This window comes from Pimephales promelas, chromosome 19 (assembly GCF_988280905.1).
Source record: "Pimephales promelas chromosome 19, fPimPro1.hap1.1, whole genome shotgun sequence".
Classification (NCBI taxonomy): domain Eukaryota; kingdom Metazoa; phylum Chordata; class Actinopteri; order Cypriniformes; family Leuciscidae; genus Pimephales; species Pimephales promelas.
In genome coordinates this window covers 11,324,698-12,177,197 of record NC_142787.1, presented here as the reverse complement: position 1 = coordinate 12,177,197, position 852,500 = coordinate 11,324,698, and the positions used below count along the sequence as shown (strand labels likewise).

The following is an 852,500-nucleotide window of genomic DNA, read 5'->3' as shown; positions in this document are numbered from 1 at the left end:
GATGATAGCTCAGTTCACAACAACAAAACACGTAGATCATTTGGTCTTGTCATTTGGTCTTGAATCATTTGGCAACTTTTTAAAAGTAAACTTTCCATTCAGAATCTTATTGGCATCCATTTCGGCGTCTCACGCTCGTCATCCACTCAAAACGTTAACCAACTATTTGGCCGGCTCGCAAGCCCAAACGAGTGTGTGCGGCGTGCCTGTTGTTTTGTTTCTGGTCTAGCTAGATCCGCTTGTGCTTTGGTCGACGAAGCAACAAAACGTCCTTGTGCGGCGCAAGCCATTGAAATGAATGGGTTTCATAGCGCAGCGCACGCATGCCACGTCCTGTTGCAAAAGCATGTGAAAGAAAGCTAAAAAGTTTGCTAGGCCAAAAAGACCATTAATCGTGCGATAAAAAAATGGGTTTGCGTTAATGCCGTTAGTAACGTGTTTAACTGACAGCCCTAATATCTATATATATATATATATATATATATATATATATATATATATATATATATATATATATATATATAAATAATGTAATAATTTTTTATCATTGTATTAAACATATAAATGTATATTTTTATAATTTAATTATAATTTATATTGAACATTTTTCATTATATATAGATAGTATATACACACTCACACACAATATTTAAAATAAAAGTATAGTTTGTATTATTTATAAATTATATTTTAATATGTTCTAAATACTCTATATGTATTTATATTTACTAAATATACATATAATTTATATATTTTTATAAAATTATATATATATATATATATATATATACAAACACACACACACACACACACACACATAATGTAATATTTTTATTATTGCATTAAAAATATAAATGTATATTTTTATAATTTAATTATAATTTATGTTTTATTTTTTTATTAATAAAAATATATTAAAATAAAATAAGAATATTTAATAAATATAAATACATATACAGAATATTAGAACACATTAAAATTAAAATATAAAAACTTGAAATAATAATTGAAACTATAATTGTGTGTATTTTAATATAAAATAGTATACATTGAAGTAATTTAATATACTTTTATTTTTTTATACTTTTATTTATTTTATAAAAATATTTTTTATATATGTTTGAGATAAATGACATAAACACCAAAAGATGATTGTTTGAATCACCTGTCAGACCTGAAGTGTATATTCGGGCGCTCTGGTACCTGTGTTATAGAAGAAGCCGTCTATGATGGTGCAGTTTCTGAAGACGGACCCGATGGAGCTGACGTCCTCAAAGTAACAGCTCTGAAAGCTGGAGTCGATGAAAGTCACCGCCTTAAACTTCATCCCAATAAACCTGGAATAAAGCACACGAGAGCTCAATACTCAGCTTCATCACTCCTTCACTTATAATGAGAACAAGTATTACACATCAAGAATCAGTCATGTGATCTTTCACATCTCAGCTGCTTCCTCTAGAGAGCACAGGGTTAAATGATGGACTCACACGTGTCTCCATTCAGTTTCTATCATCTGTTGAGTTCTCTCATTATAAATCATATTCGTGTTTGTATGTGAGTGTGTGCGTGTGAGTATGTGCGTGTGTCACAGGAGCTGGACTCTCCAACAATACGATAAAAGCTTCTTCTGCTTCAGGAAAGAGAAGGAGTGGACGGTCATAATAAACACAAAGAAAGAGAGAGGACAGAAAGAGAAAAGGAGAGGAGAGAGATAAGGGTGTTTTAATTTCCTGGCCCTGTGTCTGGATGAGACATTGCACACACACACTGGGACGTTATTTATGAGGGAGCGACCAGACCGCAGAGAACAATCACACACACACACACACACAGAAAGCAAACATTGACCTCAGCTGAAGACTCACGATCTGCTCTATTTCTGCAAACACATGTAGTTTAGCTCTAGATTTGATCTGAAGAACGAAGGCGACGCCACAGAACGAGCTCTCAGAGTGAACTCTCGTTTTTATCAAAGGGATTCTTCTTGCTCTTTTGAAATAAGAGTTTGATTTCTAACCATGAGCTCATTAACATATGAGCGTATACATTTACATATCAACATCTACAGCAAACGCCATTCCGAAATGAGCAGGACTATCCTCCTAAAGACAGTGCTCCAGCATAATCCAAAGGAAAACACCTGGCAAACAATCTTACAGTTCCCACAATTCCCTGCAGACTGAGCATTTGCATATACTTCCTCTCATTGGATTTTCCGAACAAGTTTACATGCTACTAATTTCTCATTAAAACAGGCAAATCACAATATTGCAGCTGGATTGCAGTGTTTCATGACTCAATACTGCCAAAAAATGTACCGAAAATTGCCAAATTCTAATTCATATCGGAAACATGATGTGCATGTAATCCAGGGCGATAATAGTTAACTAAAACTAAAACCTATAAAATCATTTTTGTTACATGAAACAAAATAAAAATGAAAAATACATTTTATTTGAGCTATTTATCACATTTTTAAGTTCAACTTAAATCGCTCAACTAAAATGACTCAAATTAATGAATTGAATGAAAGAATTATAGACATACTTTAAATTAAATCTAATTAAAGCTACACTGTGTGATTTTTACCCCCATCTAGTGGTGAAAAGGTATATGACCATCCAGTGAATATTAGTTTCTGTTCCTCTCGATTCCGATTTCGTTTTAACTCCTACGGTGGCCAATGTAGTCCAAGATTAACATGGCTTCCAGTTCGACCTCGTCCATGAGTGTTAACTCAAACGTAAACGCGAAAGACGAAGCTTGAATTAACGGGTATGTCCCTCTTTGGCTAATGTACTTTCAAGATGGAGGGGCAACATGGCGACCGACATTAGAACCCCTTACCCGTATGCATTTTCAATGGCATATTATACACTCACGAGAATACTTTATTACTTGAACGAAGTAAATATACATTAATGAGCACATATATTTTTGAAAGAACTGTGTTTTTAGCTAAGAATGAACTAAAAGAGTTACACAGTGTAGCTTTAAAAATGACAAAAACATTTAAATTTAAAACTATAGCTGTTAACTTAACACTGTCATGGTTTGACATTAAGCAACAAAAATTTCCCACATTTATTAAAAGGCTCGTACTATCATAAAACAGCAAAATGACTTCCACGTAGAGGCTGAAACATGCCATCAGAAACTAAATGGTGTCTATTTTTGAATGGAAGAAACTCTGAAGGTGATATTCAGTACATACATTAAATGTAACACAAGTGCATATATGAGAATAATATGATTATTATGTGAATGAGAGCGCAGACTCAGACTCACCTGTCGTTGATAAACACTCCGTTTTTATGGATCTGGTTCTCCAGCGTGAAATTAAAGGTGAAATCTTCGGTTCTCTCGTTGTTGTGGATCTTCACGCGGGAAGCGTATTCATCCGCCTGAAGGTGCTTGATGACGTCAGGGAACCAGACAGACAGACCGTAGAAACTGTGGACAGGAAGTGATGTCATCAGCGGCACATGAGGTCAGAGCGGTGGCGTTTGAGGGCTCGGTGAGGTGCTGTTTACTCTGTGTGTGTGTGTGTGTGTGACACAGGTGGTGACACCGGTGCTTAGTTAATTAATTTCTGCTCCTCAGCGGTGGGCTTCAGTCTGACAGCGAGCAGCGATAGAGGCATCTGTTCACTCTTTAATTAGTGTGTGTGTGTGTGTGTGTGAATCTGCTTTTATTTTGTATTGTAGTCTGAGAGCTTGAGTTTGTGCCAGAGTGAAGACATGACTTTATTAAGGTGGTTACACTTCATTTTAAGGTGACGTAGTTACATTTACTTACTCAAATAAGTACTGAGTAATATTAATTAACTACATGCACTTACTATAGAGTTGCGGTTAGAGTTTTAGAGCTGTCCAGTAAACAAATTTAGGTTCTGGGAACATTCTGGGAACGTTAGTTTTTGGTTCCCAGAACATTCCTAGAACTTTCCCTTAAGGTTAAGGGAACATTCCCGGAACATTCTCCTTACGTTATAAAAATGGAACCTAAAAATAACCTACATGGAACGTTCCTATAACGTTCTTAAAATAACCTCATGGGACCATTCAGGAATGTTAGGGGAACGTTCTGTGTTTGCTGGGTGGCGCTATTGGTTTTAGAATAGAATTATTGGTTTTAGAATAGAATAGAATAGAATGTCCAAGAATAGCCAGGCCAAAGGAGTTTTTAGTGTGATTTCATGAGTAAATTGGATTGTTACATGCATAAGAGTGTGGATATAAGCCCTCCTACAGAGCTCTGTCTCTGAGCCCATCCATCCAGGCTTAAGCTTCAATAAATACAATAATTAAACTGAGACTAGTCCCCCTCATGCAGCTCCACCCCAGGGCCTAGTCACTGCAAGGCAGCTACTTAAAACATGGTGATTATAGAGACTACACTTCATTACAGTGCCAGAGAGGAGCAGAACAAGACTGAGACACACAAATAGAACAGAATAGAATAGAATAGAATAGAATAGAATAGAATAGAATAGAATAGAATAGAACAGAATAGAATAGAATAGAATAGAATAGAATCTGATGATATTGTACTCTAAATGCTATGCAAACACTGTGTTATCACTGATCACTATAATCAGGGCTCCGCTGGGTGATAATGTGTGTAACTACAGGGGTCGTAAATCAGGGGACGAGCCGGCCAATCAGACAGTGGATATTAGAGCCAAACGGTCTCACCCAAACGACAGCGAGAACCACACGATGGCCAACTTCACAGTGTTGTCCCTGATGGGGTAATCCCAGCACTTCATGAACGTGAGCCAGATCTGCACACACACACACACACAGACACACAGTCAAGTAATGCCTAAAGTGCACAACATATGTGATTTATGTATAAAATGATTTAATTTCATCACACAGTTAAGAAATGCAAAGGCAAAGATGATTAATGTTTGCTGTTGTTGTGTTGTCTGCTAAGCACTGTATTTGGAATCTGCAACTATTATAATACATTGCATGTACGTGTGGGACACCTTATACCCGTGACAAATTCCTTCCTTGTATGTTTTGCATACTTGGCCAATAAAGTTGATCCAGATTAAGTTGATTTCAGCCTATACAGTATATATAAAAATATCCTAAGCACAAAATCAGCATATTAGAGTGATTTCTGTATGATCATGTGACACTGAAGACTGGAGTAATGACACAGGAATTACATTTTAAACTGAATTTCAATATTTTACTGTATTTCTCAAATAAACGCAGCCTCGGTGAGCAGAAGAGACTTCTTTCAGAGGCATTTAAAAATCTTTCTGACCCCAAACGTTTAAGAGCTGGTGTAAACTGCCTTAGAAACACAGTCTGCATTAATGAATCCCATGGCACATGGTGTGTGTGTGTGTGTGTGTACAGGAGATCTAAGGGTTCGTTCACTCACTCCGTGCAGTTCACACTTGATCCGGAATAAGACTTTGAGCACAGGGTTTGCCGACTCCGACTGCATCTCCACCAGCTCATCCAGGTGTTTCGGGATCTTGATCCGGTTCACCTGCAGGTGGAGACAGAGAGACGTGACGTTCCCAGTGCAACGGTTTGAGTGTGTGGGGTCAAGGGTCAAGTTGCTTAGCTGTGGTCGGTCTCGTTAACCCACTGCTGGTGGAGTGTGTGTTGATGTATGAGAGAGGACGGGAGTGTGTGTGACTCACAGTGAAGACTTTCTCCGGCTCTCCACGCGCACGCATGTTAGTGTCATGAATCTGTTTGAGCACCATCCACGCCTCGTCATGTTTTCCCATCTGTAGATGAGAGTGTGCACAGATAAAACACAACCTCAAGTCACATTTATTTGTACAGCGCTTTTCACAGGACACATTGTTTCAAATCAGCTTTACAGAAAATCATGATGCTAATATTAATAATATCTTCATGCCTTTAGTCACATTTGGCAGATTAGAGCTGGCCGATAATTAGTTACATTTTGTAACGATATAAACATATAACACTATATACAGTAGTATCGCTTCATATCGTGAATATACTGTAATGTGGATTAAAGGAGTAGATCACTTTAAAAAAAACTTTTGCTGATAATTTACTCACCCCCATGTCATCCAAGATGTCCATGTCTTTCTTTCTTCAGTCGAAAAGAAATTAAGATTTTTGATGAAAACATTCCAGGATTTTTCTCCATATAATGGACTTCATTGGGAACCAAAAGGTTCAAGGTCCAAAAGACAGTTTCAGTGCAGCTTCAAATGGCTTTAAACGACACCAGACAATGAATAAGGGTCTTATCAAAGACCCTTCGAGTCATGACTCGAACGAGTTTGAACAGGAGAGTCACGAACGCTCATCACAGAACAGAGCACGGCGAGTATTTGTGCTCATAAAACTTACAACGTTTTTTATTTACTTTCGCTTGAGCGTTTCGCTTGATAAGACCCTTATTCATCGTCTGGTGTCGTTTAAAGCCCTTTGAACAGTTTGCAGTTTGCACTGAAACTCTAATTTGGACCTTGACCCGTTTGGTTACCAGTAAAGTCCATTATATGGAGAAAATCCTGGAATGTTTTCATCAAAAACCTTCATTTCTTTTCGGCTGAAGAAAGAAAGACATGGACATCTTGGGGGTGAGTAAATTATCAGCAAAAGTTTTTTTTTTAAAAGTGAACTACTCCTTTAAGTTAGACATACATCAAACTTTATATATAGAACCGTGCGATGATACAGTTTATAAATTGCAGGCAAACACTATTGTACTACATTAGCCCTGACTGTTTTCCTCAGATTTAAATAATAATTCAGAGATGAAAACTACAATTTTCACATGTTGTTTCTCATTTGGACTTTTATGTTTAGTTTGATTTAGTTTCCTGTTTCTATTTTGTAGTTCTTTTGCCCTTTAAATTGGTCAGCTGTGTTCCTTCCCTTCATGTTCTTTGTTTTCCTGGTATTAAAGGGATAGTTCACCCAAAAATGATTTACTCGCCCTCAAGCCATCCTAAGTGTACTATGACGTTCTTCTTTCAGCCAAGCACAATCAGAGTTATATTAAAAAATATCCTGGCTCTTCCAAACTTTATCACAGGAGTGAATGGTAACATTTTTTTGAAGCCCAAAAAAGCGCATCCATCCATCATAAAAGTTCATTAACCAGGGGGTTATGAAGGCCTTTTGAAGTGAAGTGTAATAAAATATCCATAATTATAACTTTCTAAGCTATAATCACCAGTTTCCAGTAACGGATATCCGAGCGTTCACGAGAGAGTCGAGTTCTGGCGACTGACGTAGGCGTAGCGTTAGCTTAGGTGAGAGGAGAGCTTAGGCACACGTGTGATCATGCAGACTTTCATTACCTGCAGGTAGAAGCGTGGACTCTCCGGCATGAACGTGAGCGCAACGACTGCAGAGACACAGGGCAGCGCGCAGACCACCACAAACACACGCCAACTGTGGAACTGATACGCTGAACCCATACTGAAGCTCCAGCCTGCACACACACACACACACAAGCAGAGAACATTAAACAACCATAAACAGCTAAGATAAAAACTTTTACATTTATTCCTTTCATTTGATTTGCCCAAAACTATGGAAGCTTGTTTCCGCCACAGAATGAAAAATAAAAAATGTAATTGCGACTTTTTTTCTCACAATTGCGAGTTTACACCTCACAATTCTGTCCTTATTTCTTTGAATTGCTAGATATAATGTCAGAATTGCGTGATATAAAGTCAGAATTACGTGATATAAAGTCAGAATTGCGTGATCTAAAGTTGCAATTGCGTGATATAAAGTCAGAATTACGTGATATAAAGTCAGAATTGCGTGATATAAAGTCAGAATTACGTGATATAAAGTCAGAATTGCGTGATCTAAAGTTGCAATTGCGTGATATAAAGTCAGAATTGCGAGATATAAAGTCAGAATTGCGTGATCTAAAGTTGCAATTGCGTGATATAAAGTCAGAATTGCGTGATCTAAAGTTGCAATTGCGTGATCTAAAGTCAGAATTGCGAGATATAAAGTCAGAATTGCGTGATCTAAAGTTGCAATTGCGTGATATAAAGTCAGAATTGCGAGATATAAAGTCAGAATTGTGTGATCTAAAGTTGCAATTGCGTGATATAAAGTCAGAATTGCGAGATATAGTCAGAATTGATTGATAGTCACAACTGCGTGTTATAAAGTCACAAATGGATGATATAAGTCAGAATTCCAAAATATAAAGTCAGAATTGCATGAAATATATTCGCAATTGCGTGTTATAAAATTAGAATTGCGAGATATGAAGTCAAAATTTATTGATATAAAGTCGAAATTGTGTCGTAAAGTCAGAATTGTGAGATATAAACTATTCTGAGGGGAAAAAGTTAGTCTTTTTTTCTTAGAATTTGCCTGATAAGTCGTAATTGCAAGTTTATATCTCACAATTTTGAGAAAAAATGTCAGAATTTCGAGATATAAAATTACAATTATGTGATATAAAGTCAGAATGTGAGAAAAAAAGTCCGAATTTTGAGCTAAAAAGTCTCAATTCTGTCTTTATTTCTCAGAATTGCCAGATATAAAGTCAGAATTGCATGATATAAAGTCAGAATTACGTGATATAAAGTCAGAATTGCGTGAAATTTGGACGCAATTGCATGTTATAAAGTCAGAAATTGATGATATTAGTCAGAATTGCAAAATATAAAGTCAGAATTGCGTGAAATATATTCGCAATTGCGTGTTATAAAATCAGAATTGCAAGATATGAAGTCGGAATTGAATGATATAAAGTCGAAATTGTGTGTTGTAAAGTCAGAATTGTGAGATATAAACTATTCTGAGGGGAAAAAGTTAGTCTTTTTTTCTTAGAATTTGCCTGATAAGTCGTAATTGCAAGTTTATATCTCACAATTTTGAGAAAAAATGTCAGAATTTCGAGATATAAAATTACAATTATGTGATATAAAGTCAGAATGTGAGAAAAAAAGTCCGAATTTTGAGCTAAAAAGTCTCAATTCTGTCTTTATTTCTCAGAATTGCCAGATATAAAGTCAGAATTGCATGATATAAAGTCAGAATTACGTGATATAAAGTCAGAATTGCGTGAAATTTGGACGCAATTGCATGTTATAAAGTCAGAAATTGATGATATTAGTCAGAATTGCAAAATATAAAGTCAGAATTGCGTGAAATATATTCGCAATTGCGTGTTATAAAATCAGAATTGCAAGATATGAAGTCGGAATTGAATGATATAAAGTCGAAATTGTGTGTTGTAAAGTCAGAATTGTGAGATATAAACTATTCTGAGGGGAAAAAAGTTAGTCTTTTTTTTTTCTTAGAATTGGCCCGATAACTCGCAATTGCAAGTTTATATCTCACAATTCTGAGAAAAAATGTCAGAATTTCGAGATATAAACTCGCTATTATGTGATATAAAGTCAGAATGTGAGAAAAAAAGACAGAATTTTGAGCTAAAAAGTCTCAATTCTGTCTTTATTTCTCAGAATTGCGACTTAATATCTCATAATTCTGACTTCATATCTCGCAATTGTGAGATAAAAAGTCGCAATATACTGTATATATATTTTTTTTATTCAGTGGCGGAAACAAGCTACATATGATGAGAGAAAATACAAAAATAGATGAAGTCAAAAATATGTTTGTTCTGTGTTGCACATGAAATTAAAATTCAACCAGTTGTTTGAAATTTGAAATTGAAAATTTGAAGTTATTTATGTACAATTTGAAAGCACAAAACACTTATAATAAAAAAAGTACTGTGGCATTACCATGATAAAATGATGATATAAGATAAAACTACTGTACTCCATAATTACCATTGTTAACCATGGTATTTACATGATCGCCTAAGACACTTCAAAGAATATAATGGTGCAACCGCTACGTAAAATAGTATTAAGATGCACCTCGTCCAAAAAACACGGTATTACTATGGTAACATCCCCAAAACAATGGTATTTAAAAAAGTATGTGTAGATTTACAAGATTATTATTAGATTATTATTATAGATTATTATTATTTACAATAGTAACCCTGCACATTACCATAGCGTTTTTTGGTTTTGATGATGACACAAGCAAATGCTTTTCAGAACAACACAAAATACACAAGTGATTTCCACAAACGCCTCTGCAACTAAATTTCACAGTGAATAAGTTTGTTTGGTGTGTGTTTGTGTGTGTGTGTGTGAAGAGGAGTCGATTAAGAATGCCTGCAGGAGTAATACTGCTGAAAAAAACACTCTCACTGAAAAATAACCATTAAAGTTGGTATCATTTTCCACATGGCTGCTGCTCTCTGACGCTGCGGAGAATGTCTAGAGGCGGAGCGGCACCATATGGTGTGTGTGTGTGTGTTTGAGTGTGTTTTATTCAGAAACTGAGAAACAGTGAGCGATGGAGCTGAGCAAGATGCTTACAGGACAGCTGCGGGGGAACGGAGAGGAACAAACGGAGACGCCTTGGAGGACAGAAAGGCCTTGGACCAGAAAAAGATGCTTAAAGAAAAATTCTGTCATCATTTACTCACTTCAGACACAAATGAAGCTTTGCAGAATGTTCATGCTGCTCTTTTCAATACAATGACGGTGGATGGCGACAGCTGATGAGCTCCAGAAAACAGCGGAAACCCCAGAAAAGGAGTTCATATGATTTGTGCACCATTACTCTGTGTCAAAAGCTGACCGTTTGTTTAGTAAAGTATGCTGAAGACAAAATGAGATACATGATGATAGAATTTTCCCTTGTGGGTGAATTTTCTTTAAACTCCTTTAAAAAAAAATAGTTTTCCCTCTTTCGAGTACAAAGTCTTCAGGAGTTTTACATAATGGGGGACCAAGCCTGCAAAGCAAAGCAAACGAAATGAAACGGACCTAAACTGAACGGAACTGAATGGAACGGACCAGGCCTGAACTGAACGGACCTGAACTGAATGGAACGGAAAGGACCAGGCCTGAATTGAACTAAACTGAACTGACTGGAACTGAACTGAACAGAATGGAACGGAACTGAACTGAACAGACCGCAACTCAACTGAACTCAACTGAACTGAATGGAACGGAAAGGACCAGGCCTGAATTGAACTAAACTGAACTGACTGGAACTGAACTGAACAGAAAGGAACCTGAATGGAACTGAATGAAACAGACTGGGCCGGACCTGAACTGAACGGAACGGACCAGAACTGAATGGAACGGACCGGGCCTGAACTGAACTGAACGGAACAGACTGGAACGGACAGAACTGAATGGAACGGACCGGGCCTGAACTGAACTGAACGGACCTGAACTGAATGGAATGGACAGAACTGAATGGAACGGACCGGGCCTGAACTGAACTGAACGGACCTGAACTGAACGGAACGGACCGGGCCGGAACTCAACGGAACTGAACTCAACTGAACGGACCTGAACTGAACGGAACGGAACGGACCGGGCCGGAACTGAACGGAACTGAACTCAACTGAACGGACCTGAACTGAATGGAACGGAAAGGACCAGGCCTGAATTGAACTAAACTGAACTGACTGGAACTGAACTGAACAGAACGGACCTGAATGGAATAGACTGGGCCGGACCTGAACTGAACGGAACGGACCAGAGCTGAATGGAACGGACCAGAACTGAATGGAACGGAACGGGCCTGAACTGAACGGAACGGACTGGAATGGACCGGGCCTGAATTAAACGGACCGGAACTGAATGGAATGGACCGGAACTGAATGTAACGGACCGGGCCTGAACTGTTCTGAACGGACCTGAACTGAACGGAACGGACCGGAACTGAATGGAACGGACCGGAACTGAATGGAACGGACCGGGCCTGAACTGAATGGACCTGAACGGACCGGAACTGAATGGAATGAAACTGAAAGTTTAAAGTTTCACATAATTCATGTATTGAATAAATATTTTAATTGATATGTAAATAATTATAATTACATACACACATAAAAAACTCCCAAAACTCTAATATATATATATATATATATATATATACAGTATACTGTAAATTAAATTACACACATTTATAACATATTTATATATGGATCATCAAAGGTTAGCAGCAAAGACATTGATTAATAAAGTGAGATTAAATACATACATTATATTTGTGTAATTTAACATTTAATTATTGCAGTTCTGTGTTATTTTGTTATTCTGTATTTCATTGTTTTTATTATTTTCTTTTCTATGTTTTGTCCATAGTGCTGGTCACCCCATATTTACACCCTTTGCAGTTTGCACACACACACACACACACACACACACACACACACACACACACACACACCCCTGTAGTCTCTGAGCACTAATGTCTTCTAGCTTCTAATGAAATTACTCTCTCTCGGCTGTAAGAGGCCGTAGGGGACACACAGAAACATCACCGCAGAGACCAAAGTTATTACATCCTTAAAACCTGCACACTCACAACCTCTCTCTCTCTTACGCTGCATACTATATTCATCCTAAACAATATACAAGATCAGAAATACAGTGTCCACAATGATAGTACACTGGGAGTAAGCCAAATGTGCCGAGACGGTTTCATGTACACTCATATCTCACAGACTGCTCTGTCAGAGCTCAGGACACACAAGTATACTCAATTAAGTCTCATTTAAAACTATAATGTTCATCTCAGATTTTTCTCCTAAAATCCCTAATAACATATAAACATAAACCAAAATGAATTTGTATTTTTTTTTAAGTATTCTTCAAATCCATGACCATATTTACTGACATATCCTTTGAAACTTTATGTGTGGAGTACTTCTTTAATGCACTTTTTTAAAATAAAAAAACAAAACAAAGAAAGCCCAGATGGGAAAAAGTAATACTTATATACTTTCCATAAAAAGTAAATAAGTAATGAAACTAGTTCATTTTTTTAGGGAGTAAAGTGATATATATATATATATATATATATATATATATATATATATATATATGTGTGTGTGTGTGTGTGTGTGTGTGTATAAATACACAGTATATATATACACTGTATATATACATACATACATACACACACACATACACTAAAATAAATAAATAAATAAATAAAACAAATGTAAATAGGTTTCATATATAAACCCTAAAGGTTCATGTGGCGTCTCACACATGTGTTTACTCCAGACGGATCAATATTTACCACACGTGCTTCAGGTAAAAAATAGCAAGTCTGGATTACTTTTTAGCAATAACCCTCATTACAAGGCCGCAGCGCTTCACGTGTGTGTGTATGTGTGTGTGTGTGTGTGTGTGAGAGGAATAACCCACGGGTGCGTGTTTATCAGTCACCATAGAGAATCTCATTATATAGATTATGTGTGTAATGGAGTGTGTTCATGGACCACTGACTCTAGAGAGACACAACACAGTGAATAACACAGCACATCGGTATTCACCGCAGCTCCAGCTCCCATCACAAACTAGCTAAACCAGAGCTTAACAACTGAACATATTTACACACGTATTTATGGCTATACTACTTACTAAAGGAACAATGATCATATTAACCACCACAGATGGCATCCATGTAGATAAAAGATCAGTGCTAAACAACCAGCTAACAAAAGACTAGCATCACCTGTCTAAAAGTAAAAGTTTTTACCTCAGAACAAAAGTTGGAGGACGTGCAGCACACACACACACACACACACACAGTCTGAAGTCCTTCACCTGCCTCTCGCCCGCTCCTGCAGTGATGAAGGCATTGCGGCAGAACCGTTTCAGCACACGCCACTGCCTCCTGACCACAGAAACGGTGCTAAAACAAGAGACGCTAATCAATTGACCTCAATTACCAGCACAGTATCTCGCAGGACACCAGCAGCCCCGTATACACTCCCACGCAAAATTACCCATCATCCTCTCATAATGAGATGATGAAGGACAGAGAGGCAGAAGAGCACGAAAGGCTTCCCAGAGGATCAGTTATGTCATATCAGCACAGACATTTGTCGCATTCTCATCATATTGCATCTTGTTCGGTGCTGATGGGTGATACCGTCTGCTAGCAGGATAGCAGGATTTTATTCAAACTGAAAACAAATCTGAAAGCAGCCTTACAGATCACTGTTTCTACTGTTTCTGGGTGTGAAAGATTGGGTCAAGGGCTGGATATACAGCTTTATGATTGGTCGATTGGTGCTGTCACTCACCATAGTGTGGTATAATGGCCCAGGCCATGGCCGAGGCGTAGATCCCGCCCACCATCCAGAACATGCAGAGCCAGCTCAGGTGTTCCCCGCGCTTCTCACGGGCCAGACACTCCGCAAAGTACGAGAACACGATGGGAACCGCCCCGCCAATCCTGCAAAGGAATTTTTTTATTTCTTATATTTTTATAATTAATCATTTACATTGATTTAAAAAATAACAGTTGAAACAAGTCTCTTCTGCTCACCAAGGCTGCATTTATTTCATCAAAAAATGCAGTAAAATAGTGAAATATTATTACAATTTAAAACAGCTCTTTTCTACTGTATGTGAATATATTGTAAAATGTCATTTATTTCTGAGATCAAAGCTGTATTTTCAGCATCATTACTCCAGTCTTCAGTGTCACATGATCCTTCAGAAATCACTCTAATATGATGATTTGTGCTCAAGAAACATTTTTCATTATTATCAAGTGGAAATATTTTTTTTAGGATCGTTTGATGAATAAATGGTTCAAAAGAACAGCATTTATTTGAAATACATTCTTTGGTAATATTATAAATGTCTTTACTGTCACTTTTGATCAGCTTAATGCATCATTTCTATATATATGTGTGTGTGTGTGTGTTCATTATTATCTAACTTAAATCGATTCATTTAATTAAATAATCCCCAAATAAAACAAGTATCAAAAATGATGGAAGGGGATTCATTCACACGGGATTCCTTTGCGCTATTTTTAACACGGACTAAATTACACAAATAAATACATAAATGTAAATACATTTCATCAAATAAAATCAGCCAAGTTCAAAAATGAATAAATTGTCTTATTATGCTCTTCCTTTGTGACGCATCTAGCTATTTTTGGGCCTGTACTGTGTGTTTCAGTCTGTGACCTCTAACCCCCGGCTTCAGATGTGCACAGCACTGATTCAGTCTGGAGTCACTGCACTTCAGTTAGCAATACAACCCTCTCTCTCTCCTCTTACATTACGGGTCTGTGTCAGGAGGTTAAAACAACTGTGACATTGCAAAAGTGCTTGAAGAGAGACACAGGAACAGCATTCTGACTGACTGTGTGTGTGTGTGTGTTTTATTCTCAGACAGCAGACATGATGGAGTGATCATATAATCAGAAGATGATTCAGCCTTTGTTTAGCAGGTTTATGATTATAAGAAAAGATCATTGCAGTGTTTTACACACTTTATTTGGGTCTATAAACATTTGCAAAACATATTAACTTATCATGCACCATCGACTCACTGATGCATTCATTTGCATAACAACAACTGTTTATTATTAACTACTTGCATGGTCTCATACATCCATATCACATCAAATAAAAGGCTGATTTCAATTCTGGTCCAAATAATCCCAGACGGCAAAATAGTGTCTGGTACATCTGGTACATACACGACGTGGAGACACTATGTTGCTGTCTGGAATCAAGAAATTATAAAGACCAGTGGGAACCTCAGGATTTTCTTTAAATTGAATGTTAAAAGTCACTATAAATCAGTCATGTGTGTGGTTTGACGTTCTGAGGAGTGAAACAATGATTCTGTCATTGATTACTCCGCCTCTTGTCATTCCAAACCACTAAGACTTGTTTTGGGTTATAATTTATTTCGAAAGTCCACTTTAGACACTCTACTAACTATAACTTTCTTTGCACCTATATGTCAACTAACTTTCATTAGAGTATGGGCTCTATGCACGGCGTTATTTCCGGTGAAGCATTAGGGATGCTCGATAACTTCCGCCGATCATAGAGTCCAATGCAATAGCGAGAATTTATATTGAATTTTATACTCCATGGTTATACTAATGAAACGTTAGTCACAAAAACAGATAAAACAGACACCCCTCGTTGTGTTTATGCTTCTTTTTAAAATTATAGTAAATAAACATAACTATATATAAAATTACATCTAAACGTATGTACGTTTTGTTTCAAAGACGGGATGACAGTAAATATTGAAGACTCTGCCATAATCCCGTTTTCTCCGGTTTTCCTCCGCTTTAATCTACACAACCGGAAATGGACGAGCATCCTTGCGTCAAATGCGGAACTTATGCGTGCATATAGCCCATTAGCAGACTGGATCAGATTACACGATTTTAGCCCGATTTTGGCACGATCCGTTTGATATAGGATGTCGTGGGGATTCGTAAACGACAACGGGCGTCGTAAAGATCGTATCATCTCGTATAGTGTGTCATAGTGGGCGACAACCTACGTCACATCTGCGATTCTTCACGACATCACGGCAAAAAGACTAGCATGTTTAATTTTTTTAACGGTCGTCCACGACGGTTCCGTCACATGTATGAGGTTGACCAATAGGAGCACAGAAGCTTTTCCGTACACAACTTTCAAAAATGGCGAAACGAAAGAGAGACGATGGCGCTAACATTCAAACTAAAAGTAAAAATATATAAGAAAACAATATTTTACCTCAAGTTCCCTTAGGAGGATTGACAGCCCATACTGTCCTCTTCGAGCAATCCAGGAACGTGTCCATTGTCGGGTTTTCTTTCTTTTTTTACTTTTTTTTCTGAACACAGGACAGCCAATACAACACTCACCGCTTCAGCCATTGTTTGTTTACGTTCGTTTCCGGAAGTCACTCGATACTAGTTTCGCCTTCTCGATGATATCACGCGCACCGTTAAAGACGGCATGAGATGACTGGTCAGGAAGCAACCTGTAGTCTGACATATGTCTTGTCCATGACACGACAAGATTTTAGGAGTCAAAATCGCATAATCTGACACAGTGACTATCGTAACAGACAAAAAAAATGTGAAATCTGAACCAGGCATTGGTAGAATTAACTGATATGTACTTGCAAAGTTACTTATAGTCAGTAGAACGATATGGTGGGAAAAAAAGAGAAAGTGGACCACTGAAATAAAGTGTTACCCAAAAATCTTCTGGGTTTGCGTGAGTAATCAATAAAATAATTTTATTTTTGTGTGAACTGGGTTGGTTCTCCTAAAAATGAAAATTATGTCATTAATGACTCCCCTCATGTCGTTCCAAGCCCAAATTGTCTTCCGGTTCTGTTGTCAATCCTCGTTCAGTGACGCTGCTGACGTAATGTCTGGTGCGCCCGAGCTTCGTTCACTGTCTGAGGGAGACGCACGCTGTACAAAACAATCTTCAAAAACATGTCTAAGGATTTCCACACAGAGGAAGACTTGCTTTTTTTGGCCTGGCCATATTTATTTGAACCCGAATTCACAGCCGCACCAGATCCACAACAGAACCGGCCAGAAGACAAAACAATGCTGAATAAAGTCTTAGTTTTTGTTCATTTTGGACCAAAATGTATTTTCGATGCTTCAAAACATTGTAACTAACCCACTGATTTCACATGGACTACTTTGATGAAGTCTTTATTTCCTTTCTAGACAAGGACAGTATATCGTTCATACATTTTCAATGAAGGGACAGTTCTCAAACTAAATCTCATTAATGACATCATTTTCATTTTTGGGTGAACAAACCCTTTAAAGGGATACTCCACTTTTTTTGGGAAATAGGCTCATTTTACCACTCCCCCAGAGTTAAAGAGTTGGGTTTTTACCATTTTTGAATGTATTCAGGCGATTTTCTGATATTTAGAAGAATATCAGTAACCAGACAGTTTCTGGTCTCATTGACTTCCATAGTAGGAAAAAAATATACTATGGAAGTCAATGAGACCAGGAACGGTCTGGTTACTGATATTCTTCTAAATATCAGAAAATCGTCTGAATGGATTCGAAAACGGTAAAGCCCAATTGTTTAACTCTGGGGGAGTGGTAAAATAAGCCTATTTCCCCAAAAAAGTGGAGTATTCCTTTAAGAACGCTCTGAGTAACCTTTCCCACAATGCATTAGGTAAGTAAAGGAAAGATCATCAAAGCCGAAGATGGATGGTTTTCTTCCATTCATCCTCATGGAACATGAGAGAAAGACTCACCCGAATCCCGAGAGCATCCTGCAGAAGAGGAAGGTGCCGTATCCCTGAACGAAGGATGAGAGGAAGGCGAAGAAGCCGTTGACTGACATACACACCAGCAGACACTGCCGTCGGCCCACCTTATCTGACAGACCGCCCCAGAAGAACGCTCCCACCATCATTCCCAGATACACCACACTGCCTGCAGAGGGAATAGCAGGAGTTCATCATCATCATGAAAACACATACTACAAACATTCTTTTTGAGGACATTCACTGACATAATACAATCTCTAGCTTTTCACACTGACGTTACCCATCGCATCTAAAGCCACATTCACAAACACAGCTAAATTCAGTAGTCAGTTAATTACGTTCTGCACACACACAGTTCAGACATTTACTGGAGTGACAACTGCATTCTACAACCGAATTAAAGGGTTAGGGTTGATCATGATTTCACTTTTGTAACTCTAGTTAGAGTGTAATGTTGCTGTTTGAGCATAAACAACATCTGCAAATTTACAGTCGATTTTTAAGGACTACAATAAACGGCTGGTAGGGACTACACAAGCTTCCTCCCGAGTTAGTGACATCCCAAACCCTAAAATTTACATAAACCCCGCCCCCGGGAACGCGATTTACAGATTATCGTGACAGAATATTTTAATCAATGACTAGAAGATAGTTAATTCCACATCAGCTACATAAATTCATCAACTAACCATTCAGAAAAGTCCTGTTGCTTCTACATGTTGAAAGTCACTCAAGTGGAAACACTTGACCTGTCACTCAAGTGGCCACGCCCTTAATTATGCAAACATTTAAGGCTTAATATCATTTAAACGGATGAGTTATAAAAATATTTACCGCCCTCTCAGTCATCATGAAGGGCAAGATTGGCTATATAGATCAAAATCACTTTTTCTACCAGATTGTAAACATGTTTTTTTCTGCTGTATAGTTGGGCATTTTAACATGGGAGTCTATGGGATTGACTCGTTTTTGGAGCCTGTCTCTAGAGGCCAGTCGATGAATTGCAGTTTAAGTCACTTCCGTGTTGGTTTCAAGAGAAAAAAATAAAATATATAAAATATCTGAAATAAATCCAAATACTTTATGCTAAAAATAAGACCAAAATTTCACGACCCACACCAGCTCACTTTAATAACTCCATAAACCTAATGGCTTTATGAGCCAAGCTTAAACAACAAGCTCAAAACCCGAATTATAAGTGGATGTGGCAAACTTAACCGTGACAATGTGACATCAAAAGAAATGTATTGCAGTTCCTTTGGTTAAATAAAACAGACACAAGTCAATAGTTGTCATTCATCAAGAAAGAATATAGAGATATAAAATGAATGTGTAGACTATTTGAGACATTTTTGAGATTTCTTCTGAAACTCATCTCTCACAGAAATTCTCCATTTGATTTGCATTTAATCTCACTTCTGCCTAACAACTGAGATATTAAAGAGATCTCATTAGAGAATGTCCCTATGTGTTCAATAACTGTAACATAAATCACTCACACAGCTGTTATTAGTTTCATTGATCCGTTTCCATCACCCCAAGCCACAGTAGACTTTAAAAGGGCAAATTTAAAGAGACAGCTCACCAAAAAATGTGAACACACACACACTAAGATTTATTATCTAAATATGTATGAAGTTTAATATTCTTTTGTGTTTCACCGAATAAAGTCATACAGGTTTTGATCAACATGAGAGTGAGTAAATAATGACTGAATATAAAATTTTAGATGAGGAAAGTTAAGCCAAAATTGAATGTTCATCTCATATTGTTTGAAACCTGCAACTTCTGGTTATAAAATTCTTCTGGCAACAAAAAGTTTGGTTTGTTCACATCTTGTGGGATGCATTCATGTTACCCTAAGACAATATATAGCTAACTAACACACCTGAGCTCAATAAATAAGAACCGAAGGCTTTTATTCACTTGAGATGTGCAATGCCTCAACAGAAAGGACAACAGGTGTATATCAATCATTGTCCCTTTATTCCAGCTGTGAGTTCAGAAGGACGGGTTGATCATCACTCATTCCATCCAGTAAATACACACACACACACACACACACACGCACACTCAAATATATAACAGAATAAATCCAGTCCTGTCCACTCATTCAGGATGAAGTAATAAAAATGCAAATTTATGTTGTAGAATGTAAAGTGAAGGCCGTTTGATGTGCATGAGCTCGACCAATGAAAACACAGAGGCGCATCTCTGTCTATCTTTCAGTGCTATTTGGTGTTCTTCATCCCTGGCGTTCTCTGTAGAGTATGAGGAGGAGTGTGTGTTATCTCGCTGTGCAGACGTTATGGGCCGCCCTGGTCATCCATTACTGTCTGACAGCACTGAATACTGCGGCTCGCTCTCGCTTTCTAGACCGATACGCTATATTCAGCAAAAGAGCTGCCTTCACAGAGACATATCTACAGTATTACAGTCACTGATCTTTCCATAAAGTACTTGTGCTATATTTTTACATACAGTATATATATATATACTGTATATATATATATATATATATATATATGAAGAGTTCAGATGCAAAAGCCTCTAAGTGCCATTTGAAATTTTCTTCTAGAATGATCATTTTTATCAAGCTTGTATATTTAAGTTCAGTTCACTTAAATGGCAATGATAATTACCTATTAATTGTTATTTAAGTAAAATTACTGAACTTAAATATACAAGTTTGATAAAAATCATCATTAAAGAAGAAAATTTCAAATGGCAGGTAGAGGCTTTTGCATCTGAACTCTTCATATATATATATATATATATTAAAGGCTCATAATTGTGTTTTGGAGTCTTCTACAACAACTTAACATGCATCTAAGGTCAACAATTTTTTTTTTATAATATACTTTTTAGCATCACCGCATTTCTCAAAGAGTCTGAAAACAGTTCGATGAAGGGTCTCTCAAAAACCCTCCTTTCCGAGAGTCTACTCTGCTCTGATTGGTCAGATGGCCCAGTCTGTTGATTGGTCTACTCTGCTCTGATTGGTCAGATGGCCCAATCTGTTGTGATTGGCCTGCTCTGATTGGTCAGTTGGCCCAGTCTGTTGATTGGTGTACTCTGCTCTGATTGGTCAGATGGCCCAGTCTGTTGATTGGTCTACTCTGCTCTGATTGGTCAGATGGCTCAGTTTATTGTGATTGGTCTACTCTGCTCTGATTGGTCAGTTGGCCCAGTCTGTTGATTGGTCTACTCTACTCTGATTGGTCAGATGGCCCAATCTGTTGTGATTGGCCTGCTCTGATTGGTCAGTTGGCCCAGTCTGTTGATTGGTGTACTCTGGTCTGATTGGTCAGATGGCCCAGTCTGTTGATTGGTCTACTCTACTCTGATTGGTCAGATGGCCCAATCTGTTGTGATTGGTCTGCTCTGATTGGTCAGTTGGCCCAGTCTGTTGTGATTGGTCTACTCTGCTCTGATTGGTCAGATGGCTCAGTCTGTTGTGATTGGTCTACTCTGCTCTGATTGGTCAGATGGCCCAATCTGTTGTGATTGGTCTACTCTGCTCTGATTGGTCCGATGGCTCAGTTTATTGTGATTGGTCTACTCTGCTCTGATTGGTCAGATGGCTCAGTCTGTTGTGATTGGTCTACTCTGCTCCGATTGGTCAGATGGCCCAGTCTGTTGTGATTGGTCTACTCTGCTCTGATTGGTCTGATGGCCCAGTCTGTTGATTGGTCTACTCTGCTCTGATTGGTCAGATGGCTCAGTTTATTGTGATTGGTCTACTCTGTTCTGATTGGTCAGATGCCCCAGCCTTTTGTGATTGGTCTACTCTGCTCTGATTGGTCCGATGGCTCAGTTTATTGTGATTGGTCTACTCTGCTCTGATTGGTCAGATGGCCCAGTCTGTTGTGATTGGTCAACCACTTACAGCTTGTGTCATAAACCAAATGGCCATTACCATATATGGATTTCAGCTCCGGATCTTCCTCAGTACCTGATAGACAGTGATACAAACAGTAACCACCATGGTGTCTGTTCTCTGTATCAATCTCATCCTTTAGAAGTGCATCAAAGTGGATTTACTTTACAGCAAACAAAACACGTTTTCTTGAAACACTTCCAGCCTCAGCTATAACTACAGTGTTTGAGGGCAGGGTAAAGCAAACTTTGTTTCCTGGCGACCAATGAAGACCTTCGCTGGTATTACGCAAATTAATTACAAACATACATAGGTTCGAGCAGGAAGACTGGCGTTACTGACGACTCGTTTCAGGCGGTTCAAAATCGATTCTTTTTTCTTGGAGACAAAAACTTCATTTATCTACACTTTGATCTTTCAGCTTTATTACACACTAAATGAAAGGTTATACCCCCCAAAAAGCATAATGGGGCACTTTTAACATGTATTTTTTTGTAATACCATACATAAATTGTTTGTAAATAGTGCACTTATAACAACTTTTGCAAAATTTCATGTCATTGGAATTGATTTCCTTCATATTTTCTCTTGATTTTACAGCCTTCTCCACCTTAAGATTTCTCTCATGTGGGATTTATTTCAGTGAACTGCGTCTACATGTCAAAGCTCTAGTTATTAACATCCCAGCACTCAGTAAGTAAAAATGAGCTCCTGAGGAGTGAAATTTCCTTTTCTCTCGTTCTCTCTCACAGACTGATTTGAGAATTAAATTATTCCCATAATTCACCCGATCCTGTCACTGACAATCCCATCGGAAAGAGCAACAACCAGAGCGAAACGCACGACTCTAAACAGAAACAAGGTGCAGGGACTGGAGGAACATTTTACAAACTTCTTTTTAAAAAAGAAATCTTTACTTCTTTTTTGTGAATCTGGCCCCTGGTTTGCTTGACCAATCAGAGTGCAGGACAGGACAAGAGAGGGCGGGTCAGACGTCCTGTATGTTTTAATTACAGAAGTTCTAGACAGATTAAGACTAATTGGTAACACTACAATAAAGTCGATTAGTTCACATTATGTATTTACTAACATGAACTAACAATGAGCTTACAGTATTTATGAATCTTTGTTAATGTTAGGTAATAAAAATACAACTGTTCAGTTTGTTCATGTTAGTTCACAGTGCATTAACTAATGTTAACTAATACAAACTTGGATATTAATAACAATAACATATTAGTAAATGTTGAAATTAACATTAACAAAAGATTAATAAATGTCCATGTTCTTAGTCCATGTTAACTACGGAACCTTATTGTAAATTGTTACCGACTAATCTACAGTAGCTTGATTACACAACAGTGTCAATCCTGATAAACTCAAGCTGAGACTCAAATCACACACAGATATTTGTTTTTCCGATCTGATCTTTAGTGGTTTTCCGAGCGATGACACGTGATCTGTTTGTTCAGACAGTGTTGGCAGTATCTGCTGTATCTACATCCGCCGCTCTTCTTATGACGCAAGTCTCTACACAATACAAGCTGAAAAACTAGTTTGCGTTACGCCTGCTACTGACTGTGAGATTTCAGCAATTCTGTAAGATCATTACAAATCACACTGACTGTACGACATGGATCTTATAAACTGCAGTACGACATGTATGTAGACTACAATGATGACACCTATTGAATCGTAGGACGTAAGTTAGAATAGAAGAATCAAACGTTATTAGCGACCGCTAGTGGTGAACAAAAAGAGCAAGATCAATCGCACTTAAAGGGGTCAGGAACTGGGGTGCGTTTCCCGAAATCATCATTAGCCAACTTTGGTCGCAAGTTCCGTCGTTATCTGCATAGTTTAACGAGTCGGTTTCCCGAAACCATCGTTCCAAGGGACATTCGCAAACAGCATCGCAAAGTTGTGTGGTTCGAACGACAGCTCTCGACCTGTGGTAAAGCATCGTTTCTATATTGCATGACATTTGGAGGTAATAAATCCTTATCGTGAGCAAAATGAGCAAGCTGACATTCAGTACAACCGGTGCCTTTTATTCAGAATACATACAAATGTAATTTACGTCTTTTAGTTTTGATCAAAAGATTTGAAGTAACGTGTTTGAAGAGTGCACATGTGCGAATGTGCATACTATGTAAGAACGAGCCAAATATTGAGTCTGGTAATGAAGCAAAATAACTGAGAACAATTAGAAATAGTCCTCAGATGACATGTCTGTAATTTATATAAAACAAATCTAGCGTTAATTGGATCTCAAACAGTTTCATTAAAAGTAGTTATTACTCCACCATGTGCGAAACCAACGTGGTTGAACGATACTTTGCGACAGTGGGTTACGGGAAACAGTCGTGAGCTAGTTGATTTCTCCAACGATGCATCGTACTATGATAGTGAACTACATCGCTGTACGGGAAACACACCCCAGGTTTTTAAAGATATATACAGTATATTGCTGTCTGAGGTCCACTTATGACGTTCACTTGGTTTTTAAATTCAAAAACATCAAAATGAATAAGTAACAGGCTATTTTCTACGCTAGTTTTGAGCCTAGCTCAAAAACGCTCGGTTTTTAATGGGCGTCTCGCACTGAAGACTTGGAAGTAAACGCCCACTGCTGTAACAGTTTTGCATATTATAATGAGTTTCAACTCACTCGGTGCACGTGGGGGAAATTGTTTTGAAAACATCCAATGTTGTAAAATGGCAACCGGAATGATTCGCCCATACATGTTCGACCCAGAGTCCGTGTGTTTCACAATTCCTGTCAGATCCAATAGACCTTTCTCACAACTTCCGTATTTGTGACCGGAAATACGCAATTGTCGTGGTAATCTTCTTCCGCTCCATTCATAACAGATAGCGCCGAAGGCAACTAGTGAGAGTTGTTGCGTACCGATCTTTTTGGTTATTCCCAAAAGCAGCCATACCTGTCGTTTTCATTCCTTCCCTCGTCAGTTCCCTGTCGATGAAGTTCGAAGGAACTGGATTCAGGCAATCTGGCGGGATGTTATCGATCCTGTGATCTTCTGTACTTCTCATGTCACCATTCACTAATAAGCCGTCATTGTTTGTTTATTTTTTATGTTTTGTGTATTTTTGAAGTAACGTTAGTTCATGTTCAACTTTATTAAGATATTTGTATCTAGCGGAATAAGCACATAAAAATATACACCACAACATAAAACAAGATAAATAAGAACACACAACAGTGGGCTACATATAAATTTAAAATATTAATATATACCATTCTGAGTATTTAACAATCTGAGTGTACAAGGGATAAATTAATATTTGTATAATTTTTCTTCATCTTTGATCGTTCTATAGCAACAGCAGTGCAAAAAATTCAGGATAACTGTTGAATAAAACTGACAGACTTCTTTCTGGTATTCACATCAAAATGCAGTTTATTGTAAATAATACTCCCTAAATATGAATAACTTTCCACACACTCCACCTTCTTACCTTTAATGAACGTATATCGGGAAGAATGAGCTTCAGTTCTGAAATCAATAGTCATATCTTTGGTCTTAGATACATCAGCTGCAGACAAGCATCACCACAGCATTTTACAAAGTCATCAACAACTGGACCATGACAAGTTTACATTTTTTCGAAGTCTTGAAGACTCTCTGATCAATTTTCTCCTCCCAGAGTAGGTTTTTCTAATGTGTCGACAGTTGATGGGAACTCCGTTTCCACAACGATTACGTATTTCCGGTTTTTGTGAAAAAGGTCTAGACGGCACAGCACGTTCTTTACTCTTTATCGGTCTGCATATCCAGTCTCGACCTGTGTCTTGTTTACAAAACAATCCTCAGTGAAATGAAGCGAACAAACAGACAATGTTTTACCCTCATCAGCTGGAACGTCATTAAAAATAAAGTTTATCCATGCTATCCTACTGGAATCCAATGGAAGCTTGTGCAGCGACTGTCTTCTTCCACATCCAGGCACTGTACAATATTTTGTAAATGGCATGTTAATTGCTCGGTAGCTCAATCCGGTTTGTCATCACAAGGTAGGCCTATGTTATTTAGCTATGCGTGTAATGCGCGAATCGGTGGGCGGAGCTAAACCGGACGTGTTGAAGTAGGCGTTGATCTTCTTCTACGGGGGTGGTGTTTTATCCTCTTTGTCGTCATAGTTCCCAACTTTGAAAAACGAGTCGTTTGCTGAGGCTGGTGTCAATAAAAAATGTTATTAGACTAATAAGGACGTTTTCAGTTCTGAAACTTACAGGATATTCTTATAATATGATGACCTCTTAGATGTCAAAAGCTCAAGGACAATTTGATTTCTCAGTTCATCACCCCTTTAAACAATTGTGGTTTTTATGTGCACTGAAAAAAAAAAGGAGGAAGCGAAACAGGAGAATAAAGACGTGGCTAGGGAAAACAAGCCAACTTGGCATTTTCTTTGTAATTTTGTAAATGGACCTTGAGGGAAACAGTAGTTTTAAGTTTTAGCGTCATGTCACATTGATCAATACGATGTCGCATTTTATTGGCTAGTCAGCAGACGTAGGTCGTAGCAGCACACACACACTGTGAGATGATCATGCTAAATGTCTGACATTGTCAGAAAATGATCTCAAGCTATCTATGAATCTCTCTCCCGACCACAGAAATCCCTACGATTGGTCATCTTTCATCTGGGACAGCCCAAAATCATACGATGTGTGCCGGGCATTAATAGAACAAGCGCGTCGTATGGTTATTACACGCTCGCGCACTCAATGGCTGACAGCGCCTGTTAGTGGTGGAACTAGTTTATGCAAGCCCTAATACAGTATTTAGCAATAATAACTGGTCATAACTACATATTAATACACACTACCATTCAAAGGTTTGGGGTCTGTAAGATTTTTTCATGTTTTGATTGGCTTTCAAGTTTCTACCGCTCGCCAAGGCTGCATTTATTTGATCAAAAATATATTAAAAACAGTAAAAATTTGAAATATTATTGCAGTTTAAAAAAACTGTTTGCTATGTGAATATACAGTAAAGTGTAATTTATTCCTGTAATCAAAGCTGTATTTTTTTAACATCCTTACTCCAGTCTTCAGTGTCACATGATCCTTCAGAAATCACTCTAATATGATGATTTGGTGTTTAAGAAATATTTATGATTATTAAAAACACGCACACACACACACACACCAGCTTGAGCTGTACAACATCTGATGTTGCTGATACTGCAGTATGAAAGAATGGAAAGAGAGAGAGTGAGAGAGAGCAGTAAAGCGTGAAATCAGAAAGTGTCGGGCATATTACAGACGCCTCTCAGGGGTCTTTTCAGTAGAACAGCGTCTCACCTCTCATCTCTCCATCACTCCATCCTCTCTATCTCTCTAACACTGGGAATGTGATCACCGGGCTAATGGACACACTAAATTACCCACATCACATTTACTGTACTCTTCTTTACACCCTTTCTTCCTTTTTGTAACGCACAAATTGCTTCACATACTAAAAATCCACATCACATTTTTTGTATCCCAGCATGCATTAAGTTATGTTCAAAACGTTCAGTTTTTTTTTTAAAGGTTTTCAAAACGTTTTTATTTTCTTGATTATACCAACATTCCATTTTATCGTTTTCAAACATTATGGAATCGTTATTTTTTGAATGTTCTCTGAATGTTCTGTTGTAACGTTTAAAAAAAATTAAAAGAACCTTCAACTAAGCATCCCATGAATTGTAACAATAAAGTGATTTGTTATGAGAACATTATCAAAGACCAGATAACTTTGAACAAACACTATTAATGTCACTGGAAGTACAATAGTTCATAACTTTGAGAGAACCTTAAAGGGTACATATCATGCTTTTAAATCATTCATTTTTACATATAAATCATACCGTTGTGGTCTATATAAAACATAACTGCAATGCTTGGGTCTGAATTCCTCATTATTATAGCTCCACAGGCCCCTTTTCTACCCCTTTTCTGATGTGCGTCTTTGAGCGACCCGTTTAATAGCGTCCCCTTTAAATAAAAAGGAGATGCGTCATACCCCGCCCGCTCTCCAGGTCGATGAATTCACAGTCGGTTCAACTCCCCACGTTCGGCCATTATTGTAGTTTGATTAGAGATATACGATTATATACGATAAGAACATTTTTATTCCCACATTAATAAAATGTCAACAACAGAAGACTGTCAAGCCTTACATATTCGAGCCAGAGCGAGCAAGTTGATAAAGACGACGACGAACCTGCAGAACAACCTTCATATGGATGTATTGGTATGTGAGTTAACTGTTTTGTGTTATTAGTGAAAGTCGACTATTTCTCTTGTTAAAACAAGCACACTGACAAGATAAATGACTACGGTCTAATCTTACCACAAACAATCTGTATTGATAATATGATACGTTTAGAAAAGCATCAGAAAACAACGCAGCTAAATGACCATTGATGAAACTCAAGAACAATAATACTGCAGACGTGTAATGTTACTTAAAACAAAAACAAAGAAAGACAAAGGTACTGCTAAACCATGACCACCATGTGTTTTAAGAAAGTAAAGTACTTTATTTTTATTAACGATATTTACAGCTTATCGAAATGCTCTGTCCGTCGTCTCCAAAGATAGAAGGAATTTACCCCCTCATTCAGACGAAGTCAATCGGCAAACCCTTCTTTATACTGGCGGAGGTTGTTGAAGTGGGAATCCTTGAAGTGCTTCAGGTCACTAACGTACATCCAACAACCGAACATTTTGACTTGGCCTCTCGTAACTTCTGCATCATTGAGCTCGGACTACAAAATCGGAGCGAGAAATAATAATGGCGGATTGCTCGAAGTGTTGGACCGGTAGTCAATGTCCTTATTTGGCAGTTCCGCTGCAAATACGGTGACGCATTGCTCAAAAAACGTCATAAAGAACAGAAAAATCTGAACAGGTTGAAAAATATGACCCAAACAGAATTTAAGGATATAAACGAATCACCTGAAGAGAATAATTTCATCTTTTCTGTACTTATAAACACTCCAAATATACAACAAAATGCATTTAAGGGCTAAAAAAGTGTATTTTGCACGATATGTCCCCTTTAATTAACGTTCTGAGAACATTCCCTGTTCTTTCTTTCGTAATAAATGTCGGTGTGATGTCTTCACCGGCTCAGGACAGTGCACACGTGTGTATTCGCGGCACACACACACACTCTCTCATTTGCGTGTGTGACTGACGGCTCTCTTTATCTGGGACTGGGGAATATCTCCATCCGCTCTAATTCATCGATCAGAGTTATCGATCCCGAGCGCATGCGGAGTAAACATGCGCAGGCCAACTGTGTGTGTTTAACAAAAGCAGTGCGTTAAGATCCTGTGCCTGAGTGGGTGTGTTCTACGAGCATCATTACAGGAAAGAGCCGTCCTGGACGAAGAGGGCAGGAGGAGGAAAAGAACGGGTGATTACAGAGAGGGAGGGTAAATAGGCAAGCTTTACTGCAGGGTAAGAAGAAGAGGAGAAGGAGAAGAGATAATAGAAGCTCTGCGGCAGAGTGTCTCTTTTGTTCATTACCTGAACCAAACCTCGTGTACGACACACACCGAATACTGAACCAAGCTGCACACTGCACACACACACTCATTCTAATCAGATTGAACTTTTTTTGGTGTTTAGCAACTCAAATGTTTCTTCAAAAATGATCAATGCTATGCTGATTTAGAATCTGCTATGAAATATATGATTACATAATTTGATTTGAAATGATTGAATTATTCAATATTTACAATGGCAGTACTAAAACATACTATTGTACTATATACTATTAATATGAAATAAATATTAAATAACTCAAATTACATGATAACATAACTATACAAATATTGAAGTATGTTTATAGTCAACATTACTCTTTGTTTCTGAAAGGAGAACTTTTTTTGTACATGTGGAGTGCTGTCAGTACAGACAAAAACGCCAAAAATCGGTGTTGCCTCTTTTTAAAATTCGCACTCTGTTGACTTCAATGGGGCATGTTCTAAACCTGCTTTTAGCCTCTTAAAGGCCATGGTGCAGGTTTTTTTTTTTCTTTTTTGGCAATTTTCTAGTTGGTAATAAACATTTAAACAGTTATCCATTGTATCTGATGTTGTAGGGTACTCAAAAATTAAAATATAACACGGAAAATTGGGTGAAATGTTAGCTTTTAGCTAAAGCTAAGCGAGGATTCTTATTTCTCCCACAATGCATTCCATGACGTCACATGAGGCACTCGCTGACTGTTGGACGACAGACAGCCCCGCGGCCCGCCTACCATTTTGAGGGAGAGTGATACGAGGAGTTTAAGTTAGCTAGCTAGTGAAGCAGTGACACTGACAGTGACAGATTTATAAGTAAATATAGATAGATAGATCTTCCGAAGCTGGGTGCAGTTTGTCAAGATTAGGCGAGCAGATTTTTCAGCTAAGTTAACGTTAGCTCTGTCGCCGCCTACTCGAGAATATGCAGCGCGCATTTCAAAGAGGAGGATAACCACTCAGGGGATGCCAAGATGGTCTTACTTACTTCACTTGGATTAAAGAGTGAGAAGAGTGCTAAATTACTTCCAACCGCACTGCCGTCTGTGAACGCAAACCTCTCTGCTTGCCCTGTCCCGAGGTCGAGAGACACCGTCTGCCGCAAGCGAGAAATTGCCACGGTAAGCATCATGCTAACGTTAATGTTTACAAGCTGCATGTTAGCTAGCTCTGTGTGTATTTTGTATAACTACCGTGTTCCCTTTGACATAATAGCCTCCACTACAAGCACGATCACTATGACATTAGAAGAGCATTTTTCGTGATTCACGAATTTGAGCCAAAACAAAATTGCCCAGAAGTAAATGTCCATATTGTCATGAAGGCTTCGTGGCTAGTGTTTGGATCAGTGGTGATGATCATCAAGCGGCTTTCGCAATCGTGTGTTTGCGTTTTGTTATAACGTTAGACTGCTACTGTTCTCTTTTTCATTGACCGTGTCGTCAGGGCTGTAGTGGAGGCTAAATGCAGTTTACCTGCTGAAATTAGGTCAGAAACAGTTTATCCACTTTTAACTTCAGAGTTTAGCTAAGTTACCTCTCAGTAATTCACTACCTCACAGAGTTTATGTTACTAACTTTACCACGTGTATTAACACTAGTATTGTATAACATTTAATAGTAACATTCAAATCATCAAATATGGTCTGCATTTTTTTATTTTTTAAAACATTTAGTAGTGCATATTAGGGTCCAATGGGTAATCTCCCTGGCAATCTCATAACATTCTGTTTACTGTTTATGTTTGCTATAATTCAATTTCATGTTTTTTTCATTAGTGGCAATGATCTTTATACAGTATTATTATAATGTCTGCAGGTTATGCAACATCATTAATGAAGGCCCTTCGGGAAAGCTACACCAATTCACCTGCGGCTCTTCGAGAGGTTAGCGCCAGTTTGTCCCCATCGCCACCTCAGTCAAACAGGTTCCTGAGGAGGCCGTCAGCCTCTACCTAGCCCGGCAGTCACGCTTCAAGAACCTAATTTCACATTATTTTCTTTCCACAGACAAGTCCAATGGTTTAGTTGTATTTATTTATTTTAGTTGTTAGTTATCTTCTTTCCTTCTGTCCCTGTCATCTCATTTAGTGGTGGTTTCCTGCATTCTGCATGTTTTGTTTTTTTTCATTCATTTATTTAAATGGGTTAGGGTTATGTGTGTAAGCATATATGTGTATATATGCATAGGCCTACATACATACGCAAATATATATTATAATATTATATATATTATAAATAATATATACTTCAGGTTACCATAAGTTAGCTAACTTTAATGAAGAGTTGGTCATGTAAGCTATAGCTTGCTGCAATTAATGCATTATCTTCCAATAAGCATTAACTAAAACTGGCTACATAAAATGTACTGACTAGATTCACGAGAGGTCGGCTAATGTGTGTAAAAGTAAAACAATACAGTAATTTCATTAATTTACCAGCTCCACGACACGCGTTAGTTCCTCATTCCAGAGTTCCTATGGCGGTCTATGGGAGTGTCGTAACTCTCTCTCTCTATGGCTCTCTGGACTACACTATTACAGGCTAAAGATTTTTTGTATAGAGTTGTTTACTTAAAACCTGTGTCTTTGTTCAGTAATCTTTGTCCTTGTTCAGAAAATGTTTAGTAACCATTACAAGCAATGCCAATAAACTGTTTTATTCTTATAAAAATTCATGTGTTCTGTGTACTTTATAACATTTTGAGGGCAATTGGGTGATGACAACAGAATAAGCAATTATATTTTTAAATTAATTTTCATCCAAACGAGGCGATTGAAAGCCCTGATGGGTCTGGTCACGACTTTGGAATTGTTCGAGTACATTGTTCGATGCACTGTACTGGTATTGCCTAGGGATAAGTAGGAAAGATTCTTAAGTTTTAAACTCTGTAAGTAGGTTGGAAACGTCTCTGATTCATGTTTATTGTGTATGCAACACATCTCCTGTCACCTATAGCTGTTGTTCATGAACATACTCATGCGTGCTGGTTTGAAGGGGACCATTATCTTGCATGAAGTGTGAGTATGCTATGTGTAGCACAAATGGATTCAGGCATTATGCCTCATATCCAGAATGCTGGATATGTACACGTTACATCTGTATCAGTATATTTAAAGTAGCCTGCCTCCTCTGTATGGATAGAAAATTGTTATATTACAAGACACAAATTCAGATAGGCTTCTCAGAGCCTGTTTTATTACAGGTTTGAATGAATGAAATGTCTCTTCTGTATTAGAAAAATAAATATATAATTATTTTAGGTTTGAATGAATGAAATGTCTCTTCTGTATTAGAAAAATAAATATATAATTAAGAAATAACTAAAATAAATACCTCCAAATGTAACAAAAATAGCTCTCACAAACTTACAAAAACGAACTAACAAAATGTATCTAGTTTTCTTCCTCCTTATCCTGTTTTTCTTCCTCATGCTTGTTTGCCCATCTGATCTTTCCCAGAAGTTTTTTGAAAACCAGGACATTTTCATAATTAAAAAAATAAAATAAAAACAGCCAGGACAGGACGGGAAAACAGAAAATGTCCTGGTAAAACAGGACTGTTGGTCACCCTAACCAAGTCTAAAGTCAGTGGCGCGTTGCGTGTACTTTCAGATGCTATTTTATCCGCATGCTTGCAGATACAGAGTGAACAACGCGCATACACATAGTAGATGATTCTCTCATTTACACAGATGCATTTTACTTTTCACAAATGATGCATTATTATAAGGAAAACTATTTAAACACGAGGGAAATCATTGTTGTGTTCATGATGACGATAGGAAAAATAGGCATAAAGCATACACATTTGCCCAAATTGATATGCATAACCGAAGCTAATATGGGTGGGTTTGTCCCATCCCCAATGTCACTTCTATTTCTTTTACAGCCCTGACGAGAACATCGATCTCCTCGGCTTTGAACCATCAGACTTTACTGTGAAGTGTGAACCGATTCTGAAGCGCGCCGCTGCCTGCAGCTGCGTCTGCCTCATGTGACGTCATCGCCGAGTCGCGTGAAAAATAACCGTCACTAAACAAAAACTACAAAAACGGGACTTTAACACCATTTTTGAGATATTTCTAACTTCATATACATATCTTAACTGCTTTATGTACCCATTAATCGACAGTAGTGTTTAACCTGCACCATGGCCTTTAACATCCTTGATTTGTCATTACGAGAGCACAGCCATGTGAGTGGTGTTATTAAGAGTGACCACAGTCAATCTGACTGCAGTAGATGTGAAAGACATGAATAAAAATGGTTAATTCAGCCAGCTCACATACAGTACCTGAATTTACTTCCTGTTTTCTTTCGTAGTCCAGAGTAGTCGATTGTCGAGTTCGTGCACGATCATTGGTAACTAAGCAACACTGGAAACTCAGACTGTCAGCTGTCAGCCGATAGAGAGCCTAAGTCCCTCCCCTTCCGGTCGACCACCATGGGACCTTATTTCGGAAAAATATTGTATGGTAGTCAATGGCGAGACAACAAATATTTTGATCTTGTTTGAATTTTGCCCTGAATCACACATATGATGTTTGTCAATTTAAAAGATAAATTTTAAAGTAAAGAAAGTCGCAGTTTGATGTAAAACCGTTAAGGTATAAGACTGTGAAAATACGTAATTACAAAGACTACAAACCCCAAAGGCGCACATTTTCTCTCAATGAATGAAGCTAACTTTACTGAGGCTATTGTCTGTCATTGTTTCTACAGTCTTACGTTATAATCGTAACGTTACGCCGTCATACCTGAGTGTTTTGTACCAGACTGCACACACACGAGCAGCAGATCTCGCTCATTGTTTCGCTTCCCGGGAGATGTAGTTCATAGAGCGATTTTCACATAAAATTAAATGTTACTCTTCTGTTTTATGACAAACTGCAACGTTTTTGACTTTCAGAATTATATTTTAAATTGATAAACATCATATGTGTACTTGAGGGCATAGTTCAGACGGAATAAAAAGATAAGTTGTCTCTTGACATTGACTACCATTCATATTTTTTCCGAAATAAGGTCCCATGAGCCGGAAGCTCATGGGAAACTCGACAGTCGACTACTGTGGACTTCGACCGAAAACAGGAAGTAAACACAGGTATGTGAGCTGGCTGAATTAAAGATGAAGGATGAAGTCAACAGGTGTAGGCAACAACGATTTTTGTAGTTTTTGTCTGTACTGACAGCACTCCAAATGTATAAAAAAATGATCTCAATGTTAAAATTGACCGGAGTTCTCCTTTAAGAGGTCATGAACTGCTTTAAAAAAATTATAATGATCTTTAAGTTCTATTTATTTCACATCAAAAACATCCTAATTTGAAAGTAACAGAATATTTTCTGTCCTGTTTTTGACGCTGGCTCTGAAACACCACACTCAAGACTCAAGAGTTTTGCATATTAAAATAATGTTCAACGTGTGGAGTCGTTTTGAAAAGCCAGAGTCTGATCCTGAATCAGAAGACAAATCTAAACCTCAAAAAACAAAAGATACTCCAGTCTGCGACAGCTCGGTGATAAATTATCTTTATATATACGGTATTCGTGTGGTAATATTGTATTATGTTAGAGCTGAAACACTACAGAAAGGTGAATGTACCATGGCTCGTCACACTGTCATGCTTACATTCATCGCTCATCATTTTCAGTAAAGTGAGTCCATCTCATGATCTGTGACAAACAAAGCAACAGTGACACATAGTAAAAACACTGTTACACACACTTGTGTGTTGAGACATTACTGTCAGATCCAGTATAGTCAACACAGTCTCTCTGAAAAGCCTGCGTCCAACTGTCTTGTTTAAAAAACGAATCTACAGCCAAATGAAGCGAACGAACAAACAAACAAACCCACGCTTAGATTATGATGAATGCTGAGCAAAGACTGTTTTCATCAACTAAAACCTCAGAGAAATCTGTTGTTCAGTAAATCTATGTTTGTGTCTGTCTCATATTTACTATGTACTATGTGACATGCGTGAACCAGTGGGCGGGGCTAAAGAGGCAATGATGTAGAAGTGGGCGTTAATCTTTTTCTTTCGTCACACTATGACGTCATACTGAGAAAAATGTCTGAAATGAGTCTTTTTCAATATGTGAGGAAGTTTTGAGTTATGAAACTTACAGGATATTCTTATAGTTTGGTGACCTCTTATATGTTAAAAAGTCAAAGAAAATGTGATTTATCAATTCATGTCTTCTTTAATTTTTTTTTTCCATGACAAATGTAATGCTGCTTTAGAATTTGGAATGAAATATGATTAAATTATCCACTTTTAAACTTTTACTTATATAATAGTAGCAAAAAACTCATGTTAATATTAAACTATATATTTAATATAGTTTATAAACATTAAATATTAAACAACACTTATTATAATAACTATAAAAATATTGAATGAAATAGACCTACACGTATTATTCACGTATAATATTGAATTATTCAATATTTGTAATGGTAGGAATTCAAATGTACAGGTAATATTAAATAAATATTAAATATAATCATATTTATAAACATTAAATATGGTGTAATACAGGGACGTGCACAGGAATTTTGAGGGGCAGTTGCTCTGACCTGAAAAAAGGGCACCCCCCCCTCCCCCCTCACGGGCTATATGAAGGAATATATTGAGTTGAATTTGTCACCTTCCAAATTGCCTTATCTAGCCGTGTTTATGTCCAAACGCAATGCCTCATCTTATGGTCTTATTATTATTTATAAAGATTGCAAAATGTCAGAGATGAGACAAATGAGCAAAAGAGTTCCTCATATTGTTGTTTATTGTTTTTTTAAATTATTATTATTTATTTATTTATTTGAAAAGAAATAATCTGGATTGAATGGAAAAACTCAAAAAAAGAAAAAACGCTTAGATTTCGGGAAAAAATACAATCTTTTTTTGCCAATCCTGACCTCCCCCTGGGGCCCTAAGCAAAATTCTGCTAAGGGGCCCTCTACCTGATCTGTGATGCCGTGAGCCATATAAACCATTTGCCATTGCCACTCAATACCGCCCAATACAATCCTCTCTCCTTTAAACAAAACAGTCAAAGAACAAGTACAACAATACAGAACAGAATGAGGTTCAAACAAACAATATTTACTGAATAAAGCGTTTTTATAGAATGTTAAGATAACAAGTGAATATTAACGTAAACATAAATAAGAAGAAAATAATAAAGTACAACCCTGAACTTTGGCTTTTGGGATTAACTTTGGTTCTCTCTACAGCCAGGGTATTTTTCGGAATCAGTAGCCTATGATTTTTATTTATTTATGCATGTTGAAGCAAATCTTGATTTATTGTTATATACTGAGGGATTAGCATTCATATTGACCAGAATGTCCAGCTAATCATCATTTTAAATTCAATATAGCCTATAAATCAATAGTCAATCAATGTCAAATTGCCAATACATTGGTTTCTTGCATAATTAGTGCAGTTGTTTAGAGTTTTTAACTACACTGAGACTAGATAATCAGTGTCTTTATAATGTGTACTTTGATTGGGAGTGCCATCATTCACGTATTGTACAGTATTTCTGGTCTCCACATTTCTGCTTGAAAAATGCGAGTTTCATTTCGTGCACGCGCACAGGGTTCTCAAGTTTGAGCAAAAGCTTGAAGTGAGATCACACGCGGTTAGGGGAGGAGCCATAATGAAGCCCCGCCCCACCCATCCCCGCCCCAATTTTACCCATTGTTCATAATTAACCAGAACAAATTAAAATTATAACAATTAGTAAATCTGATAAATGACAGAGCAATTCATCACATCAAATATACTCTTTAATGCAGTATTACAAATATAGCTAACCAAAAATATAACAAATTGCTCCAAACAGTTTCAAACAAATCTTTAAAAATTGCATTTTGATTTTTGAATGCGTCTTCTATCTAGACGAATGATTTATTGTGTGGTGGGACATTGAGAACAAATGGACAGATTAGAGTGCACCACCTCTTCCACTGTCTCCTCCTCTAATCTGGCAACTTTTTTAGGGGGCTTACCCTTTGGTGCCCAAAATGACAAAATATCTTTCTGCTTTTTTCCTGACATCTTTGAAAAATACAAATGCAACATTATGACAATGATTAAATATTACCCAGAGAGCAATCTGCTGTAATACATCCTTAATGTAACTAGAAAGACTAGTAATATTACAGTATAATATAATTTAAAATAAAATCAGTAAATCTTCATTCCTTTCCATACCCACTAACATTTCTCTTAGTTTCAGATAACGTAAGATAGCCAAACTGAGCCTGGTTGCAAAGTAGTTGTAGAGTTTTTGACTGCATCAATAATAATGTACGATGGGCTACATATTAAATGTTCTAGCCCAAAAATGTTAGACGAGCTTCTTCCAACTTACCTTCTTCTACATCACGACACATGTGTTCGCGCGATGTTGTTGGTTACCTAGTAACGAACGTACGGTGGCCGAGGATGTTCCGTCCATTTCCGTGTGTTCGCGCTACTGAATGACATGTCATGTATAGATCAGTGGTGCACGCAACGCGCATATATGTTGCCTAGTAACGAACGCAATCTGGCAGAGATACGCGCTGGCGGCAGGAAATTTCACTTTGTTTGCCTGCGCCTCGTATACAACGTTAGAAAGCTTTCAGCCAGGACAACTTGGTTGGCATTGCCTTTTCAGCGTGAGAAATACACAGTGTGGCGTGTGAGCGTGTGAACCGGTCGAAATGAGTGTGTCTCACGGCCAATGCGTGAGACTTGAGAACCCTGCACGCGCATATGAACGCAACACACGCGACGCGGTTATGTTTTCCGAGCTGTAGTAAACAAACACTGTTGTTGCACTTTGTCGTTTATAAAAAACAAAACGTAATAAATAATGGTATTTTACTCTCACTTTTGTCAGGCAAAAAGTGATGCAAGAGATGCACTGCCTGCCCAGATAGGTTAGCAAGACCAAAAACCATCAAACTTTGCTGACATCAAACTAGAGAGGAGAGAACACAAGTTTACCTGACTGCTGTTCCCGCAATTCACTCTCATGTTTTTCTTCTTCCTCTTTTCGTGACGAGAAGGATAGTTTTGCTTCATTTTGTCATGGACTTCGTACACATTAATTAGCGCGCGACACGAGATGGAGGCGCGGCCTGAGTAATTTGCGGTGCCTTGCCGCACCGGTCGCGTGCAGTCTATGGTCGCGTGAGGCACTGCAGCCACGTAAACAGTTTGACTTTCCCTTTCAGTGCCCGAATGGAAGTAAATGAGGCTTTGCGATTTTTATATTATTTTTTTGTCTAGGCCTACGTGAAATTTTACATCCATTGTACGATTTTTTTTTTTCCTCGGAAGGGCAACCTGAGTCGAGAAGGGCATATGGGCAGTTGCCCGGGCAACCTGAGCAACCCCCCTGTGCACGTCCCTGGTGTAATACATTATAAATACAATAGCTATATAAAACTAAATAGCAAACGTTGATGGCTTGATTTAGATTTTTCTCTCAATTGTTTTCCAGTCATTATAAATGTAATATGCTTTGGAATTTGGTATAAAATATAGGATTAAATAATAATCAACTTAAAATTGAATTTAAATTATTCAGTATTTGTAATAGTTGCCATAGAAAAGTACTATTAATATTAAATAAGCAAATATTAAACATAATATAATAACTACTGTATTAAATAACTGTAAAGACATTGAATAAAACAGATCTACAAGTATATCTATAGTTAACATGAATTAGTTTGTTTATTTTTCCCATGATTCTGCTTCTGTACAGAGAGCACACGTCTTCAGAAGAGGACAGTTAATCAAGACTAAGTGCAGAGTATTGATCAGAGAGAGAGAGAGAGAGAGAGAGAGAGAGAGAGAGAGAGAGAAGGGGGAGAAGAAACTGGATATACTTTTTTGATTAATCTACATGCACCATAACTCTCTACGTGCACAAATGCAACAAACAAAAAGAGCTCTATTCTGAAATATGCCATGATTAGTGTGATGAAATACAGAAATGAGCTCTGCACTGTGCTTGACAACACCAAGAAACATAAAGTTACTGTTACACCTGCAGATCACAGACATGATGCAAGTTTCATTTGTCCTCGCTGCAAGAAATAATGCTGCAAGATGCAACACAATAACACCAATTGGTGCATATTTACATAAGATGCAATCATGCATGTACACTCACCTAAAGGATTATTAGGAACACCATACTAAAACTGTGTTTGACCCCTTTCGCCTTAATTCTACGTGTCATTGATTCAACAAGGTGCTGAAAGCATTCTTTAGAAATGTTGGCCCATATTGATTAGATAGCATCTTGATGTTGATGGAGATTTGTGGGATGCACATTCAGGACACGAAGCTCCAGTCCCAAAGATGCTCGATTGGGTTGAGATCTGGTGACTGTGGGGGCCATTTTAGTACAGTGAACTCATTGTCATGTTCAAGAAACCAATTTGAAATGATTCAAGCTTTGTCACATGGTGCATCATCCTGCTGGAAGTAGCCATCAGAGGATGGGTACATGATGGCCATAAAGGGATGGACATGGTCAGAAGAAACAATGCTCAGGTAGGCCGTGGCATGTAAACGATGCCCAGTTGGCACTAAGGGGCCTAAAGTGTGCCAAGAAAACATCCCCCAAATCATTACACCACCTCCACCAGCCTGCACAGTGGTAACAAGGCATGATGGATCCATGTTCTCATTCTGTTTACGCCAAATTCTGACTCTACCATCTGAATAACTCAAAAGAAATCGAGATTCATCAGACCAGGAAACATTTTCATGTCTTCTACTGTCCAATTTTGGTGAGCTCTTGCAAATTGTAGCCTCTTCTTCATATTTGTAGTGGAGATGAGCGGTACCCGGTGGGGTCTTCTGCTGTTGTAGGCCATCCACCTCAAGATTGTGTTGTGGCTTCACAAATGCTTTGTTGTATTCCTCTGTTGTAACAAATGGTTATTTCAGTCAAAGTTGCTCTTGATTAGATAATTGCATTAATGAGAAATTGAACAAGTGTTCCTAATAATCCTTTAGGTGAGTGTATTTCAGACACAACAGGCAAACACACACACACACAAAAAAAACTTCTTGTGATTAGGACAGACACTTCACATGCATTTCACCATTTCTTTTGATGGAACTATTCCCACAAACTCAAAAAAATGCAATAGTAAACCTCTGTTGTGCAAAACTTTAATTGTGCAGAAACTGTTAATTTTCACTTGATTATTTAAAAAAAAAACAGATTCATTCAATTGTTAATACTTGATTACCACCGTTTTTGTTAAATAAAATTTGTACTGAATCATAAATGCAGATTTTTTTCTTAAAAGACAACAGCAAAACATTTCATAGGGCCTCGTTATTGTAAAAAAAGTTTAATGTTTTATAAAAAAAAGTTTATAAATTTTTATAAAAGATACGCTTTTTGATTTTTAAAATGTAATTACACTATTAAAATACAGAAAATTAATGCAGAAAAAAATGTATTCCAGAAAAAATAAAACGAAAAAAATTTGGGGGACTATCAATGTCACAAAAATATGATAAAAGATGCCAATTTTCAAATAATAATTAATAATAATTGCATTTTCTGCTAAAATTACCACAATAAACAATTCTTCAGCCAAGTAATATAGTGCATTAGTAACGACCCCTTTACGACGTTCATTAAAAACTTAAATAATAAAATAAACAGGGAACATGACACAACATCCAATGAACATTTGGAGAACATCAGCTCTTTAATTCGATTTGTCTCCATTATATTGCATATACATGATCTGCGTATTATTATAGATAAATACTTATATAAGAGGCAGAGTGAAGGCTACACACACACACACACACACACTAGATCCTCTTAAATAAGCTCAAATCTACCCACACATGTGCTGTACCTGCTGCCAAAACAATAAACTCATCCAGACCCATAGAGATCACTGAATAATACAACAACAGTCCCAACCCACACACACACACACATCCAAAAACCATCAAACAAGCACGACACAGTACGGTATCGCTGGCAGACGCCACCCAACCACCCACATTACACACACACACACACACTCATTACAAGGAAAAAACCCTCCCTCACATCAAAAGGGTGTAAAAAAGCATCTTGTCGTCTCTACAGCGTGTGACTACAGACAGAAGCGTGTGGGCACAAAAAGGCAGAGATGAATAATAGAGAATCTCGTGCGCTTTCATGGACTCGGTTTAAAGACAGCAGAGGCGATCTCAACAGAATGACCATCGCAAACGCCCAAATATCTTCAGTGGATTATGTTCTAAGAATATAGCAGAATGCACTGCAACAAGCTTGCTGAAAAAATGTATATCTAAATATACACATATTCAGCATCATTACTCTAGGAATCACTCTAATTATATGATGAATTTGAAACATTTCTGATTATCAGTGTTGAAAACAGTTGTGGAATATTTTTGTGGAAACGGTGATACATTTTTCTCAGCAATTTTTAAAGCTGTAGTCTGTAGTTTTTCATTTTCGTCGCCATCTCTGTTCGAAATCTGCAATTGCAGCCTTTGGCGTAATTATCAACTTTACGTGAGTTGTGTCTCGGCACGGCAGAGCGCAGATTAATCCAATGTTTTGAGGAGAGTGTGCGGCTGTCAGTCGATACTGGCATTCGCAATCACAGATGATACTTTTTGGAACTATAACCAACATGTGAATTTTCACCGAAAAATGTCATCTGGACTAGTAACATCCACTTTTTGTTTTTGTTTTTGTTTAATTTTCTTAGAAATGTTAAAACGCACGTCAACCGATCACTTGTTTAGCGTTCATGTAAACACTACATTCAGATTCACCAATTGGAATGAATTCAGTTATGTGATGATGACGATTTTTGCGGGATTTTTTCCAGACAAAAAAATACATAAATCTCTCGTCTCAGGGGGATATGAGAGTGGAAAGCACGGCAATTCGAAAATACTACAGGTTTTCTACTAATACAAAGCTTAATGCTAAATCCTGAAGTATCCCTTTAAGCATTTGCCTGTTTAAAATCCAAACAGCGACTTTTGTTTTTGTCCGGGCAGTGTGTTTTCAGATCAAATATCCAAACTAACTGGCCAGTTTCAGACTGTAAAACACGTTTGATCACTCACCCAGCCACCCGGCTCCTGAGTTCGGCACACACATGTCGGTCTCGGCGCTGGGCAGCACGAAGCCCACGACGAACACCTCCACGCCGTCAGACATGAGCGCCAGGCCCAGCACGAAGAACAGCTGCCACTGGAAGCGCCCGTGTCCACACTCCTGGATGATGAGCTCGTACTGCTGCGCCAGCTCCTCCTCATCCGCCTCTCTCTCCTTCTCCAGCTCTCGTTTATCCTTCACTCCATCTGCTGTCAGCTGGCCCCGCCCCCCTGAAGCCCCGCCCCCCGCCGGCACACCCTGGTACTCGCCCTCGTAGATCTCGTCCTCGTCGTCGTGGCCTTCGGTGGCGTCGCTGGAGCCCTCGTCCTCGTCTCGCCGAGCTCCACCGTCCTGATAGTTGAAACCGTCTTCGTTCACACCCTCGTCTTCGTCGTTCTCGAAGCGGCTGTAGTTGCGTCCCGAAGCGTACTCGTCCGAGGCTCGGTCCACCACTTTACTGACCTTCTTTACGGCGTGCCGTTTCGCCTCTTTGGCGATGTCGCGAGCGCCTTTGGCCAGAGACGTCCTTTCTCTGTACGGGTCCTCCATCTTCACTGATGTGGATGGTTGCAGGAATCAAACGTGAGTTTTATAGGCCGAGTTTAGGTTCACTGAAGGTTGGTTTAGAGACAAACAGGAGAGTGTGACGTTTCCTTTTGACTGACCGCTTCATTCACTGTGGGACAAACAAACACAGGCAGGTTTTCATTCTGTGCAAAAGAGAACAAAACTATAATTACTAATTTACTCAAATATAAGCAAACATTGAATAAAATAAAATAAAAAGTATATATGTGTAAATAAATAAATAAATAAACACAATTTTATACAGTATATATGTGTATAATAAAAAATTATATAAATAAAATATTTTTATACAAGGGCTAACCAAAAACAAAATTATTTTTAATTATTTATATATAATTTTTTTGTTGTATCTTGCATTTTATTTAATATTTTAAAACCATAAACTACTATTTAATCCTATAATGATTATATATATATATATATAACCTAAATTGAAAGTTAAATTAAAAAAATATATATTTTTATATATTAGTAATAACCATAAACAAAATTAGTTTTAACTACTTATTATAACATATTAAATAGAAAAATTAAGATATTAAAAACATAAAAATAGCCACACACACACACATATGTACTGTATGTGTTTATATATATATATATATATATATATATATAGGAGAGAGATAGAAACAATTACAAAGATTCAAATATAATCACTGTGAATTAAGAACAAATTTCAGTGCATTTCAAATCTAAATAGGTGGTTTGCAGTCACGTGATTGTGTTGACGCGCTTAATGCAAATGGAGGGCAAGGAGTGAAGAGCGCAATGGACGAGATGGAGGAAAATCCGTACTGTACTACTTTAGATGCTATTACAAGAGAAATATATCAACAGAAAATCGAAACATATGTTGGACGTGATCCTGACGTTATGAAGAGGACCGATTTTCAACTGAATTGAGAGATTTGCCTGTAGATATCAGCAACTAACTCGTCTTACAGACATACTTTGACTTTACAAAGTTCGGAAACTGGTACGTTACACGAACAGCCACATAAGTGTTTTATAAACACCGGAATAATGTAATTATAAGCCACATAGATAATGTATTAACTCACATTTGACGAAGTGATCACTGTAAACACACACACAGGCCTTTTTCCATTCGGCTCCTCCCGACCACAGACGTAGGTTTGCAAGGCATTTTCCCCCGTGTTTTTCTGTCAATTTCTTGTATTTTCCCGCCTTATGAACAACTTTTGGCACACGATAAAAACTCCTCGTGGTTTGATCGATTTGAGCAACCATAAACGACGCAAAACATAGGCATTTTGAGTTTGTTATAGTGCTTCCTAAATATTGAAAATCACTTCCTGCCCTCCATCTGCGTTTCGCGCCATGGCAACGCAGTAGCGTGACGTCACGTGAAAACAAGCTATTAGTTGGTTATTTTTGTTTTGAACAGATTATGTGAAAGCGCTGTAATCTCAGGTGCCCCTGCTCAAGTGCTCATGTGGAGAAGCCATAAATCAGGCTGGCACAGCGGGCAGAGAAGAGGACACTGTGCCCAGTTTAACCCATCGTCTCTGCATTTCCCTGCTCTGCTTCACACCCTTACCCTCCACAGGGAGTCGTGTGGACATTACCCGGACAGAGTTATGGAGAAGAGAAACTCCACATGATGCAGACACTACAACAGTGAGTCTTCACACACACGCATGCATTTCTGATACTCAGAAACTCACAGACACTGCAGTGCAGCACCATTCCTCTCTCAGGCCCCGTCCACACTACTGCGTTTTCGTTTAAAAACGGAGAATTATAACGAATACAATCTTGTCCACACCAGCGTTTTATCAGCGTATTAGAATTGATCTCCGTCCACATTAAAACGGCAAAAAAAAAACGCGGATCACGTGACCATTCACCAACACTGGGCATGCGCGTGCCGGTGTAACAGTGGCTGACGAATCAGGGAAGGACACGTCATGACTGATGACACCCAATCATAGAGTCGAGCGTCACTCTACACTCTACACACTCTACTCTCTACACTGCCGCCAATATTGGCATAGTTATGATGGCCCTCGACGGCGTATTTATGTGTGAACGATGTTATTTTTGAAAACGGAGAGGGGGAAAATATTTTTTAATTCGCTAAATACCCGGCTTTGTGTAAACGTGGCCTAAACTTCTCCGTTTTAGTCTGGACGGGATGTGCAAATGTAGCAAAAGCTCTCCGTTTTTAAACGAAAACGCAGTAGTGTTGACGGGGCCTCAGACAGAGACACACACACTCATCTCGCTTTTATCTCCTCAAATCTGAAAAATACACACACACACACACTCATTCTCTCCCCCCATGAAAATTATCAGTCAGTCTCACAGATAATATCTCAGAGAAAGGGCCGGAATGAGAGAGAATATTCCATTTGCGATTAAATATTCTATTCTATTTTATGTATAAAGAGGATAATGAGAATTGAGATTACAGTGAAGGTTCCAAATAGAACCAGAACATTCTAAAATCTTTTGAAGTTCCAAAAAAAAACTAAAAAAAACTTTTAAAATATTCTTTAGTTCTGGTATTTTAAAGCCCCTGAATCCATAACACAAAACATCTAGAAAGATCTAGCAATTATAGAACAATATTCAGCTAAAAAAATGTTTTTTGATAAGAAAAGGTTGAACACACGATCCACCGAAGAACCTTTAATTTGCAGAATGTTTCTTGAATCTCAATTCGAGCTGACATTTGATAACTGCGGCTGAAATTCTGGCCAATATGCTGATCATCATTAGAATATGATTAATATTCATTAACTCTGGCATTTGGAACTCAAATCTTAAGAGCCTTGAGCCACAGAAACATGTCTGAGAATAAGACTTACACAAACCACACCAATATATATAAAAAAAAAACATGTATTAGCACACCATAGAAAAAATATATTTCAGAGTTGAAAAAAAGAGTGTTTAACAAGAAAATACCATTTCTTTCTATATCAACATTTTACGTTTATTTCAACGTGTTGCCATTTCTTTGTAATTATTATTAGTTAAATGTAATAATCTTTTTTTGAGTGCACTAAAAGATTTATCAACAATTCGGTTCTTTTCAATGAACTGGTTCATAGACTCTAAAATGAGTCTGAGTGATCTTGAGCAGTCATTAATTAAAACGTGTTAAATCACAACGGCATGCAGACGGAATGGAAAGATCCTATTGGCTGGCTGATCTGATTGGGCTATTCCAGTGGTGTCGTGTGTGTCGGCCTTTCCTGAAGAATCAGCCAAACCTTCATCTGATTCAGCCGAAACAGAAGCGTGATTCTCTAAGAGTCGTGCGTTTCACGGGCCGCTGATACTGTCAGAGACGCTCATTAATCACAGAGGAGGAGCGCGAAGAAAACGTGACCGATCTGACCGGCACAACAGCAATGTTAACAATCAAATTATGTATCCACAATCCATCTAAAAACTCTTGGAAAACTCAACACAGACCGTCCGGAACGCTGCGGCAATACAGACCTAAAAAACAAAAAAGACCCGCAAATCATGACATCATTTAGTCCGAGACCAAATAAAGGCTGTTCCGGATGTAACTATGACATCATTAGAGGGGTGATGTAATCAATGCGACACCCGTTTTTCTGCATTAACCCCCGACGTGAGCGCGGGAGGGGGGGAGGAACAAACTCACGGGACGCTGCGACACAGTTTGACCCTCCATAAACCACTGATGGAGCTCAGAAGAACAGTGAAGTCACTCACACCTCAGGATCTACACTGCAAACTCTCTGCAAGTCGCTTCTCAAGTAAACGCATCTTGATTTGGAAAGGTTGTGATGTGTGTCCTGGAAAAGACACCGATTTTTGTGGCGGTGTTTCACGAGGTGTTTGGGTGAATGATTATTAAGGTCGCGCTGTATTCTAGTGTCCCTGATTCCACACTTCACCTTGCGGAAAACAGATCCGTGGTTAACCAGATTCAGTGGTTTAGTGGAAAGCTGATGAATAACTCCTTGCAGAACACCACAGACACACACACACACACACACACACACGTATATCCTGCAGTAATGTAATGATGGATAGCTGAAGGCTTCACTGGTCACTGGGACTCACCAGCAGCTGTGGGGGTTTTATAGTGGACGCCTGCACAGATTGGATGAAGGTGTGGAGTGTGTGTGTGTGTGTGTGTTTGGCCGCCTGGGAAACCCTACATTATAGGGACAATGGTGCCACAAAGATAGCAATATACAGTATCAGAAATCCTTGTCCTAGATTTAGGGGTAGAGTTACTGTAATGGGAGGGTAAATACAGTTTGTACAGTATAAAAAATCATTCGAATAAAACATGAAAACCCAGGTGTGTGTGTGTGTGTATGTGATTTAGACAGATTACTACAGTTTGATCTACATCCACTACAGTAAAAGCTTTATACCGAGTACAATCTACTGTATACAAAAGGATTTTACTATTTACTGAAATAAATGGATTTTTTTTTTAAGTGAAAGAATCCCAAAGAGTTGATTTTGGAGAAATTGCACAGTGTAAAGAGTTGGTGCGGTTGTTAAATAATAGAATATATTTAAAAATCATTTTTATAAATAAAGATGAAATCATTTATATAAAGAGGATAATGAGAATTAAAGGGGTGGTTCAGGATTTTGGACATCGGTCCTCATTTTCAAGTGAGCCTTAGTGTTATTTATCAGTGGAGACAGTTTTCAAACATTTTCTTCTAGTCGTTCCAGTTGCATAGTTCGCCGGTGCTAGGCTAGCGCGAGTCAATGGTAACTGCTAGCCTGCCATTAAAAACAGTTTTACCTACTCCACAGTACACCAAAAGCACATAAATTATAACACCAGACTATCGATGTAAGTGTCTGTTAAGAGAATAATGTAAAAAATCAAACTACTCTTGCATCTCAACGATCACAAAACATTTACAGGAAGTAGGAAGTAGTTTCTCAGCAGCGGCGGAATTTTACTTTGCTCCAGTTAGTAGTACTGTGCCAAAAAGTAAACACAGAACCGAAGCGCTACAGTCGGGATTACCTGCACTACCTCTCTCTCTCGGTTGCCTAGGAAACTACATTCGCCGCTGCTCTGTGCTAATACAAACAAAGTATAACTATTGCACTGCGATGAAAGGGTAGTTTGATTTCTAACATTATTCTCTCAACAGACATTTACATCGGTAGTCTGGCGTTATAATTTATGTGCTTTTGGTGTACTGTGGAGAGGGTAAAACTGTTTTTAATGGCAGGCTAGCAGTTAGCAGTCACCGTTGCTACTAGTTACCTAGCACCGGCGAACTATGCAACTGGAACGACTGGAAGAAACATGATTCCGATGTCCAAGATTCTGAACCACCCCTTTAAGATTAACAGTAAAGCCGTGTGTCCACCAAAGCTTTTTTAGGCTGCACTTTTTTTGGGCTGCGTTTTATCCAAAATTGAACATTTTTCAACTCTTGGCTCAACTCTCAGTAAAAACGCTGGGTGCTCGGCGCTTCAGCCTGAAAAAAAAAAAGTTTAGCGCCTCATTACGCTCATGGTGTTTAAAAAACGCGACGCTCCCAATGAAAACAAACGCCGGGTGCGTGGAAAAACGCTTTGGTGGACACACAGCCTTTCTAATCTAAATCATAGAAGAATCTTTCAAAATGAAGTGTGACTATATGTAATATTTGAACATATATAAATTAATTTGACACACAGGACACCATTTCAGTCAAATTTATAAAGCTATTTAAAAATATAACAAAATGGTGAAGTTGTTACATTTCAACCTCAAATCTCGATAATAAATAAAAACAATTTGCATGCTATAAAACATCATTTGCAACAACTCAAATGTCAGTACAGCTAATCCGTGTTCGGTGTAAAGTGGGCGTCTGTGCTTTTACTGAGAGTGGTTTGAAGGAACAGACTACAGGGGTCAAAGGTCACATGTTATGTGCGCTGGGGGACACTTTGTCTGATCCATTTCATTGATTAGCTGACATACACATATAAGTGTGTGTGTGTGTGTGTGTGTGTGTGTGATAAAACTGATGCATCTGAAACCATGTCCCTATCTATCTATCTATCTATCTATCTATCTATCTATCTATCTATCTATCTATCTATCTATCTATCTATCTATCTATCTATCTATCTATCTTTTTTTTATTTCCTAAGGCACATCAGCTTTACCTAAAAATAATTCATATTTAATTTTTTATCTTTTTTAAAATATTTATAAAGTATTTGAATTTGCTTGAAAATGTCTATGTGGTTCACCTGAATAAGAGCAGATAATTCTGAGTCTCCACATCAAAATGGCAAATGTCAAAGGACCAGTTCACTGACAAACACACACGCAAACGCACAGATGTGCCGGTTCAAACTGGTCTGAGATTTCTGCTAAAGCGCTGCAGTGAGAATATCAGATGCTAATACTATGGTATGATTGCTATATGTTTTATTGTTTTACAGTACAAGGTATTTCAAAAGAATATCTTGTTACCACCATAATACATAACGGTATTAAGGTTCATGTCCAAAAAGCCATAGCTACTTATTTGTTAGTGCACTTTTCCGTAGTAAAGAAACATTTTCCCTTGCAGGACAGTCCTATAGTTGTGTATTCACCGCATCAGTCTCGTCTGTGAGGCAGGTTGTTTCACGCACCGCAGCTTTCACCCTTTTACTAGCACTGGGAGAAAAGTCATCGGTCTGCGTGTGAATGGCCAGCACAAGCGGGAAAAGGCATCAATCACGGCCCGGCTCTGACGCAAGCTCGCCCCGTAATGAGATTTCGGCTGTCTTGACATTGTGCATGGGAATCAATCCCCCTCCCTCTCCGTTTTATCTTTCCGTCACACACACATCTGCTCCACAAGCCTCCATGACTCACATTTTCAGGTGGATTTCTTTCTGCTCGTGACAGTCACGCACATTTTGTCAGGAAACAAGTTCCTAAAGTGAATCTCTCTCGCTCTCTCTCTCTCTCTTACTAATCCAGGAGCCCCCGCGGATCTTAACACACACACACACACACACTTGATATCTTCTCCAGTATTCAGAACATAAGTCAATCTACAGTCTTTTTAATAACAATTCTTAAATGAATAGATCACCCAAAAATGCTGTCATTATTTACTCTCACTTAACACAAAAGTAAAGAATCTTCATGCAAAATGGTTCACAAGCTCCAAAAAAAAAAAAAAAAAAAACTCAGAACTTATCATAAAAGTAATCCATGCAACTGTATCCCCTGCCTTCTGAAGTCATTTAATGCTTTGCTTGATAAATATAATAACATCTTAGTCATTATTCATTGACAATTTGATCAAATAAAGAACTGCTAGATGTGTCAGCCGCGTTTGGTCACATGACACACGAGAACCAATGAGGTTGTTGGATGTTGCTGGCATCACTCCTGCCATATTTAATGTGAGGTCCTCCTCACTCAAAGTTATTACATGACTTCAAAAGGCTTAGAAAATAGTGCATGAGTCATATTGATGACTTTTGAACTACTTTTGTAGTGTTGTTTTTGGTCCTTTACAAACATTATTAATACACATTGTTATTATATGGGAAAATCTGCATAGACTAGGCTAAATGACCCTTTTGTGTTCCACAGAACAAAAAAATAACATCAGAATACAGGCTTTGCAATCTTGAATAGTTGGTCTATATATTGCATCTACATCTATATAATGCACACCTGTTAAATTACATATTAAAACATATTCTATATTCCACGACAAAAAATAATAATGACAGTCTTGTTTAATTCGTGAACAACTATCAAACACAAGTGTGTGTGAGAGTGTGTGTGTTAACTGTTACCCATTGAGAGACAAATTCCCGTTGGTGTTCAAAAGCAAAACCAATGACTAAACTAAAATATAAATATTAAAATATAAATATTTGATGAATTTACGCAGGTAAATTCCTTTTAGTAAAAACACAATTTCACGTCACGATCTGCATGGAAAAAAGTGAATCGACAGAAATATAAAATTCTAACGGGAAGCGTTCACACGGGGCGCGTTCTGCTTTAATTGCCCATTAACGTACATAAGAGTCAGATTGGGGCGTTTGCGTCGTGTTTGTAATATGCGGTGTCAAGTTAAAAACAGTTCAACTTCTCCGGTCCGTTTTCACGCAAAACGCAACAACCCGTCCGTGTGAACGTTCCCTGTGCGCAACCAAAGTTTATTTTACGCTTTTGACTCGTGCGTAAACCTACAAAAAAATAATAACAATACTAATCACTTACTGTACGTGAGTCCAGAGTTCACTGGCGCGCGGCCACCCGGGCGCGGGAACGCAGATCTTCCTTTAGCGTTTTTTTCCTCTCTCCTCACAATGCAGCAGCAGCGCGTCTCTCTGCAGCACTTGAAGAAAAGCTAAGAAGTGATGGAGAGAGAGAGAGAGAGAGAGAGAGAGAGAGAGGGGGGGGGGAGAGGGGGCGAGAGAGAGAGAGATAGAGATGAAATCAATAGTTGTATCGCGGCAGCCCCGCTCAATGTGACGCGACGCGGGGCGGGGGAGAAGAATGAGCGAGTATATCATAGTGAGTATATACTATGACTGTATGCGTGGATATGAACACCCCCACCCACCCGTGACGCATTGCTCTTTCTCCTCAAGTCACGATTCTCTGGAGGCTCCAGGGCTTTTTCCTGCATTGTTGGGGTGACTCGTGTTTTAGTGTTTTTAACTTTCTGTGATAGTCGTGCCTCAGAGGAACAATCACCAAAAGAAAAACCCCTATGCGGCACTCGAGTTCTGATTGAGACTCGTCGTGATTGAACTCCTGCCAGGCGGGAGATGAGATGGAATCTTGATGGATTCAAGCGGTTTACGCGGGAAAGGCGGGACGAACATGGAATTCTCCGTGGTGCTGAGGAAACCATGTAGAAGAGATCCACTCAGATTGGATAAACAGAAACAGAACTATACACTGAACCATATCCACTCAAATTAAACAGAATAACCCTGCAGAGCCGCATCAGATTTGAAATAAACAGAATAAATACTTAGAACTGGACCGAGTAGATGCAACAGACTTTACAGAACTAGACAGAACAATCCCTTCAGAACATCTACTTAGAACAACACCGAATCACATAGATCAGACTCATAAAACAGAGTTTACAGAACAGAACAGATTCACTCTGAGTCACACAACAAACCCTACAAAACCACAGACTATATCCATATGATAAACAGAGCTTACAGAACCATTTACTTTAGAACAGATCCACTCAGAAACAAAAAGATGACATTTACACAGACCTGATGTACTCGTAATTGAACCACAGACCAGATGCATAAAAACAGACCCAGAACCGTTGAAAAATACAGAAAAGTTGTGCTGAACTAAAGACGGCACTGTCCGCGGAGGCCTTTCAAAGGCCAGTGAAAGCACATCACTTCCAGTTAGTGTAGTGGTATGTTTGAATATGAGGTTGCGGTTTCACACTCATTCCAAAATTATATTAAATATCCAGGGTTGGATTAGTTTGCAATTTGGATTTTTTTTAAATAATATCCCATGAGTCATAATACTTGCAATTTCAACTTTCTGAAGTGCTTCTTTTAAAAAGAACACCACTTTCTCACATAATACAGTGAAGCAGCCCCTGCATGAGTGAGGAATTGATTCTCAAGCCTCTTACTGATATATCAACTATTTCAGCACCACTGTCACGGACAGCGCCTGGTAACAACGCACATAAGAATGTATAATATATTAAGCAACCTCCTAAGGTATGGTTCATGGAACATGTCAAGAAATGGTATACCTTTAAGTTATACCTTAAGAGACAACGTTATCAGGAAATCCAGCCCAGATCCTTATAAAACACACCTTGTTGAACCATCTAGAACAGAACCACTTAGAACCAAACAGAACTACATAGGTCATATTTGCAAAAAATAGATTTAGAACTACACATAACATAGGTCAGATTTGCAAAGAATAGAACTACACAGAACCACATAGATCAGATGCATAAAAACAGACCCTAGACAGAACTAGACAGGACAGAAACTATAGAACCACATCAGATGTTATTCAGAACAGATGTTCTCAGAACCATATAAAACAGACCCTATAGAACCACATTAGACATTATACAGAACCACATCAGACGTTATACAGAACAGATCCTCTCAGAACCATATAAAACAGACCCTATAGAACCGCATTAGACATTATACAGAACCACATGAGATGTTAAACAGAACCGATCCTCTTAAAACCATGTAAAACAGACCCAACAGAACCACATCAGATATTATACAGAACCACGTCAGACATTATACAGAACTGATCCTCTAGAACCATATAAACAGACCCTACATAACCACGTCAGACATTATACAGAACCACATCAGACGTTATACAGAACTGATCCTCTTAGAACCATATAAACAGACCCTACATAACCACGTCAGACATTATACAGAACCACATCAGACGTTATACAGAACTGATCCTCTCAGAACCATATAAAACAGACCCAACAGAACCACACCAGACGTTATACAGAACGAATCCTCTTAGAACCATATAAAACAGACCCTACAGAACCACATCAGACGTAAAAAAGAACTGATCCTCTTAGAACCATATAAACAGACCCTACAGAACCACATCAGACGTTGTACAGAACTGATCCTCTCAGAACCAAATAAAACAGATCCAACAGAACCACACCAGATGTTATACAGAACTGATCCTCTCAGAACCATATAAAACACACCCTACAGAACTAAATCAGACATTATATAGAACAGATCCTCTTAACCATATAAACAGACCCCACAGAACCACATCAGATGTTATACAGAACAGATCCTCTCAAAATCATATAAAACAGACCCTACTGTACCACATCAGACGTTATACAGAACCACATCAGACGTTATACAGAACTGATCCTCTTAGAACCATATAAAACAGACCCTACAGAACCACATCAGACGTTATACAGAACTGATCCTCTCAGAACCATATAAAACACACCCTACAGAGCTAAATCAGACATTATATAGAACAGATCCTCTTAGAACCATATAAACAGACCCTACAGAACCACATCAGACGTTATACAGAACTGATCCTCTCAGAACCAAATAAAACAGATCCAACAGAACCACACCAGATGTTATACAGAACTGATCCTCTCAGAACCATATAAAACACACCCTACAGAACTAAATCAGACATTATATAGAACAGATCCTCTTAACCATATAAACAGACCCCACAGAACCACATCAGATGTTATACAGAACAGATCCTCTCAAAATCATATAAAACAGACCCTACTGTACCACATCAGACGTTATACAGAACCACATCAGACGTTATACAGAACTGATCCTCTTAGAACCATATAAAACAGACCCTACAGAGCTAAATCAGACATTATGTAGAACAGATCCTCTTAGAACCATATAAAACAGACCCTACAGAACCACATCAGACGTTATACAGAACAGATCGTCTCAGAACCATATTAAACAGACCCTACAGAACCACATCAGACCACAGAACATCCCACAGAGCTATAAATAACAGAACCACACACAGAGAACAGAATGAGATCAAACACAGAATGATTTCACAGAGGACTCCACTCTGACCTCTGACCCGTGACGTCAGCTGGTAACAGGAGCTTCACAGTTTCAGCTGGAGTTCACACTCACAGCATTTTGACTCAGGAGTTCTGATGGGTTTTCAAGTAAGTGTCCATTAACATCACAAAGGCATAAAATGAAGATGATGGGGCATGTGTGAAACGAGGAGTGTTTTGTGTTTTGTTCCAAGCTAAAACGGTTCCCCGGAGAGCTGTTGGGAGAGACATCATTTCACATCCTATCCGGCCTGGAAAGAAACCACCGAACTCTCTGAATGATCCTCTCCTCCTCTTGGAAATCTTGAGATGTTGAAGAAGCAGGAAGGAAGAGTGCAGGGTTCCCTGCTCATTGTAACGACCGCAATAAATATGCTAATGCTCACATTCACTTCCAACACCAGCTGTGCAGAGTTCTTCAGCTCAAACGGGCACTGATAAAGTTTCCCTCTCTCTTAAGATTCAAGAAAGTTTACTGGCACGGCAAAAAAAGCTTTACATTGCCAAAGCGTTAGTACACAGATTAATGGCTGGTTGGCACATTAATGGCACATGAAGATTCATTGTAATTCAATAAGAAACGTTTTAAACTTGCAACATTGTTGACATGCTGTTTTACTGGTGTCCCTATAATAGTTAGCATGCTCTCTTTGATTTGAATAACTCCGCCTCTAATCCACTTAAGACTTTTCCTGTGAGTGTGAGAGGCGGGCATGTTTCCATGGTGATGACATATTGATTATAGCCTGGAGCAAAGGGTTGTGGGACAGAAATCAGTCGGTCCCTTGTGTGAGGAGCTGATGATCAGATAATCTATAAACATCATTTAACCAAAGGTAAAACTAACAAAATCATCACGCTTCAAATTAACACATTGAACGTACAATGAAAACTACAATTCCTGAGGGGGAAAAGTGTGTGTGTGTGTTTGTATATATACTGTTTCTGTACTGCCTAACACCTCTTTCCCACTTCTATCTGTATTATGGTATATTTTAAACTGAAACTTAGTTGTAGATGGAAACACGATGTTCTGAAATCTCTCTCTATCATTATATGAACATGTGATATTGGTTTTAATTGATATGCAATTACGTGCATCAGTGGGCAACTAATTTCATGCAAATAACCTGAAAAACAGGGAGCTGTTTGTGTGTGCGTGTGCGTGTGTGTCACACCTGCAGGGCTGATGCTGAAGACCCCAGTGGGTGGATGGGAAGGGTGTAATTGGTGCCTGTTTAAATTCTCCTGCCTGTCAAAACATTCACTTTCTGCATGCAAACTTTAGGAAATTATGCTGCTCATTACACCACAGTCTCCACACACACAGATCAGCTTTGAGCTTCAGAAAACCTTGCTTACCTTCTTTGATCACGCGGCGCCTCACTTAAAGACGGCTCGTTTTTCTTAAAGGTGAAATGCATAATTTGACTCGTTGAAGAAGCAACAAAATATCTGCAAAAATAAACTTGAAAAAATAAAAAAATATAGCTACTCTTCTGGAAAATCCATTTTGAACAAATTTAAAATACACATCATTCTTTATATATATATATATATATATATATATATATATATATATATATATATATATATATATCTGTCAACTGGTTGATGTTGTCACAAAGCGTAAGTATTATCAGCCAGTTCTAATCCGCTAAATAGGACTAGAAGGCATGAAAATATTAAGCTATTTAAAAAGTCAACATCATGATTTCCTGTAAAGCTGATTTGAAATAGTGTGTGCTGTGAAAAGTGCAATATATATGAATTCTGCAAGTTAGCACAGTGCTTTAGTCAGAGAGCCATAATCATGGTAAAAAAAATCACTGTAATTATGCCGGGCATATTATATATAGACATATAAAAGGAATATTAAAATGCTGACATTGTCTGGACCTGGAGAAAGGACTTCTTCCGTGAGCCTCCACACATGCTGTATTTTTGTCTGTCTTTCTGATGTAATTAACCTTGCGTTTCCTCTGTCTGATCCTGAGAGACGCTGATTTACCTTCTCAGACAGAGCTAACATTTATAGTGTTGTTCTTACTGAGTGTGTGTGTGTGTGTGTGTGTGCAGTGTTATCTATGAAACTCAGATCTCAATTTAAGTTTGTCAAAGCAATAATCAGTGCAACAGGGGTAAGAGGTCAGAAGCATAGACATATACACTAGACGTCACCTTGGATAAGGCAGTTCATTGGAACGAATGCGTCAATAGAGCCGCCATCTTGAAACAGGGGAGCCCCTCCACTTTAATGCATCAGCGTCAATGTAGTAGACAGGTCTAACGCAAATAAAATCACCATAAATCATCATGAATGCGATTTTTCTTGTTTTGGGGTTTGTTCCAACGGTCAGACATGTATTTATCGTTGATTGCAGAAAGAAAGAAAGAAAAAAATATTTTTTTAAAAACATTCTTCCTAGTTCAGATTTCATCTGTGAACATCATACGCTGCACAAAAGTCCGCCACCATCAATGAATTCGAAGTAAAGGCAGAGATAGCAGTGTTACCTAGCTATTTCCTACGACAAGACCCCTGTTCCAAGATGGCGGCAGTTTTGACGCATTCTTAGAACCCCCAGGTGAGGTCTAGTGTATATGTCTATGGGTCAGAAGAGCAAGCAGAGGAGTGAACCAATAGCAGACAGGGGGCGGAGCTAAAGAGCAGGAGGAGGGGCCAGTACAATCTTTACTTTAAATTAAATTAACACTTTTATTCAGCAGAAGTGGCAGTTAAGACATGACAAGACTATCATGGTTTCCACACAGATATTCTGCAGCACAACTGTTTACAACATTGACAATAATGAATCTCGAGAAGCAAATCGTCATAATTAGAATGATTTCTGAAGGATCATGTGACACTGCAGCGCAGTCTTGTGACGTCCTGTGACCACACGTCAACATCCGCCTTTTTAGGGTATACCCTTAAACGTCGGTTTGATGACGTTATTGGATCCTAACCCTACCCCAGACCTAAACCTACCCCGTCACCTAACCGACGTTAAAGGTAAAGCGTCAGTTGTATGACGGCCCGGGATCGTCATGTAAATACGTTTAAAGGTACCCTAAAAAGGCGGATGTTGACGTAAAAGACGTCCCAAGACGTCAGTTATATGACTTCTTGGGATGAGACTGTGTTAGAGACTGACGACTGCAGTAATGATGCTGAAAATTCAGTTTTGATCACAGGAATAAATGATATTTTACAATATATTCAAAGAGAAAGCATATTTTTATATTGTAATAATATTTCACACAAAAGACCCACACTTGAAGGCTAGTGTTTCTGAATGAGTGTGTGCTGGTTGATGTCAACGGTGATGTATTAGTTTGGGAATTCCCTGTGTGTTACAGCTGGCAGGGATATACTCGTTTCATTCAAGGATGAGAAACGCCATATAATGCTCAACTGCCCTGTGTGAATTATTCAATGGACAGATTTGCAGCTCTTTCATCATTTGAGCTTCCGACAGTAAGTGTAGACCGGCTGCAAACCGTGTGTGTGTGTGTGTGTGTGTGTGTATGAAAGGGATTCATGAGACACGCAGACGGTTTCAGAGATGGAAATGCTGTGTGAATGTGAGATGAGTGTGTGTGTGTGTGTGTGTGTGTCAGAAAAGCCTGAAGGCCCTAATGAATGACGTCCATCAGCGGATGTTATTTTCAAATGCCGCCTGGCATGATCTAATTCAGTTCCCTTTGCCTGTTTAACAAAGAATGAGATGAATGAGAATGAGATCTCTGTAATATATCAAATGAGAATAAACGGAGAGTTCTGCTGAAGTTTCCTGATGATTCTCCTGAGAAAAACATTCTCACATGTGTCTACTTAGTTTCTCGACAATGTCTGAAACTGTGCTTATAAGTGCAATCAAAAGTGAGATCTGATTATGAACTCGAATCTTTTTTTCTTATAGAGTGCAGCAGTTGCCTCATCTTTTTCAGAGGTGTTGGTTCCAGAAGTATTTTTCCATAGGGATTTTTAGGAAGGGTTGCAAGCCATGAATCAAACCAACCGGCTGCGAGGACAATCATAACATCACAAACATTAATTTGAAGTGAAAATTTTTTTGAAAATCAGGGAGAAAGACAAAGGAACAGGACATTGTTTTGCTCGACGTCTAGCGAGGAGGAGCTAGACTTAAACTCCTCCCATTTGCTCTGCAGAGAGAAGTTCTTATTAAAAACGATGGAGAAATATAAAACTATGCATTTAAAAATATTGATTTATATATCTTTTTAAGTTATTGCAAAATATGCCTATAAATTGAAAATTTTGTGAGCGTAGGGAGACTCAATTACGTCATGCACAGTGCTTCATGGGAGTTTGTGGAGCAATTGCAAATAAATTACATTTGAAAATCATTTTTACTGTATTTTTTAATCAAATAAATGAAGCCTTGGTGAGAAGAGACTTTTGTGGATAAGAAAATCTTAATGTATATCAGAACAAATCATAACTTAAAAATAACAAAATATTTATAATAAGTAAAAACTAAATTTTTTAAGGTAAATCCAGTGGTCGAAACAAATAGGAATCCTGATGTATATTCAGTACTTCAAAAATCATGAAATTAACTGGATGATAATTAATGTTTCAACTCTTTTAGGTCCGTTTTAGGAGAGACATCTGTCAAAGTTTATATCTAAACACAATACTACTCTGTCCTGAGTTATGACTATGAAACCTGCCTCTTTTCCTTTGTTCTTTAACTCTGGAAAACCTATATTTATCTCCATGTCTGTTGTGTTGCTCATGAATAGCATCTGCTTTGACCTCGGGGTTCGGCCGTCATGGTTACTGCACTTATCTGAGTCTGAATAGACAGCGACCGGCTCTTTTATAGTCCAGCCATACAAACGCTTACGTGAACTGATCTCCACACACACATCCACAAACAACTTGCCTAGTAGCGAGCCTGTGGTCATGACAGGTGTGACAACACAAGTGGACAGGAGTGGGCGAGTGTCGTCCTGATGTGTCAATCATCGCTGCCATGCTTAAACTGGTACTGTGTTACTGTCACTGTCAGATACGTCACACACACGTTTTATGGTCAAGGACAAGTAAGCCTGTCTCGCTAAAATGTTTCCTTCAGTCGTACACCATGACTCAAAAATTTGAAATAATTAATCTCTTCTGCTCACCGAAGCCGCATTTATTTGATCAAAAGTACAGTAAAATAGTGAAATATTATTATAATTTAGACTAGCTGTTTTCTATGTGAGTATATTTTAAAATGTAATTTATTTCTGTGATCAAAGCAATATTTATATCAGAATCATTACTCCAGTCTTCAGAGTCAAGTGATTCTTCACAAATCACTCTAATACACAGATTTTCTGCTCAAGAAACAATACTTAAGAGAATGTAGGTAGAAATTGATTGTTTATAATAAAAAATATTTTAAACATCCTTATCCAGTAATCATGAACCACTAAAAATGTCTTCTAAATTGAGGGTTACATCATGAATTAATTGTGTTAAACTAGCCTACTTAAATATACAGAGAAACCAAGAGGAATTGGGAGATTAAAAAGGTCGAGAACTGCTTTTTTAAAGTCCACTTGTGGTGAAAATCCAGCTTTTAATGTTGTTTATTTGTCTATGTGGTGTTTTTTATATGCTTTAAGACAAAGCATGTGCATGCCTAATTCATAAGTCGACAGCTGAGTATTTTCTCTTTAAAACTGCAGTAAACCAAAGACAGTCGCAAAAACACGGTTTGAAATCGCTGGTGTTTCTCACAAATGACCTTGTAACCAATCTGCGTTTCCCGTACAACGACGTAGTTCACTGTTTCACTATCATAGTACGGATGCCAGTGTTGTAGTACTCGAGACTCGGACTCGTCTCGGACACGGTCTCGAGACCATATTTTAATGGTCTTGTTCTTGTCATGGACTCGTGTCCAGTTGGACTCGGAATTGACTCGTACTCGAACATTTTTTTTTTTAGGACTCGGAATTATTCCCGAGTCCACTCAAGTTCAATTGAAAATATTTTTCATGATTATTAATGTATGTTAATAAAATATTTCTTTAAATTGATTGACACGCCCAGTGATTGGTGATTTTCTAGTACGCAACTGCGCATGACAAATTGTAATAAAATTACTTTTAATACTATGTGGCCTTTTTACCCTAAACTGATCATATTTTTTAAACTCTAAGTAAATTCAGTAAAAAAAAAAAGGATTTCTCTAAGTTAATAAAAGTAAATTAGGTAATCAACCCTCACTGGTCTCGGTCTCGACTCGGACTCGACCGTCTCTGGTCTCGGACTCACTCGACTCTCTATGGACTCGGTCTTGACTCGGACTCGACTCTCTCTGGTCTCGGTGTCGACTCGGACTCGAGTGAGGTGGTCTCGACTACAACACTGACGGATGCATCGTTGGAAAATCAGTCACACAACTGTTTCCCAAAACCCACTGTCGCAAAATATCGTAACCACGTTGGTTTCGCACGTGGTGGAGTAATAACTACTAAACTGTTTGAGATCCAATTAACGCTAGATTTGTTCAGTGGTGGAATGTAACGAAGTACAAATACTTCGTTACTTTACTTAAGTACATTTTTCACGTATCTTTACTTTACTTAAGTACAATAAATAGTGCCTACTTTTTACTTTTACTTCGTTACATTAGCAGCAATTATTATACTTTCTACTCCACTACATTTCTACAACTTCTGTTACATTTTCGTTACATTTTCTGATCAGTTTTTCCCCTGCCGAAACGTAATCTGACCGTCCGTTCGTTGCACGTTTGTCTCACCAGTGACGTTTGGTTGCCATAGATACAGTATATCAACCCGGTCACACTAAATGCGTCTCACACGCAGTGTGTTTATCATGCAACTCATACGCAAAAATTTGTTTTTACGTGCATAGGAAACACACTGTGTGTAATATATGTTTGGTTTGGTTAGGATTATGGCAAGCCAAGAGTTTAAGAATTACACCATAAATGAATCGCGTTTACTGCCAAACATAGTTATTAACATATAGTAAGGATAAGCATGATATTGCCTAATTGCAAGCTTGTTTCAGAAATGGTGACATTTTTTTTCCATCATTATTGAACATCATTATAGGAGTAGGCTATTAGGTTGAATGAGTTAGAATTAAATGTTTTATTAATCAAAAATAGACATTAAGATAATAAATTGTTATGCAAGTACTTTTACTTTTAATACTTAAAGTACATTTTAAAATAAAGTACTTTTTACTTTTTACTAAAGTATGGTTGTCATTGTGTTACTTCTACTTTTACTAAAGTAAATATTTATCTGGGTATTTGTACTTTTACTTAAATACTGAGATTCAGTACTTCCTCCACCACTGGATTTGTTAAAATATCAATTACAGACATGTCATGAGGACTATTTCAAATTGTTCTCAGTTGTTTTGCTTTATTACCAGACTCAATATTTGGCTCGTTCTTACATAGTTCAAACACGGTACTTCAAATCTTTTGACAAACTAAAAGAAGTAAATTACATTTGTATGTATTATGATTATGAATTAAAGGCACCAGTTGTACTGAATGTCAGCTTGCTTATTTTGTTCAAGATAAAAATGTATTACCTCCAAATGTCATGCAATATAGAAACGATGCTTCTAACCATAGGTCGAGAGCTGTCGTTCAAACCACACAACTTTGCGATGCTGTTTACGAATGTCCGTTGGAACGACGGTTTCGGGAAACACTGACTCGTTAAACTATACAGATAACGACGGAGCTTGCGACCATAGTTGGCTAAGGACGCTTTCGGGAAATGCACCCCAGATCAACGTGTGATCTCTGAGCTGAGTGAGTGGAGGCGGAGCTCATTTGCATATTCATAGAACCACGTATACAAAATGAGGCAAGCGTGTCGAGTTACATTCAAGATATTTTTAAGGCATGAAGAATTTTTTTACATTTTAAATATGTCATTTTGGTGATCACAGATGAGTTTTAAGAAATCAAATGATAGGAGGACTTTAAATCACCAATGTATACGTGATAGGTATAATTGAAGATATTTTTATGAAGATTGATTTAGCTCACCCTTTGAAGGCCATCTGGAGCTCTGTCTCGGTCAGGGAAACACCTGGCCCAGGTGCGTGTGTTTGCTCACATCAGGTGCGTGTCCATCTAACGTGAGATCTGAGCGAGAACAATGAGCTGGAAACACACACACACACACACACACGCACACACACTCCTGTTGCAGCACAGATGAGGAGAACTGAGGAGGGAGGTGTCATCTCAGTTCACCCTCACCGATGATAAATGTCTGCTGACGTTGATGTTAATTGGCTTTTTCTCCAGTGAGCAGAAGCCTGTGTGTGAAGAAATCAGGACTCTATAACGCTCTCTCTTCCTCCACAGTATTTGTAAAATCCCTCAAATCATGTGTCACTTTATTGTTAAGTGATCAGACACACCATTTTCACCTATAAAACATGAAAAAAAAAAAAAAATCCCACAATTGCTATGGGGTTGCATTCCCAGCAAACAAATTTAGGTTCTGTTCTGGGAACGTTAGTTTTTGGTTCCCAGAACGTTCCTAGAACTTTCCCTTAAAGGATTAGTTCACTTTTGAAAAAACTTTTGCTGATAATTTACTCAACCCCATGTCATCCAAGATGTCCATGTCTTTCTTTCCTCAGTCGAAAAGAAATTGAGGTTTTTGATGAAAACATTCCAGGATTTTTCTCCATATAATGGACTTCAATGGGAACCGGATGGTTCAAGGTCCAAAAGATAGTGTTAATAACAGTTTCAGATGCAGCTTCAAATGTCTTTAAACGACACCAGACGATGAATAAGAGTCTTATCATGCGAAACGATCGGTTATTTTAAAACTTATTCCAAAAATGTAACTTTTCTAAGGACAAATGCTAGCCTTGCTATATTCTCTGAAGCGCGTTTGTAACGTCACGTAATACGTAATTACGTTCAAAAGGTCACGGCGACGTAGCCGGAAGTACAGAATCAAAATCGTCCGACATCGTTGTTTTTCCTTTTAATTCCTTTTTTTTGTAAACGGTGTTTGAGCTAGTTTGCACGTTCAACCTATGCGTTCAACTTGTAAACACTGACTCTGTACTTTCGGCTACGTCGCCCGTGACCTTTTGAACGTAATTACGTAATACGTGACGTTGCAAACGCGCCTCACAGAATAGAGCAAGGCTAGCATTTGTCCTTAGAAAAGTTACATTTTTGGAATAAGTTTTAAAATAACCGATCGTTTCGCATGATAAGACCCTTATTCATCGTCTGATATCGTTTAAAGACATTTGAAGCTGCATCTGAAACAGTTATTAACTGTCTTTTGGACCTTGAACCATCCGGTTCCCATTGAAGTCCATTATATGGAGAAAAATCCTGGAATGTTTTCATCAAAAACCTAAATTTCTTTTCGACTGAGGAAAGAAAGACATGGACATCTTGGATGACATGGGGGTGAGTAAATTATCAGCAAAAGTTTTTTCAAAAGTGAACTAATCCTTTAAGGTTAATGGAACATTCCAGGAACATTCTCCTTACATTATAAAAATGGAACCTAAAAATAACCTATATGGAACGTTCCTATAACGTTCTTGTTTGGTTCCCGAAAAAATATCTTCATGGGACCATTTGGGAACGTTAGGGGAACGTTTTGTGTTTGCTGGGTTATAGCCCACAGGTTACTGTCGTGTGTATCACTAACCCTAAGTACTGTATGAGCATTGTGTTTTGTTTTGCACAGATGCCATCTTTAAATATTATTTTCTTTTACTCTGAGCTATATTTCCTCATATAGTCATTTGGAGGTTAATGGTGAAATGCAGGCCTGTGTTAAGCTCTAATGAAGAGATGTGATGTGTCATTTATTTGAAGCTTTTACTCCCACACACGGAATCCCCACTCTTCAGCATCTGATTGGCCGCCTGGAGTCACATGACAGATTTCCGGTGTGAGTCATGAGTGGAGGAGGGAAACCCACCCTAAAGGGACAGACACAGCTGTGTGTGTGTGTGTGTGTGTGTGTGTGTGTGAAGCCTCATCTTTACATGATCACAAATTTTACACTTCAAAACACCGCTGATGGGTTTCTCAGTGATGACACACAGTTTCTCTCATCTTTGCAGTGATAGACTTTAGTATTATCGTCAGTCTTTAGTCAGACGCTTTTCTCATGTTCAGAAGCAGAACTATCATCTCTACAGTGACATTTAATGGAGGGACGGAGAGATTTTATTAGTGTAAAAGGAAAAGCTCATCCAAAAAAGAAATGCATTATTAGTATTTACTCGTTCCAAACCAATATGGCTTTCGTAGACCACAAGAGGAGACATTTCGAAGAATGTTCACGCTGCTCTATTGAATGTGGATGGTGACCAATTTACTGTAGTTTTGGGAAGTTTTACACACTTCTCAAATCTTTGAACTCCGATCAGATGTAGGAATGAATTCAGCTCGTTTTTATCTCTAACGTGTTTTTAAAATCAGGGTTCATCGTGAAACAGCAATACACAGGAACAGAGTGTTTTATATTCAGTATATGCAAATGGAGTTCAATGTTTTAAAGCTGCTAACACACATCACGGCCCACACGCACGCTCGCATTAATGGTGTTTTTGAAGAGTGCTAGGCTTTTAAACCATCAAAACACGCTCACTGGATCTCACTAAACACTGAAACTGACACGATACAGACAGAAAAATGAATCAGTGTTTATCAGCTTTGTGTAGAAGAACTTAAAACCCCAGAGGAAGCAAAGAACAAATCAGAAGAACATATCATATTTTTTAAAATAACCCTCAAAGAGTCATGAGTCATAGTCATGTCAAAAGGATTCAAAATTATGTCTAAATGTATTTTGCTCACCTAACAACAAACGACTGATCTGCTTTTATATAGATGGTTTTATACAACAACGTGACTTAAAGGGATACTCCACCGTTTTTTCATAAACTATGTTATTCCCTTAACTAAGACGAGTTGATACATACCTCTCTCATCTCAGTGTGTGCACTCAATCGCTCTGACGCACAAGACACTTTGTTAGCCCAGTTCATTCAAAAGGGGCCAAGCAGAGAAGCGACCAAACACCTCCACGTTTTCCCTATTTAAATACAATTCACCTTTGGCTAAGCCCCGCCCCCCTTAGTTACTGTTGCTACATCCGTCAAACTTCATCTGCGCTCTGCATGGCTTATGCTGTGACAGCTCTTCCTTTTTTTTTTATCAAACTTTTATAAAGTAGCAAATAAAGTGGCCGATAGAAGTAGGCAAAAGGGGCTGCAATATGCGTTCGAAGGCTATATTCAAGACATACAGTTGAAACGCAATCAACAACAAGGCATCCAAAATAGAGGCAAAAGCATAACATTACCGGTCACAGTCCAAAAACAACCACCGCATTTCCTACTAATCGAGACGGAGGCTGAGACTAACAATATTAGGGAGCAACACTGTTCATGCAAAGCTGGGTAGGTCTCTATTTACTTCTATAATAGTGATTACAAAACAAAAGGACTACACACGAGTACTGTATAAGGTTGTAGCTATTTATTAGCAGCGTGTGCTAGCGTATCAACAACCGGTATGAGAACCGAAATCATAATCTAAAACATTATAAAGCGGTCTAACTAGTATAACTTCACTTCACTGATATTACTGCGCAGAGTCCATCGATATATATGCGCCGAGTCGAAGTGCTCCCAAGCACTTGCTATGGTATTCCGCCATACAATATAGTAATCCACTTTACGCGCTTAGAAAAGTGCAACGTTTTATTTTGTGTCACCGTCCTAGGTCGAATTTCACTACTGTTACCCCAGACAGCAAACTGACATTGAATCAACGTGGAAACGACGTCTCTCATGACATTGAAACAACGTTGATTTTGCTCATCGAATTAACGTTGAACCAACGTCAGACGCGGCATTCTTCAAAGCTAAATGAAAATCGAAAATTGGTTTGCTTTCATAACGTTGAAACAACGCGTTGATTTCAAGTTGATTTTCCGCTAGTTTTGAAAGAATGACGCGTCTGACGTTGGTTCAACGTTAATTCGATGAGCAAAACAATGTCAGATCAACGTTGTTTCGATGTCATATTTCCACGTTGATTCAATGTCAGTTTGCTATCTGGGACACTAGGTCGAGTTACAATGCCTTGTTCACACTACATGATTTTAAAATGTCGAGCTGAACTCTGCGGTTCACACGACATGACTTGCTCTCAGTGAAATCAGGAGTGTTCAAGTTGTTGAGCTGTTCACACAACACAACATGATTGATCCACAACAGGAGGTAACGCACAACATGAGCTGACAACAACTTTGTCACCCAACGATTCTATCTTGTCTACAAACCATGTTTTGTCACAAAAAATCACGCGATAAGACGGACCGGAAAACAGCACCCAGCGAAGAAGAAAAGAACACAACACGCGAATATGGACGTCAGACAGAAACTAGTGCTTCAAACTGTTTGCGCGATTTGCTCTGAGAAAAAAATGCAAAAAAAGAAAAAATAAGAGCCTTGATCTGATTGGCTGGAGCTCATGACATCACTGAGGTCGCGCGACAGCTCTGGATATCTAGCATGCTAGATATTTTTCTGGGCTCAGCGAGGCATCTGCGAGGCGTCTGCGAGCGTCTTTGATGCGTTGTTGGCTGTTTCATACTAACAGATTGGCAAGCGTTCATTGTCCGCTAATCCCACGCGATTTGCACACGATAACACCCTGACCTGTCGGCGAGCTCAACAATTTGCAAATCAGGCTTAAATCAGGCTTAAAATCCTGTAGTGTGAACTTGGCTTAAGACGAGTTGATACATACCTCTGTCGTCTGGTGCACGAGACACTTTGATCGCACTTAACCCAGTTCATTCAATAGGGGCCAAGCAGAGAAGCGACCAAACACCTCCACGTTTTCCCTATTTAAATACAGTTAATTAAGGGAACAACATAGTTTAAAGCAGCACTTTGCAGGATTTCCGTTTTTGTCAAACTGTGACCCCTAGAGTTGCTGTGGAGTTCTTGTTGTAAATAGCACTCACGCAGAGATGTCTCTGCACTCACGGCCTGATTCCCTCCCCCTGTATTTCGGTACCTGGTTAGTAGGATGGAAGCTGTAATGAGTGGAAATAAGGTGTGGCCCCTTTAAGAGCTGCGCCCTGTTGAACTGTCGGCAGTCTGTATTGTATGCGCCTCGAACACCACATGTACACGGCGCCGGGTTATTTCTGATGCTAATTTTAGCAGATCTTTCTTGACATAAAGCAATTTGTTACATCGCGAGACCTGATATCACGCGACACTTCCTGCGGCCGGCGGGGTTTTTTCCGCTCACAGGCAACAGGAACAGGGGGGGTGGGGGGGACGAGACGCCCAACATTCAACCCGAAAATAATCATATAACCATTGCAATAACTCAGAAGCTATTCAGTTAAGGTAAATAAACTGCATAGTGCTGCTTTTATGTGAAAAAACGTTGGAGTATCCCTTTAAAAACGGATAAAAATCTTCTGAAGACTAGAAGGCGATGTCTTCAAATTTCTGAAGTATCTTCGGGTCATACTATCAATTGATCCCTACCAAATTTTGTGCTGATAACTCGTGTAAAAGTTATATTATAACTTATATCATTTGTGATGAATTTGATGAATATCAACAGCTTTGGAATGACCCAAGGAATCCGTAGACACCAAGAACCTGGAATTTAGTAAATGTAGAAAGTGACTGTCTTTGATAAAATTCCTCAATAATGCAAAATTCTTTAAAGGTTAACTTTAATAAAACTCGCATAGGCCACATCTTAAATGCTAAACAGATCAGTTGTCTGTTTACCAGGGAATCCAAGACTGTCAGGCCCCAAATTGTCTTGCCACATTAAAAAGTTATAAATGAGTGCACAGTAAACAGTTCTGGTGGACTAAGGGTCTGACTGCCATGTTTTGTGGCCGTCTGCTGTCAAACAGAAGTCTAATTACAGAGCTGAAACACAAACGCTGACAGACCGGACCGGACCGGACCGGACCGGAGTGGGTGGCATCGTCTGCAACTGTTTTTGTTTTTAATCATCATCGGCTGAGTTTGCAGATGCTTTTATGTGCTACCGGAGATCCAGAAAACGCTGATAATAATGCTTTACGCCCTCAAAAATTATGTGTTAGGAGTAAACTTGGCAGTTAAATGGACGTCTAGTTGAGTGGTTGAAATAAAAAGTTTAATAGAGAGGAGAAAAAAAAAAATTACTCACCGTTTACTCTCCCTAACGTCGTTCCAAACCTGAGTGACTTTCTTTCTCCTGTCAAGAACAAAATCAAGTTTTTGAAGAGTATCCTGACAATAAAGAGAATCCGATAGCTTATCAAAATGTAAGTTGTTATTGACTTAATAGTGCACAAGTCATACATTTTAAGTACAATTTGATGCAAACAGGGGGATTTTTATTTTTATTTTGGTGCTTGGTGTGGTGTTTTCAACCTTGTGTTCCCCAATCTTGTTCCATGTTTTCTTCTTCTTTGGTGTTTATTGGCGGTTGGCAACCTATCATATTGGTGCATTACCGCCACCAACTGGAATGGAATATGGATCAAGTTATTTAGTTTTATACAAAATATAACATAAAAACCAAGCAAAACAAATAAACAAACTGAAAAATAAATTAACCAAAAATGCTATATTCTATTATATAAATTACTTTCTTTCGCAAATTTAATAATTTAAACAGACACCTTACTATCTGATAAAGTAAAGTCATGATGTGTTACTTTCTTCAATGATGGAATAAGGTGACATCTCTCATTATTATATGTCCTACAGTGGATTAATACATGCTCAACTGTTTCTTGTCGAATCCTGAGTCCTGCACTTGGATCCTGCTTCCTCCTCTGCTTCAACCATGTAGAAGACATAAAGAATATAATAAAGAAAGGTTTGGATGACATAATGATGATTACATGATTTATTTTAAGGGAGAAATGATTCCTTTAATTAAAAAAAACAGAATAGGAAACGAAAAGGATGAAGTGTCAGCTAAAAGCAATGGCTTTAATTAATATGAAGCGTTTTGCACTCTAAAGATGTTGTTCATTAATTTGGGAACACGGAGGAGGTGTTGGTGACCTACTTGCTTTGAATCTGTGGTGCAATGAGCGAGAATCGCAGATCAATATGGCTACAATAGAACAGATGATATTACATCTATCAAAAACCTTCATTTATGTGAATAATCACACACACTTAATGATGGATAGACACGTCTGGACAAGTGAAAATCATGCCAACATCAGTAGATGGTTTGGTAACACTTTACAATAAGGTTTTATTAGTTAACGACACTGGTTAACACATGGCATTTATTAATCTTAGTTAATGTTCATTTCAGCATTTAGTACAATATTAAAGATAAAGATCAATAAATAATGAAACGAATCACAAATGTATTGCTCATTGTTGGCTAATGTTAGTTATAATACAGTCAGGACTATTGAATGCTTGATTCTGATTGGATGATGAACATTCTAATAACATTCTAATGTGTGCAATTATTTTCCAGTAAAGTAGTTCCAGGCAGGTTTTGACCAAATAACAGTTCCAATATCACTTCGCCAAATGATTTCAGTTATTTCAATGGTCCTTTGTCTACAACAGCTAAATTTCCATAATGCATCAACTAACATTAAAGGGTTAGTTCACCCAAAAATGAAAATTCTGTCAGTATTTACTCACCCTCATGTTGTTCCAACCCCGTAAGACCTTCGTTCATCTTCGGAACACAAATTAAGATATTTAAGATATTAAGATCGCTCCTGCATACAGTCCATAGGCTTCTTGAGGTACTGGCTCTTGCTGTCCTCGAAAAGTCATTAAAGACATCGTTAAAATAGTCCAAGTGACTACAGGGGCTCAATCTTAAGTTTATCAAACGACGAGAACACTTTTGTGCGCAAAAAAACAACAAAAATAACGATTTTATTTCAACTATTCGTCTATTTCTCCCTCTGCGCGAGTCAGGTTACTAGTTTAATAGCGTAAGCTTCTGTTATTGTACGTCACACGCATCACACACACATGACCAGCGTCGTCCAATAGTGAGCCTACGTGTGACGTAGCTCTACGCAATCACACTACGTTAACTGACTTACAGGCTCATGGAGAAGGAAGTGAATAGTTGAAATAAAGTCGTTATTTTTGTTGTTTTTTTGCGCACAAAAGTATTCTCGTCGTTTGATAAACTTAAGATTGAGCCCCTGTAGTCACTTGGACTATTTTAACGATGTCTTTAATGACTTTTCGAGGACAGCAAGAGCCAGTCCCTCAAGAAGCCTATGGACTGTATGCAGGAGCGATCTTAATATCTTAAATATCTTAATTTGTGTTCCGAAGATGAACGAAGGTCTTACGGGGTTGAAACAACATGAGGGTGAGTAAATACTGACAGAATTTTCATTTTTGGGTGAACTAACCCTTTAACTAATGGGCAGTCCTATTTATATATCATTTCCATTTTAATTTTAATATAGTTAAAGTTTTAGTCATTTTTGAGGTAAGTACAGAAAATGTTTTTGTTTTATTTACCTATAATAAACCTGATAATGGGACTATATTGTAAAGTGTTATGAGATTTTTGTTTGTTCATGTGTATTTTTTTGTCTCATATTTGTACATTAGAGTAGACCATGTTTTGTTCACACACTCTACGTCAGTCATACATTCAGAGAGAAATGGAGCGTCTGAGGGAGCAAACAACGAGAACGAATGATAAATAAATAAGTGAGACAGAAAAGAAAGTAGATGTTTCAGTGCTCGGCGGGTTTGAGCGGCGAACTGCCACTGGCCATTGTCTGCAACAATGGACTAAAAATACATTCATCAAAAGAAAATTCCCACAGCTAATATGTGCATTTGAAGTGCTTTATCTTATACATGTGGCCTAGCGAGGAAGAAGAGTGCTGAAGGCCACGAGCGCCAGGAGAAAGTGAACTCTTTTCATCCACACAATGCTTTCAGAAGGCCAGTGGTGAGGATCGCTTTTATTACTGCACAACACAAAAGAGCAAAGCGTGACTCAGACAATCTGTTATTTCTGCTGAGACGAGTCTAATAGGGAACGCCAAAAATAAACACAGTGTTTTCATCATTATTGCTCATATTCAAAAGGTACACTGTGTAGGAATTCAGTTTTTGTCAAACAGCGACCCCTAGAGACGTTACATACAGAGTAGTATATAGCGAGTGGAAATAAGGCGTGGCCCCTTTAACCCTCTGGGGACTAAGCCCTTTTGTTTTCTCTATTTTTACATTTGACCTTATAAACTAATGGAGATGAAACACTATGTGTTTGGTATCTATGGATTCAGAAGACCCTAAGCTAACATAAACATGCATGTAATGTGTTTATAAAGGTAGTATGAGTGAAAAATGTACAATATACTAGAGAATTTCAAAAAGGGAAATTCGATTTCTGTCATTTGTTTCTGAAAATCACACATCACACAACAATAGTTAACAATTTTTTAACAACAAATATATTTGTCAAAGCCTTTGCTTGACAGACATGTGTAATTGTTAAACAAAATGTTTAAAGAACAATGAAAAATCTAACTTTATTTAAAAATAGTCCCAGGCGTTTTTCTTAGGAATGCTTAGAATTTTCTAAGCAATGCTTTCTCCCCGTCACTCTCCAGTAATTGTTCCAGAGCCTGTTCCACCGTAAATCGTTTACTGGTTGCCATCATAAAAGAGCTAAAATAATAAATAATGCTTCAATTGTATGTATATATATATATATACTGTATATATATATATATATTATAATTCTTCTGTCTCTCTGTCATATAAATCTCAGCGCGCTCTCGCTCCGCAAAGCCTTGTTTATACTCGACGCGTCCGTTCACTTTCTGTCGAAGAAAATGTTTAAGAAAAACATTTCTCCATCGGCAATTTTTCCATTGGTTGTTGCTGGTGAATCTGCCAAACAACATCGATTTCAGAGGCCTTTGACGGTGTGTCCAAGCCGGGTATCCGGTTATCACTGTTTTCAGTGGAATCTGAGGAAGACGGCAAAAAAGAACGCACGTCGAATAGTTTTTAAGATAAGTATACATTTGTAAAAGTATGTCATTTTGGGCAGTACAATCCATCCACAGAGGGTTAAGAGCTGCACGCACTGGGTTATTTCTGTTTGATGCTCATTCTTATGCTGCGTTCACACCGAACGCGAATAGTGTGTCAAATTCGCATCTGACGCGTCTAGTTTGACTGCACTGTGAATGCACAAATAGCACTAACTAAATCATTCGCGCATAACGCACTTAACGCGCCAGACGCTCAATTCGCGCCATTCGCGCGAACTTGACGTGCGAATGAGGCGTATTCGCGTCTTCCGCGCCACGCTCTATGCCTCATTCGCGCGTAGGTGTCTAAAAAAAGGAATTTTTTACGCGCGTAAGGTGTCTTTGCATTGACTTAACATTGAAATCATTCGCTCCTGACACGCTATTCGCGTCCGGTGTGAACGCACCATTATCCTATTTTAAGTGAAAGCCTGACCGAGTGAGACTCCGGTTTTCTCACACGGTCAGTTTCTCGTTTTCTTTTCCTTGACTCTTTCGAGCCTGTGGTCACGTGACCGTCGTAAAGCGATACGTTCTCCAGGCATTCTCCAGGTCACATGACCTGGCCAAAGACGGTGCCTCTTCTCCAAACTTACATGGCGGTGTTTCAAGAGGGCAATCATGATGGTGTCAAGCGCTGAGGGATCATTTAAAATAACTCAAAACTCATAACTCACACGGTGTGCCCTTATTTAACTTTCAATGCATCAGAAATCGTTCTTTCAAAATGTGTTTTTGTTTTATCCTGATTCACTATGGTAAACCTATTATAAGTGTTTATTTAGACCTGTCGGGATGTTTTTGGAGCGAAATTGCATACACGCGTCACCCACTCATGCGTGTCTAGTCATATCTATAAATAGAATAAAAACGCTCCGGCTACTATAGAGGTGACACCTCAGGTGCGTCTGGTCTAGGAATGGCAGAGGTTAGTGTCACAACGAGCGAGAAAGATTGACATGGAGCTGTTTTAAACAAATACAGGACAGATGAGAGTCTGCTGGAAAAAAAAAACGTGACAGAGCTCGTAATAAAACAAGAATCAACATCAGCTTGGCTTTTCCGCGATGGAGTGAACTGAGGGGATCTGAAATGTTGTCAAAAGCGAAGGAGATGATGGCGTTTTCATTACTCAACAGATGAGTAAGGTATTATATTGTAGTTCTCTAACAGAGTTCATTGTTAAGCATAATCTATTGTGAAGGCTCATATTCATCCACAGTCACACAGAGCCAAAGCACAACCAAAATAATGTTCTTCTGCAAAATGCATGCAGTTTCGTTTTTTAACCGCTAGAGGGCCATCTAGCAACCAATTTACAGCAACTGCATAAAAAACACACTAAACAACACACTTAAAACTTTAGCTAATCTCTAGCAATGCCCTGACATCAACAACGGAGATCTCTTCAATATCTCAAAGTTCCCCTAGACGGCAAATGGAGGATGTCTCTTGATTTGAAACAGATTCTCACACAACGCTATTACACTGACATCTTTTATTATTATTGGAGATTCATATAGATATTATTGGAGTACTTTTTACAAGAAAATAGCATTATGGTTTCTCTACTTCAAAATTTTACATTTAACTAAATTTGTTGCTTAATTGCCATTTGTGTGTAATTATTTGTGAAATTTACAAGCCATTTCTGAGTGAAAATTGTTTCAAAACATTTATTTCAGTAGTGACTCATTTGGAGGTTTAGGAGAAACATCTGAGAAGTTGATACTTCTTACCATGAAGTCTCTTTGAGCTTGAACATCTAAGCACGAAAATCCTCCTGTTTCTAATCCGTTGCACGTCATTTTATTCCCTCTCTCACTTCATCCATTAGTAAGCGTATATGACTCTCACGAGTATCATTCACATACACACACACGCACACACAGACACACACCTCTTTCGGTTATTATCAGTTTCAAATGCTGTATGAAAACAACTATCATCAGTTTTCACTTCCAATTAATGCTCAAAACAACCTAAGTGAACACAATTAGCAACAAAAATTGTTTACCTTTTTTCACGAGGGCATCAACAAGTAGGTCCGTATGCAGACCAAACAGATCTCCATGGCAACCAGGCACGAGGGAACGTTCCGATTCCAAAGGGACGGACGGAAGATGCTAATTCTGATGATGATTCGGTGTGCATCTCGAATCGTGTCTTCGTGAGCAGAGGTGTGTGTTCTGACGCATTATCTTCACCTGATGAACCAGAAAACAGGTGAATCATCCCACAGATGCACAATGAGGGTGTTGTGTTCTGATTATGAAGAGACATAACGAAGATGCCAATAAACAGATTTATGAGGTATAAATATAGCACAGCCTTGCATCTGGTAAAAAAGATCTGCTGATTTGCAAAAAAGGCCTGTAATATCTCACTTTATGTTGAGTTCAAAAATGTGTGTGTGTGCATGAAATTTTCTATTGCTGTTTGGATTTAGTAAAGTGTATCAGAAAACATTTGCCTGATGTGTGGGTTACACTTTATTTCAGTGGTCTGCTTTAGACACTCTATGTCACCTATCTTTCATTCGGTTAGGGTTCTGGTTAGTAGAATAAACTTGCAATGTTACATAGTCAACAGAAGTATTGCTTGAGGAGCATCAAAAATAAAGTGTAACCCATGTTTGCATTTTCTTCTGTCACTGGCATATAATTCTAACCTTGAAATCATGGATTAGGCATTAAATAATGCCATACATTTCCAAATCAGCTGAGAAAATAGATGTCAAGAGGATTAGGAATCATGTCACTGTGCAGGAATCAGCACCCTGACATTAGAAACAAACAAGCACTGGATTTCATTCAAGAAATTATTTAAAAAAAAGTATCAATCAAGAGAGCTGAAACCCTGTTAAGGGTTTATGTGTGTGTTGTGTGTGTGTCCGATGTCACAGCGGGGTTTATAACGGTGTTTGGAAGCTCAGAGTGTTTGAGGTCAAAAGAGTTTCTGTGATGAAGTGGGGGTGTTTGACAGGGAGCCCTGCAGGGCCACACACACACACACTTATACACACACGTCACGGATGATCACACTAATGCAGCAGTTTCACTCGGATCTCCAGCGGTCTGTGGACTGTCCACATGCATTAGGAAAACTGGATCACTGCGGGAAAACTCTGGAGGAGAGACTGTGAAGCCTGAGAGAGAGATGGTAATACATGTACTGAGTGATTATAAACCAAACACTACTTCAAAGTTTTACCATAGCAAAACCATATTTTTTGTATTTTTCCTTACATTTTTATATTTAAATTTGACAAATAAATGTATATATATAAATGTAACGATCACCAGCTGGAGTGCCCCTGAGAGTCACTAGAGGGCACTCCACATCAGACTGATCATTTCACTCACAAACTACATTTCCCATAACTCACTGCCTGGTAACTCTCATTCACCTGTTTCTCATTATCTTGTTTAGTTCACACCATATATACCTTGTGTCCACATTCACTGTTTGCGAAGTCTTGTTGTACTGTGTGTCTGCATTCCCGAGCGTTTTCTCGTGTTTGTCTTCTGTTTTTGACTTTGGATTGTTTTTGGATTTTGATTATTGCTGCCTGCCCTGACCTCTGCCTGTTTTTTTGGATTCCCACTGTGTGTTCTCCATTGCCCTGTCTGCTTATTCCTGATTCTCGACCCTGCCTGTACGACTATTCTTAATAAAGCTGCATTTGGATCTACATCTCCCAGTCTCGGAGCAGTTCATAATAGCAATATTGAAAATCTCTTAAAATATATTGTTTTTTATATGAAGAGTTCAGATGCAAAAGCCTCTAAATGCCATTTGAAATTTTCTTCTTTAATGATGATTTTTATCAAACTTGTATATTTAAGTTCAGTAATATCACTTAAATAACAAATAATAGGTAATTATCATTGCCATTTAAGTGAAATTACTGAACTTAAATATACAAGTTTGATAAAAATCATCATTAAAGAAGAAAATTTCAAATGGCATTTAGAGGCTTTTGCATCTGAACTCTTCATATATACATCTTATAATTGTTTTTATGTATGTTTCTTTTTTCCCCCTATTTTCAATTTTATTTGTATGTTCAGGTTAAAATAATTTTCAGAAACATTACTCCATATAACCCCCTCTAGACCAAAGGACATACATACCAGCAGAAACACAGAGCCTGGAAAGCAATGTTGAAAACCTCAGTGACCGCACGTCTTTTCTCTTAATTTCATTAGTGTCTGGTCTTTTAGTAAAAGAGGCTCGTGGCTCTATAATATCTGTACCTCCATCAACTCAGTTAGAGGGGCTGTAATGGGCAGCCATCCCAGATAACACAACATCCACACACACACACACACGCACTGTCTCTCTCTCTCTCTCACTGAAGGCAAATGTGGATCTCCTGATCAGGTTTCTGCTGGGTTTGCACTCCAGTGTCGGCGTCCTGCAGAAATGCCATATGGGAGCTGCCGCATATTTCATCTGCTCACGGCACGTGGGTCACCAGAGCTGTCGAGTACAACACCTCATATGTGTTCATTAGCCCGAACAGACCTTACGCGGACACTTGAACTACGGGCTTGTTTATAAAATCCATTACACAGTATACAGTATTCCTCATGCATTCATAAAGATAATAATAAGTTGCTTGCTCTTGTCAATAACTGTCACCCCTGCATTACAGCACCTATCAGGTTTTACCTTTAGCACGATCAGCATCAAAACTTATGTTAGATCATGATGGTTTAAGCATTTTATCATTTTACGGTAGTGAAAGACATCATAATATACCTTGTATATTTTCAAGCATACACACACTCACAAACATGAATATGATAACAAATGACTCTTAGTCTTTTCATGCCCTAAAAACAAAGCACATATTTTACTTCTCTTTATCATTAAGTGTCTGCTAGCGGCGAAACGGCTGACATAAACTTTAACGATTGCTCGTCGCTCAGTATTATGGTTTATGCTAATGCAGAGACTAAATGAACACAGAGAGGAAATCAACATTTAGCTTTGATTCCCTGACATTCAACTTAATGTGTGACCAAGACGACAGTAGTCATGCCCAGCTTATATATATATATATAGCTTTGAGGGGGGGACTTTGTTCTCCATTTCCATATAAAGGTTAATAAATTGTTAATATACACACACTCTCCACTTAACCTGATAGCAGCAGGGGTCGTGCGGCTCCTCCCAGCTCAAGATTGTCACAGGAATGGTTGAGCAGGTTTGCTCATCTCAAGAGGTGCCTGAAATATGACAGACAGCCATCAATCAAAGATCAGAGAGTGTAAAGTCTGCGAGTGTGTCAGCTGGGACAGGAAATCTTCAGAGATGAATGACTGACAGCTGTGGAGAGAGAAAGACATGAGCGCGTTCATCATTACAACACAGCAGAGCGATGTGTACTCCTAAATCCTTGTCATCTCTCTCTCTCTTATGTTTTATGATCATTCAGCGTGTTCAAGAGGAACAGAATGTATGAGACAGTCTGTACTTTTTTCCAGCCCCACAGAGACATAAAGACTGGAGATACAGAGACAGAGAGAAAGAGAGAGATGGTAGAACAGGAGTGCAACCTGCCGGCGGGTCACAGTGAATGTAGATTTACAGTCAAACTTCTGCTAGCAGTGTGTTTATCTGCAGGACTACATCTTTTTATCATAGATTATAGCATTGTGCTATTATATCTGTGCAGTCAGTTTTAAACCAAAAACTAATTTTACGGAACAACCACTGTAAACCTGAACGAGTTGGCAAAACTCAACATTTTTAGGTTAATAAATTCAAAGTTTAAGTAAGCAGAACTTGCATATTTTGATTGAAATATTTGAGTAAGCTAATACATTCAACTTAAAATGATCATGTAATCACGATTTAAAGATTTTTGTAAAGAAAACTAGCTAAATTCATGCTAACTTGCTAACTGGTAACACAATAGTTTCATCCCAAATGATGCACGATACACTATGCATTATCCTCTATTGCTGCATCCCAGTTCAGAGGCTGCATCCTTCAAAGGCAGATTGTGTCACAGCCAAATTGTGTTCAAAATTTGAACCGTTAAATTATGTAAAATGTAAAGTATTGTGTCCATGATAAAACAATGTCACATTTTTATAAGATGTTTTAAAAGCAGTTTTTATAGGATGGATTCTGAGTGTTGAAGCTTTTAAATCATAAAATGAATATTACTAAAATATGTGATGTGGAAAAAAGGCAAAAAAAAAAAAAAAAAAAGGCAGTGTCCCGCTACCGGCACACTGACAGTTACAGTAACAGACTAAAATCATCTTAAACATAGTAAATTATTGTAACTGATGAGTATAACAAAGCAATATATGCCATATCTTGACCGATTGATTGTTGTTGGCAAATTATATACCATTGTTTTGCCCTAAACAATTCAATTTAATCTACAGTATAATGCATTAACACATGAGCTTAAAACAATCTATATTGTCAAAAGAAAAATCGACTTGATTTATTCGACATATCAATTATTTCATCTAATCAGTGTTTTCCAATATACACTCACCTAAAGGATTATTAGGAACACCATACTAATACTGTGTTTGACCCGCTTTCACCTTCAGAACTGCTTTAATTCTACGTGGCATTGATTCAACAAGGTGCTGAAAGCATTCTTTAGAAATGTTGGCCCATATTGATTGGAGAGCATATTGCAGTTGATGGAGATTTGTGGGATGCACATTCAGGACACAAAGCTCCAGTCCCAAAGATACTCGATTGGGTTGAGATCTGGTGAATCTGGGGGCCATTTTAGTACAGTGAACTCATTGTCATGTTCAAGAAACCAATTTGAAATGATTCGAGCTTTATGACATGGTGCATCATCCTGCTGGAAGTAGCCATTAGAGGATGAGTACATGGTGGCCATAAAGGGATGAACATGGTCAGAAACAATGCTCAGGTAGGCTGTGGTATTTAAACGATGCCCAATTGGCGCTAAGGGGCCTAAAGTGTGCCAAGAAAACATCCCCCACAACATTACACCACCTCCACCAGCCTGCACAGTGGTAACAAGGCATGATGGATCTATTTTCTCATTCTGTTTACGCCAAATTCTGACTCTACCATCTGAATGTCTCAACAGAAATCGAGACTCATCAGACCAGGAAACATTTTTTCAGTCTTCAACTGTCCAATTTTGTTGAGCTCTTGCAAAATGTAGCCTCTTTTTCCTATTTGTAGTGGAGATGAGTGGTACCCGGTCGGGTCTTCTGCTGTTGTAGCCCATCCGCCTCAAGGTTATGCGTGTTGTGGCTTCACAAATGCTTTGCTGCATACCTCAGTTGTAACAAGTGGTTATTTCAGTCAAAGTTGCTCTTCTATCAGCTTGAATCAGTCGGCCCATTCTCCTCTGACCTCTACCATCAACAAGGCATTTTAGCCCACAGGACTGCCACATACTGGATGTTTTTCCCTTTTCACACCATTCTTTGTAAACCCTAGAAATGGTTGTGCGTGAAAATCCCAGTAACTGAGCAGATGAATTACTCAGACCGGCCCGTCTGGCACCAACAACCATACCACGCTCAAAGATTGTCTTGATCAGGACCACACCCCTAACTGCATTGAAGCAACTGCCATGTGATTGGTTGATTAGATAAATTGCATTAATGAGAAATTGAACAGGTGCTCCTAATAATCCTTTAGGTGAGTGTTAATCAAGCTGAAAACATCATCCTCCGCTTGAGATGTCTGTTGGCATTGCGATAGATGCATAACAGGTCATTACCGTCTTGCAGTTTCACTTTTGTAACCGGTCCATTAATGCTTAGGAGATGTTTAAAGATAGACAGAGAACTCACACATTCACAACAGCAGATAAACACACACAGCGGGAGACGCTCGTAATGGCCAGCAAAAACACTTCAATAAGATGGCATCTCTACACTGAGATTTTTATGTGCTTATTCGAGGCAAGAGGGTGTGTGTGTGTGTGTGTGTGTGTATTAGTCATGCCCTCTTAAAATGAAAAAAAAAACAACAACTCCATTTTAAACCGACAGTAGTTTTATAGGCCTATAAATGAACTCAAGAACTCTATACAGCCAGCAATGGATCTTGAGAAGTCTGCTCATAATTATAACATCTAATAACATTATTATAGATCATGCTTAGCAACAGCCAATATTTTGGAAACAAACTATAGCAAGTGCATAGCAACACCCTGGCAACCACTCAAAACAATTCAAATCAAATCAAATCCTGTTCAGGAATATAAAAACAAATCTTTTCATTAAATGTGCTTGTCTTGCGATGTGTTTGGTTGTGATTGTGTGTGTGTGTGTGTGTGTCATGCATGGCTGATTTATTCGAGCAGAGTGAACAGATTGCACTCATGCGGATGATGGTTGTAATTCCGTTAGGGTAAAACCGCTGAGCTGGCTTCTCCTGTCGCACAGAAGGTCACAACATTCCCGGGTGGCTGACGAACACGCAGCATTACAGTTATTCAGGATAAGTCATTCGACATGGACAACAGTTTTCCTTTCAATTTTCCCTATTTCTTCTTCATCAGCAGATAACATCTGCAAAAGTCACAGTTCAAAGCAATAATACATATTATATACTTAAAGTGCTTAATTATTTAGGATACTAAACTACACTGAAGCCTGTATTTGTTTGAAATCCCAGTAAGTGATTGACAGGAGCATTGAGTAGCCCCGCCTGTTTATGCAAATATCTCCTGGCTTGGTCAGAATTATTGCCTTCTGCAGAGTATACACTGTATTCTCCTTCGAACACATGAGAAACAGAAAGCCTTATCAGCCATTTGAAGCCGTACTGTGAAGTGCTTAAAGGAGAACTCCGGTGCAAAATGAAGCTTTGTTTCCTAGTCAATCGTTCTCTGAGATTTGTTTTCATGATAATCGAATGTAAAGAGTTTTATCTCTAAAAACGGTTTAGCATATAATGCTAGTACTGGGGGCATTTACTAAGTAAAAAGAAATCGCTAGTTTATACCACTAACAAGGCTCAAAATAGCCCCACACTAACACAGTAACATAATGAGGGTCCCTACATCCAAAACGAAGCATTGAGAACTTTGCTTTGATTTTAATAAGAAAATAATTTATAAAGACAGTTTGCCGCCTGTATACACTTTGTGTATACAGGCGGCGCCATCTTTGGAAAACAGTCACAACAAGTCAAACCATGAACGACATGCTGAGTGATCTGAACTGTATGAAGTTCAGCGAACTTCTGAACTGTATGAACGGCGTTCGGGGATCGACTTATCGAGACTGTTTTCTAAGATGGCTCCTGCCTGTATACACGAAGTGAACTGTCTTTATAAAGTATCTTCTTATTAAACAGTCTGTACACTTACAAAGTTCTCAATGCTTTGTTTTGCATGTATGGACCCTCATTATGTTACTGCGTTAGTGTGGGGCTATTTTGAGCCTTGTTAGTGGTAATAAACTAGCGATTTCTTTTTACTTATTATTAATACAACGTTTTTTTTTTATAAAACATTATAATAGCTATATTGTTTTGTAATATTATAATAATGAATAATGAATGAGATAATAATGACTTTGTCATATCGATATGTAAAGTCAAAATTTTTCTTTTGAGAATTGCAAAATAAAATATAAAAATTGATAAGTTTATAAATGTTAATGTACACATGGATACATTAATAAGCTTACCAATATGATACAAATGAAAAAGTGTATTTAATTAAAAAAAATAGCTATCAAATCGATAAATTGGAATTAATCGCACCCAGCAACAGTTTGTAAGTATATTTTATGTTTGTGCACACACACACACACACACACACACACACACATATATATATATATATATATATATATACACACAAACATAAAAGTGTGTAAATATACATTTATTACACACTTTTACCACACACACACACACACACACACACACGTTCCACAAATCATGCAGCCTGATTGCATTCAGAAAATTCATATTGCACAGTCATACAACAGAAATGCTAGTATGCTATTCTTTATGGCTGCGATGGTACAGGTCACTTCCTGTTGCAGGAAGAATCTCTGCCACTGCCCATTACACACACACACACATAAATGAGACAAAAGCAGTTGAGGGCGCCGTCTGATTCTTCACCATTAGAGGGCGCAACACACTGCAACTCTCCTCAGTCCTCACACACATTTAGACTGCAGAGAAGGCAAAGGGAACCTGCAAATCACTGAAGACAAGTTGAATAAAGCTCTCTCTCTCTCTCTCTCTCTGTCTCTCTCTCTCTCTCTCTCTCTCTCTCTCTCTCTCTCTGCAATGAGCAGGTGTTCCTCTGATAAGAGCCAAACACACATTACGGCACGTACACACACCAACACACACACAGAAAGGCACAAACACAATATAAACAACCTTTGTGTAGGCTATAGCTTTCCAAATGCAGGGTGTAACGAGGGGTGTGTTTCCCTTGTGCTCCTGCAGTGTGTGTTAGAAAAACACAATGATCCATAAAATCTAATTCCATCCCAGAGCAAAAGGCCACAGTTGGGTGTGGGAACACATTATTCGATCAATGAACATCTGTACTGAAGCTATTAGGACCCTTTCTTCACAAACCAACTCATTTGAGTGTGTTTCGTTGGCGAACACGACGAACAAACACATTATTTGGCAAGGAGTCAGGATTCAGGGATTGTGTTATTAATGTGTCAAGATCGGGCTGTACAAACACATGAAAGGGATTTTGTTGATGTGAGGACAGTCTGCAAATACAGTCTGATTGAAAATAGATCTTTATCACTAGTAAATGCATAATAGACAATCACTATATACTAACTATTGGAGTGTCGATTGTTTGTATTCAAGAGGACACAGGTCATATTTTATTCAAATTTATTTTTTGTTTGCATTGTGACGTTATTTTCATGACAACTAAGCACATTCAGACTTCTTATAAAACAACAATGAAAAATAAAATAATTAATAATATACTGTAGCGACTGTCAATGGCTGTGTGGCTGTCAATCAGCTATGTGAAACCCATGGCGCGCTGTTGGTTGACGGCCTGGGGAGAGGGGGACGGGTCCCGGGTGTTAGGGGGTGAGTTAAAGGATTAGTTCACTTTTGAAAAAACTTTTGCTGATAATTTACTCACCCCCATGTCATCCAAGATGTCCATGTCTTTCTTTCCTCAGTCGAAAAGAAATTTAGGTTTTTGATGAAAACATTCCAGGATTTTTCTCCATATAATGGACTTCAATGGGAACCGGGTGGTTCAAGGTCCGAAAGATAGTGTTAATAACAGTTTCAGATGCAGCTTCAAATGTCTTTAAACAACACCAGACGATGAATTATTCCAAAAATGTAACTTTTCTAAGGACAAATGCTAGCCTTTCTCCATTCTGTGAGGCGCGTTTGCAACGTGACGTAATACGTAATTACGTTCAAAAGGTCACGGGCGACGTAGCCAGAACTACAGAGTCAGAGTGTTTACAAGTTGAACGCATAGGTTGAACGTGAAAACTAACGCAAACGCCGTTTACAAAAAAGGAATTAAAAGGTAAAACAACGATGTCGGACGATTTTGATTCTGTACTTCCGGCTACGTCGCCCGTGACCTTTTGAACGTAATTACGTATTACGTGACGTTGCAAACGCGCCTCACAATATATTACAAGGCTAGCATTTGTCCTTAGAAAAGTTACATTTTTGGAATAAGCTTTGAAATAACCAATCGCTTCGCATGATAAGACCCTTATTCATCGTCTGATATCGTTTAAAGACATTTGAAGCTGCACTGAAACAGTTATTAACTGTCTTTTGGACCCTGAACCATCCGGTTCCCATTGAAGTCCATTATATGGAGAAAAATCCTGGAATGTTTTCATCAAAAACCTAAATTTCTTTTCGACTGAGGAAAGAAAGACATGGACATCTTGGATGACATGGGGGTGAGTAAATTATCAGCAAAAGTTTTTTCAAAAGTGAACTAATCCTTTGTTAAGGAAGTTTGTCTGTTTTTGGTTGCACTGTTCTGTAGCTGTGTTTTGAATGCCTGCACGTTGTGCTCTAGTAAATGAACAAGTTAACTGAACTCTTCCCTCTTGTGAGATGCTACACTGGTGTCAGAAGTAAAGAAATACATTTTCGAAAAAGTGATTAAGTTAAATCGAATGTGCACCCTGCACTAATAGTTAGGGACCAGTATAGTTAAGTTAGCATTAGTGAGACTGCGTCGCCAGTGTGCACGCCGCTACTGTGTCACACGCAGAGAACTCCTTGCTGTGGTATCGTCCATTCGACATTTCAAATACTACCTCTGCGGGCTACCGTTCACCGCTAGGACGGACCACTCTGCCCTCAAGTGGCTCATGTCCTTTAAAGAGCCGGAGGGCCAAGTAGCATGCTGGATGGAGGAGCTACAGTCCTTTGACTTTAAAGTGGTGCATAGAGCGGTAGCCCGCCGCTCCAGCACTGACGACCTGTCCCGCAGACCCTGTGCAGAGGGAGGATGCTGCCACTGCAATCGAAAGGAGACACGAGACAGGGAGTTACAGGGTCAGGAGGCAGCCATCATCAGCCGGGCCGCTGCGGCAGTGTGCTGCGAACTCACGGAAATTTCAGCAACGCAATGGAAACAACAGCAGGAGGCCGATATGGACATACAGCCAGTGCTGCAGTGGGTGGACATGCAGACACAGCCACCATGGGAGGAAGTGCCACCACTCTCCACGGCGACAAAAGGGCTGTGGGTGAAGTTCCAGGGCCGTGTGCGTGAGGAGATGAGTGACAGAGAAGGAGCCCGAGCCACGAAATGGACGTTTAGTGACTTACAAAGGGAGCTGTGACGGCTGGAGGACAGTAGAGGCCATTTTAGGGGCACGATGGAAGCGATGGCTTCCGAGGCTGGCTTTGACAGACGAGTGCATGCAGGCTTCGCTACCCGCAAGCCAAAGTCGGAGAGGGGCGCAGACATAGCGCGGGAAGCTCAGAAGTAAACAACAATGGCTGCGCCCAGTCCACAATAACAGCAGTGGCAGCTAGCCCTGTGAAAACCCTGTGAAAAAGTACAATGGGAAGGTGAGCTGGGAATCTTTTCAAGCACAATTCAAACTGCTTGCTAAATCACAGAACTGGTCTCAAGAGACTAAAGCGTTACAACTGGCGATGTGCCTTACAGGGGAGGCTTTAGCATGCTTGCTACTCTTAGACGTAGAGGACAGAGAGAACTATGTCGCACTGGTGGGGGCTGTCCAGCGACGGTTCGGAAATTTTACAGGAGCAAAGCTCCTCTGCAATGAACTGAATAAATGAGACAGCAAACCACTACGGCAACTAACCAATGACATTGAGAGCCTTATCCGCAGAGCATATAGCAGCATGCCCACGATGGTACAAAGTGAGTTACCCCATGACCCGTTCATGCCAGAGCCACCCGAACTGCGTGTGGAGGTACAGCTGACACATCCACGGTCCCTGCAGGAGGCGTTGAAAAGGGCGTCAGAGAGAGAGATGGCCCGCGCCTATGTGACGCGCCCATGTCAGAGCAGCAGCGGTTCAGCAAACACCAGCATGGGCAGTGGAGCTGACAGAGCTGATGCGGGCAGCTTCCCTGGGCACTCCACGGCGCCCTGACCGCACTACTAGACTGTGCTGGGGCTGCGGGGAACCCGGTCACTTGGTACGCTCATACCCGAAAGTCACCAGACGCCAGGGAAACGACTTTGGGTCCGCATGGGGGGGCAACGCGGATCACGAACCACAGCCCCTCACATACACCCTCAGGCATCGCTGGCTCGATGGTGGTGGCGGTAGTGGGCCGGACTTCTAATGGGGGCCTTTGCCACATTCCAGTCATTGTGAAGGGAGTATCGTGTGTAGCACTGGTCGACACTGGCTCTACGGTGACATTAGTGCGGCCCGATGTGATCCCCAAGCAAACCGTGTTGGAGCCAACAGCAGTCCACCTACAGATGGTGACGGGGGAATTGTCACCCATGAAAGGCAAAGGGACATTTGTGATGGGCGGTAAAACAGTGCGCAACCCGGTGTGGGTGGCGTCAGTCCAGGACCCCTGTATTCTTGGAGTGGACTTTTTGAAAAACAGGGGCTCTCGGCCGGACCGGAGGCCACCCTGTGCTTTCCAGAGGAACGTCCGGTCAGTATGGCTCCACACCCCCTGGGCCTTGATTCCACGACACCCTAGGTATCCACTGAGTCAGCAAACACCACTGACACCAACAGCGCTGTAGAGGCCGGGAGGCCCACACCTCGAGTCCCCTGTAGCCCTCCCCCCCCCCATTCACAGCTGGGCAGAGGCACTTCACAGCCCGGAACTAGCCAGCTGCCACCCCTACTACCTGCTGCACCCCCGCAAGAAAATTGTGTACATTTTAAGGTTAAATGCATCAATCTCGTGCTCTCTGAGAGATCAAAATTGAGAGCTTCAACCCATGAACTGCTCGTTGAACAAAGAAAAAACATTGATTTGTACGAGGACAATAAAGAGGGCTCAAACATCTGTTTAGTTGAGAGTATCAGTCTGCATTACATTATCAATGGTGTTTTAGGATGCCAAACAATTTTTATAATAATGTAATAATAACTTAAAATCCATTTAGCCTATAAATGTACTACATAAATGAAAATGTATATTTTAAAAGTATAGTTTAGCCTACATTAATATAGGAAAATTAAAATGCTTTTGTCCTAATTTCTTCACTTGAGAGAAATAAACCCTTGAGCTTGTATTTAGGAGAAAACACGGTTACACTTTATTTCGATAGTCACTTTAGACATTCTACTAACTATAAGTAACTTTTCAACTACATGTCAACTAAGTGTTATTAGAGTATTAGTAGGCTGTAGTAGACTGTCAGTAGACTGTTAGGTTAGGGTTAGGTGTTAGGCTTCAGGTTAGGAGAACAGGTTGACTTGTAGTTGCTAAGTTACTTACAGTCAGTTGAATGTCTGTTGGGGGACCAACAAAATAAAGTGTTAGCAGATATTAAGCTGACAGTCTACTAATACTCTAATGATAGTTAGTTGACATGTAGTGGCAAAGTTACTTATAGTTAGTTGAATGTCTAAAGTGGACTATCAAAATAAAGTGTTACCGAAAACACCAGATGACCATGCTGATCACGTGAGCAAAGTGCACACTTTTCTTTAAATCACCCAGGACAGGTCTTGTGCTGTTTTATTAAGGCACAAAGCCATATCATGGTTTCAATTTTAGTTCGTTGGCAAAATATAACGCTAAAGATCTTAATTAGGTTATACGTTTTACATCTCATATGTGTTGGGAAAAGGGAGAAGAAAGAGTTTGGCAAAAGGTGGATTCGAACTCGCGTCGAGCGCATCAAAAGCTGCTTGCTAGCACCTCGAACCCTACGACCTACGCCACTGTAACTATTCCATGACAGGCATCTTTTTGCTAAAATGACAGGCACTTCTTGCAAATATACATTTCCGTTATCGAAAATGAAAAAAAAAAATTTTCTTCCCCTTGGCTTGAGCCCCAAGTGCGCAAGGCGAACTTGTAATGAATACATTTTTATCAGACCGGTCCTCGCGGCATCGAAACACTACCGGCCCACCGGGAAAACTCCCATAGAGAAGAGCGAGTTCGGCAAAAGGTGGTTTCGAAATCAGGTTGCACGCGTCAAAAGCTGCATTCATGAACCTCACGTCTAACGACTTACGCCACAGAAGCTTTAATAGCGAGTGTCTTTTTCCTCCAAAGACATGCACATAGTGCAAATATACGCTCAGTTATCAAAAATGTAAAAAAAAAAAAAAAAAACCTCTTCCCCTCGCTTGGGCCCCAAGTGTATGCCCATTGGGTAATCCAGGCCTGAGTAGGCTACTTGTCTCTGAGTGTCAACATGACAACATGACTTTTCACTTTCAAGTCAAGTGGTGTGTTATACACATTTTGAGTGAGAACAAGAGCAGCTTTAATTCCAAAATGTGATTAAACTCATGAAACTCAAAGCAAAACATAAACATGAATGTGAAGCTGACCAATAGTGGTCTTCTATTATGACAGCATGCATGATTAAGATCATATCATATCGTATCATATCGTAGACAATATGGTAGATATGACAAATGTGCCAATGAGGTTACACCAGATTACATGTACTGCACACATATAGCCTATGTCAGGGTGTTGTATGTATAGTACAAGTATGTAGTGCACAACTACATAGTAACTTATTTTCAGCTGTCTGATCTCAGGTCAGTCTACACAGGTAAAACTGTGTCTCTTCAGACTGTAAACCTCTGATTCCTGCAGGACAGTGAAACAGACACAGTGGCAGAATCAGGTTTGAGTGTGTGTCGAGGACTGAGAATCAATGTCTCTGCACTGAGAGTGAAGAAAAGAACAGGTCGATATGTGAGTCAGCGATCCTTCACACAAACTCATCGTCAGACAAAAGAGGAACGCGTGATGAAGAACAAGCTCTGAATGGTTGAACACAGTGAAGTATGGCATTTATCATCAAATACTCTTATGATGACAAATCAAATACTTGTATGTTTTTATTAAATGGACAGAGAGAGTGTGTGGTGACATCATCACCTTCATAACCACACTTTCCCTCCACAAACACTTACACTAGTGTCTACAATACATTCATTCAGGATTCTTTGATGAATAGAATGTGCAAAAGAACAGCGCTTATTAAAAATAGAGTCATTTGTAACATTATAAATGTCTTCACTGTCACTTTTGATCAGTTTAACATGTCCTTGATGGATAAAAGTATATATCTCCATGACTACTTCTGCCAAAATACCAAAGATATGGTGTTTTAGTTACTGTTAAAATGTTTTTGAAGAGATTCGTTCAAAACCTCTGGACAAAAGTCATTAATTAACTTCTGTTTTGTTTAAATTGATAGATATTAATAGAGTAATTTTTATATTAGGCATTTAATAATGGACTTTGTTACATTTAATAGTTTTTTATTGATTTTTGAAAAAAATAAATATATAGGCCTATATATCTTCTGCCCACCAAGCCTTCGTTTCTTTGATCCAAGAAAAAACTTATTGTGACCATATTATTATTATTATTTTAACAACTATTTTCTATTTTAATATATTTTAAGATGCAATTTAAAAGTTTTGGGTAAAAAATAAATAATAAAGTGAAATGCTTTATTGTGTGTGATTTGCATGTTTAATTTATTTTAAGACATGTAAGCTGAAGATCTAAAATAAGTTAAAATGGTTGGTTCAACTGATTTAATTGTCTATAAATGAGCTTAAATGTTAAGTTAACAGAACTAAGATTTGTTTTGATCTCACATGGCCTGCACTGTGTTGGATTTACTTAAAAGATATATGCACCATTTTTGCGTCATACTTTTTAAGTAATCCGTAATCATTTAATTAAGTACATTTTTAACTTGGAATAATTTTACATAAAATAAACTTAAATATTTTAGTTCACGTGACATTCTTTACTTAAAAATATATGTAACATGATGCATACATTTTTGAGTAAAGAACGTTGCGTGAACTCAAATAATTAAGTAAATATAACAAAGATTTTCTTGTTAATTTTAAGTAAAATTATTCCAAGTTGGGATTACTTAAAATATGATGCAAAAATGGTGCATATATATTTTAAGTAAATTCAACACATCATTTTTTAGAGTGCAAGTCAAGTACTATTACTAGTTCCATATTAAATGTCTGTGTGTATCTTGTCCTGCATCATTTGTGATTCAGAGAATTTCAAACATCTATATAATAAAACAGTTTATTAATTCATGTTAGCCACCAATCATAACAATAATAAATAGAATAAATATTCTGAAGCTTCTACTTGGAGGAGGTGCATGTTCATTTATTATGATTTGACACTATGGTATTTAGTGGAAATTATAGTTAGCATGTTTTGTTTTGGTTATAAAGGAGACCGATGTTGAAACAACATCAGCAGCTGCGAAGCAAAGAAATCAAACTCTTCTTGAAACCAAGCTTTCAACATTAAGTGTGTGTGTGTGTGTGTGTGTGTGTGTGTGTGTGTGTTTGTATGCCATCATCCTGTCTGAGCCGTTACTGAAATGTTGAGAAATATGATTCCCACAAACCCCTGTGATTCTGCAATCTGTGTTGTAACGTTTGTCAGAAGACTTACACAAATGAATGTTTAAGCCTGTTCCTAACCGTTAAAGAAGCCACAGTAAAGTCACAGCAGAGGAATGATGACTCAGAAACAACTGAAATACCTGTTACTCCTAGAAAATAATGGGAAGTAGTATCTGTTTCAGAAGAAGCTGCTTTCAGAATCCTTTTCTTTTAGTTTTGCTTTTCAGCAAATCCTAAGTTACCAAACTCTTATTGCAATAACTTTAAAGGAGTAGTTCACTTTTGAAAAAAACTTTTGCTGATAATTCACTCACCCCCATGTCATACAAGATATCCATGTCATTCTTTCTTCAGTCGAAAAGAAATTAAGGTTTTTAATGAAAACATTCCAGGATTTTTCTCCACATAATGGACTTCAGTGGGAACCAAACGGTTCAAGGTCCAAAAGACAGTTTCAGTGCAAACTGTTCAAAGGGCTGTTCAGAAGATGAATAAGGGTCTTATCAAGCGAAACGATCGCTCATTTAATAAATAAATGACAAAGTCTCTGTTTTGTGACGCACGTTTGTGACTCTGCTGTTCGAATTCAAAATTATTATTAAAATGATTAAAATTATCAAAATTATTAATGCTCAATAAATGTATTTATTGAGCATTGAATTATTTCTGTATTTATTTTTAAATATGGTAGGGTTGGTCCTCCATACTGTTCAATGAAAGATACTGAAAACAATGACGTTGCTTACAGTAATAATCTTAAACTGCAGGACAAGGAAATGTTTCAAATAATAAAAGATTTATAAAAAAAAAAAAAAGTCAAATTTGAGCCCAAACCACCCTGGAAACTGCTTTGACACACCATGGCAACCACTGAACACCCTAGCGACCATCATAGCAACAGCCCCGAACTATGTATTTTTTTTCATAAAACCCTCTACATACATACCTTTAGTAATCAACACTAAACTCTCTCTCTCTCTCTCTCTCTATATATATATATATATATATATATATATATATATATTATTCTATAATATTTAAAATAATGATGTAATATTTATATATATGATACATACTGCATTAGATAGATAGATAGATAGATAGATAGATAGATAGATAGATAGATAGATAGATAGATAGATAGATAGATAGATAGATAGATAGATCACTTATATCACATAACTTTTATGTTGGATGCGATTTTATGATAGATACTTTTAGTACTGTCAAATCGATTTATTGATTTATCGATTTATCAGATTAATTGCATCTAACATGAAAGTTTGTAAAAATGTATGTATATGTATACACACACGCACACACACACACATATATATTATTAATCGTGATTAATTGATTTGTATTATTTCCTATAAGATATCAGCGGTGTTGAATATGCAGAAATCATAATAAATCATCTGGTGAAATGTAAATGTTGAAAAGATTGAAGGACGTGCGTTGGAACATGCGGACGTTGAACACAGCTGAGATCAGATCCGTGTGTTTCACGCTGGACATGTGCTGGTGTGGTGCGGACTCTATCAGCACAACTCACTAATCAAACACTCAGTGTGTGTGTGTGTGTGTGTGCAGGGCTTCCTCTCTCCTTCTTTCTCTTTGTGCTCAGCCGACTGCTATGCTGGAGGAAATGGAAACCCTGAGGAGAGGAACTCTGTCAACCCGACGCTGTCACATCAACAGATGCCTTTGTTTTCTATCAAACATGTCCAGTCTCTTCACAGCACAGATAACTCATTACAGGGATACACAGACACAGCGCAATGAAGCGTTGTTAATGAGGCACACACAGACACACACACACATACACTCATAAAAAACAGCAGGCACATACACACATAAAGAAAAAAACATAATATCAAAGTATAGCGGCCCTGAAACTAGTGGATGTTTTACATTTATCTTACAAAGTAAAGTGTGTATGCATCTATGATACATTTAGTTTTGATGGTCGTTATCAAACGCACAATCATTTTGAAATGTTTCTAATTACTTTTTGGGGCCACTGTGCATTCAGAGACACACATATTGACATAAAACACTTTCATCACAGTTCAGTTTCTCCCGACACAGAGACACACGCACACACAGTCCTGGGAAAGGCAAATGTGGCCTCTATCTATAATATTTGCTGTGTGTCTGAGTGTACACACACGAAATGCCTCTGAACTCTGGAAAGACAAACACAACAAACACAATGAGATGAAATTACTTTTGCTGAAGTCTGCTGTTTCTCACAGTATGAACTCAAACATCTGTCCTCAAATGGTCTGATTTTATAGCTCCCTCGTACTGATGGCAATCTGGGTCTGTTTCAGGAGAAACATCTGTGATAAAGATACCTAAACGAGACATTGCTGAAAGCCATAAACTCTCTTGAGCTTCCTTCTGCTGGACTCTGGCCATCACAACATCACATGTGCTTTGATTCAGAGCAACTGTGCCTGCAGCATTTACAGAGACCAGCAAGTTCATACACACATCATAGAGAGAGAGAGAGAGGGAGAGAGAGAGAGAGATAAAGCGATAAAGAAACTGTTCTGTCTCTTCTGTTGAAGCATTGACACGTCTGGTCTCTCTGTGAGGTCTGGAGGATAGTATGTTTTTAGCTCAGTGGTTTCTCTAATATGCTGGTTGAATGATTAGCATGACATGTTGTCACGGCACCACACACAGGATGCAGAAGATCCAAAAGCAGTGTCTTCATTTAAGGGTAATCTGTACTCACAGTCCAGGCAAGGGTCATAATCTAAATAAGCAGTCCATACGTGAAAAACAGAACAAAACCAGCAAGGACACAGAAGTGGTGAGACGAATAACAAAACAGGCATGGTATATATACACACAGAACATGACAATCATGATGGGGAACAGCTGAGTGCAATGAACAGTGATGAGCGCAGACAAGGATTGTGGGGAATGTAGTTCCAAAAGTGAATGACACCATGGGGAAGGAGGACCTCTAGTGGACACCAGGGAACATAAACCAGACACTGAGAGATAACCCCCCCTCTACGGAGCGGCTACCAGATGCTCCAAGACCAGACTAAAACCCAACAAAAAAGTTCAAGAGGGAGGTGGAACGTTGGAAGATCAGGGGGAGGGATGGTGGGCCAGGTCCATGCAGGGAACAAAAATGGGAAATGATGAATTTCCCGGTGACCAGAGCGAACCAGACAGTGGCCAGGACTGAGACAACAGTTCAGTTCATACACTGGCTCCGGCTCAGGGACAGCAGATACTGGCTCCGGCTCAGGAACAGCAGACACTGGTTCCGTCTCAGGAACAGCAGACACTGGCTCTGGCTCAGGCTCCGGCTCAGGAACAGCAAACACTGGCTCCGGCTCAGGGACAGCAGACACTGGCTCCGGCTCAGGGACAGCAGATACTGGGTCCGGCTCAGGAACAGCAGACACTGGCTCCGGCTCAGGGACAGCAGACACTGGCTCCGGCTCAGGAACAGCAGACACTGGCTCCGGCTCAGGAACAGCAGACACTGGCTCCGGCTCAGGGACAGCAGACACTGGCTCCGGCTCAGGGACAGCAGACACTGGCTCCGGCTCAGGGACAGCAGATACTGGCTCCGGCTCAGGGACAGCAGACACTGGCTCCGGCTCAGGAACAGCAGACACTGGCTCCGGCTCAGGGACAGCAGACACTGGCTCCGGCTCAGGAACAGCAGACACTGGCTCCGGCTCAGGAACAGCAGACACTGGCTCCGGCTCAGGAACAGCAGACACTGGCTCCGGCTCAGGAACAGCAGACACTGGCTCCGGCTCAGGGACAGCAGACACTGGCTCCGGCTCAGGAACAGCAGACACTGGCTCCGGCTCAGGAACAGCAGACACTGGCTCCGGCTCAGGAACAGCAGACACTGGCTCCGGCTCAGGGACAGCAGATACTGGGTCCGGCTCAGGAACAGCAGACACTGGCTCCGGCTCAGGGACAGCAGACACTGGCTCCGGCTCAGCAACAGCAGACACTGGCTCCGGCTCAGCGACAGCAGACACTGGCTCCGGCTCAGGGACAGCAGACACTGGCTCCGGCTCAGGGACAGCAGACACTGGCTCCGGCTCAGGGACAGCAGACACTGGCTCCGGCTCAGGGACAGCAGACACTGGCTCCGGCTCAGGGACACCAGACACTGGCTCCGGCTCAGCGACAGCAGACACTGGATCCGGCTCAGCGACAGCAGACACTGGCTCCGGCTCAGGGACAGCAAACACTGGCTCCGGCTCAGGGACAGCAGACACTGGCTCCGGCTCAGCAACAGCAGACACTGGATCCGGCTCAGGAACAGCAGACACTGGCTCCGGCTCAGGAACAGCAGACACTGGATCCGGCTCAGCGACAGCAGACACTGGCTCCGGCTCAGGGACACCAGACACTGGCTCCGGCTCAGCAACAGCAGACACTGGATCCGGCTCAGGAACAGCAGACACTGGATCCGGCTCAGCAACAGCAGACACTGGATCCGGCTCAGGAACAGCAGACACTGGATCCGGCTCAGCAACAGCAGACACTGGATCCGGCTCAGCAACAGCAGACACTGGATCCGGCTCAGGAACAGCAGACACTAGATCCGGCTCAGCGACAGCAGACACTGGCTCCGGCTCAGGGACAGCAGACACTGGCTCCGGCTCAGGAACAGCAGACACTGGCTCCGGTTTAGGAACATCAGACACTGGCTCAGGCTCAGGGACAGCAGACACTGGCTCCGGCTCAGCAACAGCAGACACTGGCTCCGGCTCAGCGACAGCAGACACTGGCTCCGGCTCAGGGACAGCAGACACTGGCTCCGGCTCCGGCTCAGGGACAGCAGACACTGGCTCCGGCTCAGGGACAGCAGACACTGGCTCCGGCTCAGGCTCCGGCTCAGGGACAGCAGACACTGGCTCCGGCTCAGGAACAGCAGACACTGGCTCCAGCTCAGGAACAGCAGACACTGGCTCCGGCTCAGGCTCCGGCTCAGGGACAGCAGACACTGGCTCCGGCTCAGGAACAGCAGACACTGGCTCCCGCACAGCAACAGCAGACACTGGCTCTGGCTCAGGAACAGCAGACACTGGCTCCAGCTCTGGAACAGCAGACATGAAAGGTCTGAAGGGCATCTCCAGGATCCCTGCCAGACATTTCAAATAGTCGGTTAGTGCCCATTGCGGCCACGAGAACAACTGGGCAGACGTGGCATGAGCCATCCATGCCCAGGGCAAACTTGACGTGAACCATCTCCGGCCGGCAAGACGCGATGTGAACAGTCTCTGGCTGGGCAGACGTGACATGAACCGTCTCTCTTACAGCCTCCAGAAAAACGACGGTCTGCTGGGGCACGGCCTTCGGACTCTTGGGGAGGCTGGAGGTCTTCCTCCAGCGATGAGCATGGAGCGATGAGCATGCTCTGGGCTGGACAGGAACAGTGGCAGATGGAGCTCTGGGCTGGTGCTATCCGGGTCGAAGAGGGGCCTGAGTGGAGAATGGTGTCGGGATTACTCTAGACCACCTCCTCCACTGCGGCCTCAACGGGCCCCGAGAAATCTGACCAACCGGGTCCCCTCAAAATGTTGTCTTCTATTATTTTTTATTATGTAATAAATATACTTTCATTTAATTCAAATGCATTTTAAATAAATGTGAATTTTTCCTCATTCTTTGAATTAAATTATTTTTTTTTATATTATATTAATACATTTCTATTATAAATTGATAAATTATTTATAATATATATTTTTTAAATATTTTATTATTTACACACACACACACACACACACACATATATATATATATATATATATATATACACAGAAAACTTATAAATTATATTTATTTTGTCATTTATTATTTAATAAATGTGTATTTAAAATATATATTATAATTTTCAGTAATAAAATTTGTATTAATTTTTACTGTAAAAGTTCAAATTATATCTTATATCTTTCATTTCATTATATCTTTCATTTTTAAATTATTTAAATAATACATTTCTATTATAAATCTATATATTCATTATAATTAATAATAACAATTTATTTAAAATTTCTTAAATATGTATTGCAATTTAAAATTAATGTTGTTGTTTTTTTTTTACTTCAACCATTTATCATTAATGTAATCTTTCATTTAAATGAATTATTACACAGTATCTTGGTAATTTCAGTTTAATTGCCAGAATGGAAATGTATTTTGCACCAATCTGCAGCGAAGTTGAACAATGACATAATTTCTTTTGAAACTGCAGTACAGCTGAAATGAGCCCCATTTGCATAATTGAATCATTTTCCTGTTATCACTGTAAAGCTGTTTTGAAACAGACTGTATAAAGCACTATAGAAATAAAGGTGACCTGACTTGATCAGAGACATTAAAAAGCACCAAGGCGACAGTTAGGCATTTAATATGATGTATAAATGTGTGAAAGTGCAGCGAAGGTCTCGTGGTTTCGAGGAGTCAGCAGTGCTGCTCACACACACGTCTCTGATTAAACACACCATCTCAGTCTCTTCTGGGATAAATAACATCTAACATCCTCCAGCAGGGCCTTTTCAGGCATTCAGTTTGAGAACAGTCTGTGTAATGGGTTACAAGAGTGTACACACACACACACACACACACAATTCCCCAGAGCTCCTGCTGAATCCGTCAGTATCTACTGTCAGTTTTAATGTAACTGCTGCGTCTGCTGAACAACACATAGACTTCTATTCCCTTTTTTATACAGCAAATATATAATGCCTCCAGTCTGACCCTAACTCTTCCATTTGCAGTATGCCGTGTGTACACTGTGCACAGTATGCAAATGTTCTGCACGGCATATTCAGATGAGCTCATTTGCCAAAATGTGCCGCGCGTGTGTGTGTGTGTACAACCAGAGGTACTCTAGTGCCAATTCCCTTTCCAGTGTGACAAAAGAACTGAAGGCAAAATCAACTATGATTTTATATCTGTTTCTTGATCAACTGCATACTCAAACTGACAAACATTACTTAAGACACTAACCTGAATTAATAATGAACTGCATGCTTGATTCTAGTCACTAAATAATGTGAAAACAGAGCAGAATACTACAGTTTGAAACATTTTTAGTATACATTTTTAAATAGCAAATCTAGAAAAAAAGGTACAAAAGTTGTCACTGGGGCTGTACCTTTTGAAAAGGTACACTTTTGTCCATTTCATGAGCTAATAAGTACATTTTAGGTGTTAATATGTACATTTCGGGTGCTAATATGTACATTTTAAGTGTTAATATGTACATTTAAGTGTTTATATGTACATTTTAGGTGCTAATATGTACATTTTAGGTGGTAATATGTCCATTTCAGGAGCTAATATGTAAATTTCATGAGCTAATATGTCCATTTTAGGTGTTAATATGTACATTTGAGGTACTAATATGTACATTTTAAGTGTTAATATGTATATTTTATGTGCTAATATGTACATTTTAGGTGCTAATATGTCAATTTCATGAGCTAATATGTCCTTTTTAGTTGTTAATATGTCCATTTTAGGTGCTAATATGTCAATTTCATGAGCTAATATGTCCTTTTTAGGTGGTAATATGTCCATTTTAGGTGCTAATATGTACCACTAAGGTACCAATATGCAGCCTTTGGGTACAAAAGTGTACCTTTTGAAAAGGTACAGCCCCAGTGACAGCTTTTGTACCTTTTTTTCTGGGAGTGTATGCAGTACACAATATGGTACAGCAGAGGTGGGCAACGTCAGTCCTGGAGGGCCAGTGTCCTACAGAGTTGAGCTTCAAGTCTAAAAGAAAAATCACCTGTAAATTTCTATCCTGAAGACCTCAATTAGCTTGTTCAGGTGTGTGATTTGAAGCTAGAGACCCTCAAGGACCAAAGTTGCCCATGCTGTACATTAACTGATAGATATAGCCTCCTCTATTCGCAGCATAATATCACTTGTTTATGTGGAAAACGTTTTATCTGGAAAAAAAATATTCAGTAGTCCTTCAAAAATGTAAGAGAAAAGCATAAATATCCCATGAGTGTGGAGCTCTTCATCTCCAGCAGGAGGCAGACGCGAGTCCGGCCCCTGAAACCCCCGGCATGAGGAATCATTTAGGGTGGGGACGGAATTTCTCCTGCTTAAGAGCTGGTGACTCACTGAGTAGTGGGAAAACACACACACACACACACACACACACACTTGAGAATAGCAAAGTGTAGTAATTTTGAACGACTGAGAGAGAATGTTTCACCAAACAGTCTGTTCAGCCTTAGGGGAGTGAGTGCAAGCACTTTACATGCTGTGGCAGCCCTGTGTGTGTGTGTGTGTGTGTGTGTGTGTGTGTGTGTGTGTGTGTGTGTGTGTGTGTGTGTGTGTGTGTGTGTGTGTGTGCGTGCGTGCGTGTGCGTGCGTGTGTGTGTGTGTGTGTGTGTGTGTGTTTGGTGTCACTGTGATCAGCTGGCTGGTTGTAAAGTTGGTTACAAGTTACAAATGTTTTCATTCCAATCAGTTCAAATAGTATATACGGGGTATTGAGTATTGAAAATAAAGAAAGTGATACGTTTTATACCTTTTTTAATTATGTTTCTTTTTAGTGATTAATTTAAACAATTTTGTATTACGATTAATAGAAAATAAAATATATTTTTATTATGTTTCTTTTTAATGCTTCAATTTAATATTTTCTAATTAAGCAAATTAACAATGGACATGTGGACATCATTAAATACAGAATGTGATTTGTTTTCTTGTTAGTGATTCAATTAAATAATTTCATATAAAGTAAATTATTAATGATAATTATTAATGATATTCAAATCAATGGCAAAGCAGGTGAGCCATGTTGAAAATAAAAATAAATGTGAATTGTTTTACTTTTATTTTTTTTTCTCTTTTTAATGCTCCAATTAAATAATTAACAGCGAATCGTGTGGGACGTGTTAACAGTGAAAAAAAATTAAATGTGATTAGTTTTACTTTATTTCTTTAATGCTGAAACTAATGGTTCCAAAAACTGTGCCATTAAAGAGTCTTTCAGAGAACAGTTTTTAAAAGAATATTTTTGTCTTAGTCTTAATAATCTAAAGAACCACTTTATAACACTCCTTTATATGCCTTTATAACACTCATTTAATGAAACACTCATGGCCTAGTGTGACATTCAGACGTCTCTCTGAACGGCATTACACGGTTCCTCAGTGCAGATGAGTCTCGGTTACATGAAAATCCAGATGACTCGGGTTGGTTGAGTCACCATACATAATTTGCGTCACATAGCATTGGCTAAACATAAACATTCAACTCTGATGAGTCAAAGTAGCTATTTTGCTTCGACAAGCCAGAAATCTTTGCTTTCCTTTGTACAGAACAGAGCCTTTGTTTCAGATCATGCTAATCTTGAGCCCCTTATTGTGCAAAGAGAGAGGAAAAGGTAGCGTAGCTGATTATTTATAGTCTTTTCACAAAGCTGTATCAGTTCTAAAACCATAGTGTGTTTACAGACTGAGAACTTTGTATTGTGGGAATCCACGCAGAGCAGGATTCACACTGCTGGGGTTCGAGTAAAACCCAACCCGATCTCACGGGAAATCGTACATATTTTACGAATTAGCCAATTCGTATGAATTCGTACGAATGACCTACCCCTGACCCCGCCCCTAAACATAACCGTCATGTGGGTTTAGACAAATCGTACAAATTTGTACGAGTGAGGTCGTATGAATTAGCCACTTTTGAATCACTCGTACGAATTCGTACGAATTGGTCGTGAGATAGCGTAGGTAAAACCCCGTCAACACAATCTCTCAGATTAGCAGCACTAGCCGTAATCTGCCAAACGTGAGCCTGTGACTCAGTGTAAATGCACATATTTAACCAATGATTCCACCGACATTCGAGAACTCTGGGTGACCCTTCGATTGGCTGGGCGGGAAGAGTTGGAATATTCGGGAAGTCTGACATTCCAAGACTGCAATTCAAGAACAGATGGCAGGATTATTCTAGAACCACAACCCTCCTCCGTTTAAAACATACTGAGGGTGGAGATACACTTCTGGTCAAACGTGTGCAATATTTTTGGTAATATTTGTATTTACTCCTGTGATCAAAGCTGAATTTTCAGTCTTCATTGTCACATAACTCGTCAGAAATCATTCTAATAGGCTAATTTGGTGTTAAATTATTATTATTGCATCATATTTCTTTACTCAGATTTATTTAGTTGCCTTTTTGAATTATTTAATTATTATTTTATTTTTTGACAATAAACAAGCCAGAATGAGAAAATGAAAACATGAATTCAACATCCCTCCCTGTTAAATTATTATAACTTCTTTTCAATTTATGCGTTCTTGCTAAATAAAAGTATTCATCAACTTTTGAATAGTGAACAGTTCCCACAAAATATTAATTCGATAACTATCAGACATGTTTTTGGAGCACAGCTCAACATATTAGAATGATTTCTGTTATAAATGACATTTTAACAATATATCACACTAGAAAACAGTAATTATTATCATACACTGGTTACCTATTAAGGCTATGTTTACACGGAGACGATTCTGAATAGAAAACGCAAAAGTGGCGTTGCGTCATCACCTTTTATTCTGCGTTTAGACGAGCGTTTTGTGTGGGAAATCCGCGTGCAATTGGTGACGCAAAAGTGTGTGAAATTCAATGTAGTATGCACTTGCAGGCGGCTAGGAGTGCATACTACAACAACACCAAGTCCATGCGCCTGCGTACAACCTTCACTGGCAAGCAGAGTTTTGCGTTTTTACCGTTTACACGGGAACCACTCTGGAGGGTGGTTTCACTTTTTTGCGTTTTTAAGTCTCAAAAACGTCGTCGCCGTGTAAATGAAAGGCACATCCGATAAAATATTTTTACGTTTTCACCCGGAATCGTTCTCGTGTACACAGGGCCTAAGTTGCGTATCAATTACAAAGTACTACTACTGACCTATAAAGCCCTAAATGGGTTAGCTCCTGTGCATCTATCGCCCTACAATCCATCATCGCGTTCTTTAAAGGGCACCTATTATGCCCCTTTTTACAAGATGTAATATTGGTCTCAGGTGTCCCCAGAATGTATTTGTGAAGTTTCAGCTCAAAATACCCCACAGTTAATTTATTATAACCATTTGAAAATGTCATTTTGGGGCCTGCTTAAAAATGAGCTGTTTCAGGGGGTATTCCACCTTAAATGCAAATGAGCTGCATATCCCCGCCCTGCCTTTGGATGAGGGCGTAACTTGATACCTATGGCAGGCAGTCGGTACTGAGAGAGTGAAGAGACGCGCCGTTTTGAATGTCATTCAGCCGTACGTTTGAATCGGAATATATAAATAGCATGAAGAGACTCCGGCAGAATAAACATATGAGAATGGACCAGTACGTCTTGGTATGGTTATTTGCTACTTTTATGTACTTTAGAGTTGTAATAGCGTCCCATTTGAAATGATGGATGTCCAACACACACACACACACACACACAGACACTAGCGCAAGTTTTTGAAACTACATACACATTCTGTGATAAAGTTTGCTACGTACGAGCGAAATTACATTTATGCAGGGACCTGTGGCATCATGTTTAGCTTGTCATACGGGTGCTTCTGTGGCAAATGTGAGAAGATGGCTAACTTACAGAACACCAACATATATGCAGTTTTTAATACAATATCTTTAAAAATATATATATTTATAAACGTGTGGTTACACACTATACAAACAAGGTTTTAAATTATATACACAGACATCCTACGACGGCAATAACTTTAGACGCATTTGTTGTTGAATTGGCTGACATTGACTGAAAAGACTATTTGCTCAAAAATCATAAAATACACTTACTGTTACTGGAGGTGACGGTGGATCGCAAACAGTAGACAAGAATCCACACTTGAGGATTAACTTTTAAGCCACAACAACAGGATTAACCCACGAGTCCACGACAGAACATTAATTTACGTTTCCAAGAGACATTACCGGCTGTCGTCGTTTAAACAATAAAGGATGGTGTGTACAGATCACTGAGGGCGGGGTCTAGGCCACAGCCACGCTGTCAATCAACCCCCTGTCTCCCGTTCTACGTCACAAAGACCTGGATCTCAGAACAGCTCGTTCTGAGGCAGTGCAGATGATTTATTGAGATTGTAAAAAAACTACTGGATGGATTTTTATCATTCTAGGGTGGTTTTGCTCACACACTGCCAACACACATTTATGTTCAAACACCATGTAAAAGTGAATTTTCCATAATAGGTGCCCTTTAAGATCACTTAATTCGAGGCTTCTGGTCATTCCTAGGATATCTAAGTCCACTAAAGGAGGGAGGGCGTTTTCACATTTAGCTCCTAAACTCTGGAATAGCCTTCCTGATATTGTTCGAGGCTCAGACTCGCTGTCCCAGTTTAAAACTAGATTAAAGACGCATCTCTTTAGCCAAGCATTCACATAATGCTTACCTTTTATTCCTCTGTTGAATCAGATCGAATGCATTTAATATTATGAACAGTTGTTACTAAGAACTTTACTTAATGTCCAATAATTTGTTTAACTTACTTAAAATTTCTTAGTAATCTGTACTGTTTGCATGCTATGCATTCGTTACTCAGAAAAACCTTGTAGACATTACTTGATTGAGTACCATTTTGCCCCCTCCCCACACATTGCCATTGGCGGGACAAATGGTTTATGAGGCAGGGCAATTCTTATTAGACTTTTCACTAATTTCTTACACTTCTGCAGTCATCATTCTTCTTATTCATCTTGAAACAGTCAATCTTGAATATTATTGTCAAAACACCTACAAATTTGGGGGGAGCATCAAAATTCTTTAGTTGACTTGTCGATTTCCCTTTTCTCACCATTATTGTGTTTAATGTTCCCTTTGGTTGGGCACTTGGAACTTAATTTATATTTTTGTAAATCTCTTCTATTTGATTGCTGTCACGGATCCATCTGCGTCAGCACCAGACACCTTCACTCCGCCCACTCGTTCCAGCTCCCCAGCATACTAATCACTGTGACCTGCCCGCTTCAATCACCGTCCCAATCATCCTCCCTTTATAAACTCACTCCTCACAGTCACTCACCGTCTGGTCTCGTCGACACATCGACTACAGACTCCCGCTACACTACTGCCTTCTTCTGAGGAATACTTACCCGCTTACTTCAGCCCGTCTGCTTCTCATCCGCTCCTGGTCCCCGGTCATCCTTCTGGTCATCCGTCTGCTGCCTCCGCTTACCATCTTCCAGCCCTGCTTAAGATAGGACTTCCATTATCAGACTGTTTCCCACTCCTGAACCGAACTTTATCCATTCCTCACTTACCAGCTGTCTATCATACCAACTGTCTCAATAAACCTGGTTATACTCATCCATCTGTGTCCTTCTAGTCTGTGACAATTGCAGAGATGCAACATGAAATCACAATTATTTGATTTCAAAGGAAGGGAATCATTAAATATTATATTTATATATATATATATATATATATATACACACGACACATATATGTATAAACATACACACACACACATATATACACTCACCGGCCACTTTATTAGGTACACCTGTCCAACTGCTCGTTAACACTTAATTTCTAAGCAGCCAATCACATGGCGGCAACTCAGTGCATTTAGGCATGTAGACATGGTCAAGACAATCTCCTGCAGTTCAAACCGAGCATCAGTATGGGGAAGAAAGGTGATTTGAGTGACTTTGAACGTGGCATGATTGTTGGTGCCAGAAGGGCTGGTCTGAGTATTTCAGAAACTGCTAATCTACTGGGATTTTCACGCACAACCATCTCTAGGGTTTACAGAGAATGGTCCGAAAAAGAAAAAACATCCAGTGAGCGGCAGTTCTGTGGGCGGAAATGCCTTGTTGATGCCAGAGGTCAGAGGAGAATGGCCAGACTGGTTCGAGCTGATAGAAGGGCAACAGTGACTCAAATAACCACCCGTTACAACCAAGGTGGGCAGAAGAGCATCTCTGAACGCACAGTACGTCGAACTTTGAGGCAGATGGGCTACAGCAGCAGAAGACCACACCGGGTGCCACTCCTTTCAGCTAAGAACAGGAAACTGAGGCTACAATTTGCACAAGCTCATCGAAATTGGACAATAGAAGATTGGAAAAACGTTGCCTGGTCTGATGAGTCTCGATTTCTGCTGCGACATTCGGATGGTAGGGTCAGAATTTGGCGTCTACAACATGAAAGCATGGATCCATCCTGCCTTGTATCAACGGTTTAGGCTGGTGGTGGTGGTGTCATGGTGTGGGGAATATTTTCTTGGCACTCTTTGGGCCCCTTGGTACCAATTGAGCATCGTTGCAACGCCACAGCCTACCTGAGTATTGTTGCTGACCATTTCCATCCCTTTATGACCACAATGTACCCAACTTCTGATGGCTACTTTCAGCAGGATAATGCGCCATGTCATAAAGCTGGAATCATCTCAGACTGGTTTCTTGAACATGACAATGAGTTCGCTGTACTCAAATGGCCTCCACAGTCACCAGATCTCAATCCAATAGAGCATCTTTGGGATGTGGTGGAACGGGAGATTCGCATCATGGATGTGCAGCCGACAAATCTGCGGCAACTGTGTGATGCCATCATGTCAATATGGACCAAACTCCCTGAGGAATGCTTCCAGCACCTTGTTGAATCTATGCCACGAAGAATTGAGGCAGTTCTGAAGGCAAAAGGGGGTCCAACCCGTTACTAGCATGGGGTACCTAATAAAGTGGCCGGTGGGTGTATATATATATATATATATATATACATACACATATGCATACAGATATATATATATATATATATATATATATATATATATATATTTTTTTTTTTTTTGCGGCCTCTTATTAGTATAACCCCAATATAACGATAGCAAATAAAATTGCAATGGTAAAATAAAGCCAAAAATAGAAAAACAAATCAATTAATTTATTCATGCCACAATGCATTCTGGGAGGACACTTCCTCAGATCACAGATAGAATTAAGTTGACAAAACTTAAATGGATTAAGTAACAGTAACTTGATGCAATTAAGTTATGCTTACTTGATGAAATTAAAATTAAGTAAACTGAACTAATTGGTTTTTATTTCCCATTTGCTTTTCTGCTGTCATGGCGTTCGTCAGCTCCAGTTTGTATCCAACCTCTCAATTTGAATTGAATTATTTTTAATCATAATAGAATTTCACAATAGTCCTGTTTTTACTGTTATCATCTTGATAAATTGAGCAGAAGAGAATTATTAAATAATAAAATGAAATGAAAGTAAGAAGGATACAATGAATGAAAGTAAGAAAGAAACCATCTGGAAACACCTAGAACAGCCTTTCAGAACTGATCGTGAAACGTGTGACGTGTTAAATTTCACATTCTGCTCTTTAAAAAGCATTTCTTAAGTCAGCTCTAGTTAAACATCTCCGGCATCTTCATCAAAGTCCGCAGTTCACGTACGGGCTGGCTTTGTGGTTATGTAATATTATTGTCAGTCACATGCTGAAATCCACGCTAAACCAAATTGAACCAATCTAAACCGGATGCCATGCCAAATGACTCACTCAGCTCCGCATAATCAAGAGACGTGTCTAATTCCCAGCCGTGCCTGGCTTTCCGAGGAACGCTGCTAATCTGGAGCGTGTGGGGGGAGGAGGAGGAGTTCTGCTGGACTAATGGAGGTCCTGATGGAGGTCTTGTGGTCTCCTTCATGGGTCTTATGACCGAACCAGGCTCTGAGCCAGAGTCAAAACACATGACACAGCCACAAGGCCCTTACAGCCCTGAACCGAACACCATAAAAACACTTTTTACAGGAAATGGAGGTGAATTTCCCTTGAGTATATATCTCGGAAGAAAGGGTCGTAATCAATTATGTTTTAGATGAGGCCAGGAACTTTTTGAGTAGCAGCAATAAATCTGTGCATCTAAAGCCTTGAAGTCATGTTGGAATGATTTACAGGATATGCGCACATGAACGCCACCACAATGCAATATTTAAGGCTGGAATACACTACTATAGGCACTTTGTACAGAGCTGCAGAGAAAGACTGTGTTAGACGGCTGAGGATCATTCACTACCAGACTTTCCACTCACACAAAGCATGTATCTCATTGCTAGAAGACACATATGAAATCATAGTGTGTTCTATAATCGATCAAACATGTTTAATATCCTCATGGAATTATAGACTGAAGCTAAAAAATGGAGTCTGAGTGCAATTTTATGTGAAAATTTTCAACTCCGACTGCCCAAAATCATGTATCTACAGTAATCAGATTGAAATCACTTGAACTTGCATCAGAGATATTTGTAAGAAAAGGTTTATGTACTCTGGAAGTCTAGCATACATCACCAGAAAATCGAGGTATGGCATAAAAATAAACATCCCCCCCCCCCCTAGTTTAGTCTAAACCCTGTCTGTGAAACCAGGCCATACATGATAAAACGTTCATAATCAAAAATAAAACATGCATTTACAAAATAGATTTTCATTTCATAATCACGTACTTAAATTAATATTCCAACTCAATTTTGTAATTCTGTAATTCACCCGTTCCTAAGTAGGAACTTCCCAAAAAGAGAATAAGTACTTTAGGAAGGATATGTGACAAACAAACAAAGCTAGAGATCCGTATTAGTAATCTAAATGATGACTCTGCTGTAAAACACAGCACTGTTATTGTTATATTAATCATAAAGTCAGAAAGAGAAAGAAGGTTAAGACAATGAGGGTGTGCCTGTGCTGTAAAATCACTTGCTATAAGCATGACTAATAAGATCATGTTCACTTCACTGTCAACTGTGTCTGACTCATGTTCATGAGTCCTTCAACCCCATGAGTAAGACAGATGGGGGAGAGAGACGGTGTGTGTTGCATCTGATGCGTTCACTCTGTGAGAGGTGAAGGAAAACAGAAAAGCAGTACTACCAAATGAATGGCACTTTCACAAACAGTCTAAATGATGACGAGACAAACAGTTCTCACAAAACAGCATCTTATTCTGGTGAAGGACTTCCCACTGATATTTCAATTAGACAAACACACACACACACACACACACACACACACAATGGTGGAAACAAAATTAGTTCTAAACATTTCCAAAACTAAAAGTATGATCATTGGATCAAAACAAAAATTGATGCTTAGATCAGAATTAACGTTACATAGCCGGGCAAAGAATACAACGATGGAAAAGGCCAAACTGTTGGGTTTGGTTATTGATAGTCTTTCGTGGACAGAACACATGAATACTGTTAACAGAATAGGATGCGGCATTGCATTACCTAAAAAATTTTGTCATTTTGTGAATCGGGAAACTTTAAAAATAGTAACAGAGTAAGGCCGAGGTAAAACTTCCGAAATCTCTGTGTAAACAATGAGTGACGAACACACGCAATTTAAGCGATCATTTCCGGCGCATGCCGTCAGATTAGTTGGACGTGGCTGTAATTACACGAGGTAAAAACGATATAAATATACTATTAGTTTTCTTACACAAACCGCTCATTTCATGTCTTAGGCCATCAATGTGTACTTGCATTTACGGGTCATTAAATCATGTTTAATTTTGACTTCTCTGTGCATGCTCTTAGAAGGGGAACCGAGGGTGGGTGGACCCCCTAAACCTGCATTATATGACTGATAGACAACAACGGTTTGAGCGGAAAATATCAAAATTGAAAATACTGTGGAAACAAAGACACCTACATCTTGGATGCCCTTGAGGTAAGCTAAAACATATCAAAAATTAATTTCAAAGTGAACTATCCCTTTAAACATAAAAAATGGTAACAATCCAAAGATTTTGAATTGTCTGCAGTTTGGCCTAGTATGGACTTGCTACTTATGCAGTTTTGCTATAACACTAAAAAACAATGTATCTCGTCCAATGCTGTTGTTACGTCCATATCAAATAAATAAATAAATCTAGGCAGGTGGAGCTGGGGAGGTGGAGGAGTTCAACAGCAAACACTGAACCAGACTATTTAAACGTTGAGCAAGAATCTCATTGGCTGCAGGATCAGCAGAGGCCAATCAGCTTGAGCCATATGCGGTAATGATGCGGTAACACTGAACATGACAGACTGGCATGTTTGAAAAAGCCCAACCGTATACGTCATCTCTACCTTCCCACATCTTTTTCATCTTCACATATTCATTCAAATCATCATACCTCCATAGTGATGCATCCACTGATTCACCTTCATCCATCCGTAACATCCATCAATCCCCTTTTCTTCTTCAGCACAGCAGTGATCCGGATGAAGGCAGTTCACCCATACCTATCAGACAAAATGTGTGTGAACAAATGAAAAGTGTCAGGTACATTTTATGGTGGGGCATAATGCTTTGCTATTGATATGCATGTGTAACCCTTAATGGCAAAACTAATGAGGTGGTATCGTGATGTATTGCATTACATGATAGACAGAGCTCTCTTTCTCCAGTAAGAAGAGCTCAGTAGAGTAAAGTGACCTGAATATCTGAGCTTCGGTCACAGGGGAATGATGCGCAGCTAATGGGCACAACTGCTATGAATGGAGGATACTGAGGACTGATTGAACAGAGACATTCATTAGTCATTTGTAAGCTGCACGCTATAATTTGTGCATCCATTTATAAGGTAAATTGCAATTTTACAAAACTAGCGTGGAAGTTAAATCACTCTTTAAATCAACATCAGCTGCTGCCACAACTATATATAAACACGTCAACAGCTTAAATAAATGCATTTGAATATTTGAATGATTCATAATTTCAAACATTTTCTGAAGAAAATTTGAGTAATTCTTGCATTTGCAGACCACACCGCCATAATGCTAGTTGCATTACTCTAATGTGTTTAAAGTGGTTTTAAGCATGTCTCCATGTTTCAAAAGGCCTAATAATGGCCACATTAACTGTAAAAGTGCATCCTTACTTATAATGTGTAGTATTCACTTTAAATACAGCTTTCATTGCTTTATAGGGTAAACCTCAATACATCAAGGCATATTAACATTAAAAACATAAACACACATTCTGAGGATTGGCATTAATATGTGATTATTGATGTTCAATGCATTTATTCATTGGTTTTCCCCTTGTGCTCAGAAATGGAGCTTGCAGAGGGATGTTGCATGTGGCAAAACTGATAAAACATAAATGTGATACTTTTGATACCTTTCTATCTTTTTGAATAATGTCATCATGACCAAAAACTTGAAGTGAATATTTTTTTCCACATATACTTCATGTGGATGTTTTGAAAATTGCAAGCTCCATTTCTTAAGGTGAGTGGTTTTAAGCAAGTTAAAGTACAAACACTGCTGTGCTTGATTTGAAGCTCATTGTCATGAGTGATGATTCACAAGTAAGTTACACACTCTCCACCAGAGGTCAATAGGAAGAGGAAGCGGGTCACACTTTTATGTTTGTTTAGCATTTATATGAATCTGCAATAAAGGATTCTACCACTTATGCCACACTTCTTCCCTAATCTGTGACAAAATTGTGAATTTTACGAATAACCTGTAAAAAAAAAAAAAAAGATTTCATGGGGACTTTAATTTACCTCAACACAAACCAATAAAGGAAAATGTCAAAGCAAAACTCGATCATTTACCGAATCACACTTATATTTCACTATTTGTAGTGTTTGCTAATAAATGAACCATCGTCACTATCATTATATTTCATATTAGGGTTAGTGATTGATATGCTGTGAATAAACACCCTAGCAACCAAACATAGCATACTCATGACACCTTAGCAACTACATAAAGCTGTTTTAGCTATTTCAATCAATATTCGTTACTTACTTACAACAAAATGGTAAATAATTAATGTTTACATGAATTATTAACGTTATTGTTTAGAAATAGTACATTCACCAAAATGCTGTTGCTGTAAATCCCGAGGTAAGTGCCAAGCAAACTCTCTCAACTGTCAACCTCTTTTCTATGGAAAGGCGGGGCCAAAGTTTCCGAGGCTTAGGTGACGTCATACTCTAGCCAGCGCCCCTTCAGCTGCACACGCGCGCCTTCAGCGACTGAGAATGACGTTGGCATAAGCCACCTTCAAAAATTGATGAAAAAAATAGAAAGGCAATAATATTTTTTTCCATACATTTTTTCGAGCCGTTCGCGTATTTTTGTTTTTGTGAGTGAGTATACTCTCTTTTAGCAGCTAATGTTGATTTAAAGGGCGTTTTTTTAGTGAGAGAGAGAGAGAGAGAGAGAGGGAGAGGGAAGAGAGAGAGCGAGGGGGCGGGTGTCTCTCGCTCTCGCCTCGCGCAGCCTCACGCGCTCACAGATTCGCATGAAATCAACACACGGACGGTTTACTTCCACATTTATCGCTGATTTTCGGTATTTTCTGGATATACAACACCATCATCGATGCGAGGCCTTCTAATGAACACTCATCGCTGATATTAGTCCCGCATTTCTTCTGTTTTTGTCGTTTTTCCCCCTCAGTGGAGCGTTCGTTATGAATTCCAGCCCGCTTCCTAACGGCAGGCTCCTGCCGGACAGCCAGAGCTGGAACTCCTCCGGTTCCGAGGAGGATCTGGAAGCCGAACCGGGTCCCGGACCGCATGGAGGGGTGTTGGAGTTCAGCGGGGTGCTCAGTAAGGTGGGTAAAGATCTCGAATAACGCCTCCCGACACGGGGAAGCGCGTGTTTTTGTGTGTGTTTCCACCTGATCCGATGTAAACAAACGTCAGTCAGTTGGCTTAATGTCACGAATCCTGTCAAAAACATGTTTGAAATCAAAAGGTAAAGTATTAATTATGGATCACTAAGATATTTTGCATGGTAACATTATTTTAATGACACATTTTTACCCATTTTTTTTACACCACCGTAATGTCTTATGCTCTGTCCCCTCAGTGGTGAAATACTAACAGTCAGTTTAAATGATAAATACATATTTGTTCGCATTGCGGTAATAATAATTTGGTTTTATTTTTCATGGTGATTTACAGTGCATACTGACCATATGCTGCTCTTTAGACACTAAGCCTCAAGGTTATGTTAACTAAGACTGTTTTTTGATGAATGCTAGGCTAAATATGTAATGCATAAATGTCTTTCCTTATGCGTGTATAATCAGTATAATTGGGAAGGGATGCAGCAGGTCATGAGCTGATGCTCGGGTTTGTGTGGGTTACTAGAGTTCATCTGCTCGTCTTTTCTTCCTGATGGGATTAAACGAGAAAACCTCTCATGACTCAGACAGCTGTGATGAGAGGAGCGTTTTCCATAAGAGATTACTGAATTACTCTACAACTTGAACCCCTCCCCCATGGAGGATATCTATACATTCAATATAATCATTAGTTGTATTGTGCATCCAGTGTTTGTCACAAGTCAACATTATGACTGTGTGCATGCCAGTGTTATTTTAGTATCATTGATGTACTTTATGTTAATATTTTGAATGAGATTTTATTTGTATATTTTCTGTATTCATTTTAGTAATTGTGTTGTGTTAGCCATTTTCATAAGTTTTTGTTTTTTATACTCGCAGGGTCCAAATAAACAACCTAAAAAAACAGTAGACCAAAAGTACTTGGATGAGATTCTAATGTGTGTATTTGATGGACACTTTACAATCCCATGAAGATTTTGGCAACAGAAGTGTAGGTCACATGACAATGACAACATGGCGGATGTAATATGTTATGGTTTTAGTTGCAGTAGTTAATGATAACAACAACCCACGGTGCACCACACATATTTCACAGAGACATTCACTCTTTGGTTTTCTCATATTAACAATATTTCCTCTTTTGTGTTCCCTCTACAGTGGACTAACTACATTCACGGATGGCAGGACCGCTGGGTCATGCTGAAGAACAACACTTTGAGTTACTACAAATCCCAAGACGAGCGAGAGTATGGCTGTCGTGGTTCCCTGTGCCTCAGCAAGGCTGTCATCACAGTGAGTATCATGGGGAAAGATCCCTCCAGACAGCCGTGGGAATATCACAGCCGAGCCAAATTTAGAATGGTGGTGTGCATTCAAAACGAAAGCTTGAATGGGTTCAAATTGGAGATTATGCTTAAGCCGGATGAAGATTAGCAGGGATGATATTTTAGTTGATCAATATTAGGCAGGCCTCATATTTCTATGTCTCACAGCTTAAGTAGCGCTAATACAAATAATAGGTATAACTATATTTTCTATTGTACATTATAATATTTCAATGCCTGAAAACTTGACTTGAGGCATGTGATTGCACAATAATAACCCTCTGGAAATGCCCATGTCTATGTATAATTCAGTGAAAACATCATTCATTGTTTTGTGCCATCGTTATTGGCTGCTTGCATGGATGAAATATCTGTATTGCAGAATCTCTTGCAATTCGATTTGGTTTTATGGTTGTGCTTTATCTAAAATGTTAAGCGCTGAGGCAGTAGATGTGCTGAGAGCTCTTTTTATGGCAGGGGAGAGGAGAAAAGAGATTGACGGAGAGCAGACAGGATCCTTTGCCACAGGCAGTCGGCCAGGCATAGACAGACTGTGGCCTATTTCCCCCCCCTTTCATGGTAAAATCACGCTTGCGCACCTGCAGAAGCCCAGAGACACCGTGTACTTTGCCTTTTAACGTCACGTTTGACTCCTTACTTGGAGTTCTTAACAGTGGCAGATATTGCTAAATGTATTAAATGCATAATGCATGGTTCAGTTTGAGTGCTTGTGATCTGATTTGGCCCAGCAGATTTCAGACAAACGGAATGAAATGAGAATTCCCTGCATTGCGTTGAAGATTAACTCATGACCACACACAGATTTCGACATGTGCCGCAACAGTCCATGCCTGAAGTGTCTTGAGTCACCACTGAAAATGAGGAAACGGGGCGAAGGTTGTGTTGTTATGGAGACCGCTGGAAAGGTACAAGTCCTTGTGGTGACCCTGTTACCGTCCTTCAATGATTAAACCAAAACTCTTTCCAAAGATACGGGGAAAGGAACACACACGTTTGTGTGAAACATTTCAGCCTTAAAGAAAACTCATTAAGTGAAGTCTGAAATAGTCAGGCATGGTGAATGAAGGGTTTTGGAGGTTTGTGACTGTGCACAGCCTGTGCTCTGGTCGTTCGTGTTTAAAGCTGCCGGTTGATGCTGTGAGTTCGACATTCTAATTTGATGTTTTGCATTTTGGCTTTAAGCGAGAGAAAAATGGCTCCTTTGTTTTAAGACTCAGTGTGACTCTTTTCGGCTGTGTATTTGTCGAGCTCCAACCATTATGGTTCAGCATAAATATTAACTTTGGTATTAAACACAAGCGTGTGGACTGGAACTGTAACATTTAGGGTACAAAATTAACTTTTTGCCTCACCAGCCAAAGGAGAGTGAATTGACTGAATTCATCAGCCATAAATATTTATATTAAATATATTAAATATATATTTCCAGCTATGAAACCAAAATACATTCATTGTTTTTTTTTTTTTGTTTTTCTTTTGTGTTAGTTTCAAACAGTGCACAGTGTTTCCCCTAGGATTTTTTTTTTTGGGAGGGGGGGATAAAAGTACACGACTACACTACCTGCTGCTGTAGCAGAGCGGGCATGTAATATTTTTATTATTAGACATCAAAAAGAATATATAATAATTCAAATAATGTATTATTAATTTTTTTTTTAAATATATAGATATATGAACAAAATTCACACCAATTCTGTGTTTTTGCTGGTAGTAAAATTAAGCCATGAAACACTAAACTTTTTGTCAAATAATGTGCTGCACAATGAGCTTTACTGTTAAAATTAAAACATGGATTATTCCTTAAATTCAGTTTTGTTCAAAAAAATCATGATTTATTCATATTAGTGTTAATGTATTATTACATCCGGACATTTCCTATTTCTACTGTACAACAGTAATATATTTCAAGTTAAACCGAACTTTTATTTTGACGGGTTGCCGTGAAGCCCTTTGGAGTTTCTGTGTGTTTGCCATGATGATAGTTTCACAAATGAAGCGGGTAAATGATCACGAAGTGACTTTCAGAGTGGATCTAGAGCCTTGAGAGGAAGTTCAATCATTTCTGTCTTCATATAGGCAAAAAAACAGCGCAAGCGTCACACGTGTGTCTTCAGTGTATGTGGTAAATAAAACTGCGTGTCGGCTGCACCAAAGCGGCTCTGGGCTGCACTATTCATTCACACGGAACATACGATTCATATGAACAGGATTCGTATTTAAATAGTATTTGTGGTTTAATATTCACACACACTAGTCTATCGCGATTTTTATTTCAAGTGTACTGAACCGCTTTCTATTTATTCCTCGAAAATATACAGTAAAATCCTTTTTTATGACTGGATTTCGTCAGCGTTTTAGGGGGGGCGGGCCGCCCCCCTAAAACAATGGTAGGGGAAGCACTGGTGCAGGTCGTTGTGTGCTCATCAAGCCATTCTGCATCTCTCTACCTGTCAAAATGTTTTCTTCGAGAAACGATGCACAAGCCATGATGAACGTTTGTATGTCTTCATATTGATTTGCTTTTGTCGCTTACGAGGAACAGACGGATCGGTTTCACACATATATTATATTGCAGTACCTCATAAATGTACCTGCCAGCTGGCCACTGTGTTTAAACAGTTTTCTTTACTCATGTTTGGCGCTTGGCTACTGTTCATTTTGGACCCTGGCCACTGGACAAAGTATTTTTTTGTAATCTGAAGAGTGCACACATTTTTAACATTCTTTGTGCATCTCCTATAGACCCTATTCACGGCAGCGCCCTCTTCCATTTTTAACGGGAATGAAATGAAAGCGATGCTCGGGGATAGACAATCACCTCTTCAGTAGGTCGTACTGTTAGTTAATGCGTTTTTGGATCGTTCTGCTGATGAAACACTGCAAAAATATCTTTCCAGTGAATTTCAGTAGACAAAAAAACTCCCGACAATATGAGCTGTTGAAAATGATAGAGCTTTATTCAGCTTTTTACAGCGGATGCCACTGAAAACACGGCAAGTTTCTCCCTCACAGCCGCTCTTTCATACCTGTCACGGCTCTGCTCTGAATAAGGTCTGTTTTCTAAGTAAATCCGTTTCCCTCTGAATGCCGGTCTAGAATACGAAGCAGCTTTATTCAGATTTATTCGGCATGCACATGGCAGCAAATCTGCCCTCATAAATCCTCACAAAAAAACAGGTTATTGTGTCACATCGCTCTTCCTGCCTGCTATTACACTGTCCTCACATGACTCACACAGACTTAAACAGGTCACACATCGCGGGTTTAAGTGTCTAAGACCACAGGACCACCCCAAATTCAGACAAGCTTAACCCTTGCAGACACAACAGGATTATACCGTCCTCATGAATATCTGATTCAAACCCAGAATGCCTCATTGTGCGTCCTTCTAAAACTGGGTCTGGCTGCTTCAGCGCTCCGATCAGCATATTAGCTGGGAACAGTGTTAATTATGCTTTTTGTGAGACACTCAGGCTGTTGAATTGGACTTGATTAGATTAACGAATTTCAGACCTCAAGAGATGGAGACAGATTGTGAAGGATCAATCAGTGTGATGACAAAAACAATTTCACAGACACTCGGTCTGATTTAATCGGTCTGTCAACATCACTTAACCAATCCAACATGCTCGTTTTCACATTATTAGTGATGATGATATGTAGGATAAGTGCTTTTAGCAAACCTCGAAGTTTTAAAGTATTAAATTAGATGTGCAACGTATCCCACAAAGCTTTTTCTGCATTTCAGTTTATTGTTTTGAGCTGGATCTGTTATCAACAGCCGTATTCAGCACAAGAAAATATAAAGCGACCACAGCACACGGCTTTCAGCGCTCACACAGTGCATTGAACTTGAACTATGTGCTTTCCTGCCAAGTTTTAGCCTCACGTGAGCTGGATTCTCTCTCTCTCAGCCTCTTGCTCTGTTAAAGCATGGCTCATAAACATACCATTTTTCTTTGAGCGATGCTGGACCTGGACTATGTCATGATCTGACAGTGAAAGCTCCCACTGTGTATCGGTGTGTCAGGGACAGGTACACACAGGTACAGGTTATTCTGGTCCAGGGCGGGTCATTTCACATGTCACCATGGGATCTAGTGCAGCATTCAGCGCATGTCAGGACTGGCAGATTACTTAATAGAGCTACAATAGAGCTTACTGGAGATAGATGATCAGTGCTTGCGTTTCACTATTCTTGACATTTCTTGATCATCTTCGGGTGCTTTTATTTCTTGAAAGCTTAACATTTTTGGGTCTACATTCATTTTTTTCTGCGATTTTTATTTTTATTTTTTTTTCACCAGATGACTCGAATAGCTATATTTTTTTAAAGAATTATTATTCATTTCTGTGAGGGGATTTTTTTTGGGGAGTGCATCTGCATAGAAACTAAAAAAAAAACAAAAAAAAAAACCTTTTACGTTGATGGGAAAATCCCTTCAGGGCTGGAGTGGATGGTTTAGGAAAAGCTTCACTGTAATAAAATAGTTTTTCGAAGTTGTAATTAAAACAGAGATTATTGGAGTACATTTTAGAAGAGAATATTATTTTATTTCATGTTTAATTCAGTGTGTTACTACTTGCCATTTCTTTGAAACAATTTTCACTCTGAAATTGCTAGTAAATTTATAGGGCTGTCAAATGATTAATCGTGATTAATCGCATCCAAAATAAAAGTTTGTGTTTACATAATATATGTGGATGCACTGTGTATAATTATTTTATATATATATAAATACACACACATGCTTGTATATATTTAAGAAATATTTTCATGTATATACTGTATATAGATTTATATATACATTATATTATATACAAATATATTTTATATATAAATAATATTTTTTTCTTAAATATACATGCATGTGTATGTATTTATATATATATATATATATATATATATATACAAATTAATTAAACAAAGTGCACCCACATATATTATGTAAACACAAACTTTTATTTTGGATGCGATTTAATCGCGATTAATCGTTTGACAGCCCTATAAATTTCACAAAGAATCTCTAAGTCTTACAGCAATTTTTAGCTACTAGCTAGTGTTGAAATTAAAATGTGGTGTTAAAAAATACGTTTTTTTAACAATTCAATAAAATAACAATCATTATTATGATTTTATTGTGGCTATTGTAAAAAAAAATACAATATATTTCTTATTTTGTTTAATAGTAATATGACACTATTGCTATTATTTTACTGTAAAATTGCAATACTAATCTTTACATCAGAAGGAAGGAAGGTTGGAAGGTTGTTGATGAGTAGAGAGAAGAAAAAGAGAAAGAATCATAAATGATGAGACAAAGGGAGAAAAGCAGAAACCTTGAAGGCGATTTGAATGTGGACAGTGTGTATCAAGTTACTCATTTTGACCTGATGTGTTTTGTTTGTTTTAGCTGGTTTTATTAGAGATCAAACTGAGGTCTTCCTGTCATCTATGTGTATGCTTTCTTTGGTGTCCAAACCCTGCAGGTCCTGTGTGTATTCTGCTGTGTGTGTTTTTTTTTTTAGATAATTCATGTGGTTTTGGGCTGAATATTGCTCTGATTACTCTTTCATTTATTCCAGTCCAGAACTGGTTCCATTTATCCAAACCTAAACCACAAGAGAACCTGATCAAAACTGCTACCAGATGAGTTACCGACCCTTCAGCCTTCTGTAAACACGACCACGAACTCGATTCGCATGCAGCCTTGCGCTCGTGCTAAACTGCTCTGGCGCCACAAAATGGGAAAATGATGATCTTCACAACTTTTGCATGCCACCTTTTTATTGTAAATTATTCACACACAAACCGACTCCCCAAATGAACACCGTAGTTTCATTCAATGGTCCAGGTGTAATATTCTTATAAAGGTTGGCCCAAAGTTAGCCATTGTATCATGATAAAACATCAGCTGCATGTTTGTTCAGTAACAGAGGAGTCAGTTATCATCAGTTTACAACTGTTTACTGCAGCACTGAGACGAGCTGCATCTTTTATTAACGCTTATGTTGGCAGGCTCGATAAACTGTGTGTAAAAGCTTTTCAGACATTAATCGAAGCTGTTCTGGTGAAATAAAACGGCAGCATTGGTACTTTTTTGCTGTGGCAGAACATTGCTGTAGGATGACAGGCATACTGACACAGCATTTCTGTTTTAATGTCTTTGTGACTGTTCTTTCAGAGAAATTGAACTTTCTAAAACCATCCATGCATGTATGCATAATTTCTGAGATGTGCTAAAAATATATCCTTATTCTAGTTGTATTTACACACCTAAAGCTTTTTGCAAAGTAGGCTAATTCTTAAAGTTTATAAATATATCATCACTTCGTAGTCATGCCCAACATATGTACTCTCTCTCTCACTCACTCACTCACTCACTCGTATTGACCTTCTAAATATTTGATAAAGGCAACTAGGGGTGTCCATGGTTAACCGTTAACCGATTAACCGTTTAAAATTGGATAACCGAGTGAAACCTTTTTGCTCTGTTAAGTGGCGTCAATACATATTTGCACAAAACTTTTGCGTTTTTTTCTTTTTCTGATTGTCGATAAAAAAAATATTGTGAAATGACAGCGTTTCTATTAACGGTGTTATGCGACTAAAACATTTTTTTTTCCTTTCGCGATAAGCCATTCTAAAAATAATGGCAACGGACGTTGGTAGTCTATCACAGCCACCGCACTAAACATTATTATTATTTATAAAAGGAGACGTGGTGTGTCATCCAAGCATTAATGGCAGGGACAGTCAAAGAGTTTCTGTGTGTTTCTCCCTCATTTCTGCTCCGCGGTCTTGATTGTGGCATTTCTTTGAGGTTTTGTCTAGTAGGCTATTCCTTGTATCCTTTATGAATTTTAAAAAAGAACTCTGCCTCGTATATGTCCAAACGGTCAGTGTAGCCTACTTTTGTGTTCATTCGTTTCCCCTTATTTAATCCGTAGGTCTTATTGCAAAGCGAAAAATGAACGGTTGTTGTATTTTGTAAAACGCAGAGTTGAACACCAAAATGTTCATTTGAACTGTAGGACTACGTCAAATGCTGCGCAAATATATATAGGCTATATATCGACGAATTTTCACTAGGCAACGTTTTTTGTAGTTACAGCTGCCAAAGAGAGAGAGGGAGTCAGTCAAGTGCATTTTTAAAATGTCAATGACTTTGTGTGTGTGTTTGCATTTGCATTTTCGATTAGTGTTCTGTGCTAAACCCAGGGGGGTGCTATCAAGCGGCTTGTTCTCACTCACAGCCATTGTGTGAATGACCTCAACTTCTGTCACATGGTAAACTCTGGGTTCGAGTCACCCTCTGAGGTGATGGCTGTGCTGTGAGCTGTTTTGGGCTCAAAAACCACAAATGAGTGTGACAAAGTGTGCCTGCTTGCATTTCCTCAGACAACACAAGCAGCTCTTCATGTCTGAAACAGATGCCGGGACTGGTTTTCCTCCCCTTGGCTTGACGAGCACCGCTTTCTTTGTCAACTGGGAAACTGGTTTGAAAACAGTCATTATTTTTACGATTCATTTAGTGACGCTACGGTACAAATTTTTCACGTCTTTAAATTATGGTACATTTTTAGCCACTCAATGGTGTTGTATAGCTTCATAAGGGAAGGCAGTCGTGGCCTAATGGTTCAAGAGTCAGACTTGAGAGACCCGAAGGTTTGAATGGTTTGATTCTCAATACTGGCAGGAAAGGACTGAGGTGCCCTTGAGTAAAGCACCTAACCAATCGCTCCCAGGGCATCACGGCAAAAGTGTGTGTGTGTGTTAGCTACTCGCTACTCCTAATGTGTGTGGGTTAAATGCAGAGGAAAAATTCTGAGAAAGGCTTATTTGGCCTTCACACTATTAAGATATAGTGCAGTTTTTCATAACAGTATTGAATATATCATTCATTGAATATTTTCATTTTTATTCGAACTATCTCTGATTATTACATCCCATAAACAGATTAGTTTAGTATGGTTGGTGAAGAACACATTTATTGTGAGTGTGAAGATTGACTGGAGACTTTTTATTGTGTTTTGTCCCTTTAAATCTTGACTGCAGAGCTGCTGCAAAGTTCGATTTTCCCATTTCTGCTGGAGCCATTGAGCGCCTCAGGCTTTCAGAGAGCTCTTGTTCAAATGGGTTTGAGTGAATCTGTGTGAAGGTGTCAAACGGCCTCCATTACGGATCAAACAGTCAGTGACCCCTGAAACGTCCTGTAAAGAAAACCGATGGCAAAATGAGGAGGAGGTGATGACAGCATGGAGATACTGGGATGTAGGAGGGAACGATCTGTGATATTTTTAAAGACTAGTGAAAAAAGGGTTGTGTAGACCTGAATTGAAAGGAAACGAGAAAACGAGAGGTGTGCGATGGTCCTGTTGTCTGAAACGGGAAGTTCGCTCCCTGCTGATGAAATCCTGTTTGATGACCCCGAGGTCAAGTCTGAAAGTCCTTCTGCTCATCACTCCTGTCTTCTACTTCCTTCCTGCCATGTTTGCTCTAACCAGGACTCTGGAGTCACATCTAGGCACACTTTAACCTATCGATAATAGCAGGTTAGTTCGTCATATGACCTGGCTCCCTTCCTTTGCATCCTGTGTCCTAAGCTGTCGCTCAGCATGGCCTGTGTTTCCTTTGTCTTTTCCTCTCGGATTCAAGCTGAAGTCCCACCTTCCTGTGTTTCTGATTTCCCAAAGTCAGATCCAAGACTGAAATGCTCAGTACACAGTGATTTACTCATTATCCATTTCTGTCTCTGTAAGAGAAAGCAGCATGTGAGGGCCACGTGAGCCGTGCTGTCCAGCTTTAACCAGCGGCTTGGTCACATTGACTCGACTGACACCAAGTTTTATATTACTTGCCATCTGAGGAAAGTGTGGACTTCAACACAATATGTTTATTATTTTACACCCTGGACACATTATCATCACGTCTTTTGTGATTTGACACTCTGTTCTTTAAATGTAGACCTTGAACTGTGGCTATCATTAACATGATTTTTTTGCGTTATTAATTGAAGTATAGATTATTGCGAAATAGTAATTTAATTGTCTTTTTGGTTAATACAACTCAGTCTTTCTTTATTTATACCCTGAACATTGGGTTGAGCTGCAGCTGAGTTTGATGCTTTTTTTAATCAGGCAAAATGAACGTGGCTGTTGTTTTTGATCACTGGTGCCATTGTGTTTAGCTTTTAAACTAAAATCTTTTTTTTTTTTTTAAAACTCCCAAGAACCACTGGCAGACCATTATTCAATAAACGCAAAAATAGTCAAGGCACGTTGGGATGCTTTAAAGGGTCACTTCACCCATTTGCATTAAGCTTTGTATCTTTAGAAACTAGGGCTGTGTATTGGCAAGAATCTGGCGATACGATACATATCACGATTCATGGGTCACGATTCAATATATTGCAATATATTCCGATACTGTCCATAAGGCGATATATTGGGATTTTTTTTTAAGTAGGACTATAATTTTAGAAAAAGTAATATTTAAAAAAAAAAAAAACACACGATGTGAATTAAAGTCAAACAAATTTACTGAAACAATTCAGTACTCAGAAAATCAAACTACCAGTTTGGGATTGTGGTTCACGGGTTCATTACAAAACCTTTGGTTAAATGTGTTTTTAGAAGTAGGTCATAAACTTAAGGGGGTCGCACACTGGACAAGCGCAGTGCCGCGCCATAGGAAAACTAGGTATCGCACACCAGACGCGCACTTTCTCATCAGTGTTTGGCCAGCAATATTGCTATGTTTACTGACATGAAATGAAGATAATGTCTGTTCTATGTTATGATTGTACTGTACAATTAAATACAATCGTTGCTGAGTCTGCAGTCTGAAAACTTTACCTCAGAGCATCCGTTAACTGAATGAATTGAGAATCTCACCTGAAAAATCCAATAACATCAGCAATTGTCATTCAAGCAGCATACATTAGAAACGATTTGAGACAAAAATAATGAAAACTTTATATAAAACTATGTAAATGGTGCTCTGTGGCGCAGCAGGATTTTGAACACGGTCCTGAGCCGTTGCTGGGCACCGCGGACAGTCACAGATGCCAAATGGCGCCGCCGGTGTGTGTACACTAATAGAGAATAATGTGTTCGAATTTTAAAGATGTGGCGCTGTGCTTCTCGTCTGGTGTGCGACGCCCTTATAGACTCTCAGCCGAAACCCCCGTTTCACTGTTGCTCACGCGACGGTCCTGCTTGACGCTTATGCGCGGATACTGCTCACGATGAATGAACGCACTCATTGATTAACATGCACGACGAAAAAATACCCCGCTGTTCACGCGCCGAACTTGTAAAGACAGACACCGTTCACAACTGCATGGTTCCTGTCGATATCGTTATTTCGTATTTACTTTGGAAACCAAAATGATTCCACACTTCCAAACGGAATAGAGCGGGAGCCGGTCTTTACACTGGGTTCAGCCATAGCTATGTTGTTTCTAGCAAAACGTTAGGCTAGTGGTGTGTCTATGCATAAAAAAAAAACATAATAAAAAATCGATATTTCGTTCCTGAAAATCGATACAGTATTGCAAAATAAAGTATCGCGTTACTCAAGTGTATCGATTTTTTTTTTTTTTTTTCTTACACCCCTATTACAAACCCAGTCATATTTTTGAATGGTCATGGTTTATTCCCTTATTTTCCCCCGAGATGGGAGAAATAAGGATTTAAGTGTTTTACTTCCTGCTTATCGTGACGTAAAAATCGTCATTTCATTAAAATCTTTAGAACTACATATATTAGCTCATTATTTTTTCAGGGCGTTGGACCCACTCACCCTACAAGCCTATTACAGATCAGTGGGTGGGACTTCACTTGCAGAAACTGAAATCAATATCCGCCATCTTGTTTGGAAGCTAAGCTAACTAGCGCTGTGGAGATAGTTTCTTCCGTCATTTTCATAACTTACTAAACATGATATGGAAGAAGAGGATTTTGAAATTCTGCTGCTCGAATCCGATGTTCGTGGTTATCTTTACGAGTCGCAATATATAGTTTAGAGCAGCTGAGGCTGATGGAGGAGCAGGAGACGCCGAGGCGGCGGCCTGTCACGGTCAAGGACCCCGCACTGACTCTGGCGCTGGGCGGATTGCTGTTGCCTGTACTCTCGCTGCGTGCTACGGCCTACGGACACAGCCCGTCTGCTGCAGAGAATTTCAACGAAGGCAATTTCTCCTGGAGGAAATCTCTGAATCAGACGAGCACACGGACGTTTGTGTTGTGATAGTTTCGCCTGACTAAACATCCAGGTATCATGCAGTAATTCACCAAACAGAAATATATACAAATGAGGAGTAATTCACAATTTTTTTTAAGAGTTTGCCAATGTAACGTCAGGGTTTGTTGTTGTGGGAAGAAGGAGGCAGGAACCGGCGAACATTTAAGCATTTTAATAGTAAAATGAACAAATACAAAACGAAAGTATAAGCCAAAGCCAGCACACACAAAACGTTACACACATCAGAAACAAAACATCATAAAATCAGGCCTGTTTCTCTCTCGATCTGCCATCGTCGCTCCCCGTTTTATGCTTTCGCTTCTCCGTGAGAGACGCAAGACCGGCGCGCGCCTCACAGGTGTCTTTCATTATCAGTCTCTGTTATAACTCACGCCACCGGCCTCGCGCGGAGCGCCATCCTCTTAAGTTACAACTAGAGGTCGACCGATTCATCGCATTTGCCGATTAATCGGCACCGATAGTTGATTGGTGGAACTATCGTTATCGGCAAAAATCCGCACCGATAGTTATTTCCTGGTTTCGTCCGTTGCTGGGGCGGCTGAGAAGTGCGCGCTGTCATTCATTACACAGTACGAGAGAGCTGAGAAGGGTCTGCTGGCATCATGCAGTACAAGAGCGGCCTCTAGAGGTGTCATAAAAAATATCAACTGATGCCTCGTGTTGTTTATTTGGACACGTGACACTGCGCGCTGGACTAAGAGCGCGCGTTGTGTGGAGAGTGGAGATCGCTGACATCTGATGCGCATGCTAAAGCACGGACAGCGAAAAGGTACAGGGAATTTTGTCATATCATTATAAACGGATGAATTTGTTGACTAAATGCTGCATTAATAGAGAAAGAACCGCACAACAGGATGTTTGTTTGCCTTCGAGAGTGGCTGAAAGGACGCACATTAGTACCTCAAGCGGTTAAAACACTGACCCAAAAATACACCTAAGTCCGACCCAAATGTTTAATGTCATAAATTGTTACCATCTATTTGCATTAGTTTATATCCAGCTGGTCACTTTAATGCATTCATTAAGCAGCGACGTTGCATATAAGCTAGAGACGTATGATAGCAAACTGATATGTTCATACAGCCGACAAAAACAAACGAATCAGAGAAGCATTCGATTTCGGTTCTTTTTTCACCATCACTTTAATACATATTTATTTTTATTAAATATTCATTAAGTTCTATAAAATACAGGGCTCCAGACTGCGACCAAATAGTCGCATTTTGCGACCAAAATTTGAGAGTGTGCGACTGAATTTTACATCCAGTCGCACATGTGCGACCGGTAAATTTGCCACACGTTAAACGCATGGTAAAGCGTGGAAGGGACGCGTCAATGAATCCGTGACAAGAATAGCGCGATTAAACGTCTGTGGGAACATGAGAGACGGAGTGAGACGGAGACAAATATCACAACCTGATGCGTGTCTGCGCAATAAGCGATCTATCTACACGTTACCTAGCAGCGAATACAAACAAAATGAAAGTGGAACTAAAATACGCAACTCATATAGGCTATGCTTCACGGACCGTTGGCGTTTTTATTAGGTTGGACCAATAATAGACAGAGGCCCCCCGAACCACCGACAGTAATAAAGCCCCGAACTTGCCAGTCGCTGGTTAACACATTAATTAACATTAACTAAAGTTAATAACTGCTGTTCATTGTTTGTTAATTAACATACTACATTTTTAAATTAAGGTTTTTATTTGTTAACCATAGTTAAAACTCTATGAACTAACATACATGATCAAGGTGAAATTGTATTGCTCATATATTAATGCTGTAAACATTTATATTGCATAATGAACATAGTTCATGTAAACTGGCTAATAAATCATTGTTAACAAGTTGGACTTGCAACATGTTATAGCTAAAGAAACACACATTTGACATATTTTAATGTTTAAATTATTTTCAGATGGCAAATTTTGTTATTATTTGAAACGTCTTTTTTATTCATTAGGTTGGCTTGAAAAAGAAAAGTTAAACAGTTACATTTGGAATGTTTAATTTGTTATTTAGAGTATTATTTTTTGTTTGTTTGAAAGAATGCCTTTTATTGACATGTTTTCATGGTTCATACAGTTCATACAACTTGGAGTGTTATGTTTGTTTTTATCCAGTATCAATTTTAAAAACTATCGGTTGATTAATCGGTTATCGGCAAGTACAGCCCAACCTAGCTATCGTTATCGGTAAAATCCAATATCGGTCGACCTCTAGTTACAACCCTCTCCCTCGATCGTCCTGCTCGCCACAGCCAACTAGACATTTTGTGTGAAATGAATTTCAAACTCCGGTGACAGCTAATGTTAGCCTTGTAGATGGAAGAGTGAATTCTCTGTTTGCGCTGTTCCCATAGACAGGCTGTTCTGGATTAGTGGGTGTGGCTTGCGGAGCATTGTGGGACATGTAGTTTTTTCATATATAGGCGCCCCTTGGTTAGTCTTTTCTCGGTCAAGAGGGCACCAAATTAAAAAAAATTTTACATTTCGAATACATATATAATCTACTTTCAATAAAGATTAATGTTGCAATGGGTGAAATGCTCCTTTAACGTTTGAACTGTGGCACATTGGATAATTGTAAAAGACGTCGTAAAACTGTTGTTGTCGACAGCCCATAAAATGCATTTAATTAGGCAACAAATTTTTAGTCCATTTGCTTAGTTATTTAATGCTACATTTTAATTGTTGCACAGTGTAAATAAACACACCCCAGTATCAGTTATAAAATTCCACCCTAAATGATTGTGATCCACTAGTTGATTATACAAATCCATGTAATGGACTACGAATCAGATATGTCTGGCTTGTATATAACTGTTATTAATTAATTATTATCTTTAGATGTAGGATTTAGTTTGGATCCATCTGTGTATTAGATAAATCAGCCATACAGCTGTATTTGTATATTGTGTTTTACTCTGGAACCATTACATAATGCATCAATCTTATGTTGCCACACAAGACATGTTGATTATTGTCCTATTACTGGGACACTGTATATGAGACATTTCATTTAGTTTTTGACACGGACCTGTAAATTTCACAGGCTCCCTCACTGTCTCTCTCCTGACTTTGCATACATAGGCCTGTGTGTGTCAAGAGTTGAGTAAGTGTGTGTGTGTGTATGCTGTGAAGCTGATCTATGGGAGAGAGAATGAATGTGTCCACTAAGAGTGTTTGAAGTTCAGCTCACGTCACGTGTGCTATGGAAGATTTCTAATAATTCACTTTGTAACAGTCGATAGTATGACTCAGTCTGAACTCAGTATTACTTAAAGGGATAGTTCACCCCAAAATGAAAATGCTGTCATAATTTACTCACTCTCAAGTTGTTCCTAACCTGTATGAGTTTCTTTGTTCTGTTGAAGATATTTTGAAGAATGTCTGTTACTGCCATTGACTTCCATAGTACGTACAGTAGTATGAAAATTTTCATTTTTTGGTGAACTATCTCTTTAATGTGAACGGTTCTGTTAATTCAAGTTTGCTCAGTTCCATTAAATAAAAAAAGTTCAACTGTTTATTGCTAGGTCATGTTAACTAATGTTGGTGTTTGTAAAGTGTTACTAGATTATCAAAGATATTTGTTAACTTCTACCAAAGCTCTGTCTGCCATGTTTACTCCAAAATGCAGCGCTACCTGAGATGGGATCGCATGAATAAACAGATGCCAGTTCTGTTTAACATTAGTGTGTCAAGTGTTGTGTGATATTTGTGTTTGTGTACATTGCAGTGCAGTGCAATTAATGGTGTCTCCCTGGTTAAGTCAGGCCCATAGTGATGACCCTTGTGTTTATTTTAGTGTCTTTTCTCAGTACCCACTGTGACCCTCTTGGGGGTTCCTTGCATTGCCAACCGTGTCTCGATTTTCCATTCCCAGAATCCTCAAAGCTTTTCCCATGCAGGCACTTGAATGTTCTCATGTCAGTCTGTTCCTAAGCACTCTTAAATCTAAAGTGATGTTTTCAACATCATAACAGCCATTTTTCAAACATTGACATTGTAAATGCACAACAGATTCAACGAGCATTCGAGACTGAGCTTCTTGAAGTGCATTCTGGGATTGCCTTGCAAGTGCATCTTATATGGCAGCATTATGTTACTGCGTTATGAATAGTCTCACGCTGTTAACATGCCTATGATACCTTAAAATTAGGGCCCTATAGAAAATATTTTTTTTCCCAAATTCCCTTTTTTACATTTATTATGTCTAAAAACTACTAGGGACAACTTACAAGCCTCTTTATATAGCCTACACCATGGCATTACATGTTTTTCTTTTTCTTTTTTTTTTTTTACTGCTGCCAGATAGTACTAATCTGTCTTTAAAAAATGTCTTTAAATCTCTATTATAAGTAGGGTTGGGTATCGAGAATCGAGTATCGATTGGAACCGGGACTAACTTTTCGTTTTTCCCGGAATCGTTCAAAAGTTAAAATTTCGATTCCTAGTTTCGATATTCACAGTCCGCCGAGCGGAAGAAGAAACCACCAACGAAGAAGCGTCTTCCGGAACTCTTGGCATAACCGCGCGAGTCGAACATGAGTAGCTTACGTCGGCGGTCCAAAGTGTGGCTTCACTTTTCTAAAAATTAACGAAATCTCGGCAAAATGCAAAATTTGTGACAGAAGGAGTATTTCCTTCAGAAAGACCGTTGGTTAGCAAGGTTAGCTAAACTTTTTTGACTTTCCCTGCCTCTTAAAAGAATCGGAATCGAGAATCGTTAGGAACCGGAATCGAAACAAGGAATCGGAATCAGAATCGTTCAAATTCAAACGATACCCAACCCTAATTATAAGATGAAATTCTGCATTGGTTGAATATAGTTTTTTTAATGGGGAAAAAAATTACACAATTATTTTAAAAAATATGAATTCCCTGAAAATACAAATTATTTAAGGGATACTTCAGGTTTTAGCATTAAGCTTTGTAGTAGGAAATCTGTAGTATTTTCAAATTTGAAAGCTGAGTAGTAGAGGTTACCATCCTCTTCTTCCTGGACATGTCCAGCCTTCGAGATAGTACAAAACGTCCTGGATTCAGCTTTTGCTTCTGCAGTGCACACCTTTTATTTCAATCTAACTGAATTCATTCCAATTGGTGAATCTTGAATGTAGCTTGTTTACATGAAGACTTGTTGTGAACGCTAAACAAGTAATCGGTTGATGTGCGTTTTAACATTTGCTAAGAAAATTTTAGTAGTGGAAAGATACTGTGTTTCTAGTCATGTCTCAGTGTTTAGTACTTCCAGGCCTCTTGCTCTGTGTTTGGTGTGTTGTTGTGGTTTTGCTCTGTGGTGTGATACGTGTCCTTGCTCAGATGTGAGTGATTATTCTCTCTCCCCATTAAAACAGCCCCTCTCCGTCCTTGTGCGTCTCCTGTCATGCCTCTTCATATTGTGATCAGTGTCAGCCTTTGAATGAGCTCCTCATGCTTCATCTAGAAGACCAGGTGTCTGTCATATTGTTTGCAGTTATTTAAATACTCTGTCTCTATTGATGTAGCCTGATATATCGCTTTGTTGTGACATTGATTATTACTCACGTCATGTGAGGATTGTGTCAGACAACATTTTCTGTGAGTGACAGCAAAATATAGACAAACATTTTTCTTTTTTTTATAGCTTTGTCATCGATGGTTGCATGCAACAACAAACATACACTGTAATTTCCCTAAAGTGATTATGTCATTCATTCTTTTGGATCACCATTTTTTAATTGGCCTTGGATTTAACTCAGCTTAGGATAATTTGTATTAGGGCTGCACAATATTGAAGACATCAAAATGTGATGTGCGCTGACTCGTTAAATAATGCAATGTTTGATATGTGATACGATTATGCTTTAAGTGTGTAAAATAAATTTGAATTGCATTTAAAAAAATTAAAAGAAAGATATAAACAAAATGCAACCAACTTTTTTGGAGAAGCACCCCTACAACTTCTGAAAGTGAACAGTAGTGTTTTACTGTAGCATTACATAAAAATGAAATGTCATTTTAACATTAGTGTAGACCAGGGACGTGCACAGGAATTTTGAGGGGCAGTTGCTCTGACCTGAAAAAAGGGCACCCCCCCCCCCTCCTCCCCCCTCACGGGCTATATGAAGGAATACACTCACCGGCCACTTTATTAGGTACACCTGTCCAACTGCTTGTTAACACTTAATTTCTAAGCAGCCAATCACATGGCGGCAACTCAGTGCATTTAGGCATGTAGACATGGTCAAGACAATCTCCTGCAGTTCAAACCGAGCATCAGTATGGGGAAGAAAGGTGATTTGAGTGACTTTGAACGTGGCATGATTGTTGGTGCCAGAAGGGCTGGTCTGAGTATTTCAGAAACTGCTAATCTACTGGGATTTTCACACACAACCATCTCTAGGGTTTACAGAGAATGGTCCGAAAAAGAAAAAACATCCAGTGAGCGGCAGTTCTGTGGGCGGAAATGCCTTGTTGATGCCAGAGGTCAGAGGAGAATGGCCAGACTGGTTCGAGCTGATAGAAGGGCAACAGTGACTCAAATAACCACCCGTTACAACCAAGGTGGGCAGAAGAGCATCTCTGAACGCACAGTACGTCGAACTTTGAGGCAGATGGGCTACAGCAGCAGAAGACCACACCGGGTGCCACTCCTTTCAGCTAAGAACAGGAAACTGAGGCTACAATTTGCACAAGCTCATCGAAATTGGACAATAGAAGATTGGAAAAACGTTGCCTGGTCTGATGAGTCTCGATTTCTGCTGCGACATTCGAATGGTAGGGTCAGAATTTGGCGTCTACAACATGAAAGCATGGATCCATCCTGCCTTGTATCAACGGTTCAGGCTGGTGGTGGTGGTGTCATGGTGTGGGGAATATTTTCTTGGCACTCTTTGGGCCCCTTGGTACCAATTGAGCATCGTTGCAACGCCACAGCCTACCTGAGTATTGTTGCTGACCATGTCCATCCCTTTATGACCACAATGTACCCAACTTCTGATGGCTACTTTCAGCAGGATAATGCGCCATGTCATAAAGCTGGAATCATCTCAGACTGGTTTCTTGAACATGACAATGAGTTTGCTGTACTCAAATGGCCTCCACAGTCACCAGATCTCAATCCAATAGAGCATCTTTGGGATGTGGTGGAACGGGAGATTCGCATCATGGATGTGCAGCCGACAAATCTGCGGCAACTGTGTGATGCCATCATGTCAATATGGACCAAACTCCCTGAGGAATGCTTCCAGCACCTTGTTGAATCTATGCCACGAAGAATTGAGGCAGTTCTGAAGGCAAAAGGGGGTCCAACCCGTTACTAGCATGGGGTACCTAATAAAGTGGCCGGTGAGTGTATATTCAGTTGAATTTGTCCCCTTCCAAATTGCCTTATCTGGCCGTGTTTATGTCCAAACGCAATGCCTCACTTATGGTCTTATAATTATTTATAAAGATTGCAAAATGTCAGAGATGAGACAAATGAGCAAAAGAGTTCTTCATATTGTTGTTTATTGTTTTTTAAATTATTATTTATTTATTTATTTGAAAAGAAATAATCTGGATTGATTGAATCTGGATTCGAAAAAACTCGAAAAAATAAAAAACGCTTAGATTTCGGGAAAAAATACAATTCTTTTTTTTGCCAATCCTGACCTCCCCCTGGGGCCCTAAGCAAAATTCTGCTAAGGGGCCCTCTACCTGATCTGTGATGCCGTGAGCCATATAAACCATTTGCCATTGCCACTCAATACCGCCCAATACAATCCTCCCTCCTTTAAACAAAACAGTCAAAGAATAAGTACAACAGTATAGAATAGAATGAGTTTCAAACAAACACTATTTACTGAATAAAGCATTTTTATAGAATGTTAAGATAACAAGTGAATATTAACGTAAACATAAACAAGAAGAAAATAATAAAAGTACAACCCTGAACTTTGGCTTTTGGGATTAACTTTGGTTCTCTCTACAGCCAGGGTATTTTCGGAATCAGTAGCCTATGATTTTTATCTATTTTTTTTTTATGCATGTTAAAGCAAATCTTAATTTATGGTTATTTACTGAGGGATTTGCATTCATATTGACCAGAATCTAATCATCATTTTAAATTCAATATAGCCTATAAATCAATAGTCAATCAATGTCAAATTGCCAATACATTGGTTTATATCTTGCATAATTAGTGCAGTTGTTTAGAGTTTTTAACTACACTGAGACTAGATAATCAGTGTCTTTATAATGTGTACTTTGATTGGGAGTGCCATCATTCACGTATTGTACAGTATTTCTCTGGTCTCCACATTTCTGCTTGAAAAATGCGAGTTTCATTTCGTGCACGCGCATATGAACGCAACACACGCGACGCGGTTATGTTTTCCGAGCTGCAGTAAACAAACACTGTTGTTGCACTTTGTCGTTTATCAAAAACAAAACGTAATAAATAATGGTATTTTACTCTCACTTTTGTCAGGCAAAAAGTGATGCAAGAGATGCACTGCCTGCCCAGACAAACCATCAAACTTTGCTGACACTAGAGAGGACAGAACACAAGTTTACCTGACTGCTGTTCCCGCAATTCACTCTCATGTTTTTCTTCTTCCTCTTTTCGTGACGAGAAGCATAGTTTCGCTTCATTTTGTCATGGACTTCGTACACATTAATTAGCGCGCGACACGAGATGGAGGCGCGGCCTGAGTAATTTGCGGTGCCTTACCATACGCACCGGTCGCGTGCAGTCTATGGTTTCGTGGAAACAGTTTGACTTTCTAATTCTTTTTTTTCTTTTTTTTTGAAAGTGAATGAGGCTTTGCGATTTTTATATTATTTTTTGTCTAGGCCTACGTGAAATTCTACATCCATTGTACGATTTTTTTTTTCCTCAGAAGGGCAACCTGAGTCGAGAAGGGCATATGGGCAGTTGCCCGGGCAACCTGAGCAACCCCCCTGTGCACGTCCCTGGTGTAGACTTAACAGAGAGAGTAATCACCAGGTTTTGACTTTCATTAGGTTTATTTAACAACCGAAATTGAATAATCAAATGTAGAAATAAAACACTCCTCAGTCTTTACGATAGGCCTGTAGCCGTGCGCCGACGTTTCAACGTCAAAATCACGTAGACGTCATATTTTTGTCGACGCAAATTTTGTTTTGTTTTGCACCGTTCCCGGAGGTACAGCTCGCCACACGCACGTCGTGTCACTCGGTGTTGGAATCGCACAGAAATCCGCGTCGATATTCGGTGAGGTAGATAATAGTCGTTAAGTTTCCAGTGCCAAATTAGCACCGGGTCTGTCTATAGCTACCCGCTAGTAAAGCAAAGCCAGTCTGTCACTAGCCTATAGTGCGTTGGTCTCTTTTTTAATATTTCTCTGCATTGAGTGACCGTCTCAAATATAAGACACACAAACAGAACAAAAAAAAGTCCAAGATTCACTCTGGAATTGCAAAAATATTGCTTACTTATTGTGACATGATAGCAACTCTTCTACTGTGATAATGCAACTTAAACTACCAGTCTATCCAGTGGCTGGCGGCAGTGGCTCAGTGGTTCATGTAGGTTGTCTACAAACCAGAAGTGTCGAGGTGTCCATAAGCAAGACACCTAACCTCAGCTGCTGCCGACGAGCTGGATGGCGCCTTGGCTCTAGTGGCAGCGTGCGTCAAACACGTGTCCCACGACTGCCCACAGATGCGCCTGCCTAATAATCGGCTTGATGTACTTTCCCACATGAATATTCACCAAAATGGGCATTTGTTTTGGTGCCCATACTCAATGGCTTTCTGTGTGCATGAGTACTTCACTTATTGCGTTGAATAACATTAAGCATTTTACAGGTATTATGTGTCCAGTCTGCTATCTGCTGTCCGCGATGACCTAAAACTTACTTTTATTTTATTGGAGTATTAAAATCATGCAGTTATCGCAAGCCGTTGATACTTTCTATTTATCGTGCAGCCCTAATTTGTAATTGTTGTTGGATAGAGGGAGGCAAGGAATGTATAATAAAGGGAAGTGAAAAGAAACAGGTCTGGTGGAGTGCAGTATATCAGACTGAGGGAAAGGAGTGTTTGACGCATCATCTGGATTTCATAGAGCAGTGTGAGGTCTGCGGAGATCAACATCTGGCAATAATACCAAACACACACACACACACACTCTCACACAGCAGACATGGATGCTGTTTAGTTTTTTTTTCAGAGGGAAATATCTCACATTTCCCAGCTGGCTCTGTGGGTCAAGGCCCTTTTTTTTCCCTCCTAGCTATGGTGGTTCTGTCTGTTCCTCATCAACAACAGATTGAGTATTTGGATCCATCCATTACCAAAAACCATTTTGTTTACAAAAATCAAAAAATCAATATCGTTAGTAATGGTGTTTGATAATCAGATCTTGCATATCAATCTAATAAGTATTCTCCATCCCTTTCTCTGTAGCCTCACGAGTTTGACGAGTGCCGTTTGGACATCAGTGTCAATGATAGCGTGTGGTATCTCCGGGCTCAGGACCCAGAACATCGCAACCAGTGGATCGATTCCATCGAGCTTCACAGGGTGAGTCCCCCTAACATGCCGGTCTTTACCCAACAGGCTCTCTTCTCATGCAGCCAGACTATTGACTATCAGTATTAAGTTTGGTTTGTCTGAAACCACACATGTAGACAAGAAACAGCAATCTGACCAACATCTGACTGACAACCAACCTCTGCTTTTTTTTTTTTATTTGACATATTTGGTTCAGAGTGGGTTATTTGCCCAATCACAGGCCTCTTGCTGAATACTAGTTCATTGAGAAATCAAGGGAAAAGATTGACCGTGTGTAAGATTATGAATGTGAGTCAGTCTGTTGACATTATCTGAGGGGCAGAGCACATCACTGAAGTGACTAACATATACAAACACACACACATGCACGCACACACACACACGCGCACACACACACGCACACACACACACCAGGAAGTCATTTTAGGTCTCAAATACACAATCCTACAGTAACGCAAATTAAAAAAAAATATATATATAAACTGTGTATGATGATCATACATGATATTTAACACACTCTTTCTCAAAGCATATGAACACAAAAATGCTGCAGATCAGTACTAACATGCATGAGTGAACATGCCACTCGCATAGCTGTAGTAAAATACTCGATAGTGAGAGAGAGGATGTGGGCACTGCAGGTACAGACAGAAAACTGTCACTCAAGAAGTAAGAAAAACAAAAACAATCAAAGCCAGATGAGAGGAACGGTGAGAAAGACGTCATGATCGAATCTGCTGAGCGACGAAACACTTTAGAAATGAGATGAGAGGAAGGGACTTATTGTGACGTGTGTGTGTGTGTGTGTGTATATATATAGAGAGAGAGATAGGGGTGTAACGATTCACTCGTTTTCTCGATGCATCGATTATAAATCCTGGCTATGCATATGCATCGATCCTGAAACATGTATTTTGAATCGTGAATCGTTTATTTACGTGAATAATCGATTTAAAAGGCTAAGAATCGAATTAATCACGATTTTATAGCGATTCAGTGGTTTAAAATATATAAACACAACCTTAAAGTGTTCCTGGTACAAGCTGCCTTACGCATTGGCCGTCATACGACATCCGCATTTGATTGGTTTCAGGCGCTCACACACCCCTGATTTCTCACGCTGAAGCCCGGTCGGTCAAATGCCTGAAAGATGAGTTTATCTTTCTACCTGTTGAGCTACTCATGTCGTGATCAGCTTGTATTACCGCAAATTAGTTAAAATCTCCCGGAATCTAGAGCGAGCGTGCATACGAGACAGAGGTTGTCCCGATTCCGTTGTTCCCGATCCCTCTCCCGATTCATCTCCAGTAGTAGCAGCCTCCGATCGCACCACTAACTCCGCCTCCGTTTCCCTCCTCAGCTGATATTAATATTAAAACATTCTCTATGATAAAAAATGTTTGTAAAAAATATTTTAATAACACGGTTTTGGCGGTTGTAGAGTTATAATGATTGTGTTCAAATACATAACATTAGACTAACGTTAGCCAGCTTATAGTATCTTGATTCAGTATGCTAGTATTTATTTGAGATATTGTTTTTTTATTAATTGAGCAGCAGAAAAAATATTCTTTATATTAGTCGTCCAATTAGTCATTAGATTAGTCGACTAATCGATAAAATAATCGCCCAACTAATCGTTTAGTTAATAATCGTTTACCCCAGCCCTAATTTATTTATTTATTTATTTATTTGTCCCAGTCCAGCCCTGATGTAACGCAAAAGTTGCCTGGACAGTCTGTTGCTTGCATCTGTGCACATAACAGAGACACACTATGGTTGAGCGAGAAATCCAATAGCATTCGAGAAACGGCAAACGATACGAAAGTGGAACATAACTGCGCTATTCGCTTGAGCTGCGCTGCTCAGAACAGGTTTACTCGTGGGCCTATCTCAACCACGCGACACTGTTATTACACAGTGCTGGGAGATTCAGTGAGGAAACGTTAGAATTCACCGCAAAATTAATAACATCGCAGCAAGATGATCAAATTCGGCACAAAATTCTGTTATAAACCATGTCAGATCAAACAGCGCTGAGGTGGAAACCAGAACAACCTTAAAAGCTTCCACCCAACTCGGAAAAGGCAAAGTGAATTACAAACTCTAACTCGAAATCTATTACCAAATCACTTCCTTTTGTTTGATTAATAAAATATACTGGAAGTAAATTCATTATGGATCGTTGCAAATACTTGGCTTTAAAAGTACCAAATAGTCACACAGTGAGAAAATAAAAAATCGGTATAGAAAAACAAAGATGCATCGATAGTGTTATCGCATCGCAGCCCTCTGAATCGTAATCGAATCGTGAGGTGCCTAGAGATTCCCACCCTAGTGTTTTGGTCTGCCTCTTTCAAAGTCTGCTGAGTTTGCACAAGTGTTCGTATCTCGAGGACACACCCTGAGCCACACGTGCTTCTGATTTCTGCTGCCTGGAGGGGGAGGGTCACTTTTGCACACACACACACACACACACATACTTCCCCGTCCATTCATACTTCCCTTGCCTTGAGGATGACCCCTCTCTGATAATGACTCACACACACACACACACACACACACACAGCTCTTCTTGGAAGAGACCTTTCGTTCTGAATCACTGCTGAAATTCCTCCCAAGGACACGTTCCCCCTATCTATCATTTCTCATTACGGGTACAACAGGAATAGCCTGCTTATCAGCTGAGTAATTCGTGTTTTTAGTTCAGAACCTATTAAATCCCTTGACAAGTGGATTTTTATTTCTTATATTGACATATTTGTTTTAGAAACAGGAAGTTTGGGTGGGTTAAATTCTTAAAAGAAAAATAGCCTATAGGAATTAGTTGTCGCAACAGTGATTTGCTATGTGCTTGTTGGTTGCAGTTGGAATGGGCATTCTTTTTCTACAGTGCATTTGATTGGACAAAAATCTTTGTAGTGTAGGATGTCATCAATATTTGTTTTCAATTTCCTGAAGGGTTAAGACTGTTCATTTTAAGTAAATAAGTGCTCAATGTGGATAAAAAAAATCAGATATCTGGCCACAAAACTTTTTTTATCCATATTTATATTGAAGTGTCTTATCTCATTGTTTGATTAGATCTCAACAGGTTAAGGATAAAAAAAGAAAGAAAGGAAAAAGAAATAGAAATATGAAGTGGACCGCATTGCATTGTGGGATATATACCATGTTTCTCACTGCAAAAGCGCTACATCAGTTCTGATTCTGTATATTTGCTATATATTCCACAGGTCTGGAAAATTAATGTACATGTACATTAGAGCTTAGATCGGGCCCGACCTGAGCCCGCACACGTTGTGTCCGAGACCAGCCCGACCTGACATATTAACTCTAATTGTGAGCCCGAGCCCGATTTAAACCCAACCATTTTTTATACGTGTGCCGTTATAACTGGGGGTGACGCCAGAAATGTTTTTAAGGGTGCTAGACCATATACAGGAGGGAGCAAAAAAAAAAAATATATATATATATATATATATAATCTAAATATAGCCTACTGTTGCCTTTGGCTTGCTCAGTTGGGGATATTCAAATTAGATGACCCATCATACCATTGATCAGCTCTACCAATCTTGTTTGTCTTTTTTCATGAATAAACAAACACTGTGATGTCTTGATTGATTGTGTGAAGCAGCTTTGATACAATCTGTATTGTGAAAAGCGCTACATAAATATATTTGACTTGACTTGACTTACTATAAATGTGCAAAAATTGGTCACTTAATATTTACTTATTATTTTAATTATTTTACTATTTAATTATTTTAATTATCACAATGAAAGTTTTAATTTTATTAAATTGAGCAAGCAAATATTCTTAAAAAATTTATTATTATAAATAATGTTATTTTTACATATGTGTGCGTCCAACAAGCAAGATGTGCATTTGTAAATTCGGTGACAAGCATGCCGAGACTTGATTTAATTTATGATGAGATTGCTCCAGTTCACGTGGTGACCGCGGTTCGTCGGTGTCATGTCATAATTATATTGTCTGCGATATTTGCTTCTTATTTATTATATCCAGGCAATTGGTTGATGAAAAATGTATTAAAATTAAGATACAATTTATACAAAACGAAATTCACTTTAAAAAAAAGGCTTTCTACTAATCAAAATGAAGTGGTCAAAATCATGAACCACCATGGAACCATCCATGTCTCCCGAAATTGCGCATCCTCCTATCTAGCTACTCTGTTCACTTTCATAATCAACATGGAAAAAAATAACATTATAATATTTGAATAAAAATGAAAGTAAATGCGCTTATTTAATTTGTACAAATTGCTGCACATTCATTTAATTCTGAATTTTGCACACATAAGTTGAAAGTATTGCATTAATTGTGTGCATGTATTATTATCTTTATGAATAATGTAACAAGGACGAAGCATGTAAACTACGTTGTTTATTTATTCAGAATCGAATGGATCGCAAATGGATCTGAATGAATGATCCTATTTTTGCTGTCATAGGCGAGCAGCACGCCGCATTTGCACGTAATGAAGCCAACACATGTTGTCACTGCCCACGAATACTTATATGTATATTTCCATACCTCCGACTTTCCTTCATATTAATTTTTTTCTTTACTTCTTCAAACTCCATGTTGCACTTAAGATACACAATACAGCGTGCGAGTGGAAGAGACGCTGCGCGTGATCAAGGGGAATCTAAGCTTTAATGTACATGCTCTGCTCTAAATTATTTCATGAGCTAATTGCACATTTGCGAGTGCAATTACTATTAAATTATCTTTCAAAAAATCCCGTTCTGTGAGAACCAAAAATAGCAAGAGCACAACATAGTCTATTTGCACCTTTAATAACAAATCTGTGGCTTGAGTTACACGGAGGGTGTGCCACAGACCCGTATGGGTGGTGCTGTGCAGATCTGCCTGTTGTTGCAGATTGTGAGCGTAATCTGTAAATCTAATCAGAGCTGTATTGTGTTAAGCCTTTCACTCTCATTGTGTCAACACCACACTCTCAAAAAGCTACTGGAAATGAGGATCTACAAAACCTGCTGGATTTAATCGCATCTCAGAGGTTTTGTTTTGTCAATGGCTTCTAAACATCAGCAGAGTTTGATAACACACATACTCAATGACTTAAATAATATAACTACACTATATTAAATATATTATACTAAAATAACACTGCACACATCACAAACACGCACTATATATTTTTTTAATGATATGAAACTGCTTCTGAATTAAACATGACACTGATTACAATTCCTTCTCTTGCTGTCTTTTTCAATCTCTTCATTAGGTTTATTGATTTGGTGTGTGTGTGGTGTGTGATACGGTGGTAATGGTTGTTATCATCCTGAAGTTTATCATCTGCACACCAGCCGCTGAGGCTATTGATTGTGTAACTTAGACACGGACAGTATTTTTCTTCAATCTTGACTTTTGAATGGTCAGCTGAGGGATAATCAATGTCATAGTCACAGTAAGAGTGTGATTGGTTGGCTGGAGTGAACGCAGGACTGGCCCTGAATGGTTATCTCTAGTTCTACCCGATAGTTACCTCAGATTAAACCCACTCGACCGTAGACTGAGCTCACTGTTGCCATCTAGTGGAGGACAATGTTAAAGCCCTCACTAAAACAGTGTGTATATTCAGTGTAGCATACTTTATACTACAAATTGTATCCCATGATGCAGTGTGTTCATCATTCAATCGCCAATTGTGCATCTCTAATTGTTTCATATACTAGTTTTGAAAATGCTCTGTAGCATAGAATATGAAAAAGTGGACTTGTATTCTTAAGCAATATTTATAGTAATAGCTGCAATCCCAAACAGAAAAAAAAAATCTATTTATCAGCTCTCACTGAAGGCTAAAGCTTTTAAGGACATAATGTTTTATGGAATTTAACTCAATTTGTATGTGTACTTATTAATTTTTTTTTTTGTCTAAGTTTGTTTTCATTATATTGTACTTTATATTATGGCGTTAAATATTTAATATGTATCTGCCATGTAGCCGGTAATGCTGATGTGGCAATAAACACAAATGCTACAAGTACTACTTTTACTGAACACTGTTTTTGACTCTTATCTACTCTGACAGTACATTTATTCTAAAAATAGATTGTTGTGACTGTTAAGTTGTGTGTATTTACTGGCATTTCTTATCTACAGGAAAGGGATTTCATCATCCCCTCTTTCAAATCGACTAGATTAGGTACATGGTACGGAGGTCAAAATAGTTCATCTGGAGGAAAGATACAATAACCTGGGCTTGTACCGTCATGTTCTGGGCAAAGCCTCATGGGGAGACAGTCATTGTGTGTTTATGCTACTAAAAAAAGTCTTTTAAGAGGCTGTTACTCATGAGATGAGCCACAGGAGAGATCTGAGTTCATGGAAAGTGACTCTCTGTGCTTTCTGTCTGTGTGTGAGTGACGAACCCTGAAGATGAAGTGGAAATTGTTCAGGTCAACCACTCGCACACATCATACACATACAGTCGTGCTCAGAATTAATGGCACCCCTGGTAAATATGATGAAAACTGGCTGTAAAAAATAATTCTGCATTGTTTATCCTTTTGATCTTCCATTCAAAAAATTGGCAAAATTCTAACCTTTCATTGAAGCAAAAGAATTGAAAGTGGGGGTAAATCACACTATGAAATAAATGTTTTTCTCCAAAACACTCTGGCCATAATTATTGGCACCCTGTAATTAAAAACTTTTTGCAACCTCAGATCTGTAAACTTTTGCCAAGATAACAGATCAAAGTCTTCTCCTATAATGCCTGATGAGTTTGGAGAACACCTGACCAGAGATCAGAGACCATTCCTCCATACAGACTCTCTCCAGATCCTGCAGATTCCCAGATCCATGTTGGTGCTTCATCTCTTCAGTTCACTCCACTCATCAGGTCAGGGTCTGGGACGGTCATGGCAGAAGCTTCATTTTGTGCTCCGTAACTAATTTTTGTGTTGATTTTTGATGTTTTGGATCGTTGTCCTGATGGAAGATCCAACCACAGCCCATTATAAGATTTCTAGCAGAAGGCGTCAGGTTTTTATTTTTTATCTTTTTGTATTTGATAGAATCCATAATACCATGTATCGGAACAAGATGTCCAGGACCTCCAGCAAATAAATAGGCCCACAACATACAAGATCCAGCAGTATATTTAACTTTAGTTGATTATAACTTCTTAATTATTGTCCTGATGGTCAAAATGGGCATTTTCAATTCTTTAGCTATTTTCTTACATCCACTTTCTATTTTGTGAAGCTCAACAATCTTTTGATGCACATCAGAACCATGTTCTTTGGTTTTATTCATTGTGATGGATGATTCAGGGAATTTGACCTTTGTGCTTCCTCATATTTAAACTCCTTGAAACAAGAAGTCATAGCTGGACAATTTTATGTTCCTAGTCACCCTGATTTGCTTAAAAAATTAAATATTAATGGGAATGTACTTCAGAGATATTTTTCTCATAAAAAATTCTAGGGGTGCCAGCAATTATGGCCAGAGTGTTTTGGAGAAAAACATTTATTTCATAGTGTGATTTACCCCCACTTTCAATTCTTTAGCTTCAATGGAAGGTTAGAATTTTGCCAATTTTTTGAATGGAAGATCAAAAGGATAAACAATGCAGAATTATTTTTTACAGCCAGTTTTCATCATATTTACCATGGGTGCCATTAATTCTGAGCACGACTGTATGTTGTTTTTAAAGTGTCATATTTGAGGTTTTCTGTGTAAATATCAGTGTAAATCTCGTATTATAGTTTTTGTTTGATCTAAATATTGATTGAGAGTGATTCCACCCCTCTTCCTCACAGATTATGTATTTATTTAGTTTTAAACCACAGTACGTTTCAAAGCCAGAGTATCATCTTTATCATCAGCTGTTTACAACTAGTAATGCTACGTTCACACCGAACGTGAATAGCGCGTCAAATTCGCGTCTATGTTGTGGGCCTAGCTTGACACTTGACCACTTTGTGTTAATTCGCGCGTCAGTTTCGCTGACGCGGGTAAAATAAAAAGTTTGAAGCGAAATTTACCGAGACCCGTTGACGGCCATCTTTGTTTACGTTGATCGAGCATTCATCGAGAGATTCACCGCACTGTATTTGCTCTGGAGAGCTAGAACAGCGGCGTTTGGATCATCGTCGCCGTATTTGTGTCCACCGGACCCTTCGGAGGCGAACCGTTTGGCTAGTTTCACCATTTGCTCGCTCCATGAGCTGCGCCTGGATGACGGCCGCTGTCAGCGGTACTTCCGCCTGACCCGCGCCACAGTTTGATGACCTGTTGTCCCGCATCGGAGCGAGGATCAGCCTCTCCCTCATCCATCTAATCTAGCTGTCATTTATTTTTGTTTTGATGATAAAAAGAGCCAGCTTCCAAAAGTTATTAACCTGTCCTGTGATTTTTTTTTTTTTTTTTTTCTCTCTCACGTCCAGACACGAACTTATGCACATGTTGATTGTCTTTACATACTATTTCATATAATCTAGATATTGAATGAATAACATTCAATACAAAATGAACATGTCATAAAAATTGGAAAAAAATCCAAGTCCAGGCACTCAGGGTTACAAAAGTGAAAAAGGCCTTTATTTAACAATCGAGGGCTAAACCATTAAAAAACACCAACGCGTATCGGCTCACTGGCCTTCATCAGGGTGTTGGTGACACCAGCAGCGCTCCAGCTTCCTTTTGCTTAGTTTTACAAAATGAACATGTCTCGTATATAGAAATAATGTTTTAAGTGATAAAATATTTGCTTTGTTTTGCATTATAGCCACACCAGGCATTTAGTCATATTACAAAATAATTTATTGAAGCATCCAGACAATTCACCACGTGAGCAAGCAGCTAGGCTCCTGATTGGTTAATGCGGTGCGAATTCACGCCAAAGTTCAGATTTTTCAACTCGGGCGGCAGACGCGAATTTGCGTCAAACGCGTGAATGCACAAATGGCACTAACTAAATCATTTGCGCTTAACGCGCCAGACGCTCAGGAATTCGCGCCCCAGGATTTTTTTTACGCGCGTAACGCGTCTTTGCATTGACTTAACATTGAAATCATTCGCGCCTGACGCGCTATTCGTGTCCGGTGTGAACGTAGCATAAGGCACTGAGGTAATGACTTATTAGGAGAGGGTCACATGATCCTTCAGAAATCAGTATAATATGCTGATTTGCTGCTCAAGAGACATTTCTTATCGATGCCAATAGGGCTGTCAACTTTAGTCGACTAATCAGTCGATGCCGTCTTGGTCGACTGACATTCTTATTGGTCGACCAGTTGCATTTTTTTAAGCTGCAATGCACAAGGCATTCACTGCTCCACTTTTAGGTCGATAGTCCTGCTTGTTGTCATCAAATTCTGCAAGTGGTGCCAGGTTGCAGATGAACCTGGCTTTTACATTTAACTCTGTTGTCAGATGAACTAAAGTGAAAGTGCCTCTGAATATCACATTATCTTTGTGTGTCTGTGTTCAGGCTGAATCTGGTTACGGTTCCGAGTCCAGTTTGAGGAGACATGGATCAATGCTTTCCCTCACGTCTGCCACCAGCGGATACTCGGCCACCTCCACCTCCTCCTTTAAGGTAAGAGAAGAACACAAACCAAATGTCCAATATTGATCGATGCCAATAAAAAAAACATCACTGCTATAGATGATAAATATATCTAATCTGAAGTCAAATAAGTTTGCATATGTGCCCCACAGAAGGGCCACAGTCTGCGGGAGAAGCTGTCCGAGATGGAGACGTTTCGGGACATCTTGTGCAGGCAGGTGGACACGCTCCAGAAGTACTTCGACGGCTGTGCTGATGCTGTTCACAGAGACGAGCTCCAGAGGGACAAGAGTGAGTAGACGGAGCGTTGGAGTGATTCTGCATGTTTAGACAACGCTGAAGTCTTATTCAGACTGCAGCAACATCCAGATTCGTCTGCATTGGTGCGGATCCTCTCGCTCTCTCTGGATGCATCTGTTGTTATAGCACAAGGGCCTGTTGATTCACACAAATGATCAACTGCCTCTTTTGTTTGCCCTAGTCCTTCCCCTGTACAGTATGCGTCTACAGTAGACTCTCAGTGTGTGAATGGGCCGATCTGGGCACCACCAACCACTGGTCAATGAGTTCACTCTGACTCTCTCTGTGTGTGTGTTTGTGTTCTCATCTCAGTCGTGGAGGATGATGAAGATGATTTTCCTACCACTCGCTCGGATGGAGAATTCCTGCATAACAATAATGGCAGCAAGGAGAAACGTGAGTGTGAGCACATTCTGATTTCTGCGTTTGTGAAAATTCAGCAGGTTTCACGCTCAATCAATTCTCTCTGATTCAGCTCGAGGACACGGTACTGGGGCGGCACTGACAATTTTAGCAGTTTGTCCATTTAATTTACTCCAGTGATCTAGTAATTTGAGCCTATTGTTATGATTTGTGTGTAACCTATAACATAAAGTCAGCATTTCTCCATTTGAACTGCGTTTGAGATGTTTTCAGTGAGTTATGCATTTATGCATTGCTTTGTTTTTTAATGGAAAAATGATATGGCTAAATTGTATGTGGCCATCACACCACATCAGCAACGTGTCCCAACCAAGTCTTTATTAAAAAAAAATATTGTGAAGCAATAAAGTCACAGCCTATATATATGTATGTATAAAAATACATCTTAAATAATTTATCTATTTTATATTAATATATTAAACATATATGAATATATGAATTTAAAATACACAACTAATTAAAAATATATATATATGTGTGAGTGTGTGTGAGTGTGTGTATATATATATATATATATATATATAAATAATTAAAATACATACAGTACATATTAATGTAACCTAAAATACTTTGAAATATAACTGGGCAACTACTGATAGTGGTTAGGAATAAAAAGAATAACATGGAAGTGATTTTGTTTTATCGCTTCATAATAATAGTAATAATAAATACCGGTATTATTGTTATTGATAAAGCGCCTTTCAGCACCTCAAGTTCGATTGATGTTTGTTACATCGTGCCTGCTTTGGACACTGTGTAACCCTGTCTAGTAAAATAATGTATTTAAGATTAATCTCCAAAGACAAGAGTGTGACTGAATTGGTTCTCTCTCCCCATCAGTATTCCAGTGTTTGAGTCATAAAGGCATTAATGGGATAGATTTTAAAGGAGAGGCCATCACTTTCAAGGCGACCACGGCGGGGATCTTGGCCACACTTTCTCACTGCATCGACCTGATGGTGAAGAGAGAGGACAGCTGGCAGAAGAGACTGGATAAGGTACGAGACATGTCTGAAGCTCGTCCTTGAGCTACTAAAATCATGAGAGGGATGTTGTATCTGTCAGAGTCACTATCACAACAGCAATATGTCAACCGCCTGAGGGCTGAATCACAGAGCGAAACCTCACAGTGCACATCAGCCCTGGCAATTCACCGGCTGCAGAAGTTATAAGATTGCTAGAAATGTTATGTATTGATGCTATAGGGCTTCCTACTAATCAACTAATCATCTAGAGCAATAGTCAGCTTCAGTTTCAGTGTGACCTTTCACATTCTTGCAGTTTCAAATGGATTTCATATAAAAATAATGCCAGCCGTTGCAGCCTAGTTTGTGCAGACTAGTGTGTCAAATTGAAATTAGAAATGTTTCCTTAAACCAACTATTCCAACTATTCTAACTAGAATGAAGTAATTACTTTAACTGAAATAAAAAAAACTAAAAAATACTAAAACTTAAACTAAATGAAAGTAAAAAATGAAAATAAAAAGATAAAATTAGCAAATGTTAATAAATTCTATATAAATAATTCTAAAATAAAACTGGTGTAATCTAGACTAATCTGATAAAAGATGTCTTCTGTCAGAGTTTGATTCAATCAGAATGTTTTGTGACTAATGTGACTGGACTCTATTGTTTTATTAATATGCAGCAAACATCATCAGATTTTCAGACCTGCATTTCAGCCTCCTGTTTTAACTACTGTAGTTATAGACCATTTCACAAGATGTAAACAACACTGGTCCAGAAGCACTTCCTGTTTCAGTTTTTTAACACTACATAAAAGCTGGGATAAAATACAACCAACAGAACATTTAAAACTGAATCAAAAAGTTAAACAAACATCTTTAAGATGTTTTCTTTACATGTGAAATAAAGAAAACAGTTTCAAACTGAAACAGGAAGTGCTTCTGGACCAGTGTTGTTTACATCTTGTGAAATGGTCTATTAGGGCTGGGTATTGACACAGATTTCACAATTCGATTCGATTTCGATTCACAAGCTTGCAATTCGATTCGATTTCGATTCTGATTCGATTCAATATTGATTATTTTGGATATCAGTTACAATAAATGGCAAATTTTCTCAAGGAAATCAAATCTCTTAACTAATGCTGTAAACTATGGGAGTCTAGTTGTAGCCTACTAGGCTTCATTAGCCTAATATGAAGGTAATAATGAACTGTTTTGTAGCTATACAAACACTTAAATTACACTTTTATTTATTTTTATAGTAAGAAGATTATATGAAATATAAACATTTAAATGGTGGCTGTCATAAAAACTTGCCATTTATTCAAATATGCATTAAATATTGAAGAACATTAAGATTATAATGCATATGTAATATGGTGTATAGTTAAATGCTCCTCTTTAAAGTTATTTTCTCTAGCTGACTAACGAGTTTATGTGGGTTTTCTGAGGTAAATATGAAGATGCATGACATTGATTACAAGCTGTTTAACTGACGTCTTTCCTCGGTTGAAACGCTGATTGAGCGAATCAATGTGACATGATACGGATTTCGATAAGTTGTACTCTATCTTGTAACACACTTTCAGATGCTCATTCATGTTTATTTCGCGCTGTAACTGGTATTATTAACCCGGAAGAGAGATCAGCGTTGCTGCTTCTCTTGAGCTGCGCCAGAGCGATCTCACGCCACAGCGCCAAAACAAAATTTATGTTTTTGAATTTCTAAAGAAAATGGACGTAATTTGAAAATTGAGACTCAATTTCAATATTTTCATTTCAATAGTAACAAAGGACAAAGATTATTGTGATTTTTTTTTTTGGGTGCGTGCAGCCGCGATACAATGTTCCATTCATTCAAATGAAACAGGACGACTAATCGATTCTTGAGATTTAAGAATCGATATCGGTTCGTAAAAATGAGAATCGATTAATATCGAGAAATCGATATTTCTTACCCAGCCCTAGTAGTTATATAGTGAACCAATTTTTACTACCATGTTAAATCACTATACTGCTGCTTCAGCATATTCAGCAAGTGCTGGTTATTTCCACGAAACAAATCATATCTGACAGTTTGAGCATCGTTTTGGTGATGGTGTGCTTATAAACATGGAAAGCTGTTGTTTCTGTGAATGACCGCTGCGGTATCTTTGCCAGAGAAGTTAATCCAGCAGTTTTAGTGGGTTTAGGTGTGAAAGTGGCGAGCGTGTGTTACAGAGATTGAGCTGAATGTGTCGCAGTCAGCAGCATTCAGCACAATACTGACATCTACAATCAGAACAATGGAGCGCTTCACAACAATCCTGCACCTATACAGTCTCTCGCTCTGCCCACATCTACTCAAGCCAAGACATTAAACATTACGGCAGCAGAGTGTTTAGTCAGCTAAAGTCTCATGCTTCTACAGGAGATGGAGAAGAGGAGGAGGGTGGAAGAAGCGTATAAATCCGCTCTGAGTGAGCTGAAGAAGAAGTCTCATTTCGGAGGGCCCGATTACGAGGTGGGTTCGGTTTCTGTACGTGCGCTAATGCCTGCGGAACTTAAAAACAGAAGTGAAGCGTATTAAGATGTTCTTCTGGTTCTGTCCATCAGGAGGGTCCGAACAGCCTGATCAATGAAGACGAGTTCTTTGATGCCGTGGAGGCCGCTCTGGACCGACAAGACAAAATAGAAGAGCAGGTGTGTTATTACAGACAGCTCTGATGCAGAATGTGAATATGTGTGTGTGTGTATATTAGGGGTGTGATGGTTCAAATGACTCACGGTTCAGTTTTTATCACGGTTTTATGGTTCGGTATGTGCTATGTTCAGGGGAAAAAGGACTACTCTCCATTTAAAAAAACAAAAAAAAAACAAATAATTCAACTACAAGCAACAACACAAATAAATGAATACAATAGAGCAAATTTACAAATAAAATAAACAAGTAATTGAAGTAATCAAATGTAAAACAACATTGCATATAATCTTCATTATTAAAGTTACAAAAGCTATTCAGCCAAGAGGAGTGAGTGATTTTCTTGTCTTTTGTTGTTTGATTGACATTAAACACACACAGACAGCAGTAATATCAGGCTGCTGTCCCTTTAAGATGGATCTAGTGTACTGATACACATGCGTTGTCTTCTGTTCAATCGGCCAGCTTTTATTTGAAATGGAAATCTTTTGTAACTATAAATGTCACTTTTAACCAGTAAATTTCCTTGCTAAATAAATAGTATTAATTTCTTAAAAATAAATAAATAAATAAATAAATAAATATTTGTTAGCCTCATGCCTGTTTAGAATCTGAGATGCATGATTTATTCAAAAGTCTTAAATTTGATTTTGAAAACTGCAGAAACACTGCTGATTGCAATTTTAATCTGGGACACATTAACCAAATGACATGTTGCTTTTGGGAGCCCTCAAACCGTATTCACTTTATAGCCCTTAAAGGGGAAATGAAGCGGTGAATCAAGTTTACATGATTTACAAGATGGATTTCCAATATAATCAACAATTATATAAGGAACATTACAAATGTAAATATTTAGAAGAAAAAAAGAAAAAACTTTGTATCTTTCGCCGCCAGGGCGCCGCCATTGTGCAGGTGACGTCACAGGGTTGGTTGGCTCAAGTTTAACAGGCTCTGGGCATTGAAAATCGCGACATCAAACTGTGTTTACGCCAGTGTTTTGACCGCGAACGACTAATGTTAGGTACAGATATTAGACAAAAAGACGACGTCTCAAGTTATATGTTGACAAACTGCACATAGAAACATTGTTCGCGATGTCTGCCGTCAGATATTCCCGTCTCGTCAATAACATGTAAGTTAGCACGTATTTGTTAAAGGAGAAATGAAACGTCCATATTTTCGCACTGGTAGTGCTAGTAACGTTAGCTACAGCCTACATATACTAGGAAAAAGTGTCTCCGCTCTGACATCCTTCAGGGAAAGCATCGCTGCTTCCACACGTCTAACTCCAGGCACAGCATGGTAAACGTGCGCGCTGGTGATGCAGAATTGACAACGCAACACATGCTCAAGATCAACCTCTTGACAACAGATGGACTTTGACACGGAGGGCATCGCAGGACAACAGCCACACTGACACCTGGTAAGTTAGCGTTGCAAACCCGCTCTCCGCCCCAAACCACCACTGACTGTTCTACACAGCAACGTAACTTACATGGTGTTGACGAGACGGGAATATCTGACGGCAGACATCGCGAACAATGTTTCTATGTGCAGTTTGTCAACATATAACTTGAGACGTCGTCTTTTTGTCTAATGACTGTACCTAACATTAGTCGTTCGCGGTCAAAACACTGGCGTAAACACAGTTTGATGTCGCGATTTTCAATGCCCAGAGCCTGTTAAACTTGAGCCAACCAACCCCGTGACGTCACCTGCACAATGGCGGCGCCCTGTCGGCGAAAGATACAAAGTTTTTTTCTTTTTTTCTTCTAAATGTTTACATTTGTAATGTTTCTTTTATAATTGTTGATTATATTGGAAATCCATCTTGTAAATCATGTAAACTTGATTCACTGCTTCATTTCCCCTTTAATCCTGTAATTGTGGACACTGAGGACTCAGGTGTGATCCTAATTTTTATTTATTATAAATGTTATATCACTGTCTTCGATAAAGTTTTGTCTATCCATTTATGGTGGGTTTTTTGTATTTTGGGGGTATTTTTGAATTTATTTACTTCAAAAAGTACCATATTTTCTATGCAAATTATTTTTATGTTTTATAACTACATTAAAATATCATTCCAATAAGTTCTTAGAGCTAAAACTGTGACTTTGCTGTCACCTGGTGTCTTATTTTGGCTTATTTTAGAATGCTCTAAATCAGGGGTTCTCAACTCCAGTCCTCGCGACCCACTGCTCTGCATATTGTGTATGTCTCCCTTACTTAACACACCTGATTCAGATCCTCAGCTCGTTAAGATAGACTCTACGGCTATCCTAACGAGCTGAGGATCTGAATCAGGTGTGTTAAATAAGGGAGACATACACAATATGCAGAGCAGTGGGTCTCGAGGACTGGAGTTGAGAACCCCTGCTCTAAATGATAGTTTTCCCCATTCATTTCTATGGGTGCCCATTTTTGACCCAAATACAAGATTAAGGAGTTTTTTTCACCCACTTAACATTGTAGAATTGAGTCAAAAAAAAATGTGTGTGTTCAGGAGGCAAACTTTGGAAAAGTAGCCAAGTCTTGTACCACTCAGATCAAGGGAAGTATTTTTTTTTTAAATAAATTAAAACTATTTTGCCCACATTTGTCCAGAATACGGTTTTAGGGTTAAAAGCATCTGCCAAATGTAAGTGTAAAATATAGTAGCTTTATAAATGTAAATGGAAAACAGTTTATAGTTGATTTATTATCTCAGTATGTCTCATGATACATCAGTGTGCTCAATTGTAAGGAAAACAAATGATTATTAACATTTCACCATCCAAAGCAATAATGGAAACAATCAAGTTCCGCCCTAATTAATTTTCCATTGATTATTCAGTTTCACTTTGAAGTACGGCACATTATGGAAGTTAATAATGTGTGTAATCATTAACATGTGTTTGTTTTTATAGTCTCAGTGTGAGAAGAGCAGGATACTGAGGAGTAATTCAGTGCCTTCAGGAGACGCCTACTCCACCGTGGGCTCGCACCGATTCACTGAGAAGGTGAGTTTGTTCTTCTTCATGGTCTTCTCATCACGATCATCTTCCTGTGTCCCTGTCGTCTCAGTCCATTTTCTTTATTTCTGCACTCCTGATGAAGCTGCATTTCTCTCTTCTTCCTCACCTGTGTAGCCCCTCTCTCGCCCTTCCTCTCCCTCATCTTCTGCTGTAGTCTTCACTCCTTCACTCTATGAGCACCGATTCAGTGCTGAGGTAACAGCGCCCTCTAGCACACTCATTATAAGCTGGTGACTGGACGTTACATTACTACAGTAGATGCATTTGCAGCTATTTGCGGGCATATACATTTACACCACATTAAAACCACATTGTCTGCCTTGTTACCTCTATTTTCTTCTGTCCTTGTGTGTTTTTGTGCTTTTTGAAATTATAGCTAATGATACTTTTTGAAATCATAATTTCCACATTCAGTAATTTCCTGGAACTATCTTGCTTTTTAAGTCACCATGACATCAAAATGAAGCAAATTTGCTTTCTTATTTCATGTTCCTGGTTTCATTATTAAATCACATGGTCTTATGTGTAAAATAAAATGTTTGCATGTTTGTACTATGTAAATAAATGAAGTAGTTGTAGTAATACTTTAGTTATACAGGTGTATATATATACTTAAGCCAATAATGTCTTAGTAAGATCATATTTAATGTTTGGTTATGATCAAAGCTCTTTTGTTTTAATTATAGGGTTCATATTTGATACTCGCATTTTAAATAGCGGTTTCGTCATTTGTATTTGATCATTTAGTGTTGTATCTGACGCAGCCTTTCTAAACCCAGCAATTTAATGCCTGTAATAAAGTTTACAGTCATAATATAATAAACCCAGCAATTTAATGAAAGTAATTCAGAAAGTGTTGCTGATGCGTTTTCATTAGTTTTACTGCTCAGTTTTAATGTTCTTTATTTAGATCCTTTTAAATGAGGGAATGACCTCTGACCTTCTTGTTGTGCTTTGTTTTGGGCAGGTGGAGGAGATGGTGAAGAATCACATGACCTACTCTCTGCAGGATGTGGGTGGAGACGCTAACTGGCAGCTCGTGGTGGAGGAGGGAGAGATGAAGGTGAGCTCAACAGTACGGCCACATACAGGACACAGCACAGAACAGTGACCGTACGGAAAGAGAGTAGTTCAAATGATTTAAACGTACACTCTTTACCCTAATATTTGTGCTTGTATTTGGTAGCATGTTATATTAGTATTTGTTAATGTTTTAAATTCAGTTTTATTTTTATATTTCAGACTTTCATTTTAATTTATCATTTTTATTAGTTTTTTTTTTAATATTTATTTTTTATTTCAGTTTTGGTTTTCTCTAATGTGTTTTTAGTTTTTTCAGCTTTCATTTTAATTTTTAGTTTAAATTAACACTTGTTTTAGTTTACTAATATTATATATATATATATATAATTTCAGTTTTATTTTAAGTTGATGTTTATAGTTGGGTTTTATTTTTATATTTTTTAGCTTTCTTTTTTGATTTTAGTTTAGATGTTTGTTTTTTGTTTTTATTATTTATATTATTTTTATTATGTATATTTTATTTTAGTTTTAGAATTAATTTATTTCAGTTAGTTCTTTAAAACAACATTTCTTATTTTCAGTTAGTTGAATGTTTTCATCTAATATTTATATTTAATTTTTATTTCAAAATGTTTTTAAAAAATGTAGTTTTTTTTTTTTGTTAACAATATCATTTCCATGTATGTTTGTACCTCATCATGACATTAGCTTAGCATCTTATGATGATCAAACTTTAAAACTGAAACTCAATCTAATGTGTGTGTGTGTGTGTGTGTGTGTTCTCTCTCTTTGTTTCAGGTGTACCGGAGGGAGGTGGAGGAGAACGGGATTGTGCTGGACCCACTGAAGGCCACACACTCTGTCAAAGGGGTCACAGGTCATGAGGTCTGCCACTATTTCTGGGACACGGATGTCCGTAATGATTGGGAGAGTGAGTACACACGCACACACACACACACACACACATACATACACACACACAGAACTACATGCAGCTCATCTGGCATCATTTATATTAGGTCTCGTTTTTGTCTCCAGCTACTGTTGAAAACTTCAGCGTAGTGGAAACGTTGTCGGATAACGCCGTCATCATCTACCAGACTCATAAGGTGAGAAGAGTGTGTGAGTGACACTGGGCTCAGTGGAAGAGCAGTTCCTCATGTTGTGTTTTCCTCGTGCAGAGAGTGTGGCCGGCATCCCAGAGAGACGTCCTGTATCTGTCTGCCATCCGCAAGATCGTGGCCAATAACGAGAACGATCCAGACACGTGGCTCGTCTGCAACTTCTCAGTCGACCACGAGAATGCCCAGGTGAGTCGGTCTCTATGGCAACCGCTGAGTCGGCATGTTTATGATTAACCAAGCAGCAGTTCATTGAGTTTACAGGGTTATGTTGACAGGAAACCTTTCAAATTGATTCAGATTTTGTGCATTTGCTGCAAAGTTACTTGATCCACTAATACCAACACTTTCTTTTCTCTTCTGTTTTTTTGTTATTATAAAAAAAAAGGACCTGTACTGCGTTAGATTAAACTGAGAGGGGTCATGGCACTTGCATATTGTGTCCTACTGTTAGTTTAACTCTTGTTCTCATTTGTAAGTCGCTTTGGATAAAAGCGTCTGCTAAATGAACAAATGTAAATGTTAGTGACTCATTGTTTGATTGTTTTTGTCTTCATGCAGCCAAACAACAGATGTGTGCGTGCTAAAATCAACATTGGGATGATCTGCCAAACGCTGGTCAGTCCACCAGAGGGCAACAAAGAGATCAGCAGAGACAACATCCTGTGCAAAATCACATATGTGGCCAACGGTACTCTCTAACATATAATCTCTATCAAATAGATAATAAAATATAGAAATAACATAAAAATTATATATATATATATATATGAATGCTGACTGGACGTTTGTCTGTTGTTGTGTCAGTGAATCCTGGCGGCTGGGCTCCTGCGTCTGTCCTGAGGGCCGTGGCCAAGAGAGAATATCCCAAATTCCTCAAGCGCTTCACTTCCTACGTCCAGGAGAAAACTGCCGGGAAGCCCATTCTCTTCTGAGCACCAGGTACATCAAACTACAGCACACGAGGACCAGTTTCATGTCAACAGTCAAAAAGATATCAGGCAGAGTTAAAGCTACACACTCTGTCTGCTCTAAAATACAGATTAGTATTGTAGGTTCATCAAAATGTCTTTGGGTAATGTAAATACATGGTTTGGACGAGGGTTTTTTTTTTTTTAACTGTTAATTTTCATTACAATTTTTTAAAAAAATTCTTATTATTTTCAGATATAAAAATAGTAAACATTTGTTTATGCACAAATACCTTAAGAAATGTATTACACATTGTAAATGTTAGTTAATGCACGTTAAATCATGTTAAAGGTGCATTGTGTAATATTTGTAATAATGCAATATAGTATACATAACTATGTGTTCAGTGGAGTATAAAGACCTTACTTAATGATCCGTTGTGTTTTATTACCGCGGGTCCCCTTACATTGAAATGCGCTGACATGTTTCTACAGTAGCCCTGAGCGGACGAACGTGCTTCTTCACTGTGTTCTTTGTGCAAGGAAGCTAACTAAAATCAGCGGATAAAACACAGACACACTGATAAACAAGTAAAAATAATATTCGCAATATTATATCGTTTCACTGAATAATGAAGTAAACCTAATTTCTTAATTTATATTTGTAAAGAAACCTCATTGCTTAAAGGATTAGTTCACTTTTGAAAAAACTTTTGCTGATAAATTACTCACCCCCATGTCATCCAAGATGTCCATGTCTTTCTTTCCTCAGTCGAAAAGAAATTAAGGTTTTTGATGAAAACATTCCAGGATTTTTCTCCTTATAATGGACTTCATTGGGAACCAGGTCCAACCGAGGTCCAAACGACAGTTAATAACAGTTTCAGATGCAGCTTCAAATCTTTAAAGTCTTTAAACGACACCAGACGATGAATAAGGGTCTTATCATGCGAAACGATCGGTTATTTCAATGCTTATTCCAAAAATTTAACTTTTCTAAGGACAAATGCTAGCCTAGCTCTATTCTGTGAGGCGCGTTTGTAACGTCACGTAATACGTAATTACGTTCAAAAGGTCACGGGCGATGTAGCCGGAAGCTGTAATGTAGCTGTAATTTTTTATATTAAAAAAAATAACGAAATCTGATTGTTGGATAAAGCCAGGTTCAAAATTCCTTTTTCATTGTGTTCACATATTAGATGAGAAAAAAATTACAGAGGGATAATGGATAACTACTTTTGTTATCCTGTAAATCAGAATATGAAGAGTTCAGATGCAAAAGCCTCTAAATGCCATTTGAAATTTTCTTCTAGAATGATCATTTTTATCAAGCTTGTATATTTAAGTTCAGTAATTTCACTTAAATGGCAATGATAATTACCTATTAATTGTTATTTAAGTGAAATTACTGAACTTAAATATACAAGTTTGATAAAAAATCATCATTAAAGAAGAAAATTTCAAATGGCATTTAGAGGCTTTTGCATCTGAACTCTTCATATATTTACACAGAATATATATATATATGTTTTTTGGAATAAAATGTTACATAAATCAGGCTAGGAATAATATATTTACAAATCCCTCAGTAAATGTCTTCATAATATAACTAGGTACAAGACTGGAAAGTTTGGTGTATAGAGGTGCTACTGAAGTGGAGATTTCGTACTTGGAGTATGAGATGAAAGTCATTTTGAGAAAACTGGCCTTAAAGATTTAGCATCAGCCAATGAGATCGCACATTTAGAGTTAAATCCCCCCCTTTTACTTTCACGATTGGTTGCTGATAAAAAGGAAATGACCATATTTGGATCCGACAGCGTTGTACAGGAGAAAGAGAGCTTTCTAACGGTGTGTGTGTGATGACAGGGTGCAGATCGCTGAGCAGCAGGATGATTTATAACGACAACTTTTGAAGAATTTATGAGAAATCTACAGACGCAAACATAACAAGTAGTAAGTGTAGTAAAATAAAGACCTAAATGTGTATTTCAGACTTTTTTTCACCACAAGTCTGAAAGAAGATTTTGAAGACAAAATTGACCAGTGAAAAAAAAAACGATGTTTTTGCCCGCCGTGTCTCGCCTTAACTGGCTACTCTCTGCTTCCTGTCGGCCACCGTAACTTCTGTGGGGTGCAATTCACAACCTTACCACTAGATGCTTCTATAAATTACACACTGCACCTTTAACTACTGGGGCTTTATTGTAACGTGTTAATGTTATTATGTATTGAATATGTTGTTATTATAGTGTAATAGATGATTAATGGTTGTTTTTGATCTGTCCTCTGCAGTTCTGCTGTCAGTGTGTCTGAGCGCGTCCAGTTCCCACACACTCCTGCAGTCACACAGAAGACTCGTGGCCCACCGGCAGACGCTTGAAGCCCTTCTGTAGCGCCACACTAGTTCACACAGGCCCGTGTTTCTGCCAGAGGGCTATATTGAGACAAGTATATATATGTATGTATGTAAGTAAGTGAGATGGGAATTATATATATATATATCAGAGAGTTTTGATGCTGAACACACGAGACCGGCTGTTTTAGTCCTGATTATTAGTGTTTTTCTGTTTAGAACAAACATTTCAGCTTTGCTTTCATTGTCCTCGTATAATCGTCATCGTTCAGTATGGAATGGTAGGCATGTTTGTGAATGACCTGTGGACCTGCCTTTCGTCTCGACGTTCGCCGTCTCTTTGATGAAGCGCAGAATCTGACGCTGACGAAGAGCTGGTATGGACGATTCTTTTCCCCCACGGTGTAATCTTTAGTTATATCCGCGTGTCAGCAGCTGACGTACCGTAGCACAATTACAGATCCATCGCGACAGGCAAACGATTTTAATACGTCGGACGGACTTTGCGCGCAGATTATTTGTAAATAATTTCATTATTGCTTAAGATCGTCAGTCGATGCTTTTACCTGACTAATCCAACTCCATATGCCTTAGTGTGTGTGTGTGAGTGTGTGTGTGTGTGTGTGTGTGAGAGAGAAAGAGAGAGAGCGATGAGAAGTGCGTATTGCACTCGAAACATTTCTAGAAAGTGCCTCATTATCGATCTGGTACGTCTTGCTGTTACGTACCGCCCACGTTATTATTATATCAAAACCACAGCCACGACCCAGGCATCCTTTAGTGTTTCTACAGAGATCATTTCATATTGATTTTTTTACCTTGTATTATTTAAACGTGATTTTGCAATCAGCAAATGTCATCAGAGAAGTGTCTTCTCATTGGAGAAGCTCTGATGCCACTTCAAAATTCTATCCAATAGGGAGATATGTGGTTGAAATTTGGTAGTTGTTGATTGGGTAGAATTAGTTTATTTATTTCTTGATCCTGAAGTAAAAACTTAATCTCAAGCATTCATAAACAATCTTACAGGCCACAAACGGGCAAAAAAATTATTCATTTTTGTTTTGTTTTCCTGTACAAATATCAAAACGTTCTTAAATAGAGATGCATTTACTTGAAAAATGACTGAATGAATGTCTTGTTTTCTGAAAAAATCGAAATGCTTCATTCAAAGATTATTTGGCTATTTGCATATTTGCATAAACTCTAATTCATTTTAAAGTCGTTTTGTGTCTCAAGTAACTACATCTTGATTTAAGAATGTGTCGATATTTGTGCTGGAAAACAAGACAAAAATACTGAGTAACTGCAGAATGACGAGAGCTTTTACATTTTTTGCTCAACATTTTCGTTGGTCAAATTGTCACATGATAGACTGTTAAAGACACTTTAGAGGACAAAAAAAAAAAAAAGAGCAGGTGCACAACGACGACATCCGAGTGTTTACGGTAAGCTTTCGATTTTCAAAACGTCACGCTCGTACAACTTAAACATTCCAGACACTCGCTGAACCCGATTGTACGAATCCACCAGAGTGAAACCGTAAAGCTGAATGTGTTCCTGTAAAAAACAGAGGCGTTTGCTTGTGTGTTCCTCTAATACAGTCTAGTGTGTTATTAGTTGCATTTGCACTGAATGTAAAGTCCTCTGGGTTCAGATGTTGTGTGTACATACGCGTCACACACTAAAGGTGTCAGGATCAACATGTACTGTGAATAGAGGCGGCGCCGCTGCCGGTTTAGAGAGGAATAAAATGATTGACATCTTTCTGCACCGCTGACTCTTGTGTTGATCATTTCTTTCATTTTTCCCCACATAAAACTACAATGCTTGAAAAAAATCGAATGCAAATAATACTCTGTTAAAGGGTTAGTTCACCCAAAAATGAAAATTCTGTCAGTATTTACTCACCCTCATGTTGTTCCAACCCCGTAAGACCTTCGTTCATCTTCGGAAAACGAATTAAGATATTTAAGATATTAAAATCGCTCCTGCATACAGTCCATAGGCTTCTTGAGGGACTGGCTCTTGCCGTCCCCGAAAAGTCATAAAAGACATCGTTAAAATAGTCCAAGTGACTACAGGGGCTCAATCTTAAGTTTATCAAACGACGAGAACACTTTTGTGCGCAAAAAAACAACAAAAATAACGACTTTATTTCAACTATTCGTTTATTTCTCCCTCTGCGCGAGTCAGCTAACTAGTTTAATAGCGTAAGCTTCTGTTATTGTACGTCACACGCATCACACACACATGACCAGCGTCGACCAATAGTGAGCCTACGTGTGACGTAGCTCTACGCATTCACACTACGTTAACGGACTATAGGCTTATGGAGAAGGAAGTGAATAGTTGAAATAAAGTCGTTATTTTTGTTGTTTTTTTGCGCACAAAAGTGTTCTCGTCGTTTGATAAACTTAAGATTGAGCCCCTGTAGTCACTTGGACTACTTTAACGATGTCTTCAATTACTTTTCGAGGACAGCAAGAGCCAGTCCCTCAAGAAGCCTATGGACTGTATGCAGGAGCGATTTTAATATCCTAAATATCTTAATTTGTGTTCCGAAGATGAACGAAGGTCTTACGGGGTTGGAACAACATGAGGGTGAGTAAATACTGACAGAATTTTCATTTTTGGGTGAACTAACCCTTTAATGTTTATTTTTCCAGTTTGACGCATTTACAACAGTTATTCAACAAAAATACTGACGATTTTAAAATATGCAGATCTGATCAATAATTTAGCAGGAGAGAAAGCAACTTTATAAGACAAATATGGCTTTATCAGCACTTTCTTTAATCAGAAAGTGAAAGGATTTGCTTTTGAGAAAAGCTGAAGCACTTTAAAGTCATAGTGGCAATTCAGACGCATTTCATTAATAGTACACACACACACACACACACACACAATGCAAATAGTGCAAGCATCCACACTCAGATTCATAAACTCAAATCACTTGTTATATTAAAGTAGCACCTGGTTTATAAGGTCCGTCAGTGGAGTTTGTCACAGTGAGTTTGTCAGGATTGATTTGACACATCAATTAAATACATTCATTCACAATCTGATGCTCTAGAAGGTCCAAACCACACCATCATCCATCAAGCCCTGATCTGAGATCATGATTAGTCAGCCAGGGTGCAAAACAAATCCTGTTTTCACGTCCCATTCTCACAGAGTGATAAAAGTTTCGGCTTTATCAGCTTGTACCAGGTTTTGACAAGTCTTGAGCAAGTGACAGTTCTGGCTTGTAGTGCAAGACTAAACGCACACATTCAGTAACGTGAGCAATGATCCAGTCAATCACTGGGCGTCTCGCTCATTAACTCGTGGTCGCCTTATAAAATTGAGGCACATAGCAAACGTAAAACATTAGTAATTCCCATAATTCCCGCTCTGACTGCAAAATGAGCTGCTTCACAGAAGAAAGCTCCTCCAGACGGCCTGAGAACACACACGAGGAACCAGACGTCAGGCGCTCCAGACTCACTTCCCAGAGTTCTCTGGGTGTGCACTCTTCATGAAGCTTCCTTGGGCTGCGGTTCAGTCTCTCTAATATTGGCTTTTGACCTGTTAGAGAGTAAAATAAATTCAGAATCCCGACAAAACAATATCATGGAAAATTATATTGTAATCTAATGAAGTATATTAGAAGATAAATAATATTTGTAATACCACTAGCAATTTAGCAAAATTTAGAAAAACAATGTAAAATCATGGAATATAAATCTATTTTTAATATTACCAAATATGTTAATAAATATATTTATGCTATAATTTGAATAATACATGTATTACACAATTGGGAAAATTATACACATAATGAAACAATTTTCACTTTGTGAAATATACAAGCAATTTCTAAGAAATGGTGGTAACACATTGAATGAAATGTAAAAATTTAAAAAAGAAAAATAGTTTTTTCTTGTAAAACACTAATAATCTGTTTTATTCACAACTTTAAAAACATCTAGATTATTTATAGTATTTGTATTTTAAAAGCAATACTGATTTGTGAATGACATTGCAAATGAACACATATTTAAATATTCTTTATGTATATGTGGTACCTGTTGTGGGTCATGTGACTCTTGACGAGGTGTCCCGCGGCGAGTGCAGCCATCAGTGAGAGCTCTCCGGCCAGCACTGTCCCACAGACGATCCGTGCCAGCGTTCGGGAGTTCTCACCGGGACACTGAGCACTGGCACCCTGAACACCCAACATCTGACACACACACACACAAACCACGGGTTAATCTCACTGAGTGCCTCAGTGACCCTTGAGGGGAGTGAGTGTGTGTGTGTGTGGGTGTAAGTGAGAGTGAGTGAGTGAGTGTGTGGGTTTGTTTGTAAGCGAGAGTGTGTGAGTGTATTTGTTTGTGTGTAAGTGAGAGTGAGTGCGTGTGTGTGTAAGTGAGAGACAGTCTGTGAGAGAGAGTGAAAGAGAAAGTGTGTGTGTTACCTGTAAACAGGCGTGTTGCGCGGGCAGGCCGGTTCCTCCGCCCACAGTGCCCAGCTCCAGTGAGGGCATCGTGCAGGAGATGTACAGATCTTCCCCATCTGTCCCAACACTCTCCATCAGAGTAATACAGTTACTGCTGCCCACCGACTGTGCAGGATCCTACACACACACATCACATCACATCTTATCTGTAATTACATGCACTCACATTTAATTTTGGGCCAATCCCAATTCTACCTGTTACATTCAATATTGTGTTAATTTACGGTCAGTTTCTTCACAGAAATGTTTGTAAAAAAAAATCGCTAAAAATACTGTAGTTTGCTAACGATAGTCCCGCAACATATTTCCGTCGTCTCCGTTGTTTCCTGTGAACTTCGCAAGAAAATAGCTGTAACCCACGCGACTGAGATAACTGCAGCTGTCGACGGCATCTTGGAAGTTGTGATAAACATCGGCGCATCTCCTGTGACGTAGGCGCTAGCGACGACTTATAATGACGTTTAACGGAGGCGTAGTGGTAGTGGAATATTTTCACCCCTACGCATTGCCACTCTGTTTCAAGGGTCAAGGGGAAGGCGAAGGGGTAGGGCTAGGGGAAAGTGAAGGGGTAAGGGGTAGAATTGGGATTGGCCCTTTATATGAAACAATTATTTATTAGGTGTTCAAGCACGAAGTGCTGAAAACCTATTGTATTTGCTAGAAAGAAAAAAAAAAATCCCCTAAAACGCATCGTGCAGCCCAAACCGTAAGGGCTGGAGCTGTGAAACTTTGTCAGATGGTAGGGCCTCGAATTGTGGAGAAGCTATCAGAGTATGACCCCGATTGGCCCATAGGTGGCGCTACAGCAGCCAAAAGTACTAAATTGCTCATAACTCCTAGACCGTTTTGACTTCAATGTTTTTACACCACTGTAATCCCTGGCTCAAGACGGACAAGATGTATATCTCGGATTTCCATTTGGAGCAAAACAAAAATTGTTATTTCGTTTTTTGTCCGAAACCCACTTTTGCGAACTAGTCCCTGGTTTTTTGCCCAATCGGGGTTATGTCAGTGGATAAATGCATGTTAAATAAAATTGAATGCCTTTCGATGCTTTTGTGCTTAAAGGCCTGAACTGCTTGAACACCGATAAATGCTGCTTGCAGCTTTAATTTTATATGTTTTTCTATGTTGTGAAATCTTTACTCAGGTTTCAAGTTTGTTTAATTTAAAAACGGCAAACAAGGCGAATCAAAGTGCTTAACAACACGGAGATATTGACAAACTGCTGATAATAAAATAATAATGACATTATATTATAAATTAATCATCATACAAATAATAATTATTGATTATAATAAATGTGTGTGTATGTATATATATATATATATATATATATATATTTAATAATATATAATAATAATTAATATATTAATATTATTATAACCATATTTTGAATGGCACACAATATGATTAAAAATATGTGTATTAATAATAGAAAACAAGTTTAGATGTATCTTCTTGTCTCCAGCCTATATGTGTGTGTGTGTGTGTGTACTTTTTAAATACATGTCAGTCCATCGCACTTAATTATAACAGAAATTTATCCACTGGAATTTTTACTGGATTGTGAACAGATAATCAAGTAAGATTGTTCATTTTGTTCTTTACAATCAAATGCACTGATGAATCATGGACTATATGATCTATGACCAGGAATAACTAAATTATATGATCAGGAATATAAGTATTAATATGTCACACACACACACACACACACCTGTCCGCAGGCGATGTAGATGGCCGTTACGATGTTTGCCGCATGAGCGTTGAATCCGCCGATGCTTCCGGCCATCGCTGATCCCACCAGATTCTTACTGATGTTCAGCTCCACCAGAGCGCCTGTGCTGCTCTTCAACACCTACACACACACACACACACACACATTACAAGAGAAATCACTGCATTCCATCAGTCGAGTGGATTTCCATTAGTGTTTCTTGCACTGAACAGATTGAGAAGGTTGTGCAACAGACATTTGCACACTTGAAGTGAAACAGAGCTTTCTGACGCCCCCTAGAGGAGCATAAGTGTCTCGTGCTCTTCTGTCAGGCTGACCTCTTTCACCACTCGAGCCGGGATGATGGCTTCACACACTGTGGACTTTCCTCTGCCTTGGATCCAGTTGATGGCGGCTGGTTTTTTATCGGTGCAGAAGTTCCCGCTGACGGCTAACAGACGCATGTCAGGATAGCGTTCCTGAAGTCTGCTCAGAGCCTCTTCTGTTCCCTACACACACCAACACAGACACCGCAACTTTAAACCTTCACTGCCGGTCAAAAGTTTTGGATCTGAACGATTTTTTATGTTTGTGTTTGTTTTTAAAAGGAGTTTTCTGCTCACAATGCTGCATTTATTTGATTAAACCAAAACAAAAAAACAAACAAATAATGTATCATCATATTGGAGTGATTTCTGAAGGATCATGTGACACTGAAGACTGGAGAAATGATGCTGTAAATACAGCTTTGATCACTGGAACAAATTACATTAGACAATATATTCACATGGAGAACAGCGGTTTTAAATTGCAATAATATTTCACTTTTTTTGTGTATTTTTATCAGCCAGTGAAAGCTGAAGAGACTCATTTTAAAATCTCTTAAATGCTTCCTGATCCCAAAACTTTTGACTTGTAGTGTATTTAAGTCAATACTGGAGTAAAAGGTTTCGGCATGTATTTGAGATGCTCGGTGATTTCTGACCCACAGATCTGCTTCATCACACACACACCTTTGACAGCATGTTCATGCCCATGGCGTCTCCGGTCTGAGACTGGAAGCGGACGTAAAGGTTCCTCCCGGCCAAACTGACCTGCAGCCGGTCCAGACGAGCAAACCTGAAGAACACAGAGCTCAAGTTTTCACTGGAAATTCCCATAGCAGTGCTATATGAGGCTCGTTCTGTGCGTGACCTTTGCCCTCTGACCTGCTGGTGTGATCGAAGGCCTGTTTGACGGCACTGAAGCCCTCAGAACTCTCCAGCCAACCCTTGACCTCGGCCGCTCGGCACGCCGACGGCATCTGAACCACCGGCCCGCGGGTCATCCCGTCCGCTAGAACTCGACTGCTCACGCCACCTGACAGCTACACACACAAACACTCTGTTAGAGGAGACTGACACTTACAGTGAGAGAGAGACAAAACATGAAGAGCTGCACCATTAATCGTTTAAAGATCACAATCTCATTCCTGTGTCTATAAAAGCTTTGAGAAGTACGGTCACAGTGAACATTCAGATCTGCGTTTACGCTGCCGCTGAGCCAGAGAGAGCAGTTGTCATGTATAGGTAGGAAACTGCTTCACAAACAGTCTTTTCCAGCTAAATATTAGAAAGTAATGACGCTTTAAATAAAGACGGGGTCAATTACACTGTTACACCAGTAGGTGGCGACAAGTGACTGTTAAAGAGATTTGTTCAAAGAGTCTTTTTGAGTGAGCCATTGAATCATTCACTCCTTTTTAATAGTTCATTTAAATGAATTAAACATATTTAAATAGACTGCAGCAATTAACATTTTTTCAAAACCTCTAGTAAATTATGTTATTATTCAGAATCATGATCTCTATTTTAAACAAAAAAATGAAAGAAATGCTCTACATGAAACAGAAAGAATGAATGTGCAAAAGAAAAAAGAACAACATCGAAAGAGAGAAACCAGGAAAAACAATAAATGAACGAATGGAAGGAAAGAAACAAGCAACAAAAGAAAGAACAAACAAGTTAGTAAACATTAGAAACTAAAAACAATTAATTATCAAATGAACAAATTAATAAACAACACAAATCAAAGCAAAGAACGAATAAACAAAGAATGGATGAATCATCAAAAAACAAGCTGGAATGAAAAAAGAAGAAATAATGATGAAAATGAGAAAATAAAAAAATGAAAGAAAGAAGGAAGGAATGTAAAAAGAAGAAAAACAATAATGAACGAATAAACAAACAAATTAAAGGAAATAAATAAACAAAACAAATAAATTTAAGAAAGAACAAACAAAGAAATGAATAAACACTGGAAACCAAATTATAAAAACGAAAAAAAAAAAGAGTTAATATGTGCATGACAGATCAAATAAAGAACGAACAAAATGATCTAACAAACTAGGAAAGAAAGAAAGAAAGATAATGTGCAAAATAAAAAATATGAATAGATCAACAAAAGAGATACGAGGAAATACAACAATGCAAGAAAATAAATAACACATGGAAGAACAAATGAATAAACAACATATTAAAGCAAAAGTGAATAAATAAAGAAAAGAAGGAACAAACAAGTGTAGGAATGAAGTAACTTGTAATTACATAAAGTAGAAGAAATAATGAAAAAAAAAAACACAAAACGTAAAAAATAATTAAGAAATAATAAAGAGAAAATAAATGAAACGAAAGACTCACTGTGACGGCTCGGCATCCTCGGTTGGTGCTGGCCACTAAACAGCCTTCCGTCGTTGCCATGGGAACGTGGAATTCTTTCCCGTCCAATAGGAGTGGTCCGGCCACGCCCACTGGCACAGGCACGTAGCCAATCACGTTCTCACAGTTAGTGCCGATCACCTGAGAATGAGGAAGCAGAGTTAAACAGAGTTAAACAGCCCATCACACACACACACACTGCATCTCCGCAGCAGATGGTGAGCAGCACCTTTGAGTAGTCGTAGTGTCTGTAGGGAAGGTTCTCCAGCGCCGACGAGTCTGAGAGTTTAGAAGAGAGCATCTCTCGGCGTACGGCCACGCCTCTCTCGGGACTCTCCAGCACTGCTTCCAAACGGTATCCCAGAATCCCTCTGCACTCCACCAATGACGACACCTCAGCGTTGCTCAGGAACCGAGCTCCTCTCTTAAAGAAGAGAGAGAGAGAGAGACTTGACTTTAAGATCACTTTATGTACAAAAAAATTTAAGTTATAACTTATTTTTTTAAAGCAGCTAGAAGAAGCGCAATGGATTTAAAAAGGAGTCTCAAGACGTGAAAATAGCATCTTAGAATACCTAACACTCGCTTACAAAACAAAAACAAAAGAAAACCCTTCACGCATAAATTTGCATACAGCCATCAGGGTTAACATCGCAAATACAGAGATATGAGTTTTTGAGAGAGAGAGAGAAAGAGCGAGACCAAGAGAGAGAGAGAGAGAGAGAGTGTAAAGCACATGACGTGTTAAGATCAGTGAACACATGATTGATTGATTACTCTGGGGTCTTTAAGTATGGTGAGACATTCGTCCACAGGGCGGCGCTGTTGAGACTGGAGCTCACGACACTCGTCCACTTCTTCCTCCTCGTGCTGTCCATCTCCATCTGACAGAGCGATAAATCAGAATAATAAACAAGATTAAATTTGAAGTTGAAATTAGAGAAGTTGAAATTAGAGAAGATCAGGTTCACCTTTATTGGTCTGGACCGTCTTGAGGGCTTTGGGCGGAGCCGACTCCCTCTGACAGCGGTCCTCTTCTGCTCTCCTATTGGTCAGAGCGCAGCTGGGCGTGGCCACAGGGGATTTGATTGACAGGGAGGATTCAGTTTCAGCCTGCTCGAAAAACACGTACTTGGCCGCCAATAACAGAGCGAGAGAGAGCGTGATGACCTGCTCCAAATCCACACTGAGAACAACAACAAGACTGTTAAAAACGCCTGTGGGAATCTCAGCAACATACGCTCTGTTTGTCAGCTGGTACCTGGACATGGTCCTGTCGGACTCCATGTTGGGTGTGGGCAGATCCACGTCTGAACTGCTCATGTTGTGTGTCCGAGATTCAGTCACGAGGCGAGTGTGAGCGTGAACCAGAGCCAGACCTAGAGACTGAAGCACAGACAAAACAACAGGTAAAACCCACTTCCTCATTTTAATCTAAAGTGAAACAAAACAATACACAAATATCAACACAAGTGACACCAGCTCATTAAAAACATAAAGCAAAAAGCCAAGAGAAATGATTATTGTCAAAATACTTTGAGTGTGACCACTGCATTTTTGAAAGAAGTCTCTTCTTCATTTATTTGAGTAAAAATACAGTAAAAACAGTAATATTGTGAAATATTATTACCATTTAAAATGTATATGCTAATATATTGTAAAATGTAATTTATTCCTGTGATCAAAGCTGAATGTGTAGCATATACTCCAGTCTTCAGTGTCACATGATCCTCCAGAAATCAATCTAATGTGCTGATTATCTTCCCAAGAAACATTTTTTATTATCATCAGTGTTGAAAACAGTTGTGCTGCTTCATATTTTTGTGAAAACCATGATGTATTTTATTTTTTCAGGATACTTTGATGAATGGAACATTTAAAAGAGACAGCATGTATTTGAAAAAGAAATCATTTGTAAAATTATAAATGTGTTTCCTGTCACTTGCATTCAATTTAACGTATCCTTATTGATTTTCTTTCAAAAAAGAGATTTTACTGACCCCAAACTTTTGAAGATCTGTGTATGACATGTTGTTTTAAAACTCACCATGATCATTTTGACCCTCTGAGTGACGGGGTTTGGTTTGTTTCCCTCTTCTTCCTCCAGGACACGAGCAAAATGACTGAGCTGCCAGATGGGCCGCCCCTCACGGCTCTCACGGGACAGCTGTACGAGACAAGGGTGAGTGACTGGGGTCAATTCTCATTCACAAATCACTCACAGATCAATGTTCAGTCGGGACATTTTAAACAAGACACGAATCCTGCAGTGCCACACTGACCTCTAACACCAGAGACACACAAGCGGGGAAGAACGTCAAGAACACAAAGTAATTGGCCAGAACCGACATGCAGCCGAAACAGCACATGATCTCCAGCTGGGGCACACCTGCAATCAGACAGGAAGTTGTTATAGTGACAGATGTACAAACAGGAAGTTTAAAGTCAGAGCAAGACATTTTAAAGGGTTCAAGCGACTTCTACACAATACATTTCCATGACTAAATATATTTTGAAGCTGAGCAAAATGTAAAAAAACAAAAAAACAATTGACCATAAAAAATTTACAAGATTTTATCATTTTCCTTAACATTTTCAAACCATGAAATCACAAATAGGTCACAAAAACACCCTCTCAAGGTTTATGACCATAGTAGCCCAGCTTTTAACTTCTCTGGAGGAAAGCGATAGTAAAGAGAGAGAGAGAAATACTGCTTTGACTCACCAGACATGGTGCCCACACCGATGACCAGACACTCCACAAGCGCGTCCAGGGTGAACGTGGGTCCCAGGATGGCCATGCCTTGAGCAATATTCTCTCGGACCTCCTCCTATGGGTCACGTGACGCGTCATTATTACATTCATATGCACCAACATAAAAAAATGTAGAAACAAATAGCAATATTCATATAGATGCACATTAAATGAAGTCACATTTCTTTGTACAGCACTTTTCACAGCACGCATTATTTTAAACCAGCTTTACAGCAAATCATGACGTTAATGTTTATAATATCTTCATGGCTTAGCAGATTAGAGCTGGACAGTAATATAGTTACATTTTATGGAAAAAAAAAAGAAATCATGTAGCTGTTATTTCGCTATATACTGTATATTATATATCAGCTAACGTGAGTATACTCTATGTATATATATACGTATATATTATATATATGTATATATATATATATATATATATATGTATATACAGTATATAATCTTTATTAGTTTTGTCTTATTCAATATCCAATTTTTTTTTGGAAATAAATCTTGTTAAATGATATATATGATGATATATATATATATGTGTGTGTGAGATATATATATATATATATATATGATATATATATATATATATATATATATGTGAAACATCAAAAAACAAAACATTTTTTGAATGTGTATTTTTGTTCATTATTCATAATGTTCACTTCACTGACGATCCAAACAAACTATTGATTTGCATCATCATTTTTAATCTGCTTATTTAAACGGAGTGTATAAATTGGTTCAAATAAATAATTGAACACAAAATTTTGCCTTTTTTTAAAAACATCTGTCTTAACACTTAGGAAAGATGGTGAAACTACATGGTCTTGAAGAAAAACAAAAGGAATATTCATGATGTTGTTTAATTTTATATTGGCAGAAAAATCATATTTCTGTACCTGTGAGTTTGAGCTGAGAGCGAACTTGGCCAGTGTGCAGGCTTTAGACAGATCGATCAGCAACAGGAAGAACGGCAGCGCCTCACTGGAGGAACACGAGGACACCGTTTACACACAAACTATAGCGAAAGATAACAGTGAATGTGGGAGACGGGCGAGTCATACTTCAGTCCTGTGAGCTCTTTACCCAGGAAATGAACGACCACAGTGCTGAACACAAAGCTGGAGAAGATGGTAAACAGACCAGCGATACCTGGACATGAAACAATAAACGCATTTTTTATTATTAACAGTGAAACAGATGAAAGACAACGTTTCCTGGTCTTAAAGTGAACAATCATAAATTATATACACAACATCCAAATCCGCAGGATAAACTTTTAACTTATAAATTGTCTACTAATCTTTATTGTTTTGTTTTATTCAATATCCAATTTTTTTTGGAAATAAATCTTGTTAAATGATTCGGAAAGACTGTTTGAAGAGAGAGAAACTCACCCAGTATGTATTTGGAGCCGAGTTGACGAAGGTTTTTGAACTGGACGTAGATGTAAATGACGGCCATGCATCGTGTGATGGTTAAAATGATCATGTCACCGCTTTGAATTTTCTACAAAAAAGTGAGCAACACCAACAATCTTCATTGGTTTTATACAATAGCTTGCAAGCTATGCTTCTGTAAAGATCATAATTCCCAATCACACAGTTTACAGCACATGAGCTAGACTTCAATTGCAATAAAACAGTTCAAAGACATTAACCTTGTCTGTAAATATACAGAGACATCTACAAACTTTCATGTCAATGATTTTGTGAATGGACATTGAAACAGATCTGTATAATAACATGTATTCTGGAAGTCCAGTAAAGTCGATCCATGTACCTCCTGTACTTTGGGACACTGATGGTTCCAGCCACATATCTGGTCATTAGTGACGAAAGCGTTCATGGACATCAGACACAACGTCACGGCGACTGTTCCCACGATCACCTCCCACGGGTGAGAGGCGACGAACAGCCCATGAAGCCGGAAGACACGCGACAGCATCATCACGGCCTTCAGCGGATCACCTGTTAATGGAACATATAAAACATCACCTGTTAACAGAACATACAAAATGAGTGGGCAGGAAGCAGTTTTGTATTTAATATTTTTAAGTTCTTGTTACTTAATTACTAATATTATTTGAATATAATATGAATGTTATGGACCTTAAATTCATTTATTGTTTGTAAATATAATTGAAACTGATCTTTTGATGCCTTGGCCAGGACACTTGTGTTAAATAAAGGTCACTTACCTAACTAAAAAAAAAATTAAAATTCTTTTAAATTTGTGAAAGAACTCAAATTAATGTAAGAGATAGACTTTATTTCAACTTACATAAATTGAACAAACATAGGCTACTTAAAATAAAAAATCAGTCCCCTTATCATTAACAAAACTATAGTTTCAATATAGATATGCAATCTATTAATAAATATCAAACAAAACGAATGAAGAGAAATCAAAAATAGTTAACAAGCGGCTGTTATCAAGAAAATCACTGTTAACATGGTGTTTGGCCAAAACGAAAACGTTAAGTCAACATTTACTTTCAGAACATTTTTTTTTTATTCAAACAATAAGTTATTCTGTCAAAAATCAGAGGTGGGACAACATAATGACATTTGACATATTTTCATTTTTGGGGTGAACTGCATTTAAGGTGACACCCATAAACTCTGAGGATGTTCACTACTACTAACACTAATATAATCACATTTAACTGAGCTATATCATTGTTTGGAGTGAGGCAATTAATTCATTTCAAAAGTCAATCATTTTAACTTTAAAACAGAAATTAAATAACAAGGGAGTAGCATGCTAAGCCACTTTAGCATAAGCTAAAGGAGTCACAGCACAGCAGTCATTATCTATCCACCTTAAAAAAACAAAACCGACCAAATAGAATACATAAATCTCATGTCATTGAGTTACACAATTTATTTTTCATTCTTGTTCAGTTTATCTTGTTAATTTTGACACATACCTTCATCAGTTCTCCTCAGATCGGTGTCCGTCTCAAGCCAACTGACGTAATCCACCCTCAACTGGAACGCGCACGAATCACACAGACGCGAGCACGTACCCATATGACGTCGTCAGAGGTCAAAAGTGAAAACGTTATTTATTCAAACTATGATCATGCTCTAATTATGCTTTTAATAAGTAAGTGAATGAAGAAATTCTACAGCAGAGTTGAATGAATTTATTTAGACCTTTTAATTTTACGTGTTAAATTTACTCATTAATTGTTATTACACTTATTTCGTTGAAATTGTTGTTTTCTAACTGCGATGGTAAGACATTAAAATATAATTTAAATGTTTTTCCTTGGTTTCTCATTTGATCTAAATAACCTAAATTATATTGCTACCATAGACAAAGGATTGCATTGTTCGGTTAGACATATGGGTTAGAGAGCGACATACACGCGTTTACTGCCAAACATAGTTATTAACATATAGTAAGGATAAGCATGATGTGCATATTGCCTAATTGCAAGCTTGTTTCAGAAATGGTGACAACAATTTTTTTCCATAATTATTGAACATCATTATAGGAGTATTAGGATGAATGAGTTAGAATTAAATGTTTTAATAATCATTAGAAAATAGACATTAAGAAAATAAATTTACTTTTATACTTTTACTTTTTTTTTTAAATACTTTTACTTTTAATTTTACTTAAATACTTTTACTTTTAATACTTAAAGTACATTTAAAATCAGGTACTTTTTACTTTTTACTTAAGTATGGTTGTCATTGTGTTACTACTTTTACTAAAGTAAATATTTATCTGGATATTTGTACTTTTACTTAAGTCCTGAGATTCAGTACTTCCTCCACCACTGGTTAGTTCACGTTCACATCACCTCCCGATATAAGCTGTTCGTTCATCCTTCTGGATCGAGTATCTACTGTAAAAAAAAAAGGGGGGGTTCGAGTCTTGCCGCTGCGTTAATCACGTGACATCTCGAGTCGCTCACACACACGCAGAATCAGATCTGCTTCAGCCGAGCATCTGACTGCACCGGTAGAGACTGCGCAATTAACACACACATACATTTTGGGGGGAATCCTGGTGAGTCAGAAACAGCATTCCTAATTTCACTTCATTTTAATTTTACAGAAGATAAAATCTCCAAATGTCAATCTCCAAAAAGTGTAGGTTGCATTTAGTCATGTCGTGATTCTCGACGTTACATTTATACTTTCTTCAAATGGGTTTTGTTACAGATTTTGTGTAAAACAGCGCCAAACTTCAGAAAAAATGGGGGCAGCAAATGTAAGTCATTTATTTTTAATTTAAGTTTGACCAACATAATTATGCTGCTTATGAACTTCATAAGTTTTTCACATTATAATGCAGTTGTTGTTTTGATAGCCTTTTAATTCGATTTGGTACTTTAAATATAGCCTATATTTATTAATTTAGCAGATGCATATCTGTGTAAAAAGATCATCAGTGAAAAATAATAATAAAAAAATGACAATGAAAATGCATAAAAGCAAAACGTTCACACAATAATTGGAGTGTTTCAGAACAGTTAATTAAACTAAAGGAGAAATAACAGAGGAATAAACTAAACCACACACAATAAATAAATAAATAAAAATGTGTAGTGTGCTGTTAGCTCAACTGGTACATTAAAATAGCAATAATATCACAGGTTCAGTAATGCTTCATTTTCCGGGAGTTAATTCGGTTGTAGAATGCAGTTAGAACTCCTGTAAATTACCGAACAGAACGGGATTAATCACTAAAAGGTGAACTGACAACCGAATTTAAATAAAGTTAGGATGCCATGTTTAATACTACTTGTTGATTAAGGTTAAAACACAACACAGTTCAGATTTGCTTTCAGTTAACATGATGGACTAAAGCATTAGCCAGTCTTGATAGTTAATAGTGTGTTGGTTTTGTCAACAAGCTTGTACATTTACATTTATTCATTTAGCTTACGTTTTTATTCAAAGCGAATTACAATTGCTATATGTCAGGGGTCGCACGCCTCTGGAGCAACTAGGGGGTTAAGTGTCTTGCTCAGGGACACAGTGTCTCGCAGTGGATTCGAACCCGGGTCTCTCACACCAAAGGCATGTGTCTAATGTGTAGGGCTGACCATCTAGCCAGTCATGTGTTTTGCAAATCTGCTTTCTACGACTGGGTAATATGATAGTTATACAGGCTATATCGTGGTGATGATATAAAGAGCAAAATTTAACCTTTTCTAGGCCTACCCTCAAAGGGATGGTTCACCCAAAAATGAAAATTGAGTAATCAATTGCTCACCCCCATGCTATACCAACCCCGTAAGAGCTTTTTACATCTTCGGAACACAAATGAAGATATTTTTAATTAAATTTTAGAGGTGTAGGGATTGAAACTTGACGGCCCAGAAAGTCATAGAAGAAAATGTTTAAATATTTCATGTGACTACAGTGGCTCAACTATAAGTTTATCAAGCGACGAGAATACTTTTTCTGCGGAAAAACAAAACAAAAATAAAGACTTTATTCGACTATTCCTTTTCTTCCTTGTGGGGCTTAGACGAGAGTTCAAGAGATTTCCACGACGCATGCGCAAGAACTGAGAAGAGGACGTTCTTCTTCTACTACTTCTTGCGAATGCTTTGTGGAAATCTCTCGAGTCCGTCTGTGCAAGATAATTTAACCCTTTAAGCATGCGCGATAGCCCGTTCTCATCCTTTAACGTCATATAGAACGCTATATGCAAATATGTTATACGGCGCTATAACACGCGAACCCAAGACGTTATATAAATCCTTTAGCGTGCCATGTGCCTAGTATAGCGCCGTTTTGTCATATAGCGTTCTATATGACGTTAAAGGATGAGAATGCGTTGATATGTTTCAGGTAGCCTGTAGCCTGCGAGTGCACATGAATGGGATATGGGTCTCAATTTAAAGAACGTGTAAACAGACAGTTAAAAAAAATCGGATATAGGCAGATAAATCAGAATTTGGCATCAAGACTTGGGCATCATCTTTTTGAAAAGGAAACAGCAAATTCTCCAAAACTTATGATTAAATTTCATATTTGAAATCACCAATGAAATCTGACAACAGCTGTCTCATTAGTTTTGTTTCTAAAGGCTTGAATCATGACAGAAAACGACATTTTTTCAAGATCTCAATCTAGAAGCAGAGTTTCTAGATTGCATGACATGTGGACTCAATAAATCCTTATCTTCTTGAGCCAAAATAAGCAAGCTTATAAGCAAGTACAACCAGTGTCTTTAATTTAAAATACCTACAAATTTCATTACTTTTAGTTTGTCAAGAGATTTAAAGCACCATTTTTTAAAGACTGCATGTGCGAACGCGTTCTACTAAGAACGAGCCTATGACTGAATCTGGAAATAGTGAAATAACTGAGAAAAAATTTAAATATTCATCAGATTCCATGTCTGTAATTTATGTCAAAACAGCTACCATTAATTTGATATCAAACAGTTTCATTTAAATAAGTTATTACTCCACCACATGCAGGACGTCATAAACCAACGTGCTTGAACGACCACTTTGTGACAGTATGGTTTTGGGAAACAGTCGTGACTAGCTTGATTTCTTTAACAATGCATCGTACTATAGTAGTGAAGCATCGAGTTACATTGTTACGTTAAACAAACCCCAGAGCTTCTAATTTTACCAATTGGCTCTTATTTAAGGTGGGACTTATTCCGCCAAAATGAGCGTTGCACATTTTCCCATTCAAAACAACTTGTTCGTATTCTAATTCTATAGTCTATGGTTCTAGCCCTCAAATCAATTATTAATATATATTATTATAATCAATTATCTTATCTATTTCTGTTAAAATTCACAGCTAACAAGATATTAATCGCAGTCATTGCCTATTGAGTCAATGTGAAAGTGACATGTGAAGGCCAAGTATGGTAACCCATACTCAGAATGTGTCCTTTGCATTTAACCCATTAGTGAACAACACACGTTATGAGTAAACACACACACCAAGGTTTTTATAGTTAAATGGTTAAATTAGTTTTTATTGTAACACCATTTTTAAATTTCCTATAAATTTCAGTTGAGTTTTATTTTTTATTTTATGAACACATTTCTCTTTAGTTAAACTGTTAAGTTTAAGAGTAATTTCTAGTTTAGCATTACACTTCCAGTTAAAGACATTTAATTCCAGCAAAGTTTAATGTTTGCAGTTAATACAAAGAAAATAATTGTTCGAGATTGAACAAAGAACCAAACAAATTAAACTAAAAATTAAAAATTATTCGTTTCATACTCATTCTTATTAAAATGAAATCTTGTTGAACGTGGTGTATAAGAAAAAAAACATATGCATGTTTATTCTTTTGATTAATCTCTATGATTAATCCTTTCAAACATTATTCTTGTATTAATCCTTTTATGCTTTTTGTCATCGTACTCATATTCATTTGTTTTATTCAAACCAGACATTTAGTTTATTTCTACTTTGACAAATGTACATCTATTTGTGGGCAAGACATGCAAGGCTATTTATTTTTTCCGTTTTCTTCTCAGTGTGGTATCTTGTCTAAAATGTGTGGTATCTTGTTTAGTTTCACATGAGATGGTTATCTCGTACTTGGAATTAATGTTCAGCTGTATTTGCATAAGGTCTATGATGATGAAATACATATTTGGCCATTTCTGCTTCTTAGGGGTGGTTCGTGCAAAAAGCGGTTTTACTTTGAAAAAAAGAAATACACGGGCTAAACACATCAACTTAGAATTAGATAACAGACAAACATACTTATCTCCAGCTTCATCATACACTTACACTTTGTTTGATGTTTTCAGATGCATTATTCACAAGTCCTCTGGTGTAAGCTTGTTCCCTTTCGAGACATCTCTCCTATTGATCAAGCTTACGCTATAAACCAACGCTGCTTTTGTGTCATCGAAGGGTAATGTCCCCTTTTGGGGGAAAACAAACGGATTCCCCTCAGAACAAAACTGATAGCAAAAATGGCACAAACTTAAAGCTACTGGATGCGGGGTTACAGAGGTGTCCCTTTAAATAAAATGGTCGAAAACTAGATTAATGGTCCAAATATGGACTGTTCAGACATCTTCCACTGTCTTCTAACATGTGGATTTGCTGCTCAAGAAACATTTCTGATTATCATCAATGCTTCACCACAGTCTGCCAACATTGAGTTTGTGACTGAGATTGGGACTCACTTCCCTGACTACGTTCACTGTGGTCTGTAGATGCACATGAACAAGCATCACAAGACATCTGGAAATGGATTATTTTAATGCAATGAAGGGATTTAAAAGCCCTTCACACAACAAGTAGGGCTTCACAATGATGGTTAAACATTCTCATTTGAGAAATTTCTTTTATCCAAATTATGGCCCTTTCACGTGAACATAAATCAAAAGAACGTCAACTCATATGCAGGGTTTATTTGCCAGAAATTCTGTAAGTCACAATTCCAAGAAACTCACAATTGTGAAATAAGTCGCAATTACCATTAGATTTTATTCCTTGGCAAAATAATCTGCGAGGAAAAAGTCTGCACCCTGCTATATAAAATATTGCGTTTTATAGAAGCATAGGAACCTCGGTTTGCAACTGGAGCTTGGCAAGTAGTTCAGTGAAATGGCTTTGGCATAAGTTTGTTCAAATCAAGCACTAATCAGAATGAACAAACTTGTTGAAGCAAAAATGGAGCTTGAGTAGTGTGGTCCAATAAATAAAACCAAGAACAGTCATGTAAGACCCGACTTGTTGAGAATCAGTACAAATTTATTAAGATTAAATTGACATGACCAGGTTAACTTCTCCACTAGACACCACAGTTTGCCCACTAGAGATGGTCTTGATGGGAGTGTCCCTTCCTGTAAAAGTGGTAGAAGCATGAGCATTTAAAAAACAAATTCTCACAGTTCCCAAGTCAGTTTACAGCAAGCACTCACTTTTCCTAGTGCAGCTTTGCTCACAGGAGCCAGAAGAGGGATGGCACACTGCTGTACTACAGTGGATGACGATCTAAAAGAGGGGGAAAGAGTTTAGCCATAGAATTCACCATAAAAAAAAAAAATAAATAAAAAAAGTACTAATTTTAAGGGTTGAGGTAAGGCTGCAGAGCGTACGGTTTCCTGCAGAGGAGCCAGTGATGATGGATCAACAAACGTGAACATCTTCACAATAAAGCGCTTGTAGTGTGTTGGGAACTGAAGACCAGATGATCCAGTCACTGGAACCAATGTGGTCAGGTAACGATCATCCTGGTAAGGGCATCTAAAAGGCAAAGAGGGAATCAGAAACACCTTACAGCACACTAGATGGATAAAGACTGGTCTTACTCACCCATCAACCAGAAGGTCCCATTGGGGTAGACTGAGTGGACTAGGGGTTGATGTCGCCCAACAATGTCCAAGCATTAGGACAATGTTGGGGTCACTCCTCTCCAAAATGTGCACCTCAACATACACAGGCTCCCGCAGGACTTTTGTAACAGGATAATCAGCATCACTGTAGTAGGAAGTGTACGCCTCGTCCCCTCAGAGGAAGAATACAGAATACAGTGTTTAACCAGAAACCGCTGCAACCTGGAGCTTTAGAAAGGCTTTAGGCACACACTCAGGTCAAACACTTACCTTCTGCACAGCCTTTGGTGACACACTGACCATTTGCTAGTCTAAGCTCCACCCTGAGGGGTCCAGGAGCAGCTACTGGAGCAGGTGGAGGAACAGTGTTGACCTCCACAACCAGAGCTTCCACAGAAGTACCAGAGTACCTACACTGGAAGAGAAGCCTGGAAAACAAACAGTGAGGTTATAGCATTTGCCAAAGATTAACAAACATGCTAAAGCATACATCACCCACTCAAAATGGCTGTCCCTTGTGATGGAACCAAGTGGTCCGAGACCCACTTCATATGAGGAGGTCATTCTGTTTTCATACACCACATATCCACTGTCCTCCTGCAAATAGCAACACTGTTGGCATCCAGTCCATTCTAAGCCATGCAGAATAAAACCACAAGCAGCTACTCACCATCATGCTCGTGCCGCACGCGGTGACAGGGAACTGGTATATAGCAAAGAAAGGTGTGGATCCCACAGGACTGCAAGCGGGATCACTTCCACCCAGGAGACGGACTGAATCCAGGCTCAAACGAGGCAGCGTGACATCTCTAGCCACCACTACCACAAACTGACCATCTCTTATACACTGCACGGTCACTGGAACAAGGTACAAAAGCTGGTTATGGAGGAGGATCAGTTTAACAAGAAACTTTACATTGACGCAACACTCTTACCAGCCTTGCCATAGTAACACTGCTGTCCGTTAAAGCAGCAGTTAATAGCTGCACACTCAGCACCACTGATACCAGGTGGTCCACATTGGATCTGCTCATAATCAGCTACAGTACATTTCTCAAGGGGCTCTGCATGTGCCACTGGCTGTTTAGGCTGAAATTGCTGAGGAAACTGTTGACTAGCTTGCACCGACTGAAGAAACTGTTGACTAGCTTGCTCTTGAACTGGATTAGAAAACTGTTGACTAGCTTGCTGTTGAACTGACTGAGGAAACTGTTGACTAGCTTGCTCTTGAACTGGATTAGAAAACTGTTGACTAGCTTGCTGTTGAACTGACTGAGGAAACTGTTGACTAGCTTGCTGTTGAAAAGACTGAGGATACTGTTGATTAGCTTGCCATTGAACTGACTGAGGAAACTGCTGACTAGCTTGCTGTTGAAAAGACTGAGGATACTGTTGATTAGCTTGCCATTGAACTGACTGAGGAAACTGTTGACTTGCTTGTTGTTGAACTGGCTGTTGAAACCGCTGGTCAGTTTGCTGGAACATCAGAGTTGGAGGACTTTGGGGCAGATTACTCCACTTTGGAACAGCATGACAGAAAGCACAGCACCAAACACCAAGTACCAGAGACTGAACAACACACCAACTTCCTGCCATTGTTCAATAGCTAGTCACCCTGTTGAGATGCTGCTGTTTTTTTTTTTTGTACTCTACCGATTTTGGCTAATTAACGATAATCCCTCCCTTTTCATTAACAGTCATGATTCTCCAGACTTGCATGAGTGTGGAGTTTATCCAAGAGGGTGTTTCCATTTGTTCTTAAGATTCAATTGTCCTTGTTTTTCCACCCTTTTTTGTTCATACGCACATATTGAGCTTAATTCAGAAGAGTTTACTAGTACTATTATTGCCATTCAGAACTCAGCCTTTGTTTTATGCTTCATCCTGCAAATATAATAATGGATGTTTTGGCTATTCTGGCCTGTGTATTCAGACTGACTCAAGAGTTTGACATGCAGGATTATGTTTCAATGATATGGGCGCCTTTATCAGCAATAGCTTATGTATTCTTAAAATGATCTTGCATTTCTACTATTATGCTCTTATATGTGGATTATCTCGTGGAATGACCAAGTAAGTAGCCTATTTTTTGTCATTAACACACTCACAGTATGACAAACTAGACGATGAGGCCATGTCACTTGGATCATATTTAACTTGATTTAAGCTATTGACATAGTTCTGTTGTCGACTAGCTATTCTAGTTAGAAAGACTAAGCTGCTAGCAGCTATCGTTACATGATTAGCTCTCACTAGGCACGCTAAATTGGCTTTTAACTGATTTTACTGTTGAAATAGTGGCAGGCTAGGGCTAAAGTGGACTTGGCTGGTTTCTGCTTGTGTCTAGAAAGTGCTTTAGGCCTATATGACTATTCGACGACCACTGTTCTGGGCTACAGTACATGTAACCACACGAATGGCAGTAGATCAAGCCTTCAAGGCTAACGTAGATAGGGTAGCATAATGTCACAACATCCAATTTGTTAGCCCCATACATACATAGTCCTACACTGTAAAAAAGAGTACTTACTTGGTGACTCCATGAGATAGTGGTAACGTTAGATGTCTGAATAGTCCATATTTAGCCACGGCGTACGAGCATTAAACAGTGGTCATTGCAGCTCAGATGTACGAGCCAATTGGGTTGCTCCGCGCCCTGGCACATCAGAGCCTGCCAGAATGGGCGTGGGCTTATGCGGTGTTAGCACAGAATCGGCCATAGGCATTCAGATTTGATCTCCTTCAGCAAACTCTCCACTTTGCTGACCTCCCGCGGGACAAGCACCTTCTTCGCAGACTGAGGAAGCAGGCTTCAGTTCGACTCGCTCGACGCCGCCTTCAGCTCGCTGACCTGCTCTGCCATCCAACGTGCCATATCCTTTTTCTAAAATAAATTCTAGTGTGTCCACCGTTGTGTCACACTCTTCTAAAAGAGTATACTTCCTAAGGCGTTGTTTCAAATGCCTCGCTTTTCGTGTTCTGACACGTGTTCGTTCTGGCTCGTACGTCTGAGCCGCCCTGCAATAGGCTTAATGCAGTTGCCGCAGAGCAGCCAATGACCGAGCTAAGTTGCTCATTCCTGTGTCTGCGTTGCAGCTGCAGTGCATTTTAAAAATGTTGCTTCATATTCTCAAGAAAAGGAAAAGGATTTTTACGCAATACTCATTCCCTCTTCTCAGGGAACTGAGGTTCTGTTAGAAACCAATTTGTTTTTGTAAATGTTTTGATGGTTATAGTTTGGATTTATGCACTTATTATTTTTGACAGTCTTTTTATTTCATGTTATGGTCGTACATTAAAAAATAAAGTAGCGCGGTGGAATGGAAAAATGTGATTTTCCGGTACAGGACGATCGCTTATTATTAATTATGAAAACAATTCTTTAGTTTTGCTTGTTATTTTATTTCTGTTCGTTTTTCGGTAACGCATGTTAGCATCGTTAAGTTTTAGGGTTTTATTTTATTTTTATTTATTTTTTTTTTATTACAAAAATTACCAATATTATTTTTAGTTTAAAATTTTAGTTTTTATTTATGAAATTAAAATTTTTTTTGTTTATCAAATTTTAGTCATTGTTTATGAAAATAACCTTGACATACCTTCCAGTACAATGACGTAACTCTCTCTGCTTCATAACCACATTACGATGCATGGTTGAAGAAATAAAATATAGTCACTTCTGTCTATAAACCAAACTGGTTGTTCAATTACGCTGGTTAATGATGTCACGTAGATGGTGGAGTAATACCTTTTTTGAATGAATCTGTTTGAGATCAAATTAATGCTAGATGTTTTGCTATAAATTATGGACATGGCATCTGAGGACTATTTATAATTTTTCAAAAATTTTTGTCTCTATTTCCAGATTTAATCATATGCTTGTTCCTACCTACTAGTTAAGAGTAGCCTAGCTACGTACTCTTCGAAAACGACACTTCAAATCTCTTGACAAACTCAAAGCCGTAAATAACATTTGTATGTATTCTAAATAAAAGACACAGACTGTAGTGAATGTCAGCTTGCTTTGGCTCAAGATAAGGATTTATTGAGTCCACATGTTATGGAAACTAGAAACTATGCTTCTAACCACAGGTTGATAGTGTAAAGTCGGCACGAAATCGATCCAATGACGGAATTCGGTTCGTGGTGAAGGTTTCAAGCGTGTTCCGTCTTTCCCATGGCAAAGTGACTTTTAATTAAATGCAATACATTTAATCTTATTTATTAACTCGTTTCATCTCACTCCATAAACTGAAAAGGGTTATCAATGATATCTGTGCATCATTTAATACACGTGACGTTAATGTTCGACTATTCCTTCAAGTCAAAGTCTGTTAGAATAGCCAAATATAACAATTTATTATGTCAGGTAAATGTATTACTACAAGCCTTTTGTCTTCAGAAGACACTGGTCAGATTGATTACATCAACCAGTTCCAGTTTTCCAGTCTTACAGATCCCTCCTTGACCCCCATGGGTCAGTTTGAGACACTTAAGGGGTCACAGACATAGTAAGACGTTTGTTGTAGTCCTTGGTGTAATTCAACAATTGTCTCTTTGCAATGTTAGCATCTGTGGATGCTCAGAGGGCTTTGTTCACCTGCAGAACACCTGTTCTCATCAGGCGTATGTAGCATGAGTCCAGCAGGTGGATGAGGCGTTCAGGCTTTCTTCTGGTGATGTGAGAAAAGTTCATAGAGTCAATCTGGACCTTTTGACTTTCAGTTGGCGTGTCGTTCCTTCATGAAGACACTCACGTGTTCCTGGCACCTCCCCCATAACGATAATCTGTCCCTTCTTGACCAATCCTGTCACCTCCAGGGGTGCGGTTGTCTGGACAGACCTCAGTGGGTGAACGGGCTCTCTGTGAGACGTCTGAAAAGCATCTTAAATGTCCACTTCACGATTGAAACACATATGAACTTAAACTCATGAAGAAATGCATAGAAACGCATAATGCAACAAAACAAAATCATGTCATGTTCAATGTAAAATATCATGTTCTTTTCAGCAAGTGTGCTCTTATTTTTCTCAGGGTATTGAATGGTAAGGATGTCTCATATTAAATATCCAATTCTTAAAAATATTTTTTGGTCTGACTCTGAATTATAAAAAGCAAATGCAGCAAGAGGTCAGTGTATTCAAAACAACCAAATAGATTCCATGACAAGAAGTCATGTAATAAAGACAATAATGTTCAATAAATGCATATGTATATAATAATCAGTGTTTGTTCAGGAATCTTCCAATGCAAGCCATCCAATGCAAGCCACTTATGCAAATCTAGGAAGTGACTTGGAACATGCTTAAATGTGTTAAAAAAATGGAGAGGTTCATTCCTTGCAACAGGTGTGAGAGTGTGTGTGTGCGTGAGAGTGTGAGTGCGTCTGTGTGTGAGTGTGAGAGAAAGAGAGAGTGTGTGTGTGTTGTTGTTGTTGTTGGCTATGTCACAGTCAATGACGGGGTTGAATTGTGAATTCTGTAATTGATTGAAGCACTCATCAGCCCGTGAGGCTGAGAGTTTTTACTCGCGTAGCCTCGTCAGATAAAATGATTCTTCTTTGTTCTAAAACATTTGATGGTTTGCACTGATTATCTTGTGGAATTGTAATAATACATTTACCTGACATAATAAATTATTATACTTGACTATTTTAACAGACTTTGACTTTATTTTCATTACAGTTAAAAGGAATAGTCAAAGCATTAACGTATTAAATGATGCACAGATATTATTGATAAACCCTTTTCATTTTATGGAGTCAGATGAAACGAGTTGATACATAAGATTGAGGGTGTATTCACACCAGGAAAGTCCGATAGTTCACTTGCTTTGGTCCGGACCAAATAAATTATTATTATTTTTTTTTGGTACGGTTCGCTTTCACACTGCTCTTTTTGCAAGTGAACCAAAATTGGTAAACCAAACCACACGTGTGCTAAGGTCGTCCATTCATTGGACAAGGATTCTCAAGGGAAATCAGGAAGTGCAAAAAAGGCATGGAGATATTTCCATATATTTCATACTGCAATATTTGTTCTTTTACTAATTTTGTGTTAATTCTGTACAAACGCAATATGAAAAAACTAATGAGTATCAATGATACAATGTCATCTATACGAAGTTGTAATTCTGATTTTGAGAAGACGACGAGTGTAACGTTTGAGTGGCTCTATAAACGCGGGGAAATACGACAACTCTCGTCTCTCGTGCATCTTTTCATTCGACCACCTTCTGTTTTTTTTTAATCTCTGGGCAACATCTCAACTTTGCGTTACAAGTGGCACTGCACAGAAGACGGAGAAGGTATAAAGTTTTCATTCATAGAGAGGGGCTATGTTCACTCATTCAAATAATGAGATTCTTATTGTGTGCTAACAAGTGCTGTCAATGTCAACGCTTGCGATTAAGTTTGTCCAGTTTAACGGAAATTAACGCATCATCATCCTTGTATTGTAACTATCCTTACATTAATAATAATAATAATTCATTACATTTATATAGAATTTTTCTCGGCACTCGCTTTAAGGGGGAAACTCGTCAACCACCACCAAAAGGTGGTGAACTGCAAATGCTTTATGAACTGCAAATGATTTATTTTTTTTACATCTTTGCGCGATTAGACATTCACACACGACGCGCAGAAAGACGCGCAATATTCTCTTTTGACGCAGTGCTTTCTTGCAATTGGGTCGGTTCATGTTCACACCGTAAACGAACCGTACCAGAGTTCGTTTGGAACCGTACCGAGACCACCTCTTCAGCTGGGTCTCGGTTCGGTTGTTTGGTCCGCACCCGAGTTCGATTGCTGTATTCACACCTGCCCAAAAGGTCCGCACCAAGGCGGCAAACGAACTAGAGTTCGATTCAATCGAACCAAACAAGGCAGGTGTGAATACACCCTAAATGTATTGCATTTAATTAAAAATCACTTTGCCATGGAAAAGACGGAACACGCTTGAAACCTTCACCACGAATCGAATTCCGCCATTGGACCGATTTCGACAATACTTCACAACTTTATGATGCTGTATGCGATTGTTCATTAGACCTATGGTATTGTGAAACACCAACTCATTGATCGATGCTGATAACCATAGTTGGCTAATGTTGCTTTCATAAAACACATCTCAGAACAGTGTAAAGCCATTTTTGCTGTGGCGTCTTATTGATTGGTTCGCTGCTTTGCTCTCATATGTACTCTTTTTAGGACAATGGTAACCACAAAAACTCAACCAAACTCTCATATAACTGACGTCTTGGGACGTCTTTTAACCATACGTCAACATCCGCCTTTTTAGGGTACCCTTAAACGTCGGTCAGATGACGTTATCAGATCCTAACCCTAACCCTACCCCAGACCTAAACCTACCCCTAAACCTACCCCGTCACCTAACCGACGTTAAAGGTAAAGCGTCAGTTGTATGACGGCCCGGGATCGTCATGTAACCAACGTTTAAGGGTACCCTAAGAAGGCGGATGTTGATGTATGGTCAAAAGACGTCCCAAGACGTCAGTTATATGACTTCTTGGGATGAGAAATAACAGAAACTCTTTTACATGTCAAACATAAACACTAACAGGTCTTTACTTTCACTCAAATCAAAACAAATAAAACAACACTTAAGTTCAACATTTGTTCTGTTTATCCCGTCTTATGCAAAGCATGTTGGGAATAGAAAACCACTGCTTCACTTTTTTATTACATAATTGAAATAATACATAATTACATAATTATTATGCCTATCTCTGAATTTAGAGGATTCACTCCTGTATTTAAATCCAGTTTTCACTTCTGAAACTTAACACACAGTGTTCCTGTGAACAGATAAAATGTATACATTGGATTCACTCTTCATTTACAGTTGATAAAACCATGCTTTTTCCAATGAATGAATGAAAATGTAAAAGAAACCAAGTAAAAAAGATGTAAAAATATAATCTTAATGTTACATCACGCAGTCAAGCGAGAGTGAGAAAAAACTTCTTAAAAGAAGAGCGACGGAATTGGATAAAAGATCGAAAGAAATGGATAAAAGAGCTGAGGAACTGGACAAAAGGGAGAAGGAACTTGAAAAAAAGGAGAAAGAACTGGAAAAAAGGGAGAAGGAACTGGATAAAGGAGTGAAAGAACTGAAGAAGAGGGAGACGGAACTGAAGAAGTCTGGAGGAAAGAGTCTTTTGCGACACAACAGTGGAGAATCAGAGACACCTAACAGTAAGAATTATGGTTTTGATTCACATTTTGATGACAGAGGAGTCAGTCAAAATCTCAGTAAAAGCAAAAACGACAAAAATAATTGTTAAAGAAATTAGCAGAAAATACAGAAGATGTGTCCTTAGATGCATGAAAATCGTAAAAATGGTAAGAAACAGATAAACGAGGTGACGGTAGAGTCTATGTGTCCTGCATTATCATTTCATGGATTAAAAAAGAAAATTCGCATTTCTCCTACTCTAAAGCATCATCTTTATGTCAATTTTATTGCGCAATTCAAAGTGTTTGTTTGATGCTCTTTAATGACAGATTGCGGTTGCTGGTATAATCAAACGGCAGAACAGAGAGAAGAGGAACCTTATTCCTTCTTCTGTCAGAACACAGGTTTGATCTTCCTTCTGCTTTCTTCTCGTTTTGTTTCTGTTTTACATGTGTGTCCGTGCACATCAGGCAACGCATTCTCATCCTTTAACGTCATATAGAACGCTATATGACAAAACGGCACTATACTACGCACATGGCACCCGTTATCGTTAATATAACACGTGCTGTGAGGGCTAAGTTTAGGTGTGGGGTAGGGTGTGCGTGTCATATTCACGCTAAAGGATTTATAACGTCTTGGGTTCGCGTGTTATATTAACGATAAAGGGTGCCATGTGCGTAGTATAGCGCCGTTTTTGCATATAGCGTTCTATATGACGTTAAAGGATGAGAACGGGCTGCATCAGGAGTGTGTTTCCCGTACAACGACGTAACTCGCCGATTCACAACCATAGTACGATGCATAGCCTATCAAGACTGCTTCCCAAAACCATACTGTCGCAAAGTGGCCGTTCAACCACGTTGGTTAACATAGCTGGTGGGACGGCAGAGACGTGTCCCCACCACTTTTTACCAGGGTCGATATTGTCCCCACCACTTTTGAAACATCTCGTGGCACTGATGTTGGCTAACTAATACAAATAAATAAAACATCTCCAGTTAAAGGGATACTCCACCAGTTTTTTATATTAAACTATGTAATTCCCTTAACTAAGATGAGTTGATGACACTAGTTAGCACAGTTCATTCATTAGGATCCAAGAAGAGAAGCGACCAAACACCTCCACGTTTTCCCTATTTAGGCTAAATTAAGTTACACAAGTGGAGTAACTCGACCAACAATGGTGGCAAAATAAAACGGTGCACTTTTCTAAGCGTGTAAAGTGGATAACTATAATGTATGGCGGAATACCACAGCAAGTCCTTGGGAGCACTTTGACTCGGCGGCGCATATATATACTGTATCTATGGACTTGGCGCAGTAATATCCCCAGATAGCAAACTGACATTGAATCAACGTGGAAATATGACATCGAAACAACGTTGATCTGACATTGTTCTGCTCATCGAATTAACGTTGAACCAACGTCAGACGCGTCATTCTTTCAAAACTAACGGAAAATCAACTTGAAATCAACGCGTTGTTTCAACGTTATGAAAGCAAACCAATTTCCGATTTTCATTTAGCTTTGAAGAATGCCGCGTCTGACGTTGGTTCAACGTTAATTCGATGAGCAAAATCAACGTTGTTTCAATGTCATGAGAGACGTCGTTTCCACGTTGATTCAATGTCAGTTTGCTATCTGGGTCATCACATCATCATTCCAGAAAGGGAGAGGATTTTTCAGGAGTGATTAGTGTTGCCAAATTAGCGACAGTGGAGTGAAATCACAAAGTAAAATGCACACAAACGTGTTCATGCTTGATAAACAACCACTGATAAACATAATTTTAATGAGAAAAAACAACAACTATATGAGTGCGGGTTAGAACCCAGAACCTCTGACACGCTTGGAAGAAGTTCTGCCACTGGACCATTAAAATACATATAAAAAATAATCGGATCAGATCTATTTATTTCTTCACGTGAAAATTCTCGGCACCAACACATGTTAGATCTCATTAAACACAAATGTACTATTTGGATCGATTGCTGGACATCAGTATGTTATTTTTGGCCTAGGTAGCCTACATCTGATTTATGATTTAGCAATGTATTAGCAACCTGTTTATTTGCTCTCAACTGTCTCCCATTATTGCTTGATTTCTATGCCATATCTACGCTTCCGTTCTCTTTGTTCTCTGCCAGTGTGTTCTGTGCTTTTTTTCTGTTCACCTGCCATTTTTTTCTTGTCTAGTTTTTTATTTATCTGACATGCTTTTTCAGGTTGTGCTGCGATTCACCGTCCCTCTCCAGGATCCATTCTAACCAAACTGTGCTGTTGCTGTTGACCAGTTGGTCTGTTACTGGTGCTGGAGTTTGGATTTCCCAATACCAATCGCCTCTCTCTCTCTGCATTGCCCGTGAACATCTGCCTGTTTCCAATTGTGAGTTAGGATTTGCTTGTTGGTTCTGTTTGCCCATCGCCTGACCATCCTGACACTGATTCTCGTCTCACGATCCGGATTTGATTTCCCTGGACTCTGCCTGATCATTCTCCTCTCAGCTGTCCTGTACTATAATCCTTCAGTAAATTGTAGTTAAAGGAACACTCCGACTTTTTGGGACTTTAGCCTATTCACCTTACCCCCCAGAGTTAGATAAGTCCATACATACCTTTTTCATCTCCGTGCGTGCTATAAGTCTGTTTGACGCACCCACCGCTAGCCTAGCTTAGCACAAAGACTGGATGTGAATGGTTGCAGCTTTCATACTAATCCAAATGAGTGACAAAATAATGCAAACGTTTTCCTATTTACATGTTGTGGTTTGTATAGTCACAGAGTGTGCAAATATCAAGGCCATATGAGACACAGACATCTTTTGACCGTATAAATACTATATTTTCTGAAGGGGAAGCACTGCTACTTGGGCAGAGTGATAACAATCACCTGAGACGCACCGTGACGAGGAGCAGAGAGTTCGCTTCGCTCAGCGTTGGAATAAAGAGTCAGCAATTACTAACGTTAGATAGAAAAGCATAGTTATCATGGGTGTTTGCTTTATTGTATGAGCTGTGACAATAAACAGGGGAGACCAGGTATGCAGTACCATGTTTCATTGATTTCCAACCAAAAACGCACCCAGATTTGTAAATATCACATGAATAAATAATTATTATTACAGGAATCAATATATTTTAAATGCAATTTATTAGTTGAACCAAATGTATTCAACAGTAGCCTATATAATATACAGTATTGCATTACTATAGGATAGAATAAGGGAAAAGTAATAGCACAAATTGTTTTTGCACAATGAACTCACAGCCTATCGTACCCTTTTGCACGCTCAAGTTCGTTATTTCCATGGTTATTTCAAATTTAGGCTACTAGGCGCGCCGCGCGCAGGGTGCAAGTTCAACGCGGTGAACGCGCTCGTTTTTTTCCCAAGCGCGTCCGCACCGCATCAAGATAAAAACATATTCATACCCTAATCATATAATAGTGTCACTAACGTTACATTAGATCTGGCTAATGGCACTGTTACAGTAGGTCATCTAAAAGCATAACGGAACACTTACCTCAGCCGCAGGTGATCCACTGTCCTGTCTGTGCTATCGATGGGATGGCCGTATCCTTCAGCACATTATGGTCCGTGTGGCAAATTCCATGTTTTCAAAATAGTCATCCTCATTGAAATGTACCGAGCAAACATAATGTCCCTTGATAATCTTAGGTGTGTTTGGATCAATATCCAGAGTAAGTAAGTTAGCCATTTCTTCATCCAGTCAGCATTTTTAGTTGGAATTCTGTGAAACATGGTATTACCTCCCCTGTTTACAGTCGCAGCTATTTACAATAGAGCGAAAACTCTAAACTACGCTTTTACTATTTATAAATTGCTGACTCTATTACCCAAACACCGAGCGAACTCTCCGCTCCTCACCACGGCGTGTCTCCGGTGATGCGGTTATTACGCCGTCAAAGTAGCAGTGCTTCGCCTTCAGAGAATAGTTCCCAGGTTTTATACGGTTAAAAGATGTCTGTGTCTCATTTGACTTTGTTTTTTGTACATTATGTGACTATACAAATCACAACATGTAAATAGGAAAACGTTTGCGTTATTTTGCCGCTCATTTGGATTAGAATGAAAGCTGCAACCAGTCACATCCAGTCTTTGTGCTAAGCTAGGCTAGCGGTGGGTGCGTCAAACAGACTTATAGCACGCACGGAGATGAAAAAGGTATGTATGGACTTATCTAACTCTGGGGGGTAAGGTGAATAGGCTAAAGTCCCAAAAAGTCGGAGTGTTCCTTTAAGTGACCTAGAAGTACTATTTTCATAATTTCCTAGAATAGGAATATGTTTAGAATAATGTAAGGGAAATCACTATAATTTCAGTGTAATTTCATTTGATACATTTTCTGGATATTATTCTAAAGATTGATGTAACTGAAAGGTGAAAGTTCAGTTAGGATGATGTCATTGAGCCAGCACTGTTTGGTATGGAGAGCTCGAGCCAAGTGAAGTGAAATAGGCTATATTGCTGACGTGTGAAGATGTGTTGCTTTGTGTAAAAGAAATAATTCCAACAGAATTGGCAAAATAAAGTTTCGAAAGAGAAGACTGAGTCTGTTTTAAGTGTGCAACATAAGCATTCTTCTGCTTTTGGTCCTTCCTTCCTGAGCAGACGCGGAACAGTGAGTGGGGGCCCCAGGCAAAATTAATCAATCTTCTAAAATAGTTTTTTTGTAAATATATCTTTGTTTCCCGAGATTTAACTAGGCTATACAATATACAAAAAGTAGTCAAACACATCTAACAGAACAAATTGTTTATTTTTTTACAACATTAAAGTACTTATGTTTTATCTTATGTAACTTGTGTAACTTACTAGTAATTAATCTTGCAAAAATTAAGTGAAACTAAACTGAAATTAAAACAACGGATTGTGTGACTTTTTTTGTACATTTCTGAAATCCATTACTCAACAGTCACCTCTGATAACAGATCACTCGAGATAAATAAATCGTTTCGTTGAATCCTTGTTCTGTTCACATCTGTTTTTCACAGTAGTAACATTATCGTTTTCTCTTCTCCACTTAATCTTGCTTTTTTACGCTTTTGGCTGCCAGATGGATATGTCCCCAGACAGCAAACTGACATTGAATCAACGTGGAAACGACGTCTCTCATGACATTGAAACAACGTTGATTTTGCTCATCGAATTAACGTTGAACAAACGTCAGACGCGGCATTCTTCAAAGCTAAATGAAAATCGAAAATTGGTTTGCTTTCATAACGTTGAAACAACGCGTTGATTTCAAGTTGATTTTCCGTTAGTTTTGAAAGAATGACGCGTCTGACGTTGGTTCAGCGTTAATTCGATGAGCAAAATAATGTCAGATCAACGTTGTTTCGATGTCATGTTTCCACGTTGATTCAATGTCAGTTTGCTATCTGGGTCCTCTCCTCTTCATGTTTAATACATGAATTCATGCATTTTCGAATATGATTTTCGGTTACAGAAACGCGAGTAAACGCTGCGGCAGTTTGAAAAAGGCGCCAGAGGGATTTAATTATGAAAGCTAGTGTTGCCAACTATTCAAATGAAAGTAGCTATAACGCCTTCCCTAAAAGTCGCTAAATGTCGCTAGATGACGTCATACGTTAATTAGCATATTCGTGACGTCATCACGTCGTACTTGCGTTCCACTTGTTCCGCTTGCCTAATGTTTTTTTCTCTATAAATTAGTGCTCAGCTCACATATTGTATTTAATATATTATAATATAATATAGACGAATGTAAAATAAAGCTGTTCTCCTTTCCTATATATTTTTGTCACGCAAAACGAGTGATATATAGTGAATGACAAAAAAGTAATACAGGCACAAGACAAGAAAGGAAACTAAATTGTTTAAATAAAAAAAACATTATTATTTAAAAGAAAGCAGATAAGTGATAGGTCCGTGGGAAAACACTGCTCATTCACCTCTGTCAGTGGCGTTCAACAGATGATCTGCTCCTCTCAGCCATTCAAACAGGGTAGACGTAGAGTGAATGAAAGCAAAGGGAGAAAAGCAAAAAGTCAGGGTCTGAAAAGTCGCTAAAAATAGCGACTCATTTGCGCGATTGTTTTGCAGTTTGTACGCGGATGAGAACATCTCCTGCTCTGTCGCTAGTTAGGAGGGGCTGCTGCGCGAGGACTGGGCCAACTGTGAGTGATTTGGGACCGGGTGGGACCCACGGCAGCACTCGCTGCTCGTTGAGATGAGGAAAAACGATATGTGATTTCACATCAGAGAGTCTCCAAAAGTCTCTAATATCATCAGAAAAAGTCGCTAGATTTGTCGCTAGTCGCTTTTTTGAAAATTTGTCGCTAGGGGGGTCTGAATACTCGCTAAATATAGTGACAAAATCGTTAAGTTGGCAACACTGATGAAAGCATAAGCAGCCTCGCGAGTCGCGAGAGAGGGGGCCCCACTAAGGGGGATGCCGAGGTGTTGCGGTGTCACTGCGTGTTATATTAATACGAACATTTTTGATTGTTTAAATGATCGGCCCTCGGGAGCCCCCTCAAAATGCGGGGCCCCAGGCAATTGCCTGCCTTGCCTGCCCTATTGCAGCGCAGGAATCCTGAGATTGTAACACCATCACTTAATTCCAGTGTTGTGCAAGTTACTTCCAAACTGTAATACATTAGGTATTACTTGTTACTCTTATTTAAAAGTAATTCATTACCTTACAATATTACTGTCTCAGAATTGTAATGCGTTAAATTACTCATGTATTACTTTTGAGTTACTTTCACCAAAATAACTATACAGAAGTAGAACTTAACTTTGGGGCTTCTAACGATATGCAATATGAAACCGAAATCGCTATTTGCCACACTCAGATCCACGAACCTACAGAATCGCGAGACACCTCTTCCAACTCCCAGCGTTATTCTCCTTACCGTCCAGATCCAATGCTACCTTATCTTTAAATTAGGCTATTAGTATTATTTGAAGTTAACATTATAAAATACGTAGACCTACACCACAAAACTAGTTGAGGATAAATTATTTAAAATTGGGGAAGTCCAGCATTATGGGCATGACATTTGCAGTCAAAACTTGAAATAAAAATTCTCAGAAAATACATAATGTATTTAAACGTATATAGGCTACTTCCTTAAAGGACTCCAGACATTAGACAAATATCAGTCTATGTTTTATTTTTAATATTAGGGAAAAGACACACATTCATGCGTGACAAAAAAAATAGGAGGCAAAATATATTTTTTGTAATTCTGTAAATTACACTGCGCGAATCGGATACGTCCCGTCTGCCCAGCGAGAGACTGCTCACGTCCCATCTGCCTTCCTGAGCTGGGACTATCTGGAGCGGCTGGCTCGGATATTGGAGAGGCCGGTGTCCGGTGTCCCTGAGCCGGTGCCTGTCCCTGAGCCGGTGCCTGAGCCGGTGCCTGTCCCTGAGCTTGTCCCTGAGCCGGTGCCTGTCCCTGAGCCTGTCCCTGAGCCTGTCCCTGAGCCGGTGCCTGTCCCTGAGCTGATGCCTGTCCCTGAGCCGGTGCCTGTCCCTGAGCCTGTCCCTGAGCCGGTGCCTGTCCCTGAGCCTGTCCCTGAGCCGGTGCCTGTCCCTGAGCCGGTCCCTGAGCCGGTGCCTGTCCCTGAGCTGATGCCTGTCCCTGAGCCGGTGCCTGTCCCTGAGCCGGAGCTCATATTGGTTTAGGACCCAGCGTTTTTGTTTGTGTTTGTGTCTGTTCTTGTGACTGTGTCTGTTTTAGTGTCAGTTCCTGAGCCAGCGCCTGTTCCCGAGCCGGAGGCAGAGCCAGCGCCTGTTCCCGAGCCGGTGTCTGGTCCTGAGGGATCTGCTCTGCCCTGGCCGCCCGAGGGGTCCGCACCGCCCTGGCCACCCGAGGGGTTTTTACCGCCCTGGCCACCTGAAAAATCTGCTCCATCCTGGCCGCCCGAGGGGTCCTCACCGTCCTGGCCACCCGAGGGGTTTTTACCGCCCTGGCCACCTGAAAGATCTGCTCCATCCTGGCCGCCCGAGGGGTCTTCACCGCCCTGGCCACCTGAAAGATCTGCTCCGCCCTGGCTGCCCGAGGGGTCTTCACCGCCCTGGCCACCTGAAAGATCTGTTCCATCCTAGCCGCCCGAGGGGTCTTCACCGCCCTGGCCACCTGAAAGATCTGCTCCGCCCTGGCTTCCCGAGGGGTCTTCACCGCCCTGGCCACCTGAAAGATCTGCTCCGCCCTGGCTGCCCGAGGGGTCTTCACCGCCCTGGCTGCCCGAGGGGTCTTCACCGCCCTGGCCACCTGAAAGATCTGCTCTGCCCTGGCCGCCCAAGGGGTCTTCACCGCCCTGGCCATCCGAGGGATCTTCACCGCCCTGGCCATCCGAGGGATCTTCACCGCCCTGGCCACCCGAGGGGTCTGCACCGCCCTGGCCACCCGAAGGGTCTTCACCGCCCTGGCCACCCGACAGGTCTGCCCCACCCTGGCCACCTGAGGGGTCTTCACCGCCCTGGCCACCCGACAGGTCTGCCCCACCCTGGCCACCCGAAGGGTCTTCACCGCCCTGGCCCCCCGAGGGCTCTGCTCCGCCCTGGCCGCCCGATGAACTTTGTGTTTCGTCCAGGTCTCCCAGGACTAAACAATTTGTCACTCCCATCCCACCCTGGTCTGATATTATTCTAAAGATTGATGTAACTGAAAGGTGAAAGTTCAGTTAGGATGATGTCATTGAGCCAGCACTGTTTGATATGGAGAGCTCGAGCCAAGTGAAGTGAAATAGGCTATATTGCTGACGTGTGAAGATGTGTTGCTTTGTGTAAAAGAAATAATTCCAACAGAATTGGCAAAATAAAGTTTCGAAAGAGAAGACTGAGTCTGTTTTAAGTGTGCAACATAAGCATTCTTCTGCTTTTGGTCCTTCCTTCCTGACTCTGAGATTGTAACACCATCACTTAATTCACTTCATTTCAAGTTACAGTACAAACTGAAATCATGAATTAACACCAGAGGGAGCCAAAAACACTTTACAGTACTAAAATGTATCATCTCGTGTAATCCCACAATTCATTTTTCAACCACCAAATGTTACAATTATGTATTTAATTACAATACTGTAGCGTTGTTAACTGGCTAGAAAAAAAATACTTGAGAGAGTACTACACTCTAAACAATGCTGGGTTGTTTTAACCCTGATTTGGGTTAAATATGGACAAACCCAGATGTTGGGTTAAAAATGTCATTTGTCCATATTTGACTCAAATTTGGGTTAAAACAACCCAGCATTGTTTATAGTGTATATAGCTGAAAGGATTATTTCACTTCAGAATAAAAATCTCCTGATAATTTACCCACCCCCACGTCATCCAAGATACTCTAATCTTTCTTCCTTCAGTCAAAAAGAATTTAAAGCTGTAGAAGAAGGAAAGAAGGATTTTGATCAGCAGGTGAAGGTCACTGCCCGTTACCATCTTTCCGCTTGGCATAGTAATTTGATTAAATGGAATACATTTTCTCACATGTATTAACTCATTATTTCATTTGACTCCATAAATGAACAAGTTTTGAAAATATTTCCACACGGTTAAATGCGTAAATGTTTGACTATTCTTTTTAACTGTTTAGTCGATTGAATCAAACGTTTACAATTTATTATGTCACGTAAACATATCACGCAGTTGCATAATCAGTTCATATATACAAACATTGAATGCTCTAGAATAAAGAAAGAAGAAGCAATACATTGACATTATATAATACATGTGTCTTGAATGGGCTCATCTGGTTAAAAAACACCCCTGCTCTCGTTGCATTCCATTATATATCCTGACCAAGCCTAAAACCTCATTTCAAATATAAATATGAGTTTACAGAGTGATTTCACAGTAATCACCGCCCCACACTTACTGGAGGCAGAAGCTGACTTACATTGAACCATGGGAATTCATATTGAGTTTACACCTGTTTAGAGCTTGAGGCCATTTGCCTGGAAGACACAACCCCCTGTGTGTGAATTATTTCTAAACTCTTAAATACCTTATTACCTTTCTTTGAGAGTGAGACCTTTGTACCAGTCGCACTGAGACATGTCAAATGAAATCAAGCATGTGTGATATATGATAATTATTCACATTAAACTAAATAGATTCTCAGGTGAATTTCAGATGACCTCAGCATTAGGGAGAATGAGTTGGGGAGAGAGTAAGAGATGTACATGATTTACTTAGGTGAGACATGCATCTCCAATGGTGCACAAGACAGAAATTTAAATGTTAATTTGCCTTCTCTTCCAGTTCTTGCTGTGCAGCCTATATTTTCTACAGTACTGTAATATTTTTTACAGTAATAAACTGTTGTTTCAGATTACAGCATTCTACAGGTAAATCTTGCTGCCTGTAGTTTAGTGTAAATTAACGGGGATATTTTTACAGTAATAAACTGTTGTTTTAGATTACAGCAGGTCTACTGTAAAATTACAGCATTCTACAGGTAAATCTAGCTGCCTTTAGTTTACTATAAATTTACGGGGACATTTTACAGTAATAAACTGTTGTTTCAGATGCAGCGGTCTACTGTAAAATTACAGCATTCTACATGTAAATCTAGCTGCCTTTAGTTTACTGTAAATTAACGGGCACGGGTTAACTACATTTTTGAAGTAAGTAAACCCTTTTTACATTGTATACGATCCACTAGACCTAAGTAAAGAAAGAAAGAAAGAAAGAAAGAAAGAAAGAAAGAAAGAAAGAAAGAAAGAAAGAATTTCAACTGAAGTTGACAAGAACAATTTTGACAATTGACAGTAGATAGGCTACATGTATACTGACATTAGCAATAAGGTAATTGTATTACATATACAATGAATACAATATACAAATTACACATATGCTCGTGTCTCACAATTTTGTTAACCTCAGTATAAAACTTAGCACAGCAATTTTTTGTTAAGACCAAATATTAGATCCTGAATAAAACATTTTATTTGAATGTTTTTTTCAAATAAAATGTTATTTCAAAAACTCTGAAGCTGTTCAGATAAGCTAAAAAACTGCATAGTGTCCCTTTAAATATGTTTATATCATTTTTTTTTTTTTTTTTTGCAGCTTCATGCTGCTCACATGGGCAGTGTGAATGTGATCCATGAGATGTGTCTGCCGTTCACATCTTGGCCTTCCAGTTGTATTACATTCGCCAAAATACCTATAACATGTTGGTTCATGTCGTGGTTCATCGCGTAATTTCATTGTACAGCCACGAAAAAATGCATGGCATTTCTTTTGTATGCAGTTAGTTAAAGCACACGCCCTGTGGAATGACTTTACAGAAGAACAGAATGACACTGATAAACAGGGAATTCATTTGCATATCAAGTTTTGCAGGTGTAAGAAGAATGAGTCAGACTTCAAGTGAATTGGCTGATAATCCGGAGGACTTCCGTGGAAACAGGAGGAAAAGTATTCCACATTTTTTCTGTTTTTGTTTCTGATATATCCTTCTCAAATACAGATAAAAATGACAATTATTAGCAAGACTCGAAACAGACTTGCAGCAAATGACAGCATAGCCAGGCAGAATATTTACATTTCACACAACCTTTATTATGAATCACCATTAGCTTTACTCGGCGGGGACAGTAATGATATAGACTACTATATTTGAAGTTTTTTAATGACCACAGTGCATCATCAAAACTTCAGCAACACAAGTAGCACAGATAGTGTGGGTGGTTTATGTTAGACAAAGATCAATATATATGTTAAGAAAACAAAGATTTGAACAAGTACATTTGCATTTCCTGAAGGAAGGATGCGCTTCTAAAAGAATGGTCAAAAATCCTATAAACACACTCCTACATGATTTATAATGGGACGTGATTAAAGGAGCATTTTACCCATTTCAACATTAATCTTTATTGAAAGTGGATCATATATGTAGTCGAAATGTAAAATAATTTTTTAATTTGGTGCCCTCTTGACTGAGAAAAGACAGAAAATAAGGGGGTGCATTTGTATTTAAGACAACAACTCCCACAATGCACCGCATTGCACAGCTCCGCAAGCCACACCCACTAATCCGGAACAGCGCAAACAGAGAAATCACTCTTCCGTCTACAAGGCTAACGTTAGCTGTTAGCGGAGTTGAAATTCATTTCAAATTTAAATTTATAAATTAAAATTTTTTAATATATTTAAAATTGTAAAATCTATTAAAATAAACTAACAACTAAAATTTCTAGTTAGTTTGCTGTGGCGAGCAGGACGATCGAGGGCGAGGGAGGTAAGAGGACGGCGCGAGGCCGGTGGCGTGAGTGATAATGAAAGACACCTGTGAGGAGTGTGCTGGTCTCGGGTCTCTCGGTGAAGCGAAAGCATAAAATGAGGAGCGATGAAGGCAGATCGAGAGAGAAACAGTCCTGATTTTATGATGTGTTTTGTTTCTGTTGTGAGTAACGTTACAGAAGTCGTCAATGAGGGGCTGGCTTATACTTCCGTTTTGTATTCGTTTTGTCATTTAACTATTAAAATGTTTAAATGTTTGCCGGTTCCCGCCTCCTTCTTCCCACAACAACAAACCCTGTTAATGTTACATTGGCAAACTCATTAGTGAATTACTCCTCGTTTGTATTTATTTCTATATGGTGAATTACTGCATGATGCCTGGATGTTCAGTCAGGCAAAACTAGGATGGTTCACATCACAACAAAAACGTCCGTGTGCTCGTCTGATTCACAAATTTCGTTCAGAAGAAATTACCATCGTTGAAATTCTCTAGATGACGCTTTCTAATCCTAACTCTACCCCAGACCTAAACCTACCCCTTTACCTAACTGATGTTAAAGGTAAAGCGTCAGTTGTATGATGGCCCAGGATCGTCATCTAACTGACGGTAAAGGGTATCCTAAAATGGTGGATGTTGACGTATGGCCAAAAGCGTCAGTTGTATGACGTCTTGGGATGAGACTGTGTTATGTTCGTAGTTCACAGCGAGAGCACATGCACCATCAATCCGCCCAGCTCGAAAGATTAGTAAATGTTTTTTAGTTCCATAAATGTTTGAAATGGAATTGGCAGTATTGAATTTAATGTTTGTCAACTGTGCACTTATGCCTGTATGTCAAGTTGGTGCAGATTGTTGTGATATAAAGGCTAATATGTTTTTTTTTTTTTGTGATTAAAACCACAATTTTGTTAACCTCAGTATAAAGTGAACAGAATCGACAAGTCGAACCTTGAACGCCGTTCATACAGTTCAGAAGTTCGCAGAACTTCATACAGTTCAGTCAACCCGATCTCACGACCAAGTCGTACGAATTCGACGAATGATTAAAAAGTGGCTAATTCGTAACAATTCATACGACCTCACTCGTACGAATTAATACGATTTTGCTAAATCGTACATATTTTACGAATTGGCCAATTCGTATGAATTCGTACGAATGACCTACCCCTGACCCCGCCCCTAAACCTAACCATCACGTGGGTTTAGACAAATCGTACGAATTAGTACGAGTGAGGTCGTACGAATTAGTACGAATTAGACACTTTTTAATCATGCGTCGAATTCGTACGAATTGGTCGTGAGATAGTGTTGGTTCAGCTCACTTAGCACGTCGTTTGTGCTTGACTAGTCGAGACTGTTTTCCAAAGATGGCTTCTGTCTATATACACGAAATGGACTGTCTTTTTAAAATATCTTCTTATTAAACGGTCTGTACATTTACAAAGTTCTCAATGCTTCGTTTTGCATGTAGGGACTAGGGACCCTCATTATCTTACTGTGTTAGTGTGGGGCTATTCTGAGCCTTGTTCAGGCCATTTTTCAAAAGTAAAGATCCACAGCATTTTCCCGAACGCTTTACCAAGCTGTGGTAAATGCCAGTCCCTCAATGCAACACTTTTCATGTGTTTTTTTTTAAAGTTGCCACTTACTGGTCTGATGTATTTAATCAAGAATTTTTAAAACTACATTGTCACCATTGTTGATTATCCTTGGCACATTACAGTTTTTTTTTAGAAATTTGACTTCAGCTGAGCAGCGGTTAATTTCCTACTCTCTTATTACTGCAAAAAAGTTATATGCTACTTCAACTCTGTTTTTGTTTTGGTTTATATATACAGTAATACAAAAATATTTGAGCTTGAAAACTGTATAAGATATGCTCAATAAAAATAAAATAAAAAAAAAACATGACTGCTCTCTGTAACCCATAGCAGTTCCTTTTGATGTATAATAATTTACACTTGTACAGTTATCCCTGAAAAACAATATAAATATTGGACAAACGATAAAGATCGTGGAGTCCTGTGTTAAAACTGAAAGCTTTGTTATTATTACAGTATTATTGACTGGTTTTGGATTACACTAAACCTAAGGGGGAGGTTCTTCAGCAGAGCGTCTGTCTTCACAGAGACTTTAAAATTAACACACACATACATTTTTTGGAGAATCCTGGTGAGTCAGAAACAGCATTACTTACTTTCACTTCATTTTTAATTTACAGAATTAAAAATATTCAAATGCAAATCTCCAAAAATTGTGTGAATATGTGTTGAATGTCACATTGTGATTCTCAACGTTGCATTTATGCTTTGTTCAAACGGTGGTTTGTTACAGATTTTGTGTAAAACAACGCCAAACCTCAGAAGAAAATGGGGGCAGCAAATGTAAGTCATATATATTTTTATTTAAAAGTTTGACACAGCTAACATATTTATGCAGCTTATGAACGTCATAAGTATTTCACATTATAATGCAGCTTTTGTTTTGATAGCCTTTTTTGCTTCTTTCAATTTGGTACGTCAAATATACATTTGTTCATTTAGCAGATGCATATCTGTGTAAAAAGATCTCTGAGATCATCACTGAAAAAAATATTTAAAAAATAAACAATGAAAATGCATTAAGGCAAAACACGTTCACACAATAATTGGAGTGTTTCTCAGAACAGATAAAACATGATGGCAAGGGGAATAGACTAATATTTGAAGGAGTTTCACCGCACTCAAACAAGGTGCCAGACAGACACAACTCGACAACTCAAAAAATAAAATAAACTGTCCGCACACTTGAATCCTTTCAGTAAATTTAATAAGCTTTCGGTCACAAAACCATCCTCAGGGCATCCAAGGGGAATAGACTAAACCACACACACACATACAGACACACAAAAACAATTTTTAGTTAATTTGGTTGTAGAATGCAGTTGTTACTCCTGTAAATTACTGAACAGTCAATTACTTAACTGCAGTGTGTAAGTGACCTATGGCTTTCTTTTTCATCTTGCATCGGTTGAGGGAATTTTCTGGAAAAGTTAGTTTGCCATGTTTAATACTAGGCTACTTGATTCATGTTTGATTCTACTTGTTGATTAAAGGGATAGTTCACTTTGAAATTAATTTTTGATATGTTTTAACTTACCTCAAGGGCATCCAAGATGTAGGTGTCTTTGTTTCCACAGCATTTTCAATTTTGACATTTTTTGGTCAAATCGTTGTTGTCTGTCAGTCACATAATGCAGGTCTATGGAGCCCACCTCAAAGAGCATGCACAGATAAGTTAAAATTAAACATGATTTAATGACTTGTAAATGTAAGTACACACTGATGGCCATAGACACGAAACGAGCGTTGTTTGTGAGAAAACGAACAGAATTTATATAGCTTTTACCTCTTGTTAACAGCCGTCGAAGTGATCTGAATCAGATGTCCAACTGAACCGAACTGAACCGTCTCCAACGTGACGCCGGAAGGGATTGCGTGCGTATGTACGACCTTTCACTAAACAAACTTAGCCCGGTCACGTTGGAAGCTGGGCACTATTTTCAGGTGCTGCATCATAACATTGCGCTTGCCGCACTCATGGTATGGCAGTGAAGTTTCCTGATTATTACGCAGGAATGAGAGTATAGTTCCTAGTCATATCAGCCTAGAAAATCGCAACTTTACATTTTCTGTCGGTCTTAATGCACGATGTAACTACAGAAGAGTCAAGTTTTAAATAGAAAAAATATCAAAACACTTTGGTCATTTTTATCTGAGAAATGCTAATGGTCTTGTGCACGTCAATGATGTATGCTGTGGTGTCTTGGATTGATGGGTTCGCTGACATGCTCTCATATCTACTCTTTAGCACAATGTTAACCACAAAAACTTCAACATTACTATTTTACTTGTGAAACAAAATTTGAAGGGTAACTAAACCCTAAACCAACTTTTTTAGTTAATGATCTGTAAAAATGGGGCTTTGTTAATGGTGATCATTGATTCGAGTAACTTTTTTGACATTTGGGTATAAAGTGTTTTATTTCTACAATATAAAAAAGTGTTTTAATTCTACAAAAATGTCTTGTGCTGCCCTCTTCAGGTTGAACGGTGGCTATTGAAGTTGAATTTTCCTATTGGATGTTTGCGGTTCTTTGTGACGTATGCAGGTTTCAGCTATTGACATTGACATCAATTTGACAAAACTCATCAGATGCCGATTGTGATGCAGGAGTTAAGACCGCAGTTTGAGCCAGCGGTTGGAATTGATATAGCTCTGTGTCCACAGACAATTCACTTTCCTCCACTTCAGGTGAAGGTGGGGGAGAAAAGTCCTCGATTTCAAATGACCGCTCTGTTGCAAAGCTATACTTGCATCACTCCAGTCTCTCTCCATTTTAGAGTTTAATAGCAGCTGTCCCTCACTGCGGGTCTCAGGTGCACACCCCCCTGCTCAGCCCCGCCCTCAGTTTGTCCTCTCTACCTCCGCCAGGGTCTGCCCATTTTTTCAGAATTTTTCAAATATTGCCAATGGGTGGAGTCAGGCTTTGACCAGGGGTTTAGTTTCCCTTTAAATACTAACAGGTCTTTACTTTCACTCAAATCAAAACAAATAAAATAATTCTTAATTCAACATTTATTCTTATCCAGTCTATGCAAAGCATGTTGGGAATAGAAAGCCACTGCCTAATTGAATAATCCAGAAATTTGATTTTAAATCACACAATTTTTGCTTAAATGATTTTAAATCTTAAACCCAATTTTATTTTAACGTTGGTGGTGCTAAAAGGTATTGAATCGATAAATGTCTGAAACACACATATTTATTTATAACCATCTCTGAATTTAGGGGATTCACTCCTGTATTTAAAGCCGGTTTTCACTTCTGAAACTTAACACACAGTGTTCCTGTGAACAGATAAAATGTATATGCTGAATTCACTGTTCATTTGCAGTGGATAAAACCATGCTTTTTTTTTTACTATGAATTGATGAAAAACTAAAAAAAAAAATAGTAATAATACAATCTTAATGTTACATCACACAGTCAAGTGAGAATGAGAGAAGAGCGAGGGAATTGGATAAAAGATCGAAGGAACTGGATAAAAGAGCGGAGGGACTGGACAAAAGGGAGAAGGAACTGGAAAAAAGAGAGAAAGAACTGAAGAAGTCTGGAGGAATGAGTCTTTTGCGAAGAAACAGTGGAGAATCAGAGACGCCTAACAGTAAGAATTATGGTCACATTTTAACTGATGCATGTGATGACATTCAAGTCTCAGTAAAAGCAAAAATGACAATCATAATAAAAATTATAATAATAATTCTTTAAAAAAATAAGCAGAAAAGAACGTCTCGGTTACCCTCGTTCCCTGAATATAGGGAACGGAGACATGTCGTCTGGGAGTTCCCTGACGAATTGGGATCACACTAGGGAGCCTTATTACATTCAAGAGAATAAAAACGAGCCAATAAAAATTGGCATGCAATCTTTGCATTCCGCGAGCCGCCTACTAGTGCGAATAGGCGAGTCGCGGCATGCGGTGGGACCGTAGACCACCTTGGCGGTTGATGTACGCAATGGTCGCAGTGCTGTCCGTACGGACCAGTACGTGCTTGTCTTTGAGCAACCCCTTGAGGCAGCACAAAGCCAAGTGTACTGCTTGCAACTAAAGGCAGTTGATATGCCAATGCAGCTGGGGCCCATCCACAGACCCGATACCGCATGCCCTTTGCACGTGGCCCCCAACCCCATGGCAGGCATTTCTTCGGGCCGGAGTGCCCCTAGTCCAAGTTTCCAGGCATGCTGTGGTTTTCACAGATGGGGAGAAGGTTTGGCGACAGTGTGGGGTTACTTTGACCCGGAACGTGCCGCCCCGTGATGAGGGGAGGGAGAGAGATGAGGCGCGAGGCCCTGCCTCCTCGTGAGCTGGTCTCTGCCCCTCCGGGCCCAGCCGCCAACAGGAGCGACGCAACCGAGAAAGTGTCGCTGCTATCCGCAGACTGGGAAGAGGGGAACGAGAGCGATGCTGCTCGGAGACAGCATCCACTGCTGTTCGGACCCTCTTGGGTGGAGGAGAGTGGGTCCCAATCAGTCTCGACTGACGACTCGACTACTGTAGATTTTTTGGGTAAAACGGCAGAATATTTTTCCACCCGGCCCTCCCCCAGGGGAAGGAGGTGTGCAGAGGCACCCTCTGTATAGCAGAATCCTGGACCTCCTTCAGGTCGCCCGTGTCAGGAACGCTTCCCTCCCTTCCGCTTAAGGGAAGGGGCCGGGGCGTCCGAGCGGGCTGGGCAGTCAACCTACAACCAGACTTCCGCCCTCCAGGGTTGGATTGCTGCGCTGGAGGGGAAGGCAGCAATCCAAGGTGCGGGAGAACGGGAGGTGCGGGAGGATGGCCTCGGCAACGGGGAGCAGCCGGAGGTTCAACGGAAACAGCAGACAGGCCCGCAGCAGCCCACCCGCTGTGCAGGACATACCGTATCGCCTCCGACTGTTCCTGGGCGGTGGAGAACTCTTGGGCCAAGTTCTCCACTGCGTCGCCGAAGAGGCTGCCCTGGGATATGGGGGAGTTGAGAAGTTTGTTCCTCTCAGCCTGGACCACCAAGGTGGACATCGCCAGACCCAGCGAACATGCGGAAACTTTCGTCCCCCGGAGGGCGAGGTCCGTCGCCGCCCGCAGCTCCTGCAGCAAAGCTGGGTCGGTACCACCCGCCTGCAAGCCATGGACTGCTCCAGCCTGATGGACTTGCAGCAGCGCCAAGGCATGCAGGGCAAAGGCGGCGTCTCCACATGCCATGTATGTATGCCCGGTCAGACCAGAGGAAAACCTACAGGCATGGGAGGGGAGTAAAGGGGCACCCCGCCAAGTGGAAGCGGTCTCCGGACACAGCTGCATCGTGACTGACTGCTCCACTGGGGGGATTCCCTCGTACCCGAGCACTGCTCCGCCATCAAGGGTGGTGAGGAAGAAGGAGCGAGGTTGCCTACGACTGGCTGCCAGAGGGGCCAGCCAAGACTTCCTCAGCTCCTCATGCACTTCCGGGAAGAACTGTACTGGAGCAGGCCGTGGGGCAACAGCACAGCCAGCCCCAAGACACCAATCATCCAGCCGTGAAGGTTCGGGACCCGGTGGAGGGTTCCACACAAGCCCAACTGCAAGCCCGTGTGCTGCACTCAACCAGATTTTGCCGGGAGAAACGATGATCACTGCCGCGCCATCACACCAGCACCCAAGAGGGCCTTCTTCTCTTCCCAAGACTCGTGAGAAATCTTTTCTCTCTCCAACTTTGGCAACAGCAGTTCATTGTGAGGCTCCGAAGAAAAAAGCATCTATGCAATGTTTACTTCCGCTTTTTACATCCGCGCTAGTTGGTTCGTGGAATGCAAAGATTGCATGCCAATTTTTATTGGCTCGTTTTTAATTCTCTCAAAGGCAATTAGGCTCCCTAGCGTGATCCCAATTCGTCAGGGAACTCCCTGACGACACGTTGGAGTTCCCAGGACGAAAGGGAACAGAAGATGTGTTCTCTGATGCATGAAAAAACTGAAAGAAACTGATAAACGAGGGGATAGTAGAGCCTTTGTGACCTTAGTCACATTTCCCCTACTCTGAGCTTTATGTTATGTTTGATAAAGCATCATCTTAATGTCAATTTTAAGTGTTTGTTTGATGCTCTTTAATGACAGATTGCGGTTGCTGGTATAATCAGAAGGGAGATGAGCCCGATGCAGAACCATATTCCTTCTTCTGTCAGAACACAGGTTTGATCTTAATGATGTCAAGCAGTAGGTGGAGTAATACTTATTTTAATCTGTTTGCGATTGAATTAAGGGTAGATGTTTTGCTATAAATTACAGGCATGGCATCTGAGCACTATTTCCAATTTTTCTCAGTTATTTGCCATTATTTCCAGATTCAGTCATACGCTCGTTTTACGTACTAGAGCACGTTTGCACATGCGCACTCTTCAAAAATGGTGTTTTAAATCTCTTTACAAACTCAAAGTCGTAAATGCCATTTGTATGTGTTTTAAATAAAAGACACAGGTTGTAGTGAATGTCAGCTTGCTTATTTGGCTCAAGATAAGGATTTATTGAGTCCACATGCCATGCAATCTAGAAACTCTGCTTCTAACCACAGGTCGAGAGCCGTTGTTCCAAACACACAACTTTGCGATGCTGTTTGCGAATATTCGTTAGAACAATGGTTTAGGGAAACACCGACTTGTTGAACTTTGCTGATAACAACTAAACTTGCAACCAGTTTGCAAACAACGCTTTTGGAAAACTTTCGGAAAACACACACCAGTTTGTGTTTAAGTGCGTCTGTTTGTTTACGCTCACATGTCTCCAATTATTGCTTGATTTCTATGACATATCTACACTTCCTTCCTCTTTGTTCTCTACAGTGTGTTCTGTGCTTTTAGCTGTTCACCTGTCATTTTTTTCTTCTCTAGTTTTTATTTATCTGACATGCTTTTCAGGTTGTGCTGTGATTCGCAGTCCCTCTCCAGGATCCATTCTCACCAAACTGTTGTGTTGCTGTTGACCAGTTGGTCTGTTACTGGTGCTGGAGTTTGGATTTCCCAGGTTTACCGATCGCCTCTCTCTCTCTGCATTGCAGTGAACATCTGCCTGTTTCCAATTGTGAGTTAGGATTTGCTTGTTCGTTGTGTTTGCCCCTCACCTGACCATCCTGACACTGATTCTCGTCTCACGATCCGGATTTGATTTCCCTGGACTCTGATTATTCAACTCTCAACCTCTCAACTGTCCAAAACTTGATTTGCTGTCGTGAGGCTTGTTCTGTCTTCATTATTATCCTTCAGTATATTGTATCATCAAACAATATGGTAAAAATCTTACAGACACTTTTTCGCTCATTTTATTGTCTGTAATCAGTATCCTTCAGTTCATGCCAACTGATTTTATCTTAACTAATATATGACTTGTACTATGTTTAAGACTGAGCAGCGTGGGACTGTGGCCTCTCGTGAGAAAGAAGGCAAGTAACAGACTTGCTGGACTATACAATTTATTTTTCCATACTCTCGAGTTGTTTGGATTTGGTAAATCAATTATTTCTTCTTTAGCCATGTTTTATAGAGTTATTAACAGCTCAGGGATCATTAACTTTGACACGTCTGAAAGGTTACCACTTAGCAAAAAAATGTATGAATTTGTACGTGTGAGGTCTTATGAATTTGTGGCACTGAGCCAATATGGGCAGAACTCTTTACTGCCCTAGTACTTCAGCAACATGACATCATAACTTTTGGGTAAACATACATGCCACTTTCAAGTCAAGTGGCGTGCATGTTATTTATATGCATTTTGAGCAATCCGTTTTGTATGTCTATGCTATTAATGTCCGAGTGATTCCGCGTGTATTTACACGCCGTTAAATGTTCGAGCGAAAAGAAGCAAAATGTAGATCTACATCTGGGGAGCGATGGTAGGGGTGGATGGTAGGGGAACACTCATAAATGCTATTAACCCCAGTGACGGTTAGGTTTAGGGACGGGGTTGGGGTAGGTCATATATTTACATATACAGTAATAACTTTAAGTCAACTACGTCCATAAACAGGCTGAAAAGCGATTATGCGTGTTGATAGCACGCCAAAAATGGAAATACGAATTGGCATGTCATACACACGCAATTTCATGAGATCAGTCTGACTTCAGAAATCCTTTTAAAGGTATACATGTTAATTAAACATGGCACATTCATCATTACAGTGTATGCTAATGATCTAGTGCAAGGGATTCATCAATATGCTGATTGATTGAGGACTGTTGGGACACTCCAGGCACAGGATGGTTGTGTCGGGAGAGACAGAGTCATTTGCACCTCAATGACATGTCTGCTTTCAACTTAATACTGTTTATTTACTAATGTGTTCTAATATGTAACTATGCCATGGTTGGTCTCATCTGACAGCTTATAAACTGAAATGAATGGTGGTGAACTTAATAGAGATATTAAAGTAACCTAATGTACTATTGCTTAAACATGCATTTAGGAGAACAAGTTGATTTTCTTCTCCCCCTCTTGATCACCATGCATTTGCCTCATCTTTTGGTTTCCTGTCGGTTGGTTTCGGTGTTGGTATTTATTACACTAATGTTTGCTCATGGTATAAGAAGGAAAGGTAACTGTTGATCTGGAAGAAAATCTCCCTCACACCGAGGCATAACCTCATACTACGATTAAGGCTTTTACGGCCTCTTCTGCACAACAGGGCATTATTTGTTACAACTAAGTTTCCTATACAGTATTTTGTTCCATTCTACTGTCTGTATATTTAACTCCGGCGAACAATGAACCTTGGGTCTAATAAAACATCGGTACATAGTCAATCGTTCTCTGAAATTTGTTTTCATGATAATCGAATGTAAAGAGTTTTATCTCTAAAAACTGTTAAGCGTATAATGCTAGTAATGGGGGCATTGAGTAAGTAAAAAGAAATCGCTAGTTTATACCACTAACAAGGCTCAAAATAACCCCACACTAACACAGTAACATAATGAGGCTCCATACATGCAAAACGAAGCATTGAGAACTTTGTAAGTGTACAGACTGTTTAATAAGAAGGTACGTTATAAAGACAGTTCACTTCGTGTATACAGACAGGAGCCATCTTAGAAAATAGTCTCGATAAGTCAAACCACGAACGTCGTGCTGAGTGAGCTGAACTGTATGAATGCCGTTCGGGGATCGACTTATCGAGACTATTTTCTAAGATGGCTCCTGTCTGTATACACGAAGTGAACTGTCTTTATAAAGTATCTTCTTGCACTTCGTTTTGCATGTATGGAGCCTCATTATGTTACTGTGTTAGCGTGGGGCTATTTTGAGCCTTGTTAGTGGTATAAACTAGCGATTCTTTTTCCTTTGTCAATGCCCCCATTACTAGCATTATACGCTAAACAGTTTTTAAAGATAAAACTCTTTACATTCGATTATCATGAAAACATATCTCAGAGAACGATTACTACCGATGTTTTATTTGACCAAAGGTTCATTGTTCGCTGGAGTTCTCCTTTAATAAATAACTTTGCCTGCTTTAAAAGTAATTTACAGTACACTACAGGCTGCTAGATTTACCTGTAGAATGCTGTAATTTTACAGTGGACCTGCTGTAATCTGAAACAATTTTATTACTATAAAAATGTTCCTGTTAATTTACAGTAAACTACAGGTACCTAGATTTAGCTGTAGAATGCTGTAATCTGAAATAAGTTTATTACTGTAAAAAAATATTACAGTCCTTTGCTGTAGAAAATATAGGCTGCGCAGTATAATGTCTGGTGTTTGCCTGCCGACATATTAGTGTTCCTGCTGTAATCTTCATAAATTGTGTATTAAAGTGTATTAATGTACTCTAAAATGTGCAGATGTAAAATTGCTTGCAAACAAATGGCACAAACTAAAGATGACCTTAAAACATGCTTTTAGCTAATAAAAAAATCTTCATTGAATCACAATGCTCTGACTTCACCTAATTAAATAAAGCCCCACTCAAAGTCTATGAGGTTTTTTTTAAGAGGGTGGCACCTACAATGTAATTACAGAGGATTATAATATATTAGGTGAGGTAAGTAAAGATTAATTGTAATTTAGACATACAAAACCTATTGCATTCACAATATAAATATTCTAGGTTGTTATCATTATGGCAGTATTTGGCTTGCATCATGTTTAGTTTGATCTGAGGCATGGAGACCTACAGGGGTTGGACAAAAAAATTGAAACACCTGGTTTTACTACACAATAATTTGTTAGTATGGTGAGGGCCTCATTTTGCGTCCAAATACAGCACCAATTGACAGATAGAAGTCCTTCACAGTGACCAGAGGGATTATGAGTTGTTCCTCTTCCAGAACAGTGTCCAGGTCACTATATGATGCTGGTGGACTCGCTCCTCCAAAACACCTCAATAATATTCAGATCTGGTGACTGTCAGACCATGGGAGATGTTCAACGTCACTTTCATCTTCATCAAACCCTTCTGTCACAAGTCTTGCTGTGTGTTGGTGCATGATCATGCTGATACACGGTTTGAGCATCAGGTGCTCATGATCCTCCAGAAGGGTTTGGTAGTCCTCGGCAGTGTCGTGTCCATCAAATACAATCAGGATTGTCATGATATTGGAGCTCAAACCATCACTGATCCACCCGTGCTTCACTCTGAAGATTGGCCGCCAGCCATATAGATGTGAAACCTCCAACATTGGTCAGTGTTTCAGTTTCATTGTCCAACCCCTGTATATTATATATTATGACCAAGAGCATTTTTAATGTAATCATCAATAAACTAGCTAGAAAACAGGGATTGTATTGGTTATATTTTAGGTATTATATCATGAACAAATAATTAACATTTTACAGCAAGTCTAATACATTTAAAATTGTTCACAAGTTCATAATGTACAGCTTGTTAATGGCCTATGGCAAAATCGGCTTAAAACTTTAAAACACAATAATGAAAAACAGATTTGTATATTACTTTAATATAAGATGATTTGACTGCTTTTATTGATCTCTTCATTTATAAGTCGCTTTGGATAAAAGCGTTTGCTAAATGATTAAATGTAAATGTTTAAATTTAACAGGTTAATGAGAAATGCAAAAAATAACCATACTGTTATTGTTGAATGCATTAGTGCATGTTGGAATTAAAGGAACACTCCGACTTTTTGGGACTTTAGCCTATTCACCTTATCCCCCAGAGTTAGATAAGTCCATACATACCTTTTTCATATCCGTGCGTGCTATAAGTCTGTTTGACGCACCCACCGCTAGCCTAGCTTAGCACAAAGACTGGATGTGAATGGTTGCAGCTTGACGCAGCTTGTCCTGTCTGTGCTATAGATGGGATGGCCGTATCCTTCAGCACATTATGGTCCGTGTGGCAAATTCCATTTTTTTTTCAAAATATACATTCCTCATTGAAATGTACCGAGCAAACATAATATCCCTTGATAATCTATTTAGGTGTGTTTGGATCAATATCCAGAGTAAGTAAGTTAGCCATTTCTTCATCCAGTCAGCGTTTTTAGTTGGAATTCTGTGAAACATGGTATTACCTCCCCTGTTTACTGTCGCAGCTATGTACAATAGAGCGAAAACCCATGACTGTAAACTACGCTTTTACTATTTATAAATTGCTGACTCTGTTACCCAAACACTGAGCGAACTCTCCGCTCCTCCACGGCGTGTCTCTGGTGATGCGGTTATCACTCCGCCAAAGTAGCAGTGCTTCGCCTTCAGAGAATAGTTCCCAGCGATTGAAATGGTCATACATGTGTGTGTGTATATATATAACCTCACTTGCTCTCACCTCACAAAATTTCAATGGTTGCTCTCGTGCAAAGCCTCGCCCGCAGTAAAATAGAGAGCCTAAGTCCCTCCCCTTCCGGTCGACCACCATGGGACCTTATTTCGGAAAAATATTGTATGGTAGTCAATGGCGAGAGACAACATATTTTGATCTCGTTTGAATTGTGCCCTGAACCACACATAGGCATGATGTTTGTCAATTTAAAAGATAGGGCCTACATTTTAAAGTAAAGAAAGTCACAGTTTGATGTAAAACCATTGAGGTATAAGACTGAAAATACGTAATTACAAAGACTACAAACCCCAAAAGCGCACATTTTCTCTCAATGAATGACACTAACTTTACTGAGGCTAATGTCGGTCATTGTTTCTATAGTCTTACGTTATCGTAACGTTACGCCGTCATGAGTGTTTTGTACCAGACTGCACACACACGAGCAGCGGATCTCGCTCGTTGTTTCGCTTCCCGGGAGATGTAGTTCATTGAGCGATTTTCACATAAAATTAAATGTTACTCTTGTGTTTTATGACAAACTGCGATGTTTTTGACTTTCAGAATTATCTTTTAAATTGACAAACATCATATGTGTAATTCAGGGCACAGTTAGACAGAATAAGATAAGTAGGGTCTCGCCATTGACTACCACACATATTTTTTCCGAAATGATGCTGCGTTCCAGGCAGGTTTTTGAGCACGTAAATCACGACTTCAAACCACGACTTACGACTTTGTAGCATTCCAGGTCATTCACGCCAAACTACCTAGATGTAAACAAACCAGCATGGCGGACCTTACGGGGCTCACGCGCATTTGTAATAATTTCTAAAGCCAAAGGTGCTTACTCCTTGTTTATTTGTGGGAAACTGAGGAGGAAAAATAGCGCATGAGGCAAGATAAGCTGTTATACCTTTTATTTTACTTTATTTGTATATTTGGAAATGTATTTGGTATTAATTTATCCTTGCACTCAATGGACTGAAAACGTTATATTGTCCTATAAAGTGTATTCTCACCGAGTACCGCCTGCAGAAACACTGCATCCGTAGGGGCCGTCATTGTAGTTTTGTATATGTTCGCGGGCTATGTGACGTCAGAACTCGTAACTGGGAGTACATCGGTCTAGTATGAGTTCACGGGTGGGAAGTCACGGGTTTGACTGCCGTTCCAGGGCACTTTCACGGGTATAAGGTTGGAAAAAACACGAGTTTACAGGTTGCCTGGAACGCGGCATAAGGTCCCATGAGCCAGAAGCGGTTTGTGTGGCGTCACGTGTCTAATGTGTCTAATGAGAGTGGATCGCATTGGTAGACCCCAGCTGTGAGTTTTTCGGAGGTAAGTACTTGGACAAAATTGTTTTATAAGTTACTTTTACAAAGTAAACCATTACCAATATCAATTAAATATAGCGAAATGTATGAATAAAGTAAATAATAAAATACAATTGGCTCGATCTTAACAGGAGAATCTGAAAGAACTTAGGCCTAGTTTTCCTCAGAAACTGCCGCTCTAAATCTCTGTATTTAAAAAAATCTTAATAATAATATCTAGAATAAGACAAACTGTAATATTTCACTATATAATAACAATAATAGTGACCCAGGAGGAACATCATATTTTTATATTGACCCAGGGACATTCCTTATTACTCATATTAGACAAACAGTAATAAATCACTGCATTTAAATAATAATCATATTAATAATAATTACAACGAAAAATCTTTTGTTGACCCAGGAACATTTTTATGTTGACCCAGGGACATCATTCCTTATTACTCATCTAATATTAGACAAACAGTAATCAAAGTATTAAAATAATCATAATATTAATATAATATCTAGTATTGTCACACTGACTGCTGCGTGAGGAAACTTCTGGAGATGAAAAGGCGGTTAACAGTCTTTAGAAACAAGGCAGATCCGCAACGGCCGATCAGCAGAAATGATCTCTTAATATTCTTGAAGGAACTGAGAGTACTGACTCACTCCTCTTCTGGACTCAGAACAGGTAACCGCTCAGATCTGGTAAGGTGCAGGTAAATCTCACACAACGGCACTAGACTGGCCAAAACATAATCAAGAAGGTTTCAACAGCAATAACTAGCATGAAGGTCAACAATAATCTGACAAACTACACTGAAACACGAGAACTAGAAATAGAGAGTAGCTAATGATAGAAGATAGAGAACAGGTGCGATGAAATGATGAGGAACAGCTGGGGAAGATAAGTAGTTTATGAAGAGAGAGAACAAGAGGGAACAGAGACAGAGAATGACCACAAGAGAGAGACAGGGACCAATAACATACGAGAAGAGAGCCAGGATTATTACATTTCTTAAAACGAGAAAAGTTTTAAAGAAATTTAGATTCTGATGCAACACTGCATAAGATGTAGAAGGCTTATTTTCAGAGAATGTATCTTTAATATAGATCCATTATCTCTTACTGCACACACTGGCAGATTTTTTCACACAACACACACACACACACACACACACACGCACGCACAAAAATCTGCTAAAGCAGTAAGATACAACGTATTCATATTTATCTTTATTGAAGGATATATATAATGGCTATTGTTTCTTCATCCTTGCATGCTATTTTGTTTCATCTAGGTGCTTTATGATGGACAAGGATATGTGCGAGATGAATGCCTTGCGGAAAGTCTTCCCAGAGTCAGATATCTTGCTTTGCTGGTATCATGTTATGCAAGTATGTATACATACAAATTTAGATATTCTTTATATTTGAAAAAGTTACCTTAAGTTATTTATTGTCTCTGTTTTCAGGCTGTTGTCCGCTGGCTTTCAAAAACAGACTCTGGAGTCAGTGGGCCATCAAATACTGATAGAACAGAAATAATTTCTTTCGTCAGAAAGATGAAGCTTTGTGCAACAGTGTGTAAAATTAACAATTCAATTTTGCTTCCTTAATTGTACAATTACTATTTATATAACTATTTTTAAATAAACAGTACATCAGTTACATTTAACATTAAATCACCTATTCTTTTTTTTTTTTTTAATTTTGTTAAAATAGCATCAAGATTTTAAGTCAACTGCTGAACAATTCCTCAAGAGGTTTGAAGATTTCACAGCTCTTTGCTCATATTTAAAGGATCACTGGCTGAAAAATAGGACACACATGGTCTGACTTTGGATGGTGGTACAACCATGCTGACTCTGATACAAACAATCGTGTTGAAAGGTAATATTTGAAATTAAACATATGAAACTTGATTATGAGTTCATTCACGTTAATGTTATAGAGTCACATCAAAATATCAAACTAATCCAATCACATTAAAAACATGCATTGTTTTTCTTTGCTTGTCCAGTTAGATTTTTCCATCGCCTAAAACATCAGTTTTTGGGAGGCATTAGGAACAGTAGACTGGATGATCTTATCAGCATTCTCATCAAGAAGACAGATGGATACATCCAGGTCATTCACGATTTGCAGGCAGTTGGAAGAATGAAAAATGCCTCTTTGAAATCAGGAGAAATACTTAAGTCTGCCTCTAGATTGGTGGAAAAAGGTTGGCAAGATAGCATTATATCGTCTTATATCCAACGACACGTACCTTTATGAAATTCCATCAGAACAAACCCCTGGTCTATCCTACAAAGTTTGTCCATCTGAAACTTTTTGTAGCTGCCCAATTGGAATCAGAGGACATCCCTGTAAACATCTTGTAGTTACTGAGTTGCTGAGTAAACATGACTCTCAAAAATGGCCTGCTTTGGATCATCAAATAAACGCACTAGCGAACTTATGCAAAAGAAGCTTTACTCCATTCTGTGCTCTGACACAAAAGAGGTAGATGTACAGTTCTATGTAAGTAAGTTTGTCATGAGAGAATCTTATCACACTTCTGCGATGACATTTCAATGTACCTGTTGTACATAGGCCTACTCTTACATTGAGAAATGTGCCTGCCTTCTACTGGCAAGTGAATTATTTGATGTCACATCAACAAGAGTAGTACCTACTTTGTGGCAAGAAGAGACGTCAATGCAGTTAAATGTGAACACTGCAGCAAATCACTCTAAAACTGAAATGCAGAAATTAAAGGACATACTGGAGAGTGTGCCGAAACGGCAGACAATTCCTCAACACATTAGCCAGCAAATTAAAAACCTGCATGACAGTGTAACAAATGCCAGTATGAGTAGAACAGCAGCAGCATTTCACTTGACAAGAAAGATAAGACCATTGTTTCCACACAGAGCAAAAAACATGAAGCGAAAGTATGGTCAGAAATTCAAAAGAACACAAACTAAATTATAAAATGTAGATTAATTAATGTAGATATGAAAAAAAAAAAACTAAGGCACCAAGACAATGTAAAATATACATTTAAAATTAACTTGCTACATGTTAGTGTGCATATGAGAAATGAAATAAGAAGGCTGCTGATATTTGGTTTATTTTACTATACACATTTTTAAATGCATTGTTTTACAACATCTGAAATCTGGAAAAAAATAATGCCATCTTTAATGGTAAATAAATATAAATAAACGTTGAACGTTTTACATTACTCAGCTGTCTGAATGTGTTCTGTAACAGTGATATGTTGTATATTTAAACCAATTAAATGTAACATTACTTGCTTAACTAACTGTTTGTTATAATTTAACAATCATTAGTTATTGTGTTCAATGGCTCAGTGAACCTCTACTTAAACTGACTGATTAAAAATGAGATGACAACATCTACCACTTGTGGTCCAAGCGTATGGGTTAACAGACTAAAAGGTGATTCCTCTCCTAGTTTTTCCCTTAGCAAGCACTGGAGGGTGCAGAGTGTTGGACAGATTTTTAAGCAAGATGCAAGTTTAAAAAATCTAGATGTGGAAAGCAACTTACTTTGCAACATCTGCCTCAGCACTGGGAACACTTGCAGTCATGTCTCGGTGTACATGTCGCCCAAGCATGGCTCCCAGCTCCTGGGCCAAATCTGTGGCCTCCCCTTCACTGAGAGCAGAGAAGATGCTTATCTTTGTCTGTGCTTTGATCGGCCGCTGTTCTCTGAGCTCCTCAGGGAGATCCTCTTTACGAACCATTAGGTAAAACCAATGTTATACTGTTTTCTAAATGTTTTGCTCTAAATTAAAAGTATAGCAAATAGCTATAAGGTTTATATAGGGCATATACAAACCCTAATCAGGCTTCTTAACAGATTGTTAGACATGTTTTCTGCCATGATTCTTCTCTTCAGTTCATCTAGGGTTACAGTGTATTTCCTTTTGGTGCCTGCTGACAGCCTACCCAGAACTGTATAGTTTCCTCCCTCAGTTGTTTTGCCTTCTTTTTTCCCCCTCAGGTATCTTTTCCTCCTCAATACCTTCTATTTTTCTTTTCTTGGCTATGTTTTTCTCTTGCCCACTCTCAGCAACCATTTGCTCCTCTTCGCTTTCTCTTTCTTTTGCTTTGTTTTCCTCTGCTTCCCTTTCATGCGCAGCGTAAATCAAACTCAGTCAATCACCAGTACACGATTATTGTAGCTGTCACGGGGTTGGTCAAGGAAGACGAAGAAGAAGGCTGAAGTAACACTTATTCCTTTTAATGTTACAAAAACTCAGGAACAGGTAGACAATGCAGACAGGAGACAGCGTGTAAAACACAACAATACCGGACACTGAAGTGAAGACAGGCAGAACTTAAATACACAGTGAAGGTGATTGCAGAATGACAGGCAGCTGTGAGGGAGGTGATAAGTGTCCATGGAAATGGATTGATGGCGGGAAACTCAGACGACGAACACACGTGGCAAATGAAAACAAACAGACAGTCCAAAGATGGTGACATATCGCCCCGGGGGGACCGGGGGAGGTTCTGGTGGAGGACGAGACGACGATGAAGTGCAGGAGAGAGGCTGGAGTGACAGGGTTGTGAAGGGATGATGATGATTCCCTGCCGGCCTAGATGGTAATGGCCAGGTGGCGCAGACCCAGAGCCGTCCAGTACCGACAGCCCACAGCAGAGAAGAAGGAGGGAAGAGACCAGATGACGAGGAGACTGACGGTAGCTGGGGTTTGACAGACGGAGACTCGGCGGCAGGATCTCTCAGAGCCGATGGACTCTAGCAACGTCGCAGGACTGGAAGACCCCGGCGACGATTGCTGGAGACGGAGCCAGAGTACCCGAGAGAGGAGGCGGAGGTGGAGTGAGGGAGGACAGAGGGGACACCGAAGGGAAGGAGGAACCTGCTGAAGCCAGAAGGGTGGAGGGAAGGAGCATAGCGGACTGACCATAAGTCCGTGGCGCAGGCAGAGTGACGACTGACCAAGGGGGAGCCGGCAGGACGAGGGAACCCGCTGCAGCCGATGTTTCGAGGGTCTCTGGTGGAGGCGCAGGTGGGAGGAGCCAAGACGGAGCCGGCAGGTTGATGGGCCGAGATGGAGTGCCGAGGACCGAGGCTGGAGGCGAAGCACAGGCGCCGTGGATGGTGGGCTGACCTGCACCTCAACGTCGGGGACTCCCCACGGAGACGGTGCAGGGCTGCGCACATCCAGCAGCGGCGCGGCTGGAGGACTGACTGGAAAAGGTGACGGGATGCTATGAATCAGACAGACGGCAGGGCAGAAATAGTCACAGGACAGATCAGAATACGAAGAAGATGCAGATGATGGGTGGGATAGGGCGGGAGCGGTATCCTTGATACTGAGGCTCATCAGCCAGTCCTCCAGTACCAACGATCGAGTCCCCTCGTCCGTAGAAGTGGTGGGCTCACACCCCTGGTCAGACTCCTGTTGGGGCTCCTCCTCCGGGGCGAGGGTCAGCTCTGTCCTCTTCGTCTCGGGCTCTGGCTGACGCGTCGCGGCGGGTGGTAGCTCTCCATCTGCGGGGGGCACGCACGATATCTCCGTGGTCGAAGGTGGTAATCCTGGCTCTGGATCTGGCTGTGTTCTGGCTCGGGCTTCGACGCTCTCCATCCAGTTCAGGTTAGAGGTGTCTGGGAGGTCGATATGAGAACAGGGTCTTCAGGGTTTCATCATCGAGGGGGCTGGTGAGTGCTAAAACGACAAAGTCTTTGGAAAATGAAAAAAAAAAAACGTTGGTGTTTCTGAGCCAGCACAATGAAGTCCGTGTTATCCATATATGGGTCCGGTATTCTGTGACGGGGTTGGTCAAGGAAGACGAAGAAGAAGGCTAAAGTAACACTTTTTCCTTTTAATGTTACAACAAAAACTCAGGAACAGGTAGACAATGCAGACAGGAGACAGCGTGTAAAAAACAACATTACCGGACACTGAAGTGAAGACAGGCAGACCATAAAATACACAGTGAAGGTCATTGCAGAATGACAGGCAGCTGTGAGGGAGGTGATCAGTCTCCATGGAAACGGATTGTAGCGGGGAACTCAGACTATGAACACACGTGGCAAATGAAAACAAACAGACAGTCCAAAGATGGTGACAGTAGCACAGGTTACCTACATATTATCTGAAATATAAAAACAACAGAAAGTTATGCTTGGACACCCTATGCTGTATTTAAAATATCTTCCTAAAATTTAAGAAAATAGTGGCACATGATTTGAGATATTTTAACTGAACAGATTTCATCAGGCTTTATTCATTAGAAAATAGACAAATACACCTTCTAAGCTACTTTGCATTTTGTCCCTGATCTGTGCACGCTTTGAAAATGCATCGGCCAGTGTAAACCAGGATGAACAGTCAAGCTCATCGATTAGTTCTTGGGGAGGATCCTGGAGGAAGGAATTGAAACATAAATGATTTGTTTTATTTTAGTGACATGCACAGTGCCATGATAGAAAGAGAAAAAAAGTGCTAACCAACGTCTATGAAACCATTTTACTTACCTTCAGAAAGTTCTCTGCATAGTAACACAAATATGCCGCATTCAGAGGTGTTTCCTTGCTGTTCGGGTACCCGCACTTTCAGGGCTGGCATAGAATCTGCAGAAAATGTGTGGGACTTTATTCATAGTTCCACATTTCTGTTACTGAAACTGAAATACAAAAACAACCTTATCTTTATCTCTATGGCATTTTATTGAACCTTTTGTTAAAGCATGTCTCGTCCTTGTTTTGCAACATTATGCCTGTTTATATCTTATATTGCCTAGAGATATATTCCCACGAAATTCTAAAATCTATCATTTAATCACCCTCATGTACTTCAAATGACTTTCTTCTGCTGAAGAGACCACAAGAAGATTGTCATCTTCGGGGATTCTCCTTTTCAGTTAGTTTACAGTCAATGACAATTGGCTTTATGCACAGCTTCACTACTTCCTGAATTTCAGCCAGCTCTTTGTTTCCTGTCTGCCATTATTGGCCAAGCTTGATTAATTCAGGTGTGCTTAAAGCCACACCGTGGAACTCTTCAACCTTTATAATATATTACCAAAACCCATTGCCGTCTCCTGAAGGTGTCTGTATCGCTTTTACTTGCACTTTGTAACTTCGGGTTTCAGGTAGGAACCCGAGCACAAAAAGAACTACAAAATTCGACCGCTTTATGGCATACGTCACTTCCCCCACCACCCACAACTTCCTCAGAATCTAACAGTGCTTAACTCACATTTGAGTGCCGTCTGTATGTTTTCGTCATGCCGAACAACACAGCTACAAGGAAGAAGGCAACGGTTTTATCAGAGGAGACTAAAAAAGAAAAGGGGAGAGTGACAAATTAAAAGCCAGGACTAGGATTAACACACTGGTCCAGCTTTCGCTTCGCTCGCTGGCGTGAGCTAACGGAGGAGAAATAGTGCTCGACCGATGCGGACGCTTTCCTGCACAAAAATGGCGTTTCTAAGGTAACCCAGATAAATTCATATAAGCAGTGTAGTATTTTCTGGTATTCCGGCCACAGCCGATGGTGTCATGAGTGTAATAAAATGCCCACAGCCCAGTGTTCATTTCTACAAACACAGCCCAGTGCAGGGCTCGCACTAATAAAATCGGCTCATGTCAAATATAACGTTAACGTTACATTAAATGTAGTGAACGCCCACGACTCAGAAGTACCCACAAACACTAACATTACACACCACATGTCCCACGGTTTCTGTAAAAATAAACCAACATACATAACGTTACAGTCAGCTCTGGCCGACGGTGTTTTCAGTGCAATGAATGTGTCCGCTGTCCCGCGCCCACATTCACTCACAGACATGATAATCCCCACGGGGATCACCCCGCTCGCTCTCTCAGCCGACTGCTATAAGGGAATCAAGCGCGGCAAGGTTGCCCGGCCCGCCTCATACACTGCAAGCACCATAGACAGTAAAAGCACAAGCACACACAATCTAAAGACACGGGAGGCTGACCGGTTGGCGATATTTTTTTTCCCGGGATGGTAGGGGAAGACTCATTAGTATTCATTAGGGAACTCATTCCTGATTGGTCTTAACCCCAGCGACGGTTAGGTTTAGGGGCGGGGTTAGGGGTAGGTTGTCAGGCCTCAGTGACGGTTAGGTTTAGGGGCGGGGTTAGAGGTAGGTCTAAAGACCAATCAGAGATGAGCTCCCTAATGAATATTGATGAGTCTTCCCCTACCATAAAATCAACAATCAAAAGATAGTCCTTTCAAAAAATGTCCTCATGTTTTGTCCAGTTGTTGACACCAGAAAATCCACTAAAATTACATAGATGACATGATAAATCATGTGGTTACAATAATTCTTCAATGATTCAATATATAACTGTATGCCTTCTTCAAAAGCCATGCAAGGCTAGACACTATAGCATGAACATCGAACATCTACTCAATATAAAGAGAAACTGGCTGTGAAACTCAAATTCATTTAATGATCCCTTAGCTATCTTAACATATCGGTAACTTCTACCTGGTTTTTAATTTAGTGTAAAAATACACTGGGTAGATAAAAGATTTCCGCCTTATATGCCATCTTAATTCTTCATGAACAGACCTAGAAAGATTTAGTTGAAAATTATTGCTGAAAATATTGAAATTTTGTATTGAAATAATATTGAAAAATTTATGATTTGCAGTTTTATCTTTTATCAAAAGAATTACCTCAATGCAATGTCCATGACAATGTAATTCAGCCACATTCCATCATCTAGTGTCGCAAGTGACTCTTTCAATAAGGGCACACGAAAGGACCTCAAAGGGAAGAAAAAAAACGAACAAAAAAATTTTATACAAATGTTATAAGTCAAATTTCTGGTTTAGACAGACAATATTTTAATGAATTTACCCTTTATCTTTCTCCGTAGATGATCTGTACAAAGAAGAAAATTAATGTTAACATTAAGAAATTTAAAATGGTTTCATTTTGTGATCATCTTCAAATGAGAGAAAACTTATTGAACGAGCTATGAGGAATGATGCCCCTGGGGCAACAAAATATATTGTATTGTTATGATTATTTAAATACAGTGATTGGTTATTGTCTGTCTAATGTTAGATGAGTAATAAGTAGGGTTGGGTATCGAGAATCGAGTATCGATTGGAACCGAGACTAACTTTTCGTTTTTCCCGGAATCGTTCAAAAGTTAAAATTTCGATTTCTAGTTTCGATATTCACAGTCCGCCGAGCGGAAGAAGAAACCGCTGAACAACACCAACGAAGAAGCGTCTACCGGAAGTGTTGGCATAACCACGCGAGTCGAACATGAGTACCTTACGTCGGCGATCCAAAGTGTGGCTTCGCTTTTCTAAAAATAACGAAATCTCAGCAAAATGCAAAATTTGTGACAAAAGGAGTATTTTTACAGAAGGAGTATTTCCTTCAGAAAGGCCGTTGGTTAGCAAGGTTAGCTAAACTTTTTTGACCCTGCCTCTTAAAAGAATCGGAATCGAGAATCGTTAGGAACCGGAATCGAAACAAGGAATCGGAATCAGAATCGTTCAAATTCAAACGATACCCAACCCTAGTAATAAGGAATGATGTCCCAGGGTCAACATAAAAATATAATATGGGTCAACAAAAGATATTTAATTATTATTATTATTATATAGTGAAATATATATGTGGTATGTGGTAGTGAATCAGCGAACTACGGCGTTGTACGGGGTGCGTTTCCCGTACAACGACGTAGTTCACTGCTTCACTACCATAGTACGATGCATTGTTGGAAAATCAACTAGCTAGTCACGACTGTTTCCCGAAACCCACTGTCGCAAAGTATCGTTCAACCACGTTGGTTTCGCACGTGGTGGAGTAATAACTACTTTTAATGAAACTGTTTGAGATCCAATTAACGCTAGATTTGTTTTATACATTACAGACATGTCATCTGAGGACTATTTCTAATTGTTCTCAGTTGTTGGTAACACTTTATTTTGATAGTCCACTTTAGACATTCAACTAACTATAAGTAACTTTGCCGCTACATGTCAACTAACTATCATTAAAGTATTAGTAGACTGTCTGCTTAATATCTGCTAACACTTTATTTTGTTGGTCCCCCAACAGACATTCAACTGACTGTAAGTAACTTAGCAACTACAAGTCAACCTGTTCTCCTAACCTGAAGCCTAACACCTAACCCTAACCTAACAGTCTACTGACAGTCTACTATAATATACTAATACTCTAATAACACTTAGTTGACATGTAGTTGAAAAGTTACTTATAGTTAGTAGAATGTCTAAAGTGACTATCGAAATAAAGTGTAACCCAGTTGTTTTGCTTTATTACCAGACTCAATATTTGGCTCGTTCTTACATAGTGGAGCACGTTCGCACATGCGCACTTTTCAAACACGTTACTTCAAATCTTTTGAAAAACTAAAAGATGTAAATTACATTTGTAAGTATTCTAAATAAAAGACACCGGTTGTACTGAATGTCAGCTTGCTTATTTTGCTCAAGGTAAGGATTTATTACCTCCAAATGTGTTGCAATATAGAAACGATGCTTCTAACCATAGGTCGAGAGCTGTCGTTCAAACCACACAACTTTGCGATGATGTTTGCGAATGTTCGTTGGAACGATGGTTTCGGGAAACACCGAATCGTTGAACTATGCTGATAACGACGGAACTTGTGACCATAGTTGGATAACGATGCTTTCGGGAAACGCACCCGTACAACGACGTAGTTCACTGCTTCACTACCATAGTACGATGCATCGTTGGAAAAATCAACTAGCTAGTCACGACTGTTTCCCGAAACCCACTGTCGCAAAGTATCGTTCAACCACGTTGGTTTCGCACGTGGTGGAGTAATAACTACTTTTAATGAAACTATTTGAGATACAATTAACGCTAGATTTGTTTTATATAAATTACAGACATGTCATCTGAGGACTATTTCTAATTGTTCTCAGTTGATTTGCTTTATTACCAGACTCAATATTTGGCTCGTTCTTACATAGTGAAGCGCGTTCGCACATGCGCACTCTTCAAACACGTTACTTCAAATCTTTTGACAAACTAAAAGACGTAAATTACATTTGTAAGTATTCTAAATAAAAGACACCGGTTGTACTGAATGTCAGCTTGCTTATTGTGCTCACGATAAGGATTTATTACCTCCAAATGTGTTGCAATATAGAAACGATGCCTCTAACCACAGGTCGAGAGCTGTCGTTCAAACCACACAACTTTGCGATGCTGTTTGCAAATGTTCGTTGGAACGATGGTTTCGGGAAACACTGAATCGTTGAACTATGCTGATAACGACGGAACTTGCGACCATAGTTGGCTAACGATGCTTTCGGGAAACGCAACCCAGGCTATATGCGCCAGAGAGAAATGCACATTTCATACGGATTACATAAACAGAGAATTGTCTGTTTTCTTTCTTTTTGAATTGTTCTGTTTAAAAGTAGACATTTCGAGCTTTCTATAGATATATTTCTCTGGTGTGTGAGGCAAGTAGACCTACCTTATACTGTAAGCTGTGTTTCGGTTAATTTATGACTCGACGAGCTCCCCAGAGGAAAATTTTTCTGCTCAAAGCTTGCTTTTCTATAGCTCAGGAGACAAATTTGAGATTCTCATCTAAGCCTTATTTTAATCTCTATTTTGTCTAAAATGTTTCTCATATGTTTCTCCTAAAATTCACTAGGAGCAATAGGTGAGACAGAGGAAAATTTTACTGCTCAGAGCTTGCTTTTAGGAGACAAATTTGAGATTCTCATCTAAGCCTTATTTTAATCTCTATTTTGTCTAAAATGTTTCTCATATGTTTCTCCTAAAATTCACTAGGTGAGACAGAATAACCAGAGGGAGTCATATCTGAGACTAAAATGAGATGGCTTGCTAAACTCAATTCAGTGTTTTTAATGACTCCTTTATTTCTCCTTTGAAAAAGAAAATGAGTACTACTGGAGCTACTATGGAGCAATATCCGAGTCTCTCTTGCTCACTTTCCCTCTCATGCACACAAACACACACGCACACACATGAATTACTAATTCAATCAAGACCTTTTCCTCCTACCAGACTAGATTCACCGTTCTAAACACCACAGATCATCCACTTCAGAACATCTTGATGGACCAAAGAAACAACTGACGGGAATGGTACTCTCTCTTCACTGCAGGACAGACAGAGGATCTATCTACAGCCATCAGGCTTTACAAATCTATAGCAAATGGTAGATTAGCTGATGTAGTAAAGAAATAAAGAAATTTGAATCTGAATCTTTATTTAAATCAAAATAACATTAACAAATTTAAAGACAGCAAAAACTGTTCAAAAACTGTTAAAGACAGTTAAACATGGTCATTACAAAATTAAAGTGCTTTTTTGTTGTCGTAAAATTCTTTTGTTTTTAATTGTTTTTAAAACGGTAACAATTTTAACAATGTTATAAGCAGTGGCAGGCCAGGTTGACAGTAAACAGGTAAACAGTAAACTTGAGTCTCTGACGCCAACATACATAATATGAAAACAATGACTTTTTGTGAACATTGTCATTTCAACAAATGTCTGATCCAAATGTCCCCATCCGGTATTTATAGTGTTGTGGCCCTGATGCGGCATTTGTTTATGAAGGCTTTTTTGACCTTACTTTTCTCAACCGGTGTCCAACCATCCAGTGTACTACAGCGCATGACGTAAGCTGCAAGAATAAAATAAAATAAAGCACAAATTACAGATTGCATTGAGTAACCGCAGTTACCACAAGAGTATTGACAACTTTTTTCAGATACGACAAAAATTCAATGGATCACATAAGGAAATGCAGCAAAATCATAACATTTAAAGTAGCTATGTGATATATGGGTATATATGGCTTATTGGGTTCCCACTGGGGGTGTAACGATACACAAAACTGACGGTTCGGTTTCCCCACGGTTTTGACATCTCAGTTCGGTTCGGTTTAGTTCGGTTCGGTTTTTTTTTTTTTAACAGTGGTTTAATGAAAAAAAATGGTCTTTGTCTTTGAAATTCATTCAATTACAATTAAACGTTTCACAAGCATTAAAACAATAATCTGCTAATGCTGTAAACTATATAGGGAGCCACACATTACTATAACATTAAAGGTTGTAGCCTAGACTTTTAACCTAAATTCAGATGCTATTCATTTTTTAGATATAATAATCAACGCACAACACATTGTATGAAAACATGTAAACTAAACATAAGGCAGTTTTTGCATTAACTTTTTGAAATATAATAATTTACACAGTTGTCATTTTCATGAAAGATATTTTAAACAAACATTAAATAATAAAGACATCATTAACAGGTTAAGTAAAATATAATATATAGGCTAACATAATGCATTTATTTAGTGCAAGAGTTCATTTATAGGAAACAAAGTTGTGGACACTGAATCACTTGCCTGTTGAGGTAAATATAATGCTAGTGACAAGCTATGCTGTTTTATTGACGTCTTTCCGCTGCTGAAACACTGATTGAGCGATTACACGAGTTATGATGCCTTTCAGTAAGTATACTGTATCTTTCAACATACCTTCAGGTGTCCATTCTGTAACTGAGGAAGAGATGATCGCGTTTACTTAGTGGTTAATAGTGGCTAGGCTACAAAACTGAATTCGTTGTGTACAGTACACATAACATGAGGTCCATTGAGCCGGGCTGGGCGGGGCCGGGGTAGCAGGGGGCGGGTGTGTTCGGTATGCAATGAGAGTATCACGATTCGAATCATGAGTTCTGTATCGCGTTTTTTCGGTTTGGTTGGAATATCGTTACACCTAGGGGTTTTTTATCGTTATACCTAAAACCGCCAACACATTTTTTCCTATGAATTTTCACAACTTTTTCCACAAATTGTTAAAGGGATAGTTCACTTTGAAATTAATTTTTGGTATGTTTTAGCTTACCTCAAGGGCATCCAAGATGTAGGTGTCTTTGTTTCCACAGTATTTTCAATTTTTATATTTTTAGGTTAAACCGTTCTTATCTGTCAGTCATATAATGAAAGTCAATGGTCACCACCTCAAAGAGCATGCACAGAGAAGTCCAAATTAAACATGATTTATTGACTCGTAAATGTAAGTACACATTGATGGCCTAAGACACGAAACGAGCGGTTTGTGTGAGAAAACTAACAGTATTTAAATCGTTTTTACCTCGTGTAACCACAGCCACGTCTTACTGATCTGAATCAGTTGTTCAATGTCCAACTGAACCATGTCCAACGTTCCGCCGGAAGTGATCTCTCGCGCGTCTACGTCACTCATTGTTTACACAGAGATTTCAGAAGTTTTACCTTTCACTAAACATATTTAGATATATCGATATCATCTTCAATTGCTATTTCCTGTGTATCTAAATATGTTTAGATCTTCACAGTGAATGGCAAAACTTCAGAAATCTCTGTGTAAACAATGAGTGACGTACACGCGCAAGGGATCACTTCAGGCGGAACGTTGGACATGGTTCATTTCGGTCAGAGCCCGTCTGGTTCGGTTCAGTTGGACATTGAACAACTGATTCAGATCAGTAAGACGTGGCTGTGGTTGCACAAGATAAAAACGATTTAAATACTGTTCGTTCTCTAACACAAACCGCTCGTTTCGTGTCTTAGGCCATCAATGTGTACTTACATTCACGAGTCATTAAATCATGTTTAATCTGGACTTCTCTGTGCATGCTCTTTGAGGTGGTGACCATAGACCTGCATTATATGAATGACAGACAAGAACGGTTTGACCTAAAAATATCAAAATTGAAAACTTCTATTGTGGAAACAAAGACACCTACATCTTGGATGCCCTTGAGGTAAGATAAAACATACCAAAAATTAATTTCAAAGTGAACTATCCCTTTAACAACCACATGAGCACATACTTACTTAGAATAGCATTGACTTTGAACCTATCCAGGACTCTCTTCCCATCTGGCACCTTTCCATGTTTCCCAAATGCCACCGCATTCTTGCACTCCTCTGCCGTAAAGAATTCATCAAAAAGAAGATGGAACAAGCGAAGGCAGTCCTTCTTTGCGGTTGCATGGATTGCAGCCAGGTTAGTCGAGGACAAGAAGAGGCCACTTCCTGGATATAGCTCCTGCTGCCGAGATCTGCCTTTTGGAGCCCAAACACCAGCCTGAGGTTGGATCTGTTCCACTTTGTCCAGAAAACTTCTGAATGCCTCGAGGTGCTCACCACCTATGACACAAAAGATGTATATTACCTTACAGGGACACAGCAGCATTTATAAAGTTAAAAAAAAAAGTTTTTAAAAAGTCCAAAAGATTTCATGATTGGATAAGAGTTTTACCAAATTGTTTAAAGCTTTTAAGATTTAGCTTAAGCATCAAATAACTCCCAATGTCCAAAGTAGTAAGACAATGTAGTAGAACTTTAAACATACCAATATAAAAACATAATTACAATGTTATGTTGCACATTTTAATACACTAGATTATTACCCACGTTTTTTTACACAAGTCTTCTGAATAGATATTAGGTGTGTTCGAAAAACTGTTTGAGAAAAAAAAGAAGTGTTAAAAGAACAAGTAATTGCAACAGAGAGACAAAACATACTTACTTATACCACACAGCACATCAAGCAGTTTGGCCTTTTCCTCCACTAATTTTTCCACCTCTGTCTTGCATGCTTCGCATGGCTTCCATGATCTGTCTTCTGCTGACTCAGACGAACTGAAACATGGTTCTCCATATTCTGGAATTGGATCACGCTCGATGATTACAGTATCTGCAGATGAGCTTGGAGAAGCCTCATGTACAGATGTGCTTGTCTGGCTCTGGTCCCCAAGAACAGCAGGTTTTTGATGTGTATTAGGACTTTGCAACATTTGGAGGAAGCTTTCTTTGGCTGTAGGAGTTGGTGGCTGTCTTCGCTGATCCAAATCTGCCAAAACAGGCTGCTGTTGTGTTTGGTCTGAAGGTGCGAGTAGTGCTGTGTGAGGCTGGTAATGCTTTGAATACTGCGAAAGGCTGGAATTGTGTGGAATTGGAGACAGAGTAGTTCCATACTGGTTGAGCGACTGGACTGGTGAATGCTGGTAATGTTGTGGCTTATTCGGTGATGACTGGGAAACTGGAAGTTGGTACTGTGGCCAGGCAGTTGCATGCTGGTACTGTGGCTGGACAGGTAGAAATGACTCTGTAGGTGGATGCTGGTACACTGGCCAGGTTGTTGGAGGCTGAATGGCATTTTGGTCCACAGTATTTGGGTGATCCTGTGCAGAGGTGGACTGGCCTGCTTGAGGTAGGAATGGAAGGTTGTAGAATCTTTGTGCAGCTGCATCTCTTTTTTTCATGTCCCTCTTTGTCGCCTTCTTGGTATCCACCGTTTTGTCAGCTGTTCCAATGAAGTCTACAGTAGCATTGTAGAACTTATTGTCAGACCATCTTGCAAGTACTTTTTCTCCTGGTGTCAGATCTCTAAAGCAAGCGATGGGTTTATCATCTTTGTTTAGAATATCACAGAGATTAAAAATCTTTGCTGTGTATCCATCTTCAAAGGTCAAAAATACAAAAAGTCCTGAAAATGAACACAAAGTAAACAAAAAGGAGATTGTGAGTAAATCAGTGTAAATCAATCTTCTCAATCTTAAATTTATATTCATATTCTAATCAATCTTAAACATGCTACTATATCTTTATTGTCTTATTTCTAATACTTTTAGCAAAGCAACAAAATTACCTCTTCACTTTAGCCTTCAACTAGGATTAACTTTATTCTTTTAGCACTTTCAAATTTATTCACTTCTGCAACTCTTTGATTTATGCACTCTCTATTCTATTTTTTTTTATTTAATTATCACATATTCATTATTTAATTGTCACATATTTTATTTGTTTGTTTATTTATTTTACATATTGTCTATGAAGAGAATGGCGTAGAGATATTTTTTGCAAAGAACTTTGAGCTGCAATTCCTATACAAATTATTTTATCCCTTAAATTTTGAGATAATTCGCAAAATTCAGTCACAAAAATATACAAATACTCCTTTTTCATGACAATTCCTGTAATCAATATTGTGCCAGCTACCAATATACAGTATTTATAAAAAAATCCAGGAGACCAAATACTGACGAATATTTTTTAAAGTGTCCAAAATACGTTAAAATAACCATTTTTTAATACTTAACAAAATTAGCTAAGCCCCGTAGCATAGTAAAATAACTCAATTACCATCTTGGTTATCTCTGGGGGAGCTGTCTGGTTCATACAAACTCATCTTTTTCGGAGGGTTTCGCGCTCTTCTGGGCAGTTTTGTATCTGCACTCATTCTGTAAAAGAAACAAAATTACAACACATTCAATTATTGGTGTCTCACTGCACGAGATCAAATTTTTCCAATCATACACAATTTATGTAACTTCGAGAATGTATAGGCCTCGCTGAATGTAGAAATATATTTTTGTATAAAGATGTTTATTGCAGAGAGCTAATTCTATGGCCTTCCTAGCAAGCCAACTACAAAATACGACCAGTTTCTTCAGAGAGTATCAGAACCCGGATACACTCGCCATTTAAAATGTACCTAAATTCTGTTTTAAAAAAAATAAATAAAAATGTTGCTTACCTTCTTTTGAGTCCTGCAACTGTTTTTTCCTCCATTCCGTCTGACTCGGCCTGTCTGCAACTCATACGTTAACTAACGCGCGCCTAAACCTCGTTGATTAAGCAGCGCCCCTCCACTGTGAATTAACCAATGACGATGCAGCATTTGTGACTGATGGCGCTCTTCTGCTGACGTAAGGTTCAAGGTTCACTGGGTTTTTGCGCCAACTGAAGCTCAAAAAAGAAAACAAAGGTGGCGGTGCAGCATCTATAAGTGGTGAGTGGATACAGCGACTTTTTAATAATAGAATAAACTTTGTTTTCTTTGTAGTTTAAGGTTTTTTTGAGCTTTGTAAATGTACAGCACATTATCTTTTAGTTACTTGATTTTTTTTATTTTTACATTAAAAAATCAAGTTTTATTTTTATTTCAGTTAACTTATTGTTCTTGTACGCCAGTCAGTGTCATATAAGTTTGTTTTCATTTACTACAATAACTTTATGAAACCCTAATAATGAAATGGTTAGTAAAATAAGTGAATGTTTGTCACATGCCATTTGCATTCTGTACCAGCTAATAAATGTTACAACTGCACTGCGATCATTTTCATTATGATCATAATTTAGTCAACTTTGTTAATCAATTTCTATTTAATAGGAAAGGTTGCACGTGTGTATAATTATTAATTTAATGTAACCCTTTTCAGTCTGAATAAATGTAATATATTTTGTGCCCTTTTATGAACTATCTGTACCTTTTTTCTGTCAACCACAGGTTATTTTCCCTGCAGCCCCCGACACCAGTCAATATTGCTCTTCCATAGAGGTTACTGATACATTTGATAGTAGGGGGGTAAGTGTAACAACACTGTGTATTAGACTGCACTGTCTATACCACCATCATCAAAGAAGAGCATCTTCTATATTTGTGTGTGTGTGTGTGTGTGTGTGTGTGTGTGTGTGTGTATTATACAGTTGGAGCTAAAAAAAAATGGCGCAGAAGTACAACTCACGCTGGAGGAGAAAGGTGAAGAGCCAGCAAATTACTTGCAAAAGATACAGAAGAAAGGTTGGGAAATTTACATTTTATTGTTTTTATATTGTCATCTGCAGTGATTGAATATAAGCACATTCACCCAAGTTATGTATTTATGTACCATTTGAGGTGTTGGTTAACTTACCACTTGATATTTCCACTCCTCTATTTTAGGGAAAAATAATATTTTCATGTTTACTACAAATTTATCTGATAACTATAGTTTCCATTTGCTTTACAGATTACATGAAGCTTCAGAGTCAAAACAGCACATTTTAGATTAATTTACATGAATGACTTAACTGATTCAGGTCAATAACAAATCTAATTATTGGCCAGGACATAATCAACCAACCCATACATGTAAATATTATGTAATTTACTTACACTTTTGAAACTGAAGTACATTTACTGTGATATCATATACTTTAATACTTCTACTAAAGTCTTTTTCATGTCAGTAACTAGCTTTTACCAAAGTCATATTTTAAAAACTTCCCTTTTACTGAAGTGTGACTTTCAGGTAATTTCTAAAAAATAAAATATATTTTGTAGCTGCTATGACTCAGCAACATTTCATCAGCTCCATGGTTCTAACAATGTTCCTCAATAATTTTATATAACAATAAAATATTTGTTTGAAATGACAGTCTGTTAAGATCACCTTTATATGTGGGATTAGCAAGAACATGTCTGAAAAGTACAGTTTTCAAAATGGCCATCCAAGTAAATCACCTCTTTTAAACAGATCCAATAAAATGTATATTTTAATCCCCATGAGGGGAGAATTATTGCAGGATTTCCTACAGTATATACTGTATTGTTGTAACCTAGGAATGTCTTATAAATTTGCATGCGAGTCTTAAATATGCTTAATGTATTATCATTCTCATTTTTCTGCAGGACACACACGGACAGGAAAATAGAGGTAAAATATGTGCAAAAATGTCCAAATCACAACTCCATTTCCTTCAGTCTCCAAGATGGCATGTAGTTTATTTATTGTGGAAATCGCATGTTGCAAAGCTTTAAAATTTTGATCGACTAGAGCATTAATTCAAATAAAAGTTAATGAGTCCAATAAAACACTGTTACTGAAGTGAGACCTTCAAACCTTGTCAAGGGTTTACTAACAGCTCAGGTGGTTATTATAACACTTTAATCTAGTAATTCATTAGTAATGTGTTTAGCATAAGTATAATGAAAAATAAACATGTTGAGACTAGTAAGCCATAAATTCATCAGTCAAGTAAAAGCAAATTAATCAATTGATTTTTTCTTTTTTTTCTAGAAGCAACAAACTGGAGGTCAGATGATTGCGGCACCGAGGAAGTGACCAGATCTGCTAATTTGGAAGACTCTTCAAACACAAATGTGTGTAACATCCATTACGCCAACTGTCCATCCCAGTGCAATGGACACACAAGTGAGATGCATCACTCTGCTCTTAATGTTGAATCAGAGCCTGAACAGCCTATTTACATGGATACATTTCCTGAGCCTCTACCTGAATATGTTGAGGAAGGGACTTTAGATGACAATGCGTTATTTGATGAAGACTTTTCAATTGATGATGACCTATCATTTGAAGACAGTTTTGAGCTTAACCAAGAGGAGGGAACAGAACTCGAAAGCTCTACAAACACTGTAGATCCACTGTACAGAAATGCACCAATTTCTGTTGCAGAGAGTCTTCTCCTCATAATGACTTTTGCAAACAGACACAAAATAACAGGAAAAGCTCTCAGTGATTTGCTTACATTAATATCTCTGCACTGCCCCTCTGATACACAGACTGAGTGTCTTAAAAATTTACACAAATTTAAACAGTTTTTTGATGATCCCTCCTCTCTGCTTTTGCACAAATATTGTAGCTCATGCTTCATGATTGTTGAGAGTACAGACACCCAGTGTAAAACCTGTAAAGCCAATGTGTTGATGGAGGGATCAACCTCCTATTTCATTGAGGTTCCCATTGAAGCACAACTGAAGAGATTGTTTGCTCAGGAAGGTTTTGAAGAAAAACTGAAGTTTAGGTTTAATAGACATAAAAAGTCTCATGACAGTATTGAAGAAATATATGACGGAAAAACCTATCAGAAATTTAGTACTTGCAATGGGCCTCTCAGTGATTCCAGAAACATTTAGTTTATGTGGAACACAGACGGCATACCCATTTTTAAGTCTTCAAAGTTTTCTGTTTGGCCTTTTTATTGTGTCATAAATGAGTTAAATTTTGTTGAGCGCACGAAACGAGAAAACATGATATTTGCAGGTGTTTGGTTTGGGGATTCAAAGCCGTCAATGTTGACATTCCTTGAACCACTGTGTGGCTCTCTGAACAAAATTGAAAGAGAAGGAGTTTCTCTTCAGTTTGCAGGAGCTCAAGAACCTTTCATATGCAAAGCCTTTACCATTGCAGGAACCTGCGATTTGCCTGCAAAAGCTTTGGTACTTAATACTGTTCAATTCAATGGACATTTTGGGTGTCTAAAGTGTGAACAGCCAGGTCAAACAGTGAAGACTGGAGAGAGAGGCCATGTCCATGCCTTTCCTTTCCAGAAGACAGATCCAAAAGGCCCGCCTCGTACTCACAAGGGGTTTGTAGATTATGCCAGGATGGCCTATGATTCCAACAGCGTTGTTCGTGGGGTGAAGGGACCTACGTTTCTCAGCAGACTAACAAGCTATGATTTGGTCTTGGGCACAGGTATAGACTACATGCATTCTGTACTACTGGGAGTAATGCGTCTATTGATGTTTTTGTGGTTTTCCACAGAGTTCTCTCGATGTGCATTCAGTATGGTCAGATCAATCAAAGAAGTTGACAAACGTCTCAAAGAAATAAGGCCACCATTTATGATTCGATTCCCTCGTTCTGTGTCTTCTCACAGGATGTTCTTTAAAGCATCTGAGTATCGGTACATTTTGCTGTTTTTCGGGCCAGTTGTATTCCGGGGCATCCTTGCAGGGCTGTACTACAACCATTTCCTGCTCCTTAGTGAAGCAATCTTTATTCTTCTGATGGAGTCAATAACCCCTGCTCAAATAGATCATGCTGAGAAACTACTCTTGAATTTCTGTTCTCAAATGAGTGGACTCTATGGTGAGCGATACATGACAGCCAATTTACACTTACTTGTCCATTTAGCTGATAGTGTGAGAGCTCTTGGACCTCTGTGGACACACTCTTGCTTTCACTTTGAAGACAAAAATGGGTACTTGCTGCGTCTTATACATGGAACCCAGAATATACCTGCCCAAATGGTAAATGCTGTAAAGACTATACAATCTCTCCCTAACATCACACAAAACATAAAGCTGAACATAGCAACTACTGAGTTTTTGGCCAGAATGACAAATAGCAGTTATCAACCAAGTAATGTTGTCAATATTGTGGCCATGTTAGGGGCATCATTCAATAGATGTCTTGAAACTGATGATATTTTTCTTCTGGAACAGTTTCTTGGTCACGCTTTACATAGTAATGTCGTCAAAGCATACAACAGAGCTCAAATAGGGAAAATAATTTACACTTCCCAGCAGTATGTCAAAACCAAAAGACGAAACAATTACACAGTGTTATTTTCTGATGGTGCGCAGATCAAATATGGACAGATTAAATTATTGTGTTCCTACAAAGAACCCAATGAAGGTCAGAATGAGATAAAACTTGCATTTTTGAATGAATTTGCAGTTGCAAGCATAGATCTTCTACAAGATACTTTGACAGGTGGAACGTGTTTCCATATTGTTAGCCTCCTGGAAGTTCCTGTGAGAAAGACAGTGGTAGGACTTGAAAGTATTTTGGGCAAGTTGATGTTCATTGATTTGTCCTCAATGCCTGGTATTGTGTTTGCTGCACATTTCCCTAACAAACTTGAAAGGGACTAAAGATATTATAAAGTCAAAGATATGATCTTATTTTGAACAGAAGAGCCCATGATTTTTCCAACTAGTTGAAAATCCTTACTGAAAATGTGAAATATGTTGATGGACAAATAGTTTATACTGTGATGCCATCTCAACTGTTTGGGCAAATCTATTGTCATTCAAAAAGGTCACTTTGGGGCTAAGATGAGATGCATACATCTGAATATACAACATTACATGTATTAATGATATGAGTTTTTGGCAGTTAAACTTTGATAAATCTGAAATGTAGAAATTGTAATTTTGGTAACTTTGCTCTCAAGTTACCAATAAATTACTGCTTTTATTGTACAATGTGTTTTGTGTGGTTAATAAAATTATTTTACTGAATTACATGCAGTGAAATATTTCACTTATAGAAAATCATTTATATATTTTTATTTATTTATAATCATTTATAGAAAATAAAATAAAAGAAGAGGGTCTTTGCAGCCTAAAATAAAAGATTTACAATTAATTTATTCATACAGTAATACATTATATTAAAAAAATCATGTGGATTAATCATATGATATGAAACAACCAAGACAGTGATCCAAGTCTGAGAATTCAATGAGTACTTGTGGAAATCTCTTCCTTTGCTCTATCTGAGTTTAGCATGAGATGCATGAATTGAAGCTGGGATGAGAGTATATTGAGTTCATGGAGAGAACTCTCTGATTTCTCTGTCTGAGATCACAAAGAGACACAGAAGTTGAGAAACTCTGAGCATTATATTAGAGCTTGTTGAGATCTCTTCTGAAACTTAAAAGGAGACTAAATTGAGATTTAGTGCATCTTGTTGCTCCAGAGAAAAGCCTGAGACACAGGAGAAATAAACCTTTGTCTCAGTTTGGTGTCATATGGATCTCAAAGTTGTCTAGGAGAAATAAATGAAACCTTTTGGAGATCTCTTTTCAGATTTTATTTTCCTCTGGGTCCATGCCGGCGCCGTGTCGTGACTATCTATTGTCCGTTAAATACCGTATTTAGGCTACTTCTTTATTAAATCCAGACAATTGGTCGATTAAACATTTATTAAAATTAAGATAAAATTAATACAAAAAACGAAATTCACATTAATGAAAGGCTTTATGCTTTATGTTTGATGTGAAAGTTTTAAAGCAGTCCTTCAGAGGCGCTTTCAGAGTGGTCAAGTCCGTAACGGGGAACTTTCACGTAACATTATTTATCCCTCATGAATACATACACGAAAAATAAGACAAAATTGATATTTTATGTTCTGTGGAGATGAGCCAACTCTTCTTTCCAGTGAGTACTTTTTACACTTTTGCCACCTAAAAGTGAAAGGTTGTTTTGTGTGTCACATATCCATAACGGATGTGTTTTTCCCTTGAATATAAACGCGTGTGGAGTGATATTTTTCAAATGTCTAAAGGAGGCATGGATAAGACGTTTCAATATACTGCTATTAAATGCATTTTCTGAGAATTTACATTTCAAGTTTTTTTATTTTTCCTCAACTAGTTTTGTGATGTAGGTCTACATATTTTATAATGTTAATTTAAAATAATACTATAATTTAAAGATGTGGTAGCATTAGATTTGGTCAGGAAGGAGTTGGAAGGGGTGTGTCTGATTTTGCCTTCTCACACACATTTCTGTTTCATATAGCATGTCAGACAGCCATCATTTCTACTAAAGAAAATGACAAAAATATTAACGCACATTAAATTGGATAAGTAACTTTAATCGGATTACTGGTTTGGAAATAGTAACGCGTTAGATTACTTGTTACTGAAAAAAGTGTTCAGACTAGAGTTACGCATTACTAACTAATTCTTTACCGGCATCACTAATTGTATATAGGCCTATGTATGTAGGCTACATATGTTTGTTTAGTTTAATTGGGTTGGGGTGCCGTGGAAAAAAAATAACTACAAAGGGGTGCCTTGCTTTCAAAAAGTTTGGGAACCACTGCGCTAAACTAATGCAGGGGAAAGTATACATCAACGGGAGAAAAGATCTGATGATACGATCACGGGGAAAACACCATACCGGGTTGGATGACGAAACGATTGCGGTCCGAGGAGATTCTCACCTTATTTGAGCAGTTCAGTTCATGTTAGCTTAGTAATTCTTTCATCGTAAAATTTAAATGAATACATTACACTGAGTATATACAGACACACATCTGAAATTATGTATTTTTATAGAAATTGCTCTTTCCTCTGTGAAATGAAGCAGAGACGGGAATGTCACGCGATGAATCTGATTGGTTGATCAATTTTACATAAGCACCTCCCTTGTTGACCCAGGAACGCGTCTAACTCTGCAGAATCATTCAGGACGTGCATCGTGACCCCTACCGTATAACAGTGAAACCACGGAAAGTTCGAAAATTAGGTCAGTGGCGGGGAAAGAGGTAATAATGGCCATAAATTATAAAATTCTATATGGAGTTGGTCACTAAGATTTATTACAGACTTTATAATTATGATATATAATTTATATTATGAGATGTGATTTACATTTAAATGCTAATTTATCTACAAACTAGACTACAAACAAGCATGCTGGATTCAGTCAGATTTACTGAATAGTGTAACTGCTATTTGACGGCATGTTACTGTTGCCTGAATAACAACTGTATTTTGTCAAACAGTTTGATGTAACTTTAGAAAAACCTGAATTGACAAAAGGGTGCGTAGTTAAATATGTTTAAATGATATGTTTTTTTACAGCTTCATGCTGCTCACATGGGCAGTGTGAATGTGATCCATGAGATAAGTGCGTGCCGTTGATTCAGCATGTGCAAAACAGGTCTTATCATTCATATGAATGAAATAACATTTTTATTAACTGTAAAATTCACATTCTTCACAATTTGACAGGATCCTTATAAAATGTGTGAACCCATGTATTATTGAAAAGTTTTGGCCTATATGTGATCTTATTCTTAAACACCCTGAAAGTGGAATGCAGGCATGCAAGAACGCATCCCGAGCATCACAGTTTTTTATTTCACATCTTCGCCTTCCAGTTGTTATAGCATTTGGCAAAATGCTACATGCTTAACATGTTGGTTCATGTCGTGTGGGTAATTTCATTGACCATAGCCACGAATGCATGGCAGTTCTTTTGTATGGAGTCGATTAAAGCACACACCTTGAAGGATTTGATCTACCTCAGTGGGATTGGAATGACTTTATGATTGGTTAGATGTGAATGACAGGGAATTTATTTGCATATATATCAAGTCTTTGATAACCGAACCCACATTTCCCCTGCAGGCGTAAGACAAATGAGTCAGACTTTAAATGAATTGGCTGATGATACGGAGGACTTCGACGAAAACAGGAGGAAAAGTATTCCCCATTTTTTTCAGTTTATGTCTGATATATCCTTCTAAAATACAGATAAAAAATGACAATCATTAGCTAGAATTGAAACAGGCTTGCAGCAAATCGCACAGCATAGCCTGGAAGAATATTAACATTTCACACAACCTTTATTATGAATCACCATTAGCTTTACTCTGCGGGAACAGTTATAATATAGGCTACTATTGTCATGTTTCTATGCGTTTAAGTTCTATTTTGTGATCTTGTTTCCCCCTGTCTTTGTGATTTTGGTTTAGTCCTGTTATTAGTTCTGTCAGAGCCTGTCTAACGGAGAGCCTTGGCACTTCCTATTAGCCCCGTTGTGTATCATCTTGGTTGCAGTTCCATTAGAATTCAGGTGATCGCGGGCGAGTGCAGAATGAATGGGAGTCTATGGGGCTAAACGGCTAAATGTGTCTCTTTCACCTGCTTGTCGTTAAATCAAAATAGATTTTATTGTTGATTCCCCAAGTTTAATATAGATTATAGGCATTCTGCTATTGTATGACGTCATCACATTTTTGAACGGATTTTTAGAACAGATAAGTGAACTTAAAAAAGACTTTGTACATCGATGCATGTATGATTCGTATTTTGCACCCGTGCAAAGCGGACTTTTTCCTCTACAGACGCATGTCAGCAAAGCAAACTAGGGAATGAACCTGCGCTCCCTGGGCGGTTCAGAGGAAAAAACAATCACAAACAATCCCTGGTGCTATTTTGCAGTTCCAGAAAACAATTGCGCCACTGACCAGAAAAAAAAACTAGTCTAAAGTCAGTGTCTAGTCTAAACCCTCTTCCAGGGTTTCGGCACCAGTGTAACAAGGTTCAGGGAAGAAGGAGGCAGGAGCCGGATGACAATCGAAAATAAAACTTTCTTTAAACAAAATAAACAAATTACTACCCAAATAAAACATAACTACCGGCCAGCAGCCCCTCGCGGACAACTGCTGGCTTACCAAAATAAAATATAAAACACAAACAAAAGCAGGCCTGTTCCTCTCTCGATCATCCACTCTGTCGCTCCCCCTTTATGGCTCCGCTCCTCCGTGAGAGATGCAAGACCGGTGTGCTTCACAGGTGCTGCTCATTAGCAATCGCACCACGGGCCTCGCGACCCTTGGCCGTCCTGCTCACCACAACGACGCTCTAGCAGAAGTGATGGTAGCCACCACCGCTGGTGGTAGGGTACTCAAACCTGCCTCGTCCCATCCAGGAGCCACACGTGGAGGTTCCACAGATTAGGACAAGGGTGCCAAAGGGTGCCCCGTCTCCTTCCTCAGAGGAATTGGCCAGGGAGGTGCTGTCGCGAGGAGTACAAGTTCGGAGAACCAGGTCCGGTTGGGCCAGTGTGGCGCAACCAGAATGACCTGCTCCTCGTCCTCCCTGATCTTGCACAGGGTCTGTGCGAGAAGGATCAGTGGGGGAAACGCATATTTATGCAGGCCTCACCAACTGGGGATAGAGTCGCATTTCGCCAGGGAGAGGCTGAAGCCGTGAGAGCTCGTCGGCTGCACAGTTCACGACTCCCGGAATATGAATGGCTCGAAGAGACGTCAGATGCTTCTGACTCCATAAGAGGAGGTGGCGGCCGAGTTGCGACACACGGCGAGAGCGTAGACCACCTTGACGGTTGATGTACGCTACTGTCGGGGTATTGTCTGATCGGACTAGTATGTGCTGACCCTCAAACCCTCGCAGGGCGAGACATACTGCCAACAACTCGAGGCAATTGACATGCCATAGGAGCTGGGGTCCTGTCCAGGAGCCCACAGCATCATGTCCATTCCAGCATGGCGCCCCAGCCCATGGTGGAGGCATCTGTGGAGACAACAACATGCCTGGAAACTTGTTCTAGGGGAACTCCGGCCCGTAGAAAGCTGAGGTTCGACCACGGGGTGAAGGTCTGATGGCAGGCTGGAGTCACTGGGACTCGGAGCGTGCCTTTAAGCCATGCCGACCGGCTTCGCAGCGGCTGCGGAGGCCATATGCCCCATGAGAAAAAATGGGGGAGGTTTAGGGGGAGGTTCTTCAGCAGATGCCTCCTCTGAAAATGTTTCAGTGGAACCTCCCTTTTGCCCTCAAACTGTCTCAGGCAAGTCAGCAGTGAGTGTGCGCACTCACTCGTAAGCTGTGCGCACATGGCGACCGAGAAAAGAGATCCTCTACACGGGGCAAAATTAGCTCTTTCCGCAGTTGACCCGAAGGCCCAGACGGTCTAGGTGCCGGAGCACTAGGTCCCTGTGTTTTCAAACCTTGTCTCGAGAATGAGCTAGGATCAACAATTCGTCGAGATAGTTCAGGATGCGAACCTCGTGTAGCCGGAGAGGCACAAGGGCTGCCTCGACAATCTTCGTGAAGACGCGAGGAGACAGGGCTAGCCCTAATGGGAGAACCGCATACTGGTATCCCTTTCCCTCGAAAGCAAACCGCAGGAACGCTCTGTGTCAAGGAAGAATGGAGACATGGAATTAGGCGTCCTTCAGGTTGATCGCTGCGAACCAATACTGTGGCCGCACACACTCGAAGATGCATTTGGCCGTAAGCATCCTGAACGGCATCCTGTGGAGGGAGCGGTTCAGGATGTGCAGGTCCAGGATTGGTTATAACTCACCGGTTTTCTTGGGGACAATGAAGTAGGGACTGTAGAAGCCAGACCTCATTTCGTCTGGAGGGACGCACCCTTCGCCAGTAGGGTGGCAACCTCCACTCTCATGACAGGGTCATTGCCACCGACCATAGTGAAGTGGACTCCTCTGAAGCGGGGAGGAGACCATGCGAACTGAATCGCATAGCCAAGCCTGATGGTTCGGGCGACCCAGCGGGACAGGTTGGGAATCTCTAGCCAGTCTTCTAAGAACTGAACCAGCGGGGTCATGCGAACCACAGATGTCCCCTCGGTGTTGCAGCGCCCAAACACACAAAGCAGCCATTGTTCCCATCAGAGTCAGAAAGCAGTCGACCACAACCAGAAGTGCACAAGTGATGCATCTTTAAAAAGACGTGCCACGTGCTGCTCTTTTAGAGGGGAAAAACTCTGCAGAGTGCTGAAGCGACCAGGGAAAACACAAACACTGGCAGATCACTGCACAGATTGCAGGTAATATGAAACTATCTGGGATCGCCGTTACACCAACACCTGGAGAGAAGCTCGTCTTGAAGTGGGTAATATTTGTAGAGATATGGCTTAGGGAGTGAAGTATGCACTTGGTTCCGAAGCGAAAACATCTGCATGTTGCAGGGTCCTCCTTTTTATACCCACGAGGTAAGGCGGAGATACGCTATGCAAATTCCGCAGACCCATGGCATTTCTTTTTGTAAAGAGGTGAAGTTTTTTAAAGAGGTGAAGCTGATAGGCTTTCTAAGCGAAACTCCATCCGTCGTCATCCGACGGAACTCGGAGTGACAACGAAAGGGAACTATATTCTCCTTCCGCTCTGTTTGTTTTTGTTTTTATTTTTATTTTGAATTATATGTACAATAATAAAAAAATAATTGAGCTTCTCTTTCATTGTCGATTGAAAACTGCATAAGGTATAAATGCTCAATAAAAAAAGATCATGACTGCTCTGTGTAACACATAGCAGTTCCTTTTGATGTAGAATAATTCACACTTCTACAGTTATCCCTGAAAAACAGAATTGGGCAAAATGTAAAGATCATGTGATCAAACTGAAAGCTTTAATGTTATCATTATTGACTGGTTTTGGATTACACTAAACCTCTAGGGGGAGGTTCTTCAGCAGAGCGTCTGTCTTCACCGTGAGAGTTTGAAATGAACACACACATACATTTTTTGGTGAATACTGGTGGGTCAGAAACAGCATTACTTACTTTCACTTCATTTTGATTTTACAGAATAAAAAATATTCAAATGCCAATCTCTAAAAAGTGTCCTTTTTTTTGCAAATAGTCATATGATGATTCTTGAAGTTACATTTATGCTTTCTTCAAATGGGGTTTGTTTTAGATTTTGTGTAAAACAACGCCGAACCTCAGAAGAAAATGGGGGCAGCAAATGTAAGTCATATATATTTTCCATTTAAAAGTTTGACACAGCTAACATATTAATGCAGCTTATGAACGTCATAAGTATTTCACATTATAATGCAGTTGCTTTGATATCCTATTAATTCTGCTTCTTTCAATTTGGTACTTCAAATATACATTTGTTCATTTAGCAGATGCATTGTGTAAAAAAAAAAAGTCAGATCATCAGTGAAAAAAATATTTTAAAAAACGGACACATTGCATAAAAGCAAAACACGTTCACACAATGTGTTTCTCAGAAGAGATAAAATATTATGACAAGGGAATAGACTAAACAACACACACACAGACACACAAAAACAATTTTTAGTTAATTTGGTTGTGCAGTTATCACTCCTGGAAATTACTCAACAGAATGGGATTAATCACTAAAAGGTGAACAGACAACCGAATTTAACTGTAGTGTGTAAGTGGCCTATGACTTTGTTTGTCATCTTGCATCGGTTGAGAGAATTTTCTGGAATGAGACAAAGTTAGAATGCCATGTTTAATACTTGTTGATTAAGGTTAAAACACAACTTTGTTCAGATTTAACATGAAGGACTAAAGCATTAGCCAGTCTTGATATAGTTTGTTGGTTTTGTCAACAAGCTAGTCAAATGTGTTTGGCAAATCTGCTTTCTAGGACTGGGTAATATGATGATGATACAGGCTAAATCGTGGTAATGATATAAAGTGAGAAATTAAACCAAACATTTCACTCGCACTAGATGGCATAGAGCGAGTGAAATGTTTTGTAAGTGTGGGAGTTTTAAAGCTGTGTTTAAAAATTCCACACACATTTAAAGCTGTGTTACGGAGTCTTATATACAGATTTATCTGCCATCTTAATACTTCTAAAAATGAGGTAATATATATATATATATATATATATGTGTGTGTGTGTGTGTGTGTGTTTTAAAAACAAGAAATTCTGCTTCTAACGTTTATTCTTGCACAACATATTGCGATGCTGTTTGCAAATGTTTGTTAGAACTATGGTTTTGTTAATTGCCATGTTGTTGAACTATGTTGTTAAAGGGGTGGTTTACTGCTTTTTTTCTTTGCATGATTGTGTTTATGGGGTGCAATATAACATGTATTCGCGGTTTTTCTTTTTCAAAAAGTCTTATTTTTCATAAGTTTCACCTTTATTCACCTTTATTTCACATGATTGTGTTTATGGGGTGCAATATATGTTTTTTTTTAAAAGTCTTATTTTTCATAAATTTCACCTTTATTGTAAGCCACTTTCTCCTCTGTCATTTGAACAACCAGTTTACATCCTGATTTTATGAAACCACTCCCCCAGAAACAGGCAAATGGGCTCAGATTGGTTCATTTGGGCCGGTGTGTTGTAATTGGCTAAACTGCGCAGTGCACGTTGTCTGGAAACTTCACGCCCATTACCTTTACGGGTGAATGTTTCATGTAAATAATGGTGTAGATACTGCGGTATCAGTTTGAGCCAGATTCAGACCCAGAAAGCGGCGATGAAGTCAAGCAGATACTCCCCAAACACAAAACGTTTCTGAATGGTACATTTTTTTTAATTATTATTATTCTATTCTCCTATTATTATAAGAATTTCGATACGTTGTTACTTGAAAATGCTACTGCTGCTCGTTAGCTTTTGAGATACGGTTTTCTCCTGATAAAACATTTAATATAACTGAATATATTTTTTACGTAATTGTTTTATCAATATAATGAACAACCGTTTCAGAAAACTAGCTTTTTTTCTTTGCATGATTGTGTTTATGGGGTGAAATATAACATGTATTTGCGGTTTTTCTTTTTTTAAAAGTCTTATTTTTCATAAACTTCACCTTTATTGTCACCCACGCTCTCCTCTGTCCTCGAACATGCAATTATATAATTATGCATGCAAATACATTTAAAATGATGAAGTCTTGGCCTAATTACAGGTTGTGGCCCAACAACTGCTGCCTCTTGTTTTAAAGTCGGAACTGCTTCATGTTTTAGTAACAGTTTCTTGTTGAATCCGGCATTGAACTCGTGGAGATTCTGGAAGCTGTTTTCCATAAAATGCGCAGCACAGAGAGCTAAATTACGATAGTCATTTTTAGGAACATAATAAAACATAAAAGTACAGCGTCCGTGGGAAGCTCGAACACAGAAGACCTGACAGGTTAACATAACACACTCGACGTCCCGCAGAAATATGCCCATGCCCTTTTTTGCATATTCCGGAGGGAGGGGTTGATGCAAATGTGTGGGTTAGTGACGTCTAAGGCCCCGTCCATACTACTGCGTTTTCGTTTAAAAACGGAGACCTTTTGCAACGTTTGCACCTCCTGTCCACACTAAAACGGGAAAAACGAAGACCTAAAATGGAGAAGTTTAGAAACGCTGGAGCTGCGTTTTGAATCTCCGGAGGGCGTTTTAGTGTGGACGAGACAAAACCATACAAAACGGAGAACTTTAGAAACGCTGACGCAGAGGCTGACGCTTGGCTCTATGATTGGGTGTTATCAGTTATGACGTATCCTTCCCTGATTCGTCATTCACTGTTTACACCGGCACGCGCATGCCCAGTGTTGGTGAATGGTCACGTGATCCGCGTTTTCAGTCGTTTTAATGTGGACGGAGATCGTTTCTAATACGCAGATAAAACGCTGGTGTGGACGGAGATCGTATTCGTTTTAATTCTCCGTTTTTAAACGAAAACGCAGTAGTGTGGACGGGGCCTAAAACCCAGCTGTAGTCCCAATCGAGTCGTTTTGTAGGCAAGTGATTTTTTGTAGTTCCTGATTTTTAAAAGACGATATCTCTGCTTACACTAAACTTTCAGCGCTGCGACTTTGCAGATACTGTTCATGCACCAACAGCAACATTACACACTATTTAAAATGAAAAAAGTGAAACTTCTGAAACTTAACACACAGTGTACCTGTGAACAGATAAAATCTATACGCTGGCAGTAAAACTCCTAAGCGGTGAGCAGCCGGTAACAAAAAGTAGTCAAAGGAGAAGAACGTCCTCGTCTCAGTTCTCGCGCATGCGCCCATAAGGAAGTAATAGAATAGTCGAATAAAGTCGTTATTTATGTTTTTTTCACACAAAAAGTATTCTCGTCGCTTGATAAACTTGTAATTGAGCCGCTGTAGGCACATGGAATATTTAAACCTTTTCTTTAATGACTTTATGGGCCGTCAAGAGCCAGTCCCTTAGGCAGTCTATCTAGGACTGATCCAGCTCTCAGATTCAATCAAAAATATCTTTATTTGTGTTCCGAAGATGAACGAAGGTCTTACGGGGTTGGTACAGCATGGGGGTGAGTAATTAATAACTTAATTTTCATTTTTGGGTGATCTAACCCTTTAATGTTACATCACGCAGTCAAGTGAGAGCGAGAAAGAACATCTTAAAAGAAGAGCGATAGAATTGGATAAAAGATCGAAGGAACTGGATAAAAGAGCGGAGGAACTGGACAAAAGGGAGAAGGAACTGGACAAAAGGGAGAAGGAACTGGAAAAAAAGGAGAAAGAACTGAACAAGTCTGGAGTAAAGAGTCTTTTGCGACCCAACAGTGGAGAATCAGAGACACCTAACAGTAAGAATTATGGTTTTGATTCACATTTTGACTGATGCATATGATGACAGTCAAGTCACAGTAAAAGCAAAAATGACTAAAATAATTCTTTAAAAAAAGCAGAAAAAAACAGAAGATGTGTCCTTTGATGCATGAAAATTGTAAAAACTTTAAGAAACTGATAAACAAGGTGATAGTAGAGCCTTTGTGACCTTTGTTACATTTCCCCTACTCTGAGATTTATTATGTTTGATAAAGCATCATCTTTATGTCAATTGTAAGTGTTTGATACTCTTTAATGACAGATTGCGGTTGCTGGTATAATCAAACGGGAGACGAGCCTGATGCAGAACCATATTCCTTCTTCTGTCAGAACACAGGTTTGATCTCCCTTCTGCTTTCTTCTTGTTTTGTTTCTGTTTTACATGTGCGTCCATGCACATCAGGGGTGTTGTGAACTGCTCCGAGACTTGTAGATCCAAATGCAGTTTATTTTAGAATAGTCGTACAGGCAGGGTCAAGAATCAGCAGACAGGACAATGGAGAATAAACAAAAGGAATCCAAGAAACAGGCGGTCAGGGCAGGCAGCAATAATCAGAGTCCAAGAACAATCCAAAGTCAAAAACAGACAAACAAACACGGGAAACCGCTCAGAAATGCAGACACACAGTACAAGACTTCGCAATAAGTGAATGTGAAAACCAGGTATATATATAGAGACAGACTAACAGGATGAGACAGAGGTGAATGCAATCAGTGAATGAGGTACAGATGAATGTGATCAGTGATGATGAATCCAGGCAGTGAGTTCTGGGAAATGTGGTTGTGAGTGAAACATGAACATCTGGTGTGGAGTGCCCTCTCAAGGGCACTCCACCTGGTGACCGTTACAAGGGGCGTGTTTCCCGTACAATGACGTAACTTGCTGCTTCTCAACCATAGTACGATGAATCGTTGAAGAAATCAACTAGCTAGTCACGACTGTTTCCCAAAACCATACTGTCGTAAAAGTGATCGTTCAATTACGCTGGTTAATGTCACGCAGATGGTGAAGTAATACGCCTTATTCACGGCAGCGCCATCTTTGATTTTTAATGAGAATGAAAGCGAGGCTGTGAGGGATAGACTTGCATCTCTTCAATGGGCTGTACTGTTATTTAATGTGTTTTCGGATTGTTCTGCTCATGAAACACTGGAAAAATATCTTTCCAAGAAATTTCAGTTGACAAAAAACTCCCGACAATGTAAGTTGTGGAAAATTGTAGGTAATCTAGCCGCTTTATTCAGCTTTTTACAGCGGATGCCATTGGAAACACGGTAAGTCTATCCCTCACAGCCTCACTTTCATACCTGTCATGGCGCTGCTCTGAATAAGGTCTATAACGTCTCAGTTACATATGGTAACCCTCGTTCCCTGAGGGAGGGAACGGAGACGTAGGTCATGACTGACCAATAGGAATCTCGCTAGAGAGGCCAATTTACTTTGAGTGAAACTAAAACAAGCCAATGCACACTGGCGTGCAATCATTTGCATCAGCTGTGCAGCCTCGCAGCCTGGATATTTAACAAGCAGCATTGCGATTGCACACTAGCTTTTTGCATTGGCTTGTTTTAGTTTCACTCAAAGTAAATTGTCCTCTCTAGCGAGATTCCAATTGGTCAGTCATGACCTACGTTGTACTGACTGACCGATAGGGAACTTATTTTAATGAATCTGTTTACGATTGAATTAATGGTAGATGTTTTGCTATAAATCACAGAAATGGTATCTGAGGACTATTTCAAATTTTTCTCAGTTACATTGCCCCAGATAGCAAACTGACATTGAATCAACGTGGAAATATGACATCGAAACAACGTTGATCTGACATTGTTTTGCTCATCGAATTAACGTTGAACCAACGTCAGACGCGTCATTCTTTCAAAACTAACGGAAAATCAACTTGAAATCAACGCGTTGTTTCAACGTTATGAAAGCAAACCAATTTTCGATTTTCATTTAGCTTTGAAGAATGCCGCGTCTGACGTTGGTTCACCGTTAATTCGATGAGCAAAATCAACGTTGTTTCAATGTCATGAGAGACGTCGTTTCCACGTTGATTCAATGTCAGTTTGCTGTCTGGGGCTCTATTTCCAGATTCAATCATAGGCTCATTCTTACGTACTAGAGCATGTTCGCACATGCACACTCTTCAAAAACGTTGCTTTAAATCTCTTGACAAACTAAAAGACGTAAATGTCATTTGTATGTATTCTAAATAAAAGACACAGGTTGTAGTGAATGTCAGCTTGCTTATTTGGCTCAAGATAAGGATTTATTGAGTCCACATGCCATGCAATCTTGAAACTCGAGAGCCGTCGTTCCAAACATACAACTTTACGATGCTGTTTGCGAATGTTTGTTAGAACAATGGTTTTGGAAAACACCGACTCGTTGAACTATGCTAATAACAACCAAACTTGCAACCAGTTTGCTAACGATGCTTTTGGAAAACACACCCCAGTTTGTGTTTCAGCGTGTCTGTTTGTTTGCGCTCACCTGTCTTCCATTATTCCTTGATTTCTATACTTCCTTCCTCTTTGTTCTCTGCAGTGTGTTCTGTGCTTTTTTCTGTTCACATACCGTTTGATTCTTTTCTAGTTTTTATTTATTAATCTGACATGTTTTTTCAGGCTGTGCTGCCATTCGCAGTCCCTCTCCAGGATCCATTCTCACCAAACTGTTGTGTTGCTGTTGACCAGTTGGGCTGTTACTGGTGTTGGAGTTTGGATTTCAGGTTTACCGATCGCCTCTCTCTCTCTGCATTGCAGTGAACATCTGCCTGTTTCCAATTGTGAGTTAGCATTTGCTTGTTGGTTATGTTTGCCACTCACCTGACCATCCCGACACTGATTCTCGTCTCACGATCCCGATTTGATTACCCTGGACTCTTAACTTTTATTAAGCATTCGACTCTATAGAACACAAATTTCTGTTCCGTACACTCAAGACGATTTGGTAAATTACTTATTGATGTAACCATGTTTTATTAACAGCACAGGGATCATTAACTTTGACACCTCGATTTAGCAAAACAATTATGATTTTGTACAAGTGAGGTCTTATGAATTTGCAGGGCTGAGCCAATATGGACAGAACTCTTTTCTGCCCTACTTTTAAAGGTATACATGTAAATTAAACATGGCACAATGGCCTTCATCATTACAGTATATGCTAATGATCTAGTGCAAGGGATTCATCAATATGCTGATTGAGGACTGTTGGGACACTCCAGGCACAGGATGGTTGTGTCGGGAGAGACAGAGTCATTTGCACCTCAATGACAGGTCTGCACCACTTGCTTCACAGGACATATGCTTACAATTACATACTGTTTAGTTAGTGTGTTCTAATATGTAACTATGCCATGGTTGGTCTCATCTGACAGCTTATAAACTGAAATGAATGGTGGTTAACTTAATAGAGACATTAAAGTACCCTAATGTACAGATACTATTGCTTAAACATGCATTGATGTTCTCCCCCTCTTGATCACCATGCATTTGCCTCATCTTTTGGTTTCCTGTCAGTTGGTTTCGGTGTTGGCATTTATTACACTCATGTTTAACAATGCTTTTCTTCTGTCTGTATATTTAAACATGCGACTTAATAAATAACTTTGCCTGCTTTAAATGCTTTGAGGATCTTTCCTTTAATCACTGGTGATGTTGAAAGCGGATTATAACTTTCATTATCTAAATGTTCAGGTTAAATCCTACGTTTTCCTATCAGTTCTAAAGACCTTTATCTTATCTTTAAAGAAAAATGTCCCCGTTAATTTACAGTAAACTACAGGCTGCTAGATTACGCTGTAGAATGCTGTGATATGTTTCTTACAAATCTTTTTTTTGAGTCAATTCGTTCGCTTTGTTCGTTGAATGAACCAAATGACTCGGAAAAAGATTTGTTTATTTTAATGAACAGGAGAGTCACAACGTGCGTCACAGAACAGAGCAAGGTGAGCATTTGATTTGATAAAACTTAAACTGTTATTTATTTATTAAATGAGCGATAGTTTTGCTTGATAAGACAGTTCATCGTCTGGAATTGTTTAAAGCCCTTTGAACAGTTTGCAGTTTGTAACTGAAAGTGTCTTTTGGACCTTGAACCGTTTGGTTCCTGAAGTGCATTATATGGAGAAAAATGTTGAAATGTTTTCATCAAAAACCTTCATTTCTTTTTTAACTGAAGAAAGAATGACATGGACATTTTGGATGACATGGGGGTGAGTAAATTATCAGCAAAAGTTTTTTATATATAGGGATACAGGAAGAAGCCATCTTGGAAAAATAGTCTCTACCAGTCGATCTACGAACGCCGTTCCATGTCCACCGGTGAGATGTGAATAAGGTGATAAGGTGAGCGCGAACAGTAGTCTACATGTACATATTGAAGAGAAGAAAACGGTTCGTGTTTGTGTTTCTACTGGAAACAACGGACCCTATGAGATTCTGCTCAGTTCATCGACTGGTAGAGACTTTTTTTCAAAGATGGCTTCTTCCTGTATTCGCGAAGTTGACTGTGTGTATAAAATATCTTCTTATTAAACTTTATGGACACTAACAACGTTCTCAATGCTTCGGTTTGAATGTAGGGATCCTTGTTATGCTGTCGTGTTGGTGTGGGGCTATTTTGAGCCTTGTTAGTGGTAATAACAAGCGATTTTTATTTGTCATTACTCTATGCCCCATATACTAGCATTATATAGCGTTATAGGCTAAACTTTTAGAGATAAAACTATTTACATTCGGCAATCATGAAAACAAATCTCCGAAAACGGTTGACTAGATAGCAATGTGTAATTAGACCAAAGGTTCATTTTGGGCCGGAGTTCTCCTTTAAGTTGTTATATTTTAAACCCTACTAATGTGACCAACAGTGTTATTCTTATAACGATATATATTTTTTAAGAAACCCGAAAATCGTCATCTCTTGAAAATGTAGTTAATTTCTTTATTTTATACCCCAAAATTTTCTCCTTTAAGTTTTCCTCTTTTTCTTGTTGAATTTACCTCATTCATCCCTCAGACTTATAACAACAACAAAAAAACATTTTTTAGGTATTATGAAGAACTATTATGAAGATATTTAGCCTTGTTATTGTTCTTTTTTCCTGTGTATAAATATCATTTTATGATGTTTCTTACGAGACGAGACAAGACACGAGATTGGGTTCACGAGAATGAGACGAGACAAGACACGAGATTGGGTTCACGAGAACGAGACGAGACAAGACACGAGATTTGGTTCACGAGAACGAGACAAGACGAGATTTTTGCACAATTTTTCAGAAATCCTCAATGACAAAATTCATGACTGGAAAATTAGTATGCAGGTGCATTTTGCAATCTTTTAACTAAAAATCTTCTAAATGCATATCATTTCAAACCTACTTTATGAGTATGAATTATCAAATACATTGAAAGAAAACAATATACAAGCACTGTAAAAGGTTTTTATTGACTGGCTTTTCTCCTGTTTGATTTCACATGAGTCTCTTCAGACCTTACAGTACATTAAAGGTGCAATGTGTAACAAAGTTGAGTATCTATTAACAGAAATGCAATATGACATCCATAACTATGTTTTCAGTGGTGTATAAAGAACTTACTTAATTAGCCGTAATGTTTTTATTACCTTAGAATGAGACATTAATAGCTCCATAACCGCGGGAATCCCCTTCTATGAAGGTCGCCATGTTGTGACGTCATATTCCTACCGTAGCCGAACGCGAACACACAGTGTTACAGAACGCGTTTCATCACTACCTTGAAAGAGAAGTAGCGGAAAGCTGGAAGCTAGCCTTACACTCCGTGAGTAGTGACTTTTCCCTTGTGAGTGGTGTAAAATATGTAGTTGGGATTGTTTCATGTAACTTAGTTCTCCCTCGCTGTGTTATGGGTTTGTTATGTTGGGGATAGATGTGCTGTTACGTTCGTGAGACAGCTGATGATTAGTATTCATGTCATTGACCGTAAAAACAGTACGTTACAGGAATCACTAACCCGTCGATAGAGACTTTTACTAAAGTCTTTTATCACTAAAGTCGATCGCGAAGAGTTTTCAAAATCAGAGAAAAAAGCCTATTGTGTGTAGTAAATAGTATCTATGGGATGCGGAGATGACATGATTGTAACAGCGCGCGCAGTTCCGACCTTTGGACTCATGCGGACGAGTCCCAGCTCAGCCACAGTACTACCCTGTTAGAAAAAATATATAGCTGCTCCCTCGCTGTATTATGGGTTTGCTACAGTATGTGGGGATAAATGTGCTGCTGGTTACGTTTGTGAGACAATCAGCTGATTAATATTATTTTATTAAATTATATATTAAAACCCTTGATCCTCACCTGACTATGACTTTGTAAACAGTATTCATGATGTGGTTTATAATGGACTGTGGTACAGAAACAGTGACAATGTTACACACTCTTGGCTTACTCTGGCTATTCTCCGCTGTCTCAGCCGACGAGATGTTTGTCCCGTTTTAGCAACCGTAGCTTCTTCGAAAGGGAGGGGTGAGCAGTGGGCTGAGCCCTTAGTGCAAACCTGGTGCAAACTCGCAACCGAACCACTAGATGTCGCTAAAAATCACACATTGCTCCTTTAAGAGCTTCTAGAACTTCTGACTGAGACTGTGTGTGACCTCCTAACTGAACTCATTGAAGTCTGAAGTTCAAACAATAATTGCAAGTGCAACCATAATCAAAGTTAGCACACAGACTCTTTATAATTGTTTTGAAATTGCTGTTTTATTTTGCACCGGCATTTATAGAGATAATGCGGTGAGTTCGGAAAAATTCAGCTTGAGAGAAACAAGGCTGGTGTGTTTGTCTCTATGTTGTTTTTCTTGTGGTCCGATTATAAGTTCAGAAACAGAGTCTCCCTTGCCTTGTCTGTTGTCCTTAAGGCAATAGAGGGAATGCATTGACGTCACTTTCCCGCCGGAACAACCCCCATCAACCTGACTGAGTGGCAAATGCTGGGATGCGACTAAAACAAACATTTTTATCAATTTAAACTAAATGTTGAACTCAATATAGTGTTTCTTACAACTTACTAAAGATCCAGTAATCCATGGATATTGACTGATATTTATGTTTGCCTGATTTCGATACTGGGGAAATAAAAGCAATACCTAAAATACGCGCAAATACGCGCAAATTTGCCTGTGAACGCTTTATATAAATACAATATAGGTAGGTCTAAATCTGGGTGATCATATCAGTGTTATATATAGCCTATATCATTATATCGTCCAGCCCTAAAACTTTATCGTTTTTTTTTTTTGGTCAGTGTTTATTAAAAAACATCCAATAATACAGAATATGCAATGATAAATATTTAATTGATGAGTTGTTAATATATATATAACAATACAACATATATGGGTATGGTTTTACACCTAAATTCAGCATTGACACAAAATGATAACTGCAAATCCACCTTTCACTGACTGCAAAGTTGTTTCTGTGTTTCTGTGAATTGCAGCGATCCATTTGCTCCTCTTTCTATAGCAGTCTGTAAAATATACCTATACTAGTTGTACAGTCAATCGCAAAGCTCTTTCCCACTTTATATGTGTTGTGCCTGTTTTTCGCGGCATTCACGTTGAAAACAAATACAGCCGCTCAGTCTTTTTGCCACTCACTGTGAGTAACTGCAGGCACTCCAGCAGACGGTGACGTCACGCGCATTCCCTCTATAGAGAGCCTAAGTCCCTCCCCTTCCGGTCGACCACCATGGGACCTTATTTTGGAAAAATATTGTATGGTAGTCAATGGCGAGAGACAACAAATATTTTGATCTCGTTTGAATTGATCCCTAAATTACACATATGATGTTTGACAATTTAAAAGATACATTTTAAAGTAAAGAAAGTCGCAGTTTGATGTAAAATCGTTGAGGTATAAGACTGTGAAAATACGTAATTACAAAGACTACAAACCCCAAAGGCGCACATTTTCTCCCAATGAATGAAGCTAACTTTACTGAGGCTAATGTCGGTCATTGTTTCTACAGTCTTACGTTATAATCGTAACGTTACGCCATCATACCTGAGTGTTTTGTACCAGACTGCACACACATGAGCAGCGGATCTCGTTTCGCTTCCCAGGAGATGAAGTTCATAGAGCGATTTTCACATAAAACTAAATGTTACTCTTCTGTTGTATGACAAACTGCGACGTTTTTGACTTTCAGAATTATATTTTAAATTGACAAACATCATGTGTAATTGAGGGTACAGTTCAGACGGAATAAAAAGATAAGTTGTCTCTCGCCATTGACTACCATTCATATTTTTTACGAAATAAGGTCCCATGAGCCGGAAGCGGAGGGGCGGGACTTAGGCTCTCTATAAATAAAATAAACAGGGTGCGCTTTGAGCTCACTCTGTCTCCGCAAAAATCTTTCTGAAACGCGTCCGAAAATGAACTGTAACTCATTAAATACTTGTCACAGAGACACGAAAAGTTTCTCTTTATGAAGCTAAAATTCTTTTCTTTTAAATTAAGTAATATATATATAAAAAAGCAACTATTCTCAGTAGATGTAATCTGTATGAAAAGAGAGAGATGTCAGTCTTTTTCCTTTCACCTAATTATAGCGTATGACGTGTTAATACGTGACCCCGCCCATTGATAGTGCGCGCTATTCAAAGCAAGCCATGAAAACGCACAAATCTAACCTGTACCTGTGTTGCTGCGCTATATTGGTGCGCTGGGCGTTCATTCACTTTCGCTCCTACATTAGTAAGACTATATAGACTGAGATTTGTTCTATACTGATCTTTATAACCAAAAAGACTGTTTAAATATGAATCGGGTGTGTGAATGAACGAACGCGCAGATGCATAGCCTACTGTTACAGACGAAATAGATTATAAAGTTTTTACAATAAAATAGACATCAAATAAGCTTTAGTTCGACAGTTTTTGCTCATATGTTAAATATATAGTATGTTTTGTCAAAAATAAACGAATCAACTGTTATACAATGCAAACTGATGCAATGCATTTATCACAATATTGAATCTTTAACTTTGAAATATGTTTTATAAAATGTAAATGGGCTACTTTAAAAATAATACTTTATATGGAAAAATAATTTTCTTTTCCATATACTGTACATGGTAGACTTAAAACCAGCTACGGCTGTACTAAGCGACTGTATGTGCTCATATAAACGCCAAAAGTTCATGGGGCACTAACCTTGTTTTAAGATAAATGCCTTTTATTTGCGATGTATTGGATAACTACTTCATTACCCACAATCCTGAACAATCCCACAGTCCCACAGTGATGCATCTGATTGGTGGAGGTCGTGTCACGTGTCAGAAACCCTGCGAAGGTATGTGACAGACTGAAGGTCGAGTAATGACGTAGGGCTAATTTCATTGATCGCACCTCGGAGACGCCCTCGCGCCATTGGATGTGCAGTTGCCGCAGCACAGCCAATGAGCGAGCCAGATTCTCGATGTTTTAGCATGTGGAGCTGCAAATGCGTTTGCTTCAGTAAAGCGAGGAAAAGGAGTTTCGATGTAGCCTGGATGCCAGCCCGAACTCCGCCCACAACATTTTTTGGTCGGGAAGTTCTGTCTGGACTCGATCCATTGAGGAGTAATTATGATCAGGCATAAAACGTTCAGGCCAATCAAATTGCCAGGGCGGGCTTTATACGATGATGGACAGATGATCTGCAGGGACGTAATCATCACGTTATCAAAGAGCGCTTAACTGGTTTCCCACAAAGGTGACTGCAGCTGGAGAATTGAGATGTATAGATTGCTGTCGCGTCTTTTGTAAAATAAATCGAAAGCGCATTAATTTTAATAGACAAACAGAGAACTGCAATCAAGGCATTTGTCGATCGGAAAGATATTTTTGCCCTCCTTCCCACATGATTCGGCAAAAGTGTAACTTATCAGCTGGCTCTGACGGTCGCTAAGAAGATGGGACGTAATCAAAAGCCTGTGGTCATTGTGGTTTCTCCTTTGGTCGCACTCATGGAGGACCAAGTAAAATAAGCAACACTCGTTATTTAACTTCTAAAATAAGTAAGTTCTGTAGTTGACAACATATGCAAAGTAGATGACTTACTGCGTTGCTCTGATTGGTTGTGGTTTACCGACTATTCAATTGAGTGCAATTGAGGGTTTTTTTTTCCTGGTTCGGTTGAGACACGCCTCATAATCAAAGTCCTACGGAGCAGTTTCAGACTCATATTCCGACAAGAATATGAGTATGACGAAGTCAGGCTAGTTTCCATGCACATTCACTATAATTCACTGGAGGAAAAAGTTCCCATGGCCATCGTCAGATTTGGAAGTCACTCAAAAGGCTCTTTTACGGTGGCTTCAGGCTTTAGTGAGGTGTGGTGGTTTATGGGAGGAGTAGTTCCTTTGCTCGGAGATGAAAATATGTACACAGGCTTGTACCCTTGACTTTTTTGGGATTTTCTTTTCTTTTTTTCACTCAAAATGATATGTTGTATGCTTATGAGTTCAGCCGTAGCTGGTTATCCTCAGACATGCTCTAATACTCTTTAGATATGGATTTTTACAAAATGTCAATGGGAGAAATGAATGGGAAATTTACTTTGCTCTCTGGGCGGGACTTTGATGCTCTATACAGGTGACCATAGATATCATTATAATATATATATATATATATATATATATATATTATCATATACATAACACAGCACGCAAATGAGTTACAACAATGTGAGCACCGTGACAAAGCTGGCACGTAAAATGTAAACATGCAGAACACTCAAAGGACAAAAACTATGATTGTGCGCACATATTAAAGCAATCATGTATGTAACATTTTTTACCTTAAAATAATGTTTCCAAAATCTTATCACTGGTTCAAGTCGTAACAGGGTGAAAGGCATTTCTGCCATAATCTGACGGGGTCTGTATCGGAGAATAAAGGAACAAATGAACCCAGCCTTATTTCTTCTCACTCCAGCCCAGTAGATGGCAGACTGTGTGGTTAGTTCAGAACCCGCCAATAGTTCTACAATAGAGGAAGACGAATGTTGTTCCCTCAGCCCACAACATCTTGGTGAAATCTTCAGCTGGAGTCTATAAAGTGAGTTCGTTTTTATGTAGCAACAATTCATGTTCATTTATAATAAACGGTTGTGCGCTGCAGCCTGGGGAGAAGTTGCGAAGATGGGAGAAACGGAGGTTTTTGTACACAGAATAAACTCACGAATGATTCACTCTTTCGAAGCAATCGTTTTCATCGTGAAACCGTTATCTATATAATCTACAAATCATTTAATATCTTAAATATGAAGCATATGTAGCTAGGATTTGTGTTCCCATCACTAGAGAGTGGAGAGTCACTACAGTTTAAAGGGTGCTGTATCACTCAGGCGAAAGTGTAAACAAGGCTAACGGCTAGGCTAGTATGCTAAACGTTAAGCATCACACAGCTATCGACCTAATAAAATACTGTTGAACATGTCTTCCCACAGGAGAAGCAAGGAGGAATGACTGCAGGAGAAACTATTCACATACTGTTGTAAAGATGGATTTAGAGGAAGAATCCTGGAGTATTAAAGATGAAGATACAGAGGAACAAATAGGTCAGTGTCCATTCTCGTTTCTTTATCAATAACCTCTGAAGAACATTATGGCTATAAACCCTCATTTAAACAATGATATAAGCTGTAAAATAACATAGGAACATATATGAAAATACAAGATGAGTTTGGGAAAATGGATTTATTGGCACAATTTCCCAAACACATCTAGTATTTTCCTTTCACTTCCTTCCTAGTTAATCATGTTATTTTACAGCTCTTATATTATCCTATTGTTTGTGTAATTTTAAGATGAGTTAGGTAAAATGCATCTGAGTTCAAGTTGTTGCCAAGAGTTGATGACTTATAATTTCAGAGGTACGTTTAGCATCCGATAAATATTCATAAATGAACTATGGATTGCTTTTATTTTAATATTGAAATGTAATGTTCGTTTTAGGTCTGATGGAACAAAGTGAAGTGGAGGAGAAACTCCATCAGTTTCAGAAACCTCAACAAAACACTCAAAGAAGAGGAGGGAAATGTTCTTGCATCTGCTCTCAGTGTGGAAAGAGCTTCACAACTAAATCAAGCATGAAGAATCACATGAGAATCCACACCGGAGAGAAACCCTTCACATGCTCTCAGTGTGGAAAGAGCTTCACATGGGAGACTAGTCTCAAAACTCACATGCTGTTTCACTTAGGAAAAAGATCATTTCATTGTGATCAGTGTGATAAGACATTTATTTTGAAAGCGGAACTGAAAAGACACATGAAAATTCATGCAGATGAGAAGCCTCATCTGTGCTCTGATTGTGGAAAGAGTTTTTCACAACTCCAATATTTAAAAATTCACCAAAGTATTCATACTGGTTTGAGACCTCATGTGTGCTTAGACTGTGGGAAAAACTTCACTAGATCCAGTGACTTAAAATCACACCAGAGAATTCATACTGGAGAGAAACCGTACAAGTGCTCACACTGTGGACAGAGTTTCTCTCATTCATCATCCTTGAAAGATCATGAGAGAATCCACACTGGAGAGAAACCGCACCAGTGCTCTTCATGTGGCAAGAGTTTCGGCCAATTATCTGGTCTACGAACTCATATGAAAAAGCATTGCCCAAAGTTGTGTAAGTGAGCAAAGTTCACATTCAGATCCATCACTTCAAAGAAAATTATTTGATATTCAGATTTGGAAAAAGGTGGAATTTCAACAGAATGACTTTAGTTAGAGGGGTCCTATTATGCAAAATTCACTTTTACATGTTGTTTGAACATAAATGTGTGACGGCAGTGTGTGTACACAATCACCCTATAATTATGAAAATCCACCCACTCCTTTTTTAATCCCCATATATCATAAGCAGTGTTTCAGTTTTTACCATAGACCCTGACTAGTTTCTGAAGACAGTTCTCCTTTTTTGTCTCCTTGCCAGTGCATTTAACAGCAGCATTCAAGTAAGAAATGTATTCTTATTAAAGCTACTAAAGTTATTCAGTCAAGAGCAGTGAGTGATTTTCTGTTTTTCTTTTGTTGTTTGATTCATATTAACAGCAGAGATATTGCAGTAGGTACTGTATATTACTTTGCTTTCACTTTAATACACATATCTAATATACTCATGTGATTTCTTTCCCTGCTGTTTACATAGACAGAGACATAACTGACAGTTTATGAGAACTTTGAATGTTTTTGACATAACCATGTGTGTATTTGACAGTTTAAGCTCAATAAATCCTGAAAGAGAGCTTAGTTCGAAACTCACGTCTGACATCCAGCTTTCTGTGCTCGTGGTTCAGATGTGTGTACTCAAAAAAAACATATTTCCGAAATTTAGACGGATATGGCTTTAAAATGCATGCAGAAAATAAACTGCAATGTCACGTGCATGACCTTGATAGAGATGATAATCAAATCTAAAAGAGATGATAGAAGTAGAAGTGAGGAAAATATAGTCCAAAACTAGAAAAATAACACTTCCATTGGCAAAAATATTCAATAAACAAAAAAATGTGTTTGGTAGCCTGGTGTGATAACATGGGGAATGAGCAGTGGTCCTGAGTCACATGATAAATCTGTTCATAAGCAGCTCTTCCATAAGAAATTTGATATTATTATACAGAAGCTGGACAGAGTCATTCGCACAAACATTAAACACCATCATGGTAACACTTGAAATTTAAAAAAATGCAATAAACTTTAATTTCACAACATTAAATGTAACATAACAAAAATATATAACATAAAACCCAAATGTACATAAACCCTAAAACGCTAATTAGACAAGAACTAAGAAAACTAAGAAGAAATGTAGTTATTTCAAGACAAAACATCAAATGTGAAGTGTCACGCAGGGAATTATGGGAATGTCGATTTACGTTTTTTCACTGTAAATTATACGAGTTGTTTTTCACTTTCAAAAACTGTAAATTTAACTGTATTTTATATTTAATTTTACATGAGATCTATCACAGTTATTTAAAATATATACTAAGGAAACTTTCTGTTAGCCAATTAGCAGTTTTGCACTGTTGCATGTTTACAGTCTTTTACCGTTAAAATCACAATAATCTTTTACAGGCCTTGATGTGATGCAAAACTAGCCTCTCCATGCTTTTCATAACTACAGGTGTTGGTGCAATGGGCCTATAATCATTGAGGGATGTATTGCATGCTTTCCAGTTAGTTTGCAAACCGCCAATAAATACATAGAGAAAGAAGCATACTACAAGAATTTATACAAGATACTTATAAATTTGCTCAGAATAGCCTACTGAAAATGGTTAGTCCTGAGGTATCTGCACAAGGTAATCGACAAAATATGAACGTGAATTACAAATTCTACTGAGTAAAGCAGAAATAAAAGGAGGAATTAAAGAACACATGAATAAAAAAGTGGCAAGAAATGCAGAACAGACACCTCTACACTATCCAAAAAACAAGTTGGTAAAGGGAGAGTATGCTTAATACATAATTATTACACTAATCAGAATAGGACATTAGGGTTGCCATGTACACAATAAGGTTTAAATCATTCATTGTTCACAATAGGGAAACTTAAATTTGGATTATGTATATCTTGTTGTGAAGCAGAGACTTTTGAGCATGTAGTTCTACATTGTGCAGCATTGGAAAGAGATGAGTTGATTAAGAAACTGAAAGATTTAATAAAAGTTTAATCATTTTTAATCTTTAAAAATGAAGTTGTGCCTAAGCCCAAAAATGCAGAAAGAACTACCAAGTTTTCTCAAAATAACAGGACTAAAAAATAGGATCTAAATTACATATTTATGTTATGTTTTAAACGTTATGTTTTTTCCTTCCCCGTTGATGCTTCACACTCCAGTCCAATTGATGGCGGTAATACACCACAAACTGGCTTGTCAATCGCCATTAAACGCCAGAAGAAGAAGAAGAAGAAGAATCAGAATCAGAATCAGAATACAAAGCAGTGCAAAGCCCCTTTCACACAGCGAGTTGATCCCAGGAAATTGCCGGCAAATTGCCAGAACGCCTTCTGTGTGAACGCAAACACGACCTGGGATTGCTTCTGGGATTGATCCCAGGTTGGGGACCTAGTAACATTGCCGTAATCAGTCCCGGAACGCGCGCTGTGTGAACAAAAGCCAGGACCAATGCCGTAAAGGGTGTGTCTTTAGTGATGACGCTCGTGCCATCGCGCGACTCTGTTGCTCTTAGAAGAAAGTTTGTGTTCGTCATCAACAAAGAAAGGACGAACAAATACCTGCAAACTAGGGCTGCACGTTTTCAAGTTTTTCATTAACCGTTAACCGAGGCCCTTTCGGTTAATACTCGGTTAACCTATAGAGTGTGCGCGCCGCAACCTCGAGATACAGAGTTAATTTTTAACACCTTTAATAACTGGTTGGACCCAATTTGAAACGAAATTAATTTATAGAAATAAAACGCAGTGGTAAGTTCAGAGCAGTTAAAGTAGGCGCGTTTCCATCACCCTTCAAACTGAAATTGCCAATTGAAAATACGCACATTGGCAACACGTCCATTTCGCAAAAAAAAAACATCGAAACGTTAGTCAATTGTTGCACCTCTAATAAATTTGCTTCTAAGATCTGTGCACCGGAGTTTCTCCCGTTCTGTTTAATAATAATAATTATCATTATTGTAAAATTTTATAGGCTGCATATGTAGAAGACGCTTTTATCCAAAAAAGGAGCAAAGCACAAATAAACAATATTTTGACGCATCCAGTGTGTGTGCTTAGTGTGGAGGCTGCGAGACGCCCATGTGAACACTTGCAGTTTCATTGCAGTTCTTTCAGTGGAAACAACTTAAAATACTCTTTCATTTCTGGTCATACAGAAAATAATAATACATTATTCGCAAATACATTTATTTGCGTAAACTCACAATAACAAGAAAACTTTGTGCTTTAACAAACAGGCGCGCTTCATGATTTCCGTGAACTAAAGCGCGAGAACTGAAACAGACACCGCATTCGAATTTGTTCGTTTTAAATTGGATATTTAAAGCTTTAAATGTCCAATTTAAAACGAACAAATTCGAATCAAAAGCCAATATCTTCTGACTAGGCATATGTAATTATGTAGCTTAGCTAATTATGTATTTCTCTCTAAAGGTGCATCTGGGGATGGAGATTTGTTTTTAGGAGAAACTGATTTAGAAAACAATAGTTTATTAATAAACAATTAATGCCTCGTTATTTTATATTATTTTATTATCAGACACATTTATTATAGGCCCTATCTTATAAATCATCTATAAATCCCCTTTCTGTAGGCTGTGGTTACGGTTCTCATTCAGCACTCTGGGGGAAATATAATTTCCAGGTTCTAATTTGGCCTCAGAAAACCAACACAGTCTCATGAAGATGCGTATCTATACCACGAGTGTCATTTCTCGTGGCATTTATACGCCAAAAGTGTTTTTTTCGTGTATATGGTACGCACTAAAAAACCCTGGGTTAGGTTTAGGGGGGAGGGGGGTGGGGAGTTCGTGCGTATTATACGCAAAAAAGTGCGTATCATATGTACGCGAAAATCGCGTGCCAAATACACGAAAAAACTGTTTTTGGCGTATAAATGCCACGAGAAATGACATTCGTGCCATAGACACGAACTTTCATGAGATCGGGCTGGAAAACCAGTAAAATCTTTTTTTTTTTTTTCCATATTCATTTGTCAAATATTTTAGGCCTAAATGTTTAAAGGGGCAAAAAAATCAAACAAATATCTGAAAATGCGTTCGATATATAGCCTATATATTTTTGCGCATCATTCGACCTAGTCCTACAGTTCAAATGAACATTTTGGTGTTAAACTCTGCGTTTTACAAAATACAACAACCGTTCATTTTTCGTTTTGCAATTAGGCCTACGGATTAAATAAGGGGAAACAAATGAACACAACAGTACACTGACCGTTTGGACATATACGAGGCAGAGTTAAATTCTTTTTTAAAATTCATAAAAGATACAATTAGAATATAGCCTACTAGACAAAACCTCAAAGAAATGCCACAATCAAGACCGCGGAGCAGAAATGAGGGAGAAACACACAGAAACTCTGTGACTGTCCCTGCCATTAATGCTTGGATGACACACCACGTCTCCTTCCATAAAATAATAGGGACTTTAGATGTCTCGTCCAATTAGCGATCAGTATTCCATTCGCCACATATACCTACCTTTTCCGTTTTGTCTGACTTGTCGTTGTGTTTTCTGACTTGTTAATTTGTTTTCAGATTTGTCGTTGTGTTTTCTGACTTGTTCATTTGTTTTCAGATTTGTTTTTGTGTTTTCTGATTTGTTAATTTGTTTTCAGATTTGTTGTTGTGTTTTCTGAATTGTTATTTTGTTTTCTGAATTGTCGTTGTGTTTTCTGACTTGTTTTTGTGTTTTTATAGCCTAATTGTGATTTGTTTTGCACCTCTCGGCCACCGTATTCATTAGATCCAGAGTTGGAGGGTTCATACTGGAGAGAAACCGTGCAAGTGTTAACATGTGGACAGAGTTTTAGCTGATCTAACACCAAAATAAATTAAGCTTTTAAAGACATGGAATTTGATCAACAATATGGTAAAAGTACAATGATTATAAACAGTGTCGTATGTCATATTTGGAAGAATTTGTGTGTCGTTTTGATCTTCAGAATAAAATGCGTGAGTGGCAATAGTTTGGCAGCTCCACAGATGTTCCTCTAGATGGCGACATTTGTTTTTATTTCAATCACGTGATCTTGTCGGTCCAGTCCATCTTAGTTCATTCAAGAAGAGAGAGAGAGATTCTTATCTGCTGTTTACCGGACTGTGTGAGTACATTTATTTTATTATTTATTGAGAGAAATCTAAATCTGTCCACGTATACATGTCATTGAGCTCGACTAGTGTCTGATTCCCGAGCGAATGACTCTTAAGAGCCGGTTCATTATACTGAATCAACAACACTTATAAACGAGCCGTAGCGGTTATTTGAATAATCTAAATCTGACATTATTAAATCCTAAAATACTTAACGTTAACCCTAAAATTAACCAATGCTGTTCATTACACTGAAACGTAAGCTCGTTACTGACAGCATGTTGTTAAAGATTGTTTAGCAATATTTTGTGTAATGGCTAATTGAACTGAACGTGGTAGACACACGTGTAACACAATATGAATAACAGAAGAATAGTTTATTTCAGACACGTTTAATTGATGTCTGACTACAGTAACAGCTGTCAGCCCATATCAATATTCTCTTTCTGAACCGAAGAATTAATAATAGTTTTAACAGTGCTGGAAATATAGTAATTTTTGATAATAACATCACTTTTCATAGGATAAATGACTAAAATACTTAATGAAATTAGAATAATTTACAGTAGAAAAACGCAGCACTCATCTGATGTTAGTCACTATACAGTCTGGATGATGTTCTGTTGCAAGAAAGTGTTTGAAAAGAAAACTCACCAAAAATGATCACTCTAGGATTTAAACCATATCTAATAAAAGAGCAGCTTGATGATAGAAGTAAAATAACTGAAATAATGCAATTGTATTTAAATTATTAGACAAAATATTTGCACCTGAATAATCTTCTTGAGTGATTGTAAGTGTGATGATCATCTGCTAAATGAGCAACAACGACCACAATTCACTCCTTCAGTCAGTAAAGCTCCGACAGCCGTTCATGCAACATGACATCATGACTTTTGCGTAAACATACACGCCACTTTTGAGTCAAGTGGCGTGTTATCTCTACGCATTTTGAGCTATCCGTGTGTATGCGTGTATATCTACGCCATTAACGTCAGAGTGATTCCGCGTGTCTGTACATGTCGTCAAATGTCCGCGCGAAATGAAGCAAAATGTAGATCTACATCTGGGGAGCAATCTTTTTTCCTAGGATGGTAAGGGAACAATCATAAATGCCATTAACCCCAGTGACGGGTAGGTTTAGGGACGGGGTTGAGGTAAGTCATATATTTACAGTAATAACGTTAAGTCAACGGCGTTCATAAACACGCTGAAAAGCGATTATGCGTCTTGATAGCACACCAAAAATGGAAATACGAATTGGCATGTCATACACACACTACTTCATGAGATCAGCCTGGTTCATGAGAGTTTAAATGCTGGGGAATATTCCCATCTTCCCACAGGAGAAGAAGAAGCAAGCAGGAGGAATTACTCCAGGAGAAACTACGGACATACTATTGTAAAGATGGAGATTAAGGAAGCACCCTGCAGAACAAAAGATGCAGATACAGAGGAACAAATAGGTTGGTGTTTTCCTTCAACATCTTTAATGACTGATGAGGAACATTAAGATGAAAACCAATGACATATGACTATACATCTAAAACTAGATACTAGCAGACTCGATTGTAAACTAGATTTGAGCTAAATTGAGGTTCACTTACTGTATATTGCTTTTGTTCTCATGTGCCTTTAATTGAATTGTGGGAATTTCATTTGTTGATTTTAGACCCAAAGGAAGTGAAAGAAGAAAACCCTCATTTCATAAATGAAAATAAAGTTGTTTCAAGGACCAAAAAGACTTTCAGACAAAAACGAGCTGGAAAAACTGAAGTCAAAGGATCTTTCACCTGCACTCAGTGTGGAAATAGTTTCGTTCAGAAAGGAAGCTTGAAGGAGCACATGAGAATCCACACTGGAGAAAAACCGTTCTCATGCTCTCAGTGTGGAAAGAGTTTCAATCGCAAGAGCTTTCTTAAAGAACATCTGCGCTCTCACACTGGAGTGAAGTCATTCTGCTGTGATCAGTGTGATAAATCATTTGTGTTTTCGTCTAGCTTAAGAGAACACCTTAATGTTCATTCTGCTATAAAGTCTCACTTTTGTTCTTTTTGTGGAAAGAGTTTTTCAAAACTGCAGACTTTAAAAGAGCATGAACGTATTCATACTGGTGTGAAACCATATATGTGCTTTGACTGTGGGAAGACCTTTACTAGATCCGGCATCTTAAAATCACACCAGAGAGTTCACACTGGAGAGAGACCGTACAAGTGCTCACATTGTGGAAAGTGTTTCTCTTACTCAAATCCTTGAAAGCTCATGGGAGAGTTCATACTGGAGAGTAACTGTAAAGTGCTCACACTCTGGACAGAGTTTCTCTCATTCATCATTCTTGAAAGATCTTGAGATAGTTCACTCTGGAGAGAATATGCATCAATCAGTGCTCTTCATGTGGGAAAAGTTTCACCCAATAATCTAGTTTATGGAGTAAGAAAAAGCACTGTTTATAATTTGATTAAATAATTGATATTCAGTAATTTGATATGATAATTTGATATAGTGACATCACTCAGAAATTACATTTTGAGACCATGACAAATAAAAAGGAACAACTTATTTGGCAAATTTACCTGAAATCAAGGGGTTAAACATTATAACATTGATCAAGTGTGTGTATATTTTTGTTTAAATAAAACTTGAAAATAGAAGAGAAGATGAAATTAAGTGTGTATTGTCACAGTCTGCGTCTGCACCGTCCTGTCTGCGTCTACTGCACTACACTTCCCAGGATCCTCTTGTCCCCTCATTTGAACTCACTCCCTCATCAGCCACCTGTTCCTCGTCTTGTTCATCTGTTTCACATGTTCTTCACATCATTATGTTTGATTCCTCCTTGTATTTAGTTCCCTCTGTTTGATTTAGTCTTTGTTGGTCGTTGTCTAATGTTAGCCTGTGTTGCACCTGTGTTCCTGTCTTCCTGCCTGTCTGTTATATTAAAAGTAATCTTTATTGCTACTCTGGAGTCCTCTGGTTCCTCAGCCTGCACCACACCGTGACAGAACGACCGACCCAAAAAGAAATATGGACCTTCCAGCTGTAGCCCTCCTCTGCCTGGAACAGGAAAACCGTTCCCTGGAGTCCCACACCAGGGATTTTCTGGAGTTGGCGTGCCTCACCCACTACTCTGACCACTCGCTGTGTGTATTCTACATTGCCAGCCTCAGCAAGCGGTCCCGGGCACGCCTCCCAGGGAACGGTCCTGACGAGGATTTCGCCGCCTGTGTGGAGTGGGTGCTGGTGTCCTGTGGATCTTCTTTCACCGTGGATGTCGTCACCAGCCCCACTCCAACACCAGAGCTCTCCTCTCCGCTGGTTCCGTCCAGCCCCGCCGAGCCCGAGCTCTCCTCTTCGCTGGTTACGTCCAGCCCCGCCGAGCCTGAGCTCTCCTCTTCGCTGGTTCCGTCCAGCCCCGTCCAGCAGGCGCCAGAGACCGTCCAGCCGGCGCCAGAGACCATCCAGCCGGCGCCAGAGACCGTTCAACCTGCACCAGAGACCAGGATCCCTCCCAGCCTCCCTCTCCCACCTCCTCCCATTATTCATCCGTCAGCCCTTCTGTCTGCCAGCTCCCCTAAACCAGCCTGGTCAATGGATCCCCGGTCTCTTCCTCCAACCTCCTCTCCATGGACTCTTCCTCGGCCCCTAGTCCCATCTGATTCCCCGTGGCTCTTACCTCCCTCAGCTCCTCCATGGTCCCTCAGTCCACCAGCTCGGCCAGGCTCCCTCGTCCCTCTGGATTCCCTTTGGTCCCTTATCACCCATTCTTCACCTCTGGACTTTCATTTGTTGGCTTCGCCCCGTCATTTCACCCCCCCGGTTCAGTTGGATTCTTCACTCCCTCCTGTCACCCGTCAGCCCTCACTCCCTCTATCCTCACCGTGTCCCTCTGTGCCCCTGTCGTCACCTTGGTCACCTGAGCCTGTGTTTTCACCATGGTCCCTTGGTCCCTCGTCAGCACCTTGTGTCGTTGGTCCCTCAGCTGCACCCTGGTCTCCTCTCCCACTTGCTCCGCCCCTGTCAGTCGACCCCCTGTTGTCATCAGCCGCGTGTCCACCGGCTCCACCAGGGGTCCTCCCTCCACCGGCTCCGCCCTGGTCTCGCCCTCACCCTGCTCCGCCCTGGCCACGCCCTCAGCCTGCTCCGCCCTGGCCACGCCCTCAGCCTGCTCAGCCCTCAGATCGTCCCCCCTCCTTCCTCTGTTCTGCGGCGTGAGGCCACGCCTTCCGGGAGGGGGGAGTTCTGTCACAGTCTGCGTCTGCACCGTCCTGTCTGCGTCTACTGCACTCCACTTTCCAGGACCCTCTTGTCCCCTCATTTGAACTCACTCCCTCATCAGTAGGGTTGGGAACCGAGAACCGGTTCTTTTCCAGAACCGGTTGTGTTTTTGAAAAAATACCGGAACCGTGCAAAATTCCTAAGTTTCGGTTCCGAAAACGGTTCTGATGCCGATGCGATATCATCATGTGGGCGAAGTGCTGGGAGTAGAAGACGCCGTCTTATTCCTAAATGACAAAAACTTCACCACTGAAGTTGCGATTTGCTCTCACACGCGCTGCATTTGTCACACACAGACACACGCACGCTGCGCGCGCCGACCGCCGAGTCACTCTCTAGCCTACATTCAAATCTGTTTGCACTGAGAGAGAGAGAGAGAGAGAGAGAGCAGTTGTCGATATGAAACTGCTTTACAATCACACAGTCTCAATATTTATTTGTTTCACATATTCAAATGATATCCGTTACAGAATTAGTGAGATTATAGTTTGAGTAAACATTGACGGTACTGGTCAAAACAGATGCAGTCTGTATATTTTTTGTGTTCAGATTTTACAAAATATATACAATGAGCGAGTGCATCATAATGTTTTTTTTTTTTCAAACCGTGTTTTTGTCTTATCTTGAATCACTACGTAAATAATACGCGTTAATACTCGGACTTCTTGTTTAGACTGGCCGGCGGATCGCAGCTGCTGCGGAGTAGCCCAATGCCTGCGTGACTCGTCATGGACATAAACAGAGAGAAGTAGCTCCGGCAACAATGTTCTTCCGCAAGACGCATTTCTGTTTATTAACTGCTAGAGCGCCGATTTATCCAGTAATGAAATAAGTAAAGTCTTAATGAATCAATCATTCAAACTGTTTTAAAAAATAATCTGTTCTACACACATATGTGCGTTAAAGCATATTCTACTCCTTCTGAGAGGGTATTCTTCACTGTTGGAGATACAATAAAGGAGAGGTCTAAATTATTATAGAGAATGCAGAATTTTTTAATTTCCTTTATATATATATATTTTTTTTTTTTTGCAAAGATTGCTTAATAATATTTTGAGTTTGTTTACATTACCAGTCTGTTAAACTAATTTGTCAAGTACTATAAGAAATAAACACAAAAAGGATTGTGGATTTTTCTCTTACTAATATTTTAATTGAATGGGAACCGGAACCGGAATCGTTTGGCGGAACCAGAATCGGAACCGGAACCGGAAAATTTCTCACGATTCCCAACCCTACTCATCAGCCACCTGTTCCTCGTCTTGTTCATCTGTTTCACCTGTTCTTCACATCATTATGTTTGATTCCTCCTTGTATTTAGTTCCCTCTGTTTGATTCAGTCTTTGTTGGTCGTTGTCTAATGTTGGCCTGTGTTGCACCTGTGTTCCTGTCTTCCTGCCTGTCTTTTATATTAATAGTAATCTTTATTGCTACTCTGGAGTCCTCTGGTTCCTCAGCCTGCACCACACCGTGACATGTATGGTCCGTTATTGTGGTAATGCAGCAGGGAAACTTTTTCCCTGTTGGTTCCCCAGGGGATAAGGTTGGACGGTATGACCAAAATTGTGTTTTACAGTATGACAAATTTTATTTCACGGTAACAATGTATTTGACGATATAGTTATAGTTAAATGTGTAGTTATCATCAAATAATCGACAAAAAGGGCTTTGTATTATAAATAAACCCAAATATTTTTATTTTATTTGGTGAATTGTTCCATTGGTTAACTACATATTTTGATAGCAAAATATAGTAAACAAAACACACTTATCAACTTTTTGATGAACTTCCCAAAACTGATTGATATTAAATACAACTCATAGGTGCATTTAAACTTTAAATAAAGTGTTGCTGAATAATGTTTCAATCTCACGCATTGCTTTCCTTCATCAATCAGTTAATAATATCTAAATATTTTATATTGAACTATTCTATTCATAATAAATTAGTTACTTTCTTTTAATTTTGTGGAATATTAGTAATACTAGTTATGTTTAAATGTGTTCCCAGGTCTATTTTTACAATATGTGCTTATTATTTTTGTGATACCTGACGACCCGTCACCCTGAGCTTTAATCAAGAGGAGTTCAGAAGTGTCAAGTTCATCAGGTTCAGAAGTGACTAGAAGGAGAGCAGCAATATGAAAACCAAACAGCAGCTACTGTAAGTGTTGACAAGAATGTTAGAATGCCAAGTTCACTCTACAGGATTTTAAGCCCGATTTGCAAATCGTTGAGCTCGCGGTCAGGGAGTTATCTTGTGCAAATCGTGGGTGATTAGCGGGCGATGAACGCTTTCCAATCTGTTAGTGTGAATTGAAAGAGCCAACAACGCAGCGAAGACGCTCGCAGACGCCTCGCAGGTGCGACGCCGAGCCCAGAAAAATATCTACCATGCTAGATATCCAGAGCTGTCGCGCAACTCAACCTCAGTGATGTCCTGAGCTACGGCCAATCATAGTAAGGGATGGGTTTAGGTCACCGGGTAAATCTTATTTTTTATTTTTTGTGCATTTTTTTTTTCTCAGAGCAAATCATCGCGCAAACAGTGTGCAGCAGCACTAGTTTCTGTCTGACGTCCATATTGGCGTGCTGTGTTCTTCTCTAGGTATTGGCGCACGTGCTGTTTCGAGTCATTTCTGGTTAGTTTTATTGCGTGATTTTTCATGACAAAACTCGTTTTTTAGACAAGATAGAATCATTGGGTAACAGAGTTGTTGTCAACTCGTTATTTATTTGATTATTTTCAGGATTTAGACCGTACCATAGTACTGAAACAGCTCTCATTACGAAAACGATTCCGGGTGAAAACATAAAAATATTTTTTCGGATGTTCCTTTCGTTTACACGGCGACAGCGTTTTTTGGGGCTTGAAAACGCAAAAAAGTAAAACCACCCTCCAGAGTGGAAATCTTAAAAACGCTCCACCGTCGCGTTCCCGTCTAAAATGTAATATCACAAAATAATATTAAATATTAAAAATAATATCACATAGTATTACTGATCAGAGAAGGCGCATTAATTACCTCCATCAAATTGTTGATGCCCCAATTCGTTGGAGGCAAACCAGATGGATTTGGACGAGACCTGGAAGAACCAGTAAATGGTGGGACAACTTTGTGGAAGGAGTAGTTGATGACAATGCATGGCGTGAAAATTTCCGTATGTCTAAAGATTATCTTTTCACCTCTTGTGGAGCACTTTGTCCTTACATCATGGGTAAAATAACGAACATGAGAGCACCTGTTGGAGTCTTCAAAAAGGTAGCTTGTACGTTGTATTATTTAAGCGACGAGGGACGGCTAAGAAAACCTGCGAACGCCTTTGGCTTATCACGGTCCACTGTGTCGGTCATCATCAGACAGACATGCAGAGCCATAACTGTTCATCTCGGTCCAAAATACGTAAAGTTGCCATTATCTGTGCCCGAGGCAGAGGAGCTCGTTTCCAGATTTCTGCAGGATCATGGAATGCCACAATGTTTGGGAGCGGTAGATGGGACTCACATTGAAATTAAACAGCCAGCCGTCAACGCCATGGACTACATAAATAGGAAGGGGAAGTTTTCCCTGAATGTCCTGTGTGTGATCACAGATACAGGTAGGCATAATCAAGGTACTTTTGTGCTATTTCTATGTACTCTTCACTGTATTGTCATTGTATATAATTGACTGTTCGCAAAGACCCGTCCCCTTAGTTACTGTCGCCATGGCCCAACAAGCTATACACAGTTCTCATATTCTCACCATAGACTGTTCTCACGCAGTGAAAATTACATCGTGGAGCAGAGAGGAGACTGACAACATGCTGACAGACCAGGTTACTTTTCGGTTACTTTTTATATTTAACATATTAAACTAAGTGTCACCTTTCAAATTTTGTCATTTTTAAAAAGAAATTTAAACAATATATACAGTTTTGTGGCTCTTTAATGTGTCTTGACAGATCGCTGTAGAGCATCAGTTAAAACTGTTCGTGATCCGATCATCTCTTCCTTCTAGCACTGCGTCAAAAGGTGTGTATACGGGAGAATTCGGACAATGAAAACGCCCGCGAAATGTGCTGTTTGGCAGGGATCTTTGGAACTTTGTTATGCGTACCTGTAAATGCCTGTAAAGGCCCGGAAACAGGAACTTGTCTGACCACATGCTGTTAGTTGATGGCTTGGCTTTTTAAATGCTAATTTGTTTTGGGACTGGCTCAAGTTTGCCCCTATTCCCCTGCCCCCCTCATTAGTATTCAGGAAAGGTGATAGGCTTTACATTGGGTCAATCTTCAACAAGTGTTACGGAGAGCAGAGTGGAGATGTTACAACTTTACATAGGGACAATATGGCTATTAAATCTCTGAGTCCGAACGAAAACAGACTGGTGTATATGGCAAATGAAAGTTTGAAGAGGATATTTGAAAAGCTGGAGATGATGGACATGAGGTTGGATAAGATGGAGGCTGACATCAATGAGCTCAAAGAGGCAAAAGAGGAGCCTGCTTCAAAGAAATTAAAGAGAGCTGGGAATAATTCTGTTGAGGTAAGTTATTTTCTGACCATCACAGTGTCTGCTTAACTTTGTGTGGTTTATTTATAAATCTATTCGAATTGAGCCCTCATACTATGTTGGATTTTTACAGGAAGCTGTATGGAGATTGCACAATGGGGAAAACAACATACACAAATATGACGCACAGACAAGGTATATCTTTAAAACTATGCTTTCATAACAGTCTTTTCTTCTAAATTATATTTTTAATCAAGCTTCTTTAATTACTGCTTCACAGTCTATCCTCTCCCCACAACCTCGAGGTCATAATCTTTTTAATGGCTGTACCGGACGTAGATCCTGCTGTTGTTAAAGGTAAGTCACAAGAGAATGTACCAAGGCTACAACTTTTTAACTGTATAGATTAGTTAGTTACAAATAAACATATTCTCCCCCTCTCTATCTCCATCTCTCTAGCATCCTGCAAGACATATTTTGAAACTGTTAGAAGGGGTTACAGGATGGCCCAAGATGAGAACAAAGACAAGATGGAGGACAGGAGGATCATTATGCTCATGAGACAAAGAAAAAGAAGAGTGTATTTTATATAAATACATATAAATCTGAGTAAAACCCTCAGCCTGGGAGAGGCTCCCATCCCAACACATTTGATATTTTCAGTGGTTTAATTACTTTTTTCCCTCCCATTTTGCAGCTACTGAGCTGCAGGACTGGGGTTCCCCAGACAGAGGAAGATGCAGCTATCTGGAAGACTGCAAAAGTTGACCACATGTCTGAAGAGTAGGATGCCATATTGGATGGAAAGTCGGTGTGGGTTGTTCGGGTTATTATATTGTTTTACATATATTATACACAGGCCTTATATATTATATGGGGTTATTTATTGTATGACTAATAGTAAAATGTATTCTGTGCTAATGTTTTTTTTTTATAGAGTTTTGACTGTGTGTATATAAATATATATGCCATGTGCCCAGTGTCATTTACAAATAATAAAAATAACAAACTCAACTTTGTCTATCTGATTGTCTTGACATTATAACCATGAACACCAATGACAATGAATATTAATAATGAGTAATAATAAACCCAAATGAGGCCATAAACTGGACCAATAGTGTGGGGGTTTAGAGGAGGGACAAAGCATTGAGCACCCAATCCTATGTAAGATCTCTGACCAATTGAAGGAGGCCACTGCCTTGTGTCCCAAAGGTGTGAAATGCTAATGTTCCCCTGCATTGACCCCGACCTGGGGATTATTCACCATGGTAACTGATGGCCCTAGTGGCTCCCTGCTGTGCTCCAAACTTGGTACATATCCAGGAGTTTTCGGGATTGTGTGACGGGACAGCAAACTCCCGTATACACACGTTTATTTGTGGAGTACACAGGAGTACTCAGGAGTTTTACATGCCCGAATACAGCTCTTTTCACGCAGTGTAGTTCATTTATGGCATCAAATAAACATGAATAAAGATAAGAAGGAATGTTGTTTTAACCGCGGAAAGGCATCAGCACACTACTTTTTTTTTTTTTTTTAAATCATCCCATGTTAAACTACTATCTCCCCTGTCGGGCCAGATGGCAGATGGCGAAGTATGATTGGTCAGATCAACTGTCAATGAAGCTCTCTGCGAAGGGTCAATTGCAAAGCACTTAGACATTTTGCTATTTGCTTGCCTTACAGATTCATGGACGTGGTCATAAAATGGCCTGGAAGTGTCCATGATGCATGTGTCTTTGTAAATTCCAAAGTGAACAACTACTTCAAGACTGGTAAGATATCTTCACTGGAACGGCAGATAGTGGATGGAGTGGAGCCCATACCTGTCTTTCTCGTGGGGGACCCTGCATACCCCCTTCTCCCTTACCTTATGAAAGAGTACTCAAATGGAGATCCGGGAGTTTTCTGGTCAGATCGCGGCCTTGGCCCTGGATAGCCGTGATCTGTTCCAGTATACCTGGGGGTTTGCTCCTCTCGCTGCCTCCTGCTCTCTCGGTGATGAGGCAATTAAGCTGTGTTACCAGCTAGGGGCTAAGGAGGTCGACCAGAGGGAGCTCCCCAATCTCTCAGGTCTGAACTGGAGAGAGGCGCTCTCCGTTTGCGAAGAGAGTTTCATCCCAGAGCTTCACACCAGCTACGTCCAGCCAGAGACAGTCCAGCCAGAGACCATCCAGCCAGAGAACGTTCAGCCAGAGACTGTCCAGCCAGAGACCCTTCACATCACTTATGCCGAGCCAGAGACGCTTCACGTCATCACCTCCAAGCCAGTGTCTAAAGACATGATGGTCGATTCAGAGACTGTTCATGTTACTTCTGCCAATCCAGAGACTGTTCACGTCACCGCCTCCAAGCCAGTGTCTAAAGACAAGATGGCCGCCTCCAAGCCAGTGTCTATGGACAAGATGGCCGATTCAGAAACTGTTCATGAGACTTCTGCCAATTCAGAGACTGTTCACGTCACCGCCTCCAAGCCAGTGTCTATGAACAAGATGGCCGATTCAGAGACTGTTCACGTTACTTCTGCCAATCCAGAGACTGTTCACGTCACCGCCTCCAAGCCAGTGTCTAAAGACAAGATGGCCGCCTCCAACCCAGTGTCTACGGACAATATGGCCGATTCAGAAACTGTTCATGTTACTTCTGCCAATTCAGAGACTGTTCACATCACCGCCTCCAAGCCAGTGTCTAAGGACAAGATGGCCGCCTCCGAGCCAGTGTCTCCAGACGAGATGGCCAAGCCAGTGTCTCCTGACGAGATGGCCGATCCAGTGTCTCCGTACGAGATGGCTGATCCAGTGTCTCTGGACAAGATAGCCCATCCAGTGTCTCCGGACAAGATAGCCGATCCAGTGTCTCCGGACAAGATGGCCGATCCAGTGTCTCCGGACAAGATTGCCGATCCAGTGTCTCCGGACAAGATTGCCGATCCAGTGTCTCCGGACAAGATGGCTGATCCAGTGTCTCCGGACAAGATGGCCGATCCAGTGTCTGCTCCCGAGCCAGTGTTTGTTTCTGTGTTTGTGTCTGTCCTTGTGACCATTTCTGTTCTAGTGTCTGTTCCTGAGCCGGTGTCTGTTCCTGAGCCGGTGTCTGGGCCCGAGCTGGTGTCTGGTCCTGAGAGGGCATCACCGCCGTGGCCTCCCGAAGGCTCTTCACAGCCTTGGCCTCCCAAGGGGTCTTCACCGCCGTGCCCGCCCGAGGGGTCTTCACCACCGTGGCCGCCCGAGGGGTCTTCACCCCCTTGGCCGCCCGAGGGGTCTCCACCGTCTTGGCCGCCCGTACAACCTGCTCCGCCCTGTTCATCCGCACAGTCTGCTCCACCCTGGTCCCCTGAGGGGTTGTTTCCGCCCTGGCCATCCATTCTGCCGCAGTCTGCAGGTCCTTTTCCACTCCACGGACCTGGCCCTCCATCCCTCCCCCGGATCCGCCTCCGCTCCACCTCCCTCCTGGACTGTTTTTGAGCGTCTGGAAGCCGCTCTTTGGGGTGGGGCTATGTAACGGTCACCAGGTGGAGTGCCCTTGAGAGTCACCAGAGGGCACTCCACACCAGATGTTCATGTTTCACTCACAACTACATTTCCCATAACTCACTGCCCAGACTCATCAGCACTCATCTCATTCACCTGTTTCTCATTATCTTGTTTAGTTCACACCATAAATACCTTGTGTTCACATTCACTGTTTGCGAAGTCTTGTTTTACTGTTAGTAGCATTTCTGAGCGTTTTTCTCCTTTCTTTGCTTCCTGTATTTTTGACCTGTGCATTGATTATCGTTGCTGACCCTTTTCTGCCTGCCCTGACCCTGGACTGTTTTCACTGGACTCTGATTCTCGCTGCCTGCCTCGACCCTCTGCCTGTATCTGGTTTGTCTATGCCTTGTCTCCATTGCCCTGTTAGCTGTTGTTGATCCCTGCCTGTTTGATTCTTCTAATAAATGCTGCATATGGATTCCCTGGTGTCTGCTGCATCAAAACAGATCTAATATTCAGCAACTCAAGCTTTATCATTTGTTAATCTGCATTATATCTGTTTTTAATGTATTGAACATAAATAAATCAATTTGTTTGAGATTTTTGATTTTATTTAGTAATTTGGAAACCGACAGTCTATATATGTTAATATCTGGGGGAAAGAGTCTCTATGTGTTGGTATTTATTGGACCTCAGTAATGTGAGACAGCTAGCACACGGTCGGATAATAATACCATCTCTTTTTAACAAGTCAGGACTGAAGTCAGCTTTACATTCTTTATATCAGTTCAGTAGAAAAATCAATCCTATTCATAACATAAGGATCATGTCAAACATATGTTGGGATTTTATACAATTCAAAACCAGCACAGCACTTTCCTCGTCCATTATGCTTTTCTCTTTTCATCTGTCCCCCAATTATGAGGTTTTAATAATATTCAATAATTAATAAGTTAATTAATAAGTAGACAAGACAAGTTTATTTATATAGCACATTTCATACACAATGGTAATTCAGAGTGGTTTACATAGAAGAAACTAAAATAATCAAAACAAATAAGAAGAATTAAAACAGTTTAGAATAAAATATAAAAGCTAAAAAGATGTGTTTTGAGTCTTTATTTGAATGTAACTACTGAGTAATTACGAAGTAATTAATAATTCACCCCATGAGAAACAGAATGTTGTGAGTTTAATAAAGCAATGATAAAATAATGACTTTGCATTCTTTATTTTGTACATTACAGAAAAATTATAAAACAAAATTGATATCATGAAAGCAGTGCATCTCAAATGAAAGTAGCAGGCTGTTTTAAAAGGCAGGAATCTCAATGGGAACACAGTATGAATGATTCCATAAAATAAAACAAACAAAAGCACAAACCAGGATGAACCCTATTTCTCACAGACCCCTTTTCTGAGGGTGGCGCATTGGAGATCATTCCAGTTGTGGAGAGGAACTGAATAATACAGTTCAACACAATCCTCATCACGCAAGTTATTCGGCTCACGTGAGTACCAAAACCTGAATAACATGTGTCAGTTTTGTTAATTATTCAGAACCCCAAAATTCATGAATCAACAATAATCAAACCAGCAAAATAAGCTGCAGTACAAGTGAAAGTGCAGAAAAGTAAAATAGAGAAGAATAATATAATTTATTTAGGAAGTTGATTTGCTTATGATTGTTGATGTCATGGAATAATTGTTTTTAGACACTTACTGGTGGTTGTGATGGATTTGTGAATACTAAACAAGCACTTACCTTTGACTAAGTGGTGAATTATCCACCCATTTCATTTTGCCCTCCTGCTGTATGTCATTCAAACCAATCCACACATTATCCCTGACTATTGAGGTTATGAACCTCTGTGGATAAAAACAGGAGTAAGTGTGATTCCTCTCATTTATTAAAAAAAACGTTAAACCAAACTCACCTGCTTCGCTTCAGTTTTGATAATGACCAGATCACCACCACGATCCCTGCAGTACTGCCTGCTGTTAAACCAGTTCAACGGAGGGGTTATGAAAAACCAACCCAACCGATTTCCTAACAGAAAAAATTTTTTTGAAAAAATGTATTCATCAAAGAAGAAGTAAAGTAAGAACTGAAACAAAAACAAAATGTACTTACCTCTATCATTAACTTTCTGTAGTTCATCAGTCAGAGATTTGACGTTGACTTCCAAACCCAGTTTCTGCTGATTCAGAGAGTTGAAACTGTTCTGTAACTGGTTTTTTTCAGCAGTGAGACTATTGACTCTGGTCTCCAGGTTCAGTTTAATCTGGCTCAAAGTTTTAAAACTGTTCTGTAACTGGCTTTTTTCAGCAGTGAGACTATTGACTCTGGTTTCCAGGTTCAGTTTAATCTGGCTCAAAGAGTTAAAACTGGTCTGTAACTGGTTTTTCTCACCAGTGAGGCTGTTGACTCTGGTTTCCAGCACCAGTTTCATCTGACCCAAAGAGTCAACGCTTCTCTGTAACTGGCTTTTCTCAGCAGTGAGGCTGTTGATTCTGGTCATCTGCTCCAGGTTCTTCTGACTCGAAGAGTTTAAACTGGTCTGTAACTGGCTTTTTTCAGCAGTGAGATTATTGACTCTGGTCTCCAGCTCCAGTTTCTTCTGACTCAAAGAGTTTAAACTGGTCTGTAACTGTTTTTTCTCACCAGTGAGTCTGTTGACTCTGGTTTCCAGCGCCAGTTTCATCTGACCCAAAGAGTTTAAACTGGTCTGTAACTGTTTTTTCTCACCAGTGAGTCTGTTGACTCTGGTTTCTAGCACCAGTTTCATCTGACCCAAAGAATTAACGCTTCTCTGTAGCTGGCTTTTCTCAGCAGTGAGGCTATTGACTCTGGTCACCAGCTCCAGGTTCTTCTGACTTGAAGAGTTTAAACTGGTCTGCAACTGGCTTTTTTCAGCAATGAGATTATTCACTCTGATCTCCAGCTCCAGTTTCTTCTGACCCAAAGAGTCAACGCTTTTCTGTAACTGGCTTTTCTCACCAGTGAGGCTATTGACTCGGGTCTCCAGCTCCAGTTTCTTCTGACTCAAAGAGTTAAAACTGGTCTGTAACTGGTTTTTCTCACCAGTGAGGCTGTTGACTCTGGTTTCCAGCTCCCGTTTCTTCTGACCCAAAGAGTCAACGCTTCTCTGTAACTGGCTTTTCTCAGCAGTGATGCTATTGACTCGGGTCTCCAGCTCCAGTTTCTTCTGACTCAAAGAGTTAAAACTGGCCTGTAACTGTTTTTTCTCACCAGTGAGGCTGTTGACTCTGGTTTCCAGCTCCCGTTTCTTCTGACCCAAAGAGTCAACGCTTCTCTGTAACTGGCTTTTCTCACCAGTGAGGCTATTGACTCGGGTCTCCAGCTCCAGTTTCTTCTGACTCAAAGAGTTAAAACTGGTCTGTAACTGGTTTTTCTCACCAGTGAGGCTGTTGACTCTGGTTTCCAGCTCCCGTTTCTTCTGACCCAAAGAGTCAACGCTTCTCTGTAACTGGCTTTTCTCAGCAGTGATGCTATTGACTCGGGTCTCCAGCTCCAGTTTCTTCTGACTCAAAGAGTTAAAACTGGTCTGTAACTGGTTTTTCTCACCAGTGAGGCTGTTGACTCTGGTTTCCAGCTCCCGTTTCTTCTGACCCAAAGAGTCAACACTTCTCTGTAACTGGCTTTTCTCAGCAGTGAGGCTGTTGACTCGGGTCTCCAGCTGCAGTTTCTTCTGACTCAAAGAGTTGAAGTTGTTCTGCAGTTGGACTTTTTCAATCGTTAATTTAGTGTTGTTCTTCTTTAAGCCGTTGATAGTCTGATTGAACTCTTTAACTGTGTTCGAGTAGCTCTTTACCAGGTCTCTCTCTCCTGTGCCTTTGATGTGCTGCAGTATGATGTAGGCAAGTAGAAAAGCACAAATGAGCCCAAGACACACTGTCAATAACACCAAACACCAACTTCCTCCTGACAGAGAGAAAACACACAAATATAAATTTAGAACAATTCACTCCATATTATAAAATATAACTCTTAAAATCAACCTTCAATCAAAATCAAAAAAAGTGTTTTTTGAATGCTCTTTTATAATGACGATCATCTGAAATTAATATATGGTACAAAATGCAAACAAGAACATATGCTGCAAAGAGAAAAAATAATTATGTTAATACATTTCATATTTAAACATTCTTAGAGAACAATACGTATAATTTTTTCAGTTTCTGAAACATTTCTGCTTTAGAATAAACTTTACTTACTGTTCTTTTGTGTTTTTCCCTCATCCTGGTGGTCACCTTCAGGTGTGCCCTTAACATCGCTGTTTTCAGATTTTACAAAAAAGATTTTAGGATCCATTTTTTTGCACTTACTTACAGTTTCAGTACAATGTGTCTTCACAGATGATCTGTGGTCTTTAGAATGAGCGCTGGTCATTTATATACTGCTGACCTGCCCATTTTTGCGGAACCTGTGCAAAAGGTTTAACATCGCCTTAAGACCTTGGTTACTTGGAATCTGCTATGATGCCGTTCAGTTTTTGTTTTTATTTTTTTTTTGCACTGTACTATAGCTATACTCGGAGCAAATATGAAAAATATTACACACACAAAAATGAACTGCAAAAAAATAAGTCAAGCTACAAGTACAGTATATGCAATTAAATTAAATCCATTTAACAACATAGATTTTTTTCAAAGCAGCTTTACAGTGATAATAGGAAGTTAAAGTAACAGAGATAGTACAGCAGCTCTAGAATAAAGTCACTGTCCAGCTAAAGTTAATTTTGATTGATTTACTTTCATTGCAATGAAATGAACACGCTCCGGCCACTCATTCGCACAACAACAGTGCCTGGTGGCTCGAGAATGCAAACTTTGAAACAGGTTCCGAGGTGTATGCATTGAAACATTTTGAAGTGCGTAGAAGTGTACGGGGTGTCAAATTGAACCCTTAAGCCCAAATTGAACCCTTAAGGCCTCATGGTCTCCTTCCGAGTTCACACTTTCATGATGTAATGTTGCTATGACTGTCTGCTGTAGGGCACATATCGGCTGCTAAGGGGGCGTTTGACAGCTTCTGAAACCTAGAATCAAAAACACAATAATCCACACCCAGCAGTCTTGTAGACTTAACGAACATGCATGCACGTCAGCCATTGCAAATCCATAAGACCACACGAGCATATGAAGTTTACCATTTTGGAAATGTCCTTCATATGGGCAGACATCAAAATCAAGGAGTCGAGGGTCTGCCCATAAAGACTTTGGCAGGAGCAATGGGGATTCCCCCAAGGGGAAGTGTTTATAAGGAAGTTTTTGTGTGTAAATTTAAAAGATAAATTTGATAAGATAAGATATTTACATATAAGTACAACTTGCACCAATCATCCTGTTCAAAAGTCCCCGGCTCTAAATGCATCATGTGTTGCCATCTTGAGCCTATAGTGAATGTTTGAAGCTTTTTTAAAAGTTGTGCATGAGTCCCTCAATTGTCCTCAGTGTAAAAAGATTTATCACAGGGTTTGTAGAGCAGTATTTAATGATCTATAGCCTTTAGCAGCACAGCCCAAATGCTTTTCTCCAAACTGCGTGGATATAAAAATCATCAGTTACTGGATAGATAATTTTTTTTTTCTATTCAGCCCTATATTTGTGCTGTGTCTCAATTCAATGCTTCATACTGCAAAGGCAGCCTTCAAAGGCCGATTGCGTCTTCACGGTGGGTCCTAATTGGCCTATCAGTAAACCCCTCCCCTCGAACACAGATGAGCCAATGGCAATTGAGAATCAGTTGCACTGGAACCGGAACTCTGACGCCGTAAAGAATCATAGGAAGATCCGGAACTCTGAGTTTGATGGTGTTTGTGCTGCGAAAATTATAAAACGATGTGGTGCTTGGGCTACTTGTAACACCTGAGAGGATGAGCAATGGAATTTATTTTATTCCATTTCATAAACCCAAACAAGACAGGGCAAAGTATCTGCTTTGGATTAAATTGTTAATCCAATGATGTTGGCGCAGTAACCTGGTTCCTTAAACGGGTCAGTTAAAGGGTTAGTTGACCCAAAAAGGAAAATTATGTTTATGTAAATCATTTAAATTTGAATGAATAAAATTATGTCGTTCCAAGCCTGTCACAGTTTAAGATATTTTAGATTTAGTCCGAGAGCTTTCTGTCCCTCCATCGAAAATGTATGTACAGTCTCCTGTCCTTGTCCAGAAAGGAAATAAAGACTTCATCAAAGTAGTCCATGTGACATCAGTGGGTTAGTTACAATGTTTTGAAGCATCAAAAATACATTTTGGTCAAAAAAAATAAAACCTAGGACTTTATTCAGCATTGTATTGTGTTCCTGTTCTGTTGTGGATCTGTGTTCAGTGACGCTGCTGACATGTGTCTGGTGCGGCTGAGCTTCGATTACAGTCTGAGGGAGACGCACGCTGTACAAAACAATCTTCGCAAACAGAAGATAAACTTCATCTAAGGATTTCCACACAGAGGAAGACTTGCATTTTTCGGCCAGCCATATTTATTTGAACCTGAATACACAGACGCACCAGACACACGTCAGCAGCATCACTGCGGACTCGTGAACATGGATGCACAACAGAACCGGAAGACAATACAATGCTGAACAAAGTCATAGTTTTTGTTATTTTTTGACCAAAATGTATTTTCGATGCTTCAAAACATTGTAACTAACCCACTGGGACTACTTTGATGATGTCTTTATTTCCTTTCTGGAGAAGGACAGTTTACCGTATATACATTTTCAATAGAGGGACAGAAAGCTCTCGAACTAAATCTAAAATATCTGAATCTGTGTAAGGTCTTACGGGTTCGGAACAACATGAGGGTGAGTCATTAATGACATCATTTTCATTTTTGGGTTAACTAACCCTTTAAGAGCAGGTGTGCATGGTGCATTGTTATTATTGTGGTGAATTTACGCGGCGTGCGCCAGGAGCGTTCACAGCTGAAGGAGAAATTACAGAAGAAATTACTTTAAACTAGCATTGACCGAGCCTATGGCTCTAACTATATGGACACAAGTATGCTATTACACCTTCAAGAACTTTTATGGCATGCCATTCAAATTCATATGCGATAACATGGACTTGGTCCCCCCCTTTGCAGTTGCAATAACTTTAGCTCTTCTGGGAAGGATTTTCACAAGATTGTGGGGTGTCAGTGGAATTGTATGCTTATACATCCACAAGAGTATTTATGAAAGTTGTTGCAATTGCAAAGGGAGAACCAAGTCAATGGGTCTACATACTTTGTCCATATAGTGTATCTACTAGGGCTGAAGCATGTCTGCACTGCTCAATGACTAAACAAAACTTAAAACATTCCATAAAAGCAAAAACGGTAACAACTTAAATTTAACTTCGTTTTCTCAAACTCTTTTAAACAACGGCACCTCCAAATCCGAGGCCATGGTCCTCAGTCGGAAGAGGGTGGCTTGCTCACTTCAGGTTGGTGGAGAAATCCTTCCTCAAGTGGAGGAGTTTAAGTATCTTGGGGTTTTGTTCACGAGTGAGGGAAGGATGGAACGGGAGATTGACTGACGGATCGGTGCAGCTTCGGCAGCAATGCGGTCGATGTACCGGTCTGTTGAGGTGAAGAAGGAGCTGAGCCGTAAGGCAAAGCTCTCGATTTACCGGTCAATCTACGTTCCTACTCTCACCTATGGTCATGAGCTTTGGGTCATGACCGAAAGGACAAGATCCCAGATACAGGCGGCCGAAATGAGCTTTCTCCGCAGGGTGGCTGGGCGATCCCTTAGAGATAGGGTGAGAAGCTCGGTCACTCGGGAGGAGCTCAGAGTAGAGCCGCTGCTCCTCCACATCGAGAGGGGTCAGCTGAGGTGGCTCGGGCATCTGTTCCGGATGCCCCCTGGACGCCTCCCTAGGGAGGTGTTCCGGGCACGTCCCACTGGGCGGAGGCCCCGGGGAAGACCTAGGACACGCTGGAGAGACTATGTCTCCTGGCTGGCCTGGGAACGCCTCGGTGTCCCCCCAGAAGAGCTGGAGGAAGTGTCTAGGGAGAGGGAAGTCTGGGCATCTCTGCTTAGACTGCTGCCCCCGCGACCCGGCCCCGGCCCCGGATGAGCGGAAGAAGATGGATGGATGGATGGATGGATCTTTTAAACACTTAGTATTTAACAATTTGGTCTTAAGTGTTGGAATGTGCACCAAAGAAAGTAATTTCTTCGACATTGAAATCATTCTAAATAATTACATTTTCAGATTTTTATGCAGAAACAAAAATTGATCGACATTCTCAGGCTTAAGAGAGTGACACCACAATATCTCGCTTAACTTCATCATACAACAGGGGAATTGCCGTTTCTGTTAAAAACTTTTATGCTTATTTAAGACATAATCAACTGTGTTTATAGCAGCGATTCCGCGGACCACTAGTGGTCCGTGAGGGTACTGCAGGTGGTCCATGAAAAGGCAAAATAAAATATAAAATATTTTACCAATAAATTCCCATTAAAAAAAGTAAAAAGAATATGTAGGCCTATATTTATATAAAATGTAAATTAAATTGTCAAGCTATTGTGTGATTACTAAAATAGGCTAGTGGCGCTCGGCCATGACGTTCAAGCTCTGTGTCGTCAGAACCACAACACCCGGATCGGTGGATAGCAACAGGTTAGGCGAGCATTTATTTAGTTGTTTGTTTTTAATATTGGTCTATATTAGACAGACGATACAAAGAGGAAGGGAAAGATGTGGAGGGTGACAAAGGAGGATATTACGTTCATATCGGGCTGGCAAATAGACTCCAATGGCTTTTCCTTTTGACAACTTTATTTTCAACCTGGAATAACGTTAGGCCTACTGTGTTTTCTTTTAAATGTATAACGTTATAGGGCAGAGGCAAATATGTTCTCAAGTCTACTTTTTGAGGACTTGTAGAACTCTTAAGATTAACATTAATAATCCCCTAAAATCGCTAAAGGTTTTGAAATGCTGACTATATCCAAGTGTTCTTATTGCTGTATAGATTTCATACTCCATTGCTATGAAAATAAGCCTGTTGTTCAAATGAACCTGATTATAATATGTAATACATAATATAATATGTAATATCATAATATGTGTATTATGAGGTGGTCCGTGAAAAATCTTGATTACAAATAGTGGTCCTCACACACAAAAAGATGGAAAACCCCTGGTTTAGAGGATACTTACCAAGAGTGAATATTTTGCCCTGGTCAAAATGAGAAAAAAAAGAGCAGGATGTGCTTTATACTGAAAAGAAATATTAAAAGTGCGATAAGTCGGGAAAAAGAGCGGAATTCTACTGGCAGAATGCTGTGCACATGCTCCGAGCGCAACACAGACAAGCATAGCCTTTGTCTTTGGTTATGGACCTAAATGGGCAAATAAACACAAAAATATATCAAAATGCCAAGTCGAGTATTCACGTAAACAAAGTAGATGTAAGTACTGTGTGCATTCTCTCTCTCTCTCTCACACATGCAGACAGAGGATTTATGCAACCTCACAGTCACAGTTGAAGCCCTTCACAATTAGTACGTATTGAAACTTTATTGTTTGCTAAATATTTGTTTGTATTTAGTTTTCTATCTATAGACCTAATAATTAGCTGCTGTTGAAATTTTATTGAAAAATATATATTTTTTTTTCTTTAACCACTCAATTGAACTGGAATGGCTCAAACCAAAAGAGACCTTTTCAGAGCCTGAGGCTAAGAAGGGATGTAACAGGTAAGCATGTGGTATTAGAAATGGCATGTATTAATTACTTCCCATACACAGTGTTGTTTCATGCCTATTTGTTTTTCAGAGGCTGTAAGAAAATGTTCCTTTCAGCCAAGTCCTTGTGATTGTGAAATTGAGAGTGAGATAAAGGTGTGGCGGCGGAATTCAAGAGACATAGCCGGTGGACGAAAGGAGTGGGACCACCGGCTGCTGACTAGTCAAGAGACCTCGGTGGAAGAGTGAACTTTGCCAATGAATGATTAGCACACCAAACATACAGTCATGGTCACAAATGATGGCACATCTGGTAAATATGATCAAAACTGGCTGTAAAAAAAATAAATCTGGATTGTCTATCCTTTTGATCTTTCATTAAAAAAATTGGCAAAATTCTAACCTTTCATTTAAGTAAAGGAATTGAAAGTGGGGTGGAAATCACATTATAAAAGAAATGTTTTTCTTCAAAACACGTTGGCCACAATTATTGGCACCCTTTTATTACTTTTTGCAATCTCCTTTTGCCAAGATACCAGCTCTGAGTCTTCTCTTTTAAAGCCTGATAAGTTTGGAGAACACCCAACACAGTCTCATGAAAGTGCGTATCTATACCACGATTGTCGTTTCTCATGGCATTTATACGCCAAAAATGGTTTTTGCGTGCATATGCTACGCACTGAAAACCCCCTGAGTAGGTTTAGGGGGAAGGGGGGTGGGGAGTTTGTACTTATTATACGCCAAAAAGTGCGTATCATATGCACGTGAAAAACGCGTACCATATACACGCAAAAACTAGTTCCATTGGAATGACATTCGTGCTATAGATATGAACTTTCATGAGATCGGGCTCGAACACCTGACAAGAGATCAGAGACCATTCCTCCATTCAGAATCTCTCCAGATCCTTTAGATTCCCAGATCCATATCGGTGCTTCATCACTTCAGTTCAGCCCACTCATCAGGTCAGGACACTGGGACGATCATGGCAGAAGCTTCATTTTGTGCTCCGTAACTAATTTTTTTGTTGATTTTGATGTTTGTTTTGGATCGTTGTCCTGATGCAAGATCTAACTACGGCACATTATAAGATTTCTAGCAGAAGCCGTCAGGTTTTGATTTTTTATCTGTTGATATTGATATATTGAGGACCCCCATGAAAACGAGATGTTTCATCTCATGGGGCTGATCCTCTAATAAATGTTTATAAATAAATAAATATTTGATAGAATCCACAATGCCATGTCTCTGAATAAGAAGTCCAGGACCTCCTGCAGAAAAATAGGCCCCCGACATTAAAGATCCAACGGTATATTAAATTGTACACATAGGGTACTTTTTATTCTCATGTCCACCAAACCCATCTAGTGTGCTTACTGCCAAAAAGCTCTTTTTTTAGTTTCATCTGACCACAGAACCCTGTGCCGTTTGAAGATCCAGTCATGTCTGACAACTGAATTTGCTGGAGTTTGTTCTTGGATGAACGAGGAGGATTTTTCTTGAAACCCTCCCAAACAACATGTGTTTTTTTAGTTTTTTTTTTTTTTTTTTTGCTTTCTGACCCCAAGACTCAACTAATCTCTGCAATTATCCATCTGTGATCCTTGAAGAGTCTTTGGCAACTCAAACTTTCACCCTCACCATCTATTAAGGCAATATAGACACACATCTTCTTCCTGGCAGATACCGTTAGTTGATTGGAATTTCTGCCCTGATGGTCAAAATGGGGATTTTCAATTCTTTAGCTATTTTCTTACACTTTCTATTTTGTGATGGTCAACAATCTTTTGCCTCACATCAGAACTATACTCTTTGGTTTTACTCATTGTGATGGATGGTTAAAGGAATTTGGCATTTGTGTTTCCTCATATTTAAACTCTTGTGAAACAAGAAGTAATGACTGGACAATTTCATGTTCCTGGTCACCCTGATGTGTTAAAAAAGGTACATATTAATGGGAATATCCTTCAGAGATATTTTACTCGTTAAATATTCTAGGGGTACAAATAGTTGTAGCCAACGTGTTTTGGAGAAAAGCATTTATTTTATAATGTGATTTTGCCATTTTTTTAATGAAAGATCAAAAGGATAAACAATGCAAATTTATTTATTTTTACTGCCAGTTTTGATCCCATTTACCAAGGGTGCCATCAATTTTGACCATGACTGTATATTTTTTTTTTCCAGCAAAGGTATATGTTTATTTGAATTATTTTATATTTGTATAGAGGATTTTTAGTCTCTTTTAGAGTGTTAAATTAGCTTGTTTTAACCTGAATTTAATGTTTTATATTTTGTAATTAATAAATACATTGATTTGAAATCTAACAATCTAACATTTTTTTAAATACAGAAATTAGTTATGTGGTGATTGCATTCATTTCAGATGTATCGAATAATTGTTTTTCCCAAAGACTTGTAGTTATAGTAGCCGAAAAGTATTAAAAGTATTTTTAGTGAAACAGATTAATTGAGAACAAGATCTATTGTTGTAGATTAATAGTGCCCTGTGTGTGCGGGCTTCCTGGGGGCTAAGTGAGGGCTGCCCATGCAAGCCCTACATTTTGCCAATGAGCGAATTCTCATGGGCCCTTGCTAGCAGCCTGCTGAGGGCCCTTAGGCTAGCCCTTAAGTGGGCCCAGTGCGGGCTTGTTTTTAATAAGCTTATTACTATATTGGAAAAGTCACAACGCTTGATAATGCAGATGCTGTACTGACTGTTGCAGTGAGAGATTTTTGTTGAAATTGAAATAACTGGAATAAAAAAAGCCTTCATTATTTTTATTTGTTGGGTCTTCTGCATGTCTTGAAATTATTATAATTTAAAAGCAATTGATTTGATGTGCTAATTATGTTTCAAAACGAGACATGTGATAAAAGCATCAATCAAATGACACTGTCAATCAGGAGGTAAAATAATAAAATTTTAATAAAAAAAATAAGGCATGGTTTGGAACAACATATCAAAGGGACTAAATCGAAAGAGAATCTTCATATTTTTTTGGTGATCGAGCCCTTTAAATTAATGTTATAAGATCTAAGAGCACCATCTAGTGCAAATGAGCAGCATTACATTACAACAAAACATAATTCAAGGAACAGTTCACCCCCAATTTAAATGATGTTATCATTACTCACAAAGATATCCATAATAAAGGCTAGATGTCTGTTGCTGGCCAATGGAGGTCGACGTCATATAGTAAAAGAAATGGACACAGCGACCCCATTGATTTCAACGGAGAAGACTGAAGCCCGATTATTGCAGTTCCTGTCTGATGTCTGAGTGACTGCGCAGGCTAGGAAAATATAGATATTCAAATTGGGTATAGTAAATTAGAAATGAAATCAATAATTAAAAGGGAGATAAATAAAAATTGGCAATCGTATTGGGATAATGAGGAAAAAGGTAGACATACCATTGAGGAAGGAATTCAATTGGGAGAAGGAAGGAAGACTGTATTATTTCTAGATTAAGACTGGGACATACAGGACTAAATTCAACAATGCAAATAATTGGAAAACATCCTACAGGATTTTGTGAATGGTGTGGAATCAGAGAAACAGTGGAGCATGTACTTATTAAGTGTAATAAATATTCTGAGGAAACAAGTAAAATGATTGAAGAATTTAAGTTGAAAGATAATCAACAATTAACGTTAAAGATGGTTTTAAACTCAGCAGAGGGGAGTAGGTTAATAATAAAGTTTTTAAGTAGAACAACTTTGCTGTTCTATTAGTATTATTAGTATCAGTATCCTTCTCTGGAAGATGATGGACTTTGGCTGTAAATGGAGGAGCTGAACACGCAGCAACATTGAAAGCACAAGTCCTGATTGTTCTGGGAGTTGTGGTATAAGTGTGTCTCTGATCTATTCCTGCAGTAGATGGCGGTAATGCTCTTTTTAAGAATGCGAACCGCCAATAACCTCAAAGAAGAAGAAGAAGAAGAAGAAGAAGAAGACTCGCAGGCTCAAACTGAGCGTGACGACAGTCTCACCGTTGTACATCTTTCTGGAAAAGCTTGATTTCTCTGGTAATGTTTTAAATTGGCTCAAAACATACATAACAGAAAGGAACTTCGTAGTTAATATAGTTGACTGTATATCAAAGGCACATGAAATAACACATGGTGTCCCACAAGGATCAATCCTTGTTTTTGTCCTTGATCGATCAATTCGTTTTTGTCTTTGGATGATGCTAAGAGATTCATGCTTTTATCTTCTCTCATCTTGATTATTGTAATGCTATTTACCCTGGCCTTCCTAAGGGCCGGCTCTAGCAAAGCTAACATTGATAGAAAATGCAGCAGCCAGAGTAGCTACTACTCTGAGAGTAGGCTACTAGTGAAATTTACAAAGGAGAGAACATATTACACCGGTTTTAATGGAATTACATTGGTTACCAGTTCACCAAAGGATTGATTTTAAGGTTCTTTTATTTGTTTATAAAACTCAGCACAATCTGGCACCTTTATATATTTCAGACTGTCTGTCAAGATATGTTCCAAATCGTAGATTAGATCTTCTAATGCTAATCTTTATACATTAGCACAATATACAGTTAATCATATACGATCAGGTGCTTCTTTTAGTCACCATGCTCCAAAAATTTGGAATGAAGTGAAAGAGGCTACTAGCATTTTAAAAGTCAAGTCAAGACACAGTACTTTTTTAAAGTTGCTTATCAGTACAACAATATTATGTTAAGTTGTGTATAAGTCTTTTTCTGTTAGTTTTATATATTTTTTCTTTGATATTGACATTGTGCAAACTTGTTTTCATGTTTGTGAAGCACTTTGTGTTGCATTCCATGTATGAGAAGTGCTATATAAATAAATGTTTATTATCATTATTATTATCTTCTAGTTGCTGTGCAAAGACAAATCTGAATCACTTAATTCCCCAAAAACGTTGTTGAAATATTTTGTCCCGTTGCTTTTATGGACTCTCTATCTATGAGCTTCTCCCTTGACTTTGTGCCTCCATGTCCCCCCGATTGCCTCATAGACATTAAAAGATTGCCTGCAAGCTTCTCCTCCTGTTAATGTCTGTGCAACAGAAAGTCCCATGGTTAGGACGCAATCTTTAGCCTATTTTTACAAAAACGGCTTCTACGGGGCCGTAACGCAAGATACCAAGTAATGGAGCATTTTATACATTGTCGTGTTTCTTTATAAATAAATAATGGACAAATGGAGTCTTTGGATGCCTCACATGTAAAGTTATTCGCTGTCAAAGTGATGCCAAAATGAATGGGAGTCAATGGGATGCTAACAGCAGGTGAAGCTCTGCTGTAATGGCGGCTCCCGCGAGGCTTCAACTTCCGGCTGATGGATTACCCCCTTGGTCGACGTCCGCACCTGGTGGCCCCCAGCCATCTTGTCACAGTCGGCTCGCTCACTTGTAAGATTGTGTTTTTGGTGCATGTATTTTTTAAATAAACGTTCAAAGACATAAAGAGTATTTGTGTTTGTGCTGATTACTCATCGTAGCTACATCTAGCCTACCACAGAGCCCGCCAGAAAGCTTGCCGCCAGTGATGACAATAGAGACTCTGCTGTAAGATATAACCTTTATTATGGATATCTGATTATTGCTCACCTCAAGTTGTTTCAAACCCACATGACGATGTTCTTCTGCGGAACAAGACTATGCCTGTTCTTTTTCCCATGCATGAATGAGAAGTAAAGACGACAAGCTTCAAAGGCAATGTAAAAGTGTAGAGCCTTTGTGTCATTTTTGAAGCTTGTCGTCTTTAGTTCTCATTCATAATTGCTTGGTAAAGAGACCAGGCTTAGTCTTGTTCCACAGAAGAACATGAATTTAAAATTGAATGTATTAGTGCTACTAAACAATTCATCAGTGCACATTATTACTAGTCTTCATAAACTCATCAAAGTGTAATAACTTGCTCTGTATCTGAAATAACTTTCCTTTTCAGCTGAAGTCAATAATTCCTCTGGTGTTTTTCAGAAATAATACATATCAAAATAAAAACAGCCCTGTCTAAAACAGCAGCACAAATTACAGTTAAACTACATCAAATGCTGTTTTTCTGATTTTACAAACTGATATGGATCTCATTAAAACGTCTAGAGCATTTAAAATAACAAAATACATTCAAATTTTTGACATTCCTGTGAAATCATATTGACTTAAGGATGCCAATAAGCGACCGCCTAGCAACAACCCAGAACTCCCTAGCAACCAACCAAACACCCCAGCATTGTGTCAGTAACTTTCACATTGACTTCTTTTCAATTTTCTCTCTCTTTTTCATTGCATTTAAAGTATAGCATAAAGTAATAAAAATGAATAATGTGCCAATAAAGGTACTTTTTATAACGAAATATGGAAATGCATAAATACAGTTAATTTTTCTAATTTCCCTCTTCTGTTCTGCAGTTTCACTTCTCTTGTCATGCACTATTCTAGCTTACTCTTGAAATATGGTGCTACAGTATGGCACTGCTAATGTTGTTGGCTCTTCATAGGATCATGCTTCTGTTTTTCATCATTTGACACACGGCATCTAATGTAATATTCTAGTTTTTGGTTTTCTACTTGATCTGTATCTTTTGTTGTCTGCTAAAGTGTTATTGTCAAATGGTTTGATTGTTCCTCAGAATCTGCCAAGTAAGTAGATTTATTGAAAGTACTCCATCTAGTGGTCAACATCATGTCTCCTGATGACTGAATGAGTCCCTGAAAACAGAAAGTAAAACGATGATCCTTTACTGCTTTATCAATATCAAATGACAGAGTCAAACAAACTTCACGCCAAGCAACTTATGACTAAAATAACATTGTTCATCAGTCATTCAGTTCATAGATGCAGTGTTTGTCATTCTGTGTTTTTGTAGAGGGAGTTACTCTTCATTCTTAACAGTAAATATTAGTCATCCCGTAAGTGTAATACATAGAACTTCCTTTTTAATTCTAAGCACATCTCTGAGAACTGGACGTCAAAACTCTTGCTTGGTTTCTTAAACTGCTTGGCTTCATTGAATGCTGGTGAATTTAAATATTGCAACATACATTTGATTTAGAATGATTTCATGCCATGAAAATCATATAAGATTAGAACTTCAGTGAAGTCTAAAAGTCTGTACTTTTATCATTTAAAAAAAATAATGAGATGATATTAGCAGCATAGCATGTTTATATAATTATGCTTATCCGTTTTAAAGGGGTGGTTAACTGCATTTTTTTCTTTGCATGATTGTGTTTTTGGGGTGCAATATAACATGTATTTGTGTTTTTTCTTTTTTTTTAAAGTCTCATTTTTCATAAATTACACCTTAATTGTAAGCCCCGTTCTCCTCTGTCATTTGAAAGACTGGTGTACATCCTGAGTCTATGAAACCACTCCCTCAGAAACAGGCAGTGGGCTCAGATTGGCTAGTTTGGGCCGATGTGTTGTGATTGGCTAAACTGTAGTGCATGTTGTCCAGATACTTAACGCCCATTACCTTTACGGGCGAAAGTTGCATGTGTGTTCAAGTCAAATGTACATGATGGTATCTAAACTGCAGTATCAGTATGAACCAGAATCAGACCCAGAAAGCGGCGATGAAGAGAGGCAAGCAGAACCTCACCACACACGGCTCTTACAAAACGTTTCTGAATGGTAATTTGCCTATATATATTTTTTTTTACTTTATACACGTTTGTTTTACACAATAGCATCAACTAACTGGCTACTATATACACAAACATTGTTGGCATTGGTTTATGTTCTTGATCAAATCGAAAAATAACGTCATTAAGTATATATACTAGGGCTGTCAGTTTAACGCGTTATTAACGGCGTTAACGCAAACCCATTTTAACGGCGTTAATTTTTTTATCGAGCGATTAACGGTCTTTTTGTACTAGCAAACTTTGTAGTTTTTTCACATGCTTTTGCAACAGGACGGCATGCGTCCTGATCCATTATGGCGTCTCATGCTCGTCATCCACTCAAAGGTGTGCTTGGGAAGTGCCTGTTGTTTTGTTTACGGCCTAGCTAGATCCGCTTGCGCTTTGGTCGAGGAGGCAACAAAACGTCCTCATGGGTTTCAGATCGCAGCGCGAGGACGTTTTGTTCCGCACACACTCGTTTCGGCTTAGGTAACGTTTTGAATGGCTGACGAGCGCGAGTCGCCGAAATGGATGCCCTAAGATACTGAATGGAAAGTTTATTTTTAAAAAGTTGCCAAATTGTCCCATTAACAAGACCAAGTGATCTGTGTGTTTTGTCATTGTGCAACATGACATCATGACTTTTGCGTAAACATATACGCCACTTTCGAGTCAGGTGGCGTGTTATCTCTACGCATTTTGAGCTATCCGCGTGTATGCGTATATGTCTACGCCATTAACGTCCGCGTCATTCCGCGTGTCCGTACACGCAGTCAAATCTCCAGTCATAAATGCCATTAACCCCAGTGACGGTTAGGTTTAGGGACGGGGTTGAGGTAAGTCATATATTTATATAACGTTAAGTCAACGGCGTTCATAAACACGCTGAAAGGCGATTATGCGTCTTGATAGCACGCCAAAAATGGAAATACGAATTGGCGTGTCATACACACGCTACTTCATGAGATCAGTCTGCATTGTGAACTGAGCTATCATCATCGTAGCAAAACACCACTTGATGATGGCCAAGCAAAAACACACACACATTTAATACTTTTATTTGGATCTAAAAGACATTCAAAAGAATACAAGATCCAAATACTCTGGGAAGGGTCTTTGACAAGGTGACAGATCTACAATTCATTGCTCACAAACTTATACGAGTCCATCCATTTAATACTCAACACATTAAGGATAAACAAAGCATCTCCGTCTCCAGATTTGCAAGCTCCCTATGGTGGCTGAAACAGAGCAGAATTTTGCAAGCTTTTTTGCCTCCTTTTTTTTGCAGCCCTCCTAACTGCATCCCCCGGACTACACTCTTATGGACGTGGCCTAAACTTCCAAACACCAGAATTATTAATTTACAATTGTAACCAAGTTGATAAATGAGATCTACAAGTGGTTGATATTTCAATAGTTTGGAGTAGTAACACGTATCCATATACAGGTCAAAACAGCAGGCCACCTCAAACATACACACAGATTTCATAACCTCATTTACAATCACAATATCAGGAGTATTTGGAATGTTTTTAAAATACTCACTGTCAGATGTATTTTGATGAAACCAGTTAACTGGTACAGTACTATGCTTATGAACCTTAATATCATGTCCACAGATTACCTTGTTCAAGTCCTTTGCAACCAGATCAACTAAACGGTCGTGTCTGGCCACATAGGCCTACAGTCCTTTATAATTGTAGCATCCATTTAATATGTGAGCAACCGTTTCATTCTCCTGCTGAGTTGGATGTAATATGTATTAGGGTTCATGCTTTGATGGGTACCATGTTGCCAGATTGTACTTTGTTGGGAGACACTGTAATCTTGCTTTAATCATGAATACTTTTTTATATCATCTGAGATTGAAGAGTTTTTCAGTACAAAATAAGACAATGAATGGTCAGCGAATTGAAGTAATGCAAGTTTTCCTTTTAGTCTGAGGCCCGTCCAGCGCTGTCCGTTCTGGGTTTGTGTGAGATGAAGATTTGAAGCTCTCGCATGCTTAATCTGTAGTTGGTGAGGTGTACCGTCGTTATTGAGGATCGCCAAGGTGGAAACCAGCGGATTGGTGATTATGTTATCGTCAAGTGCAACTACTTCTCCGTCGGGTCCAAGCCAGGACAGCTGTATTCCTATACGGCCACAGAGCTCGTTTAAGTCCAGCCAATCAGAGCGCACTCCAAATCCGGCTGCTCTGATGTCTAACTTTCCGTTCTGCTTTAGTTTAAATCCAAGAAACTGAGGCTCGCCAATACCCTCGCCAATATCAGGACCTCGTCAGTATTTCTTTCACCCTTTTATTGATAGACAGTGAGAGATTATTTTTATATGTTAGTGTGAAATTGAACACTATTCCAATGTTATTTTCAATAATAATAATGATAAAAAAAACATTTGCACTAAACAAGCCAATCCACTTTCCTATGTTGATAAGAGCATTAAAATGAGAAAAAATAATGTAACAAAAAGAAATCAAAAGACATTTAGAACATTTAGAATTTTATTTTTACATAAATAAAAATGTGCGATTAATTGCGAGTTAACTATGACATTAATGCAATTAATCGCGATTAAATATTAAATACTGCTGCCTCTGGTTTTAAAGCCACACTGTGGAACCTTTGTCCGCTAGAGGTGCTCGACCTGTAACTTTCACGTCTAGCGTCCCTAGAGGCCACAAGCTCCGCAGGACTGTCGCAAATTAAATTCTACAAACAGTGAACCGGTCAGCCTCCCATGTCTTTAGATTGTGTGTGCTTGCAGTTTTTGAGGAGAGCAGCCTTTGTCGCAAGCTCTGTTGCAAGCTCGATTCCCTTATAGCAGTCTGCTGAGAGAGAGCGAGTGGGGTGAGTCCTGTGGGGCTTATCATGTCTGTGAGTGAATGTGGGGGTGGGACAGCGGGCACATTCACTGCACTGAAAACACAGTCGGCCTGAGCTGACTAACGTTATGTGTGTTGGTTTATTTTTACAGAAACCGTGGGACATGTGGTGTGTATTGTTTGTGGGTACTACTGAGTCGTGGGCACGTTCACTACATTTAATGTAACGTTACTTTTGACATGAGTCGATTTTATTTGTGCGAGCCCTGCACTGAGGCGGACTGTTTTGAAATGAACACTGGGCTGTGGGCATTTTATTACACTCATAACACCATCGGCTGTGGCCGGAATACCAGAAAATACTACACTGCTTATATGAATTTATCTGGGTTACCTTGGAAACAGCATTTGTGTGCAGGCAAGCGTCCGCATCGGTCGAGCACCCTTCCTCTTTTAGCTCACACCAGCGAAAAGCGAAGCGAAAGCTAGACCAGTGTGTTAATCCTCGTCCTGGCTTTTAATTTGTCACTCTCCCCTTTTCTTTTTTTAGTTTACTTAGATAAAACCGTTGCCTTCTCCCTTGTAGCTTGTCGACCATGACGAAAACATACAGTCGGCAATCAAATGCGAGTTGAGCACTCACTTCAGGATCTGAGGAAGTTGTGGGTGGTGGGGGAAGTGACGTATGCCGTAAAGCGGTTGAATTTTGTAGTTTTTTTTGTGCTCGGCTTCCTACCCGAAACCCGAAGTTACAAAGTGCAAGTAAAAGCGATACAGACACGTTCAGGCTACGGTAGACGTGTAGATCTCAATGGGTTTTGGTAATTTACAAAGTTTGAAAAGTTCCACAGAGTGGCTTTAAAGTTGGAACTGCTTCATGTGTTAGTAACAGTTTCTTGTTGAATCCGGCATTGAATTCGTGGAGATTCTGGAAGCTGTCTTCCGTAAAATGAGCAACACAGAGAGCTAGATTGCGATCGTCATTTTCAGGAACATAATCAAACATAAATTGTATACATTGTTGATGAACTACAGCGTCCGTGGGAAGCCCAAACACAGAAGACCTGACAGCTGGTGAACACAACACACTTTCGACGAGCCGCAGAAACATGGCCATGCCCTTTTTTGCATATTCCAGAGGGAGGGTTGATGTAAATGTATGGGTTAGTGACGTCTAAAACCCAGCTGTAGTCCCAATCGCTTTTGTAGGCAAAAAACTTCCTGATTTTTAAAAGACGATATCTCTGCTAACATTGAACTTTCAGTGCAGAAACTTTGTAGATACCATTCATGCACCAACATCAACATTACACACTATTTAAAATGAAAGAAGTGAAATCGCAATCACCCCCCCCCCTTAAGCATCGTTGTCATGTAAACATACCCTACGACAAATATAACTTAATGTATGTTACATAACGCCCCCAGAAGAGTTGTTAGGGGAGCCCGAGGCGCAGGCGGAGAGCCGATAGGACAAATGAGCCAGTGCGAATGAGGACCAAGGTGGAGCCGAAGGGAGGGTAGAGCTCGGTGGAGCCGAAGGAGTCGACAGGCGGAGGTGGAGCAAAGGGATCAGTGGCTGAAGATGGAGCCGAAGGATCCTCTTGTTTCAGTGAAGCTGGTGATCGTAAGACCTGGGGCTCAGCTGCACCACACAGTGTGAAGGGGGAACCAGATGAGGTGAAGGACTGACTGAGGTGGGTGAGGGAGGATGGGCGGGGTTGATGATGATAAAACAGTGTCTGTACAGGGCGATGATACAGTCTCTATAGAGGATATATCCAGCAATAATAAACGCACAGTCTGAATATAACAGGTTTTATGCTGGACAGGACCAGCAATGATGTCGACACTGACGAGTCATTGAAGGGCAGAAAGGGAAATAATTCTTCAGAGTCCCAATCGATCAACCAGTCATGCCTAGTTTCAATCTCCGCAAAAATCTGGTATAGTGCAAGGTGCTGACTCTCTGTGGTCATCAAAACAAAAATCCCTCAGCAAAAGAATTGGGGTTTAACCCTGACATCCTGTCCATCATGGCCTTCTAATCATCCCCATATACTGATTGGCTTCATCACTCTGTCTCCTCTACATCAATAAGCTGGTGTGTGGCGAGCGTTCTGGCACAAAATGGCTGCTGTCGCATTATCCTGGTGGTGCTGCACACTGGTGGTGGTTGAGAGTTGAAAATTCCCCCTTCCATTTGTTGAAGCACTTATAAATGTGACAAATGAAATCAAATGATTATATTAATTATAATAATTATGTCATTCTCCGCTTCGTACACAGTGACTGCAGATCCGTTCACCCACAGTTCAAAGCTGATATAGTCCTCTGCAGGGCTCGAAATTAACTTTTTCTTGCTCACCAGCCACTGTGGCTAATGGTTACTAGCCACTCAGCATTTTCCCTTACCATTACACTCGGGTGTTATGGGGATAGTTCACCCAAAAATAAAAATTAGCCCATGATTTACTCACCATCAAGTCATCCTAGGTGTGTTTGCCAATCAGAGTTATATAAAAATAATGCCCAGGCTCTTCCAAGCTTTATAATAGCAGTGACTGGCTGTTTCAGTTATGAAACCATACAAGCATATATCCATCATAAAAGTGCTTCACACGGCTCGGGGGGTTAATAAAGGCCTTTTGAAGAGAAGTGTTGAGATTGTGTAAAAAAAAAAAAAACGTTCATATTTATTTAACACAAATTCTACGCCAAAAAGCAGTTACACCTTACACCTAAAGCGCAACTTAAAGGGTAAGTTCACCCAAAAATGAAAATTAAGTCATTAATTACTCACCCCCATGCTGTACCAACCCCGTAAGACCTTCGTTCATCTTCGGAACACAAATAAAGATATTTTTGATTGAATCTGAGAGCTGGATCAGTCCTACATAGAATGCCTAAGGGACTGGCCCTTGACGGCCCATCAAGTAATTAAAGAAAAGGTTTAAATATTCCATGTGCCTACAGTGGCTCAATTATAAGTTTATCAAGCGTCGAGAATACTTTTTGTGCGAAAAAAAACATAAATAACGGCTTTATTCGACTATTTTTCATTTTTGGGTGAAGCATCCCTTTAATGTCAAGTTACTTTTAGGTCCAGTCATCTGTCACACAATTAATGTCAACTGACATCAAGATGTAAATTTTCCTATGCTGGACATAGCTTTTGCTTTTGGCCACTACTATATATTAGTTTAAATTCAGTGTTGACTTCTGAACCTCAGTGCATGTTTTTGTTGTGTTTTGTCCTGATCATGTGTGCTAAAATCCCAAGGTTGTTTCCCATGTCACACAGTAATCTACAGGTAAGTAACATGAGCCCACCAAACAGGTCTAGCCTGAACCCCCAAAAAAAAATAAAAAGAAAAGAAAAAACACAGCATGGGAATCTTCATTATTAAATAAGCTGTCTTTCCGTGAAGGAAAAGGACCAAGACAATTCAAATATTAAAATGAACATCCTTCAGATTAGTGTGGCATTTCAGATGCCCTGGTGGAGATTCCATCATACAAGTAAATCTGATCTGAACGAGATGGAAAACCCAAATAATCAAAATCATAGCATGATGATGCCATTCAATTGATCTGCTACCGGCAGGAAGTTAAATCACATCCAAAAAAAATTCCAGTTAAAGGAGATCCAGAATGCCCTGGATTACGTGAGAACCTATGCTAATGAAATGAGATGGTTTGTTATAATTTCACTTTGAGCAATTATTAACAAAATCCCCCAATATTCTTTACAGTCACAAGGTGCTTTGTCGAAGTCAAACACACAAGCAGTTTTACAGTAATGCAAGTCATGAGATATTTTCTTATACTTATTATTAAACTTTAAATGAATAATTCAACCAAAATATATTTTACTCACCCTCTTGTCTGACTTATTTAAAACATAATGCATTATACTATATACTTACGGTTAGTTAATGTGTCAACTAACAATGAGCAGTAATCTTTGTTAATGTTAGCTAATAAAAGTGCAACTGTTTATTGTTTCATTTAAGCAAAGGTCCATTAAATAATATTAACTTGTGTGTAATCTGTTAGTAAATGTTGAAATTAACAGATTAATAAATGCTTTAGATTTTGTTTTCATTGTTAGTGGAGCCTTATATTAGTGTAAGTCTTTTTTGTCATTTTGAAGTTTTTTTTAGACTCAGTCCTCATTTACTTTTACAGAAAAGAAAGGAAGGAAGGAAGAGTCATGAAATATTACATTTACGGTCAGTAAATGATGGCAGATCTTCATTTCAAGGGCATTATCGAGGTGAAGACTTACCAGATATATATATATATATATATATATATATATATATATATATATATATATAGTATATATATATATATATATATATATACTGTATATATATATATATAAAGAGGATTCTTGGAAAATGATACTAAATTTATTTCAAGTCTCTGCATGCAGGACAAAATGAAACTGATGGACAACTCCTGAAACACCCCTCTATCTATCTATCTATCTATCTATCTATCTATCTATCTATCTATCTATCTATCTATCTATCTATCTATCTATCTATCTATCTATCTATCTATCTATCTATCTATCTATCTATCTATCTATCTATCTCACTTCCTTGTCAACAGTAGCTATTCCGTTTTTTATAGAATTGTTTCACGTAGGAAATGAGACTATGATATCAGCGAATCTACATGTTCATTCCAGTGATGATTTACCGGATTCCGCGATGATTTATCGGTCCTGTCATTGCGTTCTCAGAATCCGTGAATGAAGACTGAAGAGAAGGCAAACTGAATTCATGATGATGTTTTTCTACGAGCACAAATTTTCTGAAACTTGGCCAATGAATAGCGAAAGTGGGAGGAACCGAGGACGCGCTTGAGAAACCGCCCTTTACCACAGTATAAGAAGGCTTTTAGCAGATCCTCTCCACAAACCCGCAGTAACACAAACAGTGAGCCACAGGATACAGGCTTCTGCTCATGCGAGACATTCATCATTAGTAAGTAAGTAAGCAAGCAATTTCGTGAATATATAATACACACAATATAGGCTACAGTAACCTGATCTCTACTAATGAATATAGTGTAAATAAAATGATCATGATTTGGAGTTTTTTATTTTAATATACTGGGCTATTTTATATTTAATTTGTCATTTTAAGTCATACATTTTAAGCTGTTGTTTACAGTGTGTAATAACCATATTCAACATCCAATTTAACATCCAAGGTGGTTTTGCTGCAAACTATTTCTGCAGTATGATGCACTGAAAAGGCAAGTTTTGTGCACAAGGAAAAGTGTCATGGAATTGCCATAGTGGTAGGCTAGTATGTTTAATAATTACATCCATGGGCCAGTTGCATAAAATGCTTGGACTAATGTTCAGTAATCATTTTTAAGACAAATCATAACCTTTTAAAGTCATCAACTGCTAGTTGGTCAGAATAATTCTCAAGACAGTCTTGACTGTTTATGCAACTGCCACCAGTTTCTTATTTATTTTTAAGGCTTTTATACAGTTAAATATCATTGTTTTGATACCTGTCATGACATACAGATGGAAATCCTCCCCTGTAATCTCTGTACAATGATATGCAGTAGTCTATGGTCTTTAAAAAGGGTTAAATGGACCCAGCACTGTGAAGAATGTCTTGCTTCTACATTGTTATTTTAGCTACGGGACTGAACATGTTTAAGCCTGAGCTTTTTCCATTGTCTCATAAAGCTAGAGACCACCTAAAAAGTACCCTTATAGTAGATGTGCTACCATAGTAGTAATGTTTTGTTAAATTTATATTTATTAATTTCCCAATTTTATTAATTAATTAATTCATTTTTAATTATTTAGAAATGTGTCATAGAAAAACCATCGCCCGGTTTCACAGACAAAGCTTTAGCTAGTCTCAGACTAAAATGTTTGAGCTGTTTTAACTGAAAGCAACTTGCACTGATATGTCTTTAAATAAGTCACTGCCATTGTTTTGTCACCAGATGCACACTAATGTTTTTTTCTAAAGCACTTTTATAAAAGCTACATAAATGTCTGATTTAAACTAAAGCCAAATGCCGTACCCTGACGCGCACCTCCCCCAAAAATGTAACTACAACTTCAAGATCTGTGATTGGTCGGATTTGCAGCATCGCGTTTCCTTCTAGGCCGCCATTTTGAATTTGAAAATCAGAAGTACACTGATGTACAATAAATGGCTGCACACGACGAACCTACTGGCCAACAATATCTGAAATGCATTTCCACGTCCATGTCTCTCAAGGAGCTGGACAAGCACAGAAAATTCTCCCTCTTTTTGCCTCAACCGGTTTATGGGTCGTACGTATCATCTCCTCCGAAGCCTACTCTCATTTCTGCATATTAGTTTTTGTAATTTCATGAAAAGTAACTGTTTTTCAACATCGACAGCTCCAACTCACACAAATACACTCAGTTTCAGCCGCCATTGTTTGTATCAGCGAAACTCGACACGGTGGAACATCGAAACCCTAACGTCAACTAGTGTTACAGTGGGGTAATTACAGAGCAACCCGAACAGAACGCAGAAGTATAAATGCCCACGGCGGTGTCGGCTACAGTGTACAGAAGTATAAATTGGCCTTAACACCTATAATCCTGCTTTAATCCAAGCCCTGTCTATGAAACCAGGCCCGTGTTTTTGACATGGTATTCTTTGCAGTACCTTATGTTTAAATATGTTAAATATGTTTTATGTGAGTTTTTATATAAAAAAAAAAAAAAAATAGTGGCATATTCTTCTAAGATTTCACCATCACTGATCTTAAAATTACTCCTAGTATTCCTAAAGACTGATTTTAGCTGGGTAGTTTACACTTCTGTTTAAGAGTTAAGCATTTCTCTACAAGTATGAATTTCCTCATTCAGGCTAAAAAGTAAATAATCTTTAGAAAACCCATCTTTTTAATTGGATAGAAAATGTTTGTGGCAGATTAGGAAACTGGTTTCCCAAAGGTTGTTGGTTGAAACTCCAAAAATTAAAAAGGGGATTTACTAGGGTAAGTAACGTTTTTTTGCCAACCAATTAACCTTGGGTTGCCCTGTAGCATTACTCATACTCTCGCTGTTTTTAACTTTGAGTGAGTTTATCAGTGTGGGTGTTGTTGTTGTTGTTTTACTCACTATCTAACAAGTTTTTCACAGTGATGTAAACTCAAGTAACCTGGGGAATCCAAATTAAATGTTCAACAAATGTTCAACAATTCAACTTATGTTCACAGTCAAACAGGAAATGATCACCAGCATCAGAATGAAGAGTTTGATAACGCCACCATTTCTCTCAGTCTTACTATGACTGTGTGAATATAGAGGTGATACGTCTATTTATAATCCACACTTGCTTTCCTGAAGGTGCTTTTTGCGAACTACTTAGAAATGTAGAATAGAGTTGACTCAAGTCACTGGTCAGGTCGTCTAATGAGTGTAGGAAGGAACGATTTTTATGCATTAATTGCTAATGAATTTTACAAACAATAACAAAGAAACGACAAGTAACACAATTAAACGTGATATAAGTGTATGTCATATATCAGTCTATCTGAAGTACATTTTGAACATTTTCTGTTCTCAACACATGACAGTGGGAACACTTTACAATAAGGTTCATTAGTTAACTTAGTTAGCATGAACTAAAAAGGAGCATTTATTAATTTTAGTTAATATTAATTTCGACATTTATTAATACGTTAATAAAATCAAAGGTTGTATTAGGTAACGTTAGTTAATGCAATGTGAACGACAGTAACATAATCAATGAACAGGTGTATTTTTATTAACTAATCAACCTTATTGTGTAAAGTGTCACCATGAAAGCTTTGCTATGGTGTCCGTTATGGAAATTGAGTAATGTGTGTAAGAATTACTGATAAGCTTCGTGTTGAAAGAGATCGTCCTTTCCGAGGAAGAACGGTCACTGTATTTCTAAGATAATCTACCTGGGGCTCTAGGTTTTGTCCCACATGTAAATCAGTTAATGTGCTGAATCATCCAGTCACACGGTCGAGCCACTGATCTGACTCACATGAGGTCATGTGACAAATCAACAACAAAAACAAAACTGCTTTGTAACTGTTATTAATGCAGACTCCATTGGTTCAGTCAGTGCTGTTTTTACAGTAAATCAAGAAGTGAATCGTTACTGAATCATTGTGGGTCATGACATCAGTGACCAGTTCTGCTCATAGTCACACGCACAAACTCTTCATAACAGGCTTCAGATCAGGATTGTGTGTGATATCAGACTGATGTGTTGTCTTTGCCTGCAGGAGTCAATGAGGGGAACGCTGGTGCTCATATTCCAGGCTCTGCTATGGCCTGCCATCTCAGTTTCAGGTATGATTATTAATATGCATTGCACATATCTTTTGGTTTTAAATGATAAACGATGAATCTAGGAACTGCTAATACGAGAAACTGTTTATGTGGTTTCTCCCAGAAATGAATGTAGCAAATTAAGCTTTTCAAACTGAAAAGCTTTACAGAAGAGTGACAACCCAGATAGCAAACTGACATTGAATCAAAGTGGAAACATGACATCGAAACAACGTTGATCTGACATTGTTTTGCTCATCGAATTAACGTTGAACCAACGTCAGACGCGTCATTCTTTCAAAACTAGCGGAAAATCAACTTGAAATCAACGTTGTTTCAACGTTATGAAAGCAAACCAATTTTCGATTTTTATTTAGCTTTGAAGAATGCCGCGTCTGACGTTGGTTCAACGTTAATTCGATGAGCAAAATCAACGTTGTTTTGATGTCATTAGAGACGTCGTTTCCGCGTTGATTCAATGTCAGTTTGCTGTTTGGGAAACTGCTTAGATTTGTCAGGATAGATCTCATAAAATGACCTGAGCTGCTATTCACATTTACTCTAGCTTCATTATTATAATCTTACTGATGATGATGACTATAGTAGGCTAACTCATTTAAAATAAAGTTGATAAAACACAACTGAGAACTGCACTACATCTCATGAGCCGTGAAAGTGCAACATCTGAGCCTTTGAGCATTTGAGCCTTTTTTTTACACTTTCTTCCGTGTAATTTTGCTGAAAAAGCTCTGCAAAGTTACAAAGAGTTCTTCTCCATATCAGTGTCACTGTTTCTGAACTCCCTAAATATTGTAGTCTTGAGTTTCTTTCATATTCCTCATTTGAATAATTAATACGCAGAATAAAGGGACGGGGCCTGGTTGAGTTAGTTAGTAGTGTGTTAAACCGGCTGTAAAGGGGCGGGACATTTCCCAAACACACTCAAAGCGCTCGACCAATCACAACACACTGCTCCAGCCGACCAATCAGAGCACAGTGTGCTTTTCAGAAGGAGGGGTTTCATAGAGACAGGAACTAAACAGAACATTACTGGCAGATTGGGAAAAGAGGAGCTGCAGCAACGGAGTGCCGAAGTTATGACGTCACTTTGTACTCCCGGTTCCCTCGCCCATAAGTCTATGGGATTTTTGAATGGGTTTTTGCTAAATCGCCTGATATAAGGTCTGTGGTTAACAAAGCCTCTAAATATTTTCACGTTTTGATCTATGACATAAAACACACCAGTTATAACCTGCTTGTGTTTTATTAAACTTTATCGTGTCTGATTGTGTTTTTTAAAACTTTATACAGACTTTAAATAGTATACATTTTGGATTAACTTGTTAAGATTATCTTGATAGACAAACGTGTAAGAGTCAAAACTCTTTGTTGAACACAGATCTTATTTTTTGCGATTTTTCAAAAGTCTATGGGGAAAATGCATAGCTTTTCGATCGAGGGAACCCATGCGCCGCTAGCTGCCGAGTTGTCCTACAAAGTGACTTCATCACTTTGGCACTCTATGGAGATTATGGGACAAATAATGTGTATTTTTGAACATACAAGCATGAAAACATTCTAGTAGAGCCCAGAAATAAAATCAAGACTTCGAAAAAGGGCATAATATATCCCCTTTTTAAAAAAAATGTTTTCATCCTGCCTTCCTCTAGGCCTGTTTACTGTGAATGTACAGAAGAGCTCTTACGAGGCAGAGCTGCACGGGGACGTCGAGCTGGTGTGTGTGTTCTCCGCGGTTAAACAACCCTCAAACCTCACCGTCATATGGACCCGCATCAACCCGAAGCCAGATGTGGACGTGTATCGGCTCGAGAAAGGCAGAGAAAACCAAATTTACACCAATGATGCGTTCAAAAAGCGGGCGCAGCTCATCCAAGAACAGCTGAAGGAAAACCGAGCGGTTTTACACTTGAAAAAGCTCCAGATAAAAGATTCGGGAACATACCGGTGTATCGTAAAAGAGGGAGATGAGGGAGACTACAAGCAAGTCACGCTCAATGTTACAGGTGCTTTACTAACAAGAAAACAACTTCATAAAAGTCACATTTGATTGCTGACAACATTAAGGTGTCAGGTGATTGGTTTGCAGTTTAATTAACTGCTGCAATGCATTATGGGACTCCTAATAGGACTCTTTCTTCTGCTGACACACTAGCTACAGTACTTGTATTGAATTCTAAATCACAATTTTTTTATTCACATATTAAATAGCAATGAATTCGGTTTACTTATGCTGCATTCATTTATATATATGCTGCACATTTTGGCAAATGTAGAATTTGTTTTGGTTGAGTTGTTCAATGCATACAGTAAATTTGTAAACACTGTATATGCACAATATATACATACATCATACTACAAAAATAGACCTAGTGTAGTTTTCCAAACTTATCCACAATCCTGAACACGTTTTCATGTGCTTCTCCTTAACTTGCACCAGATTGTCTTCCATATAATTTATGTATTACGTTTATGTTTTCCAGCTCCTTATACTCCCATAAAGAAAAGCGTGAGGAAAACGGGTCAGGATGAAGTGGAGCTCTCCTGTGAGTCTCAGGGATTCCCGTCACCTCAGGTTTTCTGGAGCGACGGTCAGAACACAAACCTCACGGAGACGTCCAAAAGCTCAACGCTCCATACAGATGAGGATCTGGTCAAAGTGTTCAGCACGCTGACGGTGAGACGAGATCTCGTGAACAACTACACCTGCTCTTTCCTCAGGAGCGGCGAGGTCCAGCAGACGGCCTCCTTCAGCATCCCAGGTGGGTTCACTACTATAAGGCCCGATAAAAAAAATATTACATTGAGAGATTCTATGTAAATGTTATTATTACTGTTGTTACTACTGGTATACATCTGATTTTGTATATTGATTTTGTTTATTTAAAAAAAAAAATGAAATGTTGCTGAAGTAAGTAAATAAATAAATATTAAACGATAATTATATACGCTGTGTCTGAAATCCCATACTGTCTGAGTAGGTGATACATTTGAATTTAATTCAATTCAACTTTATTTGTATAGCGCTTTTCACAATACATATTGTTTCAAAACAGCTTTACAGAAAGTGCATTTCAGAATTTAATGTAGATTGAAAAAAATCATGTATTAAGTCATGTTAATCATGTATTAATTTAGGGCACAACTTTATTGCCGGCGTTGAGTCGTCTCTTCACAGGCGTTTAGCCATCTGTTTTTACTTTGTGTTTTTGTACATTTACATTGTGACCGTTTAAAAAGTATGATTATATGGATGAAATTTGGACATATTATATTCGCCATGTTGTTTGTGTCATGTGACCTACCAGTGTCATTAGTGTCGCTTCATAAATCCTCTCCCGCAGCCTCATGGGACAGTAAAGTGTCCATTTTAGGCACACTTCAGAATCTCACCAGAAGTAGTAGATCATCCGTATATGTTTTGCCTTTTATCAGTACTGTGAATTCTGACATTCTTTTTTGTCACTCACTGTTTTTCGCCTATATATAGTAGGGTAGTATGCGATTTCGGACGAAGCCAATGATTTATTTTCCAGCTGATGAGCCACATAAACATTATCAGCCAATCAGAATCCATCCTGCTTTAAAGAGCTTGTGTATATGCTTTAAACAAGAACAAATATCTGAAAATGGGGTCTGAGAAAAATCAAGCTTTCTCTTTGAATTTAGTTTATTTTCTGACCCGATTGGCAGCTGTTTGTTTTTGTTTCAAGCATTAGCTCACTTAATTTGTGCCTATTTTTATTCTATTTTCAAAATCATTTTGCTTCTCCAGTAAATGTATGTTGATTTAAGAATGTTTAAATATTTGCAATGGAAAACAGACAAAAATACTTAGTAGGAAAATCAGTTTTTGCGCTGTATCAGGGAAACAAACGCTTGATGCACTTCTGAGAAAGAACTGATCTTTATAAAATGAAAATGTCAAAAGCAGCATCAACCTACAGATGTGAAAGTTGCTGTGTTTTCCATCGCTTATGGCTTGTGTGAGGCAGATTTTCATTGATGTGTTTCTGCGACGAGGGGGCGGAGGAAGACAAACACGCACAGTTTCCGATAAATATGGAGGAGAGCCTTTGTTACCGTGTTTTTCCAGCAGACACAAGAGTCTCATTGTGAAAACGGTTAGAATATAAAGTTTCACCCTTAAGCAAGTGTTAATCTTTCAAAGTCTGAAAGGAAATATCTTCTGTTATGTAACAAAGTTACCCATTATACCACGTCTTTTGCATTCAGTGCATGATCACATTCAGTAGAAGTGTTGATAGATAGGTACTGCGATTAGCTTTAATTTAATTTTTGTTTATTGGCAGAAAAGTATGGCCCATATTGGATGAACCAAATCGAAACATGGTTATTATCATTAATCAAAACTAAAACCATAAAAAAACCTGAATTTATTTCATTACTTGAAATGAACGTATACTGAAAAAAAGTTAAGCAACTTATTTCATGTCAACTAGTTTCCAAGGTAACATTAATAACTATAATAACAAAAAATAAACTTAAATTATATAGAAGTATTTTTTAAAACACAACAAAATTACTAAAACTTTAAATAAAATAAAGATAGAAATATAAGTAAAATAAAATATTTATAAATATATATATATATATAAAGAAAAAGAAAAATAACACTTGATTCAATAGTATTTCAAATACATTGAAGCAACACTGGTTCAAAGCTGTTGTAAAATAGCTTATATATAAAACTACCTTCATTAAATAAAACAAACTTAAACTTGTTAAAATAGTTTATAAGGGAACATTTCTTGTGTTAGTACAAGTTGAAGTACTAAAATAACTAAAAGCAAGTAAACGAAAAGAAAATGAAAATGACAAAAACAAAAGAAAAAGTGTAAAAATAAAAATGAAAATTGAAAATATGAAAATAAAATTAAATGCAAAATATTGACGCTTGTGTGTGTGTGTGTGTGTGTGTGTGTGTATATATATTTAAAACACTTGTTGATAACACTTTGATGATTAATATGTGTCAGTTTCTGTCCCGCTTGAACATCCATCATGATGTTCTTCTGAGAGACAGATATTGAGTGTTAACCGCAGTGTTTCTGGTTTCCACAGATGAAGTCCATCATGAATGTTCAGCTCAGTACGCGTGGATCGGAGCCGTGGTCATCGTGCTGTTAGCCATAACCTTCATCTACGTCATTCTGCGCAGGAGGAGCAACGGTACTTTGATAATAATTTTTTTTACAAAATCATTATATAGCTAGTCTTTGACTTATACCATAGTAATACCATGATGTTTGGGTATTTACCACAGTATTATTGTAAGAGTACCATGTAAATACCACTTTAATCTGTCAAACCACTGATTCTGATCACTGATCACGGTCCATTAAAGCGCGTCAGTTGGCACATGTCGACGTCTCGATCAGATATGGAGAAGTTTTAGGTGGAGCCGCTGTGGATTTGCTTGATTGATTTATAGTTTGTTTATCATGTGAGTCAACCTCATATGATATTAAATACCTTACAGAAGGAATCCCCTGCTGGATCTCTGTCAAGAAAAAGATACTCAGGTTTATAAGCTTACTGCATGAAAAACTCATTAGTCCTTCATGTTCATGCGTTACTACTAGACGCTTTTGAATGACATTTTGTACATGCACAGTTCTAAACATTATGAAACTAAAACATGCAGAAACAGGAATGACCCAGTAAATTACCCTTAACTAACCTCAGCTGTTACTGACCTTGCCAAATTAATATTATCAGTCATGACTTTGGGTTATGTTCATAAAACATATTACTAATATAGTTCTCTGGCATATATCATATGGTGTGCTTACTGTACTTCTTGGACATCACACACTTAATTGCTGTGACATCAATGTAACAGACTCCAGTTATTGTTGCTCTCTGTTACAGTTATTGTTTATTGCTTCGCTTACTAAGAGTTAGCATCATGTGACGTGTAAACAGAGAGTCCTCAGTTTGTTAATCTTCAGTATTTGCAGGAATTACGTTCAGTTTTCATCACAGGTGAATCCCACATCCGTCACTCACGTGCGGAGACACTTCGCCTACCGGTTACTCAACTATCTTTAAAGGGGTCATGAACTGGCTTTTTAAATTTTATTATATTGTTGTCTGAGGTCAACTTGTGACGTTCGCTTGGTTTTTGCACTCAAAAACATCAAAATGAATAAGTAATAGGCTATTTTGTACCCAAGTTCTGATCCTATCTGAAAAACGCACAGAAGACTTGGAAGTAAACGCCCTCTGCTGTGAGTGGTTAACAGTTTTGCATATTATAATGAGTTTCAACTCACCCGTCGATGCACTTGGGGGAAATTGTTTTGAAAACTTCCAATGTTGTAAAATGGCTACCGGAATGATTCGCCCATACATGTTCGACCCAGAGTCCGTGTGTTTTGCGCAATTCCTGTCAGATCCAATATAGACGGCACAGCACCGTTCTTTACTCTTAATCGGTCGGCAAAAAATCCAGTCTTGTTCACAAAACAATCCTCAGTGAAATGAAGCGAACAGAAGACGATGTTTTACCTCATTAGTTGGAACGTCATTAAAAATAAAGTTTATCCATGCAGTCCTATTGGAATCCAGAGGAAGCATATGCAGCGACTGTCTTCATCCACAACCAGGCACAGCACAATATTTTGTATTGCTCGGTAGCTCGAGCCCCTTTGTCATCACGAGGTAGGCCTATGTTATTTAGCTATGCGTGTAATGCGCGAATCAGTGGGCGGGGCTAAACTGGCCGTGTTGAAGTAGGCGTTGATCTTCTTCTGCGGGGGTGGTGTTTTATCCTCTTCGACGTCATAGTTCCCAACTTTGAAAAATGAGTTGTTTGCTGAGGCTGGTGTCAATAAAAGCTTTTATTGGACTAACAAGGACGTTTTCAGTTCTGAAACTTACAGGATATTCTTATAATATGATGACCTCTTAGATGTCAAAAGCTGAAGGAAAATGTTTGATTTCTCAGTTCATCACCCCTTTAAAAAAATGTAAACAAAACATTCATGGAAAGGTTTTAATTGACTTTTTGAAGTGAAATCACAAACACTGAACATATGCTGTTGTTACTCTGTGGTTTATACATTCTGTAGGTTTCCTGACAAAACATATTATTTTCCCATAGTAGCCTAATCCTGACACTGCAAAATATTTGTCCATTTCATGATTATGATCATTATGAGCCGAAACAGAAGTGTGTCAACAGCTTTAAGATATAAAATCATAGCTATGCAAAAATGTTATTTCATATCCTCTTTTAATGTGCAGCCATGGGTGAATTCCAATAAATAATGATAAAATGTTACGTGACATGTTTCTCTATCTATATTCCCAGGTCAGAAAAACAGACGAAATGAATCATCTAAATGTGCTTTACTGTTCCCGCACTCGTCCTCTGCCAACACGGACTGTGAGTTTCTCACATTTACATCATTAGTTTCCCGCACAGTAATTCATTTTGCTTATGATATGAACGTCGCTAAAAAGTGACCGTAAAAGTATACTGTAAAAACAAAACAAGATATTTCCGGATGGACGTTGAGAGCATGCAATACATAATGCATAATGATACATCTATATTTGTTTATCTAAAGTATATCGTATATAAAGTAAATAAAGTTGTATCTAAAGTACATTTTAAAATATGACATATATTATATATTTTTATATATAACTAAATAATATATTTTATATATGATTATATATAAAATATATTATTTATTTATATTTAAAAATTTTAAATTATATTAATCATGCTTATATGTTTTATATTTTATCAATAATATATTAATATATAAAAGTACATTTCGAAATATAGATAAATATTAGAAATTTATCAAATATATCAACTTGACTATACACTCTAAAAATGCTGGGTTATTTCAACCCAAATTTGGATCAAATATTGACAAACTCAGAAACTGGGTTAACATTTTAAACTACATTTTTAACCAAAAGTTTGGGTTTGTCCACACAAATTTGGGTTAAACAACCCAGCATTTTTTTAGAGTGTATATATATATATATATATATATATATATGTGTGTGTGTGTGTGTGTGTGTGTGTGTGTGTGTATATACAGACACACATATAGGCATATATATATATATATATATATATACACTCCAAAAAAATGCTGGGTTGTTTAACCCAAATTTGTGTGGATCTCCATCTCTGAGGCACATAATAAATGTAACATATCAACATGACTTAAAAAATATAAATATATTATCTTTACATAAATGTATATTGATATACTCATGCCTTATTTTCCATTTTTAATCAAAATATATTTATATTGTCCAAAATATATATATTTAAAAACTTAAACTTTTTCAATTTCATTCATCTGTATATAACAACATATATATTTAGATTTAGCATACATTTTAAATATATTTTTGCTGTATGTTTTAAACCTGCAAAAGGCATTTAACTCTTTGTTTGTGTTATTGAACAGTGTTTTTCTTATGTATGAATGTCTCTTTCATTCCCAGCTTTACTGACAGTGAATGAGAACAGACCACAAACATGTCCCATAACCTCAGAAGGTAAAGCTTGTTCTTTATGAATTTATTATGGTTAGGAGTTAATGGTTAAACAGCTGATGCATGTTCAGTTCTGTAGAAACTGGAAATATGTTTAATGTGACTATTACCCTTGAGTTTAATGTGACTACTACCCCCGACTGCTCCAGCACACCGTTTCCTTCTTGTCATCTGTCTCGTTTGCTACTGTAAATAGCTCATAAAAGTGTCTACATCAGATTGTGAAGCACATCTGGAGGCTTCATGTGATCGTAAATTCAGCTGATGTGAGCATTAGTCAGGAAAGTAAAGCTCTTGTGACTCAGTTTGTCTTTGATTTGTGCAGAACCTGCAGAAAACCCTCTGTCTTTGACGCACGTACAAACACAACAGTATTCACAGATCGACACAGACGCGGACGTGGAAAAGAGACTTGAGTCATTTGCACTTTACAGCGAGTGAGTGAGTGATTGGGGAAATCTGAATTTGAACTGCTTAAACAGATAAAGCATTATTCATCTGTTTCTGTTGAATCACAGCATAAAAAAAAAATTCCTTAGAAAAATCGGCAATACTATTCTTAAGGACAAAACACACACACACACTTTGGGACTCTCCATTGGCGTAATGGTTTTTATACTGTCCAAACTGTATATTGTCTCCCTCCTAACCCTTACCCTAGCCTAAACCTGCCCTTCACACACACACACACACTAATCCTACACCTAAACCTACCCATCACACACACACACACCTACCTACCCAACACACACATACAAACACACACACACTAACCGTACACCTAAACCTACGTGGAGACGTAACGCTGAATGATATATATATATATTTATACAGTATATAAAGTGGTATTTATTTATTTTATTTTAATTCATCTATTTGATTTAATCCATCTCTTAAAGGGATAGTTCACCCAAAAATGAAAATTCTGTCAGTAATTATCACCCTCATGTGGTTCCAATCCCGTAAGACTTTCGTTCATCTCGTGTCTCTGTGGGCCTCGAGAGAGTTCTTGTAATGTAACATCGCAGCGCTTCAGTGTTGTTCGTCACACGAAGGCTCACTATTGTCCGACGCTGGTCATGTGTGTGATAAGTGAGACGTACGACACAGAAGTGCTGCGCTGTTATACTACGTGAACTCACTCGAGGCCCACAGAGAAGAAAATTAATAGTTGAATAAAGTCATTATTTTTGTTTGTTTTTTGCACAAAAAGTATTCCTGTCGCTTGATAAACTTGTAGTCACTCAGACTATTTTAACGATGTCTTTAATAACATTTCTGTCTAGTTTCAATCCCTTAAGAAGCCTATTGAGGGGTGATCCAGCTCTCAGATTTAATCAAAAATATCTTCATTTGTGTTCTGAAGATGAACGAAAGTCTTACAGGGTTGGAACAACATGAGGGAGAGTAACTATTAACAGAATTGTCATTTTGGGGTGAACTTGCCCTTTAATGGTTGGTGAGGGTCGAGTAATTGTGTTGATTTTGATTGTTTTGTTTTGAAGAAAAAAAGTAGGTAACACTTTACTTGAAGGGGTGTGCATAAGACTAACATGACACCTTCATAATCATGACATGACACATGTGATGACAACCCGGTCTCATCCCAAGACGTCATATAACTGACGTTTTGGGACGTCTTTTGACCATACGTCAATATTCGCCTTTTTAGGGCCCCCTTAAACGTCGGTAGATGAGGTTATGGGATCCTAACTCTACCCCATACCTAACCCTAACCCGTGACCTAACTGACGTTAAAGGTAAAGCGTCAGTTGTATGACGGCCCGGGATCGCCATCTACCGACGTTTAAGGGGGCCCTAAAAAGGCGGATGTTGACGTATGGTCAAAAGACGTCCCAAAACGTCAGTTATATGACTTTTTGGGATGAGACTGTGTTGGTGATGAATATGAAGGAAGTTTTATGCATGTTTATGACAACTGTCATTAAGTGTCATTCGCTCAATTAAGACATTTTTAATGCAAATGTGACATTGTTTGAGATGTGTTTGTTATGACACCTTGACATAAACCAATACATCATAACTGTCTTTGTCTTGACAACTTGACATTACTAAGACAACACAACCTGTCATAAACATAACATAGCAGATTAATTATCAAACTTTTAAAAAAAAACACCTAGCTTTACCACCTAGTCGTTGGTTTTGACATTGGCTGTCATGAAGCCATTATAATATTTTAATGACTAATTCAATTTGTACCACTGTAGTTGATGTCACGAAAAATATTCATGACACAGTTATAAAGGCCTCATGACAGCCAATGTCAAAACCATCCACATGACAGTTTAACTTAATTTAATGTCAAGTTGTCATGACAAAGACACTGACAGGTTATGCTGTTATGGTTTATATGAAAATGTCATAATTCGCCTTATTCACTTGGCGGCCATTTTGAAAATGGAACGCCGCTGAGGGGTACACTCACCCAGAAGGATGCATGCGACGCAGCAGCACCAGCAATGAAAACTTGCAGTGCGGACCACCAATCATTCCTGTCTGCCCGAATTAACGATGCAAAATGTGAAGCAAAGTGCCAGTGACTGAAACATCCCCCGGGCTGTGTTAATTAAGTGATACAGTACCTGTATCGGAGGTTTTATCCACGACATTGAACGTAAGAATGGACGCCAATTTACCTCAGTTTCTGCAAGCTTGTAGGAAGTTGACTGTGTACTATTAGAATCTATACAAATCCATTACCATCATTATTTTTATTCTTTATGAATCTATACATATATGTAAACTTGTATTGTCACCATAGCAGCTTATCATTGTCAGTGTGTAACAGGATCAGTCCCTGTCAGACCTTAAAATCACTTCTCCTCTTTCCTTTTACATACATGTGAGTGATTTGATTGTTTTACATGCATGTGTGTGTATGTAAGCTACTGAATGTGTATCTATCTAAACAATAAAGTACAATTGTATCTAACATAGTAACTTACACAGTCAACAACTCCATATTACAGCTTAGCTTACTAACGTTAATTACCTCTGGCTGCTGCAAGCTCGCAGAAACTGGCAAGGCGTCCATTCCTACGTTCGTGGATAAAACCTCCGATACAGGTACTGTATCACTTAATTAACACAGCCCGGGGGATGTTTCAGTCACTGGCACTTTGCTTCACATTTTGCATCGTTAATTCGGGCAGACAGGAATGATTGGTGGTCCGCATTGCGAGTTTTCATTGCTGGTGCTGCTGCGTCGCATGCATCCTTCCGGGTGAGTGTACCCCTCAGCGGCGTTCCATTTTCAAAATGGCCGCCAAGTGAATAAGGCGAATAAAGACATCTTAAACAATGTCATATTTGCCTTCAAAATGTCATCATTGAGTGAATGACACTTAATGACAGTTATCATAAACATGCATAAACCCTATTTCATATTCATGACATATGTCATGGTTATGAAGGCGTCTTATGCACACCCCTACAAGTAAAGTGTTACCAAAAAGGGTCTGTTTCCAGTGATCTCCTGAAAAACACAGCACTGGCTGATTGACAGATTAGCACTACACACACACATTACGCATTGATTTCGATGTTAACCAATGTCATCACTTCCTCTCAATTCCAGAGAAGACCAATTGCTAAACATCAGCTCCATCGTTCCCGACAAGAGGCAGGTTATCCTTCTGTTGGGAGAACCAGGCAGCGGGAAAACCACCGTAGCCCAAATCCTGTCGTCCTGCTGGGCTGGGAACGCCTTCAACGCCCCCCCGCTCCATCTGGTACTGCTGGTGGACTGTAGCGGAGCACAAGGAGACCTTTTCCAGCTGCTAAAGTCCAAAGTTCATCACCAAAAACCACTGTTGTCCGACCTCAGAGAGACGCTTCTCGGGCCGGAGGATTGCTTGCTCATCCTGGACGGATATCAAGAGGGAAATAAGGACTTGGATGAAACTTTCGAGGTGTTTCTGAATGAGCGACAGATGTGCAGGGTGTTAGTGACGTCCCGTCCAGGACAGTGTCCATCCCTGGAGAGAACCGTCAGGACAGTGTTGCAACTCAAACAGAGACCGGAAGAGTCTGGTTCATGAGGAAATGGGATACATTTCATATTCGCATTGGCAGTGATCCTGCAATTTTGATGTTATCAATGGATCCGCCCGTCGCTTCTCTGGAATCTTCCCCCTCAGACTTTGGCTGGAGATCAAACTATTTCGTTGTGTTATTGGAAGACCAAGTTCAAGAGAAGAGAAATGAGATCATGATAATAAAATGTTAGACTGTAAAAAGTGGTAACCTACTAATCTTAACACGTGAAATTAATCTTTTCAGTTGATTCTGGGATTTTAAATACAGTTTTTTAATTGAATAAAACCACTTAATTTGTATTTCTGCCTCTTGTCTGGCATTACAGTAATACATGTGGTTAAACCGTTACAGGAATAAAGCACATCTGATATATGCTTTCATCAAAATATAGTTACCAAATAACCATAACTACCGTTTTATCTGACAGATCAAAAGCTGATTGTGCAATAACAACTTCTCTGTAAGTCCATCAAACTTTCTGTGACAACAGTTGCACGTGTATTTTGTTTATATATGTATAGAGAGAATGAGAGTTATTTTTTATACTTACATATTTTTTATAGTTTCATTTATTGATGTAAAATGTCATGATTTTGATAAAAGAAATGAGTGAAAACTGTAGTTTATACTCTTTCAGAAGCTTTTTTTGGGGGTCCATGCACAGCCTTCACAGAACGCTTTATCACTCACACACACAGCGTTGTTTGTTTCACTTTCATTATGCTCCGATTCTCAACAAGATTACTTCCATTTCTGAGAAAGTAAACTCCGCTTTAACTGGCAACGGCTAAAAAGGGAAGTGCATGTTTTCCCGCAAGGGGAGGCAGTAAAAAATGCCTGAATGTCATCTGGATGTACTTTATCAGTATTGTGCAGGATGCAACAGTTTAAACTATTGACAGCACTAAAGAAGAACTGAATGCTGGAGTTCAGTTAAGTAACATTTAAAGCTTTGTGTAACAGCAAAAACAGACAGGGAAAACCCAGCTACAAAAAAAGAAACATTGATTCTAATGAATGCTAAAATTACCTATACATCTGAGATTGAGACTAGTAATGCATAAACACCTAAAGGATTATTAGGAACACCATACTAATACCGTGTCTGACCTCCATTCACCTTCAGAACTGCCTTAATTCTACGTGCCATTGATTCAACAAGGTGATGAAAGCATTCTTTAGAAATGTTGGCCCATTGTCACGGTATACAGATACGAACACAAGCGCAGAAAACATGTATTTAGTAAACAGTCAGAAAACAAAGACCCACGAGAGGGCAAATGAATGTCGACAAGACTAGACTAATAAACTTGACAATGAAATGAGACTAGAACTAACAAATAGGATAGAAACTCTGATCCTAGGAATAAACAGCTCACAGGACAGGATACAAAATGAACAAGCGCCGAGTAACAAACACAAGGACTTTAAATAAGTGACATCATTACAAGGGCACAGGTGACACAGATGTACAATCAAGACTAACGAGGGGAACAAGGGGGCGTGGTAAAGTACACATGACAACGCAAACACATGCCGAAACCACAGGCCATGTGTTTGCACACACAACATGACAAATCCTGACATAACCCCCTTCTTAAGGAGCGGCTACCAGACGCTCCACATGAGACATAACAGACTGCAACTCAGAAACAAATCAACAAAACATAACTACTAACAACAATGGCAAACAAGAGTACATAATAACGGGATTTTGGGGCGACTCAACAAAAAAAAGAGTTCATCGGTTGGGGTCCAGAGTGGATGGGTGAAAAAACAGTCCTAGACTCGACGGCGAGGGTTGAGGGCAAGGAAACCGAACAGGTCTAGGTGGAGGCCACTGATCTATATAATGACTGGATAGCTCATGACGTTCTAAAGTGAAGCCACCGGAAGTGTCCGAGCGGCCATCTTACGATTCCCTTCCAGCAGAGGGCTCCAATGGCCGTTATACAGAGATAGTAGCTCCGACGGCACTTTTAAGATGATGACCCTCTGTGCATAAACAAGTGTAGCCTGCTCTTCTATCAGCTTGAATCAGCCAGCCCATTCTCCTCTGACCTCTAGCATCAACAAGTCATTTTCGTCCACAGGACTGACGCATACCGGATGTGTTTCCCTTTTCACACCATTCTTTGTAAACCCTAGAAATGGTTGTGTGTGAAAATCCCAGTAACTGAGCAGATTTTGAAATACTCAGACCGGCCTGTCTGGCACCAACAACCATGCCACGCTTAAAACTGCTTAAAATCACCTTTCTTTCCCATTCTGACATTCAGTTTGGAGTTCAGGAGATTTTCTTGACCAGGACCACACCCCATAAAACCCAGGAGACGTGTGTGTCATGTTCTTTAAATGTCCGCCTGGAAACAAAACTGTTGCCAAAATCAACGTGGAAACGACGTCTCTCATGACATTGAAACAACGTTGATTTTGCTCATCGAATTAACGTTGAACCAACGTCAGACGCGGCATTCTTCAAAGCTAAATGAAAATCGAAAATTGGTTTGCTTTCATAACGTTGAAACAACGCGTTGATTTCAAGTTGATTTTCCGCTAGTTTTGAAAGAATGACGCGTCTGACGTTGGTTCAACGTTAATTCGATGAGCAAAACAATGTCAGATCAACGTTGTTTCGATGTCATATTTCCACGTTGATTCAATGTCAGTTTGCTATCTGGGTACGCTTTACACTTAACCCAACTTTGGGTAAAATATGGACAACCCCAGCCATTGGTTTAAATTTTTTAATTTTAACCCAACGTTTGGGTTTGTCCATATTTGACCCAAAGTTGGGTTAAAACAACCCAGCATTTTTAGAGTGTACGTTTTCATTCCCCTAAGCGTGATGCAGAAACAAAACAAACACTGATTGGTTGCTTTATGTCAGTCAGACGGCGAATGAAAGCTGTGATGGAGTCCAGACCTTGCATTACTTACATATCTTATTGCATGAAGTCTTAAATAAGACTAATACAAATTAATGTCTGTCCATTGCAATATAATAATTATGGTTTATGTTATCATAAATTAAAAAAACACAAAGGAAAGTCATGGGATTATGGGTCATAATCAACCAATATGTTTTAAAGGCATCACAGTTTTTAAAGATCTGGTCACTGTAATATCTACCTGATCTGACTCCAAAAGGTGTTTATTAGTCATATTGAATAATAATTTGACGCAGGTAAACACTTAAAGCACATTTCAGGCTACCCGACAAACAATGCAACCAGACTAGATTATGCAAGACAGAAGTGTGTGGGCATGGAGGGATTCCCCATGGCTCCTAACCACTGATATTTCCTTATTCCTTATTCAATGAGACTTAAAAAACAAGCTCCAAAAAAGGAACAAATACCGCTTTAGTTTTTCTTTCTGATTTAAGTCATGCTATCCTAAAACCACATATATGCAAAGGTACAGGATGGATAAACCCCCTCAAACTCCCGGTGTTGTTAATGAACTGAATGAAATGTTCAGCAACCGTCCCTTGCACATATACATTGCGTCCCAATTCAGAGGCTGCATTCCCTGCAAACCTTCTTTAAAGCATTGGGATCGAAATATCACCATCATTAGATAAAATGACCAATATTGTGATATAAGATTTTCTGCATGCAAAGTTTTGGGATTGACAATCATATTTAAAGTTAACTGTGTGTGTACAGAATTCAGGAGTGACTCCAGATTTTACATTGGTCTCCAAAACTGTGTCTTTAGTTTGGGTCTGCACTTATTTCATTTTAATCCAGAAATCAATCGCTAAATTTGATGACCAGATGAGCAGAGGCATTGAGCCAGGCCTAGGGGATGTTTCACTGTTAAAATTTGAAATGAGTCACTATTGTTGATTAATTTGCAGATAAGAATGTGCTATTTCTTTTTCTTCAGTCCATTTCCTTCTCGTCTCTTCAACACTTTCATTCGAGTACTGTAAAGCAGCTGCTTTTGTTGGCTTCAAAAAAAGTTTGTGTTTGAGTTAAAAGTGTTCACTGGTCAACACATGTAACCTCAGGCCTGTTTACAGTCAGACTGGATGAACGGTGCTTTCCAGACCTCTCCATTCTGACCTCGGTTAACCTCTACTGGACACCTTCAGCAGGGGAATAAAAAAAAACGTATTATACACATATAAACCACAGACATGATCAGCAGGGGGAAATAAAAAACATTTATATAAAAAAAAAAAAAAACGTGTCCGTGGTTCCTCATGTCCAGCAGAGGTTAACCGAGATCAGAATCCAGTTTTTTCTTTCTTTATAAATGTCCACTTTTGGCTGTGTGGGATTTTAGAAAATCTTTTCACACTGAAACTAGTTTGCACTAGTCCAGATTAGTCCACTGCCGGGGAACATACATGCATCACATGAGTAACTCTTTTCTGAAAGAAAATGACATGCCATTTGCAGGATTTAATTATATGTTCAAACTTCTCGCATAATTTGACCACATTACAGCTTGCTTGGAAATGATGTATTTAAATAAAACATTGTCTTATCTTATTCACACACGCACAAGCTGAAGATACACTTGGCGTTTGTTTGTATGTCCATGCTTTATTAAACACAGGGTGTGTGTTTGCAGGACAGGTGGCAGTGATGCAATGCAAACGGTGAAGCATTTCAGCACGCACAATAAAGACACAGAATTTTCATGATTCAATATTTTAATTGAATTTAATTGAGATACGTTTGCAATGAGAACTGCGGTCAAGAACAAAATAAATGGCCAGCAAATGTGCAGCATGCAGCACAAACACACAGATATATATATATATATATATATATATATATATATATGTGTGTGTGTGTGTGTGTGTGTGTGTGTTTTTAAGAAAATACAAAGGCAAATACAAGATTGGAAAAGCTTATTCTTGTCCCCAATACATTTTCGTACATAAAAGGATATATGAAAACTCACAATTGCCTTGTCATGCTTCGAATTTTCCCAGCAGAGCTAATGTTCGCTAAATCATCATAAACATGTTCTCTATATGGGGAAGATTAATGTCCTGTTTATGAGAATGGTGCCTAGCCCTTCTCAAACAATCACAAAGTCAAACATAAGCATGACAATAGCAGCAGAACCTTTTTAGTGATAACAGGAACAAGGAAACTGACCAGCACTAATGTAAAGGTGATCTTTCATTATACTCCTGCTGCCTGGAAACAGTCCCGTGTCTCCTTCTGTTCGCTCTTCACTTCCTGCTCACCTTTAAAGGGGTAAACTCAATCCGAAAACAAAAATTGGGTCATTTGCTCACCCTCAAGTTGTTGAGTTTCTTACTTCTGCTGAATACAAAGCAAGATATTTTGAAGAACGATTTGAATTTTGACACCATTGACTGCCATAGTATTTTTTTATTTATTGAATTAAGTCATTGGTGCCTGTTTAATTCCAATCATTCTTCAAAATATCTTCCTTTGCTCACAACTTGAGGGTGAGCAAATGATGACAGAATTTTCATTTTTGGGTGGAGTATCACTTTAAGAAAAACACTGGAGGAAACGCTAGCTATTTATTGTTCTGTAGGTACAGACAACAAACATATTGTGAGACTGCAGAATAAAATCATTTTTAATCGTGGTCTTGCACTTTTGGACCCCATTGCATGCCAGTCTAATAAAAGGAAACACCATCGACCTCCCTCTCTCCTGTGAGAACACAGTGGTACAGGTTTTATCCTCCTCCCTTTACTGTAATATCATAACAGAGAGTCAGAAGGAAGTGAAGGAACAAGACAGCACACGTGCCTGAGTCCCGCATGCAGAAACACAATAGCCTAGTGTTCGAGATTTCCCTAGATTCAGAAGAAGATTTGTTATTCATAGCTGCACAAACTACACAAAGAACATACATAGGTCAATGACGTGATGTTCATTTAGTGTAACCCCCCAAAATGCAATTCATGTAGTGAATATAAGTTACACAAAATGTTGTTTGTAGAAAAGCTGCTTCAACGCTTCACCAAAATACCAAAGTTTTTTTTTGTTTTGTTTTTTTTTTTACCGAATGGATTGATACTAAAGCATGTTTCAGTAATTAATCAAATTTGAATATGTAATGATGTAAAAAAAAAAAAAAAAAAAAAAACGTGCGCTGTAGCGCTGCTGCCATCTCGTGGTTGAAAGTGACACACATCCTATCCAGCGATTCTCTTTGATCAGATCTCTCACACATAGCCTAAATTGTTTTGTGTAAATTAATATCGTTCGAGCATATTAAAATGTTTATATTTCTAAAGATAATTTTAGATTAACACATCCACTATGTCGTAATAAACGTTCCTGTAGTTTCCATGTTAACCACACGATGGCGCATCACAAACAAGTTCAGTGCCTCCAAAATCGAAAGAGACTTCTCGTGTTAATAAAATCACATCAAATGAAAGTCCACTTCACATCATGCCAGCCCATTAGATGGCAGAAATGCGCAGTTATTACATCAGAAATCAGAAGACAAAGAAGAAGAAGAAGAAGAAGAAGAGTAACGCTGAATATCGATTGTAAATGTTCATGGATGTTCCCACACTGTACAATTGAAGAATAAAACAAAACAAAAGGAGAAACAACTGGCGTCCACGTGACATGCTAGAGGAGAGGAGGATGAGAACATGAGTGATACAGGAGGATGAGAACATGAGAGATTCAGGAGGATGAGAACATGAGAGATTCAGGAGCCTGCAGAATTAATAAAGATGATCCAGAGAAACAAATAGGTTGGTGTCTATATTGGTTCCTAACTATCACTGTAGGAGCCATTTATGTTTATTGTTTGCATGATAGTTTTTGTTTGGATATATTTATATTAGTATTTAGACACTAGGTGGCAGTAATTAGATGCACATGGTTGTATTTAAATGGGCTAAGGTGACAGGAAACGGGAGGCACAGGTAGAGGGAGCACAAACAGTTCTCACCAGACCACGGATTAGAACCTAGAACACACAACTCACAACTGGAAACAAGACAAGAAAACAACTGGTATGTTCATCTTTGATGTACATTTACTTCAATAAACCACAAATCTCAACTGCAATTATAATGGAAAATCTTGTGTGTCTGCGTAGAAACTTCACTCCTACCTGTGCATGATGGCAAAGAAATGAAATTGAATATAGGGCTAAAGGTACAGCCAAGCAAAGATTGCCATTATAATTAGTGAGAACTCTGCTCTATGTGTGAAAATTGAGCATGTAACAGTATTAGAAGTGGATACAGATTGTTTTCACAGAAGAACCGAAAGTTTTCATTCATAAAACTGGACGCCGCCATTCCCAATGAAGGAAATATTGACGCCACCTGTGCAGAGCTAATTGAGGGAGATTGGACACTCTGAATGAGCAACGTGCAGGCGACAGGCGGAAGGGTATGTGCAACATTAGGCTTTATTGGAAAAGCTATAAAACAGCGCCCAGAAGCTGTTATACTATTGCATTTCATTGACTGAAACATATACTGTCACAACTATATCAGCTGTTTAAAACATTCTGCCATTGGCGTGTGGTTTACTGGGTCACGGTAAAAGTGAAGCAAATATGTCTATTGTCCAGTCTGACGTGCGGTCACAAGATGGCGCTGTTGCACTGGCCTCTGAAAAAGAAAAAAGGGTTATTAAACACACTGCTAAAGGTTTGGAAATGTTCATTGAAAACTGTCAGAAAACAAGAAACTTGAAATGTAAGCAAGCCATGAAGTTAATGACCCAGATGAAAGAGCTCATGAAATCTAAGGAAAATGCAAGTGAAGTGCAATCTAACTTGAATGAATTAATCAACATCTGTGATGAAGCTAAAAGAAATCATGAGTCATTGGTGAAGCTACCACTCCCTGAAAATGAACTTGAAAAACAAAATCACTGGTTTCAACAAAAAATGGACATGTTTGATGGTTTTAGCCAGGATGTAAATGTGTGGTTTTCAGAGGTTGGATGGCATAAAAAACACAGCATTGTTGAAAGTGTAAACACAGATGACATCGGACCAGATGACAGTGTTTCTAATGTGTCAAAGCCTAAATCAAGCCACAAATCCAGTTCTTCATCACGTGCATCTTCAACATCCTCTGCTCGCATAAAAGCTCAGGCAGAAAAGGCTGCTCTCATGGAACGGGTTTCCGCCCTGCAGAAAAAGCATGACCTTGAGGCACAGGAAGAGCAACTGAAAAGAAAAAAGGAACAACTAGAACTAGAGACTGAACTGGCAGCAACCAATGCAAAAATCAATGTACTGGAATCAAGAAACAGCTCAAGAGTATCTGATGGGATGAACTCCTATTTGAGAAAAGGAACTGCACAGCAGAAAACGTCAGTCAAATTAAATCCACATGCAAAGACCTATTTACCTGATCAAGTGCAACAAAGACACAATGTTTGGATGGGAACTGCATCTTCTTCACAGCAGGTTGTTCGACCAAAGGAAAGAGCTGATGGACCATCGGTCAGAGCTCAGGATATGAATCATCTAATACAACAACCTGTATTTAATGATGGTAATCAGGACAACATCTATCACATAATTGAGAGGCAAAATGACATCACAGCTCTTCTCGCTCAACAAAATCTCTCTTCTACTTTACCACCAAGAGACATTCCTGTTTATGACGGTGATCCATTGCAATATGAAGTTTTTATCAGGGCATTTGAGAGAGGAGTGGAGAGAAAGACAGATGAGCCAAGCGACTGCCTGCATTTCCTAGAGCAATACACCAGAGGCCATCCAAAAGATTTAGTCCACAGCTGCCAACATTTGTCTTCAGCTGAGGGTTATAAAAGAGCAAAAGATCTACTTAAAGAACATTTTGGTAATGAATATAAGATTGCCACAGCATACATGGACAAAGCATTTGCCTGGCCAGCAATCAAGCCAGAGGATGTGAAAGCATTGCAAGCGTTTTCATTATTCCTGAGAGGTTGTTGCAATGTAATGGTACAGCTTACTTGTATGGAGGAGTTGAATGTTGCTTCCAGTATGAAGACCATTCTTCTGAAACTGCCTTACAAGCTTAGAGATAAGTGGAGGAATAGGCCATGTCAGCTCCAGGAACAAAATGGTCGTCGAGCTAGTTTCTCTGACTTGGTAGACTTCATGGAGAGACAAGTAAAGATACTGTCGGATCCACTTTTTGGAAACATCCAGGATGCTAAGACAACTACATCTGTCAAAAGCTCCATCTTTGTCAAAGCAAGAGACAAGCTGAGACCAAGAGGAAGCAGTTTTGCAACTACAACTACTTTTGTAACACCTGTAGAAACACCAAACCAAGAAAAGATGACAACAAATGGAATGAAAAATATATCTGCCACTAATTCCCAAAATTCCTGCTTGTTCTGTGATAGAGATGGTCATACATTGGTGCGATGTCCACAAATCAGGAAAAAAGGACACAGGGAAAAAATAGACTTCTTAAAGAAAAGGGGAGTTTGTTTTGGATGTTTGAAGGTAGGACACATGAGCAAAGACTGCAATAGTCGTTTGACTTGTGACGTGTGCAACAAAAATCATCCTGAAATACTTCACATTGAACAAAAGGACATGGGAAAGAAAACGGAACTGAATGATGGGAGATCAATTGGGAGCAATGCTGTTCTCTCACCTCTTACATGTGGGCATATTGGGGCCGGTGAAGAAGCCTGTCTCTTCTCTATTGTTCCAGTACAAGTAAAGACCCACAAGGGAAACACAGTGTTGCAAACGTATGCATTTCTGGATCATGGAAGTTCATCTACCTTCTGTACCGAAAGCTTAATGAGAAGACTGAATGTAACAGGACAAAAGGCCAGTATTCTTCTGCATACAATGAACCAAGTGAAACCTGTGACCAGTCATCATATCTCAAGTTTGGAGATATCAAGTCTGGACAAAAATGATTTCATACAACTCTCCAATGTATTCACCCATAAGACCATGCCTGTTTCCAAGCTCAACATTCCCAAACAAGAAGACCTGATTCGATGGCCTTACTTGAAGGATGTCAGGATTCATGAAATAGACGCTGGCATTGACCTGCTGATTGGCACAAATGCTTCTAAGGTATTGGAACCTTGGGAGGTGGTCAATAGCCAAGGGGATGGACCATATGCAGTGAAGACCCTACTGGGGTGGGTCATCTATGGTCCCTTGAGAGGAGACAACAACATCAGGGATGAGAATGGCTGCCCTGTTGCTGCTGTCAATCGAATGTCTGTTGTGAATCTAGAGGAGCTATTGGTTAAACAATATAATCATGACTTCAATGAAGTAACCAGCAAGGAAACAGAGGAAATGTCCAGAGAAGAAATAAAATTCTTGGATATTGTGAATCACTCAACAAAAATCATAGATGGTCATTACTGCCTAGACTTACCTTTCAAGCAAGAAAATCCCAGGATGCCAAATAACCGTTGCATTGCAGAGCAGCGCATCCAAAGCCTGAAACGCAAGTTTGGTAAAAATGAGATGTTTCACTGTGAATATACAACTTTTCTTAAGGAAATGATTGACAATGGCTATGCTGAAAAGGTACCAGTAGATCAACTGAATCGTAAGGATGGGGCACTCTGGTATATCCCTCATCACGGGGTGTATCACTCAAGGAAAGGAACTTTAAGAGTGGTTTTCGACTGCGGTGCTGGCTTCAAGGGAACATCGCTCAATGAACAACTGCTACAGGGTCCAGATCTTACCAACTCACTCATCGGAGTACTCATCAGATTCAGACTAGAGCCAGTTGCCTTGATGGCTGACATCAAAGCAATGTTTCACCAAGTCAAAGTGTCAGAAAAACATGTTGACTATCTTCGATTCCTGTGGTGGCCTTATGGTGACGTGCAGCAGGATCTCATCGAATACAGGATGAAAGTACACCTCTTTGGAGCAGTGTCTTCACCGAGTTGTGCAAACTTTGCACTAAAAAAGACAGCTGAAGACAACAAAACTCACTTTCCACCAGAGGTTATAGACACTGTAAAGAACAACTTTTACGTTGATGATTGTTTGAAATCCATGTCCACAGAACAGGAATCTGTTGTTATGGTGAGAGACCTGACTGCTCTTTGCCAGAAGGGAGGATTCACATTGTCAAAGTGGATCAGCAACAGCCGTAAAGTATTGACATCCATTCCACAAGAAAACCGAACCAAAGAAATAAAAGAGTTGGACTTGGACAGGGACAACCTGCCGATGGAAAGAGCACTAGGATTGCACTGGTGCGTTGAAACAGATGTGTTCATGTTCAGAATTACTGCACAGCCACGAGCATACACCAGACGCGGCATCTTGTCTGTGGTTGGCTCCATATACGACCCTTTAGGATTTCTAGCACCATTTATTCTGCCAGCCAAACTGATTATGCAGGAACTCTGTAAAAAAAACCTTGGATGGGACGAAAACATACCTCAAGCTGTTTCTCAACAGTGGACAGGATGGCTGTCAGAGCTGAACAAGATGACAGAGTTTAAAGTGGACCGTTGCATTAAACCTGAAGGTTTTGGTCAAATCAGAAATGCACAGCTGCACCACTTTTCCGACGCCAGCGAGAGTGGATACGGTACGGTTTCATATCTTAGGCTGGAAAACCATGACAAAGAGGTGCATGTTGCTTTCATGATAGGGAAGGCAAGAGTATCACCATTAAAGCAAGTAACGATTCCCAGATTGGAGCTCACAGCCGCAGTTCTAGCCGTCAAAGTTGACATAATACTTCGGAAGGAATTACAACTTCAACTGAACAAATCCATCTTCTGGACTGATAGCACTACAGTGCTGAAATATATCAACAACGAAACCAAACGTTTCCGAACATTTGTTGCAAACAGGATCTCCTTTGTAAGGGATGCTACTGATGTGTCACAATGGAGATATGTTAGCACAAAGGAAAATCCGGCAGATGAAGCTTCTAGGGGGCTAACAGCAAACCGCTTCTTAAGCTGCAAGAGGTGGACCAAGGGACCAGAGTTTCTCTGTCAACCAGACAAAGAATGGCGGAAACCTTATTTAGAAACTGCAATCTCTACCAATGATCCGGAAGTCAAGCAAGAAATCACAAGCAACCTCATTGTGAAAGATCAGTTAAACCCCACCAGCTCTCTGATAAGTTATTTCTCTTCATGGAGAAGTCTGATGACAGCTGTAGCTTGGCTACTTAAAGTAAAAACAACTATCTTGCTGCTGACTAGAAAAAGAAAGGAGATTCAGACTGCTGCAGGTACCTTGAAAGATGAGTCCAGCCAATTAAAGGAGATGCAAGTTTTTAAGGCAACACTCCAAAGACAGTGTTTAAATCCTGAGGATCTAATGCAAGCAGAACGTGCAGTCATCTCTTTCAGTCAAAGACAAAGCTTTGAAGAAGAACTATCTACACTAGAGGCTGGTAAAAATGGTGTTAAAAGAAGCAGTCATCTGTACAAACTGGATCCAGTGTTGGACGATGGACTTCTGAGAGTAGGAGGTCGTCTGAGTAGACTAGCGATGCCTGAAGAGGTCAAGCATCCAGTTATCCTCTCGAAAGACTTACACATATCCACACTATTGCTTCGACATATCCATGAACAACTTGGACACGGAGGAAGAAATCACATGCTGTCTCGACTCCGTAAAAAATACTGGATTATCAAAGCTAACTCGGCAGCAAGAAGGATCATAGCAGACTGTGTTGTATGTAAACGACAACGGGGAAGAGTTGGTGAACAGAAAATGGCAGACTTACCCCTGGAAAGGATTCAACCAGACAAGCCTCCATTTACAGATGTAGGAGTAGACTACTTTGGTCCAATAGAGATCAAGAGAGGACGAAGTCTTGTTAAAAGATATGGCGTAATCTTCACCTGCATGGCAAGCAGGGCAGTACACCTTGAGGTTGCATATTCTCTTGACACAGACTCCTGCATCCACGCATTACGAAGATTTATTTGTCGACGAGGTCAAGTGTTGTCTTTAAGATCAGACAATGGCACAAATTTTATTGGAGCTGAAAGAGAACTGAGAGAAGCACTCAATGCTTTGAATCAGGACAAAATCCAGACTGCTATGCTTCAGAAGGGAATAAAATGGTACTTCAACCCCCCAGCAGGATCTCATCATGGTGGCGTATGGGAGCGTTTGATCCGCATTGTTCGAAATGTGCTGCACTCTGTTCTTAACCAACAAGTTCTGGATGATGAAGGACTGCAAACATTGTTTTGTGAAATTGAAGCAATTTTAAATGATAGACCCATTACAAAGCTTTCTGATGACCCAATGGACCTGGAAGCACTCACCCCAAACCACCTTCTTCTGTTGAAAACCAAGCCAATACTACCGCCTGGACTGTTCGTAAGAGAGGACTTATACCTAAGGCGCAGATGGAGACAAGTGCAATACATGGCAGACCTCTTCTGGAAAAGGTGGACACAGGAGTACTTACCTTTAATACAAGAACGACAGAGATGGTCAAAGGTTAAAAGGAACTTTGCTCCAGGTGACATAGTTGTGGTGGTTGACTCCACTGCGCCACGAGGCTCCTGGTTAATGGGCAGAATACTGGAAACGAAAGCAGATGCACAAGGTCTTGTGCGTATCGTTCGACTTCAGACAAAAAACAACATATTGGAAAGACCAATAACAAAGATATGTCTGATTAAAGAGACTGAGATTTGACAAGAACTGGTGGCAATGACCAGATCTCATCAGGTGCCATGGACTGGAACCTCTGGCCTAAAAATTACTATTTGAAAAGAGTGTAATCTACATTGCTCCTTTCATTATTTTTGGTAATTGTTATTTGTTATAAAACAATTAGGGGCCGGTGTGTAGGAGCCATTTATGTTTATTGTTTGCATGATAGTTTTTGTTTGGATATATTTATATTAGTATTTAGACACTAGGTGGCAGTAATTAGATGCACATGGTTGTATTTAAATGGGCTAAGGTGACAGGAAACGGGAGGCACAGGTAGAGGGAGCACAAACAGTTCTCACCAGACCACGGATTAGAACCTAGAACACACAACTCACAACTGGAAACAAGACAAGAAAACAACTGGTATGTTCATCTTTGATGTACATTTACTTCAATAAACCACAAATCTCAACTGCAATTATAATGGAAAATCTTGTGTGTCTGCGTAGAAACTTCACTCCTACCTGTGCATGATGGCAAAGAAATGAAATTGAATATAGGGCTAAAGGTACAGCCAAGCAAAGATTGCCATTATAATCACTGAGGATTGTTGAAGAACTTTCAGACCACAAACATTAATGCATTTCAGCAGATACAAAATATCTTAAGAGCTATAAAATATCCAACAACACAAGGTAAGAGATAAAAATAAACTGACACAATGAGTAAATAATAATGAGTAAATTGACACAATGAGTAAATAAATAATAATGACACAATTAACAATAATAATGCCTGATATTAGATAGATAGATAGATAGATAGATAGATGACCAGATAGATAAATAGATAGATAGATAGATAGATAGATGGCCAGATAGATAGATAGATAGATAGATAGATAGATAGATAGATAGATAGATAGATAGATAGATAGATAGATAGATAGATAGATAGATGGCCAGATAGATAGTAGGGCTGTGTATTGGCAAGAATCTGCCGATACGATACGTATCGCGATACATGGGTCACGATTCAATATATTGCAATATATTTCGATACTGTCCATAAGGCGATATATTGGGATTATTTTTTCAATATTGCATTTCTGAAAATCGATACAGTATTGCAAAATAAAATACATGTGTGATTTCAATGCAATATAGTCATTTTTCAGCTCTCACTGCATCAGTTTTCATCATCTTGGTTTATGGACAATGTTTCATAAATCTAATTTCTCTTTGTATGACTCTTTATTTTGTTTCATCATGTCATTTCAGATCTGTTGGAAGTCATTGAACTGGAGGTTTCACCTAATCATTTCACAACCGGAGAAAAATCTTCAAGCCGCTCACAGAACAGTGGAGAGAAGCCCTTCTCGTGTCCTCAGTGTGGGAAGAGCTTCACACTAGCAGACGGACTCAGAAAACACCAGCGCTCTCACTCGGGAGTCCGAGCGTTTCACTGTGAAGAGTGCGGGAAGACGTTCATCCTGCCCTCGCACCTGAAGAGACACATGCTGATCCACGCCGACTCGAAGCCACACTCGTGTGTTCTCTGTGGAAAGGGTTTTTCTCAGCTGGACTGTTTGAAAAAGCACCAGAAAACACACAGCGGAGCGAGACCTCACATGTGCTTCGAGTGCGGGAACGCCTTCCACTCCTCCGACACATTGAAGAGACACCAGAGGATTCACACCGGAGAGAAGCCGCACACGTGCTCACACTGCGGGAAGAGCTTCTCGCAGTCCGGACACCTGAAACAACCCCTGAGGGTCCACACGGGAGAGAAACCGTACTTTTGCTCGCTCTGTGGGACGAGTTTCAGCACGTCCAGGAATCTGCCCACTCATATGAAGAAACATTGTCCAGATGAGGATGAAAACTGATGAAGCGAGATCTGAACAAATCCCTCAAGATCACTCTGTATGCGTGTGTGTATTACAGCATGGATGAACATACACTCACCGGCCACTTTATTAGGTACACCTGTCCAACTGCTCGTTAACACTTAATTTCTAAGCAGCCAATCACATGGCGGCAACTCAGTGCATTTAGGCATGTAGACATGGTCAAGACAATCTCCTGCAGTTCAAACTGAGCATCAGTATGGGGAAGAAAGGTGATTTGAGTGACTTTGAACGTGGCATGATTGTTGGTGCCAGAAGGGCTGGTCTGAGTATTTCAGAAACTGCTAATCTACTGGGATTTTCACGCACAACCATCTCTAGGGTTTACAGAGAATGGTCCGAAAAAGAAAAAACATCCAGTGAGCGGCAGTTCTGTGGGCGGAAATGCCTTGTTGATGCCAGAGGTCAGAGGAGAATGGCCAGACTGGCTCGAGCTGATAGAAAGGCAACAGTGACTCAAATAACCACCCGTTACAACCAAGGTGGGCAGAAGAGCATCTCTGAACGCACAGTACGTCGAACTTTGAGGCAGATGGGCTACAGCAGCAGAAGACCACACCGGGTGCCACTCCTTTCAGCTGAGAACAGGAAACTGAGGCTACAATTTGCACAAGCTCATCGAAATTGGACAATAGAAGATTGGAAAAACGTTGCCTGGTCTGATAAGTCTCGATTTCTGCTGCGACATTCGGATGGTAGGGTCAGAATTTGGCGTCTACAACATGAAAGCATGGATCCATCCTGCCTTGTATCAACGGTTCAGGCTGGTGGTGGTGGTGGTGTCATGGTGTGGGGAATATTTTCTTGGCACTCTTTGGGCCCCTTGGTACCAATTGAGCATCGTTGCAACGCCACAGCCTACCTGAGTATTGTTGCTGACCATGTCCATCCCTTTATGACCACAATGTACCCAACTTCTGATGGCTACTTTCAGCAGGATAATGCGCCATGTCATAAAGCTGGAATCATCTCAGACTGGTTTCTTGAACATGACAATGAGTTCGCTGTACTCAAATGGCCTCCACAGTCACCAGATCTCAATCCAATAGAGCATCTTTGGGATGTGGTGGAACGGGAGATTCGCATCATGGATGTGCAGCCGACAAATCTGCGGCAACTGTGTGATGCCATCATGTCAATATGGACCAAACTCCCTGAGGAATGCTTCCAGCACCTTGTTGAATCTATGCCACGAAGAATTGAGGCAGTTCTGAAGGCAAAAGGGGGTCCAACCCGTTACTAGCATGGGGTATGTTGGGGTATGTAAATGCCATAATCTAAACGAGTAGTTCACTTTAAAAAAAAACCTTTGCTGATAATTCACTCACCCCCATGTCATCCAAGATGTCTTTCTTCAGTCGAAAAGAAATTAAGGTTTTTGATGAAAACATTACAGGATTTTTCTCCATATAATGGACTTCATTGGGTGCTGTCAAAATGAACGCATCGTTTTTCGAGTCATTTGGTTCATTCAACGAACGAAATGAATGAAATGACTCAAAAAAAGATTTGTTCATTTCGAGTTCGAACAGGAGGGTCACGAACGCTCATCACAGAACAGAGCAAGGCGAGCATTTGTGCTAATAAAACTTAAACTTTTGTATTTCTTTTTTAAATGACTGATTGTTTCACTAGATAAGACCTAGATCTCTGATGTCTCCAGAGTGTGTATGTGAAATTTTAGCTCAAAATACCCCACAGATCATTTTTATAACATTACACTTTTTGGAGGTGAGCCAAAAATGCGCCGTTTTTTTGTGTGTGACCCTTTAAATGCAAATGAGCTGGTCCCCCCCCCCCCCCCCCGCGCCCATTTTAGATGAGGGTGGAGCTTCAAAATATCTATGGCAACACAAAACAGGACAACCTTACAATTTGGAAATGTCAGAAACAGCCAGCAGTGTTCTGTTGACTTGATTTCTGTTGTGTAATTGCACAAAAAATTATTTTACCTTTATTTTAACTTCAAAAAAGGAAAAAGCACTTTTTGTTCAGCCCCATTACATTCCACCATTTCCACATTTTAAAGTCACCATTGAGTTATTTTTGAGGAATAATGTAGTATTTATTATATTTATCTGTGCACATTATTCCTTAATTATTCCTTAAAAATGAATTAAATGTTACTTTAATCAAAATAGCTTCCCCCACTTGCTGCTCATCTCTTCTACATTCCTCTTGTACATCTGTTCTCCCTTACATTTGTTCTTGTTCCAGAAGCTTTTCACTGGGATATACGTCACAATAGAGAAGACAAGACAAAAGACTTTCAAAATAATGGTTGTTATTATATAATATGTAATGGATCTCCTAAAATATGATTATCATAAAAGAAGTTAATTTTTCTTACAGCTTTATCAATATATTTTTGGTTTTATTATGCAAACACATTTCTTTGCACAAAGCACACAAATATTGAACTGTGAATACTTTTTTGTGTTGTGATGATATGTGCCAGTTAGGGTTAATATTAGTTTCTGATATGTAGCCCTGTAATATTTAACTGTGAACAAATGGCACTTCTCCTGAAAACAGCCCTGTAAGTCAACCCATTTGAAAATAAACATTTTAAATTTTCATTTTAAATAGTGTGTAATGTTGCCGTTGTTGCATGAATAGTATCTGCAAAGTTGCCACATTGAAAGTTCAATGTAAGCAGAGATATCGTCTTTTTAAAATCAGGAAGTATATTGCCTACAAAAACGACTCGATTGGGACTACAGCTGGGTTTTAGACGTCACTAACCCACACATTTGCATCAACCCTCCCTCTGGAATATGCAAGAAAGGGGATGGCCATATTTCTGCGGCTCGTCGAAAGTGTGTTGTGTTCACCAGCTGTCAGGTCTTCTGTGTTCGGGTTTCCCACGGACGCTGTAGTTCATCAACAATGGATACAATTTATGTTTGAATATGTTCCTGAAAATGACGATCGCAATCTAGCTCTCTGTGCTGCGCATTTTACGGAAGACACCTTCCAGAATCTCCACAAATTCAATGCCGGATTCAACAAGAAACTGTTACTAAAACATGAAGCAGTTCCAACTTTAGAACCAGAGGCAGCAGTTGTTGGGCCACAACCTGTAAGTAGGCTAAGACTTCATCGTTTTAAATGTATTTGCATGTATAATTTCAGACATAATGTTTTAGTTTTATCAAATGCCAGCACTGGCTTTATAGCCACTTAATTATGCTATTTCGTGTCTACGATAAACGCGATAATGGGCGTAAATTTTCCGGACAACGTGAGCTACAGTTTAGCCAATCACCACACACCGGCCCAAACTAACCAATCTGAGCCCACTGCCTGTTTCTGAGGGAGTGGTTTCATAGACTCAGGAAGTCAACTGCACGCTCAAATGACAGAGGAGAGCGCGGCTTACAATGAAGGTGACATTTATGAAAAATAAGACTTTTAAAAAAAGAAAAACCACAAATTTGTGCGCGAGAACTGAGACGAGGACGTTCTTCTCCTTCGACTACTTCTTGTTACCGGCTGCTCAACTTAGAAGTTTTACCGCCACCTAACATTTAAAATGATGATCCATATATAAGGCGCTCCGGATTATAAGGAACACTGTCGTTTTTTGAGAAGATTAAAGGCTTTTAAGTGCACCTTGTAGTGCGGAAAATACGCTAATTGAAAAGCGTATGTACAGCGCGCATCTTCCTCTGCTTGTAAACAGAAAGTTTTGCGCTTCCAGCTATATCAGCACATCATCTTATACGGTAGGGGGCGGTAATACTCCTAAGCGGAGCAGCCCGTAACAAAAAGTAGTCGAAGGAGAAGAACGTCCTCATCTCAGTTCTCGCGCATGCGCCCATAAGGAAGTAATAGAATAGTCGAATTAAGTCGTTATTTATGTTTTTTTCGCACAAAAAGTATTCTCGTCGCTTGATAAACTTATAATTGAGCCGCTGTAGGCATATGGCATATTTAAACCTTTTCTTTAATGACTTTATGGGCCGTCAAGAGCCAGTCCCTTAGGCATCCTATGTAGGACTGATCCAGCTCTCAGATTCAATCAAAAATATCTTTATTTGTGTTCCGAAGATGAACGAAGGTCTTACGGGGTTGGAACAGCATGGGGGTGAGTAATTAATGACTTAATTTTCATTTTTGGGTGAACTAACCCTTTAAGATAGGATATATGTCCTATACTGTCAGACCATTTGTGAGACCAGCATTGAGATGTTTTAGTTGCCAACGTTTGGGGCATGTGGCAACAGTTTGTAAAGGGAAAAAAAGATGCTGCAAATGTGGCGGAGAACATGATTACGGGCAATGTGGAGAGGGTGTTAAACCCAAATGTTGTAATTGTGGAGGACCACACGGTGCAGCGTTTCTTGGTTGTAAAGCCCAAAAACAAGCTACAGAAGCAATGAGAATCAAAACTGTACAGAATATATCATATGCTCAAGCAGTCAAGCAAGTTCAAGTGACTAATGGAGATTTGATTGAAAATAACATAACCCAGTCTAAAGATACTTGTAGTCATAAGTGTCTTGAGGACGGAAACATACTTGTGATAAACAAAATTAATTTTGTAGCTTTTTTGCAGAAGTCATTAATTGTTCAGGAAGTCAAAGAGGTAAAAATAAAATATGAAAATTTTACAATGGAATGCTAGAAGTTTGATTGTGAATGGACAAGAATTTAAAAGATTTGTATATCAGCTTGCAGTTTTACCTGATATTTTATGCATTCAGGAGACTTGGCTTCATCCACAATTAAATTTTAGCATTCATGGCTACAATTTGGTTAGAAAGAATAGAGTTGTTACAAACGGTGGAGGATGTGGGACATTTGTTAAAGAGGGGGTGGCTTTTAGAGAAATAATAGACGCTCCAGGGGAATGTGTGATTGTAGAAGTGTGGACACAGGGAGGGGGATTAAAGGTAGTAAACTTTTATAACCCTTGCAATCAGTTATTATTAGAGGATCTAAATAAAATAAGGAGCAAAGCTGGGGACAATTTTATATGGTGTGGGGATTTTAATGCACATAACTCACTTTGGGGAAGTTTATGCACAGATAATAATGGAAGGATTGTAGAAGAGTTTATGGAGGAATTTGGTCTAGTGTGTTTAAATAATGGGAAGGGTACTAGATACAATATTAGGGAGTCATCAAACTTCTTGTATAGATCTAACAATGGACCTATAGCTTTTGGATTGCCAATGGGAAGTTCTAGACCAATCAACATTAGGAAGTGATCACTTTCCAATAACATGTGATGTGGGATTGGAAATTTATCAGCAAAATAAAATAGTGCAAAATAGATGGAGGTTTGATAAAGCTGATTGGGATAAATTTAACAGTTTTTGTAATGATGGATTTAAGAATTTTAGCTTAGAAGATGATATAGACCTGTGTACAGAACGATTAAATGCAATTATTATAAAGGCAGCTGAAGAATCCATTCCTAAATCAGAAGGTAAAGGCAGGTTGAAAATTGTTCCGTGGTGGAATGATGAGTGCACTAAAGCCGATAAAGATAGAAATAAAGCATTTAGAGAGTTAAAGAAAACCTTAATACCCATAACTTTATATATCAGAGGAAACGGGCTCTGGCAAGGAAGATAATAAAGCAGGCAAAAAGGAAGTATTGGCAATCATTCTGCTCCACTACAGGAAGGAAAACCCAAATAGGAGAATTATGGTGTGTCCTTAAAAAGATGGTTGGTGTTTATAGAACTCGGAATATTCCAGTCATAGGTGATGAAGGGAAAACAGCAGTGACGGAAGAAGAAAAAAGCGGAAATGTTAGCTTCCACCTTTCAAAAGGCTCACAGTTCAGATAACATAGGAAGAAATTATAGGATAAGGAGGGAAGAAATTTTAAAGCAACATCAAGATATTTATACAAAAAGAATTGACAGTCAAACAGCTTTGGATGCTGCCTTTAATATGTGGGAACTTAAAAGAGTATTAATGAGGGTTAGAAATACTGCCCCTGGAAAAGATAGAATTTGTTATAGTATGATTAAACAGATGGATGAAGTAACATTTAAAGTATTATTGGATCTTTTTGACAAAATTTGGAAGGAAGGACAACTACCGTTATTCTGGAAACAAGCTGTAGTAATCCCTATTCAAAAACCAGGGAAAGATTCAGCAATTGCTGGAAATTATAGGCCGATAGCTCTGACGTCTAACCTTTGTAAAGTAATGGAAAAAAATGATTGTTAATCGACTTCATTACGTGTTCGAAAGCAAAGGATTAACAGCTCCTGATCAGTATGGTTTTCGACCAGGTGGATCCACTTTAGACGCACTAATAAGATTAGAAACGGATGTTAAAAAGGCTTTAGCAATGAAAGAGGTGTTAGTGGCAGTATACTTTGACATTGAAAAAGCATATGATGTGATGTGGAGAGAAGGGTTGCTTTTAAAGTTGCAAAGAATTGGAATTAAAGGAAGATTTTATAATTGGGTTTTAAGTTTCTTATTTGGACGTTCGATTCAAGTCAAGGTAGGCAATTCATTATCTCAGATGGTGAATGTAGGAGTGGGAAGTGTATTATTTAACATAATGATCAATGATATATATGTAGGAATGCATCCAGGAATTAAAACACCATTATATGCAGATGACGGAGCAATTTGGAAGAGGGGAAGAAATGTTGAATATATTGTGAAAAAATTACAAGAAGCAATTGAGAATGTTGAGAAATAGTCAGTGGAATGGGGATTTAGATTCTCTATTTCCAAAATGTGCTGTCAGTTTTTTTACTAAAAAGAGGATTTCAGAAAATATTAAACTTTATTTATATAAACAACCACTAGAAAGGGTCACAAATTTTTAAATATTTAGGTTTATGGTATGACTCAAAATTGACTTGGAAAATTCATATCAAATATATTGAAGAGAAATGCAGCAAAGTACTAAATCTAATGAGATGTATCAACACTATCTTACGACCAATTCGTACGAATTCGACGCATGATTAAAAAGTGGCTAATTCGTACTAATTCGTACGACCTCACTCGTACTAATTCGTACGATTTGTCTAAACCCACGTGATGGTTAGGTTTAGGGGCGGGGTAAGGGGTAGGTCATTCGTACGAATTCATACGAATTGGCCAATTCGTAAAATATGTACGATTTAGCAAAATCGTATTAATTCGTACGAGTGAGGTCATATGAATTGTTACGAATTAGCCACTTTTTAGGGACTGATAAACAATCTTTAATCAATATATATTGTGCTCTATTACGATCCATTTTGGATTATGGATGCATTATTTATGGATCAGCATCAATTAGTATGCTAAAAAGGTTAGACTTAATTCAGGCTCGAGCTTTGAGATGCATCACTGGAGCAATTAGAACAACTCCAATCTCAGCAATGCAAGTGGAAACAGGAGAGCCCCCGTTAGAAATAAGACGTCAAAAATTATCTGTTGCTTATTGGATCAATTTACTTGGGCATAAACAAATGCAATAGTAGAGGGGAGTTGGGAAACTATAAATTTAACAGGAACAGGATTTGCTTGGAATCCAAAGGAATGGGCTACAGAAATGTCGCTAAATAATATATTATTTTCATCAACGACTACCATTTCTCCAATATCCCCCTGGTTTTTTACCCAACCTGAAGTTGATCTACAAATTCATGAGAGTGTTAAAAAAGGACAATTTGATATTAATACAATTGAATTTTTAAGAACAGTTTATTTCTCATTTCTGCCTGTATACACAGATGGATCAAGAAACCCAGAGATAGGTCGTACTGGATCAGCATTTTATGTTCCTGAATTTAAAATAGGGAAATATGGAAGATTAACAGATGGGACTTCTTTGTATACAGCGGAATTGGTGGCAATTCAGATGGCGCTTAGTTGGGTGGAAGAAGTGATGCCAAATAAAGTTGTTATATGTTCAGATTCAATGGCATCACTTATAAGCCTACAAACATATCAAACAGTTAGATATGACATCTATATAGAAATATTGAATATGTTGTATCGATTAAGGCAAACTGGAACAATAATAAAATTTGTTTGGGTACCAGCACATGCAGATATTCCAGGTAATGAAAGAGCTGATAGAATGGCTAAAGAATCACTTAGATTGAACATTCCTACTATTACAGTTGCATTAAGCAGGATGGAAGGGAAGAGTATTATTAAAACTGCCTGCAACCAGAAATGGCAAAGAAAGTGGAATGAATGTAAAACAGGAAGACATTTTTATAGACCATTTTGCAAGATGTAAACAACACTGGTCCAGAAGCACTTCCTGTTTCAGTTTTTAACACTACATAAAAGCTGGGATAAAATACAACCAACAGAACATAAAACTGAATCAAAAAGTTAAACAAACATCTTTAAGAGGTTTTCTTTACATGTGAAATAAAGAAAACAGTTACAAACTGAAACAGGAAGTGTTTCTGGACCAGTGTTGTTTACATCTTGCAAAATGGTCTATAATCTACATAATACTGTAAGACAAAGTATATTGACACAAAATTTGAAGAGAGAAGATCAGGTTATTTTAACAAGACTATGGGACATACAAAACTTAATTCAACACTTCATATTAGGGAAACATGGTACTGGTTTATGCGAAATATGCCAAGTAAAGGAAACAGTTCAACATGTGTTATTTTGTTCCAGGTATGAACAGGAAAGAAAGGATTTAATAAGTAAACTAAAGGAAATGCGATGCAAAGAATTTACAATCAATAACATATTGAACACAAAACAAGGATCCAGGGAAATTGTAAGGTCAGTTTTAAAATTCATAAAGCATGGTGTTGGTCTAGGACTAGAATATAGTCCTCTTTTAACATACTTCTAGTCAGACTGAAATCACTTCACACTCCAGCACAGGTGGTGGCGGTATGCACCATAAAGTTGGTATGCAACCCGCCAATAAATCCATGGAAGAAGAAGAAGAAGAAGGGGCGGGGCCAGAGGGGTACTGGCCAGAACTGAAATCTGATTGGCTCCTGAAGTGGCCTTGGCCTGTCAATCATGATCTCGCGCGCGCTCATGATTCGAACAAGGACGTGTTGACGAATCAAAAGCATTTCAAGTAAGTGTTAAAAATGAATGTGCACAGTTCAGCTAAGTGATAAAGTGCAACCTTTAACTTTAAACGCCGTTGAAGCTACTTTAAAACTCCTGCTAAAATAAAAGTTGAAATAAAACGGGATCTAGCGAGTGTAAGATGGGTTTGTTTGCAACATTAGCATGTAGCAATGATTAGTATCGACAGATAGAACAATTGGCATTTTGTTTATAATTATAGTAATATAAAGATACTCACGGTACGTAGAGTTGTGTTAAAGTGTTTGGTTGAAAATAAATGTATAATTTTTTATGTTGGGCTATAATTAACTGAAGTGAGCCAGAAAGAGAATAAACAGGGCAATGTCTTGCAATAAGGATGAAACTTACTTTAAGTTATTTATTTTTTATTTTTATTCCAGATGTTTATTATTACCGTTTCGCATTTTAATTGTCATTAAAACCTAATTACAATATTGCAATAATGTATGTTCTAATCTAATTCATACTCGAAGCCAAAGTGTGCCTTCGTGCATAAAGTACAAGTTAGACTTTTCTTTTATTAGAGCTTTCAAAATCTAACAATAGTGGTATATAAAGACAGTTTTAGAGAAAAGTAAAAAAAAAAAAACCATATATATATATATATTTACATTTAGTGCTGTGAAATCGATTAATTGCATCTAACAAAAGTTTTTGTTTACATAATATTTACATAGATATTCTGTACTATAATATATACACCATGTAAACGATTTTTAAGTTAGATGCACGTTTAATCAATTTGACATTTTACAGCATTTTGTTTTTGAGATTTATAAAATGTCTTGTTTACGCATTGCTGAACTTCTGATTTCAAAATTAAAAACAGTGGTTTATGATCACCATAATTACATTTTTAAATGGAAAAATTCTGTAGGCTAATATTATGTTGTTGATCACAAAATGTACAAATATCACAACATTTTACGAAGAAGATAACTACGTGCAATAAACACAAACACACGATTGCAGCAATATATGGTTTTTAGAATATTGAAAAATAATGTATTTTTACCTCAATCTGTAACAAGCCTCATCAGATCATAAAATAAGTAGTTTCTAACATTTGCTGGATTAAAAAAAAAGTTTTATAGCAAAATCATTATTCATTTTCTAAATTGTTGTCTGTTGATGAAAAAGCTTTGATGGGTGTAATAATTATACAAGAATACAAATTGTAGCAGCACGGAATAGGAATAAAGGGACAGAAATTGTCTAATTTTAGTATCTTTGTTTCAGACCTGATGACCGAGACAAAGTGAAGTGGAAGGGAAGCGCCTGTGGGATCCGACACATCGACAGAGAGACGTACTCTTCCTCCTGATCTCAGTGCGGAAACACGGAAATCAGTCTGTTCTCTTCTGGTCTGGCTGTTAAGAGGTGATGCACTCTTTTATCATGTACGTTACATAAGAAAAAAAGAACAAAACCTCATACTTTGATTTACGTTATTACTGAACACATTTTCTTCAGGCAACTGGGTTTAAATTGTGTATAAATTGAGAAAACTTGTGAGAAAACTTGTGACAATTCCCATTACATACATAGTGTACTTTAATTAACCCTTCTTTGACTTCTGATTTATGAAATCTTTCACAGCAAAGTTTTGGTCTGTTAACACTTCCATGACTTCCTAACTTTACTTTTCTGATATATGGAATATTGTACAATACATTTTGGCCAGTTAAACCTTCCTTAACTACACTTTTCTGATTTGTGAAATCTTTCAAAGTACAGTTTTGGTCTGTTAACCCTTCTTTAAAACTTTCACGGGCTGCTTTTCAAGGCCGATTTAGTTTTTTTCATTGAGTTTGACCTGTCGATTCTGAATTAATTTTTTTCTAACCACTTTACAGCTAACACAAATATTTATATTTTCTATATATTTTTTTGTATAAAACCCCATATCCTTTTACCCAAACTGAATTAACAAGTTTAAATAGGTACATTTTCTAGAAATATTTTTGAGTCTTTTGTTTTCTTTTCTTTTCCATTTCTGGTTAACTCACTAGACATGCTTATTCTTTGAATTTTAGGCACTTTTATTGTGTTGAAATCATATTTATTTTGTCCATCAAAAGTGTGCTTTCACTTTAACTGAGCGTGAACAGTGCTGGAACAATAGAGTCGATGCCGAAACCCACTCTTCACTGCTGCTCGTGCGACGCTCCTGGTCCCGGTGTGAATGCGCACATTGACTAACGTGCACGCTGAATGCACCCCGCTCATGCTTGTGGTGTGACCCTTATTTTTACTGCACACGTCTGCGGCGCGTTATGGCTCCAAAAAGTTTTTATTCTGTCCTCCACGCCAGTGTTGTAGTACTCGAGACTCGGACTTGTCTCGGACTCGGTCTCGAGACCATATTTTAATGGTCTTGGTCTTGTCATGGACTCGTGTGCATTTGGACTCGGCATTGACTCGTACTCGAACATTTTTTTTTTAGGACTCGGACTTGTTCCCGAGTCCACTCGAGTTCAATTCAAAATATTTTTCATGATTATTAATGTATGTTAATAAAATATTTCTTTGAATTGATTGACACGCCCAGTGATTGGTGATTTTCTAGTGCGCAACTGCGCATGACAAATTGTAATAAAATTACTTTTAACACCACCTACTATGTGGCCTTTTTGCCCTAAACTGATCATATTTTTTAAACTCTAAGTAAATTCAGTAAAATTAAAAATAGGATTTCTTTAAGTAAATAAAAGTAAATTAGGTAATAACCCTCACTGATCTCGGTCTTGACTCGGACTCGACTCTCTCTGGTCTCGACTCGGACTCGAGTGAGGTGGTCTCGACTACAACACTGCTCCACGCGGTGCCAGCTCACACCAGGAGCATTTCAGAAGCAAAGCCACTGGATGCGCGAGTCCATGCGATTTGCCTGTCTGACATGGATTGATTTCTGGGTTTCTACTTTACAGTCTATGGTTTCTACCAATTGGTGTGCAATACAATTTGGGGTCTGCACAGGATGTTTATTTTGAAATTGACAGTGTTTTTTTACTTTTATTTTGTATTTACGGTGCAGCTTGGACGCGGCGTCCGTCAAAAATAGATTTGTCACCCATCTTTAGTAAGGCTCGCGGAGAGCTTCTTTTGAAACTGGCTGGTGTAAATCAAGCGTGCCGCACAAGCACTGAAAATTGAAGCCAAAATGCTTTGATCGTCCCCCGGTGGCCGTATCTAGTATAGGTCATAAACCCCGCCTCCCCGTGTTATTCAACGTCACGTGAGACAATTAACAATTACACTTCACAACTAAACAATTAAATTACACTTCAAATATCTTTTTTCCAAAGATGATTTCTGTCATTTACTGTAGTCTTTATCATGCTGATGTAATTTCAAGTGTTTGTTTTTAAAATAGGTTTGTTCTTAGTTAGTTATTTGTTGTGGTGGTGTGGCGTCATTTTTAGAGCGAAAGAAGGTCCATTAAATACACAGGAGCTAAACCATTTAGGGCTTTATAGGTCAATAGTGGTACTTTGTAATTGATACGGAACTTAATAGGTAACCAGTGTAGAGATGATAAAATCGGTGTTATATGATCATATTTTCTTGACCTAGTAAGAACTCTAGCAGCTGCGTTTTGTACTAACTGTTGCTTTTTTATTAAGGATGCAGGACAACCGGCTAATAAAGCATTACAGTAATCTAATCTAGAGGTCATGAATGCATGAACTAACTTTTCTGCATCAGAAACAGATAGCATGTTATGTAGCTTAGGCAATGTTTCTAAGGTGGAAAAAGGCTGTTCTTGTAACATATGAAATATGATTTTCGAAAGACAAGTTGTGGTCTAGTATAACACCCAGGTCTTTTAATGTAGTGGATAAAGTAACAGGACATCCGTCTATATTAAAGTTGTATTGTAAGAGGTTTTGTGAGTAGTTTTTTGGACCAATAAGTAATACCTCCGTTTTATCTGAATTTAATAACAGGAAATTACACGTCATCCAGCATTTTATATCTTTGAGACACTCTGTCAATTTAGATGAGTTAGTGTTTTCGTCTGGTGGTGATGAAATATATAATTGAGTGTCGTCAGCGTAACAGTGGAAATTAATTCCGTGTTTTCTCATAATATTACCAAGTGGCAGCATATATATTGAGAATAGCAGAGGGCCTAAAACCGATCCTTGCGGTACTCCATAGTCTACAGACGTTATCTTTGATTTTTCCCTGTTTAAACAGACAAAATGATAACGGTCCGATAAGTACGATCTAAACCAGCTTAATGCCTGTCCCTGGACACCAGTGTAGTTTTGTAGTCGATCCAAGAGTATTTTACGATCTATAGTGTCGAACGCAGCGCTAAGATCAAGTAGGACTAGTATTGAGACACGGCCTTGGTCAGAAGCTAAAAGTAAATCATTTGTAATTTTAACTAGCGCAGTTTCTGTACTATGATGCGGTCTGAAGCCTGACTGGAATTTTTTCATAGATATCATTTTCTTGCAAAAAAGAGCACAATTGAGCGGACACTACTTTTTCTAGTATTTTGGACATAAATGGAAGATTTGAAATGGGTCTATAATTTGCCAAGTTATTTGGATCATTTGGTGGTTTCTTAATGAGAGGCTTTATTACTGCCAGCTTGAATATTTTAGGAACATGACCTTAAGATACAGACAAGTTAATAATATTGAGGAGAGGCTCTTCCACTACAGGTAACATTTCTTTCAGTAGTTTAGTGGGTATTGGATCTAATGAATATAATGTAATAATAATCAGCTGATTGTCTCACAAACGTAGCCTGCACATTTCTCCCCACATAGCAAACCCATAATACAGTGAGGGAGAAGAACCACATGAAACTATGCAACTATAATTTTTTTCTAACAGGGTAGTAAAATCGCAATGATCCGCATGATCGCAAAGGTGCGATCAAAAATGACATGATTGTAACAGCGCGTGCGCGCCTCCGCATCCCATAGACACCATTTAGTACACACAATAGCCTTTTTTTCTGATTTTGAAAACTCTTCGCGATTGACTTAAAATGATCAAGATCGACGGGTTGGTTATTCCTGTAACATACTGTTTTACGGTCGGTCAATAACAAGAGTACTAATCAGTAGGGCTGAAACGATTAGTCAACATTGTCGACAACGTCGACTAAGAAATTGTCGACAAATATCCTTGTTGTCGAGTAGTCGTTTGATCTCACGTGACTAATGTAAGGGCGTACAATATCACGATTTGACCACTACTGCGCTGTAGCGCTAGAGTGTAATGCAGCCCTTTACAAATGCTATTGCGGTCAAAGAAAAAACAGTGCGAATTATGACGGAGTGCAAACGAATCTGAACTAGCAAAGTTTGGGAGAGTTTCGCAAAACTTCAAACCAAGAAAGCTGTCGTGTGAAATACATGCAAGGCGGAACTTGCTTTTCACAGGAGCACAACATGCATGTTGGAGCACTTAAAGAGGAAACATCCCGGCAAAAGAGAAGCCGGTGAGAATTGAGTGTTCTCCAGCTGGAGCTAGTGGTAAATCTCTTTATTAGAAAATAAGGGTGCTCCGATTGATTGGTCGCCAATCACAATCGGCTGATAATTGCTTTGGGATGTGTGATCGGCGGTCTCTATAAAGGCCGATCAGATGACGCAAAACTCGGGAGACAAATTTTTATGCCCTGGTAAATATGGCTTCAGCAGTCTGGCAATTCTACAAGGTGTGTGAAAAAGCAATTTACTAGCAATCCATATGCAATGTGTGTACCACGCTGCTTTCCGCTTGTCAAACTGTGCAGCCTATCAACCCGTAAAATCACTGGAAAGAATAGACGAATCCGACGAGCGTTCTGTGTAGGCTGCCATCTTGTGGCAACGCCATTACTGAGCTGTTACACAGGCATATAGACATATGCACCGGTATGTAAACAAACCTCGGTGATAACGCGAACGCACCCTCGATGACAGCTACAGCCAGGCAGAATGACTTGTTGGTTTGATCTGTGACTGCAGTGGCCTCCAGTCACAGATGAAGGTACAAACGATCTTACAGATTAACGTTATTTATGAAAATAGCTTGGCAAGCTAGCTAGGCTAACGTTTGCTAACGAGGAAACTATAAAAAGATCTGTCCATTTGGCAACAATAAATAAATAAATGAATGAAATCAAATAAACAAATTCATGTTTTTCATTTGTGTCCATTATTTATCTCATTTTCACATTGCAACAGGCAAGGGTAAGGTAACGTTACAGATAGAAAGTATACATAATATCGACCAATTAGTGTTTTTAAACCATGGAAAGAGGTCAATATAACAGCAGGAAAACAATTATGTCACATAACGTTACATTTAGCTCAGGAAAGCCATTTAATGACCATAGCATGTTAATTGAATAGAAAAAATAGCAAGAGAGGAGATTTTGCTGATCACTATATCACATATTTACTATATTTTTTTTACTTATGTCATTAAATAATTGTTATTATACGCGAATGTCCACGTCTTGTACTCGCCCAGGAAATCTGTAAACCGTACGGCACCAGACAGGGGCAGTCGACCCGGGGTATTCACAGTGTTTTCTCTTCAAAATTTAAATTTTACTGCCACCATTGAAACAATTTATAACGGAAACTGTTTACCCACTCGACATTATACAAGGGATAACGTTGTAACGTTAGTGACAGTCGTAAATCGCGGGCTGTTTATTCCAGTGGACGCAAGTTGCAACTAAAACAATAGGAGGCAATGGCGCAACGCTACCCAGCAACAGCTCAGTAATGGCGCCCCGCTTACTTCCGGTAGTTTCGCCGGATTCGTCTATAGAGTCTGTCCACAACGGCGATAGATTGAAGTGCACGTCCGAGTAAAGACTGCGCGAGATACAGAGAACACTGTATCCACTGATCGCCACGGCAATGAGCGCGCAGCTTGAGTTCAAAAACAAACACATTTTAGTGCTAGATTTCGATTTGATTTTGAATCCGCTGCTAGTTAACTGGAGATGTTTTATTTGTATTAGGTACATCCGTTACTAGGTACATTTGTATTAGGTATACATCCATGCAATTCTTAATCTGTTTAAAATAATTCAAATATTTATGCGTAAGAAGTAAGCTTTGGGAGAGGAATTAATCTAAAAATCTCTACTCTCTCTTTCTCTATCTCTCTCTTCTTCTCTAAATACCCACAAAATCTAACTAAGCATCCCAGAAAAAAAGCAAAGTTCTAGATATATACAGATGTGGAAGTTGTTAGTTATTTGTATTTTTTGTTGCTGCTGTGCACTTTAAAACCTGTGGTCCTTTAAGTGCATAAGCGATGATTACGCGGGGGATGTGCCCCCCCCCCCCCCCCCACACACACACACACTTTTTATACAATGTAAATTCGTCCCCCGCACTTTTTCATAGGGCAAGTGTGTCAACGACAAGCTGAAGTTTTCGCAGGTTTGTATACCCTACATCGAGATTTAAAATCCAAAGAGTCAAGGATAGTTTATCTATATACGTGACTTTCACATTTCCATGGTAATCAGTCACTCATGATTAGACCCTCCCTCCGCCGCATCTCATCTCCTCCCCCTCCCTTCCGTCCTTCCTGAAATAATTGTGAACGTGCATAGTTCTAGCTAATTATATCCTTGTGTGGGTTTGGCGAACATAAAGCATCAATTTAGATGAAAAAAAAAACAATTTAACGTTACCCACCTGTCCAGCAAAAACTGGAACTGGAAAAACGGACTGGAAGCCCTTCTGCCGCCGGAGTTCTCGCCATCGTTCAAAAGCTTTGCTACCGATGTAAATTCGGAACTTCGCACGTTCTTTATCCGACTCCTCCTTCTTTTTAATTTGTTCTTCAGAACGACGTCTATTTGGTCGTGTGTCGGCCATTTTTCAAACTTCCCTCTGATGCTTCGCTGCTCTCCTTCACACACACACACACACCCTTCATGTGCACGCGCAATAACCCCCCAGACCCACCCTCTAATACTTCTTGCCAGTGATTGGCTGGAACGCTGTTTGTTAGGTTTCGTGGTCCGGGTGAGACATGATTGTTTTGTTGCTGTTTGTGGAGCCTGTGGTGTCTACAGAGACCGCGTTTTTTTACAGTGTGTTTAGGGGACAGGCAGCTAGCCGATAGTGAGGAGACGTTTGATGTATGTGACAAAAAATGTTTTGGCCCCACATCGCTTAGAGAACCTTTAAACTACTTAGTCAACACTAACAGTAGCTGCTGTTTGGTTTTCATATTGCTGCTCTCCTTCTAGTCACTTCTGAACCTGATGAACTTGACACTTCTGAACTCTTGATTAAAGCTCAGGGTGACGGACGGGTTGCCGGATATCACAAAAAGAGCAAAACAAGTCCCTTAAAAACGCAGTATAATAAGCACATATGGTAAAAATAGACCGGGGAACACATTTAAACATAACTAGTATTACTAATATCCTACAAAATTAAAAGGAAGTAACTAATTTATTATGAATAGAATAGTTCAATATAAAATATTTAGATATTATACTGTTATTATATTATTAACTGATTGATGAAGTAAAGCAATGCATGAGACTGAAAATTATTCAGCAACACTTTTTTTAAAGTTTAAATGTACCGATGAGTTGTATTGAATATCAGTGTGTTGTGGGAAGTTCATCAAAAAAATGATGTTTTGTTTACTATATTTTGCTATCAAAATAGTTTACCAATGAAATAATTTACCAAATAAAATAAACATTTATATTTTTTGTTATAATGATTTCTAATTCTAAGTATTTTGACGATTTTTCGAGGATAACTGTGTATATATATATATATATATATATATATAAATAACTATATTGTGAAATATATTGTTATTGTGAAATATATTGTTACTGTGAAATATAAGCAGTTATACCATGAAAGAAACTTTTGGTCACTCCGCCCACCCCTACTCTGCGTCATCCTTTCTAAAGTCCTCCTTTTTGCCCCGTCTTCACTAAAACGGCCTTCGGAGATTTAATGCGCAAAACGGGGAGCGTTTCTAAACTTCTCCGTTTTAGGTCTTTGTTTTGCCGTTTTAGTCTGAACGGGAGGTGCAAGCATATCAAAAGATAAAATAAAGTGTAGTAGTGTGGATGGGGCCTAAGCAGTCAAGTGGAAAGAGGTTTCTTTTTTCTTTTTCTTTAAATAAAAATAAAAACATGACTTGGTAAACGACATGTTCAGATAACATAAATGGAGAAAATTCTCAATCAGCATATGCTCTTTGTTCTCTCTGGTGCCTTCATCGGACCGGTTAACGGACTAAAAATGACTAATTTGTTAAATTCATTATTTAGTGCTCTGAAAGACTGAACTGTGAAATATTTCTTAAATCACAATAGTCTTTGAGCCTAGAGCGTGACCTGACTAGTGACCGGCTTTCAAACTTAGATGCTGATTTATTTAATGGCTCGAACAATTGGGCCGTTTCAAACTGCAAACTATTCTTGGCCGACGCCTTAAACCGTGGATAATCTCGAGTGATTGTAAGTGTGATGATCATCTGCTAAATGAGCAACAACGACCACAATTCACTCCTTCAGTCAGTGAAACTACCACAGCTGTTCATGAGAGTTTAAATGCTGGGGAATATCCATCTTCCCACAGAAGAAGAAGAAGCAAGCAGGAGGAATTACTCCAGGAGAAACTACAGACATATTATTGTAAAGATGGAGATTAAGGAAGAACCCTGCAGAATAAAAGATGAAGATACAGAGGAACAAATAGGTTGGTGTTTTCCTTCATTCTCTTTAATGACTGATGAGGAACATAAAAGACCAATTCACACAGACAGACGCAGATCCATGCAGTGAGTCACCAGATTACGGACATCACGATACCAAAAACTAGTAGTCTGTAGGACTGACACCACTATATGGTAAAAAAGAAAAAAAAAACATACTTAAGTTACTTGAACATTAACAACAATATTTAAACATTAACTGCTTTATATGTTTTATACATATTTTTATACATATTTTTTTTAATAAATGACAATAAACTCAATTTTTGCTCACTCACTTTTTTATTAAGTTATTTGTTGCCATAATCAGCAATAAAACAACGATTAAACACATTGGAAGCAGTAGCATAAATAAAAAAAACTATAGATTAAAGATAATTAAGCAATGCTGTTTATTTTCTTCAGGTATATGTCTCACAGTAGTATTCAAGTAAAAATACCACTATTTTTGATTGTTTGATTGTCATTATTAACACAGACAGCCAATAGTTTTAAAGGCTGATGTCACTTCAGACGTAATGAATGGGGACATGCTTTTACACATAATTAATAATAATTCATTACATTTATATGTATTTATATATACATCCTGGTCACGTTCATGAGAGTTTAAATGCTGGGGAATATTCCCATCTTCCCACAGGAGAAGCAGCTACAAACTACGGACATACTATTGTAAAGATGGAGATTAAGGAAGAACCCTGCAGAATAAAAGATGAAGAGACAGAGGAACAAATAGGTTGGTGTTTTCCTTCATTCTCTTTAATGACTGATGAGGAACATAAAAGACCAATTCACACAGACAGACGCAGATCCATGCAGTGAGTCACCAGATTACGGACATCACGATACGATACCACTATATGGTAAAAAAGAAAAAAAGTTAAACATTAACTGCTTTATATGTGTTTATACATATATTTTTTTTTTAAATAAATGACAATAAACTCAACAAAATGTTTGCTCACTCACTTTTTTATTAGGTCATTTGTTGCAATAATCAGCAATAAAACAACGATTAAATACGTTGGAAGCAGTAGCATAAATAAAATCATTGAAATCTATCATTGAAATATTAATTCTAATTTAAGCTATTTTTGATTGTTTGATTATCATTATTAACACAGACAGCCAATAGGAGGATATTTGTTGACATCATTGTACGCATGCGCGAGTCATTGGGTGGCAAGAAAACAATAGAATGACCGGCTGTAAAGACGCGACAAGCACTTTCAAGAGAGTTTAGCAGGCAAAATCCACAATATATAAGCACTTTAATATCTGACGACCGGAGGAGGTTTGGAGAGAAGCTCAAAATTTGTATTGGTGACAAAATTGAAGTTATTCAAAGCCCATATGTGATTTGGGATGTCAAAAAACGTCAGTCCGACTCGTCCGTGTCTTGGCCACTATAATCTGCTGGGGAGACATTTATTCCAATTTAATAGAAACCCCTGGACCCTTCACTCATGAAAGATTAAAGGCTTTCAAAAGTCGGGAGGCCTATGATTATTTTGTTTCTCGAAAAGTTGTGTCGATCTTTTCTGCCAAACAGAAAGCAGTGATAGTGCTAAAAGCAACATGACATCATGACTTTTGTTTAAACATACACGCCACTTTCAAATCAAGTGGCGTGTTATCTTTATGCATTTTGAGCTATGCGTGTATGTCTATGCAATTAAATGAAGCGAAACGAAGCAAAATGTAGATCTACATCTGGGGAGCGATATGGTAACGTTAGGGGAAGACTCATAAATGGTATTATCACAGTGACGGGTAGGTTTAGGGACGGGGTTGGGGTAGGTCATATTTATATACAGTAATGTAACATTAAGTCAATGGTGTTCATAAACACGCTGAAAAGCGATTATGCGTGTTGGAAATACGAATTGGCGTGTTATACATACGCCATTTCATGAGATCAGTCTAAAGCCCTATGGTTAAAGCAGAGGTAAAGTTAGGTTAGACCTGGCCAAGCAAAGTTACAGCGTGATTCGCATCTCCCGTGGGTGATCGCAGAACGGAGAAATAATCACTGCTCACTGCAAAGCCGGGTAAGTCTTCATTGATCAGTGTTCTTATTTATTTAAAATGAAATGAAGAACTTTTTATCAGGCTCCCAACAAGCCGTACAATCGACCACACAGCAAGAGTGAACCATCCTCTTCTCTAAATCCTCCTCCAAACATGCAAAACAATCAAATTACAGGTATCTAGCGGGATTTCTTGCCACACGATTCCCATGATGCAACGCGACAAACGTAAACAATGACGTCACAAAAGATCCTCCTTTAGACAGCAGTTTTAAAGGCTGATGTCACTTCAGACTTAATGAATGGGGACATGCTTTTACACATCCTGGTCACATTCACGTTCATGAGAGTTTAAATGCTCAGGAATATTCACATCTTCCCACAGGAGAAGCAGCTACAAACTACGGACGTACTATTGTAAAGATGGAGATTAAGGAAGAACCCTGCAGAATAAAAGATGAAGAGACAGAGGAACAAATAGGTTGGTGTTTTCCTTCATTATCTTTAATGACTGATGAGGAACATAAAAGACCAATTCACACAGACAGACGCAGATCCATGCAGTGAGTCACCAGATTACGGACATCACGATATGATACCACTATATGGTAAAAAAGAAAAAAGTTAAACATTAACTGCTTTATATGTTTTTATACATATTTTTATACGTATTATTTTTTTTTAAATAAATGGCAATAAACTCAACAAAATGTTTGCTCACTCACTTTTTTATTAGGTCATTTGTTGCAATAATCAGCAATAAAACAACGATTAAACACATTGGAAGCTGTAGCATAAATAAAAAAAACTATAGATTAAAGATAATTAAGCAATGCTGTTTATTTCAAATATTAAATTACTCTGCATAATCATAACTGTATCATTGAAATATTAATCCTAATTTAAGCTATTTTTGATTGTTTGATTATCATTATTAACATAGAGAGCAGTTTTAAAGGCTGATGTCACTTCAGACTTAATGAATGGGGACATGCTTTCACACATCCTGGTCACATTCACGTTCATGAGAGTTTAAATGCTGGGGAATATTCACATCTTCCCACAGGAGAAGCAGCTACAAACTACGGACTTACTATTGTAAAGATGGAGATTAAGGAAGAACCCTGCAGAATAAAAGATGAAGATACAGAGGAACAAATAGGTTGGTGTTTTCCTTCATTCTCTTTAATGACTGATGAACATTCAGATGAAAACTCACTTACAAAATCTAGACACTAGACTCAGCTGTGAAGTCTTTTTTTGTATATAAGCTCACTTATTACTGTTTGTTCATTTTTGGCTTTGATTTCAGACTCAATGGAAGTAAAAACAGACAAGCGCCAACAGTTTCAAAAACCTCAACAACTAAAAAATGGAAATGCTGCCATTTCACCGACCGAAGAAAACCACAAACAAAAACTAGCTGAAGAGAACAGCAAACACAAACTAGCTGAAGAGAAGCGCAAGCAAAAACGAGCTGAAGCGAACCGCAAACAAAAACAAAAACGAGCTGAAGAGAAGCGCAAACAAAAACTAGCTGAAGAGAAGCGCAAACAAAAACGAGCTGAAGAGAAGCGCAAACAAAAACGAGCTGAAGAGAAGCGCAAACAAAAACTAGCTGAAGAGAAGCGCAAACAAAAACAAAAACGAGCTGAAGAGAACAGCATACACAAACGGGCTGAAGCGAACCGCAAACACAAACTAGCTGAAAAAGCTGTATTCAAAGGACCTTTTCCTTGCTCTCAGTGTGGAAAGAAGTTCATGCTTAAAGGAAACTTAAATGAACACATGAGGATTCACACTGGAGAAAATCTGTTCTCGTGCTCTCAGTGTGGAAGGAGTTTCACTCTGATAGGACACTTAAACGTGCACATGAGATCTCACACTGGAGGAGGATCGTTCACCTGCTCTGAGTGTGGGAAGAGTTTCATGAAGGAAATAAGCTTACGTTTGCACATGAAATCTCACACTGGAGAAATGTTCACATGCACTCAGTGTGGAAAGAGTTTCCCATCCCAAAAAAGGCTCAAAGCTCATTCGCTCATTCACGCCGAAGTGAAGCCGTTCAGCTGTGATCAGTGCGATAAAACATTTTTTGTTATATCAGGCTTAAAATCACACCTTAAAGTTCATTCTGGTGTGAGGCCTTACCTTTGTTCTGTATGTGGAAAGAGTTTTCCACATCTGCCTTATTTTCGATTGCATATGAATTTTCATAATGGTGTGAAACCTCATTTGTGCTCTTACTGCGGGAAGACCTTCACTTTGTCCAGCGACTTGAAAAAACACCAGAGGATTCACACTGGAGAGAAACCGTACAAGTGTTCACACTGTGAAAAGTGTTTCTCTCAGATAGGAGCCGTGAAATCTCATGAGAGAACTCATACTGGAGAGAAATTGAAGCGAAATATTCATAAGAAAAAGCGTTGCCTGAAGTTGTCTAGTAAAAAAAGAACTTGTTCAGATCCGTCGCTTTCAAGCAAGTAGAGTTTGCTATTCTGATAAAGCAAAATATGGTATTCTTGCAGCAACAGCATCTGACGGAGAAATCTGTGTGTTCAATTCAGGGAAAATTGTTTAAAGTTGTAAATTGTGAGGAGGTCAAAATGCCTCAATTTAATAGGAATGCTTTAGTTTCTGTTGGGGAGTAAATGTAGTAAAACTAACTGATTGATCATGAGTCTGTTAAAGGTGGAATACCTAAGATTTTTGCATTAAAATATACCAAAATCACAAGGCCAGTGTTATATATTTAGTTAAGATAATAACTTACAATATTCCAAATGTTTCAAACAATGTTTAAATCGCGAGAAAATTGAGATTTTAACCAAGGAAACGGGGCGTGTGAGCAGGGGTGAGCTGGGAGTCGCCAGTCAATCGCGTCATATCCGCTTACCTCGGTTTCCGCTCGTACTACGTGTAGTCCTGGACAAATGCGGAAGTTGTAGTTGTGCGTTAGCGTCTATCAAGCAACAAACGTCAGCTTGTTTCGCGCATTTATTATGGAATGGAGCACAATTATTCTTTTCATTTATTCTCGGAATGTGAACTGATGGCTGTAAAGGGGGTCGCACACCGGACGAGAAGCGCCGCGCCACGTTTAGGACAACTCCACAGTAACGTTATCGAACACCGGACGCACACTTTCTCATCAGTGTATGGCCAGAAATATTGTATGTTTAATGACAGGAAATGAAGATAATGTCTGTTCTATGTTATGATTGTACTGTACAATTAAATACAATCGTTGCTGAGTCTGCATTCTGAAAACTTTACCTCAGATCATCCGTTAACTGAATTGAGAATCTCACCTGAAAATAACATCAGCAATTGTCATTCAAGCAGCTGAAATGAATGCAAAACTAAATGCATATTGGAGCATAGGGCGAAGTCAGGATCCATTAGCAACGATTTGAGAATTGTTTACAAAACTATGTAAATGGCGCTCTGTGGCGCAGCAGGATTTTGAACACGGTCCTGAGGCGTTGCTGGGCGCCGCGGACAGACGCCGAATGGCACCGCCAGTATGTGTACACTTAAAGAGAATAATGTGTTCGAATTTTAAATAGGGACTTTAAGCAACAGCCTCTGGTGGAACGGCAACGGCATTCTGACGGTCTATTGCGCATGCGCGACATTAACTGCTCCTTCGCGACGTTCTACTGTAACCGTCTACTACGGGAGAACAGCTGATTTGCCGTAGTCGTTAATACGTGACAGAATAAGAAAGTTAATGTTATGGTTTAGGTTGTGTGGCATTGTAATCGTTTCTGTATATTATTAAATGCCAAAATCAACCCTTCTCTTACTTTTTAAAATCGCTTTCTTTTTGTATTTAGTCTTATGATTACATTATCCCCTATGCCGTCCTCTTTACTGTTGCTTAGTGATGTTTGCGCTCTTTAGCTACGGCAGTTAACTGTTTACTTCCGGCTGCCGTTGCCGTTCTATCAACAGCTGTTGCTTAAAGTCCCTAATATGTGACGCGACGCGGCGCTGAGCTTCTCGTCCGGTGTGCGACCCCCTTAACGTTAATTTTGTGAAACTGTAGCTGTGGTTGAATACTTGTACGACATGAAAAGATGTGTCAAATGTACATGATTTTTTATTTTTATAAAGTTACCAAAAAGGAGGACCAGCCACGTCAACTCCTTGCAAGAGACCTGCCCCTTCAAACCCTCTCCATCATAGCTTCGTCTAGTGACTCGTACAGTAACATCTGTGATAACTAATTTACTTTTAAACATGACTTCTCTTGCGGTTATTTCAGTTTAAGGAAAAACAAGCATGTAAACGCAACATTTATAGAAATCGAACTTTACCTCATCCATGACAATATAATTTTCGATTCCCGTCTGACTGATTTATCCACGGTGGAGTTGAAAACAACAGTTCCCATCATTCCGCGTTTCTCCACGTTGTCATCAAGCAAAGCCGCTGTTGTTGTTTTGAATGTAGCGCCCTCTAGCGCCATCTAAATCTTAGGTATTGTAGCTTTAAATCTCCACCCACATGCTGAACGAGTTTAGTTGTTTTAGTCTTTTAGTTTATTGATTTAATGAAACAAATTTCTTCAGGCAACTAATCAGAGTTTTGATTGTAGCTATGCATTGCAATGAATTAGCTCTGCTTTAATAAATCACTGTTTTTTAAACATAAAAAGTGCAATTTTCTTTCACAAAAAAAACACAAATTCTGTTCTGTCTGTGGAAGTGTATTGAAAAAAAATTCATACTCGTACCATGATAACTTTACATTTGTGGTGTTATCTAGCATAAGGAATTTCACTAACTATTTTCACATTCAGCAATGTCAACATGTTTAATGTATAATATGATAACGAAAACGGTTAGTGAACTAGACTGAACAATTTCAGTGTAACAGTAAGATCGTAGGAAGTAACATTACTGTACTGAATGTGTCTGGAAATGTGTATTATAAACAATATGATAGTAGCTGGATGAGTGATATTAGACAGTAGATCTCGTACATAAAATAAAAGTTGCCTCATAAAGCACCTACTTTTTGTGATCCTGGAACAGTCTTTTGTGTTCATTTCATGTCTAATATATGTTGTAGTTTACCTTGCTATTTCATTACAGTTTAGCATTATTTCACCATATCTGAAAACTTGTAATTTATCGCAATAAAAATAGCGGAGGTCTCTCCATAATTCAAACGCTCTGCCGATGTTGATTTGTGGTTTCGTCTTAAGTCGATCCGATTAACGTTTGGCCTGACGAACTTCAGCAGATACATTTTTGTTTTGCGTTTTTATGTGGAGTGTGTGTTGTGCTGCAGTGTGTGTTGTGCTGCAGTGTGAGTGTGTTGGAGTCTGTGTTGTGCTGGAGACAGGAGTGTTTTGGTGTTATAAGACTCGGTCCCGTTGCATAGACTGTAAATAAAGGAGAGAGGCTCGGCAGCGCGCATGCACGTCACATCCAAAGTATTTCGCAGAAAATCCGACCCGGAGACTTCACATAGAAATAGGAATACTGGCCTTCAGAGGTAATAGCAAAACCCCACAAGTGAATCATTGTAATCTGTGATTACAACCCCTTTACACACAGGAAATAAAAAAGGATTCATTTTAGAAGAAAAGTTACATATTGCACCTTTAAGAGAGATGCCACTAGAAATTAGAAGGAAAATATGAATGATGAATTACTGGGCTAATCTCAAAGGACAAATATGTTTTTACAGAAGTGATGGGAACAAAATAAAAGTTGTAGAATAAGCTTTGAGAAAAAAAAAGAAAGTAAATACTATCATGATGAGTTGGGTTATGTAATACTTCAAGTAGATCTGAATTTGTTGGAGGCCAAAAACAGCAGACTGGCACATTAGCATGAGACTGCAGTCTTATAAAAGCACTGATGAGAGTGTTGAAAGTCTGGCTGGGGACACACAGCCAGCTTAGTTCCATAATGAACAACGTCAGAGCAAATAAAAATAAAAACATGACTTGGTAAAGACATGTTCAGATAACATAAGTGGGGAAAATTCTCAATCTGTCAGCATGTGCTCTTTGTTCTCTCTGGTGCCTTCATCGGACCGGTTAACGGACTAAAAATGACTATTTTGTTTAATTCATTATTTAGTGCTCTTAAAGACTGAACTGTGAAATATTTCTTAAATCACAATAGTCTTTGAGCCTAGAGCGTGACCTGACTAGTGACCGGCTTTCAAACTTAGATGCTGATTTATTTAATGGCTTGAACAATTGGGCCGTTTCAAACTGCAAACTATCCTTGGCCGACGCCTTAAACCGTGGATAATCTCGAGTGATTGTAAGTGTGATGATCATCTGCTAAATGAGCAACAACGACCACAATTCACTCCTTCAGTCAGTGAAACTCCCACAGCCGTTCATGAGAGTTTAAATGCTGGGGAATATTCCCATCTTCCCACAGGAGAAGAAGCAAGCAGGAGGAATTACTCCAGGAGAAACTACAGACATATAATTGTAAAGATGGAGATTAAGGAAGAACCCTGTAGAATAAAAGATGAAGATACAGAGGAACAAATAGGTTGGTGTTTTCCTTCATTCTCTTTAATCACTGATGAGGAACATAAAAGACCAATTCACACAGACAGACGCAGATCCATGCAGTGAGTCACCAGATTACGGACATCACGATGCCAAAAACTAGTAGTCTGTGGGACTGACACCACTATATGGTAAAAAAAAAAAAAACATACTTAAGTTACTTAAACATTAAATGCTTTATGATTTTATACATATATTTTTTAAATAAATGACAATAAACTCAACAATGTTTGCTCACTCACTTTTTTATTAGGTCGTTTGTTGAAATAAAACAATGATTAAACACATTGGAAGCAGTAGCATAAATAAAAACTACAGATTAAAGATAATTAAGCAATGCTGTTTATTTTCTTCAGGTATATGTTTCACAGTAGTATTCAAGTAAAAATACCACAAATACCACATAAATTGAATAATCAAATATTAAATTACTCTGCATAATCAACTGTATCATTGAAATATTAATACTTATTTAAGCTATTTTTGATTTGATTGATACTTTTACACATCCTGGTCACATTCACGTTCATGAGAGTTTAAATGCTCAGGAATATTTACATCTTCCCACAGGAGAAGCAGCTACAAACTACGGACATACTATTGTAAAGATGGAGATTAAGGAAGAACCCTGCAGAATAAAAGATGAAGATACAGAGGAACAAATAGGTTGGTGTTTTCCTTCATTCTCTTTAATGACTGATGAACATTCAGATGAAAACTCACTTACAAAATCTAGACACTAGACTCAGCTGTGAAGTCTTTTTTTTGTATATAAGCTCACTTATTACTGTTTGTTCATTTTTGGCTTTGATTTCAGACTCGACGGAAGTAAAAGCAGACAAACGGCAACAGTTTCAAAAACCTCAACAACTAAAAAATGGAAATGCTGCCAATTTACAGACTGAAGCGAACCGCAAACAAAAACTAGCTGAAGAGAACAGCAAACACAAACTAATTAAAGGGAACAGCAAACAAAAACTAGCTGAAGAGAAGCGCAAACACAAACTAGCTGAAGAGAAGCGCAAACACAAACTAGCTGAAGTGAAGCGCAAACAAAAACAAAAACTAGCTGAAGAGAAGCGCAAACAAAAACAAAAGCTAGCTGAAGAGAAGCGCAAACAAAAACTAGCTGAAGAGAAGCGCAAACAAAAACAAAAACTTGCTGAAGAGAAGCGCAAACAAAAACAAAAACTTGCTGAAGAGAACAGTAAACAAAAACAAAAGCTAGCTGACGAGAACCGCAAACACAAACTAGCTAAAGAGAAGCGCAAACAAAAACTAGCTGAAGAGAAGCGCAAACAAAAACAAAAACGAGCTGAAGAGAACAGCATACACAAACTGGCTGAAGCGAACCGCAAACACAAACTAGCTGAAAAAGCTGTATACAAAGGACCTTTTCCTTGCTCTCAGTGTGGAAGGACGTTCATGCGTAAAAGAAACTTAAATGAACACATGAGGATTCACACTGGAGAAAATCTGTTCTCGTGCTCTCAGTGTGGAAGGAGTTTCGCTCTGATAGGACACTTAAACGTGCACATGAGATTTCACACCGAAGGAGAATCGTTCACCTGCTCTGAGTGTGGGAAGAGTTTCATGAAGGAAATAAGCTTACGTTTGCACATGAAATCTCACACTGGAGAAATATTCACATGCACTCAGTGTGGAAAGAGTTTCCCATCCCAAAACAAGCTCAAAGCTCATTCAATCTTTCACGCCGAAGTGAAGCCGTTCAGCTGTGATCAGTGCGATAAAACATTTTTTGTTAAATCAGGCTTAAAATCACACCTTAAAGTTCATTCTGGTGTGAGGCCTTACCTTTGTTCTGTATGTGGAAAGAGTTTTCCACATCTGCCTTATTTTCGATCGCATATGAATTTTCATAATGGTGTGAAACCTCATTTGTGCTCTTACTGCGGGAAGACCTTCACTTTGTCCAGCGACTTGAAAAAACACCAGAGGATTCACACTGGAGAGAAACCGTACAAGTGTTCACACTGTGAAAAGTGTTTCTCTCAGATAGGAGCCGTGAAATCTCATGAGAGAACTCATACTGGAGAGAAATTGAAGCGAAATATTCATAAGAAAAAGCGTTGCCTGAAGTTGTCTAGTAAAAAAAGAACTTGTTCAGATCCGTCGCTTTCAAGCAAGTAGAGTTTGCTATTCTGATAAAGCAAAATATGGTATTCTTGCAGCAACAGCATCTGACGGAGAAATCTGTGTGTTCAATTCAGGGAAAATTGTTTAAAGTTGTAAATTGTGAGGAGGTCAAAATGCCTCAATTTAATAGGAATGCTTTAGTTTCTGTTGGGGAGTAAATGTAGTAAAACTAACTGAATGGTCATCAGTCTGTTAAATCTCCACCCACATGCTGAACGAGTTTAGTTGTTTTAGTCTCGTAGTTTATTGATTTAATGAACAAATTTCTTCAGGCAACTAATCAGAGTTTTGATTGCAGCTGCATTGCAATGAATTAGCTCTGCTTTAATAAATCACTGTTTTTTTTAAACTAAAAAAGTGCAATTTTCTTCTTTCACAAAAAAAAAACAGTACAAATTTTATTTTGTCAGTGGAAAGCTGATATATAGTTAAAATATAAGAAAGATCTTCATTACAAGGTCTTGTAACAATGTGGTAAAAAAAAAACAATAAAAACTAAAGATTAATTCACTGAATAATTCATTAAAAAAATCAAATACATAATAAAAATCAATACGAATGTCATACAGGAAAATATTTCAAAGGGGTTTTACACTAATTTGCTGGCAACTGTATTATTTTTTTTAGTAGTATTTCATATTGTGGTATTTCAGCGTTGATCCGCTCAGACGTGTTAAAATATTTATCTGATGCAAGTAAAAACTACTAATCATGGGCATGCATCTCTGTATTCATCAAATGAGTATATATATTGATTTTAATATTTTATCTCATTAGTATAAATAGCAAATTGTCCTTAAAAGATAAAAGTGACTCTCATAACATTGTTCTTATGAATGTAAAAATTAACGTGAAGCGATAGATGTGATCTGACATTATGAGATTCTGGCGCATTAAAGTTCCAGTATAAATTACTGATTTGTTTCATATTTTCTATCTTGCAAGAGTTTCTTTATGAAGTCATGTTTATAGTTAATATTACAGATCAGATGTTCCTCTAGATGGCGCCATTTATTAATAGGAAGATGCGAGAAACAATTATTAAGGTAGAAGAATGGGCGTATTAGGGATTAAACAGTGATTAGTTGTTCCAGAAGAGAGTCTGAGTACGGAAGCCCTGAACCGCAACGCAAAAAAAAAAAATGTAAAAAACATAAAACGAAAACCTAGCATTTCGAGATTAAAGTCGAAATGTTTCGAATTTCATCTTGAAAAGTTTCGAATTTAATCTCGAAACATTTCGACTTCAATCTCGAAATGCTGGATTTTTTTTAACAATTATATATATATATATATATATATTTTTTTTTTTTAGATTAAAGTCAAAACTGACTGGATGGAGATATCCAGCTTTATGAATGAATGAATGAATGAGGCATTTATATAGCTCTTTCATATGTGTATTTTTTTTTTTTGGTTCAGGGCTTCTGTGTTTGAGAGATCACTGGAGAAGGTTTTTACATTTTAGGGTTTTTATTTTGATATGAAACTTGCATGGAATGAACATGTAAACAAAATAGTGCAGAAATGCCAGAATGGGGGGCACGTTTTTCTTCATTAAAACAATTTATGTGGCACTGATCCGGTGTGTATTTGATTATGGTATGTGGTGGTGTATGATTTAGCCTCAAAAACCTTGTTGGCAAAACTCAATAAAATAGTTCAAGCTATGAGACACACATTCTGGATTTACAAGTCTTAAAGGTGCTAAATGTAGTTTTTAGCGGCCTCTATCTGTGATGTTTCAGATTGCAACCAATTTTTACAGGAGCGCTCGTGCTCGAACACCAGTATCGGTTTTAAGGGGGGGGGGGGGTGGTTCACGTATCGCGTCTTTTTTGCACTCGAGGTCGTTATTTTAAATAGGCACACGGGAAGCGCGCTCATAAACATTTCAGCACGTTCACGCAAACACGTGGGTGTTTTTTTTTTCTCTTCTCCGTAAATAAATCTTTTAGCAGAGCTACAGCAAGCGTTTTTCTGTGGTGGAAATACATTAGCTACTAAAACTTCTTTGTCGTTGTGGTTGAGCCCAGTGCATGTTTGTACTTATAGCAACGACAGCCATGGGGAAATCGGACTGAATTTTAGTATTAATAATTAAAGATAAGCTACTGTGCATTATAAATGTCAGGAATGTATCTTTATTGACTCATTATTTTTATAGAGATGATTTAAATGCTGAAATATGAGGTTTATCTTTTTATAAAACCTTTTTTTGTGTTAACCTTTCATTTTAAGTTTATAACATAAAAGACAGTTTACAACAAATCTTTAATGTTATTAACTTGGTGAATTGATTTCATTGTGTATTAGGGTTTTTGAACAAGATTCTGTGCATGTGATCATTTTGGCCACTATATTCATGAAATGAAAATAATTAATAATTAAAAACACATTTTCAGTTAACACAGTCAATATTCTCAGCATATACTTACATTTACAGACAGCTCAAAAGATCCAGAGCGTAAGACAACTGGGGCACTTTTATAACTCCAGATCAGTGAAATAAAGCGAACATATAATAATTTTGGCATCTAAATGATGGCAATACTCTTGGGTAGAGTAAAAAAAGAGAATAAACCTGTAAAATAAACCTGTTTTCATTTTTTCCGACTCTGTAATATCAGTTTTAAAGAACTTGAGATTTTTAAATCAAGCCACCAAGAGATTCTGTTTAGTATATTAAAATACATTCAGTAATCTTTCAAAAATTAAATCTTAGTCAGTTGTATTTGGGTTCCAGCACACATGAGGAAAGGGAAATGAGGATGTGGATAAATAAGCAAAACAGGCTTTACAAAGAGAAACAATAGAGATACAAGCTCCATTGAACAGGTCAGAAATTAAATTTTTATTTTTATCTGCAATAAAGCGATTATTTTTTTTTTATTTCTTTATGGTCAATTAACAAATAACAAATATAAAAGATAAGATACAGGTAAATCAAGGAAAGAAGAGGTTATGACATTCCAATTTAAATAGCAGACTTGAAACAATATAGAGAATCATCCAAATGGGTTATATGAACAAATGTCATGTTAAAGAAATTGCCTCTGATTCTTGAATGCATCAAGTATGCGCAAGAAAGGAACGAAATTATATGAGAAATGAAGAAAAATGGAAAAATTATGATCGATTAAATTGTATCCAAAAAAATTAAAGGAAGCAAATGTGCATGTGAAAAATCACACAGATAAAGGTCAATTATATTTCATTACGAAGTTTAACTTTTCAAGATCGGCTAGAATATATTGGCAGCATCTATTTAAATGAGAAACTTTCACTTTAGCGCGACGCATTTCCTGTTATCCGCCATTAGAGGCGCTCGAGCAACTGAAGCAATGACACCATATGGCAAGCCAGTATATAAGGAGCAAATATTATAGTTACTTAGATATACAGACGGATCTAAAGATGAAGAGGATAAAGTAGGAATAGGAATATATATACCAACAATGAATGTAAGTATTGGGAAAAGATTACCAGATCAAGCTTCGGTATATACAGCAGAGATGATGGCGATTATTGTAGGATTGCAGTGGGTTGAGGAAGTAAAACCAGCCAGAGTGTGTTGTGTTGATTCTGCAGCAGCCCTTTATAGTATTCAAAACATGAAATCTGATAGAGAAGATTGAATGCTTGAAATCCAACAAAGCTTATTTAGACTACAGAGACTAGGAATAGACATGAGATTTTGTTGGGTTCCTGCCCATGTAGGTATTAAAGGGAATGAGGGAGCAGATAAAATAGCTAAAAAATCAACCAGGACGAACGATATCATAAATACACCCATTGGAAAAGGAGAAACTAAGGCGATAATCAAAAAAGAAATAATAAAGAAATGGCAGGATAGGTGGGATAAGGATAAAAGTGGAAGGAAATATTATAGCTTGCAAACATCTATTAATGTCCAGGGGGTAAATAGAAGTAACAGAAGTGAGGAGAGCGTTTTAACCAGGCTGAGATTTGACCACACAGGTTTAAATAAAACGAATCGGTTACCTAACGTATCCTCGGTTCTCTCTAGATGAGGGAACGAGTATTGCGTAAGCTAGCTTACGCTATGGGAAAGATTCATCTTTTCTGAGAAGTTGAAGCCAAAAAATTATTCCATAATTTGTAATCATTGTCAACGCAGTATCTCTGAGGCAGACCATGAGCGGGGCTAGCTAGCAGCTCATTGGTTCGCTCAGAGAGAATGCACGAGCCTATGGGAGAGCGGCGCTGAGCCCGCAGCCAATGAGCGGTAGGCGCTCGCTCATTGCGTCAGAGCCCGCCGAAAGGGGCGTGGCTATAGTGTATAAAACCGGCTCTCCCAGGGCTGGACGTTGATTTCTTTCAGCGTGAAGCGAAAACACTGGTGGCTGGTCAAGCACGGCCGGGAACACAATACTCGTTCCCTCATCTAGAGAGAACCGAGGTTACGTTAGGTAACCGATTCGTTCTCTTACGAGAGGTTCTCTCGTATTGCGTAAGCTAGCTTACGCTACGGGAACAACTGGTCAACGCTGTGCGCGCTATGTAACCACTAAGCATCCCAGGGGGGAACACCGGGGAAAAACTTAAGGTGGAAGAAGACAATAAGGCGGCCAGCATAGCGGCCGTTCTAATCTAATGCATACGCCCATAAGGTGGCCGGCATAGCGGGCCGTAATCGTATAATGCATAAGCACATAGGGGAAGCACAAGGGGCGAGCCGGTTGTGATAGGACTCCAAATAGTGCAGCTTCTTATAGGAGAGCTGTATCGTACTAGACTGCCAGTAATTTAGCCTGTAAGGCGGGGACTTCCAAGTTATAGAATCTGACAAAGGTGGACGGGGAGGCCCATCCCGCAGCCACACAAATGTTGTGAATGGAAATTCCGCAGGACCATGCCCACGATGAGGCCATGCCTCTGGTGGAATGAGCCCTGACGCCCAGCGGGCAAGGCAGGTCTTTAGAGGCATAAGCAGAGGCGATAGCGTCCACTATCCACCTAGACAGTGTCTGTTTAGAGGCGGCTAGACCCTTGGTGCGGCCGCCGAACGTCACAAACAGCTGCTCCGAGCGTCTGAACGCAGAAGCACGTGTAGTGTACACTCTCAGAGCCCGGACCGGGCAGAGGCGATCGGCGTCACGTTCGCTATCGGATGCAGGCAGAGCCGATAGAGAAAACACTTGCGGCCTGCAGGGGGTACCAATCGCTTTTGGAACATAACCGTGTCTAGGTTTAAGAATGACAATAGAGTCATTAGGTCCAAACTCAAGACACGCGGCGCTCGAAGACAGCGCGTGAAAATGTCCCCCACGCGTTTTACTGAGGCGAGGGCAATCAGAAAAACGTTTTTTAGCGAGAGATATTTTAGATCCACGGACTCGAGTGGTTCAAACGGAGGGGCTTTCAAAGCTTCTAGAACTATAGAAAGATCCCAGACCGGCACCGTAGGGGGGCGAGGGGAGTTCATACTTCTGGCTTGATTAGCTCGTCTTTGCCCAAAGACTGGGCGCGCCGGGGTTCAGCGAACGCCGCGACGGCTGCCACGTAAACCTTTAGAGTGGATGGGGACCTGCCCTTATCCAGCATCTCCTGAAGGAAAACGAGCAAAGACGAAACCTTGCACGTCCGTGGGTCCAAGTTTTTGTCGGTGCCCCATCTAGAGAACACAGACCATTTTGCAGCATAGAGCTTTCTAGTAGACTCCGCTCTGGCATGTTTGATTGTGTTCAGAACTCCTTCTGGCAAATCGACGAGTAGTCGTTGGTGTACCCATGCATGAAGCGCCCAGCGCTGTGGATGGGGATGCCAGATCGTGCCGCGAGCTTGAGTGAGGAGATCTGGTCTGATTGGAATGGGCCACGGGGCTGTCTGCGCCAGCTGCGTGAGCTCCGGGAACCAAATCTGATTCTCCCAGTGCGGGGCTATGAGTAGCACCGGGTGGCGTGTGTCCCTGATTCTCTGAATGACCTGCGCTAGCAGAGAGATCGGGGGAAAAGCATAGAGCGGGCGGCGGGGCCAATCTTGGGCTAACGCGTCCTCGCTCTTTGAAAAGAATATCGGGCAGTGAGCGTTCTCTTCTGACGCGAAAAGATCTATCTCTGTTCTGCCGAATAGGCGCCACAATGTTAGAACTGTTTGAGTGTGCAGGGACCACTCTCCGGGGGAGACAAGGTTCCTGGACAGTATGTCTGGACCGTCGTTCAGATGGCCCGGTACGTGCGTCGTTCTGAGCGAGAGCAGGTGACTCTGGGACCACAATAGGATGCGGCGCGTCAGATGGAAGAGATTCTTGGATCTGACCCCGCCCTGACGGTTGATGTAGGAAACCACGGCCATATTGTCCGAGCGAATCAGGACGTGGTGACCGTGTTTGCGCGGGAGGAAAAACAGCAGCGCTTTCTCGACCGCGAGCATTTCCAGACAGTTTATTTGTAGGGAACTCTCCTGGCTCGACCACTGGCCGGCGGCCGGTGAGCCCTCGCAGGCCGCACCCCAGCCCGTGTTGGATGCATCTGTCGAGATGACTTTTCGGCGAGAAAAGGTTCCCATGGTAACGCCCCTCTGAAACCAATCGGTTACTGACCATGGTTGCAGTGCAGTGATACATGTCTGTGTAACCTTGATAAGCTGGCGGCCCGTAGTCCACTCGCGGTGGGATACGCGGCTCTTTAACCAGAGTTGAAGGGGGCGCATGTGCAGGAGACCCAGCTGTAGCACCGTGGAGGCTGAGGCCATATAACCCAGCATCCTCTGAAAAGATTTCAGGGGTGTGTACCCATCCGAAAAGAGGCGGCTAGACGCTGAACACGGCGCGTGCGCTGTGTGAATAAGCGAGCCTTCATTGTGATAGAGTTCAAATCTATTCCTAGGAATGAAATAGTTTGAATGGGCTGGAGAGAGCTCTTTGTTCAGTTGACAGAGAGTCCCAGCGCTTTCAGATGGTTGAGGAGAACTGCGCGGTGCGACAGAAGCTCCGTCTGGGATTGTGCTAGAATCAGCCAGTCGTCCAGATAGTTTAAAATGCGCAGCCCCTGACTCCGCAGGGGGGCGAGCCTTGTATCCATGCACTTCGTGAAAGTACGGGGTGCTAAGGATAGCCCGAACGGGAGAACGGCATATTGGTAAACTTGACCCTCGAAGGCGAAATGTAAGAATGGCCTGTGACGAGGATTTATCTGGATCTGAAAATAGGTGTCTTTCAGGTCTAGAGAGATGAAACAGTCCCCCTGGCGCACGTGCGCGAGGAGTTTTCTGACTGTCTCCTCATGAGCGCTTTGTTCAAAACCCTGAGATCTAAGATCGGCCTGAGGCCGCCGTCTTTCTTGGAAACAAGGAAATAACGGCCGTAAAACCCTGACTCGGGTTTATATATGAATGTAAGCCAGAGGAGAACTGGCCCCCGACTGAGCCTGGGTTCTCCCAAGGTTTTTTCTCCATCCAATCTGATGGAGTTTGGTTCCTTGCCACTGTCGCCTTGCTTTTGGCTTGCTTTGAGCTTGCTCAGTTGGGGTTATTTAGTGTTTAGCAATGTTGTTGATCTGTGTTGTGCTACTTTCATGTTATCACTGTGAAGCTGCTTTGATACAATCTGTATTGTGAAAAGCGCTATATAAATAAATGTGACTTGACTTGACTTGACTCGGTCATAGATGGCGGAACTCTCTCTATTGCGCCCTTCTGCAGCAGCCTCGCCATTTCTGGGCGGTGACGAAACTGTAATAGATAGCCATTCTTTATAATGCTTAGAACCCACGGGGAGATGCCGGGGATGGCTTCCCACGCTTCGCAGCATGCAGCTAGCGGTTGAATGGCAATCTCGCCCTGATTGCTGCACATAGCGGGCTGGACACTGTGTGTGGGCACGCTTGGAGTGTGTGTGGCAACGGGACTTACACTCAGAGAGGAGTTTTTGGGCCGTGAGACAGAGCGAGCAGAGGGGGGACACGCGCATGGGCTCGTGGGTGTGTTTTTGTTTTCTGCTACGCTCTGTGAGAATGGGCTCTGTGGGAGACACGGGGCATATGGTGCTTGTGTGTATGAGTGAACACATGCTTGTGGGCACATTTTTTACACTTGAGGCTTTTATGCTCTTTTTGTGAACTCTCTGGGTAGCCGTAAAAACGGCTTTTTGTCGCTCGCAAGCGGGCAGGGAAACCGGCTTTTTTGTGGCGGTGAACACTACTGTAATCGGCGAGGCGTCGGGGACTAGCAGAGGACGAAACTTTGACGGCGGTCCGGCCGCAGCAGGAGAGGGCCGTCTTTTTCTCAGCTGTGCTAGGCAGACTTTTGCTGATCAGGCTTCAGCGTGATCTTGGGTCGAGGCCCCCGGGGAGGAGGCTGTCTGTGGCGGCTGTCAGAGCGAAAGCGAGGGCGGCCGCCCTGTCTACGCTGGGGTTGATGAGCCTGCTGAGGCGGGCGCTGTTGCGGGGTTCTGGCAGGAGGCTCGCGAGAACGGCCTGCAGAAGTGCTGGCGCGGCGGGGCAGTAACAAGTTCATGGCCTGGGTGGCTTTCTGCACCTCAGAGAAGCGGTCGACGATGCTCGTGACGGCAGATCCGAAGAGGCCGGTCGGGGAGATAGGCGCATTGAGGAACACGGCACGTTCTGAGTCTCCCATGTCGGCAAGAGTGAGCCACAAGTGTCTTTCAGCGACACAGAGGGCGGCCATACATCTCCCCAGGGCTTGTGCGGTGGCTTTAGTGGCGCGAAGGGAGAGGTCCGTCGCGCTCATCAAATCCGAGAGGATGGGCGGGTTCCTACCGCTCTTCGCCATCTCGCACAAGATGTCGCTCTGTAGCACTTGGAGGACAGACATGGAGTGCAGCGCTGAAGCGGCCTGTCCGGCGGCGTAAGCGTGAGCGTGAAACGTGGAGGTCGCTCTGCACGCTTTCGAAGGAAGCGTAGGGGAAGACCGCCATCTAGCACAGGGCGGGCAAAGGTGAGCGGCGACCAGGTCCTCGACGGGCGGCATGGCTATATATCCCCTCTCGGCAGCTCTGTCCACCGAGCGCAGCGAGGTGGACACGTCGGAGCGGTTTCGCGCCGAAAGGGGGCATTCCAGGACTTAGTGAGCTCATTGTGAAGCTCTGGCAGGAATGGTGCAGCCCGGCTGCAGGCGGGGGCAGGGCGCCGGTGCAGGAATTTTCCATCCATGCGATTCAGTGGTTGTACGGGGGGAGGCGACCACTCGAGCCCCAGGCGATCGACGGCCTGTGAGAGGAGACGCAATAGTTCCTCCTCAATGCCGGCGCGGGTCCCCGGAGACTCTCTCGTCGAAGAACCAATCGACGACCAGTCCTCGCTGTTAGAAGCGTGCAGCGAACAAGAGTCCTTCTCTTCCGCGGTGTCGTCGGAGGCGACAGAGCGGCCACTCGGCGGCAACTGCATGTCCTGCTGGGGCGGAGAGGGAGAGCGGTCGGTGGGCGGCAACGGCGGCCCGCATAGATCCGCAGGGGGCTCCGGCGGCCTCTGGGAGCGGCGTTTCTTCTTCCGCGGCGAAGTGAGAGGCGGCGCGGGAGCAGTCTTGACAGCCTGAAGTCGTGCCCGCAGGGAAGACAAGGGCAGGTCCTCGCAGTGGTCGCATCCTCTGTTGGCGAGGGCGAGCTCTGCGTGCTCCAATCCGAGGCAGAGAGCGCAGATGGGGTGGCGATCTCCGTCCTCGAGTGGAGAGCGGCAGGAGCCGCAGGAATTTCGAGGCATCTTGAAAAAGACGCTTGAGCTCTTTTGTGAATGAAATATGGAAAGGATATGGCGTCGGACGGCGCTAGCTTGCAGGACGGCTGAAGGTGGCAGACGGCCAGCTTCCTCAGTCTCCAGAGCTCGCTAGAAGGGGCCTTCTCGACGACGGCGGCTTCTTCCCAGGACAGCGGATGCGTGTAGCTCGTTGAAGAATGAAAGAATCAACGTCCAGCCCTGGGAGAGCCGATTTTATACACTATAGCCACGCCCCTTTCGGCGGGCTCTGACGCAATGAGCGAGCGCCTACCGCTCATTGGCTGCGGGCTCAGCGCCGCTCTCCTATAGGCTTGTGCATTCTCTCTGAGCGAACCAATGAGCTGCTAGCTAGCCCCGCTCATGGTCTGCCTCAGAGATACTGTGTTGACAATGATTACAAATTATGGAATAATTTTTTGGCTTCAACTTCTCAGCAAAGATTAATCTTTCCCGTAGCGTAAGCTAGCTCACGCACCTCTCGTAAGAGAACATTGTTTTTAATGGGCAAAAGTCTATCAGATAAATGTTTGGAATGTAGATCCAAGGAAGATGTAGAACATGTATTAATGCATTTAAAGAAATATAGAGATGAGAGGATAAAGATAAAACAAAAGATAAGTAAGGCAGGAAGAAAGTGGAACCTTAAAGGTTTATATTAGGCACAGGAGATGGGGTAAAGGATACACAGAAAGCAGTTGTACAATTTTTGAAAAACATGGGAATATATAAGAGGATATAGTTTTTTCATAATACAAAGTAGTCCCAACGAATAGCCCGTATTACATACTCTGATACAGTTGGTGGCGGTATGCACCTTTAAAGTCATGGTCGCAATCTGCCATAAAACGAAAAAAGAAGAAGAATGACACGCATCCGAGTCTAGAAGAAGAAGAGAAGTGAGCGAGGGAAGGGAACATAAACAGAAGAAGTGGAACACAGCCGTTCATTCTGCTCTAAATCTGCTGTTTTCAGACTGTGAGTACATTTATGATTTATTAAACTAAATCCCAACAACTAAATGAATCAGTTCATTTAGTGAATCACTGAATTTATTTAGTGAAATGAATCGAAATGAACCGACTGATATTCATTACTCTCGTGAAATGTAAACTCGTTACTGACTGGTTTTTCAAATTCCAGTTTGTGAAGATTATTAGAGTTGTGTTTTCATTTTATGTAATGCAACCTGGTAAACAGTCTTTAATGCATGTAAATCATATCTAACAACATATCAGCAACATAAAATTAGCATGAGGAATTGAATTGTTTCTAAACGATTGTTTGATCAAAACACTTAAAGCTGGACTTTTTACACGTGGATAATCTCGAGGGATTGTAAGTGTGATGATCATCTGCTAAATGAGCAACAACGACCACAATTCACTCCTTCAGTCCAACATGACATCATGACTTTTGCGTTAACATATACGCCACTTTCGAGTCAGGTGGCGTGTTATCTCTACGCATTTTGAGCTATCCGCGTGTATCCACGTGTATGCGTCTACGCCATTAACGTCCGCGTCATTCCGCGTGTCTGTACACGCAGTCAAATCTCCAGTCATAAATGCCATTAACCCCAGTGACGGTTAAGTTTAGGGATGGGGTTGAGGTAAGTCATATCTTTTTTTTCCCTAGGATGGTAAGGGAACAGTCATAAATGCCATTAACCCCAGTGACGGTTAGGTTTAGGGACGGGGTTGAGGTAAGTCATATATTTATAACGTTAAGTCAACGGCGTTCATAAAAATGCTGAAAGGCGATTATGCGTCTTGATATAACGCCAAAAATGGAAATACGAATTGGCGTGTCATACGCTCCCACAGCCGTTCATGAGAGTTTAAATGCTGGGGAATATTCCCATCTTCCCAGAAGAAGAAGCAAGCAGGAGGAATTACTCCAGGAGAAACTACGGACATACTATTGTAAAGATGGAGATTAAGGAAGAACCCTGCAGAATAAAAGATGAAGATACAGAGGAACAAATAGGTTGGTGTTTTTCTATATTATTATGAAAATATTGGCAAGTTTTTACTCCCATTATTACACTTCTTTTTTCATTACATGTTGCCACAAGAACCATTAGATATAGACTAGGCCAAAATAACAAACAAAATCTTTTTATCAACCTCTGCATTTCCTAAAATAAAAAAGTAACAAAAACAGTGTGAAAAGTTATACAAAATAAAATGGCATTAAACCTTCTACATCCTAGCCTAGAAGTGTAGACACACACTAGTGGCAGCAAGTTTTATTTTCAGCCAGGGTGGTCTAGCAACTCTCTGTTGGCTTTCGAGCTGGAACAAAACAAACTCTAGTCAGGCCTTTCGAATCGGCTTTGGCCGCGACTCTGGAGGACTTGGAGTTAGGGATGTCACTGTACCAAAATTCCAGTAGTCTTTAGCGATACCATTAAAATGTTACGGTCTCGGTACCAATTTTGGTACCACAGCAAACTCAGTTTGAAGTATTTTTCCAATTTATTTAACTATTTGGAAAAAATGTTTTTAAATTAAATTCAAGTACTTTATTATTCATGATTGTAAATTTAGATTAAATTAAATTTAAATTAAATTTAGCCTAATATAATTATTTCTGTAAATTTCTTTGTTTCTTTATTATTTCTGCCGTTCATTCACACAGAGACAAGCACAACATAGAGGGTTCATATTTAAATAGTCGTTTTACAGTTTGATATACACAGACACAACATCAGCAGCGCCGCCGGTTGCCATATCTCAGCGCTTTCATGAATAGGATGCAACTTCACGTTTTTCGTGCATGCATGCGCATCCAGAACCGGGTTTGACCGGGTATTCGGTACCACCGGGACTTGGTACCGTGATCATTTATCGGCCATTATAACTGCCGATACCGATAGTTTGGAAAATGCCTATATATCGGTCGATAATATCGGCCTGCCGATATATCGGTCTGGCTCTACTTACAATGAGTAAAAATTCTATTATTTTTGGCGCATTATAAGATTCCTGTAAAAACCAGGGGGATATGTAAAAGTGTTTGGAGCAATTTCTCCTGAAATCTGTATGATGTTTAAATATCAAAATAGAATTAATACTCAACAATTGTCCCCACCTTCTGCGTTTCCCTTAACGCAAAGAATAGAACTATAAGAGAGTTATTTCTAAGAAATGATATCTCTTTGCCTTATATTTACTCATACTGGAATCGTTTTACAGAAGTTATTGTGTGGAAAAAGGTTTGGCTTATACCTAATCAATATTTAATTACAAACAAAGGTTTAAGGAGGTATCATATAAATTGATACATAGAATATATCCTGTAAAACAGTACTTTATAAAATTTAAAAGTGATATTGATGTTAATTGTGCCTTTTGTGACAGTTGCCCTGAAACTGTGGTTCATTTATTTTGGCATTGCCCATTTGTAAGACCATTTTGGCAAAATGTCTGTGATTTTATCACAAGAAACATTGATGACCAATTTATGTTGTTGTGGAAACATATTTTATTTGGTATTTGGGAGAACAGTAGAATTAAGCACAATCAGATTTATTTAATTAATTTCATTCTTTCAATGGCAAAATTGTATGTTCATAAATGCAAATTCTCCTGTAAAAAAACTTATTTTACTTTATTTAGGAAAGAAATTGAGCTTTATATTGATTCACTCCGATTTTCTATGAAGCAAAAAGCAATTAAAACATTGAAAATATGCAAGTGCTATAATACCTTTATAAGTTTACAATACCCCCTAGTATGAAATACTTTGTTATATATGTTGTATGTTAATGTATACACAAATGTTTGTACTCATTTTGTTGTTAATAAAAAATAAATAAAAAAAGTGGTTGACAAAACATCGCGGAGGCGTCGCATGTTCATGAAGATGGGAAAAACCCTACATTTCTGTATAACAAATAACTGTAGGCTACAAACAAATAATTGTTGTCTGTGGTTGGAAATGGGCTGTAATAGAGATAGCTTGCAGCAACATATGGAAAAATAACTATAAACTAGTCTAGTACATTTTTGGACATGCTTCAAAATATTTTATTTGGTGCAGAACAAAATAATTTGAAACAACTTGAGGGTGAGTAAATGATGATCACCAAGCTGGGCATTTAGGCATATTTCTGTGTGTTTTTAGACACAAACCCAAAGTTCACTTTTCTTCTCCATGTTCCACTTCGTCTCGAAACGCACAGAAAGCCGCTTGAACAGTATCACTCTTCCCCCTTTTAATGCAGTTTTAATAACTCTTATTATTGCTGCGTATGTCCTGCAGTTTAGTGACAGAAGACTGTATTTTACGACAATCACTGATCTATCTAGCTGGTTTGGACATTAAGATTGGGCTTTTAGGGAGGATCGAAAGTTCGGAAGGTGTTCAGTCAGATTTAACCAAGTTTGTGTAAGGGTTGGTGTTATTGGTATTATATATGGTTGGTATTACAATTTGCTTGTATTTTTTTAATTGATGGAATTGTTTCTAAACGACTGTTCTGGAAAACCATTTACACTTGGATAATCTCGAGTGATTGTGATGATCGTCTGCTAAATGAGCAACAACGACCACAATTCAGTGAAGCTCCCACAGCCGTTCATGAGAGTTTAAATACTGGGGAATATTCCCATCTTCCCACAGGAGAAGAAGAAGCAAGCAGGAGGAATTACTCCAGGAGAAACTACAGACGTATTGTAAAGATGGAGATTAAGAAAGAACCCTGGAGAATAAAAGATGAAGATACAGAGGAACAAATAGGTTGGTTTTTTCCTTCATTTTCTCTTTAAAAATTCGAAATAAACAGAGAAGGGGAACCATAATCGAATAGGCTATGGAATAAAGACCACCTCTAGTCTTTTATGCCTGTTTCTTGCGTATGTCTGACACATAAAATATATATAAGAGATCTCTTGGCAAAATAACTGGTGTAGCTTCCGAGATTAAACTATAATGGGGAAAAAAACGTATTTTAAAATAAACAGCTACGAAGCTTAAATGCGTGAGTGTGCACATTTTTATTAGTAGGTTTTTTTTTATTGTTTCAAATTTTTATCCTAATATGTTTTTCTTTTAAAGACATTTATTTAGTTATTTCTTGTCTCCTGCTCTCTCAAAAAATAAAATGAATTCGAGGAATTGTTTCTAAACGACTACTGGAGCAAAACACTTAAACCGTGGATAATCTCGAGTGATTGCAACAAGTGTGATGATCATCTGCTAAATGAGCAACAACGACCACAATTCACTCCTTCAGTCAGTGAAGCTCCCACAGCCGTTCATGAGAGTTTAAATGCTGGGGAATATTCCCATCTTCCCACAGGAGAAGAAGCAAGCAGGAGGAATTACTCCAGGAGAAACTACGGACATATTATTGTAAAGATGGAGATTAAGGAAGAATCCTGCAGAATAAAAGATGAAGATACAGAGGAACAAATAGGTTGGTGTTTTTCTATATTATTATGAAAATATTGGCAAGTTTTTACTCCCATTATTACACTTCTTTTTTCATTACATGTTGCCACAAGAACCCATTAGATATAGACTAGGCCAAAATAAATAAAATAAAAATAAAAAAGTAACAAAAACACTGTGAAAAGTTATACAAAAATTATACAAATGTTTTTTTCAGCCAGGGTGGTCTAGCAACTCTCCATTGGCTTTCGAGCTGGAAACAACAAACTCTAGTCAGGCCTTTCGAATCGGCTTTAGCCGCGCCTCTGGAGGACTTGGAGTAAAGCTTTTCTTTGAGAAAAGAACAAAGGCACTTAAGTCTTTCATTAAAAAAAATGAAAATGTGTTTGTAGTTTTGCCGACTAGATACGGCAAAAGTTAATCTATCAACGAGCTCCGCTGATGGCGCTCTGGGGTGTGTTTCCCGTACAACTATTTAAAGGAGAACTCTGGCGCAAAATGAACCTTTGGTCTAATTACACATTGCTACCTAGTCAACCGTTATCTGAGATTTGTTTTCATGATTGCCGAATGTAAATAGTTTTATCTCTAAAAACAGTTTAGCCTTTAACGCTAGTATAGCAACACAGTCTCATGAAGATGCGTATCTATACCACGAGTGTCATTTCTCGTGGCATTTATACGCCAAAAGTGTTTTTTTCGTGTAGGTTTAGGGGGGAGGGGGTGGGGAGTTCGTGCGTATTATACGCAAAAAAGTGTGTATCATATGTACGCGAAAATCGCGTGCCATATACACGCAAAAACTGTTTTTGGCGTATAAATGCCACAAGAAATGACATTCGTGCCATAGATACGAACTTTCATGAGATCGGGCTTTCATGAGATAAAAATTGCTTGTTATTACCACTAACAAGGCTCAAAATAGCCCCACACTAACAAAAGTTTCTGGTTCTCAGAAGGATATAACAATGCATCTAAAATGAAATATTAGACTGTGTAGTAGGCTAAACTGGATTTGTGCTAAATTAAGAATGACCTTTGTTTCTCCTTTGTCCTTTTTTATTTTGGACATATTTTAGACCCGCCGGAAGGGAATGAAGACAAACAGCATCATTTCACAAACGAAGATGGAGAACTGAAATATAAAAACGAAGATAAACAACATCTGTTTCAAGTTTCCCATTTCAAAATTGAAGATGAGAAAATGACGGATAAAAGTGAAGATAAACAAAATCTATTTCAAGAATCGCATCATTTCAAAAATGAAGACGAAGAAATGACGGATAAAAGTGAAGATAAACAAAATCTGTTTCAAGAATCTCATTTCAAAAATGAAGACGAAGAAATGACAGATAAGAACGAAGATAAACAATATCTGTTTCAAGAATCTCATTTCAAAAATGAAGACGAAGAAATGACGGATAAAAGTGAAGACAAACAAAATCTATTTCAAGAATCGCATCATTTCAAAAATGAAGACGAAGAAATGACAGATAAGAATGAAGAGAAACGATATCTGTTTCAAGAATCTCATTTCAAAATTGAAGATGGAAATGCTGTCGTTTCAAAGACTGAAGAGAATTTCACACAGAAACAAGCTGGAAAATCTGGAGACAAAGGAACTTTAACCTGTTCTGATTGTGGAAAGAGTTTCATACGTAAATCAGACCTGAACACACACATGAAGATTCACACTGGAGAAAATCTGTTGTCATGTACTCAGTGGGGAAAGAGTTTCACTCAGAAAGGGCCTCTCTATGATCATCTGCTCTCTCACTCTGAAGTTCAAGGACCGTTCAGCTGTTATCACTGTGATAAAACGTTTGCAGTGAAATCACGCTTGAAAACACACCTTCAACTTCATGCTGGTGTGAAGCCACATTTTTGTTCTATATGTGGAAAGAGTTTTGCACTACTGAAGTATTTAAAAGTGCATGAGATTGTGCATACTGGTGAGAAACCTTATTTGTGCTCTGACTGCGGGCATAGCTTTGGTGGAATCACACAGTTTAAAAGACACCAGAGAATTCACACTGGAGAGAAACCGTACAAGTGTTCACACTGTGGAAAGAGTTTCGCTCGGTCAGGAGTCATGAAAGCTCATGAGAGACTTCACACAGGAGAGAAGCCGTATCATTGCTCTTCATGTGAGAAGAGTTTCACCCAATTATCTCATCTACGGCATCACGAGAAAAAGGGTTGCCCAAAGTTGCCCATTGCTCAAAGCAAAGAATTTTCCATTTGATTTTCTGTTTTATCTCGGGATGCCATCTTGAAGTAACTAGAGTACGTCAGCTCCAGTTTGGATTCTGTCTCTTATTAAGATAGGTGAGCATAAATAATAACGCAACGACCGCCATTGTTGATGGAAGGCTTGTTCGAGATGTATCGGAGCGGCGTGGACTGATCTCTATGAGTCCCTCTACTCATCTTGCTATGACCGGCTAGTGGGTGCGGCTAGGAGACTCAGCAAGGGAACAATGTCCACCTGTTCATCCCTTTATAAAAGTAAGTCTGGCTAGTATAGAGGGAGGTCTTTCACCGGGTTACTTTGTGTTTGGGTTGGGCTTTTGTTATTTTGATTTAGATTTTTGTTTTCTCTGGCTTATACATTTACATCCATGCACCTGACAGACATTACAGATGACCATGTTTTCTTGATTTTATATGTTTTTACATTTATGTTAATAAATGTTTATTTTTTGCAACCCAATCACTGTGTCCTCCATCTCATTTGCCACGGCTTTGGCAAAACCAGCTTTATACTGATCCTCGTTTATAAAGCAGTCAGCAGAGAAATGATTTGCGCAGACATGAACACATTTACGTTGCTCGTGGGGAATATTCAGAGGTTCGGATTTAGGAACATCAAAATGACTGTGTTTGTTATTACTCCTAAGAACAGAACACCACAATCGCTTAGACACCATTCTGCTCCAGTGTATCAACAATGGCGGACTATGATGACTGCTCGCTCAGGGCGGGGATGTGTTGAAACGCTGTCAATCAACAGTCATAGGAGGGGCGTCCGACCGTGGCATCACAAAATCAAACGTCTCAATTTGAGGCAGATCACTGGATAGATTTTTATCATAATATGATAGTTGTGTACAGGCACTGGCAACACACATTTCAGTACAATCAACTTGCATGTACCATTATATGGCCCCTTTAAAGGGTTAGTTCACCCAAAAATGAAAATTAAGTCTTCCTTAGACTTCCTTAGATTTCCACGACGCATGCGCGAGAATTGCGATCTGAAGTGGTGTAAGCAGATCGCAATTCTCGCGCATGCGTCGTGGAAATCTAAGGAAGTCTCGTTCTGGCCTACAAGGAAGAAAAGAAATAGTCGAATAAACTCGTTATTTTTGTTTGTTTTTTCGCACAAAAAGTATTCGCGTCGCTTGATAAACTTATAGTTGAGCCACGGTAGTCACTTGGGATATTTAAACATTTTCTTCATTGACTTTCTGGGCCGTCAAGAGGCAGTCCTTTAGGGGCCAATGTGGTAGTTATACAGCTCTCAAATTTAATCAAAAATATCTTCATTTGTGTTCCGAAGACGAACGAAGGTCTTACGGGGTTGGTACAGCATGGGGGTGAGTAATTAATGACTTAATTTTCATTTTTGGGTGAACTAACCCTTTAAGAAAAAGTATACATTTAAAGTTACAGGCACACAAACTTTTGAATTTATGGCACTCGGACAGTAATTTTCAATTGTGTTGATAGAAAATAAAGAGATATAATTCTACTTTCATCATTATTTGTTATTCAGAAAATGTGCAGCCATTGAAAATGTGTACCAGTTTACTCATAGAGCCACATTGAGATCACTGTATCTCTGGAAATTAATCCTATTAAAGGAGAACTCCGGCGAACAATGAACCTTTGGTCTAATAAAACATCGGTACATAGTCAACCGTTCTCTGAGATTTGTTTTCATGATAATCGAATGTATAGAGTTTTATCTCTAAAATCTGTTTAGCATATAATGCTAGTAATGGGGGCATTGACTAAGTAAAATGAAATCGCTAGTTTATACCACTAACAAGGCTCAAAATATCCCCACACTTACGCAGTAACATAATGAGGCTCCATACATGCAAAACGAAGCATTGAGAACTTTGTAAGTGTACAGACTGTTTAATAAGAAGATACGTTATAAAGACAGTTCACTTCATGTATACAGACAGGAGCCATCTTAAAAAATAGTCTCGATAAGTCAAACCACGAACGTCGTGCTGAGTGATCTGAACTGTATGAAGTTCAGCGAATGAACGGCGTTCGGGGATCGACTTATCGAGACTATTTTTTAAGATTCTTTAAGAAACCAAAAGAAAAAGTAATCTAAAAGAATATTAAGATGTCTTTAATATGAATTACAGTCAATTTTGACACAAATGACCCAAATATGTTTATGTCTGAGAACCATTTATAGATCTTTTATACACATACAGACAATGAAATGACATTTGCTGTGTGGTGAATTACAAATGTTTTGAGTGTCCCTTATTTTCCTTTTCAGAAGCATAGACTGTAAAAGAAATGGACACAGTGACACCATAGATTCAACAGAGAAAAGTGAAGCCCTGAAGAAGCACTCCAGATGGCTGAGCGACTGCACAGGCTCACACTGAGCTTGATGACGGAGATGTAACGTGACCAAACTGTCTGAAGGTTGTACGTCTTCTAGTAGCTGTGCCGAGAGGAATCTGAATCAAGACAAATGGAGTCTTAGTTTGGACGCCTCAGATGTAAAGTTATTCGCTGTCAAAGTGACACCAAAATGAATGGGAGTCAATGTAATGCTGACAGCAGGAGATGGTCTGCTACAATGGCGGCTCCCAGTGAAGCTTCAGTTTCCGGCTGATGGATGGATGATGAAACCCCAGTGTAAAGAAGTTGGCAAATGGAGATTTAGAGCCGATTCTTCATTCATGAAACCTTAAAATGCTGTCTTCTAGAGTTGGATTGTAAATGTTCACTTATACAGAAACACTGATTTATCCTGATGATGAGACACAGAATCTGCTTCAAAAAAAAAGAGGGAGAAGAAAAGCAATACAATAATTCACATCTATTTGTGCTTGTTGAAAATGATAATTTAGAGATATTCATCTTAATGCTTGTTCTCATGAGTCTTTAGATTAGATAGTTGGGTGAAACTCTTTCCACAAGAAGAACACTTGTAGGGTTTCTCTCCAGTATGAACTCTCTCATGATCTGCACACGATGACAAATAAGCGAAACTTTTTCCACAGTGTGAACACTTGTACGGTTTCTCTCCAGTGTGAACTCGCTCATGATCTTTCAGGCTTCCTAACCGAGAGAAACTCTTTCCACAGTGTGAACACTTGTACGGTTTCTCCCCAGTATGAACTCTCTGGTGCCTTTTTAAGTCAGTCAATGTAATGAAGCTCTTTCCACAGTCAGAGCACAGATAAGGTCTCACACCAGTATGAATCGTCTCATGCTGTTTCAAAATTTGCAGTCGTGAAAAACTCTTTCCACAAAAAGAACAAAAATGAGGCTTTACATCAGCATGAGTTTTAATGTGTATTCTTAGGCTTGATTCATAAACAAATGTTTTATCACACTGATCACAGCTGAATGATCTCACTCCAGAGTGAGAGCGCAGATGATTTTTGAGATATTCTTGGGATGTGAAACTCTTTCCACACTGAGAGCATGTGAATGGTTTTTCTCCAGTGTGAATCCTCATGTGCTGATTTAGGTTTTTTTTCAGTTTGTAACTCTTTCCACACTCAGAGCAGGAGAAAGATCCTTTGACTCCAGTTTTTCCAGCTCGTTTCTGTGTGAAATTCTCTTCAGTCTTTGAAATGATGTTTCCATCTTCGTTGGTGAAATGCTGTTTGTCCTCATTCACTTTCATCGGGTCTAAAAACAACATTAAAATTCAATTGAAGACGGACAAATTAGACACAAAATCAAAAAGTTTTTCAGGGCAAAATCCAGTTTACTTCTGAGTCTACTGGTGTCTTCTAGTTTGGGATTTTATTGTTATATGTGAGTTTCCATCTTAATGTTCCTCATCAGTCATTATAGAGAATGAAGGAAAACACCAACCTATTTGTTCCTCTGTCTCTTCATCTTTTATTCTGCAGGGTTCTTCCTTAATCTCCATCTTTACAATAGTATGTCTCCTGGAGTAATTCCTCCTGCTTGCTTCGTCTTCTCCTGTGGGAAGATGGGAATATTCCCCAACATTTAAAGGTCCCCTGACATGAAATTTTCATTTTCAAATTTTAATTTTCATGGTCCCCTCGTGTCTAGAATTTTCAATCGGTGTAAACCGAGCTTTGGCTATTTTTATCTTCTCTGCATCCATCTGCATCTCAGATGGAATCTCCCCCTATATGACGTCATATAGGGGAAAAGTTACTCCCCGTTCTCTGCTTTGCCCGCCCAGAGAATTTGGCCCGACGATGAGAAAACGAGCTTGGAACAGGAAGTACGAACACACGAATGCGTGATTTTATTTTTTCCTAGAGAAATAGGAGATTTGAGACTTGTTCTAAGCAGAGGCTAAAATCAGGCTAGGAAAAATGCCTTTTATTTCTAAATTATGACTATTTTTGATCTAAAAAACATACTAACATTATAAGGGCAACCCAGGAAATATTATAAAATAATTAAAAAAAAAACCCATGTCAGGGGACCTTTAAACTCTCATGAACGGCTGTGGGAGCTTCACTGACTGAAGGAGTGAATTGTGGTCGTTGTTGCTCATTTAGCAGATGATCATCACACATACAATCACTCGAGATTATCCAAGGGTAAATGGTTTTCCAGAACAGTCGTTTAGAAACAATTCCATACAAATAGTCTACCAACCCTTACACAAACTTAAACCTGACTGAACACTTTCCGAACTTTCGATCCTCCCTAAAAGCCCAATCTTAATATCCAAACCAGCTAGATAGATCAGTGATTGTCGTAAAATAGAGTCTTCTGTCACTAAACTGCAGGACATACGCAACAATAAAAAAGAGTTATTAAAACTGCATTAAAAGGGGGAAGAGTGATACTGTTCAAGCGGCTTTCTGTGCGTTTCGAGACGAAGTGGAACATGGAGAAGAAAAGTGAACTTTGGGTTTGTGTCTGAAAACACACAGAAATATGCCTAAATGCCCAGCTTGGTGATCATCATTTACTCACCCTCAAGTTGTTTCAAACCTGTGTAAATTTCTTTGTTCTGCTAAACACTAAAGAAGATATTTTGAAGCATGCATGTCAATAATCAAACAGTTGATGGACTATGGAAGTCAATGGGGTCCATCAACTGTTTGCTTTTCAATTTTAAGTGAACTATTCCTTAAAATAAGTTTTGATTATTAAGCTGCAAAAGTTACATCGTGTATACCTTTAACCGATTTAATTCACTGTGTTTATCAGTTGTGTTTATCAGAATGTGATTTTATTTTTATTGGGAGAAATCTAAACCATACAACTTGCATTGAGCTGCTCAGACACAACTGGAGTCGTTCAGGTAAATCTTCATATCTAATAACACGTTTTATTAATTCAACTTGTACCATTTAACTTTAAAATTAATTCTTTAATTAATTTTTTTATTTATTTAATTTTTTTTACTTTATCCCAAATCAAATATATTTTGGGAAATAAATAGTGTTTGTATGATCTCAAACAAGATAATAGATTTTATATTGGTTGTTTTGTATCTAATGAAGGTTAACTGGTTTAAAGACTGGTTTCCGCCAGTAGAGGCGCTCGAGCAACCGAAGCAATGACACATCCGAGTCTAGGAGAAGAAGAGAAGTGAGCGAGGGAAGGGAACATAAACATGAGAAGTGGAACACAGCCGTTCATTCTGCTCTAAATCTGCTGTTTTCAGACTGTGAGTAAGATCATTTTATCATTTATTAGGAGAAATCTAAATCCAAACGACTAAACGAGTCAGTTCATTTAGTGAATCACTCAGAAATGAATCGACTGAGAATTGAGTCCTTTTATTTTCATTTTATTCAAAATGTGTAGAGTATCTATTTGCAGAAATGCAATATGACATCCACAACTATGTTTTTTTTAGCGGTGTCTAAAAAACTTACTTAATAAACCGTAATGTTTTTGTTACCTTAGAATGAGGCATTTATATCTCCATAACCGCATGCACCCCCTCTATGAAGGTCGACATATTGTGACGTCATGTTTCTACCGTAGCCGAACGTGAACACACAGCGCTACAGAGCGCGTTTCGTCACTACTTTGAAAGAGAAGACGATGGTAAGATCACAGGCGCTCTGCAGGTCTGTTGAGGGGTATGCAAGATCATAGTTGGCGCCCCCATATCCCCCTCCCCATAAAAATAATAAAAATGATTTTGTTGTTTTTACTCATCTAACATTTTATTCAAATAAATAAGCTACACAATTTTAAATAGGCCTACCAGTGGCAGTGACATTTTTAATACCACACCAAAACTACTATAACTAAGACTTTAATATAAAGTTCAAATGTTATAAAAAAAAAGAACAAATAAACTTAACAAAAGAGAAAAAAAGAACAAATAAACTTAGTTAAAAGTAGTGGCCCCTTAAAAAAATTGAACAAAGATGCAACAGATAAAATGCAGTTTTAAGGTATACCTCACGGTATCCACGTACAGATATTGAATAATCAAATGTAACATAAACGTATTTTATTCCGGGATGATTGTTTAGGTATAAATATAGCTTAATGTATGTATTCTCATTAAGCTATATTTAAGGAATATTCTCCTCAGTGATCAGCTTTTACACACTTATATCTGCATATTTATTAAATTCACTCCAGGGCGTTATTTACCTTTATAAAGCTTCAAATTAAATAATTTAGTTCATACACTGCAAAATTGCAACTGCAATAAATAGGTTGTTATGAGATTGATGTTTTAAATAAATGTTTAAATATACAAGGAAAAAAAAAACCTTTTAAACATGAAACTAAACCGCAAGGTGTCGACAAATGGCCGTCTTAATAGTGAGTCACTCGTTCAAACGATTCATTCAAAACGCAGAATGATAGTAATCATTCAGTAACAAAACACTGCACTGATAGATGAAAAATAACTAAAACAGTCAATGATGTGTCTAAAATGTAAGTAATTTAATATAGGCCTACAGGCTACTTGTTTATGATAATAAACATTTATGATGATTAAATAGGCTAGCCTGCTTCGTAATAATATTCAGCAAAACAGCTCCCTTGGCCATGTTATGTAAATAGCCTAAATCATACGTTAGCCTATATATTTTTTTCTATTTAAATATATATTTTTAATACTTATATTTAGCTGTTGTCGCATCCCTTGACAGGCCATCTCATTTTCACTCTTTCTTTTTCTATATTTAGCCCACAACAGGTTTTTTGCTTTATCCATTTTTTTCGATGACAACTTACTTGTTCATGTTCTTGTTACTTGACCATGTTCTCCACCTCCATTGTCGAAGCGGCTGCTCGTAGCTGTGGCCGTAAGGTCTCCGGTGCCTGTCGAGGCGGCGATCCCCGAACCCGGTGGTGGACACCGGAAGTAAAGGATGCCGTCAAGCTGAAGAAGGAGTCCTATCAGGCCTGGTTGGCTTGTGGGACTCCGGAGGCAGCTGACAGGTACCGGCAGGCCAAGCGGACTGCGGCCCGGGTGGTTGTGGAGGCAAAAACTCGGGCCTGGGAGGAGTTCGGTGAGGACATGGAGAAGGACTATCGGTTGGCCTCGAAGAGATTCTGGCAAACTGTCCAGCGCCTCAGGAGGGGGAAACAGTCCCCCACCAATGCTGTTTACAGTAGGGGTGGGCGGTTGTTGACCATAACTGGGGATGTCGTCGGGCGGTGGAAGGAATACTTCGAGGATCTCCTCAATCCCGCCGCCACGTCTTCCATTGAGGAAGCAGAGGCTGAGGGCTCAGAGGTGGACTCGTCCATCACCCTAGCTGAGGTCACCGAGGTAGTCAAGAAACTCCTCGGTGGCAAGGCACCGGGGGTGGATGAGATCCGCCCTGAATACCTCAAGTCTCTGGATGTTGTGGGGCTGTCTTGGTTGACACGCCTCTGCAGCATCGCGTGGCGGTCGGGGACAGTGCCTCTGGGATGGCAGACCGGGGTGGTGGTTCCTCTTTTTAAGAAGGGGGACCGGAGGGTGTGTTCCAACTACAGGGGGATCACACTTCTCAGCCTCCCTGGGAAAGTCTATGCCAGGGTACTGGAGAGGAGAATACGGCCGATAGTGGAACCTCGGATTCAGGAGGAACAGTGTGGTTTTTGTCCGGGCCGTGGAACACTCGACCAGCTCTATACTCTCTACAGGGTGCTGGAGGGTTCATGGGAGTTTGCCCAACCAGTCCACATATGTTTTGTGGATTTGGAGAGGGCATTCGACTGTGTCCCCCGAGGCGGCCTGTGGAGGGTGCTCTGGGAATATGGGGTCCGGGGTCCTTTGCTAAGGGCTGTCCGGTCCCTGTATGACCGAAGCAGGAGCTTGGTTCGCATTGCCGGTAATAAGTCAGACTTCTTCCCAGTGCATGTTGGACTCCGGCAGGGCTGCCCTTTGTCGCCGGTTCTGTTTATAATTTTTATGGACAGAATTTCTAGGCGCAGCCAGGGCCGGAGGGTGTCAGGTTTGGGGACCGCACGATTTCGTCTCTGCTTTTTGCGGATGATGTTGTTGTGTTGGCCCCTTCACACCTTGACCTTCAGCATGCACTGGGGAGGTTTGCAGCCGAGTGTGAAGCGGCTGGGATGAGAATCAGCACCTCCAAATCCGAGGCCATGGTCCTCAGTCGGAAAAGGGTGGCTTGCTCACTTCAGGTTGGTGGAGAAATCCTTCCTCAAGTGGAGGAGTTTAAGTATCTTGGGGTTTTGTTCACGAGTGAGGGAAGGATGGAACGGGAGATTGACAGACGGATCGGTGCAGCTTCTGCAGCAATGCGGTCGATGTACCGGTCTGTTGTGGTGAAGAAGGAGCTGAGCCGTAAGGCAAAGCTCTCGATTTACCGGTCAACTACATTCCTACTCTCACCTATGGTCATGAGCTTTGGGACATGACCGAAAGGACAAGATCCCGGATACAGGCGGCCGAAATGAGATTTCTCCGCAGGGTGGCTGGGCGATCCCTTAGAGATAGGCTGAGAAGCTCGGTCACTCGGGAGGAGCTCAGAGTAGAGCCGCTGCTCCTCCACATCGAGAGGGGTCAGCTGAGGTGGCTCGGGCATCTGTTCCGGATGCCCCCTGGACGCCTCCCTGGGGAGGTGTTCCGGGCACGTCCCACTGGGCGGAGGCCCCGGGGAAGACCTAGGACACGCTGGAAAGACTATGTCTCCCGGCTGGCCTGGGAACGCCTCGGTGTCCCCCCAGAAGAGCTGGAGGAAGTGTCTAGGGAGAGGGAAGTCTGGGCATCTCTGCTTAGACTGCTGCCCCCGCGACCCGGCCCCGGATGAAGCGGAAGAAGATGGATGGATGGACAACTTACTTGTAGGCTCAGCGATCACAATGCCCCCGCCCGCTCGCGATATCCCCATATCCCCCCTATGATTCTGTTGGAATCTTATGAGGCCGCAGAGTCGCCGACCCTAGCCCGTTAGTCCTCTAAAATGTTAAATAACAATGAGGAAATGCAGAAATAATTTAGAAACACACAACAGCAGCTTCAGTCAGTGAATCTCCCACAGTCGTTCATAAGAGTTTAAATGCTGGGGAATATTCCCATCTTCCCACAGGAGAAGAAGAAGCAAGCAGGAGAAATTACTCCAGGAGAAACTACAGACATATTATTGTAAAGATGGAGATTAAGGAAGAACCCTGCAGAATAAAAGATGAAGATACAACAAATGAACAAATAGGTTGGTATTTTTCTTCATTCTCTTTAATGACTGATGAGGAACATAAAAGAACAATTCACACAGACGGACGCAGATCCATGCAGTGAGTCACCAGATTACGGACATCACGACACCAAAAACTAGTAGTCTGTAGTACTGACACCATTATATGGTAAAAAAGAAAAGAAAAGAACAACATACTTACAATACTTAAATATTAACTCCTTTATATGTTTTTATATGTATTTTTATAAATATTTTTAAAATAAATGACAATAAACTCACCAAAATGTTTGCTCACTCACTCAGTATATGTTTTTTTATTAGGTCATTTGTTGCAATAATCAGCAATAAAACAACGATTAAACACATTGGAAGTAGTAGCATAAATAAAAACTATAGAATTAAAGCCACACTGTGGAACTCTTCAACCTTTATAATATATTACCAGAACCCATTGAGATGGTAGATCGACTTGCAATAGGTTGAATGACGCGTCTGCCGTCTCCTGAAGTTGTCTGTATCGCTTTTACTAGCACTTTTAACTTCGGGTTTCGGGTAGGAACCCGAGCACAAAAAGAACTACAAAATTCGACCGCTTTATGGCATACGTCACTTCCCCCACCACCCACAACTTCCTCAGATCCTGACGTTAGTGCTCAACTCGTGTTTGATTGCCGTCTGTATGTTTTCATCAAGGCTGAACAGCTACAAGGAAGAAGGCAACGGTTTTATCAGAGTAAACTAAAAAAAAGGAAAGGGGAGAGTGACAAATTAAAAGCCAGGACGAGGATTAACATATTGGTCTAGCTTTCGCTTCGCTCGCTGGTGTGAGCTAAAAGAGGAAGGGTGCTCGACCGATGCGGACGCTTGCCTGCACACAAATGCCGTTTCCAAGGTAACCCAGATAAATTCATATAAGCAGTGTAGTATTTTCTGGTATTCCGGCCACAGCCGATGGTGTTATGAGTGTAATAAAATGCCCACAGCCCAGTGTTCATTTCAAAACAGCCCGCCTCAGTGCAGGGCTCGCACTAATAAAATCGACTCATGTCAAATGTAACGTTACATTAAATGTAGTGAACGTGCCCACGACTCAGTAGTACCCACAAACACTACACACCACATGTCCCACGGTTTCTGTAAAAAACCCAACACACATAACGTTAGTGTCAGCTCAGGCCGATGGTGTTTTCAGTGCAGAGAATGTGCCCACTGTCCTACGCCCATATTCACTCACAGACATGATAATCTCCATGGGGATCACCCCACTCGCTCTCTCTAAGCAGACTGCTATAAGGGAATCGAGCGCGGCAGGGCTGCCCGGCCCGCCTCAAACACTGCAAGCACACACAATTGCATATAAAGACACGGGAGGCTGACCGGTTCACTGTTTGTTGACTTTAATTTGCGACATTGCTCCGGAGCTTGTGGCCTCTAGGGACGGTAGACGTGAAAGTTACAGGTCAAGCGCCTCTAGTGGCCAAAAGTTCTGCAGTGCGGCTTTAAGATAATTAAGCAATGCTGTATATTTTCTTCAGGTATTTAAGTCTCACAGTAATATACAAGTATAACTACCACACACATTGAATAATCAAATATTAAATTACTCGGCATAATCATTTAAATATGAATCCTTATACTACAGGGCTGTTGAATGCTTGATTCTGATTGGTTGAGAACGTTTTTAAAGGTGTGCAATTATTTTCAGGGAAATGCACGGCTAAAGTAGTTTCAGGCAAGTTTGAACCGCATTTCAGTTCCATATCACTGCATGTAGTTAACGGAAAATAGGATACAATTCATAACAAGAGAAGACATGCAGCCCCATGCGCTTGATCTGCAATTTTTGATGTCTAACTTCACAATCAATTGACACATACAGTTTAATTTTAATAAATAAAGTATAGTCCTATCTAGGCTAAATAATTAAACTGAATAGGCTATATAAATAAATGAATAGTCCTCTGCACGGATTTTCGTAATTATTCCTGATATAGCCTAACAAATAAATAATTATTGATAGGCTTACTTGTTAAAAGGGCTTTGTGTTTTTCATTTATTGGGTTATCTACTGTCAATTATAGAAAACAATAACGAACAAATTAATTAAAACGAAGTTAAGAAATAAATAATAATATTGACGCACATGCATCGTCTTGCCTCTCTCTCTCTCTCTCTCTCTCTCTCTCTCTCTCTCTCTCTCTCTCTCTCTCTCTCTCTCTCTCTCTCCCTCTAATAACTGCATTAATAACTGCATAAAGCCGGGACAGACTAGTTTAGGCCAAAGGCAAAGCGCATGCACTACACATTTGGTCAAAAATGAGTTAAGACTTGTAATGGGCTTTATGACATGTGTTCTGTCTCATGAAAAAATATCTGGGTTAAATTATGTCCCGTTTCGGAGATGCATTACCACCTAATCTACCCATAACATGTTTGACTGGCTGGTATAAAAACTTTAAAGGCCATTTTCTCCGTTTCTTTGTTTGACGCTTCGCGTCGTGACCGCATTACCACCTCGGGTGTGCATTATTTTTGTAATAATTCAACGGCCTATCGTCAATTATTCCTTACTTATTTAAGCTATTTTTGATTGTTTGATTTATTCCCACATATGAGTGAGGCCTGAATCCGATCTGAGAAAATCGGAATCCATGAATTTTTTTCCTTTGCTTACACTTTCATCGGTCATCCGATCTGTGTTCCTTAATTTCAGTTATGTACAGTATGTGTATCATTTGATTAAGTGATACTGGGTAAATCAGTATTCAGCACAGATAAAGCAATGGTAACATTGTGCGCTGTGATTGGTCATGATCATTCAGGACATTTAAGCGCATCCATGCCTTTTGTACAATTAACGTTAGTTGCAAAACACTGATGAGTAAAGAATAAAGAGGGACGCACAAACGCAGAGATGTTCCACTCCACTCGCATATCCCGATTGAAACAAACAGTGTCCATGTAAACGCAGCTACTAGTGTCCTTTTTGCTTAACGTTTTTTCACTGTGTGCGGATGATGCTCTGTTGCAAGAAAGTGCTTGAACATAAATCTCACATCTTTAATTTAATCAAGCAATGATAAACTACATCTCAAGCAAGACAAACACAAAAATCAGCAAGCTGAGATAGAAGTTAACTTTGCAATAGTTTCCAATGACTATTTGAGCAAACATTTGCACCTAGATAATCTCGAGTGATTGTAAGTGTGATGATCATGATCTGCTAAATGAGCAATAACAACCACAATTCACTCCTTCAGTCATTGAAGCTCCCACAGCCGTTCATGAGAGTTTAAAGGAGAACTCCAGCACAAAATGAACCTTTGGTCTCTTTACACATTGTTATCTAGTCAACCGTTATCTGAGATTTGTTTTCATGATTGCTGAATGTAAATAGTTTTATCTCTAAACACAGTTTAGTCTATAGCACTAGTATATGGGGCATAGAGTAATGACAAATAAAAATCGCTTATTATTACCACCAACAAGGCTCAAAATAGCCCCACAGTATCATGGTAGCATAACAAGGGTCCCTACATTCAAACCGAAGCATTGAGAACTTTGTCAGTGTCCATACAGTTTAATAAGAAGATATTTTATACACACAGTCAACTTCGCGAATACAGGAAGAAGCCATCTTTAAAAAATAGTCTCTACCAGTCGATCTACGAACGCCGATCCAAGTGCGCTGGTGAGATGTGAATAAGGTGAAAAGGTGAGCGCGAACAGTAGTCTACATGTACATATTGAAGAGAAGAAAATGGTTCGTGTTTGTGTTTCTTCCGGAAACAACGGACCATATGAGATTTTCCACAGTTTAGCGCACTTGGATCGTCGTTCGTAGATCAACTGGTAGAGACTATTTTTCAAAGATGGCTTCTTCCTGTATTCGCGAAGTTGACTGTGTATATAAAATATCTCCTTATTAAACTGTATGGACACTGACAAATTTCTCAATGCTTCGGTTTGAATGTAGGGACCCTTATTATGCTACCGTGTTACTGTGGGGCTATGTTGAGCCTTGTTAGTGGTAATAATAAGCGATTTTTATTTGTCATTACTCTATGCCCTATATACTAGCGTTATAGGCTGAACTGTGTTTATAGATAAAACTATTTACATTCGGCACTCATGAAAACAAATCTCAGATAACGGTTGACTAGGTAACAATGTGTAAATAGACCAAAGGTTCATTTTTGTGCCGGAGTTCACCTTTAAATGCTGGGGAATATTCCCATCTTCCCACAGGAGAAGAAGAAGCAAGCAGGAGGAATTACTCCAGGAGAAACTACAGACATATTATTGTAAAGATGGAGATTAAGGAAGAACCCTGCAGAATAAAAGATGAAGATACAGAGGAACAAATAGGTTGGTGTTTTCCTTCATTCTCTTTAATGACTGATGATGAACATTAAGATGAAAACTAACATATCCTCTTGAGACCCAGGCTTAGACTTTGGTTTTCCTGTAAAGAGCACATTCAGGGCTTCTCAGAGATACCAAATGTTTAGGTTTCACCATTACAACTCCTCCTCTTTGGCTTTAAAATCAATCGACTGAATGATAAAATATTTAAACCCTAGTCAGCTGAAGAATGTGCGTACATGCGTCTCCTCACAGAAATAACCATATATGAATCTTACAACGCCTCGTTTTACAATTCATAGCATCATTTGCATTTCATTTCCAAGCATATTTTTATCCATGTGATAACATGTTTAAAGATACAAGATAATAAAATATAAGATACAGACTATGTGCCGTCACGTTACATAACTAAAATTCTTTCAGTATCCTTGTCTTGTTTTCCAATAAATAAATAAAAATTGTATAAATTACATTTCAGAAAAAGTGTTCAGAGAAGAGTTATTCTCAATCTTTTCCACTGGCCAAATAATATTTTTAAATTGCTTTAAATGTTGAAGTGCTCCCAAGCACTTGCTGTTGTATTCCGCCATACATTATAGTTATACACTTTACACGCTTAGAAAAGCGCAACGTTTTATTTTGTGTCACAATTCTTGGTCGAGTTACTCTACTCGTGTAACTGTATTTAAATAGAGAAAACGTGGAGGTGTTTGGTCGCTTCTCTGTTTGGATCCTAATGAATGAACTGGGCTAAGCTAAGTGCTATCAAAGTGTCTCGCGCGCCAGAGTGATTTAGTGCTCGCACTGAGACAAGAGAAGTGTGTATCTACTTGTCTTATTGAGGGAATAACAGTTTAATATGAAAAAACGGTGGAGTATCCCTTTAAAGTGGAATTGTCATGTAAACATTAAAACAGCATGCTACTGGAAAAGTGTTCTAAAGCAGCGCATCCACTACAAATATTTCTATTTAAATTAATAATTAATCAATATTTAATTTAATAATTAATACATATTTTTATAAATAATGATATGTGCATGGAAATTGCAGTGTTTATACATCTGGCCCCAGGACTTAATGAAATATAAGAGATTCTCGTGGAAATGTTGAAAAGTTATTACTCATGTTGCCACAAGAACACATTAATATGCAAATTAAATCAATTTTATAGAATGGGACTACCCATACACGTTGCATAAAGTAAAATAGTTTTTCAAATCACACTGTTATAAAAATGTATTTGTAAATGAAAAAAATAATGCCTATACATGTCTAATGTCATTTTATTTTAATAACCGAGTCCTGGTGTACAGACAAAATAATGAATAAACTATCTTTAAAAAAAATCTCCATTTGTTTCTTATGCTCCAAAAATCTAATGACAAAATAAACAACTAAAACAACTAAAAAGTTCTGGTTCTCCAGAGGATATAACAATACATCTAAAAATAGATACTAATAGACTCAGTAGTGAACTAGTTTTGTGCTAAATTAAGAATGAACGTTATTTCTTCTTCTCAATTGTCCTTTTTTAATCGAATTATGGGAATTTAATGTTGTTTTTTTAGACCTGATGGAAGTGAATGAAGACAAACAGCAACAATTTCAAAACCCTCATAATTTCACAAATGAAGATGGAAATGCAGTCGTTTCACAGACTGAAGAGAATTTCACACAGAAACAAGCTGGAAAATCGAGAGTCAAAGGACCTTTAACCTGTTCTGAGTGTGGAATGTTTTACTTGTACAAATCAGCACTTAAGAGGCACATGATGATTCACACTGGAGAAAAACTGATCACATGCGCTCAGTGTGGAAAGAGTTTCATTCGCAAAGGACACCTAAACTATCACATGAGAGTTCACACTGGAGAGAGGCCTTATACATGCTCTCAGTGTGGAAAGAGTTTCGCTTACAAAAACGTTCTCAATGATCATCTGTTCGCTCACTCTGGAGTGAGGTCATTCAGCTGTGATCAGTGTGATAAGACATTTGTTTATTCGTCTAGCTTAAGAAAACACCTTAACGTTCATACTGGTGTAAAGCCTCACGTTTGTTCTTTTTGTGGAAGGAGTTTTTCGCGACTGGCGACTTTAAGAGTGCATGAGAGTGTTCATACTGGTGTGAGACCTCATTTGTGCTCTGACTGTGGGAAGACCTTTATTACACCAGGTGCATTAAAACAACACCAAAGAATTCATACTGGAGAGAAGCCGCACCAGTGCTCTTCATGTGAGATGAGTTTCACCAGTTTATCTACTCTAAAGAGACATACGAAAAAGCTTTGCAAAAAGGTGTCTAAGTGAGGAAAGTTTATGTTCTGATAAACGCTTTCAGGTGAATAGTTTAATTTTATCAGGGTTTCTATGCAATAAGGTCAAGTATGAAATTTGATTTTAGTGATTTCTGACTCTGGACAAGTATGAATATATGAAGAGTTCAGATGCAAAAGCCTCTAAATGCCATTTGAAATTTTCTTCAAGAATGTTAATTTTTATCAAGCTGGTATATTTAATTTCAGTAATTACACTTAAATGGCAATGAAGAATACCTATGAATTGCCATTTAAGTGAAATTACTGAATTTAAATATACAAGCTTGATAAAAATGATTATTCTAGAAGAGAATTTCAAATGGCACTTAGAGGCTTTTGCATCTGAACTCTTCATATATTTCCCTCTATTCCTAAATAAATGTATCATACAAGCAGAGCATTTTCTTTCTCTCTCTCTCTCTCTTTTTTTTTTTTTTTTTTTTGCAGCAGCCAAAAGGTCTGTGCTCGAGTGGATCTTTTATATGTTTAATGTTCCAGTGTTACAAATTCAAGGTTCATATTTACATTAAAGGAATAGTTCCCCAAAAATGAAAATTAAGGAGAACATGTCTAGTTCTAGAGATGCTAAAAGTTTGAGGGGGGATGCCATTCCAGTTCAAATTGGTAAAAAAAAAAAATAATAATAATAATAAAAAACTTTGGGAAAATGACTGGGATAACTGAAAAATCTTTCTCTTGTGATCACAACAATGTGAAAATACTCCTGTCAGTGTCATCGCTTAAGCAGGGCATGGTCATCTCATATCTCAGATGTAGCACCAACAGATCCAGGAACTGCAACAGAGCCTGCCGCTCAAATCTGCAAACCAACTATTTTGCATTTTCCATTGTCTCCTGAGACAGATGGATGCCAACAATGGTCATCTCATACAGATGGAACAAAAATAATATTTCAGAAAACTGTTGCCTAGAACACTGTGCTCCCGACGAGCTGGATGGCGCCTTGTATGGCTGACACCGCCGTCGGTGTATGAGTGGGTGAATGTGAGGCAAAAATGTAAAGCGCTTTGGTGGCCATTAGGTCTATGAAAGCGCTATATAAAATAAATGCAGTCCATTTACTATGATTTATGAAAGAATGTGTTTTGTTTCATTGTGTTGTTTGATTTTCATTGTACATATATGAGGCATTTGTGAAACAATAATCTATCAAATATCATTCATATCACAAACAACTTGTTTTTAGTTTCGCTGTTTAGAGGTGATGCATTGAGAACATACTGAAGGCTTTATTGGATTGAATCGCTCTCTGGACACTGTGAAAATGTGAGAAATAAAAATAACCAAAAGCTTGTGATTTATTTAGCTATTATAGGCTATAAATAATAGATTTAGCAGCTCAAGAGGTTTAACATTGTATTCAGCATTGCTAGTGAACCAGTAGTTGTAAACAGTTATTCTTTTAAAAATGCCACCAGATGTGTTTTTTTATGGTGATTCCTCTCATAATATGAACTCGACAAACACATCACTGAGAGAAGATGCAGTTGCTTGAATATGTTCTGTCAAGTCAAGTCACATTTATTTATATAGTGCTTTTTACAATACAGATTGCATCAAAGCAGCCATAACATGAAAATAATACAACACAGATCAATAATATTGTTGAATATTAAATGTACCCAACTAAGCAAGCCAAAAGCCAAGGCAACAGTGGCAAGGAACCAAAAGAACCCTCAGTCGGGGGCCAGTATAATTCCGTGTCTAATTTAGCAGTGAAATTTTCCAGCTGCTAGTTATGAAATAAGATTTACGGTCATTTAGGCTCTTACATGATATGGCTATGCTATATTTTTACAAACAATTTAGTAAAAAAAAAAAAAGCAATGAAATCAACTTGTTTTGTGCATATTTCGTGTTCTAGTTGAATCTGATTGATGAACTGATTTAATTCACTGTATGTGTTTATCAGATTGTGAGGACATTATTTAATCAGGCAACTTGCATTGAGCTGCTCAGACAGAACTGGAGTTTTTAAGGTAAATTTTCATACCTATTATTGTATCATATAACTTGAATTTAAAATGAAACTACTTCAAAATGTATATTAAAATCATCAACAACAGTAACACAAAACAGTTGGAGGAGTCAAGAAAGGTAAATACAATTACAAACTCCTTATTTGAATTTTTTTTATCCCAAATTAAACCAACAGATAAATAGTGTTTGTATAATCTCAAACAAGATAACAGATCTCATCCTGGATGTCTCGTATATATTATAAAGGTACAATAGTTGAATGTGTTTTTCCGCCAGTAGAGGCGCTCAAGCAAGCGAAGCAATGAAAACATCCGAGTCTAGGAGAAGAAGAGAAGTGAGCGAGTGAAGGGTACATAAACATGAGAAGTAGAACACAGCCGTTCATTCTGCTCTAAATCTGCTGTTTTTCAGACTGTGGGTACATTCATTTTATCATTTATTTGGAGAAATCTAAATACAAACTACTAAACGAGTCAGTTCATTTAGTGAATCTGAATTACTTAGAAATGAACCGACTAACTCGTAACTGACTGTTTTTTTCCCATTACAATTTGTGAAGATTGAGTTGTGTTTCCATTTTATGCAATTAAACCTGGTAAACATTTTTAAAGCATGTTATCTAATGGAAGATCAACATAAAAAGCAGATAGAGAAGTTAAATTGTTTCCAAAAGGTTGTTGGATCAAAACTCTTAAAGCTAGATAATCTTGAGTGATTTAAAGTGTGATGATGATCATCATCTGCTAAATGAGCAACAACGACCACAGTTCACTCCTTCAGTCAGTGAATCTCCCACAGCCGTTCATGAGAGTTTAAATGCTGGGGAATATTCCCATCTTCCCACAGGAGAAGAAGAAGCAAGCAGGAGGAATTACTCCAGGAGAAACTACAGACTACTTCTTATTGTAAAGATGGAGATTAAGGAAGAACCCTGCAGAATAAAAGATGAAGATACAGAGGAACAAATAGGTTGGTGTTTTCCTTCATTTTCTTTAAAGTTGTCATGAAGAGTTTTCAGGGAAACCTGTACATATTTGTTCACACCTCAAAAAATGTGAGTTGGGTTTTATGACCCTTTAATAACTAATGAGGAACATTTAAAGGGATAGTTCACTTTGAAATTAATTTTTGATATGTTTTAGCTTACCTCAAGGGCATCCAAGATGTAGGTGTCTTTGTTTTCACAATATTTTCAATTTTTATATTTTTCAGTCAAACCGTTGTTGTCTATCAGTCATATAATGCAGGTTTAGAGGGTCCACCTCAAAGAGCATGCACAGAGAAGTCAAAATTAAACATGATTTAATGACTCGTAAATGTAAGTACACACTGATGGCCTAAGACACGAAACGAGCGGTTTGTTCCCTTCAAAAATACATTCATATAAAAACTTTGACTTTGAAACGTGCAGTGCTTATGTTTGAAGTAACATGAAGTAAAAAAAAAAAAAAATAGTCAATGCCAATCACAAATACATTTTCCAAAAGGCTGTGTTGATATTGTGAACCAATTATAGTTTAACCTATCAATCTTCACCGTCACGCTTAGTAACACATTTTTTTTACACCATGTAATATTTGAGAAATACAATTGTACCTTGATCGTTCATGTTAGTTCATAGTGTGTTAACTACGGTTAACAGATAAATAAAAATTAAAACTCAATTAAAAAACGTATTAGTAAATGTTGAAATTAACAAACAATGAAAAATACTTCTACAGCGATAGAAGGGGGCGATAGAAAATGTGTTTAGGATAAACGGAAATATTCTCCATTCTCCCTATAGGACGAAAGACATTTTGTATGATAATAAAATAATCGGGTTGATGTGCGCGTTTATATGTCACAAGATTCAAATCGAATTGATTTTCAAACCCATTATATTTTTGTCATTTAAATTGTTTTGCATTGAATTGCATTGTATTTTTAAAATAAGTTTTATTAATAAAGGCATAGAACCAGTTTATTTGTAGTGCACTGACAATAGTTTTATATAATTAGTTTATTAATTAAATTAATAAAAAGACAAAAAGACCTTGCGATATGTTTGGTAATTGTACCTGAATTAATTTAAAATTATTTTGCTATATTTCAGATCAATATATTTGTTTTCCTTAATTTTAATTAACATTGTAACATTATTCTCATCTGAATTATAAATAATTTATTTCTATATAAAATAATACTACCATTAAAAACACATTTGATTTTCTTTTTTAAACAATGTAGAATGTGTAAGATTAGTGCTCCGAGGACAAGAAATGAAAACCAATGGAATATGACGAATGTCCAAAAGATGGGACCCACAGACTGTTTTGAAATGGAGTTGGATAAATATGTTTTGCTTCTAAAACAATGTGTACATGTGATTTTGTTTGGGTGACAGTTGTAGGTTACAGTTTGTCAAGAGTTTACAGTGTGACAAAAGCACAATCTTGTGGTTTATTGCGAGTGTACACAAATATAAGTAAACACTTTGCAGGTTTAATGATCTGGAAAAAAATGAGTATGTTTTTTATGTTTCCTCTGTTCGATCGAGCCTGCGCCTCTCTCTCTCTCACACACACACTCCAGCATTGCAGTCTTGACATCGCAGCCTGTTCATAATGCGGTCATATTAAACGCGAATAGAGCGTCAAATTCGCGTCTATCGCATCTAGTTTGACGCTAGTCCAATGCGAATAGGCCAATGTTTGAAGTGAACACACGTTCAGAGCTCGCCGATGGTACAGATTATGTGTCCCTAAAGAACCCGCGTATCTAACAGTAGTTCCACATTACATTAATTAATTTGCATGCGTGTTTTATTTATTTTTGTACCGTGTACTCTCCGTGTAAATTCGTACACGGAACAGTGATTGAACCGTTTCGGTTCAATACGAATACATGTACCGTTCCACCCCTACTAGACGCATCTGAACAGAACTAACTCAATTAGTAACGTGGTTACAAAGAGGCAGGGGACGGAAGAAGACTGAACTAAACACACTGACAGCAAAACACTAAAAAAACAGAAATACAAACATGAATCAAAACACTTAAGACTTGACTGTACCCTCCCCCTCCCGGGAGAGCAGGCAGTTCTGAGAAGGCTGTGAACTGGTAAACACAACGTAAATGTTATAGCCATTATGGACCATGCAATGCTCTCTCGTTTGAACTCTGGAATGTCCCTTACTGGAACAGACTCAGGAATTTCTCTCACTGTAAACATTGTGACCAATGCTGTAATCCTTGAATTTTTCCTCACTGCTGCTAGATCCCTTTTAATGGGTCTGTCGTTCTGTCATGGGCTGGTTATTCTGTCACATTTCTGCCACAATACCATAGTGCAGTTAGTGTTACTACAGTAAACATGGTAAATTATGGAGATTTGTAGACTGAAAAGTGTTCACTTTTCACTTTCGTTGCACAGTTTTTCTCCTATTTGTCAGCGCCGTTTCATCTGGCTTTTAACTAGTTTAAATCACTGAGACATTTGTGTTCATCGCTGAAATCAAGTGTAGGGCTGCAGCTATCGATTCTTTTTGTAATCGATTAATCTAGCACTTAATCGATCGATTAATCGGATAATTTGTTTATGTGTATTTTTAAGCAACCAAAACAAATAATGTATTACGAAAATGATAAGGTGTTTGGCTTTTATTCCTTTAAAAAAATAGAGGTATTTATTCCAACTGCAACATTTGGCTCCACAACTAATTATTGCAATTTTTACCCATTTAGTGTTTATAAGTGCCAGTGCCAACAATTATATAACAATACAGTTAAAACAATTTACTGTAAAACCTGTTACATGTAGCCCATAACATGTAAAACTTTGAATACAAACTTAAATAGTAAAGCCCATTTGGCCTTAGTTTTGTCTTCTTAATACAACATTACAAAAAAAGGGTTGCACCTTCTGCAAATTACCCACCTGTAAGCAAAAATAAATTAATATAAAATATCAACCCAAACAGGTACACAAATGTGTACAAATTATAAAAAAATAAATAAATGGAAATAAAACAATTATAAATAAGAATCAGACTTTTTCAACTGTAATCTCAAGACAAACATCAGAGTGTGTGTGTCCGTGTTTCTCACAATATTTGCTCCTCCATCACGTCCCGGTGAATGTATGCTGAAATTTTTGTTGCGTGGCTACATAAAAGTTTAAGGATATGATGAATTGCCGCAATGGGCTCTATGCACGGCGGTATTTCCGGTGAAGCATTAGGGATGCTCGATAACTTCCGCCGATCGTAGAGTCCAATGCAATACCGAGAATTTATATTGAATTTTATACTCCATGGTTATACTAATGAAACGTTAGTCACAAAAACAGATAAAACAGACACCCCTCGTTGTGTTTATGCTTCTTTTTAAAATTATATTAAATAAATATAACTATATATAAAATTACATCTAAACGTATGTACGTTTCATTTCAAAGACTGGAGGACAGTACATTTTGAAGACTCTGCCATAATCACGTTTTCCTCGGTTTTCCTCCGCTTAAATCTACACAACCGGAAATGGACGAGCATCCTTGCGTCAAATGCGGAATTTATGCGTGCATATAGCCCATTGGTCTGACTGGCGCGTGAGAGAGACATGGGTGCACACGCTCGCTTACCTCTCTGCCGTCGTGCGCGAGCCGCGGTTAGGAGCTCAACGTCTCGCATGCGCGCTCGCACTAGATTACAGCATTTTTTAACTTGTGAATTAATATGCGGCGGTAAAACTATCACGATGGCTCAACAGGTAGATAGACGAACTCATCTTTCAGGCATTTGACCGAAGGGATTGACACTTCAGCGTGAGAAATCGAATTGCGCAAGTCTCACGCTGAATGCGTGAGAGTTGGCAGCCCTGCCAGGTATACTTTGCAGACACATTGCATCTTGTTCTCTCCCTTTATAAACATATAATGATCCCAAACTTTAGACATTCTCTGCCATTTATGAAGTCAAATGTATCATGCGCTATGGTGTGCTTCCTGAATAACGGTCCGTGTGAAACAATCAGATCCCTGCGTGCGCGTCATAGGAATTTAACGAGGCTTCGAGGCAGATTTTTTGCCTCGAGGAATTTTTGTAATCGAGTAACTCGAATAACTCGAGGAATCGTTTCAGCCCTAATCAAGTGCTTTTCACTGAATATCACAGCGCTGTTTAGTGGCTGCATGTCAGAGACTGTTTAGCGAATAAACATATCTGCGCTAATAAGCTCACGCTGCGCTGCCGTTTGAACTTTGAGCCAAGTGGATATATGATCTGTGTTGCACCATTCAAGTGAGTTTTGTTCTGCTTTTGCTCCATGAACATTATTGAAAATTTAGCCCTAGTCCTAAGTTATTGGAACTGTGACATTAATTTTCACCTGTAAACTGTTAGGCCTGGTTTGGTTTCACAGATGGGGCTTGGAATAAGCCAGGATTAAGCCTTAGTTCTATTAGGACATTGAAGCAGCTTTTATAGATGTGCCTTAAAAAACATTATTGATGCGCATCTTCAGACAATACAGTGGAAGTGACAAATATTTTAAGATCTGTTAGTGCAAGTTGCTTTCAATTAAAACAGCACAAGCATGTATTTTAATCTAAGACTAAACTGTGACTTGACTTTCACTTGTCTGTGAAATCGGGCGGTTGTGTCTTAAAGGAGTAGTTCACTTTTAAAAAAAACTTTTGCTGATAGTTTACTCACAAACCTCACAAATGGTCGTTTCAGTGCAGCTTTAAACGACACCAGATGATGAATAAGGTTTCTAGCAAAACGATCTGTCATTTAAAAAATAAATTACAATGTTATTTGTTATTTATTAAAGATTTATAAGCACAAATGCTCGCCTTGCTCTGTTCTGTGATGCACGTTTGTGACTCTCCTGTTTGAACTCGTTCATCAAAATGAACTAATCTTTTTTTGAGTCATTTCGTCCGTTGAATGAATCAAATGACTCGAAAAAAGATTTGTTTTAAAAAGATTCTTTAAAATATAGTCTCCTGAGTTTAGTGTACACACAGCTAGCAACATGACATCATGACTTTTGCGTAAACATATACACCACTTTCGAGTCAGGTGGCGTGTTATCTCTACGCATTTTGAGCTATCCGCGTGTATGCGTACATGTCTACGCCATTAACGTCCGCGTCATTCCGCGTGTCTGTACACGCAGTCAAATCTGTCATAAATGCCATTAACCCCAGTGACGGTTAAGTTTAGGGATGGGGTTGAGGTAAGTCATATCTTTTTTTTACCTAGGATGGTAAGGGAACAGTCATAAATGCCATTAACCCCAGTGACGGTTAGGTTTAGGGACGAGGTTGAGGTAAGTCATATATTTATATAACGTTAAGTCAACGGCGTTCATAAACACCTTCAAAGGCGATTATGCGTCCTGATAGCACGCCAAAAATGGAAATACGAATTGGCGTGTCATACACACGCTACTTCATGAGATCAGTCTGCAGCTAGGCATGGTTGTCTTGTACTGTGTCCTGGCGTGATTATTATAGAAGATTATTATGGAGGCAGCCCAATTGAACCGTGCCTGAGCCCAGCTCTTCATGCGGGCCCGGATACGGTACGAAAATGATCACGAACCAGATTTTGGGTCAAATGTGCTCGGGCATGGTTCAGATCGCCTAGTGTGAGGACACCCAACTCGGTATTATACTGGATTTGTGTTAAATTGAGATTGAACCATATTTCATTTCGTCCTTTTATTGACTTATTTTAATATGTTGATTTTAGATCCGGTGGAAGTGAATGAAGACAAACAGCAAAAACCTCAACATTTCACGAATGAAAATGAAAACACAGTCGCCAAAGGATCTTTCACATGCTCTGAATGTGGAAAGAGTTACATACATAAAACACACCTTCAGAGACACATGAGGATTCACACGGGAAAAAAACTTTTCACATGCTGTCAATGTGGAAAGATTTTCACAGATAAATCAACCCTTAACAGACACGTGAGATCTCACACTGGAGAAAAACCATTCACTTGCTCTCAGTGTGGAAAGAGTTTAACAGATAAATCAACCCTTACCAGACACATGAGAATTCACACTGGAGAAAAACCGTTCTCATGCTCTCAGTGTGGAATGAGTTTCAGGTGTAAAGGCTCTCTCAACGATCATCTGCGCCGTCACTCTGGAGTGAGATCGTTTAGCTGTGATCAGTGTGATAAAACATTTGTTCTTTCATCAAGCTTACAAAGTCACCTTAATGTTCATGCTGGTGTGAAGCCTCACTTTTGTTCTTTATGTGGAAAGTGTTTTAGACTACTGCAGCATTTAAAAGAGCACGAGACTATTCATACTGGTGTAAGACCTTATATTTGCTCACACTGTGGAAAGACCTTCACTACATCCACCCACTTAAAATCTCATCAGAGAATTCATACTGGAGAAAAACCGTACAAGTGTTCACTCTGTGAAAAGACCTTTACTACATCGAACGGCTTAAAATCGCACCAGAGAATTCACACTGGAGAGAAACCGTACAAGTGTTCACACTGTGAAAAGAGTTTCTCTCAGTCAGGACACCTGAAAGATCACGAGAGAGTTCATACTGGAGAGAAACCTCACCAGTGCTCTTCATGTGGGAAGAGGTTCATCCGATTATCTCAGCTACAGACTCATAATAAAAAGTGTTGCCTTGAGTTTCCTAAATAACTAAAGTTCATTTTCACATCTGTAAGATTCAAGTTAATAGTTTGATAATCTGATAAATCAAAAGATCAAATTTCTTGTAACATAGCGACATCATCTGAAAGAGAAATTTGTCAAAGTAACAGAGGCATGGTGAGGGTTGCTCCAATTTTAGATGGAAATGCTTATTTATGTTTATGAATATTGTGCGTCGGTGTAAATGTCCTCAAATTAGTTATAGTTATCAATATTCTGTGCGAAATTTATTTATTCTGGCTGTGAAGAGGTGATGCACTATTATTAATGTCATTCATTATATATTTACATTGCATGTAGAATTTGTTACAAGAATAAAGAAACAAAAATTACTTAGAGTGGCTTTAAGTCATGAGCAAATTTTTTCTTGAACAAAGTTTTTCACAAATTCACCAGAAACGTCCAGCTTTACTATGTAGCACGTAATGATGAAATATTAATGATGTTATAATATTAATATTATTTAAGTATGTACATTGTGATGATACCTTGTATTTTGATGAACATAATAAATTATTTTTTAAACTCGTCTTTTTTTTTTTTTTTTTGATGATGATTTTGTGTCGTCTTGATCTTCTGAATAACTTGCACGAGCTTCTCTATATGTAGCTCCCTTTCAAGAACGGTCACTTAATTTTGCGTGGCTAATACACAGTGAGGGAAACTCCTTTCCTAGAGAAATATTGAAGCTAATAATTAAAAATGCAGTGTAGCTGCACAGTGAACACAGCAGAGCGTCTAGCTCGCCCATTTAAGTGACTTGACGCCGAACATGTCAGGGTGTGCCTAAATGGCCGACCAATCACCGATCTTGCGGTCCGCGTCGTCGCGACGTGTAGTTACATTTTTGAAGAGGTGCGCGTCAGGCAACGCGGAAGGGTACGCGGTATGGGACGCGTCTGTGCGTATGCTACGCCGTACCTACTGCGCGCACCCTACGCAGAAGTATAAATTGGCCTTGAGCCTATAAAGATTCTAGCAGATTTTCTCTCCTTCAGCAACACTTAACGTCTCTGACTCCTCTGAAGCTGCACAGCGAACCTGCAGTGCTGGCTAATGTTAATCGTAAATTCTAAGGCTATTATTCACATCGGCACTAATGATGTTCGACTCTGCCATTCGAAGATCATAAAAATTAACACTAAAGAGATATTGTGTGAACTGGATAGTTCGATGTCAGGCACTGCACTTTGCTCTGGCCCCCTTTCTGTTCGCAGGACTGATGATATAGTAGACTGTCCTCACTCAATGGCTGGCTGTCGAAGTGGTGTCCTAAATAATGTGGTATTCTAAATAATATAGAATTCATAGCTCAACCTGTCAAAGACTAAGCTTCTCGTCCTCCCTGCCAATCCGTCAATACAGCACGACATCACTCTGCATCTAGATTCTTCCTCAATCAACCCAACAAGATTGGTCAGAAATATTGGAGTAATCTTTGATGACCAGCTGACCTTCACAGACCACATTACAAAGACAGCCAAATCATGCAGGTTTGTTATGTACAACATCAGGAAGATCAGGCCTTTCCTAACAGAGCGTGCAACCCAACTTCTTGTCCAATGCTCTTCTGGCTGGACTTCCATCATGTGCAACTAAATTTTTACTTGCAAAAATAATAAATAAAATGCTTTCTTAAAAGGCAAAAGAACACATGCACGTTTTCTTAATATGATCATTAAAATCCAATAGAGCCTAGAGTGATCATTTATACGAAAACAGGGATGAAGAGTAGGCCTATAACTGTGATTTAATGACTTAAATTTGCTGAATTATTACAATTATTCAGGCATGAAAACTTCTCACCTTTCGGCAAAATTGGCCGTTTTAAAACCAACATGGGTCACGTGATTTGTGCAGATCCAATTAGAATCTAAACCGCTATATCTCTATAAACTTTGCAGCTTAAAAAAAAAAACCAATCATCATTCCTAATGCCCTGACAGCCAATCCGAGTCAGAGTAGGGTAGAATTGTTTTCAAAGTATTTTACGCCGCAAGTCTGACGGACTGCCGAACAAAGAACTGCACGTCGGAAAGCAAGCCTAAGGTAAGTTAGCTTACAATGTTAACTGTCCTGTCAGATCCAGACAGTGATTTTGACGAATTTTATATCAAAAGCAATGGTAAAAAAATGTATGGGTATTTTTTATATGTAGCTGTGTGTTTCTAAATAATTTCTGCATTTCCTCAATGTTATAAGTAATCGGTGTATATATTGTAATATCGCGAGCAGGGACGGGTTCCGTTAGTGAGTTGTCATCGAAAAAGATGGATAAAGCAAAAAAGCTGTCAAGCAGAAAAAAGGGGCACTTTCTCTCCAGGAATAAAAAGGGCAGGTGCTCAAGCCCCTTTTGATGTCTATGTGTGCACGTGCCTGAAGCCACGTGATGTGACAACTCTCCTGTAATAAAATGAAAACAGTTTAGACTTGACTTTGGAACTTCAAATGTTTATCCATGATTATGCCGAGGTATTTTGTTTCATGATCCTCATGAATAGGTTCATACCCAGCAAACAAATTTAGGTCCTGGGAACGTTCGTTTTTGGTTCCCAGAACGTTCCTAGAACTTTCCCTTAAGGTTAAGGGAACGTTCCCGGAACATTCTCCTTACGTTATAAAAATGGAACCTAAAAATAACCTACATGGAACGTTCCTATAACGTTCTTGTTTGGTTCCCAAAAAATTAACCACATGGGACCATTCAGGAACGTTCTGTGTTTAAATGAACTTCAAAGATGCTGTCAGGGGACCTCCGGTTGATAGAAAAACACATTGAGAAGGTTTTCTGAACATTTAAAGTTAAATGGGACAGCTGAAACCATCTTGAGATGTAATGTAAAGCCTGTGTTAACTGCTGTCCAGCCAGTGCATTTGTTTTTGCTAATACATGGATAACTGTGTCGTCAGCATAAAGCTGGAAGTTTACACAATGTGAGATCACATTGAAAACAATAACGGTCCTAGAACTGACCCTTGGGGCACTCCTAAGCCATTTGAACTCGGGTTAGATTTAACAGTTGCTACGCTCACACATTGTTCTCTACCCTCCAGGTAGGAGCTGCATTTGAAAATTGAAATTGCTTTTATTTCTGCAATAAGATACAGTGGTCCACTGTGTTGAAGGCCTTCTTCAGATCTAAAAACACAGCGCCTACGACATTCCCTTTTTCCAGTGAACCTTTGATCTGTTCCAACAAGAAGCAGTTGGCGGTTTTTGTACTGTGTTTTTGTCTGAACCCAAACTGCTGGAGATGCAACAATTGGTTAGGATGTTCTATTAATTGCTCCGCCACGATTTTTTTTCAATTAAAGTGGATTTTAGACTAACATGGACATTTTCAGTTCTGAAACTTATATTCTTATAATATGATAACCTCTTATGTCAAAAGCTCAAGGAAAATTTGATTTCTCAGTTCATCACCCCTTTAATCTGAATGTCAAAATAAAGTGTATTATTTGTAATCAATGGATATGAACATGAACACAGAAGCATAAATTGGGCTTAAGGCTCATGAAGGTTTTGGAAAACTCAGTGCTGGTCAGTGTAGATCCAACCCACATTAAACACTCCTAAACCAGTAAATTAAAGTCTTCAGGATTAGAAATCTGGGGCAGATGGTGCTAAACTGCAGAATACTGGCCCTCCATGATGTTATAGTGCAAAAACACTACTGCCACAGAACATCATTCAGATTCTAAATAATGGCAAACATAAAAAAGTGCTTTATTAAACTTCAACAGTTACTTGTTCTGTAACTGCTCTGGCCTTTGTATAAGGCTCCGTTCGAAATTGCATACTTCCCAACTATGTAGTAGGGGAAAAGCAGTAGGTGAGCAAATATGTAAGAATCCTTTGTACTCTTAAAAGAGTAGGTGGGTGACATACTAATTCTCGCGAGATTCGGACATGCATTCGAATAGTGCGTTCGAATATGCCTACTCATATTTTTCCGGCGTCCCCCAGCTCCTCATTTAAGCAAAATGTACGCTAAAACAACGTATTACATCGACGTTAAACCACGTTAACCATAACCTTTTAAATACTCGACCTAGTTCCATTGCTTAGCAACGGGAAGAAACTCCTGTAACTTCAGTGTTCTCCCGTACCAAGACAAGACGTGAAATAATCACGTTGGTCCAATTTGGAAAACGTGTAGATGTCACGGTTTAGTTTAAACTCAGAACCATAAATAGGGCTATACTGCCCTCTTGTGTCAAATTATATTTCTATATTTATTTTTCCAACAAATAAAACCAAACCTGCAATTAAACCCCGTCCATACCATACACCCTTGAACTCAACAGATGAAGTGGCTCAGTTGATAAAACGTTGGGCTTTGATCAAGAAGACCTGAGTTCAATTCCCATACTTGCGTTAATTTGTTGTGATTATATCAAACAAAAGTGGCCTAAACAATATTTCTTCAACCCGGTATCGTGACAAGACGTGAAATAATCACTTTGGTGAACTTTTGAAAACGCGTAGATGTCGGTTTAAACCCCCTCAAACGTGAAACTTACACTTAAACTGAAACTTACCTATTGGTTTTCATTAAACTGAGAAAAATGGAATTTTGTTTTATTGACGATCACTGAAAAATGGTCTAATATTTAAAATGCAAAAAACATTTATTATTTTCAAGGTGAACAGGATTCATTTGCCTCGATCCACGCTGAAAAAAACGTCTAAATGTCACATTTTTAATGAAGCAGCCTAAATAGTCAAGTCAAGTCAAATTTATTTATATAGCGCTTTTCACAATACAGATTGTATCAAAGCAGCTTCACAGTGATAACATGAAAGTAGTACAACACAGATCAATAATATTGCTAAACACTAAATAACCCCAACTGAGCAAGCCAAAAGCAAGCCAAAAGCAATGCGACAGTGGCAAGGAACCAAAACTCCATCAGATTGGATGGAGAAAAAACCTTGGGAGAACCCAGGCTCAGTCGGGGGCCAGTTCTCCTCTGGCTTACATTCATATTGTTTATATATAAATATTGAATATAAATATTGTTTATGTATAAAACGGCGCCATAACATATCGCAGGCGTTGAGTCGTCTCTTCACAGGCGTTGGTCTTCTCATCACAGGCGTTGGGGCATCCGAAATGCCTGTGAGAGGCTGGAGACAAAACTGGACCTGACGAACGCCATTTCTCTCGGGACAGGCGTCCCGAGATAACAGCAGAAAGGCAGATGGGAAATAATTAGCATAGCTGATGTTCATAATGATTTCCATTATACGGGAGTCGGTGTTAGAAACCACTATCTCACAAACTCTCCGTAACCTGAACTCTCCGCAACCCAACCATACGCGCCGACCCGTTTGACTAAGGCTGTCGAGCCCCACTGTCGCGGAAATGCGTTTCAGTGGCAAACGGTTCCGTATGGCATAACAGAGGACTAAAAGGTAAGCATTATGTGAATGCTTGACTAAAGAGATGCATCTAGTTTTAAACTGTGTCAGCGAGTCAGAGCCTTGGACGTATCGGGAAGGCTATTCCAGAGTTTTGGAGCTAAATGCGAGAACGCCCTCCCTCCTTTAGTGGACTTCGATATCCTAGGAATGACCAGAAGCCTTGATTTTAGTGATCTTAAGGAACGCGGTGGATTGTAGGGCGAAAGAAGGTCCGTTAAGTACATAGGTGCTAAACCATTTAGGGCTTTATAGGTTAGTAGCAGTATTTTCTAATTGATACGGAACTTAATAGGTAGCAGTGTAGAGATGATAAAATCTGTGTTATATGATCATATATTCTTGACCTAGTAAGAACTCTAGCAGCTGCATTTTGTACTAACTGTAGTTTGTTTATTGAGGATGCAGGACAACCGGCTAATGAAGCACTACAGTAATCTAGTCTCAAGGTCATGAATGCGTGAACTAATTTTTCTGCATCAGAGATAGATAGCATGTTACGTAGCTTAGCAATGTTTCTAAGGTGGAAAAAGGCTGTTCTTGTAACATATGAAATATGATTTTCGAAAGACAAGTTGCGGTCTAGTATAACACCCAGGTTTTTTACTGTAGTGGATGAAGTAACAGGACATCCGTCTATATTAAAGTTGTACTGTAAGAGGTTTTGTGAATAGTTTTTTGGACCAATAAGCAGTGGTGGAATGTAACGAAGTACAAATACTTTGTTACTTTACTTAAGTAAATTTTTCACGTATCTTTACTTTACTTAAGTAGACTAAATAGCGCATACTTTTTACTTTTACTTCGATACATTTTGCAACAATTTATATACTTTCTACTCCACTACATTTCTACAACTTCGGTTACATTTTCATTACATTTTCTGATCAGTTTATCCCCTGCCAAAACGTAATCTGACCGTCCGTCCGTTGCACGTTTGTGTCACCAGTGACGTTTGGTCGCCATAGAACCTCCATTTTTGCACTCAGGTCTAAGTCCCATGGCCCTCTATCAGAATCCAGAGTTTCAAGAAGATTGGAGAAACATTTTTTCGCACAAAAAAAAAAAAGACAGGGGTCGTTTTTTGGGGGGTCGAAATTTTGAGTTTCTCCAATCTTCTTGAAACTCTGGATTCTGAAAAAGAGAGGCATGGGCCTTAGACCTGAGTGCAAAAATGGAGGCTCTAGACCCTTCCAGAGCTGAGATATTGAGATACCACGTAGCATTTATGCCATTATAAATATCTCAATATCTCAGCTCTGGAAGGGTCTAGAGACTCCATTTTTGCACTCAGGTCGAAGTCCCATGGCCCTCTATCAGAATCCAGAGTTTCAAGAAGATTGGAGAAACATTTTTTCGCACAAAAAAAAAAAAAAAGACAGGGGTAACACTGTCGTTTTGTTTTTTTTGGGTCGAAATTTTGAGTTTCTCCAATCTTCTTGAAACTCTGGATTCTGATAGAGGGGCATGGGCCTTAGACCTGAGTGCAAAAATGGAGGCTCTAGACCCTTCCAGAGCTGAGATATTGAGATACCACGTAGCATTTATAAATATCTCAATATCTCAGCTCTGGAAGGGTCTAGAGACTCCATTTTTGCACTCAGGTCTAACTCCCATGGCCCTCTATCAGAATCCAGAGTTTCAAGAAGATTGGAGAAACTTATTTTTTCGCACAAAAAAAACGACAGGGGTAACACTGTCGTTTTTTGGGGGGTCGAAATTTTGAGTTTCTCCAATCTTCTTGAAACTCTGGATTCTGAAAGAGAGGCATGGGCCTTAGACCTGAGTGCAAAAATGGAGGCTCTAGACCCTTCCAGAGCTGAGATATTGAGATACCACGTAGCATTTATGCCATTATAAATATCTCAATATCTCAGCTCTGGAAGGGTCTAGAGACTCAATTTTTGCACTCAGGTCGAAGTCCCATGGCCCTCTATCAGAATCCAGAGTTTCAAGAAGATTGGAGAAACTCAAAATTTTGACCTGAAAAAAAAAACGACAGTGGTACCCCTTTCGTTTTTTTTTCGGGTCGAAATTTTGAGTTTCGATATCTCAGCTCTGGAAAGGTCTAGAGCCTCCATTTTTGCACTCAGGTCTAAGTCTCATCGCCCTCTATCAGAATCCAGAGTTTCAAGAAGATCAGAGAAACTCAAAATTTCGACCCGAAAAAAAAACGACAGTGGTACCCCTTTCGTTTTTTTTTCGGGTCGAAATTTTGAGTTTTGATATCTCAGCTCTGGAAGGGTCTAGAGCCTCCATTTTTGCACTCATGTCTAAGTCTCATCGCCCTCTATCAGAATCTAGAGTTTCAAGAAGATCAAAGGAACTCAAAATTTCGACCCGAAAAAAAAAATGACACTGTTAACCCTTTCGGGTTTTTTTGGGTCGAAATTTTTAGTTTCAATATCTCAGCTCTGGAAGGCTTTAGAACCTCCATTTTTGCACTCATCTAAGTCTCATGGCCCTCTATCAGAAAACAGAGTTTCAAGAAGATCAGAGAAACTCAAAATTTCGACCCGAAAAAACAACAACAGTGGTACCCCTTTCGGGTATTTTTTCGGGTCGAAATATTGAGTTTCGATATCTCAGCTCTGGAAGGGTCTAGAGCCTCCATTTTTGCACTCAGGTCTAAGTCTCATCGCCCTCTATCAGAATCCAGAGTTTCAAGAAGATCAGAGAAACTAAAAATTTTGACCCGAAAAAAAAAACGACAGTGTTACCCCTTTCGTTTTTTTTTTTCGGGTCGAAATTTTGAGTTTTGATATCTCAGCTCTGGAAGGGTCTAGAGCCTCCATTTTTGCACTCAGGTCTAACTCCCATGGCCCTCTATCAGAATCCAGAGTTTCAAGAAGATTGGAGAAACTTATTTTTTCGCACAAAAAAAACGACAGGGGTAACACTGTCGTTTTTGGGGGGTCGAAATTTTGAGTTTCTCCAATCTTCTTGAAACTCTGGATTCTGAAAGAGAGGCATGGGCCTTAGACCTGAGTGCAAAAATGGAGGCTCTAGACCCTTCCAGAGCTGAGATATTGAGATACCACGTAGCATTTATGCCATTATAAATATCTCAATATCTCAGCTCTGGAAGGGTCTAGAGACTCCATTTTTGCACTCAGGTCGAAGTCCCATGGCCCTCTATCAGAATCCAGAGTTTCAAGAAGATTGGAGAAACTCAAAATTTTGACCCGAAAAAAAAAAACGACAGTGGTACCCCTTTCGTTTTTTTATCGGGTCGAAATTTTGAGTTTCGATATCTCAGCTCTGGAAGGGTCTAGAGCCTCCATTTTTGCACTCAGGTCTAAGTCTCATCGCCCTCTATCAGAATCCAGAGTTTCAAAAAGATCAGAGAAACTCAAAATTTCGACCCGAAAAAAAAAACGACAGTGTTACCCCTTTCGTTTTTTTTTTTTCGGGTCGAAATTTTGAGTTTTGATATCTCAGCTCTGGAAGGGTCTAGAGCCTCCATTTTTGCACTCAGGTCTAAGTCTCATCGCCCTCAATCAGAATCCAGAGTTTCAATAAGATCAGAGAAACTCAAAATTTTGACCCCCAAAAAAACGAAAGGGGTAACACTGTCGTTTTTTGGGGGGGTCGAAATTTTGAGTTTCTCTGATCTTATTAGCCCACCCCAAAACTTAAACACAACAATAATATTAAATGCTGACCAATACTTAATTATATAACTTTTTTATATACTAAAATTGAAATTTGTTTTGTCATATGACATAAGTTATGCAAGAATACATTTATATTGCTAAATGCAGTGAAACATCTCAATTGTCAATCAATCAATGAATTAATGCATACATTAATTAAATAATTACAGTTTATTTTATATACAGACAACAATAAGAAACATGAATAAATGAGTAAAAGAACAAATAAAAGTAACCAGCACAATAAACAAATGCAAGTCAACAACACACGAAACAAAGTTTTATTCAAACTGCAAGCATGTATTTACAGGCACTGAACCCCAAACCCTACTTCCAATCTCAACTCAGCTGTTCCCATTCTGCAGCTTTATTCTGCTGAATTCACCAGAGGTGACTGTGCCTTTGTGCCAGAGCTTATTGCTGCGCTGCGCTTCACAATCTGAGGCAATAACGGCAGGTGGAGCGATAGAGGGTCTCGTAAGGGCAGGTGGAGAGATGGAGGGTCTCGTAAGGGCAGATGGAAGGACTCATCCATGGCACCACTTCAAGGATTCAGCTCTGGGCTCCTCATCCTCAGTGCTCACACCAGTCTGCAGACATTTCAGATCCTACAAAAATGCACAAACACAGTCATTTTAACAGCACAATGTCATTTGATTTATGTATTAAAAATAACCTTACTTTATATTTGAGTAAAATCCCTAAAACCTTTCCCCCCCCCCCCCACAAATGCTGCATCATCTTTCATTGCAGGTCCTGCTCCACCACAAAAGCTCTGCAGCAAATGCACAAAAATCGAGACTCAGAAAAGTGTGTAATTTCTCTGTTTGAAATTACAATAATTCAAATAAAATACAACTTAAGATTTAATAGATTTTGTTATCCATTTCTGTAGTATACTCACTCAAAGCCTTTGATGACAGCATTCAGCATCATGAGCCTCTCTTCACTGGATAAACACAGGCATGTTCTTCTGTCCCTGTAAAATACAGACAGATTCACATTACTTCTGTGATTTATGAGCTCAACACGGCATTTACATGCTGAGGTTGATGTGTTAACTCACTTTTTATCCAACTTAAATGTTCCTCAATATATCAACACTAATAAGGGACAAATTACATATATATCATGTTTAGTTACTTTATAGATTTGTTTATTTGTCTAATGTAAGCAGTGTTGACAACAGTGAATTGTCCTACATAATAGCACACATAATGTTACACTCAGATGTATTTTTCATGTTGGGATGTGCTCATCTGCAATACTTACACATGCTTATTTAAATTGTCTATTTTCATCATGAAGGAAAATATTGTATAAGATGTATGGTTATGTAAATCCACTTTAGAAACGTAGTGTTACATGTTACTGGAACTTCCCTGTTAGCTATACATAATAAAACGTGTTTAAAGCAAAATCACAACTGTACTGTCTAAGTCCTTTACACCTCCAACAGTTAAAACGTTTACTCTATAGTAGTTTAACACATACGATTTAAACACAAGGAACTGTGTTTACTCACATTTGAAAACCCCCGCCATGGGGGCCATGACACTTAGACCTAAGTGCAAAAATGAAGGCTCTAGACCCTTCCTGAGCTGAGATATTGCGATCCCACGTAGCATTTATCCCATTATAAACAACTATTTTTCTAATGGGATAAATGCTACGTGGGATGTCCATATCTCAGCTCTGGAAGGGTCTAGAGCCTCCATTTTTGCACTCAGGTCTAAGTCTCATGGCCCTCTATCAGAATCCAGAGTTTCAAGAAGATCAGAGAAAGTCAAAATTTCGAGCCGAAGAAAAAACGACAGTGGTACCCCTTTTGTTTTTTTTTCGGGTCGAAATTTTGACTTTCGATATCTCAGCTCTGGAGGGGTCTAGAGCCTCCATTTTTGCACTCAGGTCTAAGTCTCATCGTCCTCTATCAGAATTCAGAGTTTCAAGAAGATCAGAGAAAGTCAAAATTTCGACTCAAAAAAAAAACCGACAGTGGTACCCCTTTCGGGTTTTTTTTCGGGTCGAAATTTTGAGTTTCGATATCTCAGCTCTGGAAGGGTTTAGAGCCTCCATTTTGCACTCAGGTCTAAGTCTCAGGGCCCTCAATCAGAATCCAGAGTTTCAGGAAGATCAGAGAAACTCAAAATTTCGACCCGAAAAAAAAACGACAGTGGTACCCCTTTTGTTTTTTTTTTCGGGTCGAAATTTTGAGTTTCGATATCTCAGCTCTGGAAGGGTCTAGAGCCTCCATTTTTGCACTCAGGTCTAAGTCTCATCGCCGTCTATCAGAATCCAGAGTTTCAAGAAGATCAGAGAAAGTCAAAATTTCGACCCAAAAAAAAAACGACAGTGGTACCCCTTTCGTTTTTTTTTCGGGTCGAAATTTTGAGTTTCGATATCTCAGCTCTGGAAGGGTCTAGAGCCTCCATTTTTGCACTCAGGTCTAAGTCTCATCGCCGTCTATCAGAATCCAGAGTTTCAAGAAGATCAGAGAAAGTCAAAATTTCGACCCAAAAAAAAACGACAGTGGTACCCCTTTTGGTTTTTTTTCGGGTCGAAATTTTGACTTTCGATATCTCAGCTCTGGAAGGGTCTAGAGCCTCCATTTTTACACTCAGGTCTAAGTCTCATCGCCCTCTATCAGAATCCAGAGTTTCAAGAAGATCAGAGAAAGTCAAAATTTCGACCCAAAAAAAAAACGACAGTGGTACCCCTTTCGTTTTTTTTTCGGGTCGAAATTTTGACTTTCGATATCTCAGCTCTGGAAGGGTCTAGAGCCTCCATTTTTACACTCAGGTCTAACTCTCATCGCCCTCTATCAGAATCCAGAGTTTCAAGAAGATCAGAGAAACTCAAAATTTCGACCCGAAAAAAAAAACGACAGTGGTACCTTTTGTTTTTTTTTCGGGTCGAAATTTTGACTTTCAATATCTCAGCTCTGGAAGGGCCTAGAGCCTCCATTTTTAAACTCAGGTCTAAGTCTCATGGCCCTCTATCTGAATCCAGAGTTTCAAGAGGATCAGAGAAACTCAAAATTTTGACCTGAAAAAAAAACGACAGTGGTACCCCTTTCGGGTTTTTTTCGGTTCGAAATTTTGAGTTTCGATATCTCAGCTCTCGAAGGGTCTAGAGCCTCCATTTTTGCACTCAGGTCTAAGTCTCATCGCCCTCTATCAGAATCCAGAGTTTCAAGAAAATCAGAGAAACTCAAAATTTCGCCCCGAAAAAAAAAATGACAGTGGTACCCCTTTCGTTTTTTTTTCGGGTCGAAATCTTGAGTTTCGATACCTCAGCTCTGGAAGGGTCTAGAGCCTCCATTTTGCACTCAGGTCTAAGTCTCAGGGCCCTCAATCAGAATCCAGAGTTTCAGGAAGATCAGAGAAACTCAAAATTTCGACCCGAAAAAAAAAAATGACAGTGGTACCCCTTTCGTTTTTTTTTCGGGTCGAAATTTTGAGTTTCGATATCTGAGCTATGGAAGGGTCTAGAGCCTCCATTTTTGCACTCAGGTCTAAGTCTCATCGCCGTCTATCAGAATTCAGAGTTTCAAGAAGATCAGAGAAAGTCAAAATTTCGACCCGAAAAAAAAAACGACAGTGGTACCTTTTGTTTTTTTTTTCGGGTCGAAATTTTGACTTTCGATATCTCAGCTCTGGAAGGGCCTAGAGCCTCCATTTTGCACTCAGGTCTAAGTCTCAGGGCCCTCAATCAGAATCCAGAGTTTCAGGAAGATCAGAGAAACTCAAAATTTCGACCCGAAAAAAAAAATGACAGTGGTACCCCTTTCGTTTTTTTTTCGGGTCGAAATTTTGAGTTTCGATATCTCAGCTATGGAAGGGTCTAGAGCCTCCATTTTTGCACTCAGGTCTAAGTCTCATCGCCGTCTATCAGAATCCAGAGTTTCAAGAAGATCAGAGAAAGTCAAAATTTCGACCCAAAAAAAAACGACAGTGGTACCCCTTTTGTTTTTTTTTTCGGGTTGAAATTTTGAGTTTCGATATCTCAGCTCTGGAAGGGTCTAGAGCCTCCATTTTTGCACTCAGGTATAAGTCTCATGGCCCTCTATCAGAATCCAGAGTTTCAAGAAGATCAGAGAAAGTCAAAATTTCGAGCCGAAGAAAAAACGACAGTGGTACCCCTTTTGTTTTTTTTTCGGGTCGAAATTTTGACTTTCGATATCTCAGCTCTGGAGGGGTCTAGAGCCTCCATTTTTGCACTCAGGTCTAAGTCTCATCTACCTCTATCAGAATTCAGAGTTTCAAGAAGATCAGAGAAAGTCAAAATTTCGACTCAAAAAAAAACCGACAGTGGTACCCCTTTCGGGGTTTTTTTCGGGTCGAAATTTTGAGTTTCGATATCTCAGCTCTGGAAGGGTTTAGAGCCTCCATTTTGCACTCAGGTCTAAGTCTCAGGGCCCTCAATCAGAATCCAGAGTTTCAGGAAGATCAGAGAAACTCAAAATTTCGACCCGAAAAAAAAACGACAGTGGTACCCCTTTCGTTTTTTTTTCGGGTCGAAATTTTGAGTTTCGATATCTCAGCTCTGGAAGGGTCTAGAGCCTCCATTTTTGCACTCAGGTCTAAGTCTCATCGCCGTCTATCAGAATCCAGAGTTTCAAGAAGATCAGAGAAAGTCAAAATTTCGACCCAAAAAAAAAACGACAGTGGTACCCCTTTCGTTTTTTTTTCGGGTCGAAATTTTGAGTTTCGATATCTCAGCTCTGGAAGGGTCTAGAGCCTCCATTTTTGCACTCAGGTCTAAGTCTCATCGCCGTCTATCAGAATCCAGAGTTTCAAGAAGATCAGAGAAAGTCAAAATTTCGACCCAAAAAAAAACGACAGTGGTACCCCTTTCGTTTTTTTTTCGGGTCGAAATTTTGAGTTTCGATATCTCAGCTCTGGAAGGGTCTAGAGCCTCCATTTTTGCACTCAGGTCTAAGTCTCATCGCCCTCTATCAGAATCCAGAGTTTCAAGAAGATCAGAGAAAGTCAAAATTTCGACCCAAAAAAAACCCGACAGTGGTACCCCTTTTGTTTTTTTTTCGTGTCGAAATTTTGACTTTCGATATCTCAGCTCTGGAAGGGTCTAGAGCCTCCATTTTTACACTCAGGTCTAAGTCTCATCGCCCTCTATCAGAATCCAGAGTTTCAAGAAGATCAGAGAAAGTCAAAATTTCGACCCAAAAAATAAAACGACAGTGGTACCCCTTTCGTTTTTTTTTCGGGTCGAAATTTTGAGTTTCGATATCTCAGCTCTGGAAGGGTCTAGAGCCTCAATTTTTGCACTCATGTCTAACTCTCATCGCCCTCTATCAGAATCCAGAGTTTCAAGAAGATCAGAGAAACTCAAAATTTCGACCCGAAAAAAAAAACGACAGTGGTACCTTTTGTTTTTTTTTCGGGTCGAAATTTTGACTTTCAATATCTCAGCTCTGGAAGGGCCTAGAGCCTCCATTTTTAAACTCAGGTCTAAGTCTCATGGCCCTCTATCTGAATCCAGAGTTTCAAGAGGATCAGAGAAACTCAAAATTTTGACCTGAAAAAAAAAACGACAGTGGTACCCCTTTCGGGTTTTTTTCGGTTCGAAATTTTGAGTTTCGATATCTCAGCTCTCGAAGGGTCTAGAGCCTCCATTTTTGCACTCAGGTCTAAGTCTCATGGCCCTCTATCAGAATCCAGAGTTTCAAGAAGATCAGAGAAAGTCAAAATTTCGAGCCGAAGAAAAAACGACAGTGGTACCCCTTTTGTTTTTTTTTCGGGTCGAAATTTTGACTTTCGATATCTCAGCTCTGGAGGGGTCTAGAGCCTCCATTTTTGCACTCAGGTCTAAGTCTCATCGTCCTCTATCAGAATTCAGAGTTTCAAGAAGATCAGAGAAAGTCAAAATTTCGAGCCGAAGAAAAAACGACAGTGGTACCCCTTTTGTTTTTTTTTCGGGTCGAAATTTTGAGTTTCGATATCTCAGCTCTGGAAGGGTTTAGAGCCTCCATTTTGCACTCAGGTCTAAGTCTCAGGGCCCTCAATCAGAATCCAGAGTTTCAGGAAGATCAGAGAAACTCAAAATTTCGACCCGAAAAAAAAACGACAGTGGTACCCCTTTTGTTTTTTTTTTCGGGTCGAAATTTTGAGTTTCGATATCTCAGCTCTGGAAGGGTCTAGAGCCTCCATTTTTGCACTCAGGTCTAAGTCTCATCGCCGTCTATCAGAATCCAGAGTTTCAAGAAGATCAGAGAAAGTCAAAATTTCGACCCAAAAAAAAACGACAGTGGTACCCCTTTCGTTTTTTTTTTCGGGTCGAAATTTTGAGTTTCGATATCTCAGCTCTGGAAGGGTCTAGAGCCTCCATTTTTGCACTCAGGTCTAAGTCTCATCGCCGTCTATCAGAATCCAGAGTTTCAAGAAGATCAGAGAAAGTCAAAATTTCGACCCAAAAAAAAACGACAGTGGTACCCCTTTCGTTTTTTTTTCGGGTTGAAATTTTGAGTTTCGATATCTCAGCTCTGGAAGGGTCTAGAGCCTCCATTTTTGCACTCAGGTCTAAGTCTCATCGCCCTCTATCAGAATCCAGAGTTTCAAGAAGATCAGAGAAAGTCAAAATTTCGACCCAAAAAAAACCCGACAGTGGTACCCCTTTTGTTTTTTTTTCGGGTCGAAATTTTGACTTTCGATATCTCAGCTCTGGAAGGGTCTAGAGCCTCCATTTTTACACTCAGGTCTAAGTCTCATCGCCCTCTATCAGAATCCAGAGTTTCAAGAAGATCAGAGAAAGTCAAAATTTCGACCCAAAAAAAAAACGACAGTGGTACCCCTTTCGTTTTTTTTTCGGGTCGAAATTTTGACTTTCGATATCTCAGCTCTGGAAGGGTCTAGAGCCTCCATTTTTACACTCAGGTCTAACTCTCATCGCCCTCTATCAGAATCCAGAGTTTCAAGAAGATCAGAGAAACTCAAAATTTCGACCCGAAAAAAAAAACGACAGTGGTACCTTTTGTTTTTTTTTCGGGTCGAAATTTTGACTTTCAATATCTCAGCTCTGGAAGGGCCTAGAGCCTCCATTTTTAAACTCAGGTCTAAGTCTCATCGCCCTCTATCAGAATCCAGAGTTTCAAGAAGATCAGAGAAACTCAAAATTTCGCCCCGAAAAAAAAAACGACAGTGGTACCCCTTTCGTTTTTTTTTCGGGTCGAAATCTTGAGTTTCGATACCTCAGCTCTGGAAGGGTCTAGAGCCTCCATTTTGCACTCAGGTCTAAGTCTCAGGGCCCTCAATCAGAATCCAGAGTTTCAGGAAGATCAGAGAAACTCAAAATTTCGACCCGAAAAAAAAAAATGACAGTGGTACCCCTTTCGTTTTTTTTTCGGGTCGAAATTTTGAGTTTCGATATCTGAGCTATGGAAGGGTCTAGAGCCTCCATTTTTGCACTCAGGTCTAAGTCTCATCGCCGTCTATCAGAATTCAGAGTTTCAAGAAGATCAGAGAAAGTCAAAATTTCGACCCGAAAAAAAAAACGACAGTGGTACCTTTTGTTTTTTTTTTCGGGTCGAAATTTTGACTTTCGATATCTCAGCTCTGGAAGGGCCTAGAGCCTCCATTTTGCACTCAGGTCTAAGTCTCAGGGCCCTCAATCAGAATCCAGAGTTTCAAGAAGATCAGAGAAAGTCAAAATTTCGACCCAAAAAAAACCCGACAGTGGTACCCCTTTTGTTTTTTTTTCGGGTCGAAATTTTGACTTTCGATATCTCAGCTCTGGAAGGGTCTAGAGCCTCCATTTTTACACTCAGGTCTAAGTCTCATCGCCCTCTATCAGAATCCAGAGTTTCAAGAAGATCAGAGAAAGTCAAAATTTCGACCCAAAAAAAAAACGACAGTGGTACCCCTTTCGTTTTTTTTTCGGGTCGAAATTTTGACTTTCGATATCTCAGCTCTGGAAGGGTCTAGAGCCTCCATTTTTACACTCAGGTCTAACTCTCATCGCCCTCTATCAGAATCCAGAGTTTCAAGAAGATCAGAGAAACTCAAAATTTCGACCCGAAAAAAAAAACGACAGTGGTACCTTTTGTTTTTTTTTCGGGTCGAAATTTTGACTTTCAATATCTCAGCTCTGGAAGGGCCTAGAGCCTCCATTTTTAAACTCAGGTCTAAGTCTCATCGCCCTCTATCAGAATCCAGAGTTTCAAGAAGATCAGAGAAACTCAAAATTTCGCCCCGAAAAAAAAAACGACAGTGGTACCCCTTTCGTTTTTTTTTCGGGTCGAAATCTTGAGTTTCGATACCTCAGCTCTGGAAGGGTCTAGAGCCTCCATTTTGCACTCAGGTCTAAGTCTCAGGGCCCTCAATCAGAATCCAGAGTTTCAGGAAGATCAGAGAAACTCAAAATTTCGACCCGAAAAAAAAAAATGACAGTGGTACCCCTTTCGTTTTTTTTTCGGGTCGAAATTTTGAGTTTCGATATCTGAGCTCTGGAAGGGTCTAGAGCCTCCATTTTTGCACTCAGGTCTAAGTCTCATCGCCGTCTATCAGAATTCAGAGTTTCAAGAAGATCAGAGAAAGTCAAAATTTCGACCCGAAAAAAAAAACGACAGTGGTACCTTTTGTTTTTTTTTTCGGGTCGAAATTTTGACTTTCGATATCTCAGCTCTGGAAGGGCCTAGAGCCTCCATTTTGCACTCAGGTCTAAGTCTCAGGGCCCTCAATCAGAATCCAGAGTTTCAGGAAGATCAGAGAAACTCAAAATTTCGACCCGAAAAAAAAAACGACAGTGGTACCCCTTTTGTTTTTTTTTTCGGGTCGAAATTTTGAGTTTCGATATCTCAGCTATGGAAGGGTCTAGAGCCTCCATTTTTGCACTCAGGTCTAAGTCTCATGGCCCTCTATCAGAATCCAGAGTTTCAAGAAGATCAGAGAAAGTCAAAATTTCGAGCCGAAGAAAAAACGACAGTGGTACCCCTTTTGTTTTTTTTTCGGGTCGAAATTTTGACTTTCGATATCTCAGCTCTGGAGGGGTCTAGAGCCTCCATTTTTGCACTCAGGTCTAAGTCTCATCGTCCTCTATCAGAATTCAGAGTTTCAAGAAGATCAGAGAAAGTCAAAATTTCGACTCAAAAAAAAACCGACAGTGGTACCCCTTTCGGGTTTTTTTTCGGGTCGAAATTTTGAGTTTCGATATCTCAGCTCTGGAAGGGTTTAGAGCCTCCATTTTGCACTCAGGTCTAAGTCTCAGGGCCCTCAATCAGAATCCAGAGTTTCAGGAAGATCAGAGAAACTCAAAATTTCGACCCGAAAAAAAAACGACAGTGGTACCCCTTTCGTTTTTTTTTCGGGTCGAAATTTTGAGTTTCGATATCTCAGCTCTGGAAGGGTCTAGAGCCTCCATTTTTGCAGTCAGGTCTAAGTCTCATCGCCGTCTATCAGAATCCAGAGTTTCAAGAAGATCAGAGAAAGTCAAAATTTCGACCCAAAAAAAAAACGACAGTGGTACCCCTTTCGTTTTTTTTTCGGGTCGAAATTTTGAGTTTCGATATCTCAGCTCTGGAAGGGTCTAGAGCCTCCATTTTTGCACTCAGGTCTAAGTCTCATCGCCGTCTATCAGAATCCAGAGTTTCAAGAAGATCAGAGAAAGTCAAAATTTCGACCCAAAAAAAAACGACAGTGGTACCCCTTTCGTTTTTTTTTCGGGTCGAAATTTTGAGTTTCGATATCTCAGCTCTGGAAGGGTCTAGAGCCTCCATTTTTGCACTCAGGTCTAAGTCTCATCGCCCTCTATCAGAATCCAGAGTTTCAAGAAGATCAGAGAAAGTCAAAATTTCGACCCAAAAAAAAACCCGACAGTGGTACCCCTTTTGTTTTTTTTTCGGGTCGAAATTTTGACTTTCGATATCTCAGCTCTGGAAGGGTCTAGAGACTCCATTTTTACACTCAGGTCTAAGTCTCATCGCCCTCTATCAGAATCCAGAGTTTCAAGAAGATCAGAGAAAGTCAAAATTTCGACCCAAAAAATAAAACGACAGTGGTACCCCTTTCGTTTTTTTTTCGGGTCGAAATTTTGAGTTTCGATATCTCAGCTCTGGAAGGGTCTAGAGCCTCAATTTTTGCACTCATGTCTAACTCTCATCGCCCTCTATCAGAATCCAGAGTTTCAAGAAGATCAGAGAAACTCAAAATTTCGACCCGAAAAAAAAAACGACAGTGGTACCTTTTGTTTTTTTTTCGGGTCGAAATTTTGACTTTCAATATCTCAGCTCTGGAAGGGCCTAGAGCCTCCATTTTTAAACTCAGGTCTAAGTCTCATGGCCCTCTATCTGAATCCAGAGTTTCAAGAGGATCAGAGAAACTCAAAATTTTGACCTGAAAAAAAAACGACAGTGGTACCCCTTTCGGGTTTTTTTCGGTTCGAAATTTTGAGTTTCGATATCTCAGCTCTCGAAGGGTCTAGAGCCTCCATTTTTGCACTCAGGTCTAAGTCTCATCGCCCTCTATCAGAATCCAGAGTTTCAAGAAGATCAGAGAAACTCAAAATTTCGCCCCGAAAAAAAAAATGACAGTGGTACCCCTTTCGTTTTTTTTTCGGGTCGAAATCTTGAGTTTCGATACCTCAGCTCTGGAAGGGTCTAGAGCCTCCATTTTGCACTCAGGTCTAAGTCTCAGGGCCCTCAATCAGAATCCAGAGTTTCAGGAAGATCAGAGAAACTCAAAATTTCGACCCGAAAAAAAAAATGACAGTGGTACCCCTTTCGTTTTTTTTTCGGGTCGAAATTTTGAGTTTCGATATCTGAGCTATGGAAGGGTCTAGAGCCTCCATTTTTGCACTCAGGTCTAAGTCTCATCGCCGTCTATCAGAATCCAGAGTTTCGAGGAAGATCAGAGAAAGTCAAAATTTCGACCCGAAAAAAAAAACGACAGTGGTACCTTTTGTTTTTTTTTTCGGGTCGAAATTTTGACTTTCGATATCTCAGCTCTGGAAGGGCCTAGAGCCTCCATTTTGCACTCAGGTCTAAGTCTCAGGGCCCTCAATCAGAATCCAGAGTTTCAGGAAGATCAGAGAAACTCAAAATTTCGACCCGAAAAAAAAAATGACAGTGGTACCCCTTTCGTTTTTTTTTCGGGTCGAAATTTTGAGTTTCGATATCTCAGCTATGGAAGGGTCTAGAGCCTCCATTTTTGCACTCAGGTCTAAGTCTCATCGCCGTCTATCAGAATCCAGAGTTTCAAGAAGATCAGAGAAAGTCAAAATTTCGACCCAAAAAAAAACGACAGTGGTACCCCTTTTGTTTTTTTTTTCGGGTTGAAATTTTGAGTTTCGATATCTCAGCTCTGGAAGGGTCTAGAGCCTCCATTTTTTCACTGAGGTCTAAGTCTCAGGGCCCTCTATCAGAATCCAGAGTTTCAGGATGATCAGAGAAACTCAAAATTTCGACCCGAAAAAAAAAATGACAGTGGTACCCCTTTTGTTTTTTTTCGGGTCGAAATTTTGACTTTCGATATCTCAGCTCTGGAAGGGTCTAGAGCCTCCATTTTTTCACTCAGGTCTAAGTCTCATTGCCCTCTATCAGAATCCAGAGTTTCAAGAAGATCAGAGAAAGTCAAAATTTCGACCTGAAAAAAAAACGACAGTGGTACCCCTTTCGTTTTTTTTTTCGGGTCGAAATTTTGACTTTCGATATCTCAGCTCTGAAAGGGCCTAGAGCCTCCATTTTTGCACTCAGATCTAAGTCTCATGGCCCTCTATCTGAATCCAGAGTTTCAAGAGGATCAGAGAAACTCAAAATTTTGACCCGAAAAAAAAACGACAGTGGTACCCCTTTCGTTTTTTTTTTCAGGTCGAAATTTTGAGTTTCGATATCTCAGCTCTGGAAGGGTCTAGAGCCTCCATTTTTGCACTCAGGTCTAAGTCTCATCGCCGTCTATCAGAATCCAGAGTTTCAAGAAGATCAAAGAAAGTCAAAATTTCGACCCAAAAAAAAAACGACAGTGGTACCCCTTTCGTTTTTTTTTTCGGGTCGAAATTTTGAGTTTCGATATCTCAGCTCTGGAGGGGTCTAGAGCCTCCATTTTTTCACTCAGGTCTAAGTCTCATTGCCCTCTATCAGAATCCAGAGTTTCAAGAAGATCAGAGAAAGTCAAAATTTCGACCTGAAAAAAAAACGACAGTGGTACCCCTTTCGTTTTTTTTTCGGGTCGAAATTTTGACTTTCGATATCTCAGCACTGAAAGGGTCTAGAGCCTCCATTTTTGCACTCAGGTCTAAGTCTCATGGCCCTCTATCTGAATCCAGAGTTTCAAGAGGATCAGAGAAACTCAAAATTTTGACCCGAAAAAAAAACGACAGTGGTACCCCTTTCGTTTTTTTTTTCGGGTCGAAATTTTGAGTTTCGATATCTCAGCTCTGGAAGGGTCTAGAGCCTCCATTTTTGCACTCAGGTCTAAGTCTCATCGCCCTCTATCAGAATCCAGAGTTTCAAGAAGATCAGAGAAAGTAAAAATTTCGACCTGAAAAAAAACGACAGTGGTACCCCTTTCGTTTTTTTTCGGGTCGAAATTTTGACTTTCGATATCTCAGCTCTGAAAGGGTCTAGAGCCTCCATTTTTTCACTCAGGTCTAAGTCTCTTTGCCCTCTATCAGAATCCAGAGTTTCAAGAAGATCAGAGAAAGTCAAAATTTCGACCTGAAAAAAAACCGACAGTGGTACCCCTTTCGTTTTTTTTTCGGGTCGAAATTTTGACTTTCGATATCTCAGCTCTGAAAGGGTCTAGAGCCTCCATTTTTGCACTCAGGTCTAAGTCTCATGGCCCTCTATCTGAATCCAGAGTTTCAAGAGGATCAGAGAAACTCAAAATTTTGACCCGAAAAAAAAACGACAGTGGTACCCCTTTCGTTTTTTTTTTCGGGTCGAAATTTTGAGTTTCGATATCTCAGCTCTGGAAGGGTCTAGAGCCTCCATTTTTGCACTCAGGTCTAAGTCTCATCGCCCTCTATCAGAATCCAGAGTTTCAAGAAGATCAGAGAAAGTCAAAATTTCGACCTGAAAAAAAAACGACAGTGGTACCCCTTTCGTTTTTTTTTCGGGTCGAAATTTTGACTTTCGATATCTCAGCTCTGAAAGGGTCTAGAGCCTCCATTTTTGCACTCAGGTCTAAGTCTCATGGCCCTCTATCTGAATCCAGAGTTTCAAGAGGATCAGAGAAACTCAAAATTTTGACCCGAAAAAAAAACGACAGTGGTACCCCTTTCGTTTTTTTTTTCGGTTCGAAATTTTGAGTTTCGATATCTCAGCTCTGGAAGGGTCTAGAGCCTCCATTTTTGCACTCAGGTCTAAGTCTCATCCCCGTCTATCAGAATCCAGAGTTTCAAGAAGATCAGAGAAAGTCAAAATTTCGACCCAAAAAAAAAACGACAGTGGTACCCCTTTCGTTTTTTTTTTCGGGTCGAAATTTTGAGTTTCGATATCTCAGCTCTGGAGGGGTCTAGAGCCTCCATTTTTTCACTCAGGTCTAAGTCTCATTGCCCTCTATCAGAATCCAGAGTTTCAAGAAGATCAGAGAAAGTCAAAATTTCGACCTGAAAAAAAAACGACAGTGGTACCCCTTTCGTTTTTTTTTTCGGGTCGAAATTTTGACTTTCGATATCTCAGCTCTGGAGGGGTCTAGAGCCTCCATTTTTTCACTCAGGTCTAAGTCTCATTGCCCTCTATCAGAATCCAGAGTTTCAAGAAGATCAGAGAAAGTCAAAATTTCGACCTGAAAAAAAAACGACAGTGGTACCCCTTTCGTTTTTTTTTCGGGTCGAAATTTTGACTTTCGATATCTCAGCTCTGAAAGGGTCTAGAGCCTCCATTTTTGCACTCAGGTCTAAGTCTCATGGCCCTCTATCTGAATCCAGAGTTTCAAGAGGATCAGAGAAACTCAAAATTTTGACCCGAAAAAAAAACGACAGTGGTACCCCTTTCGTTTTTTTTTTCGGTTCGAAATTTTGAGTTTCGATATCTCAGCTCTGGAAGGGTCTAGAGCCTCCATTTTTGCACTCAGGTCTAAGTCTCATCGCCGTCTATCAGAATCCAGAGTTTCAAGAAGATCAGAGAAAGTCAAAATTTCGACCCAAAAAAAAAACGACAGTTGTACCCCTTTCGTTTTTTTTTTCGGGTCGAAATTTTGAGTTTCGACATCTCAGCTCTGGAGGGGTCTAGAGCCTCCATTTTTGCACTCAGGTCTAAGTCTCATCGCCGTCTATCAGAATCCAGAGTTTCAAGAAGATCAGAGAAAGTCAAAATTTCGACCTGAAAAAAAAACGACAGTGGTACCCCTTTCGTTTTTTTTTCGGGTCGAAATTTTGACTTTCGATATCTCAGCTCTGAAAGGGTCTAGAGCCTCCATTTTTGCACTCAGGTCTAAGTCTCATGGCCCTCTATCTGAATCCAGAGTTTCAAGAGGATCAGAGAAACTCAAAATTTTGACCCGGAAAAAAAACGACAGTGGTACCCCTTTCGTTTTTTTTTTCGGGTCGAAATTTTGAGTTTCGATATCTCAGCTCTGAAAGGGCCTAGAGCCTCCATTTTTGCACTCAGATCTAAGTCTCATGGCCCTCTATCTGAATCCAGAGTTTCAAGAGGATCAGAGAAACTCAAAATTTTGACCCGAAAAAAAAACGACAGTGGTACCCCTTTCGTTTTTTTTTTCAGGTCGAAATTTTGAGTTTCGATATCTCAGCTCTGGAAGGGTCTAGAGCCTCCATTTTTGCACTCAGGTCTAAGTCTCATCGCCGTCTATCAGAATCCAGAGTTTCAAGAAGATCAAAGAAAGTCAAAATTTCGACCCAAAAAAAAAACGACAGTGGTACCCCTTTCGTTTTTTTTTTCGGGTCGAAATTTTGAGTTTCGATATCTCAGCTCTGGAGGGGTCTAGAGCCTCCATTTTTTCACTCAGGTCTAAGTCTCATTGCCCTCTATCAGAATCCAGAGTTTCAAGAAGATCAGAGAAAGTCAAAATTTCGACCTGAAAAAAAAACGACAGTGGTACCCCTTTCGTTTTTTTTTCGGGTCGAAATTTTGACTTTCGATATCTCAGCACTGAAAGGGTCTAGAGCCTCCATTTTTGCACTCAGGTCTAAGTCTCATGGCCCTCTATCTGAATCCAGAGTTTCAAGAGGATCAGAGAAACTCAAAATTTTGACCCGAAAAAAAAACGACAGTGGTACCCCTTTCGTTTTTTTTTTCGGGTCGAAATTTTGAGTTTCGATATCTCAGCTCTGGAAGGGTCTAGAGCCTCCATTTTTGCACTCAGGTCTAAGTCTCATCGCCCTCTATCAGAATCCAGAGTTTCAAGAAGATCAGAGAAAGTAAAAATTTCGACCTGAAAAAAAACGACAGTGGTACCCCTTTCGTTTTTTTTCGGGTCGAAATTTTGACTTTCGATATCTCAGCTCTGAAAGGGTCTAGAGCCTCCATTTTTTCACTCAGGTCTAAGTCTCTTTGCCCTCTATCAGAATCCAGAGTTTCAAGAAGATCAGAGAAAGTCAAAATTTCGACCTGAAAAAAAACCGACAGTGGTACCCCTTTCGTTTTTTTTTCGGGTCGAAATTTTGACTTTCGATATCTCAGCTCTGAAAGGGTCTAGAGCCTCCATTTTTGCACTCAGGTCTAAGTCTCATGGCCCTCTATCTGAATCCAGAGTTTCAAGAGGATCAGAGAAACTCAAAATTTTGACCCGAAAAAAAAACGACAGTGGTACCCCTTTCGTTTTTTTTTTCGGGTCGAAATTTTGAGTTTCGATATCTCAGCTCTGGAAGGGTCTAGAGCCTCCATTTTTGCACTCAGGTCTAAGTCTCATCGCCCTCTATCAGAATCCAGAGTTTCAAGAAGATCAGAGAAAGTCAAAATTTCGACCTGAAAAAAAAACGACAGTGGTACCCCTTTCGTTTTTTTTTCGGGTCGAAATTTTGACTTTCGATATCTCAGCTCTGAAAGGGTCTAGAGCCTCCATTTTTGCACTCAGGTCTAAGTCTCATGGCCCTCTATCTGAATCCAGAGTTTCAAGAGGATCAGAGAAACTCAAAATTTTGACCCGAAAAAAAAACGACAGTGGTACCCCTTTCGTTTTTTTTTTCGGTTCGAAATTTTGAGTTTCGATATCTCAGCTCTGGAAGGGTCTAGAGCCTCCATTTTTGCACTCAGGTCTAAGTCTCATCCCCGTCTATCAGAATCCAGAGTTTCAAGAAGATCAGAGAAAGTCAAAATTTCGACCCAAAAAAAAAACGACAGTGGTACCCCTTTCGTTTTTTTTTTCGGGTCGAAATTTTGAGTTTCGATATCTCAGCTCTGGAGGGGTCTAGAGCCTCCATTTTTTCACTCAGGTCTAAGTCTCATTGCCCTCTATCAGAATCCAGAGTTTCAAGAAGATCAGAGAAAGTCAAAATTTCGACCTGAAAAAAAAACGACAGTGGTACCCCTTTCGTTTTTTTTTTCGGGTCGAAATTTTGACTTTCGATATCTCAGCTCTGGAGGGGTCTAGAGCCTCCATTTTTTCACTCAGGTCTAAGTCTCATTGCCCTCTATCAGAATCCAGAGTTTCAAGAAGATCAGAGAAAGTCAAAATTTCGACCTGAAAAAAAAACGACAGTGGTACCCCTTTCGTTTTTTTTTCGGGTCGAAATTTTGACTTTCGATATCTCAGCTCTGAAAGGGTCTAGAGCCTCCATTTTTGCACTCAGGTCTAAGTCTCATGGCCCTCTATCTGAATCCAGAGTTTCAAGAGGATCAGAGAAACTCAAAATTTTGACCCGAAAAAAAAACGACAGTGGTACCCCTTTCGTTTTTTTTTTCGGTTCGAAATTTTGAGTTTCGATATCTCAGCTCTGGAAGGGTCTAGAGCCTCCATTTTTGCACTCAGGTCTAAGTCTCATCGCCGTCTATCAGAATCCAGAGTTTCAAGAAGATCAGAGAAAGTCAAAATTTCGACCCAAAAAAAAAACGACAGTTGTACCCCTTTCGTTTTTTTTTTCGGGTCGAAATTTTGAGTTTCGACATCTCAGCTCTGGAGGGGTCTAGAGCCTCCATTTTTGCACTCAGGTCTAAGTCTCATCGCCGTCTATCAGAATCCAGAGTTTCAAGAAGATCAGAGAAAGTCAAAATTTCGACCTGAAAAAAAAACGACAGTGGTACCCCTTTCGTTTTTTTTTCGGGTCGAAATTTTGACTTTCGATATCTCAGCTCTGAAAGGGTCTAGAGCCTCCATTTTTGCACTCAGGTCTAAGTCTCATGGCCCTCTATCTGAATCCAGAGTTTCAAGAGGATCAGAGAAACTCAAAATTTTGACCCGGAAAAAAAACGACAGTGGTACCCCTTTCGTTTTTTTTTTCGGGTCGAAATTTTGAGTTTCGATATCTCAGCTCTGGAAGGGTCTAGAGCCTCCATTTTTGCACTCAGGTCTAAGTCTCATCGCCCTCTATCAGAATCCAGAGTTTCAAGAAGATCAGAGAAAGTCAAAATTTCGACCTGAAAAAAAACGACAGTGGTACCCCTTTCGTTTTTTTTCGGGTCGAAATTTTGAGTTTCGATATCTCAGCTCTGGAAGGGTCTAGAGCCTCCATTTTTGCACTCAGGTCTAAGTCTCATCGCCCTCTATCAGAATCCAGAGTTTCAAGAAGATCAGAGAAAGTCAAAATTTCGACCTGAAAAAAAAAACGACAGTGGTACCCCTTTCGTTTTTTTTTTCGGGTCGAAATTTTGACTTTCGATATCTCAGCTCTGAAAGGGTCTGGAGCCTCCATTTTTGCACTCAGGTCTAAGTCTCATGGCCCTCTATCTGAATCCAGAGTTTCAAGAGGATCAGAGAAACTCAAAATTTTGACCCGAAAAAAAAACGACAGTGGTACCCCTTTCGTTTTTTTTTTCGGTTCGAAATTTTGAGTTTCGATATCTCAGCTCTGAAAGGGTCTAGAGCCTCCATTTTTGCACTCAGGTCTAAGTCTCATGGCCCTCTATCTGAATCCAGAGTTTCAAGAGGATCAGAGAAACTCAAAATTTTGACCCGAAAAAAAAACGACAGTGGTACCCCTTTCGTTTTTTTTTTCGGGTCGAAATTTTGAGTTTCGATATCTCAGCTCTGGAAGGGTCTAGAGCCTCCATTTTTGCACTCAGGTCTAAGTCTCATCGCCCTCTATCAGAATCCAGAGTTTCAGAAGATCAGAGAAAGTCAAAATTTCGACCTGAAAAAAAAACGACAGTGGTACCCCTTTCGTTTTTTTTTCGGGTCGAAATTTTGACTTTCGATATCTCAGCTCTGAAAGGGTCTAGAGCCTCCATTTTTGCACTCAGGTCTAAGTCTCATGGCCCTCTATCTGAATCCAGAGTTTCAAAAGGATCAGAGAAACTCAAAATTTTGACCCGAAAAAAAAAACGACAGTGGTACCCCTTTCGTTTTTTTTTCGGGTCGAAATTTTGAGTTTCGATATCTCAGCTCTGGAAGGGTCTAGAGCCTCCATTTTTGCACTCAAGTCTAAGTCTCATCGCCGTCTATCAGAATCCAGAGTTTCAAGAAGATCAGAGAAAGTCAAAATTTCGACCCAAAAAAAAAACGACAGTGGTACCCCTTTCGTTTTTTTTTTCGGGTTGAAATTTTGAGTTTCGATATCTCAGCTCTGGAGGGGTCTAGAGCCTCCATTTTTGCACTCAGGTCTAAGTCTCATTGCCCTCTATCAGAATCCAGAGTTTCAAGAAGATCAGAGAAAGTCAAAATTTCGACCTGAAAAAAAAAACGACAGTGGTACCCCTTTCGTTTTTTTTTCGGGTCGAAATTTTGACTTTCGATATCTCAGCTCTGAAAGGGTCTAGAGCGTCCATTTTTGCACTCAGGTCTAAGTCTCATGGCCCTCTATCTGAATCCAGAGTTTCAAGAGGATCAGAGAAACTCAAAATTTTGACCCGAAAAAAAAACGACAGTGGTACCCCTTTCGTTTTTTTTTTTGGGTCGAAATTTTGAGTTTCGATATCTCAGCTCTGGAAGGGTCTAGAGCCTCCATTTTTGCACTCAGGTCTAAGTCTCATCGCCCTCTATCAGAATCCAGAGTTTCAAGAAGATCAGAGAAAGTCAAAATTTCGACCTGAAAAAAAAACGACAGTGGTACCCCTTTCGTTTTTTTTTCGGGTCGAAATTTTGACTTTCGATATCTCAGCTCTGAAAGGGTCTAGAGCGTCCATTTTTGCACTCAGGTCTAAGTCTCATGGCCCTCTATCTGAGTCCAGAGTTTCAAGAGGATCAGAGAAACTCAAAATTTTGACCTGAAAAAAAAACGACAGTGGTACCCCTTTCGTTTTTTTTTTCGGGTCGAAATTTTGAGTTTCGATATCTCAGCTCTGGAAGGGTCTAGAGCCTCCATTTTTGCACTCAGGTCTAAGTCTCATCGCCGTCTATCAGAATCCAGAGTTTCAAGAAGATCAGAGAAAGTCAAAATTTCGACCCAAAAAAAAAACGACAGTGGTACCCCTTTCGTTTTTTTTTTCGGGTCGAAATTTTGAGTTTCGATATCTCAGCTCTGGAGGGGTCTAGAGCCTCCATTTTTTCACTCAGGTCTAAGTCTCATTGCCCTCTATCAGAATCCAGAGTTTCAAGAAGATCAGAGAAAGTCAAAATTTCGACCTGAAAAAAAAACGACAGTGGTACCCCTTTCGTTTTTTTTTCGGGTCGAAATTTTGACTTTCGATATCTCAGCTCTTAAAGGGTCTAGAGCCTCCATTTTTGCACTCAGGTCTAAGTCTCATGGCCCTCTATCTGAATCCAGAGGTTCAAGAGAATCAGAGAAACTCAAAATTTTGACCCGAAAAAAAAACGACAGTGGTACCCCTTTCATTTTTTTTTTTCGGGTCGAAATTTTGAGTTTCGATATCTCAGCTCTGGAAGGGTCTAGAGCCTCCATTTTTGCACTCAGGTCTAAGTCTCATCGCCCTCTATCAGAATCCAGAGTTTCAGGAAGATCAGAGAAACTCAAAATTTCGACCCGAAAAAAAAAATGACAGTGGTACCCCTTTCGTTTTTTTTTCGGGTCGAAATTTTGAGTTTCGATATCTCAGCTATGGAAGGGTCTAGAGCCTCCATTTTTGCACTCAGGTCTAAGTCTCATCGCCGTCTATCAGAATCCAGAGTTTCAAGAAGATCAGAGAAAGTCAAAATTTCGACCCAAAAAAAAAACGACAGTGGTACCCCTTTTGTTTTTTTTTTCGGGTTGACATTTTGAGTTTCGATATCTCAGCTCTGGAAGGGTCTAGAGCCTCCATTTTTTCACTGAGGTCTAAGTCTCATTGCCCTCTATCAGAATCCAGAGTTTCAAGAAGATCGGAGAAACTCAAAATTTCGAGCCGAAAAAAAAACGACAGTGGTACCCCTTTCGTTTTTTTTCGGGTCGAAATTTTGAGTTTCGATATCTCAGCTCTGGAAGGGTCTAGAGCCTCCATTTTTGCACTCAGGTCTAAGTCTCAGGGCCCTCTATCAGAATCCAGAGTTTCAGGATGATCAGAGAAACTCAAAATTTCGACCCGAAAAAAAAAATGACAGTGGTACCCCTTTTGTTTTTTTTCGGGTCGAAATTTTGACTTTCGATATCTCAGCTCTGGAAGGGTCTAGAGCCTCCATTTTTTCACTCAGGTCTAAGTCTCATTGCCCTCTATCAGAATCCAGAGTTTCAAGAAGATCAGAGAAAGTCAAAATTTCGACCTGAAAAAAAAACGCCAGTGGTACCCCTTTCGTTTTTTTTTCGGGTCGAAATTTTGACTTTCGATATCTCAGCTCTGAAAGGGCCTAGAGCCTCCATTTTTGCACTCAGATCTAAGTCTCATGGCCCTCTATCTGAATCCAGAGTTTCAAGAGGATCAGAGAAACTCAAAATTTTGACCCGAAAAAAAAACGACAGTGGTACCCCTTTCGTTTTTTTTTTCAGGTCGAAATTTTGAGTTTCGATATCTCAGCTCTGGAAGGGTCTAGAGCCTCCATTTTTGCACTCAGGTCTAAGTCTCATCGCCCTCTATCAGAATCCAGAGTTTCAAGAAGATCAGAGAAAGTCAAAATTTCGACCTGAAAAAAAAACGACAGTGGTACCCCTTTCGTTTTTTTTTCGGGTCGAAATTTTGACTTTCGATATCTCAGCTCTGAAAGGGTCTAGAGCCTCCATTTTTGCACTCAGGTCTAAGTCTCATCGCCGTCTATCAAAATCCAGAGTTTCAAGAAGATCAGAGAAAGTCAAAATTTCGACCCAAAAAAAAAAACGACAGTGGTACCCCTTTCGTTTTTTTTTTCGGGTCGAAATTTTGAGTTTCGATATCTCAGCTATGGAAGGGTCTAGAGCCTCCATTTTTGCACTCAGGTCTAAGTCTCATCGCCGTCTATCAGAATCCAGAGTTTCAAGAAGATCAGAGAAAGTCAAAATTTCGACCTGAAAAAAAAACGACAGTGGTACCCCTTTCGTTTTTTTTTCGGGTCGAAATTTTGACTTTCGATATCTCAGCTCTGAAAGGGTCTAGAGCCTCCATTTTTGCACTCAGGTCTAAGTCTCATGGCCCTCTATCTGAATCCAGAGTTTCAAGAGGATCAGAGAAACTCAAAATTTTGACCCGGAAAAAAAACGACAGTGGTACCCCTTTCGTTTTTTTTTTCGGGTCGAAATTTTGAGTTTCGATATCTCAGCTCTGGAAGGGTCTAGAGCCTCTATTTTTGCACTCAGGTCTAAGTCTCATCGCCGTCTATCAGAATCCAGAGTTTCAAGAAGATCAGAGAAAGTCAAAATTTCGACCCAAAAAAAAAACGACAGTGGTACCCCTTTTGTTTTTTTTTTCGGGTTGACATTTTGAGTTTCGATATCTCAGCTCTGGAAGGGTCTAGAGCCTCCATTTTTTCACTGAGGTCTAAGTCTCATTGCCCTCTATCAGAATCCAGAGTTTCAAGAAGATCGGAGAAACTCAAAATTTCGAGCCGAAAAAAAAACGACAGTGGTACCCCTTTCGTTTTTTTTCGGGTCGAAATTTTGAGTTTCGATATCTCAGCTCTGGAAGGGTCTAGAGCCTCCATTTTTGCACTCAGGTCTAAGTCTCAGGGCCCTCTATCAGAATCCAGAGTTTCAGGATGATCAGAGAAACTCAAAATTTCGACCCGAAAAAAAAAATGACAGTGGTACCCCTTTTGTTTTTTTTCGGGTCGAAATTTTGACTTTCGATATCTCAGCTCTGGAAGGGTCTAGAGCCTCCATTTTTTCACTCAGGTCTAAGTCTCATTGCCCTCTATCAGAATCCAGAGTTTCAAGAAGATCAGAGAAAGTCAAAATTTCGACCTGAAAAAAAAACGCCAGTGGTACCCCTTTCTTTTTTTTTTCGGGTCGAAATTTTGACTTTCGATATCTCAGCTCTGAAAGGGCCTAGAGCCTCCATTTTTGCACTCAGATCTAAGTCTCATGGCCCTCTATCTGAATCCAGAGTTTCAAGAGGATCAGAGAAACTCAAAATTTTGACCCGAAAAAAAAACGACAGTGGTACCCCTTTCGTTTTTTTTTTCAGGTCGAAATTTTGAGTTTCGATATCTCAGCTCTGGAAGGGTCTAGAGCCTCCATTTTTGCACTCAGGTCTAAGTCTCATCGCCCTCTATCAGAATCCAGAGTTTCAAGAAGATCAGAGAAAGTCAAAATTTCGACCTGAAAAAAAAACGACAGTGGTACCCCTTTCGTTTTTTTTTCGGGTCGAAATTTTGACTTTCGATATCTCAGCTCTGAAAGGGTCTAGAGCCTCCATTTTTGCACTCAGGTCTAAGTCTCATCGCCGTCTATCAAAATCCAGAGTTTCAAGAAGATCAGAGAAAGTCAAAATTTCGACCCAAAAAAAAAAACGACAGTGGTACCCCTTTCGTTTTTTTTTTCGGGTCGAAATTTTGAGTTTCGATATCTCAGCTATGGAAGGGTCTAGAGCCTCCATTTTTGCACTCAGGTCTAAGTCTCATCGCCGTCTATCAGAATCCAGAGTTTCAAGAAGATCAGAGAAAGTCAAAATTTCGACCTGAAAAAAAAACGACAGTGGTACCCCTTTCGTTTTTTTTTCGGGTCGAAATTTTGACTTTCGATATCTCAGCTCTGAAAGGGTCTAGAGCCTCCATTTTTGCACTCAGGTCTAAGTCTCATGGCCCTCTATCTGAATCCAGAGTTTCAAGAGGATCAGAGAAACTCAAAATTTTGACCCGGAAAAAAAACGACAGTGGTACCCCTTTCGTTTTTTTTTTCGGGTCGAAATTTTGAGTTTCGATATCTCAGCTCTGGAAGGGTCTAGAGCCTCCATTTTTGCACTCAGGTCTAAGTCTCATCGCCCTCTATCAGAATCCAGAGTTTCAAGAAGATCAGAGAAAGTCAAAATTTCGACCTGAAAAAAAACGACAGTGGTACCCCTTTCGTTTTTTTTCGGGTCGAAATTTTGAGTTTCGATATCTCAGCTCTGGAAGGGTCTAGAGCCTCCATTTTTGCACTCAGGTCTAAGTCTCATCGCCCTCTATCAGAATCCAGAGTTTCAAGAAGATCAGAGAAAGTCAAAATTTCGACCTGAAAAAAAAAACGACAGTGGTACCCCTTTCGTTTTTTTTTTCGGGTCGAAATTTTGACTTTCGATATCTCAGCTCTGAAAGGGTCTGGAGCCTCCATTTTTGCACTCAGGTCTAAGTCTCATGGCCCTCTATCTGAATCCAGAGTTTCAAGAGGATCAGAGAAACTCAAAATTTTGACCCGAAAAAAAAACGACAGTGGTACCCCTTTCGTTTTTTTTTTCGGTTCGAAATTTTGAGTTTCGATATCTCAGCTCTGAAAGGGTCTAGAGCCTCCATTTTTGCACTCAGGTCTAAGTCTCATGGCCCTCTATCTGAATCCAGAGTTTCAAGAGGATCAGAGAAACTCAAAATTTTGACCCGAAAAAAAAACGACAGTGGTACCCCTTTCGTTTTTTTTTTCGGGTCGAAATTTTGAGTTTCGATATCTCAGCTCTGGAAGGGTCTAGAGCCTCCATTTTTGCACTCAGGTCTAAGTCTCATCGCCCTCTATCAGAATCCAGAGTTTCAGAAGATCAGAGAAAGTCAAAATTTCGACCTGAAAAAAAAACGACAGTGGTACCCCTTTCGTTTTTTTTTCGGGTCGAAATTTTGACTTTCGATATCTCAGCTCTGAAAGGGTCTAGAGCCTCCATTTTTGCACTCAGGTCTAAGTCTCATGGCCCTCTATCTGAATCCAGAGTTTCAAAAGGATCAGAGAAACTCAAAATTTTGACCCGAAAAAAAAAACGACAGTGGTACCCCTTTCGTTTTTTTTTCGGGTCGAAATTTTGAGTTTCGATATCTCAGCTCTGGAAGGGTCTAGAGCCTCCATTTTTGCACTCAAGTCTAAGTCTCATCGCCGTCTATCAGAATCCAGAGTTTCAAGAAGATCAGAGAAAGTCAAAATTTCGACCCAAAAAAAAAACGACAGTGGTACCCCTTTCGTTTTTTTTTTCGGGTTGAAATTTTGAGTTTCGATATCTCAGCTCTGGAGGGGTCTAGAGCCTCCATTTTTGCACTCAGGTCTAAGTCTCATTGCCCTCTATCAGAATCCAGAGTTTCAAGAAGATCAGAGAAAGTCAAAATTTCGACCTGAAAAAAAAAACGACAGTGGTACCCCTTTCGTTTTTTTTTCGGGTCGAAATTTTGACTTTCGATATCTCAGCTCTGAAAGGGTCTAGAGCGTCCATTTTTGCACTCAGGTCTAAGTCTCATGGCCCTCTATCTGAATCCAGAGTTTCAAGAGGATCAGAGAAACTCAAAATTTTGACCCGAAAAAAAAACGACAGTGGTACCCCTTTCGTTTTTTTTTTTGGGTCGAAATTTTGAGTTTCGATATCTCAGCTCTGGAAGGGTCTAGAGCCTCCATTTTTGCACTCAGGTCTAAGTCTCATCGCCCTCTATCAGAATCCAGAGTTTCAAGAAGATCAGAGAAAGTCAAAATTTCGACCTGAAAAAAAAACGACAGTGGTACCCCTTTCGTTTTTTTTTCGGGTCGAAATTTTGACTTTCGATATCTCAGCTCTGAAAGGGTCTAGAGCGTCCATTTTTGCACTCAGGTCTAAGTCTCATGGCCCTCTATCTGAATCCAGAGTTTCAAGAGGATCAGAGAAACTCAAAATTTTGACCTGAAAAAAAAACGACAGTGGTACCCCTTTCGTTTTTTTTTTCGGGTCGAAATTTTGAGTTTCGATATCTCAGCTCTGGAAGGGTCTAGAGCCTCCATTTTTGCACTCAGGTCTAAGTCTCATCGCCGTCTATCAGAATCCAGAGTTTCAAGAAGATCAGAGAAAGTCAAAATTTCGACCCAAAAAAAAAACGACAGTGGTACCCCTTTCGTTTTTTTTTTCGGGTCGAAATTTTGAGTTTCGATATCTCAGCTCTGGAGGGGTCTAGAGCCTCCATTTTTTCACTCAGGTCTAAGTCTCATTGCCCTCTATCAGAATCCAGAGTTTCAAGAAGATCAGAGAAAGTCAAAATTTCGACCTGAAAAAAAAACGACAGTGGTACCCCTTTCGTTTTTTTTTCGGGTCGAAATTTTGACTTTCGATATCTCAGCTCTTAAAGGGTCTAGAGCCTCCATTTTTGCACTCAGGTCTAAGTCTCATGGCCCTCTATCTGAATCCAGAGGTTCAAGAGAATCAGAGAAACTCAAAATTTTGACCCGAAAAAAAAACGACAGTGGTACCCCTTTCATTTTTTTTTTTCGGGTCGAAATTTTGAGTTTCGATATCTCAGCTCTGGAAGGGTCTAGAGCCTCCATTTTTGCACTCAGGTCTAAGTCTCATCGCCCTCTATCAGAATCCAGAGTTTCAGGAAGATCAGAGAAACTCAAAATTTCGACCCGAAAAAAAAAATGACAGTGGTACCCCTTTCGTTTTTTTTTCGGGTCGAAATTTTGAGTTTCGATATCTCAGCTATGGAAGGGTCTAGAGCCTCCATTTTTGCACTCAGGTCTAAGTCTCATCGCCGTCTATCAGAATCCAGAGTTTCAAGAAGATCAGAGAAAGTCAAAATTTCGACCCAAAAAAAAACGACAGTGGTACCCCTTTTGTTTTTTTTTTCGGGTTGACATTTTGAGTTTCGATATCTCAGCTCTGGAAGGGTCTAGAGCCTCCATTTTTTCACTGAGGTCTAAGTCTCATTGCCCTCTATCAGAATCCAGAGTTTCAAGAAGATCGGAGAAACTCAAAATTTCGAGCCGAAAAAAAAACGACAGTGGTACCCCTTTCGTTTTTTTTCGGGTCGAAATTTTGAGTTTCGATATCTCAGCTCTGGAAGGGTCTAGAGCCTCCATTTTTGCACTCAGGTCTAAGTCTCAGGGCCCTCTATCAGAATCCAAAGTTTCAGGATGATCAGAGAAACTCAAAATTTCGACCCGAAAAAAAAAATGACAGTGGTACCCCTTTTGTTTTTTTTCGGGTCGAAATTTTGACTTTCGATATCTCAGCTCTGGAAGGGTCTAGAGCCTCCATTTTTTCACTCAGGTCTAAGTCTCATTGCCCTCTATCAGAATCCAGAGTTTCAAGAAGATCAGAGAAAGTCAAAATTTCGACCTGAAAAAAAAACGACAGTGGTACCCCTTTCGTTTTTTTTTCGGGTCGAAATTTTGACTTTCGATATCTCAGCTCTGAAAGGGCCTAGAGCCTCCATTTTTGCACTCAGATCTAAGTCTCATGGCCCTCTATCTGAATCCAGAGTTTCAAGAGGATCAGAGAAACTCAAAATTTTGACCCGAAAAAAAAACGACAGTGGTACCCCTTTCGTTTTTTTTTTCAGGTCGAAATTTTGAGTTTCGATATCTCAGCTCTGGAAGGGTCTAGAGCCTCCATTTTTGCACTCAGGTCTAAGTCTCATCGCCCTCTATCAGAATCCAGAGTTTCAAGAAGATCAGAGAAAGTCAAAATTTCGACCTGAAAAAAAAACGACAGTGGTACCCCTTTCGTTTTTTTTTCGGGTCGAAATTTTGACTTTCGATATCTCAGCTCTGAAAGGGTCTAGAGCCTCCATTTTTGCACTCAGGTCTAAGTCTCATCGCCGTCTATCAAAATCCAGAGTTTCAAGAAGATCAGAGAAAGTCAAAATTTCGACCCAAAAAAAAAAACGACAGTGGTACCCCTTTCGTTTTTTTTTTCGGGTCGAAATTTTGAGTTTCGATATCTCAGCTATGGAAGGGTCTAGAGCCTCCATTTTTGCACTCAGGTCTAAGTCTCATCGCCGTCTATCAGAATCCAGAGTTTCAAGAAGATCAGAGAAAGTCAAAATTTCGACCCAAAAAAAAACGACAGTGGTACCCCTTTTGTTTTTTTTTTCGGGTTGAAATTTTGAGTTTCGATATCTCAGCTCTGGAAGGGTCTAGAGCCTCCATTTTTTCACTGAGGTCTAAGTCTCATTGCCCTCTATCAGAATCCAGAGTTTCAAAAAGATCAGAGAAAGTCAAAATTTCGACCTGAAAAAAAAAACGACAGTGGTACCCCTTTCGTTTTTTTTTTCGGGTCGAAATTTTGACTTTCGATATCTCAGCTCTGAAAGGGTCTAGAGCCTCCATTTTTGCACTCAGGTCTAAGTCTCATGGCCCTCTATCTGAATCCAGAGTTTCAAAAGGATCAGAGAAACTCAAAATTTTGACCCGAAAAAAAAAACGACAGTGGTACCCCTTTCGTTTTTTTTTTCGGCTCGAAATTTTGAGTTTCGATATCTCAGCTCTGGAAGGGTCTAGAGCCTCCATTTTTGCACTCAGATCTAAGTCTCATGGCCCTCTATCTGAATCCAGAGTTTCAAGAGGATCAGAGAAACTCAAAATTTTGACCCGAAAAAAAAACGACAGTGGTACCCCTTTCGTTTTTTTTTTCAGGTCGAAATTTTGAGTTTCGATATCTCAGCTCTGGAAGGGTCTAGAGCCTCCATTTTTGCACTCAGGTCTAAGTCTCATCGCCCTCTATCAGAATCCAGAGTTTCAAGAAGATCAGAGAAAGTCAAAATTTCGACCTGAAAAAAAAACGACAGTGGTACCCCTTTCGTTTTTTTTTCGGGTCGAAATTTTGACTTTCGATATCTCAGCTCTGAAAGGGTCTAGAGCCTCCATTTTTGCACTCAGGTCTAAGTCTCATCGCCGTCTATCAAAATCCAGAGTTTCAAGAAGATCAGAGAAAGTCAAAATTTCGACCCAAAAAAAAAAACGACAGTGGTACCCCTTTCGTTTTTTTTTTCGGGTCGAAATTTTGAGTTTCGATATCTCAGCTATGGAAGGGTCTAGAGCCTCCATTTTTGCACTCAGGTCTAAGTCTCATCGCCGTCTATCAGAATCCAGAGTTTCAAGAAGATCAGAGAAAGTCAAAATTTCGACCCAAAAAAAAACGACAGTGGTACCCCTTTCGTTTTTTTTCGGGTCGAAATTTTGAGTTTCGATATCTCAGCTCTGGAAGGGTCTAGAGCCTCCATTTTTGCACTCAGGTCTAAGTCTCATCGCCCTCTATCAGAATCCAGAGTTTCAAGAAGATCAGAGAAAGTCAAAATTTCGACCTGAAAAAAAAAACGACAGTGGTACCCCTTTCGTTTTTTTTTTCGGGTCGAAATTTTGACTTTCGATATCTCAGCTCTGAAAGGGTCTGGAGCCTCCATTTTTGCACTCAGGTCTAAGTCTCATGGCCCTCTATCTGAATCCAGAGTTTCAAGAGGATCAGAGAAACTCAAAATTTTGACCCGAAAAAAAAACGACAGTGGTACCCCTTTCGTTTTTTTTTTCGGTTCGAAATTTTGAGTTTCGATATCTCAGCTCTGAAAGGGTCTAGAGCCTCCATTTTTGCACTCAGGTCTAAGTCTCATGGCCCTCTATCTGAATCCAGAGTTTCAAGAGGATCAGAGAAACTCAAAATTTTGACCCGAAAAAAAAACGACAGTGGTACCCCTTTCGTTTTTTTTTTCGGGTCGAAATTTTGAGTTTCGATATCTCAGCTCTGGAAGGGTCTAGAGCCTCCATTTTTGCACTCAGGTCTAAGTCTCATCGCCCTCTATCAGAATCCAGAGTTTCAGAAGATCAGAGAAAGTCAAAATTTCGACCTGAAAAAAAAACGACAGTGGTACCCCTTTCGTTTTTTTTTCGGGTCGAAATTTTGACTTTCGATATCTCAGCTCTGAAAGGGTCTAGAGCCTCCATTTTTGCACTCAGGTCTAAGTCTCATGGCCCTCTATCTGAATCCAGAGTTTCAAAAGGATCAGAGAAACTCAAAATTTTGACCCGAAAAAAAAAACGACAGTGGTACCCCTTTCGTTTTTTTTTCGGGTCGAAATTTTGAGTTTCGATATCTCAGCTCTGGAAGGGTCTAGAGCCTCCATTTTTGCACTCAAGTCTAAGTCTCATCGCCGTCTATCAGAATCCAGAGTTTCAAGAAGATCAGAGAAAGTCAAAATTTCGACCCAAAAAAAAAACGACAGTGGTACCCCTTTCGGTTTTTTTTTCGGGTTGAAATTTTGAGTTTCGATATCTCAGCTCTGGAGGGGTCTAGAGCCTCCATTTTTGCACTCAGGTCTAAGTCTCATTGCCCTCTATCAGAATCCAGAGTTTCAAGAAGATCAGAGAAAGTCAAAATTTCGACCTGAAAAAAAAAACGACAGTGGTACCCCTTTCGTTTTTTTTTCGGGTCGAAATTTTGACTTTCGATATCTCAGCTCTGAAAGGGTCTAGAGCGTCCATTTTTGCACTCAGGTCTAAGTCTCATGGCCCTCTATCTGAATCCAGAGTTTCAAGAGGATCAGAGAAACTCAAAATTTTGACCCGAAAAAAAAACGACAGTGGTACCCCTTTCGTTTTTTTTTTTGGGTCGAAATTTTGAGTTTCGATATCTCAGCTCTGGAAGGGTCTAGAGCCTCCATTTTTGCACTCAGGTCTAAGTCTCATCGCCCTCTATCAGAATCCAGAGTTTCAAGAAGATCAGAGAAAGTCAAAATTTCGACCTGAAAAAAAAACGACAGTGGTACCCCTTTCGTTTTTTTTTCGGGTCGAAATTTTGACTTTCGATATCTCAGCTCTGAAAGGGTCTAGAGCGTCCATTTTTGCACTCAGGTCTAAGTCTCATGGCCCTCTATCTGAATCCAGAGTTTCAAGAGGATCAGAGAAACTCAAAATTTTGACCTGAAAAAAAAACGACAGTGGTACCCCTTTCGTTTTTTTTTTCGGGTCGAAATTTTGAGTTTCGATATCTCAGCTCTGGAAGGGTCTAGAGCCTCCATTTTTGCACTCAGGTCTAAGTCTCATCGCCGTCTATCAGAATCCAGAGTTTCAAGAAGATCAGAGAAAGTCAAAATTTCGACCCAAAAAAAAAACGACAGTGGTACCCCTTTCGTTTTTTTTTTCGGGTCGAAATTTTGAGTTTCGATATCTCAGCTCTGGAGGGGTCTAGAGCCTCCATTTTTTCACTCAGGTCTAAGTCTCATTGCCCTCTATCAGAATCCAGAGTTTCAAGAAGATCAGAGAAAGTCAAAATTTCGACCTGAAAAAAAAACGACAGTGGTACCCCTTTCGTTTTTTTTTCGGGTCGAAATTTTGACTTTCGATATCTCAGCTCTTAAAGGGTCTAGAGCCTCCATTTTTGCACTCAGGTCTAAGTCTCATGGCCCTCTATCTGAATCCAGAGGTTCAAGAGAATCAGAGAAACTCAAAATTTTGACCCGAAAAAAAAACGACAGTGGTACCCCTTTCATTTTTTTTTTTCGGGTCGAAATTTTGAGTTTCGATATCTCAGCTCTGGAAGGGTCTAGAGCCTCCATTTTTGCACTCAGGTCTAAGTCTCATCGCCCTCTATCAGAATCCAGAGTTTCAGGAAGATCAGAGAAACTCAAAATTTCGACCCGAAAAAAAAAATGACAGTGGTACCCCTTTCGTTTTTTTTTCGGGTCGAAATTTTGAGTTTCGATATCTCAGCTATGGAAGGGTCTAGAGCCTCCATTTTTGCACTCAGGTCTAAGTCTCATCGCCGTCTATCAGAATCCAGAGTTTCAAGAAGATCAGAGAAAGTCAAAATTTCGACCCAAAAAAAAACGACAGTGGTACCCCTTTTGTTTTTTTTTTCGGGTTGACATTTTGAGTTTCGATATCTCAGCTCTGGAAGGGTCTAGAGCCTCCATTTTTGCACTCAGGTCTAAGTCTCATCGCCCTCTATCAGAATCCAGAGTTTCAGGAAGATCAGAGAAACTCAAAATTTCGACCCGAAAAAAAAAATGACAGTGGTACCCCTTTCGTTTTTTTTTCGGGTCGAAATTTTGAGTTTCGATATCTCAGCTATGGAAGGGTCTAGAGCCTCCATTTTTGCACTCAGGTCTAAGTCTCATCGCCGTCTATCAGAATCCAGAGTTTCAAGAAGATCAGAGAAAGTCAAAATTTCGACCCAAAAAAAAACGACAGTGGTACCCCTTTTGTTTTTTTTTTCGGGTTGACATTTTGAGTTTCGATATCTCAGCTCTGGAAGGGTCTAGAGCCTCCATTTTTTCACTGAGGTCTAAGTCTCATTGCCCTCTATCAGAATCCAGAGTTTCAAGAAGATCGGAGAAACTCAAAATTTCGAGCCGAAAAAAAAACGACAGTGGTACCCCTTTCGTTTTTTTTCAGGTCGAAATTTTGAGTTTCGATATCTCAGCTCTGGAAGGGTCTAGAGCCTCCATTTTTGCACTCAGGTCTAAGTCTCAGGGCCCTCTATCAGAATCCAAAGTTTCAGGATGATCAGAGAAACTCAAAATTTCGACCCGAAAAAAAAAATGACAGTGGTACCCCTTTTGTTTTTTTTTCGGGTCGAAATTTTGACTTTCGATATCTCAGCTCTGGAAGGGTCTAGAGCCTCCATTTTTTCACTCAGGTCTAAGTCTCATTGCCCTCTATCAGAATCCAGAGTTTCAAGAAGATCAGAGAAAGTCAAAATTTCGACCTGAAAAAAAAACGACAGTGGTACCCCTTTCGTTTTTTTTTCGGGTCGAAATTTTGACTTTCGATATCTCAGCTCTGAAAGGGCCTAGAGCCTCCATTTTTGCACTCAGATCTAAGTCTCATGGCCCTCTATCTGAATCCAGAGTTTCAAGAGGATCAGAGAAACTCAAAATTTTGACCCGAAAAAAAAACGACAGTGGTACCCCTTTCGTTTTTTTTTTCAGGTCGAAATTTTGAGTTTCGATATCTCAGCTCTGGAAGGGTCTAGAGCCTCCATTTTTGCACTCAGGTCTAAGTCTCATCGCCCTCTATCAGAATCCAGAGTTTCAAGAAGATCAGAGAAAGTCAAAATTTCGACCTGAAAAAAAAACGACAGTGGTACCCCTTTCGTTTTTTTTTCGGGTCGAAATTTTGACTTTCGATATCTCAGCTCTGAAAGGGTCTAGAGCCTCCATTTTTGCACTCAGGTCTAAGTCTCATCGCCGTCTATCAAAATCCAGAGTTTCAAGAAGATCAGAGAAAGTCAAAATTTCGACCCAAAAAAAATAACGACAGTGGTACCCCTTTCGTTTTTTTTTTCGGGTCGAAATTTTGAGTTTCGATATCTCAGCTATGGAAGGGTCTAGAGCCTCCATTTTTGCACTCAGGTCTAAGTCTCATCGCCGTCTATCAGAATCCAGAGTTTCAAGAAGATCAGAGAAAGTCAAAATTTCGACCCAAAAAAAAACGACAGTGGTACCCCTTTTGTTTTTTTTTTCGGGTTGAAATTTTGAGTTTCGATATCTCAGCTCTGGAAGGGTCTAGAGCCTCCATTTTTTCACTGAGGTCTAAGTCTCATTGCCCTCTATCAGAATCCAGAGTTTCAAGAAGATCAGAGAAAGTCAAAATTTCGACCTGAAAAAAAAAACGACAGTGGTACCCCTTTCGTTTTTTTTTTCGGGTCGAAATTTTGACTTTCGATATCTCAGCTCTGAAAGGGTCTAGAGCCTCCATTTTTGCACTCAGGTCTAAGTCTCATGGCCCTCTATCTGAATCCAGAGTTTCAAAAGGATCAGAGAAACTCAAAATTTTGACCCGAAAAAAAAAACGACAGTGGTACCCCTTTCGTTTTTTTTTTCGGCTCGAAATTTTGAGTTTCGATATCTCAGCTCTGGAAGGGTCTAGAGCCTCCATTTTTGCACTCAAGTCTAAGTCTCATCGCCGTCTATCAGAATCCAGAGTTTCAAGAAGATCAGAGAAAGTCAAAATTTCGACCCAAAAAAAAAAACGACAGTGGTACCCCTTTCGTTTTTTTTTTCGGGTTGAAATTTTGAGTTTCGATATCTCAGCTCTGGAGGGGTCTAGAGCCTCCATTTTTGCACTCAGGTCTAAGTCTCATTGCCCTCTATCAGAATCCAGAGTTTCAAGAAGATCAGAGAAAGTCAAAATTTCGACCTGAAAAAAAAACGACAGTGGTACCCCTTTCGTTTTTTTTTTCGGGTCGAAATTTTGACTTTCGATATCTCAGCTCTGAAAGGGTCTAGAGCGTCCATTTTTGCACTCAGGTCTAAGTCTCATGGCCCTCTATCTGAATCCAGAGTTTCAAGAGGATCAGAGAAACTCAAAATTTTGACCCGAAAAAAAAACGACAGTGGTACCCCTTTCGTTTTTTTTTTCGGGTCGAAATTTTGAGTTTCGATATCTCAGCTCTGGAAGGGTCTAGAGCCTCCATTTTTGCACTCAGGTCTAAGTCTCATCGCCCTCTATCAGAATCCAGAGTTTCAAGAAGATCAGAGAAAGTCAAAATTTCGACCTGAAAAAAAAACGACAGTGGTACCCCTTTCGTTTTTTTTTCGGGTCGAAATTTTGACTTTCGATATCTCAGCTCTGAAAGGGTCTAGAGCCTCCATTTTTTCACTCAGGTCTAAGTCTCTTTGCCCTCTATCAGAATCCAGAGTTTCAAGAAGATCAGAGAAAGTCAAAATTTCGACCTGAAAAAAAACCGACAGTGGTACCCCTTTCGTTTTTTTTTCGGGTCGAAATTTTGACTTTCGATATCTCAGCTCTGAAAGGGTCTAGAGCCTCCATTTTTGCACTCAGGTCTAAGTCTCATGGCCCTCTATCTGAATCCAGAGTTTCAAGAGGATCAGAGAAACTCAAAATTTTGACCCGAAAAAAAAACGACAGTGGTACCCCTTTCGTTTTTTTTTTCGGGTAGAAATTTTGAGTTTCGATATCTCAGCTCTGGAAGGGTCTAGAGCCTCCATTTTTGCACTCAGGTCTAAGTCTCATCGCCCTCTATCAGAATCCAGAGTTTCAAGAAGATCAGAGAAAGTCAAAATTTCGACCTGAAAAAAAAACGACAGTGGTACCCCTTTCGTTTTTTTTTCGGGTCGAAATTTTGACTTTCGATATCTCAGCTCTGAAAGGGTCTGGAGCCTCCATTTTTGCACTCAGGTCTAAGTCTCATGGCCCTCTATCTGAATCCAGAGTTTCAAGAGGATCAGAGAAACTCAAAATTTTGACCCGAAAAAAAAACGACAGTGGTACCCCTTTCGTTTTTTTTTTCGGTTCGAAATTTTGAGTTTCGATATCTCAGCTCTGGAAGGGTCTAGAGCCTCCATTTTTGCACTCAGGTCTAAGTCTCATCGCCGTCTATCAGAATCCAGAGTTTCAAGAAGATCAGAGAAAGTCAAAATTTCGACCCAAAAAAAAACGACAGTGGTACCCCTTTCGTTTTTTTTTTCGGGTCGAAATTTTGAGTTTCGATATCTCAGCTCTGGAGGGGTCTAGAGCCTCCATTTTTTCACTCAGGTCTAAGTCTCATTGCCCTCTATCAGAATCCAGAGTTTCAAGAAGATCAGAGAAAGTCAAAATTTCGACCTGAAAAAAAACGACAGTGGTACCCCTTTCGGTTTTTTTTTCGGGTCGAAATTTTGACTTTCGATATCTCAGCTCTGAAAGGGTCTAGAGCCTCCATTTTTGCACTCAGGTCTAAGTCTCATGGCCCTCTATCTGAATCCAGAGTTTCAAGAGGATCAGAGAAACTCAAAATTTTGACCCGAAAAAAAAACGACAGTGGTACCCCTTTCGTTTTTTTTTTCGGGTCGAAATTTTGAGTTTCGATATCTCAGCTCTGGAAGGGTCTAGAGCCTCCATTTTTGCACTCAGGTCTAAGTCTCATCGCCCTCTATCAGAATCCAGAGTTTCAGAAGATCAGAGAAAGTCAAAATTTCGACCTGAAAAAAAAACGACAGTGGTACCCCTTTCGTTTTTTTTTCGGGTCGAAATTTTGACTTTCGATATCTCAGCTCTGAAAGGGTCTAGAGCCTCCATTTTTGCACTCAGGTCTAAGTCTCATGGCCCTCTATCTGAATCCAGAGTTTCAAAAGGATCAGAGAAACTCAAAATTTTGACCCGAAAAAAAAACGACAGTGGTACCCCTTTCGTTTTTTTTTCGGGTCGAAATTTTGAGTTTCGATATCTCAGCTCTGGAAGGGTCTAGAGCCTCCATTTTTGCACTCAAGTCTAAGTCTCATCGCCGTCTATCAGAATCCAGAGTTTCAAGAAGATCAGAGAAAGTCAAAATTTCGACCCAAAAAAAAAACGACAGTGGTACCCCTTTCGTTTTTTTTTTCGGGTTGAAATTTTGAGTTTCGATATCTCAGCTCTGGAGGGGTCTAGAGCCTCAATTTTTGCACTCAGGTCTAAGTCTCATTGCCCTCTATCAGAATCCAGAGTTTCAAGAAGATCAGAGAAAGTCAAAATTTCGACCTGAAAAAAAAACGACAGTGGTACCCCTTTCGTTTTTTTTTCGGGTCGAAATTTTGACTTTCGATATCTCAGCTCTGAAAGGGTCTAGAGCGTCCATTTTTGCACTCAGGTCTAAGTCTCATGGCCCTCTATCTGAATCCAGAGTTTCAAGAGGATCAGAGAAACTCAAAATTTTGACCCGAAAAAAAAACGACAGTGGTACCCCTTTCGTTTTTTTTTTTGGGTCGAAATTTTGAGTTTCGATATCTCAGCTCTGGAAGGGTCTAGAGCCTCCATTTTTGCACTCAGGTCTAAGTCTCATCGCCCTCTATCAGAATCCAGAGTTTCAAGAAGATCAGAGAAAGTCAAAATTTCGACCTGAAAAAAAAACGACAGTGGTACCCCTTTCATTTTTTTTTTTCGGGTCGAAATTTTGAGTTTCGATATCTCAGCTCTGGAAGGGTCTAGATTCTCCATTTTTGCACTCAGGTCTAAGTCTCATCGCCCTCTATCAGAATCCAGAGTTTCAGGAAGATCAGAGAAACTCAAAATTTCGACCCGAAAAAAAAAATGACAGTGGTACCCCTTTCGTTTTTTTTTCGGGTCGAAATTTTGAGTTTCGATATCTCAGCTATGGAAGGGTCTAGAGCCTCCATTTTTGCACTCAGGTCTAAGTCTCATCGCCGTCTATCAGAATCCAGAGTTTCAAGAAGATCAGAGAAAGTCAAAATTTCGACCCAAAAAAAAAACGACAGTGGTACCCCTTTTGTTTTTTTTTTCGGGTTGACATTTTGAGTTTCGATATCTCAGCTCTGGAAGGGTCTAGAGCCTCCATTTTTTCACTGAGGTCTAAGTCTCATTGCCCTCTATCAGAATCCAGAGTTTCAAGAAGATCGGAGAAACTCAAAATTTCGAGCCGAAAAAAAAACGACAGTGGTACCCCTTTCGTTTTTTTTCGGGTCGAAATTTTGAGTTTCGATATCTCAGCTCTGGAAGGGTCTAGAGCCTCCATTTTTGCACTCAGGTCTAAGTCTCAGGGCCCTCTATCAGAATCCAGAGTTTCAGGATGATCAGAGAAACTCAAAATTTCGACCCGAAAAAAAAAATGACAGTGGTACCCCTTTTGTTTTTTTTCGGGTCGAAATTTTGACTTTCGATATCTCAGCTCTGGAAGGGTCTAGAGCCTCCATTTTTTCACTCAGGTCTAAGTCTCATTGCCCTCTATCAGAATCCAGAGTTTCAAGAAGATCAGAGAAAGTCAAAATTTCGACCTGAAAAAAAAAACGACAGTGGTACCCCTTTCGTTTTTTTTTCGGGTCGAAATTTTGACTTTCGATATCTCAGCTCTGAAAGGGCCTAGAGCCTCCATTTTTGCACTCAGATCTAAGTCTCATGGCCCTCTATCTGAATCCAGAGTTTCAAGAGGATCAGAGAAACTCAAAATTTTGACCCGAAAAAAAAACGACAGTGGTACCCCTTTCGTTTTTTTTTTCAGGTCGAAATTTTGAGTTTCGATATCTCAGCTCTGGAAGGGTCTAGAGCCTCCATTTTTGCACTCAGGTCTAAGTCTCATCGCCCTCTATCAGAATCCAGAGTTTCAAGAAGATCAGAGAAAGTCAAAATTTCGACCTGAAAAAAAAACGACAGTGGTACCCCTTTCGTTTTTTTTTCGGGTCGAAATTTTGACTTTCGATATCTCAGCTCTGAAAGGGTCTAGAGCCTCCATTTTTGCACTCAGGTCTAAGTCTCATCGCCGTCTATCAAAATCCAGAGTTTCAAGAAGATCAGAGAAAGTCAAAATTTCGACCCAAAAAAAATAACGACAGTGGTACCCCTTTCGTTTTTTTTTTCGGGTCGAAATTTTGAGTTTCGATATCTCAGCTATGGAAGGGTCTAGAGCCTCCATTTTTGCACTCAGGTCTAAGTCTCATCGCCGTCTATCAGAATCCAGAGTTTCAAGAAGATCAGAGAAAGTCAAAATTTCGACCCAAAAAAAAACGACAGTGGTACCCCTTTTGTTTTTTTTTTTCGGGTTGAAATTTTGAGTTTCGATATCTCAGCTCTGGAAGGGTCTAGAGCCTCCATTTTTTCACTGAGGTCTAAGTCTCATTGCCCTCTATCAGAATCCAGAGTTTCAAGAAGATCAGAGAAAGTCAAAATTTCGACCTGAAAAAAAAAACGACAGTGGTACCCCTTTCGTTTTTTTTTTCGGGTCGAAATTTTGACTTTCGATATCTCAGCTCTGAAAGGGTCTAGAGCCTCCATTTTTGCACTCAGGTCTAAGTCTCATGGCCCTCTATCTGAATCCAGAGTTTCAAAAGGATCAGAGAAACTCAAAATTTTGACCCGAAAAAAAAAACGACAGTGGTACCCCTTTCGTTTTTTTTTTCGGCTCGAAATTTTGAGTTTCGATATCTCAGCTCTGGAAGGGTCTAGAGCCTCCATTTTTGCACTCAAGTCTAAGTCTCATCGCCGTCTATCAGAATCCAGAGTTTCAAGAAGATCAGAGAAAGTCAAAATTTCGACCCAAAAAAAAAACGACAGTGGTACCCCTTTCGTTTTTTTTTTCGGGTTGAAATTTTGAGTTTCGATATCTCAGCTCTGGAGGGGTCTAGAGCCTCCATTTTTGCACTCAGGTCTAAGTCTCATTGCCCTCTATCAGAATCCAGAGTTTCAAGAAGATCAGAGAAAGTCAAAATTTCGACCTGAAAAAAAAACGACAGTGGTACCCCTTTCGTTTTTTTTTTCGGGTCGAAATTTTGACTTTCGATATCTCAGCTCTGAAAGGGTCTAGAGCGTCCATTTTTGCACTCAGGTCTAAGTCTCATGGCCCTCTATCTGAATCCAGAGTTTCAAGAGGATCAGAGAAACTCAAAATTTTGACCCGAAAAAAAAACGACAGTGGTACCCCTTTCGTTTTTTTTTTCGGGTCGAAATTTTGAGTTTCGATATCTCAGCTCTGGAAGGGTCTAGAGCCTCCATTTTTGCACTCAGGTCTAAGTCTCATCGCCCTCTATCAGAATCCAGAGTTTCAAGAAGATCAGAGAAAGTCAAAATTTCGACCTGAAAAAAAAACGACAGTGGTACCCCTTTCGTTTTTTTTTCGGGTCGAAATTTTGACTTTCGATATCTCAGCTCTGAAAGGGTCTAGAGCGTCCATTTTTGCACTCAGGTCTAAGTCTCATGGCCCTCTATCTGAATCCAGAGTTTCAAGAGGATCAGAGAAACTCAAAATTTTGACCCGAAAAAAAAACGACAGTGGTACCCCTTTCGTTTTTTTTTTTCGGGTCGAAATTTTGAGTTTCGATATCTCAGCTCTGGAAGGGTCTAGAGCCTCCATTTTTGCACTCAGGTCTAAGTCTCATCGCCGTCTATCAGAATCCAGAGTTTCAAGAAGATCAGAGAAAGTCAAAATTTCGACCCAAAAAAAAAACGACAGTGGTACCCCTTTCGTTTTTTTTTTCGGGTCGAAATTTTGAGTTTCGATATCTCAGCTCTGGAGGGGTCTAGAGCCTCCATTTTTTCACTCAGGTCTAAGTCTCATTGCCCTCTATCAGAATCCAGAGTTTCAAGAAGATCAGAGAAAGTCAAAATTTCGACCTGAAAAAAAAACGACAGTGGTACCCCTTTCGTTTTTTTTTCGGGTCGAAATTTTGACTTTCGATATCTCAGCTCTGAAAGGGTCTAGAGCCTCCATTTTTGCACTCAGGTCTAAGTCTCATGGCCCTCTATCTGAATCCAGAGGTTCAAGAGGATCAGAGAAACTCAAAATTTTGACCCGAAAAAAAAAACGACAGTGGTACCCCTTTCGTTTTTTTTTTTCGGGTCGAAATTTTGAGTTTCGATATCTCAGCTCTGGAAGGGTCTAGAGCCTCCATTTTTGCACTCAGGTCTAAGTCTCATCGCCCTCTATCAGAATCCAGAGTTTCAAGAAGATCAGAGAAAGTCAAAATTTCGACCTGAAAAAAAAACGACAGTGGTACCCCTTTCGTTTTTTTTTCGGGTCGAAATTTTGACTTTCGATATCTCAGCTCTGAAAGGGTCTAGAGCCTCCATTTTTGCACTCAGGTCTAAGTCTCATGGCCCTCTATCTGAATCCAGAGTTTCAAGAGGATCAGAGAAACTCAAATTTTTGACCCGAAAAAAAAACGACAGTGGTACCCCTTTCGTTTTTTTTTTCGGGTCGAAATTTTGAGTTTCGATATCTCAGCTCTGGAAGGGTCTAGAGCCTCCATTTTTGCACTCAAGTCTAAGTCTCATCGCCGTCTATCAGAATCCAGAGTTTCAAGAAGATCAGAGAAAGTCAAAATTTCGACCCAAAAAAAAAACGACAGTGGTACCCCTTTCGTTTTTTTTTTCGGGTTGAAATTTTGAGTTTCGATATCTCAGCTCTGGAGGGGTCTAGAGCCTCCATTTTTGCACTCAGGTCTAAGTCTCAGGGCCCTCTATCAGAATCCAGAGTTTCAGGAAGATCAGAGAAACTCAAAATTTCGACCCGAAAAAAAAACCACAGTGGTACCCCTTTTGTTTTTTTTTCAGGTCGAAAATTTGACTTTCGATATCTCAGCTCTGAAAGGGTCTAGAGCCTCCATTTTTGCACTCAGGTCTAAGTCTCATGGCCCTCTATCTGAATACAGAGTTTCAAGAGGATCAGAGAAACTCAAAATTTTGACGCGAAAAAAAAACGACAGTGGTACCCCTTTCGGGTTTTTTTTCGGGTCGAAATTTTGAGTTTCGATATTTCAGCTCTGGAAGGGTCTAGAGCCTCCATTTTTGCACTCAGGTCTAAGGCCCATGCCCCTCTATCAGAATCCAGAGTTTCATGAAGATTGGAGAAACTCAAAATTTCGACCCAAAAAAAACCCCGACAGTGTTACCCCCTGTCGAAAATAAATGACGCAAGTACTTTTACTTTTAATACTTAAAGTACATTTAAAATCAGGTACTTTTTACTTTTTACTTAAGTATGGTTGTCATTGTGTTACTTCTACTTTTACTAAAGTAAATATTTATCTGGTTATTTGTATTTTTACTTAAGTACTGAGATTCAGTACTTCCTCCACCACTGCCAATAAGTAATACCTCCATTTTATCTGAATTTAATAGCAGGAAATTACGCGTCATCCAGCATTTTATATCTTTGAGACACTCTGTCATTTTAGATGAGTTATTGTTTTCATCTGGTCGCGATGAAATATATAATTGAGTGTCGTCAGCGTAACAGTGGAAATTAATTCCATGTTTTCTTATAATATTACCAAGTGGCAGCATATATATTGAGAATAGCAGAGGGCCTAAAACCGATCCTTGCGGTACTCCATAGTCTACTGACGTTATCTTTGGTTTTTTCCCATTTAAACAGACAAAATGATAATGCCTGTCCCTGAACACCAGTGTAGTTTTGTAGTTGATCCAAGAGTATTTTATGAAATAGTCCACTTTGGAAAATGTGTAGATGTCACGGTTTAACCCCCTCAAACGTGAAACTTCACGTTCGCGTTAACACGCTCCATTGGAGAGAGATCCGGATGTTTTTTCGCCTCTGCCATAACGACCTATTGGTTTTCATTAAACCGAGAAAATGGAATTTTGTTTTATTTATGATCGCTGAGAAATGTTCTATTATTTAAAATGCAATATATATATATATATATATATATATATATTATTTTCAAGGTGAAAATGATTCATTTGCCTGGATCCACCCCGAAGAAAACGTCTAAATGTCACGTTTTTAATGAAGCAGCCTAATGAGTAAAATGTCTATTTTTCCGGCGTCCCCCAGCTCTTCGTTTAAGCAAAAGGTACGCTAAAACAACGTTTTACATCGACGTTAAACCACGTTAACCGTGTTAACCATAACATTTTAAATACTCGACCTAGTTCCATTGCTTAGCAACGGGAAGAAACTCCTGTAACTTCAGCGCCCAACCCGTATCACGACAAGACGTGAAATAATCACGTTGGTCTAATTTGGAAAACGTGTAGATGTCACGGTTTAACTCAAAACCATAAATAGGGCTATATTGCCCTCTTGTGTCAAATTATATTTCTATATTTTTTTTTCCAACAAATAAAACCAAACCCGCAATAAAAGCCCATCCAATACACCCTTTAACTCCTATCTTATTTCAGGTTTGGAAATCATATCGCTAGCATCAACGTTTCTGTCTAACTTTAGCTACCTATTGTAACCGATGTCACTTTTCATCTCGCGAGCTTATACGGCTTTTAATCGGCGTTTTTTTTAATAAAACATACACTGAAAATGGAGAATTAACATCACAGTCATGTGATTTAGTCAGCTTGATTAACATTATTACAATATATTACTATTTAACACAGATGTTATTTGCTAATTACATAAACTATAAACTCAATTCATTAGTATAAATATATATATTTAGTATATAAATATATATTTAGTATAACATTTTTAAGTATATATATTTGTATGGTCCTCGAATGTGTTCAAATATTTCACCAGTATCAGCCTTTTCACAATTTATCACTCTGCTTGTCTGTGTTTGCCCAACTTGCATTATTAAGTAAGTCAGTAGGTGGCGACAAGTGACTGTCTTTATGAGTAAAAAATTTAACTTTAACTTAACAGATTAGTGCCAAAAAAAAATTGATTATCTAACCTTAGAAAGAAACAAGTTGCTGAAACCAATCTTTAATGCTAATATATAAATTGCTCATTTTCGTCTGGACACAAAAAGATTGCACTGGTGTTTGATTGAAATTCATTTAGGCTATGCAAAATAATCCTTGAAATATTTCTCATTAAAGCCATTCCTGTTAGGAATATGGATTGTGTATTGTCAACAATAAGCAGAAACATTCTGCATTTGCATCCAAGCGTGGATCATTCATTTCAACATTTATCCTCATTCTCATATTTAAGAATCTGTCATCTTTTATGCTACTGCCAGTGCCCACTGACATACTTTTAAAGCTATTGTTCTACCATTTTTATGACCTTTAAACACCCTAAAATGCACACATGTAGGTCTGAGAAATCCAAATTTCCAAATTAAAATTAAATTATCATAGTTCTGATTCCAACATTGAAGCACCACCAGAAACTTTTGTTTTTAAACCCATTTTAAAAGAGGTCTGTAGTGCTCTTAAAGCTATTGACCCAAAAAAATCAACAAGACCAGACAACCTAGAACCTTTTTTATTGAAGGTTGCAGCTGAAATTATAGCTAAGCCTATAACAGATCTTTTTAATTGTAGTCTGCAGACAAATTCAATTCCCAAATTATGGAAAGCAGCCTATGTGTTTCCTTTGCTAAAGGGTGGCGACCCTTCAGATCTTCACAATTATAGGCCGATTTCCAAACTCTCTATTCTGGCAAAAATTTTGGAAGCTCAAGTAAATTGTCAACTAAAAGAATACTTGGTAAAACACAATATCTTAACTGATGTACAGTCAGTGTACAGTGATGCAACATTTTTTTGATCATATTCAGTGAAATCGACACTAAAATCTGACAGAACAACATAAATAAAGTGGTTTTAGAAAAAAACCTGAGCTTCTAACTCCACCTGGAGCGTGTTATTTGTTTTGCAAAAATCCACCGCTCCCGGTTCATCGAGTCCAATCAGCTCAGGGGGGTGTGAGATCTGACTGTCAATCACAGGATCTGACTGTCAATCACAGGTCGTGCACACGCCACCCCTCGCACAAGTTACAATCATTTATGTGATTTAATTGGGTTCAAGCTGGATGCAGAGCTTGCAACATTTCTTCTCGACAGGTAAATGCGCTTTATCAACCAGTTACTTTAAGTCTTAGTGTTACGTTAGTAATCTAAGTAGCCTATGTTTTCCCAAATGTGTTGGTATGGATAGCTTACATTAGCACTTGTTGGGCAGGTTCATTAGCACTGAAATCCGTGTGAACGTAACGTTAGGTGTATAAACATGTCCAGATGAAGGAATAAAGTTCAGCTTTTTGGAAATATGTTGATGGATGCTGATGAGACGGGCACGTTCACAGAAAAGCTGGTGCACACGCACTGACGAGCGCGAACTCTGTGGGAGGGTATTCGTTGATAGTGGGGAGGGGCATGAGAGTTGTGAACATTCAAAAGTCCACTCAATCTGCCAGACTTGCCAACGGCAGCTTTAATTTTAAAGCTCTAATTTCCACTAGATAGCAGCTCCAAAACAAGTCACAGCTAAATTGCCAGACCCAGAACACATTCACTACTCAAATTCTCTCTGTGAAAGTCCATGTTATAAAAGGGAATGGGAAACGTATGTATATACAGCTGCTATTTAGTAGTTTTGAAATATTCTAATAATATCACTTTGGACAATGTGAAAATATGAGAAATAAGAATATGAAACATGATTGTAAAATATATACAGGAAATATATACATAAACTCTAAAAAATGCTGGGTTGTTTTAACCCAATTTTGGGTAAAATATGGACAAACCCAGCCATTGGGTTACATTTTTAAATTACATTTTTAACCCAATGGCTGGGTTTGTCCATATTTTACCCAAAATTGGGTTAAAACAACCCAGCATTTTTTAGAGTGATACAATTGTGGACAGAATTATTGGCACCCCTGGTAAATATGATCAAAGATGGCTATGAGTTTAAGGAACACCTGACCTGAGATCAGAGACCATTCCTTCATACAGAATTTCTCCAGATCATGCAGATTTTTAGATCCATGTTGGTGCTTCTCTTCAGTTCAGCCCATTCATTTTCTATAGGATTCAGGTCAGGGAACTGGGACGGTTATGGCAGAAGCTTCATTTTGTGCTAAGCGACACATTTGTGTTGATTTTGATGTTTGTTTTGGATCATTATCCCAATGGAAGATCCAACCACGGCCCATCATATCTGTTGGTAATTGCTAGAAGTCATAATAACATGTGTCTGAACAAGTCCAGGACCTCTGGCATAAAAAAAAGAAAAAATGAAAAGGCCCCACAACATTAAAGATTCACCGCTATATTTATTCATGTATGTGGTATACTTTTTTTATCCCGTTTCCTGAATTTTTTTTATTTACTTTTTTTTTTAAGTTGCATCTGACCATAGAACTAGGTCCCTTTTGAAGTTGCATGTCTGTCAATTGCATATGGTGTTTGGTTTTGGATGAATCAAGACGATTTTACTTTAAACCTGTAAATTAACATATGGTGATATAGCGGATGTTAGAATTTTGGGGGGTTTTCAGAACCCAAGAGTCAACTAATCCCTGCAATTCTCCAGTGGTGATCCTTGGAGAGTCTTTGACCAGTGTCTTTCCTCCTCGCCATGCAGTTGAACGATACACACACTCATCCTTATCCAGGCAGATTTGTAGCATCTTTAGTTGATATGAACTTCTTAATTATTGCCCTGATGGTGGAATGGAACTTTTTTCCAATGCTTTGGCTATTTTCTTACTGCCATTTTCTATTTTGTGATGCACATCAATCTTTTGTTGCACATCAAAACTATTTTTTTTTTACTTGTTGGATGATTCATGAATTAATATTTAAGGAAAATAATTAAACCCCACAAAGAAATAAAACACATTGCTTCATCAAATGTTTTTAAAGAGCACCTATCATGGATTTTTGAAAAAATGACTGTTCATGTAGTGTGGAATATAGCTCTAAGGGAATGAAAACATCCTGCAAAGATTTTTATCTGAAAGTGCACCGTATATAAAGTTATTGTCTTTCAAAAGTGAGAGTCGTCTCTGAGTCTATGAAATGAATTGTTGTTGAAACGAGTCATTAGCTGTTACATCGTGACGTAGAGAGGTCACTGGCCGCTCCCAACAAATGCGCGCGCAGACTTGAAGTGACGTCTAGAACACATTCAAATACTTCAGCTGAATCGCATCATGTCGAGAAGACGCTGTGTTCTACATTGCAAAGACAGTTCAGCCACTTGTTTCCATTGTCCAGGGAAGAGCATGTGAAGAATCAGTGGTCAAGAGTTCATATTTGCAACAGTATAGCCCGAACCTCTTGTTCTCATCATTTTAATGACGAAACATTCGCAAGCTGGTTGTTCCTGAAGGAGGACTCAGTATCCAGTGTATATGGATCAGGTTCGTCCTCCTCCGAATCACAATCTGTAAGTAATATTAATAATGTTTGCTGTTATGTTTTCTGTAGCATGCATATATAGTTATATTGTGTTGTGTGTGTTGTGTACACTCCGCGCAGCTTTTTGATATTCACCAGACATTCATTGAAAAATGGTAATTACCTCCTAAACGACTTAGCCAAATCTGACTTCGCTCTATATAATAAGCAGTGTTGTAGTCGAGACCACCTCACTCGAGTCCGAGTCGAGACCGAGACCAGAGAGAGTGGAGTCCGAGTCAAGACCGAGTCCATAGAGAGTCGAGTCCGAGACCAGAGACGTTCGAGTCCGAGTCGTGACCGAGACCAGTGAGGGTTGATTACCTAATTTACTTTTATTTACTTAGAGAAATCCTTTATTTTTACTGAATTTACTTAGAGTTTAAAAAATAGGATCAGTTTAGGGTAAAAAGGCCACATAGTAGGTGGTGTTAAAAGTAATTTTATTACAATTTGTCATGCGCAGTTGCGCGCTAGAAAATCACCAATCACTGGGCGTGTCAATCAATGTAAAGAAATATTTTATTAACATACATTAATAATCATGAAAAATATTTTGAATTGAACTCGAGTGGACTCGGGTCCATGACAAGACCAAGACCATTAAAATATGGTCTCGAGACCGAGTCCGAGTCTCGAGTACTACAACACTGATAATAAGCACTGCCCCTCAAAAGCCGCCGCAATGTGAGTGTCGCCTGGAAAGCTTGCTCTTGACGGAGACGTGAGTAAGGGACCGTGTGGAAAGTGCACTTTTTCTGACACGTTTGTTCAAACAATATATACAATTTTCAACACTTGACAAGCTATAATCCTGGTTATGGGCGTTACGTTGCCGACAGTCTCTGCCTACGGTTTACCAATAACAACTGACTGGGTTATTTGACCAATCGCCGCAGATTCGCGTCACTCAAAGGAGGTGTTTGGGAAAATTAATCGTCGAACGAATCATTTGGGAGTCGTTGAGAAAATCAGTTATAAATAAATGCCTATTATAAGACAAATACAGTGTTTTTTATCCTTGCATGCATGTTTAACTGTTTTGGGAACATTTCAAATGCTATGATAGGGGCTCTTTAAGGTGACACTAGTTTTCTAAGCTATATTGACCTCCCAGGTTACCATTGACAATCCAAATTCACCACTAACTTTAGCAAATTATCCAACTTTTCAATAATCTGTATAGCAAATTATTTACTTGTTTGTACATATTTGTAAAATATGGATCTAAACATGAAATTTACTCAGACAACTTCTGGCAATGTACTTTCATATGAGTCTGTAAAGTAGATAAGTGGGTGAAACTCTTTTTACAGTGTAAGCACTTGAACCGTTTCTCCCCATTATGACTTGTCTGGTGTTTTTTTAATGCGCCTGATGTAATGTAGGCCTTCCCACAGTCAGAGCACACATAAGGTCTCACACCAGTATGAATACTCTCATGTTCTTTCAAATGTTGCAGTCGGGTAAAACGCTTCCCACAAAAAGAACAAACATGAGGCTTCACAGCAGCATGAATTTTAAGGTGTCTTCTAAAGCTTGATTCCACAACATAAGTTTTATCACACTGATCACAGCTGAACAACTCCCCTCCAGAGTGAAAGTGCAGATGATCTTTGAGAGTGCTTTTGGATGTGAAACGGTTTCCACACTGAGTGCATTTATAAGGCTTCTCTCCTGTGTGAACTCTCATGTGTCTTATTAGGTTTGATTTTTGTCCGCTACTCTTTCCACACTGAGTGCATGTGAACTGTTTTTCTCCAGTGTGAATCCTCGTGTGTCTGTTAAGCTCTGATTTAGTCGTGTAACTCTTTCCACACTGGGGGCATGTGAATGGTTTCTCTCCATTGTGAGCTCTCGTGTGCACAATTAAGTCCTCTTTGCGAATGAAACTCCTTCCACACTGAGTGCATGTATAAGGCTTCTCTCCAGTGTGAATCATCATGTGTGTCTTAAGGTGTGCTTCATGTCTGTAACTCTTTCCACACTGAGTGCAGGTGAATGGTTTTTCTCCAGTGTGAATCCTCAAGTGTCTGTTAAGGTGTGACTTAAATATGAAACTCTTTCCACACTGAGAGCATGTATAAGGCCTGTCTCCAGTGTGAATCCTCGTGTGCAAATTAAGCTTTGATTTATGTGTGAAACTCTTTCCACACTGAGTGCATGAGAACGGTTTTTCTCCAGTGTGAAGTCTCACGTGTCTCTGAAAGGTTGATTTACGTATGAAACTCTTTCCACACTCAGAGCAGCTGAAAGATCCAGATTTTCCACCTTGTTTTTGGGTGAAATTCTCTTCAGTCTTTGAAACGACTGCATTCTCATCTTCATTTTTGAAATGAGGTTTTTGAAACAGATGATACTTGTCTTCATTTTTACATGTCAGTTCTCCATATTCATATGTTAAATGATGAGGTTTGTTTTCATTCACTTCCATCGGGTCTAAAATAAACATATTAAATTAAATTGAGAAAAGCACATTTGAGAAACAAAGAATTAAAGTTAATTCTCAATCAAACACAAATCTAGTTTACTATACTGAGTCTGATAGTATCTAGTTTTGGATATATTTTATATGTCAGTTTTCAACTTTATGTTCCTAATCAGTAAATAAACAGTATAAAGGAAAACACCAACCTATTTGTTCCTCTGTATCTTCATCTTTTATTCTGCAGGGTTCTTCCTTAATCTCCATCTTTACAATAGTATGTCCGTAGTTTCTCCTGGAGTAATTCCTCCTGCTTGCTTCTTCTTCTCCTGTGGGAAGATGGGAATGTTCCCCAGCATTTAAACTCTCATGAAACGCTGTGGGCAGTGTTGTAGTTGAGACCACCTCACTCGAGTCCGAGTCGACACCGAGACCAGAGAGAGTCGAGTCCGAGTCAAGACCAAGTCCGTAGAGAGTCGAGTCCAAGTCGAGTCCGAGACCAGAGACGGTCGAGTCCGAGTCGAGACCGAGATCAGTGAGGGTTGATTACCTAATTTACTTTTATTTACTTAGAGAAATCCTTTTTTTTTTTTACTGAATTTACTTAGAGTTTAAAAAATATGATCAGTTTAGGGTAAAAAGGCCACATAGTAGGTGGTGTTAAAAGTAATTTTATTACAATTTGTCATGCGCAGTTGTGCACTAGAAAATCACCAATCACTGGGCATGTCAATCAATTTAAAGAAATATTGTATTAACATACATTAATAATCATGAAAAATATTTTCAATTGAACTCGAGTGGACTCGGGAATGATTCCGAGTCCTAAAAAAAAAATGTTCGAGTACGAGTCAATTCCGAGTCCAAATGGACACGAGTCCATGACAAGACCAAGACCATTAAAATATGGTCTCGAGACCGAGTCCGAGTCTCAAGTACTACAACACTGGCTGTGGGAGCTTCACTGACTGAAGGAGTGAATTGTGGTCGTTGTTGCTCATTTAGTCAAGTCACCTTCATCTATATAGCGCTTTTAAAAAGGAGCTTTACTGTGATAATAGGAAATTAAAGTAAGAGATTGTTTTGGCTTTACAGCAGCTCTAGAATCAAGTTATTGTCCAGCTAAAGTTAGTTTTGATTGATTCACTTCTGACGCAACCATCATTAGTTATTAACTTAGGGGCTGATAACAAGACACCATTCTAACAGAAAACCCCTGATGCTATCCGGCCACTCATTAGCACAAAACAGTGTCTGGTGGCTCGAGAACACAAACCATTAAATGGGTTCCAAGGTGCAAGTGTTGAAAATTTTATAATACAGAATTTTTTTTTAAATCGCTTCCACGTAGCCACTTGAACCGGAATTATCCAGAATTATTCAATGTTTTATCTTTGCAGAGGTTAAGAGAAGGAGGCCTTCACAGGGGAGGGACTAGTGACACTTTTCACACACAGGACTGCGTTGTCGTCGTGTCCAGGCGCACTTGGAACCGGCAGACTGCGTTAAACCTTGGGATAAACAGAGAGACTAATATTGGCGTAGACGCCATCCTGCTTATGATGTAACGAGTACATCAGGATTTATGGGAAGTGTTCCCAGTTCCGGTTGATCTAATCTATGCAGCCTAATATTGAATTATAGAAGTCTATAATGTGTTATGTGAATGCTACATCAAAGAGATGTGTTTTTTGTCTAGCTTTGAACTGACAGACTGTGTCTGCTTCCTGGACAATGGTAGGAAGACTGTTCCAAAGTTTTGGTGCTAAATGGGAAAAGGAATTGCAATAGACGTGGAGGACTAATGCGTTAAAGGAGTAGTTCACTTTAAAAAAAAAAAACTTTTCCTTTTAATTTACTCACCCAAGATGTTCATGTCTTTCTTTCTTCAGTCGAAAAGAAATTAAGGTTTTTGATGAAAACATTTCTGGATTTTTTTCTCAGTTTTTCTCATTTTCTCCATTCTGCACTTCACTGGTAACCAAACGGTTCAAGGTCCAAAAGACACTTTCAGTACAAACTGTTCAAAGGGCTTTAAACAATTCCAAACGATGAATAAGGGTCTTATCAAGCGAAACGATCGCTCATTTAAAAAATAAAACGTTTAAGTTTAATAAGCTCAAATGGTCACCTTGCTCTGTTCTGTGATGTGCGTCATTTGTTTCAACGAACGAAATGAACGAATTGACTCGGAAAAAAAGATTTGTTTATTTTGATGAACGAGTTTGAACAGGAGAGTCACGAACGCGCATCACAAAACAGAAAGGAAGGCGACCATTTGAGCTTATAAAATCTAAACTTTGGTTGTTGTTGTTTTTTTTTTTTTTTTTTTTTTTAAGCGATCGTTTAGCTTAAAGAGCCCCTATCATGGATTTTTGAAAATGACTATTCATGTGGTGTGGAATATAGCTCTAAGGGAATGTAAACATCCTGCAAAGATTTATATCTGAAAGTGCACCGTATATAAAGTTATTGTCTTTCAAAAGTGAGAGTCGACTCTGAGTCTATGAAATGAATTGTTTTTGAAACAAGTCATTAGCTGGTTCGTAGTGACGTAGATACGAAACATAAGCATAAATGTCTTTTTTTTTAAATATGTGAAATGTTTGTCGCTGTCATTGGAGTTGTCATAAAGAATAGAGCGTCTTGTAGTACCGCAGTGCTTTATCAATATGTTTATGCGTTATGCTAACAAACAATAACTGACTGTGTCATCTGACCAATCACCGCCGATTAGCGTCACGCAAAGGAGTGGTTTGGAAAAATCAGTCGTTTGTACGAATCATTTGGGAGTCGGGAGCATATCAGGTAAATAGAAATGCATATTATATGACAACAAAAGTGCTTTTTGTCATTGCATTCATGTAAAACTGTTGTTGGGGACTCCCAGAACAATATTAGGAACATTTTAAATGCCATATTAGGAGCTCTTTAAAAAGACCCTTATTCATCGTCCGGAAAAAGCCTTTTGATCGTTTAAATCACGACAAAGAACAGTTTGCCATTTGCACTGAAACTGTCTTTTGGACCTTGAACCGTTTGGTTATCAGTAATGTGCATTATATGGAGAAAAACCCTCAAATGTTTCCATCAGAAACCTTAATTTCTTTTCGACTGAAGAAAGAAAGACATGGACATCTTGGATGACATGGGGGTGAGTAAATTATCAGCAAAAGTTTTTTTAAAAGTGAACTACTCCTTTAAGAGCTCACTCAAGTACTGCGGAGCTAAACCAGTACTTTGATTTAGCAAACGTTTAGCCAACAATTCATTTAACCTGGCTAACAAGGACGATTTGAGCAGGACTTTTCTCAGTAATACACTCAGTTTGAGGTACTTTATCTGGTTAGAACTGTAATTCCTTACCATCAGCCTTAACAAGTGTACAGTGTATCCGGAAACTATACAGTTCTTTACTTTTTCCACATTTTGTTATGTTACAACCTTATTCCAAAATGGATTAAATTCATTATTTTCCTCAAAATTCTACAAACAACACTTCAAAGTGACAAAGTGAAATTAGTTTGTTTGCAGACTGATCTCATGAAGTAGCGCATGTATGACACGCCAATTCGTATTTCCATTTTTGGCGTGCTATCAACATGCATAATCGCTTTTCAGCGTGTTTATGAACATCGTTGACTTAACGTTTTTACTGTATATATAAATATATGACTTACCTCAACCCCGTCCCTAAACCTAACCGTCACTGGGGTTAATGGCATTTACGGCGCCTTCACACTGGCAGTTGAAATCAGCTCCGATGCGGCTGCGAAACGACCGGAAGTCATTCATTTCCTATGGAGATTCGCAGACCGCATGCGAATGGGTCCGAAACGGGTCCGAGCGAGTGCGGTGCGAAGAAAATCGTGTCCGTTGGTCATCCGGATGCGTTCAAAAATTTGAACTCCTGCGAAAAGCTACGGACGGTTCCTATCCGACAATTCCAGCGGAAGTTGAGCGTTGCTATGGTACTGATAAACAAACCTGAATTATTAACTTTTAATAAAATAAATAATGATTTTATAACGATAAGTTGTCATGTCATTTTTTATTTTCATGACTTTCTAACGTTTATAAGGGCAATTAGAAGGTAGACATTGAACTTTGACCACTATATCACATTTTTTAGCCGACCTGACATGTCAACGTCCTGAGCAACTTTCCTCACGCAGCATAACCCTAATCAGAGAGAGATCATACAGAACTGACAGAATCAAACTTTAATCTCTCCGCCATTTTTGTTCTACCCGCGTCCGACGATTTTTACTGTGTAGTACGACGTCCGTTGGGAACGTATTGCGTATTACGGAGCTGATTTAAACTGCCAGTGTGAAGGCAGCGTTATGACTATTCCCTTACCATCCTAGGAAAGAAAAAGATAGTTCCACAGATGTAGATGTACATTTTGCTTTTGTTTTGCTTGGATATTTGACAGCGTTTACAGACACGCGGAATAACGCAGACGTTAATGGCGTAGACATACACGCGGATAGCTCAAAATGTGTCAAGATAACACGCCACTTGACTCGAAATTGGCGTATGTTTACACAAAAGTCATGATGTTTGAAATCTTAGCAAATGTATTTAACTAAAAAAAAACTAAAAAAATCAAATGTACATAAGTATATTCACAGTCTTTGCTCAGTACTTTGTTGGAGCACCTTTGGCACCAATTACAGCCTCAAGCCTTTTTAAGTATGATGCTAAAAGCTTGGCACACCTTTTTTGGGCAGTTTCTCACATTCTTATTTGCAGAACCTCTTAAGCTCTATCAGTTTGGATGGGGAGCGTTGGTGCACAGCCATTTTCAGATCTCTTCAGAGATGGTCAATCGGGTTCAAGTCTGGGCTTTGGCTGGACCACTCAAGGACATTCACAGAGTTGTCCCATAGCCATTCCTTTGTAATCTTAGGGTCGTTGTCCTGTCGGAAGATGAACCTTCGCCCGAGTCTGAGGTCCAGAGTGCTCTGGAGCAGGTTTTCATTGCGAATGTCTCTGTACATTACTGCATTAATATTTCCCTCGATCCTGCCTAGTCTCCCAACCACTGAAAAACATCCTTACAGTTGATGCTGCCACCACCACTGGTATTGGGATGGTATTGGCCAGGTGATGATGAGCAGTGTCTGGTTTCCTCCAGACAAGATGTTTGCCATCCTAGCCAAGAGTTCAATCTTTGTTTCATCAGACGTAGCTGGAAGAAAACTAAATTAGAGGTATTGCGGATTTCATGGAAGGAGAGCTAGATTGCATACAGAGATGCTTTAAAAATGGCTAGATCTGCTTATTTTTCAACCCTATTAGAAGAAAATAAACCTAATCCGAGGTATCTATTTAAAACAGTGGCTAAACTAACGAAAAAGATTGAACGAAAATTTGTATTTTTGAAAATTGATTTGACATTTGTGAATCGACTGTGAATCTAAGAATAATTTTTTTCCCCCTCCAACCCAAATATCAATATGCGAGAGACTCCCAGAACGTCTGCTGATAGTGAGGGGATTAAAAGATGCCGAAGTCAAAACGCTTCAAGGTTTGGCTGCATTTCACGTGTAAAATGATTGTCTGCATCAGAACAATTGTCTGAAGCCCATATAGAATCACGATTCATTCCAATCCATTGGCTGATGGCGCGGGCATATTATATCAGCGCGTGCATCATCTGCTCCTCAGATTACTCTGCCGAAAAAGGAAGCTTGTCGGCAGAGCGAGGAGTTTGGCAGCGAACGCAACGTCACGTTTACTATCCAAGTTGATATTGTGTCCAGTTTGGCCCTGTAAATAAAAGGGGTATTATTTTTTGACAAATTGCGTGTGGTTCCGTTTTCTTAGGAACCGTTTAAAAAAAATACAGAGTAGGTACTGGTATCGGATAAAACCCAACCGACACCCAACCCTAGTATTGACCCATCTTTCTAGAGCAAGCGTTCTGCGAATCCCACATTGAACTCCGAGATTTGAGAAGCAGTCGTCCGTAAAATTAAGGGAACACTGCCCTTACACTTCACAGCCTCATCCTTTGGAGGTGAAAATAAATGGAATTTCACAGCGGAGAGCACAGCGCGTCTTGACGACATGATATCCATACTAACGAGCTACAGCCAGGTTTCCTGTCCACGCAGAACGTATGCAAGCATTATGCAAATGCTCGTAACACAAGTTGTGACGTGTGAATATCACGAAAATAGATTTGAACTCCAAATGACTTGTTTGGACAGTTCCTTTGAGATACAATAACTTTTATTTATGCTGCACTTTCAGATTCAAAACTTTGCAGACAGTTTATATTCACATACAGCTACATTACACATGAAAGGTAATTTTCAAAAATTCATAATATGGGCAATTTATTAAAACAGATTCCAAGCATGAAAATATGCTCATTTAGGCAGCATTAGGCAATGCTTTTTTTTATGATTCTTTATATTAGATGATTGGGTGAAAGTCTTCCCACAGTGTGAACACTTGTACGGTTTCTCTCCAGTATGAACTCTCTGGTGTGATTTTAAGTTGCTGGATCTAGTAAAGGTCTTCCCACAGTTAAAGCACACAAATGGTCTCACACCAGTATGAATACGCTCATGCTCTTTTAAAGCCTGCTTTAGTGAAAAACTCTTTCCACAAAACGAACAAACATGAGGCTTCACAGCAGCATGAACTTTAATGTGTTTTCTTAAGCTTGATGCCACAACATATGCTTTATCACACTGATCACAGCGGAATGATCTCAATCCAGAGTGAGTGTGCAGATGATCTTCAAGAGTACTTTTGGCCCCGAAACTCTTTCCACACTGAGAACAGGTGAACGGTCTTTCTCCAGTGTGAATTCTCATGTGTTTCGTAAGGTGTGATTTATTTGTAAACCTCTTTCCACACTGAGAACAGGTTAAAGATCCTTTGACTCCAGTTTTTCCAGCACGTTTCTGCATGAAATTCTTTTCAGTCTGTGAAATGATTGCGTTTCCATCTTCATTTGTGAAATGAGGTCTTCGAAACTCATGTTTCAAAACATTCACATCCATGCGATCTAGAATAAATTCCCACAATTCAAATAAAGGACAAGTTAAATACAAGAAATAAGTTTGAAAATAAAATATAATACTAACATTTTAGGAATCAGTACCAATACCAGTAAATAATTAAAATTAGTAAGTTATTAACAAAATTTGTAAGTTATTAACAAAGACGAATCTGAATCAAACTGACAAAAGTCATTGTATATAAATAAAAACATGTTAAATGCAAGTAAATTAATTAACTTATTCATATTCTGAATAAGATTAATTTCGATTATAAATGGGTAAATGGTCAGTGTTGGGAGTAAAGCATTACAAAAGTAAGACATTACAGTAACATATTACTTTTTGCTGTAACGCAGTAGTGTAAGGCATTACTAATCAATTTTCAGTAATATTTTACTCGTTACATGTTCAGTGAGGCTTGTATTACAGTTGTATTACAGTGTATTGTCTGCTTTTACTTCTTAAAGGCAACAGACTATGTGGAAGTTTTAAAGCAGTCTTTTAGTGCCGGTCTTTTAATTAACAGAATTACAAAAAATATATTTTGCCTCCTATTTTTTTGTCACGCATGAATGTGTGTCTTTTCCCTAATATTAAAAATAAAACATAGACTGATATTTGTCTAATGTCTGGAGTCCTTTAAGGAAGTAGCCCATATACGTTTCAATACATGTATTTTCTGAGAATTTTTATTTCAAGTTTTGACTGCAAATGTCATGTCCATAATGCTGGACTTCCCCAATTTTAAATAATTTATCCTCAACTAGTTTTGTGGTGTAATTCTACGTATTTTATAATGTTAACTTCAAATAATACTAATAGCCTAATTTAAAGATAAGGCAGCATTGGATCTGGACGGTAAGGAGAATAACGCTGGAGTTGGAAGAGGTGTGTCGCGATTCTGTAGGTTCGTGGATCTGAGTCGTGTGGCGAATCGGGATTTCGGTTTCATATTGCATATCGTTACAGCCCAAAAGTCAAGTTCTACTTAGTTATTTTGGTGAAAGTAACTCAAAAGTAATACATGAGTAATGTAACGCATTACAATTCTGGGGCAGTAATATTGTAAGGTAATGAATTACTATTAAATAACAGTAACAAGTAATACCTAATGTATTACAGTTTGGAAGTAACTTGCACAACACTGTAAATGGTATAGGCTAAAACTAAAGTGTGCTTCCTCCTTTTATAAAAAGTGAAGTTGAAACTTCAGCTTAAGCCTAGTTCACACTACATGATTTTAAGGCCGATGAATGCTCGGCAATCTTTTAGTATGAAAGAGCCAACAACGCATCAAAGACACTCGCAGGTGCCTCACAGATGCGTTTCCAAGCCCAGAAAAATATCTAGCATGCTAGATATCAAGAGCCGTCGCATGACTCACGTTATGTCATAAGCTACAGCCAATCAGAGCAAGTCATGGGTTGAGGTCACCGGGTAAATCTTATTTTTTCTTTTTTTGCGTTTTTTTTTCTTCTCAGAGCAAATAATCGCTCAAACAGTTTGCAGCACTAGTTTCTGTCTGACGTCCATATTCGCGTGTTGTGTTCTTCGTCTTGCTGGGTATTGGCACGTGTGCGGTTTTGCTTCACTTCCGGTTCGTTTTAGCGCGTGAATTTTTCGTGACAAAACATGGTTTGCCACCCAACGATTCTATCTTGTCTACAGAGTTGTCAACTCGTGTAGTGCGTTACCTAATGTTGCGGATCAATCACATTGTGTCGTGAACAGCTCAACAACTTGAACGCACAGTTCATGGCGACTGACTGGGATGAGGAAGAGTTGGCAAGAAGAGCCAACATGCATGATGGCCTGCAGCCGTATAATTTTGAACCTGCTAGACGTGAGAGAGCAAATGAAGAATTGCCAAGAACTGATGGCCGTCAAAGCCAATTAAATGCATCGTCTGAGGAGAATGAGTGGAGAGTTGGTGAAGTGTCCTGGTGAGTTGCTATCATTTAGCAACACAGCAATGAACACTGGAGCTAGTCTACGAGCTATGGCAAGCCGTTTGACTTACAACTTACAAGTAGCAGTGCACAATAACGACATACACATACATATATATATATATATATATATATATATATATATTACAGTCATTGAATAGCACAGAGTGAAAAATCTACGTTTTCTTTATATCTAGTGGCAGTACATTATCATGGCGTTAGTTCAGATAAGCTCCAGGAACCTTTGTCATAGTTTCGTAGTACTGGTAAAGTTTGTCTTTGTCATCTAGAAATAGAAAGCATCATACTAGCTATTAGGGGTGGAATTATACATGTATTTATATTGTGTGTGTGTGTGTGTGTGTGTGTGTGTGTGTGTGTGTGTGTGTGTGTGTGTGTATGAGAGAGAGAGCTATATCTGCTAACGTTATGCTGTCTGCCTATCTCTCTTTATACTTGTCCATCTATAGTCCATCTATCTGTAATTCCACCGCAATTACCAGGAACTATTTTTTCCCAAGAACTTTTTTTAAAGGAACATTTTTTCCCCCAGACCGCTTACTGCGTTTACACCGCATACTAAAGTACCGGTCCGGGGCGGGAAGATTATGGAGTGAACTGTGTGCGACTGCTCTTCCTAGCCTGCGCATTTGTTTTGAGTTTTGTATGGAGGAGATTCAAGCTTTGTTGCTTTTGTGTGCGATTGGTTTACTAACGAGGCAATTAACAAAACAGCAGAAAAGAGATAGGCACCCAAAGCGTATTCAGAAAGCTCGTAATGCTACATATAAAAGTAGACGTTTGTTATCAGCGGACATTGACCGTGAGATGGATGGGACGAACGCACGCAATCGGGCAGAAAGAATAGCGTGGTAAGAACCAATCAGCATGTTCAGTGCACAAGTCCTACCCCGAAAGTTCCTGAACTCTGAAAAAGTACTACCTCGCCAGCAGGGACTTTCTGGGGGGGGGTGGGGGAGACCCTGGTTCCTGCACCGAGTACCACCCCAAAGTTCCTAGTTCCTGGGGAAAGTTCCTGCAGTGGAAACGCGGCTTCTATATCTAGTCTGTCTATATATGTTGTCTATCTATCTATCTCTCTATATCTATGTATTTATATATAATCTGCACTATCTGAATACTCTCGTCTACTACTCGTCGCTCTCAACAAAGCGGGCTTTGGAAATTCTCTCCCCAGGGTAACGTAATGCAATGCAGTGTGGGGGAAAGGAGAATCGTTGCAGACCGCTGATAGATAGTACCTAGTTTTTCGTATTATATTCCGTTTTGTGATCAGTGTTGGGAGTAAAGCATTACAAAAGTAAGACATTACAGTAACATATTACTTTTTGCTGTAACGCAGTAGTGTAAGGCATTACTAATCAATTTTCAGTAATATTTTACTCGTTACATGTTCAGTGAGGCTTGTATTACAGTTGTATTACAGTGTATTGTCTGCTTTTACTTCTTAAAGGCAACAGACTATGTGGAAGTTTTAAAGCAGTCTTTTAGTGCCGGTCTTTTAATTAACAGAATTACAAAAAATATATTTTGCCTCCTATTTTTTTGTCACGCATGAATGTGTGTCTTTTCCCTAATATTAAAAATAAAACATAGACTGATATTTGTCTAATGTCTGGAGTCCTTTAAGGAAGTAGCCCATATACGTTTCAATACATGTATTTTCTGAGAATTTTTATTTCAAGTTTTGACTGCAAATGTCATGTCCATAATGCTGGACTTCCCCAATTTTAAATAATTTATCCTCAACTAGTTTTGTGGTGTAATTCTACGTATTTTATAATGTTAACTTCAAATAATACTAATAGCCTAATTTAAAGATAAGGCAGCATTGGATCTGGACGGTAAGGAGAATAACGCTGGAGTTGGAAGAGGTGTGTCGCGATTCTGTAGGTTCGTGGATCTGAGTCGTGTGGCGAATCGGGATTTCGGTTTCATATTGCATATCGTTACAGCCCAAAAGTCAAGTTCTACTTAGTTATTTTGGTGAAAGTAACTCAAAAGTAATACATGAGTAATGTAACGCATTACAATTCTGGGGCAGTAATATTGTAAGGTAATGAATTACTATTAAATAACAGTAACAAGTAATACCTAATGTATTACAGTTTGGAAGTAACTTGCACAACACTGTTTGTGATACCCAACAACAAAATACAGTTTAAATGTTTATTACCAACAAGCAAATTGCACAAATTCATTGAAAAATTAACCCTGCAACATGGCCTTTAAGCACATTTTCTGAGACCATCTCAGAGGAAAGAAAGGTGAGATTTTGATACAGCAAGAGAGAAGACATTGATGACATGCTTTTCGTTTATTTGGCAAAAAAAAGGAGAATTTAGCTTTCAGTCTGTAAAGTTTTTTGCTGTCATAGTGACACTAAAATGAATGGGAGTCAATGTAATGCTAACAGCAGGTGAAGTTCTTCTACAATGGCGGATCCCACGAGGCTTCAACTTCCGGCTGATGGATTACCCCCTTGGCTGCACAGAGCGATCGGTAATGACATCAAAGTACTGCGAGAGGGATTGAAAAGCATGCGGAGCCGTCTCTCTTGCGGCACTTTGATGATATTCACCGATAGCTCTGTGCAGCACCGGTTCAAGTCGAACAAGCCTCATGTGTATACACACAGTGCACTGTTTAGGGCTGGGTATTGAGACAAATTTCACAATTCGATTCGATTTCGATTCACAAGCTTGCAATTCGATTCGATTTGATTCGATTCAATATCGATTATTTTGGATATCAGTCACAATAAATGGCCATTTTTCTCAAGGGAATCAAATCTCTTAAATGCTGTAAACTATGGGAGTCGCTATACAAACACTTAAATTACACTTTTATTTATTTTTATGATAAGAAGATTAAATGAAATATTAACATTTAAATGTGGCCGTCATAAAAACTTGCCAGATTTATTCAAATATGCATTAAATATTGAAGAACATTAAGATTATAATGCATATGTAATATGGTGTATATATTTAGCAAAATGCTCCTCTCTGGAGTTATTTTTTTTAGCTGACTATCGAGTTTATGTAGGTTTTCTGAGGTAAATATGAAGATATATGACACTGATTACAAGCTGTCTTTCCATGGTTGAAATGCTGATTGAGCGAATCAATGTGACATGATACGGATTTCGATAAGTTGTACTCTATCTTTAACACACTTTCAGATGCTCATTCATGTTTATTTTGCGCTGTGACTGGTATTATTAACCCTGAAGAGAGATCAGCGCTGCTGCTTCTCTTGAGCTGCGCCAGAGCGATCTCACGCCACAGCGCCAAAACAATATTTATGTTTTTGAATTTCTAAAGAAAATGGACGCAAGTTGAAAATTAACACTTTGTTTCATATCAATAGTAACAATGGACAAAAATTATTGCGATTTTTTTGGATGCGCACAACCGCGAGACAATGTCCCATACATTCAAATGTAACAGGATGACTAATCGATTCTTGAGATTTAATATCGAGAAATCGATATTTATTACCCAGCCCTAGCACTGTTGTTATATTGCGTGAAAAGGAAACACACGTCTGAGGTCACATACGAGCACGAGGCTACAATGCGCATGCGTCGAACCGTGAGACTCACACACACTCTGAACCGAGACAAACGAACCAAACGGTTCGGATGTTTTTTCATGTACCATGCCACCCCTAGTAATAGCGATCTTTACGAGATGATTTAAAAGCACCATTAGATGCCTCTGATTGGCCATTGCATTAACATGCTAAGGAAACATGTCTATGATTGGCTACAACACTCAACGCTGCAAAAAACAATTGTAATAGAAACATTTTACGATCTTCACAGACACTCACACAAATACACACGGGTGTTACTTTTTTTCCTAAAATGTAAGTAGGTCTACGAAGTTTCGGATATATTGGTAAATGTCAATTTTTAGCATAATGTTCCTCAACTAACCTATTTGTTCCTCTGTATCTTCATCTTTTATTCTGCAGGGTTCTTCCTTAATCTCCATCTTTACAATAGTATGTCCGTAGTTTCTCCTGGAGTAATTCCTCCTGCTTGCTTCTCCTGTGGGTAGATGGGAATATTCCCCAGCAATTAGCAGATGATCACCATACTTACAATCACTAAATTATATTCTCTAATAATATTCACCTTAATGTGTTTTGATCAAACAAGTATTTAGAAACAATTCGACTTCTCTAGTTTAATGTTGCTCTTTCATAAAATATGATTTACATGCATTAAAAATTAATTAATTAAAATAACTAATAATCTTCACAAATTGTAATGTGAAAAAAGCCAGTAACAAGTTCACGTAACACGAGCGTAATGAACGACATCAGTCGGTTCATCCCTATTAATTTCTGAGTGATTCACTAAATAAAATGACTTTGGATTTATTTTTCACCTTATAAATAATGAAATTAATATATCGGGCCCAAGCGTAAAGACAACCAACCATGCCTGGGAGTCTGGGAGTGTCAGACCAACTGCAACAATGAGCAATTAAAGACATTTTAACGTGGTTTTAGGCAAAATGGGTGTAAAAAAAACCCCACTAATAATATGACTTAATGGTTTGTCACTTGTTTGACCAATAGGTGGCGCAGTTACGAAACTGATGTAGTGGGATCAGACAATCTACATTGTTAAAAGCGCTATATAAATGAAGATGACTCACTTGACTTGACAATGAAACATACAATGTTTGGTGTCAATATGTCAAGGCATTGCAGAGAAAAATCCTTAATAGTCATTTTAGCATCATGCCTTAACTTTGCTGCTGCATACAAAAATAGTCTATCAAGACGAAATCCATAACTTTTTGTCGGCATGTCTGGAGATGATATGATTCGATTTTGGTGAAAATCGGACCAGCGGTCTAGAAGGTTTTAAAAGAAAATAAAGATGGCGGACAGGAAGGAAGTTTGACTGAATTCGGCAATATTGGTATCTATGTTTTCGGCGTAACCCAAGGAATCTATTAAGACCAGTGTAATTAAAATAGGTAAATTTAAGTTATTAGCATTTTTGGAAAATTTGTTTTAACTTTTTACCACAAGGTGGCGTTGTCCCGAAACTTTTTGAAGACCTTCAAGGCATGTTGCTGATGAGTCACATCGAGTTATGCAACAATAAATGCATTCATAAAGTATAGCATTTTATATCACAATACTGTATTGAAGTCAACTTCATATTTTGTTCTACTATAACACCAAAAAGAGGCACAATCCCACTATTTTTCAGTCTGTCCTCAGAGTGAGGCTATACTCTAGCCTAGAAATCTAGACACACCCTAGCGGCAGCAAAAATTATTTTGCAGCAAAGTGTGGTCTAGCAACTCTCCATAGACGTTTTAGCTGGAAAAACTCAACTCTGGTAGGGCCAATGACATCGTGTATAGAGTCGGAGGGCGAGCTTAACATAATGATGACAGAGTTGCGACGGTCAGAGCAAGCTCGGACATATTCGGTTTGAAGTCGTTCATCCTCGGATGCGGCCGGCGCCGCGCGCGCTGTTACAAAAAAGCTTTGGCGAAATGATCAACTTGTCATATTTGCCGCGCTCGTGCTGTCAAGTCGAGAATAAAGGCTTTACTCCGTGTCAGAGCGCGCTCTGATCGGTATAGGTGCACGGACCTCTCCCGAATCATCTCCACCACCCCGAAGCACCACTACTCCGGCTCCGTTTCCCTCGTAAACTGATATTAGTATTTAAACATTCTCTATGATATTATTTTTTTAATGACACACTGCCTCTTTCTCTCTCATACATATTTAGGCTAGTTATAAACTCTCAGACTTTTAATGATTAGTGTTTTATTTTTAAAGTTTGTGGGTCGTGTAAAAAAAAAATCCCTTATTTTGGGGATGGATTCCGGGAAATCTCCCTTATTTTCAATGTTCAATGTTGACAGCTGGACTGGATACGGTAAAAGTTTATCAACTTGCTCCGCTGAGTACGTCACCGTCGTTGTTGCTCTGATTGGCTTTAGCGCTATCCAATTGCGTGCAGAGAGAATTTAAAAGACAACCGTTTATCCCGCCCCTCAGATTGAGCCCTGTCAATGAAGAGTTTCCAGACCTAACATACTGATGTAGGTCTGGCATGCCAGGCTACCTATACTCACAATTGTGTGTCAATTTGGTAATTTGGTGAAAATCTCGTTTTGTTTTGGAGTTCTAAACATTTATATGAATAAACACATACAAAATGACCCACACCTGACTTTTTTGCATTTTCGTGCCACTTCCAATTAATAATTTTTACATTTTGGCATTAGCATATAGCCAACGATCTATGTTTCCAAACTTCCTAGAGTAGTTTCGTCTCGATCGGTCAAACAATGTTTTTTTTTAAGTGTTAAATCACAACCCTACACAAACCGCAAGTCAAAACCTTGCATGTTTGGTATCGTTGGACTTGGCAAGGATTCAGGAACCTAAGGAGGAAATAAGTGAAAATAAGTTAACCACCCCCAGAATTATAAGCATTTGGTGGCGCTGCTTTGAAACTTGTCAGGCTCTTTCAGGGCATCGTACTGATGACCCATACCGTGTTTCTTAACGATACGTTCATGAAATACAGCATTTTGGTACGAAATTCATCATCGGACTCACACTTGGATTGATATAATAAAATTAATGCCTTTATTACTTACAGTGTGTACAATCACTGAGCTTTAGGAAGCCTGTGGAGCTGAAGTTCAGTTAAGGCAATGTCCGCTTCTTTTCTGATATGTGCTGTAAGAGGTAGACCAATCACAACAGACTGAGCCATCTGACCAATCAGAGCAGAGTAGATTGTGGAAAGGAGGGATTTAGAGAGACTTAATAATCGGACGAGTCGTTCGAGAATAATGTGGTGATAATGGGCAATGCATATGAGAAAACAAAAGTGCTTTTGGTCTTTTGATGCATGTACACTAGTGCTGCATGGTTAATCACATTGCAATCGTGATGTAAAGCCTATGCGATAATATGACACAAAATGCTGCGATTTTATATGAAATAAACAAATTAAGGCTGTTAACGCAATTAACGCAGCATCTCTTATTTTTAGTCGTCCTTTGGCAAGTGTTATGATCCCGCTGTTACTCGTGCGAATGCTTTTAAACCATTCATGCGTAACAAATCAAAAGAGAGCGTACAGCGATGCCTGTGAATGTCCTGATTGTGACTCCCAGAAAGACGCGCGCCAGTATCATGCGCATGCACAGACCGCGCATCAGAATAGGGTTCTCTTTCACGCTTGAACGAACAAGAACACACAATTATGCCAAAATGTCGTTTTGTCGAGTATCAGTAAAGAGTTCTGTCAATGTCAACAGCGGCTGCTCTTAAAAGGACAGCAGCCAATAAAGCTTTCAGTCAGTAAACTTAATCAAAGAACAAAGGGATCAGAGAAAATTACCACTCTGACTAAAGAATTTTTGTAGCTTTAATAAGGATTAATAAGGATTAGTCTATATATAATTTATGCAGCGCAGACTGTTTGACAACTTTCTTCAATTTCTGTATGGCCCACCTTTTAGACAAGAAGGGCAAAGGTAAATCTGACATTTATTATGATTTATGTATGATTTAATTATTGACTTAAATTAAAAGCAGTTATATTTTTTGAAACCTAATCAATCTTTTTTTAAGTCATTTTTATCCAGACATCAATGGATCACTAAAGGTGTTATCAATCATTTAGCTGTTGTTGCTAGTTTGAGTTGAGAAATACACATTTCAGAATTATCACTAATCTGGGTGTGCATTTTGCTTTAGAACCAAGCAAGTAGAATAACTCATGAAACAATTTGTTTATTATATCGCAATCGCATAATTGACCTCGATAATCGCAATATGACATTTTCCCCAAATCATGCAGCCCCAAATAAACGTGTTGTCAGAGACTCCAAAACACAATTAGGAACCTTTTAAATATCATAAAAGGGGCGCTTTAACAGAATGAAGGAAAACACCAACCTATTTGTTCCTCTGTATCTTCCTCTTTTATACTGCGGGGTTCTTCCTTAATCTCCATATTTACAATACAGTATGTCCGTAGTTTCTCCTGGAGTAATTCCTCCTGCTTGCTGCTTCTTCTCCTGTGGGAAGATGGGAATATTCCCCAGCATTTATACACTCATGAAGGGCTGTGGGAGCTTCAGTTAAAGGAGTGAATTGTGGTCGTTATTGCTCATTTAGCAGGTGAGCATCATTGTTAAATGAACAAGGGGGGTATTCAAATTAATTGACCAATCATTAATACCCTTAAACAGCTCTATCAAACGTGGATGTTTTTTTTAGTTGTTGTTTTGTTTGATATCGTGAAGCTGCTTTGATGCAATCTATATTGTGAAAAGCGTTATATAAATATACTTGACTTGATTGAGCTATATGTGTTTTGTTTAGAAACAATTCACTTAACGTTATATTAAATATGAATGACATGCATTAAATGTTTTACATGCATTTGATCATTAAAATAAAATGAAAACACAACTCATAATCTTCACAAATTGTAATGTAAAAAAACATTCAGTAAAGAGTTTGTTTCACGAGCGTAATCATCAACAACATCAGTCGATTAATTTCAGTCGAGTGATTCAATAAATTAAATGACTCGTTTTCCCTTATGGATTTAAATTTCTCCTATTAAATAATAATTAATGTACTCACAGTCTGAAAAACAGCAGATTTAGAGCAGAATGAACGGCTGTGTTCCACTTCTCATGTTTATGTCATAGACAGGTTTATGTTCCCCTCCCTCGCTCACTTCTCTTCTTCTTCTTCTTCTTCTTCTTCTTCTTCTTCTTCTTCTTCTTTGACTGCTTAACGGCGGATGCGGACTTACTTAGCGCACTACCGCCACCCTCCATATATGTTGTGCTTGATGATCACTATAACAAAAAAAAACAAAACAAAAAAACAAAAAAAACCTACACTCGCTCAATGATCCTAGTGTTCTTTAAAAATTCAAACACATATTTTATTATTCTATGGTCGGAAGCTTTAGACATAATATCTCTAAAGATAAAGCTTTCCCCACTACTCTCTATTTTCCTTTTCATTAAAATCCTTTCTCTCTTAAATTTCTTACACATCATAAAAACATGTTCCACTGTTTCTGGCATATTACATATCTCACAATTTCCTGACTCATGCTTTCCTATTAGCTGTAATGTTTTGTTTAGTCCAGTGTGCCCTATTCTCATTCTTGTAAAAATTTGTTCTTCTCTTCGACATCTTACAACCAGACGACCTTGACCAACCTCAGGATTTATCATGTAAAAACCCCTCCCTTTATCTCCCCTATCCCATTTATCTTGCCACAGCTTTTTAACATGTTTTTTAATTATTGACTTAGCTTCTGACCTTGATAATTTACATATAATAGACACATTTGTCGCTTTCAAAGCTTGTTTAGCAAACTTGTCTGCCATCTCATTTCCAACCATACCTACATGGGCCGGAACCCAAACAAACTTTACATGCGTCCCCCCATTTTGAATACTATGAAGCAAAGTCAATATCTCACACACAATATCATGCCTCTCACTCGAATTACCTAATTTAAAATTTTCTAAAGCTGACAACGAATCTGAACACACAACTACTCTCAGTGGTTTAATTTGTTCTACCCACTGCAACGCCATCACAATTGCTATTAGTTCTGCTGAGTACACTGACAAATGATCTGAAACTCTTGCATGAAAATGAATATCAAACTCTGGTATCACATATGCAATTGCCACTTTTCCTGTTTCTGGTTGTTTTGACCCATCAGTAAAGATCTGCACATATCCATAATAATTATCCACATATCTCATAGCCATTTGACCACTATCCCCCCTATAATTTTTAATATTTTCATGTAAAGTTATATCAACATCTGGAAGCATTATCATCCACGGTGGGTGCGGTGGATAGACTACAGATGGACTAAATTCAAACTTTTCTATATCCGCTTCTTTTATCTTTTCGTGTATATTTGCACTAAATGACTCTCTCTTAATTTTTTCCTGCTCCCATGTTGGAATAAGGACACTTCTAGTTGGATGATCTTCCACATGCCCCTTCAAATTAACATAATATGATAATGACATTTGTAGTCGTCTCAACTCAAAAGGAACTTCACCTACTTCAACCTGAAGAGCTGAAATAGGGGAAGTTCTCATTGCTCCCGAACACAGCCTAAGGGCCAACCCCTGAACAACATCAAGCTTCTTTAATTCAGATTTTGCCGCAGACCCATAAGCTATGCGCTTCTCTTCTTCTCCTAGACTTGTGTGTCATTGTTTCGTTTGCTCGAGCGCCTCTACTGGCGGAACCAATCAACATTAAACTAACATTCATATATTAGATTTGTTATCCGTTTTGGCTGATATTGTACAAATACTATTCATCACACCACATGTTTTCGATTTGGGATAATATATGCTATGTAATAATACAATATTACATTATTATTTTTTAAATATTATTTATTTGTTTTACAGTTCATATATTATGACAATTGACAATTTATTTGTATAGCACCAATGTGCTTAGTTTCCACACAGTAAATAAATTAATTTAAAGAAACAGCCAACAGACAAGACAGGATAACAGAGAGAGACCTAAAGATCTTTGCAAGAACTATACACATTAGGCATAAATCACAACATTAAAAACAAGAAAAACAAGCTACAGTGTTAATTGAAAGCCTTAGAAAATAGATATGTTTTAAGTCTGGATATAAAGGTTTGAAGTGATGGAGCTTGTCTTAAAATAATAGATAGAGCATTCCATAACCTTGGGGCAGTGATGTAAAACGCTCGATCTCCCCTACATTTGAGCCTCGATTTTGGAGTACACAATAGAGCTTGATTTGAAGAGCGGAGTGATCTTGCAGGTTTATATTCAATCAATAGTTATGTTAAATAAGTTATACTTTATTACTTATTACTAAGTAATACCTTAAAATCGACTCTAAAACTCATGGGTAACCAATGTAGTGAGCGTAGAATAGGCGTAATATGCTCCCTCTTTTTTACTCCACATAAAAACTGTGCCGTGGCATTTTGGACATATTGCAGGCGTGAAAGTGATTGGTGTGGCTTAGCGTATATAAGCAGGACTCGGAGGCTGAATTCTCAGATTTTCATCTCTTCAACGAAGCTGCACGCATCGCTGGATCTTGAGAAGCATTGCCACCATTGAAACAGTGACAAGCCAGCTAGGGCAGTGACTGAGTAAGCTGGCCATCTTTGCCACTTTCAGCCTTCCGAAGGAAGCTTCGCTATCCGGTGACGTATCCTTTTTATTGCAAGCTAAAAAGCATCTAAAAGAGCCGAGCGTCTTTTTAATGCCTCGCACCAACTGTGGCTCGTGCAGAGCACCGCTAAGCGTCAAAGACTGCCACGTTTTCTGCGCTCTCTGCCTGGGCCAGGAACACGCCGCTCTTGCCCTCTCTTCCGGAGGATGTGAGCACTGTGAGGAGCTTCCGATGTCGACCCTGCAGGCTCTCAGCCCTTTGTTGGACTGCGCAGGAAAAAGAAGCGCCGTTCTCAAAGGCCGCCGGAGGCTGTGGCCTATAAGATGCACTCGCCGGAGTCCCTCCCTCGAGCCTTGTCCTCACCTTCTCCGTCTCTCCTCATCGACGCGCAGCATCCGGCCAAGGCCCGCAATGCTGTCGAGTCTGAGGATAACGTGCAAGGACCCGCCGCAGGAGACAGCTGTTCGATCCTGGCTTCTGACAGCGAGGAGTGGTCAAGCTCTCAAGGGATACAGCTCCATTCCAAAGGTTGAGGAAGCAGTGGCCGCGCACCTTTGCCCACCCTCCAAGAGATAGCGCTCGAAGTCTCAAAGGCGCTGTTCTTGTCAGTCGCGCCTACGCCGCCGCCGGACAAGCAGCTTCCACCCTGCATTCAATGGCTGTCCTGCAGATCCTCCAAGCCGATCTCCTCTGTGAATGAGACGAGAAAGGCCAGGATCCAGCCGCTGTGATGGACCTGAGGAGTGCGAAGGATCTCTCCCTTCATGCTACTAAGCCTGCTGCTCAGGCCCTGGGAAGATACATGGCTCCGATGACTGTGACTAGGAGGCACCTTTGGCTGACGCTGGCTGACATGAGAGAGTCTGAGTGAGCCGTTTTCCTCGACGCTCCTCTCTCCCACACTGGTCTCTTCGGCCCAGTAGTAAATGGAATCGTCGGCCGCTTTTCTGAGGTCCAGTAAACGTTGCAACCCATGAACCTGTTTCTGCCTCGACGCGCTAGCTCCGCTGCAGGTCACTCACGTGATCAGCCGCCTGCAGAGCCTCTACACAGCGCCCAGGTCAGCCAAGACATTCCAGCCATTCTTTGCAGCGATAGGGCAGCCACCCTAAATCGCGCTCAGCCAACCGCAGCAGGCCGCCACTGCAGGTCGCTCACGTGATCAGCAGCCTGCACGAACAAGTTTATCATCCGCTTCCACAGGGGAGCCAGAAGGATGAATGAATTCGTTTGGAGGGCGCACCAAAGGTCTCGCCGCCTCAAAACAAAGCCTGTCTAGGTGGATAATAGACGATATCGCAGCCGCCTACACGGCATAAGGTCTGCAATACCCTTTGGGCATCAGGGCTCACTTCACGAGAGGTGTGGCCTCTTCGTGGGCATGGTCCAGCGGAATTTCCATTCATGACATATGTGTGGTGGTGGGCTGGTCCTCTCCGTCCAACTTTGTCAGGTTTTATAACCTGGAAGTTCCCGCCTTGCAGGCTGCTGTCTGCTTAAGTGAGAGGTCAGTTCTGTCCAGATATTATCATGCACAGACTACCCTCATATAATTCAAGCTCTTCCGGTTGAGTTGCACTGTATCAGGTTATGTGCTGTATGCTTATACATCGACCGGCTGCACTGCTCTGTATTGCCTGTGAGTACTTATATTGCATGTATGCTCTTGTAACACGCTTATGTACACGCGCTTATCTCTCGTGCTCATGTACATGCGCCTTTCCCACTTATCTGGGTTCCTCGAAACGTTTCAGGACTCATGGGGTGGATGCTGATGTGCACACGGCGTTGACAAGGGGTTCCCGTAGCATAAGCCAAACTTACACAGTACGAGAGAACCTCTTGTAAGAGAACGTACTTGAACGTACCTAATGTCACCTCGGTTCTCTCTAGAAGAGGGAATGAGTATTGCGTAACCTGCCGTGCTTGCGCCACAGCGCTATTTCACTCCAGTTGATGAAAACCAGAGAATTTAGCCTCCGAGTCCTGCTTATATACGCTAAGCCATGCCCATTCTGGCAGGCTAGGACGCGTTGAGGACGCGAGGGCCCTTGATTGGACGTGACCAGAGACTATTTATATAGAGACATGCCACTTCCTCAATCCTTAACACAAATGTATAGGGAAAACCAGTAACACCAAACATGACGGTTGTATGCACATGTCCCGCCCCTCAAGCTGGAAAGTCAATCGTCTGCTTTTAACAGTCAAGCCAGGAAACATTTAAGCCTATTCTCTGGTTCGACCAACACATGCGCACAGTTGAGGTTTGCGACAGCGGAAAATACATTACTGTTTGAAAAGGCGGTAGGTTTGATATGCAGTGTATGTGTGCGTTGTGTAAATATCAGACATCCCAAGTCTCCCAGAAGTTCCGGGTGTCTCCCTCAGATTAATAGCGGCTCGATGATGCCCGAAAATTAGTTCAAATCTCCCGGAATCTAGAGTGAGCGAGCAAGAGCGCGCACATACTGTGTTTCAAACTGTGCAGCGCGCGCAACAGAGTACAAGAGAACCCTTGCGCATGCATAGTAAAAGTATAACCTGTGGGAAAAACGTCCCCGTGACAAATGAAAGTGCAGTTCTGACTCTCTGCCCATTCATTTAGATAGGAGCCTGGTTTTGTTAGTCCGAAATAGCTGCCCGGAGGCATTGCCAAGATGGCGCCAGAATGGCACAACTTGCCTAAAAGGACTTTGACGTGACGTCCCGATGGGCTCACTGGTAGGCAGTGCAGTTCCCGCAGAGCAGCCAATGAGCGTGTTAGGATGCCCGCTCTAGGTCTGCTAGCAGCGGCACTGCGTTGACAATGAATACAAGGATAATTTTTTGGCTTCAATATCTCGAGAAGATGAATCTTTCCCGTAGCGTAAGCTAAACTTACACAATACTCGTTCCCTCTTCTCGAGAGAACCAAGGTTAACCAAGTGTGTTTCCGGTTAGAGCTGTCAGTGCACCAACATGAGAAAGCAATTATCACTATATGAACTATATGATGTATATGAATATCTCTTAACAGACTTTAAATGCGAACCTGTGATAAACGCCGATGGCATCCACATGCACATTAAGAATTGATTCTTTAGTTATGTGCATTTGAATATATGTGCGCAGGTTTGTAATTCCCTACAAAACCATGCCTGAACAAACTTCTTGTCTTGTCTATAAATTTGATACAGAATTTTGTTGTATTTTATCACTTTGGGGTAGGTACGCAAAACGAATTCACAAAACGTTATTGATCTGTTCTCACACACTTCAGCGTTGCGGTCACTAGTTTAGACAAGCATCGACACCCTGTGGTGAAATAACGGCGGATTTTTACCACCCGCTGCTTTCTCAGATCTACGGAGGGTTGGATTAAAAAACTTCATGTTCCGATAAGTTTGGAAAATTCTGCACACAGTAAACATCAGAATATACCATCTCCTGTCAATAATTTTTTTTTTAAATCTTCCGAACACTCATTTTAGGTGGCGTTTGTTCAACTCATTGACCACAGTATATTGAAAGTAAAAATAAATGGAAATAAGTGAGGCCATATTGGATTGCACTTTGAAAAGAGCTTTTATTTGCAAATCAAAATGAGTGTCATCATCAGTGGACTCATTGGGTGATGTCAATGACAATTGAGTATTACCCCACAAGAAGAAATGGTGTCTGATGTTATAACTAAACTAAAGTTAAAACTAGAGAAATTAAAGAGTCTCATGTTTGGCATGTAAATGCGGCACAAGAGAAAATAGGTCTGTGTTCTGTTATTATAATGATATACTGTACAGTATGAAGTGAGGGTGTTACTGTTTGTAATAGGTGTGCACTCAAACTGCTTACATGTATGTAACCTGCTTTCCACAGATGGAAATAGAAATATGCCAAATACAAATGTTCTGGTTCCAGTCCAACATGAGAGGTATGTGTGTGTTTCCCCCATAGTATAGTTTATTCAAATTTACCAGTTATCCTTCAAGAACATGGCTGCGCTAACACTATGGGATTAAACCAAATAGGGCCTTTAAATGAAGAAAGGAGAAGTTTATTAAGAAAAAAGTATACTTTTAAGAGCTATGGGCACACAAACTTTAGAAAATACTATTTAGGGCACTCAGACATCAATGTTCAATTGTGTTGACAGAAAAAAAAACTAGATGTATTTCTAGTTTTATGATTATTTGTTCTTGAGAAAATGTGCAGTCAATGAAAATGGCAACCAGTTTACTCATAGATCCACATTGAGATCACTGTATCTCTGGAAATTAATCATACTGGGCTTTAAAAATTAAGAAACCGAAAGGAAAATTTATCTATAATGATATTAAGATATTTTTACAGGCCACTTTGACCCAAATGACCCAAATGTTTTTATGTCTGAGAACCTTTTATACACACATGACATATGCTGTGGTACAGTAAAAATATTTTGAAATTGAAATACATTTTTAATATATAACCTTGAAATGACTGAGAACGACCAAAAATGCTGTCTTCTAGAGTGGGATTGTAAATGTTCACTTTATACAGAAACACTGATTTTTCCTGATGATGAGACACAGAATCTGCTTCAAAAGAAGAGGGAGAATAAAAGCAATACAATACTTCACATCTATTTGTGCTTGTTGAAAATGATAATTTAGAGATATTCATCTTAATGCTTGTTCTCATGAGTCTTTAGATTAGATAGTTGGGTGAAACTCTTTCCACAAGAAGAACACTTGTAGGGTTTCTCTCCAGTATGAACTCTCTCATGATCTGCACACGATGATAAATAAGCGAAACTCTTTCCACAGTGCGAACACTCATAAGGTTTCTCTCCAGTATGAACTCGCTCATGTGTTTTCAGGTTTCCTGACAGAGCAAAACTCTTTCCACAGTGTGAACACTTGTACGGTTTCTCTCCAGTATGAATTCTCTGGTGTTTTTTTAAGTCACTTGATGTAATAAAGGTCTTTCCACAGACAGAGCACACATGAGGTCTCACACCAGTATGAATACTCTCATGCTCTTTTAAACTTTGCAATAGTGAAAAACTCTTTCCACAAAAAGAACAAAAGTGAGGCTTTACATCAGCATGAGTTTTAATGTGTGTTCTTAAGCCTGAGCCAAAAACAAAGGTTTTATCACACTGATGACAGCTGAACGATCTCACTCCAGAGTGAGAGAGCAGATGATCGTTCAGAACTCTTTTTGTAGTGAAACACTTTCCACACTGAGAGCATGTGAATGGTTTTTCTCCAGTGTGAATTCTCATGTGCTGACTTAGGTTTCCTTTACGTATGAAACTCTTCCCACATTCAGAGCAGGTGAAAGATCCTTTGACTCCAGTTTGTTTCTGTGTGAAATTCTTTTCAGTCTGTGAAATTATGTTTTCATCTTTATTTGTGAAATGCTGTTTGTCTTCATTCACTTCCATCAGGTCTAAAAACAACATTACATTTGAATTTCTCAATTGAAGACAGTAAAAACAAAATCAGAAAGCCCAAATGAGCAAAATCCAGTTTACTACAGTCTACACGCATCTAGTTTTATATGTATTGTTGTATGACAGTTAAATGTTCCTCATCAGTCATTAAAGAGAATGAAGGAAAACACCAACCTATTTGTTCCTCTGTATCTTCATCTTTTATTCTGCAGGGTTCTTCCTTAATCTCCATCTTTACAATAGTATGTCTCCTGGAGTAATTCCTCCTGCTTGCTTCGTCTTCTCCTGTGGGAAGATGGGAATATATTCCCCAGCATTTAAACTCTCATTGACGTCTGTGGGAGCTTCACTGACTGACGGAGTGAATTGTGGTCGTTGTTGCTCATTTAGCAGATGTTACTGTACAATCACTCGATTCAGCTTTAACTGTTTTGATCACACAACTGTTTAGAAACAATTCACTTTCATTAAATAAAATGAAAACACAACTCATAATCTTCACAAATTGTAATGTAATAAAACATTCAGTAAAGAGTTTATGTTTCACGAGCGTAATCAACAACTTCAGTCGGTTCATTTTTGAGTGATTCACTAAATTATCATTTGGATTTAGATTTCTCCTAATAAATCATAAAAAGAATGTACTCACGGTATAAAAAGTAAGATTTAGAGCAGAATGAACGGCTGTGTTCCGTTACTCATGTTTATGTTCCCTCGCTCACTTCTCTTCTTCTCCTAGACTCGGATGTGTGTCATTGCTTCGAGCGCCTCTACTGGCGGAAACCAATTCCTATTAAACTATCGACTGTGACTGAAATAGTGAAGAAATCGGTTTTATAAAATGAAGAAGAAATTGTTTTTTTTATATAGTTTAAATTATATAATTATATAGTTAACATTATATATATATATATTACATATATATATATATATATATATATATATATATATATATATATATATATTTGCTTTCGCCTGCACTATTTTAACCCGTGCTACCTAATAACGTTAACTGTAACCCGGGCTTTTCCAACCTTATAACCGTGAAAGTGCACTGTAACGGAAGTCAAGTGACTTCCCAGTGGGTTCCCACCCGTGAACTCATACTAGATCTTTTTTTTTAATGCTTTATTTAAACGTTCAGTTTACAGTGTAAAACAACATAATAATAAAACAACAACATAATAGCACAAAACAAAAGTTAGACAATGATAAACAGGAACGGAAAAATAAAAAGAGGGCATTACTTAAATGAAAATAAATCTAAACATTTAATAAAGTAAAAAGTTTGTAGGACATGTTCTGAGTGCTTTTGGGTTAAGAGTGAATGAAATTGTAGTGAAGTAATGTTTTATCTCATGCAAGAACACCAAAAAAAATGGTTTACAATTTGAAAACTTACATTTGTGAATGTAAAATCTACATAGGAAAATAAGTAGATTTATAATAAAGCAGGCAAAAAAAAAAAAAAAACGGTTTTGGGATTCATGGAGAAATTCTTCAAGATATTGCTTGAGATAAATCCACTAACATCTTTCTAAAGTTGCCGAGTAAAATTGCATAACCAAAACAAGTGATGAAGAATTTTTAACTGGGTAAATATTATGAATTAATTTAAAGGATATTTCTTTGACTTTGTAAGGAAAACTTTGGTGTATAGACCATATTTTTTTGCCAATTTAAATGTTTAAATTTAAATGGCACAATGTTCTCAAGGAATAAAACTCTTACTTTATAATTTCTTCCTTTTTTTCAGTGAAACATCTCACCAATAGGAGTGTTGACAGGTTCAGGCAAAGATGATGAACTCCAAGAGAAAGTATTATTTTTGAAAAGCATGAGTATGCCAGATGGAATAGCATCCATAACTGTGGCAAACTCTTTGGGAGTTACCGGATATTATATTCTGAAAGAAACTCTGCATACCTAAAAAGCAGACCTTCGTTATTAAAGAGTTGTCTAACATGAAATATTCCATTACAGAACCGGTGATTATAGAACAAAGACTTATTCTTAAATAAAACATTCCTATTGTTCCATATGTAACACCGACGAGGTGAAAAAACTGCTTGTAAATGAGAGTTCATGCTAAAAGAACTTGTTGGTGAATGTTAGTTGACAGGGAGTTTATACACATCATGTTCCAGTACTCATCATGACTCGAGAGATTCAATGCCAGTCCAGAGGAATACTGGAAAATTGCTCACAGGACAAGTAAGGTCAACTTACAACTCCATCCAACAACTCCATTTAAAAATAAATTTCTTTAAAATTGTTCAGTTGATAAATAGATAGCATAGGCCAATTACAGCTTTCCCAAATCATAAGTCTGCTGTGCTACTACATAATGTAAACAACCTTGTGTATTCATTTACAGCAGCAGTTAAAATGTTAATGTAGTGCTAGTCATTTGTCCTGCAGTGGTTATTGATTCGTTCAGCGAGATTTATGAAACTTTTTCAGTATTTCTTTGGGAAGCATGAAAAAATTGTAGGGATTGATTAGTTCTGGGTTCCCCAAACTCGGTCCTGGAGGGCCTCTGTCCCTGCAGAGTTTAGCTCCAAAACAACCCTGATCAAACACACCTGAGCAAAGCTAATCAAGGCCTTCAGGATCAGTAGAAACTCACAGGTGTGCTTCTTGTTAGTTAATAGTAGTTACTAGATTGTTAACCCTTATGCTGCATTAGGGACATTTTTGGTCTTTTGCAGTTTAATTTCTTTGACCATTTTGGCTGTTTTAATGTAAATGGTATGAAATTTGGCAAAATTGTGACTTTTTGGATACATGTAAAAAATGTGATCCCATTTTGCAAAATATGTATAACACACACTGTGTAGATCAAATAGTAACACTCAGCACCATAAAGACCAAAAATGGCCCATTGAAACCCATTAAAACGTTGTTTAAATCTGAGGCTGTCAGTAATACATGAAACATGATTTTTGCACAAACATCCTTTCATTTTGAAGCAAAAGCATTATATTTGCATTATATAGTGTATTCCACCAGATGACGTCACTACATATTTATTCCCTATGGGTGGAAATGCACCTTATTTTAGGCAATAGGCAATGTTTAATAGGTGGCCATTTTTGGTCTCTAACGCGCTAAGTGGGATTTTTTGCAAAGTGGGACTGTGATAATCCAAATCTAAAGTTTTCTCTTTGCATTTAGTTTATTGAAAATAATTGCATTTTTGTGTTTTTTCCTCTTATACAAATCGATGGTTTCGCAAACAAAACTGGTAATTAAAGGGTTAAAATCCTAAAATTGAATACATTTTTGGTAGTTATGATGAGGACTGATGCTGGTTAAAAGATTTAACTTGGTAAAAGTGGAAAATAATAATAATATATAATATTTTAGGCAATGTTTAATATGTGGCCATTTTTGGTCCTTAATGCACTCAACGGTGTTAAAAAATCTAATGCAGCACAAGGGTTAATATTGTGTTACTCATTGGTTCTTGTGTAGTTAGTCATTAACGAAGGAACTGTATTATAAAGTATTACCGTTTTTATATGTTGATAATGATATTGATTGATTGATATTGATATACTTTATTGTCCCCGAAGGGCAATTTGTTTTGGACACTGTCCATTCCGTAGCTTTACAAGACATAGATAAATGAACTAAATTAATAACTAATGATTTTTACAATGGAGATTAACCATAACTATTACTTTTAATCATAACTTTTGACTTTATGTTCAACGAAAAAGTTTTCTGAACTATTATTCTTGTTCCATGCACTGCTTGAGTGATGACACTGACACGAGTATTTTCACATTGTTGCTTTACTGTTCATTCATCTTGTATACAGTAACACTCAGTGTTTACTGAGCATGTGCAACACAACAGAGGATCAATACGGGTGTCGGAAGAACAACACATGCAACACTTACAATGCAATTCTTTTTTTTTATTTTTTATTTTTTTTTTTATTAGGGACCATGTACAATTTCTAGCATAACTGTTGCCATTTTATGCATTGCACCAGAGTTAGCCATAAACTATTTTACATCTGTAGCAGGATACAAATAGAAACAATCCCCCCCCACCCCCTTCACACATGCAAAAAACAAAACAAACAAAAAAACAATCATAACCATTTAAACCAGTTCCCCTTTTCAAACATTCAATACTAATTTTAGATTCAATTACTGTATTAAAGGGGACATATCATGCAAAATCCACTTTTTTTAGCCCTTAAATGCATTTTGTTGTATATTTGGAGTGTTTATAAGTACAGAAAAGATGAAATTATTCTCTTCAGGTGATTCATTTATATCTTTATATTCTGTTTGGGTCATATTTTTCAACCTGTTCAGATTTTTCTGTTGTCTATGACGTTTTTGAGTAAGTGCGTCACCGTATTTGCAGCGGAACTGCCAAATAAGGACATTGACTACCGGACCAACACTTCGAGCAATCCGCCATTATTATTTCTCGCTCCGATTTTGTAGTCCGAGCTCAATGATGCAGAAGTTACGAGAGGGCAAGTCAAAATGTTCGGTTGTTGGATGTACGTTAGTGACCTGAAGCACTTCAAGGATTCCCACTTCAACAACCTCCGCCAGTAAAGAAGGGTTTGCCGATTGACTTCGTCTGAATGAGAGGTCAATTCCTTCTATCTTTGGAGACGACGAACAGAGCATTTCGATAAGCTGTAAATATCGTTAATAAAAATAAAGTACTTTTTTAAAACACATGTTGGTCATGGTTTAGCAGTACCTTTGTCTTTCTTTGTTTTTGTTTTGAAGTAACGTTACACGTCTGTAGTATTATTGTTCTTGAGTTTCATCAATGGTCATTTAGCTGCGTTGTTTTCTGATGCTTTTCTAAACGTATCATATTATCAATACAGATTGTTTGTGGTAAGATTAGACCATAGTCATTTATCTTGTCAGTGTGCTTGTTTTAACAAGAGAAATAGTCGACTTTCACTAATAACACAAAACAGTTAACTCACATACCAATACATCCATATTGTAACGCTTTTACTTAGAATGAACCGGATAGCTCACCTAAACGGTTGTAGACAGGTGTAACGTTAAGCAAAGACTCAAGACGTAGCTGATATTCCACCGTGGTTTATTATCAACGTCGTCTCACGCTCATATGGGCATCTCGCAACTCATACCGCTAACAACAACTGCGTTACCAAAAAGAAATAAAAGCAGTAGAAACGGCTTACACGCATACATGCGCTCACAGCTCGCGCTTCACATGTCGACTGACCACACTGAGAGCGGAAGTCACAGAGTACATACTATTTTAAAGGCGCAGTACCTTATTCTACTTGTTACAATATGAAGAGGTTGTTCTGCAGGTTCGTCGTCGTCTTTATCAACTCGCTCGCTCTGGCTCGAATATGTAAGGCTTGATGGACAAGTCTTCTGTTGTTGACATTTTATTAAAGTGGGAATAAAAATGTTCTTTGAAGGTATCGTATATAATCGTATATCTCTAATCAAACTACAATAATGGCCGAACGTGGGGAGTTGAACTGACCGTGAACTCATCGACCTGGAGAGCGGGCGGGGTGTGACGCATCTCCTTTTTATTTAAAGGGGACGCATTGAAACGGGTCGCTCAAAGACGCACATCAGAAAAGGGGTAGAAAAGGGGCCTGTGGAGCTATAATAATGAGGAATTCAGACCCAAGCATTGCAGTTATGTTTTATATAGACCACAATGGTATGAGTTATATGTAAAAATGAACGATTTAAAAGCATGATATGTACCCTTTAAATGTAATTCCATCTTTTGCTTATTTACAAGTTATGGAAATGAACTTTACTCACTTAGACACCTTCGGGCAATGATTTTTCATATGTTTCAGTAGAGCATATGTTTGGATGAAACTCTTCCCACATGAGGAGCACTGGTGCGGTTTCTCTCCAGTATGAACTCTCTCATGATCTTTCAGGGTTCCTGACCGAGAGAAACTCTTTCCACAGTGTGAACACTTGTACGGTTTCTCTCCAGTGTGAACTCTCTGGTGCGTTTTTAAGTTGCCGGAAGAAGTGAAGGTCTTTCCACAGTCAAAGCACACATCAGGTCTCACACCAGTATGAATTCGCTCATGCATTTTTAAAGTCTGTAGTCGTGAAAAACTCTTTCCACATACAGAACAAAAGTGAGGCTTTATAACAGAATGAACATTAAGGTGACTTTGTAAGCCTGATTCAATAAAAAATGTTTTATCACACTGATCACAGCTGAATGATCTCACTCCAGAGTGACGGTGCAGATGCTCTTTGAGATCTTTTTGTAACTGAAACTCTTTCCACATTGAGAGCATGTAAATCGTTTTTCTCCAGTGTGAATCCTCATGTGCACATTAAGGTGTCCTTTATGACTGTAACTCTTTCCACACTGAGAGCATGTATAAGGCTTTTCTCCAGTGTGAATCATCATGTGTTTGTTCAGCTTTGATTTAGATTTGAAACTCTTTCCACACTCAGAACAGATTCCAGATTTTTCCAGCTTGTTTCTGTGTGAAATTCACTTCAGTCTTTGAAACGACTACATTTCTATCTGTAACAGGTACATAAAGTTTAATGTTAAATACATGTTTAAGAATTCACACAAAATTGTTTGTTTACATACACCAGATATGACTGCCTAATCGAAGTGCGAGTCCCATTCCCCTTTAATTGTGGTAATGACATCATGACTCATAATTTCCTTTTCTGTCTCCTCCTTTTCCTCTTTGCATTGGTGATGCGGAGGAGAGGTTTGGTTATTTTGGGCTCTTGATAATCTTTCCTAATCTTAATTAGAATTTTTACTATTATGTCTATATTTTCACTCTAATCTATAATATTATTTTACCTATCTGTGTGGTTATTTTTGTCATTTCAACCCCACGGCTCAAATGTGGAAATGAAAGCACACGTGATAAGTGTACATCACGTTTGTTTTATAGAGTAAGCGAGGGTGACTCTCACACTAAGAGGCTGATTACATTTGTTTTATATCAGGAATAAAAGATCGGTGAAACTGCTGAATGCTGTCCTGTTATTCTTATACCAACCAAAACACAACGCAGAAAAGAGACAAGTTACACATCTTTATTTGTGAAATAATGCGGTTATTGAAACTCGTGCTTTTTTGTCTTCTTTCACAAACAAATTAAATTCCCATCATTCAATTAAAGGATACATGAGAAAAAAATATAACATTGTTCAAAATATCAATTCAGCACAAACCCTACAAAAGTCTACTAGTATCTAGTTTTAGATGTTATTGTTATGTTTTATATGTGTTTTCATCTTAAAGTTTCTCATCAGTCATTAAAGAGAATGAAGGAAAACACCAACCTATTTGTTCCTCTGTATCTTCATCTTTTATTCTGCAGGGTTCTTCCTTAATCTCCATCTTTACAATAGTATGTCCGAAGTTTCTCCTGGAATAATTCCTCCTGCTTGCTTCTTCTCCTGTGGGAAGATGGGAATATTCCCCAGCATTTAAACTCTCATGAACGGCTGTGGGAGCTTCACTGACTGAAGGAGTGAATTGTGGTCGTTGTTGCTCATTTAGCAGATGATCATCACACTTGCAATCACTCGAGATTATCCAGGTGCAAATCAAGCTTCAAATCAAGCTCAGTGTAAATTCAAGTGTAAATTCTGTGATTATGGAATTTGGCTGTTAAGTGGTGATGCACACTGTAAAAAATTTCTTGTCAAATTAACAGTAACTTACTGGCAACAATTATCCAGTACTTGCTGTATTTCATTTAACAGTAAAATTACCGTAACACTAACTACAGTACTGTTAAGCATACTGCAAATTAAATAACATTATTTTACTGTAATTTCTTACCATATTAAAGTACAGAATTACACTGTTAATTTTTAATAATACTGTATAGTATGAAATGTTATTGTATTTATTTTATAGTGCTACTGTGTAGCCTGTAGAAAATCCGTAGAAATATTATTTTAACTGTTAATGGGAAATAGAAAAAAGAACAATTGAAGCTTTAACTGCACAAGGTTTATTGTGTATTTTCAAACACATTAGTACATTTACATAATATACATTTAAATACATTAATACAATTAAATACATTAATAATAAAAATGTAATATAATACAATAAAAATCATGCATGACAATCATGAACAATTATGCATAAATACATGCAAAAATTATCATGAACAGGTAAAATAGAAAAGATTAAAGGGGTGCTATCTGATCAATCTATTAGAAAGATAGTTCATAACAACTCATCCACCCACTCCCTGCTGGGGTAAAACAGCTTAAACTAGTCTAAGATTGTCTATTGGTTTGAGATAGACTGTCTAACTGGTCAGTTGCTGATTTTAAAGGGTTTTTGGCTGCTTTCTATCTAAGGGACCAGATTTGCAGGGCTGGGAGACACATATAAACTTATAAACTATAAAAGCTTTTACGAGTAAACCACCAATCCAGATGAGTATAACAAAATGACAAGTTATCCAGTGTCCTTTAAAAAAATAAAAAAAATAAACACAAAACAACCTCATCATGCACATGTGCCATGAAAAACTTGCATTACGGTATCAATAATTATTTATATGCAGACTTATGTTCTAACTTTTGCAATAGGAAGTTTTCTATCCAAGCTTTTATGCAATTAAACCTTAAACTGTACAGTAACGTTTATTTTCACACAACAATTCTAAACAACTTGCAGATAGACAAAATTCACAGATGGATAATAATCTGTTTAAAATGTTCTCAGTGGGTCAGTACTGGACCAAGGTATAGTAGTAGTTAGATAAATAGAATAATTAAATTAGATTAGATTTACAATTCATCGGTCGTCAAGATGGATAGGGGTCTTCTTAACATGCACAGCTCACACCTGTGGAAAAGGAGAACAGACAAGACAGTTAAAATATAGTACGTTTTTGTTGTTGTTTTGGCTAAACAGCAAAAACAGAAAAAATGATGTCTAAAGTGTAATTCACTTAATACTAAAATCTTGTTTGTTGGACTGTTGTTTAAAATCAATTCATTTACGATCACGTGAAAATGTAGGCTAAATCTTGCTTGTGTGATACTAAGTTACATGACTTAAAAAAAGATTGACAAGGCATCGTTCCCTTCAAATGAGTACATGTCAGTTTACACATAGTAAAAAAAAAAAAAAAAAAAAAATGATATTATAGCCGACAATACTGTAGCTAGTATATGCAGTGAATGGTTCCTACCGGAACACCCCCAGGCAGTTTGTGTAGTTGGTATGACCCGGGGTTTTTTTGTTGTTGTTGATTAAGTTCGCTAGTAAAGTGTTCAACACCAGGCTAACTCCCTCGTGTATGTGTCGTTAATGATAACCAAAGATTAACAAAGACCACAACAAATACTGTAAATGTCACACATAGCTTTGTATTTTGGACAAAAATACACCTTGGGCGCTTTCCGCGGTCCAACTTTATCACTGAGGTAACGTTATAATGGCAGAACGCCAGGTCAGGATTTACACGAAAATAAGCGTGAAAAAATCAATAAGAGGAATCGGCACTTTAATTTTATAACAATAAATCCGAATCCTAACCTTGGATGTCCGATTTCAGGATACATTTATCGATTAGCAATTCCTAACCCCTGTAAGTCATAAAATAATGAACGTGCAGGCGCTTCCACCGACTTAACGTGGTAAATAACAAAATGATTAGACCATTTTGACCGTATAAGAGGTTACATATGAAATATATGTTAATAAAATCACATTTAATCAAGTAAGGCTATCAACATAAAAGAAATCCGCGTCTGACTTATACAGACGTTATCGAACATTCCGCGGCCACTTCTTTCTAACGTTAACGTAAGTAACTCATATGGTTTGCATAAAAATATGAATTACTAACCAGATGTATGGCGAAAACGTTGCCGACCGACAGCGACGCGATGCACGGACTGCGTGTTCTTACAGAGGGAAGGGAACTGAAGAGTTCTTCATAAAATGGCAGCTTGTTGTGGTTATTTTTCGCGGTCATTTCGTACTAATGTATTTGAATTTACAGTAATATCCCAAATGGCTACATTGAAGAGTAGCCTATCATATATACATATTATATTAAAATGTCTAGAATATATTAAATTGAATATAGAAATCGTGGTCAGCTATTCTAAATAACTTTAAAGTTATTAGCTAGAATCCGTTTGCATACACATTATAAGAATTATTACTTACCAGATGAAGAAGTTGCAGGTCGGCAGAAAAGACAGCAGCACCACTGACACGACAGAGAAACTCTTCCAAAGTCAAATATGCTCTCATGCACACCCCACTGACATAAATTATGTCATAAATTATGACTGTTAATGGTCAACCAGTGCTACATTTTTATTTTAAATGTAAGAATAACATTAGTAGGCTAGCAATTTTACCCGTGGAACTGTGTGTGGTGTTTTTCGCGGTCAATTGCACTGCTGTATTTAGATTAACAGTAACTGATAATTTCCCAGAATGCATTGCAATTCTACAGTAACATACTGTCAGCTGTGTGCACAGTACATAACTGTTGAAAAAACAATTTAATACTGTGAAAACAACTAAATCTACTGTAACTTACTGTACATAGATTATACAGTAAGAAACTGTTGAGAAAAACAGTATAATCCTGTGAAAACAACAGAAATTATTTACAGTGCACAATTCTTGTCATTCATTGCATCTTGTATTGAGTGTAGAATTTATGTTACAAAGAAAAAAAAAACTTGTACGAATTGAGTGACTTAACAGATTTCCTTGAGTAGCCATGTAATCAATATAAGATAAACCCACATTTTAGTCTGAGCCTGTGTGTGGGGATGTGTATGCGTGTGTATGTGAGTCTCGTCTTTTCTATCCCTCTTTCTCTCTTTCAGGTGCAGCTCAGGTTACAGCAGCATACCACATCTGGGCTGTGTGGACTCCACTTGCACCGCACCTGGGCTGTTTTGACTCCACGTGTACTACATCTGGGCTGTGTGGACTCCACCTGTACCACACCTGGGCCATGTGGAATCCACGTGTACTACATGGGTGCTGTGTGGACTCCCCATGTACCACATCAGGGCTCTGTGGACTCCACATGTACCACACCTGGGCTGTGTGGACTCCATCTGTACCACATCTGGGGTGTGTGGACTCTACATGTACCACATCTGGGGTGTGTGGACTCTACATGTACACATCTGGGGTGTGTGGACTCTACATGTACCACATCTGGGGTGTGTGGACTCTACATGTACCACATCTGGGGTGTGTGGACTCTACATGTACCACATCTGGGGTGTGTGGACTCTACATGTACCACATCTGAGGTGTGTGGACTCTACATGTACTACATCTGGGGGGTGTGGACTCTACATGTACTACATCTGGGGTGTGTGGACTCTACATGTACCACATCTGAGGTGTGTGGACTCTACATGTACTACATCTGGGGTGTGTGGACTCCAGGTGTACCACACCTGGGCTGTGCGGACTCCATCTGTACTACATCTGGGCCATGTGGACTCCACCTGTACCACATCTGGGGTGTGTGGACTCTACATGTACTACATCTGGGCCGTGTGGACTCCACATGTACCACATTGGGCCATGTGAATTCCCTGTGTACCACATCTGGGCTGTATGGACTCCACCTGTACCGTGTAAACACAAATAGCACAATGTAGCTATTTGTACACATGTAGCACAACATTTTTTATTATTTTTTTAACTGCACAGCTAAAAATGTAAGCTACATTTTTTAGTGATTCATTCCACCAGTATGGAACCGTGAATGAGAATGTTCTGGAGAGGGATTTTGTGGCTCTCTGTGATGGCATCACGAGCTGTCACTCAATGACCGATCACAGGCTTCTGGTAGGGATGTAGACTTGTAGTAGTGAGCGTAAGTATGAGGGAGCTGATCCTGTGGTATATCTGTAAACGCCTTTTGGGCTCCTTGAAGACAAAATGAGCTGCAGCATTCTGGATCATTTGTAGAGGTTTAGTTGCACATGTTGGAAGTCCAGCTAGAAGAGCATTGTAGTAATCAAGCCTAGATATGACCAGGGCCTGGACGAGAAGATGTGTTGCACGCTCAGTTAGGAAAGTCCTGATATTCCTGATGTTGTGCAGTGCAAACCTGCATGATCAAGCTATCTTATTAATGTGGTCTGTGAAGCTCAGCTGCTCATCAAAGATTACTCCAATATTTCTGACCGAACTTGATGGGGTGATTGATGATGAATCTAGCTGGATAGTTAAGTCGTGCTCTAGAGACGAGATTGGCAGGGAGGACGAGAAGCTCAGTCTTTGCCAGGTTGAGCTGCAGGTGATGTTCCTTCATCCATGCCGATATGTCCGCCAGACAGTTTGAGATCCGTGCAGCTACTGAGGGAGGATCATCTGATTGAAATAAGAGGTAGAGCTGGGCGTCATCAGCATAGCAATGGTAATAGAAACCATGTGCCTGTATAATGGGTCCCAGTGAAGTGGTGTAAATGGAGAAGAGGAGCGGTCCAAGAACTGAACCCTGTGGAATCTGAACCCAGATCCAGGAGAATGAGAACTGATGATTCGGAAGAAGCTTTTGCCATCCGCAGGGCTTCGGTGACCAACAGCAAAGCAGTCTCGGTTGAATGCCCTTTCTTGAAGCCAGATTGGTTGACATCCAGCTGGTTGTTCAGAGACAGGAACCATGATACTTGGTTGAAAGCAACTCGTTCAAGTGTTTTCACAATGAATGGTAGGAGAAAGACAGATCTGTATTTCTCTAAAAGCGATCGATGTGTTTAACATTGTTTTTTCAAGCAGTTGAGTTACCCGAGCCTGCTTAAAGGACAAGTTCGGTATTTTACAATTAAAGCCCTGTTTCAAGATCGTTTCTGATTAAATAGAATGGTTAGGATTGTTTTTTAGACAGATGCTGCTGTCACGAGAATTTTCGGTTTCTGTGTTAGCACCCCCCCCACCTTTTTTAATGGTAGCATAGGTGCACAGGAACAATCATTCATAAAAACGCATAAAACTTTAGTTTACAAAGACGTGAAACTCACCGAGTGGTCTGGGGTGTTTACTGATATGCTCACACAAAAATCGCTGCAAAAAGATGCCTTCCAACAGGTGTTTTACCATTCGTTATAAAACTCTAGACCTATTTTTCCGAACGCCTCACAGCCGGACATTCTTCCGTTGAGAGCTTGAATAATAGACAATCCAGCCCAGTTGGTGGCGATAACGCACCTTTGCCAAATGCAAGCAAACCACTTTATGCACGCGACTGCATAAGACAACAGAAAGAATACAAATAGGCCCATTTCCGTTTCCAGGCGGCGGTGTAATAATGGACATCACAGAACATACAATACAAGTCAATGGAGTTGGACAAAAACTACGATAAAACCTGTTGGAAAAGCATCTTTTGCAGCGATTTTTGTGTGAGCATATCAGAAAACACCCCAGACCACTCGGTGAGTTTCACATCTTTGTAAACTAAAGTTTTATGAATGATTGTTGCAGTGCACCTATGCTACCATTATAAAGGTTGGGGGTGCAAACACAGAAACCGAAAGTTCTCGTGACAGCAGCATTTGTCTAAAAAACAATCCTAACCATTCTATTTAATCAGAAACGATCTTAAAACAGAGCTTTAATTGTAAAATACCGAACTTGCCCTTTAAATGCTCCCTGCCATAGCCTGCTTAAATGCCATCTGCCATAGTGACTGATGAGCACGGCGCTTTAAGCTGGTGAACCGCTGGTGTAACTTTGTTTTTGTTTTGTGTTAGTTGCAAAATTTCCGTTCCGTGCGGAACACTCGCAGTAGCATAGTCTTTACGATTAATTAAGTGTTACGTTTTAAAGCGCGGCTAATCATTTTTAATTCGCTATTAAAAGTGTGGCTAATCCTTCGCCAGCGGAGGAAGTTCAACCTACCACAGGAGCTGCTGATTCAGTTCTACTCAGCGCTTATTCAGTCTGTCCTATGCACATCTATCACTGTCTGGTTTGGTTCTGCTACCAAAACAGACATCAGGAGACTGCAATGGACAGTCCGGACTGAGGAGAGGATTTTTGGTGCCCCCCTGCCAACCCTCCAGGACCTGTACTCTTCCAGAGTGAGGAAGAGAGCAGATAAAATCCTCACAGACTCCACTAACCCTTGACACCACCTGTTTGAACTGTTACCGTCAAGACGACGACTCCGATCACTGGCCACAAAAACATCTCGGCACAGGAACAGTTTCTTGTTCCCACAGGCCATTTCCCTCCTGAACAGTTTATATGCTTCCCAAAGCATATTAAGTGCAATACTCCAACTGTTTTATGCAATATCTTAAAATCAGGTGATATTTATACGTAGATAATTTATAATATTTAAAACACTGTAAATACACTCATAATCTGTAAAAGCTTATCCTGACTAAACCCAACTGTGATGCTTTTATTGTAATATTTTTTATATTGTAATTTTTTTTATTATAATTTGTATTTGTGCAATGGAAGCCTCAGCGCCAAAACAAATTCCTTGTGTGTGCAAGCACACTTGGCAATAAAGCTCTTTCTGATTCTGATAGACTACTGTAGCCATTGTTTCACAAATGCCCCATATGTTCAATGAAAAAGGAAAGTTTTCTGAGCTATTAGTTACATCTGTATGAGATGACCATACACTGCTTGAGCGATGACACTGACACATGTATTTTCAGATTGTTGTTTACTGTTCAGTTCATCTTGTATACAGCAACACTCAGTGTTTTACTGCACATGTGCAACACAACAGAGGATCAATACGGGTGTCGGAGGAACACCACATTCAACACTTACAATGGCGTCCACAACCATTTAAACCAGTTCCCCTTATCAAACAATCAAACTTCAATACTTATTTTAGATTAAAATACTGTATTAAATGTTATTCCATATTTTGTTTATTTACAAGTTATGGAAGTGAACTTTGCTCACTTAGACATCTTCGGGCAATGCCTTTTCTTATGTTTCTTTAGAGTAAATGAATGGCCGAAACTCTTCCCACATGAAGAGCACTGGTACGGTTTCTCTCCAGTATGGACTCTCTGGTGTGATTTTAAGTTGCTGGATGAAGTGAAGGTCTTTCCACAGTCAGAGCACACATAAGGTCTCACACCAGTATGAATAATCTCATGGCGTTTTAAAGATCCAAGATGTGAAAAACTCTTTCCACATACAGAACAAAAGTGAGGCTTCACACCAGAATGAACTTTAATGTGTGTTCTTAAGCCTGATTCATAAACAAATGTTTTCTCACACTGATCACAGCTGAATGATCTCAATCCAGAGTGACGGCGCAGATGATCACTGAGATAGCTTCTGTAAATGAAACTCATTCCACACTGAGAGCATGTATAAGGCTTTTCTCCAGTGTGAATCATCATGTGTTTGTTCAGCTTTGATTTATATATAAAACTCTTTCCACACTCAGAACAGGTTAAAGATCCTTTAACTCCAGATTTTCCAGCTTGTTTCTGAGTGAAATTCTCTTCAATCTTTGAAACGACTGCATTTCCATCTTCATTTGTGAAATAATGCGTTTTTAGAAACTGATGCTGTTTGTCTTCCTTCACTTCCATCAGGTCTAAAATAAACAAAGTATAATTAAATTAAAGGATTAATGAGAAACAAAAAATAAACATTTTTCAAAATCTCAATTCAGCACAAATCCAGTTTTCATCTTAAAGGTGCTCTAAGTGATGTCACACGTTTTTTAGGCCCAAACATTTTTTGTCACATACAGCAAACATCTCCTCACTATCCGCTAGCTGCCTGTCCCCTAAACACACTGTAAAAAAAAGCGGTCTATGCAGACAACCCAGGCTCCACAAATGGCAACAAAGACAAACGGCGGCAACCCGTCCACAAAACATAACAAACTGTTCCAGCCAATAACTGACAAGAAGGCCCTGGGGGTGGGTTTGGGGGGTCAGTGCGCAGATGAGGAGGAGGGAGGGTCTATCTAGCTTCCGCTTTGTTTGAAAATACTTTAAACGTCAACAAGAAGTCACGTCACCCGACATCGCTTAGAGCACCTTTAATGTTCCTCATCAGTCATTAAAGAGAATGAAGGAAAACACCAACCTATTTGTTCCTCTGTATCTTCATCTTTTATTCTGCAGGGTTCTTCCTTAATCTCCATCTTTACAATAGTATGTCCATAGTTTCTCCTGCTTGCTTCTTCTTCTTCTGTTGGGATATATTTCCCAGCATTTAAACTCTCATGAACGGCTGTGGGAGCTTCTAAAATCTAGTTCCTACATTATTTTTCTATGCATTGACTTGTTGGGTCCTCTAACCTGCAATATGGCCTTTAAGATATTTTTGATTAAATCTGAGAGCTGGATCACTCCTCCATAGGCTTCTAAGGGTGTAAAACTTGCCGGCCCAGAAAAGTTAAAGAGATCGTTAAGTGATTACAGTGGCTCAATCTTTAGTTTATCACGCGACAAGAATACTTTTGGTGTGTAAAAAAACAAAGCAGTTTGCAGTTGATGGATATTTGTGGGATGCACATCCAGGGCATCCCAAAGATGCTCTATTGGATTGAGATCTGGTGACTGTGGGGGCCATATTAGTATAGTGAACTCATTGTTATATTCAAGAAACCAATTTGAAATGATTCAAGCTTTGTGACATGGTGCATTATCCTGCTGAAAGTAGCCATCAGAGAATGGGTTCATGCTAGCCATATAGGGACGGTCATGGTCAGAAACAATGCTCACGCTGGCTGTGGCATTTAAACGATGCCCAATTGGCACTAAGGGGCCTAAAGTGTGCCAAAAACAAAACATCCCCCACAACATTACACCACCAGCAGCCTGCACAGTGGTAACAAGGCATGATGGATCCATGTTCTCATTCTGTAGACGCCACATTCTGACTCTACCATCTTAATGTCTCAACAGAAATCGAGACTCATCAGACCAGGAAACATTTTTCCAGTCTTCAACTGTCTAATTTTGGTGAGCTCTTGCAAATTGTAGCCTCTTTTTCCTATTTGTAGTGGAGATGAGTGGTACCCGGTCGGGTCTTCTGCTGTTGTAGCCCATCCGCCTCAAGGTTGTGTGTGTTGTGGCTTCACAAATGCTTTGCTGCATGTCGGTTGTAACGAGTGGTTATTTAAGTCAAAGTTGCTCTTCTATCAGCTTGAATCAGTCGGCCCATTCTCCTCTGACCTCTAGCATCAACAAGGCATTTTTTCCCCACAGGACTGTCGCATATTGGATGTTTTTCATATTTCACACCGCTTTGTAAACCCTAGAAATGGTTGTGCATGAAAATCCCAGTAACTGAGCAGATTGTAAAATACTCAGACCGGCCTGTCTGGTACCAACAACCATGCCATGCTCAAAATTGCCGATTTTGAAAAAAGCCGATTTATTGACGCAAAACTCGCAAGGCAATTTTTCTATGCACAGCTAAAATTACTTGACTACATTCACTGTTCTGGCAGTTCTACAAGGTGCCTGAAAAGGACAATAAATTTGCACATAAATCTTTGCGGAGAGCAGAAACATTGCAATGACATCAACCCAACAGCAAGAAACTAGGGCTGAAAATCAACCTGAAAATCAATCCGTGGCGGTCAGCGTTGATATTGTGGCGGGCCGCCAAAAATTAATGAATGTATGGGAAACCCTGGAAATACATAAAGATAATTTGCTTGTGAATGCTTTTTATAAATACAATAAAGGTAGGTCTAAATCCAGGTAATCACTTGTATCGATGTTAAAGGTGCAATGTGTAACAAAGTTGAGTATCTATTAACAGAAATGCAATATGACATCCATAACTATGTTTTCAGTGGTGTATAAAGAACTTACTTAATTAGCCGTAATGTTTTTATTACCTTAGAATGAGACATTAATAGCTCCATAACCGAGGGAATCCCCTTCTATGAAGGTCGCCATGTTGTGACGTCATATTCCTACCGTAGCAGAACGCGAACAAACAGCGCTACAGAACGCGTTTCATCACTACCTTGAAAGAGAAGTAGCAGAAAGCTGGAAGCTAGCCTTACACTCCGTGAGTAGTGACTTTTCCCTTGTGAGTGGTGTAAAATATGTAGTTGGGATTGTTTCATGTAACTTAGTTCTCCCTCGCTGTGTTATGGGTTTGTTATGTTGGGGATAGATGTGCTGTTACGTTCGTGAGACAGCTGATGATTAGTATTCATGTCATTGACCGTAAAACAGTACGTTACAGGAATCACTAACCCGTCGATAGAGACTTTTACTAAAGTCTTTTATCACTAAAGTCGATCGCGAAGAATTTTAAAAATCAGAGAAAAAAAGCCTATTGTGTGTAGTAAATAGTATCTATGGGATGCGGAGATGACATGATTGTAACAGCGCGCGCACTTCCGACCTTTGGACTCATGCGGACGCGTCCCAGCTCAGCCACAGTAACAGCTCATATTAGCCAGCTAAACTATTACTACCCTGTTAGAAAAAATATATAGCTGCTCCCTCGCTGTATTATGGGTTTGCTACAGTATGTGGGGAGAAATGTGCTGCTGGTTACGTTTGTGAGACAATCAGCTGATTAATATTTTATTAAATTATATATTAAAACCCTTGATCCTCACCTGACTATGGCTTTGTAAACAGACAGTATTCATGATGTGGTTTATAATGGACTGTGGTACAGAAACAGTGACAATGTTACACACTCTTGGCTCACTCTGGCTATTCTCTGCTGTCTCAGCCGACGAGATGTTTGTCCCGTTTTAGCAACCGTAGCTTCTTCGAAAGGGAGGGGTGAGCAGTGGGCTGAGCCCTTAGTGCAAACCTGGTGCAAACTCGCAACCGAACCACTAGATGTCGCTAAAAGTCACACATTGCTCCTTTAAATATATCGTCCAGCCCTAAAACTTGTATAGTTTTTGCCCGTGTTTATTTAAAAACATACAATACAACATACAATACTGGTGTGCAATACAACATAGAGTATGATTTTATTCCAAAATTCAACATATTTACAAAATAATGACTGCAAATTCACGTTCACAAATCAAAATTATCTACTAATTTTAGCAAATTATCCATCTTTTGACATTTCTGACTTACAAATGAGGAAAAAAATAGAAGCAGATAAACTAACCATAGAACAACAATATGTAAATGATATTACCCTTCCCAGCTTAGTGTAATGCAGTATAAAAAAAATTATATATAGAAGAGAAAAAAAAACGTTAGTATTGTTGGATCAAGTGTCGCCGAAAAAATGCATCTTTAGCCATTTCTTGAAAATGTCTTCACACTGTGGAAAGAGTTTCACCCAATTATCTTATCTACAGACTTGTAAAAAAAAATTGTTTTGATTAATCTGAATGGATCTGAACAAGAAGTTTCCTCATTAGACAACGTTTTTTTCTTAAGAGTACGGTTTCTCTTCAGTATGAATTATCTGGTGTAAAACAAAAACAGTAAGGCTTTACACAGTAGGATGAGTTTTAAGGTGTGCTTTTAAACTTGATGCCAAAACAAATGATTCATCACACAGGTCACAGCTGAATGATCTCACTCCAGAGTGAAAATGCATGAGATCTTTGAGAGCATTCTTTCCACACTGAGTGCATGTGAACAGTTTTTCTTCAGCGTGAACTCTCACATGCGCATTAAAGCGTCCCTTCCGAATGAAACTCTTTCCACACTCAGTGCATGAAAAAGGCTTATCTTCAGTGTGAGATAACACATGTCTCATAAGGTTTGCTTTGTGCGCACAAGTCTTTCCACACTGGGGGCATGTGAACGGTTTTTCTCCAGTGTGAACTCTTATGTGCTGATTTAAGTCCTTTCTGGAAATGAAACTCTTTTCACACTGAGAGCATGCATAAGGCTTCTCACCAGTGTGAACTCTCAAGTGCACCTTAAGGTGTCCTTTCTGAATGTAACTCTTTCCACACTGAATGCATATATAAGGCCTCTCTCCAGAGTGAGATGTCACGTGTGTCTTAAGGTATGATTCATACATAAAACTCTTTCCACACTCCGTGCAGGTGAACGGCTTTTCTCCAGTGTGAAGTGCCATGTGGCAGTTAAGTTTTGATTTATCTATGAAACTCTTTCCACAATAATAGCAGGTTAAATATCCTTTGACTCCTGATTGATCAGCTTGTTTTTCTGTGTCATTCTCTTCAGTCTTTGAAACGACTGTATTTCCATCGGTGTGTTCAGGTGTTTGAAACTGATGTTTGTCTTCATTTTTATCGGTTAGATCTCCATCCTCAGTTGTGAAATTATGGTGTTTGACTTCATTCACTTCCATCTGGTCTAAAATTAACATTTTAAAATTTAATTTAATAATATAAGGAAAACCGAGAAACAATTAAATAAATGTTCATTCTTAAGGCACATGCACACCGGGATGATTATGTTTAAAGCCTCGAGACTAACAAAGGGCACCAATGTGAGCATGCACACCGACGCGCAAAACGGCAGGCGTAAAAGAGTAATAAAATTTTTTTTTTTTTTGAATAGTTTTTTTTAGTTTGACGAGCCTCGTTAAAAACGGTCTGACCAACTAGGGCTGGGCGACATGGCCCAAAAAAATTATCACAATATTTTTTTTTATATAAGTCGATATTGATAATTATCACGATAAATGTCAAATCTTAATTTCTTTCAAGTTTAAAGGCAGATTTTTGCTCCTAAGTGAAAGTTGTATAAACCAGAGCGTTAATTGTTGTTTACTCTTTATTGTCAGAACATATCATGACAAACACGAGAACATTTCACAAATATGAGGTAGAATATTCAAACATTTTTCCTTAAAATAAATATCTGAATAGAAAAATATTTCTTCAGCACAGTTTACAGTGCAGGCTGCAATATTCAAATGACATGTTTTGTCTCAAAATGCATATTTGACAGTGAAATTACAGTAAATCTGCATCCTAACTCAAGCTAATACTAAGCTAATGTTAAATTTATGTTCATTAACAAAAATATCTGTTTTTTTTTTGTTTTGTTCTTTAAATGTAACGACCACATTTTTTTTTTTTTTTTTTTGGTAAAATGAAATATTCTGACTGTTTGAGTTTTATTAAAATGAACCATTGGTCATCCAGTATCATGCATTTAGATCATGATAACCACAGATAAAACCAGGTATAGCCTATAACTTAGCACCTCACTATAATGGCAAACTGTAACTTTATGGTTTCTGTGATATTTGTATAAAAAACTGTAGCCTAACAGTTAAATACATTATTAAATACTGTACTTATATTCCATTAGTCATTTAATACATTGTCTACATGAATAATATTATACAATTCAATATGTATATCCCACATTTCATGGTGCAGTTAATATTACTTGGCTAACCTTACAGAAAATCCATGGTAGGCTAAATGGATTCAGTATCAATTCAGATTCTGACGGGATCGTTGCACGCAGTGTTTCTCCTTTTTGTCAGCGGTGTTTCATCTGCCTTTAAAGAGAATGAAGGAAAACACCAACCTAATTGTTCCTCAGTATCTTCATCTTTTATTCTGCAGGGTTCTACCTTAATCTCCATCATTGCTGCTGCTGCTGCTTCTTCTCCTGTGGGAAGATGGGAATATACCCTAGCATTTAAACCTGCTGTCTCAAACTCAATTCCTGCAGGGACACAGCTCTGCACAGTTTAGCTCCAGCCAGCACAAAAAGCATATACAGAGTGTATAGAATTTCAATATTCCATTTGCATGATTATTTATATTTACATAATAGCTGGTTAATCTAATGGGGGACGCTGGGGGGTTGTGGTTTATCAGAGGGGGAGTTTTTTCGTCTTTAGAACCCTGCTTACATTATATATGATTTGCATGCATTAAAAATATGTTTAATATGTTTTATTTAACGTTACCCATCAAATAAAATGAAAACACAACTCATAATCTTCACAAATTGTAATGTGAAAAATCAGTCGGTAACGAGTTCACGAACATAACGAACAACATCAGTCGATTAATTTCTGAGTGATTCACTAAATGAACTGACTCGTTTAGTAGTTTGTATTTTGATTTCTCCTAATAAATGATCAAATGAATGTACTCACAGTATGAAAACAGCATATTTAGAGCAAAATGATGTCGTTTATGTTCCACTTCTCTTCTTCTAGACTCAAGATGTGTGTCATTGCTTTGGTTGATCGAGCGCCTCTTCTTCTTATTCCTTTAATTGGCGATTCGCATCGATTTCGTGCATTACCGCCACCTACTGTGAACTTGATCCAGAGACTTCAATAACCCATTTCCCATCCTTACCCACTATATTAAGCATTTATACTATAGCCAGCGCTGCGTGTACAGCTCCTCTGGCTCAAAATAAATAAATAAATAAATAACTTTCAAATCCTGTCAATTAATCCTGTATTTTCCAAATATATAAATAAAGCTTCTCTATTATCATTTTCCTGTTCTGGTTTTAATATGATTCTCAAAGTTATACCAGTTTCCTCTTTTCTCTGAATCTCTTCAAATAATGTATCTCTATCCTCTTTATATCTTTCACAATACATGATAACATGTTCTACTATCTCCACACCATTCACAAAGTCCTGTTGGATGCTTGGATATTAATTTCAATGTTTTATAAAGTCCTGTATGTCCTATTCTAAGTCTTGATAATATGTTTTCCCCCCTTCTACTTCCACCTGAGTAGGCCTACCTCTTTTTCCTTACATTGCATACATATTTCTACCCTTACTTCCTGTTTCCCACATTCGTTGCCATCTTTGTTTTATTTGATTTTTAATTTCATCTCTACTATATGTTATCCATTTCTATTCTGTCCTCTTGCAATGCTTGTTTAGCCTGCTGCCTCATTCCCTTTTACCCCAACATGAGCTGGTACCTGGTTCTGCTACTGGCAGAAACCATATTAAAGTATTTAACTTTTAAGATATTTATCTGTTATCTTGGCTGACATTAAACAAACACCATTTCTCGCCACATGTGTTTGATTTGGGATAATATATAAAATAATAGCACATTAAAATATTTTAGAAATAACATTTATTGAGGACAGTTTTTTTTTAATTTTTTTTACCTTTGATATTTTTTGGTAATGACTTAATTTAAAATAGCCACCGAAGAGTAAGGAAAGATTTCTGATGCTGTTGATTTGAAAACAAGCTTGTAGGGCTGTTGAGAACCAGAACTTAACTGATTTTCGTTTCTCCCTAAAAGCCCAAACTTAACGCCAATCAGTGTGATTGTGAAGTGTAGATCAGTGATTGTCGTAAAATACAGTCTACTGTCAATAAACTGCAGGACATACTCAACAATAAAGCATTGCTTAACTGCATTGAGAGGCGAAAGCGATCCTGTTCCTCAAGCGGCTTTCTGTGCGTGCTCCAAGACAAATTGGAACATGGAGTTGAAAAATGAACTTTGGGTTTGTGCCTAAACACTTATAAAAACAGAAATATGCCTAAATGCCCAGCTTGCTTAGTAATCCCCTAAACACTGTCAGTTATGTCTTAAGTAAACATAAACATTTGGGAAATAAGTTGCATGTATAACAGTATATTGAATCCGTGTCTTAAAGTTCTTCAGTCCTCGGTCTTAAAGTGCTTTAGTCCTCAGTTGTAAGTCACTTTGGATAAAAGTGTCTGCTAAATGCCTAAATGTAAATGTAAAGTGACATCAGCCAAATATTCCTGCTGTAGTCTGTGTCATTAAAGGGGTAGCTCACTCAAAAATGAAAATTGACAATTTACTCACCCTTAGTTTGTTTCAAGTCCTTTCTTCTGCTAAACACAAAAGAATATATTTTGAATAATGTGGGTAATCAAACAGTTGATGGACTCCATTGACTTTCATGTATTGAAAAATAATAATATGGAAGCCAATGCCCATCAACTGTTTGGTTATTGACATTCTTCAAAATATCTTCTTTTGTGTTCAACAGAACAAAGAAAGGCTGTCAATCATGATAAGGAGAGATTAAACATATCAATGGAGGACAAAATGCTCTGAAACTGGTTGAAGATCAAACTGCAGCCATTTGTTACAGAAATTCGGAATCATAATCCATAAAACAGAGAACAGGTCAAAACACAGGACAGATAAAACAAAGAGACAACAGACCAGAAAAGGTTAAACAAGGAAATTCGAGAAACTGGGCAGAAAATGAAAACCAAAAAATGGATAAGCAGAGGGAGATCTCTCAGAAATGCACTGCAACACTAACAAGACTTTGCAAAAAGTGAGAGAAAACACAGGGCTTATAAAGAGGGTATGCACAGGACTAAGTGGCAAAAGGTGAATTATTAAATTGATGATTAAATTGAGTAAACCGTGAAAACAGGAGCAGGTATCAGTTTAAACTAAAAGTTGGACACGATAGTGTTCTTTACAACTTACTAAAGATCCAGTGATCCATGGATATTGACATGCTGCCAGGAATCGTGTGTCCTAACATTTATGTGTGGCTAAGTTATATTAAGTTATATACATTGACATTCCGTCTCTAGCCCTAAAACTTACACAGAGTACAAGATAGCAAATACTTAATTGATGACTTGTATAGACCATTTCACAAGATGTAAACAACACTGGTCCAGAAGCACTTCCTGTTTCAGTTTTTTTAACACTACATAAAAGCTGGGATAAAATACAACCAAAAGAACATTTAAAACTGAATCAAAAAGTTAAACAAACATCTTTAAGATGTTTTCTTTACATGTGAAATAAAGAAAACAGTTACAAACTGAAACAGGAAGTGCTTCTGGACCAGTGTTGTTTACTTGTAAAATGGTCTATAATATATAGCAATACACTATAAACGATGCTTAGCATAAGTGAAAACATCCATGCTAAAGTTGACTAAAAAAAAAATCTTTTAGTTTTAATTAATATTAATGCCTTAATTAAAAAATGATTTTTTAAATGTATCTCTTTATAACTTTATTTCAGTTAGCCTAATAGCTGGTTTGATTTTCATTGAAAGATGATCTTATGGAAAGTACGCATGCCAATCTCTAGGTATCTCAGGCGGTCAGGTATGCTAAGGCTAGTTTATTCAAACAAAAAATTGCAGCACTAACTTTGGGAAAGATTTGGGACAGTAAAATCTATGGGGAATAAGAATTCCTTCGCACAGCTGCCTACAGCTTTGAAGTTAGATAATATTATTACCACTGACAAGCCTTCCATGGTTGAGAATTTTAAGAAGCATTTTGCCATGGCTGGTCGTCCTTTTCATTTGGCGAACCCGACCATAACTAACGACCCCTCACCCTCTGTAGCATCTTGTAACAACTTCTCACGATTCTCCTTTGCCCATGTTCAGACAGTAGACGTTCTAAGGGAGCTGCAGCATATTGACCCCTTTAAATCTGCGGGACTAGACAATCTGGACACTTCCTTTTTAAAGCTGTCTGCGGCAATCATAGCTACCCCCATCACCAGTCTCTTCAACATTTCTTTCATTTCATCCGAACTACCTAAAGATTGGAAATCTGCAGCAGTAATTCCTTTATTTAAAGGAGGGGATAGATTTGACCCAAACTGCTTTAGACCAATCTCTATCCTCCCTTGCATTTGAAAAAGAATTGTCAATAAACAAATTATCAACTATCTCGAATCCCAGCACAGCCTTTCTGACATACAATCAGGTTTTCGAGCCGGTCATGGGTGCACTTCAGCCACACTTAAAGTATTAAATTAAATCATAACTGCTCTTGATCAAAGAAACTATTGCGCAGCAGTATTTATTGACCTGGCCAAGGCCTTTGATTCTGTCAATTTACAACATTCTAATTGATAGATTGAAAAACCTAGGTTTCTCTAATGATTGTCTTGCTTGGTTCACAAATAATTTTTCTGACAGGTTTCAACGTGTTAAGTCAGAGGGACTACTCTCCAGTCCTCTGGCTGTCTCCATGGGGGTGCCTCAGGGTTCAATCATCGGGCCGACATTATTTTCTGTATATATCAATGATGTTGCTCTTGCTGCAGGAGACTCAATGATTCACCTCTATGCAGACGATACCATCCTTTATACAGCTGGCCCGGTGTTGGACACTGTGTTAAATAACCTCCAAGAAAGCTTTAATAATATACAACACTCTTTCTGTTCCTTTCAACTGCTTTTAAATTCTAGCAAAACAAAAGTTATGTTTTTTAATCGATCTCACACTGTACTTGATTGTTCAAAAAGTATCTTGACTCAAGATGGGTTTGCAGGTAGATACCTATAAATATTTAGGGGTCTGGTTAGACTCTTCACTCTCTTTCCAGACCCACATCAATCAGCTTCAAGCTAAAATCAAATCTAGGATTGGCTTTTTATTTCGTAATAAAGCTTCCTTCACTTTCCCAGCCAAACTTGCCTTTGTGAAAATGACTATTCTTCCAATTATTGATTTTGGTGATATTATTCACAGATTCGCTTCAAATTCTCTCCTTAGGAAATTGGATGTACCATCCGTTTTGTCACCAATGCTCCATACAACACTCACCATTGCAACCTTTACAGTTTAATCGACTGGCCTTCATTACATACCCAGCGTCAAAAACATTGGTATCTTTTTATCTAGCCTATAAATGCTTACTGTGGAAAACCACACCTTATCTACAATCATTAATTTCGAGAGCAATCCCCTCTATGAACCTTCATTCAAGCAGGTATATCACCCTGGTGGCTACTAAAGCTCGTACTTCTTTTGGACGCCTCTCCTTCCAGTTCTCTGCTGCCAATGATTGGAATACACTTCAAAAATCTTCGAAACGTGAATCCATTGTCCCGTTAATCACTTTTATATCATTGTTAGCTAACCTGATCTGTGCACTTGATGTACGGATCTGTATTCATTTTCTGTTAATTGAGTACTACTTTGTCTTGTTAGGGCCCGAGCACTAACAGTGCGAGGACCCTATTGAAACTGTTAGGGTTATTTTTTTTTTTTTTTTTTTCTGCAAAGTAAGTGCCATTTTCGGGGCCGCAACATGCTCAAAAACTCACCAAATTTGGCACGCATGTCAGGACTGGTGAAAAATTTAGTATTTTGTGGGTTTCGCGGATGGGCGGGGCAAAATGGCTCGCTAGCGCCACCTAGAAAATTGGAAAAAATTAGCCCCTCGTCCACGTTCAACCTACATGCACAAAATTTGGTGGGGATGTGTATCATATCAAGACGCACAAAAAAGCCTCAAGAACCCATACCCTAAACTCGACAGGAGGTCCGCCATTTTGAATTTGGCGGCCATTTTTGGACGATTTACAGACTCCGTACTTTAACTAACTCCTCCTAGGGATTTAGTCGGATCGACTTCAAATTTCTGCTGTGCCTTCTAAAGGCATTGACGATGTAAAGTTGTGCTATCTGTGCGTTTTCGTCGATGGGCGTGTCCGTGGCGTCGAAGATTCGCCATGAAACAGGAAGTTGTAGTAACTTGGCTGTAAATGCCCAGATCTGCACAAAATTTTACACATTTGACAAGAGTCCCGCCCTGAACAAATCTACATGCCGACATTCACCCACAGTCATAGCGCCACCTGCTGGTAACAGGAAGTGTCCTTTAACGAAGCAGCCCCCGCCGCTTGTTTGACCGACATGTACGAAATGTCTGTGGTACTTCTACCATGACCAGACGCACAAAAAAGCCTCAAGAACCCATACCCTAAACTCGACAGGAAGTCCGCCATTTTGAATTTGGCGACCGATTTGGGACGATTTACACACTCCGTACTTTAACGAACTCCTCCTAGGGATTTAGTGGGATCAACTTCAAATTTCTGCTGTACTTTCTAAAGGCATTGACGATGTAAAGTTGTGCTATCTGCGCGTTTTCGTCGATGGGCGTGTCCGTGGCGTCGATGATTCGCCATGAAACAGGAAGTTGTAGTAACTTGGCTGTAAATGCTCAGATCTGCACGAAATTTTACACATTTGACAAGAGTCCCGCCCTGAACAAATCTACATGCCGACATTCACCCACAGTCATAGCACCACCTCCTGGCAACAGGAAGTGACCTTTAACGAAGCAGCGTAGCAAATGCACATCCGCACTGGCTGAGCTGCAGAAAATGCAACACGGCTGCCTCGGACCCCGACGTGCTACAGGTGCGAGGGCCCGCCCATCGCTGCTTGCAGCTTTAATAATTTTATGTGTAACTTATGTTTTTGTACCTCGACGCTTTTTTGGCCAGGTCGCCGCCATTGTAAATGAGAATGTGTTCTCAATGTGCTCACCTGGTTAAATAAAGGTTTTATCATTATTATTATAGGTATGGTGAAGGGTGTGTGATGTGGGGCTATTTTAATTCCAAAGGCCAAGGGGAATTTTTCAGGATGCATAGAATCCTGGATCCATTAAATAACTGGCCTTTAAAAATACAATCTGCCTACCACTATGGAAATTTAACATAGGGGTGTTCTGACTTATGCATAGGGGTGATACATGTCTTTGCAATACATTATCGCAAATCCTCTATAGAGTTCAGTGGACAGAGACAGTGGATTTCCAAATTTGTTGCCCTGATTCCACGCCAATGCCAACGAATACACAGCGGACTCAACTCTCACTCGTATCCAAGGTAAATCATCAACACTATCATCCCTTACAAGTGTTTTATTTAACGGAGTACATCACAATAAGCTAAAACGCATGTACAGGTAACTTTAATTCCTGAACAAGTGCTCACCCGTGTCTGTGTTGCTTTCACATGAACAGCGGCACGGTTCGGGAGCAACCAAACTCAGACCACCTCCTCCAGGTAATCTCGGGTTCGTCACCCCAGTGCGCACCCGGATCCGCACGACAGCGTTCACATTAGCCCCGTTCGGAACTAAACTGCCAGTTTGAAAGCCCCCTTAGAGACATGAGAAGAGAACATTTGTTTAAAAGAGAACTCTCCAGTCCATAGACGGCGTTTTTAAATTAGTAAAATTTATTATTTTGAATGTAGACCCAAATGCAATAATATGACTAATAAAGCTGTTAAGCATTTGCTGTTTGTCTGCAATTTTATTCAAATCTTTTTCAACACAAAAAAGTCTTTAATATCTTAACGCATCATGTCTATACATCTAAAACAAGTTATTTGAAATACAGATTATGATTTAATACACTATTGTTGCTACTTTGACTAAAATCCCTCATATATTCTAACTATTATGTTGACTTTCAAACAATCAAACTTTACTACTAATTTTAGCTAATTATCCAGCTTTTGATTAATCTGAATGACAAATGATTTACTTGTAAGTGATAGATCCAAACACAAACATTTGCTAATTAGAAAATATCGGGCAACGGGTTTTCTCATGTTTCTGTAGGGTGGATAATTGGGTGAAACTCTTTCCACACGAAGAGCACTGGTGCGGTTTCTCTCCAGTATGAATTCTCTGGTGTGTTTTTAAATTGTTGGATGTAGTGAAGGTCTTCCCACAGTCAGAGCAACAATGAGGTCTCACACCAGTATGAATACTCTCATGCTGTTTTAAATTCTGCTGTCGTGAAAAACCCTTTCCGAACAAAAGTGAGGCAAAAGAACAAAAGTGAGGCTTCACACCAGCATGAGTTTTAAGATGTGTTTTTAAGCTTGATGCCAAAACAAATGTTTTCTCACACTGATCACAGCTGAATGATCTCACTCCAGAGTGACGGCGCAGATGAGTCGTGAGAACGCTTTGGGATGTGAAACTATTTCCACACTAAGAGCATGTATAAGGCCTCTCTCCAGTGTGAATTCTCATGTGCACATTGAGGGCTCCCTTGTGAGTGAAACTCTTTCCACACTGACAGCATGTATAAGGCCTCTCTCCAGTGTGAATTCTCATGTGCACATTGAGGGCTCCCTTGTGAATGAAACTATTTCCACACTGAGAGCATGTATAAGGCCTCTCTCCAGTGTGGGACCTCATGTGCACATTGAGGGCTCCCTTGTGAATGAAACTCTTTCCACACTGAGAGCATTTGAACAGTTTTTCTCTAGTGTGAATTCTCATGTGCACATTAACGTCCTCTTTGCGACAAAAACTCTTTCCACACTGAGAGCAGGTGAATGGTTTTTCTCCAGTGTGAGATTTCATGTGTTTATTAAGGTATGATTTGTGCACGTAAAACATTCCACACTCAGAACAGGTGAAAAATTCAGATTTTTCGGCTTGTTTTTGTGTGAAATTCTCTTCAGTCTGTGAAACAACTGCATTTCCATCTTCATTTTTGACATGATGAGGTTTTTGTAACCGATGTTTGTCTTCATTTTTATATGTCAGTTCTCCATCTTCATTAGTGAAATGATGCCATTTGTCTTTATTCACTTCCACCGGGTCTAAAATCAAGATTAAAAAAAAAAAAAAAATTCCATTAAAGAAGGAAAATGAGAAACGAAGAAATCAAGAATTAATTTTTAGAACAAATCTAGTTTACTACGGAGTCTACTAGTATCTAATTCTAGATGTATTGTTATATACTTATGAGAACCAGAAACATAAGATGTTTCTTTGTGAATTTAGTTCATGTCATCACATTGTTTGTGGCATGAAAAATCATTTTATGCTGTCGGTAGAATAGATGACACCAGGACTCAGTTATTAAAAAAATAAAATGGCATGATAAGAAAGGTAGGACCCTATGAAATCAGTTTTATTTTTGCCCAAATTCCGTTTTTTCCTTTTTTTTTTACCCTTGACTATTATTTTAGTCGTAAAAGAGTGTGCTTTTGACGCTAATGATTAAAATTTAAACAAATAAAATAGGAATGACCTTAAAGTTGCAGTCCGCAACTTTTCCTCTGTCACCATCTCTGTTCGAAATCTGCAATTGCAGTTATTCACGGAATTATCATCTTTACGTGGGTTGTAAATCGGCATGAAACAGCGCGGAGGAACACGGGAATGTCAATCACCGTGCTGTGTGGATACTGTCATTAGGGATGGGTACCGAAACCCGGTATTAAACGGGCCCCGGTACTGAATTTTGAAAGACCGCTGTATCGATAAGCTCGGACGTTATCGGTTCTGCTGTCGGTACTGGAGAAATTAAGTAAATACACGCAAGTTGGGCTACTATTTATTATTCCTAGACGTTATCTTGAACATGTTTATATCGCCAGCCATTTCTATATATAAACTATATTTTATTTAAACCATTTGTCTGTGAGGCAAATTTGCAATTCGCAGTTCAGAAACAGAAGAGAGAGAGAGAGAATAGAGAGAGAGCGATCTCTCACGCAAATCCACAGCACGCGCAACAACAGCCCTTGCTTAATGAGTGACAATGAGGACAGAACTAAACATTCAACGTGGTTACACTTTAGATCTGGGATATTATTCTAATATATTTTGTATTTTGGCTTCCAAAGATCATAAAAAGAAGATATTTGAGATAAAACCGTTAAAAAACGAGACGATCTGTCCAGCTTAACTTCCTTTACTTCACAGCACTGCGGAGCGCTGTCAGTTCTTCCTAAAACCCAAACGTAACCGTCAGAATCAGCACGATCGGCTATTGTTGCAAAATGCTGTCTTCTACTGTTGCAAGATCAAAAAAATATCTATTAAAAACACAAAAACCTGCGCAAGAGACGCTGTTCACAAGGCGGTGCACGCTCCGAAACGGACTGCAACGAGACAAGAAAAGTAGCCTAAACTTGGGCTTTGTGCGTCCTTAACTATCAAATATACATAAAAATGTCAAAATGACCAGCTCTGAGATTCACTTGAACACAGTTTATTCACTTAAACACAATTATACTAAATAGAGGAATAAAAAAAAAAACTTCTAATTAAAATTAATGCCTTAATTAAAAAAATGAGATTGGCATGGTTTTGTTTCAGTTAGCCTAATAGCTGGTTTGATTTTCATTGAGAGAAGATCTTATGGAAAGTACACCATGCCAATCTCTAGGTATGGTGAAGGGTGTGTGATGATGTGGGGCTATTTTAATTCCAAAGGCCAAGGGAACTTTTTCAGGATGCATAGTATCCTGGATCCATTAAATAACTGGCCTTTAAAAATAAAATAAATCTGCCTATCACTATGGAAATTAGGGTGTCCTGACTTATGCACCCGGTATTTTAAGGAAGAACATTTATTAATTTACGAAACATAATTCATTCACAAAGAAAATTGGTGTCCTTAAAGGTTGGAGTTATCGTCAAATCTCATTTTTTTAAACTAAGGAATTAAGATAAATTTCCAAAAGATGATTTTCTATTCCTGTTTTTTGTCAACTTCAGCATGGGTGTGTTCACTTATGCAAAGCACTGTAGGGTATGATTTTATCACTCAGTTGGCGTAACCACAGTCTCTTGCAAATCCTCTATAGAGTCCATGATATGATCAAGGAGTGCCCTTTGATGGCTATCAGCACTCCAACTATAGCCAAGTTCACACAACAGGATTTTAAGCCCGATTGGCAAGTCGTTGAGCTCGCCGACAGGTCAGGGTGTTATCGCGTGCAAATCGCGGGGGATTAGCGTGCGATGAACGCTTGCCAATCTGTTAGTATGAAAGAGCCAACAATGCATCAAAGACGCTCGCAGAGCCCAGAAAATATCTAGCATGCTAGATATCCAGAGCTGTCGCACGACTCAACCTCAGGTGATGTCATGAGCCACAGCCAATCAGAGCACGGCATGGGTTGAGGTCACCGGGTAAATCTTATTTTTTCTTTTTTTGAATTTTTTTCTCAGAGCAAATCATCGCGCAAACAGTTTGCAACACTAGTTTCTATCTGACGTCCATATTTGCATGTTGTGTTCTTCTCTTCTTCGCTGGGTATTGGCGCGCAAGCTGTTTCACGTCATTTTTGGTTCGTTTTATCGCGTGTATTTCGTGACAAAACGTGGTTTGTAGACAAGATAGAGTCGTTGGGTGACAGAGTTGATTTTGTCAACTCGTGTAGTGAGTTACCTCCTGTTGCGGATCAATCATGTTATGTCAAGTGGTGTGAACAGCTCAACAACTTGAACACTCCTGATTTCACAGAGAGCAAGTCATGTAGTGTGAACTGCACAGTTCAGCCCTGCGTTTTAAAATCATGTAGTTTGAACTAGGCTTAACAGGAGTGACACTTTCAGAGGGCTTTTACACTGGGCTCTTTTGCTGCAGTCTGAGTGCGTTTGTTCCCGACGCCCCCCGCATTGTTGGTCTGGTTTCACACTCAACTTGATTTTATCGAACCATGCTGCGTTTGTGTGCGTATTACATCATCGCAAACGTGCACGGCGCATGATAGATAACAGAACGCACTTTGACGCTCTCGCCGGTGTAAACGTGGCTGTCGTATTTTGCTAACAACAACAAAAGTGCGTGATAGGTTGTTTTGAGGTTTGTGATATCTTTGGTTTTCAATGAGAACAGTAAAGCTAGATTATTTACGGAGGAATTATTACTGCTCGATTATCTAAATCAAAACCTTGTCTGCTTTGCACAATTTAACTACCTTCACCTTGGAGTTAATCCTAGAAAAACCTGGAACTACAGGACAAATACCCGTTTATTGCCCGCCAGGCATCCATGGCAGTCACGTGACTGCAAATTATTATGAATTGTTGTTACTTTCACTCAAATCCCTATATTGTAACTATTATTTTGACCTTCTCCAAAGGTTCCCCTTGTGAAACAATCAAACTTTACTACTAATTTTAGCAAATTATCCAGAGTCGATTAATTTGAATGTCAAATGATTTACTTGTAAGTAGGGCTGTGAATCTTTGGGTAAACAGCGAATGGATTTGATTCACGAATTCGATTCATAGTTTTTCGATTCAAGAACGAATTCAGAACGATCCAATTCAAGGCGATTCACTTCAAAATTTGATGTGATTCGATTCGATTCTTGATTTTATATATGCGTCTTAAGCCTAGTTCACACTACATGATTTTAAAACGTCGGGCTGAACTGTGCAGTTCACACTACATGACTTGCTCTCAGTGAAATCATGAGTGTTCAAGTTGTTTAGCTGTTCACACCACACAACACAACGTGATTGATCCACAACAGGAGGTAACTCACTACACGAGTTAACAACGCACTACATAGAGATACAACCACGATCGGATGATAAGAGCATATCATTTGTGACTCAATGAGAGCTGTTTCAGTACTATAGTACGGTCTTAATCCTGAAAATAATCAAACAAATAACGAGTTGACAACAACACGATTCTATCTGGTCTAGAAACCATGTTTTGTCACGAAAAACCACGCAATATGACGCGAAAATGCAGAGAAGAACACAACACGCGAATATGGACGTCAGACAGAAACTAGTGCTGCACACTGTTTGCTCGACGATCTGCTCTGAGAAAAAAAAATGCAAAAAGAAAAGAAAAAGTAAGATTTACCTGGTGTCCTCAACCCATGCGTTGCTATGATTGGCTGTACTCATGACATCACTGAGATTGAGTCGCGCGACTGCTCGAGATATCTAGCATGCTAGATATTTTTCTGAGCTCGGTGACCTGTCTGCGAGCTGTCTTTGATGCGTTGTTGACTCTTTCACACTAACGGATTGGCGACTGGCGAGCGTTAATCGTCCGCTAATCGCCCGATTTGCACGCGATAACACCCTGACTTGTCGGCGACTCAACGATTTGCAAATCGGGCTTAAATCGGGCTTAAAATCACGTAGTGTGAACTAGGCTTTAGTATTATTTCAATGCTGCCCCCAATGGGTCTTTGTCTGGGTTTGAATTACACAGTGGCCTTCATGGGTCAGATAGTGGGGACAAAAAACTACAATGACATTTTGTCCATTGTTAATGTTAGTTCATGTTTGTTTTTAATAAATCTATCATTATAAAACAATATTTCAATAGCCTATAAATTAGCATTTGTAGAAACGTATTTAGCCAATATTTTTAAAAGGCTTTAAAAGTATTGCATTAAATGACTACATGCACAAATTAATGAAGATGTGCGCCATCATTTTGCATCCTCCCAGTGCACTCGTTAACATCTTTTCACTGGATTTTGCTCTCATGTACAGATTTTTTAGCAGTCCATGTTTGAGCTCTCCAGCTCTCTATCGAGAAAGCAATAGTCTTGAGTCAAACTGCTCAAGCCATTGATAAAACTGCCATGCCATTGTGTGGGCACTGTGAAATAAAACGCTTTCATTGCGTGGAAACGTCGCAGTTATTTTCTTTAAGATAAGATACTGAAGTTTTACTGAAATGGGTCATACCATTGACATTACCCATCCTGAGCTGTGAAGTAAAAGCCCACTTATTCAAGGGCACGAATTTATTACATGGAAAGAGTAAGAGCAAAGACTCTTTGCACACGCAAGGTCTCTCACTCGCTTTCCCTCTCTGCTGTGTGCGTGCGATACGCGGTTTGGAGCACAAACTTAGATTACGGGAAATTTTAACTAATTTGTGGTATAACTAGTCGATCACGAATGTCTCAACAGGTAGATAGATAAACTCATCTTTCAGGCATTTGACCGACTGGGTAGACACTTCAGGGGGTGTGGCATGTGAGCGGGTGAAACCAATCAAATGCGGATGTCTTACGGCCAATGCGTGAGAGTTGGCAGCTTGTACCAGGAACACTTTAAGGTTGTGTTTATATATTTTAACCCACTGAATTTCTATAGGATCGCGATTCATTCAATTCTTAGCCTTTTCTATTGATTATGCACGCAAATAAACGATTCACGATTCAAAATACATGTTTCAGGATCGATGCATATGCATCGTCAGGATTTGTAATCGATGCATCGAGAAAACGAGTAAATCTTTACACCCCTACTTGTAAGTGATGGATCTGAACACAAACATTTGCTAATTAGAAAATATCGGGCAACGGGTTTTCTCATGTTTCTGTAGGGTGGATAATTGGGTGAAACTCTTTCCACACGAAGAGCACTGGTGCGGTTTCTCTCCAGTATGAATTCTCTGGTGTGTTTTTAAATTGTTGGATGTAGTGAAGGTCTTCCCACAGTCAGAGCAACAATGAGGTCTCACACCAGTATGCACACTCTCATGCTGTTTTAAATTTTGCAGTCGTGAAAAACCCTTTCCACAAAAAGAACAAAAGTGAGGCTTCACACCAGCATGAGTTTTAAGATGTGTTTTTAAGCTTGATGCCAAAACAAATGTTTTCTCACACTGATCACAGCTGAATGATCTCACTCCAGAGTGACGGCGCAGATGAGTCGTGAGAACGCTTTGGGATGTGAAACTATTTCCACACTGAGAGCATGTATAAGGCCTCTCTCCAGTGTGGTTTCTCATGTGCACATTGAGGGCTCCCTTGTGAGTGAAACTCTTTCCACACTGAGAGCATTTGAACAGTTTTTCTCCAGTGTGAATTCTCATGTGCACATTTACGTCCTCTTTGCGACAAAAACTCTTTCCACACTGAGAGCAGGTGAATGGTTTTTCTCCATTGTGTTCTCTCGTGTGTCTGTTAAGGGTTGATTTACGTGTGAAACTCTTTCCACACTGAGTGCATGTGAACAGATTTTCTCCAGTGTGAGATTTCATGTGTTTATTAAGGTCTGATTTGTGCACGTAAAACATTCCACACTCAGAACAGGTGAAAAATTCTTTGTCTCCAGATTTTTCAGTGAAATTCTCTTCAGTCTGTGAAACAACTGCATTTCCATCTTCATTTTTGACATGATGAGGTTTCTGTAACCGATGTTTGTCTTCATTTTTATACGTCAGTTCTCCATCTTCATTAGTGAAATGATGCCATTTGTCTTTATTCACTTCCACCGGGTCTAAAATCAAGATATAAAATAACAAATTCAATCAAAGAAGGAAAATGAGAAACGAAAAAAAATCAAGAATTAATTTTTAATGCAGAACAAATCTAGTTTACTACGGAGTCTACTAGTATCTAGTTCTAGATGTATTGTTATATACTTATGAGAACCAGAAACATAAGATGTTTCTTTGTGAATTTAGTCACATTGTTTGTGGCATGAGAAATCATTGGAGAATTGTTTCTATTTTATTCTTGTTTCATGCTGTCTGTAGAGGACACCAGGACTCAGTTATTAAGAAAATAAAATGGCATGATAAGACATGTAAAGGCAGAAACAATTTTTTATTTTCTTTCATTTACCAATAAATGATTAGGTTTCAAGCCATTCTAACCAAACTTTGTATAAAGAGTATTTTAAACTATGTTATGAAATATATGACGCAAACAATGACGCAAATTTCGTTTTGTTTTTGCACCGTTCCCGGAGGTACAGATCGGCACACACACTTGTTACTCAGTGTCGACCGGGTGTGCGGCGGCAACTATGGACATGCGCTGGGCTCTTCTCGCGGATCGCCGCAGCTACGGCTTGTGTCGGGACTAGAGCCCGACCGATAAAGGTATACAAATACCGATACAAATATTTTTGGGTTTTAAAATCCGATATATCGGCCGATTTTTTTTTTTATTAAATATTGAAAAAAAAAAATTATTAAATATTTTTTCTCCACAAGATACATTTGACACTTTTTCTCTGTCTAAATGTTCACTCCTCGCAAGTCTAACTTACATTTTACAATGCAGGGACTGTAACTAGAGATATGCTAGTTATAAATACAGCAATCATTACTTTATTTAGCCAGAAAAAGTTCATTGTGGTTTCCAAGCTCATTAATGTTAACGTTAGTGGTCTTCCACTGATGATAGTGGCATTAGCAAGCTTTGTGGTTAGCTAGTCTTTGATGAGCCATAATTTAGCAATAGATAACATCATACTGCAAATTGTAAAACAGAATTTTCAATACAACAGGCCAAGGAGAGATGATTGAAGCGTGTTTCATCGGTTTTTATTTTTATTTTTTAAATATTCATTTATTGGCCATTATAACTGCCGATACCGATATTTTGGAAAATGCCTAATATCGGCCGATAATATCGGTCTGGCTCTAGTCGGGACCTCCGCCTGGGCGTCTCCCCTAGCGGGGCGGCATCCAGGCGGTGTCCGCCCGGCACCTAGCAAGACGGCTTATAACTGGTGCGGACCTGGGGAATCCGTCTGTTTACACAAAACAAAACATTGCGAAGGCCCCAAGCGGGTGTTGACGCGATGTGATTTCTGCCCAGTGCTCTGAATGTCAAAGTGAAGAAATTTAATGATGCGCGAGTAAACGGCGGGAATAACTATGACTCTCTTATTATTATCAGTCAATCTGCATTTACATGGACCCTTATAATCGGATTAACAGCTCAATCGGACTAAAAAAACCTTCATGTAAACACCTTAATCGATCCGATTAAGCTCGATCCGACTAGAATTTCGATAGGATTGAAAGGGGTGGTTTACTCCTTTTGTAATCCAACCGAGAGAACATGTAAACACTCAGATTGAAAACCGAAACTAAAAGGACTGCGCATGTGCAATGAGGTTGAAATAGCGTAATGACGTATGACGCACGGAACGAGCTGTTCTTCCTGTTGAATAAAGTGTCATATAAATGAGAGTTCTGTTATTACAAAATTCTCATTTCACTCAGTGTCTGTGAAGTGAAGGAGGACAATGTCCCACCAGTGCTTGTTTTAGATTCTCATCCACAGACGACTTTTGGGGGCGGGGTTTTACTGCGTGATAAATACAAGCAGCACGGCAAAACGGTTCAAGCTCATCGTCTGCAATTCATGACCAGAGACGGATAAATATTAAATCTGTTGTTTAAAACAAATACAGAACCAATAGGGGAGAATAGTTATGCGTGAACAGTGGCATATTCGTGTAGTGTGCGCATGTCAAAAAATCAATTCCGATTTGTGACATATAAACGCGCACTACCATCATTCAGACCGGTCTGGGTGAATACTCGATTCTGATTGGCTGCAGGGTGTCCGTTAAAAAGTGATAGAGGACACCTAATAAAGTAGTTCTGGTGAAACTACCTGTTTACCATTCGAAATTTATAAATAAATGCGCTGCCTACAACAGCTGTGAGTAACCATAGCAACAGGCATTCAAAGTATCCGTTAACAATTTGCTTTATCAAAACAAACATCTTACGTTAGTTAGATATTACATAGCCTACTAATACAACAATGAGCGACTTCGTTATTTCTTTTAACATTTATGGAGAACATGACAACTTTGACGACTGGGATGCTGCTGAAGAAAGAAAAAATGTAAATAAAACGGAGAAACGTCACAAAGTAAATTAACTTACACCGCTGCTGCTCTGAATGAGACCCTAACGCAGCTGTCCAACCAAGGCAGGAGCGTTTCAAGCCTAAGGAGCCTGTTTGATTAATTGTTTTATGTGTAATAAAAAAAACAAAAAAAAACTATGCCTACCTTTGTGTTTCATGAAAAAAAAATGCATTTTTGAACCTGAAGGGTTCTACAAGCTGAGCGGACTATAAATATCTCCGGTTGCTAAATAAACCAGGCAAGTTATTATTTGTGAAAACTAGATTTAGCCTAATTAAAATATAAACTAGCAGCTAATGTTTTAAAAATGTTTTATTTGGCAAGTGACCATGGTATAAGCGGGTTAATGCCTTACCGGGTTAATGGTACGCCGGGTTCACACCGGACGCTGAAGCGACGCAGAACGGAGGCCGCTTCCTTTCGGCGCCCATGTTAACCTATGGTGTCTTTCACACCAGATGCGGAGCGCCGCTGCGAGGCGCAGCCAGCCTGAGCCGTGAAGAGCCAGTTTCGGCGTCTGGTCTATTTTTTCTGCGAGCCACGAGTGATCCGCGTCAATTCCGGAAGGAAGTTACACCAAGAAACACTCAACCATCCGGTAAATTGTCAAAATATAAGCAATTTTCAAATTAAAATACCGCGAGTGACAAATGTGAACACACAATCAAACAGGGAAACAACGAGAGAGAGACGCAGGCAGGAGTTGATAAGTGAAAATGGAAGATGAAAATAGATTTCATAAATTTGAAGAGAGGATGTATATTTCAACAGTAGCCTATTTTTACACTACTATAACTGTCTGCCTATTATCTCTCTGGCTGCGTGTCTCGACAACGGATTAATAAAAAAAGTGTACAAACTTCTTGGTTACACAGATATATGGTGTATATTATGAGGTTATTTAACTACCCATGATGTAAAAAAAAATTAGCTCTGAATAAACAACAACAGAGCAGAAGCGCTTGTTGACCTACGCGAGGAATACGCATCAGGTCTGAACAGACTATATAGGCGCAGGGCCGCGCGTGATTTTCCGTTCCACGCCGTATCTGCGTCGCTTCAGCGTCCGGTGTGAACCCGGCGTTACGCTTGCCATTTGATGTTGCGCAAAGTTGTGGTGGCCTCGCCAGCGCAAATTTTGTCAGCAGGAAAAATGGTCCAAGGAATTGTTCGGTTTGTATGCTTAACGAACCGGAAGCCTCGAACCCGAAACGGTTAAATAGGAATACATGCGTTACACCCCTAATTCATGTAAACACCTTGATCGGATTCACCAATCGTATTGATTTCATTCCGATTGTGTCCATGTAAACGTAGCTAATGTCAGTCAGTTCTAGGAGTGGGAGTTTGGCATTTCTGAAAAGCCCCGAATGTGCTCTTTACAGGACTGTGACATGAATGATCTGAGAAATTAGCTAAAATATAAATGTCCTCTAGGATAAAGTCTATGCCTGGGTCTCAAGAGGATTAGTGAGTTTTTCATCTTAATGTTCCTCATCATTGATTAAAGAGAATGAAGGAAAGCACAAACCTATTTGTTCCTCTGTATCTTCATCTTTTATTCTCCAGGGTTCTTCCTTAATCTCCATCTTTACAATAGTATGTCCGTAGTTTCTCCTGGAGTAATTCTGCGTGCTTCTTCTCCTGTGGGAAAGATGGGAATATTCCCCAGCATTTAAACTCTCATTGTTAAGAAACATTTCGAATATTTTTTTTTTACACAACAAACCCAGCTATGCAGCAAAACGCTAAACATAATAATAATAATAATAATAATTAATAAATTCTGAACATTGGTTCTTAGTCTTTATTCACCTTTTTTATCATGGTTTCTCAAAATAATATAAATATTAAATAGATTTTCTTAGCTTTAATAGGGGCAAACTGTAATGCAGTGTTATACTTTCTTTTTTCTTTTTTTTTTTAATTTTGGCGCATTTGGTTTGTTGATATGGTAGTAAATACACAAAGTTTCGTCATGCTAGCATGTGTTTCACAAATAGCACCGCAATAGTTCCCTACATCCCCACCCCAGCCTACATTAAACATTGTTTACCAGGTTTAACGTTAATTAATTTACTATGTGAAATGAAAAAAACACAACTCTCATAATCTTCAAAAAATGTAATCTGAAATACAGTCAGTGACGAGTTTACGGAACAACAGTCGGTTCATTTCGATTCATTTCTGAGCGATTCACTAAATAGACAGACTCGTTTAGATTTTTTATTTGTCCTATTAAATTATAAAATTAATGTACTCACAGTCTGAAAAAGGGCAGATTTAGAACAGAATGAACGGCTGTGTTCCACTGGTCATGTTTATGTTCCCTTCCCTCGCTCACTTCTTCTTCTTTTTCTTCAATTTTTAAACGGCGGTTGACAACAATTTATTGCATTACCGCCACCGCTGGACTGGAGTGTATAACAAGAGCAATATTTTCTATAAAATTAAATTCTTTTCAAAAGCCCTGTATTTTTTAAAAACAAAACCAAAAAATTAAAAATCTTCTCAGCATTTCTTTGTAAAATATTACTGTATTCAAATATAATTTCATTGGCTTCTACTTGAGCAATAAGCCTCTGCTTATAGCTTGATAAAAAAATTTAAACAATGAATCAATGCTCTACTGTTTCAGGGGTAGGTTGCCATTAACATGTTTTTTCATTAGAAATAAGGTACTATTAAGTCAAGTTAGGTATGCCCAATTCTCAATCTGAACCACTTCCTCATGTCTAGATCTAGTTGAACCTGCAACCTTTTTAACTTTAGGCTGTATCCTAAAAATATGTCTCCCAAATTATTCATTATCCCAAAAGAATTGCCAATTTTTCATAAGTTCTTGTTTTAACAATACTCTTAACCTCTGCTTTACTATATTTTATGTCAACATCAATGTTGTCTTTCCCTGCTGTTTTCTTGGCAGCCAACTCATTCCCCTCCACCCCTATGTGGGCTGGAACCCATAAGAAGGAAAATTTTAAACCCGCCTTTTGCAATCCACTTGCTAACTGTAAAATTTCTAGAAGAATGTCTTTCCTAGATCCTGAGTGTGAATTCTTGATACTTAAAAGAGCAGAACTAGAGTCAAATGCTAACTATTTTTCTATTACCCCTATTACTTTCTACCCATAACAGGGCAACGCTCACTTCTCCGACTCGGATATGTGTCATTGCTTCGGTTGCTCGAGCGCCTCTACTGGCCGAAACCAGTAAGCAGTGAAACAGTAAAGCACTCTCTTTTCCGCCCAATAACCAGCCATCAACACACACAAACCTTTAGAAATTTGTTGCTGTTAAAACAGTAGTTGAGAGCTCAAAGCTCGCTATCACCGCTGCACTCACACTGTAGAAACCACCAGCACTGCCCTAACTACTGGTCTCCTGCTGTTAAATCTATGTTTAACAGCTGTTAAATTTGACTTCACAACTTCTCAGGCACCATGGACTTCCATGCTACATGTTTTCTGTGTCCTTGTGTGTGCAACATTACCATCCCTTGTCATGCAGTTATGGTTCTGAACACAAACAAGTTGAAAAAGTTAAGTAGGCTACATTTTCAAAGTCCTTAGTAGATATTTGAATTTTGAATCTTTAGACTTTATCCCAATCAAACATATTTGAGGAGATACATAGTGTTTCTATAATCTCTTGCTTGTTGTATATGAACGTTAGAAAGTTACAAATGGTTTCCGCCAGTAGAGGCGCTGGAGCAACCGAAGAAATGACACACATCCGAGTCTAGGAGAAGAAGAGAAGTGAGCAAGGCAAGGGAACATAAACATAAACACGAGAAGTGGAGCACAGCCGTTCATTCTGCTCTAAATGTGCTGTTTTACTGTGAGTACATTCATTTTATCATTTATTAGGAGAAATCTAAATCCAAACGACAAATCAGTTCATTTAGTGAATCACTCAGAAATTAATCCAAATAAACCGACTGATGTTGTTCACTACTCTCGTGAAACATAAACTCGTTATTGACTTTTTTCACATTACAATTTGCAGAGATTATGAGTTGTTTTCATTTTATGTTATGAACCTGGTAAACATGTTAATCATTTCAAATGTAAGAGCAACAAATATCAGCCAGAGGAGTTAAATTGTTTCTAAATGGCTATTAGAGCAAAACAATTAAAGTTGAATAATCTCGAGTGATTGTAAGAGTGATGATCATCTGCTAAATGAGCAAGTGCAACAACGACCACAATTCTCTCCTTCAGTCAGTGAAGCTCCCACAGCCGTTCATGAGAGTTTAAATGCTGGAGAATATTCAATTTCCCATCTTCCCACAGGAGAAGAAGCAGCAAGCAGAAGGAATTACTCCAGGAGAAACTACGGACATACTATTGTAAAGATGGAGATTAAGGAAGAACCCTGCAGAATAAAAGATGAAGATACAGAGGAACAAATAGGTTGGTGTTTTCCTTCATTCTCTTTAATCACTGATGAGGAACATTAAGATGAAAACTCACAAATCCTCCTGAGACCCAGGCATAGACTTTATTCTCTGTAGATGACATTATTTTTTTTTAGCAAATTTCTATGAGATCATTCATGTAACAGTTCTGTAAATAGCACATTCAGGGCTTTTCAGAAATACAAATGTTTGGAGGTTTCACCTTGACAAATCCCTCAATTTTTTGTTGTAGTCATTGTTGACAATTACTGCATGATCAAAGTTTTGATATTTTGTAGTTATCATTTAAACAGTAATTTTCAAATTGTTTGTCTTAAAAAAAACATATCAGAAAAACTTTGAGTTTCAAATCAGAATAGGATTTTCTTTATAAAACAGGGCATCGATTTCATGCGTGTTCTCTGTAGATCTTTTTGTATACATCAATAATCCTATTAATTATGAAATATTCTTATGAAAATGTTGTCAAGTTATTCCTCCCATTATTGTACATCTTTTACATATATATATGAATACAATATATATGAATATATATATGAATTACATATATATAAGAATACATTAATATGCAAATAATTACATTATATTGAATGAGACTACACATTTATAGCAAATTTTCAAACATATTCCCTAAAATAAAATAGTGTATCAAATTATTCTTATATCTTTCATAACATAGTTGAGGATTATCTTTATACAAAGTTTGGTAATTATTGCCTGAAACCTAATAATGTATTGGTATATTAAAAAAACACACACACCCAACAACAACCAAAGAAATAATGTTTTGCCTATACATGTATTATAATGGCATTTTAATTTTTTTAGTAACAATCCAGGGGGCCGTTCTTCGTACCTCACTTAACCTGTTAGCCTGCACCCCCACTTAAAAAATAATTATAATAATAATAAATTAATACATGGCATACTCAAACTAAAACAGTTTATGAACCCTTTGCATAAACACATAATTATGGTCTCATTTGAAAGCACACTTGACAGTTTATAGTAAATGCTAAATTAATTGTTCTTATAATGAAATATACTGTATGTTATAAATAGCCTAGTTTTCAAAGTTTGTAAAGTTATTATGAAATATCCAACATAAGTTTGCATCTAGATAGATTTGTGTCTACCCTCATAGGCTTATTAGATACTACAGTAATAATTTCACAAATATTTCCAAGTAGCCACATGGCACAGAACCCAACATAGTATAACTATACCACTAAAAATAAGTACACATACAAACAGAGAATGCTATTTGAAATGCACTGCAGCTAAAGCCACATGCCTGACCATGTTATATTTCAAATATGAAGATAAGTCCAAAACTCTGAATTTAATTAAAGGGATACTTCAGGAATTAGCATTAAGCTTTGTATCAGTAGACCAAAAGTTTGTTTTGCGCCGGACTTCTCCTTTAAGGGTGGTGCTTTAAGATAATGTTGGTCATTCAGTGTTTATGTAAAAAAAAAATAATAATAGGAAGAATTATTAAAAGATACTAATTCTACTACTAATATTAAAAAATATGCAATGCACTAAGAATTGATGAGCTTTTGAATGCATGAATATTAATCAAAAAACTTATTGTAATTGTAATAGATAATAGTAATAATTATTAAAAGATAATTACACAAATTGTCCACACTAATTCGTTTTGGTTTGAAAACGTATATTTTTGTCTCCAGTTTGGCCTTCCGTCCACACTGAGGCGGTGATTTAAGTCAATGAAAATGTAGCTTTTGGAAAACACTCTCCAAAGCGGATACATTTGAAAACGCTGTTTTCGCGTGAAGCCGGAGGTATTTTAAAACGATGATGTAAGTTTAGTCATGTGATCCATGTTGTACCAATAGATTTTCATGTTTACTGGTATAGTGCCTGTTATGTGCTATTCACTATTACACTGTTGATAAAATATGTTACTTTGCACACTCTGCAGTGCAGTAAGAATTGATGAGCTGAATTCATGAATATTAATCAAGTTGTCCGCGTTCACTCAAACTGATTTGCTGAAATTAAAATAGAGATGAGTGCTAGCCAATGGGAGCCAATGGGATTGCCGTTTGCGCATTATTTACGACCAGTACTGGAGAAAGAATTCAATTATTCAATTCAGTTCAAATATATCTATTAAAAGACTGATATTCAGGTCTGTAACTCCTCCCCACACTTCCCCAGAGATCTCATTGGCTGTAGGTCATCGCCGATGTAATTTTCAGTCAGAGCACATTTCAGCACATTTCATTGCATGCCAAATATCTCATGGGCTTCTCCGACTCATCTGCGATTCTCTCAGATCGGGTCTTTGATAAAGAGTACCAATTTGGCTCTGATTTCAACCTTTTGTTGGCAATTTCGCAAAATGCTTTTCGCTGAATTTCGAATTGGTCAGTGAAGATGGGGGCTAAAATCGTGCAGTGTGAACTCTGCATAAGGGTCGCATAAGGGTCTCTCTCTTGTTGCGTGTGTGTGAAAAACGGCGATCTTAGCAAAGGAATGGCGAGCCGTGCGCCCTCACGCTAGTTTAGAGTTTATGGTACGTCAAATACAGTTACTATGCACATCCATTAAGCTGAATTGAAATATGTCAGATCACTTGACTGAGTGAAACTCTCAAGCACTCAGACAGTGTTCAGAAAGTTAAAATATATTTATTCTAAACGTATACTTTGCCTCTAACACACAAGTATTTATTAGGCAGTGGCTAATGATAAACATGATTTAGTTGCCCAGAGGGAAGATTTAGTTGCATATGCAAGTTATTTATCGCATTGTAGAACCCTCTACAGTCATGGGTAAGTGCCAACAATGAAATCCAGCTAATTAAGTAATCCACATACAAAGAATGGGCCCCTGGTGTCCACTACAGAGGACATAGCATAAAATATGAAAAAAAAAACTAAATTCTCATACAAAAAATTTCTGGTCCTCAGGAAGATACATCAGAAAACAATACATCAAAAACTAGATGCTAGAAGACACAGTAGTAAACTAGGTTTGTACTACATTAAGAATTAAATTTATTTATCTTTTGACTTTTAATTTAATTTTGGGAATTTAATGTTGATTTTAGACCCAATAGAAGTGAATGAAGACAAACGGCATCAGTTTCAAAAGTCTTATCATTTCAAAGGTGAAGATGGAAATGCAGTCGTTTCGAAGACTAAAGAGAATTTCACACAAAAACAAGCTGGAAAATCTGGAGTCAAAGGATCTTTCACCTGCTCTGAGTGTGGAAAGAGTTACGTGCATAAACCAGACCTTAAGAGGCACATGAGAATTCACACTGGAGAAAATCTGTTTGCATGTACTCAGTGTGAAAAGAGTTTTATACACAAAAGAAACTTAAATGACCACATGAGGATTCACACCGGAGAAAAACCTTTCATCTGCACTCAGTGTGGAAAGAGTTTCACTTACAAAAGAAATCTCAATGATCACCTGCACACTCACTCTGGAGTGAGATCATTCAACTGTGATCAGTGTGATAAAACATTTGTTGTGGCATCAGGCTTAAAAACACACCTTAAAGTTCATACTGGCGCGAAGCCTCATGTTTGCTCTTTTTGTGGAAATAGTTTTTCACTACTAAAAAATTTACAAGTTCACCAGCGTATCCATACTGGTGTGAGACCTCATGTCTGCTTTAACTGTGGGAAGAGCTATAGTACATCGAGCAACTTAAAAACTCACCAGAGAATTCATACTGGAGAGAAACCTTACAAGTGCTCACACTGTGGAAAGAGTTTCTCTCAGTCAGGAGTCATGAAAGCTCATGAGAGAGTTCATACTGGAGAGAAGCCACACCAGTGCTCTTCATGTGGGAAGAGTTTCACCTTCTCTTCTAATCTACTGAAACATAAGAAAAAGCTTTGTTGTGTAAAACACTTGTGAAACAATGGTGGCGTCAGGCCATTAAAACTCTCAACAAAGTCTAAATGAAGGCTGCGTTGACACTTGGCATTAAGATGCGATTACCATGATCCGGAGCCAATTAAGACATGGTGCGTTTACACCTGTCCACTGTATTTGTATAACAGATAACGCATCTCGCATTCCCGGAAAAAAAAGGATGGGTCCTGTGCAAAGCCGACCTGAAATGGTGGGGTTTCTTTTAAAAACAGTATTCAATCGTGGTAGATTATACAAATCTTGCAAAATGAGGAGGATGAAGAAGCTGCAAGTACTAATAATGTGGATAGATTCCGTAATGAAAACGGTTCAGAGAAACGTATCCGAGAACATTGCTAGCTGTGGTGAGAAAAATGCGTGCTGTTTACTAGGGCTGAGTATCGATTCACATGTTCAATTTCAATTCGATTTCGATTCGCAAGCTCTCAGTTCAATTCGATTCTCGATTCGATTTTGGATTCTCGATTCCTGATTTGATTCTCGATTCGACTATAATGAATATAGATGTAATACAAATCCTATATTTATAAAAAAAGAACAGTGGACATAAATTTACTAGTGGTTAATTAATGCAAAGAAATTAAGAGCCACAAACCTAGTGCTGAGAGAGAAGACACGGCACCGCGAAACCCGAATATGGAAAAAATCGATTCATGGCCGTTGAGAATCAATTTTGAATCGACCACATTTTAAAAAACGATTAATCGAAAAATAGATTTTTTTTGCCTAGCCCTACTGTTTACAGAAAATTAATGGCTCTGCAACTTTAGGGTGCGAAATCAAACATTTCAGTTTATTTGCATTGTACTTCGCACTCGACTGTATTGCAAAACCACACAGCTACATGCAGCAATTCCCGGAGAGAGGCGGGGAATAATGACAGTGGGCGGGGTTTTGTGTGATGTTCAACTGTGAATGCAGACACGATGGCTGGATTGCGTTTACATTACACAGATCCGATCACAATACGTCCTCGACTACCTCCAAACCTGGACATACTGATCGGATAACATTCCGTTCAGAAGCACGTTTACACTTTTTGGTGTGCATCTGGACAACATCCAGATACAGGTCACATGTTAATGCCAAGTGTAAACACAGTCGATGTTTGAAACTCACTCTTGAAGAGTGGATGAAAATGTATTAAAATCAGTCAAGTTTGGTCATGGGTAGTTTATGGTTGAATGGGGATTATATGGTCAATAATGTTGTATGTAATGTGCTTATTTCTATGAAAAATAAAAGGAAAGAAACTTAAGTGAACTTAAATTTGCATTCTTTCGTAATATGGGCTCATCTGCTTTTCTGTAGCTACATATTATGTTATTTATGAGGTTGGTCTTTTAATATCACTGTCTTAGTGCATTAAGGCACATGCCACGTTAAGCATTTTCTTTATTCTATGGGAGGAAAGTGCTTGACGTAATTAAACGCATTGCATTTTAATTCTGGACTAAGCTGCTTTTCTTTACATAGTATGCTTTATTAAGATGGTGTTTACTGAGTTAGGTCTTATAATATCACTGATTGGAGTAAAAACATAATTCACGCAAATGAGAACTCAAGACATGCACATACATTTGAACATTTGACCTCTCTTATTGTATTTCTTAATATGCCGTATTTGGTAGGGGTTGATCTTTGAATGCTATGATAAGATGGACTGGACATCTTGGATAATTCTGCTTTATCGTTTGTATAAATATGACCTTTCTTCCTTAATAAACTTAAATATTATGGTACTACACTGTCTCTTGATCATTTCCTGACATCTTGCATTGCTGCTGCCACCACATGTCACAAGGCTTGAGGTGCCTATTTCCAACTGATGACTGATGGCTTTGAAGCTGGAGATGGTCTCCCTAAAATTAATCTAACAGATCTGTAAGTCCATGGTAAACCATCGATATTGCATATTGTTTTCCAGATTCTTGTCATTTATTGTATATGCTACCTTATATTTTCACATTTTCAGCTCAGCAACCTCAGTTTTGCATATTCTTAGCTAGTCATAAAGTAATATAAACCCCTATTTGGCTGCCACCTTCCAGTGTTAGCAAACTAGCCTGTTAACATGAATATTTGCAAGCCTCCAAGGACAGATGTCACACTTTAAATCCTTCCTGTTGTCTTTCACTATCCACTTAATTTAGCTGCATTTCAACAACTCACTACTTGTACCTGCTCGCTTGCCACTCACGATGCCCCCACCCGTTCGCGATATTACCCCCCAGTGTTAAAATACAATCAGTGAGTTTAGAATTGATTGCATAAATCTACTTGCAGCCTGGCGTCTCTCTGTAAGGAGACTGATCTCATGAAGTAGCGTGTATATGACACGCCAATTCGTATTTCCATTTTTGGCGTGCTATCAACACGCATAATCGCTTATTTAGCGTGTTTATGAACGCCGTTGACTTAACGTTATTACTGTATATATAAATATATGACTTACCTCAACCCTGTCCCTGTTAATGGCATTTATTACTGTTCCCTTACCATCCTAGGAAAGAAAAACATAGCTCCTCAGATGTAGATGTACATTTTGCTTTGTTTTGGTCGGACATTTGACGGCGTGTACGGACACACGGAATGACGCGGACGTTAATGGCGTAGACATACATGCGGATAGCTCAAAATGCGTTGAGATAACATGCCACTTGACTCGAAATTGGCGTGTATGTTTACGCAAAAGTCATGATGTCATGTTGCTGTAAGTGTGACGATCATCTGCTAGATGAGCAACAACGAACACAATTCACTCCTTCAGTCAGTGAAGCTCCCACAGCCGTTCATGAGAGTTTAAAAACAGGGGAATATTCCCATCTTCCCACAGGAGAAGAAGAAGCAAGCAGGAGGAATTATTCCAGGAAAAACTACGGACATACTATTGTAAAGATAGAGATTAAGGAAGAACCCTGCAGAATAAAAGATGAAGATACAGAGGAACAAATAGGTTGGTGTTTTCCTTCATTCTCTTTAATGACTGATGAGGAACATTAAGATGAAAACTGTTGTAAAACTCTGTTGTAAACTAGATTTGTTCTAAATTATAAGTAAACTTTATTTCCTTGTTTCTCAATATGTTGATTTTAGACTCGATGGAAGTGAATGAAGAAAAACACCATCATTACACAAATGAAGATGGAAGACTGACATATAAAAATGAAGACAAACATCTGTTTGAAAAACCTCATCATTTAAAAAATGGTAATGAAAACACGGTCATTTCAAAGACTGAAGAGAATTTCACAAAAAAACAAGCTGGAGTCAAAGTATATTTAACCTGCTCTGAGTGTGGAAAGAGTTTCACATATAAATCACATCTTGAAAGACACATGAAAATTCACACTGGAGAAAAAATGTTCACATGCACTCAGTGTGGAAAGAGTTTTATATATAAATCACATCTTGAAAGACACGTGAAAATTCACACTGGAGAAAAAACGTTCACATGCTCTCAGTGTGGAAAGGGTTTCAGTCAGAATAGCTCTCTCAATGATCATCTGCACTCTCACTCTGAAGTGAAGTCGTTCAGCTGTGATCAGTGTGATAAAACATTTGTTTATTCATCAAACTTAAAAAGACACCTTAATGTTCATGCTGACATGAAGCCTTACTTTTGTTCTTTATGTGAAAAGAGTTTTTTACGACTGCAGCACTTAAAAGTGCATGAGCGTATTCATACTGGTGTGAAACCTTATATGTGCTCTGACTGTAGACAGAGCTTTAATACATCCAGTGCCTTAAAATCACACAAGAGAGTTCATACTGGAGAGAAACCGTACAAGTGCTCACACTGTGAAAAGAGTTGAAAGTTCATGAGAGAGTTCATACTGGAGAGAAACCGTACAAGTGCTCTTTGTGTGGGAAGAGTTACGTCCAAATATCTAATCTACGGTATCATGAGAAAATGCATTGCCACTCTGAGGTTGCCTAAATGGGCAAATGCTCATCTTCAGATCCATCATTCACAATAATACACATACAAGTAATAATTTAACATTCAGACTAAGCAAAAGCTGGAATTTGTTTCAATAGTGACTAATTAATCTAAGAGGGAAATTTGCTCAAATAAGTTTGATCATTTGTAAAAATTAATTTTTCTCAGGGTCAGTAGTAGTTCATGAAACTAATGTTACTACATTAAAATGCTCTGATTTATGAGAGATGCTATTTCTTTGACTTCAATTATTTTCATTAATTTCACAAATAGAAATGATGCATTGAGAACATATTGAATAGAATTTCTTGCATTTTTTTCACATTTAAGCTCTGTATATTTTGAGACAAAGAAAAAAGCACAGCAATTGTGTGACTTACTGAATAAATGTACTCACAATCAAGAGGGTTGTTGGGTCTTTTCTTTCTTAACAAGCAGTAGTGACAACTAACGACTTGAATTAAAAATAAAACCACCTATTTACTTAAGTTTATGAACAGGATTACACATAGACAGCGCACACACATGGAGTCAATCTCATTTGTCTTCTCTCTCTTTTTCTATCTGCTCACTCTCGCCACTATGCATTATGTGTAGACTTTTCTTAAAGGTATTGTAGGTAGGAATTTTATTAAAAAAAGCTTTTCCAAATTTGTTTAAACTTTCTGTATATATCAATTCATAATTAAAATGTAAGTACTCTGAAAAAGAAAGTATCAAAATTGAGTGTCTGTAGACCTCTCACGACTGTTTTAAAGACAGCTCATTATTTCCATTCACTCCACCCCCTCCCTTCTGGGCTCCTTCCAAAGCCACGCCCCCAAAACACATGAACACGCGACTCCGACCGCTGAGCTGAAGACGTAGTATTTACTTGAGACGAGCGGAGAGCAAGGAGTGCAGTGCATGTAGTGACTTCATGTCAGAATCACAAAAAAATATTAAAATATATAAAAATTAAGAATTTTTAAAAAAAACTAACTTTATAATTATGAAGATAAACAAATAAGATGTATTTTAGTACTCACTATCAAGCTATTGGTAAAGTTTCAAATATATATTTATTGATTCGCTAACAAGCTAGTTATCTATAAGGCAAAGCTAAAAACAGGTTGCATGATACACGTTTTTCAATTGCCATCATTTACACTGTGATGAAGATTTCGTGTAAGATTCATAATAACATATATGGTGTTCGGCATGTAAGAGTTTCCATGATGAAAGCATTGTTGACTCTGATGAGGACTACACTCCAGAGACAAGTACTGCATCGTCAGCTCGAGGACAGATCCGGGGTCGAGGGCGAAGCAGAGGAGGTCGTGCAACTAGGATCCGAGGAAGTAGAGGACGGGGTGGTCGAAGTGCAGGGCAAGGAGCACTTCTTGGACAAGAGGACCTGCGTCCAGTTTTGCATCTTCAAGCTCAAACAAGGGCAGGTGAACAGGTATGATCTGGATACATGCAAGTGGCCAGGCCCTGTGTGACAAGAGTTGTTGCCATGGTTGCAAGAGAATGACAGTCGCCTAAGCCAATCTGTTGTTTCGTCCCGGTTGGAAATAATGAGCTGTGTTTAGTGCAGATTAAACGTTCTAGAGTCACTTGATTTTTATACTCTTTTTATCAGAGTACTTACATTTTAATTATACATTGATATATATATACAAGAGGGCACCAAATTCAAAAATTATTTTACATTTCGACTACATATATGATCCACTTTCAATAAAGACCAATGTAGAAATGGGAGAAATGCTCCTTTAAACAATTAGAACTGCACAATTTTGAGAAAATGTTAATTTTTTTTTTCACTGGATCCTCCGATCCCAGCCCCAACCATTCATCTGAAGGACAATGAGACTGTTATAATGCAGCAGAGAAGGTAGAAGCAGGATCCAAATACAAGCACAAATTTAATTAAACAGGTAAACCACAGAAACTCAGAACATCAACATACGCCAGGGACAAGGCTACAGGCAACATAACAACTACAAGAACTCCCAAAGACTGAGCTGAAACACGGCTTAAAAACAGGGACAACAATCTAGATAGGATAACAAAGGGGCGTAGTTAAGGGGAAACACCTGTGAAGACTAAGGCTACGTTCACACTGCAGGCTGAAACGACCTAATTCCGATTTTTTTGCCCCTATGCGACCTGTATCTGATTTTTTCATGACAGTCTGAACGACACAGATCCGATCTTTTCAAATGCGACCCAGGCCACTTGGGTATGTGGTCCAAATCCGATATGTATCCGATCTTTTGAAATGTGACTTCAATCTGAACGGCCAGGTCACATATATCCGACCCGCACGTCATTGCACGCACCTGTAGCTAGCCAATACAAGCTAACTCCAACGCGTTTCTGCACTGTTATGGGCCGCTGCAGACGTGTCTCTTCCCCAGTGTTGTGCCTGAACGCGTTCAACGAACGATAGTGCCTGAACGCGTTCATATAGTGTATTACTACCTGATGAACATTACTGTGAACACGTTCATTCTGGTGTCTGTGAACGTGCGCTCTCTGTCAGTTTAACTTCGTACAGTAGGGTGCCAGATTTCTATAGAGCCTTCCAGGCGAAACCCTGGCTAAAACACATGTAAACATGCCTTAAAATGTAGCGAAAAAACACCCAATCTGGCAACACCAGCCACCAGTGTCTCACCGCGGCCACCAGCGACAAAGCAAGGAGCGCCGAGGACGCGTACTATCAATTAAACGGGTTTTATGACGAGGTCGGTGATGGTGAGGATCGGAAAAATCTTACATTCATGTGCAAACTTTGCCCGTCGATAAAATAATTGTTGTCTGTGTTTGTATATGGGCTGTGGCAATAATAATAATAAAACAAAAGCTCGCAACATATGGAAAAAAAGAACTATTCCGCAAACAACAAGTGACGTCGTTGACCGTTGATTACTCTTCTACGCATGCGGGTCACTTCTGGGTCATTTCATGTTCACACAGGAGATCACAAAAGGTCGCTTTTAATTGGAAATGTGAACGGCCTTGCAAAAAAAACAAATTTTTTTTGAAAAATCGGAATTGAGCATTAAAGGATTAGTTCACTTTTGAAAAAACTTTTGCTGATAATTTACTCACCCCCATGTCATCGAAGATGTCCATGTCTTTCTTTCCTCAGTCGAAAAGAAATTAAGGTTTTTGATGAAAACATTCCAGGATTTTTCTCCTTATAATGGACTTCCATGGGAACCAGGCCCAACCGAGGTCCAAACGACAGTTAATAACAGTTTCAGATGCAGCTTCAAATGTCTTTAAACGACACCAGACCCTGAATAAGGGTCTTATCATGCGAAACGATCGGTTATTTCAAAGCTTATTCCAAAAATTTAACTTTTCTAAGGACAAATGCTAGCCTTGCTCTATTCTGTGAGGCGCGTTTGCAACGTCACGTAATACGTAATTACGTTCAAAAGGTCACGGGCGACGTAGCCAGAAATACAGAGTCAGAGTGTTTACAAGTTGAACGCATAGGTTGAACGTGCAAACTAACTCAAACGCCGTTTACAAAAAAGGAATTAAAAGGTAAAACAACGATGTCGGACAATTTTGATTCTGTACTTCCGGCTACGTCGCCCGTGACCTTTTGAACGTAATTACGTATTACGTGACGTTGCAAACGCGCCTCACAGAATAGAGCAAGGCTAGAATTTGTCCTTAGAAAAGTTACATTTTTGGAATAAGCTTTGAAATAACCGATCGTTTCGCATGATAAGACCCTTATTCATCGTTTGGTGTCGTTTAAAGACATTTGAAGCTGCATCTGAAACTGTTATTAACTGTCGTTTGGACCTCGGTTGGACCTGGTTCCCATGGAAGTCCATTATAAGGAGAAAAATCCTGGAATGTTTACATCAAAAAGCTTAATTTGTTTTCAACTGAGGAAAGAAAGACATGGACATCTTGGATGGCATGGGGGTGAGTAAATTATCAGCAAAAGTTTTTTCAAAAGTGAACTAATCCTTTAAGCCCTGCAGTGTGAACGTAGCCTAATAGACAGACAGGGAACCACTATGACAAGACAAACCCACACCGTGACAGAGACCCTTTGAACCAACAGTTGCAGTTTCCACATGATGAGATCTCACTGATGTTAGCCTGCAGTTCTGACTCGATCATACACATGCAATTGTTCATTAGACATTATTCCACCTCTTAGTCTAATACAATTTTTTGACACATTAGGACCAAGCTTACTCACCATGGTTAATAAATCACTAAGCTTGGGAATCTTTCCAGCTGACCTTAAAAATGCATTAGTACTTCCATTAGTTAAGAAACCAGATCTAGATCCTGCCATTTTGAATAATTATAGGCCTATCTCGAAAAAAAACAAATCAATTACATTCCTATTTAAATTCACATTTTATATATGAGAAGCTTCAATCTGGTTTTCGAGCACCCCAACAGTACTGAATGAGCACTACTGAGGGTTTTTAAAGATATCTATCTGGCAACGTATGCCGGAGATTCTATCATTTTAATGCTCTTAGATCTTACCTCTGCTTTTGATATGGTGGACCATGATGATACTCTTTTGTCCAGACTTGTAGTGATGTGTCGTTCATGAACGATTCGTTCATTTTGAACGAATCTTTAATATGACTCGGGACTATCGAGTTGTCTCAGGGAGTGATTCGTTCATCTTGTGTTACCCGCGCATGCGCATTGCGCAACATATGGATTCTGAATCTGTACTGGAAACAGAAATGATTAGTTCATCTCTCGAGTCTCGAGTCCGAGTCTTTCGTTCTTCCTGTCAGTCCCATTGAGCCTATGCTGTCAGACCACCGGAAAGAGGAATGATTAGTTCATTTGAGTCTTCGGGTTTGAGTCCTTCGTTCTTTAGTCACGTGAATTGTCACCGTATTGAATACCCAAATTCACAAACTTTTTACAAACTAATTCACAAACCTTTTACAAACAAGCACGTAGATGATGTATAATATAATAGTAGTTAATTAATGTACAATATATAATAAAACACACCACAGATGCATAATATAGAAAAGAGACGGACAGGGACAATAATAAGGAATAAGGAATAATGGACGTTAATGTTTATTGAACATTTGTATTTTAATGCCTATATAACACAATATTCAGACGCAGTCAATAATACGAATCTAATGTTGTATTTGATGCGAGACCCGTGGCCACGTGAGAAAAGAACGACGGACTCAAACCCGAAGACTCAAATGAACTAATCATTCCCCTTTCCGGTACTGAAAGCATAGACTTAATGGGACTGACGGGAAGAACGAAAGACTCGGACCCGCCGAACCCGAACTCGAGAGATGAACTAATCATTTCTCTTTCCGGTGCTGACAGCATAGACTCTATGGGACTGACAGGAAGAACGAAAGACTCGGACCCGGCCGAACCCGAACTCGAGAGATGAACTAATCCTTAATCTTTCCGGTCCTGCTATATCGCATGGCACGGCCAGCAGACAGCACAGATCAGAGTCAGACACTGACGAGTCAACAGCTAACGTCTCGAGACATGAGAGGAGGAGAACAAACCTGATAAATATGAAGTTGCAAAGCAAAGAACGTCTCGGATCAGGAGGTGAGGTGAACTATAACAGGGTCAGACTGCATAGCCTGAACTTTAGACCCAGCAACTAATTAATAGCTAACGTTACAGTTATTTCAGTTGCTTTTGGCTTTGGCTGCATTACCCTATTATGTTATTTTTACAAATGTAATTAAGATTTTCGTAAGTACTAGATGTATGGGATATTTAACATGACATTTTAATTATATAATTATGAAATGACCGAAATGAACGAAATGACTCGATAAAAGATTCGTTCATTTTACTGAACGAGACTCAAAGATCCGAATCAGTAAAATGATCCGAACTTCCCATCACTACAGACTTGAATATGATGTGGGGCTAAAAGGAACAGTATTAAATTGGTTTAAAGATCATACTTGACAGATCGAAGATTCTGATTGAGAAGATTGTTCATTTCGGCTCCTCTATGTCCTCTGTTGCTCACCTTCGATGGGGTTCAATACTGTCCCCAATGCTCTTTTCCCTCTATATGCTCCCTTTGGGATGCATAATTTTAAAAATATGATCTGTCGTTTCACTGCAGTACAGACGACAAACGGGCAGGAAAAAATTCACTCGAGCACCTTAAGGCATGCCTTGAAAAAATAAAAAAAGTGGATGTCTGCAAACTTCCTAAAATTAAATGAAAATAAAACCGAACTTATACTCTTTGGTCTACTTAAAAGCAATTTTAACCACCCCACTGAAGCATATACCCTTTCTTTGCCAGTAAATACCTGAGTAAATAATCTGGGTGTTTCATTGTTGACAATGTTTATTTATCTTTAATAATAAATTTAATTCTTAATTCTGTGTCGTTACCTGGGTGATCAACAACTGTTTCTGGATCTCACAACTCTGAAAACGTCAGATAAAATTTTTAAATAGGCGCTATCTTTATAAGTAAACCACAGATAGATTTGAGCTTTAAACAAGTTGCTCTCCGCAATATGGCGGTGCTGTTGATGTACACCCCCGCAGCCAATAGGGCATCAGTGTATTTATGTCTGGGAGTTAACCTGCCCACTGTTATTCAGAAAAATCCAGGTCCTGTACATTTTTTGGTTTTCCAGCATATTTTGAATATTTGAAAAGTCCCATTCCAGAAGTGACTATGATGTTGAGATCTATCTATTCACATCGAGGACAACTGAGAAACTCAAAGACAACTGAAGGGTGAAAGATAAGTGAAGTTAAAGAGAGATGAACTTAGATGGACGATGACATCACTGTTATCTCCAGAGCGGCTGTATAATGATTTTTGGGCCATGCCACCAAATGGGTGACATTTGCTTGTTGTAACTCTTCAAAAATAAACTTTTTTTTTTTTTTTTTATCTTTTTCAACATTAAATCTATTACTACATATATTTAACTATTCAAAATGTGTAATGGTCAATCTCGGGCAACTTTATTTATTTTTTACAAGATTTAAGCAGAAGATGGGCACATATTTTCTCAATCCTGTTACCGAAAAGCAGGTGTCATTTAAAAAGCAAGTTTGAAAGCATGTCAATTAAATCCTTTGTTTTCCCTGCAAGAAAGTGTTTATTTTAAAGAAATTGTTGGTTATATGTTTAAAAATTTGATATTTGTGCCAATAAAATCACTATGAAAGCCAGGTGTATTTTAATAAAAAAAAAAAACACAAAGCCATTTTTTTTTTATTTTAAGCCTCAAGTTTATCATTTTTCTTTAGAATTAATTCATTAAATAATTGTATAAATTATGAGCCAGACAAAACTGATAAAAATAGTGGTTTAGAATAGTGGTTTGGTTTAGTGGTTTCTTTTAGACAAAGGAAAAAAAATGGCAACAGGACTGAAAGTAACAGGATTGAGTTTTTAAGCAAAACGATAGGACACTGAGCCATTTCTAGTGCCTTACCAAAAGTTAATATTTTTAAAAAATGTAATCTAAGAAAACGTTTAGGTTACGGGACTGTATGTTGAGATTGACCTTCTCATTCAAAGTTACAATTTCATCAAATTTACAGAAATGAAAATGAAAGGACTGACTTATGATCGCTCCATTGCCTTCATAAGATCCTGATGATGCAACTTACTGTTGAAAATATGTCTTGGGGAATATTCTAGAGAGGGGATGTAATAATGTAACTATTACAAGAAAAATCAGATTTCTGAATGATTTTAATCATTATATTTCATGGCAAAGTTTAGAGATAGGGAGTTGGGACATGCAGAAAATGCTATTTTTTAGTGTTCTGTGTTGTTTTTATTAATGTTTTTAATTATACATTTTAAATTTGTAGTTAGCTTATTGTGCATGAAATTTTGCTGAATAATAAAATGTATTTTAGAGTTAATTTTCATGCAATTTTATACATTTAATGTCAATGTCACCCTTTCAGTAGAATGGCTCTTTTACATTACTAATGATAAGAACTAATGGATAGATATAACTAATGATTTTTACAATGGAAAACAACCATCACTGAACTGGAGTAAGAGTAGAATTATGTCTAATTTTAACTGTATGCTCAATGAAAATAATAAAAGTTTTCTGAACTATTTTTCTTGTTCCATCTGTATGAGATGACCATGCACTGCTTGAGTGATGACACTGACACAAGTATTTTCACATTGTTGCTTTACTGTTCATTCATCTTGTATACAGTAACACTCTGTGTTTTACTGCACATGTGCAACACAACAGAGGATCAATACGGGTGTCGGAAGAACAACACATGCAACACTTGCAATGCAATTCACAACCATTTTAACCAGTTCCCCTTGTCAAACAATAAAACTTCAATACTAATTTTAGATTAAAGTACTGGATTAAATGTAATTCCATATTTTGCTTATTCACAAGTTAAGGAGGTGATTTTTCTTATGTTTCAGTAGAGTAGATGAATGGCTGTAACTCTTTCCACAAGAGCACTGGTGCGGTTTCTCTCCAGTATGAACTCTCTCATGATCTTTCAGGGTTCCTGACCGAGAGAAACTCTTTTCACAGTGTGAACACTTGTACGGTTTCTCTCCAGTATGAACTCTCTGGTGTGTTTTTAAGTTGCCGGATGTAGTGAAGGTCTTTCCACACTCAGAGCACACATAAGGTCTCAAACCAGTATGAATATGCTCATGCTGTTTTAAAGATGCAAGATGTGAAAAGCTCTTTCCACAAACAGAACAGAGGTGAGTTTTCGCAGCAGAATGAACATTAATGTGCTTTCTTAAGCTTGATTCATGAACAAATGTTTTATCACACTGATCACAGCTGAATGATCTCACTCTAGAGTGAGAATGCAAATGGTCTTTGAGATGACTTTTTTGAGAGAAACTCTTTTCACACTGAGAGCATGTGAATGATTTTTCTCCTCTGTGAATCATCACATGTTTGTTCAGCTTTGATTTAGATATAAAACTTTTTCCACACTCAGAACAGGTGAAAGATCCTTTGACTCCAGATTTTCCAGCTTGTTTCTGTGTGAAATTCTCTTCAGTCTTTGAAACGACTGCATTTCCATCTTCATTTGTGAAAAAATGAGGTTTTTGAAACTGATGCTGTTTGTCTTCATTCATTTCCATCAGGTCTAACATAAACAAAATGAATTCCCATAATTGAATAAAAATATAAATGAGAAAAAAAGCATTATTAAAAACCTCAATTTAGAACAAATCCAGTTAGTCTACTAGTTTCTAGATTTGGATGTTATTGTCATATGTAAGGTTTCATCTTAATGTTCCTCATCAGTCATTAAAGAGAATGAAGGAAAACACCAACCTATTTGTTCCTCTGTATCTTCATCTTTTATTCTGCAGGGTTCTTCCTTAATCTCCATCTTTACAATAGTATGTCCGTAGTTTCTTCTGGAGTAATTCCTCCTGCACGCTTCTTCTTCTTATGTGGGAAGATGGGAATATACCCTGGCATTTAAACTCTCATGAACGGCTGTGGGAGCTTCACTGACTGAAGGAGTGAATTGTGGTCGTTGTTGCTCATTTAGCAGATGATCATCACACTTAAAATCACTCTCAGTTATCCAGGTGCAAATGGTCGTTTAGAAACAATTCAATGATTATCATGGAATTTGGCTGTTAAGTGGTGGTGCACAATTGTCATTAATTGCATCTTGCGAATTGAGTGACTTAATTAACAAATTTCCTTGAGAAGCCATGTAATTAATATAAGTTAATCCCACATTTTAAGTTTGAGCCTGTGTGTGGGGATGATTGTGTATGTGTGTGTATGTGCGTCTCTCTCGTCTCGTCAGAGACCGTCCAAAAATTGTGCTCTGAAAGTGTTCTCTCAGTGTGCTTTTGGGTGCGTCCAGGGCCAGACTATTATTTCCTGGCAACATGACATCATGACTTTTGCGTAAACATACACGTCACTTTCAAGTCAAGTGGTGTGTTATCTATATGCATTTTGAGCTATCCGCGTGTATATGTCTACGCTGTTAAATGTCTGAGTGATTCTGCGTGTATGTACACACCGTTAAATGTCTGAGCGAAACGAAGCAAAATTTACATCTACATCTGGGGAGCGATATTTTTTTTCCTAGGATGGTAGGGGAAGACTCATAAATAGCATTAACCCCAGTGACAGCTAGGTTTAGGGACTGGGTTGGGGTAAGCCATATATTTATAAAGTAATGTAACGCTAAGTCGATAGCACGTCAAAATGGAAATAGTAATTGGCGTGTCATACACATGCAATTTCATGAGATCAGTCTGTTCTTGGGTACAGTGATGGACTCTAAAACAAATAAATTGGTTGCCTTGAAGGACAAGTTCGGTATTTTACAATTAAAGCCCTGTTTTAAGATCGTTTCTGATGAAATAGAATGGTTAGGATTGTTTTTTAGACAGATGCTGCTGTCACGAGAATTTTCGGTTTCGTTGGGTTCCCCCACCTTTATAATGGTGGCATAGGTGCACTGGAACAATCATTCATAAAAATGAAACTTTAAATAAAACTTTAGTTTACAAAGACGTGAAACTCACCGAGTGGTCTGGGGTGTTTTCTGATATGCTCACACAAAAATCGCTGCAAAAGATGCTTTCCAACAGGTTTTATCATGGTTATTTTCCAACTCCATTGACTTGTATTGTATGCGATTGTATGTTCTGTGACATCCGTTATTACTCTGCCGCGTGGAAACGGAAATGGGCCTATTTGTATTCTTTCTGTGGTTTATTCAGTCGCGTGGATAGGTCGCTTGTATACAAGTGGTTTGCTTGCGTTTGGCAAAGGTGCATTATCGCCACCAACTGGGCTGAATTGTCTATTATTCAAGTTCTCAACGGAAGAATGTCCGGCTGTGAGGCGTTCGGAAAAATAGGTCTATAGTTTTACAACGAATGGTAAAACACCTGTTGGAAAGCATCTTTTGATGCGATTTTTGTGTGAGCATATCAGTGAACACCCCAGACCACTTAGTGAGTTTCACGTCTTTGTAAACTAAAGTTTTATGCGTTTTTATGAATGATTGTTCCTGTGCACCTATGCTACCATTATAAAGGTGGGGGGTGCTAACACAGAAACCGAAAATTCTTGTGACAGCAGCATCTGTCTAAAAAACAATCTTAACTATTCTATTTCATCAGAAATGATCTTAAAACAGAGCTTTAATTGTAAAATACTGAACTTGTCCTTTAAGTCAGAGCACACACTCACCATTCAGGTCTGGATGGACAACATGGCAGTGGTGTCCTACTTAAATCGCCAGGGCGGTCTCAGGTCAAACAGGTCAAACAAAACAGTTTCTTTTCCATTTTGGCGAGTTCATAATCCACCGTCATTCAACTATTACATTACTTCAATAGGAGCAACATTTCCTTGTTTTAAGTAGTCTAGTTAGGCTAATAGAATGTCAGTTAAAGCAAGTGTTAATGCAAGTGTCGTTTTTTCATTATTAGGCAAGTGGTGATTTTCATTAGGGTATTAGGCACCATTCACATATACTGTAGCGCCTAAAAACGCAAGGTGCCGCGTTCTCCTTTTTCCAAAGCGCTAGGGCGGTTGCACTCCGGTTGGTTCTTGTCACGTGACCAACGGTGCGCTCCATACGGACACCCTTGGAAAAAACGGGCGCTCACACCTACATTTAAAATAACGAACTTGAGCGCGCAAAAGACGCGATAAGTGAACACTGCATGCCCTTAGGCTACCTTGAATAATTTCATTCATGACTTTTCTCTCTCTGCCTTTTTAGAATTACACTTCACTGGGGCCTGCACAAACATTTCATGATATAGCCTATGCATTTCGATGACATTACTTTTTTATTATTATTATTTTGTGTAGGACACAGACATATTTAGATGTCGTAATTCCATGATTTGTTGCTGTGTTATGTTCCGCATGATGGCCCTGTCATCTAACAACCAATCACTGTGATCATTGCGAGGAAGCTCGTGCATGAGAATAGACGTCATCCATAGCAACGAAGACTCACTCTTAGTTTAGGAGTTGTCATTTTTCCTTACTAAGAGTAGGTCTGAAAGGCGTTGTGAATAACTTTTAAGAGAAAACTCCTTGCTAAAATATTTTAGTGCAATTTAGGAGTACTCCTAGTGGTAAGATAAATGTTTTTGTGAATACGGCCCCAGTTCATCTTGTATTGAGAATGAGGAGTCACGTGCCGATTTAGGCGGGGTCTGAGCCGGTCGGCCATGATGGTAGGAGACGCTATCGGTTACCAGGGGCAACGCCTTTAGAACCCCACAGAGACACTACTAAACATTCCAGAGCTCTTTCATTTTCACGCATTTATTATTTTGGCAAGACAGAGACGATCTAAGAATACGACAAAAAAGGAGTAATGCAAAAAGATAAGGCGAAAGAAAAGGGACCTTACAGGAACAAACTCACACAAAGCGCAAAACAGCTGTATTTGGAGAAGCAGCGTCAAGATATTTGTTCTTTTGCACTAATAACAGTATTATTATTTTATTATTATTACTTATGTTGTCCATGAAACTTATAGTCCAAATATACATATATTTCAGTTCTCAATAAATACTGTTAAGCCATATCTGTCACGGGCGTGGGTGCAGGCTGGAGAGGACGAGGAGTCAGGATTCAAATAACAATAAGATTTATTCCAAATAGAGGACGGAAGACAAGTTCCACGTACACGCAGGGTAACATTCAACATTGACCGACAAGGACAGAATGAAACAGAGGGAACTAAATACACAGAAGAATCAGACATAATGAGGTGAAGACAGGTGATACAGATGAACAGGACGCTTAACGGGAGGCTGATGAGGGAGTGAGTTCAGGTGTGCAGACGAAAGGATTCTGGGAAGTGTAGTGCAGATGACGCAGACAGGATGGTGCAGACGAAGACTGTGACAATATCAAGTTGTTTCAAACATTTATTTCAAAGAAATAAAAAGTAATGAACTAGGCACTCAAACAACACTTTTGCGTATGTTCGTTAAGGCACAGCAAACAGTGAAAATCGTATAATAAAGGCATCAGCCAACCAAGCAATCTGGCGCGTCTCCTCGTCTGTCAGGCCAGAGACTCCCTGATGCTGTGTCCATTTCGGTAACCTAAAAAACTGTATTCCATTGTTCCTATGTTTTCCAAATGTCTCGTGTGAGTTACTGGAGGAGTTTTTTTAACGCAGCAGTTACTTTCAGGCATGGTAAAACAGTGCGGTATTGTGAGAAACTCCTCTACTACCTGTTGTGTATTGATGTGACGTCATCAACGTCATTACGTACAGAGTAACGATAAAGGAGGGATAAAAGTTCAATCTGGTGTCCGTGTGGTTTGATCCGAAATACCTAGATAGGATACAACATTGGCGACGAGAATGCTACAACAAGGATTCACTCGTTAGTTAAATCAAAAAAGTGAGTTAGAGACGTACGTCACGCCGAAGTTTATAGCAGTTCTGAAGTCTGGATGATATACAGCACGTGTGAAAGATGGACGGTGTTCCTAAGTTCGACTGCTACAGTGATCCAGCCACGTTGGGTCCACGATGGACAAGATGGTTAAATGCATTAAAGCTTTTTGCCAATGGAAAAGGTTTGATCCTGACTGACGATGCACCTGACGCTACAAAGCAAAGAAGGCGAGCCTTGCTTTTACATCACGCTGGGACGGATGTGCAGGATATTTTCTCCACACTCGCTGACACAGGAGGACCAACTGATTACGTGCAGGCAGTGACAGCATTGAATGCATACTTTGTGCCTCAGTTAAACACGGCGTTTGCAAGACAGTCTATTTATCAGCTAAAGCAGAAAACGGGACAGACCGTGCAACAGTTCGCCACATGTTTAAGGCAAGCGGCAAACGATTGTGATTTTTGAGCTGATAAAGACAATCAAATTAGAGATGCTGTTCTGAGTCGGTGCAGTCTGAATACGTGCGTAGGAAATTGCTGGAGGAAGGAACGGCTTTGACACTTGCTCGCATGCTTGAAATCGCAGCGCAGTGCGAACGTGTTGAACTGCAGTTGGCGGCGTTGCACGTTTCCCCAGACACTGAAGAGAAAGAGACGGTGAGTCTTGTGTCCAGAAAAGGAGTGAGAGATCAGAAAAAACGACTGCAATACAGTAAAAGTAGTGCTGATTCAAACAAATCCTGCTACAGATGCGGACAGACAGGTCATTTTGCAAAAGATTATAACTGTCCCGCACGTGGAAAATCATGCAGAAAGTGCAATGGAAAGATCATTTTGCGAAAATGTGTAAAACAAAGGAAAGTGTAAGGCAGACAGTGAAAAGAGTTGAATCAGAGGTGAAAAATCAAGACTTTGCATTTGTTGTAAGAGAAGAGAGCAACATGGACAGGATAACCTTTTCGGAGGGAGGTGTCAGATTACCCATGTTAGTTGACTCAGGAGCAACAAGCAACATAGTGGATCAAGGAACGTGGGAAATGCTGAAAGAGAAAAAGATCAAGTGCAGCTCTGCCAAATCAGAAAAAAAACTGTATGCATACTCAGCAAGTGAACCCTTACCAGTGAAAGGAGTTTTCTGGTGTGAGGTCGGAATTGGAAAACGCAGCACAACAGCGGAGTTTACAGTTATTTGCGGGAGAGGGGAGCCACTGCTCGGGAAAGAGACAGCAGTTAAATTAGGAGTGCTGAAAATTGGTGCTAATGTTGCTGTGGTGAGTGATGTGAACTATGATTCGACAGAAATACCCCACATTGTTCTGTGGAGTAGGCAAACTAGCACAAAACAAGTAAGTCTGCACATAGACAGCACAGTGACACCAGTTGCACAGCCCCTTAGGCGTGTCCCATTTCACCTCAGAGAGGCAGTTGAGAAAAAATAAATGAGCTGCTGCACATGGACATTATTGAAAAAGTCAATGGAGCAACCACTTGGGTAAACCCAGTTGTCATTGTACCCAAAGCGAACGGGGAAATAAGGATGTGTTTGGACATGAGACAAGAAAACACTGCAATCGTTTGTGGGCGGTTCCCGATCCCCACGGTGGATGAACTGTTGCAAGGTATGAATGGGTCAGTCGTTTTCAGCATGGGGGTATCATCAGCTGGAATTGACCCCGGAATCAAGAGACATCACCACGTTCGCCGTTCATAATGGCATATATAGGTTCAAAAGACTGGTGTTTGGAGTGTCATCAGCAAGTGAGCAGTACCAGCACGAAATAGCCACTGTTTTAGCTGGTATTGAAGGAGTAGAGAACATATCCGACGAACTCATCATCCATGCACCTGACAAAGAGGCTCATGAGAAAAGAATGCATGCAGTACTAAAGAGACTGGAAATCTGCGGCTTGACTCTGAATGGAGAGAAATGCCAGTTTAACATGGACAAATTGGTGTTTATGGGCATGCTGTTGTCAGTGAAAGGCATTGGCCCGACGGCCGAAAGGAGAGAGCCTGAAAACGTTTCAGAGGTGAGAATTTTTCTCGGTTTAGCTGGCTATAGTAGCCGTTTCATACCTCAGTTTGCGAGCATCTCAGAACCGCTGCGCAGACTAACAAAAAAAGACGCCAAATTTCATTTTGGAGCTGATCAGAAGCAAGCTTTCAAAACCCTTAAAGATAAGCTGGCTGAGGGCACAACACTGGCATACGTTGATAAGGACGCACCAACTAAAGTCATTGCCGATGCTGGACCAAAAGGGTGTTGGAGCCGTACTAGTTCAGAACCAAGGTGAGGGAATGGTTCCTATCTGCTATGTGAGCAGGAGCTTGACAGAGTGCGAAGCACTGGCTCTGGTCTGGGCATGTGAACGATTGCACCCTTACGTTTATGGCCGGAAGTTTGATCTTGTCACGGACCACAAAGCATTGGAAGCAATTTACAGCCCTCGCTCAAAACCATGCGCACGAATCGAAAGGTGGGTCTTGAGATTACAGCCTTATGATTGCACACACATAAAGCAGAGGAATATGTGCGGTTTATAGCAGTTTGTGCCACACCCAGCGCCCTGACCACCAAGGAAGTCGAACAGATCTCAGCCAATGATGTGGAATTACAGAGACTGAGAAGTGCTATTCAGACAGGGTGTTTGGATGACTGTCCTGCAAACAGACATATTGCAGGCGAGCTATGTGTCATTGGCCAAATAGTACTCAGAGGAACAAGAATTGTCTTGCCACAGTCACTGCGTGGGAGGGCGTTACAATTGGCGCATGAGGGTCATCTTGGTGTGGTAGGAACAAAACAGCACCTGAGAACAAAAGTTTGGTGGCCCAAAATAGACAAGGCCGCAGAGAGACTTGTGAGGACATGTCATGGTTGTCAGTTGGTAGCGAGACCAGATGTTCCTGAACCACTGTCACCCACAGTGATGCCTGAAGGGCCGTGGCAGGATTTAGCCACAGATTTACTTGGTCCGTTACCGGACGGACATTCGATTCTGGTCACTGTCGACTATTACAGCAGGTATTATGAATATGCAATCCTCAAGTCAACAACAGCAGGAAAAGTGATCGACTGTTTGGAAGACATTTTCAGTCGGCATGGACTTGCCTTAACAATCAGGTCAGATTGTGGCCCGCAGTTTAAATCCAGTCAGTTTCAGGCTTTTTGCCAGGAAAACGGAATACACCATATCAGAACAACTCCAAAGTGGGCGCAAGGTAATGGAGAAATGGAAAGACAAAATGCGTCACTGATGAAACGTGTGGGGATTGCCCATGCTGAGGGTCAGGACTGGAAAAGAGAGCTACGCAAATATGTGACTGTCTACAGGTCCATACAACAAACGCCACAACGGGCAAGAGCCCGGCGGAACTTCTTTTTCAGAGGAAGATCAGAGGGAAGTTACCAGACATCACAACTCCGTGTAGTGATCTTGAAGTTCGAGACAAAGACGCAGAACAGAAAGGAAAAGCCAAGATATACACAGACGAGGCGCTAAGACATCAGGCATAGCGGTTGGGGATCAAGTGCTTGTGAGACAGGACAAAACAGACAAATTCACAACAACATTTCACAGCACACCTCACAAGGTTGTACGCAGAGAAGGTAACAGTGTTGTTGTTCAGTCACCCACAGGAGCAAAATATGCACGGAATACGACGTGTCAAGAAGTTTCTGTCTGCGGAAACACGGTTTCTGTTCAGGAGCCCAGTAGCGAAATGGAGCAAAAGCGAAGTGCAGAGGAATGCAAAAGGAACAGTGAGACATTTCAGAGAGAGGAACAGATTCCTAAACTTTGTAGACCCCAGAGACAAATCAAATTGCCTGAAAGGTTTAGAGACTATGTTGTTGAATGACTGATGAAGGTTTGGCTATGCAAGGAGAAAAACAGATTCAGATTGAGAGTTACGTTGTGGTGCGATGTATCTGTTCAGAAAGCATTGCTTATGTTCTATCAAGAGGTACAGTGTTACATGTACTTTGAATGTTTTGAATAGTCTTAATCTGTAAGAAACTGTGAATGTTTAATTTGGGTAAGTTTATATTCAAGTAAAGGGGGGATGTTGTGTATTGATGTGACGTCATCAACGTCATTACGTACAGAGTAACGATAAAGATGGGATAAAAGTTCAATCTGGTGTCCGTGTGGTTTGATCCGAAATACCTAGATAGGATACAACACTACAGAGCTAAAACACACGTAAACAATACTATTTTGCCATGGGAATCCTACCAACATGGCGGAGAGGGGAGGGGCTCTGTACAATGACGTCAACTCCTCATTCTCAATACACTCAGTGTTTTACTGGAGTAGTATGAAGCTGCAGACTCAGAGACCTGCATCTACAGTCCCCCATCCTCATTTTTCGAGACAGCGCCTCCTATCAAATTGTATCAGATAAACATGTGAAGAACTTAAGCCAAAACGTGAGTAGGCTATCTTAAATTTCATTTAGCGAATCGTAGTAGCCTACTCGTTTGATTTTATTTTTTAATAAAACTAATTTAGCTCATCGATACAACATATGAATAGTCCATTTAATATTTGTAAAGGTAGTTTGTAGCAAGATTTGAGCCGTTAATGTTTTTTCGCCCTCTTCCCCCCTAAAATATTTAGATAGCTTACGTTTACGTTATCCTTTAACCTTTGACTTTTTTTTAAATATGTTATAAATGCTGCAGTTTTTTTTCCACTGCCCATTTTGTGCCCCCATATATTTCAAACCCACAAAGTTGTCCAAAGCAGAGCAGTGCAATATGGTAGCATTTGCAAACATCTTTTTCTTTTTTTTCCTTTCTTTTTGAAACATCATAAGACATGTGCTATCGGCCTGTTGTAGGCTATTCCACACCATACATCGATGGAGTTGCCCCTGCCGAATCCAGTCATTTATGATTATGCAAAGCGACTTATAAATGAGTTTTTTTAAAGCAATTGAAGACGAAATGTAAAGTCACGAACAGTTTTTTCTTCGTTTTTTCTTTATAGCAAGATGATGTTTAGGTGATCATTAAATAAAGTACAGAATTGTTTATTATTTGTGTTTTGTCTATTCTGATTTGTTTTGCTTCGCATTCAAAATATAAAAAAACAGATATTGTAGTGTTAGCATGGTAATGTTAATTAGACCATTATAGGTTGAACTGAAAGAAAAATTTGAATTTGAATTAAAAAAAATATAAAAAAACATTGTAGCAATGTAATATCACATACTATTTTTCTGAAGATAGTCGAATCTGTAATTGTATTCCTTCCATCAGTAACAATTAGTTTTTTTGGCACATGCATTAGCAAATATTTATTGGATAATTTATTTGGAGACCGTAATATTGCATCCTATTGTTTTTAATTGCATTTGGATAAGCAAGCGCTGTACTCTGTGTGCAGGTGTTATTCGATCTTTTGAACAGCAGGAGGCGCTGTGTTCAAAAAACAAAAGGGGGTCTGAGAATGCGGGACTCTGGGTGGGGGACTGTAGATGGAGGCTACAGTAGTCTGTAGCTTCATTATATTGTTTTACTGCGCATGTGCAACACAACAGAGGATCAATACGGGTGTCGGAAGAACAAAACATGCAACACTTACAATGCAGTTCACAACGATTTTAATAATTTCCCCTTGTCAAACAATCAAACTTCAATACTAATTTTAGATTAAATGTAATTCCATATTTTGCTTATTTACAAGTTATGGATGTGAACTTTGCTCACTTAGACACCTTCAGGCAATTCTTTTTCTCATGTTTCAGTAGATTAGAAAATTTGGTGAAACAATTCCCACATGAAGAGCACTGGTGTGATTTCTCTCCAGTATGAACTCTCTCATGAGTATTCAGGTTTCCTGAATGAGAGAAACTCTTTTCACAGTGTGAACACTTTTACGGTTTCTTTTCAGTGTGAACTCTCTGGTGTGTTTTTAAATTGCTGGATGAATTGTAGGTCTTTCCACAGTCAAAGCACACATAAGGTTTCACACCAGTATGAAGACGCTCATGCACTTTTAAAGAATGTAGTCGTGAAAAACACTTTCCACAAACAGAACAAAAGTGAGTTTTTGCAGCAGAATGAACATTAAGGTGTTTTCTTAAGTCTGATCCAAAAAAAAATGTTTTATCACACTGATCACAACCGAATGATCTCACTCCAGAGTGACGGCGCAGATGATCTTTGAGAGAGCCTTTCTGAGAGAAACTCTTTCCACACTGAGTGCATGTAAAAGGCTTTTCTCCAGTGTGAATCATCATGTGTTTATTCAGAAATGATTTATATCGGAATCTCTTTCCACAATCAGAACAGGTTAAAGATCCTTTGACTCCAGATTTTCCAGCTTGTTTCTGTGTGAAATTCTCTTCAGTCTTTAAAACGACTGCATTTCCATCTTCATTTGTGGAATAAAGCGTTTTTTGAAACTGATGCTGTTTGTTCTCATTCACTTCCATCAGGTCTAAAATAAACAATTTAAAATCTCATTATTCAATTAAACGATAAATGATAAACAAAAATAAACATGGTTCAAAATTTCAATTTGGCACAAACCAAGTTTACTACAGAGTCTACTAGGATCTAGTTTTAGATGTTATTTTTGTGTGAGTTTTCATCTTAAAGTTCCTCATTAGTCATTAAAGAGAATGAAGGAAAACACCAACCTATTTGTTCCTCTGTATCTTCATCTTTTATTCTACAGGGTTCTTCCTTAATCTCCATCTTTACAATAGTATGTTCGTAGTTTCTCCTGGAGTAATTCCTCCTGCGCGCTTCTTCTCTTCCTGTGGGAAGATGGGAATATTCCCCAGCATTTAAACTCTCATGAACGGCTGTGGGAGCTTCACTGACTGAAGGAGTGAATTGTGGTCGTTGTTGCTCATTTAGCAGATGATCATCACACTTAATCACTCGAGATTTTTCAGGCAAAATGTAAATTCAGTGATTATGGAATTTGCCTGTTAAGTGGTGATGCACAATTATTGTCATTCATTTGCATCTTACATTGAGTATAGAATTTCAGTTACAAAGAAAAATTGTGTGACTTAATTGAGTGACTTAAGTAATTAACACGTTTCCTTAAGTAGTAATTTAAGGTAATCATATTTAAGGTGTGTGGGGATGTGTATGTGTGTATGTGTCAATAGCGTGTGCTCTGTAGGCATATTGATATTTTGCCCCTGGTGAAGTGAAGTCCATGCAGGAGGAGCAGTGTGCACTGCATCGCGTTTGAGCGCGAGCTGTGTGGTGCATGTCCGTTACCATCCTGATCACTGTACCTGAAACACAGATAAATCTATGCTAACTTGAAGCTATCCTAACTCTATGCTACTAACTAAATAGGCTATTCAAAATATACTAAATAACTATATAAATGCTATGCTAAATACAGTAGATGCTACAATACTCTATCCTGATCGTTTTCAATACTCGTAATTCCAACTCTTGACTCGCAGTGGTTTTGACGAAACTAGATGATTTTTTAACTGTCGAGGGCATGGTAGCTGTAGCTCGTACCAATGGCGTGGTTAGTTGAAACCTGCGTACATCACGAAGAACCACAAACATCCAATAGGAAAATTCAACTGCAGTAGCCACCGTTCAACCTGAAGAGGGCAGCACTAAGACGTTTTTACACCATATATTGTAGAAATAAAACATTTTATACCCAAATGTCAAAAAAGTTACTCGAATCAATGATCAGCAAAAAAGCCCCATTCTTACAGATCATTAAAAGTAACCCGTAATGTGATTAAACTGGTGACTGGCGGCTCTGACATGACAGTTCTGGCTAACAGGGTATTCAGCACTAAAGTGAGCACAGATGGAAATTGCTGGTCAAGCTCTGTGGCCACCGGAGCTTGTCTCATGTTGTCCCGACCCAAAAAGGATTAGGCGAAGCACCACCATCTACCACTCCCACAGTAAACTGGAACCTGCTCCACAATAATGCATAGTCCAGAAAGTCAATGAACGAACTTCGAGGTGCATCATGAATTAGCCTATCCTTGAGAAGAGGGTAAGTCCGTAACAGAAAAAGTCTATGAGAGCACAGTCCGGTAGATCAGAAGCATTTGCCACATCAAGGAAAATGTGTACATGTTCTTCAAGTGTGCGGTCCCCTTGACGCTTACGAACTAGTTCAACTGCTGGATTCATGATGAAGTCTTCTGTATGATGTGGTGGTAAGACAGAATTCAGCAGAGAGAGCGAGAATCCAAACGCAGTTTATTAACAAATATAATCCAAGGTCATAGTCCATACCAGGCAGAGGGTCAAGCACTTGTAATCAGAGCAAATACAATCCACTGAGGCAGACTGAGGAACAAGAAATCCAAAACTCAGGAAAATATAAAGAAACCAGAACTGCTCAAAATACTGACAGAGTGAAAACCAAACCAGCAAACAAACAAGACTTCATACTGAATGAAGGCAAAAGGCATTTAAATAGACAGGTTGATGACCAAATGAAACAAGACACAGCTGAAACAGATAAACTAATAATGAGCAAAGGATTCTGGGAAATGAAGTCCGGGAAAAACAGAGTCTAATGTAAATGGTGAGGGATTAGGATGTCATCAGTTGGCACATGATGGCACCTGGAGCTGACAGATGTAACAGTTTTATAATATGCTATTCCCTATTAGGAAAAATAAGATCTATCAAAGTCTGATAGTACTGGTCACTCTTGTTGGCTTTTTTATCAACTGATCATTATTAAATTTGGACATCATTGTTTTTAACTTTTGTCTTCCTCTTTTATCTGCCCAGTTTATATTAAAATCACCATAAAATATTGTTTCAATATCAAACATTTCCAATAGGTCCTTCATATCATCATTAAAAGAAAGAGTGTGTGATGGGGGAATTATATAAAACAACAATATTAAATTGCATTTGAGGAGAAAGTATCACTTTAAAGGCTTAACATTCAATATTTGTATTTAGATCAACTCTTATACACTTGGAAATGAACCATCACTAAACTGGAATAAGAGAAGAAGAATCATGTAATTCTTAGAATTTTTACAGACTAAAGACTAAAATGTTACTCTGAGCGGCTTTAAACATTCGGCCACTGATATAGAATTCTCCCAATAAAATTGGTCTGATAAACAAAGCAAATTAATTCAGTTAAACTGATTCATGAATCACGATTCAACTAGTACACAAAATTTGCTCAGAATAAGTTAAATTTAATTACTTTTTTAGACAAAAGTGTTTATCAAAATATAACATCCATATAGCTGTAAATGACCTTTTTCGTAAATAGATAGCAGCTGTAAAACAAGTATCCATTTCATCTTTTCAGAGTCCATATTATGAGAGGAATCGCATCATTAAATATGCATAAAAACTACTAGAGCCATTTTTCCCAAAACAATTAGTGTTTACTACTACTACTGGTTCATTAGCAATGCATAATACAATGTTAAACCCCTTGAATTAAAAATAAATTAAATATACTCATTTTTTTCCATTTTATTTTCATTTAAATTTTATTCATTTTTAATTCTCATATTTCCACAATGTGCAGAGAGTGATTCAATCCAGTAAAGTCTTCAATATGTTCTCAATGCATCACCTCTAAACAGCAAGTTTGTGATATGAATATTTGATAGACTATTGTTGCCATTGTTTCACAAATGCCTCACATTTACAATGAAAAATGATAGTTTTCTGAGCTATTATTCTTGTTCATCTGTTTGAGATGACCATGCACTGCTTGAGTGATGACACTGACACGAGTATTTTCACATTGTTGCTTTACTGTTCAGTTCATCTTGTATACAGAACACAGAAACAGTGTTTAATGCGCATATGCAACATGACAAGAGGATCAATACGGGTGTCTGCAACACAGTCTCATGAAAGTGCGCATTTATACCACAAATGTAATTTCTCGTGCCATTTATAAGCGAAAAATATACAGTATGTATTTTTTCCGTTCATCTGCTACGCACGGAAAACCCTTTAGGAGCGAGTTGTGTCCGTATTACACGCCATAAAGTGCGTATATTGACGTGAAAACTGTGTATCATATAGACGCAAAACCTATTTTGGCGTACAAATGGCACGAGAAATAACATTTGTTGTATAGATACGTACTTTCATGAGATCAAAACATGCAACACTTTCCCCTTATCAAACTTCAATACTAATTTTAGATTAAATTACTGTCTCAAATGTAAATCCATCTTTTGCTTATTTACTAATTTTGGAAGTGAACTTTGCTCACTCTGACATCTTCAGGAAATGCTTTTTCTTATGTTTCAGAAGAGTAGATAATTTACTGAAACTCTTCCCACATGAAGAGCACTGGTGCGGTTTCTCTCCAGTATGAACTCTCTCGTGATCTTTCAGGTGTCCTGACCGAATAAAACTCTTTCCACAGTGTGAACACTTGTACGGTCTCTGTCCAGTATGAATTCTTTCATGATCTTTCAGGTTTCTTAACCAAGAGAAACTATTTCCACAGTGTGAACACTTGTACGGTTTCTCTCCAGTATGAACTCTCTGATGATCTTTCAGGCTTCTTAACCAAGAGAAACTATTTCCACAGTGTGAACACTTGTATAGTTTCTCTCCAGTATGAATTCTCTGATGTTTTATTAAGTTGCAGGATGTAGTGAAGGTCTTTCCACAGTGAGCGCACACATAAGGTCTCACACCAGTATGAAGACGCTCATGCTGTTTTAAAGATCGAAGTCGTGAAAAACTCTTTCCACAATCAGAACAAAAGTGAGGCTTCACAGCAGAATGAACATTAATGTGTTTTCTTAAGTCTGATTCAAAAACAAATGTTTTATCACACTGATCACAGCTGAATGATCTCACTCCAGAGTGACGGAGCAGATGAGTGCTGAGAGCGCTTTTCTGACTGAAACTCTTTCCACACTGAGAGCATGTGAAAGGTTTTTCTCCAGTGTGAATTCTCATGTGGCCATTTAAGTTTCCTTTGTTAATGAATCTCTTTCCACACTGAGTGCATGTAAAAGGCCTTTGTCCAGTGTGAATCATCATGTGTCTATTCAGATATGATTTATAAATGTAACTCTTTCCACACTCAGAACAGGTGAAAGATCCTTTGACTCCAGATTTTCCAGCTTGTTTCTGTGTGAAATTCTCTTCAGTCTTTGAAATGACTGCATTTCCATCTTCATTTGTGAAAAAATGAGGTTTTTGAAACTGATGCTGTTTGTCTTCATTCACTTCTATCGGGTCTAAAAGAAACAAATTAAATTTGCACAATTTAATAAAAGGATAAATGAGAAACAAAAATAAACATTGTTCAAAATCTTAATTCAGAACAAATCTAGTTTACTACTGAGTCTACAAGTTTTAGATGTTATTGTCATGTCAGTTTTCATCGTAATGATCCTCATCAGTGATTAAAGAGAATGAAGTAAAACACCAACCTATTTGTTCCTCTGTCTCTTCATCTTTTATTCTGCAGGGTTCTTCCTTAATCTCCATCTTTACAATAGTATTTTCGTAGTTTATCCTGGAGTAATTCCTCCTGCTTGCTTTTTCTCCTGTGGGAAGATGAGAATATTCCCCAGCATTTAAACTCTCATGAACGGCTGTGGGAGCTTCACTGACTGAAGGAGTGAATTGTGGTCATTGTTGCTCATTTAGCAGATGATCATCAAACCAATCGTCGTTTACAATTCAATGATTACTGAATTTACACTTTTGGCTTCATATCAAGCCAAAATTGTAAATTCAGTGATCATGGAATTTGGCTGTTAAGTGGTGATGCACAAAATTGTCATTCATTGCATCTTGAGTGCATTGAGTGTAGAATGGATGTTACAAAGAAAAAACTTGTGCTTCTTGAGTGATTAAGTAATTAACACATTTTCTTGAGTAGCCATGTAATCAATATAATGTAAACCTACATTTTAAGGCCCTGTTTACACGAGAACGCTCGCGGGTGAAAACGTAAAAAAATTGTAGCATCTCACACGAAGCCAGAGTTCAATTAACTTGGTTTATTCACCAGAACACAAGCAGGCATTCAGAACACAGCTTCAGAACCGGGGTCTTGTCTGCCTACGGGGCCGTGCAGACACTGCAGTATCCTGAGCTAAAGAGAGTGGCCTTGGAGAGTGGGGTAAGGTGGAAATGTCTGGGTGTGTATCTATGTGCCCTTTTGTAGGCAGGTGTGCAGGGTAAGTTGTGTCCGGGTGGGGGCTGTTAGGGGGAGTCTGTGAGGGCCTGGGTGGGAGCTGAGGGATAGCATCCCCATGGTAGGGGGCCAACCTGTCTCTATGTATGGCCACTCGTCTGCCACGTGGGGGCAGCTGTACTCTGTATACTACCTCCCCTAATCGCTCCAACACTCTACAAGGGCCTACCCAGTCACTGTCCAGCTTGGGGCAACGGCCTTTTTTTCCTGCGGGCTGTGGACCCATACCAGCTCTCCCGGTTCCAGGTGGCGGCCCTTGCAATGTAGGTCATAGTTCCGACGTTGTCTCGCCCCTGCGCTTTGCAGCTGCACCCGTGCAAAGTCGTGAGCTGTCTCTAGGCTTTCCTGTAGTCTCCTGGCATACTCTCGTCCCGGGGGCGCATCTGGGGTGTCAGGGGGGAGGCCAAAGGCCATTGCTGGCGGGGTGTGGAGTTCTCTACCCAGCATGAGCAGAGCTGGTGTGCAGGCCGTAGATTCTTGGACAGAAGACCGACAGGCCATCAGCACAAACGGAAGGTGCTTGTCCCAGTCGCGTTGGTGCTTGGCGGTGGTAATGGCCAGCTGCTGGATCAGGGTCTTGTTGAAGCGTTCAACAAAGCTATCGCTCTGCGGGTGTAGGGGGGTGGTGTGAGTTTTGTTTATGCCCAGTCGGTGACACAGGTCGGCAAATACTCGTGACTCAAAGTTCCACCCCTGCTCACTGTGTATGGTTTGGGGCGTCCCAAAGCGGCAGACCATGCCCTCCAGTAGGGCTTTGGCCACTGTCTCCGCCTCCTGGTCGGGGAGGGCGTAAGCCTCGGGCCACTTGGTGAAGTAGTCCATGACTGACAGCACCGGTTTACCGGTTCCCGCAGTCTGTGACCGGGAGTGGGCCGACTATGTCCACCCCAACTCTTTCCATGGGTGCACCGACAGGGAACTGTTGGAGTTGGGCGTGTGACTGTTCGGAGGGGCCCTTCTTTGCCGTGCAGGCATCACATCGCATGCAGAAGTTCTCTACGTCCCTCCTGAACTGCCCCCAGTAGAAGCTCTGTTGTAGGTGATGGAGAGTTTTGGTGACCCCGAAGTGACTGACCCCCGTGGCCTTCAGCACTGTCAGTCTCTCTGCCCTGGGGACCACCAACTGCTACCTCAGCTCTCCCGTCGCTGGATCCTTCCAGGCCCGCTGTAACACCCCATCCGTGAGTCACAGGCTCTGGAACTTTGACCACAGTCCTTTTGTTGCTGTGGAGAGCGGTGCCACCTCCTCCCATGATGGCCGTGTCTGCCTGTCCACCCACTGGAGCACTGGTTGAATGTCCATATCGGCCTCCTGCTGTTGTCTCCACTGCGTTGCTGAAATTTCTGTGAGTTCACCGCACACTGCTGCCGCGGCCCGGCTGACGATAGCTGCCTCTTAAGATTGTAACTCCCAGTCTCTTGTCTCCTTCCGATCGCAGGGGCAGCATCCTCCCTCTGCACAGGGTCTGCGGGACAGGGCATCAGCGTTGGAGTGGCGGGCTCCCGCTCTATGCACCACTTTAAAGTGAAAGGACTGTAGCTCCTCCATCCAGCGTGCTACCTGGCCCTCCGGCTCTTTGAAGGACATGAGCCACTGGAGGGCAGAGTGGTCCGTCCTGACGGTGAATGGTAGTCCGCAGAGATAGTATTTGAAATGTTGAATGGACGACACCACAGCAAGGAGTTCTCTGCGTGTGACGCAGTAGCGGCGTTCGTGCTTATTAAAAGTCTTACCACTCTCTCACCCTCTGAACTTAGCTGTGCTAGCACCCCGCCCACACCCTTGCCACTCGCGTCACAGTCCAAGATGAATGGGAGGGAGGGGTCAGCCGGAGCCAACACAGCAGCCTTCCCCAGCGCCTTCTGTAGCGAGGTGAACGCTGTTTGACACTCACTGGACCCCACAAAATCTTGGTCTTTCTGTAGTAGCCTGAACAGCGGAGCCGCCACACAGGAGAACCCCCTCACAAACCTCCTGTAATAAGAGGCTAAGCCCAGGAAGTAACTTGATAGGCGGGCTGTCACCTGTATCTATTTCATGTTGTATTAAGTGTGTGCACCCCACGTCACCTTCTTTGAATGCAAACAGGTCCTTGAACTGAAGCAATAATTGCCACAACTCTTCACTCTGTTGGGGGTCTAGGTGAGAACATTTCCGTCGCCATATGCCCCGTACCGCCACCACAACACCTCCCTCCTCTGTTTGGGGGAGCGGGCCCGCTAATGGGTCAGAGGCCCGGCTCTTAGGAATCTGAGTAAGGTATGCTGGCTGTGGCGCAGGTGGGGCAGCTAGACGGGGTGAGGGGGGTAGCGGGGGTTGTGGCTGGCGGGGTCCGAGCTGCAAGGGCTGTAAGGTGTCTCTGCCCAGCTGTGAGTGGGGGGTGTAGGGCAACAGAGGTCTTGAGGGGTGGGTCTCCCAGCCCCTACAGCGCTGTTGAATTCAGTGGCGTTTGCTGACACAGTGGTAACCTGGATCATCGATCGTGATTGTGATCGTGAGCTCGACGCCCGGGGGGTGTGGAGTCATATTGACCAGGCGTTCCCCTGGAAAGCACAGGGTGGCCTCCGCCAGGTCCAGCCGACAGCCCGTGTACTTCAAAAAGTCCAGCCCAAGAATGCAGGGGTCCTGAACGGATGCCACCCACACCGGGTGGCGCACTGTCTTACCGCCCACCACAAATGTCAGTGTTCCTTTGCCTTTCATGGGTGACAATTCCCCCGTCACCATCCGTAGGTGGACTGCTGTTGGCTCTAACACGGTTTGCTTGGGGATCACATCGGGCCGCACTAATGTCACCGTAGAGCCAGTGTCAACCAGCGCCACGCACGATACTCCCTCCACAGTGACTGGAACGTGGCAGAGGCCCCCAATTGAAGTCCGGCCCACTACCGCCACCGCCATCGGGCCAGCGATGCCTGAGGGTGTTTGTGAGGGGCTGTGGTTCGTGGTCCACGTTGCCCCCCCTATGTGGACCCAAGGTCGTTTCCCTGGAGTCTGGTGGCTTTCGGACATGAGCGTACCACGTGACCAGGTTCCCCGCAGCCCCAGCACAGTCTAGTAGTGCGGTCAGGGCGCCGTGGAGTGCCCAGGGAAGCTGCCCGCATCAGCTCTGTCAGCTCCACTGCCCATGCTGGTGTTTGCTGAGCCGCTGCTGCGCTGACATGGGGACTGTTGTGTTCCTGTGTGGGCATTGTCACGTAGGCGCGGGCAATCTCTCTCTCTTGACGCCCTCTCCAAAGCCTCCTGCAGGGATTGTGGATGTGTCAGCTGTACCTCCACACGCAGTTCAGGCGGTGAGAGGGCTTGCATGAACCGGTTGCGGGCTAACTCACTTTGAACCATTGTGGGCATGCTGCTATATGCTCTGCGGGCAAGGCTCTCAATGTCATTGGCTAGTTGCCGTAGCGGTTCGCCATGTCTTCTGCACCTGTTATTCAGTTCATTGCAGTTTAATTCCCAAACCGTCTCTGGAGAGCCCCCACCAGTGCGACATAGTTCTCTATGTCCTGTACATCTAAGAGTAGCAAGCATGCTAAAGCCTCATCCGTAAGGCACATCACCAATTGTACCGCTTTAGTCTCTTGCGACCAGTTCTGTGATTTAGCAAGCAGTTCGAATTGTGCATGAAAAGCTTCCCAGCTCACCTTCCCGTTGTACTTTGGGGTTTTCACGGGGCTAGCCGTCACTGCTGTTATTGTGGACTGGGCGCCGCCATTGTTGTTTACTTCCGAGCTTCCCGCGCCGGGGTTGACGTAGGTGCCTGCACTCTAGCGAAGGGTAGCGAAGCCTGCGCGCGCTCGTTTGTCAAAGCCAGCCTCGGAAGCCATCGCTTCCATCGTGCCCCTAAGGTGGCCTCTGCTGTCCTCTAGCCGTTGCAGCTCCCTTTGTAGGTCTCCAAACGTCCATTCCGCGGCTCGGGCTCCTTCTCCGCTACTCATCTCCCCACGCACACAGTGGCGACGCGGTCTCGCTAACGCTAACTTAGCTAACTAAACTTTTCCCTAACTAATAGTGCAGGGCGCACCCTCGATCTACCTTAATCACTTTTCCGATTATTTCTTCACTTCTGACACCAGTGTAGCATCTCACACGAAGCCAGAGCTACACGGTCATTGACAGTCGCTACAATATTTTATCGGATATGGCTTTCGTTTACACGGCGAAGGCGTTTTAGAGGCTTAAAAACACAAAAAAAGTGAAACCACCCTCCAGAGTGGAAATCTTAAAAACGCTCCACCGCCGCGTTCCTGTGTAAACGGTAAAAACGCAAAAGTCTGCTTGACAGTGAAGGTTGTACGAACTTGGTGTTGTTGTAGTATGCACTGCTAGCCACCTGAAGACACACTTTTGCGTCATCATTTTAACGCGGATTTCCCACACAAAACGCTCGTCTAAACGCAGATAAAAAGTGATGACGCAATGCCACTTTTGCGTTTTCTCTTCAGAATCGTTTCCGTGTAAACATAGCCTAAGTCCGAGCCTGTGTGTGTATGTGCGTCTCTCTCGTCTTTTCCAGAGCCACGGAGAGCGAGAGTTACGCCACTCCCATTTGAACTTAGGAATGTGGAAGTAACGCGCGTCATGGAGCAGCCAATAGTTCCAAACACTGATAGTTCCAGCAATGAACCCCATTAATTTTCAGTGCTTCCGAAGTACGGTCGCTGATAAATCAATGAAATTACTGTATTTTTTACTTACACACAAATTAGCCAACTTCAATCTCATCAATCTAGTATGCCCTTATGAAAGAAAAATATATTTACCAATATATTACTTGAAATATATTGTAATTATTGAAATATTGTATTATTTTCCTTTCCATTTTCCAATACATTATATATTGGAAATACTTGGAGTAATATATTGATGATACATATATTATACAATATATTAAATATATTGTAATATATTGAAAAATATACAAATGATAGCCGCTTTCAATATATTGAAATATAAGGTAAATTAATATATAATATATGCAATTATATATCCGAAAATAAATGCAATTTTATATTTGTTAATAGCCACCATAATGTATTACAATTTGTATGGGATAATGTATTGTTTATGTAAAGATACAAGGTTCCATGTATGTTCAATATATGGTAAAATACATTTCAATATATGAAATTATTTGGAAATATACAAATTAAATACATGTATAGATATGTGTTCCATATATTGTGGAATATATTTTAAATATATGTACAATTATGTGGAAATATATGCATACATATATGTATAGATATGCGTTCAATATATTGTGGAATACATTTTAAATATATGTAAAACTTTATCGAAATATATGTACATATGTTAATGAGGTAATCAAGTTGGGCTAGTTCATAAAGGGTTTCAGCCAGTAAACAGGATGGTGTATTGGTCAGGACACAGGAATAAAGACGAGGAGTAATGTAATTTCCTTCTTTAACTGTATTAAATTCCAGTGGCACTCGTCAGAACATTCCAATATCCAGTATTGTCATTATAGTCTGATAAAACACAATAAATCACAATTAACATTAGTTACTGTAGTTTTAAACAGTTTCATTAGTAAATTATTATGCAACATGAATAATAAATCAGGATCATCAAACATAAATCTCAATAAACATTGCTATGCCCCTTTAAACAATCTCCAATTACATAAATATTATTCTTTTTACAGAATTTTACCCATCTCACTAACCATAAAACAGTTTACATAAAACTGTATTAAAAGGAGTTTACAGAAGAAATAATGGCGACATCCTCTGGCCAGACAAGGCTACCACACAAAACAGTTCGCACATGGTCTCCTGAGCACTATATTAACTCTCTTTAACTCAATGAAATAAACATCAGCATGTAACTTGAACATTAGAAGGCTCACACAAGTTAGCTGATTAATTCCACAGCATTTTACAGCATGAACATTGTTCTAACAACAGAAATCTCACTCATCTCGCTGGGCACATATGAATTCACGGTAAATCTACGATTTACATAAACACAACAAAATAACAGTCACTTACTTTTCTTCATTCACTCAATACATTGAATATTGGAAGCTGGATTTCACAGGATGAACTAAAGAGACTAATCAACCCACGTACGTGGGCTAAACTACAGCTGTTAAACTGGAACTCGTTTCTTTTTTTCCCACTAGAGCAAACGCAAACGCAAACACAAACTTCTTCTTCTTCTTCTTCTTCTTCTTCTTCTTCTTCTTCGTTTTTCCTGGCGACTTGCAACCATATGGAGCATTATCGCCACCTACTGTATCTTTGTTACATTTGCTTAAATCCTAATGTTAATCCAGTTTGTTGTAGATAATATGGCATGTTTTTAAGCACCAACTTTCCAGAATTATTTGAAAAGATGTTTGAAATTTCCATTTGTTTGATTCCTACTTTTTCCAGTCCATTCCTTAGAGCCAGTCTTTGATTTGAGTATTTAGTACACTCAAACAGCGCATGTTCCACAGTTTCTGATTGATTGCATATCTCACAATTTCCCGTTGGATGTTTCCCAATAGTGTGTAGTGATGAATTTAACCTTGTGTGACCTAGCCTGATTCTGCTAAACATCTCCTGTTCTCTCCTGCTATTCCCCAGAGTCTTTTCTTCCCCCACCTTCTGCTGTATCTTAAATAAGTGTCTTCCTTTATTTCCATTGTCCCATAATTTTTGCCACTAAATTTTAATTTTGCTTCGAATGTATGATTTGATCTCTGCTTTGCTAATTGGTACTGCCACTTCTCCCTGATTTATCTTCAACCCTTTCTTAGCTAAAGAATCTGCCATCTCATTCCCTTGGATGCCAATATGTGCTGGGATCCATAAAAACCGAACATCAATCGCCATACTACATACACAATATAGTGATAACAAGCTTTCAAACATAATATCCTCCCTACATTTTGATGACGCACTTTTGAGGCTAGCCAATGCTGCACTTGAATCTGAACATATTAGTATTCTCATGGGTTTGACTTCCTCTATCCATTGTAATGCAAACATGATTGCCATCATTTCTGCTGCATAGACCGACAAATGATCAGTTAGTCTTTTAAACACCTTAATTTTTAGTTCAGGAATGTAAAATGCACAGCTTGTTTTTCCATTCTCTGGATTTTTTGACCCATCCGTGAATACATGTACATAATACCCATATCTCTCATGCAGCAAAGTATTCACATAAGCTTGCATACTAAACATGCTTTTGCTAGAACTAACCTTTTTTAATACAGAAATATTAACTCTAGGTTGAGGTAGTAACCATGATGGAACAACTGGTATTAACCCAAAAGCACCCAGAACATGTAAAATCTGTAAGACCTACAAACTTTTTACTTTATCAAATGTTTAGATTTATTTTCATTTAAGTAATGCCCTCTTTTTATTTTTATTTTTTTATTATTTTTAATTTTATTTTTTATTTTCCCGTTCCTGTTTATCATTTTCTAACTTTTGTTTTGTGCTATTATGTTGTTGTGTTATTACTATGTTGTTTCACACTGTAAACTAAATGTTTAAATAAAGCATTTAAAAAAAAAACACATTTCACCGTTTCAAACACATTTCAAACACATTTGAGATTTTGCTCATCTCAAACAAGCCTAGAGTTTGTAGTTTAATATGGTTTCTGCCGGTAGAGGCGCTCTAAAAACCGAAGCAACGACACACACATCCGAGTCTAGGAGAAGAAGAGAAGTGAGCGAGAGGGAAGGGAACCATGAAGGGAACATGAGAAGTGGAACACAGCCGTTCATTCAGCTCAAAATCTGCCGTTTTATAGACTGTGAGTACATTAATTCTATAACTGAATTGGATAAATCTAGATTATTATATAATAATAGACTATTAAAGATTCATTTTAGTGAATTTAACCAGCCGGATTGTTTGCCGAATTAATCTGAATTAGATCTTGAGTCCGAAGTTGAGACTCTTTTCAGAAGTGAATCTTTACGGAAAATGAACCATATGAGTTTTCTACAAATAAATAGAAAAAAAAAAAAAAAAAAAACATGGTTATTATAGTTAAATCCATTACCATAGTTTGTATTTGCTGCTGGTTATATAAACAGTAATCTGCTAAAATACAATGATTACTAAACTTTAACTCATGGTTAATTTTCAGCAATGTTGTAAATATAACAAACCATAAGCGCATCATTGACTAGTTAACTAACAAAGTGTAAAGATAGTGAGTTGTGTTTTGTAAGTAATAAATAAACCTGGTGTAAAAACAAATTGTAGCACATCATTTTACATTATTTTTCTCACTTTGCTGCTAAAAATGTATGCTACATTTTTTTGTGTGACACAAAAGTCTTCAACTGCCTTCAACTCCTTTTTATCCAATAATTGATTCAAAATACTAGCGTAATCCTTACAGTAAAACCTCAAATTATAAAATTGTTTCTAAATGGCTATTAGAGCAAAACATTTGGACCTGAAAACGTGGGAGTGAGTTTAAGTGTGATGATCATCTGTTAAATGAGCAACAACGACCACAATTCACTCCTTCAGTCAGTGAAGCTCCCACAGCCGTTCATGAGAGTTTAAATGCTGGGGAATATTCCCATCTTCCCACAGGAGAAGAAGCAAGCAGGAGGAATTACTTCAGGAGAACTACGGACATACTATTGTAAAGATGGAGATTAAGAAAGAACCCTGCAGAATAAAAGATGAAGATACAGAGGAACAAATAGGTTGGTGTTTTTCTTCATTCTCTGATGAAAACTCTCTTATAACAATAACATCTAAATCTAGATACTACTAGAGTCAGTAGTAAACTGGATTTGTTTTTGTTTCTCAACTATCCTTTTATTAAATTATGGGAATTTAATTTGTTTATTGTAGACCTGATGGAAGTGAATGAAGACAAATTGCATCAGTTTCAAAAACTGCATTATTCCACAAATGAAGATGGAAATACAGTCGTTTCGAAGACTGAAGAGAATTTCACACAGAAACAAGCTGGAAAATCTGGAGTCAAAGGATCTTTAACCTGTTCTGAGTGTGGAAAGAGTTTTGAATATAAATCAACCCTGAACAGACACATGATTATTCACACTGGAGAAAAGCCTTTTACATGCACTCAGTGTGGAAAGAGTTTCACATCCAAAAGAAATCTCAAAGATCATCTGCACTCTCACTCTGGAGTGAGATCATTCAGCTGTGATCAGTGTGATAAAACATATGTTTTTGAATCAAGCTTAAGAAGTCACCTTAAAGTTCATTCTGGTGTGACGCGTCACTTTTGTTCTCTATGTGGAAAGAGTTTTTCACATCTTGCATCTTTAAAACAGCATGAGCGTCTTCATACTGGTGTGAGACCTTATGTGTGCTCTCACTGTGGAAAGAGTTTTTTACATTTTGGCTCTTTAAAAGTGCATGAGCGTATTCATACTGGTGTAAAACCTTATGTGTGCTCTCACTGTGGAAAGAGCGTCTCTACATCCAGCCAATTAAAATCACACCAGAGAGTCCATACTGGAGAGAAACCGTACAAGTGTTCACACTGTGAAAAGAGTTTCTCTCATTCAGGAAACCTGAAAACTCATCAGAGAGTTCATACAGGAGGGAAACCGCACCAGTGCTCTTCATGTGAGGCGAGTTACAGCCATTTATCTAATCTACTGAAACATAAGAAAAATCATTGCCCGAAGTTGTCTAAGTGAGCAAAGTTCACTTCCATTACTGGTAGACGGAATTACATTTAATACAGTAATACAATCTAAGGCTATGTCAACATTAATATGGATACATTTGAAAATGGATTTTTTTGTTTAAAAATGCTTTCCGTTCACACTAGCGTTTTAAGGCGTTTTCAGATGTTTCAGTGTGGATGAGAAACTTCTAAGTTCACCTTTACTGCGCGTGTGTGAAACCCCACAAAAGCCCACCGAGATGATACAGATGGAAAAAATTAAGTTATCGCGCAATTCTGCTAACAGGCTAATTCAAGGTCGCACTCAGTCACCATATGTTAGGTCTGAAACGCGACTGCTCTCCTGTATTGCCGCAGGGCAGCAAATGTGAGTACATTTTCCATCATCTGTGCAGGACTGTGATATGAAGAGTGTGCAAAGTAACATATTTTATCAACAGTGTAATAGTGAATAGCCCATAACAGGCACTATACCAGTAAGCATGAATATCTATTGGTACAACATGGATCACATGACTAAACTTACGTCATCGGTTTCAAATCCCTCTGGCTTCACAGTCCACACATTAAAACGCGAAAACGGCATTATCAAATTTATCCACTTTGGAGAGTGTATTCCAAGAGCTACGTTTTCATTAACTTAAAACACCGCCTCAGTGTGGATGGAAGGCCAAACCGGAGAAAAATATACGTTTTCAAACGAAAAACATATTAGTGTGGACATGGCCTAAAATTAGCATTGAATTTTGACAAGGGGAACCGGTTTAAATGGTTGTGAACTGCATTGTAAGTGTTGAATGTTGTTATTACGACACCCGTATTGATCCTCTGTTGTGTTGCACATGTTCAATAAACACTGAATGTTACTGTATACAAGGTGAACTGAACAGTAAAGCAACAATGTGAAAATGCTTGTATAAATGAATAAAACTTGTGATTTATATAGGTATAATGCTTTGATTTAATTTAGCTTTCATTAAATTAAAGGATTTAACATTGTATTCAGCATTGTTAATGAACCAGTAGTAGTAAACACTAATTCTTTTTAGTAAAAATGGCTCCAGTTGTTTTTCTATGTATATTTAAAGATGCGATTCCTCTCATAAAATGGACTCTGAAAAACACAACACTGAGAGAAGATGAAATGGATACTTGTTTTACAGCTGCTATCTATTTATGAAATAAGGTCATTTAGGCTCTTACATTGGCTAAATGGTTATATGTCATATTTTGACAAACAATTTTGTCCTAAAAAGTACTGAAATTAACTTATTTTGTGTACTAGTTGAATCCATCATAATTCATTCATTAATTGTTTATCAAACTATTTTCATTGGGAGATTTCAAATTCAGTTTATGTATTTACAGTTATTGTAAAATAATGCTTTCCGTTGAGCAAAATGATCACAAACTTGTATTGATGTTGTGTAATCCATTTCTATTGATACGTTTCCTCATTTGCAAACATGAGTTCCATCAACAGCTTCAACAACTCAGGGAAGCACGAAAACCGCATAAAACTTGCTTGATTTTGCTGCATGGTTTGAAGATCAGTTGGAAAGTCGTAACACTCATATAAAACTATTAAAGGAGCCCTGGTATCCCAGCAGTAGTAAAGGGAAATGTCTGGTCCTTCCCCTGAAGAATGGATAGTTAGCTAAATACAAGAATACAACGAGAATAATTTGTTGTATAGCGCGGTGCATACCAAATAATAAACATATATTCTCATATGTTTGAGAAATAATAACAATTATGTCATTCTTAGAATTTTTACAGACGTAAGACTAAAATGTTTCTCTGGGCAGCTTTATAGGCTATTCGGCCCCTGATATAGATTTCTGGCAATAAATATATAGTCTCATGTGATTGAGAAAAAAAGAAAAAAAAACACAGGTTGGCCATAAGAAAGTTATAATAATAAAGTTTATTGAATAATCCCCAAACAATAAATAAATAAAACAAAACAATGAAATGAAAAATTAAGGAATATGAACTACAGAATAATTAACTTATAGTGATGGAATCTTGAATGGTTCAGGGAAAAGTACAATAGAATGTTACCACATTTAATAGTGCAACACTTTAAGTGACACAAAACTCAGTACTTCAGTGACTTAAAATAGTAAGACAAACCCCCCAGCAAAAAAAGTGATTTACTCTGAATAATTTTTTTTCTTATTATACAAAAAAAGGGATTAGTCTGTCCAACGTACAAAATCCCCCCCAAAAAATGATCACGCACACTTACATCCTTTCCTGATCTCTCTCTCTCTCTCAAAGGGGATCCACCTCAATCACCAGCAGCTCTCACTGATAAAGAACATAGACAGTAAAAGAAATGGACACAGTGACTCCATGGACTTCAAATGAGAAAAGTGAAGTCAATTGGCTTTATGCACAGCTCCACTACTTCATGAACTTCAGCCAGCTCCTTGTTTCCTGTCTGCCATTATTGGCCCAATTGATTAATTCCGGTGTGTCTGATTATTGTTGCCATGACTACTGAGGTCAAGCACACCTGAATTAATCAATTTGACCAATAATGGCAGACAGGAAACAAGGAGCTGGCTGAAGTTCATGAAGTAGTGCAGCTGGGCATAAAGTCAATTAGACGCACTCACATCCTGATGGCTGAGCGACTGCGCAGGCTCAAACTGAGCTTGACGACATATGTGACGTGTGACGTGATCAACCTGTCTGACAGTCGGAAGTCTTCTAATAGCTGTGCCGAGAGAAATCTGAATCATTCCCTTCCGAATTTGGGTGAGATGAGAGCTTGAGAAGGAGCTGTCCATGAGCTATTAATTCACAACAAGCAAGTGTCGGTGTGCTTTTGACTCTTTTTTAAAAAAGTTACACAGTTACAAATGTTTGCCTCTCCGGATTCGTTCCTCTGCCAGTTGTGTTAATTTTGTCTGAGCGGACAACCCTTGGACAGACACTGGCTCTCAGCTGGTTCTGGCACCCCACAGAAAATAGCCTTCTAAAGAAGCGGCTATGCGATTCATTGTCGCTTGGCGCCCACTCAAGTTCAGTGAATTTCATCACACGGACTTAAAGTCCAGCATTATGACATTTGCAGTCAAAACTTGAAATATAAATTCTTAGAAAATACATAATGTATTGAAACGTATGTTTATCCATATAGGCTACTCCCTTAAAGGACTTCAGACATTAGACAAATATTAGTCTACGTTTTATTTTTAATATTAGGGAAAAGACACACATTCATGCGTGACAAAAAATAGGAGGCAAAATATATTCTGTGAATTACTGCGCAAATCGGATGAGGAAGGGTTGTCTCTTCAGTCTCCATAGAACTTAAAATAATCATTTTATTTTAGTTTTCGTGTTCGCATTTATGAGGAAAAAACAATTTTACAGACGCGACCGCTCTGAACTGGCAATAAAAGACTGCTTTAAAACTTTCACATAGTCTGTTGCCTTTAAGAAGAAAAAGCAGGCAATATTAGATAAGGCGCGGGGGCGTGCTGGTGCGCGTCTCATAAATAGCCTGTACTCAGCGTTTAAGTATAGCCTACTCCACAGACCTGAAAAATATATCTATATTGAATGTCTACTTGTAAACAGAACAATTCAAAACAAAAGAAAACAGACTGCTCTCTGCTTATGAAATGAAATGTGCATTTCTCTCTGGTGCATTCACAAGCCTACAGCGAAGATCGCGAGTCAGCATCGTCAACTTCATCTTTCTTACTAAACAATTCATGTCTCCTTGCTATAGACGAATCCGGCGAAACTACCGGAAGTAAGCGGGGCGCCATTACTGAGCTGTTGCTGGGTAGCGTTGCGCCATTGCCTCCTATTGTTTTAGTTGCAACTTGCGTCCACTGGAATAAACAGCCCGCGATTTACAACTGTCACTAACGTTACAACGTTATCCCTTGTATAATGTCGAGTGGGTAAACAGTTTCCGTTATAAATTGTTTCAATGGTGGCAGTGAAATTTCAATTTTGAAGAGAAAACACTGTGAATACCCCGGGTCGCTCACATTCCAAACTCACATTTCGACATGTTCAATGTAACACCAGCTTTCTCTGCCCGCTGCAGGACAGCATGTAGTCTTGTGTCATGCTTGTCTATGGTCGATCCCCAGACCAGAGGTTACAGCGGATCTTGAGGGAGTCGTCTGTTACATGGACGACTGTGACAGACGACTCCCTCGATATCCGCTGTAACCTCTGTCACCATCATGTTTTAGAAATGGTCGGACGCGCTGGAGATACCAAATGGTAAACGGTTGAAATGGTACCTTCCAAATGGCGTAATGAAGGTGGTGAGGAGTGCCGACTCTTTGGATAGTGGTATTTGCCAAAACCCCATATTCGCGTCAAGTTTAGAAAAATACTGAGCCCCGGTGAGCATGCCTAGTGTTTGGTCAACAGAAGGAAGTATGTATCTTTCACGTCACACAGACTCATTTAAAGGTGTCATATCCACACGGATACGCACCTTCTCTTTGTCCTTTTTGGGAGCTACAACCATGCCACAGCACCAGTCTGTCGGCTCATCCACACGACTAATAACTCCCAACCTTTCCATTCTGTCCAACTCTTCTTTAACTTCTTTTCGCGCCTTGGCACTTTTAGCGAAAAGGGCTTTGCATCAGGTTTCAGTTTTATGGTGTATGGCTTTTGTACCCGCCCCAGTCCTTCGCATAACTTGGGGTATGCTTTATTCACTGTCTCTTCGTTTATAGTATCGACTCTAGCGATAAGCTTCAGCCTCACCGAAGCTGTTCTACTCAGCAGTGCTACACCGAGGTTTCGGACTACATAAATCTTCTCCGTAGTGCTCCTGTCCCCATACACAATAGTCTCTGTCGTAGACCCCAAAACAGTTAGCGCAGACCCACCCGGTCCATAAAGTGGTCTTTCTGCCTTGTCCAATGTTTTGTCTTTGAGTATGGAGCTCACGAAAGTTTGTTCGGAAATAGCAGACACATCTGCTCCGGAGTCTAACTTGAAGGTCACTTTGTGTTTGCCCACATTTTTGTCTGCCAGCCATGGTTCTTCTCCAGAATCCACCTCACCCAGAAAAAGTCCAGCTGCACTGTCCGCAACCTCGTTCACAGATGTGCTGGACTTACAGACTCTACCATAGTGACCGCGTTTTCCACAGTTATGACATTCAGCATTTTTTCGCTGGGCATTGTGCTGCTGCGTGCGCGGGTGCTTTGCCACACTTGGAACATGCTTTACTGTCATGTTTGGTCTGCTGAAACTTCAGAGGCTTAAACTGTTTTTGCTCTTTGGTTTTGAACTTGTTCAGCTTGGCTTTTCTAACTTGTACTGCATCCATAGCTGTTTTGCTAGCGATAACTTCACCTCTCAGGTCAGTTTGCTGTCTCTTTATTTCTTCAGATTGTCTTGCCATAGTGATAGCTTTAGCTAGGGTAAGATCTTTGTCAAGCTGCATTCTTTCTGACAGAGACGAATCTTTAAGACCCACAACAAGCCTATCTCTCAAAAGATCATCATGAAGAGCACCGTACTCACAGTTTTCTGCTAGTGCATAAAGAGCTGTAATAAATGTGTCCACGGGTTCTGATGGCTGTTGCACTCTCTTATTGAATTTTGCCCTCTCGTAAATCACATTCTTTCTTGGGACAAAATGTATGTCGAAAGCTGTTTTGACTGCACTGTATTACTGACGCTGCATGGCCGTTAGCTCGAGCCCCCTTAGCACGTCGTCAGCCTCGTCTCCCATGCAATAAATCAGAGTATTGACTTGGTTTGCTTCCGAAGAGCTATTCAGGTTATGATTTTTTATTTCTAAATTATTACTATTTTTGATCTAAAAAACATAGGCCTACGAACATTAAAAGGGCAACCCAGGAAACATAAAATAATAATACTACTAAGTCGTCCTCAGACGAGCCTTCCATCGTTGCCTCCATGCATCCCGATTCTCCATGCATCCGGCCAGTTCGTTGGTGCTCTGGGCTCCCGCATCCCTCTTGAGTATGTCCACGTATGTTAGCGTGGGGCGTCCTCTTGACCTGTGGCCATGTGTTGGTTCCCATAGCACCAGCTTGCTGGCTGGCAGCTCTCGATGCCTTCGGCAATGTCCTGCAAGTCTCATTCTCCTCACAGAAATCTTGTCGGTCACTCTTGATACTCCCTCATAGAGGATTTTGTTGGTTACATGCATTCCCTTACTGATATTAAGCACTGCACAGAGCATCCTGGTGTAGCACCCGTCCAGGGACTTCTCTAGGGTTGGATTCAGTGTCCAGCATTCACTGCCATAGAGGAGAACAGACTCTACCGTTGCGTAGAATAAGCTGAGTCTGATTTGGCGGGAGAGGCTGGAGTTCCATACACTGTTCATGCCGTTCAGGGCCCTCCACGCAAATGCCTTCCTCACTTTTAGATCACGCTCTGTTGAGTTAACCCATGCGCCCAGGTACTTAAAATCCTCAACTTCCTTCAGCACAGGAACATTATAATAATAATAATAATAATAATAATAATAAAAAACATTCTAGGGCACCTTTAATAATTAGCCTATTGCACCATCTAACTTGAAAAGTAAGTCAAGATTTATATTAAAAACAACATCAGTGACACAGAGTTGAAAGGGTAAATATAGCCTAATTACAAACTATTAGCGAATCTTTGAAGTTTCAATCTCAAAATTATCTATTGTAACATATTAGAGATGTTATACTTATATGAGGATATGAGAATATCTAGTGGTCATCAAATATAATGACATCCAGAGTCACGTATGTATGTATGTTTTGTTATGGAGTATAATAAAGTTATGTGATGACACAGGGTCTGATGGTCTGTCGGTCTAAAGAACAGAACACAAGTTACCAGTGTACTGTAGGCTATCCCCTATTAGATGTAATTTCTAAATCAATACTTAATTATTTCAAATCTAACATGTTTGAAAATTATACATAATGTATACATATCAACCAAGATAACAAGAGATTATCGTGGTTGTTTTACTGTATATCTGGCAGTTTAACAGAGTTTAATATGGTTTCCACCAGTAGAGGCGCTCTAGCAACCGAAGCAATGACACACATCCGAGTCTAGGAGAAGAAGAGAAGTAAGCGAGGGGAGGGAACATAAACACGAGAAGTGGAACACAGCCGTTCATTCAACTCTAAATTTGCCGTTTTTCAGACTGTGAGTATAACTTTACAATTTTAATGAATCCGAATCAGATCTTTAAGCCGAGATTGAGACTACTTTCATTATGTTTGACTAGAATTAGTGAATCCTTACGAAAATGAACCATGGGTTTACTACAAATAAATCCAAAAAACCCCTTTAACCGTTTTATTTGCAGTTAAAACTGGTTATATAAACTAGTGGTGCACGATATATCGGCCGCCGATATAATATCGGCCGATTTGGTCAATTTTTTACACATCGGTATCGTTCCGATGTCAAAATAGGGCCGATGTGAACAGGCCGATGATCATTCCCTGTGTATTTGACGTGCGTGGGGGCGGGGATGTTTGTTTTTGCACGAGTATTAAAAGCGCAAGTGCGTTTAAACATCAAGCCACGAAGACTGGAACTGGTGAGCTGTTTTCTGCCAGCCTTCCTAATGCGTATTTTTGTCCCGCCAAAGCCATATTTGACCGGTAAGTGATGTAGATGAGTGACTGGTGCGCTTGTTTAACTGAGGGAACGAGAGTCAATTAAAGCACCGGTCACGCGCGCCGCCTTCAAAATGTCTTTCGCTTGTTTAACTCAGGGAACAAGAGAGAGTGAAAGCACCGGTCACGCGCGCCGTCTTCAAAATGTCTTTCGCTTGTTTAACGGAGGGAACAAGAGAGAGTGAAAGCACCGGTCATGCGCGCCGTCTTCAAAATGTCTTTCGCTTGTTTATCGGAGGGAACAAGAGTGAAAGCACCGGTCACGCGCGCCGTCTTCAAAATGTCTTGCTCTCTCTCCCCCTCACGCATGTTTATGAATTGAGTTGACTGAATATCTTTGAGAATACACGATGGTAAAAGGTCGGAAGACCGAAGTTTTTTTCTTCTGAACTACTGGTTGTGAATTGTGAAACCACACTTTCAATAAACCAAAAAAAAAATCTATCGTGTTGATGAAATGTTTTCTGTGTCGACTGTCGAGACCATAGACTGTAAAAATAGGTCGAGACAAATCTCGTGCGATGTTCTAAACTGCCTGGATAATCACAACGTGTGACACGTCCGATTCGCGAACTAATGACTCCTTTGAACCGATTCACTTTAATGAATGGTTAAAACAACTGTTCTGTCCAACACTGAGCTCAAGATACATAAATCGGAAACACTTTACAATAAGGTTCCATTTATTAAAGTGTACATTAAATGAACACTTTAATAAATGGAACCTTCTTGTAAAGTGTAAGGTTAATAGATTAATAGAATGTTAACAAATTTTGTTAACATTCTATTAATATTAGTTTCTGTGGATATACTCCATGACAAAACTACCCCAGTCATTCTAGAATGATTCATTCTTTCCAAATAGAGCAATTCAAGTAATCTGGTGAAATTGTTTTTATATCACAATATATATATATCGCAGAAAAATAAAATATCACAATGTCATTTTTTACCAATATCGTGCAGCCCTAATCCTCGCTATGTGTTTTCTATACAGGGATATCGACATCGGTAAATATCGGTATCGGCCATAACAGCAATGTTAATATCGGTTATCGGTATCGGCCACAAATTTTCACATCGGTGCATCACTAATATAAACAGTAAGTAATCTGCCAAAAGCCAATGCTACACCTTAACTGTATGGTTAATTTTCGGCAATGTTGTAAATATATCAAACCATAATAAGCGCATTGCTGACTAACTAACAAAGTATAAAGATTCTGAGTTGGTGTTTTGTAATTAATAAATAAACCTGGTGTAAACACAAATTGCAGCACAACATTTTACATTATTTTTTTAACTGCTGCTAAAAATGAATGTAATTTTTTTAGTTAAACAAAAGTTTGCCTTCAACTCCTTTTTGAGCCAATAGTTGGTTCAACATAGCAGCGTAACGTTAATCCTTACAATAAAAAAAAATATTCTAAAATTGTTTTTTTTTTTTCTCATACAGACCAAAATAGTGCAGTAGCAAACATTTCTTTGATGCCGGTGACTTCAATCTGAACACTTTTTTCATTAACGAGTAATCTAACGCATTACTATTTCCAAATCAGTTATCGGATTAAAGTTACTTATCCAAGTTAATGTGAGTTACTATTTTTTGTCATTTTACATGCGATATGAAACAGAAATGAGGATAAATTCTTTAAAAATGGGCAATTCCAACATGGACGTGACATTTGAGGTAAAAAGCTGAGTGATCACGAGTCAGGTCAAGAAAGACTGTCTTTTGTTTTATGTTTTAGAAAAACAAGCATTTATGTTAAGTGAAGTAAAGAAAGACTCATTATTATATTATTTTTTTTTTATAAAAACATATGTTAAAGGAGTAGTTCACTTTAAAAAAAAAAAAAAAAACTTTTGCTGATAATTTACTTACCCCCATGTCATCCAAGATGTCCATGTCTTTCTTTATTCAGTCGAAAAGAAATTAAGGTTTTAGATGAAAACATTCCGGGATTTTTCTCCATATAATGGACTTCACTGGGACTCAAACAGTTCAAGGTCCAAATGACCGTTTCAGTGCAGTTTCAATGGGCTTAAAACGACAACAGACAATGAATAAGGGTCTTATCTAGCAAAACGATCGGTCATTCAAAAAATAAATACAAAAGTATAAGAAATAAGTTTTATAAGCACACATGCTCGCCTTGCTCGACTCTCCTGTTCGAACTCGTTCATCAAAATGAACAAATCTTTTTTTCAAGTAATTTGGTTCATTGCATTCGATGAATGAACAAGATGACTCGAAAAAAGATTTTTTCAAACAGGAGAGTCACAAACGCACATCACAGAACAGAGCAAGGCGAGCATTTGTGCTAATAAAACGTTTTATTTTTTTAAATGACCGATTGTTTCGTTAGATAAGACCCTTATTCATCGTCTGGTGTCGTTTAAAGCCATTTGAAGATACACTGAAATGGAGAAAAATCCTGGAATGTTTTCATCAAAAACCGTAATTTCTTTTCAACTGAAAAAAGAAAGATATGGACATCTTGGATGACATGGGGGTGAGTAAATTATAAGCAAATATTGTTGTTTTTTAAAGTGAACTACTCCAAGACTGTCTTTATTTTATTTTTAAAACATGTTATTTTTCAGGAATTAGTTTTTAAGTAACTTAAAATGTTACACGCGTGTATGCGTGTATGTCTACGCCATTAACGTCCGCGTCATTCTGCGTGTCTGTACACGCAGTCAAATCTCCAGTCATAAATGCCATTAACCCCAGTGACGGTTAAGTTTAGGGATGGGGTTGAGGTAAGTCACATCTTTTTTTTACCTAGGATGGTAAGGGAACAGTCATAAATGCCATTAACCCCAGTGACGGTTGGGTTTAGGGACTGGGTTGAGGTAAGTCACATATTTATATAACGTTAAGTCAACGGCGTTCATAAACACGCTGAAGGGCGATTATGCGTCTTGATTGCACGCCAAAAATGGAAATACAAATTGGCGTGGAATACACACGCTACTTCCTGAGATCAGTCTGACTGCGAACAATCTAATAATTCCAGAAGTGAAATAAAAGTGTGAAATGCCTCATGCACAACGAAAATATGAAACCAAAAAGAAACAAAACACATCCCTTCATGTGGTTTATGGCTACTAGTTTTCTGAACTATTATTCTTGTTCCATCTGTATGAGATGACCATGACACTGACACGAGTATTTTCACATTGTTGTTTGCTTTACTGTTCAGTTCATCTTCTATACAGAAACACTCAGTGTTTACTGTGCATGTGCAACACAACAGAGGATCAATACGAGTGTCGGAAGAACAACACATGCAACACTTACAATGCAGTTCACAACCATTTTAACCAGTTCCCCTTATCAAACAATCAAACTTCAATACTAATTTTAGATCAAATTACTGTTTTAAATGTAATTCCATCTTTCACTTATTTACAAGTTATGGAAGTTAACTTTGCTCACTTAGGCCCCGTCCACACTACTGCGTTTTCATTCAATTCTGTCCACACCAGCGTTTTATCCGAGTATTAGAAATTATCTCCGTCCACATTAAAATGATTGGAAACGCAGACCAGGTGACCAGGTTTCTAAACTTTTCCTTTTACTTTGTTTTTCCAGTTTTAGTCTGGACGGGAGGTGCAAACGTAGCAAAAGGTCTCCGTTTTTAAAGGTTGATTGCGATTTCACTTTTCTCATTTTAAATAGTGTGTTATGTTGCTGTTGGTGCATGAACAGTATCTGCAAAGTTGCAGTGCTGAAAGTTCAGTGTAAGCAGAGATATCGTCTTTTAAAAATCAGGAAGTAAATTGCCTTCAAAAACGACTCGATTGGGACCCATACATTTACATCAACCCCTCCCTCCGGAATATGCAAAAAAGGGCATGCGCATATTTCAGCAGCTCCAGCTCGTCGAGTGTGTTGTGTTCACGCAGCTGTCAGGTGTTCTGTGTTTAAGCTTCCTATGGATGCTGTACTTCGTCAACAATGGATACAATTTATGTTTGATTATGTTCCTGAAAATGACGATCGTAATCTAGCTCTCTGTGCTTTGCATTTACGGAAGACAACTTCCAGAATCTCCACGAATTCAACACCGGATTCAACAAGAAACTGTTACTAAAACATGAAGCAGTTCCAACTTTAAAACCAGAGGCAGCAGTTGTTGGGCCACAACCTGTAAGTAGGCTAAGACTTCATCATTTTAAATGTATTTGCATGTATAATTCCAGACGTAGCCTTGTGTTGTATTTTTATCAAATGCCAGCGCTGGCTTTATAGCCACTAGGCTACTAGTTATGCTGTTTTGTGTCTACGACAAACGCGAAACAAACATTATGGACCTGAATTTTGTATAAGTTCTAATTTTTAAATGTATTTTTCATGTATATATGCTTTATGACGTTATTTTCGATTTGATCAAGAACGTAAACTAATGCCAACGCTGTTTGAGTATAACATTAGTAGCCAGTCAGTTGCTAGTCAGATTGTTTTAAACAAACGTGTATAAAGTTAAAAAATGTAGCAAATTATCATTCAGAAACGTTTAGTAAGAGCCGTGTGTGGTGAGGTTCTGCTTGACATCGCCGCTTTCTCGGTCTGATTCTGCCTCAAACTGATACTGCAGTTCGACACCATTATTTACATCTGGACCGGAGCGCAGACACGTTTCGCCCATAAAGGTAATGGGCGTTAAAGGACAAGTTCGGTATTTTACAATTAAAGCCTTGTTTTAAGATCGTCCCTGATGAAATAGAATGGTTAAGATTGTTTATTAGAAAGATGCTCCTGTCACGAGAATTTTTGGATTCTGTGTTTGCACCCCCCCCCCTTTAGCATAAGTGCACTCGAACAATCATTCATTAAAACGCATAAAACCTTAGTTTAAGACGTGAAACTCACCGAGTGGTCTGGGGTGTTCACTGACATGCTCACACAAAAATTGCTGCAAAATATGCTTTCCAACAAGTTTTATCGTAGTTTTTGTCCAAGTCCATTTTCTTCCTGTTTTTGGTCGAAGTCCCCAGTAGTCGATTATCGAGTTTGCGTGCGCGATCCTTAGTTATCTAGTTACCAATGATCGCACACGTGAACTCGACAATTTACTAGCCTACTATGGACTTCGACCGAAAACAGGAAGAAAATGAAGTCGGACAAAAACTACGATAAAACTTGTTGGAAAGCATATTTTGCAGCGATTTTTGTGTGAGCATATCAGTGAACACCCCAGACCACTCGGTGAGTTTCACGTCTTTGTAAACTAAAGTTTTATGCGTTTTTATGAATGATTGTTCCACCACGAATACATGTTATAGTGCACCCCATGAACTGAATCATGCAAAGAAAAAAAGCAGTTAACCCCCCCTTTAAACGAAAACATAGTAGTGTGGACGGGGCCTTGGACACCTTCAGGCAATCATTGTTATGATGTTTCTGTAGACTAGATGATTGGGTAAAATTCTTTGTATTCTTCTATTATTACTTTTTTTAAATTGGATTGTGGGTTTACCTTATATTGCTTACATGGCTATTCAAGGAAATGAGGATTTTAGTCAGTCAGTTAGCACAAGTTTGTAATGTAAGATGCAGTGAAAGACAATAATTTTGCATCACACTTGATATGAAGCCCAAAGTGTAAATTCAGTAATCATTAAATTGTTTCTAAATGACTATTTACACCTGGATATCTCGAGTGATTGTAAGTGTGATGATCATCTGCTACATGAGCAACAATGACCACAATTCACTCCTTCAGTCAGTGAAGCTCCCACAGCCGTTCATGAGAGTTTAAATGCTGGGGAATATTCCCATCTTCCCACAGGAGAAGCAGCAGCAGAAACTACGGACATACTACTGTAAAGATGGAGATTAAGAAAGAACCCTGCAGAATAAAAGATGAAGATACAGAGGAACAAATAGGTTGGTGTTTTCCTTCATTCTCTTTAATCACTGATGAGGAACATTAAATGGGTGGTATAATGCCCTTTTCACAAGATGTAAGATACATCTCTGATGTCCCCAGACTGTGTATGTGATGTTTTAGCTCAAAATACCCCACAGATAAGACAGAAAATGTCAGAAACTGTTCTGCCTAGAGATGCATCGATTACACTTTTCTTAGGCCAATCCCGATTTCCGATTTTTCCTTGAGTTTGACCTGCCGATACCGATTTTGCCGATTCCGATTTCATTTTTTCAAACCACTTTACAGCACACACAACAATGTATTTTCTATCTTCTCTTTAATTGAACACTTTGCATAGAACATTTTGAACAGATAATCGCTATTTAACAGAACCATATACATTACTCCTGGTGTGGGAAATTCACACACATCTGAAGTGCAGTGTTATGGAAGAACCATTTCCTTTTCACATCCAGTAACCAACAAAAAAAAAAAAAAGAAAGAAAAAAATATATATTTAGGATTTCAATTTAATAGCATTTTATTTCAAATAAACATAGCCTTGCAGTATATAGATATTTCTCTCTCACACACAGGCCTATTGCAATCACTTGTACTTCAATGGCAAGTTATATTTTTCAAAGTTCTTCTCTCATCTGACACATGTCCAGCCAAGCTAAGCAGGACAAGTGGAGCATGTGCAGGGAAACGATTGGGAAATAATGAAAACAAGTTTAAATGGGTACACTTTTTCTATAAATATTTTAAAATTTTCTTTTCTGACATAGCCTACTTCAGTTCTTGTTAAAACACACCAGACATGCAAATTTTTGGATGAAATCCCATTTATTTTGTCCATCAAAAGTGTGCTTTCACTTTAATTGAGCGCAGCAAAAACTAGACTGGGCGCCGAAACCGCGCTTCACTGCTGCTCACGTGCCGCTCCGTCTCGCGGTGTGAATGCACAGTGATTAACATGCTCACGCGGCGGTCCGGTTCGGTTCGACGCTCACGCGCAGCTCAGATTCCCGGTGTGAATGCACTCACTGATTAACACGTCTCTGAATGATTAGTTGATGAATTTATGTTGCTGATGTGGAGATAACTATCTTCAATTATGGACCGTTCGGTATTTATGGAAAGGGCCACTGGAGGAAAATAGGGGAGGGTCATCCAACTTTCTTTAGTCTATAGAGGAGGTTCACCCAACTTTTGTACTCATCAAAACAGCTACATTTCAAAGTGGCTTGTTTGGTGCATATTTTTTCCATGTAGCTCTCTCGGCCTCGGCCCCCCATCGCAATCAGATGGGTCTGACCCAACAAAAATCCAGTTTGGCACTGCTCTGAAAAAGTGCATTAGAACAGAATGGCAATGGAATGTTTATCCGGCAAAGCTTTAAAGCACGAGCAAATGATCAACTTTTGCGATTGCGTATATACGTGAATGTACATCGAGTTTTACAGTATTGGGACTGAGGCGCCAGAACTGCAGCAGATATAATGCGCCCTGTAGCATGATACAACCATATTTTAGTTTTCATTCTCATTGTGTTTCCACAACAATGTTGGTAAGTAAATCTACTGAAATTGCCACCATAACAGTGGAATGTGATGTGTTGGGCATAGGGCTACCACATTTTTAAATTACTATTAGTATTATTTGAAATTGCCATAATAAAATACATAGACCTACACCAAAATGCATTTAATACGGAAATGTCTGTTTATATATATACTCCCTTCAGGTGGGTGTTTTTTGCTGTTTTAGGAGCTTGCAGATGATTTTTTTTTTCACTAGGAAGAAATCGCGTGGAAATCGGTTGTGCTTGCATGTTGCAGCTCGTGTCGTGTGCTAGGAAGATACAAGCCGAGCCTCTTTTTTAAATAATTTTATTTTTAAACCTAAATAAAAAGTTCGGGAGCTGTAGGCTTGAATTCGTGAGGTGTGTGCGCTGTGAGGTTGAATGAGCCAATTTGTCGATCTCTCTGAATTTGACCAATCTAATCGGGAGCTGAAGAAATCCACAGAAGAAAGATGAAAATGGCAGTGCCACCGCGATTGAAAGGGAAGCTACCACTTTATTATGATTTTAGTTTTATAATTGAGTAATAAATGCCTGCACAATTATCAGTGAACTTGATAAATGATGCAGATATGTTTAACTATGCACAAACAAATGCCTTTCAACTTGTGTGCAAAATTCAGAATTAAATGAATGTTCAGCAATTTGTACAGCTAGTCTGTATATGTGTTGTACCCATAATAAGCGCATTTAGTTTCATATTTATCAACTATGTTGATTATGAAAAGTATAGCCTACGCAATAAACTGGGAGACATTGAGTGGGTCAGACATGATTTTTACCACTTCATTAAGTGTTGTTTTGTAGAAAGCCTTTCTTTAAAGTAAATGTCGTTTTGTATAAATTGTATCTTAATCAATTTTTCATCAACCAATTGCCTGGATTGAATTAATAAAAAGCAAATATAGCTGGATTTACAAATGCACATCTTGATTGTTGTATGCACACATATGTCGAAATAACATAACCACAACCACCTTCAAATTGTCCTGGTTTGAGACTGTTAATACAGATAACATAAAATATTGTTTTTATTTTTTTGGTGTTCGCATTTATGAGGGAAAAAAAATGTTACGGACGTGATAGCCCTCCGTTATGGACATGACCGCTCTGAAAGTGACTTTAAAACTTTTACAGACCTTAAACAGAAAACACAAAGCATTTCTTTCAAAGGGAATTTTGTTTTTTATTAATTTTATCTTAATTTTGATCAATGTTTCATCAACCAATTGCCTGGATTTAATAAATAAGAAGTAAATAAAGGATAAAATCATCATGACATGGAGGCGCCGGCGTGTGAACAAGACTCGTCTAATAAATGAACCGAAACTCAGCGTATAGCCAACGGTAGGCTACTTGCCTCACAGACCTGATAAATGTATAGAAAGCTTTACATGTCTAGTTTTTAATGGAACAATTCAAAACAAAAGAAAACCGACTACAGACTGCTCTCTGCTTACGTAATCCGTATGAAATGTGCATTTCTCTCTGGTGCGTTCACTACTGCGAGTCTGCGAAGATCTTGAGTCAGCATCGTCACCTTTATATTTCAAGCTGACACTGACAAAAACTTGTTTATTAATAAACAATTAAATGTCCTCTTGCTATATTATTCATAATCATTACTTTTGCCGGTTCTTTGTGGCAGCTTTAAGATACTTTATTGGCAGCGCCACCCCTACATTTTACATGATTACATGATGCAACACTGCATCAGCACCGAAAACATGATTTTTTTATTTTATTGTATTTTTTTGTAATCAAAAATCATGATACAAACCAAATTGTAGGTTTGGTCTATCGTTACAGCCCTAGCAAGATGAGAAAGCAGTAGTTTAGTCATTTATCATGGAATGGCTATCTGAACATCTTTGCCTAGCGCAAACCTGTACAGAATTAATCAATAAGTTATCGGGGAGGGTCATGCCTTTTTTCACAATCATATTGGAGGGTCATAGAAATAAATTATTGCTGGTGAAGGGAGGGTCACATCTTTTTTGACTACAGATCACAAATCTCCTCCGGTGGCCCCTTAAATAAATAAAGAACAGTCCCTTGGGATATTCTGTCAGGATAATCTATAAATCGATCGCAAGGGAACTGTTGTGAGATACACACAGAGTGACTTTCTATTGCATGTGAAAATATGGATGCTACAGTTTGAGCTGACTCACAAATGTGCTCGACTACAACAGCTCTTCCTCTTCTCAACATGGACCGTGTGTTCCGGGGGTGTGGTTTATGCAAATTTTAGGGTTAGTGATGTCACTAACCCGGGAGGAACCTCCTGTAGTTCCTACCAGCCGTTTGTTGTAGTCCTTAAAAAAACGATTTCTTTAAAAGCAAATATCTCCCTTTGCTTTGAACTTTAATCATTGTAACTTTGCAGATGTTGTTTATGCTCAAACAGCAACATTACACACAAACTAAAGTTAGAAACGTGAAATCATAATCAACCAGCCCTTTAAGATGAAAACTAACATAAAAATAACATCTAAATTTAGATACTAGTAGTCTCAGTTGTAAACTGGATTTGTTTTTGTTTCTCATGTATCGTTTTATTAAATTATGGGAATTTAATTTGTTTATTGTAGACCTGATGGAGGTGAATGAAGACAAACAGCATCAGTTTCAAAAACTGAGTTATTTCACAAATGAAGATGGAAATGCAGTCGTTTCAAAGATTGAAGAGAATTTCACACAGAAACAAGCTGGAAAATCTGGAGTCAAAGGATCTTTAACCTGTTCTGAGTGTGGAAAGAGTTTCATACGTAAATCAAACCTGAACACACACATGAAGATTCACACTGGAGAAAAGCCTCATACATGCACTCAGTGTGGAAAGGGATTCATTCACAAAGGACACCTTAAAGATCACATGAGAATTCACACTGGAGAAAAACCTTTCACATGCTCTCAGTGTGGAAAGAGTTTCAGTCAGAAAGGCGCTCTCAATTATCATCTGCGCCGTCACTCTGGAGTGAGATCATTCTGCTGTGATCATTGTGATAAAACATTTGTTTTTGAATCAGACTTAAATAAACACATTAATGTTCATTCTGCTGTGAAAACTTACTATTGTTCTGGATGTGGAAAGAGTTTTTCACGTCTTGGATCTTTAAAACGGCATGAGAGAATTCATTCTGGTGTGAGACCTTATGTGTGCTTTGACTGTGGAAAGACCTTCACTACATCCAGCGACTTAAAAACACACCAGAGAGTCCACACTGGAGAGAAACCGTACAAGTGTTCACACTGTGGAAAGAGTTTCACTCAGTTAAGAAGCCTGAAAGTTCATGAAAGAGTTCACACTGGAGAGAAACCGTACAAGTGTTCACACTGTGGAAATAGTTTCACTCAGTTAAGAAGCCTGAAAGATCACGAGAGGGTTCATTCTGGAGAGAAACCGCACCAGTGTTCCTCATGTGGGAAGAGTTACAGACAATCATCCACTCTACAGAAACATAAGAAAAATCATTGCCTGAAGGTGTCTGAGTGAGCAAAGTTAACTTCCATAACTTGTAAATAAGCGAAAGATTAAATTACATGTAATACAGTAATTTAATCTAAAATTTGTTTGATAAGGGGAACTGGTTAAAATGGTTGTGGACTGCATTGTATGTGTTGCATGTGTTGTTCTTATGACGCCCGTATTGATCCTCTGTTGTAAACACTGGGTTTAACTGTATACAAGATGAACTGAACAGTAAAGCATAATACTCATGTCAGTGTCATGGTCATCTCATACAGATGGAACAAGAATAATAGTTCAGAAAACTAGTAGCCATAAACCACTGTGATTTATGAAGGTATGTGTTGTTGTTTTTTTTGTTTTTTTTTGGTTTCATTATCTTCGTTGTGCATGAGGCATTTCACACTTTTGTTTCACTTATGGAATTATTAGATTGTTCGCAGTGTTGCCACAGTTACTTTGAAAATTAACTTAATTACTTTACAAGTTACAAGTCAGCAGCTGCCGAAAACACCCCTTTTTAATAGTAATGTCAACAATGGATCTTCATTGTACATGTGAGGCATTTGTGAAACAATGGCAACAATAGTCTATCAAATAGCATTCATATCACAACTTGTTTTTAGTCTCGCTGTTTAGAAGTGATGCATTGAGAACATATTGAAGACTTTATTGGATTGAATCACTCTCTGCATATTGTGAAAAATGTGAGAATTAAAAATGAATAAAACTAGTGGTTTATTTAGATTTAATGAATAGATTTAATTTAGTTTTCAATCAAGGGGCTTTTTAGTAAAATGGCTCCATTTGTTTTTCTATGTATATTTAAAGAGGAGATTCCTCTGTCTCATAATATGGACTCACAACACAACAACATATATGGAAAAACACAACACAACTTTTTATCTGAGAGAAGATGAAATGGATACTTGATTTACAGCTGCTATCTATTTCTAAAAAATAAGGTCATTTAGGCTCTTACATTAGCTATTTGGTTATTTGTTTTTGTAGCAAGGTTCAGGGAAGAAGGCAGGAACTGGATAACAATCAAAATAAAACTTTATTTAAATGAAATAAACAAAATACCTGCCAGCAGTCCCTCACAAAACTGCTGGCTACCCAAAATAAAATAAAAATACCTGCTAGCAGCCCCTCGCGGACGGCTGCTGGCTACCAAAATAAAATATAAAATACAAACAAAAGCAGGCCCGTTCCTCTCTCGATCATCCACATTGTCGCTCCCCTTTATGCTTACGCTCCTCCGTGAGAGATGCGAGACCGGTGTGCTCGCAGGTGTTACTCATTAGCAATCGCACCACCGGCCTCGCGACATTCTCTCACGTCATTTGGCTGTCCTGTTCGCCACAGACAAACAATTTTGTCCAAAAAAGTACTGAAAATTAATTATTTTGTGCGGATTTTGTGTACTCGAGTCCATTGGAAACAGTTTTACAATTAATTCATTGTGCATAAAAGTGGCTTGATTTTGCTGAATGGTTATAAGATCAGTTGGAAAGTCGTAACACTCATATAAAACTATTAAAGGAGCCCTATCCAGCCGTAGTAAAGGGTAATGTCTGGTCCTTCCCCTGAAGAATGGATAGTTAGCTACAAGAATACTACAAGTAATACTACAATACTTTGTTATATAGTGAGGTGCCTCCAAATAATAAATATACAATTGCCTAAAGGATTATTAGGCACACCATACTGATACTGTGTTTGACCCCACTTTCGCCTTCAGAATTGCCTTAATTTTGCGTGGCATTGATTCAACAAGTTGCTGAAACCATTTTTTAGAAATGTTGGCCCATATTGATAGGAGAGCATATTGCAATTGATAGAGATTTGTGGGATGCACATCCAGGGCACAAAGGGTTGAGATCTCATTCCCCATTGACTACCATAGTATGTATTTTTTCCTACTATGGTAGTCAATGGGGAATGAGATCTGTTTGATTAAAACATTCTTCCAAATATCTTCCTTTGTGTTCAGCAGAACAAATAAACACATAGAGGTTTGGAACAACATGAGGGTGAGTAAAAACTGACAGAATTGTCATTTTTGGGTGGACTAACCCTTTAAGAGCAATTACAGACAAGAAATACACATACAGTTCACTTGAAGCTTATTCATTAAATTATTACCAACATTGTAGTAAATGCAAGTTAAGTTCATTTACAGGTGAAACCGGTGAAAATTTTAATATTGTGCAAAAGTTTTTTATTTCAGTAATTCAAATTAAAAGGTGAAACTAATATATTTTGTATATATAACTATATAAATATGCATGATTATTGATTATATTTTTCAAAGGGCCGACATTTCTGTATTTAAAATTTTTTATTTTTAATGTAATCAATTTTCTGAGATTTTTATTTGGGGTTTTTATAAGCTGTAAGCCATAATCAATTATAACTTTTGTTATAATCTTACACCTTTATAAATCACATTTGTGACCTGGGATCACAAAACCAGTCTTAAAGGGTTAGTTCACCCAAAAATGAAAATTAAGTCATTAATTACTCACCCCCATGCTGTTCCAATCCCGTAAGACCTTCGTTCATCTTCGGAACACAAATAAAGATATTTTTGATTGAATCTGAGAGCTTTATAACTCTTCCATTGGCTTCCTAAGGGACTGGCTCTTGACGGCCCATAAAGTCATTAAAGAAAATGTTTAAATATTCCATGTACCTACAGCGGCTCAATTATAAGTTTATCAAGCGACGAGACTACTTTTTGTGCGAAAAAAAACATAAATAACAGCTTTATTCCACTATTCCATTACTTCCTTATTGGCGCATGCGCGAGAACTGAGACGAGGACGTTCTCATTCGACCACTTCTTGTTACCGGCTGCTCACCGCTTAGGAGTTTTACCGCCCCCTACCGTATAAGATGATAATAAGGCACACTGTCGTTTTTTGAGAGGATTAAAGGCTTTTAAGTGCACCTTGTAGTGCGGAAAATACGCTAATTGAAAAGCGTATGTACAGGGCACATCTTCCTCTGCTTGTAAACAGAAAGTTTTGCACTTCCAGCTATATCAGCACATCATCTTATACGGTAGGGGGCGGTAAAACTCCTAAGCGGTGAGCAGCCGGTAACAAGTCGAAGGAGATCGTCCTCGTCTCAGTTCTCGCGCATGCGCCAATAAGGAAGTAATGGAATAGTCAAATAAGGGTGAGTAATTAATGACTTAATTTTCATTTTTGGGTGAACTAACCCTTTAAGTTGCACAGGTATATTTGTGGCAAATAGGCAATAATGGCAAATTATAATATAATAAATACATACGTATATCCCACCTTAAATATTAAATATATACTGTATATATATATATATATATATATATATATATATATATATATATGAAGAGTTCAGATGCAAAAGCCTCTAAGTGCCATTTGAAATTTTCTTCTAAAATGATCATTTTTATCAAGCTTGTATATTTAAGTTCAGTAATTTCACTTAAATGGCAATGAAGATTACCTATTAATTGTCATTTAAGTGAAATTACTGAACTTAAACATACAAGCTTAATAAAAATGGTCATTTTAGAAGAAAATTTCAAATGGCATTTAGAGGCTTTTGCATTTGAACTCTTCATATATATATATATATTAAACCACTTAAACCATATTATATATAAAGTGGGATATATATATACCGCCCCTGCTTTACTGTTATTAACAAGCTAATGCTAACTTGTCAAGCTGGATAACAGCAGCACCAGGAGAGCTAACGTTACTAGAGGGACGTTATGCTCCTCACTTCAGAACAGAACAAAAGTAGGATTCTGTAGTGTGACTTACCCTCAGTGTTGGGCAAGTTACTTTTAAAAAGTAATTAGTTACAGTTACTAGTTACTTCTTTCAAAAAGTAACTAAATTAGTTACTCAGTTACAAATTTTAAAAGTCACTAGTTACTTAAGAAAGTAACTATTGCGTTACTTTCAAGGAAAATTAAATTTTAAATGTTCAAATGTGACCCCACCTCTACCCCTATTTAACGGAACTTAAAATACATGTGCATGTTCAATTATTTATAATAAATCTGAATATTATAATGAAATGGACACTTAATACATTATCAGAAACATGAAACATTGTACACACATTCATAAAAAAATGTTGCTGTGGGACAAAGTGAAACTAGGCTCCAATCAAATGCCATGTATGTAGATATGTTTATATAGTGGATCAATGCAAATAACACAATAGATGTTTTGGAACTTTTGATATTTATTGCCCCTTAACAGGCCAGAACTAAAATTAAAAATTAAAATTGGGCAAAATTAAATTAAGCTTGTTAAGCAATAGGCTATACCATTTGGAGAAGGATGCTTATGGATTATTTGGGCTCGTCGCCATACCTGTCTCTCGTTGACTGACTGGCTTGTGTTGTTCCTTGTGTGTCCTGTCCTGTCCTGTCCGACTATGCGTTATGATGGGTCGTTCGCAATTCATGAGCGTTAGCCGTTAGTGATGATGGGTCGTTCGCAATTCATGAGCGTTAGTCGTTAGTGATGATGGGTCGTTCGCCAATGAGCTTTTGATGAGTTGTTCGCGATTCGCGAATGAGCCGACTCTAAGCTTGTAGCCTACAAATAATGTTGATTTGACGTACAACTCAAAAATTCTTGATATTTCTACGTTGAATCCATAGTGAGTTAACAACACCACTTCAACTATTTGGTGTTCAAAGTTGTTTTGACATTGAATTCATGTTTTTTTTTTCATAAACTGACATTATTTCAACAACATTTTAAACGTTTAATGTCAGTCGAATGCCAGCTGGGACAGTGCAAGCTGAGAAACTTGATATGGAACAAAGGTTCTTTATATGCCATTGCCTACATTTTAAATGGATATCTGCCAATAGGCCTAAAACATTACATAGCCTTTGATTATTGTGACAGAGACTGGGACTCCAGGTTAATAAGACTCTGATTGAGTAGCAAGATATTAATTCAATGTTCAATTGTGATTCTGAGAGAATACACCATTTCTCTTTTGTATTCTTACTCTTAACGTTTAAATTAATCAGCATGCATGTAATGATATGACGTGAATGAATGCTCCCCGAATCTGTCGAGTCGTCTTTGTAGTGGTGCGTTAAGTGCAACGTAAATTCCAATCCAATTGACCGTTCACAAAGACCGCCCCCTTTAGTTACGGTCACTTCCCAGATAGCAGACTGACATTGAATCAACGTGGAAATATGACATAGAAACAACGTTGATCTGACATTGTTTTGCTCATCGAATTAACGTTGAACCAACGTCAGACACGTCATTCTTTCAAAACTAACGGAAAATCAACTTGAAATCAACGCGTTGTTTCAACGTTATGAAAGCAAACCAATTTCCGATTTCATTTAGCTTTGAAGAATGCCGCGTCTGACGTTGGTTCAACGTTAATTCGATGAGCAAATCAACGTTGTTTCAATGTCATGAGAGACGTCGTTTCCACGTTGATTCAATGTCAGTTTGCTGTCTGGGTTTGGTCTGGGTGAATACTCGATTCTGATTGGCTGCAGGGTGTCCGTTAAAAAGTGATAGAGAACACCTAGTAAAGTAGTTCTGGTGAAACTGCCTGTTTACCATTCGAAATTTATAAATAAATGCGCTGCCTACAACAGCTGTGAGTAACCATAGCAACAGGCAGTCAAACGCTCTATCAAAACAAACATCTAACGTTAGATCTAACGCATTACTATAGCCTAAATACAACAATGAGCGACTTCGTTATTTCTTTTAACATTTATGGAGAATATGGCAACTTTGAAGACTGGTATGCTGTTGGTCAACTCTCCGATGCTGGACTGGAGAGCCGTCAAATAATGTCGGTGACAGGCCATCGATGCGAGAGCAGTCTGCGGGCTTACTGGGCTCCGTCTCTCCCTGAGAGATGAAGCTGGAGCAACATACTGTCTGCATCAAGTGCCCATCATGGGCAGCAGTAACGTTACCCAGCTTTTGAGGATCCTCCTGACTGGCCGAATTTTTTAAATTGCACTATAAATGGAAACGTTGAAATTAATTGTAAATAAAAAAGCATGTAGGCAAATGACCCTCTCTTTGATCTGATTAATTTATTGCCCTCTATAAGCGCAAATCGCTGGTGCTCAGAACTATTTTTTTTATTGATTAATTGTTTTATGTGTAATAAAAAAATAACTATGCCTACCTTTGTGTTTCATGAAAAAAAAATGCATTTTTGAACCTGAAGGGTTCTACAAGCTGAGCGGACTATAAATATCTCCGGTTGCTAAATAAACCGTCAGGCAAGTTATTATTTGTAAAAACTAGATTTAGCCTAATTAAAACATAAACTAATGTTTTAAAAATGTTTTATTTGGCAAGTGACCATGGTAAGCGGGTTAATGCCCTCCGAGGTGTCCATTGTCAGGTTTTGATGGACTTCGGCGGAGGCAACAAATACTGTTTTGTGGCTCTATAACATTGATATGTCAGACAGATCGTTGTAGAGTCTCAGTTAAAGCTGCTCGTGAGCTGATCATCTCTTTCTTCTAGTTGATTTAGCATCAAATAAACCTGAATTTACGTAAGAATGAATGTTGTTTTAACTGTGGCAAGACATCAGTACACACTGTTTTTCAAGTTTAAATCCACCAATGTTAATCTACTAACTCTCCTAACTGCTTTGTTGGACAAAATGGTGGATAATGATTAGTTCGATCAGTCAAACTCACTGCGAAGGGTTGATGACGCGAAAAATAATAATGGTAACTCCACTGAAATTATTTGAAACTAAAGTAACAAGGCAGTTGTGTAAAATATAAGAGTAGAAAGTACCGATATTCGTGTTAAAAATGTAAGGAGTAAAAGTAAAACGTTGGCAGAAAAATAAATGGTAAAGTAAAAATATCTGAAAAAAATCAACTTGAGTATTTGTACTTTGTTACTTCCCATCAATCAATAACAATAATTGTGAATCACCACTTAACAGCCAAATTCCATGATTTCTGAATTTACATTTTGAGCTTGATATGAAGACCAAAATGTATATTCAGTAATCACGGAATTGTTTCTAAACGTCGATTTGCACCTGGATAATCTCGAGTGTATTGTAAGTGTGATGATCATCTGCTAAATGAGCAACAACGACTACAATTCACTCCTTCAGTCAGTGAAGCTCCCACAGCCGTTCATGAGAGTTTAAATGCTGGGGAATATTCCCATCTTCCCACAGAAGAAGAACAAGCAAGCAGGAGGAATTACTCCAGGAGAAACTACAGACATACTATTGTAAAGATGGAGATTAAGGAAGAACCCTGCAGAATAAAAGATGAAGATACAGAGGAACAAATAGGTTGGTGTTTTCCTTCATTCTCTTTAAAGACTGATGAGGAAAATGATGAAAATTTACATAAAAATAACATCTGAAACTAGATACTAGTAGACTCAAGAGTAAACTGGATTTGGGCTAAATTTGCATTTTGAACCATGTTTATTTTTGTTTCTCAAGTATCTTTTTTAAGTTATGGGAATTTAATTTGTTGATTTTAGACCTGATGGAACTGAATGAAGACAAACAGCGTCAGTTTCAAAAACCTAATTATTTCACAAATGAAGATGGAGATGCAGTCGTTTCGAAGACTGAAGAGAATTTCACACGGAAACAAGTTGGAAAATCTGGAGTCAAAGGATCTTTCACCTGTTCTGAGTGTGGAAAGAGTTTTGTATCTAAATCAAACTTGAACACACACAAGATGATTCACACTGGAGAAAAGCCTTATACATGCTCTCAGTGTGGAATGAGTTTCAGATGTAAAGGACACCTAAACGATCACATGAGAATTCACACTGGAGAAAAACCATTCACATGCTCTCAGTGTGGAAAGAGTTTCAGTTACAAAAACTCTCTCAAAGATCATCTGCGCCGTCACGCTGGAGTGAGATCATTCAGCTGTGATCAGTGTGATAAAACATTTGTTTTTGAATCAGGCTTAAGAACACACATTAAAGTTCATACTGGTGTGAAGCCTCACTTTTGTTCTGTATGTGGAAAGAGTTTTTTACATCATGGTTCTTTAAAAAAGCATGAGCATATTCATACTGGTGTGCGACCTTATATGTGCTCTGACTGTGGAAAGACCTTGATTTCATCCAGCGACTTAAAACAACACCAGAGAGTTCATACTGGAGAGAAACCGTACAAGTGTTCACAATGTGGAAAGAGATTCTCTCGGTCAGGAAACCTGAAAGATCATGAGAGAATTCATACTGGAGAGAAACCGCACCAGTGCTCTTCATGTGGGAAGAGATTCAGTCATTTATCTAATCTACAGAAACATAAGAAAAATCATTGCCCAAGGGGTCTGAGTGAGCACAGTTCACTTCCATAACTTGTAAATAAGCAAATGATGGAATTACATTTAATACTAGCCTGGCTAACGCTAGACCACGTATCATTGATAATAAAACGTGGTCTGGAAACCACATGTTCATTTTCACGTATTTGAGGCGTGGTTTACGAATGCCCGAGCTGTATTACACTTATTACCATATTGGGTGCAACGAAAGTCTATCAAATGCGCCTGTACGTCTCTCAAATGCGCCTGTGCTCCCTCCCCGTTCTGTGATTGGTTCCCTATTTCAGGGGAAAATTTGGTTCATGGTGTCCAGACTGCCTATAAAATATATACTGACGAATAAAATCGTGCTGCGGCAAGGCAGCATGGGGAAACCCAGGCTAATTTAATACAGTAATTTAATCTAAAATTAGTATTGAAGTTTGATTGTTTGATAAGGGGAACCGGTTAAAATAAGGTCCCATGGTGGTCAATCAGAAGGGGAAGGACTTATAGCTCTTTCAGACTGCACGATTTTCAAAGTAGTCAGGTCGCTGCTCTTTTCACACTGCATGACTATCTTGGCCAGCATTCAGTCGCTGCTGTGTTCACACTGGACGATGGATCGGCGACAGAAGGTTTCACACTGCATGACTTTAGAAAAATCGCCGACGGACTCTGTCTAGCACGCTGCACGCAAACTACATTTCACAACAAACACGCGTGAGATATGAAAAGGAAACAACGCGCGACACCACACGTGCAAGACCGGAGTTCTCACGTGAGACTTTTTTTTTTCGACCCGGTTGTGGTACAGCTGGTGAAACAGACACGAGTGCTCCTGCCAAATTTCTACTAATTTTTCTTCCATTTATTGTGTCCAAATAGACCGAGAAGAAGCTTTTTTTGTTGAAACAATGCCATATCATGTTGATATGTGATCTATAACTCCTCCCCGAACTCCCTGCTGCTCTGTATCTTGCTCTCTCACTGGCTGCCGGTGATCGCTGATGTAGTTTTCAGTCAAAACACTTTTCACACAGCAGGATTTTGAATCGCCGACAGGTCCAGATATTTAGCATGCCAAATATCTCACGGGCGTCGGCGACTCGTCGGTGATTCTCTCAGTTCGCGTCTTTGTTCATTCACACTGCGTGATTGTCACTCGCGTGAACGAGCGCCGATTTGCCTGTGATTTCGGGCATTTGTCGGCGATTTCTCAAAACCTGTCGGTGAGCCAAAATCGTGGCTAAAATCATGCAGTCTGAACTCGGCATTAGGCTCTTTATGGAGACGTGACAGGTGGGGCGCGCCAACGGGAGGAAATTTTCCTTTTTATGCCTTTATTTCTTTATTAGTTCATGGCGAGTCTGCATGGTCAACGCAGAAAACACCAGTTTATTAATAAACTACTTGCTATTTTTTACACATTAATTTTTGCTGGCTCGTACGCTTGAGTGAGGCTTTATCATTGTACTGTATAGCCTATTTAAGTTATTAAATCAATATAAAGGGGCGATTTGTCCACTAATGGCTTAGCTAAATAAACAACTACTAGTCGAGTAGAAAAAAACTTAAGTCGGAGGCAGCCCTTATTCCACATATTTTCGAACCAGCAGGGTTGAGCGCAATGAGCGAGGAATATTCAGAAATGCACTCGCCGCTCACATGCTCCGATCAGAACAAAGGAATATAGAAATAATTAATCATTAGTTTATATCTCATACACTGCCCATCATTTTAATCCCATATCAAACACGGTACCCTAATTAGAAAATAGAAAAGAGACCTGTCTTGCCAAATTGATTTCTCTTCTTTTCTTTTTTTAACATTTTGACACAGCTGCACTTTTAATTTCTCTATTTTTCAATTCCATGTAAGTCATGACACAGCTGTACTTTTATTTTCTTTATTTTTCAACTTGCTGTTATGTGATTTGATGTAGATAGATAGTTAGTTTGTATTTAAATACTACTTGTACTTCAATAAATTGGAACATTTTAAGCTTGTTGCGTATTTCAGTTGCATTGTGTTGGGGCGATGGGGAAGTGGGGCTTGAAAATTCCCCCTTGTCCAAAGTAGAAAATGAAGATAAAGAAGAAACTCTGCGTTAAAGAGGAAACTCTGGCGCAAAATTAACCTTTTGGTCTTTTTCATGTTGTAAAAAATGGATAAATAATAATTTAAAAACGATATATTTAGTTTAAAATAATGCGCGGCCTGTGATCTTTGACCAATGGGTGCAGCTCCCGCTGAACGTTTTACCTTAACGTTTGTGATTGCAGCTTGTTTTAGTTTGTAAATTTAGCTAAGTAAAACACCACAATGGATCGTTTTTTGCCCCCTAAACGTCCACGTTCTGAGTCAAAAGTAAAACGAGACTGTGAAGGTGCAGACACACCGCTCGTCGTCACAGAGACGTGTGTGTTGGCTATACCAAGGGTGGTCCGATGCGACCTCCGTAATAAAACGCCCCAATAATTCAAGTCCTAAGTGTTAAGCTTTCCCATAGCACCTGCAACCGAAAATCTCTGGTGCCGCCACTGGTGCAGCTTCAAATGGCTTTAAACAACACCAGACGATGAATAAGTGTCTTATGTAGCGATACTATCGGTCATTTAAAAAAATAAATACAAAAGTTTAAATTTTATAAGCACACATGCTCGCCTTGCTCGACTCTCCTGTTCGAACTTGTTCATCAAAATGAATTAATCTTTTTTCGATTCATTTCATTCGTTGAACGAATGAGATGACTCGAAAAAATATTCGTTCATTTTGATGTATGAGTTTGAGCAGGAGAGTCACGAACACGCATCACAGAACAGAGCAAGGCGAGCATGTGTGCTAATAAAACTTAAACTTTTGTATTCATTTTTTAAATGCCCGATCGCTAGATAAGACCCTTATTCATCGTCTGGTGTCGTTTAAAGCCCTTTAAACAGTTTGCACTGAAAGTGTCTTTTGGACTTTGAACCTTTTGGTTTCCATTAAAATGAATTATATGGAGAAAATGCTGGAATGTTTTCATCAAAAACCTTAATTTCTTTTTCGATTGAAGAAAGAAAGACATGGACATCTTGGATGACATGGGGGTGAGTAAATTATCAGCAAAAGTTTTTTTAAAGTGAACATTAAAGTGTACTCCTTTAATGTATGACGCATGAACTAAACCATTAATTAATTATTACTGTTAATATTCCTTTGTCTATTGAAGATTGTCTATTGTCTACTGCCTCATTCAGACAGTCAGAACAACAAATCGTCATTTTACGTCATTGTAGGAGGGAGTGTACGAGGGGTAGTGATCATAGACTGTAAAAAATATGGACGTAGTATCCGTGACGTCACCCATAGGTTTCTGAAGAGCGTTTTTGAAGCCTAAAGTGGGCGGGGCCGGTCGTCACCATCTTGGCAGTGCGTTACCTCTCGTCACTACCAGATAAATTAAAATGGGCAAAGAGGCGGGACGTGGGTGGAGCTGAGGTACTATATGCTACTGCCATCGCGCTGAATTGAAAAAGTAAAGCCAATGGTTTAAGTTTATGTTTTTGCCATTTGAAATATTATAACATTTAAGATGTAACTAAAAGTGAGACTATTTACATTTTTATCAACTTTATTAATCTCACAAGGGGCAATTAGTTAAGAGCATGTATGCAAGTACATAACACAGATCACACACATTTCTCACAACATACAAGCAGTCAACTATGTGCATCGTGATGCATTATTATTGTTTGTTATCTGCTAGTTAAAAATGTATTAGTTACTTACAATATTGCTCTAAGCTTGTGCATGTGACAGTGATTCAAGGCAAGCACATGTCAGTCGGCATCTCACGTCAAGTTCGTAAAGAGCTTTAATTCAGTCCATTTTACAATCTGATTTTGGCAGCGTCTCAGTTTCTCCGATGGGTCAAACCAAAGATATTACCTCATAAGTTCAAGTATGAACTAGAAATCCGCGCTCATTCAAGGGTGTGCATCTATTGCATGGATGGAGAGAACGCACTGAAATTATCAGACATCCATTAGTGCATGCGAGGGAAACAGCTGGAAACACAACGCTGGTTGTTCTCTCCATACTCAACACGACTGAATCCAAGCTGAGGGTGACGCTAACAGACAGCAGACAAACGACTAGCAATGAAAGCAGCGGCACCTGTCACTCAATTGGCCACGCCCTTAATTATGCAGAACTTTAAAGGGTTAGTTCACCCACAAATGAAAATTAAGTCATTAATTACTCACCCCCATGCTGTACCAACCCCGTAAGACCTTCGTTCGTCTTCGGAACACAAATGAAGATATTTTTGATTAAATTTGAGAGCTGCATAACTACCACATTGGCTGCCTAAGGGACTGGCTCTTGACGGCCCAGAAAGTCAATGAAGAAAATGTTTAAATATTCCATGTGACTACAGTGGCTCAACTATAAGTTTATCAAGCGACGAGACTACTTTTTGTGCGAAAAAACTAACAAAAATAACGACTTTATTCGACTATTCCTTTTCTTCCTTGTTGGCCTGAAACGAGACTTCAAGAGATTTCCACGACGCATGCGGGAGAACTGAACTGAAGTAGTGTGAGGAGATTGCAATTCTCGCGCATGCGTCGTGGAAATCTAAGGAAGTCTTGTTTCAGGCCAACAAGGAAGAAAAGGAATAGTCGAATAAAGTCGTTATTTTTATTCGACACAAAAACAAAATAAAATAAACAACACGTACACATTAGACCAGCCTAACCACCCTAAAAGCCTCTTTAAAAAGAAGAGTTTTCAGCTGACTTTTAAATTTTTCCACACAATCCAAGCCGCGGATGGAAGGAGGCAAAGCGTTCCACAACCTGGGTGCAACAACTTGGAATGAACGGTCCCCCATAGTTTTAAAATGTGTAAGGGGGGTAACTAATAGTCTCTGGCCAGTTGATCGCAGACTACATGAGGATGTACGCAGCTGTATCAGATCAGAGATGTACACTGTGGAAATGAATATGCTTTATCTATTCAATATAATTGTGGCAACAGATTACAAGCAATATTAATGAAATTTAACAAATTAGAATTGAGTAACAATTAATCAAATTATTCCTTAAAAGTAACCCATTTAAAAAGTAAGTAAAGTTTACAATTGAATTGAATCCTCTCAGAATGTGCCTTAATGTGGCGGGTGATGAACACAAAGGACAAGAGGGATCCTCTCCTACCCAGAGGTTTAGGTTCTGCGGTGATGGGAGGACATCATATGTTGACCTTCTCTCTTCCATTGACCAAAGGTCTTCCCAGCCCAACTTGCGTTGTTCCACACTCTCCCATCTCATCCACTCTCCCTGTTTGGCCTGGGAAAAGGCCTTTATACACCTCATGTAATATTATTACCATATTTTTTTTTTAAATAGCATTAACATTTTTTTTCCACTGTACTGGTTCACATTAACAATACAATACAATGAATAGAATGTTAAACCCCTTGATTTAATGAAATCTAAATTAAATCTATTCATTATACCTAAATAAATCACTTTTTTTTTTACAATTATTTGTATTTCTTACATTTTAGATAGGAGAGAGTGATTCAGAGAGTGATTCAATCCAGTAAAGTCTTCAATATGTACTCAATTCATCACCTCTAAACAGCTAAAGAGACTAAAAACAAGTTGTTAGTGATATGAATGATATTTGATACTATTATTGACATTGTTTCACACATGCCTCATATGTACAATGACAATAATTAAACTCCACAAAGAACCCCTTCATAATTTGATGACAACAAAGTTTTCTGAAATATTCTTTTATCTGTATGAGATGACCATGCACTGCTTGAGCGATGACACTTACACGAGTATTTTCACATTGTTGCTTTACTGTTCAGTTCATCTTGTATACAGAAACACACAGTGTTTAATGCGCATGTGCAACACAACAGAGGATCAATACGGGTGTCGGAAGAACAACACACTGAACACTTACAATGCAGTTCACAACCATTTAAACCGGTTCCCCATATCAAACAATCAAACTTCAATACTTATTTTAGATTAAATTACTGTAGTAAATGTAATTCCATCTTTTGCTTATTTACAAGTTACAGAAATCAGAAAGAGCTTTATTGACAGATGTGCTTGCACACAAATGGAATTTGTTTTGGTGCTGAGGCTTCCAGTGCACATATACAAATACAACAGGAAACACTTAATACAAATTATAATTAAACAAAAAAAATTAAATATAAAAAATATGAGAATAAAAGCATCGCAGTTGGGTTTAGTCAGAATAAGCTTACACATATTATGAGTTTACGGAGAGCTCCACACTGAGGCAGCCATCTTGGATCTTATAAGAAATGAACTTTGCTCACTTAGACATTTTCGGGCAATGCTTTTTCTTATGATTAAGTAGAGTAGATGAATGTCTGTAACTCTTCCCACATGAAGAGCACTGGTGCGGTTTCTCTCCAGTATGAACTCTCTCATGATCTTTCAGGCTTCCTGACTCAGTGAAACTCTTTTCACAGTGTGAACACTTGTACGGTTTCTCTCCAGTATGAATTCTCTGATGTGTTTTTAAGTTGCTGGATGTAATGTAGGTCTTTCCACAGTCAGAGCACACAAAAGGTCTCACACCAGCATGGCCACTAAGGTGTGCTCTTAAGCCCGATTCAAAAACAAATGTTTTATCACACTGATCACAGCTGAATGATCTCACTCCAGAGTGAAGGCGCAGATGATATTTGAGAGAGCTATTCTTAGTGAAACTCTTTCCACACTGACTGCATGTGAATGGTTTTTCTCCAGAGTGAATTCTCATGTGTGTCTTAAGGGGTTCTTTTTGACTGAAACTCTTTCCACACTGAGTGCATGTATAAGGCCTTTCTCCAGTGTGAATCATCCTGTGTTTGTTCAGGGTTGATTTACGAATGAAACTCTTTCCACACTCAACACAGAAGTACGTTCTTTCTCCAGTGTGAATCATCATGTGTTGGATAAGGTTTGGTTTACGTATGAAACTCTTTCCACACTCAGAACAGGTGAAAGATCCTTTGACTCCAGATTTTCCAGCTTGTTTCTGTGTGAAATTCTCTTCAGTCTTCGAAACGACTGCATTTCCATCTTCATTTGTGGAATAATGAGGTTTTTGAAACTGATGCAGTTTGTCTTCATTCACTTCCATCAGGTCTAAAATAAACAAATTTAATTAATTTAATAAAAGGATACATAAGAAACAAAAATAAAAATTGTTCAAAATCTCAATTTAGCACAAATCCAGTTTACTATTGAGTCTACTAGTATCTAGTTTAAAATGTTATTGAAAAACAATAGTGATGTTATATGTTATCTGAGTTTTCATCTTAATGTTCCTCGTCAGTGATTAACAATGAAAACCACTCACCTTTCGGTTTTGGAAAAAAAATAGGTGACCTACGTGAATCGTGTATACTTTATACTATATGAAGCCATACTATAGTATAATGAGGGATGGAAATTTATATTTAAGTCATTAAATTCAAGTTCACTTAAGCTTTTCCATCCGCTGCGGCTGTCAGTCACACGGTGTTCAAACAGGGCTGGACTGGCCATCGGGCATACCGGGCCGATGTGCTTTGTGGGCCGATACATACTTTAATTTTTTATTTTATTTTTTGTTGTCTGAACGGCCTATAAAACTTGCACATCGGCGGCCCATCGCATTTAGTTTTGGTTAATTAGTGGCGCTGGGATCTTTGTGCTGGTGTAATGCATTAAACACAGTATTGCAGGTTTTTCTTTTCTTTCTCAAAGAACGGCACATGAAACGCGTAGATCAGCGGCCCATTGGTTATTTTCTTGATTAACACTGGGCTGCTCCAATAACATCTTTAAACACCCCATTTGAGCCCGAGTGAGCGAGCTTTGTCAGTGTGTATCTGTCAAAATAGTGGAGAAGAAACGCAAGGAATGTGCAGAGAAATAGCATGAAAAAAAATAAACTTTAAATGCCCTTTAAGTGGCTGATGAGGATAGTGAGGAGGATAAGGAGAGATATGAGTGACTGCAGAGAACTGTGGTAAGCAGAACTAGGCTACTTTCAGAACAGGCTATCGTAAAACTTCAAATAATAGCCCGGGCTTTTATTTTCCCAAATCGTCAAACCTCACCGGAGACGTCTAGCCAATATGAGGCCGGCCTTTATAATTTAGTGTTGAGATGTTGTTCATAGTCTCTCTAATCTCTAAAAATATCGAAATGGTCCACGTGAAACTGCGGTCTTCCAACCTTTTACTATCGTGTCAATTTATTTGATTAATATGCGTGAGGGAGAGAGCACCCCCTCCCAGCAGTCATTCTGTTCACTCACCGATCAAAATAGGCTTTGGCGGGACAAAAAATTTGCTTTGGCTACCACCAAAAAGAGAACGATCTGACGGTTTTAGAAGATTAACAAACCGAAACTAAAAAGCACACCCGGCCTCTATTTGAGACCGGCTTTTATTTACCCAACCCTTCAGACACCCCAGGCGTGTAAAAGAGACAGGCTTCTATTTGGGACTCGCTATTATTTGAAGTTTTACGATATTTAGGAACCCACTACCCAGTTACTCATTATTTCAACATCTGGATATTTGACGATTACGTATTTTATTAGAATTGTAATGAGATGAGTCTAAAGCGTGTTTTTCGCCAAAATAAAAGATCGATGCCGTTTCCGTCAAAATAAAATATCATGTGATCTCTTTCAAGTATAGAAATTAATACGAAACTAATTATGAAAGTTGCTTTTACTGCCATGGGATTAATATTATAACTAGTATTATGTAGTAGTGTAAACTAAATAATAGTGCTGTGTATTGGCAATACGATACGTATCACGATACATGGGTCACGATTCAATATATTGCAATATATTTGGATACTGTCCATAAGGCGATATATTGGGATTATTTTTTTAAGTAGGACTATAATTTTAGAAAAAGTCATATTAAAAAAAAGACATGATGTGAATTAAAGTCAAACAAGTTTACTTTAGGTAAACAATTCAATACTCAGAAAATCAAACTACCAGTTTGGGATTGTGGTTCATTACAAAAACTTTGGTTAAATGTGTTTTTAGAAGTTGGTCATAAACTTGATAGACTTAGGGGGTTGCACACCGGACGAGAAGCGCAGCGCTGCGCCGCGCCACGTAGGACAACTCCAAGTATCCCACACTGGACGCGCACTTTCTCATCAGTGTATGGCCAGCAATATTGTTATGTTTAATGACATGAAATGAAGGTAATGTCTGTTCTATGTTATGATTGCACTGTACAATTAAATACAATTGTTATTTAGTCTGCAGTCTAAAAACTTTACCTCAGAGCATCTGTTAAAGGGGGGTTGACTGCGATTTCACTTTTTCATTTTAAATAGTGTATAATGTTGCTGTTGGTGCATGAACAGTATCTGCAAAGTTGCAGTGCTGAAAGTTCAGTGTAAGCAGAGATATCGTCTTTTAAAAATCAGGAAGTATATTGCCTACAAAAACAACTCGATTGGGACTACAGCTGGGTTATGGTACGTCACTGACCCACACATTTGCATCAACCCCTCCCTCAGAATATGCAGAAAATGGCATGCGCCAGCAATACATGGCTCTGGCATGCAGCAATACATGGCTCTGGCATGCGCCAGCAATACATGGCTCTGGCATGCGCATATTTCTGAGGCTCGTCGGCTCGTCGAGTGTGTTGTGTTCACCCAGCTGTCAGGTCTTTTGTGTTCGGGCTTCCCATGGACGCTATACTTCCTCAACAATGGATACAATTTATGTGTTTATGTTCTGTGCTGCGCATTTTACGGAAGACAGTTTCCAGAATCTCCACAAGTTCAACAAGAAACTGTTACTGACATGAAGCAGTTCCCACTTTAAAACAAGAGGCAGCAATTGTTATGGCCACAACCTGTAAGTAGGCTAAGACTTTTTACATGTATTTGCATGCATGTATAACTCCAGACGTAGCCTTGTGTTTTATTTTTTTCAAATGCCAGCGCTGGCTTTATAGCCACTAGGCTACTAGTTATGCTATTTTGTGTCTACAATAAATGCGAACAAACATTATGGACCTAAATTTCGTATAAGTACAAATGTTTTAAACGTATTTTTCATGTATATATGCTTTATGACGTTATTTTCTATTTGATCAAGAACGTAAACATGCCAACGCTGTTTGAGGATATCATTAGTAGCCATTCAGTTGCTATTGTTGCCAATCAGATGCTATTGTGTAAAATAAACGTGTATAAAGTTAAAAAATGTAGCAAATTAAAGGTAAAGGTAATGGGCGTTAACCTTCCGGACAACGTGAGCGACAGTTTAGCCAATCACAACACACCGGGCCAAACTAACCAATCTGAGCCCACTACGTGTTTCTGAGGGAGTGTTTTCATAGACTCAGGAAGTCAACCGCTCGTTCAGGGGACAGAGGAGAGCGCGGCTGACAATAAAGGTGAAGTTTATGAAAGATAAGACTTTTAAAAAAAGAAAAACCACAAATACATGTTATATTGCACCCCACAAATACAATCACGCAAAGAAAAAAAGCAGTCAACCCCCCCTTTAACTGAATGAATCGAGAATCAGCAATTGTCATTCAAGCAGCTGATTTCTGTAAATGGATGCAAAACTAAATGCATATTGCAGGATACATTAGCAACGATTTAAGACAAAAATAATTTAAATTTTATATAAAACTATGTAAATGGCTCTCTGTAGCGCAGCAGGATTTTGAACACGGTCCTGAGCCGTTGCTGGGCACTGCGGACAGACGCCGAATGGGGCCGCCGGTGTGTGTACACTCATAGAGAATAATGTGTTCGAATTTTAAAGATGTGGCGCTGAGCTTCTCGTCTGGTGTGCGACGCCCTTATAGTCGGCATATCAGTTTCCGGTCTACGACTGGTCATCCGCATCAACTAATAAACAAACAAGATGAGTGCTGCTGTTGTACGAAAAAAAGAGTTCTTAAACACATCTAAGTTTCTAAGAACTGTAGTGGATCTAACGTCCGTTTCACACCCGTTTGCAGTGTGTGTTGCGGTGCAGGAGCGTGCTGTTAGTGCGTTCACATATTATGATGCGTTTCCAGTGAATAACTGATCCGCGGCTGTACAACAAACACATACTTAATATTTTTATTTAAAGTCCAGAAGTTATGCTGCAACTTATTTTTAAAAACAAAAAGTTGTGTCAGCATTGCGATTCTTTGTATGCACGTTTAAACACAATTTAAACAATGTAAGTTGGGCTATTACTCCATGCATTACAAGTTGCTCAAGCAAGTGATGAAATATTTACTATATTAAAATCGCAAATAATTTAAATTAAAACTTGAAATTGACAAAAACAGCCGACTTGCCTTTTCTTTTGCATTTTCATTTTAAAACAATAGATCTTGCATGTCACAAATAACTTATTTTTCCACCTCCACAATTGAGACGAGTTCATTCTGTCGGCTGGTTGAAGTAAATTGTAGTTTTCCTTGATTAAATGTGCATTTATGGTGAGATTACTACATTTTATTTAATTAAACACATTTATGGTGAAATTACTACATTTTTTGGTCAATCTTTATCATTTTGACCACCAGCGTTTGCAGCACAGCAGAAATAGACTCGGTGTGGAAACGATCGCTGAGCTGCTGTTATACGTACCACACCAGTGAAAAGTGAAAGCCCTAACCTGTTTACATGGTGCGTTAGGAGACTGCTGAGCGGCACTTGCTCGGCTTCAAGTCGCTAACAGCCATTTGAGCTTCTACTGCTTCCTGATAAACACCAACCTTCGTGCGCAGTGGCTGCACAAAATAGACATTTTGGGCGATGCGCAAAAAATAATAAAAATATTAAGTATGTGTTTGTTGTACAGCCAGTTATTCACTGAAAACGCATCATCATAATGTGAACGCACTAACAGCACGCTCCTGCACCGCAACACACACTGCAAACGGGTGTGAAACAGACGTTAGATCCACTACAGTTCTTAGAAACTTAGATGTGTTTAAGAACTCATTTTTTCGTACAACAGCAGCACTCATCTTGTTTGTATATTAGTGGATGCGGATGACCAGTCGTAGACCGGAAACTGATACGCCAACTTCTGACAAAAGCGGAAGTTCGAAACTACGTTTGTGCACATAGCCTATGGACTCTCCGCTGAAACTCCCATTTCATTGTTGCTCACGCGTCGGTCCTGCTCGACGCTTACGCATGGCTACTGCTTGCGGTGTGAATGAACGCATTGATTAACATGCCGAAAGGAACAGAGCAGGAGCCGGTCTTGACACGGGGTTCAGCCATAGCTATGTTGTTTCTAGCAAAATGTTACGCTAGTGGTGCGTCTATGCATAGCCACAAAAAAAAAAAATAATCGATATTGCGTTTCTGGAAATCGAGACAGTATTGCAAAATAAAATATCGCGATACTCAAGTGTATTGATTTTTTCTTACACCCCTACTAAATAATACATTTTTTTTAATAATGCGCTTTTCTTAAACCCAAAGCGCTAGACAGACACTATATCCCAACTAAAAGAGTTTTGAGTTTATCTTTGTTCAATTTGCACACTGAATATGGGTTGGAGCTCTTAATTTTGAACTCTCAAAGAGCACCAGATTGATACATTTAACAATAAAAATCACAACATTTTCTTAGCATGTCCCCAAACCCTTCTAGAGGGACAGAGGTGCACTCATGTTGCGTTCTATTATTTATCCGTCTCGGAGATCCGAATTGGAAGACAGACGTTGCCTAGCAACACGCCCCCTTTCCTAAGATTTCTCCTCTTGGACATCGGACAACCGTGAGGACACCGAACAAGAATTCCGTTTCGGAATTCAAGATGGCTGCGCCCTTTATAACTTGTAAATATGAATTGTTTTCATTGTTTTTGAACCGCTTTGGTATTTTAAATGACGATTATAATGACAATTCATTATGAACATCAGCTATGCTAATTATTTCCCATCTGCCTTTCTGCTGTTATCTCGAGACACTTGTCCCGAGAAAAATGGCGTTCGTCAGGTCCAGTTTTGTATCCAGCCTCTCACGGGGATTTCGGATGCCCCAACGCCTGTGATGAGAGGACCAGCGCCTGTGAAGAGACGACTCAACGCCTGTGATATGTTATGGCACCATTTCATACATAAACAATATCTATATTTGATATTTATATATAAACAATATGAATGTAAGCCAGAGGAGAACTGGCCCCCGACTGAGCCTGGGTTCTCCCAAGGTTTTTTCTCCATCCAATCTGATGGAGTTTGGTTCCTTGCCACTGTCGCCTTGCTTATGGCTTGCTCAGTTGGGGTTATTTAATATATAACAATAGTATTGATCTGTGTTGTACGACTTTCATGTTATCACTGTGAAGCTGCTTTGATACAATCTGTATTGTGAAAAGCGCTATAAATGTGACTTGACTTAATCACTCGTATTACTGCGTCCCCTGTAGGTATGGGAATCGGCTGTTGTGAGTGCAGTTACTAATGTTGCGAGTTTTGCTAACAGTAGATTTACTTATAGATAATAGATAATAAAAAGCTAATACTTTTGCACAATGAAAAATTATTGAAAGCATTTATTCTTTTATTTTACAATTATTGAAAGCATTTATTCTTCTTATATATAATTATTAATCTTTCTGATTTTTATGTTGTGTTTTATTAATGTATTTTACAAACAGACGTTTTAACAGATTTAGAACTATACTTTTTTCTCTTTATTTGTTCCCCACTAATAGGAATGTTTTTTTCAATAAATGTTCAGATTTTGTGCTCTTGTGATTTTTCTAGGCTAAGTTTTGCTGAGTTGTCCACTAATCTAGTTTATAATATAATTTTTGTCACAGGTTATGGTCATATTTGTTTTATTTGCTGTTTTTCTTTATAATGAAGTTGTCTGTATTAAAGTAGATTGTGTTTAACACACAGACGAGTGATTATCAGTTCGACATATATACTTGATTTTTTTTTTTTCTGCACTGGTATCGGATCGGTATCGGTTGATACTCAGATTTTCTCCCAGCCCCCAGTGGGGTAATATCGTCTCACCCCTGACCAATTTTCAAGCCTGTTAAATAGAATGAAGGAAAACACCAACCTATTTGTTCCTCTGTATCTTCATCTTTTATTCTGCAGGGTTCTTTCTTAATCTCCATCTTACCAATAGTATGTCCGTAGTTTCTCCTGGAGTAATTCCTCCTGCTTGCTTTTTCTCCTGTGGGAAGATGGGAATATTCAGCATTTAAACTCTCATGAACGGCTGTGGGAGCTTCACTGACTGAAGGAGTGAATTGTGGTCGTTGTTGCTCATTTAGCAGATGATCATCACACTTATAATCACTCGAGATTATTCAGATGCAAATAGTCGTTTAGAAAGGCATTCCCGAAATTGAGTAACTTTAGAAAACTGTAGCGCTGACTAACGACGCGAACTGTTATGAACGATTCAGTCCTATTTGGTGAACTGATTCAACCGGTTCACTAAAAAGAACCGGTCAAACGAACGATTTGTTCACGAACCACACATCACTACAAAGAAGAAAGAAGTCTCACAGTTATGCTTTGCTGTTCGATCGAGTAATTCGGCATCATCAGGTAGCCTACAGATCTGATCTATGTAAACGTTTGTATAAAGTTGCAGATTTACTGTTCGCTGGAAGATGGATCGAATCTCAGTTTTTCTCCATAAGGATTTTGATGTTGAAACAGGATTGCGTGGCGAGAGAGCCTATAAGTCCCTCCCCTTCCGGTGGACCACCATGGCATGGGACATCATTTCGGGATAATATCGGATGGTGGCCAATGCAGATCGAGAGACAACAAATATTTTGATCTCGTGTAAATTGTGAAAAGAGAGAGAGAGAGAATAAACAAATAAAACAAATAACCTGATTTATTGTTCCTGGTCCTCTGTTTCATTTTCCTGCGGTCACACATTGACTTGAAAATAAACCGATTTTGTACATATTCTTTCAGGTTCTGAACTGAATTGATAGTTTAGTGCTGGGAATGTAGATTGTAGAGTGCATTTCTGATAATAACCTCACTCTGGGCTGTTTAACACTCATTGGCTTTGTTTACATGGATCATTTTTCTTTTTTTAGAAATCAGAATTAATTAATTCCAGTCGATGAATCTGAACTTGTGTGTTTACATGAACACTAAACAAGTCATTGCGTTAATGCGCGCGTTTATCACAAACTTCACATCAGAATGGATTTGTTTAAATCCATACAGATATAAAGAGTTTCTCGCTGTTGTTTATAATAACCATTCTCCTACTGAAGTCTTTTTTGCAGTATTATTTTTTATAAACTTTATAATAATTTTGTGTAATGTATTTTGTGAAGTCAGAGTGTGTTGTGCTGAGGAGAGATATGAGATGAGCAATATTTTGCATAGAAGAAATTTGTGTAATGCCAAATTTGTTCTCATTCAAAGATTTTCCAATGATGATCTGTGCATTAACTGTTATACAGCTGGCTTGTTCTTTATAAGGAAAGGAATGCTTTTCAGTTTTCACTGATGCTTATATGTACATACCAAGGAAGTAAGTATTTTTCTTTAAATGGACAGTGGATAGTGCCATGTGTAAGCATCAGGTTTTATACAACTATTTTAAATTAGATAGATTTTATAATAGATAATTATCAAACAAAACGCTCAAAACCAGTCGCCTGTGGAAGAGAATCTGAAACAAGGACTGGTGGGACGTTGTCCTTCTCCAGTTTACAGACACTGAGTGAAAGGACAATGTAGATTTAGAAATTTAGAAAAGCTTCCCCACTGTTGTTCAATTCACGGGATCAGACCAAGAGTTATTTTGCCAACAGCTCTCTTTAATTTATTTCATATGTCGGCATAGGAGATACACACACACACACATGCCACTTCATGCATGTCCCAATGTCTCTCTCACACACATGTATTCAAGAACACTGATTCACAAAATACAAAGATTACAAATGTAGATGGAGACAAATAAAGAATAATAATACAACTGATTTTGAATACTATTAAAAAGTAATAATGCTGAAAATAATGAATGCTGAATTATTATGACACTTTATTCACCAGGAAGAACAGCTTGTTCCGTGTGTCATACTTTATTAAGCTATTTCAACGTCATTCCACATGCGCAGTCATTCGGCCTCGGTTTTCAACCCAATACCTGTTCTCTCGACTGGGTTATGAAAAGGAATAAACCACCCCTTTCAATCCAATCGAAATTTCACTAGAATCAAGCTCAATCTGAACGAATAAGGTTTTTACATGAAGGCTTTTCTCTCCGATTGAGCCGTCAATTTGTCATCAAGCCGATTACTAACAGATTATTTGGTTTATGGTTTGGTTTTGTCATGTGGATGAAGGATGAACCCAAGCGCAGACAGCAAATGACTTTCACAGGATTTATTAAAGGACAAAACAGAAAACAAAAGCCCACGATGGGGCAAAACAAGACAGGGCAAGGCAAATACTCAGACAGTAACAACTACAACAGGAGCAGACACTTCTTGAATAGACTCAACCGATAACTTACAGCTAGACTCACACAACGGATGACAATGTCATAAATTAACATTAACAATAAAATGACAATAACAATAAAACAACAACAATGACAATAAAATAACTTAAAAAGCAATTGTGCTCACACAAAATGAGACCTGAAGAACGATGAGAACACTCATAAGACACGTGTTCACACAGAACATGACAACATGACAGCACACAGCTAGTGTAAAACACAAGCTGTGTGCTACACAGCACAAGACAAAACATGACATGAAAGCACATGGCTGATGTAAACACAAGCCATGTGCTACACAATACACAACACACTGAACAGAGCGAACACGACAACGCTAACGCCAGCCCACTTCCCTATTCACCCCAGAGACGCCCGGCGTCCGTGGGCGGGACATAATCGCAGCATTTATCCAATGACCGTCTAGTTTAACAGCACTGAAAAAAACTGTTCAAAGCAGCCCTGTTGAAGTCAATGGACGCCGAGCTTCAACGGGGAAATGCCATAGGAAAATGCATGCACTGTGACGCGCTACAGGTATGCATGAGAAGGAGATCAAGTCAGCCGACCTGCTATTTGTAGCTTATTCTGAACGAACTCGTCTTCGAGATTACCGCGTTCTAACGCATTTTTACTCAATAAAATGTTAACACAATAGTACACATTTGACCATTATTTTTTGACATTATAGGGGAAGCTGAGCTTCCCTTGCAGTCTTAAAGAAATCTCCACTGGTGCAAATGCATTTTTGTCTTAGTGCATGCATTGTTTTAGTTTGACAGGGTCGGCGCTAGCTTAGCTTAGCACAATGAATGGATTCCTTTGTTGCCAGCTAGCATGTCCTGAGTAAAAGTGATTAAAAAAAATAAACAAACCCACGTAATTACTTCTTGTGGCCTGCGTATTCACAGCGAGTACAAATAGCGACGCAGATTAACACTAGGCGATTTCCTAGGCAGATATTGACTTGGGACTATATTAGGGGGAAGCACAGGTGAAGCACTGCTGCTAAGGCGAATCACTGCTACTTGGGCACAGAGACGTCACGCAACACATGAAATCCCACGACTTCCATAAACATACCGGTGTTCAGCGCGTAAAAAAAAAAAAAAAAAAAAAAAAACAGAAGAAGAACATAGCGACGCGACCTGCAACAAGTGTCTTTGCTTTAGGAGTATTTATTTTGAGAAGTTACAGCAAACATGGTAATTACCTGCATAGCAAAAGGTTGTGAGAACAAGCAAATAATTACACGAATGTAATGTTTCACAGAAACTGAGAAATAAATGGTTAGCTGCTCTGGAGATCTGTAGCCTACATCTACACCACTCGACAAAACAAAACAGTTTTGTTTGCGAAGAGCATTTTGCACCAGAGGACTAACGTTACCCTTGAAAAAATGGAATATGTGCCCAGAAAGACGGTAAAGTTACTACATCTGAAAGATACGGCCGTCCCATCTATTTTCCAAGCGCAGGCAGAACAAAGAAAGTTCTTTTATTACTCTCTTCCTCATGTTTATCGGTGTCTTTATTCTGTTGTAAGATCGATGCTGAGAAGCTTTATCTAGACTACGAACGTCATGTTGAATTCTACCTGTTTAGCATGAACAACCTGTTATCGTTATAACTTACCTATATCCATTTGGTCCGTTCGGCGTGGCGCGTTTTTTTCCAGTTCACCTTATCACACCGGAAAAAAAAATTAGTACTGCAGGATGGATCAGGGTCAGTGCCGTGAAATCCTCAGTAACGTTAGTTGTGACACCATAGACATATACACTAGACCTCACACTGGCTACGGCAGTTCATTGGAACGAATGCGTCAATAGAGCCGCCATCTTGAAACAGGGGAGCCCCTCCACTTTAATGCATCAGCGTCAATGTAGTAGACACAGGTCAAACGGAAATAAAATCACCATAAATCATCATGAATGCGATTTTTCTTGTTTTTTTGGTTTGTTCCAACGGTCAGACATGTATTTATCATTGATTCCAAAAAGAACATTTTTTTTTTTTAAACATTCTTCTTAGTTCAGATTTCATCCGTGAACATCATACGCTGCACAAAAGTCCGCCACCATCAATGAATTCGAAGTAAAGGCAGAGATAGTAGCCTTACCTAGCTACTTCCTATGACAAGACCCCTGTTCCAAGATGGCGGCGGTTTTGACGCATGCTTAGAACCCCAAGGTGAGGTCTAGTGTATATGTCTATGTTGTGACACAACTGCGGGCACACATCCTCAGGCTGTTGAGCGATCGCAACATCCTTCTCCTCTCGGTCTATTTCTAAAGCACGCAGCTCCTCTTCTGAAAACTCTGGTTCAAATAGATAACGTTATGGTTCTGGCTCTTGACTGTCTGAGAAGTCACCCTCTTCGTCTCTCACAAAATCAACCATGTTCATCGCCAGTCATGTACTGTAAGGAAAATAGTCAGGTAGCTACTATTCAAGCCGGAATGTTACGGAAGTCGTGGGATTTCATGTGTTGCGTGACGTCTCTGCGCCCAAGTAGCAGTGATTCGCCTTAGCAGCAGTGCTTCGCCTGTGCTTCCCCCTAATATAGTCCCAAGTCAATATCTGCCTAGGAAATCGCCTAGTGTTAATCTGCATCGCTATTTGTACTCGTTGTGAATACGCAGGGAACAAGAAGTAATTACGTAGGTTTGTTTATTTTTTTAATCACTTTTACTCAGGACATGCTAGCTGGCAACAAAGGAATCCATTCATTGTGCTAAGCTGAGCTAGCGCCAACCCTGTCAAACTAAAACAATGCATGCACTGAGACAAAAATGCATTTGCACACATATCTAAATGTAGGAAAGAATGTGAATAAGCCATATTTCAAAAAACGGTGGAGTTTTCCTTTAAGTTTAGGAATAAGAATTATGTGATTCTACGAATTTTGACAGACTAAAATGTTACTCTGAGCGGCTTTATACATTTGTCCCCTTGATATAGTTTACTCCCAATAAAATTAGTCCGATAAACATAGCGAATTCATTCAGTTAAACTGTTCAATGAATCATGATTTGACTAGTACACAAAATCTGCTAAAAAAAAGTTAATTTTCATTACTTTTTAGGCAAAATTGTTTATCAAAATATAACATATAACTAATGTGAGAGCCTAAATGACCTTATTTCATAAAAACAGATAACAGCTGTAAAACAAGTATCGATTTCATCTTCTCTTAGTGTTGTGTTTTTCAGAGTCCATTTTATGAGAGGAAACACATCTTTAAAGCTACACTGTGTGATTTTTACCCTCATCTAGTGGTGAAAAGGTATATGACCATCCAGTGAATATCAGTTTCTGTTCCTCTCAATACTGATTTCGTTTTAACTCCTACGGTGGCCAATGTAATCCAAGATTAACATGGCTTCCAGTTCGACCTCATCCATGAGTGTTAACTCAGACGTAAAAGCGAAAGGCGTAGCTTGAATTAACGGGTATGTCCCTCTTTGACTAATGTACTTTCAAGATGGAGGGGCAACATGGCGACCGACATTAGAAACCCTTACCCGTATGTATTTTCAATGGCATATTATACACTCACAAGAATACTTTATTACTTGAACGAAGTAAATATACATTAATAAGCTCATATATTTTTGAAAGAACTAAGTGTTTTTAGCTAAGAATAAACTAAAAGAGTAACACAACTTTAAATATACATTGAAAAACAATTGGAGGCAGTTTACCAAAAAGAATTCGTGTTTACTACTACTGGTTCATTAGCAATGCTGAATACAATGTTAAACAGTGAGATTAAAAACAGTCTTTCAAAAACAGTGTTTCAAAAACATTTTCAATGAAAATAATGAAACCAAAAAGAAACAAAACATCCCTTCATAAATTATAGTGTTTTAAGGTGACACTCTAGTTTTCTGAACTATTAGAGGACCATGCACTGCTTGAGCGATGACACTGACACGAGTATTTTCACATTGTTGCTTTACTGTTCAGTTCATCTTGTATACAGTAACAACAGAGGATCAATTCAGGTGTCGGAAGAACAACACATGCAACACTTACAATGCAGTTCACAACCATTTAAACCAGTTCCTCTTGTCAAAAAAAAAATTAGTTTTAAATTACTGTAGTAAAGGATATTCCATCTTTTTCTTATTTACAAGTTATGGAAGTGAACTTTGCTCACTTAGACACCTTCGGGCAATGATTTTTCTTATGTTTCTGTAGAGTAGATGAATGTCTGTAACTCTTCCCACATGAAGAGCACTGGTGCAGTTTCTCTCCATTATGAACTCTCTCGTGATCTTTCAGGTTTCCTGACTGAGCGAAACTCTTTTCACAGTGTGAACACTTGTACGGTTTCTCTGCAGAATGAACTCTCTCATGATCTTTCAGGTGTCCTGACTGAGAGAAACTCTTTTCACAGTGTGAACACTTGTACGGTTTCTCTCCAGTGTGAACTCTCTGGTGTCTTATTAATGCGCATGATGTAATAAATGTCTTTCCACAGTGTGAACACTTGTACGGTTTCTCTCCAGTGTGAACTCTCTCATGTCTTATTAATGCGCTTGATGTAATAAATGTCTTTCCACAGTCAGAGCACACATAAGGTCTCACACCAGTATGAATACGCTCATGTAGTTTTAAAGATTCAAGATGTGACAAACTCTTTCCACATAAAGAACAAAAGTGAGGCTTCACAGCAGAATGAACTTTAAGGTGACTTCTTAAGCCCGATTCTAAAACAAATGTTTTATCACACTGATCACAGCTGAATGATCTCACTCCAGAGTGACGACGCAGATGCTCTTTGAGATGACTTTTGCGACTGAAACTCTTTCCACACTGAGAGCATGTGAATGGTTTTTCTCCGGTGTGAATTCTCATGTGATTATTTAGTTCTCTGTTACGAATGAAACTCTTTCCACACTGAGTGCATGTAAAAGGCTTTTCTCCAGTGTGAATCATCATGTGTTTGTTCAGCTTTGATTTATATCTGAATCTCTTTCCACACTCAGAGCAGGTTAAAGATCCTTTGGCTCCAGATTTTCCATCTTGTTTCTGTGTGAAATTCTCTTCAGTCTTTGAAACGACTGCATTTCCATCTTCATTTGTGAAATAATGAGGTTTTTGAAACGGATGGAGTTTGTCTTCATTCACTTCCATCAGATCTACAATAAACACATTGAATTCCCATTATTTAAATAAAAGGATACTTGAAAAACAAAAATCAACATTATTCAAAATCTCAATTTTCTACTAGTATCTAGTTTTAGATGTTATTGTTATGTCACGTTCATCTTAAAGGGATAGTTCACTTTGAAATTAATTTTTGATATGTTTTAGCTTACCTCAAGGGCATCCAAGATGTAGGTGTCTTTGTTTCCACAGTATTTTCAATTTTGACATTTTTCAGTCAAACCGTTGTTGTCTATCAGTCATAAACGGGAGGCTAAGGGGGTCCACCAAAAAGCATGCACAGAGAAGTCAAAATTAAACATGATTTAATGACAAGTAAATCTAAGTAAACATTGATGGCCTAAGACACATATTTATATTGTTTTTACCTCTTGTAATCCAAGTGATTTGAATCAGCTGTTATATGTCCAACTGAACCGAACTGAATCAGTTCAATGTTACGCCAGAAGTGATCACTTGCGTGTGACGTCGAGATTTCGGAAGTTTTCCCTTTTACTAAACATTTAGATATACCGAAATCGTCTTCCATTGCGGGTTCCCGTATATCTAAATGTTTAGTGAAAGGTAAAACTTCAGAAATCTCTGTATAAACAAAAGAGTGACGTAGGCGCGCAAGCGGTCACTTCCGGCGCATGCGCAGACCGAAGCGCCCGTGCCGTCAGAGCATTTTGTCATGGCTATGATTACAAAAGGTAAAAACGATATAAATACTGTTCGTTTTCTCACACAAACCGCTCGTTTCGTGTCTTAGGCCATCAGTGTGTACTTACATTTATGAGTCATTAAATCATGTTTAATTTTGACTTCTCTGTGCATGCTCTTTGAGGTGGACCCATGGTAGACCCCCTTAACCTCCATTATATGACTGATAGACAACAACGGTTTGACCGAAAAATGTCAAAATTGAAAATACTGTGGAAACAAAGACACCTACATCTTGGATGCCCTTGAGGTAAGCTAAAACATATCACAAATTTATTTTGAAAGTGAACTATCCCTTTAATGTTCCACATTAGTCATTAAAGAGAATGAAGGAAAACACCAACCTATTTGTTCCTCTGTATCTTCATATTTTATTCTGCAGGGTTCTTCCTCAATCTCCATCTTTACAATAGTACTGTATGTCTGTAGTTTCTACTGGAGTAATTCCTCCTGCTTGCTGCTTCTTCTCCTGTGGGAAGATGGGAATATTCCCCAGCATTTAAACTCTCATGAACGGCTGTGGGAGCTTCACTGACTGAAGGAGTGAATTGTGGTCGTTGTTGCTCATTTAGCAGATGATCATCACATAATCACTCGAGATTATCCAGGTGTAAATCATCATTTAGAAACAATTCAATGATTACCAAGTGTAAATTTGGTAATCATTGAATTGTTTCTAAATGATGATTTACACCTGGATAATCTCGAGTGATTGTAAGTGTGATGATTTTTATTTATATTTACAATTATTGTTATTCATTGAATCTTTCATTGAGTGTAGAATGGATGTTACAAAGAAACAAACTTGTGCTTATTGAGTGACTTACGTAATTAACACATTTTCTTCAGTAGCCATGTAATCAATATAAGGTAAACCCACATTTTAAGTCTGAGCCTGTGTGTGGGTATGTGTATGCGTGTGTATGTGTGTCTTTTCTATCCCTATCTCTCTCTCATGTGCAGCTCTGCCTTCATTGAACATTTTCCTCTGGGATTGGCGGACGAGAGAAAAGCGACCTTTGAAATATTGCGTGGATGCTGATGTTGAAGAGAGATGCTGTTGGCGTTTTGTATTGAGAGTGTTTTCTTGGTGCAACATGGTGGCGGCCCAGATTCATGGGCTGTGTGGACACCTTGTGTACCATATCTGGGCAGACACTATGGCTACGTCCACATTAATCCGGATACATTTGAAAACTGGGTTTTCGTTTAAAAACGCTCTCCGTCCACACTAGCGTTTTCAGGTGTTTTCCAACGTTTCAGTGTGGATGAGAAACTTCTAAATTCACTTTACTGCGCATGCGTGAAACTTCACAAAAGCTCACTGAGATGATATAGATGGGGAAATAAATAATAATGTCATCGCACAATAACAGGATAATTTTATTTAGCAAAATATCTCACCATCACGGATGCGTCCAGGTCGCATTCAGTCACCATATGTTTGGTCTAAAACGCAAGGACAGCACAGCAGGTCTGTTTTGCTGCAGGACAGCAAATGTAAGTACATTATCTGTCATCTTTGCAGTACTGAGCTATGAAGAATAGCACATATTAAGTAACATAGAAAGTAACATTTTAGCAATAGTGTAAAAATGAATAACACATAACAGGCACAATACCGATAAACATGAATATCTATTGGTACTACATGGATCACATGACTAAACTTACGTCATCGTTTTGAAATACCTCCGGTTTCACTGTCCACACTACAACGCGAAACTGAAACGTTTTCAAATTTATCCACTTTGGAGAGCGTTTTCCAAACTATACGTTTTTGTTGACTTAAAACGCCGTCTCAGTGTGGACGGAAGGCCAAAACGGAGAGAAAAATATACGTTTTCAAACGAAAACATATTAGTGTGGACATGGCCTATTTTGCGATTTTACTCTGTAAACCCAAATGTTGTAATTAATAAAGAAATCAAGTTATCATGACTTAACATTACTTAAAATAGCAAGTTTTGTCATCAAAAATTAAACAGGTCTGTTTAATACTCATTTGGCAGCAAAAAAAAAAAAAATTAAGAATGAAGAAAATAAAGAATCATTATTTTCTGTGAGATTTTAATCAGATGAAGGTAAGCGAGAATTCATAAAATAATTGTAAAAAAACGTTTACCATAACACAAATAATAGTAACGTTTTTTATTGCCATATTTTTTTCTGAAGCAGCCGCATAAAGTGGAGTAACTAAGTCATCATTAATAATAAGGCCATTTTCAATGATCTGATCGACAAGATTCTGCGCTATCAAAACAACTACAACAGCCTTATTCATACGAGAGGCAGAAGAGATATTTTCATGGCCTACCGCGTCCCCTGTCGCAACAAGCACATCCTGTAACGTTTGGATGGAAAAAGGACCCAACAGCGAGGATGCGGTCAACTGATAGTCTTTAATGGATGGTAAGCAGACCAACAGTAATCATCAGAAGTTCAGGGGAATAATAGCAGAAAACAGTCACGGCCACACGGCACTAAATGAGAACAGAAATCCCCACTTCTGGTGAGCCCCGAATGCAGCCACGGACGGCGACTCGCTAGGCAGAGAAACCCCGAGCCTCCCGTGAATGAGGTGAGGTCAGCAGTAGGTCGGTGGCGAGGCAGAGGACCACAGCTTCCAGTGCAGCACTGAAGTCAGAGAGCAAAACCACACAGTAATATATGCAGGTAGGAATACAGCTCACAACCAGGACAGGACAGGACAGGACAAAGTAGAGTGAGATAATTCCGGCGTCAGTATTAAGCCACAACATAGAATAATCCGACAAGGATCTAGGGACAGAAAGCGCTAGAAGAAGGAGAAACAATCAGGGGAAGAATGGAAACAGCTGGTGTCGACCAGCACAGATAATAGGAAGAGTAGCATCAGCTGAAAGAGATGAGATAATGAGATCCTGAGGGCGTAATGCCAGAAAGAGAGAGAGAGAGTGAACAAACGGCCACAAGAGGGAGACAGAGAAAGAGAGAAGAACCAGGATCATGACAGTACCCCTCCCTCAACGAGCGCCTCCTGGCGCTCCCAGGTCTGAAGACCGATGAGACCGGAGGAAATCCTCGATGAGCGAGGGGTCCAAGACGTCTCGGGAGGGAACCCAACTTCTCTCCTCAGGACCATACCCCTCCCAGTCGACTAAATATTGGTACCCACGACCCCGTCGGCGTCTGTCCAAAATTCGCCTGACTGTGTAGACAGGGACGCCCTCAACACGAACGGGGGGGCAAGAAGGGCGGGAGGGAGGGCGAATGACCGGCTTAATACATGAGACATGAAAAACAGGGTGGACTCGACGGAGATCGGACGAAAGACGAAGACGGACAGTGACAGGATTGATGATCTTGATAATGCGGAAAGGACCAATGAAACGGGGTGCCAATTTACGAGACTCGGATTGGAGAGGCAAATTTGCCGTGGAGAGCCACACTCTCTGACCACGAATGTAACGAGGGCTCCTTACCCGACGCTTATTGGCCGCTGTTCTCATGCGTCTCCTTGTACGACAAAGTGCTGATTTAACTCTCCTCCAGGTGCGTCTACAGCGAGCAATAAAACCCTGAACGGACGGACACCTAGACTCCGCCTCCTGTGAGGAGAACAGCGGAGGCTGGTAGCCAAGGCAACCGTGGAAAGGCGAAAGGCCCGTGGCGGAAGACGGATGCGAGTTATAAGCGTACTCAGCCCAAGGGAGCTGTTCAGACCACGATGCGGGATTGCGAGAAGCCAGACTACGGAGAATGCGAGCAATGCTTTGATTCGCCCGTTCGGCCTGCCCATTAGTCTGGGGGTGATAGCCCGACGAAAGGCTGGCGGTGGCCCCTATAAGGCGGCAAAATTCCTTCCAGAACAATGAGGCGAACTGCGGACCTCTATCAGATACTACATCGGAGGGTAACCCATGCAGCTTAAAGACATGGTTTACCATGATCTGAGCAGTCTCCTTAGCCGAGGGAAGTTTAGGGAGCGGAATAAAGTGCGCCGACTTAGAAAAACGATCGACTACAGTCAGGATGACCGTGCTCCCTGCTGAGGAGGGAAGTCCGGTGATAAAATCAAGCGCTATATGCGACCACGGACGAGCAGGCACAGGCAAGGGTCGAAGGAGACCGGCTGGGGGAGAATGACCCGACTTGGTCTGCGCGCATACGACACAAGAGGCAACAAAACGACGCGTGTCATGTTCTAACGTGGGCCACCAAAAACGCTGACGGATAGAGGCGAGCGAACCCCGAACTCCCGGATGAGCGGCTAATCTGGAAGAATGTCCCCATCTAAGGACCGCTTGACGCGCTGACACGGGAACAAAAAGAAGATCCCTAGGACACTCAGGAGGGGCAGTGACTCGAGAGAGAGCCCTTCTGACCAGTCTCTCGATTCCCCAAACAATAGCCCCCACGAAGTGCCCTGGGGGAATCACCGCGTCATTATTGACTGGCGCAGAAGACGAATCAAAAAGACGGGAGAGAGCATCGGGCTTAACGTTCTTAGAACCTGGGCGGTAGGATATCGAGAAATCAAAGCGAGTAAAAAACAGAGCCCAGCGAGCCTGGCGTGCGTTCAAACGCTTAGCAGAACGGATGTATTCCAGGTTACGGTGGTCAGTCCACACTAGAAACGGAACAGTGGGCCCCTCTAACCATTGTCGCCACTCCCCTAAAGCTAGGCGAATGGCGAGTAACTCCCGATTACCGACATCGTAGTTACGTTCAGCAGGTGAAAGGCGGTGAGAGAAAAAGGCACAGGGATGTACTTTACCGTCAGCGGCGGATCGTTGGGAGAGCACAGCCCCGACCCCCACCTCTGACGCATCCACCTCCACTATAAATTGTCTCGAGACATCGGGAGTGAGTAGGATCGGAGCCGTAGTAAAAAGGGTCTTTAGCCGATCAAATGCCGTTTGTGCGGCATCTGACCACCTAAAGCTGGACTTGACGGACGTCAGAGCCGTAAGGGGCGCGGCTACCTGGCTGAAATTTCGGATGAAACGACGATAAAAATTCGCAAATCCGAGAAATCGCTGTAACGCGACGCGGGAGTCGGGTATGGGCCAATCGGTAACCGCCGACACCTTGCCTGGATCCATACTGACCCCCTCTGCGGAGACAATAGAGCCTAAAAACGAAATCGAAGACACGTGAAAGGTGCACTTCTCAGCCTTGACAAATAAACGATTCTCTAGAAGCTGTTGGAGGACTCGGCGGACGTGCTGAATATGGACCTGAGGGGACGGAGAGAAAATCAGAATGTCGTCCAAGTAGACAAAGACAAAAATGTTGAGCATATCGCGGAGGACGTCATTAATGAGAGCCTGAAAAACTGCGGGAGCGTTGACCAAACCGAAAGGAAGAACCCTATATTCAAAGTGCCCCAGGGGTGTGTTAAACGCAGTCTTCCACTCGTCTCCCTCCCTTATTCGAACTAAATGATAAGCGTTGCGGAGATCGAGCTTAGAGAAAACCTTTGCTCCCTGTAAGATGTCAAAAGCTGAAGACATCAGTGGCAAGGGGTAACGATTCTTGACAGTGATCTCGTTCAGCCCTCGATAATCTATACAAGGGCGCAAAGAGCCATCCTTCTTCTTGACAAAGAAGAAGCCGGCACCTGCAGGAGACGACGATGGAACGATCAGACCAGCATTTAGAGATTCTGACAGGTAATTCTCGAGCGCCTTACGTTCTGGAACTGACAACGAGTATAGTCTTCCCCGAGGAGGAGAGGTCCCCGGGAGAAGATCTATGCTACAGTCGTACTGGCGATGAGGGGGGAGAGAAGTGGCCCGAGCACGGCTGAAAACCTCCCGCAGATCGTGATACTCCTCCGGTACTCCTGTCAAATCACCCGGCTCTTCCTGGAAAACAGAAACAGATGACACGGGGGGAACAGCAGAAGTCAAACACTTAACATGACACGACAGTTTCCAGGATAAAATACAGCCGTTAGACCAGTCAACATGGGGATTATGTTGAACGAGCCAAGGGTGGCCCAAAACTACCGGTGTAAAGGGAGAATGAAAAACTAAAAAAGAAATAGTCTCATTATGGTTCCCTGAGACGGAGAGAGTAAGGGGAACAGTCTCTCTCCGCACCCTAGGTAGGGAACTGCCATCTAGGGCGTACAGGGGGGTGGAGCTCTTTAAGTCAATGAGGGGAATACCTTGTTCACGAGCCCACGTCTCGTCGACGAAATTTCCCTCAGCACCGGAGTCGACCAGAGCGGTCCCGGACACTGAGGTTGTAGACCATCGAAGGAGGACAGGCATAGTGGTGCAGGACTTGGACGGAGGGATCCTAGAAACAGCGCTCGCCAGTAACCCTCCGCCTACTGACGAGCTCTGGCTTTTACTGGACAGTCTGAGACAAAGTGTCCAGCGGCAGCACAGTACATGCACAGACGATTCATGATACGTCGCTCACGTTCCTTGCGGGAGATACGAAGACCTCCGAGTTGCATCGGCTCAGGATTCGGAGTGGCAGGCTGAAAAGGAGTACCCTCAGGCGGAACGAAGAGGGCGGCTTCCATTCCGCGGGCTCGACGGCGTGAGTCAAAGCGTCTCTCCACGCGAATCGCCAGATCGATGAGAGCGTCGAGTTGGGTGGGTGCTTCGCGTGCCAGAATCTCGTCCTTGAGCTCCGGGTTAAGAGCCTCCAGAAAACGGGCCACCAAAGCCGTATTGTTCCACCCACAGGTCGTCGAGAGCGTGCGGAACTGGATGGAGAAGTCAGTCACCGAACGCCTCCCCTGACGGAGTACAGAGAGCAAGCGCGAAGCCTCCTCACCATAGGCTGAGCGATCAAAAACTCTTATCATCTCCTCCTTGAAAAGAGAGAAGTCAAACACACAGTTGGTCTCGGCCTCCCAGTTCGCCGCGCCCCACTCCCGTGCCCGGCCAGTGAGGAGTGAGATGACAAAAGCGACCTTAGACCGGTCAGTAGAATACGTAGAGGGCTGGAGAGAAAAGACCACCTCGCACTGTGTCAGAAAGGAGCGGCATTGCGTGGGCTCACCCGAGTAAACGGGCGGGTTATTTATCCGGGGTTCGGACACTCCGCGGGTCTCAGGAAAAGAAGGTGATTCTGAGCGTAACTGGTGAACCCGCTGAGAGAGACCCGTCATCTGAGCAGCCAGTGACTCTACAGCCTGTCTTGCCGACGAGATGTCCTCATCATGTCGGCCCAGTAAAACACCCTGCATCTCGACAGCCGCATGAAGGGGACTGCCACTCGCTGAGTCCATCGTGGTCGGATTATTCTGTAACGTTTGGATGGAAAAAGGACCCAACAGCGAGGATGCGGTCAACTGATAGTCTTTAATGGATGGTAAGCAGACCAACAGTAATCATCAGAAGTTCAGGGGAATAATAGCAGAAAACAGTCACGGCCACACGGCACTAAATGAGAACAGAAATCCCCACTTCTGGTGAGCCCCGAATGCAGCCACGGACGGCGACTCGCTAGGCAGAGAAACCCCGAGCCTCCCGTGAATGAGGTGAGGTCAGCAGTAGGTCGGTGGCGAGGCAGAGGACCACAGCTTCCAGTGCAGCACTGAAGTCAGAGAGCAAAACCACACAGTAATATATGCAGGTAGGAATACAGCTCACAACCAGGACAGGACAGGACAGGACAAAGTAGAGTGAGATAATTCCGGCGTCAGTATTAAGCCACAACATAGAATAATCCGACAAGGATCTAGGGACAGAAAGCGCTAGAAGAAGGAGAAACAATCAGGGGAAGAATGGAAACAGCTGGTGTCGACCAGCACAGATAATAGGAAGAGTAGCATCAGCTGAAAGAGATGAGATAATGAGATCCTGAGGGCGTAATGCCAGAAAGAGAGAGAGAGAGTGAACAAACGGCCACAAGAGGGAGACAGAGAAAGAGAGAAGAACCAGGATCATGACACATCCTCCACCATTACCCCATCAGGAGGCACACACCTGAAACCATTGCGTAAGGACAGCGCCTTAGCCTCAGACGCCATCCCTCCGCCTTAACAGCAAAAGTAACAAATAAACACTTACCAAACCATGCAGAAACCAAATAAAAAAGGAAAAAAGATAAGTGAAATTAGAAAAATAGGTGAAAAAAACACCACTCAGTCTTCACCCCCACCACTCTCGCACGTGCAAACTCCCAGAATTCCCGAGAGAGAGAGAGAGAGAGAGAGAGAGAGAGAGAGAGAGAGAGAGAGAGAATAAACAAATAAAACAAATAACCTGATTTATTGTTCCTGGTCCTCTGTTTCATTTTCCTGCGGTCACACATTGACTTGAAAATAAACCGATTTTGTACATATTCTTTCAGGTTCTGAACTGAATAGTTTAACAGTGCTGGGAGAGTGCATTTCTGATAATAACCTCACTCTGGGCTGTTTAACACTCATTGGCTTTGTTTACATGGATCATTTTTCTTTTTTTAGAAATCAGAATTAATTAATTCCAGTTGATGAATCTGAACTTGTGTGTTTACATGAACACTAAACAAGTCATTGCGTTAATGCGCGCGTTTATCACAAACTTCACATCAGAATGGATTTGTTTAAATCCATACAGATATAAAGAGTTTCTCGCTGTTGTTTATAATAACCATTCTCCTACTGAAGACTTTTTTGCAGTATTATTTTTTATAAACTTTATAATAATTTTGTGTAATGTATTTTGTGAAGTCAGAGTGTGTTGTGCTGAGGAAAGATATGAGATGAGCAATATTTTGCATAGAAGAAATTTGTGTAATGCCAAATTTGTTCTCATTCAAAGGTTTTCCAATGATGATTTGTGCATTAACTGTTATACAGCTGGCTTGTTCTTTATAAGGAAAGGAATGCTTTTCAGTTTTCACTGATGCTTATATGTACGTACCAAGGAAGTAAGTATTTTTCTTTAAATGGACAGTGGATAGTGCCATGTGTAAGCATCAGGTTTTATACAACTATTTTAAATTAGATAGATTTTATAATAGAATTATCAAACAAAACGCTCAAAACCAGTCGTCTGTGGATGAGAATCTGAAACAAGGACTGGTGGGACGTTGTCCTTCTCCAGTTTACAGACACTGAGTGAAAGGACAATGTAGATTTAGAAATTTAGAAAAGCTTCCCCACTGTTGTTCAATTCACGGGATCAGACACCCAGAGTTATTTTGCCAACAGCTCTCTTTAATTTATTTCATATGTCGGCATAGGAGATACACACACACACACACACATGCCACTTCATGCATGTCCCAATGTCTCTCTCACACACATGTATTCAAGAACACTGATTCACAAAATACAAAGATTACAAATGTAGATGGAGACAAATAAAGAATAATAATACAACTGATTTTGAATACTATTAAAAAGTAATAATGCTGAAAATAATGAATGCTGAATTATTATGACACTTTATTCACCAGGAAGAACAGCTTGTTCCGTGTGTCATACTTTATTAAGCTATTTCAACGTCATTCCACATGCGCAGTCATTCGGCCTCGGTTTTCAACCCAATACCTGTTCTCTCGACTGGGTTATGAAAAGGAATAAACCACCCCTTTCAATCCAATCGAAATTTCACTAGAATCAAGCTCAATCTGAACGAATAAGGTTTTTACATGAAGGCATTTCTCTCCGATTGAGCCGTCAATTTGTCATCAAGCCGATTACTAACAGATTATTTGGTTTATGGTTTGGTTTTGTCATGTGGATGAGGGATGAACCCAAGCGCAGACAGCAAATGACTTTCACAGGATTTATTAAAGGACAAAACAGAAAACAAAAGCCCACAATGGGGCAAAACAAGACAAGGCCAGACAAATATTTAGACGGTAAACAACTACAACAGGAGCAGACACTTCTTGAATAACAGACTCAACAGATTACTTACAGCTGGACTCACACAACGGATGACAATGTCATACAATGAACCGACACAGGACAGCAAACACAAGGAGATAATAATAAAGGGGAACACTAATGACAAGGACAATACTGACTAGACAATAATGACAAGACGAGGATAACAAGGGGGCGGGGTAACATAACGAGACAACACAAGCACATGGCCCAAACAGGCCATGCGCTTGCACATAAAACAATTATGTCACGATCCTGCCCAGCCCGATCTCATGAAAGTTTGTGTCTATGGCACGAATGTCATTTCTCGTGGCATTTATACGCCAAAAACAGTTTTTGCGTGTATTTGGCACGCGATTTTCGCGTACATATGATACGCACTTTTTTGCGTATAATACGCACGAACTCCCCACCCCCCTCCCCCCTAAACCTAACCCAGGGTTTTTTAGTGCGTACCATATACACGAAAAAAACACTTTTGGCGTATAAATGCCACGAGAAATGACACTCGTGGTATAGATACGCATCTTCATGAGACTGTGTTGTCCTGCCTCACGACTAAAGAAAAGGACAAGAAGGCAGAATCATGACAGGTTTAAGATTACTCGTGATCTGCCACAACAAACAAGGACCATACGAGACTGAGGAAACAAATGCTTGTTAAATTAAGAAAAATCATACTGCCAAATTTGAATTATTTATATGTTTACATCTATCAATTTATCAGTTAACAAAGTTAATTTTGTTTTCGTTCTCGTGTAGTTGCTATATAGGCCTATTATGCGGGAACATTTGGAGAATATACACTTGCCTTTTGCTTATTATGCGTTATATAAAAGAAAATGTGCAATCAGCAACTAAATTAACCCTGGCGAATGAAACAATATTACAGTAATATTAACACAGAACTGAAGTTCTCTGATATCTTTTTTAAATGTTAAGACTAAGATAATAATATTTAATATGATTCTTGTAATCATTGTGTTTTGTGATTCATTCTTGAATAGACGGACAAGCTAGACTGTGGACTGCATAAACGTGTGAGAGTGGGAGACGAGGAGTGTGTGTGCAGTGTATGTTGATCTAAGGATTGGGTTTACATGACATGTTAAATATAAACTATATATTACTCTGAGCGTATAGTTCATTTGATCAAAGAAAAACAAAAACAAATCTAATCTTGAGTGATTGAAAGTGTGATGATCATCTGCTAAATGAGCAACAACGACCACAATTCACTCCTTCAGTCAGTGAAGCTCCCACAGCCGTTCATGAGAGCTGAAATAATAGAAAATTTGTTTTAGAGGGGGGAAAAATACAAATTTAAAACTCACTATTTTGCCAGTGTTTTTTTTTTCTTTATAGCCCTGAATTTTCAAAAAGGCTAGGAATAAGAATTATGTGATTCTTAGAATTTTGACATACTTGTTGAGGCTATCCTATAGGCCTCGGCATAGATGGCATGGTGTTCTCAACGCGTAGCAGAAATTTCAGAGTCCAAACATTTGCTCTCTTTGGGTGGTGTTCCCGTTTATTATAAAAGTATGAAAGGTAATAATTTACATTAAAATGGTACTTCACCCAGTGCTAAATATTAAAGTGCTGTCGTGCTGTTGGTAAATTGGGTGCTCACGGCTACGGTAAGAACCGTGTGTTCCTCACCATCCACACCATACCTAACTGATTACCACACCTGTAAATATACTTAATTCCCAGTGACGTCACACCCAGTTCAACACTCCCACCAAGTGGCTAGAGTAAGTAATTGCAATATTAACCTATCCCCAAAGGTTAAGGTATAAATGGCTCCTACACCCCGGCCCCATAATTGTGAATATTTATTTTAACCACAATTACCCAGATTACCCATTTAAACTAAAAGAGCAATTTGTGCAATGCTAATGTAAGTGAAATCATCTTCTCTTGAGCTTAGAACATCTGTGGTTGGATCATAGTCATCTCATCTGTCACTCATCTGTGACACTTCGACTTCCATCAAAAGGCAGATCTTCGTTACGGGTCGTTCCAGCTGACCGTTTTTATTTTCAACAGCACTGAGCGATCAAAGCCTTTCTTGTCAGGGTACATCTGTGTAATTTTTTCCAACAGCCAGGACCCTTGCGGAGCGACAGGATCCATTATAACCACAATGTCTCCAACAGAAAAGCCTTTTTTTTTTGGTCTCATCCACTTCTGCAGCATTATTTGATTCTAGAAGACCCTCTTGCTCCATTATATGATTCTCTTCCTCTTCAGTTTGTCCTTCTCCAGCAGGTTTCAGCTTTTCTGACTGAGCCTCGAGATCCCTGTCGCACTTCTGCACCCGAGTGGACTGTGCGCTCTTCTCATTCTCCACTCTACTTACTTCCTGTAGCTCCTGCTTGACCAATGAAAGTTCTGTTCTCTGTTCCTGAGCCTCTGCTTTGGCTGATACCAGCTGGACCTGAGTTTCTGACAACGATGCCTTCAGCTGAGACATTTCTTCTGCATACGTCTGACTGATGGTTATGGATTCCAGTTGTTTTTCCAGCTGGCCACTCAGCTGGTTGGTGTCCTGTCTTTCCACCTTTATCGTCTCCTCCGGGACCTTCACCAGATCCAGAGCCGTCTGTTTTTGCTTCTCAGCGTCTGAAACCTTTGACTTCCACATGAGCTCGCCATCCTCCACACTACTCTGCAAGACTTTCGGCGTGCTCTCCATTTCACTAAGAGTTGATCTGTACTGCTCACACTCAGCCTGAAGTGACCTCCGTCTCTCTTCCGATAGAATAAGTTTCTGCTGCAGATCCGTCACATCTGAGCTGGACATTATGTGCTGCTGTTCTGCTGGACTCCGCTGATTTTCTGTCAGGTTCTTCTGTGCTTCATGTGTGAATGCTTCCAGCCAGTTTGTCTGATGCATTTCTATGTTAATGTGAGGGAACAGTGTCTGGAAAGCGTTTCTGATGTCTGTCTGGAAAGAGCTCAGCTGCTGCTCAACTTCACTCTGTGCGGCCTTGGCCTGGCTCAGTCTTTCTTCACTCAGCCTCTCAGTAGCAGATAGGGCTTCCACTGTGGCATAGTTTTTACCTTGCAGTTCGTTGCTCTTGGCCTTCACTTGCTTCATCTCTTCTTTAAGCTGTTGAAGTTCCTCCCCCAGTGAGATCATGCATGCGTCCTTCTCCAGATTCTCAAACGGCGGTTCAGCTTCGATAGTATCAGCACTTTCCATCTTCTCCAGCTGAGCCTGTAGGGATGCCACAGAATCTTCCGTTTCTTCCCTGACACTCTTAAGTTCATAAATTTGCCCTTTTAGCTTTGCGACTGAGATCCTATTGGCAGTGACAGCAGGATGGCCCATCTTGCCTTTACGCGGCTCACCACCTCTCAGCGGACCATTCACGACCCACCCCAGTTGAGTCCTGACAGCATATGGTCCTTCACCTTGGCTATTTATTATCTCCCATGGTTCCATGAGTTTCGGCGCATTGGTGCCTATCAGCAATTCTACCTCTGCCTCAAAACTGGGAACTGTAATGCCTTCAAGGTATTTCCATCCCTCTAGGTCCTGTTGAGTGAGAATGTTATTTCTACTCACAGGTATGGTCCTCTGAGTGTAGACTTCAGGTAAGTCCAGGAAGTTTTCTTCATTCAAGCCAGAAACCTCGAGACCACTAAGCAAGAATGTGTCTACAGACCTCTCTTGGCCAAGAGTACGGAGAAGAATGCTAGTCTTGACCCCTGAAAGTTTGAGTCTTCTCATGAGATGCTGGGTACAGAAAGAAGCTGAACTCCCCGGGTCTAGAAAGGCATAGGTGTTAATAATTGTGCTCCCAGACTTGGCCTTCACCTGTACAGGCACAATAGCGAGAACACATTCATCACTTCCGGCCCCAGTATGGCCACATGTCTCCAATGACACAGATGCATTATTGACTGACACTTCCTGTGCTTTAGATTCAATGTGCAGGACAGTTGGATGTTTGTGTTTACATATATCACATGTCAAAGGCTTGTCACATTCCCTGCTCATATGACCTCTCCTCAGACAGCTGAAACACACTCTGCCTACTTTCAAAGCCTCCAATTTCTCCCTATGTGTCATCTCATCAAGCTGTGAACACTTCTCCACTGAATGCTGGCTCTTACACACACAGCATGACTCTTCGTCATTCCTTTGTGAAGCTGGCCCTCTGCGCTGTTGGTGCCAGGCTGCTGATGTAGTTGATCCTGAGGCAGTATTGATGGCAGCAACAGTAGCTTGGCCTCGTCCGGTGTGTCTACTCTTGGGGTTAGAGGGAGGGTCTGGTGGCGTACCCTGTAGGTCACCAAAAAGAGGATCAGACAGAATCTTTACCTGACGCTCAATGAAGGCCACAAAGTCTGGGAACATAGCTCTATAACCACGGTGCTCCTGTAGCTCCCAAGCGACGGACCTCCATTTCTCCCTCAGTTTATATGGCAATTTCATCATTATCAAGCGAAGATTGGATGGCACGTTCAACTCCTCCATATGTTGTAAATCTTCCATGACATTGCAACAGTCCCTTAAAAAGATTGAAAAAGACTGCAGAGCATTAATGTCATCAACCCTCATCATAGGCCACGTCATAGCCTTCTCCATATAAGCTACAGCAATTTTTATTTCATTTCCGAAGTATTCTTTCAATAAATTCTTTGCTCTCTCGTAACCCTGCCCAGGAGCCATGTTATAGCAACTTCGAACCAGTTCCCTTGGCTGCCCTCTGGTATGTTGCTCAAGGTAATAAAGACATTCTTGTTTATCTGTAGTTTTCTTTTCAATAGCTTGCTCGAACGCTCTAATGAAGGCAGCATACTTAAGTGGGTCACCATCAAACTCTGGAATAGCTCGTGGTGGAAGAGAGGCTAAGGCTTGGTTCTGAACCAGCTGAGCAATGATGTTAGTTTGCTGTTGCATAAGGTCGTACAAGGGAAGGTGTTGAACATTGTCTAGAGAGGAATGATGATGCGACTGTAATTGGATATGTGTACTCCCTTGTGAGATCAATGGCTGAAGTCCTGTTGGTGCAACGTTAGTGCTGGTTCCAAAGATGTTCCCCTGGGCTTCAGACCTGTGAGAAGATGGTGCATATGACAATGAAGATAAAGAGTTATCAGACCTTGCTAAAGACTGGGCTTGTAGAATATGAGGCCTTCCCTTAGGCCGTACAGCCAATGGCAGAGAATGGTCCTGTTGGAAAGAGACAGTTTTAGAAAGTTGCAAGACAGGTGCTGTGTTAGAATAACTTGATGTTTGTGATTTTAAATGAGCATGAAGATAGGCATTCATGGCATCCTCTCCATTATCCTCCTCATCCTCATCCACATTTACACCACCATGCACTTCTTCAAACACAGATAATCTAGCCGTAGCAGCAGCCAACTTGGCCTCAACCTCTAGCTGTTCCTTTTTCCTTTTCAGCTTTGCCTTTTCCATTTGAAGGACTTCTTCTTCAGCGTCAATGTCATGCATTTTTCTCAAAGCGGCTGCAGACTGTAAAAGTGCAGCCCTTTCAGCCTTTACCTTTAAACACACAGAAATAATACTGGAAGCCTTTGAATGGATAGAAGAATGATCTTTATGGTTTGAACCTTTAGTTGAAACATTGGATATACTATCTTCAGGCCGTATGTCCGAATTTATTATAGATGGCACATTAAGATTCTCATCATAGTTTTTTGCAGCAGCATCTGACAACCATTTCTTTACATCATTCTCAAATATATTAATTTCCTTTGTTTTCTGTGCAAGCCAACGTTGTTGTTTTTCATGTTCAGGATCTGGCATAGGCATTTCCAGCAAAGTAGTTTGAGTTTCTAAAGCCTCATTGCACAAGGTGGTATATTTATTGAGACATTTCTGCACATCAGACATAGTTTGAGATGTTCTTTTCCCAGAAAGAACCTCATTAATCCTCTGCTGAATTTTACTGGCTTGCATAAGTTGAGATTTACGATTTCTTTGCAGATTTTCATACAGCATTGTAAGTCCCTTAGGTGTTAATTTTCTTATGCGTTTCCCAGAGTCATCAACAGCAACACTAGACTTATCAGAAATATCATTTTCGTCCGTAACCACAGAAGCAATTTTGGCTCTACCGAGCAAGGTTTCTTCCTCTCCAATCATCTTTATGCATTAAGCACGTCAAGTTCAAAGCGCTCAATGAAAACAGCACAATTAACTTTCCTTATGCAGAGGAAACCAACAGCACGAACAACACAGCACCATGAGTTTTACGAAGCAACAACACTGAAACAGTCTTTCATTTCAATTTCAAAAGTCCACCTTTTTTTGCAATTCCATAAGCAGGAATAAATGAAAGTGTACCCACCAGCTTTCCTTAATTGCAATCTGTGAGAGAACTTACAGGTGTTTCATTTATGACTTCCAAGCTCCATGACACGAGTAAGCAATCCAATGACAATGAGATGGGCAATCCTTTCATATCCAAACGATCAGGACACTCCAGTTCAGTTCAGAAGCGTATCCAAAGCAGGAAGGAATCGGTTCTTACTGTGTTGAGGCTATCCTATAGGCCTCGGCATAGATGGCATGGTGTTCTCAACGCGTAGCAGAAATTTCAGAGTCCAAACATTTGCTCTCTTTGGGTGGTGTTCCCGTTTATTATAAAAGTATGAAAGGTAATAATTTACATTAAAATGGTACTTCACCCAGTGCTAAATATTAAAGTGCTGTCGTGCTGTTGGTAAATTGGGTGCTCACGGCTACGGTAAGAACCGTGTGTTCCTCACCATCCACACCATACCTAACTGATTACCACACCTGTAAATATACTTAATTCCCAGTGACGTCACACCCAGTTCAACACTCCCACCAAGTGGCTAGAGTAAGTAATTGCAATATTAACCTATCCCCAAAGGTTAAGGTATAAATGGCTCCTACAATACTAAAGACTAAAATGTTACTCTGAGCGGCTTTATACATTCGACCACTGATATAGATTTCTCCCAATAAAATTAGTCTGATAAACATAGCGAATTCATTCAGTTAAACTGTTTCATTTATCATGTTTCGACTAGTACACAAAGTCTGCTCAGAATAAGTTAATTTTCATTACTTTTTTAGACAAAATTGTTTGTCAAAATATAACATATATAACCCATATAGCTAATGTAAGAGCCTAAATTACCTTATTTCATAAATAGATAGCAGCTGTAGACAAGTTCTTCTTCTCTCAGTGATATGTTTTCATAGTCCATATTATGAGAGGAATCGCATCTTTAAATATACATAGAAAAACAACTGGAGCCATATTACCAAAAATAATTAGTGTTTACAATTGGTTCATTAGCTGAATACGATGTTAAATGTACAATGGATCACGTCTAAACAGCGAGACTAAAAAAACAAGTTTTTTGTGATATGAATGATATTTGATAGACTATTGTTGCCATTGTAGGCCTATCACAAATGCCTCACATGTACAATGAAAATAATGAAACCAGAAAGAAACAAAACACATCCCTTCATAAATCATAGTGTTTTATGGCGACATAATAGTTTTCTGAACTATTATTCTTGTTCCATATGAGATGACCATGCACTGCTTGAGCGATGACACTGAGGCGAGTATTTTCACATTGTTGCTTTACTGTTAAGTTCATCTTGTATACAGTAACAACAGAGGATCAATTCAGGTGTCGGAAGAACAACACATGCAACACTTACAATGCAGTTCACAACCATTTAAACCAGTTCCTCTTGTCAAACAATCAAATTTCAAAACTAATTTTAGTTTTAAATGACTGTAGTAAAGGTTATTCCATCTTTTGTTTATTTACAAGATATGGAAGTGAACTTTGCTCACTTAGACACCTTCATGATTTTTCTTATGTTTCTGTAGAGCAGATAAATGTCTGTAACTCTTCCCACACGAAGAGCACTGGTGCGGTTTCTCTCCAGTATGAATTCTCTCATGATCTTTCAGGGTTTCTGACCGAGAGAAACTCTTTCCAAAGTGTGAACACTTGTACGGTCTCTGTCCAGTGTGAACTCTCTCGTGTCTTATTAATGCGCTTGATGTAATAAATGTCTTTCCACAGTCAGAGCACACATAAGGTCTCACACCAGAATGAATACGCTCATGCTGTTTTAAAGATGCAAGATGTGAAAAACTCTTTCCACATACAGAACAAAAGTGAGGCTTCACACCAGTATGAACTTTAAGGTGACTTCTTAAGCCCGATTCAAAAACAAATGTTTTATCACACTGATCACAGCTGAATGATCTCACTCCAGCGTGACGGAGCAGATGCTCATTGAGATAACTGTTCTGACTGAAACTCTTTCCACACTGAGAGCATGTGAAAGGTTTTTCTCCAGTGTGAATTTTCATGTGATTATTTAGTTGTCCTTTAAGAATGAAACTCTTTCCACACTGAGTGCATGTAAAAGGCTTTTCTCCAGTGTGAATCATCATGTGTGTGTTCAGATATGATTTATATCTGAAACTCTTTCCACACTCAGAACAGGTTAAAGATCCTTCGACTCCAGATTTTCCAGCTTGTTTCTGTGTGAAGTTCTCTTCAGTCTTTGAGACGACAGCATTTCCATTTTCATTTTTGAAATGCTGAGGTTTTGGAAACTGATGCAGTTTTTCTTCATTCACTTCCATCAGATCTACAATAAACACATTGAATTCCCATTATTTAATAAAAGGATAATCGATAAACAAAAATCAACATTGTTCAAAATCTCAATTTTGTACTAGTTTTGGATGTTATTGTTATGTCACGTTCATCTTAATGTTCCTCATCAGTCATTAAAGAGAATGAAGGAAAACACCAACCTATTTGTTCCTCTGTATCTTCATCTTTTATTCTGCAGGGTTCTTCCTTAATCTCCATCTTTACAATAGTATGTCCGTAGTTTCTCCTGGAGTAATTCCTCCTGCTTGCTTCTTCTTCTCCTGTGGGAAGATGGGAATATTCCCCAGCATTTAAACTCTCATGAACGGCTGTGGGAGTTTCACTGACTGAAGGAGTGAATTGTGGTGATTGTTGCTCATTTAGCAGATGATCATCACATCATCACTCGAGATTATCCAGGTGTAAATCATCATTTAGAAACAAAAAATCAAAAAAAAAAAAAAATCATCACACTTACAATCCCTTGAGATTATCCAGGTGTAAATCGTCATTTAGAAACAATTCAATGATTACCAAATTTACACTTTGAGCTTGAAGCCCAAAGTGTAAATTTGGTAATCATTGAATTGTTTCTAAATGACGATTTACACCTGGATAATCTCAAGGGATTGTAAGTGTGATGATTTTTTTTATATTTACAATTATTGTCATTCATTAAATCTTTCATTGAGTGTAGAATTGATGTTACAAAGAAACAAACTTGTGCTTATTGAGTGATTTACGTAATTAACACATTTCCTTGAGTAGCCATGTAATCAATATAAGGCAGGGGTTCCCAACTCCAGTCCTCGGGACCCACTGCTCTGCATATTGTCTCCCTTTTAACACACCTGATTCAGATCTGAATCAGGTGTGTTAAATAAGGGAGACATAGATATGCCGAGCAGTGGGTCATGAGGACTGGAGTTGAGAACCCCTGATATAAGGCAAACCCACATTTTAAGTCTGAGCCTGTGTGTGGGTATGTGTGGGATGGGGAAATGAAGCTTCATAAAGCAATGAGGCTTTCCCTTGACTGTTCCGGGAAAAGGTTCAAAGCTTCGAGAGTGTCGAGAACAACGCAATCTGGTGCTTATTTAAAATTAAGCACCCAGAGGCTTGAGATATATCCAGCTGCAGACCCGCAGCACCACCAGTTTCAGAACCCCAGTTTCAGAACCCCAGCGCCAGAGCCGGAAGTGAGGGAGGGGCGGAATTATTATTATTGCATTATAATTATTTTAGCAAGAATGTAAGGACAAAACGGGCCTGAGAGTGAGTTCCTCATTTGACAGGCTACGTTGTAAGTTAAATTTATACATTGTAAGTTAAATTTATACATTGTAAGTTAAATTTATAAGATTGTTGTGATAAAACAAGCTTGGGTTAAATTGGTCATTTTGTATAGATTTTTAACAAAACAATGCCGAATTTTCTCTCTTTTTTAGATTTTGACATTATTATTTTACACGAAAAATGCATGGTGCACATGTTCTTGTGAAATAAAGTATATTTTATAAAAAATACCCATGCGTTTTTTTTATTAAACAATCAAAATCATCTTACAAATACATATCTTCAATATAATAAAAACAATTTAAGATTTGTATAAACACAATAAATAAATAAATAGAACGTAAAATATCACAGAGGTCTAATGAGTTATCAAATTGTGCATAATTTTGAAAACCTCCAATGCTTGTCTTGTTTTATATCTTTTAAAGCTTTATTATACAAAGTTAATAAAAACAAAAACAAAGGTCTTACCTTCCTAAATCTACACGTATGTATAAACTGCTTAGCTAAAATTATGAAACTGTTGTACATTAAAATGCCCATAAGTTTCAAGTATTATTTTTTCACCATCATGATCAGGAAGTAACTCATAATACAATGAAACGAATAACTGAAACTATATACAATTATATTACACAAAATCAATGTTTTAAAATGCTTATTGTACTGTAATGTAGTATCATAACATATGTAGAGAGTAGGACTAGACTTTTCTTGTTCAATAAAAGCTGTTTCATGTGTAAAATACCCTCCAAATTACGTTAGGTGGCGTTATTAGGTTTCAAACCTAAGCTCCGCCCCTCACTTACGTTCCTCGCGCTGGTGTTGGTTAGAACGTAACTCCGCCCCTTACTTCCGGTTCTGGCGTTGGGGTTCTGAAACTGGTGGTGCTGCGGGTCTGCAGCTGGATACTATAAGATTTTTAAGCAGGCCCCGAAATGACATTTTCAAATGGTTATAATAAATTAACTGTGGGGTATTTTGAGCTGAAACTTCACAAATACATTCTAGGGACACCAGAGACCAATATTACATCTTGTAAAAAGGGGCATAATAGGTGCCCTTTAAGTAATTAACACGTTTCCTTGAGTAGCCATGTAATCAATATAAGATAAACCCACAGCCTGTGCGTGGGTATGTGAATTGCACCAATTGAAAAAAAAAATGCATTGCGTTAACCATGCTTGCATTTTAATCCATTGTATTTTCCAGGCTTGCATTTTTATGGGCTAAAATTCAACATGGTTGAATATTTAAGCAGTGAATATTTCAATTAAAAACATTTCAAACACATTTGCATTATTAAAAATTCAATAATCCATATTCACATTTCATATTTCACTTACAAAATTTTCTAAATGTTTAAAAATACAACCTATAATATTCAACAGGCAATTTTCAGTTCATTTTGCCTTGAACATTCGCTTCCACAAATGTAGTGGTTCAAATTCAACAGAAAATACTGCGTTGACATCCAGGAACTGCAGGAAAAGCAGTGGATTGCCGAGCATATTCTCCATCTGCCGTTAGTTGTCTTTACCAGCAGGGGGTGCAAATGCGTGTTGACAAGCACCAAAGCAACAGCTAGAGACGAGAGGCCTACACAAAACGTCATTTGCTGAAATGGATAGAGCAATGAGTATGACTTATAATTTTTATATGTGTGGAAAAGGTTGATTAAAGCCTAGTTCACACTACGTGATTTTAAGCCCGATTTAAGCCCGATTTGCAAATCGTTGAGTCGCCGACAAGTCAGGGTGTTATCGCGTGCAAATCGCGGGCGATTAGCGGACGATTAACGCTCGCCAATCAGTTAGTGTGAAAGAGCCAACAACGCATCAAAGACAGCTCGCAGACAGCTCGCAGACAGGTCACCGAGCTCAGAAAAATATCTAGCATGCTAGATATCTCGCGCAGTCGCGCGACTCAATCTCAGTGATGTCATGAGTACAGCCAATCATAGCAACGCATGGGTTGAGGACACCAGGAAAATCTTACTTTTTCTTTTTTGCATTTTTTTTTCTCAGAACAGATCGTCGAGCAAACAGTGTGCAGCACTAGTTTCTGTCTGACGTCCATATTCGCGTGTTGTGTTCTTCTCTGCAGTTTCGCGTCATTTCAGGTTCGTTTTATTGCGTGTTTTTTCGTTAAAAAACATGGTTTCTAGACCAGATAGAATCGTGTTGTTGTCAACTCGTTATTTGTTTGATTATTTTCAGGATTTAGACCGTATTATAGTACTGAAACAGCTCTCATTGAGTCACAAATGATATGCTGTTATCATCCGATCGTGGTTGTATCTCTATGTAGTGCGTTGTTAACTCGTGTAGTGAGTTACCTCCTGTTGTGGATCAATCACGTTGTGTTGTGTGGTGTGAACAGCTAAACAACTTGAACACTCATGATTTCACTGAGAGCAAGTCATGTAGTGTGAACTGCACAGTTCAGCCCGACATTTTAAAATCATGTAGTGTGAACTAGGCATAAGACACAAAACACACAAATGTTTACTCAAGTGTTTTAACCCCCGTGCAAAGTAAGGTGATTTCATCTCTACCATGATATCTGTTAATCTGTGTTATAACGTGAATTGTCTCTGCCATTAGGGCTGCGTACAGTAGGGGTATTTGTCATCTTATTTTATATTTTATTCACTCTTTTTGTCCATTTGGAGTGCGCGTCACGTCACCTATTAGCGAGTCGCGCCTGCCACAAGATCTCTCACCGTTTACAGAAACCAGACACTCCGATGAGACCACATAAAGTGTAATCCATCTCTTATTTACCATTTTTTTAATTTTATCTTATTTTATTCGCTCTTTTGCCTGTATTGGAGCGTGTCTCATGGCTCTTACTAAGCGTCGGGCCAGCCACACAATCTCTCAGTGTTGAATTTCAGCCCATAAAAATGCAAGTCTTAAAGGTAGTGTAGGTCAGAATTTTATAAAAACGTTTTTCCAAATATGTTTAAACTTTCTATATATCAATGCATAATTAAAATCTAAGTACTAAGTATAAAAGTATAAAAGTATAAAAATCTAAGTATAAAAATCGAGTGACTCTAGACCGTTTATTCTGCACTAAACACAGCTCATTATTTCCAACCGGGACGAAACAACGGATTGGCTTAGGCGACTGTCACTCTCTCGCAACCATGGAAACTGCCCTTTTGCCACACAGGACCTGCCCACTAGACCTTTTTCACAAAAACCGGAAATACGTAATCGTTGTGGAAACGGAGTTCCCGTCAACTGTCGACACATTAGAAAAACCTACTCTGGGAAGAGAAAATTGATCAGAGAGTCTTCAAGACTTCGAAAAAATGTAAACTTGTCATGGTCCAGTTGTTGATGACTTTGTAAAATGCTGTGGTGATGCTTGTCTGCAGCTGATGTATCTAAGACCAAAGATATGACTATTGATTTCAGAACTGAAGCTCATTCTTTCCAATATACGTTCATTAAAGGTAAGAAGGTGGAGTGTGTGGAAAGTTATTCATATTTAGGGAGTATTATTTACAATAAACTGCATTTTGATGTAAATACCAGAAAGAAGTCTGTCAAATTTATTCAACAGTTATCCTGAATTTTTTGCACTGCTGTTGCTATAGAACGATCCAAGATGAAGAAAAATTATACAAATATTAATTTATCCCTTGTCCACTCAGATTGTTAAATACTCAGAATGGTATATATTAATATTTTTAATTTATATGTAGCCCACTGTTGTGTGTTCTTATTTATCTTGTTTTATATTGTGGTGTATTTTATGTGCTTATTCCGCTGGATACAAATATCTTAATAAAGTTGAACATGAACTAACGTTACTTCAAAAATACACAAAACATAAAAAATAAACAAACAATGACGGCTTATTAGTGAATGGTGACATGAGAAGTACAGAAGATCACAGGATCAATAACATCCCGCCAGATTGCCTGAATCCAGTTCCTTCGAACTTCATCGACAGGGAACTGACGAGGGAAGGAATGAAAACGACAGGTATGGCTGCTTTTGGGAATAACCAAAAAGATCGGTACGCAACAACTCTCACTAGTTGCCTTCGGCGCTATCTGTTATGAATGGAGCGGAAGAAGATTACCACGACAATTGCGTATTTCCGGTCACAAATACGGAAGTTGTGAGAAAGGTCTCTTGCGCGTATCCAGATCGTACCTGTTCGCATGCCCTTGTTTGAGCTTGAAGATGCAAAACTCGATGCAGGTCCTCTTGTCCAAGAAGTGCTCCTTGCCCTGCACTTTGACCACCCCGTCCTCGGCCTCTACTTCCTTGGACCCTAATAGCGCGGCCTCTTGCACGACCTCCTCTGCTTCGCCCTCGACCACGGATCTGTCCTCGAGCTGACGATGCGGTACTTGCTTTCTTATACTGTCTATGGGTAACTTACTTGTCTCGGGAGTGTAGTCCTCATCAGAATCAACAATGCTTTCATTAAGCAAACTTACATGCAGAACACCATATGTTATGAATCTTACACGAAATTCATCTTCATCACAGTGTAAATGATGGCAATGGAAAAACGTGTATCATGCAACCTGTTTTTAGCTTTGCCTTATAGATAACTAGCTCATTAGCGAATCAATAAATATATATTTTAAACTTTACCAATATCAATATGCTAGCTTGATAGTGAGTAATAAAATACAACTTATTTGTTTATCTTTAGATTTTTTTTATTTACATGTGTTTCTGACATGTCACTACATGCACTCCTTCCTCTCCTCTCGTCTCGTGTCAAGTAAATACTACGTCTTCAGCTCAGCTGTCGGAGTCGCGCGTTCATGTGTTTTGGGGGGCGTGGCTTTGGAAGGAGCCCATAAGGGAGGGGGTGAAGTGAATGGAAATAATGAGCTGTGTTTAAAACAGTCATAAGAGGTCTACAGACACTCGATTTTTATACTTTCTTTTTCAGAGTACTTAGATTTTAATTATGCATTGATATATACAGAAAGTTTAAAAAATTTAGAAAAAAAGTTTTTTTTTTTTAATTCTGACCTACACTACCTTTAAAAACACAATGGATTAAAATGCAAGCATAAAGCAATGGTTAACACAATGCATATTTTTTTTTTCAATTGATGCAATTCAACATGCTCTTTGTTTCAAAAACATTTGACATTATTTTACTTCCATAGTACAGCTACACACAGCTCAAGTCCGGGGACTTTCCAGACATGAAGTGAACTTCTACATTACTTCTTATATTGGTAACCCTGATGTAAGCAACAGCTGCAATAGCACTTGTGGAAGCATCACAGAAGACACACATCTCTTTGCCTTAATTGCATATATGCGAGGAATTTTGACATATTCAACCTCTTTTAATGAATCTCTCCAAACCTTCCATTCCTTATATTTCTCATCAGGCAGAGGTGCATTCCAGTCACAAGACCCTGTGGTCAGCGCTCTGAGCAGAAGTCTTCTCTGAAGGACGACAGGTGCAGCAAACTCAAGTGGGTCAAACAAACTCGTTGAGAGAACCACATACTGTTATCGTTGACAGAACCCTGCATCTGGGGCTCGTTCTTCGTACGTTGCTTAAAACATCTGAGATCAAATGAGACATCCAAGATAATATCATCGTGCTAATCATGATCCGGCTAATTGGGTTCTTCGAACACACCTGTTGTTTATGATTAGTATCACTGGATTGAGTTATCTGAGATAACTGCGCGTTCTCGTGTTGGTTTAAAAGGGGACATGTATCGATAGCAGAACCAGTGATCAGCAACGCTGCTATTGGCTGTTCAGCATGGCTAAAGAACACGCCCAGTTTTTCTCCCAAGCAGAGCAAGCGCTTTTAATGCAACATTATGCAGAATTTCAGTCTTTAATTAAAACGCCAGGAACACCTCAAAGTGTGCAAAAGCCAGGAGAGAGTGCTGGCAAAAGAGGAAGACAAATTAAATGCGTTTGTGGTGGCCATGTTAGATGTTTTAATAACTTATTATTTTTTTTTCATAATTGTATAATTACTTTGTTCATTGTAATGTCGAGTCACCACACTATAATAATGGACATGGTGAAAGTGAAGTACAAAAATATTCTACTTAGGCCTAATGGTAATTTTACTAGGCCTTATAGGCCTACTAGTCTCTTTTAAAAAGGCACTGTTAAATAAATGATTGTCTGTTTATAAAAGCAACCAGGGGCTCGTTCTTCGTACGTTGCTTAAAACATCCGAGATCAAATGAGACATCTAAGATGAGATCATCGTGCTAATCATGATCCGGCTAATTGGGTTCTTCGAACACACCTGTTGTTTATGATTAGTATCGCTGGATTGAGTTATCTGAGATAACTGCGCGTTCTCGCGTTGGTTTAAAAGGGGACATGTATCGATAGCAGAACCAGTGATCAGCAACGCTGCTATTGGCTGTTCAGCATGGCCAAAGAACACGCCCAGTTTTTCTCCCAAGCAGAGCAAGCGCTTTTAATGCAAGGTTATGCCGAATTTCAGTCTTTAATTAAAACGCCAGGAACACCTCAAAGTGTGCAAAAGCCAGGAGAGAGTGCTGGCAAAACTAGAAGACAAATTAAATGCGTTTGTGGTGGCCATGTTAGATGTTTTAATAACTTATTATTATTTTATTTTTATTTTCATAATTTCATAATTACTTTGTTCATTGTAATGTCGAGTCACCACACTATAATAATGGACATGGTGAAAGTGAAGTACAAAAATATTCTACCTAATGGTAATTTAAGGCCTTATAGGCCTACTAGTCTCTTTTAAAAAGGCACTGTTAAATAAATGATTGTCTGTTTATAAAAGCAAACAGGAAAAATGCTGAGAAAAAACTAATAATGATGCTCCTGACCCTGGCAGAAGAGCTGACCCTTGGGTTGAATGTGAATTGCCCTGTTGTGAAGGGCATCCCTGGGTTCAGCTCTTCCAGACCCACATCATCAGGGACCAGTAGCAGCAACACCTTCATTACTGGGAAATGAGATTTAAATTATCTTTGTACACTGTGAAATAATGTGTTGCTGCATTAAATGAAGTAGACCTATAATCCAAATTGGCTGGTTTAGTCATTTCAACTGTTAAATCTTGAGTAATGATAAATTGCTTTGTCTTGTGAAAGTAAAAACTGATAAACTTATGTTAATGTAAAAAATATTTTGCCATGAGTTATCAATCACATTGCACTGGAGAGTGAAGAAAACTTCTCAGATGACTGTCCTTTGGAGGAAGTACTTTAATTTAATTGATGGCTTTAATTGATTTCTACTTGTGCCTATTATTTCTGACAGAAGTCCACATGTACAGAAAGGCCTACAGAAGAGTCTGCACACAGCAGTGATACAGGGATGTGGGCAGTGTAGACAACTTTTGCTTTTTATTTGTTGCATTTGTTCCCTATATGAGTCTTCAACAGAAAATAGAGTAGTTTGAAAAAACAAAAATCAGGGGGAGAAACAGAACTTGCACTAGAAATAGAGTTGCTTCAAAATAAACTTCAGAGTAAAATCACACAGAGTACTATTGCTGACCTTGCATAATATATTTTAAAAAGATGACTGAATAACTGGCTTTTCTTTACAAAGAACTATTGAAATAAAACTCTAAGCAAACAGAGTTTTGCAAATTTGTCTTGTCTTTTATTTTAGGCTTAATTAAACTTTTTTTTTTCTTTTTCTGATGTTGGCAGTGTTGTGTAAGATGGCACATGCAATATCACAGGCCCTGTCAGGTGCAACCCTCAGGGTTTTTAGACATTGAAATCTTCCCTTTATTGGCCAAAGCTCATGTCATTGTGTGCCCTTGTCCTAGAGCTGCATTGTAACTGGTCTGGGGTTTGGGTCAGGGAATGGGGTCATGAAACACCTGTCTCCATGCAGGATCCTGTTGTAATCACCTGTTTAATGCAAAAATGCAGTTCTCAGCATAAGTGTATGTAATACCGTGAGTTTGATATTTATAATTTTCCTTACCATGTTCAAATAATGTTCATAAATGTGAATCTCTTAAAATTCTTGAGTCATGCACAGATCCTGGCCATTTTGCTTTCACACTGATTGTGATATAGAACATGGTCACACACCATCTAAAAGATTTTACTCAGTCAAATGCCTTTTAAAAAAAGTGATATAATATTCCAAATCTGGAATATTAAAAATTGTAATAGTAATTTGGCTGCACTGTATAAGCCCCCTTTCTGCTCACAAAATCCCTTCATTGAGGCCTTGATGGGAACATGTGTGTATACAGTGTATGGCACCAATCACGTAAGTTAAGCCTAAGGGACTGTAAGTCATAATCGACATGGTCATCATGCTTGCATTATCTTCATTAAAAATTATAATATACCCTAAGTTGGCAAAAAAAAAACAAAAAAACTAAGAGCACTACTTTGTGAATGGCACGACAGAAAGCTTATCAAGTTCTCCGCATCTCCAATAATGTAAAGGAAGCCACTCGCAAATAATTTTAGGGCAATGCAAACATTTTGTGCTGTTGTTGAAGCCCGATATCGAATCGAACATTAATGTGCATTTCCAACAAAATAATAATGTATTTAAACGACACCCACGACGATCGTTTCACGAGAAAACAAAAATAAATCTCAGAAATTAAGCTACACTATCGCGCTGCGCTGAAGGACTTCCCGTATCAGCCGCGATCTAATCCTGTTTACATGAAATAAGCCTGCTCGCGAGCAGGTTCAAGCTGACGGACCTGTTGCTATGACAGCAAGTCCAGGATGAGCGTCGAAGAACCAAACGATCCAAGATCATGGCAAATCGCCAACAATCAAATCCAGCTAACTGAGTTAGCGACGTACGAAGAACGAGCCCCAGGAAAAAGGCTGAGAAAAAATAATAATGATCCTCCTGACTCTGGTGTCACAGGTGTGGAGCAGGCAGAAGGAACTGGAGGACTCCAGAGTCACAATGAAGATATAGATTTAATAAAAATACAGGCAGGAAGATGGGGTACACCGGGTAACATTTAACATTGACCAACAAAGACAGACTGAAGGAGGGAGAACTAAATACACAGAAGAATCAAACATAATGAGGTGAAGACAGGTGAAACAGATGAACAGGACGCTGAACGGGAGGCTGATGAGGGAGTGAGTTCAGGTGTGCAGACGAGAGGATCATGGGAAGTGTAGTGCTGGAGACGCGGACAGGATGGTGCAGACGAAGGACTGTGACAGAACTCCCCCCTCCCGGGAGGCATGACCTCACGCCGCATAACAGAGGAAGGAGGGGGGGCGAACTGGGGGCTGGGCGGGGCGTGGCCAGGGCGGAGCAGGCTGAGGGCGTGGCCAGGGCGGAGCAGGCTGAGGGCGAGACCAGGGCGGAGCAGGCTGAGGGCGTGGCCAGGGCGGAGCAGGCTGAGGGCGAGACCAGGGCGGAGCAGATGGAGGGAGGACCCCTGGTGGAGCCGATGGAACTGGGGCTGACGACACCAGGGGGCCGACTGACAGGGGCGGAGCAGATGGGAGAGGAGACCAGGGTGAAGCTGAGGGACAGACGACATAGGGTGCTGAGGAGGGACCGAGGGACCATGGTGACACCGTAGGCTCTGGTGACTGAAGTGACGACAGGGGCACAGAGGGACACGGTGAGGTCAGAGGGCGTGAGGGCTGACTGGAGGGAGTGAAGAGTCCGACAGAACCGGGGGGGTGACATGACAGGGCGGAGCCAAGGGAAGGAAGTCCAACAGTGAAGGGAGGATGACGAGGGAGTGTAGGGAATCCGGAGGGTCGAAGGAGCCTGGCCGAGCTGGTGGACTGAGGGGCCATGGAGGAGCTGAGGGAGGTAAGAGCCACGCGGAAGCCAATGGGACCGGGGGCCGAGGAAGTGTCCATGTGGAGGAGGTGGGAGGCGAAAACCGGGGATCCCATGACCAGGCTGGGTCAGGGGAGCTGGCAGACGGAAGGGCTGACGGCTGCGTGACGGGAGGAGGTGGGAGAGGGAGGCTGGGTGGGATCCTGGTCTCGGGCTCTGGCTGGACGGTCTCGGGCTCTGGCTGGACGGTCTCGGGCGCTGGCTGGACGGTCTCGGGCGCTGGCTGGACGGTCTCGGGCGCTGGCTGGACGGTCTCTGGCGCTGGCTGGACGGTCTCTCGCGCTGGCTGGACGGTCTCTCGCGCTGGCTGGACGGTCTCTGGCGCAGGCTGGATGGTCTCTGACGTTGGAGTGGGGCTGGTGCCGTCGTCCATGGTGAAAGAAGATCCACATGACACCAGCACCCACTCCACATAGGCCGCGAAGTTCCCTCGAGGCCCATCTCCGGGCAGGCGTGCCTGGGTTTCAGCGTTTAGGCCTGCCCGGAAGCACACAGAGGCTTGTGTCATCAAAATGAACATGAGGCACCAAGTCCAAATACCTCTGTGTGTGGGCCTCGAGGGATTGATCCTCCTGCTCCAGGAGGAGTAGTTGTACGGCTGCAAATTCCATTTTTTTTTTTTTTGGGTCGGTCAATCTGTCACGGGTGTGGAGCAGGCAGAAGGAACTGGAGGACTCCAGAGTCACAATGAAGATATATATTTAATAAAAATACAGGCAGGAAGACGGGGTACACCGGGTAACATTCAACATTGACCAACAAAGACAGACTGAAGGAGGGAGAACTAAATACACAGAAGAATCAAACATAATGAGGTGAAGACAGGTGAAACAGATGAACAGGACGCTGAACGGGAGGCTGATGAGGGAGTGAGTTCAGGTGTGCAGACGAGAGGATCATGGGAAGTGTAGTGCTGGAGACGCGGACAGGATGGTGCAGACGAAGGACTGTGACACCTGGCAGAAGAGCTGACCCTTGGGTTGAATGTGAATTTCAGCTCTTCCAGACCCACATCAGGGACCAGTAGCAGCAACACCTTCATTACTGGGAAATGAGATTTAAATTATCTTTGTGCAGTACACTGTGAAATAATTTGTTGCTGCATTAAATTAACTATACCTATAATCCGAATTGGCTGGTTTAGTCATTTCAACTGTTAAATCTTGAGTAATGATAAATTGCTTTGTCTTGTGAAAGTAAAAACTGTTAAACTTATGTTAATGTAAAAATATTTTGCCATGAGTTATCAATCACATTGCACTGGAGAGTGAAGAAAACTTCTCAGATGACTGTCCTTTGGAGGAAGTACTTTAATTTAATTGATGGCTTTAATTGATTTCTACTTGTGCCTATGCCTATTATTTCTGACAAGAGTCCACATGTACAGAAAGGCCTACAGAAGAGTCTGCACACAGCAGTGATACAGGGGTGGGCAGTGTAGAGACAACTTTTCCTTTTTATTTGTTGCATGAGGCATGTGTGACACAAACGACACAGGGTAAAATTCGTTCCCTATATGTGTCTTCAACAGAAAATAGAGTATTTTGAAAAAACTAAAATCAGGGGGAGAAATAGAACTTGACTAAGTTGCACTAGAAATAGAGTTGCTTCAAAATAAACTTCAGACTTAAATACACTATTTCACACAGAGTACTATTGCTGACCTTAACATCTCTTTTAAAAATATGACTGAATAACTGGCTTTTCTTTATAAAGAACTATTGAAATAAAACTCTAAGCATTTTACAAATTTGTCTTGTCTTTTATTTTAGGCTTAATTAATTTTTTTTTATTAATTTTTTTATGTTTCTGATGTTGGGAATGTTGTGTAATATGGCACATGTCACAGGCACTGTCAGGTACAACCCTCAGGCTTTTTAGACCCTGAAATCTTCCCTTTAGTTGGCCAAAGGTCATTTCATTGTGTGCCCTTGTCCTAGAGCTGCATTGTAACTGGTCTGGGGTTTGGGTCAGGGAATGGGGTCATAAAACACCTGTCTCCATGCAGGACCCTGTTGTTATCACCTGTATAATGGAAAAATGCAGTTCTCAGCATAAGTGTATATAATACCGTGAGTTTGATATTTATAATTTTCCTAACCACGTTCAAATAATGTGCATAAATGTGAATCTCTGAAAGTTCTTGAGTCATGCAGAGATCCTGGTCACACTGATTTGTGATATGGAACATGGTCACACACCATCTAAGAGATTTTACTCAGTCAACTGCCTTTTAAAAATATTGATATAATTATAATCTGGAATATAAAAAAATTGTAATATTAACTTTTACATTGTAACTTTTACATTACAAAAATAGTAATTTTTACACATTTACATTGTGAGCCCCCTTTCTCCTCACAAAATCCCTTCATTGAGGGGAACGTGTGTGGAGTCTACAGTGTATGGCACCAATCACGTAAGTTAAGGCTGAGGGACTGCAAGTCATAATCGGCACGGTCATCATGATTGCATTATCTTCATTAAAAATTATAATATACCCTAAGTTGGCAAAAAAAAAAAAAACTAAGAGCGCTAGGTAAACTTTGCGAATGGCATGACAGAAAAGCTTCTCGGCATCTCCAATAGTGTAAAGAAAGCCACTCGGAAAGAATTTTAGGGCGATGCAAACATTTTTGTTGAATGAACACATTGTTGAACGCATTGTTGTTGAAGCCCGGCATCAAATCGAACATTAATGTGCATTTCCAACAAAATAAAGTATAAACGACACCCTCACAACGATCGTTTCACGAGAAAAAAAAAAATAATCTCAGAAATTAGGCTACACTATCGAGCTGCGCTAAAGAATCAGCCGCGATCTAATCCTGTTTACATGAAATAAGCCTGCTCGCGAGCAGGTTCAAGCTGGCGCACCTGTTGCTATGACAGCAAGTCCAGGATGAGCGTCGAAGAACCAAACAATCCAAGATCATGCCAAATCGCCAACAATCAAATCCAGCTAACCGAGTTAGCGAGGTACGAAGAACGAGCCCCTGGTGTAAGGTCTCACCTGGTCTGCAACCTGGAAAATGAACATATCCTCAGACAAATCCCGGCTCACCGCCATACTTCTGTGAACTGGTGGGAGGCCAGTGCTTAGATCTAGATTCTTTAACTCACTTTGCAATGTCATCTGAAGGAAATGCTTTCATGACTTCCACTTTGGAGGCAATCTTGTGAAGATGTAAATTAGACAAAGCCAGCATTTCCTGGGTGGCCTTGAGCAGCTTGATGGCTTTTGTTCTGTGGGGAGGGAGCAGCCATATCACCCTGTACTCAAGAGTGGTCACCCACTGAAGCTAAGCAGGGCTGAGCCTGGTTACAACCTGGATGGGAGACCTTCTGAGAAAACCAGGTTGCTGCTGGAAGAGATGTTAGTGAGGCCAGTAGGGGTGCTCACCCTGTGGTCTATGTGGGTCCTAACGCCCCAGTAGAGTGATGAAAAATCCTAGGATGTCTTTCGAAAGAGTTGGGGTGTAACCCCGGCATCCTGGCCAAATTTGCCCAGTGGCCTCTGTCCATCAACATGACATCATGACTTTTGAGTAAACATATACGCCACTTTCGAGTCAGGTGGCGTGTTATATCCACGCATTTTGTGCTATCCGCGTGTATGCGTATATACGTCTACGCCATTAACGTCCGCGGCATTCCGCGTGTCTGAACACGCAGTCAAATCTCCAGTCATAAATGCCATTAACCCCAGTGACGGTTAAGTTTAGGGATGGGGTTGAGGTAAGTCGTATATTTTTTTTACCTAGGATGGTAAGGGAACAGTCATAAATGCCATTAACCCCAGTGACGGTTAGGTTTAGGGACGGGGTTGAGGTAAGTCATATATTTACATAACGTTAAGTCAACGGCGTTCATAAACACGCTGAAAGGTGATTATGCGTCTTGATAGCACGCCAAAAATGGAAATACGAATTGGCGTGTCATACACACGCTACTTCATGAGATCAGTCTGCTGTCCATCATGGCCTCCTAATCATCCCCATATATACCAATTGGCTTCATCACTCTGTCTCCTCTCCACTAGTATGCTGGTGTGTGGTGGGCGTTCTGGCACAATATGGCTGCCGTTGCATTATCCAGGTGGATGCTGCACATTGGTGGTGGTTGAGGAGATTCCCCCCTCTATGTGAAGCGCTTTGAGTTTTGTCTCTTTACTGAACTCTAACCCTCACTGATCCGACTTCCCTCATATACTGATAAACTCTTCTCTCCCTCCTCACACCTGCCTCCATTTTGTTATTTGCAATGCTATAATGTTCATTGCACCGCTGACTATTATTATAGTAACAACTGTTTACATATGCATCTTGGACTACTTACCTGCTGGAATATCAATTTGCACTGCCGACTGTTTATTTACAGTACCAATTGTTTACATATACATTTGAAATACCGTACTTTAACCGTAATATGCAATTACTTCCCACTGCACTTTTATTCGTATTGTTTTTGTCCAACTTAATTTGCACTACTTAAATCCATCGGTATATATATTCATAGTACATATTCAGCTGTAAACTCTGCTTATAGTAATAACCATCTGTAAATTATGTTTATTGTACATATCTGTAAAAATTCTGTTTATAGTAATATTCATCTGTATATTGTATATTATATTCAGTACATATCTAGCTGTAAATTCTGTTCACAATAGTTATCTGTATATTATATTCATAGGACTAATCTATCTGAAAAAATTCTGTTTATAATAGTATCCATTCTATATTGATTCAGTATATATCCATGTACTGCACTTATGAAACCACTGTATATCTTGCACATGTCGTGTCACTCTTGCCTGTCTTCAAAACTTGAGAGCCCTGCATCTCCAACTATCACCCACCCAAAGGGCCAACATCTAAGCAAAGGGAGCATGTTTTGGTCCATTGCATTGCTCCAACACCTTGTGCGCCTGAATGAGATCTCTTCCTAGAAGAAGCAGAATTTTGGCGGCTACTGATCTTAAGTTGAGTTAGAGTGTAATGCAGCCCTTTACAAATGTTTTTGCGGTAAAAGAAAAAAACAGCAAACGAATCCAGACTAGCAAAGTTTGGGAAAGTTTCACAAAACTTCAAACCTAGAATGCTGTCATGAGCAATACATGCAAGGCGGAACTTGCTTTTCACAGGAGCACAACATGCACGTTGGAGCACTTAAAGAGGAAACATCCCAGCAAAAGAGGAGCCGGTGAGAATTGAGTTTTCTCCAGCTGGCGCCAAGTAGTGGTAACGTAAATCTATTGATTAGATAATGCAATACTACTAATAATAGTAATAATATTATCAATAATAATGTAATATAATGTACTTTTATAATTATAATAATGGTTTGCAGATTAATATTTTGCCATTTTTGTGTCCTAAAGTAAATTACCCTTTTTCTGTTTCAGTTCAAAGAAAAGCAGTGGGCCTATTAAACAATGCTTAGAGAGCATTTGTGTGTGATGGGCTGAAATCTGAAAACTTAAAGAGAATGACCTGTTTAGTTGGCTCAAAGTTCATCAAAACAACTTTCAAAACCTGAACTGATTTTTTAAAATATTATAGTAAGAATATGTAATGTTATAACTAATTTAAAAAAAGATGAATAATCCTTCCAAACTTACTGATTAGCCGGCAAAATAATCGACGATTAATAGTTCTAATAATTATTAGATTAATCGATTATCAAAATAATAGTTTGTTGCAGCCCTAGTGTTTAGGGGACAGGCAGCTAGCGGATAGCGGATTTAGTTATGTAAAATTGTGTTACTTTAAGGTATAACTAAACATAATATACACAATAATACACAATGCATGTCACATTGTAGAGAAAAGTCGCTCTTAATGTCAATTTTAACCTAAAATTACTGGCACGAATTCCACACAAAACTTGAAAAACTTCTAGTAAATGCATCAATACTTACAGACAAAGCTTCTATAAATGATTGCAAAGATGATGAAGAGAGACTAGGCTGCTTTAACTGTGTGACTATCAGCCTCAACTGAGTAAACAAGTGGTGTTTCTCAATGTCAAGGATACTTCCTTGGCAGGACGGGTCCTTCCAAGTCATTTCCTTCAGAGGCTAGGCAAGGGTCCTCTTTAGCGTTCGGAGAACACGTAAATGGAACAGGCTAGCAAGTGCACGTCATTGCGTCATTACATCAGTGAAAGGTCCGCTTCGGCGCTGCAAAAATCATTGAGCTGGTGTACTGCACTGTTTAAATACACTTGACAGTCCTTATTTTGTCTTGTCAGTCCTCATAGAAATAAATAAATAAAGGGATAATGTATAACCAGGCGGTTGCTATAGTGAATACAACCACGCAAACTCTAATGAAGAGGGGTCTTGATCAGCCCGTTGTATTCGCTGTAACAACCGCCTCGCTATACATTTTCCCACTTATAACATGGCTACCTACCAAATAAATCAATAATTTGACACAAAATATTGATTTAAAAGGGAGTTTATTCATTCAAAAACGATATTACCGGAGTGAACAGAACTACCTCCATAGCAACATGATCTAGCTGTTAAAACACATGCAATTGTAAAATATGTGACCAACAGAAAAGGCTATGAAGTAAAAATTAAAAAGTTAATCACCAGTAAAAGGGAACAGCTTTAAATCCCCTCAGCAAATTTGAGCCGATATGTTAAATAGTTTAACAAACATTAAATAAATGGCTAAACTGAAATTATACTTGCTTACATTTGAAAGCATATTGCCGTTATCACTCCAACTCCGCTAACGGTCGACATTTTTTAGTTTTTGAACAAGATAGCAAAGCTGCGCATAGGATTGTGGGTGATTTAAGAGCACGAAGGCTACACATATGCATCCTTTCCTGTGTATGGGATATTTTCCGAACGAAGGACTCAGTCCTTGGTTGAAATTCTGAGGATCCTCGACATTGGAACAGTCCTTCGACGGACGTCGATGACGTAGCATCCTTGAAATTCCGGCTTCCGAGGATCCTTCCTTGACATTGAGAAACGCCTACTATGGCTTCTTCTTCTTCTTCTATTTTTAAATGGCAGTTGACAACTATTTTTTTGCATTACCGCCACCGCTGGACTGGAGTGTATAACAGAATATACATGATCTATAAAATGAAATTCTTTTTAAAAGCCCTGTATTCTTAAAAAAATAGAATAAGAATAATTTAAAATCTTCCAAGAAATTCTTTGTAGATTATTTATATATTCAAAGATAATTTAATTGGCCGAGCTGTTCTTCCGCGGCCCTCAGTCTCGTCCTGCTCGCCACAGTAAACATGACTCGTGCGTTCTCCCGCGGCCCTCACTTCTCCTGTTCGCCACAGTAAACATGACTCACGCCGTTCTCCAGCCCCCTAGCCTCATTCTGCTCGCCACGTAAACATTATGAATGGAGACTGTAGAAAGCAAAAGCTGAATACCAGACATTTTTGGTGATCTCGAAACACATTTTCAAGCAGACTCATCACGGAGACTAGTCAGACATCAGTCATCACTAGTAGCCTAGAATTGTTGTTTAACGACTGCGCTCTATTACCGGTAGGCGTGGCCTCCTAGGCCAGCAAAGCAAGTGCATTCTGGGAGTGGTTGTCTTTCATCCACATCAGCCAAAAATACGTTTCCTGGCTTTTCTCAGTGTAGAAAGCTCCAAATTTCAATAAATAAATAAATATATATATATATATATATATATATATATATATATATTTATACACATTTCTTCTACATAAATGACCCATTTTAAATAGACATTCATCTTTCCATAGGTAAAGTATCCCTTTAATGATTCGGCAGATGCTTTTATCAAAAGTGACTCACATTGCAATTGAGGTACACATTTATTCATAGGAAACAAATCCTTATAATTTAAATGCAACATCATGCCATGAATAGCTGAATGCAGCTTATTAATAACTCTAAATTGCAAACTACTCTTTTGTCTCTAAGTTCCACACATTCAATCAATGTCTGATTGTAGCAATAAACCCTCATCAATATTCTTTCAGCTTCTCTATGAACTGAATTGAAGTATTTATTGTCTTACAGTGCTGGACATGTAGAGCTTATTTCTGATAATAACACAACTTTTGAGAAGATAAAAGATTAAAATACCACAAAGAAATAACAGTACGGTACAGTTGACTTACAGTTGGCTCTTTTGTTTTAATTGGACTATGGGAATTTCATGATTTGAGACCTAATGGAAGTGAATGAAGACAAGCAGCTTCTATTTCATGCCAGTGTTCCGCCAGTAGAGGCGCTCGATCAACCGAAGCAATGATCCGAGTCTAGGAGAAGAAGAGAAGTGAGCGAGGGAAGGGAACATAAACATGAGAAGTGGAACACAGCCGTTCATTCTGCTCTAAATCTGCTGTTTTCAGACTGTGAGTACATTCATTTTTTAATTTATTAGGAGAAATCTAAATCCAAACGACTAAACGAGTCACTCATGAATGTAAACTCGTTACTGATTGGGTTTTCACAGTGTAATTTGTTAAGATTGTGAGTTGTTTTCCTTTATGTAATGATCAATGAAACCTGGTAAACAGAGTTTTTAATGCTTAGTCTTAGGTCTAATGTAAACAGGACTCGATGTTTCCCCTTGTTGCTAAAATGACAAAAAGCGTCCCCTCTGTCAAACCACAAAAACCCTTACAATCAATATCAGATTAGTATTCTTGGTGATGGGAATCCGCGGCTTTCTGAAGCGTTTGAGGCTTTCATCCAATCGTGCCAGAAACCCAGTAGCAGTATATTAACATTACATGGCTGAGTTAAAAGCGCTTATCACATGCTGTAAGTGTGGAAAGAGTTGCGGACACAAATCAAACCTTAAGAGACACATGAGAATTCACACTGTAGAAAGGCCTTATACATGCACTCATTGTTTAAAAATTTTCAGTCAGAAAGCTTTTCCAAAGAGCTTCTGTCTTCTTACTCTGGAGTGAAGACTTTCAGCTGTGATCAGTGTGAGAAATAATTTTCTGCACTGTGTTATTTTGAGGTAAAAAGATAAAAACAGAGCCTTGGGGTAAGACGAGCCACCCAGAATTGATGCAGTAGGTGCCAAGTGGTGTTTTGTTATTACTAGTGTTATTGTTTTTGTTTTGTTTTTTAATAATTATCATAATTAATGGGATTATTATTATATTATTTTTATATTATTATTATTCAGTATTCAATGATTTAGGTCTACATTTAATCTAATAATAATAATATATTCTCATCTTCCCACAGGAGAAGCAAGCAGGAGGAATTATTCCAGGAGAAACTACGGACATACTATTGTAAAGATGGAGTTTGAGGAAGAACCCTGCAGAATAAAAGATGAAGATACAGATGAACAAACAGGTTGGTATAGCTAGAACAATACATCTAATACTTTCAAATACTTTTTTAAAGCAAATTTCTGATTATGTGAAAATGTTTTTATTAACATGCAAAGATTTAACAACTGAGACATAAAAGGAACAAATTTCACAAACATTTAATGAGCAGAAATGGAATTATGAGTCCCTGAACCGAGTGGGGCTCAATGTTAAAAGTTGCAGTCATTATTTATATGGTGTTTCCAGCAGTTTAAATGCTAAAGTGCATCTCGTCTTGATGGACTGAGAGAGATTTGCCAGTTCTTGCTGTGAGATGTTACTTCACTCTTCCACCAAGGCACTTGCATGTTCTTAAACAGATCTGAGGGTTCATAATGTAGTTTGCATTAGAAAGTCTCCCTATAGTGCTCTATTTGGTCTCTTACATTACAGACACGGCTGTGTATTGCCCTGAGTATCTTTCTACTGGTGTTTTTCAGAGTCAGTAAAAAGCTCTCTTTAATGGTATTGTGACTTTTCTTCCACCAGTGAAGTGTTATGCCTTAGAGATGCGCGGACAGGCTATTATTTCATCCGCAACCGCATCACAAAACTCATAATCCGTCCGCTATCCATCCGCACCAACGTTTTTGACCAATTTTCAAAACCGCACCCGTCCGCCATCTGCTGATTGGGCGATACAAGGCACTGTTGATGACAGCCGTGAGACTAGAAAGCTCTCGGAATATCAGCAGTGAACTCCGTCTCCGATCGGCACACAGGGACAAAAATAAATAAATTAAACGCACTTCGGCAAACCTGACTGTGGCGAGGGGGGCGTAGTTTTGCGAAGTCTGTCGTGGGAGAGAAAGGACGGAGCCGCGCGGTGAATGAGTAGGTCAAGTGCAGATGATGAACACCTGTGTCTGATTGCAGTAATTGGCATGGAGAGAATGAGAGAGCGAGAGAGAGAGAGTTGGACTGGGACTTCGCACGCGGCTACTGCAACCGAGACTGAGAAGCAAGAGTGTTGGATCGCGTGTTTTGTTTATGGTGGCGAAAGCGCTACTGTGCGCCTCGTTTCTTTTTGTTTTTCTGAATAAACACAAGTCCCAGTCACGCCGACTGTCTTCTTCCTTCCACACACACCGAACCTCTTCACACTTACCTTATGTGATATTGTAGCCTAATAGAAATCGCATTTTGGCACATAATTTGGTTCAACCACATGCCCCAATTGATTTTTTTAGTATTTTTTTTCTAGTCACGTCATCTGCCCGATCCGCGGTTTATCCGCGCAGTCCTCGGCTGTAACCGCCAACCGCGCATCTCTATTAGGCCTGGTTTCACAGACAAGGCTTAGATTAAGCCAAGATTAGGCCTTAGTTCAATTAAGACATTCAAGTAGCTTTTATAAAAGTGCCTTTAAAAACATTGCTGTTTGGTTCTTGAGACAAAACAATTGTAGTGACATATTGTAATCTGTCAGAGCAAGTTGCTTTCAGTTAAAATGGCTCACACATGCATTTTAGTCTGAGACTATCTTAAAACTTGTCTGTAAAAACTTGGGGTTTGTGTCTAAAGGATTTTTCCACTGTGCATGTGCAATGGGCTTTATGCCCAGCTGCACTACTTCCTGAACTTCAGCCAGCTCCTTGTTTCCTGTCTGCCATTATTGGTCAAATTGATTAATTCAGGTGTGCTTGACCTCAGTAGTCATGGCAACAATAATCAGACGCACCTGAATTAATCAATTTGGCCAATAATGCCAGACAGGAAACAAGGAGCTGGCTGAAGTTCAGGAAGTAGTGCAGCTGGGCATAAAGCCAATTAACTGATCAATAAGATCTGAAAATATTATACAAAATATAAATATATGGTTGGAATATAATATCATGAAAAGGGTTCAATAATCAATTGTTTTTATTTTTTTTTTTTTAGACAGAACCATATTTATTTTTGTTTCTCATTTGTCTTCCTTTTATTGAATTATGGGAATTTAATATGTCGATTTTAGACCCAGTGGAAGTGAATGAAGACAACCAGCAAAAACCACATTGTTTCACAAATGAAGATGGGAACACAAAGAATTTTACACAAAAACGTGCTCGAAAAACTGGAGTCAAAGAATCTTTCATCTGCTCTGTGTGTGGAAAGAGTTGCAGATATAAATCAGAGCTTAACACACACATGAGGATTCACACTGGAGAAAAGCCTTATGCATGCACTCAGTGTGGAAAAAGTTTTGTTGAGAAAGGAGACCTAAACATGCACACGAGGATTCACACTGGAGAAAAACCGTTCACATGCACTCTATGTGGAAAGAGTTTCAGTCAGAAGAGAAATCTCAGAGATCATCTGCGCCGTCACTCTGGGGTGAGATCATTCAGCTGTGATCAGTGTGAGAAAACATTTGTTGTGGAATCAAACTTACGACAACACCTTACAATTCATGCAGATGTGAAGCCACACATCTGTTCTTTGTGTGGAAAGAGTTTTTCACAACTTAAGTCTTTAAAAGAGCATGAGAGTATTCATACTGGTGTGAGACCTCATGTGTGCGCTCACTGTTGCAAGACCTTCACTTCATCCAGTGACTTAAAAAGACATCAGAGAGTTCACACTGGAGAGAAACCGTTCCAGTGCTCTTCATGTGGGAAGAGTTACACCCAATCATCTAGTCTACAGAAACATAAGAAGTGTTGCCTGAATGTACATTGAATGTAAAAATTTTCACAAGACTAAAGGGAAAAAATGTGTACTTTTTGAGTGGCATGAGAGAAATGTTTTCATGGAAAGTGGTGAAAAAAGTTTCAACAATAGAGGGAATGCATTGACGTCACTTTCCCACCGCAACAACCCCCCTCAGCCTGACTGAATGACTGGATTTAATAGGGGAAACTGTGAAAATGCGACTAAAACGAACAATTTTATCAATTTAAACTAAATGTTGGACTCAATATAATGTTCCTTGCAACTTACTAAAGATCCAGTCATCCATGGATATTGACATGCAGCCAGAAATCGTGTTACCTGACATTTATGTTTGCCTGATTTCGACACCGGGGAAATAAAAGCAATATCGGTAGACCTAAATATAAAGCAAATTTGCCTGTGAACGTTTTATATAAATACAATATAGGTAGTTCTAAATCCGGATGATCACTTATATCAGTGTTATATATAGCCTATATATAGCCTATATATATCATCATATCATCCGGCCCTAAAACTTTATAGTTGTTTTTTTTGGGGGGACAATATGCAATGATAAATATTTAATTGATGAGTTGTTAATAGATATAACAATACAAAATATATGGGTATGGTTTTACACCTAAATTCAGCATTTTGACACAAAATGATAACTGCAAATCCACCTTTCACTGACTGGAGTCCAGTTGTTTCTGTGAATTGCAGTGATCCGTTTGCTCCTCTTTCTATAGCAGTCTGTAAAAATATACCTCCGATTTTTTTTTTTTTTTTTTTGTCAAATCTAGTTGTACAGCCAATCGCAAAGCTCTTTCCCACTTTATATGTTGGGTTTGTGTTTCGTGGCATTCACGCTGAAAACAAATACAGCCGTTCAGTCTTTTTGCCACTGTGAATAACTGCAGGCACTTCGGCCGACGGTGACGTCACACGACGAATCCGGCGAAACTACCGGAAGTAAGCGAGCGCCATTACTGAGCTGTTGCTGGGTAGCGTTGCGCCATTGCCTTCTATTGTTTTAGTTGCAACTTGCGTCCACTGGAATAAACAGCTCGCGATTTACGACTGTCACTAACGTTACAACGTTAGCCCTTGTATAATGTCGAGTGGGTAAACAGTTTCCGTTATAAATTGTTTTAACGGTGGCAGTAAAATTTCAATTTTGAAGAGAAAACATTGTGAATACCCCGGGTCGACTGCCCCTGTCTGGAGCCGTACGGTTTACACAGATTTCCTGGGCGAGTACAAGACGCGGACATTCGCGTATAATAACAATTATTTAATGACATAAGTAAAAAAATATAATAAATGTGTGATATAGTGATCAGCAAAATCTCCTCTCTTGTTATTTTTTCTATTCAATTTACATGCTATGGTCATTAAATGGCTTTCCTGAGCTAAATGTAACGTTATGTGACATAATTGTTCTCCTGCTGTTATATTGACTTCTTTCCATGGTTTAAAAACAGTAGTTGGTCGATATTATGTATACTTTCTATCTGTAACGTTACCTTACCCATGCCCGTTGCAATGTAAAAATGAGATAAATAATGGACACAAATGAAAAACATGAAATTGTTTATTTGATTTCATTTATTTATTTATTTATTGTTGCCAAATGGACAGATCTTTTTTTAGTTTCCTCGGTAGCAAACGTTAGCCTAGCTTGCTTGCCAAGCTATTTTCATAAATAATCTGTAAGATCGTGTACCTTCATCTGTGACTGGAGGCCAATGTCTAACATAATCAACCCAACAAGTCTGCCTGGCTGTAGCTGTCATCAAGGGTGCGTTATCACCTTATCTCCGAGGTTTGTTTACATACTGGTGCATATGTCTATGCCGGTGTAACAGCTCAGTAATGGCGTCGCCACAAGATGGCAGCCTACACAAGAACGCTCGTCGGATTCGTCTATAAGCAACATCACACGAGCAGCGACCATCACACGTGTGCTGTTTCGTCCCGAATAACACGAGTGCAATGTGTGGTAATCATTTTATACAACAGTTCAACAAGAAATTAGTTAACATTGTGTCTAAAATCTAACAAAGTATTGTCTTTTTTTTTTGCTAATATCATGGCAATGAAGCACTTAAGGTTGTATCAGTGATTGTGGGTGTCGTCACTTCTGTTTGTTTGAAGCGAGATCCCAAACAAACCAAGTTAGCTCGCCCCTCCCTCCCCTTTTGTACATAGTGAAAACCTCTCACACTAAATCCCTACAGTCTGATATTCGCTAGAGCTATCCAAGTTTAGTCCAGCTTCACTCATATTTTTTAAAGAATTATTTTCACACACAGTTCACATACTAAAAAGTCAGCACTAGAAGCTACTCATCTGTCCAGAAGAAACAGTGCAACCTCGGCGTCTGATTTAATTCTTTTGAGTTCTCTCCACCATTCAAAAGTCTTCCCAATTACTATTCGTTTCTTTGATGAAAAACGATGGTATTCCCTCCTCTTCTTGGGGATTGCCTCTTCCATGTTAAATGGGGTTGAAAGTACATTTTCTACCCATAATATGAAGATTTCGGCATTACATTTACATTCGATTTGTTTGTTTTACATCATATTTATTGTCATTTTCTTTAACTCGTAGTTTCCTGTGTTTGCATTATAACCAATCACACGTTTCTGTTGAGTTTAGAAATGCGATGTCCAATTGTAGTATCCTCAGTACTAATAAATAAACAACAGACATCGAGGTAGCTTTAGCTGGGAGTTTACTGAACACCAGTCATCAGTGCAAACATTGTCAGCCAGTACAACACACAAGCCTGCAGATTCTTCCTCGGCTATATACCCCACTACCCCTGACTGATCTACCACTGCCACCTAGTGGACAATTCTAATAACTCTCCCGATCTACCACATTCCTTCCCCCTTAAGCTGTTGCCTTCATCCCAAATCCCCAAGTCACGCTACATGTGCCATTGATATTAACATTTTTTTTTTTTTTTTTTTTTTAAACTTTAGCATTTTTTTTTTCATAGTCCACACTCATAGTCCTTCAAATACTTTGGTTTTGACACAGTTCTCAATGACCGGCGTACCGGTGCAATCGCGGATAATGACTGTCTTGGAGTACCTGGAGGTTGAAAGTCCATCACTACTGGTTTGGCTTTTTCCAAAACAGGTTTTTCCACACTCTGAGTGTTTGTCTCTGGAACACCGCCAGTTTCCTCGGGAATAGATGTCTCTGATGCTGCAACATCGACCGCTGAAGATTCAGACAACCCCAAGGGTTCCATAATCTTTGGTTCCATCCAGTCCCTATCCTCAGAACTGGCCAATATCTGGTCAACGTGTCTGCGTACCATGCTGCCACCTCCTAGCATGACCTTGTAAGAGACAGGACCCGTTCTCTTGATAATAAACCCGGGAATCCACTTAGGTCCATGACTGAAATTCCTTGTGATCACTGCATCTCCCTCCTGGAAACTTCTCCCTGAACCTTGCTTATCATGATATTTCTTTTGAAAGCTCTGTTGCCGTTCCACTCTCCTTCGGCGGTCTGGATGAATTAAATCTAAGGTCGATCTCAACTTCCTGCCTTGTAACATTTCAGCAGGCGACAGCCCTGTCGTTGACTGTGGTGTAATGCGGTAACTAAACAACACCCTTGATACTCTAGTGGCGATGCTTCCCTCACCTGCCTTCTTCATCATTGCCTTGAATGTCTGAACGCCACGTTCAGCACAACCATTAGAGGAAGCATGATAAGGAGCAGAGGTGACGTGTTCAATCCCATTCTTCTGCATAAACTCTCGGAATTCTGTACTCACAAAACATGAGCCATTATCAGACACAATTGTCTCTGGTAATCCTTGATTACTAAAGCTCTTCCTTAGACATTCAATTGTGCTGGCTGAAGTTGAGGTCGTTACAGGGTATACATCCATCCACTTGGAATGCGCGTCCATCAGAAGAAAAAACATATGTCCCATAAAAGGTCCTGCATAATCAATATGTAACCTTTGCCAGGGTTTGCTCGGCCACTCCCAGGGATGAAGAGGTGCTGGAGCTGGAGAGTTACGATGTTCTTGGCACGCTACACATCTTTTAACAACTGCTTCAATGTCGGCATCTAACTTTGGCCACCAGAAGTAGCTTCGGGCTAATGCCTTCATTCGAGTGATGCCAATGTGCCCATGATGTAGCTGCTGTATCAAGGCGTTCCGGCCTGGCGGCGGTACCACTGCCCTTGAGCCCCACAGTACACAGCCATCTTGCACACTTAACTCTGTTTTCCTTACAGCATAGGGTTGGAACACTGGGTCCCCTTCTAGTGGCGGCCAGCCATGTTGGACGAATTGTGCCACTCTGGACAACACAGGATCTTTGCTTGTCCATCTACTCATTTCTGCAGCTGACACAAGGGTCACATTCTCCAACATCAGCACTCGCTCCTCCTGCTCTTTCTTGACAGAAGGCTGATATAGCGGAAGTCGACTCAACGCATCGGCATTGCCATGATGTTTGCCGGGCTTGTAAACCATCTCGTACTCATACGCTCTCAAGGCAACTGCCCAACGTTGTATCCGCGGCGAAGCCATTTGAGGCACAGCCTTCATCTCATTAAAAAGAGCCAGTAGTGGTTTGTGGTCCGTGCAAATGACAAATCTTCTTCCATATAAATATTTGTGGAACCGCTGAATGCCAAACATCACCGCCAGACCTTCTTTGTCCAGTTGGGAGTAGTTTAATTCAGCTGACGTTAATGTCCTAGACATAAAACTGATTGGTCGTTCCTGCCCATTTGGCATGCGATGCGACAGCACCACTCCCACCCCATAAGGAGAAGCGTCGCAGGCCAGGATCAGATCTTTTTGGCTGTCATAATGTACCAACACATCAGACGACAGCATGAGTCGCTTGGACTCCTCAAAAGCCTGCTCCTGTTCGGCCTTCCATTTCCAAGTGGTTTCTTTCCGTAATAGTCCATGTAAAGGCGACAACAATGTTGACAGGTGTGGGAGGAATCTATTGTAATAGTTAAGCAGTCCTAGGTACGCTCTCAGTTCTGTGACATTAGTCGGTGCCGGGGCTTCTTGTATGGCCCTGACCTTATGTGGCAAAGGGTGAAGGCCAGATGCATCTACTTTATGACCAAGAAACTCCGCTTCCTGTTCCATGAACACACATTTGTTGCGCTTCAAGCGAAGACCAGCTTCCCGCAGTCGGGTTAACACCTGATTCAGCGTTGCAAGGTGACCCTGGTCACTCTGGCCTGTCAGCAAAATGTCGTCCAGATAGACGGCCACATTCGGGATGCCGGCCACCAGACTCTCCATCATTCGTTGAAAGATGGCTGGACTGGAAGAAACACCAAATGGAAGACGATTCACCTGAAACAGGCCTTTGTGCGTATTAATAGTGACATATGGCTTAGATGTCTCATCAAGGATCACTTGCTGATATGCATGGCTCAGATCCAGTTTACTGAACCTCTTTCCGCCTGACAACTTCTCAAACAAGTCCTCCAATTTCGGTATGGGATACTGCTCAAGCTTCGATACCTGGTTGACAGTGAGCTTATAATCGCCACAAATGCGCACAGAATTATCAGCTTTTAACACAGGCACGATCGGAGCTGCCCACTCTGAGAACTTCACTGGCTCAATAACCCCCTGTTTTGTGAGTCTCTCTAACTCCATCTCCACTTTTTTTCTCATGGCATAGGGAACAGCCCGGGGTTTATAGAACTTTGGACTCACCCCTTCTGTGATGTATATTTTTGCTGGTGGACCTCTCCAGGAACCAAGCTCCTCCTTGAACACATCTTCATTTTGCCGTAGCACATACTGCAATGTCAACTCTTGCTGCTCCATCTTATTTATACTCACAAGGTTAATTCCCAGCTCCTTTATCCATGCCCTGCCTAACAGGTTTGGACCTGGCCCTGTTACCACCACTACTGGTAGCTGTTTGACGTGGTCTTGGTACCTCACAGTCACGCTTGCCACTCCTAATGTTGGTACTTTTTCGCCCGTGTAGGTTTTCAACGTCATGGAGCAGTCATGCAACTCTTGGGTGCCCCGTGTCCCTAACTTGTCATATTCAGCCTTTGCCAAAATTGTCACGCTACAGCCAGTATCCACTTCAAATTCCACAATGTTCTCATTTATTTTAAGCTGTGCAGTAATGGGATCAATTTTTGTTAACTTTGGCTCTGTTAGATTGTACATTGTAAAAACATCTTCGTCACTCGTGACATTCTCCCCAGATTCACTTATATGATGCGCTGACTGATTTTTAACATTTCTAAACCTTCCAGACTGCTTGTGCTTCCCTCTTCCCTCTTCCTTAAGCGTCTGGTCCCCCAGAGGCGAGGATTTGCACACTCTCTTCAAATGTCCCTTTTTTCCACAGCCATGGCACTTTTCATTGACAAAACGACAGACACTTGCCATATGTTCACCCCCACACCGGTAACATGTCAATGGTTTTGCCTTTCCTTGCCATTTATGGTTTGACTCCACATTATGCACTAACAGTTGATTACTGACATTACTCCCGATGCCCTCCACAGTTTTCAATTGCAAATCACGGACATCTCTATTTGCTGTCTCAATGGCCAGTGCCACTTTCAAAGCTTTTTCAAATGTGAGTTCAGGCTCCGCCAACAATCTCCTCTGCATGCGATCGTCCGCTATGCCACACACGAGCCTGTCACGTAGCATCTCTTTTAACTTATCGCCATAGTTGCAATGTTGCGCAAGCTCTCGTAGCACTGCCACGTACTCCATCACAGTTTCATTCACTGCTCTAGTCCGAGAATTAAACTTAAATCTTTGGACAATTTCACTGGGCTTTGGGTTATAATGCGACTGCAGCAAGTCCGTCAAATCTTCATATGATTTTTCGCCAGGCTTGTTTGGACTCAATAAGTTCCTCATTAAACTGTATGTCCGACTGCCAACAGAGCTTAACAATATTGCCCTCTTTTTCTCCTCATCCTCAATCTCATTTGCCACGAAAAAATGTCCCAATACCTCGACGTATTCCTCCCATGTTTGGGTCTGACTGTCAAAAGCAGTAAGTGTTCCTACCATCGCCGTAGCCATCTCGACGTTTTTTTTTGTTGTTGTTTTTTTTTTTGTTAGCGTTAGCTGCCTCGTCACTCGACTTCCGTCCAATATCCGCGTGATTTACTCACAAGCTTCTTCCGAGCTCAGCCGCCATCCTCGTCGCCAAATGTAGTATCCTCAGTACTAATAAATAAACAACAGACATCGAGGTAGCTTTAGCTGGGAGTTTACTGAACACCAGTCATCAGTGCAAACATTGTCAGCCAGTACAACACACAAGCCTGCAGATTCTTCCTCGGCTATATACCCCACTACCCCTGACTGATCTACCACTGCCACCTAGTGGACAATTCTAATAACTCTCCCGATCTACCACACCAATCAGAAGCATTTTGATTCATCACTGCGATTTACAATTTCAAGAGCACTTCTATAATGACTTCACGTTTATAGGATATTTACCTTAAGAGATTTATCCCAAATGCCCAAACTGGGCACACCTTTGTATTTTTGATTCTTAAATAAACTTAAATGCCATGTCAGATGCAGCTTCTGTTCCACCTTTGCAGTAAAAATGGAGATGTCATTGCTAACTGTCGGTTGAATTGTGATTGATTAAAGTAACTTGATGAATTTAGGTATTCGAACAACAATGATACACAGATTCAAGTAGATTTAAATTAGGTAATTATACATGTTTACATTAATAAATCAAGTAAATCACATCATGCCCCTGTGTGGCATTGAATCATTTGCGTATCTGACTTTGAGTATTTCATTTATGTCGGTTGTGACGGCGAGAAACCTACAGCTCATATATTATCCTCTCATGCAGTTACAGATGCAGTCTTTTGACTGAACAAAACGTCACAGAAAATGCCAATGATGCAATGGGAATCACAGATATTTACTGTAAAGGGAAATAGTATAATACTGGGTGATTTAAAGAAAATAACTGTAGAAATTACAGAAAAGTCCTACAGTGTAGATTCTCAGAATAACTTGAATATGTTTTTATATTGGTTATTATAACAATAGTTTTGGACTTTACAGTGCCATTTTTTTTGTCAACACGTGAACTCTTTGATAGATCTGTATGAATGCATACTATAATTTTAGCTACATGTTTAGTTTTAGTTAAACCTTCATATATCTGATTTGCAAACTTGCTGACTTTGTAATTTGCACACATTCACACATTTAATCGATGTCTGATTACAGCAATAAACCCTCATCAATAAAGAAAGAATCAGCTTCTCTATGAACTGAATTGACGGATTGATAGTTTAACAGTGCTGGAATATAGATCTCATTTCTGATAATAGCACCACGTTTGAGAAGATAAAGATCAAAATACCATAAAGAAATAACTGTACTGCAGTAGGTCAACAGTCAGCTCTTTTGTTTTTAAATTGATTTTCTTTAATTAAATTATGGGTATTTAATGTTTTGAGACCCACTGGAAATGAATGAAGATAAACAGCATCCGTTTCATAAACCTCATAATATCACAAATGAAGATGTAATTTCACAGACTTAAAAGAAGTAATGAAAAGAAAAAAAAATGGGTAAAGTCTTTCATAACGTAAACATTAATGTGCACGTTAGAAATCACATCACACAGATAAAGATCTATCGGATCTACCGATTTTTAAAGATCTAAGATCTATAAAGATAGGATTTCATTCCGGAGTTTAAATAATATTGTTTCCTGCTAACATTTAAAGCTCTCTAGAATGTCCTGGCATCTCTTTGAATGGGCAACTTCCACTGTATAACGCGACGCATTGCCTGTTATCCGCCAGTAGAGGCGCTCGAGCAACCGAAGCAATGACACACATCCGAGTCTAGGAGAAGAAGAGAAGTGAGCGAGGGAAGGGAACATAAACATGAGAAGTGGAACACATCCTTTGATTCAGCTCTAAATCTGCCGTTTTTCAGACTGTGAGTATATTCATTTTATCATTTATTAGGAGAAATCTAAATACAAACGACTAATCGAGTCAGCTCATTTAGTGAATCACTCAGAAATTAATCGAAATGAACCGACTGATGTTCTTTACTCTCATGAAACAAACTCGTTGCCGACTGTTTTTCATAGTGCAATTTGTGAAAATTGTGAGGTGTATTTTTATTTTATGTAGCCTAATTAACAAATGAAACCTGGTAAAAACAAACATTTTAAACCTGGCTTAAAATACATTTAATGTATTTAAATCATACCGGATAGAAGGGCAACATAAACATCAGCCAGAGTGGAATTGTTTCTAAAAAAACGAGAGTTTAAATGCTGGGGAATATTCCCATTTTCCCACAGGAGAAGAAGCAGCAAGCAGGAGGAATTACTCCAGGAGAAACTACGGACATACTATTGTGAAGATGGAGATTAAGGAAGAACCCTGCAGAATAAAAGATGAAGAGACAGAGGAACAAATAGGTTGGTGTTTTCCTTCATTCTCTTTAATCACTGATGAGGAACATATGATGAAAACTGACATCCTCTTGAGACCCAGGCATAGACTTTTTCCTCTGTAGAGGACAATATATTTTTGCAAATTTCTCTGCTCCATCTCCAAAAGAGCGAGTTTGAGTGGCGTATAACATGCATTTGAAAAAGCAAAACAGAAATTCCAAAATTCCAGTCTTGAAGAGTTGGTTATGTGTGTAAGTTACACTATGTGTTATGTATGTTACAGTATGGATCTGTGCACTAGCTCTTAAAGTGACAGCAGCAATATATGTCTGTCATTCATGTTGATAAAAAAAAGAAAAGATAGCTTTAACGGTAGGAATCAGGATTAATAGGATAAATTAATGTATTTAAAGAGGGGGTTGATTGCGATTTCACTTTTTTCATTTTAAATAGTGTGTAATGTTGGTGTTGGTGCATGAACAGTATCTGCAAAGTTGCAGTGCTGAAAGTTCAGTGTAAGCAGAGATATCTTTTTTTAAAATCAGGAAGAATATTGCCTACAAAAACAACTCGATTGGGATTACAGCTGGCTTTTAGACGTCACTAACCCATACATTTACATCAACGCTCCCTCCGGAAAATGCAAAAAAGGGCATGTGCATATTTTAGCAGCTCGTCGTGTGTTGTGTTCACCCAGCTGTCAGGTCTTCTGTGTTCGAGCTTCCCACGGACGCTGTACTTCGTCAACAATGGATACAATTTATGTTTGATTATGTTCCTGAAAATGACGATCGTAATTTAGCTCTCTGTGCTGCACATTTTACGAGAGACAGCTTCCAGAATCTCCACGAATTCAATGCCGGATTCAACAAGAAACTGTTACTAAAACATGACGCAGATCCAACTTTAAAACAAGAGGCAGCAGTTGTTGAGCCACAACCTGTAAGTAGGCTAAGACTTAATCAATTTAAATTTATTTGCATGTATAATTCCAGACGAAGCCTTATGTTTTATTTTTTTTTCAAATGCCAGCGCTAGTTTTATAGCCACTAGGCTACTAGTTATGCTATTTTGTGTCTACGACAAACGTGTACAAACATTATGGACCTGAATTTTGTTTAAGTACTAATGTTTTAAACGTATTTTTCATGTATATATGCTTTATGACGTTATTTGCGATTTGATCAAGAACGAAAACTAATGCCAACGCTGTTTGAGTATAACATTAGTAGCCAGTCATTTGCTATTGTTGCCAATCAGATGCTGTTGTTGGATCTGCAGAGGCTGAATCCCTGCACGCACAGCATTTTGCATGGTGTTCCCCTAGGCAGTACGAGAGAAACTGTCATAAGAGAATGTACTCGGTTTCTGACGTAACCTCGGTTCTCTCTAGAAGAGGGAACGAGTACTGCATATCTTGCTGTGCTTGCTTCATGCTCTGGTTCGCTTCAGAGATGGAAAAACCAGTGATATCAGCCCATCAAGCTATATTTATAGGGCTAGGCCACCCCCGCTTAGTCCCCAAAGGGCCTCTCTCGATAGGCTGCTAAAGTTGCCGCAGGACAGCCAATAGGTACGCTAAGTCGTCCTGCCTATGTCTGCATGCTGCCGCAACGCGTTTTACATTAAATAAAAATTAAGGGTAATTTTTTGGCTTCAATATCTCGCTGAAAAGAGATTTTCCCCTAGCGTAAGATTTACGTAGTACTCATTCCCTCTTCTAGAAAGAACCGAGGTTACGTTAGTAAACTGAGTACGTTTTCCCACTTGTAAATTCCACCATGTAAATAGCGAATCCGCCATGGCACAAGCGCAACTGTCTTTTAAAGGGAATGGGAGATGAGACTCTGGCTGGTTTTATTGCACATTTTGCCCCAAACACACCCATTACTTAACGGAATAGGGACAACCCTTTTAGACCATGCTCTGGACACGCCAACCATTTCTCCCGTCATTAAACTAGCAAAAGTGGATTCAGACTGTAAGTACACTTGCGCCGTGCGGTTTAGACCATACACCTAAAATAGGACTTCTAGTGTTAGGCCTACGTACTGTATTTGAATGTCAACATAATGTGTGTGCTACTGTATGAGCTGTGATTGGTCTATTTTGGGGTCTGTTCAATACAGTAGTCATCATTAACTAAGCATTATCTATCAATGACTTCATCATGTGTGTGGTCCCTCAACTAAAGTGGTGACTAGGTCCTTTGAAACACTGATGAACAATGTGCTATTAAAGGTGGCATAACTTTGAACAAAGAAAACATCATGATCATGTTTCATAAATCATAATTCATGATGATGTACTCATATTAGTAAATGTTTTAATTGAAGTGTTGTTCATTCACGTAAAGTGTTACCATTTTTTTCTAGAAATCCCATTTTAAATTGCAAATCGCCCCCCCCCCCCCCTCCAAAAAAAAAAAATATATATATATATATGCACACCTGGACTTACAGTATGTTTATCAGGCATTTTGGGGAGAAATTGCAAGTCAAAAAGGAAATAAATTATCAGTATCCTTATTAAATAAGAGGTATTCAAATTAAAATGTTACCAAGTTATTTCTCGCATTATTACACTTTTTTTTTCATTACATGTTGCCACAAGAACATTAAAATTCAAATTACATTGTATAGAATGGGACTACCCATTATGGCAATTTTACTTGCATATTGCATAAAGTGAAATATTATATCAAATAATTCTGTTATATCTCTCATACCATAGTCGAGAATAATCTTTATATAAAGTTTGGTTTAAAATAGCCTGAAACATTGAAATTGATTTGGGAAAAAATAACAAATTTTTTTGCATACACGTCTTATCATGCCATTGGTGTCCTCTACAGACATTTTTTTTTCACACACAAAAATCTCCATTGGTTCTTTATGTTCTGAACAATGTAATAACAAACTAAATTCTCAAAAAAAAATTATCTTCTATTTCTGGTTCTCATGAAGATATAAAAATACATCTAAAACTAGATAATTGTTGACTCAGTAGTAAACTATATTTGTGAATTAGAAGAATGAACTTTATTTCTTTGTTTCTTATTTACCTTACTTAAATTGAAATTGGGCAATTTAATTTGTTGATTTTTAGACCCGACGGAAGTGAATGAAGGCAAACAGCATAATTTCACAAATGAAGATGGACACACAGTCGTTTCAAAGACTGAAGAGAATTTCACACAAAAACAAGCTGGAAAATCTGGAGTCAAAGGATCTTTCACCTGTTCTGAGTGTGGAAAGTGTACCTTATTTAAATCACACCTTAAGATACACATGAGAATTCACACTGGAGAAAAACCGTTCTTCTGTTTGGAGTGTGGAAAGAGTTTTATAGATAAATCAGCCCTTAACCGACACATGAAATCTCACACAGGAGAAAAACCGTTCACATGCTCTCAGTGTGGAAAGAGTTTCGGACATAAAGGACACCTAAATGATCACATGAAAATTCACACTAGAGAAAAACCATTCACCTGTTCTGAGTGTGGAAAGAGTTTCAGTCGCAAAGAGGACGTAAATGTGCACATGAGAATTCACACTGGAGAAAATCTGTTTAACTGCTCTGAATGTGGAAAGAGTTTCATTCAGAAAGGACACCTTAATGTGCACATGAGGTCTCACACTGGAGAGAAGCCTTATACATGCTCTCTGTGTGGAAAAAGTTTTGGTTACAAAAGCGTTCTCAAAGATCACATGCTCTTTCACTCTGGAGTGAGATCATTCAGCTGTGATCAGTGTGAGAAAACATTTGTTTTGGCATCAAGCTTAAATACACACCTTAAAACTCATGCTGGTGTAAAGCCTCACATTTGTTCTTTTTGTGGAAAGAGTTTTATACGACTGCAAAATTTAAAAGAACATGAGAGTATTCATACTGGTGTGAGACCTTATGTGTGCTTTGACTGTGGGAAGACCTTCGTTATATCAAGCAACTTAAAATCACATCAGAGAGTTCACACTGGAGAGAAACCGTACAAGTGTTCACACTGTGAAAAGAGTTTCACTCGGTCAGATTCCTTGAAAGCTCATGAGAGAGTTCATACTGGAGAGAAGCCATACCAGTGCTCTTCATGTGGGAAGAGTTTTACCCGATTATCTACTCTACGGCCTCATTGCCGGAGTTGTCTAGCCTAATTCAGGGCTTCCCAACCTCTCTGCCAGGTTGTCAGATGTGCCATGGAAAATGATCAAATTCCAAAAATTAAGTAAAAATAAATGCTACAAATTAGCGGTGTGCACGAATATTCGAATTTTCGAATATTCGATCTGTAATTAATTATTATTCGAAAAATAAAATACTACTCAAATTTTACTATATTGCTTTACTGGCCATAAATGCAGTGAGTCCATGATAAAGCCTAAGCACTAACTCGCAGTTATAATTAAATGCACTGGGTGGCGCTGTCGAGTGTGTTAACAAGTTGTCTGTATTTGATCACATAATGTTGTTGTCCGCCTCGCGAAGTTTGGAATTACTTAATGATCTTACTAAATGGAATTACTTTTGATCAAATTAATTAATTAATCTGAGTTATAATATCTTCACCACAATGAGAAATCAATCACATGAAATCCAAACAGTCGAATGAGGAAAGATAGCTGTCCATCACTGCATCACGACTGCAGGTAAGCGCAGCTGGACATCGCGTGATCCAAGATGTTAACTTATCTAAAAGCAAAATGATTTTGAGACATATACTTCCTTTAAGTTTTGTTGAGGGAGACCGGTTTTAGAACAGAAAATGCAAAGTGCTGTTAGAAACTTAGAACACCGTTCTCTTTGTGTCTCTGAAACGTCTGTCAGCAAAGTGCCTTTCTTATATGATGATTATCATATAATCATATGCTGACTCGTGTGTGTGTGTGTGTGTGTGTGTGTGTGTACGTTCTGTACGATATCTAGCACAATCTGCTTTATTAGGCTTTTTTTCCGCTTGCGCTGCTTGAGCATTAGTTATTCTCTAGTGATGACTTCTGATAACTTTGGAAGCCCAAGTCGGCGGCTTGTGTACGTACAGTAAGGAACAGATAAAAGACTAATGTTTAAGAAGTACAGCATTTTAATTTTCTCAAGAAACACTATAGGGGCTTTTGCACCAGATAGTTATAGGAACTAACCACCAGGGTGATTCCCCGAGAACTAATGGTCCCTCTTGAAACTGGGCACACCCCCAGTAGGCACTCTGAAGTGATGTAAGCCGCACTGCGTCACTTGTTGTTGTTAACTTATTTTAAAGGTGTGGGGGACCTTTATTTTGATGGCGCTGAGAACGCCAGAGAATGAGCACACAGTGCTCGCATTCTCCCTGTTCTTTAGTTTATGATCTAATTAGTTATTAGGGTTTGCCATGTGGTTGATGTCCAGTGTCGCCAGCTGAGCAGAAATACATAATCGTGCCAAAAACTGGGAACTTCTGCCAGTAGTTCTTTGAACTATGAAAAGGTTCCTCCTGTGTGAAAGCCCCAAGTGTCCATAAAGTCTCACATTATTTTTGTATTTGAGAAGTGGAGAATAGTCTTTGCTGTGTAGTTGAAGTCAAATACTGTTTAAAATATCCTGTGCATAGTACTTCATCTTTTGTATAATGAGATTTGATCATGATATTTCAACAACAAGAAAATGCAAACAGTTACAATAAACTATATCCTGTATTATTATATTATTTGAGTTTGAGAAATATGTGGTTTCTTGAGAACTGCCATGCCTGTGATATTGAATACCGCTTGTTTAATGACCTAGATTCCAGATTACCCCTCCACTGATTTGTTTGCTCTTATACCTGTATTCACCTGTGTATAGTAATTTGGGAGGTAGGAAGACCGATGCCACTTTTTGTCTGATCGTTATTGCCTGGTTTGGATTAGGGAGTTTGGTAAGTAATAATTTGATTAGTAATTGGAAGAAATTCTATTTTTGTTTACTATTTTGGGCTCTGTTAGTGCCTGAAGCCAAATCCCCAATTGACCTATGGGTAAGCCACGCCCTCAAACGTGATGAGCCAATCACAGTCCGCAGCTAACCCAATACACTCGGACATTCTCTGCTTCCACTGCATTGGAGTTAGTCAGTTTTCATTCGTTTTTTCTTGTTATTTTAAGTTTAAAATGGTCAAACAGTGTGCATGGGGTACATGCAACTCGGTTCATGACACTAGGTTCCTGAGAGGCTGGGAGACGGTGTGTATTTTTTTTACCCTTTCCCAAGCCACATCTCAACCGTGATAAGTGTCTGCTCTGGATAAAGTTATGCGGTAGCTAGACCACAACACCAACTAAACGCGGATAAATTAAACAAGGATGTCTACATCTGATCTAAATTAAGTCAACATCGTATTTGACCGTTATCTTTTAACTCTCTAATGTAACGTTAGTCTAACGTTAGACGTACTCACGTACATTAGAAAACATTAACGTTAGCTTCTAGCTGCGTTGTACATCATGTCAATTAGCTTCATTAACGTATCTGTAAATAACCGAGATAACAAATGTTAGCAATGTTGTGCTGAATGATTCATGTAAATCCTGTAGCACCAAACGGTGATGGCAACGATATGCGGGTTATCATGTTTACACTTTATAAAGCATAAATGCTATTAACCATAAATGCTATTAGCATAAATATAAATGCTATTAGCATAAATTTATAAAGCATGAATGCTATTAACCCCATTGACAGGTAGGTTTAGGGACGGGTTTGGGGTAGGTCCTATATTTATATATATACAGTAATGTAACATTAAGTCAGCGGCGTTCATAAACATGCTGAAAAGCGATTATGCTTGTTGATGGCACGCCAAAAATGAAATCGAGTAGACTCTGCTGGAATACTTATTCTGTCCAGGGCCCACTGCATCTTGTTCACATTCATCTAGCAATTAATTCAATTGTAAGGTTACAAATCATTGATGAGACGATCTTGGTGCTGCAGCATTCATACACACACACATATATATATATTATTAACAACAGTTGACATTATAACAGTATATACATATAAAATAAACAAATATTTTCCCTGGTAAGGCCGTGTGATATTAAGTGCCATTAATGGGTACTCCAGAAAGGTATTTTTAAAAATGAATATTAATCTCTTAACTAATGTATTCTTTGCCTTTATAAATACTAATTAAATTAATGATGTTTATAATCACTTTTTTATTTTTATTGAATGCTTCTCAAATCTGTTCTGGGGAACCTCCTTTCCCACACTGCACATTTTGGGTGTTTCCCTCTTCAGACACACCCAATCTTGTGGTCTTTATTGATGAACTGATGAGTTGAATCAGGTGTGTCTGATAGGTGGGGAGGTTTGTGCTATAATAACAAAAATAGCATTTTGTTTGTCCATCTTGTGTAAAAAATAAATAAGTAAACAGGATTGAGGATTTGGTCCTGCCTACAGTATATAACATATATAAATGGTGCATCATGTATAGTATAGTATATAGTATAGGCTAGTATAATACATTGAATGTATTTTTAAATTCTGAAATATTACTTATCGCCATGGTTTATATTAAAAAAAAATTCTCCTGTTGCTATTTCTGTCTGTTCTGTTTTTGTTTTGCCCTGCCCTGCTATAAATGTGCTATATAAATCAAATTTACTTACTAAATTTCATGTGAAGTGTACACATTTTTGCATATATTGAGCCCAAAGTGTAAATTCAGTTATAGTAATCATGGAATTGTTTTTAAACGACTATTTGAGCAAAACATTTGCACCTGACCTGAATAATATCGAGTGATTATAAGTGTGATGATCATCTGCTTAATGAGCAACATCGAACACAATTCACTCCTTCAGTCAGTGAAGCTCCCACAGCCGTTCATGAGAGTTTAAATGCTGGGGAATATTCCCATCTTCCCACAGGAGAAGAAGAAGCAAGCAGGAGGAATTACTCCAGGAGAAACTACGGACATACTATTGTAAAGATGGAGATTAAGGAAGAACCCTGCAGAATAAAAGATGAAGATACAGAAGAACAAATAGGTTGGTGTTTTCCTTCATTCTCTTTAATGACTGATGAGGAACATAAGATGAAAACTCACATATAACAATAACATCTAAAACTAGATACTAGTAGACTAGCCCTAAAACAGCTGTGCAACGTGTCTCATGAGATACGTAAGTTTTATTGTATTTTTTGGGGCATAAGAAATATTTTTTTTCATCAGCTATTTTATCACTTAAGAAAGCTTGGTCTGTCTTGAGGATGCTGGTCACACGATTTGCTTCAAACTTTTTGTGATCAATTAGTCGGCCTGACCTAAATCCAACATGGCTGCCAGTGGTGCAGAACATTCAGATATTTAGATAAGTAAATATATATTAAACTTACTTTTTTTCTGAAAAAAAAAAAGATGCTAACATTAATTGGGAACATTGGCTTAAGGTGCTGAAGGAGAAAATTAAGTAATATATTGTTCATGTTGTTATTTAGCATGTTTTGAAATGTATGTGTCTCCTGAGACACATTGCCTGTTTAAAAGGGGATTAAACTAGGTCTATTTAAAATGCACTATTCAAACTTAAATGATTGTAATTCAAGAAAGCTTTGGAATATAGACCTGATTATGGTCTTGTTTTAAAGAATCAAAGCCATATATCTAACCAAGTTTTAAGTTGATATCATCAAAATTGAAGTTCCCATGAGATTTTGTTCAGGCATAACACCAAAAATAGACATCCGTTGACTTAAATTCCTTTGAATTTAATTGTATGCATTCTGCAATAACAAATTAATCAACTTCTGTCCAAATATCACGTCACAAAATATGGAACCTTGGGACTCAGACATTTCTGACAATATGTGTTTTGTCAAGATTAAAAAAGGTTTTGATCATAAATTATGAAACATGACGATGCCCTAAAGGGGAGGAGCCCATTGAAACAATTTAGAGTATCATTTCTATAGCAACACAATGTCCAATTTCAAAACAGGTTTCTTGATGATATGTGATATATATATATATATATATATATATATATATATATATATATATATATATAATTTGTAAACATTAGATCAGGTGAAGAATGGGATATAATTGTTTTAAACATACAGTGGCAGAAACGGTTAACAGATTAATGGTCCTTTTTATACCCTAATCAGGCAACATATGTCAGGAGACAACTCATAAAATCCAAAATATGTCAAATTTAAAAATATATATATATTGGATATGTTTTATTTAATTCCAGATTATATTTAAATTAAATTATTTTTTGCTAAGCATTTTCCACGCTTGCCTGTTTAAGGGCTAGTAGAAAATTGGGATTTTTAGCAATGTTTATTTTTGTTTCTCATGTATCCTTTTATTCAATTATGGGAATTAATTTTTTTTTATTTTAGACCTGAAGGAAATGAATGAAGACAAACTCCATCAGTTTCAAAAACCTCATTATTTCACAAATAAAGATGGAAATGCAGTCGTTTCAAAGACTGAAGAGAATTTCACACAGAAACAAGCTGGAAAATCTGGAGTCAAAGGATCTTTAACCTGCTCTGAGTGTGGAAAGAGTTTTGTAAATGAATCAGACCTGAACAAACACATGATGATTCACAATGGAGAAAAGCCTTATACATGCTCTCAGTGTGGAAAGAGTTTCAGATATAAAGGACAACTAAATGATCACCTGAGAATTCACACTGGAGAAAAACCATTCACATGCTCTCAGTGTGGAAAGAGTTTCGGTCGCAAAAACTCTCTCAACATTCATTTGCATTATCACTCTGGAGTGAGATCATTCAGCTGTGATCAGTGTGATAAAACATTTGTTTTGGAATCAAGCTTAAGAAGACACCTTAAAGTTCATTCTGCTGTGAAGCCTCACTTTTGTTCTGTATGTGGAAAGAGTTTTTCACAACTTGTATCTTTAAAACTACATGAGCGTATTCATACTGGTGTGAGACCTTATGTGTGCTGTGGAAAGACCTGCACTTCATCCAGCCACTTAAAATCACACGAGAGAGTTCACACTGGAGAGAAACCGTACAAGCGTTCACACTGTGGAAAGAGTTTCACTCGGTCGGGACACCTGAAAGTTCACGAGAGAGTTCACACTGGAGAGAAACTGTACAAGTGTTCACACTGTGGAAAGAGATTCTCTCGGTCAGGACACCTGAAAGATCATGAGAGAATTCATACTGGAGAGAAACCGTACAAGTGTTCACACTGTGGAAAGAGTTTCACTCGGTCAGGACACCTGAAAGTTCATGAGAGAGTTCATACTGGAGAGAAACCGTACAAGTGTTCACACTGTGGAAAGAGATTCTCTCGGTCAGCACACCTGAAAGATCATGAGAGAGTTCATACTGGAGAGAAACCGCACCAGTGCTCAACATGTGAGAAGAGTTTTAGAAATTTATCTAATCTACTGAAACATAAGAGAAAGCATTGCCCAAAGGTGTCTAAGTGATCAAAGTTCACTTCCATAACTTGTAAATAAGCAAAAGAAAAAAACTACATTTAATACACCAAGTTTATCTAAAATTAGTTTTGAAGTTTGATTTTTTTTTTTTTTTGATAAGGGGAACCGGTTTAAATGGTTGTGAACTGCATTGTAAGTGTTGCATGTGGTGTTCCTCCGACACCCGTATTGATCCTCTGTTGCACATGCGCAGTGTTACTGTATACAAGATGAACTGAACAGTAAAGCAACAATGTGAAAAAGTGTCAGTGTCATCGCTCAAGCAGTTATTACTACTATATTCATCCCATACTGGGACTGCTTTCACTGCATCAACAATAACAAGGTTGAAGCAATGCGCATTACAGTGGACATAAAAAGCACCTTTAGCCTCTGCTTTGATCCTCGATGCAACCTCACTGTATTTCTACCAGAAAAACTCTGCAGTTATTTATTTTTCAGACTTTTCTCAGTCAAGAGGGCACCAAATTAAAAAATTCTTTTATATTTCGACTACATATATGATCCACTTTCAATAAAGATTAATGTTGCAATGAGTGAAATGCTCCTTTAAATGGACACTGATTTTGCTTTTTAGACTGGTGTTCTTTTCTAAAACAGCTTTGCTCCTTTTAATCATTTCTGCATTTAGAGTTCAAGGAGACCAAGGAGTCGGAAATGTAGAGATCGCTAGGTGCATGTTTTCTGTGCAAGGCTGTGGGAGGCGAATTTTCATGTCAGGAAAAAGCCTGCATAACCAGCCTAACCCTAACCCATGAAAATTAATACAATAGTCATACCCTGAGCTAAATATGAGCATTCTATTTTTAAGGGTAACGGTGTACTCAACATTTAAGCAATTAGGTCCTGTTAATCAAATTAATACACACTGTTTTGTATGCATTTCTCAGTATTGAACGCATGACATGTGGATGGCTGTAACCAACATCTGTGATGTTTTACACCAGACTGATCTCATGAAGTAGCGTGTGTATGACACGCCAATTCGTATTTCCATTTTTGGCGTGCTATCAAGACGCATAATCGCCTTTCAGCGTGTTTATGAACGCCGTTGACTTAACGTTATATAAATATATGACTTACCTCAACCCCGTCCCTAAACCTAACCGTCACTGGGGTTAATGGCATTTATGACTGTTCCCTTACCATCCTAGGTAAAAAAAAAAAGATATGACTTACCTCAACCCCATCCCTAAACTTAACCGTCACTGGGGTTAATGGCATTTATGACTGGAGATTTGACAGCGTGTTCAGACACTCGGAATGACGCGGACGTTAATGGCGTAGACATATACGCATACACGCGGATAGCTGAAAATGCGTAGAGATAACACGCCACCTGACTCGAAAGTGGCGTATATGTTTACGCAAAAGTCATGATGTCATGTTGTTTGCACACTCTCGAAGAGGAAGGATTGGGGATCCAGCCAACAGCCTCCACATGTTTTGTTGTCATTATGTGTTCCTGCCACGGCCAGCCTTGATTCCTTTACTTGTGGGAATTGTCTCAGGCAATTGAACCCCCAACCAAATGTGGGAAATCGGGCATATTCAAAAACTTGTTGATCCACCAGAAGCTGAGGTATTGTCTATAATTTGACAGAATAAGTTCTGTTCCACAACATGCATTTACAATGATGCCTAACATATTGCAACAATAAAATGTAAATATGTCCATAAACTTTTATACAATTTTTTTTTTTTTTCATGGAATACTCAAGATGAAGACTCTGACTGGGACAGTCCTTCCTTTCGGAGGAATTGTAGTTCCTCCAGTTGATCATACAAAAAAGGAGAAACTGAAAGCCCAGCTGCAAGCTGTTGTTGACCCAACATCACAATCTCAAAACTATGGCTGGGACAAATATTTAGCGGCATTACGTTTTGTACTCCTTCATTCATAAATGTCAATGCAATGTTTACAATGTGTCCCCAATAAAGAGTAAAACCAGATATAGTAAAAATGAAACTGTTGATGAACCTTGATTTTACTAAACAGAACAGTAAGAACATTTAGCAATTCATTTCAAGATTCTAAATTTTACTATATGCTGGAAAGATATTTATGGAATAATAAAAATAAATAAAATTGATAAACAAAATAGACTTTGCCTGTTTTCTTTCTGGTTTTAGGGGTACAATAATAACATTTTACCGCATATAGCAGTATTCTATGTCCTGGACATGTACATAGGAGCAATACAGCTATATATTTTTTATTAATAGCTACATTTAAAAGGTTAGTTCACACAAAAAGTTCACAGAAGTAATTACTGACAGAATTTTCATTTTTCGGTGAATTAAACCTTTAATATGGAATTGTATCCTCAAATTTACACTCTGTAAATTTACACACTTAAATGCAAAATCAGAGTTGATAGCCTGCAGCATGATTTCCTTAAATGAATTGTAGTTTTCCGTGTGTGCTGCTGGAAAGGTAATTTTTCTGGCACAGGCACTTACCACTGGGTAGCATATCCGGTGTGCAGGTTAGCATGTATAGTCTTTTGCATCGCTTATAAATATTTCTACATTATATGGTGATCAGACTCCACAACTGTTCACCTCCGGTAATTGCCGCCTTTTGCCCACATCCACCCTCATCTCCCAGGACCTGGTGTTTTGAAGGAGATTGAGTTTTGATGATTTAATTGAAAAGGGCCTTGCTCCCTCCTTGACAAAGGTGATTGCCCTCTTCAAGCCTGTACAGGCAGGCTTCCTGCATCTTCCTGCATCTCTCGTGTCCTCTTTTGCCCACAGAGCTTGCAGTTCGGATCTTCCTCAGCCCCAATACATGTAAGTGTGCTGGCGAAGGAAGGGTGTCATAGACAGATCGCAGGAGGAAGGACATTTGGTAGGGCTCCAGCTGCCACAGCTTTTGCCAAGAGATCTTGCTCTCGGGAAGGTCCCATTGTGTCCATGCGCTCTGGGATCTTTGTTCCACTCCCCTTGCCATCTGCCTTTCCTCTTCACAGGCCCGCACCTCAGCCTGAACCATCTCCTGCCTGCTCTTTACAAATGCACTTCTTCATTGCTGGAAATGTGCAGAGCCGAGTCCTCTCCATCCAACGCAAGGGCTTCCAGGGATGTCAAATAGCCTCAAAGCACTCACCGTCTGCTCTACTGCTGTACTGGCTAACCATTTGCATCCAGACCTGGTTGTGACCCCTACTTGCCTCACCAGGTCGTCTTTGGAATCTCTGAGGCTAATCAGGACTCTACTCTTAAAATTCTCTACGGCAGAGGACAGAGGAAGTTGCAGTTGTCATGGGAACTCATAGATAGTGAAGAGCCAAAGAAGCCTTGGCAGCAGACCATGCTGGTACAGCCAGGTCTTGAATTTACCAGGTAGTCTAGACTTGTCAATCTTCCTAACCATTCCTTGGTTTGCTCCACCCTCTTATTGACGTTGGCCCGATCTGAGAGTGATGCGTTGAACCACTTTCTCAAAAACTTTACTGGGTTTTCTTCAATTCATGAATTGGTCACACCCTGGACATGAAGACTGGAGGCTTGCCTTTCCTGATAACCATTCTACTGGACGTGGTGGTCTTGAAAGACATCATTGGTCTCCTGGAAACATTGTGGATTTTTTTTTTTTTAAATCAATTTTGTTGACTTTAATGACGTGGCTCTAAAGAACATTTTCCACTTTGGGCTAAACTAACCGGTGCGGTCTCAATTGCCTGGCCCAACACCTTGACTGTGCCCTTTTGTTAAACAGCTCAAATTTGTCACAATACACACACAGACAGGAAACGTAAGACCCAATAGCAATATTTATTACTTATAACCAGTCCAGGCAATAATCCAAAAAGGCAATTGTTGTGGAAATAATTCTCTGTTGTTCGAAAAGATAGGAGGAAGAAGACAAGTGGAAACCTCTCAACAGTTAAAGTCCCTGTGAAATCAAAATTGAACCTATTTACTTTGTTAGCGCATATTACTAGTCTTGTGGTGAACAATTAATCCGTGCAAGTGAATGTATATTAAAAAAATGTTTTACCTTAGTAATCTTTAATCAAAATCTGAAAAGTTACTTCCGGTCTGGAACGGTTTCTTTTTCTGATGACGTAGGTTTCACAGTTTGGGTGGGGAAACGCTTAACCACTCCCCTCAAACCGTTAGTTTGCTATGAGCGAGAGATGGAGAGGAGGAGCACTAGAGTAAAACCCTGCCCTCTGTTCAATATTCCGTTTCACTTGGAAATACGTCACAGCACTGGAGAAAAATCGTTTGCAACTTCCGGTTCACGGGGACTTTAAAGTATCAAGAGTTTATTTTCTTGCAAGAAAACAATTACGAAATTGGCGATCAACATACAGAACAATGTCTACATGTGAAGGCGAAGGCTAGTCCTTCTCGCCATCCTTATATACCTGAAAACCAAGGAAACCATGCAGGCTATGTCTGGTTTGCAGCAGATTGTCCCCTATGCCGTCTAGCAAGGAAACCTGTTTGCGCTGCTCTTAACTATTCTTGTAAACCATATATTCAATTCAGACAGCACAATGACGTTTGTGTTAACGTTTCCTGAGTTTCAAGTACAGCTCGACTTCACACCCCAACTCAGCTCTCGGTCGCAACTAATGTTCGACCTCACACCTTTCTGCTTTATCTCTTGTTTGATCAAAACCCTGCACACATACAATTCACACTTGAAATACAATGAGCTATTAAAATGTTTCCATGCTGCTTGCTTCTTTGTTAAACACAGAACAATATGTCCTCACACTAAGCTTACATTACTTATGCATTTCTAACAGTTTAGTTATGCTTACTCTAACTTATGTGTTTCTACCAGCTTGTTATATCTTTAATAATGCCCTTTGGATTACATGAACATCTTCCTTTAAATGCTTATGAGTTAGATGATATGAATATTTTCCTTTAAATGCTTACGAATACATCTTTTCCAATGTTAGTAAAAGTTACAAACACATCTATCACATCTTAATAAAATAAAAGAAAACATATAAAAGAAAATAAAAATCGTATATGAAAGAAAAAAACATATATAAATGTAAATGCAAAATTAGCCATTACACAATCCAAAATACAACAAAACAAGATACCAGGCAGATACAAGCAACAGAAGTGTGTTGAACATAAACAAGAACTCTGTGACAAACACTGAAAAAGACAGGGTATATACAGTATACACAGACACTAATGACCTAGTCTCGCGTAGCCAAACCTTCAGACTGATGGCTAACGTTAACGTTAGCCAACGTTCCGTGAGCATGACGTCTGAGGCTGAGACTACTAATGACCTAATGGGTGACAGCTGGGTGCAATGAACTCTGATGAGAACTGACAAGGATTGTGGAGAATGTAGTTCCTAAAGTGAATGACACCATGGTGAAAAGAGGACCTCTAGTGGACACGAGAAAACATAAACCAGACACATTGACAAACTTATACTGTGGGTGTTGCGGACAAAGAGCCCCGCAACCCCACAGGATCCACCAAGCCTGAGCATTACCTACAATAAGCATTTGAAGATTTAACACAGATGTAGTTGCAACATTTTTTGAACATTAAAGGGGGGATTGATTGCGATTTCACTTTTTTGATTTTAAATAGTGTGTAATGTTGCTGTTGGTGCATGAAGAGTATCTGCAAAGTTGCAGCACTGAAAGTGTAAGCAGAGATATCATCTTTTAAAAATCAGGAAGTATATTGCCTTCAAAAACAACTCGATTGGGACTACAGTGGGGTTTTAGACGTCACTAACCCATACATTTGCATCAACCCTCCCTCTGGAATATTCAGAAAAGGGCATGACCATATCTTTACGGCTCGTCGAGTGTGTTGTGTTCACCCAGCTGTCAGGTCTTCTGTGTTCAAGCTTCCCACGGACGCTGTACTTCGTCAACAATGGATACAATTTATGTTTGATTATGTTCCTGAAAATGACGATCACAATTTAGCTCTCTGTGCTGCGCATTTTACGGAAGACAGCTTCCAGAATCTCCACAAATTCAACACCGGATTCAACAAGAAACTGTTACTAAAACATGAAGCAGTTCCAACTTTAAAACCAGAGGCCGCAGTTGTTGGGCCACAACCTGTAAGTAGGCTAAGCCAGACATCCCAAGTCTCCCGGAAGTTCCGGGAGTTTCACGCATATTGATAGCGTCTCCCTGATGCCCGCAAATGAGTTAAAATCTCCCGGAATCTAGAGCGAGATACTGCGCGTATAACATACGTAGCGTGCGGCACGTGCACGGCAGAAATATGGGAAGCCAAACAAACCAAAAGTGGGACGAGACAGCGCGGCTTTACCGCTGCGCGGACATGTCATCTGCACGGTTCAATGATCAGAGCCGCGCGGCAGATTCGTCAGCGCAGCGCGGACGTGTTTCTAGCGACACTCAATGGGCTATATGCACGCATAAGTTCCGCATTTGACGTAAGGATGCTCGTTCATTTCCAGTTGTGGAGATTTAAGCGGAGGAAAACCGAGGAAAACGGGATTATGGCAGAATCTTCAAAATTTACTGTCCTCCCGTCTTTGAAACGAAACGTACATACGTTTAGATGTAATTTTATATATAGTTATGTTTATTTAATATAATTTTAAAAAGAAGCATAAACACAACGAGGGGTGTCTGTTTTATCTGTTTTTGAGACTAACGTTTCTTTAGTATAACCATGGAGTATAAAATTCAATATAAATTCTCGGTATTACATTGGACTCAAATGCTGTACAGTGAATGATCAGTCTGTCTCTATCTGCAGATGTGTAATAAACAACATTTTTTCATATTACGTCTTATTGTTTCTTAATTACCTTAATTATGGTCTTCAAAGTATGTGTTTGTACATTTTTATGTGGCATTTAGTTTTTTTTAGTAAAACAAACCAACCATTGCCATCTAAAACTGATAATCAAATATCTTCAAAGTATGGTTTTTCACATTTTTATTTATGACAATTATTTTTTTTAAATCACAACCAATTTGTATGATTTACAACATGTAAAACTGACACACCAACCTCCTGCACGAGTGCACAAAGGGGTTCAAAATGTTCTATTCATCACAAGAATCAGTAAATTTACAGTTGGGAATACAGTTGAGCGACTGACATGACTCCTGACATGACAACCATAGTTTAACAGCCAGGACTCGGGGCTTCCGAACACCGCGAACACCAGGCTAAACCGTCCGTCCGTCCAAAATGTCACGGTCATCGTGCACGAGCTGCCCAGCACAAACTTCCAAACTTTCTGCCTCCTTCACTTGGTCCTCAGTTGTGCAACAAGAGGTGAGACGATAACAATCCGGCTTAAAATTCTGTATATTCGGCAGTTTCTTTTCCAACAACGGACCGAATAGCTTTTCTCACGTCTTTCTCCGCTGCCATTACTGAACTCAAACTGACGTGCTTACATCAACGTCATCGTTCTCAGCCACTCCCTCTATTCGCTGATTGGTCCTACAAAAAATTGATTTCTGGAAACCTAAGGATATGGAGCGATCCCAGACGTAGTTACTGAAGTAAAATGAAATTGAGCGGAAGTGCGTAGGAGGGCGCAGTCAGGCTACCATCTAACACCCAAAGTGAAGGAATATATTTCACATCTGTCTTTTATAGGGTTTGACACCAATTAAGCATCGTGTTTAAAATTAGACAAATTATAAATTGAGTGTTTTAAAGGAAACAAAGGACATATGTGGGTTGCTTAATGCTTACTGAGGCATTCTTAAATGCTTTTTATGTGTAGTGTCGCTATTCTACCTCTAGATGATCTGCGTAAGCATGCTCAGAGGTGTGCTTATATTTACACACATTTTTATGTATAAGTACAACTTGGTGAATCCCACACTTTGCGTGAAATTGTTCTTACGCACTCACTACGCACAAATCTGTCCGTACGCACCATTGATAAATGAGGGCCCTGATATTTAGGATGAACATAATTATCGTTGGACTGCATGGGCCTGCAGTTTGCAGAAACTGAAATCAATATCCGCCATCTTGTTTTTGGAAGCTAAGCTAACAAGTGCTGTGGAGATAGGAAGTATGACAATGACAGAAGAAACTAACATGATATTGAAGAAGAGGATTTTGAAAGTCTGCTACTCGAATCCAATGTTCGTGGCTGTATTTACGAGCCGCAATATAGTGAAGAGCAGCTGAGGCTGATGGAGGAGCAGGAGGCGGCTGCCTGTCGCGGTTGAGGAGCCCGGACTGGCTCGAGCTGAGGTGGACTGCTGGTGCCTGTGCTCTCGCTGCGTGCTACGGCCTACGGACACAGATAGAGCCCGTCTGCTGCAGAGAATTTCAACAATGGCAATATCTCCTGGACGAAATGTCTGAATCAGACGAGCACACGGGCGTTTGTGTTGTGATGTGAACCATCATAGTTTCGCCTGACTGAACAGGTATCATGCAGTAATAGACCATATTTAGAAAGAAATACACGAGTAAATAAATAAACGAGGAGTAATGAGTTTGCCAATGTAACGTTAACAGGGTTTGTTGTTGTGGGAAGAAGGAGACAGGAATCGGCGAACATTTAAAATTTTAATAGTAAAATGAACAAATACAAAACGAAAGTATAAGCCAACAGCCCCTAATTGATGACTGATGTCCACACACAACATAAAATCAGGCCTGTTTCTCTCTCGATCTGCCATTTATACTCCCGCTCCTCTGTGAGAGATACGAGACTGGTTGGTGCGTCTCTTGTCTTTCATTATCACTCACGCCACTGGCCTCGCGCCGCTCTCTCGTCCCTCGTCCTGCTCGCCACAGCCAACTAACTAGAAATTTTGCATGAAATGAATTTCAAACTCTGGTGGCAGCTAATGTTAGCCTTGTTGATGAAAGAATGATTTCTCTGATGTGCATGGAGTTCTGGATTAGTAGGTGTGGCTTGCGGAGCTGTGCAATGTGGTGTATTGTGGGTGTTGAAGTCTTTCATACAAATGCACCCTTCGGTTATTTTCTGTCTTTTCTCGATCAAGAGTAGCCTGGATGCCAGCCCGAACTCCGCCCACAATATTTTTTGGTGGGGAAGTTCGGTCTGGACTCGATCCATTGAGGAGTAATTATGATCAGGCAAAAAATGATCGGGCCAATCAGATTGCCAGGGGGGGCTTTATACAATGATGGACAGATGATCTGCAGGGACGTAATCATCACGTTATCAAAGAGCGCTAACTGGTTTCCCTCAGAGATGACTGCAGCTGGAGAATTGAGATATATAGATTTCGCTGTCGCGTCTGTTTTTAAAATTAGCCGACAGCGCATTAATCTTAATAGACAATCAGAAAACTGCAATCAAGGCATTTGTCAATCGGCAAAAGTGTAACTTATCAGCTGGCTCTGACGGTCGCTAAGTTAAGAAGATGGGACGTAATGAAAAGCATGTGGTTGTTGTGGTTTCTCCTTTGGTCGCACTCATGAAGGACCAAAGAAAGAAAGAAGCAACACTCGTTATTTTACTTCTAAAATAAGTAAGTTCTGTTGTTGACAACTATGCTATGCAAAGTATTTGACTTACTGCGTTGCTCTGATTGGTTGTAGGTCTGTCCGACTATCCAATTGACTGCACAGTTTTTTTTTTTCCTGGTTCGGTTAAGACACGCCTCATAATCAAAGGCCAACGGAGTGGTCTCAGACTCATATTCTCAATTGAATATGAGTATGACGAAGTCAGGCTAGATCAAGAGGGCACCAAATTCAAAAATTCTTTTACATTTCAACTACATATATGATCCACTTTCAATAAAGATTAATGTTGAAATGGGTTAAATGCTCCTTTAAGTGTTTAATGCTCCATTCGTTTCTTTACTCCTCTGTATTTGTGGATGTTTCCTGGACTGATTCCGGTTACCAACCTTTATCATCCGGCTTTCGACTACTGTCTGCCATTTTGTTCATTAAATGTTCTGATCTATGCTTTTTAAAACATTTAAACATGTTAAACATGGTTAAACATGTTAAACATGTTTTTTACGTCCACTGCAATGCACATTGCCTCAACCTTGTTATTGTTAATGCGGTGAAAGCGGTCCCAGTATGGGATGAATATAGTAGTAATAACTCAACTGCTTGAGTGATGACACTGACACGAGTATTTTCACATTGTTGCTTTACTGTTCAGTTCATCTTCTATACAGTGACACTCAGTGTTTACTACGCATGTGCAACACAACAGAGGATCAATATGGGTGTACAAAGAACGGGAAGAACAACACATGCAACACTTGCAATGCAATTCACAACCATTTTAACCAGTTCCCCTTGTCAAACAATCAAACATAATTCTAAAGATCCAAGATGTCCATGTCTTTCTTTCCTCAGTCGAAAAGAAATTTAGGATTTTGATGAAAACATTCCAGGATTTTTCTCCATATAATGGAATTCAATGGGAACCAGATGGTTCAAGGTTCAAAAGATAGTGTTAATAACAGTTTCAGATGCAGCTTCAAATGTCTTTAAACGACACCAGACGATGAATAAGGGTCTTATCATGCGAAACGATCGGTTATTTCAAAACTTATTCCAAAAATGTAACTTTTCTAAGGACAAATGCTAGCCTTGCTATATTCTCTGAGGTGCGTTTGTAACGTCACGTAATACGTAATTACGTTCAAAAGGTCACGGGCGACGTAGCCGGAAGTACAGAATCAAAATCGTCCGACATCGTTGTTTTTCCTTTTAATTCCTTTTTTTATAAACGGTGTTTGAGCTAGTTTGCACATTCAACCTATGCGTTCAACTTGTAAACACTGACTCTGTACTTTCGGCTACGTCGCCCGTGACCTTTTGAACATAATTACGTAATACGTGACGTTGCAAATGCGCCTCACAGAATAGAGCAAGGCTAGCATTTGTCCTTAGAAAAGTTACATTTTTGGAATAAGTTTTGAAATAACCAATCGTTTCGCATGATAAGACCCTTATTCATCGTCAGATATCGTTTAAAGACATTTGAAGCTGCATCTGAAACAGTTATTAACTGTCTTTTGGACCTTGAACCATCCGGTTCCCATTGAAGTCCATTATATGGAGAAAATTCCTGGAATGTTTTCATCAAAAACCTAAATTTCTTTTCGACTGAGGAAAGAAAGACATGGACATCTTGGATGACATGGGGGTGAGTAAATTATCAGCAAAAGTTTTTTCAAAAGTGAACTAATCCTTTAACGTTGAACGAACGTCAGACGCGTCATTCTTTCAAAACTAACGGAAAAATCAACTTGAAATCAACGCGTTGTTTCAACGTTATGAAAGCAAACCAATTTTCGATTTTCATTTAGCTTTGAAGAATGCCGCATCTGACGTTGGTTCAACGTTAATTCGATGAGCAAAATCAACGTTGTTTCAATGTCATGAGAGACGTCGTTTCCACGTTGATTGAATGTCAGTTTGCTGTCTGGGTATAGTTTGTATAATGTACTATTGTGTATTATAATGTGCTTTGAAAGTATATTTTCAACGCATTGTTACAGGAAAAATATACCTAAAATATATTTTAAAGTGCAAATAAATACTCTTTTAAAAATAAACAATTTTCTCTTCAAGAACATTTCTAGAAAATATACTGAAGTACAATTATGTTAAAGTGTTTTCTAGACTGTGTGTCTTGTGTAAAACTGGAAGTTATATGGAAGTTTCAAAGTTATATGTGTGAATAGGTTGAATTTATTTGTCTTGTACAAGGAACACTGCAGTTTCCCATTTGGCTGCAGTAATGCATGCACAGGAATGCCAGTGGATACATGTGACAATTGCATGATCAGTTTTAAATCGTCTTTTAATTGTGTGATTGGTATGACACATTTGGAGGATTCTTTCATTTATGATGATTTTTGATCAGCTGCTAAATGAGCAACAATGACCACAATTCACTCCTTCAGTCAGTGAAGCTCCCACAGCCGTTTATGAGAGTTTACATGCTGGGGAATATTCCCATCTTCCCACAGGAGAAGAAGATGCAAGCAGGAGGAATTACTCCAGGAGAAACTACAGACATAGTATTGTAAAGATGGATTTAAAAAAAAAATGAAGATACAGATTAATGAACAGGTTGGTGTTTTCCTTCATTAAGATTCCGCCAGTAGAGGCGCTGGAGCAACCGAAGCAACACACATCCGAGTCTAGGAGAAGAAGAGAAGTGAACGAGGGAAGGGAACATAAACATGAGAAGTGAAATACAGCTGTTCATTCTGCTCTAAATCTTCTGTTATCAGACTGTGAGTACATTCATTCAGTTTATCATTTATTAGGAGAAATCTAAATCCAAACCACTAAACTAGTCAGTTCATTTAGTGAGTCAAAAGTAAATCGAAATTAACCGACTGATGTTCATTTACTCTCGTATAACGTAAATTCGTTACTGACTGTTTTTTTTTTCACATGCCAATTCGTGAAGATGTGAGCTGTTTTCATTTTATGGAGAAAAAACAGCTTTAGGAGTTGTATTGAATTGATAATAAACTATGAGAGAGTGATTCATGAGAGTTTAAATGCTGGGGAATATTCCCATCTTCCCACAGGAGAAGAAGAAGCAAGCAGGAGGAATTACTCCAGGAGAAACTACAGACATACTATTGTAAAGATGGAGATTAAGGAAGAACCCTGCAGAATAAAAGATGAAGATACAGAGGAACAAATAGGTTGGTGTTTTCCTTCATTCTCTTTAATGACTGATGAGGAACATTAAGATGAAAACTCACTTTGAGATCCAGGCATAGACTTTTCCTCTGTAGAGAACATTACATTTCATTGAACTTCTTTGAGAACATGCATTGCAGGTTAATTGTCACTGCACATCTTGTACTTAATCTTAATATTTTCTTTTTCATGATAGAAAGTGTTTATAGTCATCTAAAAATAACACTGCATTATTAATATCAGCAATGATATTGAACAAGAAATAACCTATATCTGAATATTACTGTCTCAAATAACCCAATAACCCAGTCAGTAATGTCGGGCATTGCATTTTAGTTGAAACTGAAGAGTGAATGAAAGAGCTGGTTAATAAACTAAACCAAATGCGCCCTATCCCTGAAAACATTTGGAGGTTTAATTCCCATTGAAAAGACATCCGTCCGATCGATACGTCTCGTCATGGTTGAAAAATGGTTCCAAAATGAAAGTTGAATGGACATCATCTGACCATGAATTCCACATCTCTTAGTCTAAATGCATCTGTGTGTTTAAATGTGTTGCTGCATAATTTAAGTGTATATATAAACCTGCATATAAAATAATCACACACCTATTGTGTAACATTGTGAAAAGCAATCATTTATCAAGGTTTACATATATTGACAAAGGTTCAAAACAGGTCCAAAATTGGTCCCGTCAGACCTGAACGTCAATAAAACGTTTTAATCATGTTGTGCATCACAAACAAGAACACATTATTTGTGGACATAAGCAAAAAAGAAGCATGTTGTGATTTAGCACAATATTTTATTGATCTTGAACAGCCAAAATTTCTCAAACATTTGTTAACCAAACTAAAATACCAATTTCAAAATACTGGATGATTATATAAAGGGATAGTTCACCCAAAAAATGAAAGTTCTGTCATTTACTCAACCTCATGTACCAAACCTGTTTGAGTTTCTTTCTTCAGCTGAAAACAAAAGAAGATATTTTGTAGAATGTTTGTAACCAAGCAAATAGAGAAACCGTTGACCACCATTACTGGAGAAAAGGTTGAAATAATGACTAAAATGCAGTTGCTTTGCTATCACTTAACCACATGGGCACTATGTGATTATAATTTATTTAAACTAGATAAAGTAAATATATTGACTCTGTATATCATGTATTTCATAAAGATAGTTCCCGTTCTTGCTTGACTAGTAGACATGTAAAAGACATCAGTGGACATCTTCACAACCTCTAATTGGGCAATTAAATTTATTATTGCAATATTAACCATGCAAGGATTAAGCACAGCTTTTGCATATTTCACAATGATTTCATAAAGGGTCATGATGGACTGTAAATGCGTGTAAAAGACGTTGCAAGGTGCAGACTGATCTCATGAAGTAGCGTGTGTATGACACGCCAATTCGTATTTCCATTTTTGGCGTGCTATCAAGACGCATAATCGCCTTTCAGCGTCTTTATGAACGCCGTTGACTTAACGTTATATAAATATATGACTTACCTCAACCCCGTCCCTAAACCTAACCGTCACTGGGGTTAATGACATTTATAACTGTTCCCTTACCATCCTAGGTAAAAAAAAAAAGATATGACTTACCTCAACCCCATCCCTAAACTTAACCGTCACTGGGGTTAATGGCATTTATGACTGGAGATTTAACTGCGTGTTCAGACACGCGGAATGACGCGGACGTTAATGGCGTAGACATATACGCATACACGCGGATAGCTCAAAATGCGTGGAGATAACACGCCACCTGACTCGAAAGTGGCGTATATGTTTACGCAAAAGTCATGATGTCATGTTTCACCTCACGCGTCCTTTCACCTGATACACTATATATTGAACTACACGCAGCTAAAAGTCAAAATAACAATTATACATGCAACCAGAGAACTGTAGACATGTACAAATGTGTCTGAATGCATTTTTAGGTTCTGTTACATATTTTTACCGTTTTATGTCCGTCATACCGCGACTTTTTGGCCAGGGACACGACGTTGCCGTCGGACCAATGTTTGCTGGGATATGAGAGAATTCAGATACAGACAACATAAAAGTAACAGGGTTCTACACCGCGACCGAAAATAACTGTGAGCAACTGTGAAAAAATATTTGGGCGCACCGGTGCGCATGACCTGACCAATTCTCATGAATAGATCTGTAATAAAATCGGAATAAAAAGTACAGCTCCCAAAAATGATTACACTGAGCAGAAGTTACGTTTCGTACTGCGTTCAGTTGCGTTTCATGCTTTCACGTTTCAAGACTTTGCTTCAGTCAGAGCAAGTGCAAAAGATGTGTGCAACTGAGATTGTTTACAAGGTGAAACAGTAGTGAAACAGCTGATGTTTCAGCCAAATTACCTGGAAATACTACATTTTGATTATCACAATCAAGGTCGAAAATTAACGTTTGCCTGGGGGAAAAAAATCCACCAAAAATTAAGAATAATAAAAAATAAAAAAAATACCTACACTCGCACCATCGTAATGAATCCGTGTACTTTTTAGGCTACTTTCGCTTTTGAAGTATAAGCAATTCGGAGGTGAGACAATTGCTTGAATTGTGAGTTCATTATTATTTTTAATGAAAAACACAACATCAAAACAGTTAACTCGCTTAAATATGCGCTTTTACATTTCGCTACTTGATTTGATAAAATTCTACTTGATTTTTTTTAAAACTGCGTTGGTATCGGTCAATACTTTTCTGGTAGGCTATATCTAAATTACCCAGGAGTTCAGTAGACATAGGCTTAGCTTGATAAATTGAATCGTTGAACACAGCAGGCGAGAACGCAACGTTAGCCAGCTAGCTAAAGCTCTAGTGGAAAAGGATTAGCTAACGCTACGGAGGCCATAATATTTTTGACTCATGGCTGAAGTTAAGTTTCTCCAGCTCTCCCCAGGTTGGCAAAAAATGCATCTCAAAATGCATCAGATTGATGCTTTAAAATATGTAATATTTAAAATTTTCTTACGGGGGAACCCCCTTAAGCCCCTTTCACACAGCGCGTTGATCCTGGGAAATTGGCAGAACGCCTTCTGTGTGAACGCAAACATGACCCGGGATTGATACCGGCATGGTTGCTGGGTTGGGGACTTGCCGGAATCAGTCCCGGAACGCGCGCTGTGTGAACAAAAGCCAGGACCAATGCCGTAAGGGGTGTGTCATAGTGATGACGGTCGTGCCATCGCACGACTCTGTTGCTCTCAGAATAAAGTTTGTGTTCGTCATCAACAATGAAAAGGCGAAAAAATGTCTGCAAATGGGAACGAAGCAGAGACCAGGAGCTAAAATCTGCAGCACAAAGATAAACATTGGAATTATAATGTTCGGGAAGATTGTTTAAAATAAATGTAAACTTCTCTAAGTTCATCAGCCTTAGTAAGGTTAAACGAATTAGTTTTTGGATACGGGGTGAAAAAAAACAGTGTCTCTTGACATCACTCTCTTCTCTTGTCTCTTGGACAACACTGGCTTCTCTAATGCAGCTCAACCAACCCTTATTCCGTATGCGTAAATTATTTAAATGTGGAACATTATGACTTCACAAAGCCATGTAAAAACGCATTCTAATCCAATCAACTGGTTTGTTGTAGTTCTTGGGAAGTGAATTTTGTTTAATAAAATATTTGAGCTTTGTAAACTTGCAGATTTTTTTAAACACTTTCTAAAGTTGAAAAAGCGTATATATATATATATATATATATTAGTGCTGTCAAACGATTAAAATATTTAATCGCGATTAATCGCTTTAATGTCATAGTTAACTCGCGATTAATCGCACATTTTTATCTATTCTAAATGTCTTTTGATTTCTTTTTGTTACATTATTTTTTCTCATTTTAATGCTCTTATCAACATGGAAAAGTGGATTGGCTTGTTTAGTGCAAATGTTTTTTTTTTATATTATTGAAAATAACATTGGAATAGTGTTCATTTTCACACTAACATATATAAATTATCTCTCACACAATGTAACACTGTCTATCAATAAAAGGGGGAAAGAAATACTGACGAGGTCCTGATATTGACGAGGAGGTGGAGAATTCGCATCATCTCTGTGTGTGTGTGTGCTTGGCCATCATCAAGTGGTGTTTCAGACTGGACGTGCTGCGATGATGATCGCTCAGTTCCCAACGACAAAACACACAGATCACTTGGTCTTGTCAATGGGACAATTTGGTAACTTTTTAAAAGTAAACTTTCCATTCTGGCGTCTCGCGCTCGTCATCCACTCAAAACGTAACGTTACTATTTGGCCGGCTCGCTAGCCGAAACGAGTGTTTGCGGTAAAAAATTAACGCCGTTAAAATGGGTTTGCGTTAACGCTGTTAATAATGCGTTAAACTGACAGCCCTATATATATATATATATATATATGAGTATGTGTGTGTAATATCTATTAATGCTTTAAACTGGATTCTCAAAAAAATGCACGACATGAACTAAATTCAGACACAAATAAAGTTCTGGTTCTCAGGAGGATATAACAATACATCTCAAACTTGATACTAGTTGACTTAATAGTAAACCAGATTTGTGCTAAATTTAGAATTAACTGTATTTCTTTGTTTCTCATTTGTCATTCTTAAATATAATCTTGGGAATTTGATTTGATTTTAGACTCGATGGAAGTGAATGAAGACAAACCATATACATTTCAAAAAACTCATTTAAAAAGTGAAGATGGAAAACTGACGTATAAAAATGAAGATGGAAAACTGACGTTTAAAAATGAAGACAATCTACATCTGTTTCCAAAACCTCATCATTTCAAAAATGAAGATGGAAATGCAGTTGTTTCAAGGACTGAAGAGAATTTCACACAGAAACAAGCTGGAAAATCTGGAGTCAAAGTTTTTTTTACCTGTTCTGAGTGTGGAAAGAGTTACAAGAATAAACCAGACCTTAAGAGACACATGAGAATTCACACTGGAGAAAAACTATTAACCTGCACTCAGTGTGGAAAGAGTTTCATTCATAAAGGACACCTAAATGTGCACATGAGAATTCACACAGGAGAAAATCTGTTCACATGCACTCAGTGTGGAAAGAGTTTCATTTATAAAAGACACTTAAATGTGCACATGAGAATTCACACTGGAGAAAAACCATTCTCATGCTCTCAGTGTGGAAAGAGTTTCCGTTACAAAAGCGTTCTCAACAGTCATCTGCGCCGTCACGCTGGAGTGAGATCATTCAGCTGTGATCAGTGTGATAAAACATTTGTTGTGGCATCAGGCTTAAGAGCACACCTTAAAGTTCATGCTGGTGTGAGACCTCATGTTTGTTTTTTTTGTGGGAAGGGTTTTTCTGAACTGCATGCTTTAAAACAGCATGAGCGTATTCATACTGGTGTGAGACCTCATTGTTGCATTGACTGTGGTAAGACCTTTACTACATCCAGTGCCTTAAAATCACACCAGAGAGTTCATACTGGAGCTAAACTGTACTTTTGCTCACACTGTGGAAAGAGTTTCTCTTGCTCAAAATCCTTGAATGATCATGGGAGAATGCATACTGGAGAGAAACCTTTCAAGTGCTCACACTGTGGAAAGAGTTTTGCTTGGTCAGGAAACCTGAAAGATCATGAGAGAATTCATACTGGAGAGAAGCCGCACCAGTGCACTTCATGTGGGAAGCGTTTCATCCAAATATCTAATTTATGGACTCATAAGAAAAAACGTTGCCCAATCTTATTTAATGAGAAAAGTTCATGTTCTGATCCATCAATCGCAAATATTACACTTACAAGTAAATAATTTGGCATTCATATTAAGCAAAAGCTGGATAATCTGCTAAAATTTGCTGTGAAGTTTGATTGTTTGACAAGGGGAACCTTTGGGGAAGGTCAAAATAATAGTTTAGAAAATTAGCGTGTTGCCTTAAAATGATGTAGGAAGGGATGTTTCTCATTTCTTTGTGGAGTTCAATTATTTATTTTTTTTTATAAATATGTATATTAGGCATTTGTGTAAAAGTGGCAACAAAAGTCTTGGGTACAGTATGCAGGATTTTTGCAGTAAAATATCCAAAAACCACTAGGACAATGTTATATATTTTGTTTAGTTGATTACTTACAATGTCCCAAATGTTTTAAACTATTTGTAAATCGTGAGAAAGTTTCGATTTTAACCAAGGAAACGGGGCGTGTGAGCAGGGGTGAGGAGTCGTCAGTCAATGATGTCATATCAGCGTTACCCCCGGTTTCCACCAGGTTTGACCTTGTACTGCAATAGTAACCATGGCGACAGACGTGGACAACCAGGTTATGCCTAGCAGGACACTCACACTGTTGTTGTTTTGTTCAAACATTATTGACCATAGCAAGCAGACAAAAAGAGGACTAAAACGAAGATCAACATATTTCGAGATGCCGAGAGCTCCACGTCCGCGACTAACTTCAACTTAGAGGCGCGAGTGTTGCAGGTTACTTTATTAAACAGGTGAGCAAATGTTGAACCTGGTGAGCAAACTAATCAATGTTATTTAGTTCAACATGATGAAAAGTTAGAATATGATCTGTATGTTAATATAGCTCAGTCTCATACAGTCAACAAACAACCTAACTAACAACATTCAACACACACAAATGCCGTTAAGTGTGATAGTGTAACTGTTAGAGCAAGTGAAACAGTGTTGTGTTACTTTAAATTTAATTCGTCTAATAAAATTACCTGTGTTAGTATTAATCCATCCCCTACATATTTCAAACAACTTGTTTTAGGATGACTTCTCAGTCCTTGTGTTTCTAGGGAATATCTTGGACAAGCCCCCAAAATTTAGGTAGATTATCTGTAGCCTCAAAGTTCTATGCCGTTTAAGCTATAAATATAAATACTCACCTAAAGGATTATTAGGAACACCATACTAATACAGTGTTTGACCCCCTTTCGCCTTCAGAACTGCCTTAATTCTACGTAGCATTGATTAATAAATGTGCTGAGAGCATTCTTTATAAATGTTGGCCCATATTGATAGGATAGCATCTTGCAGTTGATGGAGATTTGTGGGATGCACATCCAGGACACGAAGCTCCCGTTCAACCACATCCCAAAGATGCTCTATTGGGTTGAGATCTGGTGACTGTGGGGGCCATTTTTGCACAGTGAACTCATTGTCATGTTCAGGAAACCAGTTTGAAATAATTTGGCCTTTGTGACATGGTGCATTATCCTGCTGGAAGTAGCCATCAGAGGATGGGATGGGTTCTAGAGGATGACACAGGAGTGGATTTTCACTCCTGTCCCGTCCCACTCCCATAGAAAGAAATCTTGTACCATCCCACTCCCAGACCAAAGTTTAAAAAATAATCCCATCCCATCCCGCTCCTGGTAAATTGACTCCCACTCCCATCCCGCTCCTGTTTAAACTGACTCCCGCTCCTGTACTGCTCCCATATGTTTTTTTCTTCAATTAGTGTTTAGTTAATACATAGAATTTGATTTAATCTGCTCTCCATCCTGTTACCAGCTGCTGAGCCCCTGTTTCTAGATTTTCTCCAGAAAATGGAAGACAGTAAATAAAAGAAAACCAGTACATACTTCACACCATGTCTACAATAATTTATTAAACCCAAACAGCACATAAAGCTGCATTTTACTCATTGTTGAGTAAACAATACATTTATAGTTTTTTTTTAATTACATGTTAACGATTTTCATCAGTCCATCTTAGTTAAATGTTGCTGTGTAGGAACAAAAGTGGATGTACATTTTCTGGATTAAGGGTAGAACGCCTCTCCTCTATCAGTCTTCCTGCAACACTGAAGCTACGCTCAGAAGGAGTACTTGTTGCGGGGATAGCTAGCAGCCTCTTAGCAACTGGTACGAGCCCACCTGACATCTCCCGCCAGAAGTCAAGAAGACACTGGAAACGTGCCAAAACTGCCAATTTAGTGTCACTCATGTATGGCAGCACCAACTGGCGACCATGTGACTCCATATCACCATCGTCCTCCTTCCTCTCCTCTTCTACACAACTTGCAAAGAAGTTATGCACCTCCGTAGCTCCTTGCTCTGGGGGTGGATCTTCAGGAAAAAAGACAGATTCTTATAGAACATTGTCATTTACAATCTAGTTCTTTGTAGTCTAACAAACTCAATTGTCTAACACGCCTATATTAAATATTACCTCACACCTTTCCTGTATGTGTGTGTCACTCTAAATAAATGAAAATAAATTTTGTCATTTGCTCTGCAAATGCTGTTGATGCTAGTGTTATTCACCCTCTTTCTCCACAAGGCCTCTCACTCTCTCCTCTGTCCCTGCCGTTTCTGTGAGTGATGTCAGGGTGCTGATGACCTCCTCATACTCCTGACCGTTGAGAGTTTTCCTTAAGAAACTCCTCAGGCTTGGAGAGAGAGCTGTGGCTATCTTATGGTACAGGTGGACTTTGAATTTCGTCTCCACTGCCTGGGATAACTTCCCTTTCAGCTAGGGGAGGAGGAGCATGACGATACATGCAACATCATTGCACTGTGCTTATGTTTGCTACTTGAATGACCACCAACTAAATGAAAATCAGAAATGTATTACCTCTTTTACAATCACACTGTCTCCATCCTGGATCGACAAACCCTTCAGAAGAGTAGCCTTGGTCGGGAAGACAAGTTGAAGGGTAGGTGTCTGATCAGTGGAGAGATGCCTGGTAGCCTCATCGAAAGGTTTCAGGAGTTGGATGATGTCTTCAAGAAGTTCACAGTCTATGTTGTTGAGGTAACGGAGCTCGTTTCGGCGAAGCAAGATGTCATGCAGCCTCCCAGATTTCAGAACATCATTAATAGGTTGGAGCATTGCTAGTCTGGTATTCCACATCGTCTCCACAGATTGCTTCGGTGACTGGTCCAGTTCTTTTTGCAATCTAAAATATAAAGAGATTGCACAAGAAAAATGGATGTTACTGTGACATAAATCCATAAATTCGTCTCTTTTGGGAAAACTACATTTAAAAGAAAAAGATTTTTTTTTTTCAAATTGAGTAAAAAAAAATATAAGCAAAAAGATTTGCTGTTCAACTTCAGTCTGTTATGCCACATTCGCATGGGGACGCAGAACAGCTACAAGCGTATGAAATGTGTGGAGTGGGAGCCCGGTGTACAGGTTTGAGTCAGAGTCGTTCATCAGAGTAAGAGGCTTGAATGTATCACACTGTGTTGACTGGTTTACATAAGTTACACTGTGTTGCCTCTTGCTATAAGAAGAAGAAGTTTTATTTATATAGCGCCTTTCCAAAGCTCAAGGTCGCTTTACATGGTACATGAACAATACATTTAAACACTGACACACAGCTAACAGTCACAGAGGATACAAAATAGTCACATTTAAATGAAGTACATGTTGAATAGATAAGTTTTTAGCTGTGTCTTGAAAGCAGTCATTGATTAAATATTTCGAAGTGAAAGGGGCAGTGAATTCCATCATGTTGGTGCATTTACACTAAATGACCTTCCACCTACTGTAGATAATCGATAGCGGGGGATGGACAATAAACCAAGTTCAGTTGATCTGAGAGAGCGTGCAGGACGGTAGGTGAAAAGTAGATCTGACAAATATGGGGGTGCAAGACCGTTTAATGCCTTATATGTTAAAAGCAATACCTTAAAGTGGATACGAGATGCAACGGGTAACCAGTGAAGGTCATGAAGCACTGGAGTAATGTGAGCAGAACGCCTGGTGGAGGTGAGAACTCTTGCTGCTGAGTTTTGGACGTGCTGTAATCTAGCAATAAGTTTTTTGGGAAGGCCAATAAATAAAGCACTGCAATAATCCAGACGTGATGTGATTAGTGCATGAATTAAGAGTTCGGCGTCAGGCGAAGTGAGAGATGGTCTTAGACGAGCAATATTTCGAAGATGAAAGAAAGAGTTTTTCACAATGGAAGAAATATGAGAGCCAAAAGATAGAGTTGAGTCAAATAAGACACCAAGGTTACGAGTCAGTGATGAGGGCTTAATATGGAAACCATCAATATAGAAGGACTGGTCCATCCGTTTGACTGAGGCTTGTTGTGGGGAATTTTAATCTCACATGTATTAATTGTTCTCCCTTATCAAGAGTGGAGTTAGGCACCAGAGGACCGGCCGGGTCAGGGATCATCTTAGACTGGGAGGGGTTGAGGGGGTTAGTAAATCTAACCTGGCATCATGAATCCTATAACTTTGTGGAAATTTACAGAGAAGGCTCGGCTTGCAGTAAATAACCTTGGGGAGGGCTATTTAGTCTTCACCCCGGCCTGTGTTCTGGGCGTCACTCTCTTCACAGTGTACCAATCTGTGTTAGCGACTGGGCCTATTCTTGCAAGAATAAACTTCTCTTTTCTTTTATTAATTTGACTCAGAGTGTCTCTTACAAAGTGATGTAGGTTAATAAGAAACACCTGGGGAGATTAATAAACAAAAACGAGGAACACCTGTGGACACTGAGCAACAACACAACAAAAGACAAGACACATGGAAGGAACACATGACAAACAGGGAATCACATGACAGACAAGAACAAGGAATAAGACGCAAAACCCACACCGTGACATAGGAGCTACTGAATCAGAGGAAGTGACGTGAACAGACTCGGATCTGCAAAAGTAACGTGAACAGTCTCTGGCTTGGCCATCTTGTCCGTAGACACCGGCTCGGAGGAAGTGACGTGAACAGATTCTGGATCGGACATCTTGTCCGTAGACACTGGCTGGAAGGAAGTGATGTGAGCAGTCCCTGGATCGGCAGAAGTGACGTGAAGCGTCTCTGGCTCGGCAGAAGTGACGAGTGACGTGAAGCGTCTCTGGCTCGGCAGAAGTGACGCGGAGCACGGCCTGGCTCGGCAGAAGTGACGTGAAGCATCTTTGGCTCGGCAGGGCTGACGTGGAGCGTGGGCTCGGCAGGGCTGACGTGAAACTCTGGCTGGACATGGCTGACGTGAAGGTCTGGGATGACGCTCTCTTCACAAACGGAGAGTGCCTCTCTCCAGTTCAGACCGTATAAGTCGGGGAGCTCCCTCGGGTTGACCTCCTTAGCCCCCAGCCGGTAGCATAATTTGATCGCCTCGTCCCCCAGGGAACAGGAGACAGCAATTGAAGCAAAACCCCATGTGTATTGGAACAGATCTTGGCTATCCAGGGCCAAGGCCGCGATCTGTCCAGCGAAACTCCCGGATCTGTGCTGCTGGATTCATCTGTGTTCGTTGTTCTGTTATGATACGGCAGGAACGAAGCAGAGATTGAATCCAGTCGCAAGGACTTTAATTATCCAATAAACCTGGGTAAACTTGGAACAATATACAAAGAACAAGGAATAGTATAACATCAAACAACAACCGATAACCAACAACTGAAGCACAGGGGTTTAAATACACAGACACACAAGCTAAACAAGATAACAAGGGGGCGTGGTTAATAAGAAACACCTGGGGAGACTAATAAACAAGAACGAGGAGCACCTGTGGACACTGAGCAACAACATAACAAAAGACAAGACACATGGTTGGAACACATGACAAACAGGGAATCACATGACAGACAAGAACAAGGAATAAGACACAAAACCCACACCGTGACATTGGGTGCTTCTCAATATCCCTCCTCGTCTCCTCGCTCCTCCGTCCTCCCTCCTATGACCCGGAAACCGATCGAGCTCAGCCATCTTGAAGGACATCTCAATTCTCTAATTGCACCGTGAGGAGTCGAGGATCGAGGAGATAGGAGGCTTCCTGAGGAGTCATAAGCGAGGATACACAGGTGCATCCTACGCGGAACTGTTATATTGACTAAACGTGACGCACGTGTCAATTCTCCTCCCCCTTCACATCGGTCACAATCATTTTAATTTATACTTTACCTTTGCAGTTTATATAAACCACACATCTCAGATATTTCAACAGTATAGCCTATCTTTATTATTATTTATTATGAATTTATTAAATAACCAAACTTCAACATCATATGGGCAGATCCTTTTAGCGCTGCTGATGACACTGTGGAATGACGCTCGAGTGATCAAGAATTCCAATGTATATAAAAAAGCTTTTATTCGATTCCTCTGTCCTCCTTTCCTTTCCTCGCTTCCTTCCCTCGCGTCCTACAGGGGGTGGAGCTGAGACGCAAGGAAAGGAAGCAAGGGAAGGAAACGAGGATGCACAAATAAGAAATGAGAAGCACCCAAATACTCATTCGATTTATTTTTTAATCAAACTACTTTATAGCTAATTGGTACACCAACATAGGAATAGTACATTTAATATTTGTAAAGATAATTTGTAACAAAATTGGAGCCATTAATGTATGAGTTTTTGCCCTCCCCCCCGAAAATATTTTGATAGCTAACGTTAGCCTTTAACCTTGGACTTTTTGTAGACAATTGCCATTGTAAACATTTGATTAAAATTAATTGACATTAAAGTAGACCAATTAAATACATTATTAAGTGTGTTGATATCAAATAATGTCATCATTAACTATTCAATCAGATTTACCATTTGACCTATTTTTAATTACCGGACCTTTTCTCCTAAAACTATAAATTGAATTAATTAGTCCCGAAGTAACTATTTTACTTTATGTAATTTATGTAGACTACTTAAATTAGTTCTTATAAAACTTAAGTATTAAAATGGATCAATATTAATTTAACTGTGATATGAAGTTGTTGCCAGCCATTTACAACTCATACAGATGCTTAATAATCAAATGTACTATGCCTTCACTATGTATTAACCAGTCTGTGATATTAACATGTGAGCTAGAATGTGTAATTTGGCCTTTTGTTTGGGTTCCTTGTTTTAATTTGTATTGACTGAAATTTGTATGTCTTAAAATTTGAATTTGAGGTTGACTTGAGTCTTTTTTTAAAGATGGATATAACAATTCAAAGGGGGGATTCACTTGCAGAATGTAATAAATGCTGCAGTTATTTTCACTGCCCATTCTGTGCCCCCATTTATTTTAAAACAACAAAGTTATCGAAAGTGCAAAAGCATCTCAAGGGACACTTCAACAGAGCAGTGCAAGTTGCAACATGAAGGTAACATTTGCAAACATTTTTTTTTGCTTTTTGAAAAGATCGTAAGACTGTGTGTGACCAATAATATGCTGTTGAATTCCAGGGTACACCATACATCGATTCGGTCGCCCCTGCCGAACCCAGCCACATTATCATTGCTTCTACTGTCTGTCAACAATTTTAAGAAAGCCAGATTACATTACACATTTAGGATCCTGCAAATGTAAGAGAATTAAGAGAGCAAGTACCACTGATTTCTGTAACATCACACCAGGGATGGAAATTAGCACCCGCCACCAGCCAAATGCGGGTGATTTTGTGTTGTGGCGGGTAAACTCACTTCACCTACCGGCCACCGGTAATTCGTTTTTTTCATCTTCATGTAAACCACAATGATTTCCCTCATGTGTTAATATTTTTCCTTGTTATAATGTATGATTTGCAAAAATAAAAACTACTGCAAACTACTGTGTTGATTAGAGAATCAGTGTATGCGCGTTGTGTACCCGCAACATAAAATTGCGCGCTTAAAATAGCATTATGAACAACGCGCCACTGACTTTAGACCAGGTTTTTTCTGGACAGTGGCGCAATAGGGTTCTGGAAGTGTAAAATAGCACCAGGGAATGTTTGCGCCGAAACACGCCTCCTTTTTGCGCCGATCCGCCCAGGGAGCCCAAGTTCATTCCCTAGTTTACCGACGTGCGTCTGTGGAGGGGAAAATACCGCTTTGCGCGCGTGCAAAATACAGTAGGAATGAGACATGCGTTTTTTGTATAAAGTCATTTGCGCCGGGTGGAAGATAGGGCCCCATGGTGTCTTATGATACAAAAAAAAAAAATAATTGCACTGTCCTTGTGCAAAAAAACAGAGATCATGCACACATAAACACATTGCAAAATGGCATTTATTCCAAACAAATGTAGAACTCTTTCCGAAGGTCCGGAGCACTGAAAGGAGCACTGAGGAGTTTCAGTTGACAGCAATGGAGGAAAGTGATGGATCTCATGTGGGTGAAAATACTTGCCCACCAAAGGATGTTCCACCAATACAATGCATGGTACAATACATCTTAATGAACAAAAAGATACCTTCTACTATTCCCAGCCATTTGAGACTTTCTTCAGAGGATAAGGAATTTCCACGACACCTAATTCCCGAGGAGACATTGTGCTACCACTGCCCAGACTGCATGGTCCTCATCGACCCGCTCTTTCCCCCGACCTGCATTACTTGAAAGGCTAAAATTCTTACAACCACAGGAATTGTCCAAGGTGGATTATTTATTCATTTTTATGGTTGTGATTTTGTACTTCTGATCATGTTGCGTTTTGAAGTAAACCACTCTTGTTAATTATTCACCTTTTGTCTCTGCAGATATTTCTACATACTACAAATACTGTCCTCAGTGTGGAGTATTTTACCGGTACCAAGAGTGGAGCGAAAGTCTACATAATTTCAATGTCCTTCTTGATCTACCTCTTTGCCTCACTATTAGAAACATGTTGCTTGTGATGCTTACATATTCTCTTTATTCGTTAATTTGTCTGATTTTATTATTATTTCAATGAATAGTAGTAATTAAGAGTGCAGTTTTTTATATCATAGGTCCACACTGCAGTCAGCAGAATAGTTGAGTATTTGGAGTTAACTACAGGTGTCCAGTTCACCTCAGCCAATACAGTTTTGCATGCTTATCTTCATTTTGAAGCTCTAACAGACCATGAATATCAGTATTCATGTGTGACCTATGGTGACCATCCGCCTGTGGTCATAATGGACCTTTACAAGAACGCATCTTTTCATTTGTCAGGTAAGGAACCCTATTAGTTTACTGATTGCACAAAGGTAGACCATGGTTTATTCAAATTTTCTTCATTTCTTTTAGTGAGTGACCTTGCACAACCTCCAGAAGATTTTAATGGAGATTCAGAACAGTTTTGGAAGGCACTGACAGTGGAAAGAATCGCTTGTGGATTTGTTTCAAGTAAGAAAGCAAATTATTAAATATTTCACCTATGTAGATTTGTATTTGACAAGATAAGACAAAAGGTAAAATGCTGATTTCTACAATATAGTAACATGTTTTTTTCCCCCAAAGGTCAAAAATCAATCCATACTGTTGATAGGCCCAATGGATAGGGAGAAACACTCAGAAATGTTCTTAATACAGAATTTGAGAAGATTCGTCCAGCCAAAGCAGCAGAGGTCTCAAATGAGTAACAGTAATAGCAGTAGCTCTAAAATATACAATACATGTGACATTGATAACATGAATCTGCTTTTCTTTTATGTATTTGCATTTTAGGTGGTTGGACTGTGATAATGTGTCCGTGTGTCATTGTCTACAGTTTGAAATGCAACATCCGAGCAGAGAGCCCGCGTGATTTTGCGGACATGCTTCTTTCATGGAAGCATATGCCGAACATTGTCATTAATGACTTTGCACGTGGACAGGCAGCCCATACTAACCTAAGACAGCCACAAACAATACCCTTCACACCATTTGAAGGGAGGTTAATGGACCCAACTGCAGAAAACATGGAGAAAGCCAAAGCTGGAAACGTAAAGGTGTCAGTACCCTGGCTGACATGCAAAAAGGAAAATCCTGACCCTGATGGCCACCCTATTACTGGTTCAGCAGAACATTATGTTCTTTATGACTGGTTCCATGAGGACAACACAAAGGATGCTTGAGATTCACTGCGGAAGCTTCGCCTAGTCGCGCAACTAGCTGGGTGAGTTAACAGCCAAGTCGTGGAACAGGTATTTGCAAAACTAAAAAAAAAAAAAAAAACTTCCTAAACATGGCTTTACCGTCGACTCATGTGTTCCTCAGGCGAAACATAATTCACCATTACAATATTCGCAAAAATGAAAAACGACTTCAGCACATGAAAAAGGAGTTTTAGACACACATTCTAATGAATTTCCACAGCCAGGCTGTTTTAGGTCATTTTTCACTGTACTTGTGCACTTTTGTTATGAATGTAACACTTTTACTCATGTAAAAGGAAATTGTGTCTCATTAGAGAGAAGTTTTGGAGCTTGGGTTTGCTGAAGGATATGGATTCCCATGTAAGAAGTCTGCATTTGGAAAGCTATATTTGTATTTATTGGAAACGCCTGCATGCAGCTTATTAGTGAAATGCCTTATATTGTATGTATATAAAATATTACAATGTAAACTGTCAAAGAGTACACATGTGTCTGAATCAACCTACATTTTTGCTTGCTTTCTTTTTCCATAGGGCAAAGATATATACATAGAGAACTTGTATGTTATTTCAAAAATTTCTAAAATCAATTTTAGGAGGATGCGGATATGAAAGACTTGCTAGTCTTCCCAGCATGGACAAAAGCTAATGGCCCTGACCACTACGTTGTCTGTGTTTTAGTGAATTATTAAAGGAATTATTTCTAACTAGATATAGAATGTTGCATACATATGTTGATTACAACGTAATTGGAGTCTAAAACTCAACTAATCATCAATGCTTCTTCCAAGAACTTTAAAATTAAATCTGTTTACACCCTAACACGTTAGAGATTATGAGGCCACTTCGAAGGGACTAGTTGGTATATGAATCAAAGAAAAGATTTTATTTACAAAGGCAAAGTAAAAGAACAAAATACAGGTAACTGTGAGCAATGGCTTAGGGGAGAGCAAGGCCCAAAATAACAAACAAAACAGCCCTCTACCTAATTTAGGAGAATTCCTAAATAACCTAAGGTTAAAGAAAAAGAAGCGAACAACATAAGCTTCCCTCAACTCCCTCGCTATATCAAAAACAGAGACATAAACAGTATTAAAGAAAAATAGGCACTCACCCCCTACAGCCACCAATAACTCACAAGTTTAGTCCCACTATCAGACAACCATATCACAAACAGCATTCAGTCTGGAGCACGGGAGAAGCGTGCCCTCCCTCTGCAACACTGAACTGCACCCTTATACTCTCCATCTCAGGCACACTTCCAAACGAGATACAGGTGCTGATGATTAGGCCTGAGAATGAGTAGAGAGAGAAAGAGAGACAGCAAGCAAACAAAAACACAAGACACAAAACCATGTCCACACAGTCATAAATGATCATAGCAAATAAATTAATGAATACGTCCTTGGACGTAATACTAGATGAATAAATAAATGAATACGTCCCTTGGGATGTAACACCGGAGGTCTGTATATCACAGCGATGAGGAGGGAGCAAAGGGATTCAACTTTGCATAGCATAACTTCAAAACTATCAAAACTCTCTACTGCTATTTGCCTACACTTAAAACTATTTTAAAAAATTACAGCAACTCCTCCACCCTTTGACTTTCTAGGGCAGCTGAAAAGACCACAATTTGTGGGAAGAAGTTCTGAAATAGGGCTCAAGTAATTTTTAGTCAGCCAAGTTTTAGTGATAAACATAAAACCCAGTTTGTTTGATAAAAAATTGTTTAGTAAAAATGAGGAGTGTTTTCTATGTGTTCTGACTTTGTGAAGTGCTCTCTGCTTAGAACTTAAATCACACCGCTATAAATACTGTTCAACTGTGGTCTAACTATAAGAATAAGAGTATGCAGATGAACAAGGTAGCATACAATGATGCAATGAGGCTGCTGCTTCGTGACCCTAGGTGGTATGGTGCCAGTTATTTGTTTGTGGCTACTAGAGTGCCAACTTGTGAGGCACTTTTAAGAAAACTGATGTTTAGTTTTATGTGTCGCTTGGACAAGTCAGTTAACCACATAATTGAAGCCCTAGTCAGTCCTCTGAAAAGCTGTTATAGATAAACTTAGGTTAAGACGAAATTGGTGCCATAGCCTGTATATCCTATAGGCTAATGTAATTTTTATGTATGTATATTATGTATGTATGTGTTTATGGACCTGTGTCTGAAATAAAGCTTTGAACAGAATAAAGATGAAATAAAGAATAAAGATTGTCATCAAGGCAGCAAAAGCCGGTCTGATAAAACGGATCCTAGCTTATATTTGTCTTTTAACAAATATAGTAGTCTTAGGGTGTATTCACACCTGCCTTGTTTGGTTCGATTGAATCGAACTCTAGTTCGTTTGCCCCCTTGGTGCGGACCTTTTGGGCAGGTGTGAATACAGCAATCGAACTCGGGTGCGGACCAAACAACCGAACCGAGACCCAGCTGAAGAGGTGGTCTCGGTACGGTTCCAAACGAACTCTGGTACGGTTCGTTTACGGTGTGAACATGAACCGACCCAATTGCAAGAAAGCACTGCGTCGAAAGAGAATATTGCGCGTCTTTCTGCGCGTCGTGTGTGAATGTCTAATCGCGCAAAGATGCAAAAAAAAAATCATTTGCAGTTTATAAAGCATTTGCAGTTCACCACCTTTTGGTGGTGGTTGACGAGTTTCCCCCTTAAAGCGAGTGCCGAGAAAAATTCTATATATAAATGTAATGAATTATTATTATTATTATTAATGTAAGGATAGTTACAATACAAGAATGATGATGCGTTAATTTACGTTAAACTGGACAAACTTAATCGCAAGCGTTAACATTGACAGCACTTGTTAGTACACAATAAGAATCTCATTCTTTGAATGAGTGAACATAACCTCTCTCTATGAATGAAAACTTTATACCTTCTCCGTCTTCTGTGCAGTGCCACTTGTAACGCAAAGTTGAGATGTTACCCAGAGATAAAAAAAAAACAGTAGATGGTCGAATGAAAAGATGCACGAGAGACGAGAGTTGTCGTATTTCCCCGCGTTTATAGAGCCACTCAAACCTTACACTCGTCGTTTTCTCAAAATTCGAATTACAACTTCGTATAGATGACATTGTATCATATGATACTCATTAGTTTCTTCATATTGCGTTTGTACAGAATTAACACAAAATTAGTAAAAGAACAAATATTGCAGTATGAAATATATGGAAATATCTCCATGCTGAGCCTTTTTTGCACTTTCTGATTTCCCTTGAGAATCCTTGTCCAATGAATGGACGACCTTAGCACACGTGTGGTTTGGTTTACAAATTTTGGTTCACTTGCAAAAAGAGCAGTGTGAAAGCGAACCGTACCAAAAAAAAAAAAAAAAAAATTATTTGGTCCGGACCAAAGCAAGTGAACTATCGGAATTTCCTGGTGTGAATACACCCTTAGTCTTTTTAGCTCGGACCCGAGTTCGAATCCACCTTTTGCCGAACATATGAGATGTAAAATGTATAAACTAACATGAAGGTCTCTAGCGTTGTATTTTGCCAATGAACTAAAATCGAAATAACCTGAGCTTTGAACAGGGTACCAATCGCTTTGGGGACATAGCCATGTCTAGGTTTAAGAACGACTATAGAGTCATTAGGTCCAAACTCAAGACACACAGCGCTAGCAGAGAGCGCGTGAAGGTCTCCCACACGTTTTACTGATGACAGGGCAATCAGAAAGACGTTTTGAGCGAGAGGTATTTAGGTCCACGGTATCTAATGGTTAGAAAGGGGGGGCTTTCATAGCTTCGAGAACTATAGAAAGATACCAGATCGGAACCGAGACTTCAAGAGATTTCCACGACGCATGCGCGAGAATTGCGATCAGTTCGGTTCTCGCGCATGCGTCGTGGAAATCTCTTGAAGTCTCGTTTCAGGCCAACAAGAAAGAAAAGGAATAGTCGAATAAAGTCGTTATTTTTGTTTGTTTTTTCGCACAAAAAGTATTCTCGTCACTTGATAAACTTATAGTTGAGCCACTGTAGTCACATGGAATATTTAAACATTTTCTTCATTGACTTTCTGGGCCGTCAAGTGTCATTCCCTTAGGAGCCTATGTGGTAGTTATACAGCGCTCAAATTTAATCAAAAATATCTTTATTTGTGTTCCGAAGACGAACGAAGGTCTTACGGGGTTGGTACAGCATGGGGGTGAGTAATTAATGACTTAATTTTCATTTTTGGGTGAACTAACCCTTTAAACACACTTGAAATGTACACATGAAATGTTTGGCTGCATTTCATGTGTAAAATTACGCGTCAGAATAACGATTGTCTATGGATATAGAATCACCATTTGCGCCGCCTGTATTACCCCTCCACCCGGGTCCCACTCGACCCGCTCCGAGCGGGCCTTGAACCCGGATCTCCGGCATGAGAGTCGGGCGCTCTAACAAGGAGGCTAAAGACTGCAGCCTCTAGCATCTGTCGCTAGAGCGCTTATTGAGATCAGGGAGTGAGGTTATTCGCACAGCAACTACTAGCTGGCCTCCATAGGGGATTATCACGCTTCTGGGTTTCATGGGCGGGATTTGTCAACTTTGTGCATGTCCACTTCCGACGCAGTTTAACAATGCCTGAGACGAATGCTATTTATGTCATTGCTCTGTTCCACTTTGTAAATCTAACCAACAACGCCAACCCTACATAAGTTTTCATGGATTCCCAACTGAATTGAGTATAAGGAAGAAATGGATTAAAACTTTAAAATAAAACAAGGTAGCACGTTTGTTTGCAGCTGGGAACTTTAGTGAATCAGACTAATTTACCAGGGATGCTGTATAAATAAACTTAGTGTAGTCCTCCATCAGTTTGCCAGCGAGATCGGTGATTCAATGCAAGGGCAGTGCACAAAGATCACAGAATCCGGAAGTACTACGTATCAGCGTGATAATCCCCTATTACACTCACCCCCCTAAACCTCACTCTCATCCGGGTCACGGCACCAATGTTACCCCTGCACCCGGGTCCCACTCGACCCGCTCCGAGCGGGCCTTAAACCCGGGTCTCCGGCAGCGTGAGATATTTGGCAGCGAACGCAGCGTCTCGTTCCCTATTCAGAGAACATGGGTTACACAGAGACGTTCTCTTTCATATACTCAAAGCTGTGTATAAGACGCAGTGGGAACGAAATATCAAACTGGCTAAGAGCTTAACTAGTAAATGACAAGATAACTTAGCCTACATGACTAGTTAAAGCTGACAAAACATGGAAACCTGTAGCCATGTCGATATTATATTACCATGGTAGTAATCTCTATTAATCTCCATTATAATTACATTGTTTAATATAATATTGTTTTATTTGATATTATGTAAATATGAACTTTTATTTTATATATTTTTTTATATAGTTTATTTATTATTACCATATGTTACTTGTATTTATATTGTAAGTTAATATTGTGTCCAGTTTGGCCCTGTAAATAAAGGGGTATTATTGTTTTTTTGACAAAGTGTGTGCGGTTTTGTTTTCTTAAGTACCGTTTTAAGAATCGTTTAGGCACCGGAACAGTTTAAAAAATACAGAGTAGGTACTGGTAACGGATAAAACCCAACCGATACCCAACCCTACCCCTGATGCATGTGCGCGGGAGAGCGCGGCCGCTTTCTGTAACGTAAGAAAGTTGGCCGCGAGCTCAGAGCTGCATAAAAATATCTGCAAGAGCCAGAAGCGAACACGGGTCTCTGGCGCGAAAAGCTTTCTGTTTTACCACTGAGCCACAGCGGTAAAGACACAAGCTGCATAGCGCGAGCAGATAAGAGGGCATGATAGTGGCGAACAGGTCCAGCCTCGGCGGAACTAACACACTATAAACCCATTTGCCGGTGACTATGCATGGGGGGTGGAGTAGCTCTCTTGTAATGTAAAGAAAGCTAGCCGCGGTCGGCACAGCTGTAAGCGGCTCATCCCTCATACAGCGCGGGTCTCCGGTGCTGAGAGGGGCGTGGCAGAGCTGCAGGTGTGCGAGGCATCTTTAAAAAGACGCTTGCTGCTGTTTTGTGAAGTTACACAAGCAAAATACAAATGGATGGATACATCGCCAGATGGCGTTGGCTCACAGGATGGCTGAAGGTGACGAAGACGGCCGGCTTCCTCAGACTCTGTCCACGCTCGCTAAGAGATGCCTTCACGATGGTGACACGGCTTCCTCTCGGAGATCAGCAGGTGTGTAGAGCCTTGCTGAAGTGATGAAAATCGGAAAATAGCGGGAAACTCGACTATTTATAGACTCGGGCCACGCCGTTTTGGCGGGCTTTGACGCAATGAGAGCATGTCAGTTTCTCATTGGCCGCGAGTTCAACCGAGTTCCCTCATAGGCTGTAGCAGTTCTCCCTGAGCGAACCAATGAGTTGCTAGCTAGCCCGCTCATGGTCTGCTGCAGTTGAACTGCGTTGACAATGGATACAAAATTAAAGTATTTTTTGGCTTCAACTTCTCAGAAAATATTAATCTTTCCCGTAGCGTAAGCCAGCTTACGCAATACGGGAGGATCTCTCATAAGAGAACATAAGATTATCTTTTAATATCGATTGAAAACAGAGCAGTTTTTCCTGTGAGTGAGACTGGAAAACCCATAGTGGACAAAAGCGGAGTGATAACAGAACGCTTAGAGTGCAGAGAGGAATGTGCTTTGACTCCCGTCCTGGTTTTGCGTCCGCGCGTTAGGAGCTCAACATCTGTGAGAGTTGGCAGCCCTGACAACGACTTTAAGACAGCGACTTAATTTAATATTTAAAAGTATAACTTAGTTTTAACCATAATTGCATGTGCATTAGGCTACTTATTTTACAAAGGTATTTGTAAAGGTAAAAAAACGATTTTTATTGTGTACCTTTATGAAAATATTCCCTATGGCAAATATTGTCACTTAATAAAAAAGGTGTGACTGTAGTCTGAGAGGAAGAGAGGAGGTATGCTAAAGGAAGGTTAAATGCCTCAGGGAAACGACACTCTAAAAAAAGTTTGAGAACACTGGGCTAGAATATGTGGTCAACTTTCACTTTGGCCTGACGCATTGCCTGTTATCGCTGGAGTTCCGCCAGCAGAGGCGCTCGAGCAACCGAAACAACATCCGAGTCTAGGAGAAGAAGAGAAGTGAAAGGGAACAGAAACATGAGAAGTGGAACACAGCCGTTCATTCTGCTTTAAATCTACTGTTTTTCAGAGTGTGAGTACATTTTTTGTTAGGAGAAATCTATATCTAAACGACTAAATGAGTCAGTTCAATAGTGAATCATTCAGAAATTAATCGATAAGAACCGGCTGATGTTGTTCATTGCGTTCGCGAAACGTAAATTAACCCCTTAAAAAAACATGACTTCTGGCAAGTTTTGTGTATAGAAATGGACATTTTGAGACATACAAATATGATATACCATCAACAGATTCAAGGCATGATTATTGCAGCACGTATCTTGAACTGGTTACAAACAGAAACCTTAATTTTATCATTTTAGTCAGGATTATTCATGTTTTTGTATTGTGTTAATTTTCTGCTATAAGGTAGTTGATAGGGGGAAAAGGAAATAGGGCAACCAAGAAAAAGATTATTTAGAATGTATTAAATTTTATCTTAATGGCAAAGGCCACACCCAATCTGTGAGCACTTAATTTTTTTAACATTTTTTTAAATCAAAAGAATGAAGTGAACAAAAATGAACAATCAAGTGTTTGTATTAAATAACATTCAAAAACATTAATTCATTTTGTAAAAATATATTATTCAGTCAATATGTTGATGTTAGATAACCATTAAGTAATGTCAATGAATGGTGTCTTATTGTAGTGTTGAAAGAAACAATACAGGAGATAAAACGTGTTGACTTGACTGTACTTTTATTTAATCCAAAACTGTTTTCATATTTAATTTTAAAAGGCGTTTTAAATCCGCTAAGATTTATCCAGCCAAGAATAATAATATAATTGCTTTTCTGATGGATTAATAATAACATAAACAGTCAATATACACTGTGTTAATATACACTCCTACTTGTAAAACTACCCTGATACAACCGCACCCGAGTTCTCTTTACATATTTACGCTCACATATCGGGTTTTTTGTGCACAAATTTGTTATTTCAATTTTAGGCACGCGTCGCATGGCGAGATGAAAACATCGTAACATCTCATCTCAACAGGCCATGTGTGACAAAAAATAACCGATCAGCTTCGGCCTTTCCGTAACAACATGAGCTTGGCCGAACAGCTGATCATAGCGTTACAGTGCGGCTTTTTATGTCACATATCCATAAATACATCTAGTTGTAAAGCTAATGCAAGGGCTAGAAATCAATTAACTATTTGCTAAATACTTCCTCGTAAATACTTGCCGCTTTCTCCTTTCCAAAAGCGCTTGCTCTCCCGTGACATCTGTCGTTGCTATGCTACCATAAACAGAGGCGGCCTGGAAAAACGAGCATGCTTCCCGCACGCTTACATTTGAAATAATGAATTTGTATGCGCAGAAAAACGCACTATGTGAATGGCCCCTTATGGCGACGTGACATTAGCCTAATCAAAAATATTTCCATATGTGGCTCTTTCCTCCTTTCTTGTCAACAAGTGGATTCAAAGGCACCGCAATAGCAGTGCCGGCGGTCACCAAGTCTCAGTGTTTTTAGGTGTGTAAGTGAATGAAGTGATATTACTGATCATGTGAAGATTTTGTAGTAGCGCTGAAAATCCAGTGGCGGTGCTGCGCCGCTGCAAAATACATTGTAGGGGAAACAGTGATGTAGATATAAATGTCTCAATAAAACGAAATGTTTTTATTACCTTAGAATAGTTAAGTTCTTTAGACACCACTGAAAACATAGTTATGGATGTCATATTGCATTTCTGTTAATAGATACTCAAAATTTTCTATAAATAGAACATTTTTACACATTGCACCTTTAAACATCACCTCCAGTAATTCTGGATTGCCTCCACCAAAATAGGAAATAAGCGAATCAGAACACTGTCCGCCAAAACAGCAGTATGTGTGCAAGCGTGAACCACTAGTGTTTCTTCCACTAGCTCGTGGCCTGATTGGAGGTAGCTCGTCAAGGGTCCGCTCGAGGATGGCATCGTGCGGCACTCACTGTGAAGAAACGCGCGCACGAGTGGATGGCATTCTGCGTGTGTATACTGTTTTTTGCCCTCGTATCCTGTGCACGAGTTTTGAGACTAAATAAACGCTGTAGGGCCGTTCACAAATTGTGTCTTTTTCGCTCTCAAGTTCGCTATTTCAAATGTAGGTGCGCGGCAAGCGCTCTCATCATTGAAGAGATTTTTTCCAGGCGCAGCGAGATGAAACTTTTCAGAATGCCGCAAGCGCACCGCATTTCATGTGACAAGAACCAACCACCATTGAAAGCTCAGTAAACATGAAGGATGGGGGTGCACCCAATCACAACCGGTGTTTTTCTCTTTTCCGTAAATAAATCTTGTAGCAGAGCTACAGAAAGCGTTTTTCGGTGGTGAAAATCTATTAGCTACTAAAACTTCTTTGTCGTTGTGGAGAGTGCAGTGCATGGATGCTTAGCAATGACAGACGCCACGGGAAAATCGGACTGAATTTTACTATTAATAATAAAAGATAAGCTAATTTAATTTTATCTTAATTTATTTTCTCTTAATTTTTAATTATTTATTTTTTTACTTTTCTTTTTATAAAAATGATTTAAAGGCGGAAATTTGGGAGGTTTATCTTTTTATAACACCTTTTTTGTGAAAAATGATTTAAAGGCTGAAATATGTGAGGTTTGTTTTTTTTTTATAAAAAAGCATTCTCAAAGATCATCTGTGTCACCACTCTGTAGTGAGATCATTCAGCTGTGATCAGTGTGATAAAACATTTGTTTTAGAATCAATCTTAAGAAGACACCTTAAAATTCATGATGCTGTGAAGCCTCATACGTGTGAGACCTTATTGTTTTTTTTGTTTTTGTTTTTCCTGAGCAAATTCTTACAGGTTGAAAAGCAAAGTCGGAGAAGTTCTTTCTGGATAATTCACATTTCTCTGTTATTAATGGGAAAAAAAGCGCTGATGTGGAAACCAGGAAGAAACATTGTGCCATGAATGAACTATTCAGTGTCCACAGATCAGCAACATTCACCATGTATTTACTGTAGTAACACTAACTGTAACCATGGAAGTTTGTTAGGAATAGTAGGCTATAATGCTTTCAAGTAATTTTACGTAGGTTTTATTTTGACATTATAAAAACAATTGCTGCCCTCAAATGTTAATCTAAACTAAAATAAACCTTTGTTTATAATTACTACAATATTTCATTTAATTTTGTCGAGGAGCTGTTTTGTTTTATATGCTCCTAAGAAAAGTCTAGCTCCATCATTGCTCAAAGTAAAAATATTTCATACTTTATGATTTTAGTTTTAATAAAAATATGATTAAAAAATAAATCAAGGACAGTTCTCTGGCATTTCTTTCTTTCTATATTTCTTGTGTGTGTGTGCAGAGGTGGGTAGAGTATCCAAAAACTACTCAAGTAAAAGTACTTGTATAAATATTTACTCAAAGTAAAAGTAATAATTTTAAAGGTTAATTGAATAAAAGTTGAAAAAAAGTTTCCAGTAAAAAAAAAAAAACTACTCAAGTAGCTAGTTACTAGTTACGGTAGATCAAGTATATATATATATATATATATATATATATATATATATATATATATATATATATATGAAGAGTTCAGATGCAAAAGCCTCTAAATGCCATTTGAAATTTTCTTCTAAAATGACAATTTTTATCGAGCTTGTATATTTAAGCTCAGTAATTTCACTTAAATGACAATTAATAGGTAATCTTAATTGCCATTTAAGTGAAATTACTGAACTTAAATATACAAGCTCGATAAAAATGATCATTTTAGAAGAAAATTTCAAATGGCACTTAGAGGCTTTTGCATCTGAACTCTTCATATATACACACACACACACACACTCACCTAAAGGATTAGCGACGAGCGACACCTGTGAGACCCATCGGCCGTATATCTCTCACAGAGGAGCGGGAATTTTCTTAGCAGTGTTAAAACGCACATCAACCGATCACTTTTTCAGCGTTCACGGTTGGACATGTCCGGGAAAAAGAGGACGTAACCCCTAAAGTTACTACTCTGCTTTCTCCACAGAACAAGAGCCTGCTAGCTTAGCTTCCAAAAAAGATGGCTGACACTATGTGTAATCCCAATCCTCCATAATGTTTGTCTGCATATTCAGTACCTTTGTCCATATTTTCAAAAAGGTTCTGCCAGCACTGGTCTTTGATAGGTCTGTTAGCGCAAAAGGGAAAGCTTAATGCAAATGGGTGGAGTGACACTTTAACTGATTGGAAATTGTCTCTTTAACCCTTCTGCTGTCTTCGTTTAGGGGTTAACCACACGGTTTTGGTGTCTCCAAAGACCCCAGACAAATAAAATATAATTTTGTACCAAAATATTTTTTATTATTATTTTAATATTTGTTAAAATTTTCACTCCACATTTGTGCAGTTTTGGGAGGTTTTATGATATTCAAAAAGGGCATGGTTTGAACTGCATAGGCTAAAAAAACAGCTGTAAATTATGCTACACTCTGAAAGAAATAACTAGTTTTAGGTAAATCTCATCTAAATGACAAACTATTCCTTTGTCTTTATTTTGTACACATCCCTTCATTGAATTGATGTCTGATTACAGAAATCAACCTTTAATTCACTTACAGCTTAATAATAATCTCGAGTGATTGTAAGTGTGATGATCATCTGCTAAATGAGCAACAACTACCACAATTCACTCCTTCAGTCAGTGAAGCTCCCACAGCCGTTCATGAGAGTTTAAATTCTGGGGAATATTCCCATCTTCCCACAGGAGAAGAAGCCAGCAGGAGGAATTACTTCAGGAGAAACTACAGACATACTGTTGTAAAGATGGAGATTAAGGAAGAACCCTGCAGAATAAAAGATGAAGATACAGCGGAACAAATAGGTTGGTGTTTTCCTTCATTCCCTTTAATGACTGATGAGGAATACATCAATACATCTAAAATTAGATACTAGTAACTCAGTTGTAAACTTTGTGCTAAATTGTATGTAAGAATTAACATAATTTCTCATTCTTAATTTAGACCTGATGGAAGTGAATGAAGACAAAGACCATAATTTCACAAATGAAGATAGAAATGCAGTTGTTTCAATGACTGAAGAGAATTTCACACAGAAACAAGCTGGAAAATCTGGAGTCAAAGGGTCTTTCATCTGCTCTGAGTGTGGAAAGAGTTTCAGACAGAAATCAGACCATAAAAGACACTTGAGAATTCACACTGGAGAGAAGCCGTATACATGCACTCAGTGTGGAAAGAGTTTCATTCGGAAAGAACACCTAAATGATCACTTGAGAATTCACACTGGAGAAAAACCGTTCACATGCTCTCACTGTGGAAAGAGTTACAGACATCAAGGACACCTAAGTGTGCACATGAAAGTTCACAGTGGAGAAAAACCATTCACATGCTCTCAGTGTGGAAAGAGTTTCACATCCAAAAGAAATCTCAACTATCATCTACTCTCTCACTCTGGAGTGAGATCATTCAGCTGTGATCAGTGTGATAAAACATTTGTTTTGAAATCACACTTGAGAGCACACCTTAACGTTCATACCGGTGTGAAGCCTCACTTCTGTTCTCTTTGTGGAAAGAGTTTTTTACTACTGCAAACTTTACAAGTGCACCAGAGTATTCATACTGGTTTGAGACCTTATATGTGCTTTGACTGTGGAAAGAGTTTTATTACATCCAGCAACTTAAAAACACACCAGAGAGTTCATACTGGAGAAAAACCGTACAAGTGTTCACACTGTGAAAAGAGTTTCACTCAGCTATCTCATCTACAGACTCATACGAAAAAACGTTGCCCAAAGTTGTATAATGAGCAAAGTTCATGTTCAGATCCACTGGTTACAAATAATACACTTACAAGTAAACAAACTGACATTCAGATTTAACAAAAGCTGGATGATTTGCTGAAATTAGTAGTTAAGTTTGATTGTTTGACAAGGGGAACCTTTGGGGAAGGTCAAAATAATAGTTCAGAAAACTAGTGTGTTGCCATAAAACAATTTGTGAAGCAATGTTTTTTTTTCTTTGAGGAGTTAAATTAAAATAATAATTTTCTCTTGCCCAACAATCTTGGGCATTTCCGGTGAACTGTTAGCTGTAATTCTGTACCTTATACATTGTTACAAAACCATTAATGGTTGACTTTTTAATGTTGTATTTATATTTTTAATGCACGCATACCTAATTTGCCAATAAACCAGTTTTATTAATTGCAACAAAAACTTGAAGCCAATGAGAGCGTTGTAATAAGAAACATTGTCTGTAATTGGACCCACACACCGCATTTATCCAGCACTTCAAATGTCATTTTTAATTTGATGACCAAAAACATTATTTGTTCATTCTTCTGATATTATCTCCATTTGTAAACCTGAACGATTCAAGATGTGGGAAATCCAACATTAAAGGTTTAGTTCACTTTGAAAGTAATTTTTGATATGTTTTAGCTTACCTCAAGGGCATCCAAGATGTAGTGTCTTTGTTTCCACAGTATTTTCAATTTTGATATTTTTTGGTCAAATCGTTGTTGTCTATCAGTGTCTATCGGAAGTTTTACCTTTCACTGGGAAGATCTAAACATATTTAGATATACAGGAAATCGCAATGGAAGACGATTTTGATATATTATTATGTTTAGTGAAAGGTAAAACTTTCCTTGAGTTGAACAGAGGGTGGACCCCCTAAACCTGTATTATATGACTGATAGACAACAACGGTTTGACCGAAAAATGTCAAAATTGGAAATACTGTGGAAACAAAGACGCCTACATCTTGGATGCCCTTGATGTAAGCCTAAACATAACAAAAATTAATTTCAAAGTGAACTATCCCTCAAAGGAACACTCCGACTTTTTGGGACTTTAGCCTATTCACCTTATCCCCCAGAGTTGGAGAAGTCTATACATACCTTTTTCATCTCCGTGCGTGCTATAAGTCTGTTTGACGCACCCACCGCTAGCCTAGCTTAGCACAAAGACTGGATGTAAATGGTTGCAGCTAGCATACTAATCCAACTAAGTGACAAAATAATACAAACATTTTCCTATTTTCATGTTGTGATTTGTATAGTCACAGAGTGTACAAAAAACAAGGTCACGTGAGACAGACATCTTTTAACCATATAAATACTGGGAACTATATTTTCTGAAGGCAAAGCACTGCTACTTGGCCGGGGTGATAACCGCATCAACTGAGACGCACCATGACGAGGAGCAGAGAGTTTGTTCCATAGTTTTGGTGCTAAATAAGAAAAGGATCTACCGCCTGCAGTCGATTTTGATATATTATCAACTGGCTGGAATTCCGAGATCGCAAATAGTCGTGAAGGACTATAATGCGGTAAGAGCTCGCTCGAGTACTGGGGAGCTAAACCATTTAGTGCTTTGTTAGTAATCAGCAATATTTTAAAATGTATATGATGTTTAATAGACAGCCAATGCAGTGTTGACAGAACCGGGCTAATATGGTCAAACTTCCTGGTTCTAGTAAGAACTCGAGCTGCTGCGTTTTGAACTAGCTGAAGTTTGTTTATTAAGCGTGCAGGGCAGCCACCCAGTAGAGCATTTCAATAATCTAGTTTATATGTCATGAACGCATTAACTAATTGTTCTGCATTTGTCAATGAGAGCATATGGTGTTATTTAGATTTATTTTTAAGATGGAAAAATGTGGTTTTACAGATACTAGATTTAGATGAAAGAGGCTCTATGTGATGGGATTTATCTGACCTTAGTGATGTGAGGCCGCTAGCAGACGGTCGGTTTAGCCAGTCTGTCTGCTTCCTGACATGGTGCCAAATTTGTCATGTTTTAGCTCTAAGACTATGAGCCTAGAGAGAAGAGCAGCACCAGCCCAGGAGGGATGAATACTATCTCTTTTCAACTGGCCAAAAAACTTCTCCAATTGTCTATGAATTCTATATTATTTTGTGGACACCACTCAGACAACCAAAGATTAAGTGAGGACAGTCTACTAACTATCTCATCAAGCCTGTGAACAGGAAGGGGGCCTGAGCAAATTACAGTGCCTGACATCGTACTTTCGAGTTCACACACCTCTTTAATATTCATCCGACTGGCGAAGTCGAACATCATTAGTGCCAACATGAATAATGATCTTAGAAAATTTACGATTAGCATTAGCCAGCACTTTTAAATTTGCTGTGATGTCAGGCGCTCTGGCTCCCGGCAAACATGTGACTATGATTGCTGGTGTCTCGATTTTCAAGTTCCGTGTGATCGAATCACCAATTAGCAGGGCACAATCAACAGGATTCTCAGTGGGTGTTTCACTGATTGGGGCAAATCGATTTGTTATGGGAATCGGAATGGAAGAGTGGTTCTTTGATCCGCGACTACAGCGGCAATCCCTAATCCCAATCCCTAATTTCATTTCATCAGCTGTAGTTATCCCAATGCTTGACAAGTGTTGTAGAAAGGGTGTCCATACTAACACAAACTTAATGTGTCTGTGTCATGTTGCAAGATGTGAACACCAAGATCCAAGACTGGCACTGATTGAGACGTTTTGCAAACAAATAAACCTTCTCCTTACTGACCAGAAGAACAACAATCCTTCCAAGCTCATGGCCCTTGTCATTAACATTGAGAAGTACAGCTATTCCTTTCCTGTAGGTAGTTCCCTTGTATGTGTCAGAATCTGTCAGAAACCATGTTTTGTTTCTTAATACCACTTAGTCTAACAGCTTCTTGAATGGCACTATTGTACATTTGATCATCAAATTCATTGGCTTGGCGTACTTGATGAATGGCTGGAAAAAAGCTCCCTGAGTGTAAATAGGCCTGAAGTAATTGGTCCCTTTCTGCCAAAGTGCTACATAGGTTCTTGAAATTGTGGAGCTTCCGTGCACACTACTTAAAATATGTGTGCTTACTTTCCAAAGGCCAGGGGCGAATGAGAGGGCTAAATTTAATTATAAGGTCTGGATAGTGGAGGAGGAAGTGGTGTTTTTGCTTTAATGGTCTGTCTGAAAAAATTGCTGCTCTATTACAAATATTCCGCAAGTAGCTTCAGATAGGCTACCTGATTGGTATGGATTGTGGGAGCACAGACATGTTCTAGTATCTCCGCCAGCTTGAGGCACAACTGCCAAATTTGGTCTTCAAGTGGATTCTTGATATGTTTACCAACAAGGATAGGGAGAAGACGTAACAAGCACCAGTTCTGTGCTGCACTTCCTCCCAATTTCTCTCCATCAGCTCTAATCACACAAGACTGGTTATCAGCATAACTTCCTTTGAACTTTATTTGAGAAACCATCCTATTTATCTGCACAAATGTGAAGTGCTTCCCAATGGCCACAAGATGTTTAAGATACAGTTGAAGATCCACAGATACAATTCCTTCAAAAAGATCATGACCAAGACATGGAGGAAGTCCTGGTAGGCATACATAGAAAAGCTGTAATGATTTGAAAATGATTTGTAATGAGTCTTTTTTTACTCCATCTACACAGTTTTTAGATCCCATAGACAACTTTGCCACTCTGTTTTTGTAGGATTCCACTACCCTTGCTGGGCCTAGCTTAGTAGGTTCGTTTTCAAATTTGTCCCTTGATATAATGCAGTATCTACAGAAGTTTTTGCTCTTGCTGAAATTCTCAGTGAAACCTCCAAGTGAATGCGACCGCAGGTTGTGACCTGCGATTGCAATTACTACCCCCTTCACAGTCTGGCCTGTCTCAAAAGGCATTGAGCAATCTGGTATTACTTTAAAGTCTTTCACAAGGGAGCAGAAAACTTTCTCTTGTCCAAAAAACTGATAATCAGTCTTCCTGCACAGCATGACTAATTGCATTGGATCAACGGATGACCTGTTATGTGGCAATATCTCACTCAGGGTCATATACATAGCTAGGAGCTACATGCATATACATTGCATTTGTGCATATTTCTTGAAACTCTTCTATCAGAGTGGATATTGTGGAAGCAGGTAAAATCATCTTAGCTTGCATTCTCAAGTAAAAAAGGGCCAAATTGGTAAGAAAATCATTCCTGTCTCTGTAATTACCAATCTCAGGTAATTCTTCAGTCTCAGTCATGTCATAATTTCCCATAACAACAGCATCATCATGCATAGCTGCATCATCATTGTCCACACCTCCATCTCTACATGCTACCAAATCCTTTGCATGTTTTCTGCTTAAATGTGAGGTGAATGGAGATCAATCTTACACTGAAGAGCTTCTGATAAGTGCTGATAGGGCAAACAATCTTTTCCCCATCCCTAATTTGCATATATAAATGCTCACAGAGACTTGAAAGATGTGAAGATTTGAAAGTGCATTCCTCAACCTGACAACTCAAATCCACACACTTTTGAGATCTAGCTGGTTTAGGTTTTGAGTGATTTCGGTGTGATGTGTGTCTGTAAAATACAAAATATCTTGAAATTACGAGGACATTTGGAAATCCCACATGGATATCTGAAGTTTGCGCAGTTTCTGTGCACTTTAACATGTTTTATATATTTAGGGATTGTGTCCGAAGAGAAACAAAATTGTTTCCATTTAAAAAAACATTGTAGGCCTATGTAGCTAGTTCATGTAACCACTGTAGCTTATGTACCTGGAACGGTTGTTGAGACCTCTTTGCTGTCTAAAAGAAAAGAACCAAATGGTAAATAAAAGAACTGGTAAGATCTGGAAAAATCTTAATACAGTGCGAGTATATTATTATGCTTCCACGAGTCGTGAATAAAACTCCTACATACTTAAAGCTACCTAAGATATAAATGCCCGCTAGAGGGCGCTACATTCAAAACAACAACAACGGCTTTGCTTGATGACGACGTGGAGAAACGTAAAAAAAATTCAAACACATTATTCTCTATAAGTGTACACATACCGGCGGCGCCATTCGGCGTCTGTCCGCGGTGCCCAGCAACGCCTCAGGACCGTGTTCAAAATCCTGCTGTGCCACAGAGCGCCATTTACATAGTTTTGTATAAAATTTTTATTATTTTTGTCTCAAATCGTTGCTAATGCATCCTGACTTCGCATCCTGAAGTTGTAAAAATTAAAGTCGTTGAGGGTTCCGGCAGTGGCAAGGGGTAGTTGTTTGAAAGTTATCTTTCTCCATGACCACATGGCTAGTTTGGTCAAGCCCTGAGGCCCTGGGGCCTGTTGAGGCCACGCCGAGCACCCAGGAGAAGTGAGGAAGTCGGAAGAGTGGGTGATTGGGGTCGTTGTTGGTTGGAGTCCTCCATGAGGCAGTATCTGGTTGGAAGCAAGGCCTGTTGGGCCCTCGGGGCCCCCGTGGAGGGGTAGGGGGTTCTCCAGTATCACCAGAAACAGTGTTTGCATCTGGATAAAAAACTAAGAGAGGAATGTCACTGTGGACTGTCTCAAATAAAGTCTGAGAAAGATCCAGCCCCTAGGGGTTGACTGACCAATAAAAAAAGGTGACTCTTAGTTGATTTATGGTCTTTGTCCCCAGCGTGCTTAGACTGTTCATTCATGCTCAAAATAGATAAAACAAATCCACATTGCTTTCTATGAGAGGGTGATGTACATCAAAGTGTGAGTCATTTAATGAGGATTAATTAGGTAGGAGGCATGATACAGGTAACGAAATTCTAACAAAATTACACATATAATATATAAAATAAAATGTATTTAAAGGGCCAGGCAGGCCAATTTAGCTCAAAGGAATTAGCACTTAATTTATAGGGAATCTTAAAAGAATCACTTATACGCCTTATTCATGGCAGCGCCATCTTTGATTTTTAATGAGAATGAAAGCGAGGCTGTGAGGGATAGACTTGCATCTCTTCAATGGGCTGTACTGTTATTTAATGTGTTTTCGGATTGTTCTGCTCATGAAACACTGGAAAAGTATCTTTCCAAGAAATGTCAGTTGACAAAAAACTCCCGACAATGTAAGCTGTGGAAAATTGTAAGTAATCTAGCCGCTTTATTCAGCTTTTTACAGCGGATGCCATTGGAAACATGGTAAGTCTATCCCTCACAGCCTCACTTTCATACCAGTCATGGCGCTGCTCTGAATAAGGTCTATACGGCTGAGCAAATGACTCGTCCAGCGTTCATTCGACCGGGCCCTAACTATAACCTCTGCAGCGGATATAAATATCCAAACTATAGTGAAACAATATTTATTAGCAAGGTAACTTAAATCAGCAGTTTAAGACATTAAGGGCTCTATCTTGCACTCGGCGCAAATGACTTTATCGCATGTCTCATTCCTATTTTGCACATGCGAAAAGCGGGCTTTTTTCCTCCAAAGATGCATGTCGGTAAACTAGGGAATGAACTTGTGCTCCCTGGGCGGATCGGCGCAAAAAGGAGGTGTGTTTCGACGCAATTTTGCATTGCATGTTTTTGGTAAAAGAAGGACTTCATCTATCAGTGTATACAGTCAAGATGTTGGCAATTGTTATAGCATTACAGAAGGTAGAAGAATTACAAATTAAAAAAGTTATTTTTTGTACAGACTAATGCTCTGCATTAATGTTGTCACTGCGGTCATTTACATCTAACAGCAGGCAATATATAGTAAATGAGATCTATGAAACATTGTACAGAATTAAAAATATGAACATGCAGGTAACATTTATGTGGTTTACAGCACACAGAGGGATTAAGGGAAATGAAGATGTGGATGCATTAGCAAAACAGGCTCTGATGCAGGAGGTATTGTGCGTTCCACACAGTAAGTCTGAAGCTAAAGGAAAAATAGAGGAGCATGTAATTCTTCACTGTCAAAAATTCGTGAGTATTTAAGTATTGAGTATAAAAGTATTAAGGGAGGAAAATAAAAAGTTTGAACAGGAAGAATTAAGTCTAAAAATGTTTTTGATATTAAAGTAACGAAGTTATTCTGTTATTTGAGAGAAACCGGGCTGATAAATAGAATTTAGGGGCAGGAAATATTATTAGTATTAATAAAGTTTTATTTATTTTGTTTCTTCGAAGGAAGGAAAGCTCTGGCCCACACTCAAACATAGTAGGTGTCAGTAATGCACCATAGTGGTGGTTGCCACCCGCCATTAAATGTAACAAAGAAGGAGAAGAAGAAGAAGAGAGTTAGGTATTGTTCCTATGGCAAGCCGTTTTAACATTTAATCATTTTAACCTACTAGTCTCTATTTTCATGCTACTAGTATACTTATTTTTTAGATACTAGTAACTAATCCATTATGTACTAGTACTTATTCATTAGCTACTAGTGTTTATTCTTTAGATACGAGTACTAGTACTTCTTCATTAGATACTAGTGCTTATTCATTAGATACTACTTCTTATTCATTTGCAACTAGTGCTTATTCATTAGATACTAGTACTTATTCATTAGCTACTAGTGTTTATTCTTTAGATACGAGTTCTAGTACTTCTTCATTAGATACTAGTGCTTATTCATTAGATACTACTTCTTATTCATTTGCAACTAGTGCTTATTCTTTACATACTAGGACTTATTCATTAGATACTAGTACATATTCATAAGATACTAGTACTTATTCATTAGATAGTGCTTATTCATTAGATACTAGTTCTTATTAACTAGTAACATTTTTAATTTAACTATACAGTGGCCGTTCTGACTAGTCATAACTTGAATGAATAATGAATAAATTCTAGTAACTAATAAATAAGCACTCCCAGATAGCAAACTGACATTGAATCAACGTGGAATTATGACATCGAAACAACGTTGATCTGACATTGTTTTGCTCATCGAATTAACGTTGAACCAACGTCAGATGCGTCATTCTTTCAAAACTAACGGAAAATCAACTTGAAATCAACGCGTTGTTTCAACGTTATGAAAGCAAACCAATTTTCGATTTAATTTAGCTTTGAAGAATGCCGCGTCTGATGTTGGTTCAACGTTAATTCGATGAGCAAATCAACGTTGTTTCAATGTCATGAGAGACGTCGTTTCCACGTTGATTCAATGTCAGTTTAAATAAATATAAATAAGGACTATCTAATGAATAAGAAGTAGTATCTAATGAATAAGTACTAGCTAATGAATAAGTGCTAGTATTAAATGAATAAGTAGATCTAATGAGTAGGCTCTTATCTCAAGAATAAACACTATAGCTAATGAATAAATACTAGTATGTAATGGATTAGATACTAGTATCTAAAAAATATGTTCTAGTAGCATGAAAATAGACACTAGTAGGTTAAAATGACTAAATGTTAAAACAGCTTGCCATACTGTTCCTTTAAGGCGGAACGCACTCTCTCACTCTCATGAGTGCAGTCGGTATGAGGAACGCGAGCCGTGATCATCGCAAGTATTCTTGTAATTCCTGAATTTTGTTTCTGTCTTTACCTGTTTTATTTCTATGCAGTAACGCGCAGTTGTTACTGGAGTGTTTGGCAAACTGTCCCGTTTGTGCGTGTGATCTACGCTGATAATAACCATTGTGGAATGGTGAGTGTTTGCTTATATTTGGCTACAACAATTCAGGCAGTCGGTCCCCTCTGTGTAAAGCTTTATAACATCTCTACATGATATGAGACATTTTATCTTATTTTAAATAATATATAGAGCACTGCAGCGTCTCGGACATAAAGTTTCATTCGCTTTCTAAAAATGCGGCGCTAAATTTAGGCTAAGTAACTGGGCTAGGCTGTTTTTTCAGTCTAATTGTTCATGCAGTTTTAAAGGGTCATGAAACCCCCCCTCTTTCAGCTCAAGTCTAGCTCAAAATCTTTTTGAAAAATGCAACTGAAATGGGCGTGGCTAACTGTGAGAAGAAGCTAGGGGAGTGGGTGTTGTATGACCGTCACTGTCCTATGCATTTCGACTGTCACTTAAAAGCAATGGTAAAACGTGAGGAAATGCTAGATTTTTCACACTGTACACTGACACTTTATTATCGTCCTTTCACTGAATGTTCTACAAATATTAGTCTACAGTAATCGTAATTCTAATTAAAACATATTAATGTAGGCTACATGTATATTTATAATGTCATTATAAAATATATAGTGGTTTATATAGACACTATACATTTCAGAAATTTTTTTTTAATTTTCCGCTTAAAAAAATCGTTCCGTGCATAGTCATAAGCCGCCTTTCCACTGCACACGACAAACGACCGCCGTCGGACCGGAAGTCATTCATTTCCAATGGAGAGTCGTGTGGGAGCTGCGGGGAGTTCCGATCATATGCGTATGCGGAAAATTCGGATCCGTTTTGAGCTTTGGATCCGTTGAAATATCTGAACGTCTGCGGCTAGACTGTATGCGACCGGCCAACCGGAAGTGATGTATTCTAATAAAAACTATGAGCGCGAGGCTAGAATTACCAATATTTTAACTCTTTAATGTTTTTCTGTAAACGCTCGCTCTGTAAAATGTTGGTTATAATTACTATAGCAGAAAATATATTTTATAATTATTAAACCAATATTTATACTACTATATTTTTATTTGAGATGAATTGAGGGTCATTTGTTTTGTGTAGATATATTCATGCATGCATTACATTTATTAAAATCATTAATTTTACCATAGTGAATATCCTAGGGTAACGGTTGCTTCACGACCAATTTCAAAGTTCTGTGCGACTGACACTAGGGGGCGAAATGCGACAATCGTATGCGAATGTCGTGTGCAGTGGAAAGGCGGCTATAGACAGCAAAAGAAAGTGCATAGTCTACGTGCCCTCTGAACCCTCATAATAAATGACTTCTCATTTTACACACACACACACACACACACACACACACACACACACACACACACACACACACGCACGCACACACACACACACACACCTCTGAAGGGATAGAAAGTCCTCGGGATACCGCATCATTGCTAACATTGTCTTCAATGGTGTTCAACACACATACCTCTGTTATAATTTTTATTAGTTGCATTGTTCTTTATAAATGCACACAATAAGAGCAGAGTTGCTAACTTTTGGGTTTTGTCCGGTTATTACCGGACATTGGCCGGGGAAAAAAATAAATGTCCGACAAAATCAAATTTCTCCGGTCAAATTGTCCGATAAAAATGGCCTAATCTAACACAGTCGAAATTTGAGAATAAACCAAAATGTATAAATCTAATATACACCGACCGATCACAAGCATTGAGTCTGCGGACACCCCTCCTCTTACCGATGCCGTAAAAGCCTGCGACGTGATGGCCTCGCAGTGACAGCGCTCCTATGGAGGATTGCATTTCTCTACAGCCTGCGAAGTCCTCATATTTTGATTTCAACGAAATGTATCCTGTATGCTCATTTCGGTTAACTTATTCGACTGTAAAACCACCGCTCGTTAATCGATTATTTAGCGTTAACTGCATGAAGATTACAATATTGAATTGGCATAAAAATAAAATTGATGCGTATTTGTGACCCGTTAAAAATACAAACTTTTTTTTTATTTATCAATAGGGCTGGGTATTGACACAAATTTCACAATTCGATTCGATTTCGATTCACAAGCTTGCAATTCGATTTCGATTCTGATTCGATTCAATATTGATTATTTTGGATATGAGTTACAATAAATGGCAAATTTTCTCAAGGAAATCAAATCTCTTAACTAATGCTGTAAACTATGGGAGTCTAGTTGTAGCCTACTAGGCTTCATTAGCCTAATATGAAGGTAATAATTAACTGTTTTGTAGCTATACAAACACTTAAATTACACTTTTATTTATTTTTATAATAAGAAGATTATATGAAATATGAACATTTAAATGGTGGCTGTCATAAAAACTTGCCAGATTTATTCAAATATACATTAAATATTGAAGAACTTTAAGATTATAATGCATATGTAATATGGTGTATATATTTAGCAAAATGCTCCTCTCTAGAGTTATTTTTCTAGATGACTAACGAGTTTATGTAGGTTTTCTGAGGTAAATATGACGATACATGACATTGATTACAAGCTGTTTAACTGACGTCTTTCCACGGTTGAAACGCTGATTGAGCAAATCAATGTGACATGATACGGATTTCGATAAGTTGTACTCTATCTTTAACACACTTTCAGATGCTCATTCATGTTTATTTTGCGCTTTAACTGGTATTATTAAGCCGGAAGAGAGATCAGCGCTGCTGCTTCTCCAGAGCGATCTCACGCCACAGCGCCAAAACTTTATTTATGTTTTTGAATTTCTAAAGAAAATGGACGTAATTTGAAAATTGATACTTTGTTTCATATCAATAGTAACAAAGGACAAAGATTATTGCGATTTTTTTTGGATGCGCGCAGCCGCAATACAATGTTCATTCATTCAAATGAAACAGGATGACTAATCGATTCTTGAGAATCGATATCGGTTCGTAAAAATGAGAATCGATTAAAATCGAGAAATCGATATTTATTACCCAGCCCTATTTATCAAAGGGTTTATTTTAATGTGCAAAGTGCAAACAGCAACATACAGAACAGATCAACAGAACCTGGGTTCAGATCAAATTTTCACACAGCTGCAGCATTTCTGACAGTGACAACTGAGAAAAACTGAATAAAATAAAACAAATAAAGACATAAAATTGGCCAACACTAAATATGTTTTACTTAAATAATTAACAAATTAAGATGACAAAAAAAAAAAAAAAACACTGAATCCGTTTGAACGAAGCTTTCAAAAACTGGCAATTTTTTTTCCGTTAGATTTTTTCTTGAAATAAAAATAGCAGCCCTACCTCAATCCACACCGAGATGTTTTTATCTCAATGCAGCGCGAATGCGTTTGGAAAAAAAGAGTGTGTCGCTTCCTTATTAGCGGGCCTACCACACACCAACATTTAAAATAATAAATTTGAGCATGGAAAAGACGCGAAATGTGAACAGGCCCTTACGCGGCTTATGCGCATTGCAAGTTGTGGAGAGACACTGGGAAGTTTTGATTTTTAGTCGGCAGCTGCACAATTCAGCTCTGCAAAACAGCGTAAAAAGTAGCCTAAAATGATGCGAGCAGTGAGACAATGTTATAGGCCTAGTTATTTGTTTGTTCCAGTTCATTTGACTAGGATTCATTTCATGGTGGCCAATTTAAATGTGACCAGCTAAATGAGACATACTGAGAGTGTATAATTAAGTTCACTTGATTAAAAACAATAGGCTACTATTGAGATATTTTATGTGTGTGAATGTCTATGAATGTGAAATCATAGTAAAAACAATTGGCGTTGATTAACTCCAATGGGACGTTCATGTTTTTTTCTGTCTATTTTAAAGTTAGGCTTATAAAAATGTTGCATTCTATACGGCCTGATTATGTCATTTTTTAAGTTACATATCTGCCTACAGTTTTCCTCAACTTAACTAATTAAGTGGAGATAACTCTCTCGGTCACTTTGACCAGCACTGTTTTTTTCTAGCGGAAACTTTGAGCTGAATAATCTCGAGTGATTGTAAGTGTGATGATCATCTGCTAAATGAGCAATAATGAACACAATTCACTCCTTTAGTCAGTGAAGCTCCTACGGCCATTCATGAGTTTAAATAAATGCTGGGGAATATTCCCATCTTCCCACAGGAGAAGAAGCAAGCAGGAGGAATTACTCCAGGAGAAACTACAGACATACTATTGTAAAGATGGAGATTAAGGAAGAACCCTGCAGAATAAAAGATGAAGATACAGAGGAACAAATAGGTTTGTGTTTTCCTTAAATCTCTTTAATTTGGATGAAAACTGATATAACTATTAGTGGTGGGCTGTTATCGCGATAAAAATAATATCATCGTTAATCTACTCTCAAAGTTGGGTGACAACGATGACTTTCACCTTGATATTTTAGCGCAGATATATACCTAGACGAATTGCACTGTAAGAGGCATTTAATACCAATATATTGAAACATCTGTTTATCCATACTCCTTTAATATTTTTCTAATATCTGGACTCCTGTATTAGACTATGCGTTTTATATTTAATATACAACGTAACGTAAATACGTAACGGATGTGACAAAAAATGTACTTTTAGGTGGCAAACGTACAAAAAGTAATACTACCCACCGGATAAAGAAGGGTTGGCTCTCCACAGAACATAAAATATTCATTTTGTCTTATTTTTCATGTACGCATTTATGAGGGAAAAACAATGTTATGTGACAGTTCCCCGTTACGGACTTGACCACTCTGAAAGCGGCACTGAAACACTGCTTTAAAACTTTCACATCAAAAATAAAGTACAAAGCCTTTCATTGTGGTGAATTTCTTTTTGTATTAATTGTATCTTAATTTTGATCATTTCATAAACCAATGCTTGGACTTAGTAAATATAGCTGATAATCACGACATGGAGGTGCCGGCGCATGAACTGGAGCTCGTCTTGTGAGTCATAAATGAATCGAGACACAGCGAATAAGGAAGGCTACTTGCCTCAGGAGTACAGTGGGTGTTGTGAGGTGAATGTATAATGTAGAGAATAGTTACAAAAATGGAGAGAAAATATAAATTGGGCGCATTAAAAGGAAAAGAACGAGATAGGCTTTTTGTTGTATTTAATATAAGCTTACTTGGCTGAACAAGTGACACATTATTACATATGCATTCATCAGATATTTTACGTTTTTTTAACGTTTAATTTTAAAATGACTTGGTAACAGAGGGCCCCATGTTGATGCTCCGCCCCCATTTTACTGAGAGTCTAGCTCCGCCCCTGCCCATCATACAAACCATCTGCAGGTCATTTATTTGGGTAGCACACATATCTGAATGCCTTTGGCAGAATTCAAATGAGCCATTTTAATCTAGATTAATGTAGATTAATTCCAAGATTACAGTGACATTAATCTAGATAAAAAAAATTAATCTATGCCCACCACTAATAACTATACATCTAAATTAAATTAACCATTAAATTAAGATATTGATTAAGATAGAACTTTATTTCTTTGTTTCTCATTTGTCCTTTTTTTAAATTTAATTTATGTTGGTTTCAGACCGGATGGAAGTGAATGAAGACAAACACCATCATTTCACAAATGAACAAGGAAAACTGACATATAAAAATGAAGACAAACATCTGTTACAAAAACCTCATCACTTCAAAAATGAAGATGAACACACAGTCATTTCAAAGAATGAAGAGAATTTCACACAAAAACAAGCTGGAAAATCTGAAGTCAAAAGATCTTTCACATGCACTCAGTGTGGAAAGAGTTACATTCATAAAGGAAATCTTAGTCTACACATGAGAATTCACACTGGAGAAAAACCATTCACATGCACTCAGTGTGGAAAGAGTTTCACTCAGAAAGGCTCTCTCAATGATCATCTGCGCCGTCACTCTGGAGTGAGATCATTCAGCTGTGATCAGTGTGATAAAACATTTGTTTTTGAATCAGGCTTAAAAGGACACCTCAATGTTCATTCTGCTGTGAAGTCTCACTTTTGTTCAGTTTGTGGAAAGAGTTTTTCACATCTTATATCTTTAAAACAGCATGAGCGTCTTCATACTGGTGTGAGACCGTATGTGTGCTCTCACTGTGGAAAGACCTTCACTTCATCCTTCGACTTAAAAACACACCAGAGAGTTCATACTGGAGAGAAGCCGTACAAGTGTTCACACTGTGGAAAGAGTTTCACTCAGTCAGGACACATGAAAGCTCACGAGAGGGTTCATTCTGGAAAGAAACTGTACCAGTGCTCTTCATGTGGGAAGAGTTATAGTTATTCATCTGCTCTACTGAAACATAAGAAAAAGCATTGTCCGAAGTTGTCTAAGTGAGCAAAGTTCAGATCCATAACTTGTAACTAAGCAAAAGATGGAATTACCTTTTATAAAGTAATTTAATATAAAATTAGGAGGAAGGTTAAACGTACAGTATGCAATTTTTGGCCACCAGGGGTCACTCATTTAAAATAACAAAAGACGTACTTTGATGACGTCGGGAAAGAGCGTGGGCTCACGGGAGTTGTTGTCGCTGTCAATGACAACCAGCTCAGCTCATGACATGACATCATCGTTTCACAAAATATACGGATATACGGCATCTCTCTGTAGATTTAGCTTGTCAAGAAGCTTTAAATGCAACCCCAATGTTTACCTGTGTCATGCTTCTCCTGTCCCAAACCCTTCTCGGGTCATATTTTTCACCCGTACGTTTGAGCTTTAGCTAATGAGCTGGCTGTAGCAGCAGAACGTGCAGGCAAACCGTAATCGTGGTCCATAACAACAATACAGGCGAATATAAATATTTATATTACGCCCCTTCAATGAATGATCTATTTAGAAAATTTTTCATATAGGGCGCACCGGATTATAAAGCGCATAAGTTACTGTAGTCAAACGTTTGACTGGGCGTTTGACTTTGACGTTTGACTAGCCATCCACTATGTGCTAAGGCTAAAGGGAATGTAGTATTTAGGAAGCATGAGCGCGCTGGAGCGGGCACGTAACTTACATTCGCAGCCTGACTCATATGAGTATTCAATGTGCGCGGCTCGCTGACAGCAACAGCTGGCTGATTTGAATGAGACGACCCGGTTACTGTGAACGAGGAGCGCTTTATGAACGGGGAGCGCTTTATGAACATTCTGTGACGTGCGAGCAGCACCGGGGACAGTGTGTCTGTTAAGAGTGAGCGCTCGTGAGCGGGAGAGAGAATTCTTAAGAGAATTCTGCCCTCTTGTTCTTGACTTTCTCTAGTCGTGAGGCAGGATCATGACAGAATCATGTTTTATGTGAAAGCGCATGGCATGTGCTTGAGTTGTCTCGTTTAAGACCCCGCCCCCTTGTTATCCTCCTGTCATTATTACCTAGTCTGCGTTGTTATGCAGGGGAACCAGGCTCAATCCACTTCAACTCCTGAGACGTCATCTGCACCCGCAAAACTCCATGGTAAACAAGGGAGACGGTTCTCATGGCACTCTTCTTCGGAGTCCTCTTCCGTTGAGATGGCAGTCCCTGCTGTGCTTCTTCAACTGGTCACTAGCCCGGCTTTGTCCTCTGCTCCGCGACCCAGGAAGAAGAAGAGGAGGAAGGGAGCCTCTTGTCCTCTGTCTCTGTCTCCCCCAGAGCCCGCTCCAGCAGGCGCCGTCCCAGAGCCCGCTACTGCCAGTGCTGTTCCTGAGTCACAGATTCTGCCTCTGTGAGAGCTGCGGCTGATCAAGCTGCAGAAGCAGTCCTGTAAGCGGTGTCTGCTCGTAAGAGGATGCCTATCATTGTTGCTGCCGAGACTCTAGGAGACTACCTTGCCAAGCTTGTCAAGATCCTCAATGTGCCCGTCATGTCTTTTCCTGTGCCCACTGTGTCTGTGAGCTCTATTCCCAAGCCTACCACTGTGAGCGCCGCACTTGATCCTGTCCCTGTGAGCACTGTCCAATCCTGTCCCTGTGAGCGTTGCACCCGTATCTGCCGCTGAGAGCGCGGCACACAGTCCTGCCCTTTCGCCTGTTATGTCCCCTGTCAGGAGTCCCGTTTCTCCATCCTCTGTGTCCTCTGAGTCTGATGCTGCTGCTACTAATGCAGTACCCCAGTTTGTTTTCCCAGTTGCCCCTGTCTCCACTAGTCCCCGGACTGTTTCCCCGTTTGTCCCTGTCGCCACTAGTCCCCGGACTGTTTCCCCTGTCGCCTCAAAACCCCGTACTGTTTCGCCCAAGTCCCCTCCTTGTGTCTTCCCCTCCAAGCCTGCCCGGATTCCTCGTTCCCAGCCCTCATCTCGTGGACCTAAGACCCCCAGCACTCCCATCCACCCTGGACCACCCCCTGTGAACTTTGTGATTCCTCCACCTCCTCTTCTATATTTACTGTTTTTATTGTTCCACCCCAACCCTGTTATTGTTTTTGCTTGTATGCTTTTGTTAGTTTTTGTCATGTATTGTTGGGTTGTGTCTTTGTCACAGTCTGTCATGTCCCGTGTTTAATGTCCCTTTGACATAAGGGACTTAAGGTGGGGGTTCTGTCATGATTCTGCCCTCTTGTTCTTGACTTTCTCTAGTCGTGAGGCAGGATCATGACAGAATCCTGTTTTGTGTGCAAGCGCATGGCCTGTTTGGGCCATGTGCTTGTGTTGTCTCGTTTAAGACCCCACCCCCTTGTTATCCTCTTGTCATTATTACCTAGTCTGTGTCACCTGTTCCCCTCATTAGTTTCTCCCTTTATAAACCCCTTGTGTTGGCTGTCTTGTGCCGGTTCATTGTAAAACTGTCATTTTGTGAGAGTCTACCTGTGAGTACCTTGTCTCAGAAGAACTTCTTGTATTTGCTGTTTGTTAATAGTCTAGTTTTTAGTCAAGTGTTATCTAGTTTAGTTATCCCTCGTTTGTATTGTCTCTGTTTTGCCCCCTCGTGGGTTTTTGTTTTGCCTGTTTGTTCTTAAATAAATTGTGTGTCTAGCATAATGTCTGCGCTTGGGTTCTCCTTCCATCCCCATAACAATAACGTGCGTTTACCGGCGCGCTTCAGCATCGGTTCACAGCCAAGGAAATCGATGTTCTCGCCAGGGCCGTAAAAGAAAGAGAAGGGACATTTGGGATGGGACAAACCCACCCAAATTAGCTTCGGTTAAACATGCATATAATAATTTGAGTAAATGTGTCAGCTTTAGGCCTATTTTTCCCATCGTCATGGACACCACAACGATTTCCCTCGTGTTTATATATTTTTCCTTATAATAATGAATCATTTGCAAAAAGTAAAATGCATCTGTGTAGATGAGAGAATCATCTACAGTGTATGCGCGTTGTTGACACTCTGTATTATGGCCAAGCATGCACGCTTAAAATAGCATCTGAATGTACGCGCAACGCACCACTGACTTTAGACTAGGTTTTTTTCTGGTCAGTGGTGCAATTGTTTTCTGGAACTGCAAAATAACACCAGGGATTATTTGCACCGAAACACGACTCCCTTTTGCGCTGACCCACCCAGGGAGCGCAAGTTCATTTCCTAGTTTACTGGCGTACGTCTGTGGAGGGAAACGCCCACTTTGGGATTCTGAAGTGATCCCTAGCAAGATCACTTTTGGGACCTTAGTAGGCGATTTAGAAATTCCTGCATAGGACCCTGGGTGGAGACCATTTGTGCAAAAATATTTCATTAGCTGCTCACCTTAACTTTGTGCTCAATCACTGTTATAAATAGGGGAGTCCTTGAATTTTTTCCCCCTGTAAGGGGACCCTGGCTCCTAAATATTTGAGAACCCTGTCTTAAAACATAATGAATCAACGTGTCCCAGCTGAGTCCCAAAAATACGCCTGTCTCTTTTACCTGCCTGGTGTGTCTGCAGGTTTGGGTAAATAATAGGCGTGGTTTACGAATGCCCGGGGCCGTATTATTGGGTGCTACGAATGTCTATCAAATGCGCCTGTAAGTAGCTGAACCAATCGGGTCAATGACACCAGATGACGTATGTAGAGCAACAGAAAATTAGAAGAGTAAAAAGACGATGGGTCAGAGATTAAGGAGATTTCATCGTCTTGCCGCTCCCTCCCCGTTCTGTGATTGGTTCGCTAACTCAGGTGAAAATTTGGTTCATGGGGTGCTTCTCATTTCTTATTTGCGCATCCTCGTTTACTTTCCTCGCTTCCTTCCCTCGCATCTCAGCTCAACCCCCTGTAGGACGCGAGGAAAGGAGGACAGAGGAATCGAATAAAAGCTTTTTTTATATACATTGGAATACTTGATCACTCGAGCGTCACTCCACAGTGTCATCAGCAGCGCTAGAAGGATCTGCCCTTATGTTGTTGAAGTTTAGTTATTTAATAAATTCATAATAAAAAATAATAAAGATAGGCTACACTGTTAAAATATGTGAGATGTGTGGTTTATGAACTGCAAAGGTAAAGTATGAATTAAAATGATTGTGACCGATGTGAAGGGGGAGGAGAATTGAGACATGCGTCACTTTTAGTCAATAAAACACTTCTGAATAGGATACACCCGTAAATCCTCGCTCATGACTCCTCAGGGAGTCTTCTCACTCCTCGATCCTCGACTCCTCATGGTGCAATTAGAGAATTGAGAGATGTCCTTCAAGATGTCTGAGCTCAATCGGTTTCCGGGTCATAGGATGGTGGACGGAAGAGCGAGGAGACGAGGAGGGATATTGAGAAGCACCCATAGTGTCCAGGCTGCCTAGCAGCATGAATAAAATCGTGCTGCGGGAAGGCAGCATGGGGAAACCCAGATGTAGACTTGGAATTAAAGCCTCTTGTTTTCCCCGTTATTATTCAAATTATTGTAAAAAATAAAAAAAAGTATTGTTATGCTCAGATTCATCAGCAGTTTTAACAAGTCTTCGGTCATTCAAATCCAAAAGTCGTCAAGATATTCTGTGGGAAGTACTTCAGTCAGTAACAAGAATAGTGAACCAAGGTGGACAAGTAAAGTTTATATGGCAGATCAATTAGCAAAAATGGCATTAACAAAAGGAAATATAGAAATGCAAGTTAGTATTAGTAAAGCAGAAGTTAAAAGTGTGACATGGGAGAAAATAAATCAAAAGTGGCAAGAAATTTGGGATAGAGAGAGGACAGGGAAACAAAATATCAAATTCAATGGGAAGTTAAAGAAACAATGAATAGGAGAGAAGAAATTGTGATCTCTAGGTTAAGAATGGGACATTGTTTATTAAATAAAACGCTTAAGTTAATAGGGAAACATAATACTGGATTGTGTGATGGATGCCATGCCAGGAAGAGGAGTCTGTAGAGCATATTATTTTGAGATGTATAGGTATGAAGCACACAGAGAGATTATGAGTAAAAGCTGAGGGAGATGGGGGTTCAGAATATCACATTAAAAGGGTTATTGAGTAGTGATAGGGTTCAGACTAATTCTTTTTTTATGACTTTCTTAAAGAGAATTTGATTTTTAATAGATTATAAATAAAGGATGAGGGTTAAAGTATAAATATTGATGTAATTATGTTGATAATAATAATTGTTGTTATTATTATTATTATTATTAACATGCAGAATGAATGGGATGAGGTGTGTGTGAGTGGGAGAATGGGATTTAGTCTGTAAACCTATTTTCTGTTCCACACTCCGGAGCAGAAGGTGGCGGAAAATGCACCAATAAGTTGGATGCCAACCGCCGTAAAATAGCAACAAGAAGAAGAGAAGCCGAGCGCACTCAGCGCAGTGCACTCAGACAGTGTCCAGTCGGAAGAGCGCGAGCTGTGATCATCGCATATGTGCGTGTAAATCCTGTCTTTTATTTGTGTTGCTCCTTACCTGTTTTATTTCTATGCAGTAACGCGCAGTTGTTACTGGAGTGTTTGGCAAACTGCCCTGTGTGTGTGCATGTAATCTACAACGCTGATAATAAATAACCACTGTGGAATATCAGGTGAGTGTTTGTTTAGATTTGGGTACAACAATTCAGGCAGTCCGGTCCCCTCTGTGTAAAGCTTTAAAACATCTCTACATGACATGAGACATTTTATCTTATTTTAAATAAAATAGGGAGCTTTGCAGCGTCTCGGACATAAAGTTTCATTCGCTTTCTAAAAACGCGCCGCTAAATTTAAAATAGACTAACGTTAACTAGGCTTTGTCATTTCAGTGTTTTTTCAGTCTGATTGTTCATGCAGTTCTAAGAGGTTATTCTTTCTAGAAGAAGGGGAGACCGGGACAGTTGCTCCATTACTCAGAGACGGTTTGGTTTATTAGACAAACCAATTGTTTATACAATAAAATCGGTAACACTTTACAATAAGGCTCGTTAGTTAACATTAGTTAACTACATTTGTTAATATTATAATGAATAGCACACATCATTTGTTAATCTTTGTTAATGTTATTTTCAACATTTACTAATACTTGATTAAAATCTTGTTAACATTAGTTAATGCACCGTGAACTAACATGAACAAACAATGAATAGCTGTATTTTCATGAACTAACATTAACAAAGATGAACAAATGCAGTAACAAATGTATTGCTCATGGTGAATGCATGTTAGTAAATACATTAACTAATGAACCTTATTGTAAAGTGTTACCATAAAATCTTACATCTGTCTGTTAATAGTCTACACACCATTTAAAGGTAATTACAGAATCTACATTTTTCACAATTTGCATTTGAATGTAAGGAGTCAGATTCCTGGGGACAGTTGCAACAATGTTCGGGGATGGTTGCAACATGTTACAAAATACAATATATGTCAGTGTAAGCAAAAGGATTATTATCAAAAATATAATAATAATATCACAGTGTTATTTATTCATCAGCTAGATGAATAGGCCTTATGTGCAGAGTTCAAATATTCAAGCTGATATAAAATACAGTAGGCTTTTAGTGACAGGAAGAATGGAACCATTTCTGAAGCAATTAACTTTTATTTAGCCTATTTACATGTAAAAAAATATGTTTTAAAAAACAATTTTATATTATGTTTATTATTTATGCATTGTTCATGATTGTTTTATAATGGCTGACAGCCAGGAATGTTCCTGTCAGCCATGATAACCTCATGTACCAGCTAAACAAGGCTACCTTGATACATGCTGACCATACAGCTTAAAGGTAACATATCACTCATTTAAACCATATAAGTTTGAGCTGAATCTCATAAAAAGTGAAAACAGTATAACAAAAAAAACCCTCAATAAAATAAATACTTTCTTACTTCAAAAACAGTTTTTTGTCAATAAATCCTGGAGCAGCTCAGAAATCTCCTTGATTTTTCTCTGCTAGGTGGGGCATCAAATTGTGCATGTGCAGTGTGAGTGTCATCACTCTAGTTGGTTTCTGATTGGAGATAAATGACATGTTGCAACAATCCCCTTTTGCAACTGTCCCCGGTCTCCCCTACCACTGCTGCCTTATTATTGTTAATGGTTTTTCATTATTTGCATTGTTCTTTATTATTGCACACAATAAGAGCAGAGCTGCTAATCTTTGGGTTTCCTTTGTACGGTTGTATGACATTGGCCGGGAAAAAACAATGTATGACATTGGGCGGTGTCGTCACAATGTCTTGTAGGGCACAATGTCCCCTGGGCACAATGTCTTGTAGGCCAAATGTATAATGTATAAATGTTTGTCTAATTTTAATTTAGCATAGGCTAACAGTTACTGATTTAAACAAAATTTGTTTTGGGAGTAAAGCTCATAAATTATTGTTCTTTAACATATGATTTTGTAAAACTATGTTGAGACATCTGTTACTCTAGGGGGGTTCGGGGGCATGCTCCCCGCAAGAAAATTTTGTACATTTTAAGGTTTAATGCATCAATCTGGTGCACTTTGAGAGCTCAAAATTAAGAGCTTTAACCGGCTTCAACCCATGAACTGTGACATTGAACAAAGGAAAAGCCTCGACCTGTACCTGGACGTTAAAGAGGGATCAAACATCTTTTTAGTTATGATATAATCCTCTGTTTTAGGATGCCAAACGATTATTATAATAATGTAATAATGATTTACGTAATTATTCCTATTACAAAAAATCCATATAGGCCTAGCCAATAAATGTACTGTATAAATGAAAATGAATATTTCAAAAGTATATTTTGCTTACACTATTGTATAGGAAAATTACAATAGTTTTGTCCTAATTTCTTCACTTGCAAGAAATAAACCCTTGAGCTTTTAGGAGAAAACAGATCACCATGCTCACGCAGCGCTAACAGAATGGCTATAGGTTACTTAATTACAGTCTTGTGCTGTTTTATAAAGGCACAATGTCATATCACGGTTTCGGTGTTGGGAAAAGAGAAAAGTTCGGCAAAAGGCGGATTCGAACTCGGTTTGAACGCGTCAAAAGCTGCTTTTATGCACCTCACGCCCTCGCCCTACGCCACTGTAGATATTCAGAGAAGGCTGAACTTGCTTATACTGTAGTGATACAAAAAAATACAGCACAGAAGAATTTCTAATTTAGCGTGAGATTTCTTTGTTGAGCGTGAGACCGTGAGTTTGAGGCTGAATGCGTGTCACCTGTCTGTCCTGTCTTGTTAGCACATGCGTGTTTTACCGCCACCTACCGTATAAGATGATGATCCATATATAAGGCGCTCTGGATTATAAGGCACACTGTCATTATTTGAGAAGATTAAAGGCTTTTACGTGCACCTTATAGTGCGGAAAATACGGTAATTGAAAAGCGTATGTACAGGGCAGATCTTCCTCTGCTTGCAAACAGAAAGTTTTGCGCTTCCAGCTATTCTCATCTTATACGGTAGGTGGCGGTAATACTCCTAAGCGGTGAGCAGCCGGTAACAAGAAGTAGTCGAAGAAGAACGTCGTCATCTCAGTTTTCGCGCATGCGCCCATTAGTAAGTAATGGAATAGTCGAATAAAGTCGTTATTTATGTTTTTTTCGCACAAAATTATTCTCGTCGCTTGATAAACGTATAATTGAGCCGCTGTAGGCACATGGAATACTTTAACATTTTCTTTAATGACTTTATGGGCCGTCAAGAGCCAGTCCCTTAGGCAGTCTATGTAGGACTGATCCAGCTCTCAGATTCAATCAAAAATATCTTTATTTGTGTTCCGAAGATGAACGAAGGTCTTACGGGGTTGGTACAGCATGGGGGTGAGTAATTAATGACTTAATTTTCATTTTTGGGTGAACTAACCCTTTAAATGCTGGGGAATATTTCCATCTTCCCACAGGAGAAGAAGCAAGCAGGAGGAATTACTCCAGGAGAAACTACAGACATACTATTGTAAAGATGGAGATTAAGGAAGAACCCTGCAGAATAAAAGATGAAGACACAGAGGAACAAATAGGTTGGTGTTTTCCTTCAATCTCTTTAATTTGGATGAAAACTGACATAACTATTAGTGGTGGGCCGTTATCGATGCTAATGTGCTGCGTTATTATGAGATTCTTATCGGGCGATTAAAAAAATATTATCGTTGTTAATCTATTCTCAAAGTTGGGTTGGGATCTGTGTCTATACTACGCAAGCTATGATTACTTTCACCTTGATATTTTCAGACATGAAACCAAAATAGGTGACCTACGTGAATCGGAGGGGGGGGGGTATAATATATGATGCCTTACTATAGTATAATATGAGATAGAAATTAATATTTAAGTCATTAAATTCAAGTTCACGTAAACTTTTCCCTCCGCTGCGGCTGTCAGTAATGCTCCATTCAGCATTCAAACAAACGCGTCGACTCGTCAGTCATTCTCCATTCAAACAGCACCGCGCGTCGTCATTTGAAATAACGAACTTGAGCGCGCAAAAGACGCGATAGGTGAACAGGCCCTTATGCGGCTTATGCACATTGTAAGTTGTGGAGAGACACTGGGAAGTTTTGATTTTTAGTCGGCCGCTGCACAATTCAGCACTGCAAAACAGCGTTAAAAGAAGCCTAACATGATGCGAGACAATGTTATAGGCCTAGTTATTTGTTTGTTCCAGTTCATTTGACGAAGAGTCATTTCATGGTGGCCAATTTAATTGTTACCTGTTAAATGAGGCATACGGAGAGTGTATAATTAAGTTCACTTGAGTGAAAACAATAGGATACTATTGAGATATTTAATGTGGGGAAGGGGGATTAATTTGTTTAACTATGAATGTGAATAGTAAAAACTATTTGCATTGATTGACGACTATGGGACGTTCAAGTTTTTTTCGGTCTATTTAAGAAGTTAGGTTAATAGACATGTTGCATTCTATACGGCCTGATTATGTCATTTAAGTTACATATCCTGCCTCCAGTTTTCCTCAACTTCACTAATTAAGAGGTGATAACTCTCTCAGTCACTTTGACCAGCACTGTTTTTTTTTCTAACTGAAACTCTCAGCTGAATAATCTCAAGTGATTGTAAGTCTGATGATCATCTGCTAAATGAGAAACAACGACCACAATTCACTCCTTCAGTCAGTGAAGCTCCCACAGCCGTTCATGAGTTTAAATAAATGCTGGGGAATATTCCCATCTTCCCACAGGAGAAGAAGCAAGCAGGAGGAATTACTCCAGGAGAAACTACGGACATACTACTGTAAAGATGGAGATTAAGGAAGAACCCTGCAGAATAAAAGATGAAGATACAGAGCAACAAATAGGTTTGTGTTTTCCTTAAATCTCTTTAAGTTGGATGAAAACTGACATATAACTATTAGTGGTGGGCTGTTATCGGTGTTAATGTGCTGCGTTAATATGAGATTCTTATCGGGCGATTAAAAAAAATAATATCGTTGTTAATCTATTCTCAAAGTTGGGTTGGGAGCTGTCTATACTACGCAAGCTATGATTACTTTCAACTTGATATTTTAGCGCAGATATATGCCTAGCCGAATTGCTCTGGCATTTAATACCAATATATTAAAACGTCTGTTTATCCAAACTCGCTTAATAAAGGAGTCCAGACATTAGAAAAATATTAGTCTATGCGTTTTATATTTAATATACAACGTAACGTAAATACGTAACGGATGCGACAAAAAAAACGTACTTTTAGGTGGCAAAAGTACAAAAAGTAATACTACACAATAGGGATGGGCATGATTAATCTACCATTATCGATCATTAAGAATTTCGTCGATCATGTTAATTTGTTATCGATTATCATTAAACTAATGGTGCTCCGTTGCGTAGTGTGAGGGGAAAGTGAACGTGTTCCCCGGGCTGGTGATGTTGGTGACGGAGGTACCTGTGCATCCCGGCAATGTCAGTCCCGTCATCAGAGCGGTGTTTTCAGTGGCTGGACTGAAGCAATTGTGTACACTCGACGCGTCTGTGAAGCTTCACTCGAGCGTGAAGGTGCGCGCGGCAAAAATGATGTCATTGCGGTATTCGGTGCGTGCGCAGTCTGCAGAGACTCACGCTGAAGAACCAGGCGAAAGTGTAAACAAGGCTTGACTGTCACCATGCTGGTTGCGGTCGCGTCTGACCCCAGATCATGTCATCAACATGCTTATCTTTCTCAACAAAAATCAGTAGACTGGAGCAGAAGTTGTATGTGAGTTATTTTTTATGTGGCTTTAAGTAGCCTAGCCTAATTGATTGTTAGGTAGGCTAATCTCTCTCACCCTTTCTCGACTCCGTGCCTTGGATAGTTGAGTTACATTTTGACAATACCTGTCAGATCTAAATATTATTATGTTTTTGGTTAAGTTATTTTTTTATTATTTATTATTTTGGAACAAACAGACAGCTGCAGGTTCCGTTGCGTTAGAGCACCGCCGCGCATATCTTCAAATTTAGCCTAACTAAATGCCCACTTTAACTGCCACAAGTTGATCATCTTGAAATAAAGATCTAATCGAGGAAAAACGCGCTGTATTTTTGTATTTTCATTGCATTTTTAATTTATAAAAAGTTAAATAAATAGTAAATTTGAATATAAAAATATTAATGATTAATCGGTAGTCGATCATTAATTCTTCTGACAATCGACTAAGAAAATTTAATCGAATGCCCATCCCTACTTCTCACCGGATGAAGGTGTTGGCTCTCCACAGAACATAAAATATTCATTTTGTCGTATTTTTCGTTTATGCATTTATGAGGGAAAAACAATGTTATGTGACCACACAGAGTTCCTTGGCCACTCTGAAAGCGGCACTGAAACACTGCTTTAAAACTCACATCAAACATAAAGTACAAAGCCTTTTATCATGGTGAATTTCGTTTTGTATTAATTGTATCTTAATTTTAATCAATGTTTCATCAACCAATGCTTGGACTTAATAAATGAGAAGTAAATATAGCAGATAATCACGATATGGAGGCACCGGCGCGTGAACTGGAGCTCGTCTTGTGAGTCATAAATGAATCGAGACACAGCGAATAAGGAAGGCTACTTGCCTCAGGAATACAGTGGGTGGCGTGAGGTGTGAATGTGTAATGTAGAGAATAGTTACGAAAATGAAGAGAAAATATTAATTGGGCACTTTAAAAGGAAAAGAATGAGATACGCTTTTTGTTGTATTTAACATAAGCTTACATGGCTCAACAAGTGACACATTATTACATATGCATTCATCAGATATTTTACTTTTTTTTTTTTTTTTTACATTTTAAAAGGACCCATGTTGAAGCTCAGCCCCCATTTTACTGAGAGTCTAGCTCTGCCCCTGCCCATCATACAAACTATCTGCAGGTCATTTATTTGGGTAGCACACATATTCTGAATGCCTTCGGCAGAATTCAAATGAGCCATTTTAAACTAGATTAAATCCAAGATAACAGTGACATTAATCTAGATAAAAAAAATGAATTTATGCCCACCACTAATAACTATACATCTAAATTAAGTTAACCATTAAATTAAGATTTAACTCTATTTCTTTGTTTCTCATTTGTCCTTTTTTTAAATTTAATTTGTGTTGGTTTCAGACCGGATGGAAGTGAATGAAGACAAACACCATCATTTCACAAATAAAGAAGGAAAACTGACATATAAAAATGAAGACAAACATCTGTTACAAAAACCTCATCACTTCAAAAATGAAGACGGAAATGCATTCGTTTCAAAGACTGAAGAGAATTTCACACAAAAACAAGCTGGAAAGTCTGAATTCAAAAGATCTTTCACCTGCACTGAGTGTGGAAAGAGTTTCATTCAGAAAGGAAATCTTAATAAGCACATGAGAATTCACACTGGAGAAAAACCATTCACATGCACTCAGTGTGGAAAGAGTTTCACACAGAAAGGTCATCTCAACTCTCATATGCACAGTCACTCTGGAGTGAGATCATTCAGCTGTGATCAGTGTGATAAAACATTTGTTTTTGAATCAGGCTTAAGAGGACACCTTAATGTTCATTCTGCTGTGAAGTCTCACTTTTGTTCGGTTTGTGGAAAGAGTTTTTCACATCTTAGATGTTTAAAACGGCATGAGCGTATTCATACTGGTGTGAGACCTTATGTGTGCTCTCACTGTGGAAAGACCTTCACTTCATCCTTCGACTTAAAAACACACCAGAGAGTTCATACTGGAGAGAAACCGTACAAGTGTTCACACTGTGAAAAGAGTTTCTCTCAGTCAGGACACCTGAAAGATCACGAGAGAGTTCATACTGGAGAGAAACTGCACCATTGCTCTTCATGTGGGAAGAGTTACAGTTATTCATCTGCTCTACTGAAACATAAGAAAAAGCATTGTCCGAAGTTGTCTTAAGTGAGCAAAGTTCAGATCCATAACTTGTAAATAAGCAAAAGATGCAATTACCTTTAATAAAGCAATTTAATATAAAATTAGGGGGAAGGTTAAAATGGATCTTTATTGCATTCTATTCACACAGGACTAATATTATCACAGGACCTTGGTGTTCGGTGAAATATGGTAGGTCATTTGCAGGGCAATTTTTACTTTACAAATTACAAACATGGCCAATTCGCACGGGATTAAGATCACAGACAGGCGCCGAGGCTGCGCGAGCGTCAACAGAGCAACCTTAGTCAGTCATAGTCAACAACACTGACAGTAATGCAGCGCAAAATGAAAGAGTTTGTATTATTAACAACCTATGAAACTAATAATGAACAATATGAAACTAAAAGGACATAAGCTTAATTTAAACTGTCTTTGAAACTGAACTAACTACATTTAGAGGTGGATAAACGTATTTTGGAGGTGGGTAAACGTTATTTCCGAATATTGGGAGGTGCGTAAACGGCGTTTATGTGCCTTTAGCCTCCACTACATCCCTGATGACGGTGGATTATGAACTCGCCAAAATGGAAAGAAAGCCCAACTGGACGCAGGATCAGTTATTGCTGCTGGCCCAGTTGGTGCTAGAAAAAAAAAAAAAAAACATAATAAAAGTGAAATTCGGCACTGGGATATCAAGCAAAACTAAGCGTGAGAGATGGGAGAGGGTTTGTTTGCAGATGAATGCAGCATTCCCGCTTGTGTTGGGACCCAGGACGACTGCGAGAGGCGCTGGTGTGCGCTACAATCCTTTGTGAATAGGTCTTAGTGAGTTAGGAGTCCTCTCGACTTCTTTTAAGCTGTCCCAGACTTATGTGCTACTTTTAGGGCTAAAATGCTTCGTGAAATACTCTTAGTGAAAAAAATTAGGAGTCCTAAAGTTAGGAGTGACACGCCCATTATTTTTAGGAGTTGCTCCTAATTAGCCAGTTAGGAGCTACTTTTAGCCTTACAATTCTTTGTGAATACGGCCCCAGGTTTATTTCTCCGTTTACTATGTCCAGTTATTAACTTATTTTATTAGGGCCCGAGCACTAACAGTGCGAGGACACTGTAGAAACTGTTAGGGTTATTTTCTTTTTTCTGCAAAGTAAGCGCCATTTTCGGGGCCTCAACATGCTCAAAAACTCACCAAATTTGGCACGCATGTCAGGACTGGTGAAAAATTTCATATTTTGTGGGTTTCGCGGATGGGCGTGGCAAAATGGCTCCCTAGCGCCACCTAGAAAATTGGAAAAAATTAGCCCCTCGTCCACGTTCAACCTACAAACACGAAATTTGGTGGGGACGTGTATCATATCAAGACGCACAAAAAAGCCTCAAGAACCCATACCCTAAACTCAACAGGAAGTCGGCCATTTTGAATTTGGCGCCCATTTTGGGACGATTTACACACTCCGTACTTTAACGAACTCCTGTGATCTGTCAGTGCTGAAGAAGCCAGAGTAACAGACAGCAGATTGAGAGAAGGATGAGGGGACAGCACACCTCGTCACTTTGGTTTGCAGCACGGGCAGGCAGAATCACGGCCTCCTCAATGCACAGTGTCTATGCAACAGACATCAGCTCACCAGCTCTCTCCAACATAAAGAGGGTTTGTTACCCTACGTGCGGGCCAGGAACAGCAGCCATCATTTGGGGTATCAAACAGGAGGAGACAGTGAGGCAGGCATTCACTACCCAAACAAAAGGACAACACAGAAATCAACAAGTGCAAACTTTTTGTCAACCCGGGCTTCCCAAAGAGTAGGAGCATCACCAGATGCCATTATGAGTTGCACCTATTGTGGAAAGGGCTGCATTGAAATAAAATGTCCAGCTAAATGCCCAAATTCTGGAGGCATCATTGGCTGTTTTCCTGTGCACCCGGCCGAGATGTTGTATTGGAAGGTCCAGTCTAAGGCGCATAAGTGAGAGCTTCTTAAAACTACCTTGAGGCAGATATGGCGTGAGACTGAGCAGATGTGTCTGAAGATTCAGCTTTCTATTTTCCTCCAAAAGACTGTTAATAACATTCCGTCTAGATGAGCAGAGTGCACATTCCTGTGTGCAAGGATGACGGCTCCTTGTGCTGCGCCAGCAGTGGCACTTGCTCCTGTTGCTGTGCTGGGGATGGTGGCTGCTCCTGGTGTTGTCCCGGGGATGGTGGCTGCTCCTGATGCTGTGCCACAACATCTGAGAAAGCACAGAAGGCTTCTTTTTTAGTAGCTCAGCGAATAGTAAAATGCAAGAAGCCTCATACAATCGCAGAAGAGCTGATGCTGATGCTCCCAGCATTAGTCGAAATGTGCGAGATAATGCTCAGGACAGAGGTCGCAAATAAATTAAAAAGCATACCCCTCTCCGATGACACCGTGAGCCGGAGGATGGGTGACCTGGCCGATGACATCTTATCAAAACTTGTGGGGAGACTTTGTTGTTGTGAATTTTCCCTTTAGCTGGATGAGTCTACTGATGTGGCTAGTGCAGCACAGCGAATCGCTCTCGTCCGCTATCCGTGGGATGGATCCATTCTGGAGGATTTCTTGTTCTGCAAAGAGGTCCCTGGCAGCACAACGGGCGAGGAGATTTTCAAGATCCTAAATTGAGTTTACTGAGTTTCATGAGCTGAGTTGGGGGAAATGTGTGGCCGTTTGTACTGATGGAGCAGCAGCAATAACGGGCAGAAAGAGTGGTCTTGTCGCTCGGATAAAGGCAGTAAACCCCAGAGCAAAATCCGTCCACTGTATGCAGCACCGACAAGCACTCGCCTCCAAAGATATGGAACCAGACCTGCACTTTGTGTTGAGCACAGCTGTGACAGCAGTTAATTTCGGTAAGTTGCAGGCATTGCAGTCACGTTTGTTTGGGCAACTTTGTCGGGAGATGGATGCAGGCATTTACCATTCTGAAGTGAGGTGGCTCTCCCGAAGGTGCTTCAGCGGGTGTTTCGTGGACGATTCTGCATCGATTCACAAATGAAGCGCGGAAGTATAGTGCCCGGACCGTCTGTGGCGTGCATAAAAAGAGCGCGATGGCTGAGCGCGAAATCCAAACACCCTCCTCGCATGGAAATATTTTGGCTTCTGTGAAGTTGAAGGGGGGAAAGGAGCTGGACAAGAGCCACACTATTTGTAAGTTTTGTAGAATAAAACTAAAATGTTTCAGAAACACAACAAATATGAGAAGCCATATGACACGTTTCCACCCAAAGGAGGAAAAACACTCGGCTCTACTGGTTGTTGTTATATTATTAATTTACTACAAGTATGCTGCTAGTTCAGGCACACATTTATTTTCTTGTTGGTTCTGTGCAATGTATTTTAAGTTAATTATTTATGGATCATTACTTTGTACTTTCTGTTTATAGTCGCACACACATCGAATTGAATCGAGCTAGTTACTCTTACACACTGTGTGGGTTCTCTGTACATAATTGTACAGTGTGCGAACTGGATATAAACAGTGTAACCTTTCCTCTTCTAGAGAAGAAAAGGAGGTGAATGAAAAGCTGGCAAGTCCACTGCTCTTACTGTTTCTTACTGATCACATACTTTGGGCATGAACGTTTAGTTAGTTCTAAAATTAGCTCTTTGACCACCCGGAGCGAACTTCAAATGATTATTGTGGGTTGCATGATTAATGTGGGTGGGATTTTCATTGACCAGCGCTGAGTTTCCCAAAACCTTAATGAGCCTTAGTTGACAATGACAAACTATAACTCAAGATAGAGAAACTCAAAAACTTGGTGCTATGAAAAAGCTTAACTATATTTTTAATCATTTTTCAAAAACATGCTCAACCAAACGGTTTATTTATCACATAACGGTTAACTGTCACCCCTTTTTTGAGAATGGACATTACAATGCACTTTTAAAACTTGGTTGTAATTCAAGTATGCTTTGGAATAAAGACCTAAGTTTAGTCTTGTTTTAAAGAAAACACTGCTGATTATTGCTGAAGTAAAAAGCACTTAAAAAATAAAAGTATGAAAAAGTTATGGAAGTTTTAAATTTATATTAAATCAAATATACTGTACTAAATACATATCTAACCAAGTTGTGTTCCAAATTTGAAGTTGATATCACAAAAATTCAAGTTCGCATAAGATTTTGTTTAGGCGTAATACTAAAAATGACAGAAATTCCATTTAATTTAATTGTATGCATTTTGCTTTAACAAATTAATACCAAATATCACTTCTGTTACAAAATATGGAACCTTGAGACCCAGACCTTTCTGACAATGTGTTTTGTCAAGACTAGAAAAGGCTTTGATCATAAATTATGATAGGCAATAAAAAAGTATGGCAAAGTATGTGTATGAATTCAGGTACCATTTATTACCATTAAGTGACATCTCAACCATTTGGTAGAGGCTGATATTTTAAAAATTATGGGATGTGTTGGAAAAAAAAATACATTGAGTGTGGTTACTAGCGACATAAAAAGATAAGAAATGCAAACAAAAAAAATTTCCATCACTTTTTTCTTGGTGCAGACTTCAAAGGGTTTTACGTCATGAATATTTTTAAATGACTATTTGAGCGACCATTTGCACCTGAATAATTGAGAGTGATTTTAAGTGTGATGATCATCTGCTGTTTTTAGGTAAATCTCATCTAAATGGCAAACTATTCCTTTGTCTCTATTTTGCACACATTCCCACATTTAGTTGATGTCTGATTACAGCAATAAACCCTTAATTCACTTAAAGCTGAATAATCTCGAGTGATTGTAAGTGTGATGATCATCTGCTGAAGGAGCAACAACGACCACAATTCACTCCTTCAGTCAGTGAAGCTCCCACAGCCATTCAAGAGAGTTTATATGCTGGGGAATATTCCCATCTTCCCACAGGAGAAAAAAGCAAGCAGGAGGAATTACTCCAGAAAAAACTACAGACATACTATTGTAAAGATGGAGATTAAGGAAGAACTCTGCAGAATAAAAGATGAAGATACAGAGGACCAAATAAGTTGGTGTTTTCCTTCAATCTCTTCAAAAGATGAAAACTGACATAGAACTCTGCATCTAAAACTAGGAGACTCAGAAGTAAACGATTTAACTTTATTTCTTTGTTTCTCATTCGTCCTTTTTTAATTTGAATTTATGCTGGTTTCAGACCGGATGGAAGTGAATGAAGACAAACACCATCATTTCACAAATGAAGAAGAAAAACTGACTTAAAATGAAGACAAACATCTGTTACAAAAACCTCATCACTTCAAAAATGAAGACGGAAATGTAGTCGTTTCAAAGACTGAAGAGAATTTCACACAAAAACAAGATGTAAAATCTGGAGTCAAAAGATCTTTCACCTGTTCTGAGTGTGGAATGAGTTTCAGACATAAAGGACATCTAAATAATCACATGAGAATTCACACAAGAGAAAGGCCTTATAAATGCACTCAGTGTGGAAAAAGTTTCACACAGAAAAGAATTCTCAGAGATCATCTGCACAGTCACTCTGGAGTGAGATCATTCAGCTGTGATCAGTGTGATAAAACATGTTTCTTCGTCGGACTTAAAAACACACCTTAAAACTCATTCTGCTGTGAAGCCATACTTTTGTTCTTTTTGTGGAAACATTTTTTCACGACTGCAACATTAAAAGAGCATGAGCATATTCATACTGGTGTGAGACCTTATGAGTGCTCTGATTGTGGAAAGAGCTTTATTACATCCAGCAAGTTAAAACAACACCAGAGAGTTCATACTGGAGAGAAACCGTACAAGTGTTCACACTGTGGAAAGAGATTCGCTCATTTAGGAAACCTCATTTAGAGAAACCGTACCAGTGCTCTTCATGTTTAAAGAGTTTCAGTCAGACATCTAGTCTACAAACTCATGAAAAAAAGCATCGGCAGATGTTTTCTTGGCAAAATTCACTTATACATCCATGATTTACAAATTGAATTGACATTCAAATAATTTTGTTAAAGGACAAGTTATGTATTTTACACTTAAAGCCCTGTTTTAAGATCATTTCTGATGAAATAGAACGCTTAAGATTGAAATTTCAGACTGATCTCATGAAGTAGCGTGTGTATGCCACGCCAATTCGTATTTCCATTTTTGGCGTGCTATCAAGACGCATAATCGCCTTTCAGCGTGTTTATGAACGCTGTTGACTTAACGTTATATAAATATATGACTTACCTCAACCCCGTCCCTAAACCTAACCGTCACTGGGGTTAATGGCATTTATGACTGTTCCCTTACCATCCTAGGTAAAAAAAAAAAGATATGACTTACCTCAACCCCATCCCTAAACTTAACCGTCACTGGGGTTAATGGCATTTATGACTGGAGATTTGACTGCGTGTACAGACACGCGGAATGACGCGGACGTTAATGGCGTAGACGTAACCCCGTAATGGCATAACCCCTTTAATAAATTGACAGCAGGTATTGAAGTATTTTATAGCATAGAATAAAATGAGAAAATAGTCCTCACTTGAGTCCAGCACTGACCTTTTTTCTAAAAACCTATCCTATTCGGGATCCTCTGTATCTGCAGAACTTTTTCAAATGTAATTATACAAAACCACAGAAGCACAAAGCGAAGACAGACACAAACCATCAGGTGTAAGACACCTCACAGAGGTTTTATATTTATAAAAAAAACAATATAAAATTTATTGTAATGAACTTTCCCCAGAACCCCTAAAATTATGTAAAATCATGAGAACATGTTACTGTAATAAGGTGCAAAATGCTAGTGAAATGTCTTCTGAACTACACGTTCAGATCAACCTGCTGAAGCTCCTCCATGATGGAAAAGCAAAAGGACAGAGACGTAGACAGAGATGCCAGTCTAGGTAAAATACCACATTTCAGTAAACTGACAACCTTCATACTGTACAGTGTTTTACATGGATTTACTGTAAGATACGCTACTGCCATTGGTTTAAAACAACCACTCAAGGCTTAAGCGTCCTCTTGCGTTACAGGACTCTGTCCAGCAGATGGAGACACACTGTGACGTCACTCACTGCTGAATAAGAGCTAAAGAAAGCTCAAAAAAGCTGGATGTACAGTAGTAATCTAAAGAGAAAAAAGACAGCAATAAATATAACAATACACTATAACAAGATCAAAAATTTGTTCAATATACAAACAAAATGTTTGCTTGATAAAGCCAGGCTAGACAGTTTGAATTCGTTTTGAAAGCTTGAATTTTGAAGGTTTTATGTTGCTATGCATTTGCTGGGGTGTTCAGGATGGTTGCTAGGGTGTTGCTATGGGTTTCTGGGCAATTTCAACGGTGTTGCTATATGTAGTTGTGTTCTAGCTGGTTTCTATTGTCTTGTGGGTACTGTATTATAGATGATTTCTAGGGTGTTTATTTTTAGCTCAGTTCCTGTCACCGATGGAGTTTGGCTTCCTTGCCACTCTTGCTTGTGGCTCGCTTAGTTGCAGAAACATAATGTTCAGCAATATTATTGATCTGACTGCACTGACACTGTTGGGTGAGAACTGAACTGAGCTTGACAATGACATCACTGTTTTCTACAAAACTGCTTTATGGCTGACTTGAAGTTATTTCATAATTTATTAACTACTCCGGTATTGAACTGACCTCAGCTGACCACACTATTGTTTTTTTAAAGCTGCTTTACAGCAGAATTGTATTCTGATTGCATCATTGCATAAATATTTTCCCATTTATCCCTGAAAAGCTGCTTTAAAACAATCTGTATTTTATAAAACGATAAAGGTGACTTGACTTGAGATATATTCTGGGTGGTTGTAGTTTCTATGGGGTTGCTAAGGTGTTATGGGTGGTTGCTATGGCATTCTTATGCAGTTGCTAGGATTGTTAGGTTATTCCTAATGGTTAAAAGCCAAAAACATATTTCACTCAGATTTCAGTACCACACATCAGTTGTCTGGTGACTTGACTTTTGCTGAGATATATTCTGGGTGGTTGCAGTTGCTAGGGGGTTGCTAAGGTGTTATGGGTGATTGCTAGGGTTTTCTGGGTGGTTGCTATGGTGTGGTTGCTAGGTTGTTACGTTAATCCTAATGGTTAAAAGCCAAAACACATTTCACTCAGATTTCAGTACCACACATCAGTTGTCTCTCTTTCTCTGTAGATGATCTGTGAATCTCTCACCTCACCTCACCTGTGACTGTCTCTGATTCAGCACAATGAAACTCTACCGGTCCGGCTGCATCCAGACACACTGGAATAATAATAATAATAAAGATGTATGTCTTTATAAACTCTATAAAGGAAAGAAAAACTGGGGCTAGTTGTCACAGGGTCTGTATTTCAAGTAAACATTTCAGTAAATTCCGGTTTTCAATTAAAAGCCCAATGACGAACATGCTTTCGCTGTAGTTTTATATTTAAACTGTTTTAAATTAGGATAGTTCTTGTGAATTTCAGTCATCGAAACTAAATTGAACACAGCAAAATACACACATTTAGACAACAATTAATAAGGGTTGATTGTGTTCATCATTCAAATGCTGTTTTAATTGGGGCAAGTTGTCACACAACTATATACTTTTTAAATTATATACAATGGTTTGCATTTTCTTTGTAACATCGTGCTGCATAAATGTCTTTAATCTTAAGTAATCTTCAGGCTTTAAGGTTTATTTAAAAAATACATCTCCTGGAGGAATATTCAATGAAAATAAATTGTTAAAAGAACCAAACACAGTTGCAAATAAAATACTCACTGTTTGGTTTTTGCTGCATGCTTTCTCTGCGAATAAGCTTCAGTACACATTTCTCCCATGATTCATTGATTTTTGAGTCCTTCTTTCGGCTTTCCATCTCTCGTTTCAGACTTTATCTCTTCTGCAGGGTCTGATACTCCAGATGTGATCCCTCTCACCTGCCTTCCCTCCACAGTGTGTCCTGTGCAATGATTGGCATGTGACATTCACTTCAACCGCAATATTTAAGTAATCTCACATTTTAAACTCAGCTTTACGAAATGCATAAAGATGTGTTTCATTCACCTTCTGTTGACTGTAAAAGTAAATCGATGAAGAGCAGAAATATCCACATTTAGTTCTCTCTTTCTGTGTGCGACTGTTCGCGCGCGTGTGTGTGTGTGTGTGTGTGTGTGAGAGAGAGAATCCTGTAATTAATCCTGACCAGAACCGAACAAGAGCTCCGAAAAAGCAGAACAAACTCATCGAGAGAGAAAGAGGGATAATAAAACAAAAAACCTATTTTTGAACTCTTTGCTGCTCTTATTACTTAATCTTTGGCTCCGCCTATTTACGCAAACATGAAACATTGAGGAAATATAACTTGAGTGAATAGGTGGAAAGAAGCTATTTTTAGCTGCAGCTTCTACTCTGACACGATTGACTGCATCGGTTGCTCAATGCCTCCTGCTGGACGTGCGTATTTTACAAATGTGAATACGACACAGCATTAATCATCAATTCAATTGTATTAATATTTCCATGACCTGCATAGGACAAAAAAGAGTTTTTTTAGTTTTTTCCCGCTTTCTGGGTTTAAAATCTTCATCGTGTCCACGTCACCGGCTGTGACATGCACTGTGAGTGCTTGATGACTCATCGGTGTCTCATAATTATTAATGAGACTGAGATTTCATATCCTATAAGAAGACACTGTCTCTTAATTATTCATGACACCATGTCAGACATGTCAAACTGTGATATTGCGTAGTAGATGAGAAAGGCAATTATGGCACACAAGTGTTTGTTTTCGTGGTGCAAAAGTCTAAATGGGTTGAATATGTTCCCCGCGATGCTGCAGGGGCTAGACTCTGGCTCTGGACGGTTGGTTTGCCATCATCCATGGACACATCTAAATTATATAAGTGGAGAGTGGACTTCCCCTTGTTGACAACTAAGTTGCGTCTTGCCAGTGATGCGGTACCAAGTCCCAAACACTTTTCTATCCCTTCAGAGGTGTGTGTGTGTGTGTGTGTCTGTGTCTAAAATGAGAACTCATCTTCCTCCACAGAGCCATCTGGTCCACTGAGCCCAGATGGGGATTCAGGGAGCGCGTAGATGTAGGCAATTCACGGAACGATTTTTTTAAAGCGGAAAATGTATCATTTTCAAATACATTTATAGTGTCTATATAAACACTATATATTTTATAATGACATTATAATTATACATGTAGCCTACATTTATATGTTTTAAATAGAATTACGATTACTGTAGGCTAATGTAGCAGGGCATTCAGTTACTTTTAAAAGGACAATAATAAAGTGACAGTTTCATAAGACTTTAACTTTACCAGCTATATAAAAATATCTAGCATTTCCTCACGTTTTACCATTGCTTTTTAGTGACAGTCGATATGCATGGGACATTGGCAGTGATGGCCATACCAAACCCACTCCCCTACCTTCTTCTCACAGCTATCCACGCCCATTTAAGTTAAATTTTTCAAAAAGATTGTGAGCTAGACTTGAGCTGAAAGAGGGGGGATTCATGACCCTTTAAGCAATTGACATGTCTTTTCCATTACTTTTAAAATGAATGTTACTGTTTAAAATTAAGATTTTTTCTCTCTTTTTTTTAGTGTTCATAATATAGGCTGTTCTTCTTGTGACAAGTGACATTACGCAGCCACGTCTGTTGGCTAAGATACATATTTTTTGCGCATTGTATAAACATGGTCATTTAGACATTAAAGAATAAATTTGGGACCGAGATCACTTTCAAGTATAAACAGACGGAGTTTAATGTTGTAAATACACTTTGACACTTACATGACCTTCACAAAGTGTTCAGCAGAATCCAAATAATACAGACATTTCATCCCTGCTGACCAGGAGCTCATGATGCAACTCAATCACAGAGATCATTGTGCTCTTGAATAAGACACTTGACACCAGTTATAGAAGGTTCTTAAGATAAAAATACCTTCAAAACGGAAGTAAAGTAATGACACGTTTAAAGGACAAGTTCAGTAATTTACACTTAAAGCCCTATTTCAAGGTCGTTTCTAAAGAAATAGAACGGTTAAAATTAAAATTTGGACACATGCTGCTGGCCCAAGAAATTTCGGTTTCTGTGGCTTTAATTGTAAAATACCGAACTTGTCCTTTAAGGGAAAATATTTTGCATTAATAATATATTTTGCATGCATAATATTTCTAAACAGTTTGAGCAACATGAACTATACCTGTTCAATTGTCTGATCATTATGACAAAATATATAAAGCTGTGTACACACTATTAAATAAAAATCAGTTTAAGTATAGCCTATACACAGTACAGTCATAACCATGCATAAACATTTTAAAAAGGACCATTTTCAGAAGAAAATAATAGTCCAGTCTCATTCTGATTTACCGACTGAAAGTGACGTGAAGAACATTCTAGATGTTGAATGTTCTAGATGTTCTAGATGACATTCTAGATGTTAGATGATGTTCTAGATGATGTTCTAGATCTTCAACAGTTTGATGAGAAAAACTGGCGCTTTCTGAAGAGAAAACACAGAGTTAGAAATCAAAACGCATGCAGATTTATTTTATGATTACGAGCTATGAAACTCTGACCTCATGCCTGAATTTCTCTTTTCTCCGCAGGTCTGTCTGGATCAAGAGAGACTGAAAGCAAACAAACAGAAGTTCAGGCTACGGTTTGAGAGAGTCACATGATCATAATCCAGCCTGAAATCATAATGATGCAAGAGCATTTTAATGATCTTAATATGACATTTCTTCATTTTTTATCGATCTGTTTTTGCTCTTTAGAATCACAGTCTAGAAACCAATATCTGTATATAATATATAATATAATATAATATCAGTATCTGGTGAAAACCTATTGAAAAGTAACTATTTGATTTAATATGTGATATAATATTCTGATTTATCAAGGATTTCACTTTTATTAAATTCCATGCATTTAAAAGCAAAATTTAAGGGTCAAAAGTCAATATTTACTTATACATATCTGCACTGCGTAAATGTTATTATTATTGTAAACATGCACATATTTGTGTTAAAATCTGAAATTCCTCTCAAACTTTCTTACACTTTGGCCGATATATGTCCATACTGTTTTTCAGCTGCAGAGTTAGATGTTTTCTGAATCCACTGACATTTTCTTTTATGTTAAATGTTTTTTTCCTTCAGTGCAGGCTTGTCTTCATCTGTCATTTTTTCTTTTCTTTCAGCAGCGTTTCGTTCTCTTTCTGGCCTTATATTTTAGTTTTCTTGTCACATTACTGACATGAAATCAGAGATATCAGAGGTATCAGAGAAATTCTGCAAAACACACAAAATAACTGCATCAATTATAAAGAGAAATCATGTAAACACTATTACAGAGTAATCTAATGTACAATGCAGGCCAAAGGTTTGAGACCATAATGATCTTTGAAACATTTTCAGATCAAAGCAAAAAAGTGACATAGAAAGTAATTTTTCTGCAAACTCTGAAATGTATTTGTAATAGAGTTGTTTTTTTTTAAAACAGAGCTATGCATTCTCGTTATATGAATGTGATAGAAATGCCAAACAAATGACAGAAAACACTCACCTAGATCCAGATCTGGAAATATTTATAATTATTTTAATCCCTAGTTCATATTTTTTTCATTTAAACCCTTGGAGAAGACGGCTACTGAAACCTCAGACTTTAATCACAGCCGAAAACCACAGAATCCACCAGGAAATGACTGAGTAAATATTTTGAACAGCTTCTGTGAAGCATGACGCAAATGGAGAAAGTGCCTGAACCAGTTTAGCCTCTTATTTGTTTTTCTTTTAAAATCCATCTTGTCTTTGTTAATAATTTATAATAACTGATGATCCAGTTGATTTGATTACAGAGTTTGGCCACAGCAAGAATACATTTAATGTGAATCCACTGATGATGGCACTCATTTTTATTAGCAAATAAAAAACTCTTTTCAAAATATGTGCATTAAAAAAACTCTTTGCTATGTTCAATTACTAACAGTCCTACTGCACATCCCAGATAGCAAACTGACAATGAATCAACGTGGAAATATGACATAGAAACAACGTTGATCTGACATTGTTTTGCTCATCGAATTAACGTTGAACCAACGTCAGACGCGTCATTCTTTCAAAACTAGCGGAAAATCAACTTGAAATCAACACGTTGTTTCAACGTTATGAAAGCAAACCAATTTTCGATTTTCATTTAGCTTTGAAGAATGCCGCGTCTGACGTTGGTTCAACGTTAATTCGATGAGCAAAATCAACATTGTTTCAATGTCATGAGAGACGTCGTTTCCACGTTGATTCAATGTCAGTTTGCTATCTGGGATGTAACCCGTCTCTACTGATGAATCCAGATCTGGTCGCTCAAAGAGGAAATCAATGTCAAGTTTTTTCTTGTCACGCTGATTCAGGATCAGGGCCCGTAATCTTAATGCAAAGAGTTGCTCCTAATGACAAAATTCTAAGAAAATTCTTGGGAATGTGGGCGTTTACTCTTAAAATTAAAGAAAAAATCCTAGTAAAGAAAAAACTAATTCAGAGAGCATCTTAACATCTTAAGTTTCTTTAGCAGAGGAGAAAATGATAGAAAGATGAAGAGGGAGAAGAAATGTTTTGCAGACCACTTTTAGCATAGCTTAGCATACATCATTGAAGTGCACAAGACTATTAGCATTTCTCCCAAAAAAAAAAAAATCAAAGTGTTTCGATATTTTTCCTTTTTAAAACTTGACTCTTCTATAGTTACATCGTGCACTAAGACAGACGGAAAATGTAAAGTTGCGATTTTCTAGGCTGATATGACTAGGAACTATACTCTCATTCCTGCGTAATAATCAGGAAACTTTACTGTCGTAGCATGAGTGCAGCAGACGCGATGACTACACAAACTTAGTCCCGGTCACATTGGAAGCTGGACACTATAGGCTATGTGCACAAGCGTAGTTTCGAACTTCCGCTTTTGCCAGAAGTCGGCATATCAGTTTCCGGTCTACGACTGGTCATCCGCATCAACTAATAAACAAACAAGATGAGTGCTACTGTTGTACGAAAAAAAGAGTTCTTAAACACTACGTTTTTAAGAACTGTAGGTGGATCTAACGTCCGTTTCACACCCGTTTGCAGTGTGTGTTGCGGTGCAAGTGTGTGCTGTTAGTGCGTTCACATATTATGATGCGATTCCCGTGAATAACTGATCCGCGGCTGTACAACAAACATGTCTATTTTGTGCAGCCATTGCGCACGAAGGTTGGTGTTTATTAGGAAACAGTAGAAGCTCAAATGGCTGTTAGCGACTTGAAGCACACAGCAGTCTCCTAACGCACCATGTAAACAGGTTAGGGCTTTCACTTTTCACTGGTGTGGTACGTATAACAGCAGCTCAGCGATCGTTTCCACACCGAGTCTATTTCTGCTGTGCTGCAAATGCTGGTGGTCAAATGATAAAGATTGACCTGAAAATGTAGTAATTTCACCATAAATGCGTTTAATTAAATAAAATGTAGTAATCTCACCATAAATGCACATTTAATCAAGGAAAAGGCAAGTCGGCTGTTTTTGTCAATTTCAAGTTTTATTTTAAATTATTTGCGATTTTAATATAGTAATATAATATAGTATTTATATATATATATATAATATAGTGAAACAGACGTTAGATCCACTACAGTTCTTATAAACTTAGATGTGTTTAAGAACTCTTTTTTCGTACAACAGCAGCACTCATCTTGTTTGTTTATTAGTGGATGCGGATGACCAGTCGTAGACCGGAAACTGATATGCCGACTTCTGACAAAAGCGGAAGTTCGAAACTACGCTTGTGCACATAGCCTATTGCTGCGTTCAAGTCATCTCGTATACATCGTAATTACGAGTTGAACGCACTTGAACGCCACCACAGTGTCGTAAATACCAGTGGGGAGCTCGGGATTTTCTTTAAGCCCCGGTCTGTACGAGTTGGGGGAGTGTCAGTGAGAAACGTTCATTCAACGTCCAGACTGATCTCATGAAGTAGCGTGTGTATTACACGCCAATTCAGATTTCCATTTTTGGCGTGCTATCAAGACGCATAACTTTTCAGCGTGTTTATGAACGCCGTTGACTTAATGTTATTACTGAACTGTATATATAAATATATGACTTACCTCAACCCCGTCCCTAAACCTAACCGTCACTGGGGTTAATAGCATTTATGACTGTTCCCTCACCATCCAAGGAAAAGAAAGATCACTCCCCAGATGTAGATCTACATTTTGCTTCGTTTCGCGCGGACATTTGACAGCGTGTACACGGAATCACTCGGACGTTAATGGCGTAGACATACACGCATACACGTGGATACACGCAGATAGCTCAAAATGCGTAGAGATAACACGCCACTTGACTCGAAAGTGGCGTGTATGTTTACGCAAAAGTCATGATGTCATGTTGCAACGTCTGTTGACGGTAAATTTTAATTGAATTTGAATGTTTACTCATTGACATTGTAAGGCTTTTTCATTTATAAAGCAAACTCTCTGCACAAAATATATCATTGTAATATAAAAATTAAACCTAATGATAGAGTTTACATTGGCTTCATAAGCTAATAAAAAACATAAAAAGAAAAACACACCTGATGCACATTCTTTGTACTTCAATTTTTCTTATTAGCAGAGTTAACAAATCTTGGTGTATTTTCGTGTAATTCATTAAAAGAAGGTACACCACCATTTTGCTCCGACGAAACTGACTTGAACGCACCTCACGTCGTAAACACGACTTCCCACCTCGTACGTACGAACTTACCAGGAGGACTTGAACGCAACATTCTTTCAGGCTCTGCGTCATAACATTGTGTCTGCTGCACTCATGGTACGGCAGTAAAGTTTCCTGATTATTACGCAGGACTGAGAGTATAGTTCCTAGTCATATCAGCCTAGAAAATCGCAATTTTACATTTTCCGTCTGTCTTAGTGCACGATGTAACTATAGAAGAGTCAAGTTTTAAATAGGAAAAATATCTAAACACTTTGGTAATTTTTTGTGGAGAAATGCTAATGGTCTTTTGCACTTCAATGATGTATGCTAAGCTATTCTAAAAGTGGTACCGCCAGAACCGGAGATCAGCTGAATGAATTCAAAAAAGGTAAAACTCAACAGTTTAACTCTGGGGGAGTTGTAAAATTAGCGTATTTCCAAAAAAAGTGGAGTATTCTTTTAAGAGTTTTCTGAGAGGATTCTTAGATTCTTTATGAATACGGGCCCTGAACTTTTGAGAACTGAAATCCAACCACACAACAAACTACAACTGTGCAGAAAAAAAATTGCATATAACCTTTACACATGCTGAAAATAGCTTTAGTAAGCATTAGTGAGGTCATGCCGTTCATTAATAGTAGAGGTTGAACAGATCAAGTAAAATAAATTAATTTTATATTTTTTTTCTTAACTCAAGGCATATCAATAATAGCGAAGCATGTAAACTTCAGGCTCAGGTCAGTTTAGTTCTGGTAACAGCCCTATAAGCTTGTTTTAAAATCATCAGCATCAAAAACAATTTGCAAGTTTAAATAGCGGCCTGGGGCTATCATAGACATAGGCCAGGCCTTTACAAACATCCTCTATTATGATAAATAAACTGTAACCAATAAATGTTATTTCTAAAATAATATTTAAAATTTGTATCTTTCTATTATCCAAAATCAAACACATGTGGCAAGATAAAAAGAATTTTATGATATCAGCCAAAATAACAGATAGCACATTTAAACTATAGTTTTATATAAATTGGTTTCCGCCAGTAGAGGCGCTCTAGCAACCGAAGCAATGACACACATCCGAGTCTAGGAGAAGAAGAGAAGTGAACGTGGGGAGGGAAGGGTACATAAACATGAGAAGTGAAACACATAGTTGATCATTCTGCTCTAAATCTGCTCCGAATGTGAGTACATTTACTTTATCATTTAGGAGAAATCTGATGACTGATGTTGTTCATTACGTAACGTTAAACTCGTTAACTGTTTTTTTTTCACGTGTTTTTATTTTATGTAATGAACAAATGAAACACGTTAAACATAGTTTAAATGCATCTCGTACGTCAATTACATGCATTTAAACTCCGTTACATAAACATAAAAAGTTTGAGAAGTTGAGTGTTTTTAAACAGTTTGAGTAAAACACTTAAACCATGAATAATCTCGAGTGATTGTAAGTGTGATGATCATCTGCTTCTAAATGAGAAACAACGACCACAATTCACTCCTTCAGTCTGTGAAACTCCCACAGCCGTTCACGAGAGTTTAAATGCTGGGGAATATTCCCATCTTCCCACAGGAGAAGAAGCAAGCAGGAGGAATTACACCAGGAGAAACTACGAACATACTATTGTAAAGATGGAGATTAAGGAAGAACCCTGCAGAATAAAAGATGAAGGTAAGAGGAACAAATAGGTTGGTGTTTTCCTTCATTATCTTAAAGTGGCCCTATTAGCCTATGCTATTTTCTCAGAACAGGTTTACATGCATCAAAGCAAAAAGATAATTTTCATTTTGTGGTTTTAAAAAGCAAGATGTGATGCAGATATATATTCCTGACAGAATGCAAGAATTCTATTATTGTGTGTGCTGAGTTAATGATGAGTGACAGAATTTATACTTTTAAAGGGATAGTTCACTTTGAAATTAATTTTTGATATGTTTTAGCTTACCTCAAGGGCATCCAAGATGTAGGTGTCTTTGTTTCCACAGTATTTTCAATTTTGATACGTTTAGGTCAAACTGTTCTGGTCTGTCTGTCATATTATGGAGATTTATGGGGTCCACCTCAAAGAGCATGCACAGAGATTCCAAATTAAACATGATTTAATGACTCATAAATATAAGTACACATTAGCCCCTTTCACACAGAGATTCCGGAAAATGCACAGATAATGTGACTTTGGAATTTGTCCCAGGATTGTTTGATTTTGGTTAATTCACACTGCCGGAAAGACGCATGATGTCAGGATGAGACGTGCACGCGCATACCGTTCCACAAAGCTGGTGAACGATCTCAGCTTCAGCGCGGATAGTGAGGAGCTCCTGGTCTCTGCTTCGTTCCAGTTTGCAGACATTTGTTCGTCCTTCTTTGTTGATGACGAACACAAACTTTCTTCTAAGAGCAACGGAGTCGCGCGATGGCACGAGCGTCATCACTATGACACTTAGAGCATTAGTCCTGGCTTTTGTTCACACAGCGTGTGTTCCGGGTCCCCAACCCGGCATCGATGCTGGTATCAATCCCGGGGCATTTTCAGGAACATAATCAAACATAAATTGTACCCATTGTTGACGAACTACAACGTCCGTGGGAAGCCCGGACACAGAAGACCTGACAGCTGGACATAACACACTTTTGACAAGACGCAGAAATATGCACATGCCCTTTTTTGTATATTCCGGAGGGAGGGTTGATGCAAATGTATGGGTTAGTGACGTCTAAAACCCAGCTGTAGTCCCAATCGAGTCGTTTTTGTAGGCATTCAACTTCCTGATTTTTAAAAGACGATATATCTGCTTATATTGAACTTTCAGCGCTGCAACTTTGGAGATACTGTTCATGCACCAACAGCAACATTACACACTATTTAAAATGAAAAAATTGAAATCACAATCAACCACCACTTTAATATTTTAATTTGGTTGTCAAACAATCCGAATTGAATATTCAAATGTGATTTTGATGCGTAACCTATCCAACGTGAGTGAAATGCCTGTGCTTTGCTTTCAAGTCATCAGGTAAGACGCAATGGCAATGCGCTGGCATTAGTTTTTCCGAGGATATATGTCACCAACTGTCAAACAATTAGGCATACTTTTCATTGAAAATGAATAGCAGGTAATATCCAACTTGTTGTGTGTTCTGAAACCAGCAGAAATTGCAGGATAGTGTAGAACAAAGAATGTTGGTAACCAGAGAGTTGACGGCACCCATTGACTTCCAAAGATACTGGAAGTCAATGGGTGCCGTCAACTGTCTGGTTACCAACATTCTTCAACACATCTTCTTTTGTGTCCAGCAGAAGAAACTAACTCATGCAGGTTTGGAACAACTTGAACCATTTTTGGGTGAACAATCACTTTAATATAATCTGTAAAATAGAACCAAGTGTATGAGAAGAGCTTTAGAATAGCTTACAGGTAATGCCCTAAATTGAAAGTGAACCAATCACATTCGAACAAACTACACATTCATACTAGACATATGAATGAACAAATAGATAGTCTACAAGCATAAGAAAACAAATGAAACATCCAACTAAAATTAGGAATGGGCATTTTTTAAAAATATTGCATTCAAATATTCGAGTAAATATTATTAAAATAAATATTCGTTTATTTTAATAAGTTTATTGAGAAAGACGTTACTTCAAACAAACGTTTGTTTTGTCACGTATGAACATCTCTGAACAAGCCTAAATGACTATATTAACAAGCTTATACATTTCATCCTTTGTATAATTGTTGAAAACGTGTGCACAAAAAAGACGCATAAGAATAAGAAATGCATAAGAGAAAAAAAAACCCTTTTCAGCACTATAACGCAGAGCGCACAAAAAAACGCCAATAAAGCTGGCTGCCTCAGTTATTGTACAGAACGTTTAGCCTACACTCAAGTCTCAGACTGATCTCATGAAGTAGGGTGTGTATGACGCGCCAATTCGTATTTCCATTTTTGGCGTGCTGTCGAGACGCATAATCGCCTTTCAGCGTGTTTATGAACGCCGTTGACTTAATGTTATATAAATATGTGACTTACCTCAACCCCGTCCCTAAACCTAACCGTCACTGGGGTTAATGGCATTTATGACTGGAGATTTGACTGCGTGTACAGACACGCGAAATGACGCGGACGTTAATGGCGTAGACATATACGCATACACGCGGATAGCTCAAAATGCGTAGAGATAACACGCCACCTGACTCGAAAGTGGCGTATATGTTTACACAAAAGTCATGATGTCATGTTGCAAGTCTGGATGTTATTGCATTGTTTTACATATTCTTGTTCAGAAAAACAAGCATATCAACATCTCGGGTGAAAGTCGGCATCTTGGTCTGTTAACAATAAGGCCGGCTGCAGAGAAAACGCGCTCCGCCGGAACAGACGTTGCAGGGACACATAAAAAACGGTGTGCTAAATGGCTAAGTTTCTTGAAGCGCTTTTTGTTGTCTCTCCACCAATTCATGGGATCTTCATCTGGTGGAATACACAGTTCCATCAAGAACTGTTCCCACTCGTCTCGGCTTGACTCTCTGTAATCTTCGCCGAAGAACAGGCTCAGCCTTCTCCGATAACTGGGCACTGGCTTATCCTCTCAATCATTGGCGGGGGCGGCGGCAACGGCTGCACCACTCACATCAAGAGAAATGCTCTAATATTGTTCAAAAAGTTTTTCTCTTGCGGCTTCTCTCATGTTTTCGTCGAGGAACCTGAGGTGTTTGTGCCGAGGATCTAGAGCGGATGCGAGAAGAGGCGTTTTCCCTGCGTTCTGCAAGTTAGCGATGTTTATTCGTTGCTTGAGAGATGCTGCAACTGTGTTTTTGAACTCATTCACTTTCTGTGATTCTCCACCGCTCATCTGAAGGTGTCTGTAGATACAGATTAAATAACTGAATATGAAAACTGAATTGTAGTCTTATTCTGTATTGCCTATTTACATTTAATTTGTAAGTCATTTAAATAAATGATAAAACAGAAACTGAATTTCCTAAATTAATTAACGTTTTATTCGTTTTTATAAATGCATATATGTAAATGGAAAGAACCAGATAGAATAATTTAAAATAGAAATTAACTAGAACTGAGTAAATATGCGACATTGAATTATAGACGAACCTGGATAGAAGGCTTTGCACAAGTGGATACACCATGGAGACAGATACGTAGTTTTCGCCACCCAATGCTTCACTTTTTCAGGGACTAGAGAACAGGTAATATTTCCTCAATTGTTTGCCAATGATCATCGATTAATTCCAGAGTCTTGGTATCCGCCAGCTTGGTTGTGGTCCTGTCAGACAGGACAACGGTGATCGCCCAGCGTTGTTCGTGCAAACATGCAAGCATATCAGCAGCCGAATTCCAGCGCGTTTTGCAGTATTGCACAAGCTTGTGCGAAGGAAATTCCAGCTGTCTTTGTTTCTGTTTTAGTGCATTTGAGGCAATTGTGCTTTGATGGAAATGTCCAACAATTTTACTACATGTACCAATGAGTCTATTCATGCTTGCAGCTTTAAATCCATCATTAATGGCCAACTGAAGTGTGTGTGCAAAGCAAGGTAGAGATTCCCAGTCCACGTCTCTGTTTGCTGCTACTATATTGCTAGCATTGTCATGCACGCACTCGACCACTTTACCGTCCAGGTCCCATTGTTCCACAGGCGTTTTCAAATAATCCGGCAGGTTGGCAGCGGAGTGTCGCTCTTCCATTGCTCGGGTTTGCAGAACATAACTGTTCACCTTAATATCAGCAATAAAATGACACGTTATAGTGACATATGACTCTGTAGTTAATGCTGTCCAACTGTCAGTTGTAATGGCCACGAACTCGACTGTCCCTTAAGTAGTTTTGAGTTCGGAAACCATGCATTCATATTGATTTTCCCTCAGGACACACTCTCTTTTTGTGTGAATGTTTTCAGTCTGTGAAAAACCAATTGTAATTGTTTTTCTTATTTTTAAAATTCTGAGTAATCTGGAATAGAGAATCAGATTTCATGAAGAAGGACAAGAAAATATAAACATTTACAAAACTATAAAAGTTTGTATTAATGACTGGAAGTATATACATCACAGAAGTATACAAAAATCATTATTCAGAAACACTGATGTCTATGTTACTGTTCAAAATAGAATAATTTTTTCTTCAGTATAGCAGTTTTTTAGCTGAAACATCTCCACTTACTGCAATGAATATGATATTTACCCATAAGAATGATCATATTCACTAAATCTGATCCTGATGAATCTATATTATCCATATAAAAGAGGATGTGTGGCAAGATGAGAGTAGGGATATTATCAATCTTGAGTGACAGCCAATTATGTAGGTCAGACCAGAAACTGTTAGACACGGGGCAAAAAAAAAAAACATGTGTTCCAGAGTCTCATCAGCCAACTCACAAAAAGCACAAGGATCTACTTCAAATTTAAATCTTTTTTTAAGAAAGTCAGCGACAGGGTATATCTTATAAATTATTTTTAAGTGAGTCTCTTTGACTTTAGGGGCCTTCCTTTGTTTGGTTTATAAACGATTTTAAATTGTTTGTTACCTCACTGAAAAATGTAAAATCTACTAAAATTGCAAGGAAAATGTATAGTGATATATCCAGGAAACTACTGTTTTGATTAATCTCCCTTGTGTGTGCCGCTCCAAATGTGATTTTCTATTTTGCCTTTGACTTGTGTGTTTTGTAGTAGCTCCTTCTTTGTTATTTTATTTATTTTTTCTCTATTGTTGTTTTCTGCTTGGTTAATACTTTTGTACATTCTATCCCCTGCGAGAGTTTTGTATGTTACTTCTTGTCAATAAAAAACAAAACAAAAAAAAAAACGTTTTTTAACTGAAACCGTAGTCCTCTGTGATGTATATACCCGTGGCTCCTGACAATACATTGAGGTCCTATTAACTGAAACGATCAGTCTGTGCATGAAACTGAACATTAGTAACATACAATATTGCCATGAACACACTCAGGGCCGTTTGCTGATGCTGTTCACGGGTAATCACAGGTAATAATGTTGCAAATAATGTTCAGTTTTTTGCATAGAACTATCGTTTCGCTTCAATGAACCTTAAACCTCAATGAATTGTCCGGACCCACAGGTATTCATTTTGTTTTTCCTGTATGTTTTTTTTTTGTGATTCTTTTTGATTTGAATTATATGAATCACCATGGACCACAGTTTCAGCTAAAAAAAAAAGACCTTCTTTACTGTTCTACTGAAGAAAAAAGTCTTGGATGGCCTGAGGGTGAGTACATTAACAGCATTTTTTTATGTTATGAGGGGACTATTAGTTTTAAACGGACATTGTGTAGGAATGTGCTATATGCACGCATAAGTTCTGCGTTTGACGCAAGGATGCTCATCAGTTTCCGGTTGGGGAGATTAAAGCAGTGGAAAACCGAGGAAAACGGGATTATGGCTTCAAAATTTACTGTCCTCCCGTCTTTGAAACGAAACTTTCATACGTTTAGATGTAATTTTATATACAGTTATGTTTATTTAATATAATTTTGAAAAGAAGCATAAACACAAAGAGGGGTGTCTGTTTTATCTGTCTTTGTGACTAACGTTTCTTTACTATAACCATGGAGTATAAAATTCAATATAAATTCTTGGTATTGCATTGGACTCTACGATCGGCGGAAGTTATCGAGCATCCTTACACCTTCACCGGAAATACCGCCGTGCATAGAGCTCATTGCTGCCATCTAGCTGTGAAAATTTATTTTGCATTCAAACGAATTGTGCCAATTGTTCCATCTACGGTAGCTGTTATGTATCAAAAAGCTATGACAGGATGTCTTCTAATAGCACTTCGTCGAGTGTTCCTTCAGGTGAACATTTTTGTTATTTCAAACAATCAGCAACTTGACACAACAAACAAACAAATGTTACAGTATGAGTTACTGACTGTGAAAAAATATTGTAATAAGTAGTTATGCCTTCTATATTCATTATATTTTCTGAAGTAAAAATGACTGTTAGATATCATCAACTTTTAACTATAAATGTTAATCTGTCTATAAAATACAGTACACAACCAAACAATGACTAAAAGCTTGTAATTAAGACTGTAACATTGATTTACCTGTCGAGAAGAAAGCAGGACTTCAGCGTCTCTTTTGAAATCTTTCTCCTGCATTCGCTCTATCCACCTGGAAAAAGCTATCCTAACATTAAAGGCCTGTTCACACCGGGACGACGTTTAACGCCTCGTGACTAAACAATGGGCGCCAATGTGAGTGTTCACTCCGACGCGAAAAACGCCATGCGTAAAAGCGTCATTTTTAAAAACGCCTCGGGTTCGTTTTTTAGGTTTGATGCGCCTATCCGACTAAAAAACTATCCGACCAACGGGATTGGTGGTTTTGCTCACGTGTCTGGTACTTCTGAAGTTACAGTAAAACTTAACTTGTGGGCGCTCAAACACAAAACGGTCTTGCCGAGCAAACATACGGCGAAGAAGATAGCCTACAAGCCAAGATACCTATGGGCACGACGAATGTTGAGCTGCTGGTCTCGGAGCATAAAGAGCTATGATAATATTTATATTAGTATTTCTGTAATAAAAGTATAGTATAGGGTGACCAACAGTCCTGTTTTCCTGGGACATGTGTAAAACGGTCACTTTGTGCTTTATAGAAATCTGAGTTGAGATTAGAACTGCGCATAGTGTGCGTAGTGTCAGTTAGATTTTGACAAGTGAGGAGAGGAGATAACCGCTCTGCTTACTCTCTTTGTATTCTTTCTTTTATTTTATTTTTCTATTGTGACCAGATGTTTGTTTGTTTTTTCTCTCTCGATCCCCATGTATGAGGACGAGTGTAAAGTTTGAGTGGTTTTATTAAACGCGGGGAAATACGACAACTCTCGTCTCTCGTGCATCTGTTCATCCGACAACTAGTGCTATGTTTTTATCTCTGGGCAACATCTCAACTTTGCGTTACACATGTCCTGTTTTCATGACCTGTCCTGGCTGTTTTTAAGTGATGAAAATGTCCTGGTTTTCAAAAAAACTGCTGGTAAAGATCAGTTCTACAGCAAAATATAGATGGGCAAACAAGGTGGATGAGGAAGAAAAACAGGATAAAGAGGATGAAAACTAAAGATATATATACATTTTGTTAGTTCGTTTTTGTACGTTTGTGAAAGCTATTTTTTGTTACATTTGGAGGCATTTCTTTTAGTTATTATTTATAATCTGTCATAATAAACCATAGTATTCTATTATTGTTTCTGTTTTACATTAAGCGCCATCTAATGTCAGGGAATGAATTTGCATGTTCACTCGGCTCATCGTCAGCGAAAAACGCTTGGGTGTGAACACAAAAAACGCGTTGAAAAACGCTAACGAACAACGCGCGCTGATATTCGTCCCGGTGTGTACGGGCCTTAAGGCTGAATCCCAATTCTCTGTCTTACCCCTTCCCCTTAGTTTTGCGCATTCACGTGAGGGGAAGGGCTATCCCAATTCTCATTTTGATCTAAGGGTAGGGGTAAGGGGAAGGGGTATTTACCCCAAGACCAAGAATTTTCGCAAGCTTACTTGAAACCAAGGGGTAAGAAATGCACTGCACAACTGGCAACAATGGCAGGCATACCATCCAGAGTTGAAAGTTTTTTCGCTTAAATGATTAATAAAAAAATATGACCGTCTTGTTTTGTGCTCTACACGGTTATGTACATGTATATTTGTAACTATGTTGTTTATTGAAACATTTTTAAAGTTTTTAAAAATCGCTACTTTGCTATGCTAGGCTATGCTAACGTTACATTGCTGATTTGCACAATCCATCCCACATTTCAAGATCACTCAAAATGTCTGGGATTCAGCTTTTGCTTTCTACAGTCGCCATTTATTATTGGTACATTATTTGACACTGACACGTACGTGATCAGCTTCTCAGATGTTTCATTCAGCTTCAAACGGATCCCGACTGAGACGAAAACACGGTAATACAAGTATACACGGTATACAAGTCAGATAATTGGCAGAAGTATTTGTACACCATTGAGGACATATTTCTGAATAAAAATTTTAATTTTAAATAATAAAATACATAAAGTACACATTGTCCCTTTAATGACCTATTAAATACTTGCTGTCAAGGTTCTAGCCTTTGCTTGATTCTTATCTCTTTTTAGGGACTTATCTCTTTTTCTAACTTGTTCAATATTTTTAAAAAAAATATCTTATATGGGTGATTAACTGAGAAATCAAATTTTCCTTGAGCTTTTGACATCTAAGAGGTCATCATATTATAAGAATATCCTGTAAGTTTCAGAACTGAAAACGTCCATGTTAGTCCAATATATGCTTTTGACACCAGCCCTAGCAAACGACTCATTTTTTAAAAGTGGGAAACTATGATGTCAAAGAGGTTAAAACACCACCCCTGCAGAAGAAGATTACCTTCTACTTCAACACAGCCGGTTTAGCTCCGCCCACTGATTTGTGCATTACACGCATAGCTAAATAACATAGCTAACGTAGGGCTACCTCGTGATGACAACCCGGATTGAGCTACCGAGCAATACAGAATATTGTGCAGCGCCTGGTTGTTGAAGACAGTCGCTGCATATGCTTCCTCTGGATTCCAATAGGACTGCATGGATAAACTTTGTTTTAATGACGTTCCACTCCAGCTGATTAGGGTAAAACCGTCTGTTCGCTTCATTTCACTGAGGATTGTTTTGTAAACAAGACTAAATTTGCAGACCGATTAGGAATAAAGAATGGTGGTGTGCCGTCTGGATCTGACAGTAATTGTGCAACACACGGACTCTGGGTCGAACGTGTGGGCGAATCATTCCGGTTGCCATTTTACAAAATTGGACGTTTTTAAAACAGTTTTCCCCACGTACACCGACAAGGTAAGTTGAAAAACTCATTATAATATGCAAAACTGTTATCCACTCACAGCAGTGGGCATTTACTTCCAAGTCTTCAGTGCGAAACGCCCGTAAAATCCGTGCGTTTCTGAGCTAGTCTCAAAGCTAGGGTAGTAAATCGATTATTAGTTATACATTTTTTATGTTTTGAATGCAAAACCAAGCGAACGTCTTAAGTTCATCTCAGAAAACAATATAATAAAGTTTAAAAAGCCAGTTCATGACCCCTTTAAACCTGTGCAAGCCAACTCCACATCTTCACATTGCATCACCTCAGTCCAGTTAACCTTCCTAAGTTCTTTAAAAACTTCTGAACTGTATTTGTTGACTGATCTTATTTTTGCTAATAATGCCTAATAGACACTCCTCAATTTTCTAATTAAATAACCTATACAGTGATCTCTAATACTAGCCTCCAAGACCCCACTTTTACTGATCTAAGAATGATCCGATACCAATTTCATAAGTTCACACTTACAAATAATTAGAGTGAATGCAATGTTAGTTACACTTCTTGTCTACTCAGATACCTTCATCTGATAATTTTAAGGCAGGATAATTTTCGGTCAGATTACTTGAAAGAACATGAGAGAATTCATACTGGAGAGAAGCCGCACCAGTGCTCTTCATGTAGTAAGAGTTTCACCCAATTGTCTAGTCTACAGTATCATAAGAAAAAAGGTTGCCTGAAGTTTCCTAAATAAACAAAATGTTCAGAGGCATGTTAATAGTTTGATATTGTGATAAATCAACAGATGGAATTTGGGGCGAGGTCATAGAGCTAAAAATGTAGATGGAAATGCTTATATGTTAATATTTGGGAGTAAATGTAGTGAAACTAATTATCTCCATAATATCTCCGATATTCTGTACAAATGAATTTAGTTAGTTTGGCTGCTAAGAGGTGATGCACTATTATAAATGGCATTCATTATATCTATACTTAAAATGTTTGAAAAATGTGTTTCAATAATAAAGGAACAAAAGTATTTGAGTAGCTTAAGTCATGAGTATTATTTTTTTTAATGAACAAATTCAAAAGAAGTTTTACAATAAGCAATGTCGCGGTCAGAGTTTACAGCCACTGCTAACTCGTTCCAAAGAAGGTTGGTGGCCTCAAGCTTATCCTCGATCTCAGACATCTGAATCGCGCCCTTGAAATGGCCATTCAAGATGCGATCATTGAAACAAATCATCTCACGGGTGTGTCCAGGGGATTGGTTTTTCGCAGTTGATCTTGCGAAAAGATGTGAGAAGTGAAAGATGTCTACTTTCATATCCAAATTTCCCCCCCAATCAAGACTGTTCTTGATTTTCGTTTAAGCAGGTGGTTTACCCACCCTACTGTCCTTCCATTTGGACCGTTTCGAGATCTTTATCTGTCTCTATGGATGCGGCTCCGTCCCCTCTGAGACAGAATGTAGACCATGTCCTGAACTACCTCGAGGACTGGCTCGTAATGTACTGTACTTTCACAGATCCTTTACCCCTCAGCCATTTGGACTTCCCGAGATTCAGGATCAACATTGCCAAGAGCTCGCTTTCTTCAAACCAACGAATCTGGTTCCTGGGAGCAGTCCCCAATTCAGACCAAATGAGGGACACGCTCACACCAGAGCGAGCCTTAACGATTTAACCTCTTGTGGCATCTTTCAAAGTCGGGGTTTCATCCCTCCTCGGAAACTTTCCGAGGATGCCTGGCCTCTGCCCTACAGTAATGGCTAACACCCGGGGTTACAGCCCACACTTGGCATCACGGACGCTTCCGTATCAAGATGGACCAAGCCTGTACCCTGGCCTTGGCCCCTTGGAGGGAACCATGTCAGTTCTGGCATTTACCTGGGAATGGTCTCCAGAAAGAAAGGTGGTCTAGACAGACGTTTCCAACGCGGGTTGGGACACTCTGTGCGAGGTCAGGCCGACTTCTGGTCAAGTGCGGAGAAGCTGCTACACCTCAACTGCCTGGAAATGCTGGCCTTTTTCTTGGCTGTCAGACCCTTCCTGCCAGATCTGAGAGGGCACCACATCTTACTCTGCTCGGACAGCATGAACTGAACAGATGGTCCCCAGATGCTTCACACAATTTGTAGTGTTTTTGGGAAGGCAGAGGATGACCCGTTCGCTTTAGAAGACAACTCTCACTCCCCAATTTATTTCTCGAAGGACAAGGGTGGCGTATTTCTTTTCTCACTAGTTAGAGCTTGTTACAAGAATGTTTGAACATAAATCATTTCTGTGGTAAAACTTTCTGGGAACAATTAACTTAATCTTTCAAGTCAAGTCACCTTTATTTATTTAGCCCTTTTTACAATACAGATTGTTTCAAAGCAGATTTACTGTGATAACAGCAGATCAAGAAGAAAATTGTGTCATAGTACAGCTTAAGTAAGTTCAGTGACGATTCATTTTGGTTGTAAAAAGTTATTAATTTAGTTAATTTATCTATAAAGCCGCTCTGGAGAAAACAGTGATTTCATCGACCAGCTGAGATCAGTTCTCAAATAATGGTGTCAATGCAGGACAGGTAGATCAATAATATCGTTGATTACGTGTTCCCAAATAAGCAAGACAAAGGGCGAAACTGGCAAGGATCCAAAACTCCACCAGTGACTACGTTTACATGAAGCCAATTTTCGGGTTATGGTCGGGTTAAGGTCACTATTCTGGTTTCTGAAACATTAGGAATAACCTGTTTACATGCGTGAGCAGAGAGAGTTTCTCCTGTATACATGGAATTGCAACATCCCGATGTAAACAGCGACGCACGGTTAGCGTCTAGACGTACGGACAACCTTAAGACGCAAAATGTGTCATTTCCGATTCTTCTTCCTGTATCCAAAGACAACAACAGCAGCAGGATGCGGATAATGAATAGTTCGGGGCAGATAGCGATCGCCTTTGTTTGCGCTTAGATGCTGGTAACGTTACTGAGCTCGCTCCAAAAGTATGCTGTGCTGTGTCGCGCCTGGTCTCACCATGTTTACTTCTGGTATACTGCACACGGATTTTTGTATGCGCTGCCAAGAAGTTTCTCTACTCAAAAGACCAAGATTCCTTGCGAATAGAACATGCGCAGAACACAAATCACTATGGGGATATGCCAATACGCGTTTACATGACCAAAAATTCGGGTTAGAAAAGGGGTACCCCAGGCATAATATCCCGGTTTTTAAAATCCAGGATATGAGCATTTTTCTTGTTTTTGCCGGTGTTTACATGGCCGTTCGCGACCGGGTTATTGCTAATATCCCGGTTTTGAATGGGTTATTGGCTGCATGTAAACGCAGTCAGTGACAAAATGGAGAAAAAAAAACTTGGGAGAAACCAGGCTTAGTTGCTCAATTCTCCTCTGGCCAATGAAGGGTATGATTATGATTCAGGCAGCATTACAGGTCAGATGTCAGATTTGATCGCAACATTCAGAATATTTTACCAGTTCCATCTGGTTGAAGATCGGATTCATCATGCTGGTACAGAGATTGTTGAGGATCAGTCATGTCAATGAGGCCTTCACAGGGGAGAGTGTAGTTGGCAATCTCAGGATTGATGAACTGCTGGGTTCATATATATATATTAAAAACACCAACCTATTTGTGCATTAGTCCCGCCTACTACCGAAGAAACCAGCAATTATTCTGCTTGTTCTTAAAAGCTGTATAATCTAAATGAACTCTGGTAGTTTGACAGGAAAATACAATAAAGAATATGACGATCTATTGACGATGGAATGGAATGACGATCTATTGAAACATTCTGAGCTTATTTCTAACATTGGTTTGCATTATTTATGCTTGTGGATTTAAATGTGTATTTTGTTATTTTTATAAAAAAAAATATTTAAACTTAAAAGACAATATTCTTTGTTTTATATATTTTGTCCTGCTTTCTCAGACAAAGTCAGTTCGTGGAATTGTTTCTAAATGACATTTTGATGATTGTAAGTGTGATAATCATCTGCTAAATGAGCAACAACGACCACAATTCACTCATTCAGTCAGTAAAGCTCCCACAGCCGTTCATCAGAGTTTAAATCTTCAATCAGAGTTTAAATCAGAGTTTAAATCAGAGTTTACATAAATTACCCATTTTAAATACACATTCATCTTTCCAGAAGTGGAATGACCCTTTAAGATGAAAACTGAAAAAAAGGTCTAAATGTTTTGCTTATGACGCGCCTAGTATATTTTGCTGCTGTTCTTATTTCTTCTTCTTTATTTGATTTTGAAATTTTGATATGTTGATTTTAGAGCCAATGGAAGTTAATAAAGACAAACAACATCAGTTTCAAAAACCTCAGCATTTCAAAAAGGAAGATGGAAACCTAGTCATTCAACACACCGAAAAGTTTTTCACACATAAATGAGCTCGAAAAACTGGAGAAGGATCTTTCACCTGCCTTGAGTGTGGAAAGGGTTTCATGTGTATAGAAAACCTAAATGATCACATGATGATTCACACTGGAGAAAAACCGTTCACATGCTCTCAGTGTGTGTAGAGTTTCAGTCGCAAAAATAATCTCAACACTCATCTGTGCCGTCACTCTGGAGTGAGATCATTCAGCTGTGATCCGTGTGATAAAACATTTGTTGTGGAATCAGACTTTAAATTGCTCCTTAAAGTTCATTCGCGTGTGACGTAGGGGTGGGCGATATAGCCTAAAAATTATATCACGATATTTCAAAAATATTTGCGATAATGATATTTATCACGATATAGAAAAAATAAATATGAAACAACGTTTTATTGGTGATTGCAGCTGGCTGGCAGCAGCATTAGTGCAAAAAGAAAAAAGTATAACATAACTCCTTATCATTTTATTTTAACAATAACTACAGTAATACATTAACAATATTAACAATAACTTCAGAAGCCTGCACAATATTGTCACCTAATAAAATTTACCTAAACTTTGAAGTACAAAAAATTTAAACAAACAGCGGCAATCCAAACAAACCTTCAAAATGTAACAGTTGCCTTGCATGGTTTTTGGATTAGCATCAAATGAGGTATACAATACCTAATTTATACAATAATTGTATAAAATCGGAACATTTAGGGAAAAAAACATTTAGTGGGGAATAAATAAGAGACAATTGTAACACTAAATCTGGTAAAACTTTACACATTGCTCTTTGTATTGTACATTCATGAAAAAAAACAAGGTAACAAATCAAAAGGATTAATTATTATATAGCCTATACTATAAAATTGAGGCATGTTTAAAATGTATAGCACAGCTGTTTAATGAGGCAGCAACATATGATCGATAGGACAGAACAAAGGCTATTAATAATCTTTCATTGCGCAAAAGTATTACGATATGAAAGGCTCCAATATATCGCACAGCGCTTATGCGCATCCCGAGCGCTGAATGATGCGCTTGAAGCAACACGGAGTCACAGCGCGCACGCGCAGCGCGTCGAATACTCCGCACTGAACAGTTCAAAGCGCAAAGGAAATAAATATTGATGCGTAGCGTCGTGTATAATATACAGCATCTAGCTATGCAATCGTTTATTGAGTCCTTTCTTTTAACAGTTTTACATTTCAGTTACTGTGCGCGTGATGAACAATAGTGCTCTGACTCTAGTGTTTTGCTCTAACAGACACCCGGCCGGTAGAAAGTAACATGATGATTTAGTTAACGTTACAGCAATAAAGTCCAGCAAGATAAAGTTGTGTTATGCGAAACCATAGACCTTTTATTTACAAATATAATAATAGTAACATTGAATCATCTTAGAAAGAGTTTAATCGTGTTGACTGTTGTACCCGAACTGCGGAAACTCTGAAGGAAGATTAGGCGAATGCAAAATGTACGCTAGTAGGGAAGTGGTGAAACGAGTTTTAATGCATATTTGACAAAAAATAAAAAACAAAAATTGTGTTGTTGGAGATCTGACCTCTTGTACTCAAACAACTTCCATACTATTGAAGTAGCGCCCTTTTTAGGAACTAAATCTTGATCTGATCCGGAGGCTGACATGCTGCTGTGTTGTTGTGCACGCGCTAAGTAACGTAAATACGCCATACGTCATCATATCATCAATATCGCGATATGACAATTTTTTATCATGTAAAATTTTATACCGGTATTATCGTGGACGGTATGATATGGCACAGCCCTAGTGTGACGCCTTATAATTGTTCTTTTTGTGGAAAGAGTTTTTCACGACTACAGACTTTTAAAGGTCATGAGAGTATTCATACTGGTGTGAGACCTTATGTGCAGACTGATCTCATGAAGTAGCGTGTGTATGACACGCCAATTCGTATTTCCATTTTTGGCGTGCTATCAACACGCATAATCGCTTTTCAGCGTGTTTATGAACGCCGTTGACTTAACGTTATTACTGTATATATAAATATATGACTTACCTCAACCCCGTCCCTAAACCTACCCGTCACTGGGGTTAATAGCATTTATGAGTCTTCTCCTACCATCCTAGGAAATAAAAAAGATTGCTCCCCAGATGTAGATCTACATTTTGCTTCGTTTCGCGCGGACATTTGACGGCGTGTACAGACACACGGAATCACTCGGACGTTAATGGCATAGACATACACGCGGATACAAGCGGATAGCTCAAAATGCGTAGAGAACACGCCACTTGACTCGAAAGTGGTGTGTATGTTTACGCAAATGTCATGACATCATGTTGTTATTGTGTGCTTTGACTGTGGGAAGAGCTTTATTACATCCACCCACTTAAAACACACCAGAGAATTCATACTGGAGAGAAACAGTACAAGTGTTCATACTGTGGAAAGAGATTCACTGAATCATCTAATCAACGGTATAATGAGAGAAAGCATTGCCCGAAGTCGTCTTGTCTAAGTGAGCAAAGTTCACATTCACATAAATAATTAACAAATACTGTCCTTATAATTAATTTGACACAGAAATATGTCTTAGGGCATCAATGTGTACTTACATTTACTAGTCATTAAATCATGTTTAATTTGGACTTCTCTGTGCATGCTCTTTGAGGTGGTGACCATAGACCTGCATTATATGACGGATAGACACGAATGGTTTGACCTAAAAATATCAAAATTGAAACTATTGTGGAAACAAAGACACTTACATCATGGATGCCCTTGAGGTAAGCTAAAACATATCAAAAACTAATTTCAAAGTGAAAATACTGTGACATCATCGTCCATCTCAGTTCAGTTCTCATATCATGGTGTCAATGCAGATAGATCAATAATATTGTTTTTAATATTAAATGCAATGTCCCCAAATAAGCAAGCTAAAAACGACAGTGTCAAAGAACCCAAACTCAATCAGTGACAGAATGGAGAAAAAACCTTGGGAGAAACTAGACTCAGTCGCTTAGTTCTCCTCTGGCCAACAAACAAACGGATCCGGCTGATAGTCCAAGTGACTACAGTGGCTCAATCTTAAGTTTATCAAACGACGAGAACACTTTTTGTGCTCAAAAAATAACGACTTTATTTCAACTATTCATTTACTTCTCTCTCTGCCTCGAGTCATGTTACTAGTTTAACAGCGTAAGCTTCTGTTATTGTACGTCACACGCATCACACACATGACCAGCGTCGGCCAATTGTGAGCCTACGTGTGACGTAGCTCTACGCTATCACACTATGTTAACTGACTAGAGCCCCATAGAGAAGGAAGTGAATAGTTGAATAAAGTCGTTGTTTTTGCGCACAAAAAGTATTCTTGTTGCTTGATAAAGTTAAGATTGAGCCACTTAAGTCACTTGGACTATTTTAACAATGTCTTTTATAACTTTTCGAGGCCGGCAAGTTTCAATTCCTCAAGAAGTTTATGGACTAGTATGCAGGTGTGATCCAGCTCTCAGATTTCATCAAAAATATCTTAATTTGTGTTCCGAAGATGAACGAAGGTCTTACGGGGTTGGAACAACATGAGGGTGAGTAAATACTGACAGAATTTTCATTTTTTGGTGAACTAACCCTTTAAGAGCTCGCTCAAATACTGGGGAACTAAAACATTAAGTGCTTTGTTGGTAATCAGCAATATTTTAATAGGGAGCCGATGCACTGTTGACAGAACCAGGCTAATATGGTCATATTTCCTCGTTCTGGTAAGAACTCGAGCTGCTGGACCAACTGTAGTTTGTCTATTATGCTTGCAATGCAACCACCCATTAGAGCACTACAATATTCTGGCCTTGAGGTCATGAACGAATTAACTAACTTTTGCGAATTTTTCATTAAAGGCATAAGTCATAATTTTGATATTTTATAATGCAGTTTTTCAGATGCTAGAAACATGCTTTAAACAGGCTTCAAAATGAAAGATTGGAATCAAATCTTTGATTGGAAGTCCCTACCAGCTGTTTGTTGTAGTTCTTAAAAAGTGATTTCTGTAAAAGAAAATATCTCCCTCAGTCTCTCTGAACAGGTATCAGGTAAAATATTCTTGGAATTATATAGTACCTAACATCGTATCATTATTTCAAACATCCTTTTTCAAAGTTTAGTTAATATTTTTATATAAACGTTGTATTAAACGTTTAAGTGAATTCATTCACTTATTAAAATTAGTGATGGCCGGTTTGTGAACGAATCGTTCTTTTGAACCGGTTCTTTTTAGTGAACCGGTCGAACCAGTACACTAAATCGGACTGAATCGTTCGAAACAGTTCACGTCTTGCGTCAGTGCTGATCCACAAGTTACTAAAGTTACTCACTTTCAGACATGCCTGACAGTCCCTCCGAATCAAAATAAAACAATATCCAGGAGTACATTTTATTTCAGTAAAGTTTACTGAACTGAGACATGTTGGTTGCTGAGAGAAGTGATGAGCACAAGCAGCTGTGAGCGACCTCTAGAGGCCCTGGACCCCAAACTCCCAGAGCAGCCTCCACAGGATGCCAGCTGAATGCCTTCTCTAAATCCACAAAGCACAGGTAGATTGGTAGATTGGGCAAACTCCCATGAATCCTCCAGCACCCTGGAGAGGGTATATAGCTGGTAGAGTGTTCCACAACCAGGACAAAAACCGCACTGTTCCGCCTGAATCAGGTTCTACTATCATCTGAATTCTCCTCTTCAGTACACTGGCATACTTTCCCGGGAAGGCTTAAAAAGAGGGACCACCACACCGGTCTGCCAGCCGCTAAGGTACTGTCTCTCACTGTAACGCTATGTTGAGGCGTGAGGCAGAGGCGTGTCAGCCAAGACAGCCCCACAACATCCAGAGACTTGAAGTACTCAGGGTGGATCTCATCCAGCCCCGGTGCCTTGCCGGGACGAGTCCACCTCCGAGCCCTCAGCCTCTGCTTCCTCAATGGAAGACATGTTGGTGAGGTCCTAGAATTATTCCTTCCACCGTCTGATGACATCCCCAGTTAAGATCAACAGGTGCCCACCTCCACTGTAAACAGTGTTGGTAGGGCACTGCTTCCCTCTCCTGAGGCGCTGGACGGTTTGCCGTAATCTCTTTGAGGCCAACCGGTAGTCGTTCTCCATGGCCTCACCGAACTATTCCCGGTGCAATTTTTTTTTTTTTTTGCCTCCACAACCACCCGGGCTGCAGTCTGCTTGGCCTGCCGGTACCCGTCAGCTGCCTCAGGAGTCTCACAAGCCAGCCAGGCCTGATAGGACTACTTCTTCAGCTTGACAGCATCCCTTACTTCCGGTCCACCACCGGGTTCGGGGATTGCCGCCTCAACAGGCAAAAAAACAACAACAAAAAAACAGGTGGTCCTGCACCCCCACATTATACCCCAGCAGAAGAGCTGGCCCTTGGGTTAAATGTGTACCGACCCATTGTGGAGGGCATCCCTTACTTTTCTATAAAGTAAGTTCTATAACTTTTTCTTAATAAATATATATTTATTTATACTGGACATTTTATAACACTCCTCTCCGTGATATGAGACTTTCTATCTTATTCTCACTTATAATAAAACATTTTTATAATAAAATATGGAACTTGGCAGCGTCTCAGACAAAATGTGCATACTAAAAATACTGCACCTAATTTTAAACACATTTAGCCTTTTACCTTGCGTTTTCTCCTCTTCTCTCTGTGTGTTTCGTTTTTAACATGTGAGGCTCTTAACTGATTGAAAGATAAATAGCGCATTCTTATATCAGTGTTGTAATTGTTTAAAGCTACACTGTATGTTTTTTAAAGTTGATTTTTAGCAACAACAAAAAAAACACTTTCCACCAGTTTAATTTAGGTTATGTGTGCCTACATTAAAATTTACAACATTTTCTAAATGTGCTTCTGTAATTATGCTACAGTCTTTGGTGAAATGAATAGTTTTAGTTTTATCTCATCTGAATGGCAAACAATTACTTTGTCTCTATTTTGCACACATTCCCACATTTAATTGGTGTCTGATTACAGCAATAAACCCTTAATTCACTTAAAGCTGAATAATCTCAAGTGATTGTAAGTGTGATGATCATCTGCTAAATGAGCAACAACGACCACAATTCACTCATTCAGTCAGTGAAGCTCCCACAGCCGTTCATGAGAGTTTAAATGCTGGGGAATATTCCCATCTTCCCATAGGAGAAGAAGCAAGCAGGAGGAATTACTCCAGGATAAACTACGGACCTACTATTGTAAAGATGGAGATTAAGGAAGAACCCTGCAGAATAAAAGATGAAGAGACAGAGGAACAAATAGGTTGGTGTTTTCCTTCATTCTCTTTAATGACTGATGAGGAACATTAAGATGAAACCTGGCATATAAAAATAACAAATAAATCTAGATACTTGTAGACTCAGTAGTAAACTTGATTTGTGCTAAATTGAGATTTTGAACAATGTTTATTTTTGTTTCTCAAGTATCCTTTCATTGAATAATGGGAATTCCATTTGTTTATTTTTAGATCTGATGGAAGTGAATGAAGACAAACTGCATCAGTTTCAAAAACCTCATTATTTCACAAATGAAGATGGAAATGCAATCATTTCAAAGACTGAAAAAAGTTTCAAACAAGCTGGAAAATCTGGAGTCGAAAGATCTTTAACTTGTTCTGAGTGTGGAAAGAGTTTCATATCTAAATCAAAGCTGAAAACACACATGATTATTCATACTGGAGAAAAGCCGTATACATGCACTCAGTGTGGAAAGAGTTACAGACATAATGGACACCTAAATGATCACATGAGAATTCACACTGGAGAAAAGCCTCATAGATGCACTCAGTGTGGAAAGAGTTACAGACTTAAAGGACACCTGAATGATCACATGAGGATTCACAGTGGAGAAAAACCGTTCACATGCTCTCAGTGTGGAAAGAGTTTCAGTTGCAAAAGTAGTCTCAACTCTCATCTGCGCATTCACTATGGAGTGAGATCACTAAGCTGTGATCAGTGTGATAATAAATTTGTTGTGAAATCAAGCTTAAGAAGACACCTTAAAACTCATACTGATGTGAAGCCTCACTTTTGCTCTGTTTGTGGAAAGAGTTTTTCACAAGTGCAACATTTAAGAGAGCATGAGAGTATTCATACTGGTGTGAGACCTTATGTGTGCTCTGACTGTGGAAAGAGCTTTATTCTATCCGGCAACTTAAAACAACACCAGAGAGTTCATACTGGGGAGAAACCGCACAAGTGTTCACACTGTGAAAAGAGTTTCTCTCGATTAGGAAACCTGAAAGATCATGAGAGAGTTCATACTGGAGAGAAACCGCACCAGTGCTCTTCATGTGGGAAAAGTTTCAGCCAATGGTCTAATCTACAACGACATAAGAAAAAGCATTGTCTGAATGTGTTTAAGTGAGCAAAGTTCAGATCCATGATTGATTTGATATTCAGATTAAGCAAAAGATGGAATTACCTGAAATATATGACTTGATGAATTAAAATGATGAGTATTTATTAAACTAAATAAATAGTCAAAAGTGATCTTCTGTAATACATTGTTCATACAAATGTTACAAATAACGTTGAAGGATATTTCTATCATCCTACATAGTTACATTGTACAAATACATTTTATCTGACCATGTAACTTGTAGTAGATAAATAACGATTACTCCCATAGCAAAGCAAAATTGAAGATGAGATCTCCTTTATGTCACATTTACATCTCCTAGACATAGCTACCACCACTACTATTATTACTAATCTATTAGGCTGCTACAAGGCTAAGGGGGTTTCGGGTTATTTAAACCTTTTCTTTAATGACTTTATGGGCCGTCAAGAGCCAGTCCCTTAGGCAGTCTATGTAGGACTGATCTAGCTCTCAGATTCAATCAAAATATCTTTATTTGTGTTCCGAAGATGAACTACGGTCTTACGGGGTTGGAACAGCATGGGGGTGAGTAATTAATGACTTAATTTTCATTTTTGGGTGAACTAACCCTTTAAAGTCTGCAACAAACTTGTACAATAACTCACTAAAAGAGTAAAGAAAATTATGAGAAATGAAAAGAAAAACTGTAAAAGAAAGCAATATGAAATGAGAAGAATGAAAATAAAATGTAAATGTAAAGACAAACAATGTTAAATGAAAAGAAAATATGCAAATAAGCCTTTAAATAAATGCCCTTCATAGGCTACCCTCATCTATACCATATATATATATATATATATATATATATATATATATATATATATATATATATATCGCAGGGGGCTCCGAAGGGTACACTAGAGTTCCCCCCGTGGAGTGTTCTGCACACAACTCTATCCCCACAGCGCCTCCATATATATATATATATATATACTGTATGTGTGTGTGTGTGTGTTTTCATTTAGGCTATAACACTGTCTTAAAATGTAAGGGATACTGGAGCTTGGTTGGGGTGGTGGGACTGCTCGCGGTGGGCGCTGGAAAATAAATTCCCTTATTTTCAAATTCAAAACTTGACAGGTGCATCTTGGCAACATCTTCACTCCTGCAAGCCTGTTTCTCTTTCAGACTGCAGCTCTCCAGTCTGTGATTGGTTATTAGTTTTTGATTCATCTCAATTCATTTCTTCCTGGAAGTGCATGACGAGTTCCTGAGATCATGGAAGTCTCCTTTGATTTTTCACAAATTCTCAGCGGCCTCTTCTGCCTTCTCTGCCCTCGCAGGGGGCTCGGCCGAAGGGTACACTAGAGTTCCCCCCGTGGAGTGTTCTGCACACAACTCTATCCCCACAGCGCCTCCACCTGGCGTGGCAACCCTAAGCACATCTCCAAAGCCTGTAGGTTGTCTACTATGTTGGCAGAGACCTATAGAGCTGAGGGGCAGACTGCCTCCTCACTGCATGCTATGGCCATCCTTCAGGTCTACCAGTCCCACAGCCTGCCAAACGCCAGGCGATGCGGCGCTCCCATTACGGGCAGCTTCGAGATGGGAGGACCAGGGGAGAAACTCTTATTCCAAGGTCCTGACATTCCTATCTCTGAGCCCTCAGTGCCCCTCCGCCTTGCCACTCTCGTCCCCCTCTGTCACCCCTGTCAGAGCAGGCCCTTGTGAAACGCTAGTCCTTCCATGGCCTCTTCTGTCAGGACGTGGTATATAACTGTGCCCGCTCATCCGGAAGCTCTGCCTCCCACATCTGGGCCGGTCATTCCGCCCCACTACCAGCAGGTTTGGTTTTTGAAGCTTCCCAATCTGTACCACTATCTTGTGAGAACCATCAGGATTGGCTATGCAATTCAGTTTGTATTGTCTCCTCACTGCTTCCGGGGAATCCACTGTACTGCGATGGGTGGCAGGTTGGGTTGCAACCCAAAGGTTGTCATCGCTCCACCTTTTATGCTTCCGTTACTCCTTGAGAAGATACGAGACCGGTGCGTCGCGCAGGTGTCACTCATTAGTAATCACGCCACCAGTCTCGCGATTGTTCAGCAGTGTTGTGCCTGACGTGCTCAATGAAGACATTCATGAACGCGTTCATATTTTGGGCGAACGTGAACTGAACGTACTGTATTACTTCCTGATGAACGTCACTGTGAACGCATTCAAACAAACATGCAAACAAACGTGCTACCTTGTTTTATTTTAAAGTTTTAATCCATTTCTTCCTTATACTCAATTCAGTCGGGAAACCATGAAAACTTAGGTAGGGTTGGCGTTGTTGGTTAGATTTACAAAGTGGAACAGAGCAGTGACATAAATAGCCTTCGTCTCAGGCATTGTTGAACTGCGTTGGAAGTGGACATGCACAAAGTTGACAAATCCCACCCATGAAACCCGAAAGCGTGATAATCCCCTATAACTCATAGACCAGCGGTGTAGACAAGGATCAGGAAAGACAATAGGATGTAGAATGCTCAGAAGTGTATGCTGAGGCTGATACCCCAGACAGCAAACTGACATTGAATCAACGGGGAAACGACGTCTCTCATGACATTGAAACAACGTTGATTTTGCTCATCGAATTAACGTTGAACCAACGTCAGACGCGGCATCCTTCAAAGCTAAATGAAAATCGAAAATTGGTTTGCTTTCATAACGTTGAAACAACGTTGATTTCAAGTTGATTTTCCGTTAGTTTTGAAAGAATGACGCGTCTGACGTTGGTTCAACGTTAATTCGATGAGCAAAACAATGTCAGATCAACGTTGTTTTGATGTCATGTTTTTACTTTGATTCAATGTCAGTTTGCTATCTGGGACAAGACTTCGCAGGGAGCCATGCGACCAAGCAGCTTTTATACAGGAGATAAGTGGCTGCACCTGTGCAGGTAATCAGGGATCATGGGACTCAGACTGAGAGGAGGATAGATGGGAAATGTAGTTCAGCATTCGGGAGACTGTAATCTTTGATAACTAGGGAGAGGTGTTGAAGAGCGATCTATGACAATAATGCACATACTAAAAATACTGCACCTAATTTAAAATACATTTAGCCTTTTACCTTGCGTTTTTTCCTCTTCTCTCTCTGTGTCTCGTTTTTAACATGAGGCTCTCAACTGATTGAAAGATAAACAGCGCATTCTTATATCAGTGTTGTAATTGTTTAAAGCTAGACTGTATTTTTTTAAGTTGATTCTTAGCAAAAAAACTTTACTTTTAAACTTTACATTACTATGACCTAAACTTTCTAAATGTGCTTCTGTAATTATGCTACAGTCTTTGGTGAAATGAATAGTTTTAGTTTTATCTAATCTGAATGGCAAACAATTACTTTGTCTCTATTTTGCACACATTCCCACATTTAATTGGTGTCTGATTACAGCAATAAACCCTTAATTCACTTAAAGCTGAATAATCTCGAGTGATTGTAAGTGTGATGATCATCTGCTAAATGAGCAACAACGACCACAATTCACTCCTTCAGTCAGTGAAGCTCCCACAGCCGTTCATGAGAGTTTAAATGCTGGGGAATATTCCCATCTTCCCATAGGAGAAGCAGCAAGCAGGAGGAATTACTCCAGGAGAAACTACAGACATACTACTGTGAAGATGGAGATTAAGGAAGAACCCTGCAGAATAAAAGTTGAAGATACAGAGCAACAAATAGGTTGGTGTTTTCCTTCATTCTCTTTAATGACTGATGATGAACATTAAGATGAAACCTGGCATATAAAAATAACATCTAAATCTAGCTACTAGTAGACTCAGTAGTAAACTTGATTTGTGCTAAATTGAGATTTTGAACAATGTTTATTTTTGTTTCTCAAGTATCCTTTCATTGAATGATGTGAATTCCATTTGTTTATTTTTAGATCTGATCGAAGTGAATGAAGACAAACAGCGTCAGTCTCAAAAAACTCATTTCACAAATGAAGATGGAAATGCAGTCGTTTCAAAGACTGAAAAACAAGCTGGAAAATCTGTAGTCGAAGGATCTTTAACTTGTTCTGAGTGTGGAAAAGGTTTCATATCTAAATCAAAGCTGAACACACACATGACTATTCACACTGGAGAAAAGCCATTCACATGCATTCAGTGTGGAAAGAGTTACAGACTGAAAGGACATCTAAATGATCACATGAGGATTCACAGTGAAGAAAAGCCTTATAAATGCACTCAGTGTGGAAAGAGTTGCATAACTAAATCACAGCTGAACACACACATGATGATTCACACTGGAGAAAAGCCTTATACATGCACTCAGTGTGGAAAGAGTTACAGACTTAAAGCACACCTAAATGATCATATGAGGATTCACACTGGAGAAAAACCTTTCACATGCACTCAGTGTGGAAAGAGTTTCACTCAGAAAAGTCATCTCAACACTCATCTGCGCTCTCACTCTGGATTGAGGTCATTCAGCTGTGATCAGTGTGATAAAACATTTGTTTTTGAATCAGGCTTAAAAAAACACCTTAAAACTCATTCTGATGTGAAGCCTCACTTTTGCTCTGTTTGTGGAAAGAGTTTTTCACAACTTGGATCTTTAAAAGAGCATGAGCGTATTCATGATACTGGTGTGAAACCTTATGTGTGCTTTGACTGTGGAAAGAGCTTTACTTATTCCAGCAACTTAAAAAGACACCAGAGAGTTCATACTGGAGAGAAACCGTACAAGTGTTCACACTGTGGAAAGAGTTTCACTCAGTTAGGAAACCTGAAAAATCATGAGAGAGTTCATACTGGAGAGAAACCGCACCAGTGCTCTTCATGTGGGAAAAGTTTCAGCCAATGGTCTAATCTACAAAAACATAAGAAAAAGCATTGTCTGAATGTGTCTAAGTGAGCAATGTTCATGCAGATCCATGATTGATTTGATATTCAGATTAAGCAAAAGACGGAATTGCCTTAAATATATGGCTTGATGAATTAAAATTATGTCAATATTTGTACAGCTAACGCCTTTAACCTTGGAATTTTTTTGTAGATATGTCATAAATTGTGCAGTTATTTTCACTGTCCATTCTGTGCCCCCACATATTTCAAAGCCTCAAAGTTCAAAAACATATAAAGGGACACTTCAACAGAGCAGTAATATTTGCAAACATCTTTTGTTTTGTTTTTTTTTTTTTTGAAAGATCATAATAAGACGTTTGTGACAGTGCAATCGTAGGCCTATACTGTTGTATTCCAAGGAGTCGCCCCTGCCGAACCCAGCAACATTTTATGATTATCCAAAGTGACTTATGAATGAGTTTTTTTTTATGCAATTGAAGACGAAAAGTAAAGTCACAAACACAATTCTTTCTTTCATTTTTTCCTTACAGCAAGATGATGTTAAGTGATTGTTAAATAAAGTAGGCCTACAGAATTGTTTATTGTTTTGTCTATTCTTATTTGTTTTGCATTTTTTACATTCAAAATGTATTTGTTATTATGTTAGCATGGTAATGTTAATTAGTCCATTATCGGTTGAACTGAACATTGTAGCAAATATCACATACCATTTTTCAGAAGATAGTTCAATCTGTAGTTGAATCCCTTCCATCAGTGACACAATGAGGGTTTTTTTTTTTTGGCACATGTATTAAGCAGTGAACGCAAATTATTTGGATAACTAAATAAAAAGAGACCGTAATTGCATCCTATTGTTTTCAATTGCATTTGGATAAGGGTGCGCTGTCTCGAAAAATGAACGGTCTGTGCGGGTGTTATACGATCTTTTGAACAGCAGGAGGCGCTGTCTCGAAAAACGAGGGGTCTGAGAATGCGGAACTCTGGGTGGGGGACTGTCGATGCAGATGCAGGCTCAGAGTCTGCAGCTTCATAATAATATTGAGTTGGTAGGAGGAGCGCGAGCTGTGATCATCGCGTATATATGTGTAAATCATATTTTATATTTCTGTTGTTCTTTCCCTGTTCTATTTCTATTTAATAACGCGCAGTTGTTACTGGAGTGTTTGGCAAACTGCCCAGTGTGTGCGTGGGATACGAAGCTGATAATAGCCTAAATAACCACTGTGGAATATCAGGTGAGTGTTTGCTTACATTTGGCTACAACAATTCAGGCAATCTATCCGCTCCCCTCTATGTAAAGTGTTACAACATCTAACCTTCTTTCACTCTCTATGCATCTAACGTTGACATGAAACGGTCTATCTTATTCTCACTTTAAATATGGAGCTTGGCAGCGTCTCGAGACAACTATTTTAAGAGTTCAAAAACAGGCTAATAGACAATTATGTCTGCCAAAATTAAACTTTAAAATATTTAAATGTGCTAATATCTAAATGTGCTGCTGGAAATTATGCTACAGTCTTTGGTGAAAGAAATAGTTTTAGGTAAATCTAATCTGAATGGCAAACAATTACTTTGTCTCTATTTTGCCCACATGATTACAGCAATAAACCCTTAATTCACTTAAAGAGCAACATGCAGGTTGAATTTATTTCTGAATTAATACTTTAAATTATCTGCAGAGGTCTTTTAAAAATACATATGTAGAAATTATTAAAGTCCCTGTGAACCGGACGTTGCAAACGATTTTTCTCCAGTGCTGTGACGTATTTCCAAGTGAAACGGAATATTGAACAGAGGGCAGGGTTTTACTCTAGCGCTCCTCCTCTCCATCTCTCGCTCATAGTAAACTAACGGTTTGAGGGGACAGGGGAGTGGTTAAGCGTTTCCCCACCCAAACTGTGAAACCTACGTCATCAGAAAAAGAAACCGTTTCAGACCGGAAGTAACTTTTCAGATTTTGATTAAAGATTACTAAGGTAAAACATTTTTTTATTATATATTCACTTGCACGGATTAATTGTTCACCACAAGACTAGTAATATGCGCTAACAAAGTAAATAGGTTCAATTTTGATTTCACGGGAACTTTAATGAAATCTCATTTGATGTAGAGATTTTGATAAAAAATGCGCTAGGCTCTGGAATACGCCTTTCAAACGCCGAGGCAAATTAAAGAGCTTGCGGTCCGCTTTTTCATTGTTGGGTGTTGATGTAGTTAGAGCAGTAGTGAGAGACAGAGAGTTTTAGAGAAGCCATAATGGTAAATTATTGTGTTTGTCCTGGTTGCACGAATTCCAGCCTGTCAGGAGGACATCGTGTCCATAATTTTCCTTCTAGGAAAAACAAGCCATGCAGTGGAAAAGTGCCATTACACTGCTGTTATTGTAGCTTAGGTATTGTCATTGTTTTTTTGTTGTTATTGCATGGTCATTAGTCAATGTAGATAGTGCTATCCAGCTGCATTATCACTGTCAGCGTAGAATATGAGAAGACAAAACGTTGCTAGCTTAAATTAAGACAATCTAAATGGATGTTTAATCAAGAACAAAGGTCGAACGTATGTTTGCTAAAGCAGATTTATTACAAAACACCAAGGTACTAGCCATATGGTAGATGAACCAGCGTTAGCCACGGTGCTAACTTACATGAACTCACCAAGTCACTTGCCCTATTCGCCACTGGTTTTCTTGACACCACAACAATACCGTTACTTCTCTCCTCTGCCCATTGTTCCTCCTCTGATCTCCCCCTGACTTCCAGTTAGTGCTTCATAGATGCGTAAGTTATTTTATCACAATTTGTCTCAAAATATTGTTAATGGCTAAATATATATTACTCCAGTTTATATATAAATATATATTACTCCAGTTCTCTTTAAAGCTGGATCTCGAGAGATTGTAAGTGTGATGATCATCTGCTAAATGAGCAACAATGACCACAATTCACTCCTTCAGTCAGTGAAGCTCCCACAGCCGTTCAGAGTTTAAATGCTGGGGAATATTCCCATCTTCCCACAGGAGAAGAAGCAAGCAGGAGGAATTACTCCAGGAGAAACTACAGACATACTATTGTAAAGATGGAGATTAAGGAAGAACCCTGCAGAATAAAAGATGAAGATACAGAGGAACAAATAGGTTGGTGTTTTCCTTCGTTCTCTTTAATGACTGATAAGGAACATTAAAGGGATACTCCACTTTTTTGGAAATAGGCTCATATTACCACTCCCCCAGAGTTAAACAGTTGAGTTTTACAGTTTTCAAATCCATTCAGCCGATTTTTTGATATTTAGAAGAATATCAGTAACCAGACAGTTTCTGGTCTCATTTACTTCCATAGTAGGAAAAAATATACTGTGGAAGTCAATGAGACCAGAAACTGTCTGGTTACTGATTTTCTTCTAAATATCAGAAATTGGCTGAATGGATTCGAAAACGGTAAAACCCAACTCTGGGGGAGTGGTAATATGAGCCTATTTCATAAACACGCTGAAAGGCGATTATGCGTCTTGATAGCACGCCAAAAATGGAAATACGAATTGGCGTGTCATACTCACGCTACTTCATGAGATCAGCCTGCATTCTGAATGGCACGTAACTTCACTTGTGCATTCACGTCATTTTGTGCAGATATAATTTAGCAATATTATGTTTATTTTTTATATCTGATTAATATCAAATAGGATTGTTTTTTTAGTTAAATAAATAAACGCTAACAAGCTGCTCAACGGTTATTCACTCAGCGCGTGGCTCGGCTCAAGCAGAATGCATGACTAATAATAACGATGATTAATTTGGGACTGTCATATTACATAACATGAGAACACTATTTTATTAAATGGTTTTGAATTCATTGGGTTTAGTTGCCGTTTTCAGTGCGTTGTTCCAGCACGTCCACAACAGTCACGTTCTGAAAAGCACGCATCTGAGGCGGCATTGGTGACAATTGGCATTGGTGTATCTGTCATTATATTTATATATTAAATAATTAATTTAATTTATCAATCACATCAAAAAAATTCCAAATGATTTGGAAATTTTTTGATGTGATTGATAAATTAAATTAATTATTTAGTAGGATTTGGAACAAATCCTACTAACCCTTTATTTAGATAAAAAAAAAACATTCTTATTAATTTGGTGATAGCTTTTTGAGCAGCATTTGCAGACCCTGTAATGCTATTGATGCTAATGATTAATTGATTCATTGATCGTTAATTTAAACAATGATTGATCATGGGAATTTGTGAAAATTGACATCCCTAATCTAAATCTAGATTCTAGTAGACTCAGAAGTAGACTGGATTTGTGCAAAATTGAGATTTTGAACAATATCTACTTGTGTTTCTCATGTATCCTTTTATTGAATTATGGGAATTTCATTTATGTATTTTAGACCTGATCGAAGTGAATGAAGACAAACAGCATCAGTTTCAAAAACCTCATCATTTCACAAATGAAGATGGAAATGCAGTTGTTTCAAAGACTGAAAAAAGTTTCAAGCAAGCTGAAAAATGTGGAGTCGAAAGATCTTTAACTTGTTCTGAGTGCGGAAAGAGTTTCCTATCTAAATCAAACCTGAACACACACATTAAGATTCACACTGGAGAAAAGCCTTATACATGCACTCAGTGTGGAAAGAGTTACAGACATAATGGACACCTAAATGATCACATGAGGATTCACAGTGGAGAAAAGCCTTATACATGCTCTCAGTGTGGAAAGAGTTTCAGTCGCAAAAATAATCTCAACACTCATCTGCACCGTCACTCTGGAGTGAGATCATTCAGCTGTGATCAGTGTGATCATACATTTGTTGTGAAATCAAGCTTAAGAAGACACCTTAAAACGCATACTGATGTGAAGCCTCACTTTTGCTCTGTTTGTGGAAAGAGTTTTTCACAACTTGAATCTTTAAAACTACATGAGCGTATTCATACTGGTATGAGACCTTATATGTGCTTTGACTGTGGAAAGAGCTTTATTCTTTCCAGCAACTTAAAAAGACACCAGAGAGTTCACACTGGAGAGAAACCGTACAAGTGTTCACACTGTGGAAAGAGTTTCTCTCAGTCAGGAAACCTGAAAGATCATGAGAGAGTTCATACTGGAGAGAAACCACACCAGTGCTCTTCATGTGGGAAAAGTTTCAGCCTATTATCTAATCTACAACGACATAAGAAAAAACTTTGCCTGAAAGTGTTTAAGTGAGCAATGTTCAGATCCATGACTTGATTTGGTATTCAGATTAAGCAAAAGATGGAATTACCTTAAACATAGTAAGTTAATTTAAAATTAGGAGAAAGGTTATTTTTTTTGCATTGTAAGTGTAGCACGTGTTGTTCTTCGCGACACCTGTATTGATCCTCTGTTTTGTTGCATATGTGCAGTAAACCCTGAGTGTCACTGTATACAAGATGAACTGAACAGTAAAGCAACAATGTGAAAATACTCGTGTCAGTGTCATCGCTCAAAGCAGTGCGTGGTCATCTCATATACAGATAAAATAATATTTCAGAAAACTAGTGTGTTGCCATCAAATTATGAAGGGGAGTCTTTGAGGAGTTTAATTATTTTCATTGGAGATATGAGGCATGTGTGAAACAATATCAAAATAGTCAAATATCAAATCAAATATCATCCCTATCACAAACAACTTTGTGGCGAGCGGGCTGAGCCCGAGGGCAGTTGAAGAATTTCTCCAGGCCGTTGGCGTGATTGCTGATGAGCGACCCCTGCACGCACCGGTCTCGTATCTCTCACAGAGGAGCGGAAGCATAACCGGAGGAGCGACGACGGAGTTACAAACCGGAGGAGTTACAAACATTTGACATTTTATAATAAATATAATTCAGTGTTTATTTCAGTCTAGGTGAGGAATAGGGTCTTATCTAGCGAAACAATCTGTCATATTAAAAATAAAAATAAATATAGCTGCAAGCAGCAATTAACGGGGCCAAGCACAATCAGACGACAAGACATGCCAACATGTGTCAGACCAACTGCAGCAAGGAGCAATTGAAGACATTTAAAGATGAATTTAGGCAAAATGGCTGAAAAATCACATACAATTAACTAAAAATGTGTTTAACTACATATCACTCCGCTGCTGCTGTAGACTGCGCTAATAAATACAGGGAACAATAGGTTACTATCGTAACCCCGGTTCTCTGAAACATCGAGTGGAGAGATCCACCTATGGGAAGGGCATCCGTACCTGACCTCTGCAGAAGCATCCAATTGCACCAAGTCTGGCTAGACAGACAGAAGCACGCAGCCAATGCCCAGTGATGCCACACCCCCTCGCCTACGGGCATATAACAGCTGGGCGCGCTGCTATTCCTCAGTAAGTATATTCGCTTCTCGTGCGGCAAGTGGGGCAAAGCTGGTGGATCTCTCCACTCGATTTTTCAGAGAACTGGGGTTACGATAGTAACCTGTTGTTCTCTTTCATCATCTCGTATTTGAGATCCACCTATGGGAGAGACATGGACAGCTCCCCGATTGCCCAATACACTCACAGTGAGGTTCTGAAGGGCAGAGAAAGACGGTCACCTCAGGGAGGCGGTGCCTGACACGTCTATTAATCATGAGCTTGCAAAGGTGAAGCCACACCTAACTACTGTGGACAAGCAGGACATGAAACATGCATGAGACACATACATGATAGTAACCCCAACCCACCAAGGCATATAACCTATACCCAAAAGGGGAGGTAAATGTTTGGTGACAGGAATCAACATGACAGGAATCTTATTGGTATTGTCCAACAGGGTTACAGGGAGGAGCTAAGAAGACCTCACCCCTAAAATCGGATGTTCTACCGAGGTACTGGTGACATCCAGCCGGTAGTAACGCACAAAAGGTATGAGGAGAAGCCCAACTGGCAGCGGAGCAGATGTCCTGCAGTGACACTCCCCTAAACAGAGCCCAAGAGGCGGCTAAGTCCCTTGTGGAATGAGCTCTGATGCCCCTTGGGGCTGCACTCCATTTGCTTCGTAAGCCACAGCTATAGCGTCCACAACCCAATGTGAGAGACATTGCTTCGAAATGGAACTCCCTCTGTGCAGGGGGCCCATGAAACAAAGAGCTGGTTGCTCTTCCGGAAGGCGTTGGTTCTGGTCATATGCCTATAAGCAAAGACTGGACACATTCACTCTGATCCTCTAGAGAGGTAAAAGGTGGAGGGTGAAAGGCGGACAGCTCCAACACCTCTGAAGTGAATGCAGGGAAGCACTTTTGCATGACACCAGCATGAAGGCCGGGTTAGGCTTAAGGGAAACCTTATCTCCACTGAGGGAGAACTAGAGCACAAGGGATGAACCGAGAGTGAATGTAGCTCACTAACACGTTTGGCAGATGCCAAGGCCAAGAGCGAAGCTGTCTTGGAGGACAGAAGCTTAAGGGAAATACTTTCCAGAGGCTCAAAAGGATATTGAGACAGTGCTCCCAGCACCATGGAGAGGTCCCACTCCAGGACAGTTCTGCTGATGACTGGTAAAGAGCGGTGTACACCCTTCATAAAACTACGGAATAGAGGGTGCTGCCCAACAGTCGAGCCCTCAAAAATCACATGACAGGCTGAAATCACAGCTAAGTAGACCTTAATGGTAGAAAAGGACCTGCCTTTTTCCATGAGGTCTTGAAGGAAACACAAAATGTCTGGAACTGAGCACTGATAAGATGTGAGACCGCGTCCATCGCACCACCCTTCGAACACTTGCCACTTACAGCCATATAAGGGCCGTGTAGAGACGGCCCGGCATACTGAATAATGGCGACCACACATGGCGAAAGCCCAAGTGCGTTCAGGTTCGTCCTCTCACGGGCCAGGCCCAGAGAGCCACCCTGTCCGGGTGGGGGTGGTAAGTCTTCCTGTTGGCTAGGGACAATAGGTCCGTGCGAACGGGAAGGCGCCACGGCTCGGAGTATAACAGAGGAATTATCTCCGCCAGCCACGGTGCTTTGGGCCACCTGGGTGCTATCAGAATGAGTTACAGGCCCTGCTCTCTCACCCTGGCCAATGTGTGAATTATCAGGCACAGGGGAGGAAAAGCATACAGGAGTACTCTGGGCCATGGGTGGGCCAGTGCGTCTACCCCGAGGGGCGTCCATGTCCCTTGGAGAGAAGAACATAGAACAATGGCAGTTTTTGTGGAGAGAGGTCTTCTCTCCAAAACGAATATTTGATTCGTAACTTAGTGTGTTTTGTGTAACACTGTGTGAACTGGGCAAACATAGTGTGGTGAACTGGGCAAACATAGTGTGGTGTACACTGTGCTAAACTTTCACCCACAAGGAGCCCCCTGAAAATGGGGGAAAACACACATCTCCTGAACACATGAACTGGGCAGTCTCAAGTGCAGGCAGAAAATAATATCTACGGAGCGAGGATATATATGAATAGTTTGTTTAAAAGTGTATTTAGTTATGTGTTGGGATACACAAGGACCGAAGCCTTCATCACACAACGTCCACTAAGAACGCATGGGCTATGCAGCCGCAACTGAGCTGTGTGAGCCCAGCTGGTTGATTTGTGGTTGAGGCAATGGCGCCATCTTTAGGGTGGACTCGGGGTGACATACATGGGATCAGAGAGATTTGCTCTTTATGTTGACAGATATAAAAAATCTGCACGAATTCATTTGATTAGTTTAATAATAGTGTGTGTTTTGTGTTGGGAAACACTGGGGCCGAAGCCTTTAATAACTGGGTGAGGGGAACCAAGTGTGTGCGGTGTGTTAACACTGCTACATACTTTTCCTCACGACAGCCCGCTGTAGCTTGGCAGCCACGAGACGGGATTACCCGACTGTCTGAGGGAGACCCCGTGTCTTTTGGACAAGGGTTCCGGGACCGGGAGAATACGGAGGGCTCGTGGCCCATAAACGCGGGCTCGAGGCTCCCAGTGGTCGAACAACAGGCGGGCTGCTAGCGTTAGGGGCCGCCTTCCTAGGAAGGCATAAATAGAAAACCTCAACACGTAATAGTAACACATCAAGGGGTTAACAGCAAGGGGTTAACAGGGGTTAACAGAGACAGTGTTAACAGCTTCGCGAACACTGGAAAAAACGTATTAAGAGTTGTTTCCTCAGACTGGGCGGTGGTCCCCGCGCTTACACGTTGTAAATATTCCTATCCTGGTGGCACTCTATGGGGCTGGCCACACAATGTTGAGATGAACGGCCGTTCGTCACAAACTTCCAGGAGGATGGACTGAGGCAAAACCGCGTGAGCGCTAGCCTAGGGAACGTCAAAAAGACCACGTCATCCTCGTTGCTGGAACCGACCGGTTCGTCAACGAGAGCGAGGTTTTCCCGCGAAGATGTCCTCATCAGGCAATGCGGATTGGGCTGAAGACCACCCTTATATTTTATTGGTGGCACTCTGGGAGTTCCCCGCTAGCGCGTCATCCTAGCGTGTCCCCCATCCGAGTAAGAAATGCCAAGCACGGTGCGCTGGATAGTGCAACTAAAAGCCGGCTTAGTAAAAGCTACATGGGCAGCAATTACAATGACCCCAATTCTCCGGGTTCTCCAAACCTTCTTGAGCGTGTTAAGCCCAAATGGACCGCGCAGGACGAGAGGGTCCTTAGCAGCGATGAGCACCACACGCTGCCGGGCTCGTCGTGATAGACTGTTCCCAGGGGGAAGCGGCTGTTTAGACGGTCACATAGCCATGGGTGGGCTAGCGGTGAAGAACTCTGAAAATCTGTGGCGGGCAGCCATGTAAGGAGGAGCAGGTGAAGGAGAGTGAGAGCTCGGCGGCTCCGGATGCAAAATACACAGCGGATAGGCTGAAGAAACGACTGTCACTCACGTCTGGCGGAGGCTGATATGGCAATATGTCCTCCTGTAGACTCCAAAGTGAGCAGCGTAACGTTAATCCAACCGAACTGTGTCAGTACAGAGATCGCGAGAAGCGAATGTCAACTGAGGAATAGCAGCGCGCCCAGCTGTTATATGCCCGTAGGTGAGGGGGTGTGGCATCACCGGGCATTGGCTGCGCGCTTCTGTCTGTCTAGCCAGACTTGGTGCAATTGGATGCTTCTGCAGAGGTCCGGTACCGATGCCCTTCACACAGGTGAATCTCGAACACGAGATGATGAAAGAGAACAAAGTATAACTATTGCAATGCAATGAAAGGGTGGTTTGATTTCTAACATTATTCTCCCGATAGACATTTATATCGATAGTCTGACATTATATATGATGTGCTGTTGGTGAACTGTGGAGTGGGTAAAACTGTTTTTAATGGCAGGCTAGCTTTTTAAACTGTCTCCACTGATAAATAACAGTAAGGCTAACTTGGAAATGACGCTTGATGTCCAAAATTCCAACACATTCTCATCCCAAGATGTCATCTAACTGACGCTTTTGACCATACGTCAACATCCAACGTTTTAGGGTATCCTTTAACAGTTAGATGACCCTTTAACCCTTTAACAATCCTAGGGCGTCATCCAACTGACGCTTTACCTTTAGCATCAGTTAGATGAGGCAGGTAGGTTTAGGTCTGGAGTAGGGTTAGGATTAGATACCCTAGGGTACCCTAAAACGTCGGATATTGACGTATGGTCAAAAGTGTCAGTTATATGATGTCTTGGGATGAGAATGGGCTGAAAATTCTGAACCACCCCTTTAATAAATTAAAAAGCAGGTGTTATTGAAATATTTTATAGCATAGAATAAAATGAGAAAATATCTTGTGTTCACTACAGACCTTTTTTATAAAAACCTATCGTATTCGGGATCCTCTATATCTGCAGAACAGGGTTCTTATTCATTTTTCAAACGTAATTATATAAAACCACAGAAGCACAAAGCGAAGACAGACACAAACCATTAGGTGTAACCTCACAGAGGACCTCACAGAGGTCTTATATTTTATATGTATAAAAAAAAAAAACAATATACAAATTATATTGTAAAGAACTTTTCCCAGAACCCCTAAAATGATGTAAAATCATGAGAACATGTTAATAAGGTTCGAAGTGCTAGTGAAATGTCTTCATACTGAACTACACATTCAGATCAACCTGCTGAAGATCCTCCATGATAGAAAAGCAAAAGGACAGAGATGTAGACAGAGATGCCAGTCTAGGTAAAATATCACATTTCAGTAAACTGACAACCTTCATACTGTACAGTGTTTTACATGGATTTACTGTAAGATACGCTGCTGCCATTGGTTTAAAACAACCACTCAAGGCTTAAAGTCCCCGTGAACCGGAAGTTGCAAACGATTTTTCTCCAGTGCTGTGACGTATTTCCAAGTGAAACGGAATATTGAACAGAGGGCAGGGTTTTACTCTAGCGCTCCTCCTCTCCATCTCTCGCTCATAGTAAACTAACGGTTTGAGGGGACAGGGGAATGGTTAAGCGTTTCCCCACCCAAACTGTGAAACCTACGTCATCAGAAAAAGAAACCATTCCAGACCGGAAGTAACTTTTCAGATTTTGATTAAAGATTACCAAGGTAAAACATTTTTTTAATATATATTTACTTGCACGGATTAATTGTTCACCACAAGACTTGTAATATGCGATAACAAAGTAAATAGGTTCAATTTTGATTTCACGGGGACTTTAAGCATCCTCTTGCGTTACAGGACTCTGTCCAGCAGATGGAGACACACTGTGACGTCACTCACTGCTGAATAAGAGCTAAAGAAAGCTCAAAAAAGCTGGATGTACAGTAGTAATCTAAAGAGAAAAAAAAGACAGCAATAAATATAACAATACACTATAACAAGATCAAAAAGTTGTTTATACAAACAAAATGTTTGCTTGAGAAACCCAGGCCAAACAGTTTGAATTCGTTTTGAAAGCTTGAATTTTGAAGGTTTTATCTTGCTATTTCCTGGGGTGTTCAGGATGGTTGCTAGGGTGTTGCTATGGGTTTCCGGGCAATTTCGACGGTGTTGCTATATGTAGTTGTGTTCTAGCTGGTTTCTATTGTCTTGTGGGTGGTGCTATGTAGTTGCTAAGGTATTATAGATGATTTCTATGGTGTTTATTTTTGGCTCAATTCCTGTCGCCGTTGGAGTTTGGCTTCCATGCCACTCTTGCTTGTGGCTCGCTTAGTTGCAGACACATAATATTCAGCAATATTATTGATCTGACTGCACTGACACTGTTGGGTGAACTGAACTGAACTGAGCTTTACAATGACATCACTGTTTTCTACAAAACTGCTTCATGGCTGACTTGAAGTTATTTCATAATTTATTAACTACTCCAGTATTGAACTGACCTCAGCTGACCACACTATTGTTTTTTTAAAGCTGCTTTACAGCAGAATTGGATTCTGATTTAATAATTGCATAAATATTTTCCTGTTTATCCTTGTAAAGCTGCTTTGAAACAATCTGTATTTTATAAAGCGATAAAGGTGACTTGACTTTTGCTGAGATATATTCTGGGTGGTTGTAGTTTCTATGGGGTTGCTAAGATGTTATGGGTGGTTGCTATGGTATTCTTATGCAGTTGCTAGGATTGTTAGGTTATTCCTAATGGTTAAAAGCCAAAAACACATTTCGCTCAGATTTCAGTACCACACATCAGTGGTCTCTCTTTCTTTGTAGATTATCTGTGAATCTCTCACCTCACCTGTGACTGTCTCTGATTCAGCACAATGAAACTCTACCGGTCCGGCTGCATCCAGACACACTGGAATAATAATAATAAAAAAGATGTATGTCTTTATAAACTCTATAAAGGAAAGAAAAACTGGGGCTAGTTGTCACAGGGTCTGTATTTCAAGTAAACATTTCAGTAAATTCCGGTTTTCAATTAAAAGCCAATGACGAACATGCTTTCGCTGTAGTTTTATATTAAAACTGTATTTTAAATTAGGATAATTCTTGTGAATTTCAGTCATCGAAACTAAATTGAAAACAGCAAAATACACACATTTAGACAACATAAGGGTTTAGTGCGATCATCATTCAAATGCTGTCACATTTTAATTGGGGCAAGTTGTCCACAACTATATACTTTTTAAAATATTTACAATGGTTTGCATTTACTTTATAACATCGTGCTGCATGAATATTCATCCTCCTGGATGAACATTCAATGAAAATAAATTGTTAAAAGAACCAAACACAATTGCAAATAAAATACTCACTGTTTGGTTTTTGCGGCATGCTTTCTCTGCGAATAAGCTTCAGTACACATTTCTCCCATGATTCATTGATTTTTGAGTCCTTATTTCGGTTTTCCATCTCTCGTTTCAGACTTTATCTCTTCTGCAGGGTCTGATACTCCAGATGTGATCCCTCTCACCTGCCTTCCCTCCACAGTGTCCTGCGCAATGATTGGCATGTGACATTCACTTCAACCGCAATATTTAAGTAATCTCACATTTTAAACTCAGCTTTACGAAATGCATAAAGATGTGTTTTATTCACCTTCTGTTGACTGTAAAAGTAAATCGATGAAGAGCAGAAATATCCACATTAGTTCTCTCTTTCTGTGTGTGCGACTGTTCGCGTGTGTGTGTGTGTGTGTATATGTGTGTGTGTGTGTGTGTGTGTGTGAGAGAATCCTGTACTTAATCCTGACCAGAACCGAACAAGAGCTCCGAGAAAACAGAACAAACTCATCGAGAGAGAAAGAGGGATAATAAAACAAAAAGCCTATTTTTGAACTCTTCGCTTCTCTTATTACTTAATCTTTGGCTCCGCCTATTTACGCAAACATGAAACATTGAGGAAATATAACTTGAGTAAATAGGTGGAAAGAAGCTATTTTTAGCTGCAGCTTCTACTCTGACACGATGACTGCATCGATTGCCTAATGCCTCTTGCATGACGTGCAGGTATTTTACAAATGTGAATAAGACACAGCATTAATCATCCATTCAATTGTATTAATAATTCCATGACCTGCATAGGACAAACAATATGATTAACATGAAAATATACAACGTTATAAATGAATAAACAACATTCAATGAACAAGCACTATGCTAAAATACTCAAAAAGATGCATTTTTTTTAGATTACATCAATTAAAGATTGTTTTGGCATTACTTGTAAAAGTTATAATTCTATGCATTTTACTATCTTCATTTGCATTTGATTATTTGCATTTAGCATTGTTTTCCCTTTTGTTCACATCAGAACAGACACACGATGACACCGGTCGAGAGTTTTACTTACTTAAGTCATTTGAACTTGAAATATGTGACCCTAGAGCACAAAAACAAGTCACCGCAATTTTATGAAATTGAGATTTATAAAATAAGATTTCAAATGATGTATGGTTTGTTAGGATTGGACAATAATTGGCCGAGATACAACTATTTGTAAATCTGGAATCTGAGGGTAAAAAAAAAACAAAAAAAAAACACGAAACATTGAGAAAATCACCTTTAAAGTTCTTAATTTATTGTTCGCGATTGTGCTGGATACAAAATCTCCATGGAACATGATCTCCACTCAATATCCTAATGATTTTTGGCATAAAAGAAAATTAAATCAATAATTTTGACCATTTCCTACTTCATTATTTTTGATCTTGTGAAATGGAATGCAAGATGAGAAGATGATGCAAATGTATATATAGACAGATCTTGTGTTTCATAGAAGGTGTAGTTTAAGAAAACATTTGCACCATTCAAAATTTTATTGTGGAAAATAGTGCAAAGTGACAAAAGTGCAAGTGATCAGCCTACACTTTATCATTCTTCACATGTAATTCTTTATTTTATGACTATGATTATTATGACTATTTAACACATGTTATCTCTGAAATTATACAAATGGCAAATTAGCTAATCTAGTGAGCTAAGCATGTGGCATGAAACACAGTCAATCACAGAAAAACTTTTCAATGAACTGGTAAAGTCACCTGATGTAATTTGAGAGGCACGTTTGATCAGGCAGAGGAAATTCACCTTTGTGCAGGTTAGTTGTTGTAAAACCAGAATCATCAACATTCTTTGTGTGCACACAAGAGAGCAGTCGAGAGAGTAAGCTGACAGGCATGAGCTCAACCATAAAATAAAAGTGAGAAACCTGCACTGTGCTGCAGTATTACTTAGTTAATTTCTGTTTTCTTTTTTTAAATTCCGCATTTTATGCCTCAAAACTCATCTTTGATCACCAAAATTACAAATTACTAAACATTACATTAACATTTTTTCCTTTAAATATACAATTCTTCATGCCTTAAAGGAGCTGTATGCAAGAAATTTATTTCAATTAATCATAACTTTTCCCTGATATGTCACTAGACATTAACAAATCATGTTCATTTCAAATACTTATATCACAGTAGTCCGGCCAGGATATTGTCTTTTAAAAAGTCTTTTCCCAGCCCTTGACTGATGTTGATGTTGTCAAGTTGTGTTTTGTTCTGATCAAGCGTGCCACACAAGCCCTCAAAAGTGAAGCCAAAACGTCTCGATCGCCCCCCCTGTGACCGGTCCTAGTATTGCTCATAACCCCCGCCTCCCCATGTTACTCAATGGGACGCGAGACCAAAATTACACTTCACATATCCTTTTTCCAAAGATAGTTTCTGTTATTTACTGTAGTTTCTATCACGCTGATGTAATTTCAAGTGTTTGTTTTTAAAATAAATTTGTTTTTAGTTAGTTATGTGATGATAAAAACGGTGCTCTGACATCATGATTGACAGCTGTGATTGACAGGTTCTCTGTGTGAGGTAGTCACTGAAGCACCAACGGACCAATGTTGCCAATGTTGATTATGTGGTTAGTAGTTGTATTTACCTTATTTTAACGAGGTTCTGCAATCAGCAGACATTATTGGAGAAGAACGAAGCAGACAAAGGACACTTAATGAAAGTGCGGGGCACGTGCTTGCGTTTGATTCAGCGCGAATGAGGGCGCGGTCTTCATTTCGCGGCTTTACTTCCTGCTCACGACTGCGCGTGTCTGGTCCCGAAAACAGCAAGTGCGAGACTCAAGTTCCAAGATGTCAGCGCCATATCGCGATACTGGCGGCTTCAGTTCTCTCTGATGGAAAAGAGCGAAGGGGCGTCGTCCATTTTTTTTTACAGTCTATGGTTCTGATGCGTCACTCTCCACCGACCTACCAATCACGAAGTCAGTAGTGTTGTGGCATCTTCACTAGTTACCATATCTGCATACAAACGTGTCGGAATCGGATAAAAAAATTCTAACGTTGTGAAACCCCAAAAAACTCGATATGAATCCGAAATACTTTGTTATAAAAGATATCAAAGTTTTTAAACCAGAACTTACAAAAGCCAATAATACGAAACAGCGTGCAAAGCACAAACAAAGTAACCGACCCAGAATTTTGAACAAGGACGACCTTAAATACACCGCTGAACAATGAAGACAACAGCTGAAGATGGTGAGTGATGATGATGATTGCCGGCGCAGGCCGAGGAGGATGCTGGGAACTGTAGTGCAGACGAAGAAGACTAACAGGTGACGGTAACGTTGGGGACAGAGCAAGGGGCGACCTCCCCGTCTCTCTCTTGAAGACAACATGGAAGTGAATTAAACTGCAAATCATCGAGTGGCCGCATGAGGCAGGCTGCAAAAGCGAGTCAAATCTGTATCTCCCCCAAGTTAAAATGTCTAACTTCACAGCAGAAAAAAATATGTTCACTGCCTGGTGGCAAATATTTGTTTTGGTCTATGTCGCTAATTTTGCCCTTCATGACGACTGTGAGGGGGTGAATTTTTTTTATAATTCATCCTTTTAAATTATATTAAGCCTTAAAGTTGCCGTCGTGTTGGATTCCGTCGTGTTGAGAGAACGACCAGCGCTGTATTTCCAGTTGTTTCCCTCATATGCACTAATGGATGTCTGATGATTTCAGTACTTTCTCTCCATCCATGCAATAGATGCACACCCTTGAATGAGTGTGGATTTCTAGTTCATTTACTTTAACTTCTGAGGTAATATCTTTGGTTTGACCCATCGGAGAAACTGAGAGGTGACCAAAAACAGCTCTTTACGAACTTGACGTCCGATACCACCTGACATATCTTGCTTGAATCACTGTCACAAGCATAAGCTTAGAGCATAAGCTAACTAGCAGAATAATAATGCATCACGATTCACAGTTGACTGCTTGTATGTTGTGAGAAATGTGTGTGATCTGTGTTATGTACTTGTATACATGCTCTTAACTAATTGCCCCTTGTGTGAGATTAATAAAGTTGATAAAAAAGTAAAGTAAATAGTCTCACTTTTATTTACGTCTTAACTATTATAATATTTCGAAGGGCAAAAACATGAACTTTAACCATTGGCTTTACTTTTTCAATCAGCTGTCACTTCAGCGTGAGAGCAGTAGCATTAGCACCTCAGCTCCACCCGCGTCTCGCCTCTTAGTAGTGACAAGAGGTGACGCACTGCCAAGATGGCAACGGCCGGCTCCGCCCACTATAGGCTTCAAAAACGATTTTCAGAAACCTACGGGTGACGTCACGGATTCTACGTCCATATTTTTTTACAGTCTATGGGACAGAGACGATGACAGTAACAGTGACAATTATGGTGACAGAGATGATGACCATTAGGTGGTGACTGTGACAAAGCGTAAATACTGTTAATCAATTAACATGTATTTTGCGTTAATTTAAAATAAATGTTACTGTTAAAATTACGATTTTCTTTGTGTGCTTCATATTGTAGGCTGTTCTAAGATCAATATTTTTTGCGCATTGTATAAACATGGTCATTTAGACATTAAAGAATAAATTTGGGACCGAGATCACTTTCAAGTATAAACAGACGGAGTTTAATGTTGTAAATACACTTTGACACTTACATGACCTTCACAAAGTGTTCAGCAGAATCCAAATCCCTGCTGACCATGTGCTCATGATGCAACTCAATCACAGAGATCATTGTGCTCTTGAATAAGACACTTGACACCAGTTACAGGAGGTTCTTAAGATAAAAATACCTTCAAAACGGAAGTAAAGTAATGACACGTTTAAAGGACAAGTTCAGTAATTTACACTTAAAGCCCTATTTCAAGGTCGTTTCTAAAGAAATAGAACGGTTAAAATTACAATTTGGACACATGCAGCTGGCCCGAGAAATTTCAGTTTCTGTGGCTTTAAGTGTAAAATACCGAACTTGTCCTTTAAGGGAAAATATTTTGCATCTCTAAACAGTTTGAGCAACATGAACTATACCTGTTCAATTGTCTGATCATTATGACAAAATATATAAAGCTGTGTACACACTATTAAATAAAAATCAGTTTAAGTATAGCCTATACACAGTACAGTCATAACCATGCATAAACATTTTAAAAAGGAGCATTTTCAGAAGAAAATAATAGTTTTGTGTTCCAGTCTCATTCTGATTCACCGACTGAAAGTGACGTGAAGAACATTAGATGTTAGATGATGTTCTAGATGATGTTCTAAATCTTCAATAGTTTGATGAGAAAAACTGGCGCTTTCTGAAGAGAAAACACAGAGTTAGAAATCAAAACGCATGCAGATTTATTTTATGATTACGAGCTGTGAAACTCTGACCTCATGAATTTCTCTTTTCTCCGCAGGTCTGTCTGGATCAAGAGAGACTGAAAGCAAACAAACAGAAGTTCAGGCTACGGTTTGAGAGAGTCACATGATCATAATCCATCCTGTATTCATAATGATGCAAGAGGAGTTTAATGATCTTAATATGACATTTCTTCATTTTTTATCGATCTGTTTTTTTTCTTTAGAATCACAGTCTAGAAACCAATATCTGTATATAATATATAATATAATATGATATCAGTATGGTGAAAACCTATTGAAAAGTAACTATTTGATTTAATATGTGATATAATCTGATTTATCATTGGAGTATTTCACTTTTGTTAAATTCCATGCATTTAATTATATTAAAAGCAAAAGTTAAGGGTCAACAGTCAATATTCACTTATACATATCTGCACTGTGCAAATGTTATTATTATTGTAAACATGCACATATTTGTGTTAAAATCTGAAATTCCTCTCAAACTTTCTTACACTTTGGTAGATATATGTCCATACTGTTTTTCAGCTGCAGAGTTAGATGTTTTCTCAATCCACAGGCATTTTCTTTTATGTTAAATGTTTTTTCCTTCAGCGCAGGTTTGTCTTCGTCTGTCATCTTCTCTTATTGACAATCTGAGATAAATGTAGAAAATATTTTGGATTTTAAAATATATTCATTCTTCACTATTTATTGGTCAGGGATAATTAATCAAATTTTCACAAATGAGTGATTATTGATTATGTTAACTCTTAAAAACAGTCACATTTTCTTGCTTCCAGTGAAAAACGCACAATGATCGTTGAAACATTTACAGATCAAAGCAAAAAAGCAACATAGAAAGTAATTTTTCTGCAAATTCTGAAATGTATTTGTAATATAAAGAGTTGGATTTTTTTAAATCAGAGCTATGCATTTACGTTATCTGAACGCGATAGAAATGCCAAACAAACGACAGAAAACACTCACCTAGATCCAGATCTGGAAATATTTATAATTATTTTAATCCGTAGTTCATATTTTTTTAATTTAAACCCTTGGAGAAGACGGCTACTGAAACCTCAGACTTTAATCACAGCCGAGAACCACAGAATCCACCAGGAAATGACTGAGTAAATATTTCGAACAGCTTCTGTGACGCAAATGGAGAAAGTGGCTGAACCAGTTTAGTCTCATTGTTTTTCTTTTAAAATCCATCTTGCCTTTGTTAATATTTTACAGTAACTGATGATCCAGTTGATTTCATTACAGAGTTTGGCCACAGCAAGAGGACTGATGATGACACTCATTTTTATTAGCAAATAAAAAACTCTTTCCCATTTTCAATTCCTAAAAGTCCTACTGCATGTGTAACCCGTCTCTACTGATGAATCCAGATCTGGACGCTCAAAGCTGAATTCAATGTCAAGGTTTTTCTTGTCACGCTGATTCAGGATCAGATCTTTTGAGAACTGAAATCCAAACTCACAACAAACAACTGCAGAAAAATGAGCATTAAACCTTAACACATGCTGAAATTAACTCAGCAGCATTAGTGAATTCATGCCGTTCATTAATAGAAGGGTTTGAACAGATCAAGTAAACAATAAATTTATTTTATTTTATTTTTTTTTAACTCCAGGCATATCAATAATAGGAAAGCATGTAAACTTCAGGCTCAGGTCAGTTTAGTTCTGGTAACAGCCCTATAAGCTTGTTTTCAAATCATCCGCATCAAAAAAAAATTTGCAAGTTTAAATATTGGCCTGGGCTATCATAGACATAGGCCAGGCCTTTCCAATAAATTGTGTAATAAATGTTTTTTTCTAAAATAATGTTTAAAATTTGTATCTTTATATTAACCAAATCAAACACATGTGGCGAGATAAAAAGAGTTTTATGATATCAGCCAAAATAACAGATAGCACATTTAATCTGAATGTTAGATAGTTTTATATAAATTGGTTTCCGCCAGTAGAGGCGCTCTAACAACCGAAGCAATGACACACATCCGAGTCTAGGAGAAGAAGAGAAGTGAGTGAGGGGAGGGAAGGGAACATAAACATGAGAAGTGAAACACAGCCGTTCATTCTGCTCTAAATCTGCTGTTATCAGACTGTGAGTACATTTACTTTATCATTGAGGAGAAATCTAAATCCAAACGACTCAACTCGACATTTGGTGAATCACTCAGAAATTAATCGAAATCAGCCGACTGATGTTGTTGCTCGTTAACGTAAACTCCTGTTGTTGTTTTTTTCACATTACATTTTGTGAAGATTATTATGAGTTGTGTTTTTATTTTATGTAATGAACAAATGAAACATGCAAAACAGTTTAAATGCATGTAAATTATATCTAATGTATGTAAGAGATGCATTTAAACTAAATTACATAAACATAAAAGGTTTGAGAAGTTGAGTGTTTTTAAACAGTTTGATTAAAACAGTAAAAGCTGAATAATCTCGAGTGACTTTTAGTGTGATGATCATCTGCTAAATGAGCAACAATGATCACAATTCACTCCTTCAGTCAGTGAAGCTCCCACAGCCTTCATGAGAGTTTAAATGCTGGGGAATATTCCCATCTTCCCACAGGAGAAGAAGAAGCAAGCAGGAGGAATTACTCCAGGAGAAACTACGAACATACTATTGTAAAGATGGAGATTAAGGAAGAACCCTGCAGAATAAAAGAGGAAGATATTGAGGAACAAATAGGTTGGTGTTTTCCTTCGTTCTCTTATCAGTCTTTGTCAGACACGTGGGTTTGTTGTGTGTGACGTCACCGCAGCGCCATTTTTGAGGTATCTACTGTGAGCCAAGGGGGTAATCCATCAGCCGGAAGCTGAAGCTGCCTCCGGGGGCCGCCATTGTAGCGTACTATCACCTGCTATTAGCATCCCATTGACTCCCATTCATTTTGGCGTCACTTTGACAGCGAATAACTTTACATCTGAGGCGTCCAAAGACTCTATTTAGACTTTATTTCTAAAGAAACGCAACAATGTATAAAAGGCTCCATTACTTATGTTACGTTATGGCCACGTAGAAGCCGTTCTTGTAAAAATAGGCTAAAAATTGCATCATAACCACTCGACTGTCCGTCGCACAGTAGAGAATTACCGTATAGACAGGAAGAGAAGCTCGCACAGCCTCGCAGGCAATCTTTTACTGTCTAAAGTCAGCCCATGGCATAATGACAAAATAACTAATCAGAATACTTACCAAAAGTTGCTCCAGGTCGCGCTTCGCCGCCTCTGTGCACGATTAAAATTTCTCTTGGCACAGCTACTATAAGTCAGTTTGCTCACGTGACATCTACGTCGTCAAGCTTAGTTTGAGCCTGCGCAGAACACTTGGCAATCAGGAAGTGAGTGCCCATGTTGAGCTTCAGCTCTCTCCATTAAAATCAACGGGGTCGCTGTGTCCATTTCTTTTACTGTCTATGCTGTGTGAGCATTGAAGAAATTATGAGAGTAGAGATAACAAGTAAATAACTCGCAAAACTGCTGAAGCACAAGAAAACTGAGAAAAGGCCTTACTGCAATAAACTCGATAAATATGGCAGGTACCATTTTTTGGAGAAATTGTCATCCATTCAGAACATAGATCCATATATGAGCTCAGCTGACTGCAGTAAATTGGAGTGCTGATCCCGCGTTGCTTTCTTATCCTCATAGTTGGGCATTGTCAACTATCTTGTCTATGGTATAAGCGCATATAATGTTAAGTGAACAATTAAAAAATTATACATCTCTTAAAGCTCGCGGACATTTCACCAAGTTACTGTATCCTTCGGTAGGAATGTAAATAAATCCTGTTAAGTTAGTAACAGCAAAGATAGGTTTGCTGTATTGATGCCGGTGATGAATGATAGTGCCATGTAAAGGATTGTTCAGTTTGAAAAAAAAAGAATGAAAAAACAATTCTCCAACAACAGAATACCCCAGCATTGATACTGCACACCATAATGCACATCGTTTATCACGAGTGTGACTTCTGACAAAGACCATGCTATTTTCTCACAAAAGGTTTACATCCATCAAAGGTCAAAACGAGAATTTTAATTTTATGGTGGTTTTAAAAAGCAAGATGTGATGCAGAAATATATTCCCGAAAGAATGTGAGAATTCTATTGCTGTGTGTGCTGAGTTAATGATGAGTGACAGAATTTATACTTTTAAAGGCCTCTTTTTGTTTTTGTTTTAGATGCCCCTGTCTGCAATAATAATTCATCTTTGTTTATTTGGGGATTAATTGTGATTAATTGCATTAATTCATGAGAAAATCATGTAATTATAAATCAATTTATTCAACATCACTAAACAACGATTTACAATTTAAAAAACAAAATTCTTACATTTAATAAAATCAAAGCAATCATGGCCGCCAAATATTAATTGTATTTAAATCTCATCAATGATATTATTTTCACTTAGTGTAGGGCTGGGCTATATAACCAAAATCTCATATCACGGTATAAGTCATTTCATATCCCAATAACAATATCATAATATAGTACATTTTCTGTAAATTCAATAAATTAATAGTTTATATATTGACCACATGGGAAGGACAATTTTCTTTTCTACATTTTGAAGTATATAGACGCTTTCAGCAGTGACAACATAAACAAACGGTACTGCGCATGTGCATTAATTTGGCCCAAACTTAACTTCCGGCAGACTTGCGGAGACAATCCAGAACAAGTAAATAACCTAGTAGCTGGTAATTCTTGCCAGTCAAAGAAAATAAATGTTACCTGGCCAAACTGAAATGTGACACTACCAGACCCGTTGAACAAAAATTGGAGACAAGATGTTTTTCTACCGACGAGTCTGAGTTACCGCAGTGTTAAAAAAAACTGTGGCGAGCGCGACGGCGGGGTTTGATCAGGTTAACATAGCTCCTTATTAGCTAGGCTACTTACATGCTTGCTAACCTTTTTTTAAGGTGGGTCTCCACATTGACAGCATGTTGGATGGATCTGTGCAGCGCTGTTTATGATACTAACCATTCAATACACAGACTGGTCCGCTATCAATGTGTTTGCGAGAGAGAGAGAGAGAGAGAGAGAGAAAGAGTGAGAGCGTGCGAATATGCGCTGCACGCAACTCTGTAAGTTAGTCAATTACAACTTTTCCCATCTTAAATTGTTAAAAACACGGAAATCAATATGTGGCGGTCAGCGCTGATAATGTGGTGGGCTGCCACTAATAAATGTATGGGAAACACTGTACCGGTTATCACTCAGATAAACATAGGCTATTTTTAATTCCGCCGTCTCCCTTATAGGAAACCTTGACATTTTTATTTTTTAAAAATTGCGTTTGCTCCCAAGGTCAGGTTGCACCCCACAGCTCACCAACCTGCTCATTGCCTTAACTTTCACTGCATTCAATGCCATATTATCCAGTAAACACTAATAAACGAATAGAACGGAAGTTAACTTTGGGCCAGCTCATCACCATTGCAACGCGTCTGATGAAAGCGTCTATAATCAAAAATGAGTTTGAGTTTGTCTTATTTGGAACTTTTGTTTGATTGGCAAATGTTTAAGAATGTAGAAATACAAGAAATTAATGAAATATTAAACACTTTTCAAAAAACAAATGATTACAGGCCCAATATAAAATATTGCTATAAAAAATTCGAAATGTAAACATTGTACTTTCAAGTTTAAAATATAGCAGCAATCATGGCTCCAAACCGGTTAAATGAACAAAATTGAATGAACTGAAAACAAACGAAATTTTTACAGGAATATAACCAGAAACAAAATCAAATGTAATCGTTCTGAACCGAAACGCTTATACCCAGGGGGCAAAGGGGGTTTAGCAGACATGGGCTGCTGTAAAAGGTTGTCATATAAAAATGAAATCTATGATGTCTGAGGATCGCAACCTGGGTGGACAACCCGGTGAACAAGCTGCTGGAAACTTGTAATTAGGGTCAAAACAATGCTACCTCAAATTCTGCTTTAACTCCCCGGAATCAACCAAACATGCTAAAACGGTTTGATTATATTCAGGAATCCTGAGCCATATCTCCCTGATACTTTATGCTAGAAACAAACTGAGCATACCGTTCAAAAGAGTGGAAGATAAGCTTTCATCTGATGCATTGACTGTACATGTAATTAGAAAGTAAGAGTGAGCAATGCCTCTTAATTCATAGGTAGGCAAAAAAAAAGAAAAAAAATATATAACATTCCATTTGTAATCGGTAACATTCTTTACCTTTTGTTGTTGTTAAAATAAACAAATTACCATGTGAAGTTAACTTTTACTAGATGAAATCATATTTTGATCATTTTCACTAACCATACAGTCCCTATGGTCCATAACAAATTTAGAGGGAATTCAATTTCAAGCCTATAATAGCCTGTCAATTCAAACTAGTTCCAAGAAAGAAGTTAACCATTAACTGATGTTTATGTATGTACAGTATATAGTTTGCATATTTATGCAATATATATATTATTTGTATTGCAATGTCTAGTATTTGTAATATTCTTTCACAAGTGGGATAGCTTTATTCTATCAAAAAAAAAAAGGATTTGAGGATTTTGGGTTAGGCTGGTTTCTGAGTGTGAGACAAAGGTACTGACAACTAAATGTTGAAATACTAAAACACACAGGAATCATGTGTGGAGTAGTTTTAAAAGTATTTAATGATTAAAACTGTTACATTAAGCAGCAATTTGTAAAAAAAACAAAAAAAACAAAAAAAAACAATAATAATAATAATAATTAATGAAATAGACAAACAGATTACAATTCAGGGTGATAACTAATTTCTGTAATAATGTTTATACAAGTTGTATAGCTGTTTTCGGAGTCACTGCTGCTGTCGCTGCTCTCTAGTGTTTCAGCATGCTGTATCCTACTACATTTGGTTGCCAACCCCTGGCAATGGCTTCCTATGTAGCATGGAATTCACCTTTGGCTAAGCCCCGCCCCCCTTAGTTACTGTTGCTACATCCGTCAAACTTCATCTGCGCTCTGCATGGCTTATGCTGTAACAGCTGTTCCTGCTGAAATGGTATCAAACTTTTATAAAGCAGCATATAAAGTGTCTGATAGAAGTAGGCAAAAGGGGCTGCAATATGCGTTCAGAGGCTATATTCAAGACACACAGGTGAAACGCAAGAAACAACAAGGCATCCAAAATAGAGGCAAAAGCATAACGTTACCGGTCACAGTCAAAAAAATGAACCATCGCATTTCCTACTAATGGAGACGGAGGCTGGGACTATAACAATATCAGGGAGCAACACTGTTCATGCAAAGCTGGGTAGGTCTCTATTCACTTCTATAATCGTTATTACAAAGCAAACGGACTACACGAGTACTGTATAACATTGTATTTATTAGCAGCATGTGCTAGCGTATCAACAATGAGAACCGAAGTCATAACCTAAAACATTATAAAACGGTCTAACTAGTATAACTTCACACTCACAGTAAGGTTAGAAGCAAAAAAGATGTGCTTGTTGATATTTGCGGGGTTTAGCTGACTGAGGACGTCCATACAGTTTAATCCAAACACGAGACTTGTCACTGTCAGGATTTTACTTCTGTTTTGGGAAGGGAAAAAACGGACACCCCCCTCCAACCTCTCTGGGAAACGCGTATCTGTGTTGCAAATGCCCGAGGCACAACGTTTAACCATATTTTGGATAAAACTACGACGGTAATAGCCTGCCGAGACCAAAAATATGAGACGCCTGTGTTGAAAGTCAATGGAGCGCTGTCAAAAAGTGTCGGACCTCTGTGGGAGCTGGTTCTTGGCTGGGCTGTGATTGGTCAATCTACATTCTAGGGGCGTGGCTTAGCCAAATGTGAATTGCCTTCAACTGCTTGGCCCTCATCCAGAAATCATCCAAAATTCCTGAAGGGGGAATTTCTGGCTTGGCAATATCTGCATTCTTGTCAATGATGCTTGCCAGAGCTGCCCGTTTAAGGTGGAAGAGAAATGCGTTTTCAGTCGGAGGAAGTAGCTTTAAGAGTGTTGATTTGTTGTTCAATAACTTGTATGCTCTCAGTGTCCCCAGATCAGAATCTTCAAAGTGATCAGCTGAAGATGTATACACATCTATGATGAGGCCTCGTGCCTGGTGAAGCAGGTAATCTGTTATGTCATCAGTTGTATTTTGACCAAACTCTTCAAGTGCAGGTATGTCCATTCTCATGCTGCTTTTGAACCAAGACTTCTTACCAGTGAAATAAGGATAACTAGTTGTATCTCTTCCACTAAGACTGTGGACAAATGGCATAGCACAGCATAGTGAGACCTTCCAAAGTATGCCAAAGTATATGAAGTTAGTGAGCAGTTCACAGCTCCAGATCCACAGGAGTTTTTTTCTGTATCAGCCAATAAAGCAAATCTCCTTCAATTCCTCTGTGAGAGGTGGTGTGAGCATGAACAACTCAAGCCTCCTATTGGCCTGACTCGTATCTACCTGGGTGGTGGATTTAAAGAAGAGACAAAGACCGTTGTGCTTGCAGATGGTTCTGTCAGGGATGTTCCTGCTCTTGAGTCCACACAGAAGGAGGCAGACACAAGGATAATACTCCACACCCTCTACAGTGTCCAGAATGAAGGAGTTGGCAGAGTTGTCATCCATGCCAATGACACAGAAATCATTGCCATGTGCCTGTACTATGGTTCAACATACCTCAGTACTCTCCCAGAGCTGTGGGTGAAAACAACAGAGAATGCCTATCTGCCCATTCATTAAATGGTAGCAGCACTGGGACCTTCACTATGCTGTGCTATGCCATTTGTCCACAGTCTTAGTGGAAGAGATACAACTAGTTATCCTTATTTCACTGGTAAGAAGTCTTGGTTCAAAAGCAGCATGAGAATGGACATACCTGCACTTGAAGAGTTTGGTCAAAATACAACTGATGACATAACAGATGACCTGCTTCACCAGGCACGAGGCCTCATCATAGATGTGTATACATCTTCAGCTGATCACTTTGAAGATTCTGATCTGGGGACACTGAGAGCATACAAGTTATTGAACAACAAATCAACACTCTTAAAGCTACTTCCTCCGACTGAAAACGCATTTCTCTTCCACCTTAAACGGGCAGCTCTGGCAACCATTATTGACAAGAATGCAGATATTGCCAAGCCAGAAATTCCCCCTTCAGGAATTTTGGATGATTTCTGGATGAGGGCCAAGCAGTTGAAGTTCCAATTCCATCTACACAGCCTGTCTGGCCTGTGTCATTGGCCATGGTAATATATGTGGTTGTGTTAAAGGTTGTCAGAAGAACTGCTCCTGTGCAAAGAGGGCAATTCCATGCTACATAGGATGCCATTGCCAGGGGTTGCATGCTGCATGCTGAGTTGTTCAGCATCCTGAAACACTAGAGAGCAGCGACAGCAGCAGTGACTCCGAAAACAGCAAAAACAAATTGTATAAACATTATTATAGAAATTAGGTATCACCCTGAATTGTAATCTGTTTCATTAATTATTATTATTATTTTTTTTACAAATTGCTGCTTAATGTAACAGTTTTAATCATTAAATACTTTTAAAACTACTCCACACATGATTCCTGTGTGTTTTAGTATTTCAACATTTAGTTGTCAGTACCTTTGTCTCACACTCAGTAACCAGCCTAACCCAAAATCCTCAAATCCTTTTTTTTTTGATAGAATAAAGCTATCCCACTTGTGAAAGAATATTACAAATACTAGACATTGCAATACAAATAATATATATATTGCATAAATATGCAAACTATATACTGTAAATACATAAACATCAGTTAATGGTTAACTTCTTTCTTGGAACTAGTTTGAATTGACAGGCTATTATAGGCTTGAAATTGAATTCCCTCTAAATTTGTTATGGACCATAGGGACTGTATGGTTAGTGAAAATGATCAAAATATGATTTCATCTAGTAAAAGTTAACTTCACATGGTAATTTGTTTATTTTAACAACAACAAAGGGTAAAGAATGTTACCGATTACAAATGGAATGTTATATATTTTTTTTTTCTTTTTTTTGCCTACCTATGAATTAAGAGGCATTGCTCACTCTTACTTTCTAATTACATGTACAGTCAATGCATCAGATGAAAGCTTATCTTCCACTCTTTTGAACGGTATGCTCAGTTTGTTTCTAGCATAAAGTATCAGGGAGATATGGCTCAGGATTCATGAATATAATCAAACCGTTTTAGCATGTTTGGGTGATTCCGGGGAGTTAAAGCAGAATTTGAGGTAGCATTGTTTTGACCCTAATTACAAGTTTCCAGCAGCTTGTTCACCGGGTTGTCCACCCAGGTTGTGATCCTCAGACATCGTAGATTTCATTTTTATATGACAACCTTTTACAGCAGCCCATGTCTGATTTCCTAAAAAACAGGTGTTTTGCCCCCTGGGTATTATTTAAATTGCCATTAACTGGTTAATAAAGTTATTTTAAGTTCTGTTTAATATTTTAATTTGGTAGTCAGACAAGCGCGAATAGATTATGTAAATGTGATATTGACGCATAACCTATCCAACGTGAGTGAAATGCCTGTGCTCAGCTTTCAAGTCATCAGGTAAGACGCAATGGCAATGCGCTGGAATTTGTTTTCGTTACGTCAAACAATTAGGCATATATTTCAGTGAAATTGAATAGCAGGTAATATCCAAATTGTTGTGTGTTCTGAAACCAGCAGAAATTGCAGGATGGTGTAGAACATGGATCACGCACTTAAAGCGCTATTGTGAACTAGGGGTCAACCAATTTGTAATAATCGGTATTGCGCCGGCCCTGAAAATCACAGATCAAGTAGACAGATAACCGATATTTTGAGCCGATATAGTCTATGTCTGGTGTAAAAAATGTAAGTTAATGTCCAATGTACGAATAACAAAGTGTTTTGAATTACTTTCTTTAAATTATTTTAAACATATTCTTAAATCTGAGAACTGTTAATAATAATAATATTATTATTATTATTAACTTAAAAAGTGTAGGGAGCACCCAGAATCATTCTGTAACACCTAAAGACTCTATTTCAATGGTTAAATTAAATTTTAGTAATCAAAAATCATTTCTAATTAATTGAAATCATCAAACTTATTTAATTTATTTACAGTTTAATAAATACATTTTTTTTGGGCTTAATATAAAACCAAACTTTTATTTTGACGAGTTGCAGTGTAGATCTTTTGAGTTTCTGTGTGTTAATGATGTGATGATAATGTTTCTCAGATAAAGCATTAAAAAGGTCATGAAGTGACCAAGTGGCTCTGGAGATGAGGTTTATTCATGTCTTCATATAATGATGCGGCTGAGGCTGAAAACAGAGTGTGTTTGTGTAGTAAATGAAATCACTCGTCTGCGCCATTCGTTTAGAGACACGCACGATTCATATTTAAATAGTCTTTTTGCGGTTTGAAATTCGATTTGATTTGTACTGTCTGCTTTTTATTAATTCATCAAATATTTTACGAATTCAGTGACATTCCACTTTATACAGTAAATTAAGTTTTTATTACTGGATTCTGTGATTCCATCCGTGCTTTCTGCATTGCAGAAATCACAGGGCTTTATTATATTGAGGTGTTTTGCAACTTCTGTAGTAATTTATTGCTACTTCAGCAAAGTCTGCTGCTGCCTTAAAGGTGAACTCCGGCGCAAAATGAACTTTTGGTCTAATAAAACATCGGTACCTAGTGAACTGTTCTCTGAGATTTGTTTTCATGATAATCGAATGTAAAGAGTTTTATCTCTAAAAACTGTTTAGCATATAATGCTAGTAATGGGGGCATTAACTAAGGAAAAAAAATCACTAGTTTATACCACTAACAAGGCTCAAAATAGCCCCACACTAACACAGTAACATAATGAGGGTCCATACATGCAAAACGAAGCATTGAGAACTTTGTAAGTGTACAGACCGTTTAATAAGAAGATACTTTATAAAGACAGTCCACTTCATGTATACAGACAGGAGCCATCTTGGAAAACAGTCACGACAATTCAAACCACGAACGACGTGCTAAGTGAGCTGAACTGTATGAAGTTCATCGAACTTCTGAACTGTATGAACGGCCTTCAGGGATCGACTTATCGAGAGTATCCAGGTAAAATAAGTGTTTTCTTAAAGGGTTAGTTCACCCAAAAAAATTAAATTATGGGAATTTAATTTTAGATCCTATGGATGTGAATGTTTTGAAACATGAGTTTCGAAGACCTCATTTCACAAATAAAGATGGAAACATTTCAGTCTGAAAATAATTTAATACAGAAAAGTTCTGGAAAAACTGGAGTCAAAGGATCTTTCAACTGCTCAGAGTGTGGAAAGAGTTTCACAGATAAATCAGAACTTAATAGACACATGAGAATTCACACTGGAGAAAAACCATTTACACGCGCTCAGTGTGGAAAGAGTTTCACATATAGAAGTACTCTTTAAGATCATCTGCATCGACACTCTGGAGTGAAGTCGTTCAGCTGTGATCATTGTGATAAAGCATTTGTTTTTTGGGGGGGTGATGAACTGAGAAATCAAATTTTCCTTGAGCTTTTGACATCTAAGAGGTCATCATATAATAAGAATATCCTGTAAGTTTCAGAACTGAAAACGTCCTTGTTAGTCCAATAAAAGCTTTTATTGACACAGCCTCTAAAAACGACTCGTTTTTAAAAGTGGGGAACTATGACGACAAAGAGGATAAAACACCACCCCCACAGAAGATGATCAACGCCTGCTTCACCACGGCAGGTTTAGCCCCGCCCACCGATTCGTGCATTACACACATAGCTAAATAACATACATGTACATGCTTACCTCGTGATGACAAACTGGATCGCTACCGAGCAATACAGAATATTGTGCAGTGCCTGGTTGTGCAAGACAGTCGCTGTATAAGCTTCCTCTGGATTCCAATAGGACTTCATGGTTAAACTTTATTTTTAATGATGTTCCCGCTGATGAGGGTAAAACATCGTCGTCTGTTCGCTTCATTTCACTGAGGATTGTTTTGTCAAAAAGACTGGATTTGCAGACCGATTAAGAGTAAAGAACGGATATTGGATCTATATTGGATCTGACAGGAATATTGTGCAACACACGGACTCTGGGTCGAACATGCATGGGCGAATCCGGTTGCCATTTTACAACATTGGACTTTTTCCCCCATGTGCACCGTCGGGTGAGTTAAACTCATTATAATATGCAAAACTGTTCTCCACTCGCAGCAGTGGGTGTTTACTTCCAAGTCTTCAGTGCGACACGCCCATAAAAACCGACTGTTTTTTAGGTAGGCTCACAACCAGGGTACAAAATAGCCTATTACTTGTTCATTTTGATGTTTTTGAATGCAAAAACCAAGCGAACGTTATAAGTTGACCTCAGACAACAATATAATAAAATTTAAAATGCCAGTTCATGACCCCTTTAATCAAGCTTAAATTCACACTTTAAAGTTCGTTCTGGTTTGAAGCCTCACATTTGCACTTTTTGTGGAATGAGTTTTTCATTACTTAAGTATTTAAAAGATCATGAGAGTATTCATACTGGTGTGAGAGCTTATGTGTGCTCTGACTGTGGTAAAAGCTTCACTTCATCCAGCCACTTAAAAAAACACCAGAGAGTTCATACTGGAGAGAAACCGAACAAGTGCTCACACTGTGAAAAGTGTTTTGCTCGGTCAGATTACTTAAAAGAACATGAGAGAATTCATACTGGAGAGAAGCCGCACCAGTGCTCTTCATGTAGTAAGAGTTTCACCCAATCGTCTAATAAGAAAAAAGGTTGCCTGAAGTTTCCTAAATAAACAAAATGTTCAGAGGCATGTTAATAGTTTGATATTGTGATAAATCAACAGATGGAATTTGGGGAGAGGTCAAACTGCTCCCAGCTGCTCTTGTGTGAAGCAAACGCAACATTTTTCAACTTTCTGCTAAGATATATGTGACTTTTTTTGCAACGAAAATGCGAGGATTATGAAATCATGCAAACCCCGCATATTTTGCACGGAAATCGGCAATTCATGCGGCGAAAAGTGCGGCGTATTTGAAAAAAATGCGGCCCGCATAAGTATGCAGACTTTGGCTGATTTTGCATTGAATTCAGTGATCGCATAATCGCGTTTTTCTGGAGGGACTGACCTGAGCCACTTGTGTGAGTTGTAGACTCCGTCTCAGAGTTACCACTAGAGTGAAAGCACCGCCAGCATTCAAAAGTGACCAAAACATCAGCCAGGAAGCATAGGAACTGAGAAGTGATCTGTGGTCACCACCTGCAGAACCACTCCTTTATTGGGGGTGTCTGGCTAATTGACCTATGGCTAAGCCATGCCCCCTCCACTCACTCGGACAAACACGGCACAGGCGCTATGGCAGCTGTCACAGTAGGAGACATTTCACAGGAGCCAATTGGTGATTTTTGGAGACAGAAAAATTATATATCTTGAAGTCACCTAAAGGGCATTAATTATGCATTGGAGGGTTATGTTAATAATTTTATTGTTAAGAAGGTCGATGAAAAGCTTCAGCTCACAGTGTAAACATGATAACCCACATATCGTTGCCATCACCGTTTGGTGCTACAGTTAACATTTGTTATCTCGGTAATTGACAGATATACGTTAATGAAGCTAATTGACATGATGTACAACGCAGCTAGAAGCTAACGTTAATGTTTTCGAATGTACATCTAACGTTAGACTTACATTACGTTAGAGATTTTAAAGATAACGATCAAATACGTTGTTGACTTAACTTAGATCAGATGTAGGCATCCTTGTTTAATTTATCCGCGTTTAGTTGGTGTTGTGGTCTAGCTACCACATAACTTTGTCCAGAGCAGACACTTATCACAGTTGAGATGTGGCTTGGGAAAGGGTAAAAAAATACACACCGTCGCCTAGCCACTCAGGAACCTAGTGTCAGAGTTGCATGTACCCCATGCACACTGTTTGACCATTTGGACAGTTTGAGGTGGACAGTTTGATTTCACAGAAGTGTGATTGACTTGGAGTTTCATTATGTTGTTTAAGTGTTCCCTTTATTTTTTTTGAGCAGTGTATTTTTTTTATTAAACTACGTTACAATATGAACTATATGGAAACTAGTTACAATTAATTGTCAAGATTGACGATCCATTGAAACAGTCACATTCTGTCATTGGTTTGCATTATGTATGCTTGTGGATTTAAATGTGTATATTTTGCTATTTTTTATTTTTTAATTTAAACTTAACAGATGATATTTATATTTATAATTATATTTGTTTTATATATTTTGTCCTGTTTTCTCAGACAAAGTCAGTTTGTGGAATTGTTTCTAAATGACATTTTGATGATTGTAAGTGTGATGATAATCTGCTAAATGAGCAACAACGACCACAATTCACTCCTTCAGTCAGTGAAGCTCCCACAGCTGTTCATGAGAGTTTAAATGCTGGGGAATATTCCCATCTTCCCACAGGAGAAGAAGAAGCAAGCAGGGGGAATTACTCCAGGAGAAAATACAGACATACTACTGTAAAGATGGAGATTAAGGAAGAACCCTGCAGAATAAAAGATGAAGATACAGAGGAACAAATAGGTTGGTGTTTTCCTTCATTCTCTTTAATGACTGATGAGAAACATTAAGAGGAAAACTGAAAAGGAAAAAAATGTGTTAATGTCTATTCACCTAGTTTAGTGTATCTCAATTGTTATCTCAATTGTTGTTCTCATTTCTTCTTTATTTGCATTTAGACCCGATGGAAGTGAATGAAGATAAACAACATCAGTTTCAAAAACATCAGCTTTTTAAAAATGAAGATGGAAACACAGTCATTCAACAGACCGAAAAGTGTTTCAAACAAAAACAAGCTAAAAAAACGTCAAGGTTAAAGGGAGTCAGAGTATCTTTCACTTGCTCTGAATGTGGAAAGACCTGCACACAAAAATCAGACCTTGAGAGACACATGAGAATTCACACTGGAGAAAAGCCTTTTACATGCACTCAGTGTGGAAAGAGTTTCAATCTGAAAGGCTCTCTCACAGAGCATCTGCGCCGTCACTCTGGAGTGAGATCATTCAGCTGTGATCAGTGTGATAAAACATTTGTTATGGAATCAAACCTAAAAGTACACCTTAAAGTTCATTCTGGTGTGAAGCCTCACTTTTGTTCTTTTTGTGAAAAGAGTTTTTTACGACTGCAGTCTTTAAAAGTGCATGAGCGTCTTCATACTGGTGTGCGACCTTATGTGTGCCTTGACTGTGGGAAGAGCTACACTTTGTCCAGTTCTTTAAAACGACACCAGAGAATTCATTTAATGCATAGCTAAACAGATGTGTTTTGAGTCTGGATTTGAATGTGACAACTGTAGGAGCGCATCAGACCTCTTCTGGAAGCTGTTCCAGCATAATAAATAAAAGCGGACATCCCATGCTTAGAGTGAACCCTTGGTATTTCTAGCTGATGTGATCTGATTGATCTGTTAGGTTTAGATTCAGTGAGCATGTCTGCAATACATTGAGGTCCTAGCCCATTCAATGATATATACCAGTAATAATACTTTAAAATTAATTCTAAATGTAACTGGGAGCCAGTGTAAAGACCTGGGGCCTCGTTTATAATTGTTGCGTACGCACAAAAGAAGTCGTACGCCGCTCTCTATGCAATAATTGGCATTTATAAAAAGCAAACTTGACGGTAAAATGTGCGGTCCTTTACGCAAGCTCTGACCCAGGCGTACGCACAAAAACGGGTGAAATGAGAAATGGCGACACCGTCGGCAGTTGGAAAAACACGTGAAAGTGTGTGAAACTGTTGACGGTTGTGTAAAATAAATGGCAATACTGCCTCTCATAAATAACACGAAGACTTCACAAAGCAAGTCTTACAATTAACAGCTTACACGAACACACGTTTGATCGATCTGAAACAGAAATGCAAATTAACACAGGTCTATTTCCAAAAAGAAAGTGAAATATGTTCTGCAATAATATTGGCATGTTATACAATTCATCCTCATAAATAAGATGGTAAACAGAACGAAATAATGTACAAAACTGATATTCTCGCCAATATGTCCATCTGGCGGAGCATATATAGCAATTAGATAGTCAGTCAGATAGATGGATAATTAGGGAGATATATAGATCGATAGATAGATAAATTGATGTATTATTTGTCCACTGGGGAAAGTTGTTTTCATAGTAAAAGATGTCTTTATCAGCTACAGAATCATGGTATTCATGCATATGCCTTTAGTTTGTTTTATTTTTGATAAAATAACATATGACGTATGTCTCAACCATTCAGAAAGCTGCAAGAAATTACATTTGTGCTGAACTATTTCCCATTTCCAAGTAGATTATAACCGACATCCGTAGTCAGATGCAGAATTAAATGGATGGAAATAAAATGCCCCATCACAATGCGTATAATGACGCACAATGGATATTGCGCTCTTAGAAGATTAAATGGAAGGATTCGGAGTGAACGCGTCATCTTCACAGCAAAAGGTGTGGAAAAAATATATTATTTATCCAAGAATTCCCTTATTGTGCAGTTTATTTCAGTTAGGACAGTCTTGATTTCACACAACACCTTGGCCACCTCTCTAAATGAATTAATGACTAGACGCTAGTTTGCCTCGACTTTGATGTCCGACCATTTCTTTTTTATTTCGGCCATAGTCCGAGGTTGTGAGGCTACGGCATTTACGGCGTCTGCAACCTTTTGCCACTCAAGTGCCTTTTTGGCATTAATGCCCACACTGTGCCCTCCAAACAACATTTTTCTCCTCTTTTCCACCTCGCCAACGATAACTTCTACTTCATATTGAGTGAAGTTACTTCTTTACTTAAATTTCTTCTCTGTGTTTAACATGATTTCACAATCGATAAAAAAGTTTCACTGACTATTTATGGGCATACTATTTATAACATGGATAGATCTTTCTTGTCGGTGAATTGTGCATCAGTCAGTCAGGTAACGTTAACGTAACAAGGAAGTGAGACGACGGCTACTAAAATTAGGTAAGACAAAACGTTTAATTTTTCGCAACTCGTGTGAAATAATATGTGACAATCGGGTCCAGTCGGGTTTGTGTCATCCTGCCGGGTTCGGGTCCAGTTTTCAAATAATAGACGGGTCCAGGTCGGGTCCGGGCAGTACATTTATGTAATTTCTCGGGTCTGCACGGGTCCGGGTCCAACTTTTGAAATGAACGACGGGTCGGTTCGGTGTAGCACATTATACGGGTCTCTTTCGGGTCGGGCATGATTTTTTGGACCCGTGAAGACCTCTAGACTGGGGTGAAGATGTGGTGAGGGAGGCCATCAAGAAGGTCAGAGGAAGGGAGAAGTCCAGGGGTGCCCAAGGGGTTCAGTGTCAAGTGTCGAGCGAGCCCAGCGGAGCTTCCGGGCAGATGGACCGCAGAGACGATGGAGGGGTGGGTTGAGGTGAGGGTGACAGGCTGACAGGACACTGTGGTGTTGTGGGTCTGGAGGCCTGAGGTGTAGTCATTGCGTTTGGAAACAAAGATGAAGTTCTCAAGGTGAATGCATACCTTGACGCTAGGGGTCTAACAACTAAAAATCAAGTCCAGAATCTTGGTGTGTTTCTAGAGTCAGACCTTAGTTTCAGTAGTCATGTCAAATCAATAATTAAATCAGCATACTATCATCTGAAAAATATTGCAAGAATTGGATGCTTTGTTTCCAGTCAAGACTTCGAGAAGCTTTCATCACCAGCTGGGTGGATTATTGTAATGGACTCCTCACTGGCCTTCCTAAAAAGACCATAGGACAGTTGCAGCTAATACAGAACGTTAAGCAGAACCAGAAGATATGAACACATCACACCAGTCCTCAGGTCTTTACACTGGCTCCCAGTTACATTTAGGATTGATTTTAAAGTATTATTACTGGTATATAAATCATTCAATGGGCTAGGACCTCAAACTATTGCAAACATGCTCACTGAATCTAAACATTTAATAGATCACTCAGATCATTAGGATCACATCAGCTATAAATACCAAGGATTCACTCTAATGGCAAGTTCAGACTGCATGATTTTCAAAGTAGTCGTGTCGTTGTTTTCACACTGCATGAATGTCTTGGTCAGCATTCAGTCGCTGCTGTGTTCACACTGCACAATGGATCGGCGACAGAAGGTTTCACACTTTACAATAGGAAATTACTTTACAATAGGAAAAATTGGCGACAACTTTGTCTAGCACGCTGCGTGCTGAGACAACAAATAACAAACACGTGAGATGTGACAAGGAAACAACGCGACACCACACGTCCAAGACCGCCGGAGTTCTCACGTGAAACTTTTTTCTTTTTCGACCTGGTTGTGTTGTGGTACAACTCAGATGAAACAAACAAACACGGGAGCTCCTGCGAAAATTTCTTCCATTTCTTCAACTTTTCTTCCATTTCTTGGGTCCAAATAGAAAGAGAAGAAGCCTTTTTCTGTCATGCATGTTGATATGTGAACTATAACTCTTCCCCGAACTCCCTGCTGCTCTGTATCTTGATCTCTCATTGGCTGTCGGTAATCACAGATGTAGTTTTCAGTCAGAACACACAGCAGGATTTTGAATCACTGACAGGTCCAGATATTTAGCATGCCAAATATCTTGATTCTCTCAGATCGCATCTTTGCTCATTCACACTGCGTCATTGTCACTCGTGTGAACGAGCGCCGATTTGTCTGTGATTTTGGGCATTTGTCAGCAATTTTCTCAACCTGTTGATGAGCCAAAATCATGGCTAAGATCAGATTGCGTCTTTGTTAATTCACACTGCGTGATTGTCACTCGTGTGAACGAGCGCCGATTTGTCTGTGATTTTTATTTATTTTTTGGCATTTGTCAGCAATTTTCTCAACCTGTTGGCGAGCCAAAATCATGGCTAAAATCGTGCAGTCTGAACTCGGTATTAGCATAGACAGTCGGCTTTTAACTACTATGCCAGCCGCAGCTGGAACCAGCTTCCAGAAGAGATCAGGTGTGCTCCTTCAGTAGTCACAGTCAAATCCTGACTCAAAACACTTATGTTTAGCAATGCACTTACTCAATGAGCACGGTGCCACTGTTCGTCCGACTGTTTTTACTGTACTTTATTTTATTTTTTCATTCTAAACTGTTTCTTATTTGTTTTGATTATTTTCATTTCTTTAATGTAAAGCACTTTGATTTACGATTGTGTATGAAATGTGCTATATAAATAAACTTGACTTGCCTTTGTCTGTAATTTGCCCACATTCACACGTTTTATGAATCAATGACTCATTCATTGATTCATTCACTTCTCTCTGAACTGAATTAAAGGATTGATAGTTTAACAGTGCTCGAAATGTAGAGCTTATTTCTGGTCATAGTCAAATAGTTATTTCAGTCGATGTCAGCCAATTGAACAACAAATGCGTCTAAAGCTGTTGTCGTCGTCATCGTAGGATGTCTGTGTATATTAATTAAACCTTGTTTGTATAGTGTGTAAACACACGTTTATAAATATACATATTTAAAAATATTATATTAAAAACTGCATATATGTTCTTGTTCTGTAAGTTAACCATCTTCTCACATTTGCCACAGAAGCACCTGTATGAAAAGTAAACATGACGCAACAGGTCCCTCGCATAAATGTAATTTCGCTTGTTCGTAGCAAACTTTATGCGGGAATATGCGGCTCATTTGCATTTAAGGTCGTATGCACCAAAACAGGTCATTTTCAAACAGGTGCCAAAAATGACATTTTCAAATGGTTATAATAAATTAACTCTGGGGTATTTTGAGCTGAAACTTCACAAATACATTCTGGGGACACCCAAGACCAATATTACATCTTGTAAAAACGGGCATAATAGGTGCCCTTTAAACTAGAAGTTTTTTCATGAATTTGTTGAAGTTTGATGTTTCATATATTGTGTTTAAATGATGATTAAAAAAAACATGGAATTGATTCCAAACGACTATTTGAGCAAAACATTTGAGCAGAGAAGAAGCAGAGACAAAATAGTGTGGTGCCCAAACCCAACATGACATCATGACTTTTGCATAAACATATACGCCACTTTCGAGTCAGGTGGCGTGTTATCTCTACGCATTTTGAGCTATCCGCGTGTATGCGTATATGTCTACGCCATTAACGTCCGCATCATTCCGCGTGTCTGTACACGCAGTCAAATCTCCAGTCATAAATGCCATTAACCCCAGTGACGGTTAAGTTTAGGGATGGGGTTGAGGTAAGTCATATCTTTTTTTTTACCTAGGATGGTAAGGGAACAGTCATAAATGCCATTAACCCCAGTGGCGGTTAGGTTTAGGGACGGGGTTGAGGTAAGTCATATATTTATATAACGTTAAGTCAACGGCGTTCATAAACACGCTGAAAGGGGATTATGCATATTGATAGCACGCCAAAAATGGAAATACGAATTGGCGTGTCATACACACGCTACTTCATGAGATCAGTCTGCCAAACCAGACACCCTCTAGGTACCTTGAAATTTTGTCCATAAAAACTATGAACAGAACCAGTGGCACTGGAAACAAGTCTGACTTACTGCCAGGAATATGAACCAAGGTCCTGCTCCGATCGTACATAGCCCAGACAGCCCTTAGCAAGGGGCCCCAGACACCAAACTCCCAGAGCAGCCTCCACAGGATGCCGCGAGGGACACTGTGTCACACAGTCGAATGCCTTCTCTAAATCCACAAAGCACAGGTAGATTGTTTGGGCAACCTCCCATGAACCCTCCAGCACCCTGGAGATAGCTGGTCCAATGTTACACGACCAGGATGAAAACTGCACTGTTCCTCCTGAATCAGAGGTTCTACTATCCTGCATAGACTTTCCCAGGGAGGCTGAGAAGTGTCATCCCCCTGTAGTTGGAACACACTCTCCTGTCCCCCTTCTTAAAAAGAGGGACCACCACACCGGTCTACCAGCCCCTAAGGAACTGTCCCTGACCATCACGCTATGTTGAGGCGTGTCAGCCACGACAGCCCCACAACATCCAGAGACTTGAAGTACTCAGGGTGGATCTCATCCAGCCCCGGTGCCTTGCCGGGACGAGTCCACCTCCAAGCCCTCAGCCTCTGCTTCCTCAATGGAAGACATTTTGATGAGATCCTAGAATTATTCTTTCCACCGTCTAATGACATCCCCAGTTAAGATCAACAGGTGCCCAGTCTGCCCACCTCCACTGTAAACAGTGTTGGTAGGGCACTGCTTCCCTCTCCTGAGGCGCCGGACGGTTTGCCATAATCTCTTAGAGGCCAACCAGTAGTCCTTCTCCATATTTGTATCTATACAGAGGAACAAATAGGTTGGCTTTTTCCTTCATTCTCTTTAATTACTGATTAGAAACATTAAGGTGAAAACTGATATATAAAAATAACATTTAAATATAGACACTAGGAGACTCAGTAGTGAACTGGATTTGTGCAAAATTGAGATTTTGAACAATGTTTATTTTTTTCTCGTGTATTCTTTCATTGCACAACCCCTCTGTGTAAAGTGTAACATCTAGCCTTCTTTTACTCTCTATGCATCTAACTTTGAAATGAAACGGTCTACATTTTAACTGTGGAGCTTTGCAGCGTCTCAACACGAAGTTTCATTCGCTTTCTAAAAATGTGGTGCCAAATTTCATCTTGGTTCTTAAGTTCATAAAATAAAAACATGTCTCTGGACCTTACGTTTTTTTCCCCTTAACTGACCGCGTCTCATTTTTAAGATGTGACTAGTCTTAACTGATCGAAAGATAAACAGCGCATTCTTACATCAGTGTTATAATTGTTAAAACTGGCAGTTTTCCTCAAACATTATGTTTAACGACATCATAGTAAGGTTTCTTCGTAAGGTTTCAATCGAACTATCCATAAGTTTAAAGGTGCCATCTGACATAATAAATCAAATCCTACTCCATATTCCATAACAGATTGGGGCAGTATACCTCCAGAAAATGACTTGTGCTCCTACCATCGCGCATGTTATTCAAATCATTTAAAATGATAGTAAAAGGTTGGAAGCCCGCAGTTTCACGTGGAGCATTTCGAGAAAAACAAGCTGGTGCATTTCGACGATATGGGAAAATAAAAGCTTGGGCAATTATTTGAAGTTTATGGTATTCGTTTTGTTCATATTACACTTTTATTGTTAGTGAATTAATTTGACAGACAGCATTCGCTGATGTTGATCATGCTAGCACCGTGAATTCACTGTGAGACACACGCAATTGACACTTAGTTAGCGAGCAGGTTAGTTAAGCTCTCAGATTCTGTCAATTTTATTACGCAATTCAAAGAATAAATACCATTTTGGCGCTTGTACATGTTACACCACAGATCCCTAGCGCAACCGATCGTCTCTACTAGCTAATGGAAAAAGGACATGAACTCTGTTGAAAGATACAGTATGCTACAACTTACCAAAATGTATTCCTCATGCATAATGTCAACCAATCATTTTTTGAACTCTTCCCTGAACTGAAATGTAGTAATGGGCTGTATTTCCACACGACTGACATCAGGTTCAAGTACACACACAAGCCGGTGCGAGCGCGACTCACTCGTGTAGTGCAGTTTGGCTGGTGGTAACGTTGCCCGCCCGCATACCGCCTCCCATGGCCGAAACTGGTATTACGACACCTGCCGGGCCGGGGCTAGTAATTTAGCATGCTAATTTAGGTTTATATCTCGGCAGCACTATAACTTGTCAGTTTTTTAATGACATCATTGCACTTATTTCTTCTCATTCTTTTGATGCGTGTAGCTCATTTTTCTGATATTTTTACCTCAATTATTACATATGGCACCTTTAAAAACAGATAATAGACAATTATGTGTGCCAAAATTCAACTTTAAAATATTTCCTAAATTTACTGCTGTAAATTATGCTACAGTCTTTGGTGAAAGAAATAGTTTTAGGTAAATCTAATCTGAATGACAAATAAATATGAATGAATGAAAAATACTTTGTAGTTTGACAAATGATTTATAAAGAAAGTAATAAAATGGAACTCGTGTTTAAGCTTGTTTTGTCTCGATCCTCTGAACAACTTGCATGAGCTTCTATGTATGTAGTTATGGCAATAGTTTGGCAGTGCCACATATGTTTTTCTAGATGGCGCTTGCTTTCATTTCAACCACGTGATCTTGTTGAATCCATTGTAAAGACCTCCAAAATCGATCGAAAGACGGCGTTCGATTTGAAGCGAAGGTTTCACACGTGACTCCATAAAATAAAAAAGATTTATCATTGATGTCTTTGCATCATTTAATAGGTTAACGCTTGAATATTCCTTTTAACTCTAATGAAAATATAGTCAAAGTCTGTTAGAATAATCAATTATAACAATTTAATATGTCAGGTAAATGTATTATTACAATTCCATAACATAACCAATGCAGACCATCAAATGTTTCTAGAACAAAGAAGAATAATTTTACCTGACAAGGCTATGTGAGCTTGGAGTAAAAACTCCCAGCTTCACAGACTGATCTGAAAACAGACAACAGCCCAGAACCCTTAAATAGAATTTCCCTTAAATAGAGCCAGACCTTACCTGATATGCAAAACACCAGGGGCCTCATTTATAAAACTTTGCATAGGATTTGCGTCAGAAGTGGCGTACGGATGAAACATAGGACGTGCATACGCACAGAAATATTCGGATTTATAAAACCGTGCGCACGCACATCCATACGAATTTTTCCCTTAATAAATCACAGTCAATTCTAAATGTAGCGCAGCTTTTGCAGCTTCATCTCACGCCCATAAATAGTCCGTCCACAAGTTATGTAGATTTAAAATCCTTGCTTCCCCTTGTTATTTAATTTCATGAAAAATATACCAGTCATTTTGCCAATATATCTTATTTATTTTACCAATTTATATAAGACATAAGGGAGAGAGAGTGATAATGGACCCGCAAAGATCTTCATTCATGCTTCTTCTCAGTTCTTTTCCCCTCTCGCTCACAGGACATGGTCAAGCCACACCTGAAACAAAATGCCACACAAAATTGAAGAAACTTCTTTTGCTTTCCCCTTATTGTTGATTAATTTCATGAAAAGAGACACCAGTGATTCTTTTGCCAAGAGATCTCTCGAATTTATTTATAATATTTAGAAGACATAGGAGGAAGAGACACAGAGGTCTTCATTCTGCATCGTTATCATCTCTTCCTGCTTTTCGAACGAAAGGGGCTCAGTATAAATACTACTGACCAAGAAAAAAAACTGTATCACCATAGTAACACATACATTACCACAAGAACATGTGGTTCCCATTAACAATGGAATGTATATCCAATCCCGGTGGAAACTATACACTACATACATTTTCAGTCTCACTCCAACATACATTCTCTCATACAGTCTAACTTATCACAAAGTCTCCTAAAGTCTCTCTCTCTCCCACATCTTCAAAACATTATAATTCACAAAATGCAATGATTACAAATGATTATGTGTGTATACATGTAATAAAACAGATACAAAATACTTCTGATTGTGAATAGTAATAAAAAGTAATAATAGTACTAAAAACAACATTAAATTAAGATTTTCAATTTTCAAGTTAATATTCATCGATTGCAAAATCATGTTAAACACAGACAGGAATTTAAAAAAAACGTAACTTCATTCAATGTGAAGTAGAAATTATTGTTGGCGAGGTGGAAAAGAGGAGAAAAATGTTGTTTGGAGGGCACAGTGTGGGCATAATTACTAATGTCAAAAAGGCACTTGAGTGGCAAAAGGTTGCAGACGCCGTAAATGCTGTAGCCTCACAACCTCGGACCGAAATAAATAAGAAATGGTCGGGCAAAAAAGCGTCTAGTCATTAATTCAATTAGAGAGGTCGCCAAGGAGTTGGGCGAAATCAAGACTGTCCTAACTGAAAAACTGCACAATGAAGGAATTCTTGAATAAATAATAAATAAATAATAAATATTTTTTCCACACCTTTTGTTGTGAAGATGATGCGTTCACTCCGAATCCTTCCATTTAATCGCCACATCTTCTAAGAGCGCAAGATCAGCTATTGTGCGTCATCACGCATTGTGATGGGGCATTTTATTTCCATCCATTTAATTTTGCATCTGACAAGCTACGGATGTCGGTTATAATCTACTTGGAAATGGGAAATAGTTCAGCGCAAATGTAATTTCTTGAAGCTTTCTGAATGGTTGAGACATACGTCATACGTTATTTTATCAAAAATGAAACAAACTAAAGACATATGCATGAATACCATGATTCCGTAGCTGATAAAGACATCTTTTACTATGAAAACAACTTTCCCCAGTGGAAAAATAATACATCAATTTATCTATCTATCGATCTATATATCTCCCTAATTATCTATCTAACTGACTGACTATCTAATTGCTATATCTCCTCCGTTAGATGGACATATTGGCGAGAATATCAGTTTTGTACGTTAATTCGTTCTGTTTGCCATCTTATTTATGAGGATGAATTGTATAACATGCCAATATTATTGCAGAACATATTTCACTTTCTTTTTGGAAATACTGTAGGCCTATGTGTTAGGCCTGATTTGCATTTATGTTGCAGATCGACAGAACGTGTGTTCGTGTAGGCTGTTAATTGTAAGACTTGCTTTGTGAAGTCTTCGAGTTATTTATGAGAGGCAGTAATTACACAACCGTCTACAGTTTCACACACTTTCACGTGTTTTTTCCAGCTGCCGACGGTGTCGCCATTTCTCATTTTACCCGTTTTTGCCATCAGAGGACTCAGGTGAGACTAAGTTTCAGTTTTCCAGTCTTACAAAATCAAATATTATTCATATTAAAAACAACTTTGTGGCGAGCAGGTTGAGCCCGAGGGCAGTTGGAGAATGGCTCCAGGCCGGTGGCATGATTGCTGATGAGTGACAACTGCGTGCACTGGTCTCGTATCTCTCACGGAGATGCGGAAGCATAACCGGAGGAGCGACGACGGTGAAGGACGAGAGAGGCCAGGGGCCGGTTTCAATAAGGAGGTTCAACCAACTTAAAACTTGAACTCTGAGTGATTTACCCTGAGATGGGAAACTCTGAGTTTTCGGTGTCAGAACAGCTGAATTGAGTTAGTTCGATCAACTCCGAGTAGGTTGACTCTGAGTTAAGCACATACACCATGACTATGAAAAGCAATGATTAATGGAGCTCCGAAATTACGATTGACCAAGGCAGCTGCACCCGACAAAAAGACGTGCACATCCTTCCAAGTCAATACACAAGTATTATTCTTAATCACTGTTATATTATCAGGTTAAAAATGACAGAAAGATAAGTTATTCAACTAATACTTATTTTTATGTTATCCCACAGACAAAAAAAGACAAAAAACAATTCATAATTCAGTTGAATCTTTACGCATAAAAGGTTCATGGCTGTAGGTTACATGACTTTACAAACTGACATATTATGATAAATATAATTCAGTGTTTATTTCAATGTGCAGCAGGTATTTCTACATGGTAATACTCTTTAAACGATAAAATAGTGACCAATTTTATCGTAAAAAAATCTCAAAAAGTCTTGGAGAACAAAAAGTTGAGGACTCCGCTAGACAAATATTGCCATTTGGATTGAAAATGTTTGTCGTCGTGCTGGGCTGCGCCTACATCGCTGTCGACAGCTATAATTTCTAGACAGTTTATGTGTAGGAGCTTCTCTCGTTCTGACCATTGGCTGAAGAACGGTCTGCCCTCGTGCAGTGCTCCCCATCCTGAGGTGGAGGTGTCCGTGAACACAACCTGCACACTCGAGGAAGTTCCCAGGTTTACACCTGACTGGTACCAGACACTCGTCTAATCCAAGATTTCAGAGCTGTGACGCATTTCTGATCGACCTTGATGCGAAACAGACCGGAGAACCAAGCTCGAGGCTGTACTCGTGCTTTTAGCCATAAGTGGCCTCATGTGCAGCAGACCTAGCTGGAGTACTGATGATACTGAGGCCATGAGACCCAGCATTATCTGAAACCTCTTGTGCGAGACTATGCCGCAGCAGAAGGATTTCGTGATGCACTGAATGTTCAGTCTTTCTCTTGTCCCATGGGACAGCGTGCACATTCACTGCACTGAAAACACCCGTCGGCCTGAGCTGACTGGATGTGTGTTGGTTTTGTTTTAGAGAAACCGTGGGACATGTGGTGTGTAGTGTTTGTGGGCACTGGGTTGTGGGCACATTCACTACATTTAATGCACAATTGATTTTATTTGTGTGAATCCTGTACCCTGGCCGGCTGTGTTTGTGTGTAGAAATGAACACTGGGTTGTGGGCATTCAATTACACTCATAACACCATCGGCTGTGGCCGGAATACCAGAAAATACACTGCTTATGATTTTTCTGGGTTGCCATGGAAACGGCATTTGTGTTCAGGCAAGCAGGCTGTGGTCCCGGCTTGTTTACTGGAAAATACACTGGAACAGCCAGGATCAAACACAGGTCTCTTGTGAGAAGGCTTTGAGTTTTGCCACTAAGCCACAGGGGAAAAGATATAAGCTTAAATTAGCTCAAGCAGATAAGTGAGCGTCATCACAGTTTTGTGTGTGTCGGCATTTGTTTGCAGGCATGTGTGTTATACAACATGCTTATTCCTCATTTCTTCATTTCCTCTTTCCTCATTTCTCCAGTGACACATGCCCACGTGGGGCGGGTGCAGGCTATATTTCTTATAACATAAAGAAAGCTAGCCATGGTTTTGATGCTGGCCCGTTTCCCTGAAGACTCGGCGGCAGAAGGGGGGATGTCCACAGAGCTCGCCCAATCCTCACTGTCCGACGCCAGGATAGAGCAGCTGGCCTTCGCTACAGGTGCAGCTATCTCGTCGTCATTAATGGCGGAAGCGGCGGCTGTTGTCAACTCTTACTTTATTCCCAAATCGAACTTGTATTCAGAGTGAGGAGTCCCGTGCTGATTTGGGCGGGGTCTGAGCTGGTCGGCCATGATGGCTGGAGACGTTATCGGTTGCCAGGGGCAACCATAGATATCGCATAGAGACTAGATACTATATTGGCCGCTGGAAACCGAGAAATCCGGCCGCCATCTTGAACCGGTCGTATTCCTAGTTTCGTTGCGTGGCAGCTTATGAGATGCCAGAGCATTGTGGAGCATTTTCCTGTTCTAATTGCCGGACCACCGAAAATAGGGCTTTTCACAAGTAAGTTTTAACATTACCGTACTATTGGTTGTATTTTGTGAATAGAATTTTACCAGATAATCAAGCAGGAGCAAGGATATTTGCTATTAGTGTACTGAAATCGTTGTGAAATGTTGTTTACTGCATCAGCCGGTGTTCACCCAGCATGGAGAGGTGGGGTAACTGTTCCAGTAATAAATACAAGAGCTTCTAGGTTATCAGATAAGCATTCAACTGCCCTGATGTATAGGTTATTTAATTGTGTTTGTGCACATGAGATCAGGAAGCAATGTAATACACGCATGACAGCGATGCACAAATTGAGTTACCCCTCCAACTTCTAGGTTTATTGATAACCTATATCTTATCACATGCGATTTGGCTATTGAGTCCTGTGGTAAAATTACATTATTAACTTACTCCATCTACCCTTGTAAAGTTAATCCGAACAGGGCTTAGTCTTGACATTTTCCCCTCCCACATCCAGATACAAAAAAATAGTTATAGGCTTAATGTTGTCCGAATTTAATTTTTAGAGATTGCTAATGAAAACACGTTGAAAATCTTCTTCTCAATTTTTATTACTGGTGGCTGCGTTCTGTGTGTGTGTGTGTGTGTGTGTGTGTGTGTGTGAGAGAGAGAGAGAGAGAGAGAGAGAGTGAGTGTGTGTCTGTTAGTGTGTCTGTTAGTGTGTATGTGCGTGTCACAAATCATGAATTGTTTCTTCAACTTATTGAAATATCTTACTTTACTGCTACTATCTGTTTCTGCTTTTTTATTATATTTATAATGTGTGATTTATAAAATACATTATAACCTTGTTCCTCACACATATTGTTGAATGGTCACTTTATATATTATATCAGAATATTAGAGCCCGTTCTCATCCCAAAGCGCCATATAGGACGCTTTTGCAAAAGCTTAAATATCCAACGCACATGGCACCCTTTAACGTGAAATGAGACGCAGATATATTTGGGCAGAAGGCGCCCCCTAGTGGTCTAACCCTTACCCTACACCATACCTAAACTTAACCATAACCGAAGCGTCTCATTAGACGTTAAAGGGTGCCATGTGCGTTGGATATTTACGCTTTTGCAAAAGCGTTGTATATGGCGCTTTGGGATGAGAATGCGTTGGAGCATTATATTACTGTTAAACTTACTATGGACAGGGGTGCACATAACTTTATCAGTGAGTTACTCAGGTGAGTAGCCTACCAGAAGATGGTGTTTGGTACTTACACATGTAGCGTGGTCTTAAGTGCAGTCTTCCTCACTGTCCTCCTCAGTGTCACCACCACTGTCCTCTTCAGTGTCCTCTGCTTCAGCTTCCTGCATGGTAGGTGAAGATGCTGCAGATGCACCTCCCTGTCCTTGGTTGAGCCTCCGATTAGCTGTCTCCATCCACAGGTCAACAGCTTGCTTTGGGTCAAATGTCTCTGTGGTCTGCTTTGACAGGTGTATTTGCTGTATCAGGGCTGTGAGACGGGCATGTGACAGACGAGATCTGTACTTGGTTTTAATAATGTTGAGATGTGAGAATCCCCTCTCACAAGCTGCACTGCTTAAAGGCAGCATAAGAGGCAGCTTAACCATCTTGTTGATGTTGGAGTAATCATCTGGGTTACTTGTATTTACAATTTGGACCAAGTCATAGACAGAAGAGGCTCCCAGTCCCAGGCGTTTTCCTGCCTGCTTTAAGCGCATCCATTCTGTCACAGTGGTGTCTTTGTCAAGTTGCAATGTGGCCTCATATTTCTTGAGAATGCTACAAACTGTCGCGTTTCCAAAACTGTGGAGGTCTTGCATTGCCTGAGGCCATGTTGAAGGATCAAATACTAAAAAATGATCACATGACTTGAGGGAGTCATATCTAATTTCAAACTCTTCAATTAACCCCCTGAGTAAGTTTGTCTTATCTCTGTCAGCATCAGCATTAGAAACAGTGTGTGCCCTGTGGCCTTCACTATCAAGCAGAAGTGTGAACTGTCCAATGGCCACCATGAGTTCATCCTTACATTCTCCAATGGTCAGCTTTTCCTTCTGAAACCTAATGGATGTGGTCTTCAAAATGTTACCAATGTCAAGCATGTTTGACAGTAAGCACTGAAAACGCTCTGAGCAGATATGCTGTAAGTCTTACCCAGCTTCACAAAAGATATCCCATTTTCTTCACACAGCTTCTTCAGTTCAGCAGGTTTTTTTGCTCCACCTTTTTGTAAATAAAACTGCAGCAGCTTGACCACAGAACGATTAAATGTCTCACAGTAAGGAACGTTGCGATCAGCTGATTTTGCGCAGTTCTCCAGTGTGTGTCAGTCATTCAGCTTGTCTCGCCATCTGGCAAGTGGGCGACTAGATATTTCTTCTCGGCTAGCTTGTTTATTAGCAATAGCTTGCACCACATTCGTGTGCTCCTTGCTCTTTTCATGTTTGTCAAATAAAGGATGGTTGAAATTCTTTGAGCCTTTATAAAACGCAGCTGTTTTGTCTGCTAGATGTGGATTTGAGCGGCAAATCTTGCACCACATTTCAGTGCGCTCGTCGTTCGCTTCAAGCCACGGCACATCTTTGAGCCACCAAGTATTTTTTTCAGCTCTGGCTCCAGTTGGCGTTTCTTTGAAGGTGGCGAAATGCCAAAAAAGCTGCTTAACGTCTGTTGTTTTTTGGACATCTCTGGCAGTAGTTAGTTGACAAACAACAAGTCGTGGGTAAAGTTAGATGAGAAGATTAAGTACGCAAAAACACGGAGTAACACAAGTCGCATTACGCATTTCTAATTATTGTTGCGCATGCGTACCTGCGTACCAGTTATGTGCACCCGTGAACAATGTGTTCTGTATCATAGCTACATGAATGACCTTAGCAGCAAAAAAAAAAAAAAAACACATGAAAATCAGTTCAGTATTCAGTGAGATATAATTAATTTAATGCGCTGACAGCTCATTTCACCTGCCATTCAGATTACACTGAGCGGAGCGGATGACCGGTTTAAGATGGCGGCTACAATTCTCGTCCGTGCCAATAGGCAGTAGCGGTCGATAGGGCGTCTACCTATATGATGTCTATGCGGGCAACGCCTTCAGAACTTTACAGAAGCGCAACTAAAAATTCCAGAAATAGCGAAAGAGAGATAGCGCAGCACAGTATTTTATATTTTAGTGTTACTCTGCAGTTTTTTTTTTGGAAGATATGGAGAAGGAAGAGAAATGAAAGGGTTTCTATATCGGGAGATACTAAATAACAATGCTAGCCAGCTTTATGTAGAGAAACTGCTTGTCAATAAACTGACAGCAGCAACAGCAAGCAAAACATGATTTAAAAAGGAACACATTTCAGCACAGTTGGTGTAAAGTTCACCGTATAGCTCTGCACTACATTGCCCAGAATCCTCTTTGGCGCACCTGCAGTCACTCATTACATCGACAAGAAGAGTTTCCATTAGGCTACATATCCAGAAATGTCCCTTTGTCTTCCATGGAAAGTAAACTGAAGGATTTGCACATGAAGGTGAGTTGTTAAATGACAGCAGAATTATCATTTTTTTGGAAGAACTAGTCCTTTAATATGCATTTCAAGGCTGAGAGTATGCATCGTCTCCAGAGCCAACATTTCTTCCACAAAATAACATCTAAAGCGCATATGACGAAGACAATAGCTTTATGAACTTCAGAAAAAAAATATTCATTAGATTTAGGTAGGTATTAACTAACAGACAGACAGACATTTATGTTCAAAATAACTCCAAATCTAATAACTTACCATGATAAAGTGCATTTAAACAGATCCAACAAATAAAAAGAAGAAAAAACATTCTCTGTCGATATCTGTTTGTATGTTGGCCACTGAGAGCAGGGTATAATAGAAATATAATTAACCACAAACCAGCAATATGAGACTTCAAGTCCTTTAAATGAATGATATTCTCTTCTCTCTTCTTTTGGTATAGAATAAAATAACAGTTCAGGGTTCTTCTTTCGGCTGTTGTTGCAGCCAACTGCACAACATATTGCAGGCATTATTGAGACCGTCGGTCGGTCGCAAAGATGGCGGCATTAAAGCTAGAGTGATTAAAATGTAAAGATTTGATTGATTATAAAACTACTCAAATTGTTTTTAAAGCACATAATAACCAATTGCCTAGAAATATCCAAGAGCTTTTTCAACTGAGAAAACATGTACAATTTCAGAGGAATATCAATGTTTAGTAGGCTAAACCATTAATTCGAACAAATAAGTTCCACTGTATAACAACTCAGGGTGTAATCCTGTGGAACAACAACAGAAATAATCATTTAAAGTTACGCAAAAACGTATTTTAATTTAAATTTCTATTTCTTTTTTTTAAAAAAGAATCCTAGATGGATATGAGCTGGAACAGTGATTTTCTTTATTTGTTGATTTTTAGTTAATTTGAATATCTAAGTGATGCAAACAATTTAAGTAGAAAAAAAATATGACTGAAGTGGTAGGACAAGAAAAGTTATACTACACTGACCTCTTCCTAATCCCTTTGAACATGACTATTATTTGGATCATCTGCTGATGATCTTTTTTTGTTGATTTTTTTTTCTTCTTATTATTTTTTTACATGTTCAATAAAGAAAAGAAAAGAAAAGAAAAAGAAAAAAAGAGCTGTGATTTCTGAAATTGAACTTTCACAGGCTGAAACGGATGATGACAGACAACTGGCCAAAGAGTCTTCCGTGTTTCACTTCCAAATTAAGGATGATATGGACATTTTTCTAAAGTGTCTTGAGTCTCAGAATTTATTGCATGTTTATGGAGATTTGATTTATTTTAGTTTTCAACTTAAATGCCTGTATCTCTGAATTGCAAACTATCTCTGACTCTGTAGTTTGTCCACAATCACACGTTTTATCAATCAATGACTGATTCATTGATTCGTTCACTTCTCTCTGAACTGAATTGAAGGATTAAAGGAGTACTATTTCACTTTTGAAAAAACTTTTGCTGATAATTTACTCACCCCTATGTTATCCAAGATGTCCATGTCTTTCTTTCTTCAGTCGAAAAGAAATTAAGGTTTTTGATGAAAACATTCCAGGATTTTCTTCATATAATGGACTTCAATGGGAACCAAACGGTTCAAGGTCCAAAAGACAGTTTCAGTGCAGCTTCAAAGGGCTTTAAACGACACCAGATGATGAATACGGGTCTTATCTAGCGAAATGAACGGTCATTAAAAAAATTAATTAAAAAGTTTACATTTTATAAGCTTATAAGCCTTGCTCTGTTCTGTGATGAGTGTTTGTGACTCTCCTGTTCAAATGCTTTCATCAAAATGAACAAATCTTTTTTCGAGTCATGACTCGAAGGG

General features: G+C 39.1%; 41 protein-coding genes, 6 long non-coding RNA genes and 3 pseudogenes across 81 annotated transcripts in view; 24 read left to right on the top strand and 26 right to left on the bottom strand.

Annotated features, from left to right (window-relative positions):
- Positions 1–51,839, bottom strand: part of LOC120471237 (synaptic vesicle glycoprotein 2C) — a 59,708-nt gene extending 7,869 nt beyond the window's left edge. The window contains exons 1-10 of one of the 2 annotated variants that reach the window (XM_089123607.1): positions 51,556–51,839; positions 42,707–43,447; positions 18,119–18,299; positions 14,143–14,294; positions 7,322–7,455; positions 5,672–5,761; positions 5,404–5,514; positions 4,698–4,786; positions 3,289–3,453; positions 1,204–1,337 (exon numbers count right to left, since the gene is read on the bottom strand). In XM_089123607.1, coding sequence (XP_088979733.1) covers positions 1,204–1,337; positions 3,289–3,453; positions 4,698–4,786; positions 5,404–5,514; positions 5,672–5,761; positions 7,322–7,455; positions 14,143–14,294; positions 18,119–18,299; positions 42,707–43,286 — 1,636 coding nt within the window. In that variant the 5' untranslated portion in view covers positions 43,287–43,447; positions 51,556–51,839. The remainder of the gene's footprint in view (positions 1–1,203; positions 1,338–3,288; positions 3,454–4,697; positions 4,787–5,403; positions 5,515–5,671; positions 5,762–7,321; positions 7,456–14,142; positions 14,295–18,118; positions 18,300–42,706; positions 43,448–51,555) is intronic. The other variant, XM_089123606.1, reaches the window with a different exon arrangement.
- A 59,317-nt stretch (positions 51,840–111,156) lies between these two features.
- cert1b (ceramide transporter 1b) lies at positions 111,157–157,498 on the top strand. 2 transcript variants are annotated; one of them, XM_039661076.2, is made up of 18 exons: positions 111,157–111,754; positions 112,931–113,065; positions 134,812–134,928; positions 144,417–144,524; positions 144,647–144,785; positions 145,107–145,190; positions 146,058–146,215; positions 148,598–148,690; positions 148,783–148,869; positions 151,780–151,872; positions 152,002–152,082; positions 152,855–152,950; positions 153,709–153,841; positions 153,949–154,019; positions 154,092–154,220; positions 154,593–154,722; positions 154,839–154,973; positions 157,238–157,498. In XM_039661076.2, exons 1-17 carry the CDS (start codon positions 111,611–111,613, stop codon positions 154,964–154,966), a joined length of 1,926 nt encoding a protein of 641 aa, XP_039517010.2. In that variant the 5' UTR covers positions 111,157–111,610; the 3' UTR covers positions 154,967–154,973; positions 157,238–157,498. The 2 variants fall into 2 exon arrangements, with proteins under 2 accessions (XP_039517010.2, XP_039517011.2); XM_039661077.2 differs by lacking the exon at positions 152,002–152,082.
- Positions 157,499–160,266: 2,768 nt separating this feature from the next.
- hmgcrb (3-hydroxy-3-methylglutaryl-CoA reductase b) lies at positions 160,267–172,041 on the bottom strand. The gene is made up of 20 exons (XM_039661075.2): positions 171,921–172,041; positions 170,771–170,958; positions 170,386–170,497; positions 170,053–170,140; positions 169,888–169,972; positions 168,944–169,049; positions 168,501–168,607; positions 168,266–168,385; positions 167,480–167,604; positions 167,190–167,404; positions 166,996–167,102; positions 166,448–166,642; positions 166,201–166,359; positions 164,731–164,888; positions 164,536–164,641; positions 163,861–164,031; positions 163,523–163,663; positions 161,761–161,919; positions 161,369–161,523; positions 160,267–160,868 (listed from the first exon to the last, which is right to left on the bottom strand). Exons 1-20 carry the CDS (start codon positions 172,021–172,023, stop codon positions 160,817–160,819), a joined length of 2,652 nt encoding a protein of 883 aa, XP_039517009.2. The 5' UTR covers positions 172,024–172,041; the 3' UTR covers positions 160,267–160,816.
- Positions 172,042–172,911: 870 nt separating this feature from the next.
- On the top strand, positions 172,912–189,038 carry LOC120471284 (uncharacterized). Its single transcript, XM_039661073.2, has 5 exons — positions 172,912–173,014; positions 173,170–173,218; positions 186,256–186,511; positions 186,821–186,895; positions 188,721–189,038. The coding sequence occupies exons 2-5, from the start codon at positions 173,204–173,206 to the stop codon at positions 188,783–188,785; spliced, it is 411 nt and encodes a 136-aa protein (XP_039517007.2). The 5' UTR covers positions 172,912–173,014; positions 173,170–173,203; the 3' UTR covers positions 188,786–189,038.
- LOC120471283 (zona pellucida sperm-binding protein 4) lies at positions 177,688–179,910 on the bottom strand. Its single transcript, XM_039661071.2, has 8 exons — positions 179,228–179,910; positions 178,963–179,150; positions 178,792–178,889; positions 178,563–178,720; positions 178,273–178,465; positions 178,056–178,203; positions 177,879–177,951; positions 177,688–177,800 (listed from the first exon to the last, which is right to left on the bottom strand). The coding sequence occupies exons 1-8, from the start codon at positions 179,886–179,888 to the stop codon at positions 177,718–177,720; spliced, it is 1,602 nt and encodes a 533-aa protein (XP_039517005.2). The 5' UTR covers positions 179,889–179,910; the 3' UTR covers positions 177,688–177,717.
- Positions 189,039–200,854: 11,816 nt separating the features above from the next.
- LOC148970763 (uncharacterized) lies at positions 200,855–208,171 on the top strand. Its single transcript, XM_089124067.1, has 5 exons — positions 200,855–200,911; positions 201,074–201,123; positions 203,768–203,945; positions 206,411–206,485; positions 207,208–208,171. The coding sequence occupies exons 2-5, from the start codon at positions 201,109–201,111 to the stop codon at positions 207,270–207,272; spliced, it is 333 nt and encodes a 110-aa protein (XP_088980193.1). The 5' UTR covers positions 200,855–200,911; positions 201,074–201,108; the 3' UTR covers positions 207,273–208,171.
- A 9,046-nt stretch (positions 208,172–217,217) lies between these two features.
- Positions 217,218–219,649, bottom strand: LOC148970762 (uncharacterized). The gene has a single exon (XM_089123763.1). The coding sequence runs from the start codon at positions 219,009–219,011 to the stop codon at positions 217,998–218,000; it is 1,014 nt and encodes a 337-aa protein (XP_088979889.1). The 5' UTR covers positions 219,012–219,649; the 3' UTR covers positions 217,218–217,997.
- A 6,116-nt stretch (positions 219,650–225,765) lies between these two features.
- On the bottom strand, positions 225,766–229,807 carry LOC148970761 (uncharacterized). The gene is made up of 3 exons (XM_089123656.1): positions 228,990–229,807; positions 228,293–228,607; positions 225,766–226,087 (listed from the first exon to the last, which is right to left on the bottom strand). Exons 1-3 carry the CDS (start codon positions 229,723–229,725, stop codon positions 225,981–225,983), a joined length of 1,158 nt encoding a protein of 385 aa, XP_088979782.1. The 5' UTR covers positions 229,726–229,807; the 3' UTR covers positions 225,766–225,980.
- Positions 229,808–231,957: 2,150 nt separating this feature from the next.
- Positions 231,958–234,014, top strand: LOC120488661 (uncharacterized). The gene is made up of 3 exons (XR_016147858.1): positions 231,958–232,046; positions 232,917–232,941; positions 233,305–234,014. It is a non-coding gene; the product is annotated as an uncharacterized LOC120488661 (long non-coding RNA).
- A 9,006-nt stretch (positions 234,015–243,020) lies between these two features.
- On the top strand, positions 243,021–250,528 carry LOC148970760 (uncharacterized). The gene is made up of 5 exons (XM_089124066.1): positions 243,021–243,078; positions 243,240–243,289; positions 246,662–246,875; positions 247,160–247,234; positions 249,529–250,528. Exons 2-5 carry the CDS (start codon positions 243,275–243,277, stop codon positions 249,591–249,593), a joined length of 369 nt encoding a protein of 122 aa, XP_088980192.1. The 5' UTR covers positions 243,021–243,078; positions 243,240–243,274; the 3' UTR covers positions 249,594–250,528.
- Positions 250,529–257,848: 7,320 nt separating this feature from the next.
- Positions 257,849–259,939, top strand: LOC120479990 (uncharacterized). Its single transcript, XM_039672878.2, has 3 exons — positions 257,849–257,992; positions 258,384–258,494; positions 258,892–259,939. The coding sequence occupies exons 2-3, from the start codon at positions 258,437–258,439 to the stop codon at positions 259,572–259,574; spliced, it is 741 nt and encodes a 246-aa protein (XP_039528812.2). The 5' UTR covers positions 257,849–257,992; positions 258,384–258,436; the 3' UTR covers positions 259,575–259,939.
- Positions 259,940–273,010: 13,071 nt separating this feature from the next.
- Positions 273,011–274,519, top strand: LOC148970759 (uncharacterized). 2 transcript variants are annotated; one of them, XM_089124063.1, is made up of 5 exons: positions 273,011–273,538; positions 273,639–273,700; positions 273,786–273,862; positions 273,965–274,083; positions 274,203–274,519. In XM_089124063.1, the coding sequence occupies exons 1-5, from the start codon at positions 273,341–273,343 to the stop codon at positions 274,290–274,292; spliced, it is 546 nt and encodes a 181-aa protein (XP_088980189.1). In that variant the 5' UTR covers positions 273,011–273,340; the 3' UTR covers positions 274,293–274,519. The 2 variants fall into 2 exon arrangements, with proteins under 2 accessions (XP_088980189.1, XP_088980190.1); XM_089124064.1 differs by lacking the exon at positions 273,965–274,083.
- A 3,509-nt stretch (positions 274,520–278,028) lies between these two features.
- Positions 278,029–281,378, bottom strand: LOC120479995 (uncharacterized). Its single transcript, XM_089124060.1, has 5 exons — positions 281,222–281,378; positions 279,117–280,928; positions 278,920–279,032; positions 278,748–278,851; positions 278,029–278,507 (listed from the first exon to the last, which is right to left on the bottom strand). Exons 1-5 carry the CDS (start codon positions 281,316–281,318, stop codon positions 278,378–278,380), a joined length of 2,256 nt encoding a protein of 751 aa, XP_088980186.1. The 5' UTR covers positions 281,319–281,378; the 3' UTR covers positions 278,029–278,377.
- A 20,641-nt stretch (positions 281,379–302,019) lies between these two features.
- Positions 302,020–318,737, top strand: LOC120479987 (selection and upkeep of intraepithelial T-cells protein 1). 2 transcript variants are annotated; one of them, XM_089124061.1, is made up of 9 exons: positions 302,020–302,149; positions 305,438–305,504; positions 307,154–307,507; positions 307,985–308,263; positions 310,587–310,694; positions 312,841–312,915; positions 314,004–314,057; positions 314,380–314,491; positions 317,656–318,737. In XM_089124061.1, exons 2-9 carry the CDS (start codon positions 305,444–305,446, stop codon positions 318,116–318,118), a joined length of 1,506 nt encoding a protein of 501 aa, XP_088980187.1. In that variant the 5' UTR covers positions 302,020–302,149; positions 305,438–305,443; the 3' UTR covers positions 318,119–318,737. The 2 variants fall into 2 exon arrangements, with proteins under 2 accessions (XP_088980187.1, XP_039528802.2); XM_039672868.2 differs by having other exon boundaries at positions 302,076–302,145.
- A 5,816-nt stretch (positions 318,738–324,553) lies between these two features.
- LOC120479991 (uncharacterized) lies at positions 324,554–335,093 on the top strand. The gene is made up of 2 exons (XM_089124062.1): positions 324,554–324,837; positions 332,972–335,093. Exons 1-2 carry the CDS (start codon positions 324,783–324,785, stop codon positions 333,577–333,579), a joined length of 663 nt encoding a protein of 220 aa, XP_088980188.1. The 5' UTR covers positions 324,554–324,782; the 3' UTR covers positions 333,580–335,093.
- A 7,464-nt stretch (positions 335,094–342,557) lies between these two features.
- On the top strand, positions 342,558–367,497 carry LOC120479985 (uncharacterized). Of its 5 annotated transcripts, none has more exons than XM_089123838.1 (7): positions 342,558–342,643; positions 343,900–344,040; positions 352,266–352,379; positions 353,039–353,134; positions 354,814–354,909; positions 355,495–355,590; positions 355,741–360,823. In XM_089123838.1, exons 3-7 carry the CDS (start codon positions 352,322–352,324, stop codon positions 356,913–356,915), a joined length of 1,521 nt encoding a protein of 506 aa, XP_088979964.1. In that variant the 5' UTR covers positions 342,558–342,643; positions 343,900–344,040; positions 352,266–352,321; the 3' UTR covers positions 356,916–360,823. The 5 variants fall into 5 exon arrangements, with proteins under 5 accessions (XP_088979964.1, XP_088979962.1, XP_088979963.1 ...); XM_089123836.1 differs by having other exon boundaries at positions 352,263–352,379; XM_089123837.1 differs by having other exon boundaries at positions 352,260–352,379.
- Positions 367,498–377,993: 10,496 nt separating this feature from the next.
- LOC148970758 (uncharacterized) lies at positions 377,994–381,410 on the top strand. The gene is made up of 2 exons (XM_089123842.1): positions 377,994–378,252; positions 379,307–381,410. The coding sequence occupies exons 1-2, from the start codon at positions 378,195–378,197 to the stop codon at positions 380,470–380,472; spliced, it is 1,224 nt and encodes a 407-aa protein (XP_088979968.1). The 5' UTR covers positions 377,994–378,194; the 3' UTR covers positions 380,473–381,410.
- Positions 381,411–381,503: 93 nt separating this feature from the next.
- LOC120479989 (uncharacterized) lies at positions 381,504–386,415 on the bottom strand. Its single transcript, XM_039672876.2, has 3 exons — positions 386,347–386,415; positions 384,318–384,428; positions 381,504–384,128 (listed from the first exon to the last, which is right to left on the bottom strand). Exons 2-3 carry the CDS (start codon positions 384,373–384,375, stop codon positions 383,350–383,352), a joined length of 837 nt encoding a protein of 278 aa, XP_039528810.2. The 5' UTR covers positions 384,376–384,428; positions 386,347–386,415; the 3' UTR covers positions 381,504–383,349.
- A 3,550-nt stretch (positions 386,416–389,965) lies between these two features.
- LOC148970757 (uncharacterized) lies at positions 389,966–398,062 on the top strand. Its single transcript, XM_089123863.1, has 3 exons — positions 389,966–390,082; positions 394,316–394,435; positions 396,005–398,062. The coding sequence occupies exons 1-3, from the start codon at positions 390,022–390,024 to the stop codon at positions 396,739–396,741; spliced, it is 918 nt and encodes a 305-aa protein (XP_088979989.1). The 5' UTR covers positions 389,966–390,021; the 3' UTR covers positions 396,742–398,062.
- Positions 398,063–399,087: 1,025 nt separating this feature from the next.
- LOC120479988 (uncharacterized) lies at positions 399,088–406,961 on the top strand. Its single transcript, XM_089123858.1, has 3 exons — positions 399,088–399,164; positions 399,597–399,719; positions 405,491–406,961. Exons 2-3 carry the CDS (start codon positions 399,662–399,664, stop codon positions 406,417–406,419), a joined length of 987 nt encoding a protein of 328 aa, XP_088979984.1. The 5' UTR covers positions 399,088–399,164; positions 399,597–399,661; the 3' UTR covers positions 406,420–406,961.
- On the top strand, positions 399,096–538,733 carry LOC120473977 (uncharacterized). 2 transcript variants are annotated; one of them, XM_089123868.1, is made up of 3 exons: positions 399,096–399,164; positions 532,776–532,895; positions 535,983–538,551. In XM_089123868.1, the coding sequence occupies exons 2-3, from the start codon at positions 532,838–532,840 to the stop codon at positions 536,801–536,803; spliced, it is 879 nt and encodes a 292-aa protein (XP_088979994.1). In that variant the 5' UTR covers positions 399,096–399,164; positions 532,776–532,837; the 3' UTR covers positions 536,804–538,551. The 2 variants fall into 2 exon arrangements, with proteins under 2 accessions (XP_088979994.1, XP_088979993.1); XM_089123867.1 differs by lacking the exon at positions 399,096–399,164 and adding an exon at positions 532,225–532,320 and having other exon boundaries at positions 535,983–538,733.
- On the bottom strand, positions 415,558–464,087 carry LOC148970756 (uncharacterized). Of its 3 annotated transcripts, none has more exons than XR_016147799.1 (3): positions 463,941–464,060; positions 416,417–416,491; positions 415,558–416,120 (listed from the first exon to the last, which is right to left on the bottom strand). XR_016147799.1 is itself a non-coding variant. In XM_089123841.1 (2 exons), the coding sequence occupies exons 1-2, from the start codon at positions 463,996–463,998 to the stop codon at positions 462,547–462,549; spliced, it is 1,257 nt and encodes a 418-aa protein (XP_088979967.1). In that variant the 5' UTR covers positions 463,999–464,087; the 3' UTR covers positions 459,742–462,546. The 3 variants fall into 3 exon arrangements, 1 of the variants encoding a protein (XP_088979967.1); XR_016147800.1 differs by lacking the exon at positions 415,558–416,120 and adding an exon at positions 416,164–416,287 and having other exon boundaries at positions 463,941–463,969; XM_089123841.1 differs by lacking the exons at positions 415,558–416,120; positions 416,417–416,491 and adding an exon at positions 459,742–463,745 and having other exon boundaries at positions 463,941–464,087.
- Positions 469,957–490,159, bottom strand: LOC120473971 (uncharacterized). 4 transcript variants are annotated; one of them, XM_089123873.1, is made up of 4 exons: positions 481,388–481,518; positions 480,692–480,813; positions 476,670–476,783; positions 469,957–470,761 (listed from the first exon to the last, which is right to left on the bottom strand). In XM_089123873.1, the coding sequence occupies exons 2-4, from the start codon at positions 480,747–480,749 to the stop codon at positions 470,115–470,117; spliced, it is 819 nt and encodes a 272-aa protein (XP_088979999.1). In that variant the 5' UTR covers positions 480,750–480,813; positions 481,388–481,518; the 3' UTR covers positions 469,957–470,114. The 4 variants fall into 4 exon arrangements, with proteins under 4 accessions (XP_088979999.1, XP_088980001.1, XP_088980000.1 ...); XM_089123875.1 differs by lacking the exon at positions 481,388–481,518 and adding an exon at positions 479,380–479,461 and having other exon boundaries at positions 480,692–480,809; XM_089123874.1 differs by lacking the exon at positions 476,670–476,783.
- On the bottom strand, positions 495,191–506,918 carry LOC120473995 (uncharacterized). The gene is made up of 4 exons (XM_089123856.1): positions 505,480–506,918; positions 504,362–504,979; positions 495,750–495,812; positions 495,191–495,498 (listed from the first exon to the last, which is right to left on the bottom strand). Exons 1-4 carry the CDS (start codon positions 505,535–505,537, stop codon positions 495,191–495,193), a joined length of 1,047 nt encoding a protein of 348 aa, XP_088979982.1. The 5' UTR covers positions 505,538–506,918.
- LOC148970755 (uncharacterized) lies at positions 497,380–500,023 on the bottom strand. Its single transcript, XR_016147814.1, has 2 exons — positions 499,256–500,023; positions 497,380–498,246 (listed from the first exon to the last, which is right to left on the bottom strand). It is a non-coding gene; the product is annotated as an uncharacterized LOC148970755 (long non-coding RNA).
- LOC148970754 (uncharacterized) lies at positions 508,326–513,213 on the bottom strand. The gene is made up of 3 exons (XM_089123864.1): positions 511,444–513,213; positions 510,864–510,947; positions 508,326–509,672 (listed from the first exon to the last, which is right to left on the bottom strand). The coding sequence occupies exons 2-3, from the start codon at positions 510,922–510,924 to the stop codon at positions 508,834–508,836; spliced, it is 900 nt and encodes a 299-aa protein (XP_088979990.1). The 5' UTR covers positions 510,925–510,947; positions 511,444–513,213; the 3' UTR covers positions 508,326–508,833.
- LOC148970753 (uncharacterized) lies at positions 518,264–519,723 on the bottom strand (annotated as a pseudogene).
- Positions 519,592–530,836, bottom strand: LOC148970752 (uncharacterized). Of its 2 annotated transcripts, XM_039664078.2 has the most exons (4): positions 530,745–530,836; positions 530,012–530,124; positions 525,132–526,080; positions 519,592–519,671 (listed from the first exon to the last, which is right to left on the bottom strand). In XM_039664078.2, the coding sequence occupies exons 2-3, from the start codon at positions 530,067–530,069 to the stop codon at positions 525,137–525,139; spliced, it is 1,002 nt and encodes a 333-aa protein (XP_039520012.2). In that variant the 5' UTR covers positions 530,070–530,124; positions 530,745–530,836; the 3' UTR covers positions 519,592–519,671; positions 525,132–525,136. The 2 variants fall into 2 exon arrangements, with proteins under 2 accessions (XP_039520012.2, XP_088979983.1); XM_089123857.1 differs by having other exon boundaries at positions 519,592–526,080.
- On the top strand, positions 532,231–684,265 carry LOC120473974 (uncharacterized). Of its 6 annotated transcripts, none has more exons than XM_089123843.1 (4): positions 663,213–663,338; positions 664,192–664,305; positions 676,322–676,441; positions 679,526–684,265. In XM_089123843.1, the coding sequence occupies exons 2-4, from the start codon at positions 664,248–664,250 to the stop codon at positions 680,566–680,568; spliced, it is 1,221 nt and encodes a 406-aa protein (XP_088979969.1). In that variant the 5' UTR covers positions 663,213–663,338; positions 664,192–664,247; the 3' UTR covers positions 680,569–684,265. The 6 variants fall into 6 exon arrangements, with proteins under 6 accessions (XP_088979972.1, XP_088979969.1, XP_088979973.1 ...); XM_089123844.1 differs by lacking the exon at positions 663,213–663,338 and adding an exon at positions 663,346–664,013; XM_089123846.1 differs by lacking the exons at positions 663,213–663,338; positions 664,192–664,305 and adding an exon at positions 532,231–532,320.
- On the top strand, positions 539,017–541,154 carry LOC148970751 (uncharacterized; annotated as a pseudogene). The gene is made up of 2 exons (XR_016147803.1): positions 539,017–539,777; positions 539,918–541,154. The product of XR_016147803.1 is annotated as an uncharacterized LOC148970751 (transcript).
- On the bottom strand, positions 548,989–550,203 carry LOC120473982 (uncharacterized). Its single transcript, XM_039664097.2, has 2 exons — positions 550,094–550,203; positions 548,989–549,902 (listed from the first exon to the last, which is right to left on the bottom strand). The coding sequence occupies exons 1-2, from the start codon at positions 550,149–550,151 to the stop codon at positions 549,175–549,177; spliced, it is 786 nt and encodes a 261-aa protein (XP_039520031.2). The 5' UTR covers positions 550,152–550,203; the 3' UTR covers positions 548,989–549,174.
- LOC120473988 (uncharacterized) lies at positions 559,808–560,968 on the bottom strand. The gene is made up of 2 exons (XM_089123879.1): positions 560,832–560,968; positions 559,808–560,629 (listed from the first exon to the last, which is right to left on the bottom strand). Exons 1-2 carry the CDS (start codon positions 560,887–560,889, stop codon positions 560,064–560,066), a joined length of 624 nt encoding a protein of 207 aa, XP_088980005.1. The 5' UTR covers positions 560,890–560,968; the 3' UTR covers positions 559,808–560,063.
- On the bottom strand, positions 563,931–572,565 carry LOC120473979 (uncharacterized). Its single transcript, XM_039664093.2, has 3 exons — positions 572,375–572,565; positions 565,587–565,703; positions 563,931–565,391 (listed from the first exon to the last, which is right to left on the bottom strand). The coding sequence occupies exons 1-3, from the start codon at positions 572,382–572,384 to the stop codon at positions 564,403–564,405; spliced, it is 1,116 nt and encodes a 371-aa protein (XP_039520027.2). The 5' UTR covers positions 572,385–572,565; the 3' UTR covers positions 563,931–564,402.
- Positions 583,072–605,470, top strand: LOC120473980 (uncharacterized). The gene is made up of 3 exons (XM_039664094.2): positions 583,072–583,187; positions 601,830–601,949; positions 602,147–605,470. The coding sequence occupies exons 2-3, from the start codon at positions 601,892–601,894 to the stop codon at positions 602,983–602,985; spliced, it is 897 nt and encodes a 298-aa protein (XP_039520028.2). The 5' UTR covers positions 583,072–583,187; positions 601,830–601,891; the 3' UTR covers positions 602,986–605,470.
- On the top strand, positions 583,108–595,385 carry LOC148970750 (uncharacterized). Of its 2 annotated transcripts, XM_089123859.1 has the most exons (4): positions 583,108–583,187; positions 587,713–587,825; positions 589,468–589,565; positions 593,731–595,385. In XM_089123859.1, exons 3-4 carry the CDS (start codon positions 589,508–589,510, stop codon positions 594,633–594,635), a joined length of 963 nt encoding a protein of 320 aa, XP_088979985.1. In that variant the 5' UTR covers positions 583,108–583,187; positions 587,713–587,825; positions 589,468–589,507; the 3' UTR covers positions 594,636–595,385. The 2 variants fall into 2 exon arrangements, with proteins under 2 accessions (XP_088979985.1, XP_088979986.1); XM_089123860.1 differs by lacking the exon at positions 587,713–587,825 and having other exon boundaries at positions 583,121–583,187.
- LOC120473998 (uncharacterized) lies at positions 607,620–617,686 on the bottom strand. Of its 2 annotated transcripts, none has more exons than XM_089123866.1 (3): positions 617,596–617,686; positions 617,047–617,163; positions 607,620–610,106 (listed from the first exon to the last, which is right to left on the bottom strand). In XM_089123866.1, the coding sequence occupies exons 2-3, from the start codon at positions 617,102–617,104 to the stop codon at positions 609,286–609,288; spliced, it is 879 nt and encodes a 292-aa protein (XP_088979992.1). In that variant the 5' UTR covers positions 617,105–617,163; positions 617,596–617,686; the 3' UTR covers positions 607,620–609,285. The 2 variants fall into 2 exon arrangements, with proteins under 2 accessions (XP_088979992.1, XP_088979991.1); XM_089123865.1 differs by having other exon boundaries at positions 607,621–610,106; positions 617,502–617,681.
- On the bottom strand, positions 623,496–644,113 carry LOC148970748 (uncharacterized). Of its 2 annotated transcripts, XM_089123855.1 has the most exons (4): positions 643,998–644,113; positions 643,073–643,828; positions 642,232–642,238; positions 623,517–624,450 (listed from the first exon to the last, which is right to left on the bottom strand). In XM_089123855.1, exons 1-4 carry the CDS (start codon positions 644,053–644,055, stop codon positions 623,637–623,639), a joined length of 1,635 nt encoding a protein of 544 aa, XP_088979981.1. In that variant the 5' UTR covers positions 644,056–644,113; the 3' UTR covers positions 623,517–623,636. The 2 variants fall into 2 exon arrangements, with proteins under 2 accessions (XP_088979980.1, XP_088979981.1); XM_089123854.1 differs by lacking the exons at positions 642,232–642,238; positions 643,073–643,828; positions 643,998–644,113 and adding an exon at positions 625,700–625,877 and having other exon boundaries at positions 623,496–624,625.
- Positions 636,623–640,692, bottom strand: LOC148970749 (uncharacterized). Its single transcript, XM_089123833.1, has one exon. It carries the CDS (start codon positions 640,658–640,660, stop codon positions 637,265–637,267), a length of 3,396 nt encoding a protein of 1,131 aa, XP_088979959.1. The 5' UTR covers positions 640,661–640,692; the 3' UTR covers positions 636,623–637,264.
- LOC148970747 (uncharacterized) lies at positions 649,256–660,959 on the bottom strand. Its single transcript, XM_089123996.1, has 3 exons — positions 660,880–660,959; positions 654,887–656,000; positions 649,256–649,592 (listed from the first exon to the last, which is right to left on the bottom strand). Exons 2-3 carry the CDS (start codon positions 655,474–655,476, stop codon positions 649,256–649,258), a joined length of 927 nt encoding a protein of 308 aa, XP_088980122.1. The 5' UTR covers positions 655,477–656,000; positions 660,880–660,959.
- Positions 684,266–684,310: 45 nt separating the features above from the next.
- Positions 684,311–710,414, top strand: LOC120473976 (uncharacterized). Of its 3 annotated transcripts, none has more exons than XM_089123851.1 (3): positions 684,311–684,426; positions 685,790–686,689; positions 704,387–710,414. In XM_089123851.1, the coding sequence occupies exons 1-3, from the start codon at positions 684,369–684,371 to the stop codon at positions 705,289–705,291; spliced, it is 1,863 nt and encodes a 620-aa protein (XP_088979977.1). In that variant the 5' UTR covers positions 684,311–684,368; the 3' UTR covers positions 705,292–710,414. The 3 variants fall into 3 exon arrangements, with proteins under 3 accessions (XP_088979977.1, XP_088979976.1, XP_088979975.1); XM_089123849.1 differs by lacking the exons at positions 684,311–684,426; positions 685,790–686,689 and adding exons at positions 698,977–699,083; positions 699,387–699,506 and having other exon boundaries at positions 704,153–710,414; XM_089123850.1 differs by lacking the exon at positions 704,387–710,414 and having other exon boundaries at positions 685,790–687,110.
- Positions 710,415–722,323: 11,909 nt separating this feature from the next.
- On the top strand, positions 722,324–745,678 carry LOC148970745 (uncharacterized). Of its 3 annotated transcripts, XM_089123871.1 has the most exons (4): positions 722,324–722,431; positions 727,117–727,233; positions 727,373–728,101; positions 742,279–745,678. In XM_089123871.1, the coding sequence occupies exons 2-4, from the start codon at positions 727,176–727,178 to the stop codon at positions 743,064–743,066; spliced, it is 1,575 nt and encodes a 524-aa protein (XP_088979997.1). In that variant the 5' UTR covers positions 722,324–722,431; positions 727,117–727,175; the 3' UTR covers positions 743,067–745,678. The 3 variants fall into 3 exon arrangements, with proteins under 3 accessions (XP_088979997.1, XP_088979996.1, XP_088979995.1); XM_089123870.1 differs by lacking the exons at positions 727,117–727,233; positions 727,373–728,101 and adding an exon at positions 740,868–740,984 and having other exon boundaries at positions 722,339–722,431; XM_089123869.1 differs by lacking the exons at positions 722,324–722,431; positions 727,117–727,233; positions 727,373–728,101 and adding exons at positions 736,645–736,785; positions 740,868–740,984.
- LOC148970746 (uncharacterized) lies at positions 730,124–730,753 on the bottom strand (annotated as a pseudogene).
- Positions 736,684–761,778, top strand: LOC120473983 (uncharacterized). 2 transcript variants are annotated; one of them, XM_089123861.1, is made up of 4 exons: positions 745,809–748,633; positions 751,913–752,029; positions 753,208–753,324; positions 755,600–761,770. In XM_089123861.1, exons 2-4 carry the CDS (start codon positions 751,972–751,974, stop codon positions 756,382–756,384), a joined length of 960 nt encoding a protein of 319 aa, XP_088979987.1. In that variant the 5' UTR covers positions 745,809–748,633; positions 751,913–751,971; the 3' UTR covers positions 756,385–761,770. The 2 variants fall into 2 exon arrangements, with proteins under 2 accessions (XP_088979988.1, XP_088979987.1); XM_089123862.1 differs by lacking the exons at positions 745,809–748,633; positions 751,913–752,029 and adding an exon at positions 736,684–736,785 and having other exon boundaries at positions 755,600–761,778.
- A 1,047-nt stretch (positions 761,779–762,825) lies between these two features.
- LOC148970744 (uncharacterized) lies at positions 762,826–765,615 on the bottom strand. Of its 3 annotated transcripts, none has more exons than XR_016147812.1 (4): positions 765,378–765,615; positions 765,093–765,273; positions 764,523–764,587; positions 762,826–763,445 (listed from the first exon to the last, which is right to left on the bottom strand). It is a non-coding gene; the product is annotated as an uncharacterized LOC148970744 (long non-coding RNA). The 3 variants fall into 3 exon arrangements; XR_016147810.1 differs by having other exon boundaries at positions 762,827–763,445; positions 764,518–764,587; XR_016147811.1 differs by having other exon boundaries at positions 762,828–763,445; positions 764,528–764,587; positions 765,378–765,614.
- Positions 765,616–767,069: 1,454 nt separating this feature from the next.
- On the bottom strand, positions 767,070–769,065 carry LOC120473984 (uncharacterized). The gene is made up of 4 exons (XR_005621706.2): positions 768,906–769,065; positions 768,399–768,631; positions 767,918–767,968; positions 767,070–767,841 (listed from the first exon to the last, which is right to left on the bottom strand). It is a non-coding gene; the product is annotated as an uncharacterized LOC120473984 (long non-coding RNA).
- A 4,115-nt stretch (positions 769,066–773,180) lies between these two features.
- LOC120473973 (uncharacterized) lies at positions 773,181–800,375 on the top strand. 2 transcript variants are annotated; one of them, XM_089123853.1, is made up of 5 exons: positions 773,181–773,255; positions 773,648–773,746; positions 793,501–793,617; positions 793,823–794,656; positions 798,755–800,375. In XM_089123853.1, exons 2-5 carry the CDS (start codon positions 773,707–773,709, stop codon positions 799,576–799,578), a joined length of 1,815 nt encoding a protein of 604 aa, XP_088979979.1. In that variant the 5' UTR covers positions 773,181–773,255; positions 773,648–773,706; the 3' UTR covers positions 799,579–800,375. The 2 variants fall into 2 exon arrangements, with proteins under 2 accessions (XP_088979979.1, XP_088979978.1); XM_089123852.1 differs by lacking the exons at positions 793,501–793,617; positions 793,823–794,656 and adding an exon at positions 798,283–798,399 and having other exon boundaries at positions 798,605–800,375.
- A 118-nt stretch (positions 800,376–800,493) lies between these two features.
- Positions 800,494–804,978, top strand: LOC120473981 (uncharacterized). The gene is made up of 3 exons (XM_039664095.2): positions 800,494–800,764; positions 802,549–802,665; positions 803,924–804,978. Exons 2-3 carry the CDS (start codon positions 802,608–802,610, stop codon positions 804,736–804,738), a joined length of 873 nt encoding a protein of 290 aa, XP_039520029.2. The 5' UTR covers positions 800,494–800,764; positions 802,549–802,607; the 3' UTR covers positions 804,739–804,978.
- A 5,279-nt stretch (positions 804,979–810,257) lies between these two features.
- Positions 810,258–813,252, bottom strand: LOC120473986 (uncharacterized). Of its 2 annotated transcripts, none has more exons than XR_005621708.2 (4): positions 812,942–813,252; positions 812,659–812,837; positions 812,134–812,198; positions 810,258–811,232 (listed from the first exon to the last, which is right to left on the bottom strand). It is a non-coding gene; the product is annotated as an uncharacterized LOC120473986 (long non-coding RNA). The 2 variants fall into 2 exon arrangements; XR_016147813.1 differs by having other exon boundaries at positions 812,139–812,198.
- A 3,956-nt stretch (positions 813,253–817,208) lies between these two features.
- LOC120473985 (uncharacterized) lies at positions 817,209–819,120 on the bottom strand. Its single transcript, XR_005621707.2, has 4 exons — positions 818,995–819,120; positions 818,520–818,660; positions 818,035–818,081; positions 817,209–817,958 (listed from the first exon to the last, which is right to left on the bottom strand). It is a non-coding gene; the product is annotated as an uncharacterized LOC120473985 (long non-coding RNA).
- Positions 819,121–819,251: 131 nt separating this feature from the next.
- Positions 819,252–838,331, top strand: LOC120473975 (uncharacterized). 2 transcript variants are annotated; one of them, XM_089123878.1, is made up of 4 exons: positions 819,252–820,122; positions 820,605–820,721; positions 833,463–833,582; positions 833,738–838,331. In XM_089123878.1, exons 2-4 carry the CDS (start codon positions 820,664–820,666, stop codon positions 834,310–834,312), a joined length of 753 nt encoding a protein of 250 aa, XP_088980004.1. In that variant the 5' UTR covers positions 819,252–820,122; positions 820,605–820,663; the 3' UTR covers positions 834,313–838,331. The 2 variants fall into 2 exon arrangements, with proteins under 2 accessions (XP_088980004.1, XP_088980003.1); XM_089123877.1 differs by having other exon boundaries at positions 820,602–820,721.
- The last annotated feature ends 14,169 nt before the right edge of the window (positions 838,332–852,500 follow it).

Bases quoted from the DNA above. Each gene is read 5' to 3' on its own strand.
- cert1b (XM_039661076.2), top strand. From the start codon at position 111,611: ATGAATTCCAGCCCGCTTCCTAACGGCAGGCTCCTGCCGGACAGCCAG. The intron at 111,755-112,930 runs GTGGGTAAAGAT...TTCCCTCTACAG, and splicing joins TCAGCGGGGTGCTCAGTAAG to TGGACTAACTACATTCACGG. The intron at 146,216-148,597 runs GTACGAGACATG...ATGCTTCTACAG, and splicing joins GGCAGAAGAGACTGGATAAG to GAGATGGAGAAGAGGAGGAG.
- hmgcrb (XM_039661075.2), bottom strand. From the start codon at position 172,023: ATGGGTACGTGCTCGCGTCTGTGTGATTCGTGCGCGTTCCAGTTGAGG. The intron at 163,664-163,860 runs GTCAGCCTGACA...GTGTGTGTGTAG, and splicing joins CGGCTCGAGTGGTGAAAGAG to GTGTTGAAGAGCAGCACAGG. The intron at 161,524-161,760 runs GTAACACACACA...TGTGTGTGTCAG, and splicing joins CGCAACACGCCTGTTTACAG to ATGTTGGGTGTTCAGGGTGC.
- LOC120471284 (XM_039661073.2), top strand. The intron at 186,512-186,820 runs GTAAGAATTATG...CTTTAATGACAG, and splicing joins AGAATCAGAGACACCTAACA to ATTGCGGTTGCTGGTATAAT. The intron at 186,896-188,720 runs GTTTGATCTTCC...ATGCTTTTTCAG, and splicing joins CTTCTTCTGTCAGAACACAG to GTTGTGCTGCGATTCACCGT.
- LOC120471283 (XM_039661071.2), bottom strand. From the start codon at position 179,888: ATGGCAGGAAGTTGGTGTGTTGTTCAGTCTCTGGTACTTGGTGTTTGG. The intron at 178,890-178,962 runs GTGAGTAGCTGC...TGCTATTTGCAG, and splicing joins CGTGCGGCACGAGCATGATG to GAGGACAGTGGATATGTGGT. The intron at 178,721-178,791 runs GTGGGTGATGTA...TTTGTTTTCCAG, and splicing joins ACAAGGGACAGCCATTTTGA to GCTTCTCTTCCAGTGTAGGT.
- LOC148970763 (XM_089124067.1), top strand. The intron at 203,946-206,410 runs GTAAGAATTATG...CTTTAATGACAG, and splicing joins AGAATCAGAGACGCCTAACA to ATTGCGGTTGCTGGTATAAT. The intron at 206,486-207,207 runs GTTTGATCTTAA...CATGCTTTTCAG, and splicing joins CTTCTTCTGTCAGAACACAG to GTTGTGCTGTGATTCGCAGT.
- LOC148970762 (XM_089123763.1), bottom strand. From the start codon at position 219,011: ATGGAGAGCGTCGAAGCCCGAGCCAGAACACAGCCAGATCCAGAGCCA.
- LOC148970761 (XM_089123656.1), bottom strand. From the start codon at position 229,725: ATGAAAAAAAGAGATGCAGCTGCACAAAGATTCTACAACCTTCCATTC. The intron at 228,608-228,989 runs GTAAGTATGTTT...TTTGTGTCATAG, and splicing joins TGATGTGCTGTGTGGTATAA to GTGGTGAGCACCTCGAGGCA. The intron at 226,088-228,292 runs GTAAGTATGTGC...TTATTCTTGCAG, and splicing joins CAAAGTCAATGCTATTCTAA to CTTACGTCATGCGCTGTAGT.
- LOC148970760 (XM_089124066.1), top strand. The intron at 246,876-247,159 runs GTAAGAATTATG...CTTTAATGACAG, and splicing joins AGAATCAGAGACACCTAACA to ATTGCGGTTGCTGGTATAAT. The intron at 247,235-249,528 runs GTTTGATCTCCC...ATGTTTTTTCAG, and splicing joins CTTCTTCTGTCAGAACACAG to GCTGTGCTGCCATTCGCAGT.
- LOC120479990 (XM_039672878.2), top strand. From the start codon at position 258,437: ATGGATTTAGAGGAAGAATCCTGGAGTATTAAAGATGAAGATACAGAG. The intron at 258,495-258,891 runs GTCAGTGTCCAT...TGTTCGTTTTAG, and splicing joins AGATACAGAGGAACAAATAG to GTCTGATGGAACAAAGTGAA.
- LOC148970759 (XM_089124063.1), top strand. From the start codon at position 273,341: ATGGCTATTAAATCTCTGAGTCCGAACGAAAACAGACTGGTGTATATG. The intron at 273,539-273,638 runs GTAAGTTATTTT...GGATTTTTACAG, and splicing joins CTGGGAATAATTCTGTTGAG to GAAGCTGTATGGAGATTGCA. The intron at 273,701-273,785 runs GTATATCTTTAA...ACTGCTTCACAG, and splicing joins AAATATGACGCACAGACAAG to TCTATCCTCTCCCCACAACC.
- LOC120479995 (XM_089124060.1), bottom strand. From the start codon at position 281,318: ATGGATCCTAAAATCTTTTTTGTAAAATCTGAAAACAGCGATGTTAAG. The intron at 278,852-278,919 runs GTGAGTTTGGTT...TTTTATCCACAG, and splicing joins TCAAAACTGAAGCGAAGCAG to AGGTTCATAACCTCAATAGT. The intron at 278,508-278,747 runs GTAAGTGCTTGT...CATGTTATTCAG, and splicing joins AATTCACCACTTAGTCAAAG to GTTTTGGTACTCACGTGAGC.
- LOC120479987 (XM_089124061.1), top strand. From the start codon at position 305,444: ATGAGGGGAACGCTGGTGCTCATATTCCAGGCTCTGCTATGGCCTGCC. The intron at 310,695-312,840 runs GTACTTTGATAA...CTATATTCCCAG, and splicing joins TCTGCGCAGGAGGAGCAACG to GTCAGAAAAACAGACGAAAT. The intron at 314,492-317,655 runs GTGAGTGAGTGA...TCTCAATTCCAG, and splicing joins TCATTTGCACTTTACAGCGA to AGAAGACCAATTGCTAAACA.
- LOC120479991 (XM_089124062.1), top strand. From the start codon at position 324,783: ATGAGAGATTCAGGAGCCTGCAGAATTAATAAAGATGATCCAGAGAAA. The intron at 324,838-332,971 runs GTTGGTGTCTAT...ATGTCATTTCAG, and splicing joins TGATCCAGAGAAACAAATAG to ATCTGTTGGAAGTCATTGAA.
- LOC120479985 (XM_089123838.1), top strand. From the start codon at position 352,322: ATGGAGATTAAGGAAGAACCCTGCAGAATAAAAGATGAAGATACAGAG. The intron at 352,380-353,038 runs GTTGGTGTTTTC...ATCTTCCCACAG, and splicing joins AGATACAGAGGAACAAATAG to GAGAAGCAGCTACAAACTAC. The intron at 354,910-355,494 runs GTTGGTGTTTTC...ATCTTCCCACAG, and splicing joins AGAGACAGAGGAACAAATAG to GAGAAGCAGCTACAAACTAC.
- LOC148970758 (XM_089123842.1), top strand. From the start codon at position 378,195: ATGGAGATTAAGGAAGAATCCTGCAGAATAAAAGATGAAGATACAGAG. The intron at 378,253-379,306 runs GTTGGTGTTTTT...GACATATTTTAG, and splicing joins AGATACAGAGGAACAAATAG to ACCCGCCGGAAGGGAATGAA.
- LOC120479989 (XM_039672876.2), bottom strand. From the start codon at position 384,375: ATGGAGATTAAGGAAGAACCCTGCAGAATAAAAGATGAAGAGACAGAG. The intron at 384,129-384,317 runs GTTGGTGTTTTC...TGTTGTTTTTAG, and splicing joins AGAGACAGAGGAACAAATAG to ACCCGATGAAAGTGAATGAG.
- LOC148970757 (XM_089123863.1), top strand. From the start codon at position 390,022: ATGGAGATTAAGGAAGAACCCTGCAGAATAAAAGATGAAGATACAACA. The intron at 390,083-394,315 runs GTTGGTATTTTT...ATCTTCCCACAG, and splicing joins TACAACAAATGAACAAATAG to GAGAAGAAGAAGCAAGCAGG. The intron at 394,436-396,004 runs GTTGGTGTTTTC...TTGTTTTTTTAG, and splicing joins AGATACAGAGGAACAAATAG to ACCTGATGGAAGTGAATGAA.
- LOC120479988 (XM_089123858.1), top strand. From the start codon at position 399,662: ATGGAGATTAAGGAAGAACCCTGCAGAATAAAAGATGAAGATACAGAG. The intron at 399,720-405,490 runs GTTGGTGTTTTC...TGTTGATTTTAG, and splicing joins AGATACAGAGGAACAAATAG to ATCCGGTGGAAGTGAATGAA.
- LOC148970756 (XM_089123841.1), bottom strand. From the start codon at position 463,998: ATGGAGATTAAGGAAGAACCCTGCAGAATAAAAGATGAAGATACAGAG. The intron at 463,746-463,940 runs GTTGGTGTTTTC...TGTTTATTTTAG, and splicing joins AGATACAGAGGAACAAATAG to ACCCGATGGAAGTGAATGAA.
- LOC120473971 (XM_089123872.1), bottom strand. From the start codon at position 489,616: ATGGAGATTAAGGAAGAACCCTGCAGAATAAAAGATGAAGATACAGAG. The intron at 489,381-489,558 runs GTTGGTGTTTTC...TGTTGTTTTTAG, and splicing joins AGATACAGAGGAACAAATAG to ACCTGATGGAAGTGAATGAA.
- LOC120473995 (XM_089123856.1), bottom strand. From the start codon at position 505,537: ATGGAGATTAAGGAAGAACCCTGCAGAATAAAAGATGAAGATACAGAG. The intron at 504,980-505,479 runs GTTGGTGTTTTC...TGTTTATTTTAG, and splicing joins AGATACAGAGGAACAAATAG to ACCTGATGGAAGTGAAGGAA. The intron at 495,499-495,749 runs ATAAAGGACACC...AGAGTTTTTCAC, and splicing joins GTGTGGAAAGAGTTACAGTC to GACTACAGACTTTAAAAATG.
- LOC148970754 (XM_089123864.1), bottom strand. From the start codon at position 510,924: ATGATGGAGATTAAGGTAGAACCCTGCAGAATAAAAGATGAAGATACT. The intron at 509,673-510,863 runs GTTGGTGTTTTC...TGTTAATTTTAG, and splicing joins AGATACTGAGGAACAATTAG to ACCAGATGGAAGTGAATGAA.
- LOC148970752 (XM_089123857.1), bottom strand. From the start codon at position 530,069: ATGGAGATTAAGGAAGAACCCTGGAGAATAAAAGATGAAGATACAGAG. The intron at 526,081-530,011 runs GTTTGTGCTTTC...TCTTGATTTTAG, and splicing joins AGATACAGAGGAACAAATAG to ACCCGGTGGAAGTGAATAAA.
- LOC120473977 (XM_089123867.1), top strand. From the start codon at position 532,838: ATGGAGATTAAGGAAGAACCCTGCAGAATAAAAGATGAAGATACAGAG. The intron at 532,896-535,982 runs GTTGGTGTTTTC...TGTTGATTTTAG, and splicing joins AGATACAGAGGAACAAATAG to ACCCAATAGAAGTGAATGAA.
- LOC120473982 (XM_039664097.2), bottom strand. From the start codon at position 550,151: ATGGAGATTAAGGAAGAACCCTGCAGAATAAAAGATGAAGATACAGAG. The intron at 549,903-550,093 runs GTTGGTGTTTTC...TGTTTATGTTAG, and splicing joins AGATACAGAGGAACAAATAG to ACCTGATGGAAATGAATGAA.
- LOC120473988 (XM_089123879.1), bottom strand. From the start codon at position 560,889: ATGGAGATTAAGGAAGAACCCTGTAGAATAAAAGATGAAGATACAGAG. The intron at 560,630-560,831 runs GTTGGTGTTTTC...TGTTTATTTTAG, and splicing joins AGATACAGAGGAACAAATAG to ACCTGATGGAAGTGAATGAG.
- LOC120473979 (XM_039664093.2), bottom strand. The intron at 565,392-565,586 runs GTTGGTGTTTTA...TGTTTCTTTTAG, and splicing joins AGAGACAGAGGAACAAATAG to ACCCGATAGAAGTGAATGAA.
- LOC148970750 (XM_089123859.1), top strand. From the start codon at position 589,508: ATGGAGATTAAGAAAGAACCCTGCAGAATAAAAGATGAAGATACAGAG. The intron at 589,566-593,730 runs GTTGGTGTTTTC...TGTTTATTGTAG, and splicing joins AGATACAGAGGAACAAATAG to ACCTGATGGAGGTGAATGAA.
- LOC120473980 (XM_039664094.2), top strand. From the start codon at position 601,892: ATGGAGATTAAGGAAGAACCCTGCAGAATAAAAGATGAAGATACAGAG. The intron at 601,950-602,146 runs GTTGGTGTTTTC...TGTTGATTTTAG, and splicing joins AGATACAGAGGAACAAATAG to ACCTGATGGAACTGAATGAA.
- LOC120473998 (XM_089123866.1), bottom strand. From the start codon at position 617,104: ATGGAGATTAAGAAAGAACCCTGCAGAATAAAAGATGAAGATACAGAG. The intron at 610,107-617,046 runs GTTGGTGTTTTC...TGTTTATTTTAG, and splicing joins AGATACAGAGGAACAAATAG to ACCTGATGGAAGTGAATGAA.
- LOC148970749 (XM_089123833.1), bottom strand. From the start codon at position 640,660: ATGCATGACATTGACGCTGAAGAAGAAGTCCTTCAAATGGAAAAGGCA.
- LOC148970748 (XM_089123855.1), bottom strand. From the start codon at position 644,055: ATGGAGATTAAGGAAGAACCCTGCAGAATAAAAGATGAAGATACAGAG. The intron at 643,829-643,997 runs GTTGGTGTTTTC...TGTTTATTGTAG, and splicing joins AGATACAGAGGAACAAATAG to ATCTGATGGAAGTGAATGAA.
- LOC148970747 (XM_089123996.1), bottom strand. From the start codon at position 655,476: ATGTTCATTTTGATGACACAAGCCTCTGTGTGCTTCCGGGCAGGCCTA. The intron at 649,593-654,886 runs GCCAGGCTCCTT...TCTGCATGTAAG, and splicing joins CCCCTCAGTCCACCAGCTCG to TTTGCTTAATGAAAGCATTG.
- LOC120473974 (XM_089123843.1), top strand. From the start codon at position 664,248: ATGGAGTTTGAGGAAGAACCCTGCAGAATAAAAGATGAAGATACAGAT. The intron at 664,306-676,321 runs GTTGGTATAGCT...ATTTTCCCACAG, and splicing joins AGATACAGATGAACAAACAG to GAGAAGAAGCAGCAAGCAGG. The intron at 676,442-679,525 runs GTTGGTGTTTTC...GTTGATTTTTAG, and splicing joins AGAGACAGAGGAACAAATAG to ACCCGACGGAAGTGAATGAA.
- LOC120473976 (XM_089123851.1), top strand. From the start codon at position 684,369: ATGGAGATTAAGGAAGAACCCTGCAGAATAAAAGATGAAGATACAGAA. The intron at 684,427-685,789 runs GTTGGTGTTTTC...TTTTTATTTTAG, and splicing joins AGATACAGAAGAACAAATAG to ACCTGAAGGAAATGAATGAA. The intron at 686,690-704,386 runs GTTCACACTGTG...CTGGAGTCAAAG, and splicing joins TGGAGAGAAACCGTACAAGT to TTTTTTTTACCTGTTCTGAG.
- LOC148970745 (XM_089123871.1), top strand. From the start codon at position 727,176: ATGGAGATTAAGGAAGAACCCTGCAGAATAAAAGATGAAGATACAGCG. The intron at 727,234-727,372 runs GTTGGTGTTTTC...TTCTTAATTTAG, and splicing joins AGATACAGCGGAACAAATAG to ACCTGATGGAAGTGAATGAA. The intron at 728,102-742,278 runs GTGAAAAGAGTT...TGTTGGTTTCAG, and splicing joins ACCGTACAAGTGTTCACACT to ACCGGATGGAAGTGAATGAA.
- LOC120473983 (XM_089123861.1), top strand. From the start codon at position 751,972: ATGGAGATTAAGGAAGAACCCTGCAGAATAAAAGATGAAGACACAGAG. The intron at 752,030-753,207 runs GTTGGTGTTTTC...ATCTTCCCACAG, and splicing joins AGACACAGAGGAACAAATAG to GAGAAGAAGCAAGCAGGAGG. The intron at 753,325-755,599 runs GTTTGTGTTTTC...TGTTGGTTTCAG, and splicing joins AGATACAGAGCAACAAATAG to ACCGGATGGAAGTGAATGAA.
- LOC120473973 (XM_089123853.1), top strand. From the start codon at position 773,707: ATGGAGATTAAGGAAGAACCCTGCAGAATAAAAGATGAAG. The intron at 793,618-793,822 runs GTTGGTGTTTTC...GTTTATTTTTAG, and splicing joins AGAGACAGAGGAACAAATAG to ATCTGATGGAAGTGAATGAA. The intron at 794,657-798,754 runs GTTTCAGCCAAT...AGTGTGGAAAAG, and splicing joins GTGCTCTTCATGTGGGAAAA to GTTTCATATCTAAATCAAAG.
- LOC120473981 (XM_039664095.2), top strand. From the start codon at position 802,608: ATGGAGATTAAGGAAGAACCCTGCAGAATAAAAGATGAAGATACAGAG. The intron at 802,666-803,923 runs GTTGGTGTTTTC...TATGTATTTTAG, and splicing joins AGATACAGAGGAACAAATAG to ACCTGATCGAAGTGAATGAA.
- LOC120473975 (XM_089123878.1), top strand. From the start codon at position 820,664: ATGGAGATTAAGGAAGAACCCTGCAGAATAAAAGAGGAAGATATTGAG. The intron at 820,722-833,462 runs GTTGGTGTTTTC...ATCTTCCCACAG, and splicing joins AGATATTGAGGAACAAATAG to GAGAAGAAGAAGCAAGCAGG. The intron at 833,583-833,737 runs GTTGGTGTTTTC...ATTTGCATTTAG, and splicing joins AGATACAGAGGAACAAATAG to ACCCGATGGAAGTGAATGAA.